General features: G+C 35.9%; 5 protein-coding genes, 2 long non-coding RNA genes and 4 pseudogenes across 20 annotated transcripts; 8 read left to right on the forward strand and 3 right to left on the reverse strand.

Moving 5' to 3' along the window:
- Positions 1-161011: 161011 nt before the first annotated feature.
- Positions 161012-161558, forward strand: LOC108588663 (small ribosomal subunit protein eS24 pseudogene; annotated as a pseudogene). Its single transcript, XR_013528279.1, has one exon. The product of XR_013528279.1 is annotated as a small ribosomal subunit protein eS24 pseudogene (transcript).
- A 35922-nt stretch (positions 161559-197480) lies between these two features.
- LOC118148474 (uncharacterized) lies at positions 197481-694558 on the reverse strand. 2 transcript variants are annotated; one of them, XR_013528280.1, is made up of 8 exons: positions 694235-694558; positions 663632-663727; positions 614916-615042; positions 546886-547004; positions 423577-423663; positions 419849-419946; positions 224570-224632; positions 197481-197821 (listed from the first exon to the last, which is right to left on the reverse strand). It is a non-coding gene; the product is annotated as an uncharacterized LOC118148474 (long non-coding RNA). The 2 variants fall into 2 exon arrangements; XR_013528281.1 differs by lacking the exons at positions 197481-197821; positions 224570-224632; positions 419849-419946; ... (1 more) ...; positions 546886-547004; positions 614916-615042 and adding an exon at positions 615906-616050.
- LOC108588559 (E3 ubiquitin-protein ligase TRIM38 pseudogene) lies at positions 344517-345742 on the forward strand (annotated as a pseudogene).
- LOC100396250 (developmental pluripotency-associated 5 protein pseudogene) lies at positions 352409-352758 on the forward strand (annotated as a pseudogene).
- A 193246-nt stretch (positions 694559-887804) lies between the features above and the next one.
- SNX16 (sorting nexin 16) lies at positions 887805-928999 on the forward strand. Of its 2 annotated transcripts, none has more exons than XM_002759035.7 (8): positions 887805-888006; positions 889711-890178; positions 898578-898664; positions 904355-904503; positions 912774-912843; positions 925043-925179; positions 925752-925871; positions 926974-928999. In XM_002759035.7, exons 2-8 carry the CDS (start codon positions 889804-889806, stop codon positions 927068-927070), a joined length of 1035 nt encoding a protein of 344 aa, XP_002759081.3. In that variant the 5' UTR covers positions 887805-888006; positions 889711-889803; the 3' UTR covers positions 927071-928999. The 2 variants fall into 2 exon arrangements, with proteins under 2 accessions (XP_002759081.3, XP_035132501.2); XM_035276610.3 differs by lacking the exon at positions 887805-888006 and adding an exon at positions 888172-888509.
- Positions 903969-947649, reverse strand: LOC128929848 (uncharacterized). Its single transcript, XR_008477049.2, has 2 exons — positions 947149-947649; positions 903969-911964 (listed from the first exon to the last, which is right to left on the reverse strand). It is a non-coding gene; the product is annotated as an uncharacterized LOC128929848 (long non-coding RNA).
- Positions 947650-962453: 14804 nt separating this feature from the next.
- CHMP4C (charged multivesicular body protein 4C) lies at positions 962454-991235 on the reverse strand. Of its 2 annotated transcripts, none has more exons than XM_002759032.6 (5): positions 990917-991235; positions 969630-969807; positions 967065-967179; positions 963987-964140; positions 962454-963802 (listed from the first exon to the last, which is right to left on the reverse strand). In XM_002759032.6, the coding sequence occupies exons 1-5, from the start codon at positions 991104-991106 to the stop codon at positions 963738-963740; spliced, it is 702 nt and encodes a 233-aa protein (XP_002759078.1). In that variant the 5' UTR covers positions 991107-991235; the 3' UTR covers positions 962454-963737. The 2 variants fall into 2 exon arrangements, with proteins under 2 accessions (XP_002759078.1, XP_008981088.1); XM_008982840.5 differs by having other exon boundaries at positions 963591-963802; positions 964020-964140.
- A 14695-nt stretch (positions 991236-1005930) lies between these two features.
- ZFAND1 (zinc finger AN1-type containing 1) lies at positions 1005931-1026161 on the forward strand. Of its 7 annotated transcripts, XM_035277569.3 has the most exons (10): positions 1005931-1006084; positions 1008751-1008793; positions 1009700-1009739; positions 1012184-1012223; positions 1012722-1012849; positions 1012936-1013027; positions 1014082-1014203; positions 1019204-1019245; positions 1025179-1025334; positions 1025432-1026161. In XM_035277569.3, exons 1-10 carry the CDS (start codon positions 1005950-1005952, stop codon positions 1025600-1025602), a joined length of 969 nt encoding a protein of 322 aa, XP_035133460.1. In that variant the 5' UTR covers positions 1005931-1005949; the 3' UTR covers positions 1025603-1026161. The 7 variants fall into 7 exon arrangements, with proteins under 7 accessions (XP_035133460.1, XP_035133461.1, XP_035133462.1 ...); XM_035277570.3 differs by lacking the exon at positions 1019204-1019245; XM_035277571.3 differs by lacking the exon at positions 1012184-1012223.
- A 7662-nt stretch (positions 1026162-1033823) lies between these two features.
- LOC100394318 (sodium/bile acid cotransporter 5) lies at positions 1033824-1039132 on the forward strand. Its single transcript, XM_008982835.5, has one exon. The coding sequence runs from the start codon at positions 1033890-1033892 to the stop codon at positions 1035222-1035224; it is 1335 nt and encodes a 444-aa protein (XP_008981083.1). The 5' UTR covers positions 1033824-1033889; the 3' UTR covers positions 1035225-1039132.
- Positions 1039133-1040953: 1821 nt separating this feature from the next.
- On the forward strand, positions 1040954-1066473 carry IMPA1 (inositol monophosphatase 1). Of its 4 annotated transcripts, none has more exons than XM_035277572.3 (9): positions 1040954-1041031; positions 1044128-1044213; positions 1044931-1045064; positions 1045857-1045961; positions 1048687-1048732; positions 1050998-1051106; positions 1053711-1053819; positions 1063771-1063922; positions 1064963-1066473. In XM_035277572.3, the coding sequence occupies exons 2-9, from the start codon at positions 1044151-1044153 to the stop codon at positions 1065076-1065078; spliced, it is 834 nt and encodes a 277-aa protein (XP_035133463.1). In that variant the 5' UTR covers positions 1040954-1041031; positions 1044128-1044150; the 3' UTR covers positions 1065079-1066473. The 4 variants fall into 4 exon arrangements, with proteins under 4 accessions (XP_035133463.1, XP_008981081.1, XP_008981082.1 ...); XM_008982833.5 differs by having other exon boundaries at positions 1044148-1044213; XM_008982834.5 differs by having other exon boundaries at positions 1044151-1044213.
- An 8737-nt stretch (positions 1066474-1075210) lies between these two features.
- Positions 1075211-1088162, forward strand: LOC144579687 (sodium/bile acid cotransporter 5-like; annotated as a pseudogene).
- The last annotated feature ends 8555 nt before the right edge of the window (positions 1088163-1096717 follow it).

Raw genomic sequence — 1096717 nt, forward strand, 5'->3', positions numbered from 1 at the left:
ACCTCGTGATCCACCCGCCTCGGCCTCCCAAAGTGCTGGGATTATAGGCATGAGCCACTGCACCCAGCCCAGTTTTTAAGAATTTTATAAATTAAAGGATTTATGATTGATCAGGAAAATTTGAGCTATTCAAAAAAATCCCCTAATGTAGATTATCTTATTCTAAGATGCCATTAAAGGAGTTAATATTGTATCATATTAAATATGATAAATTTTATCATTTAATACAGTTAGATATATAGCTCTAAAGGGTTTAAAGGATCTTTTGGAGCCTCTGATACAACACCCATTTATAAATATAGGTAAAATTCAGTTATTTTGCTTTAAATCAAGAAGGTAATAAAATGACTTGAAACTAAAGTTTCGTATTCTGACGCTCCCTTACCCAGCTTAGTCTTTGCTCTACAAGATGACTCCATCTTCCTGAAGTTTTCAGTATTATTAATACATAAATTTATATTAATACCTTAAATTTAAATATATAAATACAACTCAGATAAAGTAATTATGGGTTTAATAATTAACAACATTGGCAAAACATTAGAGGGCTATATTTAATATGTGAGTTCTGATGGTTCACCACCAGTTTATTCTGTGACCATGGGTGAGGGTTTTGTTATAACTTGGCTTTTCTTCAGCTTCCTCATCCATGACATATATATTATAATGTCATCCTCACCTGGTTGCTGGACTTTTAACAAATGGCAAACCAAAGTTTGTGGGACTTTTCCCTTTAATTTAAGGGAAAAGTATACCAGTTTATAAAAAAAAAATAGCCTTAGTGCCTTCTAGAATATAATAGTGAAGAGACTTTTTGAGTATTATTCATTGCTTTTAAATATATACCTAGTGTTCCTAGACATGCAAATATTTGCTGAATGAATGAAAAAATGAATAAAAGCTTGGCACCCATGGAGCTGGAATACAAGCCTGTATAAAAAAGATATAGTATCTGCCTCTATGGAAATTGTAACTCAGAATATGTTAATAAAATGTGAAGATAAATTTAAGAAAACAGAGAGACAAACTGTGAATAGTGTAATGTACCTGCCCTTACAGAGCTCATAGCACAGCATGTTATTTCTGATAAATTATTTTCTTCTAAAATAAAACATGTCTCCATCAACCATCTCAGCAGTAGTTGAAACAAGGACCTTCTAACTGCATAAAAATAAACCATGTTTCTAGTGTCCTGTGAAATTCAAAGAAAGAAATATAATCAATATGGGGACTGGAAGAAGATGAGTCAGAAAAAGTGGGATGACTTAGTTGATGATACAATCTGAAAACCAGACAAATTAGGGGTATCATTATTTAGGCGCGCATGCACACACACACACACACACACACAATTCTTTTTGCTTTTATAAATAGAAAATGATTATGTATATATAACCTGGGTTATCTTCTTAACTATGCTAATTCTTTTACTACAAATGTAAGTCATAAAATCAATGCAAATTAATTTTCTTTATGTATGTGCTGTGTGTTTATAAAAGCATTGATTATTTACACATTGTTTGATTTTCCTTTTTTTATTTTCTAACATAATAGATAGAAATAATTGTTTTTTAAATTCTGGGCTGAAGTAATATCATCATTGCCTAAATATATTGATTTATACTATTAAAGGCAAAAATAATGCTTAGCAATCATAATAAAATGAAACATGGTCTTTATATATGAAATATTTTCAAAGCAATGAAAAAAAACACACAAAAACCCTATTAACATAAATAAAAATGTCAAATTTATTGCCTCCAAGTCTAGCCTATAATTAATGTTAGTCATTTTTATTGTCAAAGCTTATTATCTAAACAATTATTGCTTTCTGGATTTTAGTATATTTTTCACAAAATATTTTACACACAGTCATTTGCTGAATAGTATAGTTTGATCTCCTACAATATACATATTTTTATTGAGAAGATTTATTGAAGTGGAAGTAAAGCTGTGTAACAAGATCACATTAATATTTCATGGAAACAACCGATTATAAAGTTAAGATCATTGATTGTGAATTTGAAATTTGCTCATTCTTTCCCTGGTAAGAAAAGCCTGTACAAATTTTTCTTTTTGATTGTTTCTCAAGTGTTTCAGTGGGACAGTTCTTTCGAAGTTTGTACGAGAAATAATGAGATTGCCTATCTGAAACCTCAATGAGTCCTAATACAGGGAAAAGTAAGATCACATACTCAGATTTTTGGTTTTGTTTACGTAATCAGATGTCTAATAATATGCACAAATCTAAACTGTTCTCATTCTTTTCATCAGTTTGAATATACTGAAAAATGATAGGTGGTAAATATGTATAGGATCTAAAAATTTTTACTTCTTATTTGAATCATGGTCACAAAAATATAGAGTACTCACTACACACTTGCATTGTTTTTTGGTTTTTTAATTGTTTTTTATTTCAGACAGAAATTACAACTTGAAAATATTTTCATAGTGAATTTTGTATGTGGAATTTGGAACCAAGTGAAATTTTATTTTCTCAGATAAGAAAAAACAGATTTGATCAAGCATCAGCTTTCAAGTTTTTGTTAAGATATATAGATCAACAATTTATAGAAATAGCAAACTTAACTTGCAATGGGGATACAGCTTTGTTGGCATTTTGGGTTTGCTCTGCTACATAGTAACTTGATAGCTTTTCTTTTGGGAAATTGGTTTTGTGACAATTTATTTCTAGTTGTTTTCTCTCAATAAGGTTATTGAGCTTCACACTGACTCCAATGTAAAATGTCTAAATCCTAACTGCAAGCAGTATTGGCCTATCATTTGGGGATTCAGAGAGAATGAAAAATAACAGATATTATGCTACTGAAGATAAAAAGAGAAGTTGATTCAAAGCTGTGACCCTCTTAGTTTATCTTATGATATTCAATAATTCAGCTAGTATTTATTAAGGATGTATAATAGAGCATAAAATTGCTTTTTATTTATACTTAAGTCTAACAAAAGGCAACTTAGTAAAACCCAGTAAAATCTACCCTACACATTCCATTACATGGGAAACTTCTTGCATTATATTTATCCTAATAACTAATGTAGTTCAATTTCCAACCAACTACATTATAGCTTACAACAAAAGACAATCCATTCAGAAAATTTACCCAGAGAGTACTAGATTCTTTGAATTCTGATGATCTTAGAGATCCCATGGTTCAATTATCTTAACTAAGGTAATAATTTCTCCTAAAATACCTCTATAGATTTTTCTTCCAGTGGCAAAGAACTGATTACGTTACAAAGTTATCACTCCAGTTGCAATAATAATGTCCAATGGTTATACATGTTATTAATATTTTTATAAATTGTTTTAAACATTGTCTCATTAGCTCAAATGTCAACTCTATGCATTGGTATATATAGTTATTTCCAATTTCATACATGAGAAAGACATTTAAAGAAATGTGCTTGTTCCACAGCTCTAAATCAAGATACAGGGATTCAGATCCCAGCAGGATAGTCCTGGAGACCACATCTTGAGTCACTGGGCTAATCTATAGCATTCATTATTGAAGAATTCTTTCTTATATATTTAACTTTAAGAAGCAGCATAAACAGCATACCAGTACCAAAACAGAGATATAGACCAATGGAACAAAACAGAGGCCCTGGAGGCAATGCCACACATCTACAACCATCTGACCTTTTACAAACCTGACAAAAACAAGCAATGGGGAAAGGATTCCCTGTTTAATAAATGGTGTTGGGAAAACTGGCTAGCAGTGTGCAGAAAGCAGAAACTGAACCCCTTCCTGACACCTTACACTAAAATGAACTCTAGATGGATTAAAGACTTAAACATAAGACCTAATACGTAAAAACCCTAGAAGAAAACCTAGGCAGAACCATTCAGGACATAGGCACAGGCAAGGACTTCATGACTTAAATACCAAAAGCATTGGCAACAAAAGCCAAAATAGACAAATGGGACCTAATTAAACTCCACAGCTTCTGTACAGCAAAAGAAGCAATCATTAGAGTGAACCAGCAACCAATAGAATGGGAAAAAAATTTTGCAACCTACCCATCGAACAAAGGACTTATATCCAGAATCTACAAAGAACTAAAACAGATTTACAAGAAGAAACAAATAAACCCATCCAAAGTGGGCGAAGGATATGAACAGACACTTTTCAAAAGAAGACATATATAAGGCCAACAAACATAAGAAAAAATGCTCATCATCACTAATTATTAGAAAAATGCAAATCAAAATTGCATTTTGACACCACCTCATGCCAGTTAGAATGGCAATCATTAAAAATCTGGAGACAACAAATGCTGGAGAGGATGTGGAGAAATAGGAACACTTTTACACTGTTGGTGGGAGTATAAACTAGTTCAACCATTGTGGAAGACAGTGTGGTGCTTCCTCAAGGACCTAGAAATAGAAATTCCATTTGACCCAGCAATCCCATTACTGGGTATATACCGAAAGGATTATAAATCATTCTGTTAAAAAGACACATGCACACGTATGTTCATTGCAGCACTGTTTACAATAGCAAAGACCTGGAATCAACCCAAATGTCCACTGACAGTAGACTGGACAAGGAAAATGTGGCAGCTAAACACCATGGAACACCATGTAGTCATAAAAAATACTAAGTTTGTATCCTTTGTAGGGACATGGATGAATCTGGAAACCATCATTCTCAGCAAACTGACACAAGAACAGAAAATCAAACACTGCATGTTCTCACTCATAGGCGGGTGTTGAACAATGAGAACACATGGACACAGGGAGGGGAGCAGCACACACTGGGTCTGTTGGAGGGTGCAAGGGAGGGACAGTAGGGCGATGGGAGGTCAGGGAGGGATAATATGGGGAGAAACACCAGATGTAGGTGATGGGGGAATGGAGGCAGCAAACCATGTTGCCATATGTGTACCTATGCAACAATCCTGTATGATCTTCACATGTACCCCAGAACCTAAAGCAATATTTTAAAAAATGAAAAAAGAAAAAGAAGCAGCATAACCTGATTTGCTCTTTGGAGCTGCATGTAACAGCCTGTTTCTTCTTGCATGGTACAGACCAATGATGAAAAGGTATCTATTTTGCTTTTTCCCTGTTCTTGGTCACCAAGTTAAACATTGCTATGTCCTGACATGATTGTCAGACTCTTCTCTATACTGTTCACACACCCTACCCTACTCCTGCATTTGCACTATATTTTATTGCCTCTCTTAAAATGTGGTAAATTATGGATTAGATCGATTTACTGGTTTGACAAAATATGGGCACTGCAATCAATGATAGTTACCGTTTTTCATAAGCTTACCAGACTTAAGATTGTTTTCTAAGAGGCACTTGTTATAAGAATAAGGCTGATAAAAAAACACGTCAATAGAGGCAGATATTTTTTAAAACTGAAATTATTTATTTTATAGCCTCTGTGGTAAACTGGAAAATTACCACAAAGACTTTATTAAATTGGATGTTATAGAATTCAAATACTTGCCCTTTTTAATTTCTAAAGATTAAAAGGTAAACATGCAGGTTTGTTACATGGGTAATTGTGATACTAAGGCTTGGGGTCCCGATGATTCCATAACCCAAGAAGTAAGCATAATACACAGCAGGTGTTTCTTCAGCCCACATATCCCTTTATACCTACTCCATCTAGTGCTCCCAGTGTCTATGTCAGTTGTTATCATCTTTACTGTCATGTGTATTCAATGTTTATCTCCCACTTATAAGTGAGAACATAAAGTATTTGTTTTCTGTTCTTGTTTTATATCACTTAGGATAATGGCCTCTAGCTGCATCCATGCTATTTCAAAGGACATAATTTAATTCTTTGGTATGGCTACATAATGTTACATGGTGCATATGTACCACATTTTCTTTATCTAATCCACTGTTGATGGGCACCTAGAATGATTCCATATCTTTGCTATTGTGAATAGTGCTGCATTGAACACATGGGTGCATGTGTCTTTTTGTTATAATGATTTATTTTTTCTTTCATAATATGCCAAGTAACAGGATTGCTGGGCTCAATAGTGATTTTACTTGAAATTCTTCAAAAAATCTCCAAACTACTTCCCACAGAGGATCAACTAGTTTGCATTGCCACCAACAGTGTATAATAGTTTCTCTTTATTCATGGCCTCACCAACATGTTTTTTTTTTAACTCTAATAAGAAATTAAAATAATTGTCATTCTGACTGGTATGAGATGATATCTCATTAGGGTTTTGATTTGCATTTCTCTGTTGATTACTGATGTTCAGCATTATTTGATATGTTTGTTAGTCACTTGTTTGTTTTCTCGAGAAGTATCTGTTCATGTCCTTTGCCCGTTCTTTGGTTGGAATTTTGTTTGTTTGTTTTTTGCTTGTTTATGTTTAAGTTCCTTGTAAATTCTAAATATTAGACCTTTATCAGATGCATAGGTTGAAAATATTTTCTTCTCTTCTGTAGGCTGTCTGTGTACTTTCTGGTAATTTATTTTGCTGTGCGAAAGCTTTTTGGTTTAATTAGGTTTTATGTCTATTTTTGTTTTTATTGTAATTTCTTTGGGAGACTGACATAAATACTTTGCCAACACTGCTGTTGACAAAGTATTTTTATATTTTGAGGTCTTACATTTAAATTTTTAATCAATTTTGGGGAAATTTTCATATATGGTGTACAGTAGGGGTCAAATTTTATTCTTCTGCATATGGCTAGCCAGTTATCCCAGCATCTTTTATTGAATAGAGAGTCCTTACCCCATTGCTTATTTTTGTTGATGTCAAATATCAGGTGATTGTAAGTGTTCAGGTTTATTTCTGGGTTTCCTATTGTGTTCCATTGGTCCACGTGCCTGTTTTTGTACCAGCACCATGCTGTTTTGATTACTGTATCCTTATAATTTAGTTTGAAGTCAGGCAATGTGATGCCTCTGTTACTTTGGCTATTCAGGATCTTTGGTTCCAAATGAATTTTAGAATATATTTTTGTAATTCTGTGGAAAATGACACTGGTATTATTATAGAGATAGTGTTGAATCTGTAAATGTATTTGGGCAGTTTAGTCATTTTGCACTGTCCTGATTCTATTCATAAGCATGGAATGTATTTTCATTTATTTATGTTTTCTCTAATTTCCTTCAGCAGTGCTTTGTATTTCTCCCTGCAGAGATTTTTCACTCCCTCGGTTGGATGAATTCCTAGATATTTCATTTTCTCTGGGGCTATTGTAAATAGGATTGTGTTCCTGATTTGGTTCTCAGCTAGAAAGTTACTGGTGTATAGAAATACTACTAATTTTTGATTCTTGAAACCTTACTTGTTTTGTTTATCAGTTCTATGGGCCTTTTGGTAGAGTCTGTAGGGTTTTTTAGGTATAGGATCATATTGTCATCAAGGAGTGGTAGTTTGATGTCTTTTTATTTGCATGCCTTTTATTTATTTCTCTTGTCCTATTGCTCTAGCTAGGACTTTCAATGCTTGCTCTTAGTTTATTCTTTTTTCTCTTTTCTACAATTTATACTAAGGACTTGTTCCAATACAGTAATCATTATATTAAAATAATTTGAATAATCTAAATTTTATTCTCTTAAATTTATAATTTTCAATAAATTCTACATCTAAAATTATATTGTCTTTGATCTTCATTAAAGGAGTTTCTCCAAGCTATTTCAGTTACTTATCATAGGAGAAACAGGAAATAAGGCTAAAGTTTTAATTCTTTGTATCTAATGTTTTAGCTTGGAAATGTCAACTCTTTGAGACACTGACCATTGCCGTACAATGCCTCAGAAATCTGTATTTACTAACATAATCTTGTAGTCCCATATAATGTCATCCTTTCCTAACAGTCTGAGAAATAATTTTTTTTGTTAGATTGTTTGATTGGTTGTTTTGTCTTGTTTTGCTTTGTTTTGATTTTTGGAAACATGCAAGAAAATGTTCTAATGTGTTTGACAATTTTATCATACCCAAAATGTTGAAAAATATTGATATATTGAATAGTAAACATACAAAATTTCTAGTGGGGCAAATATTAAGTCTGCAGAATCCATTCCCAAAATTATTACAGAGTTCTTACAATTGAAGTGATTATTTATCCTGTAACCATGTAAAGTGGTAAAAAATAAGAGATGGGTGGATGACAGAGCTTGCTTTTCTGTCTGAAAGCCAGAGATTCTGTACAATATACCCACACATTTCAGATGGTAGCTTTATTATTAATCCCTCACCAAACGCTGCCTTGCTTCAATATTGCAAACTATCTTCTAAAAGAAAGCCATATTATTACAGATGTTTTTAACTTAATACATTTTGAACTTTTGTTTTTGGTGTAAACATTCAAGAAGAAAGTGTTCTCAGTTTCCAGAAGCTTGGGATGCTTGGATCAGCCATTTCACTTGTCCCACTCATATTGATTTCCTATATCACTCATTCACTATTTCTGATAAAGCAGGTTGCCAAAAGCATCTCTCAGTAGATCTACACTTTAATAATTCCTTCCTACTGAATCTTCACCCTTTTCCTAAGTATCCAAGTGCCTATAACAGACCAGAACATTACTAAATGATAGGAAAAATGAAGGCTAGAATACAGATCTCTTTCTTTACAAAAGTTATTTTTCTGAACAAGACAAACAGGTGTTTTTAATGTTTGCTGCAATACTGATATAATTTATATGCATGGAAGAATATTTAAAGGACATAGCCAACCTCTCGGGGAAGGTTGGAAGACAGGCCTCAAAGGAAAACCAAACAAAAGAAAAACCTGTGCACATACCATGGAATTGTGTGAGAGCATACAATTCACACTTTGCTAATGGAAGTAAGGGGTTTAAAATAAAGTTCAGTAAAAGTTGAGACTCTGGAAGTTAAAGGTCAAATGTTTATATTTTATCAATTTTAAAGATTTAGAATTTTACCTACAAGATAATGAGGAATCACTATAAGTTTTTAAGTCACAAATCAAAAGAGAATTTTGAAAAGTTAATTTGGCTCAGATCAGAAAAGGCAATAATATATGCAGAAAGAACAGTTAGACACTTGTGACAGTCCAGTCAAGTGTAATAGAAACTGACTTGAAGAACTGGCATTTTACTAAGTGACTATATCCTACAATTTCTAACTTGCTCTGTGTAAACACCAGGAACTCAATCTTACTGAGATTTAATAGTTGAACAATTGTTTATCAACGTTTCATCTTTGTTGGCAAAATGTGCAATCACACCAAATCATGAACTAAGTCTTGGCTGAATTTGTATTGCTTAAATGTGGCAAAGTCCATTTACTTACTCAAAAATAAACAGAGCCAGACCCAATTGCTCCAATTGAAACAAAGAAAAAATATCTCCTGTGGCTGGACTTGAGAAACTCAACCTCCAGCAAGGGAGACATGTAAAAAGTATCATTTTGTCTTGTGCTTTTTGACTTTGAAATTATTTAGGATCTGTTAGATACAGCATCCGTTTCCTACCTCTAATATTAAAGGAGATGAGGAATATTCCATTGTATATTCATATTATAATTGGTATACAGGATAATATACTTCTTCCAACATGAGAAATAATACTGTCATTCCACAGAAATTGGTGGTGTCTAGTAGCCCCATTTTCTGATAGCTTTACATATTTCCGCAATACAACTAGTAGCAAACGATGGGTTTGCTTCCACATTTGTGACTTAATTAAATTATATAAAGATCTAGCATGAACTTAAATTGGAGAGATTTTTTATTATCTGTGCATAATTTATAAACTGTGTGTAATTAATATACTTTGTCTGGTTTCTCTGTCTTCTGTTGTGATTCCTTTAAGTGCTTACTCGTGCTTTTCTTCCTAATTATCCTGCTTGATTTTCTACACATCATGGTTCTGTCCATCATTGTCTTTCATAAGTTTTAGCAAGTTCTTCACTGTTGTCTCTTTACATGTATTACAGACCTTGCTCATGCTTTGCTTTTGGAATCTAATCAAACATTTTGTACTTTGAATATGTCTCATGGCTCTTGCATTATATTTCCACTATTTTCCTGAATTTTTTAAAATAGTATTGCCATGTTTTTGTATAGCATTGTGTAATTTTGGGCTGGTTTCCTGAAACAAAATTATAATATTTTTTCTTCCTTTTCTCAAAAATAATATAGCCAGAGCTTACTTTCTATTAATGGCACAAGTTATTTGACACATTATTTTCGATTATTTTATTTTTCAGTGATTTGGAAACAGATTGCTTTTTCACTTTTCATATTTATCTTTTCTATTAAGAAGAGAGGGTCTAATTTGAATCCACTTGCAGTACATTTTATCTCACTTAGTTTTATTACTATAATAGATATATTTATTCCTAATATTTTAGGAAATTTAGTTTAGGAAATTGAAAGTAGAATGAATACTCAAAGGCAAAAAGCTGAATATAATTAATATACCTGCTTAACAGTTGATTCAAAATATACCAATTGTACATGATAATAATAATGTCTTCAAGATCAAGTGCCTGAAAACAAGACATTGCTTTCTTATGAGCTAAGAGCTCTCTTAGAGCCTGAAACTAAAATAATTTGGCATAGTGGGTCTTCTGCTAAGAACTGAAAGCAGGTAAGGAATTTTGCATGAGGAGTTCAACAATAAAGCCATAAGGCAAAAATCTCATTCATGCCTCCATTTTACTTTATGCTGCTTAAAAGTTGGGTGGTCTAATGTTATGGCCTCTCATAGACTCTGCCCTTGGAAGATAATGATGAATCATAGGAATGGAGAGAAAAGCAAGGAAAATAGATGCAGAATGCAAATAGAATAACAAGAAGCAAAAGGTAAGATAGATTACATTAACTTTTAAAAATAGTAAATATCTGTCATAAAGGAGTTACATTTGCATTTAAAGGTCTTAACATTTTCAAAAGCCTATTGAATTTAATACTTCTCAAATTATCTTTATATGATGTATTTGTTTTTTTATGCTGAGACTGACTCTCAAAATAAGAGAAAGCAGGGACAGATGTAAATATCCAAAACAAAAAAAGTATTAATCTGGGCCACTGGATTTTGTAATATTCGAGATTAGTTTAGATACCATAGTTTAGTTAGTGTAGGAAACAAATACTAGAATCAAATCAGCCTTGAGAAAACTATGAGATCTATTTTTCATTCGAAGAGTTGCTGTGGATTTAGCTTTTCAACATATTTGGTTCTTATTGAAAGCAATTTTTCTATAACTTGAAAATCCATCTTCTTTTCTATTTCTCCCTCTCCCCCACCTCTCCATTTTCTGAGAAACTCACGAGATGAAACAATGCATGGGAAGTAATGGGGCATAACCCAAGTGTGCTGTGAAAGGGAACAAATCGGAAGGAATATTGCTGGAGGTCAGCCTCTGATGTGTTCATTATTTCTAGATCTGTGAGGTAAGCTGACAGGCAGAATCGTTTGCGTCATGGAGTACTGAGTGAACCTATCTATGATGGACAAGTGAAATAGTATTTGCAATATAACCCTTAATAATGTAACATTTGCCATGTTTCATTTATATTAACATAGGAAACACATAGTAATAATAATGTAGCTTTAGGATAAATATACAATATTTCATGACTAAGTGTCATTTTGTGAAAAATAAGGATTAAGAGAAAACAAGAAAAAAAGTCTTGTGTTCGGTAATATAATACACACAGTTTTCACCTTCAGGCCACCAGCTTAAATCAGACACATTCTTGATAATAAAAATGTGTCCGTTTTAATGTAATTACTCTGCTTACTTATTAGCTAACTGGTTCAGTTCTTTGTGGAAATAAAATGCCCCCATTTCAAAAACAGACAATGCAGTTGAAAGGCGTTCTTTTTTGGTAACACTGGTGATTTTGTTAAATGCTGTATTTGTGTCAATTTAGAAACTTACTTTATGTATTTTGAATATATTATGAATCTATTTCATATAGATTTAAATATTTTATATATTTTCTGCTGGAAGTAAGTTTGAAAAATTAGCTTGAAGGTAGAAAATGAAGTATTTATTAGGAAATATTTAAAGTAAACTTTTGTGCATCTGTCAGATATGTTAGAGAGAGAATTTTGTATGTGAGTAAAGCTTAATGATAGAGATTATGATATATTATTGGAGACGTGAGGGTAAACAAGCTCCTAGATCACTATCTCTGCTTTATTCCAAAAAAGGTGTATAATGACTGCCTAGGTTGAGTTTACACCATGTACGTTAAAATGTAAGTCCCCATACTGCCTAGCATCACTTTTACCTGCAGGTGCACACATGCATGCTGTATGGTGTGAACCATTTCTCTGAATTTGCTTTGTGCATTTATGTATCTTGAGCCTACCTAATGCATCTCACTGTTCATCATCTGCTTGCCTCTAATTTCTTTCCCTTCAACCTTCTGCCTGTTTTTCTAAGACGAAATACTTTCTCTATGATGATGTCACTTAACAACCCAATTAGAAATATTTTTACTCTTGTTTTCATTGGCCTCAGTAAGAAAATAGTTACGATCTGGTAGACAACAACAAAAGAACAAAAACAAAACATTTCAGATGATTCTTGGTCTTGCATTATTTCAGTTAAGTTGAGCTTATTGGATTGTATTTACCTTGGCTGCCCCTAAGGTATCTAAAATTGATATCATAAGCTTAGAATCAATGATATCAAATGCAGAAGACCAATTACTGCATTTGCTGGCATTGGCATGTACACCTTAATCTGATATCTTGCTCCTTTCAGTTTCTACTCATTTCAAGGACAAAGATTTTTATCCCAAATAAACATTGCAAACAAGTGACTTTTTTTCAATCATTACATACCCTTCATTTAATATCTTGTTACTGTTTCTTCTCCATGGCTATTTTGTTGCCTTTTGAATATCGTTTTACTTTTATAACAATTTTATCATGAAGCCAATAATAGATATGATATTAATCACTTCCAGATTTGGCATTACATGCTACAGTATAATGTCCACTTACAATACAATATGGCATTTCTCTTTATAAAATTAAAATAAACTAAAAATATATGTACAACAAGTGATATTTTCAGTAAAGTAGATAAACAACAATATATTGTTTTATCCTATCCTAAATAGAAGACTAATTTGAGATTATTATTTGTGGCCTCTAATAGTTTTCTTTTGAAGTGAGGTAATTTTTATTTTTAAATTATGTTTCGATAAGCGTTATTTTATTTAGTGAACCTTATTTTATATATGGATACTCCAGGGTGCATCACATTTTTAAAAAGAGAAAAGAAAACTCTTCACTTTCTTGTATTTAATGTTCAAATCATGCTGAGCTACTGTTTTACTGAGCTTGTATTATTTGTGTATACATTAGCTCATGATAGTTCTTGGAATTAGTTTTTTGATCCAGTATATGTATCATTTCAATGGTGTCTTATAAGCTGACAAGATTCAAAGCAAGCATCCCTAAGCTAATTTAGGCTTAATTCCCACATTTCTGTGAAATTGATTGGATGTAACATTAATTGTCTTCAGTCATCACTGATAACACACATCTCAAATATTGCTAAACCAAGTATCTGTTCACTGTCTCCATACTGACAATGAAAATTGATATCATAAGCTTAGAAGTTCCAAGGATGTAATTAATAATATATGCAAATTAGTAATTAAAATATTTACATATATTCAATAGAATATAAATATCACAGAAATTTAATGCCTATAAGAGTTAAAACAATGATTTTGATTCATTTTTGAATTAATCAAAAATTTATATTGTTATTTCTGACTCTTAAATATATATACATATATATTTACACATATATATAATGCACATATGTATACATACAAATATATGTAAATTTTAAGTCTTTATGTAATTATGTTTTTATGTAATGTGTCAAAAAAATTTTAGTAACCCAGCTATTACTTTGCAGCAAGCTTTTTAGATTCTTTAAAAATTTATTAACTGCATTAGTATTAAATATTAAAAACTATCACACAATTATTCATAAATATAAAAACAATAATTATGAAAAGCAAAAATGAGAAAAATAGTAAATTTTTTATTAATTCATATATCCATATATCACAATTACTATTTCTATAATAAATTAGGGGACTACGTTCATTTTCTGCTATTCTTTTTGTACTTGTAATTACTTATACACTTTGTTTATATAAGCAAAGTATATATAAACATGAAGACTTTTATTATTAAAATTCACCTAATTTTGAATGTAATTTGGGTTGCATACCACAAATCACAGTAATTTACTGTTGAGAGTTATTTTTAGATAAAAACATTTTTTAAATTTTTAAATATTTTAATTGACAAAAATCGTATATGTTTATTGTGTGTAATGTATTGTTGTGAAATATGTATACACTATAGAATGTCTAAATCTAGCTAATTGGCATGTCCATTATCTCACATGCTTACTATTTTTGGGATGAAAACACTTAAAGTCTACTCTCTTAGCAATTTTCAAGAATATCATACATTATTATTAAATATAGTCATCATACTATATAATAGATACCTTCAATTTATTTCCCCTACTCAACTGAAACTTTGTATCATTTGACCAATATCTTTTCAATTCAACCCTTCTCCTCCTCTGGTAATCACCATTGTACTTTCTACCTCTGTGAGTTAATTGTTTTTTTGTTTGTTTGTTTTTGAGACTGAGTTTCACTCTTGTTACCCAGGCTGGAGTGCAATGGCGCAATCTCGGCTCACCGCAACCTCCGCCTCCTGGGTTCAGGCAATTCTCCTGCCTCAGCCTCCCAAGTAGCTGGGACTACAGGCACGCGCCAACTTGCCCAGCTAATTTTTGTATTTTTAGTATAGACGGGGTTTCACCATGTTGACCAGGATGGTCTCGATCTTTTGACCTCGTGATCCACCCGCCTCGGCCTCCCAAAGTGCTGGGATTATAGGCATGAGCCACCGCGCTCGGCCTGTGAGTTAATTTTTCTAGATTCCTCATGTAAGCCAGATCATGTGGTATTTGCCTTTCCTGTCTGGCCTATTTCATTTAACATAATGTCCTCCAGATTCATCTATGTCTTCACAAATTACAGAATTTTCTTCTCTTATAAGGCTGAATCATATCCCTCTGTGTGTGTGTGTGTGTAAACACATACACATTACATTTTCTATATTCATTAATCTACTTCAGGACAATTAGGTTGACTCTATATCTTGGCTATTGTGACTAATGCTGTAATAAACAGGGGGAACACATATCTCTTTGAAATCCTGATTTCATTTCCTTTGAATAAGTACCCAGTAGTGAAATTGCTGGATAGTGGTACGAGGAATGCCTACACTGTGTTCTATAATGGTGATGCTAGTTTGTATTCTCACAAATAGTGTACAGTCGTTCTGTTTACTCCACATCCTCAGCGGCAGTTGGTATTTTCATCTTTTTGATAATAGCCTTCTAACAAGTTTCTGAGATAACTTACTGTGATTTTAATTTGGATTTCCCTGATGATTAGTGATGGCGAGCATATACCTGTTGGTTATTTTCTGTCTTCTTTTGAGAAATGTCTACTCATATCCTTTGCCCGTTTTTTGTTTCCTTACTATTGAGTTGTTTGAGCTCCATAGATATTTTGAATATTAAAGTTTTATCAAATACATGGTTGCCAATTCTTTTCTTCCATTCTATATGTTGTCTCTTTACTCTGTTAATGGTTTTCTTGGCTGTGCCAAAGCTTTTTAGTTTGCTGTAACCCCACGTCTGTGTTTGCTTTTATATATACATAATGAAATAATATTTGGTGTTTTTAAAAAGGAAAATATCATTTGCAACAACACAGATGAACCTAAAGGACATTTTGTTAAGTGAAATAAAACTGTCACAGAAAGAAAAATAATGAATGATCTCACTTATATGCGGAATGCAAAAAGTCAAACTCATAGAAGTAGAGAGTTGAATAATGATTATTGGGGACTGAGGCGAAGGAGTTGAAGGGATGGATGTTCAAGAACTGATAAAAATTTAAGTTAGGTAGGAGAAATAAATTCAAGAGATATGTTGTAAAATATGGGAACTACAGTATATAACAATGCACTTTGAAACAAAATTTAAATACAATTATTTTTGTATGTATGTTCATGAGGGGTTTTCATCTATCTTTTTTTCTTGCATTGTCTAAGTTTGGCCTTAATATTATGGTAATGTTAGTTTTATAGAATGAGGAGAGGTGATCTCTCTTCTATTTTGTAAAAGAGGTTGTGAAGGATAATTATTATTTATTATTTACATGTTTGCTATAATTCACGATTCAATTAATAAAGTTTTGGGCTTCTTTTTGTATAAGTGTGGGGGAAGATTTTAAATAATACTTCTATTTTATTGTTACAGATATATTCAGATTACCTTTGCCCTCTTGGTTGATTTTTGATAATTTATGTCCCTCTAGGAATCTGTTTATTTAATCTAAGTAGCCTAGTCTGGTATTCTAAATAGGTTTGGCACTGAGGCGATGTATTTTGACATCACCTTTTACTTTGTATTCCAATCCATGACAACTGAAGTGCCCCCTGGCTTAAACAGTCACAGAGGATAAGGGTGATAGTGTAGGATCCCTCACCAAGTCACTGAGACCTGCAGAGGTGTTTGCTAACCTAGTGTGATTAGCATCCAGAATGGGTAGTAGGGAAGGAAGATGAATATCAGTTGTAGCCTTGACAAGCAGCAGCAGAGGGTGGAGAAATTTGTCACTTTATCCTTCCTGTCACCTAACCACTCCCTTAAGAAAACAAGATCACCATAATCCTCTAAGAACAGTTTCCAGAATTTATTTGAAGAAGTAAAACTCATGACTGCTCCTATATTTGAAATTTTATATTGCTCTGCAGGGATTCTGATAGAATTTTCCAAGTTAACAATTTCCTTTTTCAGTACTTGTTATTCATTACATTTCAAGAGTTAAAAATGTAAATATGTATATACAGTTTGAACATAAAGACCCCTAAAGACTAAAAATTAATAATGGTCTTCAAGCTACTTTCGATATTTCCATAAAATAGAACAATTAAAGAAATTGTATTATAAATGTCAATAGTTTTATCTCTTGTCCAGAATAATATCAATTAGATGTGATGACAGCTTCTGCCTTGTGCTATTCAGAAGCTCTGATTGGCATTACAGACAAAACAAAACAAAACAAAAAAAGTAAATTTATTTCAAGGCACAGAGTATTCTAGTCTGACTGTACATTGTCCTGAAAGCACATCTTGATATGCCAATAAGTTTAATTAATATGGTGTACATGGTATCCTAATTCTTAAGAACTAAAAAATAAATACTATAAATATGTATGCATTCATATGAGTATCTATAAGTCAAGTTTGCAAATTAATTTATAACCCCAGAAAAAAGCATGAAAAAATAATAATAAAATAATTTCTGTTACTGTAATAGAATACTATTGAGGGAGGAGATGGAGAAAGAAAATAAATTATTTTGCAAATATCTTTTTATATACTATTTTATTTGTGAAAGTGTATTATCAAATATTACTGATACAGATATTATCATTGTAAGCAAAAGATTAAGGATACAGTGGGAATAGTAAAATTCCATTATTTTTTTAAAAGGCTTTGATAATCACTATTATAGATGTATATATCTAAGTCATTAATTTCAAGCATTGTGAACAAAGTTAAATTTACAGAATAATGGTTATTTGGAACTCTGGGACAAGGCATTTTCTATTAATTTTTTATATGTATTAAACCAACCAGTACATGTACTGTTTGAATTTCATATATTTAAAATAAAAATGGGGGGTCCAAAGTGGCTCCTGCTGGAGGTCGTGGCACTTGTGAAGGCAAGGTCATGAGTTCAAGGCTAACCTGAGCAACCTTATAAGCTCAAACTGATTGGCAAAATAAAATAAAATAAAAATGGTTTTTCTAAGCTTGTTGCAAACTACAATCCTCATTCCTCTCTTAAATCAATAATGGGAAACAGGAATGCGTCTGCCTCCTTATTATTTTTAACATAGATCTCTTCATCCATTTTACTAGCAACAGGAAAGTTTACTGTAGAGCTATGTTCAGTATCTCAGTATTGACTCAGACTTGACTCCTCTCCATCCAGTATATTGGTTCATATTTTCAATATATCTTGCTCTTCAAGAATCCATAAATCACCCTTTATGGGAAACAGAAGTTATTTCATGTTCACCTTTGTGTTACCAGCAGGCATCATAGTACCAAAATATTGTAGATTTACAAAGTAATCATTATGTGTCAAACACTATCTTTTGTAGTTTTTATGTACTTCCACAAACTAAAAAAATAATTAGTCATTTATTATCCCCATTTTTCAGATAAAAACACTGAAACCTAGAGAGGTTAGGTAGCTTTTTAAAGTAAAACAATATAATACATAGGCAAAAATTAAGCCCAATTTGTCACCAGATCTGTGCAGTATACAGTCTTATCTGTATTCTATTAGAAACTTCAAATGGAGGCTGAGAACAAAACAAATATAATGAACAATGTGGTTATTTCCAATAAGATTAATAAAACTTTTCCTTAATAATATAAAAATTGTGGTTTATTTCTAAATGCCAAAAATATAAAGTACCCTTTATTAAGAGGTCATAGCAGATCTAAATAAAGTTATGTCCATGAGGCTTTAAGAAAGAAAAATGTACAGCATTTTTTATATGAGAACTTGTAATCTGGAATCTCCAGTATCAGCTTTATCAAATTTTATTTTTAGAGCACACATATTCAGTATGATACAATATACAAAAGCCAATTAAATAAACAAAACTATATTTTATATATGGCTGCTTTGTTTACCTTATTGTATTAATCCCTTAGTTATAATTTTCAGGTTTGAACATGTAATCCTTTTTTTCTTTAAGTTGGGAGTATCACTTTGTTGCCCAGGCTGGAGTACAGTAGAATGATCATGGCTTCACTGCAACTTTAGTCTCTTGGACTTAAGTGACTCTCCCACCTCAGTATTATGAGTAGCTGGGACTATATGCACAAGCCATCATATTTGGCTAAGATTGTAGGTTTCTGGGGAAAAAGAATCTCGCTATGTTGCCCAAGCTGGTCTTAAACTGCTGGCCTCAAGCAATTCTCCTGCTTTAGACTCCTGAGTTGTGAATATCTAATTTTAAATATTGTGTATATCATCTACTTCCTTCAATTCACATTATTTTTACTATTCTAACAAATATATATGTGAATATATATACATGTATATATGTATATATATATACATACAAAAAGATATACATACATTCATATATATGTTTGTGCATATACATGGCAATGATATGAGCAAAGATAATTTCTTAACTTGGAGGAGTAAGATGATAGATGAAAGAAAAATGAGAAAAAAATAAATAATTAAACCATCATTTAAATCCCATGCTCTGCATCTTTGGACTGTTTCTACTACAGCTTTGTAGTTCGTAGATCAACAACAATGATAATCCCTTGGATCTTATTAGATATGAAAAATCTCAGTATCAAAATTATTGACAAACACCAATAATTCATGTGTACATTAGAATTTGAGAATATTTGAAATTTTATCCTTATTGAACTTAGGCCATTTTGTTTTCAAACTTCAGTTAAAAGATCTGATTCAGCCATGAGGGCTCCTCTCTCCTGAATGGGATTAAAACATTTATAAAAGAGGTCAGTGAACACACAGTGTTTAATTCACTCTGTTCTGCTCTTCTGCCACATGAGGACACTGTGTTATTCAGACAATGCAACAAAAAGACACCATCTTAGAAGCAAAGAGCAGCCCTCATCAGCCCACTGGACCTCTAGTGCCTTGATTGCGGACTTCCCAGCCTCCATAACCGTGAGAAATAAACTTCATTATAAATCATCCGGTCACAGACTTTTTTCATGGCAGCACAAATGGAGGTAGACAATAGGGTCTGTCTTTAGAGCATGAGGAAGAAGCAGCAGCACAGTAGACAAATCACTTATGTTTTAATCTATGAGCCCTGACTTCCAACAGAATGCAAAGTGGAAATGAATGCTTAAGAAAAATACCAGTTACATCAATTCCTCATCCTGATAGAGATTTGTGCTGTCTTGGTCTTAACCCTCGGGCACGAGACTTAGTGGCTGCACATATCTATAAAGTGGGAGCTAATGAACACTACAAGGAAATGTGGGAAAGGGAGAAGAATGTAACTCTATGACTTACTGACCTATCTACTCAGCTCTTGGATAGCAACAACCCCCATTCCTACTCCCAAGACAAGCAGTCTTATTGTTTTCATGAATTCAGCGAAATACAGGATAGAGACCACTTAAAAAGTAATTTTAATAAAGTTTAATTAATGCATTTTGAGCAATTCAAGATTTTATGGGCCCAGAGATCAGGGTCACCTAATGCTAACTAGAAATATCAGGGAATATTATTTTGAGGAGGAAATCTATATCCTGAGAACCAAGCAATATGTGATTTTCTTCCTGTTGCCCTGCTATGTTTGAATGGTCCTCTGCTCAACGCACTACATGATTTAGAATTGACTTTTTCTACACAATGGAAAAGTTTAAATTGGTAACCTCTGCTTCTATTGTAACTACCTGAAAAAGTTTATGTCTTGGAAACCAAACTGGCTCTCTGTGGGCAGCAACCTCTTGACCTCATTCCACGTCTTATACACAGACAAGTGTATCTTGAACAGATAATAATACAACTTTCTCCACAGGGCATGTTTGCTTCTTTGTTTAGACTATTTTCAAAGTTTATTTTTAGGGAAAACAAAGTCCACAAATTAAATAATTTGTTTGACTTTATCTATAAGATATAGGTTTCTGTTTCTTAGTGGTCAGTTTTTCTTAAATAAATTCTGTCTCCAAGCCTGCTTCATATGTGAAATCCTTTTACTGCTATTTTGTATCTGCTTAAACATGAACCAAAATGTCCACCGTTTTTTAGCAATATGACTCTGTACAATAACTTCATACAACTGACAATGCTGAGAAATGACTCTACCCAATCTTTTTCTTTTTTCCCTTAAAAAGGTGTTTTTGGAGTATATGATTTCAGGGCAAACACAAATAAAAACTTGGCCAAATGTATCATATTTTGGCTGAGAATCCTACCTAAAAATAAGTAAATGCATTATTTAATATTTATCTATAAATTTTGCACCCTTCACAGTTTGAGAACATTGTCACATTATATTTAATTATTTAAAAAATATTCCCTTTAAATTTTCTCTGCCCCACTTCTACCCCTGCTGTTAGAAGGAACCATCAAAGGGAGTGACTAGAAATGAATCTCCAATCTCACATTAATTAATAAGCAAAGAGCACATACATTTTTATTATTCATTTACTTGTTTATTTTTTATTTGATATAGACTTTTGCTGTGTTACCCAGGCAGGATGCAGTGGAATGATTTCAGCTCACTGTAACCTCTGCCTCGTGGACTCAAGTGATTCTCCTGCCTCAGCCTCCCGAGTAGCTGGCATTACAGGCATGTGCCAACACAGCCAGGCTAATTTTTGTATTTTTAATAGAGACAGGCTTTTGTCATGTTAGCCCATCTGGTCTCAAACGCCTGGCTTCAAGTGATTGGTCTGGCTTCAAGTGATCGGCCTCCCAAAGTGCTGGGATTACAGGAGTGAGCCACCTTGCCCTGTCAACATAAATTTTAACATATTTATTCTTCCTATACATGTGCAAAGTTCATTTATGAATGAAAACTGCCATTATCAAATGTTTAGTGTGTCCCAAGTGCTATAATATCTGGTTGGATCATAGTATATGATGTGCCAAAACTGGCTTATACTGATCCCATATCCAATCGTTAATATTCAGAGATTCTGTGAGCTGGTAGAGGTCACATTAGTAGCTTGAAATTAACCATGTTGGGAGTACTCTATACCATGGAAATCAGCAGTACTACAGATCACAGCTTTTTTTTTCTCTTTTTTTTTTCTGGAAAGCTAGTTATTAGACATTTACCAGAGCATCACTGTGTTTGTGTGTGTGTGTGTGTGTGTGTGTACAAGTGACTTTTCAGAAAAAAAAAATATACATATATATTTTTGGGTGTATGTGTGTGTTACATATATGTGTGTATGTGTATATAACACATACATGTGTGTTATATACATATATGTATACATATACACACTCCATTTTTCAGTGAAGAAAATAAATATTTTTATTATAAACTAGCAACTGTAGAGAAACCAAGGTACTTATGCTGTAAATGCTTTGAAAATCAACATGATTTCAAAGGCTTTGAAAATCAGACTACATTATGAAGACTCATGATATTAACAACAAAACATTGGAGAGACTACTAAGGCAAGGTTATTTCCTCGTTTCATTAGTGTGGCATACAATTTTAAATTTCAAACTAGTTTTAAATCCAAGCAGGCAGATCATGGTTGTCTTTCTATTGTTTTTGTTTTTGAGAGCAGACACTGCAATGATCTTTCTGTATCTCTCTACTTGATGCAAAAATTGGTATTCAGTGAATAATTGTTAAATCAATTCATAAATTAAATGTAGATTTTCAACACATATGGACAATTTATAAAGTTATCTTTGGAACATGCTACTTGAAGGGAATCCAGAGGAACTGAAATGTTCTAATAATTGAATCTGTTTACATAGCTATTTTCAATCTCCCTAGCAGTTACCAAAAAACCTTGGAGAAATGTGATACTGATGGGCATTACATAATGGAAGAGACTCTTTGACTACATCTGGGAAATAAAAATGATTATTTTGAATATAAACATTAATGAATTCAGAAAAAATAACCTTGAAATAATGTGAGTAGACCATAGGCAAATAGAATGACACAAATAATTCAAGACACATTTATAAATAAGTTATAGGGCAGTTTTAAAATGCAAAATGACAAACAAAAAAATGCAAACCAATAAAGTCCGCCTTTTGCCCCTTTGTCTGAAAAGATTTATGAGGAAATAGTGAAGAAACTGGTTTTGAGACTGAAAAAGGTTAACCATTTTTTTCCTAGTCAATTCCATTTTATTTATTTTTTCCTTGCAAATAAGCCGATATTTGAATGAAATCCTTGCTTGATTCAGGATAAACTTTTTTTTAATCTCTTTCTTTCTTTTCTTTTCTTTCTTTTTCTTTCTTTTCCTTCCTTTCTCTCTCTTTCTTCTCTTCTCCTCTCTTTCTATGTTTTTTTTTTCTGGCCATTGTATTCAATGAAGATATCACCATTGTGAAGGAATCCACTGAATAAAGAGAAGGGTCCATGATATTCTTTTGACTTGTAGCAGGGGTTGTTGAATAGATACAGGTTTCTCACTCTCTTTGGGGAGTGGAATTTAACATTGTTTCCAATTTTTAAAGATCCCATCAAGAGAAACAAATCAGGGCTGCCTCATGAAGTGTCTGGAGAGATTGATCAAATCCAGTAATGGAATAATCCTCTGTTAATATTTATAATAGTTTATTTAATAGAGTACCTAAAAAATAATTTAGTTTTCCAAGGCTGCCATACTCTGAAATTTTTCAGAAAAATAAATCATTCAAATCTTGTATTAGAAAACAGAGTTTAAAAATAATGTTATGCCATTTTCTAACTCCAGAGATCTTTATACAAGTAATTCAGATGATCACAAATTCCTGTCTGCTGAAAAGAGAATGACTTTAACATTTTTCTTTACAAAGGAAACAACTGACCACAGTAATAATTCAAACAATATAGGGGAAATAACTACTCTACCTTTCTCAGTCTAGTGATGATGGTTTTCAATATTCCCATTGTAATCCAGAGGACAATTAAATGCATATATGATAGCTAGGTGTTTTCTTATGATTTTTTTATACTATCATGTTTTACTGCCTCCTAAAAAAATAACTCCAGATACATCTTTCACCAATTTCTTTTCCCTTTTTCCTGATATTTGTTAGGCAGTCATTATTCAAACCGCATCTTTTATAATTAACTACCTTCCCCCATTATTCCAAGCACATTAATTGTCATTCTGAATATATAATAGATTTATTGCAATAATGGCTCTTTTTATAAGTATGTTAGAACAAGCAATCTTTTGGAATAAGTAGAAAACTTGCTGTGATCATTATAAAAATCGCTCAGGAATGTGTTCTAATATAATGAAATTTCATGTATCTGTTGCAGTCTGACTGCTTTTCATGAAATAAAGGTTATTATTGTGATGAATCTAAAACCAAAATGAGAAAAAATAAGTAGTTTAAAATGAACTAGGTTTATTGGTAGCTATGCTGAAATAATAACTATCAGTTTTATGAAAGGCAAAAATGTATTCTTATTCAAAGTAGCAATTTTATTATTCATTGTACACAACAATTTTTAGTGTAAAATCTATGTTCCAACTTGTAACTTCACCTTTGAATAAATTGCTAGTAATATTGCAGATAAATGAGGACTGTTTTTCATTTAGTTGCTATACTAGAATTATAAATGAAATCATTATTTTGATCAAATAATGAATTATTTCCCTAACTTTAACCATTACTAGATCATTCCTTTGGTAGTGACTTTCATCTATATTTTGCAATATTGCCCCTCAAATAGACACATGAAGCAATATTTAAACCCAGTAACCATGAAGTTATTACAATCAGCAAGTGACTGTCCACATCTTATGTGATTATTTTATTTTTAGTCAAAAAAAAAAAATAACACAATTCAGGTCCATTTTAAAACATTTTGCTTTATAAGTCTTTTCTAGTTTGCAATTGAGTTTGTGAAAATAAAACTTAAGACTCCACTAGGGATTGAACATATTGAGAGTTTACATGTCAGGCACTGTATAAATGAAGAGTTTATATCAATCATTTTATTAAATCCTTACAGCATCTCTCTGAATAAAATACTATTGCATACTATATCAATTTGTTTTGCAAATAAAAAAAATAAGTTTCAGTGTAGTTAACCTACATGATCAAATCTATAAATTATACAATTACCAAACTTGAACTACAAGTCTGATTGACATAAATACTGTTCTTTCAAATGCTCGCTCTACTTCCTACAAATGGTCCAAGTCTAAATGGAATATAATATATTGGGCTGGACCATGGGACAAACAATGTTGGTGGAAATCTCAATATAGTTAGTAGTTTAGTTAATAACGATATACCAATGTTAATTTATTGATTCTGATAGTATGTTATGATTGTGTAAGGTACCAACATTAGAGGAAACTGGATGAAAGGTCTATGAGAATGCATTGTACCACTGTTGTGATATTCCAGTCAATATAAAATTATTCTAAAAGTATTTAAATATTAAAATAAAAAATGACGAGGACTCAAGATGGCGCTGTGAGAACAACCCAGGATTGGAGCTCGCGTTGAATCCGCAAACGGTGAGTCAGAGCTGCATTTACAGACTGAATTTTGTTGCCCACAGAACGGGGAAACTCCCAAGTATAAAAAGACACGGGACGCCAGGCAGTAGGTCTGCCTGGCGAAGCCGGCAGCTGGGGCCGCGGCGGCCGGCCCTACCCAGCAATCCCCACAGGGCGCACTTGTCCGGGTGCCCTGTTGAACCACCAACCTGAGACTTGAGAGGGCTGGACTTGAGACTGAACGAGACTTGGACAGTAGCCCAGCCCAGGGGATTGCAGGGACAGATCGTTTGGGATACCCAGTGGGATGAACAAAACCGCGATTTCAAACTATCCTGAGCAGATGGTCCAAGATGCTCTGTGGGGGAGGGGCGTCCACCACTACCGAGGCAACCCGCCCCAACTGAGATACACTCCCACTGCTGATGCAGCCAGCCGTTGCCGAGGCAACCCGTCCCTACTGAGATACACGCCCACTGCTGACGCAGCCTGCCATTGCTGAGGCAACACGCTACAACGAAGAGACTCCGCCGCAGGGCATGGTGGAGACCACAGCAGAGCCTGCAGGAACAGGGCGAATCACACAACAGCAGGGCGTAGCCTCAGCAGCCAAACAGTGGCTAGTCTGCCTTCTAGCGGGGAAGGACACCTCAACGAACATCCAAAAATAAAGCCCAAACCCCTTAACACAGAGCATTTGAGAAAAAAAAAAAAAGGGTTTTTTAATGGGCTCTGTTGCAGCAGAATCAAACATAGCAGCCTAACAGCCCTGAATGAACAACAGAGCGCACAGCTCAGCAATTAAGCCCGTATAAAGTACAAACTGTCACCTCAAGCAGCTCCCTGACCCCTCTATATCCAAAAGACTGACATTAGGCAGGCATCATCCTGGGACAAAGATAGCAGAAAAAGAAACTGGTAGCATCCCTCGCTGTGCCACAGTTGCTAGAGGTGCACCCCAGACAAGCAGGGTCTGGAGCGGACCTCAGCAGTCATACAGCAAAGGGGCTAGACTGGTAGAAGGAAAACCAAGCAACAGAAATACTTCATCATCAACATTCAGGGTGTCCACTCAGAGACCCAATCGAAAAGTCAGCAACTACGCAAACAACCAGCAGACAAATCCACAAAGATGGGAAGAAACCAGCGCAAAAAGGAGGAAAACACCCGAAACCAGAACACCTCGCCTCCTAGAAAGGACCAAAACTCCTCACCACCAAGGGAACAAAGTTGGACAGAGAATGACTGTGACGAAATGACGGAATTAGACTTCAGAAGATGGATAATGAGAAACTTTTGTGAGCTAAAAGATCATGTATTAAATCAATGCAAAGAAACTAAGAACCTTAAAAAGATTTGAAAAAAGATTCGAGGAAATGATAACAAGAACGGATAACTTAGAGAGGAATATGAATGAATTAAAGGAGCTGAAAAACACAATACGAGAACTTCGCAAAGCAAACACAAGTTTCAATAGCCAAATTGACCAAGCAGAAGAAAGAATGTCTGAAGACGAAGACCAACTCAATGAAATAAAATGAGAAACCAAGATCAGAGAAAAAAGTGCAAAAAGAAATGAACAAAGTCTCCAAGAAATGTGGGACTATGTGAAAAGACCTAACCTACGTTTGATAGGTGTACCAGAAGGGGACGAAGAGAATGAATCCAAGCTGGAAAATACTCTTCAGGACATCATCCAGGAAAATTTCCCCCACCTAGCAAGACAGGCCAACACTCAATTGCAGGAAATACAGAGAACACCACAAAGATATTCCGCAAGAAGAGCAACCCCAAGGCACATAATCGTCAGATTCAACAAGGTTGAAATAAAGGAGAGAATACCAAGGGCAGCTAGAGAGAAAGGTCGGGTCACCCACAAAGGGAAGCCCATCAGACTCACAGCAGATCTCTCGGCAGAAACACTACAAGACAGAAGAGAGTGGGGGCCAATATTCAACATTCTTAAAGAAAAGAACTTTCAACCCAGAATTTCATATCCAGCCAAACTGAGCTTCAGAAGTGAAGGAAAAATAAAATCCTTTGCGAACAAGCAAGTACTAAGAGATTTTGTCACCACCAGGCCTGCTTTACAAGAGCTCCTAAAAGAGGCACTACACATAGAAAGGATCAACCAGTACCAGCCATTCCAAAATCACACTAAATGCTAAAAAGCATCAACATAATGAAGAATCTACAACAACTAACAGGCAAAACAGCCACTTAGCATCAAAATGGCAGTATCAAATTCACACATAACAATATTAACCCTAAATGTAAATGGACTAAATGCACCAATCAAAAGACACAGACTGGCAAATTGGATAAAAATCCAAAACCCATATCCAGGAAACCCATCTCACATGCAAGGATACACAAAGACTCAAAATAAAGGAATGGAGGAAGATTTACCAAGCAAATGGAGAGCAAAAAAAAGCAGGAGTTGCAATTCTCATCTCTGATAAAATAGACTTTAAAGCAACAAAGATCAAAAGAGACAAATAAGGCCATTACATAATGGTAAAAGGATAGATACAACCAGAAGAGCTAACGATCCTAAACATATATGGACCCAATGCAGGAGCACCCAGATACATAAGGCAAGTTCTTAATGACTTACAAAGAGACTTAGACTCCCACACAATAATAGTGGGAGACTTTAACACTCCACTCTCAATATTAGACAGATCAACCAGACAGAAAATCAACAAGGATATCCAGGGCTTGAACTCAGACCTGGAGCAAGCAAACCTGATAGACATTTACAGAACTCTCCACCCCAAATCCACATTCTTCTCAGCACCACATCACACCTACTCTAAAATTGACCACATAATTGGAAGTAAAGCACTGCTCAACAAATGCAAAACAACTGAAATCATAACAAACAGCCTCTCAGACCATAGTGCAATCAAGTTAGAACTCAGAATTATGAGACCAACATCATCCTGATACCAAAACCCGGCAGAGACCCAACGAGAAAAGAAAACTTCAGGCCAATATCCATGATGAACATAGATGCAAAAATCTTCAATAAAATATCGGCAAGCCGATTGCAACAGCAAATCAAAAAACTTATTCATCATGATCAAGTAGGATTCATCTCAGGGATGCAAGGCTGGTTTAACATACGCAAGTCTATCAATGTAATTCACCACATAAACAGAACCAAAAACAAAAACCACATGATTATCTCAATTGACGCAGAGAAGGCATTTGACAAAATTCAACAGCCCTTTATGCTAAAAACCCTCAATAAACTCGGTATCGATGGAACGTATCTCAAAGTAATAAAAGCTATTTATGAGAAACCAACAGCCAATATCATACTGAATGGGCAAAAACTGGAAGCATTCCCTTTAAAATCTGGCACTAGACAAGGATGCCCTCTCTCACCACTCCTATTCAATATAGTACTGGAAGTTCTAGCCAGAGCAATCAGGCAAGAAAAAGAAATAAAGGGTATTCAAATAGGAAAGGTGGAAGCCAAATTGTCTCTATTTGCAGACGACATGATAGTATACCTAGAAGACCCCATCGCCTCAGCCCAAAAACTCCTGAAACTTATAAGCAACTTCAGCAAAGTCTCAGGATATAAAATCAATGTGCAAAAATCACAAGCATTCGTCTACACCAATAACAGACTTAAAGAAAGCCAAATCAAGAGCGAACTGCCATTCGCAATTGCTACAAAAAGAATAAAATACCTTGGAATATAACTCACAGGGAACGTAAGGGACCTCTTCAAGGAGAACTACAAACCACTGCTCAACGAAATCAGAGAGGACACAAACAGATGGAGAAACATTCCATGTTCATGGTTAGGAAGAATTAACATCGTGAAAATGGCTATACTGCCCAAAGTAATTTACAGAATCAACGCTATCCCCATCAAGCTACCATTGACTTTCTTCACAGAACTGGAAAAAAACACCATGAACTTCATATGGAACCAAAAGAGAGCCCGCATAGCCAAGTCAATTCTAAGCAAAAAGAACACAACGGGGGGCATCACCCTACTGGATTTCAAACTATACTACAAGGCTACAGTAATCAAAACAGCATGGTACTGGTACCAAAACAGAGATATAGACCAATGGAATGAAACAGAGGCACCGGAGGCAACTCAACATACATACAACTATACAATCTTTGATAAACCCGACAAAAACAAGCAATGGGGAAAGGATTCCATGTTTAACAAATGGTGTTGGGAAAACTGGCTAGCCATGTGCAGAAAGCAGAAACTGGACCCCTTCCTGACACCTTACACTAAAATTAACTCCAGATGGATTAAAGACTTAAACATAAGACCTGGCACAATAAAAACCCTATAAGGAAATCTAGGCAAAACCATCCAGGACATAGGAGTAGGCAAGGACTTCATGAACAAAACACCAAAAGCATTGGCAACAAAAGCCAAAATAGACAAATGGGACCTAATGAAACTCCACAGCTTCTGCACGGCTAAAGAAACAGTCACTAGAGTGGATCAGCAACCAACAGAATGGGAAAAAATTTTTGCAGTCTACCCATCTGACAAAGGGCTGATATCCAGAATTGACAAAGAACTGAAACAGATTTACAGGAAAAAAACAAACAAGCCCATTCAAAAGGGGCAAAGGATATGAACAGATACTTTACGAAAGAAGACATATATGAGGCCAACAATCATATGAAAAAATGCTCATCGTCACTGGTCATCAGAGAGATGCAAATCAAAACCACATTGAGATACCATCTCATGCCAGTTAGAATGGCGATCATTAAAAAATCTGGAGACAACAGATGCTGGAGAGGATGTGGAGAAAAAGGAACACTTTTACACTGTTGGTGCGAGTGTAAATTAGTTCAACCATTGTGGAAGACAGTGTGGCGATTCCTCAAGGCCTTAGAAATAGAAATTCCATTTGACCCAGCAATCCCATTACTGGGTATATATCCAAAAGACTATAAATCGTTCTACTATAAAGACACATGTACACGAATGTTCATTGCAGCACTGTTTACAATAGCAAAGACCTGGAATCAACCCAAATGCCCATTGATGATAGACTGGATTGGAAAAATGTGGCACATATACACCATGGAATATTATGCAGCAATCAGAAATGATGAGTTTGTGTCGTTTGTAGGGACATGGATGAATCTGGAAAACATCATCCTCAGTAAACTGACACAAGAACAGAAAATGAAACACCGCATATTCTCACTCATAGGCGGGTGATAAAAAATGAGAACACATGGACACAGAAAGGGGAGTACTAAACAGTGGGGTCTATTGGGGGGAAAAGGGGAGGGCCAGTGGGAGGGGAAGGAGGGGAGGGATAGCCTGGGGAGAAATGCCAAATGTGGGTGAAGGGGAGAAGAAAAGCAAAGCACACTTCCATGTGTGTACCTACGCAACTGTCTTGCATGCTCTGCTCATGTACCCCAAAACCTATACTCCAATAAAAAATTAAAAAATAAAAATAAAAATAAAAAATGACTAATATACACCAGATACAGTGATATTATTTATCTTTGAACTGAAAATCAAATACTGTCATGTTAAATATTTTAGTATTTTTCCTTCTTAAATGTTTTTATACTGAGTAACAACTCCCCCAAAAAGAGGCAATTGTATTTCACACAAATAGATTTTTCACTTACAATTTCATATGATAATTTCATTCTTAATAAACAGCATTGTATCAAACATTGTGTTAAAAATATGTTGACAAGAAAACAAAATAAAAGACTAAGACCCAGAAACTTTCATACTCATGATAAGTTATTTAACTTTTAGTACTTCTTCTAACAAAGTTGTTTTCTTAATATGGCCATGCAAAAAATAAACACCTGTCAACAAACCTCTGTTGGTTAATGGACTTTTGCACAAAAGCAACTTATTTTTCTTTTCTAGTATTTTAATTTTTTCAGGACCCTTAACACAGCTATACGTATCTATTTTTATCAAGTTAGCACCCATTGTTATGAAAATTAAAACAAAGCCATTTAGACTTACTTCTACAAAGTTTATTTTATTTCCTCCAACACTACCTCTAAATTCCTATTATCTTTTTAACCAATTATTTTTTCCCTTACTAGTTCACTCCTGGCTTCCCAACATCTTCCAAAGTGTCTAGAAGATGACAGGTACTCAAACATTTTTCAAAGACTCTTAAACATCCAGATTTTTACATGGCTTCACAAGGTGTTTACTTAAATGAAAGCAACAGGAAAAATGCCTGCAGTAAAAATTTTAAATTTATTAATTTTGTATTTCTCTAGGCAACTGACTTCTTCCAGCAAAAATTAAATAGATTCATTATATATATATACACATATATATGTATATGTCTGTTTGTATGTATATATATATACACACACATATATACATGTATGCATACATACACACCAAAATAACGATATAAAATAGTATTGAATGAATAAAGAATGAAAAACAAAGGTAAAATAAGCATAGAAAATAAAAAAGTGAAGCCAAGAATGAAGTTACAAGACAAAAATAATTCTGTAAACTCTACCAGTACATTTGCTAGCATTGAAACAAACAAAAAAGTCTCTAAAACTTCTAATAATAAAAGTAAAAAGGGAGTCATTATCAACATTCACAAGATTCCTAGGATGAACCCAATTGCCCAGTGTAAGTCTAGTTACTCCTGGCAAACAGAAGAGAGACATTTATCTCCTTTCACTTCTTGTGAAGCTAGATGTTGTATAAATGGCTGAACAATGTCCTCATAAACTTTCTTCCAGTAAAAACAGCAATGAGTCATCTAAGACTATTCTTGGAAATGCCTGTTTCTTAGTGTAGAGGGCATGAGGTTATAGATAAATTCAGCAAAACTAATTCTTCTGTATCAAAATAAGGGAACTGAAATATGTAGTTCTTTTCTTTTCTCATTTATTACAAAGCTTCATTTCAAAGTATTTAGATGTTAGAATGGCACATAGAAGATATGCTTTTTGCCTATCCTCTCTTTTTTCTTCTGAACTTGAACATGGCCTCAGACTCCTCCTCAACAGTGGTCTAGGTAGACCATACTAAATGGTTTCAGCTTCCATCCATGATAAAACATTTGCCAGTCCCTATCTAGAAACATAAATTGACTAGATGTTATTAGCTAATCTTTCATACATATTATTGACCAATCTTTCATACATATAAATACTGTCAAGCTAATTAATTTTAAGTGGCAATGAATGTGAAGCAATATTTTCTGAAAAAAAAACAGAGAATATAACAATTCTTTGTTTGCAGATAACCAGAGCCCTACACTTTAATACTCAAATGATCATAATAAATTTATATTGAAAAATTTTAATATAAATACATAATTTACATTGAAATTTTACTCTGTACAAAGTATTGTTCTGAACACTTTCCTTGGATTTTTTTTGTTTCAATTCTTATAACAACTTTACAAGGTAGTGAATATCATCAGCTGCAGATGAAGAGAGAAAAGAAATAAAGCAAAGTTCAGATCTTCTAATAAAATACATGGAATAGCTTGACAAGGTGTTTGCTTAAATGAAAGGCCAACCTACTTTTACGTGAAGGAAGACCATGAAAAGATGATTTGGAAGAGTCATAGGTCTCTCCATAAAAGTAGTTTAGAATATATGATACCTCTCCAAATAGAAAACAAACAAATGAACAAACGAAACAGATACTTGGGTTTTACACACAGTATTAGGATGAATAAAGCCTCCAAGTTTAAAGTCATAAGAAATAAGAATCATTGTTTTAACATTAAAAAATGTTAACATAGAGATCAGCAAACATTATCTCTGCTGTATTAAGAAAGAAAAAGTCAGATAATAGCTAGAATCTTAGTAAATCACTATGGTAAAATGGGCTTTCACTTTGAGCTTCATTTCAGATAAAGTCATCACAAAATATATGTCTAGGTGATTTAATAACTCATTGTATAACACTATTTTAAAAGTTAACTAAATGTAGATGATTACCAAAAATTATTGTTGGAAATATGTAATCTGCAGACCTGCCATTTTGGAAGTACTTATACAATATGGCTAGTTGTCTACTGTGTTTCAACTCCTATTTCTAGTAATTTGTCATATACCAATAGTGTATTTTTCCTCAACTAAAAACAAGACACACCCTTAAAATATTTTAATGTGCTACAATTCCACATAAAAATGAATTAATTAATACAACCCATTAAGTCTTGTCTCTCATTGTGCCACAAAGAGAGACTTTATTTAAATTTGGGTCCAGCTAGACTAAATGCCCTATTTGCTGTTTGATGAGTCATAGTGAATGGTTTCTCATCAGGTATTCTTGACTCTTCCTGTGAGATCAGTCTTACTTCCTTCAACTTCGTAATGAACTCAGTATTTAGCTTAGACACTGCTGCTGTAGGAAAACTACTCACTATTTCTTAAAGCTAGATAAAGTTCGGTTTTCAGATGTTTATAACAGAAACTTATCTTGCTCTTATTATAGCACTTACCACACTCTTATCAAACTGCCTTTTTACATGTCTGGCAACCTCATTTTATTGAAACGAGCTTGAGGAAAGTGACTGTGCCTTATTCATCATCATAATTTCGGTTCCTAGCACACAAAAATATTTAGATAAATATTAGTTAAATGACCTAAAGAATAAGTTAATAAATGTCCCTAATTTCTATTGTATATTGACATATAACATATTTGAAAGCCCCAGTTGGATGAATATCTGGTTATTTCAAGTGGCACTGTTGATAAATTTTTCCTGTACAGATAATCAAAGGCAAAGAAAAGGTCAATATTTATCATTACTTACAGATTTATCCACAAGGTTATAAAAATAGCCACTGCTGGAATAACATTGTCCAGGGTCCAATTTGTGACTAATTTGCCAATAATAAAATGGCAGGTAAATACGCTGGATCATATATCTAAGAAGATAGTAAGTCTGTGTTTGGAGCAGAGTATCAAAGTTATCACATTTAAGAATTGGGAATTACTCTATCCCGGCTAGATATCAGATGTAAGATGTCCAATTATTTGATAAAAATAAATATATGGTAAAGATCGAGATTCACCATTAAGTATAATAATCTCAAATAGTTGAGAAAAAGGAAAACTTACCCTGGAGCTTAGTACAGAAATTTTGCAAGCCATTTGGAGTAATGATTTTTGAAAAATAAAACTACCAGTGAAATGAAATGCTTTATTCAGCGAAGATCATTTGTAGGCAAAATCCTTAGGGGAAAAAACAAATCAGTGTGGAGTTGTACAAAGGACAGATCAGGCAGTTGCCACCTGACTCACGAAATAGCCTTCAGACTTGGTAACCCTGAGAGTGGGAAAACCAGACATGAAAAACTCTTGGTGTGCTACAATATGAAGCCCAAACTTGAAGGATTCTTGTTAAAAGAAAAATATTGAGCATGATTCTATTCATGTCATTAGAGATAACTTTCAATTGTCTAGAAATATAGAAAATAAAAAAGAAATTCAAGTGAAATAACATTTTAAAAAGTCAACAGACTAATCTAGATTCTAGGCTATTATACCATGAATCCAGTTCCTTTTAAAAGATAATGGGATAAGAAAGCGGAAAAAGGGCTGCCAAATATTAAATGGGATTTGAAATCAAATGATTACATGCAATGTTGCCATTGTTTTCTATCATAATTTTACAAAATTCCGGTGAATAGACATTTTTTTTTCCTGACAGTGTAGTCATTTGACTATGGATTGGGATTAAATAACTCCCCCCAAATGTAATGTTAATTTCATTAAAATTTATACTTATGTAAGAAGATAACTATAGGTTCCAGAGATGAATATTAAAGTACATAGGATCAAAATGGCATGAAGTTTGGAGTTAATTTACAATGTTGTAGCAAATATAAAAGAAGGCAGGTAAATAGAGCAAGTCTAGTTAAAATATGATAGGTTTCTAATGCTAATGATAACTATATGGGAATTCACAATGCTAATCTCTTTTTGTGTAAGAAAATATTGTTGAAAAATCCAAGTTTAAATATATATTTTTCTGTAAAGTCCATTTTGCATGCAGCAGCTTTCAAAACTCATAGCCATTCTTTATGCATACTCTGGTCACCACAGTTTTGTGTAAAGTCATGTATTTCAAAGGTTACATCATTACCAGTCCCTAAGCCAGTGTCATTTACCTAATGTGTACAAAGAACTGTAGAGAATAATAAATTAATTAGAAACTCAGTCTCTGGTTCCCAATTGATTTTAAGACTGGTGAATGTTAAAATCAAATAAACAAGTAACTAATATAGAAACAAGGCAAATTATATTGTGTTGACCAGTTTTCTGGACATTATATATTAAGGTTTTGTTTTATTTTAAAATGTTTTGTTGCCATATGGCCTTGACAGTTTATAAGTATGTAACATATTGCAACATTCTTTATGTTGGAAGGCTTAAGTAAGGGAAAAGGAACAGAGGAGAATCTAAGTAATCTCATCTTTGCCTTTATCTCACATTACAGCAATTGCTGAGAAAGATAAAGGCTTAATTTATGCATATCATACATAATTGGTATCCTCCTTTTCTTAAGTAATGTAGTTAATGCTATCATTATGGTCATTGTAACATTCAATTCACAAGGTTCAGAGAAGGGACAAAATCTAGCCTGTCCTTGGGGTGATTTTTTTTTTAAACCAAAGGATACTATTATGAGTCAAATAAAAGACATACTTGTTGAACTGCATGAAAGATTTCTCTTGGAGAGCCAATAAATATATTCCCCTACACCGAGTGAACAAACGTTTTTTATATCAGAAGAATTATCATATTTCTATCAAATATACACATGTGGCATAATCTTTTGTTAGACTCTATGCAATATATCTATGTAATATATTTACATTTATACAAACAAAAATAACAATATAACAATTATAATAATGCAATTATTAAAAATAAGATCAGTTTTTAAGGTTTGAAATATTACTGTAATCCTATTTCCTGGCTAGTGAGAGATTCTACTGCATGTAACAATATTAGCAGTTACATGGTTCACTTACATTTTCATTATGAATTTAAAAAGAATAATGCAAATTGTCATATTACTCGCTGCCTGAACATAACATAGGTGATTAAGTAACACTTCAGTCTACCATGTGTTAAAAGAAATTCGTTGTCTACTCATTTTCCAGAGAATTGTCTGTGTAACAGTTTATATGTATAAGCATTTCAAACATAGGAAAATTATCAGAAAGTAATATAATAATTAAGAAATATTGAGAGATACAAATATAGATGCAAAGAAGCTATAGACATATTCACACAAAAATCAACGGAATGTTTCTAATTTGTATCCAATTAAAAAATCTGGGTATATTAGACATTCATTAAAAATGATTACTTGTACTTTTCCACATGTAAACAAGGCTATTGAAGACAGATAATTATATTAGTATTATATTGTGTAGGTTTTTCCTATGTAAACATCCATGTTGTCCAACTAGTGAACCAAAACAACAAGCAATCTTTATATCTCCATGAGTATCATTCAGCTCCAATAAATTATTAAGATTTGGTAAAGCAAAGTAGGAACACCTGCCACTCCATCAACAGAACAGATGGTCAATAGTAAATTTCTGAATAGTCATTTCCTAAACTGACAAGAAGAGTCAGTTTGACACTTGGCACATAAAACAGTATGTCTCTTGTGTAAAAAGATCTATGCAAGTCTGAGGGTGAAAACCCATTTTCATTTTTTTGCTGAGAAAGGAAAAATAATCGTTTTTAAATATGAATGTGCATTTTAAATGTCTGCAGGTGTTTAACATTTCATTTAATATAAATTCTGACAAATGACACATTATAACTTAAACTGTCTGGATAGTTCATTGGTGTTTATTATTCTTTATACAATTTATCATTCTTTAATATTCATGAAATAAAACATACACTGCTTCTAGTGACAACAGATCCTTGTTCTTTCCAAATAAAGCATTTCAGATATTTTCACAGGGCTACAGTTACATAGAATTCTAGATGATATTTTTCACATGCTGCATGAAAAATAAAATAATTCAACCTGAAATGAAATGTAATTTTGCTTTGAAAAAAATAAGAGTCACTGTAGTGAGGTAAAGAGTCAAATAAATATATATAAAATAGGTTTTTTTGCTTACTAATAAAAGGTATATTACTAGTTTTACTTTCCAGTTATTGTTAGTTGATCAAAAATTATATAATTATGTTTACTATATTTAATAACATAAAAATTGTCTTGAATGTAATAAAATTATGTTCTAAATATGCTGAAGTAAGAAATTTGCTTTTTTTTTAAATTTTTTATTGGATTTTAGGTTTTGGGGTGCATGAGCAGAGCATGCAAGACAGTTGCGTAGGAACACACATGGCAGTGTGCTTTTCTTTCCTTCTCCCCTTCACCCACATTTGGCATTTCTCCCCAGGCTATCCCTCCCCACTTTCCCCTCCCACTGGCCCTCCACTTTCCCCCCCAATAGACCCCAGTGTTTAGTACTCCCCTTTCTGTGTCCATGTGTTCTCATTTTTCATCACCCACCTATGCGTGAGAATATGCGGTGTTTCATTTTCGGTTCTTGTGTCAGTTTGCTGAGGATGACGTTCTCCAGATTCATCCATGTCCCTACAAACGACACAAACTCATCATTTCTGATGGCTGCATAATATTCCATGGTGTATATGTGCCACATTTTTCCAATCCAGTCTATTATCAATGGGCATTTGGGTTGATTCCAGGTCTTTGCTATTGTAAACAGTGCTGCAATGAACATTCGTGTACATGTGTCCTTGTAGTAGAACGATTTATAGTCTTTTGGATATATACCCAGTAATGGGATTGCTGGGTCAAATGGAATTTCTATTTCTAAGGCCTTGAGGAATCGCCACACTGTCTTCCACAATGGTTGAACTAATTTACACTCGCACCAACAGTGTAAAAGTGTTCCTTTTTCTCCACATCCTCTCCAGCATCTGTTGTCTCCAGATTTTTTAATGATCGCCATTCTAACTGGCGTGAGATGGTATCTCAATGTGGTTTTGATTTGCATCAAAAGCAAATTTCTTACTTCAGCATACTTAGAACAAAATTATATTTCTAAAACAAGATATTAAAAATATTTCCAGTAATTTTGTTGTGGCTATATTGACTAACATATTTTGCCCAAAAATTGTGCTTAGCTAATGGAACAGTAATAACATAGAGTCATTTTATTGATTCAGAATAGCTGGATTATAACCAATTCAATAAGTATACCTCAATCTGTTCATACAATTCAAGGAATACTTTCTGAAGGATACAAATATGAAAATGCTTCAGTATTGTTAAGTTTGAGAAAATCTTTCTGGTACTTGTCTTCTTTGTGAATATGATTAAGTTGCTTCAAAGTTTATGAGCCTTAGTTTTCTTACCAGTAAAATAGACATTGCAATATTTTCATGTAAATCTTATAGATATTAAATAGGAAAATGTCTAAAATTTCAAGAACAGTGCCTTGAGTATACATTAATTTCTCCCTGTGATTGCTTGACCCCAAACTTTTGATCTTCCTCGGGCCAACCTGTACATCTCTACACCCTTACACCCTCACAAACTCAAATATACATGTATATACATACGTGCTCATATACACTAACATACATACTGATACACACACTGGTAAAACACACACACTCACAAAACACACTCATTTGACTTTTCTCTACATGTACATTTTTTCATATATAGGGCCACAGTGTCATCATTTCTGAACTGCTCTGTAAGGGCAGAAACATCTTAAAACATCTTAGTTTTGCTGAAACACATGTGCCTTCAGTGTTGAAATGACCCTGTATCTTTTGTTTGATACCAAATGACTCATGTCTCCTTAAGCTTAGGTTCACTTAAGACCTCTGCATAAATAAGGCTTCTATGAAAATTATATTATTTTGTCATAGAAATAATAATTATGTCATGGATAACTTTATATGATGGATTATATTGGCTAACTTACTAACATTGAGTCACTTTTCTATCCCTGAAACACAATTTAATTGCTATAAGTGTACTATATTATTCAATATGTTGATAAAATATTTCTGATTCTGTTTTTATTTGTTAAATTATTACTATGTTTATCAACTCCTTATTCCTTCTATGTTTCCCGTTAAAAAACTTCATTTTCCCTTATTGGAACTTCACAAATTGTTAATATTTTATGCTTTTTTCCTATGAAAATGATTGAACTTATAACATTTTCTCTAAATATTGCTTTAGCAATATCTAGTAGGTTATCGTAAGTAGTGTTTCCATTATTATTTTCATTTTGTTTTATTTGTTTTTTTTTAAGTGATACATATTTTGGAAATACATGTGACACTCTGGCAATTCATGTAATGTGTAAAGATCAAATATGGGTATTTGGAATATCCATTACATTAAATATTTTTTCTTTACACTAGGAACACTTAAAGTATTCTCTTCTAGCTATTTTGAAATGTATAATAACTTTTGTTAACTATAGTCACTCTATGATCTGTTCCAATCTATGGGCATTCAATAGCTTTCTATCTTTAAGGTCCTGGTCAATTTCTTTCATCAGTATATTTTTAGTTTTTCTTGTGTATATATTTCTTTGCTTTGGTTAAATTAATTTCTAGGCATTTTTCATCCTTTGTAGCTTTTGTAAATGAGATTACTTTCTTAGTTTCTTTTTCAGATAGTTCCCACATGGCCTGCACAAATTCTACTGATGTTTGGGTGTTGATGTTGTATCCATAAACTTTACTGAATTCATTCATCAGCTCTAAGTGCTTTTGTGTGTCTGTGTGTGGAGACTTTATGTTTTTGCAAATATAAGATCATGTCATCCGTGAAGAAGGCTAATTTGACTTCTATTCCAGTATGGATAACCTTTATTTTTGTATCTTGTCTAGTTGTTCTTGCTAAGACTTCCAGGTTTATGTTGAATAAACTGGTGAAAGTGAGCATCCATTTTTTTGTTCCAGATTTTAGAGAAAAAGATTTCAATTTTTCCCCATTTAGTATGATGCTCATTGTAGGTTTGTCTTATTTGGCCTTAATTATTTTGAGATAGGTTTCTTCTATAACCAGTTTGGTGAGAATTTTCATCATAATTGGATGTTGAATTTTGTCAAATTCTTTTAAAATATCTATTGACATATTCATAAGATTTTTCTATTTCTTTTCTTGTGATCTATCACATTTATTGATTTGTGTATGTTGAATCATCCTTGTATCCCTGAGATTAATCACACTTATTCATGGTGAATGATAGTTTTAATGTGCTGTTGGATTTGGTTTGCTAGTATTTTATTGGCAATTGTTGCATCTATGCTTATATTAGCCTGTGATTTTCTTTTGTGGGGTGTGTGTGTGTGTGTGTGTGTGTGTGTATGTGTGCGTGTGTGCTGTGTCCTCATCTGGTTTTGGTATCAGGATAATGCTGGCCTTGTAAAATGAGTTTGAATATATTTCCTCCTCTTCAATCTTTATTTTTGGAGAATTTTAGTAGAATTGATGTTAGTTCTTTTTTACATATATAGTAGAATTAAGCAGTAAAGCCATCAGATTTTGGGCTTTTCTTTGATAGGAGACTTTTTATTATGGCTTTGATTCCATTACTCATTATTGGTTTGTCAAAATGTTATATTTCTTAATAGCTTAATGTTGGTAGGTGGTATGTGTTAAGGAATTTATCCATTTTTTCTGTTTTCTAGTTTGTTGGCCTATGGTTGTTCATAAATCTCTCGTGATTCTTTGCATTTCTATAGTTTTGACTGCGATGTCTCCTTTTTGTTTCTAATTTTATTTATTTGGGTTTTCTTTCTTTTTTTTCTTAGTCTAGATAAAGGTTTTCCAATTTTGTTTGTTATAGCAAAGAAACAAGTTATAATTTTGTTGATGTGTTATATTTTTTGTCTCAAATTTATTTATTTATACTCCAATATTTATTTTTTCTTCTACTAGTTTTGGATATGGTTTGTTTTTATTTTTTTTTAGTTCAAGAATTCTCTTTTTCCTGTATGTTAGTGGATAAGTTTCTTGAGATGCATCATTATGTTGTTTATTTGAAGTCTTTCTACTTTTTTGATTTAGGTGTTTATTGTTAGAACTCTCTTAGTACAGCTTTTGCCATATCCCAAATATTTTGGTATGTTGTATTTTCATTTTCATTTGTTTTGGTAAATTTTTAAATTTCCTTCTTAGTTTCTTCATTGGCTCATTGGTCATTCAATTACATGTTGTTTAATTTCCATGTATTTTTATTGTTTCCAGTATTGCTCTTATTATTTTCTGGTTTTATTCTATTATTATCAGAAACGACTTTTCTGAATTTGTTGAGCTTTGTTTTGTGACCTAAGATATGCTCTATTTCTGAGAATGTTCCAAGTGTAGATCGAAAGGATGTATAGTCTATAGCAGTTGGGTGAAATGTTCTGTAAAATCGGTTAGGTCCATTTGGGCTACAGCATAGTTTCACTTTGATGTTTCTTTTTAGATTTTCTATCTGGATGATCTGTTCATTACTGAAAGTGAGATGCTAAAGTGCCCTACCATTACTGTATTACAGTCAACCTCCCTCTTTAGATCTATGAATGTTTTCTGTATACAGCCAGGTGATCTGGTGTTGGGTGCATAGATTATATAAAATTGTCGAATCCTCTTGTTGAATTGACACCTTTATCACTATATAGTCACTACTTTGTCTCTTTTTACAGTCTTTAACTTGTCTATTTTATCACATATAAATATAGATATACCTTCTATTTTGATTTGTATTTTGTTTTGTAATTTTTTAAGAGAAATAAGGCAATTTCCATTTGCATATGGTCCAGAGTTCTGTCAGGCAAACAGAACCATAATAAGAATTATAGATCCATGATAAGAATTATGAAAATGAGAGATATATTTTAGAGTTTATTTAAAAATTAGAAATAAAAATATGAAAAATAAATGAGAGAATCAGGCTAAAAAGTAACCAATCAGTTCTCCTAAGTTGGTAGTACAGACAGAAAAGTTGGCACCTAGGGAAAAATATGAAAAACTAGCAATGGCCAGTTGCCCAAATGGGCAAAATAGACACTTGTGACAAAATTAATATGAGCTGGCAATTCTAAGAGAGCTGTGTATTTGGTGTATCTCCTGCATAGGTAAGTGCACAACATCAATTGGAAGGGTAGGGTTATTAATCAGAAGGATCAGCAGTTCAGAAGTCTAGACTTCTAACAGAGTAAAGTCCCTGACCTTGTCAGGTTATCACAACCTTCTTATAACACTGGCTTCTTTTTCACTTCCCTCTTCCAAATTTATGAAAGTTGCATTCCTGGCTAGATCTTACCCAGAAACATGCAGAAAAAGCATTAGAGCTCTGGAAACAGCTCTTAGCCATGGCTGTGTTGCCATAATAAAATCTTGTTGCAGAAGGAGGGAAATAAAGCCAATTTCCTTATATTATCATTAATTGCCAGGTATAAAATGTTAAGATCAGAATTATACCTGCACATTTCATAATTTACAAAATATTGAGGCATTCAATTATTTTAACATATTGCAAATTTTATAAGTATTCAAAATTCAAGGTATAGTTAGAAAAAAGTTATATTCTCAATGTTTCATGTTTCAAAGTTCTATTATTAAATCGTTATTACTTTTGGCTTTCTCATCTTTCTTAATTAGGAAGGTAAATAATAATTGCCTTCTAATATTAATATGTTTTCTTTTCTTTTCTTTTGAGATAGCATCTTACTCTGTTATCCAGGCTAGAATCCAGTGGTACAATCATGGCTCACTGCAGCCTAAACTCCCTGGGCTCAAACTACCCTCTTGCCTCAGACTTCTGAATAGCTGGGACTACAGGTGCACACCACCACAACTGACTAATTAACAATTTTTTTCAGAGACAAGGTCTCATTATGTTGCCTGGACTGTTCTCAAACTCTTGGGTTCAAGCAATTTTCCTACCTCGGTCTCCCAAAGTGCTGAGATTATAGGTGGAAGCCACCAAAACCAAACTAATATTAAAACATCACTAATTCTCCTGTGTCTCCCACAGTTTCTGATATACAAAATTTGCTGCTTTGATATTTGGGGCATATATTTTATATCCATTTGGTCTTCAGTGTGACTTTAAAGTTAGTGTGTCATTTTAATACCTGGGAATCAAAAACATCTGAAATTGAATATTCACTTCTTTACCACACTTAATATTGTTTGGCTCAAATTATTTCTTGTCTGACATTAACAAAAAGGCAAGTAAAACATTAGCAAGAATCAAAACTTAGCATATAACTAAAGCAGTGATTGTACTAAGTCAAAAATAAAAAGATGGCCTAATTCTTAATATAAAACATTAAGTTGAGATTTGCTTTTTGACCCAATCTAAAAGTATTTTTTAAATGTAGTTGGGTTAGAGTCATTATTTTACTGAAATGACTGAAATTTTCCATTCAGTCTGAGGGCTGAGAAAATGAGGATATGGATTTTAATCACGCCTATTAAATATAATAATATGTTATAATTTACTACATCAGTAATTGTTCACATGTTCAAAGTTTATGTATCAGTGTTCCCCACTATAACATTATGATAATAATATTACTTCCCTCAAAATGCTATTATGAGAAGAAAACAAAAAATATGTACAAAAATTAACAGACCGCATACATTTTTTAGAGATGTAATTGATGACAAACAGTAAAAATATGATTAGAATCTATATTCTCACATGTTCTACAGTATTTAAATGATCTTTATGACACAGTATGGTCGAAAGCACAAAATCCCATGACTCAAAAATATTTTGACAATATTCTAGTTTTTCAGGATGTAGAAATAATATTGCATATATTTGCCAAATTTTGAATTATTTACAAGTAGATTATTTTGGCCTTATCCTTCCATTTCCCTTCATGTAGCTATATTTTATTCAATTTTATATTTCATAATATTAACATAGGATGCTATCGGTATTTTTTTTGTACTCAGTAGCCAAAAATGTCATTGCATTCAACCTAAGCACATTAGTGCATGCAATTTTAGTATTTGAATGCAATAATAACTTTGAAGTTAAATAAATAAACAATACCTAATAGGTGAAGAAGGATGTGGGGAAGGGAATACTTCTTTTTATAGCATGATTCTTATACTATTTTAATTGAAGAACCATTTCTGGAAATAAGGGAAGATAGTTAATTTCTCATTCCTCAGCACTTCTATGAAACCCTCTAATGATGGCAAGACAGTTAATTCTGAAATCAAAGAGGAAATCAAAGAAAAGATCAAAGAAGCAACATTTGATGAAGTTGAAAGATTTTTTTAAAAACTCTCCACCCTGCGCATTCCTAGAACCATAATAAAACTACAAATAGCTGTGTATTTTACACAAATTACAAAAGATGCTTAAACCCTGCCCCATCTTTGACCACTTGTCATCAGGAAAAAAGCATGATATCACCTATAAGCAGCCCTGTGTCTGTGTTTGTTAGTCAAAGATCTGTCACTGTTTTTAAGGGTGGTTTGGCTCTAGATTACAAACATGAACCAGATATTACTTATAAAAATGGGATTTTTTCTCCTTTTAAAAATAAATATAAGATATACCCAGTTTCAGTATAGAAGTTGTCACTTCTGTCTTTACCAAAAGCAAACAAACACACAAAAAATGGACAAACCAAAAATTAATTATTTCATACACTCATCAAATAATGAACACCCAGAGAGGTACATGAAGAGAGAGCTGCATACCTGGAGGAAAAGCCAGAGGAGCTATAGGCTGATTGGAAGACTGAGATGGAAGTTTTGAAGAATTGTTAGAGGCTGTGAGTGGAATAGTGTGAGACTGAATAACTCTTTCAGACTGTAGTTTTAGGCAGGCATTCTCACTTGCATGGGCTTTTCCTCTAGTAACCTCACCAGGTTTCCACACCAAGGATCTGATAAAATCCCCCCTGACGATCCTAGCCAGGAGTGGAGAAGCATAACCTTTGTGAAATAAGCTCAGAGCCTTCTCCTTAAAAAAGAGCCACTATCCAGAGGAAAGGACTTTGTCAGAGTACAATTCTAAAATTTTATCCCAATTGGAAAAAAAGAATATCTCATCACTCTAGTCTTTTCCAGCCTTCTTCTGACACTTAATAGGAAAAACAAAATGGCACAAAACTAAAATCAGCGTCAACAGTAGATAGGACCTCAAGGAAAAAATATATGCAATGCTGCAACCAGGGAAGGAAACAGTGGACATAGGTGGTAGAAAGTTACGATGGAGAAATATCTGTGAAGTCCACAGTCTTTTACTAAACAGATCTACTAAAAGACTGAGATTTACTTGGAGGTTTATGCAATGTTTCCCACTCCCCCATTTTATCACACCAACAGGTGTCTGGTATAAAAGCAGTAAGCTATAACTGAAAGAGCTGCAACTTAGATTCAAGAAGGCACATCAACATCAAAGACACTGGAGAAATTTAAAGGCTCTAGTACCTATAGCTATATAAAAACAAACCACAATTTGTACTCAGACTAAAGTAAGTCTTCACAGTAAAGGCCTATTTGCCTGAGTTCCTGTTACTTAATAAAACATATCAGCATTGAAAAAATTACAAGCCATGACAAGAGACAAAGAAATCATCAGAACCAGCCTGAGATTTGACACACATGTTGGAATTTTCACAGAAGGATTTTAAATTAACTATGATTGATTAATATGTTAAAGGGAAGATTTCAACAACAGGCAAGAACTGATGGGTAAAGTAAGGAAAGAAGGAATCCCTAAGAAACTGTCAGAAGGAGATGCTAAAAATCAAAACTGTGGTAACATATAAAGAATTCTTCCAACAGGCTTATCAGTAGACTGAACACTGGTGAGGTAAAAAACAATGAACTTGAACATAGGTTAATAGAAATTTCTCAAACTCTATTGTAAAGATTTTTTTAAACAAAAAGAGAATAAAACCTCCAAGAACTATGAGACAATATCAAAAGGTATAGCAAACACCTAATTTGAATGCCACAAGTAAAAGAAAAAAAAAAAACCTCTGAGAAGAAATATTGGAAGTAATGATGTCTGAAAACTGTCCACAAATATTGGCAGGCACCAACCCAGAGATCCAGGAAGTTCAGAGAACACTGAGAAGCATAAATTCCCAAAACAAAATCAAAACACTTAGACATATCATATTTAAACTTTAGAAAATAAAGAACAACATCAAAAGAATCTTGATGAAATCTGGATAAGAAGAGGAGAGAAGTTATCTATCCAAAAGCAAGGATAAAAATTACAGATGTACTACAGTAAATTCAGGAGAAAAAAATTCGAAGCTCTACAAGGAAAAAAAAAAAACAGAGTAGAATGGAATCTTCAAAGTGTTGAAAGAAAAAAAGGAGAATTGATCAACCTAGAGTTCTATATTCAGTAAAGTCATTCATCGTAAAAGCAGAAATAAGGCTTCTCTGACAACTAAAAACTGAGGTATTATATTTCCCTCAGATTTCCTGTTCTGCAAGAATTGGGAAAAGAATTGTTTTTCAGACAGAGGAACAATTAAATAGGTCAGAAACTTGACAATACATAAAGTAGAGTATTAAAGATGTAATAAATTAAGTAAAATAAAGTATTTTATTCTTATTCTTAATTGATCTGAAAGAAAACAGTTTGTGTAAATACATAAATAATTGCAATGTACTGGATCAGAATAGGATAAAATAAAATAAGTAAATGATAATATCACAGGGCAAAAGAGAGAATAATTTGGAATCCTTGGTCATAAACTTATGATAGTACATGCAAAGTCATATAGCATTATTTGGAAGTATATGTACTTATTTTCAAACTATATTTTAAAAAGTACAGTAACCACTAAGTTTTCTAAACTTAAATAATGATCTAAGAGCCAAGAAATAATGGAAGATAAAATATTTAGTTAAAAGCAGCAATGGTAAAAAGAAACTTATAAATGTAGTGAACAGAAAATAGACACAAAGAGGCTGCTCTTAATATAGAGTACTTGTTTTTTTATACCTTGACTTAAAAAAAAAGAAAATAGTTACAAAGAGTGTAAATATTAATCAAACAATATTAGAAATTATTTTAAATGTGAATGGTCAAAACATACAAAATACCAACAGAGATTCTCGGAATGGATTATGAAAGAGTCAACATTTTGTCATGTATAAGGAAACCACTTTAAATATAATGGTTCAGGTAGATTAAAAGTAAAAAGGAAGAGAAAATATACCTTGCTAATATTATTCAAAAGAAAGATAACATTATTATATTAATTTACATAAAAGCAGACTTAAGAATAAGGAAAATTATCAGAGATTAAGATGGGTAATACCATTCTTCAAGAAGACATAGCAATCCTAAATGTGTATGCACTTAACAGTGGAATGTGAACATGCATGAGGCCAGTATTACACTAATACCCAAATAAGATAAAGGTGTTATGAGAAAATAAACCACAGGGCATGATCTTGATGAAACTAAACACCAAAATTCATAGCAAATCTTAGGAATTTAATCAAGCAATATGTAAAAAGAATAACATATTTTGGCCACTTGGATTTCATTCTAGCCAAAAATGCTGATTAAACATTCATAAGTCAGTCAATGCAACTCATCATTTTAGCAGAATAAATAATAAAACAAAAAGATCCTATCAATAGATGCAGAAAAAGCAGTTGATGAAACTGAATGCCCCTACACGATTAAGTCCTCCAAAATATTAGAAAATTCTTAGCAAACTGACACAAGAACAGAAATCATTTTCTTAATCTAATAAAGATTTATATATACTTAGACCTCGTGTTGTATATAATAGTGGGAGACCAAGTTGTTTTTCTCTAAGATCAAGAATAAATCAAGGGGCTGGCCATGGTGGCTCACACCTGTAATCCCAGCACTTTTGGATTGGTGTACTACCTGATGTCAGGAGTTTGAGACCAGCCTGGCCAACATGGTAAAAAAGAAAAAAAATCTCTACTAAAAATGCAAAAATTAGCCAGGTGTGGTGGTGCATGTCTGTAATCATAGCTAATCTGGAGGCTGAGAGAGGAGAATCACTTGAACCCAGGAAATGGAGCTTACAGTGAGCTGAGATCCCAGCCCACTTCAGCCAAGCCTGGGTGACAAGAGCAAAATTCTGTCTCAAAAAAAAAAAAAAAAAAAATCAAGGATGTCCTCTCTCACTATTGCACTGGAAGGCCCACTTAGTGGAAAAAGATAAGGAAAAGAAATAAAAGTTTAAAAATTTTAAAAACTGGAAAGGAAAAAACAACATTGGTTTTATTCATGATGACATGACTGTGAAAATCCCTGAGGAATCTAAAATAAAAACAAGCTCCATAAGTGTTTTCTCTGCATAGTAAGTTTCTTCTAAATAGTGTATCATGAAAGGAAGAGGGACTTTACAGTGGAGAAACATGGCAAATCTTACTTTAGCAGGTGATCAAAGTTAACATCAACAGTGATAAGCTATGTTGCTGGAATGTACCCTTGATATGATAATCTTCCTCTTTACCTCTATAATCTTTCTCCCCAAAACTATAACCTCAAACTAATTGTTTGAAAAACATCAGACAAGCCACAACCCTAGGGAATTCTGTAAAGTACCTGAAGAGTTGTCATCAAAATTGTCAAGGTCATCAAAAACAGGGAAATTCTGAAAAACTTAGTCTATATACCCTAAGATATAGCCACCAAATTTAATGTGCATTCTCGATGAAATTGTGTAGTCAATAAGTGACATAAGGTAAAATATGAAGGAATTTAAATAATACATGTACTACAGTTAATAATAATGTATCATTTTTGGTCCATTAATTGTGATGATTGTACCATACTAATGTAACATTCTAATAATTGCCATGACTGAGCTGGGGATATAAGCAAACTGCCCGTACTTTTTCCCAATGGTTCTGTAAGTCCACAACTAAAGTTAAAACTTTATTAATCACTTTCAGATAAAAAAATAAATAAATCTAGATAAGACTACAATTCTATTAAAGCCATAGCAAAACAAATGATTTACATTCAAGAAGTCTTCAAAATTTCTAGAGATGCAAGATTCAACATCACATAATCTTTTTTTTAGGGAATTAATATCTAGTTAAGGCACAGAAAAATAAGAACATAACAATTGTGTCTGGTCTATCTTTCAGGTGTAGAGAATTCCCTGTGGAAGGAATGTCTATGCTGATACTTATAGTATGGTCAAGTGTTAACCAAGGTTAATATGTAAAGTAGTTGTAATTCAAGAAAAGAGTGGGAAGAATTTTGCAGACTAAGGGCATAGTACAGTTTTAAACATTCTACTTACCCCTTTTCATTGCAGCTTCCTCTTGCTGGACCTAAAATTTGCTCATTTTCTCAGTGTACTTGTAAGAAGTACCTTCCCTTCTCCTTTGCCTCCTCCTCTTCCCTCACCTTCTCCCATACTCTTCCTGAGCTTTATCTTCCTCCTCTTCTTCTTCACTTTTCCCTTTGTCTCTTCTTCTTCTTTCTTCTTCCTCTTCTGCTGATTCTTTCTCATGTTTGTTTTTCTACTGCTTCTCTTCCACTTTTTTCTGTTTTCTCTTCCTCCTCTCCTTCTAATCCTTAATGTTCTTTGCTCACAGGACTGACATTAGGAAAAATCCAGAGGAATGTCATTAATCGCTATTTTATCAACACCTTCAACTGGATTTGCATTAAGCAGTCTGACTGCAATCAACTAAACTGGCCTCAGTTTCTCCTCCTGCTGAATCTGAGGACCATCATAAAGCACTAGAGAACACAAATAGGAATGGAAGGGTAAAGTGACATTTAAAATAATACTCAAAACACAAGCAAACATAGTTATGAAAATATTTTATTTTAATTGCATTATCAATTCTACCCCTGCCACCCGACTAAACAATTGCATAATGAAATTTCACTGTTACCTTTTTATGACTCTAGTTATCCTTCCTGTTCCTAAACTACTCCCTTGCTGTAAATTAGACATTTTTTGAAAGATGTTTTCACTATTTTTGTTCTCCAGATTCCTATTTGGCACACTAGCCATAATGTTGTCTTAAAAAAAATTATTAAATCAGAGCATAATACAATTTATTAATTTCTCATATTAAACGAGCAGACACCCTGATGATCACTGAGATTCAAAATAATTTCTAAAGCTTTTTAATTTACAGCAGGGTATAGTTAAAACTTTGGAAGAATCTGGTCTTAGTACGTGTTGTTCTATATGTTCTATGAAGGACGAATCTCCAGATATGCTGTGCACATTACCAAGTGATTTGTCCACTCACCACAGTGGCCAGGGATGCAAAAATATCATTATTACTTCAGAGACTGGAACGGTTCTCTGAACTAAGATACTTTTCGTGTTTATTACACTGTTTCACCTTCTGTATAATTTAATATTCAAGCTGTGTAAGCCTAAATAGCTCAGCACAGCTGGTGTGGTGTCTTGTTATTTCTCACTTTTCCTCTTATCTGTGCAATTTTAATAATTGGGAGCCTAAAAATGTTATGGTAAATGGATAAAATTATTCAGGAAATTCATATACTTGGCACATAGTCAGTGAGAAGCTTAAATCAATTTTCTTGAACTGTCAGCCATGATGTATATCTAAATGGAATGCTAGAATTTAGTCAAATTCATTGCTTATTGTTTGTCTGTGCAATTATAAAATATGAAGGTTGGTAAGGGTTGTTCAATGTCTTTTAGTTTTTTCCAATTTAAATGGCTCTGGTAAGTTATAAATATTTTGCAATTTAATCATATAAATAATATCCTTTTTTTCTTTAAAGGAATACACATACAAATGCTTTCCTGTTTTTGGTAGGGAAAGAGTAATAAGTTAAATCAAGCAGCACATTTTTACCTTGATCTCTCAGACTCAGGAATATGATTTCTCATATTTGATTCAACTAAATGCAATGTCTATGCAGCTTCAGATTTAGAATATGAATGTCAGAACATCGGCTTTCTTTGTTATATAGTGATTTACTTAGATTGGTATCTTAGCATTTTTCATCCAGATGCTTTTGTTGTGATAATTAAAACTTGCATTTTTATATGTACAGTTTGTTTTAAAAAAGTGAACACCTGTGGAAAATAAAAGATTTCATAATGAATAAATCACATTCGAGGTTAATACTGCACATTTCTATTCACCACTTCCTAATTCTAAAATGAAACTGTCCATTAGGAAATATTTCAAAGGCTACATATTTATACTGAAATGCAGAAAATTTCCACTTTTTTCTTCTTAAGTGTATATGAAATCCAGAATATAGTTGTCTTTTTTTTAATTGTCTACGGCAATCATGTATTGTCCAGGTAATTTTAATTTGGGGTCATTTTAATTTAAATTTTTGATGAGCAAATTAGTAGTATTTTGAAGATGTGGAACATCTTCTCATCTCATTCTTATTCTCACACTGAAAAGGAACCCATCTAGCTCAGTATACTGGGTATTAATTTGGTAATTGAAATACTGCAATGTAGAATGACATTATTTGCTGGGTGTGCCTGCAAGTGGAATCCTAGACAAACTGATCCACATTTTACCTTTTACCTTTAATTCCGGCCCACACAAGCAAAGCACAAATCTCTCCCAGAACAGCCCTCTAGTTTTCTTTAACTACCTATCATTTCAGGTATTTTCTTTCTCTCTAACATGTAAATTGTTTAGAGACATGAGCCAGTTTGTGAAAAGAACTGTCTTACAGCTGTTCTTTTCATAAGGAAATTGTTATTATTATTATTACTGAGACAGAGCCTCGCTCTGTGGCCCAGGCTGGAGTGCAGAGGTGTGATCTCTCCTCACTGCAACCTCCACCTCTTGGGTTCAAATGATTCTCCTGCCTCAGCCTCCCAAGTAGCTGGGATTACAAGCATGTGCCACAACACACGGATAATTTTTGTATTTTTAGTAGAGACAGGGTTTCACCATCTTGACCAGGCTGGTCTTGAACTCCTGACCTCGTGCTCCACCCACATTGACCTCCCAAAGTTCTGAGATTACTGATGTGAGCCACTGCACCCAGCCAGGAAATTATTTTTATAAATTAAAAAGTGACTTTTGTGAACAAAGTTTCTATGAAGTACTGTACAGTGCAGTCATCTTTCTTGATGTGCAGTAGTGACTCACACTACTTCTGTTGATTTTTTTTCTTGAGACAGAGTGTCACTCTGTGAACTATGCAAACTGCTATCACATCAGAGTCACCTTCTATTATAAAGACAAATGCATGTATATGTTCATTGCATTATTGCTGAGGAGTGTTTTACCTCTCATTATGTGATCTAGTTTAGTGTATGTGCAATGTGGTGATGAGAAGAATGTGTATTTTGTGTTTCGGTGTGGAGAGTTCTTTTTTTATTTTGTACTTTAAGTTCTGGGGTACGTGTGCAGGTCTTGCAGGATTGTTACATAGGTATACATATGCCATGGTGGTTTGCTGCATCCATCCCCCATCACTTATATTAGATATTCATCCTAATGTTATCCCTCTCTAGTCTCCCCACCCCTGCTATCCCTCCCCTACACCCCCCAATCCCCAACAGGGCCCCGTGTGTTATGTTCCCCTCCCTGTGTCCATGTGTTCTCATTGATCAACACCCACTTATGAGTGAGAACATGTGGCGTTCGGTTTTCTGTTCCTGTGTCAGTTTGCTGAGAATGGTTTCCAGCTTCATCCATACCCATGAAAAGAATATGAACTCATCCTTTTTTTATGTCTGCACAGTCTTCCATGGTGTTTATGTGCCAAATTTTCTTTATCCAGTCTATCATTGATAGGCATTTGGGTTGGTTCCAAGTCTTTGCCATTGTAGACAGTGCCACAATGAACATACATGTGCATGTGTTTTTGTAATAGGATGGTTTATAATCCCTTGGATATATACCCAGTAATGGGATCGCTAGGTCAAATGGTATTTCTATTTCTAGATCCTTGAGAAATCACCACAATACACTCGACCAACAGTGTAAAAGTGTTCCTATTTCTCCTCATCCTCACCAGCATCTGTTATCTCCAAATTTCTTAATGGTCACCATTCAAACTTGCCTGAGATGCTATCTTAAAGTGGTTATGATTTGCATTTCTCTAATGACCAGTGATGTTGAGCATTTTTTTTTATGTTTGTTGGCTGCATAAATGTCTTTTTTATGACATTTGAAAATGAAAAAATGAAAAATGTCATTTTTTTCATGTTTGTTGGCTGTTCATATCCTTTGCCTACTTTTTGATGGTGGTGTTTGTTTCTTTCTTGTAAATTTGTTTTAGTTCTTTATGGATTCTGGATCAGCCCTTTGTCAGATGGATGGATTGCAAAAATCTTTTCCTATTCTGTTTGTTGCCAGTTCACCTTAATGACTGTTTCTTTGGCTGTGCAAAGCTCTTAAGTTTAATTAGATTCCAATTGTCTATTTTGTCTTTTGTTGCCGTTTCTTTTGGTGTTTTAGTCACGACGTCCTTGCCTATGCCTATGTCCTGAATGGTATTGCCTAGATTTTCCTCTAGGGTTTTTAGGGTGTTAGGGCTTATGTTTCAATAGTCAATCCACTTGGAGTTAATTTTAGTGTAAGGTGTAAGGAAGGGGTCTATTTCAGCTTTCTGCACATGGCTAGCCAGTTTTCCCAACACCATTTATTAAACCGGGAATCCTTTCCCCATTGCTTGTTTTTGTCAGGTTTGTCAAAGATCAGATGGTTGTAGATCTGTGGCATTGCTTCTGAGGCTTCTGTTCTGTTCCATTGGTCTATATCTCTGTTTGGGCACCAGTGCCATGCTGTTTTGATTACTGTAGCCTTGTAGGCTTTCTCTGCATCTATTGAGGTGATCATGGGTTTTTTTTCTTTGGATCTGTTTCTTTAGATATCTATCAGGTACATTTGATCCAGTGCTGGCTTCAGGTCCTAAATATCTTTGTTAATTTTCTGTCTCAATGATCTGTCTAATATTATCAGTGGGGTGTTAAAGTCTTGCACTATTATTGTGTGGGAGTCAAGTCTCTTAGAAGGTCTCTAAGAACTTACTTTTTCTATCTCAGTGCTCTTATGTTTGATGCATGTATACTTACGGTAGTTAGTTCTTGTTGTTGAATTGAAGCTGTTATTCTTATGAAATGCTCTTTGACTTTCTTTATCTTTGTTGGTTTAAACTCTGTTTTGTCTGAAACCAAGATTGCAACCTCTGCTTTATTTATGTTTTTCATTTGCTAGGTAGATTTTTCTGCATCATTTTATTTTGAGCCTATGTGTGCTATTGCATGTGAAATGGTTACCTTAAAGACAGCATAGCAATGGGTCTTGGTTCTTTATCCAGCTTGCCACTCTGTGATTTTAATTGTGACAATTAGCCCATTTACATTCAAGGTTAGTATTGATATGGGTGGATTTGATCCTGTCATCACGAAGTTAGCTGCTTATTTTGCAGACTTGTGAACGTCATTGCTTTGTATTTTCTTTGGTCTGTGTACTTCACCATGGTTTTGTAGGGGCTGGTAATGGTCTTTCCTTTCTATATTTAGTACTTCCTTTAGGAGCTCTTGTAAAGGAGGCATGGTGGTAATGAATTCCCTTAGCAATTGCTCATCTGAAAAGGATCTTATTTATGTTTCACTTATGAAGCTTCATTTGGCTCAATATTAAATTCTGGGTTGAAAATCCTTTTCTTAAGAATGTTAAATATTGGCTCAATATCTTCTGACTTGTGGGGTTTCTGCTGAGAGGTTCATTGTTAGTCTGATGGGCTTCCCTTTGTAGGTGACCTAACTTTTCTCTCTAGCTGCCTTTAACACTGTTTCTTTCATTTCAACCTCAGAGAATCTGATGATTACATGCCTTTGGAATGATCATTTTGTGAAGTATCTTACTGTGGTTTTCTGTGTTTCATGAATCTAAATGTTGGCCCCTCTAAAGGGTTGGGAAAGTTCTCATGGATCATATCCTGAAATATGTTTTCTAAGTTGGTTCCATTCTCCCCATGTAATTCAGAGACACCAGTGAGTAAATGATTTAGTCTCTTTATATAATTCCATATTTCTTGGAGGTTTTATTTGTTCGTGTTTTTTCATTTTTCTCTATTCTTGCTTGTCTGATTTCAGAAAGTCACTCCTCAGGCTGTGAGATCTTTCCTCCACTTGGTCTATTCTGCTATTGATACTTGTGATTACATTATAGTGTTTCTTATACTCTTTTCAATTTTTTTCAGCTCTGTGAAGTTGGTTATCTTTTTCCTATGCTGGCTAATTTGTCAGTCAGTTTCTGCATTGTTTTATAATTATTTTTTGCTTCCTTGGATTGGTTTTTAATGCTTCCTGTAGCTCAATGATCTTTGTTCATATTCCTATTTTGAATTCTATGCCTGCCATTTCAGTCATCTCAGCTCAGTTCAGAACCCTTGCTTGAGAGGTAGGGCAATTATTTGGAAGAAAGAAGGCACTCTGGCTTTTTGAGTTGTTAGAGTTCTTATGCTGAAGTGTTCTTGTTTTTCTGGGCTTATTTTCATTCAATATTGAGGTGCTAATCTTTGGATGGGTGTTACTTTATTTTCTCCTATTTGATGACCTTGAAGGATTGATTGTAGTATAAGGTTAAGTTTAGCCAATTCGCTTGGTTTCTGTAAGATTTTAGCAGGTCGGTGCTCAGTCCACAACTCCTAGACTCCTGTTCTAACTCTGGGAGATTTGTATTGAGCCCTAACTTTGTTTTCTGGCTCTTTGACGTTAGGAATCCACTGTGCTAGAGGAGGTGAGGTGGTCTGGGATCACTGATCACTACACTCCAATGGTAGTCTCAGCCAAAGCGTTTCATAGTGCGGTGGCAGCAAGATCTGTCCCTGTTTTCAAGTGCTAGCAGCAGAGTGCTAGCGGGTGCTGGGATGCCTGCCTCCCTGCCAGCATTCCCCACAGTGTCAGAGGCAACACAGTTCAGGAGAATAAAGGGCGCCTGCTGGTGATTGTGCACACAGCCATGCTAGTGGTGGTGTTGGCATGGGGACAGGGCACTGAGTGATTTCTCAATCCTCTGCAAGCAAAAATGGTATCTTAGGGTAGGGGAGGATCTGCTGTTTTCTGCCTGGTGTTAGCACAAAGCCAGGGTGCTAGTGGGGCAGGATTTGCTGGCTCCGTGTCTGCCAAGGCTCTGTCTGCAATGGCAGTTGGGGTAAACTGCTCTTACACAGCTGACAGAGCAAGAGAAACAAAACCCATCTGTGCAGACACACTCCAGCAAAGAAATGTAGTGGGCCCAGGGGAAGCTGCAGTGTGGGGAGGGAGCATGCAGGCTGGTGCGTGGCCCTAGGGGCCACCTTGCTGGAGCTCTCTATCAGTCAGGCATGATCCTTCAGTGCAGTAGCTATGGGGCACCTGAGGATGTCCTGCAAACAGGCATGGTCAGGCAAGGGTCCCAGGAGAGGTCAACAAATGAAGGGATGCTCAGATCATAGGGATTTTTCTGATGGGCAAGACCATCCTGCAGAGTTCAGAACCCACAATTTCCATAGGGCTAAAATCTCCTATGGGAGCAATTCGAGCCTAGTGGGATAGCCATCCCTGGCCATGCTCCACCACAGGTGCTCCCACACCAAATACTCTGGGCCCCACATCAGCCGGCTTGCTGCCCCTACCACTTCTCTAAGCAGCTCTCTCTGCTAAATTTCATGTCCATGATGGTTGAGGGGTCTCCTAGCAGAATTCCAGAGGCACGTGGAGAGCACGTTGCTCCTTGCCAATTCAACTCACCTATTCCTCTACAGCCTTTAGGGGCCAGGAGTGAGCCTGGGTACTCTGTAGCCCAAGGTAGAATTCCCAGCTTTCTCCCCATTCAGCCCAGGTCTGTGTCTTCCCTCCATCTGTCCTCTCAGTGCCTTCTCTCTGAAGATCTGTTAGGAGCAGACTAGTCATCTCCATCTTTTGGTGGGAGCTGTTCCACCTGGCTACATCTAGTCAGCCATCTTGTCCTCCTCCCCAGCCTTTTAGTTTTACCTCTGTTATTGTTTTCAAAGTATTCTAGTGTGATTGGAGGTGATACTTTCCACTATTGTAATCTTTTGGACACTTATTGAGATTATGTTATGCTGTAAGATATAGTCTATCCTAGAGGAGTATTGGGGTTTACTTGAGAAGAATATGTATTCTGTTTTGTTGAATGGAGGGTTTTTAATAAGCCTGCTAGGTTCAGTTGGTCTCTACTGTCATTCAAGATCTTTGCTTACAATTTGGTCTTCTGTCTGGCTGTTCTATTAATTATTGTAAATGGGGTATTTACCCCTCTAATATTTCTAGTCTTTTATTTGTAGTTACAAAAGTGTTTTGGCAGCCCCCCAACATCTTCATTTTGCGCCACACTGGAGAAGAAAATAATAGTAGTCACTTAAAGTGATTTGCATTAATCCTTGGGTATGCTTTTTCCAATTATTCAAAGTTAGAACACTTGGCTTTTTTAAAACCAATTACTATGAACAGAAAAATGTGCTGTTCCTATTGTCTTAAGTGAATGAGGACCTACTCCTGGCTTTGAGAGTAGGGTTATTCCTGCCCAAACAATAATCACAAATTCAAAGGAATAAATTGTCCCCCTGCACAGCTCCCCCAAAAAATGAGAGTAAGTGTCTTTAGTTGTATTCTCACAGAAGCGGACTCTAAAACAATCATGTGAATAAAGTTGCTTATCTCACCTTGGAAGATGAAGCAATAACCCTCTAAAGGGTAAAATTTTCAGTAGTTTTCCATGTAGACAACTAATGATCAATCTCACTAGAAAATTTTGGAAAAAACCCTATTGATTACTGTTTGATGGTTGATACAAAAGAGTTGTAACTCCATAGATCTTTCCACTTGGTTGGTAAGAGGGCAAAGCGGGTTCAGGCAGTTAGAGCAAGGCCTTAATAAAAGTCACAAGTGCTTGCAGTTGAAAATAGTTAGCTCTTGGACACAGGACTAAATGCTAAGGGGTATATACTGTGCATGTTCAGCCTATAGTACAGAAATATAGATGTGAAAACCAAAACAAGATAAAATAGACTCTTGGGAGTGCAGAAAAAATATTTATCACTATGGCTCTAAAAAATTAAGTTTATCTAATTTGTAAATATAAGTAGAATTTATTTTGCTGTTTTAAACGTTCTCTTTTTTAACTTATTAAAAGGTTACCAGTTTTAACTAATTGCTTCATAAATTTTAATTGAATATAGCAATATTTTGCTTACACTGCATTTTTTCTTCTCTCTTACTTTTTATTATTGATTTTAAATTTAAGGAACTATTTTGCTGTGTGTGTGTGTCAATTTAAATACATCTTTTTTTGTAAAGAGCTAAACAGTACTTTGGGTTTAGCATAGCTTTAGAATATCACGTTATGTTTTAAAACAATGCCAGAATTCACAATATTTTGGACACAATGTCTTTATAAACCTATTTAGGAAAACTAATAAAAACACAACAGCTTTTATTCCAAAATTATTCAATTATGCTATTCTGAAGATGACCTATTTTGTCACATACTGTCTCATAAATGCAAGAATGCAATTCTTTTGGATACATTCAGCTGAAGTAAATAAAGTGCATAAGAACCTCTTAAGATTTTTATTTTGAAAGTATATTTATCTCTAGAAATAAATATCATGTTTCATTAAATATTAAATCTATTTAATTGTAAAATAAAATTATTAACATATATTATTTTGATATAAAAATGTTTACAGAGCCACTTTCTTGACAATATTACTAAACAGTCTATTGATATGGTATCTTACATTTCAGCCTTCCATAAGCAGCAGAATTTTAATTTTTTACATCGCCTGCTTAAAATAATTGTAGTGAATTTAGAAATAATCTTAGACATGTGAGATTAACCACTTTCACTGATGACATTTAAACAAAAAACCAAACAAAAACAAAATCAAAACACACGGGGTATTGTCTGAGGCATATCAAATGATAGTGGGCATTGCTGGTTGCCTTCCCAACATCCATTTCCCTCTTTCCTACTGACAGATCTTCCTTGGTGTCATATATCTCAGGGGAAGTTGTTCCTCCCTTAGTCTCAGGAATGGTCCTAATTATATCTGCTTTTAGTAATTGACTAAAGAACAATTTTATTAAATTAAGGTCAATGAATTATAAGTGAATATCTATTATATCATACTAGAGATTTTATCTTAAGAAAGAGAAATTGGAAAGCAATCTTTCTCCCCTGTGAGTGAAAAAACTAATTCCACTTGGATGGCATCCCTAGTTCTTTATGGGAGAAAGTTAAAAGATGAAGCTAACACTGTATGTGGCAGAAATAAAATTTAAAAAGACAAAGTATTTAATAACACTGTAGAATGACTGGTTCAATATTCTTAAGCTCACCCTGTCTCTGAACATTTTATAATGAAGCAATTTACTTATTGTTCAAACCAGTATTTATTTCTATTATTTTTTACTGATACATAATGCACAGCTACTGCTTTTAGCCATTTAATGCCCTCCTATATTTAGCTGTTTAATCTATAACTTAGAAAAATCATAAAGTGCTTATAGCTATTTTTAATTTTATATTTTGTAATTGTATATGATTTATCTCTGTTTGACAAATAACTCTAGTGCTTAAAATAATGAGCTACTTTTAAGCAGCATTCAATAAAGCAACAAGAGTGTTCTAGAGAAGTAAATTTTCCCCAGATTCCTACAGTAGCAATAATATTTCTCACAGAATATAGCATTGACATCTGTGTATCTGATACAGATTCCAGTATAGACAATAAGCAAGCGATGATATGTCTATTTGAGTCTACTTGAAACTTAGTAATTAATTTTCTTGAAATGCAATTAAGACGACAATGATTAGTTACCTTTTGATAATTTATTGCCTTTATTTTGTAAGCTGCAGTTGACTAAAATTTTTAAAAAATGGTCCTGGAATATAAGGATCAAGGAGGCATAATATGAAGCTCATGCCATCTTTTTCTGAGCAACTTCTTCATATATTTTTCAAAGAAAACATATGACAATGAAATGGTAGTAAATTTTTGTGTAACTTTAGCTAATTAGCTTGGACCAAACTTTCCCTTTGTCACACTGGCAGTATTTCTATGTATTGACCCAATTATGTCCTGTTAACTATGAAATCAGTAATGTGTATTCAGATATAGGCTTAGTGCATCCAAGAGTTTGAGAGTTTGGGAAAGAAATTAAATTAGGTAGTAAATTCCAAGTGAGCATAAATACTGGTATTTGGTATTGAAAGAAAATTGAGAATATAATGACAATCAATGTATCTATGAGGTATATATATGTATTCGTGTGTATATATACTACTTATATATATATTCACACACACATTCTCTACATATATATACATTACCTATGTGACTATATGTATATTACATATATACATATATATATATTCTACATGTGTGTATATACATATATTCACACTATACATATATTCAGACAGACAGACACACGGACACATGCATAGACATAAGTAGAGTTGTCCCTCAGTATCCATGGGGAATTGGTTTCAGGACCACCTGGTAGATACTGAAATCCATGGATGCCCAAGTTGCTTATAGAAATGGTATAATATTTGCTTATAACCTACACACATCTTCTTATATACTTTAAATCATCTCTCGATTACTTATAATACCTTATACACTGTAAGTACTATGTAAAGAATCATTGCACTGTATTGTTTAGGAAATAATAAAAAGAAAAATAGTGTGTACATATTTAGATATTTTGGAGCTGTGGTTTGTTGATTCCACAAATGTGGAACCCAGAGATATGAAAGGCCAGGTATAAATATGAATATATATGTATATATGTGTATATATATGTAAATATAAATATATGTATATCTGCACACATGCACACACATTATAAATTGTCACAAAAACGTTAAAAATCACACTTTGCCTTATAATTTGAATTCACATATGCAGCAACCTCAATGTTCTAATCAATCTCGTGTTAAAGCAATGACAATGAAACAGTGAAAAACTGATCCACTCACTGCATCACCCTGCACCCACAAGGATCATTTCTAGAGTTAGAAGTCATAATTAAGCACTGGATAGATACTGCCTTAGAGAGTTGTGTTTTATTGGATGGACAAGTGACATTGATGATGACAGATTATTATTACATCCCCTATGCATGCTTTGCTACTACTCCTATATTACCAATAAATATTGATTAATAATTCATCTTTATAGAAGCATGCTTAGATAACATTCAAAATACAAATTGATTCAAACATGACATTATTTAACTAATATTTTAACCATTGCATTTCATGGGCAGGCTGACTGGGTAACACTGAACACTTAAAACAGAAGGAAGAGATAAAGTCATGTCATGGCTTTGAGTTAAGAAACAAAGGATAGTTTAAGCATGAAATGGCTAATCTTTGGTGTACAATCAGAGACATGAAGCAGTGAATGGAAAGCCCAATGTCTGAAATAAGATACACATACAAATCCAATACCTAGTTGATGTGATACCACTAAGGGCCTTGTACTGTTAATAGAAGCTCACAATCATTTCAGTCTTAAAGTCTGATATACAATGTTTAATTTCTTTGCCTAAAACTAAACACTATATCTTCTATGTCTACAAAAGTTTTAACAGTTTGCATATAAGTAATATAAAAATATTTATTTGAAAATTTCAAAATATGTACTTAATATACTAGTACAATACCATGTGATAGAAAGGGTTTATTTCTGCTTTTCATTATTTTTCATTTCTACTTTTCATTTCAATACTTAGAACAGTAGTCATTGTATGTTACTGTAAAAGTCACACCTCACTAATCTAAAAAACACATTGCAACCAAATGACAAATTTGTTTGAAAAAGCCTTTTGTCTAAAGTTATGATTATGTTCTAACTGAATGGTAGACAGAAAGGATAAATTGCTGATTGCTGAGATTATACACAATAGCCACTAATCTATAACATTGGATAAGAAACACATTACAGTTAGCATCTTATTTTTCTCAATTGTTTTATTTTTCACATAGCTGTGATTAATGTAAAATATTATGTCTAGCTTGAAGTATATTGCTTTGAAAATATATAACCAACTTCTGATTTTAAATAAATGGTTAAAAGTAAGCAGTATTAATGATGAGCAAGATTATTTTTCCAATGAAAACCTCTAAATGAAGTGAAGTACATCCAAATCAGATTTTTTCCTTTCCTTAGTCTTTCTTCCCGTGGAGTCTCCCTAAATTTTCACTGGCTCTGGATTTAAAATGTGGTTCGACTTTCTTTCATTTCCTAGCCAACCTGGTGCCTGATAAATGTTCACAGAGATTCTTATACTCTGGGGAACTTAGATCTGTATATATTAATCACAATGTGGATAGTTTATTTTCCTTTTTTGTTCTGTTTTCGTGTCAAAATTTGAGCTGATATATGAACCCAGGAAGAAAGCAGCAACCTCAGTTCGATGTAATTCATACAATACAAGTTTGAATTTTTGTTCTCAGGATTTCCTCCTTGTCTTTGTATTTTGAAGAAGCTTTAAATCTTTCTTTTTCCTCTTTTGTCACTGTCACCATCTTTTGCAGTTTATTTGGCAGCTTCCTCACCATTCTGTTCAGGTTGTAAAAAATCTTCCTATTACAAGTGGCTTTTAACACATCCCTTCTTTTCACAGCATTCTGACCTTGCTTTGATCCATTTTCTTCCCCTTTCTTCTCATTTCTCCCCTTTTCTTTTTTTCTTTTGGTTTCATTCCAAATGCCTTCTTATATTGACACTAGATTACTTAGTAGGTAGTTCACATTGATCTGGCTACTGTTTAGAAAGCAGATTTCATTTTAAGTAGAGAAATGGGAATGTCTGAGGAAGGATATCCTTTGTACAACAAAGCACTAGGCTGCTGCTTTCAGATTCCTCCCCACTTCAGAGAAAGTGGGGAGTGATCGATCTCTACAAATACTAACAGTTCATAATTTTGTCCATCTGATTATTTTAAAACCCATAAAATTTATTAATAAAGTTCAAATCTTTCTGTATGTATTTTTCAAGTAACTCTGTGTAGTCTATTTCTTCATACACTAGAATAGCTCTAAGTTAGAAAAGAACAGAGAAAAGGAGCCAAGGCAGGGATTGTTATCAAATCAAATGGGGTGAAAAATGTATTCCTTGGGAAGCATGTGCTCATTCTCTTTAATTGAGCCTCTATTTGTTTCTCAGTTGTTCTCTGTTGTAGTCTGATAGGTTTTTTCCTAGCTGTTTTGTTTCTCCCCTCTTCTAATTTATAGTGTCAACTTACATTTAGGGCAGTGAGAGTTAAGTTGCTCACTGTGACATTGCAATCAATTAATCACCTTTAGCTTTCCATCCTGACTTCTGATTGGCTGGTTTGTAATTGAGCCATGGGGCAAAAGCCATTTCCAGTCACAGTCTGTCAGCTTGTTCAGCAGTTCATTTATTAGTTGGATAAGATAACCTTTCACAGCAGCATCTAATCAAAAGCATCAAGTTTCACATACAGTGGAATGATTCAGAAATTCACACCTAAATTCGTGTTTGGTCAGATACAATGAACATATTATTGTTCTCTTGGAATTTGAAATAGAAATACAGTGTATAGCCCTCTGACCATTTAACTCCAGGTCAAGATTTTGATAAAGACCATAAACTATGAGGCACTTGACAGCTAAGTTCCAGGAGTACAGAATACATTTTTTTCTAACTTTAAATTTTATTATATAAATCTAAATTTACTAAGTCATGACATTTAGAATTTTTAGTAAAGTGCTATATTTTGTGGAGAAATTTTAACTTTTTCTGTATTTTGTACTATTTAATATTTAGGGAAAACTTATCCTGATTTTCCTCCTTTTATATAATAAAAATGCCACATTGGTGAAAAACCTCATTTTCTATAGAAAGACATCTTTACTGTACTATTTACTTCAGTTTACCAGGAGGAGACAGTGTTCCACTTATCCTAGGAGATATATCTCCAAAATTCCAGTACTAACTCACAATACAAATAAAACTTCCATTATAAAATTTATGCCAGAGCACAGCAGAACAGAAAACAACATCACATATTCTCTAATGTCCAAGCCACTGCTTTCCTTGTAGAAAGGATTACAGTCCCTTTTCTTTTAATTTTTCTATGTTTAATTTTATGGGTACATAATATTTATACATATTCATGGGGTACACTTTATATTTTGATAGAAGCCTACAATGTGTAATGACCAAATCAAGGTAATTGGGACAGCTCAAATGTTCATCATTTTGTTGTGTTGACTGATGAAAAGGGATATATAAATGCTACGCCATTTCAGTCCATTGAAGGACTGGACAATTTTATCAGATTGTTCACATCCAGAGCTTCTCCGTGAGGTTGGTTGAGGCTGACACCAGACCAGTATCAGAGCCAAACTACTGTCATTTTTATTTCGTTTTATTTTCCAAAATGGCAGATTAGAGGCTTTCAGTGTACCTCTGCCACTTGGAAACAACAAGATAGTGCATAAAAACAAATTCTGTGAGCTTTCATTCAAGAAGGAAAATGGGAATCCACCAGAATCAGTAAGGACATCTCAGAACCCTGGGAGGAGAACGTGGGCAAACAACCCCCATGATGGATCCGACTGAAAAAAGTGAGTGAAGCCTCAGTACATGAGAACAGCAGAGAGCCTCCTTCTGTGACTCAACTTTCTTTGTGAATCTGAGCAATAATCCAAGTCAAGAGAAGAGCAGGATGACATTTTTCATCCAAGTGCATGCAAAGTCAGCTATTCTTTGGAAGTCAGGTAGTGTGGCTACACATGCATTTTATTTTCAGTCCAAAAATTAGAGTGCTTGTTCTGGAGTGGGGTAGGCACCTCCACAGCCAGCATTGTAGAAAGCACCTCAGCAGTAGATGCTGAAATTCTGCTCTCCCCTGGTGCAGGTCAGAGGTGGGAGGAGAGCTGCTATAGCTGCAGTTTCTTCTGGGCAACAAGACTTGCAGCCAGGACCAGTTTGACAACCTGGTATCAGTTTGCATGTGCTATTGCTGTATGCCCCAGCCTCCTTTCCTGAGATCATGATGCAGTGGGACCCTGTATTCTCCCCTACCAGGCAGATCTCCAGGGATTTGGAGCACACGTTTACCTGGACCAGCAACCTGAGCCACACTACCGTTCTTGTCCACAGATTCTGGTGCAGGGGAGCCCTCTCTGCTGCTTAATGAGCAGGCAGATATCAAGGTATTTGGAGCACCTGCTCATCCAGATCAGCAGCCTGAGCCACACTACCCTTCCTGTGCAAAGATTGTGGTGAAGTGGGACCCTCTGGGCTCTGCTCCCAGGCAGATCTCCAGGAATCTGAAACACGCACTCTCCTGAATGAGGTATTTAGGCTGCCCTCACTTTGCAAAGAACTTGGTTTCCCAGTTTCAAAGAACAAGGAGGTTTCCCAGTTCCATGACTAAGCACATCTCCAGGTGCTTGGTGACTACCCAGTGGATTTTCCCTTGGCACTGGTGCTTATGCCTGTCATTGGGGAACCTGCAGGTAGGCCTGCTTGGTCCAGCCCTGCCTATCTTTACCCTATTGTCCATGGGGCTGAGCAGGAAACTCAGACCACTATGCACTCTACAGATCAGCCTGTTGACCAAGGCAAAAGAGAGCTTCTCTCAGTAACCAAGGATCAAGTACAAATCCAGACACATTGGCTGCGGCTGGCTGTTACACTTAAGTGCCATCTATTTGTTTGTAGGTCAAATCATAGGGTTCAATATAAAATGTGCTAATGGAAGTGCATAGGGTTATAGAAGCAAAACCAAAAGACCCTACCCAACATTCTCTATGTTGACACCCACTAGGGAGAGAGTAGGGCAAAAAACATAGAAAAATAACGAAAAAGAAAAAAGTCTTAATCTCATGAACATAATTGCAATTATTAGAAGTGCCAGCATCTCCAGATGATAAGGAACCAGTGCAAGAATTCCAGCACCATGAAAAATCTGAATGTAGTGACACCACCAAGGGTCATACCAATCCATAAATAAATTGGAAACACAGAAATAACAGATAAATAATTCAAAGTGTAGATGCAAAGAACCTGAATGAGATTCAAACAAGTTGAAAATCAACACAAAGAAACTTCCAAATCAGTCCAGAAAAAAGAGGAAGAGATTCATGTCTTAAAACAAAATAAGTCAGAGCTACTAAAATTAAAAAAACTCACTTAGGGACTTTCATAATACAGTTGAAAGTGTAAGCAATAGACTGAGCCAAACAGAAGAAAAGAATTTCAGAGCCTGAAGATCAGTCTTTCAAACTAGCCCAGTGGGACAAGAATAAAGATTTTTTTAAAGTATTTAAAAAATATGAGCTATGTAAAGTGACAAAATATAAAAATTATTGACATTGATGAGAGAGAAGGAGAAAAAGTAAACAACCTAGAAAACATATTTGAGAGAATAATTTAAGAACATTTCCCTAATTCAGCTGGAGAGGTAGACATCTAGATACAAGAAATTCAGAGAACATCTGTGAGATATTATGCAAGAAAAAAAATATTCCCTAGATATATAGTTACCAGACTGTAAAGTACAATGCTAAAGAAACAATCTTAAAAGGAGCTAGATAAAAAAGGTCATATCATATACAAAGGAAACCCCTATCATGATAACAGCAGATGTCTCAGCACAAACCTTACAAGCCAGGAGAGATTGGGGGCTTATTTTCAGCATTGTTAAATATAAGGAATTCCAACCAAAAATTTTCTGTTCCACCAAAGCAAGTTTCACATGTGAAGGAGAAGTAAAATATCTTACAGATAAGCAAGTGCTAAGGGAATGTGTTACCAGCAGAACAGACTTAAGAGAGTTGTAAACATGAAAATGAAAGATCAATGCCTGCTACCACAAAAACACCCTTAAGTACATAGCCCTCAGATCTTATAAAGCAACCACACAATATAAACTACAAAACAATCAGCTAACAGTTTCAAAACTTTCCATATCAATATTAACCTTGAATGTAAACAGTAAAAATGCCCCACCTAAAAGTTATATATGCCAGCTGCATAAAAGAAAAGACCTATCCATCTTCTTCCTTCAAGAGACCCAACTCAAAATGGATTAAAGATTTCAATGTAAGACTTCAAAATATAATAATTCTAGAAGAAAACCCCAGAAATGCTATTCTGTACCTCAGTCTTTGAAAATAATGTATTACTAAGACCTCAAAAGCAATTGCAATAGAAACAAAAATTAAAAATTGGCATCTAATTAAACTAAAGATTTCTGCACTGCAAAAGAATCTACCAACAGATTCAAGAGATAACCTACAGAATGGGGTAAAATATTCACAAACTGTGCATCTGACAAAGGGCTGATATTTATGATCTATGAGGAACTCAAACAATTAAACAAAAAGCAAATAACCCCATTAAAATGCAGGCAAAATACATGATCAGATACTTCTCAAAGGAATACAAGAAGGCAACCAACATAAAAACATGCACTGCATCACTAATTATCAGAGAAATGCAAATCAAAACTACAGCAAGATATCATCTCATACCAGTCAGGATGGCTATCATTAAAAAGCAACAAAATAAAATAAAATAAAAGCAGAATAGATGCTGGCAACACTGCAGAGAAAAGGGAATACTTATACACTGTTGGTGGGAATGTAAATTAGTTCAACCACTGTGGAAAATAGTTTGGAGATTTCTCAAAGAACTTAATAAACTACCATTTGACTCAACAATGCCATACTGGCTATATAGTCAAAAGAAAATAAATTATTCTACAAAAAATACACCTGCAGTCACGTGTTTATTGCAGCACAATTCACAATAGCAAAGACCAGAAATCAACCTATATACCCATCAATGGTAGATTGGAGAAAGAAAATGTGGTACAATTACACCATAGAAATCTATGCAGCCTTAAAATAATTAAATCATGTCCTTTATAGTAACATAGATTAAGCTGAAGGCAATTATTCTAAGCAAATTAATTCATTATCCTAAGTGAATAACAGAAAACCAAATATGGCATGTTATCACTTATATGTAGGAGCTGCACATTGTTTATTCATGAATATAAAGATGGCAAAAATAGACACTGGGGTCTGCTGGCCAGGGGGCAGGGCCAGAAAGAAAGTTAAGCTTTGAAAAACTAACTTTTGGGTACTGTGCTCACTACCTGGGTAACAAGAGCATTTTTATCCCAAATTTCAGCATCATGTAATATACCCATGGAACAAACCTGTACATGTGTCCCTTGATTCTAATATAAAAGTTGAAATTATTTTTAAAACACAATAAAATAAATAAAAGTTAAAAAGAGAGAGAGAAACAGAAACTCAACTATTCCCACTGCAAGACCCTGTGTCCTGTTTCTCCATTCCACAATCTCAAAGTTCATCTCACTCTCCTTACCAGAGAATCTAACCTGTGACATGCGGGAATTATGCTAATCTTCTCTGTATCATTCCAATTTTAGTATTTTAGTATATGTGCTGCCAAAGCGAGCACAAATACACCCTGAACTTTTTAAAATGTCAGTTGTTAAAAGATCAATTCGTTTGAATAAATAAATAAGTTGCTCTCGTTAAAAAAAATAATTTTTCACATTTTCTTCTTGTTCTCCATTCCAATATGCTCTTATTATGCAAAAGCACAGGTTGACTCAATGCTATTAACTGTGATTAAGAGTAAGGAAAATGAGTGTTTCTTTTAGTCTATTATGTACTCACAAGTCAAGCTGCTTAGAATGAAGTTAAATGTTCCATTTGTTGAGTACTTACTATGTTCCAGACATTTTTCTAAGTATTCTAATGGTATAAATTATCTACTGCAATCCACAAAACAATTGAGGAAAGAGAAATGAGGCATTTAAAACAATGAACAAAGTTACATGGCTTCCTAAAGGTGCCAGAATCTACATTTTGGATCTCAGATAATCTGATCTCAGAATCTCTATTCTGAGTTAATTTGGAGACGGTATATTCCATTGGTTCTCATATATGTTCTCATATATGCACATGCACATGTCTCAGAAGCACATGGGAAGCTTGTTAAAACACACATTGCTGGGCCCCACTCTCAGAGTGTTTCAATTAGTAAACTGGGGGTGTGGTCAGAGAATCTGTTATTTCTAACAGATTTTTAGCTGGTAATGCTGCTAACCCAAGACTATACTATCAAAACCACTGGTTTCCACAATACAATAGACATCTTCTTCATTTATCTAGGTGTGGTATAGTTGAAGGAATTATCTATGGATCGAGAATATTTACAAGGCTCCTCAGAAAATGAAGTAAATGGATATGCTACTCTATTTTTCAGTTTCTTAGAATGCCACAAATGAAGGCCGGGTGTGGTTGCTCATGCTTGTAATCCCAGCATATTGGGAGGCCCAGCTGGGCAGATCACAAGGTCAGGAGATCAAGACCATCTGGCATACACAGCGAACCCCATCTCTACTTTAAAAAAAAAATAGCTGAGTGTGGTGGCATGCACCTGTAGTCCTAGTTACTCAGGAGGCTGAGGCAGGAGAATCACCACCACACTCAGCTATTTTTCTTTTAAGTAGAGATGGGGTATCACTGTGTATGCCAGATGGCTGAATAGATAGTCAGTTCTGCTATAACGTGACATGTGCATTTTAAACAATTCTCTTGTTAGACAACATTACATAATAAAAATCACGGAGGAACTCAAGATGGCACTGTGACAACAACCCAGGATTTAAGCTCTCGGTTAATCCGCGGAGAGGTGAGTGAAAGCTGCATTTTCAGACTGATCTTTGTTGCCCACAGAACGCGGAAATTCCCAAGTATAAAGAAAACGCGGGACACCAGGCAAAGGCTCTACCTGGAGAAGCCGGCAGCCGGGGTGGTGGCGGCTGGCCCTATCCAGCGATCCCCACAGGGCACGCTTGTCTGGGTGCCCTGTTGAAATGGCAACCTGAGACTTGAGAGGGCTGAGCTAGAGACTGAAAGGGACTTAGGCAGTGGGCCAGCCCAGGGGATTGCAGGGACACAGCGTGTGGGATAGCGCAGTGGGACAGACAAAACGGCGATTCCAAACACTCGCCGTGGAGATCGTCTCTGAGGCGCTCCGTGGGAAGGGGCATCCACCATTACTGAGGCAACCCGCCCCGACTGAGACATACGCCCACTGCTGACGCAGCTTGCCGTTGCCGAGGCAACCCACTACAACAGAGAGACTCCGCTGCAGGGCGTAGCCCGTGGTGGAGAACGCAGCAGAACAGCAACAGCCTGCAGCAACAGGGCAAGCCTCACAACAGCAGGGCAGAGCCTCGGCAGTCAAATAGTGATTAGACTGCCTCCTAGCTGGGCAGGACACCTCAACAGACATCCAAAAACAAAGCCTCAACCCCCAAGACAGAGCATTTGAGAAAAAAAGGGTTTTTTTAAATGACCTCTGTTGCAGCAGAATCAAACATAGCAGCCTAACAGCCCTGAATGAACAACAGAGCACACAGCTCAGCAATTGAACTCCTATAAAGTACAGACTGTCTCCTCAAGCAGCTCCCTGACCCCTCTATATCCAAAAGACTGACATTTGGCAGGCATCATCCTGGGACAAAGATAGCAGAAAAAGAAACTGGTAGCATCCCTCACTGTTCCGCAGCTGCTATAGGTATACCCCAGACAAGCAGGGCCTGGAGTGGACCTCAGCAGTCGTACAGTGAAGGGGCTAGACTGGTAGAAGGAAAACAAAGTAACAGAAATACTTCATCACCAACAATCTGGGTGTCCACTAAGAGACCCAATCGAAAAGTCAGCAACTACGCAGACGACAAGTGGATAAATCCGCAAAGATGGGAAGAAACCAGGACAAAAAGGAGGACAACAACCGAAATCAGAACATCTCGCCGCCTAGAAAGGACCAAAACTCCTCACCAGCAAGGGAACAAAGCTGGACGGAGAATGACTGTGATGAAATGACAGAATTAAACTTCAGAAGATGGATAATGAGAAACTTCCATGAGCTAAAAGAACATGTTCTAAATCAATGCAAAGAAACTAACAACCTTGAAAAAAGATTTGAGAAAATGATGACAAGAATGGATAACTTAGAGAGGAATATGAATGAACTAAAGGAGCTGAAAAACATAATACGAGAACTTTGCAAAGCATGCACAAGTTTCAATAGCCGAATTGACCAAGCAGAAGAAAGAATATCTGAAGTCGAAGATCAACTCAATGAAATAAAACGAGAAACCAAGATCAGAGAAAAAAGCGCAAAAAGGAATGAAAAAAGTCTCCAAGAAATGTGGGACTATGTCAAAAGACCTAACCTACATTTGATAGGTGTACCAGAAGGGGACAAAGAGAATGAATCCAGACTGGAAAATACTCTTCAGGACATCATCCAGGAAAATTTACCCCACCTAGCAAGACAGGTCAACACTCAAATGCAGGAAATAAAGAGAACACCACAAAGATATTCCTCAAGAAGAGCAACCCCAAGGCACATAATCGTCAGATTCAACAAGGTTGAAATGAAGGAGAAAATACTAAGGGCAGCCAGAGAGAAAGGTCGGGTCACCCACAAAGGGAAGCCCATCAGACTCACAGCAGATCTCTCGGCAGAAACACTACAAGACAGAAGAGAGTGGGGGCCAATATTCAACACTCTTAAAGAAAAGAACTTTCAACACAGAATTTCATATCCAGCCAAACTGAGCTTCAGAAGTGAAGGAAAAATAAAATTCTTTGCGAACAAGCAAGTACTCAGAGATTTTGTCACCACCAGGCCTGCTTTACAAGAGCTCCTGAAAGAGGCACTACACATAGAAAGGAACAACCAGTACCAGCCATTCCAAAATCACACTGAATGCTAAAGAGAATCAACATAATGAAGAATCTACAACAACTAACAAGCAAAACAGCCACTTAGCTTCAAAATGGCAGTATCAAATTCACACATAACAATATTAACCCTAAATGTAAATGGACTAAATGCACCAATCAAAAAACACAGACTGGCAAATTGGATAACAATCCAAAACCCATCAATGTGCTGTATTCAGAAAACCCATCTCACATACAAGGATACACAAAGACTCAAAATAAAGGGATGGAGGAAGATTTCCCAAGCAAATGGAGAGCAAAAAAAGCAGGAGTTGCAATTATCATCTCTGATAAAATAGACTTTAAAGCAACAAAGATCAAAAGAGACAAAGAAGGCCATTACATAATGGTAAAAGAATCGATACAACAAGAAGAGCTAACGATCCTAAACATATATGGACCCAATACAGGAGCACCCAGATACATAAGGCAAGTTCTTAATGACGTAAAAAGAGACTTAGACTTTCACACAATAATAGTGGGAGACTTTAACACTCCACTGTCAATATTAGACAGATCAACCAGACAGAAAATCAACAAGGATATCCAGGGCTTGAACTCAGACCTGGGGCAAGCAAACCAGATAGACATTTACAGAACTCTCCACCCCAAATCCACAGAATATACATTCCTCTCAGCACCACATCACACCTACTCAAAAATTGACCACATAATTGGAAGTAAAGCACTGCTCAGCAAATGAAAAACAACTGAAATCATAACAAACAGCCTCTCAGACCATAGTGCAATCAAGTTAGAACTCAGAATTCAGAAACCAACCCAGAACCGCACAGCTTCTTGGAAACTGAACAACTGGCTCTTGAATGTTGACTGGGTAAACAATGAAATGAAGGCAGAAATAAAGAAGTTCTTCGAAACCAATGAGAATGAAGACACAACATGCCAGAATCTCTGGGACACATTTAAAGCAGTCTCTAGAGGAAAGTATATAGCAATAAGTGCCCATATGAGAAGAATGGAGAGATCCAAAATTGACACCCTATCGTCAAAATTGAAAGAGCTAGAGGAGCAAGATCAAAAAAACTCAAAACCCAGCAGAAGACAAGAAATAACTAAAATCAAAGCTGAACTGAAGGAGATTGAAACACGAAAAACCCTTCAAAAAGTCAATAAATCCAAGAGCTGGTTTTTTGAAAAGATCAACAAAATAGACAGACCACTAGCCAGATTGATTAAAAATAAAAGAGAGAACAACCAAATAGATGCAATAAAAAATGATAAAGGGGAAATCACCGCAGACTCCACAGAAATTCAAACCATCATCAGAGAATATTACAAACAACTCTATGCACATAAACTAGTAAACCTGGAAGAAATGGATAAATTCCTGGATTCCTTTGTCCTCCCAAGCCTAAACCAGGAGGAAGCTGAAACTATGAATAGACCAATAACAAGGGCAGAAGTTGAGGCAGCAATTAAGAGCCTACCACACAAAAAAAGCCCAGGTCCAGACGGGTTCACAGCTGAATTCTACCAGACACACAAAGAGAAGCTGGTACCATTCTTTCTAAAACTATTCCAAATAATCCAGAAAGAGAGAATCCTTCCCAAATCATTTTATGAGACCAACATCATCCTGATACCAAAACCCGGCAGAGACCCAACAAGAAAAGAAAACTTCAGGCCAATATCCATGATGAACATAGATGCAAAAATCTTCAATGAAATATTGGCAAGCCGATTGCAACAGCAAATCAAAAAACTTATTCATCACGATCAAGTAGGATTCATCCCGGGGATGCAAGGCCGGTTGAACATACGCAAGTCTATTAACGTAATTCACCACATAAACAGAACCAGAAACAAAAACTACATGATTATCTCAACTGATGCAGAGAAGGCATTCGACAAAATACAACAGCCCTTTATGCTAAAAACCCTCAATAAACTCGGTATCGATGGAACTTATCTCAAAGTAATAAAAGCTATTTATGACAAACCAACAGCCAATATCATACTGAATGGGCAAAAACTGGAAGCATTCCCTTTGAAATCCAGCACTAGGCAAGGATGCCCTCTCTCACCACTCCTATTCAATATAGTACTGGAAGTTCTAGCCAGAGCAATCAGGCAAGAAAAAGAAATAAAGGGTATTCAAATAGGAAAGGTGGAAGCCAAATTGTCTCTATTTGCAGATGACATGATAGTATACCTAGAAGACCCCATCACCTCAGCCCAAAAACTCCTGAAACTGATAAGCAACTTCAGCAAAGTCTCAGGATATAAAATCAATGTGCAAAAATCACAAGCATTCATCTACACCAATAACAAACTTAAAGAAAGCCAAATCAAGAATGAACTGCCATTCACAATTGCTACAAAAAGAATAAAATACCTTGGAATAAAACTCACAAGGAACGTAAGAGACCTCTTCAAGGAGAACTACAAATCACTGCTCAACGAAAGCAGAGAGGACACAAACAGATGGAGAAACATTCCATGTTCATGGTTAGGAAGAATTAATATTGTGAAAATGGCTATACTGCCCAAAGTAATTTACAGAATCAACGCTATCCCCATCAAGCTACCATTGACTTTCTTCACAGAACTGGAAAAAAACACCATGAACTTCATATGGAACCAAAAGAGAGCCCGCATAGCCAAATCAATTATAAGCAAAAAGAACACAGCGGGGGGCATCACACTACCGGATTTCAAACTATACTACAAGGCTACAGTAATCAAAACAGCATGGTACTGGTACCAAAACAGAGATATAGACCAATGGAACAAAACAGAGGCACCGGAGGAAACACAACATATCTACAACTATACAATCTTTGATAAACCTGACAAAAACAAGCAATGGGGAAAGGATTCCCTGTTTAACAAATGGTGTTGGGAAAACTGGCTAGCCATGTGCAGAAAGCAGAAACTGGACCCCTTCCTGACACCTTACACTAAAATTAACTCCAGATGGATTAAAGACTTAAACATAAGACCTGGCATGATAAAAACCCTTGAAGGAAATCTAGGCAAAACCATCCAGGACATAGGAGTAGGCAAGGACTTCATGAACAAAACACCAAAAGCATTGGCAACAAAAGCCAAAATAGACAAATGGGACCTAGTGAAACTCCACAGCTTCTGCACGGCAAAAGAAACAGTCACTAGAGTGGATCAGCAACCAACAGAATGGGAAAAAATTTTTGCAGTTTACCCATCTGACAAAGGATTGATATCCAGAATTTACAAAGAACTCAAACAGATTTACAGGAAAAAAACAAACAAGCCCATTCAAAAGTGGGCAAAGGATATGAACAGATACTTTACGAAAGAAGACATATATGAGGCCAACAATCATATGAAAAAATGCTCATCGTCACTGGTCATCAGAGAGATGCAAATCAAAACCACATTGAGATACCATCTCATGCCAGTTAGAATGGCGATCATTAAAAAATCTGGAGACAACAGATGCTGGAGAGGATGTGGAGAAAAAGGAACACTTTTACACTGTTGGTGGGAGTGTAAATTAGTCCAACCATTGTGGAAGACAGTGTGGCGATTACTCAAGGCCTTAGAAATAGAAATTCCATTTGACCCAGCAATCCCATTACTGGGTGTATACCCAAAGGACTATAAATCATTCTACTACAAGGACACATGCACACGAATGTTTATTGCAGCACTGTTTACAATAGCAAAGACCTGGAATCAACCCAAATGCCCATTGATGATAGACTGGATTGGAAAAATGTGGCACATATACACCATGGAATATTATGCAGCAATCAGAAATGATGAGTTCGTGTCGTTTGTAGGGACACGGATGAATCTGGAGAACATCATTCTCAGCAAACTGACACAAGAACAGAACATGAAACACCGCATATTCTCACTCATAGGGGGGTGATGAAAAATGAGAACACATGGACACAGAGAGGGTAGTACTAAACACTGGGGTCCATTGGGGGGAAAGGGAGAGGGCCAGTGGGAGGGGGAGGTGGGGAGGAATAGCCTGGGGAGAAACGCCAAATATGGGTGAAGGGGTGAAAGCAAACCAAACACACTGCCATGTGTGTATCTATGCAACTGTATTGCATGCTCTGCACATGTACCCCAAAACCTAAAATGCAATAAAAAAAAGAATAAAAAAAAGAAAAAATATAAATAAAATTAAAAAATAAAAAAATAAAAAATAAAAATCACAAGGATTATGGAAATATGAAGAAACAACACTCAAAAATTTTCTCAGTGATCATTCTTTTAAAAATATAGAATCCTAATAAAAATTATAGCAAATTTTATTTATGTTAAGTAGTTAAGAAATGGAAAAATACTACATAAATATATTAGATTGCCTTGGAAAACCCCTGACAGTGTCAATGTTAGGTGGCTCATTTTTGTGAAATGTTAGTAGGAGCATTACTTAAAATTGGGTGTAAAATTTCAACACTACAGATGGATGGGAATGGATAATTGTCCTCTGCATTGGTACCAAACGTTACAATTGCAGCAAATAGTTCTTATTTTTAATACCAAGGCATGCTTTTCTTCTCTTGGGATGCAGCTCTTTTGGGGCATGCATCACTGAGTGACGCCTATTTCAACAAAATTGAAGTCAATCTAATGCATACCCTTCATCTGCAAATAATTTCTGTTGACTGCCTGGGATTTTTTTTCTCTCCTCAATTTCTCCTATGCACTAATGGCTTGACCCAACAGCTAAAGACTTAGGGGATTACAGCAATGTTTGAAATTACTAAAACCAGTCACTTTCAGCACTAAAATGAGACCCTTCTACACTACAATGCAGGCATAGTAATTTAAGATCTTTATATATAGATAAGGCTTATATTTAAATTGTGCAAATTGTGCTTCCAAAATGTTTACAATTTGCCAATCATTTCACTCAAAATGGTCTTCCCTTTTTCTATTTCTTCAGGTCATATTCTTATGACTTTGCAGCATTTGAAGTTGTTCTTTTATTTTCGCGTAATTGTCTCTGATGTTGTACTAAGCATATTTCTTTATGCCTATGTCTGAGATACCAAATGTAATGTAGCCAAAATACTTTATTATTCCAATCTCCTTTTTACTGTCTAGATTTCCTTTTCCATTCACTGCTGGGTGTCCTGGGACTGGAAATGTTATACATGTTTAGTGTTAAATTATATATGTGTGTGCGCGCGTGTATATATATATATATATATATATATATACACGCGCGCACACACACACACACACACACACATATATATGTATATACGTAATGAAATGGAAAAGAATTGCAATACCTTAGTTGAATAACATGCAATATGAACCATAACCAAGGTAGGTCACAGATGTTTGAGGCCTATGCATGTGTATCTTTTGTGTATTCCTACACAGCTCAATTTATCCGGGTGTAGTTATCTGCATTCACCTGGCGTTTTTCTGAAATAAAATCATGCTTAAGCAAACATGAAATTTTCATTATATTTAAATTGCTGACTAATATATCAGTTGCATGAAATAATTTTTTTAAACCAAGCATTATAGCATAACAGACTGTATATGCTTGTGAAGATAAAATATAAAATCATGGAAGCTGTGTCTGCTGGAAAGTGAATATTGAAAATATACCTTAGAAAGGTTATAGTGTAGCATCTGCTATCGCATATGTCATTTATTGCAATGTGTTTTCCAGGCTGAAGTCTTCTTATTGGCTGACAGAGAATTTAGATAAATGCACTCAAGTTAAAGATTAGCATTCTTATCTTCTTTCTTTATATTTTACTATGCTTAGCACAAACAACTTTACACTTTCAGTTATTGGCAAAGAGCGTCAGTTGAAGAAATTTTGCTGGCAACATTTAAGAAATATATGCATTAAATAGTTCTTATATCTAATGGCATATTCAATGTTTTCTTCTAAAAATTATATCGTTAGTTCCACCAGATTCTGTGATTTCAAATATTACTAAAGCTGACAGTTACCACTGAGACCAGCATTTTATTACCCCATGTTATACATGAAGAAACTAAGGTTCTGAGAGGTAGAGTGTTCTATTTCCACAAGAGGTACAGCAGGGCCTATATTGCAGGCCTTCTACTCACATTACTGTGATTGTTTGCATTAAATGTAGTTTTGTTTCTTATTGCACATTTTACTCTCTAGTTACTTCATACACTCTCCCAGATAAAACAACAAGCTTTTTAGAACTCTGGAACAAAGAAAGTTCTTTCTGAAACTCACTGTCAATTTATCTGAGATGGCTTAACATAAAATCAATATATTTTCAAGAACTTCTTTTTGACTCAGCCATGCTTAGCAGACAAGGAAATGTATTTCTGTGCATGAAGTGTAATAGGCCAAAAAAAAAAAGCCATTTTCAATTAAAAAAATATCAACAGAACTAAAAAGCCAGATGAAATTGAAAACACTCTCTTGTGATTTTTATATTTCTGCTGTCTTTCCTTCTTCATATCACATTTCCCAAAGAAGTCTCCTTGACCTGTCAGTTATAGGCATATCCAAGGTTTTTCACTCATTACCAAAGACATAAATAGATTACTGTCCTTGGAGTAAAATAAAATTGAGACAAACTTAGGAGTTCTGCCTGTTTGTAATGATGTCGTTAGTTAACCTCTCTGGGGATATTTATGTAGAAGAGAGATCAGTCTTGGATTGGTTGTAAGGATTAAGTAAGATAATATAATAATGGTGATTGGCCCATAGCAGACATTGGAAATGTCATAGATATCATCATTACTTCTGGAAATTACTTCTAGTATTGCTCCTATTGGTCACAGTGTGTGAACTTTATAACATGATCACTTGAGTTTATATCTAGATTTTCAATTTCTAGATGAGTATCTTTTATAAAGTTCGTTAAACTTGTTGCCTCCCACACTTTTCTTTTTTATAAATGAGATGATATATTAGTACTTACCTTATTGGGTTGTTGTAAGAATTAAATGAAAAGCTTAATACTTTGCATGTTATTCCACCTGCCACCAAACTACCATAAAAATTCCCTAAGTGAGTTTATTTGTCTTACTTAATGGCACAAAAAACATAGGAGGTCAAACTTAAAGTTAGCTACCCTTGTTGAAGGCAAGTTACAAAAAGAATGAAATACAATGATCCATGGTTTCTCACTAGGTTTAGTGCTATTTCTTTTATTTTGTAGCTTAGTCCTGATCTTATGGTATAACAAAGAGTATGACTTTTAAAAGTACTATAAAGCCTAGAATTCTTCTATGCAAAATCTTGACTATGTAATTTATAAATGCATTCCATGCTTCACTAACCAAATATACCTCATACAAACAATCACATTCAAGCACCTGGAGAATTCTAGAGAAAAAGGAAATCAGAGCATAAAAGGATACTGAAAGCTGCATAGTGAAATGGTGGGTGCATAAAGCTACACTTTCAGATAGGGAGGCAGCTTTATGTCTGCAGTTAAAACTTAATCTACCATTGTAACTCAAACCCAAGGTCTAATAGGAGAGAGGAGGCACTGTGTAGTGAGGGCGAGACTTTTATTCATACACAAATAGCAGTCGGGAAATACAATGCAATTATATAGAGAATTCCAGGCACAATAAATAAATGCACTTCTGTTAAATTTGCCTCAATGTGAAGGTAATATTTTAACATTCTGTTCTCAGCCTTTCAAATTGATTTCCTTTACTTGTACATTTTTAAACAAACAACTGCATTAAAAAAATAAAGTCATTTCAATTGTGGAGCAGTTAATACTAGTATCTACCTTATTTAAGAGAGTCAAAACAAGGTTAATGTAGGTGTATTGACAACTTAATGGCTCCTGACAAGGTAATAGCTCTTTAAGAAAAGTAAAGGGGAAAGATATGGATAGTGTAGCAAAATTTAACTTAATAGAATAAAATTATATTAAGTATTTTTTATTTGAATTCATTGGGCTAGCATAGAATAGCTTTTTTAGGATAATGGTCTTACTAAAAATTACCAGCAGTGTTAAGTAAGATCTCAGACAAATAATGTATATTAAAAAATTAGTATAAGTTAGTAATTAGTATTCATTAAGTAGTAAATTAATAAAAATATTAATATTAGTTTATAATAACATTAATGTTAATATGGATTAAATACAATATGTCAGGCAATGTACTGAAAGTTGTATATATTTCTTTTAATACACATAAGAACTTTGGTGATAGGTTTTATTTTTATCCCAATTTAATACACAGAGAATGAAAATACTGCAAGAGATCAATTATCCTGACCAAGTCACATCACAGTAACTTAGACACAAAGCAGAGACAAAAGAACCCAGTGCCTGGGTTACTTTTAAATATCAATCTAATGCATCTGAGTCTTTCCTTTGTAGTGACTTTTAATTCAGTCATGCTGACAACATTTTTAAAATCCTTATCTATGCAGAAGTCAAAGTGATAAACCTGTTTTAACATGGTTCGTATGTTCCTTCTACACAATCTGTAAAGTAATCGCATTTACAGTTTCTGCCCACTCACTTGTCATTATAGTCAGCCTTATTTGGTGGATGCACTTCGCAAGTGTCTGCAGTATTTGCACAATTCAAAGCAATATTTATGTATCTGCAGTGATCCTTCCTCAATAGTTGAGCCAAGTCTAGTCATTGCTCAAAATTTTTAAGATATTCTAGGGCTTTTGTTGTGAAATTTCCTTTCTGAGTAGCCACATATAGTTGCATTTTCTCACTTCCCAACTCCTATGCAATAGGCTGTGCTTGCTTTATTTCCCTGCTGTCTAGTTTATAGGCTGTATTCCGAATTAATTTGCCATTCTGTGAAGTCCAAACCACATGAACCACAGTTTTAATGATGCCCTGTTTGTACAGTATCAGGCTTTTACTCAGTACTTTGTAGAAGAATGTCTGGGTTTTAAATCTAGCTTTAAAATATATTATGTTTGTATTCTTGGCAGTTAAATAATTTTTGAAACTCAATTCCTTCATATGTGAAATTGATTAAATAAGAGTAGTAATCATATAAAGTTGGTGAAAGCAATGTAATGAAACAATTCAACTAAAATATATTGGCTGGCATATAATATGTGTTAATTGACATGATTAGCATATAGAATATCTTTACCTCTTTTAACCTCCACCATACTAGTTTAATCAAGTATTTTCAGGATGAATCTATATTTTTATTACTAATGCTTTCTCAATACCTTAGTAGCTAGTTGGAACTACTCCAGATAAATTCATTATATCATCATAAGTGGACTTTGTTGCTTTTCTTAGAAATTATTTCAGAATTTGGCACTTTGGACAACAATCTATTTTAATCCTTTTTTTGTTGTTGTTTCCAAAACCATTATTATTCTTGGGTCTTCTCCCACCTCATCAACACCTTCATGTCTTCATCACTTCTCCTCCTATTCAATGAAACTCTTGTCATCAAAATATGTCATTTTTTTACCAAAAAGTTTGGATTGTTACATAAATCATAGATCTTACCTAACACCAAACTATATTAGTAATATAAAAATTGAGGTGAAACTCTTGTTTCTGTAGAACGTTGTATCTATCAATTTCCAAATTGATTTTAAAATAACTAAAGATCTTAAACAATGTGTGCAGATATATTATTCTCAAGAACGTTGCCCCAGTTTTGAACTCCTTAGTTTTATGCTCTTGTACAGAAAATTCCCAAACAACAAACTCCTTTTAATCAGCCATCCAAGCCCCAATAATCCAGACATTTATTAATAATAGGCAAATCAAACATATACTGCTAAAAACATTTTTTAAGAAAGGATCTCAGTTAACTTTTCATTAATAATAATGTTAGTACTTTTTCAAGGATGTCTGATCAAATATGTTTCTTTTCTTCTGCAATGAGCTTTTCAGGAGGAAAGGAGTGAGTTAGTTACATAAATTAATTCCATGGGCTATTTTATTTTTCAATTCGATCCTAGAACTGGCATTTCCCCAAAATCAATTTCCACATCTCTTAACAAATTACTGACTCAAATATTCCTGCAAATGCCTTGCTAGCACTTTAAACTCAATATCTTTGGGATCACAAACATCATCTTATTTTTATGTAAAATTTGTTCTTTCTGTATGTTCAATTTGTCTTGAGCAACTCAGTGTCCTGGCAGTCATTCAAACTTGCCTGGAACTCAAATCTTCAAATGTGTCATGAATTGGTCCTCATTTACATTTTCAAATCTACTTTCCAGTCACATGGTAGTCAAGCAGTACAGCTACTTATTACTGTTCCAGTCTATACCCTCTCACCTTTAATTCTTTTCTCAGTTCCTTTATTCAGAAAACCTTTATATGTTTCTCTGAAAACCTCACTTAAATTTTCTGTCTCTCCAAACACCTACTATTTTTAATCATTAAAATAATGTTCCCTTTTGATTTATTAACATTCTGATAACATGAAAAATTTTAAATGAAAGTGATATTCCTATGTATACCTGCCTTTATCCTTTATCAAATTTTAGTTTCCATATAGCAAGACCTCCAGTATCTTATAGTGTATAGCTTTGAGCACCTAGCTAAGGGTAGTTTTGATTTTTAAAAAAGTCAGATGTTATGGATTTAAATCAAACTGCTTCTTTGAAAAGCTCATTTTTTCTAGATCAATTTTCAATAAAATGTAATGAATAATTTTTTTCTGAAAGCAAAGCTGTAAGGAATGAAATAGATTGTACATAATAGTATTTCATATCATACAGAATCTCTTGCAAATCCAGTTTCTGACTAAAAACACTTGTAATTTTCTTCTACTTTCCCACTGCTTTTTCTTCTTTGCCCACATTGAATGACATGTTTTTCTCAAATGAGCTGTGCTCTTTAATGCTTCTCTCTTTATCCATGATGCTTTCCTTGCTCCTTCTGCTCTCTTCTCATTGTTAACCTAAGTTTTATTAATTCACCAAAAGGCAGTGAAACCTGCCTCCTCTAAGAACTCTTAACTGAAATTCTTTGGAGAACTTAGTCTCTTCTTTAGCACCTTCTCATAATGCTATGGATTTAATGTGTCCCCAGATTTTGTGTGTTGGAAACTTAATTCCCAATATGTCAGTATTATAAGGTGGGACCATTAAGAGGTGGTTGGATCTTAAGGGTTCCACATTCATGAATGAATTAACAGATTAATGGGTGATCATGAAAGTAAATCTGGTGGCTTTATAAGAAAGGAAGGAGTCAACCTAGCACACTTAGCACCTCTGCCATGTGATACCCTGTGCTGCCTTGAGAGTCTTCATAGAGTCCCCACAAGCAAGAAGTTTCTCACAAGAGAAAAACCCTCAATGATAGACTTCTCAGCCTTATAACTGTAAAAAATAAAATTATTTTCTATATAAATTATTTATTTTCAGGTACTTTTGCTAAAAGCAACATAAAATGAACCAATACGCATAACATCTATAGTATTTACTATATGTCTGCATTTCAGCTGTAAGATCTCCTTTTTGCCTCTAACTTTATTTTTCTCTTGCCTCTTTTTTCATAGTTAAGCTAAAAGTTGTTAATTTTATCTTTTTAAAATATTAGTTCTTTTTCATTCTTTCTATTGTTTTTTTAATTTTATTTGTTTCTGCTCTGATATTTATTATTTATTTTTTTCTGCTAATTTTAGGTTTGTTTTGCTCTTGCTTTTCTATTTCTTTAAGATGCATTATTAGGTTGTTTGAAGTTTTTCTATTTTTTAACATTTAGGCATTTATTGCTATAAACCTTTTTTACTAGACCTTTTATTGTATCTTATAGTTATGTTAGTTATGTTTTTACATTCAACTGTTTCAAGAAACTTTAATTTCCTTCTTAATTATTTATTGACCCTTTTGTCATTCAGGACCATATTGCTCATTTTTTTGTGTGTGTTTCTGTAGTTTCTGCAGTTCCTCTTATTATTGATATCTAGTTTTATTCCATGGTGGTCAGAGAAAATACTTGACATTATTTCATTTTTTTGAATTTTTAACAGTTTTGTATTCTAACATATGATCTACCCTTAAGAATAAACCATGTGCTGAGAAAAAGAACATGTATTCTGTAACCATTGGATAAATGTTCTGTAAACTTCTATTAGTACCCAATGGTCTATAGAGCAGATTAAATCTCATGTTACCTTGTTGACTTTTGGTCTGGAATATCTGTCCAATGCTGAAAATGGGGTATTGATTATATTATATTGAGGGGTCTCTCTCTTCAGCTTTAATAATATTTGCTTTGTATATTTGAATGCTCCAGTGTTAGGTGCATGTGTATTTACAATGGTTATATCCTCTTTCTGAGCTGACCCCTTTATCATTACATAATAAACTTTGTTGACTCTATTTACAGATATTTTTTGAAATCTATTTTGCATGATATACATGTAGCTACATCTGCTGTTTTGTGGTTTCCATTTACATGGAATATCTTTTGCAATTCTTGTATTTTCAGTCTATGCGTGTTTTTATAGGTGAAGTGTGTTTCTTGCAGGCAATATAACGTTGGGTCTTGTTTTACCCATTCAGCCACTCTATGTGTTTTGTTTGGAGAGTGTATTCCATTTAAGCTCAATGTCACTTACTAGTGCCATTTTCTTTTCTAGTTGTTTTGTCCCCTCCCTTTCTTCTTGTCTGCCTGCCTCCCCTACTGCCTTTGAGAAGGCAGTTTCTCTGTTGGACGATTTTAATTTCTTGCCTTTTTACTTTACGTATAGCTGTTATGGATTTTTTTATTTGAGGTTACTGCTGTCTGTTTTTCTATCAGAATTTTTGTCACAACTATTTAAGCAGTCTCTAAAAAATGTAAAACTTTCCATTGTCTTCCTGTCTTCTGAGCCCTTCAAACTCTTACAACCTTTACCTGCTGGTCAGTTTCAAAGCCACTTCTACATTTCCAGGTATCTTTATAGCAATGCTCTTCTTCTGGGTGACAATTTTCTATGATAGTCTGTTTTTGCATTATGATATTAGCTCACAGTTTCGAAGGCTGTACGAGCTTGGCACCCATCTTCTTGGGTTTTGGAAATGGCTTCAGGAAGATTATAATCATGGCTTAAGGTGAAGCAGGAACAGATATATCACATGGTGAGAACAGGAGCAAGAGAGATAATGAGGGAGGTTCCAGACTATTTTAAACAGGCAGATTTCATGTGAACAAATTGAGAACACACTCATCACCAAGGGGATGGTGCTGAGCTATTCATGAGGGACCTGCCCCATGATCCAATACCTCCCACTAAGCCACAAGTCCAATATTGAAGATTGCATTTCAACATGAGATTCGGATAAGACACACATATGAACCATCTCAGTAACTGAACACTAATTTGGAAAACAAACTAGGAAAGAGAAAACTAGTAAAAACTTCACACTTTATGCTCTCAGTTTTTGAAATTTTTGTTCTTTCTACTTTGTTATATTGTACTATTTTAAAAAGGTATTGCAGTCATTTTGATTGGCTCACCTTTTAGTATTACTACTCAAAATATGTGTATTTTATATACCACAATTACTGTGTTATAATATTCTGTTTTTCCATGTGTTTACTATTACCCATGAGTTTTGCACCTTCAGATCATTTCTTTTTGTTCATTAATGTCCTTTTCTTTCATACTAAAAAACTCACTTTAGCATTTCTGTTAGTACTTGTCTGGTATTGATGAATTCCCTCAGGGTTTGTTTGCCTGGGAATGTTTTTATTTCTCCTTAATGTTTGAAGAATATTTTCACGGCATATACTACTCTAAGATACACTATTTTTCCTTCTGCCCTTTAAATATGTCATGTGGCTCTCTCCTGGCTAGTAAGATTTCAAGTAAGAAGTCTGCTACCAGACATATTGGAACTAATTTGTATGTTATTTGCTTATTTTATTTTGCTTCTTTCAGAATCCTTTCTTTATCCTTCACCTTTGGGAATTTCATAATTAATTATCTTTATGTAGTATTATTTGGGTTAAATATAATTGATATTCTATAAGCTTCTTATAGCTGAATATTGATGTCTTTCTGTAGGTTTTGAAAGTTTTCTGTTACTATCCTTTTGAATAATCTTTCTGTTCCAATTTCTCTCTCTCTCTCTCTCTCTCTCTCTCTCTCTCTCTCTCTCTCTCTCTCTCTCCCACCCTCCCTCCTCTTTAAGGCCAATAATCCTTAGATTTGACCTTTTGAAGCTATTTTCTAGATCTTGTAAGCATATTTCATTCTTTTTTATTCTTTTATCTTTATTCTCTTCTTACTGTACATTTTCAAATAGCTTGTCTTCAAGCTCACAAATACTTTCTTCTTAATCAATTCTATTACCGAGACACTCTGATGCATTCTTCAATATGTCAATTTTATTTTTGTACTCAAGAATTTCTGCTTAATATTTAAAAATGATTTCAATCTCTTTGTTAAATTTATCTGATAAGAGTTTGAGTGCTTCTCCATGTTATCTTGAATTTTGTTGTATTTCTTCACAAGAGCAGTTTTGAATTATCTGTCTGAATGGTTAAATAGCTTTGTTTCTCCAAGATTGGTCACTGGTTCATTATTTAGTTTATTCATTTTGCTCATAATTTCTTGAATGATCTTGATGTTTATGAATGTTCATCTATTTCTAGACATTGAAGAATTAGGTATTTATTGTAGTCTTCAATAAGATGGCTTATTTGTACCCATACTTCTGGGGAAAGCTTTCCAAGTATTCAAAGGTAATTGAATGTTGTGATCTGTCTTTGGTCACTGCAGCCATATTCTGCATTGGGGGCACCTCAAGTTCAGTATTGCTATGTGAATCTTACAGATTCAGAGAGGTACTACCTTGGCGGTCTTGGGCAAGGCCCAAGAGAATTCTCTGGATTATCAGGTAGAGGCTCTTGTTTTCTTCCTTTCCTTTCCCCCAAACAAATGTTTTCTCTTTCTCTGTGCTGAACTGCCTGGAGCTGGTGAGGAGGTAACACAGTCACCCTGTGGTCACCACCACTGGTACTGTGCTGAGTGAGTCCCAAAGCCAGCACATCACTGGGTCTTACCAAAGGCCTGTGTCAATCACTTTCTGACTACTGCCTATGTTCTCTCAAGGCCCAAGGACTCTTGAGGAAAGTAGACTCCTTTATGGGCTACAACAGGTCCAGAAATGCTTTCCAAGAGCTGAGGCCAGGACCAAGGGACCCTAGGACTCCATTTGTTTCTCTACCTCACTTTGGCTGAGCTGGAAGACAAAGTCCCCTTTACTCTTCTCTCCTCTTTCTTCAAGCAAAGGGAGCCTCTTCCCACCCATAGCCACAATAGTGGGGAATGCACTGGGTCACACCTCAAGCAAGCATGGCTGTGAGTGTCAAAATGTCTGTGGCGAGTACTACCTTACTACCACTAATATTTATTCTAAACCTAAGGGCCCTTTAGTCAGCAGGTGATGAATCCTGCCAGAACTGGGTCCTTCCTTTCAAGGCACAAAGTTCCCTTCCATCAGAGGGTGTGTCTAGAAATATCCAGGAGCTAGGGCTTGGAATGTTGGCCTCAGATATCTGCCCAGTGCTCTATCCTACTGTGGCTAAGCTGGTATCCAAGTTGCAAGATAAAGTTCTCTTTTACTCTTCCCTCTTCTCCTCAAGCTGAAGGAAAGAATCTCTTGTAGCTCTTAGCTGTACTGCCTGAGGGTTAGGGCAGGGGTAACACATGCATTCTATTGGCTTCCCTGGCTGGTGTCTCATTAGGTTGCATGTACCCCAAGTCCACTGGCTCTAAGCTTAGCATAGCACCACTTCTTCCCAGAAATTGCAGTTCTTGTGGCCTAGACTGCCTTTCAGGTTTATTCAGCACCCCAGAGTGCTTTCGCCTGTGGTAGGGCTATCTTGAACTTAGGTTGTGACCATTAGGGTGGACCACTCTGCTTAGCAAGGGCTAGTCTAAATGTTTCCCCCACAGGTGCTGGCTGAACTTTGCCCCATGTTCCTTTCCATTGCAACAGAGCACCGTTAAATTATAGTGCAAAGTCCCACAATAATTGTGCTCTCCCTCCCTGAAGTAAACAGGCTCTCTATGCCAGGCAGCCACTGCCACAGTATGAGGGATGGGTAGTGTCGGTGATTCAAGATCATCTTACCTACTCTCTTCAATGCTTATTTTCCCTTCATATATTGTTAAAAGTAGGTACTGCAACCACTCATATCTATGTTCTTATGAAGGCATTTTCTTGTGTGAGTAATTGTTCAACTTGGTATTCCTGTGAAGGAAACAATTGCTGAAGAATTCTATTCAGCCATTTTCTTCCACCTCCCTCCATAGTTTGCTCTTGTATATGGTCTCTGAAAATTTAGAAGCTTTCAAGGTCTAGCACATTCATCATAATAAGACATTTCTGTAGGATGATACTAGCTCATGGAAACTTTAGACTGCTTGGAATAATAACCAAATAGAAATCATTTCACAGAATTGGTTATCAGCATTTTTCTGCATTGGTATGCATCATAAACAATAATAAAATTAGTACATAATATATATATGTATAGTAAAATAAGCAAATAATGTATATATGTATATATACACATATTTATTAGAAACTATAATGGGTTTTATAATAAAAGACAGCAATAAAATATCTTAAATACACTTCTCCTCTTAATAGTTGTCTTATCCATTGACTCCAATCCATGTAATTTCAATCTATTCTTGATTATCTGTTAGTGGATATATTTAAAGATTTCTCCCAAAAGAGTTTTTGTAAATTATATTTATCTTTAATGTGAAAATATATAAAGTACATATCACTACTTTAATGTGCTATCTATGGGACATTATTTTCTATTCTTTAGTGTTTTCAGGAAAACTACAGTCTTTGCCAGTTAAGAGTATGTTGTAAATTGTCAGCAGTAAGTAACAGGCATTAGGAGGTGGTCCCTAAAGCAGGAATCAGAAGCAACATGAATAGTGTAAAGCAACTTTGTCTTTCATATAGAAAGAGATTCTAATGAGTGATTTTACATAACCATTCAAATTTTAGAGATAAAATTTAATTAATGCAAGAATGAAAAGGTAAAATTCTCACTCAAAATCTATATGAAACAAAGTAATGAACAATTATCTTCTTGTGTACTCAAACTCCAAAAAATATTTTTGTGTGTGTTTTTTGTTTGTTTTGTTTTTTACTATATGTTCTGGGATACATGTGCAGATCATGCAGGTTTGTTACATAGGTATACACGTGCCATGGTGGTGGTTTGCTCCATCCATCGCCCTGTCATCTACATTAGATATTTCTCCTAATGCTATGCCTCCCCAATACCCCCACCCCCTGCTATTCCTCCCTTAGCTCCCCACCTCCCAGGCCCCAGTGTGTGATGTTCCCCTCCCTGTGTCTGTGTGTTCTCATTGTTCAACATCCAGTTATGAGTGAGAACATGCGGTGTTTCGTTTTCTGTTCTTGTGTCAGTTTGCTGAGAATGATGGTTTCCAGTGTCATCCATGTCCCTGCAAAAGACATGAACTCATCGTTTTTATGGCTGCATAGTATTCCATGGTGTATATGTGCCACATTTTCTTTAACCATTCTATCATTGATGGGCATTTGGGTTGGTTCCAAGTCTTTGCTATTGTGAACAGTGCCACAATAAACATACATGTGCATGTATCTCATGTGTCTTTGTAATAGAATTATTTATAATCCTATAGATATATAAACAGTAATGGGATTCCTGGGTCAAACGGTATTTTTATGTCTAGATCCTTGAGAAATCACCACACTGTCTTCTACAATGGTTGAATTAATTTCCACTCCCACCAATAGTGTAAAAGCGTTCTTATTTCACTGCATCTTCTCCTGCATCTGTTGTCTCCTGATTTTTAAGAGGAAAATGTCTCAAAATCTACCATGTATTAATATAATAGGATCTCATTGAGCATTTTTGAGAAAAACATATTTTTTTCTGCATATATTTCATAAGAACCAGAAAATGCAGTTTTTGCATTTAACCTATGTGTATTCTTTCATGTATTTTAAATAATCTTTAGATTACTTATTCTACAATTACAAAGCAAATGCTACACAAATGGTTGTTATGCCAAATTTTGTGTTATTTTTTATTGTTGTGTTATTTTTTTTCAATTTTTGGTTGAATCCAAAAATACAGGAAAAAAACCAAGATGACAAAATTTATAAGAATAAGTCTCTGTGCCATAATGGAAAAAAGTAATTCTGGGTTATTTTTTTGGTTGTTAAAACATGTAAAAATTTTTATTTCTTTTTTTTTAATTTAACTTTAAAGTACATGTGCAGGTTTGTTATATAAATAAACTTGAGTTAAGGGATTTGCTGTATAGATTATTTCCTCATCAGGTATTAAGTCTAGGAGTCATTAGTTATTTTTCCTGGTCATCTCCCCTCTCCCACCATCCACCTATGTTAGGTCTCAGTGTGTGTTGTTGACAGCAGTAAGTGAACCACTGTGTGTTCACGTTTTCTCATCATTTAGCTCCCACTTGTAAGTGAGAATATGCAGTATTTGGTTTTTCTTTTTCTGCATTAGTTTGGTAAGGAAAACGGCCTCCAGATCCATCCATGTTCCTGCAAAGGACATAATGTTGTTTTTTATGGCTGCATAGTATTCCATGGTATATATGTACCACATTTTCTTTATCCAGTCTACCATTGATGGGCATTTATTTGATTCCATGTCTTTGCTATTGTGACTAGTACTGCAATGAACATATGCTGCATGTATGTGTCTTTATAATGCAATGATTTATATACCTCTGGGTATATAGCCAGTAATGAGATTGCTGGGTCAAATGGTATTTCTTTTCTTAGATATTTGAGGAATTGTCACATTGTCTTCCACAATGATTGAACTAATTTACACTCTTACTTACAGTGAATAAATATTCTTTTTTTCTGCATAACTTCATTAGCATCTGTGATTTTTTGGCTTGTTAGTAATAACCATTCTGACTGGTATGAGGTTAAAATTAACTGACTGGGCATGGTGGCTCATGCCTGTAATCTCAGCAGTTTGGGAGGCTGAGGCATGATGATCACCTGAGGTCAGGAGTTTGAAACCAGCCTGGCCAATATGGTGAAACACTGTCTCTACTAAAATACAAAAATTAGCCAGGTGAGGTGGCAGATGCCTGAAATCTCAGCTACTCAGAAGGCTGAGGCAGGAGAATCACTTGAACCCAGGAGGTGGAGGTTGCAATTAGCCAAGATTACACCACTGCACTCCAGCTTGGGTGACAGAGCCAGACTCCATCTCAAAAAAACAATAAATAAATGCAACATATTTTATTACCTTCAAAGTATCTCTCTGGCCCCTATCTAATCATCCCTCCCAGCAGATTAATTTGGCCTCTTTCAAGATATCATATAAATGGAATCACATATATTCTTGTCTGTTTGGACTTTTTCACTAAGGATAATGATTTTCAGATTCATCCACTTTCGATACTACCTATTTTTCCTCTTTACTGCAGGGTATTATATTTCATTATATAATTATATCACAATTTGCTTTTTCTTTCTTCTGTTGATAGTCTTTTAGGTCACTTTCAGTTTGAAGTTATTATAAATTAGTCTGTAATAAATATTCTTTAAAAAGTTATTTTGGTAGACATTTTCTTTTGGGTTTTTTGTAATTAAGTAGGAATAAAATTTCTAGGTCATTGTATAAATGCCTGTTGAGTTTCATACCACACTACAAAGTATTTTCCGAAGTTGTGTGATTTTACATAAATAACAGTAATATATGAAAGTTCTAATTATTCCATAGCCTTGCCTCAATTTGGTATTATAGTCTTGATTAATTTTAGTCATTTTAATGAGTACTGTGATGGTTAATATTGAGTATAAAGTTGATTAGATTAAATTATGGAAAGTATTGTTCCTGAGTGTTTCTGTGAGGGTGCTGCCAAAGGAGATGAACATTTGAGTCAGTGGACTTGGTGAGGCAGTCAATCTGGGTGGGCACCATTAGCTGCCAGCACAGCTAGGATAAAAAGGAGGCAGAAGAACATAGAAAAAGTAGACTGGCTAAGTCTTCTGGCCTCAATATTTCTCCTCTCCCCGATACTTCCTGCCCTCTAACATTGGGCTGCAAATTCTTCAACTTTTGATTACTTGGACATACTCCAATGGTTTGCAAGAGGCTAGCGGGCCTTTGGCCACAGACGGAAGGCTGAATTACTGGCTTCCCTACTGTTTTTTTTTTAATCTATTTGTTTATGCATAATGCCAATATTGTAATGTTTTGAATAATTGTAAAATTAATATGTTTCTAATCATGTAGTGTAAGGCCTCTTATTTTCCTTTTCAAGAGTATTTTGGCTATGCATTTCTTTAAACTTTTATATACATTGTAGAATCATCTTCACCTGCACACACACATAAAACACCTACTGGAATTTTGATTGGATTGGATCACAAATATCAACAAATCAACTGAGAATAGACTTCATAACATGGCCTATCTCTATATTTAGCTGTATAATTTTTCATAAGAACATTTTATAGTTTTTAATGGTGAAATTATCAAATTTCATTTTCAGATGTATTTCTATATATAATGACATATTTATGCTATCAAAATGTAGATTTTAACAAATTTTATTTGTCAATTAGGAAAAATATATATGTATAAATATATAAATACACACACACATATGTATGTATATATCTATATGTATATATATGTGTGTATATATGTATATGTATATATACATATAGATACATACATACACACACACACACACACACACACACACATATATATATATGATCATTACTCATTGCAGCCTCTATATTGCAGGCTCAAGTGATTCACCTTATTCAGCCTCCCAAATAGATGGGACACAGGTGTGTGCCACAACAGCTGGTTAATTATTATTATTATTCTTTGTAAAGAAGAAATTTGCTTATGTTGCCCAGGCTGGTGTCAGGAACTCTTGGGCCCAAGCAATCCTCCCACCTCAGCTTCCCAAAGTGCTCGGATTATAGGTATTGGCTACTGGGCCCAGCCAGAAAGGTTTTTAAAACTAATGTATCCTTCAAAAATTATAGTAAATATAATTTTTAAATAAATGTTTTTAAATTTTAATGTTCAATTGTTTTTTTCCTGTTATAGCATTATGATTTGTATTGCTTTTTATCCATGGTTCCTGGTTTATAACTCCCATAGCCCTTGTTATAGTCTTTTGCTGTAATGTTAGGTGTGTTAGACCTCAGGCCCAGGAATCAGAAAACAGAATATTTCTAACCTTCTCCAGCCCTCCTTTTACACTAAGCTGGTGGCCACTGCTTGGTATATGGGGAGAAGTCCTCACGCTTTTTATTACATTTTGTTCTGTATTGATGATTGTTGTTTCTCTGGGTTTTGTGTGCAGTGGAAAAACACAGTTGGAAAGAGATTTTCCCTACATACTTGTGTGTACCAATATAGGTGATTTCTGTATATTGACCATGTGGTCTTTGAAATTGCCAAAATCACTCATTAATATTATTATATTGTATGATAATATGCACAGTATTTTCTAAATACACCACAATATAAGCTGCAAATGATAACAGATTTTTATGCTCTCTTTTCAATATCTATACCTTTTATCTCTTTTCCTTGACTCATGCTTCTTTCTGAAATTTACTGCCAAGTGTTTAATGAAAGTATCAAGAGGAGACCCATCTTGCTTTGCTCATTATCATAAGACAGAAGTGTTCAATATTGCACCAAATGTAATGTTAGCTGTTAAATTCTGGTGAAATGGCTTTGTCAGATTTAGAAATCTGACTTTTTTTTCTGAGAATATTTTTTCTTTTGTTTTCTGTCTGTAAACAGGCATTGATATTGAATTTTGTCAAATATTTTTTTCTATCTATTAAGATGATAAAATATAGTTTCCCTGTGTTTCAATAATGGTATTCATTGTTTAATTTTAAAATGTTAGACTAACTTTGTGTTCTTAAATTAACTCTTCTTGTTTGTATTTTCCTTTGTGTATAATGCTGACTTTATTGTGCTAATATTTTGTTGATAAATTTCTCATCTATTTGCATAACGGATATTGGTTGTAGCTGTTTTTTGTTTACTTTTTTTTGTAATGCAATTATCTAGTTGTAGTATTTGGTAGATGCAGCTAATGAATAAAATTTAGAATCCTTTTCTCTTCTAATTTCTGAAAGAGCTTACACATAATTGGTGATATTTATTGCTTAAGAGTTTCATTGAATAAACCAGCAAAATCATTAGGGCTTAGAGTTCTTTTTATTGAAAGGTTGCTAGTAATTTTTTTTCAAGTAGAAACCTTCCTAATACATTTCTTTTGACAATTTTGTTTTCAATAAGCATGTCATTTTAATTTGTTATTAAATTTGTTGACATGTTTGTATAATATCTCTTATTTTTATTATGATATTTATATTTATCATATATTGAGAAACAACAATCTAGTGTGTGTCTTTATATATTTTAAACATTTTTCCTTTTATATAATTACAGATTCATAAGAAGTTGCAAAAAAGTGTACAATTAGGTTTCATATATTCTATATTTTTACTCAATAGTACTATCTTAAATAACTCTCATAAAATATCAAAGCAATAAAATTAACAGAGATACAATACAAAGAACTTATTCAGGTTTACCAGCATGAGATTGATATCATCACTTCTTTAAGTCTACATGTATATTTTTATGCAATTTTATGAAGTATAGATTTGTGTAATCTTTTTTTAAAAAATGTCTGTATATTTAGTAATGATGCTTCCTCTTTCTTTTCTGAATTCAGTAATTGGTAACTAGTATATTTTCTCTCTCTTTCAGCTTTTTATTTTCTATTGGATTTTAGGTTTTGGGGTACATGAGCAGAGCATGCAAGACACTTGCGTAGGTACACACATGGCAGTGTGCTTTGCTTTCCTTCTCCCCTTCATCCACATTTGGCATTTCTCCCCAGGCTATCCCTCCCCACCTCCCCCTCCCACTGGCCCTCCCCTTTTCCCCCCAATAGACCCCAATGTTTAGTACTCCCCTTTCTGTGTCCATGTGTTCTCATTTTTCATCACCTGCCTATGAGTGAGAATATGCGGTGTTTCATTTTCTGTTCTTGTGTCAGTTTGCTGAGAATGATGTTCTCCAGATTCATCCATGTCCCTACAAATGACACAAACTCATCATTTCTGATTGCTGCATAATATTCCATGGTGTATATGTGCCACATTTTTCCAATCCAGTCTATTATCAATGGACGCAGAGAAGGCATTTAACAAAATTCAACAGCCCTTTATGCTAAAAACCCTCAATAAACTCGGTATTGATGGAACGTTATCTTAAAGTAATAAAAGCTATTTATGACAAACCAACAGCCAATATCATACTGAATGGGCAAAAACTGGAAGCATTCCCTTTGAAATCTGGCACTAGATAAGGATGCCCTCTTTCACCACTCCTATTCAATATAGTACTGGAAGTTCTATCGAGAGCAATAAGGCAAGAGAAAGAAATAAAGGGTATTCAAATACAAAAGGTGGAAGCCAAATTGTCTCTATTTACAGACGACATGATAGTACACCTAGAAGACCTTATCACCTCAGCCCAAAAACTCCTGAAACTGATAAGCAACTTCAGCAAAGTCTCAGGATATAAAATCAATGTGCAAAAATCACAAGCATTCGTCTACACCAATAACAGACTTAAAGAAAGCCAAATCAAGAATGAACTGCCATTCACAATTGCTACAGAAAGAATAAAATACCTTGGAATACAACTCACAAGGAACGTAAGGGACCTCTTCAAGGAGAACTACAAACCACTGCTCAATGAAATCAGAAAGGACACAAACAGATGGAGAAACATTCCATGTTCATGGTTAGGAAGAATTAATATCGTGAAAATGGCTATACTGCCCAAAGTAATTTACAGAATCAACGCTATCCCCATCAAGCTACCATTGACTTTCTTCACAGAACTGGAAAAAACCACCATGAACTTCATATAGAACCAAAAGAGAGCCCGCATAGCCAAGTCAATTCTAAGCAAAAAGAACACAGCGGGGGGCATCACACTACCAGATTTCAAACTATACTACAAGGCTACAGTAATCAAAACAGCATGGTACTGGTACCAAAACAGAGATATAGACCAATGGAACAAAACAGAGGCACCGGAGGCAACACAACATATCTATAACTATATAATCTTTGATAAACCTGACAAAAACAAGCAATGGGGAAAGGATTCCCTGTTTAACAAATGGTGTTGGGAAAACTGGCTAGCCATGTGCAGAAAGCAGAAACTGGACCCCTTCCTGACACCTTACACTAAAATTAACTCCAGATGGATTAAAGACTTAAACATAAGACCTGGCAAGATAAAAACCCTAGAAGGAAATCTAGGCAAAACTATCCAGGACATAGGAGTAGGCAAGGACTTCATGAACAAAACACCAAAAGCATTGGCAACAAAAGCCAAAATAGACAAATGGGACCTAATGAAACTCCACAGCTTCTGCACAGCAAAAGAAACAGTCACTAGAGTGAATCGGCAACCAACAGAATGGGAAAAAATTTTTGCAGTTTACCCATCTGACAAAGGGCTGATATCCAGAATTTACAAAGAACTCAAACAGATTTACAGGAAAAAAACAAACAAGCCCATTCAAAAGTGGGCAAAGGATATGAACAGACACTCTTTCAGCTTTATTGGTAGGAATTAACAATTTTACTAATCTTTTCAAAATACCATCTTTAACATTGTTGATTATGGTTTTTAAAAAATTTTTATTACTTTAATAAAATCTGCATACATTTTATTTATTTTACTTGCTTGAGCTTTAGTTTTATTTTGTTTGTTTTCTTTTTCTAGCCTTTTCAAGTGAAACATAATCATTGCTACTGAGGTAGGAGCTGGGACTTGACTCTGGAGGTGGGGCTCAGGCACCAGACCAAATTGAGGACTGGCTGAAATGGCTGGTACAGAAGCAGCTTTCCATAAGGTACACTTACCACTGCCATGACAAGTCTGTACATTAGCACCCTTCTCCTAAACATTTCTGCATTTTTAGGAATTAAAAGTAGGTATAATTTGCATGTAATTAAAAGTAGGTATACATATGACTTCAGAATTGCCTTTGGGTTGCTTTTCTGGCACATTGCCTGTGGGGTCCTTTTCCACAAGAAGCAAGAATATCTGCTGCTATATATTGCCACTTCAGTACAAGTTGTAGATTAACACCACTGGCTCACCATTGAATTCTTCCCTGGGTGAAGCAAAGAACCCTTCTGGGCAAAGCCTTCATAGGCTGGAGCTGTATTCTCTTAGCCCCTTTATTTTGCTATAGCTTTTGATTCACAATTTTTTTGTATTTCTACTCTCTTGTATTGTGGAGAAGCCCTGAATGCTTTAGGATACTCCTTATTCAGATCTCAAACCCCGTCTCCAGTCATAAGTTTACTATCCTTGGGCATTCAATAAAAATAGGTAAGAAAAAAGGGCAGGCAGTTGTAGACTCACTCTGTGGCTTATATTCCTTGAGATTCTAATCCATTATATAGATCCACATGTGCTACCTAATAAATGCTCACCTGGTTTCTCCTTAAACCTACCGGTCAATGTTGGATTTATCTTTATAATCTTACTTCCACATTCTGATGAAATCAACTGTGGGGTCCTAGTAGAAAACACGTGTTAATACTTAGTATTTGGTTCTTATAGATTTGTTTTTACTTCCAGCTATGTATTTCTTTTGATGTTAGCATTCTGTAGCTTATATGACTTGTTCCCCTGGTTCAAATGAAAGTGACAATATCTTGCTACTTTCCTATACTGTAACCAGTAATTGTGTTTCATTTTCCACTTAACCCCATATTTTAGTCTCTCCCATGAGTCTACAATTAAATCTAATTACAGTTCATGTTTGTTGCATGAACTATGTTATAATAATCCATTTACCTGGTCTTGGCCCCATAGATCCACTCAAGCCTGCATTACCTCCAATAGGCTGTGTTACACTGACTCTTCTGGCATCTGTCTCCTTACAAACTTTAGTTAAATTTAGTAGAAGGATTGTTTTTCATTGCTTTCCAGTAAAATCCTGAGAAATAGAAGCTGAGTTGACCTTTCTTCACCTCTTCTACTGTATTTTTGATGGTTATATTTATATCTTAGGTGGCTGGTCAGATTTTATCAGTTTTACCTGATGCTGAGCTCTCAGCTCCTTCCTTTGCCTCAGTATTTACCACAGCATGCTGCTTCTGAACAAGCCTACACATTTTTCTTCACCTGAGATGGTACAAATAATTCTCCTGCCTTTCTATTCCCCTTCCTGACTCCATTGAGAAACTGCTTCACAGGGACTTAGATCTACCACCCTAAGCATCTGCCAAAAGTTCTGAATGAAACAATATTTTTTCCAGTGGGAGAGTGAAAATAGGAAAGAACCAAGGAGACAAGTTATTTCTCTCCTTTGGAGTGTTCCTAGGCAAATACTTTCTATAATATTTCTTCAGTCATTTGGATAATTTCACATGTAGAGCCATTCATTAAGTTCCCTTGTGGCTCATTGCAAAATGGCAAGAACTCCAACACAACGTGTTGCATTTTTCCTCATTCTCTCTGACCTTCCTTCGCTTCCTCCATACCTTTATTGTCTGGGATGTCTTCCCCCAATCAAGCTTTTAGTACCCATTTCTTGTCTTAATTTCTGTTCTCTAGGAACTAGGTACTTCATAGTGGTTAATAGTGCAGTCAAATCAACTTGGCTCTCCCACTTCCTATGGGTATGGTTTCTGAATGTCACTTTATCTATACAAACATCATCAGTTTCTTATTATATAAAAGAAAAGTAATATTAATAAATATTTTATGACTACATCAATGTAGTTAGAAGAGCCCTAGATAGGAAATAACAATTAATGTAGCCTGACTGGTCAGCCTCCAAGTATTCCCTGCCTTTACTTCACATCCTTTCTCCCAATCCTGTGTACTTGCAATCATAACAGATGGTGGCAGGCCCTCGGAAAGGCCAAAGCCTGAGGGGTGAATGGAAATGGGGGGAATGAGTCCAGATTGCAACATTAGTGCTCTGAGGAGGAGAAAAGGCATGTAGCAGAGATGGAAACGAAAGAAGACATGCAGGAAAAAGATTATAGTTACAAGAAACCATGTGATGAAAATGACTTTTGACATGATTGTGGATAGATTCTACTTTGTAGTTTATGGTTGTTAGTAAAAATCAGACATCACACTCTGATTTTCCATGTGTTAACCCAGTTTTCTCAAATACTTTCCATTTTTCCCCAGAAGTAAATTCATGAGATTTATATTATTTGCAACAAGAATTTTCATTGACATATTCTCTAACATTTTTCCAATTTTAACTTCTTTTCTTATCATATATTTTCAGATACATCAGCATTTACTCTCTTAATAAACTTAAGTTTTTGTAAAAGATTTTTCTTTTCATTTTAAGAATAAAGACACAAACATACATATGATATGTTACATATATGGCTGTGTGTATATATATATGTATATATGCATATATGTTGATTATTACCAAGCTTTGTAAAGTTGAGCATTATATATTTAGGTAGATTTACCTTATCTTCTCTCAGCATAATGTCTGTCACATGTTATGTGTTCAGTAAATATTAGTCTGAGTGAATGGAATATGAATGTTTTAAAAATCTCAGAATGCTCATTAACTATAGAATTTGGTAAAAATGAATACATCTTTCAATTGCATTAGTGACAGAGATATAGAGGAAAATATATTTATGGAAACGTAGTATATGTCTATATTTTTAATAATTTTGCCTGGAGCTTAGATATGTTTAAAACATAAACAAATGTCAGAAAAATATGATAAACTTTACATTAACACTAAATAAAAACACTTTTCTCTCTTTCTTTCTTCTAAAGATCAATAACCTGAAAGGTTAACATGTACTTCTTTGCATAGCAACAAAAGGCAAAAGCACTGGCAAAGCTTCAGAATCAATACACATATTGGAGAACTGTTGAAACTCATGGCTACAAGAAATAAAATTGAAAAAATGACATAAAAACCAATTATTGCTATCACATCTAACAAGATAACATGAAAGAAAACAAAATTTATTGTAGCATAGTGGCTAGAAATCAAATTATACATTTCATATAAGAGCATATATTTTTACAAATTTTATCATTTTTCTTTGCCAATTCCCATCTACTGTAATATAAATTTCATCAATCCTATGATTGAATTGTGTCAGTATCTAATTCCTAAGCCACTGTAAAGCAAAATGTTATTATTAATTTCTTTGTTTTACATTTTATATATGGTATTTAAAAATGTTATTATAGAGTCCCACTTCCTAATTGCTTCATGTTCTATAAATAACATTCCTGAATATTAATAAATGACTAAGTTTTTCATATGCTTATTATAACAAATACCAATCACTGCATGCTCACCAAGTACTTGCTTTCATTGTTATATTTGCATTGGCATATAAGTGTGTTCATGGGAGAGGTGTGTGTATATACTAAAGAAGACATTTCAGTTGTTTACTTTTACCATGATATAAATAAGATCCCATGGCTAGTTAATTTATAGTCTCATGATCACATATTATGACAACTGTGTAGACGGGAGCTCTCCAAATATTATCAGCTCTTTTATAATTACGTGATTAAAAAAGATATCTGTGGCAATTTAAAATTTGAGAAACAAAAACAACTACAAAAGTTATTTAGCTTTTTAAGCTGTGCAATGTAATTTTTTAATTGGAATACCTACAACTGATTTATAAATGTTCTGCATTAATATGTGAATGAAAAGTTCTGCAGAAAAGACAGCTGGAAAACAGGAGTAAATTATGGAACAATTCACACAGCAAGAACATAATACATATATGTCGAAAAAAGTTAATGAATGACTGAATTAGTGCATTAATGAATGAATAAATGTGTGCATGTCTGCATAATGAATGAATGAATAAAACACTAAGGTAGAATCACAGAAGTTGTGGTTAAATGGAGTTTCATTTGGTTTTTCCAATTGAGCGACTTAAATATGGAAAAGATAGACATATATAAGCATATATATTAATATATGCTTTATATGTTATAATCTATATTTTTATCAATATAGTTATATATAACTAAATATATATTCCTCCCATTAATACTCAAAAATTATTTAAATAAAAGTTTTAGAAAAATTTTGATCTAGAAATATATGTTACTTCTGAGAATATATATTAAAGACAATATTTGTAGTCTTTATATATAATATATAGTTATATATATATATAACTATATTGATAAAATTAAAAGCATAGTTTATATCTCTATGTTAGATGTTGGACAAGAATAAAATTCATCATATATTTTTTGAGCATATAGTTTTTGTCCACAGATTTGCTGACCTAATCTAAGAGGACTTAAACTGAAACTGTAGGAATCAAACCAGACATCCAGATAAAAATGTAAATATTGATATCATGAAGAACACTGCACTATTCATTCAGCACCAAACATAAAAGTGATAAACAAAATTGATGTGTGATATTTTATTTTTTTTTAATTTTTTATTGCATTTTAGGTTTTGGGGTACATGTGCAGAACATGCAAGACAGTTGCATAGGTACACACATGGCAGTGTGTTTTGCTTCCTTTCTCCCCTTCACCCACATTTGGCATTTCTCCCCAGGCTATCCCTCCCCAGCTCCCCCCCCACGCTGGTCCTCCCCTTTTCACCCCAATAGACCCCAGTGTTTAGTACTCCCCTCCCTGTGTCCATGTGTTCTCATTTTTCATCACCCGCCTATGAGGGAGAATATGCGGTATTTCATTTTCTGTTCTTGTGTCAGTTTGCTGAGAATGATGTTCTCCAGATTCATCCATGTCCCTACACATGACACAAACTCATCATTTCTGATTGCTGCATAATATTCCATGGTGTTATTTTAACATAAGAATTCTAAGATGTGTTAATAAAATTCTCATGGCTATATTACTTTATGGGAAAAAAGTCATCTTATTCAAAATTATTAACATACTACTAGATAAAGTAGAATTTTGTTTTATATTAACAAGATGTAATATACCTATCTATAATTTTATTATTCTGGGAATAAACATACTTTATGGGATATTCTGATGAAGAAAGCTAATAGGAAAATGAGCAATATAGTTGTATGATTCTATTAAAACGGGTTAAACAAGAGAAGTACATTTGTAATACAGTCCAGATACAGATCAATCCTCTAATAAAGAAAAAAAATGTGGAAATTGCAAATTTCCACTAATTCTAGAATGTTTACTCTATGAGAGTGAAAATTGCTATCTGAAATAAATGAAACTATTGGTATCAACTTATGGGAATTGGAAATGAAAGAATTCTGGAAAATAATTCTTAGATTTTGGGATAACCAGATATAAAAATTTGAGTAATACTGAAAACACATTAGGACTAAGAAAAGGGAAAGTTAAACTTTTTTTTTTAATTTTTATTGCATTTTAGGTTTTGGGGTACATGTGAAGAACATGCAAGATTGTTGCATAGGTACACACATGGCAGTGTGATATGCTGCCTTCCTCCCCATCACCAATATCTGGCATTTCTCCCCATGCTCTCTCCCCGACTCCCCACCCCTGCTGTCCCCCCTCTTTGTCCCCTCGACAGACCCCAGTGTGTGATGCTCCCCTCCCTGTGTTCATGTGTTCTCATTGTTCAACACCTGCCTATGAGTGAGAATATGTGGTGTTTGATTTTCTGTTCTTGTGTCAGTTTGCTGAGAATGATGGTTTCCAGGTTCATCCATGTCCCTCAAAGGACATTAACTCATCGTTTTTGATGGCTGCATAATATTCCATGGTGTATATGTGCCACATTTTCCCTGTCCAGTCTAGCATCGATGTGCATTTAGGTTGGTTCCAGGTCTTTGCTATTGTAAACAGTGCTGCAGTGAACATTCGTGTGCATGTGTCCTTATAGTAGAACGATTTATAATCCTTTGGATATATACCCAGTAATGGGATTGCTGGGTCAAATGGAATTTGTATTTCTAGGTCCTTGAGGAATTGCCACACTGTCTTCCACAATGGTTGAACTGATTTACACTCCCACTAACAGTATAAAAGTGTTTCTATTTCTCCACATCCTCTGCAGCATCTGTTGTCTCCAGATTTTTTAATGATTGCCATTCTAACTGGTGTGAGATGATATCTCAATGTAGTTTTGATTTGCATTTCTCTAATGACCAGTGATAATGAGCATTTTTTCATATGTTTGTTGGCCTCATATATGTCTTCTTTTGTAAAGTGTCTGTTCATATCCTTTGCCCACTTTTGAATGGGCTTGTTTGTTTTTCTCTTGTAAATCTCTTTTAGTTCTTTGTAGATTCTGGATATCAGCCCTTTGTCAGATGAGTAGACTGCAAAAAAATTTTCCCATTCCGTTGGTTGCCAATTCACTCAAATGACTGTTTCTTCTGCTGCGCAGAAGTTGTGGAATTTGTTTACGTCCCATTTGCCTATTTTGGCTTTTGTTGCCCATGCTTTTGGTGTTTTGGTCATGAAGTCCTTGCCTATGCCTATGTCCTGAATGGTTTTGCCTAGATTTTCTTCTAGTGTTTTTATGGTGTTAGGTCTTATGTTTAAGTCTTTAATCCATTTGGAGTTAATTTTAGTGTAAGGTGTCAGAAAGGGTCCGGTTTCTGTTTTCTGCACATGGCTAGCCAGTTTTCCCAACACCATTTATCAAACAGGGAATCCTTTCCCCATTGCTTGTTTTTGTCAGGTTTGTCAAAGATCAGATGGATGTAGATGTGTGGTATTGCCTTGGAGGCCTCTGTTCTGTTCCATTGGTCTATGTCTCTGTTTTGGTACCAGTACCATGCTGTTTTAATTACTGCAGCCTTGTAGTATAGTTTGAAGTCTGGTAGTGTGATGCCTCCAGCTTTGTTCCTTTTGATTGGAATTGACTTTGCTATGTGGGCTCTCTTTTGGTTCCATATGAAGTTTAAGGTGGTTTTCTCCAGTACTGTGATGAAGGTCATTGGTAGTTTGTTGGGGATAGCATTGAATCTGTAAATTACTTTGGGCAGTATGGCCATTTTTACAATATTGATTCTTCCTAACCATGAGCATGGAGTGTTTCTCCATCTGTTTGTGTCCTCTCTTATTTCATTGAGCAGTGGTTTGTAGTTCTCCTTGAAGAGGTCTTTTACATTCCTTGTTAGTTGTATTCCCAGGTATTTTATTCTCTTTGCAGCAATTGTGAATGACAGTTCATTCTTGATTTGGCTCTCTTTCAGTCTGTTATTGGTGTATAGGAATGCTTGTGATTTCTGCACATTGATTTTGTATCCTGAGACTTTGCTGAAGTTGCTTATCAGTTTCAGGAGATTCTGGGCTGAGACAATGGGGTCTTCTAAATATACAATCATGTCATCTGCAAATAGAGACAATTTGACTTCCTCCTTTCCTATTTGAATACACTGTATTTCTTTTTTTCCCTGATTGCTCTGGCTAGAACTTCCAATACTATATTGAGTAGGAATGGAGAGAGAGGGCCTACTTGTCTAGTGCCAGATTTCAAAGGGAATGCTTCCAGTTTTTGTCCATTCAGTATGATATTGGCTGTTCATTTGTCATAAATAGCTTTTATTATTTTGAGATATGTTCCATCAATACCTAGTTTATTGAGGGTTTTCAGCATGAAGCGCTGTTGAATTTTGTCAAAGGCCTTCTCTTCATCAATTGAGATAATTATGCGGTTTTTGTCTTTGGTTCTATTTATGTGGTGACTTATGTTTATAGACTTGCGTATGTTGAAGCAGCCTTGCATTCCTGGGAGAAAGCCAACTTGATCATGGTGGATAAGCTTTTGAATGTGCTGTAGCAATCGGTTTGCCAGTATTATATTGAAGATTTTTGCATCTATGTTCATTATGGATATGGGCCTGAAGTTTTCTTTTCTTGCTGAGTCTCTGCAGGGTTTTGGTATCAGGATGATGTTGGTCTCATAAAATGATTTGGGTAGGATACCTTCTTTTTGGATTGTTTGGAATAGTTTCAGAAGAAATGGTACCAGCTCCTCTTTGTATGTCTGGTAGAATTCAGCTGTGAACCCATCTGGACCTGGGCTTTTTTTGGATGGTAGGCTCTAAATTGCTGCCTTAATTTCTGCTCTTGTTATTGTTCTATTTAGGGTTTTGACTTCTTCATGGTTTAGGCTTGGAAGGATGCAAACATCCAGGAATTTATCCATTTCTTCCAGGTTTACTAGTTTATGTGCATAGAGTTATTTGATGGTTTGTATATCCATGGAATCTGTGGTGATATCCCCTTTATCATTTTTTATTGCATCTATTTGATTATTCTCTCTTTTCTTTTTTATTAATCTGGCTATTGGTCTGTCTATTTTGTTGATCTTTTTGAAAAACCAGCTCCTGGGTTTTTTTATTTTTTTTTGGAAGGGTTTTTTGCGTCTCTATCTCCTTCAGTTTTGCTCTGATCTTAGTTATTTCTTGTCTTCTGATAGGTTTTGAATTTATTAGATCTTACTCCTCTAGCTGTTTCAATTTTGACAATAGGGTGTTGATATCATATCTTTCCTTGCTTCTTATGTGGGCATTTATTGCTATATATTTTCCTCTAGACACTGCTTTAAATGTGTCCAGAGACTCTGGTACATTGTGTCTTCGGTTTTGAAGAACATCTTTATTCTGCCTTCATTTCATGGTTTATCCAGTCAACATTCAAGAGCTAATTGTTCAGTTTCCATAAAGCTGTGTGGTTCTGAGTTAGCTTCTGAATTCTGAGTTCTAACTTGATTGCACTGCAGTCTGAGAGACTGTTTGTTATGATATCCATTCTTTTTCATTTGCTGAGGAGTGACTTACTTCCAATTATGTGGTCAATTTTAGAGTAGGTGTGATGTGGTGTTGAGAAGAATGTATATTCTGCAGATTTGGGGTGAAGAGTTCTGTAAATGTCTATTAGGTTTGCTTGGTCCATGTTTGAGTTCGAGTCCTGGATATCCTTGTTAATTTCCTGTCTCATTGATCTGTCTAATATTGACAATGGAGTGTTAAAGTCTCCCACTATTATTGTGTAGGAGTCTATGTTTCTTTGTAAGTCTTTGAGAACTTGCTTTATGTATCTGGGTGTTCCTGTATTGGGTGTGTATATATTTAGGATCGTTAGCTCTTCTTGTTGCATTGATACTTTTACCATTATGTAATGTTCTTTTTTGTCTATTTTGATCTTTGTTGGTTTAAAGCCTATTTTATCAGAGATGAGACTTGTGTCTACTGTTTTTTGTTTGTTTGTTTGTTTTTTTGCTCTCCATTTGGTTGGTAAATCTTCCTCCATCCCTTTATTTTGAGACTTTGTGTATCATTGAATGTGAAATGGGTTTCCTGGATACAGCACAGCGATGGGTTTTGGCTTTTCATCCAATTTGCCAGTCTGTGTCTTTTGATTGGGGTGTTTAACCCATTAACATTGAGGGTTAATATTTATATGTGTGAGTTTGATCCTGCCATTTTGATGCTAGCTGGCTGTTTTGCTTGTTAGTTGATGCAGTTTCTTCATTGTGTCGATGTTCTTTACCATTTGATATAATATTGGAGTGGCTGGTACTGGTTGTTCCTTTCTATGTCTAGTCCTTCTCTCAGGAGCTCTTGTAAAGCAGGCCTGGTGGTGATGAGATTTCTGAGTACTTGCTTGTTTGTAAAGGATTTTATTTCTCCTTCGCTTATGAAGCTTAGTCTGGCTGGATATGAAATTCTGGGTTGAAAGTTTTTTTCTTTAAGGATGTTGAATATTGGCCCCCACTCTCTTCTGGCTTGTAGGGTTTCTGCTGAGAGATCTACTATAAATCTGATGGGCTTCCCTTTGTGGGTAACCCGACCTTTCTCTCTGGCTGCCCTTAGCATTTTCTTCTTCATTTCAACCCTGCTGAATCTGATGATTATGTGCCTTGGGTTTGCTCTTTTTGAGGAATATCTTTGTGGTGTTCTCTGTATTTTCTGGACTTCAATGTTGGCCTGCCTTGCTAGGTTGCAGAAATTTTCCTAGATAATATCCTGAAGAGTATTTTCCAGCTTGGATTCTTTCTATCACATTCAGGTACACCTATCAAACATAGATTAGGTCTTCTCACATAATCCCATATTTCTTGGAGACTTTGTTTATTCCTTTTTACCCTTTTTTTTTCTAATCTTGCCTTCTCATTTTATTTCATTGAGTTGATCTTCGACCTCTGATATCCTTTCTTCTGCTTGGTCAATTCAGCTGTTGAAACTTGTGTATGTGTCACAAAGTTTTCATGTTGTGTTTTTAAGCTCCATCAATTCACTTATATTCCTCTCTAAGTTGTTTATTCTTGTTAGCATTTCATCAAATCTTTTTTCAACGTTCTTAGTTTCTTTGCATTGGGTTAGAACATGTTCTTTTAGCTCAGTGAAGTTTCTTATTACCCACCTTCTGAAGCCTGTTTCTGTCAATTCATCACACTCATTCTCTATCCAGCCTTGTTCCCTTGCGAGTGAGGAGTTGTAATCCCTTGTAGGAGGAGAGGTCTTCTGGTTTAGGGTGTTTTCATCCTTTTTGTGCTGGTTTCTTCCCATCTTTGTGCATTTATCCACCTGTCGTCTTTGTAGTTGTTGGCTTTCAGATTGGGTCTCTGAGTGGACATCCAGTTTGTTAATGATGAAGTTGTTTCTTTCCATTTTTTAGTTTTTCTTCTAACATTCAGGCCCATCTGTTGTAGGACTGCTGAGGTCCACTCCAGGCCCTGCTTGCCTGGGGATTACCTGCAGTGGCTGCAAAACAGTTAGAGTTGCTGCCAGTTTCTTCTGCTATCTCTGTCCCAGAAGAATACCTGCCCAATGTCAGTCTGAGCTCTCCTTTATGAGGTGACTGTTTGGATATATAGGGGTCAGGGAGCTGCTTGAGGAGACAGTCTGTCCTTTACAGGAGCTCAGGTGCTGAGCTGTGAACTTCATTGTTTATTCAGAGCTGCTGGCCAGGTACATTTAAGTCTGCTACAGCAGAACTCATATACCCTCACCTTTATTATTTTCCAGGTGCTCTGTCCCAGGCAATTAGGGCTTTGTTTATAAGCTTCTGTCATGCTGCTGCCTTCTTTCAGGGCTGCCCTGCCCAGGGAGGAGGCAGCCTAGTCACTGTCTGCCTGCAGAGGCTTTGCTGAGCTGCTGTGGGCTCTGCCCAGCTGCCATGTGAGCTTCCCTGCAGTCCTGTTTATACAGGTATAGTTAAAACTGCCTCAGCAATTGCGGCCCACCTCTGTAATAGAGGACTCTCTCTGTAAAGGCAGGCTGTCTCAGCAATAGCAGACTACCTCCATAGTGGTAGACTGCCTTGGTAATGATGAACGCCCCTTCCCCACAGAGCTGTACCATCCCAGGTTCAGTTGTGCTTGCTGTGAAACTCACAAACCAGAGTGTTTCAGATTGCTGTTTTTTGGTCGGGGTGGGACCAGCTGAGCCTGATCACCTGGCTCCCTGCTTCAGACCCCTTTTTTTTTTTCAGTTGAATGGGCGACTCTGTCTCCAAGGTGCTTCAGTCACCTGTTGAAAAGATGCTGGGATCTGTGTGATTTCCTCTGCAGTGACCCACTGTGCCAGCTGAAACAGTGGCACTGAGATTCGTGGTGCTTTTCTGTCCAGGAATCTCCTTCTCTCCTGTCCAGGCTTGGCTCCCCGTTTCACTCCCCTTTTTATTAGTTGAATGGGTGACTCTGTCTCCCAGGAGTGCCATTCGCCAGTTAAAATGGTGCGCAGACCCGTGTATTTTGTGCAGAGACCCACAGCACTGGGGCACTGCCCAAAACAGCCACACTGGCCAAAATTGCCATGCTGGTGACCCAGGGGGCTCGTATGCCTGGGAATTTCCTGGTCTGTGGGCAATAAAAATCCGTCTGTAAATGCAGAGTCCACTCACCATCCATGTTTTCTCTGAGAGCTGCAATCCTGAGCTGCTCCTAATCGTACATCTTGGATCCTTCCCTGAGAAATTATCAAGAAAGCAAAACTCTTGACCAAAATGCTGTAACATGTTGTTTACTTTCCTCAGTATACTTTAAATGCCTGGGAGATTTGCAATTTATTAAGAGTTTCACATACCTGTAGGTCATCCTGGGAGGCATAATTAATCAGTTTCTTAATGTGATCAGGCCACAATAATATACCAGGAAGTCAGAAATGTTATAGTAATTTTCTCCCATTAATTCTTGAAAAAATTATCCAAATCAAATTTTTACAGAAATTTTGACCTAGAAGTATATGTCACTTCTGAGAATATATATTGAAGACAATATTTAGAAGTACAGTTTCCAAGAAACAAACAGAGTAACTCGAGTTTTAAAATAAAGGGCCTTAAATGCTTATACAGGCAGACAATGGAATAGTTGAGAAATCAAACAAAGGAAGATGAAACAAACCATGGTTTAACAGCTAGAAGGAATTACCAGTACTAGTTTTGAAGAACAGAAGGAGACATTAACAGAGCTCCAAGTCTAGGATAATCTAACAGAATATGAACCCAGGAAGAAGAGAGTTATTGTCACTCCCTCTTACTTGCCTGCTTTCTACCCTCTCCTTTCTACACTCCTCTGATACCCAAACTCTCACTAGTACAGCTAATTGGCCAGACACACCCAGAAGCCAGCCTGGAGCCAAGGAGATGCAGCAACAGGAGTTAGCTCCTCTGTATTTTGAAAGCCTGGGGAGAAATGCCAAATGTGGGTGAAGGGGAGGAAGGCAGCAGAACACACTGCCATGTGTGTACCTATGCAACTATCTTGCATGTTCTGCACATGTACCCCAAAACCTAAAATGCAATTAAAAAAAAGTCTTGGCAAAAAAAAGAAAGAGGAGAGCAGAGTAGGAATATAGATGTACCCCAGCATTCATAGGCCCCAAGCCATATACAAGTATTGTGCACTTGGACAAATTGTGAAACTACTCTGAACTTCAGAGACTTTGCTTTTGAGAGTGAGTATACACACATATCACTTTCCTTTTGAGAGTAAGAGTATACACACATACATACACACACATACACACACACTCTGTCTCCCACTCTTTAATATATATATAATATATATAATAAATTGAAAATCTTAGATTACATAAAAATTAGAGTTGTAACAAAATTAATTCATTAATCCATAGAAAGGAACTCAAGGCAGTCTTTTTTAAGATAAATATTTTACCTATATCATTCAAATATTATGAGCTAGTCTTTACTGGAAAAAGAACAATAACAGAGCACAAAACTTGACTTACTCTGTGATCAAACTATATGAGATAAATATGCTTGCCTAGAGAAATTACTATAATGGAACCTACCAAATATTTGCCATACCTTTCTCTGTGTGCTAAGAGTATAAGTTTATTTTAGGCATTTTATTTTTGTATTTTCCAAATTATAGCTTTATATGGAAAATGAAACAATAAAAGTTAAATTATAAAGGATGGAGGTAACATGCTGTGGAAAGTGGAAACATATGGAACCTGAATTTAAGGTAGACTCATGTGCTTATGGCTAACTATAAAATCTTTGTCAAATAAATTGACATCATTAATAAATTAAAGCATCTTACCATACTTTCCTTATGCATAAATTATAGTTAAGATATAGCATATTTGTAGGGATTAGTGAATTTAAAAAATCAATATAAGTAACATAAAATATTGTATTAGTGCCTAGTATAAGACAGTAGACTGAAAATTATTCACCAAAAATCCATTTCTTCTTCTCATTCTGATAGTATTTCCCAACCCTCTACTTAAATTAGGTTCAAGAATGTGAATTAATTAGTTTTTACTGCATAATAAACAACCCCCAAACTCAGTGGCTTCAAATAAAAGCCATCTATTAAAGTTATAATTCCTTGGGTTTGCCTTTAGGTTAGGCTCAGCTGGGCAATTTTGGTCTCAACATAGCTCTACTATTAAATGCTTTAATCAGCAGACAGCTATGTGAGGGGCAAACCACTTAGAAGCCTCAGCTCAGAAGATGCAAACATCAATTATAGTAACATCTTGTTATATCAAACTCTTCAATAGAACTTGCTGAGATACTAGAAAAATTCTGTAATTTATTTTGTCCAATAAAGTCGCCCCTAGCCATATGTGATCACTGAGCACTTAAAATAAGGTGTGTGTGACTAAATTTTAATTTTAGTTACTTACAATAAATTTGGAATTAAACAGCCACATATGGCTTAGACCACCGTATTGGACAATGCATGCTTAGAGTATACTAGAGAACAAAAAATGGTCACAACTATTTTTGTCTCAATAACCATGGCTCTGGCAATCTGACTTTTCAGTGATTACCACTAAATTAAAATCCACTTTCTTTCCTCTTACATTTGGGATGTTTTTATGACCACCCTTTGGCCAAAACAATGTGGTAGAAGCACTTGCTAGCTTCATACTTAGCCTCCCTCTTTTGGAATCTGCTCATCTATCAAATGAACAAAAGCTGCTCACTTGTGCAACAATGAAAGAAAACCAGGCACAGAGTCAGTGAGGTTGTACATCCACAGTCTCAGAGATGTGAGATAGCCATTAAAATCATCATAGCCATCTACATATCAAATGAAATTGATCTCTGAAATCTTAATGTATATAAATTACTTAATGTAATATCAGCCTGATCAATGTTTTTGAAACTATCACTGATACTATTAGTACTACCAGTAAGCATCATTATTTTTATTACTTCTACTATTACTATCACAATTACTCTTAATATGTCCACTATGACCACACTACAATTACCCATGTCAGTACTACTGATAATTATGAATAGAATTAAGTAAAATATAGATATCAAAATACATGTATGTTGAAGTAAGATAACAGCAATATTTGACTCCTGCTTGTCTAAGTTTCAACTCAAAATTTTTAGCGTTTAGTCAACAGATGCTTATGTTAATAACCTTTGTCCAAGAGAAAGACATTACGGGTAGTGGTAGTTAAGAAAATGCAGGCTCAGGAATCTGATGTATCATCTCCAGGATTCTGGGGAATTTATTTATATTTTCTGTGCCTCAGTTATCTCATAAATAAAAGAAAATACTGTGTTTTCTTCATAAGATTGTCATAAAAATTACTTTTTAAACACATATAGAGTTTTTAGGAAAGTGATTACTTCAGGTAATTAATCAAATTGTTATTTTTACAAGCTTTAGGGAAATCTGCATGAGGTCTCCATTAATGTGTGTTCTATTTTATACTCCACCAAACTCAAAAAAAATTCTCAGTTTTTGAAATTTATGGAAACATCAATCATTTTGAAAATTTCATTGAAAGAGATTTTATCTACTTGTCTTTTATCTATCTTAACCCATTATAAAATCCAATATGAACATATATGCTGGTAATAAGATATGAAAATCAAACCTGGTAGTAACAGATATGACTTTTCCAGTTATGTGAATTATCTCCTTAAAAATAAGTAAACTGCTGTTCTATAGGAAAGTTGATACATTAGAAAATGTTAAAGATGTCCTGTGAAATGTTTGACATTACTAAAGAGAGGCATTCTTCTCCTGAAATTAGTAGATATATTTTTGTGAACCCTTACTTTGTTTTCCCAGCATTGCACAATTTGGGGAAACTGCCCCTTCCTAAACCTTGGAATTTTGATGGAATTATTACCCATGGGAAATCACAGACTTCTTTCTTCACCAAAAGCAAAGTGGTGGGATATAATTGGTTGAATTTTTATCATGAGCTGTGCCACTTTAGTGTAAGAGGTAGTTGGAGCTTGTATTAGCACCATCAGACAATTTTTATGTCAATGTAGTTTGAAAAATGTGTTCAAGTTGCTGCTTCTTAAATATCTGAAGATTCCTTTGTTTATTTTCTTCTGAAAGTCTTATTTTTCATTTTCCACTGTTATCATGAGCTATCCATGGCTATTCCCATAAATTCTGTTTTCCTGTTTCAGTTAGTCAGTGCCACTTTCAGAAGATGTTCAAAACAGCCACTTGAAAAAACTTTAATTTCTGGTTTCTGTTGATGAATATAAAATGAATTGGGCCAATAAAACAATAATTAATAAAATAATGTAGGTAAAAATATGTATAATGCACATAAGAACTATGAGCTTTATTAGTAGAACATAGTGCTAATATTTTTTCATATTTCTTCTCAGTTATTTCTGAGGCTGGAAAGTACATACATCAACAAATAAGAAAAGAAAATGAAAGAATAGTACTTAGCATTTCAGCAGGCCTAAGAAATAAGAGAGAGAAATAGTTCTTAAAATTCCTCTCAAAATATTCTGTAATCTTGCCTTTATCGCTCATTATATTTACTAGTTACTAGTAAATTAATCTTCATAAATTTGGATTCACTTCAGATTTCACCAGTTTTAAAATTTGGTTATTATTTACAGTGGATAACTAATGCCCTCTTACTCCCTGTTGACAAATCTGACACCTGATGATAATCTGACTCCTTGTGTGGATCTATTAATAAAGGGAATATGCCAGTTGCGGGACAAAGCATTTGGTATAATTCTCATGGCAATTACATAATTATGAATTAACTTAAAGCACATTCAAACTTTTTAATCTCTTAATAATGATACTGCTAAAAATAGTAATGCCATATAAAGTGCATTAGATTGAATTACCTAAATGTATATAGCAATGGATCTCAACTGTTCTTTTTTTCCAACATACAAAAATTTTATGTTGGAAAAAAAGGCATCAATAGTGTTATATCAGATACAGTCTTGGCAATAATTACATAAAACATGCAAATCAATTATTTGACAGACTATTTACAAAGCTATAAGCAGAGTTAAGGGCAACCTGCCATTTTTATTTCGCTGGGGTAAGTTAATGAGTTCACTGAACTTCACTTAATTCACCTTTATACTGGAACTAATAATCCCTACTTTAAGTAATTTTGTAACAACACAATTTATTTAAACCCCTAACCATGTACATAAAATTTAATATATGTATTCATTTGTAACCGCAGGTAAATTTAACTGCATGTATAGAGTATGAAAGGTAACATTTAACTTGAAATCTTATCAAGTGGTACTACACATGGCCGCATAAGAATAAAAAGATCTTTTCTGTCAAGGTTCTACATAGACAAGAGTACTACAATAAGATCCGTGTAGAAGGCTAACCTAGCACAGCTGGTGGAATGACCAGGTCAGGCTCACAGATATCCTACTTTGTCTCAAAATTTTTAAAGAATTTATTTATTTTACATTAGGTGCATATTATAACTGGCATTTCTCCCCATGTCATCCCTCCCCATCTTCCTCTCATTCCCCACCCCCCACTGTCTCTCCCCTACCCCCCAACAACTGCCCCCAGTGTGTGATGCTACCCTCCTGTGTCCATGGGTTCTTATTGTTCAACACCCACCTATGAGTCAGAACAGTGTTTGGCTTTCTGTTCTTGTGTCAGATTGCTGAGAATGATGGTTTCCAGATTCATTCATGTCCTTGCAAAGGACACGAACTCATCGTTTTTTATGTGTGTAGTATTCCATGGTGTATATGTACCACATTTTCTTTGTCCAGTCTATCATTGATGGGCATTAGGGTTGGTTCCAAGTCTTTGCTATTGTACACAGGGCTGCAATAAATATACCTGTGCATGTGTCTTTATAGCAGAACAATTTATAGTTCTTTGGGTATATACCCAATAATGGGATTGCTGGTCAAATGGAATTTCTATTTCTAGATGCTTGAGAAATTGACACACTGTCTTCCACAATGGTTGAATTAATTTACACTCCCACCAACTGTGTAAGAGTGTTCCTATTTCTCCTCTCCAGCATCTGTTGTCTCCAGATATTTTAATAATCACCATTAAATGCGTGAGGTGGTATCTCTGTTTGGTTTTGATTTGCATTTCTCTAATGACCAGTGATAATGAGCATTATTTTCATATGTTTGTTGGCCTCATATATGTCTTCTTTTGAAAAATGACTGTTCATATCCTTCACCCACTTTTGAATGGGGTTGTTTGTTTTTTTCTTGTATATCTGTTTTAGTTCCTGTAGATTACGGATATTAGCCCTTTGTCAGATGGGTAGATTGCAAAAATTTTTTCCCATTTTATTGGTTGCTGATTCACTCTAATGATGGTTTCTTTTGCTGTACAGAAGCTCTGGAGTTTAATTAGATCCCATTTGTCTATCTTTGCTTTTATTGCCATTGTTTTTGGTGTTTTAGTCATGAAGTCCTTGCCTATGCCTATGTCCTGGATGGTTTTGCTTACATTTTCTTCTAGTGTTTTTATGGTATTAGGTTTTATGTTTAAATCTTTGATCCATCTGGAGTTAATTTTAATGTAAGGTGACAGGTTTCTGCTTTCTGCACATTGCTAGCCAGTTTTCCCAACACCATTTATTAAATGAGGTGTCCTTTCCCCACTGTTTGTTTTTGCTGGGTTTGATCACATGGTTGTAGATGTGTGATGTTTCTTCTGGGGTCTCTATTCTGTTCCATTGGTCTATGTCTCTGTTTTGGTACCAGTACCATGCTGTTTTGATTACTGTAGCCTTGTAGTATAGTTTGAAGTCCAGCAGGGTGATGCCTCCAGCTTTGTTCTTTTTGCTTAGGATTGTCTTGGCTATGCAGAGTCTTTTGTGATTCCATATGAAGTTTAAAGTGGTTTTTTTCCAGTTCTGCAAAGAAGATCATTGGTAGCTTAATGGTGATAGTGTTAAATCTAAAGATTACTTTGGGTAGTATGGCCATTTTCATGATATTGATTCTTCCTAACCATGAGCATGGAATGTTTCTCCATCTGTTTTGTGTCCTCTCTTATTTCGTTGAGCAGTGGTTTGTAGTTCTCCTTGAAGAGGTCCTTTACATCCTTTGCTAGTTGTATTCCTAGGTATTTTATTCTCTTTGTAGCAATTGTGAATGGCAGTTCATTCTTGATTTGGCACTCCGTTTGTCTGTTATTGATATATAGGAATTCTTGTGATTTCTGCACATTGATTTTGTATCCTGAGACTTTGCTGAAGTTGCTTATCAGTTTGAGAAGATTTTTGGCTGAAATGATGGGGTCTTCTAGATATACAATCATGTCATCTGCACATAAAGACAGTTTGACTGCCTCCTTTCCTAATTGGATACCCTTTATTTCTTTTTCTTGACTGATTACTCTGGCTAAAACTTCCAATACTATGTTGAATAGGAGTGGTGAGAGAGGGCACCCTTGTCTAGTGCCTGATTTCAAAGGGAATGCTTCCAGCTTTTGCCTGTTCAGTATGATATTGGCTGTAGGTTTTTCGTATATAGCTTTTATCTTTTTATGATACGTTCCATTAATACTGAGTTTATTGAGAGTTTTTAACATGAAGGGCTGCTGAATTTTATTAAAGGCCTTCTCTGCATCTATTGAGATAATCATGTGGTTATCTCATAACTAATAAATTTGAGGAGACAAGTAATCAAGGAAGCCAGTCAGAGAAAGGGATATGTGGGACATCCTATGTGGATCCTCCCTTTATTCATCATTCACCTGTGGTAACCGAGAATAACAGAGGGATTTTCTAAGGAAACTTTTAGAGTCATCTCACAAATTGGGGAGCATTTAGATTATTAAATGCCTCTATTTTATACCTCAGATAGTCACCTAGATTACTAGACTTTCCTGGGGTCCTGGGATACATGTTCCATAAATCAGTGGAACTTATGTTTAATAATATATTTTAAACTGTAACTTCGTGCTAAGAATATTCCATAAATAAGAACCTACCTTCTAGAAAACATTACTAATCTTCCTAACAGGTCAGTTGTCAGCATAATAATTACAAGAAGTTTAGACCATAACCTGCCATTCCTTCTCCAGGGACACTTTCCAGTCTCAATTTCTAGAGAGATCACAGCCCCACTACTTTAATGCCTTTCTCTATAACCTGAAATCAGTCAATACATCCAGGCCACATTTCCCTCAAGTATTTTTTCATAATTTGACCTGCAATATCATTCACAAAATTGAATTACACTCTGATGACTATGAGGTTTTGAACGTCTCAAAAAGAGTAGATATTCACTCTATAGAAACATCAAGTTGGTCATCTTCCAATAACTATAAAAGTCTTTGTACATATTTTTTACCAGCTCAATTACTCTTTTTTTCTCAATTATCTTTATTTATCTAACTTTTTTCATACATGTTGGTGAAGACATTTAATTAAGTAATTATTCTAAGGCTGAGTTCACTTGCTTTTGGACCCATTATCTTCCATAAATACTACACCAACAGATCTTCTGACTCAGGTTCATAAAATATTTTCTCATCCTGGTTCATTAATTCTCTACAGCTTATATTACAGTAAAGAGAGGAAGAAAATAAGTAAAATAACATCTTCTGGTACTGTGATAAGCACTGTTGAAAAGTAAAACGGTAATATGATGTATAGTAACTAAGTAGAAGAAGAAAGTGTTTTCTGAGTTGATTTATATACTGGATCCCATTTATTGGAAATAATTATTCCAAGATATGAGAGAAGAAATTTCTAAGAGGGAAAGAAAGCAGAAAGACATAATTCTGTGTCGTGTATGTAGGAATATCAAAAGAAAGGTAATTAAGTGATGTGAGCAGAGTAGAAAATCATTTGATTAGATATCAGAGAGGTAAACAAGAATCAAATCTGGGAGTTCTGGCTTGGTTAAGTTTGGAATTTTATTCCTCAGGTGATGGGAAGCCTTTTAAGTGTTTTTGAGGTGAGGAGTCAGATGATAAAATTTTGTTTTTAAATATTACTCTGGGATCTTTTTTTCTGATAATAAACTATAGTATCAAGGGTAAGAACATGGAGACTAGTAAGTAAGCATATTTTAAGAGAAAAACAGTTAAATGGTGTGAGTTCCAGAATCAAAATCATGATTTGTTTTTATTTTAGCAAATTTTTGACCTAAATATTAAAGTAAAAGAAATTATTGAATGGCTGCCAAGAATACAATATTAACATGAAAATGTAAGCCATCTGCATTGTTTGTGCACTAAAAAAAACTCACTTTTCTTGTAGATATTTTTGGGAGTTATGGGTGCATATCGACTCACCTATTGTTAAAAATAATATTACATCTAAAATGTATATTTAGTTATATCTCCTTTTCCTACATAATGTCTTTGAAGTTTAGTTTAAGCACAAGGTTTATCTTTTAAGCACCAAGTGACTCTGACTGGAAAAAATTGAATGAATTATTGGTTTTCCCGAGAGGAAGTGAAATGAATACATGGCTTACAAAATTCAGTGGCAAAGAAGCTTCTGGTTAATTCTTTCTTTATTCCTTGTTGCTAGGCTCCATAAGCCACTCTCTAAGTTGAGTTTAATGAAAATGAATTGCTTTATTATGTTCCATTCACATGATAACAAAATTGGAATCCCTTTGACTCAAGAGAACTAAATAAGAAAAGCTAATAAGAAAACAAACATAATGTGACGTTGGAAAGGAATAAACGCATAGTTACTGTAACTGTTTTCACACTGTTAGTAACATGGCAATTACTTGAAAATTGCATCTTTTGGCATAAGCTTTCTCAGACTTCCTAGGCAAATTAAATTACTCATCTCTGCACCTGCAGTGCACTAGAGAACAAAATCTGATACACACAAGATCATACAGGCAGGCATATTTACTTTTTTTTTTTGTCTGCAGTGTCTCAAGATAAGAAAAGTTAAACCTTACAGTTAAGACAGAATGATAGCCAATGAACATCTTAATTGTTGCCCTAAAAAAATATTATCTGGAAAAGCATATACATGTCAGAATTTATATTTACCATTAAATGCATTTCAAATTTTGGCATGAGAGGGAATCTCTAATTTTCAAGCTAATTCTCTAATTCATAGATAAGTAATTGGCATTAATGGAGCCAGCATGGGAATCTCTTGTGAATATATATGAGTTGACAGAAATCAATTTCCTAACACCCATCAACATTCCATCACACTATGGCAAAAAGACATTCAGTTAATTTTCAACTATATTATCAATTAGATTTATGAGAACTAATAAAAGTAACTTATTCAATTGAACTCAAAGGAATAATACATTATAACAATTCTTTAATTTTTTTCAACCTGCACAAAAGCTAATTGGTATTAGTTTAGATGCAAGTAGAGAGAGAAAATTCTACAATTAAAGAGTTATATAAATGTGTTTAGCTTTGAGTCAGCAATTAGCAGAATTTTTGTACATGTCTGTCTCCTTTTGACCTTCAAAGCCAAATTTGAAAATTTAGAAATCAAATTATTGATAATAAACAAATACATGAAAATTAAATTAAAACATTGTATGGACAAGTCACAAGTCACAGCTCCTTCCTGCAAACATAATATGACTCTTAATAGTTTGTGTGACTAAGATAGTAATTTGTTTGTCTTCAATATGAGAAGCAGAATATACAAATGAAATGTGGGGTGTTTATCTAATTTGTAGCTAGTTCTAAGAGAATAACTGCAAAATGCATAACCTTATAATTCACAAGGAATATAAGAAAGCAATGAAAAAGAACAAGATAGAGAAACAGTAAGTTGCTATAAGATTAATAGAATACTTTGCAGCAGGTTGTTCTATAAAAAATCTCTGAGGATAAGGTGTTCAGAAAGATTTCAGTAAGGCAAATATTTAATGAGAATATAAAATTGTACTACTTGTAAGCCATTTGTATGTAGGATTTCTCAAGGATTAGGCAAGGGCAGAGATAAAGGAAAAATTAAGCTGGAAGTAAGGAAGATTGGGTGTGAGATTTGGAATAATGTTAGATCACAATAAAGGCCAGGCAGAAGAAAAATAGTGAGAAAATGTAGGATACTGAAGTTAAGAATGCCTTTAAAGTAAAAACACTCTTTAAAATGATTCACAATAAATTTGAAGATAACTAACATAAACTGATGATACACAGGTTATATTTTCAAATATTGAAGGTTAATAGTATTGTAATATTAGCAATATTTAAAAATACATACTATATGCCAAGCACTAAACTAATAACTTTATATGAATTATCTTACTTGAGTGTCATAAAAACCTGACATCAGTGTTTTCTTTTTACTTACGAAGAAAAGCAAATTATGCCAAAGCTATATACAAGTTAACAGTAAAATTATAGAATATATATGCATATATATGTATATAAGCACGCACATTTATACATATGCAAACACTAGTAAAAATAAGCTGGAGTAGTTATGTTAATATGAGATACAGTAGACTTAAGAACATGTAGTAATTCTAGGAATAAGGAGGGACATTGTATAATGATAACATAGTTTATTCTCATAACTGTATGTGTACATCTGAAAACAGAGCTTCAAAGTGTAGGAAGAAAAATCTAATAGAACTAAAAAGAGAAATAGGCAAATCCACATATAATTGGATGCTTCAACATTCTTCTCTTAGTAATTGATAAAACCAGTAGAGAGAAAATCAGCAAAGATATAGAAGAACTGAAGAATATCATCCTAATTGACATACATATAGAACACTAAGATCAAGAAAAAAATAATAGTTTTTTCTAAAAGTAAACAAGATACAGTCAATATATGCCCTATTATGATCTGTAAAGCCTGAATTAACAAATTTAATGGAATTCATAAAAAGTATGTCCTTAAGTTAACCACTGAAGAATTACACTAGAAATGAATATCAGAAAGATATTTTGGAAATCCCAAATATTTCAAAAGTAAAAGATATGTATCTATACCTATAACTCAGGGAGTCTCATGGAAAATTAGAAATTATTTTAATTCGTATAAAAATATAGCATATCAAAATATTAAGGACACAGCTAAAAATGTAAATGTGTATTTATAGTATAATTAGAAATTGATTTGTATAAAAATAAAAATATAGCCGGGTGAGGTGGCTCAAGCCTGTAATCCCAGCACTTTGGGAGGCCGAGGCAGGTGGATCACGAGGTCAAGAGATCCAGACCATCCTGGTCAACATGGTGAAACCTTGTCTCTACTAAAAATGCAAAAAATTAGCTGGGCATGGTGGCGCATGACTGTAATTCCAGCTACTCAGGAAGCTGAGGCAGGAGAATTGCCTGAACCCAAAAGGCAGAGGTTGCGGTGAGCCAAGATCACGCCATTGCACTCCAGCCTGGGTAACAAAAGCGAAACTCCATCTCAAAATAAAAATAAAAATAAAAATATAGCATACGAAAATAGGAAGGACACAGCTAAAACAATGTAAATGTACATTTATAGCATAAAGTAAAATTTGCGGAAAAAAGATAAGTCTCAAATTAGTATGACATATTTTAAAAACTAGAAAAATAAGAACAAATTAATCTTAAATAGAACAAGAGGCAGGGAATGATCAAGATAAAAACAGAAATCAATAAAATTGAAAACAGAATAGCAATAGGCTGCATTACCAAATCCAAGCCTGGTTCTTGTAAAATATCAATAAAATTGTTAAACATCTAGTCTGATTGAAAAGTAAAAAAGAGGAAAGATACACATTCCCAGAATCACAATAAAAAAATGAAACATCATTATATACACCACAAATATTAATTAGATAATAAAAGAATGAAACAACTCTCTTTAATAATTTTAACACTTTTGATAAAGTAGGATATTTCTTCAAACTATCAGTATTAACTCAGGAAAATAAATAATCTTAATAGTACTAAATGTATTCAAGCAATGTAATCCATATCTTAAAACTATGCAACAAAGATAACTCCAGGCTCAGAAGATTTTGCTGATTTATTCTCTCAAATATTTAAGAAAAAAAATGTCGATTCTATACATTGTCTTCCAAAAATATAGGAGGAGGGAACACTTCTCCACATACTGTATAGGACCTCCATTAGCCTAATACCAAAACCAGGAATAGACATTACAAGAAGAAAAAACACAGACAACCATCCCTCATTAATGCATATGCAAACATCCTCCAAAAAGTATTAGAAAATTGTACATAATAAAATATACAAAGGACAATGCAGTAAGAAAATGAGAGAAGTTCTTCCTAAGAATGCATGGCTAGTTCAATATTCAAAAGTCAATCCATATAATTCACATGACTAAAGAGGAAATGTAAATAGTATTTCAATAAATACATAAAATTATTTGAAGAAAATCACCATCTATTTATGTAAAGATTCAAGAAGACTGAAAATAAAAAACTTTAAAACACCAATATTGCAGGTGACATAATTGTCTATATAGAAAATACTAAAGAATTTACAATCTCATCAATGACTTAATTTAGCATGGTTATATAGTAAATGTCAATATACAAAAAGCAATTATATGTCTATATACCAGCAGACTAACTAGAATTCAATTTTTTTTTTTCTGAGACAAAGTCTCACTCTGTTGCCCAGGCTAAAGTGTAGTGGTACAATCTCAGCTCACTGCAACCTCCACCTCCCAGTTTCAAGCTATTCTCCTGACTCAGCCTCCCAAGTAGCTGGGATTACAGGCACCCACCACCAGTCCCAGCTAATTTTTTTGTATTTTTAGTATAGACAGGGTTTCACTATGTTGGCCAGGCTGGTCTCAAACTCGTGACCTCATGATATGCCCACCTCAGCCTCCCAAAATACTGGGATGACAGGCATGAGCCACCACACCTGGCCTATAATTAATTAATTAATTTTTAAAAACTGTACCATTTATAATAACACCAAACTTTGAAATTCTTAGATGTAACCCTACCAATATCAAAGTAAGATCTGCATTCTGAAATCTTCAAAACACTGATGAAAGTAATCAAATACTGCATTTTCTCATGACTCTCCAAGCCCACTTGAAAAGTCACACTGAAAGGATGCAGATAGCCATCTTCGATTTTGGCGGCCCACCAGATTGTACCCAGACATTCCCAAATTTAAATTTGGCAATGAAAATTCCACAAATATTTCTGATAACTTTGAGCTATAAATACTTTAAAAATAATAGATTGATGACTTTCTTTATTTCCTAGAGAATTTATTTTATAAATACTTTGTTTACATTTTAGATTGTACTTGTCCTTATTTAATTTAAAGTGATGAATCTAGTCTGAATCAGCTGTTATTCCAAACTATCATGCTTAAGCTATGTCAATAGCATTTCTTTGTTCTAATGTTAATATTTCCATCTAAATTTGCCTGTGGAACATATACAGTTTTAATTTTAAACTATCAGTTCTTGAGAGGTACTGTATGAAGCTATTTTCAGCTTCTCTATTTCAAATTCAAGCATATAACTATATTGATACTAGAAAATATTTGTTTTTTTAAAATATATCAATGTATGGTAAAGATGATCTAATTTGTGAATGCACATGTGTGAGGTTAATTTTTATAATGTGAAGTAATGAATAATAAATTTACTCAAAATAAAACGGTTAATGAGATACCTGTGTTTGTGAAAAAAAATCAAATAAAACCCAATTAAATACAGAGATATTTCATGTTTATGGACGAGAAAAGTATTCAACTATTGCTAAGATACCGATTTGTTCCAATTTGATATATAGATTCAGTAAAATTTCTATCAAAATACTAGCAGGATTTTCATCAATAAATAGTTGATCAATAATATTTTTCTAAACATTATATGGAAAGGTAGAAGGGTTAAAATTGGCAAATATATTTGAATAGCCAAACAGTTTTGACCAGTCAAACTTAAAGGACTCTGTGCTCCAAATTGAGACCTACTAAAAGTAATCAGAGTTGTGTGATGTTGGTGAAATGATAAAAGGAGAGTCCCATATACAGATCCACATGTTTAGAGTCAACAGGTTTATGACACAGTTATAAAAGCAATTCAATAGCAAAATGAATGTCTTAGATTAGGTGAGTTATAAGGAAAAGAAAAGTTTATTTGGCTCAGGTTTCTGTAGGCTATACAAGAAACATGGCACCAGCACACAGTTCTGCTTCTACCTATGAGGAAAAGTGAAGGGTACCCAGCATGTACAGAGATCACACAGTGAGAGAAGAGGCAGGAGAGAGAACAAAAATGCCAGGCTCTTTCTAACAACCAGCTCTGAGGGAACTAACAGAGTTAGAATTCACTCACTGAACCTCCAGAGAAAGTATTCATCTATCCATGAGGGATCCACTCCCATGACTCAAACACCTCCCATTAGGTTCCACCTTCAACATGGGATCAAATTTTCACATGAGATTTGGAGGAGACAAACATTCAAAGTATAGCATTCTCCAAAAATGGTGATATAATAATCAGATGTCCATATATAAAAAATTAACCTTGACCTAGACCTCACAACTTATACAAAATCACTTCAAAGTAGGTTATGAGTCTAATTATAAAATTATTAAATTTAAAGTCTGGAAGAAACAGCATAGTAAATGTTGGCAAACATGTATTAAGCAAAAAATTTTAGATACAGTATTTAAAAGTGGTATCCATAAAGAAAAAAAAGTAAATTGGACTTCAAAAATAAATCTTTTGCTATACAAAACAAAGGGAAAAAACTGTTAAAAAAAATTAAAATATTTGTACACACTACTGGAAAACAAATTATTCAGAATATATAACAAACTATAAAAACTCAGCAATGAGAAAACATATAACCCAATATATATATAGACAAACACTGACAAATTAGATATTTGGATAATACTACAACAACATAACAAGACATTCTTAAGGCAGTTCTAAACATGGAAACAAAAGAACAATACCTCCTACCACAAAAACACATACAGGTACATATCCCTTATACTCTGTAAACAATCATACAATATAAACTATAAAACAACCAGCTAAGAACTTCATGATAGGGTCAAAACATCACATGTCAATATTAACCTTAAATGTAAATGGTCTAAACACTCCACTTAAAAGGCATAGAGTGACAAGTTGAAAGAAAAAGAAAAAGAAAGAAAGAAAGACAAAATCCAGCCATCTGCTCTTTTCAGGAGACCCATCTCATATGTAACAATACCCATAGGCTTAAAATAAAGGGTTGAAGATAGCTCTGTCATACAAACAGATTCAAAAGATAGCAGGTGTCACTATTATGTCAGATAAAATAGACTTTAAACCAACAATAGTAAAAAAATGACAAAGAAGGGCATTGCATAATGGCAAAGGGGCAAAGAGTTCACTTCAACAAGATATAACTGTCCTAAATATATATGCAACCAGTATTGGAGAACCAAATTTATAAAACAAGTACTTCTAGACCTATGAAAAGACTTAGCCACACAATCCTAGTGGGGTAATTTGGCACCCCACTGCATTAGACAGAGTACTGAGGCAGAAAACTAGAAGAAATTCTGGACTTAAGTTTAACATGTCACTAGTCGTACCTAATACATAATATATAGTATTACGATGTCTACATAATAGTCCATCCATCAGCCACAAATTTTACATTGTTCTCATCGCACATGGAACATACTACAAGATCAACCACATGTATAGCATAAAACAAATTTTAATAAATATGAAATAAGTTAAAATCATATCAACCATACTCTTGGATCAAAGTGGAAAAATAATAGAAATCAATACAAAGAAGATCTCTCAAAACCACACAATGATCTGGAAATTATGTAACTTGACCCTGAATGACTTTTGGGTACACAACAAAATTAAGGGAGAAATTAAAAAAAAATCTTTCAAACAAATAAAAACAAAGACACAACATAACAAAATTTATAGGACACAGCCAAAGTAGTACTAAGAGGAAAGTTTATAGTGTTAATTGCCTACCCCCAAAAGTTAGAAATATTTCAATTAATGATTTAATGTCATACTTAAGGGAGCTAGAAAAATAAAAACAAACTAATCCAAAGCTAGGAGAAATAAAAACAAACAAACAAACAACAAAAACTAAAACTAAAACTAAAATCAGAGCCAAACTAAAGAAAATTGATAGCAAAATATCCATACAAAGAATCAACAATACCAAAATTTAAGACTTTGAAAGGTTACATAAGACTTATAGAACTCTAGCTATATTAACAAAGAAAAAAAATCCAAATAAGCACAATCAAAAATGAAAAACTGACAAAGGTGACATTACAACTGATCCCAAAGATATACCAAAGATACTCAGAGATTATTAGAAATACATTTATGCAAACAAACAACAAAAAAAATGGAAACCCTGAACAGACTAATATTGAGTTCTGGAATTGAATCATTAAAAAATGTACCAACTAAAACAGGGCCCAGACCAGAAGGATTGACAGATGAATTCTTCTGAATGTAAAAAAAGAGCTGGTACCAATTCTGCTAAAACTATTCCAAAGAGTTGAGGAGGAGCAACTTTTCCGTTACTCATTCTACAATGTCAGCATCACCCTGATACTAAAACATGGAAAAGACACAGTGAAAAAGGAAAATTACAGGCCAATATCCATGATGAACATACATCCAATAATCCTCAAAAAAATACCAGCAAACTGAATTCAGCAGCACATTAAACAGTTAATTTAACATAATCAAGTTGGCATTATTCCTGGTGTACAAGGTCAGTTCAAAAAACACAAATCAATAAATGTGATTCATCACATGCATAGAATTAAAAATAAAAACTTTGTGTTCATCTCAATCAACACACAAAAACCTTTCGATAAAACATCCAACATCCCTTTGTAATAAAAACTCCCAAAATGCTAGGCATTCAAAGAACATACCTCAAAATATTAAAAGCCCTTTATGACAACCCACAGCCAACATTATATTGAATAGGCCAAAACTGGGAACATTCCCCTCAGAACTTGATCAAGACAAGAATGCCACTCTTAGCACTCCTATTTCAGCATAGTACTAGAAGTCCTTGGCAGAGCAATTAGGCAGGAGAACGGAAGAAAAGGCATTCAAAAGAAAAGAGGAAGTCAAGCTTTTTCACTAATGAGATGATTCTATACATAGAAAACCACAAAGATTCTGCCAGAAGGCTCCAGGAACAGATAAAGGACTTCTGTCAAGTTTCAGGATACAAAATCAATGTGAAAAAAAAGATGCATTTCTATATGTCGATAACATTCAAACTGAGAGCCAAATCAAAAATGTAATGCCATTTACAATAACTGCAATAAAACTGAAATAAAATACCTAGGAATATACTTGACCAAGAATGTGAAAGATCTCTATAAGGAAAACCACAAAACACTCATGAAAGAAATCACAGATCAGAAAAACAAATGAAAAAACATTTCATGTTTATGTATTGGAAGAATCGGTATTGTCAAACTGACTATACTGCCTAAAGCAATGCATAGATTCAATGCCATTCCTATCAACTTGCCGACATCCTTTTTCACAGAACTGGAAAAGTCTATTTAAAATTCTTATGGAACCAAATGACAGCCCGGATAAACAAAGCACTTCTAAGCAAAAAGAACAAAGTCAGAGACATTATATATATAACCTGGCTTCAAACTATATTAAAGGGCTACAATAACCAAAATAGCATGGTACTAGTACAAAAACAGACATAAAGACCAACTGAACATAACAGAGAACTCAGAAATAAAGTCACACACCTAAAGCTATCTGATCTGCAACAAAGTCCAAAGATAAACAATAGAGAAAAGACTCCTTTATTTGATAATTAGTGCTGAAACAGATGGTTACCCATGTGCAGAAGAACCTAACTGAACCCTACCTTTCATCATATAAAAAATTAACTCAATATGCAGTAAAGGTTTAAATGAAATACCACCAACTTGAAGCTTCCTAGAAGGAAACCTAGGAAATGCCATCCTGGACATTAGTCTTGGGAAATAATTTAAGACAACATGCTCAAAAGCAATTGCAACAAAAACGTAAGTTGACAAGTAGGACTTAATTAAACTAAATAGCTTCTGCACAGCAAAAAAGCTATAAACAGAGTAAACATAGAACCTAGAGAATGGAAAAAAATATTCACAATACGCATCACCTGACAAAGGTCTGATATCCAGAGTCTGTAAGAAATTTAATCAAACAAGAAAAAAATTAAAAAGTGGGCAAAAAATGTTAACAGATACTTCTCAAATATAGACATACAAATGGCCAACAAACCTATGAAAAAGAGCTTCACATCACTGATCATCAGAGAAATGTAAATCAAAACCGCAGTGAGATACCATTTCACAGTAGTCAGAATGGCTATTATTAAAAGTCAAAAACCACAGAATCCAATGAGGCTGCAGAGAAAAGGAAAGGGAATGCTTCTACACTGTTGGTGAAAATGTAAATTAGTTCAGCCAATGTGGAAAGCAGTTTGGAGAAAGAACTTAAAACAAAATTATCATTTGTCCCAGCAATCCATTACTGGTTATATACAAAAAACAAAACAAAACAAAATGGAAATAAATCGTCTTAGCAAAAAGATGCATGTACCCGTATGTTCATTGCAGCACCATTCACAACAGCAAATACATGGAATCAACTTAGGTGCCCATCAATGGTGGATTAGATACTAAAGAAAATGTAGCACATGTGATACCTGGAATATGACACAGCCATAAAAAAGGATGAAATCATATACTTTGCAGCAACATAGATGCAGCTCGGGTTTATTATCTTAAGTGAATCAATGCAAGAACAGAAAACTATGTATTGCATGTTCAGTTATAAGTGGGAGCTAAATAATAGGTGCTTATAGACATAAAGATGGGAACAATAAACACATGGGACTGCTGGAGGGAGGAGGGAGAGAGAGAGAGACAAGGGGTGTTAGTTAATTATTGGGTACTATGCTCAGTACCTGGGTGATAGAATTAATCATACCAAAACCTCAGCATCATACAATATACCTAGGTGAAAATCTGCACATGTACGCCTAAATCTAAAATAAAAGTTGAAATGACTTTTTAAAAAAGATATCTGAATAACAAGTGGTAATATAAAAATATGTTCAATATAATTAACCTTTAGGATCTGCACATTATAACTGCAATGAGATACCACTGTACATCTATTCACATACCATCTTCCCAGCAAAAATATAGTAATGACAGCAATGTACTCCATAGCTGAAAATACCAATACTAGTTGGCATTAAAAACTGATAGAATCATTTTGGAATATAGTTTGGCAGTTTCTTATGAATTCAACATATAACTAATAATAGTGAATTATATATGAATTCAACATATAACTAATAATAATTATATATGCATACATATGTAACTCAAAGAAATAACACTTTATGTTTGCCCAAGACTTATATGTTAATGTTTATGATATCCTTACTTATATTCACAGAAAACTGAAAACAACCCAAATGTCCTCTGACTGATGAGTGACAAACTTTGGTATACACATACGTAGCAATAGTATAAAAGACTTGGAATACTACTAAGCAATAAAACAGAGCAAGTCATTGATACATGGAAAAATGTGGATGGATCTCAAATACATTTATTAAGTAAGAGAAACCAGACTTGAACTGCTATATATTATTTGATTCCATCTATATGACATCTGGAAAAATCAAGCAGTAAAATAGAAACAAAGCAGAGCCTGTGAAAGAGCAGTACAAGGGAATATTTGAATTGATGAAACTGTTCTACATAACAGCTATGGTGGTGGATGTGTGACTCTATGAATTTGCCAAAACCCACATCAAATTCTAAATTATACTTTTTGTAAATAAAAAACTTCAGTGGCAAGAATAATATTGCTTTATAATTAGTGAAGTCTTGGAAAGGGTATGTGTGTCCACAAACAGTGTTTGATTCTACCCCAGAAGAAAACAGAGATTGAAAGAACAAATCCATATTCTCTACATCATACAGTTAAAGTTGACATTCAAACCCAGCTTTTTTGATTCTGAATCCACTGTTCTTTTAAATACACCAAGTTAAATTCTTTATATGATTAAAAAAGTATATTGTATGAGATTTCTTATTTTTAAATTATTCTCTGTATTTTTTCAATGATTTCAAGGACATTTATATCTGTCAACTTGACAAACATTTGTTGTATTTCCAAATATTATTCAGAGTAGAAAAAGCACGGTTGACGCCACAAATGCCTTGAAGTTTTAACATCTAATTTCATATGCACAGCACATATTTTTAGGTAAGTATCATTACATTATTTATCAGGATGCAGTAGTCAAAATGGCTTTTACCATATTACTAAAAGCAAGCTTGTGACATGATGATGTTACCTTTAATCATTTAAAAGCATAAGCCGATGAAAGCAATTTTTCTTTCCATAATAATTAATTATTTAACGCAATATTGAATTAAAAATAAATCATTGTTTCTCTGATTTTTACTTTGTGATCATTTTCATACAACATAACTACTTTGTTGCATGCCTCGTTTTTAAGTTACATCTATTCTTTTATCTACTTCTTCAAATGTGTTTTCATAGTGAAACCAACTTATGTGTTTTTAATGGTATCAGTAAGCTATAATGATATGTGAATAATTCAAGTTAAAGAGCCAACAAGGAAGATAAAGAAAAGCATTTTAAATTCAGTCCAGCTCCACATTCTTCATAATAGCTTATTCTTAGTATATCTTTGCAGTTATTCTCAGTGTTTCTGAGAATATCAGTCCTTTGCTTATATGACTACTCATCAGAGTGAGTGTATGTGTATATGTGTGTATATATTTGGAGTTCAGAACAGTGGGGTCCAGTGCTTTTATACTTCCGAACATACCTTGCTAACTTTTTCCTTTAAACTCTAGGAAGAATTTAACGATGTTTCTAACAGATGGAATGCGATTTTGAAATGACAGTAATTTACACATGAGAAAACCTATTTTTTGTATGTAAATAAACATTTGAGGCAATTTTCTAATTATTAAAAAACAGTATAAGGAAATAATTGACAAAAAAGTTTATACTTGTTCAATAAGGTTACCATTATTCTTCGATTTTGTTACTAAATATGCAAATAAAAATATAACAATGTAGTTATAAATTAGACAGGAAATGACGGAGCTATGCTGAAAATTGCCAAGCTTAGGTTGATAAAATATTGTGGGAATGACCAATAAGCAATAAAAATGTCCTCAACAGTTTCTTTCTGTATACTATTAAAGATATTCTAAAATCCATTTATTCTCCTTTGGTGAAGACATTACTGATAAACATTCATAAAGCATTTCAAGACATGGGAGTTGACATTTTTAAAAATTAACCTAGACAAGGGAAGGACAAAGGGTGCATTTTTCCTTTACCAGCAAGTATGGAAGATTTTGTAGCACAACTCCTATGAATATTAACCATGCTGAGTACTGTTCCAGTAGACGGTGACGGCTCATTCTCAGCAGTCACAGTCTATCATGTAGTCATATTTAGGGACTGTACCATTGCAAGTTATGGTTCTTGGGTACCCTTTAGCTTGCAGATTCTTGACACAAAAGACAGTTACAGTATATTTATAGCCTTTAAGGTCACTGATCATTGATATGATGGACCATTATATCTCCGGAACATGTCAGCTTTTGGAACTATTGGTCTATTAACAGAATCTCCCCTGCACTAACCCACATACACTATGAGTCCATCAGCCAAATATCTCTATGAAGGAATTACTAGAATCTGTTCTGCATATCCATGCTAAAGTAATTTCGGTTTACACAATGATGTTTCTGTGCATCTATCAGGCTTATATCTGAAAATCTTTGAGTATCTTTGCCACTTTCCTTATTAACAACCTGAAAGATTAGAATTAACTATATTGTAACAAACTACTATAACAGCCAACAGCAATGTTTGTAAGTCCCTTCATTGACTCCTAATGAGGCAGATTTTTTTTTAAGTTTCACTTTTTGTAAGAAGAGTTTTTGCAAAATAAATCGCAATTTTGAAGAATATTTTATTGATTTTAAATTTGGGGGAAGAGTAATTACATAATTTTGGACTTAAAGAAAATGTACAAAAATAGTGCAGAGAGTTTCTATTTATCTTTCAGCTTCTACTTACACTAATGTTTCATATAACAATAACATTTATCTATTATTTTTTATTGCATTTTAGGTTTTGGGGTACATGTGAAGAACATGCAAGATAGTTGCATAGGTACACATGTGGCAGTGTGATTTGCCGCCTTCCTCCCCTTCATCTGTATCTGGCATCTATTTTAAAAACCTTAAGCAATTAACATTGGCACAGCACTATTTACTGAAGCATAGACTTACTCTAAATTCAGTGGTTTTCTCATAATGTCCATATTTTTAATATGCCACTTATTTTCAGGCATACATTTTTTCCTCAAATTTAATATATCCAATGCTCATCATTCTAAAAAGATTTTTTTTAAATATGTCCTGTTTCCCTCAGGGAAACAAGAGGGAAGCAAGATAACATATTGTGAGTAGCTCTGACTAATATTTATTAAGGACCTGGGTCCTTTCAACAGCTCTGATTGAGTTTGAAAGTAGACCTCCTGAAGCCTGCCAACAGGCTCTTCTTCCTCAAGTGTTTTTAGTATTTTCCCTGCTGGGACTTAAAATCAATCAGTTCTCCAAGGAATCTTGACGACTTCAATTGGAGAATTGTATTTAGGAACTATGTTCTTGGTGCCTGGTGTGCTCACTGCTATTGTGGTGTCACTGTTTCTGCTCACAGAAGAGGGACAAGTATAATCACTCATGCTTATACACAGACATAAAGTATTCCACTTTTTCTGTATTTTTATATATAAAATGAGTGCATTTTGATACCACTGACTCCAATTAGCACTATACCATTTATTCTAGCCTGTCCACTTTTTATTTATAATGTCTCTAGCAACTTTCTGAATTTTTAATATATACATTTATGAGAAATTTACCAACATGCAACATATGTATGCAATTCTTTTTGTCTTTAATCTTACAGTGTTCAGTCAAATTCTGAATCATTTGAATAAATTTTATCATAAAGTATGAGGGAATCTATATATTCATTATCTACTGTTGTATACCAGTATCCCAAATTTAGTAGCTTGAAAAAACTTTTTAAAAAATCTCACTTACTTTGTGGTTCAGTCATCTGGCTATAGCTGAGCTGGGTGCTTCTGATTCAGTAGGTTTCACAGGCCTGCAATCAAGGCATCAACTGAAACTGTAGTCATCCTAAGTTTCTATAACAGAATCCACTAACCAGCTCACTCTGATGGGAAAGCCTCAGAAATGAACTTCGAAGATTCTTCACCTGACTGTTGCAGTGGTTCAGAAGATCCACTTTCAATTTCATTCAGATCTTGAAGGAAACAAGACATAAAAAATATATTTGTAATAAACCTCCTCTTGGTGAACATAGTATTTATGTGTTATCCACATATGTACTACATATTTTAAAACCATCCAATTAAATAAAGGTAGATCTCAACTATTTTTAAATATTATTTATTTATTTATCTATTTATTTTAAGACAGAGTCTTGCTCTGTCACCCAGGCTGGAGTGCAGTGGTGCGATCTCATCTCACTGCCATCTCCACACCTCCCGGGTTGAAGCAACTCTCCTGTCTCAGCCTCCTGAGTAGCTGGAATTACAGGTGTGCACAACCACGCCTGGCTATTTTTTTGTATTTTTAGTAAAAATGGGGTTTCTCTGTGTTGGCCAAGCTGGTGTCAAACTCCTGACCTCAAGTGATCTGCCCATCTTGGCTTCCCAAAGTGCTAGGATTGCAGGCATGAGCCACTGAACCTGGCCTTAGACTTTTGTTTTTAAAGACTCAATTAAATGCACGCTATCTTTAAGGAACTAATTTAAATATAAAAATACTTCTCTGATAAAGGCAAAAACGTGCAAAAGTTATAATATGCTAACATTAAGTTTGCATATTATAAAACTTAGAATGTTCATATCAATTAGGCTATGTAAATGTCAGAATAAGGAATATTCCAGCAATACAGCAGTACTTCTTATAATGAGGAAGGGACCAATTTATCAAGAGGCTAAAGCAAAACTAAATAAGTATATACCTAATAACTGAGATTCAAACTATTAATGAGGAAATTAAAAGAATAAATAAAACAATCTCATTTATAATAAAATATTTTAATACCTCTCTCTTAATAATTGATTAAAATTACTGAGAAATTTAGTAAGAATATACAACTTTTGAACAAAACTGTCTAGAAAACTGATCCAATTATTTATGGATAACTATAACTCCACCTCAAAACACTAGATAATGTATTTGTTTTAATTTACAAGTAATATTCAACAAGATAAAACATTGAACCCAAAAATGATTTTCAATTAATGTAAAGTGATTGAAATTATTCACAGTATATTGAAATAATGTAATTAAACTAGAAATCAATAACAAAGATATTAGTCAAAACTCACAAATATTGGAAATTTAAATATGTATATAAATGTCTAATAAGTAAAAAATCTTAAAAGATACTAGAAAATATTTTAAATTTGCCAAAAATAAAAATAGACCATATCAAAATTTAGAAAAACTGTCAGAGTGGCATTCATAGTATATACTCTTATTAGAAAAGAATTGTTTAAAATGAACAATCTAAATTTCAACTTCAAGAAACTAGAAAAAGAAGAGCAATCTTAAGCAAAAATGTGAAGAAGCAAATAGCACATGCAAGAACACACCTCTTTCCTATTTTTCCTATTTTTGAATTAATAATGGATGCAGAACAAAAAAGCACTCAACAAAATTCCACACCTAATTGTGATATAATTAAGAATAAAACAAAACTTCCTGTATCTGACAAAGGGCATATACCATGGATCTACAACTGATATCATATTAAATACTGAAAGATTGCATTATTTCCCTATATTATCAGTAGCAAGGCAAGGATTAGCTCTCTCAACACGTCTATTTAGCACTGAAATATAGACCCTGGAGGTCACATGTATTGTCAGATACAGTTGTTCTTCTACTAAAGACCTATGATCTAAAGTTTAAAATTACCTGCTTCATATTCACATTCTGTAACAAAGGTACAGATAAAGCAACTGCAGGGCATTCTTCTTAGAGATGGTGGAGCCAAGTCACTGAAATGATCTCCAGAGGGCAGTCATGTGTCCGGTTGGATGTCAGATGTTGTATACAATAGTGATATTTATTTTCATTTTCAACCCTCGTGAATATGAAAATTCTGCTCTTAATTTTACTCATTAAACCCTCTTTTATTTTCCATAAGAAATAACTCATATTTACAACTGAGTTATTTTCTGAATAAGCTTCCTGTCCAAAAAAAAAAAATCTGTGATCTATAGATCTTTATCAATTATCTACTATTTACTGTCTCTGCCCTTTTTAGTTCAATTCTACAAGTCTTTCAAAAACCCTGTGTGAATTTTATAAAGCAATTGATAATCTACTCCATTAGAGAGAAAGCACACATGAACATTCTTTATTGGGAGCCATCCTCTACCTAGCGCTTGTTACGAAATGGCTGTAGGAGAAAACATGAAAGAATCTTAGAAGCTCTAAATTTAAACCCAGAGGTTAATCCAAGGGCCAAAGCAAACCCTAAGGCCTTTTATCTGATGGAAATGGTCTGCTAGGTACCACTTTAAATTTTTCTTAGGATCAAATGAGTGTAATAGGTAACACTTGGTTTCATCTTTAGCTGAAGAATATTTTACTGAGAACAGCTGCAGTATCTTATTTACCAGCGGCACTTTCCAAATCAGAGAAACTTCTACTTGGAGAGAGTTAGTATGATATAGAGCTGTATTTTCTAACCCAGCTAGCCTTGTTCTTTTATATTCCCTCTACACTATGCTCTATAACTGAATAATTATTCCTTTAGCAGGTCTCTATTTGCATCTTATGAATCTCAACTAAAAGAAACCAACCTATGCTTTTTACATCATGTCTGAAAATATACTCAGTCAGATCCATCTATTCATTAGGTACCTTTTTCTACTTTTCATGTTATCACAGTTGAAAATTTTGTTAAACCTGCCTCTTTATAACACTTTTTCTTTTCTATCAACTTCCAATTATTTTTTTCTCCTTCCTTTAAGCTTTCACCAACAGACATACTGAGAACAACAAACTTCTTAGATCTTCCTCCAGTCCCCACTAGCTTTCGAGCTGCTCAGTACCAAAGCCAAAGACACATATTTTAAGTTTTATTTATAAATGCCTTACCTTCAGTTACAAATTATATTCAATATATACATTGTTAATAATTAAATATTCCAATTTTTTGTGGTTTAAAACAAAATCATTGTATTTTAACTTATGGATTCTATGTGAGTCAGGCATATGGACAGAGCTCAGCAGCAATGCTTGTTTTTCTCTTCGTGGAGACAGATGAGCTGGTCTGAAGAGTTCAACATGTTTTTACAGAGCACATATCCCTGTTTATTTTTTTCACTTAATCAGCTGTTTAAATTTTACTAAATATATTTACCTTACAACTAACAATAGGTACCTTGCAATTTTATGACCACATATTTCATATCAAGACATATTTATCAAAACTTGCTGATAATATGGTGGACAAAGATAGAATGCCTTCTATTGCAAATGGAATATTTGGAAAAAAACATAGAAAAAAAGATGGCCAGATGTGGTGGCTTACGCCTTTAATCCTAGCACTTTGGGAGGCTGAGGCAGGCAGATCAGGAGGTCAGGAGTTCGAGACCAGCCTGGGAAACATGGTGAAACCCTATCTCTACTAAAATACAAAAAAATTAGCCAGGCGTGGTGACAGATGCCTGTAATCACAGCTACATGAGAGGCTGAGGCAGGAGAATCCCTTGAACCCTGGAGGTGGAGGTTGCAGGGAGCCAAGATTGTGCCACTGTCTGGGCAACAGAGCGAGACTCCATCTCCAAAAAAAAAGAAAAAAAGGTAACAATAAGACAAATACTTCACTCAAAAACTATGAAAAAGGAAGCAGTGTCAACACTATGAAACAAGAAGTAAGATCATAAATCAATGAAATATAAAACAACAGTGGAGAGGGTTAGTAAATGAAAAATGACATTTGAATGAATGAATAAAACATTTTTCATGACAAGACTGAAAAAGCAAAAAGGGATTGTGAAAAAACTAAAATATGAAGTGACAAAGAATAAAACACCAAGTACAAATATGCATTTCAAATATAATTATTTTATAAACTACTACATATCTATAAATTAGAAAACCTAGATAAAGTGTACATTTCTAGAAAAACATTAACTTGCAAAATAGTGTAAGAAAAAAATTGATTAACAATAAATAGAAAAATTTATGTATAATTAAATTTTCTTAAATATCCCCACATTAGTCAGAGCTAGTAATCAACTTGTGTGAAATTTGAAGAAACAGTAAAATCTCTATTGTATATTTTATAATAAAAATAAAGAAGAAACTCTCCATTTCATTTTTAGTGTCTATTAAAATCTAAGCTTCAAATGCACACATTGAGAGTGTACAAAATAAAATAAAAGTCCTGTTCACACATAAAAGTAAAGCAATACAATGTGTGTAATTGGCTAAAATACAAGCTAATAATAACGATCAATCTATTATTAATTATAATCTATTTATATAATGATAAGCTAGATAACGATCAAGAAAAATGTATCACAGAAAGGCAAGAACACAAGACAAACAAACAAAAACAAAATAAAACAAAACAACAACAACAACAAAAGACAAAAAAAAAGAAATGCCAAGACAGATGTAGCATAGAAACTCTGTCAACACAATTTATATTAATGAACTAAAAGAAAAACATCTTAAAAAGTATATTTCCTTTTATGGGCTAGAATAACAAGTTGAAATACAAGAAAATTTATTTCATTTAATAAAGTAAAAAATGAAGAAAGAGAAGAAGAGAAAAAGAACAACAAAGCAAAGAGAGCCTATGTAGACATTATATTTAATTGTAGACATATTTCCCTAAACATTTTTTAAAAGAAAGTCACCAATTATCAACAGTACCAAAAATCTCTAGCCAAAGAAAAGAAATAAGAGAAATAAGGACTGAAGAAGAAAATGCCAGAAAAATAGCAAACTCAATAATTGATAAACTATCAACAATGCTGTAAAATACAAGATCAATGAATAAAGTATACTGTTGTTTTCTAATATAATATCACACTAGAACTTATGTTAGAAAATAGCAATGTTTATATTTTCATAAAAATCTATGATTTTTTTTTATTTAACTCTTCAAGATCTTTTAAAAAAAAATGAAATTTATTAACAAAATATATGGCCTGAGTAAACGTAAAAAGTAAAAGCTAAAATGTGAAAAACAAATGTATTAGACAGTTCAACATATATTCAGTGCTTACCACATGCCAATTACTCCTTTGCCTTTGGGGAAAACACACTTATTAAAACAGACATCATCAACTATGTTCATGTTCAGTTCTCTACAGCTTAACTTACTTATGAAAATCAATCTAAATAAAAATAGCTAGATTATGAAAAACATATACATATATAAAACCACATCCTATGATTTATATAAAATACTACATGTTCATTAATAGGTAAATAACTTTGGAGAAAAAAGCACATAAAAATTATGTCAGATAAGAATTTTGTTATAAAAAGTGAAAAATTAAAACCAAACAAAATGTGCTTGTGGATAAAAGACAGTAAGAATAATGGGATATAAAAAAAAGTCAGATTTATCTGCATAGAAATATAAAGTATGATAAAGGTATCACAAATCAATGGAGAAATGGCATGTTTAATAAATGACATTGGAGATAATGGCATATATAAAATAATAAAACTATATCATAACTCCCTTTATAAACATTACACAGAAAAGTTAATCCATATGATTTATATACATAAAGGAAAAGCAAGCTATAAACTTTAAAAGAATAATCAAATAAAGAAAACATGGAAATATATCTTTGTGAATGGGTAGAATGTGAAGGACTTACTAAATAATACAAAACAAAACAAAGTCTAAGGTAAATATTTGCTGAACTTAGTGAAAATTAAGAATTGTTTTTCAGGAAGAGGGAAGGGAAAGTTAAAATTAATTCATTAAGAACATTTATAGTTTGAATGTGTAACATATACTGAAAAAAATACATATATCCTTTTGAGACAATGTCTCATTCTCTCACTTAGGCTGGAGTGCAGTGGCATGATCTAGGCTCACTGAAGACTTGACCTTCTGGGCTCAAGAGATCCTCCCACCTCAGCCTCTCCAGTACCTGGGACTAAGGCATGCGCCACCAGTTTTACCTAATTTTTTGTATTTTTAGTAGAAATGCCATTTTGACATGTTGCCCAGACTGGTCTTGAACTCCTTGACTCAAGAGATCTGCCAACCTTGGCCTCTGTAGGTGCTGGGATTACAGGCATGAGCCACTGCACCCAGCTGTCATGAAAAATAATTCTTATACACAAGAATTTCATGCAGTTCATGAAGAGACAATGATAGAAAAAAATGTAGAAGTTAGAATAGTTGATTTTCAGAATGCTACAGACTGAAGGAATGTTCATGTCTCAAAATTGATAGGTTGAAAGCCCTGTCAATGTGATGTCAAAGGAATTGGGCCCTTTGGGAGGTAACAAGAGTAGTTAGGTCCCCTAAATGAAATTAATGCTTTATTTTTTTTTAAGTCAGTAGATATCTCTCTCCCCCTATCCCCACTCTCTCTGTCTCTTCACTTTCTCTCACTCTGTCTCTCTCTCTCTCTCTCTCTCTCTCATCTAAACATATCAAGGAAAGGCCATTTGAGTACAAACCAGGAAGAGTGCCCTCACCAAGAAACCAACCACATGATCACCCTAATCTCACACTTCCAGCTTACAGAACCATGAGAACTAACTTTGTTGTTTAGGCTGCCCAGCTTATGGTCATTTGTTGTAGCACCTGAAAATACTAAGACACAGAAAACCAATCCAAAATTACCAAAAAAAAAAAAAAAAAAAAAAAAAAAAAGAAAGAAAAAAAGAAAGAGGGCCAGGCACAGTGGCTCACACTGGTAACCCCAGCACTTTGGGAGGCTGAGGCAAGAGGATCACAAGGTCAAGAGTTGGAGACCAGCCTGGCCAACATGGTGAAACACTATCTCTACTAAAAATACAAAAATTAGCAGGGCATGGTGGTGCACACCTATAATCCTAGCTGCTTGGGAGACTGAGGTAGGATAATTGCTTAAACTGGAGAGATAGAGGTTGCAGTGAGCCAAGGTCATGCCATTGCATTCCAGACTGGGTGACATAGTGAGACTGTCTCGGGGTGGGGAAGTAGGGGGAGAAAAAGGAAATAGAAAAAGTGAAGAGATACTTGTCACTCCAGAAATCAGTGAAATACAAGCCAGCACAGCACTGAGATCATCGAAATGACAAAATTTAAAAGTTGTCTCTAAATGAATCAAATAAAGAATGTCTTCTTTTTCCACACAAAATTAAGGGGGAAAAGGTAGGAATGGCAAATGGAAATCATTTTCACTTGTAAAAACGTAAATGTTGGATGGAATATGGTTTGAGACTTAAGTGAACTTTCTCATATAAATTCCACCAAATAGCATAGTTCCAAAATGCAATAGGCCTTTACCACATGGAGAAATTGCCCACGTAAGTTGTATAACAAGGAGAATCAGAGGAGAATCCCTGCTCCTTATGGGCTCATCTGTACCAAATAGGGAAAAGAAAGTAGCAGAATCAAGTAAATAATATCAGAACATAAATGAGTAGTATGCTTATGCCATATAATACAAATTAACACAGTAGGAATGATAAGATGACATCTTCTCTTTCGTGTAAAATAAATTATACAAACAAATAGCAGGAAAAAAAGCCCTTATTATGACAAAAACATTCTATCAGACACACAGAAAAGTCAAAACTCTACAGCTGAAATAAATAGGTATTATATGGGAACAATAACTGTATTAACTTTTATTCAGTATTTTACATTCACACTCTGAAATGAATAATTTGAGCAAAGATAGCTTCAAAGATACAAAGTAGCTTGGTAGATTTATAATGTTAACTCCAGATTTCTCTTCCTGCTTAAAAGTTTTATGTTTTGCATTTCTTGGAAACCTAATCCTTACATAGCAATAAATATGAGTTAGAAAAATATTTCTCCAAAGCATCTCTCAACTTCACTACTGTATCCTACTGCCCTGTCTTCATTTCCTGCTGTCAGAACTAAAATATAATTTACATAATATATATTTTATCTGTAATATATCAAAATACAAATATTCATAATCATATTAAAATGTAGTTTATATACAAATATAGATATAAATATATAAATAATATATAAAATTATGCATGTTTAATATAAAATACAAATTTTAGAATTACATATATACTTATTAGATATATATGGAGAAGTGACTGAGGTGAATTTGAGTAACATTTTCATTATAAAGTTAAACAAATTAGCCATTCAATGACTGGGTAGTCATTGTTAAGTCAAGCTTTCTTTAACTGACTCCTTTTTTTCCTCAGCATAACTTACATAAATAAAGGAATTCTAAGTAGTCTCAAACAAATCATACTTAAAGCATGCTCATTCTTAGTCACTCAACTTTCCTAAGGCCAACCCAGGCTCAAATAGGAATTCTTTCTGTATTCAGGTCCTGAAACAACACTAACAGTGAACACATTAAAAAGACTGTGTTAGTCTATTCGATCTGCCATAACAAAGTGTTATGGACTTGGTAGCTTAAACATCAGGAATATGTTTCTTAGAATTCTGCAAGCTGGAGGTTCAAGATCTGGTTTTTTTTTTTTTTTTTTTCAAAAAAAAAAAAAAAAAGTCCAGATCTGGACTTTAAGATCTGGACTTCAGTATAGGTGGGTTCTGGGGAAGCCTCTCTTCCTGGCTTGCACATGATTTCTTCCTGGCTGTGTCTTTACGAGAGAGAGAGAGAGAGAGAGAGAGAGAGAGAGAGAGAGAGAGAGAGAGAGAGAGAGAGAGGGGAGGAGGGAGGGAGAGAGAGAGAGAAACCTCTTCCTCTTCTTATAAAGTTATTAACCCATCGTAGTAGGGTGCTACCTTCATGACATCATCCAATTGTGTCCCAAAGTCCCCATACCCAAGTACCATCAAATCAAGTGTTATAAATACACTATAGAGTTTTGGTAGACCACAATTCAATACATAATAAGCACCAACCTTAAAAATGGACCTCGTAAACAAGGTGCTCTCTCTCTTTACATGATTTATTTAAAGGATCTCATTTTCCATTTTACTGTCATTTCCAGAATGAGGGTTGAACAAAAAGATACCCTAGTTAAAGTAGTTACACTCTAGTAATTCCATAACAAACAAAGAGTAATTTAAATTGAATTGTATGTGGCAATATTATTCACTAAATATCTCTTTGGTTTCCATGTTAAAATTACATAATCCCTCAGATTAAGAATACATAATTAAAAGTAGCTAATTAAGAGACAAACATGTAAGTTTGCTAATAAAATGGAACGTATACAGAGGACTATATTGTAGGAATTCTAAAATGTTTATCTCTTCCTTCATACTAAAACTTTCTTCATACTAAAACTTGTTTCAGTTAACCTCTTCTAAAAAGACTATTTTTAACTTGCAGTACTATAAACACATCTTCACAGTTCTTTAATCATATCACTGGTCGACTTTTCTACTTTACTGCTAGGTTTTTTGTTTTTGGTATTTTGGGGGCTTTCTTGTTTACATAGCTATTAATTATATAGTAATTGCCTTAAGTGTTCAATTACTGGAAAAATCAAAACTATGTTTTTGTTTTTGTTTTTTGTTTTTATGAAAGAGATTTATTATAGGCAAAGGAAACACAACAGCACCATCAAGGAAAGGACATACACTGAAAATGGTTGAGAGATAGCAGATGCAGGCTTTCTCATTACATCACTGGGTCTCACAGGACATACTTTACCCCCAGGTCTTGAAGTCCCTTGTGATCAGCAAACCAGAAGTCTTCTCCTGGTAAACTCCTCTTGTACTAAGCAGGTTGCAGAAATGCCTGACTTGCCTTCACAGTGGATGTACTTCCATCTCTACCAAAGTCAATCACAAATCTAGCTGCTATAAAAAAATGCTGACATGCAAATGCATCCTCCTTCCAAAAGAGCTAAGATTCATGATTATAGAATATCACTAATCTCTACTTAATATATTCTATATATCCTTAGCCAAAATTCACCATCATGCTTCTTCACACAAATCTACAGATAAGCATGTGATCAACCTAGCACAGCTGGAATTAGCCCATGCCATTTACCATTTTTAGTAACTAATATGCCCCGGAGAAAATTTGGCATGTATAGAATTATGTGTCCATGCAGCAAAATTTTATCAAATAAGTATGAAGTTTCACACAGTTTATAATAAAGTATGAATTGGAAAAAAAAGTTAAATAACTGTCTCTCCAGTTTCCCAGTGTGATATCTTAGAAAATGACACTGCTCTCAGAGAGCCAGACAAGTAAGTCACTTCCATTCCTTTTATTTATTTAAAAGTATAATGTTACAAATGTTTTATATATTTTTCTTGTACAAGCCTTATACCACAGATTTCAGCAAATGTTTATAGACTGCTTCAAAGTCTCCATAAAAGTAAATTTTGAAGAAATTGATGGATTTTAATATAAAAATAGGAAAAATATCTAAAAAGAAAACAAATAAATTGCAATAATGACAAACCCATAGATATGCATAGCTGAACTTGCCAAATGAAAGGCAATAGGGAGTTTTCTGAGGAGTCTAAGGAAAAGACTGTTTAATTCAGTATAATTTGGTTTTGCTGTTTATTTGCAATTCTAACACATTAAAATTAATCTTACATTACTATGTTTCTAAATATTACTATGGATGTAAATCTAAGGCAGGAGTAGATAATTTTGCAAAATAGCAGTGAAGTTTGTTTGACCCGCTTCAATAGACAGTCACCAGATATTCCTAATCTCATTGATGTCTTTCCTATTGTCTAAATGTATATGTTCCCCCAAAACTTACATGGTGAAATCTAATCACCAATGGGATGGTATCAGGGGCCTTTTGAAGGTGGTTAGGACATAACAGTGGATCACTCATGAATGGCATTAGTGCCCTTATAAAGGAGGCTGAGTTGAACTCCCTTGCCCTTTCCACATATGAAGACACAGATAGAAAGCACCATTTTGAATCATACAACAAAAATGCTAGCTTCTTGATCTTAGACTTCCAGGTCTCTAGAGCTCTAAAATAAGAATTGCTGTTGTTTATAAGGTGCCCTGACCCAAATGGACTGAGATGTGTAAAAAATAAGCATACCTTATTAATAATCAGAACAAATCCCAAGAATTATTTCACATTAACAGCTTAGGTTTCTATTTGTCTTGTTGAAAATACTTCTGAAACTTATATTATTGCCACTATTTTATAATTTTTTTAAAGACAGAATATTGCTCTGTTGCAAGGCTGGAGTGCAGTGATATGATTTCTGCTCACTGCAACCTCCCTCTCTCGGGTTCAAGTGATTCTCACACTTCAACCTCCTGAGTAGCTGGGACTACAGGCAAGTGCCACTATGCCTGGCAATTTTTGAATTTTTAATAGAGATAGGGTTTTACCATGTTGTCCAGGCTGGTCTTGAACTCCTGACTTCAAGAGATCTGCCCACCTCAGCCTCCCAAAGGGTTGGGATTACAACTGTGAGCCACCATGCCTGGTCTTGTTTTTATTTGTACTACATGAAAAATATATGTGAACTACTGGAAAATATACTAAGTTCTCTATTCCAAAAGCTCAAAGTACAGAAATATTAACAATTCTTCTCCTTAAAATGGCAAAACATGTATTCCTTTTTCCTGAAATTGAGAGATTTATATTCCTCCCAATGCTAAAATCACTCTTGGTAGGAAATAAAGCTTCCTTATCACTCATTGTTCAAAGTATGAAATTTTGTGCTTTAAATAAAAAGTAATATAAAAATCATTCAGCCACATATTAAGAGCATGGTTTTTAAGATGGTCTGGTTTGGGGACAATAGGGAAATGTAGGATAAAATGTTTACTTTAGATGGAAACAGAAGAGTAACTGTCAACCACATTTTATAAAACAAGAGTTCTCATTCTTCAAATGATCTTTAATGTAAGAAGGAATTTAAGCATAGTGGTCAAAATCCACTTTCAAAACTGTAACATATACAGATGAAAATGGGGGCCTGTGCAATGGTCACCAGTCTCTTTTACAAGACAAGCTAAACCTCTAAGGATTGGATATTCACTTTAGTTCTTTTCTATGTCTTGATTTAAAATTCCATTCAATGACTCCTCAATCAACAATATTAAAGATCTACTATGTGTCCAGCATTATTTTTAGCAATTATAGGCACATCTATCTTAAAGCATATCTACATCAGCAGCCAAAGCATTTTCAGTTGCACAGCAATAAAATATTTGTCAATAATAACAAATAAATAGTAGTATTGAGTGAAACACAAATGAAACCTTTCTATGTTGAGTGTCAGATTACAGTAAATATAAAGTTAGCTGAAGGGCAAAATAATTTATATGTGATGTGTCATCTCATGAGAACCTTTATTTTTCCTCAAATTTTCCAAAAATGCAATCATTGTGAAATCACACATATGAAAAAAATTCAAATGTCTTTTAAAATACTCTGTGATATTTTAACACCTTATATCATGAGCATAATCAGCTATGGGAAAAATGGAATTTACAAAAGAAATTATGAGATTTTTAGATCACGTTGTCAATTATCTATAGGTTTTAACTAACAGTAAACACAATATCTAGTGCCAAAACCATTTTCCCTTTAATCTTAAAATAACATTATGCAACATATTAAACAAATAACCAGCAGTTTAAACAGTACTTACAATGTTTCAACTGGTAATATATACTTTTTCTCCAAGATTCTATGTCACCTTGGTAATTTAAAGAACAACATTGTATATATAACCCAGTTGAAAAAGACTACTTATTTACCCCCACATTTATTTGTTTTTTCCCCTACAGAGTTGGAACTTTTCTCTTACGGTTGCTACAGTTCTGTAATTTCTCTGTTGGGCATTGAGTTAGCAATTTTTGGTGCAGAGTGCAATCTATCAGCTGCTTTACTATATCACATTACAATTTAGGTTCCATTTTGTCAGTTTTGCAACTATTCTACTGGTGGATGTTATATCTCAAGACAATTCTGTACTTTTCCAAGCTATCTTGCCACTTTGAAAGTGTTGTCAGAGGAAGTATTATTTGGAAAAGTCAGTCTGAATTATGCTACTGCAAATCTGTGCTGTACAGCTTACACAAATTGATTTACCAGAAAGCTTGCTGCATTCCTAAGACATACAGTGACTAGAGCAGCTTTGAGAAAGCATTGTTCACGAATAATATATTCAAATACTGCATGAGAAATTCTCAGAATGAAGCTCTGATAACACTTCAGTACATTTAAGATATATTTTTATTAATAATTTGGAAGGAAAGAAAATGTCCCCTGTTTAAGTAATGGGGTGTTATTAAAATTCATAAATTATTTATGACAATTGCTCTGGTAGTGAGAGAGAACTAGTGTTCTAGGAGATATATGGTTCTCTGGAAAAAGTAAGGATTGAACCAAGGGCATTTTCAGTCGAAAAGCAATGGTAGGTTTGACAAGGAGAGAAATTTCTATATATACATCGTTCTATTCTGTAGTTTGCCTGTACATTTTTAACATTGTAATACCAGCACAAAACACACATGAAATCTCTGCAAAATGCCATAAAATTGTGTTGATGAGTAATTGGACAGGATCCTCAGGTATCAAATACAGATGATTTGTCCTCTGATTAGGAGTCACCATTCTTTTGTGTGTGCCAGCTCACTTCATCCACTCAAAGGAGCAGGAAAGAGTTACATCTATGAAGTTAAGGATTTAATGCTACTGAAAAGATCATAATTTGTTAGAAGAGTGTACAATAATCTGCAATTTTTCTTTTATTGTTATTTATTTGTTTGGGGCTTCATTTTTCTTGCTAAATAATTTGCAATGTTAACGGAAGTAAAGGAAAATGCCCAAGAGCTATTGGGTTGGATTTTGGTATTAGCCGTAAGCATTATACCATGCTTTAAAATAGGTATTTATAAATAAATAAATAAATAAATAACTGGTCCTCTAATTTATCAATTTTGCTAATTTCCATGGTGAAAACATCTTACCATTGCCAGTTTCAAGCTACCAACCCAATATCCTTGAATGTGTTTCTGTAAATGGAATAGAGCATGCAATGGGCCTTGGGTATGCCCTTAGGTGAGAAAAAATAGATTCTTGTAAATCTAGGTGGCCTAGATTGGGTCAGTAGGAGGATGCTTTTTGTAGAGAACAAAAGCTTTACCATTGGGTTAAATGGTAAACTGAGTTAAAATTGGATAATGAAGTAGATTCTTAGGTGAAGCAGTACTTTTCAATCTCATGAATGTCCATGAAAATATCAATAGCAGTGTATGATGAAAGACATTTTTTACTGTGTAGAACCATTTCACTCTTTAATGCTCACTGAATTGTCTAAAAAAATAAATTAAGGGAAGATTATGGTTGGCATTGTTCAGAACTTTAAAAGGGGTTGTTCAACACATAGAAAAATAGCATTATTCATGGTATTTTAGTTTCCAATAAAATCACACCCCTGTGACCCATGTGTCCTCTCCCATAAACTCCTCTCCACAATATATTATACCATACATGCATTTCATTCCCATGTGCACCAACAAATGTGCTCACTTATTTATTTAAGCGTCCATTCTCCATGTTCCATAAAAAAGAAAAGGAAAATAATCACCATTTTTCCTGCTCAACTTCCTAAAGAACATTGATTTTTAAAAAATAGGCTCCATTTTATAGAAAGTTCAAAGAAAAAAAGACCAGAAAATATACAGAATTCTATATACCACCTCTGTCTCCATTACCCTTTGTTTCCTCAATTATTAACATGTTGCACTAATGTGATGCATTTGTTAAAACTGATGAATTAATATCAATATGATACTATTAGACAAAGTTCATACTTTACATTAGAATTCCCTGTTTGTGTCACACTGTTCAATGAGTTTTGAGAAATGCATCTCAGATAGTAGATGATATTATAATATGGAATAGTTTTGCTGCCTTAAAAATCATCTATGCTCCATCTATTTATCTCTCCTTTCTTCCTCTGAATCCCTAGCAACCACTCATATTTTTAATGTCTCCACAATTTTTCATTTTTCAGAACATAGTTGGACTCATGCTCTGTTGTCTTTAGAGACTGACATTTCATTTAGTAATATGCATTTAAGTTTTCTCCCTGTCTTTTCCATGCTCAATAAGTCATTTCTTTTTATTGTTGAGTAATATTTCATTTTTTTTTTGGATACACAACAGTACAACAGTTCTTTACTCATTCACTTATAGAAGTACATATTGGTTGATTCCAGTTTGGGGCAAATGTGAACAAAGCTACTATAAATATTCATGTGCATGTTTATATAGACATCAGTTTTCAACTCATTTGAAAAAAATCCCAAAGATCATGATTGCTGGATCTTTTGATAAGCCAATCTTTACTCTTGTAAGAAGCTGGAGGCATCATGTTACCTGACTTCAAACTACACTACAAGGCTACAGTAATCAATACAGCATGGTATTGATACCAAAACAGAGATATAGACCAATGGAACAGAACAGAGGCATTGGAGGCAACACCACACATGTACAACCATCTGATCTTTGACAAACATGACAAAAACAAGCAATGGGAAAAGGATTCCCTGTTCAATAAATGGTGTTGGGAAAACTGGCTAGCCATGTGCAGAAAGCAGAAACTGGACCCCTTCATGACACCTTATACTAAAATTAACTCCAGTTGGAATAGACTTAAACATAAGACCTGACATCATAAAAACCCTGGAAGAAAACCTAGGCAATACCATTTAGGACACAGGCATAGGCAAGGCTTTGTGACTAAAACACCAAAAGTACTGGCAACAAAAGCCAAAATACACAAATGGGATCTAATTAAATTCCAGAGCTTCTGTACAGCAAAAGAAACAATCATTAGAGTGAACAGACAAGCAACAAAATGGGAAAAAAATTTGCAAGCTACCCATCTGAAAAAGGGCTAATATCCAGAACCTGCAAAGAATTAAAACAGATTTAAAAGAAAGAAACAAACAAACCCATTCAAAAGTGGGTGAAGAATATGGATACTTTTCAAAAGATGACATGAATGAGGCCAACAAACATATGAAAAAATGCTCATCATCACTGGTTATTAGAGAAATGCAAATCAAAACCACATTGAGATACCATCACACACCAGTTTGAATGGCAATCATTCAAAAATTTGGAGAAAACAGATGATGAAGATGTGGAGAAATAGGAACACTTTTACACTGTTGGTGGGAGTGTAAATTAGTTCAACCATGTGAAAGACAGTGTGGTGATTCCTCAAGGACCTAGAAATAGAAATTCCATTTGACCCAGCAATCTCATTACTGGGTATATACCCAAAGGATTATAAATCATTCTATTATAAAGACGCATGCACATGTATGTTCATTGCAGCATTGTTTACAATAGCAAAGACCTGGAACCAACCCAAATGCCCACTGATGACAGACCTAACAAGGAAAATGTGGCACATATACACAATGTAAAACTATGTAGCCATAAAAAACGATGAGTTCATGTCCTTTGTAGGGACATGGATGAATGTGGAAACCACCATTCTCAGCAAACTGAAACAAGAACAGAAAATCAAACACCATATATTCTCACCCATAGGCAGGTGTTGAACAGTTAGAACACATGGACACAGGGAGGGGATCATCACACACTGGGGTCTGTTGTGGGGGACTAGGGGAGGGACAGTGGTGGATAGGGAGTTGGGGAGGGATAACATGGGGAGAAATGCCAGATAGAGGTGATAGGGATGGAGGAAGCAAACCACATTGCCATGTGTGTACCTATGCAACAATCCTGCATGTTCTTCACATGTACCCCAGAACCTAAAGTGCAACTATATATATATATATATATATTCAATTATATATTGAATTTCTGTTCAATTATATATATGAACATAAATATATATTGAATTTCTGTTCAATTATATAATTGAACAGATATATAATCTGTTCAATTATATATATGTAATACATAAATTATAAATTATATATTATATATTTAAAAGGAAATAAAAGTCAAACTATCTTCTAAAGCAGCTGTATCAATTTGTTTTCCTACCATTGGTGAATGAGAGTTCCTGTTGCTTCAAATTCTCAAGAACATATTGTGGTATCAGTGTTTTAGATATAGGCCATTCTAATAGGTATCTTTTAATTTGCAATTTCCTACTACATATAATTTTCACCATCTTTCCAAATGGTTATTTGCCTTCTGTACATCTTCTTAGGTGAGCTGTCTCTTCATATCATTTGCCCATTTTTTAACTGGGCTGTTTGTTTTGTAACAGTGGACTCTTAGTGGACTTTATGTAGTTTGAATACTAGTTCATCAACAGATGTGTGTTTTGAAAGGTTTTTTTCATTCTGTGGCTTCTCTTTCCATTCTTTTAGACTGTTTTTTTTTTCAGAGTAGAATTGTTTACTTTTTTATTTCTAATAAATTCCACATTTTTTTTTGTTTCATGGGTCATGTTTATTTTATTTATTTTTTCTGATATATAACATTTATATATTTGTAGAATATATGTGATATATTGTTATATATATATAGAATGTTTAATCATAGAGTCAGGGTATTTGGGGTATCCAAATATATATGAGTGTTTACCATTTTTATGTTTTGGGAGCAATTTAAGTTCTCTTTTATAGTGACTTTGCAATATACAATATACTGTTGTTAACAATAGCCACTTTATTCTGCTGTTGAATACTAGACCTAATACCTCTCTAACTCTATGTTTCTACCCATTAATCAGCCTCTCCATTCCTCTCTTCTACTCACACATTCTTTCCACCCTCTAGTATCTTTTATTCTACTCCTGCCTCCATGTAAGCAAGTATTTTCACTCCCACATATGAGTGAGAATATGTGACGTTAGCCTTTCTGTGCTTGGTTTATTTCACTTAATAAAATAACCTTTAATTCCATTCATGTTGCTATAAATGACATAATTTTATTCTTTTTCATAGCTGAATAGTATTCTATTGCATATAGAGATTTCATCTTATTTATCCACCCATCTGTTGATAGACAATTGGGTGAATTGCTTATGTTTGACACTGTGAATACTGCTGCAATAAACATGTAAGTTCAGGTAGCCCTTTGATATACTATTTTATTCTTTTTCTTTTGGGATAGATACCCACTAGTGGGATTTCTGGGTTGTATAGTAGTTATAGTTTTAAATTTTTGAAAAATCTCCATACTGTTTTTTATAGTGGCTGTACACTAATTTACATTGCAACTAAATATGTATAAGAGGAGTTCTCTTTCCTCTGTTTCGATGCCAGCATCTGCTATTTTTTTGTTCTTTATTAATTGCCACTCTCACTGGGATATGGTAAGATGATATCTTATTGTGGTTTAAATTTTCATTTTCCTGATCATTAGTGATATTGAGCTTTTTTTTCACATAACTGATGGTTATTTGTTGAGAAATGCCTGCTCATTCCATTTGCCCACTTTTCAATGAGAATATTTGTTGTTTTTCTAAGTTATTTGAATTACTTGTATATTCTGGATATTAGTCCCTGTCAGATGAATAGTATGCAAATATTTTCTCCCATTTAAACAGTTGTCTTTTCATTCTGTGAAATTTTTATTTTGGTGTGTAGAGGCTTTTTAGTTTAATATCGTCCATTTGCACTGGGCACGGTGGCTCATGCCTATAATTCCCGCACTTTGGGAGGCCAAGGCAGGTGGATCACGAGGTCAAGAGATCGAGACCATCCTGGTCAGCAAGGTGAAACCCTGTCTCTACCAAAAATACAAAAATTTGCTGGGCATGGTGGTGCATTCCTGTAGTCCCAGCTACTCGGGAGGCTGAGGCAGGAGAATTGCTTGAACCCAGGAGGCGGAGGTTGCGGTGAGCCAAGATTATGCCATTGCACTCCAGCCTGGGTAACAACAGCGAAACTCCATCTCAAAAAAAAAAAAAAAAGTCGTCCATTTGCCTATTTTTAGTTTTGTTGCCTGTACTTTTGAGGTGTTAGTCATAAAATATTTGCCAATATCAATGTCCTGAAGTTTTTGCTCTGTTTCCCAGTAGTAGTTTTATAGTTTAAAGTCTTATATTTCAGTCTTTAATTCATCTTGGTTAATTTTGGCATAAGGTGAAAAATAGAGATCTGGTTTTATTCTTCTACATAGATATACAATTTTCACAGCAACATTTACTGAAGAGGGCATTCTTTCCCTAGTGTATGTTATTGATGCCTTTGTCTACAATGCTTTGGCTGAAAATATGTGACTTTATTACTGGGTTCCCTATTCTGTTCCATTGGCAATAGTTGTTGCCAATAGATGTTGGAAATAGTTCCATTGGTTTATCAAGTGTTCTTATACCAATGCCATGATGCTGTGGTTACTATAGCCTTGTAATACATTTTGGAGTTACATAGTGTGATGCTTTCTTCATTTGTACAGGATTGTCCTGCTTATTCAGGCTTTTGTTTGATTTTACACAAAATTTTAGAATTTTTTTTTCTAATACTACAAAAAATAACACTGATACTATAACAGACATTGCATTTAAACTATGGACTACTTTGGGCAGTATGGCCATTTAAACAATATTAATTTCTCTAGTCCATGAGTATGGTATGTCTTTCCATTTATTTGTGTCTTCACTTTCTCTCATCTGTGCTTTGCAGTTTTTCTTTATAGGTCTTTTATGTTTGGTTAAAGTAGTCTTTCTCGCCCTTTAAATCTAATAATATTTGTTTCTTTATCTGGGTCCTCCAGAGTTGGTTGCATATATGTTTAGAATTGTTATGTCCTCTTGCTGAATTGATCCCTTAATTATTATACAATGATCATCTTTTTTTACTATTTCTATTTCATGTGAATTTTTTTATCTCTTTTATTTCAGACTGTGTTTTCACAGGTGAAAAAAGTTTCTTGTAGGCAGCATATGGTGGATCATGTTTTATTCATTCAGCAAGTCTATATCTTTTAGGTATGAAGTTTAATCTGTTTTCATTCAAGGTTATTACTGATTTGTAAGTACTTTCTTCTCATAATTTTATTAATTGATTTCTAATTGTTTTGTATATTATTTGTTTCTCTTTTTTCTCTTATTATTGTGGTTTTGTGTCTTCTGCTTAATGTAGTCTGTATTATTGAAGTTTTCAAATATATTTTATATTTTATTCAATTAATTTTATTCAGTTCCAGAATTTCTATTTGGTGCATTTTTATGGTATCTACTTTTTGTTGTATTTGTCATTTATGTTTTGAACTGTTTTTCTGAGTTTTTATATTGTTTTTAAGTATTCTTTTTGTATATCACTGAGCTTCTTTAATATCATTATTTAGAATTCTTTTTCTTAGAATTCATGATTTCCTTTTGATTGTAATCTTGCAAGAAAATTATCATGTTCTTTTGAAGTTATCATATTCTCTTGCTTTTTTATGTTGTTGTGTCCTTATGTTAATATTTGCACATTTACTATAACAGTTGCTTCTTACGATTGTTAAAATTTGCTTTCATAGGGTAACACTCTTTCCTGACCATGTATCTGTAGTGTTGGATGGGTAGGGAATGTTGGCTTTGATTCTGGCTACATGCAGTGGTATAGTCTGTATGATTTCTTTAGATGTAAACAGGGTCAATTGTTGCTGTGATTTTCTCAGTGGCTTAAAATGTAGTTGTTAATAGAGGCTGTGGTAAAATTTTACTGGAGACTAGGATGCCAAGTAGGTCAGTTTTCAAGCCCCTGTGATGGCAGTGTTCAGCCACCACACGGGCTTGAATATCTGTTTTTGAACCCCAAGGTGACATACTCTGGCACGACTGTTAGTAGATCTAGTTAGCCAAGTCTTGGACCCCAAGTTGGGTTGCTTGTGCCAGTAATAATAAGAGTGGGCTGGGAGACTGGGCAGGTTCTCGAGACCCTGGGAAGTGAATGTGGCAAGTGGTCTGCACTGATGATGGCAATAGTTGCAATTCGCTGGGTGGGCTAGTTCTCAGGCCCAGAGGTGGTGCATTTGGGTGGGTACCAGCTATGGTAGTAGTGACAAGTTGGGTGTACCTGAACTTAGGCCCCTTGGCAGGGTGCTCAGATGTCAATGCTGATGGACTGAACTGAGTGATCTTCAGGCCATATGGGGGCAGAGCTCGGTTGAGTGGACCCATCCTGAGGCCTCATGGTGGATATGTGCATATGTTGACTGTGGCAGGGAGGGGCAGGTGATCCCAGGGCTACCAGTGTAAGGCTCAGGTGAAGGTAGCAGTGGATTCACTATAGCACTGCTATTGGGATGGAAGTGGTTGTTTCAGTGGCTGCAGCCATAGGTAGGCAACTGGGAGTGACACATTTTGTTTGTGCTTTGTCCCTGGCTGTAGCACCCTGTTGTAGCAGTGGGGACAGGCAGTGACATTTCTCCTTCAGTTGTGTGAAAATGCACAGTTCCTTGTCTGTTTGGGAGCTTGGATCAGGGTTGCTGCCACTGGTTCATTTTGAACCCTAGTGCTGGGAGAATTGCCAGTTTTGGCTATTATAAATGGGGTAGCTTTCACAGCTGCCTCTCTGCAGGGGGTCAGATTTGCTGGTGACAGCTTGCCCTTTCGTCCTGGGGTGGCATCTGCTGGCAGCAGTATCAGTGGTTGCAGGCAAGATAGCATTTAGTCACATCTGCCACTCTAATGGAGGTTCAAGGTTACTGTTGGCAATTCCTGTGTTGGCCCTGGTGGCACTGGGAGTAGGCAGGGAATGTCAATGGAGCTAGAAGGATGTGGAGGTGCAAGGGCTCTTCAGCTCCAGAAAATGGTGAAATCTGATGGGATGCTGAGCTCTCAAAATTATGTCATGCTGTAGCTGCTTAGGACTTGGAGGTTTATGGGACTCAGCATGAGCTCTCTCTCTCTCTCTGGAGTAATACAGTTGTGCAGTCTTCAGTCAAATCCCTGTGTTGGTTTCGGGCCATGTAAGGGTCAAGGGGCTCTCCCATGTCCAGGGTTTCAGGAGTCCACAGTGGGAATACAAACTACTGGGAGTCTCTCACTTATTCTTTTTAGACATTGGAGAGTTTCCCCATGTTTGCAGCTGATCCTGGCCAAGCAGACTGCCTCCCTTTTCTCTTTTTATTCTCCTGCAGGTGTTTTCTGTGACTTCTTTGTTGAATTTCAGTGTTCTCTTTTACATGATCTATTTGAGGTGTGATTATCTGCTTGCTGTTTCGTTTTTTCCTTGTGGAAGTTGTGAGTACCAAGTGCATCTAGTCAGCCATCATGAAGTACCTTAATTGGATCATGTTTTTTGTTTGTTTTTGTTATTGTTGTTGTTGAGATTACTGATTTTATGCTGCCATTTAAAATATTCTTTGATGTACACATAATTTCTTTAGATTCATTTATGTTAAAACAATTTTAGATTTTTAGAAGACTTGCAAATAAAATACAAATAGGTTACATATATTATTCACTGAGCTTCATTTAATATTAATATATTGAATAACCCCAATACATTTATCATAACGAAGAAACAAACATATGTACTATACTTATAACTAACCCACAGACTTGTTTCAGGTTTTGCCAATTTTCCACTAATGTCCTCTTCTGTTCCAGCATCTAATCCTAGATGCCAAGTTGCATTTAGTTATGGCCCTTTACATTCCTCAAATCTATGACTGTTTCTCAGTCCTTCTTTCTTCTATCTTACATATGGTACTGTTGAAGAATACTGGTCAAGCATTTGGTAGAAAGTCTCTCAAGTTTATACCTCTTCATATGATTACACAAGGGGCATAAATTTAGGGAACAATATCAGAGATATGAAATACCCTCTCATCACACCATATTAAATAATATCAAAATAATTTATCACTGGTAATTTTAAATTTGATCATTTGATTACAGTGGTGTGTGAAAGACTTCTCTGTTGTGAAATTTCAAATTGTCTTTGTTATGAACTGAGTGTTTTGTCTCTTCAAACTCCATCTGTTGAAGCCCTAACCTCTAACATAATGGTGTTAGGAGGTAGGGCTTTTTGGAATTAGTTAAGTTCAAATGAATTCAGGAGAGTGGAGCATCCATAATGTGATTAGCCCGTAATATAAAAAGGAAGAAAAATTTTTAAAAAGGAAGAGAAATTTGAGCTTCATCTCACCACCATCTGAGTATACACAAGAAGGAGGCATCTGCACATCAGGAAGAGGGCCTTCGCAGATGTCAACTATGCCAACACATTGATCTCAGACTTCTACCCTACAGAACTGCAAAAAAATAATTATTTTCTTATTGAAGATATCCATTTTATAGTATTTTGTTGTGGCAGCCTGAGCATACTAAGTAATTTGTAATGAGAAGTAGGGTGCTGCTGTAACATGTATGTAAACTTAGAGAAGTGTCTTTGGAACAGGATAATTTGTAAAAGCTAGAAGAGTCTTTAGGTGCATGCTAGAAAAAAACCTGCATTACTTGGTGATTCTGGTGAAGACACAGAAAAAAAGAGAGGGAGCTAGACAGGAAGTCTCCAACTTCTTCAATGATAAACATGAACAGAATATTGATATAAATGTAGATGGTAAAGGTCATTTTGATGAGGTCTCTGATGGAAATAAGAAACATGTTATTAGACAATGGAGAAAAGGGAAATGCTTATGGTGTGAATGTGCCCCAAAATTTGTATGTTGAGACTTAATCTCCAATGTGATAATAGTAAAAGGCAGGTCCTAAAGTCAGTAATTAGTTCACGAGGGTGGATTATTGAGATTAGCACCCTCATAAAATGACTTGAGGAAGAGAATTGATTCTCTTCAGTCCTTTGTACCATGTAAGGATGTTGAAAGAGGTACCATCTTGAAAACAAAGACTAGACCCTTTTCAGGCACCAAACCTAACAACTTCTTGATCTTGGGTTTTCCAATATCCAGAACTGTGAACAAATACATTCCTTTTTTTAAAATAAATTACCCAGACTTATATATTTTGTTATAGTATCAGAAACAGATGAAGACAGTGATCTTTGTTATAAAGTTATATATAACTCGTATGAACCATGTTTATCTTATAGTATTTCAGTGAGGAAAGAACTGATAAGTGATGAAATTGAATATTCCATTGAGGAGGTTTCTAAGATTTCTAATTTTTAAAGGCATGGGTTAGTTTCTCCTGTAGGCTTATAGTAAAATGCAAGAAAGTAATTAATTGAGGATGAAATTGTTAAGTAAAAAGGAACCAGAGATTAAAAATTTGGAAAATTCTCAGCCCATCAACACTGCAAAAATCATAAAGGGTGTGACTGAAGACTCTCTTTTGATGAGATTAATAGGAATGTGAACCATAAACCTAACAGCCAGCACTTTAGAAATACTGCCAGATTGAGTTGAAGGGAAGAAAACTTAAGAAAGACTGCCAGACTTCTTAGATCCTACAGGAGTGCAATTTGGCTTCAGTGTTACTCTTCAAGACAAGGGAAGAATGGCCCCTAAGGCAACTCAGAAACCATATGGTTCCCAGGACAGCTTCAGAGTTGAAGTGGTTAATAGAGTTGGGGAGTAATCACTCTTCATCCAGGTGAGTTCTGAAGGCAGAGCATCAGACCAAAGAGAATAATTCTGAGCCTTAAGAAGTCATCTTGCTAGGTTGTGGAGTACCTTGAGACCTTTTACTATTACTATTCTCTTCTTTTTTATTTATGTCACTTGGAATAAGAATGTGTATCCTTTGCATGGCTACCATTTCAGTTTTGAAGTGTGTAGCTTACCTGTTTTCATAGGTTCACACCTGGAGAGGAAGCCTTATCTCTATTCTCATTCGTATCTGATGATGTAGGTGTTATTTAGATGAGACTTTTGACTTCATACCTTAGAGTTAATTCTGCAAAAATTTAAGACTGTTTAGACTGGGAGCTTTTGGAATAAAATAAATCCACTTTGCATATGAGAAGGATATGAATTTTGGGAGGTCAGGGGCAGAATGTCATACACTGAATGTTTGTGTCCCCTCAAAATTCGTATTTTGAGCTCCTAATACCCAATAAGATAATATTAAGGGATAAAGTATTTAGAAGGTAATTAGTCTAGATTAATCATGAAGGTAGAGACCCTGTGATGGGATGAGTACGCTCACAGAAGAGGAAGAGGCACCAGAACTTCCTTTCTTTACCACAAACAGACACAATAAGAGGGTGGTCATCTAGAGGTGAAGAAGAGGCCCTGCTCAGAATCATGCTGGCATTATGATCTCAAACTTCCAGCCGCTAAAGCTGTAAGAATAAATTTCTGTTGTTTAAGTAATTCAGCCTATGGAATTTTGTTATGCAGTCAGAGAAGATTGAGACAGTTTCTTTTCATACTGTATTCATGGAAATATCTAAATTCAGACATTACTTGAGGGGAGAGAATTAAGCTCTACCTTCTTGAAACAAAGACTATCAAAAAGTCTGTGGATGTGTGTTACACCAACACAGTAAGTTATAAAAGTATTTCAGATGAGAGGTTTTGAGCCTATGCAAACATCTCATTTCTCTTTAAAATTTTTATCTTTAATTTTAGAATTCATCAGTGGACTTTGGTTGAAGCAATTGTCTTTATGGTTTTCTAATCGTAATTTTCTGTGTCCTTGATTCCACATATTTATCATTTAAAATTCTTTTGTAAGAAAGTATTCTCTCATTTATGTATTCATTAATTTGTTTGTATCAGGATGAATCAATGGATATTTACTTTATTGTTTTGCAATTATTCAATACTATAGTTATCTATAATATTTGACAAATACTCTTGTTTACTATCCACTTACCATCTTTCTAAACTCAATTCAAATGTTACCTTCACTGGCTGTCCAATTTAAATCATGCATTCTGGTTTAGATGTCTCTTCTCTAAACCTTTATGGCATAAACAGACCTTTTTAAACCTACTGATCTACTTTCTCTCTTGCTTTCTCTCTCTCTCTCAATAAAGGAGACAACTGTGTCTTATGTCTGTGTCCTTGGCATCTTAACAGTGACTAGAGCAGCATATGCACTCAATATGTCTTTTTTTAAATGAATTTAATTGTTAATGAGAGATAATGAAATGAAAGCAGTGTATTTGGACTATTCTTTTGGGAAACTTAGCTGTGCAAGGTAAAAAAGAGTACACTCATCAGAGAGGGATTTATGTTAGTAGTATAATTCACTTTTGTAGATAGAAATACGTTGAATATACAAAAGGAATAGGAAGCAAGGCAGGGTGAAAAAAGGTTGCCATACTGAAAAGATTTATTGCAAGTGTGAAGGCAAGGCCCCAGAGGATGAAAAGGGAGCAAGATCACCAGGGATCTAGAGAAGAGTGGGGATGCTATTCTTGATCAGAGAAACAGCTAAATGTGAATATAGATTTGTTTGCAGGTAGAAGATGACAGAGAACTGAGAAAATTAAAGCAGATATATTGCTGTAAAACAGAAGATAATATAACATTCTGGAAGGAATGCAAGGTTTTATTTTTGCTACTTTACTACTTCTTAGTTGACAAAAATGGAGCAGAAGTGAAAGAAGTGTGAGTGTGGGTACTCACCTTTGTGAAACACACTGATTCTTCCAGGTATTGCAATCTATGCCAGAACCTCAGCCTAGAATACTTACTGGAAGAAATTTTGCCAATAGCTAACTTCTTTGACTCAAACTTCCTCTACCCAACACATCACACACACACACACAAACACACACACACAAACACAAACACACACACACACAAACACGCACACACACAAATTGCTACTCTCTAAATCCTGATATCACATTTTGAAATCACTTCATTATAACACATATACTGTACCATAATATCATTGTACTCAGATTACATCTAACTTACAAAGCAGATCTCTTAACATTTTTCCCCCTCTGGATAAGAACCATGTCTTTTCTTATTTGTATCAGCAGTACAAGAACAATACCCTGAATATAGTAGGTTTTAAATATAATTTGCTGAGTAATAATAAACTATATACATAAAGTAATATTTCTAGTTTTTAAAATAGTCTAAGAAAAATTCAGTGGTAACTGTCTGTTAAATGAACAAGAGACTATTAACAGAATTTTATATGGGTTTTGAATGGCCATCAGCTCCCTGTCCTCACCAAAATTTAAAGATAAACACTAACATATTTCACTAAAAAAGAGAATATCAATTTTTAATGTGAGCTGTAAGACTGAGAGACATGGTAAATTTGAAAAACAGAATTAAATCCATTTCAAAACAATCAAGTAAATTATTCTTAATTATTGAGAATAGATTTACACAACATGAAAACCAGTATTAAGAATTAATCAATAGCAACTACAAATTGGAATGGCAATCATTAAAAAGTCAGGAGACAACAGATGCTTGAGAGGATGTGGATAAACAGGAACACTTTTAAACTCTTGGTGGGAGTGTAAATTAGTTCAACCATTGTGGAAGACAGTGTGTTGATTCCTCAAGAATCTGAACTAGAAATAGCATTTGACCCAGCAATCCCATTACTGAGTATATGCCCAAAAAATTATAAATAATTCTATTATAAAGACACATACATACATATGTTTACTGCAGCACTATTCACAATAATAAAGACTTGGAACCAACCCAAATACCCATCAATGATAGACTGGATAAAGAATATGTGGCATGTATACACCATGGAATACTATGCAGCCATAATAAAGGATGAGTTCATGTCCTTGCAGGCATATGGATGAAGCTTAAAATCATCATTCTCAGCAAACTAATACAAGTGCAGAAAACCAAACACTGCATATTCTCACTCACAAGTGAACAATGAGAACACATGGACACAGGGAGGGGAACATCACATACTGGGGTCTGTCAGAGGATAAATCCCTAATACCAAAGACTGGGTGATAGATGCAGCCAACCACCATGGCACGTGTATACCTATGTAACAAACCTACATGTTCTGCACATGTACCCCAGAACTTAAAGTACAGTTTTTAAAAATCCCTATATCCTTGTAATAAATTTTCTTTCGCTTTTCCTCCTCGGCTGTCTAAGCATAGGCCGCCATCATGAACGACACAGTAACTATCTGCACTAGAAAGTTCATGACCAACCGACTACTTCAGAGGAAACAAATGGTCATTGATGTCCTTCACCCCGGGAAGGCAACAGTGCCTAAGACAGAAATTCGGGAAAAACTAGCTAAAATGTACAAGACCACACCGGATGTCATATTTGTATTTGGATTCAGAACTCATTTTGGTGGTGTCAAGACAACTGGCTTTGGCATGATTTATGATTCCCTGGATTATGCAAAGAAAAATGAACCCAAACATAGACTTGCAAGACAAGGCCTGTATGAGAAGAAGAAGACCTCAAGAAAGCAACGAAAGGAACGCAAGAATAGAATGAAGAAAGTCAGGGGGACTGCAAAGGCCAATGTTGGTGCTGGCAAAAAGCCGAAGGAGTAAAAGGTGCTGCAGTGATGTTATCTATGGCCGTTGTGGATTTTTCACGAGAAGCTTATTAATAAACTAAAAACTTTTGTGTGTCTGGTTGTTTGAAAAATAAAAATAAAAAAAAAATAAAAATAAAAATAAATTTTCTTTCAATGCTTTAAAAAAGGAATTAATCAACAGCAACTACAAGAACATCCACTAAGAAAGATTAAATAGTGAGATTTCGAATGTTGCAAATGCTATCTTATGATAGAGTAAGAAATAATGGTCAATACATGTTTTAACAATGTACCTGATTCAAAAGTAGTTTTCTTGACTGGAAAGAGAAGAAGAAACAACCAAACAAAATCTTCCTGCTTGAGTGAAGCAGGACTTGATGGAAATTCTGGTCAAGAGATAAGAAAAGAGTCAATAAACTACTAAATCTCAGAAAAAAAATACAGAAAATTTGAAAATTTTTCTTTTGTATAATCACTTTTATATTATCAGGGAAGGATCAAAGAATTTGAGAAGAGATAGAATACAGAATTTGTGTATGATCATAAGGTAAAATCTTTTTATCACTTAGTCAAGATAACTCATCTTAAGTGCATGAGATTTCCTAGAGAAACAAATTTTTTTTGTATTTTTCAAAAATATCCTATAAACTTTAATACAGTTTTGAGCTCCAAAAATAATATTAATCAAATCCCCTATTAAATTGATGTTTTCATATGTAATAAGATAAAGTTTATTTTTAGCAAGGCTGGAAAAATTCTATTTTTATTATATTATTTTATTTTACATTAAAATCACACTTGCTATTTGATGATATCTGTGAGTCTCTATTTTTTAAATTACTGTTACAGTTTAAGTTCTGAGATATATGTGCAGAAAGTACAGTTTTGTTACATAGGTATACACATTCCATGGTAATTTACTGCATCCATCAACCCATCATCTACATTAGGTATTTATCCTAATGCTATCCCTCCCCTAAACCCCCACCCCCCAACTGGCCTGAGTGTGTGATGCTCCCCTCCCTGTGTCCAAATGTTCTCATTGTTCCACTCCCACTTATGAGTGAGAACATGCAATGTTTGGTTTTCTGTTCTAGTGTCAGTTTGCTGAGAATGATGGTCTCCAGCTTTATCCATGTCCCTGCAAAGGACATAAACTCATTCTTTTTTATGGCTGCATAGTATGCCATGGTGTATATGTGCCACATTTTCTTTATCTAGCCCATTATTGGTGGGCATTTGGGTTGGTTCCAAGTCTTTGCTATTGTGAATAGTGCTTCAATAAATATACATGTGCATGTATCTTTATAGTAGAATGATTTATAATTCTTTGTGTATATACCCAGTAATAGGAATGCTGGATTAAATAGCATTTCTAGTTCTAGATTCTTCAGGAATCAACACACTGTCTTCCACAATGGTTAAACTAATTTACACTCCCAAGAGTGTAAAAGTGTTCCTATTTCTCTACATCCTCTCCAACATATGTTGTTTCCTGACTTTTTAATGATCACCATTCTAACTGGAGTGAGATGGTATCTCATCGTGGTTTTGATTTGCATTTCTCTAATGACCAATGATGATGAGCTTTTTTCATATATTTCTTGGCCACATACACGTCTTCTGGATAGACAGAATCAATATTATAAAAATCGATATGATGCCCAAAGTAATTTATAGATTTGATGCTCTCTCCATCAAGCTACCAATGACTTTCTTCACAGAATTAGAAAAAACTACTTTAAACTTCATATGGAACCAAAAAAGAGCCCATATATCCAAGACAATCCTAAGCAGAAAGAACAAAGCTGGAGGCACCATGCTACCTGACTTCAAACTATACCACAAGGCTAGAGTAACCAAAACAGCACGGTACTGGTACCAAAACAGATATATAGACCAATGGAACGGAATGGAGGTCTCAGCAATAACACCACAAATCTGCAACCAACTGATTTTTGACAAACCTGACAAGAAAAAAAAATGCCATTGGGAAAGGCTTCCCTATTTAATAAATGGTGTTAGGAAAACTGGCTAGCCATATGCAGAAAACTGAAACTGGACCCCTCCTTACACCTTATACAAAAATTAACTCAAGATAGATTAAAGATTTAAATGTAAAACCTAAAACCATAAAAACCCTAGAAGAAAACCTAGGCAATACCATTCAGGAAATGGGCATGGGCAAAGACTTCATGACTAAAAGCAATAGCAACAAAAGCCAAAATTGACAAATGGGACCTAATTAAGCTAAAGTGATTCTGCACCAGCAAAAGAAACTATCATCCAGAGCAAACAGGCAACCTGTAGAATGGGATAAAATTTTTGCAATCTATCCATCTGACAAAGAGCTAGTATCCAGAATCTACAAAGATCTTAAACAAATTTACAAGGAAAACACAAACAATCTCACCAAAAAGTGGGTGAAGTGTCTCTATTTTTTAATCTAAAAATTGAAGAAGTGTTTTTTAAGAGTTTAAAGGATTTTCCCAATCCAGTCTATCATCGATGGGCATTTGGGTTGATTCCAGGTCTTTGCTATTGTAAACAGTGCTGCAATGAACATTCGTGTGCATGTGTCATTGTAGTAGAACGATTTATAGTCCTTTGGATATAAATGTGGCACATATAGACCATGGAATATTATGCAGCAATCAGAAATGATGAGTTCGTGTCGTTTGTAGGGACATGGATGAATCTGGAGAACATCATTCTCAGCAAACTGACACAAGAACAGAAAATGAAACACCGCATATTCTCACTCATAGGCAGGTGATGAAAAATGAGAACACATGGACACAGAGAGGGGAGTACTAAACACTGGGGTCTATGGGGGAAAAGGGGAGGGCCAGTGGGAGGGGGAGGTGGGGAAGGATTGCCAGGGGAGAAATACCAAATGTGGGTGAAGGGGAGAAAGCAAACAAAACACACTGCCCTGTGTGTACCTATGCAACTGTATTGCATGCTCTGCACATGTACCCCAAAACCTAAAATGCAATAAAAAGAAAAAAAAATTAAAAAAAAATTAAAAAATTAAAAAAAAAAGAGTTTAAAGGATTAAAAGATTTACGTAACTTAGAGAAGTAATTCTTTTCTGACTTGGCCATCAATACATATCAATTCATTTTCTTTCTCCTCTTTTCTATTTGAGCAGATAATACAAAAAACAATAGTCTTAAGTTCCTAATCAAATAATGTAGTATCTTTATTTTAGACAGTAGCATAAAAATGTCTGGAAGTACAGATCACATGATCTCGTTACTGTGAAATAACTAATGTGTCAAAACTTTTATTATGAAAAACTTCAAACATCTAATAAATGTATAAAAAGCCATATAAATAGATCCACGTTACAATCTGTCAGCTTTAAGTGTGATCAAACATGGCAATTCATTTCTCATCAATGTCTTCACTCATTCCCTTATCTTCAAATTATGTGAAGTTAAATTCCAAATATTATAAAATTGTACCCATAAATATGTGGACGGTTCTATATAAAGAATAAAATGTGTATGTTACAAACATAAACACATTTTCACTACCTTATCAAAAGTAAAGTTTATAACTTTTTTTACTTGAACTTCGTTTGTAAAATTATATTCGAATATATTTCATTTATTACAATTGACATGTACCATAAATATATTTTGTAAATTTTTTAAACAATTTATCAAGATAGGAATTATATACAATAAAATAAACCCATTTTAACTGGACTATTGTTGAACTTTAACAAATACAGTGACCCCGGTAATCTTAACCAATACAGATATTATCATCTCCCCTCAAAATGTCTTCATTAACTTTTCAAGTCATTATACTTATTACTGGGCTGACATAGCCACTGACCAGCTTTTAGTCAATATAAATTAATTTTTCCTATCTTATGCTTTCATATAAATAAAATTATACAATTGAGTGTAATTTATCTAGCTTATTATTTCAAAACATTTTTAGATTGATTTTCTTGATACGTATATAAGCAGTTTTATATAATTTGGCTTTGTGTTCCCACTTGAATCTCTTTTATTGTAATCCCCATGTGTTGAGGGGAGACCTGGTAGGTGGTGATTGGATCATAAGGGCAGTTTCCCCCATGCTGTTCTTGTGATACTGAGTTCTCATGAGATCTGAGAGTTTAAAAATGGTACTTCCCCCTTTTCTCTCGCACTTTCCTGCTACCAGGTGAGATGTGCCTTGCTTTCCCTTCACCATCCACAATGATTAGTTTCCTGAGGCCTACCCAGCCTTGGGGAACTGTGAGTCAATTAAACCTCTTTTCTTTATAAATCACCCAGTCTTGGGTAGTTCTTTATAGCAGTGTGAAAACAGTCTAATACAGAAAAGTGTTACCAGTAAAGTGGGGTACTGCTTTAAGATAACCTGAAAGTGTGAAAGTGAATTTGGAACTGGGTAACAGACAGAGGTTGGAATAGTTTAGAGGGCTCAGAAGAAGACAGAAAGAAGTGAGAAAGTTTGGAATTTCTTAGACTTATTTAATGGGTTTGACCAAAACATTAATAGTGATATGAACAATGAAGTCCAGGTGAGGTGAATTCAGATGGAGATGAGAAACTTATTTGGAACTTTAGTAAAGGTGACTCTTGCAATGCTTTAACAAAGTGAATGGGCCGGTTGCAGTGGCTCAAGCCTGTAATCCCAGCACTTTGGGAGGCCGAGGCGGGTGGATCATGAGGTCAAGAGATCGAGACCATCCTGGTCAACATGGTGAAACCCCGTCTTTACTAAAAATACAAAAAATTAGCTGGGCATGGTGGCACATGCCTGTAATCCCAGCTACTCAGGAGGCTGAGTCAGGAGAATTGCTTGAACCCAGGAGTTGGAGGTTGTGGAGAGCCGAGATCGCGCCATTGCACTCCAGCCTGGGTAACAACAGTGAACCTCTGCCTCAAAACAAAACAAAGAGAATGTTGACATTTTGTCCCTTCCCTAGATATCTGTGGAACTTTGAACTAGAGAGATGATTTAGGTTGTCTGGGAGAAGAAATTTCTAAGCATCAAATTATTCAAGAGGTGACATGGCTTTTCTAAGAACATACAGTCATATTTGTTCACAGACAGATGGTTTGTAATTGGAATGTCTGTTAAAACGGAAGCAGAACGTAAATCTTTGGAAAATTTGCAGCCTGACCATGTGATGGAAAAGGAAAACCAATTTTCTGGGAAAGAATTCAAGCCAAAGCCAGCTCCAGAAATTTGCATAAGTAGCAAAGAGCTGAATGTTAATAACCAAGTCAATGGGGAGAACTTCTCCAGGGTCTTTCAGTGAGCTTCAGAGCAGTACTTCCAAGCATAGGCCTGGTGGAGTATGAGGGAAAATTGGTTTTGTGGGTGAGGCCCAGGGCTCTGGTGCTTTGTTCAGCCTTAGGACATGGCACCCAGTGTCCTACCTGCTCCAGTTCCAGTGTGGCTAAAAAGGATCAAAGGTACAACTCGGGCTGCAACTTCAGAGAGTATAAGCCCAATTCTTGGTATCTTTGATGTGACATTTGTCCTTAAAGTGAACAGACAAAAATTGTTGAGCTTTGAAAACTTCCACATAAATTTCAGATGATATATAGAAACACCTGTATGTCCTAGAAGTCTACTGCAGTGGTGAAGCACTCTTGGAGAACGTCTACTAGGGCAATGCAGAAGGAAAACATGGGATTGGAGCACAGAGTCCCCACTGGGGCACTACCTAGTGGATCTGTGAGAAGAGGGCCACCATTCACCAGACCTCCAAAAGTTATATCCACTGTCAGCATGAAAACAGCCAAAGTTGCTAAATTCTGCAAAGCCTTAGAGGTGGAGTTGCCCAAGGCCTTGGAATCCCACCTCTGTATCAGCATGCTCCGGATGTGACACATGGAGTCATAGGAGATTATTTTGGAGCTTTAAGAGTTAATGAATGCCCTGACAGGTTTTGGACTTGCATGGAGCCTGTGGCAGCTTTGCTTTGGCCAATTCTTTTCACTTGTGAGGTATTACTCAATGCCTGTATCTCCATTGTATCTTAGAAGTAACTAATGTGTTTTTTATTTTAAAGGCTTAGGTGAAAAGAACTTGTCTTCTCTCAGATGGAGGTTTGGACTTCCAGTTTCAAGTGAATGCGGTAAAGAGTTAAGATTTTGATAGACTTTTGGGAAAGCATGATTGGTTTGGAAATGTGAAAAGGACATAATATTTGGGAAGGTCCAGGAGAAAAATAACATGGTTTGGCTCTGTGCCCCCACCCAAATCTTCTCTTAAATTGTAATCCCCAAATGTGGAGGGGAGAACCTAATGGGAGGTGATTGGATCATGGTACAGTTTACTCCAGGTGTTTTCATGATAGTGAGTGAGGACTCATAAGATCTGATGGCTTAAAAGTGGCACTTCCCCCTTTGCTCTCTCTCTTTCTCTGTCCTGCCACCATGTAAGATATGCCTTGCTACCCTTCATTATCTGTCATAATTGTACATTTCCTGAGCCTCCTCAATCATACAGAAATATGAGCCAATTAAACCTCTTTCCTTATAAATTACCAAGTCTCAGGTAGTTCTTTACAGCTGTATAAAAACAGACTAAAACACAGTTCATCCTTTTTGTTATTGCTAACTAGTATTTAATTGTATGAATATACCAATTTTTGTTATACCATTTACCTCTTGATATACATTTGGGTTGTTTTCACTTTGGAGCTATTATGAGCAATCATGTTTGTAGATTTACTTTTTAATTAGTATTGAGTAAATACTAATAATCTCATTGCTGAACCCTTTATAAGAAATTGCCAAATTGTTTTCTGAACTTGTTTTACCATTTTATATACTGAGGAAAAGTATGAGTTTCAATTGCTCTGTATCCTTGCTTCATTTTCTACTTATTGCCAATCTTTTTAATTTCTGCCTGTCCAATGAATATTATGCTTCTTTTGAAATTATTTTTATAAATTAATATTTAATTTTAAAAAATGTAAGTCGGGTACATTTCAGTTTTAAAAACTGCAGTATAATTAACACCAACTAAATTTTATGTTTATATATATTATATATATAGCTATATATTTTGTTTTTATATATAAATGTTTAACATTTACAAACATAAAATATATAGGTAAAAATCACCACAGCTGAAATATATAGTATTTCCATCATCCAAAAGACTGTCCCATGCACCTGTGAAGTTAATCCCCATATACCTCCCTAAGTCTTGGAAACCATTAATTAACTTTATTTTCTCCCTAAAGTTTTGTCTATTCAAAAGGGCTGAAAAATAAAAACATACTTTTTATTTTCTTCTTTCACAAAGTATGATACCTGTTAGTTTCAACCATGTTACTTGTTTCTCATTATTGCTGAATAGCATTTTATTCCATAGGTATACAAAAATTTCCTTAATCATTTCCTTGTCAACGACATTGGGTTATTTCTACTTTTTTGAGATTACAACTAAAGCTCCTAAACATTTCTGTATGGAAGTAGTATTTTTTTTTCTCTTGACTAATACCTTGAAGAGAGACTGTTGGGTTTTATGATATGCGTATGTTTAAATTCATAAAACTGCTACAGTGTTTCCTAGGGTAACTGTAGCATATTGCATTCTCTTGAGAAATACATGAGATTTTGAATTGCTTCACATAGTCATCAGAAATTGGCTTTTCAAGGTTTTCTTTTCTTTTTTTAAATTGCCATTTCACTAAGTGTGGAGTGATATGTCATTATAGTTTTAATTTTTGTTTCTCTAGTAATTAGTAATTTTCAGCATATTTTCATGATTTTTATTAGCAATTTTTGGTGAAATGTATGTCCAAATGACCAACGTTTGTCATAAGGGGAAGCTGTATTATTGTTTAATTATAAGATTGTTTTAATATTCTTTATCAAATATATAGCTTGCAAAATTTTCTTTCAAACTGTTGTTTCCCTTTCTTTTTTCTCTTCTGACTTTATTGTATTTTCTAACTTTTATTTTAAGGTCAAGGGGGACATGTGTGGTGTCTTTCTACTGTTATTATTTTGTTAAGAAACAGGCTCATTTTATTACCAAGGTTAGAGTGTAATGGCCCAACCACATGAACATAGCTCAGTACAATCTGTTCCTCCTGGGTTCAAGCTGTTTGCCCACCTCAGCCTCCCATACCTGTAGTTGGAACTACAGGTGCATACAACTATGTTCACCTTTTTTGTTGTTGTTGTTTAGTTTTTATTGTTTGGTGTTTTTTTGTTTTGTAGAGACTGGGTCTTCCTATGTTACCCAGACTGCTCTCAAACTCCTGGCCTTAAGCAAGTCTCCTGCTTTAAAATTACAGGCTTGAGTCACTGCACCCAGCCAATAGTGTCTTTTGAAGGAAAAAACGTTTACAATTTTGGTAAATTCAATTTGTATTTTTTACTTCTCGGAATACCTCTACTGCATATATTTCAATAAAGTAATCCAATTACTTAATATTTTTAATGTTGTAATATTTGTTGTAAGAATACTTTAAACAGTATTATTATTGAATTCTATTTTCCAATTTTTCTGTGATAAGAAATGAAAAGGACAATTTTTGCATGCTAAGCTTATACTCTGAAATGTATATATTTACTCATATGTTAACTAGGTTTTATTTATAACAATATCCTGGGAATTATGTACATACATGCATGTGTTATCTACTGAAAAATAGAGTGTACATCCTCCCTTTCTGATGTGTATCCCTTTAAAATCTATTTCTTGACTTACTGCATTGGGTCAGACCTCCAGCATCCTGATAATAAAGTTTGTTAGAGCAGACATTCTCAATAATACTGAAAAGCATTTAATATTTCATAAATTTATGAGGTTAACAGTAAGGTTTTCTTTTATAAATAACCTTTATAATGTCAAAAAAAATCTCTGACAGTAACTTCAGAGAATGCATGCTAAATTTTCTGATATACTTTTTCTCCATTGATCATGTGAACATATTTTTTTCATTAATCCATTGATATGCTGATTGACTTTTTAATTTCTGAATGTTAAAACAGCCTTTTTTTCCAATAATGCATGTCATGTGATGATAAAAAATGTTATATTTATGTATTGCTTTAAAATTTGTTAAGAATTTTTAGAGATGTTCATTTCTATATTAGTGAAGCAAATTTGTTTGTTGTTGTTGTTGTTGTTGATGTTTCACATGTTTGTGAGCATTTAGGATTAGAATAATGGAGTCCTCATGCAGTAAAGAGTATCTGTAATAGAATTTATCCATTTTGTCATTATTTTTGGACAAGAATCTGCAGAAGAATCTGCAATATTATTTGTAGGGATAACACATTTTTTAAATGTTATTTAGTGCTCTGTAGCATACTCTCCATAAATAACAGTTTATTTAATCTACAAACTAGCTGATGGATACTTTGGCTGTTGTCAATTTTGCACAATATGAAAACTGCTATGAATATTTGAGAACACGTCTCTGTGTAAACATGTTTTGCTTCTCCATGGGTAAATCCCTAATAGTGGGATTGATGAGTTGTATAAGAAAGCTTATGCTTAGATATGTAAGAAAACATTCTTTCTCTCACTGGTTTGATCATCTGAATTATTACTAACAATATATGAATTTTCTTATTGCTTCACATTCATGACAACACTTGGTTTTGCCAGTCACTTCAATTTTAGTTATTGTAGTTGATATATGGTGGTCTTTCATTGCGGTCTTTTATGTTTATTTCTCTAAAGACTGATGATCTCAAGGAACTTTCATAAGCTTATTTTGCATTTGTATTTATTACTTGAAGTGCCTATTCCAATGTCTACCCATGTGTTAAACAATATACTTCTTATTATTGGGTTTTGTTTTTATATGTATTCTAGATATAGATACAATTTTTTTCAGTGTCCACCTTGCCTCCTACTTTTTATAATGTCTTTTTAATAGCATATTTTACAATCAGTTAATTTATGTCTATTTTTTAATATCTGTTAGTGGCATTAACTCTATAATCTTCTGACAAATTAATGGCATGTATTTTTAAAAATTTTTTTCTTTAATTTCTCTCAGAAATGCTCTGTAGTTGTCATTATACATATATTCTACATATGACATTTAGACCTAAAGGACATCATTGTTTTGATGCTATTGTATGATTTTAGAAACATATTAACTTTCAACAGTGATAAAGATAGTATAATTGATTTTAAATTTGACCTTGTATCTTCTGATATTGCTAAATCATTGTATTAGTCTCAGTACCTTTTTCAAATTCTTTAAAATTCCTTGCATAAGCAATTATGATGCATGTGAATAAGGAAATTATTAATATTTAATTCTCTAAATATATGCTGCTTATTACCTTTTTTGCAATATCAATAGAAATGGTGAGAATGGATAACCTAAACTTGTTTCCAAACTTTAAAAAGAATTTTCATCTTTTGCCAATAATTATGAGAATGAGTGGTGTGTGTGTGTGTGTGTGTAGGTGTGTGTATGTACGTGTGTGTGATTTTAATAGATGACCTATAACCTAATGAAGTTTCCTTCTATTCCTTGTTTGCTCAGCATCATTCCAATGACTGGATGTAGAATCTTTACAAATGCTTTGCCTGCATCTGAGATAATCATATGGTTTTCTTTTTAGTCTGTTAATATGGTGAAATTAAACAATTGATTTGAAATTAAACCAATCTTGAATTTTGGGATGAACCACACTTGAAAAGGTTGTAATAAACTTTTTTATATATGAATTGGTTAGATTTGAAAATATTTTCAATGATTTTTGCATTTATGTTCAGGAGAGTTATTGGATTCTTTTTCATTGTTTTTAATAACATATTTTCTTTGGAACCAGGTCAATGCTGTAATAAAATTAGTTAGAAAATATTATCTTCTCTTTAACTTTCAGAAAGAGATTGAGTAGAACAGGTTTATTTTCATATTTAAATATGTGTTATAACTATGCATTCTGGTTAGCTGAGAAGAGAGAAAAGAAATTAGTAGTAGTAGAAGTTAAAGGGGAACATTACTGAAGATTTTTCTGATATTGAAAAAGAAATGCCAAATGTGGGTGAAGGGGAGGAAGGCAGCAAAACACACTGCCACGTGTGTACCTATGCAACTATCTTGCATGTTCTGCACATGTACCCCAAAACCTAAAATGCAATGAAAAAAAAAAAAAGATGAGATAATGTAACCAAGGATGTTATGCTTGTACACTTAAAAATTTAAGTAAAATAAATTTCTGGAAAAATTCAAATTGTCAAAATAATAAATAGAAAATTTGAATATTCCCAAATATATTAAGCAAAAGTTTTCTTTAATTTGCTCTCTACCACAAAATAAATCTCCAGGCCAAGATAACTTCATTAGTAAGTTACTTCTAATATATAAGGTGGAAATAAGAGCAATATTATGCAAATTTCTTTGGTAAATAGAGTGAGATATAACATTTGTAAAATATTTCCAAATATTGGCCTCTGAAAAGTTTTGAGGCCAATTTCACTTATGCATATAAATGCAGAAATGCTAAATAAAATTTGATCAAACCAATACAGTTTTAGATTAGAAAATAAAATATGCCATGATGGGTTAATCTCATTATTGCAAGTTTGAGTTAGTTTTCAAAATCACTACATAAATTATATCACAGTATAAGGATTCATGTGATCTTCTCTGCTCTATACAAATATCTGATAAAATTCAAGTTCATAGTAATAGCAAATTCACAGAAACTGTCATATCTAGGAGGTAAGTTCTTTAATTAATTGACCAGTATTTATAAGAAAAAGCCTATGGAAAACACCAAACATAATACTTAATAATCAAAATCAATTTCCCTGCACTAGGAATCTTAAAATGTGGCATCACTATTTTTATTCAGTACTGCATATTATTTATGTTATTCAATATTTCATGTAACATATATTTTGGAAGAAATCTAACAGGTTACCACCATAAAAATCTACAAGACATTACTGAGAAAAATTGAACAGTATCTGAATACTCAGTTATGAGACATATGATATGTCATGTTTTAGAACACCAATGTGTGAAGATGTAAACTAATGTCAAAATAATCTATAAATTATTTTGATTTATTTATATGTAGTAATAATTAGATGAACTATTAGTATAATTCATTACATTCTTTGTAATTTCTAAAAGTGAAATGTAGTGCTATAAATACTTACACCAGGACAATAGAGTAAATTTGGAATCTTCCAAGCAAGCCTGGTTATAAGGTCACCTCACAACTAGAGTCAATCAATTTTCATTCAGAAACACAGCTTGATGTTTCATGGAAATCGATGTGATAATCCTAACATTTCTGCAGAAATCTAACAGCCAAAATTGAGCAAGGCATTGTTTTAAGAATAATAAGATTAGAAAACTTGCTCTACCTCTATAATTCATGATCTTCTCAAATATGTCTTATTCTATATACTGAATGAAGGTTATCATATCAGGATATACTCCATTAAAAGACTAGATTATTTTATATCTACTTTAGAAGAAACAGGGTAAATACATTAAAAGGGGTCCTTTTTATCTCTATTAAAATTTTTCCTTACCCTAGACATTACTGGCAAGTGGAATGAGAACAGGAAGAAGTGACATATTACTGTTGTAAGCTTATATGAGAAACAATTTGCTCCTTATTCTTTTTGTCTTGTGCATGCCACATATCGTCTTCCATATTAGACCTCAGAAAATGGGTTTTCTCTTATTGTTTTCTGATTTTTAGATTATTTTCTGTTTTTATTGATGCTATGATTTTCACAGCCTTTCTTTTCCCTTCATGAATGCATTATTTGTCATTATTCTTTATTTTATTTTAACTAACAATATTTTAATTTTATCACTATTATAAAATATATTTTGCATATAATTATATTTATAATTTTTCTTAATTAATTGGTAATAGTCAATGTTTGGCATTTCAAATATTTTTATACTCGAGTCTAAATGTTGATCACAAATCAATAGTCAGGTCACACATAACTCATTAAATGACTGGGTTATTATGTTGTATTCTTAAGATACATCTTTATACTTCTGAAAATCACTCCACTTGAAATAATTATAATTGTAGGTTTGATTTTTGAAACTTCAAATTCTTCCACTGCTACTGATTTGCATTAAATGCCAAAAGACCTCCTGACTTAAAACAGTCCAAGAATATGTTAAATTTAAAGTGTTGCATAGTGATTTTTCTTTCTGCTCACTCTGAGATGATATTTCTAACCCTCTTTGTCTTCTGAAGTGCTGAGTGATTTCGTCTACTGCAAAATACACTTACTAAAATATATTTCTGCAAAGAGTAGTTACAGATCCCCCAAGGAGACTGCAGGCTAACCTGACACAAGTCATTGTCAATTATTTTCTTTCCTTCTCTCACCTGAGTCCCTTACATTATCAAGATCTGAATTGATCAAAGAATTGCATTTGTACCAAGATCTGTCTGTGCATAATGGGCACTTTTTATGCTTATTTGGCACTAACATTAAATAAACACATTTTCCCATCAGAAAATTTCTCTCACCTTTTTATGGCTTCATATAATTTTGGATGCATCTATATTTAAAAAATCATGTATCATAGCATGGGAAAATATATTTTGTAGGTACAATATAATAAAGTAATAAACAAATAGTCATCTGTTACAGGGATATATTTATTATAACTGAGTGTTCCTGATGGGTTATAAAACAGATTAGAATTGGGATACTGTGATCCCATAACTATAGATGTTCTATTGAATTACAAATTTGAAGAATATTTCAGATTCAATTTTTTTAACTTTGTAATTCTTCCTATTGACAGAAAAACGGGACACATATTCTGGAAAAACCAGGAAATAGCTTGTCAACTGTAAGATCATATATAATAAATGAATTCTGCATTTTCAACTAGTTAGACAACTCAATTGGTACAGATAACAGGAAGCCATTCAACATATTCAACCTTTTGTCCTACAGTTGAATGGATTTTCCATGATCCAGACTTGCCTTTTGTGCAGCCACTTATGATGATACTAAATAGTTTTATTTATTCATAGATGTTTTCATAATAAATGAGAACCAACTCTGACAAATTACAGAAGCTGAATAAAAATAATAATATAAATTAAAAATTGTATTCAATTAAATATGGTGAAATTGCTACATGAAAACATGTAGATGTTTTTCCCCAACTCTTGATTAAGGGCTCAAGAGTTGAGTCAAGATTCCTTAGATTTATATTATTTCCAAATACTGTTGGAAGACAGTTCTTCATTGCTCTATTATGTTTCGGTTTTAGTTGTTTTTTGTTTCCATTTTTTTACCTTGTAGGTCAAAAGGGGGACACGTGCTCCTTTTTGTCCTAGACTATCTATTCAAGGATATATTTTAGCGAACAAACTTGAGTTGCAGAAGTAATGTTTATATAGCAACATATAAAAATAAACAATATTTCCTGCAGTCTTAGAGGAATTACTCTCTCCCTCCAGTAAAAAGGCAAAGACTACTATCAAGAATCTTAGCGCTAATGCATTCATTGAAAGCAAATAAATGTTTAATGTCTATTGTGAAAGATTTGAGTTCTCCAAGACCGGTATTCTTTTCCTGTAAAGCAACTCGCGGTGTGTGCAGATGTTAAATGGCTTTTACCTCACTCTGTAGTCACTGGGGTTCAGGAAACCAGAAAAATAATGCTGATATTCTGACTACTGCTTTTGTTCTGACCAATAAGCTGTCCACCTGTGACTCAAGAATCTCATGTCTTCCACCAGCATTCATTCAGAATCAATCATTTTGGTTGATTGTAGCTACAGCATTGTAGCCCTTAAAACTAATCTTGATCATGTTTTTGCTTTACAGACGATTTGTAATCTGACACTTTCTTGCAAAAGAAAGAAAGAATGAAAAAAAGAAAGAAAAGAAAGAAAGAAAGAAAAAGAAAGAAGGAAGAAACCATGTCCCTACCTTCCAGAGTCATCTAGTCTTGTGGAGTACTGAAATGCCTTCCTCAGTAATTGACTCAAAAAAAAATTCTGATTCTACCTTCATCACTTCCTCCTTAGTAAGGCAAGTTGATCACTGAAGGTAGATGTCCTCAGAAAGGGAACACATTATATTGGCTGGTTTCTGAATAATAATCAGAACAGAAAGTGATAGGAATTCATATAAAATCTATTTTATGAACTTGAGATTCTTCTCTGACTGTTTTGGGGCATCATATATCTTTCTTACCTAATGAGAATCCCTGGTTGGACTTGTTCAAATACCCTCTGGGTAACAGCCTACCCAGAGGGAAACCTAGAGAATTATAACTTAATTCTGGCTTACCACCTGGATTTCCTGTTTAATTCTCATGTTCCTAGGTGATAAGTATAATAATGTTATGTTTGAGTACACTGTGCACCTGGCCTATCTACCTATATATGCTTACATGGATATTTGTAAGTTTTGTAAAAATGCCCTCGTATCTCCTTCCCCTTGAAATTGGACAAAATGTCTGGGTGTATATAGGGCTGATTGGAAACAATATATAAATTTATGGCTACTAGAATGGCACACACTAAATTTTTTTAACAGTAGAAGAACAACAATTTTAGAATTTAACATCTCATATACCAAGAGTTCTCAAGGAGAGAAAAGTGTTAATGACATTTATCATTCAGAATTGTTAACTGCCTTAGAACATTACTAATTAAGGGAAATGACCTGGCATATCTCTATAAACAGTATTAATTGCTTTAAATTTAATTGACTTATCTACATCAACCATCATTTGTCAGATGACTGATAATAATTTGATTGACAGTTCTGTTAACTTTTCTCATAAGTCTATCAAAGTAAGCAGGGATGGCTCTAAAATCTGGACTTCCCATGTAAATCCATCACAGTATCTGCAGCATTCTTTCCCGATGCCATTGCTATTCCTCACCTTTCAGTGACGTAGACAAATGCTACATTGGAAGATACAGAGAATTCTCCCCAGGAAGTAAAGGTCATGCCTGGTTACCTCCTTGGAAGATATATGTTGGGAGAAGCAGCAAAGGAGAAAGCACTTACAGAGTGCCTACAGAAATTGGTTATGAGTAACATATAAACTGGGAACAACAAACCACGGCAAACTGCAGGAGGCCTCTGCAGGGGTGCAAAGTTCTCCATGACTCATGTTTGGGTGCAGGTTGACCTAGGCTCTGTTACCATAAACATTGTGCTCAAGGATGTAAAACCCCTTTGTAGCACTAAAATGTAACCAGATTTGTAGACTCCTTGTGTGGCCTGCGTTCCACCAGCTACATACAGATAATAGGCTAAAGGCAACCACATGATCTTGTTTTGTTAAACTCCTGAAACTGCCACTGTTATCAATCTTTAGAATGACGCACCATTTCTAGCTCACTGATTTACCCCACCGTGTTGTCACCCTCTCCCCACCATCACTCAACCACCTACCCTATAGATCAAAGTGATTGTAACCCATGAATACTATGGAAGATCAGAGCTTGGGGCCTTTGCAGCCTCCAGTTTACACACTGGCCCCCTAGTCCCACTTTATGCATTCTTAATCTGTCTTTTTCTCATTCCTTTGCCACCACCAAACTTGGGGTACCCATAGGTGGGGTGTGGGGGCTGGACCCCTACAATATAGATAGTGTCTCCTTCCTGAGAAAAAGCCAATGTGGCAGGCCAAATTCTAAGATGTTTTCCAATAACACATCTCTCTCTTCACAAACTCCTCCCCTCTGAGTGTGGGATGATCCTGTGTATATAGTGAGATATCACTTCTACAATCATGTTACATAATAAGGCAAAAGGGACTTTATCTTGGACAGGCATGAACTAATCAGGTCAGCCTTTCAAATGCAAATATTACAAAAAGAAATTCAGAGAAACTCATAGTGGGTGGCCTGAAAGAAACCAAACATCCATTTTGTGAAATGCCTCTGTGGACCACACTGAAAGAAACTATGGGCAGCTTCTAGGAGCTGAGAAATATCTCTACCAATCACTAACAGGAACGTGGGAACTTCAGTCCTGCAACTGCAATACATTGTTTCAATAGCCAGAAAGCTTGGAACAGACCTCTGAACCCCAGATAATGATGATAGCCCAAGTGACACCTTAATTCAACTAAGACCCAGAACAAATAACTCATCCATTCTATGCCATGACTTCTGATCTATAAAGCCTGTGAAATTATAATTTGTGTGGTTTTAAGATTCTCAATTTGTGGTAATTTGTTAGTATTATAGAAAACTATACAGGCAGGCAAGTTACTGCCCATTATGAAAGATTTGGGTTTCCTAAGCTCAAGAAACACACAATCCACTGCTCTGTAAATACCATTTCACCCTCCTCACATTGTCTATGAGGATTTCAGACTGAGACAGTGGCACAAAAATGTTGGTATGGACAGCCGTGGTGGCTCATGTCTTTAATCCCAGCGTGTTGGGAGGCTGAGGCCAGGGGATCATGAGGTCAAGAGAATAAGACCATCCTAACCAACATGGTTAACCCCTCATCTCTACTAAAACTACAAAAAAATTAGTTGGCCATGGTGGTACACACCTGTGGTTCCAGCTACTCAGGACGCTGAAGCAGGAGAATGGCTTGAACCTGGGAGGCGGAGGTTGCAGTGAGCCAAGATGGCACCACTGCACTTCAGCCTGGTGATGCAGTGAGACTCCGTCTCAAAAAAGAAAAAAAATGCTGGTACACAAGTTACTGCTATTTCTGTTAGGCAACAAGTCTTGTGTCAAAGAGTATTGTCATCTTCCAGCATTTATGAAACCGGCATCAATGAAACGATGACAAACTAAATTGTTAGGTTATAAGTAGGGTGAAATCTCAGACTCTTCACATTTGTTCTAATTTTCCAAATTTCAAAATACACAACTTTTTATACCTATACCTTTATGTGGGAAAAGGCTTATAAGCTATGGATAATTATTAATTCCTACTTGACCTATGATTATATGTATGCATTTATTTAATTATGATTGATAAAAGTTATTCTACTTTTATACTCTTTCAAGACAAATACCACTATGTACTGTTTATGTTATTTTTATAAATAGAAAAGTCAAGGTGGCAGAAAATTATAACATAAGAATTATTTTATGCTAACAATAAGTTTGAAGATTTTCTTGACATCTTTTTCTCCACTATATTTATATTCCCATCAAATACGTATATAAATATATATAGGTGTATATACGTTATGTGTGCGTGTGTGTGTGTGTGTGTGTGTGTGTGTATACATACATAATTCCCATCTTGAAATAAGTCCTCAGGGATGTCAACAAAAATTTAAGACAAATAGTAAACACTGAAATGACTCAAACAGGACAGAAAGTGTTAAGTCATTGTTGAAAAGATTATCAACATTGCATTTAGTTTCATAATTAATTAACCAAGTTAGCTGAGGATAACGAGCCCTAAGAATCACAAATGACATATATAATTTATAAAAGTTGGGAATTTTTTTCATTTTTAACTTTACTTAATGTCACATTATTTAAATTTAAGAATTAATTTTACTTTCAGATCTTTGAAGCGGTTTTGAAATAATCTGAAGTTTTCTATAAGGTGAACTTTGAAGAGTAGATTATTGTTCCAGAATTTTTCTTTTTTTTCCTTTGGTAGTTGTTCTCCTGGAATATCTGCTTACTCATGAAACAACTGAAAACGAAAAGTTCTTAGTTGATATGAAGGACTAAATATGAATTATTTACCACACATGTTTGGATCAGGGAGATATGTTAAAGTGTTATCTGAGATGAAAGAATACTAAAGCTTTACCCAGAGAAATAAGGATGATAATCCAAAGATAGAAATAAACTTCAATTTAAATAAATGCAGCATTGGAAATTAAAAATGTAAGCATGAAAAACAAGGCTTTGGATAATACTGTAGTTTTCGAATGGAAACAATTAATTACTTTACTAATGTATAACAAGATAAAGAGATTTCTAATAAAGTACAGAACGAATTTTAAGGAAGCTTTATTTTTGTGTGTGAACTATTTAGTAAACATTAATTTAATAAGTTTGCATTTCTACTCATTAGAAAAACAACTGAAACACAAATTTTAACTTCTGATAGTATTAGAGGGAATATTTGCATTTTTAATGTGTCATACATTGTTCTGAGTACTAGGATTTCTTTATCAATTAGCTATTACTGTATAACAACCCCCCCATCTTTGTGCCTTAAAACAATGGCAATTTAATCATAGACTAATTTAGTAAGTAGTGTAAAATTCTGTAAATGGACAATTTGAGAAAGGTTCAACTGGATGGTCCTTCTCAGCTATTCTGGGTGAGCTTATGCTACTGTCTATAGTAGATACACTCTGCAGTCACCTAGAGGTCATCCAGGAGCTGGCAGTTTTAGGGTGGCCTTATGAACATGCTTTGTCATTGGCTGAGTATAAACTGGGGTGGTATGAATGACTGGGCAACTTTTCTCTCATTATCCAGTAATCTAGCATTGGCTTGTGCTCATGATAGTTGGCTATATTTCAAGAAAAAGAAGTCTACAAGGCTTTTTTATGCAAAACCTGAAAACTAGCACTCAGTTACTTTTGCCACATTTTATTGGCCCACTCAAGGAGAAGTAGAGACAAACACAGCCTAATGAGAGTAGTTTCAAAATCACACTTTGGAGGATACAGGATGGGGTGAAAAATCACAATCATTTTTGTAATCAATCTTTCACACATGCATTATTTTGTTTAATTTTCTAATTAACTTTTGATATTTGGGTCATTTTAATTTCTTCTTTACAGTTGGGAAAACATGGGCTTGCTAGAGTGAGTAACTTGAGTGAGGCCACAGTCCCAGGGAGCATAAAAATTGGATTCTAGCACAGTTTTGCTTGCATTCGGATGATGCTCAGCTATCAATTACTATTCTATACACTATAAAATAAATATACATACATTTTCAATGGGTTTCCATCTAACATTTGAATTTGTGAATTCCTATTTAATAAGAAAGATGAATAAGACAAAAATGAAAAGACTTTTATTTGTCACCATCAGATCTGTTTTAGTATTAATTTCCTATTTTTTATGTCACTTCACCACCAAAGTGTATGTTTTACTGCTAAACCAAAAGAAAAGCAACAAAATAAATTGGTTTTATATTTTTTGGTTTTGTTTTTTAATTAGAAAGATAAAGAGGATGAAGGAGTCTATTGCAGTGCAGGAAATAATCTACACAAAAATATGTTTAGAGTTATTGTTTAAAATATTCATGTTTTAGGTAAAAAATGTTCAAGACTATTTATAATGTTTTATTAAACTATCCTTCATTATGTCCTATATTCTTCCCTTAAGATATTCATTTTTCTTCTTTAGTTTCAAAGATCTCCTGTATACCTTGTATTTTATTTTTTATTTTTATTTCTTTAAAGCACAGACTATTGTCTAAATAAGCACTACTTTTCCTGCAGCAGTGATTTCTTTTCTTAGCAGTTTTAATTTTTCTGGCATTAATTTGAATCACGATGATATATTAAAAGTCATTCTTAAATGAGCCAGAGGACACTGCACTTTGCTTAGATGTTGATGTGATGCATCCTATAAATCTCATGATTGTTATGAGCATAATTAACTCACATATAAATGTAAGTGGAAGAAAATTTACTCCTTATTATAACAGTTTCCATTTCCTAAAAATGATTACCCACCACAATATGAAAGGAAGAAGTGAGAATTATTTAGCAGTCAAAGCAAATACATGTAAATAGTCAACAAACACATGTCATGATGAGTACATTAATTAGTGGGTATTTATTTCAACAATATTTTTTAGAAAAATATGAGCATAATATGTAATACTTTTTAAAAATAGTAGGTAGTAAATTTGCAAAATTATACATACAAATTAAATAGTATAATTACAGTATAAGAAATGTAAAATATGTGCTACAAATCATAAGTGCTACATAAAATTTGTAGTTTTAACCTTTTTGTTCTTTTTTTTTTCAAACTGGAATAGTCAGTGCTCAGTTATCAGATCTTATTTTCCATTGATTTAATAAGCCAAATGATCTCTAAAATTTCTTTCTTTATGTAAAGGGGGTGCATGTTGATTGAGGGTAAATTATCTCACTAGGCCTGAAAAGAAGAGGTTTTTTTTCTTTAACTCTAATATGGTTTACTCAACTTTAAGTAAACACAGCTGGAGTGTCTGCCAGACCTCATGACTTTCTGTGTTGAAGATGTTGCTTAAGGAGCCATAGGAAGCCACAATCAAGACATAAACTGATAGGATCAGGAGGGAGCAATTGATATACATGTGATTTCTCCTCCTCCTTTAGCCAGGAGTCAGTGAGATCCCTTCAAGTGAAAATTTGAACTAAGAGACAAAATATTAAGTAGGTGATGGCTGGAAACGCTACATCAGGAAAAGTAGCACACAGGTAAATGAGCAGAGAAAGACAGTTTGGAGAAACTATCAATTGAAGAAAGTAAGACTTTAGTTGGACTAGTTTAAATAGTTTTCTCTTTTAGAAATCAGGTAGCCACAGTACAGCAATCTAGAGGAAACCTGAACTTGATAACCAAACTGCCCAGGGAAGGATGCAAGATGGTGAACAGGATTAGCTCCGGAGTGCAGTTCCCAGCAAGAACAATGCAGAGGGTGTGTGCCCACCACATTTCCAAACAAATTTTCACTGTCCACAGACCAGGAGATTCCTGGGCAGAAAAGCACCACAAGTTTTCAACATGGATTCAGCTGGTGCCCGGTTGGCATACAGAAACTCACACAAATCTGGGCAGCCATATCAACTGGCACCTGGAATACCTGGAAGACAGAGCAGCCCATTCAATTGAAAGGAAATGGGCAGAGACAGGGAGCCAGGTGATCCAACTCAGCAGGTGCCACCCCCACAAAACAAGCAATCTGAAATGCTCTGGATTGAGAGTTTCACAGCAAGGGCAGCTGGACCCAGGATGGTCCAGCTCAGTGGGGGAAAGAGTGACCACCACTACCAAGGCAGTCTGCCACTACTGAGGCAGTTCACACAGCAGCTGGGCAGAGCCTGTCGCAGCTCAGCAACACCTCTGCTGGCAGACTGTGACTAGACTACTCTGTGCAGGGCAGGGCATCTATGAAAAAAGGCTGCAGCATGACAGGAACTTATAAATAAAGCCAAACTTCCTAGGACAGAGCACCTGGGAAAAGAGCCAGTTATGATTTCCACTGCAACAGACTTAAAAGTACCTGTCCAGCAGCTCTGCATGGAAGAATGGAACTCCCAGCACAGCACATGAGCTCCTATAAGGGACAGACTGTCTTCTCAAGCAGTTCCCTGACCCCTGTATACCCAAAGAGACAGCTCATGAAGGAGAGTTCAGGCAGACATCTGGCAGGTACTCTTCTGGGACAAAGATAACAGAAGAAGAAACTGACAGCAACCCTTACTGTTCTGCAGCCCCCGTGGGTGAGACCCAGGCAAACAGGGTCTGGAGTGGACTTCCAGCAGTCCTGCAGCAGAGGGTCCTAACTCTTAAAAGGAAAATTAAGAAACAGAAAGAAATAACTTCATCATCAACAAAAAGGACATCCACTCAGAGACCCCATCCAAAAGTCACCAACTACAAAGACCACAGGCAGATAAATCCATGAAGACGGGAAGAAACCAGTGCAAAAAGGATGAAAACACCAAAAACCAGAATGCCTCTTCTCCTCAAAGGATCACAGCTCCTCACCAGCTAGGAATCAAAGATGGATGGAGAATGAATCTGATGAATTGACAGAAAAAGGCTTCAGAAGTTGAGTAATATCAGACTTCTCAGAGCCAAAAAAAACATGTGCTTTTAGCTAAAAGAACTAATGCAAATAAACTCAAAACCTAGAAAAAAGGGTAGATGAGATGCTCACTAGAATAAACAGCTTAAAGAAGAATTGAAACGGCCGTTGAAGCTGAAAATCACAGCACTAGAATTCTGCAAAGTATACGCAAGTTTCAGTAGTCTAAATGACCAAGCAGAAGAAAGGATGTCAGAGACTGAAGATCAACTCAATGAAATAAAATGAGAAGGCAAGAATAGAGGAAAAAAGTGGAAAGAAATGAACAAAGCCTTCAAGAAATATGAGATTATGTGCAAATAACTAATCTACATTTGATAGGTGTACCCAAATGTGATGGGGAGAATGAATCCAATGAGGAGAATGAATCCAAGCTGGAAAACATTCTTTAGGATATTATCCAGGAGAACTTCCCCAACCTAGCAAGGCAAGCCAACATTCAAGTCCAGGAAATACAGAGAACACAACAAAGATATTCCTCAAGAAGAGCAACCCCAAAGCACATAATTGTCAGATTCACTAGGGCTGAAATGAAGGAAAAATGCTAAGGGCAGCCAGAGAGAAAGATTGAGTTACCCATAAAGGGAAGCCTATCAGACTCACAGTGGATCTCTCCGCAGAAACCCCACAAGCCAGAAGAGAGTAGGGTCCAATCTTCAACATCCTTAAAGAAAATAACTTTCAACCTAGAATTTCATATCCAGTGAAATTAAGTTCATAAGTGAAAAAGAAAGAAAATTCTTTAAGGACAAGCAATTGCTGAGAGATTTCATCATCACCAGGCCTGCCTTACAAGAGCTCCTGAAAGAAGCACTAACAATAGAAAGGAACAACCAGTATTAGCCACTTCAAAAACCTAGCAAATGGTAAAGACCATCAACACAATGAAAATAAATGTGTCAACTAAGGGGCAAAACATCCAGATAGCATCAAAATGGCAGGATCAAATTCACACATAACAACATTAACCTTAAATGTAAATGGGCTAAATAACTCAATCAAAAGACACAGACTGGCAAATTGGGTACAAAGTTAAGACCCATTGGTGTGCTGTATTCAGGAAACTCATCTCATGTGCAAGGACACACATAGGCTTAAAATAAAGGGATGGAGGAAGATTTATCAAGCAAATGGAGGCAAAAAAAAAGCAGAAGTTGCCATCCTAGTCTTGGATGAAATGGACTTTAGACCAATGAAGATCAAAAGAGACAGACACTTTACAAAAGAAGACATACATGAGGCCAACAAACATATGAAAAAATGCTCATCATCACTGGTCATTAGAGAAATGCAAATCAAAACTATATTGAGATACCATCTCATGCCAATTAGAATGGCGATCATTAAAAAATCTGGAGACAACAGACGCTGGAGAGGATGTGGAGAAAAAGGAACACTTTTACACTGCTGGTGGGAGTGTAAATTAGTTCAACCATTGTGGAAGACAGTGTGGCGATTCCTCAAGGACCTAGAAATACAAATTCCATTTGACCCAGCAATCCCATTACTGGGTATATATCCAGAGGATTATAAATCATTCTACTATAAGGACACATGCACACAAATGTTCCTTGCAGCACTGTTTACAATAGCAAAGACCTGCAAACAACCCCAATGCCCATTGATGATAGACTGGACAGGGAAAATGTGGCACATATACACTGTGAAATATTATGCAGCAATCAAAAATGATGAGTTCATGTTCTTTGTAGGGACATGGATGAACCTGGAGACCATCATTCTCAGCAAACTGACACAAGAACTGAAAATGAAATACTGCATGTTCTCACTCATAGGTGGGTTTTGAACAATGAGAACACATGAATACAGGGAGGGGAGCACTACACACTGGGGTATGTTGGGAATAGGGGAGGGACAGCAGGGGTGGGGAGTTGGGGAGAGAGAGCATGGGGAGAAATGCCAGGTATAGGTGATGAAGGCAGCAAATCACACTGCCACATGTGTATCTATGCAACGATCTTGCATATTCTTCACATGTACCCCAAAACCTAAAATGCAATAATAAAAAAAAAGAAGGGCATTACATAATGGTAAAAGGATCAATGCATCAGGAAGAACTAATGATCCTAAATATATATGCACCCAATACAGGAGCAACCAGGAATATAAAGCAAGTTCTTCATGACCTACAAAGAGACTTAGACTTCCACACAATAATAGTGGGAGAATTTAAAACTCCACTGTCAATATTAGACAGATCCAAGAGACAGAAAATTATTGAGGATATCCAGGACTTGAACTCAGATCTGGACTAAGCAGACCTAATAGACATCTACAGAAATCTCCATCCCAAATCCACAGAATATACATTCTTCCTAGCACCGCATTGCACCTACTCTAAAATTGACCACATAATTGGAAGTAAATCGCTCCTCAGCAAATGCAAAATAATGGAAGTTATAATCAACAGTCTCTCAGACTACCCTGCAATCAAATTAGAATGCAGAATTAAGAAACTAACTCAGAACCATACATCTTCATGGAAACTGAACAACTGGCTCCTGAATGTTTACTGGATAAACAATGAAATGAAGGCAGTAATAAAGATGTTCTTTGAAACCGATGAGAATGAAGACACAATGTACCAGAATCTCTGGGACACATATAAATCAGTGTCTAGAGGGAAATTTATAGCAATAAATACCAACATGAGAAGTGAAGAAAGATCTAAAATTGACACCTTATCATCAAAACTGAAAGAGCTAGAGGAGCAATATGAAAAAAACTCAAAAGCTAGCAGAAGACAAGAAATAACTAAGATCAGAGCAGAACTGAAGGAGATAGAGACACACACACAAAAAAAAAAAACCTTCAAAAATAAATAAATAAATCCAGGAGCTGGTTTTTGGAAAAGATCAACAATATAGCATACCACTAGCCAGATTAATAAAAAAGAAAAGGGAGAAGAATCAAATAGATCAATAACAAACAATAAAGGGGAATATCACCACTGATTCCACAGAAATACTAACTAAAATCAGAGATTACTACAAACAACCAAACAACTCTATGTATATAAACCAGGAAACCTGGAAGAAATGGATAAATTCTTGGACACTTGCACCCTCCCAAACCTAAACCAGGAAGAAGTTGAAACCTTGAATAGACCAATAACAAGGGCTGAAGCTGAGGCAGCAATCAATAGCCTACCAACCAAAAAAAGTCCAGGTCCAGATGGTTTCACAGCTAAATTCTACCAGACGTATAAAGAGGAGCTGGTACCATTCCTTCTGAAATGAATCCAAACAATACAAAAAGAAGGAATCCTTCCCAAATCATTTTATGAGACCAATGTCATCCTGATACCAAAACCTGGCAGAGACTCAACTACAAAAGAAAACTTCAGGCCAATATCCATGATGAACACAGATGCAAAAATCTTCAATAAAATACTGATAAACCAATTGCAACAGCACAGAAAGCTTATCCACCACGATCAAGTAGGCTTCATTCCAGGGATACAAGACTGGTTCAACATACATAAGTCTATAAACGTAATCCACCACATAAACAGAACCAAAAACAAAAACCAATGATTATCTCAATAGATGCAGAGAAGACCTTTGACAAAATTCAAAAGTGCTTTATGCTAAAAACTCTCAATAAACTAGGTATCAAAGGAACATATCTGAAAACAATAAAAGCTATTTACCACAAACCTACAGCCAATATCATGCTGAATGGGCAAAAACTGGAAGCATTCCCTTTGAAATCCGGCAATAGACAATGATGCCCTCTCTAACCACTCCTATTCCATTTTGAATTGGAAGTTCTAGCCAAAGCAATTAGGCAAGAACAAAAAATAAAGGGTATTCAATTAGGAAAAGAGGAAGTCAAATTGTCTTAATTTGCAGATGACATGATTGTATATTTAGAAGACACCCTATCATCTCAGCCCAAAAACTCCTGAAACTGATAAGTAACTTCAGCAAATTCTCAGGATAAAAAACCAATGTGCAGAAATCACAAGCATTTCTATACATTAATAACAGAATAACAGAGAGCCAAATCATGAGCAAACTCCCATTCACAATTGCTAACAAGAGAATAAAATACTTAGGAATATAACTAACAAAGGATGTAAAGGACCTATTCAAGGAGAACAACAAACCACTGCTCAAGGAAATAAGAGAGGACACAAACAGATGGAGAAATATTTCATGCTTATGGTCAGGAAGAATCAATATTGTGAAAATGCCCATATTGCCCAAAGTAATTTATAGATTCAACGCTACCCCCATCAAACTACCAATGAACTTCTTCACAGAACTGGAAAAAAAAAATCCCTTAAACTTCATATGGAACCAAAAGAGAGCCCACATAGCCAAGACAATCCTAAGCAAAAAGAACAAATCTGGAGGCATCAGTCTACCTGATTTCAAAGTATACTACAAGGCAACAGTAATCAAAACAGCATGATACTGGTACCAAAACAGAGATATAGACCAATGGAACAGAAAAGATGCTCTGGAGGGAATGCCACACATCTACAACCATCTGATCTTTGACAAACCTGACAAAAACAAGCAATGGGGAAAGGATTCTCTGTTTAATAAATGGTCTTGGGAAAACTGGCTAGCAGTATACAGAAAGCAGAAACTGGACCTCTTCCTGACGCCTTACACTAAACTTAACTCCAAATGGATTACAGACTTAAATATAAGACCTAACACCATAAATAACCCTAGAAGAAAACCTAGGCAAACCATTCAGGACATAGGCCTAGGCAAGGACTTCATGACTAAAACACCAAAAGCAATGGCAACAAAAGCCAAAATACTCAAATGGGACTGAATTAAACTCCAGAGCTTCCGTACAGCAAAAGAAACAATCATTAGAGTGAATGGACAACCAACAGAATGGGAAAAAATTTTTGCAATCTACACATCTGACAAAGGGCTAATATTCAGAATCTACAAAGAACAAAAACAGATTTACTAAAAACAAACAAACAAACAAACCAATCCTAAAGTGGGTGAAGGATATGAAGAAACACTTTTCAAAAGAAGACATTTATGCAGCCAACAAACATATGAAAAAATGCTCATCATCACTGATTATTAGAGTAATGAAAATCAAAACCTCATTGAGATACCATCTCACAGTTAGAATTGCAATCATTAAAAAATCTGGAGACAACAGATGCTAGAGAGGATGTGGAGAAATAGGAACACTTTTACACTTTTGTGGGAGTGAAAATTAGTTCAACCATTATGGAAAGACAATGTGGCACTTCCTCAAGGACCTAGAAATAGAAATTCCTTTTGACCCAGCTGTCCCTTTACTGGGTATATACCCAAAAGATTATAAATCATTCTGTTATAAAGACACATTCACATGTATGTTTATAGTGGTACTGTTTACAATAGCAAAGATCTGGAACCAACCCAAATGCCCTTGATGGTAGAGTGGACAAGGAAAATGTGACACACATACACCATGGAATACTATGCAGCCATAAAAAATGATGAGTTTGTGTCCTTTGTAGGGACATGGATGAATCTGGAAACCATCATTCTCAGCAAACTGAAACAAGAACAGAAAATCAAACACCACATGTTCTCACTCATAGGTGGATGTTGAACAACTAGAACACATGGATACAGGGAGGGTAGCATCACACACTGGACTCTGTTTGGGGGGTCTAGGGAGGGAGATCAGGAGGGTTTGGAGGTTGGGGAGGAATAACATGGGGAGAAATGCCAGATGTAGGTGACTGGGGGATGGAGGCAGCAACCCACATTGCCATGTGTGTACCTATGTAACAATCCTCCATGATCTGCACATGTACCCCAGAACCTAAAGTATGATAAAAATTAATTAATTAACTAATTAATTAATTAAAAAGAAAAAACTACCCAATGCCTGGCAAAATTCACATGATTTAGGGAAGTAGTAAACATCAGTTTTAATTGACAATTTTTTGAGAAAGTTAATATATATTTCTGTGTGTCTGTGCAAACAGTCCAATAGTGTACAAGATTCAAGAAGAAAATGATCTCAGAATTCTGATATACTACCAACCATGAATCTTAATTTTTCAAAGTAATTTATAAAGGTACCAAAGTATCACATAACATTCACTCTTAATAATGTGCAATTCACTAATTTTTAACAAATTTAAAGAATTTTGCAAACAACACAATATAATTTTTATAAAATCAAATACTTACATTTAAAAGAATAAAAATGTTTTGATGAATAATATACTCTGTCATTAAAATATAGATTAAATACCTAAAATGTAGATATAGCATTGTTTTTCCTTAAAACACATATTTTCAAATACGTCTTTCTCACTAAGATTTTAAAATTTAAATCATATAACATTAATCATGGCATATATAATGATGCATATATATTGTTTCATGAACCAAATTTGGAATCCAAATATAATATGGAAATAAAATAAAATGAAAGAATGGAATATGTATATAAGATCCTTGGGTCAAGGAATTAACTGAACAGAGCAGATGCGCTTCTTCAGATGATGGAAAGCTAAAGTGCATAGTCAGCCTGATTCATGACATATTCATGAAGTTTTTCATTACTTTCATTAGCCTGACTCTTAAATTTTAAGAGGTCCTGTTCAGTCATTACCCTTTCTTAGTCATTCTTAACCTCTCTTTAGCAAAACTCTCTTAATTGCTATGCTACTTCACTCAGAATATTGTTTCCTGTCAAAGGGCATTAAAATCATATATTCATTCAACAAACATTTACTGAATCCTTACTGTGTATTTATACATGGCAACATTTTAAGCACTAAGGCTAGACTATGGAACAAATTGGTTTCTTCCTTCATAGAGTTTATATTTCAGTGGATTAGAAGCAATAAGCAATTAAAGGATCAAACACAATATCAGACTGTGACACCTTCTAAGAAAAATAAAACAGAGAAAAATAAGACTGGAAAAAGACTCAGAAAGAGCCTCTAGAAGAGACTCAGAAGGACTAGAAAGAGACTATTTTAGATAGCGTGGTTAGCAAAGGTTAGCTCTGAAGAACTAACATTGAAGTTGAGGTTTAAATGAAGTAAGAGAATGGATCCAAAGAATATCGGAGAAAAGATCATCAAGGCAGAGAGAGTAGAAAGTGAAAAGCCCCTGGGCTGCAATATATCTGAAGAACTGCAAGAAAGCCAGCAGAGCTGTGGTAAAGGATCAGAGGCACCTAGTAGCCAGTTGGATTTTAAGAGCCAGAGAAATAGTATGTGTGTTGTTTCCAATGTGACAACAAGTCATTTGTGTGTTTTGACCAGAAAAGTAGTAAAATCTGGCTTCCTGGGGAGAACCAACTGAATAAACATATAGGTGTATATGTGCTTAAGCAATAAGCCTTGTCGTACTGGGATACACAGCTTTAAGAAATAAGTTATCAAAGGGTTATGACCTAAAGGAGTAGGCTCAGGGCTTTTACTGCTGAGGTCACAGGCATCTAACTAGAGAGAGAAGGCCAATTAAAAGAAAAGTATGATATAAATGAGATTGAGTCAGTTTCCTGGCAGCAGAGTAGTTGGTATTTTTCATTTTAAAAAATGAGGTTAAGTTAATGAACATAAGGATTGGCAATGAATTGGTTATTGACTAATCGTACATATTCAAATTCAAGCCAGTAAGAGCAGTTTCTATAGTATGATCAGGAATGATGACAAGGATTTATATGCCTCAATTAAAAGGCATAGATTGTTAAACTGAAAAGAAATCCAAGATTTAACTACACACTGTTATGTAAAAGTATAATTTTAATTAAATAACAAAACAGATCGAGTGTAAAAATGAAAATTAAACTATGTAAATCTCAAATGGAAGAAACAGAAGAGTGATTACATAATATTACTCTCAACAAGATAGACTTTAAGACAAATATTCCTATTGACAAAGAGTGATATTCCATAATGATAAAATGATCACAAATCAGGAATATACATGTTATAAAAGTATACACATATGAAAAGAGAGATTCAAAATAAAGCAAAAACGTGCAGAATTGAAAAGAGAAATAGTCATTCCCACAAAAGGAGTTAAAGATTTCAGAGTAATAATGATAACATAATTATTATTATTTAGAGGCAATTATCATTATTTCGAGATAGGGTCTCACTCCACTCTGTAAGCCTAGGCTGGAGAGTGTGCAGTGGCATAATTATAGCTCATTGTAATCTCTAACTTCTAGGACCCAGCGATGCTCCCTCTTCAGCCTCTGCATAGCTAGGGCAACAGCTACGAGCCAGGGTGGTTGACCACCTCACAATTATTAACACAACAAATAAACAATTGGTAAAGAAGATATAGAATACTGGAACAATACTATCAATTATCTTGGCCTAACTGACAGGTATAGAACAGTCCACACCACCAAATGCACATTTTTCGCAGTCACACATGAACTACTCTACAGGACAGAATATATGCTAAGCCATTAAATGAGTCTCAATAATTTTAAATGAATTGAAATCATAGAAAGCATGATTTCAGAACACAGATTTGAACTGAAAATTAAAAATAAATAAAAAATATAATACCCTTAAATAGTTGGAAATTTTTAAATTACATATCTAAATACTCTGGGTCAAAAAAGAAATCAAAGGTGATTAAAGTACAATTTAAATTATAATTGGCTAAACAAAAACTAAATATTTATATAACATTTTAAAAAGTATCTAGGAAATTCATAAAGGCCATAAAACTTTTGTAACTGAAGAGCCTAGCAGAAAAATGCAGAAAACATTATTAGACATTAGTGTAAATTAACAACAACAAAAATAGTTTAGCATATTTTAAACTCTAGTTATTTATGACTTCTGGAAAACACAAACAAATTAATATTTTCTCTATATGGTCCTATGTTGTCCAATATTTTCCATCACCACATGTAGTTATTGAACATACCAAATTGAAGAGTGCTGTAAGTGTAAAATACATATTTTGGGTTTCAAAGACTTAATAAGCATAGAATATATAATACATCATTAATAATGTACATTGATTACATGTTGAAACAATATGTTGGTATTATTTTCAAATGTTTCTGTACTGTGAATAATGGATGTGTTTTTACCAAATGTTGCAGCTTTCTGATCATCATTTCAACTTGAATATTATGAGAAGTCCTTTTTTTTGAAAGTCAGGAAAACTTAGGGATATTCAAATAAAAATATATCTGAAATATCATCAAGAGAAAATACTTCTAATTTCTTAGGTGTCAAAGCCAAATTAAGGTATACTTTTATCACCCCTGAATATCCATATTACATTATTCTAGATTTTATGTGTGGCATATAATTTTATAATAGCAATTTATAGACATTTTCTTTCTCTTATTAGGTTGACGATCCATTAGGTCATAGTTCATGTCTTATTCCTTTTTGAATACCACATGCTAATCCTTTAGTGGGTGATCAATGCCACTTGTTGGAGGTTTTTGAATTAACTAATTTAAGTGTAAAATCACATCTCAAACCTAATGCTTATAATTTTTGGTTTATTATCACTTGACTCACATATATTTCATTTACTAGAAGAACACAGTATATATTTCACACCTATAAAACCCTCCTCTTTCAATAATTTGATTCTTAAATGTTTATTGAAAAGAGATTTTGTGCTAGCTGCTATAGGAGATGCCAAGATAAGTAAAATATTTGAAGAATTAACAGTCTATATCTTTGCAGGTCTGAAGTAAGGTTGCACATATTTCTAATGAATATGCAAACCCTGAAAATAGTTATGTTTTATGCAGTTAAAGACATAGATGCAGGAAAAATTCTTTTTAAGAGAGAAAAGGACATGAAATATTATGCAAGCAATGAGACCAATTAAAGAACAAAGCCTAAAACTTCAATACCTATCACAGAATCTCATATCTAGTATGAACGTAACATGTAACAAGTGTTAATATCTTATCTCTAATAATGTGGTATTCACAACACAATTTTTCGTATTGTACAAATAGTCATACAATTGTATGATAAATTTTGCTTTAATTAATGCCCAGAAAGAGGAAAACAGAAAGAAGCATTTTCTTCTTTCAAAAACTGGAGGGCCCATCATTGGCTGGAAATAAAAAAAAAAAAATGCAAGAATGAGCTCATTGTATATTTTCTCAAGTGTAAATTTCTTATTATGAAAAGACAGTATGCAAGAAAAATGTCGGGTTATATATGTGCCAAAAAGGAAGAGAGAGCATGGGCTCAAAGTTACCAGTCTAAGTCTCATTCACGTGAATATACTAAGATGTGCATACACATGCACGCATACAGACACAAAGACACACACATACACACCACCACCACCACCACCACCACCACCACCACCATACCACTTGTTGCTGAAGACCCAGAAAAATGTGCTACACATCTGGATATTTGTAGACATTTTAGAGTACAGCATGCTTAGAGACAAGTTTTTAAAGTTTTAACTAACAGTAAGTTACTCAGAGCAGCTTAATTTTAACGAACTATTGGCCCACTAGCTTTACAATCGTCCAACAAAAACCAGTTGAGACATTGCATGTAATTTACTTTCCAGAACAGAGGCAGGGCGGAGGGAGGGAGGGGAAAAAGAAGAAAACACATATTAAAGATTACATGACTGATAAGAAAATTCTTTTCTTGGAGTAAGTTTGTTGTGAGGAGAGAAGAAACTGAGAACTGAATGATTAAAATTCAAGCCTAGATACCATGAGTGGATTTAGGATAGAGAATTGAAGACACAGACAAGCATTTCCCACTTCACATATTTTATTATCCTGGTACTATCGGTTAGTAAAAAAAAAATAGTTGCTATGTAAGACATAAACTTATAATTGGAAAAATATGTATTTTGTTATAAATATTTTGAGTAAAGAAAATAATCATATCTGACAAAAGAAAAAACCTACTGTTTAATTAATGACAATAAATTGAATCAAATTTAACAACACTAGTTATTTCATGGGCTCCAAAATGTAATTCTAAACTATAGTTATTTGTCTAATTTACAATTTTATACCTACGGTAGTTTAATTTGAAAGTAAGGAAAGATAATTACACTTTTAATTTTCTCATTTTCAACAAAGTAAAATGTTCCTGACAACAATCTTTCTGCTATTTGAAAGAAAATTACTATGATAGAGATGCCACTTTGAATATCATGAACTTTTAAGTGGAATTCTTATTATGTAAAATGTAGAATATTTAATTATTGCAGTTGTTGTAATTTCTAAACCCATATGAAACTGATCTGATAGATTATAGAATAAAGAAAGAAATGGAAATGGTTTAATTAAAGTAAATGTAATACTCTGATTTTCTGCACATGTAATACATTTTTAGTTTTAGTTTCTATGCTCTTCTTAGGCATCTGTACCTGCACAAAAAGCACACTAAAATTTTAACATTCAACATTAAAATTGCTTTCTTAGGCAGAGACTCAGATTTTCCTTATCATCATATGCCTATCATTTTCTCATCACACACTCCTTCAAAACAGACCTTATACATTCCTTTGAAGCCTGGTGGCTAATTGTCATGAATTACTTCTCCCCAACAAATAACCACAAATCAAACCGGAAATTATTAAGTAGTAGCCAGAAAATGATTCTCGCTGCCATCTTCTCCTCTCCCTCACCACCTTCAGAAGAATCACAGCAAAGGGGATGTTCAAGGCACTATTTATATAACTGTGTTTGCAAAATGCCAAAGTAACAGATTTAAAACCCAATTTTAATGTATATTTTTCTATGAGAAAACATATTTTAAAAATCTTTTCTCAGTTTTATTTACTAATTTTTTATATTGAAATGCAGGGATGTAAAATCTGTTTCAAGGTAATAAGTCCACTATTCATTACATGTCTACATGGTACTAAAAATAGGAGTAGGAGCCCCAAACATCTGGAAGAAAGACATAGCAGGTAAGGTAGTCGATCCTTATTGAATAGATAGCTCTGCATGAATTAAACAACTAAAAATATGTGAAGAAATCATGAACGAAATAAAACCAAGACCAGATGATTTGCAGATTAATATGCCTGATCTCCATATGGGTGATATGGGTTACTCTTGTGTTAACTGCACTGATGCTATTGTTTGCCAAAAAACATTGCCTTTATTCCATTGCTAATCTGGCCTCATAGATTAGTATATAACCTTCACTTATTTATCCAACTAATATTAGCACTGATTACTTGCCAGACGTTCTATACAGAGATAAATCAAAACAGTCATAGTTATTGGCCCTATGGAGCTGGTACTACAATGAGAGGGATGTACTTTAATCAAATAATTATGCTATATATTTGATTTTTAAATAATAGTTCTGAATAAAATGAGAGAGAAAAGAAAATAAATAAAAAATAATAGATAATTTACTTTATCATGGAGAGGAGAAGGAGTTTTAGACAATTCCTTCTATCCCTGAAAGTAAATGATGCTTAGTTGGAAATTCTGAAATTTAGAGAATAAAAATGAGTAAGCAAGTCATAATAGAACCAGATAGTTTGTGGGTGTGGTGGGTAGGTGGGGAGACATGTTAATACCAGATTCTGAGGCCAGGAGAGCATAATGTGAGAAAATTTTGTAATCAAAATGCACAGAATGGGCCAGGCATGGTGGCTCATTCCTGCAATCCCAGCACTTTTTGAGGCCAAGGTGAGAGGATTACCTGAGGTCAGGAGTTTGAGACCAGCCTGGCCAACATAGTGAAACCCCGTCTCTAATAAAAATATAAAAATGAGCTCAGCACGATGGTACACACCTATAATCCCAGCTACTTGGGAGGCTGAGGCAGGAGAATCGCCTGAGCCTGAGAGGTGGAAGTTGCAGTTTGCCGAGATCACGCCATTACACTCCAGCCTGGGTGATAGAGCACGACTCCATCTCAAAAAAAAAGAAAGAAAGAAAGAAAAAGAAAAAAAATCACAGAATGGAGTTGAAAGTGAAATGTTGTGGGTGAACCTGGAGAAACAGACAAAGGTCAAGTCATGTCAAATCTTGTTCACATGCTATGATACTATCCTTTGTACTTATTAAACAAATATAGAAGCCATTGACAGATGTAAGGTAGGAAAATAAGTAAAATTGTGCTTTAAATAGATTTGTTCTTCAGGATTAAGAAGCCATTAGAAGATTGGAAGACTATTCACTCTGCTGAATAGTACTGCTTATCTTTTGCTTGGTAAGAGTGGAGATCCATGCCTTAATTTGAAAAAAATATTAAATTATAAAATTAACAACTATGTTGTTGACTAGATCAGAACAAGCTTATAAAAAGGAGATATTCTTTTTTTTTTTAATTTTTTATTGGATTTTACATTTTGGGGTACATGAGCAGAGCATGCAAGACAGTTGCATAGGTACACACATGACAGTGTGCTTTGCTTTTCTTCTCCCCTTCACCCACATTTGGCATTTCTCCCCAGGCTATCCCTCCCCACCTCCCCCTCCCACTGGCCCTCCCCTTTTCCCCCCAATAGACCCCAGTGTTTAGTACTCCCCTTTCTGTGTCCATGTGTTCTCATTTTTCATCACCCACCTATGAGTGAGAATATGCGGTGTTTCATTTTCTGTTCTTGTGTCAGTTTGCTGAGGATGATGTTCTCCAGATTCATCCATGTCCCTACAAACGATACAAACTCATCATTTCTGATTGCTGCATAATATTCCATGGTGTATATGTGCCACATTTTTCCAATCCAGTCTATTATCAATGGGCATTTGGGTTGATTCCAGGTCTTTGCTATTGTAAAGAGTGCTGCAATGAACATTTGTGTACATGTGTCCTTATAGTAGAACGATTTATAGTCTTTTGGATATATACCCAGTAATGGGATTGCTGGGTCAAATGGAATTTCTATTTCTAAGGCCTTGAGGAATTGCCACACTGTCTTCCACAATGGTTGAACTAATTTACACTCCCAACAGTGTAAAAGTGTTCCTTTTCCTCCACATTCCATGTTTAACAAATGGTGTTGGGAAAACTGGCTAGCCATGTGCAGAAAGGAGAAACCGGACCCCTTCCTGACACCTTACACTAAAATTAACTCCAGATGGATTAAAGACTTAAACATAAGACCTGGCACCATAAAAACCCTAGAAGAAAATCTAGGCAAAACTATCCAGGACATAGGAGTAGGCAAGGACTTCATGAACAAAACACCAAAAGCATTGGCAACAAAAGCCAAGATAGACAAATGGGACCTAATGAAACTCCACAGCTTCTGCACGGCAAAAGAAACAGTCACTAGAGTGGATCGGCAACCAACAGAATGGGAAAAAATTTTCGCAGTCTACCCATCTGACAAAGGGCTGATATCCAGAATTTACAAAGAACTCAAACAGATTTACAGGAAAAAAACAAACAAGCCCATTCAAAAGTGGGCAAAGGATATTCACAGATACTTTACGAAAGAAGACATATATGAGGCCAACAATCATATGAAAAAATGCTCATTGTCACTAGTCATCAGAGAGATGCAAATCAAAACCACATTGGGATACCATCTCACGCCAGTTAGAATGGCGATCATTAAAAAATCTGGAGACAACAGATGCTGGAGAGGATGTGCAGAAAAAAGGAGATATTCTTTAAGACCAATTATGAAATTTATCTTGTAATTGATTTATGATACCTTAAAGGTTTTAAATATGTGATCTGTTTAAACACTGCATACTAACTACGTTGTTTGGATTACAGGAAGAAAGAAACTTCTGACATCACTGCCCACATATATATGACCATTCTTAAATCCTTCCCAAGACAAGGTGAAGGTTGGATGACACAGAATTCTATGGCAGTCACAGTTTTATGATGGCTCCCCTGGCGCTGTCAGGAATTAAGAGAAATGTCCCTGACTGTGCTTCTATTTTCAGTGGAATTAACATTTTATAAGATTTCTATCTCTGTATATTGCATTAAACAATAATGAATTGAATTATGCCTGACAGCTATTTTCCACTTGTGTTACTTTTTCCTCATATACAAAAATAATAATTCACATTGCTTCAGTAATGTGAACTCTACTTGACAGCTAACTGATTTTTTGTCAGCAGGCTTGGCATATAGAATAACATTTATGATGGATTAATTAAATTTTAAAAGCAAACAAAAATCAGCAAAATGGTCTTCAGTCATCCGCATTTAATTTTTTTTCACCTATAGTACATGCCTATTCTGGAAAACTTTTAAATTGAGGAAGCATTCATCAAGCTATTGTCTAATTACTGAAATGGGCTATTTGTTAGTTTGGTTTGTGAAATGGAATCAGAATTCAGTTAATACTAGAAATATCTAGAAACAACTTTTGAATGATAAGCATATGCAATGAAATAGTTTTCTAAGAAAGACTTGTGTTTAGAAGTTTTTCCTTTCGGTTTTATCATTGATATAAGAAGTAGGATTGTTCCCTGCTGAAAACACACCTGTCCTTAGTTTTCTGTGTTATTATGAAACTAAACACACCTTGCAACTAAAAACCAAAACTTCCCTGACAAAAAAAAAACAACAAAAAACAGAAACATAAAGGCAAGTATGAGAGCATCAGTAGGATCATTAAGTAATATGTTTGTCTATCAAAACATATAATCAGCCTCAATATTTAATATAATCCTCATTGTCCATCATTCAATCAAAATTACTACATATGAGAAGAAACTAAAATATATTACACACAAAGAAACAAAAAGCAGCAAATAGAAGCAGATTCCAAGATAATAAAGCCAAAATAGACAAATGGGACCTAATGAAACTCCACAGCTTCTGCACGGCAAAAGAAACAGTCACTAGAGTGAATCGGCAACCAACAGAATGGGAAAAAATTTTTGCAGTTTACCCATCTGACAAAGGGCTGACATCCAGAATTTACAAAGAACTCAAACAGATTTAAAGGAAAAAAACAAACAAGCCCATTCAAAAATGGGAAAAGGATATGAACAGACACTTTACAAAAGAAGACATACATGAGGCCAACAAACATATGAGAAAATGCTCATCATCACTGGTCATCAGAGAGATGCAAATCAAAACCACATTGAGATACCATCTCATGCCAGTTAGAATGGTGATCATTAAAAAATCTGGAAACAACAGATGCTGGAGAGGATGTGGAGAAATAGGAATACTTTTACACTGTTGGTGGGAGTGTAAATTAGTTCAACCATTGTGGAAGACAGTGTGGCGATTCCTCAAGGACTTAGAAATAGAAATCCCATTTGACCCAGCAATCCCATTACTAGGTATATATCCAAAGGACTATAAATCGTTCTACTACAAGGACACATGCACACGAATGTTCATTGCAGCAGTGTTTACAATAGCAAAGACCTGGAACCAATCCAAATGCACATAGATGATAGACTGGATTGGGAAAATGTGGCACATATACACCATGGAATATTATGCAGCAATTAGAAATGATGAGTTCATGTCGTTTGTAGGGACATAAATGAATCTGGAGAACATCATTCTCAGCAAACTGACACAAGAACAGAAAATGAAATACCGCAGATTCTCACTCATAGGTGGGTGAGGAAAAATGAGAACACATGGACACAGAGAGGGGAGTACTAAACACTGGGGTCTATTGGGGGGAAGAGGGGAGGGCCAGCGGGGGAGGGGAGCTGGGGAGGGATAGCCTGGGGAGAAATGCCAAATGTGGGTGAAGGGGAGAAAGGAAGCAAAACACACTGCCATGTGTGTACCTAGGCAACTGTCTTGAATGTTCTGCACATGTACCCCAAAACCTAAAATGCAATTAAAAAATTAAATAAATAAATAAATAAAAATAAAAAAACAATAATAAAGGTATTGAAGTAATCAGAAATAATCTTCAAAATCTCTATTAGATATATTTTATTAAAATTTTAATAATAGACATAAGTCATAAGGTAGGGAATCTTAGCACAGAAATATAAACCATGAATAAAAACAAATGAAAATTGTAGAACTGAAAATTGTGCACTCATTTCTGGGTGACAGAGTAATAGGGTGAGACTCTGGTAAACAACAGCAAAAAAAGGCAATCACATTTCTTTTGGAAAAAAACATTCTTGGTCAATTAAGGAAATTCCAGATTCCCTTCCTATACTTAAAGGAACAAGACAAGTTGGAGTGAAGAATGAAACAAGATTAGAAAATCCTTGACTTGGAGTTTTGGCTGAATGAGAACATCTCCAATCTGCAGCTCCCAGCAAGATCAATGCAGAAGGCAGGTGATTCCTGCATTTCCAACTGAAGCACCCAGTTCATCACATTGGGACTGGTTAGACAGTGGGTGTAGCACATGAAGAGCAGAGGGCAAGTAGGAGTAGGGTGGGGCATGACCTCACCTGGGAAGCACAAGGTGATGTGTAACTCACTACCCTAGCCAAGGAAAGCTGTGAGGGGCTGTGCCATGAGGGACTCTGCCATGAGGGACAAAGCTATCTGGTCCAGATACTATGCTTTTCCCACAGTCTTTACAACCCACAGATGAGGAGATTCACACTGGTGCCTACACCACCAGGGCCCTGGATTTCAAGCACAGAACTTGGCAGCTGTTTGGGCAGAACTAGAACTAGCTGCAGGAGTATTTTTTTGTATGCTGGTGGCACCTGGAATACAAGTTCACTCCCCTGGAAAGGGGCTGAAACCAAGGAGCCCAGTGATCTTGCTCAGCTGATCCCACTTCCACAAAGTCAAAGGCTTAGATACACTGGCTTGAAATTCTCATGCCCCACACAGCAGTCTGAAGTCAACCTGGGACTCTTGAGCTTGGTAGGAGGAGGGGCATTCACCAATACTGAGGCTTGAGTAGGCAATTTTTCCCTCACAGTGTAAGCAAAGCTGCCATGAACTTTTAACTGGGTGTGAAACCCACTGCAGAACAGCAAAGCTGTTGTAGCCAAATTGTCTCTCTAGATTCCTCCTCTCTGGGCAGGGCATCTCTAAAAGAAAGGCAGCAGCCCCAGTTAGGGGCTTATAGATAAAACTCCCATTTCTATGGGACAGAGCACCTGGGGGAAAAGAGGCAGCTGTGGGCACTGATCCCGCAGAATTAAACATTCCTGCCTTCCTGCTCTGAAGAAAGCAGTGTATCTCCCAGTACAGTGCTCAAGCTCTGCTAAAGGATAGGTTGCCTCCACTAGTGGGCCCCTGACCCCCAAGCCTCCTGACTGGGAGACACCTGCCAGCAAGGGTCAACAGACACTGCATATAGAACTCTGGCTGGGATGTGGCTGGTGCCCCTCTGGGACTAGGTTTCAAGAGGAAGGAGCAGGCAGCAATCTTTGCTGTTCTGCAACCTCTGCTGGTGATACACAAACAAACAGGGTCTAGAGTGGACCTCCAGCAAACTTTAGCAAACCTGTAGAAAAGGGGCCTGACTGTCAGAAGAAAAATTAACAAAAAGAAAGCAATAGCATTAACATCTAGCAAGAGCATCAGCATTCTCTAAGAATGTTGAATATTGGTCCCCAGTCTCTTCTGGCCACACACACACAAATCCCATGAAAAAGTCATCAACATCAGAGACCAAAGGTAGATAAATCCATGAAGATGAGGAAAACCAGTGAGAAAGGCTGAAAATTCCAAATACTAGAATGACTCTTCTCCTCCAAAGCATCACAACTTTTCACCAGCAAGGGAACAAAACTAGATGGAGAATGAGTTTGACAAATTGACAAAAGTAGGCATTAGAAGGTGGGTAATAACAAACTTATCTGATGTAAAGAAGCATTTTCTAACCCAATGTAAGGAAGCAAAGAGCCTTGATAAAAGGCTACAAGAACTAGTAACTAGAATAACCAGTTTAGAGAAAAACATAAATGACCAGATGGAGCTGAAAAACACAGCACAAGAACTTTGTGAATCATACACAAGTGTCAGTAGCCAAATTGATCAAGCAGAAGAAAGGATATCAGGGATCAATTTAATAAAACAAAGTGTGAAGACAAGATTAGAGTACAAAGAATAAAAAGGAATAAACAAAGCCTCTAAGAAATATGGGACTATGTGAAAAGATCAAACCTATGTTTGATTGGTGTACCTGAAAGTCACAGGGAGAATGGAATGAAGTTAGAAAACACTCTTCAGGATATTATTCAGGAGAACTCCCCCAACCTAGTAAGACAGGCCAACATTCAAATTCAGGAAATACAGAGACCACAAAGATACTCCTCAAGAAGAGCAACTCCAAGACATCAGATTGACCAAGGTTGAAATGAAGGAAAAAATGTTAAGGACAGCCAGAGAGAAAGGTTGGTTACCCACAAAGGGAAGCCCATCAGACTAACAGCAGATCACTCAGCAAAAATCCTAAAAGTCAGAAGAGACTGGGGACCAATATTCAACATCCCTAAAGAAAAGAATTTTCAATGCAGAATTTCATATCAAGCCAAACCAAGCTTTATAAGAGATGGAGAAAGAAAATCCTTTACAGACAAGAAAATGCTGAGTGATTTTGTCACCACCAGGCCTGCCTTACAAAGGTCCTGAAAGAAGCACTAAATATGGAAAGGAACAACCAGTACCACCCACTGCAAAAACATACAAAATATAAAGACCATCGAGGCTATGAAGAATCCGCATCAACTAATGGGCAAAATAACCAGCTAGAATCATAATGACAGAATCAAATTCACATGTAACGATATTAACCTTAAATATACACAGGCTAAATACCCCAAATTAAGAGACATACACAGGGAAATTGGATAAAGAATTATGACCCATTAGTGTGCTCTATTCAGGAGACTCATCTCACATGCTAAGACACACCTATGTGTGGAATATTTACCAAGCAAATGGAAAGCAAAAAAGGCAAGGGTTGCAATCCTAGTATCTTATAAAATCAAAAAAGACAAAGAAGGTTATTACATAATGGTAAAGGGATCAATGCAACAAGAAGAGCTAACTATTCTAAATATATATGCACCCAATACTGGAGCACTTAGATTCATAAAGCAAGTTCTTAGAGACCTACAAAGAGACTTAGACTCCAACACAATAATAGTGGGAGATTTTAACACCCCACTATCAATATTAGACAGATCAATGAGACAGAACATTAACAAGGATATTCAGGACTTGAACTCAACTCTGGACCAAGCAGACCTAATAGAGATCTATAGAACTCTCTACCCCAAATCAACAGAATGTACATTCTTCTCAGCACCACATTCACACTTATTCTAAAATTGACCACATAATTGGAAGTAAAACACTCCATAGCAAATGCAAAAGAACAAAAAATCAGAACAAACAGTCTCTCAGACCACAGTGCAATCAAATTACAACTCAGGATTAAGAAATTCACTCAAAACTGCAAAACTACAAGGAAACTGAACAACCTGCTCTTGAATGACTACTGGGTAAGTAATGAAACTAAGGCAGAAATAATTAAGTTCTTTGAAACTAATGAGAATAAAGACACAAAGTACCAGAACCTCTGTGACACAGCCAAAGCACTGTATGGAGGGAAATTTATAGCACTAAATGCCCACATGAGAAATCAAGAAAAATCTAAAATCAACACCTTAACATCACAGTGAAAAGAACTAGAGAAGCAAGAGCAAACAAATTAAAAGGTAGCAGAACACAAGAAATAACTAAGATCAAAGCAGAACTGAGGGATATATAGACATGAAAAGCCTTCAAAAAATCAATGAATCAAGGAGTTGGTTTTTTTGAAAGATGAACAAAATACATAGACCACTAGCCAGATTAATAAAGAAGAAAAGAGAAAAGTATCAAATAGACACAATATAACATGATAAAGGGGTTATCACCACTAATCCCACAGAGTTGCAAACTACCATCAGGTAATACTAAAAGCACCTTAATGCAAATAAACTAGAAAATCTAGAAGAAATACATAAATTCCTAGACAGAAATACCCTCCCAGAACTAAACCTGGAAGAAGTCAAATCCCTAAATAGATGAATAACAAGATATGAAATTCAGCTAGGCTATTAAATCTGAAGTAATTAATAGCCTAGCTACAAAAAAGAAAAAAGAAAAAAAAAAAAGCCCAAAGCAGGAGGGATTCACTACCTAATTCTACCAGAGATACAAAGAGGAGCTGGCACCATTCCTTCTGAAACTATTCCAAACAATAGAAAAAGAGGGAGTTCTTCCTAACTTATTTCATGAGGCCAGAATCATCCTAATACCAAAACCTGGCAGAGACACAACAGAAAAGAAAATTTCAGGCCAATATCCCTGAGAACGTCAATGAGAAAATCCTCAGTAATATACTGGCAAACTAAATCCAGCAGCACATCGAAAAGTTTATCCTCCATAATCAAGCCAGCTTCATCCCTGGAATGCAAGGCTGGTTTAACATATACAAAACAATAAACGTAATCCATCACATAAACAGAACCAACGACAAAAACTACTTGATTATCTCAATAGATGCAGAGAAGCCCTTCAATCAAATTCAACACTCCTTCATGCTAAAAACAATCAATAAACTAAGTTTTGATGGAAATATCTCAATATAATAGGTATTTATGACAAACCCAGAGCCAATATCATACTGAATGGGCAAAAGCTGGAAGCATTCTCTCTCAAACCTGCAAAAGATAAGGATGCTCTCTCTCACCACTCCTATTCAACATTTTGTTGGAAGTTCTGGCCAGGGCAATTAGACAAGAGAAAGAAATAAAAGGTATTTAAATAGGAAGAGAGGAAGTCAAGTTGTCTCTGTTTGCAGATGACATGATTGTATATTTACAAAACCTCAAGGTCTCAGCCTAAAATCTCCTTAAGCTGAAAAGAAACTTTAGCAAATCTCAGGATACAAAATCACTGTGCAAAAATTGCAAAGATCCCTATAAACCAAGCAGAAAAGCAGAGATCCAAATCATGATTGCCCTCATTCACAATTGCTACAAAAAATAAAATAAAATACCTGGGAATACAACTTACAAGGAAAGTGAAGGATGTCTTCTAGGAGAACTATGAACCACTGTTTAAGGAAATAAGAGAGGACATAAACAAATGAAAACACATTCCATGCTTACAGAGAGGAATAATCAGTATTGTGAAAATGGCCATATGGCCCAAAGTAATTTATAGATTCAATGCTATTCCCATCAAGCTACCATTGACTTTCTTCACAGAATTAGAAAAAACTACTTTAAATTTCATATGGAGCCAAGACAGAGCTCACATAGTCAAGATAATCATAAGCAAAATAAACAAAGCTGGAGGCATCACCCTACCTAACTTCAAACTATACTATAAAGCTACAGTAACCAAAACAGCATGGTACTGCTACCAAAACCAATATATAGATGAATGAAACAGAACAGAGGCTTCAGAAATAACATCACACACCTACAACCATCTGATATTTGACAAACCTGACAAAAACAAGCAATGGGAAAAGTATTCCCATTTAATAAATGGTATTGGGAAAACTGGCTAGCCATATACAGAAAACTGAAACTGGACCCCTTCCTTACACCTTATATAAAAATCAACTCAGTATAGGTTAAAAACTTAAATATGAGACTGAAAACCATCAAAACTTTAGAATAAAACCTAGGCAATACCATTCGGGACATAGGCATGGGCAAATACTTCATGACTAAAACACCAAAAACCGTGGAAACCAAAGCCATAACTGACAATTTGAATCTACTTAAACTTCAGAGCTTTTGAACAGCAAAAGAAACTACCATCGGAGTGAACAGGCAACCTACAGAATGGGAGAAAACTTTTTGCGATCTATCCATCTGACAAAGGGCTAATATCCAGAATCTACAAGTAACTTAAACAAATTTGCAAGAAAAAAACAAACAACCCCATCGAAAAGTGAGTAAAGGATATGCACAGGTGCTTTTCAAAAGAATACATTTGTGGGCCAATAAACCTATGAATAAAAGCTCATCATGAATGGGCATTAGAGAAATGGAAATCAAAACCACAATGAGATGCCATTTCACACCAGTTAGAATGGTGTTCATTAAAAAGTCAGGAAACAACAGATGCTGGAGAGAATGTAGAGAAATAGGGATGATTTTACACTGTTGGTGGGAGTGCAAATTAGTTTAATTATTGTGGAAGACAGTGTGGTAATTCCTCAAGGATCTAAAACCAGAAATACCATTTGACCCAGCAATCCAATTACTGAGTATATACCCAAAACATTATAAATCATTCTACTATTAAGACACATGAACATTTATGTTTATTGCAGCACTATTCACAATAGCAAAGACTTGAAACCAACCTAAATGCCCATCAATTAAAGATTGGGTAAAGAAAATGTGGCACATATACTCATGTGGTATATATACTCTATATAATGCAGTGTTAAGTAGAAAATGGGAAACACCTGGAGTTTTATTGCTCACGAGACAGTTGAAAATTTATTATATTCAGATGACTTCATTGATGCAATATAAAATAATTATGGACAATAGCTCATAATAAAACATATCTCTTTTAAGAATGACCATACAGCATTTTTATTTAAAATTTTATAATATTTAAAATTCAATATAACTGAATAGAGAAAATAAGATGTCCCTTGAATAAAAAGAGGTTACTTCTTATCTTTAAAAGATTATTCTTCCATGGTGTTTATTGTTCATCATGATCAAAGAAAGGTATGAATTGACTTAAATGAATGTATTTTTGTCTTACAAGTCCAAGGTTAAAATCTGCGGTTTTGGGGTTTATTCCAACTTGAATTTTTTTTTTTTTTTTTTGACAGAGTTTCGCTCTTGTTACTCAGGCTGGAGTGCAATGGCGCAATCTCGGCTCACTGCAACCTCCGCCTCCTGGGTTCAGGCAATTCTCCTGCCTCAGCCTCCTGAGTAGCTGGGATTACAGGCACGTGCCACCGTGCCCAGCTAATTTTTTGTATTTTCAGTAGAGATGGGGTTTCACTGTGTTGACCAGGATGGTCTCGATCTCTTGACCTTGTGATCCATCCTCCTTGGCCTCCCAAAGTGCTGGGATTACAGGCTTGAGCCACCACACCCGGCCCCCAACTTTAATTTATATAAGTATTGCTTTAAAGATTCTTACCAATTTAGCCATAGTCAATTTCACACAGATAGAATAAAGATAATAATAATCTTTTGCCTGTAAAGTATTTGGAAAGTCAAGTATAAAATTGCTGTAAAGTACAAAGAACTACTTTAATAGGATACAAAACATTGAATTCTGGGGCTCTTGTTGAATATTTCATTTTAAGATATTTCATGTTAATATGTCTCCAGTTAATTTTTCTGGCTGTACAGCATATGCCTGCTTCCTGTCTCTCTGATAAATGACATCATCTTACTTTTTCTGTGCCCTATAATTTGTGTTATTGAAAAAGTAAATCTTCTAGAAAAGAGACCCAGCAATGACTTTGTCAAAATACTTTCCAAAATCCTACCCACAAACTTGGAAATTATTATTTAAACTTTGCAAACTCAAAGTTATATTTTCTCTAAATTAACTTTTTAATATAAATTTACTGTTAAGTCAATCTTAGTTTACTTTTTCATTTCCCTTTGGTAAACTGACCACCTACTTCCTGCATCTTTTCATTTGTGTTTAAATTGTCTCCTTGAATTATAAAGTCCTGTGAATAAATCTGGTAAAATTACTCTTCTGAGTGTTGCTACAGTAGTTTCTCTTATCTGTGGGATATATCTCCCAAGACTTCTTAGTGGATGCCTGAAACCAGGATAGTACTGAACTGTATATATACTGTTTTTTCCTATACATAAATATCTATGATATAGTTTAACTTATAAATTAAGCACAGAGATTAACAACATTAATCAACAATAAAACAGAAAAAATATAAGAATATGCTGTATTGGATTTTTGTGAATGTTTTCTCCATTTTCCCTCTCTCTCAAAAGACTGCAATATTTTTGAACCAATGTTGACTACAGGTAACTGAAACAATGGAAAATGAAACCACGAATAAGGGGACACTACTGTACTAATGATGGGTCTCACTACCTTTTCATGTAACTTTCTCAAAATTATAGAAGCTTGAAGTGTAAAAATTAGTATGACTCTGTGAAACAGATGAAATCAAGCTGGCCCTTAAGGAAACTAACTACTGAGACTTCATTTTTTTAATGTAATTAAACATACAAGTCTAACCTAAAGTTATCCTTAACTTCTCTGGGTTTCTGATATATTCTTTCATTAGATTTATCATTAAGTTTCTTAAAATACCTAGTAAGCCTGCCTAATATATGCTTGGCTGTAACACTTTCAATAATGAATGCTATTGATTCAGTCCATGTGTCATTAGACAAGATATTCTCATATTTATCTCATATTATACTTACCATACTTATAGAGGCAAAGTAAGGTGTAGAATTATGAGCAAAGGCTCTGGTATCAAAGGGGAGTTAAAATATTTGTTTGTTTACTTAACAGTTATATACCATTATGAATGTTTCCAATATATTAATCATGATGATAGACTAAGTTATGCTGGACTAGCAAATATCTCCCAATCTTAGTGTCTTAAAACAAGAGAAAGTTATTTTTTAACTCATGCTACCTATCCATTGAGGTTTATCTTGAGAATGTGGATGTAAATTGAAACTCTGCTCATTTAAATCACTCATGAAAAAACTGAAGAACTGCCACAATGAAATATTCTCTATAACTTTTCCATGAAAAAGAGAGCTTTGCAAAGTTTAGACCTGGCAATTAAACTATTGACTTTTAGTCAAAATGAATTAGCCCCTCATCAGTCACATAACTGAAACAGCAGAGATGGGACTAGAAAATTGCCCTAATCTGTGCTCAGGTAGAAAAGAGTTGGAAATATTTGATGGAAATTTCTATTAACTACTACATTTATGTCTCCTAGTTCTTTAAAGCAAAATACTTAAAAATATACATTTTAAAAAAACAAAAAGAATGTAACTGGATTGTTTGTAACTCAAAGGATAAATGCTTGAGAAGATGGATATCCCATTTTCAGTTATGTGTTTATTTCACTTTGCATGCTGTATCAAAACATCTCATAATCTCATATGCCCTATCTATCTATCTATCTATCTATCTATCATCTATCTATCTATCTAATATACCTACTATGTACCACAAAAATAAATATATATTTATAATATATATATACATATATATATATTATAGTGCCCATGCCATAAAGCTGTGTCAGGTAGTTAGATACTGAATATAGAATTATTATCATAAGATATAATATATAGTATAAATTATTAAACCTAACACTATGTTATAATTTTTATCTTCAACAATGTGGTAGAAAGAGAATGACTTGCTGTATTTTATACTTTATTCTTTTTCTTTCTTTTTTTTTTTTTTTTTTTTTGAGACAAGTCTTGCTCTGTCACCAAGGCTGGAGTGCAGTGGCACGATCTCAGCTCCGGGGTTCAAGCAATTCTCTTGCCACAGCCTCCTGAAAAATTACAGGTGTGCACCACCACTTGCAGCTAATTTTTGTATTTTTAGTAGAGACAGGGTTTCACCATGTTGGTCAGGCTGATCTCAAACTCCTAACTTCTTGATCTGCTCATCTTGGCCTCCTAAAGTGCTGAGATTACAGGCGTGAGCCACCACACCTGGCTTATCCTTTTTCTTAAGAAAACACAAAAGCCAATAGCAGTGTGTTCCTTCATATTGTGCAGAAAATGAAACAATTATCTTTTTACCAGATGTCTGATTATACATGTATTTTCCTACTTTTCCACATTGTTTATGCTATATTCATAACAATACATATTTTCAAATTAAAATTCCAAATTAAATTATTATAATATATGGAAAACGACTGTATGATATGATTTGTAACCTTTTATTTCTAATTCTTACCCTGCAAGTCAAATATTATTAACCTCAATTGACAAATGGGGAAACTTACATTCAGAGATGGAAAGATATTTGCATAAAGCCATATACATAGTAAATGTCAGAGTGAGAATTTGAAGATTTCTCTCAACATTCCCCTTTTCTAACCAATTGCTTAGTTCTTTGTAGTTTACAATTAACTTCATTCTTATTTAATCTTTAACAGTTTCCATGTTAGGTAGGTATCATTTACGTGAAGCATATTGAAGTTCAAAGGTAGATAAATTACTGGCCAAGAATCTAACTAATGACTTCTGAGATACTTGGGTTTTTTGTTTTGTTTTGTTTTGCTTTGTTCATTTCTTATGAATCAAGGTACTCTGATCTCAGAACTCCAGCTTTATTTATATTTTATAAGAGTTTTGTTTTGTGAGGTGTTTTGTGAATACTGATCATGAATGTAAAGTGCAAGAGAAGGCTTATTAAAAAACTTTCAGAATAATTTAAAGTAGATTTCCTTACTACAGGTCTTCTCTTATATTTTAATATCTTTATGTACAGTTTGCTTCTCAAGAAATGAGTGTATCATGTAATATGATGTAGTACAATGATCCTAAAGTGTATATATTCCATACGAGCAGCCACAGTAGAGTATTTGATGAGATATACCTATCCTCTGGATACAATTAGAGTGATTCCTAATTCCTAAGGTCCTTCACTTTAGACACTAAAGTTGACAATGTGGTTTCTTGTTTTGTTTTGCCTGGCTGCTTGAGTTTTTTTTTTTTTTAATTTTTTATTGGATTTTTAAAAAGTGGTGGCATCATTCTGATTAAAGAGAACAGGGTCACAAACTACATACTTCTATAGTTTTATTTCTATGTAACTTGATGGAGAAAATATTTTTCTAGAATAACCAAATTTTTTAATTAATAGAAAACTATTTGAAGATTTAGAAATAATAAAAAAAAATAAACAGGGCTGGGCACAGTGGCTCACACTTGTAATCCCGGCACTTTGTGAGGCTGAGGTGGGCAGATTACGAGGTCAGGAGATCAAGACCATCCTGGGAAACATGGTGAAACCCTGTCTCTACTAAAAATACAAAAATTAGCTGGGCATGGTGAGACAGTGAGACTCAGTCTCAAATGAATAAATAAATAAATAAATAATTTAAAAAAATAATAGTAAACAGAATTATTTTACAGATTCCTGAATGTAGTTTATTTTTAACCTACCATTTCAATGAGAGAGCCTTTTCCTTAGAGAATAAATTATTAATGGGGTGTGAACATGATACTAATTTAACTCAAAACTAAAGGTATAAATTATGTGTTCTATTTCTTCTGAAATCTCAGATTATATTCATGTTGACATAAACACATAGCTTCTGAGAGTTTCCTAAGAAAGATTTAGATGAGTAATACATTTACATTAAGTATTAATTCACATTAGCCATATATTTTAATATAGAGTAGTAAACATTATTTTCCTTGTGATTTCAAGTTAAAATTAGGATAAAACTTAGAAAAACAGAAGGGAATAATCAGCAAGTGTTAAGCTTTGATAGAGTGGAAAAGCAGTGGAGAAAAAAAGAAAGGGAAGGTAGTGTTGTGTTAGAAAATTGAGGGCAAATTTGAGAGATTACAACAACAAAATCTACATTTAAGAAGGTCAAAAATTGGGATTTAAAGTAGCATTATTTGGAGTTCAGTATATACTGAGGAAATGCAGAAAGATAATTTTGAGCATACAGTTCAAAAGCCAAATATCTGCAGATTGAGAAATTTCAACAGAATAAAGGACCTATACATTATTCCTTGTTATCAGCTGGGGATTCATTCCAGAACCTTCTGCAAATAAAATCTTCGGATACCAAATTCAAGGATGCTCAAGTCCCAGTATAAAATGGCATAATATTTGCATAGAACCTAAGCACATCCTCCCATATAGTTTAAATCATCACTAGGTTACTTAAAATACCTAATACAATGTAAATGCCATGTAAATAGTTGTTATATTGTATTGTTTAGGGAATAATAACAAGAAAAAATAAAGTTTATATGTTTTCTGTAGAGAAACATTTTATTTTCCAGAATATTTTCAAGCTGTGGTTGGTTGAATCCACAGATGCAAAACCCACAGACATGAGGACTGATTGCATAGGTAAACTTGCCACAAAGTCCTGGCTTTCTTCAAAGCTACATCCTCAAGAGGGAAGACTACCTGGTACAATTAATCTGACTGTAATTTACAAGAAAATCACCTCTACTGCCTACAATATGTTACCTCATTTGCTTCCCAGTTACTAATTTGTACCCTTAGACCCTCAGATCATAAAGTAGTTCCTGAAGGAAAAGAGGGCTCCAAGTGGGATGATTTGAGTAGTTCATTTTGGAAGCTTTTGTTATGGAAATATATAAAGATGAGTGAACTTTAGTACTGATTTTTCATTCACATTACAAGAATGCCTACATAAATCATGTTGCTCTCCCATTTATGTAATTACCAGGGTTGAAGCCAGTTAAAACAATGATAGATGATATTTTAGGTCAAACAACATGGTTTTGCTTTCATCGACATCAACCATAATAGGACTAAAAATATAAGTGCAGAAAAGCATGTCAGTACCTTTTATTTCTTTTAAGTATATTCATTTAGTTCACTTTTCAAATACATTTTAGCTTGTTTTGCCTTCTGATAAGAATAGGACAATTTGAAAAAAGGCTTTTGTTTTCTGACTTCCTTAAAATTATGAAAGAATTTTATTTTGGAATTAACTGAGAGGTAAATGGAAATATGTTCAGTTGGCCCTAATTCTTTATTAAACAACATTTTTAGTGAAAATATGTTTTCCCTGCTATTATCTGAGTGCTATGCTTAAAGAAACAAATAAACACCCTGACAGTTGACTGACAGGAAATATGTTTCATTTCTTTTTTTTATTCCAGTTTCATTATTTTCCATGGAGATGGAGTCTTGAAGTGACAGGCTGTGTTCATCTTAGTTCAAATGTTCATTGACTTGTGCAACATATCAAATTTCTTACCCAAGTGGAAAAAAAAGAAAGAATGAAATTTAGCTATGATTCAACACAGAGAAATTTACATGTTGGGCAAGGATTCTTACTATTTGAAGATAAAGGCGTTTTTGAAAGCCCACCAAAAATGTCTAAGAGTTTTTTATTCTGGTTTGGTGATATATCCTATTAATCTGCCACCACTTATTAATGGCAGTCATAATTTAAAGTCTTCTAATGGTGGCACCACATATCTCATTAAGGTATCTCCTCCCACTCTTTCTGCAAATATGACATTTAGAAGACCATTGTATGACTTACATAGATAATTGCCACAAGGTTCTAAGCAGCCTTGAACCTACTTGGGCTTAGAGTTTGTCAGCCTGCTGTCAGCACATGCTAGTAGAGCTCTTATTAGTTAAATATTCTTGGCAGAATCTCACAAATAGTATGTTTCTAATGTTTGAAAGTTTAAACAGCTTGACATTTTAAAGCTTATCACCTTCTTTCCCAGGATAATTGTTGCCAGTGTCAATAAAGTATTTTTTAAAACCTGTGTATTGACAATAGAAATGTTAGAAGTTCATCTTTTATAGATTTCTTTCAGTGTCATTTTAAGAAATAATACATAGTGTTATAAACAGTAGGTAATATAATTGAGTCTGGCTTTTTTGCACACATAATTTTTCTGTGCTTATTCTTCTAAAACCACGTAATGCAAGATAAAGCTTAGAAAAAGTAGGGTTTAAAGGACTGAAAGTTGAGATAAAAGCTAAATTCATGGCAAAATTTCAAGTCTTCACTTCCTTTTTAATGTGGGAGACAGCTCATTTAAATTTAAAGTCACTTTCAGAGCAGAAGTAAATAAGGTTGGGAGAACTTTTTGGATTCCCATCCACCTTTGAATCCTGGCCTATGATCAGAAAAATAAGAACAATTTTCATTCGTAAAGTATACCGAAAGTATGAAAACAAATGCAAGAGACACTTGGGAAATACATGTTTTCCTGAATGAGAGAAGATTTCCAAATAGTCGTAACACTGAAGCAAAGACATGTTTATTAGAAGGGACTTTAAATGTGCTTAATACACTACAGAACTGAATGAAAGCCTTGCTTATAGATCTGAATCCAGGAATATTCATCTCCCGGAGTCTAAGAAATGGACATTTACCATGTTCTTGAACAATTCTGATAAGAAAAGTTCACTTTAAATTAAATAAATTCCCAGTGTTGGACAGAATTCTTTTTTTGAAAGCTTTTTTCCATATGAACCAATAACTGCTTTTTTGCAACTCATCTTTATGGTTGTGGTAGCAAAATAACCCTGCAAAAATAGTCACATCCTAATCCCTAGAACCTGTGAATATCTTCTGTGACATGGCAAAAGGACTTTGCAGATGTGATTAAGGTTCAGGACTTTGAGATGTGTAGGTTGTCGATGATTAGAGTGGCCCCAATCTAATCACATGAGGCCTTAAAAGCAGAGAACCTTTTTCTAGCTGGAGGCAAGAGACATGGAGCCAAAGTGGAGGTCAGAGAAATTTGAAGCATAAAGAAGGATCTATTTGTCATTGCTGGCCTTGAAAATGAAAAACCCATAGGCTGGGGAGTGCAGGAGGCCCCTGGAGCCTGACAACACTACCCAGTTAAAACAGGTGAGCGAAAAAGTACTTAGTCCTAACATTACATGACAGTAAATTCTGACAGCCAGCTGAAAAAGCCTGGAAGTGCATTCCTCTCCAGAGCCTTCAGATAAGAGCCTACTGTGGCCTTTCTTATGAGAACCAAAGGAAAGAAAACAGCCAAGTCCATCCTAATTTCTAAAATGCAGAATTACAAAATAATTTATGTTGTTTTAAAGTATTAAATTTGTGGTAAATAAAAATGGCAGCAATACAAAATAATACAATTTTCAGTGGTTCTTTCCTCTGGCCCAACATAGAATATATACAACTTTCCACCCAACTGCCTGGAATCATTTCAAATTTTCAAAAATAGTGTCAGCTGGGCTCACTGGCTGATACCTGTAATCCTAGCCCTTTGAAAGGCCAAGGTAGGAGGACTGTTTGAGCCCAGGAGTTCAAAGCCAGCCTGGCAATATGACAAGGCCCCATCTCTATAGAAAATTTTAAAAAATTAACCAGACTTGGTGAGACACAATCTGTGTTTCTGGCAACTGGGGGGATTGAAGTGGAAGGATCACTTGAGCCCAAGAGGCTAAGGCTGCAGTGAGATGTGTTCATTCACTGTTCTCCAGCCTGGGTGACAGAGTGAGACTCCTCCTCAAAAGCATTAATCAATCTCTTTGTATATGCCATGCTTTCTCAATGCTTATCATAAAGTCTTGTGCTCTGTATTAAACATGGTGATTCAGAAGCAAACTGACTTACAAGAACATAAAAAGATCTGCTACTTATGGTATAAAGTTATAACAATTCAAGTTTTTTTTTTGGAGATTTTCTACATGGTTTACATACTTACATGTGATCAAGGTATATCTTTGGATATTTCTCACATAAACTTCTCTAAACTAGTGCACTCGATTCTAAAAATGATCAGTTGACTTTTTAAAATCACACTTATATGAGCATTCATGTACACACATTTATCCCACATATACACATGCAATTGAAATTATATTTTAAATAATTTTCCTCTAGTTGATTTTGGTCCATTAACCAATGAGTCAAATTATTTAAACTGTCATATTTCCCTAATTGAAATAAAAATCACATTCTAATAACAGACTTTTGAAAGAAACCTATAATCAGATTATGCGCATCATGATACATTATTTAATTTATAAATGCTAAAATATAAAATATAATTCTCCTTAGGAATGTTTTATATATAATATATAAGCACATATGTATGTACACACATATGCATGCACAGATATATATATTTATATATAGTTTTATATGTGTATATATACATAGTTATACATATATAGTTATGTGTATTTACACATTTTTACTCTCTTTTTCAAACCATTGTAACATTTTCAAGTATTATCTTCTGTAGTGAATGTGACCATACTTGGAAATAAGATCTGCACATATGTATTAAGTCAAGGTTCCCCAAATTAGATCATCTTGGACTTACAGGAGGCCCTAAATCTAATGACATGTGTTTTTATAGAAGAAAAGGAGGGCAAACTGAAACAAAGAGGCAAAAAGAAGAGAGATGTAAAGACTGAGGCAGAGCTTTAAGTGATGTAAAGCCAAGAAGCACAGAGAATTTCTGTCAACCACCAGAAGCTAAGAGAAAGGCATATAATGATTCTTTCTTAGAGTTTCCAAAAGGAAACAACTGCACATAGACACCTTGCATTTGGACTTCTGGCTTCTAGAAGTTTGAGAGGAAAAAATATCTGTTACCAAGTTTCTGGAAAATTTTTAAGGTAGTCCTAGGAAACTAGTTGATCTCCACACATAGAAAGGAGAGCTTTTCTGGCAGATACCTGAAAATGTGGAAGTGGATATGAAATTGGACAATACAGATAGAGGCTAGAAGTATTCTGAGATGCATGATAAAAAATTACGTAAATTGTTTTGAAGGGACTAGGGTGAAAATTTGGATTTTACAGATGCTTCTGGTGAGCTCTCATACTAAAATGAGGAGCATATTATTGGAAACTCTAGGAAAGGCAACCCTTGTCATACAATTACACAAAAGTTAGCTGAATTATATTTCAGAGTTGGATGAAAAGCATATCTTGTAAGCAGGTAATTTGGATATTTAGCTAATATTTCCAAGCAAAGTGTGGACGCTCTGGTTTCTTCTTGCTGCTCGTAATAAACTCGTAACAAAGTCTTGCTGCTCACAGAGATAAATTGAGAAAGGAACCGTAAGCAAAAACGAGCCAGCACTTGGTGACTTTGGAAGTTTCTGGCCTATCTAGATTGCAAAGAAATTCCCTATTGAGAAAGTGTGCTCTGGCCAGAAGGCCAATTGCGTGCCCAGATAACCTTTGGCTGAAGAGATTAAATGTATGACTTAAGGATCCCATCAGCCATCTCAACCTAAGCCAGGGATAGAGATGGGGTTGTCTAGGGAGGATCTTTGGGTGACCCTCTTGTCTACAGTTACATATTACTTTGACACACACAGGAGACTCACAATGTTTCAGGGAATGTTATATCTATTAAAACTTTGCCAAGTGGTATTGAAAGGGGCAGAGATGGGACATAATAAAGGAAGGGTGTGGGATTTCTAGGATTTTACAGGCAGAAAACCAGCTGATAGAACTATTTGGCTGTGAGCACGTACTAACCTACAAGAAAAAAAAATAATGACTTCAAAACCAGAGCCACAGACACAGAGGCTAAGGACAGAGAAACATGCCCAGACGCAGGGGCCACAGGAACCTCCACATGCTCAGGAGATAAAGGACTAATCACAGAGGATTATCTCAGTCCTTGACCTACTAGAACTTGTCCTTCTGAGTTCACACTTCCTTAGGACTAGTGATTTTAAAAATTCTTCTGGCTGGGTGCAATGGCTCACACCTGTAATCCCAGCATTTTGGAAGGCCGAGGCGGGTGGATCACGAGGTCAGGAGATCGAGACCATCCTGGCCAACATGGTGAAACCCCATCTCTACTAAAAAATACAAAAATTAGCTGACCATGGTGGCGCATAGCTGTAGTCCCAGCTACTTGGGAGGCTGAGGTAGGAGAATTGCTTGAACTTGGGAGGCGGAGGTTGCAGTGAGCTGAGATCATGACACTGCACTCCAGTCTGCTACCTGGCAACACAGTGAGACTCTGTCTCAAAACAAACAAACAAAATTTCTTCTGATTTCTCCCTTTTGGAATTGCTGCAAAGGGGTTCCAATCCAGAACTCAAGACAGGGTTGTTGAATCTGATGCAGTAAAAAAAAAATTCAGTGCACGTTGTAGAGTGCAGTGATAAGATATAACTTAATGAAAGCTACTCAGTTACAGAGTAGAGCATCCTCAGAAAGCATGAAGAATCTGCTGCCTTGGTTTTAAAGTCTTACAGAGGGGTCTTATCTATGTAAAAGCTAAACTATGCCTGCATGTGAATGGACTGAGATTGTAACCAAATGTATTACTTTGTTGATTTAAAGTAAGTTACCCTTGGCATATTAGCACACAAGCACTTCAAACATGACTTTAATTCTCTTTAAAAGCATAAATTATGTGATATTGGGACATCTGGACATTTCACTAATGTAGGAGTTTGTCCTCACAGGCATTATTAAGCTACTGCTTTAACTGTAAACATCCTATGAACATTGGTAATGACCAGCAAAGAATGTGTTTTGTTAGTTTTAAGACGAGGTCATTCTTAAAAATTTTTTTAATTAATTTCTTTTTTGAGATGGAGTCTCACTACATTGCCCAGGCTGGAGTGCAGTGGCACAATCTCGGCTCACTGCTCTGCCTCCTTGATTCAAGCAATTCTCCTGCCTCAGCTCCTGCTAGTAGCTGGGATTACAGGCATGTGCCACCACGCCTGGCTAAGTTTTATATTTTTAATAGAGATGGGGTTTTGCCATGTTGGCCAGGCTGGTCTTGAACTTCTGACCTCAGGTGATCCACCTGCCTTGGCTCCTAAAGCACTGGGATTACAGGTGTGAGCCACTGTGTCCAGCCAAGATAAGGCCATTTATAAAATAATGTCACCCTGTCTCTCCTAGGCTACTGCTTCCCTAAATAGAATGAAAATTTTAACTCTGTGTCTCTCCATCACTGGATTTTTGGAGCATATAACTTGTTTTCTAGTCCACAGGTCCATAGATGAACATGAATTTTACCCAAAATGGGTCATACCCAGAATCTCACCTATACCTGACTTAGATGGCATATGGGACATTTTGAGTTGATAATATATGAGATTTTTGTACTTGGGTTGATACTGGGGATGAATTAAGACTTTTAGGACGGTTGAATAGAGTGAATTTATTTTTCATGTGAGACAGATATTAAATATTGTGAAAAAGGAGATGGACTATAGTGGTTTGGAATATGTATCCAAAAAATATATCCCATTCAGAATTCCCAGTTCCTGTAAAAGTGACCTAATTTGGACATGAGATATTGCAGATATAATTGAGTTAAAAATCTGAAGAGAAGATTGTCCTATATTTAGTGTAGGTCATAAATCCAAACACTTGTGTTCTTGTACAAAAATGGAAAGCAGGGAATTTGAGACACAGATGTACACAGAGGACAAAAATTTATGTGAAAATGAAGGCAGAGACTGAAGTCATATGCTTATATGTCAAGGAATGTCAATGACTTCTGGGAGCCACTAGAGGCCAGATGAGAGGTATTAAATAGATTCTCCCTAAGAATCACCAGAAGGAACTAACCCTGCAGACACCTTGATTTTGGACTTCTGGCACTCCAGAAGTGAGAGAATAAATCTCTGCTGTTTTAAGCCTCCAAGTCTGTGGACACTTGTTAAGGAAGCTTTAGATAACTAATACATATGCAGGCACTATAGTTAAGTACTTACAAATTAGTTTTAGAAAATAATGTATTAATTAATTTAACAAATATTTATGGAGCTTCTTCTCTCTGCCACACAATAATCTATATCCTGACGACAACCAATTTGTGTAATCACAACTATGTTCCCTGATCATTAAGAAATGTAAAGTATGTTAATAGAATGTGACAAAAAATGTAAAATTAAAGTTGTGACAAATGTTTGAGTGAGAGTATATCTCTGAGGGTCTTTAACTAACTGGAAGTTATCACTGTGAGATACAGATGACTAAGCATGGACCTAAAGGATTGGTTGAGCTCACCTAGTATAAAATTGAAGGTTGAAGGCTCAAAGAATGGAGATTTGAATGCGCAAAGCATTTGAGACAATGAGAATCATTAAGAATGAGAGGGACTATAAGATTTTGACGATGTCTATAAATGGTTGTATAAATCAAAAAAGAGGCAGATAAATTAACTGGACATTTTTTTCAATCCTTTTGCCAACTGATCTAAAATATATCCCAATTGTGAAACAACCTCATTGGGATAATCCTGTTTCTCATCATAGAAATTCATAATGTCATACAATTTCCCTACTCTCTCAAATCTAGGAGACATGTATATATGGGTTAGATTATACTTGTGTTCATCACTGATGTTTAATCAGAAGCCAGGGCAGGAAAAATTAGTAATGTCTTGGAGCTCTTTCCAGTTAAAGACTGATGTGAACAGTAGCAGCTATATCTAGTTTCCAGGAATAGTTTTCAAATCAGTATCTCATGATCAATTATCAATGGTATCCTGTATCTGACAATAAAATCTTTACTCTCAGCATTGGCAGCAAAAGTGTCTTTGTGGCATCTTTTGGTGTGATTTTGTTTACTGTTGCTAGTTGAATAGGTTGTGAGGTTGACTCTCTGTCTCTCTGGAAAATTCTGTGAGTTACCCAATATATTTTAATACTTTTTTTTGCCAAATTATTTTATGTCACTTGGAATTAAGAGGCAAGACTATGCTTGATTGTTGAGATCCATTTAAGATAGATATTTTAACCTCTTGTCATACTCTGAACATGCTGACACTAAGATCTGAAATAGTCATATTTAGATTTTGAAAGATAGCTCTAGCTTGAGGGCCATATTATAATGCAATGAAACAAAATGGGATACTATTTCAGTTTTCCAGGAAGGAGAATATGATAGTTTCTTAAGCACAGTGGTGATGGATATGCAAAGAAATAGATATATATTTAAAAAAACATTTGGAGAAAAAAGCTGGCAGTATATATGTCTTAAAAGTATATAGCAAAATGAGTGCTAAGTGAGACACAGGTGTCAGTGATGATTTTACATTTTCTTCATTAGAGAGTTAAGTGGATTACTGTGACATTAATGCAAACAAGATTCACTGGAAAAGATCAGTTTGTGGAGATAACAGGAGGGGATGACCTGATTTAGTTTGTGCAGGTCAAGTTTGTCTTTCCCATAGCCCACCAGGTGTGATCAGTGAGTGACCTGGGTGAGTGGATGGAAAGGCCTAGGATTTTATTGTACACTGTCATAGACTTTATAAATACCCTATGGTTAGGCTACACTAAATTTATTTTTTAAAACCTTTTTATTAAATAATACATAAGCCTGTCTTACTCTAAGTTCACTTCATAAACTTGAAAAAATTTTTATCTTTTTGATTATTTTATGTTCTTGCCCTGAAGTTCGAATTCTCAGCTGCTGAAATACAGATGGAAGCCCGCTACTAAGAGTTTGCGAATGTAATCTAAGTTATTGGTATGATTTGGTTGCCCAGTAAAAAGTTTTTTGTGTTTCATGAAGTTAAGAGAAATGTTATACCAGGCTTATTAAGCTTAGTACAGGCACTACAGTGCAACATTGAAAAGCAGTGAGCTCTCAGTTCTTTCTGTATATTTCCATTGGATAATTTCCATTGGTCTCTGGAAAGTTTACCTGAAGAGACAGACCATAAGACAGGTCTGAAACTTTCTCCACAATCGTCAAGGACTTTCTGTGGAACTCAAAAATAAATAAATAAACAGATTGACTTATATTTTCTGAGACGTCTTCTCCGGATTTTGACTGTGATTAATTTGGCAATTGAGGATGAACTAATTAAATAATTTGGATAATTGGAACCAGTGGACACAGGACTTAAGGGGACTCAGGAATAAAGAAGTGAGAATTATTTAGCCATGATATGATAATAGCATTCAGATTTATAAAAATAATCCTATTTTATATTATCAATAATTGTCTATGTTAAAGATAAAATAATTGTATATCAGTTTAATTTGAAGCAAACATAATTGGAATTACAAAAAAGAATTACTGATAAATAACAAATATTTAAGTAGGAACAAAAGATTTAAAGGCCATGAATTTATCAATAGTGTTAAATTAAGCATTTTAATATTATGATCAATCAGTTCTATTTTTACTTACTAAATATCCCATATTATCCCCAAATTATAAAATATAACAATAATATTTTAAGAATCCTGGCAACAAATACTGTGTCTTTATACAATCATAAACATATTTTAAATGCAAAACTTCCATTGAAATCGTTTTCTTATCAATGATACTGTATGTTTGTTTTCTGGGTAAATAAAATAATGACTTTGTATTTCCACTCATTAAGATTCTGTTAATATATTATGACCCTAGCACTATTAACTTATGTTTTAACAAAGGCAAAATGATATTCTGAGACAGAGATTAAAACAATAAGACTTGACTTCAGAGCACTATTAATTCTATTAATTTAATGATGCTTCCCCACTCTATTTTTTTCAATCAAAATTCCCTCCTGGACACAACATCTGTTCTTGCTTTTACTACTCCAACTTAATTAATACCAGTTTTATGCTATGGAAGATTATCTGAACCTTAAAAGAAGATGATAAATGAAGCCAAACTTCAAAATAAAAAGCAGTTTTCTTTGCTAAAATGAACATACAGACATATAGGCTTTAAAAAAAATTATACTGTGTCCTATTGTGAGTTGCTGAATGAAAAGCATAAATAAAAAAATAATGTCTAAATATTAGGATCAGGTAGAAAAGGAGACTGTATTATAATCTCTTAGTTAGGTGTCATATAGGTGATTTTGAAGTGCTTTTAGAAATCTTAGAGATGCGTGGAAATTAAACAGAACCAATAAGTTCAGTTTCTTCTCAGGAAAGAGCTAGAAATCAGCCAGAAACTAAAATATTATGCCCAGCTAATAATTTAATTTAGTATCAAAAAATAGGTAGAGAAAATAATATAGCAGTTGTGGTTTAATTTTATTTGAAAAGGCATGGTTTTTTCCTTCTTAAAATATGTTTTCTCTTAAGGTTATGATGTACCTTAAACGGAGAGATTAAGTTTGTTCAGGAATCGAAAAAGCCAATAACAAAATCCAGTAGTTTCCTTTATACTTCTTGCAGATGTTGGACAGTTGCCTGATCTAAACCCGAATGTAATGGAAGCTTTAGTAAGTGATATGTACATATGATATTTTGAGCCTAAAAATAGTTTATAAGTGTAATGAATGGACTACCTACTTTACTTGTCTTTATTACCTGTAGAATAAAATATATGTATAATTAACTTCAGTTTAATTATGTTAACGGTGACCTACAAAAATCTCATAAATTTCAATTGCCTCAGCTATGTGCTTCAGTAGTTAAATATCCCTTCCAGCCAAGCCAAGATAAGTCAGCAAATAAGCTGATAAATAGTGACCCTTTAAGCACTTTTAAAGTCCTCAAAGTCAAACCCTGCCATGCTTTACTTTTGCCAATAACATCAGGCCTTATGTGTCAGGTCTTACAAGAGCTAATGGATGGAAGTCAGGAGACCTTCATAATCTTGTCCAGCCAACTGGCTTTATTCAAGAAAAAAATGGGTTGATAGATAATTCCCTGGGTACTTTCCAACCCTAAGATATAGTCATTCTTAGACATCAGATTCTATTAAAAGACAATGAGAGAATAATGACTATGATGTACATTTTAACAAAAAATATAACTTCAATAATCTATAAATTTTAATTACTAAAGTTATTAAACTTCTAATATTGTACCCATCAATTTTTCTTACCTTTCTCTTATTTCAGGGTTGTCCAGAGAAGTGAGTCTAACTGATTGGATTCAAATATTCATTCTATTGGTGTGGAGGGAAGAGGGAGGAAGGGAGGGAAGGAGGGAGGGGGGAGAGAGAGAGAGAGAGACAGAGAGATTAACCATCATATCCCATATTTGATGACTATGGATATTTAGACTTCCCATGTGTCAGAAAGCTGTAACTCCACAAAAACAAATGCTCTTGCTTTGACACATAAACTGATCTGAACCTACTAGAAAGAAATGGCAGTGGAATAGACACTTTCTCTGCATGAGATATGTCACTTTTATGTTATTCCATAACAGAACTTCTGATTCACACCTCTGAAATCTACATATGGAAAACCATTTTAAAATTGCCATGTAATCTGATAATAACAATAGTCATCATTGTTACTGTGTGCTGAAGGCAGATACTTACCAACTGGAAACCCTGAGAAAACTTTTTCCTCTTTTCACATAGCAACAAACAGGATCAAGAAGTTCAAATAATTTTTTCAAGAACAGATATATCATGAAGTCTAAATCCAATATCTAACAAAATCTGACCTACTTCAGAGCTTTTTCTATGCTTCTATTTGTATTCTTTTTGGATAGTTAAGAAATCCTATCTCCCCCAACCCTGTTCCTTCTGGAAAGCCTACTGGTTATTAGCTACTGCCTGGCCTTTCCCGCCCCGCTCAGGTGAATTATAACCACAGCCTAAAGAAACCCCTGCTGCTTTTCAATGGGCAGTGCTGTCCGCCCCCCAACCATTAGAGTCACCCAGGTGAAAAGTACCTTGGGAACAAATCAGCACCTGAAATTCCTAATGAATCTTTTTATGGATTGCTTTGGAACTTATCATTGAAACAACAGTGTGTTTTCTCTTCCAAGGAAGTTTTAACCACTTCTTTGAATAGTAATTACACAGAGTCTTTCCGTATTTTCAGGTGATCATCATTTTACTATGTGATTGTATTTCAGTATGAACTGCCTCAAAATCTGAGTTCCCCTATACCATGTAGCCTACATTTAAAGACATACTATTACAGAAATACTCCCCAAAATGTGGTTTAAATATTTTCATCCATTTTGTTTGATGTGATGCCATATGAATTGAAACTTAATCTAATTTACACAATCTTAATGCCGAATATACTATTATTGGTCTTGATTAACTGCTTCATATTCGAATATCTTGAATCCTCATAATGAATATGAGCTCCTCTATTTCATTTTGTGTGAACATGTTCAACAAATATTGGCTCGTTTAATTAATAAATGAATGAATGAGCAACTACAGAACAAATAGCCAAACTAATGGAATGATAATCTGAAAATGAAGAGTGCATAAGCAATATTTGTGTCCTCCTAAAATTTTTATATTGAAATCCTTACTCCCTACATGATGATATTCGAAGATGGAGCTTTAAGTACGTGATTAGGTTATGAAGGTGGAGCCCTCATTAGTGAATTATAATAGTCGTTTATAAAAGAGACCTCAAGGAACCCCCACAGGTCTTCTGCTATGTGAGGACAGGGAGAAGCATCCATGAATCAGGAAACTAGACACCAAATCTGCCAAGACTTTGATGGTGAATTCCAGCTTACAGAACTGTGAACAATAAATATCTGTTGTTTATAAGCCACCCAGTCTATGGTACTTTTGTTATACCAGCCTGAATAGACTAATCCAGAGAGTAAATATATAAGAAGGGAATTTTCCACAGAAGCCAAATAAAGCCCAATTACCATACCTTCTAAATTGTCATTGTGCCATATTTAGACTCAACTAATTTCAAACTTTAAGATATACTATACCTAATTAAATTAAGACTGCATGCCTTTGTAAGATTTATGGGAATCTTCTGAGAAAATTAAGTATATTTCAGGAAAATTAATCAACATAAATGTTAGGGGAAAAGAAGGAGAAAACAAAAATAGGTGCATAATTGGAAGGATTCATGGCAGAGTAATGTTTATTATTTAGAAAAAAAAATCTGTGTGTGATTAGGCTAGTTCTCACAGAACTCTCTGTGGTAGGTCAATCTTCCTCTTATGCTTGTATAAGGATTTAGAAAAAGATTTTTTGGCATCAAGTTATGTGTGGGTGTGCTATTTAATAATCACGTGTTCAAGCCATCCATTATTAAAAATGAAATTACCATGTCTCTTTTAAATTTCAATTGTCAAATGAATAAAGATGAAGATGGTAAAGAGAAAGATTTCAATTATTTACCTCACATTTGAGGGTGGTTATAAATATTTTCCCTGTCTCAATTTTTTTTTTTTGTTTAAAAGTAATACATGTTTTTGTTTAATGGGAATATATATAGAGAAAAAATGGAGTAAAAATGTCCCATAAGAGACAGATAATGACTAGCAACATTTTGTTTATACCATCTAGTTCATCTCTATTTCATATGTTACCTGGATTGATCCTGCCTCATATAACTGAGGAAAGAATATGGCAGTGTTCTTCTATTCCTTGGTATATCTGATGCTATCTTTTCAAGAGTTTAGTAAAATCCTAGGAATAATTTATTTTTCTCTCTTTTTTCTTCCTTTCTTTTCTTTCTATTTTTTTTTTGCTAGTTATTTTTGTCTTTGATTATTGCCTTCTGTTGAGTTCATTTCTCTACTCACTCCAGCATTAATAATGATCCTTTAATTACTTCAAAAAATATTCAGTGAATGCTGATGCTGTATTAGGCAACATCCAAGATACAAGGGAAACAACAGTGAGAAAGATAGATGGAATCCCTTCCTTGTCAAGTTACATTCCAGGGGTAGTGAAAAGGATGTGGGGCAGAAAAAAAGATGAACAAGTATAATAACTCGTATGTCACATGACATTCAGTGCTACAGAGAAAAATAAAACAGGAGACTAGAGGAACAGTTACAGAATTGGAGGCTGTAGTAATATCTAAAATGTTAGATATTCTTGGAAGATGTAACTGGAAAAGTGGCATTTGACCAAACACCTGAGTGGGATCTGTCAGGTCTGAGGATATTTCTTATTGCTAACTCATCCTGCTAATCTAAAATGAGAAGAAAAACAAAAACAAAAATGATACAAGGCAGCTGTGCTTTGAGTTTTGTGAACTTCAGTTTTAGGATAAATAAATGTGATTTTACTATAGCAACCACGAAACAAAAACATTAAAATTAAACATCAGATTACTTTTTATAAAAAATTCTCATTGATATGACTCTAGCCTCTTGCAAGTCTCCCTTGCCTTTTTTTGTGTTGATTTCATTTTCTTTCTCTTTCACCTCTTTTATTCTTATTTTTCCAAATTATTTTTTCCCTTCTTTTATCTTCACTTTTCTTTCCCTTAATGTCATTCTTCTCTCACCCTAAAATTTAGTACATGAATAAATATATGCATTAATTTGTTTCCTTCTGTACTGTGATCATTTTCTTTGTCCCCTACCATGTAATGACATCAGTGTCTCATAATCTATACTTAGACATTTATCAGGGTACTTTCTTGAACAAAGACCATTTCATCTGAGGATAAATAATGGTTGCTAAAGATAAGTTTCTTGCTATTTTATGTATGCATATATTTATAAATAATCAGTAAAATATTTAGATGCCTTTTCAGTTTCGTATTTATTTTACAAAATACTAGCTCTTTGTCCTATAAGTAGACATTTTCAAAGAATAGATTTTGATTGCTGCACATCACTTTGTCATGTTTCTCAGTTTTGGTAAAGTATTTTACCTTTATAAGGTCTGATGGCTATTATAGTTATTACTGTTATCTCTAACATAAAGTAGTATGTAACATACTCTGCAAGAACTTCCTATGTATCTAATCTGAATACACTCCTAAACAACTGTGAAAGTGTAAAAGTTACTTAAACCTTCTGGTCCTCAGTTTTCTTATAAGTAAAATAGGCACACTAATAGTACATATTTAATAGAATTGTTGTAATAATTAATAAGCATGACAAAGGGTCATCAAATGTTACCTGTCTTCATAATCATTAATATCATTATTAAATTTTGGACAAATATTTGTGTGCACATTTCTGATTATTTCATTAGGGTTAGAAGTTAATATTTTAAGTAAATGTAAACACAACAAATTTTAAGGCCATAGTCTTTATTATAGACTGTTTTTCAGGTATGAAGAAGGGTATTTGTCTAATATTATTAGTACTTAATATTACATTTTTTAAATATTTGATAAATTGATGGAAATTAATGATACAATAAAGTTGTATTTATTTTATGTTATTAGTTTCATTATTTTAAATATGTTTATTGGATATTTTTGTTTCTTCCAATAATTATTATTTATATCTCTACCCATTTCTCTAGAGTTTTAGGCTGCTTTTTATTTCCATTTCGGCAGAAGAACTGTAAATGTAAGACGGTACACAGAAGAAGCTTTCCAGTCCTTTGATTTTGGAAATGATATGACACATAAATCTATGCAAATAATGAAAATCAAGATATTTAAACCCCATTATCAAAAGAATTATGAATTTTCTTCTAGCAATCCATTCTTAGAATAATTATATGTGGCTTTCTTTTTAAACAAATGGATATCTTTACAGAGTTTCATTAGAGATTGATTTCTGAATGTAGGATAGTAGGAAAAATGATAATAATAAACTGTATTTTAGAAATTAGAATCATCCAAAACTCAATGTGTAAATGATCAAAATAAGATTCTTTTGGCACTTACTTTGTAACTTCAATTTATGAAAATCCCAGCAGTATTCTATTTAAATTACAAGCTTTACAATAGCCAAATTGAATTCTGATGGCCTACTATTATAAGATCAGTTGGTCAGCTGATTGTTATAGATTATTGCCTCAGCAGCTTTACATTTCCATCAGGGAACTGCTGGAAGCTTAAAATTTAAAGCATATTTAGTGGCACCCTGTGTGAGATAAATAACTATCTTAATATTTACCTTTCCCTCTGTTGGAATATAAAAGATGTATTTCTATGTACCTTGTGCAAACAGAAGATACATACGTTCTGTGGTTTTAATTTTCAAATCTCTTCATTGATGCACTCTGTCTTACAATAATCCGCTTTCTTTAATTTTTCTTTTACATTATGGAACTTTGTATACCCTATGAATAAAGACTCCATAGAAAATATTAACAATTTCTCAGTCTGAAAATTGTTTCTGATTTTGAAAAGTATGTAGATTTGTACATTAGAAGAATCTCAGGGGTTCATGTTTCTTTCATTTCTAATCATTAACTTAGGGGCACAGGTGAGATAAGTTTGAGATGTCGGGATTTGGTTTTCAATTAGATTTCAATCTTTCATTCAACCTGTAAGTATAGAGGAGTAATGAAAATAATCAGAAGCTGCTCAAGTTTTCACCCAAATATTTGCAAGTAAGAAATAGTACAAATTGAATAGTTTAAGTTGAGCTTTTTACGTAATGATAACCTAAAATATTCTAAGTATTTGGAGAACTATTTTGCAAGTTGTTGGTTTCTACAAGGTCATAATAATCATTTTATTAGACTCCCCATTTATCTTTATTTGATGTAAAGATATACTTCCATTTTCTTATATAATGGAAGCATCTCATTCTATCTCACGATTTAAAAGGAATCATCGTTCAAAATGCATCAAACTACTAGATAACATTATTATCTCTTCAGTTTTAAAATAACTGAAAGACAAATTCAATTTGTTTCCTTAATAAGTTTACTGCAAACTCTAGGAGAGAATAAAACAGAATTTAAATGTAGGGATACATGTAAGTCTATTTGGGAGGATGTAATCTACATGAAAATGATTAATATAAATTCATGGAATCTTCTCTTTTTGTGATGGTCATTAATAAAATATACAGAAAAGTTTCCTAGAGCAAATGCATCTCTGTTTAGGTACAGAAATGTGGTTTATTCATTTACTTACTTTAGCGACAGAGTCTCACTCTGTCATACAGGTTGGATGCAGAGGTGTGATCACAACTCACTGTAGCCTAGAACTCAGGCTCAAGCAATCTTATGCCAATAGAGATTGGCAAAGCCTTTCGAGTAGTGGGCACTACAGGCATGTACCACTATGCCAGGCTAATTTTTAAATTTTTTGTAGAGATTGAGTTTGGCTATGTTGCCCAGGTCTCTAACTCCTGGTATCAAGAAATCCTTGATGTGGATTTCCCAAAGTGATGTGATTACAAGAGTGAGGCCACCCACCCAATAAAAAATGTGGTTTGATACCACCTCTAGGAAATAGAAAAGCATGTGGCAAAATCGGCTCAAGTCAATATATTTTCATAATAAATTATAATATTATCTGTTGTTAGATCCCAATGCATTTACATCTATTAGAAGATAAAGTAGATGACTCTTCCAATAGAGAAAAGCAAAGCAAAAATGTTCCATCAAAGCTCTGATCCAGTTTCATTAAATTACTAATGGATAATTGCTTACCTTGTTTTTGTATTTGTATTTCTGATTATCCTAAATGATAAGGAAAATCAGATATCTTACTTAGGACTGCTTTAAAATATATTAGAAAAGATTTTTTTTGGAGAAAGACCAGGCTGAATGGATCTTCATACTCACTCCAAGGCTGTTCTGAATCTGTCAACTGTGTGTTCCTTTCTAGTTATCTTCAAAGAAACCTTGTGTTCTTTACCAGGCAAGATGTTCTGTAATACTAAGGGAAATTGTTCTTCTGTGTGTGCTTGTTCCTTTTCTTTGAACTAATTGTCCCTTGCTTATTTTCTGCTACTATTTAAATATTTTTCTTATTTCAGTACAGTTAATAACTATGTCAACAAGCAGTTTGAAGAAGGGTTGTATAGCATTGGCCATACATGTAAGGAAACTCACCTTTTCCCACTATAATATAGTTCTAAACGGGTTCCTTAAAATTTAGGCATAAACATTGTTTCCTGTTTATAAGGACACAAAATTAAAAAACATAAAAATTTTCAGTTGCAGACTTTCTTGTTTTAGCATTCTGTACCAAAGAAACTTCTTGTTCAGTACCTTGAAAGGTACAAAGAATAATCTTTTCTCCTTTGATATTCTTGATAATGACTTTCAAATGTTGGCATTTATGCTTGAGCAGAAGCCACTTTTCAAAGGATAATGTAACTGAATTTATTATCTTCTTTTGACCTTTAAATGACTTTTTGGTCTTGCCTCACTTATCTATCTTACTTCTTGGTTTGCCATTCTCTCTCATCTTCTGAGATCATTGAGCCAGGGCTTCAGGGTGAACTTCTTCAAAGAAAAATGCTTTGGTATTAAAGCCTTGTCTGTTTAGGATTAAGACTTTAGAGATTGTTCTTGCAAAAAAATTAGAAATAATACATCAGTTTTGTAATTACTTTTTTAAATCCTTCACAAATATAGACTTTTATGTTTCTCAGGTAATGACTTGTATAGATTTTATTTGATATTTTAATAATATTCATTTCCATGGAGTAATGTCTTCTAAAAAATTATGTCAAAATTATATTTATCTTAAGTAAAGTAGTTCTTACAAATGTCTTAAAAATAAATAGTTGTACTCCTTTCACATATCTGTTTTATATATTTTTAAAGTGACTGAATGAGAAATAGAAACTATCAAATATAAAACTGATTTTTTAAAATTGTACTTTAGGTTCTGGGGTACACGTGCAGACCACGCAGGATTGTTGCATAGGTACATACATGGCAAGGTGGTTTGCTGCCTCCAACCCCCCGTCACCTATCTCTGGCATTTTTCATCTTCTTATGTACATCATTAGAGTGAAGGACTATTGATCTATAAGAATAAATATTTAAAAAATAAAAATCCTCAATCTTTTTGGTGCTTTCTTTTTAATGCTTTGTGTGTGTGTGTGTGCGTGTGTGTGTGTGTGTGTGTGTGTACTGCCCAAAGGAAGATAATGTTTGGCAATCATTAAATTGCTGCTACTCCAATAAGAAAATTATTATAATATTTATTAAAAAGAGGCGTTGTGTTTCCTAATCTACATGTATTAGTATAGTGGGAAATACTGACATAAAATAAGGTAGTACCTTGCCAGTGAAATTTTTTTAATTTTGTACTTCAAAGTAAAGTATTGTAGTTAAATTTAGGCATGTGTATCTAAATTTATGAAGTTGTTTTGTAGCATCTTATAGTGTTATCCTAAAATATGACGTAGTTTACATTTTGTTAGCACAAACTTTAACCAAAACATAAATACTGTCAAATCATGCATATTTTTAGAAAATGAGTCCTGTTTTGCTCTATAATATATATTAAACTAAAATGTTCTAAAGTAAATGAAATGTGCAAGGTGTTAGAGGAATTAGATGAGTTTTTATTTTAATAAATTAGAGTATAAAAATATAATTTAGCTCAATAATATTTTTTAAAGTCTCGGTTTTTCTAGATTTACAGATTTAGAAAATTTTATACACATGTAAATCAAAATGAGTTATGCAATGCAATATACATATACATGTTATATTAGAATATCTACAGTGATGGTAATTGTATAAAATACTTCACTAAATTTTAAATAGCAAATCATTAATTATCTAAATATTGGAATGTTATACTTTTCCTAGTTTTTGTCTGTGTACCTTTATATATGGAGACAGGGGGGTTGAGAAATACTTTTAAAAAGTTTTCCATTGTACACTAGATTCAGTTAATTAATTAAGTTCTCAATAGAATTGAAAACCACTACAGCTAGCTTACAGGGTGTTAGACATTTTGCTAGATGCAGTGAAAATACAGACTAGTGGTTTCTTATTTAGAAGAATATGGAGTCTAATGGAGGAGACTTTCATGCTTGTGACAGAGTAAAATGCAGTAGAGTAAGTGTCAGGGTATCCCAGAGGAGGGCTGATTTATGTTGTCTGAGGATAGTGGATATTTATTTTCAGAGAAACTGGCATTGAAATTGGGCTATGTGTGATATGTTTTTGATTTTCACCTCCTTCTGTATTATCTCAACGAGAACTACTCCAAACCTGTGACTTTATAATCCTATAATCCCATTATTCTCCCACATTTTCACAAAATTGGAATTAGAATATATATGAAGCAGTGATGCATGATAGGAAATCTTCTTGATGATTAATCTCCGAAATATTATAAGATTTAGCTAGGTAGAATTCTAACAGCATAAGACTGTTAAACTCCTCTGAGGAAATTATTTTATTTATTCTCCTAGTTTAATATATGAGGAAACCAGGTGCTAAAAGGATTATGCTATTTTCTCAAGGCTCTTAGATTTAAAAGTTGCCAAACCAGGACAAAAATTCAGACATTTGGATTTAGAGTTTGAGTGCTCATCTTAGGTCTAATTTGATATTCTAAGCTACATCAATATTCCCCGAAGTTGAATCTAGATTAGAAAATAAGAATGTCCTCTAAATTGTGTATATGTGTTCATTCACTGTTTTCAATGATATTTGAGTTAAGAGAAATACAATGATCCAAATATAAATTTAATAGTTTGGAAATGCGAAATATCTATCAATCATTTACTTTTTATTAGATCATCTTCTGCAACTTGTTCATAAAAATTATTATTTAATATTTACTGTTCTAATTCCTTGATTTGTGAAGCAATAACAAGTATTAAGGTGCTTAAAGTATTTTACATACATTTTTCAGGTTCTTTAAATTTAACTGTGAAAATTCTAGTATTCTTGTGCTCATATGGATTTTCATGAAAACATTATTTAGCCTCTATGTACCTTGAATACTCTTTTATTCTTTTTAGTTGGAAAACATTTATTAGGACAACCAAATCTCAGGTTGTCTATAGATTTACACTACTTATTCCATTCTTTTCCCTCTAGGTTTTTTGCCCTGACATTTCAGTATAAGCTATGTCTCTACACAAACAGCACATTTTTTCATATAGCACCTTTAAAATTAATAAATATTATTTTTCCCTAAGGTTTCTTCTGCTCATGATTAACAAATATGAAACATAAAGCAGTTATTTAAAAGCAATACAACTTTAACTAACCCTCCCAATTCTGTCCTTGGGTTCCCTTGGGTTGCTTTTGGCATATTGTTGTATGTCTCAGTTTCTCAAACTGTCTTTCCAAATATTAAACTTATGTAAAAACTGCATCCTAAAAGATGATTATTTTAATTATATTGAATTAGAATGAGTTAAAACTAAGTGACATCAGTAAGATGGCTGACCAGAAATCTTAGTAATTGTCCCCATCACGACAAGCAAAAAAACTACATTTTGATGAAAATAACTAAAGGAGAGTGCCAGAATACATCAAAATAGGAGCAAAACCACTCAGAGCACAAAAGTCTCTGAGCTGATCCCAGCTAAGGGATGGTAAGGTGGAAACCAGGTATTCATTCAAGAAGGAAGAAAATACCTAGCAATCAACTTACCACTCCATAGCTGGTACTAGCTTAGAACAACAAGAGACTTCACCCTGTTGGGAAAATACAAGCAAGAGGACCCCAGCATTTTGCTTAACATCTTGGACACCTTCAGCACGCACTACTGGAGACCTGTGAAATCCTCATAGCCACAAATAAATCATAGCAGGGAGCTACCTGGAGTCCACATAGCAGTTCTCCCCCAAAAGAAGGAACCAACACTCTGCACCACACCCTGAGGCCCATGTGACTACTGTGTTGTGACATCTTGAAACTGGAACTACTGCTAGACCCTTTCTTGCTCAGGGAACAATGGCTCACAGCACCTTTTCATTCAGAAACATTAGCCATTGCTAAACAACCCCCATCCACTGGCCCACCATACTCCAGCCAAGCCTCTGCTACACCCAAATTGATGGGGCCAAATGGTTGTGGAGCAACTCAATCTACTCCCAGTTTTTGCTGCACCCTGACACCTTGAGTATCAGGCTGAAGCTGCCCACTGCTTCTCAGGTAAACAGTGCCTTAGCAGAACTGCTCTATTTATTTCACCCAATCTGTGCCACAGCCTGCTTCCTTGTGCCTGAGCTAAAGCTGTGCACTGTCCCAGGGTATATGGTACCTTGGTAGATCAACTCCATTTACCCCTCACAATGCCATGCTATGCATGAGCTGAAGAAATGCCCTGCATTCTACAGAAACAGAGGTTTAGCCATCCAGAGCAGTCATACTCCCCTCTATGTGCCTGTGTTGAAGTAGGGCCCTGCCTCTCAAAAAACAATGCTTTTACTGTTTATAGCAATCACACCTCCTGGGCCTGAACTGAGGCAATACCTCACAACTCAAACAGTGTATTGACTGAACACAGAAACTGTACATTCCAGGACTGAACTGAGGGGTACCACACATTCTAAGGAAATAGAGCACTGGCTGAACTTAGACACCCCACACTACAGGCAAAACAATTCTAGTACCCTGCTTACCTGGGAATGAAGTACCCCCTAGATCATAAGCTACTGATACCACCCCTTGCCCAGGGAGTAGAGTCATCACTGTGCTGTTTCATATCCCACAGGTCCCAAACAATAGCTGTGCTCCAGGGTTCTTGCTACTACTGCATATGACCTCACACAGTTTGGGATACTACCATGTTCCACCAAGTGAGGGGCCATTAAACAGTGATTCTTTTCTTAGAACCTCAGATGCCACTGTTTTCTATTGGCTCGGGTTTACAAATTGTAGAAATACCTTGTTTCCTGGGCCCAAACCTCCAGAGCATCTCATTTCTGGTGCTAAGCCAGCACCTGCCTCAGAGTCACAGACACTGGCTAGGATGTATGGACATCTACATCCTAGCCTGCCTCAGAGAGTAAACCTGTTCCCCAAAACTCAGATGCAACAATAGGTTTACAAGACCCTAAGCCAATGCTCCAAGCTCCACAGCCACTCCAAACACCTGTATCCTAGAACCCAGTGCTTCAACAGCTGCTTGTAGGCTGTGTCAGACCCAACACCAAGAGGGATCTCATTGGCTAAGTCTCTCATTATGTGCAGAAAACATTATAGTAAGACCCTAAAAAACCTTTACCACCAAGAGCTTTAACAACCCATGTTCCACAATCACTGCCATAAACTCTTATATTCTAGGCCACTGAAACACCTACAGTCATCGTTTATGTTGATTACACCTGAAGAAGCTGAATGAAGCCTATACCACTGAATCCAATCAAAACCAGAGGCACTATATACTTTCTAACAAGCACACAAATAACCTCCTGAAGGTGAAAATATTTTTTTTACAAAACTATTTTGCAAATAGAAGAGGGGACTGTTTCACTAGTTATTCAGACATCAATGCAGGGACACAAGATACATGAAAAATTAAGGAAATACAACACTGCCAAAGGAATAAAATAACTCTTCAGTAACTAAACCCAAAGAAAATGAAATCCACAAATTACCTGAAAAGCATGGCAAAATAATGACATTAGGGTAATAAAGCAATGTGCAAGACAATACAGGTAAACAACTTAACAAAATCCAAAATAAAATTGTGATCTGAATGATAAATTCAACAAAGAGTTATTGTAATAAAGAATCAAACAGATATCTTGGAGCTAAATAATTAAATGAGTACATTTAAAAAAATTATAGAGAGGTTTAACAGACTAAATTCAATAAAGAAAAATATGAACTTGAAAATAAGTGTTTTGAAATTACCTACTCAGAAAAAAAAAAGGAATAAGGATGGAAAAGGATAAAGACAGACTACGGAACTTACAGGACAACATTAAGTAAACAAGATTTTGCACTATGAGATTTTCAGAACAGACAATGTTAAAGATAGAAAACATATTTAATCAAATAATTTCTGAAAACTTCTCAAGTCTTAAAAGAGATTTATACATCCAGATATGAGAAGTGCAAAATTTCCCAAAGAGATTAGATTCAAATAAGTCTTCACTAAGGAGCATAATAATTAAACTGCCAAAAGTAAAAGACAAAGAATGAATTAAAAAAGGCAGCTAAATCAAAGTGTCATGTTACATATAAGGGAATATATATTAGACTATCAGCAGATTTATCAGCAGAAAAAGCATGAAAGCAAAAAAAATAGGATGTTGTATTTATAGTGTCCAACAAAACAAACAAACTGCTAGCCAAACATACTGTATGCAGCAAAGCTGTTCTTCAGCAATGAAAGAGAAATAAAGTATTTTCCAGACCAGCAAAAATTAAAGGAATTTGCCACCACTAGACTAGCCCTACAAGAAATTAGGGAATTCTTCAATTAGAAACAAAGGATACTAGTTGATAACATGAAATCATTAGAAAGTATAAAATTTACTGGTAAAGGTAAATATATAGTCAAATTCAGAATAACTCAATACTATTATGATGCTCTGTAAATCATACATATCTCTTGTATTAAGGTTAAAAGTTAAAACATTAAAAATAACCAGATACAATAAGCTATTTTAAATATTTAAAATATTTATTATCAAAAGATGTAAATAGTGACATATTTTTAAGTAGTGGAGGGTAGGTAAAATTTAGTTTTTATATATGTCTACAGTTAAATTGTTATTGTAAAATAGTCTTATAATAATAATATATTTTATGTAAGCATAATGGTAACTAGAAAGCAAAACCTATCACAGATACATAAACAATAAAGATAAATGAATCAAAACTTAAAATTAAATCAACAGATCACAAAGGTAAAAATTTGAGGAATAAAGAATCAAGGATTTACAAAGCACCAAGAAACAATTAACAAAATATCAACAATAGCTGTTTGTCTGTCAATAATTACTTTGAACATAAATATATTGAATTATCCAATTAAAGGCATAAGAGGCTGAATAAATAAAAACAATATTCAACTATATGCTGTCTATAAGAGATTCACTTTAGCTATAAGGGCATACATAGGCCAAAAATAAAAGGATAGAAGAAGATATTTTATGCAATCAGTAACCAAAAGAGAACAGAAATGGTTATAATAGATAATGTAAATTTTAAGTCAAAAACTGACAGAAGAGACCGAAAAGGTCATTATTTAATACTAATGGGCTCACATAATTGTTATTTCACATAACAATTGTGAAAATATATGCATTCATCACTGGGGCACCTAAATATGAAGCAAATATTAATGGACTTGAAGGTAGAAATAAATATCAGTAGAATACTAGTAGGATACTTCAATACCCCAGTTTCCTCAATGGACATACCAACTAGATAGAAAGTTAATAAGGAAACACTGGATTAAAATGTACTTTAGACAAAATGGATCTGATAATACATATAGCAAGAGAATATATATTCTTCTCTAGTGCATGTGAAATATTCTCTATCCAAGTGAATGTTTATATAGTAGGCCATAAAGCAAATCTTAATTTTTTAATGTAAATTCCTATTGTTTTTGACTATAATGCTATAAAACCAAAAAGTAGTAACAGTAGGAACATTGGAAACTGTACAAATACATGGAAATTAACAGAATTCTGTACAACCAATGGGTCAATAAATAAATTAAAAGGGAAGTTAAAAATTTTCTAATTATGAAATAGAAAGAAAAATGTCAAAACCTATGGAATACAGAGAAAGCACTACTGAGAGATAAGTTTATAGCAATAAATGCCTATATCAAAATAAAGAAAGATACTGAATAAACAACCTAATATTACCTTTCAAGGACCTCGTTAAACAAGACCAACCTAGACCCAGAATTAGTAGTAAAACATCAAAAATAAAAATCAAATCATAAATACATAAAATCAAGACAAAAAATACAAAAGAGTGATGAAGAGATGTTTTTCTGAAAAGATAAATAAATTGACAAAACTTTAGCCAGGCTAACTATAAAGACAGAGGGAGAGAAGATGCAAATTAATAAAATCAGAAATAAAAGAAAACATTGTAACTGAAACTGCAGAAATCAAATAATCTTAAGAGAATAGTATGAAGAACTATGTACCAACAAATTGCAAAACTTAGAAAAAAATGGAAAATTTCCTGGATGCATGCAACCTACAACAATTGAATGTAAGGAAATAGAAAACCTGAATAGGCAAATAATGAATCCTGGGGCTTTTATGTTGCTCTATGCTATTGCCCAATTTCATAAAGTGAAATGTCCAGAATCTGAATCTTTCTTTCTGACCCAGCCCATGTTCTCTTCATTTCTGAATGTTTACTTTGTCTTTGGTACCCATGGAGTTGAACAGATTTTTCTGGTCATGGAAAATAAAATGTCTGACTCGGCAAGTATTGTGTGTTCACAGGGTTCTAACTTCCACACAGAGGACAATAGACACCACTTCTTGTAACATGGAAAAAAGCTAAATTGTAAAATGCAGTTTCCTGAATCTCTAATACTACTTTAAATCCTTACCCCAATTATTCTTTCAAATTGCCTTTTTCTATTTAAATTTTTATCTTTTAATATTCAAAACATCATTAAAGCTAACAGGTAAACAATACTGGGGAATGAAAATACAATTCCAAGAGACAGTGAATAGGTGGCAAGTCTAAATTTAGTCAAAAGTCAGTTAAATGCTTTTGACAACATCCTGAAAACTGATGAAATCATGCTCCATTAGTTCACAAGTGAGAAATTCCAGATCGATGGCCTTGCCCTGAAACACCTTGCCCTTGGCCTAGAGAATAATTCTCCATCTTTTTACTCTTCGCAGAAAGTACTTTGTTAACCTTAGCTGCCTGAGGGGGATTTCAGGTGGAGAAGCATTCACAAGCTACTTCTCATTAGTTTGTTTTCCAGTCTCCGTTATGCTACATGCCACTATTCTTTTCATTTGCTTCATCAGGTTGCAAAAGCAGAAAGGCAGAAAGGTACTGACTGAGGCAAAATCACTGATGGAAGTGCTAAGGCCTAAGTTCTGATTCTGGGTTCTGCCACTGACTCTAACAAATTGGAAAAGCCATCAAAACCTCTCTGGACCTCTGTTTATTTGTGACCAAAAATTGTTAGATCATTCCTAATAACTCTACTGTTTCTAATCAGTCTAAAATATCTATACTTATGTCTTTAAATACTTATATGAGTTTGAATCAACATGTAAGACAGAAAAACTAAAATATTGAAAATTGATGTTTCTAATATGTTGTAGAATGTCTGAGTTAAAGCTTTTTCTAGAAATGATAAATGCAGTCATGAATGTTAATAATAATGTTAATGATGAATAATTGTGTCAGCCTATATTCTCATTATTTTCTCTTGACTCGAGACAAGTCTAAGCAGCATTAACATGACAAAACTGTGTAATAACAATCTTCTATCTGTACAACACAATGTGTAATTGCTACTTTTAGTCTTTTCATTTTGAAAAAAAAATGCCAGTAAAATACTTTTTTCTTTTAAATCAGTGATGTTAATAAAATAATTACATTTTATAACCCTGAAATATTGGGTATATATTTTCTTAATTATAATTAATGATAAAACTTTGAATTCTATACTACTTTATTAAAATTACAATTATTGTACAAATTATCATTTAGAAGAGTAAATCATTATTTAGAAAAACTTAATACCAGATTATTATATTATTTATGTACTGATTCATTCTTGATACATATTACATAGAAAAACACTTTAATTTTTTTCTAAAAACTATATTATGTTTCAGCAACCATTTATAAACCAAACTTGGAGAAGAGCCAGCCATATCAGTTAAAAGAATGAGACCAATCACGGTTCGGAAAATAATTTTAAATAGAAATCCTGAAAAGATCTTTACCTGGTTGGTATCCTATAATCTTTCACGTTTAGCAAACCAGTCTTTCAAAATTAGCAGTTACTTGCGTAGAAATGCTTTTCGAATGCATTATTTTTTGCTATGGAGATGAAACATTTTCATTCTGAGTATGTGCTGAGGACCAACAGAATTGGTATCACCTGGGAACTTTTTAGAAAAGCAATTGTTGTGCTTCATCCAAACTAAATGGGAGAGACTAGGGGTAGGCCCAACAGCCTGTTTTAAGCAGCCCTCAGGTGATTCTGGTGCACATAAATATTGAGAGCCACTATTTCTATGTATTTGTGAGGCTTTTTGTTTCGTTTCTGTAATTAAACATTTTGTTATTAAATTCTATTAAACATTTCTTCTCTTATAGAAATGTTAGGTTTATAGCAAAATTACACAGAGTACAGAGAGTTCTCATACACCACCTGACCTAATCTAATCATCAACATTCTGCACCTGAGAGGTAAACTTGTTAAAACTGATGAATCTTCTGTGTAGTTTTAAGAATAAAATCTTTCTCTCAAAATTGTATTTTGGACATTTAATTTTTTTAACTAGTTAAAAAATAATCGAATGTATTAAATGCCATTTCATTATTATACCCATTACTTGTCATGTCATTTTCAAGTTAGAATTTATGTAATGGTAAAATTGAAGCTTGAATGAGCACTTACTGTCATAAAGTGCATTAGTGATATTGTAGAGGGTTTGCTGAGGACTCCAAAGATTCATGATGTCCCCTAAGAATTTTTACTCCTAATAGCATCCCATAACAATCAAATATGGCAAGCAAAAGCAATTGTCAAATATCTTTAATGACCTGAGATGTTATTGTAAAATTTTAGAGTTATCATTTTGGTGAAAATCTTGATGAAGTATGATATAGTTTATTGGTGTGTCTCTTTAGTACTAGTGGGTTAGCTGTGATATACAAGTTCTTGTGTTATTTTTTAATTAAGTTTCTATGTTCAAATATTATAGTTTCTAGTAGAAATCAGGCATTATGCTACCCTTAAAAAGAAACACAGTTTCAGAGACACTGTTAAGAATTTGTCCAACACATACAGAAGTGAATAGCATTTTATTTAATGTTTTGATGGCTCAATATATTATGTTCCAGTTTTTCAAAGGCAGAAAGATAAACCTTTAAATTAAGAAGATACTTTTGAGAGTGAAAGAGGTGCTATCTATGATTACTCAGAGACAACAGGTTTAATTAGCAAGCTGGAATATAAACATACCCAACTGTATTTACTTTTTTAAATGTTACTTTATAATTAACAAAAACTGAATATATATTTTGTATTCAAATGATATTTTGAAATATGTATACATTATAGAATTACTCAAGCTAGTCAACATATGCTTATTCCACATACTTAAATGCTTAAAATATACTCTCAGCTACTTTCAAAGTATAATACATAGGTATTTACTCTAGCCACCATGTTGTATCATAGATTTCTTTAACATATTTCTCCTAAGTAACTGAAATTTTATATTCTTTTTTTTTTTTCTTTTTTTTGAGACGGAGTTTCACTCTTGTTACCCAGGCTGGAGTGCAATGGCGTGATCTCGGCTCACCGCTACCTCTGCCTCCTGGGTTCAGCCAGTTCTCCTGCCCCAGCCTCCTGAGTAGCTGGGATTATAGGCACGTGCCACCATCCCCAGCTAATTTTTTGTGTTTTTAGTAGAGACGGGGTTTCACCATGTTGACCAGGATGGTCTCCATCTCTTGACCTCGTGATCCACCTGCCTCGGCCTCCCAAAGTACTGGGATTACAGGCTTCAGCCACCGCGCCCGGCCATGAAATTTTATATTCTTATTCTCCCCATCTTCTCATCTCCAGCCTCTGGTTAGTCATGATGCTACTTCTACCTCTATAAATTCATCTTTTTTAGATGTCACATGAGTGAAATCAGGCAGTACTTTTTTTTCTGTTCCTTAGTCACACTACTTTAAATTTTTTCTTACAGTCAAGACTTGATTTTTAAATTTTATTTTATATTTATTGCTAATGATTACTAGCTGTTGGGATAATGGTTATGCTATAATAGTGGCCAGATGATATTAATCTATTCTATGTAACCCATATTAGTGTTCATTTTATAAGATGACAACTTTCATGAATAAATGCTAAATTTAGATGAATTACAGAAGTGTATAACTATTTCAGAGTATTTCTAAAACATGTACATTAATCATATTTAGAATCTTATGCTCTATAAGAACATATATTTTACAGCTTGGTAGATCCAAAAATGCCATCCAAGAGTCAAGTTGTGAAATGGGAGACCTCAATAGCCCACTTGGTTCTCTACCCCCGGTTGACAAGTTGGTACATAAGGTGCAAGACAAAGTCCCTTTTAATTTTCCCTCTGATTTTCTTAACCAGAAGGAGTTTTTCCCCATAGCCATCATAGCTGGTTATGTGTTGAGTCTCACCTGAAGCCAACAAGTCTTTAGGGTCCATTCAACATCCTCAATGTATTACCTGGGTATTGCTGCTGGCTATTCAGAGCCCAAGGGCTCTTCAGTTAGCAGGTGATGCATGCTGCCAGGCCTGATTGTCTTCTTTCAAGGCAGCAGGTTCTCTTCTGGCCCAGGGTGTGTCAAAATGCCATCTGCAAGCTCTGCCCTGGAACAAGGGACTTAGGACTCTGGTGACCTAGCATTCTGCTGCTTGGCTGGTATTTTAGATGAAAGGCAAAGTTATCTCCACTCTTTCCTCTCTTCTCCTTTTGGAGCCATGAGCTGGGATTAGAGGATGACTGATAGGAACACTCCCTTGGCTGTCCCAGCTGGTGTCACAGTATGTTGCTTTCTTTCCCAGCCCACTTTCTTTGGGCCTAATTCAGCACTAAGACTTGCCTACAGGTTATATGCTTATGGCCTAAACTGTCTTTCACATTTACTTAGAGACACAGAGTGGTGCAGCCTGTTGGTGATGAGGTTTGTGGAACTCAAGTTCTGACTGCTAGGATCAAGGATTCCACTCTGTCAAGGGCTAGTTTAAGTGCTCCAAGGGCAGGCATCAACCAAGTTTTGCCTGAATGCCCTTTCTGCTCTAACAGGACAGCACTGAGTTTACTGCTTCACAATTGCAGTGTTCTTCCTTCCACAGTGCCCAGAGATGCTCTTTGTACCATGCCACTGCTGCTAGGGTTGGGGAAGGGGTGGTGTCAGTGATTCAAGTCTGGTTTTCATTTAATTTTATTTTTGTTTTAAATTTCTTAAGTTCTTCTTTCAGTGATATGATGTTAAAAACTAATACTACGAGTGCTCACCTGATTTTTGGTTATTATGAAGGTGATTTTTCTGTGTAGATACTTGTTAACTTGGTACCCTTGCAGGAAGACCACTGGTAGGGTGTTCTCTTCTACCATCCTCAATTGACTCTATGATCATTATATGTCTATCATTGTCTCTTGTGATACTTTTTGAACTAAAATCTATTTTGTCTCACATATGTATGACTGCCCTACCTTTTAGTGTGTCATATGCATAGAATAGCTTTTCTCTTTCTTTTACTTTGTCTGTATATTTTTAAATCTAAAAGGAGTCTCTTACAAGCAGCATGTAGTGTGATTTTTTAAAAAAACATTGAGCCACTCTAGGTCTACTAATAAGGGGCTTTTGTTATTTTGATGTTTTCTGTTTGTCTCATAGCTTTTTTGGTTCCTCTTTTTCTCCCTTACTGTTGATCTTTGTATTTTGTTGATTTTTTATAGTGGCATACTGTGATTCATTTCTCATTTTCATTTGTGTATACTTTATATGAATTTTCTTTGTTGTTTGTTGCATTGGGGCTTATACAGAACTTATAGCAATGATTTCTTTTAAGCTTATTATAACTTAAATTTAATCTCATACAAAGCTATTCTTTTACTTCCCCCAACCACATATTCTACATTACTGATGTCACAAATTACATTTTTTTCTTTTTCTTTCCTTTTTTTTTTTTTTTTTTTGAGATGAAGTCTCACTCTATCTCCCAGGCTGAAGTGCCATGGCGCAAACTCGGCTCACTGCGACCTTCACCTCTCAGATTCAAGTGATTCTCCTGTCTCATCTTTCTGAGTACCTGGGATTACAGGTGCCCACCACCATGCTTGGCTAATTTTTTTTCTCTTTTTTTTATTAGGGACAGGGTTTCACCATGTTGACCAGGCTGGTCTTGAACTCCTGACCTGAAGTGATCTGCCTTTCTCAGCCTCCCAAAGTGCTGGGATCACAGGCATGAGCCACCATGCCTGGCCACAAATACATTATTTTATATTGGATGTTCATTTACATATTTGTATACTTTTGTCTTTTAACTGATGTACTAAAATTAAAAGTGACTTATACACCACTATTGTAGAATTATACTATTTTGTATTTGTATATGTTTTTACCTTTATGAATGAGCTTTGTATTTGGACATGTTTTTATGTTGCTATATAGCATCATTCTGTTTCAACTTGAAGAAATTAATTTAGTGTTTTTTATAAAGCTATTTGGCAGGGTTTTCTTTTTCCTTTAGCATTCAATTATATAATCCCATTCCTGGCCTAAAATATTTCTGCTTAGAAATCTACTAAAAATCTTATCTAGCCTCCATTGTATGTGATAAGTCATTTGTGTCTTTCTGCTTTCAGTATTCTCTTTGAATAAAGAATTAATTATCATATGTATTGCAATAAACTTCATTGGGTTAACTCTAGGTATCCATTTGACTTCTATAAATCTCATTTTCTTCCCAGATTTGTGATGTTCTTAACCATTATTTCTTGAAGAAATGATTTTTCTCTCACTCTTCTCTTTTTTAGGATTTTCAAAATGTGTTCATTATCTTCTTGATTGTGTTCCATGTTTTGCAGGTTTTCTTCACTGTTTCTTATTCCTTTTTTAAAAAAACTCTGATTGGAACATTTCAATGGATTTGTCTTTGAGATTGCTGATTCTGTATTCTGCTTGATCCAGTGTGCTACTCAATACCTCTAGCCAATTTTTAAATTCATTTATTGTATTTTTCAGCTGTAACCTTTCTAATCTTAACTAATTTATTTATTTGTTTATTTTTATAACCAGGTGTTGCTATGTTGCCCAGGCTAAGTCTCGAACCTTTGGGCTCAAACAACCTCCCACCTCAACCTCATGAATAGCTGGGAGTATAGGCCCTATAATATTTTGTTTTGTTTTGTTTTGTTTCTTTACATATTCTATCTTTTTAGTCTCATAAATTTTATTTTTTCCTGAGTTTACTGAGCATCTTTATTACAGTTATTTTAAATTATTTATCAGACATTTCATATATCACTTTTTCTTTGGAATTGGGTTTTACAGATTAACTTTAGTTTTTTTTTATTAACCCATATTTCCATGCTTTTTTGTATGCCTTATAACTCTGTATTTATATTTACACATTTGGAAAAACCACAACATCTCCCAGACATTGCAAACTGGCTTCCAAATTTACTAAACTCAGAACAGAGTAATGTAATGATATTGATGGTAATCACAGTGATATTAGTAAACATTCAATTGTTATTATTATTAGTATTGATAAATAATTGATAAGTATTTAATTGATATTATACAATACTACCTATATAAGTATACATATTGATATATAGAATTTATGGCTTACAAAAATCACTTTTTAATATTAATACTTTGTTTTATTTGGTATTTAAACATTTAGTTTGATATTTGATAAGTAATTAAAACCTTAAAGGCAGGAGATAATTACATAATGTTGTTTCTGTGCAAAAAAGAAGTCAAATGATGTTCATATAAACTAATAAACAAAATAAAATAAAACTCTAAGGAATTTTAAAATATTACTGCTCAATTATTTTTCCATGTGGCATATTTAATTTGAGATGTAATATCATATTTATTAAAACCAAAACATCCATTGAATTTTTAGCAAATCTCTGCACAAAGTATACTACATAGAATTATAGTTTGATATTTTTGGGTAAAATTTTGGTTTTTGAAACTTGATCCAGATTGTTTTTTGCTGTTGTTATTACTGCATTTAAAAATTTAATTTTAGTTTCCTTAAAAAGTTCCAAAGACATACTTCTGTTTTTGCCCCCAATTCCTTCAGAGAAGCTTATAAAACAGTTGATCTTTTCAAAATGGTAATATGCAATTCTTTTCTTAGAGGGATAAATTGAAGTAGAGTACAGAATGCAAAGGATGATTAAAACCATAATTTGACCACAGAGTTACATAATTTAATTGCTAAAAGTGTAATTGCATTAGAGTATTCTCTAAAGCTAAGAGGTGCATCTTCTCATTCCCTTTAAAGCACATAGGTATCACACAATAATATAAATGATTGAAAATAAAAAGTCATTCTGAACAGATGCAATTTGGGACAAAAAATAAAAGATTTAAATAGCATATAACATATACACAGTATACATAAATAAATCTCCTTGTATATATTCTATATATCTTCTTTTGATAATTAGTCCTTTCCCAGATGCATAGTTTGTGAATATCTTCTGCCTCTCTGTGGTTTATCTGTTTACTCTCTTGATTATTTCTTTAGCTATACAAAAGTATTTTAGTTTAATTAGGTCCCATTTGTTTTTGTTGCATTTGCTTTTGTGTTCTTGGTCATGAAGTCTTTGCCTAAGCCAATGTCAAGAAGAGGTTTTTTTTTTTATGTTATCATCTAGAATTGTTATGGTTTTAGGTTTTACAGTAATGTCTTTGATACATTCCATCCTGAATTGATTTTTGTATAGGTGAGAGATGAAGACTCAGGTTCATTCTTCTACATGTGGCTTGCCAATTAATCCTAGCACTATTTATTGTATAAGGTGTCCTTTCCTCACTTCATGTTTTTGTTTGCTTTGTACAAAAATTAATTGGATGTTAATATTGGCTTCATTTCTTGGTTCTCTAGTCTCTCCCATTGGTCTACCTGCTTGTTTTATATGAGTGCCTTAATGTTTTGGTAAATATAGCCTTGAAATGTAGTTTAAAGTTCGGTAATGTGATGCCTCCAGTTTTCTTCTTTTTGCATAGTCTTGCTTTGGCTATTTGGGCTCTTTCTTGTTTCCATATGCATTTTAGGATTTTTTTCTAGTTCTATGAGGAATGAGAATGGTATTTTGATGAGGATTGCATTGAATTTGTAGATTGCTTTTGGCAGTATAGTTATTTTCACAATACTGATTCTACCAATCCATGAGCATGGCATTTGTTTCCATTTATTTGTATCATCAATGATTTCAACAGTATTTTGTAGCTTTTCTTTTAGAGATCCTTCACTTCCTTGGTTAGGTATATTCATAATTACTTTTTTTGTAGCTGTTGTAAAAGAGATTGTGTATTGATTGAGTACTCAATATTGGCTGTTGGTTTGACATAGATGACTTTTGACTTTTGTTACCCCGAGGTATGTCTCTTCTATGCAAATTTTGCTGAGGGTTTTAATCATAAGAGGATGCTGGATTTTGTCCATGCTTTCTTTGCATCTATTGAGAGGATTATATAATTTTTGTTTTTAATTCTTTTTATGTGATATTTATTGAATTGCATATGTTGAGCCATTCCTGTATCCCTGGTATGAAACCCACATGATCATGGTATATTATCTTTTCTATATGTTGTTGGATTCAGTTCACTAGTATTTTGTTAAATATTTTTGCATCTATGTTCTTCAGGGATATTGGTTTGTAGTTTTTTGTTGTTGTTGTTACCTCCTTTCCTGGTTTAGGTAGTAGGGGGATACTGGCTTCATAGAATAATTTTAAAGGATTTCCCCTTTCTTCATCTTGTGGAATAGTATCAATAGAATTGGAACCAATTCTTTTCTGAATGTCTCATAGAATTCAGCTGTGATTCCACTTGGTCCTGAACTGTTTATTGTGGGCACTTTTTAATTAATGTTTCAATTTTGCTACTTGTTATTGGTCTGCTCAGAGTTTCTATTTCTTCCTGATTGAAAATGTTTAATCCAGAGGAGATAGATAAATTCATTAAAATATTCAATCAGGAGATGTGTGCATATTCAATCAGGAGATGTGTGCATGGTAGCCTTGAATGATCTTTTGTATACAAATGGCAAACTAGCATATGAAAAAATGCTCAAAGTTACTAATTATCAGGAAAATGCAAATTAAAAACACAGGGAGATACCATCTTACTCCTACTAGAATGACCATAATTTAAAAAATAAGAAAAACAATAGATATTGGTGTAGATGTGGTGAAAAAGGAACACTTTTACACTGCTAGTGGAAATGTAAACCAGTACAACCACTATGAAAAACAGTATTGGGATACCTTAAAGAACTAAAAGTAGAAATGCCACTTGACCCAGAAATCCCACTGCTGGATATCTATCAGAGGAACAGAAGTCATTACATGAATAATACACTTACACACACACGTTTATAGCAGCACAAAGTACAACTGCAAAAATCTGGAACCAGCCTAAATATTCATCAACCGATGAGTGCATAAGAAAAATACGGTATATATAAATATGATATATATATATATAGTATGTTTGTGTGTGTGTATATATATACAGCATATATATATATGTATAGATATATACAGTATATAGATAGAATGCTACTCAGCCATAAGAAAGAAAAAAAAATAATGGCATTTGCAAAGAACTAGATGGAGTTGGAGACCATTATTCTAAGTGAAGTAACTCAGAAATGGAAATGGAAAACCAAATATAATATGTTCTTACTTATAAGTGGGAGCTAAGTTATGAGGACACAAAGGCATAAGAATGACCTAATGGTATTTGGGCACTCTGAGAGAAGGCTGGGAGGGTGGTGAGGAATAAAATACTATTGAGTACAATGTATACTGGTGACAGGTGCACAAACATCTTAGAAATCACCACTAAGGAAATCATCCATGTAACCAAACAGCACCTGTTCCCCCAAAACTATTGAAATAGCACAACATAAAATAGCTGAATATATTGAATTTTTGAAAATATAAATGTTCATTAAAATATTTATAATAACAACCACAACATGAGAGATAACAATTATTGTCCCATTATTAGTTTGATAGTCCATTTAATACTCTTGGCTTCTTCTTTTGACCAAAAAATTATAATTTAATTTCTCTAGGTTATTTGGCTGAAAGATACTATTAATAAATGAATTTCTAAATTTACTTAGTTACAAAAACTAGTATTTATTTTCTCATACAATCTCCTTTAAAATACCACTTTTAACTTCTGTCAGTCGGAAGCCATCTACTTTTAATAAATGTGTGTGTATTTTTTCATTTCATAACAATGCCCCCAATTGCCATTTGAGTTTAAATAAATTCAGCCTCTAACAATGCTTATTCTCTTGCTCAACCTTAGAAAGCAGCTGGTGATTGATCTTTTAAGTCATATAATAGCTTGAATGTAAGATTCAAATAGTCTTGCGGCATATCACAGTCTATTTTAGAACACAATTGTTGCTATTCATGCCTTATTTCCTCTACTAAGCTAAATTCTCTAAGGCTGGGGTCATGCCTAATTCATTTTCATATAACTTGTGGTGCTTCCTATGAAACTTGGCACATTATAGTCACTTAGAATATGCTAATTGATTTCATGTTTGTGCCCCTACTGAGTTCAAACTGTTCAACAACCAGTTAACAAATTGTATTTGAAATATGCCTAGGAAAAGCACAATTTTAAAATTATAGTACACATAAACAGATTTATAGTGGTATGACAGGAGCTAAAAAATGCTTAAAAGCAATTAAATTTTTTTATTGCTAATATTTAACATTTTTAATTCTCCAAAAATCCCAGTTATTAGCAGTTAGGAATTTGATTCCCATGCTTCCTGTTTTTAAGGCTGAGCTCAATGCCAGTGAGCAAGTTATACTGGCATTGACTAGCAGGAACTCAGGAGAAAAGGAAAGCCTTCTTACTCCTTTTAATCTGCAGGACTTCGCTGCTATAAATGTCTCACTGTGAAGTCTGTGTCCTTAGTCTTTGTCCTTTGTGGATAAGTGTTCAGTGACTTCCAGAAATAAGAGACATATGAATGTATATTGAAACAAATTTCTCAAAAACGTTGTCAAATCTAAACCAGAAAATTTTCACATATTCTTTTCTAGTTTTAGTTGTTGTCATTCAAAAAGAAACAGGAATTGCTGATGAAATGGTCATCAGTCAACATTTGAAAGAGACAAGATATAAATAAATTCAATCTATAAAAACAATATTCCTCCCTTCAGCACTCAGAAGGAAGTTGGTAATTTCTAATGCTGTAATGGCACTGTGGATGTAAGGTTCTAATTATGTGTGGCATAGCACAGTCTATTTTATATTACAATTGTTGTAACCCATGCCTTATTATTAATAATACTTAATACTTCCATTAAGCTAAATTCTCTAAGCCTAGGGTCATATCTTTTAGGAGTCCATATATCTTGTTTTGTATACTAGTTCTACTTAGCTAATCTGAGCTATTCCCCAGATTCTTTCCCTGTATGATGACAGGTTAAGTGGGAGTTGGAAGTCAGAGTGAGGCAGCAACCACGTGGCTCTGAAGTTCAATGATGAGCACTAGGACCTATTGAATTTCTTCCTGTTGACCCTGATCTGCTGTCTCACATTGGAGCATTAGGAAGCAACCACAAATAATTGCTTTATGTCCCAATGGACAGCCTCCTTCAGCAATGTCCTGGGACAGGTTTGCATGAAGCACCACAGCAAAGAGTGCCTACAGTGAGTGAAGGATACAAATTTCATTCTACCTTCTTAGATTCTATTTGATCTTCACACACTTCTGCTTCACTTGGGACATTTCTTCTTGTCACCAGCCAACTTTTCTACAGAAAATTCAGGTCCTCCACCAACTATAGAAACCATAGGCTCATGTAGAATCTTTTTTCAAAAACAACTCCAAAGTTGTACACCCTTTAATAAGTAACTTATGCCATATCATTCAGTGTTTCTACTTCCTTGATAAAGCCCAAATTGATACAAAATGTAATTCTAATACCCCAAGTATGTTGTCTGTTTAATACACATGCTAGTTTTGTGCTAATATAGCCACAAGCATTTGAAATGTCTCTTACTTCACCAAAAGCAAATTCTGTGCAAAAACTATATTCTTCAAAAGATTATTAGTTAACAGCCTAGTTCATGCAGCAAAGGGAATCTAAGATGACACGGAAATTTTAATGAATTATTTCATGCCTCTGTCATTCTTGATTTTCAAGCTAATTTTGCTTATGTGCATCCTTAAGCAACATTTTCAGAAATATTCTGGGAAAATAAAGATTCTATTTCAGCTGCTTTAAAATGTCTTTTATTTCATGATTGTAAGACAATTGAGTTAGCAAAAAGAATGGCTGCTATAAGGCAACTCTGTTTCTAAGAAATCAGAAATTAATCATAATAAACCATCAGCAACTGAAAAAAAGTACAGAACATTTAAAATATATCCAGAATAAATTGCATACATACTTATGCATACTTGCAACCAACATTTTTCCAGAAATTCCATATATTGTATCTCACTGTTTTTTTTACAACTCTGAATCAAATGTATTATCATCCCCTATATAAGCAACTCATTTGCTGCATTTGACTGTTAGTCTGACTCTTAATCCTGAGTTATTTATGATCTAGTGAATTTTCATTCTAGTATCAACAATGTTAAACATTTTTAATATTAGAGAAAAGTGGAAAATATTTAATTATCTCAACTGATTCTACATTGTAGTTAACCAAATATATATTAGGATATTATGTCAATGCCTCAAACCATATTTCCATCACCTACTTCTCTCTTACACATACTTACATATTTTAACTCAAAAACAGATATGAATGTGAAATAACATTGAATATGTATAAATCAGATCAATCTTTCATTTCAATTATATTTCCAAACATCAACTAGCTTGATGATACATTAATACATAAATAATAAAATTTCCCGTGTTAAAATTCAAAAGTATATGATTTTTGAAAAAATATATAAATACAATATTTTTTAAAGCTATGGAAAATGAACATTATCGATGTGTGCGTTGTAATATATTCATTTAATTTCCAAAGTCTTAAAAATTGAATGGCAGCTAAATTTAAATGTTTTCAAGTTATCCATAATGTCAAAAAATTATGATATTGGATGGTAACTTGAAAAACACTTACCTTTAAATCTCTTTTAAAACATTTTGTATAATCACTAATAAAATTAACCAAGCCATACCAAAAGAACTGTCTGGTATATTTATTTGTAGTTTTTGCCATTCACATTCGTCATAAGCACAACTCAACTCACAAAGTGAGTTTTGGCATTACTAAAATAAAATTAAACTAGAAAAAAGGTGGCAAAACTTTAAATGTAAGAAATTACAGTTAAAATAATTGAGTATGCAAATCTGAGAACAGAGCATTAAAGTGGTATTTTCAAATATTTAAGAAGAATATTTAGATAAAATTTCAAAGGAAGAAATAAATGCTTTATATGGAAGAAAGTAAAAGTTAAAAAAAATCATAACATACCCTGTCATTATTAATGGCATTGCCATCTCAGTCAAATTTTTAAAAATATTATACTAATGCAACACATATAATTTTGAAACTACTCATTGATTTGACTTACACATGCCACTGAAATAAGACATCTCTCAAGGTCTTTAAATATTAAAAATAAAATAATCTGTAGCTTTGGTTTTCACTATCAAATAACTAAAATGTCTTCTTTCTTTAACCAACTTTCTTATTAAACTTTAGAAGTGTCTATATACCTGTAAATATGAGTGCAGTATTAGTCTTAATTTCCTAAGTAAAAGGAAAGATAGATTGTCGATCATCAACATCACCTACAGAGTGTAAATTCCAGAGGTCTAAATTAAAAGCAAATGTATGTAAATAAGTTTAAAAACTAAAAATTAAAAAGACACATAACTATTTACAGATTGTTTTTCTTTTATATCAATTATGACATACAACCTTATATATAATCTCACCATGCCACAGGTTTTCAAATCTAAAAAAATTTTGTTCTCAATGAATTTACTGAAATTAAACCAAAGCCACTAATTTATAGCATTAACTTTTCTTAGTTAACAATGTATTTAATTTTAACTGTATTTAACATTTATTATTATATTGTTTTATTTGCTTGCTTTGGGAATGCTATTTATTATTATTGGTCATAAATACTATTCTTAAAAAATTTCTATCCTAATATTATACTACTAAAATGGTTGGCTATCATACATCTTACAAGAAACTGCTTTTTGTTCTTGTTTTTTAAGAAAAGCCAAATCAAGAGTGAACTGCCATTCGCAATTGCTACAAAAAGAATAAAATACCTTGGAATACAACTCACAAGGAACGTAAGGGACCTCTTCAAGGAGAACTACAAACCACTGCTCAACGAAATCAGAGAGGACACAAACAGATGGAGAAACATTCCATGTTCATGGTTAGGAAGAATTAATATTGTGAAAATGGCTATACTGCCCAAAGTAATTTACAGAATCAACGCTATCCCCATCAAGCTACCATTGACTTTCTTCACAGAACTGGAAAAAACCACCATGAACTTCATATGGAACCAAAAGAGAGCCCGCATAGCCAAGTCAATTCTAAGCAAAAAGAACACAGCGGGGGGCATCACACTACCGGATTTCAAACTATACTACAAGGCTACAGTAATCAAAACAGCATGGTATTGGTACCAAAACAGAGATATAGACCAATGGAACAAAACAGAGGCACCGGAGGCAACACAACATACATACAACTATACAATCTTTGATAAACCTGACAAAAACAAGCAATGGGGCAAGGATTCCATGTTTAACAAATGGTGTTTGGAAAACTGGCTAGCCATGTGCAGAAAGCAGAAACTGGACCCCTTCCTGACACCTTACACTAAAATTAACTCCAGATGGATTAAAGACTTAAACATAAGACCTGGCAAGATAAAAACCCTAGAAGGAAATCTAGGCAAAACTATTCAGGACATAGGAGTAGGCAAGGACTTCATGAACAAAACACCAAGAGCATTGGCAACAAAAGCCAAAATAGACAAATGGGACCTAATGAAACTCCACAGCTTCTGCACGGCAAAAGAAACAGTCACTAGAGTGGATCGGCAACCAACAGAATGGGAAAAAATTTTCGCAGTCTACCCATCAGACAAAGGGCTGATATCCAGAATTTACAAACAACTCAAGCAGATTTACAGGAAAAAAACAAACAAGCCCATTCAAAAGTGGGCAAAGGATATGAACAGACACTTTACGAAAGAAGACATATATGAGGCCAACAATCATATGAAAAAATGCTCATCGTCACTGGTCATCAGAGAGATGCAAATCAAAACCACATTGAGATACCATCTCACGCCAGTTAGAATGGCGATCATTAAAAAATCTGGAGACAACAGATGCTGGAGAGGATGTGGAGAAAAAGGAACACTTTTACACTGTTGGTGGGAGTGTAAATTAGTTCAACCATTGTGGAAGACAGTGTGGCGATTCCTCAAGGCCTTAGAAATAGAAATTCCATTTGACCCAGCAATCCCATTACTGGGTATATATCCAAAAGACTATAAATCGTTCTACTATAAGGACACATGTACACGAATGTTCATTGCAGCACTGTTTACAATAGCAAAGACCTGGAATCAACCCAAATGCCCATTGATAATAGACTGGATTGGAAAAATGTGGCACATATACACCATGGAATATTATGCAGCAATCAGAAATGATGAGTTTGTGTCGTTTGTAGGGACATGGATGAATCTGGAAAACATCATCCTCAGCAAACTGACACAAGAACAGAAAATGAAACACCGCATATTCTCACTCATAGGTGGGTGATGAAAAATGAGAACACATGGACACAGAAAGGGGAGTACTAAACAGTGGGGTCTGTTGGGGGGAAAAGGGGAGGGCCAGTGGGAGGGGGAGGTGGGGAGGGATAGCCTGGGGAGAGGTGCCAAATGTGGGTGAAGGGGAGAAGAAAAGCAAAGCACACTGCCATGTGTGTACCTACGCAACTGTCTTGCATGCTCTGCTCATGTACCCCAAAACCTATAATCCAATAAAAAATTAAAAAAAAAAAAAAAAAAAAAGAATATGGCATTTCAAAATAGATGTAAAAAATTCTGAAAATAAAATTATTTTCACATTATGATTTGCATATTCAAGCCTCAAGGAAAAGTTTTCAAGTTAATAAACCATCTTCCCTCTAAGCACCGAAAATATTTTACAAGTACAGTCATTAAACTTTGTATTATCATGGTATATTGGTATATGATGGGTATTATGATGACATATATTTTCAGGTAAAAGTCTAGTCAAGAGGACTTCAAATGATATGCTCCTCTCCAAACCATAAATCAGGGTCAAAATTAAAATAAATTTCATTTGCTTTTTACAGACTTTTTTTTGGTCCATTTAATCTTGACACTTTTGTGCCAGTATATTGTTTTCATTATTGTTATGTAATTTTCTGACACAATTAGTTTCAATGATTTTTACATCTCAAAAAACTGTAATTAAAATAAAATTTATAAACCTTTAATTTTACATATTATGAATTAAATTTTTACTATATGTGAATACAGATTTAAATAATGAATTATACATAAAACAAAACTTGGATTATGGTTTATTTAAATTTAATTTTATTAAGAAAACATATCCAAGTCACCATTATAACATTATAATGAAGTAAAGAAGTAAAATTTGAAATCAGTAGCATTGGTTAAGAAAACCATTTTTTAGTTACTCTGATTGCAATGAATATGGAAGATTTTAAAAATTTGTGTATTATAGGAAAAGAAAGTACACCATTTAACAATTTCCTTACTTTCAGGCTTTGTTGGGACACAGTTATGCAACGTTTTATAACTCTGTAAGGTTTTAATAAAGGTAAAAATAATACGATTAATCCCTATGGGCAGTGTATACTTACAGAGCATTTAATCTTATAGTGTTTTAGGTTGAAATAACAGCAATTGTAGTGTAAGTACTTTTTTGATTCATTTATCAGATCAAGGCTGTACAACACTATAAAGCTCTTGATATAATACTGTCAAGGAACTTATATAGATTACGCATGTGACAGGTGAACGAATTTAATCAGGTGCTATATATATATGTATATGTATGATTATATATATACATATATACATATATATGATAATATATATATATATATATCTTGATCTGCTTTCAGAAGGTTCAGATTAATGCACTTTTATATTGATGTTTCACGAACAAAGGAATAAAAATACTATACTGCTCTTAAAATATAAATACAAAACAAACAAAATGCTATCTTTATAAATATTTATTCAAAATAGTGATACTAATACTGATTTTTTATGGGAACAGACTACTCGAATTCTGTTATTTTGGATTTATTTATGTGACTCTTTCCCCTGCATTGTGGTCCCATTAAATTGTGGGATCATAGAGGTCTTCACTAGAATAAGTTTCAGTGTTACTTGATCAATTACTATCAAAAAGTCCCTGTTGTTTAATTTGATAAGCAAAATTATATACTAATAGGGTAGCATCCTAGTTTCCAGCAAGAGTATGTTTCCTTGTGAACCAATAATATTACATATTCAGAACTTTTTGGAATGTGTGTTTTAGCAAGTTTTTGTCTTTATTCTCTAATTCACCCCACTATGTGTCTGCCTCAGACTTATTCCAGAGAATAAGGTTTATGGTTTCTAATATTTTCTCTTAAACTTAAGAACTGTGACATTTTTGTAACAGAAATCTAAGATGTCAGCAATCATGATTTTATACATTCTCACTAATTTTTATTTTGTAGTAAAAGTTGGCCATTGCCATCTACTTTAAAAATACAATATTCTGGCATTTGAGTTTTAAATTTTGCATTTTCTTGGCTATTTATTAATTAGAACACCACTTAATATGTATTTGCTGGCAAAAAAATACACTTACTATATATTGCCTGTATATTTTAATGGATTGGCATTTTTTGTTTGTTTTTTTCTTGTCAATGTGTAAAGTTCCTCTTATATTAGCTTCCTCAGATATTTTCCCTACGCCTATGACTGTCCTATCTTTGTCTTTAGCAGGTGCCTATGTTTATGGTGACTTTCGCCAGACCCCAAATTCATTCCTTTCCAATTTCAGTGTCCAGTGTTAAGGACCGCTGATTGTGATTCCTTGCTTTCTATGGACTTCAGTGCCAGAATCAGTTTTCTAAAGGAATTGCCGTTAAAGCAGTATTTCTCAAAACAGCTCATTAACTCATCTCCTGAATGCTGATACATTTTTCCTGCTAAAAACACAGTAATATTTGTAATTCAAGTCTGAGCATAAATATCCATGTTAAAATCCCTCAATGAGTTTTCATTGTTGTTGGGATAAAGACTCAAGTCCATGATATTGTTCACAAGGCCTCACAGAGTCTAGTTCCCACCTGATGTTACTACCTCTCTTCAGGACAGGCTTTTCCTGCTCTATGGTCTGTTAAGTGCTGTCCTCTCCTAAAGCCTCACTTCCTCCAATCTGTTTCTAGCTTCCAACTAAAATACTAGTTTCCCAAAAAAGCCTTCCCTTCCCTCTCAGACTTGGCTCCATACCTCACTAAACTTTCTCAGAGCCTCTTTAGCCTTTGTATCTCTGGCCCCAATTGGGATGGCCTAATTAATTCACATAATTATCTCTTCATGAATTTTGATTCTTCTAGTATAATAAGGGCAAAAACATCATCTGCATTTTTCCTCCTTTAGTTACCTCTTGTTGGCATGAAGCCTGGCACTTGGTTAATACTTATTGAAATAAATAAGGGGGCTTTCAATGTGTATGTTTATAAAATGTTATATCTCTGTCCCTTTCCCCAGTAACACTCTTTCTTAGTTTTCTAGTAGTCTCCTTCATACCAACTTTCCAATTTGTTAGATTTAGTCCTTTGTGTACTGCAGAAGAGAAGGTATGTCTTTTAATTTAGCATTATTGCTGAGCACTTACATAAATGAATAAATCGTACAGAGTAGACATTTAATTATAAGGATGAAAACAGGATTCTGCCCAAACAAGTCCACACTCAAAAATGAGGCATATTTGTCTATCAAACCACTGTGCTCTCTACGTCATTTTCTATACAGTCTAAAACAATAGTGAGATTAATTCCAAAGCCTGATTTGTTCTATAATTTGAAAACTCTTAATTTTTTTTAGGGCATAGTACTTAACATTTCAATAATTTAATGTAAATGTTATTATTTCAATCATAGAATGAAACATTTGAGAGCAATCTTAGATGTAATTTGGAATTCAGTCTTTGGTAAGTGGAGTCTTCTATTGTAGATGAATTTATAAAGTTTAATTGTAATAATCTAAAGATTAATTTGATTACAACCTACATGTTGAGAATTGTACTATGCAGTAGGGCTCACTGTTCCAATTATTGTTTCTCTTGTAAAAAAGCATATATTGTGTTAATATTCAATTATTAAAAATGTTTAGTTAGAAATTATGCAATAAATACAAGAGATTTGTGCTACCAACTTTTGGTTTATTGGTTCACTCTTTTTTTTTCCATTATCTATTTTATTTATTTCACTATAGTCTTTGTAATTTTTTTTTCTACTAGCTTTGGGTTTCGTTTTTTTCTGGTTCCCTAAGAATAAAGTTCCAACCCAAATGTCCATCAATGATAGACTAGATAAAAAAAATGTGGCACATATACACCATGGAATTTTATGCGGCCATAAAAAAAAGAATGAGTTCATTCCCTTTGCAGGAACATGGATGAAGCTAGAAACAATCATTCTCAGCAAACTAACACAGGAACAGAAAACCAAACACCACATGTTCTTGCTCATAAGTGGGAGTTGAACAATGGGAACATGTGGACACAGGGAGGAAAATAACACACACTGGGACCTGTCCTGGGGTGTGGACAAAGGGTGAGGGAGCATTAGGACAAATACCAAAAGCATGAGGGACTTAAAACCTAGATGGGTTGATGGGTACAGCAAACCACCATGGCACAGGTATACCTATGTAACAAACCTGCACTTTCTACACATGTATCCTAGAACCAAAAAAAAAAAAAGAAGGAAAAGAAAAAAGAAAATTAGAAAAGTTTCAATATGAAAAAGAAGTGAAGTTACATTATTCATTTGAAATCTCTTCTGTTTTAAATGTACAGCTATAAATTTCTAAAACTGTATTTGCTACATTCCTTAAATTTTGGTATATTATATTTCCATTTTTATTTATTTATTTTATTTTTATCTTATTTCTTCTTTGATCCATTAATTGTTTGAGTATGTTGTTTAATTTCCACATATTTTGGAAATTTCCAGTTTTTCCTCTGTGATTTATTTCTAAATTCATCCTGTTTGGGTCAGAGAAGACATTTTGCACTATAATCTATGTTTTAAAATCAATGAGACATGTTTTGTAATTAAAATATAGTACATTCCAGAGAATGTCCCATGTGCACTTGAGAGGAATGTGCATTTGGCTGTTACGTGAAGTGCTCTAAATATGACTGTTACTGCTTTAAGTGTTGCTTTATGGTGCCCCTCAAGTCCTCTATTTTCTACCAATGCTCAGTCTAAAAGTTGTATTATTCAAAGTGGTTTATTAATGTCTCAAACCCTTATTATAGAACTGTCCATTTCTCCCTTTGGTTCTGCAAATGTCACATCATATATTTTAATGTTTTATATTTTTGTGTGTATATAAGTATTATATTATTTAGTGAATTGACCACATTCTCAATATAATATATTTTATCTCTTGTAATGGTTTTTGAGATATAGTTTTTTTTCTGCCACCCAGCTCTCCTTTCATTTTTACTTGCATTAAATATCATTTTTCATCCTTTCACTTTTAATCTATTTGTGTCTTTGATAAAAAGCACCTTATAGACAACATAGTGTTGAATTATTATTTTTTCCATTGAGCAAATCTCTGTCTTTTGTTTAGAAAGTTTTATATACTTATGTTCAAAGTAATTACTGATAACAAAGGACCTAGTTCTATCATTTTTAATTTTTGTACATAAAATGCCGTTTTTGTTCATTTTTTCCCTTACTGTCTTCTTTTGTATTTTGATGATTTCTTATAATAAACTCATTTCTATTCACTTATTTCCTTTATGTATATTTTTAGATTTTTTATTGCCATGGTATTTAAAATCATAGATTTATAAAAATCTAACTGAAATTGATCTAATTCAAATTTGAAAATCTAGTTCAAATAAACTCAGAGAGTTTATTTAATTCAGAATTTGTTGAGATTCATTGATTCATTAATTTATATATCTCACCAAATTTGGGAGGCTTTTGGCCATTATTTTTTCAAATATTATGTCTGTCTATTTTCTGTTTTCCTTCTAGAACACCCATACTGTGTATATTGTTCTTTTTGATTGTGTGCCTCAGATACCTTAAGCTTTGTTCACTTTTCTTCATTATTTTATTCTTTTCCTTCTATACCTCAGAATTGATCATTTCAATTCTCTTTTTGATGTTTACTAATTTTTTTCTGTGTGCTTAAATTCAAGCTTTCTAGTGAATTTTTCTTTGCAGTTTTTTTATTTCAGAGCTAATATTACTGCTTCATTTCTTTTTGTAATCTATTTCTTATCAACACTCTCATTTTGCTCATGCACTGTTTTTTTCTGATATGTTCTTATGTTTTGTCTATGGTTTCTTTTAACTCTTTGAGAATATATAAGACAGCTGCTTTCAAATATTTGTCTAGTAAGTCCTATGTCAGGGTTTTCTTAGGGATGATTTCTATCAATCTATTATTTTTTCTTTTCATGGGCCATACTTTCCTCTTTCATTTTATGCCTCGTGATTTTTTTTTTGTTTAAATCTGAGTATTTAAAGATTATAAGGCCCAAATCTTGGAAATAAAGTTTTTATACTTTTCTGGGGTTTCCGGCTTAGGGATTTTTGATTTATGTCTCTTGTGTTGCTTTTGATTGTTGAAAGCTGTATTAATCCATTTATTTTGGGAGTTTCCAAAATGATTTTTTTGTGAAGACTGTATTTCTTGTCATGTGTGGCCATTAAAGTTTCTGTTACTTAACTTCTGTTAAATGATGTTTTGACAGAGGTTTCTTCAAACACTGGGGACTAAAAATAATAAACAGAAAAACTTTAGTCAGTCTTTGCAGACTGGCTCTGTCTTGGGCACTCATTCAACAGCAAGCTTAGGGATCAGCCTGAGGTGAAGCTTAGGAGCCTCCCAGGTCTTTCCTGAGAATGCCTCTTACTGTGAGCTTGCTTGTGAGCTTTCAAATTTCCCCATTTAGAGAGATGATTTTGAATATTCTAATTTCCCAAATAAGTTTTTTCTAGCTCTTGCTCATGGGCCTTAAGCAGTCAAAACATACGATAATCTTCTGTCCCATGTATCTGTGGGTTATTAAATTTACTTGCAAAATTTTCAAGTGATTTTAATCTCACTTCTGGCCTGAGTTCTTTTAGGGAGTTCCCAGGCAGGTTAGAAGAGACATACACAATAATTTGTTAATCAGGTATTCTCTGTTCCTTCTGAAACCACTGATGATTGTCCCACACTGGGAATACAGACTTTTCAAGATGGAAGAGCATGGAGCAAGGGCAAGCAAAATATTAAATAGCCTTCCTGGAGAGAGATCCAAGATGGCTGATTACTAGCAGCTCAGGATTGTAGCTCCCAGTGAAAGTGCAGAGAATGAGAGGATGCCACATTTTCAGCCGAATTTTTCTTGCTCAAAGACCAGGAGATTCCCAGCGGAGGAGCCCCACGGGTCACCAGCATGACCCTTGTGGCCAGCACGGCAGTTTTGCCGGTGCCCTGGTGTGGCAGTTCTTGGTGCAGAGTAAACAGGACTGGGTCCCCTTTTGGTCGACGTTTGGAGCTCCGGGAAGGCAGAGTCACCTATTTGGCTGATAGAAAAAGGGACTCAAAAAGGAAGCCAGAGCAGAGATTCCTGGGCAGAAAAGCACCATGAGTCTTAACACTTCTGTTTTAGCTGGTGCAGTGGGTTGCTCAGATTCCAGTGCTGGGAATCAACAAGTTGGACGTCCACTCAGAGACCTAATTTGAAAGTCAGTAATTACCAAGATGATAGGTGGATAAATTTACAACGATGGGAAGAAACCAACATAAAAAGGCTGAGAATACCCAAAATCAGAATGCCTCTCCCTCTACAGGGATCACAGTTCCTCATTAACAAAGGAAAAAGGCCTGATGGAGAACGACTGCATTCCAATAACAGAATCAGGCTTCAGAAGGTGGATAATAAGAAACTTCTGTGAGTAAAAAGAATGTGTTGTAGCCCAATGTAAAGAAACTAAGAACCTTGAAAAAAGGTTTGATGAAATCCTAATGAGAATAGACAATCTAGAGAGGAATATAAGTGAATTAATGGAACTGAAGAATACAATACAAGAACTCCGTGAAGTATGCACATGTTTTAACAGTAGAATTGATCAAGCAGAAGAAAGGATATCAGAAGTCGAAGACTAACTTAATGACATGAACTGAGAAGACAAGATTAGAAAAGAATGAGTAAAAAGAAATGAGCAAAGTCTCCAAAAAATATGGGACTATGTGAAAAGACCTAATTTACATTTTTTTTTTTAATTTTTTATTGGATTATAGGTTTTGGGGTACATGAGCAGAGCATGCAAGACAGTTGCGTAGGTACACACATGGCAGTGTGCTTTGCTTTTCTTCTCCCCTTCACCCACATTTGGCATTTCTCCCCAGGCTATCCCTCCCCACCTCCCCCTCCCACTGGCCCTCCCCTTTTCCCCCCAATAGACCCCAGTGTTTAGTACCTGAATGTCATGAAGAGAATGAATCCAAGCTGGAAAAAATTCTTCAGGATATTATTCAGGAAAATGTTCCTAACCTAGTAAGACAGGACAATACTCAACTCCAGGTAATACCGAGAACACCACAAAGATATTCCTCAAGTATAGGAACCCTAAGACATATAATCGTTAGATTCACCAGGGTTGAAATAAAGGAGAAAATTCTACAGGCAGCTGGAGAGAAAGGTCAGGTTACCCATAAAGGGAAGCCTATCAGACTCACTGTAGATCTCTTAGCTGAAACCCTACAAACTAGAAGAGAGTAGGGGTCAATATTCAATATCCTCAAAGAAAAGAATTTTCAACCCAGAATCTCATATCCAACCAAACTAAGCTTCATAAATGAAGGAAAAATAAAATTTTTCATGAAGAAGCAAGCACTCAGAGATTTCATCACCACGAGGACTGCTTTACAAGAGCTTCTGAAAGAAGTACTATAAGCAGAAAGGAACAACCAGTATCAGTCATCCCCAAAACTTAGCAAAAGGTAAAGAGTATTTCCATAATGAAGAATCTATATCAACTAATGTGCAAAATAGCCAGCTAGCATTAAACGACAATATTAAACTCACAAATATCAATATTAATCCTAAATTTAAATGGATTAAATGCCTCAAAGACACAGACAGGCAAATTGAATAAAAAGTCAAAACCCATTGGTACGCTATATCCAGATCCATCTCATAAGCAAAGACACACAAAGACTCCAAACAAAGCGTTGGTAGAAGACTTACCAATCAAATGGAGAAAAAAATAAGAAAGAAAAAAAAATAGGAGTTGTAACTTTCTTCTCTGACAAAATAGACTTTAATAGTAACAAAGACTAAAAGAAAGAAAGAAGGACATTACAAAAGGATCAATGCAACAATAGGAGTCAATGATCATAAATATATATGCACCCAATATAGGAACACCCAGATACATAAGACAAGTTCTTAATGACTTATAAAGAGACTTGGACTCCCACACAATAATAGCGGGAGACTTTGACACCACATTGTTAATATTTAATGGATCAACGAGATAGAACATTAACAGGGACATCTATGATTTGAACTCAGACCTGGAACAAGTAAACTCAGTGAATATTTATAGAATTCTTCAGCCCAGGTCCACAGAACATACATTTTTCTCAGTATCACATTACACCTATTTTGAAAGTGACCACATAACTGGAAGTAAATCACTCTTCAGCATTTGCATAGCATTTCACAGACTTAAATGAAATATTGGTTGACTGTTTGTTATTTTCTTCCCTTATTCCTTCCTGTCTCCACTGGTAAGCACAATTTTCAGCATAAAAGAGGTTTTTAATACCTATTTTTAGATTGCATTCCAGCCTGGGCAATAGAGCAAGACTCCTGTTCTCTCTCCCCCTTTCTCTTTCTCTTCCTTCCTACCATTTTGAAGTTGCATACCATTTTATGATTCATTATCTACTTTGTTGCTCTAACCGTCTGACTGTTTTTTAGAGTCCTGACAAATTTGACTTTAATAGTTTCTACTTGTTTTTCTACAATTCCAGGGAAAATAAGAGCACGGAACTACCTACTCCACCACTTTATTGACATTGCCCTGCTTTTGGTTTATGAAAACTGAGAAAAAAAAAGAGAATAAGGAAAAGAGTGCTATGAGAAGGCAGCCCCAGCCAGAAAACATGGTTACAATGGGGTACACGTGATTTGTTCTAATGCATCCATAGCACATTACTAAACCTTTATAATTTCCTGATCTTAGCAGATTCCAAATTTTGCTACAATGAAATGAACAAAAGAATCTAATCCCACCTGGAGTCTGAAACCAAAATGACCAAATGGAGGATAAATTGTACTTTGGGGACACAACTTATGAATTACTTAGGAGAATAAACTAATACTACTTCCATTTTGTTATGTTTATCAACTACAGCATACGCCAGTTGATATATAATTTGGCTAATATAAATTATGTCCTACTAATAAAATACTTAATTTATTTGAATTATGCTAATGGACTACAGAAAAATCTGTGAATTGTGTATGTGACCCAATAGTTTGACTGTTTTCTGATATTTATTGTGTCTGATATCTTCTATTGGCCTCTCAAGAGCCATCCTTCACTTGGATTTCTGAGCTTAGCTTATATAAACTATGTTAAAGGCCACCCAGGAACTCAGGGTCCTTGCTGGATTTAGTTAACAGGGAGATTCTTAAAAAGATCTGTGCAAGAACAAATTTGAATATTTATCCCCTTGCTTCCTTACTTTGAAGCTGTCTATGTCCCTCAACTAAATGAACCTGCTCTTTTTAAGGAAACCCTTTTAACAGGACATTTACTTTTGAAGCTCCAAAAATATTCCCTTCCTAAACTCACACAGAGGGACTCCGGTTGAAAATAACATGATTCCTACCAGTCTGAGAATTCCAGGATGTCTCATGTACTTCCTTTAGATCTTGTTTACTTTATATTTAGTTCTTTTATTAAGCCTTCCATCAATTATCCTAATTTTAACTGCACTCTGCTTTCCAGCTGGGAATCTGACTAATAAATACTAAATAGAAGTCTTTGAAATTTAGTATTTTAATTATCCATAAAAAGAGCTCCAGAAATAAATACATCAGAAAGATAAATACCTATCCTTCCTTTTAGGAGAACCCTACAATGTTGTATAAAAACAAATGATGAAATGCATTTCAAGCCCCACAATGACTCTACAGTTTCTCTCTTTAAATGAAGATGTATCTAATTAAATATTTATATTTATAGCTACAATGAATTTATATTATCTATAACTATTATTTGCTGAGTTAAGAAGATATACTATAACCTAAGGGCATATTAATGGATATAATTATTGCATATTTCCAGTTGAATTGCATGTATAAACAATGATAATCTATTAGACAAGTAGGGATTCAAACATGCTAAATATTGATTCTAAAATAAACTAAAAAGAAGGAAACATTGTTTTCTTTTGTAGTGTAGTTTTTAAGGTCAGATGAATTTACCTCAGTTTAATTAGAATTTGAAATCCAATTTCAGGGTAAAATTCTCAGGTTTAAAGTCATATTTGAAGAAATGATAAAATGAATGTGAGAAATCTCCTGAGAGAATTATCTTTAAATTATAGGAAATAAGATAAAATACTGTGTTGTTGACAATTGCATAAGTAATGTTATTTTATTTTAAAGGAACTAAGGACAAGTTGGCTGAGAGCTAATAAATAATAGAAGTATCAGATACAGAGAAAGAAAAAATATTATAATGTAGAATTAAGTACTATTTGAAAAATAAATTATAAACATCATAATTATCAAGCTTCTTTCTCATATAGGAGAATTGACTATTATATAATTTGAGAAAGATTGATGTTTAGTGAAGTTAAAAAAGGAAACCAGCCTGGCCAACATGATGAAACCCTGTTTCTGCTAAAAATACAAAATTTAGTGAGGCATGATGGCAAGCACCTGTAATCCCAGCTACTAGGGTAGGGGTTCCTGAGACAGAATTGCTTGAACCCAGGAGGCAAATTGCAGTGACCCGAGATCATGCCACAGCACTCCAGCGTGGGCAACAGATCAAGACTTCAAGGGGGAAAAAAAAGATGCAAACCACCTCTTCATATTTTCAAAATCCTGGTTACTCTGTATATTTTATATCACACTTTGTAGACTTCTGTACTAGAAAACATATGCTTAAACTTTCCTGAAAAAAAAAGCATTGGTTGAAAAGTATGTAGATATTAGTTACAATTCACATCCCAAGTTATCATTAGTCATGATTCATGGTGTACCTATAGCTGCAGTCATTCAAGAGCATATGTACCTCTCCTCTACAGTGGAAGGCTCCTTATGGAGAATTCATGACTTAAGTATCTTTGCTTGGCTCAGTACTGAAGACATTCTTTGCACAGTATGCACTTAATGAATTATAAAATTGAAGCATGATGTGGCTGAAAAAGTATAAATTCTCATGAAATAAGAATGTCAAATCTATTATTTTTGGAATAATTACCTACTCAATATTTCCCATCACTTGCTAGAAAATAGAATTGATCTACGGGTATGAAGGAGGAATAGTGAGTTTTAAATAATGATACATGTCATGCTCCTCTAGGAGACTTTGGCCATAGTGTGACTGTTGGATCTGGACAGACCAAGACTTTCTTGCCTGTGAGATGAAGCCAGTCTAATCTGAGTACCACCCTGTCTCCTAGACCCCCAGCCTGTCCACATCTGCTGGACCAGATGTTTGCCCAAACAGGGTGCTTCCTGGGGGCCCTTACCATAGCTCCTTTGCTGGCAGACTGCTCCTGACTGAGAGCTCCAGCAGAGTGGCCTCCACCCACGTGCACCAGCCAACTTGTACCTTCTTACCATAGTCTTCCCTGCACCACTTTGTTGGCACCTACCCATGGTCACTCTCTCACCTCTTTGCTGCTGCCTATACATGAAGACCCCATCTCTCCTCCTCCACTGGGACTCATGTGCAAGAGAACCACTACTGTTTTCAGCACAAGCACAACCCACTGTCCTCTCCTCCAATTGCTAATGTGCGGGCATTCAGCCATGTCGCCCATCGCCAGTGCAAATGTGCACACAAATGTCAGCGACCCAGTCCACTCCTGTCCTGCCACAGCTGATGATTCAAAATCACAACCAGAGGCAGGCAACCCTATGCCCACCAGTGCCCTATGCCTAGTGCTGATGGTGCAAGTGTCAACATGGAAATCAGCAACTGCACCTCAGCCTACACCCTGTCACCAAAGCAAATTCACATAGGAACACCTCAGTCCCATTTCTGCCACTGCCCTGCCCCAGTCAACAGCATATACCCCACCATGCTGTCACAGCTCCTAGCATGTACAAGCAAGCCTGCACCTCACTGCCACCACTCCAACAAAGTCCTTTGGCTGGCACTATCTATAATATCAGAGTGTTGTGGCCAGCAGAACTGAAACACCTCAGCCCCTCCAGTGCAGCAGATTTCTAACTTCAAAATGCCAGATAACAAAGTTGTGGGCCCAGTAATAGACCCCAAGTTAGAACATGCAGATCAAGAGTGCTGAGCTGAGACTTGGCCCCCTAATATCTTCCAGAAATAACAAAATCAAACCCCAAGGACATTATAGAAGATAAAACCAAAAAAAAGATAAAAAATAAAAGGAAAATAACTTCAAAGAATGAAGGAATACCAGCTCATACAGATGAGAAAGAACCAAACAACTCAAAAAACCCGAATGTCTTCTTACCTAGAAACAACCACACTAGTTCCTCAGAAATCATTCTTTATCAGACTGAAATGACAAAAATATAATTCAGAATATAGGTAGGAACAGAGATAACTGGCATCCAGGAGAAAGTTAAAACCCAATCCAAGGAATATAAGGAATGCAATCAAATGATACAAGAGATTAAAAAACTGACAATTTAAAGAAAGAACCAAACTAATCTGATATAGCTGAAAAATTCATTCAAGAATTTCATAATACAATCTCAAGTATTGACAGCAGAATCAATCAAGCTGAGGAGAGAAAGTCAGGTTAAATACAGGTTATCTGAAATAACTCACATAGAAATAAAGAAAAAACAATAAAGAAGATTGAATAATGTCTCCAAAAATACAGGATTATGTAAAAAGACCAAATCTATGACTCACTGTTATCTGTGAAAGAAAGGGAGACAAAGTAAGCAATTTGAAAATATATTTGAGGATCTCATTGATGAATATGTTCTCAGCCTTACTAGAGAGGCCAACATTCAAATTCAGAAAATGCAGCAAACCCCTGAAAATAACTATACAAGACAAACATCCCCAAAGACATACCATCATCAGATTCTCTGAAGTTGAAATGGGAGAAAATACGTTGACGACAGCTAGTGTAAAGGGTCAGGTCACCTAAAAGGAGAACTGTACAAGGCTAACAGTGGATCTTTCAGCAGAAACCTTACAAGCCAAAAGAGCCTATATTCATCATTCTTAAAGAAAAGAAATTTCAGTAAAGTATTTAATATCAAGCAAAACTTAGCTTCATAAACTAAGAAATAGTTTATGACCCTTCTCAGATAAGCAAATCCTAAGGGATTTATTAGCAACAAACCTGCCTTACAAGAGGTTCTTAAGGGAGTCCTAAATATGAAAAGACGAGACCCTTACAAGCTATCATAAAACACTCTTACGAACATAGAAAATTGACACTGTTAAACAATCAAGTCTGCATAATAACCAGCTAACAAAATGATAACAGGATCAAATCCATAGATACCAATATTAACATTGAATGTAAACTAGCTAAATGCCCCAATTAAAAGACACAGAGTGGCAAATTGGATAAAGAAGCAAGACCCAACTGTATGCTATCTTTAAGAGACCCATCTGACATCCAATGACACTCATAGGCTCAAAAAGTAAAGAAATGCTATTCTAAATTAAGACAAAACAGACTTTAAACCAACAACAATCAGAAAAGACAAAGAAAGTCATTACATACTGGCAAAGGATATAATTCACCAAGAAGACCTAACTATTCTTATTATATATGCACCCAACAAAGGAGTATCCAGATATATAAAGCAAGTTCTTAGAGACCTTAGGTGGAGACTTAGACACCTGCACAATAATAGTGGGAGACTTCAACACCTCAGTAACTGTATTAGACAGATCAACAAGACTGAAAGCTAATGAATATATTTGGGTCCTGACCTCAACACTTTACAAAATGGGCCAAATAGACATTTACAGAATTCGTCATACAAAACAATAGAATATACACTATTCTCATCATCACATGACACATACTCTAAAATTGACTGCATAATTGACAACCATACAACAGTCCTCAGCAAATTCACAAAGACCAAAATCATAACAGCACTTTCAAACCATATAATGATAAAAATAGGAATCAGTACTAAGAAAATTGCTCAAAGCTATACAAGTATATAGAAATTAATTAACCTGCTTTAGAATGGATTTTGAGTAAAAAATCAAATTAAGACAGAAATCAAGAAATTATTTGAAACTAATGAGAACAAAGATAAAACAACATACCAGAATTTCTGAGACACAGCAAAAACAGTGTCAAGAAGAAATTTTACAATACTAAACACCCATATTAAAAAGTAAAAAATATCTCAAATTGACAACACTACATCACCCCTAGTGCCCAAAGGTAGCAGAAGACAAGAAATTACTAAAATCAGAACTGGCCTGAAGGAAATTGAGATGCAAAAAAAAAAATTCTAAAGATTAATAAATCCAGAAGATGGTTATTTAAAAGAAAAAATAAGATTGATATATTATTAGCTAGACTAATAACAAAAAAGAGAGAGAAAGAGAGAAAAGATCCAAATAAACACAACCAGTAATGACAAAGGGATATTACCACTGACCTTTCAGAAATAATAATTTTAAAAGCCCTCAGAGATTACTATTAACACATCTATGCACACAAACAAAAAAATCTAGAAGAAACGGATAAATTCCTGGAAGGATACAACTTCCCAAAATTGAACTAGGAAGAAACTGAATCCCTGAACAGACCAATAATGACTTCTGAAATTGAATCAGTATGAAAAGCCTACTAACCAGAATAAGCCTAGGACTAGAGGGATTCACAGTGAAATTCTACCACATATATAAAGAAGAGCTGGTTCTTTTCCTACTGAGATAATTCCAAAGAAAATAAGGAGAAAGGACTTCTTCCTAATTCATTTTATGAGGCCAGAATTATCCTTATAACAAAACCTGGTAGAAAAACAATAACAAAAAAAAAAAAACTTCAGGACAATATGCTTGATGAACATAGGTGCAAAAATCATCAAAAAAATACTAGCAAATTAATCCAGCAGCACATCAAAAAGCTTATCCAGTGTGATCAAGTAAGTGTTATCCCTAGGATGCAAGTTTGGTTTAACATACACAAATCAATAGCTTTGATTTATCACAAATTCATCACAAAAACAGAAACCATGTGATTATGTCAATAGATGCAGAAAGAATTTTGATAAAACTCAACATCTTTTCATGATAAAAACCCTTAACAATTAGGCATTGATGAAACATATCTTAAAATCATAAGATATATCTATAACAAACCCATAGCCAACATCATACTGAATAGGCAAAAGCTGGAAGCATTCCCCTTGAGAACTGGAACAAGACAAGAATGTCTACTCTCACCACTCCTATTCAACATACTACTGGAAGTCCTAGCCAGAACACTCAGACAAGATAAAGAAATTAAGGGCATCCAAATAGAAAAAGAGGAAGTCATACTACCCCTGTTTGCAGATGACATGATTGTCTGCCTAGAAACCCTATAGTCTCTGCCCAAAGATTCCTACTTCTGATAAACGACTTCAACAAAGTTTCAGGATACAAAATCAATGTACAAAAATTAGTAGCATTCTTATACACCAACAACATTAAGGCTGATAGCCAGATCAGTAATGCAATTGCATTCACAGTTGCCACAAAATAAATAAAATACCTAGAAATACAGCTAACCAGGGAGGTGACAGATTTCTACAAAGAGAATTACAAAACATTGCTCAAATAAATTAGAGATGATATAGACAAATATAAAAACATTCCATGCTCATGGATAGCAAGAATTAATATTGTTAAAACGGCTACACTACCCAAGACAATATGCAGATTCAAAGCTATTCCTATCAAACTAACAATGACATTCTTCACAGACTAGAAAAACCATATTTAAAATTCACATGGAACTGAAAAAGAGCTCAAATAACCAAGGCAATCCTAAGCAAAAAAGAACAAAGCTGGAGGCATCACATTACCCTCCCTCCCAGCTTTTTCTTTCCTGTGGCCCAGGCTGCAGTGCAGTGGCAAGATCTAGACTCACCGCAACCTTGGCTTCCAGGGTGCAACCAATTCTCATGCTTCAGCCTCCAGAGTAGCTAGGATTACAGGGAGGTGCCACCACACCCAGCTAATTTTTGTATTTTTGGTAGAGACATGGTTCCACCATGCTGACCAGGCTGGTCTCCAGTGATCCACATGCCTTGGCATCTCAAAATGCTGGGATTACAGGCTTGAGTCGTGATGCCTAGCCCCCATCTTCAAATTATACTGCAAGGCTACAGTAGCCAAACAGCATGGTATTGATACAAAAGCAGACACAGTGACCATTGTAACAGAATAGAGAGCCCAGAACTAATGCCATACATCTACAATACTTTGATCTTCAACAAAGTCAACAACAAAAAAAAATGGGAAAAAGACTCCCTATTCAATAAATTGTTCTGTGACAACTGGCTAGCCATATGCAGAAGACTAAAACTGGACTGACCCCTTCCTTACAGCATATATATAAATCAACTCAATATGGATTAATGACTTAAATGTAAAGCAAAAACTGGAAAAACCATGGAAGATAACGTAGGAAATCGCTAAGTTATTCTGGACAGAGGCCCTGGCAAAATATTTCATGAGGAAGATGCCAAAATCAATTGTACCAAAAAACAAATTGACAAGTGGGACCTAATTAAACTAAGGAGCTTCTGCATAACAAAAGAAAATATTAACAGAGTAAACAGACAACCTACAGAATGGAATAAAATATTTGCAAACTATTAATGTGACAAAGGTCTAATATCTAATTTGTATAATTAGTTCAAACAAATTAATAAGCAACAAACAACCCAATTATAAAGTAGGCAAGGCAGCAAAGCACATCCACAGACACCTTTCAGAAGAAGACATACACGTGGCCAACAAGAATATGAAAAAATGCTCAAAATCACAAATCACTAGAGAAATGCATACCAAAACCACAGTGAGATACCATCTCATACCAGTCAGAATGGCTACTACTAAAATACCAAAAAATAAGAAATGCTGGTCAGGTTGCAGAGAAAAGGGAGCACTTACATATACACTGAAGATAGTAATGTAAATTAGTTTAGCCATTGTGAAAAGCAAGGTGGTGATTTCTCAGAGATTCCAAAATATAATTACTATTTGACCCAGCAACTGTTTTTTGGTATAAACAAAGGAATATAAATAATTCTATCATTAAAACCATGAACATGTATGTTCACCACAGCATTATTCACATTAGGAATGACACGGAATCAACCTAAATGCTCATCAGTGATGGGCTGGATAATGGAAATATGGTACATATACACCATGGAAGAGTACACATCCATAAAAATGAATGATATCATGTCCTTTGCAGCAACATGGATGGAGGCCATTATCTTACATGAACTAACACAGAAACAAAAAACCAAATAACAAATGTTCTCACTTACAAGCGGGAGCTAAGCATTGAGTACACATGGACACAAAGAAGAGAACAACAAACACCGAGGCCTACTTGAAAGTGGTAAATGGGAGGAAAGAAAGGATAAAAAAAAAAAACTATTGGGTACTATGGTTATTACCTTTGTGACAAATAATCTGTACAACAAACCCACACAATTTACCAGTATAACAAATCTGCTTGTGGATCCCTGCACCTAACATAAAAGTTAAAAATAATAAAATTTTAAAAATCAATATATTTTTAAATCTAAAAATTGCATCCTTTAAACCTATTTTTTATTCACCACTACTTTAAATAAGTACCACTTATTTAAAAGCTACCACTTAATTAATATTCAAAGTTAAAAGGAGAGAAAAGCAATTATTACATAGTCTATACATTTAGCTATTATGTATTCTTCTTTGCCTTCCACAGCAGATGAGAACAATGGCTGTATTTCAGAACACAGAATCTACTAACAGCAGCTGGAACTCCCATTGTCTTGACCACTAGAAAGCACGTTTCTCTCTCTGAGGAAACTTGACATCTCTGAGGAAAATAATAACAGAATGGCTTTTGGGGAAGGTCAAGGGTCAATACTTATTTGACCCTTTTTGACTAATTATATATTATTTCTTTTGCCAAGTATACTACATGTTTGGAGAAAGATAATAAACCATTTTTTACCCTCTTCATACCTCTTTGCATGATATTAGAAAACTAAGAATCTCAGAATATTGTGGGAAAAAAGCCTTAAACCATTACTTTCTTCATATTATTGAGTAAAAATAGACTTTAAATTCCTAAGCCTGTCATTAATATATTTTAATTAATATATTAAACACTCTGATTATGCAAAATAAATGACTCTTCTTAAAACACAAAGAACGGCTTCAAAAACGGATGAAGTACTTCTACAGTGAACACAGACTTCCTGCTGGAGAATCCCTTGCCTTTCTCCCTATGTGTGTGTCAGTGAGCAATTTTAAATGAAATACAATCTAGTTCATGTAACAACACCACACTGAGTTCAAAGACCTATCTAGGATGGGTGAAATTCAAGTCTCAGCACCTAATAAGAGGATAGGATATCAAGTTAGCAGGGGAACTGTAGCCAAAGAGTTAATTGCCTGGGCAGAGGCAGAATTGATCTTGCATTACTGAAAGAGTCTACAGAATACAGGAAGGGCGCAAGGAACAGCACACAAGTTCACTTGTTAGAAAAATAATTCTTTTATAGTCAGGACAATTTAAACTATTTTGTAATGGGAATTCTTTTTTTTAATATAGGTATCATAAAATACTTTCAGATGTTCACTGGCATCTTCAGAAGTCTTTAAAACTGCTTTTGGTTCACTGGATGTAAAGTGGATAAATCAGTACATGGAGTGCATGGGTCAAAAGACATTTCTTGAACCATAAAAATGGGATTTTAACCAAAAGCATTAAATATCACAGGCCATTATTCTGGCACCACAGAGTGATTCAACAGATATGTAACCATATTATACAATACCTTAGAAGAACTAGTTTGGTGGTGTTTTATTCTCATTTTTCTAAAATGGAGTCATGGCTAGTTTACAGTGTTATAAGCTTTCTTACAAATATAGACAAAAATTACCAGATCATGAATAATTTTTTGTTAATCAGGGTTAAAAGCTGTCTCCTTACATATTTAAATCCAGCCTAAAGGTTTTTCTGTACATCGTGAACTATAACAAGGGGAAGTGTAAATTGACTGTAGCCCACACCTGTACCAATCACTGAGTTTTGGCGAATTAAACGTAGCCAACTGTTCAGTGTTCAAATAAGGTAAACGCCAAACTGTAACCAATCCAGCTGTTTCTGTACTTCAATTCTAATTCCTGTACATCATTTCCCTCCTTGTTTTGTCTATAAATCTTCTTCCATGATGCTGGAAGCTCTCTGAATCTGCTGTGATTCAGCAGGCTGCTCAAATAGTGAATTGTTCATTGCTCAACTAAACTTTAAATTTAATTCACCTGAAGTTTTTCTTTTAAAAGTTTAATTGCAGTGCTGCAGTCTCAGAATGTGACAATGTATAAAAGTAGATAATGGATTTTTTCACTATTAATATATATTATCATGAACAATGTATTCCACTGGGATATTATCAAGTGGTTATTTTAAAGGGATCTTCTATTTGTAAAATATGCGCACACACACACATACACACACACACACACACACACACAAAACTTTAAAATAATGAAACAAACGAGCCTGAATTTCACTCGCATATCAAAAGTTTCAGACTTAATTCTCTTTAACATGTGGAGGTTGTTAATTTAAGCAATTTCTCTACATAAGTTTATTTTATTAAAATGACAGGTATCTTTTGTTGAATTGGTCAAATACTCATATAACTTATCCAAAACTATGACCTATAAATTTATCTGTTATCTACAGCTTTTTCGGGGAAAAAATAATTACAGTAGTAAATGTATTAGGACCAGATAGGATTGCTCCCTATAGTAAGTTAATAGGGGTTTCTGGCAATTATGAACCCCCAGTGGAGAACAGAGTACAAGTAAATAAGTATATCCAATATACTGACGTGTCATTTAGTTAGGTTTAGTATGTATGTAATGAATATTATAAGTAGTTTTACCCTTCCTAAGTGTCACCAGTGCTTTGCACACTCCACAAATAGCTGCAAGAGGACTTCCCTGGGTGCTCAGGACTTTTCAGACTCAATGACTCACCTCAGTCCTCCAAATGTCATGCTCCTCCAGTAGCTATAGATCCTTTATAGATGCTTAAGCTTAGAAATACTCTTAATCTTAAAACTAGTCATTGATTACTTATAAAATGCTGCAGTACTTAAAGAGACGCATCTAGTATTTGTTTTTCGTGAAGGGACTTACAGCTTTTTAATATCTGTATCTACTAAACTGGTCTCCAGGCCATTTTTAAATCTTGTACTTTTCCTCTTCGGATGGGTTCTGTTTAGTGTTACTGTGGACACTTCAGGAAGACTGCCTGTCACTTAATCTTTTTCTGCAAGCCACAAAATATTCTTTGGGGAAAGACTCCAAAAACTTTGTTGACAACTTTATGGTATAAAGTAAATCATCCTGAATTATCTAAATGGCTTCCCGGGTCCATGAAATCACTCAGATTCATAACTGGGCAGCACCTTAACTTACCTTTTAGCTCCTTTCAGCCTAGTACCAGAGACTCTGTGTTGTTGCTGAGGTGCAACCCAGAGCAGGGAGTGTGCATTGGCCACACACACAAAAACAGACTGTCCCAGCTCCTTCCCTCTCCCTTTGTGCTGTGGCTTTGGGTGGGAACCAACCTGTCTCGAAGGGGCCAGGTAGCACCATTTGGAATTAGAACACAATGGATGTTACATAGAACAATTTTGTTTAAAAGAATATGATAACTGTTAAATAAATGATGTCTCTTTCTCTCCTTTAGCCAACTGTCTGGAGATGCAGTAGTTTTCCTTTGCCTCTCTGAAGACTTCCTATGAGATCAAGCACCAGATAAGCTTGTTCCCGAGCTATGACCAGTTCAATAACACATGCTCTTAAGTATTTGCTCTTTTTTCCCCTGATTTACTCAATAATTATCTTCCCTCCAGCTTTGCTGGTATTGTGCAATGTAATAAAGTATTAACATCTATGTTTTAGCATGGTCTGAAAAGTTTACCAAACCAGTTAGTTGACTTTTACTTCATCTGCGACTTACGCATAGTTTATGTAATATAAAATAATATGTTATATTAATTGTATAAAGTACACACAAAAAATGAAATTAAAAAGGACAAAACAAATATTAAAATGTTGTTATTATTATTATTATTGAGACAGAGTTTCTCTCTTGTCACCGAGGCTGGAGTTCAGTGGTGCGATCTCAGCTCACTGCAGTCTCCGCCCCCCAGGTCCAAGTTATTCTCCTGTCTCAGCCTCCCAAGGAGCTGAGATTACACCCATGAGCCACTACACCCAGCTAATTTTTGTGTTTTTAGTAGAGACAGGGTTTTGCCACGTTGCCCAGGCTGGTCTCGAACTCCTGACCTCAGGTGATCCACCTGCCTCGGCCTCCTAAAGTAATGGGATTACAGGTGTGAGCCACTGCACTTGGCCATAAATATTCTTATTTTAAAATAACATGTATTAATAGCATAAAACATTTTATTTCACTGTATTATGCATTACTTATGTATCAATATTATTGGTAATATATTTAGGAGAGCAGTGTGATTTAATATACCTTATAATTAAACAAAAGAACAAAAACCTTGGCTTAATTCTTGTGATTCTGTGATGTACAGAACTATATCTGTAAATGTTTAATGTAATTTATATAGTCAGTTTTAATATTGTAGTGAATGAAAAAAAATTTGATAGATACGAATTAAAATTGGCTAGCATACAGATTCAGCTGTTTTAAGAGAAACAGTTGTTTAGGTAAAATAGATACTTCTTTCCTCCTCAAGTAACTACCTGGCATAAACTGTCAACGACAGAAATGGCAGCTGTGTGGTATTAAAAACCAGGTTTCTTTATGTCTTTTTCCCAAGTTATCCTAAAGGTTTGGCTTTCATATATCATGGTCTCAGGTGTGTACTATAGTTCACAATATCACTTGTATATTTTGGCTAATGGTAAGGTGATAAGAGTGGAACATACAGACAATTTTTCTTATAGGCATAATTGGGAGTATACACATACTGTTCTCTCATATCTTATTACCCAGAACTTAGACGTAATGCTCTACCTAGACACAAGAGAGATTGAAATTGCAGGCTTCAGCAGAGATGGAGATAAGATGTGCCTAGCTAAAATGTGTGGATCCTTTTAATAATGGCAGAAAGAGTGAATAACTGTAAAGAAACAACTAACTACCTCCACCATAGTCTCTGCTAAACACCCATATATGTACACATGTACACCCCCCACCCAAGAAAGTCTAACCCAGGTCCTACCCGTTACTATAACCAGTTCAGAGTTCAGGATCTCTGAGTTTGGTTCTTGTGGTCTGATTACTGAAAGGAAAATAAGATGACTATAGTGATTTGCTGTGCAGAGCTTTTTGGTTTAATGCAGTCCCATTTGTCTATTGAAACGAATGGATAAAGAAAGTTTTTTATGTATACACGATAGAACAGTATTCTGTCATAAAAGAATAAAATTCTGTAATATGCAGCAATATGAATTGAACTGGAGGTCATTATGTGAGGTGAAACTACTCAGATACAGGAAGCAAACCATCTCATCTTTTTACTCTTATGTGAAAGCTATCATAGTTGACCTCATAGAGTGTAGAATAATTACCAGAGGTGGGGAAGGTCATATGTGGCAAGGGTTGAGAGGAGTTGGTTAATGGATACAAACATACAGTTAGAAGGAATAAGATCTAATGCTCAATGGCAGTAGAGGATGACCATAGCTAACAACAATGTATTTTATATTTTAAAATACATTGAGAGGACTTGAATATTCCTAACACATAGAAATGATACTCAATGTAATAGCTATCCCAAATACCTGACAATGATTACATTGCATATTCTAAGCATGTAAACAAATGTTACATGTACCCCATAAGTATGTATCAATATTATATATCAATTTTTAAAACTTTACTGAGCTATATACAAAACCACAGATAAATTGGCAAATATTTTCAGAATGGGGAGACTAAACAATATACAGATATCAAATCTCTTCAAATTAATCCACGTTCACACAATCAAAAGCACAAAGAGGGGTCAGGTGTGGCGGCTCATGTCAGTAATACTAGCAATTTGGGAGGCTGAGGCAGAGAGATTTCTTGAAGTGAGGAGCTGGGGACCAGTCTGAACAACACAGTGAGACCTTATTTCTACAAAAATAAAAATAAAATAAAAATTTTAAGAAAAGCACAAAGGATTCCCATGGGCTTGTCCAATGACATTTAAAAATTAACCTAGAAACAAAACGGTACAAGGATATCTGAAGAAATTTTTTAATATAGAAACAAATACATTTATACCTATGTAACAAACTTGCAACATTCTGCACATGTATCCCAGAACTTAAAGTAAAATTTTAAAAAACAAAATTTAGCTCAGGCACAGTGACTCATACCTGTGATCCCAGCATGCTGGGAGGCCAAGGTGGGCAGATCACAAGGTCAAGAGCTTGAGACCAGCTGGGCCAACATGGTGAAACCCCGTCTCTACTAAAAATATAAAAATTAGCTGGGCATGGTGGTGGACACCTATACCATCAGCTACTCAGGAGGCTGAAGCAGGAGAATTGTTTGAACCTGGGAGACAGAGGTTGCAGTTAGCCAAAATCACACCATTGCACTCCAGCCTAAGAGACAGGGCAAGATTTGGTCTCCAAAAAAAAAAAAAAAAAAGAAAGAAATACATTTACAGTTAAGGATGGCCACAGATTGTACAAAAAAGGCTAAAAACTTAGCAGAATAGATCCAAGTTGCAGAACATTAGGCTAACAAGAATGGGCGATTAATCAATTTTTTCCCTGACACATGGAAAATAATTAGTCATCTGTGATTTAGCAGAAAATGTATAAACACCAGATGTTTCCATCTTGTTCTATGCCATGCAAATAACCTTCTTTATTTATCTAAAATTGGAATTAAATTTAAAGAATTTACTAGAGTAATTCTCTCTTTACATTAAAAATAATGAAAATTTTTGCCATAATGGTAGCATTTTTAAATTAATAGGAACAAATATATTACTGTTTTGTACCATTAATTCTTGAAAACACTATTAACAGTTGATTCTTACTTATCTCTTCTTTTTATGGGTTTCATATATCTTATATTCAAGATGCTTCAGTGAGATAGCATGAGAAGCCCTGAAAATAAAAATACACAGGCTATACAGCTATCTGAAAGCAAATTCAATTACTGTAAATCAAAAACAATATTATACTTCACAGTGTCATATATTTAAGATTGGGAAATCTTAGTATAGACTAGCCAATAAAATGGCATTAATATATATTGAAATATAATTTAAATGATACACACCTTTAGAAGTTTTGTCTTGATATGTTATATCACTATCACCATTATCATTAATGCTTTGAGTCTCTTCTTACTCTACTAACATCCAATATTAACTCATTGCTGAATAATAATTATTACAACCTGTGCTATATTATTGATTTTACTTGGCCATTTTATTCTCCTTTATTCCAATTTGAATATTTGACATGTTCAAAAATGTATGCAACATATCTGTGTTAAAGTAACAAATAAATAAAAACCTGTGGACACACTACTCAAATCAAGAGCAAAACATGTTCAAGAACTTACTACATTTACATGTGCTTGTTTTTGAACTTTATAAATATTGTATATGAAATATTTCGTGTTTTGGGACTAAATTTTTCAGAATTCCTTATGTTTCCATGTATTGCAGTGATTCACTACTTTTTCTTAGGACTAATTTTTGCTTAGAATTTTCTTTATTGATATCTAATGAACATACAATGTACTGCACATATTTAAATTATATAATTTGATAAGCTTTAATATATGGATACACTCAAGAAACAATCACCACAATCCAGGTTATGAACACTTTTCCTCATGTCCCTCTGTAATCCCTATTTCCTGCTTCTTTTCATTTACCTAACTTACATTTTCAGATTTTTGCGTAAGAGAGTAATACATAGATATTATTTTTGGTTTGTTTGTTTTTGTTTTTCTCGAGATGCAGTTTTGCTTTTGTTGCCCAGACTGGAGTGCAATGGCTAGATCTCAGCTCACGGCAACCTCCACCTCCTAGGTTCAAGCAAATCTCCTTGAATTCCAGCTACTCCTGAGTAGCTGGAATTACAGGCATGTGTCACCACACTCAGCAAATTTTGTATTTTTAGTAGAGACAGCATTTCTCCATGTTGGTTAGGCTGGTCTTGAACTCCCAACCTCAGGTGATCTGCCCGCCTCAGCCTCACAAAGTGCTGGGACGACAGGCATGAGCTGCCATGCCTGGGCATAGGTACTATTTTTTGTCTGGCTTCCTTGATTTGCATAAATACTTTGATATGTATCTACTTTTTACTATGTATCTTTTTTATTTTATATTGCTAAGTAATATTCTACTGTATGAATATATGAAAATTTATCATTAGCCTTTTGATGACATCTGGGTTGTGTCCAGTTTTTAAGTATTACAAATAAAGCTTCTGTGAACATATTTGCACAAGCATTTGTAAAGACGTGCTTTCATTTTGGGGGGTGTTGGGAGAGAAGTGTCTAGATCATATAGTATGGGCATATACAACTCTTAGTATTGGGTGTGGGTACAACTAAAATGGAAGATTGTGCATTACGTTAGCATGTTTGGTGTTGCTGTAAAGTAATACCTGAGGCTGAATAAAGTATAAAGAAAAGTGATTAATTTAGTTCATGGTTCCGCAGGCTGTACCAGCATGGCATAATCATCTGCTTGGCTTCTGGTGAGGCTTCCAGAAGCTTTTATTATCAAAGAAAGCAGAGAGGGAGCTGGCATGTCACATGGAGGGAGAGAGAACAAGATAATTTAAATTTAATTAATTTTTAAATTTTAAACAGCGAGATCTCAAGTGAACTTAGTGAGTATTCATTCTTTACCATGGGGAGGACATCAAGCCATTAATAAAGGATCCACCCCCATGATCCAAACACCTCCTAACAGATCTACCTCCAAAGTTGGAGGATATATTTCAATATGTCATTTGGAGGAGACAAATATCCAAACTACATCATAGAGCATACTCTTCAAAATTTAGAAGATCCAGCGATGGAAGTATTGCAGACATACTGGCAGTGTTGTGGGAAAAAAATAGGACAGTGCTGAATATTTATCATTTTTATGCTGTGGTATATATGTTACAGAATTTGACTTTGGTTTATAGATTTTAAAAATGAATAACAAGCTGTTAAAATGTTAAATGTCATATAATGCAAATTTTTATTTGCCATTTGCTTTTTAATGTTGTCAATTTTTTTGGCATAATGTTATTTTAGATATGTATATAGTTATTTATACCAATATTTTTCTAGAAATCTATCTATGCTGCTTTCTTTGAAAGGCCTTCTCCAATCCAATATTAAAGAAACAGCCATTGGCCGGGCGCGGTGGCTCAAGCCTGTAATCCCAGCACTTTGGGAGGCCGAGGCGGGTGGATCACGAGGTCAACAGATCGAGACCATCCTGGTCAACATGGTGAAACCCCGTCTCTACTAAAAATTACAAAAAATTAGCTGGGCACGGTGGTGCGTGCCTGTAATCCCAGCTACTCAGGAGGCTGAGGCAGGAGAATTGCCTGAACCCAGGGGGCGGAGGTTGCGGTGAGCCGAGATTGCGCCATTGCATCATTCCAGCCTGGGTAACAAGAGCGAAACTCCGTCTCAAAAAAAAAAAAAAAAAAAAAAAAGAAACAGCCATTATGTATTTTAACTTTATTTTGGATCAAATATTTCTATAGATTAATCAATCTGTAATTTCTTAAACAGTAGGGTGTGAATTAAGATTGCAGTTTGGGCAGGGCATGGTGGCTCATGCCTGTAATCCCAGCACTTTGGGAGGCTGAGGCAGGAGGATCACGAGGTCAGAAGTTTGAGACCAGCCTGACCAACATGGTGAAATCCTGTCTCTACTAAAAATACAAAAATTAGCTGGACCTGGTGGTGCATGCCTATAGTCACAGGTACTTGGCAGGCTGGGGCAGGAGAATTGCTTGAACTGGGAGGCAGAGTTTGCAGTGAGCTAAGATTGCGCCACTGCACTCCAGCCTGGGCATGAGAGAAAGACTCTGTCTCAAAAAAAAAGGAAAGATTGCAATTTAATTTTTTAAATGGTTATCTCATTGTACTAGCACAAATTCAGTGAATAGTCTGCCTTTTAAAATACCAATCCTATGGCACATGAGATTATTTAAATAATACATTAATTAGTAATTCTTAATGTGTAAATATATTTTAATGTGTCTCATAGTTTAGAACATCAACTAATTGTCTCTCACTTTTTTGTGAATATGTACATTAAGAAATTGAACTATTTTCCAATTATCAATATCAAGATTTAATAACACCATGTTTAATACCCACAATCTAAGATAAAAAAACTAGTACGTAAGCCACACTTAATTAAATTAATCTGATTAATTCCTGTGTCACAAATACCCTTTCATAAATAAAGAACACTGGGCCAGTAATCTCAATTATTTTTTCAAATTTATAATTTCTAGGCCAAGTGATCATTTAACAATTTGATACATAATATAAATATTTAATAAATATTATATTCAAGGAATACATATTTAATAATTGTCTTTTTCAAGGAACTGTATTAGACAATGGAGATATAATAGTTATAGGCACTGAAGATATAATAGCTTTTCCAAATTATGTTTGAATGACATTGTGTTGATATAATCAGTGGCAGAATTATATAGAAATATTTCTAGAAGTTCTACAGAAAGAATAAGTCCATCGTCTTAATAAACTACACACAATTGGACTGTCTCACAAATCCATCTAAATACTTTCTGATACACTCTTGTAAATACATTCTGGCAAAACAGTTTGCCCAAAAGTTCTGGTGAGAATCACTTGGACCTTCATTAACTGAAAAGCCTGACAGTAGCTGAGAATGTATTAAGATAGTTGGAATTTCAACTGCTACTCTTCAGCCTGGTAGACTTTGGGCAATAAATATCTTTTTACTATGCCTGATTTTCCTCATCTGAAAAGTGAGACTAATGACATGTAGCTATTGTGAACATTTAAATTATGCATTTAGAACAGCACTCAGCATGTGGCCCAGGTTCATTCCAGCTTAGCTCTTGTTATTTTTAATAAAGACTCTCATTTTCTTATAAAACAGAAAGCAATTAGCATCTAACATATGTTTGCCATTCTCATTTTTTAAAATCTTAATTATACATTTTTAAACAGAATTTTCAGATTAACAGGTTTTCGAGATACATTTTTTAAAACTTCTGTGAATAACATTTGATTTATTGCAAACTGCTGAAATGCAAGTGTATACTTAAATTATCATGAAAGGTGTTGTTGCTGCTGGCTTTTTTTCTTTAGTTTTATAACAAGTAAATTGTTTGGCAACTATGAATTTTATTATATTTCACAGTGAGAATAACATTCCCAATACCACCTAAAGTCACAATAGAAACGTCTGCTTCTGACCTTGATGCATTGCCTTAATTCAAAACCCTCCCCATCAAGGAAAATGAAATGAACAAAATGTGGTGGCTAATCAGGTAAAAACCTCAATCACATTTTCAGCAGTTCCATGAATCTAGAAGGAACATACAAATGTAGAGTTCAGGGCTACCAAAGCAACCAGTTGTCAAAAGGCCATGATTCAAGAGAGAAATGGTATTCATTAAAGTCAGCTATATATATTTGTGACTTTTCCCTGGAGGCATTTGTAGATGTTTAGGTATGAAGCCAAGAGGCTGAGAGGAGGATGAAGCTTTTGGCAGTCTCCTGGGTTAAGGAGAAATTAAAAATTGCAATTTATGGCTAGCATATTGAAAGGCCTTGAAAAATATCTCACACTTTCAAACAGGATCCTGGAAGAGCTGTAGTTTATTAGTAATGGTGAAACAGAGGTAGATCAGCCCTCCCAAAGACTGGTCTTTGGTCCTTCAAAGATACTAGCTTCAGATAAATTCAATCTCATATTAGATTAAATAATTCTGTGTCCTATTCAAACCGCCCACCAAAAGGAAAATGTAATCCTTTCATGAATTTCTTCAAAAAGGACACGAAGTGTGATGGAATGTAAATGAGTATCAATGAGCTGACTCAAGAACCAACAATGAACGTGGAGTCACAAGAACCAGAACTGTGGCTGAAATCAAAGACAATTCCTCAACTCCATAGTGGTGGGATGTGGCAGCTTTCATTTCAGAGTCACTACAGCCTAGTGCTGTATGCCTTCAATTCTTCCTCTTTATGGATGGATATACCATAAAATTCCTGCATATTAATTACATGGAAAATAGATAATTTATCTTTTTCAGTAGAAAGTTCTCCTAATCAAGAAAAGTAGCTTCTAAGGAGACTCATTTCAACCTGATATGAAAGTCAAGTCTCAGCTTGATGCTATGATTAGGTAAGTCACTTGGGTAACTTTAAAGAGAACAAATCTTTAATTATTTGATACTGCATTTCGTGAAAAGTCAGTAATTAGAGTCTAAACATAGACTATGGTAAACCAAGTGCATTAATGTTTGAATATTAGAGTTCAATAGAAAAACTTTTCTCTGGTTTTCTATAATTGTTATGAGTACACAATCAGGCAAACTTCCAGAGGAAACCAACCTCCTGAAAGAAGAAAGTCTGTTTATGTCCATGTACTGGTTGAGACTATTGTAACTATCCACCTGTAAAGTGAACATACATACAAGCTAACCCTAAATGCACATGATACACACCATACAAAAGGAAAATCCTCAAACTTTTAGAAGAAATGCAGAAAGAGATTTTCATACATTTAGGATAAGCAGAGTGTTTAAAGTGGTTACAAATTGTACTAATCATAAGTGAAGCAACTGATAAGTTGAACATTATGAGAATTAGAAACTTTTTAAATCAAAGGACACTATTAAGGCAGTGAGAAAGCAAATTATAGATATCATATGTATAATTTTAAAATACAATACCTATTTTATAAATTATTAAATAAATTTATTAAAACAGGTGTAATTTGTTTTTCTATGAAACAGTATATTATGTGCAATATATTGCATTATATAGATTATACATCTACTATATATTTTATATAATGCATGTTATATAACATATATAATACTATGTATATTTAATTTCTACTATATATGTTTAAACTCTAATATTCAAAATACATTTAAACAAACTACAAATTAAACAGAAAGTCTAAAAATCTCATTTAAAAAGAAAACAGGCTGGGCACAGTGACTCACATCTGCAATCCCAGCACTTTGGGAGGCCAAGGTGGGCAGATCACAAGGTAAGGGTTTGAGACCAACCTGGCCAACATGGTGAAACCTCATCTCTACTAAATATACAAGAATAAGCCAAGTGTAGTGACATGTGCCTGTGGTCCCAGCTACTCGGGAGGCTGAGGCAGAAGAATTGCTTGAACCCAGGAGGCAGAGGTTGCAGTGGCCCTAGACTGCGCCATTGCATGCCAGCCTGGGCAACAGAGCTAGACTCCATTTCAAAAAAAAAAAAAAAGAGAGAGAGAGAGAAAGAAAACAAAAGCAAAGCTTGAACGGGCATATTAGAAAAATAAAAATACTCAAGATGGTCAAAAAAATGAAACATTTGAGAAGGCTTTCAATCTCTTTAGTTATCAATAAAATGCAAATTTGCAAATTAACAACCCAAAGAAATATCACAATTCATGGAGCAGAAAGACTAAGAAAAGGCTCAATTCTAAGGTGTGACAAGGATCTGGAGTAACTTGTATAATGGCTGGGAGGGTAGTAAATTGGAACAATCATTTTGGAAAACTATTTTTTTTTGTTATTTACCAAAACTGATCAAACTGATCACAACATGACACAGTTGTATTCCTTTTAGTTATATGTCTGCATTAAATATATACATATAACAAAATTCATGCACAAAATGTCATAAACTATGAATAAAGTTTATCTTATCTGCAGAATAAAATATTGTACAATGATGATTAACAAGCTACTGATGCATATAATGTGAATGAATCACAGACATTGTATTGAATAAAAGAAAATAGATGCAAAATAAAGTGATTGCAATCTTTTATTTATAAAATTGGAGTACCAGAAGAGAAAAAATTAATCCCTAATAAGAGAAATAAAGAGAATGAACCTCTAGCAGTGGGGCAAGTAATAACATTGAGGGGTTACAAAGGGACTTTTAACATTTTTGACAAATTCTATTTCTTAATGTAACAGTAGTTGCAGTGTTTCAGTTAAATTTGGGAAGATCTATTGAATTAATGCTCATTCTTTATATACTGTCCTGTATGTTATATTTCAATAAGTCAAAAATAAATAAATAAATGGTTGTTACCTGTACATTTACTACCTATGTGAACTCAGCAAAGTTTTACCTAAATATAAATTTATTCTTTTCAAATCAGTTTCCTCATCTACAAAAAGTAAATAAAAACATATATTTCATAAGATTGCTGAAAAGATGATTCCACAAAAATCAATTATCTGATTCTCTGTTAAAATATGATATTTTTACTAGCAAAATAAGACATACATTTTTATAGAATGGCATATATTTACCTTCTTAATTGCTTCCATCATTAAAATGTAAAATATTTAAAATTCAGTTTGATAGGGACATTAATGTTTACCAAAAAAAATTATTCAGGGTGACATAATCCTATATTCTTGAGTACTCATATTATCTTTTATTGATATAAGCAAGGCTGAAACTCTCATACATCATTCAACAGTGTGTATGAGAACACATTAATAACTACTAGCAAAAGGGTTACATAGTTTATTTTTATTAAATTTGTTGACTCCACAGCCATCTGTCCTGAACGGAAATGCTCAGGATGGTCAGTGGTTAGTTAGTTATGTTATAGTGAATGATGTATCATATAAAATAAACCAAATATATAGCATAAGTGGCCCAAAATTAGTCAAATAGGAGCCTTCTCTCTCCCAGTTCTGGGGCATAATAAAATGTGCTTAGCTATTGAAAAGATTGATTGACCAGATGTGCTCTGCATCTCAAACAGAAAATAAAATTTCACTGTAAAAAATGAGATGAAATTATTTCAAAACTTAATATATTCTTATGACACATTTATTCTGTGGCCCCTAAATGACTATTAAATATTTAAGATAGTAAAAATACATAACTCAACAAAAATAACAACTGTGTAGACATGATGTAACTTAAGCTATAAAACATTATGAAGAGAGTTGAAGAGGTATCATCACCTACTGTATCCCCCTTGCTTCTGCATAGGTGATCGCTAAAGCACTTTTGTTTGGTTAGCATTCTAAGGCAATATTTTTATGCATGAGAATGCATAAAATAACTTTCAATAACTATGTGTATATATATATATATATATATACATAAAAATATGTATTCTGTGCAATTCATACATATGTATTTGTATATGCCTAAATGTATATGAAAAACTAAATTTGAAAATGCATTATATATTTATGACACATTTATTCAGCTGAATGCATCAGTTTTTTTTCTAGTTTTAAAATATATCTTCAATAAAACTATCATATTGTCTGAATATTGTTCTTAGTCACATTTCATTTATTATGACTTTTATTTTTATATTTTATGATGTTTTTAGTCTAAAATATGTGTTTGTATATTTTTACCCAAGACTGTCAAACTATTTAAATGGTTGAAGTGCTTTTTTGTAGTTTTTATTAACTTTTCATTTCATAATATTAGTATCTAGGAATTCAAGGTATGTACCATATCTGTGAGAAATACATGATTGTAATATATTTAGAATATTTTAAGTATGTCTCTTAATAAGCACTTGAAATCATGTAATTTTTATTTTAAGGGTTCAAAATTAAACATCTATCAATTAGATCCATCTGTGCTATTTCAACTGAGCAACTAGAGAAAATGATCATGTTCAAAGCAAGAGAATGAGAAAAGAAGAGTCAATACCATAATCCATTTTTTTCCTCAAACTATTGCCTCACTAAGACGCTGTCAACATTGACACACGTCAGTTCAAAACAGCCTTAGCTCTCCTAAGGGTTTCCAACAATGGTTATGATCATTTCTCAGATCCACACTTCACTCGGACTCTATATTTCAGTGTTGATTTTTAGGGTAGAAATCAGCAACCCAGGCTAAGTCATCATTTACTTCCTTACTATTAGATTTTTAAATGTTGGTCCATCTTTCTATTTATTAAATAAAACGAACTTTAACAAGATTGAGTTTTATGTGACTGAAAAATTTGATTTTGTAATAATGTACTTCCCCTATTTTAGTATTTTCAAGAATAGTTCTAGAAAGTGGATGTTTTTCTCTGCTTTTAACATGTTTTATTTGTTTCTCTTATTATTACTAGTAATTTTCATAACTATTAGTTTTATAGTTATTTGTGTATTCCAGAAATAAACAAGCTTAAATTGTACTTAAGTCCATACAAAATCTTGCACAGGAATATTTACAATGGTTTTATTCATAATTGCCATAACTTAGAAGCAACTATGATGCTTTTTCAGCAAGTAAATGGATAAATAAACTATAGTATATCCAGAGAACAAAATATTCACCATGTAAACAGAAACAAAAACAAAACTACTTCATTATCTCAACAGATGCAGAGAAGGCCTATGATAAAATTCAACAGCCCTTTATGCTAAAAACTCTTAATAAATTAGGTATCAACGGAATGTATCTCAAAATAATAAGAGCTATTTAAAACAAATCCATAACCAATATCATACTGAATGGGCAAAAACTGGAAGCATTCCCTTTGAAATCTGGCACTACACAAGGATGCCTTCTCTCACCACTCCTATTCAATATAGTACTGGAAGTTCTTGCCAGAGTAATCAGGCAAGAAAAAGAAATAAAGGGTATTCAAGTAGGAAAGGAGGAAGCCAAATTGTCTCTATTTGCAGATGACATGATTGTATATCTAGAAGACCCCATTGTCTCAGCCCAAAATCTCCTGAAACTGATAAGCAACTTCAGCAAAGTCTCAGGATACAAAATCAATGTGCAAAAATCACAAGCATTCTTATACACCAATAACAGACATAAAGAGAGCCAAATCAAGAATGAAGTGCCATTCACAACTGCTACAAGAATAAAATACCTAGGAATACAACTAAAAAGGAATGTAAAGGACCTCTTCAAGAAGAACTACAAACCACTGCTCGACAAAATAGGAATGGACACAAACAGATGGAGAAACATTCCATGTTCATGGTTAGGAAGAATCAATATTGTGAAAATGGCCATACTGCCCAAAGTAACTTACAGATTCGATGCTATCCCCAACAAGCTACCAATGACCTTCACAGAACTGGAAAAAAACCACCTTAAACTTCATATGGAATTAAAAGAGAGCCCGCATAGCCAAGTCAATTCTAAGCAAAAAGAACACAGTGGAGGCATCACACTACCAGACTTCAAACTATACTACAAGGCTGCAATAAATAAAACAGCATGGTACTGGTACCAAAACAGAGATATAGACCAATGGAACAGAACAGAGGCAATGGAGGCAACAAAACATATCTACAACCGTCCAATCTTTGACAAACCTAACAAAAACAAGCAATGGGGAAAGGATTCCCTGTTTAATAAATGGTGTTGGGAAAACTGGCTAGCTATGTGCCGAAAGCAGAAACTGGACCCCTTCCTGACACCTTACACTAAAATTAACTCCAGATGGATTAAAGACTTAAACATAAGGCCTAACACCATAAAAACCCTAGAAGAAAATCTAGGCAAAACCATTCAGGACATAGGCATAGGCAAGGACTTCACGACCAAAACACCAAAGCATTGGCAACAAAAACCAAAATAGACAAATGGAACCTAATCAATCTCCACAGCTTCTGCACAGCAAAAGAAACAGTCATTAGAGTGAATCGGCAACCAACAGAATGGGAAAAAAATTTTGCAGTTTACCCATCTGACAATAAGCTGATATCCAGAATTTACAAAGAACAAAAATGGATTTACAAGAAAAAAACAAGCCCACTCAAAAGTGGGCAAAGGATATGAACAGACACTTTAGAAAAGAAGACATACATGAGGCCAACAAACATATGAAAAAATGCTCATCATCACTGGTCATTAGAGAAATGCAAATCAGCACTACATTGAGATACCATCTCACTCCATTTGGAATGGCGATCATTAAAAATTCTGGAGACAACAGATGCTGGAGAGGATGTGGAGAAACAGGAACACTTTTACACTACTGGTGGGAGTATAAATTAGTCCAACCATTGTGGAAGACAGCCTGGCGATTCCTCAAGGACCTAGAAATACAAATTCCATTTGATCCAGCAATCCCATTACTGGGTATATATCCAAAGGATTATAAATCATTCTACTACTATAAGGACACATGCACACAAATGTTCATTGCAGCACTGTTTACAATAGCAAAGACCTGAAACCAACCCAAATACCCATCGATGATAGACTGGACAGGGAAAATGTGGCACATATACATCATGGAATATTATGCAGCCATCAAAAACAATGGGTTCATGTCGTTTGTAGGGACATGGATGAACCTGGAGACTATCATTCTCAGCAAACTGACACAAGAACAGAAAATGAAATACCGTATGTTCTCACTCATAGGCAGGTGTTGAACAATGAGAACACATGGACACAGGGAGGGGAGCACTACACACTTGGGTCTGTTGGTGGAAATATGGGAGGGACAGCAGGGGTGGGGAGTTGGGGAGAGATAGCACGGGGAGAAATGCCAGATATAGGTGAAGGAGAAGAAGGCAGCAAATCACACTGCCACATGTGTACCTATGCAACTATCTTGCATGTTCTTTACAAGTACCCCAAAACCTAAACTGCAATAAAAAAAATAAATAAATAAAGATCAGAGAATAAATGAAATTAAAATGAAGAAAGCAGTAAAAATATTAATGAAATATAAAGGTTTTTTGAAAAGATCAACAAAATTAACAAACCTTTAGCCAGAGTAACTAAGAAAAAAAAGAGAGTGAACACAAATAAGTAGTATCAGAGATGGAAAAAGGACGTATTACAACCAATGCTGCAGAAATTCAAAGTATCTTTAGAGGTTACTGTGAGCTAGATTTACTATATGCCAGTAAATTGGAAAACCTACAAGAAATGGATAAATTCCTAGACACATATAATATTTCAAGATTAAAACCTAAAGAAATCCAAAACCTGAACCGATCAATAACAAGAGTTGTTTACTTTGTAAAGACACACCAAACTGAATATTTAGGATTCGTGTACAGTCTTCTATATGTTATATTTCAATTTTATTTTTGTAATAATTTAAAAAACTGCTAAAATTCTACCATCCAGGTTTATTCTATGACTGGAAACCAGCCTGGAATAGCAGAAATATTTTCTATGCCATTTAAGTCCCACTGAATTTTTTGTAGCATCTGTAATATCATGTTGACAAAAATTACAGGGATAAAATCTAGACTTAAATAATAGTGTCCAGATTACTTACTGTTTTGCAATGGTAAAAGTATCTGGAGATTCAATGTGCTTGTGGTGAATAATATCTTAAGTTTTAACCAGTATGTTATAATTTTATACTTTTGAGAAATTGCCTTTTGATAAACAAATCTTTATACAAGGTAGACACTATTCAAAACAGCCTTGCAGCATTTTAGAAGGTTATGTAAATATTTTTGATTCCTTGTCTGTCTTCTGTATTTGATAGGGAAGAAGAAAATATGTCTTACTTCTATTTCAAAGGTTTGGCAAAATGGCAGATACAGTGCATGGGTTTAATTAATGCTCTTGTCAAAAATAAACTTAATGTCATGGCAATTTAATTCACCATGGCAAGTTCTTTACTAAGATCACAATCGTTCCTGAAGTCAAAGGTTTGTCATTCAGGAAACCATATCAGGTAATACAAATAGAACATGGGTGATATAATTCTAGTCTGATTATAGAAACTGTCTTCCTAACTAGTACTAGATTTTATTATGCTTTTAACATATATTATCATTTACATGAATTAATGTAAAATATATTCATGCAATCAGATTGTTTTTACATCTTGCATGTGCCACTCTTGACAAGTAAAACCAGACAATCTGAAAAAATTCACTAAAATCTTCTGAATGTTCACTAGACAAGTCACTGAAGGATTCTTGGAAAAATGTCTCATTAATAATCATATCAAGGTGTTTGTTTGTTAGTTCATTAAGTTTATGCATGAGAAATCCTGCTGTTCTAGGAAATAATTTACCAAAGTTCTTCTAATGAATCACTTCAAATTAGTATGCACTCATCAATTAAGAAAAGCTCTACCATTTTTCATAGGTTGACATTAACTCTGAGTGCCTCAACTAGCTACAATGTTGTGTAAATACTAATCCAAGTAAAGGAAATAAAATTGTTCTTCTCATCAGTATTAGTTATTATCAATTGTCCTAAAATAGTTGATAATGAGATGTACGGCTGCTCTGTAATATCAAATAATATGTATTATACTTCAATTAAATTAATATATATATACTGCTAGTCATGATTGTGATTGCATAAAATAACATTAATAACTAAATATTAGTGTGCGTTTAGTATGCCTAAGGCTTTGAGTTTTGTTACTCATTTTTTTTACATCATCATTTTGTAGATGAGACAACTAAAACTCAGCTGCAGTAGTAACTTTCTCAAGCTTATGTAACTAGACAGTGGCAGAGCTGAGATCTGACTGCACTCCATTTATCCCATAACATTCATTTACAATTAAATACTATCTGATGAAAACATCACCAGTATTGACATTATTCTCCCACCAACTTAACTGAACAATAACATTCAACAATTATAAATACATAGGTACAGCTTCTTCATTGTCTTGATATTATTATTAATTATGATCAATTTTGAGCACTTTAAACAGTGAGTGGAAACATTTAAGCTATTTCTATAGTGCATATGAAAATTAGTCTTGACAAAGATAAGTAGTTACTTTATAGAGATTCCGAATCTTGAAATCTCTTCTATGGACACATGATCAAAATGAATGTCTTTGTTCAAAAATAATTATTATTCCCTTCTTGTTTTCATTCCACTTGAATGACCACACTATTTATTATTTAAAAATGTTTTTTGACAATTCAATTTACATGCTTCTTATACACTAACTAGTCTATAAATCTTAAGAAAATTCTGAAACAGAAGGTTTTGTTCATGAACGTACATCTTTGGATAAAACTTTACTGAAAATAATGTAAAGAAATATCTTAACATCACACTATAATATATATTTATTGTTTTTTTTCATAGTTTTTGGTGATACAGGTGGTTTTTGGTTACATGGGTAAGTTCTTTAGTAGTAATTTCTGAGATATTTGTGCACCCATCCCCTGAGCAGTGTACACTGTCCCCAATATGTAGTCTTTCATCTTTCAACCCCTTTCCCCCAAGTCCATTATATCATTCTTATGCCTTTTCATTCTCATAGCTTAGCTCCCACTTATAATGACACACAATAGCTACTAGAATTGTCTTGAGCTATCTCTTATCAGCTTTGGAAATATGCTTTATTATACACTTGCAGATTTTGTAAAAGGTAAATTTTTACTGAATTCAGATTTATAGACATATGAACTTTGTGCTGAAATATTGATTTCCTCTGAGGAGAGTGGAGAACAAGGGGGATTAGATTCATTGCAGCACTGTTTACAATAGCAAAGACCTGGAATCAACCCAAATGCCCACTGATAATAGACTGGATTGGAAAAATGTGGCACATATACACCATGGAATATTATGCAGCAATCAGAAATGATGAATTTGTGTCGTTTGTAGGGACATGGATGAATCTGGAGAACATCATCCTCAGCAAACTGACACAAGAACAGAAAATGAAACACCGCATATTCTCACTCATAGGTGGGTGATAAAAAATGAGAACACATGGACACAGAAAGGGGAGTACTAAACACTGGGGTCTATTGGGGGGAAAAGGGGAGGGCCAGTGGGAGGGGGAGGTGGGGAGGGATAGCCTGGGGAGAAAAGCCAAATGTGGGTGAAGGGGAGAAGAAAAGAAAGCACATTGCCATGTGTGTACCTACGCAACTGTCTTGCATGGTCTGCTCATGTACCCCAAAACCTATAATCCAATAAAAAATAAAAATTAAAAAAAAAAAATAAATAAAATAAAATAAAATAAAATAAAAGAAATTTTAATAAAACCTAACATTGAAAGGATTCTATTTTGTTTTCCTCTTAAATGATTTCATGAAAGCTTATTAAGGCTTTGAAGGTATATATGTCTTCAAACTTAGGAAGGATATCTATGTCAAATTTTAATCATTTGACTTTATTTACTAAATGTTATCAATTCTAAATTCTACCTCTTCAGATCATTGAAAAGAATGGAGTTGAAGGTGTGTTAAATACAGATTAAATACATTAGGTAATATAGTCAGTCTGACACAACTCCTAGCCAAAATGAACATGTGCATTCCAGCAGAATTAAAATCCATAAAAGTTCTACCAATGCACAGTAAAACGTTTGATGTTTCTCATCTGATGGAGCAAAGCAGAGCTTGATCAAACAACTACCCAGTAGGTTCCCCCTGCCCTCCTCCCCTAACCAAACCTCTTTGATTTTTCTAGATCCATTTCTACAGCTCAGCCACAAATTGGAAGTTGGATTGATTCATTTCACCCTGGGATTGTTCAAAAGGTCACACAGGTGGCTTTACTTTGATTCTTCCTTTTATTTTTGGCACTGGGATTAGTTCTTTTCTGTTCCTATCACCACTCGTTATCTCTCCCACTGTTTCTCTTTCTTCTGAAGCTCAGATACTTAAAGTGGGATAAGACATTTTTACTTCACTGTTTTTATCATCCCAACAATATATCTATCTATAATGGGAGACTACTTGTGATTTATACCACCAGAACTGAAACTTAACTGTCCATAAAATTTACTGTATTTTGTTTGATTCATTTACACCATACTAATCAGACCCTGAGCTAAATTGTAAATTTATTGTCACATTGTTTCAGAGTGAATCATTGGTCATAGTTCATATGCAAATATGAAGTTAGCCAGCTCTTCTCTGAGTTTTTATTGCTCCACAAAATTTAGAGTTTGAAATATTCTGAAACACTTTTCACTCACTCTAATGGTCATGCTTTATTCTTCACTTGGGAATCTGTTTATTTTTTCTAGACAAATTCCAGTAAGACAATTATGTTCAGACTCTTTTCATTTTTTTAATGGAAAAGTTTTCTTCCATATGTCATGCTAATTATAAGCTGATTGAACAACCTGAAATCTCCTATTAGGCAGAAAATCAGGTGTGGGTTATTTCAGAGTCAAATCCTCTTTTACTGCTTCTTAGATTGATTCTTGGAACAACCAGTGTTGGTCTATGTGGCTACTTTAAGACCTTGCTAATTGGCATATATCACCCCGGTCTGGTCTAGCTTCCTTTCCATCCTGTTGTTCAATAGCCCATTAGCAACTATTGTATTCCATTAATATCTATTTTAGTAAACAACTAGGAAAAACTGTGTTGCAGATGGATTGTAGTTTCTGAGAACACTATTATACTTGCTCTGGAAAATATTTGGCTGTATTTTCAAGTAATATATGGTCCACAGTTTTAATTTGAGGAAAGATTGTTTTGGCATGCTTATGTACCCTGTATTTGCCCTGACCCAATATTGCAATCAAAGGAAAAAGAACCCACACATTCTTGTAAATGTACTTATTAAGCACAATTCAATTTCAAAAGCGTGTGTTTGGGTTCCACTATATAGGTGTTTCTTTGATGGATAGGTTGCATAGTTAAGTATTTCATTGTATTAAGCTTTGATAAAGACTGATAAAAACCAGGCATATATGTATCAGCTAAAAGGAAAACACTGTCAGAGAGCAAGAGCATTTTTGTTATATATTTTAATATTGGAATAGAGAGTAGTCACATAATATATAGATCTTTCATTTCAATTACAAATAATATCTATTTTACTGCTGCTATTTGTTAGCCACACCATGTGTACAGTATTTACCTTAATGTATAGTTCATATTCCATTATTAAATTGATTAGAATCTTATGTTTCCCCCACTTAGGGTAGGTTCTTCTCAAGTATACTTCCCCCTTGTCCTTTAAATATTATTCAGTATGGATTTTATTTGAATAATTTTAGGTATTATGTTAAATATTTGAGTTCAAAGAGTCTGAAGGTGGATTATTGTATGCCTTAAGTTCTAAGCACACAAAAGCTCTTCTTACTGCTAGTATTGCCTTCACTGCTAGTCACCTTTTCAGCCTCATTCCCAACACTTCCAAACAATTCAAGTATTACAGGGGTTCAGAAAAGTGTATAATAATGATTATGCTGATTTATGCATTTCTATTATAAGCCTTTGATAGAGGCACTGTACTACATTTCATGCACAAGAATATTTCTAGAATCCTCTAATTTTATTCATTCTCACATTCTTAGGAGCCAAGAAGTTCCTTTAAATATAGGTAATGAAGTTTTAAACTACCAACTGCTTCATATTCTTTTCTATAATACCTAAGTTTCCCTGAGTTTTTGAGTGCTGGTAACTGACATGAGATTATTTAAGAAAACAATTGTGAAATTGTTAAAAAAAAACACAGTTGAATATATTGTTAAATAGGCATTTTTAGAATCTGTTGTGTTCTTTAAGGTTTTCAAGCTAATTCGTAACACTGAAGCCACTTTAAAAGATTCTGACTTTGAAGAAGAAGAAAAATATCGTCAATCACAATTTTATTATTAATTTTATTTAGAATGAATAAAATTCTACTGGTCATCAAAGTTAGCAAAATAATGATATATTAGGCTTTCAGAGTGCTTGAATGGAGGAGTTTTAGGTTAATGGTGAAGCTTTGAAAAACAAAATAACATTAGCTAGTTTACAAGCCATTAATTTTTACAAATAATGAGAGCAACTCAATCTATTTTAATCATTTCTTTAAAATGATTAAAAGAAAGAATTTTCACTCACTTAACTTCTACAACTCAGAATGATTTAAAAATGTAGAATTTTGAGTCATATTTCTGGGGTTTTTTGTTTTTGTTTTTGCTTTGTTTGTTTGTTTTGAGACAGAGTCTCACTTTGTCACCTAGGCTGGAGTGTCGTGATGCAATCTTGGCTCATGGCAACCTCAAGCGATTCTCCTGCCACAGCCTCCTGTGTAGCTGGAATTACAGGCATATGCCACTATCCCCAGCTAAGTCTTATTTCTGGATTAAGATGTTATTTGAAATAATACATCAGTCCTCAAAGGTGAAGTCTGCCAAGGGTGATGAACAGTGATTTGTTTTTCTTTCAACACAACTTTTCAAAATTTTAACTTCTATTAGGTTAATTTTATTTTACAGCAATAACAGAAATTCTTTTAATTGTTAATATTAAGCAATAACAGTAAAGTGGTAACAGTAATAATAGTTCATATATATTGTATTAGTGCAAATCACAGTCTTGAGAACTTACTATATATCACTTATATATTCATCACCGCTATCTTAAAGAAGGCACTATTAATATTCTTGGATTATGGGCAAGAAAACTGAGACACAGAGATGTAAAGTAACTTGACTAAACCTGATATCTCTTTCTTTCCCTATGCATTACTGCCTTAAGATCATTTAGAAGTATTAAAAAACAGCCATTATAAACCAACAAGATTTAGCGACATCATCATTAAACTATACAAAAATATAATAGTGTCAAAGTAACAATAAGGTAAAATTTCTTATAACCACAAAATCCATTAGAAACTCAGGAATTAGCTTAACCAAAAATACAGCAAATCTACATGGAAAAAATTAATTTTAATAAAAACAGAAAATAGTGTGAGCAAATGAGGACATATTTTATGATTTGGGATGGAAGACAATTACCTGAAATTTCTATATTAGCAGACAAGTTTTCATTTTATAATTAAAGAAAAATATGTGAGGGGAGGGAAGAAAGTAAATTTTGAGTACTTATAGTATATGTTTTTAATTATGTCTTTTCAGAAATTGTTAAAGTCAATATTTTATAGATGAGAATCTGAAGATATAAAGACATTCAATGAAGAGGAGAAGGACAAACTGTGCAGGTGACAGAACTGACATGTGACTTCTCAATGCTTTGTCCACCATTGGTATGCAGGACACCCAGTGGCACCCATTCCTACCATAAGGTTCTTGATAATGTGGTTAGAGGGAGACAGGAGGTCCCAACGACACCCTAGTTTGTTTGCCAACAAGACTTACCAAATCCCCAGTCAACAGCCCTCAGCAAGTCTTGGCGGTACACCAGCGGAAGGCATCCAAAGTTTTGCCAGTGTATCAATAGGGGACTTCTAAGCACATCATTCTCCAGCAGGCAGTTTCCACTTCTGAGTCATTTATACCCTTTCCTAAATCTGAGCCTTTGAGGAAGAGGAGTCTTTCAACCTTTTTTCTTCCTTTGTTATGTTTTTTCAGCCACAGAAATAATGGCTGCTCCATATGCATGCAGTTCTTGTATTCTTTAGGATTCTAATTACCTCTACTTGTTGGTTATGTAGTTGCAATTTAATTCTTTCAGTTGAATGTTTTATGTTCATTTCTGTCTTCTGATTTGAACCAAATGCATATATTAAATAGAAGCTCTATAAAAGCAAGAACATAGTTTTGTTTCTGCTGTATCCCATGAGTCTAGAACGGTGTCTGCAGTAGAGTAGTACACATATAAATGTTTGTTGACATAAACTATTGGCTCTGATATGGTTTGACTGTGTCTCCATTCAGATCTCACCTTGCACTGTAATAATCCCCACATATCAAGGTCAGGGCTACGTGGGGATAACTGAATCATGGGGGCAGATTCCCCCATACTGTTCTTGTGGTAGTAAATAATAAGTCTCATGAGATCTGATGGTTTTATAAAAGAAAGTCCCCCTGCTTATGCTTTCTTGCCTGCTGTCATGTAAGACATGACTTTGCTCCTCATTCACCTTCCACCATGATGGTGAGGCCTCCCCAGCCATATAGAACTGTCAGTCCATTAAACCTCTTTCCTTTGTAAATTACCTAGTCTCAGGTATGTCTTTATTAGAAGAATGAGAACAGACTAATACAGGCTCATTAGATGTTGTAAAGTAAAGATAAAGGAGTCTAAGTGGTAGTAAGTGAGTAAGTAAAGTGAGTTTATGTTGTTGATATAAGAGTCTAAGTGGATGATAAGGTTGTTTTTTGAGATAAATCAGAGGAAACTAATTGGGTTCAGATGGTGATAAGAAGTTGCAGAGTTGAAGTATTAATCAGCACATGGATTTAGAATGTTGTCCAACCAGAGTGTGTAAAATGAGGAGTCTCTCCAGGGGAATACTACTACTTAAGGAATTAGCAGAGGAAGTTAACATTTTATGAGAAGCAGAAGTTAGAAGAAAAAGCATAAGGGAATGGTGATGTGAAAACCAAAAATTTCCCTTGCTCTGTATCTTAAACACCACCCAATCACAGATAATCTGGTTTCTCATGTCACTAAAGTCAGTACCACTTACAGTAATCTCTTTTGCAATATAACAATAACTAGATATTTACAAATATATTTTTCATGTAATTTTAAAGATGAATACCTGTGAGGACATACATAGGCAAGTCACAAAGTAGAAAATAAAAAGACAAAGGCCTAGCACAGTGGTTCACATCTATACTCCTAGCACTTTGGGAGACTCAGCTGGGAGGATTACTTGAGCCCAGGAGTGTGAGACCAGCCTGAGTAACAGCAAGACTGTCTCTACAGGCTTGAGCCGAAGTTCAAGGCTTCAGTGAGCCATGTTCAAGCTACTGTACTCAGCCTGGGAAATAGAAGGAGATCCTGTCTCTGATAATAAATTAAATAAATAAATAAGTCACTAATGAGTTCAATGTACTATAAATCTAAAAATTGAAATTGAATAAAAAATATAACATATATAGTTGTGGACTACCAGTTTTATAGAGATTTTTTTTTACAATACAATAATTCCCTTGCTGTGGCAATGTTGTAAAATGATGATATTCTAACACAACTTAGAGAAGTATAAATTGGACTGACTGTTACCACTGTGGGTCAAAGGCATTTAGAAATGTGCTTGCTCTACATTTAGAAATATTTCTGGGTGTTTTTATGAAAACAAATATTACAATTTAAATAGATTTGAGTAATTGAAATATCTAATAATAAGAAAGTAAAAATAAATTATGATATACAGATAATATGCAGTGACAATTTAGACGTCATTATGGAAAAAAATTGCTTACATGTGTATTAGTCAACTTGGGCTTCCATAACAAAATGCCACAATCTGGGTGGCTTAGCCAATAGAAATTTATTTTCTCACAGGAAAATAAACTGGAGGTCAGATTTTCAAGATCAAGGTATCTGCAACATTGGTTACTGGTGAGGCCTCTCACCTTAGCTTGCAGACACCTTCTTGCTGTGTTCTCAAATGGCCTTTTCTCTGTGTGTGCACATAAAGAGGTTTGCAGTGTCTGTCTCTTTTTAAGGACACTATTCCCATTGGATCAGGGCCCTCTCTTTATGACCTCATTTATTCTTTCCTACCTTTTTAAAGATCCTATCTCCAAATATAGTCACATTGTATGCTAAGGCTTTAATGTATGAATTTGGTGGGAAAGAGGACAGAATTTAGAAAGATGATTATGAGAAATTAGTAAATATAAAGTGAAGCTGAAAGTTATGTAAAAATGAAAAATGTAATCGCTTTTAAAATTCTCAATTATGTAAAAATTTCCATAAATTTTATTTTTTAACAATAAAATAAAGGCAAAAAACATACACCTGGATGTCAATAATGGATGTCCAATGGTATTAATTTAGGCATTATTTTAATAGTCTTACTTAGCTCATCGTATTTTCTGGTTTTGGTATAAAGAACTTCTACTAATTGTTTATTAAGAAAAAATGTCACTTAAAATTGAATAAATGCAAGTATCCAAATGGTTTAAATAACCACATATCAATATGTCATATCATGGTCATAATTAGTATGCCACATCATGGTACTCACCAGTTCTCCTGGTTTAGGTTAGTTGAGCAATATGCTGATGGATAAATGAGCATAACATTATATGTATAAAAGAAATCTGAGTGAAATAAGTCTCAGTGGAAAATTGCTCCAGAAAATATCATATTAAAAAGCTGAGTATTAAGGCAAAAACATCACTTAGTAAGAATTTTAGAGATATAAATGTCAGTGGGCAATACTTAGTTATTTGTACTGACCTGGTATGAACTGGACATAGCAGAAGAAATATGGTTTGAGTTTCTTAACATTCTGTCAAATCAATTTAACTGTTCAATAGATAACTTGCTTTTATGAGAAAGGCCATAACTGTTTTACTTGTTTGCCTTTATTTGATGCATGCTTTCTGTTTAACCTTACATTCCCCCATAACCTTAAATTCTCTAAAGTAAGGCAAAACTTCAGGAAAAGAACTCTTAGCTATGTTTGCACTAAGAGAAAAAGTTGTTTTTATGTTACCAAAAGAAAATTCTAAAGAGAAATCTGCTAATATTAGAATAGTGCTCAACTATTGTCCCAACTTTCTGAAATAATTTTCAGAATAGAGGAAGAATTTCACTCCATCCTTGGTAATTTTATTTGTGCAGAAGTTCACAAGGAAGCACTATGCTGAAGTAAGCCTGGAAATCCTAATATCAAATAATGAAGCAGACTTTGTTTTGGTTTCAGAGATATATTATAGAGAAAGTTACTTTCTCCCAGTTTCCACTTACGACAATAAAATTTCTTATTTCCATGGCTTTCCAGTGCATTTCTCTGCACACAGTGGGTATTCAGCAAATGTTGCTGACTAAATTGTATTAAGGATTGAAGTAGAGTGTTATGATTATTTTCATGTGGTTGCCATAGAAACAGTAGGAAAATCTATTGTTAAAGTCCGTCTTTTTTTATTATCTCCCCTACATAGATGTGAGAAACTGAGGTGTAAGGGCAGGCTGGTTTCACCCACAATAACAAACCCTTTACTGACCACTGATTATGTTATCTGAAACAATTTCATGTTTCTATGTTTGTCTCCTTAACTAGAACATAGATTTCTGTAAAAGAAATGACAATTTCTTCATCTACTCTGAGCCAGTTAGAACCATATCATCTCTCAAACCCTGCAAATAGGTGGCATTATTTCCATTTTTACAAAAGGATAGTTTTCAAAACTTACTACAGTGTCATGCCAGGAAAAGACTCCTGGTCTGTTTATCCCAGCAATCCAGTTAGAACTTGAAGTTGCCATTTTTTACACTTATTATACATCCTCCTTATTATTCAGTACAATCCACACTCAAGAATCAGCAACAACGACGTAATATTCAACCTTTGAATTGAATAATGTTAAATTTGCCCACAATCTTTGGGAGTGCCTAGTTAAGTCAAACCTTCTCACTTTGGTTTTATATACGTACATTTAGAACTTCAGCAAATAAAAGAGATTATAGTCACCATTTCTATAGCCCAACATCATTTTAACTGAGTAGGTAACTAAGATATCTTGGTCAAATTCTAAGTGCCTTTCAGCACACAGGCTTTTAAGAACTCATAACAATGCAGTGATTCCCAAACCAGGCTGTACATATACACTAAAGGACTTTTTAAAAAATATAGATGTTAAATTCCATTTTATACCTATTTAATCCAAATTTCTGGCAACAGTGACCTGAAATTGACATGGAATCACAATTAGAAACAGACAAACACAGCTAGATTCATCTATTGAAGATGTATGTAAAGTTTTTGCTTGTAATGCTTTATTTGGTTTATAAATGGTTGTGAATTGATCCTTTTTTGTTCATAATTCTGTGTGTTTTTATTTTTATATTTTAAAACTATATTGCTAGATAGATCTAGGTAAGTGAATTGGTATAGATTCCTGGTGGATCTTATTCTGAATGGACCTTTTTGGATTCCTCTTTACTTATTTTCTTTGTATTTGAGACTAAAACTCTAAAAAAAGATTCAAAATAGAAATTCAAAACCACTAACAAACATTAATTTTACTCATTTGGATTTTGATATGCAATTGCTCTAGGATGATGGATATCAGTAAATACAAGAAATGCTAAGTGTTAGGAAAAAAAATATTTCTTCAATTCCTTTGAACTAATGTAAACACTTTTTATAAAGTCTTCATTTTCTCTTTTTCTGTGTTTCTTTTCTGTTTATACATGGTATAGTGATATGATATTGAAGATTTAATAATTGATAGCATTTGCATAGAACTTAAATGGATGTCAAATATGTCATGTTATACGTAAATGCCTACAAGATTTTAGAGTTCTCTGGTTCACCCTGTAACAAGTAGTACTGATATTCTAAGTGTGCCTATTTGTTCAAGTTGCATGTCTGGTTCGTTCTATATGGCTAGGTACTTAGATTAATGTATTTGGATTCCTTGTTTAAATCTAAGCATAGGCAAAATTTATAGTGAGACTTTATAGTTAAATTGTGTCAGAAATTGTATTATAAAACCAAAAGAAGGATAATTTGACAATTGTAGGCAAATGAGTAACCCTATTCTTTAATTGTTGGTAGCCTTCAACAACACAATGACTTTATATTGGAGCTGCCGACAAATATCATGAATGTTTTCCTACTGATGACACCCTAACATCCAATGCATCTTTCAGGGAATAGTCTGCCCTAGGATATATTTAGAATGTACCCAGGATATATTTTTATCTGTGCAGGAATTAACAACCAACCATATATGTGGACAATTCCATGACTCAGTAAGTGCAAAATAAGAGGCCAATGTGGATTAGGGATTTTAATGGTACTACAGTCACTCCATACCCAATTTGAAACAGAATGTTGAGAGTTGAGATCTTGAAAATTTTGTAAAAGTTTAGGTATACACATCTCAATGTGCATTATGAAATAAAGAATAATTTTCTAGCAGGTATAAATCACTCTAAATGGGCATCTTTTGGTAGAATGCTCCTTTCTCAGCTTGGCAAGACCCAAAAATAAGCTTATGACTAGAAATCTGCCTCAAACACTAGCTACTACAGCTAACTCTAGCAAAAAGCCTAACAAACTTCCCAAAATTCTCTTTCTCAAGTTGTTTTAGATGACAAGATTTCTTTGGATTATCTTTTGGCTGAACAAAGGTGAGTCTGTGCAACAGCTAACACCTCCTGCTGCACTTGGATAAATAGATCTTGTATAGTAGAAAATCATTTTCCAGAAATCAACAAGCACACTACTTAGATAAAACAAGCACCCTCCTTGTCCAGCTCGTATTTGATATACTTTATTTTGATCATTTCAATTTGTGGGAGCTCCTGTTAAGGACTCTACTTTAGTCTCTCACTGTTATCTGCCAGATAACCATCTTAATAATATCCCTAGTATGCTGCATCCTCTCAAGAGTCTTAAGTGTTTGTGTGCAGCCATCCGTTATATGTCAAATGGTCTCACTAAGAGAATTAAAAAAACACAAAAAATATTTTAAAATGCCCAACTGACTTGATGTTATGAATTCTGAATTCCATACTGAGACCAAACAAGTCCATTATAACTCGTACCAACAGACAGTGGTGTCATACTCAAGGTTATAGTTATTTTCTCAAAATTAGGGCCGGGCGTGGTGGCTCAAGCCTGTAATCCCAGCACTTTGGGAGGCCGAGGTGGGTGGATCACGAGGTCAAGAGATCGAGACCATCCTGGTCAACATGGTGAAACCCCGTCTCTACTAAAAATACAAAAAATTAGCTGGGCATGGTGGTGCGTGCCTATAATCCCAGCTACTCAGGAGGCTGAGGCAGGAGAATTGCCTGAACCCAGGAGGCGGAGGTTGCAGTGAGTCGAGATCGCGCTATTGCACTCCAGCCTGGGTAACAAGAGCGAAACTCCAAAAAATTCTCAAAATTGAGAGGCTGAACAAAAGTGGGAAACTGTTAAGTTAAATTGAGTTTGACCTAAAGCTACCTCTGTATGCAGAAAAGTAAAACCCAATTTAGTATATAAAGAGTTGAACAATTGAGGCCTAACTTAAGAGTATATTCCTTTTTTTTCCTTTTTAGACGGAGTCTCGCACTGTCACCTGGGCTGGAGTGCAGGTGGCATGATCTCAGCTCACTGCAGCTTCCGTCTCCCAGGGTTCAAGCAATTCTCCTGCTCAGCTTCCTGAGTAGCTAGAATTACAGACAAGTGCCACCATGCCCAGCTATTTTTTTGCATTTTTAGTAGAGACAGGTTTTCACCATGTTGGCAGTCTGGTCTCAAACTCCTGACTGTGATTTGCCCACCTTGGCCTCCCAAAGTGCTGGAATTACAGGTGTGAGCCACCACACCTGGCCAAGAGTGTATTCTTATAACAAGTAGCTGGGTCTCAGCCAACCACAGCAGCAAAGCTTCAGCCAATCACAGGCTACCAGCTGATTAGACTATGTCCATACAACGCAAATGCCTCATCATACAATGCCCAAATAAGAAAAATGCTGAGCTGTATCCAATCTAGCTGTTTCTTTATATTACTTACTTTTCTATTCTGTAAATACTGCCTGCCCACATTGTTGGCTGGAGCTCTCTGAACCTCTCCTAATTCACAGTACTGCTTGATTAATGAATCATCTTTTTTCATTCTCTGCTCAAAGTGTATTTAATTTAGTTTGTATTTCATTTGTTTAGAGTTTTGGGGGTTTTCATTTATTTGTTTTGTTTTTCACATATCAGCCTTCCAAGACACAGAGAGCAGTGGAGAAAGTGGTAAGTGGAATAAAACATCCAGCAGAGTTTAGATGAGTTGAACAATCTGATTTTAGATCATGGTTAGTTTAAAGGTCTTAAAAGACAGATGTTGAACAATAATGAGAGTCTGATTCTCATATATGAATTCAGAGTGTGACACCATTTAGTAGCCATCTAAGAGGCCAGACCAAACCCCCAAAAAGGTATGAGATTTTTCCACAGCAAAATACAGTATAAGAATTGAAGGGGTTTTTGAAAATCTTGACTTACACTTCCAAAGAAGTTTTTGAAAAAGGGAACTACAGGAAGATAAACAATATATATTAAGGGGCTAAAAAAATGTGGCACATATACACCATGGAATATTATGCAGCAATCAGAAATGATGAGTTTGTGTCGTTTATAGGGACATGGATGAATCTGGAGAACGTCATCCTCAGCAAACTGACACAAGAACAGAAAATGAAACACCGCATATTCTCACTCATAGGTGGGTGATGAAAAATGAGAACACATGGACACAGAAAGGGGAGTACTAAACACTGGGGTCTATTGGGGGGAAAAGGGGAGGGCCAGTGGTAGGGGGAGGTGGGGAGGGATAGCCTGGGGAGAAATGCCAAATGTGGGTGAAGGGGAGAAGGAAGGAAAAGCACACTGCCATGTGTGTTCCTACACAACTATCTTGCATGCTCTGCTCATGTACCCCAAAACCTAAAATCCAATAAAAAATTAAAAAAAAGGGGGCTAAAAAGAGTAAGACACAAAGCTATGTCAGTGACATATACATGATTTATACAAGATTTATTTACCTAAGTCATTTTCTTATTTTTCCAAAAGTTAAACATTGGACAAAATGATAACAAAATCACATCAGTAAATAGTGCATTTTATTAGAATGGTAAAAATGAAATACTACACAAATTTAGAGGAAAAAGAGATTACATATTTAAGAAGTTAATCAGGAAAATCTTCACATAAGAAGTAAGAGACACGGATATTAATTGTATTATTTACTATGGACATCTCAAATGATACAGTCTCAGTGCATGTGACCCAAATTTCAGCTCTCACACTGAGGGCTTTCTCTGGCTGCGTGAGCATGCTTTACTTGCTCATGACAAGCTAGAACAACAGAGGAAGTGATGCTCCTGGAAATGTGCCCAACTAGTGCCTAATGAAAGCTTATGAGTGACTAATGCAGCTTTCTTATACCACATGCAGGATATTTCTTACACCAAATCCCTGAGTTCTCCAGTGGGATTAAATTCCAGTAGTCCGTAGGGGTAACGTGCTTGATAACATACCCTTTACTGGCTTCTGTACCTTCCTGTATTATTTTCCCATATTCTTTCCTGGGATCACCGCACAGATAAACCACGTGAACTTGAATCCTTGTCTGATTCTCAGATAATCTAAACTAAGATTTTAACTTGCCCAATATTTATAATTTATGCAATATAGAATCACTGAGCAAGATTCCCAATACTTACTGTGGTTTAATCTTTTCACCAAAATACCTCTAATCATAGAGAAGAGTGGCTTAGTATAATGATGGACATTTTAAAAGACAGGAGTCTTGGGTTCATCTCTACTTTGCTACTTCCGTGTATCTGTATGTAGTGAATTAATGTCTCTAAACCTCAAACAGATCTCTAAATTAGAAAATAAGAAAAAAATTATTGATATCCTAGAGATAAAGTGAGTACTAAATGAGATAAAATACATAAAGTACTTAACATAGTTCTTGGGGCATGGAAAATATTATAAATTAGTATTGCCTAAAATTTTTAATAAACAATTATTATAACTTGGGGATAATAAATTCCTACTCTTATGGCATGTTGAGGCAGAGATCAAAGGAACATAGCACAAGAAATCTTGGCTCAGCTTTAATATTCATCTACTTTTTTAATGTCTCATTTAAGACAAGTAACTTGCAGACTCAGCCCCACCTTTTCTCTAAGTAACTGAGGATCAAGTCATGCTATATTAATTAGCTTTAGAACTTATAATTTTCTATCATTTCTGCTGTGACTGGTGACCCATCCTCCTCCAAATCTCTTAGCAAATTTTGGTTGCCAATCCTCAAAGTAGCTCCTGCTTATCCCTTCCTACTTAAAGTATAATCTTACCTCAATTTAGAAATATCAAGCTGCTGACTAGAATAAGATATACAAAGCTTCAAAGAACTAATTCTAAACCCAACTCATTTCAAGTGATTCTGCCTTACAAACTACCACCACCTTTCTGCTAAAGTTTAGATCAAACTAAAATTCCGTAAGTTTTATTGTGTCTCTTGGACACAGTGATTGGGAACACTCAGATGTGGGGACATTGCCATTAAAATGCTACCTTTGAGATGCTGAGAAAAAGGCATCTCTTTTAAACAAACCTAAAAGAAAAAAAAATTTCTTGAAGATGGTGAGACTATGACTTTGTGTGCAAATCAGCAAGCAAAGCACAAACAGGTTGTACCCTACTTTCAATTGTAACCTGTGTGCAGAGCACAGTTTATAAAATTGTGTATAGCTACCCAGGTTGACCATTCTACCTGGCCAGCAGTATCTGGTCTTTTTGCTCTTGCTAGATCATTTTTCTTCCTCCAGCCAGCCTACCTAATGGCTAAAACTCTTGGGTTTTAATGAGTAAACACTATAAATGAAATTACCATAAGAATTCTTCAAGTAGATATAATATCTGTTTTCTCTTAACTATACCTAGACCAGGAAATCTTAAACTTTCCATCTGCAATTGATGTGTCTTTAGGGACCAATTTCATTTGATTAATTTCGAAGATAAACCCATGAAACAGTGGCAGGGATGATGTATGAGCATCTTTGATTTAGTGCATGAGAAAAGGTGACCCTTTCAGGCATAATTGCAAATAGTCTGAATAAGCCATCCTGAAATGGAAAGGTTATCTGTTTAATTGTAATTATGTTCACTTGAAGTAATAAAAAATAGTCACCTAGGCCAGGCATGGTGGCTCATGCCTATAATCCCAGCTCTTTGGGAGACCGAGGTGGATGGATCACTTGATGCCAGGAGTTCAAGACCAGCCTGGCCAACATGGTGAAAGCCTGTCTTCACTAAAAATACAAAAATTAGCCAGACATGGTGGCTCAAGCCTGTAATCCCAACTGCTTGGGAGGCTAAGGCATGAAAATCTTTTGAACCAGGGAGACGGAGGTTACAGTGAACTGAGATCAAACCACTGCACTCCAGCCTGGGTGACAACAAGAGACTCCATCTCAAAAAAGAAAAAAAAAAGAAAGAAAAGAAAAGAGAAAAAAGTCACCTAATGTATATCTTATGTGCAGATTCAGTCAATTAAAATCTTTGATGGTACATGAAGTTTCACTGCCTATTATAAATTTCTGAATGTACTTTTAATACCTTGCTGTTTTCTGAGAGAGCTATCTGAACTTTTAAAATTTCTATACTTTAAAAATTATATGCAACAATTAGCTGTAAGAATTTTACTGATTGAGGCCTACTGTTTTTCATAGGAGAGATGTTAAAGAATTTGTAGCCATGTTTAATCTGACACAAAATCTCAATATTCTGCTGACATTTGATCATTTTGCATTGTTTGATGACTTTTCCTCTAAGTTTTCTTTGTACTGTGCATCTAAGCATGCATGGGTCACAAGAAATGGCTCCTAATAGATGAATACATGGCAATGAAGTAACTTTTCAGGAGGACATATAAAGTGATAAAACTTTTGCCTTAACTTCTAGGAAAACTCTTTACCTAAAATCAAATTCAATGAACTATGTCTCATTTCTGTTCTGGTTCCTGGGAGTCGTTGCTGACATGCTAATGGCAAGCTGGTTCTCTGCCTTTCAATGGGTTGCATTCTCTACTGTTTTATCAATGGAATCAGTCACGTCTCCAGACTTGGTGAGAGTAACTACTTCTCTCCCATGGCTTCCCTCTACCTCCTTATCAGTCACTCCATTCAATGAATGACCCTACTTGGCTCACTAACTACAGTTCAAGAATGGGCTTGATTTGCAGGCTTTTATCAAACCAGAATAGCTACTGCCAATTGGAGTTCATGACTGGTTTTCACTACAAGGCTACAGTAATCAAAACAGCATGGTACTGGTACCAAAACAGAGATACAGACCAGTGGAAAAGAACAGAGGCCTTGGAAGGAAGCCACACATCTACAACCATCTGACCTTTGACAAACCTGTCAAAAGTAAGCAATGGGAAAAGGATTCCCTGTTGAATAAATGGTGATGGGAAAACTGGCTAGCCATGTGCATAAAGCTGAAACTGGACCCCTTTCTTACACCTTACACTAAAATTAACTGCAGATGCATTAAAGAATTAAACATAAGTCCTAACACCACAAAAACCCTGGAAGAAAACCTAGGCAATACCATTCAGGACACAGGCATAGGCAAGGACTTCATTAGTAAAACACAGAAAGCAATGGAAACAAAAGCCAAAACAGACAAATGGGATCTAATTAAACTTAAGAATTTTTGCACAGCAAAAGAAACAATCATTAGAGTGAACTGGCAACCAACGGAATGGGAAAAAATTTTTGCAATCTACCCATCTGACAAAGGGCTAATATCCAGATTCTACAAAGAACTAAAGCAGATTTACAAGGAAAAAAAAAAAAAACATTCAAAAGTGGGTGAAGGATATGAGCAGACACTTTTCAAAAGAAGATATTTATGCATCCAACAAACATATGAAAAAATGCTTATCATCACTGGTGATTAGAGAAATTCAAATCAAAATCACATTGAGATACCATCACATGCCAGTTAGAATGGCAATCATTTAAAAATCTGTAGACAACAGATGCAAGAAGAGGATGTGGAGAAATAGGAACACTTTTATACTGTTGGTGGGACTGTAAATTAGTTCAACCATTGTGGAAGACAGTGTAGCAATTCCTCAAGGATCTAGAAATAAAAATACATTTGACCCAGCAATCCCATTAATGGATATATATCCAAAGGATTATAATCATTCCTATAAAGACATATGCACATGTATGTTCATTGCAGCACTGTCGACAATAGCAAAGACCTGGAACCAACCCAAATGCCCATCAATAATAGGCATGGACAGGGAAAATGTGGCACATATACACCATGGAATACTATGCAGCCACAAAAACTATGCCACAATAACCAAGACATTACGGCATATAAATTAATGAAAGACAGAGTCGTGTGTGTCTGTGTGTGTGTGTGTGCATGTGTGTGTGTTTAATAAAGTTTCTAAACTATTTCAACAAAGAGAAAAGATAGTTGGTATTTTTTTAACAAACTTTACCAGAAAAATTAGATATACAGGCAAAACTATCTTTGATTCAAACTTTACACCATAAACTAAATGAACTTTAGACAAATCAGACACTTACATGTAAAATTGAGAGTGTATTAAAAAAATTGGGGGAAAATGACTTCTGCTTCTCACAGAGAATTTTAGGAAAATGTAAAGGCAACCACAAAGTAGGATAAAATATTGGAAAAGTCTGATAAATTTTATAAAGAAATTCCCCAACAATAATAAAAACAAGCAGTTATAGAAGCTAAATAATCAAATAGGCCAGAAAGTCCAGCACACACTTCCATGGGAAGAAATACAAAAGCCATATAAGTGCATAAAAAGCAGCTCAGCATCATTGGACTTCAGGAAAATTTAATTAAAATCACAATAAAATCCCATAGTATACCCATTGGAATGGCAAAATAGAAATAAAAAATAAAAATCCAGCAAGGACGTGAAACATCTACCATTCTTTACATTGCTGGTAAGAATACAATTAATGAGGGGAGGACTCAAGATGGCACTGTGAGAACAACCCAGGATTGAGGCTCTTGCTGGATGCGCAGAGAGGGTGAGTCGGGGACGCATTTCCAGACGGACCTTTGTTGCCCACAGAATGGGGAAATTCCCAGATATAAGACAAACGCGGGACACCAGCCAGAGATCTTGACTGGTGTAACCAGCAGCCGGTGCAGCTGCGGCCTGCGCTGGAGCACAGAGGCTCTCCACAGAGTTCCGCACAAAAGCACACTGTTCCGGGTGCCCTGTTGAACTGGCAACCTGAGACCTGAGAGGACTGAACTTGAGACTGAATGGGACTTGAACAGTGAGCCCAGGACAAAGCGTTAGGGGTAGCGCAGTGCGACAAACAAAACAGCGATTCCAAACGCTCGCTGTTAGGAGGTTCCCTTAAAGTGCAGCTCCATGCGGGAGGGGCGTCCGCCATTACCGAGGCAATCAGCCCCTAGTGAGGTACATGCCCATTGCTGACACAGCCTGCCATTGCCGAGGCAACCCGGTACAACAGAGAGACTCCACAGCAGGGCGGAGCCCGAGGCTGCAGGGCGGAGACCGCAGCAGAAGGGCAGAGCCTGCAGAAACAGGGCGAACCTCACACCAGCAGGGCGGAGCCTCGGCAGGACAAGACTGCCTCCTAGCTGGGCAGGAAAACCTGGCACACAATCAAAAATAAAGCCCCAACCCCTTCAGATAGAGCAGCTGAGAAAAAAAGGGCTTTTTTATGAGTTCTGTTGCAGCAGAATTAAACATAGCAGCCTAACAGCCCTTAATGAACATCAGAGCTCACAGCTCAGCACTTGAGCTCCTATAAAGTACAGACTGTCTCCTCAAGCAGCTCCCTGACCCCTCTATATTCAAAAGACTGACACTTGGCAGGCATCATTCTGGTACAAAGATAGCAGAAAAAGAAACTGGTAGCATCCCTGCTGTTCCGCAGCTGCTATAGGTGTACCCCACATAAGCAGGGCCTGGAGTGGACCTCTGCAATCATACAGCAAAGGGGCTAGACTGGTAGAAAAAAAACCAAGTAACAGAAATACTTCACCATCAATAATCTGGGTGTCCACCCAGAGACCCAATCGAAAAGTCAGCAACTACACAGACGACAGGTGGATAAATCCACAAAGATGGGAAGAAACCAGTGCAAAAGGAGGAAAACACCCGAAACCAGAACACCTCGCCTCCTAGAAAGGACCAAAACTCCTCACCAGCAAGGGAACAAAGCTGGACGGAGAATGACTGTGACAAAATGATGGAATTAGACTTCAGAAGGTGGATAATGAGAAACTTTTGTGAGCTAAAAGAACGTGTTTCAAATCAATGCAAAGAAACTAAGAACCTTGAAAAAAGATTCGAGGAAATGATAACAAGAATGAATAACTTAGAGAGGAATATGAATGAATTAAAGGAGATGAAAAACACAATACGAGAACTTCGCAAAGCATGCACAAGTTTCAATAGCCTAATTGACCAAGCAGAAGAAAGAATTTCAGAAGTCGAAGATCAACTCAATGAAATAAAATGAGAAACCAAGATCAGAGAAAAAAGCGCAAAAAGGAATGAACAAAGTCTCCAAGAAATGTGGGACTATGTGAAGAGACCTAACCTACGTTTGATAGGTGTACCAGAATGTGATGAAGAGAATGAATCCAAGCTGCAAAATACTCTTCAGGACATTATCCAGGAAAATATCCCCCACCTAGCAGGCAGGACAACACTCAATTGCAGGAAATACAGAGGACACCACAAAGATATTCTGCAAGAAGAGCAACCCCAAGGCACATAATCGTCAGATTAAACAAGGTTGAAATAAAGGAGAAAATACTAAGGGCAGCCAGAGAGAAAGGTCGGGTCACCCACAAAGGGAAGCCCTTCAGACTCACAGCAGATCTCTCGGCAGAAACTCTACAAGCCAGAAGAGAGTGGGGGCCAATATTCAACATCCTTAAAGAAAAGAACTTTCAACCCAGAATTTCATATCCAGCCAAACTGAGCTTCAGAAGTGAAGAAAAAATAAAATCCTTTGTGAACAAGAAAGTACTCAGAGATTTTGTCACCACCAGGCCTGCTTTACAAGAGTTCCTGAAAGAGGCACTACACATATAAAGGAACAACCAATACCAGCCATTCCCAAATCACACTAATAGCTAAAGAGCATCAACATAATGAATAATCTACAACAACTAATGGGCAAAACAGCCAGCTAGCATCAAAATGGCAGTATCAAATTCACACATAACAATACTAACCCTAAATGTAAATGGACTAAATGAACCAATCAAAAGACACAGACTGGAAAATTAGATAAAAATCAAAAACCCATCAGTGTGCTGTATCCAGGAACCCATCTCACATGCAAGGATACACAAAGGCTCAAAATAAAGGGATGGAGGAAGATTTACCAAGCAAATGGAGAGCAAAAAAAAGCAGGAGTTGCAATTCTCATCTCTGATAAAATATAATTTAAAGCAACAAAGATCAAAAGAGACAAAGAAGGCCATTATATAATGGTAAAAGGATCAATACAAGAAGAGCTAACAATCCTAAACATATATGGACCCAACACAGGAGCACCCAGATACATAAGGCAAGTTCTTGAAGACTTACAAAGAGACTTAGACTCCCACACAATAATAGTGGGAGACATTAACACTCCACTGTCAATATTAGACAGATCAAACAGACAGAAAATCAACAAGGATATCCAGGGCTTGAACTCAGACCTGGAGCAAGCAAACCTGATAGACATCTACAGAACTCTCCACCCCAAATCCACAGAATATACATTCTTCTCAGCACCACATCACACCTACTCTAAAATTGACCACACAATTGGAAGTAAAGCACTGATCAGCAAATGCAAAACAAATGAAATAATAAACAGCCTCTCAGACCATAGTGCAATCAAGTTAGAACTCAGAATTCAGAAACCAATGCAGAACCGCACAGCTTCATGGAAACTGAACAACTTGCTCTTGAATGTTGACTGGATAAACAACGAAATGATGGCAGAAATAAAGAAGTTCTTCGAAACCAACAAGAACAAAGACACAACATGCCAGAATCTCTGGGAAACATTTAAAGCAGTCTCTAGAGGAAAGTATATAGCAATAAGTGCCCATATGAGAAGAATGGAGAGATCCAAAATTGACACCCTATCATCAAAATTGAAAGAGCTAGAGGAGCAAGATCAAAAGAGTTCAAAACCCAGCAGAAGACAAGAAATAACTAAGATCAGAGCTGAACTGAAGGAGATTGAGACACAAAAAACCCTTCAAAAAATCAATAAATCCAAGAGCTTGTTTTTGAAGAGATCAACAAAATAGACAGATCACTAGCTAGATTAATTAAAAACAAAAGAAAAAACAACCAAATAGATGCAATAAAAAATGATAAAGAGGAAATCACCACAGATTCCACAGAAATTCAAACCATCATAAGAGAATATTACAAACAACTCTACGCACATAAGCTAGCAAACCTGGAAGAAATGGATAAATTCCTGGACTCCTGTGTCCTCCCAAGCCTAAACCAGGAGGAAGCTGAAACTATGAATAGACCAATAACAAATGCAGAAGTTGAGGCAGCAATTAAGAGCCTACCACACAAAAAAAAGCCCAGGTCCAGATGGGTTCACAGCCGAATTCTACCAGACACACAAAGAGGAGCTGGTACTATTCCTTTTGAAACTATTCCAAATATCAAAAAAGAGGGAATCCTTCCCAAATTATTCTATAAGACTAATATCATCCTGGTACCAAAACCTGGCAGAGACGCAACAAGGAAAGAAAACTTCAGGTCAATATCCATGACGAACATGGAAGCAAAAATCTTCAATAAAATATTGGCAAGCGGATTGCAACAGCAAATCAAGAAACTTATTCATCATGATCAAGTAGGATTCATCCTGGGGATGCAAGGCTGGTTCAACATACGCAAGTCTATCAACGTAATTCACCACATAAACAGAACCATAAGCAAAAACCACATGATTATCTCAATTGATGCAGAGAAGGCATTTGACAAAATTCAACAGCCATTTATGCTAAAAACCCTCAATAAACTCAGTATCGATGGAACGTATCTCAAAGTAATAAAAGCTATTTATGATAAACCAACAGCCAATATCATACTGAATGGGAAAAACTGGAAGCATTCCCTTTGAAATCCGGCACTAGACAAGGATGCCCTGTTTCACCACTCCTATTCAATATAGTACTGAAAGTTCTAGCCATACCAATCAGGCAAGAAAAAGAAATAAAGGGTATTCAAATAGGAAAGGAGGAAGCCAAATTGTCCCTATTTGCAGACGACATGATAGTATACCTAGAAGACCCAATCGCCTCAGCCCAAAAACTCCTGAAACTGATAAGCAACTTCAACAAAGTCTCAGGATATAAAATCAATGTGCAAAAATCACAAGCCTTCCTCTACGCCAAAAACAGACTTAAAGAAAGCCAAATCAAGAACGAACTGCCATTCACAATTGCTACAAAAAGAATAAAATACCTTGAAATACAACTCACAAGAAATGTAAGGGACCTCTTCAAGGAGAATTACAAACCAATGCTCAGCGAAATCAGAGAGGACACAAACAGATGGAGAAACATTCCATGTTCATGGTTAGGAAGAATTAATATCATAAAAATGGCTATACTGCCCAAAGTAATTGATAGAATCAATGCTATCCCCATCAAGCTACCATTGACTTTCTTCACAGAACTGGAGAAAACGACCACGAACTTCATATGGAACCAAAAGAGAGCCTACATAGCCAAGTCAATTCTAAGCAAAAAGAACACAGCGGGGGGCATCACACTACCGGATTTCAAACTATACTACAAGGCTACAGTAATCAAAACAGCATGCTACAGTCACTAGAGTGGATCGGCAACCAACAGAATGGGAAAAAATTTTTGCAGTTTACCCATCTGACAAAGGGCTGATATCCAGAATTGACAAAGAACTCAAACGAATTTACAGGAAAAAAACAAACGAGCCCATTCAAAAGTGGGCAAAGGATATGAACAGACACTTTATGAAAGAAGACATATATGAGGCCAACAATCATATGAAAAAATGCTCATCGTCACCGGTCATAAGAGAGATGCAAATCAAAACCACATTGAGATACCATCTCACGCCAGTTAGAATGGCGATCATTAAAAAATCTGGAGACAACAGATGCTGGAGAGGATGTGGAGAAAAAGGAACACTTTTACACTGTTGGTGGGAGTGTAAATTAGTTCAACCATTGTGGAAGACAGTGTGGCGATTCCTCAAGGCCTTAGAAATAGAAATGCCATTTGACCCAGCAATCCCATTACTGGGTATATATCCAAAAGACTATAAATCGTTCTACTATAAGGACACATGTACACGAATGTTCATTGCAGCACTGTTTACAATAGCAAAGACCAGGAATCAACCCAAATGCCCATTGATGATAGACTGGATTGGAAAAATGTGGCACATATACACCATGGAATATTATGCAGCAATCAGAAATGATGAGTTTGTGTCATTTGTAGAGACATGGATGAATCTGGAGAACATCATCCTCAGGAAACTGACACAAGAACAGAAAACGAAACACCGCATATTCTCACTTATAGGTGGGTGATGAAAAATGAGAACACATGGACACAGAGAGAAGAGTTCTAAACACTGGGGTCTATTGGGGGGAAATGGGGAGGGCCAGTGGAAAGGGGAAGTGGGGAGGGATAGCCTGGGGAGAAATGCCAAATGTGGGTGAAGGGGAGAAAGGAAGCAAAACACACTGCCATGTGTGTACCTATGCAACTGTCTTGCATGTTCTGCACATGTACCCCCAAACCTAAAATGCAATAAAAAAATTAAAAAAAAAAGAATACAATTAGCATAATCTCTTTGGAAAACAATTTGTTAGTTTCTTTAAGAGTTAGACATACACTAACCATAAGATCTAGCTGTCTCACTTCTAGGTATTTATCTAAACCTGGAAGCCCATGTCTATTCCAGGAAGAGTAGCTAGGTCTTTATATACATATATGTATATATATATACATATATGTACGTGTATATATACATAAAGAGTAAATCAACTCTCAGAAACTTGCTTTATATATATGTATATATATACATATATACTTATACGTGTATATATATGCATACATGTATATATATGTACATGTATATGTATATATGTACACATATACCTATATATATATACATATATGTATATATGGCAGTTTTTTTCACAATCTTCAAGAAATAGAAATAATCTCAATGTTCATCAACCAGTGAATGGATAAACAAGTTGTAGTATATCAGCATAGTAAAACCGTACTCATCAACAAAATGAAACATATTCCAAACAAATGCAATGTGTAACAAAGATGATGCAGAGAAGAAGAAAAAGAAGGTGGAAGAAGAGGAGGAGAGTGAGGAGGGAGAAGAGAGAGAGTTTGAAGAAGGATGAGGGGCATAATTGTAGTACTTCAAAGAGTAAATCGACTCTCAGAAACTTGCTTTATCTGAGACTGGCAAGGATAATTGGACTAATTGGTCTTAGTTAAGGTTAATATTAAAGTTTCCCCAAATAGAACTAGTCCTCTTTAACCTAGAGAACTAAAATTTAATTGTGTAGAAGACTGGAATGTTGCCAGCCTTCTTCTTCTTCCACAAAAGATAACTTTTTGAAAATATTAAAGTTATAAAACAAGATTTTCTAGCCTTACATTATACAACTAAGAATCTATAATCATGATAGGATGACAATAATAAAAATGATTCAGTAGTGAGTAGATGAATATTTTTAAAGCAATATTGTGTTTTCTGGGTTTTTTCCCTTGATTAGCAAAGTAAATGAGTGAGAACAAGACAGCTTGTCAAAAGCCATCTCTCAAAATGTTGTTGATTATTGTCAAGCAGATAAAGATCTAAAGTCTTTAATCAAATATACAGGCAGAAGTAAGTAGTGCTACCCTATTTTCCATGAATTAGTTCCCAGAAATTATATTCCATAGTAAGTTATAGAGTCTAATTAAAATTTCCTAACTAAAATAAGAGAGAAAATAAATTTACAATGTATAAATTAGGTGAGAAAACATTTTCAGAATGTACCTAAAAGCTGTAAAGGTCAATAAGGTGGGGCAAAGAAAAAGAACTGCAGAGAGGAATGTTCTTACAGTGACTTGGGGCATTTAAACATTGCCTTTCAGAACATATAACTGTCTAAATCTATTTTTTTTCTATATAAGTTGTGACAAGGAAGCCACAGGGCCATCTCCTCAGCGAGTGCTACATGAGAGCAGTGATAGTATCTAATGTTGTGAGACATTGCTGCTTTTAGGACATCCACCCTTACTGAAATAATATCTTTGAATAAACAACAACTTTTGAGTAGTCTTTCCAGAATATTCTGACTTATGATTCATAAGCTTTCATTCTCTGAACTGGTAGGTCTCAGATATGCCAATATATTATAAACTCAGAGAGTTTAAAACAGTATCAGAGTTGGGCCCTATCCTCAGAGATTCCGCTGTAATTCCTTTGGGTGATGCCCTAGTAAGTACCATTCTATTTTGAATCTATTCAAGGAGATTCTAATATTGAGTAAAGATTGAGAGCCACTACTCCAGGGTGTTTGATTCTCCTCAGATTTTTCCCTATCCTTTCTTAAATTTAAAGAGAAAAATAAAGGTCTATTTCAATTTTGCCCCCATCAAATATAAAGTGTACTAGTCTTCACTTGATGCAATTATTCATTGTTTAGTTACTAAATATTGAATGTCTTCATATTGTATGATTTCTGATATGAGTCCAACATGATGGCAAAAGCATCTCGCATTCATATTTCAAAGTTGTGAACCTGAACGCTGCTCCATACCACTAAATTTTTTTTCTATACTTAAAAGTAGTATCCTTTTTTTTCATTTTAATTTTGTCATATTAAATATGGCATTTAAAATATATATATTTCTGGGTATATTTAGGTATTCCTTTTGCTATTGTACCTTTGATTTTGAACTTTATTCCTGGTTTGGAGAATTAAATCCGAATTTTTTTCAGCAAAAAAAATATACTTGAGCATTAAACACACACACACACACACACACACACACACACACACACACACACACAGCCAAACATGCTCTCCTTCTTCCTCTCCTTCTTCTTATTTTCCCCTGAAGCAAGACTATGATTTACAAAATACATTTAGCTTGCTGAACCTAAGGTAATAATTAGAAACAAATGAAAGAATTTCACAAGCAAAGAAAACATTAGTAGTGCTCTAGTGAAGATTTGAAAAGTAAATTATAATTCAAATCCCAGATATACATTAAACACTTTTTTAAGATAGTATCACCAAATTACCATCAGCCATTGATAACTCTATTCAAAATTTCCAAATTCTTTAAAAAGGTGCTCTTTGTTCATCTTCTTTTAGGCTTGTACATTTTTAACTTTCAACACATATCCCTATATTTACAGGTTAACATAAGAAACACAATGAAAAATGAACAGCAAGCAATGAAAGGCATTGCATGATGTTAAATTTATGGCTTTGAAAAAGGCTGTCAGAAAAACAAGAAGATAGGTCTTTAGAATTACATTGATATGAAAGATGTCTCAGAGATGGTGGGGATTAAGTGGAGGGAAGATTTTATCAATAAATGTTATGGAGAATATTCTTGCAAAGGTGATGGCCTAAGCAAAGGCAAGGGTAGAGAATGTTCAAAATATGCTGGAGAAACAATAAACAATCCAGTTTTCTCAGGGCACAGTGTTCATGAAGTGTGGAAGAAGGCACTACATGGAGTACATTGGGACATGAGTTTAATAAAGTATAAGAGAGAGGGTTTCCCATCTAATCCTCATACAATAGGGTGCCATTGACATGTCAATAGTTATATGAGCAGATAATTGATCGGTGAGTATATCTGACAGAAGTTGAATATTAGGATTATTAATCTGTCATTAAAAGGAATGATAGATTATAAATTAAATAAATTATTCATTAATTCAAATAACAGTGAGCATGTTAGGTGACAAAAAAAGTGAAAACAAAATATTCTACCCTCAAGTTTATGACTGCATCTAGAAATCAAACAAGTTAACCATCTTCCTCCTATGAAAAAAAAAAAAAAAGACGACACAAAAGGAAATGCTTTGAGACATCTATTAAAATATGGCTGGGACTCAAATGTTGTAATGACCAATCTTATGGATGGTTGTACCATGTTAGAGAAAAATGATACCAAGACAGGGCATGAGGAAAAGTCTTAAAAGATAATTATCATTTCCTCAGACTAGCCTATAAACTAGTCAAAAAAAAAACTGGTTTATTATCCTAGAACTTTAAATTGACAGTTACTATTCTGCACCTGCCTACTAGTCTCAAGGCAGACATGTTCAGAAAACTAGCACATCCCTGCCATTTTAACCCACGTGCCAAAGTTTCTAGTTTCTGGCATCTCTGTTAAAATTATGGCACAATGAAAAGTATTCATACCAAAAGAAGAATGACTAGAGGCTCAGAGTCACTACAATATCCATGCATCCATCTGGGAAATTAAAAATAACTCCCAAAGAAGAAGAGCATATTTGAAAATAAGGCTGATACATGGGGATGAGACTAATAAACAATGATTTAGTTTCATATAATAAAGAGTTTGTGTTTTTTTTTTGTTTTTTTTTTTTTAGAGACAGGGCCTTGCTATGTTGCTTAAGTGGGGCCTGAACTCCTGGGCTCAAGGAATCCTCCCTAGCAGCTGGGAAAACAGGAACATGTCACTGCTCCTGGCTATGCTGTTTATAATTTATCCTATAAACTTGTGTAACTCTTAAGTATTTTACAATGAGAGAGTAACTTGCTCAGAAAGGCTTTGGAAAAACCAACATGATAAGTTTGCTGAACATATTAGAAGAATACAAATTCCCAACAGCAACACCATTATTTGTCTATTTCAAAAGTGAGGATAAAGAGGGAATGAAAAGATATTTTGAGGTCAGAAGGATATTTAACAAAGGAAAACTAAGGACAATAAGATGATAGTCTCTTGTAATACTTGACTTTGAGATTAATAGCTGAATTAAACCACAGTCACATGGGTGAATTTAGAAAACTTAGGATATCAATTGTGACACTGTTTTAAGAAAACAGTCATGAGGCATGCTTAAAAATGGTTTATGAGCTACTCTGAGGGATTTTTAAAAATCTTGTTTCAATTCGATCTATCTTCTTTATCTATAATAAACACATTCATGATGTTCAAGTTCTCAAAAAGAAAGAGGATAACATTTGTATGAATATACAACAATACTACTAATAAAAATAACGTAAGGAAAGTAATGGTGCTAAGGACATCTGTCCTGAGTCTTCCATCTCTGGCCCTAAGGTAGATTTTCCTTCTATTGATTTTCCTTTTCATTATGAATATAGCTGGTGATGGATATCACATTAATGACTCTATGTAGATCAGAACTTAGCCTTTCTGTGACTCTATTTGATTTATTAGCTTGTTTTTATATGGGAAAAATGGGAGTGTCAGTTTAGAATTAGAGTACCATTTGAATAAACCCAATGAACAATGCACCAGCCCCAGTCCTTGGAGAAGACTCAATCTTCTTTTATTTATTTCCATCTTTTATACCCATTATTGTCCATTTGAACTGACAGTTTTCATTAACTCATACCTTTTTAAGATATAGTTGGAAAACTATGAGCCTGTTACTATTGTTTCAACTTCATTTAATTTTCAGAAACTCATTTAATAATAGTGAAATTTTTATTATTGAGTACTTATACAGGCTAGTCTTATACGTACCTAAATGATATTTTGTCAGTAGAATTATCTCTATGTTACAATGAGGAAATGGAGGCTTTGAGAAATTAATTAATGTCTCTAATTACAGAGTTAGGAATATGTGGCTGGAATTTGAATTCAGGTACTGAAATCAGAGTTTTATCCCTTAAGTGCTAAGCTACACCAAACCATTTATCTGGCTAAATTTTACCAGCCAACATAAAATATGTCTTATCTGTGGAATATTTTGAACCAAAGGAGGATGTCCCAACCAACAAAAAATATAGAAAGTATTATCATATTTTTTAAAAATGAAGGCATAAACAAGCATTAATTAGAAGAATATTTCCAATGTGCAGACTGGTATTTTTTTAAATTTTTTCACCCCAATCCAACTTCAATAATTAGAAAAACATATTTCAGTGACAATTGAAATTGAAATCAGAAGACTCTGTGTAGCAAGATATAAAATAATTTAATTAAAAATAGTGTAGATTAGCAAAAGACTTGAATACATTAAAGACAAAGAAAGTTTAAACCTCAGACTATAAGAGAAAACATACTGTGCCACAGTTTAAAATGCAGCTAACAAGATAAAGTACATCTAAAATTAATGAAAAAATGTCACTTAAAATAATATTTCAAATATGGCAGTTCTATGATCATTCTCATTGTAGTTTTGGAGCCCACAATTTTACATTTTCTCAAGCAATTTTCCTGTGAACATTTGAGTTAGCACTGGATGGAATAAAATATATGATCCATTTCTACTCACTTCCCTCATTACTTCAAGTCTGGCCAAAGTATCTATATAAAATTATTCTAATGTGTTATTGTAAATCATTTCCCCTGGTTCTTTTCTTTTTTTCCACCTCTCTACATTTATTGGGCCTCAGAGAATAGTGTGACACTGGCAGCCAGAGGTTCAAGTTATACTTGCATGATAAAATGTTCTATCTTTATATTCATACTTTATTCATTCATGCATTCCTGACTTAACAACAAATCTGTCTTTAGCTGACAGAGCATGTTATAATCTAGAAGAGAAGAGGCCCACTGCTAGTCAATGATTTCATGCAAGAATTGAAAAACACAACACTTCCATATCTTTAACTTTCAGAATCATTCTTACCATTTTTTAGTTTTCCCTGGCACATATATGGAAAGAGAGAACATTCCCTCAGAAAAAAAAAAGACACTTATTTGGATTTACTATGAGAGAGAATTGAAGCTACACTAGAACAAAAATAATACTAAAGAGGATGAAAAACTTCATGCACCACACATAGAACACAGCAATCCTGAAAACTTGCTTGCCATGGAGCAACTAATATTAATAGAAATAAATAATGAGTTTCAAGCAAAGTTTTAAAATAGAAGGCTAGAGAGAAAGCTATGAAGAAAAAGTAGCGCCTCATTGATGTGACTAAGGTCTGTAACATACATTACAGACTTGGTTATTATTTGAATAGAATATTTATTTCCACCCTCTTTAGGCTACTATTTGCTACCCCTGCCTTCTCTCAGTTACTACTGGCATAGAATTTTTTTTCTATAATTTCACCTTCAACCTATTTGTCTTTGGATCTAAAGCCATTCTCTCATAGATAGCATATGGTTGGCTCATGCTTTTTAAAATCCATGTGGCACATATACACCATGGAATACGATGCAGCCATTAAAAAGAATGAGTTCAGGTCCTTTGCAGGAACATAGATCAAACTGGAAGCTATCATTCTCAGCAAACTGACATAAGAACAGAAAACCAAACACCACATGTTCTTACCCATAAGTGTGAACAATGAGAACACAGGGACACAGGGAGAAAAACATCACACACCAGGGCCTGGGGGGTGGGGGCTAGGGGAGGAATAGCAGGGTGTGGGGGGATTGGGGAGGGATGGCATTAGGAGAAATGCCTAATGTAGATGACGGGGCAATGGATGCAGCAAACCACCACCATGGCATGTGTATACCTATGTAACAAACCTGCACTGTCTGCACATGTACCCCAAAACTTAAAGTATAATAAATAAATTTTAAAATTCCATTTTAACAATCTCTTTCTTTTGATTGGAGAGTTTAGTCTATTCATATTTAAAGTAATTACTGAAGACTTCTGTCATTTTCCTATTTGTTTCCTATGTAGCTTCTTATCATTTTTTTGGATCCTTATTTCTTACATTGCTGGTTTTCATGTGGGTATAGTTGACTTTATTTGAATTCATACCATTTTAACTTTAATAACATACAAAACTGCTCATCTACAGCTCTGTCCCAATCCCTTTCAGTTACATATTTGTAAATTATGTGTCCAGAAACAAAAACTAATAATTACTTTTAATGCATTAACAAATATGTTTTATAATGTATTTAAATTCTAAAACAGGGTCAAAGATGAAACATACCTTGCCTTTTTGTAGATGTTAAACTTCTAATAGCATGTGTTAGTCAGTAGTACAAGCATGGTAGAATGAATATGAATAATCACTTACTAGCCTTTACCAGTGCTCTAGTCCAGTTTTGGTTAGGGTATCATTTTATATTTTATGAGAATTATTTTATACTTTTTATTTTCTGAACACTATATAATTTTATACTACATATACAGGCTACCTAAAAATTAAAAAATAAAGGTTTCTAATGTCATAGTTAGAAATACACACACACACACACACACACACACACACACGCACACACACACATATCTAATCATATATTATTCACTTCCTCCCAAAGCAATTGAGTGTCTATAGTCTCTGAACATTGTGTTAGGAGCCAAGGTTCTCAGATTCACTGTGATACATAAAAATCTCTGCTCTTGATAATTTATGTTTCATACACAAAGACAAAAAGTGAGCAGGCATAAACAAATATGATAAACTTTATTTTATTAGACACAGAAAAAAATACTGCCTAATTAAACCTATGTGTGAAATCTGCAAATGTCAAACTCACAGATGCACAGAATGAATATGCGTTGCCAGGGGTTAGGGAGCAGGAAGTAAATGGAAAGATGTTGGTACAAAGTTTCAGTTAGGCAGGTTGAATCATTTCTGTAGATCTATTATACAGTATTGCAACTATGTGTACTTTCAAATTGCCTAATGAGTAAATCTTAAAAGTTTTTACCACAAAAAAGTATGTGAAGTGATACATATGCTAAGCTTAATTCTTTCACAATGTACACATATAATCAAAACATCACATTGTACAATATAAATCCATATAATTTTTGTTTTTTAACTATGCTTTAATATGTCTAGGAGAAAAAAGAAAATAGGAGTTTTTGTTGTTGTTTTGTTCTGTTTTTTAACGACCCACATTTTCTAACTCCACAGCTCTTCTTCAGAATGCCTAGTCATGCTTTCATCTTTTATTCATTACAACTCTGATATGAAAATATTTGCACTATGTGCTTTGATCAACTTCAAAGCAGTTATGTGGTAGCAGTTACTGTTTTTCTTTTTTAATTTTAGGAATGATGATTAATATGTAAGCTTCAATGAGTAACAAATGAAATAGTATGTGCTAAAATGTTAGATAAACTTGGCCAGGCATGGTACCTCATGCCTGTAATCCCAGCACTTTGGAAAGCTTAGGCAGGCAGATTACGTCAGGTCAGGAGTTGGAGACCAGCCTGGATTACATGGTAAAACCTTGTCTTTACCAAAAATACAAAAATTAGCTGGGCATGCCCGCACACACCTGTAATCCCAACTATTTGGGAGGCTGAGGCAGGAGAATCACTTGAACCTGGGAGGTGGAGGTTGCAGTGAGCCAAGATTGCACCACTGCACACAGGCTTAGGTGACAGAGCCTTACTCCATCTCCAAAAAAAAAAGTTATATGAACTCTGAAATGCATGTTTTATAGTTATTATGAACCACTGTGTACTATGCATTGGTCACCATGTTAGAATAAGAATACAAATAAACATGTAAATAATTTTTCTGCATAAATAATAATAACTAATTTCTTTCTGAGCCCTTATTCATACGCCAAGAACAATATCTAAATAAATAGTTAAATTTTGCAAATAAATAAAAGGTCTCAAAGCAATAGCTACCTTAAAGACAGATTGAATTTATATGTTGAACTTATTTAGGTTTTCGATGTTATGAAGGAAGTTGCTTCTGGATGTTAACAGAATACGTTCAGTCTTTTAGGACACATGAATTCAAAACATTTTGAAGAATACAAGGTCCAGATTAATCATTTTTCTTTCTTACTGTAAAAATCTTAGAATCAAAGACAGTCGTGCACAGGTTGGAGTGGTTCTACAAATATTCTATTTATTTACTTCTTCCATAAATAATTGCCTATGGTTTCAGAACACAATTTTAGGAGCCAGGGTTCTTAGATTTATGATAATATGTTTAAATCTCAGCTCTTGATAATACATTTTTTATTCACAGAAACTATAAATAAGTAGACACAAATACAATAAACAATATATTGCAATGAAAACTCTGCAAAGTGTAATCCATTTAGATAACTAAAGGCTTGCTCTCTGAAACTAAAGGAGATGACAGTTTATTGAAATTGTGATATATTGACAAATGTTTGAAAGGTTAACTAGAATTATTTCTTGCCTTATTTTATTAAGGCAGGTTGATGTAAAGGACATAATATGCTTTGCAACATTTTCTTCCTTAAGTATCAATCAGTCTGTCTAACTCTGCTCTATGTAGTCCATCATTGCCCCAAAAAGTTGAAAAATGCCACTTTAACAACTAGGAGTGTGTAAAAACAGAAAGGAAGAGATGAAAAAGACCCTGACTTGACAAGTTGATAGAAGAAAGGGAATGACAAATTCCTTTTTGAAAATGTAATATATTAAAAGTGAACATTTTAATAAACTGCATGCATTTATTTCCTAAATTTATTTAGGCAGCATTAAAATACATATAGTTAAAACATTTTTAAGTATTTTTATTAGAGAGGCATAATAATAAACTCTGAGAATCCTAGAGGTTATGGAGAAAATCAACTGAATTTTAGTGTATTTTAAATTATATACTATCAATTCATAAACCTGTATTGTACTTGCAACACAAAATGATTATTAACATTTCTACATGCAAATTGAATATTTAATAAAGACAATACTAAAGGTGGCTATCACTTGATAAAGTGTTATTTGTAATTTTCATCTTCCTTTGTGAGCTTTTCTGTGTCTCCAAATTTTCTACACTTAATCTGTCATTATTTTTGCAACCTCCAATTAAATAATCAAACATAAATATGTTATGTTTAATCATTAATATGGGAGAACAACCCAAGATTGAAGCTCTCGGTGAACGTGCGGGGGGTGAGTCAGGGCTGCATTTCCAGATGGATCTTTGCTGCCCACAGAATGAGGAAATTCCCAGGTATAAAAGAGACGCGGGGCGCCAGCGCAGCGGTATAGGCTGGTGAAGCTGGCGGCAGGTGAAGCCGGTGGCCGGAGCTGCAGTGCAGCAGGACTCCACAGCACTCCACACAAAGCGCACGGGTCCAGGTGCCCTGTTGAACTCGCAATCTGAGACTAGAGAGGGCAGATTGGGTTATCCATCCGATTGAGTGGGACTTGGACAGTAAGCCAGGCAAGGAGATTCCAGGGAAATGGGGTTTGGGTCAGCGCAGTGGGACAAACAAAATGGCGATTCCAAATGGTCGGGGTGGAGAGTTTCACTGCAGGCACAGCTGAACCCAGGACGGTGCAGCTCAGTGGGGGAGGGGCGTTCGCCATTACCGAGGCAATCTGCCCCTACTGAGGTATACTCCCATTGCTGATGCAGCCTGCCATTGCTGAGGCAACCTGCCACAACAGAGAGACTCTGCCACAGGGCGTAGGCCATGGCAGCAGGGCGGAGACCGCAGCAGCAGGGCAGAGCCTGCAGCAACAGGGTGGACCTCACATCAGCAGAGCGAAGCCTCGGCAGGCAAATAGTGACTAGACTGCCTCCTAACTGGGCAGGACAGTGCAACGGACACTCATAAAGAAAGCTCCAACCCCCAGAGACACAGCATCTGAGAAAAAAAGGGGGTTTTTTATGAGTTTTGCTGCAGCAGAATTAAATGTAGCAGCCTAACAGCCCTGAATGAACAACAGAGCTCACAGCTCAGCATTTGAGCTCCTATAAAGTACAGACTGTCTCCTCAAGCAGCTCCCTGACCCCTCTACATCCAAAAGACTGAAATTTGGCAGACATCATTCTGGAAAAACGATAGCAGAAAAAGTAACTGGGAGCATTCCTCACTGTTCCACAGCTACTATAGGTGCACCCCAGACAAGCAGGGCCTGGAGTGGACCTCAGGAGATGTACAGCGAAGGGGTTAGACTGGTAGAAGGAAAACCAAGTAACAGAAATACTTCATCATCAACAATCTGGGCATCCACTCAGAAACCCAATTGAAATGTCAGCAACTACTCAGACAACAGGTGGATAAATCCACAAAGATGAAAAGAAAATAGTGAAAAAAGAGGAAAACACCCAAAACCAGAACACCTCGCCTCCTACAAAGGACCAAAACCCCTCACCAGCAAGGGAACAAAGCTGGACGGAGAATGACTGTGACAAAATGATGGAATTAGACTTCAGAAGGTGGATAATGAGAAATTGTTGTGAGCTAAAAGAACATGTTTTAAATCAATGCAAAGAAACCAAGAACCTTGAACACAGATTTGAAAAAAGATTCGAGAAAATGATAACAAGAATGGATAACTTAGAGAGGAATATGAATGAATTGAAGGAGCTGAAAACACAATACGAGAACTTCGCAAAGCATGCACAAGTTTCAATAGCTGAATTGACCAAGCAGAAGAAAGAATATCAGAAGTCGAAGATCAACTCAATAAAATAAAATGAGAAACCAAGATTAGAGAAAAAAGTGCAAAAAGGAATGAACAAAGTCTCCAAAAAATGTGGGATTATGTGAAGAGACCTAACCTACGTTTGATAGGCATACCAGAATGTGATGAAGAGAATGAATCCAAGCTGGAAAATACTCTTTAGCATATTACCCAGGAAAATTTCCCCCACCTAGCAAGGCAGTCCAACACTCAAATGCAGGAAATACAGAGAACACCACAAAGATATTCCACAAGAAGAGCAATCCCAAGGCACATAATCATCAGATTCACCAGGGTTGAAATAAAGGAGAAAATACTAATGGCAGCCAGAGAGAATGGTTGGGTCACCCACAAAGGGAAGCCCATCAGACTCACAGCAGATCTCTCAGTGGAAACTCTACAAGCCAGAAGAGAGTGGGGGCCAATATTCAACATCCTTAAAGAAAAAAACATTCAACCCAGAATTTCATATCCAGCCAAACTGAGCTTCAGAAGTGAAGGAAAAATAAAATCCTTTGTAAACAAGCAAGCACTCAGAGATTTTGTCACCACCAGGCCTGCTTTACAAGAGCTCCTGAAAGAGGCACTACACATAGAAAGGAACAACCAGTACCAGCCATTCCAAAATCACACTAAATGCTAAAGAGCATCAACATAATGAAGAATCTGCATCAACTAACAAGCAAAACAGCCAGCTAGCATCAAAATGGCAGTACCAAATTCACACACAACAATATTAACCCTAAATGTAAATGGACTAAATGCACCAATCAAAAGACACAGACTGGAAAAATGGATAAAAAACAAACCCATCAGTGTGCTGTATCCAGGAAACCCATCTCACATGCAAGGATACACAAAGGCTCAAAATAAAGGGATGGAGGAAGATTTACCAAGCAAATGGAGAGCAAAAAGAAAGCAGGAGTTGCAATTCTCATCGCTGATAAAATAGACTTTAAAGCAACAAAGATCAAAAGAGACAAAGAAGGCCATTACATAATGGTAAAAGGATCGATACAACAAAAAGAGCTAATAATTCAAAACATATACGGACCCAATACAGGAGCACCCAGATATATAAGGCAAGTTCTTAATGACTTACAAAGAGACTTAGACTCCCACACAATAATAGTGGGAGACTTTAACACTCCACTGTCAATATTAGACTGATCAACCAGACAAAAAATTAACAACGATATCCAGGGCTTGAACTCAGACCTGGGACAAGCAAACCTGATATACATCTACAGAACTCTCCATCCCAAATCCACAGAATGTACAGTCTTCTCAGCACCATATCACACCTACTCTAAAATTGACCACATAATTGGAAGTAAAGCACTCCTCAGCAAATGGAAAACAACTGAAATCATAACAAACAGTCTCTCAGCCCATAGTGCAATCAAGTTAAAACTCAGAATTCAGAAACCAACCCAGAACCACACAGCTTCATGGAAACTGAACAACTTGCTCTTGAATGTTTACTGGATAAACAATTAAATGAAGGCAGAAATAAAGAATATCTTTGAAACCAATGAGAATGAAGACACAACATGCCAGAATCTCTGGGACACATTTAAAGCAGTCTCTAGAGGAAAATATATAGCAAAAGTGCCCATATCAGGAGAATGGAGAGATCCAAAATTGACACCCTATCGTCAAAATTGAAAGAGTTAGAGGAGCAAGATCAAAAAAACTCAAAACCTAGCAGAAGACAAGAAATAACTAAGATCAGAGCTGAACTGAAGGAGATAGAGACACAAAAAACCCTTCAAAAATTAATAAATCCAAGAGCTGGTTTTTTGAAAAGATCAACAAAATAGACAAACCACGAGCCAGATTGATAAAAAAGAAAAGAGAGAACAACCAAAAAGATGCAATAAAAAATGATAAAGGGGAAATCACCACAGATTCCACAGAAATTCAAACCATCATAAGAGAATATTACAAACAACTCTATGCACATAAACTAGTAAACCTGAAAGAAATGGATAAATTCCTGGACTCCTGTGTCCTCCCAAGCTTAAACCAGGAGGAAGTTGAAACTATGAATAGACCAATAACAAGGTCTGAAGTTGAGGCAGCAGTTAAGAGCCTACCACACAAAAAAAGCCCAGGTCCAGATGGGTTCACAGCCGAATTCTACCAGACACACAAAGAGGAGCTGGTACCATTTCTTCTGAAACTATTCCAAATAATCCAAAAAGAGGGAATCCTTCCCAAATCATTTTATGAGACCAACATTATCACGATACCAAAACCCGGCAAGGACCAACAAGAAAAGAAAACTTCAGGCCAATATCCATAATGAACATAGATGCAAAAATCTTCAATAAAATATTGGCAAGCCGATTGCAACAGCAAATCAAAAAACTTATCCATCATGATCAAGTAGGATTCATCCCGGGGGTGCAAGGTTGGTTCAACATACACAAGGCTATAAACGTAATTCACCACATAAACAGAACCAAAAACAAAAACCACATGATTATCTCAATTGATGCAGAGAAGGCATTTGACAAAATTCAACAGCCCTTTATGCTAAAAACCCTCAATAAACTCAGTATCGATGGAACGTATCTCAAAGTAATAAAAGCTATTTATGACAAACCAACAGCCAATATCATACTGAATGGGCAAAAACTGGAAGCATTCCCTTCGAAATCTGGCACTAGACAAGGATGCCCTCTCTCACCACTCCTATTCAATATAGTACTGGAAGTTCTAGCCAGAGCAATCAGGCAAGAAAAAGAAATAAAGTGTATTCAAATTAGAAAGATGGAAGCCAAATTGTCTCTATTTACAGACGACATGATAGTATACCTAGGAGACCCCATTGCCTCAGCCCAAAAACTCCTGAAACTGATAAGCAACTTCAGCAAAGTCTCAGGATATAAAATCAATGTGCAAAAATCACAAGCATTCCTTTACACCAATAACAGACTTAAAGAAAGCCAAATCAAGAATGAACTGCCATTCACAATTGCTACAAAAAGAATAAAATACCTTGGAATACAACTCACAAGGAACGTAAGGGACCTCTTCAAGGAAAACTACAAACCACTGCTCAACGAAATCAGAGAGGACACAAACAGATGGAGAAACATTCCATGTTCATGGTTAGGAAGAATTAATGTCATGAAAATGGCTACACTGCCCAAAGTAATTTACAGAATCAATGCTATCCCCATCAAGCTACCACTGACTTTATTCACAGAACTGGAAAAAACCACCATGAACTTCATATGGAACCAAAAGAGAGCCTGCATAGCCAAGTCAATTCTAAGCAAAAAGAAAACAGCAGGGGGCATCACACACCGGATTTCAAACTATACTACAAGGCTACAGTAATCAAAACAGCATGCTACTGGTACCAAGACAGAGATATAGACCAATGGAAACAAAACAGAGGCAACACAACATATCTACAACCATACAATCTTTGATAAACCTGCCAAAAACAAGCAATGGGGAAAGGATTCCCTGTTTAATAAATGGTGTTGGGGAAACTGGCTAGCCATGTGCAGAAAGCAGAAACTGGACCCCTTCCTGACTGACACCTTACACTAAAATTAAATCCAGATGGATTAAAGTCTTAAACATAAGACCTGGCACCATAAAAACCCTAGAAGAAAATCTAGGCAAAACCATCCACGACATAGGAGTAGGCAAGAACTTCACGAACAAAACACCAAAGGCATTGGCAACAAAAGCCAAAATAGACAAATGGGACCTAATGAAACTCTGCAGCTTCTGCAAAGCAAAAGAAACTGTCACTAGAGTGAATCGGCAACCAACAGAATGGGAATAAATTTTTGCAGTTTACCCATCTGACAAAGGGCTGACATCCAGAATTTACAAAGAACACCAACAGATTTACAGGAAAAAAACAAACAAGCCCATTCAAAAATGGACAAAGGATATGAACAGACACTTTACGAAAGAAGACATATATGAGGCCAACAATCATATGAAAAAATGCTCATCATCACTGGTCATTAGAGAAATGCAAATCAAAACCACATTGAGATACCATCTCACGCCAGTTAGAATGGCAATCATTAAAAAATCTGGAGACAACAGATGCTGGAGAGGATGTGGAGAAATAGGAACACTTTTACACCGTTGGTGGGAGTGTAAATTAGTTCAACCATTGTGGAAGAAAGTGTGGCGATTCCTCAAGGCCTTAGAAATAGAAATTCCATTTGATCCAGCAATCCCATTACTGGGTATATATCCAAAGGACTGTAAATCGTTCTACTATAAGGACACATGCACACGAATGTTCATTGCAGCACTGTTTAAGATAGCAAAGACCTGGAACCAACCCAAATGCCCATTGATGATTGACTGGATTGGGAAAATGTGGCACATATACACCATGGAATATTATGCAGCAATCAGAAATGATGAGTTTGTGTCGTTTGTAGGGACATGGATGAATCTGGAGAACATCATTCTCCGCAAACTGACACAAGAACAGAAAATGAAATACCACATATTCTCACTCATAGGCGGGTGACGGAAAATGAGAACACATGGACACAGGGAGGGGAGTACTAAACACTGTGGTCTATTGGGGGGAAAAGGGGAGGGCCAGTGGGGTGGGGAGCTGGGGAGGGATAGCCTGGGGAGAAATGCCAAATGTGGGTGAACGGGAGAAAGGAAGCAAAACACAATGCCATGTGTGTACCTATGCAACTGTCTTGCATGTTCTGCACATGTACCCCAAAACCTAAAAGCAATAAAAAATTTAAAAATTTAAAAAAGAAATTAATTAATCATTAATATGAAAGTAATAATATGAATTCTTGCAAAGTGTGTAGAATATAAACATTGGGGAGATACTAAACTAATTTGATTAGGTGTGTACACTTGTTCATTAAAGTTAACCCTGCCTCAAATTTCTACCAATTTTATAGATGTTATCTCCTGATCCTAATTTTAAATTATATCAATTTCTACAGAATCTCTAGCACTTACTTATTATTTTTCAGCAGTGTTAGTCCTGTTCACTCATCTATATAGTTTACACTTCTCTGTTTATCCTTGGAATAATACATAAACATTATTAGGAAATGCTTATTAATTTAGTGCTTTGAGGTTGATACTGAGGTGATTTGATTTCATACATGTGTGAGTTTGAGCAGACACAAGCAAATTCAGTGTAATAGATCTATGTATGAGATAAGGAACAAGCAGAACAAGTGTAAAGAACTGAGATTCCTGACCCTAGAAGGACTGAAACTAATTTTGATTGACTTCTTTAGCATACACTGTAGTGGGTATTCAAATATGAAGAAAAGACTAGAATACAGATTTCTTAAAGTCTCTTTGAGATTCTAGGAGAAGAGTGAAATCGGTGTCACTATAAGTCACAAACACATTTGGTTGGCTGGTTCCATGATTTAAGGAAATAAGTCCCAAACCTCGGGGCTGGTAGGAGCACTTCTGTGCACACAGGCCCCGCTATTCCCTGATATTTTAACCCTGTCTTATTTACATATATATGTAGATTATCTTCTATGTCAGTATAAGTATTTTTATTTCTGTTCCTTCTTGGAGAAGTTTTCATAGGTCTATAAACAAACAAAAAACATAAAATTGAGAGCAAGATATTTTGTCTGTTTTGTTTACTGCTATATCTTCAGCATGAAGAACAATGTCTTAAATATAGTGGAGCCTCAAATCTTGTTGAAATAATAACTATAAAGCCCATTTTCTATTCTAAATCCTTGAAGAAAGATTATAATAACTTTTATTTTTCACAATAAACATGATATATTTTCTCACAGAACTTATTACATGTAGCAGTCAGGAAAGTTAAAAGTAAGCTACGGGTATTTTTCTTATTAAATTTTCTGTCATGATTGCTAATAAATCTCTTATCTATCCTAAATTTTGTCTAAGGTTTATACTCAGAAATTTTACTTAAATCCCTAAGTAAATTGACACCAAATATGGTTTGGCTGTGTCCTCACCCAAATCTCATCTTGAACTATAACTCCGACAATTCCCTAACATCATGGGAAGAACTCAGTGTGAGGTGGCTGAATTATGGGGGTGGCTCTTTCCTGCCCTGTTCTTGTCATAGTTAATGAGTCTCATGAGATCTGATGGTTTTAAAAAAACAGGAGTTTCCTGTACAATTTCTCTCTCTTTACTGCCAACCAGGTAAGATGTGACTTGCTCCTCGGCTTCCCCAGCCACATGGAACTGTGAGTTCACCATCAAACCTCTTTTTTGTAAATTGTCCCGTCTCAAGTATGTCTTTATCAGCAGTGTGAAAACAGACAATGCAACACCTGAATAGTGAGACTGAAGTTTAATGAAATGATAATAATGTAATCAAATTTAAAAAATCATTGGATTTGAGTGACTGAAATTAGTGAATTATGACAACTGTATTTTATTTTATTTTATTTTGTTATTTATTTATTTTTGAGATGGAGTCTTGCTTTGTTGCCCAGGCTGGAGTATAGTGGTGCGATCTTGGTTCACAGTAACCGCCTCCACTTCCTGAGTTCAATCAATTCTTCTATTTCAGCCTCCTGAGTAGCTGGGATTACAAGTGCATGCCACCATGCTGAACTAATTTTTATATTTTTAACAGAGATAGAGTTTTGCCGTGTTAGCCAGGCTGAGCTAGAACTCATGACCTCAGGTGATCCACCCACCAAGGTCTGCCAAATTGCTGGGATAACAGGCATGATTAGGCCTGCACTCAGCCCACAACTGTATTTTAAATAAGAATGTACTCTCAGAAAATTGTTATAAATAAATAATGTCAGTTTTGACCCCAGTAAGTCATCTTTATATGCGTTTTCATGAATGTTTCTATATATACATTTTGTAAAACTCTAATGCTACAATTGGTAGATTATATTCATAAATATGTAAAAATAATAACCATATTTTATTTTTTCTAACCTGAGCTCTAGGACAAAATTGCTATTCTTGAACCTCAGCTTGGCAATTAAATTAGATGTGTGGTTTTGACAATTAACTAACCATCGTGTGCCTCTGTTTCCTCATTTATAAAATAGGGATAATGATAGGCTCCTTCTCATGGGGTCATTTTGAGAATTAAATGACCTAATCCATCAAAAGAACATAGAATAGGGCTTAACACATAGTAAGTATCCAGTAACTGTGCTCTATTATTATATAATAGACTTAAGATACGGAAACATATGGTTTACTGACATCAGTTTACAGAAATGCTTTAAACACAGTTTAACATGCATTGGCACATGTTGATACCAATATCAACTATTCCTAAAATATACCACTGGGAACCTCAATTTAGCATCGCAAATTGGCATTGGTTCCTATTCATATGGTGAGTGCTGATGAAACACAGGAGACAGAGCATTAACAACAACTCAAATTTGCTCTTCCAAATAATTGAAAGCTGTTTTATCACCCATCACAGTATCAATCTGTCACTCACTTAAGACAAAATATCAATCTTTGTTCAAAAACGATGTGTGCAGAATATTGTACAACTTAGTTTGAAAGAATAGAAAATGTGTTGATAATAATTTCTCAAAAAAATTACAATATAATTTTAATTGATTTAAGACTGAGTCAAGAAATGATTTAATTACTCTCATGGGAAATACTGAGAATGTAAATGATTAATGTCAAATGAAGTATACCAAAAGAACAAGAGAGAAATATTTAAAACAATTAACTGTCACTTTGGAGGACTTTTATGTCATATTCAGCCATTCATCATAGAAAATACACCTTTTATATAAAACAATTTTATATAATTTTTTCAGTTTCTTTGTACTTTCGGTTTCTTTGTACTGAAAGACCAATCCTAAGAGGTAAGAATAATTTAAATAATTTTACTTCCTTGTTTAAATTAATGTATTCCAGATCTCTCTTGAACAGGTGTGGTAAGCACTTCCCTCCCCACCAGCACTGGCAGTCTGTTATCTGCCAAGTATTTTATAACCTAAATTCATGCATAATATAAATGGAACCTTTAATGAATTGAGCAGTTTGTCAACACTCAGATTTAATAAACACACATCACTTTAATCCTTTTTTTAAAAGATTTTTTTCCCAGATAATAAGCTAGAATGGCTTTTGAGCTTGTAGAATGCAATCTGCTACAGCAAAGACCTACTTATGCTGTCTCTTTCTTCCCCAAATTGCACCTAGGTCATAAGCTATAGTACCCAGTTATTCTTAATTCTCCACAGAGGAGCTCCATAAACAATGACCTGTTATATCAATGTCTTTGCCAATTACAGTCACAGTAGACACTACAATTGGACACATCATTTTCTGTTCTTCTGACATTTACAACTTCAAATCCCACTTAAAATTTTAGTTACTGGATTCAGTCCTTACAGTCATTAATACTGAATACCTTATGTCTCTCTTGGGCAACAGATCAGATGTTAGGCCCCAACAGTAGGGCTCCTCGTGTGTACTCCCAGTTTCAGCAAAGCCAGGTTTCTCAGAGTCCACAGAAGGACACCCTCCATTTAATTGATTCAGGAAGGTGAGGGTGAATGGCTTTGTGGTAGTTATACTGAGAGCTAATGAACAAATGTGTTATAGTTTTAGCTTCTCAGGCTTTCTAAAAGTCTTTTCAAATTGCCTTCTACATAAATTGGTGTTAACGATTGTGCAAGTCTCTCTTTTAAGAGCCACTATGCTTAGACTAAAAGGGAATTTTCAATACTTTGGGGACACATTTTATCTATATTAAGAATAATTCTTTGCATTCCTATGTTCTAGCTCTGCCTCTCAGCAAAGGAAAATGAGCTGTTCTGCATTTGTTTCTCAGTGCAAACAGCGACATTTAATTTCTCATACAATGCATGGTAACTTAGAGCAATGTGTAGAATATGAAATGGAAAGTTCATACAACTACAAGATGAGTGGACTGTCTCAGCCAAAGACAATAACCCATCCCTAATGACTCATTTTCCTCTATATAAATTGAGAAATGTGACAAGGATGGGGAATGTTTTTCCCTTACAAGGAAAAAAAAAGTACCTGCAAAGATATGCTAATCATATTAGGCTAATGTGCCCATTCATACTACATCATCCTCTGTTCTCTGTGTTAGGAAATGCCTTATCATAGCTATTGCACAACAAAGAGAAAAAATAAAGAATGTTTAATAAACATGTTTTGACTTAACTTTCCTGAAATGGGGCTGGGTTATGAACTCTGTAACTGCAAATTTAAAATCAAATGACAAGAATGTAAATAAAATTAATAATTTTTTCTCTATGTTAACTTTCTATTAATGCTTTTATTAGACTGTTAGAAGATTACTAGGAATTACATTAAAAATGAAAGAATTTTTTTTCCAGATCAAAAGTTTATGTAATTTTCTCATTATGTATGCACTTTAACCTTTTATCTGTTTTCTTAAAACACTTGCCCTGATAATCAGGGATTAAATACAAGATATTCTTCTCTGTTTCTCTCTATTTGTCATCTGATGCAAGAGTATTCTTTGATGTGCACCGTAATGCTGACTAGCTTGATTATTTTTTAAATTCCTAGTCTATGCTCTAATCAGGTTTTAAAACTATACTTCTGCATTAACATTATGCATTTGTGCACCAGTGCTGAGCTAATAGGCTAGGATGAGTCAGATCTCCATATATTTTTATGTTTTTTTTTCCCTTAGATTGTCTTCATTTCAGATTGAAAACTCCCTTTACTTAGCCAATTTTTTAAATGAACTTCATAAATCTCCTCACGTAAAGCACAAGCAGCAGAATTTATTTAAAGTGGAAAAGTTTTTCTCCCAATACACTTTTGTAGATTTTGCTGTAAAGGGAAATCAGTCTTAAGCAGGCAGGGCTGCTTTCCACTGAAAGAAAATTAAATTCCTGCATCTCTGTGCATACTGCACGCATGGCATGCTTTCCATATGATTTCTACCTACATGATCATCACTCAGCACTGAAAAAGCTCAGGGGCAAACGAAGGTCAGGAAGGTATGAGGAGAGCAACAAAAATCAAGATGAACTGAAAATGACTTAATTTCCATACATATTTCATCCTAAGTGCAGGCTCAAAAGAGAAAAGTGCTCACTCATCTCTCTCTTCACCAAAGCCTTCCCTGAAGCCACATTTCAGTTAAGTGAGGGTAAAATAGGCTTTTGCATTAAGTTCAGTTAACTTTTTCAGATCAGTTATCACAAGGAATTCTATCTGCCTGTTGGTCACTTGTCAACTGAAGACACCAAACAATAACAGCAATGGATGAGTAAAAGAACATTTTACAACTATCAGAGCACATTACCAGATTTGTGTCATTTAATCCTTACAAAAGCCATGACCAAAGATAATTTTAGATAATTGATGAGTAAATGATGCTTCAGAGGTTAACTAATTTGAAAAAGTTCAACTATCAATCAATAAATAATAGATTAAATGTGTTATTTTCACTACATCAAACAGCTTTAAAAGATACCCTTGTATATTTTGGTATGGATAAATATTCACCTATGAACTGAAGTGTCTTTCATGAAGCTCTGCACTCTGTGGGAATTATTTGTTAATGAGCTAACTCCACTATAAATCTTGCATATTTATATATTTGTGGCATGAATGTTATGTTTCTCTGATTGAGCTAGGCTTCCTTTTTTGCCTTTTAAGCACTTTATCTAAGTAAAAAGGTATATATACATACTTATGATAGAAAAATACAGATTAAAAAAATAAGAAAATTTAGTGTCCATAACCCCACACAGGTCTTTATTGTAGTCATTAATTTTTTCCCAAATAATTTTAGACAAGAAAAAATAGCAAAATTAGTACATAGAGAATTATCAGCTCACCTTTACCTAATTTCCTTACTCTTATAGAATCTCAAAAATGTTCAATTTTCAAAACAAGAAAACTAATATTGGCCCAATACTGTTAACTAAACAGCGGATCTTATTTCACCAAATTTTCACTAATGCTTTTTTATTGTTTCAGGTTCTAATCAGGGATCCCTCAATGTATTGTTTCATACCTCACTAGTCTCTTCAAATCTGTGACCGATCCTTAGTCTGTCCTTGTCTTTCATGGATTTGAAACATTTAAAGAGTATTGAGCAGGGCCTCAGTTTGGTGTGTCTGATGTCTTCTGCAGATCAGGATGAGGTAATGCATTTTCTTCAGGAACGTGACAAAAATAATGTGCTCTTCTTAGTTCATCACATCATGGTGTTGTAGAAAAACTATCTTTTCTTATTGCCATAAAGTTAACCATGATTCATTGATTAAGGTGATGTTTACCAGGTTTCTTCACTATCAAGTTATTTTCTGTTTCCAATAAACACAGATGTTGAAAAAGATTATGTTTAAACTATTCAAATAATGTCATTTAATATCAAATAATATCTTTTTCTTAAATTTTGGCTCTTAAATTTAGCATTCATTAGTGGATTTTGCTTACAGTGATGACTACTTTGGTATTTGTTTCCCTCATTACTTTCTTTTTTTCTTTTCTTTTCTTTTTTTTTTTGAGATAGAATCTTATTCTGTCACCCAAGCTGAAGTACAGTGGTGTGATCTCTGCTCACTGCCTCTGGTGCTCTAGTGATTCTCATGCCTCAGCCTGCCAAGTAGCTGGGGTTATAGCTGTGTGCAACCATACCTGGATAATTTTTGTATTTTTAGTAGAGATGGGGTTTCACCTGTAATCTATGAACAGGTTGTATTACATGTATTTTTTTTTAAAGAGGTACTCTGCAAATGTAACTTAGGAAAGGACAGGCCTTGAAATAGGGAGATTGTTCTGGGTGATACAATAGATGTGATCTAATTACAGGAGTCCGTAAATGTGGAAAATAAAAGAAGAAGGATAGATCAGAGGAATGTGACCTGAGGACTTGGCCTGTTTTTGCTGGTTTTGAAGACAAAAAAAGGTAGCTGAAGCCAAGGAATGGCCTGGCCTGTAGAGGCTCAGATCAGTCCCTGATTGCCAACCAGCAAGAAAACAGGTGGCCTTTCAATGGCAAAGAATCGAGTACTTTAATCAACAACAACAAGAAAAGAGCAAAAAAATAAATTATCACCTAGAGCCATTAGAAAGGCATGTGTGATATAGATACCTTGATTTAGCTAGCTAAGACCTGTGTTGGAATTCTGACTTAAATTATTATAAGATAAAGATTTTGCTTTAAGTCAGTAGGTTTACACTCTTCTGTTATGGCAGCAATAAAAATATAATAAAACAATCTTTCCTTTTCTTCCCTTAAATTGTTCCAGATTTGGCCACTGGGAGCGCCTTCATATGAGCTAGGTCTTTCGCTCATCTCAATGGCTGTTGGTAGCATTTTTTTCATTTGAATCAACTATGCGGTCAACCTTATCAGCAGAAGATTCAAATTAAAAGTCTGATATTTCACACACATAATATTTCTCTTAGATTTTCTCCCCACATTCAGAGAAAAACTATGAAGAGATATGATTTACCCAGCCACTATAATTTTTAAAAGTTAATTTGAAATATTGAAGTATGGAGCCATTGGGCATTTGACTCTTTGCCCCAATTTGTAAGAAACTCCTGTGTGTGCGGGCAGGTGTGTGTGTGTGTGTGTGTGTGTGTGTGTGTGTGTGTGTGTGTGTATGTTTCTATCTTTTCTAAATCTGATACTAATTGGGAAAATGGAGGTAGGCCAGGATTCAGGATATAAAATGATTTAAAGAATGGGTAAGAGGCAGGAAATAAACACATGCCCACTCCTACCTTGCTGTGTTTACAAAGGCTAGAGGTGATAAAATTTTAGGCCAACCCTAAAGCTTACTACATCATTAGAATGGCTATTTTTCTAATACTGATTAACGCCTAGATTGACATCAGTATATTACTTCTTTAGGATACTACCTTTCAAGTTAAAGAAGTAATATAATGGTATTAATCCATTCTAAGAAATTTATAATTAATATCTAGTCTTTCCTAAAAACTAGGCTTTGCATGAAACAATGTGGTAAGGAGGGTGTAGTGGAGATTTAAATAGGAAGGGGTGCCTTGGAGTGGAAAAAAGGGGACCTGGAAAACTGTCAATTTATCTAGTCCTGAGCTGATCAGGATCTCATAGGCCTCCAAACTCTTGGCAAAATCCTGCTTGGTTATTTTGATAAAAACAAATTTCTTAAGATTCTTAAGGAGAGAAACAGCATCCTATTTCACTTTAGTTTCTTAGCTCAGTTCTAGCACATAGTTTATTCTTCCTAGTATATGTTTGTGGAATTAAAAATGGATTAAAATCAATAATAATTTTAATTAATCTGTAATGTATGTAACAATTATTTCATGAGCAATATTCTTCACTGGACAAACTATGGCCTCAACCACCAGCACCAAGAAGATGATGGAGGAAGCCACCTGCTCCATCAGCTTGACCTGATGATGAACCCAGTAAGCATCAACTATGGACATATAAAATGTCATGTGAGAACATAGAGAACAGATCCACCTGCTCTGCAAAGATGAAGGACAGCTCATCTGCTGGTGCTGTGAGCAGGCACCGTAACACAAAGGGCACACCACAGTGCTTGTTGAAGACATATGCCAGAGCTACAAGTAAAGCTCCACAAAGTTGTGACAAATTTGAGGCAACTTGAAGACAGATGTACGGAGCAGAAGCTGTTGACGGCAATACAAATAACTAAATGAAAGAAAAGATACAGATTCAGAGACAAAAAATTCCAGTCTGACTTTAAGGGTCTCCAGAATTTCCTACAAGAGAAAGAGAAGGGTTATCTCTGGAGACTGGAAAAAGAATAACAACAGACTCTGAGTAGACTGAGGGACCATGAGGCCAGTCTGAGGCTGAAGAGTGATTAACTCAAGAGCCATATCCTGGAACTGGAGGAAAAGTTCAGGGCTCAGACCAGAAATTGCTGCAGAATGTAAATGACACTTTGAGCAAGAGTTGGGCGGCAAAGCTGGAAACATCAGAGGCCGTCTCCTTGGAGCTTCATACTATGTGCAATGTTTCTGAGCTTTACTTTGATGTGAAGAAAATGTTAAGGAGTCATCATGTCAGTGTGGTTCTGGATCCAGATACAGCTCATCATGAACTAATTCTGTCTGAAGATCAGAGACAAGTGACTCAAGGATACCCCCACTGAATCAGGACACTTCCTCCAGGAGATTTAGTTTCTTGCCCTGTGTCTTGGGTTGTGAAGGTTTCACCTCAGGAAGATGCTACTTTGAAGTGCATGTTAGAGAAGGAACTGGGTGGATTTAGGAGTTTGTATGCAAAATGTGCAAAGGGGCACTGGCATGAAGCAAGAGCCTCAGTTCCAATTCTGGACCCTCAGGCTGTGCAAAAAGAAAGGTTATGTAGCACTTACTTCCCCCCCAACTTCCTTTCATCTGCATGAGTAGCACCTGGTTGTGAGAGTTTTTCTGGACTATGAGGCCGGAGTTGTATCCTTTTACAATGGGAATACTGGCTGCCACATTTTCACCTTCCCAAAGGCTTCCTTCTCTGATATTCTCTGGCCCTATTTCCAGGTTTATCATCATTATCCTTTGCTTCTGCCTCCCCTAGATGATTAAGGAAAAAAGCAGACTCCTTCATTTAACCAGTACAAAGAAAATAATGTACTGGTAAGGGCAAAAAAAAAGGGGGTAAAGGATTAATGTTTGTTTTATAAATGTCAGTATAGCACAATGCCTCATATGCAAAACTTTTAGTTTTATATTTATTTCTCCTCAAAATATGCTGGTAGGCTAATTTAAAGAAAATTACACATAATTATATATATACATGAGTACATTAGCTAGAGTATATATATGGTGTATATATATATATATATATATATATATATATATATAGTATGTGAATGTGTGTATATATAGTGTGTGAATATATATATTTATATATGTGTGTGTGTATAGATGCTGGAGAATGAATCATTTCCATTGATATTAATAAAAAATAGGAAAATAAAAAGAGTCAGTATAAAATTCAACAGGGGAAGACCAATATCTTTCTAAGACTTTTTATACTGAGAAAATAAAGTATATGTAAGATGATGATTAATAAAAACTGATAGCATAAACACCACATGAAAAACACTTTATTCCCATTTGATATTAAAACAACATTCTGCATACGGTCATTTTTGTTTGGCAGTGGGTTAAAGGAAGTCTAATTTGAAAGCTTCAGTTAAATCTCTAGGTCCAACAATTGATTAATCTTTTAGAATTTCTTTTCACTTAATATCTTTCTCCCTCAATCTTTTTCTTTGTCCCTTTATTTTATTAAGCTATTTTTCTTGTCAGCAAATTCCATGGAATATATCTGAGTAAAATCATCCATAAATATATTAGCTTGTTCAGTCTCAAACATTTTTAGGAATTTGAATGGGGAAAATGATCACTTTAAAGAAAATGTCAGTGCTAAATTATATTTTATCACTGTCAGGATTGTTTTTAGGTGATTATTGAGCCTATATTTTGCCTCTAAAACAGTATCGCTATCATTTCTATAGTGTCGTCCCAAAGCAAAGCATCAATAATGAATGTTTCATCTGACACTTTGAGTTTGCTTAGTCAATAAATACATAAATCTCAGCTTAGGATAGTGGAGTCATATGAGTTACTAATATCTATGACTAAAAATTGCTTTCCCTTCTTCAGTATTCATCTCCTTTTTTCTTCTATTTTTCCTGTTTGTGAATCTTACTGTCTTTTTTATCCATAAAGCAACTAATATATGAATACCAACCTATGTTTCTGTAAGCCATAACAAATTTGTATGGTGATTTACAAATCCTTCCCCACATGTAATACTTGTGTCTATTTGTAGCCTACACAACTGTTTAAGATTTCCACTTTAAGTTTCCCACTTCCATTTTCTAAAACATAAAAACTCACCAATAAGTTGGTCTCTAAATTTCCAAAGACATGTATTTTTCTACAGCAACTACTTGATGCATTAAACAAAATACAGCTTTAAGTAAGTATACAATAGATGCAGAAGGCATAAAAAGGGGACACAATTTATTAGATATTAAAATAAACTGTTTATAGTTCACATTTCTTTTCCTGTTAATTACATACTTTGCATCTACCTTCTATAAAAGTTCTAACAATCTGTGGTAGCCAATCTAAAGGGTCTATAGTGTACTTCTCTATTCCCCATTCCCAATTAAAAAGTGTTAAATGCATAACTTTAAAAATATTTTAAAATAGTAAGTATGCTACAATTGTAAAAGTCTTATTAAAGATGTAACAATGCACATTGCTTAAAGCATTATAAGTTATATAATCTACTTGCAAAGCAATTTAGTGACATAAATCATGAACCTCTAAAGGAGTTAAACATTTCTCAACATAAGTCTGAATCTGATTATTTTTCCTGAAGAAATAATTTTCAATACATAAAACCAGCATAGACCAAAATAAGTACTGAAAGAACAATTATAGCCAAAATTTAAAGCCCATTAAATGTTTATTTTCAGGGAATCTTCAAGAATGAATTATTCGTTCAATTCAATATTATGCCACTACTATGTATTTATTTAGGAAATTTATTTGTTTACATAAATTACATATTATGCCATATTTAGGGAAAATTAGAACACTAAAATTAGATGTTAAATATAATTACAATTACTTTTTGAAAAGTCATTCTGAGGAAAAAAACATGAAAAAAATCAACCAAAAAATCTTGAAGTGATAAGTATTTTTGTATTTCTCCCCGCCCTGCACAAGTAACTTTTAAATGGGTTATTGTGATGTCTTCTCAATCTCTTTCTCTGCCTTTCCATAGCATTACTCAATGTAATTTATCTCTTGGTTTCTGGGTAAATATCATTTTCATTTTCTCCTATTATTTTTCTGTTTTCCTATACACTACTTACTAATTGCAGATGTGTACCGTGAAAATGGAGGTACCAAATCTGCTGTTTTCAATTCTATTTTAACCCCCATTTGTGTATTTTTCAAAACTTGATGAATAATATTTATTCAAATGTCCCACTCAACCTCACAACGTCAGCATATACAAAGGTAGTACAATTATTCTTCTGGCCCTCTAGACTCGAGATGACTCTTTCTCCTCTGCTCTATTTTTGGTCCCATCCAGCTGACTCTATAGTTCATTTACTAATTACATAAATAGCATTTATGTAAATTTTATAAGTCGTATATATTTTGAACAGAAATGTAAGCTAGTTCTAGAGCTTTGTTGTTTGTTTGCTTGGTTGTTTGTTTCTCCGTTTTTGTTTTTTGTTTGGTTGTTTGTTTGAACCTCTATCAATATGGGGAGGTGGGAAATTTGTTGTGAAGTATGACAGTGGTGTTTAGTGGGAAAAGCATGGACTTGAAAGCCAGAAAAACCTGCTCAAATCTTTCCTTTTTTATGAACTAACTGTGTGAATGTGGACTACACACTTAATTTTATCAGACTGAGTTTTGTTGAAGGATATAGTGAATTGTAACATGTAAACTTATTGAATATAGAAACTATTTAAATTTTTTTTGGTTTTTTTGGACATAATGTTGAAACAGAGAAAAAAGGTTAACACCTGACTAAATTAGGATATCTCCATATTGAACATCTTTGGAAAATTTATATTACAAGCAGCAACTAACCTAGAATTAACTCAAAATCTATGACATCCTTGACTAGGAGTTCAACCTATATTTTAAAACATTAGTGGTTAAAAAAAAAAACCACTCTACTTGCCAAAATCTCTGTTTATGTATTTAAAACAATTGATTGAGCCAGGCACAATGACTCATATCTGTAATCCCAGCACTTTGGGAAGAAAATAATTAAATACTCAAGGCAGGCAGATCACAAGATCAGGAGTTTGAGGCTAGCCTGGCAAATGTGGCAAAACACTGTCTCTATCAAAAAAATACAAGAATTAGCCAGGCATGGTGGTGTGTACCTGTAATCTAAGCTACTCAGGAGGCTGAGGCAGGAGAATTGCTTGAATCCAGGAGGCAAAGGTTGCAGTGAGCTGAGATCACACCACTGTACTCCAGTCTAGGCAACAAAGCAAGACTCTATCTCAAAATAATTAAATAAATAAAAATAAAAATAAATAAAGCAATTGACTGTTAAAAAAAATTCCTCCTTGCATGGACCCAAATTACCTCTCCTGTTACACAGCTCTTCCTTTAATTTAAAGTTATTGACTGCAGTGATACTGAAAGGAGTTATATACATAAAAATCATTCAAGAAAATGTTTTAGGCTTCCACCATGCCCTCTACTAAACCAAATGTTGCTTATACTAAGCAGTCCAGATTTCTTATAATTCCTGGAAATTATGCAAAGCAATTTTGTTATATAATGCATGAACCTCTAAGGAGTTAAACATTTCTCAAAATAATTCTGAATCTGAATTTTTCTACTTCTATAAACTACTTTACTCGTTTCAGAAATAAATGCAAAAATGAAGAGTTTCTCTTAATCCAGAAGAGAACACATTACATAAAGCCAGACATGGAACAAATACTTCAAGTTTGCCATCCACCTTTGTTCCATCTTCCATATTCCTTTTCTTAATGGTGGAACCCACATATAATTGTCATCTGTGCCCTACTACTGAGGCTTATAAACTAAAATGCTGAAGTTGGGCATTTAATTATTTTCCCACATACACTTCTGTGAAACTTATTGCAATTCTTTATATCTACATTGCTTTTTAAGAAAATGTATTATTAGACCCAAGAGAAGAACCTAACATTATCATATTAAATCTGTGCTTTTAAGACTTAGTATAATGCTCATTTTTATCATTGTTCTATAACTAAAGTATTTATTATCTTCATTGAACTTTTAGAAATTGAGAAATATAAAAGCCATGTATTTTATATCTTTTCTAAGGTCACTGATAAAGATGTTGTTAAATATAACTAAGCATCTTTATCTCTTTTGATATCGTTTCATTAGTCAACAGTATTAAAGTGTGAATTAACTGGTTATAAATCTACAAAAGTGCTAAAATTTGTCAACTGACTTGATGAAATCAGAAATGTAATTTTTGTATATACATATGCACACAAAGAGAATAAATCTAAGTTTTAGTGAAACTTTTTGGTTCTTACTCCTTCTTTCTCTTCCATATTTATGTAAATTTTACTTGAATAATTTATACTAAAACTCAGCAAACAACAATATCCAATACATTCTTCTGTGCTTCATTTCCCTTGGAATTTTCTAAAGTCCTGCTCTACTTTTTCACAGCTTCTCAAAGATCATCAGGAAACGTAATAGCAATCCCACTTTGTCACATCCTAAATTGTGTTTTATTCAAGCCTTGACATTTAACCTTACCCAAAACATCTGTAGACTGTCAACCTGGGAGTTTTTGGAAGTCACTTCATCCTTGAAACCTGTCTCCAAGATTAGAAACCCTAAAGGTGTTCTAATGAGCCACTGGGTTTATGAGCCACTTCTCTTATATCTCCGGCTTCAATGTTCTTCTATCAATGCTAATCTTATGAATAAATCTATCTCTAACAGTACTTAAATCCTCTATCTCTAAGCATTTCGTTATAAAAGTGGAACTCACATACGGATGGGTCAAATAGAACAACATTTAATAAACTAAAGTACTAAAAGGAGATATTTTCCTTTAATAATTGTTATCAGGCCTATTTTGATCTCCAATCTTTTCAAAAATCATCTTTTTGGATTACTTCCCTATTATTGTTATCTGTAAATCTTGGGCAAAAATATGATCTGGATGCTTTCCCCTCAGGAAGAGCCCTTTACTTTTGAAGACTGTCAAGATTTGTTTAGTGTAAGCCTAATGTGCAAAATTAATACTTGATATACTCTGATGTGGCACATTACAGATCACTAGGACTGATGGGTTCTCATCAAGACTGTAAAGACAAATTCAAGGTGTTTACAAAATCTTTTGTTAACCTTGGTTTATGATCATCTATCTTCCCAAGGAGTATTTGTATTTATGCATTTAATAAGCAAAGATTTAGAGAATCTGAATCACAGTTGTATAAACTTGAATCTGAATAATGAAATATGTTCCAAGAGTATTCCCAGACCCATTGTGACTGAAACTTCTTGCATTACCTTGACCTGGCCTAGATTGGTTCAGGAATTACCTCTAGTTATAGAATATATAGGTAATAGAGACTGATATGTTTATTATTTTCAAATATACTGTATATTGATGCCTTGAATACTACATAAATTTATGACAATAATTTTTATGAAATATAATAGTTTAAAAGGAATACTAAATTTTTAACAAAAATAATGAGACATAGTACTACTTCTTTATAAAGTGATATTTAAAAGATTAGAATCACCTATTTGCTCTTCTAAAAAAACTTGGAGAACTATTGAGATGATGAAAAAAATAATCCAAACTATGTAAACGTAAATCTATTTACCACAAAATAAATAGTGTCATGTTAATTTTACTTAGAAAATACTGTTGAGTTTGTCTGCATTTTCTTATATAATTCAAGATACCATCATTTCACCTAAACGAGGGTAACTAGTTTTGACTCTCTAACCCTCCTATACCCTAATTTATGTTCCATGCTCCCCTGAGCATTTTAAAACTAAACTTGGGCCTAGAGCAAGATTACAGACTAAGGATATATCTTCACATTATATTTCTCGAGATAATAAAGTTATTATAAATAAATATACGAACAACAATATGTCCCTTTAATAAAGAAAATAGAATGAAAGTCATTAAAAGAGAAGATATTTCACAAATTCTGGTGAAGTACACGTGAGAAAAACACCTAGAATTCTGGTGGGCAGTCAGTTCACCCAGCACACATTCAGGAAAACTATAAATGCAACAACGGAAAGTTAAGAATGAGGAACAGAGATGAAAAGAGAGGTATTATATCTGAAGGTTTAATTTGAAGGGTGTTCAATCTTTTTGCATCCCTGGGCCACACTGAATGAAGAATTGTCTTGTTCCACACATAAAATACACTAACACTAATGATACCTGATGAGAGAAAAAGAAAGGTCCATGCATTCCATGCATAAATCTTATAATGTTTTAAGAAAATTCACTAATTCATGTTGGGCCACATTCAAAGCCATCCTGGGTCGCATGCAGCCCACATGCCACGGCTTGGACAAGCTTGGAACTTTAAACAGAAAAGAGGCAATGATGCCACTACTCTCCTGGGCCCTGGAGAAAAATGAAAGCCATTTCATTTTAAAATTTCATTTAAGTCTCTGCTAAAACAATCATTATCACATAAGATGGGAATGCTCTCAGAAAGTAGAAATATGCTGCCATGGGTGAAAGTTCCCAAAGACCTGAAAGATCCAGAGGTGTTCCAGGTCCAGACGAGGCTGCTGGAAGCCATGTTCGGCCAGGACGGATGTCGAATCCCTTACATTGAGCAGGTCAGCAAGGCCATGCTCGAATTGAAGACTCTAGAGTCTCCAGACTTCACCGAGGTCATGGTTTACCGCTTCTATTTGTACCAGTTCCAGACCAAGTGAATGTTCCTGTCCATGGCTGCGTGGCACGGCCAGCGCCAGGAGCGAGGGATGCTCAAACTTGCGGAGCCATGAATGCCCTCAAACTAGGCTCTTGGATGAAGTGAACCAGTTTCCAGCCAGGATGAAGGCCACGATGTATAGATTAGGTTGTGGCCAGAGCTGGACTGATTTCTCAAGCCTGAAGAGTTAAAAGAAAACCATCTGTTTAGGGGGTCTCTGACCTCGGGTCTGAGTCTTGTGAATATGTCTTTGATCGTTGCTAATAAAAGTTTTTTTTTCCACTTTTAAAATTAAGAATAAAGTTTTAAATAAGCAGAAAAAAAACTGTAATAAACTATATGGAGAAACTAGGGCAATTTTAAAAGACCAGAATAAAGTGTTCTAAATTTTTGCACTTAATTGCCTCAGTAAAATATTCTGCTTTATCCAAAGTGAAGGCTGTCTATTGAAAATTCTGTCCACACATACATGAACTACAATCATCCTTTGCTTTTCTTTATATTATATATGGAGACATGACCATGAACTGCTAGTTATTTTAGGAAAGCTTGATCATGAAAAGGGATGATCTAAAAAAAAAAAAAAAAAAAAAAAAACATGAACTGGAGGAGACACAGATATAAAACTTTGAGGAAAATTAATTTGTAAATTTGATGCTAAAAGAAGTACTTTTGGGGACCAAGAAAAATCACTAGCAAAATAAGAGATAAAATTGCTAAAATAATAAAAGAAACTAATCACAAGCATGTTAGAGGACAGGGCCGAAGAAATCTCCTTAATATAAGCATTATGCTATATGCAGCAATTGCTTAATATAAGCAATTTCTCTATCTAATAGAAGCAATATATTTCTTATATACTTTTTCATATATAAGATATTTTAGTTGAGGTATATCAGCTAACAGGAGTTCAAGGATAAAAAAGAACAGAAAATGAAGGCAGGGCATAATAGAAAATAATTTGCTAAAGTTTAAAAGAAGTGTTGGTCACTAAAAAAAGGATTTGACAAACTATTGAGTAGAATGAATAAAGTTAGTGACCCACATCCAGAAATTGTATGTTACCAATGATAAAAAGAAGATTTATAAAGGATTCTAGAGAGAAAAGAAAGAAATAGATTGCAAACAGACCATCTCTGTCAGAAGAAAGCTATACCTTTAAAAATCAGAGGGAAAATAGTAGATAACTTACAGTATATTAGAAACCTATACTCAGAAGAAAATGACTGTTTCTAACTTCAAAACCTCCAGAAATTTATCTTACACACCTATCTTCTGATATCACTAAAGATATACTTTCGTATAATGAAGGTTATAAAGAAAAAGACAATGGAGGACCCAATGTACAAATCCCAACAGGGTAAACCCAGAATGGCTACCGGTCTGCAGGCATTTAAAACAATCTTTCCAGTTTGGGGAAGAAGGATAAAATATTCCATAAGAAATCTTTGGGAAAAGCTGTTATTTACATATATATAACTTAGATAATATTATTTGAGAAACTTGAAGGACATAAAATACTGTAATAAAGAAAAAATATAGCAAAAGCTTTAATAGAAAGAACTTTACTAGTTGCTAGGCACAGTTGTAAGCATTTTGTGCACACTAATTTATCTACTCATCACAATAATCCTATGAAAAATGTACTATTAGTATCACTATTTTTTTCAGATTAGGAAAGTGAATTTACACAACTAGGAAGCAGGGAAGCTTGAATTTTAAATCAGTCAGTTTGACTCTGAGAATGCTAAAGAAATGCTGAATAAGAAGAAATAAAAACAAAAATAAATTAAAATAAGCAGAAAGAAAAGAAATACATTCACAGTACACTACTTCCTCCTGCAATAAATAATATTTAAATGGTTGCAGTATATAAACATCATTGATCTTTATAATTATTTAAAAGGACATTTATTCTTACTCCTAACATTACCACGGGTTGAAGGGAATTCTCATTTGACGTTTTTAGAGGAAAACTAACAAAGAAACACTACAAGCTTTACTCTAAGATTCTTCACCACTCTGTAACTTATCTGCTGGGTGATTCTAATTGCAAATGCTTAGCCCAGCGTTTTTTCTTTCTCCCATTCCGCCACCTTTCTACCTTCTAAGATGGTATATCTTGGTCTGCTCTTGCTCTCTCTCCATGCAATTTTCTCATGTTGAAGCAGTCTGTTCTTTCAGGGAAGGTCTGCCATTGTTCTGGTCAGTCTGTGATGACTTAATTAGTATTAGCCTCTTATTTTCCAGTTCAGCTTTTATTACCAGTAAAACAGGCATTTTTAGTACTCCTCTCTTTCTTCCTCTCTCTCTCTCTCTCTCTCTCTCCCCCCACAGCCCCTGCTCCATCCCCCTCTTTCTTTCTATTGATCCCAGGCTCAGAAGAATTATAAATCATTTAGAATCACTATGCTATACGTAAAAATGTAATATAAAAGTACTGTCAAATGAACTAAATATGACCTGAGGACTCCGTACATCTATATTTGAGTTCTTGTGGACCAACCATAGTCTAGGGTAATAGACAGACAAGATTGAAAACCTATATTAGGAATATACACCTGTAATGATAGCTGAGTGTTGGTCAATCCCAAAGGACATACTGCAACCACTCATAGACTTCTGAGTGTTCAAACTGAGTTCAATAAGGCAAACGCCAACCTGTAACCAATCTAGCGGTTTCTGTACCTCACTTCCAATTCCTATGCATCCATCTACTTTTTTAATCTATTAATTTATTCTGACCACGAGACACCCCTGGAGTCTCTCTGAATCTCTTGTGATTCTGGAAACTGTCTGATTTGTGAATCGTTTCTTTTTCTTTTATTTTTGTTTGTTTGTTGTTGTTGTGTGTGTGTGTGTGTGTGTGTTTGCTCATTTAAACTCCATCAAATTTAATTTATGTGAAGTTTTAACAGATCAAATGTGGGATTCAAATATAAAAATAAAGGTAAAATATAAATATGCAAGTGTGAAATGTGGAAAAGTAAGTGAAGAAGTACAGGTATCAGAAAGGATAGAGTGATAATATTCTTATCACAGAAAGTAGAGTCTAACACACAGTTTATTAGCAGTAGCTATATAGATAATGACAACTAGTACATAAATAAGTTTTAATCAATAATCTCTTCTGATCTATTTAAAGTCCTACTTTTAAAAGTACTTTGTACATCCAAATTCTGAGTCTTGCAGAGTTACTGAATCAGCCTGATTCTGCACTGTCCCCGGGGCTGACATAATTGCAATTTGCTCAGTCTGCCAAGTTACCACTCAATCTTATGTTTTCCAGCTTTCCAAAACGTATTGTTCATTTCTTCTCTGAGGTTCTCTTTGCCCTTCTAGTCTCATGCCTTTATGAAAATTCCTGCTGCTGTTATTTTCATGGTATCTCAAAGAGCACGGAGGTAAACACGTATATTTGGTCTGCCATGTTCAATTTGAAGTGCTACCATTCGTTTCAACCATCTATACTTGCAGTTTTGAAGCTGTCTCTGCTATAAAATATAATTATACCATTTCTTTAATTCCTTTTCTATACAACTTTGATTATCTAATCCATCATTCCAACCACTGTCTTATCAAAACTCCTTAGGTTTTATGCTCTCTTAGTAACTATCCAGCTAAACGCCAGTCTCTTCTTTTGGCTCACACCTAAGCTGTGAAGTGATGTAGTTACTACAAAGAAAATAATATTTACTAGAGTCTGGTAAGGTAGCAGGGGGCAAGTGAGGGTAGAGATGGTCAATATGTACAAAACTATAGTTAGGTAGAATGAGTAAGATCTAGCATTTGATAGTACAACGGAGTGACTACAGTCAATAATAATTTATTCTACATTTCAAAATAACCAAAAGGGTGAAATTTGAATGTTCCTAACACAAAGAAATGATACATACTTGAGGTGATTGATACCCAAATTACCTTGATGTGATTATTACACATTGCATCCCTGTATCAAAACATCACATGTACCCCCAAAAATATATACATCTACTATGTACCCATAAAATTGAAAAATAAGCAAGTAAATTTAAAAAAATGAATAAATACACTAACATAACTAGCTCAATAATGTTATAATTTTATCATCAGATACTTCAGCTAGTTTTACAATACTGACCAATGTGTGTAATTAATCTTTTCAATATTTTTCATTTCGATTCGAAATATACTTCAAACCTACACTAGAAGTATCTCTTACTCTTCCCTCGGGTTCTCTTTGCCTTTCTAGACGTATGCCTTTATGAACATTCTTTCTACTGTCATTTTCATAATATCTCAAAGCTAATCAAGGAAAATAAGTATATACAGTCTGCCATGTTCAATTTGGAGTGTTGCCATTGTAATCTCTTGGCTAAACTCCCATAGCTTCAAATCTTACATTTCCCTCTACTTTTCTTCATTTTTTTTTTTTTTTGAGATGAGTCTTGCTTTGTCACCAAGGCTGGAGTGCAGTGACACAACATCGGATCACTGGAACCTCCATCTTTCAGGTTCAAGCGATTCTCCTACTTCCTCCTCACAAGTAGCTGGGATTGCAGGCACCCGTCAACACGCCTAGCTAATTTATTTTTATTTTAGTTTTAGTAGAGACAGGGTTTTGTCATGTTGGCTAGGCTGGTTTCAAACTCCTGATCTCACGTGATCCACCCACCTTGATCCCCAAAAATGCTAGGATTACAGGCACAAGCCACCATGCCAGGCCCTTTCCTCTTTTTTAATAGACCATCTGTGTAACTTTATGGAGAAAATAAAAGTCAAGAAAAATTCCAAGTTCTCAAAACTAAGCCATTAAAGCTACCATTCCCTGACTTACCTAATTATTGCCTTGTGATATTCCCACATATAATTGATGCTTTTCAGTCCTGATTGTATTTGATCTTTCAGCGGCACATAGCAAAGGGACCCTTTATTTAGTTCTTGGAAGGCTAATAGCCCTTGCTTTCGGTGAAACACCATGTTAGATTTCTTCCATCCAGCTTCTCCAATTTCTAATTTGTCAGCCTCTCTTTCTCTTCCTGGCTAATAAATGTTGGAATATTTTAAGGTTTCTTTTCTAGGATCTCTACATTCCTGACTTACTATTCACTCCCACCATCATCTCATCCATTTCCTTGACTACATACTCAAATCTTAATTTCTATAAAAGCGCTCTTCAACTCCAGACCCATTTATGGAGCTGTACAGTTCCCTGGCTCACATGTTACTTCCAGGGCACCATGTCTTACCCAGACTCTTTCTTCTATTTGTTGCTTTGAATTTCTACTGGCTTTCTCCACTCTATTCTCCACAAAGCTTCTAAAGGAATCTTTCAGTTCAAGTCTATTCATGTTGCCTTCTGCAGAAAAGCCCCAGTAACTTCTATTTGTCTCTAAATTGAAGTTCAGAGTCCTAAATAGTTTTTCAGATCCTTTTTGATATAGCCTCAGGTGTTATTTCTGGTATTATGCTTTACCACTATACTTTGGGTTCTCTTTTTGCCAGTCATCCTGTATTTCTTTCATCTCAAAGTCATATTCAATATTTTAAACTTGATGTGGTGTACGCTAAGTGTTGCCCGGATGCCAATCCAGGAATGAAGGACTTATTATTCCAGCATCTGCAATTGCCAGCAAGAGACATAGCTCAAGTGTCAGCTCCCTTCAGGGGTTGTGTGAGGAAGGAGAATTGCCTCACCCGAAGCTTCTGTTGCAATGGCATCACAGCTTGATTCCTCTTTCTGCTCATTTCTGTTTCTGTCTCTTTTCCTTCAACAAATGTTAATGCCAAACACTTCCTAATAAACTGCTTAATGCCTAGTCCATTTCTCACAGATGCAACGTGTGACACATAATGTCATCTCTACTTGGAACATTCTATTCTATTCCCTTATTGTCTTTACTGACTTGTCACTGTATGTGTCATTTTTTCCATGAAGGTATTCCTAGATTTCTCTGATTAGGATATTACGATTGCTTATTTGCAGTGTATAGCACTTGATGGTATATTGGAACAAAAATAACATAAACAGAGAATGTTACATTTGTTAAGTATTTTATTATTTTTTTGGAAACCTTAAGCTTGTGATCTTCTATTTAAGTGAGTATTCTACTATTCCCATTCATTGATTTATAGATGCTCAGTAAATGGACAGGCTTTTACAGAGTAGAAAAAGGCCATTCTATTTGGGATGATGTGTTCTTTTGTGAGTGACATCCCTTTGTTAAGCTGCTCAACCATTGTATCAATGGTTTACAGTGGAGAGTTTTCTGCAGTCCCTTTACCAGTCCCTTTTCAGTCACCTGGTTGGCCACTATGACCTTTATCCAAATAATGATTTCAAAATTACAGAACTATGGACTATAGCTTTGGATTAATTATGGCCAGCTATCATTCTTTCAGTTTGCCAAAAAATTCAAATTGCATCAATATATTAATTTTTCTTAGTAGAACTCTGTGTAGCTTAAGAATTGATAACAAGTTTTGATTAAATAAAGGACCAGCCAAAGTGGCAAAACCCTGTCTCTAGTAAAAATACAAAAATTAGCTGAATGTGGTGTCAGGTGCTTATAATCTCAGTTACTCTGGAGACTGAGGCTGGAGAATCACTTGAACCCAGGAGGCAGAGACTATAGTGAGGCAAGATAGCACCATTGCACTCCAGCCCAGGCAACAGATTGAGACTCCATCTCAAAAAAAACAAACAAAAAAAAAAAAAACAGAACCAAATTAACTTCAATGTTTACTCATGGCAGTACTGAATAGACCTCATTTGTATAAATTTAATATTAGATAGATGTGTTCCGAAAATCATTAAGTCATTTCCCACAGGAGAAGTTTCTTGCTGGTTGCATTTTTTTCTCACTGAATATGTTTTATTCACGTAAGTCAATGCTTTCGCCTTTTAAGCTGTACACCTTAAACTACAAAATCCTCTGTCCTTCTCTGTTGAAGAGAGTGCTCTTCAGGCTTTGGCTTTTTAATGGAAGTTTAATTCTAGTCTCAAATATGCATACCTGCTGCCCATTAAGCTTTTTGGCTAAAGAAAAATTACACTTCTGCACATTTTCTACCCTTGAGTAATACTAAAGACTGAAGCAGTATTGAATTAGACTTTTTCCTTTAAGTGATTGAATACTTAGACAGGACTTCCTAAAACTCCAGTTGCTATAGACACAAAGGGCATTGTATAAAAATGTATTCCCTTCGGAGAAAGCCCAAGGAGTCCATGCTTCTTTCTTTATTCTCTGATTAAATATAAAAACTAAGGCTTAGGATAGCGAACTCCACCTAACCAAAGTAATAAAAATAACCTTTAATAGTAATATCTGGCCGGGTGCGGTGGCTCATGCCTATAATCCCAGCACTTTGGAAGGCCGAGGCGGGTGGATCATGAGGTCAAGAGATCGAGACCATCCTGGTCAACAAGGTGAAACACCATCTCTACTAAAAATACAAAAATTAGCTGGGCATGGTGGCACGTGCCTGTAGTCCCAGCAACTCAGGAGGCTGAGGCAGGAGAATTGCTTGAACCCAGGAGGCAGAGATTGCTGTGAGCCAAGATCGTGCCATTGCACTCCGGCCTGGGTTATAACAGCAAAACTCCAACTCAAAAAAAAAATAGTAATATCTATTAATTTTGATTATATACAATATGACCATGCATTTGAAAACATCTATTAACCTTTCTAATATTTTTTTATTCCTTAAAGTAAGAAAACCTTGATTCTGTATGGCTTAGGTATATTGTCCAAGGTCTCCAAAATGTTGGATGGTAGACATAGGATTTAAAACTAGGTCTTTCTGGCTGGAAAACAAACGAGAAATGGAAGAATGGGTGATGTTCTTTTTTCTGTATGATCTAGATTTGTGATCATTGGAAATACTCCTAACAACTCTGAACTTCAGTTTAGTCATTAAAAAAATGTAGGACATTAAAATAATCTCTAAAATCTACTTAAGCTTCAAAATGTGTGATTTTTTTCAGTGAAACTTGGTACAGTTATGACTATTACAATATATGCATAAGTATATCTATTGCATGATATTTTGTGGTTATACTTGCTTATTAATATTTACTGGCTTGTACAAACATGCTCATTTAATCATCTCATAATATTAAGGGATACCACTAACATGTATCTGACAGGGCATCACTCTTTTCCAGCTCACATTATTATTATATTTAGGCTTCAATTCTTTTTAAGCTTAGGTTCCTGCTAGGTGAAATTGTGAAATTATCTTTCCACTTAGAAATTACTTTTTGAATATTTTCACTTAAATATTAATATTTAAATACTTTCAAAGCTATGAACATAAAATATGATTTCAATATATGAGTAATCATTTCAAGGTGCTACAAGGATCATGATAATGAAACATTTACACTCCAGTTGTGCTTACACTAGGTAAAAAAGCAATAGTGGGCATGTGCCCTGGGTTAAAAGTCAGATTTAGTTAATTAGATCATACACAAAATTTAATATGATTAATCCATAAAAGTATCATTTTTGCACAAAGGAAGATAATTTCCAAGTTGAGTGTAAAGTTTTATAGATGCACATAAGTATTCATAGTTATTTTTTGTAAATGGAATATACTTTTTCCACCTATTTTTGAAGTCATTGCTTAACTAAATTATATAATTTGCTGCTATCCTACTACTGATTGCTAGCAGATCCAAAAGATTGGTAGAAATACTCTCATATTGCAGGAGGTGATGGAATAAGAAGTTCCTCATTATTTCCAAGTAAGTGATTGCAGTGGTAGCCTCTGAAAGATTTCACAATTGGAATACTGGCTGTATATTGCTTCAAGCAGGCATACTTTGAAATGGAAGAAATAAAAATCCTTTTAAGACAGAAAAGTATATTTTCTGATATCTTCTCTTGTAGACATCTTACATAATTGTGATTGTTATAATTTGGCAATTACAGAACTTTTAAAATTGATTGTGCTTAAGCCAAGAACTATTATTACCACCATATTCAGAATTAAGAATCAAGCACAGAAACTTCATCAGTGAGACTCTCAGCCACTCTACCTTCTGTTAATCTGCACTAGACAATGAAAAGTTCAAGCCCAGCAACTACACATACTGAATAGCTGTTTAACACAGCAAGAGACAGTATTATAGTCTGGATACCAAGATTGCAACCTGAAAATTCTGAGCCACGGGCAGCTGTGGAAGTGAACCTTTCCAGATTTAATTAAATTTATACATGAAAATACTATGGACATTGCATCACACACCATGACAATCACCACTGGCTTTTTGTACTTGGGTGACAGTGGAAAACTATCATTCAGAAAAAGATACTGAATTCAGAAGACAATGCTGTAGAGCAAGTTTTTAATGAATAAAAATTGAAAAGCATTTTGCCATTTGCTGAATGTCTTTTGCCAGGATGGGAATAGATGGTGGTTAAAGTGGCATTTTTTTTTTGAGCAAGTACATGTTTTTTAATGCTTTTTATGCAATTCAGCATTGGACATATATATTCTGGGGCTTTTGATAATGATGAAATTTTAGTGCATATTTTCTTTCTTTAGGCCTTTGCAATAGGGAAGGCTACTGGCTTACTATTTATAACTTTTCTGGAAGTGCTTTTAAAAGGAGTAATTATAAATAACCAACAATAGCTGTCTTGTTACAATTAGTTTTCAGTTTAAAAGTGCAGCAACGTGTAATTCCCTATAATAATATACAGTAAGTCTTCACTTAAGTCATCGATAGGTTCTTGGAAATTGAAAATTTAAGGGAAATGATGTATGACAAAACTATTTTTGTTATATATTCATATTCATTCAATATTCATTATATCACTTTTATAATGATACTGAATAAAATGATGTTGAATAATATGATGTTATTCAAGAACCTGCGGTACAGTGTTTCACTTAAAGTACAGTTTTCAAGACTATATTGACATTAAATACATAGGGACCACTGCAATGAGATCTTGCAGTAGAGGAGTGAGATTGGTTTCATCTCTGAACACAGTGCGGGCAAGTGAAAATTTATAGCCAAGTAGCAGTGTGAAGGTCAGAGGATGGAAAATTGGTGAGAGGAAACAGTCAATGGTAAGGAGGTTTTTGGCTAAACCAACCTAACAGGGTTCTTGCTGAAAACAGCCCAGGGTTCTCATATATCTCCTAAGAAGTAATGGAGGATAAGAACCTGATCAGAGTAATCAAAGATGGTGAGATATCAAGGATGGGGGTGCTAGATAAACTGAGTTAATATTCTTTACTAAAACTGGATTTTACAAGCAGATATACAGATCAACCTTGGAATAGGGTCAGAATGCTGACTAAATTTGGTCAAACAAAAATCTTTGTTACTTTTTTCAGAACTTCTATAAAATAGCTGAGTAGAACAGAATGATACAAGTTTACCTATATGCCATTAAAAATCCTTTGTATTTTAAACACTTTAAAATTTCATTTTATTCATAAAAATAAATTAAAAATTTGATTTTTAAAATTTTTCATTTATCTAGCTTTTGTCTTAGAAAGCCAGTATTTAAAGCAATATTTGAAAATAGTGTAGCATAGTCCTTGAGGTTTCCAGGTCTGTGAGTAGATAACTATTCAATTCTTGACTTTGCTATCTAAGTGCTGGATGACCAAGTCACTTCACTTCTGTAAGCTTTTGTTTCATTTTGTGTCTATTTAAATAGTAATGTATGTAAAATACTTAGAGAAGTTTTCAGTCCATAATAAGAGCTCCATATGTGTCGGTTGTTATTCTCTTGAAATAAAACACAAATTTTATACTTCTTTCGTCTATAATTTTGTTTCTTCATTCAGTTGTACAGAGAACACACACAATTATAACATGACTGTATAAAGTTAAAGGCCTTATACATGAATTTAACTTTGGATACGGCTTTGAAAATCTGTTTTCTGAAAATAACAAAAAATAGCACAAAAAGATTAAGAATTAGGTGCCCTTACAAAAGACTAGAACAGACACTTCTCAAAAGACATCTGGGTGAAGGGGTGAAAGCAAACAGAACACACTGCCATGTGTGTACCTATGCAACTGTATTGCATGCTCTGCACATGTACCCCAAAACCTAAAATGCAATAAAAAAAAATAAGAAAAAAAAAGACATCTATGCAACCAACAAACATGAAAAAAAGCTCAACATCACAGACCATTAGACAAATGCAAATCAAAACTGCAATGAGGTTACCATCTCAAGCCTGTCAGAATGGCCATTATTAAAAATTCAATAACCAAAAAATGCTGGCAAGGTTGTGGAAAAACAGAAATGCTTTTGCACTGTTGGTGGAAATGTAAATTAGTGCAATCATTGTCGAAGATGGTTTGAGGATTCCTCAAAGATCTAGAACAAGAAATACCATTTGACCCAGCAATCCCATTATTGGGTATATACCCAAAGGATTATGAATCATTCTATTGTAAAGATGTATGCTTGCATATGCTCATTGCAGCACTATTCACAAGAGCAAAGACTTGGAATCAACCCAAATGCCCATTAATGATAGACTAAATAAAGAAAATGTGGTACAAATACACCATGGAATGCTATGCAGCCAAAAAAGGAATAGGATCATGTTCTTTGCAGGGAAATGGTTGGAGCTGGAAGCTATCATCCTCACCAAACTAACACAGAAACAGAAAACCAAACACTGCATGTTCTCACTTGTAAGTGGGAGATGAACAATAAGAACACATGGACACAGGAAGGGGAACAACACACACTGGGGCCTGTTGAGGGGACAGGGAGAGGGAGGGCATCAGGAAAAATAGCTAATGCATGTTGGGCATAATACCTATGTGATGGGTTGATAGAAGCAGCGAACCACCATGGCTCACATTTACCTATGTAACAATCCGGAACATCCTGTGCATGTGAATTAGATGCCTTTAGTGAGAAGGTTTCTTATACAAGATTCAATTCTTTGATAGAAAGTCATTATGAAAAAAGAAAAGAAACCCTTTGTTGAGCATAAGTGTAAACAATGTATGGTATGTAACAAGGTCAAGTTTTCTGCTAAAGAAAAAACACAGGCAATAAATTCTATGGTTTATTGAAAAGATAAGGGACTTGACAGAAAGGGATGTTATACCTTTCATATAAGTAACAGTTGTTTTGTTATAAGCTTATTGTGTTATACTTGATATGAGTATCAAAGGCATGACCTGATTGCAAAGACTAGAAAAGCTTTAGAAACATGGAATCAGGGCTATATAGAACTATGTGGTTTCATTATATATGGAAGCTGGTTTTGATTGCTGACATTTTAAAATTTTCATTTAATAATTTCTTTTGGTGAATATTAGATTGAAAGTGACCAACTCCCATCTCATTTACATAATGTAAATTTTTATAGGCACTAAAATCTGTCTTAATAACCTATAAAAAATAGAATATTTCATGCCTGAGGACAGTTATCCCAATGTCCCTGAACATGTAGTGCCCTCTAACTTTCAAAAGCAGAAGTTATCCAGTTAAGTTCACTTGGCCACCATTCTTGTTATGGTCTAGACACCAATCATTCTGCTCTCACAATTAGTAGCTAAGCCCTTTGGTGGTCAGTATACATTACCATTTACCCAGATTGTGTAAACAGGAAGGAGTGAACCATTTATTTAAACAACATGATATTAGCAAGAGGCTAAGGTCAGGTTCTACACAGAAAGAAGAATAAATGGCTGTGGAAGTCACAGTAAACTTTGGCTACTAGTATTTTTTTAAAGAAAAACAATAGTCACACTAATCTATAAAAAAACAAATTCATAGTCTTTAAGAAGTTTCTAGAAAATCCTATTCCATCTATTTGTCACTTGACATTGATCTTAGGAATTCTTCTCTCACTTTCTCTTTCTGAGAGAAACCTTTTTGGAAAGGAATTAAATTAGACACCATTTATCTAAAATTATCACTAATTTCTCTAATGGGATATTTTGATCTTTCATGGGCTTTAGAAACTCAAGTATTTATCTGTCTTCAGCCTCCACCTAAGTAAGCATGTGGGTAATGAATCCCATAAATTTCTCTTTGCTTCCATGAGAATTGGTCTCAAATCTAATAACCCATATTATTGTAATCATATTTTAAGATATTCTTAAAGTATCTTTGAACTAGTTATGCCTCTTTTCCTCTAATTGTTCTCTTTACTCAGTTGCAAAGGTAAAGAATATCGGACTTTGCAATTATTACTCACTCTTCCCTCATAAATAATATTATCCTCTCTGATATACAGAAAAAAACTCAGCAAGTAAAACTTTTAGTTATTTTACTATTAATAACCTTTCATGAAGAAGATTAACTTTTGAAAGGTAGTCCATTTTTTACTTACTTCTAAGTTTATTATCTTTCTCTTCACACTGAAAATTATTAGATCACAGTTTTGTTAAACAGAACTAAAGAAATGTGTCATGTTGCTTACCTTAATCAGCATTTCTCGTTGAGGTATTTACCCTCAGCCACAACAGCAAACAAGTAAAAACAACAAAAGTTTTAAGCTTCCACTAAGAAAAATCAGGTTATATACCAGAGATAAAAACCAGCCTAGGAGGCAGCTTTTCATTTGCACCACAAGATTCTGTGAAATAATGTAAAATCACAACTTGCAATGAAAATGGAACTTTGAACCTAGAGTATTGTACCTATTCAAGCAAGAAAATCTAATAAAGATATTTTAATCATACAAAGACATAGACTCTTGTATGACTGTTTCTTAATCCAAACCAGTTTAATTTTCCTCCCCTGGGAATTGCTTTCTCTATATGGCCTACATTTTATGCTTCCTCACAACATTCATTTGCAACATGCCATGGTTTTTCCAGTGATTCTGGCCTCGCCTGTTCATCATTTAAAGCTCAAAGTATCAATATAGGCTCAATTGGTCTCTGTGTATCTTAGTCCAAATATCTATAGTAAAAGAAACTATTTGATTCAGCCTAGACCCCATGCCTATCTTTGATTCCATCGTTAAGGCATAAGGACACCTAGTACCAATATACCCGTTTGAGCTATAGGAAATAAGAGAGTGGGGTAGGAGGCATATTATTTTGGAAAAGGGTAAAGGCAACATTGAATATGCATAGTAGATCCAACAACTGACAACTTTACATGGCAGCTTGATTATAAAAATTAAAATAAAAAATAAACCATACACTTTGACATTAAAGATGACTGGATTTGCTTGATTTCTAACAATGTTCCTTATAGCTAAGGTTAAATGATAAAAACGTCTGACTCTAAGCATTGCTGTGAAGAATTATAAAACATGTGATATGCCCAGTCTCATATCTAAAATGTAATATTTAAATAATGGTAGCTTTCTTTCCATGCATCAATCAACCAGTTAATTTAAGCCCAAAGAAAAATCACTCATTCCTGCATACATTATTTAAGTGATTAAGAAAAACAAGTTTATGATGGAGAGAGCTATGTCTTCAGAAGGAAAAAACATAAAGTAAACATTCACAAAGAATTTTCCACCATTAATCCAGGAGGAGTGCCACATCTAACGAACTGAGTAAGAGAGAGAGATACATACACATACACATATGGATTTATGTATATTTATTTCATAGCTTTTAAAGCCTTCTCTAAGATTGCTGCATTGGTCTACTTTTTTTTCCTCACTGAAAAACAGTATGTTTCCACCCTTTGATTCCATTAATAGGAAATCTACATTCAACTCATATGCACATGTTCTTTATCTTCTACAAGTGAGCACGGGCCATTTTCTTTAATTATCCAAACAGTATTTATGCTGTGTTGTCAGCCAAATTAAGTTAAAACTGCTGAATAAAATATTCTGAATAATAAAGATTGTACTTTTACCTTTCTATGAACTTCCACTGTATTCAATTACCACGTGATTTATTATTTTGTCTTCTTTATCTAGTTACTTTTCACCCATTACTTTGGTTTTCCCAACTATAAAGAACAATGCATAGTACCTAAATTGTATACTACATAGTTCCTAGTTTAATGTAAGTTATACTACAGGTATTCAATTCAATTCTACTGATTATTCTCTACTTCCCTTACATTTTAAACAAATTATTTGTTATGTAACACTGGATATGTTTCTGATAGTAATAATATATAATATGTTATACAAAATTTATTTTATAATATAAAAAATCAGGACATTATTCTTATAATATCTATATGACCTAGAAATTTTATATATTATTGATTTCCATTCTGCAATAACCATAGAAATCTGACTCAGATGAAAACTCCTTCAAGACTTAATACTCCAAAATGGTTCATGGCTTTTTATATATTATATTCAGCTAATCATTTTGCTTTGTTATTTTTACAACAGACCTACAAATTATTCAGAGATAATAATTCATAGACTTTACTTAATTAAAAACTATTTTTCTTTTTGACTATAAATAAGGGTAATACGTTAACAAAAAGAAATACATTGATGTTGGAACCAGAAGAAATGAGTCTTGAATAACATCCTGTTACCCTGTTAAGTCAGAATAGTAATTTCAAGAATTTGAATATATTGCACACTCAAGAGTGTAGCATTATTTCAAATAAATTACACTACAAACCTTAAGAATTTGTAATCATGCTCATCGATAAATAATAATCTGTAGGGCAAATATAAATGGAGGTGAAATATAGAGCAGTATTTTAACAGAAACTCAACTCCCTAGGCTAATCTATGCTGATTGCTTTTGCCTGTACAGTTGGTTTCTGCAGATAATGGCATAAACTCCAACTCTGCTCCCCAATGTGTGACCTCAGTGAACTTCTCTATTTACACTGCTTATAAGTAAACATTAAAAAGGAAAAGTCTTCATTCAACCAACACAAAAATTTATAGTATAAGCACCTTCAAAAAAATAAAACTATTGAGAGAATTAAAGGCATTTCATGTAATTAAAGGCATTGCAATCACAGAGTTTCATCCTGTATCCCGTAAGTTTTTGTAACTATATTTTTTAGGTGATAGAACTAATGAAACCAATATTAATAAACCCAAAGAAAAGTAAAAATTTGGATTTTCAAATTACAGTTTCAGGTACGTCTTTTAAAATTTAAAACAAGGCATCTAGATTATTGATCATTAATAAATGAAGAATTATTTGTATAATATCAGCAATGTTATATTAAAGGTGGGTCTCCTATTATTTTATGGTTTATCGCAATTCTTGTTAGAGCATTAGAGATAAACAGAAGAAAATTAGAGAGAAGAGAAAAAAAGTCAAAAATACCTTTTCTCTTAAAGTACTGCAATTCTACTAAAATAAATCAACATTGTAACTGTTACTTCTGAGCAGTGCAGGAAACTTTAAAAGTAGCCATATTTGTATATATATACATAAAATTTTATTTTTATTTTACATATTATATTATTTATAGTTTATGGTTTTGATTATGGGTTATAGAAGAACAGACATATTTCAAATCATACTGTACATCTTATAAGCCATAGTTTCTTGGAAAAAATATTGAATTATTTTCAGAGGTTCAATTTTCTCTTAATTTAATAATACATATTCCTTTTTTTAAAATTTTTATTGCATTTTAGGTTTTAGGGTACATGTGCAGAGCATGCAAGACAGTTGCATAGGTACACACATGGCAGTGTGTTTTGCTTTCTTTCTCCCCTTGACCCACATTTGGCATTTCTCCCCAGGCTATCCCTCCCCACTTCCCCCTCCCACTGGCCCTCCCTTTTTCCCCCCAATAGACCCCAGTGTTTAATACTCCCCTCCCTGTGTCCATGTGTTCTCATTTTTCATCACCCGCCTATGAGTGAGAATATGCGGTATTTCATTTTCTGTTCTTGTGTCAGTTTGCTGAGAATGATGTTCTTCAGAATCATCCATGTCCCTACAAACGACACAAACTCATCATTTCTGATTGCTGCATAATATTCCATGGTGTAAATGTGCCACATTTTCCTAATCCAGTCTATCATCAATGGGCATTTGGGTTGGTTCCAGGTCTTTGCTATTGTAAACAGTGCTGCAATGAACATTCGTGTGCATGTGTCCTTATAGTAGAAAGATTTATAGTCCTGGATATATACCCAGTAATGGGATTGCTGGATCAGATGGAATTTCTATTTCTAAAGCCTTGAGAAATCACCACACTGTCTTCCACAATGATTGAACTAATTTACACTCCCACCAACGGTGTAAAAAAGTTTCTTTTTCTCCACATCCTCTCCAGCATCTGTTGTCTCCAGATTTTTTAATGATCACCATACTAACTGGCGTGAGATGGTATCTCAATGTGGTTTTGATTTGCATCTCTCTAATGACTAGTGATGATGAGCATTTTTTCACATGATTGTTGGCCTCATATATGTCTTCTTTCATAAAGTGTCTGTTCATATCCTTTGTCCATTTTTGAATGGGCTTGTTTGTTTTTTTCCTGTAAATCTGTTGGAGTTCTTTGTCAATTCTGGATATCAGCCCTTTGTCAAATAGGTAAACTGCAAAAATTTTTTCCCATTCTGTTGGTTGCCGATTCACTCTAGTGACTGTTTCTTTTGCCATGCAGAAGATGCGGAGTTTCATTAGGTCCCATTTGTCTATTTTGGCTTTTGTTGCCAATGCTTCTGGTGTTTTGGTCATGAAGTCCTTGTCTACTCCTATGTCCTGGACGGTTTTGCCTAGATTTCCTTCTAGGGTTTTTATGGTGCCAGGTCTTATGTTTAAGTCTTTAATCCATCTGGAGTTAATTTTGGTGTAAGGTGTCAGGAAGGGGTCCAGTTTCTGCTTTCTGCACATGGCTAGCGAGTTTTCCCAACACCATTTATTAAACAGGGAATCCTTTCCCCCTTGCTTGTTTTTGTCAGGTTTATTAAAGATTGTATGGTTGTAGATATGTTGTGTTGCCTCCGATGCCTCTGTCCGGTTCCATTGGTCTATATCTCTGTTTTGGTACCAGTAGCATGCTGTTTTGATTACTGTAGCCTTGTAGTATAGTTTGAAATCCGGTAGTGTGATGCCCCCGGCTGTGTTCTTTTTGCTTAGAATTGACTTGGCTATGCGGGCTCTCTTTTGGTTCTATATGAAGTTCATGGTGGTTTTTTCCAGTTCTGTGAAGAAAGTCAATGGTAGCTTGATGGGGATAGCATTGATTCTGTAAATTACTTTGGGCAGTGTAGCCATTTTCAAGATATTAATTCTTCCTAACCATGAACGTGGAATGTTTCTCCATCTGTTTGTGTCCTCTCTTATTTCGTTGAGGAATGGTTTGTAGTTATCCTTGAAGAGGTTCCTTACGTTCCTTGTGAGTTGTATTCCAAGGTATTTTATTCTTTTTGTAGCAATTGTGAATGGCAGTTCGTTCTTGATTTGGCTTTCTTTAAGTCTGTTATTGGTGTAGACGAATGCTTGTGATTTTTGCACATTGATTTTATATCCTGAGACTTTGCTGAAGTTGCTTATCAGTTTCAGGAGTTTTTGGGAGGAGGTGATGGGGGTCTTCTAGGTATACTATCATGTCGTCTGCAAATAGAGACAATTTGGCTTCTACCTTTCCTATTTGTGTACCCTTTATTTATTTTTCTTGCCTGAATGCTCTGGCTAGAACTTCCAGTATTATACTGAATAGGAGTGGTGAGAGAGGGCATCTTCTCTAGAGCCGGATTTCAAAGGGAATGCTTCCAGTTTTTGCCCATTCAGTATGATATTGGCTGTTGGTTTGTCATAAATAGCTTTTATTACTTTGAGATACGTTCCATCGATACTGAGTTTATTGAGGGTTTTTAGCATAAAGGGCTGTTGAATTTTGTCAAATGCCTTCTCTGCGTCAATTGAGATAATCATGTGGTTTTTGTTTTTGCTTCTGTTTATGTGGTGAATTACGTTTATAGACTTGTGTATGTTGAACCAGCCTTGCATCCCCGGGATGAATCCTACTTGATCATGATGAATAAGATTTTTGATTTGCTGTTGCAATCGGCTTGCCAATATTTTATTGAAGATTTTTGCATCGATGTTCGTCATGGATATTGACCTGAAGTTTTCTTTTCTTGTTGGGTCTCTGCCGGGTTTTGGTATCGGGATGATGTTGGTCTCATAGAATGATTTGGGAAGGATTCCCTCTTTTTGGATTATGTAAAATAGTTTCAGAAGGAATGGTACCAGCTCCTCTTTGTGTGTGTGGTAGAATTTGGCTGTGAACCCATCTAAACCTGGGCTTTTTTTGTTGGTAGGCTCTTAATTGCTGCCTCGACTTCTGACCTTCTTATTGGTCTATTCATAGTTTCAGCTTCCTTTTGGTTTAGGCTTGGGAGGACACAGGAGTCCAGGAATTTATCCATTTCTTCCAGGTTTACTAGTTTATGTGCATAGAGTTGTTTGTAATATTCTCTGATGATGGTTTGAATTTCTGTGGAATCTGTGGTGATTTCTCCTTTATAATTCTTTATTGCATCTATTTGGTTGTTCTCTCTTTTCTTTTTTATCAATCTGCCTAGTGGTTTGTCTATTTTGTTGATCTTTTCAAAAAACCAGATCTTGGATTTATTGATTTTTTAGAGGGTTTTTCGTGTCTCTATCTCCTTCAGTTCAGCTCTGATCTTAGTTATTTCTTGTCTTCTGCTAGGTTTTGAGTTTTTTTTTTTTTATCTTGCTCCTCTAGCTCTTTCAATTTTGACAATAGGGTGTCAATTTTGGATCTCTCCATTCTCCTCATATTGGCACTTATTGCTATATACTTTCCTCTAGAGACTGCTTTAAATGTGTCCCAGAGATTCTGGAATGTTTTGTCTTTGTTCTCATTGGTTTCAAAGAACTTCTTTATTTCTACCTTCATTTCATTGCTTATCCAGTCAACATTCAAGAGCCAGTTGTTCAGTTTCCATGAAGCCATACGATTCTGGGTTGGTTTCTAAATTCTGAGTTCTAACTTGTTTGCACTATGGTCTGAGAGACTGTTTGTTATGATCTCAGTTGTTTTTCATTTGCTGAGGAGTGCTTTACTGCCAATTATGTGGTCTATTTTAGAGTAGGTGTGATGTGGTGCTGAGAAGAATGTATATTCTGTGGATTTGGGGTGGAGAGTTCTGTAGATGTCTATCAGGTTTGCTTCCTCCAGGTCTGAGTTCAAGCCCTGGATATCCTTGTTGATTTTCTGTCTGGTTGATCTGTCTATTATTGACAGTGGAGTGTTAAAGTCTCCCACTATTATTGTGTGGGAGTCTAAGTCTCTTTGTAAGTCATTAAGAACTTGCCTTATGTATCTGCTGCTCCTGTATTGGGTCCGTATATGTTTAGGATTGTTAGCTCTTCTTCTTGTATCAATTCTTTTACCATTATGTAATGGCCTTCTTTGTCTCTTTTGATCTTTGTTGCTTTAAAGTCTATTTTATCAGCAATGAGAATTGCAACTCCTGCTTTTTTTTTTTTTTTCTTTCCATTTGCTTGGTAAATCTTCCTCTATCTCTTTATTTTGAGACTTTGTGTATCCTTGCATGTGAGATGGGTTTCCTCGATACAGCACACTGCTGGGTTTTGGTTTTTTATCCAATTTCCCAGTCTGTGTCTTTTGATTGGTGATTTAGTCCATTTACATTTAGGGTTAATATTCTTATGTGTGAATTTGATACTGCCATATTTTGATGCTAGCTGGCTGTTTTGCCCGCTAGTTGATGTAGATTCTTCATCATGTTGATGCTATTTATCATTTAGTATGATTTTGGAATGGCTCATACTGGTGACTGAGATTTTGTCACCACTGGCAGGCCTGGTGGTGACAAAATCTCTGAGTACTTGCTTGTTTGCAAAAAATTTTATTTTTCCTTCACTTATGAAGCTCAGTTTGGCTGGATATGAAATTCTGGGTTGAAAGTTCTTTTCTTTAAGGATGTTGAATATTGGCCCCCACTCTCTTCTGGCTTGTAGAGTTTCTGCCGAGAGATCTGCTGTGAGTCTGATTGGCTTCCCTTTGTGGGTGACCCGACCTTTCTCTCTGGCTGCCCTTAGTATTTTCTCCTTTATTTCAACCCTGGTGAATCTGATGATTATGTGCCTTAAGATTGCTCTTCTTGAGGAATATCTGTGTGGTGTTCTCTGTATTTTCTGCATTTGAGTGTTGGCCTGCATTGCTAGGTGGGGGAAATTTTCCTTGATAATATCCTAAAGAGTATTTTCCAGCTTGGATTCATTCTCTTCATCACATTCTGGTATGCCTATCAAATGTAGGTTAGGTCTCTTCACATAGTCCCACATTTCTTGGAGAGTTTGTTCATTCCTTTTTGTGCCTTTTTTCTCTAATCTTGGCTTCTCGTTTTATTTCATTAAGTTGATCTTCAACTTCTGATATTCTTTCTTCCGCTTGGTCAATTTGCCTGTTGAAACTTGTGCATGCTTCGCGAAGTTATCGTATTGTGTTTTTCAGCTCCTTCAATTCATTCATATTCCACTCTAAGTTATCCATTCTTGTTATCATTTCCTCGAATCTTTTTTCAAATCTTTTTTCAAGGTTCTTAGTTTCTTTGCATTGATTTAAAAAATGTTCTCTTAGCTCACAAAAGTTTCTCATTATCCACCTTCTGAAGTCTAATTCCATCATTTCATCACCATAATTCTCCATCCAGCTTTGTTCCCTTGCAGGTGAGGAGTTTTGGTTCTTTGTAGGAGGCGAGGTGTTCTGGTTTCGGGTGTTTTCCTCCTCTTTGCGCTGGTTTCTTCTGATCTTTGTGGATTTATCCACCTTCCATCTGAGTAGTTGCTGACTTTTCGATTGGGTCTCTGAGTGGATGCCCAGATTGTTGATGATGAAGTATTTCTGTTACTTGGTTTTTCTTCTACCAGTCTAGCCCCTCCACTGTACGACTGTTGAGGTCCACTCCAGGCCCTGCTTGTCTGGGGTGCACCTATAGCAGCTGCGGAACAGTGAGGGATGCTACCAGTTCCTTTTTCTGCTATATTTGTCCCAGAATGATGCCTGCCAAATGTCAGTCTTTTGGATATAGATGGGTCAGGGAGCTGCTTGAGGAGACAGTCTGTACTTTATAGGAGCTCAAGTTCTGATCTGTGAGCTCTGTTGTTCATGCAGGGCTGTTAGGCTGCTACATTTAATTCTGCTGCAGCAGAACTCATTTAAAAAAAACCCTTTTTTTCTCAGATGCTCAGTCTTGGGGCAGTTGGGGTTTTCTTTATGAGTGTCCGTTTTGCTGTCCTGCCCAGCTAGGAGGCAGTCTAGTCACTATTTGCCTGCTGAGGCGCTGCCCTTCTGGTGTGAGGTCCGCCCTGTTGCTGCAGGCTCTGCCCTGCTGCTACAGTCTCCGCCCTGCTGCCACAGGCTACGCCCTGCCCTGGAGTCTCTCTGTTGTAGCGGATTGCCTCGGCAACGGCAGGCTGCGTCAGCAATGGGAGTGTACCTCAGTAGGGGTGGGTTGCCTCGGTAATGCCAAACGCCCCTCCCCCACCGAGCTGCACCATCCTGGGTTCAGCTGTGCCCGCTTTGAAACTCTCCACCCGGAGCATTTGGATGTGCTGTTTTGTTTGTCCCATTGCCCTGGCCCTAACGCCATTTCCCTGGAATCTCCTGGCCTGGCTCACTGTCCAAGTCCCATTCAATCAGATGGATATGCCAATCTGCCCTCTCAAGTCTCAGATTGCTGGTTCAACAGGGCACCCGGACCAGTGCACTTTGTGTGGAGTGCTGTGGAGTGCCACTGCACTGCAGCACCGGCTGCCGGCTGCACCAGCCGCCAGCTGCACCAGCGAAAACTGCTGCACTGGCGTCCCACATCTCTTTTATACCTGGGAATTTCCCCGTTCTGTGGGCAACAAAGATTTGTCTGGAAATGTGGCCCTGACTCACCCTCCACGCATTCACCAAGAGCTTCAATCCAGGGTTGTTCTCACCATGCCATCTTGAGTCAGTCCAATCAAACATACAATTTTATAACACAATTTTTGTTCTTTGGCAGGCAGAGTTGGAAGATTTCTTCACTATATATATTATACATACATCATATATATTTTATATATAATATGTTTGATCCTTTTGAAAGCAATCTTTCACTCTTTTCACTAGTTAACCATCAAGGTGATTGTATTCATAACTAAAACTGGGTACTGAACACAAGGGAAGGTGATCCAAAAGGAGAGAAAACTCCTGAACTGTAGTTCCAGATATTAATTTTTTCAAATAAAGTTATTTTACAGTTCAACTGTCTTTACTTTTTAACATTTCCTCTACCCATCACTGTCAAATCATGTCAAATCTGTTCATATATCTAGAATTAAGATACAATCTTACTTATTACAATCACAGTAAGGCTTACCCCATAAATTTTGTATTAAAAAATTACTCATTCTACTCTGAAAACTGAATTAGTTTGCCCTTTAACAATGGAAATACTCTTTTTGTTTGTTTGTTTTATGTTTGTTTGTTTATTTATTGTATTGTGGGCTCTGGAGTACATGTGCACATCCTTCATCATGCAGGATTGTTGCATAGGTACATACATGCCGTGGTGGTTTGCTGTCTTCATTCCCCCTGCCACCCTGGCCCCCTCCCTTACCTCGTTGCCTACATCAGGCATTTCTCCAGGTGTTATTCCTTTCCATCCTCCCCCCCATGCCATTCTCCCTCCCCTCTCCTTCCCTCCACCCCTCCACCTAGTCCAGTGAGTGTTGTTCCCTTCCCTGTGCCCACGTGTTCTCCTGTTCATCACAGGCCTATGAGTGAAAACATGCCATGTTTGGTTTTCTGTTCTTGTGTCAGTTTGCTGAGAATGATGGTTTCTAGATTCATCCATGGAAATACTCTTTATTAATTATGTGTAGCTAGCAAACTGCTTGTTATTCTAGTAATTATTCTGATGTTTTAGTGGCTGAACAGAAATAGTGTTTGTATTTCACTCACAGCACAATCCAATATGGGTGTCACAAGTCACAGATGGGATGTGAGTCTCTAGTCCAGCTTCACTCCTCAGAAACTCAGGCTGATGAACAATCTCAGATGCTTAGTCCCAATAACACTCTTTAAGGGTTTTTTTATTATTATTATTTTGCCATTAGTAAATGAGTCATATCTTCTTAATGTCTCTCGTGAAATTTTCTATAATCTGGCTTTTGATTACTTTTGTTGGCTTTTATTATGTGACTTTATTCATTTTCTTTGTATGACCCAGACTAACCTATTTCAACATCCTGAATGGGCCATACTCTCACACAGCTTCAGACTTCTTTCATGAGCAACCACTGACTTTCCTATGTACACGGCTCCTCTCATAAAATCTCCTTGATGTCATTTTTTGTTAAATAAGCTCCATCAATTTTATTTGTTTCAGTCTAGACTTCACCTCTTGAAATTCTGGAAGTGACCCCCTCTACTTCCTACAGCTGTGTACTCTCCCCAGTGCAACATCTTCAGCACCATAGTATAATTTCTTCTTCACTTCTAGGTACTATGGTTAACGAAATAAAATGTTTGAAGGCATAGGTAGTCTCATACCATTTTAGACCCAGAAAACAGCATACGACTAGCTGACAACAGATGCCAGTATAGAAATATTGAATAAATAAATGGGGAAAATTATTTTAGACTGTAACCTATAAACATAAGTTTCATATTAATTAGATTTGATAGTAAAATAAGAAGTCAAAAAAGATATAGAATAAAATATGCAACTTTTTAAACTTAATTTAAATAAAAATGGAATTAAAACATATTAATTTTAAAATGCAAAGGAAATTAAAAATACTATGGGTTACATCAAAATGTAAAATTAATGTTCATTTTTAAAGTTACAATAAAACTAAAAGTAGAAGGCTAATGCAGAATATTTTTGGAATAAATTTGATAGACAAAATGATGTTTTAATGTACGTAAAGTTCTTACAAAATATTAAAACCATTTAAACACAAAAAAATGAACATTTCTTTCCAAATAAAAATAAAAGCAAATAGAAGCATATTTATAAAATATGCATCATTTCTGGTAGTAAAAATACAAATTACAATGATATATAAGCTTTTTCCTATTAAACTGAAAGAAAATGGAGAAAAAAGATAATGGTGACAGGGGTATAATGAGGTAGCCACCTCACATATTTTGTTTCAGCTTAAAAATTGGCAAAATTTTTCATAAAGCAATATGCCTGTATATATATCAAGAGACTTAAAAATATATATATTTTTGCTCTGGACTGGTAAAAGTAGGAATTCATTCTAAGCAAATAACTGAGACTATGTTTAAAAATAAGTAATCATTCCTTAAGGAAGCATTTATTACAATACAAATTGAAGACAACTACATTTTTAAAAATTGGTACATGATGAAATAAAATGTAATACAAAATAGTATTATGTATTTAAGAAAGTATTTAGTGACCTAGAGTATGTTTTCCCCATATTTAAGCAGGGAAATACTGCATTTTTTTCCTTTGTGCTGCCTTTCTTTCACTTGCATAACTAGCCTGAAAACTGGACTTGCAGAGCTTTGCCTGCTTTCCAGAGTTGTGCCACAGTTCGTAGACGGTATTCAGAGGGGAAGAAGCAAATGAAAGTAGCAGAGTGAAAGTTCCCTCCTCCTTAACCTATCTATCCATATGTTCCCAGCTGGACACTGGCCACAGAGAAAGAAAAACTTTACAATATATGTGAATAATTTTATGTTTTTCTGTGCCACAGTCCTTCCCAGAATAATACAGAGCCAGCTGCCTGTTTAGTATGTTTGATGGGAAAGAATTTAATGTGGAAAAGGAAAAAGAATAACATCTTAAAAAGTTATCTGTCATTTGAAAGAATTTTGCTTAAGAAAATAAATATTCATATTTTTCTACTGTTATAGCACCATTAAAAATTAACTAAGTTAAGTGAAATTTGTTTTGATACATCATGAGAAAATTTTCCATTTATTTCTGAGAAAATACAATTTTCAACTCTTTCCAATCCATTAATCACATTTTTTTTTCATTAATTTGAAATGCCAGATCTAGCCTATACTAAAAAATGCCTAGTATGGAGCATACTACTTATATTCATGTCTCAATTTTTTATTTTCTTCCATTGGTCTGTCTATTTCATCATGATTTTCATATGATGCTCATTAGAAATTATTATTACTGTTATTATTTTGAGACAGAATCTCACTCTGTTGCCCAGGCTGGAGTGCAGTGGCACAATCTCATTTCACTGCAACCTCTGCCTCCCATGTTCAAGTGATTCTCCTGACTCAGCCTCCTGAGTAGCTGGGACTAAAGGCACATGCCACTAAACCCACCTAATTTTCTGTTATTTTTAGTAGAGATGGGTTTTACTGTGTTAGCCAGGATGATCTGCATCTCCTGACCTCATGATCTGCCTGCGTCAGCCTCCCAAAGTGCTGGAATTACAGCTGTGAGCCACCATGCCTGGGCAGTAATTCTTTATGATATGTTTTAGGTTAATTATTTTAAATGAATATACTTAATCCAGTCTGATATATTGCAAACGCTTTATTAATGTTGATCACAAAAAAGGTTTTATGTTTTTCTCATCAGATTATTAAAGCAAGGGGATTTTCTGAGAATGGATTTCAGATATGCTATTCTCTCTCTCTTTGGTTTATAATATTTATTTTCATCATGCACTGTGATTTATATAATACTAGTGAGGCCAAAAGAAATGCTTTCTTATTCTTTTCTGGCTACAGTTTTTATGCTGCCCTTCCTGGTAAATTATGCTCTCATTTTTAACCTGTAAAGTTTGTTCATTTCAATGTAAGGCCTCTGTGACAGCTGCTTCGAAACCCTAGCAAGAGCACTCACTCATTTAGATGCAGTCCTTCTGAATAACTTCAGTTGCCTGAGGTTGCCAATGCTGTAAAGTGTAACTCTTACTCACTCAGGCTGACCTGAAACTTATACCATTAAACCAAGCTTGAGGGCTTCAGGAAGTCATAGCTAGATGGTAAAGTATTGTACAATAATCCACTTAGAAAGACTGCTTTCAATGTCCACCGGGGTTAAGTGTAATTTTGTAAAAATTCTCAGTGTAGAAGGCAGTACTCCCATGCCTGTGTCACACTGGACATCATTTGCCTGCTGTCAGTATATCCTTTTGTAGAGATGTAAGAATTGCTTTAATATAAAACACACACACTTTACAGTGATAGCATGACTATATTTACATTTTTATTAGACTGAACTGCAAGCTCCAAACATGCTTCTTTCTTCCAGATTCTAGTTCATGGTAACTGTCAACTAAATAAAATTTACCTGGTGAACTAGTGTCGTTGAATCAATCAGTAACAATAACAAAATAATAGATGTAGCAGCATTTAGCATTTTAATTGCCTTTAACAATTACAAGAACCTGAGCAGACAGACTCTGTCCTCACCCTCCCATTCCATCTTACAAGTGAGAAAATAGAGATTTAGAAGTCAAGTATTTTTTTCATTATTACTTTACTACTAGTTCATAGAACTATCATTGGAAGGCTAGTCTGTCTGACTTCAAATATCAAGTGCTGCATAAATAGCCAAATACTTTAAAAGAGAAGGAGTTGAACACCTCATTTCCAAACTAAATGTGATTTAAACCAACTCAGAAAAACAAGTTTTATAACATTTTCTTAAATATTTCTTCCTTGGTAGCATCAGTCAATGCCTTGCAAATTTAATATTCTTTCCACTGTCTAACTCCAATTCCTTTTGCTAAATTTTAAGCCTATTTCATTTTTAAGGGGTATGAAATAGATAATTGCCACCTAAAATACAATGTCTGTCACATTTTTCAGAATATTCTTCCGAATTACTGATAGTTTAAGAGACAAAACCTTGAAGTCACATACAAGAGCTGATGCTCCAGAAATCTGATTGCCTTAGTTTGTCAAAACTGAGCATAAAGAAGCTTGACTAGATTCTTAGAAGAACTACTTTTTTTTCTTTTGAGACAGAATTTTGCTCTTGTTGCCCAGGCTGGAGTGCAATGGCATGATCTCTTTTCACTGAGACCTCTGGCTTTTCAAGCAATTCTCAACCACCCAAGTAGTTGAGATTACAGGTGTCCAACACTACACTAGAGTAATTTTTGTATTTTTAGTAGAGACAGGGTTTCACCCTATTGGCCAAGCTGGTCTTCAACTCCTGACCTCAGGCGATCCTCTCACCTGAGCCTCCCAAAGTGCTGTGATTACCGGCCAGAGCCACTGCACACAGCCAGAAGATTTATTATAATAGCAGACCATATCTGAATCAAGGCCATATACTAGAGTGTTTACTCTTAATTAGTGTAGTACTAGGAAAAAGAACACTGGTAACTTTTTTTTGAAGGGAAAGAAAATAAAGAAAAAATAGATTTAAATAAACCAGTCTAAACTCATTGCCCATTAGATAATATGTTTACAATTTCACTGAAATCAGAAAATATTAGCATATTTGAGTCATAGCTGATTGTTGCTCTGTTAAGGTTTATTAAATAATATATATCTGTATACATTTGGTCTCATGTGTTAAATGTTTTATGATTTCGGGGGCATATTACTTCCACCTCCTTGTAGTCACATTAACTCTCCTGCAAATGTAAATATGTTGTCTGTTTTAATGTCACCTTCCTCTATGTCATTATTTTCCATTCTCTTCCACACTGCCTTAAGCCATCTGTTACTTTATTTACAATATATTGCGATGGCATCCAAAGCTGCCTTAGCACTCTTTTATTTTTTTTCTTTTTCTTTTTCTTTTCTTTTTTATTTTCTTTTTTTTTTTTTTTTTTTTTTTTGCCTTAGTACTTTTTAAGGTATCTCATCTTTGGCACTTGAAGCCAAGCTGAATCTTCCTGGAACCACACCAACTGTGGGTTTTTTCACCTCTGATCTATTCTAGCTTTGACTTTATCTCCAGCTTTCTCTAAAATATCTGCCACCAAAACACTTATGTCATGGTGATATTTTGCTGCTTTTTATCTTCATTATTGTTTTTAAATTGTATTTTATATTGACAAATGAGTTGTATTTATTATGGAGGACAAAATTTTGTCATGATTTTTAATACAATATGGAATGGTGAAATTAAACTAATTAACATATCTAGCACCTCAGATCCTTAACATTATTCATGATAAGAACATTCGAAATTTACTCTCAGTGGAGAGGACTCAAGATGGTGCTGTGAGAAAAACCCAGGATTGAAGCTCTCGCTGGATGCGTGGAGAGGATGAGTCGGGGACGCATTTCCAGATGGATCTTAGTTGCCCACAGAACGGGGAAATTCCCAGGTATAAAAGAGACACGGGACGCCAGGCAGAGGTTTTGGCTGGTGTAGCTGGCAGCCGGTGTGGCTGCGGCCCGCACCGGAGAGCAGAGACGCTCCACAGTGCTCCATACAAAAGCGCACTTTTACGGGTGCCCTGTTGAACCGGCAAACTGAGACCTGAGAGGGCTGAACTTGAGACTGAATGGGACTTGGACAGTGAGCCAGCCCAGGAAATCCCAGGGACACAGCGTTTGGGGTAGTGCAGTGCGACAAATAAAACGGCAATTCCAAACGCTCCCGGTGAGGAGGTACCCTTAAAGCGCAGCTCTGTGGGAAAGGGGCGTCCGGCATTACCGAGGCAATCAGCCCCTACTGAGGTACACGCCCATTGCTGACGCAGCCTGCTGTTGCCGAGGCAACCTGGTACAACAGAGAGACTCCGCCACAGGGCATAGCCCATGGCAGCAGGGCAGAGACCGCAGCAGAAGGGCAGAGCCTGCAGCAACAGGGCAAACCTCACACCAGCAGGGCGAAGCCTCGGAAGGCAAATAGTGACTAGACTGCCTCCTAGCTGGGCAGGACAACGCGGCAGACACTCACAAGAAAAGCCCCAACCCCTTCAGAAAGAGCAGCTGGGAAAAAAGGGGATTTTTTTATGAGTTCTGTTGCAGCAGAATTAAACATAGCAGCCTAACAGCCCTCAATGAACAATAGAGCGCACAGCTCAGCAATTGAGCTCCTATAAATTACAGACTGTCTCCTCAAGCAGCATCCTGACCCCTCTATATCCAAAAGACTGACATTTGGCAGGCATCATTCTAGGAGAAAGATAGCAGAAAAAGAAACTGGTAGCATCCCTCACTGTTCCGCAGCTGCTATAGGTGCACCCCAGACAAGCAGGGCCTGGAGTGGACCTCAGCAGTCATACAGTGAAGGGGCTAGACTGGTAGAAGAAAAACCAAGTAACAGAAATACTTCATCATCAACAATCTGGGTGTCCATTCAGAGACCCAATCGAAAAGTCAGCAACTACACAGACAACAGGTGAATAAATCCACAAAGATGGGAAAAAACCAGCACAAAAAGGAGGAAAACACCCGAAATCAGAACACCTCACCTCCTACAAAGAACCAAAACTCCTCACCTGCAAGGGAACAAAGCTGAACGGAGAATGACTGCGATGAAATGATGGAATTAGACTTCAGAAGGTGGATAATGAGAAACTTTTGTGAGCTAAAAGAACATGTTTTAAATCAATGCAAAAAAACTAAAACCGGGGAGGACTTAAGATGGCACTGTGAGAACAACCCAGGATCGGAGCTCGCGTTGAATCCACAAACGGTGAGTCAGAGCTGCATTTCCAGACTGCTCTTTGTTGCCCACAGAACGGGGAAACTCCCAAGTATAAAAAAGACACGGGACACCAGGCAGTAGGTCTGCCTGGCAAAGCCGGCAGCTGGGGTGGTGGCGGCCGGCGCTACCCAGCAATCCCCACAGGGCGTGCTATTCCGGGTGCCCTGTTGAACCGGCAACCTGAGACTAGAGAGGGCTGGACTTGAGACTGAACGAGACTTGGACAGTAGGCCAGCCCAGGGGATTGCAGGAACAGATTATTTGGGATACCCAGTGGGACGAACAAAACCGTGATTTCAAACTATCCCGATCAGACGGTCCAAGACACTCTGTGGGGGAGGGGCGTCCACCACTACCGAGGCAAACCGCCCCAACTGAGATACACGCCCACTGCTGACGCAGCCAGCCGTTGTCGAGGCAACCTGTCCCTACTGAGATACACGCCCACTGCTGACGCAGCCTGCCATTGCTGAGGCAACACGCTACAACAAAGAGACTCTGCCGCAGGGTGTGGCGGAGACCACAGCAGAGCCTGCAGGAACAGGGCGAATCACACAACAGCAGGGCGGAGCCTCGGCAGCCAAACAGTGTCTAGTCTGCCTTCTAGCTGGGCAGGACACCTCATCGGACATCCAAAAATAAAGCCCAAACCCCTGAACACAGAGAATTTGAGAAAAAAAAAAGGGGGTTTTCTAATGTGCTCTGTTGCAGCAGAATCAAACATAGCAGCCTAACAGCCCTGAATGAACATCAGAGCGCACAGCTCAGCAATTAAGCCCCTATAAAGTACAAACTGTCTCCTCAAGCAGCTCCCTGACCCCTCTATATCCAAAAGACTGACATTAGGCAGGCATCATCCTGGGACAAAGATAGCAGAAAAAGAAACTGGTAGCATCCCACGCTGTGCCACAGATGCTAGAGGTGAACCCCAGACAAGCAGGGTCTGGAGCGGACATCAGCAGTAGTACAGCGAAGGGGCTAGACTGGTAGAAGGAAAACTAAGCAACAGAAATACTTCATCATCAACAGTCTGGGTGTCCACTCAGAGACCCAATCGAAAAGTCAGCAACTACGCAGACGACCAGCAGACAAATCCACAAAGATGGAAAGAAACCAGTGCAAAAAGGAGGAAAACACCCGAAACCAGAACACCTCGCCTCCTAGAAAGGACCAAAACTCCTCACGAGCAAAAGAACAAAGCTGGACAAAGAATGACTGTGACGAAATGATGGAATTAGACTTCAGAAGATGGATAATGAGAAACTTTTGTGAGCTAAAAGATCATGTATTAAATCAATGCAAAGAAACTAAGAACCTTGAAAAAAGATTTGAAAAAAGATTCGAGGAAATGATAACAAGAATGGATACCTTAGAGAGGAATATGAATAAATTAAAGGGGCTGAAAAACACAATACGAGAACTTCGCGAAGCAAACACAAGTTTCAATAGCCGAATTGACCAAGCAGAAGAAAGAATATCTGAAGTCGAAGACCAAATCAATGAAATAAAATGAGAAACCAAGATTAGAGTAAAAAGCGCAAAAAGGAATGAACAAAGTCTCCAAGAAATGTGGGACTATGTGAAAAGACCTAACCTACGTTTGATAGGTGTACCAGAAGGGGACGAAGAGAATGAATCCAAGCTGGAAAATACTCTTCAGGACATCATCTATGAAAATTTCCCCCACCTAGAAAGACAGGTCAACACTCAATTGCAGGAAATACAGAGAACACCACAAAGATATTCCGCAAAAAGAGCAACCCCAAGGCACATAATCGTCAGATTCAACAGGGTTGAAATAAAGGAGAGAATACTAAGGGCAGCCAGAGAGAAAGGTCGGGTCACCCAAAGGGAAGCCCATCAGACTCACAGCAGATATCTTGGCAGAAACACTATAAGCCAGAAGAGGGTGGGGGCCAATATTCAACATCCTTAAAGAAAGAAACTTTCAACCCAGAATTTCATATCCAGCCAAACTGAGCTTCAGAAGTGAAGGAAAAATAAAATCCTTTGCGAACAAGCAAGTACTCAGAGATTTTGTCACCACCAGGCCTGCTTTACAAGACCTCCTAAAAGAGGCACTACACATAGAAAGGATCAACCAGTACCAGCCATTCCAAAATCACACTGAATGCTAAAGAGCTTCAACATAATGAAGAATCTACAACAACTAACAGGCAAAACAGCCAGTTAGCATCAAATTGGCAGTATCAAATTCATACATAACAATATTAACCCTAAATGTAAATGGACTAAATGCACCAATCAAAAGACACAGACTGGCAAAATGGATAAAAATCCAAAACCCATCAGTGTGCTGTATCCAGGAAACTGATCTCACATGCAAGGATACACAAAGGCTAAATATAAAGGGATGGAGGAAGATTTACCTAGCAAATGGAGAGCAAAAAAAAGCAGGAGTTGCAATTCTCATCGCTGATGAAATAGACTTTAAAGCAACAAAGATCAAAAGAGACAAAGAAGGCCATTACATAATGGTAAAAGAATTGATACATCAAGAAGAGCTAACGATCCTAAACATATATGGACCCAATACAGGAGCAGCAGATACATAAGGCAAGTTCTTAAAGACTTACAAAGAGACTTAGACTCCCACACAATAATAGTGGGAGACTTTAACACTCCACTGTCAATAATAGACAGATCAACCAGACAGAAAATCAACAAGGATATCCAGGGCTTGAACTCAGACCTGGAGGAAGCAAACCTGATAGACATCTACAGAACTCTCCACCCCAAATCCACAGAATATACATTCTTCTCAGCACCACATCACACCTACTCTAAAATTGACCACATAATTGGAAGTAAAGCACTGCTCAGCAAATGCAAAACAACTGAAATCATAACAAACAGCCTCTCAGACCATACTGCAATCAAGTTAAAACTCAGAATTCAGAAACCAACCCAGAACCACACAGCTTCATGGAAACTGAACAACTGGCTCTTGAATGTTGACTGGATAAACAATAAAATGAAGGCAGAAATAAAGAAGTTCTTTGAAACCAATGATAATGAAGACACAACATGCCAGAGTCTCTGGGACACATTTAAAGCAGTATCTAGAGGAAAGTATATAGCAATAAATGCCCATATGAGAAGAATGGAGAGATCTAAAATTGACATCCTATCGTCAAAATTGAAAGAGCTAGAGAAGCAAGATCAAAAAACTCAAAACCTAGCAGAAGACAAGAAATAACTAAGATCAGAGCTGAACTGAAGGAGATTGAGACATGAAAACCTTCCAAAAAATCAATAAATCCAAGAGCTGGTTTTTTGAAAAGATCAACAAAATAGACAGACCACTAGCCAGATTGATTAAAAAGAAAAGAGAGAAAATCCAAATAGATGCAATAAAAAATGATAAAGGAGAAATCACCACAGATTCCACAGAAATTCAAACCATCATCAGAGAATATTACAAACAACTCTATGCACATAAACTAGTAAACCTGGAAGAAATGGATAATTTCCTGGACTCCTGTGTCCTCCCAAGCCTAAACCAGGAGGAAGCTGAAACTATGAATAGACCAATAACAAGGTCAGAAGTCAAGGCAGCAATTAACAGCCTACCACACAAAAAAAGCCCAGGTCCAGATGGGTTCACAGTCGAATTCTACCAGACACACAAAAAGGAGCTGGTACCATTTCTTCTGAAACTATTCCAAATAATCCAAAAAGAAGAAATCCTTCCCAAATCATTCTATGAGACCAATATCATCCTGATACCAAAACCCGGCAGAGACCCAACTAGAAAAGAAAACTTCAGACCAATATCCATGAGGAACATTGATGCAAAAATCTTCAATAAAATATTGGCAAGCCAATTGCAACAGCAAATCAAAAAACTTATTCATCATGATCAAGTAGGATTCATCCCAGGGATGCAAGGCTGGTTCAACATACGCAAGTTTATAAACGTAATTCACCACATAAACAGAACCAAAAACAAAAACCACATGATTATCTCAATTGACGCAGAGAAGGCATTTGACAAATTCAACAGCCCTTTATGCTAAAAACCCTCAATAAACTCGGTATTGATGGAACGTATATCAAAGTAATAAAAGCTATTTATGACAAACCAACAGCCAATATCATACTGAATGTGCAAAAACTGGAAGCATTCCCTTTGACATCCAGCATCAGACAAGGATGTCTTCTGTCACCACTCCTATTCAATATAGTACTGGAAGTTCTAGCCAGAGCAATCAGGCAAGAAAAAGAAGTAAAGGGTATTCAAATAGGAAAGATGGAAGCCAAATTGTCTCTATTTGCAGACGCCATGATAGTATACCTAGAAGAACCCATCGCCTCAGCCCAAAAACTCCTGAAACTGATAAGCAACTTCAGCAAAGTCTCAGGATATAAAATCAATGTGCAAAAATCACAAGCCTTCCTCTACACCAATAACAGACTTAAAGAGAGCCAAATCAAGAATGAACTGCCATTCACAATTGCTACAAAAAAATAAAATACCTTGGAATACAACTCACAAGAAACATAAGGGATCTCTTCAAGGAGAACTATAAACCACTACTCAATGAAATCAGAGAGGACACAAACAGATGGAGAAACATTCCATGTTCATGGTTAGGAAGAATTAATATCGTAAAAATAGCTATACTGCCCAAAGTAATTTACAGAATCAATGCTATCCCCATCAAGCTACCATTGACTTTCTTCACAGAACTGGAACAAACCACCATGAACTTCATATAGAACCAAAAGAGAGCCCGCATAGCCAAGTCAATTCTAAGCAAAAAGAACACAGTGGGGGGCATCACACTACCGGATTTCAAACTATACTTCAAGGCTACAGTAATCAAAACAGCATGCTACCGGTACCAAAACAGAGATATAGACCAATGGAACCGGACAGAGGCATCGGAGGCAACACAACATAGCTACAACCATACAATCTTTGATAAACCCAACAAAATCAAGCAATGGGGAAAGGATTCCCTGTTCAACAAATGGTGCTGGGTAAACTGGCTAGCCATGTGCAGAAAGCAGAAACCGGACCCCTTCCTGACACCTTACACCAAAATTAACTCCAGATGGATTAAAGACTTAAACATAAGACCTGGCACCATAAAAACCCTAGAAGGAAATCTAGGCAAAACCATCCAGGTCATAGGAGTAGGCAAGAACTTCATGAACAAAACACCAAAAGCATTGGCAACAAAAGCCAAAATAGACAAATGGGACCTAATGAAACTCCACAGCTTCTGCACAGCAAAGGAAACAGTCTCTAGAGTGAATCGGCAATGAACAGAATGGGAAAAAAATTTTTGCAGTTTACCCATTTGACAAAGGACTGATATCCAGAATTTACAAAGAACTCAAACAGATTTACAGGAAAAAAACAAACAAGCCCATTCAAAAGTGGGCAAAGGATATGAACAGACACTTTACGAAAGAAGACATATATGAGGCCAACAATCATATGAAAAAAATGCTCATCATCACTGGTCATTAGAGAGATGCAAATCAAAACCACATTTAGATACCATCTCACGCCAGTTAGAATGGCGATCATTAAAAAATCTGGAGACAACAGATGCTGGAGAGGATGTGGAGAAAAAGGAACACTTTTACACTGTTGGTGGGAGTGTAAATTAGTTCAATCATTGTGGAAGACAGTGTGGTGATTCCTCAAGGCCTTAGAAGTAGAAATTCCATTGGACCCAGCAATCCCATTGCTGGGTATGTATCCAAAGGACTATAAATCGTTCTACTATAAGGACACATGCACACAAATGTTCATTGCAGCACTGTTTACAATAGCAAAGACCTGGAATCAACCCAAATGCCCATTGATGATAGACTGGACTGGGAAAATGTGGCACATATACACCATGGAATATTATGCAGCAATCAGAAATGAGTTTGTGTCGTTTGTAGGGACATGGATGATTCTGGAGAACATCATTCTCAGCAAACTGACACAAGAACAGAAAATGAAACACTGCATATTCTCACTCATAGGCGGATGATGAAAAATGAGAACACATGGACACAGAGAGGGGAGTACTAAACACTGGGGTCTATTGGGGGGAAAAGGGGAGGGCCTGTGGGAGGGGGAGGTGGGGAGGAATAGCCTGGGGAGAAATGCCAAATGTGGGTGAAGGGGCAAAAGCAAACAAAACACACTGCCATGTGTGTACCTATGCAACTGTATTGCATGCTCTGCACATGTACCCCAAAACCTAAAATGCAATAAAAAATTAAAATTAAAAAAAAGAAATTTACTCTCAGTGTTATTAAGAAAGGGGAGTACTAAACACTGGGGTCTATTGGGGGGAAAAGGGGAGGGCCAGTGGGAGGGAGAGGTGGGGAGGGATAGCCTGGGGAGAAATGCCAAATATGGGTGAAGGGGAGAAGGAAAGAAAAGCACACTGCCATGTGTGTTCCTACGCAACTGTCTTGCATGCTCTGCTCATGTACCCCAAAACCTAAAATCCAATAAAAAATTTTAAAAAAAAAGATATGCAGCACTCAATTATTAGCAATATTCAGCATGCTATGCTATCAATATTAAAAAATCAAATTTATGTCTCCCGTATAACTGAGGCTTTGTACCCTTTGACTATTGTCTCCTCATTCCCATTGACCCCCAGGATTTAGTAAGCACCATTCTACTCTTATCTTTATTGACTTTGGTTGTTTTAGATTCCACATATAAGTTAGAACATGCAGTATATTTCTTTTTATGTTTGGCTTATTTCAGTTAGCATAATGTACTTCAATTCCATTCATATTGTTGCAAACGAGAATTTATTTATTGTTTAGGGCTGAATTGTATACCACTGTGTATATAAATCACATTTTCATCAATTAATTCCTTGTCAAACATTTAAGTTGATTCCATAAATTGGCTATTGTCATATGGAACCACAAAAATAAACAAATAGTCAATGCAATCATGAACAGAAAGAACAAAATTGGAGCCAGCACACTATCTGATTTTAAACTATACTACAAAGCAATAGTAATTACAGCAGCATGGTAGTGGCATAAAAATGGGCACATTGATCGATGGGACAGAATGGAGAGCCCAGAAACAAACTCAATCTATGGCCAATTAACTTATAACAAATGTGCCAAGAATCTATAATGAGAAAAGGACAGTCCTTTCAATATATGGTATTGGGACAACTGAGTGTCAATACACAGAAAAAAGTAAATTTGGACTCTTATGTCACACCGTATAGAAAAAAAAAAAACCTCAAAATGCATTAAAGACTTCAACATAAGGCCTGAAACTATAAAACTTCTACAAGAAAATATAAAGAAAAAACTACCTGACATTGGTCTGAGTAATAATTTTTTTAGATAACTCCAAAAGTGCAGGCAACAAAAGCAAAGAAACACAAAAGAGAATACATGAAAATTAAAAACTTCTGCACATCAAAGGAAACAGTTGACAGAGTGCAGAAACTTATGGGACCGGGACCGGGAGAAATATTAGTGGCCATATATTTGATAAAAAGTTAGTATTCAAAATATATAAAAAACTGAAATAACTCTATAGAAAGAAAATAAATGATTTGATTCAGAATGGGCAAGGGGCCCGAATAGACATTTCTCAAAAGACTATGAATGATGTACAGATAAATGCTCAACATCTCTAATCATTATGGAGATGCAAAACCCCCTACTTTGAATGCATACTTTGAATGCATCCAGTCTTGATATCCTCAGTATATTCTCAATCATTAGGTTTTCTTAAACAGCTGTTTAACTACAATTTTGACTCATTTCTTAGACCTCTTGCTTCTTTCAGTGGGAATCTCATACTCAATCCTTTATCTCCAGTTCTATAAAATTAAATCTTAGAACTCTCATTTGAATAAACTCCACTCAATGTCTTGGGCCAATTTCCTGCCAACAGAGGGAATTTAACACATTCCTCCTGGCATCTACCCTATGCACTCTCAGTAGATCCAGCCTTAAAAACAAAACAAAACAAAAAAAACTTCAGTTTTCACATAGTTTTCCAACTAAAAAATTAAAGTGTTTTCTTTCTTTTTTTTTTTTTTTTTTTTTGAGACGGAGTTTCGCTCTTGTTACCCAGGCTGGAGTGCAATGGCACGATCTCGGCTCACGGCAACCTCCGCCTCCTGGGTTCAGGCAATTCTCCTCCCTCAGCCTCCTGAGTAGCTGGGATTACAGGCACTCACCACCATGCCCAGCTAATTTTTCGTATATTTAGTAGAGACGGGGTTTCACCATGTTGACCAAGATGGTCTCGATCTCTTGACCTCGTGATCCACCCACCTCGGCCTCCCAAAGTGCTGGGATTACAGGCGTGAGCCACGACGCCCGCCCCTAAAGTGTTTTCAAACACTCCAAAAATCTATTTGACAAGGCATTCTGTATCAGTCAGGGTCCCACAAGAAAAAACAGAACCAATAGGATGTATATCCATACGCATATAAAGATTTATTGCAAAAACATTGGTTAATGTGATTTATGAGCAGGTTAGGCAAATCTAAAGTCTGAAATCAGGCATCAGGAAAGGTAGGCTGAAACCTTCAGACATAATCTGAGGCTGCTATCCAGAGACAGAATTTCTTCTGTGAAGCCACAGTTCTGCTTTTTAGGGCTTTCAATGGATTGATTAAGCCTTCCCCAGTTATCTGGACAATCTTAGTTACAGTAAACCCATTATATACTCTAATCATATCTGCAAAATACCTTCACAGTAATACCAAGATTAGTGTTTGAAAAAACAACTAGGGTTTATATTGTAGCCAAATGATGCATAAAACTTTCCATCACACATTCCAACTTAAATAAATTAATGACTAATGAACTAATAATTAATTAAAATTTATTTACATGTGAGTCCACTTTTCAGATTGCAGAGGATAAGCCATTGTAACTGAGAGAAAAGAGAAATTTGAGGAAACTAAAAATTAAAAAATATAGCCAAAAAAGGAATACTAGTTTCTTGTCCAGAGGAATTTTTCTGGTATATCAAAATGATGGCCTTATTATCTCCTAAATTCAATCTACATATTACTCCTCAGAGCTTAACTCAGTGTCATATCATTGGAATAGCCTATTGTCCTCTATAGTCTAAATAATATCCTTTCTTGAACGCTCAATTTAAGCACTGCTTGCAAAGTTCATCTTGATTGGAGGGCAATTTGCTCTGGGCTTCTGTAGCAGGTAAGCTTTATAGCACTAACTTAGCAATTCTCATACATTCATCTTTAGAAGTATCCCTCCAGCTTGACCTAAGCCTAATGAGTGCATGCGCAATTTTGAATTCCCTAGATATATATGAGGTCACAAGTGGCTTGCAACCATACTAGTCCCTATCAAACAAAAAGAATGGTTTCATACAGTTTTACTCAAAGACCATCCTGAAGGAAAAATGAACAGAAATAGGTGAAGAGATCAATACATTCTCTGCAGCCCTGTGCAACTGCCACTTGATGTGCAGCCAACTCTGCTCTTGTTTCATCTCTTTTTTCAGTTCCTATTTCCCTTTCTCCCCATCTCACTGCACATGACCACCTCTCCAAGGAGCCATGCTAATACCTCCAGATAGATGCATTGTCTCCAATTTTACCCAGCATTCTCAGCTCTGCTGCACATCCTATGATTCAGCATAATTCATAATAGCAGATCCAGCTATGGTCTGTCACCTCAGATTGCTTAAGCACTTCTCCAGAGACATGCTTAATTCTTAATGATGTTGCCGGGAGTTATTTACAAGCATGGGATGAAGGAGTAATTCCTTAAAGACATTACAAATGACAGTTGCTTTTCAAATGTTTGTTGCTGTTGTTGTTTTTGGTTCAGTGGTTTTTATCAAATACTACCCATAATTTGGGTTACATATTTCAGGATAGTGAAGCAACAAAATGTAACTTACATTATTTGTATTACTCCTGTCATAATGATGATCTCTGTAGTCTATTTCTTAGGAGGGCCAGACCCTAAATTACAGCTAAGTTGTGTTATAAAGTTTAACTCTGAGTCATTTGTCTGGAATCTGGAACATTTTTTATTTTAATTGCATTTTAGGTTTGGGGGTACATGTGCAGAACGTGCAACATAGTTGCGTAGGTACACACATGGCAGTGTGTTTTGCTGCCTTCCTCCCCTTCACCCACATTTGGCATTTCTCCCCAGGCTATCCCTCCCCAGCTCCCCCCACACTGTCCCTCCCCTATTCCCCCCAATAGACCCCAGTGTGTAGTACCCCCTTCCCCATGTCCATGTGTTCTCATTTTTCCTCACCTGCCTATGAGTGAGAATATGTGGTATTTCATTTTCTGTTCATGTGTCAGTTTGCTGAGAATCATGTTCTCCAGATTCATCCATATCCCTACAAAGGACACAAACTCATCATTTTTGATTGCTGCATAATATTCCATGGTGTATATGTGGAACTTTTTTTTATTGAAAGATGTTTAAATGTCAGTTAGTTTCCTGGAATAGGCTTAAAAACATTCTAGGTAAAATCAATTCAGCAAATTCGGTTCAGGATAATATATATATATATATTTAGTGAACTCTACTGAAAACAAGATCAACATTTATATCACAAGATTCACTTTGGAATACTGGGAACTTATATTCCTACCAGGGAAGGCATTGCTGATAGCTCTGTGGAGATTCCTTAATTGTAGATTTCAACCACTGGATGTTTATATGAAGAATGACCACAACCCATATAATTGCTAAATGAATAAATTAGTAAATGAATTAGCAGATATCCTTTCCCTTATGTGCCATGGCAGAGAAAAAAACTTAATAATGATCTGTTTCAGTACCAACCAGCAAGAACCACAGGGAATGTTGGATCACATTCTCTCATTGACTATTTCTCTTTTGCTAAAATAAATTTTTAAAAATTCTAAACTTTTTTTTTTGACATTATGTGGATAAACTCAACCAGAAATCAGGCGATTAAAGAGTGGATGCTAGCATGATTAAATTGCCTATATTTAAATGGCTTGTTCAAATGAGGACTAACACTAAAGATTCTACCTACCAGGAGAGTTGACCCTGTCTGTCCTTCCAAAAGCCTCAGATCTCTTTCTGTTCTCTTTTTAGAAGACTTGAATAAAAACATGCAGAACACTCAAAAATATACACTCAGATGGAAAAAGAAGATAGAGAAAACAAGAGAAAGCTTCCTTGCTTGCTACAATGAGAAGGAAATGACTGCCTTTTACATATAAAACTCTGAAACTAATTGCACTAAAGGCATATTCAGTAGCATTTAATATATTTTCCAGGATACTTACAAGTACTTTTAATATATATCTTTTAACCTATACCTGATGTTCCACTATATTGGCAATACAATTTTTCTTCTGATATAGTTATTGGAATATATAACTGTAACTAGATTTATTCTACTTGCTTATTACATCCCCTTACATTATGACTAATCATATACATTGCATAATCAAATTATAAAACATGATTAATAATTATTATATTATTGCTTAATTATACCACATATTTCATTTTAACTAGAAAACACAAAGAACTTTGACTCATGGGCCAAACATTGTTATACGGATAATTAGCCTGGGTTTTATTACAGGTAAGGAAAATAAGGCCCATGTTAAGCAACTTAGACAAGGTGAAACAAGAATATTCCTTGCCCTTGGTCTGAATCAAGAATAGCTTAGAATACAGGACTTTCATTCTTTTTATTTATAAAACTGAACCAAAGAAAAATCAAAAGTATTCTCTATGATAATATAAATACTCTTAAAGAAGATTTGCTTTTTTTAAAAAAAACTATGTGGTTCTTACAGAAGTTTCAGAGAATTATGTCTAATAGAATATGTCAGGCAACAATCTATTGACATTAAGACTGGTTAGGCTCAGCTATCACAGCGCCACCCTCCGACCCAATAGAGTTTCAAAGCATCCTGGAATAACTCCTGGGTGTCTCATTTCATAAACAGTCTTCAGACAGATAGTGTCCTCAGATGGTAGTGTCAGAGACCTGGGATTCAGGACAGAAATTCTCCATCTTTTCTCTTCTATTTTTTTAATTGCATTTTAGGTTTTGGGGTACATGTGCAGAACATGCAAGATAGTTGCATAGGTACACACATGACAATGTGTTTTGCTGCCTTCCGCCCCTTCACCCACATTTGGCATTTCTCCCCATGCTATCCCTCCCCAGCTCTCCCCGCCCACTGTCCCTCCCCTATTCCCCCCAATAGACCCCAGTGTGTAATACTCCCTTCCCTGTGTCCATGTGTTCTCATTGTTCCTCACCCGCCTATGAGTGAGAATACCCATGAGCAACATAAAAGAGGGCAAAAAAAAAAAAAAAAAGAGAGAGACAGAGAAGAACTGATGGGTATTTCTTTACATCACAAGGCAGCTTTTGAAATTATTATTTTTTTTTCTCCTGAAGGAAGTAGTTAAAATTTCCTCCTGAATTGATTGCATCTGGTTTAGTTAAGTTCATAGAGGGGTCTTTTAATTACTGTAAAAATTAAGCCTCAAGCTTTAAGCCAGGAAAACTGAGACAGGATACCAATGAATGAACAAGCAAAATTTGGTCTATGTTTCAATCTTGTATAAGAGATAATATTCATAACCTGAGAGATAGTCTTATTGCTTAAGATTAAGTCATCTTACTGTTTGGCCTAGTTGAATTTTGGAGAAGACAGGGCAATTGATATGGAATATTTGGCTGAAGGAGTTTGTAAGGACCCCTCTAGGTAAAGCAGCTAGATTAATTACACTGCCAAACCTCTACAATATGAGTAAAAAACATTCCTCAAGGTAGATTGGAAAGTTGTTAGAAAGGGGAAATAAGTGCTAAGAAGCAAAAACTAAAAATAAATATTTAACACAGGGTCTAATTAATACACTAGATTTTTTCAAATGCTTTGAAATCTGAAAAGTTAAGATTATTTCAAAAAATTTACATTTATATATTTGTATCTACATATATGTGTACATATGCTTATCATAATTTACAAATTGATAAAATACAATTCAGTTAGACTTTGGGGCACCTCTTTCCGAATATAAAGGCATGAGAAAATTCAGCTAATATATCTTTATTTGAAAAGAAACTATAACAACCAATGATCATATATAGGGTATACTAGCTTGCTAATAACTATTTTTCTCATAAGAGCTTCAAATAAAAATTCTCTAAACAATATTTTTAAATGAGGTACATGTTTATATTACACACAATCTTCCTACTTGCTCTGAAAATTTGTCCTCTTTAGAGTTTTTGACTGTGTATAACATACTCAAGAAATAATCCTTTTGTTTGGTGCTTCTGGATACAGCATCTCCCTGCAGATACCATGGTAACAATGCCAAGTGTTAAGCACAAAATTGCAGGCTTTGAAATGCAACAAACTTGTTATATTGGCTGCTTAGGACACTCAGCTGCATCTGTACCAGATCACATATTTGTTTATGAATAAATGGTTATCTGTAGGATAAGGTGATGGAGATCATTTATTATAGGTGGAAGCCAAGAGATAAAAAGATGGATATTTATATAACCAGTTCCTTACCGAAATGCTGTATAGTTCAACAGCTAATAAAACTCTTCTAATAACTTTGAATCCAAAAGGTGGTAACATATATTTTTTATTAGTTGGAAGACATTTAAAATTGTTTATTGCAGAAGATTAAAAGGAAGGGAAATAAAGAGAGAGAAAGAGACTAAAGTTTGAATCAGAAATGAGATTCATGATTTTCCTTTTCATCTACAGAATAGCAACTGTCTGTACTACATTATAACTTCATGTGATTTTCCATCAGATTGTTTGAAAATTGACTCTTTAAATGTGATGATGTTGAAAAATAATGCCTAAGAATAAAAAGCTTTCTTTAAAAAAAATCATTTCCTGTAGCATTTTGCTAATGAGATACACTATAAAATTATATCACTCATGCATTATTTAACATCATACACCCTGAATTTCCATCTCCTTATTTTAGATGATTCACATGCCGGAAAACAGAACAGCCCCAGGCATTTTAAGTTTTGAATATAAATAACCTATATAGTTTTAAAATGTTATTTTAAATAAAATACTCAATTTCTGGCCTTATATGTGAGCAAGAACATATATTTTTGCATAATTATAATTTCATTTACATTTTGTAATATATCATTTTTCTCACTGAACTAACTTTTTATTGAGTGTCTACTGGTATAAGATGCCATGTAGAAATATATGGCATTGTTTAATGTAATTAAGAAATCATTACTCAACATATACTACTCTTCCCATGCAGGCACTTGACAGAAACACTTTGTTAACTTGCTAATAATAAATTAAAATATTTACAGAAGTAAGATACTCATTCAACATTCAGAATGACCCAGGACTTTAATATTTGAGTTACAGAGGGAAATACACATTGCTATGTCAGAACTATATAATTAAATAAGCAGATTGATACAGTGCTGTGCTGAAGCTCAGGGGAACTGTTGTTAGCATCTCTTTTCAAATCCATGTTTAGGGATGTCAAATTGATAGTGATGGGAGTATTTACACCACAGAAATTGGTAACTGTAACAAACAAATGGTTTTTATTTTGTTTTGCTTTGTTTCAGAGACAGATGGTAAACATTTACCAGCCCACCACTGATTTTATGCAATGCTGTTTACAGAATTATTCACACAAAAGGAATGCGGCCTTAAAAGAGCAATCATTGTGAAAAGATTATAATGTAGTAATACATAAATTAAAATCATATTCATAAATTATATGACAAATGGCATTTATTTAAAGTGATGTAAGCCTCCTAAAAATTAGCAGAGAAACAGGAAGTAAACAAAGCAAAATTAATAAATTTGTGAATAATTTTATTTGGGTGATTGTTATATAGGTTCATTTTGCATTTTCATGTTTGTGAAACTTTTCATAAGAAGACATTTAAAATAACAAAAAGCAAAATACTTATGCATGTTCAAACATATATACATATATATTTGAGTATATATGTAGTTTAAAATTATATATATATATGCATTCACACATAAGTTACACATCCTTAAAAATAAAGACTAGGGGGGACACAAGATGGCGCTGTGAGAACAACCCAGGATTGGAGCCCGCGTTGAATCGGCAAACGGTGAGTCAGTGCTGCATTTCCACACTGATCTTTGTTGCCCACAGAATGGGGAAACTCCCAAGTATAAAAAGACACGAGACGCCAGGCAGTAGGTCTGCCTGGCGAAGCCGGCAGCCGGGGCGGCGGCGGCCGGCCCTACCCAGCAATCCCCACAGGGTGCGCTTGTCCGGGTGCCTTGTTGAACCGGCAACCTGAGACTTGAGAGGGCTGGACTTGAGACTGAACGAGACTTGCACAGTAGCCCAGCCCAGGGGATTGCAGGGACAGATCCTTTGGGATACCCAGTGGGACGAACAAAACCGCGATTTCAAACTATCCCAAGCAGACGGCCCGAGAGGATCTGTGGAGGAGGGGCGTCCACCACTACCTAGGCAACCCGCCCCAACTGAGATACACGCCCACTGCTGACACAGCCAGCCGTTGCCGAGGCAACCTGTCCCTACTGAGATACACGCCCACTGCTGACGCAGCCTGCCGTTGCTGAGGCAACACGCTACAATGAAGAGACTCTGCCGCAGGGCGTGGCGGAGACCACAGCAGAACCTGCAGGAACAGGGCGAATCACACAACAGCAGGGCGGAGCCTGGAAACCAAACACTGGCTAGTCTGCCTTCTTGCTGGGCAGGACACCTCATCGAACATCCAAAAATAAAGTCCAAACACCTCAACACAGAGCATTTGAGAAAAAAAAAAAAAGGGTTTTTTAATGAGCTCTGTTGCAGCAGAATCAAACATAGCAGCCTAACAGCCCTGAAGGAACAACAGAGCACACAGCTCAGCAATTAAACCCCTATAAAGTACAAACTGTCTCCTCAAGCAGCTCCCTGATGCCTCTATATCCAAAAGACTGATATTAGGCAGGCATCATCCTGGGACAAAGAGAGCAGAAAAAGAAAATGGTAGCATCCCTCGCTGTGCCACAGCTGCTAGAGGTGCACCCCAGACAAGCAAGGTCTGGAGCGGACCTCAGCGGTCGTACTGCGAAGGGGCTAGACTGGTAGAAGGAAAACCAAGCAACAGAAATACTTCATCATCAACATTCTGGGTGTCCACTCAGAGACCCAATCGAAAAATCAGAAACTACGCAGACGACCAGCGGACAAATCCACAAAGATGGGAAGAAACCAGCACAAAAAGGAGGAAAACACCCGAAACCAGAACACCTCGCCTCCTAGAAAGGACCAAAACTCCTCACCAGCAAGGGAACAAAGCTGGACGGAGAATGACTGTGATGAAATGACGGAATTACACTTCAGAAGATGGATAATGAGAAACTTTTGTGAGCTAAAAGATCATGTATTAAATCAATGCAAAGAAACTAAGAACCTTGAAAAAAGATTTGAAAAAAGATTCGAGGAAATGATAACAAGAATGGATAACTTAGAGAGGAATATGAATGAATTAAAGGAGCTGAAAAACACAATACGAGAACTTCGCGAAGCAAAAACAAGTTTCAATAGCCGAATTGACCAAGCAGAAGAAAGAATATCTGAAGTCGAAGACCAACTCAATGAAATAAAACGAGAAACCAAGATCAGAGAAAAAAGCGCAAAAAGGAATGAACAAAGTCTCCAAGAAATGTGGGACTATGTGAAAAGACCTAACCTCTGTTTGATAGGTGTACCAGAAGGGGACGAAGAGAATGAATCCCAGCTGGAAAATACTCTTCAGGACATAATCCAGGAAAATTTCCCCCACCTAGCAAGACAGGCCAACACTCAATTTCAGGAAATACAGAGAACACCACAAAGATATTCCGCAAGAAGAGCAACCCCAAGGCACATAATCGTCAGATTCAACCGGGTTGAAATAAAGGAGAGAATACTAAGGGCAGCCAGAGAGAAAGGTCAGGTCACCCACAAAGGGAAGCCCATCAGACTCACAGCAGATCTCTCGGCAGAAACACCACAAGCCAGAAGAGAGTGGGGGCCAATATTCAACATTCTTAAAGAAAAGAACTTTCAACCCAGAATTTCATATCCAGCCAAACTGAGCTTCAGAAGTGAAGGAAAAATAAAATCCTTTGCGAACAAGCAAGTACTCAGAGATTTTATCACCACCAGGCCTACTTTACAAGAGCTCCTAAAAGAGGCACTACACATAGAAAGGATCAACCAGTACCAGCCATTCCAAAATCACACTGAATGCTAAAGAGCTTCAACATAATGAAGAATCTACAACAACTAACAGGCAAAACAGCCACTTAGCATCAAAATGGCAGTATCAAATTCACACATAACAATATTAACCCTAAATGTAAATGGACTAAATGCACCAATCAAAAGACACAAACTGGCAAATTGGATAAAAAGCCAAAACCCATCAGTGTGCTGTATCCAGGAAACCCATCTCACATGCAAGGATACACAAAGGCTCAAAATAAAGGGATGGAGGAAGATTTACCAAGCTAATGGAAAGCAAAAAAAAGCAGGAGTTGCAATTCTCATCTCTGATAAAATAGACTTTAAAGCAACAAAGATCAAAAGAGACAAAGAAGGCCATTACATAATGGTAAAAGGATCAATACAACAAGAAGAGCTAACGATCCTAAACATATATGGACCCAATGCAGGAGCACCCAGATACATAAGGCAAGTTCTTAATGACTTACAAAAGGACTTAGACTCCCACACAATAATAGTGGGAGACTTTAACACTCCACTGTCAATACTAGACAGATCAACCAGACAGAAAATCAACAAGGATATCCAGGGCTTGAACTCAGACCTGGAACAAGCAAACCTGATAGACATTTACAGAACTCTCCACCCCAAATCCACAGAATACACATTCTTCTCAGCACCACATCACACCTACTCTAAAATTGACCACATAATTGGAAGTAAAGCACTGCTCAACAAATGCAAAACAACTGAAATCATAACAAACAGCCTCTCAGACCATAGTGCAATCAAGTTAGAACTCAGAATTCAGAAACCGACCCAGAACCGCACAGCTTCCTGGAAACTGAACAACTGGCTCTTGAATGTTGACTGGGTAAACAACGAAATGAAGGCAGAAATAAAGAAGTTCTTCGAAACCAATGAGAACGAAGACACAACGTGCCAGAACCTCTGGGACACATTTAAAGCAGTCTCTAGAGGAAAGTATATAGCAATAAGTGCCCATATGAGGAGAATGGAGAGATCCAAAATTGACACCCTATCGTCAAAATTAAAAGAGCTAGAGTAGCAAGATCAAAAAAACTCAAAAACAACAGAAGACAAGAAATAACTAAGATCAGAGCTGAGCTGAAGGAGATTGAGACACGAAAAACCCTTCAAAAAATCAATAAATCCAAGAGCTGGTTTTTTGAAAAGATCAACAAAATAGACAGACCACTAGCCAGATTGATTAAAAAGAAAAGAGAGAACAACCAAATAGATGCAATAAAAAATTATACAGGGAAAATCACCACAGATTTCACAGAAATTCAAACCATCATCAGAGAATATTACAAACAACTCTATGTGCATAAACTAGTAAACCTGGAAGAAATGGATAAATTCCTGGACTCCTGTGTCCTCCCAAGCCTAAACCAGGAGGAAGCTGAAACTATGAATAGACCAATAACAAGGTCTGAAGTTGAGGCAGCAATTAAGAGCCTACCAAACAAAAAAAACCCAGGTCCAGACGGGTTCACAGCCGAATTCTACCAGACACACAAGGAGGAGCTGGTACCATTCCTTCTAAAACTATTTCAAACAATCCAAAAAGAGGGAATCCTTCCCAAATCATTTTATGAGACCAACATCATCCTGATACCAAAACCCGGCAGAGACCCAACGAGAAAAGAAAACTTCAGGCCAATATCCATGATGAACATAGATGCAAAAATCTTCAATAAAATATTGGCAAGCCGATTGCAACAGCAAATCAAAAAACTTATTCATCATGATCAACTAGGATTCATCCCAGGGATGCAAGGCTGGTTCAACATACGCAAGTCTATCAACGTAATTCACCACATAAACAGAACCAAAAACAAAAACCACATGATTATCTCAATCGACGCAGAGAAGGCATTTGACAAAATTCAACAGCCCTTTATGCTAAAAACCCTCAATAAACTCGGTATCGATGGAACGTATCTCAAAATAATAAAAGCTATTTATGACAAACCAACAGCCAATATCATACTGAATGGGCAAAAACTGGAAGCATTCCCTTTAAAATCTGGCACTAGACAAGGATGCCCTCTCTCACCACTCCTATTCAATATAGTACTGGAAGTTCTAGCCAGAGCAATCAGGCAGGAAAAAGAAATAAAGGGTATTCAAATAGGAAAGGTGGAAGCCAAATTGTCTCTATTTGCAGACGACATGATAGTATACCTAGAAGACCCCATTGCCTCAGCCCAGAAACTCCTGAAACTGATAAGCAACTTCAACAAAGTCTCAGGATATAAAATCAATGTGCAAAAATCACAAGCATTCGTCTACACCAACAACAGACTTAAAGAAAGCCAAATCAAGAGCGAACTGCCATTCGCAATTGCTACAAAAAGAATAAAATACCTTGGAATACAACTCACAAGGAACGTAAGAGACCTCTACAAGGAGAACTACAAACCACTGCTCAATGAAATCAGAGAGGACACAAACAGATGGAGAAACATTCCATGTTCATGGTTAGGAAGAATTAATATCGTGAAAATGGCTATACTGCCCAAAGTAATTTACAGAATCAACTCTATCCCCATCAAGCTACCACTGACTTTCTTCACAGAACTGGAAAAAACCACCATGAACTTCATATGGAACCAAAAGAGAGCCCGCATAGCCAAGTCAATTCTAAGCAAAAAGAACACAGCGGGGGGCATCACACTGCCGGATTTCAAACTATACTACAAGGCTACAGTAATCAAAACAGCATGCTACTGGTACCAAAACAGAGATATAGACCAATGGAACAAAACAGAGGCACCGGAGGCAACACAACATTCATACAACTATACAATCTTTGATAAACCTGACAAAAACAAGCAATGGGGAAAGGATTCCATGTTTAACAAATGGTGTTGGGAAAACTGGCTAGCCATGTGCAGAAAGCAGAAACTGGACCCCTTCCTGACACCTTACACTAAAATTAACTCCAGATGGATTAAACACTTAAACATAAGACCTGGCACCATAAAAACCCTAGAAGGAAATCTAGGCAAAACTATCCAGGACATAGGAGTAGGCAAGGACTTTATGAACAAAACACCAAAAGCATTGGCAACAAAAGCCAAAATAGACAAATGGGACCTAATCAAACTCCACAGCTTCTGCACGGCAAAAGAAACAGTCACTAGAGTGGATCGGCAACCAACAGAATGGGAAAAAATTTTCGCAATCTACCCATCTGACAAAGGGCTGATATCCAGAATTTACAAAGAACTCAAACAGATTTACAGGAAAAAAACAAACAAGCCCATTCAAAAGTGGGCAAAGGATATGAACAGACACTTTATGAAAGAAGACATATATGAGGCCAACAATCATATGAAAAAATGCTCATCATCACTGGTCATCAGAGAGATGCAAATCAAAACCACATTCAGATACCATCTCACACCAGTTAGAATGGCGATCATTAAAAAATCTGGAGACAACAGATGCTGGAGAGGATGTGGAGAAAAAGGAACACTTCTACACTGTTGGTGGGAGTGTAAATTAGTTCAACCATTGTGGAAGACAGTGTGGCGATTCCTCAAGGCCTTAGAAATAGAAATTCCATTTGACCCAGCAATCCCATTACTGGGTATATATCCAAAAGACTATAAATCGTTCTGCTATAAGGACACATGTACACGAATGTTCATTGCAGCACTGTTTACAATAGCAAAGACCTGGAATCAACCCAAATGCCCATTGATAATAGACTGGATTGGAAAAATGTGGCACATATACACCATGGAATATTATGCAGCCATCAGAAATGATGAGTTTGTGTCGTTTGTAGGGACATGGATGAACCTGGAGAACATCATCCTCAGCAAACTGACACAAGAACAGAAAATGAAAAACCGCATATTCTCACTCATAGGTGGGTGATGAAAAATGAGAACACATGGACACAGAAAGGGGAGTACTAAACACTGGGGTCTATTGGGGGGAAAAGAGGAGGGCCAGTGGGAGGGGGAGGTGGGGAGGGATAGCCTGGGGAGAAATGCCAAATGTGGGTGAAGGGGAGAAGAAAAGAAAAGCACACTGCCATGTGTGTACCTACGCAACTGTCTTGCATGCTATGCTCATGTACCCCAAAACCTAAAATCCAATAAAAAATTAAAAATAAAATAAAATAAAATAAAATAAAGACTATATTTACAAAGCACTTTCTGTATACTTATTCAATAATTATCCAAGTATGTTTTTGTAATAGGAAGTTATGGTTTATAATTTCATTATGAAAAGAAAACATATCATAAATTCCAAGTATTTCCTTAACTGTGGTTCAAACTTTATCTGGGGCATCAAAAGGCATGGGACCAACTTATGTTCTTAAGTAAATTTAAACAAATAAAAATCACCAAAGGATATATATAGTTTGATGTACCTTTAGTAGAGATCTTGAGGGGTTACACAAATAAAAACATTGTAAGAAGAAGTTCTTTGTACACCATTGAGTCCAGCCACTTTAATTTGTGTGAAAAAAGAAACTCAAAAAAGACAAGAAATTTCTTCAAAGTTAGAGTTAACCGAGTTCTTGCTACTCAAAAGTGTGAACCAATGTCAATATCACCTAGGAACTTCTAGGAAATTCTGACTCTCAGCCCTTAAATCAGAAGTGTGAAGAGAATCTGTAATTTAACAAGATCCCCAAGTGATTTTTACACTCATAAAAAAGTGAAAAGCACTGAACCAGACAGTATCAAATTTGGTATCCTTGTCTCTGAATTCCCTACCTCATTACCCAACACTCTCTGGCAAGAAGATGGACTTCCTTTTGCTAATGCTAACAACTATTTGGACTCTTCCTGGTTCAGGTTCTATTTGGTACATGCACATGCATATAATGCTGAGACACTGAAAGACTTCTGCCAGGTTTTACCCCCTTCCTTCAATCTTGAATTGCTCACTTCATAAAAGGACAATGTTGATATTCTGCAATTCTATCAAAGTTGTAAGATGCAAAAATGGTCAACAGTAAGTACAGCCATGATCTTGTGATGATGATTATGATGATGATGATGGTAGGAAAATGTTCATGTTCTGCCTTACAGACAGGGAGCCCCACGGTAATATGTGTCAGAAGTACTGCAGATGCTGTGCTAATGGCCATATACCACTCTTGAATAAGTGTAAAATCTTTTAAACTTAAATGAGTGTTTATACTTTCCTCCAACCTCAAGAGCAATTTCTTTATTTGTAGAAAAAGTGTATGTGGAATGCCTATGATATCTAGAACAGCAGAGCTTCTCAGGCAGAAAGTCTCTGCAGCAATGCAGATGGGAGAAAGCTGTCATGGGTTAAAACAATCACCCTACACTGAACTTAATTGACAAATAATTTATAGAAGCCAAGAAATGTTAATTGAACAATGAATCACTTAGAGTGAAGGATAAAATATATGTAGATTGATCACTAGAAAGTAAACAAAAGATCGAAAAGAGCTTAGGAGGACTTGAGTACCTTGAAACTTAAAGCCACTGAACAAAGATCTTTATGACAGAAAGCCTATCAAACATCAGAGTAAGAAACTAAAAAAGGTTGTCAAATCTCAGTGCATGGTCTGGGTAGCAATAGCAATTTGTGTTTCTGTTCAGGAAAGCACTGGACTAGGAGAATTCTAACTTTTTTTTAAACAATGTTATTTAAGTACTATGTTTTCCCTTAGGTGTGCTACCCCAGTAATTAAGAAAGCTGTCATTTCAATCTTTGAAATACATAGTAGCATAGTGGCCATTAGTTAATATCCTACAATGCTTAAGAAGCTGTTCCATTCCCAAGAAGGAGACATGTATTCTTGTTCCCAAAAAAAATTTAAAAAAAAAAGAAATCTAGGTGAAACAAGGCCTTAAAAAGCCAAAATTATAGTAAATATAATTTTTCATTGTGTGATTTTATAAAATGTTCAGAATATGGTCTCCTTCTCTACTTAATTTATCAGTAAGGTTGACATCAGTTTAGTGATTGTTCTTATTTGGATGTGATAACCTGATTTCTCATCAAAAATTGCTTTGAATTTTCTTAAGGTAATAGCCATTCTAGCATAAACATACACTGTAATTTGTTTTTTTGGTTTTTGCTTTGCTAGGAGAGGTTGCACTTGCTTTCCGAAAGCATCTCTTACCTTCCACCACTTATTTTTCCTAAGAGATCAGACTGGCAGTGTTATTTTATGGGTTACTTTACGCTTTGTGATTTTTCTGTGATTGACTTCTTGCACTTAAGCTAAGGGGATTTACTGATGTTAACTGAGTTTGTTTCATTCCTGTGAGAGCTAAGACTTTAACCAAGCAAATCTCACATTGATAAAGATGTTTCATATTCTGTACCTCATCTGGATATGCACAGGATTTTATGGCAAAGTGCTTGGAAAACAGTTGGAAAAAGTTAAATATTTGTTAATATCATTCTTCAGCTCAGTGTGTATTTCCATAGATTATTAAGTATGTACTTCTCGACCTCTAAGAATGATAATAAACTAATTTTCTTTGGGCTACAGTTGCCTCATATATAATATAGATGATTCATATTAGATGAGAAAGTGATGTAATAAACATGAAAATATTAGTAACATATAAAGTGTCTATAAATATGTTTAAGCCAGCCTCCAAGATGGTCCTCATAATCCTTTTATCCTGATATTCATGTCCTTGTGTGGTGCTCTTCGATATTTAAGTTGACTGACCTACTTAACCTATACTATACTGTGAAATTCTGGTATGTGACTTTCAAAGTTAGATGATAAAAGATAGCATAATTTATGCCTTGATCTCCTTGGAATCACTGACTCCAGAGGAAGCCAGCTTCCGTGACATGAGCACACATAAATACTCCTATGGAGAGATCCAGGCATCCTGACTATAATCTCATCAGAGAATCTGAGCCAGAACAACCAAGCTAAGCCAAGTCCAAATTTATGACCCACAAAATCTATCCGTGATAATAAATCTTGATTGCTGGTTTAAACAATACATTTTGGCATACGTTTCTATGTTATAATACTTAATAACAGAAAATGGTGACATATTTATTCATTTGTCCAATGCTTATGGAGTATCTTATATCAGGCAGTAGACTGAAAAGTTGAAGACAAAGAAACACACAATTCACTGAGAGAATAAAAACATAAAACTAAAACTAAAAGATGCTTTTCTTGTCATACTATGCTATAATGAGTTTGATTATAAAAGCCCCATTGCTGTAGTTCTTTATCTTCAACTAAGCAGCATTTGTGAAATCCTTGGGCAAACACAAAGTAGAAGAAAAGAAATTTCCCTCAGTAACCTGGATAAATGCATTATGATTATTATAATTTTATCTTCTTTGAAGATATGTTGAGGCTAATTCGTTAATTTGCTGAAAAACATATCTATGAACCAGAGTCAACTGTCCAATCTTGGCCCAAAGGATTTTCTATTCCACACACAAAACAAAAGCTCTTTATGCTGGTTTTCCACTTTTCAGAGACGAGTCACAATTAGTTAGTAGGAATAGGAAAACTAAATGCAAATGAAACCAAACAGAGAGCACAAGCAAACCCAACATTAAACATATGATGCATGTCTTGAATTTTGAAACTAGCTCCAGTGAGTTAAAAATGGGTATATAAGCAGCTCTGAGTTTCAAGAGTAATAAAAAGTTGTGTTCAAAGAAACCATGTTGATTCTTCATCTAATTGACGCATATTACAGATAAAGAAAGCAAATGTTTCCAATAAAATAGCTTACCCTCAGCCATGGAATTAGTTAATTCAAGACATAGGAATATAACTGAATTTCAAAAATTTTTTTTGTATGCTTAAAAATGTCTTCTTTTTTATTATTGTACTTTAGCTTCTGGGGTACATGTGCAGATAATGCAGGATTGTTGCATAGGTACATACATGGCAATATGGTTTGCTGCCTCCATCCCTCCATCACCTATATATGGCATTTCTCCCCTAACCCCCCAAACAGACCCCATTGTGTGATGCTCCCCTCCCTGTGTCCATGTGTCCTCATTGTTCAACACCTGCCTATGAGTGAGAACATGCAGTGTTTGATTTTCCGTTCTTCTGTAGGTTTGCTGAGAAAGATGGTTTCCAGATTCATCCGCGTCCCTACAAAGGACACAAACTCATTGTTTTATATGGCTATGTGGTATTCCATGGTGTATATGTGCCACATATTCCTTGTCCAGTCTATCATCGATGGGCATTTGGGTTGGTCCTAGGTCTTGCTATTGTAAACAGTGCCACTATGAACATACATGTGCCCGTGTCTTTATAACAGAATGATTTGTAATCCTTTGGGTATATACCCAGTAATGGGATAGCTGGGTCAAAAGAAATTTCTATTTTTAGGCCCTAGAGGAATTTCCACACTGTCTTCCACAATGGTTGAACTAATTTTCACCCCACCAACAGTGTAAAAGTGTTCCTATTTCTCCACATCCTCTCCAGCATCTGCTGTCTCCAGATTTTTTAATGATCACCATTCTAAATGGCATGAGATGATATCTCAATGTGGTTTTGATTTGCATTTCTCTAATGACCAGTGATGATGAGCATTTTTTCATATGTTTGTTGGCCTCATATATGTCTTCTTTGGAAAAGTGTCTGTTCATGTTCTTCACCCACTTTTGAATGGGTTTGTTTTTTTCCTGTAAATCTCTTTTAGTTCTTTGTAGATTCTGGATATTAGCCCTTTTTCAGATGGGTAGGTTGCAAAAATTTTTTCCCATTCTGTTGGTTGCTGATTCACTCTAATGATTATTTCTTTTTCTGTGCAGAGGGTCTGGAGTTTAATTAGGTCCCATTTGTCTATTAAATTTTGTTGCCATTGCTTTGGTGTTTTGGTCATGAAGTCCTTGCCTATGTCTATGTCCTGAATGGTTTTGCTTAGGTTTTCTCCCAGGGTTTTTATGGTGTTAGGTCTTACGCTTAAGTCTTTAATCCATCTGGAGTTAATCTCAGTGTAAGGTGTCAGGAAGGGGTCCAGTTTCTGCTTTCCAGAGCAGATTATTTTCCAAACTCCATTAAGTGGCATCTTTAGTAATTTAAGAACCACAGCCAACAGAAAAATGGCTGAACTCACTGTTCTGTAAAAATCCTAATTTACATTGATGCCACAGACCTCTTGTGGTTCTGTGAGGAGTGTCAAGTGTCTATTTGACACACAATATACTAAACAGTAAAATAATTTATTTCTTATCCCAGGAGGAAAAATAACCTTGCAAGGTTGACAATGTCACTTCAGAAAGCTGTTTAATATTCCTTCAAAACCATACTTTAGAGAACATAAAGAATAGAGATCTTGCTACAGGGCAATAAAGCCCTAATGTACAACTTTTCAAACCAAAATAGTTCCCAAATTTAGAGTTAAAAAAAAAAAAACACAAGATATGTAAGAGATCCTAAAAATGAGGTGCTGGAACTGAGTGTGTTTTGATATTCAAAAGTTTTTCCCAGGAAGAAACTGGCAGGGCCTGACAACAGCATCAGACATGGTTTTTCATTGTTTGATATGACTATGAAGGTGAGAACTAAAAGCCTGGAGTATCAGGTTTCAACTAGTTGTTTCATAATAAAACTTTGGCTATAGCATAGTGTCAAAATGGATTTCATAATATTCATGGTGGTTTTATTTTTAGAGAGTAATATTTACAGTTTCTTATGTTTAAAATTAACATTCAAAATGTTAAAGAAAAAAATTGGAAACATCACTTTCTCTATGATCACAACATCCAAATAATGTTATTTACTAATCTAATAAAAAAAGACAATAATCTTTTTCTTTAATTCAAAATAGAGTAAACCACCTTCAGAAAAGTTTTATTTATAACCCAATTATAATTTACATTTAAATTGATGTAAAATTTTCATAATTCTACTTTTTTAATGGTCTTCAAAGGCATGACTTAAGCAAAACCTTCCTCAGTGCTTAAAATTGAGAATTTAATAGATTGAACTCACATAGTTACTTAAATTCTTTTGATTATCACAATATAGTTTAGACTGTTGGTCAAATTACATTTGCATGTTGAAATTACAAGTCTAAAATGAACTGTGCACTTTAAATTTTAATTTAATGTAATCCCAGATAATCTAATATGTAAAATTATCTTAAACATTACCAACGTTTAAAATGCCAATGACTTGTATTACTCCTAACCTTAACACCAAAGTATGAATATCTTTGGTTCGATTCATGTTGTCATTTCTATTTTACATTCTAAACTTTCTATATTGAAAAGATATTTATACAATATGTAAACATTTTAATCATCTCAGATGGGCTGATTGCCATCTCAGTAAGTTGGCAATCTTCTTTTTTTTTTTTTGAGAAGGAGTTTCGCTCTTGTTACCCAGGCTGGAGTGCAATGGCGCGATCTCGGCTCACCGCAACCTCCGCCTCCTGGGTTCAGGCAATTCTCCTGCCTCAGCCTCCTGAGTAGCTGGGATTACAGGCACACGCCACCATGCCCAGCTAATTTTTTGTATTTTCAGTAGAGACGGGGTTTCACCATGTTGACCAGGATGGTCTCGATCTCTTGACTTCGTGATCCACCCACCTCGGCCTCCCAAAGTGCTGGGATTACAGGCTTGAGCCACCGCACAAGCAATCTTCTTATGGAGCCAAAAGAAGTTGTTGGGACCACAGACAGACATGCTTAATGTACCTAGAATGATTCCTTCTCCACCCAAGAAAGATGCACTGAGCCCTTTCTCATATTTGACTTGTTGAGTATTAATAGTTCATACTTTTCAGGTGGGACATTAAATTTCACAAATTAAGAGTTACTCTTTCACAGTTCAATATCTGAATTCACCATATGAATAACCATATACTCCTAAAACTGGAGATAACTGTCTTTACTGACTTTTTAAATCTTATTTTCTTGCATATTTTTATTTTTTGTAATTACAATTCTTAAAGCTATCCTAGTGCTCCTGTATTGGGTCCATATATGTTTAGGATCGTTAGCTCTTCTTGTTGTATCAATCCTTTTACCATTATGTAATGGTCTTCTTTGTCTCTTTTGATCTTTGTTGCTTTAAAGTCTATTTTATCAGAGATGAGAATTCCAACTCCTGCTTTTTTTTTTGCTCTCCATTTGCTTGGTAAATCTTCCTCCATCCCTTTATTTTGAGTCTTTGTGTATCCTTGCATGTGAGATGGGTTTCCTGAATACAGCACACTGATGGGTTTTGGATTTTTATCCAATTTGCCAGTCTGTGTCTTTTGATTGGTGCATTTAGTACATTTACATTTAGGGTTAATATTGTTATGTGTGAATTTGATACTGCCATTTTGATGCTAAGTGGCCGTTTTGCCCGTTAGTAGTTCTAGATTCTTCATTATGTTGATGCTCTTTAGCATTTAGTGTGATTTTGTGATGGCTGGTACTGGTTGTTCCTTTCTATATGTAGTGCCTCGTTTAGGAGCTCTTGTAAAGCAGGCCTGGTGGTGACAAAATCTCTGAGTACTTGCTTGTTCGCAAAGGATTTTATTTTTCCTTCACTTATGAAGCTCAGTTTGGCTGGATATGAGATTCTGCATTGAAAGTTCTTTTCTTTAAGAATGTTGAATATTGGCCCCCACTCTCTTCTGGTTTGTAGTGTCTCTGCCGAGAGATCTGCTGTGAGTCTGATGGGCTTCCCTTTGTGGGTGATCCAACCTTTCTCTCTGGCTGCCCTTAGTATTTTCTCCTTCATTTCAACCTTGTTGAATCTGACGATTATGTGCACCCGAGGCAACACAACATATCTACAACTATACAATCTTTGATAAACCTGACAAAAACAAGCAATGGGGAAAGGATTCCCTGTTTAATAAATGGTGCTGGGTAAAATGGCTAGCCATGTGCAGAAAGCAGAAACTGGACCCCTTCCTGACACCTTACACTAAAATGAACTCCAGATGGATTAAAGACTTAAACATAAGACCTGGCACCATAAAAACCCTAGAAGGAAATCTAGGCAAAACTATCCAGGACATAGGAGTAGGCAAGGACTTCATGAACAAAACACCAAAAGCATTGGCAACAAAAGCCAAAATAGACAAATGGGACCTAATGAAACTCCACAGCTTCTGCACGGCAAAAGAAACAGTCACTTGAATGAATCGGCATCCAACAGAATGGGAAAAATTGTTTGCAGTTTACCCATCTGACAAAGGGCTGATATCCAAAATTTACAAAGAACTCAAACAAATTTACAGGAAAAAAACAAACAAGCCCATTCAAAAGTGGGAAAAGGATATGAACAGACACTTTATGAAAGAAGACATATATGAGGTCAACAATCATATGAAAAAATGCTCATCGTCACTGGTCATCAGAGAGATGCAAATCAAAACCACATTGAGATACCATCTCACGCCAGTTAGAATGGCGATCATTAAAAAATCTGGAGACAACAGATGCTGGAGAGGATGTGGAGAAAAAGAAACACTTTTACACTGTTGGTGGGAGTGTAAATTAGTCCAACCATTGTGGAAGACAGTGTGGCGATTCCTCAAGGCCTCAGAAATAGAAATTCCATTTGACCCAGCAATCCCATTACTGGATATATACCCAAAGGACTATAAATCGTTCTACTATAAGGACACATGCACACGAATGTTTATTGCAGCACTGTTTACAATAGCAAAGACCTGGAATCAACCCAAATGCCCATTGATGATAGACTGGATTGGGAAAATGTGGCACATATACAACATGGAATATTATGCAGCAATCAGAAATGATGAGTTCATGTCGTTTGTAGGGACATGGATGAATCTGGAGAACATCATTCTCAGCAAACTGACACAAGAACAGAAAATGAAACACCGCATATTCTCACTCATAGGCGGGTGATGAAAGATGACATATGGAAACAGAGAGGGGAGTACTAAACACTGGGTCTATTGGGGGGAAAAGGGGAGGGCCAGTGGGATGGGGAGGTGGGGAGGGATAGCCTGGGGAGAAATGCCAAATGTGGGTGAAGGGGAGAAAGCAAACAAAACACACTGCCATGTGTGTACCTATGCAACTGTATTTCATGCTCTGCACATGTACCCCAAAACCTAAAATGCAATAAAAAATTTTTAAAAAGCTATCTTAAAGATATTCAACTGTTTTTCACTTGTCTCATAACTTTGGTGATACACAAATCAGAAGTCATCAAATGAAATGTGGAAGAGAGGTTTGTAAGGTAATCAATATAGAAGTGCAGAAAACAATTACACAAACTTTCAGTCAATTTCATAGTATCATTGGGCCTAACCTCTCAGAATAGTTGAGCAAAGTTGGCTGCCCATGAATGCCTATATGATACTGTGCCATAATTATATCAGTAGAGTGATGACACATTGCTTCATTCAGTCTTCACATCATTCCTTTTGATCTATAAATTTTCTTAAGTTGTTTATAATTATTATAAATATAGATAGGTATTATTAAAACTTCTGAACTCATCCTTAAAAGGAACATTGATAGGATGGAATACTATCTCAGTGATCAGAAGATAAAAATGGTAATTAAATCATACACAATGGAAAAGTTATATTTTTGGTGCCATTTCAGTGATCAAGGAAAATTTTCTTAAAGGAGATAGTCCTGCAAAAAAAGTTGTCCTGATAATTGAACCACATTAACTACTAATAGAGTGGTCACCAGAGATATGAGTTTTCCCCTTGAATCAGTTTTCTAGGGATGCTGTAGCAAAATCCCACATCTGAGCAGCTTAAATAACACAAATGTATTGTCTCACAGTCCTAGAGGCCAGAAGTCTAACAATAAAGGGCCATTCTTTCTTTGATTGTGCTGGGAAAGGTCTGTTCAGTCCTCCCTCCTAGCTTCTGGTAGCTCCTTGGCTTGTAACAGCGTAACTCCAAATTTCTTATGTCATTCTGCTTGTGTTAGTGTCTGTATTCAAGTATCTCCATTTTAAAAGAACACCAGTCATACTGGATTAGGGCTCACTCTAATGCTCTCGCTCTAATTAATTATCTCTGAAACAACCCCATACCAATAAAGGCCATATTCTGAAGTACTGGGAGTTAGGACTTCAACATAGGAAATCTGGGGGAACACAATTTAACCCACACCACCAAGAGCAGAAGCACCCTAGAAGTGGTTGCAATACAATGGGAGCAAGTGACCAGTCATCATCACTTTAGGAGTGGAATGGCTTGAAATCTATAATGAACACTTCCCTGGAGATAAAAACCTGAGGCATGGATTATGCTCAAGTAACAAGTCACTGAGTTTGACCTGAGAGGATGTTTAAGAGAGCAGTCATTCAAAATATTTTTTCTATAATATTTTTTCTTAGAAAATTATTTTTTCTAAATTGTTTTTCTATTAAGAAAAATAAATTCGGTATCGCATATACTGGAAAGAATTTAAAGCAACAGAAAATTTTGCTGAATATTAGCTTTTCTCAGCTCTATTTGAGCATACATATGACCCTTGAGAGAAAAGTTTGTCTACCTTTTTTGCTTATGTATTTCTGGAGGTAGTTAAATGTGATCACACTAAGAAAAATAACTATAATTTCCCATAATTTGATCTAATAGAGTCAAATTAGCAAATAATAGAATTGAAGCTAAGATTCCTCAATTTTCAGAGGAGGATGTTGTTCTAGAGTGTAAGCATCATGATGTGACAGAGGCTGAGTTCTGACATTTTATTTTTACCTAATTTTTATTCTATGACATGTTTGGTCTTGCTAAATCAAGAGATCTGAAAGACATAAATCATTTTGATTTAATGGAGTCAGGGAAACTGATCCCACTCTAAACATAACTCTTCGAACCTCACACTTTCCCCATTGTTTCTCAAATATCTTTCACGCTTCCTTATCATTGCTTAAGTCAAGACCCTTAGTGTTGCCCCATTCCAACCCCTTGTATATATTACTTTAGACCCTAGAAGTCTCCAACGTGTCAATCAACAGCAATTTATTTTGAAGAAACGAGAAGGAAGAAACATAAATTAAAAGAGTTATAACATTAGATTCCCCTCCTAGGGAGTAAAATCTCTAGCACTTCATGCATTGAGAGGGCAATGTCTTAAAAACTGATTTGGGAATCTGTGCCTCCTCAAAATGTCTCTCAATTTCTCACATAATTTTATTGATAATGCTTAGTAAGTGCAAGGTCCACTCCAAACCTGAAGCACTGCACAAGGGAGTCTGGCATGAGAAACTTGGACAACACATTGAACAAGGCAAGAGCCTGTCCTCAGTAGGGATGGTGGAGCCCTGTTTAAGAAACAGGTGTAGGCGCTTCTCGCAATGCCACAGGAATCTTGTGGCCAAGAACCAAGAACCTTATTACACCCATTTCAGGTTTATTCCTGCCTCTTATCAGCTATTCTTTATGACCTTACTTTGCGGCAGGACATGGCTTAACCAACACGGCTTTTTATTTAAGTTGGCTTTGCAGTCTTCAGTTTAGATGTTTACTTTTTCAAATCTTAACGTGTAGTTGTGTAAGCACGCCTTTGATAGTTTCAGCTCTTCTATCCTTTTCCCAACCAGTCTGTACCTCGGGCAAAAAGGCTAGGAATTTGTCTCACCTGCTCTGAGTATCTTTCAGGAGGTAGATCCCAGGTTTCTGAATTAGGGACTGGTACTCTGCTGCCCCCTACTGGCCCTTGGCCATGCTTTTATAATGAAATACAAACCTGTCAAAAGTCAAGCACTTTGCCTAGCATCTACCAAGAAGCCAAAAATCTATATTTTGACTAATAAATAGAAAAGGCCAAATATGTATTAATAGCTTAATTTTCCAAGCTGTATACTTAGCCTTTCATATATATTCATTATTTAATCTTCTTAACTTCTTAGATAATTGTTACTGTAACTCACTGGTAGATTGCTTTAAGGGACAATTTAAGATATTAAATAATGTACCCCAGAAATGAAGCATATGTCATGCCAGGACACTGTGTTTCTTGAAGTTTTTTTCTGCTGCTTTGCTCTGACTCAGGACACGGGTCAACAAACTCCCTTGACTCAGAGTAAATTCTCAAATTGCCCAAAGTACCATTTTTTATCATTCTCGGTAACAGTGTGTAAATTCAATTATGTATGAGTCAGAGCTACACTTTAAATTATGTTTCCTATGCTGTTTTCAGGACATAGAGAAATTCTACAAACAAAATAAACATATGCAAAGTGAAAAGCCTGGAAATAAATTTCAGGGATGCTTCAACATCTCACAGCTTTGGGCAAGTCATTTAGCCCATGTCACAGTCTCCTCAAATACGAAAACATTGCTCTTTCTACCTCAGAAAGGCATTTCTACCTACCTCCACATTATAGTAGGAGGTGTTTATAAAAGAGCTGTGAACTTAGCACATGGTTTATGGAAGTATCTGGATCTGTTGCATATTTTATTCTAAATCTCCCAGTTTACATATGCATTATGACTGTAATAAGGATCATTGATTATATAGGAAAGAAAGCACACCAATATTTCCTATTGAGTAACAGCATCTTTACATTTCAAACATAAAAACAATAATGATATTATACTGATCAATGTTCATGAGAAGATGTAGACATAGAAAGTTAAATAATTATTGATGTAATAACTTACTCAAATGGACAGACATGAACCTAGATGTTTTTAAATGTTATTATTTTAATTCAAAGGTAACCCAATTTTTCTAACCAAGTAAGTTGTAAAATAAGACCTCTATTACTACAATTACTGCTACTACTACTGTTATTACAGCTAGAAAACAGGGAAAATCATGTTATTAAATTGACCTCTATGGGTATAATTAACCTATAGAATGTTATATACTTCTTACAATCATTGTAATGATTACGTAATGTGCAAGCAACCATTTTTTCTGAGGAATACTCAGTTAACAACGTCAATTTTCTTCTCTCATTTATGGTATTTCCATGAGAATTAGTTCCCCTGTAGCTACTTTTTTCTTATTGAAATTTTAAACCATAAAATAAGTAATAGAAATTAGTATTACTATTTCAAAAATAATAGCCCTTTAAATTAACACTTTTGACTATAGGACAACTTATTCTCTATTATCAAATGCTATTTTCAGTGGACTCCTAATCTGTTTTTTGTCTCTCATTTTATCTCTCTCAAACTATTGCCCCCAAAGAGATCTATGCAAAATCAAATCTCATATAATTTTTAAAAAATAATGTTAATTTAAATTTATCACTTATAAGATAAAGCTAAACCTTCTTTAAGAAACAATACTAGTTTCTTCATGATCAACCCCCTGCATCTCTCTCCAGTGTCCGCTTTCCACTCCCCACCTTCCACTTCACATTCAGTCACAGAAAACTGAAGACATTTCCAGATTATAATATCGCATCCAATTGTCTTTATCAACTGCTGGTCCCTTTCCATTCCTGGACTTCTCTATAACCCCTTCCTTTGAGAGAATTATTATTCAGCCTCTGAGAGCCAAAATCATCTCCGAAAGAAAGCTTTTCAGGAAATCATCCCCAACCCTCCTCATCAAACGAGGCTCTACCAGTCACAGTGATAAATTATATTTGGTTAGCAATATAATTCTATCTCTAGGTTAAGCAAGTTACATACATTAATTACGTAATCCAGACAACAACCATATAAAGTTGTTCATATCTTTATCCCTTTATGCTTAATGAAATAGAAATACAAAAAGGTTAATTCACTTGCCGAAGACCACACAACTAGTCAGTTGCAAAGCTAAGAATTCAGATTCAGTTGGTCTGACACCAGAGTCCACTAGCTTTAACATCTCTGTAGATACTACTTATTATGTACAACACTGTACTGAAATGATTCCTTCAAATATTTATCTCCCCATCACGATTCACCAGAGGAAAATTCTAGTCATTCATATTTTTGCCTATATCATATATGTTATAATGTTCAATAAATATTTCTTGAGCTAAACCATGCTCTAATTTTAAAACTATGTATTTTTATATTAAGTTGAACATTTCAAGGGAAAGTATGTATCACTGAAGTAAAGAACATGTAACACAAATTGATTTTCTGAAAATAAGATAAATCAATAAGCCATAACAAGGCTGTTAAATTTTTAGATAATGGAACAGAAATAAAGGGTTTCTCAAGCTTTTTACTCATGCAATAATTTGATGACAAATTTCATGAACACAGAGACTCTAAGACCTTCCAAGTGAGGCTTGCCTTTCCTGACTGTTTAGAATCAGTGATGTAAAACAAGCAAATATATCAACTCCTAAGAGTAATAATTAAACATTAAATTAAACTACCTGAATTTCTGAACAACTGAAGCAAAAGTAGGAAATAAAATATGCATATGTTTCTTTCTATAGACAAACTTTTAATTAAAATCTGATTTTTTTATCGTTAATACCTATTTGATTTTATAATATTTTTAAGTTATGTACAAAAGGCAAACAAAATGTTAATAATTGGAAATTATAAATATATACCTTCCTCCTTAAATAATGTAACTATTAAACAGAAAACATCATATGTATCTATAATTATGTATTTGTAATGAACAGCATATAATTACATAGGTAGATATTTATATATATATATACAATTAGAAAGATATAATTTATTTTCTTACTTTGTCATGTACTCTATTGCCACTTTTATTATATATTTGCTTATTTTTGTCCAATTGAACTGGATATGACAAGAGTTATTACTAAAATCCAGCTCTGAATACCAGGTAAACGAAGGCTTGAATATAGTCCTTATGTTGGCTATTTTAACATTTCCAAATTATTTTGAGTTAGCAAATAGAACGTTGATGTCTAACAAATTATATCTATATATATAATTATATATTTTTCAACATATATATAATTGTGAATATGTATAAACATATCATGTGTATATAAATATGTATGTATATATACATACACATATATACAGACAGACACTTACACCCACACGTATGTACTTTGAATTTCTACCATAAATAATGGCGTTTCCTATGTTGGGAATGTATGGCATTAAGGAATCCTTTTAAGATTTTTGTTTTTGAGAATTCTAACCAGGCATGTCCATGTGCTATATTTCTAATGTGTAATACTGAACACTATGAAAAAATTAAAACATCCTTGAATATAATTCCTGTGTTAGAGTTACATATTTAGCTTTTCATCTGTTGAACAAGCCACAGCAAAGGAATGGTTTTCTCTGAATTGCAAATATTTGCTATTATAAGAAAAGGAGAGACAGACAGACATAATTGTGGTACAAGTACCTGGGATCCTAGTCGCAGTATCATATGTCTGACCAAGACAGACTAAATGCTTCCCTCAGCTTGACTAAATTTTAGACAATTTTCCTAAATATACGTCCCTGGCCTTTCTTTTCTTAGAGCATCTGCTTTAGAAAAGTTGCAATTGTAATTTCTTTCTCTGCCCCTCTAAAATATAAATCTTCCTCTAGCTACTTACCACTTTTACAGTCCAATAATGTCTTTCTGAAGGAACTCGGAGACAACACTTTCAAATATATAAGTGTCAAGGACAACAGCATCCTCATCTCCCAGTTTCTGTTGGGGGGTAAGAGTCTAAGTTAGATAGATAGATGCAGAGTAGCAAATAGAGATGGCATAATCAAATTGACTAATCTCCTTTCCAATATCGTCTAGTACTTTTCCACTGGCTCATTTCAATACTTGAACACTCTCCTGCCCTGTTTCAGTGGAGTTGAGTTCAACTTCTCTCATGCATTGCAGTGATCTTGAACAGTCTTCCTTGACTGTTTAACTTTTCCAGTGCAAATTTTCTTTATCATATCAAACACTGTCTATAAAGTACTTATTTATTTTTTCTATCATTTTCATATTATTACTTTCATACTTAGAAAGTATATCATTATCAAGAGTGATTTCTTGAAAATGAAGCTTTTTTAGGTCTCATTTAAAAATATTTAAATGAAGTTAGTACATAAAATTGTTGGATATAGTGAGAATATGAATATTTTGGTAAAGTCATGTTGAATACAGCTAATACATTATACCCTTCAAAATCATTCTTTTTTCTTAAACCCATAATATAAGACCAGATAATCTTGATGTCTCTGCTTTCCATTAATCAAAATTTTCAAATTTGATTTATCTATATAATTTCCCTAATTTGTCGCTGATTATGTATCTTTTGTATCAATTCACACAAAGTTTTCTCTCTTATCTGCCCTGTCATTCTTAGTTGTTCTAATATTACAAAATTCTTAATATTTCTATCATCGTTTGATAATCAAATGAATATAAATTGGGTTGAAAGGGAAGTTTAACTGTTTAAATAATTTCCTTAATTTTGCCTTGAATTCCCAAAAATGCAAAACTAACTCCAGAAGCCATCAGAGTGGCATGTATATATAGAAAGAAATATAAAAATTTATATATGTAGAGATTCCTGCTCACATAAGGACATTTTCATAGCACGAAAAGCAGTAAATAAAAATAAATATGATAAATAAGTAAAGTACATAATATGTTAGGAAGTTATAAGGGCTATGTTAAAAAAAGAAAAACAGTAAAATATCTGGAAAGAGAGAGAGACTGATACAAATACAGATATAGATACAGATACATTTTCATATATTGCATGCAAAAAACATTTTCTTTGTATTGAAGCTACTACCGACATGTATTTTAACTCATGTTTCCTGTTGATGAAAGTACAATAGTTCATGTTTTAGGTGAAGAAAATTACTATATTATAATCTTGAACCTCATAATATTAAAAAATCATTGCTCAAAAAGACTTTGCATTAAAAATACAAAATAGATTAAATATTTAGTCAAAATGTAGCTACTATGGTATCTAATGGAAAAAAATCAAAATGTGTAACTAATGAGATATGACCTAAGTCAATACAATTAATTATATATGTTTTAATACAAGGCATTTTAGAAATAAATGAAATTAATGTACAGATATTCTAAATCACTGAAAAAATGTTCTAGAGAAAAAATGAGAAGTAAATTAAGGATTAATCTACAAACTTTTTTGATAAAAAGTGAATATTATTACATTTTCAGGTTTTAAAATTTTTATCACTTAGTCTTTAATTTAGATGACAGAAATAGCTTTCTTTAGCATGGTTTCTTCCCCTTTTTTCCAGACAAACTGCAGATTTTATTTTTCAACATTATTTCTAGGTATTAGGCATAGTCATCAGTTTTTCTCCTGAAATCTAATATATTCATTTTTGTGTGTGAATGGGAATAGTTTATATTTCTTCCATTTCTAATACTCTTAGACTAGCTTAATTAAAAATACCAAAGGAATTTCAATTATGTACAAAATAATTCTGAAAAGGATTGCTGGGCTCTATTTTTTTTTAAGACAGAAAAAATTGATAACTTCAGCAAAGTTTCAAGATGTAAGATCATGTACAAGAGTTAGTAGCATTTCTATGCAGCAATAACTTTCAAGCTGAGAGTCAAAATAAAAATCACAATACCATTTACAATAGACACACACACAAACACACACACACACACACACACACACACACAATGAAATACCTAGGAATACTGCTAACCAAAGAGGTGAAAGACCTTTACAAGAACTATAAACTACTGCTGAAAGAAATCAGAGATGATACTAAAAAATGAAAAAACATTCCTGCTCATGGATTAAAAGAATCAATATTATTAAAATGAGCATACTGTCCAAAGCAATTTACAGATTCAACACTGTTCCTATCAAACTACCAACATCATTTTTTACAGAATTAGAAAAATATAATCTAAGCTTCATAAGGAACCAAAAATAACCCAAATAGTCAAAACAATCCTAAGCAAAAGAACCAACCTAGAAGCATCACACCATTGAATCTCAAAGTATACAGTAAGACTACAGTAACCAAAACAGCATGGTGCTGGTACAAAAATGGACACACAAACAAATGCAACAGAAGAGAGAACCCAGAAATAAAGCCACACACCTTAAAACCATTAAATTAAAGATTTAAATGTAAGACCTCAAACTATAAAAATTCTAAAAGAAAATATAGGACATTCCCTTCTCGACACTGGCCTTGGCAAAGAATTTATGGCTAAGGCCCCAAAAGCAATTGGAACAAAAACAAAAATTGTCAAGTGGTACTTCATTAAACTAAATAATTTCTGCACAGCAAAATAAATTGTCAATATAATAAGTAGACAACCTACAGAACAGGAGAAAATATTTGCAAACCATGCATCTAACAAATGTTGAATACGTAGAATCTCTAAGGAATATAAACACATCAAGCAAAAATTTTAAAAAATAAGCAAAGGACATGAATAGATACTTTTCATACATGCAGAAGTCATACATGCAGCCAACAAACATGAAAAAATGCTTATCATCACTAATCATCAGAGAAATGCAAAACAAAACTTTAATGAGAAAGCATTTCACACTAGTCAGAATAACTAGTATTAAAAAATCAAAAACTAACAGAGGCTGGCAAGGCAACAGAGAAAAAGGAATGCTTATACACTTTTGCTGGGAACATAAATTAGTTCAGCCACTGTGGAAAGCAGTTTGGATATTTCTCAAAGAACTTAAGGCAGTTACCATTTATCCCAGCAATCCCATTACTGTGTATATACCAAAAGAAAAATAAGTCATTGTGCCAAAAGACACATACACTCATATGTTCATCTCAGTGCTATTCACACAATAGCAAACATGGATTCAGCCTAGGTGCTCATCAGACATGGATTGGATAAAGAAAATGTGATACATGTACACCAAAGAATACTATGCACCATAAAAAGAATGAAATAATGTCATTTGCAGCAACATAGATGCAGCTAGTAGCCATATTCCTAAACACTTGTAAGTGGGAGCTAAACATTGACTACACATGGACATAAAGAAGGGAACAATAAATACTGAAGACTGCTACAAGGGGGAGGATTAGAGGAAAGCACTCAGTCACCAATAAGCTAGAGTTCAGAAAGTCAGCTGAGTCATTGGCAAATGCAAAGGTCTGGCTAGCAGCAAGACAGACTCTGATAATTAGCTGGAGATGAAAACTCACATGCTACGAAGGGTTTTCTAAAGCTTGGGTCAAAATGGATTCAAGAACCAGAATTAGGAGGAGTACAAAAGAATGTCAGATAGGAGAAAGGTAGCAACCTAGAAAGAAAGGGAGACAGACTGAACTTCATTGAACCTACCATAGTAGTGGTTTTCTGCTGTGTTCTCCTCTTCAACTTTTACTCCCCACGTTTCTTTCACTTTGAATCCTCTTTAAATTTTGGCACCTGATCAATAGAAAGAGAGCATCAGAATCAAGAATCAAATAGGTGATTCATTATTTTAAAGTCATACTTAATTGTCCAGTGTATTTTGCAATAAGCATTTACTAGATAAGTACTGTTAACATTATGGCACTAACAATTTCATAGGTAGAAAACAGAACTAAAATTTATGCTATTTAACATGGAAACTTCATTTGAGTCCATTAGTGTTATAAAGCACTAGCTCCTTTTTTATCAGATTTATTCATATTTCCAAGATAAAATTAAATTCATATATACACATCTCTGTAGATGCAATAACCATGATGAGCATAATGAGAAAGTACAATTCATGTATTTAAACACATAACCTCTTAGAAAAAGGAAACTCCTGAAAATATGTTGAGCCATTTCTCTCTAGTTTTGTATTTTGCCCACACAGACACTAGTTCAAACTTTTATCAAGAAGGTAATAATTTTTTCTTTTGTCACAGAGATAGCAATGAAAAGAATAAGACTAAAGCAGTGTATTATTACCTCCTTGAGTCAGATAGGGTCAATGAGTGTCAAAAGTGACAAAAGAAGACACTGAGGCAATACAGCTTTTCAGAGCTAATCTTTGGGGCCTGCAAATGAGAAAGTCTTGTGAGAGCAATGAAAAAGAGAGTGGGAGGCAGAGTAACAGCAAGGTGGGGGAAAACCTGGTATCGATTTGAATTTTTTAAATAATTTGTCTGTGATTATGAGGCCGAGTGGAAATGCAGAGCCAATTAGCCTAACTTTTCAAGCTTATTCTCTGATAATCTTAATCATCTGAATGTTTAATTTTCTTTATTCTAATGTAAGCACTCATTGATTCAACCGTGAGCTTAGCCAGCAGTAAAACAAGGTTAAAAAACTCTTATTAATATTTACCTGTTTAAATATAAAAGAAAGTACAATGTTAAGAAAGGGGCCTGTAATCCCAGCACTTGGGAGGCTGATGCGGGTGGATCACGAGGTCAAGAGTTTGAGACCAACCTGACCAACATAGAGAAACCCCATCTCTACTAAAAATACACAATTAGCCAGGTGTGGTGGCATATGCCTGTAATTCCAGCTACTTGGGAGGCTGAGGTGGGAGAATCACTTGAACCTGAGAGGCAGAGATTTCAGTGAGCCGAGATTTCTCCATTGCACTCCAGCCTGGGCAACAAGAGTGAAACTCCATCTCAAAAAAAGGAGGAAGAAAAGAAGAAGAAGGAGGAGGAGGAGGAGGAGGGGGAGGAAGAGGAGGAGGAGGGGGAGGAGGGGGAGACTTTAGTTCATTTTTTTCATTTTCTTATGCCTATTTTCAAGTATTCTGCAGTCAACGTACATCTCTTTTGTAAAATGTAAAGCATAAAAGTTATAAAAGCAAATCTAATAGAGCTTTCTTTTATAGGTAGGTGAAAATAATTGAACTAAATAGTCTAAGCCCTTTAAAAACTAAATTTAAAAAGCTACTTCATTATAATGACTTTCTAAGGATACTGTCTCACAATTTGAAACTCTGCTTTAGCATTTTGTTTGACAGATCTATATGTTTGACTCTTGATTGTTGAAGAATTATAACAGTAATTTCTGGGAATGATTCTGATTAATGAATCATTTTTTTACTGTTGTTTGTATACTGTAAGAGTTAAATGACACTTTCTTATAACAAATAATAAAGACAATGTATTTTTTTAAATGTAACATGCAAGATTTAACTTCTTAAGGAAATGCCTGATTTATTGTTGCTAATATGTTCATGTGCATGTATTTATGCATTTTAATTACTAACAAAAACATTAGCAATATAAAGTAAAATAAGACATGGTGCTATAGCCTGAATCTTTGTATCCTCCCAAAATTCATTCATTAAATGAATTTTGTGAATGTGAATATCATCACAATTACTATTGTGATGATATTAAGAAGTGGCATCTTTGGCAGGTAAATAGCCCCTGAAAGAGTCCTCATGAATAAGAGTGAGGCCCTTATAGAAGATACTCTGAGAGCTGCCTTGCCCCTTCCACCATGTGAAGACATAGCTAAAAGGCAACATCTGCGAATCAGGAAGCAGGCCTCATTAAACACTGGATCTTCAAGCATCTTGATCTAGAACTTCTCAGCCTCCGTAACTGTAAAAAATACATTTCTGTTGTTTATAAGCCACCAATGTATGGTGGTTTGGTATTGTGGCCTGAGAAAACTAAGACAGTTGGGATTACCAAGAGTATATTTGTATATGAAGAGATTAAAAAATACAGACAGGCATGTAGGGTCAGGCATGGTGGCTGATGCCTGTAATCTCAGCACTTTGGGAGGCCAAGGCTAGTGGATCTCCTGAAGTCTGGAGTTCAAGACCAGCCTGGCCAGCATGGCCAAACCTCATCTCTACTTAAAATACAAAATTAGCCAGGCATGGTGGCATGTGCCTGTAATTCCAGCTACTGGGGAGGCTGAAGGATGAGAATAGCTTGAAACCTGGAGGCGGAGGTTGAAGTGAGGGTGCCACTGTGCTCCAGCCTGGGAGACAGAACAAGATTTCATCTAAAAAAAATAGAAAAATGTTAGTCACAAATTCCTCAAAATAGCTTGACTAATATTATGATATTCAAGGATGCGCAGTTTATGCTTGGTGATATTCTAATGCCCATGCTAAAAGCTGCTTTTAAGAGGACATAGTCCTTCCTCTCCAATTCGCATTTTAACACCCTCTCAGCTTGCTTTACTGGTTTAATTTTCTTGGATGTCCAAAGAAATGAAGAAATATGCTGACAGATTAATGAATATTCGCTAAGACCAGAATTTGCCTATACATTATAAATTTAAGATCATTAAATTCTTTAAAAGGAAAAGAATATATATTGAGCCATTGCTGCACACTGTAATGCTTCCAGATGCCAAGTCCAAAAGTAAAGTAGAGTGCTCCAGTGATATTAAATGATTTTTCAAAAGTATAAAAAAGGTAATTATTCATGGCATTAAGATTTTCTTTGAACTATAGTCATTTTTCCACTAAATATATAAAATATTGAATATAATATTTATTGGTATTTAAACATTGGCAAAACCATTCTTTTTTATTTTAAGAAAACCAGAAAGTTTCAATTATTTACCTATGAATGAATTTACCTATGAGTGATTATCTACCTATGAGTGATGTGAAGGGAGGTTTTCTAGTAAAATCATTTTGAACAGCAATTTGGGAACTATAAATGATCAAATGATCCTCCCAAAAACAATCATTCTCTGTATAAAATATATATATATATTTATGTATATATGTAAAATTTATATATATATATATTTATGTATATATGTAAAATTTATATATATAAATATATATTTTTATATATTTTATACAGAGAATTAGTGTTTTCTCTCACATATATATGCACATATATGAGATTACCCAAGAATTTAATGCAAATTCAAGCTAAACATTTTATATATTACAAGGTGACTTTATGAACTTTCTCATTTTATTAATGTGATCTAGTCTTCTAGGTTATGTCCTGCTTTTCCAAAAATCTTAACTGAAAATATTATAAAGTATATACATATGTGTGTGTATATATATGTGGATGAATATTGTGTGTGTGTGTGTGTGTGTGTGTGTATTTTTTATAAGTACTTTTGGAATTTTCCCAAAAGAAAATGTGCTTCAGGATATAAATATTCATTGTGTTTTAATATCAAAACCTAGTTATTTTCCTTTTTATTATTTTTCTTTGCTGCATTGAAAGATAGAAAATAAGTAGTGCCATTAGCCTGCTCTGAGAGTTGAAGGATTAAATTTTTTCTTTCCTTCTGAAAAGGATACTATTTTTTATTTTTCTAATGACTTATGAATAATGGACATCAAAACCTATTGTGAAAGAACAAAACAAGAATGTATTTTTTATTTCTGTCTTTAGGAATAAAAAGGATTAAATGGAGGTTGTCTAGAAACCCTAAAGAGAAAAGTAAACTGTGAGAATTACTGAAAGGCACAGAGAATCCTATAAGCTAAACCAAGAAAAGCCTTCCAAGCAAAAAAATGTCTTCTGCCCAGGAAGAGCCCAGTGTATCTGGTGACAGAACAGGCACTTTCAGAATTCATAGGGAACCTGATTTCTGAAACCATAAAGTTTCAGATGCCTCAATTTAATGATACTTCCGATATTAATGCAGTAGACCTATATTATTTGCAGATTCAATATTTGCAAATTTTTCTACTTACTAAAATTTATTTGTAACCCTAAAATTAATACCAGCTGCTCTTTCTCAGTCACTATAGGCATGTGCAGAGCAGTAAAATTCTGAGTCACGTCTCAGCAAGGTGAAGATCTGCCTTCTTTCATTTTTCATACTGTAAACAAACATTCTTTTCACAGTCTACTTAGTACCATAGTTTTAGCTGTGCTTCTTGTTGGTGATTTTGCCATTTAAAATGCCCCAAATGTAGTGTTGAAGTGCTTTCTAGTGCTACTAAGCACAGGAGGACCATGGTGTGCTTTATGGAAACAATATGTGTGTTAGGTAAGCCTGTAGGCATGAGTTAGAACACTGTTGGCAATAAGTTCAATGTAAATGGATCAACAATATATATTAAATAAGGTGACTTTGAATAGAAACACAAGCAAAACTATGTTACATATTGATTCTTTAGCAAAGATATGACCAGAGACTCGCAGTAACCTGTATTTCCTCTAGGAGCAGTAGTTAAGCATTCACCTATTCAGTGTTTGAGGCAACATTATAGAACATAACTGCTACAAATAATGACAATCATTTGCATCTATTTATCGATATATCTATTATCCGTCTCTCCATGTGTTGAATGCATATATATATATATATATATATATATATATATATATAAGCAAAACAAGTCTACAGTATTCTTCAGAAAGCAGAATATCTGAATACTTTACTTCCATTATTTAGAAACAAAATAATGGACCTTTAAATAACAAACAGGTCAAAAAAATTAAGTTAAAATAATGGTAAAAATGTATTTTGAACTAAATGAAAAACACAATATATTAAAATATTTGGGATATAACTAGAACAAACTAGAAATTTATAGAACTATATGGTTATATTAGAATTTTAGAAGTCTCATGTAAAAAACCTGCAAGCTTACCTTAACAAACCAGGAAAAGAAGAAATTAAACTCGTAAAAAGAAGAAAGAAAATGATAAAAATCACAGCATAAATAAGTAAAACAATTCACAAGGTCTTTCAGCATTTTTATTTTATTCCTCTAATGTCTTATATTATTATTGCTACATATTTTAATTCCACAGATGAGATTATTTTGGTTTATGTGGTCCATAATTATTTACATTTACCCATTTATCTCTCATTCCCTGCACACCTTTTTTTCTTCAATTCATTTATATTTATCTATCTATTTCTCTTTTCCTGTATTCCTTGATTTCTTCAATTCTTGTGTTTTTATCTGGGATAATTTTCCTTCTTTTAGCAAAACTAATTTAATATTTTATGTGGTGCATGTCCACTGGCTAGGAAATCTAATTTTTGTCTTTCTGAAATATTCTCATTTCATCATCATTTTTGAAAAATAATGCTGCTGGTTATAGAATTTGATGCTGGCATTGTTGCCTTTCTTCACAATAAAGTTGCTGTAGTGTTGTTTTCTGCCTTACAAACTTGCTGTTAAATAGACAGTTATGATTGAATGTTAACCATTTGAAGATTATGTCTTTTTTGTCTTTGGTGCTTTTAGTATAATTTGCCTGTGATGTTTAGCTGTGTCATTAAGATATGACTATGTGTTTGGGATTCCTAGACTTCATTTAACCAGCACTTTTTATGTCTCTCAACAGTTCTGAAGCATTATTAATGAGAACCACTTCAAATATTGCTTTTGTCTATTCTGTCATGCTTTTTTACTGGCATTCAAAATACATATATTAATACTTTTCACCATGACTCATATATTTCTTACATTCACTTCCATGTCTTTTTATCTTTTTATTTCTCTTCATGCTTTCCTAAAGACATCTTCTACTTTCTTTAAGTTTATTTATCTTTTCCTTTTGCTGTGTATAATTTGCATTTAAACGTATATATTGAGTTCTTAGTATCAGTATATTTTTTCATTTGATTATTTCAGATATTTTATTTTTCTGATAAAATGTACTATCATTTTTAATATTTTATGAGCATATTAGTAACAAATATTTTAGTCTTAGGACAATAAAAAGGAATTAAAAGCCTCCTATGAAGATATTATAGAATGAGAAGAAGGCTTTAAAAAATACAATTCCTATTTTTCTACACAGAAACATCATCACCAAAGGGATATATAGGTAATGAGGAGTTTAAATAAGAACTGAAGAAAAACAACACAAAGTTATTGTCAAATTACCTGACGATAAACAATCCAAAGATAATATTAAATAATTTAATCAGGAACAATAGTGACACAACGTAACAAAACCTTTGGAATACAGCAAAGGTGGTGTTAAGAGGAAAGTTCATAACCCTACACGCCTACATCAAAAAGACTCAAAGAGCACAAACTGACATTCTAAGATCACACCTCAAGGAGCTAGAGAAACAAGAACAAACCAAACCCAAATCTAGTAGAAGAAAGGAAATAACCAAGATCAGAGCAGAATTAAATAAAATTGAAAGAAGCAAACAAAAATATGCAAAAAATAAATGAAACAAAAACTGGTTCTGGATCATTAGCAATATTAACCAAGAAAAGAAGAGAGAAAATCCAAATAACCTCAATAAGAAACAAAACAGGAGATATTACTGACAGCACAGAAATACAAAAGATCATTCAAGGCTACTATGAACATTTTACATCCATAAACTAGAAAACCTAAAAGAGATGCATATATTCCTGGAAAAATACACTCTTTCTAGCTTAAATCAAGAAGAATCAGATAACCTGAACAGACTAATAGCAAGTAGTGAGATTGAAATGGTAATTGAAAAATTCTCAATTAAAAAAACAGTCCAGGATCAGATGGATTCACAGCAGAATTCTACCATACATTCAAAGAAGAATTGGTACCAATCCTATTGACACTATTCCACATGATAGAGAAAGAGAGGAGCCTCCCTAATTCATTCGATTAAGCCAGCATTACCCTAATACAAAAATTAGTAAAGGACATACCCAAATATAAAGCTACAGACCAATATTCCCAATGAACATAGGTGATAAAATCCTTAACAAAATACTAGTTAACTAAATCCAATAACATATCAAAAAGATAATCAAGCATAATCAAGTGGGTTTCATGCCAGGGATGCAGGTATGGTTTAACATAAGCAAGTCAATAAATGTGACATACCATTATAAACAGAATTAAGAACAAAAATTCTGCCCCTGGGCCTGAGGAGCACATGGCCACCATCGAGGTGGCTGCCATGGCAGAGGATCATGAGCGGAAGTAGCCGATGGCAGCGCAAGCACCCTGGGACGGATAGGGCTGGCTACCTCTCAGCCGCTGCAGCAGAGAGTGGCAGAGGCCTCAGGGCTGGCTCAGGCAGGTGGGTCATGTGGGTTGCAGAACTAAAGAGAGGAATCACCAAAACAAATCACGAGAAGAGAGAAGGGGACAGAATAGCGAGACAACCTGGAAAATTGGTCTTCAGGTCCCACGTTTCCTCCCCCTTTTTTCTTGGGAAATATATTTCCATCTGTTGATTATTTAAAAAAAAAAAAACATAGTGGGAAAAGGACACACTTTTCAAAAAACAGTGCTGGGATAATCGGCTAGCCACATGTAGGAGAAAAACCTAGATTCTCATTTCTCACCTTATACAAATATCAACTCAAGACTTAAGAACTTAAATCTAAGAAACTATAAAAATTAAGAAACTATAAAAATTCTAGAACGTAACAATGGAAAAACCCTTGCAGACATTGGCAAAGATTGGCATTAATTTATTTATTTAATTTTTTTATTTATTGTACTTTAGGTTCTGGGGTACATGTGCAGATCATATAGGATTGTTGCATAGGTACACACATGGCAAAGTGGTTTGCTGTCTTCATCCCCCGTCACCTATATCTGGTACTTCTAATCTCATTATCCCTTCCCACCCTCCCCACCCTCACTGTCCCTCCCCTAGCCCCACCTACTGACCGCAGTGAATGATGCTTCCCTCCCTGTGTCCACATGTTCTAATTGTTTAAAACCCACCTGAGTGATAACATGTGGTGTTTGATTTTCTGTTCTTGTGTCAGTTTGCTGAGAATGATGGTTTCCAGATTCATCCATGTCCCTATGAAGGACACGAACTCATCAATTTTTATGGCTGCATAGTATTCAATGGCGTATATGTGCCACATTTTTTTGTATCCGGTCTATCAATGATGGACATTTGGGTTGGTTTCAGGTCTTTGCTATTGTAAACAGTGCTGCAATGAACATATGTGCGCCTGTGTCTTTATAATAGAACAATTTATAATTTTTTGAATATACACCCAGCAATTCCATTACCTAGAAATGCTACTTCTATTTCTAGGTCCTTGAGGAATTGCCACACTGTCTTCCACAATGACCGAACTAATTACACTCCCACTAACAGTGTAAAAGTGTTCCTATTATGACACATCCTCTCCAGCATCTTTCATCTCCAGATTTTTTAATGATCGCCATTCTAACTGGTGTGAGATGGTACCTCAATGTGGTTTTGATTTGCATTTCTCTAATGACCAGTGATGATGAGCATTTTTTCATATGTTTGTTGGCCTCATCAATGTCTTCTTTTGTAAAATGTCTCTTCATATCCTTTGCTCACTTTTGCATGGGTTTCATTGTTTTTTCTTTGTAAATCTGTTTCAGTTCTTTGTAGATTCTGGTATTAGCCCTTTGTCAAATGGGTAGATTGCAGAAATTTTTTCCCATTCTATTGGTTGCTGGTTTGCTCTAATGATTGTTTCTGTTGCTTTACAGAAGCTCTGAAGTTTCATTAGGTCCCATTTGTCTATTTTGGCTTTTGTTGCCATTGTTTTTGGTGTTTTAGCCATGAAGTCCTTGCCTATGCCTATGTCCTGAATGGTTTTGCCTAGGTTATCTTCTAGGGTTTTTATGGTGTTAGGTCTTACATTTAGATCTTTAATCCATCTGGAGTTAATTTTGTTGTAAGGTGTCAGGAAGGGGTCCAGTTTCTGCTTTCTGCACATGACTAGCCAGTTTTCCCAACACCATTTATTGAACAGGGAATGGTTTCCTTATTGCTTGTTTTTCTCAGGTTTGTCAAATATCAGATGATTGTAGATGTGTGGTGTTGTTTCTGAGGCCTCTGTTCTGTTCCATTGGTCTATAGCTCTGTTTTTGTACCAGTACCATGCTGTTTAGATTACTATAGCCTTGTAGATAGATTGAAGTAGGGCAGTGTGATGCCTCCAGCTTTGTTTGCTTGTTTGTTTGTTTGTTTGTTTGTTTGTTTAGAATTGACTTGGCGATGTGGGCTCTCTTTCAGTTCCATATGAAATTTAAGGTGGTTTTTTTCCAGTTCTATGAAGAAGGTCACTGGTAGCTTGATGGGGATGGCATTGAATCTATAAATTACTTTGGTCAGTATGGCCATTTTCACAATGTTGATTCTTCCCAACCATGAGTATGAAATGTTTTTCCATCTGTTTGTGTCCTCTCTGATTTCATTGAGCAGTGGTTTGTAGTTCTCCTTGAGGTGGTCCTTTATATTGTTAGTTGTAATCCTAGGTATTTTATTATCTTTGTAGCAATTGTGAATGGGAGTTCCCTCTTGATTTGGCTCTCTGTTTGTCTATTTTTGGTATATAGGAATGCTTGTGATTTTTGCACATTAATTTTGTATCCCGAGACTTTGCTGAAGTTGCTTATCAGTTTCAGGAGATTTGGGGTTAAGATGATGGGGTCTTCTAAATATACAATCATGTCATCTGCAAATAGAGGCAATTCAAATTCCTCTTTTCCTAATTGAATACCCTTTATTTCTTATTCTTGCCTGATTGTTCTGGCTAGAATTTCCAATACTATATTGAATAGGAGTGGTGAGAGAGGGCATCCTTGACTTCTGCCAGATTTCAAAGGGAATGCTTCCAGTTTTTGCCCATTTAGTATGATGTTGGCTGTGGGTTTGTCATAAATAGCTTTTATTATTTTGTGATACATACTATCAATCCCTAGTTTATTGAGGGTTTTTAGTATAAAGGGCTGTTGAATTTTATCAAAGGACTTTTCTGCATCTATTGAGATAATCATGTGGTTTTTGTCTTTGGTTCTCTTTATGTGATGGATTACATTTATAGACTTGCATATGTTGAACCAGCCTTCCATCCCTGGGATAAAACCTGCTTGATCATGATGAATAAGCTTTTTGATTTGTTGTTGCATTCTGTTTGCCAGTATTTTATTGAAGACTTTTGCATCAATATTCATCATGGATATTGGCCTGAAGTTTTCTTTTCAGTTGCGTCTCTGCCTGGTTTTGGTATTCGGATGATTTTGGTCTCACAAAATAAGTTGGGGAGGATTCCCTCTTTTTGTATTATTTAGAATAGTTTCAGAAGGAATGTACCAGCTTCACTTTGTATGTCTGGTAGAATTTGGCTGTAAACCCATCTGGATCTGGGGATTTTTTGGTTGGTAGGCTGTTAATTGCTGCCTCAACTTCAGACCTTGTTATTGGTCTATCAGGGTTTCAACTTCTTCCCGGTTTAGTCTCGGGAGAGTGCAAGTGTCCAGGAATTTATCCATTTCTTCCAGATTTACTGGTTTGTGTGCATAGAGTTGTTTGTAGTAATCTTTGATGGTGGGTTTTATTTCTGTGGAATCCATGGTGATGTCCCCTTTAATGTTTTTTACTGCATCTATTTGATTATTCTCTTTTCTATTAGTCTGGCTAGTGGTCTATTTTGTTGATCTTTTCAAAAAACCAGCTCCTATATTTGTTGATTTTTTGGAAGGGTATTTTGTGTCTCTATCTTCTTCATTTCTGCTCTGATCTTACTTATTTCTTGTCTTCTGCTAGCCTTTGAGTTTTTTTGATCTTTCAATTTTGACGATAGTGTGTCAATTTTAGACCTTTCCTTGCTCCTCATTTGGGCATTTATTGCTATGAATTTCCCTCTAGACACTGGTTTAAATGTGTCCCAGTTTCTAGTATGTTGTGTCTTTATTCTTGTTGGTTTCAAAGAACATCTTTATTTCTTCCTTCATTTCATTATTTAGCAAGTCTACATTCAGGAGCCAGTTATTCATTTTCCAGGAAGTTGTGCAGTTTTGACTTAGTTTCTTAATCTTGAGTTCTAATTTGATTGCACTGTGGTCTGAGAGACTGTTTGTTATGATTTACATTCTTTTGCATTTGCTGAGGAGTGATTTACTTCCAATTACGTTGTCAATTTTAAAGTATGATGTGGTGCTGAGAGGAATGTATATTCTGTGGATTTGGGGCTAACAGTTCTGTAAATGTCTATTAAGTTCACTTGGTCTAGATCTGCATTCAAGTCCTGGATTTCCTTGTTGATTTTCTGTCTCATTAATCTGTCTAATATTGACAGTGGAGTGTTAAAGTCTCCCACTATTATTGTGCAGGAGTCTAAGTCTCTTTGTAGGTCATTAAGGACTTGCATTATGTACCTGGGTGCTCTGGTACTGGGTGTGTATATATTTAGGATCATTAGCTCTTCTTGTTGTATTGATCCTTTTACCATTATGTAATGCCCTTCTTTGTCTCTTTTGATTTTTGTTAAAGTCCATTGTATCAGGATTATGATTGCCACCCCTGCTTTTCTTTGCTCTCCATTTACTTAGTAAATCTTCCATCCCTTTATTTTGAGCCTATGTGCGTCTTTGCATATGAGATGGGTTTCCTGAATACAACACACTGATGGTACCTGGCTTTTTATCCAATTTGCCAGACTGTGTCTTTTGATTGGGGCATTTAGTCCATTTACATTTAATGTTAATATTCTTGTGTTTGAATTTGATCCTGCCATTTTATTACTGGTTGGTTGTTTTGCCCTTTGGTTGGCGTAATTTCTTCATTGCATCATTGGTCTTTATGATTTGGTTCTTTTTTGCAGTGGCTGGTACTGGTTTTTCCCTTCTGTGTTAATGCTTCCTTCAGGAGCTCTTACAGGGCAGCTCTGGTAGTGATAAAATCCCTCAGCAATTGCGTGTCCATAAAGGATTACCTTTCTCCTTCACCTATGAAGCTTAGTTTGGCTAGATACAAAATTCTAGGTTGAAAGTTCTTTTCTTTAAGGATGTTGAACATTGGCCCCCACTCTCTTCTGGCTTGTAGGGTTTCTGCTGAGAGATCTGCTGTGAGTCCGATGTGCTTCCCTTTGTGGGTGACCCGACCTTTCTCTCTGGCTGCCTTTGGTATTTTTTTCCTTTGTTTCAACCCTGGTGAACCTGACGATTATGTGCCTTGGGGTTGCTCTTCTAGAGGAGTATCATTGTGGTGTTCTCTGTATTTCCTGTATTTGAATGTATTTGAATGCCTTGCTAGGTTGGGGAAGTTCTCCTGGATAATATCCTGAAGCGTGTTTTCCTGCTTGGATTCATTCTCCCTGTCATTTTCTGGTACACCGATCAGGTGTAGATTAGGTCTTTTCACGTAATCCCCTATTTCTTGAAGGCTTTGTTCACTTCTTCTCACTTTGTTCTCTTTTCTCACCTTCTCATTTTATTTCATTGATTTGATCTTCAGTCTCTGAAATCCTTTTTTCTGCTTGATCTATTTGGCTACTGAAACTTGTGTATGCTTCATGAAGTTCTTGTGCTGTCTTTTTCAGCTCCATCAAGTCATTTATGTTCTTCTCTAAGCTGGTTATTCTAGTTAGCATTTCGTCTAACTTCTTTTCAAGGTTTTTAGTTTCTTTGCATTGGGATAGAACATGTTCATTTAGCTCAGAGAAGTTTGTTGTTACCCACCTTCTGAAGCCTGCTTCTCTCAATTTGTCTAATTCGTTCTCCATCCTGCTTTGTTCCCTTGCTGGTGAGGAGTTGTAAACTCGTCATGGGGAGAGATGTTCTGGTTTTTGATGGTTTCATTCTTTTTGCACTGGTTTCTCCCCATCCCTTGGATTTATATAGTTTTGATCTCAGGTAGCTGCTGGGGAGGAGGCCTTTCCTTTGTCTGCCTGTGGCAGCGCTGCTGGGCTGCCACCGATTCAGTGTAGTGGCTGCATCTTTTATTTACTCAGGAAAATTAGGCAGGTTTCTTCAACGGTGGCTTCCCTTCTGCCTGCCCGCTGAGCTGGATAGTTCCTGGTCACTCTCTAACTGAGAATCTGGGTGCCTAACTCTGGAGTGAGAGTTCTTTGGCCTGCTGGGCTTTGTTCTGCAGGGGGACCCGTCATGCCATTTGGGCTGTTTCCCTGTGTTCCATTTCCCTTCTTGCTGGGAGGCAGGTTGCTCCGTCCCACTGGCTTCTTGGCTTTCTCAGCATCAGCCAGTGCTTCCACCTAGATCTATTCTGACCACCCAGCACCAGCCAAAGTTGCTATTTTGCCCTGTTCAGGCAGCTCGCTGAGGCTTTTCAGCCTGGTGAAGATCTCCTGTTATGTGTGTTGTAGAGGGCTTGGGTAGACTGTTGTATCCAAATTTAAGTCCCAGAAGGGAAGATCCCCAGTCCTCCGGTTAGTTGCATGCTCCTCCTGGGTGGGGAGTGCCAAGAGGAGTGCCCTGGCACTCCAAGTGCCCCACCTATTTGGTTTATCCCTATTGTCTGACCAGACCCACAAAATGAACCAGGTACCTTGTTTAGAATTGTGTATCTCTGGAATTGAAACTTGGCTTCTGCATCTCTATTGCTGGGAGCTGCTTTCCAGAGCTGCCTCTTATCTGGCCATTTTGAGGTCCCCCGATTTATTTTTTTATGTCTGAGTACTATTCCTGTGCATATATATACCACAAAAAATTGCAGACATTGGCCTAGGCAAAGATTTCATGACCTAGAACCCACAAGCAAATGCAATAAAAACAAAGATAAATATTTGAGACTTAATTAAACTAAAGAGTTTTGCACAGCAAAAGGAATAGTCAGCAGAGTAAACAGACAAACCACATAGTGGGAGAAAATCTTCACAATCTATATCCTGACAAAGGACTAATATCCAGAATCTACAATGAACTCAAACAAATCAGAAAAATATAAATCATCCCATCAAAAAGTAGGCTAAGGATGTGAATAGACAATTCTCAAAAGAAGACATACAAATAGCCAACAAATATATGAAGAAATGCTCAATATCACTAATAATCAGTGAAATGCAAGTCAAATCCACAATGCAATACCACCTTACTCCCACAAGAATGGTCATAATCAAAAAATCAAAAAACAGATATTGGCATGGATGCAGTGATCAGGGAACACATCTACACTGCTGATGGGAATGTAAACTAGTACAACCACTATGGAAAACAGTGTGGAGATTTCTTAAAGAACTAAAAGTAGAACTGCCATTTGAACGGAGGGGACTCAAGATGGCGCTGTGAGAACAACCCAGGATTGGAGCCCGCGTTGAATTCGCAAACGGTGAGTCAGTGCTGCATTTCCAGACTGATCTTTGTTGCCCACAGAACGGGGAAACTCCCAAGTATAAAAAGACACGGGACGCCAGGCAGTAGGTCTGCCTGGCGAAGCCGGCAGCTGGGGCGGCGGCGGCCGGCCCTACCCAGCAATCCCCACAGGGCGCGCTTGTCCGGGTGCCTTGTTGAACCGGCAACCTGAGACTTGAGAGGGCTGGACTTGAGACTGAACGAGACTTCCACAGTAGCCCAGCCCAGGGGATTGCAGGGACAGATCGCTTGGGATACCCAGTGGGACGAACAAAACCGCGATTTCAAACTATCCCGGGCAGACGGTCCGAGACGCTCTGTGGGGGAGGGGCGTCCACCACTACGGAGGCAACCTGCCCCAACTGATATACACGCCCACTGCTGAGGCAGCCAGCCGTTGCCGAGGCAACCCGCCCCAACTGAGATACACGCCCACTGCTGACGCAGCCAGCCGTTGCCGAGGCAACCCGCCCCAACTGAGATACACGCCCACTGCTGACGCAGCCAGCCGTTGCCGAGGCAACCCACCCCAACTGAGATACACGCCCACTGCTGACGCAGCCTGCCGTTGCTGAGGCAACACGCTACAACAAAGAGACTCCGCCGCAGGGCGTGGCGGAGACCACAGCAGAGCCGGCAGGAACAGCGCGAATCACACAACAGCAGGGCGGAGCCTCGGCAGCCAAACAGTGGCTAGTCTGCCTTTGAGCTGGGCAGGACACCTGATCGGACATCCAAAAATAAAGCCCAAACCCCTCAACACAGAGCATTTGAGAAAAAAAAAAGGGTTGTTTAATGAGCTGTGTTGCAGCAGAATCAAACATAGCAGCCTAACAGCCCTGAATGAACAACAGAGTGCACAGCTCAGCAATTAAACCCCTATAAAGTACAAACTGTCTCCTCAAGCAGCTCCCTGACCCCTCTATATCCAAAAGACTGTCATTAGGCAGGCATCATCCTGGGACAAAGAGAGCAGAAAAAGAAACTGGTAGCATCCCTCGCTGTGCCACGGCTACTAGAGGTGCACCCCAGACAAGCAGGGTCTAGAGCGGACCTCAACAGTCATACAGCGAAGGGGCTAGACTGGTAGAAGGAAAACCAAGTAACAGAAATACTTCATCATCAACATTCTGGGTGTCCACTCAGAGACCCAAACGAAAAGTCAGCAACTACGCAGACGACCAGCGGACAAATCCACAAAGATGGGAAGAAACCAGCGCAAAAAGGAGGAAAACACCCGAAACCAGAACACATCGCCTCCTAGAAAGGACCAAAACTCCTCACCAGCAAGGGAACAAAGCTGGACGGAGAATGACTGTGACGAAATGACGGAATTAGACTTCAGAAGATGGATAATGAGAAACTTTTGTGAGCTAAAAGATCATGTATTAAATCAATGCAAAGAAACTAAGAACCTTGAAAAAAGATTTGAAAAAAGATTCGAGGAAATGATAACAAGAATGGATACCTTAGAGAGGAATATGAATGAATTAAAGGAGCTGAAAAACACAATACGAGAACTTCGCGAAGCAAACGCAAGTTTCAATAGCCGAATTGACCAAGCAGAAGAAAGAATATCTGAAGTTGAAGACCAACTCAATGAAATAAAACGAGAAACCAAGATCAGAGAAAAAAGCGCAAAAAGGAATGAACAAAGTCTCCAAGAAATGTGGGACTATGTGAAAAGACCTAACCTACGTTTGATAGGTGTACCAGAAGGGGACGAAGAGAATGAATCCCAGCTGGAAAATACTCTTCAGGACATCATCCAGGAAAATTTCCCCCACCTAGCAAGACAAGCCAACACTCAATTGCAGGAAATACAGAGAACACCACAAAGATATTCCGCAAGAAGAGCAACCCCAAGGCACATAATCGTCAGATTCAACAGGGTTGAAATAAAGGAGAGAATACTAAGGGCAGCCAGAGAGAAAGGTCTGGTCACCCACAAAGGGAAGCCCATCAGACTCACAGCAGATCTCTCGGCAGAAACACTACAAGCCAGAAGAGAGTGGGGGCCAATATTCAACATTCTTAAAGAAAAGAACTTTCAACCCAGAATTTCATATCCAGCCAAACTGAGCTTCAGAAGTGAAGGAAGAATAAAATCCTTTGCGAACAAGCAAGTACTCAGAGATTTTGTCACCACCAGGCCTGCTTTACAAGAGCTCCTAAAAGAGGCACTACACATAGAAAGGATCAATCAGTACCAGCCATTCCAAAATCACACTGAATGCTAAAGAGCTTCAACATAATGAAGAATCTACAACAACTAACAGGCAAAACAGCCACTTAGAATCAAAATGGCAGTATCAAATTCACACATAACAATATTAACCCTAAATGTAAATGGACTAAATGCACCAATCAAAAGACACAGACTGGCAAATTGGATAAAAATCCAAAACCCATCAGTGTGCTGTATACAGGAAACCCATCTCACATGCAAGGATACACAAAGGCTCAAAATAAAGGGATGGAGGAAGATTTACCAAGCTAATGGAAAGCAAAAAAAAGCAGGAGTTGCAATTCTCATCTCTGATAAAATAGACTTTAAAGCAACAAAGATCAAAAGAGACAAAGAAGGCCATTACATAATGGTAAAAGGATCGATACAACAAGAAGAGCTAACGATCCTAAACATATATGGACCCAACACAGGAGCACCCAGATACATAAGGCAAGTTCTTAATGACTTACAGAAGGACTTAGACTCCCACACAATAATAGTGGGAGACTTTAACACTCCACTGTCAATACTAGACAGATCAACCAGACAGAAAATCAACAAGGATACCCAGGGCTTGAACTCAGACCTGGAGCAAGCAAACCTGGTGGACATTTACAGAACTCTCCACCCCAAATCCACAGAATACACATTCTTCTCAGCACCACATCACACCTACTCTAAAATTGACCACATAATTGGAAGTAAAGCACTGCTCAACAAATGCAAAACAACTGAAATCATAACAAACAGCCTCTCAGACCATAGTGCAATCAAGTTAGAACTCAGAATTCAGAAACCAACCCAGAACCGCACAGCTTCATGGAAACTGAACAACTGGCTCTTGAATGTTGACTGGGTAAACAACGAAATGAAGGCAGAAATAAAGAAGTTCTTCGAAACCAATGAGAATGAAGACACAACGTGCCAGAACCTCTGGGACACATTTAAAGCAGTCTCTAGAGGAAAGTATATAGCAATAAGTGCCCATATGAGGAGAATGGAGAGATCCAAAATTGACACCCTATCGTCAAAATTGAAAGAGCTAGAGGAGCAAGATCAAAAAAACTCAAAACCCAGCAGAAGACAAGAAATTACTAAGATCAGAGCTGAGCTGAAGGAGATTGAGACACGAAAAACCCTTCAAAAAATCAATAAATCCAAGAGCTGGTTTTTTGAAAAGATCAACAAAATAGACAGACCACTAGCCAGATTGATTAAAAAGAAAAGAGAGAACAACCAAATAGATGCAATAAAAAATGATAAAGGGGAAATCACCACAGATTCCACAGAAATTCAAACCATCATCAGAGAATATTACAAACAACTCTATGCACATAAACTAGTAAACCTGGAAGAAATGGATAAATTCCTGGACTCCTGTGTCCTCCCAAGCCTAAACCAGGAGGAAGCTGGAACTATGAATAGACCAATAACAAGGTCTGAAGTTGAGGCAGCAATTAAGAGCCTACCTCACAAAAAAAGCCCAGGTCCAGATGGGTTCACAGCCGAATTCTACCAGACACACAAGGAGGAGCTGGTACCATTCCTTCTAAAACTATTTCAAACAATCCAAAAAGAGGGAATCCTTCCCAAATCATTTTATGAGACCAACATCATCCTGATACCAAAACCCGGCAGAGACCCAACGAGAAAAGAAAACTTCAGGCCAATATCCATGATGAACATAGATGCAAAAATCTTCAATAAAATATTGGCAAGCCGATTGCAACAGCAAATCAAAAAACTTATTCATCATGATCAAGTAGGATTCATCCCAGGGATGCAAGGCTGGTTCAACATACGCAAGTCTATCAACGTAATTCACCACATAAACAGAACCAAAAATAAAAACCACATGATTATCTCAATTGACGCAGAGAAGGCATTTGACAAAATTCAACAGCCCTTTATGCTAAAAACCCTCAATAAACTCGGTATCGATGGAACGTATCTCAAAGTAATAAAAGCTATTTATCACAAACCAACAGCCAATATCATACTGAATGGGCAAAAACTGGAAGCATTCCCTTTGAAATCTGGTACTAGACAAGGATGCCCTCTCTCACCACTCCTATTCAATATAGTACTGGAAGTTCTAGCCAGAGCAATCAGGCAAGAAAAAGAAATAAAGGGTATTCAAATAGGAAAGGTGGAAGCCAAATTGTCTCTATTTGCAGACGACATGATAGTATACCTAGAAGACCCCATCGCCTCAGCCCAAAAACTCCTGAAACTGATAAACAACTTCAGCAAAGTCTCAGGATATAAAATCAATGTGCAAAAATCACAAGCATTCGTCTACACCAATAACAGACTTAAAGAAAGCCAAATCAAGAGCGAACTGCCATTCGCAATTGCTACAAAAAGAATAAAATACCTTGGAATACAACTCACAAGGAACGTAAGGGACCTCTTCAAGAAGAACTACAAACCACTGCTCAACGAAATCAGAGAGGACACAAACAGATGGAGAAACATTCCATGTTCATGGTTAGGAAGAATTAATATCGTGAAAATGGCTATACTGCCCAAAGTAATTTACAGAATCAACGCTATCCCCATCAAGCTACCATTGACTTTCTTCACAGAACTGGAAAAAACCACCATGAACTTCATATGGAACCAAAAGAGAGCCCGCATAGCCAAGTCAATTCTAAGCAAAAAGAACACAGCGGGGGGCATCACACTACCGGATTTCAAACTATACTACAAGGCTACAGTAATCAAAACAGCATGGTACTGGTACCAAAACAGAGATATAGACCAATGGAACAAAACAGAGGCACCGGAGGCAACACAACATACATACAACTATACAATCTTTGATAAACCTGACAAAAATAAGCAATGGGGCAAGGATTCCATGTTTAACAAATGGTGTTGGGAAAACTGGCTAGCCATGTGCAGAAAGCAGAAACTGGACCCCTTCCTGACACCTTACACTAAAATTAACTCCAGATGGATTAAAGACTTAAACATAAGACCTGGCACCATAAAAACCCTAGAAGGAAATCTAGGCAAAACTATCCAGGACATAGGAGTAGGCAAGGACTTCATGAACAAAACACCAAGAGCATTGGCAACAAAAGCCAAAATAGACAAATGGGACCTAATGAAACTCCACAGCTTCTGCACGGCAAAAGAAACAGTCACTAGAGTGGATCGGCAACCAACAGAATGGGAAAAAATTTTCGCAGTCTACCCATCTGACAAAGGGCTGATATCCAGAATTTACAAACAACTCAAGCAGATTTACAGGAAAAAAACAAACAAGCCCATTCAAAAGTGGGCAAAGGATATGAACAGATACTTTACGAAAGAAGACATATATGAGGCCAACAATCATATGAAAAAATGCTCATCGTCACTGGTCATCAGAGAGATGCAAATCAAAACCACATTGAGATACCATCTCACGCCAGTTAGAATGGCGATCATTAAAAAATCTGGAGACAACAGATGCTGGAGAGGATGTGGAGAAAAAGGAACACTTTTACACTGTTGGTGGGAGTGTAAATTAGTTCAACCATTGTGGAAGACAGTGTGGCGATTCCTCAAGGCCTTAGAAATAGAAATTCCATTTGACCCAGCAATCCCATTACTGGGTATATATCCAAAAGACTATAAATCGTTCTACTATAAGGACACATGTACACGAATGTTCATTGCAGCACTGTTTACAATAGCAAAGACCTGGAATCAACCCAAATGCCCACTGATAATAGACTGGATTGGAAAAATGTGGCACATATACACCATGGAATATTATGCAGCAATCAGAAATGATGAGTTCGTGTCGTTTGTAGGGACATGGATGAATCTGGAGAACATCATCCTCAGCAAACTGACACAGGAACAGAAAATGAAACACCGCATATTCTCACTCATAGGTGGGTGATGAAAAATGAGAACACATGGACACAGAAAGGGGAGTACTAAACACTGGGGTCTATTGGGGGGAAAAGGGGAGGGCCAGTGGGAGGGGGAGGTGGGGAGGGATAGCCTGGGGAGAAATGCCAAATGTGGGTGAAGGGGAGAAGAAAAGCAAAGCACACTGCCATGTGTGTACCTACGCAACTGTCTTGCATGCTCTGCTCATGTACCCCAAAACCTATAATCCAATAAAAAATTAAAAAAAAAAAAAAAAAAAAAAAAAAAAAAAGAACTGCCATTTGATCCAACAATCTCAAACTGGGTATCCACCACGAGGAAAATAAGTCATTATATTAAAAAGATAATTGCACATGCATGTTTATAGCAGTACAATTTGTGACTGCAAAATCGTGGAACCAACACAAACGCCCATCAATCAACAAGTGGATAAAGAAACTGTGGTATATATACACAATAGAATACTACTCAGCCATTTAAAAAAATACATTAATGCCGGTCACAGTGACCTGGATCAGACTAGAGACTATTCTAAGTGAAATAACTCAGGTATAGAAAACCAAACATTGTGTGTTCTCACTGCTATGTGGAGGCTAAGCTATGAGTCCCCAAAGTTCATTGAATGATACAATGGACTTTGGGGACTTTGGGGGAAGAGTGTTGTGGGGGTGAGAGATAAAAGACTAAAAATAGGGTGCAGTGTGTGTGTATATATATACTCAGACGATGGGTGCACCAATTTCTCACAAATCACCACTAAACAACTGACTCATGTAACCAAACACCACCTGTAGCCCAATAACCTATGGAAAAAGAATTATTTATCAGGAGTCACAAAATCAATTAACTATGGTTGTCAGGTATTTAACATAAAGGAGGCATCCTGTAAGAATTCTGCTAATCTAGTGTCATCATATTTTTTTCTCTGTTCTGAAACTGACACTTTGTCTCATTGTCAGGAAAATGCAAAGAATTAAGTTACTGAAACAGAACATCTTATATCAAGGAGGTAGCAACTCTTTAGCTCTATCTGGTAATGTCCACACAGAGACATAGAGTCTTTGTGACTGAGTTATCTCAATTCTTATCAGAAGTTGAAAATCCAGATTTTTATTCAAATTCCCAGTTTAAAAATTTTTAACAATGCAGAATACAAACAAAATATATATCCAGGCAAAATATAGTCTTCTGACCATGGCATCTCTGTACTAATTGAATAAATCTGTGTTAAAAGTCATATGGAAATACCTGATTTAAGTAAGTAAAATTTCAAATATAAGCTGGTTTTCTTAATATATATGTGAAACATTGAAATTTGTATAATGATAGTATAACTGAAAGATTATCAGACTGGGTTTGAAAAGACCTATATTTTCATCTTTATATTACTTAATAAACATATGAGCATTATTTACTCATCTATTTGATAAGAATAAAACAAGAAACACAAGATACTTAAGAAGTCATAATATACTAAAATCCATGGAATTATAATTAAATTGTATTAGTAATAACGGTTAGTTTGAAATCAGTAACTTCAATGTATTTCTTTATAATTCATGTTATTGTATATATGTAGTATACATAGTATAAAGAAGTATATGGTAAAAACTCATCTTCTCTTCTGACCCTTCAATTTAATGAGCAGCCTCTTATTCCACTTTAGTGCTTCATGAAGATAGACAAAAATTGGGGGAAAGGGTAGCTATGACATCATAGACAAAAATTGGGGGAAAGGGTAATTATGACCTTATTAGTAACTCGTGTTAGGTACATTTTAAGACACAGTAATTTATGTTTATATGCTTAATTCTAGTTAAGCCACATATACTATCAATCACTTAAAGAAATCAAGGTGACTCATGTTTGTTGATAATTTCTAGTAGCTATTTTAGTAGTATGATACACTCACTGGTAGTTAGTCATCTACAAATCTTAGTCCCCACATCATAGATGAATGATTTCTTTATGACTTCAATGTCATGTTTAGTAAGCTAGAACTAGAGGGGAAATATTCTTAAGCTTCAGAAGAATTTTTAAAAAAACTTCAAAGAGAAAATGTAATCATCTGAAAAAGTGTGATAAAGTATGCTCTTTGGAATTGAAATGGTCCTTGGTTAAAAGTTCTAAAAAGTAAATTAAAATTCCAAGCACAACGGATAACTTTAGCAATAAAGAATACACTTCATTCTCACTCACACTGTAAAAGGAAAAGAATTCTGTCCAATTAAATATTCATGAAACAAAAGATCAAGGCATTAAGTCTTAGATCAAGTTCAAGACTGGGCATGAACTAATGATCCAATAGTTTATATGAATATTAAACATTTAGTAGAGGAGTAACTGAGAATTATACTTTAAAATGGATTTCATTTTAATTTAATTGACAGAGCTAATTTTACCAATTCTGGATAAAAAACTGATTGACACTGAACATAACTATATCCAAGACCACATATTGAGAATCAATCAGTTGATAAGTTTTTCTAAGTTCCAGAAATCAATGTTACCTGTTAGTAGATGCACTGATTGTTTTCATTATATTGTCATAATACTTGTTCTTTCCCCAAATCTTTCATCTTCTTACATATGTTATTATTAAATATGAACTGATATACAAAGATACATATGCAAATTCAGTTATATTCTTTGCCCAAAACTTGCTGCAAACTTATATTAAAAGTGAGTCATCTTTGTGTTGTTTTTAGCCTTAGACGCTGATAAAGAAGATACTGAATATATTAATCATTTGAAATAAAGACTCTCTCCTGAAACCTCCTTGGAAACAGGTGTAAGCAATTTCATTTCAAAAGATTGATGGAATAGAAATATCCCCAAAGAAACTTTGACCAATTTGACATCCTCTTTTTAAATATTCAGGAAAAAGTGAGGTTAACCCAGCCACAGGCAGAATGCCTCCTCTGAGTGTGTATAAACCGGTGAAATGTGCAAGAGGCCTGAAAAGCAGCTAAGAAGTCCAGCAAAAATAATCATCTGCTCTTCATGCCGAGAGGCAACAAGCACTGTAGTAAGATAAAGTTCCAGACTCTCAATCCATCCTTAGTGTAGCAAGCCTACAGCCAAACTTCCCTCCAGAAGGTGCCTTGTCCATCACTACAATCAGTTCAACCAAAGCATTTTATCCATTTATTTATTTTCAAGTTGTCAATGATGTTTTGGAAAGCAAAGGCAGACAAAGCTTCTAAAAAGCCTAAGGGATTTGTTATTTATTCTGAGAAAAATGACCTGGAGACATTTTTTGCAAAACTGCTAATAAAAACGCTATCGGTGCCATTATGCCAGCTGAACCAAAATGAAGATTTTCAAGTACATACCAGAGTAATATGATAAAATATAGTGAAATTTAGAAAAAAATCTAATGAAATAGAGAGGCTAGATATAAAATAATTTATTAGTAGATGAAGTCATTCTCATTTGGTCAGCCTAGTGTTTTTTCAGGTTATCTGAAACTTTTACAAAATTTTTCAAACGGTGTTTAGAATTCGACCATAACTTTTACTAAAGTGTTCATTTAAAAAAGTTACTGAGATAAGAATTCATATATCCTTTTAAAGATTGCATGGAGCATATTTTAACATTTGCTTAGTTTTTGTTTTATACTAAGAGCATCTAGAGCGTGAGGTTTCAATGTGGCCTTTACTATACAGATCATAAATTTTACAGTTATTGCCATGTAATGGGTGTTTAATAAATATTTCTTGGATGTTTTAACAATTTTATTAAGAATTAAGGTGTCTTAACATTGAGTCAATAGAGCACATTTAATAGATCTATGAGCCCCTATATCATACACAAAATGTTTGTGTTGATGTACAAAATCTCTATTTCATCAGATTTCCAGAGGGCACCGTGACCTCATGGTGTTTGCCTGTTTTCTTTTAAAAAATATATAAAGGCATAAATTTTTAAAGCAGTATGAAATAACAGAAAACTTAAGATTTGTCAAACACCCTCAAGAACCTCATACTTTGCGGTGTTTTTTTTAGGAGCATTTCTATTAAATTTTAAAAGAAATCAAGAACATTGTTATGACAGCCTGTTTTCAAATTGTATGAGGTCTTATCTAATACAGTTACATAAGAAAAATGAAGCCATAATAAGAAGGTTGGAAAAAATTATAAACAAGAATATTATTATGTTTAGATTATATGATCATCTATATAACAAACATGAGATAATGTATAGACAATTATAATGGGGTCAACAAGATTGTTAACAAGATCAACATCCTAAAATAATGAGAGTACCAATAAATTGGGGCAGAGAGGGAGGAAATAACACATAATTTAAAAGATTATATTCCCTAAACATAAATAAGAACTCTGGAATAAATCTAGCACTAAACATATATTTCATAGATTAAAAAAAAAAACTTTAAGGAAGAAAGAACAAATACTAAACAAATGGAATTTACATAAAGTAAGTACAAAATAAATGGAAATATAGGAAGTATATGTAGTTTCTTTTAATAAGGTACAAAACACAAACTCTAGAAGAAAAAACTACAACAATTTTTTTTTTTTTTTTGAGACAAAGTCTCACTCTGTCGCACAGGCTGGAGTGCAATGGCACAATCTGGGCTCACTGCAAACTCTGCCTTTTGGGTTTAGGTGATTCTCTTGCCTCAGCCTCCCAAGTAGCTAAGATTACAGATGCAGGTCACCGTGCCCAGCTAAGTTTGGTATTTTTGTAGAGATGAGGTTTCGCCATTTGGCCACGTTGGTCTCGAACTCCTGACCTCAGGCCATCTGCTTACCTTGGCCTCCCAAAGTGCTGGGATTACAGGCATGAGCCACCACGCCCAGCCAATACAACTAATTCTATTTAAAATTAATGATTCATTTGGTAAATTATCCCATAAAAATGGCAGTTTACAAACATGAAGCAGACATTTTTGAGATTTGAAAATTTTAAATATGGTATTTATGTTAAAAATATTCACTAATCAATAATTTTTTTAAACTTTGCAGAAACTCAGTATATATTTGTAGTGGAACTAGGCATAGGAGTGAGGGTAGAGGAGTGAGGGTAGAGGTCATTACCATCAGCAGCAGCAGCAGCAGTGGCAATCATTTTTATGTCTATTTTGCATCTCAAGTAATAGTAGTCCAGAGAGGTCTCACTCAAAATCAGTTTGCCTAATCTAAAATACCTGCTTTTGCTTTAAAATCCCAAATCCAGTTGTTGTTGTCTTCCTGTAAGTTCTGCAATACATGTACAGACTGTGCAGGTTTGTTACATAGGTATACATGTGCCATGGTGGTTTGTTGCACCTACCAACCTGTCACCTAGGTTTTAAGCCCCACATGCATTATCTATTTTTCCTAATTCTCCCCCTATCCTTACCCCACGACTGACAGACCCCAGTATGTGTTGTTTCCCTCACTTTGTCCAGTTTTAATCTATGATTACAATGCTATTTCACTGACTTCAATTATTAGATAAATAAATGCCTTTCTTGGCAAGCAAAATAATTAATGTGTGACAACATTGTCAATAAGAGGAAACAAATACTCATAGCAAATTGGAAGGGAAATAAGTATAAAAGAGCTAACTCAGCATATCAGAGAAAGATATGGTCAGTCATTATAGCAATGGTTAAAACAAACACAAACTAAAAAATTCTCTAACAATTTATTACTGTTTTAAGCAAAGCTTATCAGCTAATTTTGTGATTGGTATGCATCTATAACAAAGATTAATAAGTGGAAGACATTTTCATTATATTTCCTAGCAGTAAGATTAATGATATATGTAATACCATAAACCTCTGAAGGTATGAGAAATTTTTTAAAGTATAAATATGTCATATAAAGAATTCATTTTCATTTAGATGTCATGACTTTAGAAAATGTTTTACAAGCTATTGGTTTTGTCAATTAAGAATTTATTGAGATTATGTTATAATGTCTATAAAATAACAATTTTATGTAATTCTAATAATTTGACTCCTATAGCTTTATTTTGTGACCTCCTTTATGTCTAGTAATGATTTTTACTTAAGTCTATTTTTCCTCATCTTAATATAGTTATACTACATGGGATTGTATTATATTTTATCTTTTAAGTTTTAATTTTTTGGATTATTGATACTTTAGATACCACCATTTAAATAGTACACAATTGGAATTTATACTTTTATGCAGGACCAAATACTCATTCTTTTTATATTTAGTTTAATTACTAATATATTTATGTCTACATATACCATCTTAATTCACGCTTTGAATTTATTTCTCCTGTTCTATGATTTGTTTTTCTTTTCTTCTTTCTTTCTGGTTGTTGTTTTTTTTATTCAAATAGATATTTTTCTCATGCTTTATTATGTCCTCTTCTACACTGATTCATACTTACTATGGTTTGAATGTGTCCTCTAACGTTTTCATGCTGAAAACTTAATCCCCAATGTGACAGTGTTGAGAAGTGTGACTTTTAAAAAGTGATTACATAATTAAGGTTCTGCCCCTGGAATAAATTCAAGTCATTATGACAAATGTGGGCTTGCTATAAAAGGTAGTTCAGCCCCCTCTTATTTGCCCATGCTCTTTTGCCTTTGTGCTTTTGCCTTCCACCACAGAATGATTCAGCAAGAAGGTCCTTGCTTAATAACAGCCATTTGATCTTGGACTTTCCAGCCTCTAGAGCTCTAAGAAATAAATCTCTGTTTTGTATACATTACCCAGTGTGTAGAATTCTGTTATAGCAGCACAAACTAATATAAGAAAATTCTTTTCTCTTAGACTTAGTGTAAAATTATAACACAAATATATAATTTGTCAGTGTCAAAAATTAATCAGTTCATATATTCTTTTTTGGCAATTAAAGGATGTCAATGTCAAAAATTAATCAGTTCATATATTCTTTTTTGAAAATTAAAGGATGTCAATTACTCCTCAGTTACATGTTATTGTTTGAATCAATTATATCTTGTATGTTTTAGCCTCACAAAATATTATTAGATGTTTTTATAAAGATAATTTAGATTTGCCACATATTTACCACCTTTTTTATTCATTCTTTCTCATAATATTGAATGTTTCTCTCAGAATCACTTTGCTTCCCCTTAAAGTACATCTTTTAGATTTTCCTTTAATAAAAATGTAACAATGGGAATTTTTAAAATTCTGTTTTTTAAGATGTCTTTGCTTTACCTTAATTTTTGACATTTATTTTAAATGTATAAATTTCTAGGTTAACACATTTTCATTCAGCACATTGAGGATCTCATTTCACTATTAACTGGTGCTGTTATTGGTACTGAGAAGTAAGCTGTCAGTCTAATTATTTTTTTCTAGTTTCTGTGAACTGATGTCTTTTCTATTTCCAGAAATTTCCCAAGAGTTATTAATTATATCATTTGACTTCTCTTTCTACCTCGATTTTATGCTCTTGATAATTTACTTTATTCAATTTTGAAGTTCACTAATGTTCTCATTACTTCATCTAATTAGATGCTAAATGTATTTAAGTTTTATCTTTAAATATTTTGTCTTTTATTAGATATTTAAGTTTGTTCATTTTAAAATCTATTTGGTTCTTTTGTAGTTTTCTGCACTATGAAGATCTTTTCAAGTATGTTTTTAAGTACTATGATTTAATAATATGTTCCTGATAGCTCCCAATTTTGATGTCTTTGCAGGTCATTCCCTCCTTCTAGTATTTTTGTTTGGTTTATTTTGTTTTCTTGTTCTTAGTCAGCTTTTCTTTTTCCTTGGCCATTTATTTGTAGGAATTCTTTGAGGTCATATTAACATGTCTTCCTTCATAACACATTAGCCTTTACTTCTGCAAGTCACCTTGGGATACTTCCACTTTGAATGAAACTCACACTGCAAGGTATTTTGGGAAGCTCAGCTGATGTGATTTATACTACAGATCTCCAATGACAAGTTTGTAGTTATAATGTCTTATAGAATTTCCCCCACTTTTCTGCCCAAATTTTACCCCACAGGGTTAGTTTATAAACCTGTTCCAAAAAAATTATCTGTCTCTACCATTCAAAGATGTCTGTAATTTAAACACAACCAAAACAAACAAACAAAAATCTGTCAATACCTTTTACCAGAAGACATGAGGATATGACAGAATCATCTCACAAAACAAGGTAATTACCAATATCTAGCTCAATATATTAATTACGCCAGAAGTTTCCATTTTTTAAATTTTTGCATGAGTGAAAAATCACACCTTGGTGATAACCTTGAGCAGTAGGATACAAATAATTCCCACATGCTTACCTTTCTCAACCTCTGGTAACTATCCTTCTAGTCTCTATATTCATGAGTCCAACTGTTTTGATTTTTAGGTCCTACACATAAGTGAAATATGCAATGTGTGTCTTTCTGTGCCTAGCTTATTTCACTTAACACAATGATCTCTACTTCCATCCATGTTATTGCATTTCACATATATATCTATATTCTATTGTATTATGGCTGAGCTAATCATAACATGCAGTTCTTCCCATTCTCCCCTTTCTTTTCCAAAGATATAGGAGCCTCATGCCATAGCCATCACAACCCCCAGGCCATGACTACTACTGCCAGATTACCACTGATATTCCCTTAAGGCTGAAGGTCTCTTAATTCAGCTTGTGCTGAATGTTGCCTGGCCTGATACTCACCCTTCAAGGCAGTAGACGCCCCTCTGGCCCAGAGTAGGTCTAGAAATGCCATTCAAGAATAAAATCCTAGAATCAGGGACCCTGAAATCCCACTTAGTTGTTTACCCTCCTGTAAGGGTATTGGTACCCCAAGCCAGCAAGTCTCAGAAGCTCACCAAGGTATTTAATGTAGTGTCTGGGTATAGCTGGTTATTCAAGGCCTAATGGCTCTTCAATTGATGAATGCTGGCAGGACTGGGTTATTTCCTTCACGGCAGAGAGCTCCCTTCTGGCCCAGGGTATGTATAGAAATGTCATGCAAGAGCTAGGGCCTGGAACAGCAGCCCCTGCAGGTGACCCCCAGGCAAGAAGGGTCTGGAGTGGACCTCTAGCAGTCCTGCAGCAGAAAGGTCTGACTTTTAGAAGGAAAACTAAGAAACAGAAAGAAATAACTTCATCAGCAACAAAAAGGATGTCCACTCAGAGACCCCATCTGAAAGTCACCAACCACAAAAACCACAGGTAGATAAATCCACAAAGATGGGAAGAAACCAGTGCAAAAAGAATGAAAATACCCAAAACCAGAATGCCTCTCCTCCTCCAAGGGATCACAACTCCTCACCAGCAAGGGAACAAGGCTGGATGGAGAATGAGTCTGATGAATTGACAGAAACAGGCTTCAGTAGGTGGGTAATAACAAACTTCTCTGAGCTAAAAGATCATGTTCTAAACCAATGCAAAGAAACTAACAACCTTGTAAAAAGGTTTGATGAAATGCTAACGAGAATAAACAGCTTAGAGAGGAATATAAATGAATTGATGGAGCTGAAAAACACAACATGAGAACTTCACGAAGCATACACAAGTTTCAATAGCCAAATCGACCAAGCAGAAGAAAGGATATCAGAGACTGAAGATCAACTCAATGAAATAAAACAAGAAGGCAAGATTAGAGAAAAAAAGAGTAAAAAGAAATGAACAAAGCCTCCAAGAAATATGGGATTATGTGAAAAGACCTAATCTACATGTGATAGGTGTACCTGAATATAACAGAGAGAATGAATCCAAGCTGGAAAACACTCTTCAGGATATGATCCAGGAGAACTTCCCCAACCTAGCAAAGCAGGCCAATATTCAAGTCCAGGAAATACAGAGAACACCACAAAGATAATATTCTTCAAGAGGAGTGACCCCAAAGCACATAATTGTCAGATTCACCAGGGTTGAAATGAAGAAAAAAATGCTAAGGGCAGCCAGAGAGAAAGATCGGGTTACCCAGAAAGGGAAGCACATCAGACTCAGAGCAGATCTCTCAGCAGAAACCCTACATGCCAGAAGAGAGTGGGGGCCAATATTCAACATCCTTAAAGAAAAGAACTTTCAACCTAGAATTTCGAATTCAGTGAAACTAAGCTTCATATGTGAAGGAGAAATAAAATCCTTTACAAACAAGCAATTGCTCAGAGATTTCATCACCATCAGGCCTTCCTTACAACAGCTCCTGAAAGAAGCACTAAATATAGAAACCACTACCAGCCACTCCAAAATGTACCAAATGGTAAAAAGCATCAACACAATGAAGAAACTGTGTCAACTAATGGGAAAAACAATCAGCTAGCATCAAAATGGCAGGATCAAATTCACAGATAACAACATTAACCTTGAATGCAAATGGGCTAAATGCCTCAATCAAAAGACACAGACTGGCAAACTGGATAAAAAGTCAAAACCCATCAGTGTGCTCTATCCAGGAAACCCATCTCACATGCAAGGATACAAATAGGCTCAAAATAAAAGGATGAAGGAAGATCTACCAAGCAAATGGAGAACCAAACAAACAAACAAACAAACAAACAAACAAAAAAACCAGGAGTTGCAATACTCTGATAAAATAGACTTTAAACCAAAAAAGATCAAAAGAGACAAAGAAGGGCGTTATATAATGGTAAAAGGATCAATACATCAAGAAAAGCTAATGATCCTAAATATATACAAACCCAATACAGGAGCACCCAGGTATATAAAGCAAGTCTTTAATGACCTACAAAGAGACTTAGATTCCCACACAATAATAGTGGGAGACTAACACTCAACTGTCAATATAACATAGATCAATGAGACAAAAAATTAACAAGGATATCCAGGACTTGAACTCAGACCCAGACCAAGCATCTAATAGACAGTAACAGAATGCTGTACCCCAATCCACAGAATATACTTTCTTCCCAGCACCACATTACACCTACTCCAAAATTGACCACATAATTGGAAGTAAATCACTCCTTAGTAAATGCTAAAAAATGAAAATCATGACAAACAGTCTCTCAGAACACAGTGCAATCACATTAGAATCCAGGATTAAGAAGCTAACACAGAACCACACAACTTCATGGAAACTGAACAATTGGCTCTTCAATGCTGACTGGATAAACAATGAAATGAAGGCAGAAATAAAGGTGTTCTTTGAAACAAACGAGAACAAAGACACAACATACCAGAATCTCTGGGACACATTTAAAGCAGTGTCTAGAGGAAAATTTATGGCAATAAATGCCAATATGGGAAGAAAGTACAGATCTAAAATAGATACCTTGTCATCAAAATTGAAAGAGCTAGAGGAGAAAATTTTTTTAAAAACTCAAAAGCTAGCAGAACACAAGAAACAACTAAGATCAGAGCAGAACTGAAGGAGACAGACACACCAAAAAAAACCCTTTAAAAAATTAATGACTCCAGGAGCTGGTTTTTTTGAAAAGATCAACGAAATAGACCACTAGCCAAATTAATAAAAAAGAAAAGAGAGAATAATCAAATAGATGCAATAAAAAACAATAAAGGAGATATCACCACAGATGCCACAGACATACAAACCACCATCAGAGACTACTACAAACAACTCTATGCACATAAACCAGTAAACCTGGAAGAAATGGATGAATTCCTGGACACTTACATCCTCCCAAGCCTTAGCCAGGAAAAAGTCGAAACCCCATAGACCAATAACAAAGGCTGAAGTTGAGGCAGCAATTAATACCTTACCAATAGCTTACCAACCAAAAAAGCCCAGGTCCAGATGGGTTCACAGCAGAATTCTACCAGACATACAAAGAGTAGCTGTTACCACTCCTTCTGAAACTATTCCAAACAATCCAAAAAGAGGGAATCCTACCCAAATCATTTTATGAGGCTAACATCATCCTGATACCAAACACCAGCAGAGATTGAACAAGAAAAGAAAACTTCAGGCAATATCCATGATGAACATAGATGCAAAAATCTTCAATAAAATACTGGCAAACTGAATGCAACAGCACATCAAAAAAGCTTATCCCTCATGATCAAGTAGGGTTCATCCCGGGAATGCAAGGCTGGTTCAACATATGCAAGTCTATAAATGTAATTCACCACATAAACAGAACCAAAGACAAAAACCACTTCATTATCTCAATAGATGCAGAGAAGGCCTTCGACAAAATTCAATGGCCCTTTGTGCTAAAAACGCTCAATAAACTAGGTATTGATGGAATGTATCTCAAAACAATAAAAGCTATTCAAAACAAACCCACAGCCAATAACATACTGAATGGGCAAAAACTGGAAGTATTCCCTTTGAATTCTGGCACTAGACAAGGATGCCCTCCTCACCTCTCCAATTCAATATAGTATTGGAAGTTCTAGCCAGAGCAATCAGGCAAGAATAAGAAATAAAGTCTATTCAGTTAGGGAAGGAAGAAGTCAAACTGTCTTTATTTGCAGATGACATGATTGTATATTTAGAAGACTGTATTGTCTCAGCCCAAAATCTCCTTAAACTGACAAGCAACTTCAGCAAAGTCTCAGGATACAAAATCAATGTGCAAAAATCACAAACATTCTGATACACCAATAACAGACTTAAAGAGATACAAATCAAAAACGAACTGCCATCCATAATTTCTATAAAGAGAATGAAATACCTAGGAATACAACTAACAAAGGATATAAAGGATCTCTTCAAGGAGAACTATAAACCACTGCTCAAAAAAATAAGAGAGGACACAAACAGATGAAGAAACATTCCATGCTCATGATTAGGAAGAATGAGTATCATGAAAATGGCTACACTGTCCAAAGTAATTTATAGATTTAATGCTATCCCCATCAAGCTACCAATGACCTTCTTCACAGAACTGGAAATACCGCCTTAAATTTCATATGGAACTGAAAGAGAGCCTGCATAGCAAAGTCAATTCTAAGCAAAAAGAACAAAGCTGGAGGCACCACGCTACCTGACTTCAAACTATACTACAAGGCTACAGTAATCTAAACAGCATGGTACTGGTACCAAAACAGAGATATAGACCAATGAAACAGAAGAGAGGCCTCTGAGGCAATGCCACACATCTACAACCATCTGATCTTTGACAAACCTGACAAAAACAAGCAATGGAGAAAAGATCCCCTGTTTAATAAATGGTGTTGGGAATACTGGCTAGCAATGTGCAGAAAGCAGAAACTAGACCCCTTCCTGACACCTTACAATAAAATTAACTCCAGATGCACCAAAGATTTATATATAAGACCTAACACAATAAAAACCTTAGAAGAAAACCTATACAAAACCATTCAGTTCATAGGCATAAGCAAGGACTTCATGATTAAAACACAAAAACCATTGGCAACAAAAGTCAAAATAGACAAATGGGATCTAATTAAATGTCAGAGCTTCTGCACAGCAAACAAAACAATCATTAGAGTAAACCAGCAACCAACAGAATGGGAAAAAATTTTTGCAATCTACACATCTGACAACGGACTTATATCCAAAATGTACAAAGAACTAAAACAGATTTACAAGAACAAAACAAACAAACCCATCCAAAATTGGGCAAAGGATATGAACAGACACTTTTCAAAAGAAGACAAATATGAGGCCAACAAACATGAAAAAATTCTCATAATCACTGATTATTAGAGAAATGCAAATCAAAACTACACTGAGATACCATCTCACACCAGTTAGAATGGCGATCATAAAAATCTGGAGCCAACAGACGCTGGAGAGGATATGGAGAAATAGGAGCACTTTTACACTGTTGGTTGGAGTGTAAATTAGTCTTCCATATGGAAGACAGCGTCATGCTTCCTCAAGGACCTAGAAATAGAAATTCCATTTGACCCAGCAATCCCATTACTGGGTATATACCCAAAGGATTATAAATCATTCTATTATAAGGACGCATACACATGTATGTTCATTGGAGCAACTGTTTACAATAGCAAAAACTTGGAACCAACCCAAATGCCCATCAATGATAGACTGGACAGGGAAAGTGTTGCACATATACACCATGGAATACTATACAGCCATAAAAACAATGAATTCGTATCCTTTGTAGGGACATGGATGAATCTGGAAACCATCATTCTCAGCAAACTGACACAAGAACAGAAAATCAAACACCATATGTTCTCACTTATAGGCGGGTGTTAAACAATGAGAACACATGAACACAGGGAGGGGAGCATCACACACTGAGGTCTGTCTGGGGGGACTAGGGAAGGGACAGTGGGGGGTAGGGAGTTGGGGAGCGATAACATGGGAAGAAATGCCAGATATAGGTGATGGGGATGGAGGCAGCAAACCACATTGCCAGATATATACCTATGCAACAATCCTGCATGTTCTTTACATGCACCCCAGAACCTAAAATGTAATTATAATTATATATATATATTTAAACATTAATCACCTTGGGGCACCTGAACTTCTTGCTTCACCTGTGCCTCAACTATTGAATAATTATTAGCAGAGCTTGACCTGCAGTAAGATTTCTGATTTGTGTACCTTTGACTTAACAATCAAATTATTTGTATTATCCCAAGTGTGTGTGGCTTTTTAGCAATTAAAAAAGATTTACAAACAAAAGGGTACAGCAAATGATGAATGGGAATCTAAAATATTTATCATAGGCAGTGAAATGTTTAAAGATACACACATTTGTCAATGAGTAAATTCCCATATTAAAATTAAACTTTTGGCTGGGAGCGGTGGCTCATGCCTATAATCCCAGCACTTTGGGAGGCCACAGCAGGTGGATCACGAGGTCAAGAGATTGAGACCATCCTGGTCAACAAAACCCTATCTCTACTAAAAATACAAAAATTAGGAGGGCATGGTGGTGCGCGCCGAGTCCCAGCTACTCGGGAAGCTGAGGCAGGAAAATTGCTTGAACCCAGGAGGCAGAGGTTGCAGTTAGCCAAGGTCATGCCATAGCACTCCAATCTGGGTGACAACAGCAAAACTGCATCTCAAAAAATTAATTAATTAATTAATTTAATTAAACTTTTACTAAATAATTATGTACAGTTGAAGGACCTATAACACTTAATGTTATTAATCTTAAATTTTAAAAATAAATTGATAGCTTAAAAGCATAGAGTCTAGCACACTAAAAGTTTAAACAATAAATAATTAGAAATTAAAACAAACATAATGGAGAAGAAACAAAAGAAAGAATCAGTGAGCAAGAAGAAGTTATGACTATGCTGATCTTTGTTTCTAGAGTATACAATGAACAGCATGATATGAGTCAAAACAAGGAAAACAGCGTTTGAATTGTGTTTGTTTTATTTATTCTCACCTACTGTGATATATTGGCAAGTGCTAGTATCATAACCATGTGTTAATTAATAAATCATAATTCTCACTGTGGGATGCATTTCTTAGCACATATACTAATTCTCAAGAAAAACACAGAAAATATAAAGTCTTTTCAAATCCCTAATTTGGAACTTCTAATAAAAGGCTTCCTATGTGCACCACAACTTGGAGGTCTCCACAAATTTCTGTATATAGGTTAGAAGATTGCGAAGTTCATCTTGGTGAAAAATTCAGGTCTTTGCCACAGGTAGTGTTGATACAGGTTAACAGATCAAACTGAGAATAGAGCTTTGCCTTTCAAACTGGCAAAATGGAATGACAAGTCTTCTCCTCTCCTTAATGCTGATAATTTGAGCACATAAACTCTATTCGGTCCAACAATAAAGAGCTTTTGCATACGTTTTAAGTTCTGTATCACTTGAGAATTCAGTCTGGGATGTTTGTAATGCAGGCCCTGTTGAATTAGATTAGCTTATATTAATTATTATTTCTTCATTTATACTCCAAGTTATGTAATAAAAACAAAAACAAACAAGCTTTTTTCTTCATCACCTCACAGAAAGTATCTCATTGTCATTTTGAAATATTTTCTTAAATTATTTAATGTACCAAATAAAATACCCATTTGATCAATTGCTTGAGTTGAGAGCTCTCTTTACACATTCTTCCTTTCATATATATTCTTCATTAGTCTAAGTTACTGGAATCACTAGATAAATCAACCAAAGTGTGTAACTCTTTTGCCTAGATTCCTAAAACTAATCAATTGTACAATTTCAATTAGCGCCCCTTGCAAGCCTACTAGGCTATTTACTAAATAACCCAGATATCACTTCAGTTTATATTTTCCAAAGTTAGGTTACATAATTGATAATTCAAATGTCTTTTAAAGTGAGCAGAAAATTAGGTTCATACATAATTTTGCTTTGTTTTCTAATTGACTAAAAAATATATTTGCTCTGTTATCCAAAGAAACTATTCAACTTCACGGACATGAGTCACAAATGCAATTCTGCTCTGTGATTAACAGTGAAATCAGAAAGGGGGCTGTGGAGGAAGGCTTTTAAGTTCTTACCCAAATTTCCATTATTTTCTAATATTCCAAAATAAACTGAAAAATTATTTATAAAATGAATTAATTGATATGCAAAGACACATTTAAAGTAAGCTAACTAATTATCCAACCAAATTAAGAGTATTTTCTATTTCTGGTTAGTGTAAAGAAGAAGCTGTAGTCTTAGGTCCTAGACCCCTCATATATGCACTTTTTGAAGACAGCACTAGAGAATTGCTCCATAGAAGCAGCTCTCCGTAACATTGATGAAATAATTTGATCTCAGCCCCCTCAGCTGCTAGCTTCAGAGAAATAATACTCAATTTCATGACATAGCTATTATTGTCCGTGATCTCCTACTTTATAGATCTAAAACTACCAACTAGCATATTTTCAGCCAATAACTTTCAATTTAAGAGGGCAATAAAGTGAGTTTTCCTAAGTAAAAAAATACATTACTAGTTTATTGAAATTACAGCCTTCTATCTGTTTAAGAATATAAATCAGATGCTTGTATAAGAGCTTGTCAATGAAGTAGCACTATATTTTGATGCCAATCTGTGGAATCTGGGCATTGCAGTAGCTGAAGCACTTAGGATCAAATTTAATCTGAGGTAGGGAAAGTTCTAGATGTAAAACAATACAAAACAGAAGAGAAAGCTATTATTACTTTTTATTGCTTCATGGATTTTCTAAAAATATGTTCATATCTTTATATTTTGTTTGAAGATGATTAGTTGTGAATTATCAGGGAAGAAAAATTTTTGAACAAATTGTTTATGAATCCTCTCTCCCTTTATTTTGATGTTTCTATATCATCCAAGCTGCATAATGACGAGATTTTTAGCAGACAGGAAGAAAAGGCAGCAGGAATGAGGAAGGATAGATCTATATGAATGCAAAACAATTTGCTAAATGAATTGGAAAGACTTTTGGATTTAAGAATGGGAAATGCTAACCTACCTGGTGGACTTAAATTCATTCCATATATAAGTAAAGCATTTTTTAAAAAAGAGAAACTATTGGTTTGGATAATTTTATTTTGTGTCACCTATTTTCTGAAATTCTAATAATACATCAAGACAAATCAAGACGAAAGAACACAGCATCATGTGGTGGAATTATATCGACTTAAGACAAATATTTCTTATTAGTATGTTTATAATCAACAAAAATTATTTTTGACTGATGATATTTCAGCAACATTACATATATCTCAAAGAAGAAAGTTGCAAAGCAATTATTACAACTGAGGAAAGCAGGAGGAAAGGAGATCTTTACAGTACCATTTCCATGCTTGTGACTGGACCAAACCAAAACACACCTATGACTCCAACAAAAAAATACATAAATTACACTTGAAACAAATCACTTAAAACACATTTTAATACCCACAGAAAGAGGAACAAATCCAGCAGGCAGAAACATCAATAGATTTTTATACCTTTTTTACATGTGGTATTTTAAAAAGCTTCATCAAAATCATTTTTAAGTTTATTATTTCAACAAGCAGGAATGCTTCCACAAAGCTTTTGTTATTAAAGAATGTGCTTATGGTATGATAATTTATGTCTAGTTCATTAAGCAGGTGTTCTGGGCAAGATAATATAGGGGAAATGGCAAATATGAAACACTGTTTTCCATTAACCCCTCTGGCACTGACAATCTGAAGCTCCCCTTCTGAAGGCTAATCCATTTTTCTTAATGCTTAGCATTTTCAAATCCTAGCTTTGGGTGCCAGAAAGGTTTTATATTTGAAGTACAAGAAAAGCAGGTGGCGATTCTGAGCCACTAGTCAGTTATCCCTTGTAAAAATCAATTGATAAACACCTAAATGTATCAAAAGCAGAAACCCATTGTAATATTAGTATACACCAAACCAGGATACTTTATTCTTTATTATTAGAGCTGATGTAAGTTTCCTTTCATTACATTAATGAAAAGATTGCCTCTGTGTGTGTGTGTGTATCTGTGTGCTCGTGTCTGTGTGTGTGCGTGTGTGTGTGTATGTGTGTGTGTATACACCTACAGTTGGAAAGACTTTTTAAAAACTACCTTGGGTTACCAGATTTAATAAATAAAAATACAGGTTTCAAGTTTCTGTCCCAACATGCAATGAGCTTGGAAATCATCATACTGTCCTAACAGCAAGTCAAAATCTGAAGTGGAAAATCAGCTATTCTGAGATCTGTCAGAGAGGTGAGGTCAAAGGACAAACTGGTGTCCACATTGGAGAGAGATAGATGAATACAGAAATCTCTGTGGGAAATATTGCCAGAGTAGGAAAATCTGGGTGGCTCAGATAATATCTACAGTCTGATAGTGAAGACTCCATGGGGCATAGTCATAGCGGCACCCAATGTTATTATGAGTTTTACCTCAAAGAACTCCACCAGGTTTTCATAGAGAACATTAGAGAGCAGTCTTCTTGTGCTTTCAGCAGCAGAAAGAGGAAAAAGAACCCAGGGGTTTCTGTTCTTTTTAACATCACTTGCCCTCCAAACAATTCTACCAGAGCCTCAAACTGTTGGTTTTTTTCAGAAGCTAGCTGACTGGAGAGAAGGGAAATACCAAACTTTAGCCCATTCCAGTAATTCTCTTCTGCCTAAGAGGGAAGAAACCTGAGAACTTGTAAAGCTTACAATTAGGAGGCACAAGACCTTACCATTAGGAAATACTAAGACCTAATAACCGAACAATAAAATGCTTCCCTTTCTTCACACTTTGCCATCACATTACTAAAACTCTATGTAAGCATTTCTTTTTACCCAGCACAACATGTTCAGCTAGCTATCAGGAAAAAATACAAGACATAGTAGAAGGCAAAAACAAATACAAACAAACAATTTTAAGAGATAGAACAAGTATAAGAACCAGACTCAGAAATGGCAAGGATGTTGGAATTATCAGACAGAAAATTTAAAACAATTATAGATAACATGGTAGGGCTCTAATGAATAAAGCAGACAGTATGCAAGAACAGATAGGCAATGTAAGCAGAGCAATTAAAATTCCAAGAAAATATCCAAAAAGAAATGCTAGAGATGAAAAACACTAACAAAAATGAAGACTGCCTTTGATGAGCTCATTAGTAGATTAGACCACAGCTGAGAAAAACACTGCTCAGCTTGAGGATATTTTCATAGAAATTTCCAAAAATGAAAAGCAAAGATAACAAGAAAAACAAAACAAGAGTATCTGAGAACTCTCAAGAACTATGGGATAACAACAAAATCTGTGTAACATACAGGCAAAGATAATACCAGAGGAGACAAAAATTAGACAGGAACAGAGAATATATTTGAAGCAATAACGACAAAGAATTTCTGCATATTAATTTTGGCTGCCAAACCACACATTCAGGAAACTCATAAAACAACAAGCAGAATAAATGCCAAAAACACTACCTGTAGGAATATTATATTCCAAGTACAGCAAACCAAATGTAAACGAAAAATCTTGAAAGAAACCACGGGGGCGGGGCGGGGGAGGGAGGAATGGCCTTATCTATAAGGAAGCAAATATTAAAATTATAACTAACTTCCCCTCTAAACAATGCAAGCAAGAAAAGAATACAATAAAATATTTAAAGTGATAGAAAAAAAAATCAATCTAGAATGATGTGCCCAGTGAAATTAGTCTTCAAAGATGAAGAAGGAACACTTTCTCAGACAAACAAAAATTGAGTACTTTATTGCCAGTAGACCTGCCCTTCGGGAAATTTTAAAAGAAATTTTTCAGAGAGAATAAAAATGATATAGTCAAAAACTCAGATCCACATAAAGAAACTAAGAACATGAGAGAAGGAGAAAGTGAAGATAAAATAAAAACTCTTTTATTCTTAATTGATCTAATACATAATACTTCAAAACAATAAAATAATTTATTTAATGTGTGTGCATGTTTATACATAAATAAAATGAGTGATGGAAATTCAGCAATTATATAAGATACAGAAGAGATAAATTAAAATTATTTTGTTATTATATAATATTCATGCTACCCATGAAGTGGTTTACTGTTATTTGAAAGTGTACTTGGATTAGGTGTAAAAGCATATTGCAAACTCTAGAGCAACCACTAAAAAATGTAAAAAATGAAATATAACGGACATGCTAAGAAAGGGTCAAAAATGGAATCATATGAAATGATCAATAAATTCAAAAAAAGCTAAAAAAAAACAGAAGACAAAAATAGGAACAAAGTACAAAAGAAATGAAAACTTTTGATAAATATTAATCCCAGCTATATCTATAATTACTTATAACATCAATGGCCTAAGTATAACAATTAAAAGTTGGAGAATGAGTGGATCAAAAAACAACACTCAAACAAATGTTGTGTACAAACATACCACTTTAAAGATACATATAGATTAAGATTGAAGAGTTGGAGAAATGTACAATTATAAAACTAATCAAAAGAAAGCAGGAGTAGATATATTAATTTCAGTCAGAGGAGACTTCAGAGAAAGGACAGTTATTAAGGATAAAGAGGTAATTACATAACAGAAAAGAAGTCAATATTTCAAGAAGATAAAACCACCCTTAATGTGTAAGCACATAAAAAGAGAGTGTCAGAATACAAGAGGCAAAATCTGCAGGGGAAGTATGTGAATTCATTATTATTGCTCGTGATTTCAACATCTCTCAATCAGAAATAGAGCAGCAGTCAGAAAATCTGTAAGGACATAGTTGAATTCAGCAGCACTATCAATCAACTAGCTATAATTGACATCTATTGAATACTTGAACCAAAAACAGCAGAATACACATTCTTCTTAATCTTACATGGAATATTCTCTAAGATAGACCACATTCTGAGCCATAAAATACACCTTAGCAATTTTTGAAAAGTAGAAATCATACATTGTGTGCTCTTAGACCACAATGAAATTATACTAGAAATCAATAACAGAAAGATAACTGGAAATTGCTAAAATACTTGAAAAATAACACACTTCTAACTAACATACAGATTCCCCGCACCAAAACAAGAAAAATTTAAAAATATTTTAAGCTAATTGAAAATGAAAACACAAATTATCAAAATTTGCAAGGGACATCAAAACCAGTGCTTAGAAGAAAATGTATAGCATTTCATACATGTTTTCAAAAATAAGAAAGAGATAATATCAATAATCTAACTTTTCCACCTCAGGAAACTGGAAAAAGATGAGCAAACAACATCAAAATTAAGCAGAAGAAAATAAATATTTAAAATTACAGCAAATATTTTAAATTAATATTTTTAAATAAATATTAAAAATAAAATTACAGAAATGTAATTACAGAATTTAATTAAATTTTGCTGTAAATGGGGGGGCAAATTTGGACATAAATCAATGGGGAGAAAGTAAAACCCAAAGTTGGTTTTATGAAAAAATAAATAATATTGATGAGAATCTAGCCAGGTGAACTAAGAAAAAAAGACATATGGCACAAGTTTCTCTCATCAGAAATTAAAGAGACATTACTACAGATTCTATATTTATTACAAGGAAAATAAAGAAATACTATGAACAATGCTATGCCTACAAACTTGATAACCTGGATGAAATGAAATAATTCCTTGAAAGACAAAATCTGAAAAATGTCACAAATAGAAAATAGACAATGAATAGGCTTATGTCTATTTAAGAAATAAATTTAATGGTAAATAACCTTGCAGAAAAGAAAGTATCAGACCTATATGGGTAGTGAATTCTACCAAAGATGAGAATTTTTAAAGTCAAAGATTTATGTAAATTCTTTACAAACTATTCCACAAAATAGAAGCAGAGAAAATTCTTCCTAACTCATTACATGAAGTCAGCATTACCTTAATATCAAAACTATGCAACTGTATTACAATAAAAGAAAATTTCAACCAATATCTCACAAGAGCATATATGTAAAAAAATTTTAAATAAAATATTAACAAATCAAATCCATCAATATATAAAAAGAATTATATACCATGGCCAAGTGGGACTTATTCCAGTTATGCTATGCAAGAATGGTTCAACATTCTAAAATTAATTAATGTAATTCATTATATCAACAGTGTAAAGAATAAAGGGTAGATGATTCCATTAATAGATATAGAAAAAGCACTTGATAAAAATTCAACAGTCATTTGCGACAAAAACTGTCAGCTAACTAGAAACAGGGAAACACTTCCTCAACTTGATAAAGGATCTACAGAAAACCTACAGCTAAATTATATTTAATGTTAAAAATTAGAGCTTTCATGCTAAGATCAGGAATGAGACAAAGATGTTCCCTCTTATCATTGATTTTAACATCATACTTGATGTCCTAGATAATCTACTAAAACAAGAAAAAGAAATAAAAGTAATATAGACAGGATTAGAAGAAATAAAACTATCTTTGTTTATAAATGACATGATTATTTGTTGAGAAAATCTAAAATACTCAGACAAAAACTTCTGAAACTAATAACTGATTATAGCAAGCTTACATTATACAAGGTGAATATAGGAAAATCAATTATTTTCCTATAAACTGGCAATAATTAAATAGAATTTTAGGTTAAAATACAATCTATTTACACTGTAACCCAAAGAATAAACTATTTTGGTGTAACTCTAACAAAATATATATAACATCTACTTGAGGAAGACTACAAAACTCTGGTTAAAAAAAATCAAAAATACCATCGCGCCAATTAGAATGGCGATCATTAAAAAATCTGGAGACAACAGATGCTGGAGAGGATGTGGTGAAATAGAAACACTTTTACACTGCTGGTGGGAGTGTAAATTAGTTCAACCATTGTGGAAGACAGTGTGGCGATTTCTCAAGGACCTAGAAATAGAAATTCCATTTGATCCAGCAATCCCATTACTGGGTATATATCCAAAGAATTATAAATCGTTCTACTATAAGGACACATGCACACGAATGTTCATTGCAGCACTGTTTACAATAGTAAAGACCTGGAATCAACCCAAATGCCCATCGATGATAGACTGGACAGGGAAAATGTGGCATATATACACCATGGAATATTATGCAGCAATCAAAAACGATGAGTTCATGTCCTTTGTAGGGACATGGATGAACCTGGAGACCATCATTCTCAGCAAACTGACACAAGAACAGAAAATGAAATACCGCATATTCTCACTCATAGGCGGGTGTTGAACAATGAGAACACATGGACACAGGGAGGGGAGCACTACACACTGGGGTCTGTTGGGGGCAATAGGGGAGGGACAGCGGGGGGTGCGGAGTTGGGAAGAGATAGCATGGGAAGAAATGCCAGATATAGGTGAAGGGGAGGAAGGCAGCAAATCACACTGCCACGTGTGTACCTATGCAACTATCTCCCATGTTCTTCACATGTACCCCAAAACCTAAAATGCAATAAAAAAATTCAAAAATAAATAAATAAATAAATGGAGAGATACTTCACATTTATGGACACTAAGATCCAATATTGTTAAGACATCTCAGTTTTTCTCAACTTGACCTGTAAATTTGTAATAATCTCAATGAAAATACTATTAAATACTTTTGTAGATATCAAAAAACTAATTGAAAATTTTATATAGAGAAAAGATTCAGAAGATCCAACACAATAGTGATAGAGGTGATGAAAAACTGACACTACATAACTTCAAGACTTAATGTAAAGTGATGGTACTTAAGACATTGTAGTATTGACAATAATAAACATATCAAAGGAACAAAATAATTCAGAAATAAACCCACATCGATACAACCATCTTTAACAAGAGAGTAAGGGCAATGCAATAAGAGAGTGAATAGTATATAAATGGCATTTATAGCCATAGCACTGGATGAAATGACAAAGGGGATGAATGCACATGCACAGGACAAGGCCCAAGGAGTGCAGTGAGTTCTAGAATATCATGTTGGTATTCATTTCATCTAGAATGAGATGAAACTAGCAAAGGACACCAAAAAAAAAAATGACCATTTCAGTAAAATGAAAGCTAGTGCTCTTGATGCAATAAAAATAATAAAAAAGAGAGTTATCATATGTGTCAAATGTTACTGATCAGTCAAATAAAGCCTGAGAATCGACTTGCAGAGGATCTTGGTAATCTACATCATTAAATTAAATATATGAACGTACTTACACAGACCTCATACACAGTAAGTATTCAATAAAGCTGAAATTTTTATACAACAGCCTTCGTATTTATGCTTGAATCCTAGATGGAGTTTATATTGTGAAACAGAAACTGATTGAACAAGCAAGAGCAATGTTTTGTAAGGTTTTTTGCCATATAGCCCAGGATTCCAAGATGTATCTACACATAAGAAAACAGAGCAGCTAACTTTCTAAACCCCTCAAAAGATGTTTATTGTTATGACAAAACATTATTTCTCTGACCTTTATTCTACCAAGTCAACCTGGCATTCTGTCTCCTTAATAACTATCACCAGCAACTTTGTCTATGTAAAAGCATGTAATCCAGAAAACACCTGACAAGATATTAGGAGAACAGTCTTGGTAGCCTAAAACATATTGAAAGGAACTTTCTAGGAGTCAGATCTAACAGTGGTTAAATTTGACACTCCAGAATCAACCTGCCTGAATGTGAAGCCCAGCTCCATTACTGATTAGCTGTGTAAAATTTATACTTTCATTTCCTTTCTTACAACATAGAAAGCAAAAGTAATAATAGCGATAGTTATAAGGTTGTGAGGATTAAATAATTTAAAATGCTTAAAGTGCTTAGAATGATGCCTGATAGAGTAAATAAATCTCCCGATTTGTATAACTGAATGAGCTTGAAAATCATCTGCAAAGACTGTTAAAAATATACAGCTCCAGGTCCATCCACATCTACTAAGTTAGAAACAGAAAGTGAAGTCAAGAAATATATGTTATTAAAACAAATGTCCTGGTGATGGTGGCTAGACCCCTTTGGGAATGGCTTATTTATTTCCCACTCAGGAAACTTACTGCAGGTACTTAGTAAGATAGATAACATTTGCTCTAATTACAGGTTTTCATTTACTACTAAAGATTGGGTGAAAGAAAGATGCAAGCACTTAACTGCAGCAGAATAGAGAAGTACATCTGAGACAAGTATTCCCGCACTGTATCATTTGGCGAAGAGCAGAACTGGTCCCAGAAAAACAAATGACAATGAGATAAATATCCGCAATATAAATAAATATAACTGAATTCAAATTGAGCCAAGGAAAAAGAGTAGCTCGGGGAAAAAAAGAGAAATTCGGGCACTATTTGAAGTATTAAGAGAAAATTTTTCTTTTCTGCCAGGTGCAGCGCGCAGCTCACACCTCTAATCCTAGCACTTTGGGATGCAAGGTGGGTGGATTACCTGAGGTCAGGAGTTCGAGACCAGCCTGACCAACATAGTGAAACCCTGTCTCTACTAAAAATACAAAAAATTTGCTGGGCATGGAGGCAGGCACCTGTAATTCTAGCTACTTGGGAGGCTGAGTCAGGTGATTTGCTTGAACTTGGGAGGTGAAAGATACAGTGACCCAAGATCATGCCATTGCACTCCAGCCTAAGTGACAAGAGTGAAACCCTGTCTCAAATAATAATAATAAAGGGAAATATTAATAGAAGGGCAAACTTAAAAATGAGCAGAAATCTGCAAAAAAGAAAACTACATAGAAAGGGTTAAATAAAATATTGTATATCTAAAATAACTATATATAACTGTCAAAAACAATATTAAATCACTATATGAGTAACATAAAGCTGTACAAGGTAGTCTTGTTATAAATATATATTTCATTACCTGAATATAACTATTATCACTATGATAACTAATTATTATGTAAAAACCAGAATACAAATACAAATAAAAGAGAACAAATAAACTGTCATTTTAGCACCACTCAAGAGAAGCACATGAAATTAAGATACTTTATGCTTATATTTATATGTGTGAACATAGATGTATGTATCTATTTAGATATAAATATTGCAATATCTTCTATATAGTACCATGTTAGTTTCACTGATCTCCTTGTCACTCTTACTTATCACCCATTTTTCCTTCACTTTGTTAACTAAAAGAATTATCTAAAACATCTATCTGATTATGTTTTCATGAAATTTAAAATACTTCAATATCCTCTCTTATCCCTTAGGATCAAACTGGAAACCTCAATATGTCTGCAAAGGCCATTTTTGCTAGAGTTCTGGCTACTTTCCTACTTCCTCCTTCTCTCTAACTACTCTAGTTACACTTACTCAAGTTTCTCACAAGTAGCAGGATTCCTCTTCCCTTCAGGGCAAGAGACCTATGCTCCAGGAACGTTCCTGTTCTCCCTCCTCTTCCTGAATAACTCTTACTCATTCAACTCTGTAACATTTTGAACCTAATGTTTCTCAAAGTAGAAGTACAAAAAAAGTATTACTTTTTCCTAAATATTAGAAATAATGCTTCCAATATTTAAAAAAAAAAAGCTAAATTTATTTTTTCTGGAAACCAAAAATAATACACACCTCTGTGAGATTATATAATGAAAAAAAGAATCCTAACTTCAGAGAAGGAGGAAAAGGTAAACAGATGAACCATTTATAGAGAACTCAGTATGTTGTATATGCATTGTAAGTAAAAGTCTCACATAATTATCAAGTAAATGACAAAATATGTATTTACCCTATTTTACAAATAAGGAAACTAAGAATCAAAGAGGTTCCTAAAGGTTGCTAAAGTCAAACTGGATCTCATCCTAGAGCTGTCTGAATACAAAACTTGTACATTTTTTCACTACTTCCTCCACCTCAGCAGCTCAGCCCTCCATGAATAACTCTAACACAAAGCAGAATGTGATTAGCATGACAAGAAAAGGAAACATACAATGTGGCAGGAGTCCTTTGAAAGCAGCACCTTTCAGTAGAACTCTATCTGGTCTTAAAACAATGTTAGAGAATCATAAAAGAGGATTCAGAAAGCTTTCCCAGGGGAGGTGGTATTTGAGTTGAGCTGGGATCTTGAAATGACTCAAAGACTCAGAAATGAATCATAAGGAACAAAACCAGAAATGATTATATTAGAAACAAAAGCCATGAAAGTACCATATTCACAATCAGAAAGGGTTCACACATCTGGCCCGGCCTTCCTATACAACATTTCTAACCATCACAGATGACTTGGCAGAGGCAGTAACTCTGGTGACATTTCAGGGAAGGCAGTAGATCAAATTCTTACTGGCTAGGACGTAATGGGTTCCTGAAGAACTTGTCAGTCTGCAGGAATCCAGAGAATTGTCTTTGGGTAGATGAAAAGTAGACTATCTGTCCTTCATATCTACTGAGGACAGAAAGAAGCACTTAAATAAAATGGTGTCAATGAATGACAAGATATATAACAGGTTATGGCCTTCTCTAATAGAATAAACTGCCACATTTTGAAGCAAATTGCAAAGGCAAGTTAAATACCTTCATCTATCATTTTGAATTAAAATTTGACAAATTCTCATACCAAGAGTATTCCAAATACACATGTGCTTTATAGATTTTTTAAAGGCATCACCAATAAGGAGTCTTATTGCAAGACTCTAAAAAGTTGGAGTGTGAAACAAGAAGTAAATTCAAGTAGATCAAGAATACAAAATACATTATCTTTCCAAAATATTTTTTTCAGGCATACAAAAGATTTATAAATTCTGCTTTATAAAATACATATAAAAGTTATATTTTTCAACCACTTATTTGAATGACAAATCTGAATATTATTGTTAATTTATTAAGATAAATAACTATAATTATATCAGATATCTTTTTGAAATAAACAGATTTAAATTTTCCACAAATAGTTAATTCTAACCACTTATACTGTTACCACAAGCATAGTGCTTAAGTTAAAAAAAAAGAAAACATATTACATTACTTGCTTAATTACATCTCTTTATTAACTATTTTATTCAGTTGGGTTGGACAACAACGACTTTAAATATTTCTTGCATTTCAAATATTCAAAGTTGTAGAAAAAGAGACATGGTCCACCCTTTCACCTCCACAGGCAGAAACAGAATGGCTATTTTATATATATAAAGTACCACCATCATAAGATGAATGCATCTTCCTAAAAGAAAGTCACATTCCTCATTCCGTAAAATATTTTATTAAATCAAAACTGAGGTCATTGCAAGAGTGACTAAAATGTACACATATATCTTTCTTCTTCTTTTAATTTTGACACAGAGTCTTGCTCTGTTGCCCAAGCTAGAGGGCAATGGCATGATCACTGTTTACTGCAACGTCAACTTCCTGAGCTTAAGGAATCCTCCCACCTCAGCTTCCTGAGAAGCTGGGACCACAGACATATGCCATCACATCTGGCTAGTTTTTATTTACTGTAGAAACAGGGCTTTGCAATGTTGCCTTGGTTGGTCTCATACTCCTGGCCTTAAGCAATCCTCCTGCCTTCACCTCCCAAAGTGCTGGGCTTACACATGTATCTTTCAATGAAGAGATTATCTAATTATCTGCGTAATTCAAAAATACAAACTCCTCAACCCCTCTCTGCTCAGAGCATCTGCTCCTTTTGCAGAAAATGTTCTCCATGGCAGCCATGTGGCTGGCTCTTTATCATTAGCCCTTGGTCAAAATTTACTTCTTCAGAGAAGCTTCTTCTGACTACTCTACACAAACAACACACACACACACACACACACACAAACACACACACACTACACTACACTATATTAGCATATTTTATTAAAAAAGGGTTTTCAAAGAGTGATCCAAAGACATCTGAGGAACTACCAGACTCTCTCATGGATAGTGCAATTCAAAATTATATTCATAATAATAAGCCATAATTGTAAGTTCTCATTGTTTCATGAGAGCCCACAGTATAAATGTTTATTGATATGGTTTTGGATTCCATATTGCAACTAACCTTTAAATTATAAGGATCATATGAAAACATCTCAACATCACTGATCATTAGAGAAATGCAAATCAAAATGACAATGAGATACCATCTCACACAAGTCAGAATAGCTATTATTAAAAAGTCAAAAAAATAACAGATGCTAGGGAAGTCTCAGAGGAAAAGGAATGCTTATACATTGTTGGTGGGATTGTAAATCAGTTCAACCATTGTAGAAAACAATGTAGTGATTTCTCAAAGAGCTAAAAACAGAAATACCATTTGACCCAGCAATCCCCTTACTGAATATATACCCAATGGAATATAAATGATTCTTTCATAAACATACATGTACATGTATGTTCACTGCAGCACTATTTACATTACCAAGGACATGGAATTAACCTTAATGCCCGTCAATGCTAGATTGGAGAAAGAAAATGTGGTACATATACACCAGGGAATATGATGCAGCCATTAAAAAGAACAAGGTCATGTTCTTTACAGATACATGGATGGAGCTGAAGGCCATTATCCTCCTCAAACTAATAAAGGAACAGAAAATCAAATACCAATGTTTTCACTTACATGTGGGAGCTAAATGATGAAAACACATGGATACAAAGGGGAATAATAGACACTGGGGCCCTTGGAGAGTGGAGGGTGGGAGGAGAGAGAGGATCAGAAAAAATAACTAATGGATACTAGGCTTCATACCTGGGTGATGAAATCATCTGTACAGTAAACTCCCATGACACAAGTTTACCTGTATGACAAATCTGTACATGCACCTCTGAACTTAATACTTTTTTAAAAAGTTGTAAGCTTCTTTTTAAACTATAAGAAACCCTTGTTTTATTTATTCACAATATGCTATGCACATGCTCTAAAAACTTTAAATGCTACATGTACACATATATATGTTGTATATACCTTAAATATTACATATGTACATGTAATTTAAAATATCTATTTAGATACACAAATATTTAAGATTTTTTTAGAGTATGTACATAGTGCTTGTGAATTTTGAATGCATTCAGGTAGTAAAATAGCAATTTCAGATGTGAAATTGCTGTTATTGGATTATATTTCACCAACGATTATGAGACAATAAGATAAATCTCATATTAACTAAAAGTTAATGAGAAAGGTTGACTTTTGATATAAAAGCATATCCATGATGAAAAAAGAATTTTTCTGTTAGGTCTTTTTTTTTCCCCTGAGAATTTAATCTTAGACAGGTAGAATAAACAAACATCTGCCATAAGACCATACAAAGAATGTTGATGGCAAATCAGCAATCTTTACAGTCAATGGGGACAGGTGTACCAAGAAGATCAGCTAGTTAGTTCCATCAGCTCAGGAAATGGATTGATCCCAAAGGCAATGAAAGGGAGACTTGACCATCTGCAGTTCTCAAGAAGATAAATACATCAGATTCAGATATCTGCTGCAACTCTAGATATGATCAGAATGTTCCTAATTCTTTATATCATAAAATAATGACATATAAGATAGTGTTGCCAACTGGCACAAACGGTTTTACCTGGAAGTTAGTCAAAGGACATAAATTGTTTTATTGTTGTTTTTATCCCAAAATATCTTTAACCATGCTTCTGTTTTAGCAAAAAAAAAAAAAAAATGAAGGGTATGTACTAGTTATATATTAAAGGACACGATATAAATACTGTTGTATAGAATAGTAAAGTATTGCTTGTAGAATAGCATATCCCAGTTTTGGATAATTTCTACAGAGTAGGAGTGTGGAAAATCCCCCATTTCTAATATTTATTTCCGTAGGAAAGAAGTTCGCTGGCTCTATCTATCATGATTTATCTCATGCTTCTCTCATTTTTTCTCTAATTATTAATATAAAAGGAAGAATTACCAAAGAATAGAACAGATCTTTCATCTGGCCTTCTTGGAAGTGAGCTGCATTCAGGAAACATATGTTTTAGTCTGCTTCCATGCCACAAATTGTAAGGAAGTCTTCCAGAGTGGATGGGAAAAGTCCTGCCCCAGGAAGCCCTGTTTTATCTCTCAAGTCCAATACCGTCCATAAATACAAACTGCATAATCCTATCTAAACTTCAGCAGTCATAAAGGTGATGTTTTTGCTTCTATATGCTGGCCTTCTCATTTTATTTCTCAATTGGTTAAAAATATCAGTAGAGAAAAATACTATTTACTAGGGACCCTCTAATGCCTCAACATTTGGCATTTCCAATTTCACTCATAGTATATACAAATTTGCAAATAAAATTGTTCAGTACTATTATCCCTCACATTTCTATAGTCTGGAAATTAATGAGATTGCTGGCTGTCACCTTACAGTGCATCTAATGAGCCTGAGAAAAAGAGAGAATGCTGAAGCCATCAGCTTGGAGAATTGACACAGTGACTACAGTTGACCCTTGAACAGCACAGGTCCGAGCTGCACAGGTCCGAGCTGCACAAGTCCACTTGTACCTGGATCTTTTTCAATAAAAGCTACACCACATGTGCCTGCATTTCCTGCCTGCCCTCTACCTCCTCCACATCTTCTGCCATCTCTGGGACAGCAAGACAAACCCCTACTTTTCCTTTTCCTCAGCCTACTCACTGTGAAGACAGCTAGGATGAGGAATTTTATAGTGACTCACTTCCAATGAATGAGTAGCAAATATATCTTCTCTTCCTTACAAGAAAATGATTTTCTTAATAACATTTTCTTTTCTCTAGCTTATTTTATTATCAGAATACAGTAAATAACATATTAAAATACAAAATATGTGTTAATGGCCTGTTTGTGTCATCAGTAAGGCTTGCAATCAATTTTAGGTTATTAGTCATTGAGTTTTCGGGGAATCAAAAGTTACCCAGAATATTTGACTATGCTGGGGTTTGCTCTTCGAACTCCCATATTACCTAAGAGTCAACTGTAGTTTTTTCTTCTCCTTTCTAAAGGATAAACTCAGGAAATACTTTCTGCCATTGAGGGGGGAAAAAAAACTATTATAGAGCTCTCCTGTCTTCTAATGCTAGGTCAAATCTGATGGATTAATAGAAATGAAGGTTGGCAAGACCTGTGTTAGCACTTGCTGGAACCATGAAACTACAATGGGATAATGAAGTGCAGCTAGTAAAAGCTGCAGGCAAAACCACAGTTACAAGTACACAAAACTTGCCTTTCTTTACTTCATTTTGCTATTGTGTGAAGACCATTATGAAGAGTAACTTTGTTCAAATTAAAAAGCAGTCTATTTTACATAAGACAGATGATCATAATAGTTGACGACACTTTTTTTAAGGGAAATGCTGCTGGAAAATTTACAAGGCGAAACAGGCCTAAACAGCTGCATCTGTTGGAATAGGTCTTTGCAGCTGCACAAAACCCAGAATAAATGACAAGCAATTCTTCTCATTCATTCTTCTATTACTCCTAAATCGTCAGACTCACATTTTATACTTCAATGTCATATATTTTTCTTATTGAACTGCCGAGGAAAACATAATTTTGCTAAAGATTATAAAATAAAGTGGACGTTTTGTCATAGGTAAGAAAAAAGAGAAAAGTCATCAGATTTTAGGCTCTGATTTAAAAAAGAAAAAGTATTTTCAAGTGTTTTACCTATGTCAGCACATGACCTTCAGAAGGGTTAATAACAAAACCATGATTTCATAATCAATCAATAAATTTTGAGGCCACATTAGCACTGTCAAAGCTATAATGCCATATTACAAAAATAGTACTGTAGTGTCTACAGTTCCTGATTTCTAAAAGTTGGGCAGTGTAACCCACTGTGGTCAAATGAGCCTGCCTACAAATCAGGAGACAAGTCCACACTATACATAAACTCTTAGAGCTCAAGCATCATCATCTGTAAAATAAGTATATAAGAATTGCTGAAATTTAAGATTTCTTTTATCTGTAAGATTGTCTGTATCCATTAACTACATTTACTATAAGATAAACAGATGGATAACAGGCACTTGTGCTGAGGAAAACATGAAAGAAACAAAAAGTCAGTAGTAATGGTATCTAAACAATTTACAGAAGAAGGAAATCTAGTTATTTTGCTTTTCCTACTGTGCTACTTCTTTAAGTAATTATACTACTAGTTCCTGATGCTAAAGTTTTCATTTACATTGTCCTCATTTAAATATGTCAGTTAAGGAAGATGTATTTTTTAAAAATTATATTGGTTTCTGCTTATTTGAAAAGCGCTACATGTTCATTGTTTTAAATTCAGACTCACATAAGGAAAATAAAAGTTATCAATAATCCTATCATCCAGATCTAACCATTGTTACCATTTTTGTAAAGGAGTATGTATATGAAATTTGAAGTAAACTCCCACATATTTAGTTATCAAGTGGTACTAAAGGGCTTTGAAAATGGATCACTGTTTAGGATTGTTTTACTACATATTCTCAGTGGTCAAATTGAAAATGGAATCATAAAAATAAAGAAAACATTTCCAAATAAATAATTTTCAAGATTCCAGAATCAATACTGAAAAAACTGATATAGGAAGGGAGGAAGAAAAAAAACTTTTACACTACAATTTGCTGAGCAGAATGGACTAAGAAGTTGAATGCCCCAATTAAGAGAGTTCCACGTATTCATTACCCTGTTAAATGGCATGCCTGCTTAATTGCAATAATCAGCAAGGCAGAGACTTACTTCAGTGCATTTAAATGACTCCTAATAATAGATAACTGGCATGCCCATCTCATTTAAATAGCACACCTGGTGTTGTCTCTTGGCCTTGTTTCCAGGAATTAGCTGTATGATATTTACTTACATTAATGTCTATGGGTAAAGCTTTTATTGTTTTCTCACTGCTACACTATGGGATTGCTAAGAAAGTATTACCAGAGTTTTAGTTTCCTTCATGACACTTTTATCAAGTAACTGCACATCTGACACTGAAAATCCAGAGTGGTAGACTGAGGTTAATGATACACTTAGAGCTCTACTGAAGAGCATATGCTTAAAGAGGGTACCTTCAATTTTATGAAGTACCTATTTTGCAGCCTTACAATTATACATTTGATGTCACATTGAGCTATCACAGCAAAATTTCATTGATAAGAATGACAACAAAACACAAAATGTCAACCTCAAATGAGTTTAGTTCAAATTATCCAATTAAATTTTAACTGCTAAAAAACAGATTCTCTAGTAAACCTGCTTCTTTAGGCAAATAACCATTAACGCTACTGTTCTGATGGTAATAAACAGTGTAGAGCTTTTATTCAATGCACATCTTACAAGCTAAAACTTAAAAAATAATTTTTGGATCTCAATACTGTGCCCCAATAAGTTCTTAGTATTTTAATAATTGAAATGTGAAATGTATGAAGGCCTCCTGCTGTCTGATGATCATTGAAAGATATGTAGCACTCTATCAGTTGTTAATATCCCACTAATAGTTCTTAACAAGAAAGTGAACTAACGTAGACTACTGGTACTCTTTCCTAAACCCAACCCTAGGGAAGTGACACAATCAATAAAGAAATTGTTGAATTTAAGAAACTGATGGAAAATTTTTGAGAATTTTCATATTTATGTCCCTTTGATAAAGGGAAATGGCAATCCATAAATAGAGAGAGAGAAAAAAGAGCTTCTAGTTATGTTATTTTCTGTCTCTACATTGTACTGTGCTAATTGATGTGTGAGTTAACACTATGAGCCATGAGGACATGTACAACAGGGTAATATCAAGGTAATTGTCACAGGTTGGGTTCTTCTAAGGCAAGGGCCAAGGTAGAAGTTTGGGGTTCAATGGGTTTATTAGAGACCAATGCCTGTGAAAGGAGGGAAGCTAAACCAGCTATGGGCAGAGGAAAAAGTTAAACCATGATACAGGCTTAACATACCTTTGACCTAACCAGTAGAAAATTTGGGAGTGAGTATTACCAAAACAGTTGCTGCTATTAAGCTGAAATGGCTTATAAATTTATACCCTTTCCTCACTCAATCACCACATGTGGATTTCCCTGGAAAGAGAACAACTGTTGAAGCAGCTCTTTGCTTCTGATGGAGACTATAGAGGAACTGACTGTTGGAGGTCGCCCTCTGATTGCAATCTTAATCAAGTTATTTCCTGAAGTCGGGTTGGGTGATACATCTTTTGTCTACTACAGTAGCCTAATAGCAAGGGTAATGAGTGGATAACAATATCTGCAGACGGACCCACTAGAAAACATAAAAATACCCTGAAACAAAGGGTCTAAATTTGCTTTCTTCATTATATGCCTTTTATTGTCTCTTAAAAACTTTTCAGTAAGTCTTCATTACACTAAGTGGTGACATAGAGTAATCAAAATGGTGTTTATCAAAGTCACATATGACTTCCTTGTTGCCAAAACCTTGATCAATGTTTAGTGCTTTTCTCACTGAACCCATTGGTGGTGTTGACTCAGTTGGCTACTTTCTCCCTGAAACATTTTCTTCACTTGATCTTTAAGACATCATTCACTATTAGTTCTCCTCCCACTCCAATTTATTCTGTCTCAGGCTCCTTTGTCATTTCTTCTAATCTTTGACATGTCCCAGCTCTCAGCGCTCAGTCTTCTTTTTTGTTTCCATCTATAACTCCTATGACAATTACTTGCAGTCTTATTTCTTTAAATACTGTCTCTATAGCCACTACTCAAGCTTCACATATTTAACTGTTTGATAAACATATATCTTCACCTATTTAATGTGCATCTTAACCTTGAAACATCCAAACTGAATTTTTAATTTTTCTTCCTAAACTCCAATTAACTCTGTTTCTCCTCCTCTTCCCCATCTTGGTTTTAGTCACACCATTCACCCTATAATTCTGGAAACGTTTGAGTCATTTTTTTTATTCTTTTCTTTCTAATCCATCATCAAATCAATTTAGCTAATACAGACTAATCCATCAATACATTTTGTCATAATGATGTTTAAAATATATTTAGAATCTACCTATTTCTCATGAATTCTACTGCTATCACTTTTTTTCAATCTAGCAACAATTCTCACTTAGGCTGTTGCAACAACCACTTGATTATTCTTTCTGCTTCTCTCTTTGTATAACTTCCACATTTTATTCTCAACACAAAGGTAAAATTTTTCAACTATTTCTAAAGACTATTTTAAAATAAAATACAGTGTATTCGTCCATTTTCACACAACTACAAAGGACTGCCTGAGACTGGATAATTTATAAAGAAAGGAGGTTTAATTAACTCACAGTTCAGAATTTTTGGGGAGGAATCAGGACATTTACAATCATGGCAGAAGTCAAAAGGGAAGCCAGGAACCTTCTTCACAAGGTGGCAGGAAGGAGAATGAATGCCAGGGAACTACCAAATACTTATTTTAAAAAATCAAATGTCCTGAGAACTCACTATCATGAGAACAGCATGAGGGAGCTGCCCCAACGATCCAATTAGTTCCACCTCATCACTCCCTTGACATCTGGGGATCATGGGGATTACAGTTCAAGAGGAGATTTGGTGGGGACACAAAGCCCAATCATATCAAACAGCAAACTCATATCTCATGTGTATATATATACACATATAAACACACACACACATCTCACACATACATATGTGTGTATATCCATAGAAAAGCAAATGTGGTGGGAGGTAATTGTGTTTGTATAATTCAAAAGTAAAGACAAAAATAAATGACGTGCAGTCTAAGTGCATATATATGTGTATATATATATATATATATGTATAAATATGTATGTGTGCATACATATATTTTTTAAAGAATTTCATATATTTTTCAATATATTTTCATATATTTTTCAAAGCAAGTCTTAAAAACAACAATATAAAAACCCTAATGAATAACTCTAGTAGAGACTTTGCTACAATAGACATATTGTTGAGAAGCTTTGAATGTCTGTGAAATGTTTTGACATTGGAAAAACTTGTGGTTTTCCTATACATGAGATTTGAAAAACATTCCTAGCAGGAAGGTAAATAAGAAAGACTGATTGTCCAAAACTGCTCCTCAATGGAGTTGTAATAGTAAGTAAAATATTTGAAATTGTATTTATTTATTCATATAGTAAACTCTTGCAAACCCCATTTGTTTATCCAAAATGCAAAGTGGTTTAGAAATGAAAACTAACTGTGAGAGTGGTCGTAAAAGTAAAAATATTTGATAAAGCCAAAGAGAGTAATGATCCTAAGCCATGTAATAGTAGTCCCTTGGTCAAATTACATGTTGCATTTGTATTCAATATTTAAGTTTTTGAGAAGCCCACAAAAATATGTTTCTTAATGTCAAAATCTATACCATTACTGACCTGCCTGAAAGAGAAGGCCACAGGCTTTGAGACATACGTTTTTAAGAATTTTGTTTCTTCTACCATTCACCAGCCATATGACCTTGATTAACTTTCTTTAGTTTCAACTTTCACATCTGCAAAAGAGTTAAATCATGTATTTTTCAAATTGTATTATTATTAAATGAGGTAATATTTACAAAGGACGCATCAATCAACAATGCTATTCCACCATCCCTATGCACATCACTCCCTACTGGTTCCCCCAGTCTCTTGTAAAATTGCCTTCTTTTCTTGATTGTACTGCAATCTAAAATTTGGGTTCAGTGTATACTGCTCGGGTGATTGCACCAAAAACTCGCACATCATCACTAAAGAAAGAATTTACTAATGTAGCCAGATACCACCTGTTCCCCAAAAACTATGGAAATAAAAATTTTTAAAAAATGTATTTCTTCTAATAAAATTTTAAAATGTATTCAGAACTATGCTATAGCTCTTATTCTATTTATTTATGAGTATTGTTTCATATGTTCCTAGATATAAATCAACCAAATCTTAAATAGGCTTTTTCAAGCAAATAAATTACCACTTAATGGAAAAAGAAAAATAAGAGTTTCAGGTAAAATTATAAGTATATTACATAAGACAAAGTATTCAAAATTTGCTTCTAAATACAGTAGAGCTAAAATTATATTACATAAGACAAAGTATTCAAACTTTGCTTCTAAATACAGTAGAGCTAAAATTATAGTCTGATGGTCTCAGAAATGAGATCCTTGTGGTAAAGTATTATTGAGAAAATATTTACAAAGGACGCATCAATCAACAATGCTATTCCACCATCCCTATGCACACCACTCCCTACTGGTTCCCCCATTAATATTAATATTAATATTTGGATAACAACATTAGGGTCACAAAAGATGCATGATGTCTGCATTCTGTTATAGTTTTAGATTAGAAGGGTAGAATCAAATAATTTATCATAATAATTTGAAATTCACTTCCCTGTGTAAAATAGGCACTATGACAGAACACTGAATAGTTTTACTTACTTTGAACGACCAAGCAAAGGCAGTGAGTGTAAAACTAGCATAGTATTTATGTCTTTGTAAAATAAATAGAAATCTAATTTTGTTTTTTTCACAGTATTTTTGCTTGAAACATTAATGCAAAGAATAAATAAAAATTGTCTTTGCACTTGAATGTCCATGTATTTCCTCTTTACTTTTGAATAAACTGTCAGCTGGAATTCTGCCAAAATAAATAGCAAATGGACCCCCAATAGTAAAATAATGAGATAGCTATCAAGCTTTCTAGGCAAATATATAATGCTATTTTTCTATTATAGAAGAGAGCTAAACAGCAACAGAATTAGATTTCTCTAGCAATATATGTCACTCAAATCCATTACTAATTTTGTGCCTTACCCAGCAAATAGGGGTATAGTTAAGATTAGAGCACATTGGATAATTTAAAATTCATAAAGTTTCTTGAGCTTCTCGGAGTAAAAGTGCTATATAAATATTAAATAGTAATAATAATGATAATGATGAAATTATTATTCTAATCTTCACCTTGCACATGCTGTAAGTATTTCTCAGCCACTTTATCACTTGCTATATGCACACACACACACACAGCCAGGGATGTATTTGGGGTATGGAATTCCCTTTGAAATCTATGGGAGCTCCACAATCAATTCAGCTCAGCAGGGGAATGAAGGATGTAAGGAAGAAGGAGAAATTGCACCAGAACACTGAATAGAATAAAAGATATATAAAGGAAAAACACAGTTCAATGACTTCCAAGTTAAAAATGATGTGCGATGGTTGTTTCCAACTAAAAGTAATGCAATTTTAAATATTATTTTAAAGGAAAAAATCAGCTTAAAAAGAAGACACCAAAATTTAAAAACAAACTATCATGTACTTTAATTCATTATTTTAAATAAGATCCAAATTTGTTCATCTATTTTCCTTGCAAGTTTCTCAATCTTGTTTTGAACTTCAGAATATCTCTTCTGTATCATATTTTAAAAGCCTTTTTGTGTCTGCTAAAATTGGTTGCTGTAATAGTCTTGAAAAGAAGGTAATTGATTGCATTTAAATCCACAGTCTTCTGCATTACTGAGAACTAGATGAGCACCTGTGGCCAGGAAAATCATAAAAATGGATGCCTTCAGAAAAGATGTAAAAACGTGTTTTTCCTTATAATTAAAATAATGAAAACTACAATATGATCATGTTTAATATTGAAAACATGGGCAAGATGCAGGGAAAGGTATATTTAAGAACTGCTATTCATATCGTTTAAAAGCTGTCTCTTCCCTAAATTTATCCTCAGACCTGTACTTAGCCCAGAGATGGAAACCATATTTGTAGAAAGAATCTTTTTCAGATTCTTTAAGACAAGAGGGCAAAAACCAATACCTACAAATTTATAGTTTACTCAGCCAGCCTGTAACCATGGAAACAGATTGACCATTTACACAGAGCTAACCCTTGCGAATTTAGCCCTGTCTCTTTGCCTTAAAAACTGCTAACAATGTAATCTGATTACTTTGTCTAAGAATGCATTATTATTCAAAAAACACCCAGCCAATCAAAAATGTATATTAAAAAGTTCTTGCTACATTAGTGTATAAAAAGGCTTAAGACATGTCTAACACAAAAGTTTAACAAAATCCTACCCACGATTTTTTTTTCTGTTGGAATAAGATGAGATGCTGCATCAATAAGGCTCTTGATTATGTGCCACCTGCTCGTATTGTTTGTAACTTATTATATTCCACACTTTATTGTCCTGTGTATCCTCAAACTTACAAACTCTGAGTATTGTGCGTATGTCCATTTTATCATGCATATGATATTTTTGTCTGTTTTGTGCCACTATAACAGAATACTCGAGACAGGGTATTTATAAACAACACAAATTGATTCCTCATTAATTTACTTCTCATTCTGGAGGCTGAGAGGTCTAAGATTGAGGAACCAGGATTTTATGATGGCCTTCTTTCTGCATCATCTCATGGCAGAAGGCATAATGGCAAGAGAAGGGATGACTGCTTTTGCCCTCTGATGCAGCAGCATAGACCACATCTGGGCCTGCCTGAACCATGCCTGGGGTTGCCAAGATTGCTGCACCGGAATGCAGGAAGGAGAATCCCAAGGTAGCTCTTGACAGAAAACTCATAGAGGGTACCCTGGGCCTGTTCCCTGAAGTCATTCTTCCCTCCTAAATCTCTGGTCCTGTAATGAGAGGACTACCCTCAAAAATTTCCCAAATGTCTTCAGGATCATTCTCCCATTATCTTGACAAATAGTACGTGGTTTTCTTATATCCAAGCTAGTCCATTTATTAAAGTATTGCTTGGCCACACCCCTGCACACTTTTTTATTCCTTACATTGCTAGGCTACACGTTTTTCAAATTTTTACATTGTTTCCCTTTTAATAACAAACTCTATGTCTAAATCATTTATCTCGTCTCTCATTTTATTGCATGAAGTTAAAAGAAGCAATACACCACCCTCCTTTAACAATTTGCTTAAAATATTTTATGCTAGGTCTCCTAGTTTACCAGGCCTTTCATGAAGCTCCTGAGCCTGGACACAATACAATCAAATTATTGGCTACTTTAGAACAAGGATGGCCTTTACTCCTGTGTCCAATAAGACATTTCTCATTTTCATCTGAGACTTCATCAGAATAGTCTTTACTGTCCATATTTCTACCAACATTCTGATAGTGGCCACTTAAGTAACCTCTAAGAACACCCATACATTCCCTACAGTTTTCTTCTTCTGAGCTTTCACCAGAAGCTCTTCTGCAGCAATACAAGTTTTTTCTATTCTATTCCTCTTCCCACTTCCCAGTTCCAAAGCTGCTCCACATTTTCAGGTACTTGTTATATAGTAACACCCGACTTCCCAGGACCATTTTTCTGTCTTAGTTCATTTTGTGCTGCTCTAACAGTATACTTGAGACTAGGTGATTTATAATGAACAGAAACGTATTGGTCATAGTTCTAAAGATGGTAAAGTCTAAGCCTTTTGAGGGACCAGTATATGATGGCCTTATTTCTGCTTCATCCAATGGCAAAAGGTGGGCAGACAAGAAAGGACAAAGAACAGCAAGAGGAGGACAAACTAGTCTTTTTCTAAAGAATTCACTTCTGTGATAATGAACTCACTCCCGTGACAAAGGCATTAATTCATTAGTTAAACAGATATTTAATGATTTATAGCACTAATGAATCCAGGTGTTTGGGTCGACACCTCAACATCTCTTAATGTTCTCACCTCCCAGTGCCTCCACACTGGGCATCAGCATTCCAACATATAAACTTTGAGGGGACATTCAAACCATTGCGCTGACTTCACATCATTTTCAATCTCCAAGTAACTAAGTAAAGAACAATTACTATTGCCAATTCTTTGAGAAATGAGATACATCATAAGCCTTTGGTCTTAAACAGTAACAATTATCTATTTTTATTTGATATTATTATAAATAACTAAGAAATTCTGTTACTACTTTGGGATATCTTATAACTTAAGATATACCAAATGTCTATGGCTTCTTGGTAATGATGAATTTTTAAATGCTATAAGCTAGGTAATCAAGTATCAAAAATATTAAAATAATAGTAACAAATGTTATCAAACTAACAATTTTGTCTCTTTTGTTACAAATCTTCTATTGAGAGAAAAATACATATTTAAGAAAAATCCTTGAAACTTTCTGCCTATGCACATATAGTTGACACAACGGAAAAATTTTATAATACTCTGGAAACAATAAGGGAAGTGATTTTATTTTCACTACTTGAAAAGTCACAAAACATAGAAAGATAAATGAAGAATAATATTGTTTCAGTTTTTATTGGAAGAGATTAAAAATTAAATTGTACACCACTTGTATTTTTCTGTTTGTAACGAAGATAGAATTCAGGAAAGTATTGCCTGGGGCATTTAAACAAATACAGTCAAAATAAAACCTCTTTAGTATTCCCTCTTCTATATATTTCTATAGGTAATGAATAAAATTTTGAATTATCTTGGCATATTTCCTACAAAATTGGTCACCTTTTAGGTTTCTCATCTGTTGTGTGCTATTATTGTAAGGTAGAGACCACAAATTTTTTAATATATATACAATCCTAGCACAGAGCATGGCACTTACTTGACATTCAATGAATAAATGTATGAACATTATAACTTGGTAATATATTATAGGTATTAGCCAAGGCCAAAGATGCTCACTCATTAGGTAGGAGTTACCTTGAAGTCTGTAATAGATGATATATTTACATCACATATATGCATATGTTTAATGTGAAAAAAATCCTTTGAAATAATTCATATAAACAAAATTGTATTGGAATACTGTTTTTCAGACAAGTTTTTAATAATGAGAAAAAGTTGAGAAATGTAAAGAATTTCAGAAACCTTAAGGCATAACATTGCAAGTTACTTACAACTCTGATTTATATGAAGCCAGTGGTAAACTGATCCCACATGTGAAATGAGTCAAACTCTTTCTAAACATTAGAGTGTGTTAAAGGAAAGGGAAACTACTAAATAGTTTATGCTGCTCCACAAGATTTAATTTTTCACACTGAGAAAAATTGATTCCCTCCAAGAGGGTGACTTGCTTGTCCAGGCTCAGTATTTTATCAGATATATTTGTGCTTGGACTTATGCCTATAAACATGGCTTAAGATTTTAAGTTTACAGAAATTGCATCAAATGTCTACTTGTATTTCCAGGCCCTCATTATAGAAGCTCTTTTTTTAAAAATCAGCTTCTATTGCCTTCTATGTAAAGCTAAAATATATCTATTTAAAAATCTTAAAAATGTGAACCATTTTCTTTAGTTAAAAAGAGAATAGATATTTTATGAATTTTTATGTTTTAATATTGTATTTGTTTTCTGTGGCTCCATAACAGATTACCATATGCTTGGCACTTTAAACCCCATTTATTATTTCACTGCTGTGTAAGTCAGAAGGTTGGATAGACTTAACTAGGTTCCCAATTTAGAGCCTCACAAGGCCAAAATCAAGGTGTTAGCAGAATTCAATCCCATATGGTTGAAAGACCAAGGTTCCAGCTTCTTTGCTGTCAACCAGTGTACCCTCTCAGTTTTTAGAGGGTGCCCTTCAGTCCTTGGACTTGACCTCTCCCTCTCCAAAGCCAGTAAAGGAGCATTAATCCCTTCTCCCTGCACTGATTTACTCAGGTGGAAAAACCTCTGCCTTTAAAGGTTTCATGAGATTCCATTAGACCCAACAGGAAATATTCCTTTTTGTCACATAAAATTACATAATCATGGAAGTAACACCAGAGGATAAGGTCATGGGAGGCATTTTACAGTTCTTCTCACCAAAAATATGCCTTAAAATGTTAGTATTTAAAAGTGTAAGCAATAAAAAAAAACACTATATTCATGTTGGCTTTTAAATAACAATGGATTTAGTTTAAAAGTAAAGCCCAATGAATACAAGAATCTATTAATAACAATTTTGGTTACTTGTAAGAGTTCAATATATGGCATATACCATATAAATAGTAATGATTTCATATTAGAAGTATTTGGGATATTAATCAAGATACCTAATAATCTAAATAGGTGACCTAAATTTTAAGTAGTAACATAAGGAAAAGAATATTGTGGGTAAAACCAGGAAAAGAAAATGGTTTTACCACATACATTTTAAAACTTATTTAAAAATATCAACTATGTTTACCAGTAATCATACTAATTCAAATTAGTATTGAGATATAATTTATATGTAAGAAAATCTAAATAGGTTATGTTTGAACTTTCTACAAAAGATGTCAGTGTCAAAGCCTTTTCACCCATTGCTTTCTTATTATTCTAAAAAATTTCAATAAAATTTTGAAACAAACGTAGGCCAGGTACAATGGCTTATGCCTGTAAACCCAGTCCTTTGGGAGGCCGACACGGTGGATCACTCGAGGTCAGAAGTTCAAGACTAGCCTGGCCAACATGGTAAAACCCATCTCTACTAAAAATACCAAAAGTAACTGGGAGTGCTGGTGGGTGCCAATAATTTCAGCTACTCAGGAGGCTGAGGCAAAAGAATCCGTTGCTCCTGGAAGGTGGAGGTTACAATGAGCCAAGATTGTACCACTGCACTCCAGGCTGGGCAAAACTGCAAGACTCCATCTCAAATAATAATAATAAAACACACACAAATGAAACAACTTTTAATTTGATTATGCAAAAGATATTACTTATAAATAAAATGTGTAATTATCTACCAAATGGAATGAAGAATGGTATAAATCAAATAGAACACCAATTTCCACATATACCAGTCAAGATGACTGCCAAGATGCCTCATTCTCGTGCATTATGTCCTAAACATAATTTACATAAATTTTAAGAAAACTCCAAGAAGGCCTCTTTTCTCCAAACAATGTGGCAAACACCATTGACAGGCTAATGACTAAATCAGGGAAAATTCCAGTAGGTCCTTGGGGAAAGTGGAGCAAGGGAAGATAAAATTCCAACATGCTGTTTTTCATTTTCTGTGACTCAACCTTCAATCATCAGAAATAGCAAGGGCTTAAGGAGTAAAAGGGAGAGGAAAAGCCACAGTTACCACACAGGTGTTGACCAGAGTCAGTTCAGCAGAGATAAACAAGCAGAAAATCAATAGTCCAAAATGCTGGCAGCTGTGCTGTAAAGTCAAGAGGAATCTCTGCTTGGATGCTAGTCTTTCACATTTTCTTTATTTTCTTGATGATTTGTGTTTTTTCAGTCTCTGCTATAATAAATTCATAGCTACCTCCCTGACCAACTTACCACAATCAATACCCTTCATACACATGTACACAGATCTCATCACATTTCATCTCTCTAACTGCTGTTTTTTATATGGCATTAATTATAGCTAATATCATGTTTACCACCTTTTCTACTAGAATGCAAATTCCAATGTGAATGAAGGAAATTTTCCTGTATTTGTTACTACTATGTACTTAAAATTTGGAGTAATGCTCAGTATTTGTTAGACATTCAATATGTACTTAACCAGTGAATAAATGGATGAATGACAGATAGAATCCAGAAAAGGTCAGAGACAGGCAGAGCCAGAGACAGAGACAGAGAAACAGAGTGAGATGGAGAGAGACAGAAGTAATGAAGATATTCTCAGGCTCTGCTGACATTTGACTTTCTTATGGGAAGCAATCCGAAAGGACTATAACTTTAAGACAAATTTACATTTCTGTTATCAAAATTTGAGGCTAAAAATGAAAAAATATTTAAGATGTTTATTCTAAACGCAAGGTACACGGCCATTTGTAATATTAGTCAATATGCTGTTTGGGAGTTATAAAAAATCAAACTATAAAGAATTGAAGCACATGAAATTTAAGTCAAGAAAAGTGAAAAATTGATATTTTACAGATTGCCTTAGAGAGTGTTTAAAAATGCATATATACAATAACAGTAATAACAGTGAACAGACGATACAGAAGTGATGAAATCTTTAAAATGAATATACAACATAAAAATGTTACATTAATAAAGATATGTTATATAATAGTTAACACATAATACATAATAAATTATTACATAAAATTATGATAGATAATGTCTATATTATGAATGGGAAGAACACAGTTGGAACACTCAAGCAGAATTTCAAAACTCACCGCAAAGCTACAGAAATCAAGACAGTGTGGCAGTGACATTAAGACTAAAAGTTTAGACTAAATGTTGAGATCACTGGAATATAAATCAAAGCTCAGAAATAAATTCTTAAATTTACGGTCAACTGATTTTTTTTTTTTTTTTTTTTTTGAGACAGAGTCTCATTCTGATGCTGAGGCTGGAGTGCGGTTGCACAATCTCGGATAACTTCAACATCCATGTTCCGGGATCAAGTGACTCTCCTGCCTCAGAATCCTGAGTAGCTGGGATTACAGGTGTGTGCCAATATGTTATAGAAGTTATAAATAAAAATGAATAAACTAAGGCAACAGATTATTTGTGAAATATTCAAAAAACTGAAAAATATATTTTCATAAATTCATAAACATATAAAGTATGGAAAAAAATAAAATACAATATGAAGTCTTGATATTTGTTGATATGCAGAAGATTAAATTTTTTGGGTTTTTTTGCCAATGCTTTTTATGTTTTAATCATGAAGTCCTTGCCTACGCCTATGTCCTGAATGGCTTTGCTTAGGTTTTCTTCTAGGGTTTTTATGGTATTAGGTCTTATGTTTAAGTTTTTAATCCATCTGGAGTTCATTTTAGTGTAATGTGTCAGGATGGGTCCAGTTTCTGCTTTCTGCACACTGCTAGCCAGTTTTCCCAATGCCGTTTATTAAACAGGGAATGCTTTCCCCGTTGCTTGTTTTTGTCAGCTCTGTCAGAGATCAGATGGTTGTAGATGTGTGGTGTTGCCTCCAGGGCCTCTGTTCTGTTCCATTGGTCTATATCTCTGTTTTGGTACCAATACCATGCTGTTTTGATTACTGCAGCCTTGCAGCATTGCTTGAAATCAGGTAGCATGATGTCTCTGGCTTTGTTATTTTTGCTTAGGATTGTCTTGGCTATGTGGGCTCTCTTTGGTTCCATATGAAGTTTAAGGTGTTTTTTTCCAGTTCTGTGACAAAGGTCATTGGTAGCTTGATAGGGATAGCATTGAATCTATAAATTACTTTGGGCAGTATGGCCATTTTCAGGATATTGATTATTCCTAACCATGAACATGGAATCTTTCTCCATCTTTTTGTGTCCTTCTTATTTCATTGAACAGTGGTTTGTAGTTCTCCTTGAAGAGGTCCTTTACATTCTTTGTTAGTTGTATTTCTAGGTATTTTATTCTTTTTATAGCAATTGTGAATGGGACTTTGCTCATGATTTGGCTCTTAGCCTGTTATTGGTGTATAGAAATGCTTGTGATTTCTGCACATTGATTTTATATTCTGAGACTTTGCTGAAGTTGCTTATCAGATTAAGATTTTGGGCTGAGATGGTAGGGTCTTCTAAATATACAATCATGTCGTCTGCAAATACAGACAATTTGACTCCCTCTTTTCCTAACTGATTATCCTTTATTTTTTTATTCTTGCCTAATTGCTCTGCCTATTACTCTTGCAATACTATATGGTATTTTTCAAATATCGTTAGAATTAATTCAATTGGCCAAAATTTTTAATTCACATACAAAACAAATTTAAATGAATTAAACATCTTGAGATTAAAATGTTCATCCACAGCAAAAAAAATAAAAAATAAAAACTATACTAATTTACCTAGTATGCTAAGACCCATATATTTAGCTTCTAGAAAATTATATTAGGACAATATTTAATTACAAACTTAACTGATCTGAATCAATACTTATTTTGATTCTTAGTGTGACATTATTTACATTATTTCAAAAAATATATTTAAATTAGAGTCTTGAACACGGGTCACATTATTTTTATGTATTGATTATAGATGGAAAACAGTATAAACTTCCTTCAGAGCACTTATCACCTTTGTGATTAAACAATTATACTTTGTTTTGAATTGATTGATACCTAGCCTCTACACGAATCAGTTAGACCTATGAATGCAAAGTATGCATCTGCTTTTACTCACCTTTGTATGCCCAGGTATAGCACAGTCCCTGGCTCATATTAAGAACTCAACTACTATTTTCCAATTAATGAATCATCATAAACAGATAATTTTGGGGTTTTGTTTTGTTTTGACACAGGGTCTTGTTCTCTTGCCCAGGCTGGGGTGCAGTGGCATGATTTCACATCACTGCAACCTTGACCTCTTGAGTTCAAGTGATCCTGTCCCCTCAACCACCCAAGTAGTTGGGACTATAGCCAAACACCACAACAACAGAATAATTCTTTTTTTTACTTTTTGTAAAGAAAAGGTATCTCCATGCTGCTCAGGCTAATATTGAACTCCTGAACTCAAGCAATCTGCCTTCCTTCTCCTCCAGAAGTGCTGGGATTACAGGCATGAGCCACTGCACCCGGCCTAATAGATATATATATATATTTTTTTTGAGACAGAGTTTCTCATTTGTTACCCAGGCTGGAGTGCAATGGCGCAATCTCGGCCCACCGCAACATCCGCCTCCTGGGAACAGGCAATTCTCCTGCCTCAGCCTCCTGAGTAGCTGGGATTACAGGTATGCACCACCATGCCCAGCTAATTTTTTGTATTTTTAGTAGAGATGGGGTTTTACCATATTGACCAGGATCGTCTTGATCTCTTGACCTCCTGATCCACCCGCCTCAGCCTCCCAGAGTGCTGGGATTACAGGCCTGAGCCACGGTGCCGGCTAATAGATAATTCTTAATGGTGATTTTCAAAGCTATTTTACTGGGGGAAAAAATTAGCTACAGCTGAACAATGCATGTGTTTACCCTCTTCTAGCACAGTTAGTTCAGATAAACTCCAAAATGAAGTGTAAATATACAAACATCAGAAGCACATTGATGGAGGAAAATTCCTGATTTGTCTCTAAAATGTTTAAATAATTAAGTAAAAATATAAAAAATGCATTTATTTGTCTGATCATTCAAGCAATGCATTTCCTAGCAATTGGTTTGAGCAAATCACTGAAATGGCTGAACCAGTCAATCATTTTGACATCTCAGCCATATTCAGGCGTCTTGAACAGAGCTTCTGAACTTATTGCTGGCTTCTGACTGAAACTGGTGATTTATATTCAGAAATAAATTAAACCTCTTCCCTTCTTCCCTCTCAGACCTGCTCATTCTCCTCCTCTTTGCTCAGTAAAAACTTTTTCTTCCAGTCATTCAAGTCAGGATCCAAAAATATTCTTTCTTTATTCCACATTTAATTAGTTACTAAATCCTGTCAGTCACAACTTTTCAAAGTCCCTATCAAATGTCAACTTGCTCATATTCCCACTATCCTAGTTTATGCCAACATCTCTTCTCATCTAGACTAGTCAATAGATAACCTGTTCTGGTACCTGTTCTCTTTAATTCTTGTTTCAGAGAATAATCTTTAGCTAAAAATTTAGAAACCCAGGTTCTGTAATTAGCTGCACTATCAACTGGTAGGAGTCTCTTTAATCATGCATTAGATAGCCTGGGTGCTCCCAAACATGCCTTAAACTCATTATTTTCTCCAGTTTAATTCTCCCTTCAGGTTTCCTCCAATTACATTCTCTAAACATAGATCTAATGTGAATTTCTCACACAAATCCTTTCACAGGACCTTGATGTTGACAGAAAAAAGGTCCAAATTACTTGGAATGGTACTTTACACTAAATCACAGCACCCGAACCCAACCTACCTTTCCATCATTTTCTTCCGTTTTTCCCTTCTAAGCACTTTCAGTCCAAGAATCTCTGATTTGTTACTTTACTATATTTGTCCTACACTTTTCTCCCATATAATTACTACCTGTCTGTATCTTACTCATATTCAAGAGCTATGCCATATGCCATTTCCTCCAGAATTCTTGATTCCTAGCTGCAGTTAGAATCTTCCTCCCTTTTATATCCACCAAGATTTGTTAAAATTTTTAAGCTTCTTTTACTTTTATTGAGTTTCACTTTTACACATCGCATCAGCTAAATCTGTATCTTAGCAGGGAAAATATCTAATTTATTTTCTACTTCTCACAATACATTACAATGAAAATAATAATCATGAGAAACACAGAAATATTGCAACTTCTAATTTACTTACCTCCTCCTCCTTTGTCTTTTCTTTTTCCCCTAGTTCCCTATTGTCATTAATTTTAATTTTTTTAATAAATTGTATTTTGGGGTTTTTTTTGTTTTTTTGTTTTGTTTTGTGTTTTGAGACGGAGTTTTGCCCTTGTTACCCAGGCTGGAGTCCAATGGCGTGATCTCGGCTCACTGCAACCTCCGCCTCCTGGGTTCAGGCAATTCTCCTGCCTCAGCCTCCTGAGTAGCTGGGATTACAGGCACACACTACCATGCCCAGCTAATTTTTTTGTATTTTTAGTAGAAACGGGGTTTCACCGTGTTGACCAGAATGGTCTCGATGTTTTGATCTCGTGATTCACCCACCTCGGCCTCCCGAAGTGCTGGGATTACAGGCATGAGCCACCACGCCCGGCCAATAAATTGTATTTTTTAAAATGAAAATTACTTGTGTATTGCTTTAACTTCTTGGCATACCATACGTGCAAAAAGTGCTGAAATTTTAAGTATTGAAGTCATTGATGTATTTTTACATAATGAACCCATGCATGCAACTATGAACAATACCCAGAAATCAAATTTTTTGCATCCCAGAATTGTACTTTATATCACTTCCTGGATTTGATCCCCTGTTTCAGGTATCCACTCAAACATAATTTAGAGAACTTCAAGTTAATTTTCTGTTAAATTTTATATAAATGAACTTCTTTTCTGTGTAAACTCTTGTGTCTGTCTTCTTTTATTTAAAATCATATTAGTGAGATTCCTTCATAGTATGAACAGCAGTTATTAAATAATTTTTATATATATACATATGAAATATATACATACACAAATGCATGTATATTTGTGTGTGGGTGTGTATATGTGCACATGTATGTGTGCATATTTTGGTGCATTCATTTCTCTTTGGAAAATACCTAGGAGTGTATTTGCTAGGTGATAAGACAAGTTCTTCAACTTTAGTAAATACTATCAGTTTTCAAAAGTGGTAGTACCAACTGACAGTCCCACCAGCAGTAGGCTTCCACTTGGTTTATAGTCTTGCCCAAACTGTGTAGTGTCAGTCTTAAATTTTAGATATTCTGCTTGATGACAAATGTTTTATATGTTTACTGGAAATGTGCTGTTCTCAATTGTGAAGCTCCTGTTGGTGTTTTATTAATTTTTAGAGGATTTTTAAATATTCCTGACACAAGTTCTTTGTCACTTATATGCAGTAAAAGTAACTTATTTTACTCTATGACTTAACAAACAGAAATTATTAATTTCAATATAATCTAGTTTGTTAAACTTTTCCTATAGGAAATATGCTTTTAATAACCTGTTTGAGAAATCTTTGCAAAATTCCAATATCATGAAGATATTCACCTATCTAGGCTTTTTGTTTTACATTTCACATTAGGTGTATAATTCGTCTTTAGTGATGTTTTGAGTGAAATAAAAGTCAAGATTTATTTCTTATCTAGATAGTCAAGTAACCCAACATTGTGTCTTGAAAAACACAAATTAAATTTTTTTCCACTGATATTCTGCTGCATTGTCTCTTTGTCAGTCTGCTTCTGTATTCTCTAGTTTGTTTGACTAGTTAGCACTGGGAATAATACCATATTGTGTGTATTTTACTAGGGTGTTACAAAATATTTTGATATCTTGTTTTTGCTCTTTAAGAGGTTTTATTATACTTAGTCTGAAAGTCTTTGGTCCATATAAAATTTAAAGAGCAGCTTTCAGTTTTCATGCACACACATAAAAATAGTCCAATATTAATTGAGATTGCATTGCATCTATAGATCTATCAGAGAATAATGGACAGCTTTACAATATTAAGTCTTTACAAAATAGGTACAACTTTTAAATATCTGAATTAAAGGTAAAAACATAAATGACCAGAGCATAAAAAAAATAAGAATGCGTTTGAAACCAAAATAAAGATAAACAGCTAGTGTTGAAAATATAAAGATCAAAACGTTATTATCAAAAGAACAAGAAGTTGCATCCTGTGTATCTTCCATATGTCATCAGATACAATTCAGCACTCAGTTGGTTATTTATTATGATAAACAGACTGTTTAAGTAGTAGAAATATGAAATGAAATCTGGTAAACGGCAGCAAAATTATTCATAAAAGTAAAGTACAATAATGTATACTAATTATAATTTAAAATGCTATTTAAAGACAAGGCACCTTGCTTACATATTAAAATGTGTTAGAATTTTTTTAAGGAGGATTTATTTCAAGATTGTTGACTCACTGGCCAAGAAGATAATTTGAAATTAAATAATATGTGGTCCATATTTTTCATATTTGCTGATAATATTTTTTAAAGTATTTTGTTTTAAGTTATCTTCCCAAGCAAAATGGCCAAAGTCCAACACCTAAATCAGCTAAAATTAAGATAGTTTAATGCAACAAAGATTTTATGACTACATTCTTATTATCACTATTTATGTTTTTTCTGCATGGCTTTCTCATGTAAAACCTTCCAATTGGAACAAGTGTGATAAAAGTTAAAATTAATAATATCTGTAATAGCTCCATTCATATTGAAGCATAAGGCATAATTAAAATCCAACTCAACCCCAAGCTCTATGAAGCAAATTATCTCATTAATGAAATGCCTAAGTAGTCCAAAAAGAGAACAAAGCATTCCAACAGAGCAGGAGTATGTATAGAATAAATATTCCTGAGAATATATTTTCTTCTAATGAAGTAGGTTTTGGTATCTTTAATATGTCAAGGAAGATGACATTTTGCTTTCAATAGATATCAGTCATAATATTTTGCAGATATACCTTATATTAGAAAGAGTAATGTTCATAAAATAACAAAACTAAAATTATTTCAAAACGGGAAAGAGAATTATATTTTCTACTTACACATACATGTCTTTAAAAAACACATATGGCAAGAATAAATACAAAACTAAGCAATAGAACACAGAATTTTACATTATTTTTGGTGGAAGAGTGCTCTTAAAAATCTCTTATGGAACAGGAACCTGAAGAAAGAAAAAAAACTCTGAATATTCACTCATTATAAAGCCATCAATTGTTGATTCTCTGACTTTTTATTGTTTAGTTCACTGCTTTTTCAGAAAGTAGCCTTATATTGAAGCTTTGTGAAATACTATAAGATATACGACCTATATGTCATGCATAGATTTAGGAGTACCTAGACGTAAAAGTTAGAAAAAACAGTTACATATATACATACACACATGTAAGTGTTTCTTGTTAAAAATGCAAAATATACACATATTCAAAAACAAATAAAGATATACATGCAAACTTATGAGAAACACATTAAGAAAGGAGTAAATAAGAGATCAGTAACTCATTCTCTTTCATTATTGGATGAATGTCCCCAGGATGGAAATGAGGTGGCTTGATCAATTTCTAGGATGTAGAATAGCTAGAAAGACTGGAAAGAGTATAGCTCCCATCCTTACAATAAAAATAGCCAAACAGTGTGAAAATTCATAATTTTTCAAGCCCGATGAAGGACTGACCAAATAAACTGGTCCAAAAATCAGTGGAATGACTTGTACCTTTACGGAGACAGAAGACATGAGCATTTGCTTTTCTGAAGTAGATGCAGCTAGACATCAGTAAGAAGTTTAGCTTCAAGGGTTGACAAATTGGTGAAGGTAAAGCATGGGCTGACAGATGATTGTGAATAAACTGAGAAAGCCCACTCACTCTTGTATATTTTTTCTCTCAGAACCCACCTTATCAGTCTTATAAAAAGCAAGAGGAATCACTAAGAAAATGAATGTTGTAAAGCAGACCTAAGGAGAGGAATAGCAGCTGCTGTGGATGAGACACACAACTTGCATGGACCCTGATATGGTTAGGCATTGTGTCCCATCAATGCTTGTGTCCTATCAATATTTGTGACCCAAATATCATCTTGAATTGTAATCCCCAGGTGTTTAGAAAGAGACCTGCTGGGAAGTGAATGGATTATGGAGGTGGTATTCCCCATGCTGTTCTTGTGATAGTTGTCACAAGAGCTGATGGTTTTATAAATGGTAGTTTTTGCTATGCTGACACACACTCACTTGCTTGCCACTATGTAAGACATACCTTTGCTTCGCTTACTGCATTTGGATAGATTTTTGAGAAATAGGGCATCTAGAGGAGAACCTTACAGTTCATTAAATAGACCTTATGTTTGCCTGAAAATTATTTTTAAGAATTTTAATAAAGGCTCTTAAAAAGTAAATATTATTTTTGATGAAAACTATGTACTTCAACCACTTTTAAAATTCAATTTCTAATAATTTCAGATAATATATATGTTCAGGGGGTTGTCTTCTGAAAATATACTTATTCACTCACTTTACTATTTTATCTTTTTTTGTAATATGGTCATTGTTTTATTTAATCTGCTAATTAAAATCCATGTGGTAAATAAAAATTTATATTGTAAATACACCATTTTAAACTTTCACTGAAATTATAGTAAACAAATATACAAGGACCCAGCTGATACCAATATGCTAATAAGCATGTATGTACACATAATGCATATATAATTCTAGCACATATCCTACAGTACATTATTGATTATTTTCCATTCACTCTGGATCCTGCTTTTAAGATGCTATCTTACATATAATATCCTGGTGGTCCTTCATAAGAAATATTTTTGTTGTCTACCCAATATATCTACCAATCTTTCCTCAGCATTTCACTTACCAATGCAGGCCAACCTGCAGCTTGTCACCATCCTCCAATGAAACTGATATCCTGAAGGCATTAAGCACTTTAACGATGCAGAATCTTTTATGGCATCTTACAATCTTCATTGTATTAAAGTATATTATTAACAGCATTCAAAAAAATTTACTATTATTATTTTTACTTTTCATATTATCACAAGTTCCTGACTTTCCTCTTAGTTCCCTGGCCACATTTTATGCCTTTTTAAAACTGTCGACTCCATTTATCCCTGACTGCTACATATTAAGAGTCCTCAGGTTTATATTCTGGATTCTGTAACCTTTTTCTATCCACACTGACTCCTAAAATGAAGATTTCATCCATTGTTCTGCACAAATGTTAAATATTATCTTTATACCAATGGCTGACAACTTACAACTTCAGCGAGGTGGCTTTTTGTATCCATTCTCTAACTGTCCATTTGATATTTTCACTCAGCATTAAACAGCTACACAGGTAAATCAAACTTAATAATAATTTAGTAATAGGTTATTCATCTCTCCTTACCTAGACTTCTACACTTCACTGTTTCTTTCATTTCAATAGGAAAGGATTAAGCCAGAAACATGAAATCATTCATGAATTAGCTCTTATCTTCACCTGTCCTGGAGACTTTACCTTCAAAATATAGCTTTAGTTGTTTCCCTTCACCTCTTTCCTTATCAATACCCAAGTTTAAACCACTCATACTTTAATTGACCTTTGAGTAAGGACCAAAATATTTGTCAGCTTCCAACAAATACCAATGTCATCTCATGTCCCTCTCACAGTTTTCTCACTGCATTCTAAAAATACTGGTACCTTTTCAGTCTCTTAATTCATCAAGTATGTTCTGAGCTTAGTGTTTTGGCATATGCATTTTCTTTACCTAAAAATCAATCCCTCTATACTCTACATCCATCTAATATCTACCTATTTTCTTGGTCTCTGAAAAATTGCACTTAAACTTCATTAACTTGAAGTGATATTCCTTATCCTCAGATGCATATTAGGTCCTTTTACTGACCTCTTTTAAAATTCTATTTTTTTTTAATTTTAATAATATGATAATATGTAATAATGTATTTATTATTGTATGTTATTTATTCTAGTAGTCAAGCAAAGTAATATGCAGAAAAAGGCAACAGAATTTTAAGATGGAGAAAATAGAAAAAAAAGTTAGCATTTTCACTTGGAATAATACCATTGAGAGGAAACAGGAAGCTATAAAACTAAGATTGGTAGAAAAAGATGAACCAAAGTTTTTATGAAAAATTCTGTAAATGCTGATAAAAGTGAATTTATCTGTTTCTACACAACCGTATACCCAAATACTTCACCTGCAGAATCAAAATAAATAAATAACTGGGAAACTGCTTTGAGTGTTTAAATAGTAACTTTATGAGTAATTTCAGAAATATTCTAATTTTAACATTAGCATCAAAATGTTGTGTTCTTTTCATAAGACTCCAAGTACTTCCTTTAGAGACAAGACACAGGACTGAATGAATAATTAATCTCACACAATATAGAAATACTAGTGTTCTTGATCTCTTTGTTTAAAGTAGTAAAATTCTAGCAGAACTTTGTTTTGCTTTGCTTTGCTTTCATGTATTTACTATATATTTTAATTATCAGATACCTTATAGCATATGTAGTGATAGAAGGCAAAATGCTTATGGTTTGCAAAATACAAAAGACTAAACCAAAACTTTGAAAAATATAAAATCTTCAAAATTTCTACTTGTGTTATAATTGTCTCCATGAAGTACAAAGAAACAAAAGAAAGGTAATTAATATTCCATTGAAACACAAATAACTCATACATTTTAAATACAAAGACATGAGATAGAATAACCAGAAAACATCCAAAATAATGAGTCAAGATATTTTAAAATTCATATGTTAGAAAAAAATTCCTAGCATTTTCAGAATTATTGGATGCTAAACAATTGTATTGTCTTTCAAATAACTAAGAAATTGTTATAAGAAAGACATGTTTTGCATGTAACCTTTCCTATTTATCTAAACTTTCTTGAACCAATGTAGTCATTATGAATTTAATATCATAGTTTTCAGAAACACAAAGTCACAATTAGAACATGAATTATGCAAGAAAGTAAGACAGAAATATGCAAGAATAAGCAAGTTCCCACCTTCTGTCAAATTTCAACAGATCATTAAATTATGTTTTAAAATATTGTTCTAAGAGCTTTACAAATCAAATATTGCTAAATGTAATATTGTATATCTTTGTAAGAATTTGTAAGTAAGGATAAGTAGAGAACAGAGAAAGGTCATGTTTATATACAGAGGCTAGGTACCAACCAGGGACATTCAGGAGTCAGGTGGCAGTTCTCACAGTGCAACTGATTTAACATGTTGCCTAAACAACATTTCAGAGGCCTTCATCAGCTTAATAAACTACCAAATTAGTGAAACAAACAATATAATTGACTTGAATGTATACCTAAGTATCCTAATAATTTTTTTGTTTTTTGTTGTATTTCCAGAATTATCCATGTTTGCCATAAGACTGCATAGTGAGGACTCCAAATTTTCTTCCCCTTCATTAATAGAAACAACTTGCATCATCTGATTTTTACCTGAGTGCTAAGTCATCATCAACAAATCATACATGTGCATGATTTCTTTCATGCCACTGCCATGGCTGATAGTTTACTATTCACCTATTTAAAAATAAATGAGTATGACTTAAGAACCATAGAGAAAGATCTGTTTATTCCAAATTAATTCTTTAGCATTCTTGGTTTTATATCTGAAATTTAACTGTTAAAACCAAATCTATAGTAACTACTGTGTGAATTTTTCAATGGAGACGTAATACTTTAATTGTTCATTATGTATATCTTCATGTGAAGTATCTTGTTAACAAGTAGAGGAAATAAAATACAGATTATGGGTCCCAAGGGATGGATAAAGGGGGGGGATCACTGAAGGATGAGAAAGTATCTAAGTTAAACTTTAGCTACTTCACAAGTGATATGGTTTGAGTGTGTATCCCTGACCAAATATTGTTTGATTTTTGCGTGTTTGCTTGTTTATTTTTTGGAGGGGTGGGTGGTGTTTGTTCATTTGTTTCTGTCTTCCAGGCAGAAGTGCAGTGGCACAATCTTAGCTCACTGCAACCTCCAACTCCAGGGTTCAAGCAATTCTCATCCTTCAGCTTCCCAAGTAGTTGGGATTAATCTACCCGCCTCAGCCTTCCAAAGTGCTGAATTACAGGCATGAGCCTGTTCCTGCCCAAATCTTATGTTGAATTGTAATCCCCAGTGCCCAGTGTTGGAGATAACTCCTGGGGGGTAGGTAATTGGTTGACGGGGGCAGTTTCTCATGAATGATTTAGCACCATCCCCTTGGTACTGTCCTCTCAATGGAGTTAACTCTCATGAAATCTTGTTTAAAAGTGTGTGCACCCTCTCTCACTCTCCTGCTCTTGCTTTCACCATGGTGATATGCCATCTCCTTTGCATTCACCATAATTGTATGTTTCCTGAGGCCTTCCACAGAAGCCGATGCCACTATGCTTCTAGTATACTCTGAGGAATGATGAGGTGATTAAACCTCTTGTTTTTATAAATTACCCAGTCTCTTACAGCAATGCAAGAACAGCCTAACACAACAATTTTATTACTGAACTCATTGTCAAATACTCAGCAAAGACAACCAGAGAGAGACAGAAAAAAGAAACTATATTTGATTTTTAAATTTTTTTTATTTGCAGTGGGAGTAATTGAGAGATATTTTCTTGATAGGCTAGAAACTTTTCCCATTCTCCTCAAGTAGCTGAAAGATCAAAGAAGCTTCAAAGCAAAGAGGAAAATATAAAAGGGTTGTTGAAAATCATAGCAAGAATAGAACAGGAAGTACTGCTTCTAGGGACTTCTGGGTACCTAAGGCTATCCTTTACTGAGCCAAAATTAAGAATTAGTCACAATTCAAGTTTCAATTATCAGGTAACTGAGATTGAAAAAGACCTGTGATTTCACATTCTGCAATGTGATCAGTCATTTCTAGCAACATGACCAGTGTTCACAAACAACTCTAACTAGGTATGAAAACTGAGTTCAATAATTTAAACAAACGTCCTCATGCTATCTTTTTTTTCTACAGATTGTTAAAACATTCTTATTGGAATTTTAAATGATCAAACGTATCTCTTTTCTTCCTAAATTGATAACTAGAGCCTTACTACTCAAAGTACATTGAATAGAGCAGCTTTAGCATCACCTAAAACTTGTCATAAATTCAGAATATTCTGCTATATCAGAATATGCATTTTAACATTAATGTGCATTAGATTTGTATGAATTAAAGTTTGAGACACAATGATCTAAAATTCACTTCTTTTGGAAATGAAACAAATCTGAGTACTTGCCTTGGTGAACATAGATTTCCTGAGTATTTGAACATGGTATGCAGGCATAATTGAATATGATCTTAATGATATGTTTAGATATGCTTCTGTTGATTCTCAGTTTGAGTGAAATGTACAAAAGTAATCCAATATTCTCTTTAAATAAGACTGAATGTTAATTACCCACCTTTCTCATCTTTTCTCTCTTTCATAACTCCCTTCTAACAATTACTGAAATTTTAACACTCAATTCCAAACCAGTCCATGCTGAGGGAAGGAGTTATATGTCAAATTCTTACCAACATATAAAATATTTTGTGATTATAAGTAGCATTCTAAAAGGCTCATCTCATGTCACTGATATTCAAAAGATTAAGGTCTATATAAGGAAAAATTTTAAATATGATATCTGTCTACATTTGAACATATTACTGAACCTCAGAAGTTATTCTGGGTAATAATGAAGTCATTTCCAATTCTATTATCCACATCTGCTACTTCAAAAATGGAAACACAACTACTTCTTTTTTATTCCTTCTTCCAATATCCTAGTTCAGATTCAATCACTTCTCAAATGAACCATGGTTGTAGCCTATTAATTGGGTCTTAGACTGGTGTTCTTTACCTTTTCATAAATTAACTCCAAGATATCAATCATTAGTAAACTAAAACAGGTTAGGTCTTGCTATTCATGCCTTCAAAAACTTTTTTAACATATTCTATTACTTAAAGGATAAAGTTCACAATGCTTACTTTACCCACTGTCTAAGGTCTTTCATAATTACACAGCCAGAGTCAGCTCTCAGAACTGTTTTCTTTCACTCTGCTTTACAGCCACTTTAAACTTCTCCAAATTTTTTAATTCTCAAATACATTTATCACTCAGGTACCTCTGTGATGTAAGTTATCCTGTTCTCTTACACCGGACTTGTCTGTCTTCCTCTCTTCTCTATCTGCTTATTCATTTAATTTGCCCATTTTTCAAAGAAGAACTTCATGACTATGTCCTTAGCCCCTATTCATTTTGCTTTATTTTTCCTTGTTTTTTTCTTCACCTATGCTACTTAATTAAATTAAAATTAGTTAGTTTTGGATAATTTCAACAAGTTTAACTGTAAAGTTTCTGCAAAAAGAATTTCTAGATAAATATCTCTTAAAAAGACCTAACACAATCATACCTGTTCAAAAATATTTATTGAGGTGAATTGAATATTCACTTTGCTATAATGAAGAGAAAATGTAAATGCTGTCATGAGTCAAAGCATACATTATTATACAGTAAGGTAGGATAATCACAACTATGATTATGATTTTTGAAAATGGTCTAGGAGATGAAAATCTATGGTTAATCTTCTAAATTGAATCTGACACAGGTTATGCACTGTCTGTGTTTTATTTTTACTATCATCTGTTGCACAGGGATGGTTAGTTGTGATAAAAAAAAATATGGGAAAGATATTAAAAATATTCAAATGTGATCTCTACCGGCAAAGTAATATTGACTTCTTTTAATTAGAGATTGTCAGATACACCATCATTTATTTTTCTAATCCACAAAAACCCCAGGAATCACATATCAGCAGTAGAAGAAAATTACTATTAGACCATAAGTCACATAAAGTCATTTTTGTTCACTAATGTATTCCAAGCATCTAGTACAGTGCCTGACATAGAGTAGGCACTCAGTAAAGATGTGTTAGGTAAATAAAGTACTGAATAAATTAGTAAATTAGAGGTAATTTTTTTTCATATTGGGACAATTGAATCAGAAAGATAAAATCAATTTCAAAATCTAAATAAGACATCTGTGAAGTAATAATATGTGCATGAAATTAAAGAAAAATGACAGAATAAATAGCAGGAAGATTTGGATTTGATCGCCTTCTAATATGTTTATATATTGTTCACTTGTATGAAATCACAAAACAAAACTGATTTGTATTAAAGAGATGTACAGGGGATCCTAGCCTCAGAAGATCAACTGAGTGAACTCCAAGGTCCCAGAGATTATATGTGACTCTTTCATTTTTCAACAATGATGCTAGTTTTGTTGCCAAAACAGATTTACTTAAAATAATCATGTGAAATTAAATAGTCACTACCTACTCTTTCACAAAATTGCCAATGGTAAGTAAAAACTTGTGAGAAAAAAAGTTATTTTAGTCAATTAAGCCTCTCAATTTTGAGTCAATCCAACTATAAATCAAGGTATCAAATAGATACATCAAGATATCTTTTTGTTCTTATTTTAGGTTTTCTTTTAGTTTGTTTTTTTAAGTGTTAATATGTAATTTATGGGTTGCTTTTCTGATAATGTAATGATTATATTTTTATGTGTTTATGAATAAGACAAGAAAGTTAAATTTGATTTTTTTAATTTAGACTGTATATTATTAGTACATAAGGAATCTACTGATTATTATACCTACTTTAAATATAACTGTTATACAATGTACCCTAAAAATAATAGAAATAATAAAAAACAACAGCACCAGTACTCATATTGTGTTAGCTTCATGCTTAGTGCTTGATGTGTATAATCTGTTTTGATCCTTTCAACATAAAGGATAGACACAAGCAGCATCCCACTTTAATCTATACAAAGTGAGACTTAGTAAAGTTAAGCTATTGCCCAAGAGTAAACAACTGTGCAAGAACTAAATGGCCCGTTTACATGTCAGAGCCCAAAGACATGCTCATCTCTCTGTATGCTGCGTGTCTTTTAGTTTTTCTGTCGATTCTATTGCCTAGAGAGACATAAATGTCTATAAATAATGAAAATGCCTTTGTTTTAGAATATATGTAGCTATTAATTTGTTCTTAATGAATGACCCAGTTAATCAAATTACTATTAAACACAACATGATGAAGATTGTGAATCTAGGTATATGCTATACATAGTTTCATTGTGTCCAAAAATTCCAGTTATTTACTTTGAGCCAGAAAGGATAATTACATTCAATAAAATTTCACATAGGGATGGTTAAATATGTTTCCATTTAGAGCTGCTAATGTGAAGGATTTGATTAATAGATTTCCTGGTATTGATCCATTCTTGCACTCATGAAGTAAATCCCCCTGGTCATGATGAATTAAGTACTTTACAGCTGGATATCATTTGCTGATAATTTACTTGCTATTTTGGCATTTGTATTCATAGTTAAGATTGATATTTTCTTTATATACTGTCTCTGTTAAGTCTGTTATCAGCATTACTGGGTAGCTTTTCTTCTTCCTCTATGTTATGGAAACATTTACATAGCCTGAAAATTACTCCTTAACAATTTAAAAGAAAATCTATAAAATAATGTGCATTCTCTCTCTTTGGAAATAAGGCAACATTCTTGTTTACTTTAACTTTCTCGGGTTTTTCATAATGACTCTAGTCAACCTTAATAAGTTCTTGATAATTCATTAATTTTCCTCAAATTCTTAAAACAAAATGTTAACAAAATGCACTTATTTTCACATTTCTTTTACACATTTTTTTCTTTGTGACTACTTAAAATATATTAAATATCTTTCCTACAGCATAATAATCCCCACAAATGATCTCTTTTTAAAACCAAACAAATAAATATAATCACAAAATTTATTCACACCTGTATCACTATGGTGCAGATATTAGATTTCACGTTTCCTAATCAAAGTAAACACACTATTTTTGTGTTTAGAAGTTATAACCCAGCTAGGGTTTAGAAGCATGATAACCCAGGTAAAGCATGGAAACTCTATCTTACTAAAGAAAAGCAGGGTAGAATGGTCTAGAGTCAGCAGTCACTGCAGGCAGCTTCTACAGAGGGATAAGCAGCTCCTGTGCGACAATTCTGTTTGGTTGCATGGTTATAACCACCCCCACAAAGATTCTGTAAGATCTATCCCTTACTAAATCCCTTTCTACCAAAACAGCCTAGAGTATCTTCTGTTTCATGCAACTAAGAACCTTTTCCATATAACACTTTATTTATTTAGAATTTTTTTTTAATTATTGCATTTTAGGTTTTGGGGTACATGTGCAGAACAAGCAAGATGGTTACATAGGTACACACATGGCAGTGTGTTTTGCTGCCTTCCTCCCCTTCACCCACTTTTGGCATTTCTCCCCAGGCTATCCCTCCCCAGCTCCCCTGCCCCCGCTGTCCCTCCCTAACATCATTCTCAGCAAACTGACACAAGAACAGAAAATGAAATACCGCATATTCTCACTCATAGGTGGGTGAGGAAAAATGAGAACACATGGACACAGGGAAGGGAGTATTTATTTAGAAATTTTAACTTACTGATTTAGAAATTTTCATTTTTAATTTCTATAGCTTTTTCACATCACAATTAATCGCCTATTTTGCATTTGAAGAGTCAATATGTGGAAGAACAACACAGCATAACTGTTGTTGTAGGCCCTTCCAAGATATCTACATCCTAATCTTTAGAACTTTTGAATATTAACATGGCAAGAGGAAATCTGATAGAATTGCAGATAGAATTTATATTGCTTATCAATTGACTTTAAAGTAGGAAAATTATATCAGATTATCTATATGCACCCAATGTAATCAGAAGGATCCTTATAAGATGAGACAGGCAGAACATCATCAAAACAATGTTACATGAGAAAGACTGGTCATTGTTGGTTTTAAAGATAGAAGCAGGACCAGATGCTAAGAAATGCATCGGCCACTAGAAAACAGAAAAGGAAAGGAAATGAATTGTCCCAGAGAGCGTCTGGGAGAAAGGGAGCATTGCAAATACCTTGATTTTAGCTTAATGAGGCTCATTTTGCATTTCTGACCTCCTGAACAATAAGAGTGAACAACATCCGTGTTGAAATCAAGTTTGTGGTTTGAGGAATGAACTTTGTAGTCAGAAAGAACAATGATCAAATTACAACTTTGTTCTGTGTAAACTGTGTGGTCTTACATAGTATAACTTCTCCAAGGCTTTGATTCTGCATCTACAAAGTAGCATAATAGTAACTGCCTCCTGGGGGCAAATGTGAGGACTAATCTGTATGATCTGTGACAAGCAGTTGGCAAATATTTGACATATTTATTGAAAAATAATTACAAAAATTAATTCCCCATGTATCTATTTCAAAATCATAATTTCCTCATGTATCCTTATCATTTTCTTTCTCTGGCTTTAATTTTATTATTAATTTGTTTTATTCTCAATTCTCAAACTACTGATTAGTTAATTTACCTTTAGTTTTATATGCTAATTAATGAAAACTTAGTAGTGTTCTCATTGTTTTAAATGATGTTTTTAAATGTTGTAATTTCTATTTTGATTCAAAAGTTATTTGAGAAATGTTTATATGGTTCTTAATAAAATAATGGTTGTGATTTGTTGCTGTTGTTTTTGACAATGTTTAAACTCTTAAAGAAATTACATCTGCACTGTAATCAAATAATACAGTGTGTCCCATATAATTTTCGTTTTCTAGTTATATAATTTGCTTGAGATACTGGTGAATGAGCATGCAATCATGTTTCCACAATAACTAAACCTTGTAATAGATTATAATTCTGAGAATCTGCATGTAATTTTTCTGATTATTCTAATAAAGGCTGAATTATTGATATATTAAAATTGCTTTTTTGTTCATGTATTCTCATGTTCCTAAAACTTTTATTTGCAAATTTTCATTCTGCACTATTTACTACATAAAGAATATCATTTTATTATTTGAGGACTGTTTCTTTTTTCTATTAAAATTTACTTGTTTGCCCTTCCAGGACTTTCACTTTGAAAACAATATTGCATTAAATAAGTATTATCTTTTTCAAATGTGCATTGGCCATTTCAACATTTGTCCATTAAAATATTTTTACTGTTGTTGTTATTTATGTATATTTTCTATAAACATCTTATATTAGGATTTAGCTACTTTTACTCAGACTGAGAGTTCTTTTTTTCTCAACATAGTTTATAGTTTAAGCATTTACTTTATTTACAAAAATTTTAAATATTTTGAAAGGTATATAATTTTATTAAACATACATAAAAATATTTATCCTGCTGTAATTCTACATTTAAACACAGTATTGTTAATTTTATTACCGGTTACTTTTAAGAAGTTTTAAAACATATTATTTTATTATTCTAGTTAATTTGAATTGAGGCTAGTGAATCATTGTGACCTAGATAATCCTGAAGACCACAATGTAAACATAATTTTATCATTTGTTAAAAAAAATAAAACTTGGTCCATGAAATGCAAGACTGTTAAACCACTAAATAATTTCACTATGTTGTTGAGAAAATTCATAGTAATCTATTTATCAGATACAATTGGCCCAACCAGACAAACATCTTGTTCCAAGTTTTCGAAGTAATTTGTACATTACTTGATATGGTTTGGGTATGTCCTCACCCAAATCTCAATTTGAATTTTATCTCCCAGAATTCCCACGTGATGTGGGATAGATCCAGTGTTAAGCAATTGACTCACTGAGGCCAATCTTTCCTGCGCTGTTATCCTTATAGTGAATAAGTCTCACGAGACCTGATGGGTTTATCAGGGGTTTCTATTTTTGCTTCTTCCTCATTTTCTTTTGCCCCTGCCATGTAAGAAGTGTCTTTCACCTCCGGCCATGATTCTGAGTCCTCCCCAGCCAAGTGGAACTGCAAGTCCAATTAAATCTCTTTGTAGTCCCAGTCTCAGGTATGTCTTTATCAGCAGCATGAAAATGGACTAATACAGTAAATTGGTATCAATAGAGTGGGGCATTACTGAAAAGATACCCAAAAATGTGGAAGCCATGTTGGAACTGGGTAACAAGCAGAGGCTAGAACAATTTGGAGGGCTCAGAAGAAGATAGAAAATGTGGAAAAGTTTAGAAACTTCTAGAGACTTGTTGCATGGCTTTGACCAAAATGCTGATAGTGATATGAACAATAAGGTCCAGGCTGAGGTGGTCTCAGATGGAGATGAGGAACTCGGGACTGGAGCAATGGTGACTTTTGTTATGTTTTAGCAAAGAGACTAGCAGCATTTTGCCCCTTCTCTAGAGATCTGTGGAACTTTGAACTTGAGAGAGATGATTTAAGGTATCTGGTGGAAGAAATTTCTAAGCAGCAAAGTATTCAAAATGTGACTTGGGTGCTGTTAAAAGCATTCCATTTTAAAAGGGAAATGGAGCATAAAAGTTTAGAAACTTTGCAGCCTGATGCAGTAGAAAAAAAAAATCCATTTTCTGAGGAGAAATACAAGCCAGCTGCAGAAATTTGCATAAGTAACAAGGAGCCTAATGTTAATTCCCAAGTTCATGGGGAAAATGTCTTAGGCCATGTCAGAGACCTTCATGGCAGCCCCTCCCATCACAGGCCCAAAGGCTCAGAAGGAAAACATGGTTTCATGGGCTGGACCCAGGGTCCCTGTGCTGTGTACAGCCTAGGGACTTGGTGCCCTGTGTCCCAGCTGCTCCAATCATGGCTGAAAGAGGCCAACATAGAGCTCAGGCTGTGGCTTCAGAGGATGGAAATCCCAAGGCTTGGCAGCTTCCACATGGTGTTGAGCCTGCGTGTGCATGGAACTCAAAAATTGAGGTTTAGGAACCTCCACCTAGATTTCAGAAGATGTATGGAAATGCCTGGATGCCCAGGCAAAAGTTTGCTGCAGAGGCAGGACCCTCACAGAGAACCTCTGCTAAGGCAATGTGGAAGGGAAATGTGGGGTTGAAGTCCCCACACAGAGTCCCTAGTTGGGTGCGGCCTAGTGGAGCTATGAAAATGGGGCCACCATCTTCCAGACCCCAGAATGGTAGATCCACAGACAGCTTGCACATGTACCTGGAAGAGCAGGAGCCTCTCAATGCCAGCCCATGAAAGCAGCTGGAAGGGAGAATGCACCCTGCAAAGCCACAGGGGTGGAGCTGCCCAAGACTGTGGAAACCCACCTCTTGCATCAGTGTGACCTGGATGTAAGACCTGGAGTCAAAGGAGATCAGCCATTCAGGAACTTTAAGATTTGACTCCCTGCTGAATTTTGGACTTCATAGATCCTGTAACCCCTTTGTTTTGGCCAATTTCTCTATTTTGAAAGGCTGTATTTACCCAATCTGTACCTCCATTGTATTGAGGAAGTAACCAGCTTGCTTTTGATTTTACAGGCTCATAGGTGAAAGGGACTTCCTTTATCTCATTAGACTTTAGACTGTGGACTTTTGGATTAATGCTGAAATCGGTTGACTTTGGAGGACGGTTGGGAAGGCATGATTGGTTTTGAAATGTGAGGACGTGAGATTTGGAGGGGCCAGGAGTGGAATGACATGATTTGGCTGTCTCCCCACCCAAATCTCAACTTGAACTGTAACTCTGAGATTCCCATGTGTTGTGGGAGGGATCTAGGGGGAGGTAATTGAATCATGGGGGTCAGTCTTTCCCATGTTATTCTTGTGATGGTGAATAAGTCTCACAAGATCTGATGGGTTTATCAGGGGTTTTTGCTTTTTCTTCTTTCTCATTTTCTCTTGCTGTCACCATGTAAGAAGTGTCTTTCACCTCCTGCCATGAATCTGAAACCTCCCCAGTCATGTGGAACTGTAACTCTTTTTCTTCCCAGTCTCACATACGTCTTCATCAGCAGCATGAAAACGAACTAATACAGTGCAACTTTTGAATTTTTTGTACTTATTCTAAGAAAATTTATTTAAATAAAAAAGTTATCTCAAGTTTCATAAACATCCTCCTCTGACTTCTGGCAGTTAATACTACAGAGAATTTTGAGACTAGAGAACTTCTTTTACAGATAATGCACTGTTTTCTCTTCTTCCTCTTGTCTGTACCATTGAAGGTTTTCTTTTTCCTTATTGCCTAATTGAATTTTTTCTTTAAATAGAAGTTGTATTACTAACCATTTTACCTGGAGTTAAAATTATTTTGTTTGGTTTACCATACGTCAAAATATTTACTAAACCCTAGTAAATTTTCTTTCAACACACACACACACACACACACACACACACACATATCAATTATAATTTTGTACTTAAACTATTTCATATTTTTGGAAAAAATCAGATTTCTGGATGAGTATAATGTGTTTTTAGTCACGAATAGAGAATAAAGATAAATAGATACAGAGTTAATCAGTATAGTTATATTTCCCATTTTTTCTTTTCTTCTTTGTTTCCATGGCATTATTAAACAAGCTGTTTTATGGGAAAACGATCCTATGTTATCAATTTCTTTTTACAATTGTAAAGTTAAAATTGTGTGTTTTTTAAACTGTTGCACAGCCATCAAGTAAAGCATTATTTCCAGTTTCTGCCTCATTATAATGACACTCTAGGCTTGTTGATCTCTGGTCCAGCCCAGCACAGACCCACAAAGAGCTTAGGACTAGTAACAAGTAACCATGGAAACCAAACTCCATACATACTTGCACAGACTGGAGGAGGTTATATCTATGGAACTAAATTTAAAGGAAATTTTCTAATTGTTTCATCAGATTAGATTCTATGGAAAAGCAATGCATTTCTCAAGTCAATAGGTTATTCATCAAGTTCAGAAACTGCTATTAGGGAAAATGATGAAATTCCTTAAGACAATATTCCCAAGATTGTCTTATACGTGACACTTATAAGTCAAATAAGTCACACTAACAAAATGGAAAATACTATTTTGCAAGGAGCAAAGAAAGGGTTTTTTACTTGCCATTGAGCTGGAGAAGATAATCTTGAGAAAAGGACAGCCATCATAAAATGATGAAACCTTTAAACTCCATTATCAGATTGAGTCATTATCAGATTGAGTCATTAAGATGTATTTGCTCCTCCTTTTCAGAAGGAACTGGTGACTAACGGAAACCCATAGAGGATATCTCTAGGTTTATACTTTAGAAATATTGCTTAGCTCTTTGTGTACATGATAAATATATCAAAATTGTATCTGTAAAATTAAATCAGCTGACTAACAACAACTGTTTGAGCTAGCAAGATGTTTCCTGCAAACTGTTTTCTTTTTGAAAATACTTTTTAAATTTCATTTAATTTTAAGTTCTAGGATGCACGTGCAAGACATGCAGGTTTGTTACATAGGTAAACACATGCCATGGTGGTTTGCTGCACCTATCAACACATCACCTAGGTATTAAGCTCCACATGCATTAAATATCAACCCTGATGATCTCTCCCTCCAATCCCCCAACAGGCCCCAGTGTGTGTTGTTCCTGTGTCCACGTGTTCTCATTTTTCACCTCCTACTTACACGTGAGATCATTCAGTGTTTGGTTTTCTGTTCCTGTGCTACTTTGCTGAGGATAATGGCTTCCAGCTCCATCCATGTCCCTACAGAGGACATGATCTTATTTTTTTTTATGACTACATAGTATTCCATGGCATATATGTACCACATTTTCTTTATCCAGTCTATCATTGATGGGTATTTGAGTTGCTATTTAATAACAGCACTTCCATTAACATATGTGTGCATGTATCTTTATAATAGAATGATTTATATTCCTTTGGGTATATACCCAAAAATAGGACTGCTGAGTCAAATGATATTTCTGGTTCTAGGTCTTTGAGGAATCACCACACTGTCTTCCACAATGGCTGAACTAATTTACATTCCCACTAACAGCATAAAAGTGTTCCTGTTTCTCCACAGCCTTGCCAACATCTGATGTTCCTTGACTTTTTAATAATCACCATTCTGACTGACATGAGATGGTATCTCATTGCGATTTTGATTTGCATTTCTCTAATGATCAGTGATGTTGAGCTTTTTTTGTTCATTAGCCACATAAACGTCTTCTTTTGAAAAGTGTCTGTTCACGTCCTTTGGCCAATTTTTAATGGAATTTTATTTTCTTGTAAATTTGTTTAAGTTCCTTGTAGATTCTGGATATTAGAACTTTGTTAGATGGATAGATAGCAAAAAATTTTTTCCCATTCTGTAGGTTGTCTGTTCACTCAGATGGTAGTTTCTTTTCCTGTGCAGAAGCTCTTTAGTTTAATTAGATCCTATTTGTCAATTTTTGCTTTTGTTGCAATGTTTTTGACATTTCCTCATAAAATCATTGCCCATGCCTATGTACTAAATGATATTGCCTAGATTTACTTATAGGATATTTATAGTTTTGGGTTTTACATTGGTGTCTTTAATCCATCTTGAGTTAACATTTGTATAAGGTATAAGAAAAGGGTCCAGTTTCCATTATCTGCATATGGCTACGCAGTTTTCCAGCACACTTTATTAAATAGAGAATTCTATCCCCATTGCTTGTTTTTGTCAGGTTTGTTGAAGATCAGATGGTTGTAGGCAGGCAGTTTTGTTTCTGAGATATCCGTTCTGTTCCATTGGTCTATGTGTCTGTTTTTATACTAGCACTATTCTGCTTTGCTTACTGTAGACTTGTAGAATCATTTGAAGTCAGGTAGCATGATGCCTCCAGCTTTGTTATTTTGCTTAGGATTGTCTTGTCTATACAAATTCTTTTTTTGGTTTTTTAAAAGAGTTATGAAAATCAACACTGAGGAGGGCAGTGCTTAAAACATAGTATTTGTATTTTGTAGATTTATAGATATCTCTTTATCTAGACCGTCTTTTCATTCATTTTTTTAAAAGTTTAAGAAAGAATGTACTATATATCTTTTCTCCTCAAAATTTTGCTCTAAATTCCTCTCTCCTTTTGGTTCTTCTGGTTATATGTGGCCTATCATATTCCCCAAACCTTGACATGTTTTAGATGTTATGATCATCTTTAACAGAAACTGCTAAAATAAAACTGCTTCTCAATCACCACACTGCAAAATTTCTTAGATCACAAGTTCTAGACCACAAGTTTGAGATATGTATCTGACAATAATGCAACAGTCAAGTGCAGAAATAAAGGGGTCCTGGCAAGGCCTCCATGAGAACAAGATATCTCACCAAGGATCATCAAGGATCAACCAAGCAAACCAGAGTCCCTCAACTTAAACTTTTACCAAGTAGATCCTCTTAGAAATTGCTTAGACAGGTTTGGCTGTGAGATATGACTAAACTGGCATCTAATTCCTTGGTAGATATTCTGAACACCACATATCAATAACTCAGGTATCAGAATAAACTTCTGTTACTGAAAGCCAACAGTGAATCAACAAATATTTTTGGAATACTTGCTGTATTTCTGATAGTGTACTAAGGGATAGAGAAGAACAAAATTATTATCCTCAAGGATCTTAAAGTGTACTTGGTATACCTCCATAAAAAAGTGAACAGTAAAAAGAATATGCAAAGAGAAAACATGATCTAAGAGTTCAGAAAAGAGGACTATTAGCATGGATAGAAAAAACGAACATTAAAGAAAAAGGTAGGATTTGAAATATGGACTAACAAGATTTTAAGAGCTAAAGCAAATTTCTCCTCTTAGTATTCAAAGTAAGATATGATTTTAAAAGAATGATTATTACACAGTAGCATCATTAAAAGAAAATATAAATTTGATATGAGTAGCTTATGATATTTTACAGATGATCTAAGAAACTTGGGATTTCACTGAAAAAGAAACAGATGTTAAAACAATTATTTTTATTATGTGGATGTTTTTTAAATGCTTGCCTAACAATTAAATACTTTAATACTTGGTGCCCAGATTTGCTTTCAAAAGCAGGACAATGAGAAGAAGAATGTAAACATGCTGGGAATAGCATAATTATATACTGCACTTTTTGCTGATGCTATTTTTATGTCTCCTAAAATAGAAGGCCAGTTACACTTTTAATGCTGCTTTCAATTTTAACCCAAAATGCAGAGCTGTTAATTTAAACATTCTTTGCTACCTTACAACTCTTGCAATAAATCAAAGAAACCTAAATTAGATACTATTGTCTTGGCAAAACATACTAGCATTCAATTTCGCAACAGTTTTAACTGAGTTCTTATTGAATTTCAGAATATGTTATGCCATTTTAGCTAATTCTTAAGAAGACTTTAGGAAATAAATCACTTCCCTTAGTACAAATATGCTTTCTGAAATTGTCTTAATTAAAAAAATTAATTTAAAATTGGCAATATGTCAGTCATAATTGCCTCTTAAATTTATTTATAATTTTTCTTCATTGTTACTAAGTTATAACCTCCATTTATCTGAATTACTAATTCCCATCATCAAATCTATCAGAAACAGAAATTAATAGAATATTGGCATTGGGGAAGAAGAACTGGTATAATTATTTGGTAGTTCAGTATGTTCCATTCTGGATATAGATAAAATAAAATTTTAGATTTAGGTGTGGATACCAATACGTATCAATGCCTGGGTCTTTTACAGATTGTATTTTTGAATTTGGTTTTAGAATGATATGCTTGATATAACACAATTTGGGGCAAACATTGGTGTCTCTTACAGCCTCTTTTTCTTCATTTGTTTTATATGCTATACTTCTAAGAATTAGTATAGGAACAAACTAGATAATACAGGTGGAGGATCTCTGAGATGGTGCTCTATTGAAGAAATAGTATATCTTTCCCTTCTTATTTCTATCATTGTACTGTCTTACATCCAGGAAATTCCTTTACTTTTATTTAAAAGGATGGAAAATTTCCAGTTTCAGAAATTCTAAACCTTGATTTTCATCCCTTAGATACATTTTTCCTGTGCTCTGACGACTTTGCTATCAGGTGATGAAAGAGTGGTATAAACACCATCAGGCAACACATACAAGTTACTTTTTGAACACATATATATCTGTGCACTATATATGCACATATTTATATTAATTTATGAGAAATTGATAATTACATAATTAATAAAAAAGTATTAAAATTAAAACATGACAAGATTGCAACTGATCCAGCAGCTTTAAAATATATTTTGGGGTCTAAAATAAAATTAGTATTATATATGATGACCTATTCTTCCTCCTGTTAAGAAAACTTCAAATACTTGTTGCCTTTTTTAAATAATCACCTTTTGAAAGGCTTCTATTCACAACTATGCTTGATATTCATTAATAAACTGCCTTGGATGCTTAAACTACTCTTAATTTACTGATGTATATCTAATCTGATTTATGAAATATCTCAAGTTTGAGAGATTAAACTTTAATAACTATAGAGAACCAAAGACTATGGTAATTCTAACTAAAATACTCTGAAAAAAGCCACAAAAATATTTTCAAAGATGCTTTATTTGGAAACTATTATGGAAAAATTATTTTAATTATGGAAATTTTTAATAAAAAATTATTTCTACTTCCAGGCATGACAAAACCTGTCCTGGTACTCTACCTATCTTCAGCTATGGTTTGAATGTGTCCACCAAAAGTTCATGTGTTAGAAATTTAATTTCCAATGCAACAGTGTTGAGTTAGGGAGTTGCAGCAGTTAGGAAAGTGCAGCATTATCAAAGGTGATTGGGTCATAAGACAGACCCCTCATAAATAGATTAATGTCATTATCTTGAGAATGGGTTAGTTATTTCAAGAGTGGGTTGTTATAAAGTGAGTCCAACCCTGGTGCCTTTTCCTCTGTCTCATGTACTCCCTTCCCCTTTTTCTATGTTATGACCCAGCAAGAAGGTACTCACTAGAAGGTGTTCCCTTGACTTTGGCCTCCCCAGCCTCTAGATCTATAAGGAATATTTTTTTATTGCATTTTAGGTTTTGGGGTACATGTACAGAACATGCAAGATAGTTGCATAGGTACACACGTGGCCGTGTGTTTTGTTGCCTTCCTCCCCTTCAGCCACATTTGGCATTTCTCCCCAGGCTATCCCTCCCCAGCTCCCGCCCCCGCTGTCCCTCCACTATTCCCCTCAATAGACCCCAGTGTGTAGTACTCCCTTCCCTGTGTCCATGTGTTCTCATTTTTCCTCACCCGCCTATGAGTGAGAATATGCGGTATTTCATTTTCTGTTCTTGTGTCAGTTTGCTGAGAATGATGTTCTCCAGATTCATCAATGCCCCTACAAATGACACGAACTCATCGTTTTTGATTGCTGCATAATATTCCATGGTGTATATGTGCCACATTTTCCCAATCCAGTCTATCATCAATGGGCATTTGAGTTGGTTCCAGGTCTTTGCTATTGTAAACAGTGCTGCAATGAACATTCATGTACATGTGTCCTTATAAAAGAACGATTTCTAGTCCTTTGGATATATACCCAGTAATGGGATTGCTGGGTCGAATGGAATTTCTATTTCTAAGGCCTTGAGGGATCGCCACACTGTCTTCCACAATGGTTGAACTAATTTACACTCCCATCAGCAGTGTAAAGTGTTCCTATTTCTCCACATCCTCTCCAGCATCTGTTGTCTCCATATTTTTTAATGATCGCCATTCTAACTGGCGTGAGATGGTATCTCAATGTGGTTTTGATTTGCATCTCTCTAATGACCAGTAATGATGAGCATTTTTTCATATGTTTGTTGGCCTCATGTATGTCTTCTTTTGCAAAGTGTCTGTTCATATGCTTTGCCCATTTTTGAATGGCCTTTTTTGGTTTTTTTTTCCTGTAAATCTGTTTGAGTTCTTTGTAAATTCTAGATATCAGCCCTTTGTCAGATGGGTAAACTGCAAAAATTTTTCCCCATTCAGTTGGTTGCTGATTCACTCTAGTGACTGTTTCTTTTGCCGTGCAGAATCTGTGGAGTTTGATTAGGTCCCATTTGTCTATTTTGGCTTTTGTTGCCAATGCTTTTAGTGTTTCGGTCATGATGTCCTTGCCTACTCACTCCTATGTCCTGAGTGGTTTTGCCTAGATTTTCTTCTAGGGTTTTTATGGTGCCAGGTCTTATGTTTAAGTCTTTAATCCATCTGGAGTTAATTTTAGTGTAAGGTGTCAGGAAGGGGTCCAGTTTCTGCTTTCTGCACATGGCTAGCCAGTTTTCCCAACACCATTTATTAAAAAGGGAATCCTTTCCCAATTGCTTGTTTTTGTCAGGTTAATCAAAGATTGTATGGTTGTAGACATGTTGTGTTACTTCCGATGCCTCTGTCCTGTTCCATTGGTCTATATCTCTGTTTTGGTACCAGTACCATGCTGTTTTGATTATTGTAGCCTTGTAGTATAGTTTGAAGTCTGGTAGTGTGATGCCTCCTGCTGTGTTCTTTTTGCTTAGAATTGACTTGGCTATGCGGGCCCTCTTTTGGTTCCATATGAAGTTCATGGTGGTTTATTCCAGTTCGGTGAAGAAAGTCAATGGTAGCTTGATGGAAATAGCATTGATTCTGTAAACTACTTTGGGCAGTATAGCCATTTTCATGATATTGATTCTTCCTAACCATGAACATGGAATGTTTCTCCATCTGTTTGTGTCCTCTGTTATTTCATTGAGCAGTGATTTGTAGTTTTCCTTGAAAAGGTCCCTTACATTCCTTGTAAGTTGTATTCCTAGGTATTTTATTCTTTTTGTAGCAATTGTGAATGGCAGTTCATTCTTGATTTGGCTCTCTTATGTCTGTTATTGGTGTATAGGAATGCTTGTGATTTTTGCACATTGATTTTATATCCTGAGACTTTGCTGAAGTTGCTTATCAGTTTCAGGAGTTTTTGGACTGAGGTGATGGGGTCTTCTAGGTATACTATCATGTCGTCTGCAAATAGTGACAATTTGGCTTCCTCCTTTCCTATTTGAATACCCTTTATTTCTTTTTCTTGCCTGATTGCTCTGGCTAGAACTTCCAGTACTATATTAAATAGAAGTCGTGAGAGAGGGCATTCTTGTCTAGTGCCGGATTTCAAAGGGAATGCTTTTAGTTTTTGCCCATTCAGTATGATATTGGCTGTTGCTTTGTCGTAAATAGCTTTTATTACTTTGAGATACGTTCCATCAATACCGAGTTTATTGAGGGTTTTTAGCATAAAGGGCTGTTGAATTTTGTCAAATGCCTTCTCTGCGTCAATTGAGATAATCATGTGGTTTCTTTTTTTGGTTCTGTTTATGTGGTGAATTATGTTTATAGACTTGTGTATGTTGAACCAGCCTTGCATCTCCAGGATGAATTCTACTTGATCATGATGGATAAGTTTTTTGATTTGCTGTTGCAATCGGTTTGCCATTATTTTATTGAAGATTTTTGCATCTATGTTCATCATGGATATTAACCTGAAGTTTTCTTTTCTTGTGGAGTCTCTGCTGGGTGTTGGTATCAGGATGATGTTGGTCTCATAAAATGATTTGGGGAGGATTCACTCCTTTTGGATTATTTGGAATAGTTTCAGAAAAAATGGTACCAGCTCCTCTTTGTGTGTCTGGTAGAATTCGGCTGTGAACTCATCTGGACCTGGGCTTTTATTGTGTGGCAGGCTCTTGATTGCTGCCTCGACTTCAGACCTTGTAATTGTTCTATTCATAGTTTTGGCTTCCTCCTGGTTTAGGCTTGGAAGAACACAGGTGTCCAGGAATTTATCCATTTCTTCCAGGTTTACTAGTTTATGTGCATAGAGTTGTTTATAATATTCTCTGATGATCGTTTGACTTTCTGTGGAATCTGTGGTAATTTCCCCTTTATTGTTTTTTATTGCATCTATTTGGTTGTTCTCTCTTTTATTTTTTATCAGTCTGGCTAGTGGTCTATTTTGTTGATCTTTTCAAACAACCAGCTCTTGGATGTATTGATTTTTTGAAGGGTTTTGCGTGTCTCCATCTCCTTCAGTTTTGCTCTGATCTTACTTATTTCTTGTCTTCTGCAAGGTTTTGAGTTTTTTTGATCTTGCTCCTCCAGCTCTTTCAATTTTGACAATAGGGTGTCAATTCTGGATCTCTCCACTCTTCTCATGTGGTCACTTATTGCTATATACTTTCCTCTGGAGACTGCTTTAAATGTGTCCCAGAGATTCTGCTTTGTTGTGTCTTCGTTCTTGTTGGCTTCGAAGAACTTCTTTATTTCTGCCTTCATTTCATTGTTTATCCAATCAGCATTCAAGAGCCAGTTGTTCAGTTTCCATGAAGCTGGGCGGTTCTGAGTCAGTTTCTGAATTCTGAGTTCTAACTTGATTGCACTATGCTCTGAGAGACTGTTATGATTTCAGTTGTTTTGCATTTGCTAAGGAGTGACTTACTTCCAATTATGTGGTCAATTTTAGAGTAGGAGTATTGTGGTGCTGAGAAGAATGTATATTCTGTGGATTTGGGGTGGTGAGTTCTGTAAATGTTTATCAGGTTTGCTTTTTCCAGGTCTAAGTTCAAGCCCCGAATACCCTTGTTAATTTTCTGTCTGGTTGATCTGTCCAATATTGACAGTGGAGTGTTAAAGTCTCTCACTATTATTGTGTGGGAGTCTAAGTCTCTTTGTAAGTCGTTAAGAACTTGCCTTATATATCTGGGTGCTCCTGTATTGGGTCCATATATATTTAGAATCATTAGCTCTTCTTGTTGTATCGATCTTTTTATTATTATGTAATGACCTTCTTTGTCTCTTTTGATCTTTGTTGCTTTATATTCTATTTTATCAGAGATGAGAATTGCAACTCCTGCTTTTTTTTGCTCTCCTTTTCTTGGTAAATCTTCCTCCATCCCTTTATTTTGAGCCTTTGTGTATCCTTGCATGTGAGATGATTTTCCTGGATACAGCACAGTGATGGGTTTTGTTTTTTTATCCAATTTGCCAGTCTGTGTCTTTTGATTGGTGCATTTAGCCCATTGACATTTAGGGTTAATATTGTTATGTGTGAATTTGATACTGCCATTTTGATGCTAGCTGGCTGTTTTGCCCATTAGTTGATGCAGATTCTTCATTTTGTTGGTGCTCTTTAGCATTTAGTATGTTTTTGGAATGGCTGGTACTGGTTGTTCCTTTCTATGTGTAGTGCCTCTTTCAGGAGCTCTTGTAGAGCAGGCCTGGTGGTGACAAAATCTCTGAGTACTTGTTTGTTTGCAAAGGATTTTATTTTTCCTTCACATATGAAGCTCAGTTTGGCTGGATATGAAATTCTGGGTTGAAAGTTCTTTTCTTTAAGGATGTTGAATATTGGCCCCCACTTTCTTCTGGCTTGTAGAGTTTCTGCTGAGAGATTTGCTGTGAATCTGATGGGCTTCCCTTTGTGGGTGACCCAACCTTTCTCTCTGGCTTCCCTTAGTATTTTCTCCTTCATTTCAACCCTGGTGAATCTGACAATTATGTGTTTTGGGGTTGCTCTTCTTGAGGAGTATCTTTGTGGTGTTCTCTCTATTTCCTGGACTTGAATATTGGCCTGCCTTGCTAGTTTGGGGAAATTTTCCTGGATAATATCCTAAGGAGTATTTTCCAGCTTGGATTCATTCTTTTCATCACATTCTGGTACACCTATCAAATGTAGATTAGGTCTCTTCACATAGTCCCACATTTCTTGGAGACTTTGTTCATTCCTTTTGGCATGTTTTTCTCTAATCTTGGTTTTTCATTTTATTTCATTGAGTTGATCTTCAACTTCTGATATTCTTTCTTCTGCCTGGTCAATTTTACTGTTGAAACTTGTGCATGCTTCACGAAGTTCTCATGTTGTGTTTTTCAGCTTCTTCAATTCATTCATATTCCTCTCTATGTTGTCCATTCTTGTTATCATTTCCTCGAATCTTTTTTCAAATCTTTTCTCATTGTCCATTCTTGTTATCATTTCCTCGAATCTTTTTTCAAATCTTTTCTCAATGTTCTTAGTTTCTTTGCATTGATTTAGAACATGTTCTTTTAGCTCAGGGAGGTTTCTCATTATTCACCTTCTGAAGTCTGATTCCATCATTTCATCACACTCATTCTCCATCCTGCTTTGTTCCCTTGCTGGTGAGGAGTTTTAGTCCTTTTTAGGAGGTGAGGTGTTTTGGTTTCGGGTGTTTTCCTCCTTTTTCACTGAATTTTTGAAGTAGATAATTTGTTTAACTACACAGGCTCACCACTGAAAGAAATTTGCCTCAAGGTGAATTGATCATGCCTGAGTCTCATGCATGTATAATGAGACTTTGGTGTTTGGACTTTTGAGTAAATGTGGAATGTGTCAAGGCTTTGGTAGCCATTAGGAGAGAATAAATATATTTTTTGTTGTGAGAAGGACATGAATTTAGGTGGTCAAGAGTGGAAGGCCACGGTTTGAATTGGTTCCCAAAAATTCATGTGTTGAAAACTTAATCCCCAATACTATATTGTGGGGAGGTCCAGCCTAATAGGCGGTGACTGGGTCATTAGGGCAGAACCTTTATATGGATTAATGTTGTTACTGTGTATCAGGTTCTTTGTAGTTGCAGTGGGTTGTTATAAGGCAAGTCTGGACACTGGTGCATTTCTCTGTCTCACATGCTCACTTGCCCTTCCGCCATGTTACGATGAAGCAAGAAAGCCCTTAACACATGTGCCTCTTTAACTTTGGACTTCCCAGCATTCAGAATTTTAAGAAAGACATTTATTTTTATTATAAATTGCCCAGTCTGTGTCATTCTGTTATAGCAACACAAAATAGACCAAGACACCTTTTTACAAAAAAACTGAAAATGAATGCAAAAAACAACTCTTTTTAGATATTAGAAGGGGCTGTGATCCTTGGTAAGAAAATAAAGGAATAAAATTTTGATGTCACTTAAGCTTTTTATAGGAAAGCATTACCAAACCCAGTTCAGGAAGGAGGACCTAAGTAAAATACAGCAGCCTTGCTGACTTTGGTATAAGGAGAGGAATTTGGAGAGACTGAGGCCTCTTAAATTTAGTTGCTTGTCCTGACAAGCTTAGCTATGAGAAAATGCCTCAAGAGAAAACCTGTGGAATGTTTGGTTCACAGTCTGTGCCTCCCTTTTGTGTCAGTTTGCCCTCTTTCACCAAAAATAAGCAGATGTCTCTTGGGGAATAAAGGTGAAGGGAAAAGCAATGTGCACTATGTTGAGGCCAAACTCAATTTGTTTCTCTATTCCTTGAAAACTTGGCCTCTCACTTTTGCCACAACTTGTCATAATTTTTATTTTTCTAACATATAATTCAGAAAAAAAAATTAGTCTCCTAAATATAGAAGTAAAATTTGACAATGAAAATTATTGAGCCATCAGATTATTCTCAAATATATTCTATTTCTAAATGTGTGTTTTCCTATACATAAAGGAAAATGTGCAAATGTATTCTGTCTCTATATATCTGTAATCCTAAGATATTTGTATTATTTTACTTTGATTGTTAGCTACCAAAAGTTAGCTATAATCATTCAAACTCCAAGTTAGCTTTTTCCACAGAAATATAACACAAACTGTATCGATAATTTTAAATATTTTAGTAACCAAGTTTTAAAGAGCAAAAAAGAAACAGATAAAATTAATTTTAATAATATATTTTGTTAAATATTGTTATTTTGGTATGTAATCAACATAAAAAATTACTGATGAAATACTGTAAATGATATACCTGTCATTCTCAGTATAATATATAATAATATTTTACATAATTCAATGGTTAAAGTAAAATGTAACCACACCAAAACAATAAAAATTTATTAACATAAATAGGTTTATAATAGTTTGGTTTTTAAATTACATTAAAAGTAAGTACGATTAAAATCAATTTATCCACTGGTCTAGCCATATCTTAAGTGCCCAATAGCTTTATGCGGTTAATAACTACCATCCTGGACAGCATAGTTCTAACCCTCCTTGATGATGGAACTTAGTGGTTTTCAATGGTGGTTGCATATTACCACCGGAAATGTGTTAGTCCAAGAAATAGTTTTGGTCAGGAAAATATCTCCCTCAACATGGAGATACTGTTCAGAACCACTAATTAAATGAATTACATAGTTACATCTCAGACTTTAAAAAAAAGCAAGAGAATATATAAAACAACTTGAGTAATTATGAACCATGTTGTTGCTCTTAAAATTAATTCTCGTCATCCTGCCAACTAACAGTATTTTCAGAGCATTTCAGTCTAAAATCTCATGCTCTTATTTAAAATACTTACAATTTAAACACTTTTGCTTTTTTACTCTTACAATATAAGTTAATAAATTTTATCAAGACCCCAGAATATTGGTCATTGTATTTACTTTGGTAATCAGCCTCCTACCATCTACAGTTTTTATCCCTGTTTGAACCAGACACTGTAGTCCATTACTTCCAAGTACTCTTCATCCATAACTCACATCACTTTGATTTTTTGTCCTTCTACTACACTGGATCCATAAATCACCATTAAGAGATCACTCCTTTGCTGTCTCTGCTTTTACGTACAGAAGGTTAAGCATTGAAAAACAAACAAACAAAAAAATATAAAAACCCATATATCTGTGCCAAACCAAATCTCTGTCCAACATCAGTCAACAATCTTTGTATTTGTTTCCATCTGCAAATGCTATCAGCCTCTCCCGTGCAAGATCTCCTATTCTTCAATATTTTCTTCTAATTCTCCATTCCATTCTCATACTCATGCACACCTCTATGCTCATCCTTGACAGAAAAAAAAATGCATCTTTATAAACTATAGCAAATGGAGTAACCAAGTAGCATAAATGTCTTCAACTTTGTACCTCCATCCACAAATGTATTTGTCCCTACGCATCACCTTACCTCCTACTTTTGCATCTCAGTAAAAGAAGTGCCTAGGTGGCTGTCCAAAGTAAACTTTGAAATTCAGTTAACCTCTGGACCTCTCCAGAGAACTTCATCCATTCTTTAATATTCTTATCTATGGTTTATAATCATTTCCCCTGTGTTAAAAAAATAAAACAAAAGAAACAAGAACCTTACAACATGTATACCCTGTGTATATTATCCTATCTTTATCCTTTTCTTCACTATTGCCCCCCCACTACCCCCCTTCAAAATAACCTCCTCATATTGTGTGCGTTTCTTTGTCCCTCCTTGATTCCTGGCTTCTATCCCCAAAGCTCCACTGAATCTGCACTAAATGGGGTCAGAAGGTACTGATTTTGATCACTATCAGAATATTCCCAAATATTCTGGCAATTCCTTTGTAATTATATTCCTAGACATTTTTCTCTGATTTCATGTTAAGAAGTTAAGAATTGTGGTAATATATATTTCTAACTTATATTCTCTTAATATTATACTATGAAAAGTGAACATGGTGGGTTCTTTTCTGAAAAAATCATTCAGCCTATTGAATTGGGAAAAAAATAATTTACTAAGCCAAGTGAACTGATTTGCTTTACACAGGAGCTTATATTCTGGGAAATAAAGCCTCTATTCTTCAAACATGTCCTGAAAGAAACTTATGTAAAAATCTTAATAGCAACATAATCAGACTATTACCACACAATTGCACCATAAAGAATACCAGTCATGGATATAATCATAGAAAATTGCCAGACAATTGCAACATTAAAGCGCATCAATCATAGATACAATCACACAAATGACTACAATCAGTAGTAAAACTTAAAGCAATTACAACTTTTTAAGGAATTATTATAGGGGAAAATTATTTAAATAGCAATACTGTGGTTTTTAACTTTTAAATAAATTCAAAAGAATGCCTCTGGTATCTGAGGGCTTCACCAGTAGAAAGGTACTTCTATGATAACCTCCAATTTCTTTCAAATCTTCTGACCACTTAACTTTAATGTGTCTGAATGTCAAATCTCAAATTTAAAGAAAAGTCAGTTCAAAAATATAAGAAATAATGTACATTGGTGTTAGAAAATCGTAACATTATCCTATAAAAAAATGGTTTCTGAATACTACAAAGAGATAGCTTCAAAATTGCAAGCCATCTGCATAATCAGCTTTATAAAAAAGACTGTTACAAATAGATATGAGAGATTAATAACTGCATGGAAAGCAAAATATGAGTTAACAGAAAAATTAAATGATCACAAACTTACAGAGAAAAAATATGCAAATAGCCCTAACTACTCACATTTGAAATATCTCACTTGTACTTTTTTCTGGTTTATTGTTTGTTTGTTGTATGCCTTTTGTTTTCATTCCTTTGACAGAGGTCAATGAACCTAAATGTGTTTAATTCAAGTCTCCCTACATTTAAATAAATTGAAAAATTTTTTTCAACTAAATTATCCAATGCAAAATTGCCACAGGCACTTTCTGAGCTAGATAGTCTCTTGGTGTTAGAGCCCATTGTCTTCCTGAAATTCCCAAACCCACTTCCATTCTTTCACTAGGCCAGCAATGAAATAAATGAATTCATTTTAATTCATCAAGCTATCTACCAAAGTATTCAAAATACCCTACAGGTGAAGTAACTTACCCTAAAAATATCTGAGTTCTTTACCAGAGGAAAGTAGAGCCATATGTAAATATTACAGGGTAGTAAAAGCATTAAAAAAAACTGTTACATGTTACAAGTTGAAGACCACTGAGATAGAGCTCACCAGGAAACATAAGTGACCAGAAAGAACCATGGCAAGTTGTCAAATATAGACACAGATTAAGTCAAGACATATGATGCTATCAATCCTGCATCAAGCTATAAGCTAAACGTGTATTCTCTCCTGTTTCTCATGTTTCCTGCTCCAATTTATAAAGCATGAAGAAATTCTGTGGAACAATTCCATCTTTAATTAAACAAAAGAAAGATGACAGGTAAATATAAGGAGTGATCCTGAAGTGGAACTTGGACTGGGGGTAAATGGTTGCTAGAAGAAATATTATTAGTATAATTAAAGAAATTTAAACATGGACTACATGTTAGGTAACATGTTGGCCCTTATCCATGGGGAATACGTTCCAACACCCCCAGTAGATGCCTGAAACTTCAGATCGTACTGAACATTATCTATACTATTATGTTTTTTCAATCAGATAACTGAGATGGCTATTAGATTCCTAACAGGCAGGTAGTGTGTAAAGTAAAGATACTCTGGACTAAGAAATTATCCATATCCCAGAGTGAGATGGCTTAATATTTTATCACAGTACTAAAAACAGCATTTAAATTAAATCATATGAATTGTTTATGTCTAGAAGTGTTCGTTTACTACTTTTGGATTGCAATTGACTATGGGTAACTAAAACCACAAAAAGTAAAACCATGTCTAAGGGAAGTCTATTGTAGTATATCAATGTTAAGTTTCCTGATTTCTATAATTATACTGTAGTATAAAGTATTTAGTGTATACCATGTAGTACATACGTTTTTTGCACTAGTGTCCCTACATTAAGTTTGAAATTATATCAAAATAAAAGATGGCTGGACAAAACAATTCTTAACAAATTTTTAAAATCAGAATTATATCAGGTATCTTTTCAGACTGACATGGAATAAAAATAGAAATCCATTTTAAAAGGAACACTGAAAACTGTAAAAATAAATGGAAAATTAACATGTTTCAGAACAACCATTGAGTCAATTAATAATCTTTAAAACTCTCAGGTTTCTTCCTCCAACTCTCATTCCCCCAATTCTTCTGCTTTCCTGCCTCTGTAATCTATACTTTCTCAACTTCCTTTCCACTCTTCTGAACTCAACATTTGCCTTGATTCCCCTGTTTCCTCTAACCCTGTTCACCCTTTTAAGCTCCATCTAAAGAATAAGGGCACTCTCTTAAACACTCCCTATTTACCTTGGAAAGAAATCAACCTTAAGGAATATAGCTAAAGAGTTGCCCAAGTTAACAATGTTCAAATCTCATTTAGTTAGATTTGGGCTAACCAATTATCCTAAACAGCTTCTAAGACCAATAATGGAAAGGCAAAGAAAATAATGAACCCACAGCTTCAACAACATTCTACCCCTCATAATAAAATGTGGCAGTCTAATGTCACACAATAAACATTAGAGTGGGACACTCCTGCAAAATTTTAACAATTACTTTTAATAATTTATTAATAATTAATTAATCTTTATTAACAGACTACAGAGAATAACTGCTAAATACACTATTAATGTATTCTTGATTTTTAAACATCTACTAAGAATTCTATTGGGACAATTGAGGAATTTAAATATGAACTATATGGTAAAAATTATGTTTTCAAAGTTGCATTTCCTGAGTGTGATAATTTTATTATACTAACATGATAGTATGCTAGTTTTTTGAAGGTACACGCTAAAGTATTTGAGAAAGTCAAAGCAAATATGAAAAATTTGTTACCCTTTGGTGAACACATTAATTATACAACACATATAGATTTAATTTTTTTAATAACAATTAGAAAAAAATTCAGAAAACTAGTAATAGAATTTTACTTTAACAGTTTAGGTTTTAAAGTTCTTTAGAAATGAGACTATTTCCAACATTTAGGTTTTTTTCTGGTTTTAGTCTCTAGCTTTTAAATTTTATTCCTATATTAATTGGTAAGTTTAAACATATTTCCGGTTTTGCAAAAGTGATTTTAAAATGTTGGCATCTCAACTCAAAAATGATTTTTAAGTAATCCTTGGAAAAGCCCCATAACTATTTTTGAGTTCTTTGAAAACATTCATGTTAGAAATATTGAGATTTTGTTACCTCCCTAACAATTGAACCAAAATACTTCTAGCTTACCATATGTTAAAACATTTATGAGAAATAGTCTTTGACAAAAATGTAAAAATAGCACTTTTAAGCATCAGCAAACCTCTGTCTTTTGCTTACCTTACATGACTCACTTAATTGATATATTGCTCATGCCCCTGTTTCCTGCTGATTAGAAGTTGCTATTAGCACGATTCACATGAGAAAATCACAAGTATTTCAGAGAAACCTACAGAGAAACGTTTTTCCAACTTTGCAGAACATTGCCAAAAATATCTATCTGAACCACAGGCACCTGGAATGGATATCGGAGCACATCGTAAAGTTTCAAATGAAATAAAAATCTTTTTTTAAGTTTATTATGATAAACCGCACACTTGTGAGGTGGTGCATTGAGGTGTCCAGCTACCAAGACCATCTAAGCAAAAAGAATACCCAGTTCAATTTGTGAATCTTTGTGCTAAGAGAGTTTATATAAAAATAGAGAACTTGACTTCTGTTCTACAAAGGCTGTGATTGAGGCAATATGAGGACAAAAAGTTTTGGAGATTTTTTATAATCAAGGAAAGGATTCATAGCCATTGCTTGGCACAAATGAAATCTGACCTAAGATACTGTAGAAACCCAGCTAAAAAGAGAGACAACCAATAGAAATAATCAGAGTCAACATTTAAAAGTACAATGTAAGAGACATAAGAAGTACAGAGGACTCAAAAAGCCAACTTGAATAAATGAGTCTATTTCGTCTGAGTACTTCAGAATTAAAACATTTTAAAGACCTATTTAGATAAACCTAATTAATTCAGTAGATGATTGTATATAGTTTGCCAAAGTGTCAAGCGAATTGAGTTTTGTCTCACGTCTGTGTACTTCCTTACTCCTATTCTCCCTGCTATGAAACATATGAAACATTGCTCTTCTAACTGGCTTCTATTCTTTCCTTAATACTCATATCATCACTCTGATCTGAGAAATCTTGTGCCCATACAAATGATCTTAAATCACAGAGTGCATTCTTTTTTCTCTGTGTTGTGGAATTATCCACTTATCTGTTTGGCACAACCCTTGTCTGTTCCTAACACATCATTATCCTTTTTTTGCTCATGTTTCTTTTGTATGGATCTCAGAATAGTGCTGACTTATGTAACTGATGCCTAACAAATGTTTTAATGAAGTAGCTATTTAAAATATATATTTTTAAGCTGGGCATGGTGGCTAACGCCTGTAATCCCAGCACTTTGGGAGGCAGAGGCAGGGGATCACGAGCTCAAGAGATCGAGACCATCCTAGCCAACATGGTGAAACCCCGTCTCTACTAAAAATACAAAAATTAGCCGGGTGTGGTGGCACACACCTGTAATCCCAGCTACTCAGGAGGCGAGGCAAAGAATCGCTTGAACACAGGAGGTGGATGTTGCAGTGAGCCGAGATGGCACCACTGCACTCCAGCCTGGCAACAGAGCAAGACTCCATCTCAAAAACAACAAAAAATATATATATATTTATATATATAAACATATGTTATATAAATATATATATGTTTATGTATTTATATATATAAACATGTTATATAAATATATATGTTTATATATTTATATATAAACATGTTATATAAATATGTTTATTTATATATATAAACATTTATATAAATATGTATATGTTTATATATATATCTTCTGTATATATATATACTCCGTCTCAAAAATATATATATTAAATACATATATACATATATATATGTTTATATATATATGGGGTTTTTAAATTTTTACTCTGTACTCTGGCACAAATATTTAAGAAGAAACAGGGGAAAGGGAAGTAATTAGGACTAAAAGTTAACACAATTAACAAAGGCCCAAATTGCAACACAGTCCTTTAACTCCATCCTATTATTTTCAGAGTTTTTTCTGACTGTCCTTTAGAATGAGCCTCTCCTTAGAAGTTTACTTGTATCTCATGTAAATAGGCTCTGCAGGTTCTCCCATCATAATCACACACAGGCGACTTTGTGTGACTATTACTTAGATTCAACTACTACTACTACCGGATAACATTATTAAATATTGAATATTATTAACTTCACATTTCATAAAGTACTATTATTATAAGATTGGCTTTTATACTTCTTTTGTGATTAAAAAAATTCTGGAAAATAGATTTCAAAATTTTAGTGAAAATTTTCAAAAACTAGCAAAAATAGTATTTTAAAACCTTCAAATGGGCATTGAGTCATTCAACAAAATGAATAATGAAGATAACTTTTTGTTTGGTATTGTGTTAGACTTTGGTAGGTTTTTAGAGTGGAATCATATTTTAACCAATGAAATGACTTGGAAAGGTGAAGCCATGTATTGACTAGCAAATGGTGTATCCTAGGGAAAGGCATAATATATAGAAAACACATACTGAAGTAGGAAGTAGATAACATTCCCTTGCCAAGGGCCTTCTTTGGCCTTATTGAGTTTTTGGAAACCAATTTTTCATGTGTAACTGTGATTTCCACTCTGTTAACATGGATGTTGCCTCCAATCCAGCCAGAAAGGTTTGGGTTAAACCTATTTTTTGTCTTTCTTGTAGTAGATGAAACTTCAGCAGAAATTTTTATGGTGTATGGAAAATGATAACAGCCACTTCTGCACTCAAAACAAGACATAAATGTAATATACAATCATCTACAGGAATTCTTTTCAAACTAAATACAAATCCTTTCTGTGAGTGAAATATCCATGCATTCCAGATTCCAGTTGGGTATTCAAGACCTGTTGGTTCAGCACTTCCAAACCCCAAAATTCTAGATCTCACGAAAACTGGGTCTTATGCCTTGGATTTATAGAAATTTCTGTGACAATATTTTTATGAAATTTTGTATCTTCTCAATGTCTCTTTCCAAATGAACTGCTTCTAATCATAATTTCAAACATTTTTTCTGTGCTCTTAACAATATAAGAAGGACTAATGCCTTAACAAATTCTATTTACTACACAGGGGAAAACTAAAGGAGAGTCTTACACTACAGAAACACCACAATCTCCCATGGAAGCAAAGCCATGGCCGCTGAGTCTTAAAATCTCCGGTGAAAGCAAAGGCATGACCGCTGGGTCTTTCCATGACAGAAAGGTTGTACTGACCCTCTTTCACACAATCTTAGCTTCTCTTCTGCTCCTCTCTCTTTTCTTTTCATCTTTCACCCATCCTTAGCCGACTGTTCTATAGCACGAAAATATTTTGCTCTTTATTATACAGAATAATTAAGCATTCTTTTCTCTTAGCTGCTAAGTGTCCCTAAACATCTGTTAAAACGCTCCTACAATTAGCAGTTCTATTGTACTTCAAAAAAGTAGCTGTGTTTAAAAACAGAAACATCACCCCATCTCCTATTACTTAAGAAAGTTCAATGTATAAACAGAGCAGAAGTCATTTTAGTTCAACTGGGAGTGAGCACTGAGACTCTGCCCTTTCTTCTCCAGCCCCTCCCCTCCCAGTGGTAAAATAAATTTCACAGAACTTCATGGAGCACTCATTAATAGCTTCCTGAAAAGTTGTTCTTCTATCACCAGGGCATTACTTTGGCAAATCTGAAAGCCACCATTACATGACAATGATACCATCTAGGATAATGAGTTTAGGCATTGTTTATTAAAAATTGATTAAAATTTATAGCCCACCCAATCACATTGACTTACCAAAAACAAAAACCTGTAGCTCTTTACTGACACATATTGTGAATTAGATTAAGTCTCCGATTTGAAACAAGAAGAAAAATCAAAATTTAGAGAAGGTTAAAAATGTCTTTCTTTACGCATATATTGAATGCTTATAAATTTAAAGATGTATTTCTTTATGCATATATTGAATGCTTATAAATTCTTATTAAATATATTTTAAAGTTAAAATTATGGTATATCTTGTATGATTTCTGGGAATCTGATCTCAATAGTGCAATGTATTTCTGGTTTTTTGTTTGTTTCTTTGCTTATTCATAGATTCTGAAACTTTTTCTTCTTATAATAAACTTGGAAGTTTAAAACTTTATGATAGTCATCTCTACCCTAATGGGTAAAAATTAATATTAGCTGAATACTTATAATGTGCATGCAAATTATCTCCATTTTGAAGACAAGGAGAAAAAAAGAAGCCTAGAAAGAGTATGTAACTTGGTGTAAACCATAATCCTAGAAAGTTTCAGAGCTGGGATTTGAATCCAGTTTAAGGTCCAGGCACATAATCATGACATAATTATGAGATTTGCACTGCTAGAAACTTTCACTCTAGTTTCTACAGATGTGAAATTTTGTTTTGTCTCTTCCATGACTTAATAGAAGAAATAAAATTCTTTAAATATTTAGAAATTATTTGATTCAATCAACCTTCAAGCACCCAGAGTCTGCAGAATCTGTAATTACAGTGGTGGATAGTAAAGCAAACTAATACTGTGGGCTTTTTTATCTTATACAGATAATCACTTTTAATTTTATATTTACATTAACCTAGTGAAATAAGTATTATCCTCATTTTAGCAATAAGAAAACTAAGTCTAATTCAAAATCACAAAGCTGTAAAATTGGAGGATAGGATTATGACATTTATTACACAGTGCATACAAATATCAGAACATTAAATAATATATCTTAAATATATAAAATTTTATTTATCCATTATATATCAACAAAAATGTTTTAAAAATATAAGCAGCAAGTGTGGACCTCTCTCAAATCTGTACTTTGCTCCAGTAGTCTACACCCAAGTCTATACACAAGAAATGGATTCTATTGTCTTTGGAAAAGAGAAACTAATAATACAAATAAAGTTGCAGAAGGCCATAGAGAAGTATAATGCATATATAAGTGATGAAAAACAGTAGAGCCTAATCAGAAAAAGGTATACCATTAAAATTTGGAAGAAAATACAGGTCTTTCATAGTTTAAAAGAAAAACAAAAACATCTGTATAGGTTTACTAAGAAGAAAACAAATTTTCCTATCCCAGGAAAGATGCCAACAATGAAAATGCAGTGTGTGGGAAGCAGGCATATATGATTCTAATAAAAGAAAAAATTAAGTTTTAATGATTAGTTTGAGGAAGGAGACCAAGGGATAGATAGAGCTGAAAATGAAATGCAGTTAATACTCAAGATACCATTGGTTGAACTTGTTCTGTATTAAATTTTCAATTATCTAAAATAAATATATTCTATATTTTTATGATACTGCACAGTAGTTAAGTATGTAAGCCCAGTTACCAGGTGCTTGTTTATTTTTTTGCTTGTTTTGCCACATATTACTAAATTTTATATAAGTGTACATGTTGAGAAAGTGAACATACCTGTGTAACCAGAACCCAAATCAAAAACTAAAGCACATGAACAATTTCAGAAGCTTTTTCATGTGGCTTCTGATTCCTTAAATTCCCCAAAGGTAAGCACTGTTTTAACTGCTTCTAGCTCACTGGCCTATTTGAATTTGAAATAAGTGGAACCATGCAATATTTATTATTTCCTGTCTGTTTTTAATTTTCTCAATCTTATTTTATTGTGTTTGAGGGACATAGTCTCATTTTAGAGAGTAGCTTTTGCTCATTTATTCTAATTGCTGTTTGGTATTTTTTTTTTTAATTTTTTATTGGATTTTAGGTTTTGGGATACATGAGCAGAGCATGCAAGACAGTTGCGTAGGTACATACATGGCAGTGTGCTTTGCTTTTCTTCTCCCCTTCACCCACATTTGGCATTTCTCCCCAGGCTATCCCTCCCCACCTCCCCCTCCCACTGGCCCTCCCCTTTTCCCCCAATAGACCCCAGTGTTTAGTACTCCCCTTTCTGTGTCCATGTGTTCTCATTTTTCATCACCCAACTATGAGTGAGAATATGCGGTGTTTCATTTTCTGTTCTTGTGTCAGTTTGCTGAGGATGATGTTCTCCAGATTCATCCATGTCCCTACAAATGACTCAAACTCATCATTTCTGATTGCAGCATAATATTCCATGGTGTATATGTGCCACATTTTTCCAATCCAGTCTATTATCAATGGGCATTTGGGTTGATTCCAGGTCTTTGCTATTGTAAACAGTGCTGCAAGGAACAATCGTGTGCATGAGTCCTTATAGTAGAACGATTTATAGTCTTTTGGATATATACCCAGTAATGGGATTGCTGGGTCAAATGGAATTTCTATTTCTAAGGCCTTGAGGAATCTCCACACTGTCTTCCACAATGGTTGAACTAATTTACACTCCCACCAACAGTGTAAAAGTGTTCCTTTTTCTCCACATCCTCTCCAGCATCTGTTGTCTCCAGATTTTTTAATGATTGCCATTCTAACTGGCATGAGATGGTATCTCAATGTGGTTTTGATTTGCATTTCTCTGATGACCAGTGACGATGAGCATTTTTTCATATGATTGTTGGCCTCATATATGTCTTCTTTCATAAAGTGTCTGTTCATATCCTTTGCCCAATTTTGAATGGGCTTGTTTGTTTTTTTCCTGTAAATCTGTTTTAGTTCTTTGTAAATTCTGGATATCAGCCCTTTGTCAGATGGGTAGACTGCAAAAATTTTTTCCCATTCTGTTGGTTGCCGATCCACTCTAGTGACTGTTTCTTTTGCTGTGCAGAAGCTGTGGAGTTTCATTAGGTCCCATTTGTCTATTATGGCTTTTATTGCCAATGCTTTTGGTGTTTTGTTCATGAAGTCCTTGCCTACTCCTATGTCCTGGATAGTTTTGCCTAGATTTCCTTCTAGGGTTTTTATGGTGCCAGGTCTTATGTTTAAGTCTTTAATCCATCTGGAGTTAATTTTAGTGTAAGGTGTCAGGAAGGGGTCCAGTTTCTGCTTTCTGCACATGGCTAGCCAGTTTTCCCAACACCATTTGTTAAACAGGGAATCCTTTCCCCATTGCTTGTTTTTGTCAGGTTTATCAAAGATTGTATACTTGTATGTATGTTGTGTTGCCTCCGGTGCCTCTGTTTTGTTCCATTGGTCTATATCTCTGTTTTGGTACCAGTACCATGCTGTTTTGATTACTGTAGCTTTGTAGTATAGTTTGAAATCCGGTAGTGTGATGCCCCCCGCTGTGTTCTTTTTGCTTAGAATTGACTTGGCTATGCGGGCTCTCTTTTGGTTCCATATGAAGTTCATGGTGGTTTTTTCCAGTTCTGTGAAGAAAGTCAATGGTAGCTTGATGGGGATAGCATTGATTCTGTAAATTACTTTGGGCAGTATAGCCATTTTCACGATATTAATTCTTCCTAACCATGAACATGGAATGTTTCTCCATCTGTTTGTGTCCTCTCTGATTTCGTTGAGCAGTGGTTTGTAGTTCTCCTTGAAGAGGTCTCTTACGTTCCTTGTGAGTTGTATTCCAAGGTATTTTATTCTTTTTGTAGCAATTGCGAATGGCAGTTCCTTCATGATTTGTCTTTCCTTAAGTCTGTTATTGGTGTAGACGAATGCTTGTGATTTTTGCACATTGATTTAATATCCTGAGATTTTGCTGAAGTGGCTTATCAGTTTCAGGAGTTTTTGGGCTGAGGCGATGGGGTCTTCTAGGTATACTATCATGTCATCTGCAAATAGAGACAATTTGGCTTCCACCTTTCCTATTTGAATACCCTTTATTTCTTTTTCTTGCCTGATTGCTCTGGCTAGAACTTCCAGTACTATATTGAATAGGAGTGGTGAGAGAGGGCATCCTTGTCTAGTGCCAGATTTCAAAGGGAATGCTTCCAGTTTTTGCCCATTCAGTATGATATTTGCTGTTGGTTTGTCATAAATAGCTTTTATTGCTTTGAGATACGTTCCATCGATACTGAGTTTATTGAGGGTTTTTAGCATAAAGGGCTGTTGAATTTTGTCAAATGCCTTCTCTGCGTCAATTGAGATAATCATGTGGTTTTTGGTTTTGGTTCTGTTTATGTGGTGAATTAAGTTGATAGACTTGCGTATGTTGAACCAGCCTTGCATCCCCGGGTTGAATCCTACTTGGTCATGATGAATAAGTTTTTTGATTTGCTCTTGCATTCGGCTTGCCAATATTTTATTGAAGATTTTTACATCTATGTTCATCATGGATATTGGCCTGAAGTTTTCTTTTCTCGTTGGGTCTCTGCCGGGTTTTGGTATGAGAATGATGTTGGTCTCATAAAATGATTTGGGAAGGATTCCCTCTATTTGGATTGTTTGAAATAGTTTTAGAAGGAATGGTACCAGCTCCTCCTTGTGTGTCTGGTAGAATTCGGCTGTGAACCCATCTGGACCTGGGCTTTTTTTGTGTGGTAGGCTCTTAATTGCTGCCTTGACTTCTGCCCTTGTTATTGGTCTATTCATAGTTTCAGCTTCCTCCTGGTTTAGGCTTGGGAGGACACAGGAGTCCAGGAATTTATCCATTTCTTCCAGGTTTACTAGTTTATGTGCATAGAGTTGTTTGTAATATTCTCTGATGATGGTTTGAATTTCTGTGGAATCTGTGGTGATTTCCCCTTTATCATTTTTTATTGCATCTATTTGGTTGTTCTCTCTTTTCTTTTTAATCAATCTGGCTAGTGGTCTGTCTATTTTGTTGATCTTTTCAAAAAAACAGCTCTTGGATTTATTGATTTTTTGAAGGGTTTTTCGTGTCTCAATCTCCTTCAGCTCAGCTCTGACCTTAGTTATTTCTTGTCTCCTGCTGGGTTTTGAGTTTCTTTGATCTTGCTCCTCTAGCTCTTTCAATTTTGACGATAGGGTGTCAATTTTGGATCTCTCCATTCTCCTCATATGGGCACTTATTGCTATATACTTTCCTCTAGAGACTGCTTTAAATGTTTTCCAGAGGTTCTGGCACGTTGTGTCTTCGTTCTCATTGGTTTCGAAGAACTTCTTTATTTCTGCCTTCATTTCATTGTTTACCCAGTCAACATTCAAGAGCCAGTTGTTCAGTTTCCATGAAGCTGTGCGGTTCTGGGTTGGTTTCTGAATTCTGAGTTCTAACTTGATTGCACTATGGTCTGAGAGGCTGTTTGTTATGATTTCAGTTGTTTTGCATTTGTTGAGCAGTGCTTTACTTCCAATTATGTGGTCAATTTTAGAGTAGGTGTGATGTGGTGCTGAGAAGAATGTGTATTCTGTGGATTTGGGGTGGAGAGTTCTGTAAATGTCTATCAGGTTTGCTTGCTCCAGGTCTGAGTTCAAGCCCTGGATATCCTTGTTGATTTTCTGTCTGGTTGATCTGTCTAGTATTGACAGTGGAGTGTTAAAGTCTCCCACTATTATTGTGTGGGAGTCTAAGTCCTTTTGTAAGTCATTAAGAACTTGCCTTATGTATCTGGGTGCTCCTGCATTGGGTCCATATATGTTTAGGATCATTAGCTCTTCTTGTTGTATCGATCCTTTTACCATTATGTAATGGCCTTCTTTGTCTCTTTTGATCTTTGTTGCTTTAAAGTCTATTTTATCAGAGATGAGAATTGCAACTCCTGCTTTTTTTTGCTTTCCATTTGATTGGTAAATCTTCCTCCATCCCTTTATTTTGAGCCTTTGTGTATCCTTGCATGTGAGATGGGTTTCCTGTATACAGCACACTGATGGGTTTTGGGTTTTTATCCAATTTGCCAGTCTGTGTCTTTTGCTTGGTGCATTTAGTCCATTTACATTTAGGGTTAATATTGTTATGTGTGAATTTGATACTGCCATTTTGATGCTAAGTGGCTGTTTTGCCTGTTAGTTGTTGTAGATTCTTCATTATGTTGATGCTCTTTAGCATTTAGTGTGATTTTGGAATGGCTGGTACTGGTTGATGCTTTCTATGTGTAGTGCCTCTTTTAGGAGCTCTTGTAAAGCAGGTCTGGTGGTGACACAATCTCTGAGTACTTGCTTGTTCGCAAAGGATTTTATTTTTCCTTCACTTCTGAAGATCAGTTTGGCTGGATATGAAATTCTGGGTTGAAAGTTCTTTTCTTTAAGAATGTTGAATATTGGCCCCCACTCTCTTCTGGCTTGTAGTGTTTCTGCCAAGAGATCTGCTGTGAGTCTGATGGGCTTCCCTTTGTGGGTGACCAGACCTTTCTCTCTGGCTGCCCTTAGTATTCTCTCCTTTATTTCAACCTTGTTGAATCTGACGATTATGTGCCTTGGGGTTGCTCTTCTTGCGGAATATCTTTGTGGTGTTCTCTGTATTTCCTGCAATTGAGTGTTGGCCTGTCTTGCTAGGTGGGGGAAATTTTCCTGGATGATGTCCTGAAGCGTATTTTCCAGCTTGGATTCATTCTCTTCGTCTCCTTCTGGTACACCTATCAAACATAGGTTAGGTCTTTTCACATAGTCCCACATTTCTTGGAGACTTTGTTCATTCCTTTTTGCGCTTTTTTCTCTAATCATGGTTTCTCGTTTTATTTCATTGAGTTGGTCTTCGACTTCAGATATTCTTTCTTCTGCTTGGTCAATTCGGCTATTGAAACTTGTGCATGCTTCGTGAAGTTCTCGTATTGTGTTTTTCAGCTCCTTTAATTCATTCATATTCCTCTCTAAGTTATCCATTCTTGTTATCATTTCCTCGAATCTTTTTTCAAATCTTTTTTCAAGGTTCTTAGTTTCTTTGCATTGATTTAATACATGATCTTTTAGCTCACAAAAGTTTCTCATTATCCATCTTCTGAAGTCTAATTCCATCATTTTGTCACAGTCATTCTCTGTCCAGCTTTGTTCCCTTGCTGGTGAGGAGTTTTGGTCCTTTCTAGGAGGCGAGGTGTTCTGGTTTCGGGTGTTTTCCTCCTTTTTGCACTGGTTTCTTCCCATCTTTGTGGATTTGTCCGCTGGTCGTCTGCGTAGTTGCTGACTTTTCGATTGGGTCTCTGAGTGGACACCCAGACTGTTGATGATGAAGTATTTCTGTTGCTTAGTTTTCCTTCTACCAGTCTAGCCCCTTCGCTGTATGACTGCTGAGGTCTGCTCCAGACCCTGCTTGTCTGGGGTGCACCTCTAGCAGCTGTGGCACAGCGAGGGATGCTACCAGTTTCTTTTTCTGCTATCTTTGTCCCAGGATGATGCCTGCCTAATGTCAGTCTTTTGGATATAGAGGGGTCAGGGAGCTGCTTGAGGAGACAGTTTGTACTTTATAGGTGCTCAATTGCTGAGCTGTGAGCTCTGTTGTTCATTCAGGGATGTTAGGCTGCTATGTTTGATTCTGCTGCAACAGAGCTCATTAAAAAAACCCTTTTTTTTCTCAAATGCTTGTGTTGAGGGGTTTGGGCTTTATTTTTGGATGTCCGTTGAGGTCCTGCCCAGCTAGGACGCAGAATAGCCACTGTTTGCCTGCTGAGGCTCTGCCCTGCTGTTGTGAGGCTCGCCCTGACTCTGCTGTGTTCTCCGCCATGCCCTGTGGTGGAGTCTCTCTGTTGTAGCGGGTTGCCTCGGCAACGGCAGGCTGCGTCAGCAGTGGGCATGTATCTCAGTAGGGATGGGTTGCTTTGGCAACGGCTGGCTGCGTCAGCAATGGGCGTGTATCTCAGTTGGGGTGGGTTGTCTCGGTAATGGTGGACGCCCCTCCACCTCAGAGCGTCTCGGGCCGTCTGCACGGGGCTTGTTTGAAATCACAGTTTTGTTCGTCCTACAGGGCCACCCCTAACGCTCTGTCCCTGCAGTCCCCTGGGCTGGCCCACTGTCCAAGTCTAGCTCAGTCTCAAGTCCAACCCTCTCACATCTCCGGTTGCTGGTTCATCAGGGCACCCGGACAAGCATGCCCTGTGGGGAGTGCTGGGTAGGGCCGGCCGCCGCCACTCCGGCTGCCGGCTTCGCCCAGCGGAGGTTCTGCCTGGTGTCCCACGTCTCCTCTTCACTTGGGAATTTCCCCATTCCGTGGGCAACAAAGATCAGTCTGGGAATGCAGCTCAGACTCACCTCTCCGCGGACACAACGAGAGCTCCAATCCTGGGTTGTTCTCACAGCGCCATCTTCCTGGACCTCGCTGTTTGGTATTTTATAAGTGTTCCGCAACTTATCTATTCTCTTGTAAATGAAAACTTAGGTTGATCCTGATTTTCACTGTTATTTTGCAGCTAGCAACAGGGTCACTGGAAATAATTTTGTGCATTTATTTTAGGGATTATATGTAATCATTTCTATTAGGTATATATTGGAGAGTGTAATTACTGCTGCCTAAGTTATACATATTTTCAGCTTGTTTATATTTATGCTTTTATAGCTACCACCAACCAATTTTCCAAAGTGGTTATACTAATTTATTTTGCCACCAGCAAAATGTAAGAGTACTAGTTTCTTCACATTATTTCCAATACTTGGTATATCTGTCTTATTCATTTTATTCTGGGGATTTATATAATGGTATCTCACCATAGTTTTAATTTTGAACAAACTTACGGTTACTGAAGATGAGCACATTTAATATGCTTTTTTGATCATTTGGAGGTCCTCCATGTACGTGCTATTTTGCCATTTTTTTCCATTAGGTTTTCTGTCTTTTGTGATTGATTTATAATGTTACTTTATAGATTCTGAATATGAATTTTTTCCAGATATATGTATTGCTAATTACTTCCTCTACTATGTAGCTGGTCTTTTTACTCTCTTAATGTTAAGAAAATAAAATTCTGTTCAATAGAAATGTTTAATTTTAAGGAAGTATAATTTATCCTTTTTCAGTTTATGTTCTGTTTAATAAATCTGCCAACTCCAAGGTCATGAAGATGTTCTCCTATGTATTTCCAATAACAATATTATTATACCTTTTATATGAGCAATTAATCTGGAATTCAATTTTGTGTATGGTGTTCAGTAGGTATCAAGTATAATTTTTTATATGGATATTGATTCGGCACTCTTTCTATTGTTCTGCAATGTCACCTTAATCATAAATCAGGTTAGTATATCCCTGCAATCTGTTTTTCTTTTAATTCTCTATTCTATTGGTTTTATTGTTCTATTTTTCAAACATTATGCCAACACCGTCATTTAATCTTGCATCTCATACCATATTTCTGGGTCATCTTCACTGCTTTCTGAAGTATATTGTTTTTAAAAAGGTATTTCAGCAAGGGTTTGATCATATAAAACTTTTTTTCTCATCTGAAAATGTTAATTTTGTCTTCATTCTAAAAGATAGCTTAGGTGCCTAAATTTGCAGTTTTAGTTTTTGTTTAGTTATAGTGATAGTACAGTTACTTTGAATATCCTATCATATTCTGACTTCTTTTAATGCTACCAGTTTAATTGCTGTTTTTCTGTAAACAATGTGTTTTTCTTCTAGCAAGCTTTCTGACTTTCTCTTTCTCTTACCTTCTGTTTTACTTCAACTTTAATTTCTAGATGTGAATTTTCATTTTATTTAAAGTGTTAGTCCATTTTCACACTGCTATAAAGACATACCTGAGACTGAGTAATTTAGGAAGGAAAGAGGTTTAATTGACCCATAGTTCCATATGGCTGGGTATGCCTCACGAAGCTTACAATCAAGGCAGAAGGTGAAAAAGAAGCAAGACTCTCTCTTTTCTGCTGTCACAAGACTGAGAAACTGTCCAACACATAAAGAAGAAAGAGGAACTGTCCAACACATAGACAAAAGAGAAGCTGTCCAACACACAAAACCAACAGATCTTGTGAGAACTCACTCACAGTCACGAGAACAGCATGAGGGAAACTGCTCCCATGATCCAATCACCTCCCTCAACAGCTAGGTATTACAATTTGAGATGAGATTTAGGTGGGGACACAAAGCCAAACTATATCACTTATCCTGCTTCTGATTTGTTTCCTAAATCAGAAGAATCAAATGATGGGTCATCAACTTTCTCAGATATTATCTTGAATAGCCACTTTTACTTTCTGTCTTCATAAACTTTCTGTGAACTGAATGTTGGATTTCTTAGTCTATCTTAAATATGCCTTATGTTTTCAGTGTGTTTACCTCAATATTTCTCTTTCTGAGTAAAGCTTCAAACATACTGTTCTAATTAGCTAATCATCTTATCAGTGTATAATATTAAGAAAAACATTGTTTTAAATTTCAGATCCATTTTATTTTTTCCAACTATCTGACTTTTAGTCATAGTATCATGCTTACTTCTCATTTTTATGAATTATTTCCTTATAATTTTTATTTTAAAAATGTTTATTTAGTCCCTTTTCTCCAATATTTCTATTATGTAACATGATCAGGAGACTTGTGCTACTTTGTATCTACTGACTCTTGCTTATATGGGATTGTTTCTTTGTGTTGCCTCTTGTATTTTGGATTGAATCAGTCTTGAGTGGGGCTTTATCTTTTGTACTTTTCAATAGCATGGATTGAAAACAAATCTTAGGTAAGGTTTTTTGCTTGCTTTGAAAGTCTCCCTATGGGTATTATGAAATAAATGTGAACATTTTTATGTGAATTCCTTATCTGGATGTTGCTAGAGCAAATAAGGAGATTAAATTCAAATTTCACACCTATATTTATGAATTATCACAGTAAACAAATCTATTTATAGAACTAGCCCAAATGTCAATCTTTTAAGTCATCTCTCTCTACAGAGGTTGGGCTTTTTATAGTACACCACTTCACTGACAGGTAGCTAGGTAAGAGTTCTGGCTTTCTTAAAAAAACTAAACTAGGTCTCAGTTATATTTCACTTTTCTGTTTTTTTATGGGCCTTGGACCCAACCTCCTAGTTACCTAGACTGCCTAGCACAGACCAGCCTCAGCATCAACTTACATATTCTCTTCTCAAGTTATTATTCTTTTTTTTTTTCTTTTCGGTACTTAGGGCTATCCCTTCTGTCCTAGTAAATTCAGTCATAGTTTTACTTAAATGTTTGGGCACTTCATTTCATATGTATTACACATTATATTTTGTCTATCATTCTGTTTTCCTGGTTAGATCTTCAGGCTGGGAGTGGTGGCTCATTCATGTAATCTCAGCACTTTGGGAGGCCGAGGTGGGCAAATCACTTGAGCTCAGGAGTTCAAGACCAGCCTGAGTAATATAGGGAGACCCAGTCTCTACAAAAAATACAAAAATTAGTCGGCCATGATGGCACATGCCTATTATCTTGGCTACTTGAGAGGCTGAGGCAGGAGGATCACTTGAACCCAGGAGGTCAAGGCTGCAGTGAGCTGAGACTGTGTCTCTGCACTCCAGGCTGCACAACAAAGTAAGACCTTGAAAAAAAAACCTTTAGGCAACCTAGTTTGCAATATTGCTAAAATAGATATCTTTTCTACATCCAAATTTTACATGTTATTTATATTACTGTATGTTTTCTTCTTACAAAAAAAATTTCATTTAAAAAACAGGATATTGTATAGCTAACATTTATAGCTTAATTCTTCTTATAAGTGTTAAGATGTAAGTCTTATGATAAAGTTCAGAAAAAGTGTTGAGCCTGATTTTTATACGTAATCTTCCTCCTTGAATTTATAAAGGCCAGAAAACTCTATCTCTATATTTCCAGGTATTCCAAAGTGACCAAATAGCACATTTTATTTTATTTTTTTATTTTTTTAAATTTTTTATTGGATTATAGGTTTTGGGGTACATGAGCAGAGCATGCAAGACAGTTGCGTAGGTACACACATGGCAGTGTGCTTTGCTTTTCTTCTCCCCTTCACCCATATTTGGAAATAGCACATTTTAAAATCCATAGAGAATTGCATAGCTCATATTACTATATCACCAAAAATATGTCAATCATAAAATGGAGTCAAGTGACGAGTACTATTTTACCTACCAGCAGGGTACTGCTTTGTGCTTCCAAACAGATTTATACAGCCAAGGGCAAACGATGTATTAAATAGTATGATGAGTGTGTATAAATGTAATTCATTGAAGAAGACCAGCTGTACACATGAAGAGACAAAATCCCCAGTAGATTTCATTTTGGAGAGTGCCTTTGACCACTTACTATAACCAAATCCTGCCTGTAAAACTCATTTTATGTGGGTTACAATTATTTATTAGTATTTATTGCATAACTACAGTTCTCTGGTTACTAACAATATAAAGATGAATAACACTACAGTGCCTGGCTTTTTAATGTTTCTAGTCTCAGAGGAAGAGAAGATCCACAGACAGAAAAATGCATTTCATTACTGAATATACAATATTTGTGGATAAATCTTGACAAGCAGGGGACATTAATCAGAGGTAGGATACAAAACATGGGTTGGTTGACAGGAGAGAGGTGAACAAAAGAAGGTTTTGCGAAGGAAATGTCACTGCCCTGAGTCTTCAAGGATAACTGTATTTGCATGGCTGGAAAGACATTTCAGATAGAAGCAACAGCATATGAAGAGCTCTCTGAAACTAGGAACTGTGAATCTAGAATGATCTTTGTATTTTGATCTTCAAAATGATGATGAATTTTTAACTCCCCAGAGTGCCTGCCTTGTTAACAATAGCAAATATTTCCAGGGATACTGAAAAGCATTCTGAGATCTCCATGAATGTTTATGAATGTGTAAAATAAATAGATGATATTTGTGCCTTAATAAGGTTTCTATTCAAATCAGAAATAACATAATCTCAACTATGAAGACATACCTATTATATATCAACATTTTTAATGTCAAATGGAATCCTATAATAAGTATAGGAATAGTAAAAATAAATCTGGGTGAAATAATAAACCAATTATCTAATAAAGTATAAAAACCTTATGAAGATTTATGAACAAGAGATAAGAAACCAAACAACACAGATAGAATGAAAAATGAAAACAATGAAAGAAGTTGAATAATGGGAGTTGAGATGACAGAGAAAACAACATAAGCATTGCAGGGCAGAATCACAAAAGAGAGGCTCAAATTAAAAACACATTTATTTGTTTTATCTAAAAGAAATTTTGCTCTCACAAAAAGTGATTAGAATTGTTGAGAACCAATGAGATGAAATGAGGGGTGCTGAGCAATGAAGTAAATGGGTGGGTCTGGTGGTTCACACCTGTAATCTCAGCACTTTATGAGGCTGAGGTGGGCAGATCATGAGGTCAAGAGATCAATACTATCCTGGACAACATGGAGAAAGCCCATCTCTACTAAAAGTATAAAAATTAGCTGGGCATCGTGGCACTCACCTGTAGTTCCAGCTACTCGGGAGGCTGAGGCAGGAGAATGACTTGAAAGGGAGACAGAGGTTGCAGTGAGCGGAGACTGTGCCACTGCACTCCAGCCTGGAGACAGAGCAAGACTCCACCTCAAAAAAGTAAAAAAATAAAAAAAGAGTGAAATAAATTGAAATATACAAAGATGAAACCAGAGCAAGTTGCAAGGAGATTTTTTTAAATAGGAATGTATTTAATAGAAATACACCCAATATACAAATAGTATGTCTTTCTGTAAATTATGGAAATAGATCTTAATTTGACTAATTAAAAATACTTTCATCGAAATTACTAAAATTGAATCTTATCTTCTGTAACAAATAATGAATCAGATAGCTAATATAGACAAATAGAATAAAAGTAAGGTCATAATGGACTAGTGTTAATTGATGAACTCCTCATGGAGAAACTGAGATGAGAAATAAATTTGACATAGTTATGTATCATAGGTTGATGAATAGAGGTAGGGAGAATGAAAGAAAATAAAAAATATAATCCCCAACTACAACACTGTTTACAGAAAAGGACGCTGTAAATAATAAATTTCAATATATTCACCAGACTAAATTATAAAGGAATTGCTAAAAAGGAGTATACATAGAGGAGGAAAATATGTCATTGGGTTCTTTAATGCTACCCTAAGTGATGGATGGTATGAAAAGCAGAGAGAAAATGCAGACTTTAGACCTTCAAGCAAAAGGGTAGACCCATAAGAAGAAAAGTAGGAGAGGAAGAAGAATGTGTCCAAAAAGAAAATATAAATACTAATTTGACTTACATAATGAAGAATATGGTTTTCAGAGACATGGGTTGTAGAGAGAAATGAGTGCATACAGGTTTACTGTTGCAGCCTCAGTTAAATGTCTATGTCATAACATTTTAAATATAGTATACCTCACCACTAAACCAAGTATTAAAAACAACAACAAAGAATTGTGTCACACGAAGAACTGGTTAGAAAAAAATTTTAAGTATCAAAAATACTAGTATGCTTTCTCTTTTGCTTTTCTGTGTACTTTACTTTCACTTTGTTGGCCTGAGGCATCCTTTATCTACAGGGAAAACAGGATTTCTTACAGAAGAAATGAAAAGAGAAAGAGTATATTAGCATTCCATTTCTGTGAGGTAGAATTATTTAGCAAGATTATGATAGTCCTGCAGATCAGTCTATTGTGTTAAAAAGTTTTTCACCACGTATCCTTGTGGCCACCTTGCCTTTTGTAACATATGAAAGTCCAAGGCTGGAGTTTCCAGTTCTTAGTGTTCTCCTTTAAAAGGGTTGCTACCTCTTCTGCCTAGAACCTGAATGCATAGGACTTGCTGCATAGCGAAAGGAAAATACCATAAAGAAATTAAAGAAAAAGGTGATCTATTCTGTAGCCTAAGCATTGGCAGGAAAAGAGAGTAAGAGAATGTTATGTATGTCCCTAATTTTCCCTCTCCACGCTTTGCCCTTAGGAGGTCCCTAGCAACCTGACAGACAAAGGAGATGATCACCTATCATAGGACACCACAAGGACACAATAGGAGTACCAGGATTGATAGTTCCCTCTGATGTTAAAAGCCATGTAAGCCGCTTCCATCTACTGGTGTATCTGCAGGTGATCTTAAAAGGGGAGGGGGAGGCAAGCAGAAGCCTAGACCACTACATGAAGGGCCTGACTCTAATATTGCATTTAAAAATTAAAAGAGGTTGGGTATTTGGTTACATTTCCTCCCATCAGAAAATCCAAATTAGCTTAAACACAAAATAAATATATTACATTTCTCTTTATACATTTGAGTACAGTGTGAGCTAAATTTTAGGACCCAGTTTCAATTCTAATTAAAACTACAAATAATCACCACCACATCTGAAATGTTTGATTAAAAAAAAACATCTGAGAGTATCATTTGTCAAATCGATAACTTTCTAAGGATTAGCTTAAAGCAAGACACTTTATTATATTAAAATGTTAATGATTTTTAAATTATGATTATATGTACACTGCATTTTCCTCTGAGAACTCTAAGGTATTTGCATACTTTAACTCATCATTGTTTCCATTTAAAATAGAAGAAACTGACACTCAATTAGTCAGAGAAATAATTTAATTGTGCTGCCAGGTGGTAGTTAAAATATGAATAACAGTTCTTCAAATGGAGAGGCAGTGTTTGATACTTTTAGCAGCTCATGTTTTTCTTGATGTTCTTAAACATAATTTTTTGAAATAATCTGAAAATGAAAACAGTCAATTAAATAATATGTAAAATATTTTATTTGTGTGACATTTTTGCTGCTGTCTTTTAAAGGCAACTATCACAACTGATTATTATTATTTAGATGAAGTTTTGCCCTTATCACCCAGGCTGGAGTGCAACAGCGAAATCTCAGCTCACTGCAACCTCCACCTCCCAGGTTTAATCAATTTTTCTGCCTCAGTCTCCCAAGTAACTGGGATTACAGGCATGTGCCAACACACCTGGCTAATTTTTGTATTTTAATAGAAACATGGCTTCACCATGTTGGCCAGGCTAGTGTTGAACTCCTGACCTCAGGTAATCCCCTTGCCTTAGCCTCCCAAAGTGCTGGGATTACAGGCATGAGCCACCGTGCCCAGACACAAGTGATTAATCTTTTAAATTTTCATGTTGATGATTTATTTTTCTAAGTCTTCTAGGAATGTCATATTGAAAACAGGAGTTAAGTTCATTTACACACCTCAGTGTATGTAAAAGTCTTTGTCAAAGTGCATTCCAGTGCTCATTTCATCTGCAAGATCCTCCTGGCCATTCTGAAGTTAGTACTTCATTATAAATAACATATGTATAATGGTAAATATTATACTGCTGTTTAAAGGTCATTTACATTTAATATTTCTAAAACTCAACATTACACATTCAGTTTTTCAGCTAAATTGGAACCGCTTTTTCATTCATTTTTTTGAAATGTCTCTGTGCGCACAGGAAAATGTGATGCCTGAGGCACGAGTAGGGGCTATGTTAGAAAGCCTGTTGTCCCCTTGGTATAGTTTATGAATTGAAATAATGAAGGATTCAGTAATCCAGGACAATTCTTAATTTATTTGTTATTTCAAGGTTTGATTTTAGTGGTGGTAGAAGTAATTACTATATTTTATCCTGTCTTTTGGCACATATAGGTAGTTTGAAGCTAATTACTGAAAGAGCAAATATACATTGGTAGAAGAAATTTTTCTAAGAATTGCATACAGGTCTATTTAGAGTCTTTGGTACATCTGTTTGAACTTTCTCATAACTTTGGTAGACACATAATTTCTTTTAAACACCAAAACAATCCTGTGCATTTGTCCTAGTCCTGGCACAGTCACTCTGCAGGGCACCTGCAGAGAGAAAGTACAGTCTGTGCCAGCTCAGGCCCTTGCTGAACTTGACCTGCCGACCCATGCTGTGAGGTGCGTGCAAGTCTACAAACAGCTTTGGTCTATCAGATTCCATGCTTAGTAATGCAAATCTGATGTTACTTTCCCCTTGAATTCCTGGCTACCCACCATTGACATGGCTTTTCAGCCTTTCTTGGGAATAAAAGTCAGATTAGAAGAGATGTCCCCCTTCAAACAATTTCAGCAAAGAATAAAACATAGTTAGATCCTTGAATTTAAAGTATTTTCAACAATATTTTCAGAAAGGGCAGAGGGCTTAACTATTTTATGAGGGAATAGGAAACTTTATGTATAAGGCTGCACTACATGCTATTCAATTTCAGAGACAGGGAGAGATTTTTTTTTTTTTAATTTTTATTGGATTTTAGGTTTTGGGGTACATGAGCAGAGCATGCAAGACAGTTGCGTAGGTACACACATGGCAGTGTGCTTTGCTTTTCTTCTCCCCTTCACCCATATTTGGCATTTCTCCACAGGCTATCCCTCCCCACCTCCCCCTCCCACTGGCCCTCCCCTTTTCCCCCCAATAGACCCCAGTGTTTAGTACTCCCCTTTCTGTGTCCATGTGTTCTCATTTTTCATCACCCACCTATGAGTGAGAATATGCGGTGTTTCATTTTCTGTTCTTGTGCCAGTTTGCTGAGGATGATGTTCCATGGAATATTATGCAGCAATCAGAAATGATGAGTTTGTGTCGTTTGTAGGGACATGGATGGATCGGGAGAGATTTTTTTATCTGTGGTTTCCCCTAGTTCCCCTGTGATCTTACAATCTGAGTCTTGTGATCACTACTAAACTGTGAGCTAAAGGCAAATATTTCCTTATTCATCTTTAAATTCTCAGCCTCAGGCTTAGTGCTGGCACCTGTCACTCAATAAATATTTTATGAATTAATGTAATCATTCCATATTTTTATAACCATATCTTTATTCTTGGGAGTCTGTGATAAAACAAAGGATTTTTTCCACAGCACTTCCAAAAGTCATTGACCTATACACTTTCTTCTATTTTACTACTTTTGTCTATTGTAACTTATAATGAATAAGATGAACTGATGAGCACATGGATTGATGTCAGGATTATTCTCTATCTAGTCTCTCATTGGAGATGAAACAAAATAGCCTTCTGGAAATCACCAAAGACAGAACATCCTTGATTGGTCAATGTAGCAAAAGATCATTACAAACTCTATTTAAAATTTACAAATAAATAATTGCCTGCAATGATAAAAACCTACACTTAACAACTGTACTTATCAAGATAAAAACTGATTTAGAAAAAAAAAGACATATCAGTAAGGCTCATAATATACTATTAGTCAAGATTATAATGTGAGTAATTTGAAAATAAATGTGAAAAAGTTTTTAAAATATGTTTGTCTTTCAGGCTTATAATTAAACAACAACAACAACAAAACCTATGTAACACCTACTGTCAAAACAGAAAATACAGTGGCTTTCTTAAAATTTTGCAGGAGTAGGAGGGATAGGAAGAAATCATTTTATGGGGGAGGGAAATCACATTCTCCAGTAGGTTACATTAATAATTTAATAGCTTGCCACAGGTCAGAGTTTTAAATATTGGCCTACCTTTTTACTCCAGAAATGCTATGTCATACAAAGAGCTAAATAAATTGAACAATTTTGCTGCAGAAATTTGAAAATAATAACACAGAGCTTTCTGGTCTGATTGTTTGCTTATCTATCTGATTATACTGGATGTGAAGGGAGGAAACAAACCATTATCTATATTCTTATGTTTAATTACCTATATTAGATTGAAAATTTAATAAATTAATAATTTATTAATATTTAATTATTTGCAAATGTGAAATCTATCTAAACACATGTTTAAAATTATATATATCTTTAAAATTATGCCATATTATCTCAGGTTTTTTGAACACAGAGAGCAATATTTGAAAAACACTATACATAAGATTAGAAAATAAATAATGAAAATAAAGTGATCCAGTTTCAACACATAGCTAAAATGTATTATATTTTACAAAGAATTTACTGTATTTCTTTATTTTATGGAACATGTAGAAATGAATACTAGAACAAGTAATAAAAAATTATAAAAGAAATAAAAAATGAGTTATATTGGTTATGATATTTAGAAAAATAACAGTGAGTCTACTATTTTAGTTGAGAATATTGATTTTGGTATAGAGAGATAATTTTGAAATTTTTTTATCCCAATGCTTTTGTACATATTTTCACAAATCTTCATATGTTTCTAATCATAATGTAGTATTCCTACTAGCATATTAATTGCTCAAGGACAGAACCATTCTGCATCTTGTTCAGTGTTGTGTTTTCAGCTGTTCAAGAGGGTTGTGTCTGTGTATAGTAAATGTTTAAAACACATTTGTTGAACAGAAGACTATTTGGAACCATTAGCTTTTGTGGAAAGGAGTGTGAAATTATTTCTTTTCTAAAGACACAAATGCCAATAAAGTTAAGATAAAGTGTTAAGAGTCATTTGATCTAATAGAGTTTTAAACCAAGACCAATAAGAATTCTTAAATGAGAATAATAACAAGAGCAACATCCTCATCACAAAAACAATTACTATGGGAAACATTTGTAGAGTTTAATATATATTCCACCTGTTTTGTTGGCTATTTTTAATGTCTCTTGTATTTTAGCCTTATAGAAAAACATATTTACTTTATGTAGGGGGAAATTATAACTCTGATAGGTAAATAAACTTACCCAAGGTCACTAGGTAGGCAAGTAAAAAAGCAAACAATCACATCCAGATATGCTGCAAAAGTTTTGCTCTTTCTTCTGTCATATTCTCTCAATTTTGTTATATTTATCACCAACACCATTTATATGATTCCATAGTGTGTTAATTGATGGAAGCTTATGCAACTCTAACTATTACTGCTGAGCTTTTTAAACTTTTTACAATTTTCAATATAAAATTTTCTGAACATAGGAAAATGTAACAAAACCAACATCAAGCTTCAACACCAATCAACATTTTTTGTATAATTTTTTCACCTATTCTTCACAGTTTTTCTATTTATTTGTTGATGTATTTTAAAACAAATCTCAAACATTATGTCATTTTTTCCCTGACAGTTTTAGTAAATAAAAATAAATAAATGAGTGCCCTTTGTTATGTAACCACAATGGCATTTTCACACAGAACAAAATTGAAAATAGTCCCATACTCTCATTTAATGCTAGTCCATTTTCAAAATCCCCTTTTGTCATAAAAAGGTCATTACATAGTTGAATTATTTGAATCAATAGCTAAACAAAATCCACTCACTGTGTATGATTCTTATATCTCTCAAGTCCTTTTTATTAAACAGACCCAACCTCCTCTGTCAAAATTTTCTTCTGCAAGAAACATATTGGAACTGAACCAATTGCATTGCAAAGTGTCCTATATTCTGCACATGTTAATTACCTTTAGCTCTCACATATTGTATTGATGAGAAGTTGGATGCAAAGGCTTATATGGATTCATATTTAATTCATTTGTTGGGGAAAGAGTACTTTATGGCTGGTGCTATACACTTCATTATCACATCTTACTATAGGGGCATAAAGTCTGGCTTTTTCACTCTTAGGGATCTAAAATTGACAAGTGCTAACAGACGGATAAATAGAGAAATAACATTTTGGACACAATGTTTGGTTAAAAGGATAATATTAATAATTCACTACTCTGAAAATTGAAAATTTGTTATTAAAGAGAAAAATACATTAAACATTTATATTGCCTCTCTAATATGAAATGTATTTAAGGATATACAGACAGGCCAAGTGGATGGAGAAGAATTTCTCTACAAAACTGCTAAGAACTATTTACCGGTAAGAAGTAGCAGGATAGCAGTAGGGATTTTTTTGAAGTCCACATACTCTCAAATGTTTTTAATATTTTATATTTACCAAGGTCATGAATTACCACATATTCTCTCACATTTTATAGGCCTTTGTAAATAATAATTAACTTGGAATTCAGAAAAATTTTAGCACAAAATGTCTAATACAAATATGTAATTATACTGCTTTGTATATCACTTGCAAAGTTGCATCCTAGATATATATTTCTACATATTTGTCTACATGTAACTATATTTGAATGATCATACATTAATTTTCAATATTATTTTAAGCACTGTGTCAACAGACATTATTGTAATAAAGCTGCAATGAAAAGATTAGCTATCAAAATTAGGTACAGGAGAAAGTAGGATGTGACCTTTTTGTATCACAGTTACTCCTTTATTCCTCCATCTCCAACCTTATATCTCTTTTCAGAAACTAGATGTGTCATGTTTTTCTCTGTGCATATAAACAGGTCATCTTGTTGCATAATATTCCTATAAAGTAATAAAGATATCCAGAGGCAAGGTAAGATTCACCTCAAATAAAAATAATTATAAATGAATACATTTATAACCTAAATATCTATGACAAGATACTCATGCCTCAGGATAATTTAATTTGGTATAAAAATTACTCTTTGGCCGGGCGCGGTGGCTCAAGCCTGTAATCCCAGCACTTTGGGAGGCCGAGGCGGGTGGATCACGAGGTCAACAGATCGAGACCATCTTGGTCAACATGGTGAAACCCCGTCTCTACTAAAATTACAAAAAATTAGCTGGGCACGGTGGTGCGTGCCTGTAATCCCAGCTACTCAGGAGGCTGAGGCAGGAGAATTGCCTGAACCCAGGAGGCGGAGGTTGCGGTGAGCCGAGATCGCGCCATTGCACTCCAGCCTGGGTAACAAGAGCGAAACTCCGTCTCAAAAATAAAAAAAAAAAAAAAAAAAAAAAAAAAAAAAAAAAAAATTACTCTTCTAAGTCAAAATCTTTAATAGACCAGTAACAAGTTCTGAAAGTGAGGCAGTAATTAATAGTCTACCAACCAATAAAAAGCCCAGAACAAGACAGATTCACAGCTGAACTTTATCAGAGGTATGAAGAGGAGCTGGTTCCATTCCTTCTGAAACTATTCCAAACAAGAGAAAAAGAGGGACTTCTCCCTAACTCATTTTAGTGGACAGCATCATCCTGATACCAAAACCTGATAGAGACACAACAAAAAAAAGAAAATTTCAAATATTCCTGATGAACACCAATGCGAAAATTCTGATTAAAATACTGGCAAAGTAAATCCAGAAGCACATCAAAAAGCTTATTCACCATGACCAAGTCAGCTTCATCCCTGGAATGTAAGGCTGGTTCCAGATACTCAAATCAATAAATGCAATCCATCATATAAATAGAACCAATGACAAAAACCACATGATTTTCTCAATAGATGCAGAAAAGTCTTTCAGTAAAATTCATGCTAAAAAACTTCATTAAACTAGGTATTGATGGAACATATCTCAAAATAATAAGAGATATTTATGCCAAACCCATAGACAATATTATACTGAATGAGCAAAAGCCTGAGTCATTTCCTTTGAAACTGGCACAAGAAAAGGATACTCTGTCTCACCACTCCTATTCAACACAGTATTGGAAGTTCTGGCCAGGGCAATCAGGCAAGAGAAAGAAATAAAGGGTATTCAAATAGAAATAGAGAAAATCAAATTGTCTCTGTTTGCAGATGGCATGATTGTATATTTAGAAAACCCTGTCATCTCAACCCAAAAACTTCTTAAGCTGATAAGCAACTTAAGCAAAGTCTCAGAATACAAAATCAGAGTTTGAAAATCACAAGCATTCCTATACACCAATAATAGACAAAAAGAAGTCAAATCATGAGTGAACTCTCATTCACAATTGTTACAAAGAGAATAAAATACCTAGGAATAAAACTTTTAAGGAACATGAAGGGTCTTTTCAAGGAGAACTACAAACCACTGCTCCAGGAAATAAGAGAGGACACAAACAAATGGAAAAACACTCCATGCTGATGGATAGGAAAAATCAATATCATGAAAATGGCCACACTGCCCAAAGTAATTTATACCCTTAATGCTATTCCCCTCAAGCTACCATTGGCTTTTTTCAGAGAATTAGGAAAAAACTACTTTAAATTTCATATGGAACCAAAGAAGAGCCCATATAGCCAAGACAATCCTCAACAAAAAGACAAAGCTGGAGGCGTCACATTACCTGACTTCAAACTATACTACAAGGCTACAGTAACCAAAAGAGCACAGTACTGGACCAAACAGATATATAGACCAATGGAATGGAACAGAACAGAGGCTTCAGAAATGACACCACACATCTACAACCATCTGATCTTTGACAAACCTGAAGAAAATAAGCAATGGGGAAAGTATTCCCTATTTAATAAATGCTGTTGAAAAACTGGCTAGCCATATGCCGAAAATTGATACTGGACCCCTTCTTTACACCTTATACAAAAATTAACACAAAATAGATTAAAGACTTAAATATAAGACCTAAAACCATAAAAACCCTAGAGTAAAACTGAGGCAATATCATTCAGGACAAAGGCATGGGCAAAGACTTTATGATTAAAACACCAAAAGCAATGGCAACAAAAGCTAAAAATGACAAATGGGATCTAATTAAACTAAAGAGCTTCTGCACAGCAAAAGAAACTATCATCACATTCAACAGGTAACCTACAGAATTAGAGAAAACTTCTGAAACCTATCCATCTGACAAAGGTCTAATAGAGAATGTTCAAGCAACTTAAACAAATTTATAAGAAAAAAGCAAACACCGCCATCAAAAAGTGAGCAAAAGATATGAAATATACTTCTCAAATAAGACATTTATGTGGCCAAGAAACATGAAAAAAGCTCCTCATCACTGGTCATTAGATAAATGCAAATCAGAACCACAATGAGATGACATATCATGCCAGTTAGAATGGCAATTATTAAAAAGTCAGGAAACAGCAGATGCTAGAGAGGATGTGGAGAAATAGGAACACTTTTACATTGTTAGTGGGAGTGTAAATTAGTTCAACCATTGTGGAAGACAGTGTGGTGTTTCCTCAAGGATCTAGAACCAGAAGTACCATTTGACTGAGCAATTTCATTACTGGATATATACTTAAAGGATTATAAATCATTCCATATAAAGACGCATGCACACATATGTTTATTGTAGCACTATTTACAATAGCAAAGGCTTGAAACCAACCCAAATGCCCATCAATGATAGACTGGATAAAGAAAGTGTGACACATATAAACTATGGAACACTATGCAGCCATAAAAAGAATGAGCCCATGTCCTTTGCAGGGACATGGATGAAGCTGGAAATCATCATTCTCAGCAAATTAACACAGAAACAGAAAACCAAAACACATGTTCTCAGTCATAAGTGGGGGTTGAATAATGAGAACACATGGACAGAGGGAGGGGAACATCACACACTGGGGTCTGTCAGAGGTTGGGGGGGAGGGGGCTGCAGAGGAGGGAGAGTGCAGGAGAAATACCTAATACATGCAGGGTTTAAAATCTAGATGACAGGTTGATGGGTGCAGCAAATTACCATGTCACAAGTACACCTATGTAACAAACTTGCATGTTCTGCACATGTATCCCAGAATTTAAAGTATAATAAAAAAAATTACTCTTCTAGGAAATATATACTAGTAACTTTTGCCATATACAATCCATTATGGAACAGGCTTATTATTATAATTCTCTTACGAAATTTAGCAGCTACAGATTATATCTAAATACCACCAGAAAAACTAACATTTATACTTTAATAACACTTTATTTATATTCATAATAAATTATTGAAGTCTCCAATTTCTTACTTAATTGGCCTTGTTTTTATGCGGAAATATTGTGGGCTCTTTAAGGCAGAAACTGTTTCAAACTCATCATGGATCTCTAGAGATTGGCACTGAGGAAGAACACAACAGATTTATTTCTTTAATTTTTTTTAAGTAGAAGAATTTCTTACTTGCTTGCAAAGATTGAAATTAAGTATAACCATGCCTGATTTTTAGAAGAAAATATTTAAGCCAATGTTAATTTAATTTGATTCAGTCATTGTATAAAGCCAGTCTATTCAGCAAAAACAGAGCTTCGCATTTGACATAGTTGTCTGTTCTTATAAAAACAGTTTTCAAAGGAATTAAATATGTTATGTTTATAGTATCTGGATAAAATGCTTGGATATTGAAACTTTTACACAGATAAGATGTTTACAGATATCCCTGCTTTACTTTGTCAACATAGAATCCAATACCTTTGCTGTTTTAAAAATTTGCATTCTTTTTATTTTATTGTTCATCCTTAGCTAACAAATAAGAAATAGATTGATCATTATTCAATGGCAAAGCTCTAAAAATTGCCTTCCTTTACTTTTCTTACATAAATTATCGTGATTCTCTTGATTGATTTATATTTGTTCTTAATCAAATTGATCTTGGAATCATGAAAAATTTTTAATTACTGGAATTCTTTTACATGTTATTTATAGTGGATAATCCCTCCAAAGCTACAGGGAAAATACAAGTATCAAAAGACCACTCTGGGATTGACTGTCAAGAAGGTAATGAAAAAAATTTCCTATTATTGAATAATATTATTTAGACAGTCAATCTATGTATAATGTCTTATTCACAATTATAAAGTCTGGACCAGGTGATATACAGGGCAAGGAAATGAGGCTATGAGGGAGACAAAGAAGGTGTACCCAAATGCCCCCAATAACTTTAAAGAACCTCAGACTCTTTCTGACATAATCTTATTCCCCTTGCCAATTTATTTTATAGTCCAATGGAAATACTCTCTGCTTTAAAACATTTCTGCTTCTCTTACATCTCTTATGCATATAGTGAAGACATCTTTAATCTCCAGATTTGACTCTGTCCCTGCTTTCTGAAAATCCTTTAGTGATTCTTTTTCACCAATGGACAAGATGAACTATGTTTACTTAAACCTCTATTTTACATGACACTGACTAATATGCAGCTTTTTCTTCATTTATTAATTCATTCAATAAATAAATATTATAAATGCCTACAGAGAGAGAAAATATAGCAGAGTGATTTAGAATGTAGGCTCAGGAGACATACAGTCTACTTAAAGAGTTATTCTGGTTAATAGCTCAGTGAACTTGAATAAGCTGCCTAATTCTTCCAAACCTAAGTTTCTAATTATGAAATAAAATGGGAATGGGCCCAATGTTAGAGGCATCTATGGGGACTGAATGAGACAACCAATGTACTATATGTAGGATAATGCTGATTGACTACTTGACTATACAATAAATACACATAATCATGGCGGTAACAATTTTGATTTCATGTATACGAGCCTGAAAGGAGGCAAAAATAAACAGCCAGAATTGAATTAACTTAGGCACATGTTATGATAGATCTGGCAATAGATGATATTAGTTTGGAGTAAAGTGGTTGAGTGGTAATGGAGAGAAATGAACATATTCAAGAAACAATTTGGACTTAGCATATGTAGAACTTGGTGATAGATTTGTTTCATAGGATGAGGGAGAGTAGAGGTCAAGAATCATTTACAAATTTTTTATTTGTGTGATGAGATGAAGGTAGATTAAGTTTAAAGAGAATCTAGGGCAAGGGTCAGGAAGCAGATTAGAAGATATTGCAATTGATTTTGTACAGGTTAAATTTGATATGTCTTTGAATTGCCCTAAAATATGTCAAATAAGCAAATGGATATGCTGGAAAGTGTAGCTGAGGAAAAATCATCAGAAGTGAAACTTCAAATCTCCTTAATCGTGGCATGCAATTTACTCCCCAGCAACACTTATCTTTAAAATGTCTCATAAGTTTTTTGATATTTTATTTTTTATTTTTGAGATGGACTTTTGCTCTTGTCACCCAGGCTGGAGTGCAGTGATGCAATATTGGTTCACTGTAAACTTCACCTCCTGGGTTCAAGTGATTCTCCTGCCTCAGCCTTCCAAGTAGCTGGGATTACAGGCACCTGCCACCACATCCAGCTATTTTTTGTATTTTTAGTAGAGATGAGCCTTCACTATATTGGCCAGGCTGGTCTCAAACTCCTGACCTCAAGCAATCTACCCACCTTGGCCTCCCAAAATGCTGGGACTACAGGCATGAGACATCCAGCCTAGCCTCATAAATTTTTTTTCATACTTATGTATTTTACCTTGATATTTCTTTATGGAATGTCCTTCTCCCATTTTCTTTACCTGGATACCAGGTTTACATCTTTCAGGCACAGTTAAGATATGTTTTCTCCAGAGAGCTGTGTCATAAGCAGGCTAGTAAGTGATTCAACAGACTTGTTTTTCATTCCTCCCAGTTCGCTGTTTTTCTTGAGGTTAAATGTGGCCCTGTAACTAAGTTGTGGACAGTAAACTGTGTACCACTTTCAGACCTGGCCCATAAAGACCTCTATTCCCTTTGTCCCCAGCCTGTTTGATGCAGAATCCAGCAGGCCCTAGGAGATTCCAGAGCCAAGTGAATGAGGCCCTGCCAAATACATCAAATATATAGAAATGCATAAGCAAGAAAAGTTTTACCATGTTAAACCACATGGTAGAATTGGTTTTAGAATTTTAAAATTTTTAAATTTTAAAAATTTAAACCACATGGTTTTAGAATTCTTACAGCAATTACCTTGCCCTGAAATATTCCTACATTTTTATACTTATGTTAAGTGGCCCTCTGTGTTGACAAAGCCCTCTGGCATATCTGTATAATTATACTCTCCATATGTGGTTCCATATTGGTTTATGTGCCGTGTCTCACAAACTATAGATTCTATGTGGGCCAATTCTATGTCTCTCTCTTCTTTGTATCCCTAGTTCCTGACATGGTCCCAGAAACCATGAGTTAGCACTTGGTGAACATTTTTAGAATGATAAAATGAATGGATGATTCTGTTCATTCATCCAGAATTTTCATGATGCTTCCCCTGAGACCAAGTGCATGTCATAATACAAATTAAGAGCTATGCTGTATGAGGGTTTCAATTCCTTAATCATTTATTGATTCCTTATTTGTATCTGTCTTCCTTACTCTGTTTCCTAATTTTCACAGAGTTGTAGAAAAAATTGAATTTGCTTCCAATAAATAGTTATTAAATAAATTTTGATGTTAAAATTTGCTTTTATAACTTTCTTATAAAATATCTTCATTTCAGTGCTGTTTTTTTTCCACATTAATACGTATTCTTTCTTCCTTTTAATTTCAGCTTAAAAAATGAACCTTTAAGTCTATATTTTAGGTAAAATTTATCATCTGCTTTTTGAACTTCAAAATTATTCCAATTAACTTTTTTCAAAAAATGAACAACAAATGCTTTGGTCCTAAATATTGGAAACAAAATGTACATTCTGTTTTTCCTTAGCTCTGATGTCTTGCTGTTTTTTTTAAATTCAGCCTGGCATCTTAAAGTGCCACGAAATAATTACAGAGATCAGAGAAGGCTACCCCTCTCCTTGGCTAGGGAACAAAACATGTCAAATCACCATATGCTACCCCTACACTTCAATGCAACCTTCTGAAAACTCATAAATTTCCAACTTCAGTGTTTCTTAGCAACCACTCTAATATTTCAGCCACAAATTGGAAGCGGGCCCCAGTGAAAGAACATAAGAAGAATTCACGGAAAGAACCTTAGAAAATACCGTGTTGTGCTCAGACAAAAAGGAGGAGCAGGCATGTTTCCTCAAGGGGTATCTGCATGTGGCAGGTGGATTCTGGTGTTCATAATTAGTGAGCGTTTTCCCATATAGCAGATGCTTTAAATATCAACAATTTCAAAGTGAAGCTTAATGCTAAACTCTCCTCATATCTTTTTGACATATATATTGTTTTAGCATATTTCAAGATTATAAATGATTTAAACATTCAGTATAAAAGAAAAACTTGGCCCCTAGACCTAATATTTTTTTCAAAGATGAAACAATGTAAGCATTTAATATTTGTTTATCTATTTACTCATATCAGCAATATGGTATAAAGATGTCTGAATTGTATGAGCCATAAATTTAGATTGGAATAAGGAAGAATAGATATGCATATTTCAGCTCTTAATTCTGCCATGCAGATTTATTCAACATATAGTAATGAACCAAAAGATACTCAGTAAACCAGTGAAAATTTTGACATTAAGAAACATGGATCTATAATTTACATTTGGAAATCAAGGAGCTAGGCAAAGAACATAACAACCAAAATTAGAATTGCATGTCAAATTACCATATGCTACCCCTACAATTAAATGCAACCTTTTAGGTCTGAATCATAACCGGCAACCTATTACTGTACTCAAGGTACCTAAATTCTTTCAGTTTTAAAATGGAGACAAATACCTAGATGGATTGTCATATCAATTAAGTGAAACTATATGTAAAGATCTAAATGACTATTACTTAATTACTATCATAATTAATATATTAACAACTTGTATCAGTCCTCCTAAGTATCTAACTCCTCTTTGAAAAAAAAATTGTGCAAAAATATCTTATTCCTCCAGGAAATCAGTGCCATTCTGCATTTCTAATAATGCCAGCATGGAATTTTTCAAGCAGCAGAACATGTTGAGGCATGTGTAAACCATTTATTCTCCCACATCCCTTAAGAGCAGTCTACTTTCTGCTGCTACTAATTGTATTCTAATGTATCAAAGATCTTTGGCTCATCTATTTTCTCTTTTTTTTTTTTTTACAGAGATTCTCAGGCCACTGCATTAATCAAACTAACCAAGTGGGTGAGAAATGAACCAATATGTCACATACCCAGCAGGAAAATATATGCAAAGTAAACTCTTCTTATCCTTTGCCAAAATCCTGCTCTACTATGGACTGAATGTGTTTCCAGAGCCACACAGTAATGCCTCTGTCTCTAAGTGCTTTGCCCCTGGCTCCTTTTTTTCACACCTGCAATTGTTTTATTAGAAATGTCCTCCAATAAATGTTAACTTTTCTACTTATCATTACCCAGAAGCCAAGAGTGTATCCATTCAGGAACAAGGGAATGCTTTTCTATACTTCTAGTACAGTTTATATTTAGTTTGCAGCTTTTCTCTGATAATTTTGTAAATTAACTGAATATATTCTGTTAGTGACTAACCAAAGCTATATGATATAATGTTTTTTACCTCTAATATCTTTCACACAAATTTCATTTGATCCTCCAAACCACCCTGCAAATTAGACTAAACTGGTACTATTTGAACTCAGAGAATGTGAGGCTAAAATGATGTACCCAAGGCGGCAAAAATGTTAAAGATCTGATTTGGAGCCATTCTATCAGTCCAGTGTTCTTTCTAAAACATAATCATAAACTTTTTATTAGCAAAATAGTCTATTGATCTATAAAGGACAGAGAAGTTTCATAACATGCCTATAATGTTTCATATATTAAGAGTTTTGTTTTGTACAAAGGTTCTAATATTTTGACTTTCTTTGTAATCTCAAGTTTTATGTAAAAATAGTGAACTAATAGAGTTTTCACAAATGCTGATGTTAGTTGTTGTCATGAAAACTATATACTGTTTAAAACAATTGTGATGAATCACATGACCTTATATTCATACATTCTCATAATTTTTATTAAATACTTTTACAATCATTATTGTATCATTTCAAAAATCACTACAATATTGTGAGGAAGGTGAAACAATGATCATTCCCATGGTAAATATTTCTTCCATAAATCTATGTTAAAAGAATAATTGGGAACCAGTGAACTCTTACTTCATTTTTTATGAAAAGGTTGACTATTATCCTGAACCTATTTCTTCTTGAGGTCAAGTCCTGTGACTTGGTGTTAAAGGTTCTTGTAAAGATTCCACTACCTCATGTTCCATTTTAGCTTAAATAGTCATCACCTAAATCAGGCATGTAACACTGAGTTTATTTCATGACAATGTGCTAGCCATTAAACAAAGAGATGTTAAGTTGGTTTTGTTTCTGTAACCAAACCACACATAGACCCATCAGCATAGGATGGAAGTCTAAATGGCACCAGGCACTAACAGGGTTAAATTATACCAGGGCCCTCTGATCCTAGAAAACAGCAATAAATACCAAAAGAAGGAAGTTAAAGAAATTCCTCACACTTTATGTTCTGAAAATGACTTGCTGCAAAGAAATACCTGTTCTCATTTGACTTAGATAAGACTCATGGATGGTCCTTTTGTGTACCTATGACAAGGCCAGATAGAAACACTCTAAATTCTTATTAGTTGCCTCATAGATATCTGCTGAACTCTTTGTCCCCATAATCAGTCAGAACCAAGGGCTTATAAGCAAACTTTATGTTTCTCTCCTTCTCATGGACCTCTGAATTTTACTCTCAGCCTGAGCCAGCAGGCAACATTTCCTAAATTTCTCCTCTTGAAAATAAATTGACATCAGGATAAAACATTCTCTGATCTGTTATTCCATCATGTCTCCCTTTCATCTCACATCTGAACATGTTCTTTCTAGCCTTGTTTATTCCTCTCTACAAAATAACTCTTTTCACATAATCCTTCAGATGTTTCTATGGTTGTTTTATTCTCTGTATTGCAATAGTTCCTTCCTCCCATTTGTAATAATACTTCAAAAAAGTCTCTCCTTACCTAAATTTGGAATTCTTTTAAATTTAAAAAAAAAAAACATATTTTTTGACAGTGCTTAAACATAACTTCTTACCAAATATCTAGTGAACAAAATCTACTGTGATCTAGGAAAGATACCTAGGAAGCCAGGGTTTAAAATAATGTCACAGTCATCTGAGAGTCTGGAAGACTGTGCTTCCCAGAAGAAATCAGAGGAAAAAACCTCCAAGCTGAAGACAGGACAAAATAAAATGAAATAAAATAAAATATCTGAATTAATACAATAGTGTTTATGCTACATAAGTATTTATAAAGGTAACAAGTAAAAATCTAACCAACTTGGTGTCATAAATACAATTTTAATCAATAAATAGGCTGTCAAACCAGAGGCTTCTCCCAGAGAGCTAGGATAAAAGATAAACAAAAGGGAAAAAATTAACAATTATATCAGGTAACTCAGAGGTTGCACATGGCAGGGGGAAAAAGCTTTACAGAATTTGTTAAAATGAGTCCCTAGATAAGTGACTAAGCCAAAAATAAAAACAACATTCCTAAGAAAGTCACTGTCCAAAGTTATTTCAATATATTATCTAAAATGTCTAGTTATCAATAAAACATTAGAAGATATGCAAAGAAATAGGAAGCTATGACCCATACTTGAAGGAAAAACACCAGGCATTAAAAATTGACTTCAAAAAAAATTAGGTGGTAGGCTTAGCAGACAAAAATTTTCAATTGCTTATCATAAATATATTCAAAGAACTAAAGGAAACCATGTTTAAAGAATTTTAAAACCATGTTTAAAGAATTTAAAGACAACATATTATCAAATACAGAATGCCAATGAAGAGATAGAAATTACTGGGAAAAAAAAAAGAAAATCTGGAATTGAAAAGTTCACTAGAGGAGCTCAAAAGCAGAACTGAACAGAAGAATCAATAAATTTGAAGAGAGATACATGGAGATAATGAAATCTGAAGGACAGAGAAGAAAATAAAGAAAAATAAATACACTCTTAGAGAAATAAGGAACACTATTAAATATACCAATATAGTAATGGAAATATAAATAACAGGAAAAAAAATATTTGAAGAAAAAATGGCTGAAAACTTTGCAAATTATTGGAAATGTTATACCACACATTAAAGAAACCCAATGAACTTCAAGTAGGATAAATTTAAAGAAATCCATAGAGAGACATCTTGTAGTAGAAATGTTAAAAGACAAAGAAAAAGAAAAATCTTGAAAGCTACAAGAGAAATATGTACAAGGGACCTGTAGTAAGATTAACTTTGGACTTCTTATCAAAAACAATAGAGACCAAAAGCAGTTGGATGACATAGTAAAAGCACAGGAAAAAAAAAGACTATCAATAATCTTACATTTTTGTAAGATTCTTTCTTTCAATAATGAAGGAAAAAAGAGATATTCTCAAATAATCAAAAAATGAGAGAAGTGGTTGCTAACAGACCTTCCTTACAAGAAATACTAAATGAAGTTTCTCAGGCTGAAAGCACTCAACACCAGATAGTAATTCAAATCTAAACATATTAAGAAAAAGAGTATCAGTAAAGCTAATTATGTAAGTATTATAAAGGGCAATATAATGCATATTTCTTCACCTTTGTTCCCTTGGCAAATTTAAGAAGCAATTGCATAAATCACTGTGTAAAAAATTGAAAAGGTTTTTAAAAATATGAATGCTAGAATAATATTTGCTCCCCAAAATGTCCACATCTTGATCCCTGGAACCTGTGAATATGTTACCTTACATAGATAAAGAGATTTTGCAAGTGTGATTAAGATAAAAAATCTTTAGACAAGAATATTATCCTGGATTACTCAAATCAAATCAGATGAGTCGTGAAATGCAGAGACCATTTCTTGAGTTGAAATCATTTAAATGACAGTGTGATGATGGAAGAAAAGTCAGGGAAGTAATGTAAAAAGAACTTGATCTGCCAAGACTGGATTCAAACATGGAGGAAGAGAACCATTAGCAGGTGTGGACATTCCCTAGAAGCTGGAAAATGCAAAGCAACTTCTTCCCCCCTACTACCTACAGAAAGGAAGACAGCCCTGGATCTTTGCCCAGTGAGACCCCATCCCAGATGTCTTACCTAAAGAACTGTAAGGTAAAAACTGTTTTAAGCATTTAAGTTGTGCTAAAGTTATGGCAACAATATATAACTATTAAAAGCAAAGAGATCTATTCATAATATGCAAATACATCGAAATTAAAGATAGTTGCATAGGGCTTGAGTAAGGGTGGCATAATGAGTGCTAATGATGTCTCTTTTAGGGGACACAAAAATATTTTAAAATTAGATTATGGTAATTTTTACACAACCCTGTGACAAATTCAAAAATCATGGAATTGTACAATTTAAATGAATGAATTGAATACCATGTGAATTATACATCAATAAAGCTATTTCTGAAAGAATATGATACTGCTTTGAGAATTGGACAAGTTTCTTTTGACTAAAAGAGAGAAATCACTTCTTTCTAAATGAAACAAAAAAATGTTATTTATTGAAAAAATCGGGGCCTTTTACTGAAATTAGTAATGGGATGTGTAACTATAACTTAGCAAAGGAAAGAAAGACAAAACCTATAGAATTTTGATGAGGAATTTTAGAGATATTTTCCAGGTGCTACCCCCGTTTTTCAGGCTCTGCACCCTTTCACTTTCATTTATTTTTGGTTGCATATTTTTTATTATATTGCCCAATGTGTTCATCATTATAACACGTTTGAGTATAATATGTAATATCGTATATATAAGCCACATTTGCAAAACAGAAGGAAGGAGTGATTGACTTTCTAGGGAGGTCAGAAACAGTTTCACAGAGGAGATTTGAACTGAGACTTGAAGAATAGATAACATTATAGCAGGCAGTTTACAACAGTGGAAAGAGCATCACAGTGTTCTAGAAGAGTATCCCAACAGCATGTGCAAAAGCATAAATATATAAAACAGACAGGGAAGTTTAGTGACTAAAATTCGTATGGTTTGAGTACATGACTTATCTTGAATAGTGGTAGGAGATGAAGCTGTATAAATGTGGTAGTCTGCATTACTGAGGACTTTGAATTCTATGGTGAGTTTAGAATCTGTCTCCAAAACAATGGAAAGTCATTGACAAGAATACTTAAACACATTCAGCACACCCCAAAGTATATTTTCTGTACCCACATTAGAACAACCAGTCTAACAAATGTGCATGTAGTTACAGAAGCAATAAGAACAAATATTTGAACCTGGACTATGATGGAAAATCTGATATCTATGTTCACCATATTTATTACTTCTACAGTTCAAAACAAAATGTGTCCATTTTGGATCATCTGTAGATATAATCAAAACTTGCATTTTGCATGCTCATCTGTAGAAAGTCAAGAGCCCAAACTTTTCTAAAGAGAACAGATATTAGCCAAAAAAGACCAAAAGGTCCACTTTAGCAGAAAAACAAAGATTCTGCTAGCAAGCTGACAATGGGTGTTTACCAAGAAACCATAAACTCTAGACCTGCCAGGGATGAGGGAGCTGACACAGTTTGGGATGTGGATAGAGAAGAGATGCAAGAACTAGATGGTAATTAATATTATACTTAATCAGCTTCATCTCAAAAGCCTCTTATTTATTTGTCTCTTTATCCAGCTATTCTCTATTTATTTAAGCCAAAAAGGTTAATTAGTTTCTGCCAATGTGCTAAGAAACAAAGGAAATTGTTCCCCTGCCTAAATTAATATGTTGAAACCCTAATCCCCAGCACATCAGAATGTAACTGCATTTGGAGATGGAGCCTTTCAAGAGGTTATGAAGTTAACATGAAGTTGTTAGGGTATTCGCTGATGCAATCTGACAGTTATCTTTATAACATGGGGAAATAGGGGCCCTTTCATTTTATCTAAGATAAAATGCACTGGTTTGGGCCAACTGGTCAAGGAGATTTTCCTTTGGAAGTAGAATCATTTGATTTTTTCTTTTTTTTTTTTTTTTTTTGTACTTTAGGTTCTGGGGTACATGTGCAGATCATGCAGGATTGTTGCATAGGTACACACATGGCAATGTGGTTTGCTGCCTCCTTCCCCCCTTCACCTACATCTGGCATTTCACCCCATGTTATCTCTTCCTGATCTCCTCACCCCTCCCACACTGTCCTTCCTTTGCCCTCCCCCAGCAGACCCCAGTGTGTGATGCTCCCTCCCTGTGTCCAGGTGTACTCACTGTTCATCAGCTGTCTATGAGTGAGAACATGAGGTGTTTGATTTTCTGTTCTTGTGTCAGTTTGTTGAGAATGATGGTTTCCAGATTTATCCATGTCCCTACAAATGACAAAAACTCATCATTTTTTATGGCTGCATAGAATTCCATGGTGTATATGTACAACATTTTCCTTGTCCACTCTATCGTCAATGCGCATGTGAGTGGGTTCCAGGTCTTTGCTATTGTAAACAGTGCCTCTATGAACATACGTGTGCATGTGTCTTTATAATAGAATGGTTTGTTCCTTTGGATATATACTCAGTAATGGGATTGCTGAGTCAATTGGAATTTCTATTTCTAGGTCCTTGAGGAAGTGCCACACTGTCTTCCACCATGGTTGAACTAGTTTACACTCCCACCAACAGTGTAAGTGTTCCTATTTCTTCACATCCTCTCCAGCATCTGTTGTCTCCAGATTTTTTTAATGATCACCATTGAAACTGATGTGAAGTGGTATCTCAATGTGGTTTTGATTTGCATTTCTCTAATAATCAGTGATGATGAACATTTTTCATATGTTTGTTGGCCTCATATATGTCTTCTTTTGAAAACTGTCTGTTCATATCCTTCGCCCACTTTTGGATGAGTTTGTCTGTTTTTTTTTCTTGTAAATCTGTTTTAGTTCTTTGTAGATTCTGGATATTAGCCCTTTGTAAGATGGGTAGGTCGCAAAAATTTTTTCCCATCCTGTTGGTTGTCAGTTCACTCTAATGACTGTTTCTTTTGCTGTACAGAAGCTCTGGAGTTGAATTAGGTCCCAGTTGTCTATTTTGGCTTTTGTTGCCAATGCTTTTGATGTTTAAGACATGAAGTCCTTGCCTATGCCAATGTCCTGAATGGTTTTGCCCAGGTTTTCTTCTAGGGTTTTTATGGTGTTAGGTATTGTGTTTAAGTCTTTAATTCATCTGGAGTTAATTTTAGTGTGAGGTGTCAGGAAGGGGTCCAGATTCTACTTTCTGCACATGCAGAAAATTGACACTGAACCCCTTCTTTACACCTTATACAAAACTTAACTCTGGCTAGTGCCAGATTTCAAAGGTAATGCTTCCAGTTTTTGCCAATTCAGCATGATATTGGCTGTAGGTTTATTGTATATAGCTTTTATTGTTTTATGTTCCTTCAATACCTAGTTTATTGAGAAATTTTAGCATAAAGTTCTGTTAAATTTTGTCAAAGGCCTTCTCTGCGTCTGTTGAGATAATCATGTGGTTTTTGTATTTGGTTCTGTTTATGTGGTGGATTATATTTATAGACTTGCATATGGTGAACCAGCCTTGCATCTCCAAGATGAAGCCTACTTGATCGTGATGGATAAGCTTTTTGATGTGCTGTGCAATTGGTTTGCCAGTATTTTATTGAAGATTTTTGCATCTATGTTTATCATGAATATTGGCCAGAAGTTTTCTTTTTTTGTTGAGTCTCTGCCAGGTTTTGGTATCGGGATGATGCTGGTCTCATAAAATGATTTGGGAAGGATTCCCACTTTATTATCGTTTGGAATAGTTTCAGAAGGAATGGTACCAGCTGCTCTTTGTACATCTGGTAGAATTCAGATGTGAAACCATCTGGACCTGGACTTTTCTTGGTTGGTAGGCTATTAATTGATGCCTCAGCTTCAGCTTTTGTTATTGGTCTATTCAAGGTTTCAACTTCTTCCTGGTTTAGGCTTGGGAGGGTGTAAGTGTCCAGGAATTTATCCATTACTCCCAGGTTAATTGGTTTATGTGCATAGAGTTGTTTGTAGTAATCTCTGATTGTAGGTTTGTATTTCCGTGGAATCAGTGGTGATATTCATTTTTTATTACATCTATTTTTCTCCCTTTTCTTTTTTATTAACATGGCTAGTGGTCTTTCTACTTTGTTGACCTTATTAAAAAACCAGCTCCTGGATTTAATGATTTTTTGAAAGGTTTATTGTGTCTCTGTCTGCTTCAGTTCTGCTCTGATCTTAGTTATTTTTTGTCTTCTGCTAGCTTTTGAGGTTTTTTTAATCTTGCTCCTCAAGATCTTTCTATTTTGATGATAGGGTGTCAATTTTCAATCTTTCCTCCCTTCTCATGTGGGCATTTATTGCTATAAATTTTCCTCTAGACACTGCTTTAAATGTGTCCCAGAGATTCTGGTACATTGTGTCTTTGTTCTCATTGGCTTCAAAGAAACTATCTTTATTTCTGCCTTCATTTCATTGTTTATTCAGTTGACATTCAGGACCCAATTGTTCAGTTTCCATGAAGCTGTGTGGTTCTGAGTTAATTTCCTAATTCTGTAATTCTGAGTTCTAATTTGATTGCACTGTGGTCTGAAAGACTGTGTTATAATTTCCATTCTTTTGCATTTGCTGAGGAGTGATTTACTTCCAATAATGTGGTCAATTTCAGAGTGGGTGTGATGCGGTGCTGAGAAGAATGTATATTCCATGGATTTGGGGAGATTTCTGTAGATATCTATTAGGTCTGCTTGGTTCATATCTGAGTTCAAGTCCTGGATATCCTTGTTAATTTTCTGTCTCGTTGATCTGTCTAATATGGAGAGTGGAGTGTTAAAGTCTCCCACTATTATTGTGTGGGAGTCTAAGTCTCCTTGTAGGTCATTAAGAACTTGCTTTATGTACCTGGGTGCTCCGGTATTGTGTACATATATATTTAGGATCCTTAGCTCTTCTTGATGCATTGATCCTTATGCCATTATATAACGCCCTTCTTTGTCTCTTTTGATCTTTGTTGGTTTAAAGTCCATTTTATCAGAGACTAGGCTTGCAACTCCTGCTTTATTTTGCTCTCCATTTCCTTGATAAATCTTCCTCCATCCCTTAATTTTGAACTTATGTGTATCCTCGCACATGACATAGGTTTCCTGAATACAGCACACTGGTGGCTCTTGACGTTTTATCCAATTTGCCAGTCTGTGTATTTTGATTGGGGCATTTAGCCCATTTACATTTAAGGTTAATATTGTCATGTGTGAATGTGATCCTGCCATTTTGATGCTAGCTGGATGTTTTGCTCATTAGTGGATGCATTTTCTTCACTGTGTCTATGGTCTTTACCATTGGTACATTTTTGGAGTGGCTGGTAGTGGTTGTTCCTGTCCTCATTTAGTGCTTCTTTCATGAGCTCTCATAAGGCAGGCCTAGTGGTGACAAAATCTCACAGCAATTGCTTGTCCTTAAAGGATTTTCTTTCTTCTTTGCTTATGAAACTTAGTTTGGCTGGATTTGAAATTCTAGGTTGAAAGTTCTTTTCTTTAAGGATGTTGAATATTGGCCCCCACTCTCTTCTGACTTGCAGGGTTTCTGCGGAGAGAGCTGCTGTGAGTCTGATGAGCTTCCCTTATCGGTAACCCGGCCTTTCTCTCTGACTGCCCTTAGCATTTTTTCCTTAATTTCAACCCTGGTGAATCTGACAATTATGTGCCTTGGGGTTGCTCTTCTTGAGGAATATCTTTGTGGTGTTCTCTGTATTTCCTGAACTTGAATGTTGGCATGCCTTGCTAGTTTGGGAAGTTCTCCTGGATAATATCCTGAAGAGTGTTTTCCAGCTTGGATTCATTCTCTCCATCACATTCAAGTATACCTATCACATGTAGATTTGGTCTTTTCAGATAATCCCATATTTCTCGGAGACTTTGTTCATTTCTTTTCACTCTTTATTCTCTTTCTTGCCTTTTTATATTTCATTGAGTTGATCATCAATCTCTGATATCCTTTCTTCTGCTTGGTCTATTTGGCTATTGAAAATTGTGTATGATTTGTGAAGTTCTCATGCTGTGTTTTTCAGCTCCAGCAAGTCGTTTATGTTCTTCTCTAAGTTGTTTATTTCAGTTAGCATCTCATCTAACCTTTTCCCTAGTTCTTAGTTTCTTTTTATTGGCTTAGCACATGAGAAGTTTGTTATTACCCACCTTCTGAAGCCTGTTTCAGTCAATTCATCAGATTCATTCTACATCCATCTTTGATCCCTAGCTGGTGAGAAGTTGCAATCCCTTGGAGGAGGAGAAGCATTCTGGTTTTTGGTGTTTACATCTTTTTCACAGTGGTTTCTTCCCATCTCAGTAGCTTTATCTACCTGTGGTCTTTGTAGTTGGTGACTTTCGGATGGGGTCTCTGAGCAGACATCCTTTTTGTTGATGATGAAGTTATTTCTTTCTGTTTCTTAGTTTTCCTTCTAACAGTCAGACCCCTCTGCTGCAGGACTGCTGGAGGTCCACTGCAGACCCTGCTTGCCTGGGTATCACCTGCAGGGGCTAAAGAACAGTAAGGGTTGCTGCTGGTTCTTCACCTGTTATCTTCATCCCAGAAGAGTATCTGCCAGTTGTCAGCCTGAGCTCTACTTTATGAGGTGTCTCTTTGGGTATACCGGGTTCAGGGAGCTGCTTGAGACAGTCTTCTCCTTACAAGAGCTCAAGTGCTGTGCTGGGAGCTCCGTTGTTCCATGCAGAGCTGCTGGGCAGGTACTTTTATGTCTGCTGCAGCAGAACTCATAACTACTTCATCCCAGTTGCTCTGTCATAGGAAATTCAGCTTTATTTATAAGTTCCTGTCCTGCTGCTGCCTTTTTTCATAGATGCCCTGCCCCACATGGCAGTCTAGTCACAGTCTGCCAGCAGAGGCATTGCTGAGCTGCTGCAGGCTCTGCCCAGCTGCTGTGTGAACTGCCTCTGTAGTGACGGACTGCATTGGTAGTGGTGGTCACCCTTCCCCCCACTGAGCTAGCCTGAACTGGGTCCAGCTGCACTTGCTAGAAAACTCTCACTCTGGAGCATTTCAGATTGCTTGTTTTGTGGGGGTGGTACCCGCCCAGCCAGATTGCCTGGCTCCCTGTCTCTGCCACCTCCCTTTCAGTTGAATAAGCAGCTCTGTCTCCCTGGGATTCCAGGTGCCAGTTGAAACGTCCACCCAGATTTCTGTGAGTTTCTGTGCACCAACCAGTCAGTGGCTGAAACTGCCACAGTGAAAACTTGTGGAGGTTTTGGGCCCAGGAATCTCCTGGTCTGTAGGCAGTGAAAATTTGTTTGCAAATGCAGTGGGCACTCACCCTCTGCATTGTTCTTGCTGGGAACTGCACTCTGAACCTGTTCCTATTCAGCCATCTTGGATCATCTGACTTTAATTTTTTTAAAACCACTTCCCCAGTAAACTAGGAATACAAGGAGACTTGTTTCCTTACAGAGTATATACAACAAACCTACACTAATATATTTAATAGTGAGAAACTAAAATATTTCCTACTAAAATAAAGACAAAAATGTCCACTCTCACCACTGCTTTTCAGCATCACACTGGCAGTTCTAGCTAATAAAATAAGACAAAAGATGAAACTAAAAGGTATACAAATTGGCAAGTATAAAATTAAGCCATCTTTGTTCACAGATGACCATCTATGTAGAAAATCCAAAAGAATCAACAAAGAAAATCTGGAACTAATACACAATTATAGCAAGTTTATTTAGAATACAAGGCTAATATACAAAAGTGAAATGCTTTCTTATATACCAGCAATGAACAAGTAAAATTTGAAATTAGAAATATAATATTATTTACATTAGTACCCCCCAAATTAAATACTAATGTGTAACTCTAACAAAATATGTACAAGATCTATATGAGAAAAGCTATAAAATTCTCATAAAAGATATCAAAGAATAATTCAGTAAATGGAGAGATGCTCCATGTTAATGAACAGGAAGGATCAATACTGTCAGGATTGTTGTTGTTCCCAACTTAATCTATAGATTTAATGTAACTCTAGTCCAAACCTCAGCAAGTTATTTTGTGGATATTGACAAATTAATTCTGAAGTTTACATAGAGAAGTAAAAGACCCAGGATATCTGACACAATATTGAAGGAGAAGAACAAAGTTAAAAAACTTAAACTGTCTAATTTCAAAACATACTATAAAGTGACAATAATAAAAACATTGTAGTTTTAGTGAAAAAATAAACAAATAAATCACTTAAACAAAATAGAGAGCCCAGTGACAGATCCACATAAATAAAGTCAACTGGTCTTAGAGACAGAGAAGCAAAGGCAATACAATTGAAAAAAAGATAGTTTTTCAACAAACAGTGCTGAAACAACTGGACATCTTATCCAAAAAATAAATCTAGGCCCAGAATTTACACAATTCCTTAAAATTAACTCAGTATAGATCCATGAAATACAAAACCATAAAACTCCTAGAAAATAGCATAGGGAAACCATTGATGACATTGTATTTGGCAATGATTTTTAGAAACAGTAACATCAAAGTCATAAACCATTAAAGAAACGAGTAATAAACTCTATCAAAGACACTGTCAAGAGAATAAAAAGATAAATCACAGATTGGAAGAAAATATTTTGCAAAAGACATAAAGGATTTCTATTAAAATATACAACAAATTCTTAAAGTTCAGCAATAAAAGAACCAACAAACTGTTTTAAAACTGAGCCAAAGACCCTAACAGATACTTCATCAAAGAAGATATACAGATGGCAAATAAACATATGAAAAGATGGTCTACCTCACATGTCATCAGAGAAATACAAATTACAGCAAAAATGAGATAACCCTACACACCTATTAGAATGGCCAAAATTCAGAATACTCACAATACCAAATGCTGACAAGGATGGGAAGCAACAGGAACTCCCATTCATTGCTGGTGGGATTGCAAAATGGTAAAGCCACTTCAGAAAACAGTTTGGCAATTTCACAAATAAATACATAAATAAATAAATACACTGTCACCATACAACTTAGAAATCACATTCCTTGTTTTTCCCCAGAATGAATACATATGTACACATAAAAGCCTGCACATGGATTTGTATAACAGCTTTATTCATGATTGCCAAGATTTGAAAGGAACCAAGATGTCCTTCAGTAAGTGAATGAATTAACTATGATATATTCAGATAATGGGTTATTATTTAGTACTAGAAAAATATGAACTATCAAGCCATGAAAAAGTATGGAGGAAACCTAAATTCTTGTTACTAATTGAAAGATGTTGGTACGTAAAAGCTACTTACTATATGGTTCCAAATATATGACGTTTTGGAAAAGGCAAAAACATCAGTAAAAATATATCAGTGGATGTTAGGACTTAAAGGGGAAGACAGATAAATAGGCAGAACACAGAGGATTTTTTAGGGCAATGGAAGTATCCTATATAATATGACATTGTAGTAATTATACTTGGTATAGTAGTAATTATACTTTGTAAGTAATTATACTTTGTAAGTAATTATACTTTGGTCCAGACCCACAGAATATACACCAAGAGTGACCTTCTAATTGCAAACTATGGACTTGAACTCTGGGTGGTAATTATGTGTCAATGTAGGTTTATAAATTGTAACAAATGTACCACTCTGGTGCAGGTATTAATAATGAGGGAGGCTATGCCTCTGTGAAGGCAAAGAGTATATGAGAAATCTCTATACTGTGCACTATTCTGCTGTAAACATAAACTAATTTGAAAAATTAAGTCTGTTAAAGAATTTCACCACAAAACCACTTTTCTTAATTTGGGAATCATTTACCAAATCTTATTTAGAAAATAGCTTTAACTGGGTCACCAAAAAGCATGTAATCTATTTGTTTCCCTGTGGCAAGCCACATTTATTTATAATAGTGTTTCTTTATTTAGGATTCACGACTTTTGGAAAATAAATCTTCCTTTGTTTTTGAAAGTTCAGGTATTTTACTTCTCTCAAGTGTAGAAGATTTTATTAACAACAGAAAAGGTTTCTCTCAGTATCAGTGCCTATTATTTGGTTTTTTGTTAACAGAAATTCCTGCAAAAGGTAACAAATTAAAACAAAACCTAAAGGGTATAAAATGTAAAGTTAAGTCCTTTTACTCACTCCAGTTGAACTACCTAGAGAAAATCATTTTAAATAACAGTTTCAGGATATTTAAAAAATTCAACTCTACCTAAAGACACCATAAAATGGCTCATTATTCCATCACCCAGGTAACTACCATTATTATTTTAAGTGAATTCAAAAACATATGTACCTGATCATAAAATTATACAAAAGGCAATTTTACTATTATTTTATCTATTTCACTATTCTCCTCCCTCAGATTTCCAGTTCTATATTCCAATAGTTCCAAAAACCTGTGTCCCAAGGTTTTTTGGCCCATTCCCTAAAACAATTTATACAAACATGAGAAATGTGTCATTTTTATATTCCATAGTTTCTCAATTGTTTATTGGCTTTAGAAATTAAATCCTTATATATCAATATTTGCAGGTTTGTTACATTCATTTCTCTTATTCTCCTGTTATTAATTTTATTCATATTAAATAATAATAGTAAACTGATTATTAATATACTTCCTTCTCAGCTTTAAAATATTCTGTGAATACCCACACCTTGAAGTTCTCCATGTACCCCTCCTGGATGGCATAGTGGTAGCCTACATTTAACCCAGAAGTAAATGTTATTTTGAATTTGTTATTTTTTTAATTCCTTTACACATAATTATGTTTCACTAGATAATATTTATTTTATGATTAGTACTATTTTCATTGGTGTGAAATACTAACTTACTCATTCTCACAACTGGTTTGCATTCTGTCTTAGAAATATAACACAATTTAGCTGACTTGAGACGTTTTGGTAGTGTCCAGTTTTTTTTTTTTACAAAAAAATGTTAACATTAATATTTTTGTACATATGTTTTTGGTCACATGTTACAATGACTTTCTCTAGGACTTCCCAAAGGAGCAGAAGTATTATTTTAGAGGGAAATTGCTTAGCTGTACAAGGTAATGCCGCAGCAAGTACAGATAGGAATATTTGCTTATATCCTGACCAATATGTGGAATTAGCAGACTTAAAATTTAGCTAAACTGATAGGTTTAAAATGATACTCTTACTGATTTTAATTAGTGGTTTTCTGTTTGCAAATTAGGTTGGGCATCTTATGTTTATTAGCCATTCATTTCCTCTTTCAAATATGTTTCTTGTCTATTTTCCTAAGTGATTATTGATCTTTTGTTAATAGTTTTCAGAAATATTTTTGTTTAAAATAGAAACGTCTTTTTCTTTTTTAAAAATGTCTTGTTTATTTTATTTAAGTGGTCATCTACTTGAGGTTTAGCTTTTCATTTTATTATAACTGTTTCTGGTGAAGCTATAACCTTAATTTTAAAGTAAAGATGTTTTAAAGCCTTTTATTTCTTGTTTATACTTTCATTCTTTTAAAAAATTGTACATTTAATTTCAAGACTTATCTACATTTACATCATAAATATTTCCAGTTTTGCTTTTCACATTTAATTTTTAATCTATCTTAAATGTTGATATAGTAGGAAATAATACCTTAATTGGATGATCTATGTTTCCTTTCAATTTATTATTAAAATTTTATTTAAATTGCCTTGAATTAATGGATTATTTTGGATTGAATTGTCATGAACTGGGTATATTTCTTGATTTGTTTAGCTATTCTGTTACATTTTTTACCAACTTCTATAAATTTTTCCTTTAAAATCTTAGACTTCTTTTTAGATTTATTTCTCGGAAACTCTTTTTAGGGTCAGTTTTTTTAAAATATATATTTTATTGCATTTTAGGTTTTGGAGTACATGTAAAGAACATGCAAGATTGTTGCATAGGTACATACACGCCAATGTGGTTTCCTGCCTACCTCCCCATCACCTCTATCTGGCATTTCTCCCCATGTTATCCCTCCCCAATTTCCCACCCCCTACTGTCCCTCCCTTAGTTCCCCCCACACACAGACCCAAGTGTGTGATCCTCCCCTCCCTGTGTCCATGTGTTCTCATTGTTCAACACCCGCCTGTAAGTGAGAACATGCAGTGTTTGATTTATGTTCTTGTGTCAGTTTTTAAATAGTGCTTCTAAGTGCTATTTTCTAATGTAGAGAAATACATTTTACTTTCACATATTCTTATATTTGGAAACTTTGCTTAACTGTCTCTAATTATAATTATCATTTCAAAAACACGGTAGGCTCTCTGTGTATATAATCTTATAATTAATACATTTATAGTGTTAATGTTTTCATTCATACTTTATAATTTAGATTTTTATATGCTTTGTTATACAGTTCATATTTGTATTACAACACTGAACAGGGGTAATACAGTGGCATTTCTTATCCAGTTTCCATTTAAAGTGTATTATTTAATGTTTCTCTATTTTGCATTAGGTTTACTAAAATGCTGTTTTATAAAAATGTCTGTATTATTTCATAATAATAGAAGGCCCACATTTTAGTTTGACAGATAGCTCCTGCTATGGACTAAATGTTTCGGTCTCCTTAAAATTCATATGTTGATGTCTTAATTCCCAGTGTGAGGGTGTACTAGTCAGTTCTCATACTGCTCTGAAGTACTACCTGACACTAGGTAATTTATAAAGGAAAGAGGTTTAACTGATTCACAGTTTTGTATGTCTGGGGAGGCAGCAGGAAATTTACAATCATGACAGAAAGTTAAGGGAAAGCAAGGCACATCTTACATGGCAGCAGAAGACAGAGAGTGCAAAGAGGGAAGTGCCGCTTTTAAACCATCATATATTATGAAAACTCACTCATTAGGACAACAGTAGGAAGGCAAACCACCCCCTCCACCTGGTCTTTGACATATGGGGATTTTGAGAATTATGAGAATTACAATTCAAGATGAGATGTGGGTGAGGTCACAAAGCCTAACTATATCAGGTACTATTTGGAAATGGGGCCTTTGGGAGATAATTAGATTTGAATGAGGTAATGCAGGTGTAGACTCAATAGGGAATTGGTATTCTTATAATAAGATGAAGACAGCCAAGCTCTATCTGTCTCACTGCTATGTAAGGATACAGAGAGGAGGCACCTGTCTGAACAACTGAACATTATTGATCATCCAGTGCATCCCTGAAACTTCCTATTTATAAATTTAAATTATGAAAGAGACATAAACATTATATTTAAGAGAGTAATCTTAAGTTTGCTATCATGTATAGCTAAATCTAAATCTAAACAAACATGCATTTTATTAGATTTTTTTAAAAAACTCACTTCTATTTTTAGCTTACTAGAAGTTTTATCACTTTTGGTTGTTAAATTGTACAAAATATTTTTACAAATGTGTTTCTCCTTTATTCCTTTAGTTTAGTGAATTATTTAATACAAATATTATTTTCAAATCTAAATCTGTTGCTTTTTATTCCTGCTTACTCTTCCTCATAGCAAAATATTCTCCTGTTTCTGTGATATCCTTTAGTGAATTAATTTTCTCTGAAACTTATCCATGGGAATTATTTTAGTCCTGCACTAAGTTGCAGTATTCCAGAAACAATCTTCATTTGTCTCTCCCAAGAGGATAAATGAACTAAAAAACCAGGGCTACTTTAGAATAAAGTCCTAAGTTTGGAGTTTTCAGCTATATATGTTATTAAAATTCAGTTTCATTGCCACATTAGAAACAGTTCACATTTCAACCTGCTTAGGGGGAAATATTTTCCTCATTCTCCCTACAGCCAAAGGCCATATACAGCATATTGTATTGGCATTGTAGAATATTTTGCTTACTTATTTATGTATGTATATTTGTTTAGTTTATCCATTTTACTAAGCTGACTAATCTTTGGAGATTTTCAATCTAATGATTTTCTGTGTTTAAGTCCTAGGTTTTCTCTCCTTTTCCTTCAAGAGTGAAGACCCACTTGAAGTGAGCCTCTGGACTTACCAGAAACCCAGAGGCTTCTGTGCTCACTCATTTGTCAGCATTTGTTGTGTTCTCTTTCTGGTCTTACAGAATTTTCCACATTTGCTGTCTCCTCTGATACACTTGTAAAACATGCTCTTATATTTATTCAACACTTGTGCTTGCCCACTATGTATTCATTTCCTACACAATTTAATATTTTCACATTTTTGAACTTTATATAAGTGGAATCATATAATTTGAATTCTTCTGCATAGTTTCCTTTTCTCAACATTGAGTTGTAGAGATTCTGTTGCTGTATGATGGCATATTACATCCATATTCATTGCTGTACAATAGTTCATTGCATGATTATAGAATTTTTTATATTGCAGGTGGACATATTGGATAGGAAAAATTGTAAGTTATCCCAGAAAAGTGTTACTAAAAAAAGTTTCACATGCACCCTCCAATATGTGTGCATAAATTTTCTCAGAGGACATTTATGAATTTTGAATTAGTGGTTTTAGGGTATGTAGGAACAGCTACTGTGTTGGCAAACTGGCTACTAACATATCTATATCAACTTCTACTTCCACTCAAAGTGTATAAGCATTGCTATTACTCCACATTTTCACGAGCATTTTGTCACTTATTTTTTAATGTTGCTAATTTGGTGATATATAGTAATATTTCATTATGGTTCTAATTAGTTTTTTCTCTCTATTAATTGTCTGTTTTCCTATGTTGCTATTATAAAATTTGTTTTTTTTTTCTTTTTGAATATAGGTTTCCTTTATTTTTTAAAACTCATCAGGAAGGACACAAACCAGGGCTTGACTAGAAATTTTTCATTTTCCCACATATTCATTACCTTGAAATTTTAAGAAAATATGCATGTAGGAAAAAAAGGATCTGTATGAAAGGAAGTTTCTAAAGGAAAAGAAAAATACTTGAGATAGGATATAAAGAAGACAGATGTAAAAGTATCATCACATATCAGGAAACTCAAATGGAAAGAAAAATAGAAGAGGGAAGAAAATCATGATACAAACTATCTCAGAATTTAGAAAAGAAAAATATAATGTAAGCCTAGAGAATGAAAGATTTTATTATAAAACAAGTATGATCCAGCAGAAGAGAAAACAGATCCACAGACTGATTTTTAAGGTATCAGAAACAACGAGAAAACAAGAGGTCAAAAGAAGCAAATTAGCTATAAAGGAACACAAAGTGATTCTGCATGCAAGATTACAAAGAAATAATATCAATATCTTAAAGGAAAGTACATTTGAACTAAGATTTTAATGTCCAGTTGAACTACTTTTACATGCATAAACAAGGTAAAGCTGTCCTCAGACACAATACAATCAGTCTAAAAACTGTTTTTGAGGAAAAAGAAGACTCAAAAGAATTCAGAAAAAAATAGTATGTCATTTTACCACAAAAGTTTAAGGAACACACATAAATAAACAAAACAGAAAATATAGATCATCAAAGTATATATGGATATCCATGACTAGATCCTCAGTGCATTGGAGTGGCTGTCTATGGTGGACATAAGAGTGGGTATAGGAGTGGGAATGAGTAAGGAAAACGGAAAATGCACAAAACAAAAAATAATCTTTGCAGAAACTGTTGCTGGTGTGCCATGATTTGCATATCTGCATTACTCTCTCTTGCACCTTCAAAAAATAAAGCAAAAATGTTGCAATAGAGATACAAACGTAAGCAAACTATATGAACACTTTGAATCACTCAATTATAACTAAAGAATTTTACATCACTTTCAGAAACAGATGCAACTGAACACAAAAAACACAAAGACAGAAAAGATTTAAATAACTGTGAGCTAATCAATGTATAAAAGCTGTATTTAAACAATACATCATTTTCAAGCATTCAAAACAATCACAAAAATTTTTACTACATTGAAACTAACATTTCAGTTCAATAAAGAACATCATATACAAGGTTAACAGACATTGTCAAATGGAAAATGACATTTTCAATGTCTAAAATCATTCTGCAATTAATATCAACAACATGAAAGGTCCTGCTGATAAATATATATTACACACAAAAACTCTAAGAAAAATCAGCAAAATCTATAAATAGCCAACATACAAAAGTGTATTAGTCCATTTTCATGCTGCTGAAAAAGACACACCCAAAACTGGGAAAAAAAAGAGAGATTAAATGGACTTACAACCCAACATGGCTGGGGAGGTCTCAGAACCATGGAGGAAGGCAAGGAGGAGCAAGTCATGTCTTACATGGATGGTTGCAGGCAAAGAGAGAGATTGTGCAGGGAAACTCCTGTTTTTAAAACCATCAGATCTCATGAGACTCATTCACTATCAGCAGAGCAACATAGAAAAAACCCACCTCCATCATTCAATCACCTCCCATCAAGTTCATCCCAAAACAGGTGAGAATTGTGAAAGTTACAATTCAAGATAAGATTTCGGTATGGACACGGCCAAACCATATCAAAAAGAGAGGTCCAAATGACTTAGAAATATTTATTTTAAAATATGCTTGGCCTCACAGGTAATCAAATCCCTTTTAATAAGATTCCATTTTTAATCCATATATTGGGCAGACATATAATAGGTAATTCCAAGAATTCTCAGGAGAGCAGAATGCTTCATTCTCCATTAATAAAAGACTAAACTCGTAAGTCACTTCCAAAAGTATTATTCAGTATTTGGGGAAACTAATTTTTTAGACACATACCCAATGACTCAGTAATCTCCACTCTGAGTATATGAGTCAGAGAAATTAATCAGATCCAGTAGGGCATATGTATAAGGCTATTTGTCTCTGCACCATTTGAGGTAAATGGGAGCTGAAGTAGGTTGGCTTAACCTTATATGGGAAATGGAAAAGTCAAAGATCATGGATGCATAAAGTAAAAAATTACGCAGAAGTCAAAATCAATATAATTCATACTCATGCATACATCACTATAAATAAAATTTAAAATGCAGTGCCTACCCGGCTCTGACCTCCCTGTGGATTATCTCTCTCAATCCCTTCCTCTAAACTAGCTTAATTGGCCTAGAATTTCAGCTTTTGATGAATAAGAATTTGAGAGTTAGAGTCTTTTTTTTCTGTTTGTTTTTGTTATTTGCATTTTAGGTTTTGGAGTACCTGTGCAGAACATGCAAGATAGCTCCATAGGTACACATATGGCAGTGTGTTTTGCTGCCTTCCTCCCCTTCACCCACATTTGGCATTTCTCCCCAGGCTATCCCTCCCCAGCTCCCCGCTCCATTGTCCCTTCCCTATTCCCCCAAATAGACCACAATGTGTAGTACTCCCTTTCCTGTGTCCATGTGTTCTCATTTTTCATCACGGCCTATGAGTGAGAATATACAGTATTTCATTTTCTGCTCTTGTGTCAGTTTGCTGAGAATGATGTTCTCCAGATTCATCCATGTCCCTACAAAGGACACAGACTCATCATTTTTGATTGCTGCATAATATTCCATGGTGTATATGTGCCACATTTTCCCAATCCAGTCTATCATCAATGGGCATTTGGGTTGGTTCCAGGTCTTTGCTATTGTAAACAGTGCTGCAATGAACATTCGTGTGCGTGTGTCCTTATAGTAGAACGATTTATAGTCCTTTGGATATATACCCAGTAATGAGATTGCTGGGTCAAATGGAATTTCTATTTCTAAGGCCTTGAGGAATCGCCACGCTGTCTTCCACAAAGGTTGAACTAATTTACACTCCCACCAACAGTGTAAAGTGTTCCTATTTCTCCACATCCTCTCCAGCATCTGTTGTCTCCAGATTTTTTAATGATCGCCATTCTAACTGGCGTGAGATGGTATCTCAATGTGGTTTTGATTTGCATCTCTCTAATGACCAGTGATGATGAGCATTTTTTCATATGATTGTTGGCCTCATGTATGTCTTCTTTTGTAGAGTGTCTGTTCATATCCTTTGCCCATTTTTGAATGGACTTGTTTGTTTTTTTTCCTATAAATCTATTTGAGTTCTTCATAAATTTTGGACCTCGGCTCTTCGTCAGAGGGGTAAACTGCAAAAATTTTTGCCCATTCTGTTGGTTGCTGATTCACTCTAGTGACTGTTTCTTTTGCTGTGCAGAAGCTGTGGAGTTTCATTAGGTCCTATTTGTCTATTTTGGCTTTTGTTGCCAATGCTTTTAGTGTTTTGGTCATGAAGTCCTTGCCTACTCCTATGTCCTGAAAGGTTTTGCCTAGATTTTCTTCTAGGGTTTCTATGGTGCCAGGTCTTAGGTTTAAGTATTTAATCCATCTGGAGTTAATTTTAGTGTAAGGTGTCAGGAAGGGGTCCAGTTTCTGCTTTCTGCACATGGCTAGCCAGTTTTTACAACACCATTTATTAAACAGGAAATCCTTTCCCCATGCTTGTTTTTGCCAGGTTTATCAAAGATTGTATGGTTGTAGATACGTTGTGCTGCCTCCAATGCCTCTGTTCTGTTCCATTGGTCTATATCTCTGTTTTGGTACCAGTACCATGCAGTTTTGATTACTGTAGCCTTGTAGTATAGTTTGAAGTCTGGTAGTGTGATGCCTCTTGCTGTGCTCTTTTTGCTTAGAATTGACTTTGCTATGAGGGCTCTCTTTTGGTTTCATATGAAGTTCAAGGTGGTTTTTTCCAGTTCTGTGAAGAAAGTCAATGATAGCTTGATGGGGATAGTGTTGATTCTGTAAATTACTTTCGGTAGTTTAGCCATTTTCATGATATTGATTCTTCCTAACCATGAACATGGAATGTTTCTCCATCTGTTTGTGTCCTCTCTGATTTCGTTGAGCAGTGGTTTGTAGTTTTCTTGAAGAGGTCCCTTACATTCCTTGTAAGTTGTATTCCAAGGTATTTTATTCTTTTTGTAGCAATTGTGAATGGCAGTTCGTTCTTGATTTGGCTTTCTTTAAGTCTGTTATTGGTGTAGACAAATGCTTGTGATTTTTGCACATTGATTTTATATTCTGAGACTTTGCTGAAGTTGCTTATCAGTTTCAGTAGTTTTGGGGCTGAGACGATGTGGTCTCCTAGGTATACTATCATGTCATCTGCAAATAGAGACAATTTGGCTTCCACCTTTCCTATTTGAATACCCTTTATTTCTTTTTCTTGCCTGATTGCTCTGGCTAGAACTTCCAGTACTATATAAAATAGGAGAGGTGAAAGAGGGCATCCTTGTGTAGTGCCAGATTTCAAAGGAAATGCTTCCAGTTTTTGCCCATTCAGTATGATATTGGCTGTTGGTTTGTCATAAATAGCTTTTATTACTTTGAGATACGTTCCATCAATACCAAGTTTATTGAGGGTTTTTAGCATAAAGGGCTGCTGAATTTTGTCTAATGCCTTCTCTGCGTCAATTGAGATAATCATGTGGTTTTTGTTTTTGGTTCTGTTTATGTGGTGAATTATGTTTATAGACTTGTGTATGTTGAACCAGCCTTGCATCTCCAGGATGAATCCTACTTGATAATGATGGATAAGTTTTTTGATGTGCTGTTGCAATCGGTTTGCCAGTATTTTATTGAAGATTTTTGCATCTATGCTCATCATGGATATTGGCCTGAAGTTTTCTTTTCTTGTTGAGTCTCTGCCTGGTTTTTGTATCAGGATGATGTTCATCTCATAAAATGATTTGGGGAGGATTCCCTCTTTTTGGATGTTTTAGAATAGTTTCAGAAGAAATGGTACCAGCTCCTCTTTGTGTGTCTGGTAGAATTCATCTGTGAACCCATCTGGACCTGGGCTTTTTTTGTGTGGTAGGCTCTTAATTGCTGCCTCATCTTCAGACCTTGTTATTGGTCTATTCATAGTTTCGGCTTCCTCTTGGTTTAGGCTTTGGAGGATGCAGGAGTCCAGGAATTTATCCATTTCTTCCAGGTTTACTAGATTATGTGCATAGAGTTGTTTGTAATATTCTCTGATGATGGTTTTGAATTTTTGTGGAATCTGTGGTGTTTTCCCCTTTATCGTTTTTTATTGCATCTATTTGGTTGTTCTCTCTTTTCTTTTATATCAGTCTGGCTAGTGGTCTGTCTATTTTGTTGACCTTTTAAAAACCCCAGCTCTTAGATTTATTGATTTTTGAAGGGTTTTTCGTGTCTCTATTTCCTTCAGTTCTGCTCTGATCTTAGTTATTTATTGTCTTCTGCTAGGTTTTGAGTATTTTTTATCTTGCTTCTCTAGCTCTTTTAATTTTGACGACAGGGTGTCTATTTTGGATCTCTCCACTCTTCCCATATGAGCACTTATTGCTATATATTTTCCTCTGGAGACTGCTTTAAATGTGTCCCAGAGATTCTGGTGTGTTGTGTCTTCGGTCTCATTGGTTTCAAAGAACTTCTTTATTTCTGCCTTCATTTCATTGTTTATCCAGTCAATATTCAAGAACCAGTTGTTCAGTTTCCATGAAGCTGTGCAGTTCTGAGTTGGTTTCTGATTTCTGAGTTCTAACTTGATTGCACTATGGTCTGAGAGACTGTTTGTTATGATTTCAGTTGTTTTGCATTTGCTGAGGAGTTCTTTACTTCCAATTATGCAGTCAATTTTAGAGTAGGTGTGATGTGGTGCTGAGAAGAATGTATATTCTGTGGTTTTGGGGTGGCAAGGTCTGTAAATGTCTATCAGGTTTGCTTTTTCCAGCTCTAAGTTCAAGCCCTGGATATCCTTGTTAATTTTCTGTCTAATTGATCTGTCTAATATTGACAGTGGAGTGTTAAAGTCTCCCACTATTATTGTGTGGGAGTCTAAGTCTCTTTGTAAGTCATTAAGAATTTGCCTTATATATCTGGGTGCTCCTGTATTGGGTCCATGTATATTTAGGATTGTTAGCTCTTCTTGTCGTATCAATCCTTTTACCATTATGTAATGACCTTCTTTGTCTCTTTTGATCTTTGTTGCTTTAAAGTCTATTTTATCAGAGATGAGAATTGCAACTCCTGCTTTCTTTTTGCTCTCCTTTGCTTGGTAAATCTTCCTCCATCCCTTTATTTTGAGCCTTTGTGTATTCTTGCATGTGAGATGGGTTTCCTGGATACAGCACACTGATGGGTTTTGGCTTTTTTATCCAATTTGCCAGTCTGTGTCTTTTGATTGGTGCATTTAGCCCATTTACATTTAGGGTTAATATTGTTATGTGTGAATTTGATATGCCATTTTGATGCTAGCTGGCTGTTTTGCCCGTTAGTTGATGCAGATTCTTCATTTGTTGATGCTCTTTAGCATTTGGTATGTTGTTGGAATGGCTGGTACTGGTTGTTCCTTTCTATGTGTAGTGCCTCTTTCAGGAGCTCTTGTAGAGCAGGCCTGGTGGTGACAAAATCTCTGAGTACTTGCTTGTTTGCAAAGGATTTTATTTTTCCTTCACTTATGAAGCTCAGTTTGGCTTGGTATAAAATTCTGGGTTGAAAGTTCTTTTCTTTAAGGATGTTGAATATTGGCCCCCACTCTCTTCTGGCTTGTAGAATTTCTGCTGAGAGATCTGCTGTGAATCTGATGGGCTTCCTTTTGTGGGTGACCCGACCTTTCTCTCTGGCTTCCCTTAGTATTTTCTCCTTCATTTAAACCCTGGTGAATCTGACGATTATATGCCTTGGGGTTGCTCTTCTTGCGGAATATCTTTGTGGTGTTCTCTCTATTTCCTGGACTTGAATATTGGCCTGCCTTGCTAGGTTGGGGAAATTTTTCTGGATAATATCCTGAAGAGTATTTTCCAGCTTGTATTCATTCTCTTCGTTACATTGAGATACACCTATCAAATGTTGGTTAGGTCTTTTCACGTAGTCCCACATTTCTTGGAGACTTTGTTCATTCCGTTTTGCACTTTTTTCTCTAATCTTGGTTTCTCATTTTATTTCATTGAGTTGATCTTTGACTTCTGATATTCTTTCTTCTGCTTCGTCAATTTTGCTGTTGAAGCTTGTGCATGCTTCACAAAGTTCCCATGTTGTGTTTTTCAGCTCCTTCAATTCATTCATATTCCTCTCTACATTGTCCATTCTTGTTATCATTTTCCCAAATCTTTTTTTAAGGTTCTTAGTTTCTTTGCATTGATTTAGAACATGTTCTTTTAGCTCACAGAAGTTTCTCACTACCCACCTTCTGAAGTCTGATTCCGTCATTTCATCACACTCATTCTCCATTCAGCTTTGCTCCCTTGCTGCTGAGGAGTTTTGTTTCTTTGTAGGAGGCGAGGTGTTTTGGTTTCTGGTGTTTTCCTACTTTTTGCGCTGGTTTCTTCCCATCTTTGTGGGTTTATCCCCCTGTTGTCTGAGTAGTTGCTGACTTTTTTATTGGATCTCTGAGTCGATGCCCAGATTGTTGATGATGAAGTATTTCTGTTACTTAGTTTTCCTTCTAACAGTCTAGCCCCTCTGCTGTACGACTGCTGAGGTCCGCTCCAGGCCCTGCTTGCCTGGGGTACAACTGTAGCAGCTCTGGAACAGTGATGGATGCTACCAGTTTCTTCTGCTGCTATTTTTGTCCCAGAATAATGCCCACCAAATGTTAGTCTGATCAGTCCTTTTGAGGTGACTCTTTGAATATACAGGGGTCAGGGAGGTGCTTGAGGAGGCAGTCTGTACTTTATAGAAGCTCAAGTGCTGAGCTGTGAGCTCCGTTAATCATTCAGGGCTGTTAGGCAGGTACGTTTAAGTCTGCTGCAGCAGAACTCATAAAACCCCTTTTGTTCCTCAGATGCTCTGTGTTGGTGAGTTAGGGCTTTATTTATGAGTATCCATTGCACTGTCCCACCCAGCTAGGAGGCAGGCTAGTCACTATTTGCCTGCTGAGACTCCGCCCTGCAGCTATTGTGTCCACCCTGTTTTCGTGGGCTCTGCCCTGTTGCCGTGGGCTCTGCCCTACTGTCTGGGCTCTGCCCTGTTGCCATGGACTCTGCTCTGTTGGTGGAGTCTCTTTATTTTGGCAGGTTGCCTCAGCAATGGCAGGCTGCATCAGCAATGGGAGTGTACCTCAGTAGGGGTGGAATTCCTCGGTAATGGCAGACAACCCTCTTCCACAGAGCTGCACCGTCCTGGGTTCAGCTGTGCCCCCAGTGAAACTCTCGACCCTGAGCATTTCCAATCGCCATTTTGTTTGTCCCTGTGGGAGTGGGACCCACCAAGCCTGATCACCTGGCTCCCTGTCTGAGAGCCCCTTTTTTTTTTTAAGTTGAAAGGTTGACTCTCCCAGGTGTTTCAGTCGCCTGCTGATAGGGCACCGGGATCTGTGTGATTTCCCATGCAGCGACCCACTGCGCCAGCTCAAACGTCATTTCCCAGGAATCTCCTGGTCTGGCTCACTGTCCAAGTCCCATTTAATCAGATGGGTATGCTAATCTGTTCTCCCAAATCTCAGATTGCCAGTTTAACAGGGCACCCAGACCAGTGCGTTTTGTGCAGTGTGCCGCTGCACTGCGGCACTGGCCAAAACGGCCACACCAGCCAAAACAGCTGTGCTGGCATCCCATGTCTCTCCTACACCTGGGAATTTCCCCGTTCTGTGGGCAACAAAGTTCTGTCTGGAAATGAATCTTGCACTCACCCTCTGCATCTTCACTGAGAGCTGCAATCCTGAGTTGCTCCTACTGCACCATCTTCTTTTTTGAGAGTTTTTGTTAGAGTGAGGTTAACAATAATACAAACTTTCTAGCTTTACAACTCATCTTTATTTTCCATACTACCTTTAGATCTTCTGGAAAAAAGTGGTTGGGTAGGTCAATGTTACAAACAATGAGGGCCTGGATGAGGAAAGCAGGAGTGTTAGTATTGAAACTCCTCTCCAGCCAGTTATGAAATTTTAGATTCACTGGAGTAACAGAGATTAAACATTCAATAGAATATCAGTTCAGCATTATTTAAAATTTGTCTTGGCCATGCACAGTGGTTTACACCTGTAATCCTAGCATTTTGAGAGGCCAAGTGGGCAGATCACCTGAGGTCAAGAGTTCTAGTTTAGCCTGGCCAACATGCTGAAAACACCATTGGTACTAAAAATTTAAAAAAAAAAAAAATTAGCCAGATGTGATGGTGCATACCTGTAATTCCAGGAAGTAGGAGGCTGAGGCAGGAGAATGGCTTGAACCTGGGAGGAGGAGGTTGCAGTGAACCAAGATCACACCACTGCACTCCAGCCTGGGCAACAGAGCAAAACTTTGTCTCAAAAAAAAAAAAAAGAAAGTTGTCTTGCCAAAACTTGCACATTTTGTGAGGCAGCACAGACTGCTATTCTGCACAGAAAATGGCCAGAGCCATCAGCAGCAGCACTACTCTAATCGCTATAAAACTAATATTACTCCAGCATTGGCCTCAAACAATAGGAACAGCTATTTCTCATAACCAAGGCTTCTTAGTGCAAACTGTTTAATGTATATTATTATGTGATAGTAATCATTTCACAGTAGAAAAACGAGGATTATCTATGAGTACAAGAGTCTTAGTGCCCATGCTAGCTTTTCCATGGTGATACTAATACAGAAGTTGGGAGTGTAGCTACCATCAAACCAAAAATATTAACCTATTCTGTTGTTGCTGCTTTTAAATTTTGTTACATTGTCATTTGTTTATTCTGTATATTTTTATGTTGAAATTAGATATTTTTTGCATTTATACAATGCAGCCACTTTCTACTTTTTTATTCCAGTATAAGTTTTTGATTCATCTATTAATAATCAACTGAAGAAAGTCAAAAAAGAAACAAGAAACATTTAACCTGTGATTTACTAATTTTATCTATAATTTTCTTCCAACATTTTTATGGTTAAATTGATCAGAAGGTGTGGATATTATTAGAGTCCACATTTAAAAATAAATTGGTACACTGTATAAATGCTCTTTTATGGACTGCTATATAGATGTACAAAGAGCATCTCTGTACTTCAGAAGAGTTCCTCATTTTAGCTTTATTAATTCAAGAGTTCCATATTGGATACCAGCATTCACATATTTAAGGAATAGAAATTTGTGCCTTCTGATGCTACAACATCTCCCAGATTTCCACTCATAAGCATATACAGGCAGTATTCTCAAAAACACCAAAATTCTTTCTTTTTATAAAACACATTAGACTATATCATTCGTTCAGTATCATATTTATTTTGTAATAGATTTAAAGTATGAACCTAGTTCATTCCAGGCATTTCCCTCTATCATCACTAGGTAGACATACAAGATTTGTGTCTGATCTCCAGTTTTCTAAGAACATGGACTAACTTCTATCCTTTTCCTAAATTCTGGGAGGAAAAAATTATAAAAAAGAAATTATTTCCTTTTCAATCTAAACCTCAATAGAAACCTCACATGCAGAAAGTTGAAACTGGACCCCTTCCTTACACCTTATACAAAAATGAACTCTAGATGGAGCTTTATAAATTTAAATATATGACCTAACATTATAAAAACCCTAGAAGAAAACCTAGGCAATACCATTTAGGACATAGGCACAGGCAAGGACTTCATGACTAAAACACCAAAAGCAATGGCAACAAAAGCTAAAATTGACAAATGAAATCTAATTAAACTTAAGAGTTTCCGCACAGCAAAAGAATCATTAGAGTGAACAGGCAAGCAACAGAATGGGAAAACATTTCTACAAGCTACCCATCAGAAAAAAGGGCTACTTTCCAGAATCTACAAAGAACTTAAACAAATTTACAAGAAAAAACAAACAACCACAGCAAAAAGTGGGCAAAGGATATGAACAGATAGTTTTCAAAAGAAGACATGTATGCAACCAACATGAAAAAATGCTCATCATCACTGGTCATTAAAGAAAAGCAATTCAAAACCACATTGAGATACAATCTCATGCCAGTTAGGATGGCAATCATTAAATATTGGGAGACAACAGATGCTGGAGAGGATGTGGAGAAATAGGAACACTTTTACACTGTTGATGGGAATATAAATTAGTTCAACCATTGTGGAAGACAGTGTGCCAATTCCTCAAGTATCTAGAAATAATATCATTTGGTCCAACAATCCCATTACTGAGTATATACTCAAAGGATTATAAATCATTCTATTATAAAGACACATGCACATGTATGTTCATTGCAGCACTGTTTACAATAGCAAAGACATGGAACCAACTCAAATGTCCATCAATGATAGACTGGATAAAAAAAATGTGGCACATATACACCATGGAATACGATGCACCTATAAAAAAGGAGGAGTTCATGTCCTTTGCAGGGACATGGATGAATCTGAAAACCATTATTCTCAGCAAACTGACACAGGAACATAAAATCAAACACTGCATGTCCTCACTCATAAGTGGGTATTGAACAATAAGAACACATGGACAACATCACATACTGGGGTCTGTTGGCAGGGGTGGGGGGTTAAAAGAGGGATAGCAGCAGATAGATGGATTGGGGAGAGATAACATTAGAGGAAATACCTAATGTAGAGAATGGGGGAATGGAGGCAGCAAACCACCATGGCATGTGTATACCTATGTAACTATCCGGCACAATCTGCACATGTACCCCAGAACTTAAAGTATAATTAGAAAAAAAAAAGAAACAGTGAAGAGATTCCTTTTGATCTGTTTCAGTTGAAGAACCATATGTTCTGTCCTGCCTCCTCAGTATTTGGGTTTCTATTTAATCACTTCCCACTTCTAGAAATCCAGAAATCACAATGAGTCGGCTGGCTGTCTTGTTTACTATTTAGCAGAACATCAATTATTAATTCAGTCTCAGTGATGTTTACTGAGTGTTAGTGATGGCAGAATGTGTTCAGTGTATATCTATGGATTACTCTATATTGCGTACAAAAGTATCTCTCAAACAGTGGGTTTCATTTTATGAGAATGCCATAGTTTCTCTCCCTACTTGGCACTTTATGCCCAAATCCTTGTATATGTGTATACATATGTATATTTTTTGAGAAGGAGTTTCACTCTTGTCACCCAGGCTGGAGTGCAACATTGTGATCTCAGCTCACTGCAACCTCTGCCCACTGCAAACTCTGCCTTCTATGTTCAAGTGATTCTCCTACCTGAGCCTCCCAAGTAGCTGGGATTACAGGTAAATGCCACCACACCTGGCTAATTTTTTTGTATTTTTAGTAGAGATGGGCTTTTGCCATATTGGTCAAGCTGGTCTCCAAATCCCAAACTTAGTGATCTGCCTTCCTCAGCCTCCCAAAGTGCTGTGATTACAGGTGTGAGCCACTGCACCCAATGGTACATGTGCCTTATACATAGGTATGTGACTACATATATGTTTACATATAGCCAGAAAAATATCCTAAATTACTTAATTCAACTCTGCTTAGATTATATATATATAAATCTCCTTTATCACATCTCAAGCAAGAGATTATTAAATCTCTTCTTAAATATCCTTAAGGTTGTAAAATTATCATTTAAAATTCTGTCAGCTGTAACTATATAGAGTTATTTCCATAGTAAATCTACTCTTCCTAGATATAACATTTACCCATTGGGCTTTTGTTTTCCCCTCCAGAACCATACACAATACATTTAATCCAAAGACAATTAATGACATAAGGTTTTTATGGCAACTTTATTATGTGCATGTTTCATTTCCAAAGAATTAAAAACAAATTAAGAGACAAATATTTGAGCAAAAATTGTTCGGTCACTAAGCCAAGATTCCCAGATTTATAATTGTCACATCACTCAAAATATGGGCATAAATTTGTGAAAAATGTATCATAGTAACAATGGAGTTATTTCTAGTACCAAAAATTGACAGCAGGAAGCCATTAAATAAAAAGTAGGAAAAGCACTCCAGCAGCTTCCTGAAAATGCCTTAAAAAGATCTCATAAGGCAAATCCTTAAAACGAAGAAAAATGTGAAAATAAAAGACACTAATGGTAAGAAATAACATGTAAAGACAGGTGTGACTTTCCAGTTTTGCTTCGAAAAAGCATTTAAATGTTACATAACTCTTTGGATAACAAGAGTTCTAAAGAAGAGCTGAATTGAAAGCTGTGACAGATGTTACTACAAAGTAAATTCAAAAATAATTCTTTTTCCCAAAAGAGTAAGTAGTAGGAAAGAAATTGTCATGTCTTCTTATACCACCTAGGGATACATATCTTAGTGACATTCAAAAAAAGGAAGAACAGGCATAATAATTAAAACATGAACATTACATCCATGACACCAATAAGAAATAGGGAGGGAAATTGTAAATAAGCATCTGTGCCTTTTCCTATTGTTTTTATTAACCTCTAACTCTTTATTCGAAAGACTTAATTATGCCTCCAAATTTTAATTAGTGTATTAAAAAACAACCAACAAACAGAAGATGATCAGTCATGGTTTTCTGTAAAGAATGAAATTTAGAGGCTCAGAATGAATATATATTTGGCTGGGCAACAGTATAGTTAATTTAAAAAAAAAAACTTATATAATTATTTTTCTAACATCTGAGAGCTTGGTTACGTGGTCAGATTATATTGCTTTTTTTCTTCATCTCTGAGCTGTCCCGTTCACCACCATCCTGGACCAGGCAAGCTGGTTTTGTCCCAAATAACAACCTAAATGTAGGCTGTCTACCAAGAATCCCAGACATATGCCCAGCAAATCAAAGAACAATACTGTTTCTAACTATTCAGAACATTTAATTCAAAAAAGATTGAGAATCTATATGTCAGCCAATTTAATTTTTCTAGGGATAAGAAAATTATTCAGGACGTAGGCATAGGCAAGAACTTCATGACTAAAACACCAAGCAATGGCAACAAAAGCAAAAATAGACAAATGGGATCTAATTAAACTTAAGATCTTCTGCACAGCAAAAGAAACAATCATTAGAGTGAACCAGCAACCAACAAAATGGGAAAAAAATTTCACAAGCTACCCATCTGACAAAGGGCTAACAGCCAGAATCTATAAAGAACTAAAGCAGATTTACAAGAAAAAAAAAAAAAAACCTCATCAAAAAGTGGGTGAAGAATATGAACAGATACTTTTCAAAAGAAGACATTTATGCAACCAACAAACGAAAAAATGCTCATTATCACTGGTCATTAGAGAAATGCAAATCAAAACCACATTGAGATACCATCTTATGCCAGTTAGAATGGCCATCATTAATAAAATTGGGTGGGAGAGAGATCCAAAATGGCCGGTTACTAGCAGCTCAGGATTGTAGCTCCCAGTGAAAGCGCAGAGAACGAGAGGATGCCACACTTTCAGATGAATTTTTGTCACTCACAGACCAGGAGATTCCCAGCAGAGGAGCCCCATGGAGGACTCTTGTGGCCTGCATGGTGGTTTCACTGGTGCCTCGGCACAACAGTTCTTATTGCAGAGTAAACAGGACTAGGTCCCCTTTTGGTCGATGTTGAAAGCTCCAGGAAGGCAGAGTCGCCTATTCAGCTGATCATAAAAGGGACTCAAGAAGGAAGCCAGACCAGAGATTCCTGGGCAGAAAAGCACCACGAATCTTAACACAGCTGTTTTAACCAGCACAGTGGGTTCTCAGATTTTGGTGCTGGAAATCAACAAGCTGGACATCCACTCAGAGACCTAATTTGAAAGTCAGTAATTACAAGGACAATAGGTGGATAAATTTACAATGATGGGAAGAAACCAGCGCAAAATGCCTCTCCCTCTACAGAGGATCACAGTTCCTCATCAACAAGGGAACAAGGCCTGATGGAGAATGAGTGTGTTCCATTAACAGAATTAGTCTTCAGAAGGTGAATAAGAAACTTCCGTGAGTTAAAAGAACATGTTCTAGCCCAGTGTAAAGAAACTAAGAACCATGAAAAAAGGTTTGACAAAATCCTAACAAGAATAGACAATTTAGAGAGGAATGTAAGTCAATTAATGAAACTGAAGAATACAATACGAGAACTCCGTGAAGTATGCACAGGTTTTAACGTCAAATTGATCAAGCAGAAGAAAGGATATCAGAGGTCAAAGACCAACTTAATGAAATGAAATGAAATGAGAAGACAAGATTAGAGAAGAGAGAGTAAAAAGGAATGAGCAAAGTCTCCAGGAAATATGGGACTATGTGAACAGACCTAATTTACGTTTGATAGGTGTACCTGAATGTCATGAAGAGAATGAATCCAAGCTGGAAAATATTCTTCAGGATATTATTCAGGAAAACTTTCCTAACCTAGTAACGCAGGACAATACTCAACTCCAGGTAATACAGAGAACACCACAAATATATTCCTCAAGTAGAAGAACCCCAAGACACATAATTGTTAGATTCACCAGGGTTGAAATAAAGAAGAAAATTCTAAGGGCAGCTAGAGAGAAAGGTCAGATTACCCATAAAGGGAAGCCCAACAGACTCACAGCAGATCTCTCAGCAGAAACCCTACAAACTAGAAGAGAGTGGGGGTCAATATTCAATATCCTCAAAGAAAAGAATTTTCAACCCAGAATCTCATATCCAGCCAAACTAAGCTTCATAAATGAAGAAAAAATAAAATTTTTCATGAAAAAGCAAGCACTCAGAGATTTCATCACCACCAGGCCTGCTTTACAAAAGCTTCCGAAAGAAGCACTATACACAGAAAGGAACAACCAGTATCAGTCATCCCAAAAACTTATGAAAAGGTAAAGAGTTATCTCCATAATGAAGAATCTATATCAACTAATGGGCAAAATAGCCAGCTAACATTAAACAACAATATTAAACTCACAAATATCAATATTAATCCTAAATTTAAATGGATTAAATGCTCCAATCAAAGACACAGACAGGCAAATTGAATAAAAAGTCAAAACCCACTGGTATGCTGTATCCAGATCCATCTCATAAGCAAGGACACACAAAGACTCAAAACAAAGGATTGGTGGAAGACTTACCAATAAAATGGAGAGAAGAAAAACACAACAGTTGTACCTTTTGTCTCTGACAAAATAGACTTTAATAGTAACAAAGACTAAAAGAAACAAAGAAGGACATTACATAATAGTAAAAGGATCAATGCAACACAGAAGTCAATGATCACAAATATATATGTACCCAATATAGGAACACTTAGCTACATAAGGCAAGTTCTTAATGACTTATAAAGAGACTTGGACTCCCGCACAATAATAGCGAGAGACTTTGACACCACATTGTTAAGATTCAATGGATCAATGAGATAGAAAATTAACAGGGACATCTATGATTTGAACTCAGACGTGGAACAAGTAAACTCAGTAAATATTTATAGAATTCTTCACCCCAGGTCCACAGAATATACATTTTTCTCAGTATCACATTACACCTATTTTGAAAGTGACCACATAATTGGAAGTAAATCACTCTTCAGCATTTGCATAGCATTTCACAGACCTAAATGAAATATTGGTTGGCTGCTTGGTTTGTTATTTTCTTCCCTTATTCCTTCCTGTCTCCACTGTTAAGCACAATTACTGGCAATAAAAGAGGTTTTTGATACCTATTTTTAGATTGCATTCCAGCCTGGGCAATAGAGCAAGACTCCTGTTCTCTCTCCCCCTTTGTCTTTTTCTTTCTTTCAAAAAAAAAAAAAAACTGGGAGACAACAGATGCTGGAGAGGATGTGAAGAAATAGAAACACTTTTACATTGTTGGTGGGAGTGTAAATTAGTTCAACCATTGTGGAAGACAGTGTGGTGATTCCTCAAGGATCTAGAAATAGAAATACCATTTGACCCAGCATTCCCATTACTAGGTATATATCCAAGAGATTATAAATCATTCAAATATAAGGTCTGTAAGTGTTTGTGTGCGTATGTTTTAATAAATTTTCACTTTTTATAATAAAAAATATATATATATAAAGACACATGCACATGTATGTTCATTGTAGCACTGTTTACAATATCAAAGACTTGGAACCAACCCAAATGCCCATCAGTGACAGAGTGGATAAAGAAAATGTGGCACATATACACCATGTAATACTGTGCACCCATAAAAAAGGATGAGTTCATGTCCTTTGCAGGGACATGGATGAAGCTGGAAATCATTCTCAGCAAACTGACAAAAGAACAGAAAACCAAACACCACATGTTCTCACTCATAAGTGAGTGTTGAACAATGAGAACACATGGACACAAGGAGGGGAACATCATGCACTGGGGCCTGTTGAGCGGTGGAGGGGATGAGGGCAGGGATAAATGAGGGTGGGAAGATTGGGGAGTGATAACGTTGGGAGAAATGCCTGATGTATGTGACAGGGGGATGGAATCAGCAAACCACCATGGCATGTGTGTACCTATGCAACAATCCTGCAAGTTCTGCACAGGTACCCCATAACTTATCAAAGTTAAAAAAAAAAAAGAAAAAATATATATGTAATTAAAAACAAGGAAAATCAATAAATACACATATATGACCACAAACACACATGTGCATGCACACACACACCCCAGCTCTATCACTTATGATTTGAGATATCTTGCTATACCTCCCTGAAATTCATTTTCTTTTCATTAAAGTAGAGATAGTCAAAATTCCAAATGAATTGTTGACGAAGCACATGAGACAATACATGAACACATTGCCTACCCCATAAGATATACAGTCAGCCCTTCCTACCAATGAATTATGTATCTGCAAATTCTACCCAGTGCTGAGCAAAAACACTTGAAAAACAAAAAAATAACAATACAATAAAAATAATACAAATAGAAAAACAACATATTATAACTATTTATACAATATTTACACTGTACTATATATTTTAAGTTATCTAGAAATGATTTAAATTATGCAGAATGATGTGCTTGGTTATAAATAAATACTATGGAACATCATTTTATATAAGAGACTTGAGCATCTGCAAATTTGGTATTCATGGATGTCTTGGAGCAAATCCCCCATGGATACTGAGGTATGACTGTATTCAGTAAACATGTTATTATATATTGACTATTATTAAGTTGAGTTGTTTAAATAAATAAAAATTTTCTAGAATCACTTTATTTTAGTGCTCATGTATTTCAACAGCTTCTTCAGACTGTTCAGATAAACTGGGTACTTCAGGCAATGAATCATTGACAATACCAAAAATATAACTCAGAATTCTTTATCTCAAGATCTTTATATTTAAGTTTTGATTTAGTTCTTTGTAATCTTGTAGCCTGAACTTTACCTCCTACCTCTTCTTCATATATATATATATATATATATATGCACCCTTGAGGAAGAAGTGGTAGGAGGTAAGGTTCAGGCTAAAAAGTTACATATATATATATATATATGTATATATACACACAGATATATATATGTATATATATATATACACATACACACATATATATGTATATAAATAGATTATCTACAATTTTAGCTACAATGATAACTTGTGCAAGTTTTATAAGAAAGGGGAAATCACCAAACATTCCACAGAAATTCAAACCATCATCAGAGAATATTACAATCAACTCTATGCACATAAACTAGTAAACCTGGAAGAAATGGATAAATTCCTGGACTCCTGCATCCTCCCAAGCCTAAACCAGGAGGAAGCTGAAACTATGAATAGACCAATAACAAGGTCAGAAGTCGAGGCAGCAATTAAGAGCCTACCACACAAAAATAGCCCAGGCCCAGACGGGTTCACAGCCGAATTCTACCAGACACACAAAGAGGAGCTGGTACCATTCCTTCTAAAACTATTTCAAACAATCCAAAAAGAGGGAATACTTCCCAAATCATTTTACGAGACCAACATCATTCTGATACCAAAACCCGGCAGAGACCCAACAAGAAAAGAAAACTTCAGGCCAATATCCATGATGAACATAGATGCAAAAATCTTCAATAAAATATTGGCAAGCCGAATGCAACAGCAAATCAAAAAACTTATTCACCATAATCAAGTAGGATTCATTCCGGGGATGCAAGGCTGGTTCAACATACGCAAGTCTATAAACGTAATTCACCACATAAACAGAACCAAAACCAAAAACCACATGATTATCTCAATTGACGCAAAGAAGGCATTTGACAAAATTCAACAGCCCTTTATGCTAAAAACCCTCAATAAACTCGGTATCGATGGAATGTATCTCAAAGTAATAAAAGCTATTTATGACAAACCAACAGCCAATATCATACTGAATGGGCAAAAACTGGAAGTATTCCCTTTGAAATCTGGCACTACACAAGGATGCCCTCTTTCACCACTCCTATTCAATATAGTTCTGGAAGTTCTAGCCAGAGCAATCAGGCAAGAAAAAAAAATAAAGGGTATTCAAATAGGAAAGGAGGAAGCCAAATTGTCTCTATTTGCAGACGACATAATAGTATACCTAGAAGACCCCATCACCTCAGCCCAAAAACTCCTGAAACTGATAAGCAACTTCAGCAAAGTCTCAGGATATAAAATCAATGTGCAAAAATCACAAGCATTCGTCTACACCAATAACAGACTTAAGGAAAGCCAAATCAAGAACGAACTGCCATTCACAATTGCTACAAAAAAATAAAATACCTTGGAATACAACTCACAAGGAACGTAAGGGACCACTTCAAGGAGAACTACAAACCACTGCTCAACGAAATCAGAGAGGACACAAACAGATGTAGAAACATTCCATGTTCATGGTTAGGAAGAATTAACATCGTGAAAATGGCTATACTGCCCAAAGTAATTTACAGAATCAACGCTATCCCCATCAAGCTACCATTGACTTTCTTCACAGAACTGGAAAAAAACACCATGAACTTCATATGGAACCAAAAGAGAGCCCTCATAGCCAAGTCAATTCTAAGCAAAGGGAACACAGCGGGGGGCATCACACTACCGGATTTCAAACTATACTACAAGGCTACAGTAATCAAAACAGCATGCTACTGGTACCAAAACAGAGACATAGACCAATGGAACAAAACAGAGGCACCGGAGGAAACACAACTTATCTACAACTGTACAATCTTTGATAAACCTGACAAAAACAAGCAAGGGGGAAAGGATTCCCTGTTTAACAAATGGTGTTGGGAAAACTGGCTAGCCCATGTGCAGAAAGCAGAAACTGGACCCCTTCCTGACACCTTACACTAAAATTAACTCCAGATAAATTAAAGACTTAAACATAAGACCTGGCACAATAAAAACCCTAGAAGGAAATCTAGGCAAAACTATCCAGGACATAGGAGTAGGCAAGGACTTCATGAACAAAACACCAAGAGCATTGGCAACAAAAGCCAAAATAGACAAATGGGACCTAATCAAACTCCACAGCTTCTGCACGGCAAAAGAAACAGTCACTAGAGTGGATCGGCAACCAACAGAATGAGAAAAAATTTTCGCAGTCTACCCATCTGACAAAGGGCTGATATCCAGAATTGACAAACAACTCAAACGGATTTACAGGAAAAAAACAAACAAGCCCATTCAAAAGTGGGCAAAGGATATGAACAGACACTTTATGAAAGAAGACATATATGAGGCCAACAATCATATGAAAAAATGCTCATCGTCACCGGTCATCAGAGAGATGCAAATCAAAACCACATTGAGATACCATCTCACGCCAGTTAGAATGGCGATCATTAAAAAATCTGGAGACAACAGATGCTGGAGAGGATGTGGAGAAAAAGGAACACTTTTACACTGTTGGTGGGAGTGTAAATTAGTTCAACCATTGTGGAAGACAGTGTGGCGATTCCTCAAGGCCTTAGAAATAGAAATTCCATTTGACCCAGCAATCCCATTACTGGGTATATATCCAAAAGACTATAAATCGTTCTACTATAAGGACACATGTACACGAATGTTCATTGCAGCACTGTTTACAATAGCAAAGACCTGGAATCAACCCAAATGCCCATCTATAATAGACTGGATTGGAAAAATGTGGCACATATACACCATGGAATATTATGCAGCAATCAGAAATGATGAGTTTGTGTCGTTTGTAGGGACATGGATGAATCTGGAGAACATCATCCTCAGCAAACTGACACAAGAACAGAAAATGAAACACCACATATTCTCACTCATAGGCAGGTGATGAAAAATGAGAACACATGGACACAGAAAGGGGAGTACTAAACACTGGGGTCTATTGGGGGGAAAAGGGGAGGGCTAGTGGGAGGGGGAGGTGGGAAGGGATAGCCTGGGGAGAAATGCCAAATGTGGGTGAAGGGGAGAAGGAAAGAAAAGCACACTGCCATGTATGTTCCTACGCAACTGTCTTGCATGCTCTGTTCATGTACCCCAAAACCTATAATCCAATAAAAAATTAAAAAAAAAAAAGAGAGAAAGTTAAAAAAAAAAAAAAGAATTCTTAGCAGAAGCTGAATAGAATTCAGGTCCTTATTCCTAATTAACTGTTCTTTTTTTATATGCACATTCCTGTGTTAGTCCTTTCTGTGTTGCTATAAAGGAATACACGAGGCTGGGCAATTTATGAAGAAAATAGGTTTACTTGCCTCACAGTTCTGGAGGCTGTACTATCATAGCTTCAGCATCTGCTTGGCTTCTGGTGGGGGAATTCCATCTGAATATAGAATAGTTCATCCTGCCCAACTGAAACCACCCTAACAGTGAGAACTATGTTGTAATGTGAATAGAATTTATTTGATGATTTCTAAATACAAATAGACTTTTGTGTTTCAGTTATTATGAGAAAAACAAGGACATGAAATATCATTAACTACTAGTAACTTTTACTTAATACATCAGAGTCATGAAAAAAATGTATCTTTTTCAGAGTGGAAATTTCACTATCACTACCAATGTGAGTAAAATTATCACACCTTCCCTTAGGTGTGACTGCTTAGGTAATATTTTAATTACTATATATTAGTGTAAGATATACATTGTATATAAAAAAAGCACCATGCCAAAAAGTCATGGCACTCAAGCAGCCCAGAAGCCACCACTGGTAGAGCCATCCTGAAATCCAAACATGAGATAGGTTTTACCTTATAAACAAATCCCACACTTCCCGTTTCTCTCTGTTTCATTTTCAGAGCTGCTCCTCACATGTTTATCATGTCCTGGATTCAGTGTTAACTGTGTCACTCTACCTCAGGTAGGTGATCCTTACTGTAGGTAATCCTTTATCATATCATATTATCACTGTTATTCATGTTGTCACTGTCATTTTGAAACTTCAACTGAAAACACTCTGCTCCCCCATGGCCCACTCCTTTACTTCCCAGCCAATCAGTCTTTCTTATTGTTTCTCAAACAAATCATATATATATATTTTAAGACAGGGTCTCAATCTGTTTCCCAGAATAGACTGCAGTGACTTGGCCTTGGCTCATTTTAACCTCTGCTTCCTAGGCTCAAGGGATTCTCCTCCCTCAGCCTCCCAAGTACCTGAGACCACAGGCATGTGCCACCAAGCCCAGCTAATTTTTGTATTTTTTGTAGAGATGGGGTTTCACCACATTGCCCTAGATGGTCTCAAACTCCTGAGCTCTGCTTTAAGTAATAAGGAATAGCTGAAGACTTTGAAGTAGTCGGATGGAGAGAAGAAACATGACTCAACGTGCAATTGGAAAAAACATACTGTTGGACGAACGGTGGAGGAGTGAAATAATGACTTTGAAGCAACACAATGCTGAATAACCATTAAAACACAGGATTTAGAATCAGACCTATCCAAGTTTAAGTGACACTCTGATTTAAATCCTGACATTGCCACTTGCAGTGCAATGCTTGCACGTTGTTGCAAGCACAGAGGCTAGATTCAGACTGCTGGATCTGATGCCCAGTTCAGATACTAACTCTCTATAACTTTGGGAAGCTATTTATCCTCACTACACCTCAGATTCATTATCTATATAATAAAGAAAATAATTCTCCTTACTTCACAGAGTTTTAATTAAGGTTAAATATGTTAATATAGTTTCCTTAGAACAGTGTTTGAAACATGGTAAGCACCCTCTGCTCACATATGTCTTGCTTGAGATTTATTCAAAATGAAATAGATATTTCTTGGAAATTTTCATAATTATTAAGAATTAAAGGTTGGCTGACATAACATTTGTAGAAAATTTAAATCATTAGTTAATATTGAAAAGAAAAGGAAAAAGAAAAGTTAGTTACTTCCAATTTCCCCAAAAAAGCTCTACTCTATCCATAACAAAAGAATGGAGTAGCAAAGATACTCCTTTAAAGGTCACAAGCTTTTTTTTATTTTATTAGTTCAAAATAAATGGTCTTTAAAAATGACAAGAGGAGCTTTATTGGAATGATATTGTCACAATTACATTAAAGACAAATATCTCCAGCTGTTAACAATAACAGTAACAGCAACAATAGTAGATGACAGAATGTCCTTACTATATGTTTTACTTTCATTACTAGTGCATTATGACTGTATGAATTAAAGAAAGATGAGAGAAACACAAAGGACGGCTTTTCAGTCAACAGGGACAGGTTTATTTTAAATAAACCCAAGAGGGGCAGCTGACCAAGTTATGTCAGAGCCACACTCTCTTCCAGACTAAGAGTTTTTTAGGATTCAGTGTGGGAGAGTTTATCAGAGGCTTGGACTGCTTCTGTGTCTCTTTGTTGTGCTTATCTGGGAAGGAGAGTTGCGTGTCTGTTCCCATACATCCTTTTGCAGCTGCAGGCATATTCCCTAAGTCTGCTTTTAGCTTCCCTATCTCAGTGCATCGGAAGGGAAAGGAATGTGCTTATTAAGACCCACTGTTTTACTGGGGCCCTTTATATATGGCAGCTACCCAAGAGACATCCCCCCACCTCCTCCACACGTCCCTCTTCAACTCCTCCTGTGTCCAACCTGTCTTATCCGTGTTTTACTGTCTGCTCTTTCTGGCTGCTTGCAGTTAGAAGTGACTTCCTTGAAATGCATGAGGCTAGAAAGGGAGCTGGAACTTAAAGTGGTGGTGTTTGTCCAAGATGATGGTGCTCCTGCTCTATCAATGACTTTTTCAGATTTGTCTTAAATTTTACAAATTCTTTAATACTGGGTTATTTTATTCAGTTCATCCCCTATCCCTTAGAGCAATTTAAATTACAAAAGTATACATTTTCAAATTTAAAGTATTAGCTGGAAAAATTATAAATTAAATGCACATGTACATGTATAATAGACATTATTGGTACTCCACCCCTAGCGGGTATCCAAGGGGTTCTCTAGAGCAGCTCTACCTTAATCTATAGCTGTTACAGACAGTTCTTCACATACTGTAGACTTCCCTGCTCTAGATTCTAGGGCATCTTACCGGAGACACAGTCTGTAAGTGTAGCAGATAAATATCAGAAGCAACTTCAATCAGTCAGAGATGGGTCTCAGTGGATGGATACATTCCCCAGACTCATATTCTTTAGTGGGACCATTCTGGGATTCCTTCTACATGGTTTCCCAAAGGATCTACAGCAGGACTGAGCCCAGATTCCTACAATAACAACCAGTTCAATAACCCATTTTGCTCAATAATCCATTTTAATTAGCTTTTCATTCATCCTCTCTCATTCTCCCTACTCCTTCACTCCAGTATTCTGGAATCAACCACCAAATAATCTATTCCTAAAATGAATCTAAGGATTTGCTTTTGGGAGAATCCAAACTATGACAAGAATCTGATTATATTAAAATTTTAATCTGATCACCTTTGTAATACATTCAAAAGCATTTTAAATAAACTGAGTGGGTAATCACATCAGTTGGTCTCTCTACCTATGAATAATACTAATCTGTTTTCAGGTTCATTACTTCCTTTACTTAGAACCACAACCATGCTGCTAATATAAAGAAAATTACATGCATCTTACTATATCTAGCATCTTTTTTCATCACTAGAAAGATAATTTTTGTAACATCTATTCAAATGTTCCATTGCTGAAAATAATATTAATTATTTTGTAGTAATTTTGAAGTTTCAAAGGAAATTTATTTCAACAAAAAAGTTTTTTATTTTAATGTTGGAATATGCCTTTTATTTTCATGGCTCTTACTCCCAATCAACACAGCTCACACAACATATTGCTCAAGATGTGTTCAACAAAACAGATACTTCTTGAAAAATATTGTTCACTTTCTTTTTCTGTCAGACTGTTGACACAGTACTGAATTGTTTATAAAATGAATGCTGTATCTTCCTTTCAGCTGACAGGTCTCTGTAGTTTTCTGTTTATTAGTTTTGTTTGTTGTGATTTAAAATGCAGGATCTATTTTTCCCCAGTGTTGATGTCTTTATTTTTTTTCCTTAGTGAGCTAGAAGAAGACACACAGAACGTTCACATTTACGAGTAACTATTGAGATGTCCTTCAAACCCTCTTTGAAGTTCCATTAAGCTCTCTCTGTGCTCCTCAAATCTTAGAAATGTAAAATAATGTAATGTACAACTTAAGCCTTTTTTTGCTCTTTGTATTAAAGTTATAAAATATAAAAATTTATTTCCAGGATCAGAAAAGTCATGTCATTGAAATCTCTTTAAACTGTTGGCATTAAGATAAGAACAAGACCAATGGTATATTCAAAGCAATTATTTTTAAAAGTGATACCTATTGTCACTCATCTTTCTACCCATCCATCCACCCGTCCATTCATCAAAATTGTATTAAGTATCTATTAAGCCAGGCACTGAGCTAGGTGCCAGAAATAGCAGAAATAAATATCTCAGCCCTTGCCTTGAATAACCTCAATCTGGTTGGATAAATAAACATGTAAAATATGATTGACTTCTAATGTGACAGATGTTTTATAGAGATGTTTTCTAGAGATGAAGGGAATGTGGAACCATGGAGACCCTAATTCTCTCCAGAAAACTTCATTGAGGAAGCCATATTTGAGGTGAGACTTGAAGGACAGCTTATACAGACAGGAAGGGAAGGTGGGCATTTCAGGCAATGGCAAAGGCAACAATAAATAATTTACTTTTAAAAATTTTTTATAAATAAGCTTGGTTTGTGACATGGTAAATCTTAATACTCCCAGGATATTGAGGCAAACTTGTACAGTAAAATAAATGAGCAAAGCAGAAGTCCAGCCCCTCATATCTGGTTGGTTTTGGGGCCAGAAGTAGAGGAATCCTTGCCTACATGCCTCCAGGAAGACTCTCACCTGTGGGTTTTGCTCTGTACTTGTGTCAATCAAGGTAATTGTATTGAGGGCTCAAAGTGCACGTGCTCTTACGTAGTGAGGGTTCATATTTTAAAATCTTGTATAGAAAATAGATTTGGGCAAGATAGACAGAGATAGAAGGTATTTGTGTTTTGTAGTGGTAGCTGAATGATAATTGTGGATAAGGGTTTCCCAAAAAAAAAAAAAAAAAAGACATGGAATGAGAATAAAACTACTGAGCTTAAGAAGATCTAGCAATAGATATGATTTAGACAAAGTAGAGAAAGAACCAAAGTTGGTTCAAAAACAGATATTTCTAAAGAAAATATCAAATGTGACAAACACCAAAGTGATAAAGTAAGAAAACTATAAGATTTCCAATTTGTAAATTAATATAATATTTTATTTATGGTCATAGATAAATCATGTAAAAATATTCATGCTTCCCAGATGAAAACTGAAAATTCTAAAAGTCAGTAATATTAACCATGAAGTATTTCCAGTGCCAGCATGGACATGATAATATGTCATAATAAAGTTAGAGCTCCTGTAAATTGAGATGATAACCTACCATGTTTTAAATAGTGCAATTGAAATTCAGAGGATGAACTGGCCATTGTTCCATACCTACACATTTCACTTTTTCTAAACATTCATCAAACTTGTATTGCTCTTTGTGTTAAAGAGCAATACAAGTTTGTATTTCTATTTTTTTTAATTTGATATATGTAGTCTCAGATTTGTCTACAAGGACTTTGTGATACAGGATTTAAGACTTCAAAGTAGCAAGAATGTTCTACTCTCAAAGCGAATAATCATCTAGCATCCCGTTAACTAGAATTAATTTTGTCTGAACAAGGAAGCAGATATATGGTGATTAACAAGGCCTTTTGTCTGGGTTTTGTGTGTGTGGGCACACCCATATATATACACACACACAAATATATATATATATATACACACAAATATATGTACATTAAAATAATATATTTTAGAATATATTATAGATTATAGATATATGCTAAAAGATTATTATGTAAACTTCAAGCTACCATTATGTTTCAGATATATTACATTAAATGGTCCCTTTAAAAAGACCATATAAATAAGAAATATATTTGTTTACCCACAGGAAAGGAACAAGGAACCTCAGAATATTTGACTGAAATAATGATTTCTGTTCATAAAACATTTTACTATACATAGGAGTTATAAAAATCGAGAATGTTTCCTCAAAGAAAGTCTTATTCCTGGGAGAATAAAAAAAAAATCAAAGGCAAGTGAATCAGTTGAGGTCAGGGGTTGGAGACCAGTCTGGCCAACATGGTGAAACCCTATCTCTACTAAAAATACAACAATTAGCCGGGCATGGTGACACATGCCTGTAATCCCAGCTACTTGGGGGGCTGAGGCAGGAAAATCACTCGAACCTGGGAGGCAGAGGTTGCAGTGAGCTAAGACTGTGCCACTGCACTCCAGCCTGGGGGACAGAGCAAGGCTGAATTTCAAAAAAAAAAGTTAAAAAATAAATAATACATACATGTTAGATGCAACAACTATTTTTAATTTTAAAACATATTAACATCATTATAGCTTTGTATTTCATTGTCCATGACTTAAGAGGCTTCAATCAACATTTGATATTAATAATGACCATACTAACAATATAAATCAAATACTCCATGTTACTTTGATCACATAATTATTTCTCTATCAATATTTTGTTATTATCTAAGAAAAATAGTAATTACTGTTCCTTAAGCCCTTGGCATGAGATATACTCTATGCTTAATTTCAGTTCTATATTAACTCAATTAGTAGTTTCAACAGATGTACTCTCAAGGTAACCTTGGTAAAGTATTCACTTAAAGGGAGTATAGCTAGTAAGCTGTATAGCTGGTTCTAAATTGAGGCTTTTTTAAGGCCAAAGTTTGTGTTCTTAATCACCATGCTGAAATGAGCAAACTCAAAAGATTATTAAATCAACACATTTATGTGTTAGCCAAAAATGCATACTCTCACTTTGAATACATGATGGTGAGAGGGAAACATATTTGAGCTTTATTGTCCCTGCCTGCCTTAACCACTCTTGATGGATTTTGAAATAAAAATAATTTCAGGCCAGGTGGAATGGCTCACACCTATAATCCCAGTAATTTTGGAGGCCAATGCATGTGGATCACCTGACATCAGGAGTTCTAAACCAGTCTGATCGACATGATGAAACCCAGTCTCTACTAAAAATATAAAATATTAGCCAGGAGTGGAGGTGGGTGCCTGTAATCCCAGCTATTCAGGAGGCTGAGGCAGGAGAATCTCTTAAACCCTGGAGGTGGAGGTTGCAGTGAGCCAAGATCGCACCACTGCACTCCAGCCTGGGTGACAGAGTGAGACTCTGTCTCAATAAATGAAGTAAGTAATTCATATCAGAGAAAAGAATGAGAGGTATATCAGGGAATGAAATAAATTTCAGCAAATGTTTGCAAGATGATGATATATGAGGGCAGATTTCAGATGAAAGGGTAGGAATACAACAAAAACAAAGGCCACAATATGTCATAAAATATTGCTGAGTACTTTGAAAATATTCACTTGAAAACTGGGCAAGGAGGATTTGGGCTCAAAGTCAACTGGTGGAACAAAGGGCCAAAGTGAAAAATAAGACTGAAAACAAGAAGATTCATTAAAAATGTTTACATGCAATAAAGTTACCAGTTAGTAACTTAATTTCTTCTTCAGAACCAAAGCACAAACAGGCAGACATTTCCCCAGGTATGACACTTGATAGCATGCTCTAAGATAAAAAATAATACGTTTGAAGAGAGCCAAAGTAGACTCTAAAGTAAGCACTCTCCAAATATTCATGTTCTTTTATTTGTGTGGCCCACAGTTTACCAGACAACTCTCTATCTATTCCTTCACATCTATCAGTAAAAATGCCCCATTCTGTCCCATATCTTGCTCCAAGTTCTCAATCGGCCAGGAAAACATATCTACTTAAAAAGAGTCAAAGGACTGGGAAGATGTGGCACATATACACCATGGAATATTATGCAGCAATCAAAAATGATGAGTTCGTGTCCTTTGTAGGGACATGGATGAATCTGGAGAACATTATTCTCAGAAAACTGACACAAGAACAGAAAATGAAATACCGCATATTCTCGTGCATAGGCAGGTGATGAACAATGAAAACACATGGACACAGGGAAGGGAGTACTACACACTGGGTCTATTGCGGGGAATAGGGGAGAGACAGCATGCAGGGGGGGAGCTGGGGAGGGATAGCATGGGGAGAAATGCCAAATGTGGGTGAAGGGGAGGAAGGCAGCAAAACACACTGCCATGTGTATACCTATGCAACTATCTTGCATGTTCTGTACATGTACCCCAAAACCTAAAATGCAATAAAAAGAAAAATAAAGAGTCAAAGGAAATCATACCTTCATACTAGCTAAATATGCTCCCATTCCATCCCATATCTTGCTCCAAGTTCTCAATCTCCAAGTCCTCAATCACTTAAGGAAACAGATATACTTAAAAGAGAGTCAAAGGAGATCATACTTTCAGAATAGCTGTCTTAAATATGTATAGATAACTAAGAATCACTGTATATAATATTAGAAGCAACAAAGTTAAAATTTAAAATAAACATAGTAAAAGTGATCATTGAAAAAAAAGATGACTCCAAAAAGAGAAAAGAAGCCTTTAAAAATATTTCGTTATATAATCAGTGATTTTAAGAATATATCATAAAACAGTAAAATAACAGAAAGATATTTCTTTAAACATAAACAGGAAAATGCTCTTAGAAAAAAAAATCTCCAAGAAAGAATACAATTGAACTACAAAATATAGTAAAAGAAATTTTCTAAAATATAAAAAATGCAGAAAGAAAAAATATGAATGAGAGAACAAACAAAACTGAAGAATCTTTTAAGAAATCCAACATGTTAGAGTAGAAGGGAACAAAGGCAAATGAAAGGGAAGTTAATGCATCAGGCAGAATTCCAGATTTGACCCCAAGACTGTGAATATGATGAGATATGATGAGATTTCACTCACAGGACTATATTACATTACTTGGCAAAAGGGATTTTGTAGAAGTAATCAGTTAATTCCAAGTTAATTCAAAAGGACATTGTCTAGATGAGCTCAACCTAATGGTACAAGGCTTTTAAAAGCAAAGAATCTTCTCTGGCTAATAACTAAAAAGGAAGTGAGAGATTTTAAGCAATAAGGGGATTTTCAACCTGTCATTTCTGGCTTTTAAGATAGAATGTGGCTGTGTGCCAAGGAACACAGGTAGCTTTCAGAACCTGAGAGTAGCACCTGGATGATAGCCATGCAAGAAACAGGGACCTCAGTTCTGCAATCACAAGGAACTGAGTTCTGCCAGCAACCTGAAAGAGCAAGGAAACAGAATCTCCCCTACAGCCCCCAGAATGGCATAGCCCTACTAACTAAATTGTGTGAGGCCCGAATTGTAGAACCCACTGGAACCCACCTGAACTTCTGACTTAAAGAACTGTAAGGTAATAAATAGGCATTTCTTCAAGTCATTAGAAATTTGGTGATTTGTTACAAAGCAATAGAAAACTAACAGAAGGGAAATGATGATGGATGATGATGATGGTAACAGAGAATTCCACAGATCTCAGCAGGCCATGAATTTTCAAATCGAAATGGTTTTAGGGGAGAATAAAAGCTAATTACAGAAAAATTAAGACTGAACTGATATCAGAGGCTGTAGACCACCAGTGATTAAGTGTTCAGTTTTGGAATCCAGACATTATAATTTGAATCCTGACATGGCCATTTAGTAGCTTTGTGACCTTGGGTATGTTACTTAACCTGTCAGTGCCCAATTCTTTTCTGTAGAATGGGTATAACACTACTACTGCATAGGGCTGTTGTAAGAATTCAATGATTACAAACATGTAGACATGATGTAGGTACAAATATAAATAGAGCTTTGGTGCTAATTGTTTCTGGCACAAGTTAATCACTTAATATGTTTAAGCTCTTATTTTCAGATATTTCATCAGCAACACTAGATACTCAAAGGTAATGAAATAATGCCTTCAGGTTTCTCAGAGGAAAACATATTTCAAAATTAGAATTTCAAATACTATAAAACTGTTAAACAGATTTAAAACCAAGACATTTTCAGATATGTTTATATAATATACATGCTATAGGAAATTTTTTTGAGTCTATATCACTATAAGAAAATAAGGAAAGGAAAGACTACTTCAGATCCAGGCAGTGAACCAAAATTGGGTGGTAATAAAGGAAAATACCTAAATAATTGTTTTTCTCTAAAAATAATTACCTGTTTATATTATAGCAATATTAGGTATAACAATGTATACTATGTATATTGTTTAGAAGTTTTCATTTCAATCTATATCCAACCCATGGTAAACTTAGTAATGGTTTTAGGATACAATATCAAAATTACCAGCTTTGTAACATGAAGGTAAAGTGGGAAGTAGAGGCAAAAAAATGTGAGGAATGCAGATGGAATAATAAACGTATTATTTAAAGTTTAAAATGCAACCAACAGAAGAAAATAATTCCAATAAAAATAAAATAAGGGCCAAGTGTCGTGGCTTACGCCTGTAATCCCAGCACTTTGGAAGGCCAAGGCAGGCTGATCACCGAAGGTCAAGAGTTCAAGATCAGCCTGCCCAGCATGGTGAAACCCCATCTCTGTTAAAAATATTAAAAAAAAAAAAAACCTAGCCGGTGTGGTGGCATACACTTGTACAGTCCCAAATACCCAGGAGGCTGAGGCAGGAAAATCACTTAAGCCCGGGAGGTAGAGGCTGCAGTGAGCCAAGATCATGCCATTGCACTCCCGCCTGGGCAAAAAGAGCAAAATTCCATCTCAATCAATCAATCAATCAATCTAAACAGTAGGAGGAGCACAAAAGATGTAAGTGAACTATTCCCAAACACTCCTATTTTTCTCCTGATGCTTTGTGTAACTGCTGCACTGCCTGAGCTAGCCACTCCATTACTACACTAGAGCTCACTCAGCCTCTTTTCAAAAAGGACATTACTCTGAATTCCCCCTTCTCCCTTTTGCAGAATCATTTTTCTTTCTTGCTTGGATCCTTCCCTTTCTTGGACATACACACAAGTTCTTACACTCTAACAAAACAAATGAAAACAAAAACCTTTCTTGACCACACATCCTACGTCAGTTGACTACACCCCATTTTTCCAGTCCCCTTAGAGCAAAACTCCTTAAAACTGACTAGATTTGTTGTCTTAGACTCATCTCCCTGTACTCTCTCAACCACACTCCAATCTAGCTTTTCTCCATTCTCTACATTTATACTCTCAGAATAATGCCTGAAAAATGACAGACACAATAAAAGTGACATTTTATAGTAAGCAATCCAGAGATAATTTTTTTAAATTGGTAAAGCAAAAAATAGAGATGTAACCATATTAGTTACTTCAGAATATCAGAAGCAGAGCAATAATTCAAAAAGATTTCCCTGAACACTGGGTCAAGGTTTAGGAAAGAAGAGGCTAGTAATTTCTATTTTTTACCACAAGCACTTCTGATCTCATTAACTGGTTAAGATGTGTACATATAATTTGAGAACTTAATTTTAATTTATAAAAGCATTCACATTCTGCTGTTTCTTAGCTACAGAAGCTTCAGATTCCCACACAGGACACTAAGAGATATCTTTTTAAAAAGTCATTGGTCTTTATGATTCCTAAAAGTACAAACTTCTATTAGAGTTGGATACTTTTACTCCAGGAAGATGCTATTACTAATTATTTGAGGACCTAAAGTGACAGACCAACACGAAATTACAATAGAGGGCTAATACAAAATACAGCCTCAGGATTTTAATCTCCTGCTGCTCCCAGGGACATTTATAATCAGTACATTCTTAAAATCATTGTCTTTTAAAATGCAAAAATGTAATTATATAATAACAATAACAACAACATTAGCCAATAGATAACATGTAGATAGAGCCTGGATCAGAAAATGTTCTGAACTGGCCAGGCATCGTGGCTCATGCCTGTAATCCCAGCACTTTGGGAGGCCAAGGTGGGTAGATCACCTGAAGTCAGGCATTCGAGACCAGCCTGACCAAGATAGCAAGATCCCCTCTCTACAAAAGATACAAAAAAATTAGCCAGGCAAAGTGGTGCATACCTGTTATCTCAGCTACTCCAGAGGCTGAGGCAAGAGGCAGGAGAATGGCTTGAACCTGGGAGGCGGAAGTTGCAGTGAGTCGAGATGGAACCACTGCACTCCAGCCTGGGCAAGAAAGTGAGACTGTCTGAAAAAAAAAAAAGAAAGAAAGAAAAGAAACTGTTCTGAACAAGATATTGCACAGACTATGAGAAGTAGAGCAACTGACAACCCCATAGTGCCCTTCTTGGTCAGCTAAAGTGCAGAAAAAGATTGCGTAACTCACTCTCATAACCCAGGAATGGAGAGATTCCCATTTTACCTGAATCAGACACACACATGCACACACACACACACAACCCTCCTGTAAAATTTTGACATGGAAGATATCATGTCTTTTCAAGATGAGTAATAATCCAAAAGGATTCAGCACAGGATCTATGCAAAGAATTGCTAGTACACAGAAGAAAAGAAATAGGACTTTTTTTTTTCTTGAGACGGAGTCTTGCTTTATCGCCGGGCTGGAGTGCAGTGGCACAATCTTGGCTAGCTGCAACCTCCGCTTCCCAGGTTCAAGTGATTCTCCTGCCTCAGCTTCCTGAGTAGCTGGGACTATGGTTACATGCCACCACACCCAGCTAATTTTTGTATTTTTAGTAGAGATGGGGTTTGACCATGTTGATCAGGATGGTCTCAATCTCTTAGTCTCATGATCTGCCCACCTCAGTCTCCCAAAGTGCTGGGATTACAGGCGTGAGCCACTGTGCCAGGCCTAGGAAATTTTTTTTTTTTTTTTTAAATCATTATTTTATTTATTTATTTATTTTTTTTTTTAATTTTTTATTGGATTATAGGTTTTGGGGTACATGAGCAGAGCATGCAAGACAGTTGCGTAGGTACACACATGGCAGCTTTGCTTTTCTTCTCCCCTTCACCCACATTTGGCATTTCTCCCCAGGCTATCCCTCCCCACCTCCCCCTCCCACTGGCCCTCCCCTTTTCCCCCCAATAGACCCCAGTGTTTAGTACTCCCCTTTCTGTGTCCATGTGTTCTCATTTTTTCATCACCCACCTATGAGTGAGAATATGCGGTGTTTCATTTTCTGTTCTTGTGTCAGTTTGCTGAGGATGATGTTTTCCAGATTCATCCATGTCCCTACAAACGACACGAACTCATCATTTCTGATTGCTGCATAATATTCCATGGTGTATATGTGCCACATTTTTCCAATCCAGTCTATTATCAATGGGCATTTGGGTTGATTCCAGGTCTTTGCTATTGTAAACAGTGCTGCAATGAACATTCGTGTACATGTGTCCTTATAGTAGAACGATTTATAGTCTTTTGGATATATACCCAGTAATGGGATTGATGGGTACCAAAACCTGGCAGAGACCCAACGAGAAAAGAAAACTTCAGGCCAATATCCATGATGAACATAGATGCAAAAATCTTCAATAAAATATTGGCAAGCCGATTGCAACAGCAAATCAAAAAACTTATTCATCATGATCAAGTAGGATTTATCCCAGGGATGCAAGGCTGGTTCAACATACGCAAGTCTATCAACGTAATTCACCACATAAACAGGAAATTTTTTAATTAAGAAAGTTTTCCTGTGGATCAGTTAAAAATTTAGGCAAAGGATTTCCCCAATCACTCAAAAAGACAAATTTATAAGTGCCAGTATTAAAAGAGATCATATGGTAGTTCTATTTTTAATGTTTTTAAGAAGCTTCATACTTTTTCATAATGACTATCCTAATTTACATGTCCACCAATGATGTACAATAGTTTCCTTTTTCTCTATGCCCTCATCAACATTTGTTATCTCTTGTTTTTGATAATAGCCATCCTAACAGGCATAAAGTTATATGTCACTGTGATTTTGATTTGTATATCCCTGATAATTAGTGAAGCTGAGAACGTTTTCATAATCTGTTGGCCATTTTTACGTTTGCTTTAAAAAAAAAAAAGTCTATTTAGATCCTTTGTCCATTTTTCAATAAGATTATTTGGGGGGAGGAGTTGGTCATGTTTCTTACATATTTGGAATATTAAACAGATTACCAGATATATGGTTTGCAAATGTTTTCTCCCAAGGTGTAGGCTACCTTTTTATTTTGTCAATTATTCCTTTACTATGCAGAAGCTTTTCAGTTTGATGCAGTCCTGCTTGTTTATTTTTGCTTTTGTAGCCTGAGCTTTTGGTGTGATATCAAAAAATCACTGCCAACTGCTTTGATTTACATGATTCCTTCCAAAAATGTATACATACACTGTAACTTAAACTGCCAGCATTTTGATCATAACAATTTAACAGGTCTCTAGGAAGTTGCAGACTTTCCCTTATATTCTTGCCTTCTGGGCCCTCTAAACTGTTCCAACCTCTGTTGGTTACCCAGTTCCAAAGCTGCTTCCACATTTTCAGGTATTTTTATAGCAATGCCCCACTCTTGGTACTAATTTTCTATATTAATTCATTTTCACATTGCTACAAAGAAATGCCTGAGACTGGGCACTTTATAAAGAAAAGAGGGTAACTGGCCCACAGTTCCACAGGCTGTACTGGAAGCATGGCTTCGGAGGCCTCCGGAAACCCCTACTCATGGCAGAAGGAAAAACTTGAGTAGGGATCTTGACAGAGCTGAAGAAGGAGGAAGAGGGAGAGAGGGAAGATGCTACACACTCTTAAATACAAGATTTTGTGAGAACTCTATCACAAGAACAGCACCAAAGGGATGGTTCTAAACCACTCATGGAGGATTCACTCCCATAATCCAATCACCTCCCACCAGGCCCCACTTCCGACATTGGGGATTACAATTAGACATGAGATTTGTAACCAGACACAGATCCAAACCACATTGCCTCATAAATAGAATTATAGTCCCTTATAATACTATAATCTTAATAGTCCTATAGTCCTTTACAAAAAGTTTGAGGGAGCAAGTTCATCCCATTTGCCATTGTGTCCTCTTCTGTGTGAGGACGCAGCATGGAGGCATTTACTAGAGACCAATTCTGCCAGAACCTTGATCATAGAGTTCCCAGCCTTTAGAACAGTGAGAAATAAATTTATATTTTTTGTAAATTAATTATTTTATGGTATTTCATTATAGCAGCAAGAATGGACTGAGTATCTAAATTACATCCAAGAAGTAGGGGTGCTTCTATAACGAATACCTAAAAATGTGTAAGTGGCTTTAGATCTGAGTAATGGGGTGGGATAGTAAAGGGTTATTCTGTCAAGGGCTCAGAAGAAGAGATTGAGGCTGTAGAAAGGGCCCAGTCTTCTTCGAGATTACTTAACTGTCCATTATTATAATGTTGGCAGAAATATAAACAGCAAAGGCCACTCTGATGAGATCATAGGTGAAAATGAGGACTACGGTATTGGAGCCTGGAGGAAAAGCCATCCTTATTATGAAGTAGCAGAGAACGTAGCTGGATATTGTCCATGTCCCAGCTCTGTAGAAGGCAGAGCTTGTGAACAGCTACCTAGGATATGTGGCAGAAGAAATCTCTAAGCAAAATTGTGAGGGTGTGCTGTTGCTTCTCTTGGCTTCTTATAACAAAATGCAAGAAGAGAGAAATGAATCCACGACAAAATTTCTAGTCAAAAGACAAGCAGAGCTTAGAGATTGGAAATTTTTTAGCCTATCCAGTCCATAATGAATGAAAAGACATGTTCAGGAGAGAACACCGAGGGTGTGCCGAGTGAGAGGAGATTAGCATGGACAGAAGGAAGCCAGATGCTTTTCAGCAAAACAGTAGGAGAATTACCCAAAAATCATTTTGGAGATTATTGAGGCTTCCATCACCATCACTGGTTGAGAATGTCAAGATCTGAGAGGCATAACTATATTAAAAGAGGGGCCTTGGACACCAGGAAGACCTCAGCACTTGCTGTCCTACACTGCCTCAAGTCGCTGCTCTTTGAATTCTGGCACAGACTCCTCAGCTGTCTTACATGCGGCTCCAGCAGGCCCAGATGCAGCTTCAGCCACCCTTCCAGAGGTCACAAGCAGTAAATCTTGGCATTGTCCATGTGATGCTAATTCTGCAGGCATACAAGCTGTTCAGGCAAGGCTACTTGCACCTAAATTTCTAAGGATGCATCAGAAAGCCAACTGCCACAAGGTGAAGTCACCACAGAGAGCCCTCACTAGAGCAATATCTAGTATAGCCATGGAGCAGGACTACCCCTGCAACCTCAGAACCACAGAGCTACCAGCATTACACCCCTGAGAATCCAATCCCTGAGAACTGCCATGTGGGCTGCACCCAGCAAAGCCATGGAGGTGGGGCTGCCTGAAGCCTTGGTGGCCCAACCCCCACTACAGTGTCTCTGGAAAGCAGGACATGGACTCAAAGATTATTTCTCAAGCCTCAAGATTTAATATTGTTTGCCATTTTGGGTTTTAGACTTACTTAAGACCTATTACCTCTTTTTTCTTTTGTACGTTTTTCTTTTGAAATAGAAATGTCTGTCTTGTGCCTGTCCCACCATTGCATTTTGAATGTTTATAATTTATTTGATTTCACAGATTTACAGTAGAAGAGCAATTTCCTCAGGATGAAACATATCTTTGGGATTTACATATATCTGATTTAGATGATATTTAGAAGAGACTGTAGATTCTAGACTTTTAAATTGGAGCTAAGAAAAAAAAAGTTAAAACTTTGGGATATGGGGGTAGAATGAATGTATTGTGTATGTGAGAAGGACATAATTTTTGAGATACCAAGGGCAGAATGCTACAGTTTGCATGTATGTGTCCTTCCAAAATTCACAAGTTGGAACTTAGAGCCCAAGGTGATGGTGTTAAGAGGGAGGACCTTTGGCAGGTGATCAGGCCATCAGTACTCCATCATGAATGAGATTAGTGACCTTATAAAAGAGGTTTCAGAAATCTACCCAGTTTTTCCATGTCCTCCCTCATGTGAGGACACAGTGTTCACTGCCTTTTGCCCTTCTCCCTTTTCCACCATGCAAGGGTTTCCCAAGTAGATTACATCAATGGGGCAGGCCCTCAGTAGACACTAAATCAGCTGGACTTCCCAGCCTCTAGGACTATTAGAAATCTAGATATCTTGTTATAGCTGCCCAAACTGACAGACACCGAGACTGATAGTAAGTTTTTATTCTGTGTTTTCTTCTAGGAGTTTTACAGTTTCAGGTCTTATTTTTAGGTCTTTAATTCATTTTCAGTTAATTTTTGTGTATGGTATAAGATAAGGGCCCCATTGTATTCTTTTGCATGTGGATATCCAGTTTTCCCAACACCATTTAGTGAGGAAACTATTCTTTTTCCATAGTGTCTTCTTGGTGGCCTTGTTGAAAATTAGATAACCTTGCTTAGGTTGGTTCTTTATTCTGTTCTGTTGGTCTGTGTGTCTGTAGGTAACTATGAAAGGTGATGAGTAGGATAATTTGCTTCACTACAGTGTTAATTTCACTACGTATATGTATAGCAAGATTTCATGTTGTACACCTTAACATACACAATTGAAAAAGAGAGAGAAGAAAAAGAGATCAAATCAAAAGAGATTTAGGAAAAATGGTAAGATAACAATGACAAAAAAGATAAAAGATGGCAGGAACTAAGAGTTAGCCTTAACACTAAAATTAAAATTGAGTATGTGTGGGGTTTTATTTTTTATTTTTTTCCCTATTCTTAACCTAGAAACAGAGAACTCAGGGGAAGGCTCCTGCTCCCTGAGACAGATTCTGTAAGAAGTTTTTCACTCCCTCAGTCACTTGGTATAAAAGACATAAGAAATAAAATCAGAGTCCTCATTTTGTAATCATGTCACAAAAGGGCTGAGCCAGCAATTTACACAAGCCGGTATTTTTCTTGTCTGCAAAACTGCTTATGAGAACATTTCTACCTTGTACAGACAGGCTTAGATGATATGATGTTCACCACTGGGTTATTTTAACCTTGACTCCAATTTGGGAGACAGGAATCATGAGGGGTGAGCTAAACTTCCAATGCCCATTCCAGCCAATTTTGCTAGTTGTGAATTTTGTAAAAATAGTACTGTGTGTACTCCTAGTGCAAGTGGGACAATAAGCAGAAGCTAAAGAGACATAGCTCATGTATGACATTCCTGTCACTGCTTCTCTCTCGCTTGTCTGCTGGAGAGCTCACTCTGAGAGGCCTGGGTCCCTAAGTTGTCCCAGAAAACAAGAGAAAAAGCAGAATGCCCTGCTTCTACATCTTTTGGTCTTTAAAAAAAAAACGGAAATAATCATTCACCCATGTGCTTCGCCCAGCTGCCTCACAGCTTTCCTTACTCAGACACTGCTCAACCTGATCAGTGACATTTGGGGATTTGACTTTGTGGTATAGAGACTTCTAAATCCCCAAGGAAACCAAACATAAAATGCAGCAATCCTTTTCTATTTTTTCTAGGGAAAAGGTATTAAAATTGAAACATTAATATCAAAAGCAAAGAACTTCCAAATGTAAACACATTATCCTAAATATATAAAGATTCCTATTTAAAATAAAACACCAGTATTAAGAAACTTTGTGGAAATTACCTTCTCTTTTTAGTAGTACCTCTGTCTTTCTCCCAAATCCTTAAAAACAATCACATGGAAGTATTATTCTTCAAAGATTTTTGATATAATCCTGATGGTCCTAATCCAGAATTTTAGTACTCCTATAATGTCCCATTCTCATCTGCCATTATACTGCTATGGTCAGCAAAAATGGGACAAAGAATTATAAAATTAAGTGCAAAGTATATACATTTGTTTGGATTGTTTAGTAATAGTAAAAAAAAGGCAGGAAAAATAAAATATAAAAAACATATGAATTAATGAAATGAATTCTACTAGACATAGTATGAACTCATAAAATTGTCAATAAGAACACCAGGCTTACTTTGGGAGGCCGAGGCGGATGGATCACGAGGTCATCAGAGAGATCATCCTGGTCAACATGGTGAAACCCCATCTCTACTAAAAATACAAAAAATTAGCTGGGCATGGTGGCGCGTGCCTGTAATCCCAGCTACTCAGGAGGCTGAGGCAGGAGAATTGCCTGAACCCAGGAGGCGGAGGTTGTGGTGAGCCGAGATCGTGCCATTGCACTCCAGCCTGGGTAACAAGAGCGAAACTCCGACTCAAAAAAAAAAAAAGTCACCAGGCTTTTTTTCATTTACATTCTTTTGTGGTTGATACAAAGCAATAAAATAATAATCACAGCAAATTTAACAAAAAGTGAGAAATAAAAATTATTTTCAAGATTCCAGTAGCAATATATCAATGAAGTTCAAAATGTAAAAGAATGGTTGTCGTAGATATTAGTCTAACATAATATATTGGAATATGTACATCAGGGGTAGATTATCTAAATCTTACTTCAAATTTATTTCACAAGCATTCTCTATAGACTAGTTTTAAATGCATGTGTAATTTAGGTAATAGAAAAATAAAAATTAAAAATAACATTTGATGATATAATTTATATATACAGGTTATTATATTTTTATAATGTATATTTATGATATTTACATATACTAAGAAAAAAACCTTAGTTCTATCTACAAAAGTATAGGCAACTGATAGCTTCCTGAGGGGCAGAGGAGTATTACACAGAATAGCCAATCCTCAACCCCAACAACTGCTTATTTCGTTGTGATTTTGAAAAGCAGAATAAAAATCTATTAATTAATGTACCCTATGAGGAAGAAAAATATCTGATAACCACAGACAAGAAATGCTAATTTTTCTCCCCTGAGCATAAAACCAGTGCAAAAATATATGGCCTGTTTGATATTTAAATATCATTTTAAATGTTTCTTTGCATCTGAAATTTATGTTCAAAACTAATATGACAATGTTCAATGAAGTAGTAAAATATAACTTAAATTTTATGATTCAAAAAACAGTGTCCCCAAAATAAAATTCTGACATATTTTAGTACATGGAAACTTTGGGCATAGTGTTCTTAAGAAAAAAAATAAAACAAAAACTGACTGGGAGTTTAACGTTTAAAAGGCTCTTCATTGGGTCAACTATTTGTTTGATGTGAAATAAATTGTCAACAAAATATAACACAGCATATTAATAACAGGATAGAAGCTAAATTATTTTCTTTTCTTTCCCTAAAATGAAATATTAGGGTTTCTATATTTCTGATATACAGATCTGTGTTCCATATGTTTAAATATTAAACACATATACCAGTGTAATTTCTAGGCCATAATATGAAGTGGAACTAATTTGCATTTATTTCTAGGTTTTCCATATACCCTTCCTTTTTCTTTGGAAAATTCATTCCAGAAATAGCTTTAAGTACCAGTATGAAATCAATATGTTAATTCTTCAGAAGAAATGCCCATATTTTGTCATCTCTATTCAGGGGATAAAAATATACTGAACTGAGCAATCATGGTAGAATGCAAAGAGCATGGGCTTCAAGTTTGATGGGTTTTTTTAAGTCTTACTATCTATGCAGACTTAAGCAAGATATGTGAATCCTCTGAACCATAATTTTCTAGTATGTTCCAGGGATCATAATGCCATGCTTTTAGAATTACAGGAAAGATTAGGGACAAAAGTACTTAACACAGAGGCCAGCACATACTAGGTGACAGCTGCCAATGAAATGTAGTGACAGAGCCTTTTGAGATTAATGGTTGTGATGGTTAATATTATCTGTCAATTTGACTGGACCATGTGATACCCAGATAAACGTTATTTCAGGGTGGGTCCATGAGGGTATCTCTAGAAAGTACTTGTTGAATTGGTGGCCTGAGTAAAACCAAAAGCCTTACCCAATATTGGTAGGTATCATCTGTTAGGGACCTGAATAAAACAAAAGACAGCTTAAGGAGAAGTTTGCTTCTTATTTTCTGCCATATTGCATGAACTGATCATCTCCTCTCATTCTCTTCTGCCCTCGGCCTGCCCTATTTTTACCACAGGCTTCCCTGGTTCTCAGACCTCCTGACTGAAACTGAATTATACCATCAGCTCTCCTGGGTCTCCAGCTTGCAGACAACAGAATATGGGACTTAGCTTCTGTAATCACAGAAGTCAATTTCCCATAATAAATCTGTCTGCCCTCCACCCTGTGTGTTTGTGTGTGTGTGTGTGTGTGTGTGTGTGCGCGTGCGCGCACACATGCGTGCGCGCATGTGGTGGGGGGATTGGAAGGGGTGTGTGTGTGTGTTTCAGGTGTGTCTGATCCCAATGCCTATGCTTTTAACCACTATAAATGGATGAAAAGGAAACATTACTGCAGAAAATCAATAGTGGAGAAAGAATTGTAGTGAGGAGCTGGGTAAGTGGGGAGGTGATGTTTCCCTACCTTGAACTCAAACCAGTTAGATAGTTGCTAATTGGGAAGTTAATCTACTTATATTAAATGTATATAATATAGATGAATATAATAGTTTTGTCAAAAGAGCAAAACTGGGTTGTAAATACCTTTAACAATAATTACTGTAGGTGTAGTTACTTCCCAAATGCATCTTTCTTTCCATTTAGTTGCTTGGTAAACCCATACTGCCCCAGCTTCTGTGTTCTCCAAACCACAGATACACATATCTGGATCTCCAGGAGGCTTCATGAAGTGCCTTTTAATAGATAAAAGATGACAAAAACCCCTGCCCCAACACACACAGGCACGCTCGCACTCGCGCTCTCTCTTTCTCAGACACACACACACACACACACAGCCCTCTAGCACCTTGGGGAAGAGGAAAAACAGAAAGCCCAGCACATATGAAGTAATCTATCTCCTCTCCAACTTTAATCCCTTTATTGCTTTTGGATGGTTGAGGATGTTCAAGGAAACAAGTGGCCAACACTAGTTTGAGACTATTTCCTTTGTAAGTCATGTCTCAGTATTCTCTCTCACTTTCTCATGCATAGGAGTAAACAGAATCTGTCTTCTTGGGAATTTGCCTAAACTCAAGATCACAAGAGTTCCATGTTCACATTTCTTGATCCCAAATCTGGCACATATATACCATGGAATACTATGCAGCCATAAAAAAGGATGAGTTCATGCCCTTTGCAGGAACATGGATGAAGCTGGAAACCATAATTCTCAGCAAACTAACCCAAGAACAGAAAACCAAATATCACATGTTCTCACTCATAAGTGAGAGTTGAACAATGAGAACACATGGACACAGGGAGGGGAGCATCATGCACCAGAGCCTGTTGGGAGGTGGGGAGCTAGGAAAGGGATAGCATTAGGAGAAATACCTAATGTAGATGGGGGTTGATGGTTATAGCAAACCACCATGGCACATATATACCTATGTAACAAACCTGCACATTCTACACATGTATCCCAGAAATTAAAGTATAAAAATAAGAAAAAAAAAACATGAAATTGAATCTTGCCCAAAAAAAAAAAAAAAAACAGAAATGCAGAGTCAAGAACCCCACTCAAGACCTACTGAATCAAAAATTAAGAGTGGAGCCCATTAATTTCTGTTTTAAGAAGCCCTCCAGGAGAGTCTGATACAAGCTAAAGTTTGTCACTATTTTAGAGCATACAATAGATTTTTAATTGCTTTGTTCAAATCCTTTATTCTTTCCCTATCAATATAAAATAAATTCATATTCCATTAAGAAAAATGTTTCTTGATTCCTCCAACAAAATAGGAACTTTGAACTCTTTCATTCAACAATAAATCCATATTCTTGTTTCTACCTTCTTCACAGACTTCACTGATTATAGAACAGCAGATCTGTGATGAGGGTAATGACTTCCATTGTAAAGCTATGCAAATGAATTCTAAGTATGCTGTCAGATGATGAAAGAAAAAATGATGACAATTTTATTCTACTTGTTCTAGAGTAAACACTGGTGAACTAATTACATGATACACCTTCAATGAATATCTATGAATGGAGGAAGAGTCTCTGATTACTGGGTTTGTCTTTATTTCTATTTGATAAATTACATTTAATTATACTATAATTAGGAAACACCTTTAGCATTAAAGAAAAATAAGCCATGTAATAAGGTATAATTTCTGAGAATAGCACAAATTCTAATGACTGTAAATAAAGAGACACCCACTACATAACTTTGAATTCATCAGGACAATTTGGTTTATATATATTTTTTAAAGATTGCTTTGTATAATATGGAACTTTATTCATAGAATCGTTTAGAATTATTTTTGAAAAAGAAATTAATCAGTCTTACATGTAAATGTGTTTTATAATAGATTAAATCTACCAGTAAATAAAATCTTGGAAATTTCAAAAATTATCCACCAGATTCTCTTCCATAACTGAAGGAACTGCAAATTAAATCAAGTGTTTAACTAGTTAATTACAATAAAACAGTAAATTTCAAAGTATCTCTCAGTTGACATTTAGCCAGGAATTTCCAATGTCTCAATCTTCAACCCCCTTGAAATATCCCACTGCCTTCCTGCATTCTATACCCAAGAAAGCAGGGTGAGATACTTGAAAACCACCTTCAGCAAGGTCCATTTGCCCAAGGATATTTCAGTATCTTTTTTGGGGGGTCAAAATATTAAAAAAAAAAACCATAGTGATTGCTATTCATGCTTGTTTCCATCTCCTGTTTTCTAAAATGCCAACAAAGAACAGTCATGGCTTTCAGCAGCAGCCTTGTCTACTTCAGATCTTGCAAAGCTATTAGATTAAGAGCAAAGAAACAAAGGAGAACAGGGCACCTTGATACCTTCCTCCAAACTACTCATCATATACTTTTTCCACCCCTTATCTATTGAAAAGTGAAGAAAAACGTTTTCTCCATGCCTCCATAACATTTGGGGACCAATGACAAAAATTCCAGACTATGTCGGAGATTGTATTTTCTTCAGCAAGTCTTAGCAAGGAAATTCCAAAATTATTCACTTTTATCAACTTCTAGCTATAAATTTCCCTTGCATCCTACCTCTAAAAAGTATCTATACTATATTCATTCCCTTTGATTTTATTATTTTACGATTAAAGTGTCTCTACTGAAATGGTATTTAAAATCTCTTTGCCACTGCTCTGGAATACTTGCTCCATTTACTGAAGGCTTGGCATCATGGTCTCAATCTCCACTATAATTCATGCTTGTTTTAGATGAGTTCAAGTTGGTGTTGATAACTCAAACCCCAGACCAATCTCATTATTGCCAAGATTTCCACTTTACCTCATTATTCCTGGAGAAAGAAGATTATCTAATATGGTAGTCATTCCTGTTCAGACAAGACACTTATATAAACATTTCCAATTCCTGAAAAAAGCCAAATAGAGTGAGAAGGATAAAGACAAAAGGCAGATTTAAGTGTTCTTGTCTCCCACTCAACTGGTGTTGAATGCCTCTACCAAAAGGCCTTCTGGAAAAAAATAAAAATAAATATGAGATCCCTTGAGTTGAGGAGAAACATTTATGAAAGGCATTTTTAACTAATTAATGCAATATTTGCCTCAAATGAGAATGTGAAAAGAGAAGATTGAGTTAGCCTCTATTAGTAAATTTGTTTTTCCACTTTGAAGAAATGAGAATCTAGCTCAAGATGAGGAGAAAATAAAGAAATTCACAAACATTGCTGCATTTGACTTCATTGTAATTCCAGTCTACCAATTAGAGTTCATGGTCCATTCGTTTATTCATTCTTTTGCTAATATGCTGAACCAAATTTCCCCTACTGTCCTTTAGTTACACCTCTGACAACACCCTAAGCCAGGATTCATCCAACCTTCTGCCTCCCCTGTGCAAGCTGTGAAGCTGATGGGAAATTTTACACAACTGAGATGATTAAAACCATTATAAGCGAAACTGGGTCCTCAACCCTGCCCAAGGATTCTGTTAGGTTTCTCTCTTTCTCTCTTCTTCTGCCATTTCTCTCTCTCCCAAGAAATTATCTCACTACCTATTTTCTTATACAAAATTCTTCAGAAGACAACCCTCTCAACTTTGCACCACAACAGCTGTGTGCCTACCTGAAATAGTTCCCTATTTTCCACCTTTCTTCCCATTACAAAAAATGAGATAGCCCTATTCCTTAAGAAAAAAAAAATAATACTTCTTCAACTTTAAAGAAAACCCCCAAAATACTGATCTAGTTTCTCCTTCTCCCCACAGGCAAATCTGTATAAGGAGTTTCCTGTACATAACAGTCCTCATGTCTTTATTTACATTTCTCTCTTAAATCTGCTCTAACCTGAAAATCTGGCCCATAGCACAGGCGACAATGCCACTGCGTTCCTGAACATTAGGGGCCAGGTCTAAAGCAACTGAGAAAAGCATCAACTTCTATTTTATTCTGATGTAGCTGCCAAGCTTCCAAGAGGAAGCCTACAGTCTCAAGAGCATAGCAAGGAGGCCAAATGTCCGTACCTTACAAGGACTGCTTCTCCTCCCCACACTCCTCCACTCCTCATGCCTCTAACTTTCTCTTCTCCCAACTCCTGGAAAACATACATCATGCATGTCAGAAGACCCACCTTACTTCACCGCTATCTTCACTGTGCTGTGGTTTTTCTTATCTTATATGCATTCTCTTACTATGATGACAGGATGGGCCTTCACAGTTTGACAGACTTCCACACTTAGTGAGTCTTGCTCTAATTTTGGCTAGGTTTTAACTATCTGAAAGTGGAATGTTTCCATAAAAACATATTAGCTTGTTAATTTCACTTCACAACAAAATAGTTTGTTTATGTCACACATTTACCAGCCATACACATTCCACCTCAGTTCTCTTCTCTCGTGACAATTGCACTGACAAGCATGTCTAAGTTCAAAAGAGATTTTTATTATTATGACTTTATTTAACTTTACAGTGGTATTTGAAATGTTTCATGACCAGTCCTGGTGTACTCATCTTTTGTCTCAAGCCACTCTTTTCAGACTCCTACTCCAGCTTTTCCTCCTCAATTTGACTATTAAGTATTGGAATTGCCAAGGCTCCAAACTAAGCCTCTGCATTAGTCAGGGTTCTCTAAAGGGACAGAACTAATAGGAGAGATGTATAAATGAAGGGAAGTTTATTAAGGAGAATTGACTCACATGATCACAAGGGGAAGACCCATGATAGGCCACCTGCAAGGAAACCAGTCCTAGTCTCAAAACCTCAAAAGTAGGGAAGCCGACAGTGCAGCCTTCAGTCTGTGGCTGAGGGCTGAGAGCCCCTGGCAAACCACTTGCATATGTCCAAGAGTTCAAAAGCTGACGAACTTGGAGTCTGATATTTGAGGGTAGGAAGCATCCAGCAAGGGAGGCAGATGAAGCCTGGATGACTCAGCAAGTCAGCTCCTTCCACCTTCTGCCTATTTTATTCTAACCACACTGATACCTGATTAGATGGTTTCCACCTAGATTGCCAGTGGGTCTGCCTCTCCCAGTCCACTGACTCAAACGTTAATCTCCTTTGGCAACACCCTCACAGATACACCCAGGAACAATACTTTGCATCCTTGTACCCAATCAAGTTGACACTCAGTATTAACTATCATGGCCTCATTTCCTTTTCATTCTGTCTTCTCTGTCCAGGTGGTATCACTCAGTCCATAGCTTTCATTTTTATCTATGCATTGATCACTCCCAAATATTTTATCTATAATCCAGATAATTCTTTGAGTTCATATCCACACTGAAACACCTAAAGTTTATTTTCATAATCAAACTCATCATCCGCCATTTTCCTTCCAAAAACAGAATTTTTTGTTATATTTTATTTCAGTTTCTAGCATGTGTCTCTTAATAAAATTAACACCCTCCTACTGTTTCTGAATAACTGCTTCAGAAGTGGAGATGAATGGAGTGGAATGGAATGGCATAGGCAATACATGTAGTTAATGTTTAGTACTTTTTCATTTGTGTGTGTGTCTATGTGTGTTTTGTCTTACACAAAGTTTAAAAAATAAAGTCAGCTGAGGCTTACCTTCCATTAAATAGTATGTCAAAACATAATCTTCATTAAACAATAATTTTCTAAATTTGGGCCTGCATCATCAAGGGTTCCTTTTTCCAGCACTTATCATAAAGCCATAAAGTGACAAACATAATCATGGATCTTACTGCATGAGCTGCTTTGCCAATGTCAGGTTCAGCAACCACTACAAACTCAGGCCTGGCAGACAAACATGGCTGAGTTTCAATCCGTTCTCTGTTGGCTACAAGCGTAAGACTTTTTGTAACTTATATTACTCTTTGAAGTTTTCTTTTTTCCTTTCCTCTTCTATCTGTTGGAGATGACACTCCCTACTTTAGTGGATTATACATATCAAATGGGAGAATATATGTTCTGTATAGTGTCTATCAACATTTATCACTTAATAAATGTTGATTCCTTCTTCCCTATTCTATTTTTTTTTCTCCAATCCCTAGATGAAGGTGCTTTTCCAAGTATAGTAAGGCTCCTGAGACTCTTGGCTTAGTCTCCTGACAAAGGTTTTTCTAACATATGACACATGATCATATTTCATACTTACCTCCTGTAATTATGCAATCAAATTCATAACCTCAACTATAATATAATTAGTGACATCATAATGTTTTCTTTATTTTCTTCTTCTTAATCATTTTTTTTCTGATCTTCTATTTATAGTTGGGCAGGTCACCTGTTTAAACCAAGGATTAATGCCGGGATTCACACAAAAATTTGGAAAACTGGAATCTCTTTGGTATAAATTGAATTGTTTGCTCTCCAATATAGATATGCTCTCAACTTCTAGCAGATTATGTTCATAGATGGATTGAAAGAAAAGTATGGCTTAAAAAGAAGATCCTATTATGGTTCCATCAAAATATGTTTTATGAAACAATTAAAATTAATATCATGATATTATTGGCCTAATTAAAATCTACTATTTTTCTCTACCTTGGTTCAGGACTAAAGAGTCTATCATTATTTCTCAGATTATCTGCACAAAATTTCATGTGTGTTCTATTAAAGAAATGAGATGGGAAAAATAAAGCAATTAGAGAATTAGCAACACAATGGATGCTGTAAGACAAAAAACATTTATAATACCAATAAAAGCCCCATTATTAAAATATTTTATTATTATTATTATTATTTTTGAGACAGAGTTTTGCTCTTGCTACCAGGGCTGGAGTGCAATGGCGTGATCTCGGCTCACCGCAACCTCCACCTCCTGGGTTTAGGCAATTCTCCTGCCTCAGCCTCCCGAGTAGCTGGGATTACAGGCACGCGCCACCATGCCCAGCTAATTTTTTGCATTTTTAGTAGAGACGGGGTTTCACCATGTAGACCAGGACAGTCTCGATCCCTTGACCTCATGATCCACCCACCTCAGCCTCCCAAAGTGCTGGGATTACAGGCTTGAGCCACCGTGCCCGGCCCAAATATTTTATTATTAAAATATAGGTAACTATTGTTAGCACTAAATTAATGAGAAAGGGGTTTATACAATTTGATTATCTTTTGTGTATCTGGTTCCATTGATTTCATATGGCCCTAAATATGGAAGACCTCAAGAAGAAGCAAACAAAGATAACCATAATTCCAAAAGAGCCTCAGATATCTATATTACAACATCCATACTAATTCTTTAAAGTTTCTTTTCTTGTATTTTAAATAAAACTGTTTTCATCCAAACATGCCTGTGCCTCTGGATATCAAAGAGCAAAAGGAAATTGAGCATAATAGTTTTAAAAGATATAATTTTGAAAGCAGCATTACCTTTTGAGCAATCTAGTTCTCAATTTAAAATAGCCCTGATTTTCTAAATGGCCTTATTTTATAACACATTGAAACATTTCTAAGTTTGGTAACACTATCTGAGGATTTTTTTGAAAGTGTTAGGCAGAAAGTTTGCTCTTGAAGAATGTCACATATTTTAAAAGCTGCTGCATTTGTATAGAGGAGACATAGTAAGTATAAGCACAACTGCTCTTATGTTAGACATAACTAATTATGTTAGTAATACGTTATCAACAACAAATCCATGTGTGGTCTGGCATGCTTACCGAATACATGAAGACTATAAAGTAACATTGCTTGGATGATTTTCCCAACAGATAAAATAAATCCTGGTGTCAACATTTTAAGTCTATACTAACAGCAAATACCTGCTCTGTGAAGTGAATCAGGAATTCAGGCTGTGTGACAGGAAGTTTGGTTTGAATTCAAGAAAAAAAACGTGGGTTTTTTTGGGGGGTGGGTCGTTTTGTTAAATCATTGTTACTCTACACTCTCATCTAACCTATCTTCCTTACATATTTTAATTCAGTTGAGTTCCCTTAGGTTTGTTAAATAAAAATTATAGGAGCCATTGTTTTGGACAGCTCCTGCACTAGGCCCCAAAGACCAGACTAGAAATGCTATAGTATGCACCTAAAGTATAAATAAATAAATATAAATAAATAAGGAGTCACTCATACTGAAGTTCCAAATCACCAAAAGGAAATTAAATGATCTGATCTAAGAAATCAAGAGAAAGAGAGATGACATCTAATTTGTCAAACACGCTAATTTCAGTTAGCATAATGAAGTTTCTTCTGTTTTAATCTTTACAAAAAAAGTAACCTGATATTAATCAATCAGTTATTTCCCTATTTTCTTGATTTCCTGTTCCCACCTAAAGAGGGAACTTTGAAACAATCAATCTGTCTTTTTTTGCTTTTGTTTTTGCTTTCCTCAGCCATTTTCTTTACAAAACAAGCTCCTCTACATGGCTTATTGTAGCACTTATCTATATTATGGAACAAAATGATGCCCAATTTTAGAATTGCAAATAAAGTCAATTAAAGTCAATTAAGATCTTTAAAGTAAATTGTTATAATTTTGTCTTTTGACAAGTCATTTTATCTAATAACAGAAAGCAGAGAGAAGTACCAAAATCATAATTACAGAGAGAAGCTTGACCAAATTCCTTTTCGTAAAAATGTTAAAAAATAAAAACATATCTTCTATGTTTTTGTCCTAACACTAAATACTGAATATTTACTGGGAAGTCTCTTAATTTGTGAAAGACTGCATTCAATTACACTAATATAAATATAGGAAATGCTAAATTTTAAATTCAGTATTCCCTAAGAAAAACTAAACAAAAAAGTAAAATTTTTTAATTCTATTAATATAAAATTCATGTAACATATAATACATTAATCATGTTAGAATTTATAACTTAGTGCTTTTTAGTGTGTTCACAAGATTTTATACTCATCACTATGTAATTCCAGAACTGTATAACACCGCAAAAGAAACACCACACACATTAAGCTCACACTTCCTGTTGCTCCCCTTCACTCCCCAAGGTTCGGTCAACCACTAACCCACTTTCTGTTCCTATGGATTTGCCTATTCTGGGCATTTTATACGAATAGATTAATAGTCTCTGGCTTTGATATCTACCTTTTGTCACTGATTATGTTGTTTTCTTTTTTGTTTGTTTTTTTAATTATACTTTAAGTTCTGGGGTACATGTGCAGATTTTGCAGGTTTCATAGGTATTCACATGCCATGGTGGTGGTTTGCTGCATCCATCGCCCAGTCATCTACATTTGGTATTTCTCCTAATGCTATCCCTCCCCAATCCCCCCACCCCCTGCTATCCCTACCCAGCCCCCACCCCCCCACCCCCACAGGCACTGGTGTGTGATGTTCTTCTGCCTGTGTCCATGTTTTCTCATTGTTCAACACCCACTTATGAGTGAGAACATGTGCTGTTTGGTTTTCTGTTCTTGTGTCAGTTTGCTGAGAATGATAGTTTCCAGTTTCATCCATGTTCCTGCAAAGGACATGAACTCATCCTTTTTTATAGCTGCATAGTATTCCATGGTGTATATGTGCCACAATTTCTTTATCCAGTCTATCATTGATGGGCATTTGGGTAGGTTCCAAGTTTTTGCTTTTACAAACAGTGCCACAATAAATATACACATGCATGTGTCTTTATAATAGAATAACTTATAATCCTTTGGATATATACCCAGTAATGGGATTGCTGGCTCAAATAGTATTTCTATTTCTAGATCCTTGAGGAATTGCCACACTGTTTTCCACAATGGTTGCATTAATTTACACTCCCAACAGTGTGAAAGCATTCGCATTTCTCCACATCCTCTCCAGAGTCAGTTTTCTCCTGATTTTTTAATGATCACCATTCTAACTGGTGTGAGATCGTATCTCAATGTGGTTTTGATTTGCATTTCTCTAATGATCAGTGATGATGAGCTTTTTTCATGTATCTGTTGACTGCATAAATGTCTTCTTTTGAAAAGTGGCTATTCATATCCTTTGTCCACTTTTTGATGGGGTTGTTTTTTCTTGTAAATTTGTTTAAGTTCTCAGTAGATTCTGGATATTAGCCCTTTGTCAGATGGGTAGATTGCAAAATTTTTTTTCCCATTCTGTTGTTTGCCAGTTCACTCTACTGATAGTTTCATTTGCTGTGCAGAAGCTCTTAAATTTAATTAGATCCCATTGTCTATTTTGGTTTTTGTTGACATTGCTGTTGGTGTTTTAGTCATGAAGTCCTTGCCCATGCCTACATCCTGAATGGTATTACCTAGGTTTTCTTCCAGAGTTTTTATGGTGTTAGGCCTCATGTTTAAATCTTTTATCCATATAGAATTAATTTTTGCATAAGTTATAAGGAAGGGATCCAGTTTTAGCTTTCTGCATGTGGCTAGCCAGTTTTCCCAACACCATTTATTAAATAGGGAATCCTTTCCCCATAGCTTGTTTTTGTCACATTTGTTAAAGATTGGATGGTTGCAGTTGTGTGATATTTTTTTCTGAGGACTCTGTCCTGTTTCATTGGTCTATATATCTGTTTTGGTACCAGTACCATGCTGTTTTGATTACAGTAGCCTTGTAATATAATTTGAAGTCAAGTAGCATGATGCCTCCAGCTTTGTCTATTTTTTGCTTAGAATTGTCTTGTCTGTGTGGGCTGTTTTTTGATTCCATATGAACTTTAAGGTGTTTTTTTCTAATTCTGTCAAGAAAGCCATTGGTAGCTTGATGGTGATAGCAGTGAATCTACAAATTGCTTTGGGCAGTATGGCTATTTTCACAATACTGATTCTTCCTAACCATGAGCATAGAATGTTTCTCCAACTGTTTGTGTACTCTCTTATTTCCTTGAGCCATGGTTTGTAGTTCTCCTTGAAGAGGTCCTTCAAATCTCTTGTTAGTTGTATTCCTAGGTATTTTATTCTCTATATAGTATTGTGAATGACAGTTCGTTCTTGATTTGTATCTCTTTAAGTCTATTATTGGTGTATAGGAATGCTTGTGACGTTTGCACATTGATTTTGTATCCTGAGATGCTGCTGAAGTTGTTTATCAGCTTAAGGAGATTTTGGACTGAGACAATGAGGTTTTCTAAATATACACTCATGTTGTCTGCAAACAGGGAGAATTTGACATTCTCTTTTCCTATTCGAATTCTCTTTATTTCTTTCTCTCGCCTGATGGCCTTAACCAGAACTTTCAATACTATGTTGAATAGGAGTGGTCAGAATGAATTTTGCCACAACTGCTCATTTGGGGACTACAAATCAGAGCTCTGAAATTTCAGCTTTAAAAACAAATAAAGGAAGCTAATGATCAAGTGATCATTTTGTTTTCTAGACATCTAATAATAACTTTAGCTATCTCCTGTTGGGTTTGTATGACTTGCACCATCTTTGACAAAAACCAAAATTCTCACCTCCTTCCTATGTATCAAATCATAAGGAATTATGAAAAAGAGAGAACATAATTAACATTATCCAAGTTTATAACTATTGGGTGGGTATTCTGCTAGATACTTTATATTTTTTATCATATTAATGCTCCAGTATTATATATAGTAGAAAATAAAAATTAATCTAGTAATATAAAACATTAAACTAAACAAATTTGACCTGAAGATGTCTCCAAATATGTGTCCTTCCTTAAACAGCTGAAGCTGGTGGAACTTAGCACATAAACTAAAAGTCTAACCTAGGAATGCAATTCTGTAACAAATAGCTGAAACTCAGCCAATCATAGCAGTCAAGCTTTAGTCAATTGCAAGCTGCCGACTGTTCTAACCTGCACAAATAAGACAAAGGCTGAGCTTAACCAATTGAGCTGTCTCGGTACCTCACCTCTGTTTTCTGTGTCTCATTTCTGTTTTTTGTCCATAAATGCTGTCTGATCACATAGCAGAAAGGAGTTCTTTGAACATGTTGTGGTTCTGAGGGCTGCCAAATTCTAGAAGCATCGATAAAAATAAATTATGATTGTGAAATTAAATTTGTTGTAAATTTTTCTTTTAAAGAAATCATAGTATTTTTTTAAATGGCTTGAAAAAAATTAAAGAGTTTTACCCTATATTTCTAAAATGTAGTCTCTCAGCATCATGTCTATCACTGATGACATATTTTCATGTTGTGTCAGAGTCATTGCAATGTGCAATTTTCATATCTAATCCTCAGTAGCACTGAAATGTGTATATTTTCAATTAGTTATATTTCAATTAATTTGATCTGTGGCTTCATTTCAATCACAACGAATTTAGAAAATTAATTAACTTGATGACAAGATACAAAAATGGATTATGTAGAAAGCCCATATCTAAAACCACATAAAAAGTAAAATGTCATCTGTCATTTTCATTTATTGTTCCTTATCACTTAACTATCAGATGATATAGTCCTGACATTTAGAAGACAGAAGATATGCATAATAAATGTCAAGGCTTTTTTTAAATCCAAATACAACTTTATTTTCAAAAACCCTAGCAAAAACGCAGGTATCATGTAATTTGTTCCTTCTTTCACACTGTAAGCTTTGCCTAGAAACACACATCAGCCAAAGCTGATATCTGTTGCTTAGCAACCATCTGACAATTGTTTGCCTTAGATGACCTGGATATATATCTGACTGTTAACTCTTATACAACTGAGTTAATTAAACAGTTAGAAATGCTTAGGACTTCTAGGCTAAAAAAAATAAAATTGAAGTGAAATTTTATTTTAACCTTGTATTATTTAAATAGTCTATTTTCTTTTTAAATAAGCAAGAAACAGATATATATGTCAAAGGGTTTTTACAATAGCAATAAACTATGAAAAATATAGAAAAATGGCTTGAATTTTCTCATGTGGTATGCTTAAGCATACAAAGTACATTGAGTGATTCTTGTAATTGAAGATTCAATTTCTACCTTATTATCTAATTTATATGCATGTGTGTTTTATCAACATTTCAATGTCACAAAAAATACTCAAAACTAAGATCATTGGCATTAGCTTAGTTTTGTCAATGACTGATTTCTCCAGTGCTTAAAACAAAAATCATAAAACTAAACAAAGAAATGTTAATCTGCAACACATTCAGGCAAACATGTTAAAGTTTAATATAAATATAGAGCAATAAAATTAAGGAGAGCATCTGTTGAAAATAGTAATACTTCCAAAAAATATATAGTTACCAGATATATTATCAAGCTCTCATAAATGAGGTATAAAGAGACAAAGAATAGAGAGACCAAAAGAATCTGTAAAATATTAGCATTTAGGGCCAGGCACGGTGGCTCATGCCTGTAACCCCAGCACTTTGGGAGGCCAAGTGGGCAGATCACGAGGTCAAGAGATGGAGACCATCCTGAACAACATGGTGAAACCTTGTCTATACTAAAAATACAAGAATTAGCTGGGCATGGTGGTGTGCACCTGTAGTCCCAGCTACTCGGGATGCTAAGGCAGAAGAATTGATTGAATCCGGGAGGCAGAAGTTGCAGTGAGCCAAGATCACAACACTGCACTCCAGCCTGGTGCCTGGCTACCAAGTGAGACCATCACTTGGTCTCGCTTGGGCTCAAAAAAAAAAAATAGCATTTAAATAAATAATAAGTTTTGTTTCTTAAGGCTAAATAACCAAAAACTTTGCTTCATTCTCTGAAAACATTGTGTTTAAAACGTTAATTTTCACTTGTTGCAACGAAGTGTTTATAAAGGTTTTCCAAAAAACTAAATTAGTTATAAACAGAATAATTTTCCACATCTTAGTAGTCACACTATTAGTAAATTTGATAGGAGTTAAAGTACACAAAAATATCTACGTTTGTGTATGTGTATGCATCTATTATATGTTTGCACATTAATTAAGAACAAGTAATCAGAACAAACTAACTGGATATTCATAGATTTAATTTTTTATTATTGATATTTTCATTAGGGATATTGTCCCACTATAATTAAATAAATTATTGTAAGAATCAGTTTATTAATCCCTGAGTGAAAAATCAGACTTATTTGTAAATTGGCTAAATATTTGCAATATGGAAAGATGGCCTCTCATAATTACAAAGAAAAACTTTAATTCTTCAGAGGTAAAATATAACAGTTGATTGAATATGCATTTTTGAACATGAAGTTATCAGATGAAAACAATGAAATCACTTTTTACCATTCAGTTAATGTATAAGATTGTAAATGTAACTCAATTGTTTTTTCTTTAACTCAATCAAACAGGCATTTTTTACATTCTTTTAACAAAATTCAAATTGTAGAACTTGGAAGAAAATAGGAAAAAATTAAGATAGCTATACGTTCTAAGAGTTTTGCATCAAATAGAAAAAATAAAGGTGGTAACAAAGAAAATTATAATCAAGTCCATTTCATGTCATTTTTATTAAAGGAGAAAATACAAGATTCTTGAAGGTGGAGAAGAAGAAAAAATCACTAATAAAAAAAAAAAGATACTGTTGACAGAAGGGAAGAGTGGTGACTGTGGAAACAAATACACAAAGAGGAAACATAAAAAAAGGAGTGAAAGTTAATATAAAGACTCAATTTATGTATTGAGATGAACATTGGGCCTGGATAGGTGTAGACATACGGTATAAAGTAAGTTTCACCTTTGCATTTTCCCTTTAACTGGATATAGGCAGCTGGGTCTTTTCTTACCTTCTTTTTTCTGTTGTTGTTGTTTTTGTTTTGTTTTGTTTGTTTTGTTTTGTTTTGTTTTGAGACGGAGTTTCGCTCTTGTTACCCAGGCTGGAGCGCAATGGCACAATCTCGGCTCACCGCAACCTCCACCTCCTGGGTTCAGGCAATTCTCCTGCCTCGGCCTCCTGAGTAGCTGGGACTACAGGCAGGCACCATCATGCCCAGCTCTTTTTTTTTTTTAGTAGAGACAGGGTTTCACCATGTTGACCAGGATGCTCTCGATCTCTTGACCTAGTGATCCACCCGCCTCAGCCTCCCAAAGTGCTGGGATTACAGGCTTGAGCCACAGCGCCTAGTCTTTTCTTATCTTCTTTTCAAAGGGAAGGAAAGACAATCTTCCCATTGCCAATTCTCAGTGAAGTCCAGGTTAAGTTTTTCCAGAGAAGACTTCCTCTATGGCAGCTACACTGTGTTCCAGCTCAGTTCTGGGCATGAAGGCCCAACTGGGGTAGGAGAGGCAGTCAATATAGCTGAGAAGGAGCCAAGAGCAGTCGGAGCAAGCATGTTCTCATACTCTTCTTCTCATACTCATGAGAAGTGATCTTATGTTGTCCTTGCCGTGCTCTCCTAAACATCATATACTTGGTGCTTGTGCAAATCCAAAGTTCATAGAACAGTAGAATGCTGATTGAATTTTGATGTGAGATAAACCCAGATGCCAGTTTAGAGTTTGCAGTTCCATAGCTGTGTGAGCTTGGGCAAGCTATTAAACCTTTGTTAGGCAAGATTTTATTTATCAACTGAGGATAACAATACCTTATTAAGATAAAGTTATGTATGTAAGACATTTAGCATGATGCCTGGCACATAAAAAGCATTTAAATATAAAGGAGGGAATGTGCAAGATTGAGGACAGCAGGATGAAACAAATACTTTATGCTTATACATTCACAGGTCTTCTGATGCTATGAAAATAAGAAATATGAGACTTTCATTTTTCATCTACTATACTCAATTTGATCAAGTTTAACTCAGCTGTAATTCTCGAAAATCTCTATAAAATAGATCATTATCATCACTTACTACATGAGAACACTGTGACTAAAATAACTTTTGTAACTTATCAAAAGTAACTTCACTTGCCTACCAATTTTTAGAACTTCTTTTGTGCCAGGTAGTTTTCTTAATGCTCGATATACAGAAGTCAATAAGTAAGACAGAATGAAGGCAACAGCACTAGTCTTCTAACCTAGGACACTTTGTATTCCAAAGCTTCTTTTTCCTTTCATATGCTACTTTCTAATTTGAAACAGCTAAATTGAATGCCCTTTTCCCTGGTGGTGAGCAACAAAGAGAATGCTAACAAGGTAGCCAGCCGCAGCTTTAATCAGCATAAAATATCTAGACCACAGATTGAGCAAGTTTAGTGTACAAATCCCAGAGGAAAGTTAATGAAACCAGAATGTTGAATATTGTTGCATATATATTCAACCATAATTGGCCAGGAGTAAATGTTGATTTTATATAAGCAATTAAGCTAAAATAATTATATTATTTTAATGTTAGTGAGGATTCAAGATAAAGGTTAATTGAATATCTCATGCATTCAACAAACATTTATTGAACACCTCCTAAGTGTCAAAGAATAATTCCTAAGTTAGGAAGTACAGAGGTAAGAATAAACAAGACAAATGCAGGACTAGGGTATAAAGTTCTGTATGAAAGGAAAGCAGGCAATGACAAGATGGAGTAACAGCATATTGTAGGAAAAGACAAGATCACAAGAATGAAATCTCACCAAGACTTGGAGGTCATGGAAATTTTTCAAAATGAATGTGTACATTGAGACTAGAAGGATATGACAGTCAGTTTTTTGTGTTAACTTGACTGAACCATGAAGTGCCCAGATATTTGGTTAAACATTATTCTGGATGTGCCTGTGGGAGTGTATATGGATGAGATGAATATATGAGTCAGTAGGCTCAGTGAAGCAGACTGCCCATTGTGGTGGGCCTCATCCAATCCTCTGAAGGCCTCAATACAGCAAAAAGGGAGAGTAAGGAAGAATTCACTCTCTCTAGCTGAGTGACTCTAATTGGGACATCAGATTTCTTCTTCCTTCAGACTTGGATTGGAACGTACAACATCAGCTGTCTTGCTTCAGGCCCTTGGGGTCAGACTGAAACTATGCCATCAATTATCTGAGTTTCTAGTTTGCCTGCTACAGATTTTTCAGCCTCCTTAATTATGTAAGCAACTTCTGTATAATAAATCTCTTTTTTATATCCATATATGTATGAGTGCATATATGTATATACGCACATCACATATATATACACAATGTGTGCCTGTGAAAATGTATTTAGATAAAATGAGCATTTGAATAAATAGACTGAGTAAAACAGATTCCCATTGTGGTGGGCCTCATCCAATCCTTTAAAGACCTGAATAAACCAAAAAGATAGAGTAGAAAGAAATGTCTCAGGGAAAGAAAAATGGTAAGATGAAATCTCTGAAGCAGGGTAGTGAATGAGCTACTGCAGGAGTTAGAAGCGGTTCAGTGGAGCTGTAGCAGAAAATACTGGGCAAGAACAGAGAGATTAGCCTGGAACCAGATCATGAGAGTAACTGATATACTTTTAAGGAAGAGAAGAGCCATTCCTCCTGTTTTAATCAGGAGAGCTACATGACACCGATAACCCCACCTTTATTTGTATCTATGTAAAGTCAGGCAAACCAAATAGGATGACATAGCAGTCAACTGGGTAAATGATGATGGACTAAGGATGCTTGGACTGTAGAGATGAAGACGAAGGAATGGATTCAGTTAAGGAGGTAGAATTCAGAAGATGCAGTCATTGGGCATGGGAGCTGCTTAAAAAGATGGAGGCATTTGTATGATCCCCAGTAAGAAAATAAGCAACTACATGAGTGATGGTGCCTCCTTTCATTAATATAGTATTTGTTTGGAGAAAAAATAACAAGTTCAGCTCTTCATAGCTATATTTTAAATGTCTGTAATGATGAGCAATCAGCAGTTTTGGATACAGCATAGAGTTCAGGTGGTTGTATAGATTAGGAAATCTGGAAGATTGCAATCGTAGCCCTTGGTAAGGAAGAGATCTCCCCAGAGAGATGACTCTTGTGGCATTCTTATATGGAAAATTGACTGAATATTGAAAAATGTAGAAGACTCAATAACACATTTCATATATTGGTTTTCCATTATTAATACGACATTGCTGGTAAGGAGAGGCTTTTATAAAATACTGGAATAAAATGCTAAAAGTAATTCTGTGACAACAGGTAATATGGAAAAGAACAATTAAAGATGGTAACAACCAGCACTGATATAAGCAGATATAAGTAATTATTATAACTATTATTACTTAAAGCAGGTGTTCAAGAATGTTGATATCAAACAAGATTTATTTTTTAAGAAAGTTCTCACCTGTTAACTTCATATCATTTAATGAAAGCACAAGTGGTCATGGCTTATTTCATTTTCTTCAAAATATATTTGGATAATAAATCTACTCATCTCTATTAAAACATCATCACAACTTTTTTCTCCCCATAAAATCTGAAGTTCCCATTTCAAAACATTCATATCTTTCATAAAATAAAAACATATTTTGAAGGTAATCACACATTAGAGTTTCTGTATCATGTTACTTTCAATTACAATTAAATTGGTCAAATACCAATATGAACTATTAATATAATAGTCAAAGGCCAAATAATGAATTTAAAAATATCAATGTCATAACAATATGTTAGTGTGTGTACCTTGTTCTTCAAAACCTTTCTTAAATACTATTAAAAAAAGACAAATGTAGCTTCATTTTTTGCCTTTCCAATTTTTCCTTGCTATTTAATTCTGTATTGTTTATTCCACTTTACCTGTCCTTTACTTTTTACCTGTAGGAACTCAGCCTACTGAAAGGGACATCAAGAAAAGCTACTTCCTAGACAAGAATATACTCAGTATATACCTGGAAGAGAAAAATAAATATAATCGCTATTGAAAGCATTAAAAACTTCATGAGAAATGGAGCAAGAAAAAGTTGGGTGGAAAAGTAAAGGTCTTAATTTTAATAATGACTAATAGTTGTTGAATGATGCTGTAAGAATGACACTCTGCCAAACACTTTACTTGCTAGTTCTAACCAAAAATTTGAATAATCCATGTTACAGAAGAAATGGTGTTCAGAAATAAAGAGAAAGGAAATATCATTTGTTGGACAACATTGTGCCAGAATCTTCACCTACATTAGATTGATGCAAAAGTCATTGCAATTTGTGCCATTAAATGTAATTGCAGGCTGGGCGTGGTGGCTCATGCCTGTAATCCCAGCACTCTGGGAAGCAAAGTGGGCAGATCACCTGAGGTCTGGAGTTTGAGATCAGCCTGACCAACATGGAGAAATCTCGTCTCTACTAAAAATACAAAATTAGCCAGGCGTGGTGACATATGCCTGTAATCCTAGCTACTCAGGAGGCTGAGGCAGGAGAATCACTTGAACCCAGGAGGTGGAGTGAGCGGAGATCATGCCATTGCACTCCAGCCTGAGCAATGAGAGCGAAACTTGTCTCAAAAAAAAAAAAAGAAAGAAAGAAAAATTGCAGAAACTGCAATTACTTTTGCATCAACTTATATTACTAAATTTATTCTTAATATGATCTGATGAAACTGGGATTCAAAGATGGCTCTGTTTGGCCACTGAATTGTCATACTTTCTGCAAAGTATGCTACTTTTGCCTGGGTTCTGTAGCCTCATGAGGGAAGGGGAGACCCTGGTCCTAAGGTGACTGAAAATCATGCTGCTGAGAAAACAACCAAGAGACAAACCAAGGTTTTGAAATTAAAAAGGAGTCTGTGATTTTTTAAAATAAAGCAAATATTTTAGGACTAATGTTTTACTTACTAAAGGAAAACAAAAATATGGTATGGTCAATGATACAGTCACTAGTTATCCAAACTAAGACCCAATGAAAAATAATTTTCAATAGTAAAAAATGAGATGCTGTTTTGAACAGACAGAAAATGTATTCATGTAACTTGGATGTGGAAAGTCATCTCTTTTAGCAAAGTAACCTTTTTTATAAAAACCTGATTTGCTAAAAAAAAATACCTAGGATGCACATTCCTAGCTAGCTACTTTCTAAAAGAATAAAATATTATTGATATGAAATATTGAACTTTTCAACAAAATCTTCCATAGAGATTTTTAAGGATCTTGCTTTTGTTTGAAACATGATATATAAACATGCTTATGTCTAGTTGCATTAAAGACTAAATTATTGGAGAGCTTGGTCTAAAATTTTTAAATGTCAGAGAAAGGCCATGTCTTGTCTTACACTCATTCAGAAATATGAATGAGTTTATTTATTCAGAAATAAACCACATAGCTATCATTCCAGAATTCTGGAGAAACAGGCCAAATTATAGGACCACTTCTGTTCCACAGATCAAGAAAAATTCAAACCTGAGATCCACTATGTTGTGGTATGACCTCTTAAGATAATAAATTATATCAATTCTATTAAATGTCATTGGATAATTCATGACATTTCATGACTTAAAAGTAGAGGCCAAGACCTCTCCCACAACAGATGTACACAGAAAGTGGTATTGAACATCAGGGCTAGGAAAAGAAAAAAATCAGCTTTTCTCATTAATGTTGGATACACAAGTTTGAAATTTTTGTTAGGGCATGTCATTGAAACACAGGCACTTTAATGACATTATTTTGTTTCATTTGGCAGTAAAATAAATTGCAAGACTAAACTGCATTATCTCCCATTCTAGCCAAAATAGGATTGTCATTGGGATTTAATTGTAAAGGAATAGAAATTGACAGATGAAAAGATGAGAAGAGAAATTTTGCTTGCTCTGATAGTGCAGTGAGCTATAGCACAATGTTAAAGAACAATCAAAACACATGACCAGTATGAACTGGTTCTCTCCACTGACTTGTAAGCAAGTAGCTTACAAGTTACATAGCTACACAGCAATCTGCTACCCCAAATATGTTTGGTTGAAGAAAAGGTGGTCATGAATGGTGATACTACTAGATTGCAATATACTCTTTTATTTTTCCATTAATTTCCCCTAAATTTGTAGGAGTTTAATTTTGCTATCCTCAAATTTATAATCTTATTGAATACTAAATTTATTTAAAATGCAAAAATAAAACTCATCTGTATTTTTCAAGGTTTCTATCACTTTTTCTTTAAGGAAACGCCAAGGAGAAAGTTACTGAAAATAAAGAACAAAATTTGAATAGCCATACTTATCTACATTTGTACATATCCAAAGCTGCATATATTTTATACAACGAATTGATATTCACTCTAGCTCTCCCTTGTCTTAACGCTTTCCATGTCTCTTCTGGCATCAGCTAATTTGAATGCCCAGATTGGTACTGTTCTTGCAGATTTCTTAATATTGAGCCTTTGAATGACAAGTAGAGCAGACACTCATAAAAAAATAAATAAATAAAATGATGTCAGAGAATACCATGAAAAAAATCAAACAACGTTTTATAGCCTTCTGATAATTTCAAAATTTTAAGCCCCCTGGAATTCCTGTGCCTCTGACGGTTTGGCCATGTGAACCAGAGTCTGGTTTCTTTTTTGTTTTTTTTTTTCTTATGGAAATTTTTAAACATACAACCATAGAGAAAAAATAGAATAATGAATACCTATTTTATTTACTACTTTTCTTACAGTTGTTAAAATTTGCATTCTGAGAATGTTCTTTAAAGGTGTATGCCTTTATAAAAGAAAATAAAATCTGAGCCATAGTATAATAAAACCACTACTATATATTATGTTACATTATAATTTAGTATAGCCTGAATTCCATAAACCCAAGTGTTTCATGAAAGGAAAATTACATATATATATATATATATATATATAATTATATGTAATGTATGTATATATGTGTGGGAGTATAGGTATGTATACAAGATACATTATGTTGTATTATATATTATGTATGTGTGTGTAATATGTATATATAAATATTGTATATACAAATATATATATACATTGTATATGTATTATATATTCTAGTTATATATACACAAACATATATACATAATGTACATACACATATTTCCTCTCTTCTTTCTTAAATAAATAAAATACTTAGGGAATGCTGACTTTCATTGGAAGACATAATACTGAACTTGTAGTTATAAGTCTGCTATATTGATGCATACCAAAATTATCATTATCATTTGCGATCCTGCTCTAGAAATAGTGACTTTTTTGTTAAAAGATGTAAACTTAAACTGTTCATATGTTTAGAGTATATGTTAAACAAAAAGTAAAACTTGATAACCCAAAAATATATTGTACACTGCATTGGACATTAATTTTTTTTTAAATTTCAGTGTGTTGTAAGGAGATTTCTTCAGGAATGTGGTAAAAATTTCTGACAAGTCTTTTATTAGTAGTAAGGGAATGGAAAAGCATATATGAATGCATAAGCATGAGATTCGAGTCATAAAAGAAAACATTGAGTGAGTGTTCCCAAATGTAAGGACAGTAAAAAGCATTCTCCCCAGATTAAAAGAAAAGACTCCAACTTCAAAGATCCCATTACAGTATGTTGTAGTAACCACAAATTTAGTGGTTTGAAACAATACAAACTTATAATCATACAGTTCTGTAGGTAGAAGACTGACATGGATTTCACAGGGCTAATATCACAGTGTCCACAGGGCTTCCAAGTCTTTCTTATAAGGCGGAAAGTTTCTCTGATTCTCTGACTCATGATAAGATTTGATCCTCCCTAGATAATCCAGGATAATTTTCCCTATCTCAAAGTCTATAACCTTAATGATGTGTGCTAAATCTCTTTTGCTATGTAAGGTGACAAACTGACAGATTTTGAGTTGTGGACATCTTTGAGTGGGGGGCATTGTTCAGCCAACTACAGAATTGCATCTTCAAAAACAGTAGTAAATTGCTTGCTCCCGAAGGCTCTTTTTAATTTGTGTGACAACTTGCATTGCAGACAAATTAAAAATAACATGGCCAATGCTGGGGCCTCCAAAGCTCAGAAAAAACAAATTGAGAAAAATTCGGATTTCATGGAGAGACTTTCACACATTCTATTTATTTGTTCATTTATTTATCTGTCTATTAAATGTTTATTATGTGCCAACCACTGTACCAGATGATAGAGAAGCAACTACAAATAAAACGGGCATTATACTGACTGCCATGAAACTTTTTTTTTTAATTTTTTATTGCATTTTAGGTTTTGGGGTACATGAGCAGAACATGCAAGACAGTTGCGTAGGAACACACATGGCAGTGTGTTTTGCTTCCTTTCTCCCCTTCACCCACATTTGGCATTTCTCCCCAGGCTATCCCTCCCCAGCTCCCCCTCCCACTGGCCCTCCCCTTTTCCCCCCAATAGACCCCACTGTTTAGTACTCCCCTCCCTGTGTCCATGTGTTCTCATTTTTCATCACCCGCCTATGAGTGAGAATATGCGGTGTTTCATTTTCTGTTCTTGTGTCAGTTTGCTGAGGATGATGTTCTCCAGATTCATCCATGTCCCTATAAACGACACAAACTCATCATTTCTGATTGCTGCATAATATTCCATGGTGTATATGTGCCACATTTTTCCAATCCAGTCTATCATCAATGGGCATTTGGGTTGATTCCAGGTCTTTGCTATTGTAAACAGTGCTGCAATGAACATTCGTGTGCATGTGTCCTTATAGTAGAACGATTTATAGTCTTTTGGATATATACCCAGTAATGGGATTGCTGGGTCAAGTGGAATTTCTATTTCTAAGGCCTTGAGGATTCGCCACACTGTCTTCCACAATGGTTGAACTAATTTACACTCCCACCAACAGTGTAAAAGCGTTCCTTTTTCTGCACATCCTCTCCAGCATCTGTTGTCTCCAGATTTTTTAATGATCGCCATTCTAACTGGCGTGAGATGGTATCTCAATGTGGTTTTGATTTGCATCTCTCTGATGACCAGTGACGATGAGCATTTTTTCATATGATTGTTGGCCTCATATATGTCTTCTTTCGTAAAGTGTCTGTTCATATCCTTTGCCCACTTTTGAATGGGCTTGTTTGTTTTTTTCCTGTAAATCTGTTTGAGTTCTTTATAAATTCTGGATATCAGCCCTTTGTCAGATGAGTAAACTGCAAAAATTTTTTTCCCATTCTGTTGGTTGCCGATCCACTCTAGTGACTGTTTCTTTTGCCATGCAGAGGCTGTGGAGTTTCATTAGGTCCCATTTGTCTATTTTGGCTTTTGTTGCCAATGCTTTTGGTGTTTTGTTCATGAAGTCCTTGCCTACTCCTATGTCCTGGATAGTTTTGCCTAGATTTCCTTCTAGGGTTTTTATGGTGCCAGGTCTTATGTTTAAGTCTTTAATCCATCTGGAGTTAATTTTAGTGTAAGGTGTCAGGAAGGGGTCCAGTTTCTGCTTTCTGCACATGGCTACCACGAAACTTAAGTATAGTGTTGGGTACATGTGTTAGAAAAATAACTATATAAAGTTAAGTACTAGGAGAATGTGCAATAAAGGAAAATATACTGGGGTTTTCATAGGGCCCATACAGAAGAAACTAACATAGAATGTACTTCAAGGAAAGCCTCTTACGTAAACAACTCTGTTAAAAAATGTAATAATCCAATCAAAATATGGGCAAAAGATTTGAATAGACATTTTTCAAAAGAGAACATATAAATGGCAAGTAAGCATATGAAAAGGTGTTCAACATCATTGATCATCAGAGAAATGAAAATCAAAACTACAATCAGACATCATCTCACCCCAGTTAAAATGGATTTTATCCAAAAGACAGGCAATAACAAATGTTGGCAAGGATGTGGGGAAAAGGGAACCTTCTACACTCTTGGTGGGAATGTATATTAGTACAACCACTGGAGAACAATTTAGATGTTCCTCAACAAACTAAAAATTGAGTTACCATATGATCCAGTAATCCCAATGCAAGGTCTATACCCAACAGAATGAAAATTAGTATATGGAAGAGATATCTACACTCTTATGTTTGTTGCAGCACAATTTATAATAGCTAAGATTTGGAAGAAACCCAGTGTCCATCGACAGATGAATGGATAAACAAAATGTAGTACATATGTACAATGGAGTACTATTCAGCCACAAGAAAAAGGAGATCCAGTCATTTGCAGCAATGTGGATGGAACTGGTAATCATTATGTTAAGTGAAATAAGCCAGGCACAGAAAGACAAGCATCACATGCTTTCACTTATTTGTGGGATCTAAAAATTAAATCAACTGAACTCATGGACACAGACTGTAGAAGAATGGTTACCAGAGGCTGGGAAGGGTCGTGGAATTTTAGAGGCAATGTGGGGATAGTTAATGGTCAATCACAAAAAGCATAGAATGAATAAGACCTACTACTTGATAGCACAATAAGGCAACTATAGTCAAAAATAGATTGTGTATTTTAAGATAACATAAAGAGTATAATTGGATTGTTTGCTTGTAACATGAAGGATAAATGCTTGAGGGGATGAATAACTCATTCTCATGATATGCTTTATTCCCCATTGCATACCTGCTCAAAGCAACTCACATAACCTATAAGTATATACACCTACTCACAAAATGTTTTTAATTAAACATTTTTTTAAAAAGGAAAGCCTCTTTGAGGAAGCAGCATTAAGTTAGGAAATGAAAGATGAATGAGAGTTCACCCAAAAGATTGGTGACAGGGGAATTAAGAAATTGATGATAAAAAGCAGCCAAAGAGAAGAGCATGTGAACAGGCTCTAAGGTGTGAAGAAATATTGCCTATTACAAGAATAAGTAAAGGATAAGAGAAAGAATATAAAGACAAGGCCTCCCTTAATAGTTGCAGAGTCGAGGCAAGAGTATCAGCGCAGACCCCAATCACAACTCCCTGACTCTGAACTCATCATCTCCTTTACAGATCTCACACACATGTGTGGACACCACAGACTAACCGTCAAGTTCCATCAACATTCCCCAAATAGCCACCCTTGGCCAACTAGGGCAGAGAGCTGCACCACTGGGTACTTGACCAGTCACTAAAGACAGACTTGGGAATGAGTTCCCAAAAGGCACTTAGAAGTGGACCTATATTCTCAGAGAATTTTGGAATCCTAGAAGGAGTACAGTTTCCATGTGGGTGCATCCTCTTGTCCCTGAAGACTCGTGAAGTGAGGACACTGCATAAGGAGGGCTGAGGCTAAAACAAAGTCATAATTTATAATCCACATCACAACTCTTGCAAATGTAGAGACTGAATTTTGAAGAACACATTTAGCATTTTGCTTTTTATAAAATGTGACTTCAATAAGCAAAACTTCTATTCTCAAAATTGAACATGAATGACTAAATTGCGAAATCAAAATTTTACTTCAAACTAATAATATTTTCTGTGCCAGAGTATATGCTTACTAAATAGCTAGTGATGGAGAGTTAATGAAAATAAAAGAGACATATGTAAGACTGCATGAAGACAGTACATTATATAGTTACTAAAGGGTATGTATCATGTTCTGGCAACCTTTATATTACCATAGTACCCATAGTCTCCAACATGTAACGTATATGTAATAAATGTATGTCAAATACAACTGACTTAAATGATTTTTATAGTTAACCTACAAAAGGGCAAATAATAGAAAAATGATTTCTGAGAAAGCTAACAAAATGTCTAAATATCCAAAAGGCAACTAAATCTCACCGTTTTTTCTATTTTTTGTTGTTGTTAGTTATGCAATTAAAACTGCCAGATTTAAGTATAGGATCATTCCATTTTAAATCTGCGGTATCTTCTAACAGCATAGGAATCTCTTCTCCAGCATCTCCTGGTTCTAAGTTTTCACCTGTATCATAACTAAAATAATATACCTTCACATTGTCCCCAGAAGCCTCACTGTCAGCTGATTGTACCCTGACTCAACTGCTGTACCTTCTCCTGGGTGCTTGAATTCACACAAATTCCTACTGATAATTCTAAAAGTTATTTGATCTTATAGGAAACAGAAAGATTTATGTGAATATTGTCATTATAAAACCTGAATTGACAATTCATTCACATTATTCTCTACTATCATCTACCTCACATGCTCTTTTCCATAGTTTAAACATGTTTATCCTGAGTCATCATCACTAACCATTGTCATAAGAACATTTAGTAAAGTTAAAAGTTTAATTTGTAACAAGGATTCCACATTTCTTCAACCATGTTAAGTGTCATTTTTCTTATTTCAATCACTTTTAATGAAAATCAATCTATAATATGTTTATATTTCTCATCATAAAGTACATTACTTGCTCTTTGAAAACCACACAAAATAGAAAACTATGAATAGTGACTATGACCTATAATATAATGATATCATCAAAAAAACTTTTGTTAAAGTTAACATTAAATATCCTTTCAGAATTTTTCTTTGTAATTTAATAGTTTTAATTTGTTTTAATCAAAATAAGATTATATTAAACATATTTTCCACTAAGTTTTGTTCCTCACATCACCTATGTTAACATATACAAGACAAATTTTTTTAAATTCATGTGTATTTATATGTACCTAGAGGGGATATATTTCCACATTAATAAACATAACTTTATCAACACTAATATCTAAGATTCATTGTTACAAACAATGCTGTTACACATAATATATACAATATAGTAAATAGTTGGGAGCATGATCTCTAAGGTCAGACTCCTTGGATTTAAACGTGGTCCTGTAAGTACTAGCTTTGTGGTCTTAGGCATGTTACTCCACAGCTCTCTCCATCAATTACCTTATATGTGAAATTTGAGTAATTATAGTACCTACCTCAGAGTTATTATGATAAGAAAGTTATTACTATAGAAAACATTTTAAAAGGGTGTGGCACATGGTAACACTTTTGCTATCATTTTTTCATCTCTTGGTGTATCTGAGAGTGGAATTGCTAGATCATATGTCATGCACAGCTTCATTTTTATTTGACACTGTAAACTTGCTCCCCAAAGCATCTTATAACAATCACATATCCACAATAGAAATACATGAGCATTTCTACTGTTCCTCATCTTGGCATATACTTGATATTATCAGACTTCTTGAACTTTTGCCAATGTAAAGAGTTTAATATGCTTGGTATTATTTGCACATACCAGACTGTGAGACCTAGTTGCCTTTTGGATATTTAGACATTTTGTTGACCTCTAGAAATCATTTTTCTATTATTTGCCCTTTTGTAGGTTGAAGAGAATGACAACCTCTGGGAAATGACCAATATGTCTCTCAAATTAATACACTGAAAAGGTGGAAAGCCAGGACATTCATCCACTGGTACCTGCCCTCCACTAGTTGAGAGTTGTCAGGCCATTTCTTTCATGACCTAATTCCCCTACATTCCTCCACTTCTGAGCTGCCTTTGAGAAGCACAAATGCACTTGATATGTAATGCAGTGTGCATGAGCCTGAGCTCACAGTGAACATCCACTAAAACTGTGGCTAAAATCTGAGATGCCTGAGGTGCATAATATAAAATATTAAAAATATTTAATAAATAAGGTCCCAGATTTCTAGAATGGCAGCATGAGGAGCTCTATGGAGCCTAGTAAAACAGCTATAACTGGTGAAAATTACTTTTAAAAATAAAAACATCCTGTAGAATATCTGGAAATAATCCTAAGGGCATATAACAAATGAAGAAACATTTATTCAAGAAAATCTGCTCTTTCTTGGTAAGAAAAGCAAGAGTCTATGTCACTTGAGTCTCAACTCCCTCCTTTTCTCCCACTTCCAGCTCAGTATGATAGAAACTTCAATACAGGTGAGTGCAGCCCAAAAACGTTTACCCTATCCTGTTTGCACCCAGTCAAGCAGTACAGTCCCTCCCTAGAAGAGGTAAGACACCAGCATTTCTCACCCCTGGCTCCATATTACAGAGGTCCTATTCCAGGCCAGAATGGCTCAGATCTTTGAGGTACTCCTCCGCCACCGAGTCCCAACTTGTGGAGCAGAAGTTCTACACCAGGATCAATAGACTGTGACTAATAGGGTGCAGATCACCCTCACCCCAGCTCACTAGAGGGGAAGAAGTTTTACACAGGGTAACACAAGCCGAGAAGACCAGAGACTGATGTCAAATGTAGATGATGGGGTGATGGATGCAGCAAACCACCATGGCACCTGTATACCTATGTAACAAACCTGCACATTCTGCACATGTACCCCAGAACTTAAAGTATAATTTTAAAAAGTATGTGCAAACAACAGTATCTGCAAATTAAAAGCAGCTTAAAAAAACAAAACTTACACTCTTTTTCGATAACGTGAGGCTATCATTCTAAGAGGAGTATGTCACTCTCCCTTCCCCCAGAGAAGTGGCTCGGAGAACTTTTCCCCATAGAAAGTGGCAGGTCATAAGAGCAGAGTTCCATAGCTCTCAGTAAAGAAACTGACTTCATTTGGAAAAAAATATGAGAAATTTAAAGCTTACAGACACTCTTCAAAACAATAGAGATTATGGTGGTAAGCAACTAGGAAATAGTTTGGTAGCTGTATGAAATAATAAGCTAAACTGTATATCACCTAGAAGTTTACAAGAGAAAACCACAAAAAGAGACAGTTAAGAAAAGTTCCCCTGGTATCAGAACAAACCTGCAAGACTGGTCTCAGAGATTAACCCTGTGGAAAAAAAATATATTTAATTTCATAAGACTGTGGAGTATTTTCTGTCTTATGACATTGTTAAAAATGACAGAGAAATTAGCCTGCATGTTATCCTAACATTCTACCATCCTCTAACAGCTAGGTGTAACACCAACAGAATTAGGCAGCTTAACAGAAAAATTAGAGAGGGACAGTAAACAAAACTACTGCTAAATTTATTGTTATTTCGGGTGACTGTGCATGTGCCCAAGGCTGCACTTGTTTCTTATTTTTACGGTTTTTTTTTTTGAGATGGAGTCTCGTTCTGTCACCCAGGCTGGAGTGCAGTGGCGTGATGTCAGCTCACTGCAATGTCCACCTCCTGGGTTCAAGCGATACTCCTGCCTCAGACTCCTGAGTAGCTGGGATTACAGGCTTGCACTACCATGCCTGGCTAAGTTTTGTATTTTTGGTAGAGATAGGATTTCGTCACGTTGGTCAATCTGGTCTCAAACCCCTGACCTCACAATCTGCCTGCCTTGGCCTCCCAAAGTGCTGTGATTACAGGCTTGAGTCACCATGCCAGACCAGGCAGCACTCTTTGAGGAGGAACATCAGTAACTTCATGTTGTAGGAGAAATAGATCCCATTGACATAGTCTAACCAAGTAACAAATAAACAGACAAATACCAATAAGCCATGAGGGTTGTGATGGTTAATTTTATATGTCAGTTTGGTCACAGAGTGCCCAGATACTTGGTCAAACATTATTCTGGGTGTTTCTGTAGGGTGTTTTTGGAATGATTTAATGTTTAGTCAGTGGACTTTAAGTAAAATGATTACTCTCCACAACCTCATTCAACCAGTTGAGGATCTGAATAGAACTAAAAGACTGGCCTTCCCCAAGCAAGAGAGAATCCTCCTGAAGCAGATTGCCTTCAGATTTTATCTGCAACATTGGCTCTTTTTGATTCTACACCAGAGAGCTTTTAGATTCTAACTAGAACATCAGCTCCCCTAGGTCTCTAACCTGCCAGCAAAACTTGCAGATTTTGGACTTGCCTTTCCCAATAATCACATGTGCCAATTCCTTTTAATAAATATATTTCTCTGTGTGTATATGTACACACATCCTAATGATTGTGTTTTTTTAAAGATTGCTGACCAACATGGGAGTGAAGTTAATTCATTATCTAGTGCTACAGTATATTATCTAAAACGCCCAGTTTTCAACCAAAAAACAAGAAAGTATAACCCATTTACAGTGAAAACACAACTTTTTAAAGCAGCTGTCAGAAATTACTTTTGAAAGGTCCTGTATGTCAAACTTAGCAGACAAAGACTTGGAAGAAGCTAGTATAAATATGTAGAAAGAACTAAAAGAAGTCACTCTTAGGAAATAAAGGAAGATATGATGAAAAGTTTCATTAAATAGAGAATATTAATAAAGAAATAAAACAGGAAAAAACTGAATGGATATTTTTACCTTTAAAAATATAATAACTAAAATAAGGAGGTCACAAGAGAAACAAAACAGTAGGAGCTGCAGAAGAAAGAATTCATAAACTTGGAGACCTAAGAGTAGAGCTAAGACAAACTAAAAAACTGAGAACAAAGAATTTAGAAAAATAAACAGAGCCTGAATACAATGTAGAACACCATTAAAGACAGCATCATACATATAACGAGAGTATCAGAAGCAGATGAGAGAGATAAGCAGAAAATGTGAAAAAATAATGGCCAAAAGTTTTAAATTATTTTTAATTTTATTTTTAAAAAGCAGTCTGCACATCCAAAAATCTTAATAATCTCTACTCCAACAAATCTCACTAAAAATTTTAAAACTAAAGAAAAATAGAAAATCTTGAAAGCACACACATAGGAACCACAATAAACTTAATATCAGAATCAACTGACATCAGAAGGCAATAGGACATATACAAAATGCTGGAAGAGAAACTTTCAACCAAGAATCTCATATCTGGTAAAACTATCTTTCAAAAAATGAAGGAAATATAAAAATATTCACAGATAAACAAAAATAGAGTATCCATTGCTAGCAAATCTGCCATACAACAATTAGTAATGAAAACAAGGGACCTCAGACAGTAATATAAATCCACATGAAAAAAAGAATGAATGCCAGTAAACTTTACTAAGTGATTTTAAAGATAAGATGAATGCATATTTCCTTTCCTTTCTTCACTTAATTGATTTGAAGATAAATTGTATAAAACAATACATACATACATGCATTATAGGGTGTACAATGCATAGAAACACAATATATTTTAAAATAACAACACAAAGCAGGCAGATGAAACCAAAGCAAAAAAAAAAAAAAAAACCAGTAAAAACAGATCTTAACTCAAATTCACAAAAATCATAAAAAGAATTAAAAATGGTAAGTAAAAACTTTCATATAACAAACTCTGAAAATACACACGTTACCTCATTTCTTCTCTCAGCTTCTTTAGTTTGCATATTAAAATGTATATAGGTCTAATATAGTAATAGCACTGGAATTATTTTCTATAAATATGAAGTAGATTATGACAAGTAGTAAAAAAAAAACAAAACCACTATATATATGCTTACAGATACATACATACATATATAGTGAAACAGCCATTAATATCCTCTATAAAGTAAATAATGCTGAGATAGATTGCTAGCCACATGCAGAAGAATGAAACTAGGACCTCTATCTTTCACCAATCTTTAAACTATCTTGAGAACTTAACTCAAGATAGTTTAAAGATTACAATGTTACATTAAAAAATATTCATTTAATGCCAAGGAAAGTAGTACAAGAAGAACAGACTAACAAAAAAAGTAAGAAATATATAAAACAAAATGTACATAACAAAAACATAAAGCCAACTATATCAATAAATTCATTAAATGTGAATAGATTAAGTAATACATAAATATTGTCAAGATGATAAGAAAACAACATAAAAATCTATGTGGTCTATAAGAGACAAACTTTAGATTTAAAGACAAATACTTTGAAAGTAATAAAATGCAGCATGGTACTGGTACCAAAACAGAGATATAGACCAATGGAACAAAACAGAGGCACCGGAGGCAACACAACATACATACAACTATACAATCTTTGATAAACCTGACAAAAACAAGCAATGGGGCAAGGATTCCCTGTTTAACAAATGGTGTTGGGAAAACTGGCTAGCCATGTGCAGAAAGCAGAAACTGGACCCCTTCCTGACACCTTACACTAAAATTAACTCCAGATGGATTAAAGACTTAAACATAAGACCTGGCACCATAAAATCCCTAGATGGAAATCTAGGCAAAACTATCCAGGACATAGGAGTAGGCAAGGACTTCATGAACAAAACACCAAGAGCATTGGCAACAAAAGCCAAAATAGACAAATGGGACCTAATGAAACTCCACAGCTTCTGCATGGCAAAAGAAACAGTCACTAGAGTGGATCGGCAACCAACAGAATGGGAAAAAATTTTCGCAGTCTACCCATCTGACAATAAGCTGATATCCAGAATTTACAAAGAACAAAAATGGATTTACAAGAAAAAAACAAGCCCACTCAAAAGTGGGCAAAGGATATGAACAGACACTTTAGAAAAGAAGACATATATGAGGCCAACAATCATATGAAAAAATGCTCACCGTCACTGGTCATCAGAGAGATGCAAATCAAAACCACATTGAGATACCATCTCACGCCAGTTAGAATGGCGATCATTAAAAAATCTGGAGACAACAGATGCTGGAGAGGATGTGGAGAAAAAGGAACACTTTTACACTGTTGGTGGGAGTGTAAATTAGTTCAACCATTGTGGAAGACAGTGTGGCGATTCCTCAAGGCCTTAGAAATAGAAATTCCATTTGACCCAGCAATCCCATTACTGGGTATATATCCAAAAGACTATAAATCGTTCTACTATAAGGACACATGTACACGAATGTTCATTGCAGCACTGTTTACAATAGCAAAGACCTGGAATCAACCCAAATGCCCATTGATAATAGACTGGATTGGAAAAATGTGGCACATATACACCATGGAATATTATGTAGCAATCAGAAATGATGAGTTCGTGTCGTTTGTAGGGACATGGATGAATCTGGAAAACATCATCCTCAGCAAACTGACACAAGAACAGAAAATGAAACACCGCATATTCTCACTCATAGGTGGGTGATGAAAAATGAGAACACATGGACACAGAAAGGGGAGTACTAAACACTGGGGTCTATTGGGGGGAAAAGGGGAGGGCCAGTGGGAGGGGGAGGTGGGGAGGGATAGCCTGGGGAGAAATGCCAAATGTGGGTGAAGGGGAGAAGAAAAGCAAAGCACACTGCCATGTGTGTACCTACGCAACTGTCTTGCATGCTCTGCTCATGTACCCCAAAACCTATAATCCAATAAAAAATTAAAAAAAAAAAGAAAGTAATAAAATGAAAAAATGTGTATTATAAAAACAAAAATCATAGAAAGGTGAAGTGGCTATAATACCAAACAAAATAGACTTAAAACAGAAAAAAAGTCCTTAGTGTTAAACATAAAAATTCTTAAATAAGAAAAGTGTTCATCTATTAGGACAATATAACAATATACATATTATACACCTAACAATAATATATCAATATACACATATGTGTGCCTACCAACAGAGACTTACTATACCTGAATAAAAATTTGAGAGAAGTGAAGGGGAAATAAACAACTCAACAATAATTAACGAAATAGAGGCTGTCAAAACAATAAAGAATATCAATAAAACCAAAAGCTGGCTCTTCACAAAGACCAACAAAAACGACAAAACTTTAAGTAAGTTAATCAAGACAAAGACAGCTCAAATCACTAAAATTAGTAACAAAAGAGGGGACAACCTTTTGACTTTACAATTACAATACTGACAAATGCAATCCACAGAGTCAACACTACTCCTATCAAGATACCAACATCATTATTCACAGAACTAGAAAAAAACTGTTCTAAAATTAGTATAAAACCAAAAAGGAGCCCAAATAGATAAAGCAATCTTAAGCACAAAGCTTCAAGCTTCACATTGCCTTACTTCAAACTATACCATAAGGGTATGGTAACCAAAACAGTATGGTACCGATACAAAAATAGACACAGAGGCCAATGGAACAGAATAAAGAACCTAGAAATAAAGCAGGACACCTGCAACAATCTTATCTTTGACAAAGTAAATGAAAATAAGCAATGAGGAGAAAATCCTCTATTAAGTAAATGATGCAGAGATAGACTGCTAGCCACATGCAGAAGAATGAAAGTTGGACCCCCACCTTCTACCATATGCAGAAGTTAATTCAAGATGGATTAAATATTTAAACGTAAGACCTTGACCTACAAGAATCCTAGTAGACAACCTAGGAGACACCACTGTGGACATCGTCTTTGCAAAGAATTTATGACTAAGTCTTCAAAAGGAATTGCAACAAAAACAAAAACTGACAAATAGGACCTAATTAAACTAAAGAGCTCCTGAATAGCAACAGAAATTATCAACAGAGAAAACAGACAACCTACCAAACAGGAGAAAATATTTGCAAACCGTATCTGACAAAGGAATCCAGAATCTATAAAGGGACTTGAACGATTCAACAAGCAAAAAACTAACAATGGCATATAATTCTTTTCATATCCAGTTTCTGCAAAGTGGATTCAGTTTGCTAATAACTTTTCAGGACATTTGTATGTTTGTTTATGAGAAATATTGATGTGTAGTTTTATTTTCTTGACATGTCTTTGTTTTTCTTATTAAGATAATTCTGACTTCAGGCAATTAAGTGATCCCCCTCTCCTATTTTTTTCAAGAATTCATAAAAATTGCTATTCTTTCTCAAATAGAAACAGAAAAAGCATTTCACAAACTTTAACACAAAAACTTTCTCAACCTGAAATGTACTCAAAATAATATCATCATTTTTTTTTCTTAAGAGGCAGGGTCTCTCTCCGTTGCCCAAGCAGGAGTGCAGTAGTGCAATTAAAGCTCAGCACAGCCTAGAACTCTTGTGATCAAGGGATCCTCCTGTCTCAGCCTCCCCAAATAGCTAAGACTGTAGTTGTACACCACCACATCCAGCTTCTGTTTATTTTTTAATTTTTAGAGATGGGATCTCACTATGTTGCAGGCTGTTCTGAAAGAAGATTTAGTATTATTAAATGACAATGCTCCCCACATTGATCTTTAAATTTAATCCACATCAAAATCCCAACTGGGAGTTTTTACAGAATTAACAAGTTGGTCCTAAAATTTATATAGAAATTCAAGGATGCAGGATAGCCAAAACAAAAAAGAAAAGTTAGAGGATTCACATCCAAATTTCACAATTTTTTTATTTTATTTGTTCATATTTTAACTTTTTATTTTGAAATAATTGTAGATTCACAGGATGTTACAAGAGAGAGGTCCTGTGTAGTCTTTGCCCAGATTCCTCCAAGGCTTAGATTTTTTATAACTGTAATACAATATGAAAATCAGGAAACTGATATTGGTACAATACATGTGTATACTTCTATGCCATTTCATCATGTGTAGCTAGACGTAACCACCATCGTGATCAAGCTGCAGAACTGTTCCATCACCACAAAGATCTGCCTCCTGTTGCTCCTTTAAAATCATACCAGCTCTCTTCCCTGTCCACACCCACAAATTTCACAATTTTTAACAAAGCTTTAGTTATCAAGATACTGTGGTACTGCCATAAGGTAGACATTTAGATTAATGAAAAAATTTTAAGTCCAGAAATAAACCCTCATATTTATGGTCAACTGATTTTTTAAAATTATGCCAGAACAATTAGATTGTCTTTTAAATAAGCGGTGCTGGGACAACTAGATATCCACATGCAAAGTAATGACTTTGGACACCTCCCTCACATTATATACAAAAATTAACTCAAAACGAATCATAGAACTAACTGTGAGAGCGAAAACACTTAAAACTCTTAGAAGAAAATATTTAAGTAAATATTCATGACTTTAAATTAGGCAATAGATTTTCAGAATGACCCAGAAACCTAGCAACAAAAAAGTAGATAAATTGGACTTTCTGGCCAGGCATGATGGCTCACACCTATAATTCTGGCACTTCTTTTTTTATTGCATTTTAGGTTGTGGGGTACATGTGCAGAACATGCAAGATAGTTGCATAGGTACACATGTGGCAGTGTGTTTTGCTGCCTCCTCCCCTTCACCCACATCTGGCATTTCTCCCCATGCTATCACTCCCCAGCTCCCCACCCCCTGCTGTCCCTCCCCTATTCCCCCCAATAGACCCCAGTGTGTAGTGCTCCCTTCCCTGGCACTTTGAGAGGGTAGATCACCTGAGTTTAGGAGTCGAGACCAGCCTGGCCAACATGGTGAAACCCCATCTCTACTAGATACAAAAGTTAGCCAGGCATGGTGGCACATGCCTATAGTCCTAGCTACTTGGGAGACTGAGGCATAAGAATCACTTGAACCGAGGAGGCAGAGGCTGCAGTGAGCCGAGACGGGGCCACTGCATGCCAGCCTGGATGACAGAGTGAAACTCCATCTTGAAACAAACAACAACAAAAAAAAATCCTGGAACTTCTCAAAATTTTTAAAATTTTGTACCTTTAAGGAACACCATCATGACAGTGAAAATACAACCCACAGGATAAGTGAAAATATTTGCAAATCATATATCAGATAAAGGACTTGTATTCAGAATATATAAAAAATTCACAACTCAATTACATTTAAAACCCCACTTATAATAAATGAAAATTATTTATGATTCATAACTGACCATACAAAATGGCCAAGAGGTACGTGAACAGATGTGCCATCATTATTAGTCATTAGAGAAATACAAATCAAAACCAGACAAGCCTCCGTTTCACATCTACAAGATTAATTATGATGAAAAAGACAGATAATTACAAGTGCTGGTGAGAATGTAGAGAAATTGGAAACCTCATATATTAATGGTGGGTATGTAAAACATTTTGGCCACTTTGGTAAATAGTCTGGCACTTCCTCAAATGCTTAAACCATTTGTGTTAAAGTAATCACAGAGTTACCAAACAGAGTAATCTTATGACCCAGCAATTGCTAGCCAAAAGAAATATATGCATCCATCTACAAAAATACTTGTACATGAATGTTCCTAGCAACATTATTCATAATGGCAAAATGTTGAAACAATTCAGACATCCATCTACTAATGAATAGGCTGTAAGGTATGGCTTATCCATGTAATAAAATACTATTTTCCAATAAAAAGTTATGAAATAGTGGTATATGCTATTACATAGTTGAAGCTCAAAAACATTACCTTAGTGAAAGAATAAACAAGATATTGTACAATTCCATTTACATGAAATGCCCATAATAGGCAAATTTTATAAACAGAAACATGCTAATGGTTGCCTAAGGCTAAGGGTATATGATATGATGGTGACTATTAATAGTGTAGGGTTACTTTTTGAACAAAAGAAAATGTTCTAAAATTAAATTATTGTGATAGTTGCACAACTGTGGATATACTAAAATTAACTGAATTGTACATTTTAACAGGTGAATTGTATGACATGTAAATTGCCTTATTAAAGCTATTTCAAAAAATGCATACTACAGATTAATGTCCAACAACAGGGCTTTTTTTGTATATTGCTTTCTAATTTTAATTCCTTTTATTACTTTTATGATGTTTGCTAGGATCACTAGCCTAATGTTAAATAGTGGCATACTGGGCATACTGGCCTCATTCCACACTTTAAAGGAAAGTTTCTAACACTTCATCATTAAGTACTACATCTGCCATAGATTTGGAGAAATATCCAACTCATGTATTACCAACTCCATAAAGAATTTTTATACCACCCAGCCTTGAATCATGTTTTTCTCTCGGAGTGCCCTTAGTATTGATTGTCTGCCTCAGCAATGCAAAGAAAATAATTTTTGTTTTTGTTGTTCTAGTATTGCTTAATACTAAGCAACTTTCAAAGAATAAACTGAATGCCCAGAAAAATTCTCAGGGCACAGGAACATAGAAATACCCACACCAGTCATTTAGCTATCATTTTTGCATGGCTATCAATAGCCATAAAACAACTTTTGCATGATTATCAGCTTATATTTTATGTATCTTTTGTGACCAGGATCTTATTTCTCTGACTAAGCTCTCAGTGGTCATGAAACATGTTTATTTGTATTTCCATGAAGTTTTACAAATACGTCCTCAATAAATATCAGTCGATTAGGTCCTTTCAGGGCTTGTACTATCATTACCACCCATGTTTTACATTGTATCTAGCTCTTCTTTTGGATCCTATGGAACATAAATCATTTTCAAAGGTGAGAAAATATGAATTGAGAGCACTGGAGTAGTTAGCATGAGCTTGAGATGGGAGATTCTACAGTACTTACAAATTAGTACAACTGCAAAGGTAGCAGCAAAGTAGTCTAGGGAGTGAGGGCCTGCAGAACACCAGGTCATCTGGGACTAAGGCATGTCCTTACATCCTTTGTTTTCTTTCTATTTTTTCTTAACTTGACCACCCTGGTTTAATGGCCAACTGCTTCAGCTCCAATTTTGTGCAACTACAGAATCGAAGCAATTTTTGGAAGCTATTCTAGAGGTAATTCAGGACTGTACTTCTCATTTTGAAGGTGAACAAAGAAAAGAGTAAATCATCCACCAAGTTCTTGTAGTGAACTGGTATGAGCACAGTAGTTAAACCTTCCCAATTGTGTTCTATTGATTCGGCAAAGGAACTGTGAGTTACCTGCTTTCCTTTTCCTTTCTAACCCAAAACGTTGACTTAATGAACTGGTTCATGAGACTTGAATTGCTACCATTTTTTGGGCTGCTGAGTTAAAAGTACCCAGGCTTTATGAATAGGAATTACAGGACTAGATTTTTTCAAATCTGCCAGTATCATCATAAAAATGTGAATAACGTCTTTAGATCACATAGTACATAAAAGAAACTTTGGCAATAAAAATTAATAGTATATGCATTTACTGCCTTATGGTCTGCTGCTTATTGAATTAGTCCAGTTGCTGAGAATAAAATCATAAAGATTACTAAAGAAAAATAACATAAAAATGTATTTGTTTATGATCCTGCAATACCAAGAGAGGAATTAAAGCTGTGATTTAAATAAAAATCATTTGTCAAAAATATAATGGAACACAGAATAAAAAACAACTTACCTTTCCTCAGTAGGATATGTTAAAACTGCAGGAATAAGGCAAAGAAACTCCTCACTACGTGCAGGTTTTCAAGGTGAAAGAAAATCCTTGTCAATCCTAGCAGTGAAAAAAAAATAAGGAAGGATGATTAATAACTCTGATGGCAGGACAAAATAAACCTTGAAATCTAAACAATCTTCCATCACACAGGAAGAATATGAATCTATTATCTCTCTGCATTTTAATTGTCAGTTTGTTATTGTTCAAGTACTGTGGAATTCTGCTTAAATGTGTGAATAGTTTTCAGTATTAAAGTAGAATTGTGGAAATTCTTAGTGAGTCACATAAATATCTAATAACTTCTATTGCTCATAAGTACATATAAATATATAAGATTCCCCAGTAGTTATTTAGCAATTCCTGAATCAACATTGCTCACATACTGTGTTGCACAGTTATAGGTGTGAGTAAAGTTTCTTGCTCTTAATATATAAATTCAGTATCATTGCTGCTTGGAATGCCTATCTTGGATTATTATGCCTATCCTTAAACCAACAACAACCAAACAAAACCACATATATCCTTCCCTGGAATCTTTCACCTGATTAGCAAACTCTTAATATTACTTTTCTTTTTTTAATATTTGATTTGTAGGTTTGGGGAATAATAAATTGTGTTCCCTTTGGAATAGGATACTCTGTTCCATTGGGATTGCTCAAATTTGAATATTAATTTTTCTTAATAAGAAAAGTATATTAGCATTAGGAGAGAACTTTTACCCTGTTTGACTGTACAAATGAAAGTAACACTGGTTATTGTTAATAAATAATCCAAACACATTATTTTGTTTTTCAAACAGCATTATTGGACAGGTGAATGTGTTGGCAGGGTAACTCTCGTTCATGCAAGGAACCCAGGCTCGTAGCAGCTCTGCAATCTCAAAATCACCATTGATTGTCTCATCCCCAGCCAGACTGAAGGGGAAGAAAGCATTGAAGACTGCATACAAGAGGTTGTTAGCAACTTGGGACTAGCAGTGGCATTCAGTGAAGTACTCCTAAGGGAGGTTGGGAAATAAAGTCTTGCTATATACTCAGAAAGCAAATGGAATACCTATTTTGATGAACAATTAGTTAATTCTCCCACAATTATGCTTAAAACTGATTACTTTCTAGCTTGATGAAAAACTAGTGTTCATATTCTACTGAAGTCTAATTTAGTGATTTATGAATTAGGCATAAATTCAGAATACTTTATCTATGCTAATGCATTTTATTATGCATTATGCTCATATTTTAGATAAGAGAATTGGGACACAAAGAAGTCATGATTTCACGTAAAGTCACAAGTTTACCTTATCTTTAACTGTAAGTCCAGCTCTTCCATGAAAAGATTTTAACCTCCTCAGTGAAATAAAAAACTAACAAAGTAGTGTCTGTTTTTCATCAAACCTACTAATTGATCTTTCCTCCCTTCAATACTTTATGCTAACCTAAGTCAAAATTTTCAGTAGAAATAGTAAATATACTATTAAAATAATTGAGAAAATGTGTGAGAAAGAGGTCTATATCTCAGATACATAGTACTCAATTACATTATTTAAACATTATTTTGATATTTAACAAACAAAAGTTCAAGCTCAAATGATATCAATGGTGAATTTTTCAAACCTTTAAGGAAAAACTATACCAATTATACACAATATCTTTCCAAAAATATTATTAGAGAGGACATTTCCATTGTGAAGCCAGCAATGACAAAAGCAGATATTATAAGGAAAGAAATCTACAAACCAATATCCCTCAGGAACACAGACACAAAAGTTATCAACAAGATATAACAAAGTATATTCAGCACTATACTAAAAAGATAATACATTACAACCAAGTGGGTTTATCTTAGAAATGCAAGGCTGGCTTAACATTTGAAAATCAATATAATTCGTCAAAAAAACAGACTGAACAAGAGAAAAAAACACAGGATCTTTTTAAAAGATGCAGAAAGAAAGCATGTAAAAAGATTTCACATCCATTTATATATTTTTATTCAGCCAACTAGGAATAGAAAAGAAATTTTTATTAACCATGCTACTTACTAAAAATTAAGTAGCATTTTTAACTCTACAGCAGATTTCACAGTTAATGGTGAAAGACCACACGTTCCCCCTGTAACTGGGAAAAGAAAAGCAAGGATGCTCACTTGCACCATTCCTATTCAGCATCGTACAGACAAGGCAAGAAACATAAGTAGGCATACAGATTGAAAGGAAATAAATAAAATGGCCCATAAAAATAAGTCATTAGATTTTAACAAAATTTAAAACATTTGCTCTGTCAAAGATACTCTTAATAGAATGAAAACTCAAGGCACAACCTAGGAGGAAACACCTACATATCACATATCTGACAAAGGATTTATGTGCAGAATACAGAAAGAACTCTCGAAACTCAACAATAAGCAAGAAAACAACCAATTTTTAGTGAGTAAAATGTTTGATCAGAAATACCTTCCCCAAAGAAGATATAAGGGTAGCAAATAAGTGGTTGGAAAATTATGTTCTGCATCATTATTCATTATAGAAACATAAATTACACCATAATGAGATACCACTATATACCTATTAGAACAGCTCAAGTCAGAAAAGCTGACAGCACTAATTGCTGTTGAGGGAGTGGGCCACTGGAGGTTGAAAGTGAGAATGCAAAATGATACAGGTACTTTAGAAAATAGTTTGGCATTTTCTTATGAAGTTAAATATATGCTTACTATATTATCCAATAATGCAATCAATCTTCATTATTCACAAATTCTGCATTCGTAAATTTGCCTATTTGCTAAAATTTATTTGTGACCTCCAAAATCAATAGTCACCAGCACTTTTGCCATCACTCACTAATATCTACAGGGAAGCCAAAACATTTAGTCACACAATATGCACTTTTCCAGCTGGGATTGAACAAGCTGATAACTTGACTTTGTGTTTTAGTTCTTATACTATAAGTAAGTGTGTTTTTTGTCATCTAGTTAGTTTTCTGCATTTTGTGCTTTCGGTGAGTGATTCTGAAGTTTAAAACAGCCCCCATGTGTGCTATGAGGACACAAAGACATAAGAATGACATAATGGACTCTGGAGACTTGGGGGAAGGGCAGGAGCAGGGTGAGGGATTAAAAGAAAACTATACACTGGGTTCAGTGTACACTGCTCAGGTGATGAGTGCACCAAAAATATATATATATATAATTTTATAGCATATATATATTGAGGAAACCCTGTCTCTACTAAAAACTACAAACACTGGCCAGGCATGTTGATACGCCTGTAATCCCAGCTGCTTGGGTGGCTGAGACAGAATTGCTTTAACACAGGAGATGGAGATTGCATATATATATGAATATATATATATATATGGAGGAAGACAGAGGGTAGAAAAGTTGAATTTATACCATATATATATGGTTATATATTGATATCTTTATATCTATATGTGGTTATATATATGCTATTTGCTGGATAGGATTTCTAGTCTCGATGTCAGTTGAGACATCATGTTTTATATCTATATATCTATATATATAATATAGATAGATAAGGAGATAGATAGATAGATAGAAATTTCTTTATCCATTCATTGGTGAATGGGCATTTAGACTGGTTCCATATTATTGCAATTCCGAATTGTGCTGCTATAAACATGCCTGCACAAGTGTCTTTTGTATATAATGACTTCTCTAGGTAGATACTGCCCAGTAGTGGGATTGCATGATCAAATGGTAGATGTACTTTTAGTTCTCTAAAGAATCACTGTTTTGCATATGGTTGTACCAGTTTACATTCCCACCAGGAGTTTAAAAGTGTCCCTTTTTCACCACATTCACACCAACACTGATTAGCTTTGGATTTTTAAATTATTCCTATTCTTGCAGGCATAAGGTGGTATTGGATTGTAGTTTTGATTTTCATTTCCCTAATAAGTAGTGATGTTGAACATTTTTTCATGTTTGTTGGCCATAAGTATATCTACTTTGGGGAACTGTTTATTCATGTTCTTAGTCAACTTTTTGATGGGATTTTTTTTTTCTTGCTAATTTGTTTGAGTTTGTTGTAGATTCTGGATATTAGTCCTTTGTTGGATATATAGATAGTGAAGATATTCTCCCATTCTGTGAGCTGTCTGTTTACTCTGCTGACTCTTTCTTTTGCCACGCAACAGCTCCTTAGTTTAATTAAGCCCCACCTATTTATCTTTGGGTTTTTGTTGTTGTTGTTTTGTTTTGTTTTGTTTTGTTTTGACAAAGTCTCACTCTGTAGAGCAGGCTGGAGTGCAGTGGTGCCATCTCAGCTCACTGCAATCCCCACCTTCCGGATTAAAGCAATTCTCCTGACTCAGCCTCCCAAGCAGCTGGAATTACAGGTGCATGCCACCATGCCCAATCAATTTTTTTAGTTTTTAGTAGAGATGGGATTTCACCATGTTGCCCAGGCTTGTCTCAAACTTCTGGGCTCAAGTGATCTGCCTGCCTTGGCCTCCCAAAGTGCTGAAATTACAGGTGTGGGCCACCATACTTGTCTTATCTTTGTTTTTATTGTATTTGTTAGGGGGTTCTTGCTCATGAAATCTTTGCCTAAGCCAACATCTAGAAAGGTTTTCCCAACGTTATCTTCTAGAATTTTTATAGTTTCAGGTCTTAGATTTAAGTCCTTGATCCATCTTGAGTTGATTTTTATATAATGTGAAAGATGAGGATCCAGTTTCATTCTTCTACATGTAGCTTGCCAATTAACCCAGCATCATTTGTTGAATAGGGTGTCCTTTCCCCACTTTATATTTTTGTTTGCTTTGTCAAAGATCAGTTGGCTGTAAGTATTTGGCTTTATTTCTGGGTTCTCTATTATGTTCTATTGGTCTACATGTCTGTTTTTATACAAGTAGCATGCTGTTCTGGTGACTATAGCCTTATAATATAGTTGGTTGAGTAATGTGATGCCTCCAGATTTGTGCTATTTCCTTAGTCTTGCATTGGCTATGTGAGTTCATTTTTGGTTCCATATGAATTTTAGGATTGTTTTTTCTAGTTCTATGATGAATGGTGGTGGTATTTTGATGGGAACTGCATTGAATTTGTAGATTACTTTTGACAGCATGGTCATTTCACAATATTGATTTTATCCATCCATAAGCACAGAACATGTTTCCACTTGTTTGCGCTATCTGTAATTTCTTGCAGCAGCGTGTTGTAGTTTTTGTTGTAGAGGTCTTTCGCATCCTTGGTTAGGTATGTTCCTAAGTGTTTTATTTTTACTTTTTGCAGCTATTGTAAAAACAGTTGAGTTCCTGATTTGATTCTCATCTCAGTTGCTACTAGTGTATAGCAGTGCTACTGATTTGTATACATTAATTTTGTATCCTGAAACTTTACTGAATTCATTTATGAGATCTAGGTACTTGTTTTCTTTTCCTCTCCCACCTACAAACTCTCAGTCAACTTTTTAAAAATGTTTCTCCATCCATCACATTATTTTTATTCCTACTGTCACTGCCCTGGTCTCAGTGTTTTCCACTACATTCTTGGTTATTGAATTATCTCCAAATAAGTCTTACTGGCTTCAGTTTTCTTTTACTCCCCCATCAATCATCCCAGTTTACCACAGTCAGAATGGCCTTCCTAAAAATGGAAGAGTTTTAGACTTTACCACGAAGCTTTTCCAGTGCTTCACACACTGCATTTTCACAAGAGAAATTGCTCAACATATACTCGTAAAATTAAAAAAAAATATGTTACTCAGAGTATCTACCCTGGCACTTTTCATATGAGAGGCACTTATTAAATAGAATAAATTTTCTAGTTGATGTTAATTTTTAACAGATCTTAAAGTAGAAGGCATGAAAACTGAGAAATATAAATGTGTTGCTCATAAAGAAGGTAATCAGATTTAGCTTCCAAAATGTATCTGAACAATATTCCAGCAATGCTCCTGGGACATCAAAAGGGTCATTTTAGCAGCTTAGGTTCTAACTTTATCATTTCAATTGGTTTATTATTTGTTTAGTTTCATCTAAGTGAAGTTTCCCATAGATCTGAATATTTCCTCCAAATTCCTTTTCCCTGTAATATTTTAGGTATGTCACTATTATAGCCTTTTGTTAAATAAAAATATACATATACATGTACATACACATATGGGCACACATACATACATAATTTAACAAATGGATTAATTTAAAAACACAAAAACAAAGCTTTATGCTCATTATACTATTGTATTTCTTAAGACAAATATTTCTTAAAATTCAAGGAGTAGAACTTCCTTGGGTAGCTTTATTTATTTTCAGGGTAAATTAGAACAACTGAAATCCTCCCTTAGAATTCTAAATACCCTAAAATCAAACCATAGAAAAATGACTCTAAACCATTTTGTCTAGTAGGCAATTTAAGACCCAAATGAAATTGGAAAGCCAATTACTCGAGTAATATAAACCCCTACTGCAAAGAAGAAAACTCCAGAAAAGAAGGTCTCAAATAAAATAGAGGAAACACTAATACTACATAACAAGGACAAAGGTGATTTTTAAATCCCTTTTCTTTTGTGGTTCAAGTTATACCAGTCATGTATAATAGTTATACAATTTTATCTCTCTAATCAGCAATGACCATTTTTGCAAAGGAGAATGAGTTCCATACAAGGTCAAAAACAGTGTGAATGGTTCTATAATAAAAAACTATTTGAAAAAAAGTTCCTTTAAGACCATTTACTATCACAGAGGCAGAAAACTGTTTCTGTTATCCACAGGAACCAGCATTACTGCTTTAAGTCCAGAGCACAGTTGCCAAGAGTGATATGAGTCATTAAGCTGCAAGCAGATACTAAGACTCGGAAGGTCCAGGGCGTTGCACACTGTTCCAGTATACTGCAGCCCATAATGTCTAGGCAATCAAAGATCAAAGGTCAAATGAAGAAACCACAAGTCTACTATTATGGAAGATTATTTGGCACACACTCAATTTCACTGTCTTCCCTGGTGGTCAATAGTATTAACCTGAAATGCTACAAATTTTATACAGAACTTGCCACAGGAAGCATGATCCCTTTAGATAAAACTTGAAAGTGAATTGCCTATAACGTGAATGACTTGTTATTATATGCCAATTCACTCCTTTTGGATTACTGTTAATGCCCTATTTTGAGTGAAAGAGACGTAACAATTTCACTACTTCCAATTTTTACATCACCACACTGATCTCTGGACAGTCAAATTGAAGAGTGAGAAAGCCCAGTCAGGAAGAAGCACAGCACCCAGCATCGTCTCCTCATGCACACAGCCAGAAGGAATGGGATATAAAAGAGAGAACCACATCTTATTATATATGAGCCAGCAGAATGCATATATATTACTCTGACATTCAAAAGGAAATATTTAAAAATTAGGAAGAAACAGACCTGTGAATATACTAAAATTCATCACATAATTTAATGATTTTCCAATATCCTCAGTCTTTCCCTTTATAATTTCTTCTCCCATTATGCCTTCAAACTTGTTAATTACTACATTATATTTTAATCAACTCATGTTACCAGTAGTACAAACCATGGTTCCCTCTGTTTCCAACATTCAAATTCAACCTTCATCCCTTACTGTTCACTCTTGGAACTCCATGCTCCACTCATCCCTGATTTGGGCCAATTTCCCAAAAGGAACTATTTATTTATTAATTCATGTATTCATTTCATTCATTCCTGGCCTTTGAAAATGCCACTTTTCATTTGAAAAGTCTTCATGTTTGCCCTTATTACTTAACGAACCCTTAATCTAATTACTCCTCTTCCATATCTATTGATCATCCAGTTAGGTGCAACTTCTGTATGCTCTCACTGTACCTTATTCTTATTTCTGTATTATTGTGTTTCATGTTCTTTTTTGTCACTTTATTTGACTTAAGACTATAGTCTCCTTAAAGAAAGGGATTTTTTTTTCACTTCTTTATTCCTGGCCTAGGCAGAGTCCCCAGCACACAACAGGCACTGCATAAAAAAATATTGAATACACAAGTCCAAATAAATAAGATGTATTTTTAAAAATTATTTAACTGTGCTTTGGATCCAGAAATTCATTCCTCAGGAATGAAGTAATATATTAGATAACCAGGTGTGTCTCTTTGTTTCTTTTCCAAAACGGCAGAATAGAGGATTCCTCAGCTACTTGGGAATAGCAAGATAGTTCATAAAGATAAACTCTGTGAGCTTTAAATCAAGAAGGAAAATCTGAATCCACTGGAATCATGAAGGACACCCCAGATGTCAAGGAGGAGAACACTGGCAAATAGCTCCTGTGACAGCATCCAGCTCATAAAAGTGAGTGAAGCGACAGGAAAAGCTGCAGGCACTTTCCCAGTCCCAGGCATTGAAGGAACATACCTCAAAGTAATAAGAGCCATCTATGACAAACACACAGCCAATATCATACTGAGTAGGTAAAAGCTAAAATCTTTGCCCTCGAGACTTGGAACAAGACAAGGATGCCAACTTTCATCTCTCCTGTTCAGCGTAGTGCTGGAAGTCCCAGCCACAGCAATTGGGCAAGAGAAAAAACTAAAAGGCTTCCAAATAAGAAAAGAAGAAGTCAAACTATCTTCACTGACAATATGAGTCTATACTTAGAAAAGCCCACAGTCTCTGTCCAAAGGCTTATAGATCTGGTAAACAACTTTGGCAAAGTTTCAGGATACAAAATCGTGTAAAAATCTGTAGTATTTCAATACACCAATAATTTTAAAGCTGAGAGACAAATCAAGACACAATCCCATTTACAATAGTCACACACAAAAATAAAATACCTAGAAATACATCCAACCCAAGGAGAAAATGTCTCTACAAGGAGAACTTCAAAACCCTGCTCAAAGAAATCTTCACAGACAACAAAAATAAATAGAAAAACATTCCATGCTCATGTATTGAAAGAATCAATATCATTAAAATGGCCATCTTGCCCAAAATAATCTACAGATTCAATGCTATTCCCATCAAACTATCAATGTCAATTTTCACAAAATTAGAAAAAGCTGTTCTATTAATAAGTTTCACATGGAACCACAAAATAGCCAGAATAGCAAAAACAAACAATTCTGAGCAATATGAACAAAGTTTAAGGTATCACAGTTACCTGACTTCAAACTATACTATAAAGCTATAGTGACCAAAATGCATGAAACTGGTACAAAAACAGACCCATTGACCAATGGAACAGAATAGAGAACCCAGATATAAAGCCACACATCTACAAACATATGATATTTGACAAAGCCAACAATGGGGAAAGGTATCTATTAAATAAATGATGTGGAGATAGCTGGCTAGATTCATGTGAAAGAATGAAACTAGACCCCTACCTTTCATCATGTACAAAAATTAAGTCAAGATGGATTAAAAATTTAAACGTAAGTCCTCAAACTATAAGAATCCTACAAAAAAAAAACTAGGAAACATTATTCTGGACTTGGGCCTTGGCAAACAATTTATGACTCAGTCCTCAAAAGCAATTGCAACAAAATCAAAAATCGACAAGTGGGACCTAATTAAACTAAAGAGCTTCTGCACAGCAAAAGAAACCATCAAAGCATAAACAAACAACCTACAGAATGGGAGAAAATATCTGCAAACTATGCACTTTCTGTTTAATGGAAAATTAACCAAGAATATTATTCACCATTAAAAAAGCAAGTGACAAAGTACAAATTTTATTATGACCTTAATTTTATTATGTGTTTATATGAAAGATTTGCCTTAAAAATGTTTTCTAAAAGGTTCATTGTGATTAATTCTATGAGATAAGATTTTAGGATCTATATATATTCTACTTTTAATATAATTTAAATGTTTTTTAAATTTATTTTAATTTTTAATGTTGTTTGTACTGAAAAACTATTTCCCTAAAATACTAATTCGTTTATTTCTTTCCAAAATCAAAAAAAACACAGAGGGCATTACGTTGCTGTTTTTTATTCATTGTAATTTTTTCTTTGCTTTAAAATAGCTAATGACCTATAGTTAAATAATAAACCAAGGAATACATAACACAAAAATTTTATATTTTAATGTAAAACATAAATTTCTTATTCTTTTCTTTTAATGCTATGATCAGAAAGCAAAGATTTTCTTATAGATTTACTTCCTAATCATATTAAAAAGGAGAAAAAAAAGTGAAGAGATAAGCAAAAAGAAAAATAAAGAACTGATGGGACAAAAATAAAGCTGACACATAAAGATGGAACAAGTGCTTTCAAATTTATTTAAATCTCATTCCTCTTTGAAAACCTATCAAAAAATATGGATCATTAACAGAAAAGAAAAATGTTTATTCATACAGAATATGCAAACTTTAGTGAGTTTATAGGTTCCATGAATAACAAGCATACTATTAAAGAAAAAATTATTCAATGACACTTGATAAAGCATAGTAAAAAAGACTTTATTCAAGGCCATTGGAATAGGTATAGGAACTTCTGCAATGATATTTTTCATCAGAGAGAGGTACTTGGTTTGACCTCAAATACAGCACGAGCAAGTGAAAATGTATAATTAAGAAGTAGGACAGGTGTATGCTGATGGACAATTAATGAAAGGAAAAATCAGGGAGAAGGGAGATTCTGGCTAAGCCAACCTAACGAAATTCTTGCTGAAAATGGTCAGAATGATCAGATATCTGAGGGATGGTAGAGGAAGGAACCCGACCAAATATTTGGGGTGATCAGATATTGAGGGTGGTTCTTGCTAAAATTACTCAGCAAGTTTTTTGCAAAAACTAGATTTTACCAGCAAGTGCACAGATGGGTTTAGAAGGTTCAGGAGCCTGATGAAAATTTGGTCAAGCAAAGAATGTGTCAATACATCAGAACAACAACAACCAAAGACCTAAAGAGACAAAAGAATCGATAACAACACAGAGTTAGACACGTAAAGAAGAAACAGAACCCAGGTGCGGATTGCCTGTAACAAATCTTCCTTGCATCCTTTACTTATAGTTACTACCAACGGATTTTTAAACCCAGAAAATCTTTACAACTTCAGACAGGAGTAGGAAGTAACATTTCTTTCCACTTGTCTAGAAAAAAATATTTAAAAACAAAACTAGTGAAATCCAGATCCCAATATAAAAATGCAGATGTGAGTAACTGTGCCTATGCCTTAATATTTACAAAAGATAAGAACACAGTTATTTCACACAGGTGAAATAATTTGAATAGAATGTCTTAAATCCAAGCATTGCGATTTTGGAAGTCTGGTTCCCTTAATTCAGTGCATTAAAAAAAAAAAAAGAAAAAAAAAACCTTGGAATGGTTGGAGATAAAGAAAAAATAGAAAAACAAATGAAAGAGCTTTCAAAAAAATTAATTTTTTCAAGTTAAAAGAGATACTAGAGAATTTTGCAGAATGATATCTGAGCACTAATTTAAATCATTTATATCTGAAGAGCAGTTTGCCAATTTTTACTTATACTGTAACCCAAAAAACTAAAAGTTATATAACCAACTTTACATATAGAGAGTTTGTTATTTTGTCTGTAACTAATCTGTTCTTCCTACTGTGTCCCCAACTATTTGTGTAAGTAAATACACAATCTAAAGTTTAGTCTTCAAAAAAAAAGACCTTCAGGATATGTTTGGTTTCTTAGATAAAAATTCTGTCACAGATAACGATCCTCTAGCAGCTCCTCTCCTTAGGATGGAAGCAGTAGTGCTGCTCACATGCTCTAGACTAAAAACAGAAGCAAACAACTTAGGGTTTTTGAATACGAATTCCTTTCCAATCCTGGTCTCCAGTAAATAAATCTGCCCTTGGTAATCTTTGTTCCATCCTTTTTAAGTTGATGCCATGTTTGTGCTCAGAGTCCAGGCCTGGAAGGTCTTGCCGTATTTCCCACTTTAGTATAAGGTCTGACTTTGAGTCCCCTGCTTCATGGAACAGATAATCCATCTGTAGCCACTAAACAGCAACACTGCTATCCCAGTGATTTCTATCAAGTTCTTTCAGTCAAATGCTTTCTGCCCAGGCATATTATCCGTGACGTGGTAATGTTCTCAGCTGGTATGAGTCATTCTGCAAGGTCCAAATCTAGCTTTCTCCCAGGGTCTCAAAAAGAGGTATGAGGAGGACTCCTCTCTGCACTTCATGATACTCTTGTTTATCAGACACACTATCCCTCCAAATTGAAGTCTGAGGAACAGAAGTTGAGACCCTTGCATTTGATCACTTCACGCATCACTTTCTGTTTCTCCTTCCTACAATCCCTCAAGAGTGGAGAGGAGAGTTTTCCCCTTTTCTTCTCCCCTTCCATCTCCCTAGATTTTCCCTACTTAGAAATTCTGTGACCTAGCCTGGTGAGCAATATTTTTCCAAAGAGGCATAAACTAAATATTTATCAAACAATAGCCTGGCTTGCAAAGGTAAAGTATGGACACAAAAGCGCTCCTTTTAAATTTCAGAATCTGAAGCCTCTTTGTGTCTTCATGGATTCCTAGGAGTCCAAGAGTGAATGAAGCCTCAGAAGGTCAAAAAGATAATCACATTTTAAAAATTAAGATCTTAACTTTGCTCTATTTGTTCCCTATCCTATGTCAACTCCTCATATCCCCCTGCATAAATTAGGCACCCCTTAGCAGCAAAAATTATAGGAAACATTGACAAAGAGCTATAGATAGAAATGATACCAATGCCTGCCTCCTTCTCTACTTTCCTACTCCTAATTTCAGTGCATGCTAGAATGGCTGCAGTGCATAGCTAAAGTAAAGTTCATTGTTTTTCCTCAACCAGTGTACAGCTTCCAACACCTCTATTCAGAGATGAGATTCAGTGGAACTGTGTTGAGTCTCAGGACATCACCTTAACTAGTAGCAGGGAAGCGACTAACACTACTTGAATTCGCTCAACTGACCTATCCTCTCTCAATGTCTGTCAATCAGACAGCAGAACTAGTTTTCATAGTTCTCTTTCTCTCAAAGCTCTTGGAATTATTTCCTTCTGAGATTCAAGAAGAGGAGACACAGGTTGTCTATTAGCTCAACTACACTATTTTACTTTAAATGAGAAGTTTAACAAATCAGAATATTCTATTTGAATCCTGTCTACCAAAAATAGGTTGTCTTTAATTCATGAGTATATGTGCTATCTGAATTTTGAATGGTAACATGACCTTGCCTCTTTTTTTCAAGCTCTAAGGCAGGGGTGTCCAATCTTTTGGCCTCTCTGGGCTGTATTGAAAGAAGAAGAATTTTCTTGGGCCACACATACAATACACTGACCCTAACAATAGCTGATGATGATCAAAAAAGAAAGAAAAAGTCTCATATTATTTTAAGGAAGGTTACAAATTTGTGTTGGGCCATGTTCAAAGCCACCCTTGGCTGCATGAGGCCCATGAGGTTGAACAAGCTTGCTCTAGGGGAAAATTCTCACACACAAATGAAAATCTTGTTTTACCTTTTTCATCCCAACTCCCAGGTTAACATATTAACAACCAGAGTCTTTAGAAATTAAAGATGGTAAAAAGATTAATGGTGGGAAGCAGCAGAAAAGAGGGTCTAATTTTCTAACCACCTTGGAAAAACCAGATGTTATATGAGGGATGACATTTGAGAACAGAGTGAGAATTAAGTAACAGTTTGGGGATTGGGGTTCCTAGATGTGGTTCCTATATATAGTGAATAGTGAACGGAAAGAAGTTTTTCCCTGGTCAGGGTATGCTGGAAAGCTCTTCCAGTGGATATTTGGAGAAAAAAGATCCAATTTGCTAGGATAGGATTTGCAAAATGATCATCATGCCATGAGATTTGTTCCACGGTAATCACAGTAATAGGGCTGTCACATGGTAAGGCAAGTTGCCAATGCTTCTGTAGAAGTTTTCAAAACATTTCAGCTTCTCGACAACTTTCTCACTAAACCCTTGTGAGAATTCGTGCAAAGTATTATTTCATAAAAGTTCTGAAAACACAAAATACCTTAATGGCAAATTTTACTTTATGTTCTAAGCATTCCCCACTGAGGCTCATTGAAGGTACAGACAATGTTTGTTTATCTATGGCCAACTCCAACTGTTATACCAGAGGGTGAAAGGAAAGAGGGAAGGAGGGAAGGAAGGAAAAAAGGGAGGGAGGGAGGGAAGAAAGAAGAAGAGGGAGGAAGGAGAGGGAGGAAGGAGAGGGAAGATGAGCATGCAATGTTAGACAGACATAGCACTGCCCTTTTCTTGACTGATATAATATATAATAATAAATCATATCAATCACTGACAGACAACTCCTCAAGGAATAAATGATGGAAACATGAAACAAAATAAGTATCTTTGAAGCCAAAAGTACTCTGAATATTTGAGAAGGATTGGGTCTGGGCATGAAGAAAATCCTCAGACAGCTGTAGATCTGACCATGGCAGGCCAATCTCTCACCAACAAGGAGTTGCAAGGGTCTTTAGTGCTTCATGGGGAATACAGGCTGAGAATAGTCCAAATCTTAAACATGAGCCACAGACACGATGGTTCTTGGAACCTCACTAATTCACAGTGAATATTGCAAAAGCTGAGCCTACAAAGCAACAAGCTCTGTACTCTGCAGGGTGTGGGTGTGCACAGGCACGGTGAGTTCACATAAGTGTACATAAGCAGAAGGACCCATCTTATTTTCTCAACTTTTGTGTATGATACTTAGTAACTTTGGATAGTTCTCTCCTGATTACAGAAATAGAAAAATGATTAAGCAATTTTGGAAAAGTATACAAAAATCACACTAAAAAAAGAAACAAAACTCACTTATAATGCCACAAACAAGAAATATGCAGTATTACCATTGTGGCATATATCTGCAAAGATTTGTTATATTGGGATTATACTATGCATAATATTTTATAAACTACTTATTCACATAATATTAATGTACCCTGAATATGTCATGAAGTACATATTTCCTTTTGCCACAAGTCATTAATGCTTACAAGTATTCCCATCATACAGATATAAGGATTGTAATAATATTTTGTGGCTGTAAATATGGGTTACTTTTATTTTGTTTTATGTTTGCTATTAAGTATTAATTCTCTAATTCACACTCCTGGTTATTTCCTTAGGGTAAATTCTGGAAGAAAAATTACTAGATCAAAACAAATTATCATATAAAATATTTTTATATCTTCACAGATGGTTCTATACACATGTTGCCTCACTTTTACTTCCCATTTAATTAATTAATTATTTTCAGAGAAGGGGTCTCATTCTGTTATGCTAGCTAGAGTGCAGTGGTAGCCTCAAGCAATTCTCCCACCTCAACCTCTCAGTAGCTGGGATTACGGGTGTGAGCCACTATTCTCTCTTTAATTTTTAAGTCTTATTTACCTAACTGTTTCTGATACTGCCTATCAGTTTTCCTCAATGCTTCACATTTTAAAATGTAAAATGTATGTATTTTTATTTTATTATTTTTTAAAGCCTACAGCACCAGGTTTTTCCAGGCGGTCTGCCATCCAAGTACTAACCAGGAATGACCCTGCTTAGCTTCCGAAATCAGACACGATCGGGTGTATTTTTATTTTCTTTGATCAAATGTGAGGCTATTCAACTCACATTCTTTTTTTTTTTTTTTTAATTGCATTTTAGGTTTTGGGGTACATGTGCAGAGCATGCAATACAGTTGCATAGGTACACACATGGCAGTGTGTTTTGTTTGCTTTTTCCCCTTCACCCACATTTGGCATTTCTCCCCAGGCTATCCCTCCCCACCTCCCCCTCCCACTGGCCCTCCCCTTTTCCCCCCAATAGACCCCAGTGTTTAGTACTCCCCTCTCTGTGTCCATGTGTTCTCATCTTTCATCACCCACCTATGAGTGAGAATATGCAGTGTTTCATTTTCTGTTCTTGTGTCAGTTTGCTGAGAATGATGTTCTCCAGATTCATCCATGTCCCTACAAACGACACAAACTCATCATTTCTGATTGCTGCATAATATTCCATGGTGTATATGTGCCACATTTTCCCAATCCAGTCTATCATCAATGGGCATTTGGGTTGATTCCACGTCAACTCACATTCTTTAAAAAAAAAAAAAAAAGTATTGTTTTATTGGTTTATGTCCTAACTGCTTTTGCTATTCATGCTTTCATATTTTCTTTTCCATTATTTTCTGTATGGCCTCTTTATTTAAATAGAATATTCACTCTTTTAGGTTTGGAGAAAAAACTGTATTAAGAACATTTAATATGAGATATACCCTTTCAATAATTTTTAAGTGTACAATACAATATTACTAACCATAGATATAATGTTGTATAATAGATCTCTTGATTTTATTAATCTTTCATAACTGAAACTTAAGCTTTTAAACTTTTATTTATGATATGTTGACATACAAAAGTTTTGCATTTTTATGTAGGCAAATGTACCAGTTACCATTGTTTTGGCTTATTATAAATTATGGTTTGAGGTAAAGATCTAGTTTACTAATAGATAATAATGTTTGCAGCATTTCTATTTAAACTGTGATTTTACTACTGGCTTGAAACTTACCATGTATCAAATTCTGATGATAACGAAGCCTGTTACTGACATTTTTATATAGTCCCATTAATTTGACTGTTGAAATTTGGTGATAGTGGCATTCTGTTTTGATTATCATGGCACTATTTTATTTATTTTTGAAACAGAGTCTCATTCTGCTGCTTAGGCTGGAGTACAGTGGCATAAGCTTAACTCACTGCAATCTCCAACTACCAGGTTCAAGTGATTCTCCTGCCTCAGCCTTCAGAGTAGCTGAGACTACAGGTATGCACTATCACACTGGCTAATGTTGATATTTATAGTAGATATGGGAATTTACCATGTTGGCCAGGTGAATCACAAACTCATAACTTCAAGTGATCCACCCACCTCAGCCTCCCAAAGTGCTGAGATTACAGGCATGAACCACCACACCTGGCCTAGATTTTTATAAAAGCAATTTTTGATATTAATCTATCACTTATACATACATTTCTCAAGCCACTCAATTCTGCCATTACCTTACTATTTATGCCTATGTTCTTCTTAATTCTGATTTTCAAAAAAAAAATATTTTGAATAGCATTATAAAATAGCAGCCTGCTTGGTGCGAACAATTTTATCAAGTTCCTTTCTGTACTGGACATTACACTGGTACCTCCCAATGAATCAGGCCTCCCCATATTCATGTATTGAGTAGTTCTCTCCCATATAAATTCTTGGCTTGGACAGAGGGCTTGGCTTGGACAGAGGGCTTACCTTGGCCATTCACAATCAGATATGAAGTCAACAGAGGATTGGTAAGCACATGGAGATTATTCTCTTGGAAGCCAGTCTCCATGTTGTAAAGAATTGTAGGCTCTTCTCTTGCAGATAAAGTGTATGTGGAAAGAGCCTGGAGGACAACATGCCACATGGAGAACCAAGGTGCCCTGGCCAAGCTCCTGGCCTTACACAGTCACCTGAGTGACCCCCAGATGATAAGATGTGAAGAAAGAAAACATGCAATAACCTACAGTATCATGAGAAATAATAAATATTATTTTTGTGCCACTGAGTCTTGGAAATGTTTGCTATGCCACAATAGAAAACTGAGAAGATTTCTGTTTTAACTTGGTTTGATTCAATGATTTTTCTATTTAGCCAAGTTTCAGAGAAAGCTATTGAGCAGAAAGGTATTTAATTCGCCATGTATCAAATATGCTAATCCACAAATGAGGCAGGAATGGCCCTAACCAAATGTGGATTTAAATAGCACTCTTTTCTCTTTTTTTCCCTCAACAATAATGAATTATTTCATCATATCAGTATCCTTTTTTTAGTGCTTCAACAGAAACATAGGGGATGATTTGTCAACTATGAATAGTATCAAAGTTCTTGTATGTCATTTCTAAATCAGATCTGCTTTTGAAAATTCAAGCTGTCACATTAATCTTTGACTGATGATGACTAATTCATTACGATTTACAAAGTTTTTAAATAAATAAAAAATGTGTCTGTGTATCTTCTCCTCAGAAAAATATAACTACATGAAGAAACAAATTATCACATACAATTCCAGCAGTTTCATGAATCACCTGAAGCAAATTCATGGACTTACTAAGGAAAATATGTACTGATTTTTAAAATACATTTTAGCCAATGAATCTGTACTAAGATAAAAGCTTCTTGGGAAAAATAAAAATAAATAAAACAGAGCTGCCATAGTTGAAGCAAAGGCAGAGCTTGAAAACCCACTCTTCCTTTCTCCCCTTCACCCACATTTGGCATTTCTCCCCAGGCTATCCCTCCCCAGCTCCTGAAAGAAAAGAGAAAGGAAGCAAAACACACTGCCATGTGTGTACCTATGCAACTGTCTTGCATGTTCTGCACATGTACCCCAAAACCTAAAATGCAATAAAAATTTAAAAAAAAAACCCACTCTTTTCCTCCAGACCTTCTTATACCAGCCCTCACACATCTCTCCACAGATTAGCTTCTAAATCACTGTTTTAAAAGGACATGATAAATTTATACACATAGAAAAAAAAAGAAAAACAAAGTGAGGGAATTGGAATCAGAAAAGTGCTAACCCAAGCTAAGAATGGATATATAATAGAACAAGGAAAGATGGGATTCATGCAAGTAAAGTACAAGAAAATAACATATGAATCACTGTGGGCAGAGGTTCAACATGAGACAGTGAATGATCTGCTGCTTTGAAAGAAGTTGGCTGACCATATATATGTATATATGTACACATCTCCCATTGTGTCCAGGATAGACCAGGTTTATGCCTGTGTCCCAGTTACAGTTATTAAAAGCTCCCCCTTTTACTCTCAAAAAGATCTCAGTGCAGAAGATAAAGTATATGTTCATCCAAAAAGGGCCCTAGTTCTCACCATGTGTGTTTATGGACACAGCAGTTTTGAGATGTCCTTGTTTATCCTAAAGTCAGAACTTCCATCTGAATCAGCCCCTGAAATACCAGCAACCCAAGAAAAGAGCCAGCAGTGTGATGAATACATGTTACTTAAAAGCGAGAAAGAAGTATTAAATCAAGAGAAGAATTCTTGCTAAATTGACAAAGTTTTCAAAAATTATTACTTTCTCAATGTTAGATTGAATAGAAATGCTTTACCTTACATAGAGGAAAAAACAAATTACATTTCACATTCACATTTTCTTCCACACAAGTGAATTTAAAGTTCTAAAGCCTTAAAATATATCACCATTTTAAGTTCCATCCTATAGGATTATATCTTCACACTTTGGTTCTTTTTCCAATTAATGGTCCATTTGTGGAATGCATATGTAGTTATTTCAGTTCTATATGGCTCATTAGAGAGCCTTCTCAGTGACATGTTTCATTTCTCTTGGTCTAATATGAATGTATTCATTAAGAATATACTATAAAATAACTAATAAAGCAATTTTTGAATATTTGAGAAGAAGTAATAAAGCACAACTTATCTTCCTTAAAAATAATTTAATCTGTTGTGGCTGTTTTAAAGATTTGAAACCAGGATAAAATCCTTTACAAGTAGTTTTTATTGTAACCTGGAACCTGACACCTCATTCAAATGTGCATATTAATGTATAATGCATATCAGAGTGACTCCAGTGGGAAGAATAAATGTATTAGATCGTGCGAGTATAAAGAATGTAAGAATAAACATGAAAACTGTCAGTGGGTTGGATAAGAAGAATATCCATTCTATTTATCCTTTCCTGAGTAATTTCCAAGTTTGCATAAGACCATGGTCCCATTTAAATAATGAAACTGATTGTGATTTAGTCTGACTTGTGGAAAAAATCCTGTGTAAATGTGTTGCTCATGCTATTCTATTCAATTATGTTTTACTTGTCCTTTTCTACCGTTGCAAGGAGGGTCTGGATTGTGCCTTCTTGATTAAGAAGGAATTTCTTTAGCAAAACTCTCCTACTTCAGAAATATTGATAGTTTTACAATGAGAAACAAAACACTGAATTTTTCATCAGCAAGAAAAACTAAAAATTTTTGCTGTAGGAATTTTAGTTATTGCTAATATTATCAACTATTCCTATAGAATATATCAGTAATAATTCATGTAAATAAAATATTAGATGAAAAAGTTTACAAGTTAAAAAATAGATTTTTTCCTCTTCTGCTAACTTGAAATCAGCAGTAATTAACAAGAAAATATTGAATAGAAAAATAAATATTCTAGATGCAACCTATAAATGTGAATTGTATATGACTTACATGAGAAACACGACTAAGTACTTTGTTAATAGACAAATTATGAGACTTCATTTGATCACCAGCACAATCACTTATAAGGACATATGTCAACTGTTTACTAAGATCTAGAGCTCCCCTTCACTGCTTTAGACCAAAAACGTCATTTGTGGAGCAAGTTCCCTCAATTCACATACATGATGTTGGATTCAGCTCTATTTCAATCTAGTTTCATATCATATTTAACATTCAAGTTCAAAACCATATAAGCAACAGTGTATTATCCTTCACTTGCAATGCTAACAATATTTTGAGGAAACACCACTTTCAATTTATCTCTTACCAGTTTATTTCCACTGAAGTAAGGTACATATATTTAAATAAGTATCTAGGCACTGATGGATCTCTTGTTTTCAATATTGCTCAACTGATATGTAATTGAAAGACAGACATGAGACATGCATAAAAATATTCTTAGCCACATATCATATGTAACTATAAAAAAAATCAAAACATATTAAGAGTTCTATGCTTTTATAAAATATACAGCCACACTCAGACTTCAAAAGGACTGAAATAAACTATAAATGACATAGAACATTTTCGTAAGGAACATTTGAATTTGGTTAAATAGATTAGGTATCTAATTGTCAGGATTGTGAGTTATAAAGTCCATATAGGAGGGAGGTAACTCAGCCATTTATGATCTTTCTTTAAGCTTGTATCTTCTTTCTGTCTTACCTCTCCCCTCTCTTCCTTCAGCTGTTGACAGTAGGCACCCAGCCTTAAACAGCCTGGCCTGTTATGAATAAATCATACTCCCAGAAATGCATTACATGATTCCTGTATGGAATCACACTTATTAAATATCTAAGATGTTCAGTCTTTTCTAGAAAGAAGGTCAATTCATGAATATAAGCGTTCGATTACTTCTTGAAATGGGGTCACTCCTATCATTAGCCACCTGAGACAACTCAAATGCAATGGAAAGGGCCTTTGTTAAAGTGTTAAGATAATGCATACCAACTTACGTTGCTTGTAGAAACGAAAGAGTGGCAAAAAATAAAAAGCAAAAGAGGCAAATAAAAGAAAAAGATAGGAAATGAAAGAAAAAAGAAAAGAAAAAGTAAAGGAAAGAAAAAAGGAAATTAAAGAAAGAAGAAAAGGAAAAGAAATTAAAAGAAAGGAATGGGAGAAAAAAATAGAAAAGCAAAGGAAAGAAAGGTTAACGGGAGATGGGGGAGGGGATTAAAAGAAGAAAAGTGAAGGGAGGTTGAGGGGAGGGAAGGGCAGTGAAAGGAAGGGAGAGAAAGAAAGGGGAGGGAAGAGATGGGATAAAGAATTTGGCTATGGAGTGGAACAAACAGGATACCTCATGTGGCTTTATTGTCTGCAAGCTATGTGACATCTCAAAGCTTCCTTTTTATATAAAATGTGCCTACCAAATGAGTATATAACTACTCACAACCAAACTTACCCCAGTTATTAACATTAAATGAGGTAATACAAGTGTGATAGTTAACACTTATCCCACCAGAGAAAGTTTCAAGGTGATTCTATTTAAGTATCCCAAGTATAGAGATGTGGCTAGGGAGCACAAGTTTGAACAATACCAATAACAGACTTAAAGAAAGCCAAATCAAGAACGAACTGCCATTCGCAATTGCTACAAAAAGAATAAAATACCTTGGAATACAACTCACAAGGAACGTAAGAGACCTCTTCAAGGAGAACTACAAACCACTGCTCAATGAAATCAGAGAGGACACAAACAGATGGAGAAACATTCCATGTTCATAGTTAGGAAGAATTAATATCGTGAAAATGGCTATACTGCCCAAAGTAATTTACAGAATCAACGCTATCCCCATCAAGCTACCATTGACTTTCTTCACAGAACTGGAAAAAACCACCATGAACTTCATATGGAACCAAAAGAGAGCCCGCATAGCCAAGTCAATTCTAAGCAAAAAGAACACAGCGGGGGGCATCACACTACCGGATTTCAAACTATACTACAAGGCTACAGTAATCAAAACAGCATGGTACTGGTACCAAAATATAGATATAGACCAATGGAACAAAAGAGAGGCATCGGAGGCAACACAACACATCTACAAGCATACAATCTTTGATAAACCTGACAAAAACAAGCAATGGGGAAAGGATTCCATGTTTAACAAATGGTGTTGGGAAAACTGGCTAGCCATGTGCAGAAAGCAGAAACTGGACCCCTTCCTGACACCTTACACTAAAATTAACTCCAGATGGATTAAAGACTTAAACATAAGACCTGGCACCATAAAAACCCTAGAAGGAAATCTAGGCAAAACTATCCAGGACATAGGAGTAGGCAAGGACTTCATGAACAAAACACCAAGAGCATTGGCAACAAAAGCCAAAATAGACAAATGGGACCTAATCAAACTCCACAGCTTCTGCACGGCAAAAGAAACAGTCACTAGAGTGGATCGGCAACCAACAGAATGGGAAAAAATTTTCGCAGTCTACCCATCTGACAAAGGGCTGATATCCAGAATTTACAAACAACTCAAGCAGATTTACAGGAAAAAAACAAACAAGCCCATTCAAAAGTGGGCAAAGGATATGAACAGATACTTTACGAAAGAAGACATATATGAGGCCAACAATCATATGAAAAAATGCTCATCGTCACTGGTCATCAGAGAGATGCAAATCAAAACCACATTGAGATACCATCTCACGCCAGTTAGAATGGCGATCATTAAAAAATCTGGAGACAACAGATGCTGGAGAGGATGTGGAGAAAAAGGAACACTTTTACACTGTTGGTGGGAGTGTAAATTAGTTCAACCATTGTGGAAGACAGTGTGGCGATTCCTCAAGGCCTTAGAAATAGAAATTCCATTTGACCCAGCAATCCCATTACTGGGTATATATCCAAAAGACTATAAATCGTTCTACTATAAGGACACATGTACACGAATGTTCATTGCAGCACTGTTTACAATAGCAAAGACCTGGAATCAACCCAAATGCCCATTGATAATAGACTGGATTGGAAAAATGTGGCACATATACACCATGGAATATTATGCAGCAATCAGAAATGATGAGTTCGTGTCGTTTGTAGGGACATGGATGAATCTGGAAAACATCATCCTCAGCAAACTGACACAAGAACAGAAAATGAAACACCGCATATTCTCACTCATAGGTGGGTGATGAAAAATGAGAACACATGGACACAGAAAGGGGAGTACTAAACACTGGGGTCTATTGGGGGGAAAAGGGGAGGGCCAGTGGGGGGGGAGGTGGGGAGGGATAGCCTGGGGAGAAATGCCAAATGTGGGTGAAGGGGAGAAGAAAAGCAAAGCACACTGCCATGTGTGTACCTACGCAACTGTCTTGCATGCTCTGCTCATGTACCCCAAAACCTATAATCCAATAAAAAATAAAAAAAATAAATAAATAAAACTGAAAAAAAAGAAAAATACTAACAACAAATTATCTCCATTACCTATTCACATCTCCTCCTTCTAATTTTTTTTCTTGTTCATCAATGAGTATATATCAAAAAGCTTACCGTTAAGCAGGAAAATTCTTCCCTTGCAAGAATGTTTCTCTGCCATTTTATATCTGCAGTTCTGGATGCAGAGGACAAGACACAGGACTCAATCAAATAATTAAAGATATCTTAAGTGATGTACCTTACCCATTAGAAAAATATGATATTCAAATCATTATACTTATAGCAGTGTCTCAATTATCTTCATTTGTCACTGAAAATGCAATATCTGGGAGGAAATAATATTTGGCATAAATATTTTTCAGGTTCTACTTAAGAATCAATAATAATCATCACTAGTGTGGTATAAAATTTAAAGCTACATAAACATACAACACATGTCACAGTAGAAAGTATAAAGAATGTACAATAAAAATATAAATGACAAATTTAAAATATTTTGTGGGGATCATTAAAATAATCCTGAAGCATATTTTTGTCTTCCAACTGATTAGTATACATATACACAAACACACACACACACACACACACAGAAAAAGGGAAGTTAAAGTTCTTTTATAACACATTTTTTTCTGTTGCTAACATTCTCTACCCCATGGGGTTATGCTCAGAAAACTATAAAGTACAATCACGATATAACTAAGTTTTTTCAATTATCACCACACTTCTCCCATTTTATGAGGGATTGAGTTTGGCAATTTGACAGTCACAAACAATTGTAATAAAAAAAAAACAGATGTTGCCAAACATTAGTGCTGCAAAATCATTTTTTATTAGTATCACCTGCAGCCCTATGGGTGATATCACTTCCCAGTAAGCAAATATTTTTCAGTTAATCCCATATTGGATCATACCTCTGTCAATGTTTGTAGTGAAGGTAAGCAGTTAGTTTTTGGCCCCAGGACATGCTGTTAGAAATAAAATGTGCATCTTCCACTGTGCCTTGGGAAAAGGTTTAGATATCTGTACATTTTACATAGTCTTCCTCATGTTGCCACAGAAAGCATCATCTTTTCTTTTTTGGCAGCTCTGGGGTAACATATAAAGCTGGTTGGTACTGACCTATGGAATGCCAACTGAAGACACCTCAAAAAAGTGTTCTGAAGCATAATTCATTTCCTTTGGAAATAGGGATTATCAGTTCTTCCAAAATGTGATTTAATTAGGCACTTACATAAAATGTCATCATCCTAGTACACTTGACATTTTGATACATATTCTGTTCCTGTCATCTATATCAATGACAAACGACAGAATAAAGGCCTAGTTTAAAATTATATCATCCAATAAATTTTATATAATTATAGGCAGTTAGAATTTGTAAAACATCTAAATGAATTTAGCTTTTCTTTTAAAAATCAGTCAGCTCATAAGAAAGCTTAAGCAAGCACTGAATACTCAATCAATCAATCAAGAGACACAGTAAAGAGCCAGGCACTAGACTGTGTCATGGCACCAGCACTACCTTGTCTTTGACCTTGGATGAGCACCTCATCCTCCCCAAGATTTCTTCATCACTTGAAGACAGAAAGTAGAAGCTTTCTAAAATTAACCCAAGTAACAAATTCATTGTCTCTTAATATTTTGAGAGTAGCCGTACTGGCTAGATGCTGTGAGAGATCTAGATATCGTTCTTTTAACCTAAGACAGTCTATTTTTGTAAGACACAAGGAAAACACTCAGAGCAAAATAAAAGGCAGTTAAGAAAGACTGACCAGGTTATTTACCAGAGATTCTGTGGCAGCTAACCAGCATTACTGGGACTGGGAAAAAGGAGAGGTAAGTAAAGGAAATCTCTGTTTAAGTTTAATAAAAATATCCAGATTGTCTTCAGGCCTACTTTCCTTAGAAAAGCTACCATCTAATGGAATTATACACAAAGGAATATATGCTTATTGTATACTTACTGTATAACTAGTTAACAATGTATTTTTCCACCTGATTTTCCATTCCTATTTCATTCCATGACTGTTGGCTCTTCTTCTAAGCTTTGAATCTATAAACCCTTTGGAGCTCTTTTTAATCCTTGGTCCCAGAAGTCACTCAAAGTTACCCAGCAAAAGAGTGGGATAGGGCAAGTTAGAATACAGGTTTGCTGACTATTAGATCAATTCTTCACTATGCCGATTGCTTCAATTACAGCACTGTCCTGAGTGAGCTCCCTCTCAGCAGTGCATCCTGCACACACTGCCAGAATAAGCTTCACATCACTCTCTTCTAAAGACCCCATTAGACTATATTAAGCAACACAGGCAGTAGGAAACCTTAGAAATCATTTAGTCCTATTTCTCTACACCACCCACAGACACACTCTTTATCAGCTGCAGAATGATCTGGTCCAGTGTTTCAAGGTGATTACTTACTGCAGTGATAATGCATGTCTTACCATACCTGGTTAAAGCAAACCCTGGGTACCCTTAAAACAAATACATATTAGTTTTCTGTTTTATGAGCCTCTCCAAAGGATGAATATCATATCTTTAAATTTCAGCATTCCCAACTGTGACTCCTAGAATTCTCTCCAGCCTAGTAAACTGACAACCAAAATATATTATGTTTTATTTACCTATTGCCAGGTTTTGCAATATATACATTCAGTCTCAAATAGAGTTCCACATTTGCAAATGGTTTTGCTATATCTCAAGTCCTTTCTCTCCTTGGCCTGATGTTCTAGCCTACCTTCTGGCTTTTTTCATGTGTGTATATGTGTATTTTTTGGAATAAGTAAAACTTGGCTTTGATATAAAGTCTAGAAATTTTAACTATGTAGCTACTCCAGAACCCTCATCTTACCAAATCTAACCTGTCAGCACACCCAGATATGAAGAAGAACAATTGTGTTGAGAACGATGGATTAAGAAATATTTGATTTTGAAAAATGATTCTGACACTATTTGCAGGTTTTGAACATATTGCTTAACTTCTATGAGCCTCCATTTTTATCTGTAAAGTGGAAATCATAATTATTCCTATATTATAGCTATAAAGATTAAGTGAGATTATACATGTAAAGTATCTGATATGTAATATGCCCTAAAGTGGTAGCTATTTTTGCTGTGGTTTTAATTGTGGTTGTAAGGATGATAATGTTGGTAGAAATGGTTAGTTTTTTAAGTGAAAGATAGTCTCCAAAAATAAACTTTTTAATGTTCATATGTGTCAACTTTAAAATGTTCATATGGGTCAACTGGGTTAGGGTTAGGAGTATGTTAAGGTTAGGTCACCCTGGAAAATTATGTTTCAATATTAGATTTTAAATATATATGTATATATATATATATATATATATATATATATATATATATAGAGAGAGAGAGAGAGAGAGAGAGAGAGAGAGAGAAAGAGAGAGAGTATATTTCCATGTAAATTTAAAGACAAGTCCAACTATTTAAATATCTATGATTTCAGAGACAATTCTTATTTTATCAAACTTGTTTTTAGAGGAATGATCCATTCACCAGAGACATATGCTAAACATGCACTGGATTAAAACATGCCTGAAATTTTATATATATATATATACACACACACACACACATATATATATATTTATATAAAGCATACACTTGTGTAACTCTGCATAGCTTATTTTTTCTCATGGATTACCATTTAATCCTTTTAGAAATCTAGTGATAGAGCATAAAAAGCATGATACAGGTATAAAACCATTATTATCATCATTTACACATGAGGAAACTGAGGAAGGAAAAAGTAGTTAAAATTAGAATGCTTAGCTTCATATACTAATAAGTTTCACAATAACGCAGACCATCTCACTAAAACAACTCCCATCAAGGCAACTTAATAATTCCAAATTACTGAACTCAGCACTCAGTTCTTTGTCTTTATTTTACTAACATATTTGACAAAGTTGATCACTGCCTTACATATTGTCTGAATGTTGGGACACCCAGATTACACAGTAGCCTCAGCCCTTAGCCCCCTGACCTCCAAAATTGAATATTTACTACTTACAGCATATCTCCACAGATCTCTTACAGATACCTCAAAATGTAACCTTTCCAAAACAAATATAATTATTTCTGACCCCAACTCTAAAACACTCTTCTCTCTCAATCTCCCTCATCTCTACAATGGCTCCTGTTATCTAGCCAAAGTCAGAAACAGAGTCCTCATCTGTCCTAACTTCACAAAGCCAATTCAGAAAATCTTGCCTGCTCAAACTGCTAAATATGCCTTCAATCTACAACCTCTTCTTTTTCCGCAGCTGCCTATCAAGTTCAAGTTTTATTATTTCCTACCTGGACAGCAGAAATGGCCTTTTAACTGGTATCCCAGCTTCTATTACTGCTCCTCTACATTTTATTCTCTACAAAACAATTAGAATAATCTTTATGAAAAGTATATGTATTGTATTGCTTATCTGCTTAAACTCTCTAAGGCTTCCTGTTATATGAAGAATAAAACTGAACTGATTATCGTGCCCCAAAAGCCCCTGCACAGTCAGTTTCTTGCCTACCTCTGATCACTTCTGGGATGATGTGCCTTCACATTTACAATGTTGCAACCACACTGCCCATCTTTTTCAGTTCCTTGACCTTCTCTAGTTTTTTTTTTTTTAACCTCAGGGACCTTTTCAATAGAGTGTACATTTTTCCTGAAATGATATTGCTCCACATTTTCAAATAGCTGCGTCTCTCTCATCATTCAGGTTTTTGTTCAGGTTTATCCCTAGGACATAGTAAGAGCTCAATAAATAGTGGCTGAATCAATAGAAAGAATATATGAAATTCCACATCCTCAGAGAGACCTCCCCTAAGTATTTGAAGCACAGCCATCTAAGTCCTCAGCTTAGTCATTATTCTCATTACTCTGTTTTATTTTTTCAAAGTATCACTGTCTTGCAGAATTATTTTTTGATTGCCTGTTGATTATCTGTGTAAAGAATGAAGGGACAAGAGAACAAGGATCTTACCTGTCTTGTACCCCACTGCATTCACAGTGCCTGGAACAGTGCACTTGAGCAAGTTCTCAATGCTCTTGAGCAAGTTCTCAATGACAGATATTTTATTGACTCACAAAGAGTGAATAAATAAATAAGTTAACTCTATTTTACAGATGACCAAAAGGAGGCTCAAAGAAGTCAGATAAATTTCTTGTAAGTCATACAGATTAGTGGATGAACCAGCATTTCAGACTGGCTTGACCTCACATTCCCTTCATTTTTCAATAGGCCATGGCATATGACAACCTGAGGTCTAGACAAGATGCCAGAGACTCATTTCTCTCTGCTCCTCCCTACTTAGTGTAACTATAAACCCTGGAAATAACATAAAAGTCAACATAGAAAAACTCCAAAAGATGATAAGAGGGAGAAAAAAATTATTTGAGACATCAAGACTAGAAAAATAACACAATAGAGTATTACACATCTCCTCCCTTCCCAAAGGACAGAAAAAGGCAATCCTGGTACCCTGATCCTCAACCTAGCAATAGAAGGCAGCTGAGAGAAGTTATTATGTCCCCTAGAAAGAATCGTAGTTCCCCTGACATGTCAGGTGAGCCCAGCACAACTAGTAAGGGGAAAAGATGGGGAACCAACTCCACTAATAATAATCTGCCAGAGAAAGTGCTCTCCTTTTATTCAGGGCCTTAAACTTTCCTCCTCCATCAAAAGGTACAGGACAGCTGGGTAACACTGAAAGTCGGATCTTGCCACAAACTCACCTGGCCTGGAAAGCCTCATAGGCCCAGTGAGCTGAGACTTCTCCCCTGCACCTGGAGACATGGGTTCCCTAGCTTCAGGAAACCTCTTGTCTCCCCTGCACCTGGAGACATGGGTTCCCTAGCTTCAGGAAACCTCTTGTCTCCCTAGGTCAGCATTGAAAGGGACCAGTAACAGCCACATCAGCATTTGACAAAAGTGCAGGAAGACCAAAACAACTTTGCAAATGCTCTGAAAATTAAGCTGGTTTTGGAACCACAGCTCAAAACAATAGGTCAGAACCCGTGTACTAAACCTAAGCAGAAAAACTATCTGCTAAATATAAGATTTAAATGCAGTGCAGAGTCCCCTATCATACTAGATTAAATATTTAGAATACAACTTAAAAAAACACTCATCATGCCAAGAATCAAGAAATTACAACTTGAAGGAGAAGAGACAATCAATGGATGCTAACAATAAGATGAATCAGACATTGAAATTATCTGACAAGGATTTTAAAGCCACCATCATAAAAATCATTAAAAATCAGCTGCAAATTCTCCTGAAACAATGAAAAATAGAAAATCTTGGGCAAGAAATGGAAATAACAGTAAACTAAATAAAAATCATAGACATCAAAAATATAATAATAGAAATAATAAACTGGCTGAATGGTCTCAACAGTGGTGAAGATAACAGAGAAGTGGCTCTGTAAGCTTGAGGAAAGGTCTATAGAATTTATTCAGTCTAAAAAATAGAGGGAAATAGATGAGGGGAAAATGAGCAGAGCCTCAGAGACTTGTAGGATGAAAACAAAAAGATGAAACATTCATATCATAGGAGTTCCAGAAAGCAAGGACGAAGAGTGGGATTGAAAGGGGCGTCCAAGAAATAATGGCTAAAAACATCCCAAATTCGGCAAAAGACACAAACTTAACAGATTAGAGAAGCTAAGTGCACCTTACACAGGATGAACCCAAATAAATCCTTCCAAGATTCATCATAATTAACTTCTGAAAACCAAAAAAAAAAAGAAAAAAATCTTGAAAGCCACCAGAAAAAAAGTGATGTGTCACTTATAGAACACTCCATCTCTTAACAGTGAACTGCTCATATGAAACTGTAAATTCTGCAAGAAAGTGGTCAAAAAAATCAATATTGTAATTTTCCCCAATCAACAGGAAGAATCATTAACCATAACTAAATAAATAGATAAATCCATGATGCTACTTACGAAGAAGCAAAGTAGATGCAGTTGCAGTGTGAGAAGCAGCTCTGTGCAGATCAATGCTTTAAGTTCCATTGAATGCATCTCTTTAAGGGGTTTCCTGAGTCTTTTCTAAGTGAATTTCTTGCTTGATAAATAGCCTACATTTTAAATCAAATTATCCTAAGAAGGCTTTCTAAATTTGAGAACATCTATGTAGTCATTTTTACTAGATGCAGCAACTATCAGAGATAAATTTAACTTTATTTATGTAGATTAGTCAGAAAAGCACATTCAAGCTTGATGTTCAATGCATTTTGTAGATGCATGTTCAGTTTTCATTGTTGCACTAAAATCTTAAGGCTAGGCTTACCAGGCATTGCTTCTAAAAAAGGACAGTCACGCTGAAACATGCTCAGTATTTATTTTTGTGGATATACATCAAATATAGGTTTCAGATTTCCTTATGAGAATCCCCACTGAAAGACGGCAAATGTTCAGCATTTAAATGGTAGGGAACTATGAGGAGAGACTGGGGAGAAGGTAAGATTGCTGATTACAGCATCTCTAAAAGTTACTGCCATTATTGGACCATGGCATTTCATTTTATTTAAAATGTGCTTATTTCATACACACAAAAATGTTTAAATGATTATTAAGCAGTTGATAAGTCTTTTGAGAACCAAGGGCAGTCTTTTAAGTATGTAAGGTATTCCAGCTTTGCCTCTGATAGCTACCCTCAAATAAATGTATAACTCGAAAATGGATTTTCTTATCATCATGAAAAAGTATAAACTTAATCTAGTTTCTATTTCTTTATCTCAATACCCTTTTAATTGACACTTTGCCTCACATAATGAAAACCACCCTCTCCACAATCACAACTATTAGAATCTTATTTTGGCCTTGTCAGACTAACTGACAGTGAAGTTAAAGCTTAAACACTGATAGCTGAAAATCTTCTAATCCAAAAGCCAGTAAAAATCTTCAGTATCCTGACTGAATACATATCTATTATTCTTTATAGCTAACTTCAAGAGGATTCAGAATGACAGATAACAAGATTTAAGAAAGCCTTAACGCACTTTAATTCTAGCTTTAAAAGTATTAGGTACTATGATTTTTTCTCTAAAATACATTTAAATATAGAAAAAGAGCTAAAGGTAAGTTATACAGACTTCTTAAAGTATACCATTCACTTTCTTTTCTAACATAATTCTATTTATCTGCCATCCATGAAAAAAATTATGAGCCCAAAGCTATGCTTTACTATATCAAAATCCTATATCAAAGAGAATCTATACTCAAAATATAAAGTATATTCAGTGGGGTATAGCTGATCATAACTCTATATTAGCAGCCAAAAGCAAAGTGAATCCACAAATGAGTGAGTCCACAAGTTTCTGAAATTCTCAACCCTACTTTATTAACTAGCAGAAAACTGTGATACTATTTGAGATTAGAGAATTTATTAAATAACTCATGACTCATTCATATAAAGTAATTCCAGACAGATATTCCAAATCAGGTCCTCACAGTACATACAAAAGTAGGAAAATACTTACTCTATATTTTTAAGAAAAAACATGATGTAATTGTAATACCAAACATATACAGTTAACTAATTTTGGACAAGGGCACCAGAAAGACACGATGGGGGAAAAGGCTAGTCTCTTCAATTAATGATGCTAAGAAATTAACACATCAATACACACACAAAAATGAAACTGGACCCTTGACCTTACCCCGTACACAAAAATCAACTCAAAATGTATAAAATAGCTAAATGTAAGACCCAAAACCATACAATTCTTAGAACAAAACAGAGAAAAAAAGTGACTTGACATTGGCCTTTAGCAACGATTGTTCTAGGTATCACACCAAAAGTTCAGAATACAAAAGAGAAATGAATAAATGGGACCATATCATACATAAAAAAAAGCTTTTGCACAGAAATAAAACCACCAAAAAGATTTAAAAATGGCAGCCTATAGGTTAGTAGAAAATTTGCAAACCATTTATCTGATAATGGTTAATATTCGACATTTATAGAGAACTTACACAATTCAATGGTAGAAAAACAAATAACCCAGTGAAAAAATGGGCAAAGGACATGTCTAGACATTTCTTCAAAGAATACATAAAAATGGCCAACAGGTATATGAAAAATTTCTCTATTTCCTAGATTCTGAGCTTATATTGATTTTTTTTTTTTTTGAGATGGAGTCTTGCTCTGCCACCCAGGCTGGAGTGCAGTGGCACGATCCTGACTCACTGCAACCTCCACCTCCAGGGTTCAAGTGACTCTTCTGCCTCAGCCTCTCAAGTAGCTGGGACTACAGGTGCATGCCTTGTGGTTTCACCATACCGGCCAGGCTGGTATTGAGCTCCTGGCCTCAAGGGATCTGCCCACCTCGGCCACCCAAAGTGCTGGGATTACAGGTGTGAGCCAACTTACCTGGCCTATATTAATTTTTAATAAAATAAACTGCCATTTTCTCTAAACTTGAAACTTCACTGGGCATTGCACATAATGAATTTATGAAGGAAAAAAATACCTAAAGGTGGTCCAGTATGATATCTCACACCTGTAATCCCAGCACTTTGGGAGGCCGAGGTGGGTGGATCACTTGAGGTCAGGAGTTCAAAACCAGCCTGGCCAATATGGTGAGCGTTGTATCTACTAAAACTACAAAAATTAGCCAGGCATGGTGGCACGTGCCTGTAGTCCCAGCTTCTCAGGAGGCATGGTGGTGTGAGCCTGTAGTCCTAGTTTCTCAGGGGACCAGTCAGGAGAATGGCTCGAACCTGGGAGTTACAGGTTGCAGTGTGCCAGGATTGTAGCCACTGCACTCCAGCCTGAGTGACAGTGAGACCATATCTCAAAACACGAAATCCCCAATGGTTATGTAGACCAGAGACTAACAAGAAATAATACTTTTATTTTCTTTCAGGAGTTACAGGCACATTACAATTTGAGAGTGGAACTAGGTTTTGATGAAAGTTCATAATTTCTTCCAGTACGATAGAAAAAAATGAGTATTTTTGTAATAGAATGTAAATTTCCCAAAACCAAGAATTTTTATGTTTCATTTATTGTATTATCCCAAGAAGCTACATGACTGTCCCTACAGGTAAATACTTGTTAATAAATGAATTTGCCTGGAAAAAAAAAGAAAGAAAAGAAAAAGTTCTCAATATCACTAATCACCGAGGAATTACAAATCGAAGCCACAATAACACCTCATACCTGTTAGAATGGCTATCCTCTAACAAGAGATCAGTGTTGGCAAGGGGGTGGAGGAAAATGAACCCCATTATGCAGTTGGTGGAAATGTAGATTGGTGCAGCCACTGTGAAAAACAGTGCGGAGGTTCCTAAATAAATTAAAACTATCATATGATCCAACAATAACTCTTCTGTGTATATACCCAAAGGAAATGAAATTACCACCTTGTAAAGATATCTGCACTCATGGCAGCATTATTCACAATAGCCAAGATACAGGATAAACCAAAGTGTTCATCAACAAGCAAGTAGATTGAAAAAAAATGTGTTCACAACATAAAAATACAACATAAATTAGCCAGATGCGGTGGCATGTGCCTGTAGCCCCAGTTACTCAGGAGGCTGAGGTAGGAGAATCACTTGAGGCCAGGAAGTTGAGGCTGCAGTAAGCTTGATCCCACCACTGCCCTCCGCCTTGGGCAACACAGAAAGACCTTGTCTCAAAAATAAAAAAGCAAAACAAAAAATGTGATGTGTTTTTTTTCTTTTTACACACGTATATATAGATAGATATCTATATAATGTCTATTATTTAGCCTTTAAAAAGGAGATCCTCCCATTTGCTACAATGTGAGTGAACCTGGAGGACATTATGCTAAGTGAAATAAGCCAGACATGAAAAGAAAATTACTGCATGACCTCATTATATGTGGAGTCAAAAACATTTAAATACACAGAAATAGACAATGAAACAGTGGTTCCTGGGGCAGGTATGGAAGGATGGGTGAAAATTGGCAAAAATTACACAGTAGCAGATATGTAAGACAAGTCTAGAGATCTAATGTACAACATAAGGACTATAGTTAATATTTTATTCAGATTTTTTGCTAAAGAGTAGATGCTCTTGATACACACAAAAGAAATGGGTAACTGTGATATAATGGATTTGTTACTATGACTACAGTAACCATTTCACTATTTATATGTATATCAAAACATCATGTTATACACCTTAAAAACACAATAAAAATTTTTAATGAGTTACAGAGATGGATAGTAGTGATACTTGTACAACATCATGAATGTAATACCACAGAACTATGTATGTAAAAATGATTAAGATAGTAAATTTTATGTTATGTGTATTTTAACACAATTTTTTAAATTGGGTAAAAAAGAAATTATTTCTAGTATCATCTAGATTTGCATATCTCTCTCTCATTCTGGTTTATTTCTATTTATGCATGATTCAAATGCACATATTTAAACATACATGTAAACCTTGTTAGTGAGTCATAGCTGAGTTTTCATCAGTTTACCCAACTGAGCAGCTGTCTCATTTTCATGGAGCTTATCTGATGCTTCTTTGGTCTCTAGGAGTGATGATTTGCCTTTAGGAAGAAGACATATAGCCTTTCAAGTTCAGAAGAATAATATAGTTTGTCCAGTATGATCATGATGCTGTGAGTTAATAAACCAGAGAAATGCTTGGTCCCGAGAAGTTAATTCAAATTGTAATTATAGTTCCAGATAGGTCTATCTTCAGATAGATGGAAAGAACTTCAGAGTCCTCCAACATTTCAGATAAAATTCATGAAAATGAGCATAAGCGACAACTGGGATTAATGGTAGCTAATCATAAGAATTGTATTCTGTGGTAAGAGTATAGAATATTGTTGGGAAATGTTTGGATTTTTATGTGAGGACTTAGACCTTTTTTCTGTACAGGCCTCCTGCTAAGCACATTCATGATCTTACCTAATGCTGAGATTACAAATTAGAAATTTGACCTCACAAAATCTTGCAAATTTCCCAACAGCCCAAAGCTGGTGGAGGGCAGAGCTTAGATGTTTCTACAAGTCTTTTTACGATACAAGACTGATTGTGAGGTCTCACATAAACATGCCTAAGAGAACTATAAAGAACAAGTTGGGAGGTGATAGGTTATTGCCCAGTCATGCACCTGCAAGTAAATAACACTACTGTTTCCTCAGTTGCTCAAGACATACTTTTGTGTGTTTCTTTTTCTCTCAATATCCTTACCAATCTATAAGTAAGTCTTGTGCACCCTACCTTGAAATCACATTTCAAAATCCTTGCACTTCCTTCTGTCTCTACTGCCATCACTCCAATCCAAGGTACAACCATGCCTTGCTTTGCCAATCCAATGGACTCCCATCTGAGTTTTCTAAGTTTACTTTTGGCCCCTTTTAGTATGTTCCTCACATGGTAGTCAAAAATGTAACCTAAATAAAATAACGTCACTATCTTCTTTTGGCTTATAAATAACTCTTGCAATGCCTTACTGCTGTTCTATTACTTCCCAATACTCTCCCTATAATCCACTACTCTCCTAACACATTGGCCGTGTTTTGGCTCCTCAAAAGAAACAAGCTTGTCCTCAGATACAAGATCTTTACACTAAGCTTCTTTTTCTTGGCTATTTTCCCCCTGATCTTTGCATAGTTGCCTTTGATCATTCAATTTCATGTTTAAATGTTATCTTTTCAGAGAGGACTTTCCTAGTCTCATAATACAAAGTAACCACATAGTTATTTCCATCACATCACCTCACTAAAATTTTCTTTGTAACATTTATCACTATTTAAATATTAGCATTTACTTAATGAATTATCAATTGATTACTGATTGTCTCCTGTCTCCCTACGAATACATTTCTAATATAGATGAGCAAAAATGTTGTCTCTGCTATCCACCCCTGCATCACCATGACAATCTGACATAGAATAAGTGCTCCATAAGAAACGAATGAGTTATTCAACGGCCCTCATTACTCATCAACAACAATGTCTTCTTTTCTTCTCATTCTGTAATCCTCTCAAAACAGGCAAAATGCACAGTCAAAATTCTTTCTGACCTCAAATATTTTATCTGTTACGGTGTTTCCTGTTGTTAGAGTCAGCCAATCTACAATAGTTTTATTCCTTTTCAGCATTTGTAAACCAAAAGTATCTGAGACAGGTTTCAATCAATTTAGAGGCTTGTTTTGTGAAGGTTAAGGACCATGGCCCCATGACACAGTCTCAGGAGGTCTCGAGAACATGTGCCCAAAGTGGTTGAGTTACAGCTTGATTTTATACATTTTTTAACAAAAGTTACAGGCAAAGACATAATCAATACATGCAAGGTATACATTGGTTGAGTCAGGTTAGAGTTTTACCATATTGCCACAAAGAGTCTGTTCTGTCAGTTTTAGGATCTCTATTTTAATGTTAACATTGGTTAGTTGTATCTAAAGCCAAAAGGAAGGGGGTACAATAAGGCATATCTGACCTGCCATTTCTGTTATAGCATGCACTAATTTTTGAGGTTTCTTTGGAATGCCCTTGGCTAAGAAGGGAATCCAATCATTTAGAGGCTTGGAATTTTAATTTTAGTTTACACATTTTTGTAATTTCTCTTCTATATCAGGAAATTCATTCAATTTGCCTTAAGAAAAATAAATTGAGATCAACGTAGATATAGCTAATAATTCAAGCACAGAAATGAAATAAAGAGTTACAATAGAGTTGCCAAAGTGGGAAGCAAACATATAGTAAAATAACTCTAGGCACAACAAATGCTATTAATATAGTAACACTACATTCCTGACTTAAATTAGCAAGCTGAACAAATAGCAAGCCAAATGCAAACTAATGAGGATGGGTGGGAGGGCAGTGCAGAGAAAGAGGAAACAAGATGTCCCCCCAAAAAAATCAACAATAGATGAAAAAGATTCATCATGGGCAGTTGTATGTGTAAAAGTATCATAATTCCTAATCCAATGGTTTCCAAGTCCCAATCATCTGGGAAGCATGTTAGGAATGCACTGTCTCAGGTCTGAGCCCCTGAAATTTCAAAATACTGGTATGGAAACTGAATCTATATTTTTAGCAATGTCTTATACTATTGGAAGTTTAAAAACCTCCAGTATAGTATCACAACCTTCATTCTACAGATAAGGAAGCAAAGATCCACAAAAATTCTTTAACACTCACCACAATAACCAGAGAAGATTAAGTTTCCATGGATTTTTTTCAGATACTAAAAGATCTCTTTAGAAGAGTTTTTTTTTTTTTTTAATTTTTTATTGGATTATAGGTTTTGGGGTACATGAGCAGAGCATGCAAGACAGTTGCGTAGGTACACACATGGCAGTGTGCTTTGCTTTTCTTCTCCCCTTCACCCACATTTGGCATTTCTCCCCAGGCTATCCCTCCCCACCTCCCCCTAACTAGTTTAGAAAAAGAGATGAGAAAAAATGGGCTGTAGTGAAATTAATAAGGAAGCCTGAGAGTGTCAGATGGATCTAGTCCCCCAGGGATATTACAGTATTTGAAAGCACCTCACATCAAGCAACTGCCATTACATAACATACATTTTTGTTTCCTTCACTTGAATTTGAAGTAGAAAACCAAGTAGAGGGAATTAATAGAGACCAGTTATGGAACTATTGTAAAAATTAAGAAATGGCCAAATCTCGGATCCATGTGACTGCTAGGGAGGCAGGTCCACAATGGTTGAGCACAGCATAAATCCAGGAGGCCACAGTCACATAAACCACAGTAAATATAGTATACCTGAAATGGTGCAATAAGATAAATCTATGAGCTAAGGTGGTAGAGAGAAGGAGAAGAAGGGAGGGAAGGAGAGACAGAAAGAGAGAAACAGAAAAACTGCTGAAATTAAGATATGTTTAGGACATAAAATATCAATAATTTAGATTTACAAGTGAACAATGAGTTTATGTGAATTTGTAGTTACATAGCTGATCTAATATTTTCTTAGAATTACATTCTCTATATTTCCATTGAAATTTATATGTTAACCTTTATACAAATCATATCCAATATACCTAAACCAGATGATGAAAATAAAGAAGGAAGAAATCTTATTCAAAGAAAAAGAAAAATTGTGTTCCTTTTTAATGTAATGCCCTATATATTTTTCAGGGATTCCTATAGAAGTAATCAAAAAGAACCCATAGTCTACCTCCTTAAATTCTAAAATAGCTCAAAAAATAAAAATAAAATCTCTTGGTAACTAATAAATTAATGAATAGATAATATAATCAAATATTTTAGGGAAAAAGTATTTTAAAGACTCTTTCTCAAAAAAGAAGTATTTGCCATTCAGTCTCTTGTCTTAATTCCAAATCATTATACGTATTTTTCTACTTAGCTTGATTTGATAAAGAAAAAAAAAACTAATAATGTGAATAACAATCTTCCTTTTAAACAAATTTTTCCAGAATATGTTATCAGTTTGCAAAATGTCAGAAAAGCAAGAGAAAAAAGTTGTGATATTGAAGCTGTCACCATTAAATTGGTTTATGATCCATCTATTCATGTAGACTGGCTAGAACAGCAGGTTTACATTTAGCACACACAATGCAGTCTTGCAGCCTCTAATTTAGTGTCTCTAGGATAAACAACCATCAGGTTTGCATGCATTGATTTTTTTCCACTAGAATCTCGCAGTTTATTGTTCGTGACTTCATTATCCATAGTTCTATAACTTTAATAAAACCTAACTCAATTAAGGAAGTTTACATTTATTCCAAAGCAGCCTGCAACAATTGCAAAAAGAAAAAAAAAGTTTAATAGAAAAAATGCTTAACAGGGCAAAAGTTATGCTGTAAGACCTTCTGGTAGTTCACTTAAATTTTTTAAAAAGGGTCATTTGGAAAATAAACGACAATAATTGACCAAGTAAAACTTTGTGAAGCTTGTGAGAACGAGCAAGACATATAAGAAGACATACAAGCAGCCAGCAAACATATGACATGCTCATCATCACTAATCATCAGAGAAATTCAAATCAAAGCCATAATGAGATACTATCTCATATCAGTAAAAATGGCTTTTTAAAAATTTCATAAAATAACATGTTATTTTATGAATTTTTAACAAAAATTGAAAAATTTTTTCAATTTGAGGTGAGGCTACAGAGAAAAGAGAAGCTAATATACTGTTGGTGGGAATGTAAATTAATCCAGCGATTGTGGAGAGCAGTTTAGAGATCTCTCAGGGGACTGAGTTGAACTACCATTAGACTCAGCAATTCCATTACTGAGTATATACTCAAAGGAAAATAAATCATTCTACCAAAGGACACATGCACTTGTGTGTTCATCACAGTGATATTCACAATAGCAAAAACATGAAATCAACCCAGGTACCCAGTGGAAGTGGATTGGATAAAGAAAAATGTTTACATATATACCATGTATACATACAACCACAAAAAAAGAATGAAATTATGTCCTTTGCAGAAACCCAGATGTAGCTGGAGGCCATTATCCTTGGTGAATTAACGCAGTAATAGAAAACCAAACACTGCATGTTCTCACTTATAAGTGAGAGCTAAACCTTGTGTACACATGGACATAAAGATGGAAACAATGAACACTGGGGACTTCTAGAAGAAGAAGAGAGGGCAAGGGGCAAGGATTGAATATCAACGGAGTACAATGCTCACTACCCGGGTGACAGTGTCAGTTATACCACAAGCTTCAGCATCACTGAATATATCTTTATAACAAAAATGCACAAATATCTCCTGATTTGAAAATAAAAGTTGAAAAAGTTAAAAAGGAACTCTGGTCATGTGCAGTGGCTCACGCCTTTAATCCCAATACTTTGGGAGGCCGAGGCAGGCAGATCACTTGAGGCCAGAACATTTGAGATAAGCCTGGTGAACATGACAAAACACTGTCTCTACTAAAAATACAAAAATTAGCTGGGTGTGGTTGTGCCCACCTGCAGCCCCAGCTACTGGAGAGGCTGAGGCATGAGAATCACTTGAACCCAGGAGGCAGAGGTTGCAGTAAGCCAAGATTAAAGCCACTGTATTCCAGCTTGGGAGAGAGAGCAAGAATCTGTCAAATAAACAAAAAAGAGGAGAAGGAGAAGGAGGAGGAGAAAGAAAGGAAGGAAGGAATGGAGGGAGAGAAGGAGGAAGGGAGGGAGAGAAAGAGAGGAAGGAAAGAAGGAAGGAAGGGAGGGAGGGAGGAAGGAAGGGAGGGAAAAGGAAGGAAGAAGGAAGGAAGGGAAAGAAAAAAGAGAGAAAGAGAAAAAAAAAGAAAGAAAGAGGGAAGAAGGGAGGGAGGGGAGGGGAGGGAAAAAGAGGGGAAGGGAGGGGAGGGGAGGGAAGGGACTCACGTAATATGAGGACTTATCCTTTTCTCCAGATCTTATCCATATTAGGGTGCTAGGGCTGCTAACTAAGTGCCACAGACTGGGTGTCTTGAACATCAGAAATTTATTTCCTCATAGTTCTGGTGTCTGGAATCCAAGATTAAGGTGTCAATGACTTGGTTTCATTCTGAGGCTCTTTTCCTTGGCCTCTAGAAGGCTGTCTGCTGGTGTCACATGGTGTCCCTTCTGGGTGTGTCTGTGTCCTAATTTGCTTTTCTTACATGGATATCAGTCATATTGGATTAGGGCCCACACCAATGACCTTCTTTAACTTTAATTATCTTGTTAAAGATCTATCTCCAAATATAGTCATACTCTGAGATTCAGGGGGTTAGGGTTTCAACATTTGAATTTTGAAAGAAACACAATTCAGCCATATCGCTATCTGATCCTTGCTTCCACATTCTTACTTCCACAGTCCTAGCTGAGAATATGTCTCATGTCTGTCTTGAATTTCAATCCCACTCTAACTACCCTCACACTTTCCTCTATACTGCCCTCACACCTGCCTCATATCTACCAGGATTATAAAACAGGAGAAAACTTCGAGCCCTTAAAATACTCTGCCCAAGGGTAAGCTCCTGCCTGGAAAATACATAGGTTGATAAACTATGCTATGGAAGCTTATAAATGTCCACCAGTCAAAACAAAACAAAATCTTTAGTACTCAGGGTTCAGGAAAACATAATAAATTTACTTTTATTAAATACTAGTTGAACCACTGGAAAGCTTTCATATATACCAAAGACCGCACTAATTTTTCCCAAGAGCCTATGTTTGTACTTTGTGCTCAGAAGACATTTCATTTCTTACCTATTCAATTTGCAAAAATTTAAACAAATTATATTTCCTGATACGGTTAAAACTGCAGCCCTTCTGTTTTGCTTACCCTGTATCCCAGGGCCCAGAATCTATGCAGGCTTATCAAATGCTCTTATACATTCCTGATAGAAGTGGTAATAACATCACTCTTTAAAAAGTAATTGCCTAACATAAATTCAAAGCTTTAAAAATGTCCATTGAGCCAGTAATTCCAGTAGGATTCTAACCTAAGGACATTATTCTAAATATGGAACACTTTTGTATAAAGATACTTTTTGCTGCAGAAAAGTGTAACCCTAAAGAAAGAGTTTATATGTGTTTACAAACAGGTCGACTACTGGATAAAATAACATTTAAGACAACAATTTAATAGTGGACTACCTACTGTATGTCTAACATTAAGCTAAGCATTTTATATATATTACCTGATTTAATCATCACACTGCCACCATGAATTAATTATTATTATTCATCTCTTACAGATTAGATATCTGAGAGTTAGAAAGATTAAGAAACTGGTCCAAATTTAAGACACTCTTAAGTAATGGAGCCAGTTTGCATACTTCAAATGAAATGAATATTGGTTCATTGCCCCTATGTTCCACGGCCACATTTCCTTCAGTTCTACACTGCTCTTATTCTTTCCCTCTCTCCCACTCAGATGGACTCAGGAATTTAATAAATTCACCTCAAGTTGTTGAGTAAATACAGTTTACTTACCAAGGGTCTTTGAATTTTAAAAAGACAGCTGCAAGCAACAATGATTAACCTATATCAGTGCTTCTCAAAATGCAAGCCAGGAACCCACAAGAGACCCTAAGATATTTTCAGGAAGCTCATGAGGTCAAGATTCATTTCATAACAAATCTAAAGTGTCAATTTCTTTTTTCACTCTGATACTTTTATAAGTATATAGTAGAGTTTTCCAGAGGCTACATGACAGGTGATATCTCAATGGATTGAATGCAAAGCAAATATGAAAATCTAGCTGTCTTAAGTCAGACTTTACTCAGATTTGCAAAATAGGGGGTGGTGGGGAAATACCACTCTTCTTATTTTGTTTTTAGATTTAAAAAATGTAGTTCTTTTTTGTGAAAATATTATGCATCTCAACATGTAATGGTCTAATTATAATAATTTTTATTTAGTACTTTTAAATTTTAATACAGCAATATCAATAGATATAATCAAATGAACAAGAGCTCTGGGGTCCTCAGTTATTATTAAAAGTGAAAATGGATTCCGAGACAAAAAAAAATAGTACTTAGTCACCAAGGTAAATTATTAAGCAATAATGAAGTTTCTATTAGTGGATGTAGGTCAGCTTAAAAAAAATTAGAGAATGTGATTATATTTTTGAGGCAGGGTCTTGCTCTCTCAGCCAGGCTAAAGTGCAGAGGCATGATCATGGCTCACTGCAGCCTTAAACTCCTGGGCTCCAGTGATCCTCTCACCTCAGCCTCCTGAGTAGCTGGGATTACAAGGGAGAGTCATCACCCAGGTTAATAATTTATTTTAATGTTTTTTAAATATGGGCCTTGTTATGTTGCTCAGACTGTCTCAAATTTCTGGGCTCAACCAATCCTCTCACCTCAGCCTCCAAAAGTACTGGAATTACAGGCATGAACCCCACTGCACCTGACCTGGAAGATGTGACATTTTTATTAGCCTCCATCAGTTTCAAAGACATGGACACACACTTGACTTAAGCTTGTTTTCAGGTTCTCATCACTCTTTCATGATCTTTAAAATAAGCAAACATTGTAGCCTACTGAAGTTACATCCAACCCCAATATTCAGGGATGAACAACTCATTTGTCTTTAAATCCAAAAATCATTGTTAGGCACCTACAACCTACAGAAATCAAGTATTTAATATAATCAAAGTTGACAGTGCTGAGACAGAAACCTACGTTTTCTTGTTCCCAGTTCATTGCTCTTTGCATTACACTACCATAAATAATGTTTAAATAGTCCATTTAAGTACACTCGAGATGGAACACATCACTACCCACTCTGCCAGTTCTTTCTCTCTCTCTCCTTCACACACACACACACTTTGTAGTAATACAAACTGATAGAGCTAGACTCCACATTTTCTGAAATACAAAAAGAAATCACTATTTTGAACTTTGCTTCATAATGCCAAAATAGTCCCTTGATTATAACAATGACAGAAAAATGTTCTTGTTTGGTTTCCATTGACAAAAGCATTACTGAGCTGTTGAGCTATTATCCTGTGACATTTATTATTTCTAATGTTCTACATTCAGTGTCTCAGTTGTAAATAACTTGTTCCAAGTCACAGTCATTAGACTACAGAGCTGAGATTCATACCCAAATTTCTTTATGTGTAGGTCTTCATGTTCTTAGCCATTTCACTATCCTCTTTTGTTATGTTTAATTCTAATTAATTCTCTATGTGGTACGTGGAATGGAATTACTTGCTTGGTTATTACGTGATTTGATGACTTACTTGAAAGACAGTGCCTAGCTATGGTGTGTGAAGGTGTGTAAAAAATCAAGTTTTATTACTATTATCTACTAACTGACTGTTATTTCAAGACAGTTTTAGTTTCTGCTGTGTTATGGGTCCTCAAAAGTTTAAACAACAGGTCATGAAGCAAATGAAATGATTAGTCGTGGTATTTATTCACTAGCTGTTCTAAGTCCAGTAAAAAATAATAAATTGAGTCTTTTTTTAATGTTAACTGAGCCACTGGAGAGACCTAATGCAATCTAAAGTATATGAAAAGAAATATGGACAGTGGCAAGTACAATTAATTGAACATTTTATAGAACATTGAGAGAGTTCAGGGAAAGTGCATTTCCCATTTTTTATCTTCGCGTGTTTAATGAAAGTCCACCTATTATGGCTGCGTAGAAAAAGAAGAAATAAAAGAGAATTATCATTTTTATTTCTACTTAGCAGCTCATCCAAGCATTTGAGTTTGCTGGGTCTAGAGGCAAAACATGTGGAGGATTGGTTGAAAGAGATAAGACAGAGCAGAGATATTTTTCTTCAACCTCCCTCTCCAAAATTAAAACCTCAATTAATACCTTCACACTGCTATAAAGACATACCTGAGACTGGGTAATTTATAAAGAAAATAGGTTTAATTGATTTACACTTCTACATGGCTGGGGAAGCCTCAGGAAACTTACAATTGTGGCAGAAAGGGAAGAGGCACGTCTTACATGTCAACAGATTACAGAGAGCACGTGAAAGAAGCTAAGCCGGGAGGACCCTCTTATAAAACCATCAAAACTCGTGAGCACTCACTCACTATCACGAGAACAGCAAAGGGGAAACTGCCCCCATGATCCAATCACTTCCCACAGGTCTCTCCCTCAACACCTGTGTATTACAATTCAAGACGAGATTTGGATGCAGACATAAAGCCTAACCATATCATCCAGCCATAGTTACTATCTTTTTAACCTAATCATTACTATTTAAAGCCAAATTATCAGTATAGGAGTGTGTATGCATCCCATTACTGATTTCATTTTAAACATATTCACTTTCTTATTAAAGATACCTAGCTCTTTCATGAAACCTTCTAAAGGACATTTTATTTAAATTGTTTTCAGAACATTGTAGACTCCAAAATATATTAGCAAGGAAAAAGAGAAGAAGGGAGAAACAAGAAGGGAAAATTTGAGAAGGAAGAAAGAAAATATAAGCTTTTGAAAATAAATGATGCTTTCAAGGGATTTCACTGTTAAAAATACTCAAAGCCACCACCCTTTCCCTAGGAGTTCTACATCTTATAAGAATAACAAGGGCAAATTCCCAATAGGCAGAGCTCCTTTTGGCTATAATCAATTTCTGGAGGTCAGACCTTAAAGCAGGGGGATATGAATAAAATAATGAAAAAGGCATATTTTACTGAAAACACAGGTTATGTTTCCTTTTAAGTAAATTTTGAAATAGACAAATGCACTTTGGAGTATTTGTCTCATGGGTCTTCCTCTAAAATAATGAAGGTTTATGCCATGAGATTTAAAGAAGGTGTTCTGGAACAAATCAAATGCCCCGAAGTCCAAAGAGCAAAGATAAGACCTGAAGACCAGATTCACAACACCCCATTAGAAAGGTGCCTCATTCTGCACACAGGAGGCAGTCAGCCGATAGAATTCATCTCCCCACTACAACAAACCTCTGAAAACCATCAAAACTTTTGTCAGGTTTGATGAATGTGCATTTATTTACTAAGAGTATCAGAAAGAAATAAAGGGAGGAGGCAGTCTATATGTGTGAACTACTCACTTTTACCTCTCTGGGCTCTGCTGAGAAGTGAGCATAGCATCCTGTGGAGTGACTTTATCCAGGAATACTCAGCAAGGAACAGCACCAAGGTAAACAGGCTCAAAGTGGGGCTGGGAAAGACTCAAGGGAGTAGCGTCAGTGGGAATGACTCCAAACAGGACAAGACCTTTTCTCCCAATAAATCCTAAAGGAAAGTGAGCTGCAGAAGTCTGAGGGGAGAGGAAACAGAAGAGACAATAGTGTAGGAAGGCTGGCAATTGAAAAACATTAGGTTTTGTCATATTTGTGCATAAACATATTCTATCTATAGTATTCTATTTTTCCATACTGAGGAACCCATGTTTTTCCATGAAAATACTTCATTGTAGATTATTTTCAAGTGTAATAAATGACTGCAAAATGTTGTACATTTCTTTTATTAGAAAAATTAAAGGTATACCTATTTGAGGTATGTTCAAAATGGAAAGAGCCATGGCTGGCAGAACACATTATTCTAATGTCATTGGGCCAGTAGAGGAGATGAGTTTATTGCATGATGACTCAGTAAGTCTTTGGAGACATGCAGAGTTGTATGTTCTTTTCTCCTTTTCTTTTTTTTAAAATGATTTTGTCACATTATGGACTATGCAGTGTTTAATAGTTTGAATTCAAACACACACACAAATTAACTTCTATAAACCAATTTTCATCAGTTCAACTTGCTGATAAAATTGGCCTAGATAAAATTTGATTTATAAAATGCAAGAACATATAATTTTATCTCTTAATGCTTTTACTTTTCTGTCAATATTTAAGTACTAAGAAATCTGATTTGGGTTATTTCTGTGTCATTTTTATATAGTTTACAAAGGTTAACAACTTTATTAAATTACCTTCAAATAGAAAGATGCAATGCTAAAAATAGCCAAGTTAGAGAGTCAGATTGAAACATAAAGATATTCATGATGATGGCAGAAATTCGTTCATTATTTGGTTTTATCCCTGTAGCTCCATCAAATAAACTTAAAAGCAAAGGTGGTAATAATCCTAACCCAACCACAATTTGTAAATTAGTAGTAACTAAATTTAAGCCCAGTAGGATATCCATACATGCTTATTTATGGTACTGGTTTTATTACCAGGGAAAGTCAAATAATCCTAAGCCTCACTGTATTTTTTTAATAAAAGTCCTGTTCCATAACTTTAGGTGGCCACCTTACATTATTTAAAATCTAATATTAAGGATTTTTTAAATTAAATCACCAGACTAGTGATTTGATAAGCTACACAGTAAGAAGGGGAGGTGTTGTGGAATCATATAATGAAAATTACAATCAAGTAAATACAGTTGCTTAAAGTTTCCTTCAAATTCAACTTCAAAACTATCTTGGAAAGTAAAACTTATGTGGAAGGAGACAATAGAGTGAAGATCTCAGATGAGGAATAGCCAATTGTATAGATCATGGTATACTATTTATCTGGTTGATGGCTATGATTTATGAAAACATGTAGAATTTTGAAGTACTTAATGATAATACAACTGTTGAACAAGTTTTCAACAGTCTACCTGAGGGTTTTTATAAGAAGAAACTCTATTGACTGGAATAAAACGGGTGAATGGGTTAATATGAATGAAGCCAAATGTCAACAGTAACAAGCACAGGGAAGTGAGCTTGCCCAAAATTAATAAGACCAAAACTTGTGAACACATTAGTGAAGTAGATATAAATTTGAGTTAACATTCTGTTATTGACCAGTCTGTGACTTTGAAAATATTAACTTCTCTGAATCAGAATTTTTTCAAAGTTAGTAACATCTAATTCACACAACTATTTTGATGATTAGTTGTAATGGTGATATAAAAGTCAAGACTCTGCTCTTATCAAAAGTCAACTGTGGGAGACAAGAATGGAGGCAAATGCCCATAGAGCATGGTGGGTGCTGTATCAGCAAAGCTCCGAAACTCTAGGCAGTACCCAGGAGGGGTGAATGGATTGTTAATGAGAAGTTACACAGAACGTACTACACGTAATAAAGCATGTGGCCAGAGAAGTGAGTAAGAGTATTAGAGCAACCAAATAAAGGCAGTCACATAATGTGAATGAGAGCTAGACTTTCAGGAAGTTATACGGACGAAAGGACAGATGAGGATTACACATGAAGGTTAAGGCTAAATTACAGAGGGCCTAATATGTCTTCTAAGGTCTTTGACTTTACATCAAATAAAATGGAGGGTCACTGGATACACTTAACTAGAAAAAAATAGAGTGTATTGCTTTGTAAAAGGTCCTCCTAGGAGCAGTCCAGAGCACAGTGTGACAGGGAAACTCATAGATGCAGAAAAATTCCACAATAGCCAATAGCCAAGACAAGAAATCATGAGAAAATTGTAAACAGCAGTATAAAATATTAGGATTAAAAAATTTAGGAGCATACAAGAAAAATAAGAGAAAAAATAATTGTATGGCAAGATGCACTAAATGCAAGCAAAGCAATATTCAGAGGCAAATTAATGAAGAAAACATTGTCTTAAAATACTTATAATTAATTCCTTGAGCTAGTCAGTTATCTACGAAATTTAAAAAATAAGTTTTTAAAATAAGAGTAAAAATAAAATTGAATCAGAATATAATCCAGAAACTTGTATTTTTAAAAATAATAATGTTAATAAATCTCTAGAAAACCTAGCCAAGAATAAAAGATTAAATAATGGATAAATAAAATTAAACATAAAAAGTGGTTCTAATAACAAATAATTTTTTACTATCAGTGAATTAAATGCAAAACTGTATGCTAAGATATTTGAAAAAATTGATGAAATATATAATTTTCTAGAAAAATATATGTGAAATCTGAAAACTGACTCAAAGGAAAACAGAAACCTGAAGAGAACACTAATCAGGTAAAAAAACAAAACTAAAATCTATAAAAATATTAATTTTTGAAAGGCAGCAACAGACAATTTTACCACAATGCTCCTTGCATCATTAAAGTAATATTTAATTTCAGTTATTACTAAAAGTTTGGCAAATTGCTGGACAGGATTAATTTCTAGAAATCAATAACTGGCTTACAAACAACAAGAAATTGGGAAATGCAATAAAGAAGTAATATTTCATTCAGAATAGCCACCAAATATAATATAAAACATTTATCAATAACCTTAACAATAAATATGTGGCCCCATAGAAAATAAACTCCCAAACCTTTCTAACATAGAATCAAAGATGTGAATAAATTATTCTAAGGGCATCTTGTGTGATGAAGAACAATAGGAAATAAGTTAATTTTGCTAATCTAAATATAAATATAATACAGAATGTATAAATTACTAAAAAAGAAAATAATTTGAAATATCATAAACTGTATGTAGTACTATGTACCATGACACCTTTACATAGATTAACCATGTAAGCCTCATATCTATTCCATGAGGTGTAAACTATGCTTTTCTACATCTTATGCAGGAGGAAACAAAAGGTCAGAAAAACAAGTTGTCCAAGATCATGTTGCCAGTAGATCTTGGAACTAAAACTTAAAATCCAGATCTCATGATTCAAAGCCTGAGCTCCTAGCTGCTGTGATAGTCAGCTTCTCAATCCCAAATGTCCAAAAATTAGAGACCACTCAAATAAATTAGGATACATACATATGTCTTTGAAAAGAGAAAATGCTTAGATATAATGTTAAAAGGAATAAATAAAACAAAAACATTATAAACAATACATTCCCAATTTTATTATTTTTGTCTGTGGATGCGTGCACGTGTGTACAAAGAGTGTTTTTAGAAAATGGACAGAGATATGTTTTTTAAAAGTTAACTGTGGTTTGAGGTAATATTACATATAATTTTGATTTTTTATACATTCCAAATTTTCTACATGCAATAGATATCATAACAAAATAAATAATAAAAGCTAATTTTTAAAATAAGTATAGTAACTATTAAATATCACTAACTTAATAGTGATAAGGTAAAAAGTTATTTAAAATAATATTTTACACAAGTGTAATATAGTAAAATATTCAGACATAGAAAATGTTCTTTCTTTAATCTTCCCAAAATATATGAAATCAACTAAGGTTTAATAGCAAAGCTAAAATACCCACCTAGGAATCCAACTACCGGTGGCATCTTTCCCCTGTTTTCCAAAACATGTAATACTATGGGCTAATAGGAATTAAAAATTGGATGCCTAGGCTGGGCATGGTGGCTCATACCTGTTATTCCAGCACTTTGAGAGGTCTAGATGGGTGGATCACCTGAGGTCAGGAGTTCGAGACCAGCTTGGCCAATATGGTGAAACTCCCATCTCTACTAAAAATAGAAAAATCAGCCAAGTGTGGTGGTATGATCCTGTAATCCCAGCTACTTGGGAGGCTGAGGCAGGAGAATTGACTTGAACCCAGAAGTTGGAGGTTGCAGTGAGCCGAGATCACACCACTGCACTCCAGCCTGGGCGACAGAGCAAGACTCCATCTCATACACACACACAAAAAAAGGATATCTAACATTTATTTTTACAGGAAAATAACTCGCATATTTACACATTCTACATACTATGAAATTTTTATTTTAGTCTTTTATTATTCAGTTAGTATACAAGAATCAGCAAAATGCACACTACTCTGTACAATTACAGACTGTATAATCCTAGGGTGCATGGCAGGGTTTTCTAGCACATTTTCTAAAGCAAGAAATAAAGAAAAATAGAGCCAACCAAAAACTTTTAAATAATTTTGTACCTAAATGAAAATAACAAATAAGCTAGAATATTTTATCATTTTGTTTAAATACTTGAATCTTTTATTTGTATTGTTAAAAATCCAATATTACTGAAAATTTTTTATCTAGTGAACCTACCACCACAAAAAGAATTGATCTAAGGTCTTCTTCAGTATCTCTCTTGCCTCAAAAACAAAGACCTCCCCAAAACATGGATGTTTAACTGCATAATTATCTGCTTGGATATCTCTGCCAAGATCTGCTTCTCCTAACTTACAGGTCACAAGTTGACTCTGTCAACCACAAATTGTCCTGCAGTAATAGAATCCTCCATAGTGAATGTGTCAGTACCAGCCTCTGTCTCCAACCACAGCCACTTTCAGCTTTCAGTTTTTATTTAAAAGACTTAATTGGAAGTTTTTATTACTCCCAATTAGGCTTTTTAATTAAAAGAAAAAGTTGAAAGAGGCTGCAGGCAAATACTGCTGAAACCCGTATCAGCATAAAATCAAAGGAAATAAAAACAAAATTACGCTACTGTAAAACAGCAGTAACAGGCGCAGCTTTCAATAATGCTTACCTCTGGTCATATTTAATGTTATGGTAGTACATTGACAGTGACGAAGTGGACATGACTGATTGAAAATACCAGACTGTCTCTAATGTAACAATAGAATTCATCAAAATGATACTTAAAAGACCACATTAGCATTCAAGGCAAAAATCTACCAAAACGCACAGTTGACAATTCAAGTAGTTAGCAACTCTAATTCACCAACATGGCACTAACTCTACACACTAATGCAGACTCTTAAAGCATCTTTGACAATGAGAATATTACACATAAACAATGTTGGAAAGTGCCTATTGTTGTAAGATGATTAGTTTTTTAATTTCTTGAAGAATTTTTTTTGTATAAAGGCTTAACTTGTCATCATTGTCAAGTCTTACACTACTGATGGTTTTTTAATTCAAAATGAAATTAGACATTGCATTCACTTATATTTTTGGCATCTTTTAAATTCCATATAATATCTTCAGAGCAAAAGAGAGCTTCTTATGTAAAGGTGAGCTCATCATCAAAGGTAACAGGAATATGTAGAGATGTTAGATCTGTACCACAGACAATTTCATAGCCAATAAACTTGGCTATTTGTCCTGAATTTTATAAATTAGACTTAGAGTCAGAAGATGTTTAAAATGGTTCACATATAAATTGTGATGCTGAAGAAGTCACTCCTTTGCATCTTCGCTTTCCAGCTCACAGACTGAATTGATATTTGCCACCAAATCATACTACCAAATTTGGGGTAAAAACACATTGAGGTCTATGCAGAGATGATAAATTTCAGTGGGACAACAGGGCTGCAAAAATCTTTGTTGTTTATGTGCAGTCGTGTGAGGAGTTCATATTTTGCAATTTGCATTCTTGACTAAAAGATAATGCAAATATACTGCAGGCCCTCTGTCATTTTCTAAAGTCAATAATCTTGCTTTTCTCTTTCACAAGGAGATACTCACTACAGTGCAGACTAGGGGAACAGGAGCAGGTTGGAAATCCTTTTTGTGCCATGGATTACAGCCGTTTTAGTCTTCCTGCCTTGACTCTTGACTCTATAATTCATTCTCTGCATAACAAGCTTTCATAAGGCATAAATCAATTCACACCATTCCCTTGCTTTACAAACACTATTACAGTTTGTTACTGTGACTGGAATAAAACTTGAACCCTTATGCATGACCTATCAAAGCACTGACTGGTCTAGCACATGACTCCAACCTCATCATGAGTCTTCTCCCTAGCTCACTCTCTCCAGCAACTAGGATCTGTGGACACATCAATAAGCCCTTGCCTAAACTGGGGCATTTGCAAATGCCCTATTCTGTGTCTAACACTCTTCCTACTTTCCCAGAGGTCCACTTTTTCTATGCCTCTCAATTTAAACATAGGATCAATGTACACATTACCTCTCTAGAGATGCCTTCCCTAACCATTAAAAGTATGTCCATCACAGTTACCATCAAAAGCCAACCATAATTCATATATCTATATACCTCATAATCCTTAACACAATCATAATTATGATACTGAGGTGACCATTTACATGTTTTTTTCTTTTTAGAATGTCTTCAACAAGAGCACATCCTCCCCACTAAAAAGAGCAAGAACCATGACTGTTTGTTTCAACATATTCCACCATCTGCTCAACACCTAGCTTCATACAGGGCAGATAGTAGGGAATCAATCAATTTTTATGAATGAATGAATAGAGGAAGAATATATGAATGCAAGCATTAAAGAATTCCATTCAGGTTGCTAGGAACAAAGGCACCTCATGTGTTATAAAGTTGCTAGTAACAAAGGCACCTCATGTGTTATAAAGTTGCTAGTAACAAAGGCACCTCATGTGTTACAAAGTTGCTAGTAACAAAGGCACCTCGTGTGTTATAAAGTTGCTAGTAACAAAGGCACCTCATGTGTTATAAAAGTATTATAATAGGGTAGTAGGGAATAGAAACACCACTCAGTTGCATTAAGATCAGCTAAGAAGATATTCCGGAGGGGATTGTTTGTTTTGTTATTTCCTAATCATGCAGTTTCTTCTCTCACCTCCCACTTAGCAGGTCAGCTCATAGATTTACTCTGAGCTGTACGTATAAGAAGTGTCACTTATTTTTATAGAGTATGTGTACCACGTACACATACTTTGACTAGTATTCCACTCGTCAAAGCTAATTTCCCACCAACTCACATTATAAAATGGGAAACAAAGTAGAAGAAAATAGGAATTTTAAAATAATATCAAGAGAAAAATGTAGAAGGAAAAGGAGTTGGAGGAGAGGAAGAAACTAAGTCAATACTGTAGCCCTTGAGATTGACAATTGGGGGGTGAAAGTGTTAGGGAGTATATTCCTCATCAACTATCTTCACTCAGTTTACTTAGGGAGAAGAAAGAAAAAAGAAAAACTTCATGACACCACCGGCCTATGGTTTCATACCTCCAGATGGTGAGAGTATAGAAACTATCTGGAGGTGCATCCAAGCACCTGCAGCCTCTAAAAAGATTGCTTTCTAAAATGGAAAGGTGAGCTGGGATTAGCCCTAGAAGATTGAGAGAAGCAGGGAATTAAACATGAAAGCTTGAGACAATTGTATAAATGTTCTCCTACCTTAGGAGAGAAAGCTGAAAGAAAGAAAAGTAGAGCCAAGCATGTGCAGCAGCTATGTTATCTTACTCATTACATAAAACCACATGGTAACATCTGTATCAGTTATTTTGAATAGAATATAGATCAGATAGGATAAATGATTTGCCATGAGCAAGAGAGTTAATAAGAGTTATAGCCTGGATGAATACAAACTTCTGTCTCCAAAGCCTAATGAGTTATTTTCAATTTAGGCAGAAAGAACCTTCAAATTTTTTGCTTTTTACCTGTTCCTTTTTATTGTTTCTTTGGTTTAAAGTGTTTTGTTTTCTGTTCTGTTTTACTTTATTTCATGTTTCAACAGACATGCCTGTGCCACCTATTTTAGAATACTTACAGAATTTTCCAGAGGCAAACCTTAACATCATTGCTTATGTTTAAAGGGACCTGGAACCTTTGTTACAATTCTAGGTTCTATACTGTGTTTGAAGAAGAGAGAAATCATGAGTAGTGTCACAAGAAGAAAATTTCAGAGATTAGGGGCTCTAGCCCCTGAGCCAGTTAAATCTGAGCATTATTCATAGCTCTACCACTTAGTAGCTGTACTCTTAAATAAAGACAATTACGGCATTATTTTATTGTTGTCATAACAAATTATCATAAATGTAGTGGCTGAAAACAATATGTATTTATTATCTTACAGTTCTGGAGGTTAGAAGTCAGACATGGGTCTCATTGAACACAAATCAAGGTGTTTGCAGGGCTGTCTTCCTTTCTGAAGGCTCTAAAATAGAATCCATTGTCTTGCCTCTTTCAGCTTCTAGAGGCTCCCTGCATTCCTCAGCCCCCGCCCCATTTATCCATCTTCATAACCAGCAACATTGCATCTTTCTCACCTTCTTCCAACATCACTTGTATCACTGACCATAGACAGCAATGGTTTTCCTCCTTTTAAGGACCCATGTGATTCAATGAAACCCATCCAGATAAGCCAAGATAATCCCCTCATCACAAAGTCCTTAACCTTAATCACATCTGCCAATTTCCCATTGCGAGGTGAGACAACATGTTCATAGATTCCAGGGATTCGAATATGCGTATCTTTGGAGAGGTTATTATTTTGCCTACCACAGTCATGAGTCGCAATTCTCCCATCAGTATAACAGGAAAAATAATAGCTCCTACTTTATAGAATTTTGAGGTTGATAGGTGAATATATACACAAAATGGTTAGCTTAGTATCTAACATATAATTTTGGCCCTAAAAATGTTAGCTACTGTCATAAGTAATAACGAGTTCTTGCTGTCCTCACTTGCTTTTAGCAAAATCCACTTCCAACTACCACAAAATGGTCAGGGTCACTGATTTCAAACCATCCTCTATCCCAGATTCTTCTCAATATTTTTCAGAGGGCAATGTTTTCTTAAACCTTTCATAAGCATTTGTCTCCCCTTCAAATAAGCAGGAGAGGTGACACCGGGCGTTATACCTGCACACATGAAATTTTCAAAACTGCCACTTGCTAATGGGCACTAAACCCCTGCAAAACTTCTTTTATGATCTACCATTCATGATTACTTTTCAATCTAAATAAACCCCACACTGAAATTCATCATAAACACTCTCATGTTTCATTCTCTGAGGCCCAGGGCTGCAAGTGATGAGGCAGCCAGCCAATCATCTGCTACTTTCTGAGGTCCTGGCGTCACAGTATAACCAGATTGTCAAGGTTCACCTGGAGGATTACCTGCTAAATCACAAGTTTAAAGAAAACAATTTGGAGTTACCCAAGAGGAAACAACACACTTACTTATCTCTAGACTCTCCACACAGACAGTATTAAATTTTCCATAACCAAATTTACTGCAGGGCTGAGAACAAGCATGAGATATTTCTGCTGAAAGTTTTTGATATTTCAAACTGCCTTTTAAAAAGAAACTTAAAATGTAAGTGCAATTCCTCTCTTCAGCAAAACTCATACTTTTTTTCATTTGGGAAAATTGCTTGATTGTCTAATTGTTCCACAGTACAAAGTAAAAATAAGTTCAAAACACAGAAACTAAATTAAACCAGGTAATATTGCCCTTCACTGTCAAGATTTTGTAAACACCACATTTGATATCATTAAACTGTCTAGGAGTTCCTTCAGCACCAATTTCTGTGACATTTTTAAATCAATAAAATACAAGCATTCACAGTAGTGAAGGGAAAAAGAAATGAAACATGGCAGAAAAGCTACTTTTTAAATTTCTAAACTAAATAATTATTCAAGTATAGCAACTCTTGAGCCAAACAGGTAATGAACTCTTGGAGAACTATTTAGCATTTTTTCCCAATGCTTGGTAGTCACTGCACTAAGTGTGCAATGTAGGAATATAGAAAACAAGTAGAATTCAGCCAAATAGATTTGTTGTAGTCAATATTCACCAATACTAAAGAGAAAGGCATGTTTTGTATGAAAAGGGCACCTCAATTCCCATCCCTGCCCATCAAGTGAAAAGGAAAATATATGAGGATATCAACTGTGAAATGTCAGCATACTAAGTAAGGTATACAGCTTGTGTTTCCTGATATGAAAGGGAAAGATTTCGGTGAATGCTATTTGAAAGTCCATCTGCCACAGAGCTATACGATGCTTTCCCGTGTTCTATAAAGCTGCTCAGAGGGGATGCTCAGAGTGCTGAAGCACTATCTCAGTACATCACCCCATCACCACCCACAGCTGTTCATGGGAGTGCCGGAGAGAATTGGATGTACTAAAGAAAATGAATTTGGAAATAAAATAGAAAAGCTTCAGAATTTAAACAAGAAAAGGAAAAGAACTGAAGCAAATGATACAGTTACCTTATCCCATGAGACAAGCATGTGTGAATGAATGTTATAAGATTTTTTCCTAAGCCTAAACATAACTATGAAATATAAAAAGGGCCTAGGTCTTTTGTTGTCACTATCAAAGGGGGGGAAATGAGCTACTCCAGAGTGACAGTGCTGGAGGCAGATAATGAAAGTTTGAAATTGAAATGGTGATAAACTCTGTGTACAAGTCCTGCAGATTAGATGAATACTTATTACAGTTACATTTCACATTCTCCTAAAGAGTATGTAGTATCGTAAAGAATAATTTTAAAAGCTCTCATTTCTATTTCAAAAAAAAAAGGCGGGGGAAGAAAAAAGGATGAAAAGGATGCAATCTCCATGGAGGAATGTGAATTCACGAATGGCAATGCTCACAATATCTTAACATGTTTCTCAAACCAAAGATCCCCATAATCACTTCTCAGATTTAACAAGCTGACATCAAACTATAAACAGGATCATTTCACACCAACGATATCACAGCCACCTCTCAGGAGAAAGGAAAGCCACATTTCACAGTTTAAAAGTGCATATGAAAAGGAAAAGTGCAACCAAACTACCCAGAGTCTATGAGGGAACATCACCAGATTAATAATGTGTGAAATGTAGTCAAAACCCTGCTGCCCATAGCAGGTATTTCAGCTTTTCTTAGGCTGTTAAGATAACTGGAAACTTTTAAAGACAGGATACTGTCATTTAAAATGGAGTCTGTTTTAAAAGAGAGAATTTCAATATATCACTACACAGCTTCAAAAGTAAATGGGCACCCAAGTGCAACAAGGGCTCTCAGGAAGATACATTTCAGTACTGACCTGGCCAAGTGCAAGAGGATGGAAGGTATATTGAGGTTTGATTTGATGAGAGAGAGAGAGAGAGAGAGAGAGAGAGAGAGAGAGAGAGAGAGAGAGAGAGAGGGAGAGAAAGAGAGAGAGAGAGAGAGAAGGAAGGGAGGGGGGGAGGGAAAAGAAAATACCATTGTATCAATAATAATTTCGGGACATTTGTCACATATCCAAGGAAATAATTACTTGTATTGCAGCATGCATATCACTAATCTTTTTTTTAAAGAGTCTTGCTCTGTACCCAGGCTGGAGTGTAGTGGCACAATCTCAGCTGACTGAAACCTCTACCTCTGAGGTTGAAGCAATTCTCCCGCCTCAGCCTTCCAAGGAACTGGGATTACAGGCATGCACTACCATGCTTGGCTAATTTTTGTATTTTTAGTAGATGTGGGATTTTGCCATTTTGACCAGGCTGATCTTGAACCCCTGAACTCAAGTAATCCACAAGCCCTAGCCACCCAAAGTGCCATTAATCTCTTTTATTAGGTCAACTATAATTTGGACTAAAATGTATAGACCACAGGGTGTGGTGATTTCAGACAGTATAAAAAATCTACCTAGTTAATGAAATCTGAAGCTTTCATTTGTTTTCCCGTAATCATCTGAATAATTTGTCAAAAACATTGCCCCCATCTACTATATTTTTTTAAATAAATCCAAATGAATAAAGTTGATTTATTTTAAAATTGTACCTTCTCCACCATGACATATTAATGTATCATCCTATTTATCAGAAGAGACATTAAAATGACATATCATATTTTAATAATATGAGAGAAAAATATCAGAAGATAAAATATACTTTTCTTTTAGCTAGTTTAGGGGAAGCAAAAATTTGCTTGAGCTTTTAATTAGTTAATCTTCTAAACAGGTAAGTCAGTGCTATGAAGTGCTCCTCTGGTTCCAAATAATTACATAAAAATGAGTGCCTGGGGTTGGATTAATTTTTGCCTCATCAGCATTCATCACTATTGCTTTAGCATGAAGAGGGAAAAAAATAAAGGAAGAGAGGAAATAAAACTATGACACAAAAGACAATTTTTAGTCTTGCCTTTGATCATATCGCCCCAAGCATTATTTCATTGTACATATTGTGATGGTTGCCTCACAGCCATTGTACATATGGTGATGGTTGCCTTCACATTCTTGAAGCACATACTTACCTGACACAAATTTTGTAGTTTCTTCTGTTTTTCAGGCAGAGACTCTCACACTTAGTTGGCACCAGAACCACCTGGGAACTTATTAAAAGTTAAGATTCCCAGGACTCTAAAGATTCTGAGGCAGCAGGTATAATTTGGGGCCTAGGCATTTTCAGGCACTCCAAGTAGATTCTCAAGCAGGAGGTTTATGGATCATACCTGGAGAAACACTCCCCTGCACATTGTGTTCTTCATCCTCTTCCACTTCCCCAAAGAAAACAAGATGTCGTGCATATGCCCTACACTCCAAAGAGGCAGAAAATCACCACAATTTTGTCTCATTGCCCATTGTATGAATGAGGCTGTTGCCACTTATTAGTCAGCTGGCACAAACTGAATCTCTGGCGACAGGTCCTTGTATCTCCGAAAAGTATATCATTTCAAATTTGAACAAGTCTGACTTTTCTCTTCCTCCCATATTTGCATACAAGTTTTTGTTCTAACCTTTGGGACCATATTCTGTAACCACTATTTTGCTCCCTCCCACTGACAGTGTAGGCACAGGTAGATGATTCATCCCAAAGGTTGGCAGGGGGAACAAATTCAGTAAAAATGCCCAGGAGCTCATATGACATGACACATTCTTAGAAAGGGCTGGGGGAATTCAAGCAATTTGAGATTTCGGTAAAGCTGTATATGATTATAAAAGGTATAGATGATGAGAACAGAGAATGGAATTGCCAAAGGAGAGATTATTTTCCTTCCAACAATATAGGATACACAAGAAAATACTAATTTAAACAGTATGGAAGTTTAGAGTAAAAAGGTAAAATTTCTTTTCCCAAAGCTGACCCTCCTATTCTCCTAAAACAAGTATCTCGACATCTTTTATTTCTAGTTATTTTATTGGCTTTCATTACCATGATATATTTACATCTCTCTTTATTCATGAATACCTAACAGTGTCCACTGCCTTCTCACCTAGAGAGATGAGGACTTTGTGAACATACTCTACCCTCTTCTCCATCCTCTACTTTGTATTATTAACTTGAGCTATTCTAGTGGTTGCCTTTATGACTTTTACATTTGAAGTTAAGTTTCTAGCTCTGAATTAGTCATCTGGGGCAGCATATAAAGATGCTATTAAAAAATAAGGATATTATCACATTTATTCTTCCTAAAGGTAAGATATTAAAAATGCTTTCTTAATCACTAACCTATGTGTTAGATAACTGACCTAAGGCAAAGCTACTGAAATCATTCTTCTATCCACAGTCAGTAGTATTGTTGACATGTATACTGTATATAATTGTTAGAAAGTTTCTGAAGCCTTGTGTTTGACAGGAATACGAATTTGTATAACATATAGACTAGATTGGCTGTTCCCATGTACCTTCTTATAACTTTGATACATGATTTTAAATCATGTTAAAAAAAAAAAAAAAAAAAAAAAAAAAAAAAAAAACACTGGCCAGGAGTGGTGGCTTATGCCTTTAATTGCAGTACTTTGGGATGCTGAGTAGGGTGGATCACTTGAGGCCAGGAGTTCAAGACCAGCCTGTCCAACATGGAGAAATCCTGTCTCTACTAAAAATACAAAAATTAGCCTGGCATGGTGGTGCGTGCCTATAATCCAGGCTATTCAGGTGGCTGAGGTAGGAGAATCACTTGAACACGAGAGGCAGAGGTTGCAGTGAGCCAAGATTGTGCCACTGTACCCCAGCCTCAAACCTAGGCACTAGGCAACAGAGCAAGACTCCATCTGAAAGACAAACAACAACAAAAGAAACACATATTTGTAACTAGTACAACATAACTATAATTTGTTCCAGAAGAGTTGATCTTCTATCTTGAGGATTCTTTAGTACCACTCTATTTCAAGCCCATTAAACAAAACCCTTCTTTATTTAACAGGCCCTTGGATTTCTAATCAAGCTACCTTTGTATTATCCAAGAGCAATATAACATCTACTCACAATCAAATAAAACAAAAAGTCATCAATTAATATCCTAGAACAAAGCTAAGCTATCAGTTTTGAAAGAATATTGCCCAAACAACCTCACTGGGTTAGTGTTGGCTGGAAAACAAATAACAGAAAGTTATTCAAAAGCTGACATATAAAGAAAGAAATGGCGATGCCATAAACAGGTAGTTAATGAATCATAAAAGTAAAAGATAATGGCATTGTTATGACATGGTAACAAACCACAATGGCCAACTCACTTGTCAATCAGTGCTATTATGCTCGGTGGGAGTATGGTTGTTTCTGTTGTTGTTTTGAACAATGATATAGACAGCAAATCAAAGAACCAGAGAAATAACACTGCAACTACAAACCAAAGAACAACTTTTGTGAGAATTGTATGTACTTTATAACTAGAGATGTAAATGTTGTTTTTTTCTATGACATTACCACTATACAGGAAATCTGCACTTCCAATATCCTTGTGAAGGCTAACTTCATAGGCCAATCTTTAATTTTCCTGGGATTGATTCTTTAATTTTTCTATTAGAAGTTACTTGTCTCTTGGAAAACATACAGCATTAACTCATTGCACAGTGCCCTTAAAGAATTACAAGTAAGGCTTTTTGGAAAAGTGCAAATCTTTATACATATATGCAAAAATATGCATTGTTACAATAATATCCAAAAATAAATCCATCCTAAAGGAATAGACTATTAAATGCCAAAGCTATCGTTAGAAAATCAATAAGAAAGTAGCATGCTATCGTAATATAAAACTTTAATAGATCTGCTTATTAACTAAGGAAAATTTGTCTACAGAATGCCCAGTGTGAGATTAAAAATAAAATCCAACAACAAAAGGTAAAATTTCATAAGTGCACATTCAGTCAGTACAGTAGAGAGGAAAAGACATTAACAAACAAATAGCAACCAAGATATGAAGGGCAGGAAGTACTGAAGTAAAACTATTCTTTAATTTGAAAATCACAATGAAAAAGATAAATGCTTTTTAATAGACCAAGTATATGGAGTATGTTATACATACTATTTAATGGAAAATGAAGCAGAAATTAAGAAACAAAGTTTTCTTAAATGGTTTGCTATGTAGGCATAACATGGGATTATAATAATTGAATTTTTTAGGTTAAATAATAGCGACTTTAAATGTGATAATTCACTTTTAAAGCCATACTTTACATCCTGATGGTTTAGAATCAGCTACTATGCAAAGAAGAATGTCTTGATTATACATAAACGTTCTTAAATTCTAGCCTTTTCTTGGATTATAGCTATTTCCAAAAGGGAGGAAAAATCATGGCCAATGAAATTCAAAATCCTAATCCTAATTTTTTCACTTATTAATCTATTCATGACTCAGAAATCTATTCGAAGAATTTATTCCAGTACAAAAACCCTCCCTAGTTCCAAAGACTATTTAATACAATGGTTTTTCATTATTCATAGCACAAACAGATACCAAGTGGTAAAGAATTCCACAGTTGCATATGTCATTATCAAATGTACCAAGAAATCACAGTTCATAAGCAGTAATGTTTGTGGCTGAGTCAATGCTATATCAGACCAATTATTATAAATATGAAAGTGCTAACAATCCCTTTGCTCACCATAGCAGAATTTATACTAGTCCCTGGTGAACAACATTTAATTTTTTAGATGCTAATATTCATGGCTTCAGCTATTTTCACTGCATCTTCCATAAACTTTTAACTTGTGCAAAATATGGTAACTGTAGCTAATGTTTACTGTGTAATGTAACCCTAAAGATTAGGCTACAGTTACAGCTTAGCCATTACTACAAATATGTTCAAATTAGTGGTAGAAAAGATCATCTAGAATTACTTTAGGAGAATTGAAGTTTCCACAGAGGTAACTATTCCAATTGCTACAACTACTCGGATTCAATTTTCCAATTCCTATCATTTTCTCTATAGACAGGAAAACATACAAGAGCTAAAGAACAGAAGGAGAAAAGCAGAATTATTAGAATGATGAAGGTGCTGAGCTGGTTTTCCTCACTCCGGCTCTGAAGGTGCAAGATATGCTGTTCAAAGTTATTTTAAGAAGAAAACCCAAGAATCAGACTAGTGTTCTAATCTGGGATGTGCCACCATCTCTGAGAATCTACATAATTAAGTTCTCTGAGCCTCAGATACTGCTACATCTTTGTTAATTTCCCTTTTAGTCCACAGCCTGTCAAACTGTATCCATCTTCCATTGGTCAAAGGACATCTAGATTTCCTCATTAAGTCCTTTCTAATTAATGTATCCTTATTTTGAATATTTAGAGTTTAGATAACCCAATTTAGTGCAGAATTATGTATATTCCACTTATTTTTTTAAATTATCTTCTTTGGGCCGGGTGCCATAGATCATGCCTGTAATCCCAGCACTTTGGGAGGCCGATGCAAGTGAATCACCTGAGGTCAGGAGTTCAAGACCAGCCTGGCCAACATAGTGTAATGCTGTCTTTACTAAAATACAAAAATTAGCTGGGCATGATGGTGCATGCCTGTAATCCAAGCTACTTGGGAGACTGAGGCAAGAAAATCACTTGAACCCGGGAGGCGGAGGTTGCAGTGAGCGGAGATCGCACCATTGCACTCTAGTCTGGGCAACAGAGTAAAACTCCGTTTCAAAAAAAAAAAAAAAAATCTCCTTTGTACACAACAATAATAATAACTTCCTGTTTTGATGACCTACTATATGCCAGAAATCCTAATTGACCAATTGGATGCACTATGATTTCTTTGCTCAACTAGGGAACTCCAGCCAGCCATTTATTAACACCGTAGCATGGCAGTGAGTTCACTAAAACAAAGCATGGTTCATGGCAGAAAAAGAAAAAACTGCATTCATTAGCAAGGATGAAATAAAGGTATGACAGCAAGATTTCCACTTATTTTTATGAATTCTCTAAATCTCCAATTGCCAAAGGGCAAAGCTCAGTTTTAATTAGAAGGGCTGCTCTACAAGTTAACTAGTTGGTAAGTGTGGAAAGAACGACAGGGTATGCTCTGCTTAACTCCACTCACTTCCTCTAAAGAGGGAGCTTTCCTGCAGAGAACACATATTTTCCTCCCTTTCATGCCATACACCTTATCTGGGCAGGCTTCTGGCATATGTAAGCCCTGGTTTAGAGCCACCTGGAAGTAGATGGGGCAATTTCTGTGATGCTGGAGTTTCTTATTTTCAATCCTAAACAGATAATAAGCTACTCTCTACCTAACCTCTGCTGGTGATAAAAGTGGCATTTGGGGCCCTATATTTCTTTAGCTTTTATTTTTTTCTAATTTTTCAGATGTGGAATGCCATTTATTGAGATTTCCTTGAAAAACTCATAAACTCAATTTTGTAAAATTGTGCATGTATGCTTACTTAAAAATCTGAAAAATAATTAAACCAAAGTGGTACAATGGAAGACAATTTGGTTTTTCATCTTTGCATATGCTACATTTTTACTTTATGAAGATATATGATAGTTAGAAAAAAGGGGTGACTATACATACACATATATATATATATACACACACACACACAAACACGCGTGTGTGTGTGTGTGTGTGTGTATGTAGAATACTGACTTCTCAGAGAAAACAACAGTGGTTATGTGTATTCCTCACAATAGGGGTTGTCTTTAAATGCTCAATATTCATATCATAAGTATTTAACAGTATATAATAATAAGCCCCCAAATGGATTGCACAGTTGGGATAAGCTGGCAGGAGGTCTTGAGCCTCTATAATATTAAAAACCCTTTCTAATCAGTTAACAAACCCTTGGAATAATCAAAGAAAATTGCTTTCTTTTAGCAGCTACAGATCCACATGGCTTTTCAAAAACGTATCACTGCATTACACGCCCATGGTAGACCAGAAACCCTTTGGTTCAATAGAAGCTATAATATGCATTAATGGTGACATTTTCCTCCAAATATCACTAACTTTCATAGAAGCCAGCAGCTTCAAAGTGCTGGAGGCAGCAGGCTTGTAATCAGGAGACATTTATTTCCTCCTCTGTCACTATATTTCTGCTCACTTAGCCTCGCTTCAGTTTACCCATGCACAAAATAAGAAAAATAACTTTTGCTTTTTTATTAATAGTACTAGTTAAGAAAATAAATGGGCATATCTACATGAATGCTATAATCTCATATTCTTACAAAAAAATATACATATATACATTCTTTAACTTTATTACAGTAATTGGTATTACTATAATTAATGTTAGCAGTCCATCAATGATTAGGCTATGTAATTTTAATTTTGTTCCTTAATTCAAGATGCACTTAAATATGTGACATTTTTTCTCTCAATATCACTAATTTCACAAAAGTTCATCCCTTCAAGGTGCTAGACACTAGTAAGATTTCAAAACAGCAGAGGAGCAAGCTTTGTCTGTTGGAGGAAAGCTGGTATTCTCTAAATCGACAAGAAAAACATCACCCTTGAGAGCTGCTTTCCCCAATCAAGAGATGAAAAATCACTTGTATGTGGCAAGTTAACCAAATAATAGTGGAAGAATGCCAGTTTCAGGAAAAGTCATTTTGATGGATGTGAAAGGAATGAAATGAGATGCCTGCTTTATTAAACAGCAGCTGATCTGTTTTCTGCACACAAGAGGAAGTTTACAAAAGAGTTGGACAGTTGTGTCAGGGAACTGAAGCCCACATCAGCCACAGTAGTTTGAAAAGGACAAAAGCACAAAGTACATCCAGAGCATAAAGACAAGTGACATCTGATAAAACACAAGAGACTCAGTAGAAGGGCATTACAGCTTGAAGAAAGAAAGCAGCAAATTAGGGTCAAAGGAAAAGCTTGTTTTTAAGAATCTGAAAACACCGAAAAGACTAAGGAGACAGAGAAAATCCCTTGCAACCTAGCAGGGCTATAGATGTCAAACAGCCAGGAAAGGTCATCTTAAGTAGTTCCGCTGCCAGAGTTTTGTTTTGGTTTGGTTTGGTTTTTTTAATGAACTGAATTAATGAGCTGGATTTCACTGCCCTTTTAAAAAGAAGGCAAAGGAAATAAGCCAGTGTTGACAAACAGCATTAAAAGATGGCTAAAATGCTCTGCAATAGTTATGCTTGCAGCCTGCAGCTAAACCCAGCTGTTGACTAAGGGTGACAGCTGCAGAAACACTGAGGATTAAAAGTATCACTTGAAATTGGGGTGATAGGTTTTGAGGTTTGGTTCTCTTTTCAAAGTGATCATTTTGCCTGGTTACATCAGAGGCTTAAAGGAGATCGAAAGCTCCAGATGTAACCTGCTTTGTTGGAAAGACTTCTAATTTAATCAGACATGGACAGAATATAATTACATAAAAAGTAATAAAGTCTCTGATCAAAATTTGAAGTTGCAATGCTTGGACTGCTCAAATACCCCTACTATCTCTTCTATAGGAGACATTGGCAATTAGAGATATGCACTATTTCCAAAACTCCAACAATTCCTGTTTAGTATGGGAGAAAAGCAGATCAGAAAAAAAAATTTAGGGACTATCAACGTTTCTGATATGAAAATTATATGCACATTAGTAAAAAGTGGGCAGAGCATGATATGTGGTTAGAATGAACAGGGATAAACATGGCTTCATATCTGAAATTGTAACAGAGCACTTGGGCAGATCTGGCAAAGTCTAATCCCCAACAAAACCAGATGGATCAACATATCACAGAGAGAAACTCAGAATTCAAAAACAAATCCCTATTTCTGAATATGTTTTAGACAGCATGTCTACATACTTGTTCTTTATATCTTGGCCAACGCTCTCCAGATAAATTCTGTGCTCCAATTTTGAACAACATAAAATGATAAAGAAGGTGAGATGTTTACTTCCAACTCAGTACTGACAGTCAGGTAAAAATATTCCTTAATACCCACAAGGCTTTTAACATTACCATAAGTACATGGAGGTACATATTAAAGAAGCTAGGCAACATTTTTCAACAAAAGAAAATGTACAATAATAATTTTAATGATACAGGGCATATATGTTCAGGGATTCTAACTAGCAACTGGCATTAGAGAAAGAAACCAAATGCAGAAGATGCAAGAAGACATTTCTGACAGGAAACTGATTTTTTTTTTCCTTTTCACTTTTTGTTGTTAAGAGATCCTATGCAGTACCTATCACAGCCAGTCTCTCCTTACTTCATACTGCCACCTAAAGGACAGCAGGCAATCGCTAGATAATAATGTGTTTTCTTTCTCATAGCTGAAAATAAATGTCCTAATTAATTTCATGATGCCCCTATTTTTCATGCAGTATTAAAGTTAAGTACGAAAGTGCACATTGGATCTTATGTCTATAATCATAAAATAAAAATGCTGCCTGGAGTTTGAGATTAGTTTAGGGAAGCTGAAAAAGTCCCTCACTGCCCATGACATTTAACAGCAAGGCACATTTTCATTCCTGTTCCATTTCATTTCAGAAAGGAAGCAGATTATCAGAACAAGGTGGTCAAAAGATTCTAAATAAGGATCCCAGTTCTGATAATGGAGATAAATGTAATGTTCAAACTCAGTGTTTAATGAATGCTTTGGTGGCAGTTGTGGTTGGTTACATGTTTCATTAACTGTGACATATTTAGCCACTCTTTCTCAAGGAAAACACTTCTAATATTTATATCTTTAAAAGATTTGGATTTTTAAAAATAATTTTTGAGAAGCATAAAACAATGGAAATTAAAAGTAAAATGAAATTTAGTCACATGAATAATGTCAAGCGATGAGAATAAATAAATTCAAGTATTAGTGTCCAGTGAAAGAAAATAAAATGACCAAAATATCATGGTTATTAGAAAGAGACCATTATGAATTAAAAGAAACAATTTGGTTCTTTCAATCTGGTAACAAGAACATTATGACATTTTCTGTCTGAAAAGAATTATCAAATTACTTGCTTGAAAAAAATTGATCCAACCAGGCCAGAAGAGCAGCTACCATGGCAACCAATGCATTAGAAGATCATAGATGTTCTATATCCTCATTTAGCATCTTGACTGATAAAATTCAGAGAAATTCAATAGGCTGTAGATGAACTGAAAGATAAATTTGACTATGCTGATTGGTGAAAGCTACAATAAGATTACTGGTGAAAGTAATCAACAGACTCCCAAGATGGATTCAGATATCTGTTAAATGATTTAAATTCATCCTGCACACAAATGAATCAGAAACAACTTTATATTGAAAAAAAACTCTCTCTCTTTTTGTTCTACAATAGATATGCATCAGGAAAGTTCTGCACATGTCATGTTTCTATTATTCAATTCAGTTTCTTAAATAAACTGGAGAAGTTCCCTGTTAGAAGGAATCATATGTTGCATCATTTTGTAAAACAGAATTTTTTAATAGTACAAATAGCAACAATTTTCACTCCTCCATGTATTTGGTAAATAATGATCCTCAGATATTAAATTTTCTTAAAGTAATACAGTCATAATTTGCAAATAACAAAATGCAAGGAGATACAGAAATTACTCCTGGGGAGTTCAGAATTCAAAGGCACAGCATTGCCAGAGGAAGTTTTAAAAGATGACTATCATTTATTTTTATGTACTATAGGTAATAAGCATTTCTGAATTAAGACTGTTGTCAGACAGTAAGTTTCATGCAATTCAGGGTCTCAGGTTGAATTTAACTTGGTTGCCCCAAAGGAGAGAAAATAATATATCAGTGTTTTCCTTAGTTAATAAACTTCATCATAGCTAAATCAGTTTAGTTTTCTCTTTAATACTAATTTAAACCTGCAATGTGATGTATCATTTGGATTGGTATATATATTTTTGTATGACTTGCCTTTTGTACTTAACCAGAGACCATCTGAAAAACTTTCAAGAGAAATAAAGACCCCATTTTAAAACTATCAGATTGAGAGTTTATTTTGGGATAAAGATGTTTCTGCATACATTTTCAGAATTTGTTGTGGAAATATACATTTTTGGTAGAGATATAATGTAGTACAAAAACACTAACCTAGGGCCAGGAGTGGTGGCTCATGCTTGTTATCCCAGCACTTTGGGAGGCCAAGGAGAATGGATTACTGGAGGTCAGGAGTTCAAGACCAGCCTGGTCAACATGGTGAAACCCCATCTCTACTAAAAATACAAAAATAGCCTGGTGCTAGGGATGCTGAAGGAGGAGAATCCCTTGAATCCAGGAGATGAAGGCACAACTCATTTTCATACAGTTAAATTTCTGAAATAGAATAAAATATACTGAAGATCACATATATGAGTTGGTCTTCCAGGTGGCAGTGAGCCAAGAAAGTGCCACTGCACCCCAGCCTGGGATACAAAGCAAGACTCAAAAAAAAAAAAAAAAAGAAAAAAGAAAGCTAACCTGGATTGTTTATTCCTTCAGTATTACTGAGTGAACTTAAGATGGGGTAAAAACCTCTCTGTTCGGGAGGAGAGTACTAAACACTGGGGTCTATTGGGGGGAAAAGGGGAGGGCCAGTGGGAGGGGGAGTTGGGGAGGGATAACCTGGTGAGAAATGCCAAATGTGGGTGAAGGGGAGAAAGGAAGCAAAACACACTGCCATGTGTGTACCTATGCAACTGTCTTGCATGCTCTGCTCATGTACCCCGAAACCTATAATGCAATAAAAAATAAAAATAAATAAAAATAAAAGCTCTCTGTTCTATTTCTTAAAACATTAATGCTATGTTACCCAAAATTATTTTAAATATTTAAAAATATTATATGTAAGACTTTGCAAGCAAGCCAAAAACCTTTTTTTGCCTGAAATACAGCCATAAGTGGAAAAAAGGGTATGACTCCTTTTTGTATCAATTAGCAAATTATGTCCATTTTGCCATTTAAGTTCATATTTGTAAGAAAAGCCTCATAATCGTTGTGATTACATTAGAAACTTTTATACTTATGTTACAAGAGGAAAAAATACACAGTTTGTGTGATAACATCTGATAATTACCATGCCTATGACAGGCTTTTCATATTCTAATAAGACATTTATGTAACATATTACTTTTGAATAGATCACAGACCTACAAAAATCATCTCACTAATTTTTACCTCATCCCTAACTGGCAGATAGGATCTTCATCGGAAGCTAGTAGGTAAGGGAAAATGCAATGATGGCTGGAGGTCACATCTGTTCTAAGGTGAAAAATTACTATATGCTCCTTGAGGATGAGCTTAATATTTGATGGTCTCATTTCCCCTACTGAGAACATTGCTTTATACAAATTTTAAAAACTAAAATGAATTTGTGGCCTTTGTGCCTGTGACCCCTGTCATGGCCGCTACCTAACTGTGGCTGCCATTTTCAGAGGTCGCATGTCCATGAGGGAGGTGGATGAGCAAATGTTCAACATTCAGAATAAGAACAGCAGCTACTTTGATGAATGGCTCCCTCACAACGTGAAAACAGCCGTCTGTGACATCCCACCCAGGGGGCTAAAAACGTTGGCCACCTTCATTGGTAACAACACAGCGATCCAAGAGCTCTTCAAACGTGTCTCTGAACAGTTTCCAGCTATGTTCAGGCGCAAGGCCTTCCTGCACTGGTACATGGGCGAGGGCATGGATGAGATGGAGTTCATTGAGGCCGAGAGCAACGTTAATGACCTGGTGTCAGAACACCAGCAATACCAAGATGCCACAGCTGAGGAGGAGGAGTTTGAGGAGTGTGCTGAAGAGGAGGAGGTAGCCTGGAAGCTTCCTTTTCTAGGTAAAGGGGGAAGCAGTGTGGATTCTTTAGTGTGTTCTGATAGCCATTGTCACTATGCTCTTCTTTGAGTCTTCATCTCCTCCTGCTGCATTTTAAAGCATTTTCATAGTAAGCAGTTTGGCCTAATAAAGCATTTTCATAGCAAAAAAAAAAAAAAAATGTACACATTGGCTGCAACTTGAGAAACCCTCATCCAAAATCTCTCACGGGGTCCCTTCGTCTTTATACAGCACCACCTTCATGTTTATACAGCAACACTATAACACAACTCATTTTCACATATTTGCTTACAGTTAAATTTCTGAAATAGAATGAAATGTGGTAAAGATCATATATGAGTTTATCTTCCAGGTGGCAATTATCTATATTTAACATGAGCAGTAATTCTCCTTAATCTGTGAAAATTATATGATGAAATAATTTGGAAACTAAGATACAATTCAGATCATCATCTGAAACTTATTATAACACTAATGAGAGTATACTAAATTAATGGTAATTTACCTGAAATTAGCCAGAGGACTTATAAAGGCTCAAATTCGCAGTCCACTACCACTACTTAATTAATTTCTCTGGAAATTGCTAATTCCCTGGGAAGTAATTAATGCTTAAAATGCTTCCATTTGAAGACTAGGATGAGAAACAGAAAGCACTGGACAGTGGTAGCTAGTTTTCAAGATGGCCCAAGGATCTGCACCTCTTGTATTTCACTTTCTTGTATAGCCTCCTCCCACTTTGCACCAGGAATGATCTGGTACAAAGTGATCAATACCATGTGCCAGAAATAACGGTGTCTCTTCTGAGATTAGGTTATAGATGACTGCTGCTTCCATCCTCAGTTCTCACTCCTTCGTGCACTCTTTCTTCCCTCAATCCCTCTTTGTTTTTTGTTTTTTTTCTCTCTGTCTCTCCTTAAAGTCTCCAACTAAAAGCTAGTAAGGAACCAAAGCTTCTCCTGTAGGTAAGCTTCAAAGTGACTCTTTAGTCCCAATGGAGCCTTGAGATGACTTCAGCCAATCTTACACATTGGCTGCAACTTGAGAGACCCTCATCCAAAATCACTCAGCTAGGCTCCCAGATTCCTGACCCTCAGAAACTGTGTGAGATAAAAATTACTTGTTTTAGGGTGCTATGTTTGGAGATAATTTGTTGCACAGAAATAGATAACTGGAGACATATACAGACATTTTATATTTTATAATGTTGAAGAGAATGACTATAAAAGTAAAATTTTTTAAATACAGAAAGTGAACATCTAACTACCTAAAACATAATGACCAGAATTTGGTTTTCCAGATGGAGGTTTATGATTCCTAAATGGTGGGCTATTTGGAAAAGAGGGAAATCATTAAAAGCCTGTGAAGAATATATTTTGCTATGATGAAGATTTGTAAGACATGAGGAAGGAAAGACAGTGAAAGTTTAACAGGTTAAACAGTTTAAAAATAAATTTAATCTAAAGAGAGTAATGATGGAAGTGATGTTTATAGAATCACAGGGGAAAGTTTGGTAATAAAGCCAAGGTCTGATGTGTTTTGTTATGGTCTATATCTAGAACAGTTAAGAACATGAGTGCTTTACAAAACAACATTTAAAATGTCACCTAAAAAAGTTGTTGTTGCAGATCAGGGACACCTGAAATCCGGCACTAGACAAGGATGCCCTCTTTCACCACTACTATTCAATAGTAGGAGATGAAACATGCCGGAAAAAGCAACAGATCTATATCACAGTTACAGTCGAGGAGGAGAGTAGGGTCATATGTAAAGAATATACACCAGAGCTGAACGGAAGGAGATTGAGACACGAAAAACCCTTCAAAAAATCAATAAATCCAAGAGCTGGTTTTTTGAAACAATCAACAAAATAGACAGACCACTAGCCAGATTGATTAAAAATAAAAGAGAGAACAACCAAATAGATGCAATAAAAAATGATAAAGGGGAAATCACCACAGATTCCACAGAAATTCAAAACATCATCAGAGAATATAACAAACAACTCTATGCACATAAACTAGTAAACCTGGAAGAAATGGATAAATTCCTGGACTCCTGTGTCCTCCCAAGCCTAAACCAGGAGGAAGCTGAAACTATAAATAGACCAATAACAAGGTCAGAAGTCGAGGCAGCAATTAAGAGCCTACCACACAAAAAAAGCCCAGGTCCAGACGGGTTCACAGCCGAATTCTACCAGACACACAAAGAGGAGCTGGTACCATTCCTTCTAAAACTATTTCAAACAATCCAAAAAGAAGGAATACTTCCCAAATCATTTTACGAGACCAACATCATCCTGATACCAAAACCCGGCAGAGACCCAACGAGAAAAGAAAACTTCAGGCCAATATCCATGATGAACATAGATGCAAAAATCTTCAATAAAATATTGGCAAGCCGAATGCAACAGCAAATCAAAAAACTTATTCACCATGATCAAGTAGGATTCATCCCGGGGATGCAAGGCTGGTTCGACATACGCAAGTCTATAAACGTAATTCACCACATAAACAGAACCAAAAACAAAAACCACATGATTATCTCAATTGACGCAGAGAAGGCATTTGACAAAATTCAACAGCCCCTTATGCTAAAAACCCTCAATAAACTCGGTATCGATGGAATGTATCTCAAAGTAATAAAAGCTATTTATGACAAACCAACAGCCAATATCATACTAAATGGGCCAAAACTGGAAGCATTCCCTTTGAAATCTGGTGCTAGACAAGGATGCCCTCTTTCACCACTCCTATTCAATATAGTTCTGGAAGTTCTAGCCAGAGCAATCAGGCAAGAAAAAGAAATAAAGGGTATTCAAATAGGAAAGGTTGAAGCCAAATTGTCTCTATTTGCAGACGACATGATAGTATACCTAGAAGACCCCATCACCTCAGCCCAAAAACTCCTGAAACTGATAAGCAACTTCAGCAAAATCTCAGTATATAAAATCAATGTGCAAAAATCACAAGCATTCGTCTACACCAATAACAGACTTAAAGAAAGCCAAATCAAGAACAAACTGCCATTCACAATTGCTACAAAAAGAATAAAATACCTTGGAATACAACTCACAAGGAACGTAAGGGACCTCTTCAAGGAGAACTACAAACCACTGCTCAACGAAATCAGAGAGGACACAAACAGATGGAGAAACATTCCATGTTCATGGTTAGGAAGAATTAATATCGTGAAAATGGCTATACTGCCCAAACTAATTTACAGAATCAGTGCTATCCCCATCAAGCTACCATTGACTTTCTTCACAGAACTGGAAAAAACCACCATGAACTTCATATGGAACCAAAAGAGAGCCCGCATAGCCAAGTCAATTGTAAGCAAAAAGAACACAGCGGGGGGCATCACACTACCGGATTTCAAACTATACTACAAGGCTACAGTAATCAAAACAGCATGGTACTGGTACCAAAACAGAGACATAGACCAATGGAACAAAACAGAGGCACCGGAGGCAACACAACATATCTACAACTATACAATCTTTGATAAACCTGACAAAAACAAGCAAGGGGGAAAGGATTCCCTGTTTAACAAATGGTGTTGGGAAAACTGGCTAGCCATGTGCAGAAAGCAGAAACTGGACCCCTTCCTGACACCTTACACTAAAATTAACTCCAGATGGATTAAAGACTTAAACATAAGACCTGGCACCATAAAATCCCTAGAAGGAAATCTAGGCAAAACTATCCAGGACATAGGAGTAGGCAAGGACTTCATGAACAAAACACCAAAAGCATTGGCAACAAAAGCCAAAATAGACAAATGGGACCTAATGAAACTCCACAGCTTCTGCACAGCAAAAGAAACAGTCACTAGAGTGGATCGGCAACCAACAGAATGGGAAAAAATTTTTGCAGTTTACCCATCTGACAAAGGGCTGATATCCAGAATTTACAAAGAACTCAAATGGATTTACAGGAAAAAAAACAAACAAGCCCATTCAAAAGTGGGCAAAGGATATGAACAGACACTTTACGAAAGAACACATGTATGAGGCCAACAATCATATGAAAAAATGCTCATCGTCACTGGTCATCAGAGAGATGCAAATCAAAACCACATTGAGATATCATCTCATGCCAGTTAGAATGGCGATCATTTAAAAAACTGGAGACAACAGATGCTGGAGAGGATGTGGAGAAAAAGGAACACTTTTACACTGTTGGTGGGAGTGTAAATTAGTTCAACCATTGTGGAAGACAGTGTGGCGATTCCTCAAGGCCTTAGAAATAGAAATTCCATTTGACCCAGCAATCCCATTACTGGGTATATATCCAAAAGACTATAAATCGTTCTACTATAAGGACACATGTACACGAATGTTCATTGCAGCACTGTTTACAATAGCAAAGACCTGGAATCAACCCAAATGCCCATTGATAATAGACTGGATTGGAAAAATGTGGCACATATACACCATGGAATATTATGCAGCAATCAGAAATGATGAGTTTGTGTCGTTTGTAGGGACATGGATGAATCTGGAGAACGTCATTCTCAGCAAACTGACACAAGAACAGAAAATGAAACACCGCATATTCTCACTCATAGGCAGGTGATGAAAAATGAGAACACATGGACACAGAAAGGGGAGTACTAAACACTGGGGTCTATTGGGGGGAAAAGGGGAGGGCCAGTGGGAGGGGGAGGAGGGGAGGGATAGCCTGGGGAGAAATGCCAAATGTGGGTGAAGGGGAGAAGGAAAGAAAAGCACACTGCCATGTGTGTTCCTACGCAACTGTCTTGCATGCTCTGCGCATGTACCCCAAAACCTAAAATCCAATAAAAAATTAAATAAATAAATAAAAAATAAAGAATATACACCACCTCCGGAGAATCCAAGATGGCCGAATAGGAACAGCTCCAGAGTGCAGTTCCCAGCAAGAACAACACAGAGGGTGAGAGCTCACCACATTTCCAAACAAGTTTCACTGCCCACAGACCAGGAGATTCCCAGGCCGCAAAGTGCCAGGAATTTTCAGCACAGCTGGTGATACTGGTTGGTGCACAGAAACTCACACAAATCTGGGCAGCAGTTTCAACTGGCACTTGGAACACCTGGGAGACAGAGCAGCCCATTCAACTGAAAGGGAGGGGCTGAGACAGGGAGGCAGGCCATCTGGCTCAGCGGGTGCCACCCCCACAAAACAAGCAATCTTGCTCAATGCTCTGTATTGAGAGTTTCACAGCAAGCACAGCTGGACCCGGGCTCAGTGGGAGGAAGGGCAACCATCACTACCGAGGCAGTCTGCCACTACCAAGGCAGTTCACACAGCAGCTGAGCAGAGCCTGTGGCACCTCAGCAACATCTCTACTAGCAGACTGTGACTAGACTACTCCATACAGGGCAGGGAATTTCTGAGAAAAGGAAGCAGAATGTCAGGAACTTATAAATAAAGCTGACCTTCCTAGGTCAGAGCACCTGGGAAAAGAGGCAGTTATGAGTTCCACTGTAGCAGACTTAAAGGTACCTGCGCAGCAGCTCTGCATGGAACAACAGAGCTCCCAGCACAGCACTTGAGCTCCTATAAGTGACAGACTGTATTCTTAAGCAGCTCCCTGATCCCTGTATACCCAAAGAGACACCTCATAAAGGAGAGCTCAGGCCAACATCTGGCAGGTACCCTTCCGGGACGAATATAACAGAAGAAACTGACAGCAACCCTTACTGTTCTGCAGCCCCTGCAGGTGATCCCCAGGCAAGGAGGGTCTGGAGTGGACCTCCAGCAGTCCTGCAGCAGAGGGGCTTGATTGTTAGAAGGAAAAGTAAGAAACAGAAAGAAATAGCTTCAACATCAACAAAAAAGACGTTCACTCAGAGACCGCATCTGAAAGTCACCAACTACGAAAACCACAGGTAGATAATGCCACTAAGATGGGAAGAAACCAGTGCAAAAAGGATGAAAGCACCAAAAACCAGAACACCTCTCCTCCTCCAAGGGATTGCAACTCCTCACCAGCAAGGGAACAAAGATGGATAGAGACTCAATCTGATGAATTGACTGAAACAGGCTTCAGAAGGTGGGTAATAACAAACTTCTCAGAGCTAAAAGAACATGTTCTAAGCCAATGCAAAGAAACTAAGAACCTAGAAAAAAGGTTAGATGAGATGCTAACTAGAATAAATGGCTTAGAGAAGAATGTAAACAACTCGCTGGAGCTGAGAAACACAGTACAAGAACTTCGTGAAGATACACAAGTTTCAATAGCCAAATCAACCAAGCAGAAAAAAGGATATCAGGGCTTGAAGATCAATTCAATGAAATAAAACAAGAAGGCAAGAATAGAGAAAAAAGAGTGAAAAGAAATGAACAAAACCTCCAAGACATATGGGAGTATGTAAAAAGTCCTAATCTATGGTTGAAAGGTGTACCTGAATGTGATGGAGAGAATGAATCCAGGCTGGAAAACACTCTTCAGGATATTATCCAGGAGAACTTCCCAACCTAGCAAGGCAGGCCAACATTCAAGTCCAGGAAATACAGAGAACACCCAAAGATATTCCTCAAGAAGAGCAACCCCAAGGCACATAATCATCAGATTCACCAGGGTTGAAATTAAAAAAAAAATGCTAAGGGCAGCCAGAGAGAAAGACTGGGTTACCCACAAAGGGAAGCCCATCAGACTCACAGTGGATCTCTCAGCAGAAACTCTACAAGCCAGAAGAGAGTGGGGGCCAATATTCAACATCTTTAAAGAAAAGAACTTTCAACCTAGAATTTCATATCCAGCCAAACTAAGCTTCATAAACATAGAAGAAATAAAATCCTTTATGAACAAGCAATTGCTGAGAGATTTCATCACCATCAGGCCTGACTTACAAGAGCTCCTGAAAGAAGCACTAAACAAGGAAAGGAACAACCACTACCAGCCACTCCACAAACATACCAAATGGTAAAGACCATAGACACAATGAAGAAAATGCGTCAACTAACGGGAAAAACATCCAGCTGGCATCAAAATGGCAGGATCAAATTCACACATAACAATATTAACTTTAAATGTAAATGGGCTAAATGCCCCAATCAAGAGACACAGACTGGTAAATTTGATAAAAAGTCAAGACCAGTTGGTGTGCTGTATTCAGGGAACCCATCTCACGTGCAAGGATACACATAGCCTCAAAACAAAGGGAGAAAGATTTACCAAGCAAATGGAGAGCAAAAAAAAGCAGGAGTTGCAATCCTAGTCTCTGATAAAATGGACTTTAAACCAACAAAAATCAAAAGAGAAAAAGAAGGGCATTAAATAATGGTAAAAAGATCTATGTATCAAGAAGAGCTAACTATCCTAAATATATATGCACCCAATACAGGAGCACCCAGGTACATAAAGCAAGTTCTCAATGACCTACAAAGAGACTTAGACTCCCACACAATAATAGCAGGAGACTTTAACACTCCACTGTCCACATTAGACAGATCAACAAGATAGAAAATTAACAAGGATATCCAGGACTTGAACTCAGATCTGGACCAAGCGGACCTAATAGACATCTATGGAAATCTCCAACCAAAATCCACAGAATATACATTCTTCTCAGCACTGCACTGCACCTACTCTAAAATTGACCACATAATTGGAAGTAAATCACTCCTCAGCAAATGCAAAAGAATGAAAATCATAATAAACAGTCTCTCAGACCACAGGGGCAATCAAATTAGAACTGAGAATTGAGAAACTAACTCAGAACTGCACAACTTCATGAAAACTGAACAACCTGCTCCTGAATGTCAACTGGATAAACAATGAAATGAAGGCAGAAATAAAGCTGTTCTTTAAAACCAACGAGAACAAAGACGCAACATAGCAGAATCTCTGGGACACATTTAAAGCAGTGTCTAGAGGGAAATTTATAGCAATAAATGCCCACCAGAGAAGCCAGGAAAGATCTAAAATTAACACCCTGTAGTCAAAATTCAAAGAGCTAGAGGAGCAAGATCAAAAAAACTCAAAAGCTAGTGAGGGAATGTGTTCTCTTTCTGGGTCCACAAGGGGGCGTAGTTTTAAGGGCAAGAACTTCCAAGCACCATGCCCCGCTCCCATCTCTCTCCATCTGGAGATTTAATGGTTTATGTTTGAATTTCATGGGCACAGGAAGAAACTAATAGTCAATCACTCCAGCAGAAATTCTAAGGAACTCCTTTCATTGGCCAGGGGGCTTAGAGAAGCTGGTGAGTTCCTCCCAGGTTAAAAGTCCCCTTCTTTCACACCCCTTCAGACTCCATGTTTGGATCCTTTTCCATAAACACTCCCTTCGTGGAAGCTGTTTTTCTCTATCTTGGATTTTCCCTCTGGAGTCCCCTTCCACACTCTCTCGTGGAAGCCTGTCTTCTCCTCCTAAACTCCATCTCTCTCTATTCCCTAACACTCTTGTGGAAGCTGCTTTCCTCTCCTGGATTCCATCTTTCTGGATTCTCTCACTCAGTGTGAGAGCCGTTTCTTTCTCTCTCTTTCTCCTGTTTCTCTAAATAAATCACTTTCTACAAACACTTTTAAGTCCGTCATTTACTGTGCACTGTGCCATGTCCCCTCTCTCATTCTTGAGAGGGCAGGAGACGTGGAGAAACATCCCTCAGGGGAGCTGAGAGCACCCTGAACCCCTGAACTCCAGTATTACATTTGGTGAGCCAGCCAGGAGAGGGGTATACTAGGAGAGGGGTACACCAGAAAGAGGGGTACAGCCAGGAAAGGGGTACAGCCGGGAAAGGGGTACAACCAGAGAAGAAAACTTCAAAATTGTGGGTAAAACCAGCCCCATTCTGTCTTGTCTCTTTGAGAACACCTGAAGCAGCCACAGCCAACCAGGGTTGTGGGGAACACGGAGCCTGGGAGGTACGACCCAGCCTGCCTTAAGCGACCTGGGCCAGTGAGAATTAAAAGTGCAGTTTTTTTTTTACCTTCAAGCTCTCTCTCCTTCTCTATCCTTCAGATATTATCTCTGGGACCAAAACATAAGGGAGCCTGTGGGGCAGAGCGAGTGAGCACTGCCCCTGGGCCTTTCACTCCTTGCCTTCTGTGAATGGGGACTGTGGAGACCACGGCCCAGCCCCCCAGATGGGCCCAGGTGAGTGCAGCAAGGCATAGCTGCCAGCCCTGAGGGCTGAGAGAAAAACTGGTGGGGGGGCCAGGTACAGCCTGAGCCTGCACGGGACCGGGGAGCAAGGCAGCTTGGCTCACGGTTCTGGCAGACCTCTCAGGCCTCCCAGGCAGCAGGGTAAAAAGGCTCCCCAGGACGTTCACCTGCCAGCCACCGGTTCCTCTGTGGGCAGCAGCTTGGGGAGAGGCCCAACTGCGCATGTGGTTCTGGGAGGGCCAACATGGTGACTGAAAGCCATGGAGGCAGTGAAACTCACTGCAGCTGCGAACGCAGCTTTTAAACTGACACGGCAAGTGGCTTTTTTCCTCTTCCCGTTTAGCTGAGGGAAAGGAAGCAGCTGCTGACCATCAACCCCACCCAGCTTTTAGGCAGGCCACGCTGCCTCAGGGTGCAGCATTCTCATTCAAAATATGGCTTAAGAAAGCTTTCTCCCTTTGTTTCCTACAAGTAGCTTGTTTGTGCAGTTGGTTGTGGTGTAGGGTGTGGAACTAAAAGGTTGCTGGTTCAAATGCCTGGTGGAGTCTGTCTTGAGTTGGGTAAGTCTTTTGGGGGAAATTAAGAAGCTGAAGGCTGTGAGACTTCGTATTTTGTGTATAATTTGTCTTGCTGAAGATTGGCTCTCTCTACGGCAGAACTTTTCCATCTAGAAAATCATAGTTAAACCAGTTCCAGGGCCCAAATAGTCAATGGCAGGTCTCACAGCCTTAAGAGCATTTTCCTACAAGGGAAGGTGGGTTGGGGAGAGGTCTTGAGGGGATTGTTCCAGTCTCAGCCATGCCCAGTCTGCCTTCTTTGAACTGTGTGCTCTAATGGCCCCTCCCTAGAAGTTTTTCCCTCTATTGAAAAGACACATGCACATGTATGTTCATTGAGGCACTGTTTACAATAGCAAAGACCTGGAACCAACCCAAATGCCCATGGATGATAGATTGGACAAGGAAAATGTGGCACATATACACCATGGAATACTGTGCAGCAATAAAAAATGATGAGTTCGTGTCCTTTGTAGGGACATGGATGAATCTAGAAATCATCATTCTCAGCAAACTGACACAAGAACAGGAAATCAAGCACCGCATGTTCTCACTCATAGGCGGTGTTGAACAATGAGAACACATGGACACAGGGAGGGGAGCATCACACACTGGGGTCTGTTGGGGGGGCCAAGGGAGGAACAGTGCGGGGTGGGGAGGTTGGGAAGGAATAACATGGGGAGAAATGACAGATGTGGGTGATGGGGGGATGGATGTAGCAAACCACATTGCCATGTGTGTACCTATGCAACAATCCTGCATGATCTGTGCATATACCCCAGAACTTAAAGTACAATATATATATATATATATATATATACCTCCCTGTGATACAGGAGAGGAGCAGGGAAGTGCTGGGTAGAGACAGGTGGGTCTGTGGCGAGGGTTGCATTCCTATGTCTGTGCACACGGACCTAGGTGAGAACAGGCATTTCTGTTTTCATGCCAAATGTTTTATTTCCCAACACCACCCTAGGCCACCACACCCCCATCCTGTGCCTATGAAAACCCTGAGACCCTAGCGGGCAGGGACACAAGGAGCTGGACATTGAGAAGAATGCATGGGTGGAAGAACACAAGGACAGGCACCAGCAGACACTGACAGGCCAGGCAAATGTCAAAAGTCCAGCAGGCCATAGACCAGTGTAAAGACGGGGAATTTGGCCAGGGCTGGTGAGGAGAGCTTGGCCGCTGAGCAGCCCAACTCCAGGGGAAAACCACCTTCCCACTCCATCCATCTCCCTTCTGACTCCCCCATCTGCTGAGAGCTACTTCTACTCAATAAAACCTTGCACTCATTCTCCAAGCCCATTTACGATCCAATTTTTCCAGTACACCAAGGCAAGAAGCCCCAGGATACAGTAAGCCTTCTGCCCTTGTGATAAGGCAGGGAGTCTAATTGAGCTGCTTAACACAAGCCTATGGACAGATACAGTGAAAGAGCACATAGCACATAGCACATCCCACTGGGGACTTGGAAGCTGTAAACATTCACCCCAGACGCCGCCATAGTGTTGGATCCCCACAACCTGCTCGTTTCCATGCTCCCCCCAGAGGCTTGAGCAGCAGGGCACTGAAGAAGTGAGCCATGCCCCCATCACACACCCTGCAATGGGGACAAGGGAACTTCCCCTTTCACCTGTAGAGAAATCCACAGACCCAAAAGTAGAAATACTGTTGGGTACCAAGAGGCAAGATTAGGAAGAAAGTGTAAAGGAAACAGCATTGTTAGGAATGTGACCTACAGAGCACCTAGCCATATCAAAGTTAGGGGTTCAAAACTGCACAGGTCACAAAAGAGAGGAGGTAAAAGTACTTCTGGTATAACAATATCTTATAAAGTTTCTTGTTTTCTGTAATCTAAGTGCAGAATATCTGATGATAAATTATAGGCATTCTTTGTTGAAAATTTCATGTTTCATGTTTCACTATACCCAGAGCACTGAAAAGATTAGAAATGTCCCCACACTGGAATCTTGGGGAAAGGGATGAAGGGGAAGAAATCCTAGCATATGTATGAGATTCCAAAATATTAAAGATAGATATTGTCCGTTATTTTCCAAACAGAGGGAAAATATTATTCAATGAATAAACTAATGGCACATATCTATGGAAGAATTTTAGAATCATGTATAAATACAATAAAAAGCAAAGAAGTTTTCTCCAGAAACCAGCACAGAGTCACCAAAAATACATTCTAACACCCTAATCTCCTTATCTGATAGACTTATAAGATAAATAATTTTGATGCTACTTTTTAAAGAGTACATATTGATTTAACATATGTTTTGATAAAGCCTCAACTGAACTACTTCTGAAAAGACCAAAGAACATATAAGAGCATAGTTAAGTGAAATGTTCATTATAACTAAAATATGTTGATTCTTAGATTGATGAAAAATTACAGTAAGTTTCTAGTGACCTATTGTCTTCCATTTGAAAGGATACATTACAGACAGGATTACACTATTTATTGATAACACATAGCCAGGGAAAATATATTTGATGGCAGAACTATAGTTTTGTATAAAAAAAAACATAAATTTAACAAAAAGTATTTAAGGTCTTGGATTTAATCAATTGCATCTAATAGCTAATTTGGAAAACATTCTGGTGTCTTTAATGGACTACAATCTCAGTGTTAGCCCATGGAGTAAAATACAAAAAAAAAAACCCTTATAATCCAATATTAAGTATAAAATGTGTATTGTCCAGGTTCTAAAATGTAATAATCACTCTGTATTCTGCATTGACCAGATAATTTTAAGGCTATGATATGCAGTTTTGAGCAATATACTTAATAGAAATATTGAAAAACTATGGAAAGTTCAATGCTGACTGGTTATTCATTCTTCTAACAGACAAACCATATACTATTTGGAAATTAATTTTTAATTGTCTATTCCATTCCTGGCATTATCTGAAACTGGTAAAAGAAAAAAAAAATTAAATACCCTGTCCCTGTCCACAATGAGCAATTGACACAGCAAAGAAATAAAACAAATACACAAGACCATGTGTATTTGCAAACTCTGTGATATAAGAAATATTTGAGATAATTGGAATGCTCTGCCTGGAGGACAGACTTGGAGAAATATGATGGATATCTGCAAACAGCTGAAGGGAAGCATTAGATGCATGTCTACGCGTATGGTATCACACCAGAAAGTAAGGAGGAAAATTACAGGAAGGCAAGTCTTGGCCTAAGAACATTACAACATTTAGAAATGCAGAGCAAGAGACTTAATTATGAAATAGTGAGCCCTATTTTGGAAATGTCTGATCAAAGGGATGATGAACCCTGGAAGAAACATTTTAAGAAGGGTTTTTGTTTTGGGATATGACTGTGGCTGCCGCTGCTGCTCCTGATGTGAAGAGGTGGGGTGTTCAAATGTGTTTAACAGGGAACAGAGAAGTGGGGTAAAAATGTTCACTCTGTCTCTAATATTTTTGATTTCATGCACAATAACTATCAATCTCTATCTTCATAAAACATGATTATTTTTCTTGAGACAGGGTTTTGTTTTGCGCCCAGGCTGGAGTGCAGTGGTGTGAACAGAGCTCACTTGCAGCTTTGACCACCTAGGCTCATGTGATCCTCCCTCATCAGCCTCTTGAGTAGCCCGGACTACAGGCACATGCCACCGCACCCGACCAAATTTTAAAAATGTTTGCACAAACAGGGTCTTGCTATGTTGTCCAGTCTGATCTCGAACTCCTGGGCTCAGGCAATCTTCCTGCCTCAGCCTCCAAAGTGCTAGGATTACAGGTGTGATCCACCGCACCTGGCCAAAACACTATTTTTATTTTAAATGCATGTCAAAATTTGTAATGCCTCAAGAACCAACAAAATTAAGCAGCACATTTATCTTAAGGAAAAGATTGTCCCTTGATCAGGAGATTAATTCTAGCGTGCCACGCCTAATGTATTCGAGAACATACAGCAACTTTTAGAAAATGTGAAGCTAATAGATCCATATGCAGGAGGCTTAAAAATTTAAATTAACTTAAACTTAGGTTTATTTGGCTTCATATTCATATAAAAATTGAAAGAAATTATGCTATCTAGGAAACATTCATTCTTTTGTATAACTCTTTTCAGAATTTCTTTCAAAAGAGTTCCTTTAGCACAAAGCACACTCTTTTCATCTTATTCTCTGATTCTTAATACTGCCTGAGTTGTAGGAAGGTGACTGATATTTTCTTTTGAGGATGGTTCAAACATCCTCTCAGGGGATCAATAACACAAATTCTAAGAAATTAAGTACCCATCCCCTACCATGTACTGCTAGATCTCTTAAAGGACCTAAAATCTTCAAAACACATGATTCCTTTTTCTATTATCAAACACATTACTTTGAACCACAGTTTAAAAAAGACACCAGTCCATTTACATCTTGCACAATATAACCAGGTTACAGAATAAATAAAAGAACATGAAATATTCCAAGCAACCAAAATAAAGCTTTAAATGAATTAGTATATTAATTTAAAAATTGCTAACTAGGAAGCATTTGCTAACTTGACCTTTAAGATAATATTTTAAATAATTTTTTTCTATTCTCTGTGGAACTCTATGGGAAATTCATATTAGTGCCTTCTGTGGGAATTTTTTCATGCGGTCTCTTTCACTTTCATAACAACAAATCATAACCTATATTCACCATATTTATTGATAGCAAAGAGCCAGGATAATAAATACATTGAATGACAGAACTAAATTTTCTTTTTTAAAAAGTGCATTTAACAGGAAGTGTTTGAGATCAAATTACATGGTTGCCACTTGAATTAGTGAAGTTTTATTTCAGCAATCCAGATTTTTGGAAAATAGCAGAATCATAAATACTAGCTATTCTTACATAAGTCTCAGTTGTGATAAGTCATATATATAGAAAACTGCCAATTACTCCTCTAAATCAATGTGTCTCAAATTGTTATCTATGGTCCATGAGCATCAGAATGAACTGGGGGCTTTTGAGTGACATAGGTTCCTGAACCGCACCCTTTATCTGCTGAGTCAGACTCTCCCTAAGTAATCTTTGTGCCACCTAAAAGTTAAAAACATATTTTAGATATACTTCATCATTTTTTTTTAGAGACAGAGTCTCGCTTTGTCACCCATGCTGGCGTGCAGTGGGGCAATCTCGGCTCACTGCAACCTCCGCCTCTCAGGCATGGGAGTGATTCTCCCGCCTCAGCCTCCTGAGTAGCTAGAATTACAGGCATGCACCACCCAGCTAATTTTTATATTTTTAGTAGAGACAGGGTTTCGCCATGTTGGCCAGGCTGATCTCAAACTCCTAACCTCAAGTTATCCACTCACCTCAGGCTTCAAAAGTGCTGGGATTACAGGTACGAGCCACTGCTCCCAGCCAGATGTGCTTCATTATATCACCAGAAAGCTACCATAAGAAAAAGATACATATACTCAACATTGTATTAATTTTACATGTTTATTGGTGGACACTGATGACAACATCACACAATTCCTTTTCTATGAGAAAACAGAAAGTATGACTTTCAGGAAAAAGTTGTGCTTTTCCTGGAAAATAGCTTTACTTTTTGTGCGACCCCCTTGTAGACCCCTGCCCGGTACCCAACCCCAAATAACAGCTCGAGAGTTGGAAGCCGAGTTCAGGTTTATTGGGACCAGCGGGCAGGCCAGGAAAGGAAGGAGATCGGGGCTGGCTGCGACTGCGCAGCTGGGGTAGGAGGGTTTTATAGGGGGGTGGACGGGGCATGGACACAGGGCTGGTGGAGTGTCTTAGGAGCTTAGGATAGGCTGTCAGTCTCTGGGCAGACTGCTGAGGTGGCTCAGAGGGTTACCTGTCGGTTCAGGATAGGCCCAGGCTTGGCGGGCTTTCCTGCTGCGATGATTGGCTGCTTGTTGTTGCTGGGCCGAACAGAGCAGGCTTGGCGGGCTTTTCTCAGGGCAGCAGGAAGCCTGGGGCGAGGGTGGGGGCAAGAAACCTGGGGGAAAGATGGCAGGACTTTCTACCAAACACTTTTATTTTATCCATGATTCTTATTTCTGTCTTTGTTCTGACCACTAGATAGTTCAGAAACAAATTTTAGACCTATCTTTTTAAATGCTAAAATATATAAGAAAATTTATTGAACACACTTCAACAATTTAATGTTATTTCTTAAAACATATGGGTAGTAAATGAACTCAAATGCAGAAGAGTGAAATATAGATTGATAGGTAGGTCAATAAATCTCCTAATAATCCAATCTAATACTACTTTCATTATTTTGATATCCTATTATGCATTTAACCTGGCAATTGAAATATATATGTCTTATCACACATGCCTTACACATATGTCTTCCCATTTTTTCTGTAAATTATTTAACAATTGTCTCATTTAATTATTCCCATTCTCCACATCTCAGAACTGGTATAAAGCTGCCACTGGAAAAGTGAGAATGGCTAATGTAGGAAGGAGCTAGGATTTAGCCACCAAAGGTGAAATAGAGTCTACAGGAAATAATGAAGGAGTAACTGGATTGGAAGAAACTGACTCATAAACCAGATCTTTGGACATAATCATTTAATCAATAATCTACTTAATAAGGCCAGCACTTAGTCCATAGTTTAGCACCTTTTCCAAAAAGCATATTGTAAGAAAACTTGTCATGTGCCAAAATCCATATATGGATGCTCCTTGACTTTCGATGGAATTACATCCCAATCAACCCCTAATGAACTGAAGATAACATTAAATCGAAAGTACATATAATACACCAAATCTTCTGAACATTGTTTTGCCTAACCTATCTTTAACACGCTCAGAAAACTTTCATTAGCCTACAGTTGGGCAAAAGTTATCTAACACAAAGACTGTTTATAATAAAGTGTTGAATATCTCATGCAATTTTACTGCTGTACTAAAAGAGAAAAAAAAAACAGAATGGTTGTATGAGCGCTTGTATGTTTTCCTGGTATTTTGGATTAGTCAATTGTTAAAAAAAAATAAATGTAGTCTGATATTAGTTGTTGCCTTAATACCAACCCATGCTAATTCCCAGTGATCACTTCTTTTTCATTTTCTTCAGTAAATGCTCAAATCAGTGCTGCACAATCTGGTAATGAACCAGTTTTGGCCTGTAATTTTAAATCTATCAAAAATTAAATTTTCATAAAATATAATAAAATCATTGTTATAAAAATAAAAGAGGCTGCCTGTAATCCCAGCACTTTGGTAGGCCCAGGCAGGCAGATCACAAGGTCAGGAGATAAAGACCATCCTGGCTAAGACAGTGAAACCCTGTCTCTACTAAAAATACAAAAAATTAGCCAGGCATGGTGGCATGTGCCTGTAGTCCCAGCTACTCAGTAGGCTGAGGCGAGAGAAACGCTTGAACCTGGGAGACGGAGGTTGCAGTCATCCGAGATCACGCCACTGCACTTCAAGCTGGGTGACGGCAAGACTACGTCTAAAAATAAATAAATATATAAAATAAAATAAAAATAAAAAATAATAAGAAAAAAAAACCAAAGACATACAGAATACAGTGTATTTGTATTTTAATTTTTAAGACATCAAATTGTTATCAGATTCAATAGTCATATAATTCTCTAACAAATGTGTACAGAATTTCCAAATGCTTACTCTTTCTTATTTTATCACATGGAGCAGTCATAAATAGTCTGCAGACAAGCATCTGTCTGTAGACTACACTTTCCCCAACTTTCCATTAACAATCCGTCCAATACTCCACTGATTTCTCGTCTGCAGACTCCACTTTCTATAAATGTTTAGAAAATGGATTACGTCTGACCCTCTCAATTTTTCTTAACCTTCTTCTACTCTGCACAATTATTCAATAATCACTGAAAATGGATTAGCAATCCCAACGGCAAATCTTTTTAGCAGTTGTGTAGTATAATTAGACTAAAGCTAATTGGAATAGCTAAAAGTGCTTTTTCAATTTTGACAATAATTTGGGGCTTCATTTCCCTCTTACCATTGTTTCTTCTAATGATTTCAATTCAAAGGTGATTACCTTTGTTCTCCAATGGCAAGTTCTCTTCCCTTCAGGGCACATGGAAAACTGCATTTCTCAATCCCATTCCAATTAAGCAGGGCTATGTGGCTTGTTCTAGCCAATAAACAATGACAAGCTCTCAGGTGATTCTCCAGTCTCTCTTTTCCTGACCAGGAAAAGAGGAAAAAATAAAAATCCCATACACGAATGAAAGAAAAATAGAAAACGCTTGTTGTATATGGTGGAGCCTGCCTCAATTGTCCTAAATCTCTGAATAATCATGTAATGCTGAATCTTCGACTGACCTGAACTAAAAACAAAGCATGAACAATAAACAAACCTTTATTGTATTAAGTACTTGAAATTTCAGAATAAACTGCCTATCCTGACCAATAGTCTTTTTAGAAAGGAGAGTGGAACAGGAAAAATAGTCATCAAACAAGTGTTTAAAAATGAGATAATTTTAGTAAAACTGAAATGACAAAGGAAATGAAGGGTGCCATTCTCATATGTCAGGAGGACCTGATTCAGTGTAGGCAAGGCTAGAGGCTCAAGGAAGGCAGCCCAGATGGTGTGAAACTTACATTGAAATCTTCATCATAGTATGGAATTATTTGGGAAAAGAGGGAAAATGAGAACTCCAGGCAATAGAAATTGTGTGTGAAGACCTCACAACTAGAAGTCGTGATGACAAAAATGTAGAAAGGGACCAAGCTTCCAGAAGTCAGCTTCAGGCCCATCAGCTCCTACCTTGACAATTTTTTTACCTCTTGTTCCTAGGTCACACTGGAGACTCCTCACTATAGTTTTGATTCCCTCAAAACACCTGATCAATGTTCTGGTGGGCACAAATTTTTCTGTAGTAAGACTGCACTCACCCATTACTTGAACTTCATGTTTTCTGCATGCCTAGCACATAGAAATGCCTACTAAATAACTGATAACTAAGTGACTAAACAAAGTATGATTAAAAGGAATAGTTTGCATGGATCTACAAGATCTGTGTAGTCTATTCTCAAGCAGAAACAAAAAGCAAAAATCATGTTAGAGCTATCCTAAATATGATTTTCTAAATTGTGTTTATATTGCTTCTCTCCCAAGCATAAAGGAAAACCGTATTGATTCTAATCAAATGTGGAAAAAGCCGACATGAATTAATGAGAAAAAATATTAATGTTAAAGCATAAAAGAAATGCCATTTTATTATTTCCAAATACAAAAACACAAGTTAATGGAATAATAACAATGCTAAAGAGGTATTCTATAATTTCTTTTTTAATGAATCAGTCTACCAACAAGTATTTATTGGATACCACCTCAATGCCTTGTAAACAGTCTGTATAATCTGTGCCGCAAATCTCAAAGAATATACAATGATAAGAAATCACTGTTTTTAACATGCTTAACTGCTAGTCAAGAAATTACTAAAGATTGTCGCAGAGTCAAAACAATGTATACTGTTAAAAGTTATCATATTTGTTGTTAGTCCATTTGGGCTGCTATAAAGAAGAATATCACACAAAATGGGTAGCTTATCAACAATGGAAATGTATGTCTCATAGTTCTGGAGGCAGAGAAGTCCAAAACCAAGCCTCTCTCAGATTCAGTGTCTGGTGAGGGTTCATTCTCTAGTTCAGAGATGGCATGTTTTCACGGTGTCCTCACATGGCAGAGGGAATAAATGAACTCTCTGGGTTCTCTTTGGTAAGGGTACTAATCTTATTTGTGAGAGTTCTGCTCTCATGACCTAATCACTTTCCAAAGTCCTCACCTCCTAATACTATCACCTTTAAGGTAAGTATTTCAACATATGAATTTTTAGGGGATGTAAACATTCAGTCCATTGCATTTTCACTAGCATACTCATTTGTTTCTTTCAAATACATATAGAAATTAATTGAAAATACTTTATTCTCTGAAATTCATACGTTTTATTCCCAAATATTTGTAAAAGTCTCCAAAACAAGCAAAGAAGACAGAATCTTTCCTCTAGACATGCTTTATCTCAGTGACCTTTCAGATTCCCTTTATTTATTAAACAGCATTTATTAAATAACTGCCTTAACATTACATCCACCTCTAATTTAAGAACTATCACCAGTTTAAGGAAGGTCCTAGTATAGCAGGTGATATGGTTAGGCTTTGTGTTGCCACCCAAATCTCATCTTGAATTGTAATCCAAATTGTAATCGCCATGTGTAGAGGGAGGGAACTTGTGGGAGGTGATTAGATTATGGGAGTTGTTCTCACATGGTGTTCCCATGCTAGTGAGTTCTCGCAAGATCTGATGGTTTTATGAGGGGCTCTTTTCCTTCTCTCTGCACTTTTCTCTCCTGTTAGCTTGTAAAGAAGGATGTGTTTGCTTCTCCTTCTGCCATGATTGTAAGTTTCCTAAGGCTTCTCCAGCCTTGCAGAACTGCGAGTCAATTAAATCATTTTCCTTTATAATCCAGTCTCAGGTATTTCTTTATAACAGTGTGAAAACAAAGTAATACAGTGGTTACAGAACAGATCCCACCTGCTCCTTTTTATAGCACCATCACACTTGTCATTCCCGAGGAACTATCTTATTTTGCTCTCCATGTTATTTTACACGTAGACAACTAACAATGCAATCTGTTTTCAATCTTTAAAGTTAGTCATTTAATTTAATATTCTGATCCTTTTTGCCAATAATTAGCAAGATTGTTTCCACAATTATAGTAAAGTCATCCTCACTATATTATACTGGTCCTTTATAAATCAGTAACAATTAATAATGCATGTGATCTTCAAGATCAACCCAATGCTGTTTGTTGCAACATCTAATCCATCATAAACATGCTCCTGTGAAACAAAAATCACATGGAATAATTATAATCACTATGTCTGTTTTCATCAAAATCAATAAGTTTGAACTTCTACTTGATAGTTTCAGTAATACTGAAGCATATTCTGATCAATTATTTTTAACCTGCATACTTTGCTCTGCGTGGCTAGATTCTAGTTGCATTAAGGTTAGAACATATTTATGTATTCTCCAGCATGAAATATGTCAGGAGCCCCAGTAGGAAAACACTGTGTCCATCATCACTTAAAGCTGTCAACTTCTTGCCTGTATAGGCTGAGGGGTCAAATACATTATTACCCCTCAGGCTTTTGACTATTCTATTGCCTCTGCTTCTATATCTGAATTACTCATATCAGTGAATCGTCTCATAAAACATTGCTGAAAACTTACCAGAATTCCATCTCTAAAAATCTATCATATTTATTAGCATGCCATTCATTTATTTCAGTAATGGGGATTTATATCCTGTCTATATTCAAGGTACAATATTAGAAATCAGTTGATACAAATAGATTCTCAGACTAATATTCAATGTTTTAAAATTCTACTCTTTTAAAAAGAAACATCCTTTAATGTTAGGGGGCAAAGTTAATGAAAAAAATTATAAGAAATCACATTATGCAAAGATGACTTTTACTAAAAGTCCTCAAGGGTCTTTCCATATTTCATATGAATTGCAATTTAAATGGATAAATTGACAGGTTCTATCTTAACTTGAAAACCTATAATTTTCTCCTGTTTAGAGAGGTTAACTTAAGCAACAACATTTTTCGTCACGATTTTATTCTCATTATATTCACTCATCAATAATGTGAGAGATTGATGAGAGTAGAAAGGTAAATGCATATTTAATAATGGAGTAGATACTATTATACCTTTTAAGAGTAGGTCATTGTGTCTTTCCAAAGTCTATTAAATGGTCTGTGGTGAACTTAGATGACTATTGTTGCCTTACATAATAATTTGAGGTCAATAATTTAGGGTCATATTCATCCAGAACTAAGTGTTACTTTAAAATCTAAAGATCAAGGCATTCCTGTAAGTGCAAAGAAAGATAGCATCTTACTTCATTATCCATCCTGAGTCACACATGAAACTTAGGGAGAAAGAATTTTAAGGATGCTTCTTATTTTGCACCATGACTATGAAGATAACTGTTTTATCCCAAGTAAACTTTGGTCCTACTCTTCTGATTTCTAGCTCTGTAGATGAGAGAGGTAGATAGAGAAATTTAGATTTTCAATTCAATATTTATTTAAAATTAGATATAATAATGTCTAAAATTATATAGTGACTTTCATTTGCGAAACGATTTAACATATGTCTCACAGAAGATAGAAGTAAAACACTAGCAAACACACTTAAAACTTGTATAAGTTGTTAGCAATTTGAAAGAACTTGTAACTGTAAGATGTTTTATATAAGCCTCATGGTAACTGCAAAAAAAATCTATAGTAGATGCACCAAAAAAATGAAAATTATGGACTCAAAGTCTGCCACTAGAGAAAAATTACCTAATCACAAAGGAAAACTGCAACAAAGGAAGAAAGGAACAAACGTTCCACAAAACGAATGGGAAACAATGAACAAAATGGCAGTAGTAAGTCCTTAAAGATAATAATTACAGATATCTTGGAGATATTGCAGGTTCAGTTCCAGATCACCATAATAAAGTGAATATTTCAATAAAGCAACTCATATACATTTTTTTGGTTTCTCAATGCATATAAAAGTCATATTTGCACTATATTTTACTTCATTAAGTAGGCAACAACATTATGCTGAATAAAAAACCAATTTACACAACTGAATTTAAAAATACTTTATTGTTAAAAAAAATGCTAACAATCATCTGACCAAGTTGTAATCTTCTTGCTAATGGGGGTCTCGCCTCCACATTGACGGCATCTGATTGATCAGGGTGGTGGTTGCTAAAGGTTAAGGTGGCTGTGGTAATTTCTTAAAATAAGGCAACAATAAAGTATGTTATAATAGTTGACTCTTCCTTTCATGAAATGTTTCTCTTTAGCATGTGAGGCTGTTTGATAGCACTTTACCCTAAGTAGAACTTCTTTCAAAATTGGAGTCCATCCTTTCAAACCCTGCCAATGCTACCTCAATTTAGTTCATGGAATATTCTAAATCCCTTGTTGCTGTTTTAACACTGTTCACAGCATCTTGACCAGAAGCAGATGGCATCTTAACAAGCCAGTTTCTTTGTTCACCCATAATAAACAATTCCTTATTTGTTAAAGTTTATTATGAGACTTTAGCAATTAAGAAAAGGACTAGAGTATTTTCTGCCTCACCAGCCATACTATCACTGTCACAACTACTCAGCTCTGCTGTGTTGTAGCATGAAAACAGCCATAGACGTTGTGGTGAATAAATGGGCATGTTACAGCGAAACAGACAAGAGCTGGCCATGGTCTGCAGGCTTGAGTTTCCAAAGTCCTATTTTATTTTATTTTTATTTTTTTTTTTTTTTCATTTGGGGTGATTTTCATTTATTTATTTATTTTTTTTTTTTTTAATTTTTTATTGGATTATAGGTTTTGGGGTACATGAGCAGAGCATGCAAGACAGTTGCGTAGGTACACACATGGCAGTGTGCTTTGCTTTTCTTCTCCCCTTCACCCACATTTGGCATTTCTCCCCAGGCTATCCCTCCCCACCTCCCCCTCCCACTGGCCCTCCCCTTTTCCCCCCAATAGACCCCAGTGTTTAGTACTCCCCTTTCTCTGTCCATGTGTTCTCATTTTTCATCATCCACCTATGAGTGAGAATATGCGGTGTTTCATTTTCTGTTCTTGTGTCAGTTTGCTGAGGATGATGTTTTCCAGATTCATCCATGTCCCTACAAACGACACGAACTCATCATTTCTGATTGCTGCATAATATTCCATGGTGTATATGTGCCACATTTTTCCAATCCAGTCTATTATCAATGGGCATTTTAAATTCAGTTTAGAAGTTATCTTTTCTGACTCCTTTCATGAAACTTTTTTTACTTTTACCCCCATTGAGCAACGATAGAATTTCTCCTTTCATGCTTGCCTAGAATTTGTACATTTTTATTATAGCACTTCTCTCATTGCACTGTGTGAATTATTTACATATTTAGTTGCCCCTTTAAACAGTGAATCCACCAAAATTAAAACCATGTTTTATTAATCGGTATGTAAGAAAATGGCTAGTATCCTGGAGGTGTTCAACAAATGTTGACTGTTGAATGAATAAATAAATGAATGAATGGTTAATGAATATATATGTTAATTTGAAGTGGATCTCGACAAATTGATAAGATTCAGCAGATGACCCTTGAAATAAAAGTGTAAAATGCTTTTAAATCTAAGGAAAAACAGTTTATTTTTCTCCCCGAACAATCTTCTTTATTCATTCTACAAATATTGATTGAAGAGCACCTGCTAAGGGCAAGGCCCTTGAGAATTAACATTCTATAAAATAGTGCTTCCCAGAGTTGAAGACTATAAAGTACACTCAGTCATTGTGCCCACTAAATGTGCCTATTATCGTCTGTGCATGAAAGTCCTTTGAAAAGTTAATGGGATCCAAACGCATATAGCAGAATAAAAGAGAGGAATACCCAGACCAAATTACACAAGAATTTATGACACTCCATCCCCGTACGTTGAATCAAGGGATTTGGGTTATCGAAGACAGCATTCTAATGAAGGCTTTTCATCTGTTCTGCACATCACTGTCCTTTCATTAGCTGCACATTGCAGAGGACAGCATGGCATAGCACCAACATGTTAATTCTTTGTTTGAGAAGGTCCCAGGTCTTTATGTCCCCTTTAAGTACTCCTTCTCTTCTTTAATTAACTATGAATTTCTTAATTTGTATTGTTTATTATTCCGTCCAATTGGCTCTCCTCGTGGCCATCTGCTCTAATGTATATTTTATAAGTGATCTTCAGATATTTTAGCTGCCATATCACTCTAGGCAATAGTTTATGCAATTATCACAAAAAATACACAACATCAATTTCTGTGGCCCGAAAATTTAATATTTAAATGAGGTAAACCTAAATTTTCTTCTTCAAACATCTGAGTATCTATTGCTAAGCTTTGAACAAACATATCTAATTGCATTAAATTATTGCTCCAGGTTTTTGGCAAGTAGGATCATGTATATATTAGTTGCCTGAGCTTTCACAATGTTCTAATGGGCTGTGATGAACTGTAAAAAACAACAACAAAAAAAAAAAAACCCTGCAAATTTACTGGCTCAGAAACACCTATCAAGGCTGAACTTCAGTTTTGTGAAAAGTTTCCCTCAGTCACTCTCAAATATTTGAGGAATTCCCAGAAGATGTTTTACATATTCTCAAGAAGAAATTCACTCCCACGGGTTGTTAATGGTGCTTTACCATTGCATGCTAGAAAGCAGGACCAATATATGGTGTCTTCAAAGTCTATTATCGTGGTAATAGATCAAATAATAACTTTTTGTTATACTTTACTGGTAGGGGTCAAGGTAAAAAGCTTTATGCCTCAACAGCTTACATATTCTAGTCAGATAAATCTATTAACACTTTTATAAGAGCTATGTCTTACTCTGTTGTCCAGGTTGGAGTGCAGTGGTACAATCATAGCTTACTGAAGTCTTGAACTCCTGGGTTCCAGAAATCCTCCCACCTCAGCCTCCTGAGTAGCTGAACAAATCTATGTTTCATTACTTTGTGTTTTATTCTTAACACACAGGGATATGTCCATGGATCAGAAACGGGAGCAAATGAAAATTGATAAACTGTCTTCAGAATAAGTTATTTCCTCTAATGCCAAAGGTTTCGTTCTTGGAAAAATTTATTTCCCTGATAACTTCCTTCAGGGCCAGTTTTTTCCCAGAGATTACATCATCTCCTCAATTAATAGAATCTGATGCCTCCCTCATTGGCTTCCACCCCCACTGCTGTTTGACATATTGAAATGCCGACTGTGTGGAAGACAGAATCCTTGCTGCATTTATAATGTTTTCATCCTGAATGCCTTCTTTCACCTAGTAAGGATTGCTTATAAAAATTAACAAAACACAGTTAATCTTCTCCTTTCTGACTGAAAAATGATAAAAATATAGGTTACATAAATTAATATTACTCAAATCTTATCAGAAACAGCTGTCCCTTATGGAGAATCCATTAATTACTTTGCCATTTTATGTAGGAGCTGAGAAAGATCTTGGATAATGTCTTTAGTAGCAGTGTCAAGCAAAAGAGATATTTGGGTCCAGAAAAACCAAGAGCGCTTTTAAAAATCATACTTCTGGAAAATGGAACATTTATTATTGTAGCCATCTAGAAGACCCGAAAAAGTAAAACACTGAAGAACAGGCTAGGAAAAGTCCATCATGAACTTCAAGGTCCTGGAAGACACTAGTGCCCAGCCATGTATGGTAGTGTGTTAGGCAAGCTGAAGACAAACTTAAAACATACCACAGTTTATTTATTTATTTTTTCCTTAAGGAAAGCTTTTAGTGAGAAAACATTTCCCACAAAAAATTCTCTTGAATCTTCCCTGGCCTTATTTAAAGTCCTGCATCAAATTTTAAAAGCTCTATGACAATACAGTAATTGCCATTTAATGTAATTTCTATGTGCCCACTCTCTTTACTCCAAAATGTGATCTTAAGGAGGTAGATTGTTTTTCCTATATTTATTGTATGGTGCCAAAAGACAGGTCAAAGGACATCTTAGAAATTCTCATGAGCTAAGAAAAGAACATATGTCAGTGTCTTCTAAAAACAAAAGGACTTTGGGAATGGAAGCAATGAATTTGGCCTCTGACAGCTCCTCCGTCTGTGATGGTTATTGGTTACAGGGCTTTACTGCTACCTCGACGTGTAAATTGCACCCCTGAGATTATTCCGCACGTAACCTTTAACTCACACTTGAAAGCAAACAAATGAAAGAGAGGCAATACCATCAGATGTGATGATTTATTTTTAAGCACAAGATTTTTGTTTAATATAAATGTAAAAACATAACTTTCCCTTCAAGCCAGCCAGGTAGTTCAGGCAATTTATCAAACCAAAAGCACTGGAGCTCTGCAGTAAGAAAGAAAAAAAATGCATTTGTCCCAAGTAATTGTCTTTCTCTTCCTGAAATCTAGTAAGATAAATTCAGGGCATAGGTGATTCCAAATAATGATTATAGTCAAACAAAGGAACTTCTGTATGCAATTAGTCTAATTTTACTTCATCTCTAATTTTCAGAGGTACGACCACACAATTTATGTTAAATTTCCTTTTTGCCCTTTGAACTGTTTTGTGAATTTTTATTTCATCAAGAAGACTGTGGTCAGCTCCTCAGTCACATAATGAATAGGTCCTTTCAAAAGCCATTTTTCTTCTTTTGTCTCTTTTGGTTAAAGCTATTTTCTAAACTTTGCACAAATCATGCCCAAATGCAAAGCTGATTCAATTATCCCTACATAAAGCGTAAGTTGTGTTGTAACTACTTTAGCCATTCATCCACCCAAGTATTTATTCAGCACTTACTATATGCTAGGAAGAATTCTAGAAGTTGGAAATACAAGGATTAACATAAATGACAAGATCCTTGATCTCATGAAACTTAAAATATAGTGTAGAGAGCAGAGTGCAGAGAGGGAAATAAATAAAGAATATAATTTTAAATAGGTGAGTTGACCTAGGGTGGAGATGGCAATTATTTTAAACTGAGTGGAAAATTAAAGATTCTCTGAGAAAGTAATATTTGAGCTAAAACCTTAATGGTGAGAAAATCTGAGAGAAAATATTTTGGGTTGAGGGATAACAAATGCCAAGACCCCGAGTAAGAAAAGAGCTCAGTATGTTTACAGAAGAGAAGAGGAATCAGTGTCATGGAGCACAGGGAGTGGTGAGGGAATCGCGAAGTTGAGGTCTAAGGGGCCAGATCCCATGGAACCTTGCAGGTCATTTCAAAGGATTAGATGAATTCAAGTTGCAATGGGCAGAGATTGGAAGATGTTTGAAAAAAAAAACAAAGTGACATGGAAGCCTTCCAGAGGAAAGAAAAGAGAAAGAATGTAATCATTTTACTACAAAGTTTTGTTTATGTATTTCCTTGTGTGAGCTAACATTTGAAAGTTTTAGAATTTAACAGAATAATGATATAGCACATTCTACAGTAAGAATGCTTTTTAACAATTTTCAGCTAGTTCCTTTTTCTATGATATTAGTACAGAAAAGTAGAGAGAGTATGGCTGCCTGGTAATACAGACACTCCCAAATGTGCTTATTTGGGATTGATGCTGAACAAAAGAGATAAGCTGAAACAAGAACCTGAACATCAGGAACAGGGAAAAAGAAGGATAAATGTTACAAAACCTGAAGAATAGCTTGAATCATCAGAGAAATTTACTTGGTAAGTAAACCTTTCATTCTGTGACCAATACAGAAGCCTGTATAGATCTTCATTCTCAATATAACAAACAAATTTCAGCGCAACATGTACTTTAAGCTGTCTTGCCTTTACAATCTTCAAGCACACACTCACATAACAAGTCTACAGGCAGAATCACGTTTGAATTAAAATGTTATACGTCCCATTTCAAAATCAGAAATAGCTGTAATGCTAAGAGATTTTCTAGCACAAAAAATATCAAGGAAATAGATCATACACTAAATCCTTTCATCTGTTAAATTCTGCATAATTTTTCACATATTCTCAGAACAATAGGAAAAAATACACAGGTTATTTTCAGAATTAGATCAGAAAAATTGAAGATCATTTTCATGTAAACAAAATTCTTAATATCAATAAAAGCCTCTAATAAACATTTAGTTACATGTATGAAAGTAAAGGCAAATTTCTACTGAAAGATACAGCTGATCTGATACATATTTTGAATGCTCACTGCATCAAAGGAATTAAAATATGTAGAAGGACTAATTTAAAGTAAATAGAACTAGTCTTTTGAATGAATGTTATGTTATATATCTCTGTAAATATTACACCAGAAAATGTCTGTTAAAAGTTCATAATTCATCTTATCTGATTTTCCTAGTGAAGTCCCATATCCTGTCACACTCAGGATATCCTGCCGTTTTCTTTCTCTTTGGGTCTCTTCTTTTTCTCTTTTTTTATTTGTGTATATTTATGGGGTACAAATACAGTTTTGTTAGATGAATGTATTTCATAGTAGTGATGTAAGGGCTTTTATCGTGGCCATCACCAGAATAGTGTACATTATATTCATTAAGTAATTTCTCATTCTTCTCCCCACTCCCACCTTCCCATCTTTCCTTGTCTTCAATGACTATTATTCCACATTTGATGTCCATTGTCCATTTGTACTCATTATTGAGCTCCCAATTATAAATGGGAACATGAAAAATCTGATTTTAGTTTCTGAGTTGTTTCACTTAAGATAATGAATCTTCTCAACTTTAAGACCCAAATCTTAATGATTTAGATGAGTCTCTTGTCACACCACTGTCACTGGTGGGTTCAAGATTGGCAAGGACATGGCCAGGCACAGTGGCTCACACCTGCAATCCCAGCACTTTGGGAGGCCCAGGAGCTGGATCACAAGGTCAGGAGATTGCCTGGCCAACATGGTGAAACCCTGTTTCTACTAAAAGAAAAATACAAAAATTCAGCGGGGCATGATGGTGCACATCTGTAGTCCCAGCTGCTTGTGAGGCTGAGGCAGGGGAATCTCTTGAACCCAGGAGAAAGATTCTGTCTCAAAAAAAAAAAAGAAAGATTGGCCAGGACTTGACCCATTGATTCTGTCTTTCTACTACTACATTCTGTTTCTTTCTTTTTTTTTTTTTTTTAATCTAAAAGATCAGAGACCTAGAAAAAGATGCAAATGCCAACTAGTGGTAATGCCCAAAATTCCTCCATTGTTTTACCATTAGTTTCAGTCAAGACTAGGTAAATTTGAATTGAATTTGAATTCTTATTGAATTCGTATAATAAAAGGTATACTGTATATAATTTACAAACTATAGATGCAAAGACTCAAAGAACTAAGGATAATTTAAAGATTTGTCAGTGTTTCAAAACTTCACTACTTAAATTCAGTTCATCTTCCTCAGTGTTTCTCTGATAGGTCCTATTATTATTCCTGGGAAATGGAGGCTGGTATTAAATTTATATATCTCTGAAGAGAGAACAATAGAGACTGGGTAACCCAATAATTAAAAGGAAGAATAATATAGGAGTTTAAACATGTAGACTTTGGAGGCAGGTCACTTGACTTGATGTAGACCCTTCACTTAGTCATCATAAATCTTTATTACTACAGATTTCTTATTTGCAAAATGGTGTAATAGTACCCACATCAAGGGATTTGGTAATAATTAAATGAGAAGATAAATGTCAAATGTTGAAAGCTGTTCCTGAATGTAGTAAAACCCATATATACTTATTAGCCATTATGTTTGAATAGTTTACCCATGACCAGACGTTGTTCAACATAATTAAAAGTCAATCTGTGGAGTACACATTTTAGGAAATATGCAGAATTTATAAGAAAGATTCCTTAAAAAGTCAATGTGATGCTGTATAAGGTAAAATAAAAATCAGATTTTTTCATTCTAACTATAATAAATAAACCAAGAAATGTATATTAATAAATTTATTGACATTTAGCAATTAATGAGATAGGAAATGTATTTCTAGAAAAATGAAACATGAAAAATCATGTGTAGACTCAGAGGGAGCTGATTTTAAATCTAATCTTCATCGTGTATACATTTTAGTCTTTTTTGCTATATAATGGAATTTTTTTTTAATTCTCATGAGTTTGGAGTAATAATTAATTGAGAGTACACCTACATCAGCCTATAATATCTAGTACATAGAAGGTATTCAACAAAAAAAAATCTTTTCTCCTCCTTTAAGACTGATATCACCAAGATCAGGCCAACCTTTTCATGGCACCTGTATGTGCTGCCAGTCAGAGGCTGAGTGGACAAGTGGTTGATCCTAGGAAAGCATTGATGAAGGCAATACAGAAACATTCTGGGTCAAAAGAAGAAAAGAAGAAGAAAAAAGAAGAAGAGAAAGAAGAAGAAGGAGGAAGAAGAGGGAAGAAAGAAGAAGGAAGAAAGAAGAAGAGGAGGAGGTGGCAGAAATTCTCTTCTCTAAGGCCTGAAGAGGAGGAGAAGGAGATTCTCTTTTCTAAGGACTAAAGTTTTTTATTTCCCAGATAATATAGATTGGTGTAACTTGCTCAAGATTCACAGAGATAGTTAAATTGTGATGGCCCTTAGCAGACTGGATCATCCTCAAGGAATATCACAGACCTCAGATGCATTGAGCTGAGACAGATCTGGCAAGACGGAGTAATCACAAACCAATTAAAAATAAATCAGTAAGTCTTTTTAAAATGGAGGAACAGCTGCCTCTGCTTCCTGTGGTGTTTCTCTGTTTGGTGCTCACAGAAGTACACAATTGTATTTACTTCAAGCAGATGCTTCTGCTCTCTCATGTAATGATATGGCGGAACGCTAGGGTAGGAGTGTGGGAGGACAGATGTGGCCCCAACAAATATGGCATTTTACTGAGAACAGAGCCAAAGGAATTCTGGCAAATCAAATTTTCATAAGCCCACTCATCTATGTAACTATTTGGAAGAATGTTTAATCTAGAACAGTACTATCTTATAAAAATAAGTGAGCTGCATCTTTAATTTTAGATGTTTTTCTAGTAATTACATTAAAATAAACCAAATAACTTTAGTAATATATTTTGCTTAACTCAATATTTCAAAAATTGATTTCAAGATATTAATCAATACAAAAATTATTGAGATAATTTATGGGGTTTTTTTGTACTAATCTTCAAAAACCAGTGCATATTTTACACATGCAGCACATTTCAGGTCAGAATAGCAAATTTGGTTAGTAAGCAACATATGAGTTCAGAGCCAGAAAGTTGATACGAAATAATAATAGTAGCCTGGGCTTTATCACTCCTCTTTAACAAATATATGTCTGAGCTTAACAAGAAATACAGAAAAATACCACAACTTGCCATAACATGCTCCTTCTTATTTTTTAGTCATTTTTTTCATCTATGTCAATTCCCATGTACAAATTAGGTGGTTTATGTGGCTAGCATTGTCTTATCTAACATTGCCAGTGAGAATCTCGAAGTAGTGGGCTCTATAGGTAACTCAGAACTGCAAGATCAAAATCCGCAGTGATCTGTCTTTCAAAGTACTGTGAAATGCTTTGCACATGTTACTTACAACTTCATAAGAAGAAGGATATTTGCTGAATTCATGAGAAAATGGATGATGATGACAAATTTATAATTGGATAAAATTTACATTTTATACTTTGCATTTTTGTTAATAAACATTGTGTTATATTAAGCAATTTTATATCAATAAAAAAAGATGGATAGGTATATATGACTATGAGTTATCTAAAAGTAAAAATGTTTAATTACAAAAATCTGCAGTTCCTTCTACATCATTCAGTTAAGGGTAAGGACTGCATTGCCAAGACAGAAGCATGATACAAAGAAATCTAGGATGAACGATGAAGGTTGAAAATTAGAACCTTTAACTAATTCCTTAAATTTTGTTCAAGACTGTCTATAGCTTTATGCTTTCCAATTGTTTAAAACCTGAGGGGGAAAAATGTCATTTTTTCTTCTGATTGTATTCTGCTTAAGCAGAAAATCTTAAACAATCATTAAAACCTTGTTATCACATGTCAAACCTATGATTACTTGTTTTTGCCTGCTATTTTTTTCCCTCTGTTAGCTTAACCAAGACACCACTTCAAGGTCTCCTGATAAGATATAGTTTTCATTACACTATTCCCATACTCAAGGACTCTCTCCACTATTAGATTACCTCCAAACTCTTTGGCATCCTAAATCTTCCATCAGTCGTGCACACACCTAATGATGTCTCCTGACTGGCTTTCTCATCAGCCACTCCTCTTCATACCTCTGCACATTCCATACCTAACAAATTATTTATGCCCAGAGACTATGAGAAATAGTGGTGAGACACATGCCAAAGTGCTCTATGAAACTTCATTCTGTCCTTTCTGAGGCCGGCCCGGGTGGCCATGAATCAGCAGCAACAGATATTTACCCAAACCTGGCCAGGGAACGGCTATAAATGTGAATGGAGAAATTATGGGATCAAAAACACAGGTATGGGCAATTTGATTTTATGGGATCAAAAACACAGAGAATGAAAAATCTCTTCAGCTGACATGTTAGAAACTCTTGCCAAAAATTGAATAAGTAGCTAAATCCTGAATCACAACTGGGCTGCCCGGTGCTTAGAATTTTTAGCAGTATTTAAAGTTCTGTTATGTCAAGGTCAGAGAACTATATCAAATTAAATGACCTATCCTGACACATGAATTAGCCTTGGGAATTTTAAGAAAAGAGGTTTTTTGGCATACAAGGAGATGTAACCAAAGATGCTAATTCCTGTTGTTTCAATATGAAGACATTGGCATTATCTAAATGAAATAAAAATATAATATAGGCAATTGGCATTACAAGTCTTGGAGCTACCCTTATTCAGAGAGAGGGTCTAATGACACTTGTATAATTAAATAAAGGAGAAAATCTGTGAAAAAAAAAATGGTCTGGCTGCACTATAAGCTCTATGCCTGTTTTATCCCTGCTGGATTCCCAGTACCTAAACTAAGAGACATCTTATAGGTTTTTTTGTTTGTTTTTTCCATTCTCTCAGTCATTCCTGACTGCTTAGTGAACAATCTAGATGACAAAAAGTGTGCTTTTGAGTCATAAGCCACCTATAGGATTTTCATTGCCCAACTACTCTACTCTCTAAAAGTCAAATGAACAACAGAAAGAAGGGACTTCAAACTTTTATTCACATAGCTACAGTTTTTGAATCTAGAAGGGAGTATTCTTCATAGGAATGCCAATATAATATGTGCCCTCCAAAATTAAAAATGCTATTTTGCAGTTTTCAGAATTGTATGCTAGCTCAGGGTAACAGCAGGCATTTGGATAATGTAGTTTTCTAATTTAAATAAGAATTGAGGCCGGGCACATTGGCTCATGCCTGGAATCCCAGCACTTTGGGAGGCCAAGGCAGGCAGATCACCTTGAATTCAGGAGTTTGGGTCCAGCCTGACCTACATGGCAAAACCCCATCTCTACTAAAAACACAAAAATTAGGTGGGCATGGTAGCACATGCCTGTAATCCCAGTTACTCAGGAGGCTGAGGTAGTAGAATTGCTTGAACCCAGGAGACGGAAGTTGCAGTGAGCCTTGCACTCCAGCCTCGGCAACAGTGAGACATTGTCTCAAAAATAAATTTAAAAATTTGAATTTTTCTGTCTTTTGAAAATATCAGAAAAGTCGTGTTGTTTACCAGCGTTAAATATATGAAAAAGGTTAAATAATTTTTTTTGTTGTTTTTTGAGACAGAGTCTCGCTCTGTGGCCCAGGCTGTAGTGCAGTGGTCTTATCTCGTCTTACTGCAGCCTCCACCTCCCAGGTTCAAGCAATTCTCCTGACACAGCCTCCCAAGTAGCTGGGACTATAGGCCTGTGCCACCATGCTCAGCTAATTTTCTTGTATTTTTAGTAGAGGCAAGGTTTTATCACATTGGCCAGCCTGGTCTTGAACTCCAGACCTTAGATGATCCACCCACCTTGGCCTCCCAAAGTGCTGGGATTACAGACATGAGCCTCCACGCCCAGCCAAAAGGCTATATAATTTTTAGTATCATTATTGCACTTTCCTAACATAAAAATTTGCATGAAAGATCTGTTCCTCTACCAAAAGGAGAAAAAAAGTTACAACAATGATGTCTTTAAGTCTACTATAATAAGTTAATCGTATTAGAATTTTCAGTGCCTATGTATGTTCATTGCAGCCCTATTTACAATAGAAAAAACGTGGAATTTACCCAAATGCCCATCAATGGATAAAGAAAATGTGGTACATATACCCCATGAAATACTATGTGGCCATAAAAAGGAATGAGATTATGTCCTTTGCAGGGACATGGATGAAGCTGGAAGCCATTATCCTTAACAAACTAATGCAGGAACAGAAAAACAAACACTGCATATTCTTACTTATAAGTGGGAGTTGAACAATAAGAACACGTGGACACAGGGAGGGGAAGAGCACACACTGGGGCTTATCAGGAAAGGGTGAGGGGGTGGGGAGAGCATCAGGAATAATAGCTAATGCATGCTGGGCTTAGTACCTAGGCCATGGGTTGAGAAGTATAGCAAATCACTATGGCACACTTTACCTATGTAACAAACCTGCACATCCTACACATGTACCCCAGAACTTAAATAAGAATTCTCAGTGCCAAGAGTATAAGTAGTAGTGTATATGTGATATAATTCATCTCAAAATTTATATCAAGCATTGGTGCAAACATTTTTCTTCACTGACTTTCTATTCTTAATATGAATTACTGATCAACTCCACCAGGATTATATTTTATGAAATATTTACGAAGATCAAACTGACATACTTGTCAAAACAACATGATAAATATCCCTTGCCCTCCTTCTCCTATGTACACACATGCATACATGTGTACACACAAACACATAGGCATTTATCACAGGAAACCGAAGCCACCTATTAGTGGCTGAGCCCTACTATTATTAGACGTAGCTTATAGGATGTATTATCTCATTGACTCTTCCCATAAATATCTGCATTTTACGAAAGAGAAAAGAGGTCTCAGAAACATAAGGTGATTTTCCAAAGTTCACGCATGTAGGAAGAAAAAATTAGGGTATAATTCAAGTGCTTGGTTTCTGTAAACTCTATCTTTCAACTCTACAATCCTGCTTTTTCTAGGGTATTGTCCTTGAAACAACATTTTGGGAAATCATAAAAATTTCCCTCTAATAGGTTTTGATACAGAAACACACGTACACACACATAACCACATGTAAAAGATTTTAAAATTAAATCATCTACTTAAAACTTCTCCTGGGCCAGTGCCCAGCTGTGGCACAATCGCCATGAGAAGATGCAGTTAGAGGGGTGCTGGATAGTAGTGGTGGTTACAAACATGTTTTAGCATCAAAGAGGCTTGATTCTTCCACTTTATAATTACATGATCATGACCCAGCTGTACTTTCTCTAAGCCACAGGTTCCTTGCCTATGAAATGAGTCTAAGAATGCCACCTACTTTATAAGAGCCACTAGCCTAGAGCCTGACATTCAGAGCATAGTTAGACAGGCTGACAGCAGATATAAAGAGAATGAGCAGAACTGCTTCCTGGCCCCTAGAACTGCTGTTGAATTTTCGAAGGTATGTTCCACACCACTAACTGTGGAGTGTTTTGAAAAGTGAACTTTACAGGTTTTAACTCTAAGAAGTAATTAACTTGCATGCTGAGCTGTCTCATATTGGCTACTGCAAGAACTCCATGGCTGAAGAAACTAAGTTGGCAAAGTTCAAAAAGCAAGTTCTTCAGCTGAGCTACATAATAGAAGAAAAGGTCACCTTTGACTCACTTTTGCTATTGGCTATCAAAGGTGACCAGTTTTTCACAGCATATGGCCCATGTGCTTTAACAGACCCCTGATGGATGCTTTTGATAGAAGATGGGAAGGAAATGTTAAAGAAGTAAAATGTCAAAACCAAGCTTTCTCTCTGCAAGAAGCTGTCCTCTATTATAGCTACTTCCAGCTCCACCATGGGGGACTCTTGAAAAGAAGCTCTTGAAAAGCTAAAAATAAAAATAAAGAACAAGAATCTATGTTACAACTCCCCATTAAAATGCTTTTATATTAATTTTGAAGATTCTACAAACATCTAGAGACTCAGCTGGAATATTATGCAGGAAAGGAACCCCAGAGTCCAGATGAATGTTGATGAATGCACCTCAACCTGGCAGAGTACAAATAAACAATAATTCACAATTATTAGCACTTAATTCCTATAAAATTTCAAAAGAATAGATGCAAGCAGGATGGAGTGTGCAGAATCTCCATTAAGTAAAACATTGTCTGCATGAAGCCGTAATAACCAATGAAATGAAAAAATATATAATCAAAGTGGTTTTTGATAATGTATGAAGCCAAACAATTTCTTGGATCATATTGTTTTTCTGATTTTAATGAAATCAACCAGTTGCTTTCCTGTCATATAGAAAAAGCTAAAAAGGTAAATTTCAGTATTATAGAAACATCCAGATGTACAAAGAATTAGCAATTATGGCTGGGATGGAAGTGTAGAAAGCATGAAAGATCCAACTTGGACACAGACAGTAATGTTCAAATTTATGTTACTCAAATAGAAATGCATGTAAGTAATAGAAGTAGAAAATGTGCATTTTCACTTTCCAGCTAACTAAAAAACTTCCTGTCATCAGTAGCCTTTTCAAGCATATATTAAGATCTGATATTTTGCGTTGTGAAGTTCTTCATTTAGAAAGATGGCACTTCTGAAACACCATCAAGGGATAATACAATTAAAATGCTTCTTTTGAAGCAGTGATAAATTGTTCCTCAACAGGAAAGTGGTGTGATACACTATTGTAGCAAATTATTCTTCTTCATTCCTTTTTTATTATAAAATTATGAATCTATTCATTTAGCCATGTAATTTTACAGTTCTTCCCACTATGGGGATGCTTCCTTGTCTCATTAGTATTGAGTTTAACTTGTGGCTTTCTTTGCAATGCGTGTAGATATGACATGAGCAAAGGCATTAAAAAAAAAAGGTGTGTGATCTGATGGTATTATAGCTGGTGGCCATGACAAAGGACACTCCTAGTGCACCCGAAATGAGATACATGAACAGACATGAACCCATCCCAAAGCTGGAATCTAACCCTGCTGACCTACAACCTGAAACAGCACTCTCTTAGCAGACCCATGGACTACAGAGTGAGAAAAATATATATATATTTGTAATCAAAAACCTCTGAATCCTGGGATAACTTGCTATATAACATTATAAATCAATAGCTTCTTAGCAAGTGTGAAGAAAGTAGACTTTAAAGTCATGGAGGCCTAGATTCAAATAGTCATGTTGCAGCTAGCTATGTAACTGTGGGCAAGTTTCTCTACCTACCTGAGTCTCAGTTTCCTTATTTGTAAATGAGGAATTGTAAAATATCAAATTGTAAAATTATGCCAGTCTCTATAGCACTGCTATAAAAATTAAAGAGCACAACATACCTAAAACAAATGTAATAGGCCTGAGACATTAGTTCATAAAAGTTGCTATCATCATCATTATAATCTTTATCATAAAGAGCTTCTTTCTATATCCAGCCCTCAATGAGGAAATTGTAGCTTGTATCATGAAATAGTTTGCATACAAATCTATAATAGCGTCTCATACAGAGTAGATCCAATAAATATTTCTCTCCTAATCACATGCTCCCAATGACCCCATTAAGACATGGAACTCATAATTTTTGTTTCAGTAGCATCCTATGCTAAATAAGGAACGTGACTAAAAATGTAGTCCTTTTAAATAAAAAAAGTGATACCCCAGACTGAGGCCAAAATCAAATCACTTTGATAATAAAAGTTTATACTTTTCTGATTCGCAAATCCACCTAATATTATGGACTCAATATTATGCGTGGTACACACAGAGAGAGAGAGAGAGAGAGAGAACTGCTCTGAGTCCCCAGTGGAAATTTATTGAAGATCTAGGATCTACTCTTAGTCTGTCCTGGTTGCCATAAACTTGGAGACTTAAATAACAAAAATTTATTGCCCACAATTCTGAAGGCTGGAAATCCAAGATCGGGGTGCCAGCATGGTCAGCTTCTTGGTGAAGGCCCTCTTCATGGTTTATAGATGGCTGTTGTTTTCTCTGTTCTCTCAAGAAAGAGAAAGACAATCTCTCTTATGTGTCTTCTCATAAGGGCACTAATCCCATTCACGAGGGCTCCGCCTTAATACCATGACCTAATTACCTCCCAAACAATACACCTCCTAGTATCATAATAAGAGTTAGCATATTCTCACTCATAGGCGGGTGATGAACAATGAGAACACATGGACACAGGGAAGGGAGCACTACACACTGGGGTCTATTGGGGGGAATAGGGGAGGGACAGCACGGCGGGGGAACTGAGGAGGGATAGCATGGAGAGAAATGCCAGATTTGGGTGAAGGGGAGGAAGGCAGCAAAGCACACTGCCACGTGTGTACCTATCCAACTATCTTGCATGTTCTGCACATGTACCCCAAAACCTAAAATGCAATAAAATAAAAGAGTTAGGATTTTAATATATTAATTTTCAGGAGACACAAACATGCAGTTTCTACATTCATCTTATAACTAGGCACCACAATCTTCCTAGGCCTTGCTATCACTTCCACTGGGTACCACCATATCACAATTCCCAGGTCCCCCACACTTAACAATCCTGGCTTTTCTTGCATCACAGCCTTTCCCAGTGCTGCTAATATACTGAATACCAAGTATATTCAATACCAAGATATTCAAATCTACTCAGTGTTCTATACCAATGTGGGGAGAGATGAATCCCTTTATTCATCTGCAACTATTTGCCGGGAATTAACCAATGCAATAATCTCTTTGTCCTGATGTAGGATAGAAATTTTACTGGCAGTAATTCTTTCACTTTGTGCTCATAGCTTCTCTCTCATAAATCCAAAACTAAGCCTATCATGGAAACAAGTAGGAAGAGAAGGAGCTGGGCCTCGAACAAATCTGAGAAATGAATACCACGCTGTGGCCAGAATTAGCCCTCTGATTTGACAACTAAAGCTACACTATTAGACCAAGCTTGTTTTCTTTGCCTATTTTCTTAAAATGGATTTATTTTTCATGCAGTCCTTCAATATCTCTTTTGTAAATTACCTTTCAGCACACCTAGTCTCACCAATACACAAGACATACCCACACAAGTTCAGGCTTATAATGATAATGCCGTAATCCCCCTGCTATAAATAGACAGTCATTTATCTGGTGCAAAAAAGGGAATACATGAGAAAAATGCAAGTTTGGATAAATTAGCCATATTCAGATCCTCCCAGCATTATTTTATTTTTTTAACCACCTGACTAATAAGTAGCTCAAATTTAATACGTTAAAAATTGAACTCAACTCTCAGCCCATCCCCAAACCTGTTGTTCTATAGTATTTTCTCTTTAATAAAAAGCTAGTCAGTCACCCTACTACTTGCTCAGGCCAAGAACCTCAAAGCCACTTTTGACTCTTCTGTTTCTCACATTCCACAACCAAGCACCAGCAAATGCTTTGGGCTCTACTTCAAAACATATTAAAAGTTCGACTATTTCTCACCTCTCTAGCCAGTGCTTTGCTGATCTAAGCCCCCTTTATCTGTCACCTGGACAGTTTTAAAAGCCTCTTAAATGTTCTCTCTGCATCCACACTTCACTCTAGTCTATTCTCAGTACAGATGCCTGAATGATCCTTTAAAAATATGACAGAAAATTTTTCCACTCTGCCCTTAGCCTTTTACTGCTTCCTATCTCATTCGCAGTAAGAGCTAAAGTTCTTACAATACCCTCCGAGACCCTACACTGCTGAACCCCTGGTGCCTCTCTGGCTCACTCTGTCCCAGCCCACTGGTCTATCTCTTTGCTGTAGCTGCACTACCTCAGGTCTGCTCTCATTTTAGGACCCTTGTTCTAGCTGATCTCTCTATAGGAACATTTTTCCTATTAATATCTTGACTACTCCCTCACTTCCCACAAATATTTGCTCAGATCTCACTTTCGCAGAGGTCTGCCTTGATGCTACACCCCTCCCTTCCTCTCCTTCCCCTTCCTCTGATCTAGCATTTTTTTAGAGAATTTGCAAGCACCTATCATAGTAAATAATGTATTCATCTATTGTTTTTATTTTCCTTTGCCTCTCTCTCTTCTCTCCCTATTTTCATTAGAATATAAGTTCCATGAAGGAAAGGGACTTTATCTGTTTTGTTCATTAAACAGCACTGAGCAATTTAATGAACACATGCTGAAAGGAAAAACAAAATTATTTCATAAATTAATTTTTATTTATATTAAATAGGGCTTTCCACATTATTTGAGCTTTGCTGAGGGCCAAGGAGAGTTTTAAAATCTTAACTATGTTTTATTCTTCAAATCTAGAGTTATTTTTTTAAATATTCTGAATACATGCAATCCTTTTACACTCACACACAATGTAATTATGTCACTGATTTCAAATGTCTTACAGACACAAACGTCATACTTGGAGATGCCCAGCATTGTCTATTGATATGTAAATGGTTTATTCTAAATGATTACAACATGATATAATTTTTAGTAACAGAAAAATTCAAAGACAACTAATATGAAAATGACACAGATGAAAGATGCTATGCAGAGAAAGTGGAAGACACTGCTGTACAAGTGAAATGAATGCTATAGATCAGCTTCATAAACATATTTTATTTGCATTTTCTCCAAAACAGCATGTACTTCTTCAGGCTTACACAAATATCTCAAACATAAACAAAATGTGAAAAGGAAAAAGCTTCTCTTCCTATTCCCTAAACTTTCTTCTCCTTTAAGAACAAAAATGGCACTAACATTTATCCAGTTAATCACCCATCTTCCATAGCCAACTAATACCAGTAGCCAAGTTTTGCCAATTCTACTCTGTAAATTCTGTTGTTTCTCTCAAAACAACACCTTTTTCCCCATGAGGCTACTATTTGGTGTTGTCATTACAGGTGGCCATAATTTTTTTTTTTTTTTTTTTGCCTGGATGAACAAACTCCTAAGTGAACATCCCCTTCAAATCTTGCCTTCTGCAAATTCACCTTTCACAAAGCACATCTGATCTGGCCTTTCATTATAAACTTCTCAGTGATTTCCCCTTATCTTTAGAGTTAAGTTAAAACCAAAATCTGAACATAGCTTACCAAAAAACCTTTGATAGTTTCATATTGCGTGCCTCTTAAGCTTCAAGTAATGATTTTATGTTTGTGTGCAAAGTATACAGCAGGATATTTTAAAAGGGGTGATTAAGGTTAGGTTTCCCCAGAAGCAAGCCATGAGACTAAGATCTGAGTGAAAGTAGATGATATAGGAGGTGACTCAGGTAATACCAGACACAGGAAGCCCTTAGCTGGGCATTGCAAGTGCTTGCTTGCCGTGGGACAGCAGTTATGAGTGGGAACTAAAGTGCCTAAGGGAGATGGTGGGGCACCACAGCCTCTGCTGCAAGGGTTATAAATAAAAGGAGGCTTTCTCAGGGGAAAATAATCAGAGCAATGAACGCTCTTGAAACTATATAGCATGAATAATGGTTGAAGAAATAAAGAATGTTCTGCCTAGAAAAAAAGAAATATGAAATCAGAAATTTCACTTTCCACTTAAGAACACAGTTAACCTTTATCAAAGAAAAATAAAAAGCAAATCACTTGGACATACAAGTTCTTCTATTTAGTCAATTTTTATATTGTAATTATTTGACCTTTTTCTGATAAAAGAAAATATGAGATTCAGAATATTTATGACCTAGGGAGCTACCCAAAAAAAGCTACACATATTTGCTAACTTAGACTTAGGCTTAATTTTAGACAGTCTAGTTAAACTAAAGTCTAAAATTAAATTAAATTTGGAGAACTGTAGTCAGTATTAAACGAAAAATTTTTCTGCTGTATTTTTCTACCATTCAGTGTAATATATAAAGACTGCCTTGTGATGAAGATGGATGAATGGATGGATGGATGAATGGACGGACGGACAGATAGATAGATAGATAGATAGATAGATAGATAGATAGATAGTTCAGATGTGTTTTGTGGAGCATGAATTTGAGAAAGGCCACCTAACCAAATTATATATAGATGATGTAAACTTCTGGGGTTTTTTTGGAATTGTTTAACATACTTTAATTAATTATGAAATAAAGCATTACTAGACTACTAGCAAAAAGACAAATATTTTTCAAATTGTAATTTTGAATCCCTTCAGATGTGTATGAGTTTTTAATGCATGTTTTGGAAGTTCCTGGTCTTAAAGTTCTGCCTTTTCCTCCCTTACTCAAAACAACAACAAGAAAAAAAAAGGGAAAAGAAATTTAAACATGTAGGACAGCGTTGATTTCAAAGATGGCTGCCAAAATGCACTATCTTCTTTCTACAGAAGTTTGCAACCAGCATAATCAAAATTAACAGTACTTCTGACAGTTTTTAAAGCCTCCCCTGGGGAGAGCATTTATACTTTGACAGAATAACTGCCTACAAATCTTGAAATCCTGACCTACAGAAGAGGGATTTAATTTCTGTATGGCCACACAAGATGGATTTAAGACAAAAGCAGGAGAAGGATTTTAGCCCAAAGAAGATAGAGGAGGAAGAAGAGGAGAAATAAGTAGATGAAAACATACTTTAAAATATGTTTTGTTTTGTTTTGTTTTGTTGAGACGGTGTCTCGCTCTGTCGCCTGGACTAAAGTGCAATGGCAGGATCTCTTCCAATCTCAGCTCACTGTAACCTCTGCCTCCCAGGGTCAAGGGATTCTCCTGCCTCAACCTCCTGAGTAGCTGGAACTAGAGGCTCCTGCCACCATGCCTGGCTATTTTTTTTTTTTTTTTTTTAGAAAAAATGGGGTTTCACCATGTTGGCCAGGTTAGTCTCCTGACCTCAGGTAATCCACCCTCCTTGGCCTCCCAAAGTGCTGGGATTACAAACATGAGCCACCATCCTTGGCCTAAAATACATTATTTTTAAAGATTAAGGCCAGCAATACAGTTCTTTAAGCATAGATTTGGCTTGGGATATAGAAAGATTAAGGAGCATCCAATTAATTAAACCAGATCACTTTAAATCTGTTCTAATGCCAATATCTATGATTCTAAGTTTCTAGGATTTATCTGACAACAGTGTTAGAAGATTAATTAGAGAAGTGTGTGTAGATAAACTAGTTAAGTTTTCCAATTGCACAGGTAAGAGGTAAGGTCTAATTAAATAATAATTTTAGAAATGGAGAAGAGCAAATAAATATTAAAATATTGAGGACATGTTTAATTGGGTGAAGAGAACATGAGAGAGGAAGGACTCAAAGACGACATCAATGTTTGGAGTCTCTGTGTAGGGAGGTTAGTAACCACTAGTAGAATTAGGAAGCAGAAAAAGAAGAGCAGGCCTAGGAGGAAATAATACAAGGACTTTGAGTTTAAGTTAGTATTCAGTATAGTTAAATATAACCAAGTAATTGTAAATATGGTAATGGAACTTAGAAGAGAGATCAGCACTGGGTATATAGAAGTGGAAACTGTCTGCACATCATTGACGATGTGCAAAGTCGTGACTTTATTTTATATATATATATATATGTACTTTTTTAGAGTCTCACTCTGCAGTCCAGGCTTCAGTGCAATGGTACAGTCTTGGCTCACTGAAGCCTTCACCTCCCAGGACCCAGTAATCCTACTGCCTCAGTTTCAAGAGTAGCTGGGATTATAGGCACACACCACCATGCCCAGATAATTTTTGTATTTTTAGTAGAGATGGGGTTGCACCATGTTGACCAAGCTGGTCTCGAACTCCTGACCTCAGCCTCCCAAAATGCTGGGATTACAGGCATTAGCCACTGCACCCTGCCCAAAATCATGACTTTAGATGAGATAATCTACCAAGAGAGTGGCTCTGGAGAGAAAATAAAATGGACAATAAAAGATCTTTCTGTGATGTCTAAGAAACACAGTTGCATGGGCAAGGAGACAGAGAGAGGGAGAAGGAAGAGAAGAGGGAGGAAGGGAGGGAGGAAGGAAGGAAGGGTAAGAGATGGAGGGAAGAAGGCAGGAAGGCAGGCTTTGTCAGCACAATCTTCAGACGATGAGTTAGTAAGTAGCATGTTTTGTATGAAAGGGTAATATAACACTCCATGTGTAACTAATAAATGCAAAATTTTGAAAACTGTATTATATAATAATATTCTAATTGGAAAAATTCTTACTGTAGGATTTTTTTCTATCATCCATATTAAATGCTTGTAGCAAACTTCTTAGTTGCATAAGCAAACAATAAGCCTAAAAATAATGACATATCTCTTATTATTGAAGAAGTGTCTATTGCTCATTTCAAGTTAACACTAAATGACAGAAATACTGTTGTCGCTATCCTTGTTTATTTGATTAATTCTTGGGATTTATAATTATTGCATTGCTCTATTTCGTCTAATAATATTAAATTACAATTATATGTTTTTATGATTTAAAAAGCATTTTCACCTGCTTCATCTCTTTCAACTCTCATGAATACCCTGAGAACTAGACAAGGAAAGTCTAAATTACTGAGAGTTTAAATAACTTGTCCCAGTGGGTAGATGACAAAGCCATTCCACTGCTCCTTTACTCTGCCACATGGACTTTCTGTCTCTGCAGGAAATTGTGGACACTTATTTGTAAATTAGATGGCTGTGCAGTTGCAGGACGCCTTTCTGAACATTTGTATTCATAAAAACATAGAATATTACAGCAAGCTACCTTATACCAACTGATTTGTCTCTTCACTAGTAGAGGAAAAAATAAGGCAATGAGATTCAGGGACTTGTCCCAGGCACAATCTATTAATTCATTATGACAGCAATAAGCAGGCTATAAATAAATTGTTTTCTCTATATCTGTAAGAGATAGATCAAGATGACACTCATTTTTAATAAGATAACTTCAGTTGGTTTTTTTTACTATAATTGAAAACATCTTGTTGGAAAGGTGAATAAAATTAATAAGGAAGTTTTTGGAATTTTTATACTTACAAATTTTTTAAATAAGAGATATAATAAGATCAAGTCTTTTGCTTCCTCTTTATATCACTCTCATTCTTTCCACTCTCCCTTTCTCTCTCTTATAAATAGCCATGGGATAGAGAGCTGAAATGACTGGCATTTTAATGTATGTTCCAAATTTTTTAATTTTATTATCCCTGTTAATTCTCTTACCTGCTGTCTTTAAACTATGGAAGCTCACTTCGTGCCTTTAGTTATTCCTCAATAAATCTAATCTCAAAACTTTTGCTGTTTTCCTTTTCAACCAGAGGCACTTGGCGTATTATTTTTATGGAAAAATACACCAGCAAGGATCAGAAGACATCCTCAAGTCAAGCACTTCTCAACCAATGTTTTTTCCAATAGATCTGTGAGTCACCAATGGTCAGTTGTGTGATAAGTCATAAGCAATTTTAATAATAATACACAAAAATTTACTGACCTTCCTAAAAATAAATTGGATTACATTCAAGATTATTTCTAGAGCATCACAATGATACTTTTCTTGCATTCTGATATGCTTTCTTAAATGGGAGATAAAGGATGGTAGACAAAGGTAGAAATTGCAGAAATTACATTTACACCTTAAGAGTGAGTTTCTCTGACGGTTATCGGAGCTGTAAACCGTGGTGGCAAGAAAGGTTGATAGGCACTGTAACCTATGCAGTGAATCATCTCTCATGAAAACCAAGAGGTTTTTTGTTTGTCAGGATGGAGGGGCACAATAATTGACACCAAATACTGTACATTTACTATATGTCCAAAGCCGTACTTCAGCGTTGCAAACTGGATCATATGAAACCCATTTTATAACTAAGAAAACTGAGATTCAGTGAAGTTCAGCGACTTGTACAATATCACCCAACTAATAAACTATATAACTGGGAATCAAATAGGACTATCTCACTCACTTATGCACACTTCACAAGAATAATGATGTCTTGGCATCAAGACATCTTTCATACATCCATAGAAAAACCCATAACTATTCCCAGCTCCCAAGCTGTGCAAAGACTAATTCAGTCAGGTCAGCTAAGCCAAGAATTGAAATTGAAATGTTGAGATGGTGAAAGAAAGTAAGAAGGAAGGAAAAGAAGGAAGGAGGGAGGGAGAAAAGGAGGAGGAGAAGAAAGGAAAAGGAAACAGAGAAAGGGAGGGAATGAAGGGGACCCAGAAAACCAACAATTTCTTCCCCTCTTACTTCTCCCACTCTGTCCTGGGTGCATTTTGAGTTCAAAATAACTCGATGGTTGGCAGCGATTAAATTCTAACAAATGAGGCAGGTGTATTCATTTCTGGTAAATGCATAGGTGGGAGCCAATCTAATGCTTCAATTTCTCTCTTCCACTTTATTGGATGTAACATGCTGTGCACATCACAGTTCTTTATGACAAATGCATTTCAAAAGTAAAATTAGCTTTGAACACTGAAACTTGCAACTGTGTATATTTTACCAAATGTCAATTGCCATTTGCTGGGTAATTTGAGTTAGTCTGATTCGTTATAAAATTCTAAGCTCAAGAAATTTATTTCAAATAGAAAAAGAAAAAGACTTGTCTCAAATTTTGGACTACATGCAGTTTCCAAAAATGCAATTTAAGCCATTATCTATCACTCCGTTATAATTTTGCTTTCTACTCCCCTGCTTCCAGCTAGGTTACAACCTCCCGACCATAAGAAAAATTGCCATGAGTCTTATCTTAATTCTGCCACTTTAAGATAATTTCAGATAACAGCACATATTTGTCCAAGTGTCTACTGTACCATTCTCCTTTCTCTTGTTAAATACTATACTGGATTTATTATTTTTTCAAGTTTCCTTTTAAACTTTTATCACTCTTGATAATGATCAAGTATGACATTATTTATATTGTAAAAGAATTCTTCTAGACACAAAATACCTCAAGATGTGGGTTTTTATGTCATGATTGTCAAACTATTTCCTGAGAGAAGTTTTAAAATAACATAGCAAATCAAATTAAATTTATTATTCTCTGTAACACAATTTACATGATCACTACTAGCAGTGATTCTGTACATGTTTTATGGCCCAGATTTGTTTCATAATATGATAATAAAAACAACATTCCTTTTGTGTTTATATGTACCAGGATATATAGTATATATATAGTACACATGATAAATATTGAATGAATTATCTCATTTAAACACCAAAATAGCTCAAGAAGGACTATCTTATTATATGCTTCAGAATATTTCCTCAGCTAAAATTTCAAGATTGGAGGTTTCTAGGTCACGGAATATGGAAAATTTGCAAACTCAATACACAATTGTATCTACAAAGATTTTATTAATTTATGTTCCCATCAGAAATGCATGCAAATCTTTTATTCTATACTGTTGTCAGCATTAGGTCTGACTATAATTCTTTTTCAAAAATCTCCTAATCTGACAAGCAAAAAACGAGACCTCCCCATTATTTAAATTTGCATACTAATATTTTTCTTAACCTAATTTATTTCCTAATTATCTGTTACTATCTCACTCTGTTATCTATGACGATCTCCTCAGTGCTGTTGTTCTCAATTTGAATTGAATCTTTAAATACTAAAACTATTAACCTTTGTTACATTTATTATAAATAGTTGTCCCAGTTTAGCTTGCTTCTTAATTTTAGTCTCTTTTATTTTGGACCTGAAGCCTTTTAATGTTCAAATAATTAAATCTATTGATCTCAGTTGCTATAAATTCTTCTATTGTAAATGGACCTTAGGAAAACATAAATTGTTTATGTCACTCCCCTATTTCTTTGACCTTAAATGTCACACTCCTCAGCATAACAAACAAGACCTTTCATGATTTAGGTCTCCTTCTCTCTTATGGATCATCTTTCTTCACGTTCCCCCTCAACCCTGTGCTCTTACCTTGCCAAATTCTTTTTGGAAAAGGAGTCTGATTTTTCTTCCACCTCTGGAGCTTTGCTCTAGACTCTTCTTTCATGACCAACACTCACTATCCCCAGATCCATCCCATTTACCTGATTACCTGATTAACTCCTCCCTGTAATGACAAGATTCAAATCACATGGTCTCTTTCAGGATGCCCTTCCTAAGCCACTTGCCCTAATAGAGACTGGATGATTTTCCCAGTGTTCCCATAGCATTCCAGGCTCACCTCCCTCAGAATACCTATCACACTACATTGCACTGTCCTCTTCCCAACTAGATGCTGGACACTCTATGCAGCTGTCTACATATTTGCATATCTACATTATTTGACACACACTATATGCCAGAATGTGTTTGATGAATGAATGAATGAATGACAAAAGTTAATGGTGAAGGGTACTGGCACATATTTAGAAATATTTTATTTGTAAGTATTTAAAATTTTAATTCCTAATTCATGATGTGAGAGAAAGAATTTGGGAGAAACTAAACAGTTTTCAAATTATTCTGTTACTTAGAAACATTTTCTGGGAAGCACAAAAGGAAACGAGAATGCTATGTGAAGAAGTATAAACATGTTTTTAAACTCATGGAATATCTAATTTATGCTATATCATCTAGTTGATATCAGTAGAGAATAATTTATTAGAGCTTTTTGTACTTTTTTCTATTGTTCATACTGTATATATTTTACTTAACATCAAAAAAGCATATTAAGTGGGACTTAAATGCTACATCAAGGCAAAACCAAAAGATAATACTCTAATACAAACTTTTAAGGAAAAAAAAAGAAAAATTAGCAAGAGAAATATTAGAGTGTTGCAAAGAAATATCAGGTAAAGTCATTTTAAAGGGAATTTGAATGGGTAGAAACAAGGTTCCATTTTATTAGATACATAAAGCATTTCAGAGTGAAGACCACAGATCAGAATTATGAACCTTCCCTCTGGCTGCCAGGTAAAAAGTTGTCACCAATATTTATTTTTCCAGTCGGCTTCATAAATTCCAGCCTGATAAAAACTATAACTGACTCTCTGAGTCTATTCACAAATCACTAAACTGAAAAATACAGTGGGTGGGTTTGCAGGAGACATGGGAACCTGGGTTCTTAACCAAGTTTCAAGTTTTAATAAAGTGCTGTGTCAAAAATGAATATTTTGTCCTAAACAATAAAAGTGCCTCAATAAAACAAAACATTGATACCATCTCAGTGGGAAAAGCTATAAAATCAAATAAGCATTTTATATTGCAACTGTAAAGACAAAAATCAGGATTTCTTTAGTGTTTCTGTGAGACACATTTCTGAAAAGTAAAGCAAATATTAATGCCATAAACCTGTTCAGGGAAACCAGTTTAAAACAGCATAACATGCAACATATTTTACTAAATATTTGGTTATTTCCAATGACTTTTGTTTTGGTTTAACATCAGATCTTTGCTTATTTTTTAAATTTAATATAAATGTTGACTCTTTGAACCAAATAACACACTATTAAGGACTTCACTAAAGCAGTTATATATTATTATTATTATATAAAGCTATTATATATTATTACATAAGGTTACATAACTTAATAAGATATAATCTCTCTAAGGAGTTATAATTTAATAAAATATGATAAAGCAACAGATAACTTTAAAATCAACAATTTAAAAGGATGGTAAACAAATTCAATAATTTTACTTTGAACTAGTATTACAAAAATAAGTATTTAACTCATATATTAAGAATTTAAAATGTCTATAGCCATTTAAAAGGGCATTGAATCTCACTAACCAAATTAATGAAATTTAGAACATCAAGCTGGTATGTTTCACCTACCATATTGGAAAAGAATAAAAAAGATTCAAAATGCCTATAGTGAGTGAGAATGTGAGGAAATAGACACTCTTCTGGTGAGCGAATAAACTAGTATAATTTTTATCAAAGGCCATCTGACCACATTAACTGTCTATATATACCTATGTATACATACATATCCTGTAACTTCAGCCTTTTTCTTAATATTTTTTCAGCTTTTTGGCCAAAGAAAAACCTATCTCCTAATGACATTGTTTCTTAACTGTGCTGGAAGTAAAGCAGGTTGTTTTTCTTCTCACAGCTTCACAGACCTCAGGAGCTAGAAAGAAGTTAGGCATCATCATTTTCCCTTGCCATTTCCAACTATTACTCTAGCTCCCCGTAAAATATACACACACACACACACACACACACACACACACCCCTCTATTCTTCAAAGACTACACTTTACTACCACTCCTTGTTGTGTTATTTATTTTTGAAAGTGTCAAGATCTTATGCATGCTAAATAAATTTAAAAAGAAAACTAGCCAAAAAAGAAACAAAAAATTTAAACATTAAGATCACATAGCACTGTTGGGATTCCAACTACTATTTTTTTTTTGTTGTTCCCATTTCTCTACTGGCGATATTGGCATCTCATGCACACTCTCATCTAATATGGCATTTCTGACTCCTGACAGTACAGTTACTGTTTAGAGCAGGAGGCGAGTTCACCAAAAGAAAAGAGCATCACTACTGGTGCTACAAGTTCATCTTTGCTGCTCACAGCAATGTTATTAAAAAGACAAAAAAGCCTTTTTTATAAAAAGTCCCCAGTAGGTGTTAATTATTACCATAGATATTTTTTCCATCATCATTAACCTGACCTTCAATTTCATTTAGTAGACTGCTGCAGGATTTTATTAGGATACTTTCAGTGATGCATATTTTTATAGAAATACAGATGATGAAGGATGCTTTAAAAGAAAATATGTATAAAGTGCATATTCAAATATTTTATTTTTCTACATCACCAAAGAAACAAATAAATCAGTAAACCTCCCACATTCCTGACTAAGGCAATGATGTCAATGAAATGACATAACATCAAACTTCCCTTCCTATGCCTAATCTAGTCCAGCCAACCTAATATTTCAGATCTGATTTATAAGCACTTGCCAATTTTTTTCCTGAAGTCAAATTGTATACTTTGAGTAACTGATTCCTAGAATTACAGTCTCATTACTGCAATGATTCAACCTTTTATGTATATCTATCATTTATAATACTATTGTGTCCATTTCATGAAACAGCTGCAATATTTTCTTCATCAATTTCTGCTGCAAATTGCAAATGAGACAAAAGCCTTCCACTTGCATATATATCATAATGACGTCTATTGATTACATTAATTTTTTTCAAATATCATAACCACAGCCACCAATTAAAAGAAGATCACTCGTTTTACTAAACTACAAAGCTTAAAAACACTTAAAATTTGGAAAAAGCCATTATTAAAGATATGTAACAAAAAAATGTTCTTAAAAAAATTGTATTACCCTAATTTATATAAAATCTGGTACCAGCATATACTTGCTTTTTGGCTCTATTCTCCCTATTCACCCACCCATCCTCCCACCCATTGAAGCAGAGAAAAGACCCAGTGAATTACCCTTTTGTTGCATTTTTACCTTTGTTTCAGAAAACTATCTACTGGTCTCACAAAGAATTTGACTTCATCTTTCATAGTGGTTGCTACAACATGAGCTTTATCCAAAAGGGTCTGTCTTGAGAACTATGTAAGCTATTATTTTACTATTGATTCTGAATGGGATTCAGTAATCATGTGACTGGAAAAAAATCTTAGCACATCATATTTATAAATCATATTTACTACCTTAAACAATCAAGGTAGTAAATAACATGCGTTCAAATCCTGACCTTGCTAACAAAGTGTTTCCTAAAGTGTCTAACTTATACTTATCTTCCCTAAACTTAAATTTTCTCATTGATACAATGAGGATAATAACATCTATTTTAATAAGATAATGCACAGATTGTGCTTAGCACAGTGTCTGGCATATAAAAAGTTCTCAGTGGTTCTTGATTATTACCATGTATATTTTTTCCATCACCATGAACCTGATCTTCAATTTCAGTTACTATAAGAATTACCAACATATGGCACACTGTCACAAAGCGAACCCATGCTGTGGAAAATGTGGTGCTGACAGACTTGCTCAATGCAGAGTTGCCACAAACCTTCCATTTGTAAAACACCCAAAGACTGTGAGGCGAAATGAAGCAAAGAACAATAAAATAAGCCTGTATATGTGTTCTCATATATTCCTCAGAGTTACCCTCTGAGATAGGATTTTAGGTTAAATTGAGACTGATACTAATTGGGTATGTATTTATTTTCTTACTGGTAGTAGAGGCTGAGCTTTCCCAAATATTTCTTCATTCTCCTTAGTTTTAATATAAACTGTCAAGGTTTAGCAGTGCACATGGCACCCAGGCTAGAGACTCTATTTCTATTTGAGTAATCCCTGGCCACTAACTTGTAAGTAAAATTAAACAGTACAACTTCTGGATCATGTCATTGAAGCCTATTTCCCCCCTACTTATTCCCCTTCCCTAGGCTGCAAGGTGAATGTAGTGGTGGTGCCAGATTCAATCTTTGAGTGAGAACATTACACTAGGAGATGATGAAATGAGAAAGAGATTGGTACTTGAGGGCCTCCTGAAGCAGAGCTGCCTCCCTTCACAGAGCACAACCTTCACCTTGACTGTTACATGAGAACATAAGTCCCAGTCCTACTTTAGGCCTTTCTTTTGCTTATTTTTTTTTAATTTTATCTTAATGTTTTCCCTTGCGAATTTATTATTTAATGAGTTGGAGATTGCGTGGCTAGAGATGGAGCAAGGACTTGAGCCTTAACCTTGACTTTAGAGCCCATAATCTTTCCATATACAGTAGGGAAATACATAAGTGTTGCTGCAAAGCCAAAAACTCCTATAGTGATTTTCTGAATCTTCTTAACATTCTCACACCTGTGAGACAAAACCCCTTGAAAGTAATAACATATGCTTCCATTTATTTTACTAGACTTAATCTAAAAAATTAAATAAAGCAGAATGATAAGACTCTCCTATTCCCACAGAAATCATTATATACCCACTGCCAATTCTAGCAGAGGGAGCATAGCCATCTACACAGCAGGCCTGGCCTGTGCTATGGACAAGGAACCAAGCTGCCCTGCAGAACTAGAAGGCTCTCATTGTGGGCATCTTCCTTCCATATTATCCAGCCTCAGTCCCGAGCTGCTTCCACGCCACTTTCCATTCTTCATTGTTCTACACTGCATCCATCCCTGGACCAGTCTCAATTTAGCCACACTATGTGTTTCTATGCCTCTATTTTCTTCCCTTATTCTTTCTATAACCACACATTGTTTTTACAATGGTGTTGTTGCCTTTTGCTGATTTGTCAACCTCAGTAAAAGAAACACAGTTTACTTTAAAATATTCACAGAGGCACGCATATGAAACAAAAGTTAACCACAACGAAAAAAACTTATCCCAATTATTTGTAACCTATAGTTTTGGACCTGATGTCAGGAGCAAAACCAGCCCCAAGAATCCTTGCATAGACGCCTTTACTAGGAACCCGGTTACATAGGTCCAATTCCTGGAACAAATGCTTTCCTTTATTCTGTATCACATTTACTTGTTCAGCTTTTCTGCTCATACCCTGTGACAATAGTTAAGATTTTATCAATAATGACTATTATATTCCATATCCAGCCATTGAACATGACTATGCCTCTATATTTTTCACTTCATCCTTTCTTCTATTAATAAAATTATTTATTTAAAGGCAATTGTGCTACTTCAATTAAAATGTTATATTTGTCTTAAATTCTTAAAGAGTCATGTTTCATAAGGTTCTTTTATTTATTTATTTGTTTGTTTGTTTGTTTTTGAGACAGAGTCTCAGTCTGTTGCCTAGGCTGGAGTTCAGTGGCATGATCTCAGCTCACTGCAACCTCTGCCTGCCAGATTCCAGTGATTTTCCTGCCTCAGCCTCCCGAATAGCTGGGATTACAGGTGCTTGCCACCATGCCCAGCTAGTTTTTGTATTTTTAATAGAGATAGGTTTATCACCATGTTGGCCAGGCTGGTCTCAAACTCCTGACCTCAGGTGATCCACCTGCCTCGTCCTCCCAAAGTTCCGGCATTACAGCCATGAGCCACTGCACCCAGCAAGGTTCTTTTTTAAAAATGCACACACACGTTGAAACCAAGTTGAAAACCTCAACACTTTGCCAACTGTGAGTCAGTTTCTTCTCACCTTGTTTCACATTGAAATGCCAATTGTGCTAATACAAAATTAAATCATATAGTATGGCCCAAATGTAAAATGGTCAATATAGCACTGTGTTCATGAGCACAGATTATAGAGCCAAACAGCCTGGTGTTGGACCTTGCTCCTCTTCATGCTTACTGTGAACTCTGGACACATGACTGCACTCTCTGCCCATTTCTTCATCTGTAAAATGGGACTAAGAAGAGTCCTTAAATCATAGACTTGCCCTGGTGATTAAATAACTAATGTAGGTAAAGTTCTTAGAACAGTCCCTGGCACAGAGTTAGGGCCTTATTTATATTAATTGGCTACTGTTATTATATGCTCAAATTCAGAAAGCTATCTGAGAGCAAAAGATGAAATCTCTTTCCTGCCAAGATATTACATTTATAACATCTCTTCCTCTAATTGTCTCACATATAAATTACAAGTGGCTACAGCATTAGTTCTGATGTGCTACAGATCTGTTCTTGCTACAGATCTTTATGATGCAGTCAACTATCATCTATTCTTTTTTTATTTTATTTTATTTACAAGCTGGCCACATAACTCTTCCTTCTTGAGAATCTTACAGGCTGCTTGACTGAGACCTGGAAGCTTGAAATAATAAAGATGGAAATTTTAGGGAGAATTATAATAAAAACTGCTTAAATTAATCATTTTCTGCCATGGAGCTATGATAAATCCCCAAATTGCACACTTAGTAATGGGACAAGAGCAGGGTGGATGTTGAGAAGACCACCCCAATATTCACTACTGTACATGTGTTATTGCATTGCTGTGAGCAAATACCTTGGGAAATCCTTATTTTCTGATCATTGGTTCTTAAAGATTGTTTAGCTCCCACAATATAGGTTAAGACATATTTTAATATCCTAGTGTTGTGTCAGTTCCTCTGAAATGCTACTCATAATCCACTAAATTGACTGCATGACCTATGAATACATTATAATTTACAGTTTAAAAACTCTGGGCTGCCACTGTAATCCCAGCTACTCAGGAGGCTGAGGCAGGAGAATCACTTGAAGCTGAAAGACGGAGATTGCATTGTGCCGAGATTGTACCACTGCACTCCAGCCTGGGAACAGAGTAAGACTCCGACTCAAAAAATAAAAAATAAAAAATAACTCTGTGCTATTTATAATAACTGAGGAATCATTCTATGCCTACTCCTGGTTCAGCCTTGCCAAAAATACAGAAAAAAACAAATGCAAACAACACAAAGCCAAGACCTTCTTCCACCATCCTCATCTGTCCTTTCCTGACCTTGACCCCATTTTATGCCTTCTTCACCACCAATGCTTTTTGTCTCCTTTCCTAACATCATATGTAGTATTTAAGAACACAAACGAAGGAATTAGAGACCTGAATTGGAGCTGCAGCTTTGTTCCTTATTAGTTCTGTGACATTAGACAAGGCTGCTTACCACTCTGAGCCTAAGTTTTTTTACCTGTATAAATAGGAATAAAAAAATTAGAATATTATTAAAGTGACGATGAAATGAAGTATCTAGAACATGTAAAATAACTCAATATATATTAACCATGATGGTGCTATAAAAACCAACTCACATAATAAGATAAACTAATTACTCATTGGTATAAATGATAGTTTAATGTTTCCATTCCCAGGGCACTAGAAGTCTAAAATTAAAGGAATTTCTAAGTGTAGAATGTCAATGATTGGTGAGCTGATGAAGAAGGAATTTTTATTGCCAAGAGTGCTTCTTACATATCCTAAAGTCACATGGCAGACATATTTGACTCTATTCTTGGTGAAAAGGAAGAAAAAAAGAAAGGAAAACGTAAATCTTTCCTAAAGAACACTATCAAAATATCTTTGTCTTCTGAGTTAGCCTGAAAATATTTCAGAGCTAAACACAGTGAGGTGAATTATCTGTCTTCTTTTAAATCTAATATTTTAGAAAAAAAAAAGAACTTTGAGAAATTATTAGACACTGAGCTCTTTTGGAAAACAAGTTAAAAAATGAATTAGCTTACTTAAAATTGTTTTTAGAACCATTAACAATCTGCATGACCCTCCAACCCTTCCCCGATGAATCTTCCAATTTGCCACATGCTATTTTATACTTTTGTTAAAATCTATTTATGCATTCACATTACTTATTCACAGCCAGGAGATCAGAGCGCTAAAACAGAAATCACATTAAATGCTGCAGACAGAATGTGGAAAGGCTGTAAAATTACCCATCCATAGTTATGGAGCTGTTATTAACCCTATGGCAACAAGCCAATTTAGAGAAGTTATTTAAAGTTGTCATTCAGGGAGTGTTAGCACTCCATTGTGGTTCAGTATTTTTTATACCAATTACACTTGATTTATAAGTTTTCACTGTTGTGAGGCCTAACATTTGGCTGTTGGTAGTATGGCCCTTTGCAGTTAGTTGTAACTAAGTAGAAATTATATTTTATACTTGACAATAAATGCATTGAGTAGTTTTATGGTCTTGTTTTCAGTTTTATATTGTTTCTGAATTTTCAATTTCCCAAAAAAAAGCAACTTCAATGGCCTCGGCTGCTACCCATGAGCTTGATTAGGTACTAAACTAAGGCACTCTCAGCTTGGGAATTGGGGAGGAGGAGTGAAGGAGGAAAAGCTAAATAATTTCTAGAGACAAAAATAGTGAGCCGATATTCCATCCTTTAGATTCTACCTTTTTTAACTGATTTGATGTAGGAGTATCTTATGAGTGAACTGAATTTCAATAAGCTTATCTGCTCTGGAGTTGATCTTAATTCTTTCAAGTTATTGTAGTAATAAATCACTCTTTAAATTGATGCTTCATCTACTAATCATTACACAGAAATGAAATGGTTAAAGAAGACCTGACTTATGACTGAGATAAAATGGGAGCATGAAAAGAATCAAAACTTTGCATGTCTACCTAATTATTGATGAACTTTTCTGTACAATTGATTGTTTTGAGATGAGCTTGGTCTATGCTTTACAGATCATCTGATTATACCATAATTTTGTTCTTTCCAATATACTTATTAAAAATTTATTCCATCTTTCTTAATGGATTAAAACTAAGTCGAAGTACATAATAGATGGAAACCAAATACAAAGACATAGGTAAGCTATTACAGATGCCCCTTGACTTACAATAGGGTTATGTCCCTGTAAATCCATGGTAAGTTGAAAATATTATAAGTCAAAAATGTATTTAATACTCCCAACAAACCTATTATAAAGTAGAAAAATCATAAGTCAGGCCATTATAAGTCCAGATGCTCCTCTACTTACAATGGGATTATGTCTCATAAACCTATTATAAAGTCAAAAAATTGTAAGCAGAACCCTAAGTTGGGAGCCATCTGTACTTCTAATTAATTTATATTATCAACAACTCTAGAAAATGCTTTCATAATTTATAATATCTTTATAGTACCTCTTACAAGAGTACAATACAATTTTATAACACTCAAAACCAAGGAAAATAAAACATATTATTTATCATATATATTTGCCATAAACCATGTTTATAAAAAGCAAATGAATAATACATATTTATAGCTAAATGAAAATTAGAAATAGAAATTTGAAGAGTGATCACCACTGGAGGAAAGGCAGGGATATGGGATAAAGGAAGAACACAAAGATAAAAGCTATTGTTGGTGTTCTAGGTAAAGCCTTCAAACTGTGGCCCACAGGCCAAATCTAGCTACAACTACTTTGGTAAAGTTTTACTGGTATACACCCATGTGCATTTATGCATATACTTTCAGTGGATGCTTTGGTGCTTCAACAGCAGAGTTGAATAGTTGTGAAAAGATATGACTTGAAAATCCTAAAACATTTATCTCACTCTTTAAAGAAAATGTTCCTGACTCCTGATTTACCCAACTAAAACTTAAAAGCCCTCTATTATTTGTTAGTTTATGTAGAATGATATACTGACCTCTTCATTCACTTCAGCTTTACCTATCCGCATCCCTAAGGAGAAATTGTTCCTTCAGCATAAAATTACATACAAGCAGTGGAAGAAGGAGTGATCAATACTAAAACGATCAAGGATTTTTTTCTTGTAGGTTTTCCAATCTGAAAAAAGTAAGAACCCAGTATTTTCCTTTTATCACGAAATCAGGAAAGGGTTTCTAGCTTTGACCATAACAGAATGATAGAGTAATTTTCTAGCTATCCACGGATGCTAACCCTGTATGAACTAAATGAGAACTTGATGGAAATATAAGGGAATGATTTTTCATTATCCTCTAGATTTTAATTAACTCCTTTTTTTTACTTTTATTTTATTTTTGTAGGTACATAGTATGTGTATATATTTATGGGATACATGAGCTATTTTTGTATGGGGTACAGGCATGTAATGTGTAATAATCACATCATGGAAAATTGGACATCCATCCCCTCAAGCATTTATCTTTTGTGTTACAAACAATCCAGTTATACTCTTTTAGTTATTTTTAAATGTGTAACTAAATTATTATTGACTGTGGTCCCCCTGCTTTCAAATAGTAGGTTTTAGATATTCTTTCTAACTTTTTGTTTTATACCCAGTAACCATCCCCACTTCCCCTTCCCCACTACCCTTCCCAGTCTCTGGTAACTATACTTCTATTTTCTATTTCCATGAGTTCAATTGTTTGGATTTTTAGATTCCCACAAAAAAAGCGACAAAGTGTGGTGTTTGTCTTTCTGTGCCTGGCTAATTTCACTTAATGTAATGACCTCCAGTCCATCCATGTTGTTGCAAATAACAGAATCTCATTCTTTTATGGCTGAATAGTACTCCATTATGTATAAGTACCACATTTATTTATCCATTCATCTGTTAATGGACACTCAGTTTGCTCCCAAACCTTAGCTATTGTAAACAGTGCTTCAACAAACACGGGAATGCAGGTTTTTCTTCCCTGTACTGATTTCCTTTTTTGGGGGTATATACCCAGCAGTCAGATTGCTGGATCATATGATAGCCTTACTTTTAGTTATTTTGAAGAACCTCCAAATTTTTTCACATAGTGGCCATACTAATTTACATTCCCACCAACTGTGTACAGGGGTTCTCTTTTCTCCACATCCTCACCAGCATTTATTACTGCCTGACTTTTGGATAAAAGCCATTTTAACTAGGATGAGGTAGTATTTTATTCTAAATCTGGTTTGCATTTCTCTGATGATCAATAGTGTTAAGCATATTTTTATATAACTATTTGCCATTTGTGTGTCTTCTTTTGAGAAATGTCTGTTCAAATCTTTTGCTCATTTTTTAAATTGATTTATTAGCTATTTCCTATATGGTTGTTTGAGCTCCTTATATATTCTGGTTATTAATCCCTTGTCAGATGGGTAGTTTACAAATATTTTCACCCATTCCATGGGTTGTCTCTTTACTTTGTTGATTGTTACCATTGCTGTGCTGAAGCTTTTTAAATTGATGTGATCTCATTTGTCCATTTTTGCTTTGGTTGACTCTGCTTGTAGGGTATTATTCAAGAAATTTTTGTTTAGAATGATGTCCTATAGAGTTTCCCAAATTTTCTTGTTGTAGTTTTGTAGTTTGAGATCTTGGATTTAAGTCTTTAATTCATTTGCATTTGATTTTTAGTAAGGGGAGAGATAGGGATCCAGTTTCATTCTTCTGCAGATGAATATCCAGTTTTCCCTGCACTATTTATTGAAGAAACTATTTTTTCCTCAATATATGTTCTTGGCACCTTTGTTGAAAAGTAGTTCAATGTAGATGTATAGATCTGTTTCTGGGTTCTCTTTTCTGTTTCCTTGGTATCTGTGTCTATTTCGTTGTCAGTATCATGTTGTTTTGGTTCCCTTGCTCTGTAGTATAATTTCAAATAAGGTAATGTGATTCCTCCAGTTTTGTATTTTTAGCTTAGGATAGCTTTAGCTATTCTGGGTCCTTGTAGTTCCATATAAATTTTAGAATTTTTTTTTCTATTTCCATGAAGAATGTTATTGGTATTTTGATACAGAATGGACTAAATCTGTAAATTGTTTTGGTTACTGTGGACATTTCCCACTCCTGAACATGAAATATCTTTCCTTTTATTGTATCTTAATTTTTAAAATCAATGTTTTATAGTTTTTTTTAAGAAATCTTTCATTTCTTTGGCTACTTCCTAGATATTTTATTTGTAGTTATTATAAAAATGTGATTATTAATTTCTTTTTTCAAATTGTTTGCTAGTGGCATATAGAAATGCTACTGAATTTTGTATGTTGGTTTGGTATCCTGCAACTTTACTGAATTTTTTTGTCAATTCTAACAGTTTTTTGGTGGAGTCTTTAGGTTTTTTTTTAAATATAAGATCATATCATCTGCAAACAAGAATAATTTGATTTCTTTCCACCTTGTATGCTTTTTACTTCATTATTTTGTCTGATTGCTCTAGCTAGGACTTTCCAGTACTACGTCAAATAACAGGAATGAAAGTGGGCATCTTTGTCATATTCCAGATCTAAGAGCAAAAGCTTTCAGTTTTTCCCAATTCAGTAAAATACTAGTTGTGGGTTTGTCATACATGACCTTTACTGAACTGAGATAAGTCCTTCTATACTCTGCTTTTTTGAAGGTTTTTATCATGAAATAACATTGAACTTTATTAAATGCTTTTTAAGCATCAATTGAAATGATCATATGGTGTTTGTCTTTCATACTGTTGATATATCACATTGAACAACTATGTTGAACCATCCTTGCATCCCTGGAATAAATTCTCCTTGGTTATGATGAATAGTCTTTTCAATGAATTGTTGAATTTCAGTTGCTAACATTTTGTTGAGGATTTTTGCATCAATATTCAACAGAGATATTCCTATAGTTTATTTTTGTAATACATCTTTGTCTGGTTTTGGTATCAGGATAATGCTAGCCTCATAGGATGAATTTGTATTTTCTCTTCCTCTGTTTTATGTAACAGTTTGCATAGGGTTGGTATTAGTTCTTTCAATATTTAGTACAATTCACCAGTACCCCATTAGGTGCAAGGCTTTGCTTTACTGGGAGACTTTTTTAATGACTTCAATCTTATCAGTTGTTATTGGTCTACTCAAGTTTTGAATTTCTTCATAATTCAGTCTTGGTAGGTTGTATGTGTCTAGCAATTTGTCCCTGTTGTAGATTTTCCAATTTATTGACATATAATTGCTCATAATAGCCCCTAATGTTCTTTTGAACATTTTGTTTTATCAGTTGTAATGCCTTCTTTCTCATCTCTGGTGTTATTTATTTGGATCTTCTCTCTTTTTTTCTTAGTCTGACTAAAGTTTTGTCAATTTTGTTCATCTTTTTATAAGAAAAAAACAACTTTTTTTAATTGATTTTTGTATTGTTTTCTTCATTAAAAAATCATTTATTTCTGTTCTCATCTTCTCTCTTTTCTTCTACTAATTTTGAGTTTGGTTTGCTCTTACTTTTCTGGTTCTCTAAGATGCACCATTAGATTATTTATTTGAAGTTTCTTTTTTTATGCAAGCACTTACAGCCATAAATTTCCCTTTTAGTACTGCTTTTGCTGTATCCCATAGGTTTTAGGATGTTGTGTTTCCATGATCATTTGTTTCAAGAAATTTTGCAATTTTCTTCTTAATTTCTTCATTGATCCACTAATCATTCAGGAGCATATTGTTTAATTTCCATGTGTTTGTATAGTATCTAAAATTTCTCTTATTGATTTGTAGTGTTATTCCATTGTGGTCAGTGAAGATGTTTTGTATTATTCCAATTTTTAGAATGTTTTAAGGCTTGTTTTGTGACCTAAAATATGGTCTATTCTTGAGAATGATCCACGTGCTGAGGACAAAAATGTATATTCTGCCGTTGTTGAATAAATATTCTGTAAATAACTATAGGTCTATTTGTTCTATAGTATAGAGTAAGTCCGAAGATTCTTTGTTGATTTTCTGTTTGGGAGATCTGTCCAGAGATCTGTCCAGCGCTGAAAGTTCAATGTTGCAGTCTCCAGCAATAATTGTATTGGAGTTGATCTCTCTCTTTAGCTCTAATAATATTTGCTGTATACATCTGGGTGCTCCAGTATTAGATGCATATATATTTACAATAGTTATATTTGTTTGCTGAATTGATCCCTTTATTATTATATAATGACCTTCTTTGTCTCTTCCTACAGTTTTTGTCCTGAAATCTATTTTGTCTGATATAAATATAAGTACTCCTGCTCATTCTTGGTTTCCATTTGCATGGAATATCCTTTCCAATTTCTCTATTTTCAGTCTATGTGTGTCTTTATTGATGAAGTGTGTTTCTTGTAGGCAACAGATTGTTGGATCCTGTGTTTTAATCTCTTCAGCCACTCTATGTCTTTGACTGGGGAGTTTAATCCATTTTCATTTAATGTTATTATTGACAAGTAGGGACTTATGCCTGACATTTTGTTAGTGTTTTCTGGTTGTTCTAGTCTTTTCTTTTTTTCTTTTCTCCTGTTTTTCTTTTAGTGAGGATAATTTTCTCTAGTTGTATGCTTTAATTTATTGCTTTTTATTTTCTATGTATCCATTGTATGTTTTTTGATTTGAGGTTACCATAATACTTGCAAATTCTATTTTATTTTAAACTAACAACTTAAGTTATTGCATAAACAAAGAAACAAATATACAAAAATACAATAAAAATTCTACGCTTTAACTTCATTCCTCCTATTAACTTTTCATTGTTTCTCTATATGTCTTACTGTATTGTCTACCCCTTAAAAAAGTTGTTGTAGCTCTTATTTTTTATTGATTCATCATTTAGTCTTTCTACTTAAGCCAAGAAAAGTTTACACACACCACAATTATGATGTTATACTTTTCTGTGTCTTTCTATAGGCTTACTAAAACCACTGACTTTTGTGCCCTCATATGATTTCTTCCTGCTCATTAACACCCTTTCCTTTCAGATTGAAGAACTCCTTTTACCATTTCTGATAAGACAGGTTTTGTGTTGATGAAATCCCTCATTACATTTGTATTGGACGGTCTGTACCTCCTTTGTGCTTGAAGGATATTTTTGCCCTATATACTACTCTAGAATAAAAGTTTTCTCTTTTTTTTTTTCTTTTTTTGAGACAGAATCTCACTCTGTCACCCAGGCCGGAGTGCAGTGATGTGATCTTGGCTCAATGTAATCTCTGCCTCCCAGGTTCAAGCGATTCTTCTGCCTCAGCCTCCCGACTAGCTGGGAATACAGGCTAATTTTTTATTTTTAGTAGAGATGAGGTTTCACCATGTTGGCCAGGCTGGTCTTAAACTCCTGACCTCAGGTGATCTGCCCACCTTGGCCTCCCAAAGTGCTGGGATTACAAGCATGAGCCACCATGCCCAGCCAAAAGTTTTTTCTTTCAGCAATTTAAACATGTCTGCCATTCTCTCCCAGCCTGTAAGGTTTCCATTGAAAAGTCTGCTGCCAGACGTATTGGAGCTCCATTGTATGTTGTTTCTTTTCTCTTGCTGCTTTTAGGATATTTTCTTTATCCTTGACTTTTGGGAGTTTGGCTATTAAATGCCTTGAGGTAGTCTTCTTTGAGTTAAGTCTGGTTGGTGTTCTATAACCTTCCTGTATTCGAGTGTTGATATCTTTCTCTAGGTTTGGGAAGTTCTCTGATAGTTTTCCTTTGAGTAAACTTTCTACCCCTATCTCTTTCTCTACCACCTCTGTAAGGCCAATAACTTTAATAGAGGCTATTTTCTAGATCTTGTAAGCATGCTTCTTTGTTTTTGTTCTTTTTTCTCTTGTATCCTCTGACTATATTTTCAAATAGCTTATCTTCAAGCTCATTGATTCTTCTGTTTGATTAATTCTATTAAGAGACTCTGATGCATTCTTCATCATGTAGACTGCATATTTAACTCAACAATTTCTGTGTTATTCTTATATTTTAATATCTTTGTTAACTTTATCTGATAGAATTCTGAATTTTTTGCTGGCCATGGTGGCTCTTACCTGTAATTCTAGCACTTTGTGAGGCCAAGGCAGGTGAATTACTTGAGGTCAAAGGTTCAAGATCAGCCTAGGCAATGTGATGAAATCCTGTCTCTAGTTTAAAAAAATATAGATATCGATGTAGATATAGATATAGATGATAGATATAGATGATGATATAGATGATATAGATATAGATATAGATATAGATATAGATATAGATATAGATATAGATAAATATAGATAGATAGATTGGCCTGGTGGTGTGCACTTGTAGTTCCTGCTCCTTGGGAGGCTGAGATGAGAAGCTTTCTTGAGCCTGGCGGTGGAGGTTGCAGTGAGCTGAGGTCACATCCCTGTACTCCAGCGTAGGTGACAGTGCAAGACCCTGTTTCAAGAAAAAAAGAGTATTTAAAAAAAATAATTCTGAATTCTTTTTCTGCAATATCTTAAATTTCTCTGCATTTTTTTTTCAAACAGCTATTTTGAATTCTGTCTGAAAGATTATATATTTCTGTTTCTCCAGGGCTGGTCTCTGGTGGCTTATCTAGTTCATTTGGTGAGGTCGTGACTTCCTGGATGGCGTTGATGCTTGTAGATATTCTTTGGTGACTGGGAATTGAAGAGGTAGGTATTTATTATCATCTTTACAGTCTGGGCTTGTGCCTGTCATTCCTGGGAAGGTGTATTGGTCCATTCTCACATTGTGATAAAGAACTACCTGAGACTGGGTAATTTAAGAAGTAAAGAGATTTAATTGACTCACAGTTATGCAGCCTGTTGAGAAAGCAAGACTGGGAAGCCTCAGAAAATTTACAATCATGCCAGAAGACAAAAGAGAAACAAGCATGTCTTAACACGTTGGAGCAGGAGAGAGTGAAGAAAGAAGTGCTACACCCTTTTGAACAACCAGAGCTTGTGAGAACACTATCATCAGAACAGCAAGGGAGAAGTCTGCCCCCATGATTCAACATTTCCTGCTAGGCCTCTCCTTTAACACATGGATATTACAATTTGATATGAGATTGGGGTGGGCATACAGAGCTAAATCATATCAGAAGGTTTTCTGAGCATTTTTTTTTTTTTTTGCATTTTAGGTTTTGGGATACATGTGCAGAACATGCAAGACAGTTGCATAGGTGCACACGTGGCAGTGTGATTTGTTGCCTTCCTCGCCTTCACCCACATTTGGCATTTCTCCCCAGGCTATCCCTCCCCAGCTCCCCGCCCCCGCTGTCCCTCCCCTATTCTCCTCAATAGACCCCAGTGTGTAGTGCTCCGCTCCCTGTGTCCACGTGTTCTCATTGTTCATCACACGCCCATGAGTGAGAATATGCGGTATTTCATTTTCTGTTCTGTGTCAGTTTGCTGAGAATGATGTTCTCCAGATTCATCCATGTCCCTACAAGGACACAAACTCATCGTTTTTGATTGCTGCATAATATTCCATGGTGTATATGTGCCACATTTTCCCAGTCCAGTCTATCATCAATGGGCATTTGGGTTGGTTCCAGGTCTTTGCTATTGTAAACAGTGCTGCAGTGAACATTTGTGCACATGTGTCCTTATAGTAGAACGATTTATAGTCCTTTGAATATATATCCAGTAATGGGATTGCTGGGTCAAATGGAATTTCTATTTCTAAGGCCTCAAGGAATCGCCACACTGTCTTCCACAATGGTTGAACTAATTTACACTCCCACCAACAGTGTAAAAGTGTTCCTTTTTCTCCACATCCTCTCCAGCATCTGTTGTCTCCAGATTTTTTAATAATCGCCATTCTAACTGGCATGAGTTGGTATCTCAATGTACTTTGATTTGCATTTCTCTGATGACCAGTGATGATGAGCATTTTTTGATTTGTTTGTTGGCCTCATGTATGTCTTCTTTTGCAAAGTGTCTGTTCATAGCCTTTGCCCATTTTTGAATGGGCTTGTTTGTTTTTTTCTTGTAAACCTGGTTGAGTTCTTTGTAAATTCTGGATATCAGCACTTTGTCAGATGGGTAAACTGCAAAAATTTTTTCCCATTCTGTTGGTTGCTGATTCACTCTAGTGACTGTTTCTTTTGCCATGCAGAAGCTGTGGAGTATGATTAGGTCCCATTTGCCTATTTTGGTTTTTGTTGCCAATGCTTTTGGTGTTTTGGTCATGAAGTCTTTGCCTACTCCTATGTCCTGAATGGTTTTGCCATTTTCTTCTAGGGTTTTTATGGCGCCAGGGCTTATGTTTAAGTTTTTAATCCATCTGGAGTTAATTTTAGTGTAAGGTGTCAGGAAGGGGTCCAGTTTCTGCTTTCTGCACATGGCTAGCCAGTTTTCCCAACACCATTTGTTAAACAGGGAATCCTTTCCCCATTGCTTGTTTTTGTCAGGTTTACCAAATATTGTATGTTTGTAGATATGTTGTGTTGCCTCCGATGCCTCTGTTCTGTTCCATTGGTCTATATCTCTATTTTGGTACCAGTACCATGCTGTTTTGATTACTGTAGCCTTGTAGTATAGCTTGAAATCTGGTAGTGTGATGCCTCCTGCTGTGTTCTTTTTGCTTAGAATTGACTTGGCTATGTGGGCTCTCTTTTGGTTCCATATGAAGTTCAAGGTGGTTTTTTTCCAGTTCTGTGAAGAAAGTCAATGGTAGCTTGATGGGGATAGCATTGAGTCTGTAAATTACTTTGGACAGGATGGCCATTTTTATGATATTGATTCTTCCTAACCATGAACATGGAATGTTTCTCCATCTGTTTGTGTCCTCTCTTATTTCATTGACCAGTGGTTTGTAGTTCTCCTTGAAGAGGTTCCTTACGTTCCTTGTTAGTTGTATTCCTAGGTATTTATTCTCTTTGTGGCAATTGTGAATGGCAGTTCATTCTTGATTGGGCTCTCTTTAAGTCTGTTATTGGTGTATAGGAATGCTTGTGATTTTTGCACATTGATTTTGTATCCTGAGACTTTGCTGAAGTTGCTTATCAGTTTCAGGAGTTTTGGGGCTGAGACGATGGGGTCTTCTAGGTATACTATCATGTTGTCTGCAAATAGAGACTATTTGGCTACCTCCTTTCCTATTTGAATACCCTTTATTTCTTTTTCTTGCCTGATTGCTCTGGCTAGAACTTCCAGTACTATATTGAATAGGAGTGGTGAGAGAGGGCATCCTTGTCTAGTGCCAGATTTCAAAGGGAATGCTTCCAGTTTTTGCCCATTCAGTATGATATTGGCTGTTGGTTTGTCATAAATAGCTTTTATTATTTTGAGATACGTTCCATCAATACCAAGTTTCTTGAGGGTTTTTTGCATAAACAGCTGTTGAATTTTGTCAAATGCCTTCTCTGCATCAATTGAGATAATCATGTGGTTTTTGTTTTTGGTTCTGTTTATGTGGTGAATTACGCTTATAGACTTGCGTATGTTGAACCAGCCTTGCATCCCCGGAATGAATCCTACTTGATCATGGTGGATAAGCTTTTTGATGTGCTGTTGCAATTGGCTTACCAGTATTTTATTGAAGATTTTTGCATCTATGTTCATCATGGATATTGGCCTGAAGTTTTCTTTTCTTGTTGAGTCTCTGCCAGGTTTTGGTATCAGGATGATGTTGGTCTCATAAAATGATTTGGGAAGGATTCCCTCTTTGAATTATTTGAAGTAGTTTCAGAAGGAATGGTACCAGTTACTCTTTGTGTGTCTGGTAGAATTCGGCTGTGAACCCATCTGGAGGTGGGCTTTTTTTGTGTGGTAGGTTCTTAATTGCTGCCTCAACTTCAGACATTGTTATTGTTCTCTTCATAGTTTTGACTTCCTCCTGGTTTAGGCTTGGGAGGACACAGTGTCCAGGAATTTATCCATTTCTTCCAGGTTTACTAGTTTATGTGCATAGAGTTGTTTGTAACATTCTCTGATGATGGTTTGAATTTCTGTGGAATCTGTGGTGATTTCCCCTTTATCATTTTATATTGCATCTATTTGGTTATTCTCTCTTTTCTTTTTTATCAGTCTAGCTAGTAGTGTGTCTATTTTGTTAATCTTTTCAAAAAACCAGCTCTTGGATTAATTAATTTTTTGAAGGATTTTTTGTGTCTCTATCTCCTTCAGTTCTGCTCTGATTTTAGTTATTTCTTGTCTTCTGCTAGGTTTTGAGTTTTTTTGATCTTGCTCCTCCAGCTCTTTCAATTTTGACAATAGTGTGTCAATTTTGGATCTCTCCACTCTTCTCATGTGGGCACCTATTGCTATATATTTTCCTCTAGAGACCGCTTTAAATGTGTCTCAGAGATTCTGGTATGTTGTCTCTTCGTTCTCATTGGTTTCAAAGAACTTCTTTATTTCTGCCTTTATATCATTGTTTATCCAGTCAACATTCAAGAGCCAGTTGTTCAGTTTCCATGAAGCTGTGTGGTTCTGAGTTAGTTTCTGAATTCTGAGTTCTAACTTGATTGCACTATGGTCTGAGAGACTGTTTGTGATGATTTCAGTTGTTTTGCATTTGCTGAGGAGTGATTTACTTCCGATTATGTGGTCAGTTTTAGAGTAGGTGTGATGTGGTGCTGAGAAGAATGTATATTCTGTGGATTTGGAGTGGAGAGTTCTGTAAATGTCCATCAGGCTTGCTTGCTCCAGGTCTGAGTTCAAGCCCTGGATATCCTTGTTAATTTTCTGTCTGGTTGATCTGTCTAATATTGACAGTGGAGTGTTAAAGTCTCCCACTATTATTGTGTGGGAGTCTAAGTCTCTTTGTAAGTCATTAAGAACTTGCCTTATGTATCTGGGTGCTCCTGTATTGGGTCCATATATATTTAGGATCGTTAGCTCTTCCTGTTGTATCGATCCTTTACCATTATGTAATGGCCTTCTTTGTCTCTTTTGATCTTTGTTGCTTTACAGTCTATTTTATTAAAGATGAGAATTGCAACTCTTGCTGTTTTTTTCTCTCCATTTGCTTGGTAAATCTTCCTCCATCCCTTTATTTTGAGCCTTTGTGTATCCTTGCATGTGAGATGGGTTTCCTGGATACAGCATGATGGGTTTTGGCTTTTTATCCAATTTGCTAGTCTGTGTGTTTTGATTGGTGCATTTAGCCCATTTATATTTAGGGTTAGTATTATTGTGTGTAAATTTGATACTGCCATTTTGATGCTAGCTGGCTGATTTGCCCGTTAGTTGATGCAGATTCTTCATTTTGTTGATGCTCCTTAGCATTTGGTATGTTTTTGGAATGGCTGGTACTGGTTGTTCCTTTCTATGTGTAGTGCCTCTTTCAGGAGCTCTTGTAAAGCAGGCGTGGTGGTGACAAAATCTCTGAGTACTTGCTTGTTTGTAAAGGATTTTATTTTTTCTTCACTTACGAAGCTCAGTTTGGCTGGATATAAAATTCTTGGTTGAAGTTCTTTTCTTTAAGAATGTTGAATATTGGCCCCCACTCTCTTCTGGCTTGTAGAGTTTCTGCCGAGAGATCTGCTGTGAGTCTGATGGGCTTCCCTTTGTGGGTGACCTGACCTTTCTCTCTGGCTTCCCTTAGTATTTTCTCCTTCATTTCAACCCTGGTGAATCTTATGATTATGTGCCTTGGGGTTGCTCTTTTTGCAGAATATCTTTGTGGTGTTCTCTCTATTTCCTGGACTTGAATATTGGCCTCCCTTGCTAGGTTGGGGAAATTTTCCTGGATAATATCCTGAAGAGTATTTTCCAGCTTGGATTCATTCTCTTCGTCACATTCAGATACACCTATCAAACGTAGATTAAGTCTTTTCACATAGTCCCACATTTCTTGGAGACTTTGTTCATTACTTTTTGCACTTTTTTCTCTAGTGTTGCCTTCTCATTTTATTTAATTGAGTTGATCTTCAACCTCTGATATCCTTTCTTCTGCTTGGTCAATTCAGTTGTTGAGACTTGTGCATGCTTCACGAAGTTCTCGTGTTGTGTTTTTCAGCTCCTTCAATTCACTCATATTCCTCTCTAAGTTGTTCATTCATGTTATCATTTCCTCAAATCTTTCTTCAAGGTTCTTAGTTTCTTTGCATTAAGTTAGAACGTGTTCTTTTAACTCATGGAAGTTTCTCATTACCCACCTTCTGAAGTCTGAATTCTGTCATTTTATCACATTCATTCTCTGTCTAGCTGGTGAGGAGTTGTGGTCCCTTGTAGGATGCAAGGTGTTCTGGTTTTGGGTGTTTTCCTCCTTTTTGTGCTGTTTTCTTCCCATCTTTGTGAATGTATCCACCTGTTGTCTAAGTAGTTGCTGATTTTCTGATTGGGTTTCTGAGTGGATGTCCAGATTGTTGTTGCTGAAATATTTCTTTTTCTTAGTTTTCCTTCTAACAGTCTGGCCCCTCTTCTTTAGGACTGCTGAGGTCCACTCCAGGCCCTACTTGCCTGGGGTACACCTGTATCATCTGCAGAACCGTGAGGGTTGCTACCAGTTTCTTCTTCGGCTATCTTTGTCCCTGAATGATGCCCACCAAATGTCAGTCTGATCAGTCCTTTGTGAGGTGACTCTTTGGATATACGGGGATCAGGGAGCTACTTGAGGAGACTGTCTGTACTTTATAGGAGCTCAAGTGCTGAGCTGTGAGCTCCGTTGTTCATTCAGGGCTGCTAGGCAGGTACGTTTAAGTCTGCTGCAGCAGAACTCATAAAGCCCCTTTTTTTCCTCAGGTGCTCTGTCCCGGGGAGTTAGGGCTTTATTTATGAGTATCTGTTGCACTGTCCTGCCCAGCAAGGAGGGAGTCTAATCACTGCCTGCCTGTAGTGGCTATGCTGAGCTGCCATGGTCTCCACCCTGTTGCTGTGGGCTCCGCCCTGTTGCCGTGGGCTCCGCCCAGCTGCCATGGGCTCTGCCCTGCTCTCCTGGGCTCTGCCCTGCTGCCGTGTGCAATTCCCTGTAGTCCTGTTTATATGGGTGTGGTTAGAACTGCCATGGTGATGGTGGCCTGCCTCTGTAGTGGCGGACTCTCTCTGTTATTGCAGGTTGCCTCAGCAACGGCAGGCTGCGTCAGCAATGGCAGAGTACCTCCATAGGGGTCCAGTGCCTCGGTATTGGTGGACGCCCCTCCCCCACAGGGCTGGGTTCAGCTGTGCTTGCCATGAATCTCTCAACCCCGAGCATTTCCAATTGCTGTTTTTTTTGTTTTTGTGGGGGTGGGACCCACCGAGCCTGATCACCTGGCTCCCTGGCTCAGAGCCCTTTTTTTTTTTTTTAAGTTGAACGGTTGACTCTCTCCCAGGTGTTCCAGTCACCTGCTGAAAGGGCGCTGGGATCTGTGTGATTTCCCATGCAGCAACCCACTGCACTGGCTGAAACAACGTTGCTGCCCGGGAATCTCCTGGCCTGGCTTTCTGTTTAAGTCCCATTTAATCAGATGAATGTGCTAATCTGCCTTCCGAAATCTCCAATTGCCAGTTTAACAGGGCAACCAAACCAGCGTATTTTGTACAGAGTGCCACTTTGCTGCGACCCCAGCCCAAACAGCCACGCTGGCCCAAACAGCTGTACTGGTGGCCCGTGGGGCTCCTACACCTGGGAATCTCCTGGTTTGTGGGCAATAAAGATCCATCTGGAAATGTCGCATCCACTCACCCTCTGTGCTTTCACTGGGAGCTGCAATCCTGAGTTGGTCTTATAGAGCCATCTTCTCCCCTCTCCCTCGGCTTTCTGAGCATTGAAAGGAACTTGACCCTCAGGTCCAATAACAGTGTAGTTTTTGCAGACTCATAGAGGTACCACCTTTGTAATTTTGGATACAATATGGAAGAATGCTCTAGATTACCAGGCAGAAACTTTTGTTCTTTGCCCCTGCTTTCTCCAAAACATACAAAGTCTCTCTGTGCTGAGTTACCTGGAACTGGAGGTGTGGTGATGCAGACAGCCCTGTGGCCACCACCACTGAGACTGCCCTGAGTCAGACCTGAAGCCAGCACAGCATTTACTGCACCTTGCCTGAGGCCCTTCCCTTCAGGGTAGTGAGTTTCCTTGAGCCCTGGGCATGCCCAGAGATGCTGTCTGGGAACCAGTGATTAATGTGAAAAACCTTAGTAATTTATCTGATGTTCTACTCTACTGTGGCTAAGATGGCACTCAAACCACAATACAAAGTCTTTCCCACTCTTCTCTCCCTTTCCACAGGCAGTGTACCCTCTCCCTTTGACTGTCGTCATACAATGGGAGGTTCTGCCAGGCCACCACCGATGTTTGCTTAGAGTCCAAGGGCTCTTCCATCAGCTTGTGTGAATGCTGCCAGGCCTACAATTCATCTTTCAGGGCAGTGGGCTTCCCTCTGGATCAGGGAAGTTCCAGTAACACTGTCTAAAATTCTAGGCTAGCACTTAAGGACCTCCAAAAGCCTACTTGTTTGTCTAATGCACTGTGGCTGAGCTGGTACCTAGGGTGCAATGCAAAGTTCTCTTTATTTCTCCCTGTACTTTTCTCAAACAAAAACAGTTTTTCACCATAGAAACCATGACTGAAGATGTGCTGGATCTACCTGAAGCCAGCATGTCTCAGATCCCAAGGCCTATGACATACTCCCTGGATATGGCTGGTGGTTATTCAGAGCCCAAGGGCTTTTCAGTCAGCAAGTGATGAAACCTGTCAGAATTGATTCTTTCCGTTAAGATAGTGAGTTCCCTTTTGGCCTATAGTGTGTCTAGAAATGTCATCCAGGAGCTAGCATCTTGAATGTGGGCCGTACAAGTCTGCCTGGTGCTCTAGCCTACTATGGCTGAGCTGGTATCTAAGATGCAAGACAAAGTCTTCATTACTCTTTGCTCTCCTCTCCTTAAGCAGATGGGAGGAGTCACTTTCATTGCTATGAGTGGCACTGCCTGGGGTAGTGGGAAAAATGGCATAAGGCTTCCCTCGGCCTTCCCAGTTGGTGTCTCCCTAGGTCACATGCCACACGAGTTCACTGGTGCAAGCCTGACCTAGCACTAGGAGTTGCCTAGGAATTGCAGTGCTTTGTGTCCTAGACTGCCTTTCAAGTTTACCTAGTACCCCAGAGCATTTCAGCTTGTGCTGCAGAGGCCTGCTAAGAAACTCAATTTCCAATGATGGACAATTCCCCTCTGGCTGGGGTTGGTCCAAATGCTCCCTCCATGCTGGTGCTGACGACCCAGCACGGCTTTATTCTCCACTGTGATGGAGTAGCACTGAGTTTAACGTAAAGCTCCCCAATTGTTGCATTCTCCCTTTCCAGAGTACACAGATTCTCTCCCCAGAATGCACAGCTGCTGCCAGAGGATGGTGGTGAGAAGGGTGAAAACAGCCATTCAACACTGCATCCTTTTCCCTCTTCAATGTTTCTTTCCACAGTATGAAATGAAAACCAGGTACTATGATTGCTCACCTGATTTTTGGTTCTTGTGATGGTATTTTCTGTGTGCAGATAGTTGTTAAAGTTTGATGTTGTTCTAGTGGGATTGGTGGGAATAAATGGTGTAGGCTTCTATTTTACCAACTTGCTTGGACAGTCCACAATCCCAGTTAACTTCTTGATGGAGTAGCACTGAGTTCACTTACACTTACAGTGAAAGTAAGTGGCTCCTTTTGGTACTGAGCCACCCTTATAAAGTCTTTTAGAAAGTGAAGATTACAACAGCCAGGTTATATATAGACTAATGGTTCTCAACCAGGTACAATTTTGAAACTCCCCCAAATGAGACATTTAACAATATCTGAGGATACTTTTGGATGTCACTGCAAATGGGAGGTTTCTATTGGCATCTAGTGTGTACAGGTCAGGGATGCTGCTAAGCATCAAATAATGCAAAAGGCAGCCCAACAAAACAAAGCCTAAAATGTCAAAAATGCTGAGGTTGAGACATATCCTGATATTGACTCTTGCATTAAGTAAGTTGACAATGAGAGTCAAGATTTGGACAATATGTCTAAGTCCCAGGTAAGTAACACCCTTTAGAATATTCCTTCTGGATTTGGTACACATGCTACATATACTGACATATGTGCAAACTCTAATACATACATTCTACTTAACAAGAAAACTTGAAGCAACTCTCCATAATGGAAACTACTTGGATATTTTTTAATTCAAAAATATTGTTTAACCTAAATTATCCCTAAAATTTGCCTCAGTTTTTTCATTTATTCTATACACACAGAGAGATCACATAGAAATAATTTTTAAAATTATACTATTGCTTACACATTATCATTTCATACAGATAATTGGCCATCTTTCAAAAATATAAAATGCAAAAGGACACTGTCATGAGGTTTCTTATTTGTTATGCAGCTTTCAGTGGGGCCTTAGCATCTGCACATGCCTTAATCCACATCCAAATGATATTATTGAGCATTCTAAAAAGGGTGTCTGGAAAATTATATGTCATAAGCTTAAACAGTCTGGCTGTCACCATCAGGAGAAAAAAAATGGTTTTAGCAAATGTTTCAGATGTATCCCAGGAAGGCTGTGAACATTTTCATTAAAATCGAGAATTTATTTTATAATTAGCATTCCATATGTAACTATTCCCTTCTTAATTTTAGTCAATTAATGGAAATATCTAATCTTCCCAAGAAGATATATGACAGCTTTGTTGTTCATTAAATGTCTCATTAGTAGGCTCTGGAAAAGTAGGATTCTAAATACCCGAAATTAGTAAATGTTAATAGTCAGTTCTGAAACTTTTAAAATGCATGCTCTGAGGTTGATAATTACAGCTGGTATATCCATCATTATTTATTTATAGATGTTGTTAGTAAAGATCTAGTAAAACTACTTATTAAATAAATTGAAATATTGTTTCCTCAGATGAATTAATCAATGTCTTACTCTGTGTGTTCTATTTTAAATTGTAAAATTCTAGGGTTTAAAATGTGCCTTAAATTATAGAATTCATCAAGGAAAATATCAGACATTCCCAGAATGAATCTTAATTATACCTACCATAGCCCTATCCAGAACTAACCTAGACAAAATTAGGAAACAAAGAGTTTGTATATCAGCCTTCCTACTCCCCCATATATTTAGAGGTCCAATGCCTCTTTTCATTTTATTTTATCTTGTTTAAATTAACTCCATCCCTGTCATTCCAAGCTGTTGAGCTTTTCAACAGTGCAGTTCCCTAATAAATCCTGTGTGGTTCCCTCTATTACACAAAAACCACATCAACAAATCTAATCAGATTAACCCCTTCTCTACCTTGAGTTTCTCTAGGACTACTGTAGTGCACAACCTTAAAAGATCAGCTTTTTGAAAGTAAAGATTTATCTGGCATTCTCTCAACATTCTTAAAGGCATGTTTTCTTTCTGAGGAACTACTTAAATACTATATTCTAAGTGAACTAGTAAAATATTAATTTTAGAAACAGTGCAAAAAATAAAGAAGATATTGTTATTCCTAAAGTGAGAATTTAAGAGGTAATGCAAGGCAATGTGGCTAAAACGTCAGTAACTGAATTCAAAATAGGATTAACAAAAAAATTAAGTTAGTCAAAAGATGGCAAAAAAGGAGGAATAGAAGAATCAGAAGCATAAGTGGCGAATAGTAAACAATAAAGTGATAAAGTAAATCCAACAATATCAATAATTAAATTAAATGTTCATGGACAACATATGCCAATCAACAAAATGAAATTGTCAAGTTGGATTCTTTAAAAAGCAAATCCCAACTGCAGTGCATATGCTGGCTTTTGTAGACATGTACTTTAAAAATAAAGAACAGATAGATTGAATATAAATAGATGAATAAACATAATATCATGTTAGCAGCATAAAGAGTCTAGAGTAATGTATTAATGTAAGATAAAATACATTTCAATACTGAGTATAACTTATGTTCTGAGTGATAATAAAAACATAACACATAAAATATGTGGGAATGGGCCAGGTGTGGTGTCTCATGCTTGTAATCTCAGCACTTTGGGAGGCCAAGGTGAACAGATTGCTTGAGCCTAGGAGTTTGAGGCAAGTGTGGGCAACATGATAAAATCCTGTCTCTACAAAGAAAAACAAAAAATAAAATAAAAATAGCTGGTGTGGTGGTGCACCTGTATTCTCAGCTACTTTGGAGGCTGAGGTGGGAGGATTGGTTTAAGCCTAGGAGGCAGAGGCTGTAGTGAACCAAGGTCACCTCACTGCACTCCAGCATGGGTGACAGAGAATTTGTCTAAAATTTTTGTTAAATTTTTTAAGTGAAATTAAAAATATATATATTCAGGATAAACTGATACAGTTCATATAGGGAAATGTATAGCTTTAAATACTTACATTAGAAAATCAAAAAGATTTAACCTAATGACCCAAATTTCCACCTGAAGAATCTAGAAAAAGAAAAGTAAACCAAGAGTAAATAGAAGTAGAAATAAAGAGCAGAAATAGAAGAAACAGAAAACCTACAATTGAGAAAAGTAAAAAGCCAGTTTTAAAAAATCCACAAAATTGATAAATTCATGGCTATTCTAATCCAGAAACAATGAGAGGGAGAAAGAGAGAAAATACAAATTACCAATATCCACACCGAAAGACAAGTTGCCACTACAGATCCTTAAAGACATTGCAAGGACAATGAAGAAATATTTTGAATAAAAATATGCCAACAATTTTGGCTACTTGTTACTATTTATTGTGAAGAGCTGTTTAAGAAAAGAGAATACATATAGAGTAGATATAAAAATGCTTATGTTACACTGATGTCAACTATAAATCAGGCTTTTCATATATCATATTTCTGCCCATTATAACTTAATGGGCAGAAATTATTTGCTCTGTTTTATAGGTGAGGAAACTGGAGCTGAGAAGTAGTAACTAATTTTTCAAAAAAAATCTACACAGACGAAAAAGAAAAGAGTTGTTATTTGAATCCATTATCTACTTAGCTCCAAAGTATATGCTTTTAAAATGATATAACATGTTGCTATAGTGATACATATATAGTTTACCCTAATTGATACCAATTATATCTTCTAAACCTCTCTTTTCTCGTCCTCTCTCACATTCCAAATGCCAATATCGTATATTTTTATACAAAAAAAAAAAAAAGTGCAGTGGTGCGATCTTGGCTCACTGCCACCTCCGCCTCCCAGGTTCAAGTGATTCTCCTGCCTCTCAGCCTCCTGAGTAGCTTGGATTACAGGCATATGCCACCACACCTGGCTAATTTCATATTTTTAGTAGAGATGGGGTTTTACCATGTTGATCAGGCTAGTCTCTAATTCCTAACCTTGAGATCCGCCCTCCTTGGCCTCCCAGTGTGCTGGGACTAGAAGCGTGAACCACTGCATATGGCTGAACTTCTTCTCTTAAAAGCAAAACATATATTACAAAATAATAGGACAATAATCTGTGCTCTAAAAGTACTAAAAATATATAATAATTAAGAAAGAACAAATGAGTTTTAAGTAGTATGAGCATAATATAAAACAATCATTATCACAACAACTTCTAAGTTCTCGGGGTTTGGGAATGGATTTTACACAGCTTCATATTTGCCACAGGAACTTTGTCAAATTGAATCTTTATACCTGAAAGTATTATATAACTTAAATTGACATGACAGAATAAAAATTTAAAAAATTATTACCAAATGAATCATATTAAAATATAATCATTTAGTAAGCGAATCAAAATTTCTAATAGTATCAGACCAAAAATCATCTGACATCAGGTTTTTTATCATCAGCAAGGTGTGACAAGGAAACAATGTTTCAAATTTTTATAGGTAATTATATTACTTCTATATTGAAACAAATTATAAATAAAAAGTAAGTTCAAATTAAACATACTTTCAGATATTCAGATGAAATGGGAGAAGTTCCCTTATCCCTCTTGCAGGGTATACAACAGGGGTGTGGCTTGCTTCTTCAGTGACTGGCTGCTCAAACCTCTAAGGGGAGCATGCAGATGGGCAGGTCATGAGGAGCATTTCTGACTCCTCAACAATGTCTAGGGTTAAGTGTTTGCAACTCCTGAAGCCCCAGTGGGCATGAGTTGCAGGGTGTTCTTTCAGCTTTGCCTTCTGCAGGGGGCTTGTGTTAATCAGCTCATCAGACCCTCTGCCTTATCACAAGGACAGAGGGCTTTCTGCATCCCGGGTTCTTGCCCTAGTGTACCAGAAAAATCAGATCACACATGGGCTTGGAGGATGGGTGCAAGGTTTGTTGAGTGGTAGAGGTAGCTCTCGTGAGATGCATGGGGAGCCACAGGGGAATGAAGTGGAAAGGTGGCCCCCCCCTAGAGTCAGGTTGCGCAGTGGCCAGACTCTCCTCTGACTGCCTCCAACCAGATTCCACATCATTCCACCATTGATGGCCTGATGGTGTCTGCTGGTGGCTGTCTCCGTGTTCTCCTGCTCTTTTGAACTCCAGCCACTTGTGTTTGTGCCTGCTAGGGTCTTGGGTTTTTATGGGTACAGGATGGGGGTCATGGTGGGCCAAAAGGCAACTTTTGGGGCATGGAAACAGAAATGCCTGTTCTCATTTAGGTCCATGAGCACGGGCCTAAGGGTGGAGCCCTCACCAGGGAGCCCACCCTTCTCTACCCAGCACTTCCCTGCCCCCTCCCATATCACAAGGACTCAAAATATTAACTCACTGATTTTTTTAGGAAATTCACTTGACTCTGTACATATTATGGGTGAAAAACACAAAAGAAGACAGAATATGAAACGCTGTAAGTTCTCCCAGATTCCAACAGAAGGAAGTCCAAGGATGACAGTTGTGTAGCAATTCTAGAAAATAACTGGACCAAATTAGAACAGGAAGTCAGTGAGTTCCAAAAAGAAATTCCTCATGAAGAATGCCAGGATGAACAACAGGAAAGTACACTTGATGAAAAATTCATGGTTCAGTTATGAAGCAAATTTTAATGTGGTGTGATTTTCAGCAACTAAGTTAAAACCCATTTGACCTTAATTCTGGTGAGATTCTTCTAACAGTAAAGTTTTGACAGTGGACCTTTAGGAAGAGAATTCTAGCATACTGCTTGGATCTGAAGCTAAAACATTAAAATAATAATTTTTTTCTTTTTTCTTTTGTTTTTTTGTTTTTTTTCTGAGACAGAGTCTCACTCTGTTGCACTGGCTGGAGTGCAGTGGTGTGATCTCAGTTCACTGCAACCTCTGCCTCCCTGGTTCAAGCAGTACTCCTGTTTCAACTTCCCCAATAGCTAGGATTACAGGTGTGCACCACTGCGCCCAGCTAATTTTTGTATTTTTAGTAGAGACAGGGTTTCACCCTGTTGGCCAGGCTGGTCTCAAACTCCTGACCTCGTGATCAGGCCACCTCAGCCTCCAGCCTCCCAAAGTGCTGGGATTACAGGCATGAGCCACCATGCCCGGCCAATACTTATTTAGAATCAACATATAAATAAATACTGAGGTATTTATTTAAATGTAGATCATTTATGGAATATTTCTGTAGATATGGATATAAATAAGGCATGGAATATTTATGTTGAGTCAAGTTATAAAATAACAACAGAAGACCCAATTAATTATACCTGCAGAGTCAAATGTAAATATTATCAACATTAATAATGTGAAAGTAAAATTATAGATGCCACAATTTGAAAATTAATAATTAAGGGTACAAAAAAAACCATGTTTTAACTTTCAAAACCAAGAGTTACTGTCTGAATATGATGAAATAATACATGTAAGTGTAAACAATGTTTAAAATTACAAGGGGAGCTAATAGAATAATAATTAGTAATACTAATCTACAGAGTCAAATGTAAATATTATCAACATTAATAACATGAAAGTAAAATTCTAGATGGCAAAATTTGAAAATGAAAGGATCCAAAACACCATATTTTAATTAGTTCAAAATCAAGAGTTACTGTCTGAATATGATGAAATAATACATATAAGTGTAAACAATGTTTAACATTACAAGGGGAGATAATAGAAAGATAATAATACTAATCTCAATAATTGGGAGGATAGAAAGGAATTAAATAGTATAAGTTAAATATTTGTCTTTTTTTTTTTTTTTAATTGAGACAGAGTTTCACTCTTTTTACCCAGGCTGAAGTGCATGGCGGGATCTCGGCTCACTGCAACCTCCACCTCCTGGGTTCAGGCAATTCTCCTGCCTCAGCCTCCCGAGTAGCTGGGATTACAGGCACACGCCACCGCGCCCAGCCCTTATCTTTCATAATAGAAGCAACAAAGTTGATATTTCAAGAAATAGCTTATTATACGAAGTTGTGTGATCAAACAACAAATGATAATAACAGTTGAAAATGGTTGCTTCTGACAAGTGGGTATGCATAGAACATTTTATTATAACATTTTCTGTACTGTTTGAATTTTTAGCATGCCCATTCTGCTCTGATAAAAATAAAATAATTTTAAATAAAATATAAGAGCATTACATATACAGTGCCATGTAAACTTGACTAACAAATTAATGCTTTGAATACATTGCCATTGATGTGAGCAAAAGAAAGCATATAAAACCATGAATAGAGCAATTTTTAAGAGGTAGACCATGGTTATATGTCATATAAAATTTCATTCTATTTATAATTTCAATAGCAATAAAATAAAGATTAATTCAACAGGAATAGTTTTGGTTCTAAGAATTCTGCAGGCAATGCTCTTTTATAAGCTAAAATAAATGCAAAGAATCAAAATACTACTAAGCAGTCATGATGTTAAGTCACAGCTGAAAAGATACAAGCTATCAATAAATCAAGAACTTCAATAAAATTCTTAAAAGCATGTTTAACTATATTCCAATAAGAGAATATAGTTATTGGAATATAAATTATAATTTATATTAATAATATAATATAAATTATAATTTATATTAATAATATAATATAAATTATATATGAGAATAATGTAATATAAATTTATATGAGAAATATAAATTAATAATAAAAACTGTTGGCCAGAATAATCTCCAACAGAATTTCTGAGCCATTCACAATCTTCCCATTAAAATTTGGCTGTCACCAATTAAAATAAAAGAATATTTTTCCTTCAAAGATAAAATTTTGGTGTTCATAATCCCTTCTCTCCACTGGCAGTCTTTTTTACTATATGTGGTTCAAAAGTCCAGGCTATTTTAAAACAGCTTTAGAAATGTCAGATCTCAAACTATATAAGGAAAATGTAATTTGAAAGTATACAATTTTGTATTATTCAATGAGTGTAAATCCTGAAAATTCCAACTGTCTTGCAGTCTTCTCAGCTTCAACCTTCCCCCACGCAGACTAGATTCACCTACGAACGAATCCTTTGACTCACTCGGTCCTTGTCATTATACATTTACTTTCACCTGTGTCTTATGAATACTCTATTTCTAACTAAAGCCTTGAAGGAATCAGCATATTTTTGGCTTATACGCCATAATCTGCAACTTGACTTCAAGAAAAATCTACTCTTCACACATAGCCACCTAGCAGCTAATGAATACCTTAGAGTAGTGTGATCTAAACAAACTTTCTGCTCTAAAATGCGCTTATTGACAATTACTATATATAAAGGTAGATTCTGTTATGTTAGTGATTGCAGGATTATAGTATCCAGCATGTTATACAACGTGTGCCATAACTGAAAAATGGAGCAGGCAGTCTCTGTAGGCATGTTTCCAGTCTTCAGGAGCCAGCCATTCTTAAACTTCTTAGAAATTGGCAGTGGGAGACTTATATAGTCAGTTGAAATACAGTATTAAGAGAAAAGAGTGGTAGTACATGGCGATCCAAACAGATAGTTTTGTTACTTCTTCTAAATCACTCTCAGTATAGCACAGTTGCAGAGATCCAACAAAAAGTAAAAAGTAGAAATCCCAGAAAGCTTAGAAAGCACAAGCGATAATGTTAGCAGGAGATAATATATTCAAGTCACACAGCACCAAACTGGCCATGAACCTGTATGGGCCTGCAGCAACCTCAATTCTTGCCTCCTCAGAAGAAAGAATTCAACTGAGGGGCATAATGCAGAAGGTGAGACCAAGGCAAGTTTTAGACCAAGAGTGAAAGTTTATTAAAAAGCTTTAGAGAGCCGAGTGTGGTGGCTCACACCTGTAATCCCAGCACTTTGGGAGTGGGAGGCAGGTGGATCATGAAGTTGAGGGACTGAGACCATCCTGGCTAACCCGGTGAATCCCCTGTCTCTGCTAAAAATACAAAAACTTAGCCAGGGGTGGTGGCATGTGCCTGTAGTCCCAGCTACTTGGGAGGCTGATGCAGGAGAGTAGCTTGAATCCAGGAGGCAGAGGTTACAGTGAGCCGAGATTGCACCACTGCACTCCAGCCTGGGTGACAGAGCGAGACTCCATCTGGGGGGAAAAAAAGCTTTAGAGCAAGAATGAGAGGAAGGAACGTATATTTGGAAGAGGGCCAAGCAGACTACTTGAGAGATTGAGTGCACTGTTTGACCTTTGATTTGGGGTTTTATACATTGGCATGCTTCTAGGGTCTTGCCTCCCTTCTTCCCTGATTCTTCTTTTGAGGTGGACTGCCTGCATGTGCAGTGACTTGTCCACATTTGGAAGAGGTGGCGTGCATGGTGTTTCATGGAGTTGCATGCATGCTTACTACAGGCATTCTTCCCTTACCAGTCCAAACATTCCTAGATGGTCATATGCCAGTTAAGCTCCACCCTTTTGCCTCTTGGTGTACATGCGTGAGCACACTTGCCCAACTCCTGAGATCTTATCCAGAAACTGCTGATCACTGATTTCAGGTGTTTCTGTTTATTGGGAGGCGGCCTTTCCCTGGCACAACTGCAACCAATTATTATTTTAGAGAGGCCGTTTAACAAGTACCTGACCATCACCTGATGGTTGTCTGACATTTCTGGTGGGAGGGGGAGCCTCTCCTGCCCTGCTTATTTCTGTCTAGCTACCTACTGTAACAATAATAGCAATGATATCAACTATGAATTACATGTATTGAATATTTATTATGTGCCAGGTATTTTACCCCTACTATCTCAAACCTCAAAGAATCCTCATATTACAGATTTTAAAACCAATACTTAGAAAGGATATCTAACTTGTCCATATCTAGCAAGTGATAGCTTAGGGATTTAAACCAAGGCAATCTGATTCCAAAGCCAACATGCTTAAGCAAGCTGCTATGCATAACGAAACAAAGATTTATGTGTAAAAGAGTAAGTGACAGAGAGATTTTACTGGAGCTAGGCTCAAAGATATAAACAAAGCATCAAAAGAAAAGAATGATTATTGGTCCTACAAAGAAAAATAAGGAAGGATGAATTAACAATCTGTTGAACCAGTACTAAGTGGAATTCAAAGGTGTCTTAATTCCTTCTGGAAACATTCTCCAAACTCAAGATTGATACAGGAGGTAAGCATAAACCACAATTAACCAGTGCATGGGAAAGGCAAAGGTAAGGATTGTAGGGAAGTTGTAACTTTGTCTCTAAAAATTTGAGTTTAAGTCTGCTGAAATGATTGACAATTGTGAAAATAAACAGAATTTAAAAGATGCTGGAACCCCCAAAACACATTAAGCCTTACGAAAGATGTGACTGTGATCTGAGTCACATATGGTTACAACTTCTGTTTCTCGGATTATAAATTAACTCACTTTCTTATTTCTCTTGTTCCGTACAGTGACTAGAGAAAATTAAATGATATCAGACACAAACCTCTGCCTTTTAACGACCCTTGTTATAGATTAACTTCTCCTTTCTTGTCCTGCTTTGCTTAGACCAGATGCCAGAAAACCCAATACTATTATGCCCTCTGTAAAAATTGTTAAATGTGCCCTTCCCAAAAAGAAATACCATCTGTAACCAATCACATTGCTGTAATTATGCCCTAGCCTTGTATGTAAAATGTAATCCTGCTAAAACTCATCTGTCTCTGCCTATCTAAATGAAACCTTAACTTTCCTACTTCTGAACGCTGATTCCATCCCTTAGGAGCTGGTATTTCCAGGAAGGCTATCCTCAAATTCTGCAGTTGAATAAACTGTCTTTAAATTAGATTCTGACTCTTGATTATTTTAGGTTGGCACAATAGACAGATTATTGAAGAAAAACAAAACTTATTGCATGCATAGACATGAGGGCCACAAACGAAGTATGAGACTCAAAGAAATCTCATACTTCTTTGAGAGTCCTGAAGTGTTAATACCATATGGAAAGGAATAGAGGCTGGAACATGGAGACCAGTGGGAGGCAGAGGGGAGGAATTGCATGTCAAGCAAAAGCCATCTTGTAATGCAGATGAAATCTTTCAGGTAGCAGCTCTCAGAAAGATTAAAAACTAGCCTATAGCAAAAAGTTTCTCTGTTAGAGCTTCAAAAGTGTCATTTAGTCTCTTTTTCCTAAGTTAATCTTTCCTAGATCAAGATAATGTAGATAAGAGGGTCTCAGAGAAATCCTGTTCACATCTACTATTTACTTCACTAATGTAGATCATTTCTCTACAGATGTAAATCTCCCCCACAAAGGGACAACTCTTCAGAACTATTTCTGTGTCTGCATCCCCTCTCAATATCTATCTCAAAATATACCCCAAAAAGTGTATTTTGGGGTGAGATACTCTACTTTCCTTCAGAGTGAACATATTTTAAGAGTTTACTTGTAAATCATGGACATAAACGTAGAAATAATAGACACGGGGTACTCCAAAAGGGAGAAGGGTAGGAGTGAGGGTGAGGATTGAAAAATTACCTGTGAGGTACAATGTTTACTATTTGGGTAATGGGTACACTAGAAGGCCAATCCCCACCAGCAGGCAATATACCCATATAACAAACATAAATATGTACCCCCGAATTTAAAATAAACTAAAAAGCTTAAAAAAGAGTTTACTTATAAGTCATTTAAATTCATTGAGCATATTTTAATAAAACTAAATTTAAATCAATTCCCATAATGAATAAAGTATTATAAAAAGAAAAGGAATATAAAAACCTAAATGATTCAAAAAAGATTGACATGGAGATTTGCATGGAAAATGGAGGTGATAGAATCATGTGGTTCAATACTATATTGGTTTCAATGGGTCATTAATATTCATTTTTATGTTCAAATTTACATTTTTCTCTTTTCTATAATTGTTATGGTGGCAATTACATTTTTTATATTTGCTGACCCATGAGTCAGATATCCAATGAGACCCTCAGTAGTCTGATGCAAGAAAGGAATTATCTGGCCTTTTGAGGAATAGAGAGTAGAATGGATCTGACTAAAAATGACTCAAGATTCTACTACATCCAGTCTATATTGGGATGGGGGTTTTAGAAACCCTTTAGAATCAAAATACCATCTTCTTGGAGAATTTCATTTCCAAGTTTTGTGAATACATTTAAATATAAAATTTATAAATAGATGGATAGGTGGGAAAGTAGATAAGAAGCTTTCTCAGAGAATTTGTGAGCATGCAATGTAAACTGTGATGTGAGAAACTTAGTGTAATCAAAAAGAATGAATTAAACTCAAAATATTCTCCAAAATAATATTCTTTTGAGATTCCATTAATAAATTATTTGCCCAAGTTACACAGGCCAAATGTAATATTCTATGTCTGTAAGACATTTCCTGGCTTGTAATTTTGTATGTAAAAGCAACTCTTTAATTAACTCTCTTATTCTCTAAGTTGGCTCAATTTTTCTAAAATTTCTTATGTGGTCATTCAACACAGCATGATTGCTGCATGTAATATAATATGACAAGATTGCCCATTAACTTGTTCTCTAAAATACTCTTAAGTAACTGAGTTAATACAATATTTAGAATTGAGCAATCAGGTGGGAAATCTTGCTCTTAACTGTAGCGACTGCTGAGCACATAGATTACGGCAGTCTCCCTTCAGCATTTTATTCATGAGCTTTCAGTGGCAATTGATTCCTCCAGGAATCAAGTGCTCCAAATCAAACAAAAATTTTAAAGACAGTGTTTTTCTCTTTAGAGAAAATAAAGAAAATTTTAAAATAAAGAGAATTCTTCTTGCTCTTTCTTCCTGTATCTATCAAAATGTTCATACCACTCAGTCTCCATTACTCAAGTGTGAAGTTTATTCAGAACTTTAAAATTAATGTAGTTAATGTATGTTCTTTATTTCAGAAGCGGGTTTTGTAAATGTCGGTCTTTTAAAACTCAATTTTTCCTTATCTAGTCAAAGTGAAAAGGTAGGATCCATTGTTAAATGACATTTCTCTAACCACAACTTAAAGAATCAATGTGTTTTATCAATAGATGATAAATATTTGTATCTACCAGACATTATATATCATTTACAACAGAACTTCCTGAGTAGTTTTTTTTTTTTGAGACAGAGTCTCACTTTGTCACCCAGGCTGGAGTGCAGTGGCGCAATCTCGGCTCACTGCAACCTCCGCCTCCCAGCTTCAAGCAGTTCTCCTGCCTCAACCTCCCGAGCAGCAGGGACTACAAGCACGTGCCACCACACTGAGCTAATTTTTGTATTTTTTTGTGGAGACAGGGTTTCACCATGTTGGCCAGGATGTTCTCGATCTCTTGACCTCGTGATCCACCTTCCTCGGCCTCCCAAAGTGCTGAGATTACAGGAGTGAGCCACAGCGCCCAGCCTGAGTAGTTATTTTCAATGCAAATTTCTAAGCTGTTGTCTAGATTTACTGAATCAGAATTTCTGGAAGTGAGGCAAGGTAAACTGCATTTTAATAAGTCTTCCAAAGGTCCTTTGGATATATTAAAATTTGAAAGTGTTTGAATTATAGATTTCATAATTCCTCATCTGGAATCCTGGGCTTATTTACCGAAGCTTTATGAAGTGAAAAATAAATGTATTTATACTATATACATACATATGACAAATAACTTACCAAAATATTATATTCATATTTTAAATTTAGACTCATTATTTATAATATATTTTGATTTTCAAATAAATAAGCCATAAGAATGAAGCTTAAGAGAAATTTTATTTTTATTATTGTTAATGGTATTTTATTATTGTTTATGGTAAGTGTATAAACCTTAAACCCAAAGTTGGAACAATGAAGTCATTATTTCTTCTTTATTCTTTGAAACGGAGTCTCATTCTGTCACCCAGGCTGGAGTGCAGTGGCACAATCTCAGCTCGCTTCAACCTCCACCTCCCTGGTTCAAGCAATTCTCCTGCCTCAGCCTCCTGAGTAGCTGGGATTACAGGCACGCGCCACTACGCCCAGCTAATTTTTGTATTTTTAGTAGAGATGGGGCTTCACCACGTTGGTCAGGCTGGTCTCGAACTCTTGACCTCATGATCCACCCTCCTCGGCTTCCCAAAGTGCTGAGATTACAGGCGTGAGCCACCACACAGGCCCTACTTATTTATTCTTTAAATAATCTTATGCCAATCCTTCTACTAAGTGCTGGAGATACAAATATGTATTATATATACTCCTTCCGTAGAAAAGTGAGATGGAGTCAGTCAGGTCAGATCTCTTTTATTGTAATAATTTTCTCAGCTAAAATTTTTGCAAAGGCATTTTTACCAACTGCTATTAAGCTCATCCAATGACTGCTTTTTCAGGTATTGTATTTTTTTCAGACATTGTATTTTTTCTCTTTAGAAGTTTCACCCACTTCATTTTATATCATCCATTTATCTTCTTCCTATATTTTTTAAAAAAATGAACATACTTATAATACCCATAAATAAATATTTAATGTCAGTTGTTAATTTTATCATTTCTGTCATTTTTGTGCCTATTTCTTTTGAGCAATTTTTCTCATAGCAATGTTCACAATTTCTTCCTAGATACAGTAATTTTTTATTTCTTCTTAAAAAAATATGGGGATACGTGTGCAGAATGTACAGGTTTGTTACATAGGTATTTGTGTGCCATGGTGGTTTGCTGAACCTATTGACCCATCCTCTAAGTTCCCTCCACTCACCCCAAAACCCCCAATAGGCCCTGGTATGTGATGGACCCTCTCTATGTCCAGGTGTTCTCAATGTTCAACTCCCACTAATAAGTAAGAACATGAAGTGTTTGGTTTTCTGTTCCTGTGTTAGTTTGCTGAGGATGATGACTTCTAGCTTCATCCATATCCCTGCAAAGGACATTATCTCATTTGTTTTTGTGGCTGCATAGTATTCTGTGGTATATATGAACCACGTTTTCTTTATCCAGTCTATCATTGATGGGGATTTGGGTTTGTTCCATGTCTTTGCTATTGTAAATAGTGCTGCAATAAACATACATATGTATGTGTCTTTATAGTAGAATTATTTCTATTCCTTTGTATATATACCCAGTATTGGGATTGCTGGGTCAAATAATAGTTCTTGTTCTAGATGCTTGAGGAATTGCCATACTGTCTTCCACAATGGTTGAACTACTTTACATTCTCACCAACAGGTAAAAGTATTTCTATTTCTCCACAGCCTCGTTACCATCTATTATTGCCTGACTTTTTAATAATCACCATTCTGACTGGCATCACATGGTATCTCATTGTGGTTTTGATTTGCATTTATCTGATGATCACTGATGTTGAGCTTTTCTTCATATGTTTTTTGGCCACATAAATGTCTTCTTTTGAGAAGTATCTGTTAATATCCTTTCCCCACTTTTTGATGATTTTTTTTTCTTGTAAGTATATTTAAGTTCCTTGTAAGTATATTTAAGTTCCTTGTAAATTCTGGATATTAGGATCTAGTAACTTTTGATTAGGTAATGGATATTGTGTATTTTACATTGTTGGGGACTAGATTTTGGTATGGCAGGCAATATATTTAGTTAATCCTTTAGAAGTTTGTTTTTAAGCTTTGAAGAGAGGGTATTAAAATACTCCCTCTCAATGGAAGTTCCACAAGAGAATTAAATCCTAATGTCTAAGGCAACATTGTAGGTAATGAATTAATTTCTCTCTAACATATTTAGAATGGTATTATACCAACCTTGAGAGAATTAAAAAAATACTTATTTGTATTATGTTTCATACAACCTCATTTTTAAAAAGACTGACAATTTAGGCACACTAATATGGTATAACCCCTTTGACATCTCCCCTAAAGGCCAGGTGTTCAAAAAGACACTTCATTCTAGCTGACCAAAACTCAAATGTCTCCTGTCCCTGTATGAATTCTGAAAACTTTTCAACTTACAGCTTTCCAGGGTTTTTTTTTTTTTTTGCCTGGTCTCAAAGAGTTTCTTTTACATATGCACAGCTTAGTATTTAGCAACAAGCTCTATGGGATTCCTATACAGATTTTTGGTATTCTTTCTCCATGCAATTTCAACCACTTTGTTCTTCTGTTCACAAATTCCATATGCAACAATCTCCCTGTACACCAGTCTCTGCCTGTTTAACTCAATGATACCACTGTGCTCTGATCACGATAACTGTCCCTGCACTGCAGCCCAGAAAGTGCCTGAAAACAGAAAGCTGGGATCACTGTAGGCTTAGCTTATTTGTTTTCCTTCCTTCAGAACTGTGCCAACTGCTTAATCAATATCCAAAAATTGCTGCTGCATATGTAGTCCAGTTTTCTAGTTGTTTGTGGAACGATGGTAAGTCTATTTCCAGAGTGAAAGTTTCATCTTTGACTTTAAATTATATTTGATGGAGAGCCAAATGGGATTTTAATCAAAAGACTGCCATTATTATATTTTTATTTCAGATCACCATAGCAGTTCTGTGGAAGAAAAATGTGAGAAAGGTTAGACTAGAGAAGGAGAGAAGCTCCACAATTATTTAGAAGATAAAATTATGAGGACTAGATGACTTATTGAATATAAAATATGAGGAGAAAAAGGAGTCATAGATAGTTCTAAGAATTCAAGTTTGGGTGTCTGAGTGTTAAAAATGTATATATGAAGGAGATTGAACATTGTGGCCATTTCGGTGTTGTCCATATTGCCCTCAAGACATCTTTGGATCACCCAAATAGAAATAACTTATGAAGAGTTGAGTATAGAAACTTGAGTTTCAAGTTTGTATATTTTGGGAAAGATCTTGGGTGGAGAGTACGCAGCATAAAAATATTAGTTGAAACTATAAATAGTATTATTCAGGAAGAATATATAGAATAATAAGAGAGCTGGTGGCTCATGCCTATAATCCTGACACTTTGGGAGGCCAGGATGAGAGGATTGCTTGAGGTTAGGAGTTCGAGACCATCCTGGCCAGCATGGTGAAACCCCATCTCTACTAAAAATACAATAATTATACAGGTTTTGGTGGCAGGCACCTGTAATCCCAGCTACTCGGGAAGCTGTGGCAGGAGAATTGCTTGACACTGGGAGGTGGAGTTTGCAGTGAGCCAAGATCATGCCATTGCACTCCAGCCTGGGCCACACAGTGAGACTGTATCTCAAAAAAAAAAAAAGTAAAGTAAAAGAACACTAACATTTAAGACACGATAGGATAAAATGAAGTGAGATGAGTAAGTCCTGAGAAATGAAGGGAGCCAGGAGATTGTAGAGTTGTATAATCAAGGTAGTGAGGACTCTCAAAATGAGGGGTTAAACTATGACTTCAAATACAATAGGAAATTCCAGAAAAATAAAAGCTGAAAGAATGGTCACTGACTTAGGCAATTAGGAGGAAACTAGTAGCCTTTTACCCCCTTAATAGATGAGGATTGTTGTAAGCCAAATGGCAGCAGGTAGAGAAAGAGAGAGAATAAATAGCAAGCACAGATTACTTTTAAAGAACTAAAGATGCAAGAGGATTGACTAAATTGAAGCTAAAGAAAGATATGAGTCAAGAGTATGTACCTTTTAGTATATGTGACTTGAATTCTAATAAGCTGAAGAGAACTTAAAAGTGCAGGAAAGAGGGAAAAGTAAATAGATTAAGGTCCCAGAATAAAGAGGCCAAGATAAAATCAAGAACACAGAGGGACTGTTCAGCCTTAATTCAAAGTCTTGAACCCCATTAGTATCACAAGAAAGAACATATAGGAATAAGTATCCAAGGCCACAAAGAAGGCTAGTTCTGAGCAAGAGTTCCTGCGTGGTCTCCAGAGCAGTGGCAGGACTCTGATCTGAAGATGGTATGCCAGAGTTTAGGGAAGGAGAGCAAGAGTGTTAGAAACTGAGCATCAAGGCCTTATTCTGGGAGATGACCTTCATCCACAATCTTGAACAGTGACAAAGACCCTGGTTGGGAACAGTTACCAATGTGATTTTTCACACAACATTAAGAGCATTTACATGAGAAGAGATAAAAAATGAGGACGTTGATGATAATGATGATAATTTAAATAGGCACTCTAATGTACCCCCCAGGTACTCCCTTCAGGATTTTATTCCCCTGGAATTCTGGGAGTATTATTGACTGACAGCCCTCAGTTGCCAGCTCTCTCAGCAAATTAATCTCAGCTGAAGAGAGCTGCCTTCCCCAAGGTCATGATTCTCTCCTGGCTACAGTCTGCCCCCAATGACTGGTCAATTCTAGGTTATAGAATTCAGTCTCCTTGCCTCTCAACTAGTGACAAAATTGAAAATGCATCTTAACTTCAGAGTTCCCTAAAGGGTCAGCTAAGGCTTAGGGAAGATATTGTCAACCTCCTTCCCTTCCTCCACAGATACAGTAATCACATAAAATACAGGACACCCAGTTAAATTTTAATTTCAGAAAATTGTGTCCCAAATAGTGTATTTTATATTAAAAATTACTCAATGTTTACCAGAAATTTAAATTTAACTGACTATCCTGCATTATTATTTGATAATGTGACAACTCCATCTGCAGGTTTAATTCCGAGCGTGCTCTTGTATTAGTCTGTTCTTGCACTGCTATGAAGAAATACCTGAGACTGAGTAATTTAGAAATAAAAGAGGCTTAATTGCCTCATGGTTCCACAGGCTATACAAGAAGCATGGCTGAAGACGCCTCAGGAAACTTGCAATCATGATGGAAAGAAAAAGGAAACAGGCATGTCTTCACATGTCCAGAGTAGGAGGAAGGGGTGGAGGAGGAAAGATGCTACACACTTTTAAGCAACCAGATCTTCTGAGAAACCTATCAGAAGAACAGCAACAAAAGGATGGTACTAAACCATTCTTGAAGGATCCACCCCTATGATTCAATCACCTCCCACCAGTCCCCACCTCCAACATTAAGGATTATAATTCAACATGAGATTTGGGCAGGGACATAGATCCAAACCATATCAGCTCCCTAGTAAACTTCCCTCATGTTAATCTCCATCTCAGAATTGGCCTCCCAGGGAATCCAACCTATAACAATTACTAAATTCTGGAACTTAATCAGCTGCTGGTTGCCTGACAATGAGGAACCCTTTTCTTTTTTTTTTTGAAACGGAGTTTCGCTCTTGTTACCCAGGCTGGAGTGCAATGGCGCAATCTCGGCTCACCGCAACCTCCGCCTCCTGGGTTCAGGCGATTCTCCTGCCTCAGCCTCCTGAGTAGCTGGGATTACAGGCACGCGCCACCATGCCTAGCCAATTTTTTGTATTTTTAGTAGAGACGGGGTTTCACCATGTTGACCAGGATGGTCTCGATCTCTTGACCTCGTGATCTACCCGCCTCGGCCTCCTAAAGTGCTGGGATTACAGGCTTGAGCCACCGCGCCCGGCCTGAGGAACGCTTTTCTAAGAATGTCGGGAATATGAATAGTTCCCAACACAAAGCAACAGCATAGTAGCATAAATACTAACCTCTGACTGATGGTAGAGTGGGATGACATACAAGTGGAAGGAATTACACAAATACGTGGAATTCATCTATAGTTTGAGAAATGTTAAGAAAATAATACAATTATAATGACAATAGAATTGGATGGCTGCTGCTGGAGATCATGCTTTAAAAAATGATTTAAAAATAGCTGAGGGTGATTAAATAGCAATGAAAGACTAAGGATAAAAGAAGGAGGATTTCAAGCACATCAGGAAGATACTTGGTGACAAGTTGACAGCTTCTGCCATGGAAGAGCAATGATTTATTTTGCCTGCTATGTGCATATTAAGATATAGGTTGCCATGACTTTTTTTTTTCCTGAAACAGAGTCTTACTCTGTCACCCAGCCTGGAGTGCAGTTGCACAATCTCGGCTCATTGCAACCTCCACCTTCAGGTTGAAGTGATTCTCCTACCTCAGCCTCCTCCTGAGTAGCTGGAATTACAGGCATGTGCCACCATGCCCAGCTAATTTTGGCATTTTTAGTAAAGATGGGGTTTTGCCATGTTGGTCAGGCTGGTCTTGAACTCCTGGCCTCAGGTGATCCACCTGTGTTGGCTTCCCAAAGTGCTTGAGTTAGAGGCATAAGCCACTGCACCTGGCTGCCATTCCTTTCCATAGGGCCTTAGATTGTATACCATTATCCAAAAGTTTAAAGAGTTGTTTGCTCTACCAACATGGAATCTCACACAAAGTCACATCAGACCAGTGGAGGCACAGCACTAGACACGGGCTTGAGACTCCATGGTCCTCTCACATACGGCATTACCCAGGATCTGCCAGCCTGCTAAAGCAAAGAAAAACCTACTTAGGAAGGTATAGCTAAGACACCAGCTCAAAGACAATAACCTACAAGAAGGGGCCACTGTTCTCCAGAATGCAATATACACGTACACATACACATACATATGCATATACACATATATACATAGATAATTGTTCTGCGTCCTCAAAAAGTAAATGCATGGCTCTAAAAACCAAGAGATAGAAGAAGAGATCATCTCACATATATCACTCCCTGTGAACCACACATAGGGAATTTTTGTTTCCTGCCTCACAATGTTGGGCTCTGCAAGTTGAGAAGTCTTGACTAGCAAAGAAGGAATGCTAATGCTAGGGAAAACAGCAAGAATCTCGATGAACTTTAATCTATGGCTGTCCGTCTAGCACTTTGGGCTTTATATAACAAGGGAGTAGACCAGAAAAATCACCTGGTTGGTAGAGGTAACTGAAATTGATCATCAGGAGGAGGAAAGCTACTAATATACAACCGAGACAGGGAGAAACATATCTGACACATAAGGGAGCCACTTAGTGTCACTTGTTATTCCCTTGCCCAATTTTGATGGTACATGGATAAATACAGAAGCCATGGCCTGAAAGGGCATAAAGACCAGGAATAGCACACTCCCTACAAAGTACTATGACAGGATAACATAGGAGGAGCATAAAAAATAAGAAGACAAGAATATGAGATGAAAGTCATGCAGAAGTCAAAACAGGCTTTCTCTAAACTCAGAGTGTGTGTGTGTATATATATATATATATTTCTCCTATAACTGTCAACAAAAGAGTCAAACTGTAAAATATTTTAAAAGATTTTTTCTGAGCCAAATATGAGTTGACCATGGCTTGTGACATGCCCTCAGGAGGTTCTGAGAACGTAAGCCCATGGTGGTCATGGCACAGCTTAATTTTACACATTTTAGAGAGACATGAGACATCAATCCAAATACATTTAAGAAATACATTGGTTTGGTTCACAAAGGTGGGACAACTCAAAACAGGATTAGGGGTACAGGGAGAGTTCCAGGCTATAGGTAAATTTAAACATTTTCTAATTTAAACAATTAGCTGAGTTAGTCTAAAGTCCTAGGATCAGTAGAAAGGGAATGTTCAGGTTAAGATGAAAGATTGTGGCGAACACGATTCTTTTAAAGTCTTATCGTGGCTGCCTTAGAGACAATAGATGACAAATTTTCCTATTCAGATCTTTATCTATATATATAGAGAGAGAGCTTTATTGTAAAAATATTCAAGTAGTATTTAAAAATACAAACATCAATAATAACAACAGTCTCAGAGATAATCACTGATAATACAACATATTGGTGATCATCCTTATAGATGACACTCAATGCATATATGTTCACATATAAATATAAATAAGTAAATATATATATACTCTTACAAAATTAAAAATTACAATATAAACATTTGTAACCTTTTCCATACTAATCACTATAGATCTACATATTTATTCTTTTTTAAAAATTTTTATTGCATTTTAGGTTTTGGGGTACATGTGCAGAACATGCAAGACAGTTGCATAGGTACACACATGGTAGTGTGTTTTGCTTCTTTTCTCCCATTCACCCACATTTGGCATTTCTCCCCAGGCTATCCCTCCCCAGCTCCCCCTCCTGCTGGCCCTCCCCTTTTCCCCCAATAGTCCCCAGTGTTTAGTACTCCCCTCCCTGTGTCCATGTGTTCTCATTTTTCATCACCCACCTATGAGTGAGAATATGCGGTGTTTCATTTTCTGTTCTGTGTCAGTTTGCTGAGAATGATGTTCTCCAGATTCATCCATGTCCCTGCAAAGGAACACAAACTCATCATTTCTGATTGCTGCATAATATTTCATGGTGTATATGTGCCACATTTTCCCAATCCAGTCTATCATCAATGGGCATTTGGTTTGATTCCAGGTCTTTGCTATTGTAAACAGTGCTGCAATGAACATTCGTGTACATGTGTCCTTATAGTAGAACGATTTATAGTCCTTTGGATATATACCCACTAATGGGATTGCTGGGTCAAATGGCATTTCTATTTCTAAGGCCTTGAGGAATCGCCACACTGTCTTCCACAATAGTTGAACTAATTTACACTCCCACCAACAGTGTAAAAGTGTTCCTTTTTCTCCACTTCCTCTCCAGCATCTGTTGTCTCCAGATTTTTTAATGATTGCCATTCTAACTGGCGTGAGATGATATCTCAATGTGGTTTTGATTTGCATCTCTCTGATGACCAGTGTTAGTAAGCATTTTTTCCTATGATTGTTGGCCTCATATATGTCTTCTTTCATAAAGTATCTGTTCATATCCTTTGCCCAATTTTGAATGGGCTTGTTTGTTTTTTCCTGTAAATCTGTTTGAGTTCTCTGTAAATTCTGGATATCAGCCCTTTGTCAGATGGGTAAACTGCAAAAATTTTTTCCCATTCTGTTGGTTACCAATTCACTCTAGGGACTGTTTCCTTTGCCATGCAGAAGCTGTGGAGTTTGATTAGGTCCCATTTGTCTATTTTGGCTTTTGTTGCCAATGCTTTTGGTGTTTTGTTCATGAAGTCCTTGCCTACTCCTATGTCCTGGATAGTTTTGCCTATATTTCCTTCTAGGGTTTTATCGTGCCAGGTCTTATGTTTAAGTCTTTAATCCATCTGGAGTTAATTTTAGTGTAAGATGTCAGAAAGGGGTCCAGTTTCTGCTTTCTGCACATGGCTAGCCAGTTTTCCCAACACCATTTGTTGAACAGGGAATCCTTTCCCCATTGCTTGTTTTTGTCAGGTTTATCAAAGATTGTATGCTTGTAGATGTGTTGTGTTGCCTCCGATGCCTCTGTTTTGTTCCATTGGTCTATATCTCTATTTTGGTACCAGTACCATGCTGTTTTGATTACTGTAGCCTTGTAGTATAGTTTGAAATCCGGTAGTGTGATGCTCCCCGCTGTGTTCTTTTTGCTTAGAATCGACTTGGCTATGGGGGCTCTTTTTTGGTTCCATATGAAGTTCATGGTGGTTTTTTCCAGTTCTGTGAAGAAAGTCAATGGTAGCTTGATGGCCATAGCATTGATTCTGAAAATTACTTTGGGCAGTATAGCCATTTTCACGATATTGATTCTTCCTAACCATGAACATGGAATGTTTCTCCATCTGTTTGTGTCCTCTCTGATTTCGTTGAGCAGTGGTTTGTAGTTCTCCTTAAAGAGGTCCCTTACATTTCTTGTGAGTTGTATTCCTAGGTATTTTATTCTTTTTGTAGCAATTTTGAATGGCAGTTTGTCCTTGATTTGGCTTTCTTTAAGTCTGTTATTGGTGTATAGGAATGCTTGTGATTTTTTGCACATTGGTTTTATATCCTGAGACTTTGCTGAAGTTGTTTATCAGTTTCAGGAGTTTTTGGGTTGAGGCGATGGGGTCTTCTAGGTATACTATCATGTCGTCTGCAAATAGAGACAATTTGGCTTCCACCTTTCCTATTTGAATACCCTTTATTTCTTTTTCTTGCCTGATTGCTCTGGCTAGAACTTCCAGAACTATATTGAATAGGAGTGGTGAAAGAGGGCATCCTTGTCTAGTGCCAGATTTCAAAGGGAATGCTTCCAGTTTTTGCCCATTCAGTATGATATTGGCTGTTGGTTTGTCATAAATAGCTTTTACTACTTTGAGATACGTTCCATCGATACCGAGTTTATTGAGGGTTTTTAGCATAAAGGGCTGTTGAATTTTGTCAGATGCCTTCTCTGCATCAATTGAGATAATCATGTGGTTTTTGGTTTTGGTTCTGTTTATGTGGTGAATTACGTTGATAGACTTGCGTATGTTGAACCAGCCTTGCATCCCCGGGATGAATCCTACTTGATCATGATGGATAAGTTTTTTGATTTGCTGTTGCAATCGGCTTGCCAATATTTTATTGAAGACTTTTGCATCTATGTTCATCATGGATATTGGCCTGAAGTTTTCTTTTCTTGTTGGGTCTCTGCCAGGTTTTGGTATCAGGATGATATTGGTCTCATAAAATGATTTGGGAAGGATTCCCTCATTTTGGATTATTTGGAATAGTTTCAGAAGGAATGGTACCATCTTCTCTTCGTGTGTCTGGTAGAATTCGGCTGTGAACCCATCTGGACCTGGGCTTTTTTTGTGTGGTAGGCTCTTAATTGCTGCCTCGAATTCTGACCTTTTTATTGGTCTATTCATAGTTTCAGCTTCCTCCTGGTTTAGGCTTGGGAGGACACAGGAGTCCAGGAATTTATCCATTTCTTCCAGGTTTACTAGTTTCTGTCATAGAGTTGTTTGTAATATTCTCTGATGATGGTTTCAATTTCTGTGGAATCAGTGGTGATTTCCCCTTTATCATTTTTTATTGCATCTATTTTGTTGTTCTCTCTTTTCTTTTCTATCATCTGGCTAGTGGTCTGTCTATTTTGTTGATTGTTTCCAAAAACCAGTTCTTGGATTTATTGAAGGGTTTTTCGTGTCTCAATCTCCTTCAGTTCAGCTCTGATCTTAGTTATTTCTTGTCTTCTGCTGGGTTTTGAGTTTTTTTGATCTTGCTCCTCTAGCTCTTTCAATGTTGATGATAGGGTGTCAATTTTGGATCTCTCCATTCTCCTCATATGGGCACTTATTGCTATATATTTTCCTCTAGAGACTGCTTTAAATGTGTCCCAGAGATTCTGGCACGTTGTGTCTTCATTCTCATTGGTTTCGAAGAACTTCTCTATTTCTGCCTTCATTTCATTGTTTATCCAGTCAACATTCAAGAGCCAGTTGTTCAGTTTCCATGAAGCTCAGCGGTTCTGGGTTGGTTTCTGAATTCTGAGTTCTAACTTGATTGCACTACGGTCTGAGAGACTGTTTGTTATGATTTCAGTTGTTTTTCATTTGCTGAGGAGTGCCTTACTTCCAATTATGTGGTCAATTTTAGAGTAGGTGTGATGTGGTGCTTAGAAGAATGTATATTCTGTGGATTTGGAGTGGAGAGTTCTGTAAATGTCTATCAGGTTTGCTTGCTCCAGGTCTGAGTTCAAGCCCTGGATATCCTTGTTGATTTTCTGTCTGGTTGATCTGTCTAGTATTGACAGTGGAGTGTTAAAGTCTCCCACTATTATTGTGTGGGAGTCTAAGTCTCTTTGTAAGTCATTAAGAACTTACCTTATGTATCTGGGTGCTCCTGTATTGGGTCCATATATGTTTAGGATCGTTAGCTCTTCTTGTTGTATCAATCCTTATACCATTACGTAATGGCCTTCTTTGTCTCTTCTGATATTTGTTGATTTAAAGTCAATTTTATCAGAGATGCGAATTGCAACCCTGCTTTTTTTTTTGCTCTCCATTTGCTTGGTAAATCTTCCTCCATCCCTTTATTTTGAGCCTTTGTGTATCCTTGCATGTGAGATGGGTTTCCTGGATACAGCACACTGATGGGTTTTGGATTTTTATCCAATTTGCCAGTCTGTGTCTTTTGATTGGTGCATTTAGCCCATTTACATTTAGGGTTAATATTGTTATGTGTGAATTTGATACTGCCATTTTGATGCTAGCTGGCTGATTTGCTCGTTAGTTGTTGTAGATTCTTCATTATGTTGATGCTCTTTAGCATTTCATGTGATTGTGGAATGGCTGGTACTGGTTGTTCCTTTCTATGTGTAGTGCCTCTTTTAGGAGCTCTTGTAAAGCAGGCCTGGTGGTGACAAAATCTCTGAGTACTTGCTTGTTCACAAAGGATTTTATGTTTCCTTCACTTATGAAGCTCAGCTTGGCTAGATATGAAATTCTGGGTGGAAAGTTCTTTTCTTTAAGAATGTTGAATATTGGCCCGCACTCTATTCTGGCTTGTAGTGTTTCTGCCAAGAGATCTGCTGTGAGTCTGATGGGCTTCCCTTTGTGGGTGACCCCACCTTTCTCTCTGGCTGCCCTTAGTATTTTCTCCTTTATTTCAACCTTGTTGAAACTGACGATTATGTGCCTTGGGATTGCTCTTCTTGAGGAATATCTTTGTGGTGTTCTCTGTATTTCCTGCATTTGAGTGTTGGCCTATCTTGCTAGGTGGGGGAAATTTTCCTGGATAATGTCCTGAAGAGTAATTTTCAGCTTGGATTCATTCTCTTCATCACAGTCTGGTACACCTATCAAACGTAGGTTAGGTTTCTTCACATAGTCCCACATTTCTTGGAGACTTTGTTCATTCCTTTTTGCGCTTTTTTCTTTGATCTTCATTTCTCGTTTTATTTCATTGAGTTGATTTTCAACTTCTAATATCCTTTCTTCTGCTTGGTCAATTTGGCTGTTGAAACTTGTGCATGCTTCACGAAGTTCTCGTATTGTGTTTTTCAGCTCCTTTAATTCATTCATATTCCTCTCTAAGTTATCCATTCTTGTTATCATTTCCTCGAATCTTTTTTCAAATCTTTTTTCAAGGTTCTTAGTTTCTTTGCATTGATTTTAAACATGTTCTTTTAGCTCACAAAAGTTTCTCATTATCCACCTTCTGAAGTCTAATTCTGTCATTTCGTCACAGTCATTCTCCGTCCAGCTTTGTTCCCTTGCTGGTGAGGAGTTTTGGTTCTTTTTAGGAGGTGAGGTGTTCTGGTTTCGGGTGTTTTCCTATTTTTTGCACTGGTTTCTTCCCATCTTTGTGGATTTATCCACCTGTCGTCTGTGTAGTTGCTGACTTTTCAGTTGGGTCTCTGAGTGGACACCCAGATTGTTGATGATGAAGTATTTCTGTTACTTGGTTTTCCTTCTACCAGTCTAGCCCCTCCACTCTATGACTGCTGAGGTCCACTCCAGGCCCTGCTTGTCTGGGGTGCACCTATAGCAGCTGCGGAACAATAAGGAATGCTACCAGTTTCTTTTTCTGCTATCTTTGTCCCAGAATGATGCCTGATAAATGTCAGTCTTTTGGATGTAGAGGGGTCAGGGAGCAGCTTGAGGAGACAGTCTGTACTTTATAGGAGCTCAAGTGCTGAGCTGTGAGCTCTGTTGTTCATTCAGGGCTGTTAGGCTGCTACGTTTAATTCTGCTGTAGCATAACTCATAAAAAAAAACCTTTTTTTCTCAGATGCTCTGTCTCGGAGGGGTTGGGGCTTTCTTTGTGAGTGTCCGTTGTGCTGTCCTGCCCAGCTAGGAGGCAGTCTAGTCACTATTTGCCTGCCGAAGCTCCGCCCTGCTGGTGTGAGGTTCGCCCTGTTTCTTCAGGCTCTTCCCTGCTGCTGTGGTCTCTGGCCTGCGCCACGGGCTACGCCCTGCAGAGGAGTCTCTCTGTTGTAGCCGGTTGCCTCAGCAATGGCAGGCTGCGTCAACAATGGGCGTGTACCTCAGTAGGGGCGGATTGCCTTGGTAATGGCTGAAGCCCCTCCCCCGTGGAGCTGCACCGTCCTGGGTTCAGCTGTGCCCTCAGGGAACCTTTCCACCCAGAGCATTTGGAATTGCCATTTTCTTTGTCCCACTGCGCTACCCCAAACACTGTTTCCCTGGAATTTCCTGGCCTGGCTCACTGTCCAAGTCCTGTTTAGTCTCAAGTTCAGCCCTCTCAAGTCTCAGATTGCTGGTTCAACAGGGCATCCGGACCAGTGAGCTTTGTGCAGAGTGCTGTGTAGTGCTGCGCTACAGTGCCAGCCGCCCGCTGCACCGGCCAAGGCCTCTGCCTGGCATCCCGCATCTCTTTTATACCTGGGAATTTCCTCATTCTGTAGGCAACAAAGATCCGTCTGGAAATGCAGCCCTACTCATCCTCTCCGCGCATTCACCAAGAGCTTCAATCCTGGGTTGTTCTCACCACGCCATCTTGAGCCCCTGCCCTATTCAGATCTTTAAGAAGTGCTAGACTTATAGTTAATCTCTCCCTCTCTCTCTTTTTATTTTTTTTGAGACACAGTCTTGCTCTGTAGCTCAGGCTAGAGTGCAGTGGCACAATCTCAGCTCACTGCAGTCTCTGCCTCCTGGGTTCCAGCAATTCTCCTGCCTCAGCATCCCGAGTAGCTGGGATTACAGGCATACACCACCATGCCCAGCTAATTTTTGTATTTTCAGTAAAGATGGGGATTCACCATGTTGGCTAGGCTGGTCTCCAACTCCTGACCTCAGATGATCTGCCCACCTCAGCCTCCCAAAGTGTTGGGATTACAGGCATGAGAATTGGGAGGGCCTGGAAGAAAAAGATCTAGCTGTTGTAGTAGAGATTCTTTACAGATCTAAGTTTTCCCACACAAAGGACAGCTTTGCAGGGCCATTTCAAGATCTGTCAAAGAAACATGTTTTGGGGTAAAGTATTTTGATTTTTTTTCTTGTCCCATAATATTATGTCAGAGTCAGGTTGGGAAGTAAATCATGATACATAGAGTTAAATTAAACCCATCTCATGAGAATTTATTATTTGTAGGGCATGACTCCCCAGACCCCTTAAATAGAAATTTGGGCAAGACAAAAAAAAAAATCAGCACTTAGTCCTCACAACCTTCTTCTAATTTCCCAAGGATTATGATCTATTATCATTGAAAAAAAGATTACATTATAAAGAGTCCAAATTAGTATTCATTGCAAATTTACCATGTCAGTTTTTCTATATTATTTCACTTTAATGCCCCTTAAAAATCCTGTAAATTAAGTCTTAATCTCCAAAGATTAGAAAATTGGGTTTTAAGATATAATACGTCCACATAGATAATTAACAGGACTTATGAGCTTCAGACAAATAGAATAAAACAGAGGAAATTGAGAATAGAACTGAGATCAGGCACAATGGCTCACATATGTAATCCCAGAGATTTGGGAGGCTGAAGTGGGAGGATCACTTGAGGCCAAGTGTTCAAAACCAGCTTGGACAATATTGCAAGACCCTATCTCTAAAAAATCAATAAAAATAAAAACAAGAAAACATAGCTGAGATGACCAATTTTAAATACTCAAAAGTAGCACTGTGCAATATAACTTTCTAAGATGATGGGAAATGTTTAGCATCTGTGCTGTCCAATATTCTATATATTTGTCATGTTCAATTCTATAGCAACTAGCCACAAGAAGCTATTGAGCAATTAAAATGTGGCCAAGCCAACTGGTGAATTAAATTTCTAATTTTATTTAACTTTAATTATTTAAATTTGAATTAAATTGCCACTTGTATTAGATGGTACAACTCTGCAGGATCCCTGGAATTTTTCTTGTCCCATTAATAAGATATACCCAGAGGTTAAGATGGTAATTACAAGAAAAGCAATGCAACTCTGAATTTCCAGAACAATAATTCTGGTATCCTGATCACACTTTTTCTTCTCTCTCAAGTAATGACAAAATTGGATACATTGCATGACAAGCTATAATTCTTAAATAGAGCAAATGTATTATAGACTTTGATGAAAGACTTCTAGCAGCCCCTGCTAAGTACAGAGACACCGTATTGCACACAGAAGGACTCAGAGCTACTTTTCATTTTTCAGTCTGAGTAAATTCTTTCTTTCTCAAAAAGTGTAGTGATAGGTTAAATGTAAACAGCTGGTTTCTATTTTTTGTTTGTGTGCCTGTTTTTGTTTAGAGAGGCTAGTGTTTTGTTTTTCACAGTCAAACTCATTTTTAGATGTCTTCAGTTTATGGTCTAATGTGTGCAACCTCCTTCTCCAGGGATTTAGACCAAAAACATTTTTCTGATTAGGTTGCTCATCATTATTATCTGAGCTTCCAATTAAGTATCATCTGGCAATCTGGCAATTTCATGAAACATTATAGCAGGCTGTATTTTGATTTTTGCCTTTTATCTTTTAACGCTAATTAAGGAGAATCTATTTTGAGTTCACTGCTGAATTAAGACCTCCAAATATTTCATAAGATTTGACACCTTGCCAAATCCACAAAACCTAAATTCTGCTTAAAAGGATTTTTTAAATTGAGTCCTATGACAGACCATTTACAAAATTGAGTATATTTAACTAATTTTCTGGCTGCTCTCATTCAGTCTAATGGGTCACACTGAAATCCTTAAATTCTGCCCATTTTACAACCCCCACAAATATTTCAGAATTAACACTATTTTTCTTCAGGGGAAGCATGAAGTAAGAAAAAATACACCACATAGAATGTTAACAATGTATCTAACCCTATCACCACATAAATATTCACTTGTCTCATCTGCTTCTTTGCTGAGATATAGAAGGACATACCAATTTTCAAAGCTTGGAGTAGACTAGGTATAATAAAACTCTGTCACATAAATGGGCCAAATTTTCACTGTAAACTTACTGTGACTTTCAAAAAACTGGCTAGAATCCGGAGGCCACGTAAAAAGAATCTACAAAATTAATAGGCTATCTGAAGCCAACAAGCCTGGGTTTTTATATTGATTCTGTTGTTGAACATTAGAAAATTATTATTATTATTATTATTATTATTATTATTATTATTGAGACAGAGTCTTGCTCTGTCACCCAGGCTGGAGTGCAATGGCGCTATCTCTGCTCACTGCAACCTCCACCTTCTGGGTTCAAGAATTCTCCTGCCTCAGCCTCCCGAATAGCTGGGACTACAGGCATGTGCCACTACACCTGGCTAATTTTTTGTATTTTTAGTGGAGACAGTTTTCGTATTTTTAGTGGAGAGAGGGTTTCGCTGTGTTAGCCAGGATGATCTCGATCTTCTGACCTTGTGGTCCACCTGCCTTCGCCTCCTAAAGTGCTGGGATTGCAGGCATGAGTGAGCCACTATGCTCAGCCAGAAAATTATTTAATATATCTGTACCTCTGTTTCTTCATCTGTAGAGTGGAAAAAATAATTATAGTACCTTCTTCATAATGTTGCTTTAATAGTTAGATGAGTTAATACTTTCAAAGCATTTTATTTAGTGTCTGGCATGCGAGCAAACGAGCATAAATTAATCTAAGTATGATAGAATCATGGTATATAGCTACTAAATAGAACTTTAGATGTTGTTCATTTTATGTGTAAATTTAACACTTGTATGATGTTAGAAATACTGTGTACGTACAACTTTGGTATGTTAGTATTTAAATTCTGGAAACAGCAAGAAAATTTTAAATATTCATTTACAACTTGATATAAGTACAATTTCTATTGTGACAGTTCTGACACTAATATAAATATGAACTTTATGTTTCTAATGGAAACTATGCCTGCAATTCTCATATGATAACAGTTATGGGCAGTGATGTATCTACAGATACCATCTTTTTGATTTTGAGCAAATTTGCTTATTTGAGCAATATTACTTTATCACTTCTATTTTAGATATTCTGCTAAGTGTGGGCAAAAAATATTAGTAAAATTGCTTTTATAGAATTTACTCTAGCAGAGGATAAGACTTTGAAGAAGTCACACAAATGTGAAACTTCAACTGATACATATGGATTTGAACGTATTTATTTAGGAATTTGACCTAGTCAGGAATTTTCCCTAAAGAAGAGATTAATAATAAGACTGAGTCCTAAAGGGTGAGAGAAAAATAACTAAACAGATGAAAGAAAATCATTCCTAGGAGAATAGCATGAGCAAAATCTCATGGAATCAAGTGAAGGGAGTAAGGTGAATGAGCTCTTTAACAAGGCTGCGTAGTAAGTAGAGAATAGATCATGCAGAGATTGCAAGGCCACATTAAGCAGTTTTGCCCACATTCTATGACTGACAAAAAGCCATTGAAGGATTCAAACCAAGATGTGAAGAAGAGAAAAATATGACCCCATTTACTTTTAGATGAGATCAGCAAAGCTACAATTAAGAGATAAATTAATAGAGAAGAAGTCAAGAGTTAACCATTAAATAAATCAGTTGGGCAGCTATTTCAACATGATGCTTCATCTAACAGGTGAGTGATAGAGATGAGGAGAAGTATAAATTCAAGAGCTACTAAGGTATCTAGATAATTCACCAGATGTGGAAAATGACAAAAATTGAGACATCAAAGATGATTTTTAAGTTTCTGACTTGTATAACTGAACTAGATTTGGGAAAAGAGAACCATTAATTATTTTCTTGGACATGTTGCATTTGAAATGCCTTTAAAATATTCAAGTGAATATGTCAAGTTGGCAGCAAGAAATTTTCTGATTATAAACATAACAAAGTCACTAATACCAGACTATTCCTCCCATGGTAAATGACTATAAAATTGGACAACACACATAGCAATATTTTCAGACATTAGTCAAAAGGCAGCACAGAACTCTGATCCCTTGGAAAAAGGAAACACACAAAGTAAGCCCCATAATTAGCCTGAATTTCTACATGGGAAATCTTTTCAGTTTATAATGCAGGGAGGCGAGTTAAGCTGAGCACAGCAGTATCATTGACCTGAGGAAGCAGATATCAATGTTTGGAGTGGCTAAGAAGGCCAAAGTATGTGGAACTGGCTACTGTACACAAAAATGTTATGCAGACCTCACAAATCTATATGGGGTCCTCTTACTACTTTGGCTAAATCCTAAAGCTGTGCATGCACATGATGAGACTCGGGAAGATGGTAGAGAACAACTGCTAGGTTTTTGTGAAATAAAATGTATATTCTTGTGGTTTCAAACTGCTGGAAGAAATAGAAATTCTGACCAGCCACCATAGAAAGACCTCGCTGAACACCCCAGGCACTCAGTTGAGACCTCTTACAAAGGCTATAGCTTAGAAGCAGAGCTACTCTAAATATAGAAGATCTACCCTAGACTCTTAATAAAGTTGACATAACTTTAAAACAGGTTTCAAAGAATTATGATGATCCACTAGTAAATTACCTGCCTGCTAGCTCAAAATTCAAAACTTTTAAAGAAAAGTCAGACTTTTATAAATATGTTTTACAATATCTAGCATACAATCAAAAATTACTAGATGTAAAGAAATAAGACCATAGCAGCAGAAGCTACTTCCCAACTCTATTAATAGAGTTGGGTCTCTTTAAGATATCTCATCAGCTAAAACCAAAAAAAAGTCCCAATGGTAAATAAAAATAATGAAAGAACAGTGCACCCAAGACAAAGAAAAAAAAGTAACAATAAGCATAAAAAGAAGAAAAGAAATAGTACATCAAAACTACTATGTCAGACAGATAGCATCCAAAAACAAAGAAGCTATGATTTAAATACATTAAGGAAGATTTATGTGAGTCAAAAAAAACTGGATATTTTAATTTAAAAATTAAATAGTTTAATTGAAATAAAGAATGGCCACTATTGAGAACCCAATTAGTGTCTTTAAAGATCCAGAAGAAAGGCCGGGTGCAGTAGCTCAAGCCTGTAATCCCAGCACTTTGGGAGGCCAAGATGGGTGGATCACGAGGTCAAGAGATCGAGACCATTCTGGTCAACAGCCATCAGAGGCTGGAAAACAAGATTTATTCTGAATGTTCTTCATAGCTCATCTATTTTAATGATCCCCTAAACATTTAAAGCAAATGTCTGTAGTACATTCAGGAGCTGGAAGAGGCAAAGGGTGGAATCTCCCGTAGAGCCTCTAGAGGGAGTGCAGCTCTGCCAACACCTTGATTTTGGCCCAGTGATACAGATTGCAGACTTCTATTCTCTAGAACTGTATGAGAATATATATATTTTTTTGTTGTTTAAGCTGCCCTATTTGTGATAATTTATTACAGCAACCACAGAAAACTAATACAAAAGAGTAAAAAGAAAATTTTACAAGTTTTCATGGCGCAAAAACAAGTTGCTCAAGATTGAAAATAAGAAATGAAAAAATATTCCCTAAGAATGAAGAAAACAGGAAAGAAGAGAACAAATAAAACATGTCAAAATTATCATAAAAGATATGAAACATGACCAGGCACAGTAGCTCACGCCTGTAATCCTAGAACTTTGGGAGGCCGAGCCTGGCAGATCATGAGGTCAAGAGTTCGAGACCAGCCTGGCCAATATAGTGAAACCCCATCTCTACTAAAAATACAAAAATTATCTGGGCATGGTGACAGGCACCTGTAATCCCAGCTACTTGGGAGGCTGAGGTAAGAGAATAGCTTGAACCCTGGAGGCAGAGGTTACAGTGAGCCAAGATCATGCCACTGCACACCAATCTGGGTGGCAAAGCAAGACTCTGTATCAAAAAAAAGAAAAAAGAAAAAAAGATATGAAACACAATCATGGTACAATGCACATGCAGTGTAGTGTTCAAAATATTCTAAAGGCTGATAGTGAAAACCAAAATGATAAAACTACATTGAGAGGCAGTAGGAAAGGGAAGTCATGTAACTAAGATAAATCCTTAACTATAATAACAGAAGCCACCAGATACCTAAAATGAATAAAACAAAAGCTAGCAGCAGAAGCAGATTCTTTAGAAATAGTGGAAATTATACAGATACAAAGAAATACATACAGCTCCCCTTGAAAGGGCAGGATCTGAGGTGGAGAGGAGTGGGTAGAAAGCTGCTGTGTTTGCTACAATTTTTTAAACTGATTTTTACTTATATGCATGTATTGGATTGATTAAAATTCAAACATAAGAACACAACTACCACAAATAACAATAAGCTACTGTCTTCTGGTTTGTCACAGTAGTTGAGGCCTCTCTTCTCTTTCTTGATTCTAGGGATAAATGAGCCAATGGGGTATTAGCTCATTGTGACAGCCTTAGGAGATAGGAACCAGCAAGATCCTGATGCTGCTCTGACAGACAGAAGTCTTTGGAAAGGCAGTAGGGAAAATGCCTCAAAGCTCTGTTCACCAGAGCTGCTACAGTTTGGGCTACAGTTTGGGCTGCTACAGCTGATATTACCCATCCATCAGAATGGACCTTTCTCCAGATGTTCCATGACTGGAAAGATATCGATCCAGGCTCCTCATGGTCTAGGAAGAACCACACTGGAGCTGCCCAAGCTCTGTTCCCAGGGATAGAATACTCTGTCACTGAGGGTTTTCTGCTCTGAAGCCAAAAGTGGAAGAATGAAGCCTGGAAAACAACTCATTCTTAGCTTTTCCTATTATGGGCTTTTGTCCACTAAATAGGATGTTTTCATTTGTTCCAGTGCCCAATATTAAAGGGGGTATTGATTTGATTTAAACAAGGCAAGTAGACTAAAGTGAAGTGGAATAAATGATAGTTAATCAATAAAGTCAGCCTTCAGAAGCTATTCTGCAACACTCTAGAGTAACTGTTTGCTATTCACAAAGTCTCACTGGAGAGTTTCTTCAGCTTCTGACCATCACAACCTGCCTGGCGTCTTCTCAGATCCCTCTTACAGCTATCATTCTGTCAATCTTTTAAACATGGCCATTCAAACCCAGTCGATGGACCTGCAAAGAAACAGATACCAAACCACTGGCTTTATTCTCAGCTCCTTCTCTTTCAAATGCAACACGCACATACATACCTACGAATACACACACACACACACACACACATCAGTTAGTACAAATAAATATTGGGGGAGAGGTGTTTTCTGCATTACTGCTTTTGGAGTTCAGCGTAATGAATTAAAATATATGTAGCATGAGGAAATGAGAAATAGACAAAGAAGTGCCTTGCCAAGTACAGTAGCAAATATACATAGGGCTTATTATGTGTCAGGCACTTGGGACCTATAAATCACCTATATTAACTCATTTAATTATCACAATTACATGAAATAGTTGTTTTCATAATCATCATTTAAAGACATAGAAATGGAGAGATAAAAAATTTAACTTGCCCAAGGTTGCACATGTAGTAAGTAGCAGAAGAGGGATTTGAACTCAGGCCACCTGGCTCTAGAGTCTGTTCTTTTACACAATACAATACTGTCACTCAAGCCATGTTTAGGTTCTTAATGTGACAGGCTATGCATGTTTGGTTTCTCTCTAGTGGTTCCTAGCACAGTGTGAATACCATTGGTTCACAAATAAAAGCATCTAATGGAATCTGCTCGAGGGCATGGATGATTTTTATAATATCAAGCTACCTTGAAGATTTTCAAGGATTGGTGTCACCCAGTGTGATGTCATTATCAAGGAGAAGAATATTGTTACAGTTAGCTCGTGATGCTCCTTCTCCCTTTCTATAAAAATACAAATTAATCTAAGGACCTACAAACCTTTCTTTGCCTGGTTTCCCAGTGGAATAATCAAATTCTGATACAAGGGCAAGTTTGGGTTGAAAAATACAGTTATAGCTTTGTCAAGTTAGAAAGATGATAACTTTTCTTGATTTGTTGACTACAAGAATATGAGAAGTGAAAAAGTAAGGTGAATCTGAGATTACATGCTCAGGGAAGATGGTACAGTGTTCATGACTAAGCCTGACAGAAAACCAGAAAAGATGGGAGAACCTGTAAACAAGGATGAGTAAGTCTGCTTCAGCTATATTGAGACTGTCAACAAAGACATCTGTTAGCTTAGTAGCTATGTGTCCTATCAGTCAAGTATTTACTGACTGCTTCTCACGAAGATGCTCCATGGCAAACATTCCATGAAGACAATCACATTTATAAATACCATCAAACATGTTGGAGAGATTTCCAGCTAACCTCGTCTGAGTACATCTGAGCAGTTCATTAAAATCCGAAGAAACATCCAGATCTAAAACTCCAGTCACTTTAGATCTTTCCAAAGTGAGACACTCAATAAAAAGATCTCAACATAAAATTTGTTTTCTACTATTTTGATAAATCAACAGTGCTGTGTTTTTCACAATCGTCTGAATCTAGCCAGGATTTTAATGCAGCAGTTTGAGCAAACTTGGGAGCAATACTTTATTTCATTTGCTTGAGAATGAACATTGATTTCCTACACAGAAGCTTCCTAGTTCATTTCATTATTCCTAAGTAATCAGGAGTATCATTTTTAACTAGACTATCTTTTTTATCATAGTCTAGTCCAAACTCTCTTTGGGATGCAAAGATTTAATTTCTATTAGTAAGGAAACAATCATTTGTATTTTCTATACATAAATGAAAACATTTTAAAGTCTCTCAAATATTGATTACATTATAATAAGTTAATGTCTCCATTTATAGAATAATTTACAGCATATACTGCAGTTACATACTTTATGCAATAAGGTATTGATTTTCAAACTGCTTTTCCAATGCCCAGAGTTCTAGGCCTTGTTGGGTGAAAAAAAGGAGAGAACTAAGTGGCCAAAAAAATTGGACTGTGATGCCACCAGCATTATTCTAATCAATTTTTAAATTTATTCAGAAATTGCAGATTTTATATGATATTACTTGGCAAAAATACTTTCTGGCCAAAAATATATAAACCACCACTAATGGAATTTTGTTGTAAAAAAAAAACATTGAAAACTCATTTCCAGTCTTCACTCTTTACAAAAGATTCTTATATTTAGTCATTTGCAATCTGCTTCAATTATTCTTAGCTAATGGTTTATGTAATATAATATTAAATAAAATCTCAACTATAAACAAGAATGACAAAATATTTGAGCCACAATTTAAGATAATATCCTCTTAATCTGAAAAAAAAGCCAATATTTAGATACTTTTTTCTAAAATGAGTATGTTACCTTTCACAATAATTATCAAAATTGGGGGGAGGTTCTTTTTTTAATACCTATAATAATTGTTCTTAGTTAATTGCACTTAAATTGACTATTTCTTTCTAAAATATTCTACTATCTCCACCAGTTTATTTTTCTATTCTTCCACATGAATGGAAATAAAATTATATAATATACCTGAAGTTCAATGATAATTTAATTTTACATTAATTCATTTGCAGTATTCCTAAATTTATTTGAAATGTTATGTTATCATACAGAAAATTTTTCCACCTTTATAATGAAAACTATTTCAATAAGTTTATTGATTTTTCACAATCTATTTCAAGTTATATAGGTAAGAAATATTCAAAACCTCAAAATACAATTTTCTCATAAATGTGTATAACCAAGTAGAAAGTACATGTATACATGAGAATCCTTCTGTGCAAAGTTATAGATTCCTTATTCTTTACTAGCTCCTTAAATTAAGATAAACTAGTAAATTCATATTACTGAATGGAAAGTTTGAAATTATTTTACCTAACACATTTGTTTATTGTTTAGCATAAACTAAAGGCCCTACAAAGAGAAATTACTTCCTATTTAATAGTAATATTATGACCAAAACAAAGCCTTCTATCTAAAGCCCTTGCAATGACATCATCCACAATAGTATATACATATAGGCATATATGTATAAAAAGGAATTGTAGCTGCATGACTAGATAGGCTTCCTTGAATCCCTCCCCAAGAAATTAAATAACTAAAACATATAGTACAATTCTATTTACCTGTTTTTACAAGATTCTAAAAATAAGTTGTCATTAACATTTAAATTTAAAAATATCAAGCATTAAGACAGTAAATGGCGTACAGGAACTAAAGTTGCTTATGCCATGCAAAATTTCTAATTTGTGGAAGGTCTTTCAGTTGGGACAAATGAAGAGAGAGGTATACAGCTTCTGGGCTTCCCTTTGTGACTGGCTGAACAAGGCACTAGCTCTGTCCTGTGGCACTTCTGGCTCTCTTAACTTTCCCAGGGTTTTGGTTACAGGAGTCATTCCTTTTCTTTTATTTTCTTATATTTTATTTTAGAGATAAGTTAGCCCTATGTTGCCCAGGCTAGCTTTGAGCTCCTGGGCTCAAGAGATCCTCCTGAATCAGTCTCCTGAATAGCTGGGACTACAGGCATATGCCACTGCAACCAGCTTTGTTATGTAGGAGTCATTTCCAACTTTCAGAAAATGTGCATCTGCATCATGGGTACATTCTCATCGGGATACCTGACTCTCCCATTTCATCCCACCACCTATGAGAAAAATTTTCTTTGTATGATACCCATTTTGGTCACTCTGTAACAGCCATATATTTTCCCAATTTAAATAAATATGTTACCTGGGCACAGTGGCTCACACCTGTAATCCCAGCATTTTGGGAGGCCAAGACGGATAGATTACTTGAGGTCAGGAGTTCGAGAGCAGCCAATATGGTGATACCCCGCCTCTACTAAAAATACAAAAATTAGCCAGGTATAGTGGCACATGCCTGTAATTACAGCTAATCGGGAAGCTGAGGCAGGAAAACCCCTTGAACCTGGGGTCCAAAGGTTGCTGTGAGCCGAGATCGTGCCACTGCACTCCAGCCTGGGCGACACAGCGAGACTTAGTCTCAAAAAATTAATTAATTAATATGTTTAGGTTTATGTGTGTTTCTGTTACCATAGCAGGATAGAATTTTTTCAACAGACAAGGGGAAAATTAGAATGTCTAATTTAGCAAATAGACAAGATAGCATACACAAACTTCACCTAGGGCTCAGGGTGGAAGACATAAGGCATAATCAACTGGAGACCAGTTAGGAAAGACATCATCTTCAAAAGCGAACAAAAGTGATATTTAATCTGAAAAATATGTGTTCACAATTGAAGAAAACATGTATTTCAAAGACATTAGAGACTAGTGTTTAACTTTTGAACACCTCAAGAAACAGAAAATTATTCAGAGTTATTCAAAAGCCTGTTTGACTAACCATCAGGAGATAATGACTGAACTTGAATAAAGAAGTAAAATTGTTAATGAGTAATAATTATCAATCTTTGTGAGCACGTGGTGAAAATGCCACATTTATATAGCTACGTGGTAGTGTATAAATTAGTACACTTTGTAAAAAACAAAACTATTATTATGAAATATATCCTATATACAACAGAATTTATATAATGCATATATATTATTTAGTGTAATAAAACATTGTCTCTACCAAAAAAAAGTGAGCTACCATGATGCATATTTTTGAATGAAATATCCCCTCTGTACACTATTTAAAGCAACAGCAAAAAAATCTTGTTCCTATTACCAAGTCATATGCAAGGCCATAGACAATAATGCCAATTTAAAATTGAGTAAGTATCAGTGTATATAGTGAAGTCCCTATAAGGAACTCATTGGGAATTAAAGTGCATATGTCTAACTAAACCATAGTCTACATGTGGTCGATACATTGACCAATTTTCTGTTGTTTAAAGCTAAAAGCTAATTATGTTGCAAAGCAGTGATGATAGTTTATCATAACCCAACAATTAATATTTGTCTTCCAAAAATAATTTTTACTTATATAAGCTTCAGTAAAATATGTTTCTAAGTAAGTTCAAAAGCAAATATGAGTAACATTTCATTATTTATCTCATTTAATTTCTTAAAAATCCTATTTTTCTCTAGCAACCCATGTATATGAGATCCCAGAGCGGAATTTAAAATTTAAAATCAAAGAATTTAAAATTCACCTGTCTTTTAAGTCACCCAAGGACAGCCACTCTATCTATCTTATCTTTGTGTTTCCAGCACTAGCATTTGGCAAAAAAGCATTTCTTGAATAAATGAATAAACCTAGTGAGCCCTTTTATTAGCAGCTGAGAAAACAGAAACCTAAATAGGTCATATATATATATTCTCTCCTCTTTCAGTAAGAACAACGAAAAGGTTGCTAAAATAAATCTCTACTCAGTATGAATGTTTCATTAATGTGGTTTATTCGTGTCAATGCTTTATCAGCTACATGTACATTTTTAATATTTGCTCTAGTAATTTAGTTTAAAATTGACAAGTACACCCAACTATATCTAGGTTCTTTCAGCTTACACTGGTAATTTTTGCTTCTAATTAAAAGAGTTGGCTAAACACATAAGAGAGAACAACAAGATGTAATCCAAGTATTCGATCAGTTTTGGAAATAGATGTGTGTGTGTGTGTGTGTGTGTGTGTGTAGAGAGAGAGAATATATATATTCGATTCTTTCTCTGTTTTAAATATATAAATAAAATAATCAGATCAGATATATATACTTCAACGTCTCTTAATGAAACTGTAGGGAGAACAGAATATTTCTCAATTCTAACATCATCTTCCATGTGGTGGAATTATTAGCTTTACACTCTTGTCCCTCTCTCTCCCCTCACTCAGTCCTAGGAGAGATGAGTTACCCAACAACATGATGAGTTTGGAAGGTTCAAAACCTCTAAGAAGAAAATCTAATTTTCTATCATATAAAATATAAAAAGGGAACAACAAGACATAATCCACATAAAATATTCAATCAGCTTTGGATTTATGACTTTACCTTAAATAAAACTTGTCTTTAGGACTTAATATGAGAGACACTTGGATCTAATGATATAACTTAAGTAATTAAACATATTATAGGCCATTGGATAAAGGCTAAAAGCTAAGAAATTTTATGACATTGAAAGGTTGTAGTAAGACTCTGTCACTTTAATTTGTATTACTTATTGTATATTATTTACTATTTGTTTACTATTTATTGAACAAAAATGTATACATTAAAGAAGAAATACATTTAATGTTGATTATTTCCAGACCCTTTTCCTATAAAATCTTGAAACTTTTACCTAAATAATATTATCTCCCAGCCAGAAGTGCCTGCTCTCACTGGAGTTCATAATCAAAGGGACAAAAACACCTGGAAAAAACATAATTAAAATATAATTTTAAAGTTCTGTGATAGCTCTGTATATGCAATGTTTTTAGAGAAAATATTATAAATGATTAATTCTGCCTAAAAAAAATCTTAGATGACCTTTTAGAGGAATGATTTTGAGCCAGGCTTTAGAGAATGTAGAGGAAGTTATCAGATGAAGAAAGGTGAAAAGAATAAAACTCAGAGCCTAGCAGAAAATATTCACAATTATACAGAAAAGTGAAACAACCAGCAAGTATAAAAAACATCCAGAGATTTTTATGTGACTAAAACAGAGAATAAGAAGATGGGGAGCTTATTGTTATGATTCTCGAAAGAGTGACTAGAGTAACATTACAAGGACTTTCTCCATCATGATAAAGAGATTTAACTTCATCTTCTAAGTAATGTGAATTAATTTTTAAGCAGGGGAGAAATATATAATTTGATTTATACATTAAAATAGAATCAATGGAATAATGAAGAGACTGAAAAACCATAACAAGGCTATTTCAACCAGTCAAATGAGATGACACAAGCAGAACTAGGAAGAATGGAAAGCAGAGAATAGATTCTGGATGTCCTTGAACAACACATGCTAAAGGACTTGATAATTAATTATTTATGGACCACGAAGGAAAGAGATGAATCAAAATGTCAAAGGTACCACATGTTCTCACTCACATGTGGGAGCTGAAAAATTTAATCCCGGGGTGGCAGAGAGTAGAAAGAGAGATAACAGGGACTGGGAAGCATGTATGTGGAGAAGGGGAGAGGATGAAGAGAAGTGGGTTAAAGGATACAAGCATACAATGAGACAGAAGAAATAAATTCTGTTTGATAGCAGAGTAGAGTAAATAAACATAAAAAAGTATTATACTCAGGTTATGGACACCCTAACACCCTGATTTGATCAGTATGCATTATATACATTTAACAAAATTTTATACACACTCCATACGTTTGTAAAAAAAATTGTCTAGAGTGAACAACTGAATGGATGCTAACAATTTTAATCAAATAGATGGAAGTACATTAAAAAAAAGAATCCAGAAGTCATAGAATTTGTAAGATGCTATAGCAATTATTTGACAATTGAAATTTGAAAACTCAGCAATTGACTTATTTGATTTTTATTCACTGCTTAAATTAATCAGATGAGAAATTTACTGAGTAAAGCTATGGAGGGCCATATCAAGAACCTGCTCAATATTCTGCTCTTGGCAATTCCATTAAGACATATTTTGATGCATATATTTGAAGTAGACAAAATATCAGATGTATATACTGTAACTTCTCTTAATAAAACTGTAGCGAGAAGAGATTATTTCCCAATTCTAACATCATCTTCCATGTGGTGGAATTATTAGCTTCACTCTTGTCCCTCTCTCTCTCCTCACTCAGTTCTAGGAGAGATGAATCACCCAACAATATGATGAGTTTGGAAGATGTGTTCGTTCAAACCCTCAGAGAAGAAAATCTAAGATGGGATTAAACATTCAAGAGGTTCTTTGGGGAACACACCTGTGAAGGATGAGGGGAACGGAGCCAAGGAAAAAGAGATGTAAGTCTGGTGCTTATTTGGTAGAATCGAGTAATAAGTAGCCTCTTATTTCCAAGAGAGGATTAACAAGGCCAATGTGGGACCTCAAGACAAGGGTACCCATTAGAGAAGTCTGCAGGAATGGGCTAGCACAGTCCCTAAGCAGTGCTCAGCCACTGACTGGGAGTAGCCCACAAGTAGCACAGCCTCTGAGCAATTGCAGAGTTGGATCTAGAGGGGCAGAAATCGGGACAGTCAGTCAATTACGCTCCCTGCTGCAGAAGATGTAAGCAGTGAATTTTCCTGGCTACCTCAGGAGAAACGGCATGTGTTACCTGGCTGCTGCTTCTCTCCTTTGGCAGCTAAACTCCTTTCAAAAGATTATACTTTTTACTGCTCCAAGTAAATATTCATAAGATTTACTCTTATAAAGGTGGGTAAAGAGGTCAGCATGTTTTTGAGGAGGGAAATACCTAGTACATGAGGCCAAGGTCTTTGTAACTGAAATAAGAATTGAATTTGGGGAACAGACTTAAAACCAATAGTGACTGAGGATCTTCCAGGGCAGTCGTGATATATGGCTTCAGTTTTGAGTTTTGTGATGTATAGAAATTTATGTCAGGCTTATCTAGAAGTTTGCAATTGTGCAATTTTCTTCTGTTTTGTTTTGTTTTGTTCCTCTCTTGAAAGGCTTTAAGTTTTAGGCTCCATGGTCCTTTTTAATTTGGTAGTAACCACAGCCTATGAAAGCTCTTTCTTCAGGGATGGTACCACATACACCAAGACTAACTGGGTGATCACCATAAGACATGTGGGGTTGCGAGCTTCATCAAATGGTTGATCTACAGCAGACTTAGGCTGATTTAGCACACAAGATACTCAGCTTCTACCACTCAGGTGCAGCTTGCTAAGCAGGTGTGCCTGAGGCAAAGATTCAAATATAATAAACAGTCTTTTTATATATAGGCCTTTTAAACATTAGGAGACAGAACATTTGCGGCTATTATATAAAAGGGATTTAGCAATGCTGAATCTGAGTTTTACATGTGCTGCATTGTTACTTGTAAGATTCTAGGTTTACATTACCAGTGTCAGACACAGGTGAACAGTACAAAAGAGGCATGCAAAAATAAGAGGCTCTGAATATGGGATGGGAGAGGGTGTTCTCAAATAAGTTCTGCTCTCTGGAGCTTCCACCATTAAAAATTTCTAAACTTTGAAAAACAGCAGCAGTGTCTCAAATGCTGCAATCTAAGAGAGGAAACAGCTCAACAGGGTGAATTGTTTCCCACAATACCTGCTAAAATTAACCTCTTGCTGATTCCTCCTCATTGAGTTTACAAATTTTGGACAACCAACATAAACTGGCTAGCATTATAGTTAAACCAAGAATATTTTCTCAGCCTGATGTGCTTCACCCAAATACTATTGAGCCTATGCTATGGTCTTTGGCAACAATATTTAATTAGACTAGATCCTAGGTCCTAGATTCTGGGAACATTATTTACCTTGCATTCTGGGACTGAAAGTTGACTCATTTCAAAATGTGTTGGGTATGGGCCTAGGGCTGTGATCATCTGATGTGCCGTATTTATCACTTGGATTCTTTAGTGTAGCTCAGCAATCACTGGGCATTAAGCTAATGTAACTTCTGAGGGTCTGAAGGAACAACACCCGTTTCAGTAACAGATAGCCCAGGATGCAGCTTTTAAAAGAGCTCCAACCTTACAAGCACTTAGAGCACTTCCAACTGAGACTGAGCAGAATATTAAGCTAAAAAGAATGGATTTCTTTAGCTCTTACAACACAGGGGCAAGAGACTTTGATTTTTGGATTTTATTTCCTTCAGTCTTCTTAAATTTGAATTTATGAGCCAGATTTTTTTTCTGCTTGCTCTTGCAGATCTACTGTATACCTTGCTCTGTGCCTCAGAGGCTTTTCCCCTTGGTTCCTTCTCTGTTGGTTTACCAGGAGTTGGTGACATGCCTCTATTTAAGGCATCACTTTCCATACAACTACATTGTTTAGTCCAAAAATCTTTTCCTGCTCATGCCTCTTCAGGCCTAAGGTGGTAACAGGCACTGTCTATTGATAACCCCAGAGTGATGTCCATCCTTGTTGGCTTCCCTACACCGTGTCCACATCAGTGTAGACGCTCCCTTTGTTAAATTCAACTGCCCAGTTTGACTGTACCATCTACTTCCTACTAGGACCTGGTAGATATAACTTGAAAGAGAAATTGAGTTTAAACTTCTCCCTGGGAATTTGATAATAAGAAAGGGGTTGTATTTTAGGATTTGTCATTTGCTGTCTTTGAAGAACTTCTGATAGGCCATTTTGGATATGTACCTCGACATGTTTGGGATGTCAAGTAGCATATAAGTAAACTTCAGCCTTGGGTACATGATGGCCTTGGAGGAGTCAATTTAATTGCTTATCATTATGACCTATTGTAAGCCTCCATAGGGCTACCAGTAGTCCCAGTAGGTACTCAAAGGAGCAATAACCAGTATTTTCAGAGCAGCCTCAAAGAAATGGAGGAAGGGTCATTCTGAGAGGCTGCTGCTCCCCTTTCCCAGGTCACATTCATACCTTTAGTTGACCAAAGATTTAATGGTGAAGCACAATGGATTAAGAGAGCAAAAGAAATTTTGATGGTGACAGATGTTTACTGACTATTCCTGTTGTTCTGTTTGATGCAGAGGGAATCCCATTAGTAAAACATTCTTGGCTCTTTCCACCCACACATTCATCATTCCTCGAGTGACATATGACAGGTGAGTCTGGAAGGGGACACTGAGTAAGCAAAGACCTGTCTGCTCTTTCTATTTTCTTTCTTTTTTTTTTTTTTTTTTTTTTTGAGGCTGAGTCTTACTCTGTCACCCAGGATAGAGTGCAGAGGTCAGATCTCAGCTTACTGCAACCTCTGCCACCAGGGTTCAAGAGATTCTCATTCCTCAGCCTCCCAAGTAGCTAAGACTACAGCCATGTGCCACCACGCCGGGCTAATTTATATATATATATATATATATATTTTTTTTTTTTTTTTTTTTAAATACAGATGGAGTTTCACCATGTTGGCCAGACTGGTCTCAAACTCCTGACCTCAGGTCATCTGCTTACCTCAGTCTCCCAAAGTGCTGTGATTATAGGCATGAGCCACGCTGACTTGCTCTTTCCATTTACTTAGAAAGGCCCTGCCTGGAGCTGGTACCATTCCTTCTAAAACTATTTCAAACACTCCAAAAAGAGGGAATCCTCCCCAAATCATTTTATGAGACCAACATCATTCTGATACCAAAACCCGGCAGAGACCCAACGAGAAAAGAAAACTTCAGGCCAATATCCATGATGAACATAGATGCAAAAATCTTCAATAAAATATTGGCAAGCCGATTGCAACAGCAAATCAAAAAAATTATTCATCATGATCAAGTAGGATTCATCCCGGGGATGCAAGGCTGGTTCAACATACGCAAGTCTATCAACGTAATTCACCACATAAACAGAACCAAAAACAAAAACCACATGATTATCTCAATTGACGCAGAGAAGGCATTTGACAAAATTCAACAGCCCTTTATGCTAAAAACCCTCAATAAACTCGGTATCGATGGAACGTATCTCAAAGTAATAAAAGCTATTTATGACAAACCAACAGCCAATATCATACTGAATGGGCAAAAACTGGAAGCATTCCCTTTGAAATCTGGCACTAGACAAGGATGCCCTCTTTCACCACTCCTATTCAATATAGTACTGGAAGTTCTAGCCAGAGCAATCAGGCAAGAAAAAGAAATAAAGGGTATTCAAATAGGAAAGGTGGAAGCCAAATTGTCTCTATTTGCAGACGACATGATAGTATACCTAGAAGACCCCATCGCCTCAGCCCAAAAACTCCTGAAACTGATAAGCAACTTCAGCAAAGTCTCAGGATATAAAATCAATGTGCAAAAATCACAAGCATTCGTCTACACCAATAACAGACTTAAAGAGAGCCAAATCAAGAACGAAGTGCCATTCACAATTGCTACAAAAAGAATAAAATAACTTGGAATACAGCTCACAAGGAATGTAAGAGACCTCTTCAAGGAGAACTACAAACCACTGCTCAACGAAATCAGAGAGGACACAAACAGATGGAGAAACATTCCATGTTCATGGTTAGGAAGAATTAATATCGTGAAAATGGCTATACTGCCCAAAGTAATTTACAGAATCAACGCTATCCCCATCAAGCTACCATTGACTTTCTTCACAGAACTGGAAAAAACCACCATGAACTTCATATGGAACCAAAAGAGAGCCCGCATAGCCAAGTCAATTCTAAGCAAAAAGAACACAGCGGGGGGCATCACACTACCGGATTTCAAACTATACTACAAGGCTACAGTAATCAAAACAGCATGGTACTGGTACCAAAACAGAGATATAGACCAATGGAACAAAACAGAGGCACCGGAGGCAACACAACATACATACAACTATACAATCTTTGATAAACCTGACAAAAACAAGCAATGGGGAAAGGATTCCATGTTTAACAAATGGTGTTGGGAAAACTGGCTAGCCATATGCAGAAAGCGGAAACTGGACCCCTTCCTGACACCTTACACTAAAATTAACTCCAGATGGATTAAAGACTTAAACATAAAACCTGGCACCATAAAAACCCTAGAAGGAAATCTAGGCAAAACTATCCAGGACATAGGAGTAGGCAAGGACTTCATGAACAAAACACCAAAAGCATTGGCAACAAAAGCCAAAATAGACAAATGGGACCTAATCAAACTCCACAGCTTCTGCACGGCAAAAGAAACAGTCACTAGAGTGGATCGGCAACCAACAGAATGGGAAAAAATTTTTGCAGTTTACCCATCTGACAAAGGGCTAATATCCAGAATTTACAAAGAACTCAAACACATTTACAGGAAAAAAACAAACAAGCCCATTCAAAAGTGGGCAAAGGATATGAACAGATACTTTACGAAAGAAGACATATATGAGGCCAACAATCATATGAAAAAATGCTCATCGTCACTGGTCATCAGAGAGATGCAAATCAAAACCACATTGAGATACCATCTCACGCCAGTTAGAATGGCAATCATTAAAAAAATCTGGAGACAACAGATGCTGGAGAGGATGTGGAGAAAAAGGAACACTTTTACACTGTTGGTGGGAGTGTAAATTAGTTCAACCATTGTGGAAGACAGTGTGGCGATTCCTCAAGGCCTTAGAAATAGAAATGCCATTTGACCCAGCAATCCCATTACTGGGTATATATCCAAAAGACTATAAATCGTTCTACTATAAGGACACATGTACACGAATGTTCATTGCAGCACTGTTTACAATAGCAAAGACCTGGAATCAACCCAAATGCCCATTGATAATAGACTGGATTAAAAAAATGTGGCACATATACACCATGGAATATTATGCAGCAATCAGAAATGATGAGTTTGTGTCGTTTGTAGGGACATGGATGAATCTGGAGAACATCATCCTCAGCAAACTGACACAAGAACAGAAAACGAAACACCGCATATTCTCACTCATAGGTGGGTGATGAAAAATGAGCACACATGGACACGGACAGGGGAGTACTAAACACTGGGGTCTATTGGGGGGAAAAGGGGAGGGCCTGTGGGAGGGGGAGGTGGGGAGGGATAGCCTGGGGAGAAATGTCAAATGTGGGTGAAGGGGAGAAGAAAAGCAAAGCACACTGCCATGTGTGTACCTACACAACTGTCTTGCATGCTCTGCTCATGTACCCCAAAACCTAAAATCCAATAAAAAATTTAAAAAAAAAAAAAAAAAGAAAGGCCCTGCCTACAATGAGTAAACAGTCAGCTCAGCTCCAGCCATATTCCTCTTGGTTTATGGCATGTATGTATGTGGGAGAGGACAGCTTCCTTAGTCCAGCTATAACTTGGTGAGAAAATTCCCATAATTGCAAAATTTACTATTCAGAAACACATTTGTCTGCAAATACAGGGCACATTCTGAAATACTAGCTTTATATGGGATAAAGATAATATTCAGATTTCCATCTCCCTTGCTTCTTGAGGAAAAGAGGTAATATTTATTTTTCCTCCCAATGATCCCTAACAAATACTAATTTAAAATTCTCTCAAGTTAAATTCCACACTTTTCAATAAAATATTCTTAATAAAATATAAAATAAATAACATCAACCTATCACCTAAAACTAAGTTGTGATGTAGTTATTTGTTTTAAAAACCAAAAAGAAACTATAATGCCCAACAAAAATGCAAAGCATTAAAATTCTATAGCAGTCAGGGAAATAATTTAAAAAAGCAGATCTGCTATTGTTTGGAAGATTTCAATATATTTAACTAAAATGAATATGTACTTTTAAAAAACTATTAAATTATAACAAATGGTAAAAAATTTCCTTTAGGGTTACCTCTCCTGGCTTTTCATCATTTTCTGTTTCATCATTTTAATCCTCAGTGTATAAAACAGAGGTCAAAATCTGAGAATACATCTCTGTGGTTATCTGTAAGTGCTGATGACAGTGTCTGGTAAAAGAGCTGCTGACACCAGGTCAGTATGAATGATAGAAAGGAACATTGCACTCAAAAGAGTAAGACCTTCCTCATTTTGTGTCATATTTGACATCCAAAGGGGCACATAGAGAAAGTATTGGTTGGCAAAGATATATTATTATGTGAACACTATCAGAGCTGAAAGAGGAAAATTTATACTTGAGAGAAATAGTTCTGTATTAAGCAATTGAGGAGTTGCCAGAACATGCCACTGAAGTTTTGCTGACAAATATGTTCAGAGAATTATAATGTTCAGGTGGAGGTGAGAAGGGGGCTGGATTTCCTAACACCAATAACCAGGGTAAGCCCAGCACCAGTCTTGGTGATTTTGTGACATATATCTCTTGTGGATTTCGCTTTCCAGTGAAACCCTCCTGTGCTGCCCTGTACTGGAGACCAAGAATGTAAGATCAACTTGTCCCAGGAGGGCAGTTGTTACAACGTGAGTAGCAAAGGCCAGAAGAACAATGTACATAGTAGATCAGCAAGCTACATGGCTCTGCCAAGAGAACTTGAAGATTTGCAGCAAGTTGTTCCATGTGTGAAGTACTGTGTAAAAATGAAGCAATACTTGAGGGAAGAATAGATATTTCATAAGCCAAGAGTGTTTCGTATTACTGCACTAACTCACACTCGTCAACCACAGAAAATTCAGCACAGTCTCTGTAACAGAAAACTTGCCCTAGCAAGTTTCCCAAAGGAAATAACTGTCCATAAGGAAAATGTAGTAGAGGATACAGATCTTTCTTTTTTTTTTGAGACTGAGTCTCGCTTTATTGCCCAAGCTGGGGTGCAGTGGCATGATCTTGGCTTACTGCAACTTCCGCCTTCTGGTTCAAGTGATTCTCATGCCTAAGCCATCATGCTCAGCTAATTTTTGTATTTTTAGTAGAGACAGGGTTTCACCATGTTGGCCAGGCTGGTCTCAAACTCCTGACCTCAAGTGATCTGTCTCAGCCTGAGCCTCCCAGAGTTCTAGGATTACAGGTGCGAGCCACCACACCCGGACACAGATCATATTTATGAGAAAACAACATAATGAAGTAGCAGACACTTGTAACAAGGTGATGCTGAATAAAGCTAAATACCCAGGTTTGCAAAAATATAATAATGCTAGGCTGTTATAATTATCTAATCAAGGACATAGAACCAGACCACATCCTTAGAGCACAGGATAGAGTATCTCCAAAAAGGAGCATTTTTCCTATTGTCAATGATCCTAAAAAGGGTTGAACCAGAGAGCATAAGCAAAGAGCTTGATTATAGAGGAAATTTGTCTCTTTCCAAGAAGGAGCATTTGTAGAATGAAAACAAATCTGAGAATATGGAGTGATTCAAATGGTAGGGTTTGAGCTGTTCCTGGTAAGAGAAGAAAGGCTGAAAACAAGGCAAAGAATACACTTATAAGTAATTACCATGTTAGTCCATTCTCATGCTGCTAATAAAGACATTCCCAAAACTGGGTAATTTCTAAAGGAAAGAGGTTTAATTGACTCACAGTTCCACAGGGCTGGGAAAGACTCAGGAAACTTACAACCATGGCAGAAGGGAAAGCAGACACATCCTTCTCCATATGATCGCAGCAAGGAGAAGTGCAGAGCAAAAGTCAGGGAAAGTCCTTTATAAAACCACCAAATCTCATGAGAACTCACTCTCATGGAAACAGGTTGGGGGAAATTACCCCCATGATTCAGTTATCTCCACCCGGTCCCTTCCATGACATGTGGAGATTATGGGAACTACAATTCAAGATGAGGTTTGGGTGAGGACACAGCTAACCCATGTTACCACAGATGTGGGCATATTTGGGGACAGTTGTTGTTAGGAATTCTCTGATATAAACGCTTCTCCTTTTACCCATGATGCTTCATTAAAGCCTAAGCAAATAGTATAATGGTCTCAGTTGTGTTGTGGATAATTAAGAAAGGCCTGCTGTTTGCATTTTTGAGAGGGAATGATACAAATGAGAGCAGTTTCTTCTCTCCAGACCCTGGAAAAGGATGTGAGTGTGAGGTGGAGAGGGGAGAGTTAGAGTCGGTGGAGCTGGGCAATGCAGCCACAGCAGGTGGACTGGCCCTCTACTAAAGATCAGTGGTCAGGAAGACAGAAGCATGAGGATCAAAGAATCTTGAACAGAGAAATGGAAGGGTTTGTGCTGGACCAGATGAGAACCAATACTCTGGGAATAGCTAAAAACAGCTGAGGTTCATTTTGAGGACTCTGATTTCCTGATAATTAAGTTAATGGGAGATCTACCATAGTAATTTGCATACAAAGATAAAATTTGCTTTGATTCAATAATAACAGTTTTGGTCACTTATGGCTCCAATATTCATAGGGTAACCCTCTGTCCCTTTGCCCAGGTCAGATCCAATCTATGCCAGTTATTCCAGTGTAATAATCAAGAGTACTCATTTTCCATATCCACAGTGCCAGCCTGAACAATAAAAGTAACGTGGTCACCCTACCTAAGCACTACACCAATGACGCAGAGAAGAAACACACAAGTTCAGAAGGGGAGGTGCCACTGAAGGATAAAAAATATTACATTCTTCACTGAAGGATGAAACATGTCCTGAAGGAAGGGAGGGCTTGAAGAGATAAGATAATTATTTAATAGGAAAAATGAATGGTACTTAAAAGTAAACTCAATGAGGCATACCTGCCATTTTTTGCTAATACACATTAAATTCTTACCATGTATCATGCAGAATTCTGTGTTTTCACATGTATTACCACTTTTACTCTGTAAAATAATCCTATAGAGTAAATGTTATTACTAGTTCTCTTTTAGTGTGGCATACTTTTTTAGCTGAGTCAATTTAATAAATGTGTACAAAGTATGCAGTGAGAAGATGGCAGAGCAAAACTTAAACTTAGTTCCTGGTCCCTCTGCAATAGTCTATCAGGGAACAATAAGCAGATACGTTTTATTAAGGTTTTTGATGAAAACAATTGTGGTAAAGTTGGCAAGATAGATGAAAGGGTATTTTATACTATTTGTACTTTGTTATTTAAAGAGTGTGGAGTTGATGAAAAGTTTTGAGAAATTGATTTGAGCAAGGCTATTTTTGGAAGATTTACATTTGAAAGCAGCATACAGAAGGAATTTGAATTAGAATTACAAGGTTGTTTTTAATTATACTGGTTTATCATCTCAAATTTATTGTTTTACCCCTTCTACATTCATTGCTATGAATGTATGTGACAACTTTAGGAATTGTGTGCAACTAAGACTTGTGGAGAGTAAGATTAACAGTCAGAATACGGAAAGAAAAGCAACCAGAGTGGGGACATATGTATGTTTGTACCCACAATTTTTTTTTAGATATGTACCTACAACAAAGCCCCAAAGCTCTACGTGAAAGCCTGTAGGAGAGTGTTGGGTTGAAAATGAAAGGAGAAACAAACACTACAGCTAGAAACAAGATCAGTACTTCAGGAAAGATTAGGCCTGCTTTTTAGTAGAATGGGGCTCAAAGGGTAGAATTTGAAGTTCTGGTTCTAAACAAAGAAGAAAAATTTTCAAACAATAACCACAATTTAAGGAGGAATTGACTTGATATGATTCTATGAGCATTTAATCCTCAAATTCCTCTAAATACTCAATCTATTGAATGTTATACAAAAGTAGAAAAGGATAGCTAACATTATATACATGCAGAAGATAGTATGTGTTAGGCAGAAGGAAGAGTAGCATGCACTGTGTATGTGCCATAGGTAGACTGATAAGAGACATATGAATAGATTGGCAGATCAATCAGTAGATATTTTAACTAGATATATGGATCAATAGACAGGCAAATAAGTATTATTACATTATTTTACCAAATTTCCCAGTTTCCAAAATGTGGAAGTCATGATCAGGATAACTCCATGAGTTGAAAAGCTATGACTCAATAATGTTTGCATGGTCCGTGTACTAGTAAATGGAAAAAGCAAAATGATTGAGGGTTTTAGGAATTATTTCTAACATTTGGATTTGGACAATTAGTATTTGTTCTTGAGGTTATTTTTTCACATTATTAAAAAGTCTAGTGACTACTGGAGTTTATCATTTCCCTAGAAGTTAAAAAATAAATGGTTGAAAGTATTTCTTCTCCCAGATGGCACATGATGGCATGTGAATCTTTTAGCATCAATATCTGGGACACTATATCCAATGTAGCATTTCATTCATGTTCTGGAATTATATTTTTATTAGTATGTATAATATAAAAATGTAGGCTATATTTCTAAAAATTAAAATTATATTTAAGTTATAAATTTAACAATCAATTTCCTAAACTTATGAAAAAAACCATAAAATTATAAACATTGTATTCTAAATATTTATGTAATATTTTATTTATTTATACAGTTTCACTTCCTTTGCTTAGGCGGTTTATATATTATGGTGGCCCAAATGAAAATTCTGGTAAAGAATCAAACACCTTTTTTCAGGGATGCTAATAAATGGTGTTAGAAAAACTAGCTAGCCACATGCAGAAAGCAGAAACTGGACCCCTTCCTGACACCTTACACTAAAATTAACTCCAGATGGATTAAGACTTAAACATAAGACCTAACACCATAAAAACCCTAGAAGAAAACCTAGGCAAAACCATTCAGGACATAGGCATAGGCAAGGACTTCATGACTAAAACACCAAAAGCATTGGCAACAAAAGCCAAAATAGACAAATGGGACCTAACTAAACTTCAGAGCTTAAGAAACAATCATTAGAGTGAATCAGCAAACAACAGAACGGGAAAAAATTTTTGCAATCTACCCATCTGACAAAGGGCTAATATCCAGAATCTACAAAGAACTAAAACAGATTCACAGGAAAAAAACAAGTCCATTCAAAAGTGGGCAAAGGATATAATCAGACACTTTACAAAGGAAGACATATATGAAGCCAACATATGAAAAACGCTCATCATCACTGGTCATTAGAGAAATGCAGATCAAAACTACATTGAGATACCATCTCATGCCAGTTAGAATGGCAATCATTAAAAAATCTGGAGACAGGCCGGGTGCAGTGGCTCACACCTATAATCCTAGCACTTTGGAGGGCCGAGGCTGGTGGATCACGAGGTCAAGAGATCGAGACCATCTTGGTCAACATGGTGAAACCCCATCTCTACTAAAAATACAAAAATTAGCTGGGCATGGTGGCACACGCCTGTAGTCCCAGCTACTCGGGAGGCTAAGGCAGGAGAATTGCTTGAACCCAGGAGATGGAGGTTGCGGTGAGCTGAGATAGCGCCATTGCACTCCAGCCTGGGTAACAAGAGCAAAACTGTCTCAAAAAAAAAAAAAATCTGGAGACAACAGATGCTGGAGAGGATGTGGAGAAAAAGGAACACTTTTACACTGTTGGTGGGAGTGTAAATTAGTTCAACAATTGTGGAAGACAGTGTGGCACTTCCTCAAGGACCTAGAAATAGAAATTCCGTTTGACCCAGCAATCCCATTACTGGGTATATACCCAAAGTCATTCTATTATAAGGACATATGCACATGAATGTTCATTGTGGCACTGTTTACAATAGCAAAGACTTGGCACCAACCCAAATGCCCATCGATGATAGACTGTACAGGGAAAATATGGCACATATACACCATAGAATACTATGCACCCATAAAAAACAATGAGTTCGTGTCCTTTGTAGGGACTGGAAACCATCATTCTCAGAAAAGTGACACAAGAACAGAAAAATCAAACACCACATGTTCTCACTCATAGGAGGGTGTTCAACAATGAGAATACATGGACACATGGAGGGGAGCATCACACACTGGGTTCTGTCGGGGGGAACTAGAGGACGGACAGTGGGGGGATGGGGAATTGGGGAAGGATAACATGGGGAGAAATGCCAGATATAGGTGATGGGGAGGAAGGCAGCAAACCACATTGCCATGTATATGCCTATGTGACAGTCTTGCATGTTATTCACATGTACCCCAAAACCTAAAACGCAATAAAATATATATTTTTTTAAGAAAAAAAAGAAGGAGCAATAGGTAATCAGGAAGAAAATCACCTGATGAAAAAAAAAAGACACCTGGCCAGTTGCAGTGGCTCATGACTGTAATCTTTATACTTTGGGAGGCCCAAGCGGGCAGATCACTTGAGCGCAGGAGTTTGAAACCAACCTGGCAACATGGCAAAGCCCCGTCTCTACAAACACAGACACACACACACACACACACACACACACACACACACACACAGTAGCCAGGTATGGTGGCACATGCCTTTAGTCCTAGCTAATCAGAAGGCTGAGGTGGAAGAATTGCTTGAGCCCAGGAAGTCAAGGCTGTAGTAAATCAAGATTGTGCCACTGCACTCCAGTCTGGGCAACAGAGTGAAACCCCATCTCAAAACAAACAAACAAAAATCAGACACATATCTTCTAATGCCTAAATGTATATTATTTTGAGGAAATAAATGATTTCTGCAGATAAACAATACAACTATTTTCACTTTTAAAATCATTTATTTTAGCAGAAAGACAACTAAATTTTTTTAACTTGTATTTTTGTGTTATATAATAAGGTCATTATTTGCAGAGAATAATTTCTCTTTCCAATTGCCTGAAACCACTATCATAATAATTTGATTTAGATTGGAAAGAAACAATCATAGTCTCTTTTCAATTAAGAGACATACTTTATTTTCCAATTCCTCCATTTTCCTCATCTTTTCTAAAACTCATTACAAGCGAAACACTTTTATTCATCCCAAGCATCTTCTGAAAACACAATCAAGGGTTACAGTATAATTGTGAAGTTTTAATGTTGCCCTTTATCTTTTCCTTAGGAAAATTTATATTCACAGGTAGAAACTCCAGCATTTTAAAGTATTTCTGTAAAGCAGTACATTGACTATGAAAATAAAATACAGGAAAACTAAAGCTTTTTTCCAGATGTATCACTATTACATATATTTTGGAATATCCAACTATATCAAGAAACAATGATTGTTGATACTCCAAAGTATATTTTCACCAGGTCAAAGAAAACATGCATGATCCACCAGTTGAAGACAAACAAACCTTTTATGACCTAGAACCTGGAGACTGGATGTTTTGGAAATGATACCAGACAAAGACTGCTCTTGAACCACACTCAAAGGGACCATTCCAAGTTCTTCTTACCAGTCACACTGCAGCAAAATCTCTCCAAACCCTTGGGACTGTTCTCCTATTGGAAACCTCAAGGTAAAACTTATCAGAGAGGTTTCTCCTCAGAATCAGACAACATCCTAGGTGAGGACAGCTTTTCCAAGGTCACAGATCAAAATTTCTCTCCTCTGTCATCATGAAAACTTGCTATTTTTCCACTTTGCCCTGTGTTTCTTTTCTGCTAGTATGTCACAACCTAACGTGATAATTAAGGCTTCTGTGATAACAGCTTCTGCAGAGAAATGCACTGAATGTTGGAAATGTCATGTTAAACCTAATTCTTACATTATTTTAGGGATCCTTAAGTTTACCCTGTAACAAATTTCACCATTATTTCCAGTGTGACTATTAATTCAAATTTCACATCTGGTCCTTTTATAAGGTGAGGCTTTTAGATTCACATATTCAGGTTCCATGTTTTAATCTAACTGTTTAGATCTAACAATAGGCAAAATCTATAGTGAGGGTTTTGTTGTTAAAGTGTGCCAGAAACTTAAGAAAATCAAATAAAAAATAATTTGAAAGTTCATAGACAAATGTACAATGCTAATTCCCTAATTGTCAGTAGCTTCCAACCATGTAATGATTCAATAATGAAGCCTTGGATAAATATTACTACTATTGCTTTCCTACTGGTGACCCCTAAGACACAGGCATCCTGCAGAGATCTATTGTGCCCTTCCAGAGATATTTTATGTGTGGAGCATTAAATCATCAACTCCATGCATGGACAACTTCATATTTCAATAAGTGGAAAATAAGAGGTCAATGTGGGTTAGAAATTCTAACAGTACCATTGTTATTCCATAACTAATTGGAAACTAAATATTGGTCTACACCTGTTAATTTGCTCTATAAGATAAATAGAAATTTGTCAGCAGGATACATCTCTCAGGCTGATAAATTTTGAGATTTAGAGAGCATTTTTGGTAGAATACCCCTTTCCTGGCTTGGCATAAATGTAGTTATGATTAAAACTCTGTCCTTTAACGTTAGCTACTATAGCTGACTCTACTGCAAAGACTTTAGTTGCCCAGCAAACTTTTTAAAATCATCTTGCTAAGACTGTTTTAGATAATGGCATTTCTTCAGACTACCTGCTGGCTGAACTGGGGCAGGGGTGGGGGCTGGCAGAAGGTTGGGGGTGATGGCTAAGATCATCTGCTGCACTTAGATATATGTGTCTGATATGACAGCAGCTCCACTGCAAGAAATCAACAAACAAGCTACTCGGTTAAAACAAGTAGATTCATCTTCTGGCATATTTTTCAAAATTTGTCTGATTTTGTTTAGTTTGTGAGAGTCCCTATTAGGAGTGGACTTCAGTCTCTTGCCATTATTCTCTGATAGTTTTCATAGTAGTATTCCTGGTACACTGTATTTTCTCAAGAGTGTTAATGCTTGTATGCAGCTATCCACACTGCATCACATGGTCCCACTCCAGTTATAGCAACAAAAACACAAAGAAAACAAAAAGAATCACTCAAGTGACCTGACATGATAACTTTTGAATTCCATACTGAGACCAAACAAGTTCAATATGATGGTGACAAAGAGCCGCTGTACAACTCACAAAAACATAAGCTCTTTGAGATTCTCTCAGTAATTTTGAAAAGCATGAAATGGTCCTGAGATCCAAAGTTTGAGAACCACTGTTCTAAGAATGATCTGTAAACTGAGAGCTGGTGAAAGGAAAATAATCGAGACTAGAGGTGGGATGAGAGAGTAGGTTTGAGCGGAAGAAGAGTTCTGAGGAATGGGAAGAGAAACAGGAATCACAGAGAGAAGATTTTGTTAGTGAGGAATAACAGCAGGACCCATTGTTTTCTCTTCCTCTCATTTTCATTCCAATTCATCATTCCTGCTTCTTGTGCTATGCTTCTTGCTATCTATGATATACAGATTCCAGATATCCTTGCTATATTTCCACGCCAATACCTATGTCATTACCACCTATCTGACCCCCCACCACCCATAACTAGACAAGCACTGATGTCATATAAAATTTGGAGACCAGGAATGAAGGAAATTAGAAGGGTAGGAGAAGGGAAGAGGAGAGAGTAAGATGCTGAATTAACCTCGGCACTTCCAGCAAGTTTTCAAAATGACAGTGGAGAAAGGAAAAGAGAGAGTTCTACAACGGTGTGACTATTTATTCTTGAGTGAAATGATGAATACTCATTAAAATTGCAAATTTCCTACCACATTCAATTAAATGGGAAGCTTTCATGAAAAACTTAAAAATTAGGAATTTAAAAATGAAAAGTTTAGTTAGTTGCCGAAGTATAAGAAAGGAAATGAAGAAAAATTGCAAAGGTATCAATGTTACAATAGAACCAAAAAGGAAATTTAATATTATTAATTATTGGTACAGGATTAAAATTGAAGTTATATAAATACATTGAAATATGCGATATAAGCTTTATTAAAATTAAATATCAAAAAATCTAATTGAATATATATTTTTTCATTTTTAAGGCCCAAGTTAGTGCTGAAACAGAGTACTATGAGGCAACTGGGGCCTTTTAAATACAAGTGAAATTACATTTGAAATATAAATTAGCTTATATTTAAACTGTAATTTCACTTGTTTTTAAATGATGAGTTTATTTTTTAAAACATAAATTCATTGGTGGATGTAACATCTGCATGTGTTACTCTAGGTTTCTTAAATTATCAACAAATGACTTTGAATAATATTTGCTGTTAAAATCATCACTGTATATATCAGAAACCATATTATCTGACTTGTATACAATATCAACACTTTCATTTTGCTATTCAATAGATTTTAAAGCTGCTTATAATTTTTTCTTTAAAAATATACAGATGTGAAATGCTAACTTTTGCCACAAGGTGGCTCTTCATAGACTCTAACTATCACATAAGCAGCTCATTTAAAAAATTTCCATTAACGTACTTCTGAACGTTCTTTTAAAGTGAATTTTATTTATATAAAACAAGTTTTGGGAATAGAGGAAAAATCTAAGATAAATAGATAGATTCTTTCAATGATTTCTGGGGTGTAAGTGTGAGGCAGAGCGAGAGAGACAGAGACTGTCATTATAATGTCTTTAGAAGATATCCAGGCTCTTGAGTAACTGTAGCAGAATATGGTACCTCCTACAGAAGGCAGCTCCTAAAGAGAAGGCATCCCAAGCAGGTACTTTCGTCATGTACTTGGAAATCTATGATTGCTCCTTCTTCACTTGTATAGGAGCATATCTCCCATTCAACGTCAGATGCAGGATGACATATGAAATCATTCACTTAAGGAATGGTTTCACTAACATTAGAGGAAAGCCCAAAATACAAAGCATTTATCCATTTAACAGATATATATTGGTCTAGACTATATTCCAGACAGTACAATAGATAGACAACTCAGCATAGTGGTTAAGAACGTAGACCCTGGAGCCAAATTGTCAGGCCTTCAATAGTGATTACACTTCTTATCAGTGTGGTATTAGTAAAATATTTAACTTACTGCATCTAGATTTCCTTATATGTTAAATAGGTATAATATAAGATTGTCATGAAGATTAAAAAACTGAGTAGAAGGTTATAAAATAATGCTCACCATTTAAGTGTATAATGGTAGCTATTATTACCAGGGGCTGTAGTGAATTAAAATCACATAGGCAAATTCCTTGACACTCTATCCATCAAAAGTCTAATTCCCTTTTACTCAGATTTGATCTGGCCTTAGTGAAGCATTCCTAATGAATAGAATTGAGGGACTTCCAAGGGCAGTAAGAAAAAGTGATACCACTTCAATATGCTTTTCCCTGTCTCTTAGGATGCTCACCCTTGGAACTCAGACACTGCTATGAGCTAGTCCCTTGTTTCCTTATGTGGTAGGCAGTTTCTGTTCCTGCATTGATTCACTTAGGATTATAGTGTCCAGCTCCATCCATGTTGCTGCAAAGGACACGATTTTGTTCTTTTTAACAGCTATGTAATATTCCAAGGTGTATATGTACCACATTTTCTTTATCCAATCCACTATTGATTGGCACATAGATTGATTCTATCTCTTTGCTATTATGAATAGTCTAGCAATTAATATATCAGTGAATGTGTCTTTTGGTATAATTATTTATATATACCTATTTCCCTTTAGGTATATATCCAAGAATGGAATTAATGAATCAAATGGGGGATCTGTTTTAAATTCTCAGAAATCTCCAAACTGCTTTCCACAGGGGATGAACTAATTTACATTCACACCAACAGTGTATAAATGTACTCTTTTTTCTGCTACCTTGCCAGCAGTGGTTGTTTGACTTTTTTTTTAAGACTGAGTTTCACTCTTGTTGCCCAAGCTGGAGTGTAATGGCACAATCTTGGTTCACTGCAACCCCCACCTCCCAGGTTCAAGCAATTCTCCTGCCTCAGACTCCCAAGTAGCTGGGACTACAGGCATGCACCAACATGCCTGGCTGATTTTGTATTTTTAGTAGAGATGGTTTCTCCAAAATGGTTTCTCCATTTTGGTCAGGCTGGTCTTGAACTCCTGACCTCAGGTGTTCCACCTGCCTCAGCCTCCCAAAGTGCTGGGATTACAGGCGTGAGCCACAGCACCTGACCTGTTTTTTGACTTTTTAATAACCATTTTGACTGGTATGAAATGGTATCTCATTGTGGTTTTGATTTGCATTTTTCTAATGATTGATGAACATTTTTTCATATGCTTCTTGGTCACTTATATGTCATCTTTTCAGAAGTATCTGTTCATGTCTTTGTCCATTTTTAATGGGGTTTTTTTCACTTGTTGATTTGTTTAAGTTCTTTATAGATTCTGGATATTATCTTTGTTGGATGCATAGTTCACAAATTTTTTTTTTTTTTTTTTTTTTGAGATGGAGTTTCGCTCTTGTTACCCAGGCTGGAGTGCAATGGCGCGATCTCGGCTCACTGCAACCTCCGCCTCCTGGGTTCAGGCAATTCTCCTGCCTCAGCCTCCTGAGTAGCTGGGATTACAGGCACGCGCCACCATGCCCAGCTAATTTTTTGTATTTTTAGTAGAGACGGGGTTTCACCATGTTGACCAAGATGGTCTCGATCTCTTGACCTCGTGATCCACCCACCTCTGCCTCCCAAAGTGCTGGGATTAGAGGCTTGAGCCACCGCGCCCGGCCCCATAGTTCACAAATATTTTCTTATTCTGTAGGCTGTCTATTTACCCTCTTGACAGTTTCTTTTGCTCTGCGGAAGTTCTTCAGTTTACTTAGGTCCCACTTGTCAATTTTTGGTTTTTGTTGCAATTGCTTTTGGGGACTTAAAAAAAATTCTTTGCCAAGGGCAATGTCAACAAGGGTATTTCCTAGAGTTTCTTCCAGGATTTTTACAGTTTGAGGTCATGCATTCAAATCTTTATTCCATCTTGATTTAATTTTTGAATATGGGTAAAGACAGGGGTCCAGTTACATTCTTCTGCATGTGGCTTACCAGTTATCCCAGCACCACTGATTAAATAAGGAGTCCTTTGCCCATTACTTGCTTTTGTCAGCTTTGTCAAAGATCAGATGGCTGCAGGTGTGCAGCTTTATTTCTGGATTCTCTATTGTGTTTCATTGGTCTGCATGTCTGTTTGTACTGACATGTATTTTGGTTACTGTAGCCTTATAGTATAGTTCGAAGTAGAGTAGTGTGATGCCTCCAGCTTTGTTCTTTCTGTTTAGGATTGCTTTGGCTATTTGGGCTCTTTTTTGATTCCATATGAAGTTTGGAATTTTTTTTCTAATACTGTGAAGAATGACATTGGTAGTTTAATAAAAAAACATTAAATCTGTAGATTGCTTTGGGATCTCTGCTATCCAAAATCCTGTCTCTGCCTTCTCCCAGGGGCAATCACCTGCCAACTCACATGCCCATGGGATATCCAGGTTCCCCTGTAGCTAGGATCCCAGAAGTCTGCAGTGAGAGTGAGTCAGCCCTCAGTTCCCTCACTCACCACTTTCCCATTCAGGACTGGGAGTTATCCCTTGCATTCAGGTGCCCCAGGCTGTGTTTCCAGCTTCCTCTTTCTTCAGCCTCAGCTTTCGCACCATCATTTCATCCACTCTTGGCATTTTCTCTCTAAAGATCTACCCAAATTATGTTGGTTTACTCAATAATTTGGTCCTCTTGGTGGGAGTGACACCTGCTGACTACATCTCATTGTAGTCCATCTTGTCCCTAGTCCCCACTAAATATCTTTTGTTGGTGAAAAGAATAAATGGCATAACACATGTAAAATTGACTAGCTCTGATCTGGCACATAATTTCCAACTCCAAGCAAAACTGCCCCTCTCTTCTTCATGACCAGGTACACTGTTGAGACCCATCTGAGCATCTAGAACACTTTTATTATCTTTATTGTTTTAAATGCCTATCTCTCCCTAACTCCTTACTGAAGTAAATAGGCATGAAGTATTTACTTTTATGTGGCCAGCACCTAGAATTATTCTTCACACATAAAAGTTGTTCAAGAAATGTTGGCTGACTGAATGGGAAAACAAACATGGAGACAATTTCAATGCAGTGTGACAAAGACCAAACTCTCTACAAGACTAACTGGAACATAGAAGAAATGTCAAGTAAGCTTGGAAAACACACACACACACACACACACACACACACACACACACACACACAGGATTTAAAATGTGAGCTCTATAAATGGAGGTCTTCAGAGAAGAGGGAAGAAACAGCACAGACCAAGGAAAGGAGGCATTTTAAATTTATGAAAAGTGATTGACCCAGGACCTGGATTAAGAGGAGAGAAAAAGAAAACAAAGAGTGATGTGGTTCGAGTTAGTAGGCAGGCGCCACATTATAAAGGTCCTTGAGTGCCAGCTGCCAGAATAAAGGGTTTTTCATTTTATGTCCATTGGTAGAGGCTCCTTTTAAGTGACTGAAATAATAAAGAATTTTGAGAGATGAATTATAATGCAAATAAGTTTGTGTTCCAGAATGCTCACTTCAGTAGCAAAGTCAAGAAAGGATTTCCAGTGTCAAGGAAACTAATCTGGAGCTAACTGTATAAATCCAAGGCAATATATGTAAATACCTAAGGTACGCATTTGTGGTGATGATGGAAGAGAAACCAGTTTTAGCTGATATTAGAAATCAATTGACAGGGATTGCTTCTGACAAGGGGAAGTAATACAGGTAGGGAAATCTAGGCCAATTCCCAAGTTTATGGCTTTGGGTGGCCTGATAGGTAGTAATATCATCACCAAAGTAGAGAGGAGAAGAAATAGGTAGAGAAGAGGGGGCACTAAAGAAATGATTAAAGTACCAAGGGAACATACAGACAGAAAGATTCAACCAGCTTTTGGAAACAAGCCTTGGTGGTGTGCTCCTTCCTTTTCTATTCTACAGAGCATGTTTCTTCTCTTCTAGGGAAGAGAAAACTGGAAGCAGGGGCCAACATTACCAGTTCTCCAGCTGAACTGTTGTCAGTGGGCAGATGCTCCTCGTTACTAAGCAGCTGCAATAAAGTTGGTGCCTCTGCCAATGGATCACTATAAGGAGATACCCTTGCTCCACCTGTTCTAGATACCACCTAGCCTGACTTTCCACAAATGAATACAGATGCCAGTGAAAAGGTAAGAGGATCCTTATGGAGAAGGAATCCTTCAAAGCGATCCCAACCTTTCTCTAAAAGCTGTACATCTATTACCTGTTATTTGGGATACCATCCAAATTTTTCTGCCTCTTATCTAGGATTTACATAGATCCTCACTATTGATTGCCTCTCATTAGGTCATTAACTCTCTTTAAAGGGAACATTATTGATTGTTTTTCAGCATTCATGTTCTATTCTCCTTTCCTAAGAGCTTTCAGATTTTAATTTAGATATCCATCTTCCTGCCCATGTAACTTACATTATTTTTATGTAAAGCTGATTCAGATGCTCCAACCTCAGGGGTAGACCTTGGTTGACCTCAGACAGCAAACATGATCTATTCCCCTGGCCAAAGTCACTGGTATATTTTGGGACATGTGACTTAAACAGTTTAGTCAATATGAATCTCAGGATTCTTGGTTAGAATATTTAGACAAAAGTTCTTTCTCTCACTGGACTAACCAGGGAAACACATATACTTGATTGCTACTAGCAGCCATTCTATATCCATGAGGCTAATTAACCTAACACCACAGAAAGGAGGACAGGAAGTCTTGTAGTTGTCCAAACCTGAAATCTGTCCTATTTCTGGATTTTTCAGAAAATTAAGCCAAAAATTGTCTTACTAATGTTTCCCCAAATTTAAGCCATAGTTTCTACTATTTATACCTCCAAAGCATACTATCTAATTCAGGATGTGGTATTGAAAGATGAAATGGGCTGAGTGAGAGAGGCAGGGTACAAAGCAATATGCTCTATTGAGTAGAAGGCTATCCTGATTATGAGACTGAAAAACTAAATGTGGTTTAAACTGTTAGCTGTAGTGATGGGAAAGAAAGAGTCACACTTGGCAGGGAGCGGTGGCTCATGCCTGTAATCCTAGCACTTTAGGAGGCTAAGGTAGGTGGAACACAAGGTCAGGTGTTCGAAACCAGCCTGGCCAAGATGGTGAAACCCCGTCTCTACTAAAAATACAAAAATTAACTGGACATGGTGGTGCACACCTGTAATCCTATGCTACTCAGGAGGTTGAGGCAGGAGCATCACTTGAACCCAGGATGTGGAGGATGCAGTGAGCCAAGATCTCACAACTGCACTCCGGTCTGGTGACAGAGCAAGGCTCTGTTTCAAAAAAAAAAGGGAAAGAAAAAAAATAGCCATACTTCATAAATACTGCATTCTCCAAAAGGGCACCATCCTATCTTAAGACATCCTCTAACAGTACCTGGGTGATACTGGTGATTGGGCCAGTTCTCTGAACCGGCACTCTTCAACAAGAATTTTGGAAAATATGGTAGCTAGAACTACTTGTGCACTATGCTCTTAGGACACGGGGACACTTAGCAACTCGTATCCTCAGCTTTGGATTTTAGCTATTTCAGGACAACACAGAAATCTCATTTGTTGCCTAATTGCATAATTTTTATTTCTATGTTTACATCTTTATCTATACTTATAGCCATACCTATACCTATATATATCCATATACATGTTTATGTCTATATCTATGCATACAACTATCCATATTTATGCACATATCTATGTATAAATATGTACATCCAGCTGCATACATGATATAATTATGCCTTACTTAACAGCAGGTATACATTCTGATAAATGCATCATTAGGTAATTTTTGTCATTGTGCAAACATAGAGTGTACTTACACAAACCTAAATAATAGGGAAGCTGAGAAAGCAAGTATATTACAATGGACAATTTTATATTTGGAAGTGGGCTCTGACCTCTCACCGAGATACATAGGGCAGAAATTCCCTAGGCACAGCAAAAGATTCAGAGAGTTGGCTACCGATAAGGTCCATTAGGGAGTGGTTACATGAGCTTCTGACACACCGGATAGAAGCCTACACAGATGTGCAGGCTTACTACACATCTAGGCTAGATGGTATAGACTATTGCTCCTAGAACACGAACCTTCACAGCATGTCACTATACAAAATACTATAGGTAACTGAAGCATAACGGTGTTTGTATATATAAACATCTCTAAATATAGAAAACGTAATGTGTTGTTCCATGACCCATTACAAAGGCTACAACATCTCTAGGTGATAGGAATTTTTCACCTGCAATATGAAGTTATAGGACCACCATCAGATATGCAGTTCATCATGATCAAAACATTGACTATATGAGACCCATGTTATGAGACCCATGACTATACTGTATTCTTGTAACATTAGAATTATTATAACAGTTAAATAAATATATGTAGACGCTCAATTAATATTTGTTGAATAAATAAAATGTTCCTACAAAATTTTAAATTCTCAGTAGAGGCTAGCTATTATTTATATCTATTGTATCTATCGTAGAATAGATAGTTACAGCAGAAAATTCCAATTTAAGCATGCTTATTAACAGAAAATGTATTATCTCATGTAATTTCAAATTCGAAAGCAGAGTAAACTCTAGGTACAGTAAAATAAAAGGCTCAATGACGTTACCTGAATGCTTTATCATTCTTCACTCTACTGTCCTCATATTAGCTTCATTCAGAAGTGATTCCCTTGCAATTGCAAGATGACTGCCAAAGGCAATCAGAACTCTGTGCTTTTTTGTTCATAGGCAACTGAAGAGAATTATAAAATACTTTTCTCCAAGCACAAGAAATAAATACTTTCCCTCACTTAGCCTTATCCTTGGCCCTCTTCTTCACATGCTTCTGTGACAAGCAGCCAAAAGTGGCTCTGTCCAATTTAAGAAAGTCTAGCTCATAGAAATTCTAGCTTTTGACTAGCTCATAGAAATTCTAGAAAGCTTGAGGGCAATGTAGCCAGGAACAAAGCTTCAAACCAAACCACAAAACTAGTCTTGTGAGGATGCTGTTACCACTGAACAGTAGACCCTACACTTCGGACACCAAGCAGGTTCATTTGATTAGCAATGCTTAGGGCATGTATCTAAACATTTACTTCTAAGGAGACTGAGAAAGCAAGTATGTTTCAATTTACAGTTTTAAAATGGGAAGTGGGCTCTGACCTCTTACCAAAATACACAGGGCAAGAATTCCCTAGACACAAAAAGGGATTCAGAGAGTTGGCTAATAATCAGGCCCACTAGACAGTAGAGAAGTTTCTGCCAACTCAGCCACCCACATAGTATGGTGTTCCCTGAGGAAAAAAGGATTGCGAACAGAACTGATAGAACTGGCTCACCAAACTCTGTAACACTTTAGGATTCATGTAAAAATTAAAGAAACTTCTCCATTTCAGTTGACTTCGTACTAACAGCTTACTGGAGGTAGAGAGCATTACCAACAGATCTCCAGCTTGCATCCACAGTGTCAGAGTTTAACTCAAGAGACACTACATGACTAATCTGTTAGGGCAAAGGCTAGTGCAGAGCTGTCAAGCAAGCAATGACTCAGCCAGCAGCAAAGGCAGTGACAGCAGCTCATCCAACAACAGCAGCAGGGAAGAATAACCAGGACAGATTCCCTAGAGCATTGAATACACCTTTCGGGGATGCCAAGAATACTCAGGAAAAGAAAAATCTACAAGGGACTGAATTCCTTAACAAGGAAGTCAGGATTTGAAATGAAGAGGAATCAGGTATTACATTTAGAAATCTAATGTCTCAGGGACATGAGGATCACATAAGAGATTAGAGAAACATCTAGCATTTACTTCCTGGAACTGGAGCTCTTAGAAGAAGGAAAAGAGAGCACTTTTGTTAATAAGTTTCCCTTTTTCTTGTGAGGAGGTTTTCCTGAAAGCTTAGTCACCAAATTTTTGCAAGGTTGTTTTCTTGTAGACACTAAGATTTCAGCTGTCATGACACATTCTCAGAAAAACATGATTTGATACCCCAATCTATAAGCCCCACCACTGCCGCAACTCTTATCGTATTGCTCCATTTCATTTTCTGCAAAGAATATGAATCTAGCTAAATTCTTAAAACTTAGTTATTATGTTTATGACTGTACCTGCATAAGCCTTTACCAGAGTCCACCAGAATATGGACCTCATGAGAACAGTGAACTTGCATGTCTGTTACTAGCAAATTCCTGCAATAACTAGAACATATGGTAGACACTCGAGAAATATTTGTTGAATAAGTATTAAGATCTGGCTTCTCACAAAACTAAGGCCATTATTATAACCATGTAAAATTTCCAATTTCATGCCTGCAAGTCTTTATTTCAATTCAAACAATATTGTCTCTCATTAAGCAACTTCTATGTAATATCCTTTGCACATTTCTGCCTGGGACACTCTTCTACCCAACTACATTCCTGGTCTCCTCTCCAAAAACATGATTTACCTGGTCAACATCTTTCCAATCTGTCCAGTCAATCCAGTTGTTCAACATGGAAAATGAAAGAAGTAAGACATCAGAACTAATTCCAGAGAGTAAGTAAAAAAAAAAAAAAGAAAATTAGGGGACAGAAAAGGCACAGGATAACATCAGTTTACCACGACGAAATACTTTTAGGGGCCAAAGCTAGGGTGCATAAATTATGCTAGAACTAGATAATGGTCTAAGTGAAAGAAAAAAGAAATGAAATCATTTGGGCTAGATATTATGTGCATTAAATGGTATAGGGAACCCAGGATTATGTGCCTTGGGGTTGCTCTTCTTGAGGAATATCTTTGTGGTGTTCTCTGTATTACCTGGGGTTGAATAGTGTCCTGCTTTGCTAGATTGGGAAAATTTTCCTGGATAATATCCTGAAAAGTATTTTCCAGCTTGGATTCGTTCTCTCCATCACATTCAGGTACACCAATCAAACGTAGATTGGGTCTTTTCACATAGTCCCATATTTCTTGGAGACTTTGCTCATTCCTTTTCATCCTTTTTTCTCTATTCTTGTCTTGTCATTTTATTTCATTAAGTTGGTCTTCGACCTCTGATATCCTTTCTTCTGCTTGATCCATTCTGCTATTTAAACTTGTGCATATTTCACTAAGTTCTCGTGTTGTATTTTTCAACTCCGTTAGTTCATTTATATTCCTTTCTATATTGTCTATTCTTTTCAACATTTCGTCAAACCTTTTTTCAAAGTTCTTAGTTTCTTTACATTGGGTTAGAACAAGTTCTTTTAATTCCCAGAAGTTTCTTATCATCCACTTTCTGAAGCCTACTTCAGATAATGGAACACAGTCCTTTTCCATCAGGGCTTGTTCCGTTGCTGATGAGGAACTGCAATCCTCTGTGGAGGGAGAGGGGTTCTGATTTTGGGTATGCTCAGCCTTCTTAGGTTGGTTTTTTCCCTTTATTATAAATTTATCCATCTGTCATCTTTACAATTACTGCCTTTCTAATTAGGTTTCTGAGTCGACGTCCAATTTATTGATTCCCAGTGCTGGGATTCAAGCAAGGCACTGCGCCGGCCAAAACAGCAGCGATAAAACTGATGGTGCTCTTCTGCCCGAGAATCTCTGGTCTGGCTTCCTTCTTGAGTCTGCAACAAGCGGCTCTGCCTTCCCGGAGCTCCAAACACCGGTCAGTAAGGGAACCAGTCCCGTTTACTCTGCATGAAGAGCTGCTGTGCCAAGGCGCCGGCAAAATCGCTGCGCTAGCCACAAGAGTCACGCTGGCCACCCGTGGGGCTCATCCACTAGAAATCTGCAGTTCCGTGAGCAACGAAAATTCGTCTGAAAGTGTGGCATCTGCTCATTCTCTGAGCTTTCACTGGGAGCTACAATCCCGAGCTGTTAGTGATCAGCCATCTTGGATCTTTCTCCGTAAACAGAAATATATCAAAAGCGGTATTCTTTCTCTTTAACCAGAGCATTTTGCTTTTGTTTTATGAAGTGAGCTTCCATTTATTCTTTCTACAAATTATGTTTCTACAAAACATAATTTCAATGAGAATGTGTGTGTATAGGTTTATTTATAAACCACCATACTGATCCAATAAGAACAATTTATTTACACATTTTCATTTATTCAATCATTCAATTTAGTGACACTCAGTGCCCATGTTTCTTTCTGCCAGTGGAGAAAAACAAATCACTCTCTTAGCCTTAGGCCCTCTTATTGTGGTCAGGGAGGCAGACATACAGAGATAACTGTATTGATGGGAGTAAGGCCATGGCAGAGGCTTGCAGAAGAAACTATTTAGGCAGGAGAATAGGGTCTGGAGGCAGCAACCAAAGGCCAATTCATGCTGACTCCCTAGAACTGAATCAAAAGGAAAATCCCACCTGTCCATGCCCAAGTAACAAAAGGATCAGAGGCTACTCCCTTTGCAACATGCCCTCACTTCCACTGCGCACAGATGGAAAATGAAATGTACTTCCAACTGGTCCTCTCCCATGACCAATAAGACTGGTCATGGGCCAAATCTTCATCTACACAGGCTGTAACCAAATAATCAATGGGAAACCTCTAGAGGGTAATTAAACCTCAGAAAATTCTCTAACTAGGGCTCCTGAGTGACTTACTCCAGCCTGCTTCCACTCTGTGGTGTGTACTTTCATTTCAACAAACCTGTGCTTTTGTTACTTCATTCTTTCATTGCTTTGTGCATTCTGTCCAATTCTTTGTTCAAAATGTCAAGAATCTGGATGACTTATAGTTAAGACCTTCCAGTTGTAACACTGCAAGGACATGATAGAGGGAGATTGAGACAAGCTTTCAGAGAGGATATGACCTAGGACTGAGCCTCATTAATGGGATGAGAGAAGAGCAAGAATTACACACAAAAGCAATAACAAAAGCTAGAAACAGAAAAAAATAGAGAGCTCAGAATGGGAAATAATTACTTTGAGGTTAATTGCATGTGGTAAGTCCTCAATAAATAGCTGGTTAGTTTATTTACCAACTAAATTATTATCCTGGAGGAAATAAGCCTGTGAAAGTCAGTTTTCTGAAGGCACTTACAGGTATACCCAAGTAATTTGGATTTATTCTCTAATCTAGGACCTGAAAATGCAAATGTCTATAGGGATCTTGTAAAAAACGTGAATAAGTTGGCCAGGTATAAAAAAAAATAGTAATTGTGAAGGCTACACCTTATTACTGTCAACACATGGATGCCTAATATATACTCCTGGCCCTTAGGCTGCACACTAAGTACAAATGCTATAACATGATGATTTGTCTCCATTCATGTACCAAAAGCAATAAGATCATAGAGAAGGGCTTACTTAATTCATCTGAGGAAAGCAGGAAACTAGTACTGTTATTTTATTTGAGGTAAACTCGAGGAATAAGCAGAAGTTCATCTTTCTATTTCTAGCTATACTCCAACATGCTCCCTTCATTCCAATCAGGTTGGTCTCCTAATTGTTCCGCAACACCCACATTCCTCTGTCCTCTCTCAAGTCCCACTTTGCCTGGTATGCTCTGCCTTCTTTACTTACTCAATTTTTAACAACCCTTAAAGACTCAGTGCAGAACTTCCTCAAGCATAAAATCCTTGACTTCCCAGGTACCAAAAGCTAATTGAGAACATACCAGAGGCTGGACATATTAGAAAATTTAAAGACACATATGACACAGCAGAGTGTAGAAGTGCTCAGGAAAGAGTGTTTTCTTGCATGTGATGAGAAATTTTTGGGTTTGAGAGTCAAGGAGTAATTGGCTCTGTGACTTCAGCAGGATCATCTAGCCTCTGTTTACCTCCGTTTTCTTAGCTAGAAAATGGAGAATTATCCTCATGGTCACTATGCTTCCTTTCAATTCTAAGATTGTGACTCTGATTTTGAAAAACAAGGTGCTCTCATATTTCCAGTAGGATTTCCACGTTTTCAGAAATTTTCTGTGTAGTATGTTGAGTAGAAAATCACTCATCAAGGTGGCACTATTGAAGAGTATCATTTCTGTGCCATTATAAATATAACTCCTACCTTGGGTTTAAAAAGTTGCATAGGTCACAAGTTCATTGAGAAAAAAAATCAGCTATCATGTTACCCTGTTGCTATTTTGGTTATCTCACATTAAAGACAGGTTGTTTGTGGTTCTTTCTCTGGACCCACAATGTCGTGGCAGTAAGATGTTAGAGGGCAGGTGGAGTACAGATCCTGAATATTAAGATTAAAGAAACACTGCCTATGAAAAACAACATACATGAATTAGAGAATTTATGGAATTAAACCAAAATAATTAATGAAGTTACTTTGTTATTTTAGTAATAAATTAGGGAAGATTTATGTTATAAACAGTCAACAGGTTATGAAATACCATACTTTATGGTATTTTTTAAATTTAACAATTTTTAAGTATGGTATTATTTAAATTTAACAATTTAGATACTAAATTGTTGACAGCTATTTGCAAAAACTAGGAAGGTATTTTCTGTTTTCTATCTCTGGGCTAGAGTGCAGTGGTGTGATCTCAGCTCACTGCAACCTCCACCTCTTGGGTTCAAGCAATTCTCCGGCCTCAGTCTCCCAAGTAGCTGGGGCTACAGGCACAGGCCACTACCCCCAACTAATTTTTTTTAATTTTTAGTAGGGACGGGATTTCACCATGTTGGGTAGGATGGTTTTGATCTCTTGACCTCATGTTCTGCCCGCCTCAGCCTCCAAAGTGCTGGATTACAGGTGTGAGCCACAACACCCGGCCATGTATTTTTTTAGTATCTACTATTTATTATCAGTTACCTAATTCCAACTTGCTTTATCAGTGGTACTTTTGGTTTTAAGCAAAAGAACCAACTCCAGCTGGATTTAAGCAGAAGCTAATCTATTGAAAGAACATTAGATTATTTCATGGAGTCCAAGGAAAAGTACAGAAGAGGGAACAACCAGATCAACTTCAGGGATCTTAACAGTAGAACTTCATGGACCTTCTCACCACAGATTTTCCTTTAGTTCAATTTTAGTTCCTGTATCTTCCAACCTGTATCTCTCTTCCTTTCCCCAAATTTTAATTTCTAGGAAAGAGCATCTATTGAACACAATTTGGGTCAAATGTCCTGCTCAAGCACACCCAACTATGACAAAAAAAGGTATGTCAAAAGAGTTATATATTACAAACAAAGCCACCAGAGACCCTACCTTGTAGAAGACACCAATGTTTGAGAAAGGGAGAAATGTTAGGATCCAGCAAGCCACCTCAAGACATGCCTGCCCATTGCACAGGCTTCCTTCTGCTGCGATGTTTGCCTCCTCCTTCCTCCCTTCTCCAGTTATTTATATCTATCTATCACTGTATAAAAGTATACCTTGTCCTTCTAGGAGTATATATTTTATATAAAATTAAAATAATGAACGGGGAAGAATAAACAATCTTCTATTATTCTGTGGGTGATAATATAAACAATTCAGTCTGATTGTACCATACAGAGGCATCCAGAAGCTGATCTAAAATATTAGAGACATAGGGGCTAATATCAGATATAGTCTATGAAAATGTAATAACTTTTACTCTGACCAATTACAGAATATTATTTCTTGATTACTAAAGGTATTTATTTCTTAAAAGTAAAACCTAAACGTTTATCAGTACTAGATATTCTTAGAAAGAAAACATGTAGTATGTATGTTATACTCCCTTCAATAATTTATGAAGGAAGTTCTTCTTGGACAATTTCAATGACCTAGATCTTTAATCTCCTCCTGTTATCTGTACACCCTTACTTCTTGAAAGTGTAATTCCCCTTGGCTTCCGAGATATTGAACTATCAGGTTTTCCTTATCACAGGTCACTTTTGCTACTACATTCACCTCCATTCACAAAAGAAGGACATATTCCAAGGCTCGTTTTTATATTGGCTTCTCTTTTACTCATTTATTTACAGAACTCAAGGATATAATTGCCACCTCAAAGCCAAGACTGCTAAGTCTATCCTGAAAACTACCTATGTTTTAGTCTACTTATTACTGGTTGAGGGTAGTTGTCCAGGTTCTTGATGTTTTGAACAAAGAATGGGACAAAATGCACAAACAAAGCAAGGCAGTGAAAGCAGATTTTAAATAAAAGTACACTCCACAGGGTAGAAGCAAGCACAAGCAAGTGGCTCAAGTGCATCTGTTACAGAATTTTCTGGGGTTAAATACCTTCTAGAGATTCCCATTGGCCCACAACCAGTCTGATTTGTTGCAGGAGGGGACTAATCAGAATAAAAAGTAGGCCCACAACCAGTCTGATTGCTTGTGGAAGGGAATCAATCAAAGGTACGTTTTCCACTGCCATGCAGAAAAAGGAGGAGTTGCAACTTCCACACAGAAAAAGGAGAGGTTGTAAAGGGAGTAGCCTCTGATATCTAGTCAACATGAATCAGTTTTAGGTTCCCTGCCTCCAGATCCTATTTTCCTGCCTCATTTCCCCCCTGAGAAATGTGATTCCCATAAATCTTTATGGCAAGCAGAGGGGCTGATGGTCTTTCTTGTCTAACTGCTTCATGCTGACTTGGGGCACAACCCCTACCTATTGGAGATCATGGAACTTCTTTCCTGCTCTAACTAGTGTAGGCAGGGTAGTTTATTGATGGCTGGGGTTGCTGTCTTCATTTGGAACTGGCTGGCAACCTTGTTGCATGATCATATGAAGCTCAATGGTCTCTAAGTGAGAGGAAATGAATTTGGTTAAAAGATATTATGGAAACTTCAGGAGGTGGATACCTATGCTATCAGGAATGTTTGTTACAGGGAGGAATTAAAACATTCTGCTTAATTGCTACAAAGGAAGAGATTTCAACCCTTTGAAAAAAGACAAACTGCAAAAATATATAAAAATGTGGCCATTATTATCCAGCCTACAGTAATTATGCAACAAATGCACCAAGGAAAGTTGGTAGACATATCTTTTGGCTGTCTTCTAAACAGGTATTTCAGGTCTTCCACAGGTTCACAGGTGTAGTGGCTGATGGAAACTTCAGAGGCCAGGTCCAAGGCCTCAGGTGTCACAGACTTGATCTTTGAAAGATGTATCCATTTATTTAATCCTAGTGCTTTGACCATGGAAGACATGGCCAGCACTACTGAAAATGATCCCTTCCATTTGAGCTGTAGTTGTTGAACAGGTGATCCTTCCTTCCAAGTTTTAACAAGTACCTTATCTCCGGGCCTCATTTTGGGCTGCTGGTTAGCTCCTGGTATGGGGAGCCTTTGAGTTCCAAACTTTGTTAAAGCCTGCTGAAATTGTCCTTTAACTAAGTATTTTACTAAACTAGCTGTCTCTGGATCAGTAATTACATCATTAGTTAAGAATAGCCTTCTGTATAAAATTTCATATGGATTTAGATTAATTTTTGCTCTAGGGGTATTGCAGATCAACTGATGTTTTCTAACATAGCTTACTGAATGCTTCTTTTAGAGTTTGGTTAGCCCTTTCTACTTTCCCAGAGGATTGAGGCCTCCATGCTGAATATAAATAGTTTGATTCCAAGGGACTTAGCGACCCCTTGAGTTATTTGGAAGATACATAATGGGCCATTATCACTTTGGAGACTCTGAGGTTACCCAAACTGGGGAACTATTTATTTTAGGAGAAACGTTATAACCTCATTAGCCTTCTCTGTTCTGGTAGGGTAAGTTTCAACCCAACCAATAAAGGTATCTATTAGCACTAACAAAAACTTGTATCCTCTGCAAGCTGGCATTTGGATTAAGTCTAATTGCCAGCCTTTCCCTGGGTAAGTGCCTCTCTTCTGGACTGATTCTATTAGAGGAATCATTTTGCTTCCTGGACTGTTAAACCGACACAGTGAGCAGGATTGAGAGACCTGTTTAACCACTGAATCTACATTAGGGCCAATGAAGAGCCTGTTAACTATGGCCAGAGTGGCATCTCCATTGGGCTGTATGAGGGAGATTTCGTTTGGTCCCATATATCACGAGCATTCTTGTTTTTGTCCCCCTTGCTCCTTTATTAACTGTTCTTCTGGTAGTGTGTATTCAGGATCCATTGGGGAATTACAGAAAAGAAGCAGTGCTGGGATCCCCTAAGGGATGAAGCTTTGGCTTCTCTATCAACCCTTCTGTTTCCCTGTGCTATAGGTGTTAAGTCCCTTTGATGTCCCCTACAATGGATATGGCTACAGCCTTTGGCAGGTGTATTGCTTCCAATAGCTGAAGAATTTCAGGCCTATGCTTTACTGGGGAGTATTTGCTACGCAGTAGTCCCTTTTTTTTCCAGATTGTAGCATAGGCATGAAACACAAGGAATATATATTTAGAATCTGTATAGGGATCATAACTGGTACCCTCACATTTTCAGCAGGGGCCTGGCCGAGGCTTAGCACAGTCCTTTGCCCAGTGCCCAGCCTCCTTGCACTTGAAGCAAGAGCCCTTGCTGGCATTATCCCTGGGGTAGCAGGGATGGAGGGAGAGTTAAATACAGTGTTCCCCTATGAGTGTGAGGGGGGCTTAGTAGGGTCTCTTAACAGTGTTTGGGTGTTAGCCTCAGGAGCACTTGGCAAGGGGCTACACGGGAGCAGTTGCTATTCACCCTGAGACACATGGCCCTTATAAAAGGGGGTCATCTATAGTATCTAGCTCTGCCTTTGAACTTCCCTTTGGGGTGTGTTATTAGATTTTGGTATAGGGCCATCAAGGCCTATACATGTGATCTCTGACTGTTTCTACTACCTCTTACAAGGATATGAATAATTGCAGGATGGTGTCATAATTAAGACTACTATTGACCACCCATTGTTCTAGTATGGGCAGCTCATAATGAGACCAAACAGTATTGCAAAAAAGAAAAAACATAGGTTTTCTCTTTAGATTTTCAGGGGCATATTGATTCCAGTGGTGGAGGATGTAGCCAAGCAGGGAATCAGGTAGAATAGATGGAGAGTTGCCTATAGAGGAATCAGGTGGAGTCGATGGTGAGTTGCCCATAGTGGTGTACAAAATAGATGACTTTGAAAAGTGGAGGGCTCGTTAGGTGACCCAAATTTTACCTGGAGCATCCCTCTGGAAAAATTCTGGACCCTGACCAGGGACCCCTTTTAGTCCATCTGCGACCTTAGATGGGAGCCAGCACCACCTTGGAATGACTCTCCACCACTGAAGACTCACTATGAGCTTTCCCTCTTGTCCCTGGATGAAGGCCTCTACTTCTAGAACAACCTTTGGATTTTTTTCCTATCCCACTTAAAACAATTCTTTAATTCTCTAAATTTGGACAAGATTAAGTTCTACATAGATTCCCTTTCATGAATCCCCTCCATGAGTCACACAGATCATCTACAACATGCCCAAACCCTGTGACTTATCCTTAGCCAGTAGAGTAGGGGAAAGGAAGAATTTAACACAAGGAAAAAAGGTCTAAGTCGCCTGAAACACGTGCATTCACCTTGGACGACCTGCCACTGCCAATTATATCACACATAGGGATCAGGGACTATAACTGGAAAAAACAGAAAGGAGTCCTTTCCTCTTCTGGGCAAGGTAGCTATCACCATTCACTCCTGCGCCTTCAGTTAACACCAGAAAGTGGCCCCAGTTGCCCTCAATTACGAAGGGGCTACTAGGAAATGGCCAGTGAAATACTGAAAAAAAAGGACTCAGGTCCCTCACCTGAACCAGGTGGTGGCAGTCAGGTGTTTCCACATGGACCTTTCATTTTCACCAGAGAGTGACCCTGGCCAGAAACCTGCAGTTGCCTCCATGCTTAGGCACAGTGTCCATCAAGAATCCCAGCTTGAAAAGGAAAAAGAGAGAGAAAGAGGAAACAGTAAAACCAAATCCCAAACTTTGGGCTTACCTCCTTGCTGGCTCACCAAAATGTGTTACCAGTTGAGCATAGTTGTTTAGGTTCTTGGTGTTTTGAACAAAGAACTGGACAAAACACACAAGGCAAGAAAAGCAGAGATTTATTTTAAATGAAAGTATACTCCACAGAGCAGAAGTAGGATCAAGCTAATGGCTCAAGAGCAATAGCTACAGAATTTTCTGGGGCTTAAATGCCCTCTAGAGGTTTCCCATTGGCCCATGCCCAGTCTGATTGGTTGTGGGAGGGGACCAGAATGAAAAGTAGGCCCTCAAGTCTGGTTGGTTGTGGGAGGGGACCAAGAGGTACTTTCATTTTTCAACTGCCACTCAAAAAAAGGAGGGTTGCAACTGCCATGCAGCAACTGCCACGCAGAAAAAGGAGGGCTTGAAAATGTGTAGGGGATCAGTTAGAGTGGTGGGAAAAACTGTAAGGAAAGAATGCAAACCTTCTGAAAGGTTGGAAGGTTTTGCAGAGCACCAGGACAGAATGGCTGAAGGCAGCTGTTTCGTAACCCTGAGGCAGAGGGCAAGGAGTAGGTACAAGGGAGTGTAGGGGAATTTGTCCTAAACTGGCTTGGTTACTTAGATTGACCAGGAACTGACTTTTGATTATCTGCCTGACGTTCCCTGAAAGGGGAACAATAAATGTTAATTGCCTACAGGTTGTGTTTGTTCTTTTTCTCTCTTGTACTCTCAGGTTTTCAACATTGTGCCTGCACTGAATAAAAGCAAGCAGCTCTAGCTTCTCGGGGCTGCTCTCTGGCCACCAGAGTCAGGCAGTCACCTAGCTGTTCTTACTTACACTGCAGACCTGTGTCTGAGTAATCATTTTATCTGTCGGCCAGGGTCTGTGGGACAGACCTGACAAAAATAAGAGTTGCCTCTGATATACAGTTAGCATGAATCAGTCTTAGGTCTCCTGCCTTCAGACTCTGTTCTCTTACTTAACATTGTTTCTACAGAATTTTATTTTTATTTCATTCACACTGAAAGGGCAGAATTTTTTGAACCAAAACTATCATGTCAAAAACCAGACTATTTTCCAACCTTCATTTCAAAATGACCACTATCACTTTTTCCCACTCTTGGTCAGGCAGTAGAATAGGGTCTGGAAGCAGGGAACCTAAGACCCATTCATGCTGACTTCCTAGAACTAAATCAAAAGGAAAACTTCAACTTTGCACGTCCAAGTAACCAGAGACTACCCACTTTGCAACCCACTGCCCAACTTTCTAGGCCCTTGGTGTCAGGGCCTAGTATTATTTGCATAGGAGTATAACTTTGTAACTTTAGCCTCTGATTGGTTGCAGGCAAATCCTTCATTTACATAGGGTGTGAACCAAGTAACCAATGGGGAAATCTCTAGAGGGTATTTAAACTCCAGAAAATCCTGTAACCAGGGCTCTTGAGCCACTTACTGGAGGCCAGTCCCACTCTGTGGAGTGTACTGTCATTTCAGTAAATCTCAGCTTTACTTGCTTCATTCTTTCCTTGCTTTCTTTGTGAGTTTTTTCCAATTCTTTGTTCAAAAACACCAAGAACCTGGACAGCTTGTAGTCAAGACCCTCCATGGGTAACGTTGGGACTACACCAAAGCCTTAGATATCATGGAATGATTTTTCAACCACATTGCCCAATTCTAATTATAAACAGGCATGTAGACCAGTTTGAAACTCGGAATTTGCCTATCAAAGATCAGCTTTCCCTACTTCATCGATCTTCAGAAGCACAAGTCTAACAAGGCTAATATTCTACCATCGGGATCAAATTGCTCACTAGATAGTTAAAAGACACTAAAGAATTTAAGGGGTTCTTTGCTAATGAGGACTTCCGAATTATGTAGAACGGATGAGCTACTAAACAGTGTTCTATCTTCCTACTCTTCTAATCGATTGTCATCCCTTAAAGCGCTGCTAATTTTGGAAAACAATCTATAACCTGTTAGAAACAGCACGAGCTGGTGATGACTACAAGTCCCATGATGCAAAGTATGAGCGTGGCCCAATGTTGGTCATAGTGCATTCTGGGAATTGTAGTCTTCTAATCACCTGTTTGGCAAACCAGATATTGTAGCATACATTTCTTTGAAGTTCACTTGGAAAAGTAAAGATAGTGAAGAGAATGTCGATTTCCTACCACAGGACTACCTTTATCTTCGCTACCGAAGCGCCCGGTGGGACAACTCCAGTCGCGCCTCCGGCGGGCGGGTCCCCTTGGCGTGACATCACTTCCGGCAGAGATGTCCCAAGCTCGGCCCCTCATTCCACACGGCTGGGATCTTGGGCCCGGCAGTACTGCAGAGACTGTCTGAGGCTGGCAGCAGCTGCTTTTGGGGCGGGGGTAGGGGGTGTCACGTGAGGCTTCTAGCAGCTGAGTGAAAAGGCGAAAAGCTGCGGTTGAGGAGAGTCGGGTTTAACCGTCAACTGGAAGCGCGCCTGTTCAGGATCCCGGAGTGGGCTGAGGTACGGACAGGGTCGTTACTTCAGGACAGGCGGTCGCTGTCCCGGGTTCCCGTACGGGTGACACCTGCAACCTCGGTGTCTGGCGGGCGGTGAGGGGCTCCGCGGGAAAGTGGAGAGGCTCAGCAGGAAGCCCGGCCACCTTCAGGCCACCGCCGACTCCACTTTGCGTCTGGGAGGCTCTGGGGCGCGTCGGGCAGTGGAGGCGGGAGAGTCTCGCCGCCCGCAGTGCCGAAGACGCGTGACCGGCGCAGACCTGGGCCTTACCTTCCGCGGGTCGAACTGTGCTTGGCTTTCCTCCCGCCCACCGGGTTGCTCAGCGTCGGGCCACCTCACCTGAGATTTTCCAGAGTGAGACTGAGCTGACTGCGCTGGGAGCACCTCCGCACCAGGGCAAAAGCGAAGAAGCTCCTAATGAGCACAGCACGTTTTTTATTAACGCTTAAGTAACGCTCACTGGTTTGGACGTCAGTGATTGTATTGATTTGCGACCTCGGCGGCCTCAGGTAGTAGCGTGACAAAGGCCAGGTAGATCCCTCGGGCCTTGAGAAGGTTGAGATTTCAGGCTATTTACTTGTTTGTGGGGAGGCCATCAGACGGAACCGAGGAGCGGTGAATCAGCAGCTCAAGTTTCACGGATCTTTGATAATGGGAAAGGTTACCGAAAGCCACGTGCCGAGTTAAAAATCTTACTGCAGCATCTTTCCAAGTCCGGGTGACTCGTTTCTTACCTTTCCCACCAATAGAGTTTCCTATGGAGACTTGCGCAGCAGATCCGTCGTTGTTGTGTGTAGCCTTGTCATTTTGTTGGTCTGTAGTTATTGCAGTTTCTAATGAGTTTATTATTTAGCAACGTGATAGTAAACCATTTCTTCTTTGTGTTATGATACTATTCTGACACAAGATATACTAGTTATTTTGATAACAGATTCTCGAGTATGAGTTATAAAGATGTAAATACTGTCAGTTTATCGCAGAGCAGAATTAGTGATGACCTGGAAGCTGTGAAGAACGATTAAACTTTTCACTAATTTTGTTGCATAGAAGTTTAATGTTCACTGAGTTATATTTGAATAACTTGACCAAGTGTATTTTTTAAACCTTGGGTTCTATAAATTTTTTCTGTGTAGCATCTAAGCATCCGATTCACTGTTAACTTACTCTGTGTAAGTCTTTATAGTTTCACTAATTAAATTGAAAGGTAATGTGAATAGACTTCTTCCCTTTCTAATTAAATCCAGAGGTAGTGTAGATAGGTTTCCTCCCTTTCCTCTCTTCTCTTTTTCTCTCTTGTACTGAATGTATGATAAGCATGGAATAAGACTTATCAGGATGATAAGCATGGAATAAGACTTCAGGAGGCTCTTTACCACCCTTTCTCCTACCAACTTTTATATAGACGAAATCAGGTTAAAATGAACATTACAGAAATAGTTCACGAGGAAATAAAGTAGGGGGAAACGGTAGCATGTAACCCATGATAGCATGTAACATGGGTTCAAGAAAAAAGAGTGTGAGGTAGTTTTGCTCTCTCTACCTTGCAAATAGGAGTCCTTAGAGACAACTGAAATTAAAAGAAGGGGTTTGAGGTATGTTTTCATTCCAAATAAAATAATAGAGAGTCATAAAATTGAAAAGAACATTTTTTCTTTTGCATCCTGCTGCAGATTAAAGACTAATCTTTTACTACGTCTTTTTCATTTTTAGTGAATTCCTAAGAAGAAAATAATGGATTGTATATTAGTTGTTCTCTAAGTGTTAACTCAACAGTGTGCAAGCTTGTTCAAAAGCCAAAAGAAGATGGCAACTCCTTATGTCCCAGTTCCTATGCCTATAGGAAACTCTGCTTCCAGTTTTACAAACAACAGAAATCAAAGAAGTTCTTCTTTTGGCAGTGTCTCAACAAGCTCAAACTCTTCTAAAGGCCAGTTAGAAGACTCAACTATGGGCAATTTTAAACAGACAAGTGTTCCTGATCAAATGGAAAATACTTCATCTGTCTGTAGCAGTCCCCTCATTAGGACTAAATTTACAGGTACAGCTTCTTCCATTGAGTATTCTACTAGAGGAAGAGAAACTGAAGAACAAAATCCTGAAACCGTGAATTGGGAAGATAGACCATCTACACCTACTATACTGGGTTATGAAGTGATGGAAGAAAGAGCTAAATTTACTGTAAGTATTGACTTCTCCTGTATACCAGTACAAAGTGAAAGATTGGCTAACCTGTGTGTTTAAACCAGTGTTAAATTAATGTAAACCTGTACTTACAATTTCTTGAATATGAAATTCTGCTGTATACCAGTACAAAGTGAAAGACTCTAACCTGTGCATTTAAGCCAGTGTTAAATTAACCCCTTCTTTTAATTTCAGTTGTCTCTAAGGACTCCTATTTGCAAGGCAGAGAAAGCAAAACTACTTCTTAATGACTAATTAAATTGAACTTTTAAAAAAGATTTTTGGCTGTTTAAATATTCTCTTGTGAAATACCTGGGCATGATTTTTGTTCATTTTTCTTTTGGGAAGTTTCCCTTTTGATTTGTAGTTTTCTATGCATTTTGTATATAAGTTCTTTTTCAGATACATGTATTATGACTATCCTCTTACTTTGTGGTTTGCCTTTTCAATTCCTTAATAATACATTTGATCAACAAAACTTCTTAATTTTAGTTTGGTCCAATTTATTAATTTTTTTAGTGGCTAATACTGTTTGAAATCCTTGCCTGCTTCAAGGTTACAAAGATATTGTCCTATGTTTTCTTCTAAAATCTTTATTGTTGAACCTTTCACATTTAGATTTGTAAACCATGGGAATTGATATTTGTCCATGGTGTGAGGTGAGGGTCAAGTCTTATTTTTTTTCCGGATGGGCTCAGTTAATCAGGCTTTTACTAAAAAGACCACTCCTTTTCCTCTTCATTTTCAGTGTTCTCTGTGTCATAAATCATGTGACTATAAATGCATGGGTCGTCTTCTGTGTTCTATATTTCCATCCTGTACTAATTTCATACTGTCTTGATTAGTAAAGTCCTATAATAGGTCTTGATATCTAGCAGTGTAAGTACTCTAACTTTTCTCTTCAGGATGGCCTTGGCTATTCTTGGCCCTTTGCATTGAGATTTTTTAGATCTATAGATCAATCTGTGGAGAACTGACATCTTTACAATACCTGGTCTTCAAATCTATGAATCTAATCCATTGACTTAAGGCTTTAATTTTTTGTAGTAATGTCTTGCTGTTTTCAGTGCAGCATTCTTACATCTTTTGGTTAGATTTAATTCTGGATATGGATGTTGTTTAATGTTCTTGTGAGAGACATCTGTTTTTGTTTTCTATTTATTGCTATTTTATGTATTTTGACCTTTTATGTTTATGTATCCAGCAACCTTGCTCAACTCAGTTATTAACTCAAAAGGTTTACTTTTTTGGTAAGAGTTTGTTCTTTTAGTAAAGTTTAATGTTTACTTCAGTGTTTCATGCTGTAAATTTATGCCAGGATGGGAGGACCTCCAAGGAAAAATTATTGAGATAATTTATGAAGAGATAGCTTTTAAAATTATCATAAGACTGTGATATAGAAAATCTACAGGGAACTCTATCTTTTTTTTTTTTTTTTTTTTTGAGTTGGAGTCTCACACAGTCACTGGGCTGGAGTGCAATGGCACGATCTTAGCTCACTGCAATCTCTGCCTCCCTAGTTCAAGAGTTTTTCCTGCTTCAGCCTCCCAAGTAGCTGGGATTACAGGTGCCCACCACCATACTCAGCTAATTTTTTGCATTTTTAGTTTCACTATGTTAGGCCAGGCTGGTCTCAAACTCCTGACCTTGTGATCCACCCACCTAGGCCTCCCAAAGTGCAGCAATAACAGGCATGAGCCACCATATTCAGCCTCTCTTTTTTAGAACAATTTTAGGAATTATAATAAACAGATGGCCAATTTCCTGAATGAAGGAATAGGCATTCATTGAGTTGATGCTATGGTCTGAATGTGTTCCTTCAAATTCGCCTGTTGAAACCTAACCTTCAAAATGATAGTATTAAGAGATGGAGCTTTTGGAACCCAAAAGGGTATTTATGAGCAAAACCCTCATAAATAGGATTAATACCCTTAAAAAGAGGCCCCAGAGAGCTTTCTTGTCTTTTCCACATGTGAGGACTATAAGGCTATAAGGCACCATCTATAAACCAGAAAGCAGGTCCTCTCTAGATACCAAATCTGATACTGTCTTGATCGTGGACTTCTCAGACTCTAGAACTTTGAGAAATAAATTTCTGTTGTTTACAAGCTACTGAATTTACGGTATTTTGTTATAACAGACCTAACAGACTAAGACAGATGATATGTGTGAAGATGCAAGTATATAGCCAAATACAGGGTGGTGTTATAGAAAGCATTTCAAGAGACTGTAGGGGAAGAAGGAAATGACAGATATGAAATTAGTCATATTCATTTATTCATTAACTCAACATTTTTTTAATACCTGTTATGCATCAGGCACTGTTCTGGGTAATAGTAGTACAGCAATTTGAATGAAAGCCTAATAAATAAGTAAATAGTAAGACATCTGATATGTCATATGCTGATAAGCATTATAGAGAGAAATAAAATAGAAAAGGAAGAAAGGGCGTTTCCCCAAATCTGGGGTTGGTATTTAAATAGCACTGTCAGTCATGGCCTCACAAAAAAGATATTAGTACTAACATCTTTGATGAGACAACCATGAGAATAAGCCCTGAGAATATCTGGAGAAAGAGTTTTCTACACATATGGGACAACTACAGAGATTCTCATGGCTGACAGTAGAGTATGCTGGGGGAGGTGTAGGGAATGACAGGCAGGTAAGTATGGCACACAGATCACATAGGGCAGGAGGCCACTGTAAGGACTTTGGATTTTACTCTGCATGAGATGGGAATCTTTGAAAAGGTTTTTAAAAGAAGAGTCGGGGCTGGGTGTGGTGGCTCACGCCTATAATCCCAGCAATTTGGGAGGCCGAGACAGGTGGATCACAAGATCAGGAGATCAAGACTATCCCGGCCATGATGGTGAAACCCCATCTCTACTAAAAATGCCAAAATTAGCTGAGCGTGGTGTCGTGCACCTGTACTCCCAGCTACTCAAGAGGCTGAGGCAGGAGAATTGCTTGAACCCAGGAGTGAAAGTTTCAGTGAGCTGAGATCATGCCACTGCACTCCAGTCAGGCAACGGAGTAAAACTCTGTCTCAAAATAAAAAAAAAAGAGTCATGTGATCTGATCTGACTTAGGTTTTAAAAAGTTCATTCAGGCTGCTGAATTGACCGGTTTGGTCAAGATGAGGGAGAGTCAAAGCAGGAAGCAGTTAGTAGGTTCTTGTCGAAATCCAAGGGAGACATGATGGTAATGTGGACTGAGGAGGTGGATGAGGTCCTGAGAAGTTATCAGATTCTGGATCTATTTTAAAAGGTAGAACCGGCAATATTTCCTAATGATTTGGAAGTGGAGTGTGGGAGAAAGAGAAGGTAAAGATGACTTCAAAAGTTTTGGCCTAAACAATGGGAAGAATATGGCTGCCATTTAATTAAATGACAGGTTTTGAGGGGAAGATCAAGATTTGTTCTTAGACATGCTGAATTTGAGATGTCTGTTTAATTTTGACATTAAAATGGAGATGTTTGTTACATGTGTGAATGTGTACACATATGTATGTATTGTGTGTGTATACATATAAGCTGAGTTTAAGGGAGAGGTATGAGCTGGAGATAGAAGCTTGAGAATCTTAGGTTTGTAAAATAATTTTTTCTGGATATATTCTTTTGATCTCATAACTGAAAAAAAGTATCAACTCACTGTTGATCTGATAATATATAAAGTGTCTAGTCTTTAAAAAGGATGTTTAAAAATTGACTAGGATGCGTGTTGAGTAGGATTGGGAAGGAAGCATGCCATGGACCTCTGATTGGTAGTGTTTTGTTTCTTGTTCATTTATATGGTTTGGCTGTGTCCCCACCCAGATCTCATATTTAATTAACACGTGTTGGGGAGGCACCCAGTGGGAGGTAATTAGGAAGTAGCTAACTTGCTTTTGATTTTTACAGGCTTATAGGCAGAAGGGACTTGCCTTGTCTTGGATGAGGGGCAAGGGGCAATCATGGGGTCAGATCTTTCCCATACTGTTCTTGTGTTAGCAAATAAGACTCAAAAGATCTTATGATTTTATTTATTTATTTAGATGGAGTCTCGTTCTGTTGCCCAGGTTGGAGTGCAGTGACACAGTCTCAGATCACTGCAACCTCCATCTCCCAGGTTCAAGTGACCCTCCTGCCTCAGCCCCCCCTAGTAGCTGGGATTACAGGCATGTGCCACCATGCCCGGCTACTTTTTGTATTTTTAGTAGAGACAGGGTTTTACCATGTTGGCTAGGCTTGTCCCAAACTTCTGACCTCAGGTGATCCACTGTCACAGCCTCCCAAAGTGCTGGGATTACAGGCTTGAGCCACCGCACCTGGCCTGATCTGATCGTTTTAAAAACAGGAGTCTCCTTGCACAAGCTGTCTTCTCTTATCTGCCACCATGTGAGAGATGCCTTTCACCTTCCTCCATAATTATGAGGCCTCCCCAGCCATGTGGAACTGTAAATCCAATAAACCTCTTACTTTTGTAAATTACCCAGTCTCGTGCATGTCTTTGTCAGCAGTGTGAAAACAGACTAATACAGTAAATTGGTACCAGTAGAATGGGGTGCTGCTGAAAAGATACCCAAAATTGTAGAAGCAACTTTGGAACTTGGAACTAGAGGGCTTAGAATAAGACAAGAAAATGTGGGAAAGTTTGGAACTTCCTAGAGACTTGTCAAATAGCTTTTCCCAAAATGCTGATAGTGATATGAACAATAAAGTCCAGGCTGAAGTAGTCTCAGATGGTGATGAGGAACTTGTTGGGAACTGGAGCAAAGGTGACTCTTGTTATATTTTAGCAAAGAGACTGGAGGCATTTTGCCCTGCCCTAGAGATTTGAGAAACTTTGAACTTGAGAGGGATGATTTAGAGTTTCCAGTAGAAGAAATTTCTAAGCAGCAAAGTATTCAAGAGATGACTTGGGTGCTGCTAAAGGCATTCAGTTTTATAAGGAAAGCAGAGCATAAAAGTTTGGAAAATTTGCAGCCCAACCGTGCAATACAAAATAAAATCCCATTTTCTGAGGAGAAATTCAAGCCAGCCTTAGAAATTGGCATAAATAATAAGGAGCTCAATGTTAATCCCCAAGACAATGGGGAAAATATCTCCAGGGAATATTAGAGGTCTTCATGGCAGCCCCTCTCTTTACAAGCCCAAAGCCCTAGGAGGAAAAGGTGGTTTTGTGGGTGAGGCCCAGGGTCCCTATGCTGTGTCTATCCTAGAGATTTGGTGACCTATGTCCCAGCTGCTTCAACCATGGCTGAAAGGGGCCAACATAGAGCTTGGGCTGTGGCTTCAAAGCGTGCAATCCCCAAGCCTTGGTAGTTGCCACGTAGTGTTGAGCCTGCAAGTACGCAGAAGTCAAGAATTGAGGTTTGGCTGGGCGCGGTGGCTCAAGCCTGTAATCCCAGCACTTTGGGAGGCCGAGGCGGGTGGATCACGAGGTCAACAGATCGAGACCATACTGGTCAACATGGTGAAACCCCATCTCTACTAAAAATTACAAAAAATTAGCTGGGCACAGTGGCTCGTGCCTGTAATCCCAGCTACTCAGGAGGCTGAGGCAGGAGAATTGCCTGAACCCAGGAGGCGGAGGTTGCGGTGAGCCAAGATTGCGCCATTGCACTCCAGCCTGTAGCCCCTTTGTTTGGCTAATTTCTACCATTTGGAATGCCTGTATCCTCATTGTGTCTAGGAACTGACTAGCTAGCTTTTGATTTTATAGGTCATTGGCAGAAGGGATTTTCCTTGTCTCGGATAAGACTTCGGATTGTGGACTTTTGAGTTAATGCTGAAATAAGACTTTGGGGGACTGTTGGGAAGGCGTGATTGGTTTTGAAATCTGAGGACATGAGATTTGGGAGGGGCCAGGGCGGAATGATGTTTTGGCTGTATCCCCACCCAAACCTCATCTTGAATTCCCATTACCAGTGGAAGGTAACTGAACAATGGGGGCAGGTCTTTTCCGTGCTGTACTTGTGATAGTAAGTCTCATAAGATCTGTTGGTTTTAAAAATGGGAGTCTCCCTACACAAGTTCTCTTATTTTGTCTGCTGCCTCTGCTGCCATGTGAGATGTGCCTTTCACTTTCCATGATGATTATGAGGCCTCCCCAGCCACATGGAACTGTAATTCCAGTAAACCCCTTTATTTATAAATTGCTCAGTCTCAGGTATATATCAGCAATATGAAAATGGGCTACTACATTCATGGTACTAGTTACACAGGTGTGTTCATTTCGTGAAAATTTGTCAAGTTGTATACTTATGAATTGCACACTTTTTTATATATATTTTATAATCTAAAAACAAAGACTACATTAAAATTAAAACAGTACAAAGAAATACATATGAAGCTTCAAGTAAAGAGTAGAAAGAACAATGGTTGTTGGAACATAGAGAAGGGAATGATCAGTACTGTTCATAAAGTTTCACCATACTGTTTTGGCCAGGCTGGTCTTGAACACCTGACCTCAAGTGATCCACCCACCTCGGCCTCCCAAAGAGCTAAGATTACAGGCATGAGCCACTGTGCCCAGCCTTGAATTGTTTACGTTCCTTATAGATGCTGGATATTAGACCTTTCCCAGATGTATAATTTGCAAATATTTTCTCCCATTCTGTAGGTTGACTCTTTACTCACATTGATAGTTTCTTTTGCTGTGCAGAAACTGTTTTAATTAGGTCTCACATCAATTCTTGTTTTTATTGCAGTTGCTTTTGAGAACTTAGTCATAAATTCTTTCCCAAGGCCAGTAGCCAGAATTGTGTTTCCTAGGTTTTCTTCTGGGATTCTTATGGTTTCTGGCCTTACCTTTAAATCTTTAATCCATCTTAAGTTAATTTTTGTATATAGTGAAAGAGAGAGCTCCAGTTTCATTTTTCTGCATATGCAGAGCCAGTTATCCCACCCCATTTATTGAACAGGGGATCCTTTACCTATTGCTTATTTTTGTCAACTTTGTCAGAGATCAGATGGCTGTAGATACCCAGTTTTATTTCTAGGTTCTCTATTCTCTTCCATTGGTTTATATGTTTATATCAGTACCATCTTTTTTGGTAATTGTAGCCTTACAGTAGAGTTTGAAGTAAGGTAGTGTGATGCCTCCAGCTTTGTTCTTTTCACTTAGGACTGCTTTGGCTATTTGGGCTTTTTTTTTTTTTTTTTTTTTTTTTTTGGTGCCATGTGGATTTTAGAGTAGTTTTTTCTAATTCTGTGGAGAATGATATTAGTAATTTGATAGGAATACTGTTGAATCTGTAGACTGTTTTGGGCAATGTAGCCATTTTAACAATATTGATTATTCCAATCCATGAACATGGAATGTTCTTCTGGTTTTTTGTGTTGTCTGTGATTTCTTTCAGCAATGTTTTGTAGTTCTCCTTGTAGAGATCTCTCTCCTTAATTAGATGTATTCCTAGATATTTGTGTGTGTGTGTGCCTACTGTAAATAGGATTGCATTCTTGATTCAGCTCTCAGCTTGAATGTTATTGGTGTGTGGAAATGCTATTGATTTTTAAACATTGATTTTATATCCTAAAACTTGACTGAAGTCCTTTATCAATTTCAGGAGCCTTTTGGCAGAGTCTTTAGGGTTTTCTAGGCATAGAATCATATAGTTTGACTTCTTCTTTTCCTATTTGGATGCCTTTTATTTATCTCTTGCATGATTTCTCTGGCTAGAACTATATTTTATTCTTGATAATAAAAATATTGAACTTATTTGAAAACTTTGCTAAATAGTTATTAAGTTTTAAAATTGTGCAGAACAGGCAGGGTGCAGTTGCTCACACCTGTAATCCCAGAACTTTGGGAGGCCGAAGCAGGTGAATCATCTGAGGTCAGGAGTTTGAGACCAGTCTGACAAACATGGAGAAATCCCTTCTCTACTAAAAATACAAAGTTAGCCAGGCGTGGTGGTGCATGCTTGTAATCCCAGACACTTGGGAGGCTGAGGCAGGAGAGTAGCTTGAACCTGGGAGGCAGAGGTTGCAGTGAGCTGAGATCACACCATTGCACTCCAGTCTGGGCAACAGGATCCAAACTCCAAATTAAAAAAAAATAAAAAATTGTATGCAACAAAAATGGCTATTTTTCATAGCTTCTTCAAGTATAATTCCTTTATCAATTTTAGAATATGTTGACATAAATCATGTTTCAGAAGCTGATGAGTTTATTTTTAGTGTGCACAGAAAAAAACATTTGTCTCAAATCTGTTATATTTCCTAAGGGAAAAATCTGTCTTTTGGTGCCTGCATTGATTATTTGTACTTTTGATGATTTAAATGATTTTTGATATTTTTTATGTAATAATTGTTATAGTCTGAGTTATCAAGTAAAAGTTTTAAAAATATTTGGCTTGAATTTTTAAATATCTTTACTTTTATATTTCTGTCTCTTTTTCTTCCTGTGCATAGGTGTATAAAATACTAGTAAAGAAAACCCCAGAAGAAAGCTGGGTAGTTTTCAGAAGATACACTGACTTCTCTAGGCTTAATGACAAAGTAAGTACTATAATACATCCAAACTAACATTTCGGTTTTGAATTATTTTTTAATTTCCTATACTTCTGTTATTTTTTTTTCTTTTTTATTGAGTCAATCAAATCCTTTCTAGTTCATAAAAAATTAAATTTTAATAGAAAATTAAAAAAATAAAATTTTCTATAAAAAAATTTTAGTATAAAAATATGAAACTTTAAAATTGCCAAGAGGAATATAATTAATTATCTTGTGAGTTTGAAAAACATGTATATGATAAGATCTTTTGACTTTTTTTTTTTAAAGACAAGGTTTCACCATATTGGTCAGGCTAGTCTCAAATTCCTGACCTCTGGTGATTCGCCCACCTCAGCTTCCCAAAGTGCTGGGATTACAGGCATGAGCCACCGTGCCCAGTTCTCTTTTGACTTATAAAATTATATATGTCTATAAGATAATGAGTAAAAACATGTTTAACATATTGTATTAATTTTCTATTACTGCATAATAATTTACCACAAATTTTGTTGCTTAAACCCATTTATTATTTAGTGGTTTGGGTGGGTTCAGCTGGGTTTGTTGCTTAGCATCAAGCAAGGTCAACATCAAGCTGCTAGCTGAGTTGGGCACTTATCTGGAGGCTCTGGGGAAGAATTACCTTCCAAGCTTATTCAGGTTGTTGGCAGAATTTAGTTTCTTGAAGTTGTAGGGCCAAAGTTTCTGTTTCCTTGCTGATTGTCAGCCAAAAATTATTCATACTTCATAGAGACTGTCTGCCAGTCCCTATACATAACCCCTCCATCTTCAAACCCAGCAATAGTGAGCCAAGTTCTTCCTGTGCTTTGAAGCTCTCTTTCTCTTCTGCCACCAGCTAGAAAAAACAGTCTACAGGAGACATGTTATAAGATAAGGCTCACCCAGATAATCTTCCTATCTTAAGGTCAATTGATTAGTAACCTTAATTACAGCTGCAAAATCCCTTTTTCTATGTCACATAATAAAATCACAGAAGTAACACAAGAGGCAAAGGTCGTGGACCATCTAGAATTCAGTCTACTGTGCATACAAAACAGAATAATAATAAACTGCCTTATATTAAGAACTCTTAAAACTAAATTAGGAAATTGAACCCCAAATAAAATTGCAACAAACAGTATGAGCAGGGCAATTCACAGAAGAAATATAAATGACCAGTATACCTGGAAAACCCTTACTATCACAGACACTCCAAGAAAAGAAAATGATGACACTGTTTTTCACCTGTCAAGCTGACAGATATTTAAATGCTATTATCCGGTATTGGAAGATTGAATCTTCCTACAGGACACCCAAAAGTTTTGCGTAGTTTGATATAATAATCACATTTCTAGGATTTATCCTATATAAGTAATTATAAACATGGGAAATATTTGCTTTAAGGACACTTACCACAGTGTTTTGTATATTGTTTATCTGTGTTTTACTTTGTTTTTAGTAATTAAAAATTGGAAGCAACTTAAATTTCTGAAAGTGAAGAATTAAGTAAATTATTATTAGTATATAATAGCAAAAAAAGAAAGAAGAGCAGAGCTGTCCCCAGAGCTCGAGGAAAATCAGATGGCTTTTACTAGTTAAAAGTTGGAAGCAACCTAAATTTTCTAAAAGTGAAGAATTAAATAAATTGTTATTAGAATATAATAGCAAAGGAAGAGCTGGCTTGTCCCCAGAGCTAGAGGGAATTTAGATAGGGAAGGAGACAGAGGGTGTCATATTTTGGAAGCCAAGAGAAAAATCATTTATCTAAAAGCATCAAGCAGTTTATGATGCTTTTGAGAAGCCAACTAAGATGATCTTAGAACATTACTCTCCAATTTTGACAGGTGTTTAATAAGGAAGCTTTACTGATCCTTTCCTTTCTTCCCTTCTTTGGACTCCTTGAAACTTTGAAGTTAGTATATTTTTGTAGTGTTTGGTGACAGGAAACCCATGTAACTTTGTAGTTATTTACCTGCCAAATTTTTTTCTGCCACTCTTAAAAACTTCAGTTTAAATGAAAAGGTAAAATATAGAATGCTAAATTATTTTATCCATTTTAAGATTTGGTTAAGATGCTTTCTTGCAATATGCCAAAATAAAGTGTTATTTCTAATGTATGCCTACAATTATATATGAATTTTATCTACTGTTCCTGAGCTTCATATATTATACTGAATTTAAAATCTGTAATTCTGTACTTCTCTTGATTTTTTAAATGACTAAACAAAGATAAAAGCAATTCATGAAATTACCTGATAATTAAGTAGAATACTTAGCTTTTAATGAAATTGTTACAATTTTGATCATCAGACTGATTTCAAACAGTTTCATTGTAGAGCTATTTAATCCTTTATGTTACAGTTTTTCTTTTCAGACTCCACTGTTACTTGGTGTTTACTTCCTATTATCGCTTTAGATTTCATTTTTATTGCTGAAGTATTTCCTTAGGCAAGCTGAGATTTAGATAAACCTTTCTGTAAAAAGATGATAGGAGTTTAATTTAAATTTAGTAAATATCTCCTTGATCCCCCAAGATGGGCATTTAAAATTAGTAAATGTTCATGTTGGTGTTATTAGGTACCAGAAAAAGCTTGACCCATCACTGGCAATGTGTTTTAAAAGTGTATCAAACACCAAGAGGCACATGGTTTAAATTGTAGTCATTATTGATATAACTGTAAAAAATAAAAGCTTAGGATCTTTCATTTTATAAAATCAATCATGAAATATTTATGAAATGAGTAGTTTCAGTTCAGCATTGTGCTAGGAATTTGGAGTTACTCTTATATAGAAACTATATAGATATGATTCTAACTTTAAGGAATTTGCATTACCCAGTTATATAGTTGTGAAGTAAAACTAGCTAATTGACAATACCAAAGTTATTGAACATAGCTAAAATAACTATATAAAGAGAACATTCATATAGAACATTAATATATTTTTTTAATCTCCTGGGTTACGGTCTGACTTCACCTTCTCTGTGACTAATAAGAGCCTCTGCTGAGGAAGTCAGAGGACAAAGTCATGAGCAAGTTTTGGAATGCACAGAGCTTACCAGAGTTGGGGCAACCAAGCAGGGTTTTAGGGTGGGCTGGGAGATGCATTGATTATAGAAATATAGCCATGGGAAGTGAGTTTTTCTTTAAATTCTACTTAAAATTTAAACTCAACATTTCTACTTCCAGGTCACAGCATTAGTACAAAGCTGAACATTTCTGTGAGGTAAAATTATGGTTCTCAGTTGCTTCCAGGCAGCAAAGCGTAGGGAGGGAGAGAGCAGGACCCTTACCAATTCATTGTCAAGACATTCCAGGTTCATATGAAAACCTGCAGCAGACTCAACCAGGCATTCAATCCTCACATTAAAAAGAGTGTAGTGATATTCTACATGTCTGTCTCTTGAGTCACACTGCTCTCTTCTAAACTGATCTGCCCCCTCCTTATGAGGTTCATAAGTGGCATCCTGAGGTTACCTTTCACTGTCTTTCTGGCAGTTGTTTTCATTTCTCTCCTTTGTTGGATATTATTTTCTCTATCACTTATCTTCCTCTTTTTTGAATTACCCAATTGTGGGACAACTCCTTCTTTTCTGTGGATCATTTTTTAAGGGAAAAAAATCTAACCATGTATTTGGACAATATGACATTTCAATTATAAAGCTTAAGATTAATAAAAAGACTATTTTTATTTCTCTCATGACTTTTGTTATTTTATTTTCTTGCAAGATACATTAAATAACAAAGCTCCGAGGTCGTAAATACCTAGTTACATTTGAAATCAAATTAGGTTTTTAGTTATCTAAGTTACTCTCTAGTTTTTACCTTATTTATTTTATCTTCACTTCTTTATAGAAATATAGACAGAAAGTTATAATTTACATTTTTTCTACCATTTTATCCAGTGCATTTTTTCTTTATAGTTGTGATATTCATTTTATATTTACGTATAGAAATGCAAATGTACGTGGATTCATTTCATTTATTCATTTATTGAATATATGTTGTTGACTTCCTGTTATGTCACAGGCACTATGCTAGACATTAAAGATGCAGCTATGACTAAGGCATAATAATTGTAGTGTAGTAAAATGGTTCTCAATTTTAATTACACTTTGGATTCCCCTGGAAAGCTTTTTAAAATTACAGTGCCCAGGCCTCATTTCAACAAATTAAATCCTAATCTATCAGAGATAGAAAACAATCATTAATATCTTTTAAAACTCCTTGGGCAATTCTAATGTGCAGCCAAAGTTTAGAATCACTAGTCTAGTAAGAGAGCCTAAAAATGTGCTGTTTACATTGTGAATGATGTCATTAAAGAAATAAATTCATGATTTGACAGTGTGTGTCAGATTGTCTTTTCTAAAAGTGGCTACGGCAGTATCTTCAGTTCTTCCTGAATCTTGGCACTGCCTATCAAGAGGTGGAATCTATTTCCCCTCCCCTTGAACCTAGATGGGCTTGTGACTGCTCAACCCAAGAGAGGTCAGTGGAAATAATGCTGTGTGACTTTCAAGCCTAGATTACAAGAAGTACACAGTTTTATTCTGGCTCGCTTTCTTGGGATCCTCCCTTTTGAAGCCAGCCTCCATGCTGCAAGAAAAGTCCAAGATACCGGGAGAGGCCAGTGTTAGGTCTGTGGCTGACAGCCTTGGCAAAGTTCTCAGCCAGCAGCAGCCAGCATCATCCTCTATACATGCAAGCAAGTAAACTTCAGACAGTTCTAACACCCAACCTTCAAGTCTTACAGCTGAGGCCCAAATTCATTTTTTATCAGAGATATATCATCTTCACTGTACTTCATATGAATTATTGACCTAAAAAATTTGTGAGCTTAATAAATGCTTATTTTATATCACTGAGATTTCAGGTAATTTGTTGCACAGTTGTGGTAACTTGAACAGAATGTAGAAAGGAAGACTTAACTACCTAGTTTACAGGATTGGGAAAGTCTTCCCTAAGAAAGTAAAATTTAAGCCAAATGTATAAAATGAGTCACAACAAAAATAAAAAAGTTAAAACTAAACTTTTAGGAAAGAAACATGGAAGAAAATCTTTACAGTCTTTCAGTAAGCAAAAATTTCTTATGATCTTAAAAAAAAAATAAACCATAAAAGAAATAATTGATGAATTAAATAACATTAAAATTTTTAAAAATCTGCTCCATTAAGACTGTTAAATTGAAAAAGTCAGTCCACAGTTGGGAGAAAATATTTGTAATACATATATCTGACAAAGGGCTTGTATCTGAAACATATGAAGAAGTCTTATAACTTAATAAAAAGGCAACCTAATTTTTTAAAGGGGTCAGTGCTAAAAAATTTAATACATAATTCACTGAAGAAGATATGCAAATGCAGATAAGCATATGACAAGATATTCAATGTCATTTGTCAGCAAAGAAATGCAAATTACAACCAGAATGAAATTATTCTATACCCCCAATAAAAAGGTTAACATTCAAAAGATAGGCAATGCCAGGTCTGCCAAGGATCTGGAAAGACTGGAACTCCTCTGTATGCACAACTGGTAGAAAACAAGAAATAAAACAATCAAGGCATAATGAGCTGAACTGATCTTAATTTTTTTATATTTTAAACTTATTCATGAATAATTTCATATAGTCAACAGGATAGATTTTGTAGAATTGATAGTGATTGAGTTAAACATTGTATTTGCTCTTTTCTTCTTTTTCAGTTAAAAGAGATGTTTCCAGGTTTTCGACTAGCACTTCCTCCAAAACGCTGGTTTAAAGATAATTACAATGCCGACTTTTTAGAAGATAGACAATTAGGATTGCAAGCTTTTCTTCAAAACTTAGTAGCTCACAAGGACATTGCTAACTGGTATGTAACGAATTGAAATAAAAGATTATAAAACCATTCCAACAACTGGCGTAAATTAAAGAATAAATCTATGATCATAGTTACTTAAGCACAAAAATGCAGGGTAGGAATATAATTATTTTAATAAAGTACTACAAGAGATTTTCATGCTTTCTTTCAATAAGGATTTTTTTTGGCTTTTCATTTTTATAAAAGCTTATTTCAAAAAGTCAGTAAAGTGAAAAATCCAATGTACCATGTACTAAAACCACCCAAAGGTAAACTTTTAGCATTTTGTATTTTAGCCGTGACTTAAAACCACTTACAGATTAGTGAAATTTTGGTTAATATGATGCTATGTAATTGTAAAGGTAATATTCTTTATATTTCTCCAAAGTAGTATAAAAATATTAAAATTGTGAAGTTGGGTTAATTTATATAGAAGGTAGAGTGAAAATACCAAAAAGCATTTAAAATGGAAAAGAACAGATCTATATGGGTTTTTTGCTTCAGAATGTATTTACAAGAAAATTGCTTAGTAGTTTAATATCAGCTGAGTATCTATTTTTGAAATATATTTCAGATAAATTAAAACTATTTTGAAAAAGGGTAGAGAGCATTTACAATGCAGCAATAGCTTATAGATAACTTGGGCCCATAACTGTCTTGAGCAGTTTTTCACATGAGAATGGAAAACAAATTAAAGAAAACCATCCTATCTAACTTTTTCTACCCCTTTTTCTCAGGCTTTGCGTATATCAAGTTTTTTCCTGCATAACACACATGCGATATATATATACATATATTTATATATGTGCATCTTACTTTTGAATCTGTGCCATATAAGCCTGATGGCTTCTCAAGATCCCTACCCATCCTCCCTCACTTTTTTCTTAAAGAAGGAACTACAAGCCAAACCCATTCTTTCTACTCTAGATTGATATATACAGTTGCCTTCTTGACATCTCCTTCAGATTTCTCAAAATTGCCTCAAACCTAAAACACATTTGAAAGTTTAGTCTGCAAACTTTTTTCCCCAGTGTTCAGCAGCATCATCTACCCAGAACCTGTAAGTCATCTTTAACACATCCCTCACTACCCTTAATATTTCCCTTGCAAGCACCACTCATATCTGTCTACTTTCTCCTTCCCTGCCATCACTACCCTAGTCCAAGCAGGTATCTCTCACCTTAATTACTGTAGATGCTTTTTCACTGGTCTTCCTCCTCCACTTTTATTTCTATACCCCAGTAAAGCTACAGTGATCTTTGTGATGCAGTTTGATTTAAAGTATTCTTTCTGGTCCTGCCTACCTGCCTTCTTTCCAGCCTTGGGTTTTGTTATTCCTACTCACCTCCAATTCTCTGTACATTTGCCATAATGGTCTTTTAATTCTCCAAAATCAGCTTGCTCCTTGTTGAGGAGCTCTGAGAAGAGTCTTCAAATATGCTATTTCCTGAAAAGGCAACCTTTCCCACTGCTACTCCAGCCAGCTCTAACCTCACCTTACCCATCCTTCAGTTTTCAACACACATTTCACTTCCTTAGGTAACTGGCCTCCTAACAGACCCTTCACCACCACCAAACACTAAGTCAGTTATTTTTCATAGAGTCTGTACCATTCCCTTCTCAACTGGTTCTGATGCTTATAGACACCCATTGTAGGTAACGAATTAATTTATTTCCTATGTCCTAAGATGATGCTAGCTATGTGCCAGTCTCAATAGAACTGAGACAATAATTACTTAAATCATTATCAGTAGGGTTCAGTTCTCTCTTGGAATCCCAGTTGAGAAAGGCTAATTGGTACTTCACTTTCATAGTACTTCAGTTTGTAATTATTTCTGTCACTATTTGTCTTTCTCCCACCAGATTGTAAGGTGTATAACAACAGGTCATGTAGCTGTTTTATTTTTATTTACTATCCAGTCTCTAATGTTTAGCACAGTGCTAACATAGTTGGTTCTCAATAAGTACTTCTTGAATGAATGACAGAACTGTTGATATCCACTGATGTATTGTGTATTAGAAAAAAAAATTGAAGCCATTGTGACAGAGTTAGCGATTATGGAGTCTAGGTGGTGAGAACATTAGTGCTCCCCACTTTTCTGTGTATATATATTTTACATGTCAAAAGAGAGAAAAGATTAGTGTTAATTCAGATACACAAAGCAGGAATAAAAGCCAGTAAACACCAAAATTATAGAGAAAGCCTTGGAAGAAAATATGTTTGATGGCATACCATAAAAGATGACTTTTACTACCATCAAGAAGTTGACATAGTCTTTCCCCTTTTCTGTTGTCCCTTGTTCAGTAAACCTTTATGTCTCTGTATTTAAAATATTGTGGTGAATCAAAATCAAATGTATTCTATAAATGAATCCTCTATTTTTAAAGTACTGATAATAGATCTTAGTTGCTAAAGTAGACATTACTAGAGCCATTTGAGATCCTGTCATTTCTAAAGCTACATAGCTCAGAACAGTGGTAATGGTCTTGCTCAATTCATAAATAGACGTTTTAGGGAAAGAACGGTTTCTTGGCCCAATAAGCTGGGGAAAGGTTTCATTTGATCATTTGATATCCCTAGCGTATTAAAGCTTCTAACAAATCTTGCATGAATGACTCTAGTATGTATTTGTTTGCCTACCTGCTTTTGTCATATGATATCATCAGACATTTAGGAAATGTAGGAAGATAACTTCAATTCAATTAAAAACAGGGTACTTATGCCTTGGTACCTACTATCACAATGTAAGAGATTTCTTAATAACATATTGTTTGAGACATGCATTGAGGAAGAGGAGGAAGGGTTGGTCAGGGCAAATCTTATGCATTTGCCCTGTAACAAAGAGTGTAAAAGAGAGGGTATACTTACTAGTTTTAAAATTCATTTAGAGAAATTAGGCTCCTGTTTGAACAAAATAATGACATTTATGAATTGCTCCTTGGTATGATACAGTTTATAAAAGTAAGAAGAACCCAAAGAAGAGGGAAGACCAGTGCTGTTTGCAGTGATCAAGCAATGCTGGGAGTGGGATGTTGAGAGTCTGGAATGCTTAAGATTATGGGTAGGAAGATGGATATGAGCCAGAAGCAAATAATTAGAAAGTATATAGAAAGTCTGAGGTTGCCAAATATTTACAAATTGATGGTTGATTCATTAAAAAACAGCATAATACTTTTCTACACTTTTTTGAAATTTTATCTTTTCATCCCTCAGTACTATTCCTTCTATAAAATACATACCTAATTCTCAGTGTGTCACAGACTATATATTATTACAGTGATACTGCCATCAGTATTACTGTTGTACTGCATAGCCAAGATTTTAATTATCTCTGCAATCTAAATTGAAATGGTAGGTGGAGCATAAGACATGAGACAAAAGCTTGATTGTATCCAGCAATGTAGGAGAAGGGTGAAAACAGATTCTCTCATTTTTCAGTTAAAATCAAATGTATTCTGTAAATGAATCCTCTATTTTTAAAGTACTGATAATAGATCTTAGTTGCTAAAGTAATGGGGGGAGGGAAGGAAGGGGGGAAATCCCTCCTACAGGAGAAAAGAAAAAATGACAAACTCTCAACACTTCTTTATGAAAACATAAAACTGCATGTAAGAATCACTACATAAAAACATCACTTAGTTGTACATTAACTGTTGGGTTGCCTGTTAGCATTCTGGTACAGTTGGAATGGCAACATAGAAAAAACTTATTAACTTTAGCTGGCCAAATAATTGTTTGATATTGTTTATACATTAGTATTAATTGTTTATTAATTGTTCTTTCACTTTTATTTTTACATCCTTAGCACCTTACAACACAGTTATTTCTTGACTTCCTGATGTCTAAGCAATTGGCATTACACAATGGGCAGCTCTTAGTGTTACATATTCTCCAACTCTTAAAGCAGAAATGGAAGAAAATACGAACTGAACGGCTATTAAGGACTATTTATTTGAATATTTTAAAAGAATAGAATATTGTTTTCAGATTTATTTAGAAAATTCAAAGTAAGGATTCAGATGAAAACATTAATATTTACATGATAAACCGATTTCTTAGAGATTTTATCTGTTCAATAAATATTTATTTAGAGCTTCCTACATAAAAGGTATTTTGACTATATAAAATGAGTCAGATACTCATCCTATTAAAAAAAAAACTGAATAGAAAGAAGACATGCCCCCGAAAATCATAATGGATAGAGAATTAGATCACTTTTAAAGGAGGAAAAGAGAGAACTTTTGACTAGAAGAATTAGAAAAGCCTTCGCAGAGGATGATAGTTGAATGGCAGTTTAAAGAATTAGTGATAATTGTACCAGCAAAGAAAGATGAAGAAGGACTTTGGAAATGATAGGAAATATTGTAATCAAAATGAAGAAGCAAGAAGGTAGAGGTCTTGTACCAGGAACAACACACAAGTCAGTTTATCAAAGTGAATACAGCCTTGTATTGTACAATCTTAGTTAAAATATAGCTATTTGTTTTACACTGTCTTGAATTACTTTTAAATTATTACATCATTAATCAGCACAGCAAATAATTTACTATTCTCCGTTTTCAGAAGTACTTCACATATATCTTATTTGCCAATTTTTTTCCTTTTTAATTTTTCAAAATTCAAAAGTTAAAGTTATATATTTTTCTTCACATCATCATTTATCTGAAAGGGCTTCAGTACCAAAATTCAGTATTTTTAATTATTCATATTTTTTTTTAAAGTTCAAGATGGATCTGGATTAATAGCAGTTCATGGGTTTAAAGAAAAGAAAATAGCATCCAAAGATTAATAAGACAGAACAATTAGAAATGAGCATATTTATCCTTTAAAAACTACTTGGGAGATATGATAGCCATTTTACGTATTTGAAAGATTGTTTTTGGGAGGAAGGATGGATCACATATATTTAAGAGTAGTGCTTCTCCAACTGTAGTGTGCCTGTGAATCACCTGGAATTTGTTAATGCTGTATGAGCTGAAGATTTTGCATTTCTAACAGGTATCTAGGTGATGCTGATACTGGCTGGTCTAATAACCTCATTTTGAATAGCAAGGCTAACACATAAAATAGAAATAACAGCAAGAAGTTAGAGGAAAGCACTATCAGCTCAGATTTTAAAAAGTTACCTGTCATTTCAAGCTGTCCAATATAAAAATGTTCTGTCTTTTGAAAAAGTAGATTTCTCTTTATCTTAACTATTTGAAGAGAGTAGACAATTATCAGTGGTATCAAAGAGGGAATTATTAAATTGTTTACCTTTGATTAGGTAACAACTTAAGTCTCTTCTAGTTATAAAAATGCAATAATTCTCTAATGAACAAGAATTCTTAAAGGTAACTGTTTTATATGTAAAATTGAATAAATCTCTACTTGGGACAAGAATTCTTAAAGATAACTGTTTTATACCTTTGCAGCCTGAACTGTCTTTTCACAGGAAATTTAGTCATTAATGTCTCTAAGTTGTTTTTATTTTTTTAATTAAAAAAATTAAGATATTCAGAAAAGTTTATCTCAGTATTTATATAAAATAGAAGAAAAATTCACTTATGTATGCAGTAGTTCATATAATGCTATCTCATGAAAATCAACACATTGCTAAGGTTGGTTAGATAGTTTTTGCTATAAAATGTTAGTTTGTTAGAAATTAAATTACAGATAGTTATAAAATTTGCAATAAAGTCAAATATTTTGTTATTAAGAGCACAGTTTGAAAATACAGTAAAACTTTTTTAAAAAAAACTTTTTTTTTCAAGAGAATCAAGAAAGAGTTGAATTTGTAGTACAGATTTGCTCTGATAATTGAAACAATGCTGAGAGATACCATTGGTGGTTTTCTTATCTACCTTTAGGCAATTTAAGTCAACACCTGATCCCAATTTTAAAATAGTTTTCCCAAACACAGTAAAAATGTATTCCAGAATATAAAAGGAATAATGGCACATATAGACAATAAGTATTCATTGTATCTAAATAAAGTTATGTAGTCAGTGATTCTCAAGCAAAGGTGAGGGTTTCCTTTCCTAGGGGGAAAATGTTTCAGAATTTCTAAGAAGAAAGGAATTGTTTTCTCAAATACTACCATCTTCCAGAAATTATTATGTGTCCTCTCCTTAGCTAGAAATAGAGTTTGAGGGTATTGACTGTTTACCACCTGAATCTTACTGAAGCAAAGGAAATGTAATGAGCCACTGAAAAGGTGTTATGTAAATTAAAATTGTAAAGCCAGTTTCAAATTTTATTCTGCTACTGATTAAAGAAAGTAAGGCACTGAGTATAGAGTTGGAATTATATGGAAAAAAAAACTTAGAGAATACATTGGATTTCATTTAAGTAGAACTCTAGTGAGCCATAAATCAAAGATTTTTAGGGAAGGTGAATGTAACAGAATAACCACTCCAAAAAAAAAGATTCCTCCAGCTGGATACACTGTCAACATTCACTGTTGATCTTGGCTAAATATCTACTATAAATCAAATATATAAAAAGGCATATATGTGTACTTTACTCACTTTTTCTTTCCTAGCAGCAACAGTCCAATAATTAATTTGTAAACATAAAAATGGCATTAAAGTATGAGGAAATCTGGATAAAAAACTGTGAGAAAATAATGTCTTACATTGTACACCAGAAGTATTATATAGGACCCTTCCTTATGTTTCTTAGCAGTTTGCTTTCAGTCTTAAATGCTATTTTCTCAGGGTTTCATACAAACTTGACCTCTCAATCCCAGATCAACTGATTTCCTAGGAGTCATTCATATGTTATAGTAGGTGAATAGAAGTATACTTCCTAAATCAGAAGATCTTGTTCTACTCTGTGTTATCAGACCAGCTGCAGTGCTGCAGTGTTCTACTGGAGGCCACGACTAGAGAGGGATACAGATAAATCGAATGTGTTCAGAGAGAAAGTGTCCAGCAAGGAGAATCCAAATGAACCAAAACATAAGACAAAGAATTTAAAGGTAGAAAAGGGCACATATTCACACTCAGGAAACAGATTGAAGGTACAGCAAGTTCGGTATCATCTGTGAAATGGAGATCCAATACTTATCCTAATCTTACATGATTTTGTGAAAATTAAATACAATAGGATATGTAATATTCCATTTATCTCTACATGGACACCTTCTGATATCATCAACCTGTCTGGCCTAATCTGAACCCAAAAGCCCCATTCCCTTTTCAGCATCCCCTTTTTGTAGTCTATCAAGAAATCCCAGCCAGACGAGGTGGCTCACGCCTGTAATCCCAACTGCTCAGGAGGCTGAGGCAGGAGAATCACTTGAACTCAGAAGGCAGAGGTTGAAGTGAGCCGAGATCATAACACTGCACTCCAGACTCCAGCCTGGGCAGAGGTTGAAGTGAGCCGAGATCATAACACTGCACTCCAGACTCCAGCCTGGGCAGAGGTTGAAGTGAGCCGAGATCATAACACTGCACTCCAGACTCCAGCCTAGGCATCAGGGCGAGACGCTGTGTAAAAAAAAAAAAAAAAAAAAAAAGAAGAAGAAAAGAAAAGAAATCCTTTGTAAAAGGAAATTTCTAAAATTTTTATTTTGCAAATCAAATATAAATTTATGCACATTTATGTTTTGATGTGTACATAAAATTATCTCTCAGTTCAAAATTGCTTTTTAGAAAGGCAGGGAGGCGTTTTTATTACAAGGAAGTTTGGTTATGTACCCCTTTAACCTATTTCTCTAATAATAGCAAAGTATAAGCATAACAGTGTCATATTCATTATTATTTTAAAATTTGTAATCATTTAGAGATAGGATAGTTAGAATTTTTTCTCTTAAACTATCTGGGGAAAATAAGTAAATTAATATAATAAATATGATTGCAAGGTCAGTCTTTAGCTTGTTTGAGAGTACATGCTTTTCGGTCACTTCAGAAGCATCTACTGAAACAAAAACAAGTGAGGTATAAATTAGAAATTGAATTTATTTTTAAAAGGATTATGACACTAGTTCAGACTAATATTTCTTTGAAAATCATAAAGAGGCTATTCACTCTGTTGGTCTCTTGAACCATTATTTTGAAGTATGTTTTATGTCCTTATAGTTTGTATGTAACAATACATTTGTGATCTTTATGTTCTAAGATCTTAGAAAACACCTTAAAATCTTTGCATCTTCTGTAGTTTTATATTTATATTTAGTTGTATGAAAACACATAACCAGCTTGCTTAAAACACTGTGTAGCTTCAAAGTAACTTTTGCTTTTTGCTATCTTTTACAAACTTATTTGTACTTCAGATAATTTTTTTTTCCTTTGAAAAGCCTTGCAGTGAGAGAATTTCTTTGTTTGGATGATCCACCGGGTCCATTTGATAGCCTAGAAGAAAGCAGGGTAAGTGCTGTATTATATAGCACATGAAAAGAGGAACAAATAATACAGTACAAAAACTACATTGTTTCTTGAATGGAATAGCAAATAGCAAAATATTATAATTTCAGGCATGGTAGTTTGCACAGAAAGCTTTTAATGTTTGAGTAAAAGGTTTCTTTCATTGAAATACATGGACTTAGTTCAATGAAAAAGTAAAAATTCATGTTGTATAGTCAATAAAGCTCTAAAATTAAATCCTACATTATTTATTTTTACTATTTCAAAAAAATAAAATGATTTGGGGACTTTTTTATATTTAATAATACTATGTGTATACTGAGTTTTCTTCCATTTGAGTGTCAAAATAAGGAACTTACAGCTAAAATCAAATTTAAAACTTCAGGGGTAGGAGTAATTGTCTTGTTACTAGTTTAGCTGGTGCCTGATACTTCTCAGATTACATTAACTGACGTGTTAAAGCATCCTATTTGTTGAAGCAATAGCCTAGATTCACAAAACAGATTTGGTAATAGTAGATTAGCTAGGATTTTATGTAAGCTTTTTCCCCAAATGTTTAATGGTCCTTAAATGAAACAGATTTAATTGGTAGGTTTGTAATGTTTTTCATTCAAGCTGAGACAGTTCTTTGTATAGATTGAATGCCATAGCCTTTTTAAAACAGATTTGTTGGAGTAAAATTTCCATCCATAATATTCATCCATTTGTTGTTTGCTATTCCACTGAAAATGTATAATTTAATAATGTTTAGTGAATTTATAGAGCAGTACCACCACCATTACCATAACCCAATTTTAGAATATTTTTATCACCTCAAAGAATTCCTTATAAGCCATTTTGTAGTCAGTCTGCACTGCCAGCCCAAGGCAACCACTGATCTGCTTTCATTCTCTACACATTTGCCCTTTCTGGATATTTCATATAAATAAAATCATACAATGTATGTTTGCATGTGAACAATATACATAAGCTTTTATATATACAGCCTGCCTAATACACACAGTATTATAATCTTTTACACCTGATTTATTTCACTTAATATGCTTTTGAGGGTATTCCATCTACAATTATTGTCTACAATTATTTCATTACTGAATGGTTTTTCATTGTATGCGTATACCACATTTTGTTTATCCAGTCGTCAGTTGAGGGATACTTGGATTGTTTCTAGTTTTGTGATATTATAAGCAATGCTATGGACAGTTTCATATAATGTTTTATGTGGACGTATGATTTTATTTCTCATGAACTGAGAAATTCTACTTCCCTAGGAGTGGAAGTATTTGATTATGTAACAAGTTTAACTTTTTAAAGAAACCAATAAAGTTTTTGTAAGTTGCTGTATTACATTCTCACTTGTACTGTACAATAGTTCTAGTTTCTCTATGTCCTCACATACTATCTCTCTTTCAGATTGTAGCCGTTCTCTTGGATATGTAGTGAAATTTCATTATAGCTTTAATATTCATGTTTCTAATGATTTTTTTATATTGATCATCATGTCACATGCTTTTTAGCCAGTCATGTTTCCTTCTATGAAATGTCTGTTCATGTCTTGCCCATTTTTTTGTAACTTTGACTGTTTATCTTACTGAGTTGTAAAATCTTTATTTTAGATACAAATTCTTTATCAGAGATACAATTTGTAGATATTTTCTTCCAGTCTGTAGGTATTTTTTCATCCTCTTAATGGTATTCTTTGAAGTGCAAAAGTTTTTAATTTTAATGAAGTTCATTTTTATCACTTTTAATGGCTTATGCTTTTACTATTGTATTATACAAACTCTTTGCCTAACCCAACATTACAAAGATTTTCTCAGACTGTTTTTTCTAATTTCACACTTTAGCTCTTACAGGTAGGTTTATGGTCTATTTTGAATTAATTTTTTATGAGGTGTTAGGTAAGGTCTTAAGTTCCTATACCTATCTTAATTTTTTTTAGTTCCTTTTATTTAATTGTCTTAACACTTTTGTGAGAAATCAAATGACCGTGAAAAAAACGGTTTGTTTCTGGACTCTGAATTCTAGTCTATTAATCTCTTTTTCTGTCCTTGTGCCAGTATGTTACTGTCTTGTTTACTGCAGCTCTTATGGTTACTGTTTGCATAGCATCTCTTTTCTCATCCTTTTACTTTCAATATGTTTGTGTCTTTCAACCCAAGATCCATCCCTTCTACATAGCATGTAATTAGGTCTTGATCTTTTATTCCTTCTGACATCTTTTACATCTGCCATTTTGCAATTTGTTTTCTGTTTGTCTCATCTGTCTCCACCCTGTTCCTCCTTTTATCTTGTGTAAAATATTTTTTACTATGCCATTTTGATTCTTCTGTAGAATTTGTTACTTTTTCTTAGCTACTTTTTAGTGACTGCTCAAAGTATTTTATTTCAGTGAAATATAAACTTGGCTCCAATATATCTCCATTTCCTCCCTCTCTTTGTGTTGCTGTTGTTACCTGTTTTACATATATCTTATAAACCTAACAATACAGTGCAATAATTATTTCTTTGCACAATCTTTTGTGCTTTAAAGAACTTAATAAATGGGAAAACATATTTCATAGATACTTTTATTTATCTACATACTTACTATTTCTGACCTTCTTCATTTCTTCCTGTAGTTGGTGTGATTATCTGGTATCACTTCCTTTCAGTCTCATAATCTTCCTTTAGTTTTTCTTGTAAGGCAAGTCTGCTAGCCACAAATTCCCACAGTCTTTGTTTATCTGGAAATGATCATTTTTGAAAGCTAGTTTTCAAAAATGACATTTTTCAGTTTCATTGAAAATGAATGTTTCAGCACTTTGAATGTGTCATTCTACTGCCTTCTGGCCCCTATTATTTCTGATGAAAAATCAACCTTTAATTATATTGTTTTCATGTGCATGATGAGCCATTTTGCCCTTGCTGCTTTCAAGATATTCTGTTTGCTTGACTTATAGCAGTTTTATTATGATATATTTGGATGTGGATCTCTTTCTGTTTCTTATGCTTTGGCTTCATTGAGCTTCTTGGACGTGGCAGATTAATGTTTTTTATCAAACTTAGGAATTTTTTAGCCATTATTTCTTCAAATGTTTTTTCACTCCCCTTTTCTCTCCCTTCTGCTTCTAGGACTCTGATTACTTATATATTTGTATACCCCCATGTTATATAAAATGTCTCTGAAGTGCTGTTCATTTTTCTTCAACTGCTTTTTTCTCTGATCTCCGGATTGGAAAATTTCTATTGATCTTCAGATTCATTGATTTATTTTTCAGTCATGTTAAATCTGCTGTTGAGCCCCTCCTGTTAATTTTTCAGTTATTCTGCTTTTCAACTCTAAAATTCCCGTTTGCCTATTTTTAACTGTTATTTCTCTTTACTGAGATTTTTCTATTTGTTGAGTATTATCCTTATGATTAATTCAGTGTTTTCTGTTTATTTCATGTATGTAATGGTTGCATTAAAAATCATTGCCTGATATGCCTAACATTTGGGGCCATTTAGAGATAGCTTCAATTGACAGCCTTTTTTCCTGAGTATGCTTAGATTGACCTTGTTTTGTGTGTGTGTGTGTGTGTGTGTGTGTGTGTGTGTGTGTGTTTTATAAATTTTGTTGAATACTAGATGTTTTAGGTGATATACTATAGCAATTCTTGATTCTAATTTCTGCCTCCTATAGTGATTGTTATTATTTTGTCTGTCTGTGTAGTAACTTGCCTGGACTAAATCTGTAAAGTTTGTCTCCTTAGCAATGTCTGGTCACTGGTCTGTTTTCTCAGTGTTTTTTTTTTTTCTTTATTGGACTGACTTTCTTGTGTTTCTGCATAGCTTAATGTTCAACCAACAGTTGGTCATAAATTTTGCTTTAATACCTCAAACTAGGAAGATATTTGCTCTCTGGTAATATATCTGGATGTAGTCTAAGGAGTGTATTTAAAGATAAGGTCATTTTCAAGTATGCCATAGATTTTAGTTTCCGCGGAATCCTCTCCTGTCTCCTATTCAATACATGCATATGGGCTCTGTTGTCCTGTGTGGCTTGGATCCCAGGATATGTGGAGAGCTTGTAGATGCCTCATAGATATATCACTTCCCAGAACTCCCTATTAAATCCTGGCTAGAACCGGGCATAATGGCTCATGCCTGTAATCCCAGCACTTTGGGAGGCAGAGGTGGGTGGATCACGAGGTCAAGAGATCGAGAACATCCTGGTCAACATGATGAAACCCGTCTCTACTAAAAATACAAAAAATTAGCTGAACATGGTGGCGCACGCCTATAATCCCAGCTACTCGGGAGGCTGAGGCAGGAGAATTGCTTGAACCCAGGAGGCGGAGGTTGCGGTGAGCTGAGATCGCGCCATTGCACTCCAGCCTGGGTAACAAGAGCGAAACTTCGTCTCAAATAAATACATACATACATACATACATACGCGAAACTCCGTCTCAAATAAATAAATAAATACATACATACATAAAATAAAATAAAAATCAATCCTGGCTAGATCATTGCTTGCCGCCAAGATTGCTGCTTTAACTGACAACACTCCCAATCAGTGAGCCCCAACAGTAGCAGAAAAGCTGCGGTTTTCATGGCTTTCTCTACCCTCTTTCAACAATGACCAGGTAGGAAATAGGTCCTACTTATGGGCCTTGCCATCCCTCTATACACAAACTAAAGTGAACTATCTCCATATGATACCAAATTATTCGAGATTATCTTGATTTTTTCACATAAACATAGTTCTCTTAAATGAACCATATGTACAATTAAATGTACAACTATATTACTATTATATACTACTGATAGCGATCGTTTAAAAATTCAGCTTTATTAAGAAATATTTTCTCTAACTTGGACATAGATATTTCAGAATAAAAAACTCCTGTTTCAAAAAGATTTTATCATTAGAATGATCTAGAACAATGATAAATTCAAAGGCTGAAATTCATTTAGCTTCCAAGAGCAGACAAGATTGGGCGCATTCAGAGTGATATGGCTATAAACTGAATTTTATTTAAGTGCCATGATGGTAACCTATATGTGCAGTGGCAAAATAGAGAGTGCATGTCCTCTCTAAAGGCATTAAAATTCTATTAAATATTAAAAATTGGCCACAGTATATATTTGGGCTCCATTCTTCTGGATTTCATTCAGCCTTTTGACTACCATTTTGTCACTTCGATTTAGAACCTGTTTAGAAAGTTATAGTTCTATTTTTTTTTTTGAGACGGAGTTTCGCTCTTGTTACCCAGGCTGGAGTGCAATGCGCGATCTCGGCTCACCGCATCCTCCGCCTCCTGGGTTCAAGCAATTCTCCTGCCTCAGCCTCCCGAGTAGCTGGGATTACAGGCGTGCGCCACCATGCCCAGCTAATTTTTTGTATCTTTAGTAGAGACGGGGTTTCATCATGTTGAGCAGGATGTTCTCGATCTGTTGACCCCGTGATCCACCCGCCTCGGCCTCCCAAAGTGCTGGGATGACAGGCGTGAGCCACCACGCCCGGCCCCTATAGTTCTATTTTAAGTGATCATTGGACTAAAGAAGCTAAGTGTTTGTTACTTCTTTTCCAGCTCAAGGATTCCATGATTTTTATTCCTTTAAAATGTAGTATTCTTTTTTTTCTTGCAGGATAGCTTTTAGTTCATTTTTAAATTAGCCCCTTTACAAAAATAATAATTTTAGTATCTATTTACTGTTCTTTGTTCAACATGTATGCTAGTTAGTATGTGTCAAGTATCATAACTGGGCAGGGGAAGAGTGGAAGTTGATTTGAGTTATGATTTCTCATCCACGCTATTGGCATTTAGGGCTGGATAACTTTTTGGTGGCCGTGGCTAGGGCACAACCTTACCTGTGCATTGTAAATATTTAGCAGCATCCTAGGCCTCTACATACTAGATACCAATAGCATACCCACGCATGACAAGTAAAAATGTCTCCAGACATTACCAGGTGTCTTCTGAATTTAAAATCATTTCTGGTGTAGAACCACTGATTTAAATAAATCACCAAGGCAATGTTAAGTTTATACAGTCAACAGAGTAATATGGAAGGTTTCTCCTAGAATCTTTCTCTAAAATAAATGCATTTTCCTACAAGTGTATTTGAAAATATATGTTTATTTGAATAATGAATGAAGAAATTTTCTGCTTGCTCTTCTTCAAAGTCAAATCTGCAGTGACCTAATGTGAGATATATCACTTTTGTTTGCAGACTTACTTAAGTAGCCTCCCATTTTAAGAAAAATTCCAAAATGACTTCTTAAACCATATTTCTTGAAGTATAAAATTAAACTTATTCAAAGGATAATGAATCCTCAGTTCAGCAAATCTTTAACCTACTTTTCTCTGTTCCCTATTTAAGGTAGTCATTTATATCCCCTCATATACTTCTACTAAAAGAGGGAATTAAGGTTAGGTATATAAATTAGTCTACCTTTTTTTGGGGAAATTCAAATATATTACTTGTATGGAGATAATATAATTGGAAGAAATGAGGTTTTACTGTATTAGCATTAACGAAGAGCTTTTAATTGGAAATGAATTATAATTTTTAATATTTTATATGAATTATAAGTACAAATAAAGAGAATTCTTAAGCCATCTATTCTCTACCTCAATTTTAATCTTCAGTTATTCTACAGGTTAAGAACATAATTTTCTTGTTCCTAAGTTTGAGAAACCCAGAAAAGCAGATAAAAAAATGCCATGAGGGCCGGGCGTGGTGGCTCACGCCTATAATCACAGCACTTCGGGAGGCCAAGGCGGGTGGATCACGAGACCATCCTGGTCAACATGGTGAAACTAAAAATACAAAAACTTAGCTGGGCATGGTGGCACAGCCTGTAGTCCCAGCTACTCGGGAGGCTGAGGTAGGAGAATTGCTTGAACCCAGGAGGCGGAGGTTGCGGTGAGCCGAGATATTGCACTCCAGCCTGGGTAATAAGAGTGAAACTCCGTCTCAAAAAAAAAAAAAAATGCAATAAGAATTGCAATATGTAATGAAATTGTTTTCTTAACAATCACTTGCTAGCAGATTTTCCAGTCCTGATGGAACTGTTTGATCTCTGTCACATAAGAAAGTGTGTGTGTGTGTGTGTGTGTGTGTGTGTGTGTGTGTGTGTGTAAAATGATGTTCATATATATATCACAGATTCTCCTTTAACATTATAATTACATAATACAGGTTTTTTTTTTAATTTCTAGGAATACAAACCATTTTTATGGTCTCATTAGCAGGGCTAAGTAGTTATATCAATATTTCCTTGCACTGACTATTCTAAGGACAGTCTCCATTCCTATATACATCTTTCCTAAGGTACTTCCCTCACTGGGATGGATTTTAATCTTGGAAGAAGCTCAAGGATTTATATCAGGTACTTTCCTAGGAATACAATTATTTGATTGTTAGTTATTCTCGTCTTCAACTTCACTACATGTGCTTAAATTACACCCCAAATTTGTTATGTCAGTTTGTACTTTTACCAACAGTATATTTTCCTCTTGCTCTGTATCATCACTAATAAAAGTATTGTCAATATTTTAATTTTTATCAGTCTGATGGGTATAAAATAGTATCTTATTGTAGCCTAATTTTCTTGATTACTAGCCAGCTCTGGCATCTTCCATAGTAGCTGTTTGGGACTTCTGTAAATTTCCTGCTCCACATTCTTAGTCACATTTTCTATGGCTCTTGTTCTTCCCTACATACCAGCACATAAAATTATTTCTCCTGAATTTCCTTCTAATAAGTGTAAACTTTTGTTTTTCACACTCAGGTCTTTCATTTAACTTTGTCTGTATGGATGACCAGTGATCACTACCTGATTTACTGAAAAGTTCATCCCTATCTCACTAATTAGGAATTCTTCTATTCTAAATAGTTCAGTATGAATGGGTCTGTTTATGGTCACTCAGTTCATTTTTAGTATTCTTATCCCTCTGCTACTATATTCTGTTAATTAAATAATCTTATTAACTGGCAGAACAAGGGTGCTCTTATTCTTCCAAGTGGCTATTCACTTTTCCATATGAATTTTAGAACAACTTTATGAGTTCCATGAAAAAATCCTGTTGCCATTTTGTTTGGAATTTTAATGCATTTATGTATTAATTTTGAAGAGTATTGTCCTTATAGTATTGAATCTTCCTAGTAATAGATCTTTGCATATAGAGATTTTGGGGTTTTTTTGTTTTAGTCAGTCAGTAAAAGTTTACATTTTTTTTCTTAAACTTCTAGGGAAAGCCATAGGATTTCTCATTATTTTTGTTGACAAAATAATTGGTATTTTTATTACACTCTTAAGTTACTAGTTTTATCATTGATTTTTATATCTCTATTTTGTATGTCACATGCTCTCATTAGTTTATAGATCTGTTTGGATTTCCATGTAGGTAATCATATTCACTGCAATATTAACAATATGTTTTTTCCTAATACTTAATATCTTTCATTTCATTTTTCTGTATTATTTTGCTAGATAGGATCTTTGGAGGTTAATTGACGCCATTATGGTGGGCATCCTTTTCCTCTCATCCTAACTTCAATGGAAATGATCCTGTATATTGCTGTTGGATATGGTGTTTCCTGTAGGTTGGTGGTAGTTGTGAGTTACATGAATGTGTTTATTGTCTTTGTTTTTAGATTACAGAAGTTCTATTTCTAGTTTGCTAAGAGGTTGTAGGAGTGTGTGTGTGTGTGTGTGTGCTTTCACTTGCATCTGTATAGATGATCACATGGGTTTTTTTAATTAATCTATTGGTATGGTACATTACATTCGTAGATTTTTCAAATGATAAAACATTATGAGAGGAACTCATAAATTCATCTCTTTTTAATTACTGGATTTGAATTGTAATGATTTTATTCAGAATTTTGGCATTTATAGTATTTGTTTCTGTTACTGCCTTTTGTTGGGTCTAGCATCAAAATTATACCAGTTTTATAAAATGAGGAATAGTCCCTCTTTTTCTGTAATCCAGAACCATTTGAAATAAGTGCGTATTATTTGTTCCCTAAATGTTTGTTAGAATTCACCTGTGAAACAATCTGGATCTGATACTTTCTTTAGTTTGTTTGTCTTACAGGTAGATTTTTAACAACTGATTCTGTTACTTTAATATCTGTAGTTATTCAGATTATTTGTTTGGGGGTTTTCAGTTTTGAGAATGTGTATTTTTCTAGAAATTACCATTTTGTACATTCTTACAAGACTGTTAGTAGTATCACATGACTTTTTAAAATCTCTTAACATATCTTTAGTTACGTATCCACTTGTTTCCAATGGACTTTTTTCCTTGGATTTGGTTTAATAGACTTCTCAAAGAACCACTTATTTCCTTTTTGATTATTTTGATTAAATTATTTTCCTGTCTCTTAATTTCTTTTTTATACTTGATTTTAGTATGTTCTTTGACTTCTTGAGTTGGATGCTTTCTCAGTTGTTTCTAGTATTATACCATTCTTTTATATTACAGTCAAATTGCATCTCACAAGTCCTAATAGTACTTTTTTTTTTTTTTTTTTTTGAGACAGAATCTCTCTATCACCCTGTCTGGAGTGCAATGGCACAATCTCAGCTCACTGCAACCCGCACCTCCTGGGTTCAAGCAATTCTGCTGCCTCAGCATCCTGAGTAGTACAGGCATGCATCATCACACCCAGCTAATTTTTGTATTTTTAGTAAAGATGGGATTTCACCATGTTGGTCAGGCTGATCTGGAATTCCTGACCTCAGATGATCCTCCCAAAGTGCTGGGATTACCATGTGAGCCACCACACCGGGCTTAATAGTGTTTTCATTGTCATTATAGCTTATATTGTTCCTTATAATATCTCGTTTGCTCCATAAATTTAGAATTCTCTTTAATTTTCAAGCACTTTTTCCCTATACTACTGACTGTTTTTTATTCTATTTGCATTTTTTTTTCAGAGATATGTTCTCTCTGATAATTCTTGGTTATTGTCAACAGTGTTCTTCTGTCTTTGTAATCTGAATATATGTGATAAATTTTCTAAATTTTCCATGTGTGCTTGAAAAGAATATTTCCTAATTTTTAGACTCAGACTTCAATATATGTTCATCATATCAAACTTGCTAATTGTATTGTTAAAATCTTTTAAATCTTAATTCATGTTTTTGTTTATTCCTTTAATTGTTTAGAGTTATGTCGAATTTACCCCTTATGGTGTGGATTTGTTCAATTTCTTCTTGTAATTATGCATATAAAATATTCCTGGTGAATTATTACTTTTATTATTAGACAGAGCTCTTTGTGCCTAATAATGTTTTTTATCACCTTGAACTGCATTCTGTCAGATATTAATAAAACTACAACTTTTGGTAAGGGAGAAAAGGCAAACATTTGTCTGTTGCCTGATAAGTATGTTTCTTCCCTTGTATTTTAAGAATGTCTCTTTTTTTTTTTTTTTCTTTTTTTTAATTAAGATAGAGTTTTGCTCTTGTTACCCAGGCTGGAGTGCAATGGCTTGATCTCGGCTCACCACAACTTCTGCCTCCTGGATTCAGGCAATTCTCCTGCCTCAGCCTCCTGAGTAGCTGGGATTAAAGGCACGCGCCACCATGCCCAGCTAATTTTTTGTATTTTTAGTAGAGACGGGGTTTCACCATGTTGACCAGGACAGTCTCGATCCCTTGACCTCATGATCCACCTGCCTCGGCTTCCCAAAGTGCTGGGATTACAGGTGTGAGCCACTGCGCCCAGCCCAAATATGTCTCTTTTAAACATCATATTTATCTTTTAATACAATCTGAAAAATCTGTTGTGTTGAGTTTATTCTATGTATAGTAGTTACTAATGTATTTGTATTTATTTGTCATTTTGTGCTTTTTATTCTGCTTTATAAAATGCTACTTTTTTCCTCTTTTCTTTCCTTTCATGTTATTTAATGAGTTTTTTCTCTTTTTTTTCTCTGCCCTTGGTTTTTTAAGTTCTGTAGTCATTGTCTTTTATTTAATGCTCATATGTTCTCATATTTTAGAAGCGAAAGAAACAAATTGTTTACAGCCCTCCTCAAAACTGGCCATCATTATTATTTCACACAATCAATGTTTCTTTTGATTTACCTGAGTGTTTGCCACTTTCATTCCTCACCATTCCTACTGTCATCTTACTCTTTCCTTTGGGGTTCAGTTAACTACTTATTAAAGTATGTAATTTAGTAGTTCTTTCAGTGAATGTGTTTTGGTAATGCTTAGTTCTTTGATGTCCAGATGTCTTTTAATTTTGTTCTCATTCTTGAAGTATGATTTAACTGTGTGTAGAATTATACCTTGATAGTTACTTTTCTCAGCACTTTAAAGTGTTTTCTGCTGCCTTTGATGTAGACTGTTTTATGACATCTACCATCAGTCTCCTACTGTCTTACAATTTTATAGTAAACTGATAATGTCTTCCTGGTGTTTTAGAGATCTTCTATTTGATTTTGGTATTTGCAATTTCAGTATCTTGTATTTATGTATGTATTTATTTTATTTGTCTTCCTTGGGATACATTATTTTTCCCAAAATACATATGAGGCTTTTTAGATTAGATCCTTCAGGTGAGACTTCACCTCGTCTACCTAGAAACCATATTGAGACAAACAATCTTTCTTGATGTATTCCTGTGTTGTTGAGTGACTTTTATTAATGCTTTTGCTCTTTAGGGTCTTTGCTTTATTCCTGAATGTATCATTTTTTGTCACTTACTTCCCAAAATGTTCCTGGCTCCTCATTTCTTGTTCCATCCTGGTACTGCAACCAAAGTGATCAAGACTACCAAAATGCTGTTACAGTAGTATGTCTACTGAGCTAATACAAATGGAATCAATAACCACAGTTGATTTTTTTAAGTGTAATCATGTATGCTAGGCAAACATAGATTAAGGAGAATAAAAACTAAAGCAGTAGTTACTAATCATTTTTATCCCAGTTCTACACTAGAGGGATATTGCATTCTCACTTCAGGCACACTAGCTTACTACTCTATGTCTTAAGAAAAAGAACTTCTAGTTATGTCCCCCTGGTGGATGGGGACTAAGAAAGCTAAGATAGCAGGTGACCTAAAAAGATGAGGGTAGAGAACAAATCATTGGGAGTTTCATACTATTGATTATCTATGTTCTTTGATTCTTCAATAATGCTCTTGAGAAAGATATCACATATGTAATTAATTGTATTCTTTTTCTGCATGTGTTTGTTGGTTCTTTTAAGGCATTTTGTGAAACTTTAGAAGAGACTAACTACCGCTTACAAAAAGAACTACTTGAAAAACAAAAGGAGATGGAATCACTAAAGAAACTGCTTAATGAGAAGCAACTTCATATAGACACTTTAGAGAAAAGATTCAGGTGTGTTGTGATACTTGCATTTCTAGTCTAATTCAACTCAGTACTCTGGGATAAATACCATTTACATTTTAATATGATTTAGGAATTTCCTGATTCTGAAAGTTGTAGGCTTTTGGCATTCTTCATTGGGAAAATCATGCTTTATTTAGAAAGCTGAACATTGAAGGATGGGAAAACATCAGGAAAATTAGCCACTAACTATTCAACAAGATAGGACATTATTCATTATAATCATTGTTAAATCATTATTAAATACATAAATCATTATTAAATGGAATACCATTATTTTATTTAGGGGATATCTTACTTTCTAGGCATTTATGCCAACTTCTCACATATGAAAGCTCTGGTTTGCCATCTCATCAGCATATCTTGAATTGATGCTAAAGTCAGTTTAAATTAATCATAACTACTAATTTCTCTGTATACTCCCAGAGTGAGCTGTTTATTAGCTATGTGACTGCATGTGAAGGCTTAACAGCTAAAGACTCTATAGCTACATGTATTCACAACATTAAACATATGCCTGTTTTGTTCATATAAAATAACTTGTTGCCATAACATATTTTTAGAACAATGTCTTTAGAACCTAAAGAATCACTGGACATGTCAGAAACAGAAGGTAAACAGATCCTAAAGGTGGAGTCCTCTGTGCTTGAGGTTGATCAGGATGTCCTGGAAGAAGAATCTAGGTATATAATATTTTACTTATGATAGCTTAATCGTTTGGATATTGGAGGGAAGTGATTCTAATACTCTATAGAGCATTTTTTAAATGAGTTCACTGTTAACTGTGTCAAAAATCTTCTGAGCAAACAAAGATTTGTAGATATTTTAGGCTCTCCCTAAAAATGTGTCTTTGACATCAGGCTGTAAGTTTTCTTCTTACTTACTTCACAACTGTGTCTGCATTAACTGGCCTCTGACTCAGGTAATTTATTATTATTTTTTAAATATTGACAAACTACCTTAATCTCCCTCACCTCAATATCACCTGTTTTCCATTCAAAAAGTAGGATATTGTAATATAATAACAACCACCCTTCTACCTAATAGGAATGATGAAAATGTAATATATTTGAAAGCACAAAAGCACATAGAGGTTTGGGGTTTTTGTTTTTGTTTTTTTTTGGTTTGGTTTTTTGAGACAGAGTCTTGCTCTGTCACCCAGGCTGGAATGCAGTGTGGCACAATCTTGGCTCACTGCAACCTCCACCTCCTGGATTCAAGCAATTCTCCTACCTCAGCCTCCCAGGTAACTGGGACTACAGGCACTCGCCACCATACATGGCCAGTTTTTGTATTTTTAGTAGAGGTGGGGTTTTACCATATTGGTCAGACTGGTCTTGAACTTCTGACCTCATGGTTTGCCTGCCTTAGCCTTCCAAAGTGCTGAGATTACGGGCATGAACCACTGCACCTGGCCCACATAGAGGTTTTATTGCATACAGATCCAGGGTAATTGTTAATAGTTTAGTGGTAATGGTCGACTATAATTATGAGAACAATTTTATGTTAAAGGTAATTACCAGATAGATTTTTATTGGTCGGTGGTAATTTGGAGAGGTGTAAAAGTTTAAAAACCTATCTCCAAAGGTCTTACCTGTCAATGACAACTTAAAAATATTAAATTTCTGATTGAATGTTTAAATGCTTTTTTACATTAAATACTTTTATACTAAGTATGTAAATATTCTTTCTATAAGGTAGAATAGTTTTAAAGGTAATAGTGACATGAAATAATAGCACGCATCCTATCCCTTCATTGACATGTTGTTTTTTTTTTTTTTGTAGAGCTGATAATAAACCATGCTTAAGTTTTAGTGAACCTGAATATGCTGTATCAGAGATAGAAGTAGCAGAAGTGGCATATAATGCTGAAGAAGACTAATATACCACAAGCAGTCCCCTCCATTTAGACAATTCAGCAAATTTAGAGGAGTAGCAAATACTATCTTAAAAGAAAAAAAGAACTCTAAAATATACAGAAAGAGCAAGAATGCACATGTATGAAGTTTACATAAAGAAGTTTTTTTAAGTTATTGGGATAGGAAATGTATTCACTGCTGCTTTTAATTGTGTTTTATCCAATTATATTTAATACATTAAAAAAAATCTTGTTAGAATTCTGTTATCAAGGCCCACATTCTTAAATACTATGCATAAATTATTATGGTGTTTTGCCTATATGTTGCTCCAAATTGCTGTGTGTATATATACATATATATGTGTATGTGTTAAATCACCAATTATATTAATCAAATGGAAATTAATTGCTTGTTACTATCTGAATGATATATACTTCTTTATATCTCTGACATGACATAGTTTCATTAATGGTTTAAATCAGTGACCATCATAGTAAAGATAGAATTTAGTTGAGTTTTTACTGTTTACGTGTTTACCATCTGTAAATAAAATTTGCTTATGTGAAATGTTAATGCTAAGGAAAAAAAATTACTTTCTAGCACCAAAGGAAAACTACTTGAAAGGGCTGTGGTCATATAGCTAAAGTGATAAACTAGCCTTGATTTTAACAGCTGATTCATTAGTATCAAAATACTTTAATGAGTGTAATGGTTATTAATATGTTACATTTGTTTAGTTTCCACATAATCTTTATGTCTACCTAGATTTAGTGAGTTCGCCTCTTTCAGAATACTACCTCTTTTTGTTAATCAAGGCATATTATTTTGGAAATATAGAGTCGAAATAAATAGGGTCTTATACAAAAAAGAAAACAAAATAAAAAGCCATATATACTGCAAAGTTCCTAACTGGCTTGACTCCTGGCATTGCATTTTTATTTCTGTATATGTGAAGATGTTATTATACTGTATTATGGCTGATTTTCTTTTTAACATATTTAGCCAAGTGATGCACTTTATGATAATTAAACTCTTTTGTGCCAAGTTTCATTGGTGGATTTCTTTAGTAAGTAGAGTTAGGAGAGAGAATTATGTAGTGCCTTTACTATTTCACTTTCTACAAAAGCCTCCTAGGGTCTATGAGTCAGCTTTATGAAAAAGTGTTTATTTCAGCTTTATGTACAGTCATTGAAAGTGCCTTGTTTCATTTTTATAATGTGAAGTTACTCATTTATTTTCTGTTTTCACTATTTTGCATATTGCTGTTAATACGCATTGTAATAATGCTGGCATTTTGCAAGCCCATTGGTATGCTTTCTAAAAACTGAGGGAAACTTACTGGGGAAATAGAATAACAATCTCCATTTTTTTCTTTACTATCTAAAAGTTTATCAGTATCTTGATGTATATATTAAGATGTGGCTGTTTAAAACTCTACTGACATATATCAACACATCCAATGGCTGTTGTTAACCTTTGAAGTAAAAAGGAAACTACTTTTTACCAAATAACCAAAAATTTTTTAAGTCTTTGTCAGAGTGCACAGGTATGCTCTGAGAACATTTTCCAAAAAGTGTATTAGAAATATGTTTACTATACTTAGAGACAGATATGAATATAACACATTTATCTGCTTATTTATTAAAATTATTCTAGACTTGCAAAAGGGTTAAAAAGAACAATCATGTAATCAGTACAGTTTTGAATCTTATGTAACAGATCTTTGCCAAATTCTAGATATTGTAGTATTGCCTGTCTGCTCTAAAGTGAACCACCCACTTTTTCAATCTGGCTTTTCAGAAGATTATATTTAAAGCTTTGCAAAAGTGAAGAAAAATCTGTTCATTAGGTAAACCACTATTATTTATATTTATAATTTACCTTTTTTTACTTTTATAATGCATTTTACTCCCGGTATTATGTTCATTTAATAAATTATTTTTTCATTGCAACAGTTGCTGTGTTGTTCATATGTTGAATGCCGTTTCCCCTCCACTTTCTATATGCTTCTCCCTATCCTTTATGATTATTGTAAACTGAATTATATTAAGTGCTGAATTTCACAGATGTGGAATGAGTCTGATTTTCTTTTTAGGTTTACACTTTATATTGCTGATCATTTTTGAAAGTCTTTGTGACTAGGTGCAATGTACTTTAACATAACATATTAATAATTTTAAAAATTGAATGTAACTGAAACAACATTTCTGTGGATAGTCTTTTAACTTTTTAAAAATTAAACTTACATAAAGTTAGTACAACCATAAAACAGCATTTTAAAATGTAACTGCCTACACTTAGATTAGCCATTTACAGCACATTTATTTAGAAAACCAGGCTCAGATAAATTATCTGTGTAGTCTAGTTCAGTCTGTGATATTAAAAGGGAACAATGGCTTTAGATATAAAAATAATTTGGTTTTGAAATGGATTTTATTACTTATAGGAACAGATGAGTTTGGGGATGATGATAAAACAAGTTTGTATTCCCAACTAGCAGACAGAGGAATCTAAATTTTATCCTCTAGGAAATCTTCAGAGAGCTACATATTTGATCCACATTTTGGCTCTTCCTAGAATTATCGTTAGTGCATTACACTTTGTTTCTATGCTGTTGGCTCCAAATAGCAAACACAGTCATCAAAACATGTATTTTCAATATATGTTTTTAAGGCTAATAGCTACTTTTAAATATGTCACAGAGTGTACCTTTTATGAGGACCCATTGGAGAAACTTCTCTTGGGTCTCAGTCTCAGCAAAATATCTGCTTCTCCTAAACAGTTGATTTGGGGTTTTTTGTTTGTTTGTTTTTGTTTTTTGAGACAAAGTCATCTCTGGAGGGCAGTGACGCTATCTCAGCTCACTACAGCAGTGGCCACCGCACCAGCCTGATTTGTTTTTTGTTTTTTGAGATGGAGTCTCACTCTGTCACCCAGGCTGGAGTGCAGTGGCACAATCTCGGCTCACTGCAATCTCTGCCTCCCAGGTTCATGCAGTTCTCCTGCCTCAGCCTCCCGAATAGCCGGGACTACAGGCGTGCACCACCATGCCTGGCTAATTTTTGTATTTTTAGTGGAGATGGAGTTTCACCATGTTGGTCAGGCTGGTCTCAAACTCCTGACCTCAAGTGATCCACCCGCCTTGGCCTCCCAAGTGCTGTGATTACAGGTGTGAGCCACCATGCCCAGCAGCCTGATTTGTTTGTATCTTTTTAAAGAGTCTATAGCTGTCTTTGTTGGTCCTCTTTGTTTTGTCTTTTGGCAGCTCTAGGCCAAATTGTAGTTCATTTGTATGGTCATGCTTTTCTGTTATAACCATGGCTTTATTTTTTATCTTTGATTTTTTTTCTATTTAAGTTGTTTTATTAGAACATAAAGGCCAGGCTGGGCATGGTGGCTCATGCCTGTAATCTCAGCACTTGGGGAGACTGAGGCAGGCAGATCACGAGGTCAGGAGTTCAAGACCAGCCTGGCCAATATGCTGAAACTCCATCTCTACTAAAAATACAAAAATTAGCCAGGCATGGTGGCATGCTCCTCTAGTCCCAGCTACTGGGGAGGCTGAGGCAGAAGAATCACTTGAACCTGGGAGGCGGAGGCTGCAGTGAGCTGAGATCACACCACTGCACTCCAGCCTGGGTGCCAGAGCAAGATCACACCACTGCGCTCCAGCCTCAGTGACAGAGCGAGACTCCACCTCAAAAAAAAAAAAAAAAAAAAAAAAAAAAAAAAAAAAACACCAGGCACGGTGGCTCACGCCTCTAATCCTAGCACTTTGGGAGGCTGAGGCAGGTGGATTGCCTAAGCTCAGGTGTTTGAGACCAGCCTGGGCAACACAGTGAAACCCCGTCTCTACTAAAATACAAAAAATTAGCCAGGCATAGGCTGGGAGTGGCGGCTCATGCCTGTAAATCCCAGCACTTTGGGAGGCCAAGGTGGGTGGATTACAAGGTCAGGAGTTCAAGACTGGCCTGGCCAAGATGGTGAAACCCCATCTCTACTAAAAATACAAAAATTAGCCGGGTGCAATGGCAGGTTGCACCTGTAATCCCAGTTACTCGAGTGGCTGAGGCAGGAGAATCACTTGAACCCGAGGATCGGAGGTTGCAGTGAGCCAATATCACACCATTGCACTTCAGGCTGGGCAACGAGCAAAACTCCATTTCAAAAAATTGTGTGTGTGTGTGTGTATTTGGGAGGAGTGCCAGGTGCGGTGTCTCATGCCTGTTATCCCAACACTTTGGAAGGCTGAGATGGGTGGATTGCTTCAGCTCAGAAGACCATGCCTGGAGAAACCCCATCCCAACAAAAACTAGCCAGGTGTGGTGACCCCTGCCTGTGTCTCCTGAGGTGGGAGAATCACCGGACTACCAGAGGTGAGGCTGCAGTGAGCCGTGACCACGCCACTGCCCTCCAGCCTGGGCATCAGAGTGAGATCCTGTTTCAAAAAAAAAAAGCCTTGAAAGAAGATCATTGCAACCAACGTATATTCAATAATGTTTTACTATAATAGATATGGTGAGAGTAAGCATAGACTTTAAATCATGTTTGCAGCCTAGCTAATTATAATTAAATACATATAAGCAGTAGTCAAATAGTGGCTAAGATGTGAAACGTAAAGCCCCACATTTGGGTTATTAAGCCTGTAATTCTGGAGGACTCTAGAATTAGCTGATCTGCTAGTCCACACTTCTACAATAGTTCCTTTGGATAGCAGACTGTTCTCCGGCTAACATTACAGATACTTATATTCCTCTTCTGCTTTGCCACCTCTTACATAGGAATGAGAAAAACTACTTGTTTTCGAAACTGCACTTGTAGCTAGCTTTGAGCCTGTCACAGTTATGACCAATGAAATATATGGAAGTCTGTTGGTAGCTTCTGGGAAGTCTTTTCCTATAAGGCAAGCATCCTGCTGATACAGCCTTCCCCCCTTCCTCTCATTTTGATCTCAGATGATGTTCAGAGCTCCTATGGCAACCATCTGCAAACCTGAGTGTGACGAGCCTGAGGGAAGGGTAAGAGAATCACAAAGACTCTGGCCACTTACCAAGTTGTAGGTTATGTGTTAATTGTACAAAGATAAAAACATCTTATTTGTATTTTTGATTAAAGCTTCAGGAAAATAAAAACACTTCAAAAAAGGCTATTTTGTCTATGACATTTTGTTAGCAAAGACAACAGAAGAAAAAAAAAGTGGTTTTCTTGAACGCTAATGGGGAGAGAATATCTATTAGACATTTGCAAAGTCCCTTACTTCTGAGGTCCCTTTTGGCAAACAAAATATGTATGAAAGAGAAAGCAATCTGTTGTATTTTCTGTGTGTATGTGTGTTTGTGTATATATTAGTCTGCTCAGATGGGTATAACAAAATGTCACATTCTGGGTGGATTAAACAACAACAATCTATTTCCTCATAGTTCTAAAGTCTGGGAAATCCAAGACCAAGGTGGTGGCAAGGTAGGTTTCATTCTGAACCATCTTCACCTACTTTGCAGGCCGCCACCATCTCACGTGCATTCAAATGATCTATTCTTTGTGTGCGTGAGCTTTGAGCGTACATTCTTGTGTCTCTTCTTATAACGAGATGGTTCCTATCAGATCAGGGCCTCATCCTTATGACTTCATTTAACCCTAATTATTTCTTCAAAGGCTCCATCTCCAAGACAGCCACACGGGGGGTTAGTGCTCTAACTTATAAATTTGGGCGGGGACATAAAAAAGTCTGTAACAGTATGGTATGCATATAGCATCATTAAATGTTTACAAACATGTTTCTCAGTTAAAGAGATCAGTTTTTTCTTTATTTGTTCATTCAACAAACATGTTTTGGCACAACCTAATAAAAATTATTAAGAAGCACATGATCCCTTTAAGCAGTTCAAAGTGATATGGCTGTTTATACAGGGTATTCTCTGTGAAAGAAGAAGCATCTATCTTGGAAAATATTTTACATTTTGTTAGCAAAGGAGAAACATTGGTTCTCTTTTGAAAGCCAATGGTGAGAGAAACATCTGTTAGACTAATCAAACTTCTGAGAGTCTTTCAGCAAATCACATATATAACTGTGCATCACTGTGGTTAATGTGGCATAGGTATTCATGGTAAATTCACAGAAGTAAACTTGGTGAACTATAGAGCTGTGGAGGGCCAGAAAGGAGGACAAAGATTGTCAAAAAGTAGAATTCTAGCACATTTTAGTTGCTTTCCTAAAAGATAGAAGACCATACCCAGCAGAAAGTTTAGCTCCAGTCTACTCAAGTGGTATTGTTCATATACTATTAATGAATGTATTTAAATTTTTTAAAAACAGCTGATATGCACAAATTTGGAAACAAAACTAATTCTTGGTAGTCATCCATCTCTCTTGGGGGGTGGGGAAGAGGAATATGTAGATGTCCTAAAAAGGAAGCTACTAGTTACAAATACTCAGGGTGACACGAGTATGAGCAGATGAGCAGCATATTTTATAGAGAAGAGGGAGAACTGTGGCAGGCCTATTATGTGTGTATTCCAGGGTTGGAGAGTATGGGGATTATTTCCTATATATCTTAAATTTATCCAATTCTTTTCATCATCTCCACTATCACAAAACTATCTCAAATGAACCATTACAATAGCCTTTTTTTTTTTTTGAGATTGAGTCTCGCTCTGTTGCCAGGCTGAAGTGCTGTGGCACAATCTCAGCTCACTGCAACCTCCAATTCCCAGGCTCAAGCCTCAGCCTCCTGAGTAGCTGGGATTATAGGCAAGCACCACCATGCCCAGCTAATTTTTGTATTTTTAGTAAAGATGGGGTTTCACCATATTGGTTAGGATGGTCTTAATCTCCTGATATCCTGATCCATCCACCTTGGCCTCCCAAAGTGCTGGGATTACAGGCGAGAGCCACCGCACCTGGCTGCAATAGTCTTTTAACTGATATCTCTATTTCCACTTCTGCCCCAACCATAATCCATTCTCTTAAGGGAGCCACAGGTTTTTTTCCAAAATATCTAAATCACATCATTTTTTTTCTACCCAAAACATTCAAAGATTGCCATTGCACTTAATATAAACTTTACACTTCTTTTCTTGACATTCAAACATGGTCTCACCTCTACAAACTGTTCTTTTCTAATGCCTGCCCATGTAGCTACCTTTTCATTCTCTGAGTCCCAAGCTCCCTTGACTCCTAACTTTTTGTCTGGGAATGCTATTTGTCTGGTTCTTCCTCTTCAAGTCTTGAACTTTTCCTCTTTGGGCAACTTAAAAGAGTCCTCAAAGCAGTTGCCAAATTTAATCTTAAAATTATTATTTTCTCTTTTACTATCTGTTTCCTCTTTTCTCCTCCCCAGTTTTTCCCCCAAAGGCAGGGCTTTGTCAATTTTTCTCTAACCCCTGTTCCTCTCCCCACTTAGAAGAGGCTCTGGAACACAGGGTTCAAAAATATTTATTGAATAATTAGGATTCTAAAAACCTGAATTAGGGCAGTAGTAGGGAAAATAGAGGTCAATGGTCTGGATAAAGAAAATGTGGCACATATACACCATGGAATACTATGCAGCCATAAAAAAGGATGATTTCATGTACTTTGCAGAAAAATGAATGAAGCTGGAAACAATCATTCTCAGCAAACTAACACAGAAATAGAAAACAAAACACTACATGTTCTCCCTCATAAGTGGGAGTTGAACAACATGAAAATATGAACACAGGGAGGGGAACATCACACACCAGGACCTGTCAGGGGGTTGGGGGGAAGGAGAGGGAGAACATCAGGACAAATACCTAATGTAGATGATGGGTTGATGGGTGCAGCAAACCACTATGGCACTTATGTCCCCATGTAACAAACCTACACATTCTGCATATGCAATCCAGAACTTAAATTATAATAATTAAAGAAAAAGAAAATAGAAGTCAGTAGCAAAAAATATTTCGACAGAAAATATAAGTCTTGGGGATTGATACTCTCAGGAGATTGTTTTGCTACTAACTGATGGAGAGACTTACAGAGGGAGGAGGAGATTTAGGGAGGCAGAGGGTAGATGCAGTTCAGGACATGCTGCTTTTGAAATATGGTAAGCAATCTGGAGCTGTCCATCAGTCAGTTGGATACAATAGTCCAAAATTCAGAAGAGAGGCATGACTTATAGAATTAGAGTCAGATTAATTAGGAGTCTGATTAATTAATTTCCCTTCTTTTCCTTCATATCCCTTGCCCACAGTATAATGGTCTAAAACATATTAGGGACTCATATGTTAGCAGCACTTAAATGAAGATCAGAAACACATGGCTCAATATGTGGTACGGTGACAAGCATCATGGAAATATACCTGATGGGCCCAGGTGTCTCATCCGGATAATTTGTTTTTCATTCCATAATTAATTTGTTGTCATAGAAGATGGTGTTTTTCTACCATCAAGTGAGATATAATAATAGCACAATATCACAAAATTCTGTCTTTGTTCTTTGCTTATTTTAATAATATATAATAGTTTAAAAAGTTTATCCATGACAAACATTATAAGGAATTGGGATAAACTGAAAGCTTTTCTTCTAAGATCAGAAGCAAGGATGCCCACTTTCACCATTCCTGTTCAACATAATGCTGGAAGTTCTGGCCAGAGCACTTAGGCAATAGAAACAACAGTCATCCAAACTGGAAAAGAAGTCAAATTGTCCTCGTGTCAGATGACATGATCTTACATAGAGAAAACCCTAAAGAATCTACCAAAAAACTGTTGGAACTAATAACTGAATTCAGTAAAGTTGCAGGATACAAAACATACAAAAGTCAGCTGTGTTTCTACATATTAACAAGATACCAAAAAATAAATCAAGAAAACAATCCCATTCACAGTCCCTACAAAAAAAAATACTTAGGAATAAGGTTAACCAAGGAGGTGAAAGAACTGTACACTGAAAGCTACAAAACATTGACTTTAAAATTGAAGAAGATACAAACAAATTTTAAAATGTTCTATGTTCATGAGTTGGAAGAATTAATATTGTTAAAATGGCCAGACTTCTCAAAATGATCTACAGATTCATGCAATCCCTATCAAAGTATCAATGACCTTTTTCACAGAAATAGAAAAATCATCCTGAAATTTGTATGGAACCACAGAAGACCCCAAATAGCAAAAGCAATCTTGAGCAAAAAGAACAAAGCTAGAGGCATCACACTACCTAACTTCAAAATATACTGTAAGGCTACAGCAACCAAAACACCAAGGTACTAGCATAAAAATAGACACATACACCATGGAGCAGAATAGAGAGCTCAGAACTAAATTCCCAGATCTACAGCCAATTGATTTTTAACAAAGGTGTACGAACACACAGTGAGGAAAGGACAGTCTCCTTAATAAATGATGCTGAGAAAAAATGGATAGTCACATGCAAGAGAATGAGATTAGACTCCTACGTCGAACCATAGACAAAAATCAATCCAAAATGCATTAAAGACTTAAGTATAAAACCAAAACTATGAAACTACTAGAAGAAAACATAAGGCAAATGCTTTAGAACATTAGACTTGGCAAGGATTTTTAAAATAAGACCTTGGAAGCACAGACAACAAAAGCAAAAATAGTCAAATGGGGTCACAGGATCATCTCAACCTGAAAAACTTTTGCACAGCAAAAGAAACAACACAGTGAAGAAGCAACCTATAGAATGAGAGAAACTGTTTGCAAACTGGAAGTCTGACAAGGGATTAATATCCGGAATATATAAATAACTATACAACTCAACAACAATAACTTAATTAAAAATGGGCAAAGACCTTAATAAACACTTCTCAAGAGAAGGAATACAAATGGTCAATAGATAATTTAAAAATGCTCAACATTAGTAATCATCTGGGAAGTGCAAACCAAAATCACAACAAGGTACCACCTTACTTCAGTTAAAATGGCTCTTAATAAAAAGACAAAAGAAAACGTGTTTGTGAGGATGTGGACAAAGGGGAACACCTATACACTGTTGGTGGGATTGTAAATTAGTACAGCCACTGTAGAAAACAGTATGGATAGTCCTCAATAGATTAAAAGTAAAACTATTATATGATACAGCAAACCCACTACTGGTAGTATATCCAAAAGAAATAAAATCAGTATGTTGAAGAGATATCTGCACTCTCATGCTTATTGCAGCACTATTGGCAATAGCCAAGATATGGAATCAACCCAAGGGTCCAACAACAGATGAATGGATAAAGAAAATGTTATACAGGCACACACACACACAATGGAATGCTCTCCAGCCATTAAAAAAAAAAAAAAGGAGTCCTGCCATATATGGCAACAAGGATGAAACTGAAAGACAGCATATTACATGAAATAAGCCAGACACAGAAAGACAAATGCCATATATTATTTCACTTACATGTGGAATCAGAGAAAAAAAAGGGGTTGATATTAAAGAAGCAAAGACTGGGGAGGAGAGGGAGCAAGGAAAGACAGGAAACTGTTGGTCAACTGGAAGAATGTTACAATTAGAAGGAATATGTTCTGATGTTTTATTGCAAAGTAGGGTGACAATAGTTAAGAGCAAGTCATATATTATAAAATAACTGGAAGTGACACTTTTGAATGTTCACACCACAAAGAAATGATAAACGTATGAGGTAAGAATGGATATGCTAAGTACCCTGATTTGATCATTATATAATATATATGTACCAAAACTTCAAATTTTACTCCATGAATATGTATAATTGCAATTTATCAATAAAGCAAACTTTAAGAGGAAATTTAAAGAATGAAAAAAACTGATCTCACTAGTAATTAAAGAAAAGTGAGTGCAACTACAAGAAGACAAGATTGGCAAGAATGTTTGTGAAAACAGTGTTCTCACTAGAGTACGTGGAAATGAAATCTGTGCATTGCTGATGGGAGTGCAAATTTCTTTAAAAATAATCATATTTCTGGAGCTGATTTAGCAATATGTAGTAAAACCATTAAAAACATTCATAGTCTTAATACAGAAATTACACTTCTATTAACTTAATGATATATATGTTATGAGTAAATATTTAATTCAAAGGATGTGCATTACATTTATCACAAATACTTCAACTAAAAAGTTTCCAGTATTTAGAGGATTTGTTAAATACTGCATATAAAATTGTGAACGCTTTTGTTCCCAATAAAATGAAGACTTAGATGTAGCCAACAAACATTTTTAAAAAGCTCAATATCACTGATCATTACAGAAATGCAAATCAAAACCAAAATGAGATACTATCTCACCCAGTAAGAATGGCTTAAATTAAATTAAAAAGTCAAAAAACAACAGATGCTGGCAAAATTGCAGAGTAAAGGGAATGCTTATACATTGTTGATAGGAGTGTAAATTAATTCAACCACTGTGGAAAGTAGTGTGGCAATTTCTCAAAAAACAAATAACAACAACAAAAAAAAAAAAAAAAACAGAAATACCATTCAACCCAGCAATCCCATTACTGGGTGTATACCCAAAGGAGTACAAATCATTCTGCCATAAAGACATTTGCACATGTATATTCACTGCAGCGCCATTTACAATAGCAAAGACATAGAATCAACCTAAATGTCTATCAGTGTTTATCCAATCTGGATAAAGAAAATATAGTTTATATACACTATGGAATATTATGCAGCCATAAAAAAGAACAAGATCATATCCTTTGCAGGAACACAGATGGAGCTGGAGGCCATTATCCTTAGCAACTAATACAGGAAAAGAAAACCAAATACATGTTCTCAGTTTTAAGTGGGAGCTAAAAGGTGAAACACATGGCTCCAAAGGGAAAAACAACAGACACTGGGTCTTACTTGTAGGTGGAGAGTGGGAGGAGGGAGGATTAGAAAAAATAACTATGGATGCTAGACTTCGTTCCTGGATGACAGAATAATCTGTAAAACAAACCCCCATGACACAAGTTTACTTATACATGAAACCTGCATATGTAACCCTGAACCTAAAATACAAGTTTAAAAAATAGAAAAGGAAGATTAAAGATATTCACGACATACTACTTCTATGGTTTGAATGTGTCCCCCAAGAAGCATGCATTAGAAACCCAATCCCTACTGCAACAGTGTTGGGAGGTAGGGCCTAACGGGAGGTGTTTAGGTCAAGAGAGCTCCACCCTCATGAATGGATTAATGCTGGTTATAAAAGGGCTTGTGGCTGAATTTAATTCCTTGTTCTCTCTTGCCATGTGATGCCTTCTGTCACGTTGTGACACAGCAAGAAGGCTCTCACCAGATGCCAGTGCCGTGCTCTTGGACTTTCCAGTCTCTAGTACTCAGTACCATGAGCCAAATAAATTTCTGTTTATTTTAAATCATGCAGTCTGTGGTATTCTGTTGTAGCAACCAAAAACAGACTAAGACAATCACTAAATGAAAGAAGCAAGTTACAAAACTATGATTTCAGTTTTACAAGTTAAATTATATATATTTATGTATTTGTATACAAAAATAATAAATATAATACCTGTGGCTATCTCCACTTGATGAAATTAGGAAGTTTTATTTTCTTCTTTTCATCAACCTGTATTTTCTCAATTTTCTACAATAAACATATATGACTTTTTTTTTTTTTTTTTTGAGACGGAGTTTCGCTCTTGTTACCCAGGCTGGAGTGCAATGGCGCGATCTCAGCTCATCGCAACCTCCACCTCCTGGGTTCAGGCAATTCTCCTGCCTCAGCCTCCTGAGTAGCTGGGATTACAGGCACGTACCACTGTACCCAGCTAATTTTTTATATTTTTAGTAGAGACAGGGTTTTACCATGTTGACCAGGATGGTCTCGATCTCTTGACCTCGTGATCCACCCACCTCAGCCCCCCAAAATGCTGAGATTATAGGCATGAGCCACCGTTATTACTTTTAAACTAATAAAAACTAATATGTATATTGACCCACCATCTGCTATCTGACTTAGGGCAAATGAGACAGACTCAATATGTCTGTCTCCCATAAAAGGAAGATAATGCTATCCAAGCCATGGCATTGAGTGGCCTAAATGAAGTGTGAATATGCTATACCCAGCCTGTCTCATAGTAGGCACTTATGAATGGGTAGAATCTGACATTCAGCCTGAACTGACTACTGTTACCTTTGGCCATTCAGAAGAGTTCATCTGTAAACCTAAAATATACAGCATAAATATTTCATTAAACTGACATTGGTGAACAGATCTAATATTATTCATTAACTAACCATTTATTTCACGTGTTTACTCTAATCTTAAATTTTGAAGGCTTAAGTAGGGTCTATCCAATTTACTAATGACTTTTGTTCTAACTTCACTTCTAAGTTACACATTACTAAATAGTGATTTCTCAAATTAAACTTAAAATACCTTTTGAATCCATGAAATATTGGAAATCTGTGTAATGTTTTTGACAGGACACAATGGCTTTGAACTAGTAATTAAACAAGAATAATGAAATAACAGCTACAGATATTTATCTAGACACGTGGGGCTTGGAAAAAGCAGTTTAATCAGAGGTAAAAGTTAAGTGGAAACTTTTGTGAATAATTTAATGGGAGATTTCAGAGTAAGCTAAGTCAAACAGAAAGAGCTTTTACAGGTGGGCAGAGTTGTCCACCTCAACTTAGTAGGTCGACAAACACAGCAAAAGATTTATGCCTTTGGGATACAAGTAAGCAAGGAGACAGCTTCCCAAATCCTTCCTGGGTTCTCATGGAAGCTGACTGCAGGTTTGGTGGTTCCCACAGTGCACAGGAGCAAAGTGACCACTACGTCCTTCCCTGCCTTCTGTGAAATGAGACTGGGGTGAAGCATATCAGTCCTAAAGCGCTGACCTACTGCCTTGTAAAGGTTTCTTTTATATCATGGCTTGCTGCACAGGAGCTTATAAAAGATTGCACAGGGTTTTAAATTTTTTTGCATAAGCCTATCATTAGCTTTAACTTTATGCTTCTTAATCAAAGTAAGGGCTGTTCTTTTGCTTATGATGGGATAAAAATATTACTCTGGTGGCTGAATAGGAGTTAGAAGACAGAGGAAGAAGTGAGGGTTTGCCTCCAATTGAATTAATAAAAGTATGCACGGTAAAAGAAGAAAAAAGTTACAAGGAAAGATGATCAGGAGAATATGGCAGGTAAAACTGAGCCAGACAAAAGCAAGAGAGCACTCAGTCTGGAAGGTTTATAATCTGGTGTGTGTCAGGCCCCATCCTGCAACTGTGCGTGTCAGGAATTTATTTAGCAGGGTCTTAGAGAAATTCCTTTTGTAATATGTGAACGACTTTATGTTCTAAATTAGACCTTTATTGTAAGTACTAAAACACACAAATAAAGTAAAAGACATTTGCCTTTCCTTTTTCAGCTAGATAACTCATTAAGGGTTGATGTTGCTTGCATGGATATATTTACAATACCTTGCTTAATATCTTTTTAAAAAATCTGTTGAGGCCAGGCGCGGTGGCTCACACCTGTAATTCCTGCACTTTGGGGGCCGAGGCGGGCAGATCACCTGAGGTCAGGAGTTTGAGACCAGCCTGGTCAACATGGTGAAACCCCATGTCTATTAAAAATACAAAAAAAAAAAAATTAGCTAGATGTGGTGTTGCAGCTTATAGTCCCAGCTACTCGAGAGGTGGATGCAAGAGAAACCCGGGAGGCAGAGGTTTTAGTAAGCAGAGATCGTGCCGCTGCACTCCAGCCTGGGCAACAGAGCAGGACTGTGTCTCAAACAAAAAATCTGTTGAATTTACTTTTCTAAGCATTTCATGTCTGCAAAATGTTTTCTAATTTTCACCAGATCTTACAGCCCACCATCTTCCAAGCTCACTTGCCTCTTAATCTAATTCTAGTTCAAAATATACCTTAAAATTCCACCGACTTAAATCCTGCACTCTTGCTTTAAGGGCAGACAAATTCCTTCGCATTTCCGAGCCTCGGCGCTTATTTAAAGGGAGGCCTTAATAGTGCCCACCAATCAGGTTTATTGAAAGAACAGGTGAAGAGTATTAACAGAGCACCTGGCATCTGCTGTGGCTCAGGAAACAGCACTGTAGCCACAGGTCAGTGTGGATGTTGTGCAGGTGGTAAGTGAGGCAGCGTGTGTTTTCCATGCCCACGTAACGACGTGTGCCAGTCAGAGATTTATGCCTCATCCAGCGCCTGCTAAGCTGCTATGAAAAGATAACAATTCAGTCACAGTCTGGAAACAAGAAGAGAAAGCTACCTGCAATGCTGAGTTATCCATAGCCCTGCAGTAGCCTGAAGACCTACTTGGTGGTGATGGGATCTGTGTCTGAATAGATAACTTCACAGAAATACATTTTCATTGCACCCAAGTTGACAATAAACTGGAGCTCATCTTTTCAATCTCATCTCCCGTCATTCCATTTCTGATTCACTGGCCATACTAGCCTTTTTCAGTTCAATGGGTGCTGTAAACACTTTCCCACCTCAAAACCCTCAAACACAACACTTTCTGTACATTTTCTTTCTATAGAGGAAGAAAGCCAAACCTTAGCTAGGGAAATCTCAGCTTCCTGCTTCTGAGGGCTTTCCAGTAAATCTTGTTTTATTAAGTGATGCTTAATAATTGTTTTATAAACAATGAAAGTTAGAGTGAAACTTCCTATGTAAATGCATCAAACAAATAAGACTGGTATTTAAGGACTCAAAGAAATAGGGAAATTAAGGAAGTTCATCTATTTAACATCAGGTAACAAATTCTCTTAAGCTTTTCTTGGAAACATTTCTCTTTATGCTCAGTCTCACCTTTCAAATATATCAGAAAAATAATATTGATTTTGTGTGTTGTCAAGGCATAAACAGCTAATATGAAAGGCACTTCCTAAATTTATTTTCTTTTTTTTTTTTTTGAGATGGAGTTTCATTCTTGGAGTGCAATGGCGCGATCTCGGCTCACCGCAACCTCCGCCTCCTGGGTTCAGGCAATTCTCCTGCCTCAGCCTCCAGAGTAGCTGGAACTACAGGCATGTGGCACCATGCCCAGCCAATTTTTTGTATTTTTAGTAGAGATGGGGTTTCACCATGTTGTCCAGGATGCCTAAATTTATTTTCACGATACAAAATGGGCACTGGGACTAAACATATAGTGTGTGCCTTTGTGCATTAGCTGGTTCCTCACTCAATCGCATCAGGAGTTTTAAACTTTAAAATGTTTGGAAGTAAACATTATTTGAGTAAACTTGATTCCACTGTTTTTGGTCACTACCTTCTGCTGAAGTGGAAGGGTACACTCTAAGAAAGTTGAGTGAATTTAAATATATTGAAATAAGAACTTCCTTCCATTCAACCAATATACCTGTACATGCTGAGATTACTGTTTCTGTGCATGAAGTTACTAGAAAAATAATGGCAACAAAAACACAATGTCTGCTGGTCTCGGGTTCTGCCTACAGAAAGACCTCAGAAACATTTCAGGCATTGCTTTCAATTACTCAACGCTTTGTAGTCTATATATATTCAGGCATTCGATCAGCAAACATTACTGACCATCTACTGGATGGTAGGGCACGGGCTTGACATCCGCTATGATGAACAAGGCCCTTTGTAAACTCACTACTTCTCCAGTCTCCTCTGCCAACCAACCCCATCCAGAGCCCCAGCTCCAGACATGCTGTATACCAGCTCTGCATGCTCTATTCACTCCATAATGCCCAGGAAGTTAGCCCTGAAACACTTGTAACTCTCTCCTGGGGACCACTTACCACCTTGGGCTGGACTCATTTCTCTTGAGTCCATTACCACCGCAATCTTTCACTGCTTATCACATCACAGTGCTGGCGTGTACACCACAGGGGCTCAACAAATATTTGTTACATACAAGCAGATTGTGACCAGTCTTGGAGATAACATTTCAAAATAGGGTATATGGTCTTAGATTCCAATCAATTAATACTTTATAATCTACTCACAAGTAAAATGGACCTAGGGGCTGTTATAACTAGAAGTACTTTAGAAAGTAGGTATCAACACTGACCCTCAGGGCACAAATCCCTTTCATAGCAAGCCTGCCATTCCCACAGAAGCAACTGTGATTTGGAAAGTTCTCCTGAAACGGCTGTAGGAACAGCCACTTGGAACAGAACCCTAGAACATTTATGCCTGAGGAGCCTGCCAAGTCTTCTCCAAACCCCTCATTTTACAGATGAAATCACAAACCAGAAAGGTGACATGAACACAGTGAGTGGAAAACAAGGTTCTTTGGCTCCAAGCCTAATGACACTTTATTTCATACAAACGTCTCCTGTATTTGGGTATATCTGTGAACATTTCATGGATGATGGATCAGGGCAGTTATCTGTGAATTATACTTCCACCACAGCCAGTGGAAGGAGAATTCTCAGTCTTGTCTCTGATTCCAGATTCCAGTTCTACCCCTTGGGCCTGGGATGATGAAGGAGATTGGTGAGTCACATTTTAATACTGTCAAGCAAGGGTCAACAACTTACACCCAGCCTGAGGTAGCTGCAGGCATCATACCCACCTACCTGCAGTGAAACTTCTGCCCATTCCCATGCCGTTCATGCACGCACTGGACCAACAGCTTTTGAATGAAGAGTCATCCTGACCTCACTAAAATAAACGCTGCCTTGTTAGGTACTATGACTACACCACAGACCCTGAGGCAGGAGGGAAGAAAGCCAGGACTTATTCGGTGAGTCAGCAGAATTAAAGGGCTACATTGAGAGGAAATTCCATCAGACATAGGGCGAAGGTAGGGCAAGGCACTATCTAGCCTCCTCCCTTGCCATCACAGTCACTCTAAAAAGGTCTCTGTCTTCACAGCTCCCCACTTCTGTCCCCAGAATCCAGGCTCACTTCCAGGACAGGCTCCTGAAGAAGGACTGTGGCCTCTGCTCTTCAGGTTTAGCAGCAGAGAGGGAGCCAGTGCTCTTCACCCTCTCTATGCTAGGTCTTAGCACAGAGGGTTAACAAGCCAATCCATTGGGTGCCCCATGGGCACATCATAGCCTCAGCTGAAGAACAAAGACCCAACAGGCATGAATGTAGGGATGCAGGCCATAGGTGGATCATGACACATATGAGTGAATGAATCCTGATCTAAGAGTTGTTTTCCTCCTCCAAACAAACCAGAAGATGAATCTTCCACCCTCTTATCAATCTGCAGAGATTCCTTCCAAATTCAGACAGGATGTTCAACATTTAGAACAGAAACACAGTAATCATAAAATCAAACTATCATAGTTATAATAGTTTAATGTGGACTCTCCTTCAACGTAACTTTCTTTAGTGCAGGTTTCTCTCGTGGCACCAATATTACTTCAGTACACTTATTTGTTTCTATAATTCCCTTTTCTCAACTGTATTAAAGGATGAGACCTTATCTTTTGACCATTGTATGACCATCACCTAATTAATATGACTGAGAGACAGTAAGAGTTTAATAAATAAATCTTGCATAATCACATTTAGCTAGATTTTCAGAAGGTACCATACAAATTGGTTAGATGCTTTCATATTAAAAACAAGAAATAAATATTACATCTTATCTCCATATTTATATAAAATCAAAATACTAAACAGAATCTTACTCTCGTAAAGTGGCTACAACTCATAAAAATAAACTATAAGTGTCTATTTAAACTTCCCTACTTGGAACATTAACTAAATACTTAATGTTCTCAATTTTAAATGGGAGCTAAACATTGAGTACACATGGACAAAAAGGGGGGAGATCAACAGACACCAGGGCCTACCTGAAGGTGGAGGGAGGGAGGAGGGAGGAAGGTGGAGGGAAGAGAATGAGGATCAAAAAACTACCTGTCAGTAGTATGTTTATTACCTGCGTGATGAAATACTCTGTACACGAAACACTTGAGACACAACTTACTCATATAAGAAGCCTGCGCATGTACCTTCTGATAGGAAGGAAGGAAGGAAGGAAGGAAGGAAGGAAGGAAGGAAGGAAGGAAGGAAGGAAGGAAGGGGGAGGGAGGGAGGAAGGGAGGAAAGGAGGGACAGAGGGAGGGAGGGAGGGAGGGAGGAAGAAAGGGAGGTAGGAGGGAAGGAGGGAGGGAGGGAGGGAAGGAAGGAAGGAAGGAAGGGGGAGGGAGGGAGGGAAAGAGAAAGAAAGATGTTCTCTGCATGGGCCTTGTCTTTAAATACATTGAAATTGGGTGAATAATTGTTTCTGTCTTCATAGTCAATGGCTCCACATTTGACTAAACATTAAATCACAAATGAATTCAGTTTTTCCTGGCTATTATATTCTTGCTTCAAATTTTTGTGATTTGTACTCAAGTCGTATCATGTATTTTACTTATGAGATCCTGTAATTTTCCTTTTTATTTGTTCACACTTCGTTGGCATAAGGGAAGATTTGACCCCATCAGTTTTCTTTCTGTGACTCAATTTTAATATCTATATGCTTTAAGAAGTTCTAAAATTTAAAAAAAAGAAAAAACTTCCCTGCTTATGGTAGACAGAATAATGGCCCCGCATAGATGCTCACTTCCTTATCCCCAGAATCTGTGGCAAAAAGAACTTGGCCAGTTTGATAAAGTTAAGGACTTTATCAAATTGAGAGATTATTCTGGGCTAAATAGGTGGCCTCATTAAACTGTATAGGTCTTTAAAAGCAGGGAACATTTCCTGCCTGTAGTCGTGGAGTGATATGACCACGGAAGAAGGGTCAGAGAGCTGCTGGCTTTGAAGATGGGAGGAAGCAGCCACCAGCCAAGGAATGCAGATGTCCTCTACAAGCTGGAAAAGGTCAGGAAGCAGATCCTTCCCTAGAGAATGCATGCTACCGCACCTTGATTTCACCAAGGGAACCCAGACCTCTGATATACCGATGCGTGAGATAATATACTGGTGTCGTTTTAAGCCGCTATGTCTCTGGCAATTGGTTATAGCAACAATAGAAAAACCATACAGAGCCCAAACCCTAGCAACTCACAAGCTAGAGGGAAGCTCTCTGAACTTGCATTTCCTCATCTGTAAAAGTAAATAAACACTACCTAAAAGACTCCTGTGAAGATGAAATGCAATGAATAATGCAGAAAGCTTAATTCAGTGTCTGCAACCTCTGAAGTGAGGGGAGTTGTTCTCTGAATTAACTGGGGTGTGAGCCCCACAGCCACTTACAGTCCCGCAGTCGGCCTCCCCTCTGCCCTCCTGGAGTGAAAAGCGTTCCTTCTGAGGCTGCTGATTAGAGACGTCACCTCTATTCGCATGCGCAGGACTGGACAAGATCTTTGGGTCTTATAAACCGCTTGAGAAGCAGCAGTTGACTTCCTAGGCGACCAAGGCATCTTCCAGTTCCCACGTCCAAAGGGAGCAGCACAGAGGAGGAGAGGGCCACCCTCAGGTGTCACTGCAACCCTGTTACTGTGCCCGGCAGCTTTGCCTTCCTGGTCTGAGATGATGCCCTGTAGAGGGAGATGACGCAGTAACCGTATTCCAAAGACCACATACTCTCAGACTCAGTTAAACCATACGGCCTGCCTTGTTGCCTCGTTTAGAAACAATCATTTTCCATTCTAAAGTTTGAATGAAATAAAACCCAAACTGCTACCAATTTTGCACAATGGAGATGCCTGCAGCATATTTTAGTTGGCGCTCGGTCCTCGCATTTACGATGAACTTAGAGTGCCGCCTAGTGGCACAATGAGAGGCGGTAGTGACAACATTTTGTAGAGGAAAAAACTACCAAGGGAGACTTCGGGAACGTTATAAATAGAAAGTCCCAAGGTCCTGGTGCTGAGCGGCTGTTTTATGGGCTTGCTTGACCCAAATGAGCTATATCCCAAGGTATATAGACGCCTCATCTAAAAAGGCGTCCTAGCTGCATCAGGATATACATCTTATCTAGGCCTCAAACAGCCTAAATAAGAGTGTTTTTCATTTACTGTAGAATATTTTTGTAAATTTTCTTATCTTCATGAGACAGAAACATAAAATTGATCTTTTCCTTAGAAATATTTATATTCGAAATACTAAAGGTTATTACTGAAATTTTTGAATTTTAATAAACTTTCAATTTATTCATTTCTATTATCTGTTTTTCACTAGGATGCCAGCTATGCACCATTGAAATATGTTTGTTTCAAATGGATTTTAATAATTCTGTAGCACAAGTATTCCCTATATTAGCCATTTCTATTTTCTCACATTCTCTTTATTTTTTCTGAAAACTTTCCTTATTCTTAACTCAATGTTTTTACTTCAGCTAGTTTTCTGAAAGGGTTATATTTAATAATTTTTGTCACCTTTTTTTTGAATAATAAAGTCTCTCTTATTTGCTCCATACCTTCCTTGAGATGAAGAGTTTAATATATTGAAAAAAGTGGCTTTGCTCAAGGAATTTTAAATATAGAAAGCTGCTTCTTGACTAGCTGGAATTGGACCATTTTCTATAACATCAAAACACATCATAGAAACTGAGAACCTTCCTGGGTTTTCTACTACTTATCCGGCTCCTCTTTCTCAGTTGCCATTTTCACTAACTAGATGTTAGCCAGCCCCCTTCCACTCTATCCTCTTCGCTACACAGAAGTAATTTGCTGACTCCAAACTCTGGCTCTTCTACAGATTTTCCCGAGTGCCAGCCCTACAGAAATAAACCGGCATTAAACATCTCAACTTCAATGTTCAAAACCAAACTGATCCTCTTCCTCCCTACATCTGCTTCTCTTCCTAAATCCTTGATCTCATAGAAAATGGTGCCACTGTCTGCTGAGCCACTGAAACCAGAATTGGGAGATAACTATAATTCCTCCCTCCCCCTTGACCTCCCCCAAATCCCACTGCCACTCTCCGTTCACCCTTTCATCATCTTTTGCCATGATGATTTCTCAGTGGTTCTCCCTGTTGTCCCTGTAGATCGAGCATTGTAAAATGCAAATTGATCACCACTTAAAAATCCTTCATTGATTTTCCAATACCTTCAGCCTAAATCTAAACTCCTACATGAGGATATCAATACCTTTATCATCTGGCTCCCAGAACCTCCTGAGCTTCACCTCTTCCCACTAACCATTGTTCATCCAATCTTCCAGCCATCCTAGACATGAACATTCCCTTCCACACCTCCCTGCCTTAGCTAATGCTCACCACTCCCTCAGGCTAGCTCCTTCAGTCCTCAGCTTAGGCAACAGGTCACCCAGGAAGTCAGCTTAAGGCATACAGACAACATTGGAACACAGATCACATTGCATTCCATTGTCTTTATGTGTCTGCCTCTTCCCCTACTAGACTTCTTGAGGGCAGAAACTGTTAATGTTCATTTCTGAAAACCTCCTGCCCTACACATAGATTGTTATATTTGTTGGAGAAGTGAAGAAAATACATTAATGGAGAACACTTTGTGACTTCTTACCATCTGCCAGACCCTACAAAGATGTTACATGTCTGGCTATGTTTAATCTTCGTACTGATTCTATGAAGATTTTGAGTGTTTGTTTTACAAATGAAGAACATTAGGGCCATTAAAGTCAACAACGTTAAATTATCTGAGGTCACCATCGCAGAAGCTGTAATGTACCTCCCAAATCCTGCTTTAAGAAAAGACTGGACAGGTGCTGTGGCATCTCTACTAAAAATACACCTGCCTCAGCCTCCCAAAGTGCTGGGACATCTGAACCAACTGAGACATCTATGATGGTGGATATTGTATTAGTATATTCTCACACTGCTTTCAAGAGCCACCTGAGTCTGGGCACAGTCGCTTATGCCTGTAATCCCAGCTCTTTGGGAGGCCAAGGCGAGTGGATCACCTGAAGTCAGGAGTTCAAGACCAGTCTGGCTGGCATCGTAAAACCTCATCTCTACTAAAAATACAAAAGTTAGCCGAGTGTGTGGTGGGCACCTGTAATCCAGCTACTCAGGAGACTGAGGCAAGAGAATAGCTTGAACCCAAGAGACAAAGTTTGCAGTAAGCCAAGATCAGGCCATTGCATTCCAGCCTGGGTGATAAGGGCAAGACTTCGTCTGAAAAAAAAAACAGGACTTATGCTTCATCTGTGTGGACTGCTGTCTGAGGTACTCTTCACCCAAGGTTATGCCCTCTTTCCAGGGCACGTTCAGTGACTGACCCCTATGTGAGTTAACCTCAACTAGGTTGTCAATTCAGAGCATCTCAGTGGGTCGGCTCAAAGGCCTTCTTTGAGATATAATTTTCCTCTATCCAATCTCAATTCCTTCTCTTTCTTTAAAAGATATCAATGCCAAAGCACCCTTTTTTTTAGCTTTTAAGTTCAGGAGTACATGTGCACTTTTTTACATGGGTAAACTTGTGTCATAAGAGTTTGTCGTACAGATTAAATCATCACCCAGGTATTAAGCCTAGTACCCATTAGTTATTTTACTTAATCCTCTCCCTCCTCCAACCCTCCACCCTTCACTAGGCTCCATTGTGTGTTGTTCCCCTCTCTGTGCCCATGTATTCTCATCATTTAGCTCACACTTATAAGTGAAAACATGCTGTATTTAGTTTTCTGTTCTTGTGTTAGTTTGCTAAGGATAATTGCCTCCAGCTCCATCCATGTCCCTGCAAAGGATATAATTTAACTCTTTTTTATGGCTGCATGGTATTCCATAGTATACGTACCACATTTACTTTATCGTGTTTCTCATTGATGAGCATTTAGGTTGATTCTGTGTCTTTGCCATTGTGAATAATGTTGCAATTATCACACACTTGCATGTATATTTATAATAGAATAATTTTTATTCCTTTGGGTATATACCCAGTAATGGGATTTGTGAGTCAAACAGTATTTCTGTCTTTAGGTCTTTGAGGAATTGCCACACTGTCTTCCACAATGATTAAACTAATTTATACTTCCACTGACAGTGAATAAGCGTTCTTTTTTCTCCACAACCTCACCAGCATCTGCTATCTTTTGACTTTTTCATAATAGTCATTCTGACTAGTGTGAGATGGTATCTCATTGTGGTTTGACTTGCATTTCTCTATAGAGTTTTTGTTTTCTCCTAAATGTAAGTTCCTTATAGATGCTGGATATTAGACCTTTGTCATATGCACAGTTTGTGAAAACGTTCTCCCATTCTGTAGGTTGTCTGTTTACTTTGTTGATGGTCTCCTTTACTGTGCAGAAGCTCTTTGGTTTAATTAGATCCCATTTGTCAATTTTTGCTGTTGTTGCAATTGCAAAAGCATCCCTTAACAAGCCTCATGCACTCTTCTCTCCATCTCAGACTCTGCTCCTGAGGGAATACTGTAACACTCACACAGCTAGTAAACCACAGATACTAAGCACAGGCACTCAATGAACATTTGTCAATTCACTGTTCCATCTGTTTTTTCATTTAGTTGGTGCCATTTGTTTATGGAACTTGTCCTCAAGAACCTCACAGCCTAGTCTACTGGCCCTGAAGGAAGGGACAGGGAAATTATACTTTAAAGTGCGTGGTTTGAAGATCAAATCAATAAATATAAGTTTAATTACATCAAACAGGACACAAACATTCTCTAAGTTTAAGCTTTGTTTTATTTAACAATACTGTTAGAAACCCAAAATTTTAGCAATATTTCTTCTTAAATACAAGCCTGATCCACATCTTATTTATGTTATTTTTCTAAATACCTTTAAAGCAATTAAAAAGCAAAACATTGTAAGAGAAGAGAAGAGAAGGATCTCATGAGTGCCTAATGACCGCAAGTCTTCCAGGGTAGTCATGTCACAAGTTTAGCCTCCCTGGATGTTAAAATCTGCTCTGGTGACTTCAAGCATTACAGCCACTTGAAGCCTCTGGCTATGGCAGCGTGCTCTAGATCCTGCCAGCAGATCTCTTCAGAAAAGAGAACAAAAACAGTTCAAACACCTTTAGACCTTAGTTTTAAAACATGATCTTGCAAATACACCAAAAGCAAATGCAACAAAAGCAAAAGTTAACAAACGGGACCTAAACAAACTTAAGAGCTTCTGCACAGCAAAAGAAACTATCAACAGAGTAATCTGACAACCTATAAAATAGGAGAAAATATTTGCAAACTACACATCTGACAAAGGTCTAATATCTGGCATCTATAAGGAACTTAAACAAATTTGCAAGAGAAAAACAAAGAACCCCGCTAAGTGACCAGAGGACATGAATGGACATTTTTCAAAATAAGACATCATGTAGCCAACAAGCGCATGAAAAAAAGTCTCAATATCAATGATAATTAGAGAAATGCAACTCAAAGCACAGTAAGATACTATCTCACACCAGTCAGAATGGCTATTATTAAAAAGCCAAAAAATAATAATAATAACAGATGCTGGCATGGTTGTGGAGAAAAGGGAACACTTATAAATTGTTGGTGGAAGCAAAAATTAATTCAACCATTGTGGAAAGCAATATGGCAATTCCTTAAAGAACTAAAAGCAGAACTGTCATTTGACCCAGCAACCCCATCACTAGGTATAAACTTAGAGGAATATAAATCGTTCTATCACATAGACACATGCACACAAATCTACACTGCAGCACTACTCACAATACCAAAGACATGGAATCAACCTAAATGCCCATTAATGACAGACTGAATAAAGAAAACACAGTACATATACACCATGGTATACTATGTAGCCACAAAAAAGAATGAGATCATGTCTTTTGTGTAAACATGGATGGAGCAGGAGGCTATTATCCTTAGCAAACTAATATAAGAAGAGAAAACCAAACACTGCATGCTCTCACTTGTAAGTGAGTGCTAAATGATAAGAACTTGCATGCACATAGAGGGGAACAACAAACACTGGGGTCTACTTGAGGATAGAGGGTAGGAGGAAGGAAAGGAGCAGAAAAGATTACTATTGAGTACTGAATGTAATACCTGGGTGATAAAATAATCTGTACAACAAACTCCCGTGATACAAGTTTACCTGTGTAACACACCTTCACATGTACCCCAGAAGGTAAATCAAAATTATATATACATACATACATACACACATATATATTTCTGATCTTAAACTCTTCAACTTTGATTATTAAGAACTAAGCTACAGAAGGGCTAACTTTTCAAATAAGTGTTGCAGGGAGCATTCTTTACCAGTGTTTGAACTGTTATTGGAATGATTTTTTGGTTTGAGTCTGCTTTCTGTCTTTTTTTAAATTGAGGAATGGTCTTTTAAAAATACCGTCAGAAAACTTAATTAATTAATTAAAATGTCAAAAAGCCCTGTCAGTCCGGCTCAGTTTTCTAGAAGCTTATTGCACAGTCTTAAACCTATACAATTTTGCATTGTCCAAATTAAAATAAACTTCTAGGAGAAAGATTAGTAAAGAGACTACAGTCTAAGCTGACACTCTGAGGTACTCACTCTTTTCATATTCCATCTCTACCATGCTGACCCCTTCTGGTTCTCTGTTGCCCCCCACAGCCAAAGAAAGAGAAGAAAAGGTCTTTCATAGATTCTATTGAACTACTACTCTGGAACTATTACTTCCTTAAGAATTTTATGTTTGTGTCATTTTGTGAGGGAACCACTTGTATCAACAAAAATGTAAGAAAGAGGTTAAGAATGTAGAATTGGACTTAAGGAGGCTTAAATTCAAACTCTTCATCTTAATGTAGCAGTTGTATGGCCTCAAGAAGCTGTTTAATGTTTCTGAGCCACTTTCAACTGTTCTTTTAATGGTTACTTATGTTAATTAATTAATATCCACTATATTAACACCTACTTCATAGTCATTTTTAAATAAACTGAACAAATTATTGAATAAGACTCTTTTCACTCAGTTGACATATAAATAGCACATGACAAATGATGAGAGTTGCTACTTAAAGTACCTTTATTGCACTGAGAATAGACAAGTGCAGAGAGAAAACATTTATTAAGCATTAACTTCATATCAGATACAGCACTATCTTTACATGCATATTCCCAGTTAATTCTCATATCAATCCAATGTGATTGACAATAATATTCCTACTATGTCATGGAAGGCTTGAAGCCTCAGAGAGATTAAGAAACCTTCCGAGATTCACACAACTAGATTGTGATCTAAGAGGAGGATCTGTGTCTTGTTTGAATTCACAACAGTTGTCATCAAGTAGTATTTGGTGATGGATACATGAACAGCTGAATGCGTAAATCAAATATAAGCTTTATTTCCCAGGTAGTGCAGACTTTGCATGTCACATTCAGGACAACAAGAGTCTTACTGAAACATTAAGGAATCGTTTAGATTATCAGTAGGAGCTGATAAAACGTACAGAGAATGTTACTTACCACTTTATACATATTTTGTTTTGGAAAATATATTTTGGTTCCAGGTATTTAAGGAAATCTTTGTCCAATTATTAGCTGATCACTAATGGACCATAGACTTCTGGGGAACATACAACAAAGAACACAGATGTCATAAAATTAGTTCAGAAAGTTCGCTGAACAAACAACTACAAAAGAAGCAACAAAAACAAGCACTAAGAGATAGGTTATAAAATTCAAATATATAACATTTAAAATATCCTGTTTTCAACAAAAAATTACGAGCCACACCAAAAAAATAAGAAAGTGTATGGTCCATACACACGAAAAAAGGCAATCAATAGAAACTGCTCCTGAAGAAGAGCAGATGTTGGACATATGAATCAAAGTTCTTAAGTAACTGATTTCAGATATATTGAAAGAGCTAAAACAATTTCTAAATAACTAAAGGAAAGCATGAGAAAAACTTCCTACTTAGCAGAAAATACCAATGAAGAGAAAGAAATTCTCTAAAAAAGACACTAAATAGAAATTTTAAAGTTGAAAAATGTAGTAAATGAAATAAAAAATTTGCAGAGGGATTCAATGGGAAATTTGAGCAGGCAGAGAAAGAGTCAGTGAATTTGAAGACAGGACAGTTAATATTTTTCAGTGTAAGGAGCTGAAAGAAAAAAATGAAGAAAAAGTGAACAGAGCCTGAGACCCATGTAACACCAACAAGCTTACCAATGCATACATAATGAGAGCCGCAAAAAGAGAGGAGAAAGGAACAGAAAGAAGAAATAATGATCACACTCCTTCCAAATTAAAGACATGAAAATAAACATTTAACATGCTCAACAAACTGTAAAATGAACTCAGAGACTCATACTTGAACATTGTAATCAAACTTTGAAAAGCCAATGACAAAGAGAATCTTGAAAGCAGCAAGAGAAAAAAAGACTCATCATGTACAAGAGATACTTAAAGAGTAACAGATTACTCATCAGAAAGTCATCAACCAAAACATTAAAACTGTTCTCCAAAAAAATGATGGAGCAATTAAGACATTCCCAGATAAACAAAAACTGAGGGAGTTTTTTGCTAGTAGACTTTCCCTACAGGAAATGTTAAAGGGAATCCTACACCCTGAAATAAATGGACACTAGACAGTAATTTGAATCTATACAAAGTAATAAAGAATACTGGTAAAGGTAACTACGTAAGTAACTGTAAAAGACAGCATTAATGCATTTTTTTGTTTTTAACTCCTTTTAAAATTTTATTTAAAAACAAGTGCATAATGCAATAATTGTAAATCTTAGTTGATGAGCACATAATGTATAAATATGTAATTTATACAGCATAAAGGAGAAAAAGAATAGAGTTCTATAGGAATAAAGTTTTTGTATACTATTGAAATTATTTGTATTAATCTAAACTAGTTTGTTATAAATTAAGGTGTTAATTGTAATCTTCAAGGAAACCACTAAGAAAATAACCCAAAAATATGTAGTTAAAAAAAATTAAATAGTACTTTTTCCTTGGAATATATTTTCTGCCTATAGGCCATATTTTCTTGAGTTTCTTTGTGTGTCTCATATTTTTTTGCTGAAAGCAATATTATGAATAATATATATTTGAATATTATAACCCATTTCTTAGTATTTGTTATTGCTTCTTGTTGTAGTTGTTTATTTAGTTACTTTTCTAAACTAATTTTGTAAGTTTTCACTCTTCATTCTGTGTACCCCTTGAAGTAAGTCTCTGTTCCATTAGTGGCCAGCTACATTAAATAAAAATTAAAATGTAATTTCAGAATATATTTAACACGAAAGAGGAAGAAATAGAGGAACTGATGAACAAAACAGACATATCACTCTAGTTCATTTCTCTTACTATAACAAAATAACACAGACTGGGTAATTTATAAACAATAGAAATTTATTTCTCATAATTCTGAAGGCTGGGAAGTCCAAGATTATGGCACCAGCAGATTTAGATTCTGGGGAAGGCATCTTTTCACAGTATCCCCACATGGCAGAAGAGTTGAAGGAACCAGGCAGCTCTTTGAAACTTTTTCTATAAAGATATTAATCTCACTCACAAGGGCAGAACCCTCATGACTTAATCACGTTCCAAAATGCCATGCATCTTAATCCTACCACAATGGAGATTAAGTTTCAACATGAATTTTGGAGGAACTCAAACATTGAAACCACAGTAAACATACAGAAAACAGAAATATAGCAGATATAGTAATTACATTAAATAATCAGTGGATTAAACTCTCTAATTAAAAGGTAGAAATTGGTGAGGAGAAGTATCTTACACCTGCAATCCCAACCCTTTAGGAGGATGAGGCAGGTGGATCACCTGAGGTCAGTAGATTGAGTCCAGCCTGGCCAACATGGTGAAACCCCACCTCTACTAACGGGAGGCTGAGGCAGGAGAATCATTTGAACCCAGGAGGCAGAAGTTGCAGTGAGCCGAGATCACACCATTTCACTCTAGACTGGGCAAAAAGAGTGAAACTCCATCTAGAAAAAAAAAAATTAAATAGATTTTTTGAAAGCATAATACATTACAAGATGTGTACAAGAGACTTTAGATTAAAGCACAGACATATGTTGAGTAAAAATAGGAAAAAATTTCCATGCGAACTGTAACCAATAGAGAACTAGAGCAACTATACTAATGTCAGACAAAATAGATTTTAAGACAAAGATATTGCTGTTGAAGAGCTGGAAGGAAAACCAGAAGAAATCTCTAAGTTCTAAGTTCTAATTGACTGGAGCTTCAGATAGAGGTCATGGCTATAAATATCCACAATGACAGAGACCATGTTTTATTAAACTTTAATCCTCATACTTAGCTTAGATTTCAGGGTGTAATAGATATTTAATAAATATTGATTGAGTGAATAAATTTATATATGAACTCTAAATCATTCCTACAGAAGTGATAGTTAAAGCTATAATTTAAAATAAAATATACAGAGACTAGATCTTAAGGGAGAGACCACAAATAACTAAATCATGGAAAATGTGGGAAAGATTTGCATTTGTGAGGCAAATGAAAGAAAAGCAAGTGGAGTAAGGAAATATCAGAAAGTAATTGAAGACGAAGAGCAGCAGACTATCAAAAGAGTACAGGGCACACACATGTTGTATCAATATACACAGAGTATATAAAATTTGCATCTAAGAACAGATTATGTACATGCATATTTAAGCATGTGTGTTTATGCGTGTATTTATATAATCAAAATAATCAATCACATACATGTCACTCTTTCAGTGCACCACAGAGGAGCCGAAAGTGGAGTGTTTTCTGACTTTTGAAAGGCAACACTTAATTCTCCTGATATCATAAATAAATAAGGTAGATATTGCCTTTAATAGACTATGAGAACTAGACTTGTTCAGGAGAATAATTCATAATCAGAAGCACTGTCACTTGCTCACTGTTTGTACATCTCTCTTCTAAATAACAACTCTATTGCTTTGCCCTGTCTGTACTCCTCTTATGTATACTGAGCATTTTTCTTCTGAAAAAATGCCTCAAATGTCCCGTATATAGTGCAATAAAACTTCTGGTAACTGAAAAAACAAATGATGCAAAGTGAATTTGAAGTTAGAAGTGGAATTTAGCTATTTTAAGGAACACTTTCTCCAATGGAAACATTAATATTCATCTTAAATTCAGGAGATGGGGAAAAGGAAGTGAAAAGATGAAATAGAAATTGACTAACATGTTATCAATTTATTCCCTAAGAATGTAATGTAATGGTACTAAGACATCTTTATTAGTCCTGGCTTCTTTGGATTTTTCCTTTTTTTCTTCTTTCTTTTTGCTAGGCTTGCAACCTTTAATACATTGTCCATTTTGTTTTAGTAAGGTACATACAAATGCAGTGTATAAACTATTTGCTCCTCCAGTTTCTGCTAAAGAAGTCTGTGCTCAGAGTTTATGTTTGCCAAGGACGAAGAAACACTGCAATTCAGATTTAATTATTCTCAGTTATTGCATGGACATTTATTGCTGTAGGTGGTGTTTTTAGGTTTTAGATGGCCAACATGCATTCTCCTTTCTTCAGGTGGGATTATCTTCACTATACTTTACCAACCCTCCTTACTGCTTCTCAGTTTATAAGGATTCAGATGGCTAACTTCAGAGTCAGTTACATAAACCAAACTTGGCCAATCAAATGTTCCACATCTGGAATTTGACTTTTGAGTAGAGCAGTTTGCTCACAATGGTGATAGATTACTTTCTTCTACAGTTGAATACTCAGAAGGAGTGACTCAGAGCTACCCTGACCTCCAGAGCCTCCCAGGTTTGTGACCCTCCTCACATTTGCATTTTAAACATTGCTTTCATTTCTGGAATATCCAAATCCCTTCCAATAAATACAACTTTTTCTCTTAAGTTGTCTTGAATGCACTTCTACAACCAAAAAGGAAAAACAAAAAAACAAACTTTATTTATTACAAAACTTTTTATTAAAAAAAGACAGAATACAAACAGACTAGCCATCCAGCACTGCCCAAACTGAGTCTACCACTGAGGCGCCCTATAAGAAGTAGGACCAGTTGTTAGCAAACATACTAGAATTTATAACTTCCAAACAAGTCTTCCAATTCTAAGGAAGCTTTACCAAAAATACTGTTAGACACCTGATTAATGTCTTTATTCTTTTTCATATCTTTCAATCCAAAGATGATTTACTTTTACAACTCTTCTCTTGTGTTTCACTGCTTTCTTATTGTCAACAGAAGAGCAGCATTATAATTTATTTCAAAGTATTTTTTATTCCTTTTCAAGGTAAAATATCATGTTTTGTAAACATTTCTTTTTAATACTTTAGGATTTTAGTATTTCAAGTCATACATTATCTGTAAATTTGCTGGTAGCCAGGATTTGGTCTTGCCCAGGAATACTCAATAGAAAAATAATGCAAGCCACTTATGTAATTTTAAATTTCCCAGGAGCCATATTATTTTAAAGTTTTAAAAACCAGGTGAAATAAATTTTAACAATATATTTTATTTAACCCAACACATCCAAAATAATATTTTAATGAGAAATCAATATAAAATTATTAATGAGGTATTTTATGTTCTTTTTAATTTACTAAGTATTTGAAATCCAATGCATATTTCACACTTAGAGTACATTTTAAATGAGATGCATATTTCCATTTGAAGTACTTGGTTTGTATAAAGACTACATAAATTTTACAGTCAAAAAAGTAGATTCAATGACACATGCCTATAGTCTCACTTACTTGGGAGGCTGAGGCTGGAAGACTGCTTAAGCCCAGCAGTTTGAGTCCAGCCTGCGCAATAGAGTGAGAACTCGTGTCTAAAAAGCAAAGTAGAAGAAGAAGAAAAGAAAGAAAGAAAATAAAAAAATAAACAGTTCACATACCCAAGGTATTCTGAACATAAAGTTTTTTTTAATAAATGAATTGTGTCCGTTTTTAAATTTAAACTAACAAAAATTAAATAGAACTAAAAATTCAGTTTCTCAATTGTACCAGCATTTATTGAGTGTTCATTTCATGTGGTTAATGGATACTCTTTGGATCTCACAGATCCAGCTAAACTGCTTAGGCATGTGTAGTTAACTAGAGTGAGGAGAGACATTCAGACATCACTCATGAGGTTTTGACAATCTAGCATTCCACAATAACTTTTGTTATTGAAGGATACAGGAATTTCTGCATGAGATGTTGCATTTTATTGGACTGAAGGTTTATAATTTTTAATACTTTGGAAATTTGGGGGCCACTGTTTCTTCAAAGGTTTTTTCTATTCTGTTTCCTCAGCCAAATCATCCCTCATCCACCCAGCTCATCATCACCATTTCAGAACTCCCATTACCTGCACATTAAGCTGATTGATATGGTCCCACAGCTCACTCTTTCTCTGTTCTTTTCTTCTTTGTTTTTTTTTTTAGTGTTTTTCTTTCTGTGTTTTATTTAGAATTGTTTCTGTTGCTATGTCTTCAAGTTCACTCGTCTTTTTTTCTGCAGTGTCCAATCTGCCATTAATGCCAACAATGATGTTCTGCATTTTTCTCTTCAGATCATGTACTCCTCATCTCCAGAACTTCAATTTTCGTCTTTTAAAATATTTTCCACTTTTCTCTTTACATGATCATGCTTTCCTCTCCTTTCTTGAACATATGGAGTATATTCATTACAGCTGTCTTAATGAACATATGGAGTATATTTATAACAGCTGTTTTAAAATCTTGCCTTTTGTCATTTCACAATTTGTTCCTACTGTTTGTCTCCTGGTTATGGATTGTATTTCTTTGCTTTTTGGCATGCTTGAACATTTTTGACTCAGTGGTGGACTTTGTGAATTTTATGCTATTGGGTGCTAAGGTTTTATTCATTTTGTTATTGCTAATTGACAGTTTTTATATTCCTTTAAGTATTTGAGGGCTTTGTTCTGGGATGCAATTTAGTCAATTGGAATCATTTGATCCTTTTGAGGTTTGCTTTTAGGTTTTGTGAAGTGTGCCCTTTACTCTAGGTGTAATATGGCCCCACTACTGAAGCAATACCCTTCTGAGGACTTAACCAAATGCTCTCTGTATTAGGAGGTCTTTCCACTCTGGCTAGCAGGTATATAAACTATTCCTGGACCTGTGTGTGCTCTGGAGATTGATCCATCTATCTTTCCAACAGTTCTTCTTGGTGTCAGCAGTTTCCTCACACATGTAGGCAGATCGGTCCTCAGAGGCAAATTTGAGGGTCTCTTCTGCTGAATTCCAGAGTTCTCTCCTCTCCCTCTCTCTCTTTCCCCATCTTCCCACCACCACTTCGCTCTCTTTGTTTCTTTCTCTCTTTGTCTCTCTGTCTCTCCCTCAGTCTGCTGGAACTGCCATAACAAAACACCATCAACTGGGTAACTTATAAATAACTGATATTTATTTCTCATGGTTCTGAAGTCTGGGAATTCCCAGATCAAGATGTCAGCAAATTTGGTGTCTTGTGAGAGCTCGCTCTTTGGTTCATAGATGACATCTTTATTGTGTCCTCACATGGAGGAAGGTTATGAATGAGCTCCCTTGGGCCCATTTTATAAAAGCTCTAATTTCATTCTTCATTCATGAAATCAACTCCCAAACAGCCTCACACCTAATACCATCACTTTAGGGGTGATGATTTCAATGAATGAATTTAGGGGATGGGGGCACAAACATTCAGACCATAGATAGCTCATGCCCTCCTACTTGCATCTCTCTCTCTCTCTCTCTCTCTCTCTCTCTCTCTCTCTCTCTCTCCTCTGCAGAAACATCCTTTCTAGCACTCTTCTCCACAAATTTTCTCAACTCAGCAAGACCACCAAGCTCTGCTTGGGTTCCCCTTCCCTGTGTAGGCAGAGGCTGGGGCCATGGAAGTGCTCATATTACTAGTGTCCCTTCTCAGGAAACATTGTCCAGTGCTGCCTGTTGTCCAATGTCTGAAAAATGTTGTTTCCTGTATTTTATCCAGTTTTCCAGTGTTTAAGAGTATAAGGTAAATATAGGTCCTGTTATACTATCATGGCCTGAAAAATGTAAACTCTTAATTGTCATTCATTTAATAAATATTAATTGATATCCTGCTGATGAGAAACTGCAAAATGCTGGGGATCAACTATTTAACTAAAAGAAAAGCAATCCCTGTCCTTGTGATTAGCAGTGCTCAGCATGGAAGAGCAACAATAATTAAGGAATCATTCAAGTAAATATGTAATATAAATCATGATAAGAAATGACAGAAGGAAGAGCACTGCAACAGCATATAATGGGGAAACCTGAGTTAGTCTGGGCAATCCAGCAAAGTTTCCCCAAACAAGGGATATTTTAACTAAGATTTAAAGAGTAAGTAAGATTGTACCTGCATTGTGCAGGGTAGGAAGACTGCCAAGGAGAACAGAATGTGCAAATGGCCTCTGGCAGGATGGAATCATTAGAAAATCATCAAGTCTGATCCTTAGGTTTGCCAGTGAAGAAACAAAGGCTCAGAGAGTCTATTGGTTCATGTTAGTGTCACAGCAGGGACTGAAACCCAGGCCTCCTACCTTTGGGTCTAGTGCTCTTTCCATTCCACCATATTGGTAAGCAAATGTAGAGAATATTAAAATATCTTATTTAATGATATTTGTCATTTGATGGTCCACAATCTATTATGGGTAATACATAATTTTGTAATTTATTTTTATTTAAAAATAATTATGGCCAAAATTTTATTCAAGATATACTTTTAATTGCCATTTTATGTATTTACAAGGAATATTCTGTAAAGAGTAAATAAATGTACAAGAGAGCACCAAACAGAACAGGAAGAACACTCATGCATTTATACACTGAAGCCATAACAGCATCATAATGGCCTGGGAGTGTTAACACAGTTCCCTAAGTGGGTAAATTACACCCAGGAGATTCTCACTCAGCAGTGTAAGCTGTTAGTGCTTTTAGACATTTTGCGAAATGCATCCATTGCCCCATTCCAAGCTTAATTGGTATAATAAACGTCAATTAAAGCTCCTTTAAGATTTCAAACTGCAAAACTCAAGTGAAACTATTTATGAATAGACTCATATAAGACTCCTCTACTAGAAGTTGCTCCCAAAAGAGACACTGTATATTTACATTTACCATACCTACATGGATACACACAGCAACTTTTCATTCACATAGGAAATAACGTTACTTTTCCCAGCTATACTAAATGTATTACTTTTTGTTTTTTGAGATAAAGTCTCCCTCTGTCACATAGTCTGGAGTACAGGTGGCACAGTCTTGGCTCACTGCAACCTCCATCTCCCAGGCTCAAGCAATTCTCCTGTCTCAGCCTCCCAAGTAGCTGAGATTACAGGCACATGCCATCATATCTGGCTAATTTTGTATTTTTAGTGGAGATGGGGTTTCTTCATGTTGGTCAGGCTGGACTCACTCTCCTGGCCTCAAGTGGTCCACCTGCCTCAGCCTCCCAATGTGCTGGTATTACAGGTGCAAGCCACCACACTTAGCCTCCATCATTGATTCTATATGTACACATGACTCCTTTTTTACTTTTACTTAGAAGGCTTAAAACACAATTATTCATTCAGTATAATTATAAAACAGAGTCGGCCGAGCGCAGTGGCTCACACATGTAATCCCCACACTTGGGAGGTTGAGGTAGACAGTTCATGAGGTCAAGAGATAGAGAACATCCTGGCCGACATGGTGAAATGCTGTCTCTACTAAAAGATACAAAAATTAGCTGGGGTTGGTGGCAGGTGCTTGGAATTCCAGCTACTGAGGAGGCTAAGGAAGGACAATTGCCTGAACCCAGGAGGTAGAGGTTGCAGTGAGCCAAGATCGTGCCACTGCACTCCACCTGGGGACAGAGCGAGACTCCATCTCAAAAACAACAACAAAAACAAACAAAAAAACAGCCTTTGTTAACTTCTGAACTAGGCCAAAAAAAAATTATATTTTATCTACAGCTTATTAATTTAGGTATCAAAAATGCATTTTAGTTTAGGTAGCCCAAGCTGCCAACTGTTTGATATCATCATCATCTTCTTCTGCCCTCCGGGAAGATGCTGGAACATAAAATAGATAAAAATTACTAATTGGTGACATTCACACTTTCAGCATTGAAAACAGGTATGAATTACATATAAAAATGAATTAAATATGAAATCAAAAACATGTCCTAAAAAGAATGGGCCTGGCTACCATTTTAGGCAACTATCTGACCACAGGTGGTTGAGCTGGGTAGCAGACCTGCTCGGGTTCGACGTGCAGTGAAAGACATGCCTGGTTTTCTCTCTGGCTGTGCTGGGAGAGAAGAGGAAGGCACATTTGGAAGGCGGATATTTGTCATCTTCTTATTTAATTCCTCCTGTTCCAATTCTTCAAGTTCTGCCATCAACTCATCCTGAACACAGGAGAAAGGAAGAATTATGGAGTTAACGTTTCAAGACGTGGGTTTCCTCAAACACAATAACAAGAACATCTGCTACCCAATTGATATGTGAGAATCCAGTGAAATGGAATATTTATTTTAAAACTAAGTCTTTTTTGCAACACTGAGCAGTGATTAAAAAATGAATATTCTGGGTTGTGCAAATTTGCTGTAGTTAATCTTCTAATACTTCAGTAAACAGCCATTCATGTAATTTGTGCTAGCTGAATATATAACTTCCCCACATTTCTGGGAAATTTACACCTTGCCTGTCATTTTTCCAATGTGTTCTTTTCTACTGTTTAGAATCTACAAAACTTTAATTGGTAGAAATGAATGTTTTTCTTTGGGCTAATGCTATTGCAAATAAAACAACATGTATAGCAAAACCATAATGCACAGAAAGTAAAAAGAATCAAAGATAGAGATATGATTATTTTATCAAATCACCAAAGCCAATATAAATTAGGCTGCACATTTGGGTTAAGAAAAGTTCATTTTAAGATAAGTATACCATATTTCTTTCTTTTAGCAATAGTACCAAAGAGTCTGGTTTAATCTTAAACTACTCCCTGTCCCAAAAACTTTTGAGAGACAAGGCTAGTTTGAGACCTTAAAGATGTAAGTCACCTTATGCCAGTTCTGAGATGACTCAGATAGTTCAGATCTCACTGGCTCCATAAGTCCTCAAGTGGAGTCCAGCCCTCTCAGAGAGAGTTTGATAGTCACAACTAAACTTGCCATTGATGGAATTATGTGGCTGTCACTATTAGAAATTACCTGGAACACTTTATATTCATCCAAGTAGATTTTTCTTTTATGAATGAATAATGAATGAGAGAATTCATTCATTCATTATTCAACAAATTTATTGAGCACTCACTCCTGGACAGATTTTGAACTCAGTGCTGGGACGTAAAGTTGAATCAGCACTCCCTATATTCAAGGAGCTTATGCTCAAATGCAGGAGAAAGGCACATAAACAAATAATAATCCAATATTAAAGTGAGAGTAATAACACTGTGGGGAGAAAGAAGATATTTATGCCAATGACAACATTTGATTGAGTCAATAGGTTTCAGAATTGCAGCAAGCTGAAAGATTGTCTGACCCCTATTAAATCTGCCTCATAAAAAGAAAAGAAAATATGAAGGTGTATAGCACTGGGCCATATGAAATAGCACAGTCAATATAGCTGTGCACTTGATGGACTTCCACAGGCCATATGAATAAAATGGCATCAAAGTGAATACCCTGATGTCCTATTTCTGCTCAGAAAACAATTAGGGACAAATACCATAAATATGGTAACAGCAGAAAAAGCTATCCTATGCCAAATGTATGCCCAGAATTGCCAATAGTGCTTCACCATTTTCAACAGCAGCAGAAACATATTGATGTTTTCTTTAGCAATATGGTAACAGAGTAATCATCTCCTCCGTCATTTTCATTCTTTAGGTATCAAACGCTAATTTAAGATATTTTAGAGATAATCCAGTGATCTAATAATCTTCATTATCATAGATAAGAAAGCTAAGAGTCAGAAAAGTAAAAGGGACTTACACAAAGTTTTTCTTTTTTTAGACGGAGTTTCACTCTTGTTACCCAGGCTGGAGTGCAATGGCGCGATCTCTGCTCACCGCAACCTCCGCCTCCTGGGTTCAAGCAATTCTCCTGCCTCAGGCTCCTGAGTAGCTGGGACTACAGGCATGCACCACCATGCCAAGCTAATTTTTGTATTTTTAGTAGAGACGGGGTTTCACCATGTTGACCAGAATGGTCTTGATCTCTTGACCTTGTGATCCACCCACCTCGGCCTCCCAAAGTGCTGGGATTATAGGCATGAGCCACTGCACCTGGCCACAACATTTTAATAAATGATAGAGTCCAAATATCCACATTAGCCTAGAGTCCTTTCCACCACATCATAATTTACTCATTACAAGCTTATTAGTCCACCCCAGGGGTTGGCAAACTTTTTCTGTAAAGGACCAAATAATAATATTTCAGGCTTTGCAGGCTGCATGTTTTCTTCTGCTCCATAGTCTCCTTTGTTGTCAGTTTTCAACAACAGTTTAAAATTGTGAAACCCATCCTGACCTTAAAGGATACACAAAAACAGGTCATGGGAAGAATTTGACCTGCAAGCCATATTTTTTCCGACCCTTTGTCAACACCATTTTTAAAAGGTGTTGATACCTATCCTCATTTAGGGGGATTCCATGGAACCACATCTTACTTGCTAAATGTATTATTTTTAATATCACAGAGATGAAGGAAGTTGCATTATTTGCCATGCTAATCCAAGCTTTGGAAATGTCTATATGCGTACTAGTCCTACTTGTGTGTGCTTTGAGCAGAACGATGGAAATTCACAGTGCAGACATCACCATTATAATTATAGTCTGTTTGTATTATTGGACGGATTAATCTAAATGGAATGTGTGTGTTAATAATGCCACTCCACATTTATTTGGTTTCATAGCCTGAGTAATAAACAGAGGCAGCCTAACCTCTAATTTAATAGCCATAGAGCATGACACGTCTGTTTCATGCAGAATGACAAAGTCTACTTTGTTTTGCCCAGATGTGTAAGCATTCAGTTCCTCCTAATGGGGCTGTTTAGACTTCAACCATTAAAAGTCACTAACTTTACATAATCACATGCTGTTTTTTCCTTAATAGCTGAAGACTTAATTAGGTAGCTGTTTGCCAAACTATATTAATCTTCTCTTTAAATCAGAGCTACTAACACTTTATTTTTCTCTTAAGAGAAGTACCTTTCTGACAAATATCACTTGTTCTTTCGGTAGTAAGGGAACCTGCCTACCGTATGTGACAGGAAGCTACTCTTTACAGCAGCCACAATCCTGCATTCTCCATATTGGGTTACGTACCTCATCAAAGTCATCACCAAATCCAACCCGTTGAGAAAATGCTTCTGAGATTTCTTGGGCGATGTCCTGTTGCTCTGTGATCTCTTGCATCAGATCATCTATTTTGTTCAGGTCCCTGGGAAATCATATTTTGTTGAACATTTTAGAATGTTAACTTATAATTTAGATATAATCCTATAAGAAAGAGTCAGTTCCTTTAATACAAACTCTTAGTTATTTCAGTAGGATAAATATTCCTGATATTTACCAACTTTAAAGATAATGTATATATTTTTTAAAAAGTTAATAATCCTGTATATGTACATATATTAAAAGCATTAAGCAAATACCTATTACATTTTAAACTCACTAAAAATAAAAATATTTATAACTATTAATATTTATAGACCCATTTTGAATTTTTTCTGGTAGAGCATATGTCAAATTTAAATATATGCTGCTGTGTATCAACTCTGCAGGAAACACTGCCACAGACCACTAGGACCACCAAGACTAGATGAGCTTCGGCAGCTCTCAGGAGCCCCTAACTGACAGCAGCCGTTTGTTGAAGGGCTAGTGAGCAATTTTTTGTAACACTTAGCGGCTCTGAGATCCTGGCTCCCTGAGGGTTTTCCCATAGTGGTGTTGCCCTGAGAGGTTACTAAAAAGAGCAGGATTAAACCTATAAAGCCCTCAGAAGAATTAGCAACTGCAGCAAAGAAATCTAGGTAGCCACTGGCTCAGGATGAACAGCAGCTTTGAAGACATTTTCCAACACCTGAGCGTCACTGGCTTCTAAACACCACCTAAGCATGTTGGTGTCTACATGCCAGGTTCTGGAATGTTTCTATAGTAGTTGGTCTCTGAATAACTCCTACAACTCTGAAACTAGGCCAAACTGATCGGATATAAGAGAAGTGATAATGCCCTTATTATTAAGTAGCCTAAATACCAAGAGTTTGAGTTACAGTGGGATTAATTTTTTGTGAGTTTCTCTGACTCTATAAGAGCTATTTTGACATATTTTAATGCAATAATCAAAAAAGAATACTTTTACTTCCCTTTGACCATCCCTTATCTCTAAACCTTATTATTCTATTTATAATGAATATTCAACAAATATGTTTTTAAAAGGAACATGAAAAAAATGTATGGCTAAACTTTGGGCCTGGGAACGAATTTTTTTCAAATGTAATACAATGGTATGATTTTGCCAAGCTGCCTGGAAAGAAAGGCTGATTTTCTAATACATTTTAGTACCCAAAAGCAATAGAGAATTTTGACTCTGATAATGAATCTAATGATCTCCCTGAAACTGTAAAAATGGAGGCTGATTGTTAATGAATTATTCAGAAAAGAAAGTGTTGGTTAGCAAGGTTGTCTTCACTCCCCCCAGCCTCCACCTTTTTCACCTTTTCCCATTCTACGGAAGTTTGTCTACATATTGTAGGTACTCATTGCTCTTGTGCATCTTTGGCCCAGGTTCCACTTTCATATGCAATATCAGAAAAGGATCAGGTCAAGACATATTTCCCAGTGTGAATGTTAAGCAAATTGTGAATATTACTGAGTGCTCCCTTTGTGCCAGGAACTATGCTAAGTGCATTATATATAATATCTCATTGACTCTCACAATAACCACAAGATAAGTACTATTATCATATCTAATTTGCATATATGGAAACTGAATAAAGGACAAAATAATTTTCCCAAGGGATAGTCAGTTGTTGGCCTCTGATTATAGCCCAGAAAATTTAACACCCAAATCCATGCTCATAACTATTCTTCTATGTCAGTGGTTCTCAAACATTGGGTAGCATCAGAATCACATGGACCCAAATCCTTTCCTAGTTCAAGGAGCCTGGGCATCTGTGTTCTCTTCACATATTTTCCAGGTGATTCTGATTCCCTCCAACATTTGACAGTCACTTTCCCACAGTTCCAACACCCTCGCAGAGGATGAAATTGAAGTCTTTTTAAAATTTGTGGTGGTTGTTGTTGTTGCTGTTGTTTTTCCGAAACAGAGTCTTGCAGTGTCGCCCAGGCTGGAGTGCAAGTGGTGCGATCTCACTCATCGCAACCTCTGCCTCCCGGGTTCATGTGATTCTCTTGCCTCAGCCTCCTGAGTAGCCAGGATTACAGGTGCCCACCACCATTCCTGGCTCATTTTTTAAAAATATCTTTAGTAGAGACAGGGTTTCACCAAGTTAGCCAGGCTGCTCTTGAATTCCTGACCACAGGTGATCTGCCTGCATCAGCCTCCCAAAGTGCAGGGATTACAGGCATGAGCTACCGTGCCATGCCTTTTTTAAATCATAGAATTAAAATATTTACAGGTACAGTTTCCAGCAATCATAAAGTAACCAGGAAACATTACAGGCAAAAATGAATGCCCTTCCTTTTTTCACGGTCTTTTTTGTTGTTGTTGTTATAACCTTTAATCTTTCTCTGAGACACTATTTCACTCAACAAGTCAAAGAGCCTCAAATGAGTAAATCCATTCCTGCCAAAATCATAATATGGTTCCAAAGGTTCTTCCCAACACTGAGAGAATTTATGATTCAGGGGGAGACCAGAGTCACTTACATGTTTTCGTGAACTGATTTCATTGCTTTTGCTGCAAAGCCCATGTTCCTCAACACCTCAGTGTTGGTGTGTGAGTTCTCCAGGGCTTCTCTCTGGAACTCAATGGTTGAAAGTGTTCCATCAATCTGAGTGAGCTGCTTTTCGAACCTCTTCTTTCTCTTTAGTGCCTGTAATGCAGCTAAATAAAAAAGAAGCCACATTTATTAGGAAAGAGAAAGAGACACCTACTCAAGAGATGTTTACTCAGCACCAGCTATGGACTTAGACTTGCTGATAACTAAGGACAATGAGTATACCAAAATAAAACTGAGAAATAAACAAGTCACATTGTCCTCTCAATTACCAGCACCAGTTAGCACTGTCTCCAACATTTTATGATATTTTTTTCTTCCAAATATCTGGTAAGTGTAAGAGAATGGAAAGTCAGCTTTCCTATTCCATAACATATGCCACAGAAATGGTTTTGCAAATATCAGATTTTAGAAAAAGGATAGATAAAAATATGGGTACAGATCATGCAATAGAAAAGTAAACTTTTAGAGAAAGTAAAGACCTTTTGACACAGGGTGTCACTCTGTCACCCAGACCAGATGAAATGGTACAATCATAGCTCACTGCAGCTTTGAACTCCTGGCTCAAGCAATCCTTCTGCCTTAGCCTCCAGAGTAACTGCAACTACAGACACACGTCACTGTACTTAGCTATTTTTTTTAATTTTTTTTGTAGAGAAAGGGTCTTGCTCTACTGCCCAAGCTAGTCTCAAATTTCTGGCCTCAAGCAATTCTACCCTCTTGGCCTCCCAAAATGCTGAAATTGCAGGTGTGAGTCACCACACCTGGCCCTCCTTGTCTTTTTTATCTATGTTCTGGAAGAATTCCTTGATTTTATTTTCATATCACTAGTTTAGTCTCCAGCTATATTCATTCTATTTTTTATCCTTTATTTTCTTAATTATGCCTTTAACTTCTAAGAACTTGTTCTTTACTTGCTCATTTTTTTTGGCAGTCTATTCTTGTTTTATAGATATAATTGCCTCCTTAATCTCCCTCAGGATACTAACACTAGTTTTATTTGTAACATACTTTATTTCTGACATTATCTCTGTTCTTTTGGGTTCCATTGTTTGTGCTGCTTATCTTGATTCTTCTCTTTCATGCAATTACCTTTCCTCATCATCCTTCTGATCTTCTATTATAGGTTCATATTTATAAATATTATAAAAGACTGGAATAGTTCATATAAGTGGCTGTACATCTTGTCATTATGTGAGTTTCCCCACAAGGCCTCCCTCCTAAAGGGAAAGTTGCCAATAGCTCTGTGTAAGAAAAAGGTGGGGCAGGGAGTAGGTACACAAGCAGGGGACTACTATAGTTACCAAAGAAAGGCTTGCCCCTGGGTGTGCGACATTTTATTTCTTCTCACAAGTGGTGTCTGTCCTTCCTCACCCCTCCCTGCCCACTATGGAGGTTTGGGGATCCTCAAGCTCTGCTCCAACTCCCTCTCCAGGTACAACAGCACAATTTAAGCTCTTGATGAACAGCACTTACATCTTTTCTTTTTCATGTCTTCCTTGTTATATGCGAACTTTTTTATAGAACAAAATTTGTTTAATCTGTCTTTTAGGGAAGAACTAATATAATTTTGTAAGTCAAATGGCTTAAAGTCCTTTTCACACCATCACACTCAACAGACACTTACCAACAAAAAGAATGAAATGCTTAGGAATACAGCTAAACAAGGAGGTGAAAGATCTCTAAAAGAAGAATGTATTAGTCCATTCTCCTGCTGCCATAAGGACATACCTGAGATTGGGGAATTTGTAAAGAAAAATGGTTTAATTGACTCACAGTGCTGCAGGGCTGGGGAGGCCTCAGGAAACTTACAATCATGGTGGAAGGGGAAACAAACATGTCCTTCTTAACATGGCAGCAGAAAGGAAAAGAATGAGAGCCTAGCAAAGGGAGAAGCCCCTCATAAAACCACCAGATTCTGCATCAACTAACTCACTGTCATGAGAACAGGATAGGAGAAACCATCCCCATGATTCAATCATATCAACCTGGTCCTTCCCATGACACATGTGAATCATAGGGACTAGAATTCAAGATGAGATTTGGGTGGGGACACAGCCACACTATATTATTTCACCCTTGGCCTCTCTCAAATCTCATGTCCTCACATTTCAAAACACAATCATGCCATTCTGACAGACACCAAAGTCTTAAATCATTCCAGCATTAACTTAAAAGTCCAAGTCCAAAATCTCATCTGGGATAAGGCAGGTCCCTTCTGCCTATGAGCCTGCAAAATCAAAAGCAAGTTAGTTATTTCCAAGATACAATGGAAATACAGGCATTGAGTAAATACACCTGTTCCAAATGGGAGAAATTAGCCAAAACAAAGGGGCTACGAGCCCCATGCAAGTCCAAAATACAATAGGGCAGTCATTAAACCTTAAAGTTCCAAAATGACCTTCTTTGACTCCATATCTCATATCCAAGTCATGCTGATACAAGAAGTGGTCTCCCACAGCCTTGGGAAGCTCCACACCTGGAGCTTTACAGAGTAAAGCCCCATTCCCAGCTGCCTTCATGGCTGGCATTGAGTGCCTGTGGCTCTTCCAGGAATACAGTGCAAGCTGTTGATAGACCTACCATTCTGGGGTCTGGAGAATGGTGGTCCTGTTCTCTTTACTTCTGTATACCTACAGGCTCAACACCATGTGGAAGCTGCCAAGGCTTGGGGCTTGGACCCTCTGAAGCCATGGTCCAAGCTGTACCTTGGACCCTTTTATCCCCTTTTAGTCACATTGGCCCCTTTTAGCTGGAGCAGCTGGGTTGCAGGGTACTAAGTCCCTAGGCTATACACAGCAGGGTGCCCTGGGTCAGGCCCAGGAAACTATTTTTTCCTCCTAGGCCTCCAGGCCTGTGATGGGAGGAGCTGCCACAATGGTGTCTGACATGCCCTGGAGACATTTTTGCCATTGTCTTGGTGATTAGCACTGGACTCCTCCTTACTAATATAAGTCTCTGCAGCAAGCTTGAATTTCTCCCCAGAAAATGTGGTTTTCTTTTCTAATGCATCATCAGGCTGCAAATTTTCCAAACTTTTATGCTCTGCTTCCTCTTGAATACTTTGCCACTTAGAAATTTCCTCCACCAGGTACTCTAAATCATCTCTCTCAAGTCTAAAATTCCACACATCTCTAGGGCAGGGCAAAATGCTCCCAGTCTCTTTGCATAGCAATAGTGACCTTTACTCCAATTTCCAACAAGTTCCTCATCTCCATCTGAGACCACCTCAGCCTGGACTTCATTGTCCATATAACTGTCAGCATTTTCGTCAAAGCCATTCTACAAGTCTCTAGGAAGTTTCAAACTTTCCCACATTTTCCTGTCTTCTTCTGAGCCCTCCAAACTGTTCCAACTTCTCCCTGTTATCCATTTCCAAAGTCACTTCCACATTTTCAGGTATCTTTAGAACAGCACTCTACTCTCTGAGGTATCAACTTGCTGTAATAATCTGTTCTTCCGCTACTATAAGGACATGTCCAAGACTAGGTAACTTATAAAGGAAAGAGGTTTAATGGACTAGTTCCTCAGGGCATGGGAGGCCTCAGGAAACCTATAATCATGGTGGAAGGGGAAGCAAACATATCCTTCTTCATATGGCAGCGGGAAGGAGAAGAATGAGAGCCCAGCAAAGAGTGAAGCCCCTTATAAAACCATCAGATCTTGTGAGAACTAACTTGCTATTGAGATAAGATGGGGGAAACCACCACCATGATTCTATTATCTCAATTTGGTCCCTCCCATGACACATTGAGATTATGAGAACTACAATTCAAGATGAGATTTGGATAGGGACACAGCCAAATTGTATCATAGAATTACAAAACACTCCTGAAATAAATCAGAGATGCTACAAGCAAATGGAAAAAATTCCATGCTCATGGATGGGAAGAATCAATATTGTTAAAATGGTCATACTGCCCCAAACAATATACAGATTCAATACTATTCCTATTAAACTACCAACATCATTTTTCATAAAACTGGAAAAAAATGTATACTAAAATTCATAGGGAACCAAAAAATGAGTTCAGATAGCCAAAGCAATGCTTAGTAAAAAGAACAAAGTTAAAGGTACCACACTACCTGACTTTACACAATATTACAAGGCTATAGTAACCCAAACAGCATGGTACTGGCAAAGAAACAGACATATAGACCAATGGAACAGAATAGAGAACCTAGAAATAAAACTACATACCTACAACCATTTGATCTTTAACAAAACTAACAATAACAAGTAATGGGAAGAGAACTTCATAATCAATAAACGGTGCTGTGATAACTGGCTACCCATTTTTGGAAGATGGAAACTAGACCCCTTCCTGTTATCATGTACAAATAGCAACTCAAACTGGATTAAAGAGTTAAATGTAAGATCTAAAACTATAAAAACCCAAGAAGAAAACCTAGAAAATACCATTCTGGACATATGCCTCGGCAAAGATTTCATTATAAAGTCTCCAAAAGCAATTGTAACAAAAACAAAACAGATAAGTGGGATCTCATTAAAGAATTTATACATGGCAAAAGAAACTATCAATAGAGTAAGCAGACAACCTACAGGATGGGAAAAAAATATTAACAAACTATGCATCTGGCAAAGGTCTAATACACAGTATCTATAACGAATTTAAACAACTCAACAGGCAATAAAGAAGTAACCTCATTTTAAAGTGGACAAAAGACAACAGATACTTCTCAAAAAAAGACATACATGTAGCCAACAAGCATATAAAAAAAGTTCAATATCACTAATCATTAGAGAAATATAAATTAAAATCACAATGAGATACAATCTCATACTAGTCAGAGTGGCTATGTTTAAAAAGTCAAAAAGTAACAGATGTTGGCAAGATTGTGGAGTAAACAGAATGCTTATGTGGAGCTGATAGGAATGTAAATCAGGTCAGTCCCTGTGGAAAGCAGTTTGGAAGTTTCTCAAAGAACTTAAAACAGAACTACCATTCAACCCAGCACTCCCATTACTAGGTATATACCCAAAGGAATATAAATTGTTCTATTAAAAGGACACATGTGCCCACCCTTATGTTCATCAGAGCACTAATCACAATAGCAAAGACATGGAATCAACATAGATGCCCATCAACCATGAATTGGATAAATAAAATGTGGTAGGTATACACCACAGAATACTATGCAGCCATTAAAAATGAAATTATAGGCTTTACAGCAACATGGATATAGCTGGAGGCCATTGTCCTAAGTGAATTAGTGCAGGGACAGAAAACCAAATACCACACATTCTCACTTATAAGTGGGAGCCGTTCTCACTTATGATGGGAACAATAAACACCAGAGCTTAATTGAGAGGGGACAGTGGAAGGAGGTTAAGGGTCAAACAGCTACCTATTGGGTACTATGCTCACCACCTGGGTAACAAAATCATTTGTACACTAAACCCCAACAATGTAGACTACCCACGTAACAAACCTGCACATATACCTATTAACCTAAAATTATAGTTGAAAGAGACTTACCACATCAATAATCAGAGCTATGTGAGGATTTTCTTCACCACACAGGGATAATGACAAGCTGATATGTGGATCCATATCTGCTGGTGCATTTATCACACTATAATAGAATTATTTGTAAAATCTATTCTACCTCACCTCTCCTTATATGATCTATTCTACCTCACCTCTCCTTATATATAAGATGGTCTATCTTTTCTCCAAGGGCTTATAATTAGGCATAAGCCCTTGGAGAAAAGATAGAACATCTTATTTGCCTGTTTCCCCAGCACCTCGTCCAGTTCCTGGTACCTGGCCAACAAAATACGTAACAAAAACTAACATTTATGGAGCATTTTCCATATGTTAAATTGGTGATAAGTGCTTTATGTGCATTATGTGATTTATGTCATTTAATTCTCACAAGAATCCCAAGAGTAGATATTTGCCATCTTACAGAAATCAAATGAATAGATATTAAGTGAACCAATTTGATAACTTTGTACATCAGATAAAAACAGCATGATATAATGAGTGTGGCCTCTCAACACCAGAGTGCAAATTCCTCTACCATGTCTTCCCAGATGTGTGTTCTCGGGCAAGTCACATCCCTTCTTTGAGCTTTAGTTTGCTGTTCTGGAAATGGGGATTATATCAGGCTGGGTGATTAGAAGAACTAGTAATGATTTATGGAAAACACTTTATACAAACCCTGTAAATGGTAGGGATGTAGCAACTAAATAAATAATAGCAATTTATATAACATTCTTAATGACTGGGCTTGCATATCTTATTTCTCAGACTACTGTATAACAAAGTACCCATTTGCTTTATCATAACTCATCATAACTGAAACATTTCTCCATTTCAATAGGTACAGCAAAGAATGTTATTCTTTAGAGTATCCTAAGAAGCTAAACTCCACCCATCATAGCTGGCAGTGGAATGTTCAGAGTGCATGTCCTCCCTGACTCGTCAGGCTGGTTCAGTGACTATACATATCTGAAACCAGACTGGTACCCATTGATCCTAAACATTCTTTTTTTCTTTTTTTGAGCAACGTTTTTAAGTTCTCCATTTAAAATATGTCATATTTCTTAGTAAAAATTAATTTTAGATAATTTTCTGAAAATCTAGAAAAGCAATGTGGTATAAAGGATGGAGCTCTGGAGCTTGAGACCTATGTTTCAATTCTACCTAAATCACTTAATACCTGTGTGTAATAATTATGATGCATGACCTGAACTCATTTTAAGTGACATTCTCTCACCTGAATGACAAGAAAAATAATACCTGGAAGACGGCAATAGAACATCATGCTATAGAGTGGTTTACCTTCAAATCTGGGCTCCCTCATTCATATATAAGGCTATGTGGCTTGACCTAAGTTGCTTACTGAACAATGGAGATGTAACTCATTTGGTTGTTGAGAATTAAATGAAACAGCATTTATAAATTTAGTGCAGTGGCACACAGTGAGTAATTACTAAATATTAGGGATCCTCATCATCATCACTTCCTTTGTAGATTGTCAGAACCACATGGTGGGACTCTCACGGTAGGACACCGAACCTTACTATTGTTAGCCATTAGTAATAATTTCTGATTTGGACATAATTTTTAACATCTATGTTAACATATGGTTTCTGCTTTTCAAAATATTGGGGAAAAATTTGAAAATTCACCAACACTTGGGATCTCAACTTACACTGCAATTCCCATGCCACACACTACATATTGGCCCAACCAGAGACCCAAACTAGGAAGGAGCCAGGGAGGCAATGAAATTAAGTGAAGCAGCAAGAAGTTCAGGGAAAAGGCCTACTTCATTTTTTCTCCTGTGAGAAAGAAAGAAAAAGAGAGAAATGTTTCTCTTCTATAAAAACAAAAACTAGTGTAGTGGTGGCAATGTAGAGCAACAAACACTGGCCTCAGTATAAGCGAATCAAGAGGAAAAAATGGAGATGCCAGTGACTTGGGAGCATAAACCTGATAAAAGGGAAGCAGCGCTGCTGGGACTTGGTTCCAAGCTGCTTGCAGACCTGTAGTCCCAGTCTACCACACGTTCAGAAGAAGCAAGAAATCTCGATTTACACGCAAATTTCCCCAATTTTTACATGCCACTTTACATTTTTCTAAAAACCCTGTGTGAAAGAAACCAGTAACTTCTGCATGGCTGGTCCTAGGATACCTGCCATTTACTATGATTTCTGCCTGGCAAGTTAAGCTTCTCCCAAATATAAAGACAGGAGGCTTTTGTTTCAAATAGCCAAGTATGTGAGTCTCTTGGTGAGCTGTCTTACATAAACTGATGATGCCACTGATACATCATGAGTTGGACAGGCCTTAGCCTTGTTCCCTAACAAACAATCTGGGAAAGAAGCAGCCGTATTTTTTCAAAGGCATGCACAAAAATGCTGCAAATCGAGCATTGTTCCTGATTTGGCAAAGAAGGACATTTTTCAGGGCCATGAAATTTAACCTGTGTAGAAGATGCAATTCAATCTTCCAAACTCCTGCATGTGCTTTTAAGCAGCTGGTGATACCCAGACAATATTCTCTCTAAGACAAAGGGATCTACTGTATTCCTTTGTGGTAGAGAAACAGCCAGGGGTTTTGTCTCCTTACATAACAGTGATGTTCCTTCAGCAGTGGAGTTGCAGAACAATGTCCTTTATGTACTATTGCCAACAGTATACGTGAAGAGTCCTTATGACAGCCCATTGGGGACTGGAAATAGAATGCGAGAATTACCCACTTGAACCAATTTAACTAGCCCTGTGCAACTCTACTATGCTGCCAAGGGAGGAAGGCTTTCAGTCATTTATGCCAAATAATTAAACTGGCAGAAAAGAGTTTCAATGTCATTGCTTATATAATGTATAGGGTGTCTTGGTTTTTTGTTTTGTTTTGTTTTTTGTTTTTTGAGATGGAGTCTCGCTCTATTATCTAGGCTGGAGTGCAGTGGCACAATCTCGACTCACTGCAACCTCCGACTCCCAGGTTCACAAGCGATTCTCCTGCCTCAGCCTCCCGATGGGATTATAGGTGCATGCCACCATGCCTGGCTATTTTTTGCATTTTTAGTAGAGACAGGGTTTCACCATGTTGGTCAGGCTGGTCTAGAACTCCTGACCTTGTGATCCACCTGCCTTGGCCTCCCAAAGTGCTGGGATTACAGGCATCAGCCACTGCACCCAGCCAGTCATCTCAGTTTTAAAAGTCAACCTGTTCTTCATTCATTTGGGGCACATAAATGTGTGCATTGTTAATCCATTAGTCAGCACACAGGAAGAACCTTTTAGGAACCATCATATCCAGTGAACACAGACAAACCTGTTTTTGAAATATGAAACTGCATGATAATAGCTCTTCTCTGTCCCAGGAATGATCTCTAGAGAAGGGCTAAAAGATGAGGCTCTGAAGAGTGCCCAGGTAGGAGAATGCTTAAGGATATACGTCACACACGATTGCTTATGTCATTGTTTGCTTTTAACTGGGAAGGCTTGTGATCATGTTTTATTTGAGGAACTTTAGTGTAAGCCCTGTTCTTACTCATATACAAATCATCTCTTTAATTAAACAATACCTTCTATTTATGGCACATTGTTTGAATTTTCGAAAAGCAGAATCTGAATAAGCATCATCATAGACATTTCCCAAATGGAATAAAAACAAAATATATCTGCTCAATGTCACAGGTGGGATTAAGAACAACTGGGGAAATATTAGAAAATTTTAACACTCATTTGGCCGGGGCATCCCATGATGCATTTCACTGAACTTCTTTACTTTTAAAAATTACTCTTTATTCATTAATTTCAGCCACTTAACAAGTATATATTAAAGACCTAAAGCATCCCTAGCACTGTGTTAGGCACTGGAGGGACAAAAAAATAAGGCTACAATCTCAGAAAGAGACAAAATATGAAATGGGCAATCACCTATTCATCACTCCCCAAGCATTTATTAAGCATCTACTATGCTATAGGCACTGTGCCTAGGGAAACTAACATGTTTAAGTTACATTCTTCACCTCAAGTAGTAGAGAAGACATAGAGGATAATAAAAGACACATGTACAAGGTACAGTGGGTATGCAGAGTAATTAACAGGCTCTCTCTGGAGGGTAAGGGAAGGCTTCACAGACATCGCTGTAGCAGTAACCTTGTTCAACAGGCCTTGCTCAGTGAGCAGTTCTATTTACATTATCATTTCTTTTCATACATGGAAAGAAATATGGCGACATTACTTGTATGTAGATGAAGTCCTCAGTGACTGTCTATATGTACACTCAACACCCTGATAAATAAAGAATATGAATGATGAAAAAGGAAGGAACACAGTGGGTTCCTTCCATTCCCCAACCCTTTCTTCTGCTACAAATCTCATACCAATAAAAAGTTTCTGGCTGAAATATATCAGGAATTAGAGACTATAAACCTCAAATATAGAGTACATTTTCGTTTTAAAGATTTGAACTCCAGCTTGCCACAGCAGCTGAATGTTATATGTAACCTCCATATTTTTGGAGGCCTCACCAGTATTAAATGTCACATGAGTGTAAACAGCAATCTAGAAGAAGACTAACACACAACAGTGATATATAGGATTATATAATGCTAAAGCAGATGCCTGAGAAAGCAGTAAAAAGGAATGAGATTGAAGAAAGTAAATAAGAGATATTCTAGGGGCATTTGGAAGTGCAGTATTGCTATAAGCAAGCTAGTAACTTTGGACTGAATTTTGTGTTTAAAAAAGGTGATTGATTAATATTATAAGGCATAAAAGAGGAGAAAAACAGGTTGAATAATCAGTGCCTTCTCCCTTCTCCAGAGAGATAGCAAATGGGCAAAGGAAATTAAGGCTATTTTCCAACAGAAATGGTGCTCCTCATTCTAAAGAGCTGGAGGTTGTTTTTGAAGATGAGGCAATTCTTGCTACCAGGATATCATGCAAGAGAATATGAAAGAAGGTAAATCAGAGAAGGGAAGTTCACGATCTAAAAGCGCTCTCGGCCTTGAGTTGTCAAAAAAGGAAGAAATGCTTTCATAAAAGATTATGTTAAATACTCACTGAAATTCTCATCTCTTGTAATTAATTGCTTCAGAAGTCAGTTGCTGGGCAAGAGGAATTAACATATTTGACCAACATACCAATACATTAATTAAAATCTATTTGATATTCTTTGTGAAAACCCAATTAATTGTTTGATACCGGTCAGAATATATAACTAATTGAATGAATGAGTTTTTAATTTGCTGTTAGTATTATTTATAACCCCACAAATTGATAAACTTTGTGGGCCTTTTATCATCTAGAATTTTTTTTAAGTATAAATATGAAACCAGCAAATTTTAACAGAAAAACTGAGAAACAGCTGATTATGCTTAGTTTTACAAGCTAGATGTATGTACCTACAGGTGTAATTTATTATATATATAATATTATGTATGTATTTAATATGGTTCCATTGTCTACTTGTAAAAAAGTATTTGTTAGTCATATGATGCAACAGTATTTCATAGTACCGTGCCTACGGCTTGCAGGTGCTCTACCACTTGAGTTCGAGAACCAGCAAACTATATTCCTTTAGCCCCTCTCAATTCTCACTGTCTGTGATTCTATGACTATTCCTTTGAGACACTAACATCAACAAATCTTGAAAAATATATAGCTCCTCAAGTTGACTATTAGTATATGAAATTATTTAAGAATAGATTTACCTTGAAATTGATGATGAACTACACTATTCTTTAATGATTGCATATACAAGTAACACCAACAAATCAACAGAGTTTTCATAAATAAACATTTTCAAACTGCTCACAAAATGATAAAGCATGGGCTCTTACATATGTGGTCTTTGAAATATGTACAAATTAGTTGACCATGATCACAATTTTTTTTACAGTTAATACTGTAGAAGTTTTGAGTTACAATAATATCTTTGTTCAAACTCCAAGGTTATATTTACTTTCACTTTATATACATCAAATATATGAAAAGAAATGATCATGTAAATAGCACTGCTAAGCTAGCAAGGCCTGTTGAACAACATTACTGCTACGGCAAATAAGACGCACCCAGTATGACTACGTAGCATATGTGACAGAGTCAAAAAGATTAAATGTCCAAAGTGCTTATTAAATATTTCATTGCATAATTTTATTCCTCCAAATTTCCATCTAAACTAAATATATACATGTAAGTTTTATTTCATTTAAGCTAGATGGTTGGCATTGAATTTTAATTTTAAAATCAAGAATTAAACTTTTAATGCAAGGCTTTCCATCTTTTAACAGAGAATGACCTACTTTTCCTTGCCTGAACTTTTTAAATTACCATTCTTGCTTGCTTGCTTTTTTGGGGCTTGTTTTGTTTTGCAAGTAGTGATTACAGTGTTGGTATTTTAAGTCACTAGATTCCCAGATTGGGGAAGAGATGATGGAGGCTGTGCAGAGCGATAGTAGTGGGGACTTCTAGCTATCCCCCCATCTACTATCTGCAAGTTCCTACAAATTAGAAATACCTGAAAAAAGGGCTTACCAGTGGTTAAAAGAGCCATCTGTCTCGGTATAATAATTCTTACTGCTTTAAAGCATGATCTTAGAAACTTTGGACAGAGTCCTAAATATTTCCCATAAGCAATTCCCTACTAGCACCAGTTGCTTGAAGTAAAGAATCAACATGTCTAGCACAGGAAAAGTCAATTATTCAGAGAGTGCTATACTATATGTTTTATGTTTAATCCAGGCTTTTGTTTGTGTTTTTTAATTTTATTTTTTCTTCTTCTGCAAACTTTTAAACTGTGTATTCATTAAAACTCCTATCAAATGATAATCAAAAAAAGTAGGAGACTCTAAAATTATCAGTATGCCTGAAAAGTACAAAACTAGTTAAGTTTACTAAAGGAGATTGAGAATGTGATATTTAAAAATAAATTAACAATATCGTCTCTATATTTTAAGTTACATGATAATTTTGTTCCTTAAAAGTACAAATAGATTCACACGTACTTAGGCATAGTACAAAACGAATACCAAAATAGTTCATTCTTACCCATTCCAACGCTGACCCCCAAATCCAAACCTGGCAATTTTTTAAATGAGTATTAGATCCCTTGCCATAATTATTGCTGGTTAGAGTATCTTGTATTTTTCTGTTACCTTAAAACATCTCCTGAAAAAACGTAGTCCTAAATACTGAGAAACAAACTAGCCATACTAATAATAACTGTAGGTAAGCTCACAGTATTCTGCTATAATTCCTTGAAACTGTGTAATCCTCTGACTTTGGCATAATCATGGTGTTAGTAATACCTTTTCTAACTTATTCTACCTTATTTTGGCTGACTCAATAAACTGCAAAATAGTATAAATGAAGGAAATTATATTATTTACTTAATGTAAATATTTCCCCAAATATGGCACCTTTCTTCCTTGTAATAAGTGAATAATTATAAAATGTTTAAACATTTACAACACTGCTCCAAATTCATGTAAGAAAACTAGATGTAATGTTATATAACATAGGAAACAGTAGCAATTGCTCTTCTAGAAGTTGCTGCAATCCATCAGCAAACTGTGCCACACATACTGAAAGCAAAATTTTAGAATAAAAATACGCCAGTTTCTGAGGATGTAGAAGATGATGATTACTCTAAGCCAATGAGTTCACAGCTATGAAAAATATCAAAATAATTTTATAGGCTTCTTTTCTTTGAGTTACTGGATACTGACTCAAGGAAAAACATAAACCATCCACTGGCCTCCAAACATTACACACTTCAAAATCATCCAGAAAGCTTTGAGTGCCAAGATCCTGAACAGTATTCCAGATCCCTTGAAACAGAATTTCCTGGTGTGGCATTTTTAAAAAGCTCTCCAGAGAATCTAATGAAGGTAACACACTATCAGTTCACAAGTCATCATTCGTGAGCCCCAGTTGTGTGAATATAGTTTTAGAAATATAATTCACAAGGAATATTGAATGCATCGTTGAGAAAAAGAGAATAAGCTGGAGAAATAAGATGATAAAAACTAGAAATGTGGGTGAGGTATATTTATAGCCAGATGAACACCTAAATTCATTGAGTGTTGATCTGTCGAACAGTCGATATGCCTCAGCTGCCGGGGTTCCCAAACCCCAGTTTATGGTCCTGTTAGGAACTGGGCTGCAAAGGAGGTGAGCTGCAGGCCAGCAAGCGTTACCACCTGAGCTTTGCCTCCTGTTACATCAGTAGAGGCATTATATTCTCACAGGAGCGCGAAGCCTATTGTGAATCGTGCATGCAAGGTATCTAGGTTGTGAATTTCTTACAATAATCCAATACCTGATGATCTGAGGTGGAACAGTTTAATTCCAAAACCATCCCCCCTACCCCCCAACAGTGGTGGAAAAATTGTCTTCCAAGAAACTGGTCCCTGGTGCCGAAAGGGTTGGGGACAGCCGCCTTCGCTGCTGAAACATGGTGATGTGAAGTCTCTAGTGGCATGCCAAGGTTCTGTCCTTGGTTCGGTCTTACTCAATATTTTAACAACAACTTCTACAGGAACAATAGAGGCTGTGGATCAAATTTGTGGCTAATTTAACTCAAAGAAATAGCTTGCACATAAGACAATAAAATTGGAATTAAAATCTTAATTCTAAAACAAGTGAAAATACAAGGATGTTTAATAGAAATAAATGTCAAATACTAAATGCAGCTGAATATATTAATTTCCGTGGGCATGTGGGGAGTAATTTAGCTGGGAATTTTAACTCTTTCCACAACTGGTGGGAACAAAAGCAAGGGAAACGGGTATCTGAAAAATCATATTCAAACTGAAGCAGTATTAACAGAACAAAAGAAATAACAAGCCCAGTCACTCTGCTGGCGAGCACCTTAGTGTACAAGTACAGTGTTAGTCTACATTGCACCTCTGCGAGGGCTCAGAGAGGAGAGGGAGGTAGTGGGGAAGCTCAAAGTTTTAAAACAACAGCTGAAGTGAATATGGTTCCCAGGGCTAGGCGCAGATATCTTAGGTTTTCCCACTGTGGGGTGAAAGCCCAAGTGGAGCTTCTGGTAAGGGAGGAAAATTGGGGATGAAGGATCACTGAGGAGAGGATCATGCTTCCATTGATCTATCTTTTTCAGGAGAGGGGCAGTTGATTGTGGAGTAAGATCTGGCCTAGGTATTGGTTGTTAATGCCCCAGGGATACGACTTGTTTTTTTTTTTCCCCCAGGCCCTAGAATACTGAGTAGAAAATAATCAGATAATCAAAGGCAAACAAAGCAATGTATTTTAATGCCTGGTTCTAATTTGAATACTGGGTAAGTCTGAGACCCTTCATGAGTTATAGTGCCATATGAAACATATGAACTTCCCTGAAGAAACCTGATTTAGGGGGCTATTGAGGACATCTGAGGACTTCTTAGAAGCTCTTTGTTTCTTCAAGAGTAAGCAGGCCAGGCACAGTGGCTCACGCCTGTAATCCCAGCACTTTGGGAAGCCAAGGTGGGTGGATCATGAGTTCAAGAGATCGAGACCATCCTGGCCAACAGGGTGAAACCCTGTCTCTACTAAAAATACAAAAAAAGTTAGCTGGGCATGGTGGCATGGTGGCATGCATCTGTAGTCCCAGCTACTGGGGAGGAGGTCCTCTCTCACCTGTAGTCCCACTCTCCTGAGGCAGGAGAATCACTTGAACCCAGAGGCGGAGGTTGCAATGAGCCAAGATCATGCCAGTGCCCTACAGCTGGGTGACAGAGCGAGACTCCATGTCAAACAAACAAACAAAAAGGGTAAGCAGAGGGGAAGGTGGATAGACATTCCATCCAATTATCCGAGTGATGACGGAGGAAGGGAGAAACAATACAAATGGGTGAGGAAGAAAACAGAATAAAGAGTAATCCCTTCCAGTTTAACAGCTCATTGAATAATTTCATAGATTCTCAAAGCTGGAAGGGATCATTGAGTTACCTGTTCAAAGTCCAGATTTCTGGTCCCTATACTTAACCTACTAAATTATAATCTTTAATGAATACTTACGAGTGAAATATACAGAAGGAATTCTGATGTAGGTGATCTGACTACCACATTTTGAGACACTGTCTTAAGAATGAAGGTTATTAGGTAATTTGCATCTCCCAGCGGAACTTTCATCAAGCCATAGACTGCGTCATTTTACCTGAGCCATGTTTTCGCTATCACTAGTTTGACTTCAGCTAGCTGACTCTCTTTACACAGATGTCCTTCTGATCTGCAGTGTCTGAAGACTGCAGAATTCAGCTCTATGACAATTGTAATAAAAAGCAAAATTAAGAGACTGAGGAAGCTCTTCCCACTGGCCTAAAAATGGGAGTGTGCACACTCCTTCTCTCCAAGGAAGATCAAGTCCACATCATGATTCTGAAAGCAAATTCGTCCTTACCAATACAGCCGAGGCTTCAAAATGAGAGAGCTTATTCAGTAGAGGACTCTCTGTCCTGGAGACTCGCTTCAGCAGACAGATACCTGATGAAGAGGTAGAACAGCCTCCAAACCCAATTTTCACTGGAATCGTGTATAATGATGCTGAGTAGGGGATTTGGCCAAATTTGCTTCCTCTCCATCTCAACAATTAATCTTTATCAGCCCATGAATAACCCCAGACTAGATGCACTCATTTTCACATATTTACATATTTAGAGTTGCTGCTAAGCCTGGGATAAGGCAAGCAACAGAGCTAAGACTAGGGTGAGGGGGACAAAGAGGCATATAGAGTACAAAGTATAAAAAGGCACTCACTCTCAGGGTCACACAATTGTGTCCTGGGGATCTCACCTGCCTCACCCCTGACCTGCCCCTATTGAGAAAACCTCAGCACAGTGAGGGGTCACTGAGAAGGGTGAAAAAGGCAGCACTGAGAAACAGAGAGTTGAGGAATTGATTGCTGCTGTCAAATATGTGAAAGGGCTTCATAGGACAGATGAAGTAGATTTATTTGATGGTATTCCAGAAGGCAAAATTTGGCCAAAACTGGGCCAAGTACAGCTTTTTAAAATGTAATTAGTTTATACCAAGGCTAATGTTTATAAAGCATTGCACCAAATACTGCACCCAATAATGCCATTTATCCCCACAACTCCGAAGAGCTATGTCCTCGTTGCCATTATGCAGATAAGAAAACAGAATTAGACAAGCAAAAGCACTGGTCTATGGTCACAGAGCTATTAAGCTCTGGCCAGGCAGGGATGGAAATCAAACCTAGGACTTTATTTCGCTGTCTGCTTTGAAGCCCAGGCTTTCTACTAAATGTGCAAAAAAATTGATTGGGATATTTAAGCAAAAAAAAAAAGGTGGAATAGTGAGTGACCTGTAAGGTATATGTTGCCAGATCAGTGTGGTAGGAGAGGTCTGCAGTGCGCTGAGATATTGATACTCTTTAGCTCCCAAGGCCGGAAGCACTGGGATAGGAACAGATCTTATTTTCCACATCATTAACATTCCTATGGATTTAAGCTCCCCGTCCTTATCTCTGGCCCACAGGTCAGAATCAGGTGGGGGCACTTAAAAAAAAATGATGTCTGATCCCCACTCCAGCCAATTATATCAGAATAAATGGGGGTGGGCCCCATGCATCCAGGTGACTTTAAGACACAGGGCTCAGATGAAGTAGAACCAAAAATTAAATAATGTACAAAAAGCTTGCTTTTCCACAAAGTAGATTACTACCTATAAAGCAAGAGTTATAGCATAGTAATCTAACTAAACTGCATTCAAGAGGTTCTGGCCTCTTAAAGTTTTCAACCAAATTATAAGTCAAGCTCCAGCTGTTATTCTTTTGGATCAATAGAGCCTTGGATAGCAGCTGTGGCAAAATCAATTTGGTCATGTGTATTCAGGTTCTACTTGGTGGATTATGACGGTGATAAATTTGAAGGGAGGAGAATTAGCTGCTCCTGGACTACCTTGCTATGAGTTGTAATGAGGGCAAGTTTCAGACTAAATTCTGCATATACATTATTAAACAAACATACACTGGCAAGCATATAAAAGTAATTTGGCAACCTGTCCCATGAGCTCTATGAAGTCCCAACTCTAGGTACTTTCAGGCACTCCAATTCACCCTGCATTGAAAGGCTCACTGAGGAAGACAGCAACACTCCCTGCTGTGCCCTGTCAGAGGTGCACTCCATCAGAAACTCACATAAACTAAAGACTAGACACTGCACTGATTTGAAATCTAGTTTCAGGCACCATTCTAGTGTTAATTATACACCTAGTAGATTCACCTCCTGTTGATACATGGGAGGGTAGGGGGATGGTATTGGAAGTATTCTAAATTGTTTTAGCAATCCACATATTTAGAGTACCTATAATTTCACCAATAAAGCCATGCTCAGTGGCTCTTCCCAGCACTTTGGGAGGCTGAGGCAGGAGAATTGCTTGAGCCCAGGAGTTTGAGACCAGCCTGGGCAACATACGGAGTCCTCGCCTATACAAAAATAAATTTAAAATTTTCAATTTAAGTAGCTGGCTGTGGTAATGCCTGCCTGTGGTGCTGATCACCTGGGCCCAGACAGTCAAGGCTGCAATGAGCCCTGATCACACCACTGCAATCCAGCCTGAGTGACAAAAAAAAATTCACCCTTTCTTACATACATTGATTGATTGATTGAGATGTAGTCTTACTCTGTCACTCAGGCTGGAATACAATGGCACGATCTCTGCTCACTGTAACCTCCACCTTCCAGGTTCAAGCTATTCTTCTGTCTCATTCTCCCAAGTAACTGGAATTACAGGCATGCGCCACCACATCTGTACAAAATTAGTACTTTTAGTACAAAATTAGTACAGGGTTTCACCAAGTTGGTAAAGCCAGTCTCGAACTCCTGACCTCAAGTGATCTACCCACCTCAGCCCCCCAGGGTGCTGGGATTATAGGCGTGAGCCACCATGCTCTGCCTCATTTTTAACATTTATTTTTCTAATTAAAAGTTATTCATTTTACCAGTAAAACTCATTTTGAAATTTGGGATGCTGTCAAAGCTTCTATTGTTATAGAGAAATTGATCTTTGAGGAATCTGAAGTGACTTAGGACTGTGGTCTTTTCTGATATAATGCTAGCTTGCCCTTCAGAGAGTATGTTAGCTGACCAACCATCTCTAATAATATAACTTCAACTGCACATAAATTATACCACTCTGATTATCATATAAATTACAGACCATTTAGTATTAAGTATATCAGGTTTTATTTTACTATTTTACATCACTTGGTGGGTAATAGAAGACAGTAACTGTCTTTATGAAGTTATGAAGTATATGAAGTTATCTGGTTTATTTGGAAGGAGCTGATATTGAGCATGTTACCAAGGCATGGGCCTAAGATTGAATTCTTTCCATAGCTTAGATTACAGATGACCTCATGCTAACCAGCCTCTTCTTACTCCCAGAGCCATTCTAGAAGCTCTGGGAGTTTCTAGAAACTAACACCAGTGAAGCTTCTGAGGACAGAGTTAATGACTTTTCTATTAAAAATTAAGGCTGGGCACAGTGGCTCACACCTGTAATCCCAGCTACTTGGGAAGCTGAGGCAGGAGAATCACTTGAACACAGGAAGTGGAAACTGCAAAAACCCAAGATGGTGCCACTGTACTCCAGCCTGAGGGACAGAGTGAGACCCTGTCTCAAAAAAAAAAAGCTTATTCACTCTTCATACTTGCATCTATAATGTCCTTGATTTAAGGAAGTTAGATTGGTAGTCTTAATTAGCATTGTCTTTAATTTTTTTGTCTTTATTCATAAAGTCAAATTGAGATCCATTTTTGGTGCATTGCCAATTGAAGAATATTTCTGAAAAAAAAAATTGGTAAAACCCACATTATTTTGTACTCTGTCTTTGAAAGTATATCTACATTTTTACCACTTCCTAGAAGCAAATAGTCAATTTTTCAGATTTTTAAAATCAATATCAGCTGGGTGCGGTGGCTGACACCTGTAATCCCAGCACTTTGGGAAGCCGAGGTAGGCAGATCACCTGAGCCTGACGGGATCTGCCAACCCTGTCTCTACTAAAAATACAAAATTAGCCAGGTGTGGTGGCATATGCCTGTAATCCCAGCTACTTGGGAGGCTGAAGCAGGAGAATCACTTGAACCCAGGAGGCAGAGGTTGCAGTGAACCGAGATATCATCATTACACTCCAGCCTGGGCAACAAGAGCAAAACTATCTCAAAACAAAAAAAAAAAAAAAAAAAAAGAAAGAAACCCATAATATTTGGTGAGCAACCATGGTAGATAAAGCTATATACAGATCCAAATAGGTGGCAAAGGGAAGAAAACCCCTGACAGACACTAAGCAAAGGTCAGAGTGTGTATCAAACTGAAGAGGAAGGGCCAAGCAACAAAATGACCAACATTTTTAGCAAGCCATAATGACATGGTCTTTCTTTAGAAATTGCCATTGAAACTTCCCAGGATATTTTCAGACACAAAGTAAAAGCAGAAATCAGCATTTACCTCTTAAACAGTCCATAATATGAACAAAAGTTATACGCAATAAAACAGGATTTTTATTGTTGGTAATAAGCGGGCCATAAATGCAGCTGGCATACCTTTATGGGGAGAGGCAGAGTTCTCAAGGTCAGCTCCTAGAGACATCATTCCTTTCCTGCATTAAACAATGGCAGCATCTTGTAGAGTGAGCCAAACCTTCCCAAGGCTTGTGACTAAAGAAGCCCAACAGGAGGATGCGAATGTTTGAGTTTAGTGGTAAGCAGAGTCCTATATTGCCAATTCCATTTCTGGGTCTGCCATTAACCTGGTGTTAACAAGAGCAAATCACTTCAGCTTCTCACTGGGTTTTTATATGTGCCATGACTACTATTTAGAGGATTCCGATAGAAGGAGATTATACTGAAGGAACCAATTAACTCTGGCAAAGAGCAAGGTGTCCAAGGTGCAACAGGAACACCAATAATCATTACTGACTCAAAGTCCCATTGTTTGTGCCAAAGTCAGTGATAGGAAATTTAATATTTAATTCCTCCACTTTTTTTTTTAAGTCCTCAATAGCAGAACATCCAGCTAAAGTTTTTGACAGCTGAGGAGCAAGGTAAACCACAGCATACTAGAACAGAATATGCTTTGCTGAAGATTTAGGTGCAAGTTAAAATGCGTAATTTAATATACAAATATACAACCAAAAACTTGGTGCTTAGTGTTGGAGTCAGCAGGGCTGGCCGAGAAAGAGCTGAACCAGGAGCAATAATTACAGGGGTGAAGAAAAAGCTCAGTAATCAAGACAAATCATATTTTAATGCAATATTTTTTAAATTCAAAATATCAAAAAAATCCACAATGAACAAAGCATCACATTTTAAAAAAAATAATTTTAAATAAAGAAGAACAATGTAAGAGCTAAAGGCAAATGAAAAAAATCAATAATACCAATCCTGTCTTTATTTAAACTTTTGATATTTTGTTCATCATTTCTTTTTTTGGCATTAGTTCTGAGTCCTTTAAGTATGGCATTCAAGTATTGTTCGTCTTGATTACTGAGATTTTTAGAGCCCCTTTACATTTTGACCTCAGGACCAGCGTCCAGCTCAGCTCATCCTAGTCACGACCCTAAAAGTCAGTACCAATTTGTAGAAAAGGCTACAGGAGCAAACCTGGCCACCTGGGGACCTCAGTGCTGTGGGCCGATTGTCCCCAAGGGAAGGGCTAGAGGCAGGTGGACTCCTGCCTGCGGGCCAGACCCAGCCTACCTCGCTTATTCTGCCTGCCGTGCTTCTTGGCCAGGGCGATTTCTCTCTGGATTCGATTTTCCAGGTACTCTTGTTTCTTGCCCAGCATCTCCTCAGTCTCCCTAAGTCGGGCCAGGGCCTCCTGGGGACTGGGAGCGGCTCGGCTCTTAGAAGAGCCTCCCCCTTTAAAGAATTTGCCCAACTTGCTCATGGCTGTGGAGCTGGAGAGCTAGCGATCCCGGGAGCCTGTCGGGAACTCCCCAGGGCCGCGCCGGGGGCACAGGTGAGCAAGGCAGTTCTCTCAGGGACCCAGACCGGAAAAGCGGCGCTCCTGGGAATCAACAAGTCGCGGTGGGCAGGTGACATACACTCCAGGGCATTTCCTGGCCGCCAGCTCGGCCCCGCCCCGCGGCACAAGGGCCGGGCGGGGAGGGCACTGCTGGGAGGGAGGTCGGCTGGCTGGCGCCGCCCGGCCCCCTGGGAATTGAGCGAGCGCAGAGCAGAGAAAAGTTGGAGAGACAGGCAAAGATTAAGGGAAGTTGCCTTTTGTCCACACTAGGGACGCTCTCAGGAATGAAGAATAGTTTGTGAATGTCTCAAAGAAAAGCAAACCGATGTCCAGGGGTCTGGGGCAGGACCTGAAAGTGTAAGTGCGCAAGGCTGGACATGCAAAGCGTGTCTTTTGTGTGTGCATGAGCATAGTGTTCCTGTATTCAGGCCTCTTTTCAGAATAAATATTCAGCTCTTTTCCTCTACGTGTATGTCGTGTGGGTATGAGTGTGTGGACCCAAAGGCTTCCAGGATATTTGCCTGCCACTACAATGCAGGTGTGTGGGCAAGCTAGACGCAGCTGCTCCTACTGGGCTTATTTCTGCATTTGGTAGTCTAGGCAGGTTGATGTGTGCCTGGGTACCAGTTGGCACAAGTAGATTCTACATCATCCTTGAAGGACTTGAAATGGGTGAAAGATGGTGGCCATCTCTTTTCCTAATGTCAGGGCTTTTGGGGTGTGTTGGTGGTTGAATTCAATTCTATAACTAGGAACTTGAAGTCTTCTGAGTGATCCTAAATGTATCAAAAACCTTAAGCTGGGCACGGTGGCTCACGCTTGTAATCCCAGCACTTTGGGAGGCTGAGGTGGGAAGATCACCTGAGGTCGGGAGTTCAAGACAAGCCAGACCAACATGGTGAACCCCATCTCTACTAAAAATACAAAGATTAGCCAGGCGTGGTGGTGGACGCCTTTAATCCCAGCTACTCAGGAGGCTGAGGCAGATGAATCGCTTGAACCTAGGAGGCAGAAGCTGCAGTGAGTGGAGATGGCAGCATGGCACTCCAGCCCAGACAACAAAGTGGGACTCCCTCTCAAAAAAAAAAAAAAGAAAGAAAGAAAGGAAACCTTAAATGGGGCTGCCCTTGTGTTTGGCTCTATATCAAATGCCATTACACAGATACCTAAATAACAACAACAAAAAAAGAGAATATCTGGAGCAGAGAAACATTCTTTTGTTCGTGCTCGCTATCTCATCTCAGTCCCATCTATTAGATCTGCTGGCAAAGAATTTGGTAAGATGAAAGGACAGCCATTTGTAATGCTTATGGGTGATGCAATACAACTTCAAACCTGGGCAAAGCACACTACAAAAGAAGTGGAATTGTCTATATTCTAGTTTTCAAGCATTGCCATATGCTCTGCACAATACAGCCCTGTTTGACCAACAGTACCCAACATCATCAGAACCCATTTGTGATCATTAGCTAGACGCTGCTAAAGAGGAAAAACAAGCGCCCATTACTATGACAAATTTACCTTGATACCCAAGATCAATAACCCAATTTTGTCTGCAATCAGACTAACACAAAGTAGCAAGTTAATCTACTTATCCAACATTGTCATAGATAGCATAAAATTTTGCCAAAGAAATTGAACACTTTCATAGGAGGCTTACATTATACATCTTATAACACACAAACATGTGAACTTATCATTTCGAAGTAACTACAGCCAACCACCTCCTATCATTTCCTAGCTGGCCGTGTAAAGCATGTATGGCCTGTAACACACATCTTGCCCTAATTTCATCTGTATTATAAATTGTTATAAGTATTTTTTTCTTTATTATCTAAATATTTCATGAATATGTTTTGGAGTGTATTTTCTTGATTAGATTTTTAAGGCCCTTGAGAATTGAGAAGTAGCATATATTCTGCTATGGTTCCCATTGCTAGACTGTTTAACCAGCCTTTATGAGAGTAAGGCACAGGAAATGCAAGTATAATCTGCTTTCTAAGAGCTTATCTTCCAGTGACAGTAATAACAGCCACCATCTTTTGAGCACTGACTATGTGTCAGGCTTATCAATAAATATATGCTTATCAAAATCCTTACATAACCCTGCAAAATAGATATTGCTATTTCTGTTTGACAGATGAAGAACCCAAGGCTCAATTGATACTTAACCAAATTTAACAGGCAGCAAAAGTGGAAGAGATCTTTCTGTTTGAAAATAAATGGTCTTTTCACTTTATACATGATGTTATTTCCCTCTGCGCAGTTTGGACCAGAGGAAAAACTCATTAAGTATTTGTTTAATTAAATTATGTGGGGTGAAGAGGTTATTATGAGGCATTATCTTTTAGAGAAGGGAAACTTGTATTCCATTATAAGGAATTCCTTACTCATTTGTCCATTTATTTATTTGTTTATTCATCACTTTTAGATGTAGAGATTCAGTAGTGAAAAAAAGACAAAAATACATTCATTTTTGCAGCCTCCTTTCTAGCTAAAGAAAGATGAACAATTAAGAAAGTAATGTACTATGTGTACTATATTTTAAAAAACAAAGCAAGGGATGTGGGAGAATTAAAATTTTAAACAATACGTGCAAAAATCTTAAGTCTGAGTACTAGGGGTTGAGAAAAGGCCAGTGTCGCTGGAGCTTGGAGACAGAAGAGGAGAGTGTGGTAAGGTTGCCTGCAAAGGTAGACAGAGTCCAGATCACATAAGGTCCACATGATGTGCTAAGGATCCTGTATTATATTCCAAAAGCAAATGAAAATCAGTCAGACATTAAAACAAAGAAGCTATTCATTAATTTGTAATTCAATGGGAAAAAAATAATCAATTTAACCAATTTAATGTATAGTACTTTCAGAAACACATGTGGTGCGCAAAGCAAGATACATTTAAATTAAAAATCATTCCTTTTCACTAATACATAAGCTCAAAGAGGAAAAGATAATACTTGCAAGCAAGTAAACAAACCAAATATATATTAGTGTTTAATCCAGCCATGGGATGTGGAAAATAAATTTTTAAATCAGTGATTTAGAAGCTGAAAATAACACATTAATCTTCATTCAGTACTCATCCTATAAATGTGGTTTCATAAAGAGTTCTTAGCATCTAGCATATTTTTCATTTTCTAATCTCAGTTGATCTCAGCTAATAAGGAGGCTGTTGTTCAAAAGAATGATCTTGTTCAGGATGATTTACCATGGTTAAGAGGGCAAAGGAAATTGGAAATTTATAGATCTGTTAAAAAGACCTAGCTGTCAGGCTAATTGATACATTTTGGACACCCCTTGAAATTACGTCCATTTTTAGAATGCCAAATGAACTCTCTAAAGCAACAGAAGAAGGATTGCCCTTTAAACATACTGCAGAATCATCATCAAATAGTTATTTATTAAGCAGCTCAACAAGCATGTACACATTCTTTTTATCGGCAGTTCTGTTTCCTAGAACCAAATATCCATTGTATATAATACTCAATCACAACTGAGTACAAAAGTAGCTATGATTTTAAAAATTATAATTTTGCAAAAATAAAAGTTTGATTGCCCTAATTCATAATGAAGCTAGATGGTGCCTATGACTGGGTTTTGCCTGCATAGCTCTTTATTCATGTATTTTATAACTTTGTTCAACCCCGATCAGAAAGAGATTAAAGATCCTAAGGTTTGGCCAGGTGTGGTGGCTCATGCCTATAATCCCACCATTTAAGAAGCCAAGGTGGGCAGATCACCTGAGGTCAGGAGTTCAAGACTATCCTGGCCAACATGGAAACCCCATCTCTACTAAAAATACAAAAATAAGCTGGGCACCTACAATCCCAGCTACTCAGCAGGCTGACGCAGGAGAATCTCTTGAACCCGGGAAGGCAGAGGTTGCAGTGAGCCGAGATCACACCACTGCACTCCAGCCTGGGCAACAGAGCGAGACTCCATCTCAAAAACAATAAAAAATAAAAACGATCCTAAGTGTCATCAGATTTAACGGTAATCCATTTAATGGAAATAAAGTGAAATATAGCCCCCTACCTCAATGTCACTCTTATTGCATTACCTACTTAAAGTTTATTTCTATACTTTCCTTTACCTCTAAAGTTTCACTCTACCTGAATACAATCACATGAGATTTGTACCCAATTGAGAAACACACCTAATCTATACAATCCTGCTCCTCTACCTCTTAGATAATAACTCCAAGCTTCCCGTTGCTCAGGCCAAAAACCTTGGAGTCAACCTTAATCCACATCCCATCCATCAGCAGATCCCATACGTTCTAACAATGATGGAAACCTGACCACTAACCACCAGCAATAGAGCTAACACCACATTCAAACCACTGTCATCTCTTACCCAGATTATCCCACTAGACTTCTGATTCTCCTATAAACACCTTGACCCTATTACAGTCTCCCTATATAGCAAATAGACGGAGACCGAGATGAAAACCTCTAATGACTTCCCACCTCACTCCAATTACAAGCAAAGTTCTTCACACATGTCTTAAGCCCCTACATGAAATAATACCCTAAGTTTACTTCCCCTGTGTCTCCCTATGCATACATCCCCATCCCCTCTGCTCCATCCCCATCCCCTCTCACTTTGGCTAGAGTACACCAAGCATACTCTTATTGCAGGGCCTATGCAGAGGTGCTCCTCTGCCTAGAAACTTGCCACCAGACACCCATTTCATTCACTTCTTCACCTTCTTTAGACTTTTACCACATTCCTCTCCCACCCACTGTATCAAAAACTGAAACCCCATTGCCTCACTCCTATACCCCAAAAGAACTCTAATCCTCTTTCTCAGCTGTATCTTTCTCCACAGTACTTACCACTGTCTATCTTATGCTGGTTTGCATTCTTAAATGTCTATTTTCCATTGCCTCTCTACCACCTCCAGAAGTCTCCTCCTGCGAGCAGAAATTTGTATTTGTTTTATTTTCACTGGGATTTTCCCAGTTCCTACAACAGAACCTGGCACATTGTATATACTCTATCAATATTTGTTGAATAAATTAATGAATAAAGAAATACAACATAAGTGATAAAATATCCAAATGATGGTACAGCATATGAAAATATTTGGAAACTCATTTTCTTCCTTTTTTTTTTTTCAAGATGGAGTCTTGCTCTGTGGCCCAGGCTGGAGTGCAGTGGCACAATCTCGGCTCACTGCAACCTCTGCCTCCTGGGTTCAAGCGATTCTCCCACCTCAGCCTCCTGAGTAGCTGGGATTATAGGCATGCGCCACCATGCCCAGCTAATTTTTGTATTTTTAGTAGACACAGGATTTAAACATGTTGGTCGGGCTGGTCTTGAACTCCTGATCTCGTGATCCACCTGCCTCAGCCTCCCAAAGTGCTGGAATTACAGGCGTGAGCCACCAGGCGTGGCCTGTAAACACATTTTCTAGATCCAAGAATCTGTGTTATCATTCTGATGATCCAAAAAAAGACACTTACCATTCTAAGCCTCAAATCTCAGAAGAGACCAGTATGCAAAGGCTCTCACAAAATGTCTGGCCCACCTTAATTTGGGCAAAAGAAAAAGAAAAAAAAAAACTTTGGACAGGTATTGCACCCAATATTAGAAAAGGAGGCAATTGCTTCCTCTTATTAAAAAATACACTCTCTAGTTGGGTGAGATGGCTCACGCCTTTAATCCCAGCACTTTTAGAGGCAGAGGCGGGCAGATCACTTGAGGCCAGGAGTTTGAGACCAGCCTGGCCAACCTGGAGAAATCCCATCTCTACCAAAAATACAAAAAAATTAGCTGGGCATGGTGACACGTGCCTGTAGTCCCAGCTAATTGGGAGGCTGAGGCAGGAGAAGGGAGGCTGAGGCAGGATAATCGCTTGAACCTGGGAGGCAGAGGTTGCAGTGAGCTGAGATTGTGCACCTGCACTCCATCCTGGGTGACAGAGTAAGATGAAAGAAAAAAAAGGAAAGAAGGAAGGAAGGAAGGAGAGAAGGAAAGAAAGAAAGGAAGGAAGGAGGGAAGGAAGGAAAAAGAAAGAGAAAAGAAGGAAGGAAAGGAAGGGAGGGAGGGAGGGAGGGAGGGAGAGAGAAAGAAACAAAGAAAGAGAGAAAGAAAAAGAAAGAAAGACTCTCTAGGAACTAGTTTGTATTTTTTAATATTTGATTCTCTTCATTAGTGAGAATTTCAAAGAGTAAAGTTAATAGTAGGTGCTGTTGTACTATCAATTTTTTTGTATAATTAGATTAATTATCTTGAATATCCCATTAGTGCCAAAATGCAATTTAAGCCATCATTTCAAAATAATTTTATGCATGCTTATCAGGACTACTAAATTTATCTTTCTAAAGAATAATTGCCTGAAAAAGTGTTACAAACTTACCTGCTGGGGCAAATATTGCTTTAAAAAAATGATGCTTTTCAACACACACACACACTGCTGCCATGATAATAGTAGGGATTGTAGTTTTGATAATGGGTTTTCCTTTGCTTCACACCCTTACTCATCTGTACAGCTTCACCCCTAGATTATAAACGCTCTCAGTTTTACATCATCATTTTTAGTTCCTTTGCCATCCTGCTGCCTTCCTTTAAATATACTCCCCAATTTGCCTGCTTCACATTTGAAGTATGGTTCTCAGCACCAAGCAAAATATTCCCAGTGGTTTTGAGTGGCCAACCACAGTGAACAAACTACCATATTCATGTTCTTTGTTCTGCATTTTATATTTTTATTAATACTGATTGGAAGTATAACAACATTGGGGGCAGTTATATATCAGTGTTGATTTGTTCATTCATTAATTCAGTGGACAGATATTTTTGAGGCCTTACCATGTGCCAAGCATTGAGCAATAAGATGGAGATATAATGAATAAGACACAGTCTTTGTTCTCAAGTGACAAAGAGGAGACACATATTAATCAATATCATGCAAATATAAACTCATAAATTGTGATAAATGTTATGGAAATACTATGAGAAGTTTGAGAATGTATATTACGGTGGTTAAAACAATGACCTTCAAATTTGTATACATTATAATCAATGAACCCATGACTCTGTCACCTTACACGGCAGAAAGATTCCGTAGGTGTGATTAAGTTAAGACTCATCAAATGAGATTATCCTGAAATATCTAAGTGGGACCAGTGAGATCACAAGGGTCCTTAAAGGAGGAAGGCAGAAGGGTTAGAGACAGATGTGGCAAAAGGAGGAATGGGAAGGGTTTGGTGAGAAAAAGATTTGAGGATGCCACTTTCTGGTTTTGAAGACTGAGGAAGGAGTCATGAGCCAAGGAATCTGGGCAACTTTAGAAGCTGAAAAAGACAAGGAATTGGGTCCTTCCCAGAGTCTTCAGAAGAAAGGCAGCCCTGTCAATATATTGATTTGAGGACTTCTGACCTCCAGAACTTTACGATAATATTTGAGGGTTTAAAAAAAAATTTTTTTTATGTCTCACTCTTTAACCCAGGCCAGAGTGCATTGTTATGATCTCGGCTCACTGCAACCCCCACCTCCTGGGTTCAAGCAATTCTCCCACCTCAGCTTCCCGAGTAGCTGGGATTACAGGCACCTGCCATCACGTCCGGCTAATGTTTTTGTATTTTAGTAGAGACAGGGTTTTACCATCTTGGCTAGGCTGGTCTTGAACTCCTGACCTCAGGTGATCTGTCCACCTTGGCCTCCCAAAATGCTGGAATTACAGGCATGAGCCACTACGCCAGGGCTAAATTTGTACTGTTTTAGGCCACTAGGTTGATGCTAATTTGTTAAAGCAACAATAGGAAATCAGTACATAGAACAAAGAACCTGCTCTAATTTGGGGCAGGTTTTAGACACCTCCTTTGAGAGCTGAAAGATGAGGAGATAACCAAGCAAATGTGAGGAAAGGAGGAAGCATTCCAGACTATGGAACTGGTCCCTAAGGTTGGGCAGGACAACTGGCACGTACAAATAATTAAGAGATCAGTGGGGACATGAAAGGAGAGAGTAATTTTAGATGTGGGAGAGATGGAGGCAGGAGCTGAGTCATTTTTATAAGCCATTCTATAGAATGGGGATAATAGTATCTAAAATTGTTGTTGTGAAGACTAAATAATTCTTTTAAGTGCCTGGTATATAGTAAGTAATAAAAAGAATTGCAGCTGTTATTATTAAAGTTTGAATTTCGAATCTTCAAGATTTGATTTTGAACATGATATGCAAGATATCCAGAGAGGAGAAAATGATTCTGTCCTGTGAATTATGGATTATCTCACTTTTTATTTGTTTTATTCATTGCTTATATATTAGTCAGATATTGCCATGATAATGCTGTGTAACAATACACCCCAAAACCTCAGGACACACAACAAAAGGATTTATCCTCATACTCACAGACCTGCCGGCTAATGAGATTTTGCTGGAAAAGACTTGGCTTGGTAGCTCTTCTTCAGGCTGTGGATTGACTGAACTTGCTTCCAGGTTGTGGGCTGGGTTCAAGTGTATTCCACGTGTGTTCATTCTAGGGCCCAGATTGAAGGGCAGTAGCTACTTGCCTCATGTTCTTCTCATGATGGAGCACTAGAGTATAAGGGCCAAGCCAAACCTCATGTAAGGCCTCTACCTGGGTCAAATCGGTCACTGTTCTATAGACCAAGGCAAGTTACATGGCCAAGCTCAAAATTAAGGAGGTGGTAAAGTACACTCAACAGGATGGAAAGAGAGATATTTGCTGACCTATAATTCAGAGTCACACCTGCTAGTTCATAATACTTTTTAAATTTCATATTAAGGGATAATAACCTCGATGAACAACTATGCTATTTTATCCATATTTACTAAAATTATATTTAGCAGAAATTTTTAATATGAGGGATTTAAAATCTATACATAACTTATAGTAAATAATCTCTATAATATGGAATTTTAATATAAAATCATTGTCTTCTTTTCAAATGTATGACAACACATTAGGCATTTTTCTCCTCTTAATTTTAATTTTTAAATGTTGTCCTTCAGCAATCATAACTTTTATTAAAGTGTAGTCACCGAGGATAACTACAGAGACTAAGTTTATGTCTTTTTTTTTTTTTTTTTGAGATGGAGTCTCATTCTATTGCCCAGGGTGAAGTGCAGTGGTGCCCTCAGCTCATTATAACCTCCGCCTCCCAGGTTCAAGTGATTCTCCTGTCTCTGCCTCCCAAGTAGCTGGGATTACTGGTATGTACCACCATGCCCAGCTAATTTTGTATTTTTAGTAAAAATGAGGTTTCACCATGTTGGTCAGGCTGGTCTCGAATTCCTGACCTCAGGTGATCCACCTGCCTCAGTCTCACAAAGTGCTGAGATTATAGGCATGAGCCACCACGCCCAGCTAAGTTTATGTTCTTTTGGTAATGCCAGAAAATTCAAGCCAGAGTTAATTTCTATTGTAACCAATTAAAAAATAAAATAGGACATCAGTATTCCAAATATATGTCATGAGTGAGTTTGTAACATCCTTAGTGCATTAAGTGGAGTCACATATAATTCCCTATTGCTTTGCCTAAGTGTGTCAACCCTTAATTAAGATAATTTCTTATTTCTGTCACATTACCTTTAAAGAAACATTTTTTACTGCAAAACATAACAAATCTGTAGAAAACTGCATAAACATATAGACAGAGTTTTACAATGAACATCTATATAATAACGAACTAGGTCACAAAATAGGGCATTGCCAACATCATGGAAGCCTCCACTGCCTTCCTGATCAAAACATGTATCCCTTCCTGATCAAAACCTTCTTTGTCACTGCCACAGGTACTCATACTTCTATATTCCATGGTAACTGTTCCTATATGCCTCTATCCCTAAACAATACAACTGAATAAAGCCTCTTTTGAACATTATTAATGGAATGACATAGTATGCATTCTTTTGGGTTTTGTTTTTCACGCAGTATTATATTTTTAAATTTTATCAATGTTATTGTGTGCAGTTGTAGTTAATTCATTTTCATTGAGGTAAAATATGACATTATTTGGCTATAGCATGATTTGTTTATCTTTTCTACTATTAGTTTGCATTTGGTTTATTTTTAGCTTGGGCTGTAACAAATAGCACTGCTATGAGTATTCTTGTATATTTCTCCTGCATTCATATTCCCTCCATTATATAGCAACATTAATCTTTCAGATGATTAGATTGTGTAATCACTTTTCCACTCTAAAACAAAAAAAAAATTACTCTGTCTTCATAAGATAAAAAGCAAAAAATCTAAATTTCAGTTTATTATTTCACAGGTTTACATCAAATGTTTATTATGAGGTCTGATGGCATCATGATAGATTGAAAGGCTTACAGTAATGAACAAAATGTCAATAGCCTAGTGAGGGAGAAGAGATGCATAAGAATAATTATAATGAAGTTTGTAATAACTAATAGAAAGGTACAGAAAAAAATAGGAGTCCAAAAGTAGGAGTGACTACTTTATACTGAGAGGAATGAAGGAAAGCCTTGGAGAGGAGATGAAATTTGAATTTTACCCTCAAGGATGGGTAGGAATTTGGTTTGTATAGATAGGAAAAAGACATTCCATGGCAGAAAGACCAGCTCAAAGACACAGAGGAAAGTCAGCCAGGGACATGTATATGAAATCTGTAGTAATTACAGTTGGCCAGTGCATAAGATAATTAATAATATGAACAATGAGAACACATGGAAACAGAGAGGGTAGCATCACACACCAGGGCCTGCTGGGGAGTAGGGAGCCAGCGGAGGGATAGCAGGGGGTGGGGAAATTGGGAGGAATAACATTATGAGAAATACCTAATATAGATGACAGGGGTGGGGATGGATGCAGCAAACCACCACAGCATGAGTATACCTATGTAACTATCCTGCACATTCCGCACAGTTACCACAGAACTTAAAGTATAATAAAAAAAATTTTTTAAGAATATTTTTTTCACTTATTTTTTCCATAAATACTGAACATCTGAAAAGTAGGCTAAGGTCAATTATAATAATGGACAGCAAAAAACAGACCTGCTCTCTTGTCTTTGTGGAGATTACAGCTTAGGCAGAGAAATAAACATTAATGAAATAACCACATAAACATGCAAAATTGAGTCTTTGACAAATGCTTTGAAGAAGATACAAAATGAATGTAATAACAGCAGGATTTGTTCTAGTCAGAGAGAACAAAATAATTTTTTAAGGAAAGGATATCTGAAGTGACAGGTAGATGAAAAGCTAACACGAAACTAGTTGAAATAGGGGAGGGAAGAGCATTCCAGGTAGAAGAAACAGCTTGTGCAAAGGGCCTACGGCTATGAGGAACACAGAGTGTGAAGAGGCATTTGAGAGACAGTGAGTGAAAGGTCAGGCCAAGGTTTGAGACTTTAAATGCCAAGCAGAGACAATTCTTCCTAGACTATGTGAGCTCCTTGAAGTCATAGATCTATCTTATTCAATTCTGTATCAGACATAATATAGCATCTGATATGGAGAAGGTGCCCAAAACATTTGCTGAATTGAATTGAGTGCAGATTTTATTCTGTAGCTAGTAGAAGCCACTGAAAAAAATTGGGGTGGGGGATAAGGGGGGATCAAGTAAATTATAATAGGCTCTGGTTAGTGCTTGTAAGAGAAGTATATAGTCCGGGTGCAGTGACCCACATCTGTAATCCCAGCACTTTGGGAGGCTAAGGTGGGCGGGTCACAAGGTCAGGAGATTAAGACCATCCTGGCCAACACCATGAAACCCCATCTCTATTAAAAATATAAAAAATTATACTGGGCATGGTGGTATGCACCTGTAGTCCCAGTTACTGGGGAGGCTGAGGCAGGAGAATCACTTGAACCCAGGAGGTGGAGGTTGCAGTGAGCCGAGATCACCCACTGCACTCCAGTCTGGTGATGGAGCCAGACTCCCTCTCAAAAAACAAACAAACAAAAAATCGGCTATTTTATTTTTCTTTCTATGGTGAAATTGTTCTGGAGCCTGAATATTTCAGGTTCATATGTATGCATGACCAGTGTTCCACCGGGGTTGAAAACATCAGTGGACTTGGTGAACTTGGCTTCCTGGGGCAGCTGTATTTATTAACAAGCACACTGCCTGATTCTTATTTTCAAGAACATTTGAGAAACCCAGGTATAGAGAACATTCTAGGGGAAATGAAAGGCATGTGCAAAAATATGAATACATTACAGAACTAAAAGGCATATTCAGGAAATGGATGGAGAGCTGGGAGTCCGTGGGGAAGTTGTTATTGCTAAGGCTGGAGAGAGGGATTGAGGCCAGATTGTGGAAAGGCTTATTAGGCAAGGAAAGGAATGTTGTGAATAATGGGGAACCAATGGAATATCTTAGGCAAGATACTGTTTTGAGGGAAAAGATAACCAGAGAAATCAAAGAGTTCAGGTTTAAGAGACTTATTTTTTCTTTTTGAGAGGGAGTTTCACTCTTGTTGCCCATGCTGGAGTGCAATGGCACCATCTCAGCTCACTGCAACCTCTGCCTCCAGGGTTCAAGCGATTCTCCTGCCTCAGCCTCCCCAGTAGCTGGGATTACAGGCATGCACTACCACGCACAGCTAATTTTGTATTCTTAGTAGAGATGGGGTTTCTCCATGTTGGTCAGGCTGGTCTCGAACTCCTGACCTCAGGTGATCCACCTGCCTTAGCCTCCCAAAGTGCTGGGATTACAGGCATGAGCCACCAGGTCAGGACTAAGTGACATTTCTGAGGGAGAAGTGATAGTGTTTAATGGCCACTTCCACAAGAAGTAAGAAAGGAGAGGTGGAGGATGAATCTAAGATTGGTTGAATGAAACAAGTATGTGGTAGCCTGCCTTTGCTACAAAGGAATCCCATTTTGGATCAATCAGACAGTTGGAAATAGCTACCTCATGTTTGGTCAAATGTTCTCAGGGCTGAGAATACGGGTTATGAGAGTCTTTAATATGGAAGCAATGGGAATTTCACTTGTATGAGGATGTAAATTGGTAAATGGACCAAAGACATAAACAGAGTGACATAGACATGTTTAAGTAGCACCTAGAGAAGAAATAAGCTAAGGAGACTAAACGGAGATAGCAGAGGTAACAACTGCAGTCTTGACTACTCTAAATCCTCAGATGTTCCATGAGGTGTTCAAGAACTGAAAAAGTAAGCATAGATCCATTATTGGACTGATAAAACATATATTTGCCACCTATCTAGAGCATTCCAAACACCTAGTAAAAATCTAGAAAGCCTGTTATCAAATGATCTGATTAACTTAAATAAACATAAACCTAGGTAAGGCACTGATCCCTAGATCCAAGAACACCAGAAGTCTTTAGTACTTGAATTTTTTTGTCCTGGTTCATCCACTAATTTGAGCCAATCATTTAACGTCTACAAACTGTTTTTCTCCTCTTAATAAAAGAAAAGCTATGGAGGCTGGGATTGTCAGAAGACATTGTAGGTTGCTTTCAGCTCTAAAATCTAAAGTCTCCAGAGACCCAAGCCATTCTGAGATGGAAATCTTAAATAGACTCAAGAGCAAATGCTGAAGTAATGATTCCTCCTTTCCAGTGTCATCCTTCCCCCTTCCTCAATGATTACTGATTGGGATCCCCAAAAGTATATAGGAGGCATCGAATACTTCTCTAGTTCCTGTCATGAGTGCAGGTGATTGTCACCCATTCACTCTGAATGTTGCCTGACATCATATTGGTGGAATGGCATTCATGTGTACCCCACCCAGAAGAGCCTCTCCTTCAGTACCTTTGCAGTGGCTCACCAGGCACCTGAAACTCCCCTACATCCCAATGGAATGCCATAAGCTTTCTTCAGGTAGTTATGTTAAATGAATCTGGGTTCTCTGAGGAACTCTGTAAAGTTCAGTACACATTCAAGGACTCGGGAGTTAAAGACTTTTTTTTTTCTCCCAGAATTTTAAAGAAAGAAAAAAGTAACAAGATAAAGAAATATTTACTTTAAAAAAAAAAAACCTGATGACTGTTTTGCAAGGGGCATGTATGTTACACTATATAATCAAGTAAAACTAGTTGAGGGATGGCTCAGGAATTGGATAACCCGTATCTGTCTCTTTTGCTTGATTATTGCAAAAGTGTGCCAGGCACTGTGCTGGTTTCTGGAGTTATATTTTTTTTAAAAAAGGATAAATAAAAGACAATTCCTGTAAAGCCGTTGCTGATTTTCGTGGCCGCACGCAGGAAACTGCAGTACGCAATCTTTCAGAATGGCAGGTGGGTATTTCTTTTCTTTTCTTTTCTTTTTTTTTTGAGACGGAGTTTCACTCTTGTTGCCCAAGCTAGAGTGAAATGGCGCGATCTCGGCTCATCGAAACCTCCGCCTCCCGGGTTCAAGCGATTCTCCTGCCTCAGCCGCCCGAGTAGCTGGGATTACAGGACGGGCATGAACCACCAAGACCGGCTAATTTTGTATTTTTAGTAGAGACGGAGTTTCTCCATGTTGGTCAGGCTGATGTCGAACTACTGACTTCAGGTGATCCGCCCGCCTCGAACTCCCAAGGGGCATTATAGGCATGAGCAACTGCGCCCGCCTGCAGGTGAGTATTTCTTTAAGGACTGGGCTGGAGGCCTTCGGCTCCGACTAAAACACTCACAGAAAACCTGCTCTTCCTGGTCACTGCGATCGCACCTAGGGCACAGAGAACAGCTGGTTTCCGGGTCCCGCCCAACCTGTGACTCCGCCCCTGGGTCCGCCACTCTCCCGGCAGGCGCCGCGCGCGCTCATTGCCTCGCCTCTCAGGCTGTGCCCCGCCTCTTGTGGCGCCGGAGAGATGGCGGAGCTGGACATTGGGCAGCACTGTCAGGTGGAGCACTGCCGGCAGCGAGGTGATCGGAGAGCTCCCAGCCCGCATCCCCGGCCGCGGGAGACAGGGGCTCCGCTTTGGCTCCGCGGATGGTGGCGGCGGGTGAGGGGAGGCCACAAGGCTGGGCAGAGCCTGAGGAGCGGGGTGGGAGCGTTTCTTCTGGGTCTGCAGTGAGATCTGTTGGTGTGTGTGGTTTTTTTGGCCGTAAACCTTTGAAATGACATGTGGTCTCCTTGGAAAGGAGCCATGCAATTCCTGAAAACGTACCTTGCAGTGTTCGTTTTGGTTTTCGAGTGTGCTGTGTCCGAGATGTGCACAGAGCCCACTGCTGGGTCGCGTGGTGCACACTTACTCTGCTGAGCGCGGGGATGGGGACGCATAGGGCTGGTCTGGGGGAGTTCTCCTTTGGCTTTTCCACTGCGACCTACAGCCAGCCACTTTCCCAAACTTTTTGTTTACTTACCTGTTACTTAGTTGTCAGAAGGAGCTGGGCGAGATCAACTCTCCCAACTAGTGTTCCGGTGCAGGTGTGTCCCGCAGAAGGCCATTCCTTTGCTTATTATTTTTTGAACAAACATTTACAGATCATTGATTTTGGTTCTTGGACCACATAAGGGTGTAAACTAGCCTTTTACACAGAAGACCGTTCCAACTAGTAAGCTGCATTTAGAGATAATTAATTATATGGCGGTGGGCTCTCCCCATCGCACTGAGAGACCTTGGGATATACCTAGTCCAAGGTAATGTGGCACTGGTTTCAGTATGTCATACACCTGGAAAAGGCAAGTTTTTGAAGCATTAGAACCCCACAGACTGTTCGGTCATTTGTACTAGTTTTCACTCCAAGTGTGTGTCATATATAATGACACACACTACATAAGTTAGCAAACAGGTTTCATCTCCCATTGCAACTCCAGTCATTGATATCAAGTGCCTGAATCACTGTGTCAAGGACTCTGAGGTTTAGCCCAGTTTCATAGTGATGTCTGCTGTGGACATGTGTGATAGGACAAGTGACACAATCCCTGCAAGGTTCTTCTTAGCCCTCTATATATGTATCTTTCACTACTGGCTGTAATCACAATCCGTGTGATTCAGAGTGACTTTTTTCATGTAGAAGCTTAGCCATGTGGGTTTCGATGTAATTTATGTGTATCTGGTATGCTTGATCCCCCGCTAGAGAGTCCAATACACATTATTTGCCGTTCATGACATGGCTCATTTTCCTTTCTAGCTATATATGTGTTTAGTGTCAATAACTGAGATGAGGCCAGGCCTATCTGTTTGGGACTAGTGGAAAGCAGTTAAGATTTAGACTACATCAAGTATATATCTTAAATTTTATCTACCTTCTGGAGGGATTTAAGGATGGTATCAGATGCTGAAATATTGTCTTGACTTAACTCTTTCCCCTGGGTCCTTCTAGTTTGTGTCTAATACTTTATTATCAAAAGTCTCAAAATAGTAAGCATCTCTATCCTGTCACTACAGTATTGTTCTTTGTTTGTTTGTTTTGTTTTGAGATGAAGTCTGGTTCTGTTGCCCAGACTGGAGTTCAGTGGCGCAATCTCAGCTCACTGTAGCCTCCACCTCCTGAATTCAAGTGATTCTCCTGCCTCAGCCACCTGAGTAGCTGGGATTTACAGGCATGCACCACCACGCCCAGCTAATTTTTTTGTGTTTTGTTTTAGTAGAGATGGGGTTTCTCTATGTTGGCCAGGCTGGTCTTGAACTCTTGACCTCAGGTGATTCGCCTGCCTCAGCTTCCCAAAGTGCTGGCATTACAGGCATGAGCCACCATGCCCAGCCCCTGGCAATATTGTTCTGAGTTGAGTATACTCAAAAGAAGTTAATTGTATTATTCTTATTAATTATAGTTACCATATTACTATTCTAATCTTTTACATATATCTCATTTGGTTTTTGTAATTACCTTGTGAGGTCAGTGTGACATACAGCACAGATACAGATATAGATATACTGACACATGCATACACACACATATACATATATACACAGGAAAGATGTGCTCATATGTTTATATCTATTTGTCTCTGTAGCTACCTGTATCTTTCTATTTTTGTTACTCAATAAGAGCTTTTGTTTTGTATATGTTCCTTTACATACATATATAGAAACACACACATATACTTTATATAAGTGTACTATATATTACATCAAATATATATATTTGAAATACCATAAATCTTATAGATGTATATATAAATATTAAAAATATATTTGAATGGTCAGGCTTTGGAGATACATATGTTCATATAGGTATATATTAATACACAGATATAAGTATATAAATATATATATAGGATATATATATATATATATACATATATATACACATAAGCTTTACTGTTAAGTGACTTGCCTGGCATTGTTAGATTAGTAAGCAGTGGAATCAGAACTGAATCCCAGGTTTTTAACTGCAAATGCGGAAATTTTGCAGTATACAGTCATCAAAAACACCTAGTAAATCTGGGAAACAAAAAAGAAAAAGAAAACCACTAGAACTTATTTTTTTCTGATTTAGTAAAGTTACAAGTAACATCTATTAATACCCACTGTTAATCCAGTTAATTTCTGTCACAGTTATTGAAGTTGTGGTTACTTTTGTTAGAGTGGTTACAAAGTGCTTGCTACGCTAGGATGTTGGTCAAAATGGGAAGTTTTTTCATAGAGGTTTGTCTTCTTGCTTAAGAAAACTAAATCCAAATCAGATACTGACCAGTACATACATTTTCCCTCCATTTTAGATTTTCTTCCATTTGTATGTGGTGATTGTTCAGGAATATTTTGGTAAGTTAAGTTTTTATGCAGGATTTGGGAGTAACTTTAGTGTTTAATAATATGGAGTTGTTTCTGAAAAGTAGAATGATTTAAAATAATTATTACTTTAGCCATTGATTATTGATATTCAGTAAAGTAATAGGCTCTGATTACTTCTTTGTATATGTGACTAATTCTTGAACTTCCAAAAGTGGGTTTATGTATTTGAATTTTATATTAAGTTACATTTTAGTCTTTTAATTACAAGGAGAAAATAATATTCACAATATAAAGATTATGGTAAAAATCTAGCTATAATTATTACTCTTTAATTAATAAAATAAAAAGAGCCCAACCTATAAATGCCTGAAAACAGGAATCACAGCATTTGAATACGTCACATACCAAGTAAAGCCTGGGAATTAACCAAGAATTTTGGAAAATGAGTTTACCTTACAATTAAACTGTAAAATGTCAAGCATTTAATTTATGAAATAGAGCACTGAACAAATAAATTCTTTTCAGACTGTAATTCAGAATGATTTCTTGGAAGTAAATAAAAGTAATATATGTTTTTAAATTATTCAGAATTAGAGCACTCTTCATGTTTTGCTACTGATGATCTTTGAGAAATAAAAATAACTGAAAAATTTGTTTATATTTTCATGTACCTAAAGCATTCAAAGTCAGTGTAATTTAGGGTGATGAATTGTTTTTACTCATACTGAAGTGGAACATTTGTGTTTTAAAACTTTTGAGACTATAGATGCTCCATCTTTACCTGACATTTCAGTTTTTCCTCATATTCCAAGTTATTAACACATAATGCTATTAAGCATAATGTGTCTTAAGAATACTGAACATTAAGATACCACAAATTACTGCCGTTATCTTTAAGTATGTTATTTAAATAAATGTTTATTGTTATTTTTTAAGCCTTGAACACAGAAGCAAGGAGTCTCATGGTTGTCCTGAGGTATGTTAATATTTTTCCAATCTGATAAAAATGTATTTATATTTATGTATTTTCATTCAGAATTTGATTTGATTTAAAGCCAGTCAGTGGCACAGAGATTAAAGTCTGGCATACTAAACTGATTATGTAAAGAGTCTTTTGCTTCATTTATATTATTTTTCTGTTTGAAAGAAAAATTGTTTTACTTGGTATTTGAAAATTTTTATCCTATTTCTTATTCCTCAACATTTCTGTTTAGGTAGCCCACTTACAGCATAAGGCTATATATTTATTTGTTTGTACGTTTTGTTATGTTTCAAGACGAAGTTTCGGTCTTGTCGCCCAGGCTGGAGTGCAATGGGAGGATCTCAGTTCACTGCCACCTCTACCTCCTGTGTTCAAGCGATTCTTCTGCCTCAGCTCCCCAAGTAGCTGCGCGTATAGGCATGAGCCACGACGCCAAACTAATTGTTGTATTTTTAGTAGAGATGGGGTTTCACTATGTTGGCCAGGCTGGTCTTGAGGGAATTTTTTTTTTTTTCCAGCTTCATGAGGGGGCATAGTTTTAAGTGCAAGAACTTTCTAGTGCCATGCCCTCCTTCCATTTTTTTCTATCTGGGAGATTTAACGGTTTATGTTTAAATTTTGCTGGTGCAGGAAGAAACTAAAAGTTAATTGCCCCAGCAGAAGTTTAAAGGAACTCTTCATTGGCCAAAGGAATTTGGGAAGGTGGGAATTTCTTCTATGATAAATTCCCCTGTTCCTTTACTACACTGTATTTCCGAAAATCAACGCCCCTATTCCAACAAAAGTTAAAATTTCCTGTTCAGAAGGGGGAATGAGGGAATGTGTTCTATTTCCGGGTCCATGAAGAGGTGTAGTTTTAAGGGCAAGAACGTCCCAGCGCCATGCCCACCTCCTAACTCTCTCCATCCGGGAGGTTTAACAGTTTATGTTTCAATTTCACGGGCACGGGAAGAAACTAAAAGTCAGTCACTCCAGCAGAAGTTTAAAGGAACATCTTTCATTGGCCAAAGGAACTTGGGAAAGTGGGAATTTCTCCCAGGATAAATTCCCTGCTCCTTCACCCACGCCAGATTTCCAACTCTCTTAAATCCCTTCGCACATGGTGGGAGCTCCCTCTGGGATTTCCCCTCTGGAATCCCCTTTCACACTCTTCCTGGAAGTCTTTCTCTTCTTTTCCTTTCCTTATCTTTTCTCTACCTAAATAAAATCACCTTCCTGCAACACTTCTTGGGTCCAGTATTTACTTTTACAAGCATATGGCGCACCTGCAGTGGTCCCAATGCTTATTCCTTCAAAGGTTGAAGGTGAAGAACCCACAGCCTTCTCCTAGCTCAGGAGCTGTGCCTCGCCAACACCCAAAAAAACACCTGGTTACAGTCTCAAACTCCTGACCTTGGGTGATCCACCTGCCTCGGCCTGCCAAAGTGCTGGGATTACATGTCTGAGCCACCGCTCCTGGCCAAGGCTATCTATTTATAAATATACACTGAAGTGAATGTCCTCCTTATATATTCCCTCCAGTTCACTGTGTTCTTTACTGTGGTGTTCATTTTCATTGATGCCTTCTGACAGGATCTGTGGTAGTAAATCATTCTGGTTCAGTAAGCCTAAGACCACCAGGAACAAATCTATAGTCTAATAAAATTCCTACCCTAATTTTTCACAAATCATAATTTAAGAAAGATCTGGCAGATAGAAGTCAAAATATTACCCCTATTACTGGTAAGGATAAGTTGAATGATAAAGCTCAGCATACAGCCAAATGGGTTTGCAAAGAAAATCCAGAATTAAGCAGACTTGCCCAGCAGTCATGGCAGTATTGGATCAAGTTAGGCTTTCTCCCTGAAGGTAGTTCAATTCCAAGAGGAAGAGAGAAAGCTAAGCCCACCATGTCCAATGTGCTCTACACTTTTCAGTGAACATTTATTCCTGCCCATCATTTACCAAGTGCTTTACCAAGGATTTTCACATCTGTTCTCTCAGTTATAGAAACTAAAGTTACAGGAGGTTCTGTTGAAATCTGATTCTTTCAAGTCTAAATGATAAGTCAAAATCGGACTCTTTGAAGTTTACATGAACTATTTGAGGAACATTAAAATTAATTGGAGGAAATATTTAGTCATACAATAAAACTTACTGATGTTTCTTATAGTTTTTAAATCTATCCTGTGTTTTCTTTTTCTTAGGATATAATTTGATTTCTCTGAATGTCTCTCAGTTAATTAGATCTCATTAATTAAATACTGAAATATCATTAGACCACTGCAACAAGTTCAAAAAGATACTTACTTCCAACAAGATGTGACTATTACTTATAAACAGGAATTCACTTTGGTTGTAGTTTTCAAGCATTTATTTCCCTAAGTTTACTCATCTTTAGAAACCTGGTTTCTTAATGAATAACCTGACTGATCTAGATCTTTTTTTCTTTTTTTTAGTCTTTCAAAATCTTTTCTTCCTGTAATGGAGTATTTGCTGGTAATGACAATATAAAATAAGGCATAGAGAATAATATATGATTATGAAAGTTGTCTTTAACCTTTTATCTCATGAATAAATAAATAATTTTTAAGTGTTTTATTCTCTGAGTTAAGTGTTTCATCCCCTAAAATTAGTGTGGAAAGTAGGTTGACTAGCCATTTGAGGGTTGATGAGATAATTACCTGAGCATGTTATAGGGGCGTCTTTGTATGAGACTGTTACAAAGCAGGTTAATATTGTAGAGAGTAATTAAATAGTCATTTTAACTTGACTTAGAAGATAAATATACCACAGTAGGAAAATTGTGAAAATGTAGAACAGTCAGCATAGTAATCATTTGTCACACAAAACATTCATTATGATCTTTATGTGAGAGTAGGTAATTTGCTCTAATAAGTTTAAGCAAAAATAATATGAATGCTGCCTTCTAGAATAGACACATTGATTTAGTTTAGGCCTGAAATATAATGCATTTCCTCCATTTTGCACTTTCAGGTGACTGTAAGCAATGAGAGACTAAAGACAGATCAACATACATCTTACCCGTGCTCATTCAAAGACTGTGCTGAAAGAGAACTTGTGGCAGTTATATGTCCTTATTGTGAGAAGAATTTTTGCCTGAGGTAATCACTTAACTGTTCACACTTTGTATATCTGTTTAAGTCATATACAAATACATGAACTAGTGTCACTTTTCTGTTGCTCATAGACACCGTCATCAGTCAGATCATGAATGTGAAAAACTGGAAATCCCGAAGCCTCACATGGCTGCCACTCAGAAACTTGTTAAAGACATTATTGGTAAATATCTAGAAAGCCCCCTTTTTTTTTTTGCTTTCCTAGTTCCAGAGCTCCTGCTTTTTATGTCTGCTTTTCAGTTATGGGAGGCATCATTAATAGCCCCAGAGGTATTTGTATTAACTTGTATTTTGATGATATTCTTGTGACAGTATTTCTTACAAGGTCTACCTGACCAATAAAAATGTGAAAATGATTTGGAAGTACTCTACCATAAATATTTATCTGTTTTGCCGAGCCACCTAGATTAGCTAGTTAACCATCTAGGCTAGAAGTGGTATTCATGAGATTAAAGTAGTCAGTTACTTTCTCTATAGACTAAACTCTTAAGCCTAGTCAGCTGTGCTGTGAATGCTACTGATTATAAGAGATGCCAGGAAAGAATGTATCTGTGATGTAAATCAGTCTCTGTTAGTATGTTAGTTCAGAATTTTAATCTCATATTAAAGATAGTACCTTTATTAAAATCTTGCATAACCAATTCTTAAAGTTGTCTGTAGAAGCATTAATGACTGCTTTAGGTTAACTAGGCTTAAGTTGGAAAGAAGCACATTTTAGTGAATTTTTTGATGTGGAGATAGCTTGGATTAATCTCAATGATATTTTTGCATTGACCATGTAAATATAAAACCTGTACAATGAATGTGGTTTCTGTATATCTCTCTTGTGTGTAATTTTTTTTTTTTTTTTGAGACCAAGGCTGGAGTGCAGTGGCATGATCTTGGCTCACTGCAACCTCCACCAGTTCAAGCAGTTTTCTGTCTCAGCCTCCCCAGTAGCTGAGATTACAAGTACCCACCACCAAGCCTGGCTAATTTTTTGTATTTTTAGTATAGACGGGATTTTACCATCTTGGCCAGGCTGGTCTTGAACTCCTGACCTTGCAATCCACCCACCTCAGCCTCCCAAAGTTCTGGAATTACAGGTGTGATCCACTGCGCCCCGCCATGTGTAATTTATATATGTTTCAGGGTCATAATTAATAAATGCTTTATAATAAAACTCTACTTGTAATGTGAAAGTTTTATGTGATTACATGCTTACACTTATTTCTTAGATTCTAAGACAGGAGAAACAGCAAGTAAACGACGGAAAGGTGCCAAAAATAGTGAAACAGCTGCAAAGGTTGCATTGATGAAATTAAAGATGCATGCTGATGGCGATAAGTCATTGCCACAGGTTAGTCTTAGAGATTTTTAAAAACACAAAAATTTCAAATATAGTTGAAGTCGTCTTTGTATTCCTCCTTCCCATCAATTAACAACTAACCTAAACCTGGTATGTATCATTTTTGATATATATGTCTGCATAAATAATACATAGTTTTGTGACTTTTTTCACTTTACAGATATGGCAGTGAACCATATATATCCTTCTTCTAGTTGATTTTTTTTTCCCCACTTGGCATGTGCTGTCAACGTTTAACCATGCTGAGACATTTAGTCTTGCTCATTCGTTTTGATAGCTGCACATTATTCCATAGTATCAATATACCCCAATTTATTCTCTTAATAAACAAAATTCAGATTTTTTCAATTTTTTTGCTATTATAAACTGTCTATGGTAACCATCCTTGTGTATATGTAGAAGAGTTTCTCTAGGACTATTCCTTTAGAACTTCACAATATCAGTTATTTTATGTAACAACCCAATATATATACATACCTTAACACAACTTGAGTGGTACTTACCGTTAATGTGTGTTATATATTATGATATTTTTATTTTCTATTTTAAAGACTGTTAGTCAGAACCTATTAGGTTGATTTTCAACCCTTGATGGATTGAGACTACCAGTTTAAAAAATGCTACCTTAGGAAATATACCTAGAAATAGAAAACCTGGTTTATGGACATTGCTGATCTTCAGCTTTACTACATGTGGTCAGCTTCCTGTTGTCAGTGGTTGTACTCATTTGTCTCTTTCTAGCAGTGCTTTCAACCATGTCTATTATTTTTGATCATTTATTCTTTCATAAAAATTTTAGGATCACTTTGCTGTGTTCTATGAAATTATGATTTTGATAGAAATAATGCCGAATTTTAGATTAGAGACAGTGGACATCTTTAGAGTTTTGACTCTTCTCATCTATGTCTGTTGCATATCTTTCCAACTTTCTTTCTTTTCTTTTATGTGTAATTATAGAAGTAATTATAGAATAATGCTTACCATAAGTATTTACATACCTTTTCTTAGTTTTATTCTTAGGCTCTTTATAATTTTTGCTGTCATTATAAATAATACCTTTTTTAAAACATCACATTTTCACCGGGCATGGTGGCTCATGCCTGTAAGCCCAGCACTTTGGGAGGCCGAGGCAGGCAGATCAGGAGGTCAGGAGATTGAGACCATCCTGTCCAACATGGTGAAACCCCATCTCTACTAAAAATCCAAAAATTAGCTGGGTATAATGGTGCATGCCTGTAGTTCCAGCTACTCACAAGGCTGATGCACAAGAATCACTTGAACCCTGGTGATTACAGTGAGTGGAGGCTGCAGTGAGTCAAGATCATGCCATTGCACTCCAGCCTGGCTACAGAGTGAGACTGTCTCAAAAAAATAAAAAATTACATTTTTCTAATTATTGTTGGTTGATGTTATGTGTCTTTCTATTCAGCAAATAAATTCCTAATAGTTCCCATGTTCTGTAGATTTTCTGGGCTATTTTCTGTGTAGTCATATCTTCTGCAAATGCCAATTTTTGTGGATTTTTTTCTTCTTTTCTTTGTATTATTGTTTGTCTTAATGTTGAGTTCTTCAGAACAATGTTGAATAATATGGGCAATAGAAGGAATCTTCATCATGTTTCTGACTTTAATGCAAATGTGTCTAAAGTTTCATCAAGTATTAGATATACTGTAAAAATGTGTAAGTAGCCTTTTTCATGATACATTTCTTTCTATTCCTAGTTTGCTAGGAATTTATATTACGAATGGATATTAAACTTTACTGTAAATTTTTATCTTGCATCAAGTGAGATTGTTTTTTCATCATCAATGTAATAACTTTTATTAATCAGTTTTTCTGTCGTTAGGTCATCAAATATTCCAGGATAAATCACTTGACTCTGGTATATAATTCTTTAAAATGCACTAAGAAATTGATTTGCTAACATACTCTTTAGTGTGTGTTAGTGACATTAATAGCAAGATTATGCTCAAAAATTAGTTGAGTAGCTTTCCCTCTTCTATTCTTTGAGGTAGTTGTAGAGGGTGGGAATTATTTGTTCTCAAAGGTTTGATAACACTTAGTTGTAATTCTTGGAGAATTTCTAATACCATTCCAATATGTTACATCTTGGTTTATCTGGATAATCTATTTCTTCTGAAGTCAGTTTTGGTAAATATTTTTCGAAAATATTACTTGATGTAGATTTTTCAATTTATTATTATCAAGTTGTTCCAGTTATTCTTGTTATACTTCAGAATCTCTATGTGCCTTTTGTCATTGTACTTCTTTCTTAATATTTTTCATTTGTACTTTTCCCTTTTTCCCCTTTAGACAGAATAGCTAGAAGTTTATCCTTATTTTTCTTAGTGTTTTCAAATAACCATGATTTGGATTTAAAGACTTCTATGTTTTGTTTTCTGTTTCACTAATTTTTGCTTTTCTGTTATTTCCTTCTGCTTTGTTTAGATTTTTCTCTAGTGTCCTTTTTCCAACCTTTCACATAGAATAGTAATGTATTTATTTTTAATATACTTGTTTAGGTGTAACAGTATACTTGTTTGGTGTCTTTATTTTGGTACCATTTCAAATGCAGGCAAGTTACAAACATAGTACAAGTAACTTTTCCATATCCTTTACCCAAATGTACCAATTATTTGCATTTTGCACTGTTTGCTTTATTATCTACTATCTTTCTCTGTCTATGTACTATATGTATATGTGTGTACTTAATTTTTGGTCCACTTGATTTATCAGTTTCTCAGATAGGTTAAAATCTCCCACTATGGATGTGGTTTTGTTAATTTTTTTATATAACTCTAATGGTTTGTAGAGTTATATATTATCAAGTGCATAGAATTTCTTCATTGTTATATGTTCTTTATACATTTTGCCTTTAATCATGTTTTGAATTATAATATTGTTTCACTAGCTTTCTTTTGGTGAATATTTAACAAGTATGTAACTTTTTCATCCCTTTATATTTCAACTTTTTTTGTTATTTTGTTTTAGGGTGTCTCTTGTAATCAGCATATAGCTGAACTTTGTTTTTTTTTAAACCAGTTTGATAGTATCTCTCTTTTGTAGGTGAGTTGAATCCTTTCTTGTTTATTGTGGTCATTGGTGTATTTGAACATATTTCTTCCATCATATATTTTCTTTTTTTTTTTTTTGAGACAGAGTTTCGCTCTTGTTACCCAGGCTGGAGTGCAATGGCGCAATCTCGGCTCACCGCAACCTCCGCCTCCTGAGTTCAGGCAATTCTCCTGCCTCAGCCTCCTGAGTAGCTGGGATTACAGGCACGCACCACCGTGCCCAGCTAATTTTTTGTATCTTTAGTAGAGACGGGGTTTCACCATGTTGACCAGGATGGTCTTGATCTCTTGACCTCGTGATCCACCTGCCTCGGCCTCACAAAGTGTTGGGATTACAGGCGTGAGCCACCGCGCCCAGCCCCATCATATATTTTCTGCTCATCACCCTTTTTATTTGACTCTTTCTCTTTCCTTATGTATTGATTGAATTTGTTCTGATGGCTTAGAAACCATTGATTACAATTTTTTATTTAAATGACTACCCCTGATATTTTACTTTTTTGAAATTTTATTTTATATTTTTCAAATTGCAAAGATAGTACGAGCTTTTAACAAGTATACCTATCAAAAGATGCATATGGAGAAAAAAACACAGTCTCCTGTGTCTCTCATCCATTTTCATCCCCCTAAAGAAGCAGTTCTTAACTGAGAGCAGTTTTGCCCCCTCAGGAGACATTCAGCAATTCTGGATATATTTTTGGTTGTCACAGTTGGGAATGGGGTGCTCCTGGTATTTAGTTGGTAGAGGCCAGATATGCTGTTAAATTCATACATTGTAGAGGACAAGGCTGACAACAGAGAATTTCTTGGCCTAAAATGTAAATAGTGACCAAGTTGAGAAGACCTGCCCTGAAGTACTCAGTAATACTTATATTACTTTGCAATTCTTCTGTTACTTAAAACACAGCAGTAAAACTTCTGCAAGAGTTACTTTGAGACACTCTTCTTCTAACACATTTCATCCTTGCAACAAGCTTATAAGGTATGCACTTTCACAAAAAGAGCAGCTTTTTACTAACATAGCTAGTAAGTGGAGAACTACGAATTGATACTAGGCAGTCTGGTTTCACAAACCATCTTCACACACTTAATATATCATGAAGCATTCTATAAGTTTGTAGATAAAAGATTTTCCTATATTATTAATGTTTGTGTGTGTATAAATATAGATATACTAGAGATATATGTGTGTTTATGTGTCTATACATATATGTATAATATATATGTGTGTAGTATATACATGTATAAGTGTGCATATGTGTGTGTATCATTTTACATCAACACACTTAAAAAAAATACTTTCTATATACCAAGCCCTGAGAATACAGCAGTGAAAAACAGAGTCTCTGCCCTTATAAACCCAGAGTTCCTGGAATTTATATGCCACTAGGCTGAGACAGATATTAAATATAATATTTCATGTAGTGATTAGGGCTGTAAATAAAACTAAAGTAGGTTTGGGGTAGATGATATATGCTTCTCCCTTTAGATCCTACTCTGATTAATGCCTAGTAGAAATCCCCTCAAGTGAATTGGTGTGACTCTAAATCATTTTCTTTGCAAATTGCATCCTTTTCTGTGGTATGGGTATACTGTGGCTTATTTTGTCATTTTTTTTTATTAATGAGCATTCACTTTGTTTCCAGTTTTGGCTACTATGCTAATTAGCCTGTGTGGTACTTTTCTTTCTGTGAGATAAATTCCCAAGAACATGTTTGCTCTGTCAAAGGGTATGCATATTTTAAATTTTAATAAAAATTGCCAAACAACTTTACCAAGAAATTGCAACAATTCACATTTCTAATCAAACTTCATTGACTGATTGCCTATGCTAAGCATTGTTTTGTGGCTCTACGTTTTTAATCACCTTTAGCACTTACAACTCTTCTGAGATATATTTTTATTCTAATTTTACAGATGAGTAATCTGAAGTTAAGTATTTTTGAGAGCACTAACTTGGTAAGAGCCTGCCATTCTAACCAGTTCAACATACTGCCTCTTGTGGCCAAACATGAGAGTACCCTTTTCCTTTATGGTTTCCCGTAGCTATTAGCATTCTTTTTAATATTTTACAGTCTAGTGGCTATAAAGAGATATTTCATAAATGCTTTAATTTGTATTTCCCTGACTACTGTTCAGGTTGGATAACTTTAATATGTTTTTTGGGCATTTGGAATTGCTCTTCTCTGAATTGTTAATACGTATCCTTTGATCATTTTTCTTTTGGGATATTTGACTTTTTATTTTGTTTGGTCAACTTATAGAAGCTCTTAGACTATAAAAGATACAATCCTTTATAATCGTTCTTCTTTATAAACTGTTTTTTAAATCTATCAATGTATTGATTTTGCTTATATTTCTTATTGACATATCAATATTTTCCATTTACATTTTCCAAGCTCTGTCTTTCCTTTCATTCCTGTTATGGTTTTCCTTTGGGTTTTGGGTGTGTTTTTGTTTTGTTTTGCATTAGTCTTTTTTCTTTTTTTTTTTTGAGATGGAGTTTCGCTCTTGTTGCCCAGTCTGGAGTGCAATAGTGCAATCTCAGCCTACTGCATCCTCTGCCTCCCGGCTTCAAGTGATTCTTCTGTCTCAGCCTCCTGAGTAGCTGGAATTACAGGTTTGTGGTATCACAGCATCTAATTTTTGTATTTTTAGTAGAGACAGAGTTTCACCATGTTGGTCATGCTGGTCTCAAACTCCTGACCTCAGGTGACCCATCCACCTCAGCCTCCCAAAGTGCTGGGATTGCAGGCGTAAGACACTGTGTCCAGCTTGTTTTGCATTAGTCTTCAACCCACCTGGTTTTTCTGTTAGCATGTGATGTTAGCTAAGGGCTTAATTTTATTTTCTTCTAGTTGTTTAGGTAGTTTTGCCATCACTGATTAATAAATTATCAATGTTTTATTGTATTGAAATACCAAAATATCACCTTCATGAAAAGCTGAGCATTTTATTTTCTGTATATGAGTTTATTTCTTAATTTTCTATTCTAGTCTACTCATTTATTTTTTACTCATAAGTTAATACCAAATTGATTTGGAACAATAGCTTTATAGAATGTTCTATATCTGATCGTGCAAGTTCCATCTATATTTTTCCATTTTTTCTTAGTACTTTTCTTAGCATTTATTCATCCATCTGAATGCTCAGATTTTGAAAAATACCACTCTTAGGATTTATAGGTTATCATAATGGAGCAGGGTTGTGAATAATAGCCTTCAACATAGCCTGTTAAAGAAGTTAGACTCTTTAAAAGCAAAACTGTGGAAACTGAGAATATGACTATAAAAAGCAGCAGCTAACAGGATAATCTTAGACAGAAATGTGGATTCCTGCATCCCCTCATGTCTCCCACAGGATTTGATAAGTGAACATTGCCTGAAGGAAGTGAGGATTTGATCCTTTGCTTGAAGGCCCCTTTGCCATTCTCCTGGGGATATTGTACCATCTTGGCCTCCTTTTTTATGTCCGGAGGATTCCAGCTCCTTTCCTGCTCATAAGATTCCAGTAATTCTTGCAAAATATCCTTTATGAATACCTGAGTGGTTTCTATGAAGTTAGGTGAAGTACAGTTCAAATTCCCACCAGTGTCTACTAGCAAGTCTAGGCTTTTGACCTGACTCAGAACCATTCCTGAAGGATTCACATTGGATTTGCTTTGTAGGCTATACATTAATTTTGGAAGAAATGACATTTTTATGACATTGTCTTTCTATAAGGACCTTGTATGTCTTTATTTATTCAGATGTTTTATTGCCTTCTGTAACTTTTTTTTTTTTTTTTGAGACAGAGTTTTGTTCTTGTTGCCCAGGCTAGGGTGCAATGGTGCAATCTTGGCTCACTGCAACCTCTGTTTCCCAGGTTCAAGCGATTCTCCTGCTTCAGCCTCTCGAGTAGCTGGGATTATAGGCATGTGCCACCAAGCCTGGCTAATTTTGTGTTTTTGGTAGAGTTGGGGTTTCTCCATATTGGTCAGGCTGGTCTTGAACTCTGATCTCAGATGATCCACCCACCTCAGCCTCTCAAAGTGCAGGGATTACAAGCATGAGCCACTGTGCCTGGCCATCCTTCTGTAACATTTTATGTTTTTCTTCTTTTACGTTGTATTCCATATTTTCATTGCTACTTACTTTATGGGTTTTGTTTATATTAGAAAAAGAATATTTTCCCCTATTCTATTGCCAAGTACTTATTGCTAATAAAGAGGAAAAAATTTTGAGTTCTGTATACTCATATTATTCAGCTACATCTCCAAAAACTTCTATTAATTTTAGAAGTTTTTTTCTATTAATGTTTTCAATTTTCTAGTTAAAAATTATACCTCATTAACAAATAAGAATAGCTCTAATTTTTTCAACAATTATACTCATTATTTCATTTTTCATACTACATTATCTATAATCTCCAGTATAATATCCTAAAATAATGGTGATAACAACTATGTGCTCACATTCTTTGTGTATATAATTAAATAGCATTTTTTTCTCAAAGCATAAAGTTAGTTGGTATTATATCCTCCTGAATACGAGCTTGAAATGCTTCATCCAGTTGACTGTCTCCTATCCCATCATCTTACTTTAACATATAAAAATTAATTTTAAGTGAATAGCTATTTAAATTTACCAATACTTCTTTGTTTTTTGTTTGCTTGTTTGTTTAGTTTCTCATTCATTGGGGCTGACTTTTATTTTGGCTAAAGTACATTCTTTAGCAATTCATTCAATAAAGGTCTCTGGTAATAAAGTTACTCTATTAGTCTTTTGTTTGTTTGAACATGCCCTTATTTTGCCCTTGCTTTTAGCTGGATTGTCTACTGAACTTTCTCAACTCTTTTAATATACTTTGTCATCTATTATTGCAGAAATATCTGTGTTGGTCTTACTCTATGAATAATCTATCTTTTTTGGTAGCTTTTAAGATTTCTTGTGATATTTTTCAATTTTTGTGGAATGTTTCTACATGTGGATTTATTTTAATTATTCAGTTTGACACATTTTAAATTTCGATTTTTTGGAAAACTGTACTCATTTTCTCTCTAAATAGTGCCAACTTCACCACTTCTTCTTTTCTGAATCTCTTGTTGACGTATTTTGGGAATCTATAATTGTTTTTGCTTTGAGATAGAATCTCACTCTTTCACCCAGGCTGGTGTGCAGTGGCACAATCTTGGCTCACTGCAGCCTCCACTTCCCGAGTTCAAGCAATTCTTGTGCCTCAGCCTCCTAAGTAGCTCAGACTACAGGTGCATGCCATCACACCCAGCTAATTTTTGTATTTTCAGTAGAGACAGAGTTTTGCCATGTTTGTGAGGCTGGCCTCAATCTCCTGACCTCAAGTGATCTGTCTGCCTCAGCCTCCCAAAGTGCTGGGATTACAGGTATGATCCACCGCGCCCAACCTATAATTATTTCTCTCTTTGTATCTCTTTACACAGTGTTCTGGATGACTTCCTCGTATCCATCTTATAATAAATTAGGGCTTTTTATTGAGGATTATAGAAACATTTATATTAAATTTTGAGTGTTTTACTCCAGAAGCTATTTTTTAAGCTGAATCTTCATGTCTTTTCTTGTTTTATTTGTGCCTGTTTTGACTTTATAACTTTTTGTTCCTTTTTATGGATATTATCACTTTTTAAAATCTAATTGTACATCTTAAATACCTTATTTTAAGGTCTTTTTAAAGTTCAACTGTCTTCATTTGCCCATAATGAGTTAACCTTTAGTTTATTTTGAAATTTCAGTTACTGAATTTGATATGTTCATCTTGAATAGGAGGTTCTTCCTCTATCTCTCCTTCCCCTCACTCACAGATCCCTGTCTAGCAATTTTGTACTTAAGTAGGCATTCAGCAGTAGCTTCTTTCGCTGCCCTTCCTGGGGCACAGGCCCCTCACACTCCTCTGCTTCCACGTAGGGAGCCTGACCCAGGAGTTTATACTTATCTCCCTGTGGTACTGTTATTTCCCACTTACCTTAAGCTGAAATTACCTCTTCCTCTTCTGGAGTCCTGAAAGCCTGTGGCTCACCCAGCCTATCACTTTGCATTTCTGTTTCATTTTTGATCCTCATACACATTTATCTTTTTTTTTTTTTTTAAGATAAGGCTGTATCTTTTAAATTTTCTCTTTCTCTATCTTCTTGCTTCTTTGTTTTTGGAGCAGGGACTGTTTGATTACAGAGTTTGAATTTCCAGTGATTTCTTGTTTTTTCTTTTAATACTTCTTACCTGTAATAACAAACCCCCTATGCCTTAATGCCGAGATGGGAATCATGTTGAATTTATTATTTTTCTGAATAATTATCCTCTTTCCCCCACAAGTTAGAGATGTTCCAGTTATGCCAAAATTTTTGTTGTAGCAAGAATTAATCTGTAAAGCCAGCACTTTTAAAAAGCAGTTTTTAGGAATCAGTGAAGATCAAAGACCAAACCTTTTGCTCCTATTCATTTTTGCCTGCCTTTTTTTCTGTTTTGATTTGTCTGGTTGAGATAGGGTCTTACTCTATTGCCCTGACTAGAGTACAGTGGCATGTTCACCACTTACTGCACCCTCCACCTTCTCAGGCTCAAGTGATCCTCCCACCTCAGCCTCCAGAGTAACTGGGGCTACTGGCACACACCACTCTACTCAGCTAATTTTTTCATACTTTTTGTAGAGATGGAGTTTCACCATGTTGCCTAGGCTGGTCTTGAACCCCTGGGCTCAAGTAGTTTGCCTGCCTTGACCTCCCAAAGTGCTGAGATTACAGGCATGAGCCATTATGCTCAGCCATCCATTTGTTAATTACGCAAGAAAATATAATATAAGGAGAGGGCAGATAGTATATAGAATACTAGAGAAATACTTTCCAAATTCCTTGTTTTGTTGATAAGGTACTTGGGGTTTGGGGTCTTTTTCTATCTTTTTTTTTAATGTTTTCTTGTTCCAAAAAGTCCTTCTGTCCCAATGTATAGTGAGGTATTTCACACAAAAGGAAATGTTATATGTGTTAAAAATCTTTGAATTGTAAGTGACAAAAACCAGGACAATCAAAACAAACTTTTTCTCTCATATAATGGGGAATAATGAATTGATCTGGTCTTGGGGGATGACCAAATTCAGGGACTCAGATTATGTCAAGTTTATCTGTTTTTTTGTTATTTCTCTTTCTACACTGATCTCATATTTTCCCATTTGAGGAACCTTTTTCCATATTGGTTCAGGAATGGCTATGGGTAACAGGGTTCACTGTAGGCAATTCCAGGTTTAATTTGATGAAACTTAAACAAATTAAGGAGAGGCCAGGTGGCTCACGCCTGTAAATCCCAGAACTTTGGGAGGCCTACATAGGCAAATCACCTGAGGTCAGGAGTTTAAGAACAGCCTGATCAATATGGTGAAACCCCATCTCTGCTTAAAATACAAAACTTAGCCAGATGTGGTGGTGCATGCCTGTAATCCCAGCTTGGAAGGCTGAGGCAGGAGAATCACTGGAACCCAGGAGGCAGAGAATTGCAGTGAGCCAAGATTGCACCATTGCACTCCAGTCATGGCAAGAATAGTGAAACTCCATCTCAAAAAAAAAAAAAAAAAAAAAAAAAAAAAAAAAAATTAAGGAGCATGCTCTTTGTCTCCTAAGCTGTTGAACATAAAATCTCGGAAATAGACCTGATTGGCCTTACTTAGGCCTCATGCCTCTATTTGCACAGATCACCCTGGCCAGGGTCTTGGTCCTATGCCTATACATTTATGTGTATTTTTGGCTACTATGATTGATATTCCAAACAGTAGGTACATTGTTAGAGGGTAATTCTGCTCTGACCAGAAGAAGAGCAGAAAGGCTGGCACCAGACAAAAACTGATGTCTGTTTCATCTATGTAATGGTTGTTTTAACTTTTTTGTTTTACAGACAGAGAGAATTTACTTTCAGGTTTTCTTACCTAAAGGGAGCAAGGAGAAGAGCAAACCCATGTTCTTTTGCCACCGATGGAGCATTGGAAAGGCCATAGACTTTGCCGCTTCCCTAGCCAGTCTTAAAAATGACAATAACAAATTAACAGCTAAGGTAACATCTCATTATGATAATATTTCCGTAAAGGTTTTATGATGCTCCATTCAAGCATGTTTATTTGTTAAAGTATAACTTACTTCTCCCTTCACAGAAATTAAGGCTGTGTCACATTACTTCAGGAGAAGCCTTACCTTTGGATCATACTTTGGAAACCTGGATTGCTAAGGAGGATTGTCCTTTGTATAATGGTGGAAATATAATCTTGGAATATCTTAATGATGAAGAACAATTTTGTAAAAATGTTGAATCTTACTTGGAATAATCATTCAAGGATTCAAGTCAGAAATCACAAGGAAAATTCTATTACATGTTTAAGTCCATTTCTTTTACTACACATACTATTTGTTTTAATTTTTTAAAGTTGCCTTTTAACTTATCTCCCACTTACATCACATTTTAGTTATGAGTTTTCTATTAAATTAGAGTGTTTTGGTCTTAAGTTTAATTGTGTATTGATCCTCAATTATTAGCAAATTCTTATATTTAATTAGCTTTCATTAGGTTATGCTGTAGTGACAACAGCAAAGATGTGTTTCCCAGTGAGTTGATGTTACCTGTTGACTGACGCTGGCACCACTCCGTGTCATCTTCACTCCACGATCAAAGGTGAAGGAAAGGCCCTCTTTTGGGACATTGTCATTGTTTTAGCGGAGAAAGAAACAGATGAAATACACTTCAGTTTTCTCCTAAAAGATGCATGTATCATATTTGCTTTAAGCAAGTCATGTGGCCAAGCCTAGCATCATGGAGCCAGAAAGTATAGCCTTCTCTCTATCTACATCATGATGAATAAATTGACAGATGTACATGAATTATAGAAACTTAGAGGTCATCCTTATTCAGTCTTACAATTTTTACATGAAGAATTACATGAAGGCCTAGGAGGAGAAAATGATTTTTTTCTATTACCTAACTGGATTGGCAGATATTTCTGATAAAGACCCGCCTCACTATCTTTTTTGTTTGTGGGACTGTATTATATGAGAAGAAAGATGGGATAGCTCAACTTCATTATATACCAAAGCAAAACACATGCCAAACGATGACTACATTTTACCAACAAATTTAGATGAGTATTCTTGACTAATGTTTACTCTCTATATCACCAAAACTACTACTATATAGACAGAATAGAAATTATTTCTATTTGACCTTTTTCTTTCATTTTTTTTTTTTTTTTTTTGAGATGGAGTCTTGCTCTGTCACCAGACTAGAGTGCAGTGGTGCAATCTCGTCTCATTGCAACCTCTGCCTCCTGGGTTCAATTGATTCCCCTGCCTCAGCCTCCCGAGTAGCTGGGACTACAAGCGTGCACCACCAGGCCCAGCTAATTTTTATTTATATTTTAGTAGAGACGGGGTTTCACCATGTTGGCCAGGATGGTCTTGATCTCCTGACCTCATGGTTTATCCACCTAGGCCTCCCAAAGCCTTTTTCTTTTTTCTGCTCTAATTGTCATGAACATATGTAATGGCTGTAGGTTTACTTAAAAAGAATCAACTTGGAATGCTCATTTGGTTTATTTTCTTTCTAATTCTCCATATTATTTTTATGTGAGGAATGGAGATAATTTACAATTTTTATTGTGTGCTTATACTTTCATTCATTAGCATAGTTATTTGAGTTCCCACTAAATGTAGGGATTTGTCTCTAAAGGCCATGGTTAACACAATGAAGATGTTTCAACATCCCTACATTTAGTGGGAACTCAAATAAAAGATATACCTTGAAACTATTGTGGGTTCAGTTTCAGACTACCACACAAAGCAAATATTGTAGTATATTGAGTCAGACAAATTTATTTTGTTTCCTAGAGCATATAAAAATTATGTTTACACTATACTATAAACTATTTAGTGTGCAATAGCATTATGTCTAAAAAAAAGTGTATACCTTAGATAAAAAAATACTTTATTGCTAAAAAATGCTAATAATCATTTGAGCCTTCAACAATTTATAATGTTTTTGCTGATGGGGGATCTTGTCTAATTTCAATAGCTATTGATTGATTGGGGTGGTAGTTACAGAAGGTTGGGGTGGCTGTGACAACTTCTTAAAGAAGACCACTATGAAGTTTTTCACGTCAATTGACTCTTCCTTTCATAAAAGATTTCTGTGTAGCATGCAATGCTTTTGATAGCATTTTTTTCCTGAGTAGAACTTCTTTCAAAATTGATGTCAATCCTCTTAAACACTGCCACAGCCTTATCAACTAAGGTTATGGAATATATAAATCTTTTGTTACCATTTCAACAATGTTCATAGCATCTTCACCAGGAGGAGATTCTCTCTAAAGTAACCATTCGTTCATCCATAAGAAACAAGACCTCATCCATTCTCTTTGTTAAGAGCTTGCAGCAATTCAATCACATCATCAAACTCTACTTCTACTTTTTGTTCTTTTGCCATTTCCACCACAAGTATAAGATCACTAATTGCAGATCACAATAACAGATGTAACAATAATGAAAAAGTTTGAAATATTGAGAGGATCACTAGACTGTGACACAGATACACAGACTAAACGCATGTTATTAAAAGATGGCTCTGATAGGCCAGGTATGGTGGGTCACAGCTGTAATCCCAGGACTTTGGGAGGCCAAAGCAGGTGGATCCCTTAAGGTCAGGAGCTCAAGACCAGCCTGGCCAACACGGTGAAACTCCATCTACTAAAACTACAAAAATTAGCTGGGTGTGGTGGCAGATGCCTGTAATCCCAGCTACTGGGGAAGCTGAGGCAGAAGAATTGATTGAACCCAGGAGGTAGAGGTTGCAGTGAGCTGCGAGATCATGCCACTGTACTCCAGCCTGGGTGACAAAGTAGAAAACACTGCGTTCAATTTAATCTGATGCACAATAAAATGGAGGACCATAAAATGTGCTATGCTTGCACTTACAATAAAAAGTAGTGTAACAGATGCTAATTTAGTAGATAAGTGTGGCTATATTCCAATAACTCTTTTATCAGAAAGTATTATACTTAAATATATTCCCAGATACCAATAAGTTTTAATGTAAACTAATACCATAATGTTTATCACAATTACTTGCACATAGTGGAAGATAACACAGGGTCATGCAGTTGACTAAAACTATGCCAGAAAAATAATAACTGGAGGTTGAGAAGTGGCAAAGTAAGGTTGACAGGAATTGAGTTAAACCTAAGGAAAATGAAGTCCTATCAACGATTAGAAAAGAAACAAGGAGCCAGGCATGGTGACTCAGGCCTGAATCCCAGTACTTTGGTAGGCGGAGGAGGGTGGATCACGAGGTCAGGAGATGAGGATCATCCTGACTAACACAGTGAAACCCCATCTCTACTGAAAATGCAAAAAATTAGCTGGGCATGGTGGCATGTGCCTTTAGACCCAGCTATTTGGGAGGCTGAGGCAGGAGAATCACTTGAACCCAGGAGGCGGAGGTTGCAGTGAGCTGCGATTGCACTTCTGCACTCCAGCCTGGGTGGCAGAGCAACAGTCTGGATGGAAGGACTTTTATTATTGTTGTTGTTATTATTATTATTATTATTATTATTATTATTGAGACAGAGTTTCACTGTTGTTGCCCAGGCTGGAGTGCAGTGGCACAATCTTGGCTCACTGCAACCTCCACCTCCCGGGTTCAAGTGATTCTTCTGCTTCAGCCTCCTTAGTAGCTGGGATTATAGGCATGTGCCACCACACTCAGCTAATTTTTTGTATTTTTAGTAGAGGTGGTGTTTCACCATGTTGGCCAGGCTGGTCTTGAACTTCTGACCTCAGGTGATCCACCCACCTCGGCCTCCCAAAGTGCTGAGATTATAAGCGTGAGCCACTGTCCCCGGAGGAAGAATTTATATTATGAATATAAGCAGGCTTACTGGTGGTAAGTTAGGTGTGGTGCCAGATAGTGGAGCAAACTAGTCTGGGGGAGACAGGAGCTAGCGTCCTTAGTACTGGAGCCAGGTTGCTGTGGCAGGAGCAGTCTCCCAAAGAGAGCAAGGTGTGGGAGAAAGAGGAAAGACTCAGTTTCTAGCTCTCTATTTCCACATTACTCAGAAAGCAGACAACTGTCTCAGGCTGTCTATTAGGGCTTTCAGTCGAAGATGCTTAAAAAAATTTTAAAGATTCACTCTCCCCATTCCACTCTAGCATTCTTCCACCTACTTGCAGATAAAATTATAAGTAGGGAATCCACAAAGAGAATAAAAGTTTTAAATTTACATAAGTAGTGGAAATAACAGTATAATACAAATGAATTCTGGTTTAGAAAATCAGGCAGCAAATACGAGGGAACTTCAAAAAGTTCATGGAAAAACTGAAAGATAAAAATAGGCCAGGACCAAGCAGAGTGAATCACACCTATAATCCCATCACTTTGGGAGGCCAAGGTGGGTGGATCACTTGAGGTCTGAAGCTCAAGACCAGCCTGGCCAACATGGTGAAACCCCATCTCTACTAAAAATACAAAAAATTAGCCAGGCCTGGTGGTGTACACCTGTAATCCTAGCTACTTGGGAGGCTGAGACAGGAGAATCATTTTAACCCAGGAGGTGGAGGTTTCAGTGAGCTGAGATAGGGCCATTGCCCTCCAGCCTGGGCAACAGAGAAGACTTCATTTCAAAAAAAAGAAAAAAAAACCAGGTGTGATGGCTCACCCTGTAATCTTGACACTTCGGGAGGCCACGACAGCAGGATGGCTGGAGCCTAGGAGGTCGAGGCTGCAGTGAGCCATGATCTTGCCACTGTACTCCAACCTGGGCAACAAAGTGAAACCCTTTCTCAAAAAAGAAAACAGATAAAAATATAAAACAAACTTTGTTTTTCAACATAAGCTCCATCAAGTTTAAGACACTTTTGTAAGCAATGATATCAGCTATTGAGTCCATCCCCAAATAAATAAGGGTCCTGGCTATTTAATCATGTTAATGCAGTCTGTTTACATTGTTAACTAAAGAAAAATGGGTACCCTTTAAAAAATTTTTTTTAAAGATTAGGAAAGAACAAGTCAGAAGAGGACAAATTAGAACTCAAAGGTGGATGCCTAATGATTTGCAACATTGAAATTCAAAATTGCCCGTGTTTGATGAGAGGAATGAGCAGGAGCATTGTCCTAGTGGAGAGGCAATCTCTGGCAAAGCTTACCTGGGCATTTTTCTGCTAAAACTTTGGCTATCTCTACACACTCTCATAATTTTTTTTTTTTTTTTTGGTAGAGACAAGGTCTTGCTATGTTGCCCGGACTGATCTTGAACTCCTGGCCTCAGTGAATCCTCCTGCCTTGGCCTTTGAAAGTGCTGGGACTACGGGTATAAGCCACTGTACCCAGCCTCAAAACACCTTTGTAATAAGCAGATGTTGTTTTTTGGCTCTCCATAAAGTCAACAAGAAAAATGCTCTAAGCATCCCAAAAAAAAGTTCCCATGACCTTTGCTTTTGACTAATCTGCTTTTATTTTGACTGGATCACTTCTGCCTCTTGGTAGCCATTGCTCTGTTTGTGCTTTGTCTTCAGAATTGTCTCCTGGTAAAGCCATATTTCATCTCCTGTTACAATTCTTGGAAGAAATGCTTCAGGATCTTGATCCTGCTTGTTTAAAATTTTTATTGAAAGACAACTAAAATTTTAAGTAGGAAAACTACCAAGAGAACAAAAGTACTCTTGTCTGTTGCTGATCTGAGTGCCTATCAAGTTTCAGTACCTATCAAGTGGAAAGTTGGCTCAAGTTTAATTTTTCTGTCAGCATTGTGTAAGCTGAACCTACTGAGACATCTATGATGTTGGATATTGTATTAGTCCATTATCATACTGCAATAAATAACTACTTGAGGCTGGGTACGTGGCTCATGCCTGTAATCCCAGCACTTTGGGAGGCCAAGCCAGGTGGATCACCTGAGGTCAGGAGCTCAAGATCAGACTGGCCAACATGGTGAAACCCCATCTTTACTAAAAATACAAACATTAGCTGGGCATGGTGGTGAGCATCTGTAATCCCAGCTACTAGTGCAGCTGAGGCAGGAGAATCAGGGAGGCAGAGGTTGCAGTGAGCTGAGATAATGCCACTGCACTCCAGCCTGGGTGACAAGAGTGAAACTACATCTAGAAAAAAAGAAAAAGAACTACCTGAGAGTGGATATTGTATAAAGTAAAGAAGTTTGACTCACAGTTCCTCAGGCTGTACAGGAAGCATGGCTGGGGTGCCTCGGAAAATTTAAAATCATGGCAGAAGGGGAACACAGCTGATCTTCACATTGCCAGCAGGAGACAGCAAGCAAAGAGGGAGGTGCTACACACTTTCAAACAATCAGATCTCATGAGAACTCTGTCATGAGACAGCACTAGGGCGATGGTGCTAAACCATCAGAAACCATGCACATGATGCAGGCCCCTCCTCCAACACATCCTCTCGTTACAATTCTACATGAGATTTGGGTGGGGACACAGCCAAATCATAGTAGATATTGTCTGTGCTATAATCACTGGTACTCTTTAATGAGAGCACATACAAGATGAATTTTTTCCTCCCGAATTGCTGTGAATGATCTGCTTCAGGCTTCATCTTCAACATTGTCTCATCTCTTAAAATGAGTTATCCATTTGTAAGCTGCAGATCTCCTTGGGGTATTGTGCCCATAACCTTATTCGAAGCATCAGTGATTTCACCATTCTTCCACCCAAACCTCACCATAAATTTGATGTGTGTTCTTTCTTCAATTTTAGCAGAATTCATGTTTCTCTGATAAAAGGGATCTTTTCTAACTGTCTTATTCTTGTTAGTGTCCCTCACCAGGTCCTTTTCAGACATGTTATAAAAAGTTAGTTTATTCTGGTGCAAAAAAAAATTTGACATCCATACACACTTTTAATAATATATATTTTCTATGAAAATTTTGAAGAACACTTTATAGATGAATTACAGGTTATCAAAGTTTTCCTGGATTTTTCAGGCTTTATTCTTAACAGTTTTCAAGAGAAAGGGCTTGGAGAAACCAAAGAACGAAAAGGGTTGCAGATAGAGTTTTGAGGGAAAGAAAAATTGACATACTCACGTCTTTAACCTGGGCAACAAAAGTTATGAGTCAAGGTATTTCATCACATGACTTAGATTTTATGATGAAAGTTATCGATAACTTAGGTTTTATGATGTTTTTGTGGGTTTTTTTTTTTTTTGGTCATTTTAGAAGAGGGAAGTTTTAACTGCCACATCACTGAACAGTGCCCCATTCCCTATTCTCACCACTGGTATGGTTGATCTTGTTTTTCTTAATGTGGTACATATTAATAAAATTTATGAGATCTAAGGCCTATTGCATTTGAGAGATTAACCAACATAAATTGTATGCTTTTATAAAACCTGTTAAAATGGCAAAAATGGTTTGACATCTTTAATGAACAAAGTGATCTAAACTTCATAATATGAATTGGCATTACCTTGAACACATTGCATCGTGATTACATGAAAGATTTGCTGAAATGGTCAGAGACTACTACATCTTAATAGTAAACAGTTGTCTTGTTTGTTTCTTTAGTTTTTTTGTTTGCTGCTTAGCATCAGGACACCCGCCCCTTGTGTGGGAAATACACAATTTTGTGACCCTATGGGTTGAAACCCAAAAAGCCTGATGCTTTTTCTCATTCCTAGCAACCAAGGGATAGGACCAAATTGGGTCAATTGAATGCCCTTGCCCCTAACTGTGAACAGAGTAGTGTTATGAAGAAGGAATAAGAGATTAGAATCAATGCCAGTATCCTCCATTACCCCATCATGTCCAGTACCTGTGGTCCCTTAGCCAGCCTGTACCTTTGGCCATGGTACCAGCTAACTACTTTCCCTATGTCCCCAAGTTATCTGGTAACCATTCAGGAAATTATTTTCCTAAAGTATACAAAAAACAGTGTCAGTTTTCTCCTGACTGATTCAGTCACACTTCAGAGATGTAGGAAGACTATTAGCAGCTGAGGGATGCTGCCAAGGCCAGTGTCTGGGCTCTGCAGTTTTCTAACTTGTGATATTGGGTCACCCCACTAAGCAGGAGAGCAGCGACTCCATCTGGCTTAATCATTATGGGATGGCCAGCTCCCAGCTCCATGCCCTAGGCAAACAGACATTCAGTGCATATTTATTTGACTTTGACTCGATTGAAGAGAACAGTAACACTATACCCTAGGTTTGCTCAGTATCTATTACAGATTTTGATCCTGACTGCTTTTAGTCTTAATTTTTTTTAGCAAGAAAGAACTAAGAATGATGACACTAGGCTTTAAATTCGGGTAAACAGGAGGCTGGGTTCTTTGCCTAAGCAGAAATGAGGAAGTCAAGAGGAAGAGATTAAATTTCTGTTGTAATAAATTGAATCTGCTAAATGCCATGGCTTTTTAATTTTCTTAATCACAAGTTAAACCGGTTATGTTGCTGCCTAGATGGCTATATATTTGTTTAAAGTACAGCAGTCCCTCCTACTGGACTTTGATCCTGCAAAAACAACTGTTATCTAACTCACCCTCAGACTGTAACTGGAACACCTGCATGAAGAATATTCTTTCATTTTTTAAAAAAGGTTTTGCATATATATGATTGAAGCTTTCAAAATGATTAGAAAACTTTTTATTGTTCTACTTTTGTTGCTTGTGACTATAGAAGAAGCAAGGTTATTATCTCTCAGTTTTTTGAATATAGAGAAAACTGAAATACTATTTTTCACAAAGACTGAAGAAACCATCATTGTAAATTCAAGCTACAAAGATAAACAGCCTAATTCCAGCTACCTCTTTGTAAAAATAGAAGATCCTAAAATGCTGCAAATGGTGAATGTGATCAAGAAGATTTCATCAGATGGTACAAACTTTACCATAAATCTGGTGACTGATGAAGAAGGAGAAACAAATGTGACTATTCAACTGTGGGATTCTGAAGGTAGGCAAAAAAGACTCATTGAAGAAATCAAGAATGTGAAGGTCAAAGTGCTTAAACAAAGAGACGGTCTTCTCCAGGAGTCAATGCATATTGATAGAAATATCCTAATGCTTATTTTACCACTAGTACTATTGAATAAGTGTGCATTTGGTTGCAAGATTGAATTACAGGTGTTCCAAACAGTATGGAAGAGACCTTTGCCAGTAATTCTTGGGGCAGTCACACAGTTTTTTCTGATGCCATTTTGTGGATTTCTTTTGTCTCAGATTGTGGCATTGCCTGAGGCACAAGCTTTTGGATTTGTAATGACCTGCACATGCCCAGGAGGGGGTGGGGGCTATCTCTTTGCTCTGCTTCTAGACGGAGATTTCACGTTGGCCATTTTGATGACTTGCACATCAACATTACTGGCTCTGATTACCATGCCTGTCAATTCTTATATATACAGTAAGATATTAGGGTTGTCAGGTACATTTCATATTCCTGTTTCTAAAATTGTGTCCACACTCCTTTTCATACTTATACCAGTATCAATTGGAATAGTCATCAAGCGTAAAATGCCTGAAAGAGCAAACTTCTTGGAGAAAATAATTAGACCTCTGAGTTTTATTTTAATGTTCGTAGGAATTTATTTGACTTTCAGAGTGGGATTAATATTTTTAAAAACAGATAACCTAGAGGTGCTTTTGTTGGGTCTCTTAGTTCCTGCTTTGGGTTTGCTGTTTGGGTACTCCTTTGCTAAAGTTTGTATGCTGCCTCTTCCTGTTTGTAAAACCGTTGCTATCGAAAGTGGGATGTTAAATAGTTTCTTAGCTCTGGCCATTATTCAGCTGTCTTTTCCACAGTCCAAGGCCAATTTAGCATCTGTGGCTCCTTTTACAGTAGCCATGTGTACTGGATGTGAAATGTTACTAATCATTCTAGTTTACAAGGCTAAGAAAATATGTATGTTTTTCTTACAAGATAAAAGGAAAAGAAATACCCTAGTCTAACAATTAAAGCATTACTGAATTCCTATTCTGGGTAAGGCACTGTGGGAGAGTCAAAGAATAACTACAATGATACCTGCTCTAAAGCCAGTTATAGTCTAGTTAAAAATCTGACATTGGGGATAGAGAATACATATGTGTATGTATACACACACACACACACACACACACACACACACACACATTCATACATGCCAAGCACTCAATGAGTGGTGGAGATGATAATACAAAAGTTCAAAGGAAGGAGACAACTTTTCCACTGTGTTGGTTTGAGAATGTTTTATAGGCTATGATGTGAATATGATACTTCCAGTGGTCTCCTAAATGAGACAAAGTAATAAAAAAGTGATTACGATATATCCTAAGTATTTAAATAAGGAACACCCATAGAGCAGACATTTGGTCAATTCTCATTCAGTGAATGAATTTGTAAATTTCTATTTGGTGCTCTCATTAGCACATCAAAATGAGTGTGTTTTAAAGTAAATGTGGCATCTCTGCTCTCAGAGATGAGCTTTCTCCTGTCTTCCGTGTTAACCCACCAGAGGCGTTACCATTTACCCTGAAACACAGGGTCAGCTCTTCCACCTCTTCTCTCTTCTGTCTTCCTTCTTTACAGTCAACGTAGTTCCTACAGAAACAGCCTATAATATGATTGCCAGTGCTCTTCTCAGTTCTCAGTGCTATCACTTTTTTTCTGCACTCTATTGTTTCTTCCCTAAACCTTTCTAAATTGGCTTCCTGCTTTTTCCCTATTTCCTAGCCTTATGATTGATTGTAGGCACATTCTTTAATCTCCTTATAGTCCAGTTTTCTCACATAACAAATGAAGCTAATGGTGTCAACTCCATAGATTGGAGGGTATACATGTACAGGGCTTAGAAGAGTGCCTGGGACATAGTAAGTGCTATTATTTTATCAGTTTTAACTTTCAACCCTGGTAGATCTGCTGCTAGTTTGAAATAGCAATCATATAACTATGTATGGGGCCCAAAACGGTCAACATTTTCTATCACTACTGTTCACAATCTTGATCATAGAATTACATAATTTTTATTTACTTTGCCAGTTGATAAGATAACCAAGGCTTTTTTTTAAATGCCACCAAAACCAATATATGACTACCAAGATTTGTGCAAAATAATGATAATTGCCTAAGTAGAATATGTTATTCTTTTAAACGGAAATACCCACTATGGGTTTAAATAGAAATACTTTTGTCCAAATTTAACCTACATAATGTTTTTGTTTGTTTGCTTTTCATTTGGAGATGGAGTCTCACTCTGTCACCCAGGCTGGAGTGCAGTTGGTGCAAAGTCCACTCACTGCCTCCTGAGTAGCTGGGATTACAGGCGCCCACCATGATGCTCAGCTAATTTTTGTATTTTTAGTAGAGACGGGGTTTCTCCATGTTGGCCAGCCTGGTCTTGAACTCCTGATATCAGGTGATCCAAACTCACCCTCCCAAAGTGCTAGGACTACATACATACTCTGAATAAACGTATTTTACTACTTGGGAGATGGGACACCTACCTTTCTAGTTATACTTTATTATTAACCTTGTGACCTTGACCAAGATACTTTTCTTCACTTTAGTTTTCAAATTTGTTAAATAAAGAGATTCAACTGAAGGTTAGATCTTATACAACTCTGTAAGTCTGTGATTCCGGCATAGAACTGTAGAATCTAGTGTTTTGAACAGGGTGATAGCATAAAGTAATAAAGATTTAGGATGATGAGAATAGTTGCATACTACATTTGCTTTCTAATTAGGTAAATAAACATACTATGAGCTTCTTTAGGACAAGGATCACTTACTGCTTTTTAAAAAATTTCCTACTGTTAGCTCTGAAAGAAAAATAAATCTTGGGGCCCCCATATCACAAAGCTAAAAGGAAAAGTCAAGCTGGGAACTGCTTAGGGCAAACCTGCCTCCCATTCTATTCAAGGTCACCCCACTGCTTACTGAGATAAATGCATTCTGATTGCCTCCTTTGGAGAGACTAATCAGAAATTGAAAAGAAAGTAACCATTTGTCTCGTAACCTGTGACCTAGTAGACCCCTCCAGCTTCCACTTTTCCTGCCTTTGCTTCCAGTTGTCTGGCCTTTCCAGATCAAACCAATGTTCAGCTTACATATGCTGTCTGATGTCTGATATCTCCCTAAAATCTTTGAAACCAAACTGTACTCTGATTACCTTGGGCACATGTCATCATGAACCCCTGAGGCTGTGTCACGCGTGTGTGTCCTCAACCTTGGCAAAATGAACTTTCTGAATTAACTGAGACCTGTTTCAGATACTTGGGGTTCATGCTCCGCAATGATTGAAAAGAGTAGGTCCTTATAAAACACTTACTGAACAAATTAATCAGTGATGTCTATGAAGGTCAGGATCAGATACTCTGGAGCCACACTGTGCTTGGGCTGCACTTCTAGCACTGTCCGTTTACCAGCTGTGGAACATTTTGGTCAAGTTACTTGATTTCCCTATACCCAAATTCATGTTGAAAATAGCAATAATGGTAGCACCTACCTTGTGGTATTATTATGAGGATCAAGGGAATGAATATGAGCAAAGTCCTCATAACAATGCCTGACACATGGTAAGCCCTATTATTATTTTTGTTACTTTTTGCTTATTTAAAGAATCTGATAAAGTAGTTGAAAGGGCATGGATGGGATTTGGAATATATTTTATTTCTTTAATAGATGTATCAAGGAGGACAGACTTTACATAGTAAAACTTGTCCAAAAATATGGATAGGGTTGGGGTGACCCAAGTTATCCCTTAAAAAAAAAAATAAGAATGAGAGGCATAAAGCAGATTGTCTGATCAGTTGAGTTCATACTATTTTAAACAGCCACAATTAGATAAAGATCCAGAGATAGAATGGTTATGCCAGTTTTTTTTTTTAAGTTTCCATCTCTTAAAGGAGACGATTTTATGATACACGTATTTTTATGTCTTGGAAAGCTGATGGCATTATAAGGGTATGTCAAAGTCTTAACCAATATATGCCACTCCAATCTGTTATATCTAAACACGAGACCTGATTAGATATCCTTGTACGCTCCATCCTTGAACAGCTGTACGTGATGTATATAAATTTGATCATTTAAATCAAAATCCACTTAAATAGTTATTATAGCTATGAACATTTTGGCCTGTGGAACCCGAATTATTTTTTAATGAAGAGAGTGATTATTTAAAAGAAGTCATCTCCAAAGACTAAGTGTAGTTGGCAAGATGCCCACAATTTCTGGGGATTGAATTCTTGTGGTCCCTCTTTATCATACAAATACAGAACGAGGAGGCACCTGTTGCCTACTGGGAAGGATGACCAGACTATTTTGTGTCCTCACAAAGGCCACCCTTCCCTAGAACTCTCTTGTGTACACTCGGCTGTCTAGGAAAGTGTCAGGGACATTGGATCTCACCTCTCCTTCATGCTGAGGTTCAGCGTAAATACAGCCTCTCCAATAGATGGAAGTCAGCTGACAGGAAAGGATACCAAAGGCCTCCAAGAGGGAACTCCCCTTAGGGAAGGTTGGAAGAGTGAGGAGCTGGACATCATGCCAGGAAGCAGAGTTTGTGCTCCTGTCCTCTGCCCCCCACAACCACCTGGACACAGCGGATTTCTTAGGTTTGGGAACAATGGGTGCAGATGAGACTGTAGTTTTCAAAACTGCTCCTTTGGGAACTCAAGGACCATGCATCTCATACTGAGGTGTCTGAAGCCATCCTTCACAGCATCAGAGAAAAGATCCTTTGGATTTGTAAGACAGTTTGCACCTTTGCCACAATTGAGTCTGAACCCTAAGACTTCCCTGCGCACTGGCAGATTTTCATTTCACTTTCAGTAGCCATTTGGAAGCGGAAAGGCCTCTTTGGACCGAAAAAAAAAAAAAAAAAAAAACACAACAACTGAATTACCTGAGAAAAAATGTGAAGTAGCCACTGAGGTGAGGCCTCTCAGAGAAACTGGACTTCCGGCTCACCTGACATAAGAAGCTTGAAAGGTTTTCTTTGAAGAGATAAGATATTTGATATTTAATTTATTTGACTTCAAATTGGTTATGCTGATTTTAGCAGCTTTTCAAGTCACTGAATCCACCATGTTCATTTACATAAACAGAAGATGACTGATGACTTTTCTGCCAAAACTTAGGAAATATTAGTTGGTTATGAATGAACACTTGTCAGCATGCAGTTGGCAAGATTTTTATTTTAAGATGATTGGCGATGAAAAACCGAAAAACTAGCCTCTCTCTTTTTTTTAATTTAAGGAAACAAAAGTATCATTTGATAGAGACAAAAAGAGGTATCCAAACTGGGTACTCAAGGCATCACTCCTTTTTGATAAAAGATATTTCTTGCTCCTTGTGAGGTGTGAGAATTGTGTCCAGTCCACATCACTCATCTCTAAGACATTTCATTTCAAACGTATTGGTGACATCTTGTCTTTTGATTAAACGAAGAGAAACAATAACTTTCTAAGGAAAGAGCCAAATAACTAACTTACTTCCCTGGTCCAGTTATAGTCAGGACATCTTATATTTGTGCTCTGCTTTTTGCACTATAATGATGTATGGGACCATGATGTCACTCTCTTTATTCATTTATTTATTTATTTTGAGATGAAGTTTCACTTTCGTTGCCCAGGCTGGAGTGCAATGGTGTGATGTTGGGTTACTGCAACCTACAGTAGTCAGAGAAAAATTTTTGCTTCTGAGGCCTTCATTGTGGGGTGTCATTTTCTGAACCCCAAAACTTTGAAGTCAGTGTGTTTCACTCTCTGCTCTTGCTGTGTGAACCGAGGACAAATCACTTAACTTCTCTGACCCTCAGTTTCCTCATCTGTTTGACAAAGCTAATCATACCTTTTTCAAGAAACTGTTCAAACTTTAAGGAAAATAATGCATACAGAAACACAGTTCAGCCAGGCATGATGGGTCACGCCTGTAATCCCGACATGGGAGGCTGAGGGGTGGTGGATCATTTGAATCCAGGGGTTTGAGATCAGCCTGGGCAACATGGTGAAACCCGGTCTCTACAAAAGACACAAAAATTAGCCAGGCGTGGTGGGGGGCATCTGAATACTCAGGAGGCTGAGGCATGAGAATCGTTTGAACCCGCCAGGCGGACGTTGCTGTGAGCTAAGATCACGCCATTACACTCTAGCCTGGGCGTCAGACAGAGATTCAGTCTCAAAAAAAAAAAAAAACCAACAAAACAAAAATGCCCCATACAATTGCTTGAAGCACAGTAAGTCCTCAATAAATAGTATCTAAGTAATTTATCAAGAATTGGGCAGTTGGTTCTGGTTATGTTAAAAAAAAAAATCTAGTATAGGTTTATTACCTTTAGGTTAGCACCTAAAAACTGCACAATCGGAGTCATAGCTACAATTTGGGTTTTGTCAAAACAGTACTAACGAATAAATGGGAGAAAGGAAAAAGAAAGCTAAACGGGAAACCGTGAATGAATGGAGAATGAAAGAAGAAAAAGGCAAAATAAAGAGAGAAGTCATTTAAAAAAAAATGTAGAGATGAAAGGGCAAGCAGGAGAAAAGAACCAGAAATGAAAAAGAAGATGCTGAATCCGATGCTCCAGCGCGGGTCAGGACCGGGCCAGGCCTGGCAGAGCCTCGCAGGGCGCAGCTCAGGGCGGGGCCCAAAGCAACCACGCCCCCTCAATAACGGAGTTTTAAAAGGCGGAACTTCCTGTTGCGAGAAGCCCCTCTACCTCCGGAAGAGCCGAGCGTGATAACCACGGGCGCAGAGCTAGAAGGACGCCCTCTGACTCAAGGTGAGACCCCTGTTTTCCTCGCGCCCCCTCTCTACACCCTCCGGGTTCGGCCGGCGCTGTGGGTTTTCAGGGTGGCCCCTTCCCTCCGCAGGGGCGGGGAGGAGCGCGGTGCGCGAACAGCGCCTGGGGCGGAGGCCGCATCTGGGTGACCCCTGCCTGCCGCGTTTTCCGGAGCTGCCCTGGGGTGACCAGGAATAGTTCCGACGTTGGAGTAGCGATTCGCCCACGCGACCTCACTTAACCTCCGTGGCGGCTTCTGTAGAATATTTGCCCCTTTTCATGTGCCCGACTCCGAAAAGCTCAGAGAAACTTGGCGCATCTCCAGGGCTAGGTAGTCACTGTAAGTGATGGGGCAGCCCAGGTCCTGTGCTGTCCGCAGTCGCGCTGCTGGGACAGATGGCAGGCAGAAAGGAAGGTGGTCTGGCCCCCACGCTGGGAGGCTATGACCAGGACAGAAACAGCAGGAAACAGTTCAGGTGTTTATGGCTTTGGGAAAATGAAAGTGAGTAAACTGCAGAACCTGCCCATCAATAAATGTACCTGTGATTTCTGTACACACACACACACACACACACACACACAATGTTTTTATCCACCATTCCTGGCTCATAACTCCCATAGCCCTTGACAGCAACCTTGGACCACCTTTCTGTCTTAGAACTAGCCATGAAGAAATTCTCTGACCTGCCTTGTCTTGATTGTAGATCATAAGACCTCCATTTCAAAAGGGGTCTGGCCCTGTATACAGGAGAAAAGAGGGTTGGACAGAGAGGCCAAGATGAATCTGAACAGACAGTCCTTGCTGGGTTTCCACAGTCAGTCTGTTCCCTTTGGATCATACTGATGTTGTGGGGATCACATTTCTACACAGTTGTTAATCATGCATATCCAACGATGTCTAGACTCAATTGCTGTCTACCCAAGTAACTTGCACGTTTAAATCTGCAGGCCATACTTCTCTTGTGAGCTCAGGATCCATGATTCAGCTGCATAACTGATATCTTTTGATTTTACAGAGACCCCCTCATCTTCTACTAATTAAACTGATCTCCCAAACTCCCATCCATATCCCAAACTTGACTCTTTTTTTATTACTTCCTGTTTCAGTAGTCTGTGACCGTTATCCGTACAGTTGCCAGAGTGGGAAATCTGGGCATCCAGATTCAGAGGGAATCTGAATCTGAACTCTTCCTCTCCCTGGTACTCTGTAGCCAATCTGTTGCTGTTCTCCCAAAACAGATAGCTCTTGACTCTCTTAACTTCTCTACCAGCAAAACTTCCTTACCAGGTTTCAGCCAATCATCAGGTCTCCTCCACACTACTGCATCCTGAATGTCAATCTGCTAATCCTCTACCCACACCTATTTTCTACCTTTCTGTTCAGTAGCCACAACGAAGTGATTCCTGAAGCCTCTCCAATCAATGTGTTATCCCTAAGGCCCTGTAGGGGATGATCCCCACTACCTCCCCAGCTTTATCCTTTCTGTTTCCTTTGATTTCTGAGCTGTCACACTTAGGCCCTTCAGTTAGTCTTCACGTAGCAGGCATCCTGCAGTTGAGTGAGTTCATGCCTGTTCACTTGTTCTTCTCATCTTGGTTTAATCCTGTCTTCAGGAAAACCTGATCTGATGCCCAAGTCCAGGTGAAAGCTCGCCTGTTAGATGCTTCTCATTGCACTTCTCCTCCATAGCCTTTGTTTTTCCATTTATTACATTTTGCATGTAGTATTTAGTTTTTAATTAATATCTGAGACCCCTCCTAAAAAGTAAGTGTGAACAGGACCTGATTTTCCTCCCCATGGTGCAGTGTATAGCATATAATGGATAGTCAGCAAACATCTATTGAAGGGTGAAACACAGTGACTTCTGGGTAGAGAATCTCTAGAAGAGACAGTAGATTTTGAAATGGGACCAGAAGAATTTGTAGAGTTACATTAGTGTTGTTAGAAGGTGGGGGTATGAGTGGCTGGAGCTGTTTCTGGCAGAAAAGAAGCTGCAGCTTGAGAACATCTAGTTCTGTTAAGACTAGTGGAGCAGAATGGGAGTAAGAGTGAAAAAAAAAAGTTTGGAAACAATTCTTGAGGAGTTTGAAGGAGTTGCTTATATGACTCAGAAAGTGGCTTCCTTTAAAAATTTTTTTAAAAATGTTTTTATCAGAAAAAAAAGCAACAAACAGAAACTCACCATGTGGGTCTTTTGCCCTCCTTTCCTCTTCTGTCCCCTTTCTTATAATGTGGACCCCAAGCCAAGGGTTTCTGAGTAGTCTTCAAGATGTAACTCTGTGTCTTTCATTTTCTATTTTAAAAGAGACAAAATTAGTATTGCTTTATAAATGGTGCCACAGTTTTTAGTCTGACAGCTTAAAAAGCTTTACTGTGCTAGGTACAGACTTCTGAGTGTGGTCAAGCCAGTGGTGAGTTATTTTAGTCTTCAGAAGTCAGTGGAAAGTGGACAGTTTGGAACACAAATATATGTTGGGTTTTTTTTTCCATCTCTGAAACTCAGGGAAATGAATTTGCTTTTTTATATTTAATTTTTTGGCCCTGGAATTTTCTTTTCTCAGAATGTTATGATAGAAAGAACAATGGACTTTAAAATCAGAATTGAGTTCAAGTTCTGACTGTATCATTTGTATGTAATCTTAGGCAAATTATCTCTGAGCCTTAAGTTCCTCATCTTTACACATAATTTTTTTTAAGTACCTTTTGCTGCTTCCCTTCAAGCTTCTTTTATTTCAGTATTCCTAGTGTTCTTTCTCTTGTTTTCACTTTAGTATCCTTCCAAATATTATCCTAGCTTTTAAAGTATTTCTTCTGTCGTTTCTTATCTATTCGCCAAACAAATGTTTTGTTTTAAATGTAATATTATATGGACCACTGGAAAGCAAAGCAATTTTATGGAATAGTCTTTATTATTAAAATATTTATATGTAGATTAGGTAAGAAATTTTTTTTACTGGGTATAGGCATAAATCTTGGGAAAAACTATAGGGCATGGGTGAATCCTGACATGGCAGTCTGTTTCTAATTAAGATGCTTTTGTGAATTAGCTATTCTATAATTAAGACTTTTAAGACAGTTGTAACTACTTTGTACAGATATTTGTTAAATATTTCAGAAGATGGCCGATCCTTGGCAGGAATGCATGGATTATGCAGTAACTCTAGCAAGACGAGCTGGAGAGGTATGAACTACAGTTTTGTCAGTTATAATGTGATTGGTGAGGACACTGTGTTGTTGTCTTGTTTCGTTTGTTTGGTTTGGTTTGGTTTCTTTTTTTAAAACTGTCTTGCTTGTCACCCAAGCTGCAGTGTAATGGCAGGATCATGGGTCAATCCAGCCTCAACTTCCTGGCCTTGGGCTCAAGCCATCTTCCCACTTCAGCCTCCTGAGTAGCTGGGACTACAGCAGATATGAGCCACCATGCGCAGCTACTTTTTATTTATTTCAATTTTTTTGTGAAGATGAGGGTCTTGCTTTGTTGTCCAGGCTAGTCTTGAATTCCTGGATTGCCTTAGCCTCCCAAAGTGCTGGGATTACACACGTGAACCACCACATTTAGCCTGCTTTGTTAAATAAAATACTCATTTTGATCAATCTACATTTGTGTTCATTGTAGTAAATACTTTAAATAGAGCGTGTACCCTAATTTTATATGATCAAACTTACTGTGATGACAGTTGTGATCTAAAACACAATATAAGATTATATAATTTTTGTTTGTAGAAAGTCATAACTATTAAAGGCTTATTTTATAGATATATTTGCAAGACATTTTTAAGATTGTTTTTAAAGAATATTATTTAAGACAGATTGAATGTCTTAAACCATTTCTGTATGTTATCTTTTCATTTAAAATTGTTTATGCCTTTTCTATTTGTTTACCAAAAACTCTTTTTAGGTAGTTTGTGATGCTCAAAAAAATGAAATGAATGTTATGCTGAAAAGTTCTCCAGTTGATTTGGTAACTGCTACAGACCAAAAAGTTGAAAACATGCTTATCTCTTCCATAAAAGAAAAGTACCCATCTCACAGGTATTTTGATTTACTCTGTACAGGAAATGTTTATTATCTCACCATTTCCTGGGGTACGGTATATGAAAGTAGCTGAACTGCATGGTTCTTTCCAAGGTTTTCCATGAAGTTAGTCTAAGTGTTGGGGCTGCAGTCAACTGAAGGCTGGACTGGGACTGAAGGATCCATTCACTCATGTGATTGCTGGCAGATGTCAGTGCCTGGAGGGGTTGTCTGTGGGTAGCTTCTCTCAGTTCCTTACCATGTTGCCTCTTCACAGAATAGCTCACAATGTGGAAGCTGACATCTCCTAATGGGCGAAACAGAATGAATCAGATGCAAACCAGAGGGGCATTTTGTGAACAAGTCTCCAAACTTTTGTACACTGTCACTTCCATTTTATTGGTTAGAAACAAGTAACTATGGGTAGCTCATACTCAAGGCAAGGGACATTAGGCTCTGTATCTTGAAGGGAGGAGTATTAGAGTGTCTGGACCTATTTTTAAAATCATTACATCTCCTTAATGATTTCTCATCTGCTGCAAATGTGTATATGCATGCACCTTACCCTGGTATAACATCTTAGAATTTGAATTCTGACATTTTTCACATCAGTTTGCTCTGGGGGAAATAAATTAAAGCTTCTTTACTTTTATCAGTCCTTACCTAAAGGAAGAAGAAGCAACAATAGAAAAGTGTAGGGTACAGACTTTTGGTATGTTTTATAGTACTCTGTGTAGCTAAGGAAATGTTATGATTTGGAAATGGTTGAAAGCAATATAAAGATTAAGAGTTTGTCTTTCTTGCTTTTAGTTTCATTGGTGAGGAGTCTGTGGCAGCCGGGGAAAAAAGTGTCTTAACTGACAACCCCACATGGATCATTGACCCTATTGATGGAACAACTAACTTTGTACATAGGTATATTTTTAAATTTCTGCTATCATTACTCTTTGCATATTAACTGGATTGACCTGTAGATAGAAACATGTTTAGGAACATGTACACTTTAGAAAATTGTATACTTTGTTTATGCCTCTTTATTCTAATAAAATGCATATAAAGTATAATAGTGGAGCAAAATGTATTATGCAGACTTATCAGATATGGAGGAGGTAAAGAAATATTAATGTGATCTTGTCTTGCGGTGCCAAGTGCCCTGTTCACCATTCTTTTTCTCACTGTTGGCACTATCTAAAAAGGGAAGCAAACAAGATTGCTGCTTGGAGAGTGGGAATGGCACTTTGCACCACATGCCATTTTCTATCCTTTGAGTGTCACATACAATGGATCTGTATGGATCTATCAGTAGTAATTGTATAAAAATATGGGTTTTTTTCTTTCTTTTTTTTTTTGAGATGGAATTTTGCTCTTGTTGCCCAGGCTGGAGTGCAATGGCGCAGTCTCAGCTCACTGCAACCTCTGCCTCCTAGATTCAAGCAATTCTCCTGTGCCTTAGCCTCCCAAGTAGGTCTGATTACAGGCACCTGCTACCATGCCAAACTAATTTTTGTGTTTTTAGTAGAGATGGGGTTTCACCATGTTGGCCAGGCTGGTCTCAAACTCCTGACCTCAGGTAATCTGCCTCTCTTGGCCTCCCAAAGTGTTGGGATTACAGGCATGAGCCACTGCACCTGGCCAAAAATATGTTTTCAGAAAATAAAAATAAATTTAAAAATTTTTAAACTGATTATGGTAAAAAAAAGAATGTATTTTAGGCTGGGCATGGTGGCTCATGCCTATAATCCCAGCACTTTGGGAGGCCAAGGAGGGCGGATCATGCGGTCAAGAGTTTGAGACCAGCCTGGCCAACATGGTTAAACCCTGTCTCTAAAATACAGGAATTAGCTGGGCATGGTGGTGCATGCCTGTAATCCCAGCTACTTGGGAGGCTAAGGCAGGAAGATCACTTAAACCCAGGAGGTAGAGATTGCAGTGGGCTAAGATAGTGCCATTGCATTCCAGCTTGGGCAACAGAGCAGGACTCCGTCTTAAAAAAAAAGAGTGTATTTTAGTGAAACTAATGAAGTCACTTTTGGAATGTTGTTGATAGAGAATGAGTTCAGTCCAGGAGAAAAAACAGGCTTAAAAAGTGTAGGGAAGCCCCTTCCCTTAGTCCTTAGGGAAGTTAGGGCTGGGGCTGGCAAAAAATTAAAATAAAAATTACATGGGTGTTAGGATCAATAGACTTGAATTCTGGGGCTTTTTTACCAGCTTTTTCACCTTAAGCAAGTTAGTTAAACTTTCTAGGCCACAGTATTAAAAAACATTTATAAAAAGTCCATATTATTAGTACTTGCCTCATGGAATTGTTTGTTACTCGACTCTGTGAATAGTACCTTCAAGTAAGAACTTAGTATAGTCTGGCACAGGGTCAGTATATGATATTGCTAGAAGGAAGCCTGATGGAATTGCCCGTGAGAGTTAAAATTAGTAGCCACTTCTGGTGGAATTACATATAAATGTCGTATTTGAGGTTCCCATGTAGTTATACACATGTGTACTATATATACAGTCCTTGAAGTCTACAAAGCTAAGATTTAGAAACTATATGTGATAGAATGTTATATCTTTTAAATGTGGACAGATGCTAATATATTTTCACAGAATAGAAGATTGTACAATACAGTGTGTATAGTATGATCTTATTTTTGTTAAAATTAAAACTTGCTTACATATTTAGAAGTTTTTATTTCCAATAGCCTTAGCTTCATTAGTCTAATCTATTTTGTCTATTTTTTGTGAGTCAGCAGTTACAACTTGTGTTCAAACTGTCATGCAGCTATAGAAAAACGTTGGCTTAACTTTTACTTTTCAGATGTCAAGCTCAGAGTTTGCTGTTGGAGTAGAGATATGTAACAGCAATTTATTTTGTCCAGTGCAGTACTTGTGTTTATCATGGTCTAGGACATAGGGGGAAAAAAATCACTAAAATATATGCTTTTTAACCAAATCGAATTAAAAGTTTTTTAAATTTTGGCTTTTTGTTTTTTTTTTTTAAAGGACAGTGTCTCTACAGCTCACTGCAGCCTTGACCTTCTGGGCTCAAGTGATCCTTCTGCTTCAGCTTCCCAGGGAAGCTTTGACTATAGGTGTACACAACCACACTCAGCTAATTTTGTAATTTTTTTCTGTAGAAACGGGGTGTTGCCATGTTGCCTAGGCATGCTGGTCTCAATCTCCTGGGCTCAAGTGATCCTCTTGCCTCAGCCTCCTAAAATGCTGGCAGGAGTGAGCTGCTGTGCATGGCCATGAAAAAATATTTTTACATAGTTACTATATCTATGGAATTTGACCTTCAAAAGATAGAAAATGCTCTTTGCACTTCTATTTCTGGTTTCCCAGGATCCATCTCTGGATACGACCATTGTTATGAGTTTCTTGTGGATCCTTTCAGAGATGTTTTATGCCTATAGAAGAATTGTGTGTGTGTGTGTGTGTGTGTGTGTGTGAGATACTTCCCCTTTATCTCCTGTTTACAAAGGGTAATATACTAGACAAACTGTTCTGCATCTTAAGATTTTGTGGGGAGTGGAGATGAGAGTTTTTGTAGGAAAAATTTTATGAGTATTATATTATGAAAAGATTAATTTTATTAACTAAAGTTCTATGTTGGTAAATTTGTGTTTTGTTCTTTTTTTAAAAGATTTCCTTTTGTAGCTGTTTCAATTGGCTTTGCTGTAAATAAAAAGGTATGTTTTTTAAACATACAGTTGATTATATGCCTTGCTCCCATTTTCTGAGAAAAAGTAAATATGTTTTCATAATAAATTCAGGTTTGTCTATATATTTGATTTATATAACTGTATTATTTTGAATATAAGCTACAGGACTTAAAATTTTTATGATAAATTTTCAATGAATAAAATTTAATGTCTTCTGAGAAGCAGGAGTTGTAAGGATAAAATACACAAAAGTAACTGAAAGACAGTTCAGTATTTAGTAACCATTATATGTGTGATAGAGTCAGATGGGATAGGAGTTGATATGTGATTTAAAATGCATCGTGGAGGAGGTGAGATTTGAGCTGGGAATGCTTTAGTAGGTGTTAGTGAAGAAAGACATTAGAGACCAGCAAGTGACATGGGCCAAAGAATAGTTGGAAAATACAGTCTATTTAGGAACCTACACTTAGTTCAGGGTATGTCTTATGTCTAGATACATATGTCTAAAGCCCAGCAGAATAAAACACATAGCTATAGCATTTCCTTGCTGTTTGGCTACTTAGTTGGTCAAACAGTAAAGGATCGTTACTAACATTTTACCTACCTATCTTCAAGGAACTTTTGATATGTAAGATCAACATGTACAAAAGCAGTTATAAAATTTCTGAACATAAAACACAAATTAGACAAATGACAACTTGGCGCCAGGGGTGTATTAATTATTGAGAATGTCCAGAAGGAGCTAAGTGAGCATCCAGTATATAATCAGCCTTAGGCTGTGTACTAGACCTCACATGGAACTCACAGCTCAGCATGAAGTTAGGTGTGTGAACAGGTAAAGATGATATGTGGTGAAACCAAGAAAAAAATACTGTGGGAACACAAAATGTCACCAATTCTGCTGAGAGTAGCTTGGGCAAATCTTCATGACAGAAGGGGTCTTAGAAGTTGTTCATGTGAGTTGGCCCTTAGAAAACTAGGGTTTTTCCAGATGGGGGAAAAAAAGAGGAAAGTGTTTTAATCAGAAAGAACAGCTTGGAGAAGGTGAAGACCATGACATGTGTGGGGAATGGTGAGATGTTCACGGAGAGGGAAGCACTGCAAGTGGCCAGGACAGAGGTTAGTTTGGCCTTACTGTGAGGCACAGTGGCCAGTCCATGCAAGAAAATTTAGTTTTTATTTTTAGGTAATTGGTTTTGAAGTGGAAAGTGACAGATAATTCTAGCAATGTAGAGATTATACTGGGGTGTGGATAATTCTGAACTAAGTAGAGGCAGTGAGAATAGCCAAGGAAATGCCAAAATTGGAAAGTGTTTTTAAGATTAAATTTGAAGGAGATTTATGGGGAAGGAATGGGAGGTAATCAGGCAAGGAGTGATTTTGTCTTTGAGATTTTGCAAGACAGGGTTTTGAATCACAGGTTCTTCCCCCTGATTGTGAGGTTGATGGGAGCCAAAATGGAATTTGTGGACTGGAAAGAACCAACCTGTATGAATGTGGAGAGCTGAAAGGGAAATGGAAGCAATGGGAGAAGGAAGAAAAAAGGCAGAAAACTTATAACTTATAACAGTGAGGCAGAAAAGAGTGTTCTAAAATCATAACTTTGAGACGAATTAGTAAGTGAAGTAGAACTAAGAGAATAATGCTGGGAACATGGAGGTCCTGAATTAAGTGTTGGATGAATGTTGAGCCGGCAGGCTCCAATTCTTCAGACAAGGTATTTGAGGCAACAAACAAGAAAGTTTGTTGTTATTCTCTTTGTGGGACTTTGAGAATAATGAGTGATCAGGGCAGAAGCCACATTGTGATATATTAAGAGAATAGGAGATGCAAAATTACTCATTGGCAGTGAAGGGAAAAGGACAGAATAACATTTCAAAGGTTTTGTAAGGAAGAGAGAAACTTGATGAAAAGGTTTGAGAAGAAAAATTCAGGTGACAGGGGAATCAGCTGATGGAGTAGTTTTTCAGAGAATGTATGAGAGGGTAGGAGTCCTAACACAGGAGAAGTGTTCAGTTAGAAAATAGGAAAGCTCTGTCTTCTGAGTCAGGAAAAAGAGAGAGGGGTAAGGTGGGTGTTCTTAGATCTGGACTTGGATGGGAGCAGAATCAAGGATTTCAATTCTGGTGACCTCTTTCTCTTGATTAGTCTGGAAATTAACATTTTAAATATCCCACAGTTCAGCCATTTCAATCCATAGTTAATAGTATACCAGATTTTCTCAGAAAAAAGTATTGGCTTAACGATGAAATATACTCAGGTTTGGTGAAGGAAGCTTGTTTTCCTCTGCAGATAGAATTTGGAATTGTGTACAGTTGTATGGAAGATAAGATGTACACTGCCAGAAAAGGAAAAGGTGCCTTTTGTAATGGTCAAAAACTACAGGTTTCACAACAAGAAGGTAGGATTAATTCCAATTTTTGGTGCTAGTCATGTTGTGTACTCATATTTTATTGTTTTTTAATGTTCACCTATGTCTCCAAGTGTTAACTGATTGATAAATTGTGTTTATTTTCTCTATTCTTTTTGACTTCAGTTTTAAATGTGGAGTGGAAGCAGGGAAAGAAGTGTAATTGACAAACACTTCAGGGTCAGCATTTTGTGATAGAGATAGGAATATGATTAAGAGTGGCTTCCTATTGTGAACCCAGAATATCTGAGACAGGTCTCAGTGTTCAGGTTATAGGTAGATAAGCGACAAATGATTACATTCTTTTAAGTCCTGAATCAGCCTTTGAATATACAATTGAGTCAGTGAATCTGCATTTTTACATAAAGAATAGGGCAGAGGAAGCAATCATGTATGAATTTGTCTCAGGTGAGCAGAGGGTTGACTTTCTCTTCCACACCTGTGAAGATAAGCTATCATGCTGCATTGCCAGGGTGAAATTCAGCCGGAACTGTTTTAGGGTAAGGATCTTGAGGCCCACAAGGAATTTCCTTGTGGGCAAATTGTGAGGGAGTTATGTAGCTCTTTTGTCTTTGTATGTGTCTTATTTAGAAATTAAACAGGAGACAGATTTGCCTGACATAGTTCCCAGCTTGACTTTTTCCTTGGATTAGTGATTTTTGGATCCTCAGATTTATTTTCCTTTCACACTGTCCTTGTGGAGTTCATGGTTTATGTTTTATCTACTGCTTCTAAAATTCTTTGTAGAATTTCTCTGATCTGATATTCCTAGGACCAATTACCACAAAATAAATGGGTTGGGAAAAGTCCATTTAAGCTGGGAATCACTGAAAATGAGACATATATATTTTATATGAACTGAATGGCAATTTAAGTTTCTCTATTACATCTATCGGCCTAAAAAAAGGAAGCTCAGGCAGAATTAACGTAGAGAGTTTATTTGGGCCAGAGTTGAGGACTGCATCCCTGGACACACTTCCAGATTGCCCTGGAGAGTGCTCCACAGAATTTAGGAGAGGCTGAGGTTTTTAAAGAAAAAGGGACACATTGGGAGAAGCGGTGATTAGAAAAGCTGTTCTTCAGGAATTCTCATTTGTTTACAGAAATAACATTGTTTAGTGATTGGCTATACACTGTTGAATTATAGGGTTTATGACATTTTATGACTACTTGGCATCAGTTAGTCTGGAGCCCCCAAAGCAAGTGGCTTCAAGTGGTATTTAGCTCCAGTGGGAGTGAGACTGTCTGCTGGTATATTTTAAATGACTCTTCAGACCTGATAATTTAAAGGGACAGGCATTGTGTAGATTAAAACTTTTTTTTCTTTCTCACAGCTTACTGAAGTTTTAAGTTACTGTTCTTCCATACACCACATCAAGCATTTGCCACTGTTGCACTTTGAGATTCTTTTCAGTGCAGCAAGAACTTAAAGATACTTGCAAAACAGTTTGAGTTTAGAATCTTTCTAGACTTTTATACTTTTCTCTCTCAATCAAACACTTAATTAAAGAGCAGATTTTTAGGCTATTTCCTTTTTATTAAAATCTAAGACCCCATGAAACGGAGGATGCATTCTTATTTTCTAGATGTCAACATGTGAGAAAATATACATCTTGGATCTGAAGGAATGTGGTAGCTTTCATAGAAACAACTCTTTTCCTTTGCATAGTCATTCTTCACTTTACAAAGTATTAAATTATGTAACTTTTTTTTTTTTTTTCCCCAGACGGAGTCTTGCTGTGTCACCCAGGCTGGAGTGTAGTGGCACGATCTTGGCTCACTGCAACCTCCGCCTCCTGGGTTCAAGCGATTCTCCTGCCTCAGCCTCCGAAGTAGCTAGGATTACAGGTGTGCACCACCACAACCAGCTAATTTTTTGTATTTTTAGTAGAGATGGGATTTCATCATGTTGGCCAGGCTGATCTGGAACTCCTGACCTCATGATCAGCCCACCTCAGCCTCCCAAAGTGCTAGGATTACAGGGGTGAGCCACCATGTCTGGCCCTAAATTATGTAACTATTTAAAGTAGCACAGCAGTTTCAAAAATGCTCAGAACAAATATAGCTGGTGAATATACATCTTAACAAGTGGGAGCCGGTGAGATGTGGGGTGTTGAGTGTGTCCTGAGCTTCAGTCAGGATGTTTCAGAGGAAAATGGAAACCCCTGGATAATCTATCAGCCTTGTAAATGGATGTTGGAGATTTTTACTTTTGTTGTAAAAGTAAAATTTTTACTTTTACCGTAATTTTACTGTAATTTGTTTTCTTACAAATCTGTACATAAATCCCTTATTGAATTTAATCTCTCCTTTTTCCTTTTTAAATATTTAAGATATTTGCTTGTTTCCCACCAAAGGTGTTATGTATGCAGGCAAATTGGTTACAATATGTACTTTTTCAGGAAGGATCTAAGCAGCTGGACTCTGATGCTTATAAAAAGGATTACTTCAGAAAAATAAATTTATCAGTATTTTAATATTTAAATACAAACATTTGATAAAACAAGGAAGAGAGATACAAACGTTCTCGTGTGAATTCAAGTGTCAGATATTTTCTCGAATTCTAAATATTGAAACCTAACATTTCCTTTTCAGATGTTACCAAGTCACTCTTGGTGACTGAGTTGGGCTCTTCCAGAACACCAGAGACTGTAAGAATTGTTCTTTCTAATTTGGAGAAGCTTTTTTGCATTCCTGTTCATGGGTAAGCTGTTTACCTTCATGCTATCTCTCTTTGTATACGTGTGTGTGCATATACACACTTTTCTTCCCTTTACCGTTTTAGAGTAAATTACATACATTATGGTTTCTGAAGAATAGGGAGATTCTGTTCCATACCACGAAACCATTTAAGAAACCATTGATTTCATAAATATACTTTTAATCTAATTTGTCATCCATATTCAGTCTTGTCAGTTGATCCACTAATGTTCTTTATTAGCATTTGTCTTCGGATTCAGTCTAGAGTCAGTGTTACTTTTAGTTATCATGTCTCCTTAGCCTCCTTTGATCTGGAACATTTTCATTGCCTATGAAATTACTGACTTCCTTTATGTTTTCAAATTATTTGCATAGAATTCTACGAGAGAGACTCTTATAATTAATTTCTGGCTTCTCTATATCAGCAGTTATTTCCCCCTCATCACTTCTTATTTTGTCTATTTGTGTTTTTTTTCCTTGTTCTTTTTCTCAACCAGGATTTTAATTTTAGCTGTTTTTTTTTTTTTCTGCACTATTATTTTTGTCCTTATGCTTTCTTTTGGTTTTATTTCCTTTTTGATTAGAAAATTTATTTTAATTCCTTTAGGTTTATTGATGTAAGTATTTTGGCTATGAATTTTTATCTACTCATTATTTTCATTGTATCCCAAAGATGCTGATACTTACTATTATCATTATCATCATTTTCCATAAATTCTGTAATTGTATTTCTTCTTTCACTGAAGAGTTATATTCTTAAATTTTCACAAGGAGAGTCTGTCTTAGTCCATTTTCTGTTGTTCACAATAGAATACCTGAAACTGGGTAATGTGTATGTATAAAGAAAAGGAATTTATTTCTTACAGTTAGGGAAGCTCAGAAGTCCAAGGTCAAGGGGACTGCATCTGATGAGGGCCTTCTTGCTGGTGGAGAGTCTTTGTAGAGTCCTGCAGTAGCACATATGACATGGTGGGGCCGAGCATGCTAGCTCAGGTCTAGCTAGCACCAGTCGTAGTCCTATGATGACCCATTAATCTATTAACCCATCAGTGGATTAATCCATTCATGAGGGAATAGCCCTCTTAGAGACCCCACCTCTCAGTACTGCTGGATTGGGGATGAAGTTTCAGCATGAGTATTGGATGCAACAAACATTCAAACCACAGCGTTCCACCCCTGGCACCCCTAGATTTGTCTTTTCCACATATAGATACACTCATTCCATCCCCAGGGTCCCAAAGTCTTTACTTGTTTTATCATGAACTTAAAAATTTAAAGTCCAGAGTCTCATTTGTAAGCCTGTGAAATAAAAACAAGCTATCTCCTTCAAAGATACAGTAGTGACACAGGCATATGACAGGCATTCCCATTTCAAAAGGGAAAATTAGGCAAAAAGAAAGAACAGGCCCTAGGCAAGTTCAGAACCCAGCAGGGCAGACATGCAATCTTAAATCTGAAGAATAATCACTTTTGACTCCATGTACCACCTCATGAACACAATGGGGGTCGAGGGCTGGGTAAAGGCCTCTGGCAGCCATGCACCTGTAGCTTTGCAGGTATAGCCTATATGTCTACTGGCATGGATTGGAGTCCAGTGCCTGAAGCTTTCCAAGGTATACCTTGCATGTGGCTAGTGACTCCACAGTAGTGAGGTCTCGGTGGTGGTCCTGCTTTCATGGCTCCACTAGTCAGGCATTATCCTTGTGGGGCCTCTCTGTGGTGGCCTTACTTCCTGGGCTCTGCTGGGCATTACCTTGGTGGAGACTCTCTGCTACCTCTACCCCCACAGTTCTAGTGTGGCTCTGCCCTTGAGACAAGTCTCTTCCTGGGCTCCCAGGCTTCTGAGGACAATCTTTGAGGCCAAGTGGAGGCTGGAAAGCTCTACAGCTCTTGCTTTCTGCAAGCTTGCAGAATTAGTGTCATGCTGCCAAGATTTACAACTTATACCTTGTAGAGATGTGATATAACTCACACCTGGGATCACTTGACCTTGGCTGGGATGCAGGGAGCAGAGTCTTTGGTGGCTCTGGGCAGCCAGCGTTGGAGAGTGTCCAGGCCTGTTCCATGACACAAGTCTGCCCCAATAAGGGCGGGCCCATTGTGGACCTGTAAAGGGAGGGACAGTCTTGAAGATCTCTTAAATGCCTTCAGGTTCTTTCTTTAATTGTCTTTAGAAATAACACCTTGTAGCTGTGCTAATCTGTTTAGCAAATGGTTCCTGGCTAGCCCTTGGTTTCCCCCTCTGAACACACTTTTTCACTCTTTACTTAGCCAGATTGAGAATTTTCCAAGTTTTTCTGCTCTGCTTTCCTTTGTTTGTTTTGTTTTTTGGAGATGGAGTCTCATGCTGTTGGCCAGGCTGGATTGCAGTGTCACGATTATAGCTCACTGCAGCCTCAACCTCCTGGGCTCACCAGTCCTCCCACTTCAGCCTCCCAAGTAGCTGGGACCATAGGTTTGCATGACTACATCCAGTGAATTTTTGTATTTTTTGTGTTTTTTGTAGGTATGGCACTTCGCCATGCTGTCCAGGCTGATCTCCAACTCCTGGGCTTAAGCAATCTGTCCAAGTTGGCTTCCCAAAATGTTGGGATTACAGGTGTGAGCCACTGCATCTGGCTACTCTGCTTCCCTTTTAATTATAAATTTGTTTTTAAATTATTCCTTTGCTTGCAAATCTCAGCTTAAGTGGCCAAAAATAACCAAGCAGCTCCTTCTATAATTTGTTTAGAAATTTCTTCTGCCAGATACCCTAATTCATTACTGTTAGGTTTAGGCTTTCAAGAAACCCTCAGTCATGGACACAGTTCGGACAAGTTCTTTGCTGGTTTTATAACAAGAATGGCCTTTCCTCCAGGACACCTTGTGTCTCAGATAAAACTGAGGAACAGGAAAGTTTCCCAATTTTCCATGGCCTTGTCTTCTAAGCCCTCACCAAAATCTTCCTTAATGCTTTATTCACGGAAATGCAGGCATTTTCTAGCCTGCTTCTCCAAATTCTTGTATCTTCCACCCAATACCCATTTCAAAGCTGCTTCTACATTTTCAAGTATTTGTTATCAGCATTACCCCACTCTTAACCTGTAATTCGTGAACCTATGAATTGATGAATCCATTCATGAAGACAAAGCCCTCATGACCTAATCACCTCTTAAAAGCACTCCCCTGCCCGCTCCCTTCCCCCCCGCCATACTGCCACATTTGTGATTAAGTTTCAACATGTGTTTTGGAGGGGACAGGCATTCAGCCATGGCAGACACATTTTTGCTTATTTAAAAATGTTATCTTTTATCTGTAGTTTATTAATACATTATAATAATTCTGCTTTCTGGAACCTACTGATGTTTTCTTTGTACCCTATTCTATGATCAATATTTGTAAGTTTATACCACTGGAAAGTGGTATAATTCTCTATTTTCAGGGTATAACATTCAATATATAGCCAAAAGATTTACCTCATTAATTTTTTGTTTTTTTGGTCTACTTGCCCTGTCTTACACTGAGAGTCTCTGATGTATCAGAGTCTTTCAGTGTGTTTCTCTGTATTTCTCCTTGCAACTCTGTTAATTTTTATGTGTTCTGTGTCTTGTTTCATGTTTTTTGCTTGAAATTTACTTTGACATCAGAATTGCAATTCTTTCTTTCTTTTTTTTTGGAGACAGAGTCTCACTCTGTCACCCAAGCTGGAGGGCAGTGGCACAGTCTTGGTTCACTGCAATCTCCACCTCCCAGATTCAAGCAGTTCACCTGCCACAGCCTCCTGAGTAGCTGGGATTACAGGCATATGCCACCACACCTGGCTAATTTTTTGTATTTTTTAGTAGAGATGGGGTTTCACCATGTTGCCCAGGCTGGTCTCAAACTCCTGAGCTTAGGCAGTCCACCTCTCGGCCTCCCAAAGTGCTGGAATTAAAGGCATGAGCCACTGTGCCTGGCCCCTGATTTCTTATTGTTCCTATTTGCCTGATAAATCTTTGTCCATCCTTTTACTTTTTAGTCATTTGAATCACTGCATTTGAACAGTGCCTGTTGTATATAGCATTTTGTGGAATTTTACTTTAAGTCAATTTGAAAATATTTTTCTTTTAATAGATAGGTTAGACCTATTGATTTATTGATATGACTGCTTTTGTCTCAATTCTGTTGTATTTTGTGTTATAATTACTGTCTATATGATGTTGTAGTTACTGTGTTCATTTGATGTGCCTTCTCTGCTTCTTGTAAATTTTCTTTTATATTTATAAAGATTATGTTTTATTCTAGCACAGGTTTCTTTTGTAATAAAACTTTTTATAGTATCTTTAATATTCTTTTTTTAATTATTTACTATCTAGAATGTTTTGGCTTACCTGTTGCCTATATAACTATTTCCCATTGCCTGTATCTAGCTCTTATCCCATTTTTAAAGTTGCATTCTGTCTGCTTTACCAGAACATATTGTATTTACATAATCTTCAACCCACGGCCCTGCTCTTTGATCCTAGCTCTTTATTTGACATTATAAAATGCTGGAAGTCCTTCTTTGAAGTGTTCCAGCTACCTTTTTAATTGAATGAAGTTCATCCTCTGGTAGATTCCTTGCAGAAACATGTGCACAGTTTTCCCTGAGTTTGGGTATTTTCCAAAGTGCTTTTCTGTGGCCTTGAGACTTGCAGGACAGCTTGGCTGGATATAGTATCCTTAGTGAAAGTATAAATTTCTTGAAAATGTTCTTTCACTGTTGCCTTGCTTTGTATATTGTTTTGGGGAAATCTGATGTGAATCTAATTTTTCTTGGCGTTTACATTATTTTATCTTTTAACTGGAGGCTGTTTTTTTCCACCTTAATTTTTGGCTAACAGTTTCTAAAGGAAATATCTTAGAATTGTTCATTCTGGGTCAGTTACCTGTTTCAGTATATAGATTCATGTCCTTTTAATTTCTGGAAAGTTTTCTTAAGATGTAGTAGTTTAAATACTAGTGTACTTCTATTATAATTTTTTTTCTTTAAAGACATCAGTAAGAATGCTCCATCTCCTTGGTGTCTTCATTTCATCCACTTTGTCTCTGTCTCTTTTTACTTCTTTTATTGCTTTTCCTAATTTCTCTTTATTAAGTTTTCTTTTCATCTCTTCATTTATTGGTACCTTGTAATTTATTCTTTATTCCTGACATAATTTTTTCTTTTATTTCCCCACTCTATTTCTTTCCTGAGTTCAGTCATCTTGTTTTATGTTTGTGTTTTGGTCCATTTCTGCTCTTAGTTTCTATAGCTCTGATTTAACATAAAGTATTCACAAGTTTTTGTTTGAAAATATTTAACTCAGATTGAATTTATATTCATTTTATTCCCCTTCATTGTTTGTTTTGGGGGGAGACTTTATAGCAAAAACTGAAAGAAAAAACAAAACCACTTTTATTAACAGTGTCTGATGTTTTGCGGTAGTTTTGTGTGAATGTGGTCTACTTTTTTCTATTTCATTTCATTTTGTGATCAGGGTTCCTGGTTTCAGAATTTCTTATTTTGCCAGTTGTGCCCTTCTGTCCATTTTCTTTTATGAATATCTGGTGGTTGTAGATAGAGTTGGCTTCTCTTGTTCAATATTCATTTCTGCAGGATCTTTAAGTATTCACTCAGTTCCTACTTTTCTTCCACTTGTTTCCAAGGAGTACCACCTCTCTATCTTACCTGATTCTCCTCCAGAATCACAGCTTCTCTGAAGCTGCCTGGTCAGGTTCTGCATGTTTTCTAGCCCCTTACCTGTAGCCAGGACTATGAATTACCAAGTAATTGGTAATTCACTAATCTGTGCTCAGTGTTTTTGTGTTTAGTGTCTCACTTACTCTTTTCTGAGGGTGGTTTTGTCTTTGTTCCCTGTGGGTCCTCTGCTCCTCCCTGCTCTTTCTTAAAAGTCTTCTCTGCCTCCTCTCTCCTACTTTGTGTATCTAGGGCTTCTGGTGCTCTGTTAATTCATTTATTTGTTTTCTTCTCCTTAGAGATAGTTTGAGAGTTTGTGCTCACTGATTTCTAGAAATGCTGAAGGAATGGGTCCTAAGGGTTTTATTTGTTCTACTTATTGATTTCATTTTATTATTTTCCAGGAGGATATATAGGAAGTTTCAAAAATTGACATGCCATTATTATTCTCCAAACCTCAGAGGCTCTCTGTAATGACAGTTTTATATATGGAGAAATTAAAAGGAAATATTTACCCTATTTTTATCCTTAAATCTTCAAGCTAGAGATTTGAGGTCCTTAACTTTAAAACAGTTAATACTTTATTAAATAGCATTTCTTTGACCATCGTTGTCTATGTGAAAAATCACAATAAAAATCTGTTATTGAACAAAATCTGGGGATTTTGAATAACCACAGATAATATTTTCACCACCTACTATTCTTATCTTTTTCTTTTTGAAAATATCAGTGAATTAGAAGAGTCTTAGAACTGATCAAAGATCATCTAATAATCTAGCCTTATTTTGTAGATGAGTTGACTGAGGTTCAAGGAAGTGATGTGGCTGCTTGAGATCTCAAAGGTGAATGGAAATATTGACTACAATCCTGGCTCCCAGATCATTTCTCTTCAATATTGGACTTCTCTTACGAGTCAGAATCTTCAAAATACAGTTTGACCATGTACAAACTAATTATGTACTCTGCATATGTGGCCTATATACTAATGAGTAAAGTAAAAGAGAGTCTGGACGAATAGCTACAGAACTTCCCAGAATTATGCCCTTGAGGGAAAGGCAATAAACTTGCTGCTGCAGTGTGCTGTCTTGAAGCAAAGACTTTAATCATGGGCTGTAAAATGGTTATGTTAGTCATAAAAGAACTGCAAGAGGTTTACAGCTTTAACCTTTAATTTTGCTGTTGAATGAAATAAAAACTAATTTTTACTTCAGATTTTTTTCAAAAGTATAATCAGGAAAATATTACTAAGGAGAAATACTGACTTACTGATTTCTTTCATGATCTTTGCTGATTCTTCAGTTTTGCAATGGGATTTCAGAATTGCTTATGCAAGCAATGAAATTGAAGAGTTATAATCTGAATGAATGCTTTAAACCGGCAGAAACAGTCTAATAGTTTCCTAAGAACTAACATTTATGAGGCAAAGTAAATTATACTGGATCCATTTCCTTTGTTTAATTTTCAGGAATTCATGTAGATGAAATGCACTATGTATGGTATATGAAATTTCTGACATGGTTTAGAGAATAATTTTATCATAAAAGTAGCTATTTTTATTATGGATGGCTAGGCACTCTGCTATATGCTAGGCACTCTGCTGGGTGCTTTATAAATATTAGCTGTAGTCATTAGTACAGTTCTCCAAAGTAAATTGGAATCCTTATTTGATGACATGAAAGCAACAACTTAGAAAAGAAACTTCTTCAAGATTATGGTTTTTAAGCAGCTGAGCATGGGAGCAAACTCAAATCTTTGTTACATGAAACAATCCTTTTTACAGTGTACCATATTATCTGTATAGGCAGACCACAGCTGTATAGCAGGACTACACTGAGATAGGATGCAGAACACATAGCACAGAATCTACACCCTAGTCTTAATTACCTGGCAGTTAAGTAATCTGGTAATCCTTTCATAATATTTTCCATAAAAGAATATTCTCTTGCTGATTGCAAGACCACTTGCTTGAAATCCCATGATGCTCATTAGAAGTGACGGAAGCACCACTAGTAGGTATCACTGTTTTTCCACTAGCCTAGGATTCTATATCTGAATAGAATAACAGGGAATTACTTATGAAAGACCTTGGTATTTGCATTCTGTGATGTGAGATATCAGCTATCACATATCTCATGTTAAAAGTTGGGAAATGCACTTTTTTTTTTTTTTGAGACGGAGTTTCGCTCTTGTTACCCAGGCTGGAGTGCAATGGCGCGATCTCAGCTCACCGCAACCTCCGCCTCCTGGGTTCAGGCAATTCTCCTGCCTCAGCCTCCTGAGTAGCGGGATTACAGGCACGCACCACCATGCCCAGCTAATTTTTTGTAATTTTAGTAGAGACACGGGGTTTCATCATGTTGACCAGGATGGTCTCGATCTCTTGACCTTGTGATCCACCCGCCTTGGCCTCCCAAAGTGCTGGGATTACAGGCTTGAGCCACCGCGCCCAGCCGCACATTTTTTTATAACTAAAAAAATGCCATGAAAGTTAATTTGATTTTATTTATCTGGGAAACAAACATCTGTGCAAATTTGGTGCAATTACTACTGCTTTCTTGAATTTGATGTGTGGCAAAAGCATATGAAGGAAAACATGCCAAATCAATGACGTTATGTTATTCTCATCCTTTTTTAAATTTCTTTGACTTGAAGAATGTACTTAGATGCAATATTTTTTAATTTTAATTTTTGGGATATAAAAATTCATAACACCACGTTAGTCATCAGTTTCCCATGTTTTTAAATAAATAAACTCTGAAAGATCTCACTAAACATAACCCATTCCCTTATTTCCATCACTTTAAATAGTTGCAAGTTACATTTGAAAGTAACTTGCAGACATGATGATGTTTGTCTTCTAAATACACATTTCAGTGTGTATGTCTTTAATAAAAGGGACATTGTCTAACACAGCCACAGTACAATGATAAAGGAAAGGGAATTAACATGGATACATAATCTAATATAAAGACTTTATTCACATTTTGAAAATTTTAATCCAACATCCAGTCCAGAGTCATGCATTGTATTTAGTTGTCATTTCTCATCAATTTCCTTTAATTTAGAACTTGCTTAGTATTTGTCTTTTATGACCTTGACATTTTTCAAAAGTATAGGCCAATTACTTTGTAGTCTGTCTCTTGATTTTAATTTGTCTGGTTTCCTTGTGATTATGCATTTTTGCCAGGAATGCCACAGAAGTAATGTTCTGTTCTTCTCAGTGCATTTTATCAGGCACATTTCTTTTTGTCCCATTATGAGTGATTATAACCTGGATCATTGTAAAGATCGTATTTTTCCATTGTACTTACTATGTGTCTTGTGGAGAGACACTTTGACACTCTGTAAATATCAAACTTTAACCCACTCATTTTAACATTGATGATTCTTTACTGAATAAATTATTACTATAATTCCTATCAAGTGTATTCATATTTAACTTAACTTGTATTCAAGGAAGAGGTGCTATGAGAGGGAAAACCTTCAGTAATTTTCCAAGGCAGGCTTAGGTCTGTGCAGAGCCTGGTGTGCTGTTGTTGCTTTAGGCAGATGTATGATGCAAACCCAATTGAAAATGACCAATACCGTGATATTTTACACCTCCTAGAGACTATTTTCATTGTGGGGTATGTTTGTGTGTGTGTAAAATAATATAAGCTTTAATAGCTGGATTTAGACAAATATAATATACTTGCATTTTATTATAATAGAATTAAGCATTCAGTTTTTTCCGACAAATTTATTGTTTTAATGTTTAACTTCTTTTTTTTTTGAGACAGAGTTTCGCTCTTGTTTACCCAGGCTGGAGTGCAATGGCGCAATCTCGGCTCACTGCACCTCCGCCTCCTGGGTTCAGGTAATTCTCCTGCCTCAGCCTCCTGAATAGCTGGGATTACAGGCACGCACCACCATGCCCAGCTAATTTTTTGTATCTTTAGTAGAGACGGGGTTTCACCATGTTGACCAGGATGGTCTCGATCTCTTGACCTCGTGATCCACCTGCCTCGGCCTCCCAAAGTGCTGGGATTACAGGCGTGAGCCACCGCGCCCGGCAACTTTTTAAATTATTGCTTTGTGAGGGTTAGTTTTGTGATTTATATAACATACCATGATAATTAGATTTATACATATTTTTATTTTACAATAAGATAGCACCTCTTAAAATCCTTATCCTCTAGATTGGTCCAAGTTTCTTCAATTGACACTTGAAGTTAAGGAGGAATATCTTACTTGGAAGGATTATTTTTTTCCATTTTATTTCTAAATTGTATTTGCTAGGATCCGGAGTGTTGGAACAGCAGCTGTTAATATGTGCCTTGTGGCAACTGGAGGAGCAGATGCATATTATGAAATGGGAATTCACTGCTGGGATGTTGCAGGAGCTGGTATTATTGTTACTGAAGCTGGTGGTGTGCTGATGGATGTTACAGGTAAAATTATGGACAATGAAGCAGATCTCCACACTTCTGTTGGACTGTTCTCCATATATAGAATTTAAAATACTTTTTGATACATGTTATACTGCAGCTTTTGAAGCAGAAACAAGCTATATATTTATGTGTAAAATTAAAGTAAGTGTTAGGAGAGAGAGGTGAGGATAAGAGCTAATGGTAATGCGAGACTTATAATGGTAAATGGCTAATTCTTTTCTGGTGAGAGTTTCAGGTACTCCTGAAAGGCTGTAGAAAAAGACTAGACGAAGCTTGTCCAGTCTGCATCCCATGGGCCACATGCAGCCCAGGATGGCTTTGAATGCGGCTCAACACAAATGTGTAAACTTCCTTAAAACATAAGAGTTTTAAAAAAATTTTTTTAGCTCATCAGCTATCATTAGTGCTAGTGTACTTTATGTGTGGCCCAAGATGATTCTTATTCTTTCAGTGTGGCCCAGGGAAGCCAAAAGATTGGACAGCCTCGGCCTAGACAGTCACTGATTCTGAAGCTTGTACCCAGAGCTCTTTGAATGGTGACAGTGGTGATAGTTGATGATGGGTTTCTTCCACCATCACTCTCTGTGCTGCAACTAGAGAAGTGAAATATTTGCTTTGAGCTGATGGTGAAAATTTTAAAGTGAAGGGTGAATCTGGGTTGAAAGAATTCACCAGTGATCTGGGAGAAAGGCAACAAAGGAATGAGGAAACGGGAAGGACAATAGTATGAAAATGCATTGGATTTACATTTTCTGTTTGTAGATTCTTAAACAATAAAGAGGCAATAAGAATGCATAAAAATAGAAATAGAGAAAATATGACATTTTCTGATAGGACTTCATTATTTAATCAAAAATTATGCTTAGATACTTATATATTGCCTGTGATTCCACATTGTAGAAATGTAACAGAGTAGATTTTTGTTTAAGAAAACTGAAAGTATTAAAATGTTATGTGACCGTAGTACATACTGCTATACTAGTTTTATATGAATTATTTTTGTACCAGATAAAACTGTTTTCATACTTGTTTGCTTTTAGGTGGGCCATTTGATTTGATGTCACGAAGGGTAATTGCTGCAAATAATAGAATATTAGCAGAAAGAATAGCCAAAGAAATTCAGGTAATACCTTTGCAACGAGACGATGAAGATTAATTACAGCAGCCTCATAGTTAATTACAGATGCTTTTCCCTAGATTTGGTGACTCACGGATGGATATGTGTTTCAAGAGTATGATAATGCTTGGTTTAAATTCTCTTTGTCCAGGTTAAAAATTTGAAACTTGTTCCATATTTTACTATGACTAGGTTTGTAAGAATTGACATAATGTTTGTTTCATTGATTTAAAAAAATATGTATGTTAGAATGTACTTTAGGGAACATACCCAGGAAGTACAGTTGATAAGTATAACATCAGCTGAAATGGTCAATTTGGTGTTTCTAAACATCTATGGTCCCCTGAAATTTTGACTTACTATATAGGTGCAGAGACACCCACTTAGAAAGTTACCTTTTTTGAAAAAAAATTCTCTTTAGTTTTAAAAACCATATATAATTAAATTTGTAAGGATATATTGAATATTTTCTAGGCCAACATATTTTTCTTTGCAGAGAAACTTTTTTGTTTTATTCTTCAGGGTTCATATAACACCTGGCCCATTACGTACATGTCTAGGCAACTAAAAACAAACATTGTGCGAATGAATATTTTTAAGGTAGTAATTCCTAGTTATAATAGATACATAAAGTAATGAGTTCAACATTCTGTATTTTTGCTCCAGGCTTGAAGTAAAAGTTATCTAGTTAAATTTTTTATATTTTACATTACCATGCCATTTCACATTACCATACAGCCAGATAGCATTGCTTATTGTGGGCATTTATGCAGTGAATACATTTTCCAAAATAGTTAAGTTGTCTATTTGGATTTGCTTTAAAGTCCTGCGTAAAAGAGAAGAAACTATTCCTATAATAAAAAGCACTCTCATCAGATATCTGACATAATTTGATACAATCTAACATTTTACTAACTCCAGTATTCATGTTTTAAAGGTGTTTTCACTGATTTGACTGTGCTGGCAAATATACTGTATTGTTAATATTGAACTATTTATTTTTCTCTTAGTCTCTTTATTTAATTCACTTCATTGCTGCTGGATTCTCTTTGGCCTTTAAAAATATTTCTTAGTGGTCGTTGCCCTGCAGAACTCAAAAAGAAAATTGTACTGGTTCGTACACATTTTAAAAGGGATAATTTATTTTTCAGCCTTATCCCTTGGCATGTAAACAGAGTACTAGACTTATTGTAGGTTCATATGAGCTTTGTGCTGTAAAATGAAAAGTGCTTCTATAAAGTTTTCAAGGTAGGGGGTGATTTTATTGTTGTGTGTATCTAATAAATATGTTTGATACTAAGGTTTGAGTGCTGTTATTTTGTGCTGTTCATCACAGCACTTAAAACATCTGATCTTGTATTATTCTAGGACATGTTTTTGTAATTAAATTTATTTTAATTAAAATGATCATAAATAAAACTTTAAATTAATCGATATTTTTATTATTAATCATTATTGTTGTTGTTGTTGTTGTTGTTAATGTTATTTTTAGATTTGGTATCTTGCTCTTGCCCAGGGTCTCACTCTGACCGTGCTGTGGTGCAGCCATAGCTCACTGTATCCTTAAATTCCTGGGCTCAAGTGATCCTCATTCTTCAGTATCCTGAGTAGGTAGGAATATAAGTTCATGCCACCATGTCCTGCTAATGTTTTAATTTTATTTTTGTAAAACATATGTACTTGAACACCTGTCCCTTGCCTTTTACATGAAATTGCATTCATTCTGTCCTATACTTCCTGCTAGCTTCATTCATAGTTTGCCTAGGTCTAGAACTCTAGGTTGCAGCAGTGTTTCCCTCAGCATTTTTAAAGCATTGCTTCACTCTCAGAGCTTTCATCATTGCTGATGAGACAGTGTTCTGACAGTCAGGTCACTCCATTGGTGTGTACTGCTTTCTGTGGAAGATGTTAGGATTATCCCTTATCTGGAGTTTTCTGATTTTCCCATGTTGATCATTGACTTATGTCTTTTTCATTCCTTGTGTTATTCACGTCTTTTTGTGCTGGAAATTCCTCCAGTCTTTTTAGTGTTTTGTTTCTGTGGTAACTTCCTCTCTTCCTTAGTCTTTTTTTTCTCTTTCTAGAATGTCTGTTATTTAGTTGTTGAACCCTGTACATTTCTCAACTTATTTCCTCTGTTAAACACCTCTTTGCAGCCGGGTACAGTGGCTCATACCTGTAATCCCAGAACTTCGGGAGGACGAGGCAGGCAGATCACCTGAGGTCAGGAGATTGAGACCAGCCTAACATGGCGAAACCTCGTCTCTACTAAAAATACAAAAATTAGCTGGGCATGGTGGTGGGCACCTGTAATGCCAGCTACTTGGGAGGCTGAGGCAGGAGAATCACTTGAACTAGAGAGGCGGAGGTTGCAGAGAGCCAAGTTCGCACCACTGCACTCCAGCCTGGGCGACAAGAGCAAAACTCTGTCTCAACAAACAAAACACATCTCTTTCTTTTTGTTTCTAGGAGGTTTCCACAACTTTATTTTCTAACCTATTAACTTTTTAAAACAACTCTCTTATTTCATTGACTATGTTATCTTTCCCATGATATTCATTTATATATTTTTAAAAATTATTCTAGGTCCTGCATTGTCCCTTTCAACTTCCTCAGGTTTTAGTAGCTTTTGTATCTTTGATTATATTTTTTATTTGTTCTCTTTCATTTGTGAACATCCTCAACTATCTAATGGTTCTTTGTTTTATAAATGTACTAAAATATGTGAGAGACTGGTAAAAGTACTAGCCATAGGGAAATCCATAACCTTAGCTGGAAATTAGGGAAACAAAATAGAGGGATTGACTGTTAGAAATAAAAATATTTCATAGTCTATGTGATTGTTCACTTAGAAAATCCAAAAAAATCTGCAGCAGAATGATGTCACTAGAGATAAGGTCAGTGTACAAAAATCAACTGCATTTGTATAAGCTAGCAATACTTAAGATAGAATTTGGTGAAGATAGCATTTACAGTAATATTGTTTTAAAGCCATCAGATACCTAGAAATTACTTCTGACAAACCTGCAAAAGGTCCACACAGGAAAAACTATAAAACCAAAATATCACTGAAAAATTTTAGAAGATCATAGCAAATGGCATAATGTACTATGTTTATGGTTTGAAACACTCAATGTTGCTCAGATGGCAATCATTCCCAAATTTATCTATAGATTTAATAAAATCCCAATAATGCTTGGGGGAGGGAGTAAACAGGGAGGACTGAATTTATTTGAAATACAGAGAGCCAAAAATAGCTAAAACCATTTTAAAGCAGAAGAGCAATGTTAGAAGACTAGACCATTAGATAGCAAGACTTGCTGTAGAGCTCTGTACTTAGAACAGTGATATTAGCACAACGCTAGACAAATAGACCAGTGGGACAGAGTGTCCAGAAATAAACCCAAAAATATAGAACTACCTAGTTGATGAAAATGATGTCCTTGCAATGTGGTAAGGAAACGATCGTCTTTTCAATAAGTGGTATGGGAGCAGTTGGATATCCATGTTAAAGGAGAACGTAGAATATTGGTCCCATCATGCCATGCACACAAATCAATTCCAGATGATCCTAAACTGAAAACGAAAGGTAAAAAACAGCTTCCAGAAGATAGCATATCTTCCTGTCCTTGGTAGGCAAAGACAGAATACAAAAAGCACTAATCCTAAAGAAAGTGATAAATTGGGCTGCATTAGTAGGTCTATCATCAAAATACACCATTAAGAGAATCAGAAGGGCAACCCACAGAGTTTGCAATACATCTATCTGACAAATTATATTGAGAGTATAAATAACTCCTATGTAGTAATAAAAAGATGATCCAATTACAAAATAGGCAAATAATACCTGTGCCACAAAATGATGTATTCAAACAATAAATGTAGAAGTGTTCAATGTTATTAGTCATCCAAAAATGCAAATTAAAATAATCTTATACCACTACGTACATCAGAATGGCTAGAGTGAATAAGAAATCCAGTGAACATAAAAACTAAACCCCCAAAATCATATGCTACTGCCAGGGGTGTACTTGGTATAACTACTTTAGGAAACCCTGGTAGTACCTACTAGAGCTAATCATCTGTCATAGGACCCAGCAACTTCATTCCTCTGCACCTATTCACTGTAAATGCACACATATATCACCAAAAGGCACATACAGCTATGTTTGTAGTAGCATTCTGGTATATTAGCCCTAAACAATAAATAATGCAAAAGTCTACCAACAACAGAATGGATTTTTTTTTTTTTTTTTTGAGATGTGGTCTCACTCTGTTGCCCAGGCTGGGGTGCAGTGGCTTGAACATGGCTCACTGCAACCTTGAATTCCTGGGTTCCAGCAATCCTCCCACCTCAGCCTCCTGAGTAGCTGGACCTACAGGCAGGTACCACCATGCTCAGCTAATTTAAACAAAACTTATTTTGTAGAGATGAGTTGTCTCTTTATTGCCCAGGCTGGTCTGAAATTCCTGGGCTCAAAGATCCTCCCTCCTTGTCCTCCCAGGTGCTGGATTACAAGCCTGCGCTACCGGTCTGGGCTGGTGGTTTCTTATCTATCAAGTCACTCTAGGGAAACTCATGCATGCCCCATGACTTCTATCATCACATTCTACTGACTTCCAAATCTTTGACCTACAGCCCATATTGTCCTTCTGAATTTCACCCCCTCCCTGCCACAACCTCTCCAGCTCCTTCCTGGATGTCCCCTTCTGACTGCTCTCTACTTGATCTCAATATGTTTCAAATAAAACAAATTAATTTTTGCTCAGAATTTTCTGTTACTCCACTGTTTTCATTTTCCTCTGTGCTTTCTAGTTACTATTTGCTATATTTGATGTTTTTCTTTTCTTAGTCCTCACATTCAATTTTTCATAGCCAAGATTTTTATCATTTGGCCCCACCTAATATTCCCACTGAATACTCCGGCCAGACTGGACCACTAGATTTTTACTGGCCTCCTCTGAACATTTTCAGGTGATATTCCTTCTGCCCAGAACAGCTTACAGTAATAATAGGTTAACCTTTTTTATGATTGTGAAGATAAAGTCACAGTTATTCTCCTTTCTCTGGGAATTGCTCCCAACAAACAGGGCTGTGCCTTCTGTTACCACATCCATAGTTCGTGTGACTCTGTTCTCTGCTTAATTCAGAAGAGGATATCTGACTCGAGAAGATAAATCATATTTGCTAGGGTATTGGGAATTTTGAACCCGAAGACAGAGACTAGAAATCATTGGGAATAACAAGTTATAAAGCACTTTAGGTCAGCTCTGGATAAGAAGTAACATGCGTCTCAGGAGGCACCCCTCAGGTTGAGCTGTGTATCAGCATTCAGTCTCACCAGGCTACCTGTTTAAGAAGAATGGAAATATTACGTAAGTAATATGTTCTAATTTCTAACATATCATATGTAATATGTTCATATCCCTTAGGCAGTTTCTTCCTCTCAATAGCTCTTAAAATATTTTCCTTGATAATCAGTGTTGTTATTTATGATATTTAGCATTTGTTGAGTGCACTATACCACGCATTGTGTTAAGCACTAAATATTCATGATGATATTTAAATTTCACAATAACCCACGGAGAAGTTATCTTCATTGTTCCAAAGCACATATTTAATTGGCCCACTTTCCCTGCTAAGGTGATACAGGTAAGTGGTGACACTCCTGCAGTGATACTGCTAGGGTCTGCAGTCTTAACCCTGCTGCCCAGGGATCCTCCCCCTCCAGGTGCACATGGGAACCACCCCAGGGTGTGCAGAACCGTCCACGTCTGGGGTCCCTCCTGAGTGGATCTGACTGACTAGGTTTGGAGGGTTGCCTGGCCATCTGTATATACATATATATATTTCTTTTTGGGGATGGAGTCTTACTCTGTCGCCAGGCTGGAGTGCAGTGGTGCGATCTTGGCTCACTGCAACCTCCACCTCCTGGGTTCAAGCAATTCTCCTGCCTCAGCCTTCCAAGTAGCTAGGATTACAGGTGTGCAACACCACACCCAGCTAATTTTTGTATTTTTAGTAGAGATGTGGGGGTTAACCATGTTGGCCAGGATGGTCTTGATCTCCTGACCTGAGATCAGGTGATCTGCCCGCCCCGGTCTCCCAAAGTGCTGGGATTACAGGCGTGAGCCACCCACTGAGCCCAGCCCCGTCTGTGTATGTTTTTTAAAGTTTTCAGGTAACAATATCAGGCAGCCAGGATTGAGAATTATTTTGTTTTCCAGGAGTAATTGATTTCTTAGAAGTAGCCAACTCACCTGCTCACCCACCTCAACAAACCCCAGAGGGTCTTAGGGTATGGCTTGATGCCTTTAAATTGAAATGTTGCTGTGAGTCATGCCTTTGCCACCTGATGAGCCTGCTTGGAAATTATTGTACCTGCCATTTTTATTTCCACAAATTAACACTAGATGGCAAACTACACACGGGGAATCATATTAAGCAGTTCCATTTCTGAAACACTTTATTTTTTCCTTCAAATAACCTCATTAGCCGATATTTGAGTTTAATAATACAGTATTAAAACCAAGGGAATTCTTCATAAATTGAATTACTCCGGGACGTGGGTTAACTCACATTCCCCTCAGCATGGCGCCCTGTATACACTATGGCCTGGATTCCAGTTGTCTTAAAGGTTTAGCTGTTAAAAAATGTTTATTAATCATAAACATAGAAAATAAAATACTTTTTTATCACACCTGCAAACACTTTTCCACCAATATATGTCAATATTCCCTGTTAAACAATTGACTCAATAAACTAATAAAAACGTTTACCTGCTTACCTTTTTTGGGGAGCTTGTTGTATCTCCAGGGATACAAGGCAGGGGGTGCTTATATACTACTATATGCCCACTTTGAGGTTCTTTTTCCTCAGAAACGGCTTGGGTGATGAAGTAATGGAGGTGGGTATGTGAGAAACAGTAGGAGAGAAGTATACATTACTATGTGGAGGAGCAACGTAATAATAACATTGTCATTGATTTAGTCTCTCATAACCGGTAAAAAACCTTCATATCCCTGACCTCAAAGTGACAGCAGCTCGTCCAGCTACCTCAGAGTTGGCAATATCACTTATCTGCCTTACACATACAGGTGAGGTGTGGGGATTTGTTTAATTTTATTTTTAAATACTTTATGTATGTGTGTATGAATGAATGAATGAGTATTTTGCTCTGTAGCTCAGGCTAGATGCAGTGGTGCCATCATAGCTCACTAATCTCGAATTCATAGACTCAGTTGGCCTATTGACCTTCTCCGCTCAGCCTCCCAAATAGTTGGGACCTCAGACACATGCCACAACACTGGGCTAATTTTTAATTTTTTTGTAGAGACTGGGTCTTGCTGTGCTCCCCAGGCTGATCTCAAACTCCTAGTCTCAAATGATCCTCCTGCCTCAGCCTGAAAAGTCCTGGGGTTACAGGCATGAGCCACTACGACTTGGCCAGGTGTGAGGGATGTAGAGTTTCAAGTAATCCTTCTAAATGCAAATATATGATCACCAACCTAATGGTTTCTCAGTTTTCTTGGGATAAAGTTTGAATTCCTTAATTTGGATTAGAAGGCCATTCATGATCTGGTCCCCACCCCTTATCTCTCAGACTTTTCACCTCCAGCCTCACATACTCATGTAGAGGTCGGATTGGATTTTTTTCAGCTTCTGCAGCATGCTTTCTTCTAGCTTATGAACCTCCACAACAAGCTGGCTCATTTTGCTCTATTTTTAGTAAGACTCTCTCCTACCTTCCCCTTTGAACCCCATCTTAACTCAGGCTTAACCTACCTTTACATGTTTAATATCTATTTACATACTACCCACATGTTTGGTTTTAGCTTACTTTTAACTTCCTCCAAGAATCCTGTGACCACCGAAGTGTGGCTATATTTCCTCTCCTGAGTGCTCTGCATTTCTTCATTCAGACAGCTTAACTGCTGTGTTCTAACTGCCTCCTGCAGGTAAAGGCGGTCCTGTGAAAACCATGGCGGATGGAGGCAGTCCTTTGCTCATTCCTGTACTCTTAACATCTGGTGCAGTGCCTGCTTGACAGCAAGCCCTCTATAAATATTTGTTAAGTACTTGAGGTATCAATATCTAATGATGCCTCTCTTATGCCATCTTGTACCCAGGTTTGAGAGCCATAATTTATGCATGACTACAGATAATAGATTGTCTAGAACTACCCCAATTTTCCCAGAAAAGCTGAAGACCAGACCATCTAGTACTTGATTTGTTTTTTTTTTTAAAGCCATACTATGAAGAACCCCAAAGTCTTGCAGATTCACTTCAGATTCAAAGTGACAGATATGAGATATGAAAAATGTAATAACATTTCTGTATGTTCTACAAAATCAAAATGAAAGTAACTTCACGTGATCATGCAAAATTCAGTATATTGAGAACTTCATCATACTGAGAACTTATTAGGGTTGTCTAATCTTTTGGCTTCCCTGGGCCACATGTAACACACACTAATATACATTAATGATGGCTGATGAGCTTAAAAACAATAGCAAAAAAAAAGGCTTAATGTAAAAGTCTATCTTGAAGGTTATTGTTTATTGTAAGCAACAGCCCATGGCCTCTGAAACTCATCTCTGTTTATTATATCTTACAAGATTCTCTTTGTCACTTCCTGAAGAAAATCCTATATGATTTTAATATCAAAAATAACTGTTGTTGTCTTGAGTGATTTCTTTGTTATCATCTGAGAGATCAGTGGGAACTTGATGAAATTATAAGTTCCAGCAACTCATTTCACATCTGTAGAACTTTACATTCTTTAAGTGGGGGCCTCAGTGATTCTAGTTTTATAAATTCTTCAGGCGATTTTGATGTACACAAAGTTTGGAAATCCCTCGTATAGAGAGGAATTATGTAATTGACTAGGCTTCTCTTCAGATTTGGCCACTGGAAAGCTTAGAGACGGATTTGTGGTTCACTGGTAGCAGATATGTGGAGCATTACGATTTTTAGTTACTTCCCTGTCTGTTGTGGGTTTACCTTTGGTTTGTTTTTATTTCTATTTTTATTTCACTTCTAATTTAAGTTCTTGTCATATAACATATCCACATAAGCCATCTTAAGTTCTTTTTGGAACACAGCAGGTGGATAGCCAGGCAAATAGAAAAATAGTTATTACACTAAACTTCTATAGAGAACAAGGTATTCTGGCAACTGGTGCAGAGTAAACACCCTTGGCAAATCTGGAGAAGGCCAAGTGTATGTGGGTGTGTGCATGTATTGTGTGTATGTATGTGTTTGTGTAAGTAGGTGAGAGGAAGTCGTGCATTTGAATTAGAAAACTATTGCGTTTGTTGACCAGTGAATGACTTTTTACTTTTCCATCAAAAAGTAACTGTTGGCTGGGTGCAGTGGCTCCCGTCTGTAATGCCAGAACTTTAGGAGGCTGAGGCAGAAGGGTCACTTGAGGCCAGGATTTTGAGACCAGCCTGGGCAACACAACAAGACCCCATCTATATGAAAATTTAAAAATTAGATGAGTGTGGCAGCATGCACCTGCAGTCCTAGCTAAGGAGGCTGAGGAGGGAAGGTGGCTTGAGCCCAGGAGTTGGAGGTTACAGTGACTTATATGGCACCACTGCACTTCAGCCTGGGTGACAGAGTAAGACACTGTCTCTTAAAAAGAACAAACAACTGTACTTCCTTGTTGCTCTTCATTCAATTCGTGTTACATGTACTTGCTAGAAAGCTCATGTGAAACAATCATGTGGATAACAGGACAAATCTTTATCCTCTTTTGTACCCTTTCTTGCTTGGCCACAAGCCTTTCCACCTTAGTCATCTTTGTCACCTGCTAGCTAATCCCTACGAAGGCATTCATTTATTACAGCTTTAGAGACTAATTCTGAGAATTCCTGGGGGTGAAGATCTCTAGATTGTTTTGGTATGTTTCCATAAGGGGAAATTCACTTTCCATTTTTCTGTACTACAACCACCTTGCCTGTGAGAATCACCATAAATGGGGTTGAGCCTAAGAATTACACTGTTAACAGTGGAGGGTGTCCAGGTTCTCAGCATCTTGAATAAAGAATTGAACAAAACCCACAAACAAAGCAAGGAAAGAATGGAGGGTTTTAGTTGAAAATGAAAGTACACTCTACAGTGTGGGAATGGGCCTGAGCATAGGGGCTCAAAGGCTCTGTTAAAATGGGGAGCTTAAATATCCCCAAGAGGATTCCCTTGGTTACTTGGGGTACACCCTATGTAAATGGACAGGATGAAGTAAAGGTACAAAGTCATTTATGGTGTTTGCCCTATAGACAGAATATTTCCTATTACAGCTGAAGTGTGAATTGGCCTTATATTCCCTCCCTTCAGACCAAGCAAGAAAGGGTACAAAAGAGGATAAAGATTTGTCCTGTTATCCACATTCCTGCCTCAATACCACATAGAGAGACTGTCTAATTTACCTGAGAAGTGGTCATGTGTTATGGCCAGGCCAGGTAAACCCGACTTTTATCTTGTATTACTCTCCCCAGTCATTCCCATGAAGAAGCTCCAGTGAGATCAAAGTTTGAGACCTCTCAGCTAACCTCAGGGAGACATTAGGGGATGTAGCCAGATGCCATTTTCTGCCTTAGGAATTCAGGATCGAAGAGGCTGGATGTCACTGCATTTGCTGGGTTTGCACTTTTCTGGATACCTGGTTGTAACATGGTTCGCTGTTTTCCAGAACACTGTCAGCTGGGCTTCATACCAAAAACAGCTTTAGAATAATTGGGTAAGAATTGGACTATTTTGCTCCAGCTGAAACTCTAGAGCCTGATTAATTTAATGGGGAATATCCTTTAGTTATCACAGTGCTTGTCAAATTGCTTCTAAATTCTGAGATAAGTATTAAACAAAGGTAACCACCTAAAGACAAGGTCTTTCTGTTAAACCAAGCACCTGTTTTCTGGAGGTATGGGCAGGGCGCTGCAGGGGTCTGGAGATGGGGAGGCTGAGTGCTCTCTCTCTCTGGATAATAGCATTTAATAAGAGAAGCATTTAATATACATGATTTAATTTAATTAGCTATAATACCAAGAAGAAGAATATAAGGAAAGTTTGATGGAATAAGACCAATAATGTGCTATAAAGGTTTGGAGGTGCCAGTGTGGTGACTCATACCTGTAATCCCAGCACGTTGGGAGGTGGAAGCAGGAGGATTGAGCCCAGGTTAAATTAAAACATGTATATTAACTGCCAGGTGCTCACTAAATGCTGCTCCTATTAACTATAATTATCCAGAGGGAGAGCACTCAGCCTCCCCATCTCCAGGCTCCTGCAGTGCCCTGCCCATTTCTCCAGAAAACAGGTGCTCGGAACCTTGGTTGAACTGAAGGATCTTGTCTTTAGATGGGTCCCTTTGCTTAATACTTATCTCAGAATTTAGAAGCAGTTTGACAAGCACTGTGCTGACTGACAGAGCACTAAAGGATACTCCCCGATTATATTAATCAGGCTCTAAGGTTTCAGCTGGACCAAAATAGCCCAAGTATTACCCAATTATTATAAAGCTGCTCTTGGTATGGTGAAGCCCAGTTGACAGTGTTCCAGAACACATGGAACCAGGTGTTTGAGACTAGCCTGGGCAACCTAGGGAGACACATAGCTCTACAAATAATTTTAAAAATTAGCCAGGTGTGGTGGCATGTGCCTGTGGTCCCAGCTATTCAGGACGCGCTAAGCAGGAGAATTGCCTGAGCCTGGGAAGTGGAGGCTGCAGTGAGCTATGATCTTACCACTGCACTCCAGACTGGGCAACAGAGTGAGACCCTGTCTCAAAACAAAATAAAACAAAGATTTGTAAGGAAAACTCTCGGGAGGAATTGGAAATGCTCCATGGAAAAGTTGGCTTTTGAATCTAAGGCCATAAAGAATGGATGAAATCTGGAAAGCTGGAGGTGGGACTGGCATACCATGAAGAGGAAACAACAGGAGAAAACCCTGGGAGACAGGGAAGGACTGGTTAGTTCAGGGAAAGGTGAGAACTCTGATTTAAGGAGCATGCGGCATCAAGTCCTTGGGAGGGACCCTGTCGTGCAGGGTCTTGGATGCTAGGCTGGGCTGAGGAGTTTCTAATTTGCCAAGGGTCAAGGCTGTTGAGCAGTGGAGAGATTGATAGCAGCTAGCCCACAGGACTTAGATTGCCGAATAGCAGCATGCAGACAGGAGTGTATTTGGAAATGACTAAAGCCAGTTAAAAGACTTATGGTTGTCCAAGAAAGAATGAGTGAGGGAAACCTGGCTGTAGGCAGCAGAAACTCATAGGATAAGGACAGATCCGAAACTCTTGGTGGAGATATCATCCATGGGATTTTGGCAAAGATTAGGGAGACAGTGACACAGGAGCAGATTTGGGGATGAGTTCTTTTTGGGGCATGTTGAGCTTCAAGCAAGAATAGCGAGTCCAAGTAGAGATGCCTAGAGGATAACTGGATCACCACCTGAGTTTGGGAGGGAGAATTAGGAAGATTGAGATTTACTGCTGAGGTGAAAGGTGACACTATGGGAAGAGAGGTGATTGCAGAAATGTAAAAGGATAAGATCAGAAGTAAAAGATCCTCTTTAGGGGATCTTCTTAGTGTGGATCCATTCTCTTGAAGAAAGGCTTGTCAAGGAAGTTGTTATGTATAAAATAACAATAGTGACTGAGGCCAGGCGCAGTGGCTCATGCCTGTCATCCCAGCACTTTGGGAGGCGGAAGTGGGCAGATCACTTGAGGTCAGGAGTTCAAGACCAGCCTGGCCAAATGGTGAAACCCCGTCTCTACTAAAAACACAAAAAAGTAGCTGAGCGTGGAGACAGGTGTCTGTAATCCTAGCTACTAAAGAGCCTGAGACAGGAGAATCGCTTGAACCAGGGGTGGAAATGCAGTGAGCCGAGATCCCGCCACTGCCCTCCAGCCTGGGTGACAGAGTGAGACTCTGTCTCAAAAAAATAAAGTGACTAAAAGCATTTAAACCCACTAGGAACTGATATCTTAACCTAAGATGTTGGTTATCAACTAAGAGCACAATTTGACTATGGAGAAAACAATAAGATGACATGAAGGAAGAGCTGCAAGAAATGAATTGGCAAATTTATCTTTCCGAACTCCTCGTACAGAAGACTTAACAAGGAGAGGAGAACTACCCTTCTGATTTTAATAAAGTTGGGATGACAGGCTAGGCCTCCTGATTTATATTTGGGATCACCCTATATGGCTTTATTTTTATAACCGTCATCCTGAAATAATCTCTGTTCTGTTTCCTCCTTTTGGTTTGCTTCACTGTGTCTGTTGTAACAGGAGCAGGCATAGATAATTCCCCTTTAAAATATAAACCTGAATTACAGGTTGAGAGAGATCCACCATAAAACTGGTTCCTGCACCTGGTAATTTTTCCTGCTTGTTTCAGGACTGGAAGTTGATCCTACATTTTTACCTAGTGATTACCGGGGCAGGGCTTACAACCTGAACAAACATTTATTCTAGCCAGGAAACACTTCAAATGGCAAGTTTGAATATTTACTAATCTGCTGTTCGCTTAAGCCAGTATACGTCTAATGACTTTCAAACATATAAAGAAAGGTTAATAAATCTGAATGACAACTATCATACTCTTAAGTCACTAGGTTAGTGGCAAATAATGGTATAGACCATATAATTGAAGAAATAACTACTATAAAATAAATAACAAAATATTACCAAGGAAATGAACCCATTTATACTGGCATGAGAGTCTACTCACAGCAGGTTTCTCAGCAAGTGAAAGGGCAGCTCCATTCTGTCCAGCTCCACTCTCCAGCCTGAGAGAATGAATGGCCCTTTCAGGGGAATACATTTTTCCAAGGGTGAAAGCACTCTGGAGTCTCCCTGTTTTCTCTAGTGGTAAAATTCAGGAGAATTGGCAAAGGAGAATTTGTTTAAAGATTTTTAAATCTTCTACAGAATCAGATCTTGTTCATTTTAGACTCATTTTCTTTGCCTACTTTTTAAAAAAGTAGAACCAACATAGCTCTGAAATAATTCATTTGAGCCATCCAGGAAGAAGTTGCTTCCTGTTTTCTGGACACTTATGCAGGCAGTAGAGACATTGGTAAGAAGGACTTTGGTGTCAAGTAGTCCAGAGTTCAACTTTCTGCTCATTTATTTCATTATGCTTAAGTCATTTAACCAGGGATTTCTGGAGAATCCAGTGGCAGGTTTCAGGACCCAGGGTTGTGGTGATGAACAAGTAGATACAGTCCCTGTTCTCATGGAGCATACATTTTAGTTGGAAAGGACAGACAATTTTAAAAATACCATAATGGGCTTGGCATAGTGGCTTGAGCCTGTAATCCCAGCACTTTGGGAGGCTGAGGAGGGCACGTCACCTGAGGTTGAGAGTTTGAGACCAGCCTGACCAACAGGGAGAAACCCCGTTTCTACTAAAAATACAAAATTAGCCGGGTGTGGTGGCACACACCTGTAATCCCAGCTTCTTGGGAGACTGAGGCAGGAGAATCGCTTGAATGGGGAGGTGGAGGTTGTGGTGAGCCGAGATCGGGGTGCCATTGTACTCCAGCCTGGGCAACAGAGCAAGACTCCCTATCAAAATAAATAAATAACAATAATAATAAAAATAAACACAAGGCCACAAGCCTTAGATTTTCTGTGTGATCTTTGGCAAGTGTCTTAGCGCCTCAGTTTTTTTTCTTTTTCTTCCTTTCTTTTTTTTTTTTTTAAGATGGAGTCTTACTGTGTCACCCAGGCTGGAGTGCAGTGGCGGGATCTTGGCTCACCGCAATCTCCACCTCCTGGGTTCAAGTGATTCTCCTGCCTCAGCCTCCTGAGTAGCTGTGATTACAGGCATGTGCTACCATGCCCGGCTTTTGTATTTTTAGTAGAGACAGTGTTTCACTGTGTTAGCCAGTATGGTCTTGATTTCCTGACCTCATGATCTGCCCGCCTCAGCCTCCCAAAGTGCTGAGATTACACGTGTGAGCCACTGCACCCTGCTTTTTTTTCTTTTTGAGTTCGAGTTTTGCTCTTGTTGCCAAAGCTGGAGTGCAATGGCGTGATCTTGGCTCACTGCAACTCCGCCTCCCGGGTTCAAGCGATTCTCCTGCCTCTGCCTCCTGAGTAGCTGGGATAATAGGCACCCACCACCACACCTGGCTAATTTTTGTATTTTTAGTAGAGATGGGGTTTTGCCATGTTAGTCAGTCTGGTCTTGAACTCTTGGCCTCAGATGATCCACCTGCCTTGGCCTCCCAAAGTGCTGGGTTTACAGGCATGAGTCACCATGCTTGGCCTAAGATCCTTAGTTTTCAAACAGGGTTGTTGGGCATCAGTTCAATAATAATTGCAAATAACTAAATATGTGGTCTGGCATGTAGGAACCACACAATAATCATCATCTGATATTGCTTCAAATTTCACAGTCACAGGATTTTGAATTATTTTGTTCACTCACTGCTATATCCCAAGGGCATAGAGCTATGCCTGACACATGGCAGGTATCCAATAAATATTTGTTGACTGATGTTAAAGATGAGGAGAACCATGATGGCAGAAAAAGATAACAACAGAGATGAAAGTTAACCAGAAGGAAAATTCATGCACTGCTTGCTGGAGCCTTTGTAAATTGAACATAACAAAGTGTTGGTTCTTCTTCTCCTTCCCCTCCTTCTTCTTCTTTTGACATTGTGGTCTCATTCTGCAGCCCAGGCTGGAGTGTAGTGAGGGATGGATCATGGCTCACTGCAGTCTCAACCTTCTGGGCTCAAGCAGTGCTCTCGTCTCAGCCTCCCAATTAGCTGGGACTACTGGCATGTGCCACAACACCTGGCTACTTTTTAAATTTTTGGTATAGCTAGGGTCTTACTATATTGCCCAGGCTGATCTGGAACTCCTAACCTCAAGTGATTCTCCTGCCTCAGCCTTCCAAAGTATTGAGATTACAGGCATGAGCCACCATGCTTTCCCTCAAAGTGTTACATTTTTGGGGAAAATCTAAGCCAGAAAAAAGAATTAGTGCTCAGAGATTGAACTCAACTAGCCCTAAGTGAAAGACTCAAATACTTTCTTCTCCATTTCATCCACTAGAGGGAGTATATTACTTATACAAGACGGCCTTTCCCAAGCACAGCTGAAGCTGCTTTAAAATGATGTTAGGCCGGGGGCGGTGGCTCAAGACTGTAATCCCAGCACTTTGGGAGGCCGAGGCGGGTGGATCACGAGGTCAACAGATCGAGACCATCTTGGTCAACATGGTGAAACCCCGTCTCTACTAAAAATACAAAAAATTAGCTAGGCACGGTGGCGCGCGCCTGTGGTCCCAGCTGCTCGGGAGGCTGAGGCAGGAGAATTGCCTGAACCCAGGAGGCGGAGGTTGCGGTGAGCCGAGATCGCGCCATTGTACTCCAGCCTGGGTAACAAGAGCGAAACTCTGTCTCAAAAAAATGATGTTAATGGAACAATGAGTAGGCCTAATTACCTACCCCGTATATTTTGATTTAGGAAGATGATTAAATAGTCTCAGATTAAAAAAAAATAGTATCTAAAAGAAATTATCAAAATGTTATTCTTATAGTTCCTCAAACTTTGAATAGAAGACTAAACATTAAAGAAATTACATCAATTTTATTTCATTAATAGCAAAAAACACCCTTTTAGCATTTTGGTGCCCCCATTAGAGTTCAGCATTTCTACAGAGCAGGAGACTGCACCACTCCTTTTTTTATTTTTATTTATTTATTTATTTATTTTTGAGACGGTGTCTCTCTCTGTCGTCAGGCTGGAGTGCAGTGGCAAGATCTTGGCTCACTGCAACCTCTACCTCCTGGGTTCAAGCGATTCTCCTGCCTCAGCCTCCCGAGTAGCTGGGATTACAGGCGCGTAGACCACGCCCAGCTATTTTTGCATTTTAAGTACAGACGGAGTTTCATCATGTTGGCCAGGCTGGTCTCCATCTCTTGACCTCCTGATCCACCCGCCTTGGCCTCCCAAAGTGCTGGGATTATAGGCATGAGCCACCGCGCCTGGCCCGCGCTCCCCCCACCCCCACTTTTTTTTTGAGAAGGAGTTTCGCTCTTGTTACCCGGGCTGGAGTGCAGTGGTGCAATGATGCGATCTCGGCTCTCCACAACCTCTGCCTCCCGTGTTCAAGCCGTTCTCCTGCCTCAGCCTCCCCAGTAGCTGGATTACAGGCATGCGCCACCGTGCCCAGCCAGCTGTACCATTCTTGAACATCACCCTCTTCTCAATCCCGCCGCGCTCCTGCAGCCTTCCTCTTCCTCCTGTCTCAGAGGCTTCCTCTGGGATGTCTTTCAGGCCTTGCATTACAAAACAAACTCTTATTTCTCCTCTGTAAGAGAAACCTCTAGGATGAAACAGCTTGCATAAAAAATGTTAAGGAAGTTGAGGGAAAGTTCTCACCCTATCCTGAGCCTTAGACAAAAGGAAGAATAAGATAAAAATTTAACATCTTTACAAATTATTCCACTGGTCTCTTGCCTCACCACAGCTTCCTTTCTAGAAAAACTGAGGAATACAGGCAGAAAGACCTGGTATTTTCAAGGAGACAACTGGGCAAAATGGACATAAGCCAGATATGTGCCCAGGGTACAGCTGAAAGTTTACAGAACTTTGCGTATATATATTTGTAGTTAAAACCTGAAAATTTGCAAACATGTTAAATGTCTCCTCCTAATTTTAGTATCACTAGGGACTTGGGGAGGTATGTTTCGAAGGTGGCTTAGCAGGGGTATATTTGTTTAGGCGCCTGACAGGACTCTGCAGGAGCTGACAGCTGTTGACCGGTAAGGTCAAAATGCACCAATATCGGGCCAATTGTCAGGCTTTCCTCTTTCTGGCAAGTACGAGGTAGAAAGTATGTTCTGCACATTATTTTAAAAAATGTTTAAACCAGTATGTTTATATATGTCTTCCCTCAGAAGGACACTCAATTTTCCTTTGTAAAATAACTTTTATGAACCCACTGTTACTTTGTTTTTTTTTTTTTTTAATTGGGTCCAAAAAAGAACAAACGGCAATGAAATAGGCATTTCTGTATTTTTCTTTAAGAATGGAAACCCATCTTCAGGTCACTGCTGAAGGAAATATGATTAAAGCTTTGACTTTACATCATCGAAGAAGCATCTCAAGAAATTTTCCTTTCAAACATTTATTTGTTGAAGTCATTTTGTTTATATCCCAGCTCAAGATAACTCAGTTAAAATGTACTTAGGAACAAAATTATTTTGTAATATTAACATATTTGAGGACATTACACCAGTAACATGCCAGCAAGACTATATTTTTTCATTTGAAAGAAGCTTAGCAGGTGCCAAAGAAGAATAAAAAATGAATTGCATTGAAATGACATTTGTTTTAAGGGGATCATGATGTCATTATGTGATGATTTTATTTGGATCATATTTGTCAATTTAAACATTTTGATGTGGCTGAAAATAATTGAGAAATAAAAAAGTCCAGAACACTTACATATTTTTAGTTTGAAACTTGTTTCTAGAGATTCTTTTTCGCTATTTTGGTTAGTGGATCTTTCTTTTTTTTTTTTTTTTTTTTTTGAGATAGAGTCTCACACTGTTGCCCAGGCTGTAGTGCAGTGGTGGGATCTTGGCTCACTGCAACTTCCACTTCCTGGGTTCAAGCAATTCTCCTGCCTCAGCCTCCCAAGTAGCTGGGACTACAGGCATCCACCACCACACCCAGCTAATTTTTTAGTATTTTTAGTAGAGGCAGGGTTTCACCACGTTGGCCAGGATAGTCTCGATCTCCTGACCTCGTGATCCGCCTGCCTTGGTCTCCCAAAGTGCTGGGATTATAGGGTGGATCTTTAGTCATTTAAACCATAAGATACCCCCTCTTTAGTCAGGCAGTTGTTTTATTCACTGCTGTAAGAGAAGGAAAGAGTAAAATTAAAGGTATGAGTTGACTGAGATAACATTTCTTTCTTTTGACTATCACTGGGGAATACTATAGCCTGAAAGAAAGGGTTCTTCTCCTGCTAAACATTTTACATCCTTAAAAATGAAATGGTGACTGGTCACCAAAACAGAATCTTGAATTGAATAAATGTGTCAGACTCTATATTGAATATTAAATCATTTATTTTGTCTCAGGCAAATGCTCATTTATATTCTGTGTAAACTGCTGTGACTTGCTATGTATTTTCTGTTGTTTATTTCCCAAAAGCCTACAAACTACTTGAAATTAGGACTTTAGCCTACTTTTCTATGAGCATGGAATGATTACTGTAGGGCTAGAATATAATTTATGCTCAGTAATTACTTGTTGAATTATGTTTTTAATACTGTAAGCCAATATTTTCCCAAATATGCTCTGTTGAGAATTAGGCTTTCTAGACAGAGGAGACTCGTAAAACATTAGCTCCATGGTCAAATAAATTTGAAGAACTACCTGGTGTATTTTTTCTTCATTCAACAAACATTTATTTCACTTTGACGGTGTAGGGTCTTGTTGGGTGCTAGATTGGTCTTTGCACAAACAAGAGAATACGGCAGAGAAACAAAGAAAGGCCATCTGGAAAAGTGACATCTGCTCCTAGTGCAATAGTGTGAAAATAAATCATATGTTATTATAATAAAATGTATTTTTCTGGATTTATCATATTTCTCATTTAAAATTTTTATGGGTATATAGTATATATATACATGTATAGGGTACATGAAATGTTTTGATGTATGCATATAATGCATAATAATCACATCAGTGTAAGTGGGACATTTATTACCTCATTTGTTATTTCTTTGTGTTAAGAACATTCCAATGATACACTTTTAGTTATTTGAAAATGTCCTATAAATTATTGTTGACTGCAGAAACCCTGCTGTGCTATCAAATATAAGATCTTATTTATTCTATCGAAGTATATTTTTGTACCATTAACCACCCCCACTCCCCTGCGTCTCCTCTACCTTTCCCAGCCATCATTCTGCTATCTCCATGAGTTCAATTATTGTAATTATTAGTGCCCACAAATGAGTAAGAACATATGCAGTTTCTCTTTCTGTGCCTGGCTTATTTCACTTAACATAATGTCCTCCAGTTCCATCCATGTCCTCCAATTCTTGCAAATGACAGGATCTCATTCTTTTTTATGTCAGAATCATACTCCATTGTGTATATGTACTGCATTTTCTTTATCCATTTGTCTGTTGATGGACATATAGTTTGCTTCCAAATCTTGGCTATTATGCTGCAATAAATGTAAGAGCGAAGATATTGCTTCAATACGCTGATTTCCTCTCTTCTGGATGTATGTCTAGCAGTCAGATTGCTGGATCATTTGGTGGCTTTATTTTAGTGTTTTGAAGATGCTCCATACTATTCTCCATAATGGCTATATTAATAATGTACATTCCCACCAACACTGTACAAGGGTTGCCTTTTCTTCACATCCTTGCTAGCATTTGTTATTGCCTTTCTTTTATGTACAAGCCATTATATAACTGGGGTAAGATGGTGTCCTGGGTTGGAGTGCAATGGCTCAATTTCAGTTCACTGCAACCTCCACCTCCTGGATTCAAGTGATTCTCCTGTCTCAGCCTCCCAAGTAGCTGAGATTACAGGCACCTGCCATCATGCATGGCTAAGTTTTTGTATTTTTAGTAGAGACAGGGTTCACTAGGTTGGCCAGATCTCTAACTTCTGATCTCAGGCAGTCCACCTACCTTGGCACCCCAAAGTGCTGGGATTACAGGCATGAGCCACCACACCCAGCCACAAATAACACCTTATAATCCATTATTTTAAGCTGATGACAACATAACTCTAATTGCAAAAACAGCCAAACTAACAAACAAGCAAAGAGAAAACTAACAAAAACTCTACACTTTATCACCCCACTTTTTTAACTGTTTATTTTCTATTTCTATTATACTATCCTGTATATGTCTTGAGAAGTTTCTGTACTTACTTTTTTTGATGGGTTAATGTTTTTATCTTCCTGCTCATCATATGAGTAGTTTACACACAACAATTAGTGTTATATTTTCTAGTTGTCTGTGTATTTCCTTTTACCATTTAATTAGGTACCTTCAATGATTTATTTCTAGTTAATATTCTTTTCTTTCATATTGAAGAAATGAAATTAGCATTTCTTGTAGGACATGCTTGGTATTGGCGAAATCGCTCAGCTTTCATTTGTCTGAAAAAGCCTTTATTTCTTTTTTATGTTTGAAGGATATTTATGTTGGATATAATTTTCTAAGACAAAAGTTTTTTTTCCTTCAGCACTTTACATATGTCATGGTACTCTTGCCTGGACTGCAACGTTTTAACTGAGAAGTCTATTACCAGATGTATTGGAGCTTCATTGTATGTTATTTGTTTTTCTCTTACTGCTTTTTGGATCCTTTACTTATCGTTCACCACTGGGAATCTGATTATTAAATGCCTTCAGGTAGTCTTACTTAGCTTAAATCTGCTTGGTGTTCTATAACTTTATTGTACTTGAATATTGATACTTCTCTCTAGGTTTAAAACATTTTCTGTTATTAACTCTTTGAGTAAACTTTCTACCCTGATATCTCTACCTCCTCTTTAAGGCTAATAACTCTTAGTTTTGCACTTTTGAGGGTATTTTCTAAATCTTGCAGGCATGCTTCTTTTTTATTCCTTTTTCTGTCTCCTCTGCCTGTGTATTTTCAAATAGCCTGTCTTCAAGCTCACTAATTCTTCCTTCTATTTCATTCATTTTGCTGTTGACTCTAATGCAGTCTTCAGTTTGTCACTTGCCTGTGTTTGAAATTGTATCAAAATAAAGATCATTAAAAAATCACATCTAAACAACTAAATTAAAAACAGTAAGTTTGCCATCCTATGTGAGAAGCGGGAAAGAGAACATTAGAGAAAATCGTTTTAAAGAACAGAGAGAAGGAGATAATACGAGAGCAGAAATTGGCTGTCACCTGTGTGCGGTGGCTCACACCTGTAATCCCAACACTTTCGAAGGCCGAGGTGGGTGGATCAGCTGGGGTCAGGAGTACATAGAACTTTTCCACAGACTACCCAAGTGTACAAATTATCTACCTTTGCCCTGTTTGCTTTATCATTTGCAGTCTCCCTCTGTCCATAAGTATGCACAGTTTTTTCTGATGCCATTTTGTGTATTTCTTTTGTCTCAGATTGTGGCATTGCCTGAGGCACAAGCTTTTGGATTTGTAATGACCTGCACATGCCCAGGAGGGGGTGGGGGCTCTCTCGTTGCTCTGCTTCTAGTCAGAGATTTCACGTTGGCCATTTTGATGACTTGCACATCAGCATTATTGACTCTGATCATGATGCCTGTCAATTCTTATATATACAGTAAGATGTCAGGGTTGTCAGGTATGTTTCATATTCCTGTTTCTAAAATTGTGTCCACTCCTTTTCACACTTGTGTCAGTATCAGCTGAAATAGTCATCAAGCATAGAAACCTGAAAAAGCAAACTTCTTAGAATAATTAGACCTTTGAGTTTTATTTTAATGTTCACAAGGATTTCTTTGACTTTAAGAGTGGGATTAATGTTTCTAAAACCAGATAACCTAGAGGTGCTTTTGTTGGGTCTCTTAGTTCCTGCTTCCCATTTCTCGCTGGGGCACTTTTTTGCTAAAGTTTGTATGCTGCATCTTCTTGTTTGTAAGATATCCTTAGGGTTGGGAGCAGTGGCTGCAGATGGGACCATGGTATTAAAAACGGCCCTTTGGGAACTCAGGGGCAACGCATCCTATACTGAGGTCTCTGCAGCTTTCTGAACTACTTTCACAACATTGGACAAAAGATTTTTTGGATTTGTGACACCAGTTTGCAGCTTTGCCACAATCGAGTCCAAACACTAAGACTTCCCTGCACACTGGCAGATTTTGCATTTCACTTTCAGTAAGGCACTTGGAAGCAGAACAGCCTCTTTGGACTGAAAAAAATCTAAGTTACCTCAGAATAACTGTGAGGTTTGCAAAACTGTTGCTATCAAAAGTGGGATGTTAAATAGTTTCTTAGCCCTGGTCATTATTCAGCTGTCTTCTCCAAGTCCAAGGCAGGCTTAGCCTCTGCGGCTCCTTTTACAGTAGCCGTGTGTTCTGGGTGTGAAATATTACTAATCCTTTCGGTCTTAGAAGGCTAAGAAAAGATGCATCCTTATTTAGAAGATACAAGAAATAGAAATTGCCTCACCTAACATTAAAGCATTGCTGAATTTCTACTCAATCACTGTGGGAGAGTCAAAGAATAACTAAAATGATGCCCATGCATAAGCCACTTATGACTTGGTACAAAAATTGACATGGGGTGAGAAAGAATATGTGTGTGTATATACACAAAACCATAAATGTAAAGCATCCAGTGAGCGGTTCCAACAGTAGAATGCTACACAGGAGTTCAGAAGAAGGAGGTAACTTTTCGGTTGTCTTGGTTTGAGAATGTTTTATGCAGTACAATGTGAATATGATACTTTATTGTAGTAGCAAAACATAAGATCTTATTAGATATCCTGGACACTCCACCCTGACCAGCCGCCATGGTGTATATAAATTTGATTACTTTATGTCGGAGCCTACTTAAATCATTAACTGTTAATCGAGAATACCTTGGCATGTTTTTTTTAAATGAAGAGAGGTCATTTAAAAGAAGTCAACTCCAAAGACTAAGTGTAGCTGGCAAGAGGCCCATGATTTCTGGGGAGGGAAATTGCCCACCCATTCCTGTGGTGGCCTCTCTTTATTATGCAAATACAGGGCAAGTAAGCACTGTCATCCTTGCCTTTGGGAAATAATAACAAAACTTCTTGTGGCTTCACAAAGGCCACCCTTCCCTAGGACTCTCTTGTGTACACTCAGTTGTCTGGGGAGGTGTCAGGGGCATTGGATCTCACCTCTCTTTCATCCTGAGGTTCAGCGTAATTACAGCCTCTGTCATAGATGGGAGTCAGCTGACAGGAAAGGATACCAAAGGCTTCCAAGAGGAAACTCCCCTTAGGGAAGATTGGAAGAGTGAGGAGCTGGACATAGCCAGGAAGCAGAGTTTGTGCAGCTGTCCCCTGTCCCCCACAAGCACCTGGACCCAGCAAATGTCCTCAGGGTTGGGAGCAGTGGCTGCAGATGGGACCATGGTATTAAAAACTGCCCCTTTGGGAACTGAGGGGTAATGTGTCCTGTACTGAAGTCTCTGCAGCTTTCTGAACTACATTTCACAACACTGGACAAAAGATTTTTTGGATTTGTGAGACCAGTTTGCAGCTTTGCCACAATCGAGTCTAAACACTAAGACTTCCCTGCACACTGGCAGATTTTGCATTTCGCTTTCAGTAAGGCACTTGGAAGCAGAATGGCCTCTTTGGACTGAAAAAATCTGAGTTACCTCAGAATAACTGTGAGGTAGATTCTAAGGCCTCTAGAGAAAAACCAGGCTTCTTGTTCACCTGACACAGGTAGCCTGAAATGTGATAATTTGAGGGAATAAGATAGGTGATATTTAATCTCTCTTGCTTCAGATTGGTTACACTGATTTTAGCAGCTTTGCTAAACCAGTGGGATCACATTCATTTAAAAAGGTTAAAAGATGATGGATGACATTTCTGCAAAAGCCTGGAAAATTTTATTTAGTTATGAATTAACACTTGTCATTCTGCAGTTGGCAAGATTTTTGTTTTAAGATGATTGACAATGAAAAACCAAATAGCTAGTTTCTGAAGGCTTGTCTTTAAAATTTAACAAAACAAAAATATCATCTAATAGGCAAATAGAGATATCCAAACCAGATACCCAAGGCATCATTCTCTACACAATTAAAGACAAGTTTCTTGCTCTTTGTGGGGTGTGAGAATTGGGTACACAGTTCACATCATTCATCTCTGGGAAGTGTTTCATTGGCAACATGATTGTGACAACATCTTGTCCTTTAATTAAATGAAGAGAAACAATCGCTTCCTAAGCAAGGAACCAAATAGCTCACTTTTCTGGTCCTAGGACAGCTTATATCTGTGCAACACTTTTTGCATTATGATGATGTATGTACCATGATGCCACCCCTTTCAAAAAGAGGAAACATTTTAAGGACCATAAACTAGACCTTGTACCTTGTATAATGTGACCTCCTTGTACCACACATTCTCTGCATGCAGACTTTTGTAGAACCAAAGGGAAAATTTCTGCTTTGTTCTTTGAATGTTTGCTGAAAATCAACTAACAAAAGACAGATTAATGGGAGAGAAGAATACAAATCCATTTGAGCATAGTTTTAAGTGACATGGGAGTCTTCAGAATGAAGACCCAAAATACAGGAGAACAGTCCATTTTTTTGTTTAAATTCGAAGTATAGCCGGCATTGTAGAAATAGGATTGGACCTAAAGTGTATAATGTAATGCTGATAGACTGAGTGGAGAAACCCAGCAAAGCCTGTCTGTTTAGATTTTATTTGGCTTCTCTGTGCTGCATTCCTTCCTTCTGGGCATTGGGCAAGACTCTCTCTGGAATGGGGGTCTTGCGACCTACAATCAGAAAAAGTGGGTCGAATAATGTCTTCTCTTTCTCTTTCTTTCTTTCTCTTTCTTTCTTTCTCTTTCTTTCTTTCTCTTTCTTTCTTTCTTTCTTTCTTTCTTTCTTTCTTTCTTTCTTTCCTTCCTTCCTTCCTTCCTTCCTTCCTTCCTTCTCTTTCCTTCTTTCTTCCTTTTCCTTCCTTTCTTTCTCTTCTTTCTTTTCTTTGATGGAGTCTGGCTCTGTCACCCAGACTGGAGTGCAATGCCCGCATCTCGGCTCACCACAACCTCTGCCTCCCCGGTTCAAGCCATTCTCTTGCCTCAGCCTCCCAAGTAGTTGGGACCACAGGTGCGTGCCATGATGTCCAGCTAATGTTGTTGTTGTTGTTGTATTTTTAGTAGAGATGGGGTTATACTGTGTTAGCCAGGATGGCCCATCTCCTTCCCTTGCAATTTGCCCGCCTCGGCCTCCCAAAGTGCTGGGATAACAGGCGTGAGCCACCGTGCCACGCCGATAATTTCTTTATGTGTTTTTTTGTTTGTTTTTGAGCTGGAGTCTCGCACTGTTGCCTAAGCTGGAGTGCAATGGCGCGATCTTGGTTCACTGCAACCTCCACCTCCTGGGTTCGTGTGATTCTCCTGCCTCAGCCTCCCGAGTAGCTGAGTTTACAGGTGCACATCACCACACCTGGCTAATTTTTTTTTTTTTTTTTTAGTAGAAACGGGTTTCACTATGTTGGCCAGACTGGTGTCAAGCTCCTGACCTCGTGATCCACCCACCTTGGCCTCCCAAAATGCTGGTATTGCAGAGGTGAGCCACCGCGCTCAGTCACATGGTGTTTTTTACACAAAAAGTTGGGGGGATTAGAACAATATTTTTAGGTTTCTAGGACCCGCCGTGGGGAGGAGGAATTCCAGTTTCTAAGGCAAGTCATGAGGAAGAATGTGGGGCCAGAGACAGGAAGGCAGGGGAGGTCAGATAACTTTTGTGTGTGTGTGAGGCTGCTTCTGAGGCCTTAATTTTGGGGTGTGGTTTTTTAAGCCCCAGCACTTTGGGATCAGTGTTTTTCATTCTCTGCTCTTGCTGTGTGACCTGAGGACAAATCACTTCCCTTCTCTGAGCCTCAGTTTCTTCATCTGTATGATGAAGCTAATTATACATACCTCAAGCAACATTTAACTAAAATAATGCATATAAAAGCACAATTGCTGAAAGCATAGTAAGTTCCCGATAAATGGTATCTAAATACATTGCTGAGAAAAGAGCAGTTAGTCCTGGCTGCTGGTTATTTTAAAAAGAAAAAAATTCTATACGTTTATCAGGAATAGTGTTGGCAAATAAAAGCTGACCAACAGGCCGGGCGCGGTGGCTCAAGCCTGTAATCCCAGCACTTTGGGAGGCCGAGGCGGGTGGATCACGAGGTCAATAGATCGAGACCATCCTGGTCAACATGGTGAAACCCCGTCTCTACTAAAAATTATAAAAAATTAGCTGGGCACGGTGGCACGTGCCTGTAATCCCAGCTACTCAGGAGGCTGAGGCAGGAGAATTGCCTGAACCCAGTGGGCTGAGGTTGCGGTGAGCCGAGATTGCGCCATTGCACTCCAGCCTGGGTAACAAGAGCGAAACTCCGTCTCAAAAAAAAAAAAAAAAAAAAAAAAAAAAAAAAAAAAAAAAGCTGACCAACAGAAGTCATAGCTCCAATTTGTGTTTTGTCAAGTGGTACTACGGAAAAATGAAAGGATAAAAGAAAGCGAAATGGGAAAATGTGAGTGAATGAAAGTGCAAAGAAGAAAAGAGAAAAAGAGGAAGTGAATTTTACAAAGATTTAGAGAAGAAAGGCTAAGCAGGAGAAAGAAGTTAGAACTGAGAAAGAAGAGGCTAGATCTGAGGCTCCTGCGGCGGGAACCCGGGCCTGACAGAGCCTCGCGGGGCACAGCTCGGGGCGGAGCCCGGCAAAGCAACCATGCCCCCTCACTGATGGGCTTACGAAGCGGGGATCTTTCGGTCCCGGGCAGCCCCTCTGCCTCCCAAAGCACTGAGCCTGGATGGCACCAGCACTCAGCTGGCAGGACGCCCTCCGACTCGGGGTGAGACCTCTATTTTCCCCGCCTCCCTCGCCACCCTCTCCGTGTTCGGTGGGCGCTTCCTTCCCTCCGCAGGGGCGGATGCAGGAGAGGTCTGCGGTGCACGGTCAGCGCCAGGGGCGGAGGCCGCATCTGGGTGACTCCTGCTGCCACGTTATCTGAAGCTGTCCTGGGGTGACCAAGAACAGTCCCGACGTTGGAGTAGCGATTAGCGGACGCCACCGCGGTTAACCCTTACGGTAGCGTCTGTGGAGTAATTGCCTCTTTTCATCTTCCCTACTCGGAAAAGCTCAGGGAAACTTGGCGCGTTCCTAGGCTCGGGTAGTCACTGTCGATGGAGCAGCGCCCGGGTGACTGGCAGCTCCAGTCGCGCTGCTAGGGACAGGTGGCAGACAGATGGCAGAAAGATCACTTATAGGTAGTCCCCAAAAGTGATGGGGCAGCGCCAGTCGCGCTGCTGGGGATAGGTGGCCGAGAGGAAGATAACCTGGCTCCCACACTGGGAGGCTGTGACCAGGACAGAAACAGCAGGAAGCAGTTCAGGTGTTTATGGATTTGAGAAAATGAAAGTGAGTAAACTACGGCCCCTTTCCATCAAGAAATGTACTTGTGATGTGATATGATACATAAATGTATATCAGAATGTATGTATTCCTGGCTCATATCTCCCATAGCCCTTGTTACAGTGTTTTGTTATGATGTTGGGGCACTGCAACCCTCCAGAAAATGGAATTCTCTCTTTGACCTTCTTCTGCCCTCCTTTCACCTGCTGTTTTTCTCGCCAAGGTAGGGATCTTCCCCTATGTTTCTGTCTTGTAGCTGGCTATAAATAAATTCCCTGGCCTGTCTTGTCTGATTGTAGGTCTTAAGACTCCCGTTTCAGAAGGGTCCTGCAGGACAAATCATCCAAGAGGAAGGAATGCTGCAAAGGGGAACCAAGAAGAATTTGAACAGGCAGGCCTCACTGTTTTCCCCCAGTCTGTTACTATGAGATCATACCGATTCTGTGGGATGACATTCCCACGCAATTGTCAATCATGCCTATCTGAGGAAGTCCAGACTCAGGACCTCAGTTGCTGTCTACTCAAGTAACTTACATGTTTCTATCTGCAGGCCAAACCTTGCCTCTGAGCTCAGGTTCCATTTATTCAGCTGAATAACTGACATCCTCTTTTCATTTCACAAAGGCCTCTTATCTCTGCTAATTGAACTCTTAATTTCCCAACCTCTTCCCACATCCCAAACTTGACTCTTTTTTTGTTACTCCCTGTTCAGTAGATGTGACCATTGAGCATTGAGTTGCTAGACTGGAAAATGTGGGCATCCTTGAACTCTTCCTCTCCCTCATACTCCATAGTCAATCTGTTACTGAATCTCCCCAGATTTTATCTCCCAAAACAGGTATCTCTTGACTTTCTTAACTTCTCCAACAGCAAAACTTCCCTCTTTAGGTTTCAGCCAATCATCAGGTCTCCTCCGCACTACTGCATCCTGAATATAAATCTGCGAACCGTCTACTCACACCCACTTTCTGCCTGTCTGTTCAGTAGCCACAATGCAGTGACACCTCAAATGTCTTCCATCAAAGTGTTATCCTGGAGGTCCTGTAAGGGATGATCCCCACTACCTCCCCAGCTTTATCCCTTCTAGTTCCCTTGCTCTCTGAGCTGTCACACTTAGGCCATTCAGTTAGTCTTCATGTACCAGGCATCCTGCAATTAAGCGAGTTCATGACTTTTCACTTGTTGTTTTCATCTTGGTTTAATTCTGTCTTCAGGGAAACCTGATCTAATGCCTAAGTCTAGGTGAAAACTTCTCTGTTAGATGCTTCTCATCGCACTTCTCCTTAGCCTTTATTATTACAGTTATGTTTTACATGTGGTCTGTGCATTTTTGATTAATAGGAGTCCCCTTCTGGATATAAGTGTGAATGGGACCTGGTTTTCCTCCCTGTGGTGCAGTGTATAGCATATAATAGGTACTCAGCAAGCAGCGATTGAAGGGTGAAACGCATAGTGACTTCTGAGTGCAGAATCCCTAGAAGAGAGGGTAGCTTTAGAAATAGGCCCTGAAGAACTGGTCAGAGTGACATTAGTGCTGTTAGAAGGTCGGGGTGTGAGAGGCTTAAGCCCTTTCTGGCAGGAAAGCAGGTGCAGCTTGAGAACATCTAGTTCTGTTAAGACTAGCGGAGCATAATGGGTGTCAGAATGAAAAAACAAGTTTCATAACAATTCTTGAAGATCTCTCAGAAGTTACTTATATGACTCAGAGAGTGGCCTCCTTTAAAAAAATTTTTTTTTAATTTTTTTTTTTTTTTTTTGAGATGGAGTTTCGCTCTTGTTACCCAGGCTGGAGTGCAATGGCACGATCCCGGCCCTCGCAACCTCTGCCTCCTGGGTTCAGGCAATTCTCCTGCCTCAGCCTCCTGAGTAGCTGGGATTACAGGTACACGCCACCATGCCCAGCTAATTTTTTTTTTTTTTTTTGTATTTTTAGTAGAGACGGGGTTTCACCATGTTGACCAGGTTGGTCTCGATCTGTTGATCTTGTGATCCACCCGCCTCGGCCTCCCAAAGTGCTGGGATTACAGGCTTGAGCCACCGCGCCCGGCCTCAAATGTTTTTATAAAGAAGAAAAAGCAACAAGCAGAAACTTACTGTATCTGTCCTTTGCCCTCCTTTCTTCTCCTGTCCCTTTTCCTATAATGTGAGCCCCAAGACAGGGATTTCTAAGTATCTTCAAGATGGATCTCCATATTAGCTATTCTCAGTTGTAAAGGAGACAAAACTAGGGGTCTTTATACTGATGTCACATTTTTGAAATTTGACAGCTTAAAAAGCTTAACTGTGCTAGGTAGTCTTTAAAGTGTGATCAAGCTACTGATGAATTATTCTAGTCTTCAGAAGTCAGTGGAAAGCTGGACACTTCAGAAGACAAATATATGTTGTTGTTTTTCCTCCTCTCTAATCTCAGAGAAATACATTTCATTTTTCCTTTTTTATTATTCTTGTGGTCCTGGAATTTTCTCAGAATCCCATAATAGAAAGAACAGTGGAATTTAAAATCAGTTCAAATGCTTACCGTGTGATTTCTCTCTATCATCTTGGGTAAAAACGTTCTCGTGTCTAAGCCTTAAGTTCTTGATCTTTACAATCGTGTTAAAAAATAAATCTGTGCAGAACACGTGCCTGGCTGGCATTTAGTTAGACCATGTGCCTCTTGCTCCGTCCCTTCAAAGCTTCTTTTGTTTAGTATTCCCAGTGTTCTTTCTTTTATCTTCCCTTTATCCTTTGCCCAGACATTTACCTATCTTTAAAATGTTTCTTATGTCTTTTTTCTCAGTTTCCTAAATCAGTGTTTTGTTGTTGTTGTTTTTGCCTAAATTCCCTTTATTTCACACAACTATGCAAATTGTCCAGGGATAGGATTGCAAACAATTAAGGTTTAATTTACATGAACAAGCTTTCTTCCCCATGAATATAGTATGTATTACTTCTCACTTGGTCTAACACACACAAAATTCCCATCCTATCTGTTACACTCAACATGCAACATTAACTACAAGTTCCATTTTATTTTTCTCCAGAGAATAGTCCATCTTCAGTCTTTAAGGACTCAGCTCCTTACATGGTCTTTGGTGAGGGTCGTGGGGCAGCACTGCAGGTCTAAATCGGGTGGGGTGTTGGGTCCTTGCAGGCTTCACAAGATCGATTCCTGACTACTTTGCTGTGAATTGCACAACTCACATACAGTTCTGTAAGCACATAGCTTCACATACAGTTCTGTAAGCACATAGGCATCAAAGACAAGTGCTTCAGAAATGTCCCTGAATGCTGCGGCCTCCATTATGTTTCCAATGATGATTTTTTTTCTTTCTTTCCACTGTCATGTTATACTACCGATGATGAATTTCTTAATGGCCTTGCACTTGGGTACGCATCAGGCACAGTTCATGCAGTGAATAGGCTGCACGAGGCCTCAGCCCTTTTTTCGGCACAACCTTTGTTTCCTCTTTTCTTTGTCATCCTGGAGGCACGGACCAGAGATGTGTTTTGTTTTTTAATGTGTTATGATACAAACACATTTGGAGACAATTTAATAGAATTTTTTTTTTGTT

This window comes from Callithrix jacchus, chromosome 16, assembly GCF_049354715.1.
Source record: "Callithrix jacchus isolate 240 chromosome 16, calJac240_pri, whole genome shotgun sequence".
Lineage (NCBI taxonomy): Eukaryota > Metazoa > Chordata > Mammalia > Primates > Cebidae > Callithrix > Callithrix jacchus.

Excerpts from the sequence above, each read along its gene's own strand:
- SNX16 (XM_002759035.7), top strand. The coding sequence starts at position 889,804 with ATGGCAACTCCTTATGTCCCAGTTCCTATGCCTATAGGAAACTCTGCT. Across the intron at positions 904,504-912,773 it reads CACAAGGACATTGCTAACTG|CCTTGCAGTGAGAGAATTTC; the intron begins GTATGTAACGAA and ends TCCTTTGAAAAG. Across the intron at positions 925,180-925,751 it reads ACTTTAGAGAAAAGATTCAG|AACAATGTCTTTAGAACCTA; the intron begins GTGTGTTGTGAT and ends ACATATTTTTAG.
- CHMP4C (XM_002759032.6), bottom strand. The coding sequence starts at position 991,106 with ATGAGCAAGTTGGGCAAATTCTTTAAAGGGGGAGGCTCTTCTAAGAGC. Across the intron at positions 969,808-990,916 it reads CGGCAGGCAGAATAAGCGAG|CTGCATTACAGGCACTAAAG; the intron begins GTAGGCTGGGTC and ends TTTTTTATTTAG. Across the intron at positions 967,180-969,629 it reads AAATCAGTTCACGAAAACAT|GGACCTGAACAAAATAGATG; the intron begins GTAAGTGACTCT and ends ATGATTTCCCAG.
- ZFAND1 (XM_035277569.3), top strand. The coding sequence starts at position 1,005,950 with ATGGCGGAGCTGGACATTGGGCAGCACTGTCAGGTGGAGCACTGCCGG. Across the intron at positions 1,008,794-1,009,699 it reads GATTGTTCAGGAATATTTTG|CCTTGAACACAGAAGCAAGG; the intron begins GTAAGTTAAGTT and ends TTATTTTTTAAG. Across the intron at positions 1,014,204-1,019,203 it reads GCGATAAGTCATTGCCACAG|ATGAGTAATCTGAAGTTAAG; the intron begins GTTAGTCTTAGA and ends CTAATTTTACAG.
- LOC100394318 (XM_008982835.5), top strand. The coding sequence starts at position 1,033,890 with ATGATTGAAGCTTTCAAAATGATTAGAAAACTTTTTATTGTTCTACTT.
- IMPA1 (XM_035277572.3), top strand. The coding sequence starts at position 1,044,151 with ATGGCCGATCCTTGGCAGGAATGCATGGATTATGCAGTAACTCTAGCA. Across the intron at positions 1,045,065-1,045,856 it reads GAAAAGTACCCATCTCACAG|TTTCATTGGTGAGGAGTCTG; the intron begins GTATTTTGATTT and ends TCTTGCTTTTAG. Across the intron at positions 1,045,962-1,048,686 it reads ACAACTAACTTTGTACATAG|ATTTCCTTTTGTAGCTGTTT; the intron begins GTATATTTTTAA and ends TTTTTTTAAAAG.